General features: G+C 36.8%; 4 protein-coding genes and 8 pseudogenes across 17 annotated transcripts; 5 read left to right on the top strand and 7 right to left on the bottom strand.

The window, feature by feature from the left end:
- Positions 1 to 94,276: 94,276 nt before the first annotated feature.
- On the bottom strand, positions 94,277 to 94,395 carry LOC118602724 (annotated as a pseudogene).
- Positions 94,396 to 94,679: 284 nt separating this feature from the next.
- Positions 94,680 to 102,008, bottom strand: OXSM (3-oxoacyl-ACP synthase, mitochondrial). 3 transcript variants are annotated; one of them, XM_016149556.2, is made up of 3 exons: positions 101,893 to 102,008; positions 100,196 to 101,304; positions 94,680 to 98,505 (listed from the first exon to the last, which is right to left on the bottom strand). In XM_016149556.2, exons 2-3 carry the CDS (start codon positions 101,170 to 101,172, stop codon positions 98,103 to 98,105), a joined length of 1,380 nt encoding a protein of 459 aa, XP_016005042.1. In that variant the 5' UTR covers positions 101,173 to 101,304; positions 101,893 to 102,008; the 3' UTR covers positions 94,680 to 98,102. The 3 variants fall into 3 exon arrangements, with proteins under 3 accessions (XP_016005042.1, XP_016005043.1, XP_016005041.1); XM_016149557.2 differs by lacking the exon at positions 101,893 to 102,008 and adding an exon at positions 101,655 to 101,886; XM_016149555.2 differs by lacking the exon at positions 101,893 to 102,008 and having other exon boundaries at positions 100,196 to 101,886.
- An 890-nt stretch (positions 102,009 to 102,898) lies between these two features.
- Positions 102,899 to 103,017, bottom strand: LOC118601980 (annotated as a pseudogene).
- A 6,349-nt stretch (positions 103,018 to 109,366) lies between these two features.
- Positions 109,367 to 159,323, top strand: NGLY1 (N-glycanase 1). Of its 2 annotated transcripts, XM_036218855.1 has the most exons (12): positions 109,369 to 109,550; positions 116,133 to 116,247; positions 120,719 to 120,964; positions 129,882 to 130,047; positions 139,661 to 139,883; positions 143,147 to 143,268; positions 144,240 to 144,385; positions 146,359 to 146,469; positions 147,100 to 147,264; positions 151,188 to 151,373; positions 158,083 to 158,260; positions 158,621 to 159,323. In XM_036218855.1, exons 1-12 carry the CDS (start codon positions 109,420 to 109,422, stop codon positions 158,794 to 158,796), a joined length of 1,965 nt encoding a protein of 654 aa, XP_036074748.1. In that variant the 5' UTR covers positions 109,369 to 109,419; the 3' UTR covers positions 158,797 to 159,323. The 2 variants fall into 2 exon arrangements, with proteins under 2 accessions (XP_036074749.1, XP_036074748.1); XM_036218856.1 differs by lacking the exon at positions 158,083 to 158,260 and having other exon boundaries at positions 109,367 to 109,550; positions 158,621 to 158,686.
- Positions 121,218 to 121,336, bottom strand: LOC118601845 (annotated as a pseudogene).
- A 38,889-nt stretch (positions 159,324 to 198,212) lies between the features above and the next one.
- TOP2B (DNA topoisomerase II beta) lies at positions 198,213 to 254,352 on the top strand. 2 transcript variants are annotated; one of them, XM_016124863.2, is made up of 36 exons: positions 198,213 to 198,869; positions 209,551 to 209,721; positions 210,555 to 210,645; positions 211,939 to 212,002; positions 217,195 to 217,340; positions 218,235 to 218,332; positions 219,062 to 219,274; positions 221,699 to 221,872; positions 223,885 to 223,986; positions 224,069 to 224,206; positions 225,750 to 225,888; positions 226,206 to 226,363; positions 226,522 to 226,647; positions 227,564 to 227,674; positions 227,757 to 227,862; positions 229,109 to 229,218; positions 229,562 to 229,654; positions 229,746 to 229,860; positions 231,215 to 231,336; positions 231,522 to 231,670; positions 232,202 to 232,433; positions 234,018 to 234,152; positions 234,774 to 234,974; positions 235,924 to 236,119; positions 236,267 to 236,358; positions 239,150 to 239,305; positions 239,454 to 239,537; positions 241,795 to 241,989; positions 244,483 to 244,627; positions 244,839 to 245,000; positions 246,461 to 246,662; positions 247,623 to 247,702; positions 248,875 to 248,985; positions 251,204 to 251,326; positions 252,810 to 252,904; positions 253,860 to 254,352. In XM_016124863.2, the coding sequence occupies exons 1-36, from the start codon at positions 198,810 to 198,812 to the stop codon at positions 254,025 to 254,027; spliced, it is 4,863 nt and encodes a 1,620-aa protein (XP_015980349.1). In that variant the 5' UTR covers positions 198,213 to 198,809; the 3' UTR covers positions 254,028 to 254,352. The 2 variants fall into 2 exon arrangements, with proteins under 2 accessions (XP_015980349.1, XP_015980350.1); XM_016124864.2 differs by having other exon boundaries at positions 198,620 to 198,869; positions 209,566 to 209,721.
- Positions 254,353 to 254,403: 51 nt separating this feature from the next.
- RARB (retinoic acid receptor beta) lies at positions 254,404 to 901,903 on the bottom strand. Of its 10 annotated transcripts, XM_016124866.2 has the most exons (10): positions 901,812 to 901,903; positions 874,376 to 874,454; positions 603,974 to 604,428; positions 384,707 to 384,855; positions 347,034 to 347,175; positions 280,383 to 280,543; positions 269,475 to 269,651; positions 258,360 to 258,564; positions 257,420 to 257,578; positions 254,404 to 255,902 (listed from the first exon to the last, which is right to left on the bottom strand). In XM_016124866.2, exons 3-10 carry the CDS (start codon positions 604,149 to 604,151, stop codon positions 255,706 to 255,708), a joined length of 1,368 nt encoding a protein of 455 aa, XP_015980352.1. In that variant the 5' UTR covers positions 604,152 to 604,428; positions 874,376 to 874,454; positions 901,812 to 901,903; the 3' UTR covers positions 254,404 to 255,705. The 10 variants fall into 10 exon arrangements, with proteins under 10 accessions (XP_015980352.1, XP_015980354.1, XP_015980353.1 ...); XM_016124868.2 differs by lacking the exons at positions 874,376 to 874,454; positions 901,812 to 901,903 and adding an exon at positions 645,080 to 645,785; XM_016124867.2 differs by lacking the exons at positions 874,376 to 874,454; positions 901,812 to 901,903 and adding an exon at positions 608,325 to 608,351.
- Positions 355,945 to 356,063, bottom strand: LOC118602203 (annotated as a pseudogene).
- LOC118602595 lies at positions 367,806 to 367,924 on the top strand (annotated as a pseudogene).
- On the top strand, positions 513,612 to 513,730 carry LOC118602383 (annotated as a pseudogene).
- LOC118602637 lies at positions 659,188 to 659,306 on the bottom strand (annotated as a pseudogene).
- Positions 901,904 to 1,034,401: 132,498 nt separating the features above from the next.
- On the top strand, positions 1,034,402 to 1,034,520 carry LOC118601851 (annotated as a pseudogene).
- Positions 1,034,521 to 1,153,433: the final 118,913 nt, after the last annotated feature.

The raw sequence follows: 1,153,433 nt of genomic DNA, 5'->3' as shown, positions 1-1,153,433 counted from the left end.
ACCACTACTTCCCACCTGCCTCTGTCTCAAGGGTCAGAATCAAGTCAAGAGATGATGAAACACCATAAAGGTGCACTAGCCTCATTGATTGGATTCCAACGCATTGGTTGTTATATTTTCTAAGTGGTTCAAATAGGGACACAGATGCCATACAGAATCATGATCTCCCCTCTTTCTTCTCCCCCTTCTTGGTCTTGCATCCATACAGCTGAAGCAGCCAGCAAACCTGGGCTGCCCTAGAGTTGGTTGTGCCAGGCTCTGGGACTGAGAATCTGTGGAGCCTGTGCCATAGGAAACAGCATGAGGCATTGGAATTAGATGTGTTTTCTCTTGCCAACTGCTTCCCTGATTTCATTTTCTCTGCTATTGGCCATTATGGCTTTTTGTCCTGTAGGAGCAGTAAATACTGACATATGGTATTAGGTTATGAGAGAAAGGGACTACTGGGACCTCACGATGCAAAGCTAGTAAAGGGCAGACCCCGGATTCAAACCCACATCTTTTTGACTCAAGAGTCCTGTTATTCTCTTTATACTCCACGAGTTCTAAAGGTAATACAGAGAAAATAGGCTGAAATTCTGATGGTTTTCTTACAATTAAATGAAGTTAGTACAGTCCACAGACCATTCTACCCTGTATATCTTACACAGTATTCATGAGGAATTTAATAATAAATGCCGTGCCTCGGTTGGAAACAATAGTAATGATCTTTCAATAATTCATTAAGGAAAAAGTAGGTGAGAAGAAAATAAATTCAGTTTTAACATCTTTATTAATGACTTAAAATGGTAAAAGTATGAGAGAAATATTAAAAAATAGATCTGCTATTGTTTAAATAACTCATATGTTTGACAGTGAAAAATCTAGGAAAGTAAAAAGGTATTTGTTTTAGGAAGGGATTTTTATTTTTGCCAAATATCTTCTAAATAGCACATAGACATAAAATACGATAAAGACATTTACATACATACTGCATAATATTTTATACAGCACCAGTGAGTGCTACAGAAATAGGTGCTGATATGAATAATTTATAACAAGGAAATTACATATTATTTCAGTAACATTTATCTACAATTACTTTGACCTTATTCAGATGCTAAAAGTCTTCAAAATGAATGCAAGATGACAGTATGGCCATAGAAGCATGACAAATAATATGGGGACCAAAGAGAAAACAAAAAATCCATGTTTTGTTCTAAGAAACTCAAAACTATTTCAGGTAGGCATATGGTCTTGTTAAAATTATTCAAGGCTTCCTCAACTACATTCAAGTAACTACCATTTAAATGGATGGCGATCACTGTGATCATAGTCCAATCCACCTACTAAATAGCAAACAGTCAGTATTCGACCATGGAAAAATCTGCCTGCTGAGTCAAAACCAAAGCTGGAGAAATTTATAGAATTCAGCTGCCATTAGCAGCATTCATGCTGCATGAAGAAGGCTGGGTAATTACTAATTGAGAGGTTGTATTACTGCTCAAATTTTATCCCACCAAGCTCAGGATATGGAGCAACCATGACCAGTATTTTACTCTCTCTTTAAAAATAAAAATAAAAAGATAGGCCTGTAGCTAATGTAATACATGCTATCACTCTCACAATATGCAGCCAACAATCTGTTTCACCAATGATAAAGTAGAAAGAGCTGAGAACTACTAATGATGATTCATTCAAATGTCCCTCAAGCAATGGCATAAGTCAGTGCTTTTATAACATCAGGTCTTAGGTAACATTGTAATGATATGGTATACCTTGATTTTACACCTATAGTTGAAATGACATGTTGGAACAAGGGAAGTCAATTTTGAAGGCAAAGGAATCCATCAAAGCTTCCTTTCAATACCTGTTCTAAGTAGGTCTACATCATAAGTTGGCAATGTACTCCCGACTGAATGCTTGACTGTACAGTATTAATTCCATTATTAATTTCTTTTCAACAATATATTTATAAACTTATTGCCACACCTACCTAATTCTCTCTTAATTTGTAAGTTAGAAGATGTGAGAGAATGATTACCTATATCCTGAAGTTACTCAACCCTGAGATTGCCAAAATCTCACCATATTGTTGGTGCAAATGTAATCACGGTAATAATAATAAAAATAATTGCATTGGGTCTTTCATCTGTACAATGCAGTATTGCACAAACCCACAAAAATCCCTCTACAAGTATCTAGTGGTTTCCAAGAGGTATCTCACAAAGGCATACCACTCATCTTCTTATATCCTTCTTCTTTACACCCCTTTACTAATGAAAGCTGTCCATAAAGCCACCAGTGTTGCGCTACCACTTCTATCCATGTTTGAAGATGTCATTGGATCAACACCATCAGTACCGAAAAGCTGTATAGCCTTGAACCTATAGGGAAGAGCTTACTCTATAGACTAAAGTCATTAATTCCAATTACTAAGGTGAAATCGGAGTGCCACTACATAGTGGGGACATAGAGAATCATGTTTTGAACCAGGTGATTCCTCAGAGCGCTTTATTATTCCCTTGGCCAATGTTACTTCTCAATAGAAAACTTTGGCAACCAAATAACCACCAAGACTTAAATTCTATAGGAATAAAAGTTTGGATTGCCACCTAGAAAAGAACAGAGGCTAGCCGAGGTACTGGCAGAGGGTTAGGAGGACAAGGAATGGGTTATACAAGATGGAACAGACCTTAGGCCCAGATCCACAGATGTGTCAATTATGTTTATGCAGCACTGGTCATGGATAATATTTTAGATTTTAGGCAGAAGTACAGCTGAATTGACATTATCCTATGATAACACATATCTAATTGGACTTTGTGTGTCTCTGTGTAGGAAACACATATTTTTTACTCAAAGAATAGTGGTTGATGCTTAGGGATAAAAGCTAGATATTTCCTAGGTGCCCTTTCAAATCTACTCTTTACTCTTCTCTACCTAATCCTGTGCTAGGTTATAGATAACTATCACTACAGCATTAATGAGATCCCTTCCCCTCTGGCTTCCTGTTAAGTTTGGCCAATAGGAGACACGGACAGAAAAGCAGAAAGGAAGGAGAAGATCGAGGTCAAGGTATTTATTCCTCCAGCACTTTTCCTTCTGAGCAATTTCTCACATACTCTTGCTTCAAAATTTTAAGAACAACTCCTTTTTGATGAACTCAGATGAGCTTTTCTTCATAAAATGTACTACAGTTTACTTTGAAATGTGTGATGAAGGATGCCTTTCTCCTCTGTCCCTAGGCCCTCCTCCTACCTCCTTCATACCATACCTTGCTCCTCTGGAATGAGGCAAGGCCTGTCAGGACTATTCTTCTCCTCAAAGTGTTCAATCCACTTTTGTAAGCAACCCTCAAATAATTTTATTTCCTATTCTAATTTTCATTTCAGGATCCATTTATCGAGAGCTTAATAATGATGTGTGCCCATTTTGTATGTCTACCCATGTCACACATACCGTATTCTTAGAGGGAAGTCTGTGCACTTACAAATGTGCAAGGCTCTACAGACTGACTTTAAAGAATCATAAGGATCAGCTTCAGCTCTAATAGTCATCATGATATAATGAGAAAGACCAAGATGCACCTATAGAAAACCATAAATTATCGAGTTATTCAACTGAGTGACTAAAGGGGAAATGGCCAGTGTCTTAAATGGTTTCTTAATGAGTATAAGTGGAGATAACGTTTTGAGTGCAAGTAGTTTATTCGGGTGGTAATCCTAGAAAGAAAACTAGATGAATAAGGAAGAGGAATAAGTAGGCACTATCGAAGCTTACCATTATGGACAAGTGATTTGGTCCTTCCTGCTTGGGAACTCTGGGAGACATCAAAAACCAAACAAAGTTATCTCATTCAATGCCCATCCATCTTTGGCTGAGAGATTTGTTGATTAAATTTATTATTATAATTATGTGATGGTAGTACTTATAAGAAATATGTTTAGGGAAAGAGCAGCACTTGATTTAGTGGGTTCCAGCTATAAAGCATGCTAAATAAAGAGGATTTATAAAAAAATATCCTAATCCTTCAGGCCAACAACAAGATTTGCAGTGGCAACCTTTGTATGCTTCAGGAATATATATTGTAATCATATGGAAAAAGATAATCTAGATGCTTTCTGATTCCCCCTGAAAAACGTCAGAACACAAGAAATCTCTTTTGTCGAAAGCCTAAATGATTTTAGTTTAATCTTGCACAGGTTCTGAAGTATTAAATGCCAAAATAGATTAAAAGCTATAATGTGGAGATATCTACAATTCTTCTTTTTCTGGAATTTTGCAAGTGATTTATAGATCTTTCTCAGCCTCATGATTCCCTAAATGTTGAGTAATTCAAAGTAGAAAAGAGTGTCCAATTATATGCAATTATTTATTGAGCCTATTCTGTGTTAGCAGTGTGCTCAGTATTTGGAGGAAGGAGGGATACAAAAGTAGCAAAGCACTTGACCCTTAATGGCCTTATATTCTGATGAAGAACATTGGAGCAGTGTATCATACATGAAATAGCAACATGTGATAAACAAGGTATGTTGTGGTCCTTTCATTCTAAGATATTGCTGATTATTACTTATAGCAATTTCTTAGGAACCACTGTTTGACCTTCAATATCTAGTTCTATTAGGATTGTTTATCTAACACAATGATCTTCACCTGGAACTTTACTTATCTTTCCACATGAAGTCTAGGCTCTTCAGGTAGACTATAAGCAGTACAGATGTTCTTCAGCTTATGATGGGATACCAATAAACCCACCATAAATTGAACATATTTTAAGTCAAAACCTTCCAAACATCATAGCTTAGCCTAGCCTACTTTAAACATGCTTAGAACACTTACATTGGCTTACAGGGCAATTATCTTCAATTTCATCTCAAGTAATTACTTTCTTCTTCTTCTCACCAGAAGCAGAAGACACAGACGGGTGTTTTGTGGATGGGATACAAAAACACAAAACACAATATCAAAAAAAAAAAAAAATGCTGGCAAAACAGTACACTGTAGAGCATCGGCTGGGCTGTTTACCCTCGTTGTTGCATAGCTGACTGGGAGCTGCAGCTCGCTGCCTCTGCCCAGCTCAGGAGAGCACTGTACTGCATGTCCCTAGCCTACAAAAAGACCAAAATTCAAATCTGAAGCACGATTTCTGGTGAATACATATCACTTTTACACCATTGTAAAGTTGAAAAACTGTTAACTACTGTAAGACAGGGACTGTCTCTAATGGCTTTTCATACTAGTGATTCTCAAATCATGCTTCAAATGAGATTCACTCAGGGAGAATTCAAAATCTAAATACCCAGGACACAGTTCAACCAGAACCTCTGGGATCTGGAAGGGGGTGGGAGGCAAGAGCCAACTATTAGGAAAACTAGATATTTAATGCAAAAGAATGAAACTGGATACTTTATCTTACCCCATACACAAAAATCAACTCAAAATGGATTAAAGACTTGAATATAAGACTTAAAACTGTAAAACTCCTAGAGAAAACATAGGAAAAAAGTTCCTTGACATTGGATTTGGCAATGCTTTCTTTTGGATTTGACAACAAAAGAAAAGGCAACAAAAGCACAAACAAAGTGGGAGTACATCAAACTAAAAAGCTTTTGCACAACAAAGAAAACATTAGGAAAACTGAAAGGTAATCTGTGGAGAGAAAATATTTGCAAATTGCATATCTGAAAAGGTGGTTAACATCCAAGATATACAAGGAACTCATACAGTATGGCTTTGAACTGTTCAGTAAAGATGATGAAATGAAGCTAAATCACAGAGGCTCCCATCTCTAACACCAACAAATTGAACAACAAACAATAGAACCCAGCCAACTCCCCCACTCAAAAAAAATTACCAGCACAAATAAAAAAAGAAAGAGGTCACCATTTAATAGCACAAAATTCAAAAGTAGTAATAGCTGCCAGCTGAATTTGAAGGATAATCTGAATATGCATCCCCAAGGAGTGCCGCGGATGTTTAACAAAGTAATCAGGAGACCAGACCTAGTTTTCCTATAAACGGTTCTTCTCATTTTTCAAATCTCAAAATCTTAGGCCATAAAAATATAATTGAGACATAATACCCAACTCTGAAAATCTAGTTCAGGAAAAATAAGTAAACAGATGTGTAGTTAAAAAAATGAATAAATAACTCCAGAAGAATACATTAGTACTATATCTGAGTAAAAGATAATTATGGTCATGTTTGTGCACACTAAATTAGAGCCAAGCAAATTACTATGAGAATCATATTAACAAATGACAGACACTTAAACAGTAAAAGAGGAAAAAAGAAATGAAGAAATGAAAAGAATGAGGGGCAGGGAGGTAAGAGAGTGAAGGGGAAGAAAATGGAAGGAAGGAGAGAAATAGAAGGGGAGGAAAGGAGGAAGGGAGAAACAGAAGGAAGAAAGGAGGGAAGGAGGAATGAAAGTTATCAAGTCCAGAATCTCTAGCTGATGCGTGGAGCCTCTACTGACATCCAGATACGGCACCTCCTGACCCAGAGACCCAGCTACCAAGGGACAAGCTATCTGTCTTCCCACACAGCCAACATACAATAGTTGAACAAGAGCAAGACAACTACGATACATATTTCATTCAGAAATAAACTCATTGAGAAAGAGGAGAAATGGGAGCACACAGTTTTCTCCAGTTTTTGCAGTCCTGAAATTCAGCTGGGAAGAAATGAGGGGCCAAAACCCTGGGGTGGGGAGTATTGCTTCTTTTGGCTCTGATTCTGTAACCTCCGAGTAACTCACCTATCCATTTTTCTCCTTGGATCTTGGTTTCACCCTCTAGAAAGGCCATCCTTTTCAATTAAATTTTATTCTTATATCTGAAGAGGACTTTGAAACAATTGCAGCAAAAGGGTCAAGAAATTTGGACAGTGCACCAAATAGGTTATTAAATCTCTACAAAGTAGGCATAAACACAGCTTATTCAAATATCTTTGAGTGGATTCATTTGGCCAGATCGAAAATTCATGTAGAGTAGTGGTAGCAAAAGCAGGATTTAAGGAATCTTTTGGTATATCTCCCATTATTTAAAGAATAAAGTCCTAACTCTGAGCCTAATACCCAAGACCCTTCATAGTCTAGCACCAACCTGACTTCTATCTTATTTCCCTTTATTTCCTTTCATGTGTTTTATAGGTAAGTCAAAGTAAACAACCTGGTAAATTATTCAGAATTAATAAGCTATTAAGAATGTCACCTCTAGGTCAAGTGTCCCTCTACAAGTTTCCCGTTTGCAGACTCAAGTAACCACAGATCTAAAAAGTACATATTTTCAATCCATGGTTAGGAATCTGAGGATGTGGAGGGCCAACCGTATGCATTGATCTATGCCATTATATATTAGATATATTAGGAACTTGAGCATCCATAGATTTTGGTATTCATAGGAGTCCTGGAACCAATTCCCCATGGATTGACTATAGTTAGTCACCCCCAATGGATGACTATAGTTAAGTTTTGGGGAAGTCAAAAGTTACACATGGAGTTTTGATTGTATAGAGGTCAGTGCCCCTAACCCGCACATTGCTCAAGCATCCATTGTAGTCCTTATTGAGACTTCAGTAACAAATACTAAATTATAATAAAGAGCCTTTAGAGCACTTCTGTATTCTGAGCATTTCTACATACAGATGACATATAGGGTCTGAAGAAAGAATGTGGAAGGTTTTCCATTCCAGATTAAGAAAAGTAAATGTCCATGTTCAGAGTATGGTATGCTTTTTTTAAAAAAAAGAGGGTGATTTTTCCCTCTTCAATGGAAAAATCTGAAGACATCTTTAGTCTGAAGACATTTTTGGTTGCCACAAATGGGAGAAGGGAGGGACTACTCGTGTAGAGGGTAGAGGCCAGAGATGTTACTAAACATCATAAAGTTTACAGGACAGCCCTCCTACAACATCCCAATAAAGAATTGTCTGGCCCAAAATGTCAACAGTGCCAATTTTAATAAATTGCACACAATTTTTTGACCTACAAGCCCAAGAAGTGGCCAAAACAGAGATAGAGAGTTTAAAAATAAATAAATAAATAAATAAATAAATAAATAGATAGATAAATAAATAAATAAATAAAAGGTTCTCATCACTAAAGTGGATGGGGAGCATGCTATTGGCAGAGAGCCCGAGAGAGTAAAAGAGCAGGACTGCACCTGCCTCCACTTCTTCAGCTCCCACGCTCTACCCACGCTCTTTCCCATATGTCCCCATAGGCTCTCCAGATCCTGAAGGGAGTGGTGCATAGAAGCCAGCTGGCCTTGCCGCTCACCCTCTGCTTTGTCCACTCCTCTCTGGACTCTTTGACTCAACGTAAATAATCCTAGTTACCATGCTATTTTCAGCTTGAAGACAGATATTTTTTAATTGACTGGGGCAGTCTTATGGAAAGAAAGAAAGAAAAAAGGAAGGAAGGAAGGAAGGAAGGAAGGAAGGAAGGAAGGAAGGAAGGAAGGAAGGAAGGAAGGAAGGAAGAAAACACTTGAAAAACCTCCAAACTTTAAGTCCAGAGCAGTGAATGCTTCAATTTCATATCAGCAAGTCTGAACCTGGCCTGAAGGGGAAATGCAACAAAGCATGCCATCAAAATAACTAGGTCAATTTTCAGCTTCTTCTTGGAAGGCTCTTTGCTCCTTCTCTCTCTTCCCTGCTGGGCCCTCAGTCTGTCTGTGCCAGCCACTTCATTTCAAATAACTGGCACTCTCAACTTACATCTCAAAGTCCACAAGCACCTGGGATCAAACAAATCGCCCACCCACTTTGAACCAAAGAATATAGTCCTGCTCCTTCAATTTGGGCATCTGGAATTGGTGACACCTACGGTGTACAAGCACCAGACCACCTGGCAGAGAATGAAATTATATGCGATACCTGCTGGCATTCTGGGCTTTGTCCATGGCTCCGTCAGAGCATGCCATTGGACCCCGGGAACTGGTAAGTTTCATGCTGTACCTGGGGACATAGTTTCAGGCTTATGTCAGTGGAAAAGACATAATTTATCGGGCTTGTAAAAAATCAAACAATAAAACCAAAAATAAGCCCAAAGTATCAGGTTTAAGGATCCAAAAGTCCTAAAAATAAACAAATGTCAGGAAGGATTTTTTTGACCAGATCTTCCCAGAACATGGCAACCAACTTTTAGACTGTGGTATGACTAACAACATCTAATATAGAAGTTCTCTTAGTTCTTTCACTATTTGTTCATGCATCTCTTCCTATCTCTAAACACCAATAGCCCACGATATGGAGCTTGTTTTATACATCTTACATACTCAAGATGCAGTAGGATGCCCCACACATAGTAGGTGCTTAATAAATTGATTGATTTCTCAATCTTTCCCTGCACACTATTTTTCAAGACTTCTCTCAAACAGTCTCCCAAAAACACATGTCTCCCGTTGGTCAGCACTCTGACCCCATGATCTTAGCTACTACACCTACACCCAGTACATGTTAGCTGTTGCTTCTTGTTCTATGTCAACCGACCAAACCTCAGACAATCAGTTGGCTAGTATTACAAACTATATGAAGTTTGTGTCCTAATAAATTTTTAAAAACTCTCCTTCACTTTTAACTGCAACTTTTTGAAGATGATATCTATCTTTATTGTCTTATTCATTGGTTGACATTACAAGCTGCTGAATTCAACTCTTTCTACCGTAGTGTACTACATATAGTAAATACTTATAAACAGCTTGTTAAACAAATCCTGGTTTCATTACAGAGACAACCCACTCCCAATATGAAAGAAGTTGTTTGTAAGTGTATCTTTGTGTTATATTTACATATCGAACGAGCACATGATTCTCATGCAAATTCTTCCAAAGAAGAAGAAGAAAAAAGAAAAAGAAAAGATAAATTATATTTAAAATAATATTCCAACATCAATAACAACTTTCTAAAACATGGATGTTTGTGGACTATAGTAAAATAAATATTTACTCCCAGTTGAAGGGATTGGGTATGAATTTCTTACAATAAGACAAAACAAAATAAAAAAAAAAAACTTGACATGCAGTCTGTCTAGGATTACTTCTCAAATAAAGGAGGTTTCAGAGTTTCCTTGTTAGACATGAAAATCTGACAAAGATTTAAAAAGGTATTTCAAAGGCCTAGAGGATGAGAGAATGGCATGGAATCAAGCCAAATCACTGAAAAAAGATAACAGGCTAGACAGAGCAGTGAGTAGAAAGAAAGAACTAAGGCAATGACGGACACAGGGAAGCTAGAGCATCATGAGCAATGTCTACAAAATGGAAAAGTCAAGCACAGTGGCCTCTAATATTCTATAATTCTCCAAATGTGAGGAGGACACTGCTGCTAGCTTCGGCTCTGTTCTCTTCCGTCAGGGCAGGCATCTCCCTTCGTGTGCTCCCAAAACATTTGCCACAAAGTCAAACCATAATAGAGTAGAACATGACTATGACTTATACAACAATCCTTTTGAAATAAACCTAAAGTTCTCCCAATTTAAAAAGATATATGATTCTGGTGAAAAAAATTTATAGGAATGATAAATATATCCAGACAGCTAAACCTAATGGAATTTTTAATGACTATATGGTGCTAAGTAATAACAAAGGGAAATAGAACCAACATTTATTTACTGAATTGTAAGTTATCTCACACAACCAATGCACAAATCATGACTGCCTTCTATTATGTCCTTCCTTATTTTGTAGGCATATGTTTGTAACAAGCATATCCAGAGGAAACTATGTGCCAGCCATTTTTCTGGTGTTTTATGAGAATATTTAATCTTCCTGAGAGAAATGTTAACTTCTCTAGCTTACAGCTGAAGAAAGGAAGACTCAGAGAAAGTAAGAAATTTCTCGAAATATGTGGCAGCATCAGGATTTTAACTCTGATTTCCATAATTTCAAACTCTTATGTCTAATACTAAATCAATAGGTCCCAGAGTTTGAAATTTCACAGACCAGTAAAATTTTAAAGACATTCTAGAAATTTATGTTTAAAGTTAATTCCAATCCAACTTCTAAACATTATCCACTACAATTATCCAATAATAAATTTCTGATTTAGCCAAAAAAAAAAAAAAAGACATTTTAGAAATCAACTAAGGTTGTTAACTTTTCATTTTCCTAAGAGCATTAAACACATATGTGCACACAGACATGCACACACACACACATACACTCACACACACACATGCACAACTGCCACCATTATTTTATAAAAGAACATTTCAACTCCAAGAGTGAATAATTAGGCTTATAAATAACTTGTTATATACCTTTACTTTTATCACATTGCCTCAAATGGGGAAATTTTAATCAGATGGTGAAAACTTCAGCTCAGCACTAACCTTCTGAGAACTTGCACCTGGGAACCACCGTGGAAAACGAGGGAGCCTCTTCATGGTACAATGGCAACTGAATCTCTCTGCCTGGAATCAAGTTGGATCTGCCCCTAGAAACCTAAAAGCTATCAGGGCCTGCTTTGTTGACCTTCAGCCATTTACCTGGGTCAAGATGACCAGGAGAACATGGGGAAATGTAAATCTGTGTGGATGAGGGGAACATATAACTTTAAACTAACATGCCTGGGTATTTGTGGCCACTTTCAAGAGCAGACATTGTTGTGTGCTACTGTTCTCTATAAATTATTACCCTGACAAAAGACAGTTCCATGTTGTAATTAAACATTTCCCAAAGCTGGGGACAAATTAAGAAGTCCCTATGCCTTGTTTGAAATTAAGTATTTACATTAAACTATGTAAATTTTGCACAAAATTCACACTAATTGAGGGGACATGAGATTTAGTAGAAAAATAACAAGGACCTATCTGGGCTGTATGCCTCCTTCTCTCACTTGCTCACTCTGTGGCTTCTAGCAAAATGCTAAATATTTCTTGTCCTCACTTCCTCACTAGTCAAAGAAGGGGACTGAGAACATTGCTCTCCAGGCATCCGTTCAGCTCCATCAAACTCTACTTGCCAACATCTGAGCTAATAGCTTATTTATGAAGGAGTTACTTTATTCTTATTACTTTTACTTTTCTCATTCCAATTATATTAGTATTTCCTGCACACTGTAGAAGAATTGGAAAAAAAGACATAAAATATGAAGAAAAATTCAATAATAATCCTAACACCCAGAAACAACCATGATAATTGTATTAACAGTTTTCCAAGTAGATTTTTACATGGCTTATAAAATTTTGCATATAAAACTTTGCATCTGTTTTCTCTTGATTTTATATTAAGAAATTTTCCCAGTGTAATCAAACTTTTTCAGAAACAGCTATTAAAATGATTTATTGATTATAAATGTTTATTATAGATGTTTGAAAATTATCAGAAAAACATAACAAATAACATTTTATATTTTCAAAAGGTTAATTCCTTTTAATATATGGATACAAATATTTCAGATGTGTATTACGAGATTTTTCTATGTGAATCATTTTACATCATGTAATGGCTAAGTAGTACTTGATCATAGGAAACTACCAGATATATTTATGCAATTTCTTACTGTTGTTGCATGCTTAGGTTTTTAATCCACTGATATTTTAAAATGTTACTATTGCTCTTTTATTAAAAATGCTAGTTTTATTAATGTATATTTTAATATTTCAGATTTAAAACTGCTACTGTGCTATAATAACTATAGAAAATATGACTGAGCCAAAAATACATTTTACATGTATTATTTTATTTAATCATCATAACAATCCTTATGAGGTAGGTACTATTTTATCCTCACTTTATAGATAGGTGAAGGAAAGCTTGAAGAGCTGAGTAACTTGCCTCAAGTTTTCTAAGATTAGTTAAGTAACAGAGCCAATTAAAACCTACCTGACATTGGAACCTAGATTCTGAACCCGGAGACTATGCCATTTCTTCAGTATGCCAGACAGCAAATAATATTTTTTTAATTTGTTTATATAAAGTCTCACTTAATCTTCTAAACAAGCCTGAGAAGTAGGTCTTATTATCCTCATTTAACAGATTTTTAAAAACCAACTTAATGGAGTTAATGATGTTAGGAAATGGAATCTGGCAAGTAAAAGCGAACAGGTTGGAATTCCACGCTAATGATTCAACACCCATATTTTTTAAGCATCTCACAGAGATTTTAATACACTTTATTTGTTGGTTCGACTGATACATTTAGTTTATTGCGTTCACGTGTTTTTTGCTTAATTTTTTAAGCTTTCTTGTTTCCTATTTTCTCATTTGGTTTTCTATGTTTTAGCATATAAAATGTATATTCATTGTTAACAGTTAAATTTTTTTCCAAAATCATCCTTGGACTTACATTCTTCAGTTTCTCATAATAAAAAGTAAAAAAGTATCTTTTTAATTACCTCTTTTTAAAACATAGAATAATACTCTTTTACCTCCATCAACTACCTGCTCCCTCGGCACTCACTTCTCAATTCTTATTACTATGATCTAATCATAAACTTTAATCTATATTGTTATACTATTTATTAATTTGTTATTAAATATATTATTTATTAATAATATATAAAATGTTAAGTGCATTAAAATAAATTGTCTTTATAATACATATCTTTTCAAAACACTAATTAATGCAGTATTCCGTTATGTATAAGATTTACAGGAATTCTATGAGTCTTGTTTACTTAGTTCTAGCTTCACAAGTCATCTTTTACATAACTTCCTCATCTTGAGCTCTAAGCTTCATCTTTTAGCAATCATATTGCAACTCCAGTTCTAGGGCCATCCAATTTTTATACCCTTACAGATATCTTTCTCCCTTGGTCAGATGTTTATAAGATTGTTTTCCCTTGTCATTTAGTTCAATATTTTCTGTCTGGATAAGTTTGAATATGGATCTCTTTTTAATTATTTTTCCAGGATCATAACTGAATCTTTCAACATGCCCAAACTAGCCTTTCTAGTTCATCAATTACATTTACATCTATTTCTTTTGTTCCAATATTCCTCTCATGAACACAAATCATCCATTTGTTGAATCTTTATACCCTGTCTTTTGTTTATATTATCTTCTTTCTCATCATTTTTATTAAATTTATCTTTTATTTCTACATTCTGGGAGAGTGTGTCTTCATTGATTTGATTTTCCATAATGCTAAATCATTACTTTTTGCCTCCAATGTAGATTTTAATTCTTCTATTTATCTTTTAACGTACTTGCAATCTTTTTTATGTCTGACTCTCTCCCTCTTCATTTTGTCTTCTTGTCTTTTTATAAGGGCCTTTTTCTCTTCTCTAATATTTGGTTGCTACTCTACAGAGGCTATGCCTCCTTTTATCCTATTGAGGATATCCATTTCTTCATAGTTCATTTTAAATCTCACAATAGAGTATTTTTAGGGGTGTGGTTTTCCTCAAAGACTTCATTAGCCTGTTCTCTTCCCTTATTCTATGTCATTTTCCCATTAGCTCTGAGGTAGTTATGAGTTTGATTCTCTTTCTTCATCCTTGGTGAGGAAATATTGCTCACTCTGGACTCATCTCTTTGACTGCAGAAGTGATGATCAAATTCCAGTCCAATTGCAAGTTTGTTGCTACCACTCACCTGGAGGAATGTGCTCTGTTCTACAGGGAAATGCTCCTTTTCACATCTTCCTGGTTCTCTGGTTCTCTAAGTCAATGAAGACAAGTTATCACTTACAGGTGATTCTGGGTCCTGACCCTGAGTTTCTGATTCAGGGGACCTGAGATGAGGCTTGAGACTTTGCGTCTCTAACAAGCTCCCAAGTAATGCTGATGCTGCTGGTCTGATGACCACACACTGACATCCACTGCATCAGAAGCATGCAAGCCCTTTTCTCTGACTAGTAATACATCTATGAGTCAAAGCAGACAGTAGTGGGCGAAGAGTGCCTTTTGTTTTCTCAGGTGGGCTCTACATCATGAAGCCACATTCGAACAAATTTTCTCTGGTTGGAATAGATTAAAAACTTCTAGCATTGATTTACCTGTTGGTTCTGATGTTCAGGAGTGATCATTAGAGATATATTAGTGAAAAAGGATGTTTTAAGAGCTGCTGGCTAGAAGCCATTTTAAACCAGAAGTTTATAAACATTATTTTCTAAAACAACATAATATTCTTACAGATGGATGTTCCATAATTGCTTTATCATTCTCCTAATGTTGTACTCTTGGGCTATTAATAATGTTTTGATATTAGTAGACAAAGCCATATTGAACATCTTTATAAATGATGTCATTTTTTATTATTTCCCTTGATAAATTTTGAAAAGAATAATTACATGAATGTTTCAGGGCTAAAAATATAAACTGCCAAATACTTTCCTCAAAAGTGTATCATAGCAATCGACATTTGGGTATTCTTAAAGGGGAAAAAAAACACCACTATTTTGTAAATATAGGAAAAGAAGTAGTATCTCATTATTGCTCTAATTTGCTTTTCTTAGGGTTTTTTTGTTGTTGTCGTTGTTGTTTGTTTTGTTTTGTTTTGTTTTGTTTGATCAAGGAATGTGTCTCCCCCCCACTCTGCATACTCAACTCTTTCCTGAGAACAAAAATAGCATAAGAGAAGACTTCCTTGGTAATGGAATTCTAGTAGCAAAAAAAAAAAAAAAAAATCCTTTTCATCATAATAATATATAAAAGATACATTAGCAGTAAGCTAATTTTGGCATATGTAAGGTCTTTTTTGTGCTCCATCTTAAGAATGGGTCATGCTGAAGACCTAATTGTCCCTACACATCTCAATCCACCCCCCGGTGTCCAAGGCCTTGTCACCCCTTCAGCAGCAGAAACTAATTTAGGTAATGACCAAAACTTTCAAAAGAGGTTAGACACAAGATAAGGTAGGTTCCTGCGACAGGAAATATAAATAGGGGGAAGAAAGGAAGAAAGCAAAGAGATTATAGGAGACCAAGGGCTTGGAGGAAAGGAGAAGGAGCTAAGGACCAGAAGTGGTAAGATTCTTAGTTAACTTTGAAAAGGTGGACATCAGGATACACTAAAAGCAGGAAACTCAGACCTACATCTTCCCTTTAGAAAAGGCAAGGAGTGGAGCAAAGAGGTTATAGACTTTTTCTGAATTCCTTCCCAAAACACACCATCTACTACACTGAATACTGGAAAGTGATAGTTCTCAACCTTGCTGCAATTAGAATTACATACAGAGTTTTTCAAACACACACGCACACAAATAAAACACCTGATTCCCAAGATAATAATTATACACTGATATTATTTAGAAATTTCTCAGGTGATTTTAATGTACAATCATATTTTAGAACTAGTGATGAGAAGTTTGGGAAAGACCATTTGAATCCAAAGTCAAGGACTATTTGATTATTCTTCTGTATGTTTAAGTCCCTGACCAACGAAGGGGAAGTTCCTTTGAGAATGAACTGTACCACTGCCTCCCACAGTAAAGATTACAGTAGGAACTCAGTTTGAACATTTCTCCAAAGTCACCACTCAGTCATTTGGATAGTGTGTTCATAGCTATAAATCAGGGTAGTCTCTGCTTACTCTCTAAGACTACCAGCTCATAGCTGATTTCTGGTCATTTGTCAAGTGCCATGGAGCACGACTTCTGGACAAGTTCTAGGTATAGTATTTTTGTCTTTCTTGTTAATTCAATGGTGTGTAAACAGAGCAGCCGAAATGTAAATGCTAATTTTCAGAAGCAAAATTCCTTTCGTTTTCCTCTTTTTATCACATACTTGCATGTCTACAATAGCACTTATGATGATGAATTTGAGATTAGACTCTATAGTAATAAACCTCTTCTGTTATTTTAATTTTTAAATGATTGAGGTTGCAGAATGCTAGAAAGACTCTCTAAAGGATTCTTTTAAAATGCTAAAACTGTTAAAGAATATAAATGTAGGGTACATAACTAACTTCTTCAAATCAATAAGAAAAAAAGACAACCAAATAGAAAAAAATGTGCCAGTGATTTGAACACATACTTCACAGAAGTCTTTATCCAAATAACATATGAATAGATATTCAACTTCACTAGCCAGCAGGGAAATGAAAATTCAAAGTACAACAAAGTAACAGGACACATCAACAAGAACGATTAAAATTAAATATACAGACAATGTCAAGTGTTGGCAACTGGACTCTCATACACTACTAGTGGGGGTGCAAAGTGATATAAACACTTTGGAAAACTGTTAGAAATCTGAACATATGTATCTCCAAGATCTAGCAATGGCACCCCTGTGTCAGAGTAATACGTAATCCCTATGATCCAACCATTTCACTCCTGAGAATTTCTCCAAAAGAAATTTATGTCCAGACATAAACAAGAATGCTCATAGCAGCACTATTCGCAATAGTAAAAATCTAGAAATGACCCATAGGTTAGTAGAATGTATTATGTATACTCATACAATGAAATACTATCACAAATATAAAGAACTACCAACAAATTACACATAACGACATAGGTAAATCTCACAAATAGAATAATGAAAGAAACCATATACAAAAATCATACAAACTATGCCTTCAGTTATAGGAAGTTCGCAAACAAGCAAAACTAGTCTACAATGTTAGCAGTCAGGACAGTGCTAGTCCTTGGATAACAGGTTGGAAATGTGACCAAAGAGAGTAAAGAAGGTTTCTCAGATATAGCAATGTTCAATTTCTTGACATAGGGGTAGTCATGTTAATGGACTCATTTTGTAATAATTAAGCTCTATACTAATGATTAATATACTTCATTCTACACATATTATTCTGTAGTAAAAGGCTTTTTTTTTTTTAAACAAACAAGCTCAGGACAAATTTATTACATAATTGCGACTTATAAAAAGCTAATTTATTTACAGTTCAGAAGTCAGTGAGAGAAGATTATTTCTTTTGATAAACACTATCTCAAAGCTCTTAAAACTGAAGTCATAATTATTTCATTTAACAAAGATTTGTCAATATTTAATATCAATGTGTTTAGACAACCCTGTAAAGTAGGTACTAATTAATGTCTTTACTTCAGAGATGAGAAACCAAGGACTGAATAAGCAAAATAACTTGCTCGAGACAATGAGTGGTAGAGTTGGGCTTTAAATCAGGAGGTCTGGCTTGAGATATTGAGTGGGGGACACCTTAATGACTTCATCAATGTTTCTCAAATGCTTTGATTAGACCTCTTTCCACTCTTAAAAAACACTGAAGATTTTAAAGAGTTTTTGTTTAGGTGGGTATGTTTATCAACATTTACTATTAAAATTAAAACAAAAAATTTGAATCTAAGTGCACGTAACTACACATTCCATTAGTCCTCAGAACAATGATGTCATCACACATCATGTAGCTTTCAGAAAACTCCATTATTATGAAAATAATTTTGATCTCACATACCCTAGAAGATGATCCATACTTTTGAGTACCACTATACTATACTGAGCTGCCTGTTAGTGAGAATAAAGTCAACATCTAATAATCAGAAAGATTCCACATGCTATTTATTAATGTAGATATCACTATGTAAAATTAAGCCCAGGTTTTTAAGAATGCAAGACAGAATCAGAAAATCTGGATTTCAATTCTAACACTACCACTTGCTAGTGAAGTAGCCTTGGGAAAATTATTTCCTCTCTCCGAGCCTCTGTCCTTCAACTGTACACAATTAATTCTAACAACAGCTACAGGAGCTAGAGTTAAATGGCACATGAATTAAATGAAATTGCTAACCACAGTGTCCAACATACAGTAGGAGTTCCCTAACCACTGGGGGGCATTTCTATGTGTCATTTTACACCATGTGGAATTAATAAAGAAAAAGAAAATTGTAAAAAAGAACCTGATTGTAATTCTTTCATCTTTTCTTCCTGGTATTATGTTCTCTAAGACAATAACTTTGAAGAATTTTTTTTTTTTTTTAGTTCTTCCACCTTTGCTGAAACTTACTAGAATACTTAAGTTTTCATTGCAATATTGGGAACCCCAAGTGTCTTCAATTATCTCAAAAACTAGAATGGAATTTTCTAAACAATTCTACTGTACTTTATTTTTTAATACATAACTACATATTCTATGTATAATGAGAAAGATGTATGTATAAGGCAAGGAGGTGATGCATGACTGTATGAAACCAAATAAACAGTGGAAACTTTTGAAAATCATTTATTTAAATCAGGGGTCAACACCTATGTTCATTGCAGCATTATTCACAGTGGCCAAGACATGGAAACGAATGAAGTGTCCTTTGATAGATGACTGAATAAGGAAAATGTGGTACATATACACAATAGAATATTAGTCATAAGAAAAGATGAAATACTGCTATTTGCAACAATATAGATGAATCGTGAAATTATCATGCTAAGCAAAATATGTCAGATAGAAAAAGTTGAAAATCATATGATTTCACTCGCGTGTGGGATACAAAACTGAAAGCAACAAACAAAAATTATAAACAAAAATTCATAGCTACAGACAACAGTTTAGTGGTTACCAGATGGAAAGTGGGAAGGGGAGAAGGTAGAAAACAGTAAAGAGAATCAAATATATGAACAAAAGGAAATTTGATTTGGGGAGTGAATGCACAATGCAATTTCTATAACGGGTTATAGAAATGGCACACTTGAAACCTATATGATTTTATTAACCAATTTAACCCCAATAAATTTAATTTTTAATATTTAAAAATAAATAAAATAAATCAGGGGGTCAGCAAACTTTTGTATAAAGGACCCAATAGTAAACTTTTTAGGTTTTGCAGACCACATCATCTATTGCAACTACTTAACTCTGCTGTAGTGCAAAAGTAGCCATAGGCATAATGAATTAAGTGTTCTAATAAACCTTTATTTACAAAAACTTATGATGGCCCACATTTGACCTACGAGTTCTAGTTTTCTGACCCCTTATTTAAATGATAAAGCCAAAGGTGAAATATTTTTATAAAATAATGATAGTAAAATATACAATAATCGCATATATTTTATATAATAATAAATAATAAATCTTTCTTCTTTTTCAGGCTTGTTTTAACAAATCTGAAAAAAAAATCCAGACGATTTAATTCAAACCATCTTGAGACTTATATGTTAGAGGACCTTTCTTCCAGCCCTAGACTAATTAAGGATTCGTTTCTCTTTGACCTAAACTCATGACAATTCCACAAGGATGAGGCACGGTATTTCCATTCATCTTTTAGTTTTATCATGGCTGCGCCACTCCTGTCAGCAAAACTCTGGGACTGTCAACATTTTCATTATAATGCTAGCACATCAGGAGGTTATAAATCTGCCTAAGCCTGAGCTAAAAGTTGGTGTGACAGCTTCTAGACCAAGACTTTTCTCAAGGATGAACAAGCTGGCTCAACAAAAAAATAAGTTCTTATTGAAAGCTAGGTCGAAAATTATCTTCGCAAAGTTTGGAACAAGTTTTGGTTGTGAAGATTCTCCCACAACTCAATTTAACAAGTATTTATTGTATTCCTATCATAAGTACCTTCTGTCATTTTATCTGCTCCACTTTACTTCCCTTGGGGAACTGCAGCTCCCCTAATCCATGTCTGCTTTAATGGAGCTGTCAATCAAGGGGGCTTGCCTCGCCTTTCCCCAGGGAAATTCATATGACCCCAGTGAGCCAATTAGATTATTCCACCTCCCTAAACATAGAATTGATCCAAGGACATTTTAAGACCGTTTCCTCTTCCAAGGTTGTTATCGCTTCTGGGAACAAGAGAACCTCTCTTTTTCTTTTCTCTTTATCAAGTGGACATATGAACCCAGAGCTTTTGTATGGGATAAATTTGAGGAACTGTGGGTGATATCCAGTAGGTAGCTGGATCCAAGATGAAGTTATGGAATTGAGAGTCATTAATGTGCTTCAAAAAATAGTTCGAAGCAACAGCTGGGATCCTTCAGTTCTACGGAGTATAGTTTAAGAATACTAGAAACACAACTAGAATGTAAAAATTTGAAAACAACTCAACAAATATACAGTGCTTCTACAATGTGCTTCATTTTGGGCTAATTGTTAGGGAAATAAATATGAGTGATTTAGAGTACTGACAAGGAGATACAAATTCAATGCACTTATCAGCTGAAGACTCCTGGTCCCTTAAGATTTAGGTAACATGACGTTCAGTCCCTACACCATGACCCATGAAAGTCCAAAGCCATCCAAATTTTCTGTGGAGTCCTAGAGTCTAACATTCTCTTTTAATACAGCAAACTTCTCTCCTGATCAGAATTGCCAGTCTCATAGACATTTCTACCTCCTGAGCATCTAGCACAGCGAGTGTTGTTTTATTAACTGGATTGCCTTCCACAATCTTAGTTATCCTAACTCGAAAAAATACAGTGCACACATTTAGTCAACAAATATTTATCAAGAATCTACTATGTGAAAGATACTGGCGATTTGAGGATGAAAGAGAATATATTTGCCAAGGATTTACTGTCTAGTATGGAAGACAGGTTATAAACATGTATTTATAGCCAACTCCTCTAAGAGAGCTCTGAACAAGTCTTCACTGGACAAGAAAAAAAGAGTACTGAACTCTGCTTGTCGATGTCAGGGAAGTATTATTCCCCAGCACTTAATGAGTTCTCAGTCTGTACTCAGTGCTATGATGGGCAATGTGAAGGCTGCAAAAGAAATAAAATGTTTTTTCCTTGTCTTTGATAAACATAGCATCCCCATCCATAGAGCAATAACATTCTCTGCAAGGCAGTAGAGAGTGTTGCAACTCAATGAAAAGGAATGGTAATGATGCCAGAGATGAGGTAAGATTCCTGGGGTGGCGGGGGGGAGTGGCGGGGGTAGCGTATTGGGGGGGGGGGGACCTTCAGCTGGATCTTGAAAATTTGTTTTGATTTGGATAGGAGTTGCATGTGAAACAACTGACTTCCCAGACAAAGGAAAGAAAGAATAAGATAAAATATACCCAGCGCATACCTGAAACAATAAAGACATTAATCTTTCTGGAATGAAAGGAATCAATAGACAACAACAGAGGAGCATGTGAGAGCAGCTAGCTGGAGTCAAATCTTGTGAGTTGGGCAGATGAGATAAGATTTAATGCATGCAAAATTTTATATAGAATAGTCCATGCAACCACATACCTCAGCGAGACTTCTGTAATTCCAAATTGGGATAAACTTTGATGTGAAACACTGATATTAAGTGAACACAGCGCTTCCTCAGATAGCAGAGTATCAGACATTACTGTGATAGGAACGAGCTTGCTAACTCCTTTTTTTAAAAAAAAAGCTATGTGATTTTTATTCTAAATCTGATCATCTTTTAAGTAGATGCAAATTGATTTTTCTGTCCTCTTTAACTTTTCCTTCTGGATGTGACAAGTTGACATCTCCAAACATCTCCAGTTGACATCCTCACTACTTTCACATGATCTACAACACTTAAGACTCTAAACGATCTGTTCAAAAATTAGACTTTTCTTCTTTACAAGCAAAACTTTTCACATAGCCTGGGGCCCAAGAGAAGAAATCTCTTTGGATGCCGTTTTTTTTTTTTCCTTAGTCCTACAATTTAAGACAATTCAACTGATATGCGTACAAAAGTAAACCAGGTGCCACAAACAAATGAAAGATTACACATATCATAAAAGCAATAATACAAATACAATGGAAAATGGAAAATAACATGGTCTCCGTGATGGGAAAAAATGGGGAACAACAAGGCCTGTGGCAAAATCAATTCTCATGCCCCATCATAATGGAACAGCTGCTACTGAGAGCTGGCTTATCATTTCTATGCAAGAATATACAGCATTTCCAGATTTTCTCATTCTTTAAGAGATGATGCAATGCAGAGGTTATATAAAATCTCTCAATTTTTTTTATTTTGGCAACCACATTAGAGACCCTAATGTTGATGCCCAGTAACTATTCCTGACACGCTTAATCATTTCCAATTTCCCTTTGCAAAGGCTGATAAAGCAAGGCACTCACTTTCTCAGACTCCCTGTTTCTAGGAATTGGCCACATGACCCAGTTCTGGCCCTTGAAGTGTAAAGTTTTCTGGAGAGATAGTAAAGAAAGTTTTCTGGGATGATTTTTTTCTCTTCCCTGATAGAAGAAGAGACGAGTATGAGGAGAAATCATATTCACTGTTCTGGCTATCTCCCAGCTTTTTACCCTTAGTTACAGACACTTTTGTGAGATGATGCCCAGAGGTATGGCAGCCATGCTACAACCATGAGAGGAAAGACAAGAGAATCATGGACATGCCAACCTAGAACTGTGTATTAGTTTGCTCAGGCTACCATAACAAAATACCACAGGCTGGGTAATTTAGTAGAAATTTATATCTTACAGTTCTGGAGGCTAAGAAGTCCATGGTCAAGGTGCCGGCAAGGCAGGTTTCATTTTGAGGCCTCTTCTCTCAACTTCAAGGCAGCTATCATCCTGCTCTGTGCTCACATGACCTGAGATGCCTTTGTGCAATGCTGGGGAGAGAGAGAGAACAAGTTCTGCGGTGTCTCTGCTTATAAACACACTAATCCCATTATGAGGGCTCCACTCTTATGACTTCATATAACCCTAATCACCTCCCAAAAGCCCCACTTCCAAATATCATCACGTTGAGGGTTAAGGCTTCATCATATAAATTCTGGGGAGACACATACATTCAGTCTAACAATTCTGACATTGTTAAGCTGACAAAATTCTGGAAACATCTACCTCCACTCTTTATGTTATATGAGATAATAAAATGTATTTATTATTTAAGCCACTATTAAGTAGTAGTTGGTAACACAGCCCCCCCAAAAATCCTGATATTTATTTTTAAATTTAAATTTTTTTAGTTAAACGTTGTGTAGAATTAGTTTATAATCTATTGTCTTAACAATAATCAAGAATTTCCTAGCTAACTGAAAATATTAGAGATTCAAAGTCTGACATCCTCCATAAAGTTCTGCCACAGATCACATGACTCTTTGTATGTCCATGACTCTGTGAGTACCATCTGCTCAAAACTTTTTTTGGTAATTGTGTTATGGGTGGTAAATTATAAGCTGTGAGACAGTGAGTTCCTTTATGCCAATCTCTCTAGGAAGGAGCCATGAGTCACAGTGAGTGGAGAATCTTTAATCACCATGTCTCCTTTAAGTGATGGTGCTCTAACTTTGAGGGTACATCCCTGTGAGAATCTAATGAGAGATTTGAAATTTCTCCCTTAGAAAAATACACTCACATGCCTCCTCACACTGAGTTCTCACTATACTTTCATGAGTTTCACAGGCCCCTTAAATCATTCTTTGAATGTCCAAATTAAGAACCAATGGATTCGAAACTGATTTTAGAACAGGATTTACTAAAGTCAGACCTGGAGTACTGTGACTAGAGACTGACAGCAGAATCAGAAATGACCAGCTTGGGAATGGAGGGTAACAATCCTCTATAAAGAAATGACCCTGTGGCCATCTGAGCTGAACTCCATGCAGGTACTGCTTGCTCAGGATGTGGAAGCAACAAACCTTCCATGAGGGGCTGTTATCTGTCTTTGGATACAAATACAGCCTCCAAAAGGTAAATCTTAACATCACTTGACTATCTCCACCTATACCATAAGTATAATGCATAGCACAACTGGGCAAAAACAAGCCAACATAAGATGGCATTCAACAAGGAAGGGAGGAAGAAGGGCTCTAGGCTTTATTCAACCTAGGCACCATACCCTGGTCATATAGTAATCACCAGGCAGTGTCTCTATATGCCTCTCTTGATCTGGAAAGAATCTTTAACATGGACTTCTAAGTAAAGTTTAATGTTACCAGTCTGTCGTGACTAGTGTTCCCTGATTCTCTAGGCTTAAAATGTGCACCACTATGTTGATTTGTGCCTTAAATAAGTAGCAAGATTTTTATTCTAGCATTGATACAAGCAAGACTGCTCAGTGAAGCCAAGGAATCTGATGGGCAAAGTTCCAAACTCATCTTGGCACAGCTGACCAGCCAAACAGTATGCAATTCAGAGATAATTTGAACATTTTCCTTTTAGAAAGCATATGATTCACAACAGTGTTTTTCTTTATCTAGCATTTATCTCTCTTGAATCTCATATATCTTTTCAAAGCAAAAACTATTTTTCAGTTCTGTTTAAAAAATGGGAAAGCTGCTCACCTTGGATTTAAATATGTATATATCTATATTAATTTACATTAGTCTTAAAATTTCCTTAAGAAAAATCATAAGTGCAGAATTTTTAAAAAAATATCTAGACACCAAGTTCTGCTTGAGTTTACCAAATTTTACTCTGGGAGTTTGAATTTGGCCTAGTAATGAAAAATTGCCTCTTTCAGATAAAGTCAAAATCTGGATGTTGTCACATAAAGAAGGAAACAACTTGCTTCAAACTTTTTAAATAGGAGGAAGTCTTAGTCATAGCATTCACTTTCTGTGGATTTTACTAAGTAAAAAAGAAATTTGGGGAAAGAAATTACTACATCAAATTTGTTTAAGCTGTTTTTACACACAGTGTTGAAGACCTTTGGTGTCACGTGTGGGCCACTGAGCACAAGATTAAATGTTGAGTGATCAAAAGTTAGACTATGCATTTTTCTCTCTTACTTATCCCTTTCAACAGTTTGGAAGCAAAATAATAATGATAATTTTTTGAAAACTAATTAAAGCTGAATAACTTAATGTGATGCTACATAGAATGTGTCCAATAAATTTCTCCTAGACCTTAACCATCCAACAGCAGTGCCACAAGACAAGTTGACCCCTCACCTAATTTGTCCTGGATGCCCATCTTTCACAATATCCCAGGACACACAGAAGTCCCAGAAAAAGAGAGCAGAATATAATGTAAAGTAATGTAAGGTTTACCTTTCAGAGGCTGGATTTATATCCAAAGATCAATCACAGCTTTTCATGGACAATCCATTGCTTCCAGACCCTGAGCAAAATCCCAGAAAAACCTAGGGTTTGATGTCTCTCAGCTGCCATAGGATTGATAACATTCCATGAGCATTTTACTATGAAAGTCAGTAAAGAATGTGAATCCCCAAAGATTTCCCACCGATGGGACTAAGTAAAGACAACATTAAAAACAAAAAACAAAAAACAAACTTTCATGCATACTGGAATTTTGCCTCTATTCTCCTCTCTGGTCTGTTAATTATTATTATCCACTCTTTTCATTGTCTTCTTAGAATCTAAACAATCATCTTAATATAATGTGTATTGGTAGGTGTATAAAATCTAAAATCCATTGGATTTTGCTGCATAACAAACTATTACAATATTCAGTGGTATAAAACAACCATTTATCATGGTCCACGAGTCTACAGTCATCTAGATGGTTCTACTGATGTGAGCCAGGCTTGACTGGTCTTGGCTGAGCTCTTTCACAAATCTGAGGCTTTGCCTGGGAAACTGGGATGACTTCGCTCTGGTCCCCATAGGGTCTTGTCCTCCATCTGGCTGTCCAGGCTCGTTCCCATGGTGGCTGGCGATGTTCCAAGAGAAAATATGAAAGCACATGAGGTCTCTTGAGGCCAGGCTCTTAATTTACACACAGTCACTCTGCTGTATTCTGCTTGCCAAGGAGAGCCACAAGCCCAGCCCAGGTTCAATGTGAAGAAACAGGCTTTGCTTCTTTATGGCAGAAGCTGCAGTTTCCCATTGCAAAGGGAAGGGATATAGGAAGAGGCAAAGAATGGAAACTATTTTGCAGTCTGATACAGACATAAGTAATCCTTCTAAGCAAAAATGTTTTTGCATGGAGTTTAATTTGGAATGAGAATAATTATTTCTAACACCAAAGAGTCTTCACAAATCTAAGCACATTAACTAGATAAAACTCGGCTTCCAGTTCATCTAAATAACTAGTTTTTCACCTGAGTTCTGTTACCAGACACTCTTACTCCCATCAAACAATCTTTCAGCTTGCACCCAGGAAGGAGCATTTGGAGGACAGTGTTTGTTGAAAAGTAATTTAGGCAGCCTCTGGCCTGGAATGCATCCACTGAACTGGAAGATTCAGGAGCTACAAAAATAAAACATTTGATGGACAAATGAATGCTTGGCTCCTTCTAATGGAGGGGGCTGGAGAGCAGAGGAACTGGCAGAAAAGGTCAGTATAAGAACAAACTCAGCACAGAGCGTTCGAAAAGGTACCACCCACACCATGTAGTGCTTACCAAGGTACTACTAATTCCTGGGGAGGCTCAAATCCTTTGAGGTCAAAGTTGGAAGAGAGGGAAGGCTCTTGATAGAGGAAGCCAAATACCAGTAAAAACTAAAGAGAGAAAATAGGGAAGAAAAGAAAAAGGCAACAGAAATTCAGAAGACACAAAATAAAATTTTTAATAATATTAGTTTTAATAATACTAGTCTTTCTGGAAAATAAATCACTGGCACATGTGCCAGTTTCCCTGATGACATGTCTCTAAAATTTGGATATATGGCAACAAATATAAATAGCTTCTTGATCCTTACAGGGTTACTTCCCAAGCTATAGATTATCTAGTCCTCTTGTTTTCCCTCTCTTAGCCTAGGATACCTTGTCAGGTAAATGGAGATTTACAAAAATGCACTAATAGAAGAAGATAGGGGATAATAAAAACTATTGACTAATATATAACAGACACTTTATAAACATTAAGTGTTAGCATTGCAACAACCCAGAGAGTAGGTATCATTATATCCCTTTGACAAATTCAAAACTTTAGGATTAGAACAGTAAGCTAAATTTCACAAGTTCTCACATCTTAGATGTGCTGGATTCAGCCTCGTTTCTGCCTGACTTCAAAGGCAAACACTTAACATGCTTCCTTAGGATTCTGAGACCAATTAAAGGTTATCATTTGAGTGCTGGGCACCGCAGACCAGCGTGACTGGTTGAATTGGCAAGATAAACCCATGATCTGGGGTTAATGACAGATCCAAGTCTTAAACCAGTTCTGCCACCTTTTGCTTTGGGGCTATTTCTCATACTCTCCTAAGGGGAAAAAAAATCAATCAGTTAACTTTCATTCATTCTAATATTGTTTATTGAGCAGCCAGTATGTTCCAGGTTATGTCCAGGACATGTCCAGGACACAGCATGGATGATACACTGAGTTCCCTGACCTTATGAAACTTAACAATGAAGCAATCACAAGATAAATGCTGGATTTGGAGGAAGCCCGAAATGTATGGCGAAGAAAACTTTGGAGATTCGATTATCCATATCGTTCTTACTTTTCTCCTCCTCTCTGATTCCTTTGATGTTTTGTTCTTCCTTCCTTTAGTTATCCCATTCATAGAGTTTTATAACTGCAGTACTTTGTTCAGCATTATTCAATGACTCAAAAAGAACCGATTGAGCTCCTACTCGACACATTTGGGACTTTCTTCTCTAACTAAAGGATTGAAAAACACTGAAAACAACAGCTCTGAAGCTTTAAAAGTTCTGAGTACATCTATCACCACAGCATTCTCTTAATCCCTTTAGTACGGTGATAAAACTGCCGTGAATTTTCTCCATAGGGTGCTTACTAGAATGTCTTTTTTTTTTTTTTTTTTTTTTTTTTGCAGTAGTTTGATGTCTGTTTTTCTTTACCCCTAAGCTAAAATGTCTAGAGAAGGTTAGGCTCGGGTAATATCTCCAGAAAGCAGAGCTTGAAACAAGAGCTGGGATGTAGATGGTTTTAAGGTAGGTGGCCCCAGAAAGCAAAAGTAAGAAATCGAGAAAAGCAAAACAGCAGAGTGAGAAAAGGCAATAAAATTGTGTGCTGATGTGCTCGTTACCACTGTGGGCAACTAGAATTACTCCTGCTGAGGAGCCTCTTAAAAACCATGGAGATCATACCTCAGATATGACTCCATAGAAGACAAGAAGCCTGAGACATACATGCACTGACTCCCATCAGCCTTGGGGGCAGGGCTGTTCCTATAGGGTATAAACATCGTCACATTTCCACATCATGTCTGTATGTAGCTGATTAGCCTTCTGTGGCTTCAGAAAACATCTTTTAAGGCAGAAAATAGAGAGATATTATTTCCTACACTTGATGAGGGATGGTGGTGACTTTCATGGAACTGTCTACCTCGGCTGCACTAAAATCAGGACTAATAGGATGCACTGAAGTGCATCATAAGCATCTGCTAGAAGTAATATTATTGGTTTTGAAACAAAAATAACTATAGATGCTAGTTGGTACCTTGTAATTTACAAAGTGCTCTTCACACACACAAGTCCTGTTAGCGCTCATAGTAGCCATGCTATGAGATTGTGTTGTTTTATTATAACATTTTCCTCATGAAGTTCTGAGGATATGAAAAGTTGACATTGGTAAGACTATTCTCTCTTACTGAGAGTTCTAGTCTGCTTCTTCCAGTTAGAATTAACAGTCAGAACATCTTCATTTGAATAATCAATATACCCTACCCTTTTGACTTGAAAATGCTAAACAGGATTTTTAATTTTAAAGTTATTTCAGGACCACAAACACCTGGCCTAATAATATTCCAGAGGATAACTGTCTGCAACTTATATTTTTCTTATCCTCCAATATGTAAACTAGAGCTGTAGAGTCCAAAAAATAATTAACATGTTCCAGTTTATCTTAAAAATAGCCCCAATATAACTCATATGGCAATTCCAGCAATATGAATGTTTATCGTTCATGCCAAAAATCCTCCATAGAAATCTGTTGCTGAAAACATTATGTGGCCACATTCCCATCTGTGGAGATGCTTGTTTTTCTCTGTTCCATGCCAGAGTACTTAATCCAGTCATCATAATAAATTGCTGTTTTTTCTGCCGTCTTTATACAATTACTAGAATATGTGTCTGAAAAAAAATCTTGAGATATTAAGCATAAAGGAAACTCTAGAAGAAATGTTAATAGAATCACTCCCACATTTCACTCCTCTGATCTTCACATTTTCAAAAGTAGGCAGCTAACTATGTTTCTTATGAAATGTCACTGTGTGCATTAAAAAAGATTTCAAATGATATTTATTTCTTATCACTTATCCTATTTGTAGCCAACTCTTACTCAGCAAATTTTGTGTTTGGTAATGTAAACAACCATAATTTCATTTGTTTTGCCTACTGGCAAATAGACATACATACTCATGTAGTGTCATATGACACTACAACACATATATATAGTCATTGCAAATAGAGCAGATGAATTAATTAACCTACAAAATATGTGTTTATTGCAAAGAACAGTAAAAATTCAATAAAATTTCTGAAAAGAGAAGACAAATACAGTCTCTAGGTCTGCCTACTTGTCATAAAATTAAAAGATAAAATTATTCCTGGTTCTTAATAATAATAAAATTTATTACTATTCCCAACCATTTCTGTCAAATTGATATAATGATGTAAGGTTCCTACCCATAACAAATGTATATATATGTATATATATATATGTGTGTATGTATATATATGCATATATATATGCATATATATCCATGCCACAATCTTCAATTTCTTTCTCATAATTATTCCTATTGCTCCCCTTTCATGTATTTTGCAAACCACAACAGGGCCAGAAAGCCTCCTACCAACTTCCTCTCAGTGTTTACAGGAGGGCTTACTATGTTTCTCTCTTCATCCTTTGATAGCTGAAAGATTCAGTCTACAAAACCAGGAGGATTAAAGGACTTCTTATTAACGAATTATTCGTAACCAAGTTCTGAGTACAGTCAACAGACCAAATTTAACAGATTTTACATGCCTCTAATACATTTGCTCAACTACAGAAAAATGTTCCACCCAAGTAAGTAGGAAAATAACTCATTAAAATGTTCAAAAGACTAACTGGTTTTTATTTTAGACCAAGCTAATGAGAAACAGTTGTTTTATCACAATATTCATGGAAACTTCAAACATCACTTGAAAAAGGCAGATTTGGATCTTCTGGTCTACCTCAAATCTTTCTGGGAAAAAGAAACTTCCAATATTGTTAAGAATCGATTGTTTTTCACAACAAAAACATGAAACAAGTTATTTCCCAATTATTGCAAAAACAAGGATCTGAAACTGCCCTTCGGAAAATATAGCAATGGGTTCACCATCCTGTGATCATTAAGACATTCTTGAAGCCACCTATTCCAGCTGGACATTATACTTTGTACAATTATATTTTTATTACTTTTCAAGTAATAGAAATCATATGACTTTCCAAAAAATAAAACTTCCTGGAAAGAAAAAAAACATATAGGGCTCTATTAGTGTCAAAAATATCCTTATCCAGTATTTCTGATTCACTGTACTTCAAATATAGATCACTCCATCTCTATTTGTGTTCATTTATACAAATATAATAAGCACCTACTCTGTATCGGCTACTCTATGATACACTGGGGATAACAAAATGAAGAGCGCATAGTCTCTGAACTGGGAGTAAGTGCAGAGGTGAGATCTCTGTCCAACAGTGGAGGATGTAAATATAGGAAGACCAAAGTAAGTAAAACATGAATTTTTTTTACTTTTTTAAAAAAAATTTAGTTTCAAGTATACAGTACATTGGTTAGACATCTATATAGTTCATAAAATGATCCCCTCAACTGCACCCTCCTACCCTCCCTCCCCTGACCTTCCACCTAGCCAGTTATGAGTGCTAACTGCATTCCCTATGCCATGCTTCCCATCTCTGTGACCACCCGTCGGCTACTAATTTGTACTTCTTTAGCCCTTCACCCCATTCTCCCAGTCCCCCAAACTCCCTCCCATCTAAGTGACACCAAATTGTCCACTATATTTGTGAGTCTGTTTTTGATTAGTTTGTTCTTTTTATTCCTTACATTCTGCATATAAGTGAAATCATATAGTGTTTATCTTTCTCTGTCTGACTTAAATATCTTCTAGGTCCATCAAAACAATATTTTTTCCCCGTCACCTTCCTTTTTATATGTAGGGATCTTGTTTCCCTATCCTTTCAGCCACTCTGTCTTTTGGTTGGAGCACTTAATTCTTTTCCATTTAAGGTACTTATTGATAGGAATTCAATTGTTACCATTTTTTATTCCTGTTTTTTTTTTTTTAAATGAAGCTACATAAACTAGATACTATGAGAGACCAAAGGAGGCAATAATTCAGCCTCTGCCCAAGGGGTTCAGGTTCACATGGAAAGTAATTTTTATTATCATTCATAAATATTTACTGTGGGCAGCATGATGGGGTGTGGTGAGGTATCATTTAAGGCTTATATACATATAAAAATTCATGGACTAAGCCCAACTCAACTGTAAAAAAAAAAAAAAAAGCCCTGTAGCAATGTATTATGGCACATAAGTAAAATATCCAGGGGTATATAGCCTCCAGATATATCTACATCTAAGCACTCGACAAATATTACAAACTAGCCTCTCCTCATCTCTCAGCTCCACTTTTCTCTCTATAACTCAGTATTTAGACAGGCTTCCTTTCATGGTGCAACATGACTAACAACAGTTCTAGATTTACATCTTAGCATCCCAATAACCTCAGTAGAAAAAAAAAATGTGTCTTCCTTCCTGATAGTTCTACAAAAGTCCTAAAATTTGGACTTGTGTCTAATGGAATCACATATTGCTCTGTCAAGGGGAAGTGACAGTCTGATTGGCCAGACCTAGTTTACAAGTTCACTCCTAGAGCCAAAAGTAAAGCATCTTCACTCAAACCAAATGGACAGAGAGTGGAGAAGGTATGGACCCTCAACAAAAATAAAGATTCAAGATACAATAGCTAGAGCAAAAATGAGTGCATGGATGTAGGACACACCCAAAATACATGGCCATTCCAAGCATGTTTTAGTTCTACAATGGTTCCACATGGCTAGAGAAAAGCAGGAAGCCTGGAGATCTGGCTGCAAAGACAGTGGCAGCATATAGTGAAGAAAGTTTTATGCTATACTATGTAAGTCAGGATATGGAAGAGCAGAGCTTCTCATATTATTAGTGAAGGTCCTAATAGTACGAAAGAATCAACCTATTTCCCCCAGAATTTAAGGCTGCAGATTAAATCAACTTCCTGTTTGGGCCATAATTTTTTGGTATATTTTAACTTTAATAGTATTCATGCTAACAGACCCTAGTTTATAAGATATACATGTTTGGTTCAACATTTTGTAACATTTTGATTTCCGTTGAGAAATTGATGCTCCAGAAATTGGTAGAGGAGAGGGAATGAGGGGAGAATGGTTTTCTATGTGATCTGGGGTTTTGCACATCAACAGCAACAAGTATTTATTGAGACTCAACTATGTGCCAGGCATTATTTGGACTGGTACACCGCCATGTATTCCTATTAAGAAACTCGATGGAGAAGATGAACAACCGTTTAAAGGACTAAAGATGGTGCTGCAAGTTGAGTTTTCTGGAAACAGGTTCCAAGACAGGGTTTGGGGCATAAGATATTCCTGAAAGATCAATACCTGTGAAGGGAAGGGAGAGAGAGGGAGCATGAATGGACAGAGGGAGAAGCTAAACTAAGATGCAGACCCAACAAAGCCTTGGCTAACTCTGTGAAAATCTCGAGCAAGAATTAGTCCCTCTGAGTGACTCTGCTTCAAGCAGAAGTTGCCATGCTTTGTTCTCTTCACTATACATTAGGTCTAGGCCCCCAGGGGAAGGGCGCGAGCTTAGTAAGTGGAAGGAGGTGGGGGGAGGTGCAGTTCTGCAGCTTGAGGCAGGTCTTGTGAAGCTGAGACTGAGGCTGTTCGCTTACCATACTCTGGGTGGTAGTGAATCAAATTTTCCCATGAAGGAGGATCCAGGTGTGATATCTCCATGTCTACCATGGGTGGAATGTGATACCAGCAGATTGCTTTAGAAGGAATTCTCCAAAAACTATTGAAAGGAAAAAACCGTTGCAATCATGTAGGTGAAAACCGGCAAGGCTTGCTATTCTTTGTTTCCTACCCTTTGGTTTTACTTTTTAGTATGTGAAATCAGGGGCAACTGATCGAAAGAGCATCCTGCTGGAATGGGGACATGATGTACCAACTTGGCTTTCAATGTGTTCTTCCTCCACACCCACGCACTCCTTATTAAATTGCATTTGCATCATTTTCTATGGCTCAGCTGGCACCATTACATACATCGTCACATCTGTTTGATCCTCACAGCAAATCTACATAACTAGATTACAACAGAAACAAGCCAGACAGACTGCATTGGCTTGCCACTCCCATCTACGTGATGTGGAATTTCAGAGTGTCGTCCAGTCCTCATATACTCACTGTCCCTAAGAGCGGTCTCATGTGTCCTCAGAAACAAACCCCTCCTGTCACCTCCTCCACCAGGCACTACTCCCCTTGTGGACTATCACTCTGCTCTTACCTTTCTTTGCATTTTTCCTCTTTTAAACTTCCAATTTCTATAGCATCAGACAGGTGTGAAGCAGGGAAGTAGCCCACCCCATTTTTCCTGCCTTAAATTCTATTTCTTTTTTGTCTCCTCTTTGGTCTATTTTTAACATTAGCCAGGAAATTTAAATAGCTCTATAAGAAATGCTTGGACTGGCTAGATCTTTTCTAATATAAAACAACTGTGCACCCCTTACCACCAGACAACAGTATTCCCAAAGGGACATCCTTTGCTTCTAAGGGTGTTGTCTCCCAGTATAGCTCCCACCTTAAGGCTTTGCAAGGGCTGGTCCAGGAAACATGACTGGTAGCTACAGATAAATTGAAATGCCCTGAAAAGACACTAAATGAACCGCCTTCAGATCCCCTGGGAAACAGTATTAAAGGGAGTATTGGTCTGCTCTCTGTTGTATTAGGACCTCCATCTCCCAAAAGAAATTTTCCTAAATCCAACAAGTGAGCAGGGGTGTGTACTTATACCAAAGAGCATTACTAGAGCTTGGCACACATAAGATCTGTGCCTATCAGAGTACACTATGTTTGACTATCGTATCAATCAGGGTTCTCCAGAGAAACAGGACCAATAGGATATGGGAGCGAGAAAAAGGGAGATTTCAAGGAGTTAGCTCATGTGACTGTGGAGGCTGGCAAGCCCAACACCTACAGGGTAGGCTAGCAAGTTGGAGACCCAGGGAAGAATGGCAATTTGAATTTGAAGGCAGAATTGCCTCTTCACTGGAAAAGATCATTCTTTTTCTTAAGGCCTATAACTGATTTCGATGAAACCCACTCACACTGTGGAAGGTAATCTGCTTTACTCAGAGTCTACTGATTTAAATAATAATCTTATCTTTAAAAAATACTTCACAGAAACATATAGAATAATGTTTTACCAAATGTCTGGGTACGGTGGCCTAGCCAAGTTAACACACAAAATTAACCATCACTACTATTAAGATATAAAAGATACTATACCAAAATAATCCCATTTATATTTTATACATTAATTTTCATATGATAGAAAGTTAATATAAAATTTGTTTCCATATGAAGTTTTGTGTTTTTTTGTTTCCAGACTTTCATATCAGAGTTCTTAAATGCAAGCAATAGAAACTCATTCCAGTTGTCTTAATCAAAAGAGAATTTACTGAAGAAATGACAGAATCAACAAAAACTTGGAAGACCTGGCCCACAAAATGGAAAGGAACCAAGGTAGCTAGCTACGGAGGTTAGACAGATCACTGCCACTGTGAGATAGTACAACTGCCTGCCCCTAGATGTCGCTGCCCCTCCACCACGGGGCACTGTCACCACTGACGGTGAATATTGAATTACTGAATACTGATGCCATTGTTTTTATGCCAGTCAACAGAGATTTCATGTCACAGGAAAACATTAGGTTGCCTAAGCCTAAGTCACATGCCCACTCTTCAACCTCCACCACATGTAGAGAGAATATCAGAACTTTTAAGCTTCATGATGTGAATAGAACCCCACATTCAACAAGATTGACAGCTTGGTGGATTCCTACAAAATGAGAAGAATGTTCACCATTGTTGCCAAAGAATAAAAAATAAATATGAAGCCAGAAGCACCAGGTCTATTTAAACAGACTATTCTCAGTTTGTAAGCATTCTCTTTTTCTATTCTGAAAAAAATTCTGAGAGCATGCTTTTCTCTTATAAATCTATCTTTGTCATATAGTACACTGGGTTGTTTTTGGTTGGTGCTCCAAATGTACTTTTTGTGAACTCTCAACATGGCAAACCATAAAAGTAAACTTGCTTATTTAAGGAAAGAATGGGAGTTTGGGGTCCCATGTATTTTGTTTCTAACTTATGTGGTTGGGGGTTTCCTGTACCTTCGTAGAGTCCCTGGATTGGCCTAAATTTTAAATTGACAAAGATAGATTCACAAGAGAAAAGCATGCAAATTTATTTAATATAAATTTTTCTTGGCACAGGAGGCCTCATAAGGAAATGAAGACCTGCCCCCCTCCCCAAAAAAAGTTAAACCAGAGTATTTTTATGTTAGATGTGATAAGAGCAGACAGTCATGGAGAAATATGGAGAAATATAATAGATTAAGATCTCTGAGGTCAGTGTAGTAAAGCAAGGGAACAAAGCTTGTTTGTCAAGATTCTTCTCAGCATCGCTTTGTTTCCAAGATAAAGATGTTCCTTTCCTCTGGGTATAGGGAAGGCACCTCTCACATGAAAGTTTTATAACCTGTTTCAGAGTAGGGAGGAGTTTGGGAGAGATGGTCAAAGCAACCTTCCTGCCTCTGCCTTTTTCACAAACTCCTTCAGCTGACAATGTTCAAGTGCCTTACTTGGGGGTAATATTCCTCCATCACATGTTTGGCAGCCATTGAGGACATCCACTCAAGGGCGCTTAGGTTGAAAATAGCAGCCCAGTTTAGTTCCCATTTTGAATGATGACCTGCCTAAGGCTACATATTCAGCTTATGGCTAGGCTAAGACCTAAACTAAAACGGTTTTTAAAACACCTATACATTTATATGTATGTATCCATAATAATAAACACTCATATATTTACTTACTTTTTAAATTAATGATGCATTTTAGAGATAAAGAAATGGAGGAAAGACAGAAACATGCAAATCCTCACTGTCCTTGACTTGTTCTTTACAGCTGTTAATTTCTTCCTTATAGCAATCTCTGAAAGCAGAGGTATTTTAAAATAAATTTAAACTGTAGAGTTTGAGTCTGAAAGAGATGAGATTAATTTAAAATAGACTAGTAAAATCATACTATAATCTCTGAAAAATTTTGTATTCCTGAGATTTTTTTTAAAAAAATTTGATTATATTCACTCTTAAAGGTAACCTAACTAACAAAATTAAGTTTAAACATTGGTGCAAAAAAAAAACTCATGTCATTGAGCAGTAGGTCTTAAACTTTAGAATACATAAGAATCATGATACAATGCAGATTCCTGGGCTATGTTAACTTGAGAGTCTCATGTAATGGGTTTGAGAGAGTCTCAGAATCTACATTCTTAATAAGGACCTTAGGTAAACAAGACGTATCCCAATTTCCTTCTAATACTCTAATCATGAATATTATCTAGAAGCATATTAGCTCTACAGATGGAAATAAATGACTTTTTCTAAGTCTAGATAGCCACCTCCCTATTATATAAACAGAAAAATACATCTTACTGTATATATTCACTTTTAAATTGTTTTTAATTAACAGCATTAAACATCCCCCACTGTACCAGCTGTAGTGCTGAGAGTTTCATATTTATGGTTTCATAAAAGTGTCAGTGAATGTGACTTGTTGAGGCCTTTGGAGGGCCTAGAGTATTTTTTATTGTTTCGAGGCATTATTCCATCATGAAAGGTAACATCAGTTTTCTAAAAGTTTACACAAAATCTCTTCAAATTATTGCCATCTTGTGGAATATGGAATGAAATAGGGCATAGATATTTTATTAAACAGAGGAATGACAGAGCATATAAAAATATCAGGAACATGAAACTCCTTAAAAAACCATAGGAAATGTTGAAGGAAAGCTGAAAACAAACTTTACCAAAAATGGACAAGATTTCCTAGCTTTGGGACACTTTACTGGATGGTTTGCTAATTGATAAAACGAACTGGATCTCCAGTGATGAGCTGACTCTATTCAACTAATAATCACCACTCTTCTCCCTACACAATCAGGGCCACTTCATTTCTATTCCAATATCTCACTCAGGATTTCTATTTACTCTAAGGTCAGAAAAAAAAAAGAAAGAAAGAGAGAAAGAAAGAAAATCGTATGTATTCTTAATGGAGTCAGCTTAATCATCAATATAAGTCTATACCTTGTTTTTTATGGTATGGTTAGGAAATTGTTCCTTTAGTTTATGAAAATATAATGGAAAATATTACATTTGTACAGGCAGTATTTTAGATGTCACTCAATTTTTAAATGGGCAAACTTTTATTTTTGAGATTCAAGAAGAAAAAATTTTTAAAAAAATCATTATTAACAATAGAAACTATGTCATTTCCACTTACCAAGCAATTTTTTTTTTAATTCAGATCAAAATAAACACATAGGTCTCTACTACTTTTTGCCAATGATTGCTATAATTCAACAAGACCTTATTCTCAGGTATGATACAAGTAACACAAACTGTTTAAAATTTTGAATATGATTATTTTATATTCAGAAAACTCAATATAGAATTAAAACATTTCTGGAAAAAAAAGCTTTCTCTAGATGTGGTATATTTTAACTTCACCATTTTAAATAGTTGATTTACCAAGCAAAATGTAACTTCATTAATTTAGGTTATAAATTAGCTAAATTGTGGAATGATTTGAGGTTTAAAAGGATCCTATGGCTATTAAATTACGGAGAAAGTTGGGTAGAGTGTGATAATTACTAACAGTTCTATTTCCTCAACATTTTAACTAGATATAAGGGAAAAAAATATAATTGCTTTTGGTGTATCGTGTTGCAAAAAAAGTTTCATTCCCAAATTATATTGCTTAGCTCTAGGCTAGAGTTAATTGGTAGTGACTGCAGGAATATTAACTCTCATTTAGATGTTTTTCTGAATACTCCATGACCTTGGGGACAAAAGGGAGAAATTTTCAAATAGGCCTTCAGAATTCTTAACAGTTAAGTGTGTTATTTAAAAGAGTCCACTTGCTTGTATATTCGAGTGAAAGAAAGTCAGAATTTTATTGTTTGCCTTTGGTGTCAGGGAGCCTCATAGAACAAACAAGTAGTTGAAATGTTTACCAAACACAAACAATATACTAGAAAGAAAGAAAAAAAGAAGGAATGGAGGGAGGGAGGGAGGGACAAAGGAAAGAAAGAAGGAAGAGAAGGAGGGAGGAAGGAAAATCCAAAATATTCTGAGGATTTTACTAGATTCTCTTCAGAGCATTAGCTTTGTGTTCCAGTGCTCCACCATCGTTGACAAGCATTCAAGTTACAGATGACATGAGCTGAAATACTGTAGCCAGTATATCCCTCTTCCTCACCTGGAAGTCATGTCTTCTTTTATTATTCAAATTGAATTAAAATGACCTAAGCCAGTTTAACTGTTCAACAATTGTTCAATACTTTGAAGTCATGCAACTTGTGGTGATCCTAGTGCAGTTATCCAAATATTTCCAACACTCTGCCTTCTGATAACATAGTATTTGCCAATAAGAGAACCTTCTTGAAAAAGATAATGAACAATATTCCAATTAGTGGATGCTCTGTCAGGGTCTCAGAGTGATAGCAATGTAGAGTAGACCCTCAGTGAACACTATAGAATGAATAAGAAATAAACCTTTTTTGTTTTAAGCTACTGAGATTCTAAGGGTATTTGTTACTGCAGCATAACCTAGCTATCCTGACTGATAAACAGTTGTCATTATAACCTTGGTAAAGTCCTCATTTTTTTGTCCTTTTCTCATTCCCATGAGTATTTTAAATAAATGTTTCTCTATGAAATAAATGCCATAATAGTATTACAGTAGGATCAACTAATCATCTAAATGCATAGAAGATTGACTCTTCCATATTCAATGTGAGGGAGAATTGGAAGTGGCAGTGAGCTAAATATATCTAGAGAACTATTCTAAAGTTAAGTGGTGAGGCTCACCAGATTCTGACCCATTCGCACAATGATAAGGTGCCTATACAATCATTTTTGCCAATTATATATCTTTAAAATCATTTAATCAATGAAAAATTATTTCTAACTTCTCTTACCCCAAATAGTGAACCTTATTGTGTAGTCTCGAAAAGGCTTCACCTATTCTGAACTTCGGATTTCCAATTAGGGTATCTTGAAATCTCAATTAACCATCCTTAGAATATAAATTAAAGTTAATCTACATATGCATATGTGTGTATAAACACACACGAATATATCTCAAAACCTACAGTGTAGTTTTAAAACACAATATAATATCAGCAAAATAGTTCGAGCCCTCACCTCACCTATTTATAAGAAAATGGCCTCTTCTCTTCTCCAAGGATACATTTCCTGTTATGATTCTCAGACCTCTCTAGAATCCTTACTCATAGCTAAAGGATTAATTTAGATGTTCCACCACCTTTTTGGAGGCACTGGAATTCCAGGTGTGCCATCTTGATACTGGAGGATAGGACACCTGCTATAAGAAGCAAGTTGCTTTAGAAACAGCTATTGTAAAACTATAAAATTATTAAAACATGTTGTTGAATACGACTCCTCAGACAGCCAAAAAAATCTTCCACCTTGTGTTCTAGTCATTGCCACTGCTAATTGAGGTCCCTTCCAGGTCTCAGTTGATCTTCTAGTCATAAGGGAAGATAATTCCTTTCATTAGCACCCTCCCATTCCTATTCTAGTTGGTGCTACAATCAGTCTTGCTTACTCCCTGCCAAAATTGGCCTGTGCTTCCAATTTCGAAACTTTAAAGTTACTCGCCCTATTTTTCAAAGTCCCAACAGATATTTTTTAAACAGATAATTATTGTTTAAAAGACACTATTTTCAAAAAGATAAGCATGATGCAGAAAAATCTAAGCAGTAGCACAATATTCTAGAGCTATCAACAGTGAAGATCTCTAACCATCTCTAGGTCTAAAGAGATGGGGAAGGGAGAAGATATAGAAAACCAGAGACAGGACTCTGTGAGAGGGTGCTTGACAGGAACAGTGTGCTCTGTGGTCGAAGGACCCAACCAACCTGCAACAAGGGAGGAAGCTGTGGGGAGGTAGAGACCCAGTTTTACCTTTCAATATCCTGCTGCTGTTTCCCATTAGCAAGCCCAGTCAGAAACAAGAGGGCAAGGAAGCCTAGTGATGTAATCCAGACAGGTCGATATCCCAGAGTAAAGAAGGGGAACAAATGCATCTGGAGAGGTAAATGAAAAATATTCAGTTACTTTGCAGGAACAAAAGCCTGCACCAGGCTAGAACCTACCCATCACCACAATCAAGGTAATAGACAAATCCATCATTTCCAAAAGTCTTCTCATCTTTCTTTGTGTTTTATTTGTTTTATAGAAATAAGACTTAAGATGAGATCTACCCTCCTAAAATTTAAGTGCATAATATAATATTGTTGACTGGAAGCAGCTCAAATTTTCTTTTAAGTAGTACATAGGCTAAGATATTAAGAGACTATATCCTGCCAGCAAACCAAACTGTGTTCCATCTGCTTTAGATTTAAATAATCTTTCTTATTCTCAGACTAGGCTCTATATTCACCAATTACCTGTGTGAAGCACATTTCCCAGGTACCTAAGTAACCCCATGGGGGATCAATATGGCTCAAGACACAGGCTTCCAATATCCTTTTCACTGTTATCATCGTCTAAAGTTCTTTCACGGTCTCTGATCACAGGATCTACCACAACCAGTATTTTAAACTCCAAGAGACCAGAAATTAAATCGTATACCTTTCTGAAGCTTTCATTAGGACATGGAATAGTGATTCCATTTTTAAAGACTCGATATTTGTTGTTATTGTACCAGAGATGGAAATCTTATCATAGGCATGTTCCATTTAGAGTAAAATTAATGTATAAAATTCCAAATTTATAAAGATAAATTACTACATGATTTTGGCTACATACAGAATTCTTTTAATGGTAAACTTCTCTGCCATATTTAAGATATGATTCTAGTAAGAAAAGGTAATATGCAATTATTTGTGGGCTTCAATAAGACAGAACCATATCTAACAGAAGTAAAAAAAGAAATAATAATTTTTTAAAAAATTTGAGATAGGAAATTAAACTTATTTAATTCAATACCATTATTTCTACATGTATCATTTGGTCAGCAAGATAATTCTACAGATAAAGGAATCCCAACATACAGTACAAATCAAGTTAATAATTTATTAAAAATAATTGCCCATTTCAAAAATGGGCAAAGGACTTGAATAGATATTTCTTTAAAGTATACAAATAGCTGAAAAGCACAAGAAGAAATGTTCAACACCATGAGCCATTAGGGAAATGAAATTAAAACCATGATGCTATACCACTTCATATTCATTAGGAAAATAATAAGTGTTGACAAGAATGTGGCAAAATGGAGCCCTTGTGCCTTGCTAGTGGAAATATAAAGCAGTGCAGCCACTGTGGAAAGCAGTTTGGCAGTTTCTCAAAAAGTTAAACATGGAATTACCACATGACCCAGTCTGCCACTTCTGGGTATATACCCAAAAGAACTGAAAGCAGAGATTCAGTTATGTACAATAGTGCTTATTGCAGCACTATTCACAGGAGCCAAAAGGTGAAAAACAAACTAGTGTCCATCAACAGATAAATGAATAAACAAAATATGGTATATAAATACGACAGACTATTAGTCTGAAAAAGGAACTTCTGATACATGCTACAATATGGATATACTCTGAAAATGTTATGTTAAGTGAAGTAAACCAGACAGAAAAGAATACATGTTGTGTGATTCCACTTATACATGTGTCATAGTCAGACTGGGTGGCTTAAATAACAGAAAATAATTTCTTATGGATATGCAAGCCTAGAAACTCTGAGATCAGCGTGTCAGCATGATTAGGTTCTGGTGAGAATACACTTCCTGGTTTGCAGGCTGCTGACTTCTTAATTCTTGCTTCTTTCTATGTTCTCACATGGTAGAGAACAAGAGACCTCTTCTCTCATATCTCTTCTTATAAGGGCGCTAATCCCACTTATGAAAGTCCCACGCTCATGACCTAATCACCTCTCAAGGACTCCACCTCCAAATACCATCACCCTGGGGACTAGGACTGCAACTTCTAAATTTGGAGAGAATATAAACATTCAATTCATAGTAATGTGGCACCTAGAATAGTCAAATTCTTTGAGACATAAAGTAGAACAGAGGTTACGGGGGTTGGGGGAAGAGCGGAATCAGGAGTAATTGTTCATGGGTTCAGGGTTTCTGTTGGGGATGATGAAAAAGTTCTAGAAATAGATAGTGGTGATGATTCCATAACATTATGAATGTATTTAATGTCAATGAATTGATCAAATAAGAATGGTTAAAATGGTAAATTGTGTTACGTGTATTTTACCACAATAAAAAAAAAGCTAATTGATGTTTGTATCCTTAAACCATCGCTTCCCACTCACTCTCAATTAGTATTAATAACTGAGAGATATTGGACACATACAATTAAACAGACTTTCTGAGTTGTAAAATAGCATACAAAAGTGTCATCACAAAGTCATTACATTATGTCGTCACAGGCATTACAGTGTGTGATAAGATAAGATTTAAATTACAAGACAAGTCATGGAAAACTGTATTATTCATTTTGTGGGTCAAAGACAATCAAAATTCCACAAGCCTAAGAAATAGGAAAGGACTTCATTTAACCATGTGAAGAATATCTACAAATTAACCCCAAGAGAACACACAGAAATTTGAACTGTGCTGTAAATCTCAGCATAAACTTCTAATATATAACCAAGATCATGCAACACTTAATAAATACAAGAGCATTTTATAGAAACCATGTTCATCTTCTAGTCCAAGAGAAAAGAGGTAAACTTTGATCATGCACCACAATTTTCCTACAATGGGAGCTCTAAGGAGCATATGTTTTCATTAAATTAGCATACCACAAACCCCTTCCAAAAAGTTTTAGCTAAAAGAGTGCCAAGGGAAGCTGATCACATGACAGGTTCAACACTCAAGGCAGTGGCCCTGTATTGACTCCAAGAGGAGCAGTGTTCTAACAAGGTTTTGAAAAACTCAGAGTTATAATGGGTTTAAAAGAACCACAGGGCTAAGATCAAGGTCACAATTTCTTAAGGGTTATATTTTTTGTCACAATTTAGTTCAGCGGCTTAAATTTTGATGGGAATAACCAATGATTGAATTGACTCGATCAAAGCAAAACTGATTTAGTTGGTCAATGTTCTACCTGAAAGCTCCCTCACAGTTCTAGAATATTTTAATTCTATTACTTTAAAAACTACTGAAATATCCATCTCTTCCAATCCAAAGACTATTAGTTTGAGAACTATGAATACCCATAGTTGTAAGTTTATCACGATTGCCTACCTCACTGGTAAATAAGACATTAACAATTGTCAAGTAAGCTTTAATGATAGTATTAAAATGCAGACCAGGAAAATTCATATACTTTTCTATGACTTGGAAACAGAACTTTTGTTATGTAGAACAAAATCTATTAAAACAATCTTCAAGCATAAATCAACAACAAAACAAAATATATTAAAACAGTATTTGTGCATAAATCAAAACAGAGTAATGTGCACGAAACTGGTAATAATTAACTCACACTTGCATAGGCCTTTAAAATTTACAAAGTGTTTTAGTACATATTTTCTCATTTAATCCTCATTGGTAAGTTGTTTTAAGGGTTGTAAGCTGAGTATTCAAATTTCCCATCATAAAATCTAAAATAAAAACAATGCAAATAGTAGCGGCTCTATGAGTGAGCTGAAAAATACCTTAAAATTTACCAAAAAAACCTTTCACAAATTTTTTTCTTGAAAAAACCAGCAACAATTTCCTTGGGAATAGAGCTCCAATGTTTAATTGATCATTGATCTTAAATTACATGTGTGAACCATTCAACAACGTTACACTACATGGGTAAATGAAGCTCAAACACAAAGATAAAAATAATAAGAAGCTATAAGACTAGTCAACCCGTGACCACAGAAAGACAAGAAACAAAGGCTGAAAATCTGCTATTCAAAGTAAGTATGAGTTAACCTTAAACTATTTTTAGAAAAAGTTTAGTTTTTAAAATTAGTTTGTTGTTCTTATGTTTATGGTTTGAGAACCTGGTGTTTCAAACATATAAAATAATAAGTAAAATATTTTAAAAGAACATTTAAAATATGACACATTAGAAATTGAGATAAGCAACATCAAGGAGCCAGTGGAAACATTCAATAACGAGCAATATGTCAGAAGGGCCTATGCTTCTCTGCATAAATGAGCAGGCAGAGCATTCTTTGAACTCAGCTCCTGTTGGGGAACAAGTTGGATTTGGACCCTTACGCTCTGGAAAGGGGAGAGAATAGAAGCCAACCATTGTCTGTGGCTGCTATTGACATGAGCCTCATGCCTAAAGAGGCAGATGAACACGCACATCGCAATGCAACAAGATGCTGAACCAACAAAACCCCTGACTTGATGACTGATTCTGCAATAATCCCATCATCGCTGAGGGACAAGAGCAGGGAACAATCAATATGAGACATGATTCTGGATCAGAGGATTTGGGGTAGTTAGGTGGGAGGCAGATGGATGCCACCTTGAAACTGCTAAACAGGACAAAATAAGTAGAGAAAAAGATAACCTTCAATACATGATGATGCTGCAAACTCTTAAGACCAAAATATATAAATAAAACTAAAGCTAAGAAAGGCAGTCCATAAATCAGAATATGATTTATGCCAGACAAATTGTTTGGTATACCCAAAGAGAAAAATACAGGAATAACAGTTATAAAAGCAAAAAAATTTAAATCCAAAGCAGATAGTAATAAATAAGAACAGATGATGAAAAATAAAAATATCTAACATTAAACTTATAAGCACTGAAATTAAAACACAATAAGTAGACAAGATAAAACCCAAGTTGGACCCAAAGAGAAAACAGAATTAGTAAATTGGAAGGCAATCTAAAGAATTCACACAGAATGCAGCACAGAAAGACAAAAGAATTTTAAAGATATCAATATCTGTATAGATAGAGAACGAGAAAAAGAGAAAGAGAAACAGAGGCAGAGAGAGACTCAAATATCTAATAGTATTAGCATAAGAATAGAATAAAGGATATGGCAGGAAGTAATATTCTCAAAGACAACTGGTCAGATTTTCCAGAACTAATACGAATATGCCAATAAATTTTAAAAGTTAGATAAAATAAATAATTTTCTAAAACGGCATACAAATAGCAAAATTGGCTCAAGAAAAAAAATGGAACTCCTGTATACAGTCATTAAAGAAATTATATTAATTTTTTAAATCTTTCCAAAGAAGACCCTAATCCTCACAATTTTATGGGCACATTTGCCCCCCATTATCGAGGTACAGATAATTTCTCATATACAAAATGATGGGTTAACATAAACATATTATTATGCTTTAGTAATTAAAATTGTGTGGTACTCATGCAGAAACAGACAAAAGCACCAATGAAACAGAAAAGAAAGCTCAGAAACAAATACATCTGCATACTGAAATTGTTATATGACAGAACTGTCCCCGTAAGTCAGTAGAGAAAGGGTGGGCTAATTTATAAACGTTCTGGGATAATAATCATGGAAATAATTAGTTATCCAAACAGGAAAAAAAAAATCCCCTACCTCATGTCATATATAAAAATATATTCCAGGTTTATTAAACATCAAAATGGAAGAGTAATTTAAAATTTAAAACTTTCAAAAGTTAATACAGAATAACATTTTTATGTGTTGAATAAAATACAAATTAGGCATAGAATTGATTTTAAAATCCACCAGATTAAAACTTAAAGTGTCTGTGTCTCAAACAGTATCATTACAAAAATGTTTAAACATGGGCCATAGACTGGAAGAAGATAACATGTAACCAATAAAAGATAAATATCTAGACCATCAAAGAAAGTCCTCTAATCAGTAAGAAAGAGAGAAACCACTCAGTGGCAAAGGATATGGACAATCGGTAGAGAATCATATATTTGAAAGGACGCTTAGGCTCATTAACAGTGAAGGCAATTCAAATGAAAACATCAATTAGAGACAGTTTCACATGCATCAAACTAGCAGAAAATAACAAATCTGAAAATATCAGGTGTTGGAGAGCAAATGGAAACACGGAAATTTTCATGCACACTGCTGGTAGAAGAAACAATGATGCAATAATTTGAAAAGTAATTTGGCGACATCTAATAATGCTGAAGATACATGACTCTTATCAAGCATCCCTAGAGAAATGCATTGAAACTCTCATTCAGATTGAGAAGCGATAGAAAATTAGGGGTGTAGGTGAGCATAGGTGTGCATGCATTTTTTAACCCACTCTACACCTAGTCCCTGAAGGTCAGCTGTTGCTTACATATGCACATGAATGTTCACTGCAATATACCTTATAATAGAAAAAAATTTTAAGACAGAAACTATCTGAATATTGATATTGGAAAATGGGCAAATAAGTCATTGTTCACTAATAATATGAAATACTATAGAGCAATTTAAATCATGAACAAAAATTAAGTGTATTGTAACATATAAATCTGTAAAATAAAGTTGAGAAAAAGAAATATAGCTCAAAACTACACATACGATTTGGTTTCTTATGCTTAAAAACAGGCAAAATGATAGCATTTTGCACAGACACATGTATTTGTAATGAAAGTTGCACCAAAGCTAATGATCAGTTTAATTGCAGAGCATATCTCTGAGGAGAGAGAAAGAGTAATGGGATTAAGGAGGGACATAAAATTTACCTCTTAAAAGAAAAGAACTAAAGTAAATGTGGAAGCTATTTTTTCAGAACTGAGTTGTTGATACAGTCTTTTTATAAACTTGTAAATGTATCTCAATATTTTCTAATAAAAATTTTTCCAATGATTTTAATCATAAAACTCCAAAAGAAAGCTAATTGACTAAAAGTCAGTTGGTTAAAAAGAAAAGAACTCTTAGTTTCACAAATACTAGCAATAAAAATTGCTAGTGCTTTCTGGGCAAGTGTCACCTTTAAAATAAAAATAAATAACACTTTATAATAAATTAATAGAGTCTGTGTTCAGTGCAAAATATCTATGGTTGACTGAGCATCAACTTGTAAATGCAGCAATGAGGCACAAAAATGAGATACTATTTTTCTAGAAGCTAATTAAATCTGTTCAGCCAGCTATAAAAACTAATGTGTCCCTATATAACATCCAGGCTTCATTTTATATTCCTTCAATAAAAATTATTCTTTGTACTTTAAAATGTGTTCCAACATCTGTGGAACCACAAAAAGAACACCAAATTGGCCATCACGAAGCCTGAGCCCTGGATCTGTTGAGCGCCAGCCCTGACCTTGCCCAGGTCCATCCAGGGACAGGGGCTCCTCAAGCACTGGCCAGCCGTGTATCAGTTCTAACCAAGGTTTCCCATGTATTAATAGTCTAAGAAACTATCATTCAGTGAGCTCTAAGTTTCATCTTCCTGCCCTAAACAACCTGGCTTTCTAATCCACTCTACATTTGTTGGTCCCTAAAGTCCAGCTGTTTGTTATACACATTGCAGTCCCACCTACCCCGTGAACAGGAGCATCACATGCATGCTGGCACCGCTGGCTATTTCTCTAGCCCTACTCTCCTAAGCACAAAGGCGCTCAGCCTTCTAATTCCAATTGTGACATTTCTGATTCTTCCAAGGCAGATGCTATATGGAGGCTCCTCTGTGATTTGGTACTCTTCCCTGAATTCCAGTCTTTTTTGCCTTAGCCAAGTCCTCTGTTTCAGATACTTCCATTGTCTTAAGTAAACTTTCCTCCGTCCTATTTCCCACCCTTTGGACACCCTATATGCAGTACTTCCCATGCGTAGCCCTTTAGCAGGTACCTCAAACTATGGGCTTCATACTATTCATACAGTGTTTGGGCCCTCTCCACCAAAAATTAGGCCCATCGCCACAGCCTCCAACTTGTGGCTAAGCTTCCATTCTAGTTTCCTAATCTGTGCTCCAATTTTCCTTTTTGGAGTAAAACCCCTGCCTTGCAAAATTAATAATAATAATAGTTACTTATATCTGTCAAGGTTGAGTCAGAAAAACAGAAGTTACTCTGTGTATTCCAGGTAGAAGTGTCTTAATACAGGGATTTAGAGGACTAAATACCTGTTGGAAGAGCCAGGATAAAGAGGGTTGGAAAACCATCACCCCCATTTCTGCCTGAAGCACTGACGTGGTTGATATTTTAGGGCAGGGATCCCCAACACCCGGGCTGCAGATTGGTACCAGTTTGTGGCCTGTTAGGAACCAGGCCACACAGCAGAAGGGTGAGCGGCAGGTGAGTGAGCAAAGCTTTGTATTTGTAGCCACACCCCAGAGCTGGCATAACTGCCTCAGCTCCACCTCAGATCATCAGGCATTAGATTCTCATAGGAGCACTGGTCCCTGATGGCAGAAAGGCTGGGGATTGCTATTTTAGGGCTCAGTGGAAAGTTCTGGGAATCTCTCTATCCATGTTAGTTGCGACTACCTCCAAAGAACAGAGACTTCTTCTCTTAGCTTCCAAATATCGCCCAACTATTTCTCTTTGAAATACCCTAACCAGATCTAGAGAGAGAAGCTGTATCAGGAAGTGTAGTCCCCAGCTTCTGCTCTGGCATGCAGAGACCTTACAAGGTGGTAATATAGATGCAGATTTGACAGAGGACAAGCCAGCACACTAACCATTTACTGAATGCTTATAATGTACCAGCATTATATTGTCTAATTGCATCATCTAATCCTCAAAATAAATCATGACATGGGTGCTTTCACCATTGACAGAAAGAGAAACAAGATTCAGAAAGGTGAAGAAATATGCCCAAGGTTACAAAGATTAAAAAAAAAAAAAAAAGGTTCAGTTAAGATTTAAACCTAAGTCACCTGACTGCAAAATCCTGTCACTTAACCACCATGCTATATGTTCCTGAACCCTATCCTTTTGGTTAGAACCCTTCATATGAACTAATCCTTGCTAGAATTTTCCACCCCTAGTTGGAGACTGATCTGTATCTCCAGCCTCTGATTGGGGTCCTATTCCAAACTGGATAAACCTTCCAGAAACAAGGTGGTGCCTCCCAATGGACCTGGTTTTTCTGCTGCCTTAAGTTTTCTAGAAATAAGGCTTTCTAGGATCAAGATGTGCTTTATCCTCCTTTGGTCACTGAGATTTAGACTGTGGGCCCCTTCCCTCTAGACCAACTTTATTTCCACACTAGTTCACCTAGACCTAGACTTTCTTCTTTTCTCACTTCTTACCCTTTCCTACTAGTCCAAGCTCCCAGCATCCTTTAGGGCCCAACCATACATGTTATAAAACTGCAAGATTCTAGTGAACCAATTCTACTACAATTCTTTGTCTCTAACTGGAATTCTTGAAGCTCCCTATCACAAATGAACTGTGAACATGCTTCCCAATTTGAGTTAATTAGACAACAGGCCAGAAATGGCACAAAAATTTTCAGTAGCGATTACTGCCTACAGAATAGTATAGACACACTCTTAATTAAGGCATCCATGCCATTCCCAAGTAGTTCACAGCTACCTTTCTAGTCTTACAGTCCATTACTTTCCTAAATACAACTTGTCCTTTTAAAATTCATCTAGTTACCATTTCTCTAAAATAATCTGTGTAGACCTGCCTCTATACCTTCCTTCAAGCTGTTCTTTCCACTTAGAATGACCTTTTTATTCCCCATTTACTCATGATAAGTTAAAGGCTATTTTTCAAGGGGCATCTCAAACTGTACCTAACAAAAATTATACTTCTCAATAACAAACACCACACTGTGCAGGTATCCTGGCTATTTGAGTGAGCATGTTCTCTCTCGTCTATCAAAATGAAAATTATTGAGGGCAAAGAGTATTTATCTTAATGATGTCCCTCACCCATATATTCATAGACAGCTACAGTGGCCCAAGATATGACAGATGATCAATAAATAACTTTCTAATTTAATTTAGCACTTGGAAGATCAAGAAAATGGTTACCTAATAAGTTAGAATGTTTCTAGTTTTTCCAAATTTAGAAAAGACATATGCTATACAATAATTTCTAGCTATACAAAATAGAAACTTTAGATGATTTACGTACAAGGAAATTTAACAAGAAACTACCAAAGAGAAAATCCATAGGGAGATTAAAGTCTCCTGTTACCAATGGATTTTAACTATCTAGTCCCATCCCAAGATTGGAGGCCAATGAGGAGTCAGTTTAGTAACAGGTTCTGACTATTTATCCAATTATGTTCCATTTGCAAGAGTTATTTTCAATCCATTAAAACACCTATTCGAACCTTTGGAGTTTCCCCCATCTCCCTTCCTAAAAGTATTTCCTTCAATATGCTTAATGAGTAACAGAAGCTTTTGCTGAATCCTTGCTGAAAAACACTAAATGACTAAGAATAGAGCAAACATATCTCCTGGGTCATTCAAGTACAGGAATATCAAACCTCTAGAGAGACTAAGAGCCTGATAATATAGAAGGTGTTGAAGACTGGAGACGTTGGAAAGTCTTAAGGCAAGGATACTAAAAGTTATATGGCAAGAAATCTTTAATTTTCACTGAGGAGAAAAACTCAGATTGTAGGCATAAATGCACCTGCATTCTGGTGGGGGTAGGCACCAATGGGACCAGGTTAATAAAATTATAATCTGAACTGGACTGAGTAGGAATGGGACAGAGATTGGAAAACTGAATATGAAGGTGTCTACCATATCAGAGGCAATTATCTGTAAGCCAAGAGATAAAGGCAGAAGCTACAGAACCCAAATTAAAAATTGTCAGAAATAATCCATAAAGCCTGGAAGCCCAACTTTGAAGACAGGTGGTAGGAGGCTTGGGTATCAGGTATCAGGAACAAGTCAAAAAGGTCACAGAAAAGGTGAGGAGGATGACCGAATTTCAATGGCCAAGGTAGATAAAAGTATGGAATTCTGAATGTCATATCAATCAAGACACTGGTACCAAGAGTAAGAATGCAAGAGTCTGGTTCGTGAAATAATCATGATTTATGTCTTAAACTGATACTCTGTGACCTCCTCTATGCATTTACTAATTGTGAGTTGTTCTGAGTTAACAGGTAAATAAATAAAGTGATTAAACTAGCTGGAGTCCAGGACCATTCCAGGCAGAGACGAGTTCTGGCAACTGCTGGAACAAAAGTAGATGAACTGGGTTTGGCAGACTGTATTTTCCAAATATCTCCCATTGAACGTGCTCTTCTGCAACGTGACCTTAACATTTCCCCATTACCTGGGCTGGACCTATATAGAATATGGCAGAAGTGACACTCTGGGACTTTTGAGACAGGAGCGTAAGAAGCCTTGCAGTTTCCACCTGGATCTCTTAGAAAGTCACTCTTGGGCTGCTTCCCCTAAGAACTGCTGCTATGCTATCAGAGATATAAGCCACATAGAAAGGCCATGGGCAGATGCTCAGGAGGGCAGACCCAGCTGAGCGCTCGGCAGTCAGCATCAGGTGCCAGCCATGAGATATTCCCACTCACTGAACCTACAGTAGCGTCAGCTTCTGTTTGACTTCAACTGCATGAGAGACCTCGAGCTCAGAACAGTCAACCCACAAAACTGTAAGAGATGATAATAAATTGTTTTAAGCCATACATTTTAAAGTTTTTTATGCAGCAATGAATAAGCAGTACCTGGAGTTAGGGGGATGATTTTGAAAATTACTTCTATCTATAGCTAGTAATACTGGGGCCATGTCATTTAAATTCATCACCTCTGGCTGACTCACTAATCACTTGGTTCCCCCAACCCAACCTCTTTTGATGTTCTAATGAAAAGTTTGGTGGAGCGAGGGATTGAGATTATCTACGGAATTTGATTTGTGGTGTCTCCATAATGCCTATTGCTGCATGTAACTGAGATGTGACGAGAACCTGGAACAACTGAAAATGTGAAATAGTCTATATTAAAAGGGCAGGAAGGAGAGCAAGCGCTGGAGATAATTGAGTGATTATTGAACACCTTAGAGAATCCACATTCTGGTGATAATTGGCATTCACGAGGGAAATTTTCCAGAGATAAATCAGACCTTTCGCAAACAATTAATGCCAGAGACCATGCTGCTTGTTATGCTGTTGCATTTCCTCCTGAAATATTACAGGTGCCAAGCTATTTTGCTTACCGCTAATCCTTCAATTGTTTAGTCCCTGTTAGTGCAGAGACATAGTACAAAACATAAAGTGATTCACGGCTTACAGTCAATTCTCAATTATCCAAGGCTCATGGAATTACAGTTCAATCTAAGAGAGCTCTGCTTAAATATTGGTTTCATTGACATTTGGGCACATCTGGAAATTCAATCTGTCTAACTAGAATTTTGCTAATATTACAACTAAGTTCTTTGAAATCTAAATGTTAAATCACCTGCCATAAAGGTTTGTGCTAGACGGAGGAAAAAGGAAACATTTGTAGATTGTCATTTGTATATACATTGCTTTACATATATCATCTAATTTAATCCCCGCAGAAACTCTGTGAGGTATTGTTATGTTTATTTTATAGAAAAATAAATTGAAGCTCAGAGGTCAACTTAGGTTTTCTTCCTTTCCCTATTTTGCTGCTTAACATTAGAATTAGGAGTATAAGTTCTAGAATCAAACAGGTTGGAATTAATCCTTTGTTTTCATCATGATATGTTTTCTAATGTAGTTATCTTTGTTTTTATATAGAGTAGTATCTCTATGACTTAGCTTTCAGGAAAGTTGCATTTTTCTTAAATGATCTTGTTTCTACTTTAATTCATAACTTCAACTATCTGCTTAACACCTAGCCTTAGAGATAAAACAGGCAACCATTTAACTCAAATAGTAACAGCATCACGCACTGAAACAGAACGGGAAGTGGAAAGAACACAAGTCATTGGAAAAGGTACAGTGACCACATGACCTGAAATTTTTTGACAATATTTTCTTCTTATTCTCAAAACTGTAATTCTACCAGTCGGAGTGTCTTGAGTTGTTTGGAACCCATGGTCACCCTCTATATAAAGGAGGAAAGTAGATATAGAATAACAGCACTATCAGGGACTATTTTGTGTCATTTACTAAAGCATATATGCCATCAGCATGGCCTTTTGCCAAAGATGGTCCTTTAATGTAGCTACATAGATTCCTGCCAATTTTGTTTCATATTTTAGCAACACAGGATGGAAATACAAATTGTCTGCAATGCAACTTGTAATTTCTACCTATTAAAAATCTTTGTAGTGATGAGTTATCCATTAATCAAGGGGCCTTAATTCCAGGCTCATGGTCCTAATCCTCTTCCAGTACTGTGTTGTTTGCCTGGTTGCTGACTGGCATCTGAAATTAAACAAAGAATTGAGTTTCATTCTGCAGTATGACGATCTTATGGGAACACTAAGAGGTAAATAAAAAATTAGTCTACAATCTCTCATATAATGAAATCATAAAAGCATTTGCAGGGATCACATAAGATGCAGCAATAGAATGAAGGGTGTTGTAAATCGGAGCACATAGACTACACCAAAGATTAAGTAATGACAATGCATGAATTAATTGTAGCAGGCATCCTTGAAGAATACATTTTACTGGGGTAATAACAATCTCAGCAGAGGCAGGCGGGAGAGGAAAGAAACAAATAAAAGCAAAGATCAAAAGAGAATCTCTAGCAAATACATATAATTTCTAAAATATAAGGAACACAATGTTAGACCTAACTTCTTTTTCTCTAAATGAAAGTATGAAGATATTAAAATTATATTTAACTGAAAACTAATCAGCTGAATTGTATGCCAACCCACAGAGACAAATAAAAATACCATATGAAGACACAGATTACTTGATATTGACAACCAAATAAATATGAAAGAAAACTTAAGGCATTTGAAAAATTGGGAAAAGCCATTTAAAAAATAATATTCATTGAAGAAAATTATGAAGGACATGTCTAGCTAGATACATGGTAGATTGAGCTGATAAGGGCCACCTGCCCGTTACAAACCATAAAGTTCCAGACATGGATGAAAACAGTACTACCTGATGCTCCAGCAACTGGGAGTGGTACTGGAACCAAATATAGGCTCTAGAGGATGAGTGGCCTGACTGGGGTTCAAGAGGCAGAGAGGAGAATGATGCTGGGACTAGGATCCCTGCAGAGAACCAGAAGCTGGTCCCAGGCAACCAGTCTGTGAAATAAAAACTAGAAAGACCCTCTCCCAGTGGAAGGCAAGAGTCAAGGAAACTTGTCTTCTGGATGGGAAAAAGGAAAGTCTTCTGAAAGAAATTTAAAAAGCTAAGCTTGCCCTACATGCAAGAGTAGAGCCGAGAGATAACAATATGTGAGACATAATAATAAATTGTTCTAAGCCATATGTGTTGGGGTAGCTTGTTATACAGCAATTAGGTAATTGGTACCAGGGATGATTTTATACTTCCTCTGTGAGGCAAAAATTTCAAGCAAAGAAATTGATATAAGAAAACTGATCTGGAACTAGGAAACATCTGAAGCACTGACGGAAGCACACAAAATTGCTTTGAAGAGATGCTTCTAACTTACTGCAACCCAGAAACTAGCAACACGATAGAAGTGAAAGTTAAAGAGAAGCTTAGAATAAAAAATTGCAAATCACATAAGGAAATGAACAAACATGGGACAGGGATAGCGAATAAAAAGATGGAAAACTTTACAACCATATTTAAAATTATTACGGAAATTTAAAATAGAAATAATAATACATATTTTAGTAATTTCTTGATTTCTGAACTGTCTCAGACATGGCTTTGGTAATGTCGGCAGTGAACACTCTGTTTTTGTTTATCTGAAAATGGGAGTAGGAAGAGGGCATTGGCTACAAAGGGCATGAGGGAACTTTTGGGGGCAGTAGAAATATTCTATAACTCAATTGTTCTGGGGGTTATAGAACTGTGTTTTGTCAAAACTCTGTACCTAAAAGGGTGACTTTTGCCATGTGTAAATTATTACTCAGTGTCTGATGCTAAAAAAAAAAAAAATCTCTTTTTCGGGGTATCCACAGGAAGAAAACAGAACAAAATAGACCTTTTCAACTCAGAGAAAAGGAATTTTTACAGATTACCAAGGAATATACTCACCCAAACAAGCAAAGTTGTGGAAAAAGAAGTAGATTCAAATCCTATTAAGGGTTCATCTATTTAAGTCAGTTAAGACTCATCTGAATACCAGGCCCCAAAAGCCGACGTAAGAGGGGCAGCCTCAAGTGGGAAGCTGCTTCCCTGGTGAGATTCATTGTCAATTCACAGCCACATCTATTTTTAAGTAAATTATAACAGAACATTCACATTTATTTATAACACTAGAAAAATAACTAAGTCTTTAGGTTTATCACTGAAAAGTGAGTATAAATTTATTGAATCAGAAAATAGAAAATCATTCAAATCCAGACTTCGCTAGTAATAATCTGATCTTGAGCCAGACAGCTCACTTCTCTGCCCCTGAGATACCTAGTTTGTGATAATAAAAAAAGTGAACCAGATGATCCCTCTGGTTTATTCCTACATTCACATTCTCAGAGTTTATGACAATCTGGTCTTAGATAAGGAGCCACTAAAACTTTAAAGTCAAAGTACTCAACTGGAAAAAATTAGAGACCTGTAAAGTCTAACTGCTGTGGTAGACAGAAACTGTACAATTTCAAAGAATAGTAAAATCATGTTTTCCACAAAAATCTCCATTTGGGGGATTTGGTTGTAGGAATTAATTTCTCACTGATGCAAATAAAAGGAAAATTAAAAAATTACAATATTTATATAAAGTTTAAGAAGAACTAGCAAATAACAGCTTCTTATATCACATCTCATTTTTTCAAAGTTCTGTGTTAACTCTTTGTAAGAAATTATTGAAATAGTAGCCTACACCAACCACCTCAAGCAAAATGTGAAATCTGTTAGAAAAATACCAGCAGATCACATGAAACCCAAGGGCAGGATGTACAGCTGAGCCTCAGAAGGTACTGTAAGTGGAATATCAGGACTTGAGATTACCCTTCTTGATTCTCTGAGGCTGTATGAGAGCTTATTCTGGCATGAACTGGTCTAGTGCAATTTAACTCTGACACTATCTGGAATTAGCACAGACCCCACGAATAAAGGACTTAGTCCTTTACAAGAGTCAGACTGGCTCAAAGTCCCAACCTCCTAGTCATGCAGTTGGTCTTTCTGGTGGTCAGCTCCTATCCTGAAGTGATTTAGAGGCTGACCTTGAGTCATCTCATTAGCATAAATTCAGGTGTAATCCTGAATTTATAAATAACAAAGACATTTCTAACACTTGAGAAATTACAAGTTTTTAAAGCTCTGTGCCAGGAACATAGAACAAAAACCTAACAGATTCTTTATTATACAACATAGTACATCTCAGCTTCTCTTGGTGCAGTTTTTTTTTAATATTCCTTCTCTACTTATAGGCATTCCTGGCTTCAAGATGCTGGTAGATCACAGCTGTCCCAGCTGCAAAGCTCTGTTTGATATGACCATTCAGCTTTAGCACCTAACTACAATTATTAACTAACATTGCAGGGTTACCATTTTAAATCTCTGGGAGAGAAAATCCAAATGCCCAGCTTGAGCCAAGAGTCCACTGGTCTGAAAAGCTGTCATTAGAGAGTAAAGTCAGAAGATACATCAAGATGGGCCTGTTGTTTCTTAGAGAACAGAACATGGACTTGGCAGGCATCAGACAATGTATCCAAATACAAGTTCTGTGATTATGAAAAGCACAAGTGCATAAAGCAAAGGACTAGGGAATGTAAAGAAGAATCTGCACAAAGAAAATCAAATATAATCAAGCTCCAAGATTGTTGCCTTCCTTTCTACATCTCTTTATAAAATAGGTATAGAAATGATTCAGTTCAACCTTATGCAATTAGGATGTCATTAAGATTAGCATCCATGGGAGGCGAACTCAAGTTGGACATGTTCTTTCTTGTGTACAAAGGTTCTATATAGTTTTAGAGAATCATTGTAATGAAGAGAGAAGTTTGCAGGAAATGGGAGAAAGAGAAATTCCATTTGGGAGTATTTTCTGTAATAAAAATATGGGAACTAATAGAAGGTTTAGATAAAGGCTAACTAAGTAGAATATATCTAAGCTAAAATAGAAGATAAAGGTCTCTTTAGCTGCATGCAAGGGATACTAATTAAAGCTAGATTAAGACAAATGAGAAACTATCATAATAATGAAGTGATAGCTCATAAAATCTAAGGGCAGAATTCCAATCTGGCCTCCAGAAGGGACTAAAATCAAGTCCTCAAAGACCTCATAGCTTCTCTTTGTTTTACATACTCTCTCTCTCTTCCTCTCTTTCTCTCTCCCATTCTCGTTTTGCTGTTTCTTAGGTCACACAATTGTACATGGTGGCCACTTCACAACCCTAAGTATGCTTTCCTTCTCTCTGAAAGGCCAGCTTAGTTTCAGTTCTTTAGCTTCAGAAAACCATCTGAATGATCCACTCTGGTGCAATCAGCAATGACCCAGAGTCCAGGGATCATATAGCACAAACATGGTGCTGGGCCTATCTTTGTGGGTCAAGGAGACAGTTAAGAGGCTATTTGTGAGTTAAGAATAAGTCCCAGAAATTTTCTCTGATACCATCCCATTTATTTGGTTTTGACGAAAGCAATAGTTGCTCTGGATAAAAGACCGTCTATATTGTCTATACAGTATCTCTCCAGACCATATAATAGTTTCTGTATTTAATATTTTCATAGATTATGTGAAGAGCAAGTGCTCAAAGATCTTTGGAATATAAATAAGCCAAGGTGATAGGGATAAAATGCCAACAGATGGACTTTAGTGAGGGTAAGGGAATGGTAATAAATTCAGAGCAAAGTAAACCCAAATTATCTAAATCCATTCATTCTAAGAAATTGAATGAACATAATCTCCGGTGCACTGAGGAGAATTTCCAGTAGATAAAGACTTTAGATATTCTTATGACCCAAAAGTTCAGTGGGAACTTTAATTTACTGAGTAACTTATAAGTTTCAGGTATTTTTCACTCATTTACTAATGCCGAAGAAAGAAAAGAAAAGAAAAGAAAAAAAGAAAGAAAGAAAGAAAGAACGAAAGAAAGAAAGAAAGAAAGAAGAAAAATAAAAGAAAGAAAAGAAGAAAAGAAAGAAAACTCACAGAAAAAGAAAGAAAAGAAAGAAAGAAAGAAAGAAGAAAGAAGAAAGAATCAATAGATAGAGAGAGAGAAAGAGAGCGACAAGCTCGCCAGCGAGCCCTACCTCAATCCCTCCCCTCACGCCACGACCTACGACACTCCCGAACCTAATAAGAAAGAAAGAAAGAAAGAAGAGAATGAGTAAGGGAGGGAGGGATAGCGAAGAAGGAGGAAAAGGGTAAGAGGTAAGGGAGGAGAGGAAGAGAAGAAAAGGGAAGAAAGAGAAAGAAGAAAGGAAGAGAGAAAGGAAAAATACATCCTAATATGTCACGAGTATTTCATGAGGCAAGTATTATCGATCTCATTTTTCAGATACAGAAACTGTGACTGAAGATTATATAAATTACCCAAAGTCACTAGTTAGCGAGTAGAAACATTAGGATTCTGTTCAGGTGTATCTACCTTAACCCAAAGTATGTGTTGTCTTGCCAAATTTTTGAGATTTGACATAAAATTCTTAGAAAAGACATGAGAGCATTAAAATAGCTTACTGAAAAATCATGGGGTACTAAATTTTTTTAATACTACATAAAAGTCTGAAGATGAAACAATAACCTATTTGGAGCCAGAGTACAAAATCAAACAAGTTTCTCGCCTACCTACATTCGTACCCCCAAAATGCTGTCCTATTTACTACCTGGGGCCTAAAATTTCCAAGAGGAAAAGTTTGGTCTCTGATAAAATGATAATAATCAAACCTAAATACAAAGAAGAAACAATGGAAAAAAATTGATATATCGTACTACAGAAAAATTAAAAGCTACCTATGGGCAAATAATACCAAAAATTAAGTTAAATTAGAAATTATATTTGTAATACATATGACAGTTACTATTCTTAATAGGTAAAGAATTAATGCAATAAAAAAAGATTAAATGCCTCAATAAGGAGAAAGAACGAGATTAAGTGCATTGGCAAATAAACTTATGAAAAAATGTTCATCCTTATTAGTAACCTTACTATTTGTCTACCCAACTACAAATTTCTCTTTTTTTTTAATGAGCATATGCAAGTTTGTAAAAGATATTACAAAATTTGCTTTCTTAAATATTGCAAGTGAATGTATAGAATGTTATGCATTTTCTATAATTAGTAGTATCAAAAAATTCTAACATCTGTCTACTTTTGACTCAATAGTTGCACTTCTAGGAATATATTATAAGACAAAAATTAGACCTCAAAGGCTATAAACACAGTAGTGTATTTATACAAAATGATGATAAAAACGGAAAACAACCAAATGTCAAAAAATAGCAATTGCTGAAATTTGATTCATCCACGTTAAAATTGTTTGCATCCACTAGAAAGTAAACCATAACAAAATAGTAATATTCAGAATAATTAAGTGAAAGGACAAATAATGAGATTGTCTATTCTTACATGTACAATTATGAGATTGTCTAATACTTACATGTATAATTTTATATACAAAAACATTACATATTATTGTCTATAAATTATAAATGTGTAATTTTTTAAATACCATTAGATATACATCAGAATATTAACAATGACTTTTTCTGGGTAGTAGGGTTAGAAATTTTTACTTTCTGTTTGTATGGTGGCCTCTGTTTTTCACCACTCCCATAATAAATTAAGTTGCATTATTTTTATAATCAGAAAACAATTATTTATATTAAAACTAAAATTCTTTAAAGAGAAAGGCATTATTTTATCCACCTTGTCTGTGTGAAGGATGGATTCACACAGGTTTTAATCCTGTCAGAGGAGGTCACAAAGATGAGGGCACATCTTGGGTGTCTGGAAGTAAACTGACTTCTTTAGAAATTTGCAAAGCCTTTTTAAACATTCCTTCCCAAAGCAAAACACAACAGCACATGTCTGATAAGAGCAATTTGCTTTAGATGATGAGCTTCTACCAAAATAATTGAGTCATTATTCAGAATTTACAAAATCAAAAATACAAACAATAATAACAGAATGACACAAAATAAAAAGGATATAATACAAAATCAAAACAAGGTCATCTCATTAAAAACAAGGGATTGCTGTTTTTATCTAGGCTCTCATTAAAAGCATTTATTTCCTTTACTAATAGTTTTGATTTGGGAATATTAATGCCAAAATGACTTTATTTTCCTCTCTTAACAGTACTTTTATGATCATGTTTGGTTATCTCTGGGAGTGCTCCCATGGTTGTCTGCTAAGAGTGTAACTGATGAGAGGGAAAATGTCTTATTTGCAATAATCAAAAGAAACAAAGAGACTATATACTTATAATTAATAAAAATGTAATTTTTAAAATTTTCCTACAATCATGGCATAAGTTGAGTTAGCTTTAAGGAAGCTTAGCTTTCTCTTCCTGCCCCTCTCTGCTTCCCAAATATTTCTCTCACTGCATGTGATCTTGAAGGCATTTACCTTATCCAGAGACTTTCATTATTTACAAGTAAACACTGAGCCAAATTCAACTGTCTGTGTTCAGTTGCTGTCATCTGAGAGTAAGAAAGTAACCAGAAAAAACATACCAGGTAAGAGGGCTGCGTACCAAGGACATATGGGAGAGCATACAGGAAGCAAAAGGTAAAACGAAAGGACTAAAAAGCAAGAACTGCTAGGTATCCATATACAGATGATAGATATAATCATCAGACTCCAGGGGAGGAAGGGATAAGAACGATGTACTTTTAAAATCAAGGAAGCTTCCCCTTTATCCCATCCTATTAAGGACGAGGAAGCAAACCACCAACTCCCTGAGAGGAGCTGCTTCCTCTTCTAACCACAAGGTGGGGCTCTGTGTAGGGTCTCCAAGCAGAGATCCCATACTTGGAACTGAAATAGTAGAGAGCTTGCACTCGACATGCCATCTATAAGCCATGTTCCTCCAGTCAATTCAGTTTTAAACAGAACTCGCTGCTATGAGACACTCTACCCAAGTATAAGAGAACCCTTCGTTATTAATGTGGCATTTACATGGGCAATCCCGGGCCGCCCATCCCTTGGCTCAAATTTGCTCATCATATTCTTCCTTCTTCATTTCAAAAACACGTTCATGTTATTCCTTCTATGGTATTAACATATGAAAATGAACAACAAGCAAAGTATGATCATTTTGACACTTTTGTCTTCTAAATTGAATATCCAAAGGAGAGAAAAATTTGATACATGGAGTGTGGGTCTGTATAAACATATAGCATATTATTTAAATGCTTCAGTTTCAGAGGAACTGAGAAATAAATGGCATGTCTATAATTATCCCTCCACCATCAGTAAGCTTCAAATTACTATCTGCTCTCAAAGGTAGGGAAAATTTTTAAAGTATTCTTTAATTAAATTTCAGAAGTTGAATTTTCAGTAATTTGCTGTATCATGGAGTCCTAGAGGCAGACAGTGTCTTGACATTCTGTTTACCTGAAGGGTAGTTTTCAGTTAATCCACTGGACTGGGATATAAGAAGACTACCAAGAAAAGCCTAACCATCAAGAAAATCCATGCTCTTTGAAGATCACAAAAACTTTTCACCAAAATTACAACCCACTGATATTATGCGATTCAATTCAACTTATCTTCCTATCAATTTCCTTCTTTCCAACAACATTTCCTATTAATTCATTGATTTATATATCTATTCAACATACATTCATTAAACAGAATTATTTGTAAGCATAGTGCCAGACCCTAGAAAGAAATAAGGCATGGTTCTGGATCTCAGAAAGATTTCACAGAGAGACTAATACAGACACATAATAAAATGTGTCAATAAAATATATAGAGGTGAACGTGGCTGCTTGGGGGAATCACAGAAGAGGGAAAACCAACTCAGCATCTAAGAGGAGTATGAGAGATATTTCTGAGAAAATAGGTTCTGAGTTATCTTAAATAATACACAGCAGTTACCCCTACCCACTGCAAATATATTCAAATCCAGCTGGTCTCAGCTCATCTACCTCTATTGGTCTAGTTCATAATCCATCTACCTGGATTAGTGACAACAGCCTCTCAACAGTTCTTCCAGATGCAAACTCCTGCCCCTACAGCAGCCAGAACCTCTTAAAAGATAAAGCAAATGATGTCACCCCTCTAATCAAAGTTAAAATCAAAGTCTTCACCATGTCTATGATCTGGTACGTGGTTACCTTTTGAGTCTCATTTGCCACTAGTCCTTCCCTGACTGACCGTACTCCATCTACACTTGCACCCCTCAAACACCAAGAAATCCACCTCAGGGCCTATATACTGGCTGGTCTCTCTGCCAAGAAATATTCTAATGACTTATTTCATTTGAGTCTCTGCTCAAATTTCACCTTCTCAGAGAAGAGGCCCTCTCTGACCGTGACCCCACTATCGAAAATAATATTCTCCATCTCCTTACTTGGCTTCATCTTTCTTCCCTAGCACTTGTCACTACCTAACATTATAATTGTTTAGCTATTGTGTATCTTCCTCTCTGGAATGCAAGTCCTACATCAGCAAGATTTTATTTATTTCACTGCTGTATCCCCCAGACCTGCAGCAATTCCTACACATAGTCGGTACTCAGTAGACATTGGTTGAATAAATAAATCCACCGCATGTCCCAACTCAGAAAAAAAGAAATAAAAGGATGGTGTGTTCAGAAGTTATTTACATGGCAGGCCCAGGCTCTTTCTTCCCATTCTAATTGAACTAAACAGTTTGTTCTGTCTAACAACATTGAAACCAAAAGAGGGGAAGGTTTTACTTTTCTGAAAAGCTTTGAAAACTGTATTGCTGAGAAATGGAGCCATGATATAAAAGCCTTTTAAATTCTGCAAGTTCTAAAAAATTGGATGGCCCAAGTCCATTTCAAGACACATGTTCAGCCACCTCAGCTTGATGTCGCACTCTCTAAAAAGGGTTTTCTGATAGACAACGTTCCTGGATAAACTTTGCTGTTTATCCTCAATGGGAAACTGTGTAAGAATTTCCTACACATGAGTCTACTTTGTATTCAGAGACTAGGGAATAGGGAAGCTATACTGTATTTTTATTTTTTTAAATTAGTTGCCCGCATTCAAATATTAGATTTCATATTAAAGTACATATTTTCTATTATTCTTGAAAAAAATGAATGATCTAGTGATACATAAAAATCAACTGGAGTCTAGTTACAGCTGCTGCCTTCAGATGGGGCAAGCACTCTGCAGCTTGCCCCATGCTTAACATGACCTATGTATTATCTCAGTAATGCGCTAAGGAGGCATTTGAGTTTTGACTCCTGGCCTTAAACTTGATTGGCTACTTGTCACAGAGTCAGGGAAATCCTAAAAGAAGCAAAAACATTCATAATGGCCATAAAAAACTATCAACTCTTAAAATGGCATGTCGTTGTAAAAATGTAGAACTAGAAAGGGACTCAGAAATCATCCAGTTAGCGTCTTTATTACAGATGAGGGAATGGAGGCCCAGGTGAGTCAAACTTTGAACAAAATAATTAGATCTCCTGATGTCCAATATAAGTCTTACACTTCCCATTGCATGGCTACCAGAACGTGTAGTTGGCAAACTATCAAACATTGCCAAGTAACCCTGGTTATTGTCATGGCCATTCAATGTCCCTCATCTCTAATGTTTCCAAACAATTTTTAAGACTAAATATATTTTTTAAATATAGCATTTCTAACTACTTAAGGGCAAGTAAGAAAAATTTATGCAATAAAATTCTCATAAGGCCAGAACGGGATCTAGAGAACTGAAGTTGACCTAGATCAAGGATGAGAAAATTCTTTTGGTAAAAGGCCAAATAGTAAATATTTTAAGTTTTGTAGGCCATATGGTCTCTATGGCAACAACTCAACTCAACTGTTGTAGGAGGAAAGCAGTCATAGACAACAAATAAATAGGTGTCACTGTTTTCCAATAAAACTTTATTTATAGGCACTGAAAGTTGAATTTCATATAATTTTTATGCGCCATGAAATAATATTTTTCTTTGAATTTCTTTTAAACTACTTAAAAATATGAAAAGCCTTCTTAGCTCACTGGCTATCAAAAAACAGGCAAGCAGGCAGGAGATGCCCGATGGGCCATAGTGTGCCTAACTCTGGCCCAGATCTGGAGGGTGAGTAGGAAGATCAGCCAAACCTGCTCATCCTGGAATCCCAAGGTTTCATCCAGTTTGAATACACGTGCTCTTCTTCTAGCCAGACTGGCCTTTTTAATAGTTAGTAGTAATAGAACCGTCTTACCATTTATCAAGTTTCTGCAGTATACTCATGTTTTCTTGTTTTATCTTCACAGAGATCCTATGAGGTATTTTTTTTATAATCTGTTTCAAAAAAAAATGAACAAATTTGAAATGCAACATACATTTTTTATAGATTATAATGATAATAACAGAAGAAAATTTCATCCAATATATCCACTTTATATTCTTCCACCCTTTTTACATATGTATGCCAAATTTTACTGAATTAATATCATCATGTGGATAAAATGGCATATTCCAGTTTTTCACATAATGGATCTCTGCATTACACTATATTACTAAATAGGCCTCATGGTGAGTATTTAAGATTCTGTGTAATATATCATTATTTACTTAATATTATCATGTTTATTGGACATTTAGGAAGTTTCCAATTATTTATCATGATAATTAATGCTGCAATAGATGCCTTTATTCACTTTACTTTTGGGGCTTTTACTCCTGGGGCTTTGGATATACTAATTGTTTTGAGTTCTTGCTCACTCTCAGGGGAATTTTATTTGAATATTGACTTCTAAGTCCCAGATATCAGGCTATCTGTTCCTCCTGGATTGGAGGACCATATTGGTCCATCTCTAACCTGCTACACAAATCCAGAGATAACACATTTTTTCCCTTTTATTTTTTAAATTAAACTAGATGAGCATTATATGACATAATATTTGGGCCTTCAAACCCTCACATCAGCCTACTCACCAAACTTGCCACAACAACAGCCTTTTTCTTTCTGGCAGTATTTAGATTGCTATTTAAAGTTGATGTCGACAAGTTCTAACTCCGAGCTCATTTATATGCATAATCTTTTATCTACACTCTGCTATTTCAAGGTTAATGAAATCAGTACTTCTGAAACTGAGAATTAATATCCAAGAAGAATTCATATATTAAAAAAAAATTTATTACTTCCTCTTCTTTATTTCTTCTTTTACAAAATCAATATCCTTAAGAAAGGTCAAAATTATAGGCCATAACAGTCATGAAAATTTTGATAAAACCTACCATCTTTGTCTCTATTCTATAATCTTATTCCGAATGAAATGCAAAAGATAGAGTCTACAAACTCTCTTGGCAGCTTTTTGCCAGTGCTTACTCACTCCTCCCTAGATGCTTTTTCTATGTTTACTCATTGACACAGTTGGGCTTTTAGGTATAGGTCATACTTGGTAGCAACTTTGAGTTAAAGCATTTGAGGTAAATCTCGTTCTAGAAATTAATGATACTTGTGGTTATAGATAGGTGGTATTTGTGGGTCTAGCTCAGGTGTTGGCAAACTTTTTCCTTGAGCAGTCAGATAGTAAAGATTTTAGGCTTTGCAGACAAAAGGTCTCTGTTGCAACTACTCTACTATGCCGTGATAGCACAAAAGCAGCCATAATAATGTGTTAATAAATAGATGTAGTCGTATTCTGATAAAACTTCATTTACCAAAGCATATTGTAGATCTGCGGACCAGAATTTGCCGACCGCTGGTCTAGAAACTGATAGAACCTTACCCTCCTAGATGTCAGCGACACTAGTAGTATTTTGGTACTTTGTGACACTTGATATCACTTTAATGGCACATATGATTCCAGGTTTGGGTGTTTTCTGGCACTTTGTGGAACAAGCATATGGTGGAGGCTTCTTGGGACTCAGTAGCACTTAATGATTTTAGACCTTGATAACACCTGAGGTTTTATACTTGATGTTCTTCGTGCCTGTGAGTGCTGGTGGCATTTACATTTCTAGAAGGTCGTGGTTTAAAGGCATAGGGATCATTTGCTAATCCTAAAATCATTACCCCAAGCCCAGAGTAAATACTTAGAGAATGTTTGTTGAATGAATAAATGATGCCTTCTCGGGTCTCCAAGTTGTGCTAAAAATTATATCTCTAATATTTACAAATTTCTATACTCCATGCTTTGTATTCAACAAAATCTGGCTACTTAATTTGGAAAAAAAATGACACTTTGACCAACAGGTGGTTTGGGTTTTCATTAATTCATACTTGCAGTCACCATGTCATCAAATATTAATTAAGAATCTACTATGGGCACCTAACTTCTAACTAATCATTTCAAATATTATATTGAGGTATCTGGATTCACCAGTTTTATGAATACCTCTTACTGAAGCTTGATACATCTTCCAAAGTACTATAGAGAAATGTCTGCATTCCCAAAGGGTTGGAAATCCTACTATATACAGATCCTACTGGCCTCATTTTTAAACAAATAAGTATAGAATTCGTATACCTCTTCTGCACCACTCAGAATGTGCTACACTGGGTTTAGAAAAGTCTAATTTTACATGTATAAAATAATGAGAACTAAGTCAGTTCTACCTGTTGACTTAAGAACATAATTAGACATAAAAACATACTATCAAAATACAAAAAATTATTTATGCTCAATGACTTTGTTTATTTTCGAAGCCAAGGTGGCAACATGTCTATAGAAAAAGGAATTTGCAAGCTGGTCAAAAAAGCCATATTAACTACCAAGGTTTTGGCACCATCATGTGGCCATTTAGATTTATCCATTAAAAACTAAAGTTCTGCCTAAGCAATGTATTTCCACAACTCCACATAAATCATAACCAATATCTGGAAATAAAGGGGAAACTCTTCAAAATAGTATTTTAATCAAATCTGTTCCCTGCGATAGGGGGTAAAAAAATTATTATAATCAAAGTATTATCTGATTTATAGAGTTAGCTTGTTTATTTGAATTCAATTTGTGTCAAGCCCTGTGGAATTTCCTGGCTAACTGTCTTCTGAATTGTCTGTCTTCCCCCCACTGCCACCAACCTACTCCAGGCACTTATGTCTGACTCTCAGCTGATCTGCCTCATAGTCTCCTAAACCAATTTCCCTGAATACAATCTCGATTCCCTCCATTCATTCTCCACACCAAATTGAGTTAATACAAAACTGATCATGTCACTCCTAAACCCTACCTAAAACCCTTCAATAACATCCCGCTTTTCTTAAAAAAAAAAAAAAAAAAAAAAAGTCCCAATCCTATCCTGCAGGCCACATAGCACTGTCCAGTACAGTAGCCTCTAGTCACATGTGGTTACCGAGCACCTGAAATGTGGCTGGTGCAAATTAAATATGCCGTTAATGTCAAAATACACTCTCGACGTTGAAGACTTAAAAAAAAAAAGAAAACATTAACAATGTAAATTATCTTATTAATATTTTTGTGGTCATTACATGTTGAAATAATACTTTGGATATAATGGGTTAAACACAGTATATTATTAAACTTATTTTCACCTGTTTCTTTTAACTTTTATAATGTTGAACCTAGAACCTGAGAATATAGTGAAGCAAAAATTTCTCTATGGAGTTTACAATCTCATGGGGAAAATGCGAAATAAACGACACAGAGCAAACAGAGAATATAAGATAGCGACACATTCTAAGAAGTGGGATGTGACTTGCTAGCAGAGGGGGCTGCATTTTAGGGAAGCAATTTTAGGCAAGGCATCTTTGAGGAGGTGATTCTCGAGTCCTGGAGAAAATGAGTGAAGACACCCAGAGGAAAATCATCACAGGCAGAGGAAATAGCAAGGCCAAAGGCTGAGGCAGGAGCAGCCCTTGTTTATTTAAGAAACAGCAAAGAGGTCAGTGTGGTTTAAACTCAGTGAACAAGGGCAGAAGGGGAGAGTGGAGGTCAGGGAAATAAGAAGACCTGGATCATTTAGAGTCTTACAGCATACAGTAAGGCCTTTTTGGAAGGAGACAAGAAACAACCAGAGACTTTAAATACGTTTATGCTGATGCAGAAATTTTTATCTCCAGCCTCAACTCTTTCCTGACCCAAACCTGTATATGCAACCACTCCATATCTTCCCTTGACTATCTAAAAGCTCTTTCAAACATTACGTATCCAAAATTGATTCCTGATATGACACCTCCAAGACCTGCTCCTCACCCAGAATTCCTTGTCTTACTAAATTGCATCTACATAAACCTATTCAGCACTTACAGAAAAGTAATTTACAGAAAAATACTTCAGGATTCAGCTCTAATATGTAAAAAGATTAGAAATTTTCACTCCCATCTTATAACAAGAAAAATCCGAACAAACTGAAAATCAGTGACTTCTCTTGGACACATCAGAGAACTGAGGCAAGGCAAATAGCACCCTAAAATTTGGAGAGGCGGGTACATGCAGAAAAGAGCCAAGATCTGCCTACCTGGAACAGAAACAATTGGAGTCAAAAATGATTCCACATGGTTGCTACAATTAGATTGAAAATGTCATGCCTAGACACCTGGCAGGTGTCAAAGACTTTTCTAAATAAGAAATGAAACTCAAAAGTAAAATATTTATACAAGCCATAAAGCCTAAGAGACAGTTTTGACTATATAAAAGTGAAGAAATTCTGTAAAACAAAAGGAAAAAAACAGTGAAAAGATAAATAAGAAATTGGAGGAAATTATTTGCAGCATAAGTAATAAAAGGTCAATGTGCATAACATATAAACACCACCTACAAATCTTTTTTTTAATTAGGGTTTTTAAAAAATGTTTTAATTAAATTAACTGGGGTGACATTGGTTAATAAAATTATATAGGTTTCAAGTGTACAATTCAATAATGAATCATCTGTATATTGCATTGTGTGTTCACCACCCAAAATCAAATCTTTCCATCACCATATATTTGATTCCTTTACCCTTACCTACTTCCCCTTTCCTTTAGTAACCACTAAACTGTTGTCTGGTTTGGGTTTTTTATTTTTTGTCTTGTTCATTTGTAGCTTTCAGGTTTATAACTCACATATGAGTGAAATCATATGGTGCTCAACGTTTTCTGTTTGAATTATTTCGCTCAGCATGATTATCTTATGATCTGTCCATGTCGTCACAAAAGACAGCACTTCATTTTTTTCTGATGGCTGAGTAATATTGCATAGTATATATGTACCACATCTTTATCCAATCATCTATTGATAGATGATTAGATAAAAATCATTTTTTAAGAATACCAAATATTGTGAAGTGTAAGCAGGCATTTTGAAAAAAAAAGATTTCGTGGGAGTCTGGCAGACTGAGAAAAACATTTTAAGAGACAGATAGCATTCAATGTTAATAGGGATGTAGAGAAAAAGGCACAATAAAACAGCATTAGTAGGAGTGTATGTTGGTAAACCTTTCTTGGAGAGCAATTTGAAATTATTTGCCAAAGTTTTAAATACATAGACTTTTTAAGACAGGAATTGCACTTATAGAAATGTATTAAGTGGATAAGTAGAAAAAGTGTATGAACAACTTCTTGTAACATTGTTTCCAATATAGAAAAATTGGAAACAATCTAATATTCACCATTAGACCAGTATGGTTTTATGCAACTGATAAAACCTTATCAATTGTAACTCATCTACTACTGTCTTAGAAAAACCTCCATGATTTCTATTTAAATGACAGAAGTAGGATAAACATGGAGTCTTATTTCAAAACAAAGTATTTATTTTTTTCGAGACTTCTTTTATTACCTCACAATGGAGTTTTAAGTTTTCTTCCAAAAGGTCCTTTACTCTTTTGTGTGTTTATTTCTGAGTATTTTATGGTTATTGATGCAAATATGAATGGAACATACTTTCACTATATTTTCTATATAAATTTCTAATAGCTTATATAAAATTTAATGTTTTATATAAGATACAATAATTTTATATATTAATTTATAATTGCTGTTTTTAGTAGTTTGATAACCGTACCTACCCATCTATTTCTTATGATTCCTTTTCTACACTGCAAGAGAGCTGTTAAATATGATTTGCCTGGGAAAAGAACAAGCACTCATAAGTTACACATATTTGGAAATCAAACAGTTTTACAAAATCAAATAAGTAACTACATGGTCCCTGAACTAAGGTTTCTAAAGTCATTCTCAGTCAAAAAAAAAAGTAATGTTCACACATATTTTTGGCAAGTAGCTCTTTCTCCAAATGAAACTGTGGGCAGGAGCACAATACTAAAATTGAGTGTCTGGTTGATGTTGCACAGCATGGAGGAAGAGGGTTGGGGATAGGGGGATTGCTGGCAACCTGGATAATAGAGGAAATGTCTCTTAACCCTGGAGAGACTTTCCCAGAATGCACTGAGCACAATCTGAAAACCCTTATGACTTCCTGCTCTCCCTTCCCCTTTCATTCCTGAGGATTGTGCTCAAATGATTTTCTTTCTTAGTCCTCTACCATTCTCTAGAATTTATATTTCTCTTCTGCCATAAACATTAATTTTTTTCAATGCATAATGAAACTGGTGGACACAAATATATATACAGGCATCTGCTCACAGTCCCATGTTCCATGATCACCTTTTTCTGGAATTGGGTTTGACTTCAAGGAACCAGAAAACAAACAAACAAACAAAAATGTGCATCGTGATTCTTTGCTTTAAACATTATTTAACCAATTCTTGAGAATTTATACCTGTTAAACTTAAAAATATACCACAAGTGATTAAAATCCCATTGTTTTTGCCAATTTTACACCTTTATGAAAGTTGTCAACCTAGCCAAGGTCTCATTCTGTATGCCCACAGTTGCTTGATGAGAGAGGGCTTCTGCACAAGTTAGGAAAAGGAAATCAAATCAAAACTGGAAAGAAAGCAAGAAACTTTTAAAACAGTCTAGACCCACGATAAGCCTTTGGAACAATAGGGCTTTCACCAGAAACTGCCTGGTACAAATCAGTCTTCAAGCTCGATTTACGTAATTGGCTAAATTGAGAGATCTGATGTCTGGCAAGCACTCACTTATAAGCTGGGTTCCTCCATTCCTGGTAGGCAGAGCTGGCAGCTGTTCTTTGAAATTTCTCTTACTATCCTAGTACACTTCTCTGTGTACTTGCATAAAATTTCATCTGGTGGTACATGGGGTAATCTTAATTGCAAGACTGCATTTGGCGAGTAGATGAGATAATGCATCAAACGTTTTCCACATGATGAAATTGCATCTCCTAGCAGTACACATTTTGATTATTTGTCTAGGCTAAACTACTTTATTTTGGGGCAAAAGCTTTTCTATTGAAATCATGTCTTATGGCTGTCATGCTCTGAGTGATCACACTGACCCAAAGGTTTTCTTTAAAGTAAACCCTGTCAGCTGCTAGAGGCTCTATAGAAAGTACAGTATGGCACAGGGGTTAAATGAGTCTCTTTGAAAACTACTCTGCCACAAGTGATAAAAAGAGAATAAATACACAGTTGAGGAAAATTATAACTATCCAGACTCACGTTGCTTAATTAACTCAGCCAAAACTGAATGCACGAATCATTTTCCCCTTAATATGCCTAGCTTTCTCTTCTCTTTCTTACAAGTTAATTGTGCTCCTTTCCCCAGGCTGAAGCTGAACTCTAGTCTTCTACGTTTAGGTTTAGACTTATAAACTGCAGGATGCAATACCATTTCTCATATCCAAGTGATGCATATATAAGTTCTATTGGTGCCCATTTTATACTGTCCACAGAACTCTTCCATTGATTCTGCATATATGGTACATGTCTTTTATAGATCAAGTATTGCTGATATCAGAATGAAAAGTCTGATATCATTCTGATTTACTTTCCTTTGTAGGTAATCTGTTATCATTGGTAGCCTTTAGGTTTTCTTGTTGTCTGTATTGTTTTGAGGTTTCACTGTAATGTGTAGGACTGTGCTAGGTTCTTTTTTTTTTTTTTTTTTTTTTTGCATATGTACTTCCGATTGTTCCAGTACCACCTGTTGAAAAGATTATCCTTTCTCTATTGAATTGCCCTTGCTCCATTGTCAAAGATCTGTGAGGGTCTATTTCTAAGCTCCCTGTTCTAATCCATTAATCCATATCAATTTATGTGCATATTTTTTCACCAATACCATGCTATCAGTTTGACCTGCAAGAAAGGTTTTACCAATATATACTTTTATGTTGACTATTTCTGTACATCTTCATCAATGCTGAATGTTATCTGGTAAAAAAAAAAACAAAAAAAAAACAAAAAAACCTTTTCAATTCTCTAGACTCTCTCCCAAAATATATTTCTTTTTATGAAATGCCTCTTACTCTTTAATATATTGGGTCGTATTTTTTAATGATCTGTCAGTACTGTTTACATATTTAAGACATTTCATTATTTATGTTGCAAAGACTTCCCTTCGGTTTCCTAATTATTTTTAACTCTTTTGTAGTATAGAAATTCTTCATCTTCATCTAGTCAAACTTATTTTTTCGGTTTCATGGCTTCTATAAACATTTTACTTCTGTGTTTCATTTCTAACTTAGAATAGTTTTTGACACCTGCTGGTGCCTAGGAGTCAAATTTATAATTTAACTGTAGCAACCATGTGAAACCTGTGGTTTATGTATTTTCATTTGATATTTTTGATTTCTCATCTCAACATTCTAATTTTATTAATGTTATTAATATCCAATTTAGCTAACATATTTAAAACCACCTTAATAAATGTTTGTGTATTAACAGGAAATATACTCTCAGAATGAAGTAGATAAAAATAAATGTACATTCTACTCTTAAGTATATATCCAAAAGAATTGAAACCAGGTGTTCAAACAAAAACTCATACACAAATGTTCATAGCAACATTATTCGCAAAAGCCAAAAGGTAGAAATAACCCAAACACCTAGTAAATGATGAATGGATACACAAAATGTGGTAATATCATACATTAGAATAGTAGTTATTACTAGGAATGAAATACTAATACATGCTACAACCTAATGAACTTTGCAAACATTATGCTAAGTAAAAGAAGCCAGACACGAAAGTTCACATATTTTATGACACTATTTATATGAAATATAGAGACTAAGTAAATGCGTATAGAAGACAGGTTCACGGTTGCCAGGAACTGTGGTGAGAGGATAACGAAGACTGACTATGTATGGTGTTTCCTTATGCGATGATCAGAATATTTTGGAACGAGATAGAACCCATGGTTATACAGCATTTGTGAATGTACTAAATGCCAGTGAATTGTATACTTTAAGTGGTTAAAGTTTATATTATGTAATAATTTTTACCTTTCTATTTTTTAGTAAAAGTATGTCAAAAACATTTATTTTTAAGGTGGGATCTTAATCCCTACCCACTGCCAATAATTGTTATAATGCTAAGACAATATACATAAGCTAAAGAATCATATAAACATATCATGATCAATATATTATATCATGATTATTTTCCTTTCTGGGATAGATTTTGCCTTCCTTTCAAAGCCCCTCAGCTGTTGTTCGTCATTTGTAAATCTATTAGAACAATAAATTGCTTAGTTTTCACTACTGCTCTGCTTGAATTTCAATATAAGGAAGGTCACGGTTAAAATTCTAGCCCATCTCTCTCCCTGCTCCAATTAAGGCCCAGGCAGCTGGTGTTCCTACTGACTGAATTACAAACTATGTGGACCCCCAAAAAAGCACAAAGGGGAATAACTGTGAGCCCGTTCTGTAAAGGCAGAGTTCACTTCAGTGTTCCCACAAGAGTGTTGTTATTTAAAAAATTAAACATTTTTTGAACACCAATTATATGCCAGTCACTATTTCAGGTATTTTGGAATACATTCACCAACGAACTAGTCAAAGATGCCATTCCTTGTGGAGCTTGACTTCTGTAGAGGGAGAGAGAAAAAGAAATCATAAACTTACTTACTATGGAAGAAATTTTATAGGAGGTTAGAAGGTGATGAAGTGCTATGGTGCTATGGGAACAAGGAAATGAGCAGTAGGAGTGCAAGAAGGTGACATTTTTAATAGGTGATCGTGCTAAGCCTCTTTGGAAGAGTGGCATGTGAACAAAGATGTTAAAGAAAGAAAGAGTTTGACCTCTAGGGATCTACCACTCATGGAAGAATGCTTCAGGCAGAATCTAGGCAAATGTCCTAAGGCAGGAGCGTATTAGAACCTCAGCAAGGAGACCATTATAGTGGGAAAGGAATAAGCATCTGGAGAGAAAACAGAAATGAAATCAGTGAGTAAAAGCGGGAACAGACCCCCTCGAATCCTTCTGAGCTATCGTAAGGACTTTGGTTCTTATAATGAATGCAAAGGGGAGCCGTGGCAAGGTTCTGAGCAGAGGCCTTGACCATGTCTCACTTGACTTCTCATTGTTTCAAGTCGGTTTCCCTCAGTGACTCTGGCCTAATATGTCACCTCTTGAATCAGAGGCTTCTCTTGCACATTTCAGAATCTTCTTAATGCCACCTTTTATTTTAGCCGCTGCTACAGTTGGCAGTCCTATGCAGCCTTTACTCACCTTTGTGCCAGGGCAACTGGATCATAATTTGCCTTAGGCTGCGCTGCATACCAGGGATCCCTTTGAAGCTAACCTAAGATATCTTCCAAATCACTTGGAATTCATGCATTCTTACCTGAGATGTACAGGAAAGTTAACAGCAGTGAGGTCACACTTGACCACACAAGTCGATGAATAAGTGCTCCCTTCTTGCATTCCCTCCCCTCAAAAACAAAACAAAACAAACAAACAAAAAACAGTTCTTAGATGCATTTCATAAGGTTCCTAATAACATTTCACTGGATCCAACAAGAGATGCCTCTAGCCCTGCTCCAACTCAATAATGCACTCTTTTTTTAAAAAAACTTATTTATTTAAATTAGTTTCAAGTATACAGTACATTGGTTAGATATCTATATGGTTCATAAAATGGTCCTCCAAATTGCTCCCTCCCTCCCCTGGCCCTCCACCAATGCACTCTTGTATTGCTTCCCTCCCTTCCTATTCCAAGCCTCCATTCTGCACTCCTGCACCCTGGGATAATATTTTCAAATAAATTGAATTTACGCAAAATTATATTTCAAGTTCTCCTTTAGGGGAAGTATATACTTTTAAACTATGTCCTTATTTCTCCAGAGAAGAGCCCCCTAGATCATGCTGCCTGCCTGGAATATCACAAATTGTCACACTCACCTGTCCTTGACTGATTGCCAGTTAGTTCTACCCTGTCTGTCTCTTCAGCTCCTATGAGTTCCCAGTTCAGTTACCACCCACTCCCTCTTGGCCTCTTGTGTTCCCCACAGCTAGAGGCAGAAAATGAACCTGGAAAATAGGTGAGCAAGCAATTGCGAAAGGCTTTGGATGCCATGACCAGAACCGATAGGCAGAAGAGATTCATTGGACGTTTTTAATCAGGGGAGAAATGTGATCAGATTTAAGAAAAATAACCAGTGCCATTATAAAGGGTAGATAGAAGGAAGGCAGTCTGGAGTCATGAACAATAGAAATAAAGGAAGTTGAGGAATATCCACTCTGATGATTGCCGTTTACTCTTCAAAACTAGTTATCTACCAATAATGCTGGGCCTCGGAGTGGAGCCAGGGCCCAAGGGATATGGCAGATGTGCCCCTAGACGAGGTCCTCCTGTGGAGGGCTGGGTTGCCCTGGGTCGAGGGTAGTGAAAGGATAAACAGATGAGAGAACTTGGTGATGTGAGGTACGTGGTTGAAGGAATGGATTATGGGACTCGGATTAGATAGGGAAGGCAAAGAAGCCAGGAGGCAGCACCGATGGTCTGAAAGAATCAAAGTAGTCAAAAAGTAATGGGCATGGGAAAGGGCAAGAAGGTAAAACAATAAAATGTCCATCTTACTCCTTTATTATAATTCTGAATGGAAGGCTTGGTGTATAATACATGGATACTAATCACTTAGATGAGGTTTGGGGATTATCTGTGGATTTCAAGGATAATTGGACTGAATATGCAATGAAATTCAATCCTGCTTAACTTATGGGAACTAATTATCTCATTCCAAAGTCTATAGTGAGAATGGACAAAATCTTTCTATTAGTTCAGCATAAATATTAATATGAACCCATGGGCACAATGCTAAAAGAAAAAATGAAGCCAGAGTCAAGGCCCTAAATTTACTTAGAATAATGTTCCTTATAGTCAGAAACTAAATCACACAGCATTTTAAGGGTTGATGAGACTGATAAAAATGTAAGTAAACTAACAATCTTGAAAACAACTTAAAAACAAAATTAGTTTATCAATTTGGTCATTTTTCCTTGTTCATAGGGATTTTACTTTTCCATTTTTCCTTCTGTAATTGAACAACTAATTACTCATCTTCCTTTTTACCACTGAAAAGATTTTCATATAGACAAAAAATAAATAACTAATGTAAATGTGAAAGGCCAAGACAGGAATGAGGTCTAGAAATTACCAAGGAGGTTTCTGCATGCTGGTTTTGTTCTTTCATATTTATCTAATTTTAATGAATGTACATAATCGCTTCAGCTAAAATACATTTATCACCTTGAAAAAATCCAGAAAAATATATCAAAGCTTAAAAAACTACAAATTAATAAGTGTACTAATAAAAAATACATAGCTAAGCCCCACTGTATCAGTATTCTGTTGCCACATTAATACTGTGTAGCAAACAACTATAAATTTTCATTGGCATGCAAAAACAAGCATTTAGTGTTCACATATCCATTGGCTGGCTGTGGGGTTTTGTTGATCTTGCTGGGCTCACTTAAGTATCTGTGGGTTGGGCGGGTGGCTCTGGTTTGTCAGAGCTTTATTGACTTAGCTTAATTAGGGCAGTTCTGCTTTCATTGTCCTTTTGGAACCAGCAGGCTAGCTGGGAATGTCCTTCTCATGGCAATGGCAGAATCTCAACGGCAAAAACACTTTTCAAGACCCTGCTTGCATCCCATTTCTGGCATCCCACTGGCCAAAGCAAGGTATCTGAGCCTAGGGGTGGAAAATTACATCCCGCTCACAGTGGGATAGTGCTGAAAAGTTACATGGCAAAGACAGATACAGTGAGGAGGGACGAGACCATTGGAACAGTCCACCATACCCACTTCAAGGAATTTACCCACGGAAATATGTTAACAAGATAAAAAACAAAACTATGTACAAGAATGTTCATCAACATACGGATTGCGATATAGAAAAATTAAAAACCAAAGAATCCATAAATAGGGGCCTTTTAAAGTACATATAAGAAAATGAAAATGCGTCTAGCTATTAAAATAGATGTAAATGCTTTTCTTCTATAAACGGAAAGACATCCATTACATATTGTAGACTGGGGAGGAGCAGAGGGAGAACTTACAGAATAGAATGAATGGCATGAAGCCATTCATGTAAAATACGTAAATATTTCCACATATGTTATTTGCATAAGAAATATATGAAACAACGTCATCTGTAGTTTTCTCTGAATTGCAGAGTTTCAGGTGCTGGCTTCTCTGTATCACTTGAATTTCTTTTTATAAGGTACAAATATTACCTTTATAGATGCATTAGAGTGCTTGTAAAAATTAATGAATAAATAACTCATCTTTAAGATTAAATATAAATGGAAAAGGGGCCTTTCCTATTAATTCCTGATTAACTGTCAAGATTTAGACAGGAAGTCCTGGTTTTTAATCACAGCAAATACATTAAATATTCATTTAAAGACAAATTCCACTTATGTATTAAACAGGACAGAAAATACAATGGTGTTTGTTATTTTATGTTTTATAATTTTTTGTATGTCAATTATTTAATAATAAATATTTCTGAAAGTTTTTTAAAAAGTTTTTATTATACAATGTATTTACATTACAAAAGCTGTTTTTATTAGTTCTAAGTCTCTTAACGTCCAATAAGGAAGATATTCAAATTAGAGACTATTTTTAATAATTTTCTGGAAGCCTCCAAGAAATAATCACTCATTTAATAAACAATCATTTATTGAATTCCTACTATAGACAATTTGCATGTATTGAGTTCCTATTATATACAAGGCTATGGAGGTTTTCTTTTAATGTACAGGAGCCTACCCTCACAGAGCCAAAAGCTTCATATTTTGAAGAATATTCTCTAAGTAGGAAATGATATAAAGAATTTCTGCTTCTAAAATTATCTAAGCGTTTAAGCTAGATTTCATGGAAAAGATCCAGCTCATCAATGAGACTCTTGTGTTGGGCATCAATGATTTGAAACGACCACATAGTTGTTCTAGGTCCATGCTTCTATAGGCTGGAAACTTTGATCCAAAAACTGTGGACTGTCCATAGCCAGCAACATATTGCAGCCAGACTTCCTAGTAGAATACTGAATCGATGATACATTCCTTTTAGTTCTTGAATACCAAATACCAGTGGGAGATAATATTTGTTTCTTTAAACTCCTGTGGTTCCTTTTTCCAATACAGTAGCACTTATATTTTCATATATAATTTAAATTATTTTCTTTCAGGTCCCACTTTCCTTCACTGATTGTATATTCCTTTAAGGTAAGAACAGTATCTATTATTGAAGCTTCAGAACACTACTGCACTGCCTGGTAAAGAGCGGGCTCTCGATAAATGGTTTCTAAATAAGTGTACAAGTTCTAACTTTATTTCTATTTCAGGGCAATATAAATAAATCTGATGAGATAAATTTAAAAGAGCGCTGGACTTTGAGTGCATAGATGTAGCAGACACTACTGGCTACCAGCTCCACATTCACTTCCCAATACTGTTATCTTTAACAGTAAAACCCGCCTCCAAGGAAAGAGACTAGAAATGCCAACTATTTACATTTTGTAGTCTTCCTTGCAATTAGGGGTAAAATGAAAAAGTTCTGGCCAATGAGATATATGGAGAAATCTTTGAAGAATTATTTCCTTGAAAGATATACCTCCTAAATAAAGGGGGGGGGGAAGGAATGCAGAAGAGAGGAGAAGAGGAAGAGACACAGAGAGATGGAGATGGAGGTAGAGAGAAGAAAAGAAGTAGAGGGGAGAGAGAAACAGAGAGGAGAGACAGACATGGAAAGAAGAAGGGAGAAAGAGGGATAAGGAGGGGGGGGAGGGGAGGGAAGGGGAGGGTAAGGGAGGGAAGGGGAGGGGAGACAGAGAGATATGTCTTCTATCTCTCTTCCTGCTTTGGATTGATTCTGTAATGTGAAGGTGTGATATTTGGAGCTGCTGCATCGTCTTGTGGCCTGGGGAAGAAGATCAATAGAATAAAAGAGACGGCAGTCTAGCTCCTTGAAATAACCTGAAACCACTTGCTTCCAGGCTTCTTTACACATGATATTATTAAATGTTTTTGTTTGTTTGTTTGTTTAAGCTACTATTAGCCAGGTATCCTATCTTACGTAGCCGAAAGCGTCCTATTTGATATAAAAGACATAAGTTTAAGTCCCAGATCTGCCTATTACTCTCTATGACCTTAGAAAAACTTAATATCTCTGATTCTCCATTTCTCTACCTATCATGACCTTCCTCACAGGGATGGTGTCATGAACAGGGTAACATTGAGGACAGTAAATGGCTATGAAAATTAATTTAATTACAAGTTAAAGCTAGAGATATCCTCACATTTTTCAATGGTTGTCAACAGATCATGTCTTCCAATCCCAAAATCAACAGGTAAAGGAAAGCATACCATAAAAACAAAATCAAAACTTACTAATGAATAGAAGCAATTAAATTTCTCATATCCCTAAATTATCTCCCTTTCAAAGAGAAGTCCCACAGCCTCATTTGATCAACTACAAGAATTAGATTTTGATGCGATATTATGACATAATTCTAAATAATATAGATTTTATTCTTCTTAAAATACGTTGAAAGTGGGCCAAGAGACATTTTTCTGGAACATAGTTGTAGCAAATCTGGACTAATTACAGGATAAATCCAAAGGCTCTTTTTCTATGACAGGTTGCATATTAACTTACTGTGAGTAATGGCCCAGTCACTTACAGTAGCATATAATTACTCAGCATTTACAGCTAAGTACTTTCTATGCCTTTGCCAAATGACACTCGCAAATACTATAGACTTTGAGTAGAGCGAATGATTCAGGAAAAGCATAAATATTTTACTTTCAGGCTGCCTACTCTACAATTCAGGATGATTTGGTCTTCTTAGTTGCATGCATTTGTGTGGGTAAACTCTAATCTATTTAAATTCAAACAAGCAGAGCCAGAGCTCAACCTGACCTTCAAGTAAGACTCTCAGGCTTGACTTATGCTGATTATAGTAGACTACAGTTAACCGTTTTGTCTGCCCAGCACAAACACTTTCCTCTCTCCTTTCTTCTGGTAACAAACTCTCCCCATTAGTCACAGGTTTGGGTGTGTGACTCAAATTGAGACAATGAAGTGCAACACCCTCCCCCCCCCAGGACTAATTAAGCTAATAAAGGCAAGATAATTCCATTAACAAGATAGTTTCTATAGGAGGACAGGAAAAGTGAGAAGGATGAGGGGGCAAGAATTTGATGTGTTTATGACATCCAAGTAAAGACATTCAGAAGGCATTTACATCTTTAGCAAGAATATTCCAAAGTGATGCTGTTTTATTAATTGTAACCTATCAGATGGCACATGCCTTGATTTCTTCTGTTTTGGAGAATGTTAAATTCGATCACTTGATTAAGGTAATATAATTACCTTTATAATTAATGAATATTTTATGGAGAGTTACTATCAGACTGTAAATGTCCTGGTTTTCTATTTTATATAATGGATCATCATCTGTTAATCTCATTATTTGTTTTGATGCTCAAATTGTCCCAGATTTGGCCAGTGAAAGTCCATTTGAGTAGATCGCCACAATGAAGAGAAAACCTCAGTAAAGTGAGTCACATTTTAAAAAGTGCATCTCCAATAAAAGAGAATCAATTCAACACATAGAAAAAACTAGTTTCATTGTTCAAGTGAGCTTTTTAGCTTCTGCACAACTGGCAGGCTGCCAATTCAAATGACTTCTGGCAAATGTTCACAGGTTAATCCAAGAATGTGATTCAATTGCACCTCCAAATAGGAGCAAGCAAAAAAGCAGGTGGTAAAGGAAGCTGTCATCTGAATTCAGGTAGAATTTAGATTTGAATTAGTTACACTATTGGAATACTGATTAACATAACAAACAGAAATAGAGAGTAATTGAGAGAATAGAAGAATCCAGAGCAGCACTATCCAAAAGAAATATCATGTGAGCCACTTAAGTAATTTCAAATTCCCTAGTAGCTACATGTCAGAATGTAAAATAAGTGAAAATAATTTAAACAATATGTTTTATTTAACCTACCATAGCCAAAACTTATCATTTCAACATGTAATCGATATTTTTAGATTATTAGCGATATTTTACTCTATTTTTTAGTATCAAGCTCTGAAATCCATATGTATTTTATACTTACTGCTCATCTCAATTCAGATCAACTGTATTTCAAGTGCTCAATAGCCACATGTGGCTAGTGGCTATCATACTGGATAGTTAAGGTCTAGAGAATAAAATTTCCTGGTTTTTAATTTTTGCTAGCGGCGCACTCATATCTCTTTGAGCTGGGAATCAGAGGGTGTTCTATTACTAATACAACAAATAAAAATTCCGTCTTGGGTAGTTTGAATGATAAATTCCATGATTATGTGTGGGTGTGGGCGCACCCATGCATGTATGCCAAGAACCTGAAACACCACTTGTGGACTATTAGATTTCCTTAGTGAAAACACAACCGCGAATCATCTATTCTGTACTTACACCCAGGTTGTTGAGGTTTCTCTGGGCGAAAAATCACATAACTCTGAACATTGATATCAGTGCAAATTCAAGGCTTCAAACCTCAATTCATACTATCCTCAAATCCTGATAAATTCCTTTTCCAATTGTCCTCAACAGCCATTTCACATCTTCACTGTTTTCCTTAAGTCTGCTACCTGTGCATTCCACCTTCTTCTGTCATTTTTCCATAGACCACTCTAATCTTTCTTCATAGAGAAATGGAAGCCTCCCATAAGAACTCTAACCCCATTTCCTTCTTCAGACTTCAACCCTTACCCATCCATTTTTGCCTCTTGTCTAAGCCTAGTTCTAGTCATGTCCCATCTTTTTCAAGATTTGTTCCATCAATTACACCACCCCTTGTATATTCAACTTTTCTTCTCTGCTTCTTCTCTTCAGCATATAAACATATTCAATTTTCTATATTGTGGAAAGTCATACACATCCAATTATTGCTATGCTTGCTTTCTCTGCACCCTTTTGAAGCAATCTACACTCCTTACTCCATTAAAACTGCCCTAAACTCATTAGATACCTCTTCCTGGAAAATACACCAGAGACTGTTCAACTGTTATGTTATTGTTTCTCTGCAACATTTGAAAATTGAAAACGCTGTCTGTCTTGAAAATCTTTCTACAGTTCACTCCACGACATCAATAACTCTCCTGATTTCTTCCATTTCTGGCCATTTTTGACAATCTTTTTGTGGCTTTTTAAATTTCTTTTCCTATTATTTAAATGTTGTTGTTTCTTAAATTTCAATCACCTACCTCTTTGGTTTTCCATGTATGGTCCATGAACCAGTAGCACCTGGGAGCTTGATGGATATTCAGAATCTTGGGCTTCATCTCAGAATTTCTGAATCAGAACCTGAATTTTAAAAAGATTCTCAGGTGAGTTATGTGCACGTTCAACTCTGAGAACTACTGCTTTACACTTGCCTCTTCTCATTCTACACATTGACCCTGAGTGATCTCTACCATTCATGGCTTTCATTACTACCCATATATCAATGACTCCCAGATGTGCACTTCTGGCCCAGTTCTCTCACCTGAGCTCCATCCATATATATACAAGTGCCCATCAGACTCCTCCACTTGTTTGTATAACAGACATATGAAATTTGGTGTGATCCCACAAGCATATCTGATCCCACTTGATCAGAAAGGGGGGATCATGAGAGTTGGAGTTGGGGTTTAACTTCGACCTGAGTCTATAAGGATGTGGACCAGGATTCAGAAAAAGGGCAAGTGAAGGGAGACACAAAGCACATATATCTTCACAACTGATATGTAACCTTTTCCCTAAAACAGTAATCTTTTGCCAGAAAATCTAAGGAAGAGGTAACTATTTGGAGTTTCTTCAGTTGGTGTGTGAATTCACCTAGATCTCTTGGTCTCTAGCCTCTTCAAATTTCTTTTCACTCATTGAATTGATATTTATTGAGTTCCCACTATGTGTCAGGTATTGTTTTAGATGCTGGAGATAGAGCAATGAACAAAACACAAAAATTGCTGCATTCACATTCTTAATAGAAATATTTATTTTTCCCCTTAATGAGTCATTTAAAAAGAGAGTGTTATACAAGTCAGGTCTTTTTGTGATCCTTTTCAATCTTTGGGGCTCAGGAAGAATTCCAAAACATCACATGAAACACTTCAAGGCAAAGACTTAATATTGGTGAAACTTACCAGCAAGGGTCAATAGGCAAAGACTGCATGGATCCTTCATTTCCTACTCCTCCCAACAAAGAAGGTGCTGGAAGCTGACCCCTGGTAACTCCAAAATGACAGATGCATTTATTCAGGGCTTGTGTATGCTAGACTCTGATATCACAAAGAATAACATCTCTGCCCTCCAGAATGGATATGAGGTGAAGTGTGAATGGAATAATATATATCTACCATGTCTAAGAAACTTTTCCAAGTAGATTAATAGGTTTTTTATTAGTGCATGTAAAAACATTATGAAACGTTCTGTTATATCTCTTACTTTATACAGATGTCGCTTGTAATAAATTTCCCCACTACTTTGATAGACTAATTAAAACCAGCACCAGGGTTCAACTACAATAGTACACCATAAAAAATAAACTAGTGACACATACCCACAAATGTGAAAGTCTTTTCGAGTTCAGTTGTGAGCAGAAATATTGTGATAACAAAACACTAAACCACAGAAAATTTACAGTGGAATTAAAGATTAACTGCAAAACTGGAGCATGCCCCTAACACTTCAATAAAGTGATATTTTCCTTAAACTTTAAAGGTCATGCCCTTAAATACATTTGATAATTGTAAAAATTTGAACTGTAAATCCCCACACTTATCTCTTTACATTTCTCTTTTTATATTACATTTTAGTGCTGATAAAACAAAATAAGAGAGGAAAAAGTAGAGCTTTGATATCAGGCCTGTTACCTTTCTATTTGATTTCAATCCCATTATCACAGAAATATACAATAGTACCTAATAGCTTTCTCTACCTTGTGTTGGTTTTCCTGTGTATTAGCTGTCATTGTAAAATTATTGTGCCTCTCTCATGGAGACTAAAATTCCAGGCAATGGTTACTGACAAATTTTTCTGTAGTTCACTGATTCCTCAAATAAAATGGATTTCCTACCCTACTAAAATTAATTGCTATTGTTACAGAAATTGGAATGCATCTGACAGCTTGAACAGAAAACACTGTGTGCTTTGTTTTTCTTCTTATCATCTCAGTAATCACATTCTCCAAAATCAATTTGTGTCCTATAATCTTCCTAAGGAAATAGCTATCCACTATATAAGCTTGCTGTGAAAAAGTCATGGTGTTTGTGTATCCCTCAGTCACAAAAATCTCATCAACTATGGGGATACAGGTATGGGGAATAGAGTAGGTATGAGGGGATAGTTTATCACCTCTAGCCTGCCCCAAGAATATGTAGGATCTGGGAAAGAGATACTATGGTACAAGGCAGTCAAGATGAGATGTTCCAGATGTTTAAGTTAGTACTTCTGCCTAAGATGCCATACGAACCTTAGTGGCTCAAAGCAGCAGCTATGTATTATTTTTTTATACACCCATGGGTCAAACAAATAGTTTGTTGATTTTCGCCCTCTTCTGTGTTTGCAGTCAGCTGGTAGTTTGGTTGTGCACTGGCTGATCATCAACGGCTTCAGCAGGAACAACTCAGAGGTCTCAGCTCTCCTCCAAATGGTCTTCTCACCTATCAGCAGGCTAGCCTGGGCTTATTCTCATGGCAGTGCCAAGAAGAGAAAACCTTAGGTTTGGAATTAGCATTCATAAGGTCCATTGCATGCTATTAGCCAAAGCAAGTCACCAGTCAGCCCAGATTTGAGGGGCATCTACCTTTTGATGAGATCTTCAAAGCCACATTGCAAAGGGCTTATTTATATATAAGGGTAGAATATTATTAAAATATTTTAGCCATAAATCTAATAGCCATGGAAAATCTTTGGATAGCCTCCTTGGGTATTACATTTCTACCTGGCATATCCTCGGGGATTGGGTTCTTGCTGAGACTTTATCTTGTTGTGGCCCTATCTTACAGATGCTACCACACTCTAAATGGCAAGTCAGAGAAGAGATGGGACAAGAGAAAAAGAAGAAGATTCTGTCCATGTCTGCAAGATTTCATTGCCTCTCAATTCCCACCAATAATACATTCAAAACCCTTGCTATGGCCTCTTGGTGGGAAGAGTAAGCTTCCTGGCTCCTCCACTTTGGAAGACCCATGTGCCTTGCTTTGGCCAATGAGATGTGTCACCAGCACAAACAAAAACTCATACCCTGGGTAGACACTGCCTCCTCATCTCAGAGCAAACCAGCCCAGACAACCCACAAGTGCATGAACCAAAAACAAATGCCTATAGTTGTATGCAACTGAAATTTTGTGGTTGTTACACAGCAAACATTGACTGAATTGTTGATAAGCTGAATTAAAAAGAGTAGAAGAAGGAGGCAAAGAAGAGAATGGAAATTCTAAAGGCAAGGAACCGGCAAAGAGGTGATGGAATCACCATCTTTAATCCAGGTTTAGTCAACACATGAATTTTCTGGAGAGAACTCATGCAGAATCTGTTTCTTCACTGAGCATTGCAAGCATTGATCCAAGAGCATCTTGTCGTGTGCGTGCGTGTGTGTGTGTGTGTAAATACATTTGTTTAATAGTAGGTGCTGGTTGTGGCCAACTATTAGGAGAGAACTTTGCATTATTTTTATAAGTATAACAGGATTCATTGGTGTTTGTTCAAGAACTGTCTCATATCCCCCTGTCTGTGAAATAGAGATTAACATGCTGAGATTCCTCAAAGGGTTTTTGCTTCCTGGGTTTTTTCCCAAAGAATAATGGAAAAAATAATTGAAAACATTTAAGAAGCACAAAGCTATATAAACACTAAATAATAATTACTTGTGAGAATCGAAATAAAAATTGCTTTGCCAAGAATCTTGAGTTAAATTACAGCCCCATTATTTGAGAGGAACAGCTAATGAGAATCTTCATTAAAATTTCTAATTTTGTACTGAATGACTCTTTACCAGATCAAAATTATTAGCAACTCTATATCGACCATTGTGAAACAGCATGATATTCAGGGCAATCAGCTTAATTTCCTCCTGGGACACAGTTGACCAGGATTGTAAGAAGTCACATAGCTGTTGCAGAACGACATAGTACTTCAGTTCGAGAAAAAAACAAGTTTTGCTCCTGGCAGATAAAGTTTCACAAAGACATGAGACTGGGGGCTTCTTGTTAGTTAGTTGGAAGGCTAACTGATATGATATTTGTACTACTACTATCCCAAAAGACTTACTGCAGATTTACTTATTCACACTAATAATAATAACAATAATAATAGCTATGACTTATTGACAACTACTACATGCCAGGTACTTTATATATATACCATTCTTTATACATAATGATGCCAGTAAATAATGAATGAATGAATGAATGAATGAATGAATGAATATTTATAAGGTAAGTATTATTAACTCTTTATTACAGATAAGAAAAATGGGACTGAGAGAACATAAATAACTTGAGTAGTAAATGATGAAGCCAGAATTTAAAGAAACTTTTTTCTGAATCCAAAGCCTAGACTCTATTACATCTCAATGCCCCTCCAGTGTAAACAAAAACAGCAGAATGTAAACTAATAGAATCCTTGCTCTTTGTACATATCTAGCCTAAACCAGAGTAGTGAAGTTACCTGCTTCAACCTGAGTTCAGCTGGGCCCAGGCACCCTGTGCAAGGTAGTATGGACCATGAAGCAGGTACAACCCTCTCTAATTTCCCCAAGGCTGTGCCCAGGGAAATCAGTTTGAAATAAGGTCTCCCGGTACTTCCAAGCAGAGTCCACCCAGTAAAGTTCCCAGTTTCACCCCTTCCAATTTCTTCTAATTGGTCTATGCCCTGCAAAACTACTGACCTGCCCTTGTTCTTCCTATTCTGCTAAGGTATCCCTGTTACCCAGCTCTAGGAAAACACATAGGCAAATCAAGGCTTCCAGGGTCCCTTAAATTCCTGTGTAATCTTCCTCATATCTCTCTGGCTACCCAAAACACTCTTCCCATCCCCTTAGCTCACCATTTTCCTCACTCATATTTGCTATAGTATCATGAGCTTAAAACTTGGAGATAGAATCCATGCTCTGCCATTTCCTGACTTTGAGAATGTCTCAGAATGATCATAAGCCTTGTTTTCCTCATCTGTCAAGTGAGGATGAACCTAAACAGAAAAAAAAAAAAATGCATTTGATATTAATGCAGGCCTTTGAAATCTCACCAAATATATAATTAATCTAGGTAGTTCAGATAGAATACCATGACAGGTTGGGGTAAAGGAGAGTAATTTTGTATGAGAGTTTTCCCTATGACCCTGAGATCATAACTCTGGGAGACTGTCCGATCTCTCTTATATGTTAGTCCTGAATCATAGCCTTTAAAAGAGGTAGAAGTAATGAAATCTCGGTGAGGGCAAGGATTTTTATTTTGTTCATTGATAGATTCTTAGGACCTGGCACATAGTCAGTGCTCAATAAATATTTATTAAATGAATGAAGAAATTACCATAAATGACCAAACTTAGAGCAATTGTACCCATTGGGAAAGTAAACAATCTAGTGGTTTAAAAGAGTGATTTAGGAGTCTGATGGATTTGAGTTCCAGTTCTGGCTCTGTGCCTTACTATGTAAGCTTGGGCAGGAGCTAACCTTTCTTAGTTCTGGCTTTTGTCATCTGGAAATGGAAATAATAATAGAACCTATTTTCTCAAGGTTGTTTGAAGGCTTAAATGAGGTAATACATGGAAAACACTTAACACAGTACCTGGCACACGGATTGATTGCTTAGGAGGAAGAAAGGCGAAAAAGTACTGGGAGGGAGTGGTCATATGGGTCAGAGGCCTTTGGTTTGTAGAATGCATTTGTTTCTTTGCAGGTGTAAGTGACAGCAATTAAGTCGTTCATTCAGTTAAGTGTGTTTAGGCACCTTCTATGTGCTGGACATTGATATAGACACGTGGGATGGGTGTTTCAGTGAAAAAAACAAAGAACCCTACCTTTGGGAAACTTACCTTATGCCAGGAACAAATAGAAAATAAACAAAAGACATAATAAGTAAATTATAAAGTATGTTAGAAGATGACTAAAGCCTTGGAAAATTAAAAAGTAGAACAGGGTGCGAGTGATCAGTAGTGTGGAGTTTGGGGGCAGAATGCAATATGTAAATTGAGTCATTAGGCTAGGGATTCTCTAGAAGGTGACATTTGAACAAAACTTGGAGGTGAGGGAATTGGTCATGTAGATATCTGGGGGAAGAGCATGGAGGCAAAAGGAACAGCCAGAGCAAAGGCCCTCTGGAGGGATAGGACAGGCATGTTTAAGGGTCTGCAAAGAGATGATCAGGATAAGAGTAAAGTGAGCAAAAGTGCGTGCAGATTACTTAGAGCCTCATGTGCTGTTGTAAGGAGTTTAATACTTATTCTGAATAGTACAGGGAAAATAGGAGGGTTTTGAGCAGAGGAGTCATGTGACACACCTTGGGTTTTAAAAGGGTTATTCTGACTTCTGGGTTGAGAACAGGCTGTAGGGAAGCAAGTGTGGAAGCAGAGAGACTTGTTAAGAGGCTATTGCAGTGATGTAGACAGGAGGTGACAGTGACATGGACCAAGGTAGCAGGAGCCTGGGAGATGGTAAGTGGATAGATCCTAGAAATATTTTAAGGTAATTAGAATGGGAAAAAGTACAAGGTTTGTCCCCAGTGAAGTTCTGCTTATCTTTACCTATTTACGGTTGCCATGATATCAAATCAATAAAGATAAATTTGAATAATTCCACAATATTGTACTGAATAGACCTTTCTCCTGTTCAAAGAGGCATCACCTCTAGTGCTGATTATTATTCAGAATTAACAGTTTATAAAACTCTGCCAGTCACAAAAAGATAGATGTTATGCTCTGCCTTGCAGAAGTAAATACTACCCCCGAACACCCTGAACAGTGTGTGTGCTTGTGAACTTGGATCGAGCTGAGTCTCCAGTTTTAACTACCAATTTTCAGGCAACACTAAGGGCAGAGGAACATGTTAAATGACACCACAGACTTGCAGCCAAAAAAATAGATGTGGAAAATTCTACAAAACAAATGACTTTCTTTAACAGGTAAATCGCAAGGGGAAAAGAGGAAAGAGGCTGATTCCTTTAAATTAAAAATGACTTCAAAATTACATCTTCCAAATGTGTTGTCCTCATTTAGTTCCTGATTCTAAATAAATTCTTTTTTAAAATTTGAATATCAATTGGATATTTGATGATATTTGAACACCAATTGGATATTTAATGTTTTGGGGTCTGAAAATGGATTGTGGTTATGTTTTTAAGAGAGAGAATCTCTTTGTCTTTTAGAGCAAGAATTGGTCAACATTTTCTATACAGCATCTGAGAGTAAATACTTTTAAGTTTATGAACCATACGGTCTGTCACAACTACTCAGCTTCACCATTGTAGTGCAAAAGAAGCCATACATATTAAGTAAACGAATGAATACAGCTATTGTTGACGAAGAAAAACTTTTCTTCCACCCTTTTAGATTCAGATATTGGGGGCCTGTGAATTAACTTATAAAAAACAGATTAGGAAGAGAAAAGACAGAGACTATAGAGTGTATACATGAGACATCACATAGAAGCATGACTCAAGGAAGGGGTTAGAATTTCGGACTTACATACTGTCTTAAGGAGAGAGGAGAGGGAGAAAGGATACTTATAGGAAGACAATGACTTTTCGGAAAGCTAAATGGACCCTTGGGAGAATAGATGATAGATACGATAATTTCGTGACAACATCTGTTTAGACATGGTACCAATTTCTCATCTCTTTGATGAGTCAAACTTTTCTAGCTGTGAAATTCCTGAGGAGGAGATATATGACAATTGGGGAGGCTCTGCTCTTAGGCAGAAAAGGGAGTTCAGGAAAAAAGCCTATTCTCAAATGCCTTCAGCTCAAAATAATTTTTATGCTACAGTGGCAAATTCTAGACTAAATTCCAAAACTTTGTTTGTAGAACAGACATTGGGCTGTACTTTGCTACCTCTATTTTAGAGATATACACTGGAATATTTAAAAATGAAATAATATGATGTATGAAATGCGTTTCAAAATAACCAAGTGGTAGTAGAAGTGAGTGGGCATTTAGCTAACACAAGATTGCCCATGAGTGGAGAACTGCTGATGAGTACATTAGAGATTTATTATACTTCTCGATTTTTGACTCTGTTTGCAATTTGCCATTATAAAAAAGTGAAGAAGCAGAAACAAAAAGCAAACAACACAAAATCTAATAATACTTAAGATTTTGAAATAAACCTCATTATTGAAGGGATTGTGTTGCAGGCACTATGCTAACCACTTTACATGTATTAACTCATTTAACCTTCACAATAATCCTAAGAAGTAGGTACTATTAATATCCCCACTTTACAGACAAGGAACATGAGGTACAAAGAGGTTAAACAAATTGCCAAGATCATAAAGCTCATAAGAGATCAAAATCAGTATCTGAACCTACGCAGGTTGGCTCCAGAGGCTGTTTTCCTAAAATACTATACAAGTTATTTATCAGATGCAAGACGCTTATAGATTTGGAGAAGTCTCTGTCTCTTCTCGTTTTCAATGACTCTTTTCTAGTTAATATGCTGCTCCAGTAATGTCTTGTCTGGGGGATTACCTCCTGGATCTCTGCAGTCCATATTATTATTCATTCGTCTTTCTGAACAGCAATATGATAACTAAGCTTAGTTATTAAAATAATCTAAATCTTTTTGTATCTAAATGCATTTTTTATCAACCTTCTTCCTCTTTCTTTAGTCTAAAATAATATATATATATATATATACACACACACATATTACATATATATTCTATACACTTGAGGAGAAATAAGACCCAATGGCTTGTATAAAACATGAGCATTTGAATCCGTTAATCTCAAGTATACAATTTTAGGCATAGATTCAGGTCAGGAGCCAGTATTTTCAAGGATCACTGTGTACAAAGGATTTCACATCAGCAGCATTAGCATAATCTTTAAATAGATATCAAAAAACAAAACCACAGGCTACAAGTAACCTTGAGAGGTCATCTAATCTCCCCCACCCCTCCCTGCTGCTGGGAAGGGGTGGACCTGAGCCAGCCAAGAGACAGAGCTTTCTAACCTTTTTTCTATTCAGAAGGGATTTCATAAGTTTCTTTGTTAACGTTTCTATGCTTCGCACCACTTATTTTAAGGGAAATTCCTACAGCTGGATATGATGATTTTTACCTTGACAAAGCTTTCCTCCATTTGATAATAGGTTACAAGGATGACATAATCATCATCATCATCATCATCATCATCATAAATCTAAATAAGATGCAGAGATGTAAAAATAATAAAATCTAAAACCAATCAAGTTATTTTGGACTTAGCAACCAAGCCCCTGGAGAACTCATTAATATGGAAAAGACCACACTCATGTCTTAACAGAATGGCTACTCTCCATACAGAGGATTACACTTGGTGTATTGATCAATCTCATTTGAGGCTCAAAACCATTGTTGCATAAGTAGTGTTACTGACTCCATTTACAGCTGCAAAAACAGAGGCCCAGTGACAGTGACCTGAATCTAGGTCTTTTGAGTTCAAATCTCCCACTCTCCCCATTATGTCACTCTTGAAAGCAAGATCTCTAGGTGGGTTATTTACCACCAAGCCATCTTTAACAGAGCTTGGAAGGCACAAAGGAAGTTCTTATGTGCTGCTCGCTAAAGTTAGACCAGACCAAAATGGCAACATACATTTCAATTACTTTAGGGTTATAAAATATTACCAGCTAGTGGTGAAGAGTGTGGAGAACAGGCCGACATATTCTTCTACACTGTTTTAATTATTTAAAATGAGCATGTATCACGTATCTATAAATTAATAGGTCCCTTAAGATACTATGAATTGTTTTAATTATAAATTAGAAGATACATATATTAAACCCAAAAAGAGTAGGTAGGATATTTATACTTAGAGAAGGATCATTTTGATTTTCGAGTTGAGGTTTAGTTATCAGACTTTTTACATCCTAATCTAATGTGTCAGTATCTGCATAAACAAGTGACATCTTTGTTCTTTTTCACACAAAGGAGACATTCGATAAACCTTGCATCTTATTTCTCCCAACTCACAAGAGTTAGCTCTGCCCCTCCCTGTAGAACCTCCCTTGGGGCAGGGGGGAGCCTTGATCCTGGATCTTTTGGCAGGTGGTATATTCATTAGGTTAAAAGTATGCTCTTCAGAGTCAGGAAACACTCCTAAGACCCCCCAATTCTGCCAGTTTGTGTAATTCTGGACCAGCTTTTCAACTTCACTAAACTTTAAATTCATTATCCATTAAAAGGGACAACAATATTACCTAAATTACATAGCTGTTGTGAGGATTAAAAGATATTAAGAAAGATATTTGAAATATGCTAACCATTTCAGAGAATGTGCTTCCATGAAGAGCTAGAGCAGGAGTTGTCAAACTGCAACCCATTGGCCAAATCCACTTGTCCCTTCCTGTGGCCATATCCTACCACGCCCATTTGTTTATACATAGTCTATGCCTGCCTTTGCACTATGGGAGCAGTTAAGAAGTTTCAACAGAGACCTTATGGTCCACAAAGCCAAAAATATTTACTGCCCAGCCCTTATAAATTAAGAAAAAAAAATGAATGAACACTCAGTTAAAGACATTTTTGTTCAAGGCAACATATTTATTTTCTTGTAATTCAAGATACATTGCTTGTAATCAATTCTAAAGAAGCTATCAAGATATCCATGACTCTCATCCTTGGTCCCAGAGATCAAGGCTGAGTCTCAACTAGCTAGAGAGAGAGAAAACATCACAGCCTCCACTAATTATGGCTATGAGGTCCAACCCTGTACATAGTATTTTTTATTTTTTATGCCTACAGCACCTGGTCTTCCTAAGTTGTCTCCCATCCAAGTACTAACCAGGCCCAACCCTGCTTAGCTTCTGAGATCAGACAAGATCAGGCACATTCAGGGTGGCATGGCCATAGACTCCTATACTTACTCTTGATGATAATAACAAGTCTCCTGGTTTTCTAATACCATGGATGAGCTGCTCTTTCTTATTGTCTTCCTGAAACTGATATTTTCAATCATTCTTTGGACTAAACTTTTTCTGTGTTGGTGTATGTGTGTGTATGTGTACAAACCTGTGTGTGCCACACAATTTACTGGGTTCTGGGAGTATTTCTTTTGTTCCCGGGATTGATAAGATTTCTCATGAAACATATTCTAACACAAATTTTTTAAAATGCCCTGAAAAAATATTTTTTAAAGAAGATAATGTCTGATAGTAATACAAGATATGAAGAGATAAAACAGGACTCTGGGCTGTAGAGAGATTAGGAGGAAGAGACTAAGTCTACTTTAGGGTGAAGGCCTCTCCTAGAAAGAGGCATTTGTGCTGAAACCTGAATAATAAGAGGAAGACGATTTGTACATAAATAAAAAATAGGACAAGTGAAGAGCAAAGATAAAGGCAGAAGTAAGCTTGGTGTACATAGGGAAGAGAAAGAACACTAGTTTGACTTGAATGCCAGCAGTCTCGGGTGAGATTGGAGAGGGGAGGTGGGATCAGATCACGTAGGGACTCATAGGCCTTGATAAGGTATTTGAATTTCATCCTATGTCAAATGAAAAGCCATTGAAAACTTTTCAGCAGGAAAATGACATTATCTGATTTATATCATAAAAAGATCAGTTTGTCAGCTAGGACAAGAATAAAGGGTGTTTGGGAAGCACTGGAGAGTGGAAGCAGGAAGACCCAAAAGTTGGCTCGTGTGGTAATTCATGGGAGAGATGACAATAGCGGTGGTGGTGAAGAGCAACAACTATTCAGGGTTAATTTGAGAAAAATAACAAGCTAGAATTGCTGAAGGATTGGATTTTGGAAATTGAAAAGGAGAGGAATCAAAGATAACTTTTGCTGGTCTTATGGTCTGAGCAACCAGCTAACTGGTGGAACAATTTTCTGAGATTCATCCATTTGTTCATGCAACAAATGTTTATTGAGGATCCACTTTGTGCTAGGGACTGTTTTAGGCACCAGGAAGTACAGCAGTGAAATAAGCAGCAAAAATCCCTATTCTGGTGGAATATATATTCTAAGAGGGGATATAAAATACAGAAGATTAAGAGAGAAGTAAAGAATTTGGGAAGAAAAATGGAATCATTTACCAGACACTGTTGATTTTGTCTCCTAAATATTTCTTAGAGCTGTTCAAGTTAAAATAGATGACAGCTGCATGAAAGCCATATTCAGGATGTTAAATGAATTAAACAAAGAGGCCATTAGACCAAGGTCCCTCTAATGCCATGGTGCCTATGTAAGCAAACCAGAATTTAAGCCTATAAATGCTTCAAGATTATTAAATCGAAACCCAAGGACAACCAATCACTGCCAAGTAGGCTTTAAGCTATAACCAATCAATAATTTTCTTGCTTCGCTTCCACATTTTCTCTATAAAAGTCCCTCCTGAGCTCCTGTCAGCAAAGCAGTTCTAACCACTTCTGGTTCGGGGCTTGCCAATTCAAAACAATAAATGTTCACATAAACTCTTAAAATTCTTAATATGCCTCAGCTTATCTTTTAACAAAGAGTAGACTTTAAAGACCTTGGTGAGGGAAAATCTTTCCAGCGGGCAGAGCTGTAAACAATGCATCTGGTCACCTACTTTGTACAGAAGAGGCAATCCAAGAAGTGATAATATATAGATTCCTGGACAGCTGTCTATAGTCAGGGGTCTGGGGAGAAGATGACTATAAAATTAAAGATGAGAATGTCTGAAGTAAAGGCATGTAGATGGACAAGAGACACTTCATGAAGAGTAAGACTTCTGTATCACACATTTATACCCACCAGAAAACGTTTATCACAGTAGAGGGACTGAACAATCAAGTAGAAAAAATGACTCTCTGCCAACCGACATTAGCCAACTTTTGTCACTGACCACCCCAGAACTTGCACAAAAGGCACATAAATGAAGTAGTCACAGTGGCAGAAATGGAAGCTACTTATGGGCCCAACAATATTGACTCCCACTTACCAAGATGGATCTAGCTGCTGCCTCCAAACATCCAATACACTCAAAAAGAAGTACCTGCGGGACATCCTCATAGGTATAGATATCTATTTAAGGTGTGGGTTTGCCTTTCCTGCCCACAGAACCTCAACCAGGACCACTCTTTGCAGACATGGAATACCTGATCCACGGTCATAGAATTCCTTATGACAGAGCATCTGGGTGTTGCCTCACAAACTCAGGAGCCTCCTGGGAGAAGCCTGAAACTGGACCTCATACACAGACAGCAAGGAAGACCTGGGAAAGAGGCAGACCACTCCAGATTGGGGGATGGCAAGTTTAACAAGCAAGAGAACTTACACGGCTTGTTGCTAGTGGCCGCAGGGTGAGTCAATCTCCACACCACCCACCAGAATCTCAAGTTTATATAGAGATCTTAATAGGGTTCAGTCACATACACTATCCAAGATGGTCTCAACTGCACCTTACTCTCTTGAGGCTGCATCCTTAAAAGCGGCTCCATTGTGGGAACAGTGGGTAGAGCATACATTCCAAGGACAGGGGAGGGGCTGAGGAGACTCCTTGCCTGGATGGAGCTCTGGGGTCAATCGGAGGTCACATCCTCTCTATAACATCCTCCAAAGCATTCCAAGGACAGGGGAGGGGCTGAGGAGCATCCATTGCCTGGATGGAGCTCTGGGGTCAATCAGAGGTCACGTCCTCTCTATAACATCCTCCAACACTCCACCCCGTCAGCAAGAAGGCGACTCGTTCAGCAGCTATCTGGGTGCACTATCTGAGTGCACCAAAGGCAGATACCACAGCAATAAAACAGGCACTTGCAAGGGAAAATAAAGATTAAGATAATGATTCCCAAAATAAGTAACAATTTTTTCCACCAAGAGCTCCATGAGCCAAACCACTGATTTATTAAGTCCCCTAGACTGTGAGCCACAACACTCAGGACATTCACTTGTATCCTCTTATGATTTAATAAAGATGACACATTAGCAGGCTAATCAGGTATGAACATATTCTATTTGGATAATACACAGGTGCCTCCTTGCAAGACAGTAATAATATCCAAAGTCATTTTGCAAGACAACTTTTCTCATTAGAGACATTTCAGTGTTCAGTAAGGACAGGTTTTGTTGGCTATTATTTAAAGCTTACTGGGTAAATGTAGTAAAGGCTTCTATGGGAGCTATAATGGCCTCCAAGCCAATGGAGGGAACAAAAACGTTAGCCAAATAATTGTACCAGTAGAAAACAGAACTGCCCATCCAGCCTTGAGAAGAGGGATCGGCAGCTTTAGGAACCTGACCTAGTTGTGGATCCATTCATGCTGGCATAGGGAGCCATCTATAGTGTGAGATGGACTGGGCACAGGATGCATCAGACCAGGACCCCTACATTCTCCCCTTTCAATGACTGGGGAAGGGAGTGCTGCTGGAATCTAGTGAGTAGTGAGTAGGATGCTCTGGAGGTACCCTACAATATAAAGGACAGCTCCCCTGCCTCCAACAAATTAGCCTGCCTAAAGTATCAGCAGTGCCTGACATAGATAAAGGGTATCTGGGTACTGAGATATAAGCATATGTACTTAGATAAACATAGTATTTCTCCTCTTGTCTATAACATTTTTTTAAAAATCAATGTGTAATTACATATGATTTGCCTACATGCCAGCAATACAAAGTGTTGCATTAGTACCACCGAAACCAAAGGAATTTGTGAGTCCGATACACCTTTTCTCAGTTTTCCATTCCTGTGCCTTTAGTGGAACATAATTGAGATCAAACTCTGGTTCTGTACAATCCAGGTTTAAAGTAGGTGGTAGTTTTCGATAATAACAAGCCAGAGCTGTAAACGCTGCCTCAATCGCCCCTGCAGCTCCCAGCAGATGTCCTGTGGCTCCTTTAGTTGAGGAAATGGCAAGGGCATGTGCATGGTCCTTGAAAAGATATTTGATGGCTTTGTTTTCAGCAGAATCTCCCAATGGTGTGGAAGTAGCATGTGCATTGATATAGGTTATCTCTTCAGGCTGTACATTGGCATCCTTTACAGCAGCAACCATACATCTAATAAAATAACAAAAGAAATTTATCAGAACTGTTTAATTTTAACATGGGATTCATTACCCACATAGCTCATGTGAAAGAAATATACAAGTACAATAGATGAAAAGAATCTTTGCTCTAGTAACAGAACCCCATCCTGGATTATAATATGAGTTAGAATGCTAGCTGCATTGGAATGAGGTTCCCCCAGTATCTTGGACGTACCCATCACCAAGAGATAAACATACAGGCCTACAGATTTTATAATAGCTAACAAAATAAATTTCCATTTATCTGAAATGACTTTTTCCCTTGGGGGGTGGGGAAGAAAAACATTGATTCAAGCCTAAAATAATTTTTCTTCTAGAAATTTTTTTTATCAGTGAAATGTGTGTGCCTACGTGTGTGGATATGTGTATGTTGTATGTGTGTGTGGATTTAAAATATGAAAAGTTTTATAACTAGGTTTTAATTTTTTCTCTTACATTTAAATGTAAAAGTTGGCATATTTCACGATAATCTACTTCAATGCTTCAAATAACCTTTCAAAATCCTCTTTATTTAGCCTAAAAGAATTCTAAATAAATGAAGTACAAAGTCAAGCTAAACAAACAAACAAACAACAAAATAAAACAATTATCCAGAAGCACCTTCGAAAATTTCATGGATGTTAACACCTTTTTTGGTTCCTGATCTCTGGGCTACATAAATTTCCTTAAAAGGCAGCTCAGAATATAATTTGAAGTGTGTTGAAAGGTTTCAACTAAACATAACTATTCCTTCATCTAGCTGGCTATTTCACAGTTTTAGCAATAGTAATTACTTACTAAAACTCAAAAGTATAATTCAGGAGTTGGTAAACTATGGCCCCAGCCAGATACCTGTTTTTGTAAATAGTTTCTCTGGAACATGCCCATTCATTTATGTTATTGCGTATGGCTGCTTTTGCATTAGAAGGCAAAGTTGAGTAGTTGTGACAGAGGCCCTATGGCCCACAAAGACGAAAATATTACTATTTGTCCTTGTAGAGAAAGGATGGGCCAATCCATAACTAATTTAACTGGTTACAACATAATATGATCTACGCAGGCTAAACTATTAGTCACACATTAACAGGGATATTTTTTTTTTTAACTTAACTCACTATGCTACAATAGTAATTTGCTTTTCAAAGTGTGATCCTCACACCAGCAGCATTAGTATCACCTGGGAGCTTGTTAGAAATGCACAATCTCAAGCACCACCCTTGACCTATAGAGGAAGACTGCCTTTTAATAAGATTGCTGGGTGATCAAAAATTGAGAAGTACTGATTTAATAACATCAGGACCCTGTTGGAATGGAGCAGAGACAAGAAATATCTAGAAGAAAGGACTGACTCTACTGTCCAATTATGATGAAGGGCCAAAGAGGAGGACTATGGGGAAGGAGCAGTCTGATAGTTGTTAAACAGAACCGGAGGTATGAAAACTTGGCAAAGACCGACACGTGGCCTTCTTCACAATTTTCTTGGCCTTAAAATCTAATTTTTTACGGATGTTCAAATGTTTTCAAATATATTAAAACAAAAAATTTAGAACACCTCGTTTAGTCTAAAACGGAAAAACAAGAGAGATACCATACACCAAGGCCAGATACTACAATTCCCCCTAATTTGAAACCCCAATAAAACATCTTATTTGAAGAAATATTTTGAATGAAACAGCATTTACCTGAAGGCACCTTCACCTTCGGGATCGGGGGCAGTTATGTGACCAGCATCACCTGACAGTCCATAGCCCAAAACTTCTGCATAGATCCGGGCCCCTCTCTGAACAGCATGTTCGTGTTCTTCCAGCACCAGTACCGCTGCACCTTCTCCCATTACAAAACCATCTCTTTTTGGATGAAATGGTCTACACGCCAACTTAGGATCAGAGTTTGTGCTCAGAGCGCGGGCTCTGGAAAATCCAGCAAGAGATAAAGGGCTAATGCAAGAATCTGTACCGCCAGCCACCATCACATCAGCATCACCATGGGCTATAAATCTAAAAGAGTCTCCCAAAGCATGAGCTCCTGTGGTACAGGCTGTAGATACTGCATGATTGGGGCCCCTGAGTTTATACCGAATGCTGACCTGGCCTGCTGCCATGTTGACCAGAATCTTAGGGACAAAGAATGGGCTGACTTTATTGTAACCTTTTGTTTGAAACATCAGAGCAGTTTCAGAAATAACTTCAAGAGGAACCATTCCCATGCCAATTGCAACACCCGTAGCTACTTGATCAGCTTTTGACTCAGGATGCCAGCCAGAATCTTTCATGGCTAACTCGGCAGCCCCAATGGCCATAATGGTGGGAGAAGACATCGACTTGATATCCGACTTGGACACAAAGTTCTGTTCATTGAACTGACCTTCATCACAACCCCTTGGCACATAAGCAGCAACACTGCAAGGGATACTCTTATATTCGTCACCAACCAGCGAAACAATTCCACTCTCTCCGCGGATAAGACGATCCCATACAAGCTGAGTTCCAACACCAAGAGGAGTCACTAAGCCAATGCCTGTAATGACAACTCGCCTACGCAACCTGGATGTTGGCGCAGTTCCGAAAAACTTTTTACTTCTTAATAATCGCTGGCATAAGTTTGAATATATATGAGGGTTTGTAATTTTTAGGATATTCTGCAAGGAGTTTAAAAACATGGTTGAGATTCTGATGATCAAAAAAACTCCTGTAACAGACAGCAACAGCCCAGAAGGTACTCACTGTTGTTTAAATAGGTTAAAGGCCTAAGAAATAATATCCAAGATGTTCTTTCAGGTGCTTGGTGTGAGCTGTTAATGAGCACATGGAAAATAATGTTACAAATTTATACTTAACATTAGACCACCTGTTTGGACTTAACTTTCTTTTTAGGCTGTAATAGCCTCAAAATTCCAAGATAAAGAGGTTAAATGAGGATTCACTCAATTCACCAAAACAGAATTACACAATGAAAAAAATAAAGGCACGCCAAGCCTGACATGGGATGCAGGAAGCCTCCTTGTTCAGGATTACTGAGGTCTTATCCTAAACAGTGTTTCTGGTGGCAGAGCCACAAAATATATTTCAAAGCCTATTATTCTTTGAGGTAGGCGTAAGCGGATTTTATTGCTCTTCAAAAGGTAATCGGCAATTTTCATACCTTTTCCAACGACAACAAAAAAGTAATCAGGGTTTCAGGGACGACGAGGTCAGGGTCGGGGAAAAAGGGGAGTGGCCAATACCCTGCACCGCCTCTCAAGCACCACCACATGTTCCCGAAGAAAGCGTGGCGACAGGAAAAGAAATCAGGCCCCAGGTCATCAGACTCCCCTCTCTCTACTACCGACCCGAGTCAGCGTTGGAGTGGCGGAAGAACAAGAACAACGAGCAGCAGATACCTTTGCCGGGTCCCTCGCCACTCATACAGCCGCCGTCTTCGGCGACAATGCTCTCGTGCGCACGCGCACCCGCAAGTCCGCGCATGCGCACGCAGGTGCACGCTTTACGGCCCGCTTCAGCCGGACGTCCTTCTTCCGCGTCACCTTGGCGGAGGTTGGACACGGGGAGGCGGAGCCAGTGCCGAGTTTGCTCAGAGAAACTCCTGTCCCGCAACCTCAGTGAGTGGAAGATAATCAGGAGTGTACGCTTAACGCGATGAATTAGCATTTTTTGTCCATCAGAACGAGAATTATTATTATTTTTTGTAATGATAATGCCTACTTGGTCCCCCGTTGTGGGAGAAGGGACACCATCACGTTCGCCTAGAATCGTAGGAAAGAATTAAATTGCTGCAATCTCAAAGTTACTACTGTACCTCCCAGAGTTATTTATAATAGTGAAATAGAACTAGCCAAAATGCCCAACACCAGGAAATTGGTTGTGTATTGTGTGGGTGCATCTAAATGCTGTGCATTCATTTAAAATAACTTTATAAATTAATGAAAGATGTTGAAACTATGTTAGGAGATAAAAGTTACCAAAAAAATGTATATCCATTTTTTTAGAGAGTTTTTTAAGGTCTGCAAGGATGTACAATAACTGATGTTATTCCCACCCCCTTATTTATTGCTTAGCCTTCTTGACTTTTTTATAAGCAAGACTTTTGTAATACAGTTTATTTTTAGTTTTTAAAAATAATTGGGGCATCTGCTGTGCTCAAAATATAACCAATGTCTGAAGAATGAAGACAACAGAGAGGAATATGGACATTTATTCTTTAGTGTCTGAAAAATTCAACAACTTGATTTGCTCAGAGCTGGCTGTGAATCTATGATGAGAAAGTATAACATGAAAATATCTTTTTTAAAAGGCAAGAAATCAGCAAGGTGGTATGCAGATGACCATCTATTGCTCACATGCCATTCTAGGTGTGATCTCAGTCTTTTTTTTTTTTTTTTTTTTTAATGCCTACAGCACCTGGTCTTTCTAGGTGGTTTCCAATCCATGTACTAACCAGGCCTGACCCTGCTTAACTTCCAAGATCAGACGAGATTGGGCTTGTTCGGGGTGGCATGGCCACAGACCCTTTTTTTTTTTTCTTTAGATAAAGGATTGACTGTGTAATCTGCATCTGAACCTCCCAGCAAATTTGTTTCTTTCTGGGCAATGTCTCTTGAAGTAGTTGTTTCCAAATAAAGTGCTCTGTCTGCTTTCTCAGTTCTAGAAAATGTGATAAGTACCCAAACTTGCTCTCTCTTTTCACTGTTATATAATATTTTGAAATCAGTGTGAAAAGACCTACAATATTTTCTTGAAGCCAAACTCATATGAAACAGTTTTACGATGCTGTTTTTATTTCTTTGGTAGTATCAGAAAACTATCTTGGATAAGAAGTAATGAATCAATTAAAATCTTGTTGAAATGTAAAACTACAAAAAGTCATTTTTATTTCTACATCTGATTGCCTTTCTTTTAGAAAGGTGTAGGGAATTTTATATTTTAATGGCTTTCTATGGTTTAGTATCATATTCCTCACTAGAACACCATGGTGTTTTCTTGCATCAAAATCTTCAAAAGCACCGCATCTACTTTAGCCTCTTTCAGATTTCTTAGGTTTACTTAAATTTTTTGTATACTGATTCCAAATTGTCTTTCCAGATATAACTCCCATTCTCTATTAAATAGATTTCCACCCAGCAAAACTGATCTCACTATCTCTGGATTGACTTCAGCTTTTTTCATCTCCGTATCTTTGCTTGTACTTTCTTTTCTTCAACATTAATCTTCCGCCTACCTTGTACTAGAAGCTGGCATACAAAAATGAATAAGACATGGTTCTTGATTTCAAGAAGTTCGTATTCTAGTAGAGGGAGACAGCTATGGAAATGTATAACTTATGGAAGAAAATAATGTAATAATGCAGAGGGGATAAGTAGGTCAACGTTACCTTCCAAAGCCAGAAAAGTCTAAAAAAAAGTGATCTTTGAGCTGCATTTTGAAAATGAGTAAATGTTCGTATGGGCCCCAAGCCTGGCCCTGATCCAAGTTCACGGCTAAGGATATGACCCCCAGATCTGGCATGTTACATTAAACACCTCATGGCCGCCTATGGCTGGCTCTTATTAATCACCAGTGATAGAGGCACTCATTTTATAAGAAGTGCAAGCCTGAGCCTGCCCTAATGACATGCAATGACAGTTACATGTCCCTTATTGTTCACAGGCAGCTGGAATGATAGAATAATTCAACAGCTTGCTGAAAGACAAACTGAGCCTTGGGCCTGGGCTGGAGCCATTGGTACACTAACCTCCCACAAGCTATATGCCTTCTGAATGAGCAGCCCCACGAACAGGGTTGTCCCCACTTGACAGGGTTATAATGGACTTTCCTACTAAACAGCTCTTGCCCAGGCCTACTAGGGAGCTTTGCTAGCCCCAGAACCTTTGGCAGCAGGTAAATAGGCCACCTGGTCATGGCCCTAGACTATACAGGTAACACAGAGCCTTGGGAAGCCCTAATGGAGACCTGGGGGCAAGGCTTACACAATGGGTTGCAGCTGGATTTGTGTTTGGCCCACGCTCTTATGAATGTCACTCCCGATGACTGCTGAGTTTTTCCGTTAACGGGAAATTTTTCCTTAGCCTCTGGCCCATTCCTTTCTATACTGTAACTCTGATGAAATTCCCTGGCCTGCTACCCTTGGAGAAACTATTTGGTATCACAGGCCAGGGGCAACCCGTCTCCCAGCCACCTTTTTATCTCAAGACAGTCAAGTGGTCTGTGTCCTCCCAAAAGGACAGGACTTGCCTCTAATGGTCAATTTATTTGTCTGCTCTATCCTATATCTCGGGCTGGCAACAGGGAACAGTGCCAGGTCTTAGGCTCATATATTTGCTGCTGTCCACAATGTTTCATATTACTGGGTATATACTGGGTATATATATGGCTGTGACCAAGGGACTGCTGTGGCACATTACTCCAGCTATGGCTAAAAACGATGTGACTACATACCTGGAACACCACCCCTGAATGGGACCAGCAGCAACGGGCCACAAAAATGTTACTCTGCCACAACCGTCATAATTCCCCAGCCATTATAAGTATGCCATTTCCAATACTTGGGGATAGCTAATAGCAAAACGTGGAATTACAGGAGCAGGCCCCTCACTACACTACATAGAGCAAGTAAGATCTGTGCCCAACCGTATCATGGGTGGCTAGCCCCTGAAATGTGTGCTACTACCCTTGTTAACATTCCCAAGTTCTAGTGGGATGGGCAACATGTTGGCACAAAGCCTACCAACTGGTTACCTACAGGGTATCCTCTGGGTCTGTGGGTACTATGGCTGGCCCTACTTGCCCACTGACTGGACTGGCTGTTGTACCTGGAGATGTCTATATTTAGCTGGATGCATATTATGCAGTTGCCCTAAAATTGGGATCCCACGTGTCACCACTGGCACCGGCAGAAACGGGCAACATGATGGTTCTACTCTCTGGCATTATTCATTTCAGGGACAGAATCCATAAATGTAAAATTACCAGTTGAAGCCTTAGCCCAGCACACTGCACAGGCATTGAATGCTGTGCATCAAGCCAAAACCCTTTTGATGGATGTAACTACACAAATGTGGAAAGTAGTTCCACAAAACCACATAGCCCTTGACCTAACTGCTACCCAGGGCGGCACTTGTGCCGTCCTCCATGTAGAATGCTATGTCTACATTCCTATCATGCCAAGCAGTTACAGACAGCCCTCCCAAAATGGATGCTAGAGTCCAAGCCATCCATGCCCTGGGAAAAGACTCCTTAACAGTTTGATGGAATTCCTTGGGGTCCTCCTGGTGATGGACAGTAGCTATCCTAGTCCTTATAGCCTGTAGCCTGGTAGTATTTTGTTGTTCCTTATGTTGTTGTGGATTGTATACCCAAGGTAACACTCTGGATATGCTGATAAAACATTGCTAGGATGCCCCTAAGTGTGGGGGTTCTCCCATAGCTAGGAAGTCCTCCCTCTCCCTCACCTTTTTAACCTCAAAATGTCAGGGTACTATTCAAACTCTTCCATGAAACTTTAGCCCACAGTAATATTTTCCTTCCAGAAAACTAATTCTCAAACCTTGCATCAAAATCACCTGAAGGGCTTGTTGCTACACAGATTGTTGGGCCTCATCTTTAAAGATGGGGCTTGAGAATCTGTCTTTCTGACAAGTTCCCTGGTGATACTGCTGCTACTGGTCCGAGCCCAGCGGTAAACTCCTTATGACTTGCATGAAGCTGGGCCTGTGCTGACCTCCTTCACTGTTTCATAGTGCCTACTACAATGCTTGGCATTTGGTAGCCACTTCATAAATAGTAAATGGATGAATTGTGGAACGAATGAATAAATATATACCCTTATACTGGCTCATATACACACACTACTTTGTGCATTTCTTACCAAATAACTTTTTCTTTTCATAATAACTTTTTATTTTATCAACTAGAGAGCTTTCTGTATATAAGGTATGATCATTAGCTTTATCTTTCCTACAAGATTAAAAGTCTTTTATGTTAACTATCTCCAACTGCTTTGCACACAACGGGTGCTTAATAGTTGGTGGTTAATTACTCAACACAATCATGCAATAGTGAATCACTATATGAATTCCTGAAAGGCTTTAACCCTTCTCCTTGCTGATGGTCTTTACTGAGGCTAGCATTTTCTCTTTTTTTTTGACGAAACCAATCCTGAGGAAATATTAATGGGTTATTTTTTTATGGTCCATTTAAGAATAGTGCCACCATGTGTCAAGTCTAAAGATGGTGTGCTTAATAAAGCTAGAATCCTTAAAAAAATTATTTTTGAGCAAAAAAAAAAAACAAAGTAAACAAATGTAAGTTCAAAGTTGCTGTAATACTAGAACATCCTTTAGTTGTTGGAAGTAATGGTGGATATAAAGAGATTAAGGGTAGCTTAATATTTTCAATTTTAGTTGTAAAGGAAACTGAAAATCAAAATATTTTCAACTTGACTCAAGCGGAAGAAGCAGATGGGGAAAAGGATAAGTCAAAGTCCCTTATAATAAATTCCCTTAATAGCTTCATAAATGGTGGTATCCAAGAGAGATTGTAGTTACTGAAGAACTTTAGCAGAAGTATTGGTAAAGAGTAATTGAGAATGATTTAAAGTTCAGGTTATTTAAAATAATAGCATAGTGAATTATCCTTGAAATAATTTCTATGATTTCATGGACTGTACGTTATTACAGTATTTACTACATGATATTGTTTTTCACACTGCGGTTACATGTTCCTCACAAAGGTACCACTGTCAAGGGAAAGGCTGAGCTGATGGCCTTCTGTCCTTCCTACACACATACACACATGTACCCACGCACGTGTGTGCGTGCGCACATGCACACACACACACACACACACACACACACACACACACACACACACCCCTACCTGCTTTGATTCTAGAGTACCACCATTTTGGTGTTTTGTGTACACTGGTTTTCCTGCTAAGATTTTATTTGAAAAAAATTTTTGTTGTTTTAAAAAATATAGTAAAAAGTTATTGTGTAGTATACAATAACCTTACGCAATTATTATAAGGATAACTAAAAGTGCTAATGGAAAAAAGAAACTCAGGTTAAGGGAAATATAATTTGTGGTAGAAACAGCTAGTTATAACCTCAATCTCCCCACCTTCCACTATTTATAGAGTGGTGGGTGGTGCCTGTCTAGCCGGAGACTACATTTCCCAGTCTCCCCTCCTTTTATCTAGCTAGATGGGCCTTCATTTTTGCACATGACGAGGTGGAGAAAATGCTGGATGTCATTTCTGGGCCCAGAAAGGCAGGTTTGCCTTCTTTTCCCCCAACGATTAACTAAATACAGAAGTCTCTTTGAATCTCTCTATGGCCGAAGTTAGTAAACTATAAGCCAAATCCAGCAGGCTACCTGTTTCTGTAAATAAAGTATCATAACCAAAGTGTCATTTAAAAATATTGTCTATAGAACTACAATAGCAAAAGCAGAGTTAAATAGCTGAAACAGATACTCTGTGGGCACAAAGCCTTGAACATTTACTATTTGGCCCTTTAGAGAAAATGTTTGTTGACCTCTATTCTATGGGATGGAAGGAGCTGGGTTCCTGGATCATTCCACAGAGGAAATCTGCCCACTGACTAATGACACCTGCATTATTAAACTTATGTGAGCAAAAATGACTTGTGTTAAGTCGCTGAAATTTTTAGTTATAGCAGCTAAGAACATACTATCGGTTAAACGCACTATTCTTGGAAATTGGTCCAAAAACCTACATATTAAAAACTCACATATATCTGGTAGATGAATGGTAATTAAAGTAGACGGCATAGCTCAGGGTCTTGCTCATAGATATTCGAAGAAAATTTAAAATTTTAAAAGCAAATAAAAGATAAAGCATCAAGAAGTTACTTAGGCAAATATCTTAAGAACATGAGGTTAAGAAAAATATTTGTTGAGGTTTGGAAGTGAATTTCTGCAAAGAAGGAAGCTATTGGTAAAGGGCATGGTAAGGACAGAGGATGGATTATAGAGGTTGATTTATCTAAAAGGAATAAAGGACACCAATCCCGTAATCTACCCACAGAAGCTACAAAATAATACTTAGTTTATTACATGGAATGTATATTTTTATTGACTTTTCTGCCTTGTCACCCATTCTATTTTGTCTTTATCGTGTATGTTTTATGCTGGTCACCACAAGGTAAATCGAGACCACTGAACACTACATTGCAATCTCTTTACAGAGACATCATACTATTTGAGCTGAGATTTACGAAAAAAATTTTCAATCATCTAATTTTAAAGAGAATCCATACCCTGGAAACCCAGCAGAGTTTACAGTCACGCGATTGTTTTTGAACGTTTGTTGCTCCTTCCTTCTGGGTCTTTCATCACAGAGGTGGGGACTTTCATCACATCTATCTAGGAAGACCTGACAACCTCCAAGAAGGAAGCTGTAAGATTGTTTAATGCGAGGGAAAGGGATGCTTGGAGGTGGTTTCCCCACCTCCGTGGCTGGATTAATAGAGGTGGGGTGGAACCCGAGTTTCTGCGACCCACCGGCCAGCACAGAGCAGCACCCGCTAGCCCCGCCCCTCCTGGCCGGAGCCCCCAGTCCTCTCGACCAAACCTACCACCCACTCCCCCAAACCTCCACTCTGACGCTGACCACGACACCCCCCCAGTCCTCCAAAACCCTGCAGCCCCTTCTGGTGCCAGCCGCGGGAGGGAACAACCAGGCCCCTGCCCTACCGCCCAGGCTCCCCGCCCCTCGCCTTAGGTCCCGCCCCCTCCTTCCCGGTCAAGCCCCTGCCCTGCGGACCAAGACCCGCCCCTACCGGCGGAGCCCCGCGCCCTACGGGCCGGCCCAGCGGCGACCACGCGCTCAGGCGCCTGCTCAGTGCGGGGCGCGGCGCGCGCGGGGCGGTGTCGGGCGCGGGCGCTCAGGCATGGCGGCAGCGGCGCTGGGCAGCTCGTCCGACCCCGCGTCGCCCGCCGTGGCCGAGCTCTGCCAGAACACTCCGGAGACCTTTCTGGAGGCGTCCAAGCTGTTGCTCACCTACGCGGACAACATCCTGAGGTGCGGGGCTGCCGGGTCGGGCCGCCGTGCGAGGGCGGGTGGGGCGCGGCTCCTGGCCGGCCGGGGCCCCGGGGGTGGCGAGGGCAGGAGGACCCGGGCGCTGGGCCTGAGTCTGGCCCGGTGTGCGAGCCTGCGGGCCCGGGGCCTGGATACCCAGCCAGGCCCCTCCTCCGGCTGCGAAGAGGAAGTTTCTTTGCACGGCTGACTTGGCACCTGATGTCGAGCCGGCCCGGGGAGAATCGCTTGTCCCGCGGGTAGGGCAGGGAGAGGGAGCTAGGAAGGCGTACCCCCAAACACTGGCCTCTGATGCAGTTTTAACTGTCTTCCGTGACGGCACCTAAACTGTAACAGCCTTTCTTACCATTGCGTGGATTTTACAGAACGGGGTGCCATAAATTTCCATATGTTTATCAGAAGTTAGTCACTGAAAGTGTTTCCTAATATTAAGTATAATACTGAAGTGATGGGTTTTTAACCTTTTTATGCCCATTTTTTGGTTGATTGAAGCATTGTGAACCGTATTGCTTTAAAGTTACAATTTTGATATTAACATCTGAATTCTACTTTCAAAACGACCCTTTACATAAAAATTAGTGAAGCTAATCACTTTGGATAAGAGTCATTTGTTTTTTTCTCCTGTGAGCAAAAGTACAATTCTAGATCACTTAGGGATCGTATACATTTTGGCAACTTGGAGGCAAGTTTGATCATTCATTTTGAATCATTACCACCTCAAGTCTTAAATCAAATCTTGTGTCTTAAGGAGGGGCATATGATGTATGAGGGACATAAATGAACTGAGGTCAAAGAAGTTCCAGGTACTTTAGAGTGATACCTCATTTCTCAGGTCGCTATGATTATCTAAGTTCCCTGTGTCCCCCCTCAGCCCCTGGGGCTTGTTCTTCTCAGTGGTGAGTATACTGGCATGAAGTCTAAAAGGAAATTCTGAGCTCTCAGTTTCAGATTATAGATTTCATGCGACCCAGTTTTAGAGACATTAGTTACAAGTGCAGTGTTTTAACTCATGGCAGTTATAATAGCATTCATATAGGTAACATGAATGATTTAAAAGTAAATTGAAGGAAAAACATAGTGAGCCCTAATTATGTGCCAGACATTACAAGGGATGCAGCATGTACACTTTACACAGTTACACAATTATGACCTATGTGGGGAACCACCTCCTCCTCTGTGACACCTTCTCAACTCATGTTCTTCATCCTAAGAGCTCTTGAGAGCAGAAGGACGCCAGTGGATGACAGTGGATAAATGAATTCACAGGCCACGTCCTCAAGAGCACGTGAAATGGGACCTCCCACCTGGAAAGCACCCACTTAAACACCCACTATTCAGAAAAGGGAGGTGGCCTTGTAATGTAGATGCACTTCTGCTTTCAATCCAATGAAACCCAAAATGCTAAGATCAGGGTATTTTGAGAAAGTAAATCCTTTGCATGTAAATAATGATTTTCGCATCATAATTATCATTATGAATGTTTAGCAAACATTCATAATGCTGTAAGGTCATGTTACAGTTTTTAGTGGTTTGTGTTTCTAATCTTAAAAAGTGTTTATGTAGGGAATTAAGAGTTTGGAACTCATTAATTGGAGATGGTATGGAAAACTCTTTTTATTTTGTCTTAAGAATAGTAGTCGCTGCCCTCATATTCTTAGGTTTTAAACTCCTTCAGGCATCAGGAGGAAAAACAACCTTTCCTTCTCCTTACAAGTCCAGTGACTTGCCAACCTCTTAACTGACAAACTGTAGATTGCTTCTTTATTTCTAGCCACACTGCATTACAGATCTGCTAGTCTAACTTATTTGAGAGTAGAGAACACCGAGGTTTTCTGTTTCTTTTGCTGTTTGGGGAACTCTGTTAGTGGTAGAAATAAGGGACAGTATAAGAGATGTCGTGTATTTCTTGCTCCTACTTCAGGGTAAAGTGTGCATGCTGCATCCCTTGTAATGTCTGGCATATAATAAGGGCTATGTTTTTCCTTCTATTTACTTTTAAATCATTCATGTTACCTATATGAATGCTATTATAACTGCCATGAGTTAAAACACTGCACTTGTAACTAATGTCTCTAAAACTAGATCGCATGAAATCTATAATCTGAAACTGACAGGAATTTCCTTTTAGACTTCATGCCAATATATTTCACCACTGAGAAGAGCAAACCCCAGGGGCTGAGGGGACACAGAAAACCTAGATTCTGACATAGTATTTTACAGAATGAGATACTTGTCACTACACACAAATGAAAATAATAGTGCTAATTAAGTTAAATTTCTAATTTGGATGATGTTTATTCTATTTCCCAACTAAGTCATAAAGCTAATGAAATTACAGACTAAAATAATGCTAATTTGTATGCACAGTGTCCCATGGATGATTTGAATCTTTTACCTTTTTTCAGTTCACCGACTTCTAAATAAAGATAAGCTGTCTTCAATAACGTCTGCTTTCTCAAAAGTCTGTAATAGTTTCACTGACATCCCACATGGGTTCCGTAGATGATTTATTTTATTCATTCTTCTAAAAATTTTTGATTTTCCACTAATTTCCTTTGTGAAGTGCGTGCAATTTTTGGTTACAAATGGCACTGGATATGATTGGGACGGGCCAAGAATGGAAAGTGGTTTTTGTCTTCAAGGAGAATAAGCATGTGTGGAAGAAAGACACAGGTATGAAAAATAGTCACACCATAAAATCTATAGAACAATTCCAAAATAGCATTTAATTACACGTTTGTGTGAGGAAATAGCAGGGGGACTTATCTTGGAGCATTTTTGGAACAGGGGTTTGATGAGTCCAGTCGATGGAGTAGCAGAGAGCATATATTTGACATAGGCAAACAAAAGCCATTTGATAGGGAAGAGAAAGTGACTGTAGTTTCAAGACTGAAAGACAAGCATATAAAAGCTTCATGTAGAATAATGATGTAAGAAGACACAAGGCCTGGATTTCATTTGCGAAGCTATTGCAGTAATCATAAGCATAAACGCAGATAGAATAGAGTATATATGTATATGGGGGGGGGCAGGGATTGGCAATTCTTGATGACTACAAAGAGTAGAACTAGTTAGTAATGGGAGGAGACGACCAAAATAACTTCAGATTTCTAATCTAGTTTACTATTACCTGGAGAAATTGAGAGAGGATAGTTAACTGAGGATCGGCGCGTTCGTTGGCATCTTGTGTGGTAGAGACTGTGAGTTTTGCAATCATACTAGTGGATTTAAATCCCAGTCAACCATTTCCTAAAAGTGTGATTATAGGTAATTTATGTAAACTCTCTGGGCTTCAGTTTCCTCATTTTTAAAAGGAAAAAAAAATACCTACATTATGTAATTGTTGCAAAAGAAAAATAAAGGATCTGGCACATGTGTTATCTATAGTTATTTTTCAGTTTTTCATGTTAAGCTATATTATGTATATGTTTCCCTTGTCACCTAGAGAGGTAGGGCCAGAGATGTTTCCCAGATCGTTCTAAAGGCTGATGTTGTTGAAAAATTTATTTATTTCAGAATAACAAATTTTCAGAAGGACTAGAAACAATTTTTTAAATGACCTACAAAGCAACTTTTGTGATTAGTAACAAAAATTCAAGATTATAGGATGTATTCATGAATTAAGTTTCTATTTATGTGGACCTTTTCTGGAATTAGGCATTCTAAGGAGGAAGAAACGATAAGATATACTTAATTCTCAGTCTTCCTAAAGTTTTGAAATAAAACCTGTAAAGTTTTTTCTAAGATGCTGTGACCTCAGTGGGAACCCTAGTGTTAACATGTCTTAAAATCTTAGAAATAGAGTAGATATAAGTGGATAAGGTGAAAAGCATGACTTTTTTTCTACCATTCAGTGGTAAAGACAAAGACTCATTTTTCATAAGTTAAACAATTTGGTAGGTACCCGGGGGTAACATAACTCGGAAGACACCAAAATATGTTCAAAGTGGTGGTTGAGTGAGGAACAGGAAATTTTGTGCCCTTTCAGGACTCCATTCATTCCACATCATCATCTAACAAATAAACAAACAAAAATCTCATGTGAAAGTGCAAAATAATTGCTAACAAGTAGGATAAATGTTACAAATTGTAGAAATTGTTAATGGTCAGAGAGGGGGTAAAAAAAAACCTCAAAGAGTTATACCAAAAAATATCTGAGAAAATTAAGTTAATAGAAGATTAAGCAAAAATAAAAGTGGCTCTTGGGGATGCTTTAGACACTGCAGGATAAGGAGAAGTGGTAATGAGCTCAAGGATGGTGGACACCCTGAGGTAATGCTGTAAAGCTAGAGATTCAGAAGGTGTTTTGTGATCTGATGGATTTGAGGTCTGGTGGCTCTGTAGCCAAGTTCCCTAAGTCTTTAAGGGCTTCAGGGGTGGACTTGTAGCATCATTCTATGCTGAAGACCATGGCTGGTCTACTCAGTGTATTTAAAAAGAGGAAGATAGGATTTGGTGAGCTGGACATTAATGTAATTTTTGTTTGTTTGCAATATGCTTTTAGTTAGAAAAAAATATATAAATGATATGTGAGTTCCATTGATATTGTGAAAAGAGAAAATTGCTCACTAAAAACTAAAGAGGAAAATCTAAACTATACAGAGAAGCTTTGTATCTACAGTTACTTTGAAGCATATATCAAAATAATAAACTATACCAGAACAGTGGTGAAAGAAAGAAGAAAAACTAGAAAACTGGAAAATTAAGCCTAGTGAAAGACTTTGATCATATAGAAATCTGGAAGCTATTGAGGGAAAAAATATGTTAAAATAGCTCAAGTGGTTTTGCACCAGTAGGATATATATTAACCTGGTGGTGCTAATGTGTTTATTACCCTGTAGAATGTGTTGACTGTAATGAAAAGATGCCTCATTTAACTGTGGCAAGTTTAGGATTATTTTATAATTTAATATTTTCTGATTAAATGGTAAGAAAGAAAGGCACAGTTATGATAACAGTGTGGCATGGAAGCCAGGGATGCTGGACGTTGTGCTGTGCCCAAGGCAACCCCCACAGCCCCCACCCTCCCGCAACAGAGGCCCCACATGTCAGTAGCGCCAAGATTGAGAAACCCTGCTCTTAATCTTAATACACAGCATAAAAGAGTAGAGTGTATCTTTTTCCTTGTGTTTCTCAACTAATTTGTGAATTCTCAAATGACCTGTGGTGAATAACCATGTTTTTTACTTTAATTTCCAATCTTTTTGGACCTATAACTTTTGTAAAATAGAATGAAAGTTTTGTAGCAGTATCAAATTGTTATAAGAATTACTAGGAACTCTCAATCTTTACTTTTCATGAATGAATATCAAAGAGTCTGTAGATTTGCACCAATCTGTGGACATTTTGAGTATTTTAGAATTTTTGTCTTTGAATATTCTGTAACAAGCTTGTATGATTTTTGAAATTAAGGAAAAGAGGTTTTAAAATGATCGATATTGGATTTTTGTCTTATTTTTAAATTTAATTTTATTAGTTTTAAGTATACAGTACATTGGTTAGACATTTACATAGTTTATAAAACGATCCCCCCGATTGCTCTTTCTCTCCTCTGGCTCTCCACCTCACCATTACGTTCGTGCTAACTGCATCCCCTATGCCGTGCTCCCCATCGTTTTTATGACATTTTGGCAATAGGAAATTGCTTCATGGGAAATAAATGTAAAATTTGTTGAAATTTTCACAATTAAATTTCCTTTTTTTTTGCGGGGGGGGGGATTGTTTTCATATAAGAGTATCTAGAGAACATGTATAATTGGAACAGTTATTTAATCAATTGCTAGCTTTAGCCTTCAGCCCCACCCCCCATTTCCATACCCCATGTGGATGGCCTCAGCACTCCTTCCACGGATCCCTGACACAGCCTCGGAATCCTTCTTAATGTAGTGCTAATGGAAACCACCACCATTTTAAAGGAGCTGGTATCAGACATGAAACTTATCATCCTTAATTATGTTCTGAAGGTCTCGAATATAATACTATGATTACCTTATATTTTCTGGGGTTTTTTGTTTGTTCATTTTGTACAGTTTCTGATTTATCAAAGTCTCAAAGCTTTTCATGTGCTGGTCTTATCCCATGTATATTACTCAAAATCTTAATCATGGTAAAAGAAATTTATATCTTTATTTTATTTTGTTACTATATTTGCTGTGACAAAAATATATCTTGAGTTTAAAACAGGTCTTAACATTAAATGCAATCATCAGTCTAAGGAAGAAAGAAAATCAGGTGACTATAAACATATACCTAGGTTCATATCTGTCAGAAGTCTTTGAAGAAACTGTGATACGTTTTTATATAGCTTCCTAATTTCTTTTATTCATTTTACAAATATTTATTAGTTAATATTTTCATCTGTGAAATTAAGTGAAGTTGTAGTAAACATATACTGAGGAAAGAATCACAAAATGAAGCTACTTTTCTAGACGGTGTTTCTTCTTTCTTTAAAGTGGGAATCGATCCTACCTTGTAGGAGTATAGCTGTATAAAAAGTGCAGAGTAGTACAAAGGTGTTGTGAAAATATAAGTTGTTATATATAATCAAACTTTTTTTTTTTTAATCAGAAACCCTAACGATGAAAAGTATAGATCTATTCGGATTGGAAACACAGCTTTTTCTACTAGACTATTGCCCGTCAGAGGAGCTGTTGAATGTTTATTTGAAATGGGCTTTGAGGAGGTAAGTACCTCAGTAAGTTTTTTTTTTTATTGATTGATGATTTTCGAAATCTGTATAACTCGTTATCTCTTCATCTATTAGGCATTTAAAAGTCAGAATAAATATACTTTAAAATCATTGTAAACTATAACAACTCTCCCATGGGGAAAAAAACTCTTAGAAATCTCAGTGCTTTAGAATTGGGAGGTCAGACATGCAACCCAAGGACCAAATTATCACTCACTCTAGACTTTTAGTGAAAACTTGCTTAGTGAGCACACATGAATACTAATAGGGTACAACTACCCTATTCCAGTAAGAAATGAAAAGCTGAGTTTAGTTGCCACTCATAAGAGTTTTCTTCAGTGACAGGAGAAAAGAATCTGTGTTTTTTTTGTTTGTTTTTAGGTCGAAACAAAAGTTTGGTATTTCCATCTTGAGGAATCTTGTGGCATAGTTTAATTTTATGGCACAGTGAAAGTAGTTATCAAGATTATGAATTTTCTTTATGTGTGTATGCTTAATCATTTCTGGTTTATAGAATATTGAAAGAAGTCGAACCAGGTTATGGATACTCAGTAGTCAGAATTGACAAGGCTATAGAACTTGTTAGAGACATAACAGAGTTACGATGGGATACAATTTCCTTCCTGCCTCTCTGCTTCTCCAAATTTTATTCCAGGCTCTTGGGATATATTAGTGAACTAGTTAGATATAGATCTCATCTCCATGGAGCTTGCATTCTAGTATTAGACATGATAACAAAGACATGAGTGCAAAGAAGAAAATAGGGCATGGTAATACAATAAAAAGCAACTGTAATGGCGAGGGGCACATAGAATGAGTGGTGAGAGAGAGGCTCTGAGGAGATAACATTTGAGCTGGGACCTGAGTGACAAGCAGCAATTCAGGTACCTGAAGCTCTCTGGTAAGAGTATTCCAAGCAAAAGGATTCACATGTGCAGAGGGGCTTCTAGCAGGAGTAGCTTTGGCACAGAAAGCTATACAGAGGCTGGCAGAGGACAGGCCATGGAGTTTTGAGGACTGTGAAAAAAAATTAGACTTTAAATGAAATGGGAAGCCATTAGAAGGTCTTCAGCAGAGGATAGTATTTCTAAAGATTACTCTAGTTGCTGTAGAGAGAATATGTTGGATTATCTGGAATGGCGTCAGGGGATAAAGCAGGGAGATGAGTTAGAAAGCTTATTCTGTTAGTCAAAATGAGAAATGGTAGTGATGTGTATATGTTCCATAAGGGCAGGGCTTTTTGTCTATTTTGTTTCCTGTGTCGCTACCTCTTGAGAATAGTGCTGGTGCATTTAGACATTCAGTAAACATTTGTTGAATGAAGACTTGTTAGCAGTAGAGAAGGGTAAAGTAGAGGGATCTAGGATTTCTTTTTGAAGCAGAATCTATAGGACTTGCTGGTGAATTGGATGTGGTGTATAAAGGAAAGAAAAGAATCAGGATGACTTCCAGGTTTTGGTTTGAGCCACTAAGTGGATGGAAGTACCAGTAATTGAGCATGAGAAGTCTTAAAGAGTAATAGATGTCAGGAGATAAATCACTACCTATCTTTTGGATAATTACAACTGATACACTGTTAAATATTCAAGTAGAGATGTCAAGTAGGCAATTGAATGTATGAGTCTATAACTCAAAAGGAGAGGTCATGCTGGAGGTATAAATTATGGTGTCACCTGCTTATAGTTACTCACAGACATCTGAACATAGAGAATATAAAACTATAGAGGAAGAAAATTGAGAACACTGCTGATTTTGTTTAAGGAAATGCAGATTTTTGAGAGTCAACTGACAGGATAATTGAGTAAACGACAGCTGAAGCTGTACTAATTTCTCATTGTTGAAATGTCACAGATGCAGTGGAATCAGATTTGCCTTTCAGCAAATATTAGGGTACCAGGTCAAGTGACCAGCCATCCCCGTTTGCCTGAGACTGTCCTGGTTTTAGCACTGAAAGCCCCACATTTCAGAAAACCCCTCAGTCTCAGGCAGACCTGAAAGTTGGTTACACCAGTGCCAGGTAACAAGCCAGGTTAAAACTTGAAGTAGTATTTGATACAAATGAACTCTCAATTTCAGAAAAGATAAATGTGTAAGACTAAGTTATATTTAAAATTTCTGGCTGGCTTGGGACCTCACACCTGTCAAGTAAGTGTGTTTATCATGTAGTTAAGCTGCAGGGGGAACTGGCGCAGCCAAAACGGAACTCTACCACCAAAAAGAAATTTGGTGGGCTTTGAGATGTGGTTGGAATCTTGACCTATCCCCAAATTTTCAACTGTATATTAAAATTCTGAGCACTTAGGGGCCCATTTGTCTCTGTGGCAACATTCTTTTTTTATGAAAATTTTGAGGAGATTGAGAAAGACTGGGATCTAAGTGGATATGTGACCCATCAGACTAGCTTAGCGGAGTGGTTCTCATCAAGAGCCATACCCACCCTCCAAGTGAGGATGAGGGCATTGGAGGGGACAGTTTTTATTATCTTGGTGACTGGAAGATACTAATTACCAGCATTTAGTGGGTAGGGCTAGGTTTGCTTAACATCCAGCAATAAAAGTTGTCTCAGCAAAAGAGAAACATAGGTTTGTTAAATACTAGAATTCTCATTGGTTTCTTAAAATGTTATTGGATCTAGTACATTAAGCCTATAATTATCCTTTTATGCAAATGTAGTGCTTTTGGTTAAACATTTTTGGTACAGATTGTTTGGCCATAATCATATGTTCTTTTAGGACTAATCCCGAAAAGATGGAAGGGAAGAGAGCCAAGGCATGAGGAGCATCTCTGCCTTATCAGGGACCTCTCTGAAGTATGGACTGAGGCGTAGTCCCCGATTTTTGTTATGCTATATTTTCATCAGTGTGCATGGTGTCATGTACTTTTCTCAGTGCTCCTTCACTAACCGTATGAGGTGAGAACCCGCCATATTTGGCTTTAAACCAGATGTCTGGTTTCTCTTCCCAGACCTCATCATAGATGTGAAGTAGTTCCTCCCAATGTTGGAAAAACCATTGTATTCCAATTAGTGATTACATCATGTATGTGATAATCACAGCTGTAGGAATATTATCTTTTTGCTCAGTCCTTCCAACTGTTTGTGCAAGTTTGTGGTTTTTGGGTCTTTGTTCAATCTAACATGGAGTCAATTATGGCCTAATGGTTAAAATCTTGCAGTTTGAATCCTTGTTCTGACAATTCTTTAAGAGCATCAGGCAGCTTAACTTTTCTGAGCCTTTGTATTTTCATATAAAAAGAGGGAATACACCCAATCCCTATCTTGCAGGGCGGTTATGAGAATTGCTTGAGATACTGTATGTAAAATGCTTACCACAGTACCTAGAGCACATAAACACAGTAAATGGTTGTCGTCTTTTTTATAGCTGTTACGGGTAATGTATAGAGCTTGCAGGCCTCTTTCAGCTTTTTAAAAAGGATTCATGTGTAATTGATTTTCATGTCATTATTGAGTAATGTCTTGGTCATTTAATTCCTGTAGGTCTGCCATCACCGGGAAAATGAGGTCATTCTCACTTGTGGTGTTTTATTTAAATGCTAATGATCTACAGGACTGTTTATTGCACTTTGTGACAGCTGTTTTATCTAATATGTAGTTAGTAGAATTACCGTTGTAAAACTGTTGCTTCTCAGTACCTTGAAACTTGATTGAATATATTTTTATGTCACCTTTTTCTTGTTTTGGAATTTGCTATTTTACATTGTGGGTCTTGTTATATCTTTATTGTATCAAAACAGCACTCTGATTATATTATGGATATTCATTAAATGAATCACAACATAAAGGATTAGATTATTATTATTTAATATTTAATATTTTGTTTGGACTGGAGACGTATGTTCTTGGTTAGCTAGTGTCAACTCTTATTTCTTTAGTTCTTGGGACAGAGTATTACTGTTAACAATAGTTTTACTGTTAACATTACTGTTAACCCATAGTTTTGAGTTGTCCATTAGAATGTACCTTTTGCTATGGTGCAATTAGTGAAGCCCATATACAGACTTTTAATAATGTAGCTATTCTTTATTGTTTTGTATGACCAGTGATCATTTTTATGGCTGTATCTCTAGTATCATTATTATTTCATAAGGAATTTTATATAGAACAGTAGTATCATATGCTGCTGCAGAAAAGATAGGAGTGTGCATATTTGCAATTCTTATGAGGCTTTCTGACATATTCCTAAACAATAAATTATTTTTAAAGATCTTTGAACTGATATAATAGTCATAGCATTATATGCTAACAAGAAGATGAATTTTCTTAATTTTGGGGTTTATTAGGCATTACCTTTGTATATAAAAAGTGTCATATGGTAAGAAAACAGAATGATTGTTAAAATATGTATTCCATAGGTTTCATATATATACACACGTACACATACATATAAAAAAATAACTGTCAATGTGAAGCAAGGGTTAAATTTTTTCCTAATTTTATAAATTCCAGGGAGAAACACACCTTGTCTTTCCTAAAAAAGCTTCAGTGGAGCAGCTGCAAAAAATTCGTGACCTCATTGCCATAGAGAGAAGTAGCAGATTGAATGGATCAAATAAGAGCCACAAAGTAGAATTATCTCAGCAACCTGCAACCAGTACCCCGCTTCCTACAGCACAGTCTTCAGATCCTAATGGGTTAACCCAGCATGCAGGGAACAATGAAGGGCAGCCATCAAATCCACCGTCTGCTCCAATGGTAACATTAGAATTAAACCTTCCTTAACTGTTCCTTTCAAATTGTTCAAACAGCAAAAGCTTTGAAATGTTATGATTTATTTCTGAATTTATTTTCTAGTTATCCTTGTTTCTTACAATTCCAAAACATCCAAATTTCCTTCACTCTTAAAAAAAAATTGTCAAATTTGTTATGAAAAGTGTGAGAAAGGGCTCTTTTATTTATATATATATATTTATATATGTGTAAATATATATATATATATATTTTACGCCTACAGCAGCACCTGGTCTTGCTAGATGGTCTCCCATCCAAATACTAACCAGGCCTGACCCCGCTTAGCTTCCAAGATCAGATAGGATTGGGCGTGTTCAGGGTGGCATGGCCATAGACTATACTTTTAAATCTCAACTTGTACTTTATTGCTTCTGTAGGTTATTATTTATAATTATTTATAAATGTACTTGTTGCCTTGGTGCTTAAACCAGTTACACAGATCACCATATTTCTGTAAGCTGAAGCAAAGTGTTGGACTTGCTGAACAGTAACATGGCCATCAAATAAGACTTCCTCCACTGCATTGCCACTTCTGATCTGAATTTTACCTGTTGTCGTTCACCATGGGGATTAGTTCCAACAGCTTAACCATTATCATTAACTCAATTCAATAAAAAAAAAAAAAAAATCAGCTTCCTTAGGTTTAAGGTAAATAATGCATTAATTTACTGGTAGTGGTGCTAGCAAATTAGCAAAGTTTAGTTATTAGCATATACAGATACATCTTAAAAAACTGAACTCAAACTACTATTATGTTACAGACATTTTTGGTACACCTAAATGATCTCATTTAATATGAAATTATCCTGTTTACAAAAATCTCTTGATAAAAGTCCTTAAGTATTCTCCTAAATTTTCACTGTCAGAAAAAATTTCATGATTTTTCTGCAGCAATTTTATCAGCAGTCAACTTAAACTCATATTGTCTTATTTTAATTTTTGGAAAACACCTTGTCACTCTCCTTCATACAGCAGGACTTTATGCAGAGTCAGTTCTTAAATCTCTTAATTTTCTTCTGAATTATTCCAGAGCCTTTAACCTCACCTCCCTTGTAAGCAAATGATTTGCAGTCATTCCTTTGTGTGGGCTGGGAAGCCCCTAAGCTTATCTTTAAAAAATAAAGAATGAAGGTGGTAGAGGTTAGTAGGGGGAGAGATGGAGTTACTGTTGTTTTTTTTTTTTTAATTCTTGAGTGGTTTCCAAACTTTCATGGAGGATTAACTCTTGTAAGACATATATATCCCTTTGTGCCTCAACTGACTTAGGTTAACCTTTAACTCATTTCCTGTTTGCTCAGAGCTGGCAGAACTTACTCCAAGGTAACCCACAGATTACAGTCCTAACCTTCCCCCCAAAGTTTGTCATGAAATATTTTGCTTTTATTGTTATTTTCGCATTGCTCTAGTATATCAATAGTCTTTGGAAACAAATAGCAGCTGTTTTGAGTAGTGGTGTTTCCATTTACAAAATATAGTAATTCTCGAACACTGAAAATGTCAAATCCTAGAAAACGTAGCATTTCTACATGTGATGTTAAATGAACGCTGGCAGTGAGGTGCACTTTTGTTTTCTACATGGAAAATGGGTTAAATCTTTAAAATATTTTCTCCCATTAGCTTCACAGCTAACGTTTATTTAAATAATAAATACAACTAGTGTTTATAAATACTTCTGAGAAACTGTTAACTGATACTATTGAATCAACTGGTCATGATGCTAAGTGGCTGTGGGCATCAGAGAAGATACCATATGTGAAAAGAAAGCTTTATAAATTGTAAAGGGTTTTAAAGGTTTGCCCTTGGTAATTAATATTCCTTTCTGTAAACTTCCTTCAGAACAAAGTTATCACAGAGTAAAAACCAAGTGGGACTACTTTAATAAGACAGAGTAGTAATCCTAATCCATTTCTTAAAACTGATTTCCACTCTCGTTTGAGTATACATATTTCCAGTTATAAAATTTGGGGTACATGATCTGATCCCATAACTGTCTATTTATTTATAAATTATATATTTTTATACTAATGTGTTATGTACCTTATATAACAGTCATTTAAAAAATTAAAGGGTGAAATAAAAAGTAAATGTGCTGTGCACCCCAATGGGTTCTTTTGTGCCCCTCTCTTGATTATGTGTATTCTACCTTGGAGCACTGAAAGTCTTCATCAGTTTTGCAGTTAAAGTTGGCACTGATACAGAAGCATATTTTTAGCTCTTTCTTGGCTTTTAGCACCCCTTCTTATGTATTTTCTAATTAAAGGGTTAGAATATATCTTTTGAGATTTTCTGCTTCATCTTTTGTTGAATTTCAGTATTACAGCTTAAAATGCACAGTACTAATCAGTCTTAACAGAAAAGCACATAATGCATGAAAACAGTTTATTTAATAAAAATAGTTCTTTCCCGGAGCAAGTAGTGTTTTGTTAGTGTTCTTCTTAGGAAATCTGTTCACTTCTTCTGAATCTTCTTTAACCTTTTCCCCTTTTTTTATTTCTAACTTGGCAATGCAGGTATAGTGTGAGGTCTTTAAAACTGTTAGTCACCAGAAAGCCTCTGGATGGTAGACTAAATACAAAATGTCATTCTACTACTAAAACAGATTTAGAGTTTAGAAGAAAATAAACTGTCTCAAAGACATATGCTCTCAGTAGGCTAGTATGTCAGCTCTTATTTCTCTAGTCCTTGGGACCGTGTATCTTCTTTTGTGTTCCTCAAGGGAGTTAGCTGTTAAAATGAATCTTGGTTTTTTATAGCCAACTCTTGGTTATCCATGGATCACTGGAATACGCATTTTTAAAAAGTATTTTTTTTATTTAAGCTTTTATCACCACTAGTTGCTGTGCTGTAATATTTGACAATTATGTTTTCCTGCCTTGCCCGTTTTGAGTTGGGTACAAGTTGAGAATTAAAATGGACCAAAGTTAACCAGTAGGAGGATTAAAAAAGCATTTAACCTGTGTATAATAAGCTAGACAAACCCTGAGCACTGCTGAGCTTTGTCTCCATTATAATTTTGGGGGGATTAAAACTATATCAAGTAGAATATTGAAGTATAGAACAAGGTGATCATCACTGATGTTGAAGTTTTCTAATTATAAGTTTTTTTTTTTCTTTAAGCTATAAAGTACTGGAATATATTTTTACTCAATAAATGGCGATGTTAGAAACTTATTTTGTTTCCTTCTGGAATTTTATGCAAGTGGAATTATATAATATATAGTCTTTTGCTTTTGGCTTATTTCACTTATGTATGTTTTTGAAGTAATCCATATTGTAAGATGTATCAGTATTTTTTTCCTTTTTTATTGCTGAATAGTATTCTGTGATAGACATTTGGGTTGTTTGCCTGTTATAAATAATGCTGCTATGAACATTCACATGCAAAGCTCTGTGTGGACATTTGTTTTCATTTCTCTTGGGTAGATCCCTAGGAGTGGAACCACTGGGTTTTATGGTAAGTTTATGTTTAACGTCTTAAGAAATGCCAAGCTGTTTTCCTGAGTCATCGCACCATTTTATATTCTCACCAGCAGTGTGTGAAGGTTCTAGTTTTTTGATATTTTTATCCACACTTGTCTTTTTTATTATAGCCATTTTAGTAGATGGTAAGTACTATCTTATTGTAGATTTAATTTGCCCTGATGACCCAACTGATTTTTAGATTTGCTAGTTATGTATGCTGAGTGTTTAGCATTCTGTAGAAATAACTTCTGTTAACTCTTTATATATCTTTATACCCTTTGCCTTCTGAAAGCAGATTTAAAACAGCAAAAACAGTTTTTCAAAGACAATAAACTTTAGAATGTTTCTAATCTTGCAACTATAGGTTGAAAATGTGATTCTGAAGTGTGATTTGCTTAAAATAAGCATTTGGCAATTATTACATAACTACTCTAAATGTATGCTTTCATGTGACACATGACTAATTTGAAAATGTGTATGAAGTTGTTAAGGAGTGTTCATCAACTCTTATCACTGCAGAAATTATTGCGCATTGTGCGTACGGTATATAGTTATTTAAAATAATTATTTGGGGTTATTTCTTTGCAATTATAAAAGTAATATAGTTGTATTAGATCATGATAAATTAAACGAGTCAATTTTTAAACTAATTTAATTTTAAAAGTTCAGCCTCTTAGTCTGTATCTCTAGGTAATCTTCATAAGAAAAGAAATCTATTTGGACAGAAGATTTCAATGTCCAATTTCTTGTTTGTAAAGCTACCATTTTAAAGGTAAAATATACCTATGTACCTTTTAGTAGGGGATTATTACCACACATCCTTCAATTGGCATTTTTAACATTCATTAAAAATGATGATGGATGGGGGTCTGTTTTGATATGAATTATGTGGGAAAAAAGGTAAACTGAGAATTTGAAGTTAAACCACATATGTTATGGGTATGTGTATAATATTTCAATTTTTGTTATAAAAATTTACATGCATAAGTGTTTCCTTAGAAAAGGTCTGGAAAACTAGACACAGATATCTTAAAATAATTTCCTGTATGTGGTGAAATTATAGGTGGTTTTTATACCATTTAGTATTTCCTGAAATATTTTTTGCAATATTTATTACTTTTATAAATAGAAAAAAAGTTTTTTTTGTAAGAAATAAGTTTACTAAAGTAAAAAGTTGATTAAAACTATCATTAAAAATTTGTTAAACAGAACTTTGTGTTTAAAAACAAGTTCTAAATTTAAAAGCCACCAAAGCAAAGGGTTACATAAAGGTAGGAAGAGGGCTAGTGAGCTTGGCAAGAGCTGATCCTTTACAAAAGAAGTAAATTGGTAATCCAGCTTCTACTGGCTATATCACATAATTTGATAAAAAAAAATACACATTGTCCGTGTTTCTTATAAAGTCTTAAATAGCTCACATTAGAAACCAAGATAATTGGAATTCACATATGATTGGTGAAGAAAAAAATATTTCTTATCTGAAACATACAGATTTTATGTTTTAAACTTCTTCCATTTGTACTCCAAATAACTTTAACTCTCAAGCAATTAACTGCTGCCTTACGTACATGGTTACTCAGCTGCTGTAATCTCCATGCAATCAGCAGACTTCTATTTTTATGGCTTAGTTTTTTTGGAGTTGTGCCAATGAATATGTAAAGAATTAGGCAAGAAAATAAATTTTACTGTTAGAGATCGTTTGAGTGTCGTAAATAACCACAATGCTTGAGGTAATTTCCAGATAGAAAAGTAGAAAATTGAAAATCAAAATTCCCTGGATGAGTTCTTACCCTCTCAGTGAATGAAAATCTGCATTTAAGGGGAAAAAAAAAGATAACGCTGTAATTGCCTGGTTTTTATAAGAATTCTTTCAAATAAAAATGGAGACATTTCCTTTTTTTTTTTTTTTATGTTTCTATGTCAATTCTGGTAAAAGAGCATATTCCTCACTGCTGTGAATACCCCGAGTTTATCACCAAGTCTTCATCGTGTTCCCATAGTCATCTGATTCACTTAAGCCCCTTGTGTTCATGGAGGACGTGTGTCTGCTCTAACTATGGGCCACTCTCTCTTCTGTGCCTGTATCTCTTTCTTTCTGGTCACTGTGGAGTCTCACATGGACTATGCCCAAGTCTTCAGCCTCCTCTTTTCTTGGGGATCCTTTTCAATGATTTTAAGGCCAGTTTTCATCTAAGGTTGAATAACTAAGACATGCAGATTCCTGGACATACCCCAGACCAGCCGATCCAGAAAAGGAAAGGAGAACTTGGAAAACTGCATTTTTCATATGCAGATTAATGTTTAAGAACCTTTTCTGTAATCTCATCTATCGTAGAAACAAGCCAGGATAGGAATATCCCTAGATCCTGCATGTCCTGTATTTATTACTTCCTCTTTACAGCCAGTTGTAGGAAGAGCCCCCTATAATATCTCTGTGTCTTTACTTCTTCATATACTTGTCTAGAGAGTCTCCATACTTTCTTTAAGTATATGCACTATCAGTAAAGTGTTTTTGAGCATATCCTCTCAATCTATATTTGTTTATAAATTACATATATGTACTATTATGCCAGGATACTTATGTACATTATACAATGTAAAGAGGAGCTAAAAAGTGAATGTTTTTAATTTTTAAAAATGTGTTAACTGTATCATTTAATGAATGTAGATATGACTGTATTCTAAATTGTCTTGATAATTTAGAATTTGGGGGGGCTAACTGTCAGATCTCAGTAGACTGATTTTTTTTTTTTTTTTTTGCATTACAATGTAGCTGTTGAAGGGCTAATAGAAAAACAGTAAGAGACACGTTAGCCCTGGTGTTTTCTTCTCACTACATATACTTGGGTTATTAGTATTAGCTTCAATGCCTAAAGGTCTTTGTAATCTTTTTTTTAAGTCAGGTTGAGGGTTAATTTAGTTAAAACTACATAATATAACCAGTAAATCTACTTTACCAGGCACATTTTTTTTTCCTTCAACAGTCTTGACATGGCTTCTTTGTATCCTTAGTCAGTCGTAGGTCCTCTGTTCAGCAAGTCTTCAGATGGTTCTCCAGGTTGATGGTTCTATAATTTAGTTGTGATTTTAATGTACTCATAGGGGGAGGCAAGCACAGTGTTCACGTACTTTGTCATCTTGACTAGAACCTTAACTCGGCACATTTAAACTGCAAAACTTCGTGACACTGTCTTCCCGCAGGAAGCTGCTCCAGCCCGAGATGGAGCCCCTCTTAACCCAAATAGTAGTAAATATTATTAGAACTTACTTGCTTTACTTTTTGGACCAAAAAAAAATATATATATATAAGTAGAAGTTCTATTATTTTCTGTTCACCTTCCAGTGTACTATTTTGTACAGCTCCTTTGGTACATTTAGCCCACTTTGGGGCACCACTTATACAACGAAGCCTCTTGCACCTTGTTTTTCTTATTAGCATTACTACAAAGCTTCTTACTAAGATCATCAACAATCTTCACACTGCTAAATTTAATGGACTTTTTTTTAGTTCATTGTTATTTGACCACATATAGTTTGTAGCTTAATTGATCACTTTTTTTTCCTACTGTAAGTGATTCAATTATTAACCCAGTTGCTCCTATCAAAAGTATGGGGATCATTTGTATGTTTTCCTACTTTTCTAACTGCCCCCTGACTCCACAGTGCCATCACCAAAACATGTTAATTCTACTTCCTGTTCTTATTTCGTTCACTCTTCTGCCACTACTATAACCACCCTAGCTCTCAGTTGTCCCCCATTAGGTCTTGTCATACCTGCTGTTTTCACACTACTACAGTGAGATTGATACTCTGAAAACACAAATCTGATCATTTCACTTTCTTGCTTAAGTCTCTTGAATAGCTTCCTGTTATAATGGAAAGAGATAGGAAACATCTCGCTGTTTACCAACCAGACTTCATTCTTAGCCTTGTCTCCCCACCATTTTCCCCTTAGTTCTCTATGCTCTAGACTCCCTGATCTTCTCTTTGATCCTTCTCAGCATTATATACTGAGCATATCCCCTACATACAAGCTCTTCAACTTGCTTACATGCTGTTCCGTATGACAGGAATGGTCTTTTCCCTTCCTTGTTTACTAGCTGCTTATCATCCTTAAAATTTTACCACAAATATCATAGGGTTCAGAAACTTATTTTACAGTCTCACTGTCCTCTATATTTGCTTTATAATTGTTATAATTCATGTAGTACCTATGAATAAGTTGTCTCATTATATCCCTAGTACCTAGCAAATAATAAAGCTCATTAAATATTTGACTAAATGAACATTTTTGTATCAGTATTGTTTTTGTATCCATAGACTGCTTACTTTGTAAGGATAATGTCTTTGTCTGTTTTGGTGTCCATTATTTTTTCAGTATGTAACACATAGACACGCACATATATTTATACAAAGTCAAGTATTTAATGTGGTGGTTCTGTCATTTTTTGTTCAGTGCCTTTCCTCGTTTAGACCATAAAGTGATTATGTCTGTCTTGTGCACCCTTCCCCAGGGCTTAATATAGTACCTGACATTAAAGTATTTGGTAATGGTTTTTATCTTTTATAATTAATCTATCTCTACCTTTTAATACACATTTACCCCATTCATTTTTACTGTAATTTCTAATGCGTTTGAACTTATTTCTGACATTTTGTATCATACATGTCTTTGCTTGCCTGTTTTTTTTTTTTTTTAATTTTTGTTTTTTCTGTTTTTGTTTTGTTTAGGGTGGGCTGTGCCAGAACAGTTCTGAGCCTGGGAACTCCTCTTTTAGGAGTCTAAGCATCCTCCCTCACTCCTCAGATACACGTTCTTTGTTGACAAGGAGTGCTGGGGTGGGGGAGCAGAATGTCTAGCTGTTCCTTCTGCAGTGCTCATCCTGTCTCTTTAATACTTGTTCCAAGGCCCCTTCCTGCTCTGTGGACCCTGTGGCTCCTCTGCCTTTTGGGATAATTTTGAGAACTTTTTTTAGTTTTCATAGCCACTCTCTGAAGGGCATATTGCTGTGGTTTCTTCATTTAATCCATTTGTATCTGCCTTTCCTCTTTAAGAGTGCTTCACTTTTGTTAATGCTCTATAGAGTTTTTTTTTTTTTTTAAATCATTTATAGAGATTTGGAGTAGAAAGGGCTGTTAGGAGCATTGCTTAGAGCACTATTTTGATCCAGGCTTATCAAGAATTCAGCAAACCTCTGTTTAAGTATATTCTCAATATAATATACTCAGAGGGGAAAATAGATACATCTTAGACTGTAATACAGATATGGCAATCTCCCACTACTGATTTTGTAAATGTTTTTAATATTTCAGTAAATTTATACATTCATTATGCAATCATATAACTGGTGTTTTTTATTATATGTTATTTCTGTAGCATATGAAGAAAAACTAATTACAGTATTTTTTTTTCTGTTAGGTTACTGCCAATTCAGTCATTCTAAATGTTCTTCAGTCCAACATTCAGCATGTGCTGGTCTATGAGAACCTTGCTCTCCAGGAGAAAGCACTGGCTTGTATTCCAGTTCAAAAACTAAAAAGGAGATCGCAAGAAAAGTTATCTAGAGCTAGAACATTGGATAAAGGTAGTGACTTAACCATTCCCTGCATCATTGCTAAGTAAACAGAAACACTAAATGGTTCCTTTGCTGTATGTGTTATAAATATCTAACCAATATCTATTTGGTTTTTTAAGGAGTACAATAAGGGTACAGTTTTATTGCATATAACTAAATGGACACTTTTTAAAATATTTTCTTATAAAACTTCTTTTACCTGAATATGTTTTTGTAGCTTAATTATAATCATTATATGAATTTTTTAGGTATAGTATAACTTGAGTCAGTAGACTATATGATGGCATTATTAGTGACTTTTAATGTGAATCTAATAGAAACCATATTCAAAATTAATTTATATGAGGAGACCATTAACTCACTTAGGTTAATACACATTATTTACTAATAAAGAGTGTGGATTTTGAAGCCAGCTGCCTGAGTATAAATTCAGCTCTACCTATTATTATGTGTCACTAAACAAGTAATTTAATCTCTGCCTCAGTTTTTTCATTTGAAAACAGGAATGATAATTTTAAGAAATGAGATAGTACAATGGATACGGCTCAGAACAATGCCTGCCACATTCATCTACCAATATTTATGTTGTTGTTACGATTAATCATCTGAGGATTTTAGTTGTTAAATTATTCCAACTTTAGAATTTTTACTTCGAGTTTTTATGTAATTTTTAAAAATCTCTTAAGTCATTTCTTAATACTGTATTTTCTAGGGCAGCGGTCCCCAAACTTTTTGGTACCAGGGACCGGTGCTCCTATGTGAATCTAATGCCCGATGACCTGAGGTGGAGCTGAGGTAGTGATGCTAGTGCAGGGGAGCAGCTGCAAATACAGATGAAGCTTCAGATGCTCACCTGCTGCTCACCTCCTGCTGTGTGGCCTGGTTCTTAACAGGTCTCAGACTGGTACTAGCCAGTGGCCTAGGTTTTGAGGACACCTGTTTTAGAGGATTGTTTAATATTTTTGGGGGTGGTTTTCCTAGTTTGCAGCAAACCCTTTTAACTAATCTCAGTCCACCTTCAAAAACACTATATTGCTTCATGTATAGTGCAGATACCTTTTAATAGAATTGTCTCAGTTCTTACCTCCCATTCCTTATGACATTGCTACTTTATTTCACTTATCCATATATTATAATCACTCAATGTAGATGGTCCACAACTTAACAACGGTTCACCTTATGAGTTTTTGACTTTATAATGGTGCAAAAGCAACATACATTCTATAGAAACTATGCTCCAAATTTTGAATTTTGCTATTTTACCAATCTAGTGGTACATAGTATGGTGCTCTCTCGTGATGCTGGACAACAGCAACGAGATGATTTTGCCCAAATGTAGGCTAATGTAAGTGTTCTGAGCATGTTTAAGGTAGGCTAGGCTAAGTAATCATATTCAATGGGTTAGGTATATTAAACGCATTTTCAACTTCGAATATATTCAACTTTAAGATGCATTTTTTGTGATGTAACCCCTTCGTTAGTCAAGGAGCACTGTATGTTGCCGTTATTATTATTTAAACAGTAACTTTTTATATCAAAAATAAGAAAAAAGATTTTATTTTACCTTCACTTACTCCTCTAACACTCTTTCTTTATGTAGATCCAAGTTTCTGACCTATATAATTTCCTTCTTCCTGAAGAACTCCTTTAAAAATTTTTTTTCAGGATAGGTCTGCTAGAGGTGAATTCCCTTGGTTTTTCTTTGCCTAAGAAAGTCTTTTTCTTTCACTAGTGAAGGATATTAGCAGTGAGATATAGAATTCTAGGTTGGTGGGGTTGTTTTTTTTTTCCTTCAGCAACGGTATAAATATTTTACTCCACTCTCTCTTTACGTGCATTGTTTATGACCAGAAAGTCTGCTGTAATTCTTATCCTTATTTCTCCATAAGTAAGGTTTCCCCCACACTCGCCTCCCATCCCCAGCTTCATTCAGGATTTTCTCCTTGTCTTTGTTTTTCTGCCGTTTGAATATAATATGCCTCGGTGTAATTTTTTGATATTTCTCATTTTGTGTTTTATGAGCTTCCTGGATCTGTGGTTTGATGTCTCAATAATTTTATAAAATTCTTGGCCATTATTATAATCTTCAAATATTTCCTCTTCTCCTTTCTCTCGTCCTTTTCCTTCTGATATTCCAAAGCGAAGTTATTCTGTTTTACCTTTATTTATCTCTGCAACTCAATTTCCCACAGGTGTTAGAAATTCTGGAGGATCTGTCTCCTTTTACTCCCATTCTGTTTTCCTCTTTGATTTTCAGTTTGGAAAGTTTCTGTTTCCCTGTCTTCAAATTTATTGATTCTTTCTTTGGCTCTGTCAGTCTACTGATGAGCCCACAAAAGGCATTCTTCGTTACTGTTACAGTATTTTATATCTAGCATATCTTTTAGATATTAGATATTTTAGAATTTCCATTTCTCTGCTTACATTCTCTATCTGGTCTCACATATTGTCTTTTTCATTATAGCCTCTAACATATTAATCAGTCTTATTTTGTTTCCTTTAATTCCATAATATGCCGTATCGTAGTGGTCCTGATGCTTGTTTAAGCTCGTCAAGATTGTTTTTTCTTGCCTTTCGGCATATCTTATAATGTTTTGTTAAAAGCTGGACATGATGTATTGGGTAATAGGAACTGATGTAAACAGGCCTTCTGTGTAAGGTTATGTTCATTTAACTATGGGTTGAGCTGTGTTTAATGTTTGCCGTAGGTGTCACAGGCTCCAGTTTCCTCTGATGTTTTTGTTGTCTCCCCTGTTCTCTTTGGGCTTCCCCAGACCCCCCTCCTTAGAGTCTGCATCTTGTAGATCTTTTTCGTTGTAATCCACCATGGTTGTACTGGAGCCTTGTTGGTGGGGAAAGGGAAGTATTCTATAATGGTATGATTAAATCTCAATGTTTAGAGGGCCTGTATCCTCAGGCCTATGAATTTCACAAGTCCTTATTAACTTTGGTGCCCTACAGGTGAGGTAGGAAGGCTGGAGGGGGCTGGAGTCAGGGAAACGCCCTTTCTCCGCTTTAGATAAGCCTCTGGTAAAATCTTTCTCTCTGGGGAGTGGAATGAAGATGACTTTGGATGCTCTGGGATTTCTTTGTAATTCTACTCTTTCCTTTTCCTTACTAAAGCCACACAGGGATCTTTTTGGTTCTTCACAATGAGAATCTGGTGGGATACTTTCTGGGAAAACCCACAAAAGGGTTAGGGTCTCTTCTTCCCCACCCTACCCCACCCCTGCTCCCCACTCAGGATTGCATTTCTCAGTCTCAAACTAGCCCATATTCAGCCTCCAGCAATTTGGCAAAATTACCATTTAAGTGTTTCTGCCAGTTTATGGCTCCAGTGACTTTCGCTCCTTGTAGTGGTTCTTGGTCTATCTCCTCAAATTTGGCGGTGACAGTTTACACTGTGAACTCAGTTCTCTAATGGGTCCAAGGAAAGTCAATGATTTTTAGTTTGTTCAGCCTTTTTTTGTTGTTAAACGGATGGGAATGACAACTTCTAAGCTCTTTACATGTCAGAGCTAAAGCTGGAAGTCCCTCTGATGGATTAACTATGTGTCCTTTCTTTTTTTAACTTACTTTTTAAAAATTAATTAACTTTTTTAATTGAAGAAATGATTTAAATTTTTTTAAATATTTATTACTTAGGTATTTTGTCACTGCTTCGGTTTTGATGGTTTTGTCTTTATTTTGATATCATACAATGTCATTTCCTTGTATTTGATGATGGGGCTGAGCCTTAAACTTAGCTCAGCCACAGATTCGTTGTGAGACCTTGAAACAGTTCATCTTCTTGGGTTAACAGTTTTTTTCCTATGGAAAATAAGAATGCTTATTAATATGTGATCATAGTGGCTCCATCCACTTTATAGTACTGTAGTCCTTCATATGATGCCTGGCATTATCAGAGACCTAGGTGCCTTCTTTTGGCTCTGGCATACATGTTTTTCATCCTCCAGGTTACCTCGTAGTCCAGAATGGCTACTAGAGCTCTGGCCGTTATATCTGCAGGCCGGGCATCAGGAAGAAGAGGGTAAGAAGCAAAAAAGTTACATCCTTAGCCAAGCCTGTTCTCTTTCCGAAGCAGGCTCCTTAGCGTCTCACGTAGCTTAGTCATTTGACCTCACCTAACTGCAAGGGCGGCTGGGACCTGTAGTCTTTAAGCTGATGCATTGCCATCCCAAATAAATTGGAATTCTGTAAATAAAGAAGTGGCCGTTGGCTATGGTGTGGCAACCAGCAGTCTCTGCCCCAGTGACTGTTTGGCACTGAGACGCTGACAAAGCCTCCTCTGCCTAGGTCGGTGATTTTCTTTCATTCATGTGATGAGATATTTTGTCCTCCCCAGAAAAAAAATCTTATTCTTGGTTTCTGAACTAGGAAAAGTGTTCCAGTTTGAAGCAGAATTAGAGACCTTGGAGCCCTGTCCTCTATTTGGAGATAGTTATGGCTCAGAGAAGCATAATTTGATAGCTGTGGCCTGGAAGCCTAAAGGTTTGTCATGTCTGAATGTTCAAAATACAGGTGAAACTCCTTTTGAAAGAAGAAAAACCCTGTCATTTTGGAAAAGTGATAACAAAATACATGTTGGCCTACTAAATTGAATGTGAAGACATTCAATTGTGTCTTAAAGGATGTCAAGGATGAAGCTACGTCTGCTGATGTTTTTACTGGTTTCTTCTAATTCTTTCACTTTCCTACTGTGATGTCTGTGGTTTTTGTAGGATGGAATTAAAGCCTAAACTTGTTCATTTCATTTTTGTCACTAGAAACTCACCAGAAATCTTTATATGGTATTTTTGAAGATGCTAAATTTATTAATTTGAAGTCTTGATTATAATTTAAAAATACACTTTCCATGTGTTAAGTATTATGTTCACAGAATATAGCATCTCAAGTCATACCTTCTTTTAAGCCCTATTTCTCTGAGCTTTCTGAACTCTTATTCTGTACAGATAGGGTTTCACTTTCATTTCTCTGAGCCATAATAAAAGATATTGCTTACCCAAGGAATGCTGACCCTTATGTGGGCCTCACTCTGTGTAATAGTCCTACTTCTTTATTTTTTTTTTTATAATTGAGGGTATAATTGACATATAACATTAGTTTCAGACTATAACATAAGGATTTGATATTTGTATATACTGCAAAATGATCACAATAAGTCTAGTTACCATCCATCAACATATAGAATTAGAAAAGTTTCCACCCTTTTATGGCTGAGTAGTATTCCATTGTGTGTGTATATGCGTGTGTATATCACACCCCTTTATCCATTTTTTCATCAGTGGCGACTTAAGTTGTTTCCATCTCTGGGGTATTGTAAATAATGCAGCAGCGAACATAGGGTGCATATGTCTTTTGAATTAGTGTTTTCATTTTCTTCAGATAAATATCTAGAAGTGGAATTGCTGAATCATATATGGTAGTTCTTTGAATTTTTGGAGGCACCTCCAAACTGTTTCCATAGTGAATGTAGCCCAATAAATGTTTCCACAATAGTGCATGAAGATACCCTTTTCTTCACATCTTCGTTAACACGTGTTTTTCCCTGTCATTTTGATAATAGCCATTCTGACAGGTTTGAGGTGATAACTCATTGTGGTTTTGATTTGCATTTCCTTAATGATGAGTGATGTCGAGCTTCTTTTCATAAGCCTTTTGGCCAACTGTATGTTTTCTTTAGAGAAATGTCTATTAAGATCCTCTGCTATTTTTTAATCAGATTATAGCAGTTGTTGAGTTGTGTGAATTCTTTATATATTTTGGATATTAACCCCTTTATCGAGTATATGATATTTCTTCTGTTCGGTAGGCTGTCATTTCATTTGGTTGATAGTCTCCTTTGCCGTTCAAAAGGTTTTTGGTTTGATGTAGCGCCGCTTGTTTATTTCTTTTGTTGCTTTTGCTTTTGGAGTTAGCTCCAAAAAAATCATTACCAAGACAGATGTCAAGGAATTTATTACCTGTTTTCTTCTAGGAGCTTTATGGTTTCAGATATTACAGTCAAGTCTTTTTGGGCTAGTTTTTGTGTATATTGTAAGGTAGAAGTCTAATTTTTATTATTTTCCATGTGGCTGTCCAGTCTTGCCAGAACTATTAATTGAAGAGACTAACCATTCCCCATTTTATATTCTTTTCTCTTTTATTGTAAATTAATTGACTTATATGCGCAGGTTTATTTCTGGGCTCTCTATCCTGTTTTATTGATTTGTGTGTCTATTTTTAGGCCAATGCCATATTGTTTTGATTGCTTTGTAGTATACTTTAAAATCAAGGAGCATGATGCTTCCAGGTTTGTTCTTCTTTAGCAGTCCCTTTTCCGATCTTGGTAATGACTATTTGGTGAACAGTGTTGATTCTGAGTAATATTATGAGAATATTTGTTTGTTCAGTCTTTCCATCATTCATTTAAATATTTACTGAATACCTAATATATAATAAGCACAGCTCTAGGTGTTGGGGTATAGCAGTGATGAGAACAAAGTGCCTGCTATCCTGGGGAGAGACAGCCAAAAAAAAAAAAGAAATCCAACCACTCAACAATGGCAGGTAGTGTTAAGGGCTAGGAAGACAGACAATTCAGGATAATAGAATAGAGAGTGACTAGCAAGGGTGCTATTGGGCATAGGGTTATCAGGAAAGGCTTCTCTGGAAAGCAGTGATTCCCCTTTCAGGTAGGGGCACTGGCAACTGCAAGGGCTCCCTGAGGTGAGAGTGAGCTTGGCATGTTTATGGGATGGCAGGGACGCCATTGTGGTTGTGGCAGAATAAACGAGACAGGAAGAGGTCAGAAAGTAAAGGAGGTACATTGTGGCTGCTGTAACAAATTATAACAAATCTTGTGACTTTAGATGACAGAAATTTATTCTGGAAGACAGAAGTCCATAATTAGTATCACTGGGCCAAGATCAAGGTGTCAGCAGGGCCACACTCCCTCCAGAGGCTCTGTGGGAGAATCTTGTCCCTGCCTCTTTCAGCTTTTGGTGGCTGCATCACTTCAGTCTTGAAGATGAGCATTTTCGTCTCTCTCTTTCTGGTTTGCCTTCACATCGCCTTCTCCTTTCCGTGTGTAAAATTTCCCTCTGCTTCTCTCTTATAAGGAGACATATCAGTAACATTTAGGGCACACCCAGATGTATTAGGATAACCTCTGCATCTCAAAATCCTTGACTTCTGCAGACCTTTTTTTTTTTTTTTGCCATCCATGGTAGCATTCACAGGCTCCAGGAGTTGGCACAGAGATATCTTTCAGGGAGCATTTTTCCACAGGTGAATCACAGAAGACCAACTGAAAGAACAAGAGTATAGACTTTGAATTGTATTCTGAATGAGATGAGAACCCATTGGAGGGTTTTGAGTGACATAACCTACCTTGACATTTTAAAAAGACTCCTGTGGCTGCTGTAGGGACCCTGAGGAGAAGGAGGATGGCAGTGCTGTATATCTAAAGTTTAACATGCAGAATTACTTCTTGTTGGAAAACTAAACTCTCCCTGCCAATCAGTCTTATTCCTCTTCCATAGGTAACAGCTATTATCCATGATATGTTCCTTTGCATATCTTTTTCTGCGTATTTATACTCATTTACAGTTATTTATAAAAATTGTTATGTGGATTTACATAAAACTTATCTCGTATAACTTCAGCTCTTTGGTGTTTTTCATTTACTATTATGTCTTAGAAATCTTTTTAACTCCTGATGGTGTTCTATAGTGGGCATATACTATTATTTGCACAGTTCCCTATTGAAGGACACTGAGATTTTTTTAACCATTTTTCTCTATTCTAAATGCTGCTGCAGTGAAGATTCTTGTAAAGCCTGCTTCCTGGTGTGTACATGCACAGATATTTCCCTGGGATACATATAAAAGTGCCCCGGGTGTGTTAATATGTTTATGTTGTAATGGATCCTGTCAACCTTCCAGTTTATACCAGAAGTATCTGAGAGTGTTGGTTTCCACTTAATGAAATTATTGGATTTCTTTTATGGACTTTTTGAATTTTTTTAATGGATTCGTCAATATTCTTAGTGGTTTCTAGAAGTTCTTTTATAGTCTGGATACTTATCTTTGTTAGCTATGTTACATTTTTTGTCTCACTATTCTTGTTTAATATCACTTATAGTATATTTTGAAATACATAGTTACAAAGTTTAGTGTAAGAAAATTTAACTTTTTCATTATTTGACAAATTTTGTCTTATTTGAAAAGACCTTCTCTACCCCAAAGTCATAAACATATTCTCTTGTAAGTTCTATTACTTTTATAGTATTCTCTGTGTATATTTTTTTTAGGTAAGGATGAAGTACAGTAGGGATCTGATATTTCGCTAGCTACTTGTCCCAATATTTATTGAAAAGCCCCTCTTCTTAGAACTACTTTGAAAGGCTAACTTTATTAACTAAAATACCATGTATCATTTAGAAATCTATCTTTCAGGACTCTTTTGTTTCATTGATCTACTTGTCTGTTCTTCACCATAATCACAGTATTTCAATTATTAGAATTTTGTAATTTGATATGTAGTAGATGAATTATCTCATGATTCTTAATCAAAGTTATGTTGATTGTTTTGCACATTTTTTTCTTTCACATAAATTTTGCAGTTAGCCTGTCAAATTGTATGAAAAGTTATTTTATAATTTTAATTGGGATTGCATTAAATCACAGGTTAGTTTGTAGAGAATTAAAAACTTTAGAATATTGAGTTTTCTTATCCATGAAAATAATATATTTCTGGCCTTTTTATATTCTCTGTAGTTTTCTCCTATAGATTTTTATTTTGAAGTACATCAAACATAAATATAGTATATCAAACACCTATGACTAACATTAGACATTATTAGATCTTAACATTATGCCATCTTTTCCTTCATATATCATTTTTTAATAATAAAACATAAAATAGAGAATTGAAAGCCCCCTAGATAGGTCTCCTAAATAGTTTTCCCCTCTGCTTTCCTTCATTCCAAAGATATTACGTTCTTGTATATGGTCAAGAGAGACCTTTTTATTTGATGAAGTGGAAATAATATATGTCATGCTTCCTTACTACGGTTATTATTTACAGTGTAGACATGGTTGTTTTTTTATGTGTTTGTGGTAAGTATTTATGGATGGATTATATTGTATAGGCGAAGCAATGATAGAAAAGCTAATAGGATTATTTTTAAAGTGTCTGGAATTTTGCAGTTCCTGTCTGTAATTTTGTGTTTGTTTCATATTTACTTGGCATATATACCTGACAGCAAAATGTAATATAGTCATTTTAAAGCGTTTTTCAAAATTAGACTTTTTTTTTCTTACCTCATATGTTTCAGGATCAATTCCAAACTGCCCATAGTTCTCTGAGAAATCATTATGTTAAGCTTATGTATTAATGCGTGTCAGTTAGGGTGTACAAAGTGGTAAACATCTTACTGTTCTAAATATGCAGTATATTATGTTATTGTATTTCAGCCTAGTTCACAGTATACTGACAGTTCGTTTTCACGTCAATATTTATGCAAACTTTTTAGATCATCTTACATTTTTATAAATTTCAGCTCATATTTGAGAATAAAATACGTGGATGTTTTTAGTTTCTGTCAACTTTAGCTCTTGGTTCTATATTAACTTCTCAGGTACTAATGTTAGCGAAGAGGATTTTCTTTTGCTGGAGCTCTTACACTGGTTTAAGGAAGAATTTTTTCATTGGGTGAATGACATTTTGTGCAGCAAATGTGGCGGTCAGACTCGGTCTAAAGGTAAATCATTATTTCCCAATGATGATGAGCTGAAGTGGGGTGCAAACCGTGTAGAAGATCATTATTGTGATGCATGCCAGCTCAGCAATCGATTCCCAAGGTGAGTATCCACTGGAAAATAAAGCCAGAGAGGACACTTTTAATGGAATGGGCAGAAGAGAATTTTTATTAAATGAACTTTATATCTTCATTTTAATTATTAGAAATATATTTCTCTATGACAGGAGTCAGCAAGCTATTGCTGGCAGGCTAAATTCAGTTTTATTGGAATACATCCATGCTGATTCATTTATGTATGGTCTATAACTGTTTTTACATTAGAATGGCACAGTTGAATACTTGCAGCAGAGATCATATTGCCTACAAGGTCTTGCTTACTCTCAAATATATATTAGGTGTAGTCCTAGCACATTTAATGGTCTAAATCTTGTATTGTTTGTTCAACACATGCAATTTAACTTTAATAATACTTGATAGTACATAAAAAAATACTAACATTATTAATAATACTGATAATTATGATAGTGAACACAGTACGTTACTTAAAATCATCAGATGGTAATATGGAAGGTAAAAGTATTGTGCCATTATGTATATTTTGTTTAACTACAGAAGTTTATTTTAATTAGGTGCCTCCTGTGCCCAAATTAACCTACCCTCATATCTCTAAATTTTGAATTGAGGAAATTTGGACTTCTCAGTTAATTTTTTTCCATCTTTTAATTTACAAGCCTCTTATCAGATTTTCTTAAATGGCAATACTGGTAAAGTATGGTTATATCATCAGGCAAAAAAGATACAAAGTTTTCGAAATGCATAATTTAGAAGATTTAGAGACTCAGTTTTGTTCTTATTAGGAACCGTCCCTGTGATATACAGAATATAGGATAAACAGAATCTAATATCCAATTATTATCTAAAATTTGTTAAAGTTTTTTTTTTTTTATATTCAGCATACATTTGCACAGGCACTTTGCAAAGATTTGAAAATAAAAAATATAAATTAAATTCCTCATAAATTCTCTCTAGGTGGTTGGATCTAAACTGATAATGCACTATGGAGGGTTATAGGCTAACAAAGATCTTTATAAAAAGTGTCATTCTTTTTCTTTCTAAACATTTGCTTGTTTTACTGTTAGCTAGCTGTTTTCTATGTAGGGTTGGGATGATGAACACTATTAAGTAGAGGCTAAGCTGGTCATTCACCTTGACACAAGTAGTATACAGGAGATGGAGGTGCATAGCATGCTCTAATTTTGCTGTTTTACTTCTTAATATACATTTATAACTTTAGGTACCTAATTAGCTAAATTATAATTTCACTTAACTTTGTAAATTATGTAAATGTCTAACCACTATGCTATATACCTGAAACTAATATAAAATTATACCAAATATCAACTGTAACTTAAAAGTAAAAATTTTTTTTAAAAGATACAAAAACAATAACCAATTATTGGCAAAATTTAAATTATAATTTAAAGTAAAAACATTATAAAGAAAGTGGGAAAAATGCACAATCTGGAAGAAGGTATTTCGACACATATAACTATATAACTTATTAATCAATAAGATGACAAGGAAACAGAAAAATGGGAAGGGATGTAAACTGAACAGACCTTTGACAGAATTGTGTCATAATATGTTTATATACAGAACATATAAAGAATTGCTAAAAATCTGAAAGAAAATAACAACCAACTATATAGAAAAATGCACAAAAGAAATGAATTAACATTTGACAGAATTACATCACATTTTTTGAAAAACATACAAAAATATATTCAATCAGATTACTAGTAATCAGCAGTGCATATTAAGACTACAATGGGATATATTACTAATTTGGCAAAAAAAAAATTTAAATCTGATGATATGAGGTATTTGCGAGGCTCTGAGAGACAGAAAGAGAGAAGGAGAACAAGAAAATTCTACTTCTGAACTCTACTGGTAGATTATAAATTGGTACAACAGTTTTGGTAAGCAATTTGGCATTTTCTTGTAACATTGAAGAAACTTATGATTAAAGATTCAGAAATTTTACTCCTATGCCTGTCCACACCAGGAGATGAGAGAATATTTGTAGAGCATTATTTATAGCGTGGCATAAAGCTAAAATGTAATACTATACAGCAATGAAAACTGATAAGCTTCACCTTTGTGTGCCAATGTAGGTGAATTTTACAAACCTACTATTGTGAAAAAGAATCTCAAAATGCATTCTATATGATTTCTTTACCAAGTTAAAAACATTAAAAAAAAAAAAAAAACTTGGGAAAGTGGGCTTTATACAAATTCTGTAAACTAACAAGGCCTTGGTAAATCCCCAATTCAGGATAGTGGTTATCCAGGTTTGAGGTGGGAAGTCAAGAGAGTACTGAAATTGGGATACCATCAGGTCTCAAAGTATTTCTAATGTGCATGTTTTTAAGCTCAATTAAGTCTTAAGTGTTCATTTCTACCTTCTCTCTCTTGTGTGTGTGAATAAAATAGTTTGTGTTTCATTCAAAGAGAAAGAAAAATAAAGGAAAGAATAAGTGGGCAAAAAAAAAAAAAAAGAGTGTCTGCTAAAACAAACTTGCCATCGCAGAGCCGGTCATTCGTGCAGCTGTTTCCTTCCCTCCTAAGCTCATGGCTGCTGGCATCTCTGCTCAGCTGGGGCACTATCAGCTCAAAGCCATTCTCAACACAGTATGCAAAATTTGGTGTTTTGTGATAATTTTATAGCTGGAGACATTGCAAGTGTCTCTATCTTAAAAAAAAAAAAAAATGACTTCCAAACTAGCAAGCAACTTTAAGTGGATTCTTTTTCAGAATAAAATTTCAATCGAAATACCATTAAAGGAAAAAAAAGTATTTTAAGTAAAATTGAGCTCAGCTATGCTTTAAGAGCTTTAGTGAGTAATCTGTTAGAGTTGTTTACCTTTTAAATACAATGAGCTAATTATACCACATGTTGGAGTAACGTTAATGCTCAAAGCAGATTTCCTGGAGAATCTCTGCCTGTGCAAATCCTGTCTGTCCTTCAAGGCCCAGTCTAAGTACAGGCTCCTCCTCCCCAACCATGCTCCCGCACACTGAATCTCCCATGACACTGACCTGGTGAACGGGTTGTATCACGTTCTTCCGTGTAGTTATTTGCGTAAATTCCTTCTCTCTCTTTGGACTGTAAACTCCCTGAAGGCTGTACTACTTTTAATGTTTAATCATTTTTACCAAAGATTGTAGCACAATGCCTCATATATTTTAGGCTCTTATTAAAATATGAAATTAAGAAATTTTACTGTTTGGCACAGAAATAATATAAATTTGTTAAAATTCTTATTTATAATCAAAACTTTTTTTATTGTTATTTTAAACCAGGTATAATAACCCCGAGAAACTTCTAGAAACAAGAAGTGGACGGTGTGGCGAGTGGGCCAATTGTTTTACACTTTGTTGCCGAGCCTTAGGGTTTGAAGCTCGCTATGTTTGGGATTACACAGGTACAGAGCAGAGTATGAGCAGAGTTATGGGGGCTATGCAGATTTAAGGATTTAGGTTTACAGTCTGGGCTCATATTTTCTATTACTTTCTGGTGTTGTCGGTCTGAATTTCCATTTGCCTTTTGTAAAATAACAATAATATCAACCTCACCAGTTTTTCATGGGGATCACAAGATTTTTATACTGCACCTAGCATTTTGCTTAGTACTTTGTACTATAGACATTCTTTTATTAATAATTTACTGAGACATTTTTAGCGATGCTGTTTCTATATGGATAAGGACATGTGTAATGTGTTACAGAAATCTTCATTGTCGTAGGGAGTAACATAAAAGATTTAGTAATCTTAAACCTTAATATACAAAAAAGTAATAAAAGCCATGTGAAATTTATATTGTCCTTATTTAGAAATGACTCATCATCTACATGTTAAAAGTTCGTTTTTCTTGCTCTTAGAGTTTTACTTCTCTTTCTGTTGTTTTCGTAATAACAAACTGAAACTTTCACTTAATAGTTATTGTTCTCATAATTGAGCAGAGAACATCAATAACCAGACATCCTTTGTTAGACCTCCTGTTATTCCTCGGTTTTAAAAGTTGAGAAACAGACTGCGTTTTCAAAAGTGCCACTAACTTCTTCACATTAGCAAAGTGATCCCCATGTTTTTGATGCTGCTGTTCAACACGTTCACCTTTTTAAAAGTTACAGCTTACATTATTTATAATTGAACCTAAACCTGACTACATTAAAGAAATTCCAAAAGCATTTTCAAAGGTTTCAAAGAGACAGAAAAAAAGTGTTCTAGAGTCTTGTATGCCACAAAATGCTGAAATATAAACTGAAATTTATAATATTGCAAATACCTTTATGATGTAATTCTTAGGACTTTCTCTCTGGTTATTAGAAGTCATTCTGGTTTTAACTATTTTTTTTCCTCCTTTTTTCCTACTGCTTTCTTGTCTCTCGCGTAGACCACGTCTGGACAGAAGTCTATTCTCCTTCTCAGCAGCGGTGGTTGCACTGTGATGCGTGTGAGGATGTCTGTGACAAACCACTCCTCTATGAAATAGGGTGGGGCAAGAAGCTTTCCTATGTCATAGCGTTTTCTAAAGATGAGGTAGGGCATAGGAGAAAAAAATTTTTTTCTAAGAATCAAATTTTTTTGACAGCTTTTGAAGGTATAATCATAAAAAGCATCGAATATTTAAAGTGTACGATTTAATAAATTTTGTCATTTATATACACGCATGAAATTACCTTCACAAAATCAAGGTAGTGAACATACCCGCTACCCCCTAGAAGTTTACTTATGTCGCTGTTATCTCTTCTGCTTGTGCCCTTGTCCAGGCAACCATGGATCTGCTTTCTGTCACTAGATTAATCTGTATTTCTAGAGTTTTATGTAAATGCAGTTATATACAGATGGTCCGACTTATGACTATCAGCAATGGCTCAACTTAATGATTTTTTGACTTCACAGTAGTGCAAAAACAATGCACATTCAGTAGAAACTGCACTTTGAATTTTGATTTTTGATCTTTTCCTGGGCTTGTGATACGCAGTACAGTACTCTCATGATCCTGGGCAATGGCAGCGAGCCGCAACTCCCAGTAAACCATTCGATCACAAGGATAAATAACCAATACTCTACAGTGTACTAGTATTGAATGCATTTTCAACCTAATGACATATTCAACTTATGATGGCTTTATTGGGATATAACCCCAGCACAAGTCAAGGAGTACCTATCCTCTTTTTGGTGGGGTCGGGGTAGGGATGTCCGGTTTCTTTTACTCGATCATTTTGAGATTCATCCATATGTTTACATGTATCAGCTGTTTATTTTTAATTGCTGAGTAGCATTCCATTGTATGAATGTACCGTTTGAGTACTTTCCAGTTTTTTATTATTTCAAATAAAGCTGTTATACATATTCAGGCATAAGTCTTTACATGAGCATATACTTTCTTTTCTCTTTGATACATTCCGAGAAGTGGAATGAATGACTGGATCATATGATAGGTGTTTATTTAGCTTTTTAAGAAACTGCTAACCTGTTTTCCAAAGTGATTATGCCATGTCACCAGCAGTATGTGTGAGTTCTCAGTTTCTCCATATCTTTGCTAATATTTAGTATGGTCTCACTTTTTAATTTTAGCCATTTTAATAGATGTTTAATGGTATCTCATTGTGGTTTTCACTTGTATTTTTCTCCAATGGCAGTACTGAACATCTTTTTATGTGCTTGTTTGCCATCCACATGTCCTTAGTCCATTTTTTAAAAATTCGGATGGGTTTTTTTTGAGTCTTAGGAGTTCTTTACATGTTCTGAATACAAGCTCTTTATTAGTAATGCTTTCCAAAATATTTCTCCTTGTCTGTGGCTTGTCTTTTCTTTCTCTTAATGACTTTCAAAGAAAAGAAATTGATGAAGTCCAGTTTGTCAATTTGTTCTTTTGTGATTATGCTCTTTGACATATCTAAGAAATTATTGCTGAGCCCAGGCCACAATGATTTTCTCTTTTGATTTCTTTGAGAAATTTTGTACTGCTAGTTTTACACTTGGATCTGTGATCTATTTTGAGCTAATTTTGAATATACTCAAAGGTGTAGATTGAAATTCATTATTTTGCGAATGGATAACAAATTGTTTTAGCACCATTTGTTGAAAAGATTATCTTTTCTCCACTGAATTGTTATTGTACCTTTGTCAAAAATCAATTTTATAATATGAATTTTATGAAACAGCTTTATAAATAAGTTTTTAAAACCCTAAATATTCTGAAAATTTCCTCATCACAATCTGTCTTGGAGTGTACCTGTCAGAAAATAAACAAAAAACATATTCTCGATTTTTTCCCACAGGTTTTAAAAATTTTAAACAGAATAGTATTTTAAAAATTGTATTGAAGAATTACATTCTAAGAGTAATTAGAGGGATCGTTTTATAAACTATTTAAATGTCTAGCCAATGTACTATATACTTAAAACTAGTAATAAAATTAAATGTAAAAAATTACATTCTAGGTATTTAGCAAATTAAGGTTGATAGTTATAATCTTGTTAAATATTTGTATTATGTAATTTGAGGTGGTTGATGTCACTTGGCGATATTCTTGTAAACATGAGGAGGTAATTTCTAGAAGAACTGAGATTAAAGAAGAAGTACTACGAGAAACTATTAATGGACTTAATAAGCAGGTATGTGATGGGCATTTGTCACTTTTGAGAGGACATTTGAAATTTTTTTATATACTCACAAGCCAATTTTTAACCCATTACGTTCTTAAAGTAGTAGCATTATTTTGCAAGCAAAAATATTTTAATATGTTAAATGTTTTTTTGTTCGTTGGAAATTTTGATGATTCTTTTTAAATGTGCTTTTTTATGTTAAATGGGCATGTTTCTTAAAGTTCAGAGAAACAAAATTTCAATATATGTAAAACAACATAAAAAAGCGTTCTGTCTTATATATCAAAATAAATTGTCTTTAATATAATTATACACACACATACATACTTGTTCAGGTATGGAAATTTCTGAAATAAGGCACAGAAAATTTGTAAGAGTGACTGCTTTTAAATCTGGCATAGTAAAAGCTGTGGAGAGTTGACTATGAGTGTAAAAATGATTTCTTTACATAAATTTTATAAAATTATTTTGCATTTTGCAGTGTTGTTTTTCTTTTCAGATAATTATACGTATACAAATAAAGTCGGTTACTTCTTTCAAGATTCCCTTAAAATACGGATGTTTTAAGTATATTCTTACTTAGAGATGAACCTCTATATTCCCCTAATCTTAATGACGTTTTTTAAACGTGAATTGCAGAGGCAAGTGTCTTTGTCAGAAAACAGAAGAAAAGAACTTCTCCAGAGGATAATTGTGGAGCTTGTTGAATTTATATCTCCAAAAACCCCTAAACCTGGAGAACTTGGTGGAAGAATATCTGGGTCAGTGGCGTGGAGAGTAGCCCGAGGTGAAATGGGCCTAGAGGTATTTAATTCATTATAGCATGATAATCTTCTCACTTTCCTGTACTGTGCTCTTTACTTATTAAAAAATGCATTGGCTATGACCTTTCAATTAACTTTTTATAGTAATTGCTAAAATATGTAAACATTTGAAGAAAACAATAATTGATTGACATAGTCTAATCACATATAAGATTATCATAACATTATAACAGGATTTTTCTATTTACCTTATGTAAGTTTTGAGTGCCATATAACTTTTACTGAAGTACATACAGAAAATGCACATATTATATGTATAGCTTAACAGATTTTCACAAATTGAGCACCCATGTAATCATGCATCAGAACCCTTTCAGTTCCTGCCTTTTTCCCCAAAGAGTAACCTTTTCTTGGTTTCTCATTAGTTTTGCCTGTTACTGTGCTTTATGTAAATAGAATCATATGTATGTACTCTTTGTGAATGGTTTCTTTCTCAACATTGATGACATAGGCATATAACAGATCATAAACGTGTAACTCTTATTGCTATATGTTTATGGTATGTTTATTCTCATTGCTGTATAACACTTTATTGTATGAATATACATTATTTATCCATGCCACTATTGATGGGTATTTGAGTTGTTTCTAGCTTTTGGCTATTAAAAATTGTGCTGCTGTGAACATTCATATACATGTTTTCAGTGAATATATTTACACATTTCAATTGGGTATATACCTCGGTGTGGAATTGCTAGGTAATAGAGTGTGAGTATATTCCACATTAGTAGACACTACCAAAGTGCTTGTGCCAGTTTACACTTTTACCAGCGGTATGTGAAATTATTCCATATCTTTACATATAGTTGGTATTGTCTATGTTTTTCGTTTCAGCAGTCCTGGTGGTACATAGTATTAGTATGTTGTGATTTTAATTCGCTCCTTAGTGGTGGCTGATAAAGTTGAATGCCTAGTTTTTAAATGTTGGATATCTTCTTTTGGGACGTGCTTGTTCAAGTCTTTAAAAGAGCCTTGTTTTATCTTTTTTCCATATGAAAAACTTAAGTACAGTGGGAAAATATAGAGTCTAGATAAGCAGCTGATTGTTTATTATATATTTACATACATCCGATATTGGCTAGAAATTACTGCTTCTGATGTGATTACTATTACATTGTCAAACTTATTTTAAGGTATCTCTTGATTAACCTTCCCAAATTAAATAATGAACAATGGAAATATGTCTATAATTAGAGGCTGGGTAGGTGAAAAGCTCTGTAATAGACATTAAGAAAGTACAATAGATTGTCTCTCACCCTTTATGAATTTAGTTTAAAGTTGACCCCCTAGGAAGTATTTTATATAAAGGTTTAAGATGATATGTAATGAAAAAATACTTGAAAATAACTTATCAGAGTATTAATAGCAACAGTTTCAAACAAATAAAAGTTTTGTATCTACATTTTCTAAATTTGCCATTGTTGCAATTCATTTCTCCAGTAAAAGAATATTTCCAAATGGGGTGAATTATCCCCAGTAAACTTTGTTTGCTTTTTAATTATCCTGGCATTTTTAGCAGGCTGTTGGAAATGTTGGTTCAGCCATAGAACTACAAGATCTAAATTCAACAAATAATTCAAATCACTGCTGATGCAATACAAGTTACAAGTATAAATCTAAATGAAGCCACTTTAAAAGAGCTAATTTAATTCACAGCTGTGTTCAATTTAAAATGTCGCTATTATTTAGGTCTTCATTTCTTTTTCTTTTTATGGATGGGTGTGCTTCCTCTTGTGTCTTGTGTGGCATGTAAGTTGATTAAACTTTAAAAATATGAATTGGGTCATGTGCCCAGATTATTTTCCTTTTGAACATCTTTTAAATTCCTCAGTTACCAAAGAACCATATTAAGGTCGTGAAGTTAAAAAGTCATTTTCATCTTTAGAAATACATATTTATTAATTCAAAAAAGAGAGAGATGTTTATTTTAAAAGTAAATTGAAAAATATCAGTCCTAAAAAATTGTGGAACTATGCCTTGAAATGAGTTGAAAATGAAGAAAATGTTGGTAATATAATTTCCAGAAAGAATAGTTTTGTCTTAATCTGAGATTTAAAAGATTTTATAAAATATTGACGTTATTCTTAATTCCAGATTGTTTGTTCAGTTGCATACATGATATGTTTAGTAACAAATGTTTTTCTTTTTTCTTTTGTCCTTTATAAAATTGTAGGTAATAGTATTTTTTAATTTTATTCCCATTTGGTTTATGTCTAGGCTTTGAAATATCTTTGTTATTACATACTTGTTTTAAAGTATACTATACTAACTATAATACCAATTTCAGAAAATAAAAAACTACTTTTTTTTTTTTTTACCTTTCAGGCGGTAATATTTACAAGCTCTACTAGTGAATTATCTTCTTGTTCATATACTTAATGTTACTATTTTGTAATTCTGAGAGCGATATATGCATACACACATATAAAAATATTCTCTAAGTTATTTTATATTATTTATTCTTGTACATTTGAAGTTTTTGTGTTGTTTAATACCTGCTACCCAGTGTTTAATTGAAAAAAAGCATTGCCTACTATCTTGTTAGTAAATGCTGTAACAACATGTTAGCATATACTAGAGCAGTGGTTCTTCAAAGGTGTGTGATTTTGCCTTCCAGTGGCTGTTTGGTGATGTCTGGAGATACTCTGGCTGCCACAGCTGGGAGGAGGGATGCCACTGGTATCAAGTGGGCAGAGGCCTGGGATGCTGCTAAACAACCTGCAGTGCACAGGGCAGCCCCTTACAACAAAGAGTTAGCTCACCCAAAATGGGTGAGATAATGTCTAAGGGATAATGTCTCATGTCTAAGGGAGAAGGGACCATTGTGCCAGTGGCACATGAAGACATAGGATAAATATATCAACTTTCTCAAGCTTTAGATTTACTTAGTGATTTTAGGATTTCTGGGGACTATTTTACATTAAAAAAAAAAAAACCATAGATTTATTTGGGGCTAGCATGTAAAATGTGCCTGGAATTTTAAGGTAAAACACAAGCTTTTATTTTAAGGTTAAACACAAGCTTTTATTTTAAGGTGAAACACAGGCTTTTATTTTAAGATAAAACACAAGCTTTTATTTTAAGATAAAACACAAGCTTTTATAGTAATTGCACACATACGGAAGATTGTTTCAAGCTCCCAGGCACTTTCCTAGCTTAGGGTGTCAGCAGAGGACACGCTGATGGAATGGCTTTAGTTTGAGGCCTGAAGGATGAGAAAGAATCAAGTATATGGAAAGTAGAGAGGACAGGATATGGCAGAAACAGCATGTGTCAAGGCCCTGAGGCAAAAATAAGCTGGGCCTTTTTGATGAAATAAAGGAAAAGTAACATGGTGGGAGTATAGAGACAAAGGGAAGAGCAACCTGATACCTGCTGGGAGAAAGAGGCAGAGGACCGATGATGCAGGGCACTCCTAGCCTTGGTAAAGGTTTAGAGTTTAAGTACAGTGGAAAGTCAGCGGAGTGAGTCAAGCAAGAAAATGATGTATTCTAATTTGCATTTTTTTAAAAAAAAACACTTTCAGTACTATGTGGAGCATGAAGAGAAAAGATAGAATGTGAAAGCTGAGAGTCAGTTCTAGGAGATGACTGTGGTCCAATTAGAAGATGGTGGTAGTGGAAATAAAAACATAAATGAATTAAGGTTGAACACAAAATCACAAATATGTAAGTCAGAGCTATAATTTATACTTCTTATTTTCTGTCTAGTAGTAGGTGCTGTATCAACATTATACTGATTATATTTAACCTATAAAAAATTTTTCAGTGGCACCAATTTTTTTCATTTTTAAGTCAAAGGAATCTTTTACTACTATATATATAGTTTCTCTCTCTGTTCACATATATATGTATGTATATATCTTCCATTATGCTGAAAAACTAATTCTTCTTTCTTTTTAAGAGAAAAGAAACCATTTTCATCCCTTCTGAAAATGAGAAGATTTCTAAACAACTTCACCTTTGTTATAATATTGTGAAAGATCATTATGCTCGAGTTTCAGATAATAATCAGATCATTTCTGGATGGGAAAGTGGTGTGTGGAAAATGGAATCCATATTCAGAAAAGTTGAAACAGACTGGAACATGGTAACTTAATGCATGAAACTTTCTTAAAACCTTTGTTGTCATTTAAACAGATATATAGATTGGCTTCATTTTCTAGTTGTGTATAATGAGAAAACCATTATGTCAAAATTACTTTTAGTAGTCTTTAAGCCTGTAAAAGAAAATTCTGTTCTCAACATCTAATCAACAGAGCTTAAGAAATTTGTGCATTTATATGAAGGAAATAGTCATTTTCATCAAAGATACTAGATTTAATGCTATCATGGGGAAAATTAATCAAGTGACCAACCCATGTGACTGATTTTTGCACAAATATGTAAAAATATTGCTGTTTAATTCCTTTACCAATATTTGTTGATTGCCTACTAAATGCAGGCTATTAGGGAGTATAACATTTAATTCAAAGTCCCAAGACCTAACCATTTAACACACTTTCATAAGAATGTGGGTGATTTGAGTAGTGATATTATTTCTGCTCTGTGTCCTAAAGACTAAAGAAATGGATGCAAGGACTATAGTAGTTCCCCTTTGCTAATTTGCAGGTTATTGTCACATGTTATCTGTAACAAGTAAGAGGCTTTGCTTTTAATCTGACTTACCCCTTAGACATGACCAAAATAAACTCAGAGTTATTCAAATGACCTCAATAGATCTAGCCATATTTTTGATAGATTTTCATAGAGTTAATGAACTTATAGGGAACTTTTACAGTTAAATACCATGATGTTTGAGTGGGAAGGGAGTTGTTCACTTGTAAGACATATTGGATAGATTAAAGAGTGAGTCACAGATTAACAGCTGGTAGTGTTTATGGGCATTTACTATATGCTTATCATAGAAGACACAGAGAGATGAGGTCCCAGCTTTTTTTTTTTTTTTTCCAATCGTAAGTTTTTGTTCTAAAACTTACCTTGGCGATCTTTTTGTACTAAACCAAGAATAACTTATAGCATTATTAAAATTGTGGATTTAGGAATTTTCTTCTTTAGTTAAAGAAGGGCATAAAAAATAAACAAGATAAAATTTCAAAATTTGAATCTGTGTTTGTATCTCTACTTGTAATTGATTATATAATTGATGGGAGATGCTGAACTTCTGGAAGACTATTCTTATCCAAAAAATTCCTCTGAACAGAAAGCAGGATAGGATAGATTTGTTACTTATCTAAGGACTAGTTTATACTTGCCGAAATGAAGAAAAAGCATGCCTTTCTTCCTAACCAGCAGTGTTAATGTAGAAGGTAATAATGGAGAAAAACTGTGCTATAGAAGATGTGATTTTTCTGAGAAACAGGTCTATTGTATGGCCTATTTTTTCTTTGTGTTATTCACTCTTTGCTTCATCGACCAACATTTACTTAGTGTCTGTTGTGCTAAGCATCATTCTCAGCTACACGCATAAAAAGATGAAGGTTATGGTTTTTGCTCTCAAAATCTAACAGGGGAAACTGAAGCATAAACAGTCATCTTAACCATGATGAAGAGTGCTATAATAAGGATATCAACACATTGCTATGGAAACACCGAGGAGGGAGTAATTAGCTCAGGCTTTGGGAGTTGGGCAAAGCTCCACAGAGCAGGTGACATTTGAGCTGGACGCGGAAGAATGAGTAGGTGTGCCTAAGGCAAGGGGATAGCAGGGGAAGAGCATGGAGGACATGGCGTAGTTTGAGAGCTCTAGATGGAGTATTGTGGTCAGAGAGGGTGCATTCTGTGAGAAAGAGTCAAATAATGTAAATGAGATGCAAAGGCCATTAAAGAAAAATCAGGCCCTTACTCAAATAAAGTTTATGCCTTGATATGTTTTTATAAAAGGCATCATTATTTTAGAAGCTAACTGAATCAGTTTTCATTTATAATATTTAGTGCCAAATGAAGAAAAATATTAGAATCTTAATTACACTTGTAGAGACCAATAACTCAAAAGTAATATATTGCCGTTAATACATGAATATTCCTCCTAAATCAGTATTTTTGGTTCTACACTAGCATGTCCCCAGTTAGAGATTTTCTAGCTTCACTAAATAGAAGAAGCCTATTTTTCACCACATCTTTATTCAGCAGTCTCCTGCCTAGAATCATGACAGTTCGCATGCATCCTGCTCTCAGGTATTTAGAACAGATTCTCACTCTCTTGAAGAGGTAGCCTCCCTCGAGCTCAGGGACTTATTAAATTTTACCAGTTAGCAAAAGCATTGTTCAGCAAGGTGTGGATTCGAAAGGAATATAAAAAGCTAAAGCAAGAAAACAGGTATGCTTTTTAGGAGGCAAGTGATAACACCTTGATAAAAGTGATGTTTGCTTCCTCAGTAGTCTCTCTGCATCTGCCCTGGTGCCTTTGAAGATGTTCTCCGTGTTCAAAACCTCAGTCATCACTGAATACTCTTAGGGTACAGCCTTGCCCTTCTGAGTCTGGCCTTTTCCTTTTCTTACTTAATCTGTCTGTTAGATTAATTTATCCTTAGAACTGGGCTTAAGCTTCACTTTCTCCAGTCCCAGCTAGCCAGATCGGTTTCCCCTTTTATTGACATACTGCACTATGTACCTCTGCTTCATGACATTTATTTAACAAATATGTGTGAGGGGAGATTATTTGTCTCTCATCGACTAGACCGTAAATATTTCCCAGACAGATACTGTCTTTTTGTATTATATAGTATTCATAGATCTATGATAGTGTCTGATGTATAATAAATGTTTAGTAAAGTTTGGTGAATGTAAGAAAGAATGATTGTATATGGCGTAAGTTCCGCATCACTCTAGGGCTATAATAGAGCACCGTAGTAAACCCTATCTTCATTCAGACTGTGTGCTTTGGATGTTCTTAGATACTTTGCAGTTTTGAGCAGTTTGTCATTCTCTTTGTCTCTAAAGTCACTTTTTGGTACTTGGCATCATGTCAAGAATTGACTCATGTAGTCATTCAGCAGGCATGTATATTGTGAGACGTTGTGTTTGGCAGTTAGGATGTAATGTTGAATTAAGAGGCAAGCCTCAAGGTGAGCATAGGCTAGTGAAGGGGAAAGATGGGTGGACCAGCTGTTTAACAAATTAGTAAAATAAGTGCTAGAAGCATACAGAAGGCAGCACTGCCTCTTGAGAGAAGGCCTTGCAGAAGAAGTTATATATGAGTTGGCTTTTGGAGTGGGCAGAGGGAGGGAGAGTTTCTCATTACGGGGACAGGATGTGGAAGGAGACAGCGTTCTGGGGCATTAGAAATAGCATGTACAAAAGCACTGAGATGAGAAACATCTAGTGTATCTAGGGAAGATTTAAGTAAGGAATATGGGGGAGAATAGTTGGAAATGAGACTAGAGAGGTGAATGTTGTCAGGCCCGGGGACTTTGATTACCTTGCAGTTACATAATAGAGAATCATAAGAGTTCAGGCAGGAGAAGGACATGATCACACTAGTGATCCAGAGGTAATTCCAGAGGCCACGAATGGAAAAAATCGGAATCATAGTATAGTAAGATTATAGTGCGGACTGACAGTGATTCATGTTTGATGCCAGTGATAAAATGGAATAACCAAAAATAAGATTCATGAGCAATACCAGTTTACCAGCATTAAACTAAAATCTCCTGAAATACAACTGCTCTGCTTTAGAAATGACTGACTGCAGGGTGTCTTCTGTACAGCGAACGTAATTAGATTTAATCCTAGTAGGCTAAGCTGAAAATAATTTTAAGAGCATACTAGAGAAAATTTCAAATAGCACAGTATGAACCAAACCTCCAGGAACCTACAGTAACAGACAAACACCAGCCTGGCATGTAGTAATCAGAAAATCTCTTAAGTGGAAGATATTCTGTAGAATGTGAAATACATAAAAAAGCTGACATGAAAATTATTCTCGGTCTTGAAAAAGGTGATTACAGTCACAACCCAAAGGACAAGTTTTATTTGTGTACTTGGTGAGTCGTATAAACTTAGACCTTAAGTCACAGACACACCAGTATTGTTCCCACCCACAAGTTGTGATACGCCTTTATGTCCTTACAGATGCCAAAAAGGGGTAATTACATGTGGGCCACTGGGGACTGCTATATACAGATTTCAGTCCGTAGGAGAAAATCTCTCGACTTCTGATTTTAACATCACTGCTGATAGAGGAATAGAGGAGGGGTAGCAACACTCACCTCTTAGTAGTCCCATAAATTGTAAAACCACGCATGTCGAACTGTATACAGTAATGACACCTATGGATTTAAAAAGCCAACAGGCAAAAAATTTTCTAACAGAACTTCAAGAAGTAAAGAACCATCAACAGTTACAAAAATGCTTTTTTTTTTTTGTCTCAACCAAACAATTGAATATTTGAGAGCTTATAGTATATTTTTCTCCTAAATTATAATTACTGATTCTGTTAGTATCATACATAGGCAGGATCACATATGGAAGTTTATATAAATCTTGTTGTTTCGGTGCATTTCACATTATCAAACTGAGTATGCATATTCTTGTTAACTTCCTACTGCCTCTAAAAATGCTGAGTTAAAATAAATTGGTTAAAATGCTTATATTATGTGAAAAAGATTACATGAATTTTTAATATAGCCTGTTTTATCTCCATATATCATTATTTAGCCTGAGACCTTTTATTCGTTCACAGTATATTTGAACATTTATTTCAGCATTTAACTATTTAGAGTTTTAAAGGCTGGTGCTTTTAGAACTGAAAAATGTAAGTCTTAGAACAAGCAATTCTCTCAGACATGTTCTTCAACTATTATAAACCTTCTATGACAGTTGAAACCACAGTTCTGGCCCAGAGCCACATGGTATAATTAAGATGTTTCTTGGGGTAAGCTAGAAATTTGAAATTAACCTGACTTCAGTCTCTCATATTTTATAGTCATACTTTTGGGGAGACATTTGAAGCTACTGAGCTCTGAAAATCCATATGATATAGAAGTATATTCTGAGATATGAATTTGAATGTATTTCTGTCTTAAGATTACTTTTCCCCTATCTTTTAGTTTCTTCCAACCCCCTTTCTTCCTGTAACCACACTGTTTGGCTTATCTTTTCCAGATAATCCCCTTTACTAGCCTCTTCTTTGAAGGGATAATTAAACTATGGATAGCCAGTAGTTAGGATAGGTAGAATAAACAGCTCCCAGAGAGCATTGGTGCATTCCTGAGTCCCAGGTTCTCTTTACAAACTCCTATAAGAGGAGTTAAACATGCAGTATTAACATGGGAGCATCAGAGGTAATTATAGTGAGATTGCCCTGAATTTGAGTGGAGCAGTTGACAGTTCTATATGTCTAGGTGTGTCATCCAGAACAACAGTAGTTGATTATACATACCTAATTGAAGGAGTTCAAATAGTTTTCCTTAGAAAGAGATTGTTGTTTTATATCTCCAGCTCGCTGATTTTAAAAGCTTTCAACTTAACTGACAATTTAACCTGGAAGAAAAGTATCTATAGATTGCCTAATAGATTAGAATATCATTAGACCATTAGCAGTGATTAATTTCTTGCTTGATGACTAAAAACATGGAGTAGAATATTTTTATGCAGATGTTTTTTATATGGTACTTCAAACTATTTGCCCCTGAGAAGTGAATTTGACATTTCTAAAAGAACATGTATGTTTGTATACAAATTAACACTTAAATACTATTTATTAAATTCTCCTGTGAATCTAGAACCTGTGCCCCCCAGAGAGCTTATGATTTGCTCAAGTTAGATCATACAGGTACACCTGAAATAAATTGAATAAGGGAATGTTGGCAGTTCAAGGTGGGGTGAAATTCTGGAGGACCATGAAAGCTAAGAGTTTGGATCTAATGCAAGAGCCAGGCGCTAGCTCTGCATTCTAAACCAGGCAAATGATATGAAGGAAGTGAGATCTTTAAAACATCATTTAGGCAGTTGCAGAAAGATGAGCATAAAGTCATAACTATAGTGGTAAGTGCAGTATAAATGAAGAAAGAGACTTTTTCAAGATTTATTTCAAAGAAATGCATAGTTTATTGTGGGGAGTTTGGACATCGGGGATTAACAATTAAAGAGTCAGATCCTTAGGAGTTTGAACCTGGGTGAATGGAGTTATCTGTGAAAGACCAAGATAACTCTTGGATGCCAGTTTTCATGTCATCATCTTAAAGAGCGTAGGTGATACTATGAGCGGAGATAAGCTAGAAGCAGCCAGTAAACTTGGATGTCTTAAATAGTATATATATACATTTAAAGTTGTAAGGGAACATTGATGGTGAAGGAAGCATGGATATTACCTTTTAGACCATTACTTAGCAGTATCTGAGGTATTCGATTTAGAGAATATGGCCCATCATTCTAGGAAAGTACATCTGAAAATCTAGACTTTGAAAAGATAAATTAATGAATAATTGCATTTAAAAGGATTCTGTATTTTCAGCAGAATTCATCATAAAGTTCATTTTAAATAGCTGGACCTACTCATTTAAAAAAATATGATTTATCAAAATTTATTTAGCATGTAACCCTCCCTTTAGGGCTGTACTCATTGGGCTGTCTATTCAAGTAATGTCTTTCTTCCAGAGCAAAAGATGCAATAGGTAAAACAGCTAGTAAAATTTTTTTTTAAAAAAAATGTTAGCAGTAAAAATCTTTTCAGTGAGGAAAAATTCAATTTTTAATAACCATTTATACATAGTATCCTGTGACAATAAAACTGACTATATTCATTTTCTACACTATTTCATTATTTCTAACAATTCATTCTTCCTCCTCATTTATAGGTGTATTTAGCCCGAAAGGAAGGATCATCTAATGCATACATTTCCTGGAAGTTTGAATGTGGGTCAGTTGGCCTAAAAGTAGATAGCATTTCCATGAGAACAAGTAGTCAAACCTTTCACACTGGAACAATACAGTGGAAATTGCGATCTGATACAGCACAACTAGAACTGTCAGGCGGTAAGCATTTGACTAGAGAATTAATCGTGAGTGTGTATTTAACATTCTGAAAAGTAATTGTACTTAATTGAGAGATAGTTTCGAGTTTTTCCTACCCAAGAATTATTCATAGTATTGCAGTAAAAAAAAATTTTTTTTAATTAAAATCTGTATAACTTCATTCTAATAGAAGGGCTTATGTTTTTTATTGTGAAACAAATGGAAGGAGGAAAATCATTTGTTTCAAAGGACACATTTCCTCCATGAAGATTAATTTGTATTTATATTTTACTTACAAGTAAGGTATATAAAATTCATTTTAAAACTATCTGTTCTTTAAGTTACCAAAAGCAAAGTGTTATTTTTTTTTTCTTCCAACAGATAAAACTCTTCGTTCCTATCATGATTTTTCTGGTGCCACTGAAGTTATTTTGGAAGCAGAATTAAATGGAGGAGATGGTGATGTTGCTTGGCAACATACCCAGCTGTTTAGACAAAGCTTAAATGACCATGAAGAAAATTGTTTGGAGATAATTATAAAATTCAGTGACCTTTGAGAACCTGAACATTATAGAAAAGCTGGCAATAATCAAGGACTTACCATGTTCTAAATTAGTCTCTTGGTTCTGTGCATGCTTAGATGGCAGTTTACTACTTTCTGCTAGCATATTTCTTTGCTGGCTATCCATCATGTAACCCTCGTAAAAATATGTCTTTATACTATGGACCATAATGAAACCTTGAATTAAAATCTCCCTTCCATATGTGACTATAATTTAGAAAAAAGGTCTTATTGTCCCAATATGAGGTTTTAATCTAAAAGATGTAAGTATGGTTTTAAAAGTAAAATAAAGGTATTCATGATGAAATGCTATTCATGATTATGATAAAATCTTAAGCTAATAATTTGATATTTTTTGATCAGTCATTCATTTCTTCATAAGTAATTGAATTAGCTTTCCTAAAATTTTTAATTTTTAATAAATGTGAAACTGTAGTATCTCATAAGTTATAATGCATGAAAAATTTTATGATTGAAAATACATAAGCATTTAAGAAATAAAATGAATTATTTTGCTTTATATCTTTTTAGTGGTTACTTTGCCTAAATAAAAACCTTTGATAAGTATGCTAAACATTGAAAACTGCTTGAATGGACAAGAGTTATGAAAGATTTAACATTGACCACATCAATTCAAAGATATATTATAAATCCATATGTAGATACTTCAGAAAATGCTTTACTTTTGAGTATTTTATCTACCTCATTGAAAAAAATATTCTGTCTTGACTTTGAAACCATTTAACTACATTACATGGTATTTATATATCAACAAGTGTTTTTTGTATATGTTCCGTATAACCTCTTCAATTAAATTTAGTGACTGTTAAGCATTTGTGTGCAAAAGCATTGTGACAGCACTGTGAAGGAGGCAGTGGTGAAAAAGACATGGTCACTGTCCTCTGAATGCCTTTGTGACGTTCTGCAAAGTGAGTTCTCAACTCTTCATACAAGATAAGTGCATCCTCAGAGATCCTCACTCTGCAACTCAGTGGAACATTCATATGCATTATAAAATATGTACTAAGATCCTGAAACAAAGTTTTTATATTTGTTTTGATTGTAGTCAAACTCAGTTGAGGATCACTTTCTTGCTAAAAAGTTGCATTTCAAAAAAAAAGTAGTTCAGGTGTCTGTTTTTATAGCATTGATTTGTTAAAGAGAAAAAGTAGTTGCACAGTTTCCTTAAATTTATTTTATGAGAGTTTCAACCCTGATATGTTAATAGATGCTGTATTATACAGAAAAGTTTGGAAATGGTACAGAAGGTATAGGGAAAACAGTTCTCAATAATGTATAAAGCTAAGTGACAGTATACTGGTAAGGCAAAAGTAATGGAAAGATGGGCTGTTACTACAGACCTACTCAATGAACTGGCACTAATATTAGGGTCCACTTTTTATAGCAGTCATATAGGAAGCTCATTTAACAGCACATCTTCTGTTGTGACTAAATTGTGAATGTAAAGCACTGAAGAAAACTACCACGTTCTTGAAACATGCTGTGATTGATTAGCCTTCTACTGCCATTGCTCATTGTTAAAAAGAATTTATACCTTGATTTCAGGTCAGATCCCATCATGATGAATTTTACAGACAGTCTGTTTTTTATTGTAGTGTTTTTTTTTTTTTTTAAGTAAGTTCTTGCTGAAAATCACATTCTCAAGAAAAACAAGAAAATACATCTGATGCTTTGATCGATTTACAAGGAAAAGTACTTTGTATTAGGCAGGGCTAGAAAACACTTCGTCATGGACTTTTGGCATTGGAAGGGTGGTTAGAGATCATTTAACCCAGACTTCTCACTTTTCACTGAGAAGACTCAAATCCAGAGAAGTTAAATGACCTGTCCAAACAATTCAGTGGATTAGTGACATAGGCAAAATTCACTTATACATCTCAGTCTTTCCTTCTGCCGAGTTACAGTGTTACAGTATTATAGCCCTGTTGTGTGGGTTGCTGGTTTAGTGGGTGTTTCATGAATATAGATACTTTGATAGTAATGTTCTATTTGAGGAGATATTAAAATTGATTTTAGAACTAATGATTTTTCTAACTAGTTTTTCTTGAGAATAAATATATTGCAATTTGATGATCAATTAGATATGGATACTTTGGTATATGTGTAATAATTTTTAAAAGTTTTGTTTCTATACAACACAATAAATTGTGTTTTGATTTTATAGTCAGAGCTAATACACTCATAAGCTAATCCAGGTGGTATTAATTCCTTAAATACTCTTGGAGGAAGAATAAGAGTAAAACCAGCATAAGTAATAATCGGTTTTATTTCACTTAGCACGTATTCAGTCACATCTTTATATTGACCAAAATGGTACTTTATTTCCTATTAGAGATTTAGAATGGACCTAAATTAATAATGGCCACTTTTGAGTGTCTAATAAGTGTCACTGACTTCAGGATCTCATTTGATCACAATGGTGTTGTATAGTAGGTAGTGTATCTTATCCCTATTTTTCAGATGATGAAGCTGACAGACTGAGAGCCAGTATTTTACTACCTGTATGTCAGGGTCATTCCTTAGTCATTGCACTAACCCAAGTAAAAACACTCAGAATTTGAGACCTTGCTTTCAATTTTCACTTGCCCTGAGATCAAAGAAATTGTAGCAGCAAGTAAAAATCCATAAGTAAGCAAGAAAGAGTCTCTGTAGAGCTAAAATAAATATAAAGTCTAAACAGTAAATCCCCTATATACTGTAAGAGGTCGTATGGGTTTGTCAGTCTATTATTTACCAATTTTAAATGTTTAAATTATTAAAGCCAGTTTTGTTAAAAGTTCAAATAATATAAATTGCTGCCTTAACTTCCCACATTTTACCTTTTTCAGAAGTAACTGCCAAAATTTTTATGTGTCTTTCTAGAGCTTTACTGTAGTTTTTAATACTCATGTATATATACACAAAATCAGTTTTCATATATTTGTTTTCTTTTTATGTAAATGGAAGTGCATTTTCTTATTAATGTGTCTTACTTAGAAATCTTTCTATGGTCAGTCACAGATAGGCCACATTTTTTTTTTTTAACTTCCATAGTATTCCTTTATTTACCCATTTCCTTTTTTACAGATATTTAGGTATTTCCCCCTTTTTTTGTTATTGCAAACACTACTGTATTGAACATCTTATACATAATTTATTTCACTTAGAATATATGCAAAGATAAGTGCATTTTAATTCTTACTATCTACTCTCAAATCGCCTTCTAAATGAAGTACACCGATGTACACACCAGCAGTAGTACATCAGGGCACCTATTTTCTCCCATTCTTGCCCAAACCGCATATTGCAGTTGTGGCAGCTGGTCTCCAATGAGCCTCATCTGGCTTTCACGTCTTCATGCTGTCACTTCCACATGAAATTAGAGCTTGCCCGTGTGTCCGATAGAAATAGTGGAAGTGACCATGTGGTACTCTGAAGTTTAGTCATAAAAAGCCTGCCTTGCCCTTGAGAAAGTCAATTACCATGCCATGGGGCCTCAAGCAGGCCTGAGGAGAAGAACCAAGGGCTCTCTCCAACCTCCATCACCAACTTGCCAGCCATAGAAATGGATCCTTCAGCCCCAGTCAGTGACTATAGCTTCATGAGAATGACACACCCCAAGTTAGATATGCACAGCCAAAACAATACTACATTTGTAATGCACAAAAATGAGACTGATTTTTAAGAGGCTTTCGTAGTGATTTGTTTATGTAGCATTAGATTACTACTATGGGTTGAATGTTTACATCTCTCCAAATTTCATGTTGGAATTCTAACCCCCAGTGTGATGATATTTCTAGGAGGTGGGCCTTTGGGAGATAATTAGGTCATGAAGGTGGAGCCCTCATGAATGGAATTCTCATGCCTATATAAGAAGAGACAGAAAGCTTGCTTCTCTCTGCTTTCCACCACATGAGAACAGTATGGGAAGAGGGCCACCTATATACCAGGAAAAGGGAGAGGGCCTTCACGAAGAACCCAACCTGATCTCGGACTCCCAGCTTCCTCAACTGAGAAATGTTTATCGTTTAAGCCTCCCATTCTGTAGTTTGTTACTGCAGCCTGCACTAAGATAATTACTGAAATCGCAGTGCTATTTTTGCCAACCCGATGGGTGAAAAAATATCTAGTTTTAACTTATATTCCCTTGACTACTTGTGAGACTAAATGGTTTTTTATATGTTCATTAGCCATGTTTGTTTTTCAAGTTTTTTATATATGCCTATTGGGTGGGCTCTTTGTTTTGATGATTATTTCTAATAGTCAACTTTTTATGAATTGCTTTCCTTCATATCAGCTGTGCTTGTTTAATGATTGTAATGTCCTCTCTATGAGAGCTCTAATAAGAACTTTTCTAGACATCTCTTTTATTAAAGAATTCACGTTGTTTATCTTGATTTCCCTTTCATGTTATTGGTTTTCCTTAAATGTTTGAGCAGGTGTATTTATGACTAAGGAATAAGCTGGTAATAACAGATAGCTGGCCTGAGTTTTCTCACTCCTTGTGTAGGTAATTTCCTCACCAGCTCCCTCTCTTGGTTGGGAGGACTGACTACAGAACAGTGCAGGGGATGGGTGCGGCCGGCCAACAGTGAGCCCGAGGGCAGACATGCTGGTGCTCTCACACCGCATCTCTTTCTTTTTAGTATTCAAATGTTTCAGAAATTCTCGTTTTCCTTTATTTTTTTCATAGGTAAAACATTTACACAATTCCAGAGTCAAAACTAATATAAGGTGGAAGCTCTGAATTCTTGCTTCCAACCTTGTTCTCTCTGTTCTCTATTCTCTTCTCCCACCTGCCACACCTTCGTGAGTAACCACATTTATTTATTTTGGTTCATTCTGCTCTCTCTCTCTCTCTCTCTCTCTCTGTTTCTCTCTCTCTTTCCAATATAAGCAAAACTTTTCTCCCCCTTTCTATTACCACAGAAGCTGTACTATTCTACACACAGTTTTGCACCTTGCCTTTTTTACTTAATATGTCAGTGTGTTTGTAATGGCAGCAGTTGTCTGAGCCAGACTAGTCGTTATGCTTCCTTTAAGACAGGACCCGTATTCCCCCTTATGGGAATTAAGGGGACCATAAACCCCACACCTTCTGTCCTCACCAATGCTGAAGCCTAGTGTCAGTCACCATTTACTGTAATACTTGTATTACTATTCCTAAAGAATTATTCCTCTGTTGTCATGTCTAGCATGATTGAAAAATCAGAGACAGACTAAATGGGTTGCATGGTTTTATTTATTCATTTATTATCACCTATTAATTTATTATCACCGATAGTCACTTCACTCATAAAAGCTATTCTACTGTACCTGTTGCAGTTTTTGACTGCCCTAAAGGAATGTACTGTTTTATTTGTGTATATTTCATTCAGGTTTAAAGTAATTGCTTTATATTACAAGTTGCTTAAAGCAAGACAATTTGATATGTTGAATAGCTTGGTGGGAGGAAGTTGAATTTTCAGGAACTTAGAATTCATCAGTAACTTAAGATTGTAGGAATTATTTTCATTATCAATTATAAAATGTAGGGGACTTACTTTTTAAATCTTTAGTCTATAAATTGTAAGTTTCCCCAACTACTTTCAATTTTCTCTGAGGCAGATGTATTCAGTTCTTTTTTTTTGGTCATCTTTGAATCCTTGTGATGAATACTTCCCAGAGTGCTTTGTAAATGTCACCATTGCATTTTGTGACACTAGACCTGCACAGTGGCTAGCCCCCTCCACAGCATTCTCACAGTTTAAAAGGACTATCATTATTATCTGCAGTTATTTTTTCCCAGATTTCACATATTGTTACTATATTTTAAAAATTAAAAACAAAAAACAGGGAAGTACAAAGAATGATATAACAAAACAGTGTACTCTCCACTCAAGTGAAATATATTAATAATTTGTTGTATTTGCTTTATTTTCTAAGGAAAATCAAAATAGCACCTATGAAGTTAAAGTTCCCTGTGGACCTTCTTTCAGTCTCATTACCTTTTCTTCCTTCCCCAGAGGCAAAAATCAGGAATTTAGGGTTTATGTCATGGTTTTTGCTTTTACTATGTACATACATAGTAAAAGAATACATGTCCTATAATTTACTTTTTCAGTCATTTGCTATGTCTTTGTTGATACAGATTTTAACTTTCTTAACTGCTGCATAGATTCTATCATTTAACAGTAACCACAATTCTCCCTGACCAACCTGATGGATATTTGCTTATTCTTGGTGTTTATTACAAGCAGTTATTAATACTATTGCAACCAATGCTATGTATATCCTTGTGGATAAGTGCAGTTTCTCTAGGATATATTCCTAGAAATAGAATTTCTGAGTCATAGGCCGTGTGCTTTCCAAATGTATTGCCAGTTGTTCTCCAAGATTTTTAGTGCCAACTTACAGTGTTAATTGGCAGTTTACTCAAATTCTTGCTTCTCTATGTCGTGGCCTACATGAAGTTTTGCTAAACTTCTTAATATTTGCTATTATCATATGAGTAAAACAGTATTTTGTTGCTTAACTTGGTATTTTCTTGATTATTGATGAGTTTGAGTATTCTTTCACATTTGTTAACCATTTGAGTTCCCTATTCTGTGATTGCCCATCTTGATATTTTGCCCCCTTTTCTATTGATTTCTTTGTTTTTTTTCTCACTAACTTTTAGGTCTTCATGTATTTGGCTTGAGACAGCAATTATTTGCCTGTTATATATTTCTCTCCATATGCAGTCCATCTTTTAATTATGTTGATGAAATGGCCAACAAATATATGAAAAGATGCTCAACGTCGCTAGCAATTAGGGAAATACAAATCAAAACCATAACAAATTACCATCTCACACCTGTTAGAATAGCTATAATCAACAGGACAAGTAATAACAAATGTTGGAGAGGATGCAGAGACAAAAAGGAACCCTCATACACTGCTGGTGGGACTGCAAATTGGTACAGCCACTATGGAAAACAGTATGGAGGTTCCTCAAAAAACTGAAAATTGGCCTACCGTATGATCCAGCAATCCCTCTACACGTATTTACACCAAAGACTTGAAAATTCATATCTATAAAGATATTTGCACACCGATGCTCATAGCAGCATTGTTCACAATGGCCAGGATGTGGAAGCAACCAAAGTATCCTATGATAGATGATTGGATAGAGAAGTCGTGGCACATATATACAATGGAATATTACTCAGCCATGAGAACAGATGAAGTACTGCCATTTGCAACAACATGGATGATCTCAAGATAATCATGCTAAGCGAAATAAAGCCAGACAGAAAAAGTTGAAAATCACATGATATCACTTATATGTGAGATATAAACCTAAAAGCAACAAACAAACAGGACAAACGGAGACTCATGGACATGGATAATAGACTAGTGGTTACTAGAGGGGAGGAGGGAGGAAGGAGGTAGACAGGGTAAAGGGGATCAAATATGAGGTGACAGAAAAATCTACCTATGGGAGGTGAACACACAGTGTATGTGTATATATCTTACTGTTAACGTGTATAGCTGAACTTATTAGATTTCATTAACCAATGTCGCCATAAAAATTTATTTAAAAAAATAAAAAATATATAAAACAAAATAATTATGTTGATGATTACTTGTCAGACAGAAATAACAGGACAAAAAGCCACCTCTACAAGATCTATTTGGGAATATAACAACTGTTGCCAGCCTTACTAGGAAAAGGGCTTTGTGCAAAGAAAAGTAGCAAAGCAGTATCTGGTGGCAATAAAGAGTGGTGTGTTAAATTCCTGGTGTTCTTGAAATAGAACACTGAATAAAATTCCATGTGCAATGGTAGCATGCTTAGACTTTGGAGAAGTTTCAGCTTACACGTAAATGCTTGAAAATGAAGCCATTCTCATGCCAAATTCTTTGGTGGAAAGAATGACTGTCATCTGAAATGTTATGTCATCCCTTGCAGATGTAAAAGACTACAAAAAGCAAAGAGAGCCTTTGATCTTCACTTAATAAATAAGGGACCATCAAAGCTTTGGTGCCGCTTGTAAACTTAAATTTGAAACAGATTAAATGCTACAGGAGAATGATGGTGGGAGAACTTTGTAAAATGAATTACGAGGTATTTGAATTTCAAAAAATAAAATTCATGGTGGAAAAAAATGAGTGTGCCGTAATTTCAATTGGATTCAATTTATCTCACAGGATAAGGAGTGTTAGTACTGAATGACCGGTCATGCAATCAAGTCACGTGTCTTTGCCACTGAGGAAAAATATGGTATTTTTATTTATAAAATACTATTAGCCTGAAAATGCCAGGGGAGCACAGGAGTTGCCCAAAAAGATACAGTGCAAACCTAAGTACCATTTTTTCCTTATCCAGGTGTATGGAAATGTGTGTGTCCACTGAGGCATCACAGGGTTCCTGTTCTGCCTAAACGGCCCGCCAAGGGCTGGAGTGCTCTACCCCCTGCCCTCCTTCTCCTCTGAAGAGTTTTTGATGCAAGTCCCTGGACCCATGCAGGAGCTGTATGAATGCCTGCTAACAAATATGCATGCATATTAAATAATCGCTACTCCCAAAACATTCAGTGGGAGAATGGAAATATTCTTCTTTTGATTTCTCGGACTCTGCTCTCTACATCATAAATCATGATATTTTTGGAAACTTCACTTTGCTTTGAGAGTACGAGTTAATTATATTTCTTAGTTTGAATGCAGCGAGTGTTGTGTTTAAGCCTTATTTTCTGGTTAAAAAAATATATATGTGTATATATATAATTTTGATTTCACTCACTGCAGAAGGAATTGCATACAGATTAAATAATACTTCTATTTATGAAATAATTCCACTTTAAACTATTTGTGAATATATTACAATGGGAATACATAGAAAAAGAAATAACAAGCATATTTACTATTTCTGCTCTTTCCCTCTTGTAATGGTAATCTTTCAGAGCATAGAATTTTTCAGGCAGTGTTCCCAGAGTGGGGACTGTATTACATCATCTGAGGGGACATTTAAAATGCAGATTCCAGGGCTTCATGCAGGAGATTTTAAGTCAAAATTCTTAGGTTGAGGGCAGGGAATTTCATTTATGAACAAGTCTCTGATTCTTAAATGGACAAACATTTGAGAACTACTATTCTAACCTAATGCCCTCATTTCTATGTTGAGGACACTGAGGTTCAGAGAGGTTAAGACATTGACCCAAGGTCACTCAACAACTTAACAATTTCTTGCCCAGTGCCTAATACTTGGAAGCCTCTACTATTGCTAACCCGTCTCATTCCCACCTTTTTGCCAAGGTGTGACTAACATGGGATTGCTTTGTTTTGTTGTTTCCCTTGCATCGTTATGTGCTAGCTGCTTTTTCTTTAATTTAATGGAAAAGGAATATAATTTTTTCAAGTTCTCTTTTCTCAACTCTTAGAGTAGACCAGGGTTACCTGCAGAGGTAGAGGGGAAGAAAGAAAAATGGTGTTTTAGATTAAGAGACCCACTCTTTAGGTCCTATTTCACTTTGAACTCACTGCAGTTTGTGTTTTACCTCTTCTCTGCTGACGACACAAGATGGCAAGTCCTTGAATGCCAGGAACTATGTACCATTCTTTTTCGTTGCCCCTCCTACACTTAGCACAGAACACAGAAGGGATATAGTAAGAGACAACAAAGGATACACAGATAAACTATAGAATGAAAGGAACAGAAAGTGAGTTCACTGCCTCGCCAGTGAACTGCTACTCTTTGGGGGCGTATTTATCAGTTTTGCCTGGGACACATTCTAAAAGTTTTGCTCCCATTGTGTTGTGGATTCATGTATAAACTTGTGAAATGCCATTAAAGATCTGCTTCTCAACTCTTTATCTTCAGAGAGCCGTCTCAGATAAATGGATATCTTTTCATTCTGCCTTAAGTCACCGGGACTTGCTCTCAACTCACATTCTGGTTTCTTTTCTGATTGTATCTATCGGCATAATCCAAACTGGCTTTCTTTTACCCTAATCAGTTAGGTAAATGCTCATCTATTAAAAATGATATTAATATTATCTAAATTAAAATCTATGGTTGAAATAATCACTGGGACACTTGGACAGCTAGTGGCATACACCACATCTTAAAACTTTTTTTCGTCATGGTCAATTCTTATCCATTTTTTGGGTCTCCTTTACCAAAGAGGGCCTTTACCAAAGCTCCATTTTGACTTTTCTTTCTAATTTTACTATTTCTCTCATAGAGCTGAGCATACTCATAGTCTCTCTCACAAACCCAGACATAGATGACTCCCACAGTTGGACATTATCCTGATAGCTCAGAGATGGCTGAGCATCTGTTTCATGTCTCCGGCCACACAAGGTCAGTTTCCATGCAGCTATCCCATTGCCATTCTCAAATACAGCCCAGTCTCCACGATGGCAACCTTCTGTTAACTCTGTATGAGCCTCTTGATGTTCATGACATAGTTGATTCAGTCATTTAATAAAATATTATTGACAGCCTGTTCTGTGTTAGGTATTGTTTTAGGTATGGGGAATATGGCAATGAATAAACAGACAACACTCTTTGGCCTCATGGAATTTATATTGTAGAGAGGGAGATGGATTTTAAGCAAAGTACATACATATTTAGATAGTGATACATTCCAAAGAAAAAGATATTTGAATATTATTTTGCCAAGACACAAACTTAGACTAATAAACCAGTAATGACTTGCTTGGCTAATAAATGTAGCTGACTGTCCAGCCTCTGAATGAAAATGACTGGCAATTGCATGTGGCTTTATTGTCTACACTCACCCCAACCTGACAGATGATGGTTACAAGGGGAACTCAGTACCATCCATTACCATCTCTTGCTGTAAGCACTGAATAATTTAGGCTGTGGATTTTGCACAATTCCTTGAGGTAGCTGCAAGCATCCCCCTTTCTTCACACCGGTTGCCCACACATCTATATGTCCTCGGGATAAACCCAATGCACCTTTTCTCCATACAAAATACTTCGCTTTTTCATCTGTTGTGTTAGTGATATTAATTGTGGCCCCACCTCTAGAAAGACCAGCTACTACTGGTGTTGAACCAAACATCAGGAGGAATATTGCAGTGAAACTCAGTGTTTATCAGCATCTCGCCATCTCTGCCAGGACCAAATTTACTTACTTGCTTTGGTGTCAGTTCTAGTGCAGCCACTTTATTAAACAGTTGTAGAGCTTTAAGCAAGTTCCTTCTAAGTCTATGTTATTGTACCATACACAGGGATGATAATTCTAACTTTTCAAGAATGTAATGAGAATTAGAAATATTATAAAGCATTAGCACGATACTTGAATATAAAGGACTCAATGCATGGTAGTGGTCATTATGATTGCTCCCTCTCCCCAGAGGGCCACAGTGGCCAAATCACACCTTCTAGAATTTTGGCCTTCGCCACAACTGCTTAGATACCTTTCTACCCATTCACAATTTTGCTTCACCGTTAACATCTTTTTGTAAATTTGCAGTTCTTCAAAAATGTAGCAAGAAAATCAAAAATGTTGAAGAAATTTGAGCATGCAATAATATTTAATTAACTCGAAAACAATTAAAATGTTGGATTTTTTCTTATAACTTTTTATTATAATATGTGTTAAAATACAGACAAGAAAAATTAAAATACAGATAAGAAAAAATTACAAATCACCTGTAACCCCATTGCTCAGAGATAACCATTGTTTAGATTCTGGTATTTATCTTTATAAAAATAAAGATATATTTAAAATTTTTTATATCTATTTTTTTAAAACATAGAATTACATCATGTGTAATGTTTTGTAATTTAAATGTGTTTGTGAATTACAATGTGCTTTTCATTATTTTTTATGATTGTGTAGTAACCAACTATACAGATTCATTGTAATTTGAAGCAAACCAATTTTGTGTTGGGTTTTTAGTGGCTTAATTAGCTTGTTTTGGTTTTTGCCATTTTTTTTTCAAGACAGAGGTAAATGACAAGAAAAGGCAGCTTTTAGCAAATATTTTTTCGAAAGTGAAAATACCCATAACGTGTCCTAAGATAATAGAGATTCAGTCTAGTTTTCCATACTTTGTTTAGCAACATCATAGCGATGTCATCAATTCATTGTGACCATTACCAAGGCGCTTAATTCCTCTTGTCCTCCTTCCGTCATTGCTGGATACTTTCTATATGCCAAGTATTATAGTGGTCACTGAGAATACCAGCCAGCCTTCAAGGAGCTATTTGACTCCTCAGCATAGGACTAATATTTGGGAGGGAGTAAATATTTAAGCAAAGACTTTAAAAAGACATTTTTGGTTTTAACAAATTAAATCAGCCAAGTTTTGTGGTACATACATAATTGTTATAGAGGTGTTCTTTAAGTTTAAATCTCAAATTTATTAACTAGTCTAAACATATAGAACATAAAATGTACCGTTTCCTAGTCTCCTTATTTCCTACATATTATGTGCTAAAGACAAAACAATTTTATTGATTCTCTCCATGTAACATAAAGATTAAGTAAATATTATAAGAACTGGAAAAGGCTTGCATAATCTATGGCAAATATGTTTGGCATTGCAGGATGACACTAATTTTAAAGAGGAAATGAGATTAAAATAGAGCCTAATGGGTAAACATAGGCCTGGTGGTCCTGGGTGCTGCCTGTTTAGCATAGATGTAGAGTTTTCGATTTCCACAATTCAGAAATCCACATTAAGCCGAGTACACTGGCCTCAGTGAGCTGTTTTAAAGATAATATGATTAACTCAACATTATGCAAGATAGGTGTAGCCCCAATTTCCTGACAAGTTGCCAATGTGGGCTAAGATTGAACCCGTTGATTGTATATTGATAAGATGTAAACAATGTTCATTGTAGAGGAAAGTAAGATTTCAAAGGTACAGTTAAATCTCAGCTCTCTGCAATAGATGTTATACCTGTTATTAATAAAAAGTAAATATGTAATAATATAACTATAATAGATTGCTTCTTTCTAAACTAATTACTGAATGAATTGAAGAGGAACCAATTGGAAGAAATTCCACATATTTTGGATTCTTATAGTTAATTAAATTGATCCATAACCATTTAGATGAACCACCATCATCATAAATTTAAGGTATTCCGCACCAACCCAAAATTGAACTCCTCATCTTCAATTGATTCTCTCTCCTACCTTTTCTATCTTAATTGGTAACGCTACCTTATATGATGAAACTTTATCAAGTGCTTCTTGTTGATTGTTTTTTAAAAACATTTCTGTCTTCCACCCATTCTTTTCTAAACTCACAACATGATCTTAGCCCTCACATTTCTTAACTGTTTTCTGTGCCTCTGGTATCTACCTTTTCTAAGATAGTCTGCATACCACTGCTAACATGATATGTGATCTTTCTAAAACATTCATTTCGGCAGATCAATACCCAGTTCAAACTTGCCCTCAATTCCCCATGAGTTTAATTCCTGGCTCATAGTAATTTGTTAAGAAACGTTGAATGCCTGATGAACTAACTCACTGATTGGTTTCCAAAATGTGAGGTTTTGGTTTGGTTTTAGCTTGAACATGTGATCTAAGAAGGTTGAAGTTGTTACTGTACTTCTTTCAGGCTATTTTTATTTACAATTATTAAATGCACTGTGGCATTGGAAAATGATTGTTGGTAGTGGAATAAACTAAGGAGATTAAAGCTTTAAATACACTTATATATTGTGAAATTATTTGGAGTCACAATCTAACTTGTGCTTCATTAAAATTTGAATCATCCACAATGTGTGTTTTTAAGGTGAAGAAACTGATTTCCATAATCCTCACTTGCAAATCAGCCTCATTATTTTCTATATCCCTGTGTATGCTCAGCCCTTCTTCCCATTCTTTTATTTTTAGACCCAGCAAACCTGTCAATCATCTGTCTGTGAGCTGCTCATGAGCAAGACCATCACTAAACAGGATTGTAATGTTAGGGTTTTTGGCTCCTGCATAAATGTTTGTAAATCAGTTGAATACATTGAGCTTGTGGAGTTTAATCATTATATATTGAAGAGTTTTACATTAAATGTTAAATGTTTGCATTCAGAGCGAAGGACTTTCTCTTCTTCCCCATTTACCCCATGTAGGATTTGCAAAGTTGGGATACTTTAACTTTAAGCAAGGTTTAATAAGAAATTTAGATAAATTGTATAGCCCAACTCAAAATAACACATATCATCAGAGTACACAAATTGAACAAAACCTGTGAGTTGGTTGAAACAATTCATAGGGTGATGCTGGTATATTGTCTCCCCTCAATTATCCCAGTTCATAACCATTGCTATTCTTTACCAGAGCTAGGTTTTAGAACTCTAAATATTAGCTGATAGGAGAGTTTTCTCTTTCTCTCAGCTTAATTTTGATAAGTACTTCTGAAGATGTATAACTTGCTGATCAGTGACTGCAAATGAGAAAAATGATGTAGATCAGCCGGATCTATTCTGGCTAATATTGGACGATGCTGGATAATTAACTCCTGAATAATTGGCTGTAATATGCATATTTCTTTGGTTCGCAGTCAGAAGCTCTTTATGCTCTTCTGATTGCACTCTCTAAACTTTCTAATTGTAGCCTGAGTGTCAAGTTGCCCATGTTCCAAGCAGACTGGGAGGAAATGTGGGAAGTTAGCTTATGTTTCAAAGTTATTTAAAATGTGTATAGCTCTTTTAAGCTGTGGTAAACTATTCTTGCCAATAAGCTAAGTTTAGCATTTCTCTCAATGTGCTGAATGATGTTGCTACTGTAAATTGCTATTGTGTAGATTGGAACTTTAAAGAGCAATTATATGTTCAAAGGGCTTTGAGCCAAGTTCTACTATGTTTCTCAACAATCTAGCCAGTGTGATGCTACTAACGAAGTTACTCATTCTTAAGTACGACACTCGTAGCAGAATCTGAAAAGACTCAACAGTGACCTCTAAAAAAGTTATTTCCTGCTGAACTGGAAATCGGCAGGGATGTATGATGTAACACATGAAAGATGCAGGGATTTCTTTGCCTCGTAGTGCGCATTATTTTTAAAATCTTTTATTTTAACACACGGAGCATTGTCTTCTTCAGAAGCCTTTTCTGGTTTATTTTAATATTATCAAGGCTGTTTTGCTATTTGAATTAGAAAATGTCAAAAAAAAAAAAAAAGCGTATGTGATTGATTTGATTCCATTTGTACCAAACAATGAAAAACATTGAGGCAGTAATTTGAGGCATAATTGGCAGAGATTTTTGGAAAAGTTATACATTACAAGGTGTTCTTTTTCTTTCTTTAAACAAACCAATAGTTCTGTTATTTATAAATATAGGCTCTACTTTTGCCAATGGGTTGTGTTCCATAAGTCTGTTTTGAAGTATGTTAGTGGAAAGACCAAAAACTTTTAAATAAGCCAGACCTGGTCAAATCTTAGTTCTATCATTTCTTAACTGGATGAAGTCCCTTAACCTTTTAGAACCTCTTTTAACATGTGTAGAAAAGAAATAATGTATTTTCTACTGAGTTGTTAGGTAGCATAAAGAGAATATATATTAAATACAAAAGATAGGGCTTGTGACATAGTAAGTATTCAATTAATAACAGTGATAGATTAGCAGTAGTAGATGTGGCTACAGTTGTTTTCAAAACTTGGAATTAACAGCGGAAATATAGGTTACTATGCTATGCATAATAATGAGTTTTTGTGGAGCAGCCTGGAAATCCCATATTTAAAACTCAGGCAAACACGATTTTTAAAAAGTAAGGTTCAATTCCAAAAAAAAAAAAAAAAAAGCCCAGATATTTGAGACAAGTTTTTAAAATTTTTATAATTAAATTAGCGTAAGCCTATGGGGAAGAATATGTGGTTTTACAAGCTTAAGAAGTTTTGACTAGAAGAAAACCACTGAGAATATGGGCACTGAAAGTTTAAACTGCCGGTGTTCGAGAAGAAGCAAAAGGGACAAACTTTCATGTTCATAGAGCTTTAGAGTTCATAAATTTGTTCATATACATTGTCTCAGGGGTCATCCCACTTTACAGATGGGAAAACGGACTCAACCAAAATCACTTGCCTGAAGTCACACAATAATTTAACAGCAAAATGGGAACTAGAATTAATTCACTTCATTTATGAAAACATTTGCTGAATCTATGCTAATAATTGGGACGTGGAAATAAATACATCTCCCACAGCCACCTTCTCTTCCCGCCATCACATGCAATCTAGGTCTTCCGCTCCATAATTTTAACTTCCCTCTCTATTTGAGACAAACAAGGCTCCCTTCCCTGGATGGCTTAGAAACAACGAAAAGTTATCGCTCACAGTTTTGGAGGCTGGAAGTCAATGCCAGCATGACCAGATAAGGGTCCTTTTCCAGGTTCCAGACTTCTCTGTTGTATCCGCACAAGGTGGAAGAGCTAGGGATTCCTCTGGAGCCTCTTTTAAAAGAGCACTAATCCCCATCATGAGGGTGGATCCTCCCAAAGGCCTCACCTCCTAAAATCATCACATCTGACATTAGGATTTCAACATATGAATTGGAGGGGGGTGGGGGGGGGCGACGCAAATATCCAGACCACAGCACTTCCCTACCAGTGCACGCGCATCCTGGAAGGTCTCAGAACCAGAGATTTCTTGTTACACCAATGCAGAGTGCTGCTGGGAATTCTAGAAGGTCTGCATTGCTCAAGTGTGGGTAATTTGGTTGGTTGTTAACTACATAATAGTTGGTCACTGACAAATTGTTGATCAGGTACACCTCAAAGCACCAGAAGTTAATGTGTCTTATTCTAAAATGCTGGAACATTCTGTGATTATCATTTTCTTTCAAAAGGCTTTTAAAGTATTTTAGAAGTTTGAAAAACCATGAAAAACTTTGTATTCTAATTCTGGAGAGTTCTAGCACAAGTTGAAACAACATACAGACAAATGTCTAGGGTAGATAGTTTTTAAGAGCAGGAAGTATGGCTTAATTTTTTTTCTCCTTTTGCAGTGTTCACAGCATTTTAAGAACAGAGTCCACAACTAAATAAATTGGAGTTCTGAGGTTTTCAGGATTCAGACCATGAATGGGTTTTATTACTTTATCTAAAGCATAATATATTAAGTTTCTCTCCCAATATCCAAAAACGTAATAGCTTTGTTGAACTGTGTTCTCTTTCCCAAAAAGAAAATTCTAATTATCTCAAGCACTTTGATTCAACCACTCAGCAATTTAAAGATGGGGGATGGTGCTACATTTGGTCTTAGTTTCTGCTAAGAAAGGCTAACGTCCTTTGTTAGCCTCATAAAAACTCCTATGGATATGAATCTTAATAGATTTCAGTTCCGTTCTATTTTCACATTCCTGCTTGTCCTGAGGGAGTAGTATAGTTTGGTTATTGTTGGTCTGGCATGCAGCTGGAAGAAGAATGTGGAGTTTATGGGAGTAGGGGGCCTCTCTGCTTGTTGCTGCTGCCAGAAATGTGTATCTTGCAACTCGTAGGTTTTGTGCAAGACATTTTATAAAAGGAATCATGCACTGTTAGTGGGTATAAGGGAGCCCACCGAGATTGGACTTACTTGTGTATAACTTACTTTGTCAACAGAAAGGTAGAAAGATTACCTATATCCTGGAATATTTTCTTGTCTCTTCACTTCTCCCATTCTTTTGAAATGGCCTGAGTTTCCACCTTCTGAGAGAGTTACTTGTTTGGGAGAAGGCACTGTATTTTGAGGAATCCTCTTAATGTATCAGTCTGATAGCTTATTTGTTATCTGAAATAGTAGAGGCTAGAACCTTGGCACAGCTGAGCATGCGATGGGCAAATTTTGAGAGAGATGTTAAGTGACAGGTTCAAGGTGACACAGCTAATAAGTGTTATAGCTACAACTAATTTCTCCTCTTTTTCTCCAAGCCTCTTAGCCTGCCCATGACTTTGCTTTCTTCCCCTCTTAGCCTAGACTCTGGGTTGAATCATTTCATCTCCTGCCTCACTCACTCTACCAACCTCCATCCCTCATCTGTCTCCAATTCCCTGCATACCTGGGATTTGTCAGGCTGCTGGCGAAACTCATTGCCTTACAGCCTCTTCCCGCTTTGCATGTTCTTCCTGAGCCAGAGTATCGACCTTCACTGCTTCAACTAGGAAACCTGTGCGGGCATGATGCAAACTGTTATCTGCAGCTCAAGCCTCTGTCCTGAGTTCCAGACCCATAGCCTAACATTTAGTGGAGATAGTCACTTAAATGCCCCAGATGGAATTCATCTACTCACTCACATCTGCATCTCCCTCTATTGTTGAGACCCTAGGATACTGGGAGAGGTAAAAAAGCCAAGAAATCAAAAGCCAAGAACCTGAAGTCCTTTGTTTCTTCCTCTCATCCAAAGCTAATTAAAGCCTAGTATATCAAAAGGCTGACATTGTCTCATACTTTAATCAGAAACATTATAATCTAAGTCATTGTATGCAGAATTTCAAGGTTTCAGGATGAGACATGTTCATTCATTTATTAGACATCATTAATGATGCCAGATATGGGCCTGGGAAAAGGAGAGTTATTTAGATAAATACGGCCTCAGTGTGTTTTCCTTATATGTACTGGGCTATTTTAAACATTTCTTGAATAACCAGTCTCTCTGGGATATGCACTCTCCTTCTAAATGTCTACACACTGCCCATCCCTCCTTCTACCATGTAATTTGTATTTAAAGCATTATCCTGAATGCATATCTTTTGAAAATGGGACCACAAAAAAGACTGTTGATATCCTTTGGGACTGATGTAACATAAATGTCATGTTGAGTAGGGAAAAATCATAAGTGTCAGCCAGGAAAGAACTAGAAGATCAGGTATGGTTAAATCTTGCCTGGAGGGCTGAGTTGTATGAGACTGTTTCAAGTTGTGGAGCAGGTTCCATGTTGTGACTTGACTACCACAATTGCATATAGTTATGTACTTTTCTGAGTACAGTTCCAAGGGCCTTGGAGCAGGCCTCGACCTTGCTTCTGCAATGAACGTGTCTTGCCATTGTCACTAAAAAAGAACACCATGATGACTTGGTTTTTACTTCTTCAACGAAGATTGTCCAAAAATAAAGGTGTGCCTGTTGAGGTTTGGCTTTTTTTTTTACAGGGATATGTTAAAAGTGGAAAAAACAAGGAGCCAGGAGACAGTTTATGTTTCTATGAGCTCTGTGACCTGAAGTAGGCCACTTCATTTTCCCAGCTTCCGTCTCCTTTTCCATTAAATGATGATTTTTGTACTTCATTTCAAAGTCTTCAGTTCTCTAACAGAACACTCAGGAAATTCACTGCTTTGTGATAAATATATTTTCACAATGCAGGGAGACCAACCGTCTTACTTTAAGATCTCTGTTATGTTGATTCTACGATAACTCCTGTATTTTCTTTTTTGAAACAGTCGTTAGATTTGAAATATTTTGATTATTTGCTGGATTTGGAAAATTAATTTTAAAATGATAGTTATGGCATTACAGACTGTGAGCTATTAACCACCAGGACCCCTTATAGACTAATGATATATTTTAAGCCAGAGTATTTCATTGCAAGGGGTCTATGAACCTTAAGAAAGAGAATGAGAAGTATAGGAATCAAGACGATGGGAGCACCTTTCACTGAGATGGAGAACACAGGGAAGAGTAGGCTGGGGAGGGTGGAGTCTGGATATAAACCCAGTTAGAACATGCCATTCTCTTGCTCAAAACTCAAGTGGCTCCCACTTCACTAAGTATGAAAGTGAAGTTTCCCACAGTCTACCGGACCCTGTACCACTTGGCCACTGCTGCGTCTATAGACTAACCTGCCTCCCTCCCTTTCATCCTGTTGCTGGAGCCTGGCCATTTCTGGGACACACCAACTCACTTCCGCCTCTGAGCTTTTGCATTTTTTCCCTCATTCTAGAATCCCATCCCCCTAAAACCCACCTAGGTATAACTCATTGCCTCATTCTCTGCGGGTTTCTACTCAAATGTCAGCTTATCAGGGGGCCTTTTCTGACCACCACAAATCAAAGAACACACCTTCTGCTCTCTTTACTCTAGCATCATTTCTGTTCCTTACCGACCTTTATTTTTTCCATACCCTTACTGCCAAACAATGCCTATTGGTTTATTTGTGGTCTATATGCCTGCCCCCCGCCACACACACACAATGTAAACTTCAGATATAGGGGAGAGAGAGGGTGTGCTTGATTATTATTAAGCACCTAGAATTGGTTCATGACAAATGCTCAATAAGGAGTTATTGATGAACAAATGAAATCATTTTGGGACATGCTGAATTAGAGTTGTCTCAGTTACGTTTACGTAGAGTCGCACAAGCAACTGAATAATACAGGTTCATCAGAGAGGCCTGGGCTATATACTGGGAATTGTCAGTATAGGTACAGCATGAGCGTGGATGAAATCAGGTAGAGAGGAATAACAAAAGGGAAATGTCAAGATACATTCTGGAGAACACCAATATTGAGATACAGGTAAAGGAGAATGGATCTATCAAAGACACTCAGAAGAAGTAGTGAGAAGGAAAGGGTTAGGGGAGAGGTATCTGAAGGCAAAACCAACTACAAAGAAAAGTGACAAACAGCGGCAAACGCTGCAGAGTGAGATTGGGTCCTTAGTGCAGGTCCCTGGAATGGTGAAGGGAGAAGGCAGACTGCGGTGAGCTGGGGACTGAATGAGAGATGAGAAGATGAAGGCAGAAGCCGGCAATGAAAGAATGGATTTGATCAAGGCAGTAACAGAAGAATGTTTAAATAAAGATGGCAGAATAAATTTGTTGATGGAGTTAAATCCAGGAGGTGGAGGGAAAAGATGGATCTGAGGATACAAATGAAGATCTCACTATGATCTGTTGTTGAGGAAAAGGGGAAGAGTAGACACAGAGGTAAGCAAAATTACGATGGGACTTTTTGGGTTGTGGGGACATCAGTGAAAGACTTCTTGCCTGAGGCTTTCTTTCTCTTTTCTTTTCTTTTCTTTTTCAAATAAAGAAAGAGGCAAAGGTATCTGTTGGTAAGAGGGGAAAAGTAAGGGTGGATTTCCAAAGAGAGTACAGTAGTCTCCCCTTATCCATGGTTTCACTTTCCCTGGTTTCAGTTACTTGCAGTCAACTGGGCTCTGAAAATATTAAATGGAAAAATTTCAGAAATAAACAATTTACAAGTTTAGCGCACGTCTGAGAAGCATGATGAAATCTCACACTGTTTCTCGCGAGAGGTGAATCATCCTTTTGATTAGCGTCTCCACGTTGTATACAGTCCCTGACGACTAGTCTTCTAGGAGCCAGCTTCATATCAGATCCACTGTTGGGGTATCGTAATGCTTATATTCAAGTTACCCTTATTTTAATTAATATTCACTCTGAAGCTCAAGAATAATGATGCTGGCAATTTGGATACACCAAAGAGAAGCTACAAAGTGCTTTCTTTAAGTGAAAGGTGAGTATAGTACAATACGATATTTTGAGAGAGGGGAGAGACCACATCCACATAACTTTTATTACAGCATATTGTTATTATTCTATGTTCTTGTTGTTTTTCTCTTACTATGACTAATGTATAACTTAAACTTTATCATACATATGTATGTATAGGAAAAAACTTAGTGTATATAGGGTTTGGTACTATCTGAGGTTTCAGGCATCCATTGGGGGTCTCGGAATGTGTCCCCCACAGATAAGTGGGGACTACTGTATCAAGTTTGAAATCAGAGCTCTGGAGAATGGTATGACATTCTGTCTAGAGTGTCCAGAGGTGGCTGAAGCTACTTGAGATTAGGGACCGTGATTCTCATAGCAACATCAGTGTTTTGTGTTGATGCCTGCCAATTTTAATGTGCACAGGAATCACCAGGGATTCTTGTTAAAATGCAGATTCTGATTCGCTGAGCCTGGGACAGGGCTGAGACTCTGAACTTCCCACAAGCCCCCAGGTGATGCCGATGCTGAAGGTCTTTCAGTAGAAGGAGGTTTTTGCAATTTTCTTCAACAGCACTCAGCAGCCCTGGGGTCAGAGTGGAGCTGGTGGAAAATGGGAGTCAGGGCTGAAGTTTTGGGTTCAATAGAAGGAAAAAAGGGAGAAAGGGAAGTCGAGGTTAAAAGAAGACATTGAAATAAGGAGCTATTGGTCTGATGAGGTTGGGAAGGACTTGAAGATGGAAGTAGGCATCTGATGGGGTAAAAGTAAAGAAGGTAGGTACGAGTTACCAGATATGCTTGGAAGACAGATCAAAAACAACAGATACGGTTTCTAGAGGCTGAGATATAAATGCAGCTACATTTAGACATATAACATTGAAGGAAAAATACTACCCACAATTTATAGTACTTTTTAAACACACAAAAGTTAAACTGAATGCATTAAAATTCTTATCCTCTTTAATTAAATGTCACATTTTCCCCCTGTATCTTTGCTCTGAATTCTAAATTTCCATTGGGCAGAGATTTTTACTCTGGGATTAGCATTTATACAGCCCTACATTGCACAGGGAGGTTGACTGATCAACATATTCAAATACTTTTCTTCTGGGCAAGAATATGGACTAAAATGGCCATGAATCTAATCATCCTTTATCAGGAAAAACTGTTACCATCATCTTTCTCAGTAAAACAGAGTCATTCCAGTATTTCCCAGTGTATTTTTCTTTTCAATAAGGCATCACCCACAGTTTTAGAAACACAACTCTGTTCAGTAAAAGACTGAAATAATGTGACAAGCTCATAGGTATTATACTGTCCAGTTATATAATTTTGATAACAAGGACCTTTTATATTTGAACAAATCATTATTAGCAATCATTAGGACATGGTGCTACATGATGTGAATATAAAGAAGCAGAAGGTAGGGTCCCTTCTCTTGGCTTAATTCAGAAACCAAGATACGTGTGTGTAAAAGTCATGCAAACACAAGGCAGTATGGTCGTTAGGTACTGGAATGAACAAAATAGTTTGTAGTAAAGGGCTTGTGGGAAGTTCAGTCTCAGCCCTTGAAAGGAAAGGTAAATCCAGGTAATTAAAAGCACAAAGTTAATAGACTCTTTTGGATTTTGATCAATTTGAAGGCATAATTTTCAATTAGCTATAATTTTAACAGCCTTGAGTGCTATGGTTCTTTTTCAAAACCAAAATCAATAATGCTAGCAGTTGTTAGTTACCAACCAACCCTAAAATTAAACAATTACTGCTTTAAAATCATTTATCATAAATTATTCAGACATACAAAAAGGCATAAAGGATAATAAAACAAACACAAAATAACAGTATTTTATTCTCATTAGTCTTCAGCCTAGTAGATACTCAGTAAATGTTTGTTGAATGAATAAATGATTCTCATTTATTATTAAATCCTTTGTTTCTCCATATTTATAGTATCCTTGGAGCCAAGGACAATGTTTTCAATTTTTCTCCTTCTCCATAGTGCCTATATAGTGATGGCTATGTGGTTAGTGTTCAAAAACACTTGTAGGTTGGTTGATTATTTAAGGTCTAGTCTTCCTTGATTATTTAAGGCCTACCCTTCCTAAGTTTGTAGCACTTTAAATTTTAACCCTAACCCATAGCTCTCTGTAACGTAATATTTAGCCTAATTGAAATTATTTTAATTGCAACATATTCTTGAAGAAAACCTCTACAACTCTAAATTGGGATAAGCTGAAAATCATTTAAACGATAACTTTTACTTAGTTTTATTGCAGGCATACCTCATTTTATTGTGCTTTGCTTTGTTACGTTTCACAGATGTTGCGTTTTTTTACAAATTGAAGGCTCAACCCTGCACCAACAAAAGGATTACGATTTACTTTATTGCGGTGGTCTGGAACTGAACCCACAGTATTTCCAAGGTATGCCTGTATATCCTAATGCTCTTTATTGCTCATTCTGTTTTTAATATTTGAGTTAACAATAGGGACTTGTTTAAATCTGATTTCTAATTAGGAGTATAAGCCAAAAGCTGATAGTGCAAAAAAAATGGTGAAGCATAGATTTTTCTTGTGAAAAACTGACTCGGCTTCAATTTCGAATCCTTCTGTGACTACCAGAGAATTCACAAACTCCCAGAAATTACTCCTACACTGCCATGAGCATTTCCTTTCTGCTGCTGCTTCTAGTTCACTCTTTCAAAATGGAGTTCAAGGAACACTTGCACTGGAATTGTCTGGGGTGTTTGTATAGTTTCCTGACCCCAACTGCAGGTCTTTCTATATCCCAACTAGGACAGTGGGCATAGCAGTTTGGCGCCCATGATCATCTGCCAGTATGGAAACTTTGGAGTAGCCCTTCTTACAGAATCATTTGCCCTCCTCACTTCACCTCAGGAGCCATTGTCACCAAAGATACTAGAAATCATTCTGTTTGAAATGTGAAGTGCTGTAGGTCACTACTACTCAAAGGAGCCTGTCTATGGGGAAAAAAAGCTTGTGCTTGGATAATCAATGTACTACTTCCTTTTTGAGAAAGTCTTGCTACAATATTATATTCTGAGGTAGGCTCCTTAACTCTTGGTGAACCAAAAGCAAACAGTTCATGGAAAGCATTATCCCACTCACCACATTTTGGGAATATATGCTAAAGATTTTTATTTTTTAAAAAAATCTTTACTGAGACATAATTCATATACCATAAAATTCATTTAAGTACACAAAAGGTATATTTACAGAGTTGTGCAACCTTCACCATGGTCAATCTTAGAACACTTTTTATCATCTCAGAAAAAACCAATATTGTTTAGCTATCACCTACCAGTCCTACTATTCCTCTTTTCTCTAATGTACTTTCTGTCACTATATATTTTCCCATTCTGGATATTACATATAAATAGAATCATATAATATGTGATCTTTGTGATACTTCGTTCACTTAGCATAATACTTTTAAAGTTATCCATGTACTATGTATTAATACTTCATTAATACTTCATATTATCCAAATAATATTCCATTCTATGGATATATTGTTTATTCATCAGTTGATGGACATATTGGTAGTTTCAACCTTCTTATTATTATGCATAATGCTGTGATGAACATTCATGTACAACAAGCTTTTGTGTGGACTTAACATTTTTAATTCTCTTGGGTATAGACGCAGATACGGAATTGCTGAGTCAAATGGTAATTCTATGTTTATATGTTGAGAAACTGTCAGGCCGTTTTCCACAGTGGCTGCACCATTTTATGTTCCTAACAGCAGAGTATTAGGATTCTGATTCCTCCACGTTCTCTCAGCACTTATTATTATATGACTTTTTGATTGTAGCTGTTTTACTGTATGTGAACTGTTTCTCATTGTGATTTTGATTTGCATTTCCCTGATGACTAATAATGTTGAACTTTTTTTTTCATGTGCTTATTGACCATTTGTTTATCTTTGGAAAAATGCCAATTCTGATCCTTTGCCTTTTGTAAATTGGATTATTTGTACTTTTATTATCAGAAATTATAAGAAATCTTTATACATTCTGGAGACAAGTTCCTTATTAGATATATGATTTGAAAATATTTTCTTCTGTTCTATGTCTTGTGTTTTCACTGTCTCGATAGCATCTTTTGTAGTACAAGGTAGTTAATTCTGAAAAAGTCCAATTTGTCTATATTTTTGTTGATGTTATGCTTTTAGTGTTATATTTAAGAATTCATTATAAATCCAAAATTATAGAGATTCACCCCTACATGTTTCGCTAACAGTTTTATACTTTTGATACCTCCATTTAGATCTTTGATCCTTTTGTTGTTGTCATTAATTTTTGTATATGGTGTTAAGTAAGGGTTCAGCTTCAGTCTTTTGCATGTTGCTATCCAGTTGTTCCAGCACTATTTGTTGACAAAACTATTCTTTATTGAATGATCTTGGTACCCTTGCTGAAAATCAGTCGACTGTATTACAAGGATTTATTTCTGGACTTTTAATTCTGTTTCATTGACCAGTATGTTTATCCTTATATCAGTTCCACATTGTTTGATTACTGCTACTTTTTATTGTTTTGGAATTGGAATTTGGGGGTCTTCCAACTTTATTTTGTTTTGTTTCATTTTTTGTCGTTTGCTTGTTTCAAGATCATTTTAACTATTGAGTTTCACATAAATTTTAGGATCGGCTTGTCAGTTTTTATACAAAAGCCAGCTAATATTCTAAGATTTAATTGCATTAAATCTGTAGGACAATTTGGGGATTATTGTCATTTTAACAATATTACATCTTCCAATTCATGAACATGAGATACCTCCATTTATGTGATGTTGTTTATTTCAACAATGTTTTGTAGTTTTTACAGCATAAGTTTACACTTCTTCTGTTAAATTTATTCTAAAGTATTTTATTATTTTGAGGCTACTATAAATAGAATTGTTTTCTTAATTTTATTTTTGGGTCCTTCATTCATGATTTTTACTCATTAAGGACACGTAGAAGAGAATTCACCAGTTGTAGTTGGAGGGAAAAATGTGGCTGGTAGTCTGTGAGACAACATTTCCAAAAATGCATTCTTGAGATTCTCTATGGAGAGAAAAAAGTGTTTGTGTCGAAAAGTTTTTGAAGACGTTTCTCTTGTTAAAGCTTCATAATACTTGTAAACATATAGAAGAATCTGAGAAATCAGGCAGCACCTTGAAGCTTTAAGGCCTATTTTGAAGTACTTAATCCAGAATGCAAATGATTTTCAGATCCTTCTTAAGATACAGAATTTATGTGGCTGAGGTCTTGAAAGACAAAGTTAAACTATTTCGTATTTTTGCCTAGAGTAGACATTAATAGTTGGTCATGATATTTGTTGTAAAATACACTCTTAGTGCCAGTGAAAAGAGTCCTTTTTTGAAAGTGACATTTAAACTCAGCCAGTGAAATACTGCCTGTTATTAAATTTTTGCCTTGGATTAAGTATTCTAAATAAAGGTTCCTAACTGTTTAGTTTATATTAATACTCTATAATGATAAGAGTAGAATATTTAAGACTGGAAAAATGAGACCTTGGGGAACTATTACACAAATAAGCATACAGTAATTTTAAGTTTAGGAAGGTAAGGTATAAAAAAGTCACATGGTTTGAGAAGTTGGACACACTCATATTTGAATGTTAGCTCTATATGTATTAGTCGGGAGGAAAGAGCTCCTGTGAGTGGTCAGGGCTTAGGCTGAGAGTAGACATAATAATGGTCTCCCTAAATGTCAGTTTCATCACATTAAAATAAAAGCTATATCACTTTATAAAATACATGGCATAGTACATACATAACTCAAATGCAAAATGGCTTGCTTCCTAAAATAGGGATATAGTATTTATTATTTCATTTTGCATATACTTTACCTGTATCCTTCAGATTAGTGTCTGATTTGAAGGAACACTGGAGATTGAATTCTGGGTCCAATAGAGCCCGGGTTAAAGAGAGTGGATTCAAGCATTCCACTTATTTGAACTACACTCAAAGCTGGCAGTGGGCAAAATTTCTAATCAGGTAATTTATCTCCAGTGTTGCCCCAATTCTTTTTTTTTCCATCTTTCCCTGTAACTCATTCCCTACTTCTCTTTAAAATACCAGTCGGTCTTGATAAAACCTGGTTTCTGAAAAAGTAATGTGTCTTAGTCTATTTGAGCTGCTATAACAAAATGTCAGAGACTAGGTGATTTGTAAACAACAGATATTTATTTCTTACCATTCTGGAGGCTGGTAAATCCAGGATTAGGCGCCAGCAGATTCAGTGTCTAAGGCCCTCTACTGAGTTCCATGATGCCAGCTCCTTGCAGTGTTGTCATGGGGCTAGAGGAGGTAGGGAGCTGTAGGCCTCTTCCCTCCCCCTCCCCCGCACGTGGTTTATTTCCCGTTGCATCAGACATAAATTCCATTTATTTCTTAGGAGCGTCAATGCATCTTGTCAACCACTCAATTCATTATCTTTGGAGTTATTCTTGTCTTCCATTGTTTCAAATGTCTGATGCATACACTGTGCCAATGGATGATATAAGGCAATTTGTATAGTAATGTTATTAATAAACATATATTAAAAATATAATTAATTTCGTAGATTGTTCTCCCTAGTTTGTGATTTCCTCAAGGGCAAGACCATACCATATTCAGTTTTTGTCATGCCTCTTTTTTAAGGGCATTGATCTCATTCATGAGGGCTCCACCTTCAAGATTTAAACACTTCCCAAAGGCCTCCAAATACCAACATTGCATTGGATTTCAGTATGAATTTTGGAATACCGACTTTGAAACTGTAGCATAATGTAAAGTAAAATTGAGTTGAATTACCTGTAGCAGTGATATGGAGTCCAAGGCAGTATTTCTAGTTAAATAAATTCTGGAATTTTGTCATGGAGGGCAGTGAGAAGGTATAGAATTCTATTTTGAAAAGATGATCCTTTCCTGATGCTTCTGGTTTTATTATGTTTGCCTGATGATCAATAATTTTATTGTATCTACTAGGTTCTAAATTACCAACTTTCTAGGGTAGAAAAAGCACAAACCTTGGAGTTTTGATGCTTTTTTTGGCTTTAGGAGTGGTGGTAGGAAGTTGGAGTGGGAGGAGGAAAGAGAATAGCTAGCTAGCTACAAGGAGACTGAGTAGACAGCTGAAAAATATCAATAGAATTTAGGTCCAGTAATAAAGCATAACACTGTCGTTGCTAGTCTTTGTTATTACAATCTCCAAAAGGTGTTTTGCACTAGAGATAACTCTCCAAACATATCCGTCGACATGAAAATAAAATTATAGCAAATTACTGGGGGCTATGGCATTGATTTTATTTTTGATTTTCCTACAATTTAAGTTTATTAGCAAATGATTTTATGACTTGTTTTAAGCTGATGATTAAAATTTAACATGAAAAAATAGGTCAAGGGGTAAAACAGGGAGTTTCAGTAATAAAAACAAATCAATTCAATAAAAATTCTCCCAGCCCACGTGGAAGCCTTTAAAGGGTAGGGAAAATCTAGATACCCCTTCCTCAGGAGAAGTGAAATGAATGGTTAACTCTTTCAGGGCCTGGACAACCCTAAACACTAAGTTATTTCTTTTGTTGGGACCTTTGAGAGATCAATTGTGTCCAGTGGAAGGAGAAATTGGATGATGAAATTAGGTGAAACTATAGTTTCCCAGAAACATGACTTCCCCCACTCCCATGACCTTTGACGAGAATACTCTAATAAAAGGGCAAGATATCAAAATAAAATGTTCAACAGCAAACGTCACTTTTGACATTACCAAAAGCAAACACAAAATGGATCTAGTCATATGTCTCTCTCTCTCCTCATTTAAAACTAGAATATTTGATTTTTGAGCTCTCCTGGTAAACAATGGTTGCTCTCATTCAGTGCTGTTGAAAGAACCTTGGCTGTATCCATCCTTTCAAAAGCCAACGGTGTGGGCAAAATATGAAATATCTAGTATCAAGTTACAGAAAAGAAGGTTCTCTAAAGCTGTGAAAGAAAGTCACTCATTGGTCATGTTTCTCAAATTACTACTTTTACATTTGAATAATGGGAGGAGTAAAAGAATCACAGAAATATTTAGCTATCAAATCCAAATTCCTTACATTTTAAGATGAAGACTAGAGACCCAGAGAAACTATACTTTGAAACGAATGATTTAACAAATAAAACCTATAAAATTGAGTCCAGGGAATTAAAAACAGCTGTGAAAAACATTATTTGAGGTTACCTACTGAAGGCAATTGAACAAATAAGAAATAGAATGTGAAAAAGTGAAGGTAAGAGAAAGCTTAATTAAAAAACAGGAATTGTGCAGTATGATAAATTCCTGAGATAAATTCATGACTAAAGTAATGGTAAAACACTTCAGGCTTTTACTATTTTGTATGATCAGATGTCCATAATCAAGTGAAGTCATCATTATGTGGTCGTCAGAGACCCTCTGGAACAGGCCCGCTCAGCTATTATGGAGATTACTTCACCATGGGTAATATAAGGAAGTGGCGAATTTATGGATGATGTGTTCAGGGAGACAGATTTTAAAATGACAGCCTATAAATGGTGGTTGCCTGGAATTAATATTAGAATCATTGGGAATTTTTTGTTCTTAGAACTCCATTAGCAGTTACTCTTCATATTCTATATCAAAATGTTCATCAGAAGGAAATTTCTCATTTTATAGGCAAGAATTAAAGAACAAAGTATAAGCAGAGAATCAATAGAAACATACCCTCTATTAAGCTCTCAAGGTCTTGGTTCGTTGTTTAACCAGAGGTCCCATTATCCCCAATAAATTTAAGGCCAATACTGTAAAGAAGTCATTACTCGTTAGTAAGAGGGACTCAGGAATAACCCTGACTCACTTTATCTCATTTTCCTAGTAGTAAAAGGGTATATTGTAGTGGACAATTCAGCTCAATTTCTAAAACTTGGTCTCTGATTTCCTTTTCTGCGAAAATGAGACAATAATAATATTACACCAAATAGAATAGGAAGCTCCAAATGTAATCATGATACTCCACTGCTTAAAAATCCTTCACTGGTTTTCCATGGACATTTTAGGACCAATAATAAAAGTCCCTAACATGACCCAATAAACCATGCTTGATCTGACTTTGGCCAGTTGTCTTTTCTCACTTCCTCAACTATACCATCCTGCCTGAGAGTTTCAAACATGCTATTTCCAGTCTTGAATGTTAATTCATACTCCATCCTCAGAACTTAATGTATATTTTTAGGAAAACCTTCCCTCGTCCCCCTACCTCATTATGTTTTTCCTGCCACTGATCACAGTTATTTAAACAACTAGTTATTAACGTCTTTCACACACTTTCATGGAGGCATGCTCTATGCCTCTAGTTTGTGCCTATACCTATATATAATAGGTGCTTAATTTACATATTTGTGAAATGAAATAATGGTTGATTTAAATACTTGGTACATAGTAAGTAATCAATATTGATAGCTATATTAATTTTGAATTTGTTTCTCTAACCTCTGTTGCTTGATTTGCCTTACCAATTGTTTGGGGTTACAAGATGTCTACCCAACACTGGGGATGAAATCTGGAGTGCGAGGGACTAGTGGTATGTTACTGCACACAATAGGAGCTTGATACATGTCTGTACTCTTTAATGATAATGATAGCAAAGCTGTCTGGCCCATAAAGATCTAGAACCCTGACTGTGGATCTACTGCCAACATAAACTACATTAGCCTCAGGGCACATTATTATAGTTAAATATGTTAACTGTGGTGATACTACATTAACTATCCATTTAAACAATTTATAAAGTTTTCTGTTTAGCTGAAATGTTTATTATAAATGACTTGTTCTGCTATAGACACCTTTAGAAAGATGAACAGTTTTAACTCCTAGTTCTGTCAGAAGAAGCTGAAGGATGTTTGTCAGACCTAAGATATCTTTAATTTTTATTTATTTTACTTTCAACAAGTAGGGATATTCACTGTTCCAATTATCTCCCTTAGATTGGTCTCTAAAACAACCTGCTGGGTAGTAAACTTATAGTAGATCTGGAAAGGAGATTGAAATTACAAACTCTGGAGGAGACAGAACTGGGTTCATATCTTACTTTTACTACTGACAGCAATGGGACCTGAGGCAGATCAAGGTCCCTACCCTCAGTTTTCTCATCTGTAAAACACAGTTTATAAAAAAATAACACCAAGCTGTTTAGTGAATCCCTTTTGCATTGTTGGAAATTACAACATAAATATCCTTCTATACCAGTGGTTCTTGGTGGTGGGAGGCAATGATATTGTCTCTAAGGGGAAAAAATATATCCAGATATTGTGTCCCCTAAAATATCTGTATACATTGTTGTTTGTCACAATAGGGATGGGTGGATAGGTGAGCTGGGAAGAGGTGTGTGCTACTGGATTAGTGGGTAGAGGACAGGAATGCTGGTAAACCTCCCACAATGCATAGGACAGGTCTTTAAAGAATGATTCAGTCCAGAAAGTCAATAGTGTTCCTGGTTGAGTGCCCATGTATAGTGAATTGGTTAAATATGGGCAGACATAAAAGATTTCCAGGAGATATAGTTAAAGTAAGTAAAGCAAGTCACAGACATGTATTTATAATATGATCCTCTTAATTGCTGACTTCTCTTTAGTATGCCTGTGTGTGTGTTGGAAGTCTGGAAGGACATATACCAACTTGTTAATCAGTGACATTTATGGAGAAAATAAATGTTAAGGAATGTTTGCATTTCTTATTGGACACACTTTTTATTGTTTTTATAACCAGAAGGTATTCCGTTTACAATCTGGAAAACGTTTGAAAAATTTTTAACTCATACATTTCTTGCATGGATTAAAGTAGATAATGCAAGTGAAATGTTAGCACAGTGCCAAAGTATAGTGTCAATAAATAGTAGTTATAATTATTATTCATATTTGGAAAATTCAATTTTTTTCTTTTTGGAAATTGAGGAAGTTAGTTCAGGAAGTAAAGGCATGTAGTTATATATCGTAATTAAAAGATGTCCTTACTGATCTTTCAGAGCTTCAAGTGTGGCAGCATTCTTTTTATCACTTAAGTTTCATTTCATGCTTACTGAAAGAATTTTTTAATATCATTTTGTGCACACATAAAAAGGAAAACGTGAAATAGATTGGTGACGGTATTCCTACCACTTCACGTTCAGGGTATGAATCTTCTAAATCACTGATCAACTCAGAGGTGTCAATGATCCCATCTTTCCACACTCTTATTCTTATTTCTTCAAGTGTGGGTGTAACAGCATTTTTAAAAGTAAACTTTTAAAGCATATTATTCATATAGAAAAATTTAAAATTCAAAAGTATACAGCTGGATGAATTTTCAAAATGAACATAATCATGTATTCGCCACCTTGTTAAAAAAAAATAGAAATTATCAGCACCCAGAATCTTCCTCCTGCAGGTAACCACATCCTGACTTTTAACATCATAGGTTAGTTTTGCCTGTTTCTAAGTTTTATATAAAGGGGATTATACAGCATATATTCTTTTCTGTTTGACTTCTTTAGCTTAATATTATATTTATGAAACTCATACATGTTAGGTGTAGTAGATCACTCATTTTCATTGCTGAACAGTGTTCTACTCCATATGCACAATATATTCGTTCTATCCTAGATGAATGGGCATTTGGTTTCTAGTTTGGGTCTATGACAATAGTGTTGCTATGTGTATTCTTAGGCATGTCTTTTGGTACATATGTGTTTCTATTTGTATAAACCTAGTTTATACAAACCTAGGACATTTTTGACTCATATTATACATGAATGTTTAGCTTTAGTAGTTACTATTAAACAATTTTTCAAAGTGCTATTACTAAGCTACATATTACCAGCGGTGTATGAGAGTTTCTGTTGCTCTACATCCTCACCAACAGTTAGTATTTTAATTTTAGCCATTCTGGTGGGATAGAACTCATTTTTAAATTTTAAATAACTAAAGCTTAGTGCTTCCTTTTTAAAAAGTATATATTTTTGCAGATTTACAAAAGGAATAGAAAGATAATCACCAATTGTTAATAGATTATCTGAGTGGTGGAATTGTGTGTCATTTCATTCTTTGCTTCATATTTATTTATACTTTCTAAACTTATAAAACAAACACATGTCATAAAATAAATAATATAAAAAGTGGCAGTATTTCCCAAAGTCTTTTCATTAAAGCATACGTTTCAAGGATGTCAATAGAATTTCAAGGCTAAATAAGTTAGACTTGTTTACTGTAGAGTTGCTGAAAAGACAAAAATGCTATTGTGTTTTATAAACTCCTTATGCATAGGTACTATACAATAGTGTACATGGTTTGGGGACTTATAATTTCCAAAATACCCATTTATACCTCAAGGAATTAGTATTCTAAGAAACATTATTTTAAAAGTACTGGAATGGGAGGTGCAAAATTGTAATGCATAAAAGTAGATTACAAAAAGGCAAATAATCCTTATAATAGATGGAGTGTCCACAGACAAGTCTTCCCTATGACTGAATAATTTGGGAATTTTTATGCTGCTTTAAGTATCTTCTACTGTGAATTTGAAGTTATCAAAATGTGAATCCAAGAGTCCAATCCCAAGGTACTTCTGTGTTTTTCCTCCTACATTTGAAAGTTAGCTCTTTGAGAGTCTTCTATAATTATAACACTGAATTTAGATTATAAGATTTACAATCATGTGTAGCATGGAGAGATGTCAGAGGACCCGGTGGTATTTTTTTCTTTTATGATCCTTGTCTTCAAAAAGTAACTCATTTTGTAACAAAGTAAGGCATAGCAAATTTAGGCTGGTTTCAAAGAGAATTTCTAGTCATTCAAATTGTAGATATATGTCATCATAGTTTAACAATAAAATTTAATCACCAAAGGATTTTACAGAGGGCCAAAATTATTCACCAGTATTGCCAAGTTCCTAACACATTGCCAACAGTGCTATATTGCCAAGTGTGTTAGCCAACTTGTCATTGTGACAAATGGGTGTGGTTTGGAGTAAGAGAGACTTGAGTTTGAATTTCAGTTCTACCAAGTACTCAGCTCTGTGACTTTCTAAGAGTTTTGGTTTCCTTGACTGTGAAATAAGAATGATAACACCTTTCTTAGGGTTGTTGAGAGTTAATTAAGCTAATAGGTATGAAAGAGAAAGTGCCTGCCCAGTACTATCCCAAACAGATAGCAGGGTTCTCGGTAAATGGGGATTTCATTCTTCATGAAATGAAGAATAAGCATTGAGAAAGCTACAGCTAGCTCTATTTCTATTGTCAGAATGTGTTTGCTTTCTCCAGTCAGTTTCACATGATTCAATGATTTTGTTATATTTCTGTCCCCAACCCTAATTCTTTCTCCTGGTACCATAACCTCTCTTCTTTTCCTCTTCATGTCATGGTGTTTTTCATTTCTAAAGAGGAACAATGCTTTAACCAATTCTTGATAATCTATTAACTGTTAAAGTTTAAGATACTTTTTATACTCTCTGGTATTCAACCAAGAACATTTGAAAAAACAAGACTTAGGAATTCTGGCCAAGTTTCAGCACCATCACGGGTGGTAGATGAGGTCTCACTATGAGGGACTTCTTGATATGTCTCAAGTTCATTCCTTGAGCAATTATTTATTAAACTCCTATGGTAAGTGCTCTCTAGGATCGGGTAACACTACGTAGTATACCATTTACTGAACAGGATGGTCTTGTTCTTTCACTTTTCTCAAACACCATTTAAATTAGAGATATATTCCTTGATGAATCAGCATTCTTGAGCCTTCTGGATCTTTCCACATTCAGACAGCCCTCTCAAAGAAGAAAGCTTATAGACAAAGATATCTTATATATAAGATGTCTGGGCTAATCTGTGCTGAACTGTTCCGAATATAGGAACAATTGCTTTTTTGTTGTTAATTGGCACACTAAAAGATGGTACCTTTTCAAGGTTCTGATTTTTAACTTGTCACCTTAGATAACCTACAGGTACCTTTTTGATCTGTTCTAGAAATGCATTTAACTTGAAGGCTTTACATCTTATATTCTTCTTTTGTAAATATTTCTCACACTTCTTGCCCCAATTTAGCAACTCAAGCTTTAGAGTTTCCAGCTCTTCTGAAATGGAAATAGTTTAGTTGGGAAAGTCACTATTAACTCATGTCTTTAGGTTTGAGTCTCATAAACCTACCTAATAACTGAATCAGATGTCTCTGAGTAATCAGAAACTTCAAATGCAATTTAGCAATTCACATGCTAGGATCACATAATATTCTATTGGTTACGGTTAGGTGATGGCATCTAATGTACCCTAAAGCTGAGTTTTCTTATAACAAAATGCTTCTTCAAAAGTTCAAATCTAATATTAGGCCCTTTCAAAGGCCACAAATAGCCTTTTTTAACTGAGGCACATGCTAATTATATTCTTCATGTTATGTAATTCGGTATAGTTAAAAACCCAGAGTTATTGGTGATCCACATCATCTAAATGTTCCTTCTGTCTGTACGACTAATTAGAAACATTATCAGAGGATCAGCATCAATTGGCCAAAACCAATCAAAACAAAATTCTCCAAACCAAAAGATGTCAAATAAAACAAACATCTCATCCATACTTATTATAGGTAGAAATTGAACAACTTTAGCCTTTATGCCTTCCCTGTGGTGATAATACTCAGGAATGTGGTGGTCATTGATGTCTTTGGACATCCATAAACACTTGTTTCCTTTGGTGCTTAAGTACCTTTCTAAAGTAAAAATATACTTACAATATAGTTAGAGCAATTAAATAGTCTCAAAACTCAAAGTCAATAATCTATTATAATATTGAATATAGAAATGCTGAAGCCCAAAAAGCTACATTGATGGTAGTTTTCTTCCCTACCTTGAGCTCACTTTTAAAGAAATATAACAAACTAAATTGCATTGAAGACATTTAATAGTCATTACCTGGAGTATATTACCATTTATTGAGTTTACTGTAGGGCAGTTTTTCTTCTTATTTTTAGCCCAGCAACTTTGTATGTAGTAAGGATTCATAAAAACTAACACAGTGAGAGAGAGAGAGAGGTAAAGTTACAGACATTGCATTTTGACTCCAAATATTATCTTATTTAAATGCTCACTCGAATAGATTGACCCCAGCACCCTAAGTGAATCTCAATATTGGAACAGTACATGATTTAAGTGGAAACTCTATTGAAACTTTGCCAGACTCCTAGAAATATAGTTTTGGGTTACTATCTTCTTAGACGATTTATTTTTATTGATTAAATTATATATTGTGTATAAAGTACAATAGTAGGTGTGACTCATCAGGTTAACTATTAAATAGGAAATGAATATAAAATTGCTTTTCAGCTTAAAAGATTAGCTCAAAACTATATGAGAATAAGGTATAAACTCAACACAGAGACCTCATTTCATGATTTTTGAACTCCTAAGTCCTGGGTACCTAACACATAGTAGGCATGATAAATACTTTCTTTGATTAGTACAATAGGGATAAGCCCCTATGGAAGCTACTCAGAAAGCTTGATCACATAAAGATCTTTATTTTTGCAGTTTATAGAATTGATTTTGATTTCTACAATTTTTCATTTTGGCTGCTGTTTGCTAATGGGTGGAAATTAAGTCTTTAAATATAGTATACACATATGGATAAAATAGTATTCCAAACAAGACAAACCAGATATAGAGCTTTTTAATGTGGCAATTATTGCTACAATTACTCTGTAAATAAAAATTATTTGGCAAAAGCTCGGAAGGGAAAACTGTGCTCAAGTTAGGTACAACCAATTTCATCATAAAGATATGTTCAGTCTGTCGCACACAGTTAAAAAGACCAAGACCTACATTTTTTCAGGAGCTGAGATTTTTTTGGGGGGGGGGGTGGGGATATAATATTTATTAGTTACAAAAGAAAAATAATGGTAGCTTCGGTACGGATGTCTGGAAAATTCCACCTTAAGAGATACTTTTGTTCTGTATACCTTTTCCCACTCATTAAGACTCTCTGCTTTGAATTGGACATTTGCCTATAAGTATATTCAACAGCTTTTTAATTTGTGATTCTTTTAGGAGTCAGTATTTTCATAAGAATAAAACCAGTTGTATTTACTAGAGTGTCTTTTGTTTAGAAAGCTAAAAGATTCAGTGGCTCACCTAAGAGGCAAGTGAAAAGATGGACAAGATTTTCATTAATTAACCTATTTGACGTCGAATATGTTTTGTTCATTTCAAAATGAGGCTGAGTAGCTGTGAAAAAATGAAGTTTAAAAAAAGAGAAAGCTATATATTTTATAGCTTGACTTCTACTAATGTATATATATTTCTTAAAAACTCGGTCTTTAAAATTATTTACCCCCTTTTCAAACTTATAAAATAAGAGTACTTTGAAGATGTAAAATTACAGTAAGTATAAGAGCAAAGATCCTCATTTTAATGAGGCGCAAACAAAGGCTCAGGGAAGTTCAATAACAGGCACAGATAGTTTGATCAGGTTCAGAGCCCAGATTAGAACGTGGTCTGTCTTGATATACAAGCTTGCACCTCAAGTTCAAGGTAAAGAAAGGCTTCGCTGTTCTGAACCAAAGTTTCAAATATGCCAAAATTACATGGCCACTAGGGAGCTAATTAAGAAAAACGATGTTTAAATTGTTTCCATGTTTGAGTTCCCCACCTCTCTGGACTGAGAAGGCAGTTAAAAGATGTGACCTGAGACATTTTTGTTTTCCCTTGTGAGGAAATGCACAGTCGAAAGAGAAGTTCACACAAACACCTTTTCACAAAGCAGCAATACTGTTTTTATCTTTTTAAAAAGCTCTCATCACAACTATTTGGTGGTACTTCATGCCCTCAAGTACCCGTTTTGGAGACAGTTAACTCCCTTTCAGTCTGTTTCACACATCAGAGTATAAATGACTTGAAATCAGGGGCCCTGTTTTTTTATTAGGAATCCATCGCAGAGCCTGGCACAGGATGGCGGAGTGTGTGCCCAATAAATACTTGTTGAATGGAATTACATTGAAAAGCAGAATGAAGTAAAGCCATCTTCCATCTGCCAAAGACTTTGGTGCAGCTGTATGGGTAATTTTCGTTCTTAGAAAGCTTTAATGTGAATGAAATTATTTTTTAGTGTACATTAAAGATTCCACCGAAAACAATTTTAAAAAGTAAACACGTCCTCTTAGAGGAAAGAAGCATAGCTCTGGACAGATGAGAAAGAAAAGTGACATTGACATTTTCGCTGTGTTCAGAGAAGAAAGGTCAACAAAGAGTAGAAACAGAACCCTCAGCCCAACCGGCATTCTTTCCCTAGAATGTTCTCTATGTGTCTCTTATCATTTAAGTTCTTTAAACGCAGCTTTCTTGAAACTGACCGTATCCCTTTTGGGGGGCGGGGCAGCGGTGGAAGGGAGGAGAGGGAAGGAGATGGAGGAGGGGAAGTTCTGAGCAAAGGATTCTTTCGGCAACAGCGTCCACTTAGGGCCTTGGGGAGGCCCAGGTCACAGGGCGCTCCCTGCACCAGTGATCTACAACGTCTTGCCTGTGGTTTGTAACCGCTCTTTAAAAATACTTTCCCTTTGGGACGGTCCCCCAGCTTCTTCCTGCTCCCCTCCACCCCTCCGCCCCTTCCACCCGTACCGGGCCCTACCCCGCCAAGCGGTCTCCGGCAAAGAAATGCCTAGGATTCGAGGGCAGGTCTTAGAGTACACAGCACGCTTGAACGATTACAATCGACCCAAGGCGAATTCGACCCTTTCCCTTTGCCGCCCTCAAATGACCCTTGACAGAAGCCCCTGATGTCCCTTCAAATGCAACAACCACACACACACACAAACACACACAAACAAAAAACCCAAGTCTTCCCTTCGGTTGCTACCCGCAATGACGTTTCCCCCTCGGGTCCCGCCCCTCAAGGGGCTTGGAATTTTTGGATTGGCCGAGAGGCTGCGGCGACAAGGCCCCGATTGGGCGATGAGGCGCTGACTGACAGCGGGGCGGCCGCCGCGCCTTCCCTCCCTGGTGTGCGAATGTGTGTGTGCGGTGTTATGCCGGACAAGAGGGAGGCGACCGCAGCAGCGGAGGCTCTGTTTATTGTCCCTCTCCGTGTGTGGATGTGAGGAAGTCGGGGCTGCAGCGCAGCCGAGCAAGGCGGCCTTTGAGGCGGCGGCGGTGGCGGCGACTCCAGCATCCGGAGCAGCCGGCCTTCGCGGATCGTGAAGAAGGACAAGGCGCCTCTGCGTCCCCGCCACGTCCGGACGCCCGGGGCTCCCCGGCCGCGTTCGCTCTCGCACCCCCGAACCTCGGCCTCGCTTGCCGAGGCTCCGCAGGCGGGCGAGGAGGCTCCGTCGCTGGCCTCCTCCCGCTTCCTCCTTCACCTCTTCCTGAGCGGCCGCGCTAGGCCCGGGCGACGCGGCCGCCGCGCCTCGAGTTTGAGGGCGGCAGGCGGCGCGGCCTCCTCAGTGGGCTAGACCGGGCGTCCGCACCGGGTCTCGGCGATGGGGCGCTGGGGGCGGCGCCGCTAGGAGCTCGGCGAGCGGAGCGTTCGGTGCGAGCAGCGGGGCCGGGCGGCCAGCGGGGAGGCAGCAGCGGCGGCCGGGGCCTCGGGGCCTGTGAGCGGAGGCACCAGCCATGGCCAAGGCGGGCGGCGGCGGCGCGGGAGCTGGCGGCAACGGGGCACTGACCTGGGTGGTGAGTGGCGGCCGCTCGGGGGGTGGGGGTCCGGCCTCGGCATTGTTCCCGGCCCGCTGCGGGCCAGGAATTCCGCCGGGCTGCCTGGGCGTGGGGGTGGGGAGAAGGAGAAAGGGAGGGAAATCCGGTTCTCGGAACGCGCGCCCCGTCGGGGTTTCTTCCCGCAGAACCCCCCGCTCCCCGCCCCTTTTCTTTCTTCTCTTTACCGTGGCGGAGGCTCCGGCTGCAGAAGCATAATGTACACTCGAAACTTTGGGGGACAAACCATGGACATGACATGGAGCCCTGCTTGGTGTTTTTTTCCTGTTTCCCGGACTCTTACAGGGCAGTCGGGAAGGAGATGTTGGGTATGGCAGTGATGCGTGTGTGTCTGTGTGGGTTAGCACTTTCTCCAAATACGGCTTAAGAAATTCCCGAGAAAGGTGTGTGTGTATTGAAAATGTAACCACTTCAGATTCTCTGTTCTCTCCAAGACCAACGGTTTTGGTGGGCGATAAGTCTACAGCAAATTTAACTTGAGCTCGGAAAGTCTCATTCGATTGAAAGCGCATTCGAATGGCAGTTTCACAGCAGTTAATATACTCTAGATTTGTCCCTCTGTCAGGGCGGGATTGTCAGAAGAAGCGCTCACCTGCGTCAGCATCCATCGCAGATGAAACGGGGTGGGGGCTGACCGGAGAGTGTTCAAAGAGGTGACTGAAGTGATTTGTCCTGGAGTTAAAGGATTTCGGCGCCCAGTTCCTGCTGAGAAGTAGAAGAGGGAAGACCTAGAGGGATCCAATTCCCACGGCAGATCGATAATTCATTGGCGTTTCACTTGCTCAGCATTGAGTTCAGAGCAGGGTCATTTCCTACACAAAAAAAGCCCAGCTCAAGGAAGTGACTAGGTATTCAGGAAAAAAAAATAAAAAGCGTTATGTTTTATAGGGACTTTTGATAGATCCCTCCCTTTTCTGAATCACCCAAGGGAAACTTTCATATTGACATTTTTATTAAGTCTTCAATTTCCCTTTGCTTGGGTGAGATTTAGGTGAGTTGAGTCGCCCTTTTGCTGTGTTGATAAGTACTCCCTGTAAAAAGCATATTGCTGATAACAGGAAAATATTTTAAACATTTATGTTTTTGTTCCAAGGTGCTTTGCAAAATAACTTGCCTGGCTCTTATTGTTAAATCTCTAGGACATTTGTTAGTGGTCCATGTGGACTTGTTGTACGGTGAGGAGGAAATGTATAACCTCAAAAGGATGATTTTAAAAAAATTGATGGCCCTTACCAGTTACTAAAATCAAACTTCTAAAAATGGAGTTAGTTTGCCAGATGGTTCTCATTCACTATTTGAAAGTGTTGAGGACTGATCAGTATTTTCTCTGAGGACTTGTGATTCCATAATGATAAACATGTTGCGCCAAGATTGAATTGGTTGACTTTAACATTCAATGGCAATATTTTAACTTACTGTTATTTAACTTTGTCAATAATTAAATGACCACTTTTTATTTCCAATTCAATAGGAAACTCATTTATGTGAGAAATTTTGTGAAACTTAGAGGGTCTTATTTAATATCAGAAAAATTCATTTGAAACAAATTGATTTATTGATTAAATACTTTTTGTTATAAAACTATATGGGAAATGTAGTAAAATAAGGAGAAAGTCACATAGCCTTTTATTTATAGATTATAGTCTCTTGTCGAATTAGTTTATTAAAAAATTACCCCATAAGTCCACTTTAAGATATGATGCTTGTTTAAATGTTAAGTCAGATTATCTGAACATCTTTATGTCCATAATATACACTATTTATCATAGACTAGTTTAATTTTATAGAAGACAATAGAGGTGATTATGAGCATAGACTTTGATGTGAGATTGAGGTAGAGTCATATTCTGTCTCCAACACATGTAGTCAGTGCGACTTTGCACAAGGGACCTAATCTTTCTAAGCCTGTGTTCTTATCTGTAAAGTAAGGTCACATTGAAAATTAAGCGAGATGACATCTGTAAGCACAGTACTGGGCTTACCACATCTTTGTTTTTATTGGTGAAGTTCAAGAAATACACTCAGAATAATCAAATTGCCTTACATAAAATATTTTTAAGCCAAGGTGAAAGCAGATCATTAACTTGGAAGGAGTTCAGGAGTTTGTTGCAGTGGTCATCTATTTCTGAAGATGGGTAACTTTGCTTTATTGAAACTGATGTTATATTGCCACCTGCTTGTGGGCAACAGGAAAAATTAAAAATGTAATTTGTCCCCAATATCATTATTCTTTTGGGGGTGGGGGAGTAATGCTGTTGTGAGTCGCTGGTCCTCACTTATATTGGGATGCATGCCAGCATGTAGTGTTAACATTGTCACTACATGAAAGTTTACATTGCAATACCTGAAATCACAAAGCAAAATGGTTTAAGGTTGACATTAACTACTCCTTTTAAGTGTATTTCGTTTGTGTTGGATTTGTAGTACTAAAATTTTTTAAAAAGTGAAAAATATAGATATATTAAAACTATTTTGAGTTAAAATTGACAGCAGCTATGAAGGGTTCTTTGAAGGAAGTAGAGTTTCTTGAATTAACTTTTAGCTTATAAAACTTTGATTCATTTCACTCGTCTTTTATTGACTTCAAGTGGTTGTCAAATATAAATTTGCGGAAATATTGGAATACAGTTAATCACTATCTGAATATTGATCTTTTCCCCTAGTAATACTCTAATTTGGTTGATTTAAAAAAATACTGTAATAGAAAATATCAAGCAGTGTTCAGAAAAGCATAAGTAATCTCCTTCTACAGTTATCAACTCAAGGTCACCCACCTTTCCCTTTCTTATTATTCTGAAGCAAAGTAACTCCTAGAATTATATCACTTCATCTCTAAATATTTCAGTTTTTATTTCTAAAATGTATCTTTTTAATAAATATAAAACTGCAATTAACATTGTAGTATTTTAAAGTAAAACAATGAAACAAAACATTTTTTTCAACCGAATATTTTTAATCCAGGGAACGCGACTGTATATTTAAATATTGTTTAAAGACTAATAATATTAAGAACTTTGCTTTAGTGGCTCATTATTGCAAGTTTAAACTGCTTGATCAGATTTCAAGCCAATTATTTCATAAATTATGTGCCCTCCTAATTGCAGTATATTTCCCTTAGTCCTCATAGTTAGATTTTTCTCTTCACAGTCTCTTGCAGGTCATGTTCATTTTTGTCACTTTGCCTTTGTATGCTAACCTTCTGTCAGGAATGTCTCTCTTCTCTTTACCAGTCTAAATCTTAATTACTCTTCAAGGTTAGTTCAGAGTTTCACCAACCTTTTATCCTTCAGTTTGTACTCACCTTTTTCTGTTACTCTTATGGATCATAAAAAATAAACCTTTTTATTTTTAATGTAACTTTCATGAGTGATATTTTTATTTTAACAATTAGATTATAAATTCCTGAAATCAGAGGCCATGTATTTTACTTGTTTGTATCCTTAGTGTTTAGAAAAGAGCCGGATACATAATTAAACCTTAGTTATTGTTAACAATTTGGAAGTACTAACTTCCTGACAATTCTTTTATCATAAGGTCAGTGGTCAGGTAGCACTGTTCTTTAAATACATTCTCAAATAACAAAGTATCAGTATTTAGAAAGTTTTTATAAACTGTTAACTTTTCTGAATAGAAGTATGTTTACCTGTGTGTTTCAGATCTGTTCAATACCTTGGTGGTGGCAACAGTTGTATTTTACTAAGTATTTTTTTTAATAGGCCTCTTTTTTTAAAATCAATACAAATAGGACCCATTTTAAAGAAAAGGTGAGATCAATATAATTCTTATTTGAAGAGAAAGAAACAGAGGCATAGAGATTAGGTAACAAACTGGACATAGCTGAGGCAAAGGTGAGATTTAAACCAGGCTTATGTTCTTAACCATCATTTACACCGCTTCACAATTTGAAAATATTAAAAACCAGAAAAACTCATCTTCTATACCCTGATGTTACAGGATAAATAAAGCCTTCTGGGGTATACCTATATCTCTTTCTACTAACCTTTTGTGTTCATGCAAAAAGTTAGGGAGTCATTTCCTTTTGAAGGTATATATATTGAGTATAAAGCTCTTTAAGGCTATGGGCTATAAATAAGATCATCTGGTTTCATAATTCACCTTCTTCAAGCACTAGCTTTGTTAGCTTTGGGAAAATGCTTAGCCTTTCCAGACCTCAGTTTCCTCATCTGTAAAAAGTGAATTATAATAATGTGTCTTGCTTTATGGAGCTGTTTTGAGGATTAATTGAGATTATTCATATAATCCCCACAATGCTTGACATATAGTAAACTCTCAGATGGGTGTGCACACATACACAGACACACACACACACACACACAGACACACACACACAGACACACACACACACACTTTCCTTTTTTTTAATCCAGTGATAAGTATTTTCATTTCTTTCGTCCCAGAGAAAGTATATTTTTTTATATTGAGCAATAATCACCACAATGTCTAGTATAACATCCATCACCACATAGTTACAACTTTTTTCTTATGATGAGAACTTTTAAGATCTACTCTCTCAGCAACTTTCAAATATACAATACAGTATTGAATTGAAGTCACCGCACTTTACATTATGCCTCTTTATTTATTTTTTTCATAACTGGAAGTACGTACCTTTTCACTATCTTCACCCTTCTTCCCCTCCCCTACCTCTGTCAACTACCAATCTGTTCTTTGTATCTATGAGCTAGTTAGGTTTTGTTGTTTTGTTTTCAGATTCCTCACATAGTGAATCACACTGTATCTGCCTTTCTCAGACTTATTTCAATTAGCATGACCCCAAGTTTTATCTATATTGTCATAAATGGCAAGATTTTCTTCTTTTTATGGCTGCATAATATTTTTCTGTGTCTGTTATATATATATTTTTTGTCCTTTTATCTATTGATGGGCTACTTAGGTCGCTTTCATGTCTTGGCTATTATAAATAGTGCTGCAGTGAGCATGGGGGTGCATACATCTTTTTTGAGTCGTTGTTTTTGTTTTCTTCAGGTAAATACCCAGAAGTGAAGTCACTGAATCATATGGTAGTTCTATTTTTAATTTTTTGAAGACTCTCTATATTGTTTTTTTATCATGGCTGCACCAATTTACATTCCCACCAAGAGTACATAAGGATTCTCTTTTCACCACATCCTCACCAACACTATTTCCTGTGTTATGATAATAGCTTTCTAACAGTTGTGAGGTGATATTTCATTGTGGTTTTAATTTGCATATTTCTATCTCTGATGATTAGTGATTTTGAGTACCTTTTCGTGTTCTTATCAGCCATCTATATGTCTTTGGAAAATATCTATTCACATTCTCTACCCATTTTTTTACATGGCACTGTCTGGGTTTTTTTTTGCTGTTGAGTTGTATAAGTTCTTTATGTATTTTGGATATTAACCTCTTTACAGTTACATGATTTGCAAATATTTTCTCCCATTTAGTAGGTCGCCCTTTCATTTTGTTGTTCATTTCCTTTGCTGTGCAGAAGCTTTTAGTTTGGTATAATCTCACTTGTTTATTTTTGCTTTTGTTGCCTTTGCTTTTGTTGTCAAATCCTAGAAATCGTCACTAAGACTCATGTCAAGAAGCTTACAGCCTGTGTTTTCTTCTAAGAGTTTTATGGTCCCAGGTCTTAATTCATGCCAATCCATTTTGAGTTGATTTGTGTTTGATTTCTGTCAAAAAATACCACTGAGATTTTGATAGGGAGTGTACTAAATCTGTAGATTGCTTTGGATTATATGGACATTTTAACAACATTAATGCTTCCAATCCATGGACATGAACTATCTTTCCATTTATTTGTGTTTTTAATTTCTTTCATCTTTGTCTTATTTTCAGCATACAGGTCTTCACCTCCTTGGTTAAATTTATTCTTAGGTATTTTATTATTTTGGATGCAATTATAACTTGGATTATTTTCTTAATCTTATTTTCTTTCTTAATCTTATTTTCTTTCTGCTTGTTATTGGTGTACAGAAACACAAGATTTTTTGTGTATTAAGTTTGTATTCTGCAACTTTGTTTAATCTGTTTGTTAGTTCTAATAGCGTTTTTGGTAGACTTTTTAGAGTTTCCTATATATAATATGTCGTCCGCAAATAGTTACAGTTTTACTTCTTCCTTTCGGATTTGGATGCTTTTCGGAAGAAGATTTTTTCCCCACAGTGGACATATTAGCATTTCTTTTGATCTTAAGTATCAATCATTTTTTCCATCTTCCCTCATTCTCCTTTTTTTGGGGGAGGAAGACAAATCTTGGGGAGCATAGATGCAAGACAAACTGTTGGGTTTTGTTTTTCATTAATGGTGGGCAGATAACTTGGTCCTGTATTTGGCTAAAACAAACAACAAGCATGGCAGCCTTGAGGGGAAAAAAGAAGGGGAGGAGATGTTACAAAGGATAAGATGAAGTCTGAGGGGATCTTATAGAAGATAGGAGAAGAGGCATGTTGCTCAAGCTTTTGCCTGGTGATGGTGAGATTTTTGTGCTGATTATGTGAATGACTGGCTCAGTTCCTTTTTAGCACCAATTGGCAGTCCATCTCTTTTCCCCTCTTTGGCAGCAATTCATTTTCCCACAGAAAAACAGGAACTGTGGGTAATCGCCCCAAATTTCTATATCTTAGGTGACAACTCTGTGCAAGAAGAATCTTTCTTTTTTACAAAATAATCTTGGTATATACCCATTCTAAAATGCATTTGTTTTAGTGGAGTGTTTTTCTTTTCTGGTGCTTGAGAAATATTCTTTTCATCTGTTGATTAAGAAATATTTATAAAGGTTGAGTCTTGGATAAGTATGAACTCTGCATTCTTTTGCTAGGAGTCAGCAGTATTGCAAAAGTGCTATAAAATAGGTTAATATTTTAAAATAGATTTGACATATTATTTTGATGCTTTTATTGTAATTTGAAAATCCCCAGTAATGCATTGGCAGCCAATTTTTGAACTTTAGAAAAAGTCAGTTATGATATCATATGCATAAATCACAAAGAATATAATTAAAACAACTTTTTTAGATATATGAAGGATATTTATCTTAATATGAGATTATTCTATATTTCACTGTTTTTAGTTGTATGCAGGAATGCAAATATTCCCCCAATTTCTTAGATTCCAATGTAATTAGGTGCTGGAATTATTTATTGCTATAAATAAATTTTACTCACACGATGAGTAAAATATATTACAAATAAACTTAAATCACAAGTTTTCAACTTTCATCAAACCTTAAAGTTGATTCAGAATGCTCTTTGGTAATTTATTATTTTAAGAGCATATTGTTAATTTTTTTAGTCAATATGGAATGCTTAGTCCTATTACTATAGTATATCATTAGTATGAACATATAAGAATAAGAAAAGGTTAAATCATTTTGAATCAAAATACCCCTTTTCAATATTTAAAATGAGCATAATTCTCTTAGCCTACAGGTAGCAAAAACCTTTGTCATCTGTGATATTGAGAGTGCTTTTATAAATATGAAGATATGAATTTGCTAGACTGTTTCTGTTCAGGCTAATTTTTTACTTTTTTTCTGAATGTTATCAACAATAGTGATAAAACTGAAGGGCTGCTCAGGGTGACCTTTTCTTTTTTCATTTTTCTTCTTTACTAAAAGAGATAGCAGAAATAACAGCTGGAGGTAAGATGATCAACAAATTTTTCTTATTTAATTTCTGTTCATTGGCGGAGGTTTTCTGAATTCATACCTGATCTAGGGATGGGACCCTCCTATTGAATGGGAAAGGGGAGGGAAGTTGCCCTCTCTTGCCTTACCCTCAGATTTTGATTTTTAGTGGCCTGGCCATTACTCAGAGGAGCCAGATTTGCTAATAAACAGGAGCTGAAATAAACCATTATTATTTCAGGTTTCTGGAAGAAAAGCTTATAGACATCTCAGCAGAGAACTTCCTCCTCTGTTTGCTGCTCATGAGTCATGAATGTTGCAAACTACCATTTGTTGGGAATGGGAAAGTAAGACAAATCTGGTGGTGTCATTAATTTCTGCTTTCTACTCTGTTAAGGCTGCCAGTCTTTGTTTGTTTGTTTGTTTACTTACTTATTTTTTTGCCTAGGTTCTAGTTAGAAAGGTAAGGCAGTTGAAGTAATAAGTAGATATATACAATGCCTCTAGAAAAAATAAACTTTCAGTTTTATTCTAGCTTAATTTTGTTTTCACATACATAGATTAATAAGCTTTTAAGATAATCCTCTAAGTGTTCATTTTGGAGAATTAGAAAATGCATCAGAAAAGAAAATGAAAATAACCCATATTTTTACTTCTCATGGATACTTTTTATTGATCTTTTGTAGGTATATTTTATATTTTTTCCTATGCATATATATATATATATATTGTAGTTTTTTTCTGATGAAAATGGGCTCATACTTTTTATTTACTCTTTTGTAACTTTGTTCACTAAACAGTATGTATAGTTTTAGTAAACTAATTTAAAAATACTTGATCACATAATTTTTATATAAAAATTATAGCAATGAAAGTTTATAATACAAATTTTTTTTGGTGTGGGTAACTAAAAATATTAACACAATGAAATATCCAGGGTAAAAGCTTATATAGAGTTTTAGAAATTATTAAATATTATAATTAAGTTGATTTAATATATCCACAAATGACTTCAAAACATCTGTTTTATTATGATATTCTTCTATACATAATATATATTTCTTAATGGTTTTTATTACTTTAAATAGAATGGTACCTCTTTTTCTTTTCTTGACACCTGTCACATGATTTTTAGGAAACAATATTTTGGCATAAAATAGTTTAAAGATATTGCCACACTTATGTCCTAATTATGTTATTCCTAGAGAAAATTATAAATAATAATCTGACATAGCTAACTACATCTCTCATTTTTTGAGTCATTATCCTAGCAAGAATAATAACTTTTTGAACTTGATAGGAATCTGATAGGTGCAAGTCAAACTTTCCTTAATCTTCTACCCATTTGAGAGGAAGAGATGGCAACTGGTAGTAAGGAGATGTGGAAAAAGTTGGGATTTCTTGAAAAAGCAGGAAGGTAGTTCTTTACCTCTGTTTTGAATTACCTATGTGCCACTTCAGTTTGGTGTAACTCATCAGGGCCAAATGTGGAAGCCCAAATTAGGGAAACATGAGCCTCTAGTTGAGTCTAATATAAAAAATGCTTTGTGTGAGTGGGTGTGTATGTGAGAGAGATTTGTTTTGGAAGAGTAGCCTGGACTAGGAAAGCCTTTACTTGCATAGCAAATATAAGTTTCTGAAATCTACGCCAGTAGTTACAAAGAGTTGGAAAGTTAATGGTAAGAAGTTATCTACCTTTGATTCCATTGCATCTATCATCTTTAAGCTCTTTCTTTGTGTGATCTTAGTCATTATGATCTTTGTTCTAACTGTTCTGTTTTTATTGTTGTATTTGTTTCTATAAGCAATTATTTCATCATGAAAAGCAAAGAAGATGAGCACAAATATGGAAACTATCTGGCTAGTTGGTTCATCTAATGCTTGATAGAAATATAGTATGAAGACTTTATGAAACAGAATTATTTTCTTCGTCCAAAGCTATTTTTAATTGACTCTGAGCAGTGTTAATGGTAACCTTATAAATGAAAGAATGTATAAAAACATAGTTTAAAATATAGAAAATGAGTTTTTTGTAATACTGTTATTTCGAAATATTAAATTTCTTTAATTTTATGTAAAATTTTTGGCATTGCAAGATTATAATTAATATTTAAATTTTCATAGGGTTTGTATGTTACAATACTTGTTTTGGTTTAGACTACTCAGAAATTATATATATTTTGATTTTTTAACATACATGTACAGGCTGTGTAATGACACCTTTTTAAAAATTAAAGATGATCGTATGGCTATGTCTAGGACTTGATTAAAGCGGTATATTGCTAGCTCAAACGTACAGAATTTCTCTTCTATTTCTGTGTCTTTGAGGGTTTTTTTTTTTTTTTGACTGAAAAAACAGGCCATTAATACCTTTCTTTTAGTGGGATGTCTTATTTGTGAGCATTAGGGAATTCTAGGAGAGAAGTGTGCTCTCTGCTGCTATTAAGACAAATAAATCTTCAGACCTTGGGAATTTGAGTTTGGTATTCTTATCTGCTGTAGCAATGGCTAGAATTAGGATCACCAACCTCTGCCTCCTTGTAACTAGTAGAGAAACTGGAATCATGAGGTTTCTCAGTAATGGAGCACCTATTGTAGCTTAATGGCAGGGAACTTATATTATCGGGAAGTATTTGGGACCTCTGGAGCCAGCCAGATTTAGCTATTGTGAACCTGTAACCTGATCACATTCCTTGGGTAGTTTTGTGGACTACAAAAATTAACTTATTATCTTGCAGAATTGGGAAAAGTTTATATTTCTGGATTGAATAGATGTAGGCTTTCTAGCTATTCTGATGACTATGCCTACTTTTTGGGCTCTGTCAAAACAGTGATTTCACACTATAACTAGACTGTTGGTATATAGAGTGTTTTCTTCGGACTAAAAAATAAGTGAGCCTGAAAGATAATTTTGTTGTTTAAAAAGAAAACCTATGTCATGTCCATACATGTTAGCTTACCCCTTGGTAGGTTATTTAAATTTGATTTTTTGGTTAATTTTAGACTCTTTTTGATCAGAACAATGCTGCAAAAAAAGAAGAGTCCGAAACTGCAAATAGAAATGATTCTTCAAAGAAATTGTCTGTTGAGAGAGTATATCAGAAAAAGACACAACTTGAACACATTCTCCTTCGTCCTGATACATACATTGGGTCAGTGGAGCCATTGACACAGGTAATTATTTTTAAATTTTATTGAAATTAGAAGATATGTACTTATATCTTTTTAATAAACTTTTTCTGATTATATGCTTTGTAAGTAATAATTTTATGTTTCTGTAGTTGAAAATAGAGGGATCTAAGAGATAGAAATGTCTTTATTTCTTGCTAGAGATAAAAAAAAATAAGGCAATAAAAATTATCAGAGGTAAGACATATAGAGTAAAATGATACTATATGAACTTTTAAAAAAAGTACTTAAGTTAATGCATGCTATAGCTTACTTTAAATTCTAGAATTTATATATACACAGTAATGACTGTTGTTTAATACTTGCTGTGGACTTGGCTTACACATATTTTTTGTATGATTCTAAAAATTTGTGGAAGTAGGTACTGTTATCTCTGTTTTATAGATGAGGAAACTGAAGTTTAAATAAATTTAAGTCTAACTTGCTCAGATTTCCCAACTTGTAAGAGCATGCTGTGTTTATATTATTTTATGCAATGGTTTTTATACAATAGAAAAATGCATAGCTTGAAGTAAAAGTATAAAGTAAATATAAGATTTTTCTTTGTTTTTTTCTCCTATTTTATGTGAATACTGTTTCTAACAATACTATGTGCTTTATATTAAGCTAACTTTATGTATGAAAAAGTGCAGATGATACAAAAGGAATAATATCTCAATTTTGAGTTTATTTAAATTGAATATGAATACAGTGAGTTTGATTATAACTGAAGGTCTAAATATTTATAGAGTAAATGACAGATATGGGTTTATACTATGCAAAATTGATATTAAACACTTTTACTCTATAAGTCCTTTTGAATTTTTCTCTCAATGCAGTTAATGTGGGTGTATGACGAAGATGTGGGAATGAATTGCAGGGATATTACCTTTGTGCCAGGTTTATACAAGATCTTTGATGAAATCTTGGGTGCGTACTTGCCAAAGATTTAATGCATGTTTCTGTTGATATCATTATAATGTCTCTGTCTCTATATATAGCGCCAGATTTACAGTGTAAATTTTAAAGTCATATCTCTGGCTTTAATGGTGACCATAAATGTTCTTCAGAAAATTTATATAACTTGCTGTTATATTTTCATATCTGTATATATTTTTGTGTTTTAATCATTTGTTTGTGAAATAGTGTGTGTATTTGATTAGTAATCCCATAGTTGGTCTGTGGTCCTGTACGTACAGTCAACTGGGAGTTGCTTGCATTCTAGTCCCAGGGTAGGGGTTAAAAATAAAGATTACAGGGCCTGTGCCTTGCAGATTCAGTGAGTTTGAGGTGAGACATGTAAAATTGTGTTTTTCACTAACAAATGAGGTATTTTAACAGTCATCGTTCTAAATAATCTCTTTCCTCTCCACATCACATGATTAATTAAATCACAGTGAAGTTCGAATGCCTAATAGTTGACTCTTAGGTAATGCTTGCATTTTGGAAATGTTTTTAGTTTAGGACTTTCTAGAGACTGTGTACTGCCACCTCATCAGTGCCATTTGAGGTTTCCTAGAAAGCAGAATCATGTTGGTCTTTGGATAAGGAGAGTAAAACCAGTTATTTACGTTTTGTACCTTTCATCTTTGCCTCTCAACTATCCACCCTGTTTTACTTTTAGGTTACACAGTGTTTATCATGAACATATTCCTTCTATGACTGAAGTTGAATTTGACAGCTAGTTTATGTTCAGATTTTACTTAAAGCAATTGGTTAATGTATGCAAACATATTATCAGTTATAGCACATAGGATTTAGAGATTAGTTAAGTATGTGCTAAAGACTTTGCCTTTGTAATTCAAAAATTACTAATTGGTTTCAGCTCATTCTGTCTATACAATCACTAGTTTATTGAAGGAGATTCAAGAGAAAGTAATTTGTTACCAAGATAAAATAAAATGAAATCAATTTTTTACTTCTAGACCTGAAGTAGGGTGTTGTAAACTGTAGATGTTTGCTAATTAATTTGTTTTTGTATATCACAAAATCATCTTCCTCCTTGTTTTGTGGTAGAAGATAAATAGTAATCTGATATGATATAAAGTTTAAAAACATTGTTTGGAAAATAAGATTTGTATTAGAAGTTAGCAGTAACTATTTTCATCAATTATTACCACATGTAAATGTTTATATTAAGTAGTGATGTACATGCAGTTGTGTCCATGTATTTATTTATATATCTTAGATATTTGACTACTCATTGATTTTTTAATTTCATAGTTAATGCAGCTGACAATAAACAGAGGGATAAGAACATGACCTGTATTAAAGTTTCTATTGATCCGTAAGTATATTTCAAGTTTAATTCTTTATGCTAAGTTGTTTCATTCAGATAGTCCCCAATTTATGATTACTTCTCAAATGAATAACGTATACAATTAGTACTCCTTAGTTGTCTTGTTGCTTGAGACCTTGTTATTTTTGCTTCTTTTAGCCAGAATACTATACTCACAGTTTCCTCTCTCATTCATGGTCTTTTTCCTCAAAGTACTTTCTTATGTGAGCACTTGGAGATCATTTTTCTTCCTGTTTGATGCTATGGATGTCATTTCAGCTGCTAGAGTAAATCACTCAATCTTTTCTTAACTTTGTTTTGGGACTCAAGGCAATGGGCTATTGCCAGAACTATTTCACTTACATTAAGGGTTATATTTATTTTTTTAGACTGGCATTTGGACTTTCCCATTATTTAAAACATTATTTATAAATTAGGAACTGCTGGTATAAAATATGTACCAGGTGTTTAGCTAATTAGATCTCACTATGGTGATTTTTTTGAAGATGGAGAAGTAATAAAAATAAAGTTGTATGTTAGAAATATAGCTATTACATTTATCCTGTTTTCATTAGCATGCATTTTGTAAAATAGTACAGTTATCCTATATAATTTCATTAGTGATATAGCATGATTTTAAGATTGTTCTTTAACATGAAAATTTCACAATTTAGAGATAGCCTTTCTGTCAATCTTATTTCAGATTGCATGGTTAATATTAATGATATAATAAAAATATAATTTATATTTGGTTATACCATGAAGTTAACTGTATCTTATGTATGAAAATATTAACAACACATAACTATACTGTTAAAGTTATCGATTTTTCTTTTTTTAATTTAGTTTTTAAAATCTGAATTCTTTCTATAACAAATACATTTTTGAGAATTTATGTGGTAAGGTGTGTAGGTTACTTGTAAGTTACAGCCTTTGCAGAGTGTAAGATAGTTTTAAGGAAATTTTAGCTGTCAAGATATTTTTTCTTCCATTTTTAAGAAATGGTTGGTTAAAAACAATAGCATTTATTATATTTTACAAGAATTAGTGAGGAGTAATAGATGTTGAATTGAATGTTTTGTATCTTTAAGATTTTTTAAGATCCAGAATTGAAAGATTCTGATTGAAGACTAAAGAAGTAGAGTCTTTCCTTAAATACATTCTTCATGAACATGGTTCTGATTATTTGCTTATATTTTATCTTAATTGTTTTAACCACTTTAATAACATGGATTTAAAGAAGAGCTTACATAGAGTCCCATTATAACAAAGTAATCAAGAAGTGAGCTATAAAACAACTGTGTAGACTCAATAATGGCTCTTGGTGGCATGCTTTACCTTAAGTTTATTACAGATTCTGGACAAAGAATATTCTATGTCACTGGTGCATTTAGTCTCTTTCTAACTCCCTTTCAGTCAACAGACATTTTTGTAAGTGGCAGAGTTATAACTACATTTTTTTGGTTCTTAATGATAATTAGGTCAGTTTCTTTTTCCTTATTTATCTCTGTGTCACTTTAACCATTCCTGCTAGTTCTTTTATTTCAAAATAAAACAAAAACCCAGTCAACTACTTCCAAGAAAGAAAGGGTGAAGGTACTTTATTTTTCACATCTTTCCTATTTTACTTATTTTTTGTTTACAAATCATTAATGAGAAATTATTGACTCTCTTGTTTTTAATTGAAATATACATATATCACATATATTTAAAATTGGCAATAGACAAGCATTTTCAGAACTGCTGCTGATCCTTATTTATATTTTATTTCTGAATTTTAATCATAATACTTTACCTTTTGTAAATTTCATCCTATAAAGTCATTTCTTATCTTTTCATCGCTACATATATTACGGAATTCATGTTATTTTATTCAAATGAATTTTATTTCAGAGATGTAATTTTTGCTTGTTAGAATTCTAATTTAAGAAGACATTTTAAAACAATTGAAATGGGAAAAAGTGCTGTTATGCTGTTTATTCCATTGACCCAGTGTTTTCTGCTGCCCAGTTTTGATCTCCGTTCAGTTACATTCTTTTTAATATTTTTGTATAGATTTTTATTTTTCTTTGTGCATGTTTGTGTATAAACTCTGTGTAGAGGGTAAATTTTGATAGTTAATGGGTTAAGTATAGTGAATATATACCACATCTTATCTCTTATTTATTTTGTCCACAGTGCTCTGTGGTGTGGGATACAATTTAAATAAACAGCCGTGGCTGTAAAAGGCGTAGGAATAGGTTAGCAAGGGATGTCATGCAGAATTTGGCCCGCTCTTTTAGAAAGAAAATTTGAAGCAACTTTTCACAGGGGAACTTAAAAACTTATTAAATAATATAACGGAATGGTTAGTATTGAAACAACTTATTTGGTAGCATCTATCTGATTTAAAAAATGCAGAAAGCATATTAACTTGAATTCTAACTATTCTTCTAGCTTAAGTATTATTTAGGATTGAAACTCTTAAAACTATAGCTTTTAAAGAAATACACACTCATACTGAAGTATATATACGTATACATTTCTATTTTAAAAATTGAGATTAAAATATACTATTTTGTTTTTCTATTTTTATTTGATATATGGATAGCCTTTTTAACATATATAAATCTACTTAATTCTTTTTAATTGTTTCTAAGTATCTATTATGTCGATACATTGTAATTTATTTGACTTCTTTCCAGTTGATGAATATTGGATATTTAGGATATTGGATATTTAGATTGCTTTCCAGGTTTTTTTTTTTTAACTTTATATTGAAACTTTATTTGTAGCTTATTCAAACACAGTCTTTTTTCCCTTAATAATTTTGAGAAGATTATTGATGAAGCAAAGACTACAGTTATAGAATTCTGATTTATTGTTTAGAGATTATAGAAATAAATACCAGATGTGGGAAGTGGTATAGATTGAAATTTTATAATAGAGAGGTGACTTTGATAGAAAGTTCCAATTTTATACTCAAATGGGCTTACTGAATGTAGGCAATATCAAGCCTTATCTTTTTTTGAAAATTGTGATGATTATCTTAATTATAGTACCATATATGCTAATAGAATGAAAGACATTTTAAAGCTTTTCTCATGAGCATATTAACTTTTGTGTCATTCTAAGATGTTTAAGATCTGTAATTTCCCATTCATTACCTTTATTTCCTTCAGAATTCTTCTGTTAAGCTCCATGAAGTTTCTCGAAGAAAATAGAATACTTAATAAATTGTAGGTTTTACGCCCAACATAGGAACTATTTGGAAGTCTAAAAAAGTAATGCAATACGTGGCCCTTGTTTCTAAGGCCCACCATTTTTACCTCTGGAGACAGAACACACAGTGAAAGTACAGTAGGCAATTTGAAACTGTTACATACTTAAATATTTAGCTGTGTATTCTGTAGATAGTGTTTACCTACAGGTGAGGTAACCTAATTATCTCCTGAGGTCTGCAGTAAATAATTTAGATTTTTTGGTGATCTCAATTTAAGGAGGGTTGGGAAACATTGTTATAGGCTGGGTATAAAGCTTAATGGAGAACTAAAGTCATACCCTGTAGAATAAGGGGAAAATTTAGCTAAAGAGACTAAAAGATATTATAGTCAAGGGAAAGACCAATAAACAAAGAAATGGAAGAATTGGGAATGAACATGGATAAGTAATAAAACTGATGAGGGAAAAATAGGACGCATGTTGCAGAATACTTATAATTTATGACTGTAAGTGGGGATATAGAAAACAGGCTTTGAACATATAGTAGAGGACTTTCAAGCTTGAGTTTTATAAAAAAGGGTAGAATTACTTCTGTGTTCTAGAGCAAAAATAATGTTACCAAAGGTGTAGTAAGTCATCATTGTTATGCAGAATATATTTAAGGGGAGTGGCTATCAAGAAGACTGTCACAGTAATCCATATTTAAGGTGACATTAATCTACCTAGACTGATATACTGATGTTTAGCATAAAGACAGAACTGATTTAAAATGAATCTAATAGGGCAAACTAACAAGTCTTGATGACTAATGACTCTAGGGAATGATCAGGAGATAGGAATAAAAAATGGTATAGAAATTTGGGCTTAGGAGATTCAGACAGTTGAGCTCATATTGGAGAATGAGGGACAGAGAAGTTGGTGGCTGATTTGGGGAAAGAAGATAATATGTCAAAAGTTTTTAGTTTTTTTTTTTTTTTAACTTTTTTTGATTTAATTACTTTCTCCTGGGATCTTTGATTTTCATTTTGACTTTTATAACAATATTTTTTTAATTGTAATAACTAATAACTATTAAGAGATTAAGGTATGTATGTATGAGTAAAACAAAGTACCTAAGAATGATTGTGAATCATATTGGTAAATGGTAGCATTTTCAGTGTTGGTGATGAAGCCATGTTTCTGTGCAAATTTGGCTCTTAACTGGGTAAAGGCATTGTAGTACATACTACTCAAACAATAAGTAGGCAAAGTTTTCTACCAGGATTACTGTCTATTCAGTTCCTGTTAGTTATAGGAGCTTCTACTCCATACCATTCAGGGCTGAAAATGGATGGTTTTGTGGTAAAAACAAAACAAAACAAAACAAAAGCAAAAAACAAACAAACAAACAAACAAAAAACCCCAAACAACCCAAAACTAAAAGGCCTAAAATTAATAATATCTACATATTTTAAAACCATGAAAGTAGTTGATGACAGTGATTGCCATAATACAACCAACTCTCTAATATTTAGGCCGAGAATGGAATACAAGTCAGGCCTTCTGTTCTTTTTTCATCTGTAGTGTCACAGCAGTTAGGTAGGAAATGAAAATGGCAATGGTCAGTCACTACCTCAGCAGAGCTTGTGGTTCACAGGTGGCATACTGATAGAATGCAGAAGGAAGATCATGGCTAATGGATGTGAAAAGAAAACAGAATCTCTGGCTCACTTCTTATAAAAGTTTCACTACTTTTACTGTTTTCTGGGAGGTTGAGAAGAGTTTCTTTTCCTGAGAAATTTTGCAGTATTACTTGCAGATCTTAGTGTGATCCTAATTTGAGTTACAACTTAGGGATAGCAGTGTGCATCCTCAGCAAGTATTTTCTTGAAAGATGAATGTCTTTCCAGTTGGTAATGATTAGCATTTTGCTTATAATCATTCAGGTTTATTCTGGATTACTTTACTTTTAATGGAAATTAAATGTCTTTAAACTCTAAACTCTGCTTGTTTATTTACAGTGAATCTAACATTATAAGCATTTGGAATAATGGGAAAGGCATTCCAGTGGTAGAACACAAAGTAGAGAAAGTTTATGTTCCTGCATTAATTTTTGGCCAGCTTTTAACATCCAGTAACTATGATGATGAGGAGAAAAAAGTAACAGGTAAAGTCGAAATGGCTGATCAGAATTTTAATAAAAATATTGCTTTCAGCATAAAATCTCTCACTATTCCTATATAAAATATGACAAAAGGAAATCTGTGTAGTTTTGTTGTGAGAAAAATTCTTTTCAAATTAATATTTATAAACTATCATATATAAATATCGTCTTGATTGTAGTCTGACAATTTAAAAGCTTAACTCTCATAGTGCACTGATTATGCTAAAACTCTTAGAAGTCTAAGCTCATTGACAGTTTGAGTTTTTAATTACTAATAAAATAATAGATGTGATTCCTGTATATTTGTTATTTCATAAGCACCATGTCTTTTGGTATCAGGTAAAGTAGTTTTAAATTTTGTTCTTTAAAAAGGTCAAAATATAAATGTAGACTCCGTAAATAGAGTTAAAAATGCTCTAACCAGACCAAATTTTTTCCTACTTAGCTAGTTTACCTACGTAGGTCGATAGCATTTATTTATTTATTTATTTATTTATTTATTTATTTATTTATTTATTTATTTATTTGCTTGCTTTTAAAACCAAGGCTGCAGGAAGTGTTTAGATTAAAATTTTGTACTGGAGAAGTAACTTTGATAGAGAGCTCAGGTTTCATACTCACATAGACTTATTGGTGATAGAAGATACCAAGTTCAATTTTTAAAAAAATGTAATGAAGATAATTTAGAAAATGCGTATTTTAATTATACTACTATATGCACTAAATCTTAATTGTTTTTCTTTAAATGAAAAAAAGTTATACTCAAATATTCAATCAATGATTGTTAAGAGACTGTAGTAAAGAAACTAGTTAACAGACTTGCCGTATGCTAGGTAAGCTAACAAAGTTTCTTTAAAATAATTTTCATTAAACCTTCACATTCAATTGTTTTTACAGGTGGTCGCAATGGTTATGGTGCAAAACTTTGTAATATTTTCAGTACAAAGTTTACAGTAGAAACTGCTTGCAAAGAATACAAACATAGTTTTAAGCAGGTATGATATGTCTAATTCCTTCTCTTTTTTTTAAATCATATTTTTCTGCTTTGCTAAGATAATAGAACCTTAGGGAAATTCCAGTGGTGTGTGCGTGTGTGTGCGAGTGCACACACACACACATTTTTAAAGTGTTAAGCAAGTCATCAGAGTAAAAAAGACTCTAGAATGCTTGTGAGATTTTACATAAGCCTTTTAAAAAACAAATTTGTTTTTAAAAAACAAATGCTTTATTTAACAGACTTCTTTTAACCTAGTTAAACATTAGTGAAAACAACCTGAACCTCAAAGACTAATTGAAATGCATTCACTTAGGATGTTTGAAAAATTCCTCATTGATTCATGAAATTTGTATTTCAAAAATTTATTTTACTCTTGTAGGCCTTTGAAAATAGTTTACATTTTTACAATAAGCTACAGTAATTTTCTCAGGAAAGCATCATACATATTTTTGTAAGATTTTATATAGTCATGTTAAAGAACTTGAAAGATATTTTACTAACAGTGTATAAAGTTTTGCAGTTTATTTTGCTTATTTTCAATACAAGGTTGTTATAGAGTAGTATTTAATTTTTTTTCATCTTTAATAGTACCAGTTTCAAGGATTTGTTTGGTTTGTTGTAAAACTGAAAAATAGAGTTGCGGTAAGTGTATTTTATAAGCCGAGTCTTCATGTGTTATAAAATATAGAAACACTATAGAAATATTTGAATATCTTTTCTTTTATAGACCTGGATGAATAATATGATGAAGACTTCAGAATCCAAAATTAAGCATTTCGATGGCGAAGATTACACATGCATAACATTCCAACCAGATCTGTCCAAATTTAAGATGGAAAAACTTGACAAGGATATTGTGGCTCTCATGACCAGAAGAGTTTATGATCTGGCTGGTTCATGCAAAGGGGTCAAGGTCATATTTAATGGAAAGAAATTGCCTGTAAGTGTCTCCTGAAATAGTTAATACTTTGTTTTTGTGTAAATGGCTTATAGTTAGATCTTTTAAAATCTAATTTGATAATCTCTTTTAAGCAATATGTGTAGATGATTTGATTTAAAGTGATTGTTGATATATTTGGATTAAAATTTACCATCTTGCTAGCTGTTTTCCATTCACTGTATTTGTTCTTTGTTTCTTATTTCCTTTTGTTCTTCCTTCTTTGGTTTATTTGAGCATTATTTTAAAAAATAATTTAATTTTCTCACCTCTGTTTACTTATACTTTTTAAACTTTTTGTGGTCACCCTAGGATTTATTCTTTCTGTAAATAGTTTGAGTACACCCTCAAATAACTTTATTTCATGTGTAGCAAAAGGACTTTATAACAGTATCTCTTCAGGATCTTTCTCCCATTTCTTGTGTCATTGTCATCATACATTTCACTATATTATAAACACCAGAAGAAAGAGAAAGAGGCAGAAGAAACATTTGAAAAATCATGGCAGATATTTTTCCAGTTAGTGACATTGCTCTTAATGCTTTAAGCAGTTATTTGTATTTTAGAGCAATTAAAAACAATAAAGAATTATATTTTACCTTTATTCCATTTTTTAATTAAATTTAGAATATTTTTATTAATGTCAATTTATTCATTCCATTTTCAATGCTCTTAATTTCTTGGTGTACATTTAAGTTTCTGATCCTAATTATATTCCTTCTGCCTGGAGATCTTTTTAGGTTAGATCTGCTGGCAGTAAATTTCCTTAGTTTATGTTTGTCTGAGAGGATTTCACTAGATACAGAATTATGAGTTGGCAGTTATTTTTTCTTTCAATACTTTAAAGATGTCACTCTGTTGTCTTCTTGCTTGCATGGTTTCTGATGAGAAGTCTGCTGTAGTTCATATCCTTCTTCCTCTGTTGGTAAGGTGTTTCATTTTCCTCTGGCTGCCTTGAAGATTTTCTCTTTGTCCTTGTTTTTTTGAGTTATGGTATGCTTAGGTATCTATGTGCATTTTTTGTGTGTGTTTTTGAATTTATTCTGTTTGGTGTTTTCAGAGCTTCTTGGATCTCTCATTTAGTGTTTGTCACTAATTTTGGAAAATTTTTGGCCATTTCTACAAATATTTTTTTCTGTGCTATTCTTTTTCTTCTGGTACTCCATTTATGCATATATTATATGGTTTGGTATGGTCCCAAGCTCTTGGATGTTTTGCCCTGCTTTATTCACTGTTTTCTCCTTGTGTTTTAGTTTATTTAATTTCTATGGCACTATTTTTAATATCACTGATTTTTTTTTGTTTTATTATGTCAAGTCTACTGATGAGCCTGACAAAAGGCATTCTTCATACCTTCTGTTTTTGATTCCTAGAGTTTCTATTTGATTCTCTCTTATTGCATCCATCTCTCTGCTGAAGTTGCATGTCTACTCTGCCTTTTCCACTAGAGCCTTTAATATATGAATCGTAGTTATTTTAAATGCCCTACCTGATAGTTAAAATACCTGTGACATATCTGAAATCTGGTTCTGATGATTGCTTTGCCTTTTCACGCTGTTTTTTCTTGGCTTTGGCATGCCTTGTAAGTTTTTGTAGAAAATCATCTATGTTGTGTAGGGTAGTAGATAGGAGTAAATAGGCTTTAGTGTGAGGATTTATTTTAATCTATACAGGACATGGGCTGTGTTTGCAGTTTGTTGTTGCTGTAGTTAATTAGTATTGAGGTTTGTTGTTGCTGTGGGCACTAGAGACTGCAAATTCTTTGAGTTCTTGTCTTTCATCTTAACTTTGGGCCTTCCCTTTGAGTTGCTTCTCAGGGAGGGTCTGTTTCTTGCAGCTTTCCCAGCTGAAACTCAATGTTATTATTACGGGCCTATTAGTATGGTGGTAGCTTATGGGAAATCTCATGCCTGATTAAGTCTCAGATTTTGGAGCGTACAATGGGGTCTGTGTTTCAAGGGTTTGGCTCTTACAAATGTTTCTATCCCTCCTATAAAGGTAGAGATTTTTTCCTTTGCCCTCTATTCTCTTCCCCTAGCTGTAGCAGGTATCTACCAGGAAATTTACTTGAATGATCTAGGGGCAGGATGGGGTAGGGCTGGGCAGAATTAATTTATTCCAGCATCAGTGCTCTTTCACCAATGCTCTCCAGCAGTGTCCTTTCCTTGGCAAATTAAAGGTTTTATTGGTAAGGGAGATGAGCCTGGATGGAATTCCTAGTAGCTGCTGTTTTCCTCCCCCAGCTACCCCAGCAGGTTTGCACAGGGAAGGATGGAACTAGAAAAAGTACCTCCTACACCACCACCATGGTGCTAGCTGGGGGAGTAAGAACTGGTGTGAATGAGGGGAAATCCAAGTATGAGAGTACCCGCAGGCATTCACCTAGTTGAACTGCCAGTATAACATTATTGTTTTTCATACCAATAGGTAAATGGATTTCGCAGTTATGTAGATCTTTATGTGAAAGACAAATTGGATGAAACTGGAGTGGCTCTGAAAGTTATTCATGAACTTGCAAATGAAAGATGGGATGTTTGTCTCACATTGAGTGAAAAAGGATTCCAGCAAATCAGCTTTGTAAATAGTATTGCAACAACAAAAGTAAGTTTACTAATTTTTTTTTGTTTCTATATCAGTGATAGAACAATGCTTCATTAAAAACAACAAAATAAATAAGAATAACAACAAAAAACTCCTCAAATTCGCTTTCGTGAATCAAAATTGACTGATGAAAATGAAAGCTTATTTTCTGTGAAATAGCTGTTATAATTTAACATCTATTGAGTGATTAAGTTTATGTAATCGATGTTGAATATATTTGTATTTTATGAAATTTAGAATGATAAATTCCTTCTTCCGCATTCTGAATTTAGAATTTAGAAGAAAGACTAATAGGAGATGAGTCTCTTTGGGGGTCAGATAGTGAATGTATTATTGTTATCGGAATAGAGAAGGGGTCCTTCTGCCTGCATTCATCTAAGCGAAAGAAGAGATACAGGTTTTGCAGCAAAGAAAGTAAGGTTTATTATAGGGTTGCAGGTCCTGGAGACACAGGCAAATTATCGCTCAAAGGCTTGGCCCCTGGGTATCTCAGGAGTATAGATTATATAGGGAAAAATCAGTAGTTGTGGAAACTAAGGGAGTTGGGGTCATGGGTGCTACCGATTGGAGGGGGATGATGTAACTGATCATATTTGGGGTTCTGGAATCAGCCATGGTGCCATCCCATCTGGTCCCATGGCTGGTATGGGGCTGTTGTTCTGCCTCAGTGTGCCAGAGGCTGAAATGCATCTAAAGCCAAGATATTATCCTTAGTCTAAAGTCTAATCTAAACCCATTGTCTTCGTGATTATAGACCTGAGGCTCTGTAATCTTCTGTCCTAAGGCTTAAGGGTTAAAAGAGCAGGCATATAGAGGATAAGGGAGAAGGAGGTGGGGGAAAGCAAGTGAGTCACAATGACATTATCTGGGCAAAACCAGCCTGAATCAGAGGGAAAATAACTATATTAAAGAAATGAAGTTTGTATGCTGCTATGTTATCTGCCATTCTAAGGAGTTCGAAGCTTCTTCTGAATAGGCTTTTGGATTTCAGAATCAAAAGCTTTCATTGATCATAATAAAATATTAGGCAATACAAGCATGTATCTCTAGAATAATGTAAAGCAGTGATTTACCACTTTGTCACTCTTTTTTTTTTAAAATTTACTTTAATGTTCATTTTTAATAACCTATCATCACTTTCTTTAGTCAATAGAAATCTTACATCTGTTATGATTGCATTTTATTATATGTTAATAGAAACCTAAGGTATAGTGGCATAAACATGTAAAGGTTTTATTTTTCCTCTTAGAACTAGGGATTGGGGTAGGCAGTCTTAGTTGAGTACTGGGACTCCACAGTGTCATCAAAGTCCTGTGCTCTTCCTACCTTTCTTTTCTTCCACCTTTAGCATCTGGCTTTCATGATCGTGTCTTTTGGGGTGCTTGCTGCACCCTGCACCCCTATGTCTCATTTCCAAATTCTAGGGAGAGAGAATGGGGTTGGGCAAATGCCAACTAAATCTTCCCCTTTTTATCAGGGATGCAATAGTTTTCCTGGAAGCTCCATCCAGTATACCTCTACTAACACCTCTTGAGTAGAACTGGATCAAAGGGCTACCTCTAGTTGCAAGGGAGTCCTGATTGGTGGATTTTTTAATTGGGCATGTTGCCAGTTAGAAACAAACAAATTTGGGTTTGTCAATAAAGGGGAGAATGGATATTGTATGTGTGACTGGCAGTGGCTGCCACAGCTCCTAAATTTACATCTCATGAGTGTCATCACCACTCCATAACAGTGTTTATTCTCACTTTCAGGTCTTTTTTTATTCAATTGTTTTTACCTTGTATGAAGTTAGCTAATTGGCTCTGTGGCCAAAGAGACCTTACTTTTTAAATCCCAACTTTGTTATTCTGAGATTCATATTACTCTTCTGAAAAAATGGGGTTAGGTTAGTAGTACTGACTTCACATAGTTGTAAAAATTAAACACTCATTCTAGGAAAAAATATGTAAATATTTTTGCTACCCTAACTATAGATTTTGTATTCTTGTTTTTTTTATTTTCCTCTTTAGGGTGGACGGCACGTGGATTATGTAGTAGATCAAGTTGTTGGTAAACTGATTGAAGTAGTGAAGAAAAAGAACAAAGCTGGTGTATCAGTGAAACCATTTCAAGTGAGTGAGGCTTTATATTTTCTGTTGAATTATTAAATAATATCAGTTCTGATTTTGACTCTCTTCCATATGTTCTCAACAGGTAAAAAATCATATATGGGTTTTTATTAATTGCCTTATCGAAAATCCAACTTTTGATTCTCAGACTAAAGAAAACATGACTTTGCAGCCCAAAAATTTTGGGTCCAAATGTCAGCTGTCAGAAAAATTTTTCAAAGCAGTGAGTAAAATTTGTATTATTTTTATACTGTGTTGTTATTGAGAGTTGTTTAAGTAGTTTTCTTTATTTGTGATTAGTTTTTATCTTATGTTAACTGTGGGTATAGGCATACTTGTACTACAAACTTAGCAAAATTCTGCAAACTTTAAAGGGTAGACTTTATTTCATAAAACAAAAGATTATTTTGCCAAGAGTTAAAGTAGGGAATCCTGTCACTAATTGTGTGCTTAGCTTTGCATTGGCCCTTAAAAAGCCAAGTATTCCTCTACTAAATAATCCTTATAGGATTACTGATTTCATCTTTTCTACTCATTTCAACTTGATCTACTGATTTTTACTTTTATGTAGTTTTTTAAAATTATAACATATATAACAAAATTTATCACATTCTACATATTTTTAAATTTCATTTTACTTTGCACATATTAGGCCACTTTAACTTTTCTGAAACATAATGAAAGTACATATAAATGAGCGATCTTAGATTTATAACTGAGCCTTGCTACTGCTAATAACTTCTTATAATCTGTTGTATACAAGCAAGGTTTGCTTTAGTTCCCTTGTTTGGCAGTACTATCAATAAACATATATTAAATAAGCATATATAAAGTGCCTTTAAGTATGTTTGCACTGAGAATGTGAAGCTGAATAAATTGCAGCCCCTCCACTTTGGAAGTTTATAGTTTGTGGAGGAGTATCATATAATTGTGATAGCGGTAAGATATTTATTAAATTCTATTATTGGGATTTCAAAGATAGATTCTCACAAACAAAAACAAAAGTATTTTTTAGGTGATAGCTCAAAGCCTATAGAAGTAGTACTTTGGGATCTGATCATAATGAATTCTAAATATAAATGATCCTATGTTAATTCTTTCCAAAATTTCTGTTCTCATAAAAGTTGTTCTCATGAAGTGATTTGATTTTAGATTTTATATTTTTTCATTTTTGGAAGATTAAGTTTAGATTTGGCAACTTCATCTCTTTTTATATCTCAAATATCCAGAAAACTATTTCATACACCTAAAATCAAACTATCCAGGATAATGAAAAATAGATAATTCCGATTCAGAAGTGCTTCACTCTTTTTTCTTTTTGGGTTAACATCTTGTCACATGTTGATTAACTGCAGAGTAACACACAATATATAATGTTGAAATACTTATTACCAACATTTTTAAAGAATAAAAACTATTCAGAAGTTCTAGAGTTTATTTTCATGTTCCCTTCATGTTAATGTTATTTGTCAAAGAAAATTTAAGATTCGTATTTTGTATTGAGAGATAGTTATGACAGTGCCTAGAATTTACTAGCTAGTAAATTCCTGTGTGGATCAGCTTTTTAGTGTGTTAAATTTATAAAAATTAACTTGTAGCAAAAGCTATGTATATTTCTCTAGAGTTTATTATAATATTTTTTATATGTAGTAAAGTCCTTTTTTTCATGTGTTTGTATTTTAGTACAATAGCTGTTCTGTACATTAATTTTAGCTAAGTGTATGAACTTCTGGCTTATTTGTATATCATTATTCTTTGATTTTTAGGCCTCTAACTGTGGCATTGTAGAAAGTATCCTGAACTGGGTGAAATTTAAGGCTCAGACTCAGCTGAACAAGAAGTGTTCATCAGTAAAGTACAGTAAAATCAAAGGTATTCCCAAACTGGATGATGCTAATGATGCTGGTAAGATTCAGATTATTTTTCAAGATTTCATTTGAGTTTTTATCCAGTTACAGTTTTTTATTTTCCATATGTAGTTAGACTATAGGATTTTATGTTCAAAGTATAATATTACTTTATAAAATTGCCATATTTACAACATAGTGCTAATTTTCATGGCATAGGAATTAAATAAAACATTTGAACTATACTGAGCATATTTAAGATGACTCTTATAGTCTTTCACTATCATTATTGTGATGATCGATTTTTTTTGGCTTTTTTTTCTCATTGGTAAAATTGAGAAATATGGAATTTATGTCTTTTTAAATTTCTCTTAGGTGGCAAACATTCCCTAGAGTGTACACTGATACTAACAGAGGGAGACTCAGCCAAATCACTAGCTGTGTCTGGATTAGGTGTGATCGGGCGAGATAGATATGGAGTCTTTCCACTCAGGGGAAAAATTCTTAATGTACGAGAAGCTTCTCATAAACAGGTATGCATTTATATATATATATATATATATATATATATCTGTACATATATTTAACGTTTTTATAATTTACTAAAATAGTTGAATTTTTAAATGTAAATTGTGAATCACTTTTTATATTTTTTAATACTTGAAAATACTTTTAATTCTTTCCTTTATAGATCATGGAAAATGCAGAAATAAACAATATTATTAAAATAGTTGGTCTACAATACAAAAAAAGCTATGATGATGCAGAATCTCTGAAAACTTTACGCTATGGAAAGATTATGATTATGACTGATCAGGTTGGTTTCAAAGTTGCCACATACTTTAAACTCATGTCTTTCTTAGATTGTCCTTTTGTTATTTGTTTCATGAGACTTTTGTCTAAGATAGTACAGGTGAAAGTGATTGTTCATCAACAGGAAAGAAAACATTGTTTAATGGCACTGTTTGTGTGAAGCACATTTTATATTTTCTAATTTATTGGGTAACCATCTTTTTAGTTAGTTATTTAAAAAATATTTTAAAATGTAATAAATAAGAGAAGAGTAGAACACACTAGTAGGGTTGGAGCCTACCTATAAGTAGGAAGGAAATGATGAAATTTACAAGTGAGAAAGATTAATCAGTAGGTTAATGGTTAATATTTGTATATGATGGCATAATTTGGGGTGCACGAAAATTAAGAGAACTTGAATAGTAAAATGACAATAATTAGAAAAGAACTAGACAATTGAACAGGAAGGATTTCATATCCATCCAACTGTTTGTCTCTTAAGAGAAAATTTTCAATTAAAAAAGCTACTATATAGTTTTAAGCAGTTTTTATGTCAAGAGAAAACTTATGAATACCTGTCGTTCATGAATTTCGCCTTCCATTGTCCAGTGAAGTGGCATTATAATTATGTTTGATGTATTTGTATCCTTCAGTCATTCTTTTAGTGAAATCTGGGTAAACTATAAAACAGATACGATGACAATATATTTTATAATGATAGGAAGATTAAATCTGTCATTAGCTATATTCTTTATTTGAATTTTAAGAAAAAGTTCCTTACTGTGATTTTCCAAAGAATAATATCTACTGTTTTTTAAAATCCAGTTTTAAAATTTGAATGGAATTTTTTGCCTCTTTGCTGCATTCATACATTTAAAAATTTGGTTATATAAGTAATTGTATTTCATATAATTATTATAGCACTCTTTACTAACATTTAGGATCAAGATGGTTCTCATATAAAAGGCCTTCTTATTAATTTCATCCATCACAATTGGCCATCACTTTTGAAGCACGGTTTTCTTGAAGAGTTCATTACTCCAATTGTAAAGGTACTATTTACATTAATATACTTTTATATTGTGGTCTTAAGGGTAGCAGAAAAACTGATTTTTTTTTTTTTATTAATTTAAGGCAAGCAAAAATAAGCAGGAACTTTCCTTCTACAGTATTCCAGAATTTGATGAGTGGAAAAAACATATAGAAAACCAGAAAGCCTGGAAAATAAAATACTACAAAGGTTTGTTTTAAAATGTTTAAATTTTGTGACATTACTATTGACATTTTTATGAAAGTGTTATAAAATATTTCAAAAATTTGTGTCAATAGCTATTTTTAGACTTCAAAAATAACTATTGTTAATTTTTAAAGAATTGCTGTGGAAAATTTTATAAACCTATACAGTAGTATAGTGGGCTTCCCATGTACTTCAGCAGTCAGCATTTCATTGCCAATCTTGTTTTATCTAAACTCTTTTCATTGCCACTCCATTAGTTTGAAGTAACTTCTAGACATCATAATATATATCTCTAAATGAATTTTTAAAATATCCACATATCATTATCATATCTGTCTTTAATAACCTAGAATAGTGTTAAAATTCTCCTGATTGTATTAAAAATGTTCATAGTGTTTTTTTTTTAAGTCAGGATCCAAACAAGGTCCACACACATAAATCTTAATGTATTGTTTCTCCTTTCATATTTTTTCCTCGTAATTTAATCAAAAAGTTGGATTGTTTGTCCTATATAATTTCTCTTCTGGATTTAGGTGATTATCCCTGTAATGTCATTAAATATGTAGCATCTTCCTCTGCCCCTTATTTTCTTTTAACTGATAGTTAAAATGGAGGCTTGATCAGATTTGGATTAGATTTATTTATGTGGCAAAAACATTTAGTAGGTGGTGTTACATACTCAGGAAGCATATAATATATGGCTTGTCTACTAAATGTGGTCAGTTGGTACAGGTGTTGTCATCTTGATCCATCAGCTTTTCACCTAATAGTTTTAAACATCCAGTGGTGTTTATGATTCATTTAAAATTTCTTTCATCTTTATTAATGTATAATTGACCAATAAAATTATATGTGTTTAAGATGTACAATATGATAAGTTGATATACATTGTAAAATGATTATCATGATCAAGTAAATTAACACATCCATCACCTCACATGGTTACCCTTTTTTTTTTATATAGGGAGAACATTTAACATCTGCTCTCTTAGCAATTTTCAAGTATACAATACAGTACTATTAACAGTAGGCACCATTCTGTTCATTAGCTCCCCAGAACCTAATCACCTCATAACTGAAAGTTTGTACTCTTTGACAGACATCTCGCCGTTTCTTCCTTCTCTCAGCCCCTGGCAACCACTCTCTATGAATTCAATTTTTGAGATTCCACCTATAAGTAAGATTATACAGTATTTGTCTTTCTCTGGCTTCTTTTTTATTTTCACTTTTAATGTTTTAAACCATGCAGGGTTGGGTACCAGTACAGCTAAAGAAGCAAAGGAATATTTTGCTGATATGGAAAGGCATCGCATCTTGTTTAGATATGCTGGTCCTGAAGATGATGCTGCTATTACCTTGGTAAAAAAGCTAACTAAAAAAAAAATCTGTCCTAATATCTTTTACCCTACCTGCTATTTATCTTTCTTACCAGTCTTAGTTTTCTATGATAAGTTTCTTTTGAATTCTGATGCCCAAACTAGTTAATTTTAGTGTTTCTACCCCATCCCCAAGCCCCAATTATGTCTTGCTTTCATGGTCCTTTAATTGAAAGACCTCTGTTCAAGTGTATTTTTGATAAAAGCATATTGGAAAAAAACCTTAATTTTCAAGAAACTAATAACTAGTTATTTGCATTTATAAATTTTCATTTTATAATGAAATTTATTTTTAATGCGTAAAATTATTACTTGAAATCTTTCAGGCGTTCAGTAAAAAGAAGATCGATGACAGAAAAGAATGGTTAACAAATTTTATGGAAGACCGGAGACAGCGTAGGTTACATGGCTTACCAGAGGTTAGTCATACAGAGTGGTGATCTGGGGGAAAAAAGAGACTACAATTGATATATTAATAATGACAACAATGCTATATAATTTTTCTCTTAGCAATTTTTATATGGTACAGCGACAAAGCATTTGACGTACAATGATTTCATCAACAAGGAATTGATTCTCTTTTCAAATTCAGACAATGAAAGATCTATACCATCTCTTGTTGATGGTAAGTATCTTTCACTTAAAAATCTTTCTCATTTTTGCATAATATTGAGTATATTTTAATTTCATGTACTTTATGCCACCTTTAAAATAAATTTTAAAATCCTGAAATTGCTTTAGAGATATTTTGGTAGGACTGGAATCTTTTAAAACGTTTTTCAGAAACATTAACTTTCAGGCAAATTTTAAAATCTTTTACCCCCAAGTTAATTGCAGACTTCCTAAAATGAAAAGTAAAATGGGATTTTGATAATTTCTAAAATATTTATCATCAGTTAGTTTTAAAACACCTTTATACCTCCATACTTTAACCTATTTAACTTGACAAAAAATTTTGGAACTACTACCTGGTAGTTAAAGTAGATTTTGGTCTTCTATCTAGAACTTTAAAGTTTTCATTTTATAACTTTTAGCAAGTTAGTTGATCTTTCTGTTCTTTTTTTTTTTTTTTTCCAGATAATAGCAGATGGTTCTATGTATTCAAGTTCTAGCTTTAAGTTACACCCTTTCTATGACATTTTCTCTAACAGTTTCAGTCTAAATTAGTCTCAGATGCCTAAATTTCTATGCCAATGATTCTGTGCCTATTATTTTATTTGTGTTAATTTTGCCTTCTCAATTAGATTATAAAATTCTAAGGAAAAGTTTTCTTTTTATCGTCTTGTCTCTACAGTGCTCTAGGCCCATACTGTTGATGACAATAGGTAGCATACACAAAAGTTTGTTACTGTGCTCAATGGCCTAGAGCAAGAAGAATGATAAGAAAGCAGAGTACTTTGCTTGTATTATCTCTTGTAACCCTTTTCATCACCCTGTTATTTCTGTTACTCTGATGAGGACACAGACTTATTGGTTTAGTAATTTGTACAAAGTCATATGTTAAATGGCCAAGTTGAGACGAATATCCAGATTAATGAGATTCTAAAGCCTGCATTCATAACTACCACACTAAATCTTTTGTTTATAAGGGTTATCTGATTTGGGATACTGTGATAGTTTCAGACTCATTGATTGTTTGCTGCTACTTTAGTTACAACTGACATTTTGGACATAAGAGTATTTAGAATCTCCTATGAAAGAAGTTTGGTACCACTGAGCAGTTTTTTAAGATCAGAAGGTGGTTTTTCAATTGATACTTTACTTACGGAATATACTCGAGATGCTATAAAAAATGTGTAAGTATATGCTCACTTTGTTATAGAATCTCAAATAATTATTTTAGTCAGTTATTTTTCAAAAGCAAACTATATCTTTTTTTTCTTGAATATGTGGAACATTTTTGTCAATAAAAGAAACATTACAACTATATTTTGAGTAATATTTTAAAAGAGAATTTTTTTTTTTTTTTAAAAAAACAGGCTTTAAACCAGGCCAACGAAAAGTGTTATTTACCTGTTTCAAGAGAAATGATAAACGTGAAGTAAAAGTTGCCCAGTTGGCTGGATCTGTTGCTGAGATGTCTGCTTATCATCATGGAGAAGTAAGCATTAAGTTTGGTATCAATTGAGAGCAAAGCCTATTGGCGTGAGAATGATAATTAAGTATAATAAAGTATTTTTTATTTTATAAGGACATTGAAAATATAGGAGTTTGGATTTTAATAAAAATTAGGAAACATACGTAAAAAATTTAGAATAATAATGTTATATTCTGTCTGTTCTATAGCAAGCATTGATGATGACTATTGTAAATTTGGCTCAGAACTTTGTGGGAAGTAACAACATTAACTTGCTTCAGCCTATTGGTCAGTTTGGAACTCGACTTCATGGTGGCAAAGACGCCGCAAGCCCTCGTTATATTTTCACAATGTTAAGGTAACAGTTTGCTGTTATAATAGTAAAAAGTTCTATTTGAAGTTCATTGGAACTAAATGTTTAGTTTTAACAATGGAGGGAGATGATTGGGGATTCTTTTGAGGATGAACGTTTCAAATTATTTGATAATAAATAGAATAAAATTTGTTGATCTCAGTTTTTGTGAATTATTGATGGAACTAGATCTAATGAATGTAAAGATTTTTTCTGACCCAACTTTATTTTTAGGCTGAAGATGGGTTTTGTGCTTTAGTCAGAGTAAGAGGAAATCCTTAAAAAGTTATTTATCAATACTAAGAATTTAAGTAGGTAAGTACAGAAGTAAAACAGGGCTATTTTCTAGCTTTGTCCCTGAAAGAAATATATTTGGTAATAAGGCTGGGTAAAATGTCCTGTGAAGCACATGTAATCAAACTTTTAAAAATGCATTTTTTAAAAGATTTTTTGAAATGTAAAGTCTTTATTAATATATAAAATATTATTTCATAAAACCATACCATTTTTCCATATTTTTTGTTTTCCTTTCATTAGCTCTTTAGCAAGACGGCTTTTTCCTCCTGTGGATGACAACCTGCTTAAATTCCTGTATGATGATAATCAACGTGTAGAGCCTGAGTGGTATATTCCCATAATCCCCATGGTTTTAATAAATGGTGCTGAGGGCATTGGTACTGGATGGGCTTGTAAACTACCCAACTATGATGCTAGGGAAATTGTGAACAATGTCAGACGAATGCTAGATGGCTTGGATCCTCATCCCATGGTAATTATTTAGAACTTATTGTTTATATTGTTTGTTTAACCAATGGTAACATGTAAACTACAAAGTTCAGTCATTTTAGAAAAGTAATGGAACCATTCTCATTTTAGACTATATTATAGATGATAAACACTGTATTAGCTTGTAACTTATATGTGCTTATAGTAAAAGATAAACTTTGGAAAAAGCTTAGAGATAAGGTTTATAGAGAGACACTTTCAGGCTTTCAAATATCTAAATTGTTTACAGACTAATGCTTTTATGTAATTTTATGTTTTTGTTCTCAAACTACTAAGTCATATTAGAGTTGTGAGGATGCTTAAAAACACAATATATGTATTTTCTTTTCTTGCCTTTTTCTTAACATCATTTGCTATGTTTGGTTCTTCATCCAAACACCCTCTAAGAAAAACCTCTCAAAAAAATATTTGCCCCTCTTCTACATGATTTAAAATCATCTGGAAATGTCCCTTTATCACGATATACTTAAAGTACATTTTTATTACAAAATTGATAGTGATCATTGTAGAAAATATAAAAAAAATCAAAGAGGAAAATATACTTTATAAACCCACCTTGTAGAAACCAACTTAAATTTTAATGTATTTCTCTCTAGGTTTTATATTTTAAAATTAAACAAAAAATTAGAATATGAGTGTGATTTAAAGTCTGTTTTTTCACCTTAAATACTTGAAATATTTCTAACGGAAGCATCAAACTACTTTTATGGTCATAGCATTTTATTTTCATTCTTTCAGATGCATGTTAGAGTATTAAGTTGATCTATTTGATCAGTACCTGGTTCTTGTGTGCCATGTGCCGTGTGTGTGTGTGTGTGTCTGTTGATATATTGTTGAGACATTGTGCTAAATGGTGAGTTAAAAAAATCTCTGGTCCCTGCCTTCAGAAAGTTAATCTGTTGTCAGGACATCAGGGCATGCAATTTATAGAGACAAATATAATAATAGTTGGTCAGTGTGCCAGTAGAAATGTCCTATGCTGTGTGCCTAACTTAGTGATATAACAAATATGAAGTTTAGAAGAGGGAGAGATCATTTGCAATTAGGCTGAGAAGGATGTGTAAGATTTATGTAGATGAATGGGGTATAGAGAGCTGAATATATGTTAGGGCTGGTGGATAAAGTGAGCAAAAGTGGGAATATTGAAAATATTCAAGGAAAATGTTGAAGAAGATAGTGGTTTGGAATGCAAATCATCAGAGAAAAGGTAAAAAGTTAGTTTTGATAAAGACTGTGGAGGACTTTCAAAGTAATGTCCAAGGAGTTCGAATTGAAAGGATTATTAATCTGTGGGAGAAGGAAGTATAGAGGCAATATGCTAGAAATAAAAAGTAATATTTTAGAGAGACTAGGTTTTGAGATTGGGAGGTGTTCCGATTATATCAACAGAAACCAAAAAATTTTGGTGAATTCAAGATTAAGTAATTATTTGAAGAGGGACTGTTGAGGATGAAGAATTCAACTTCAGTCATGTTAATCTATCAGTAGCAGTAGACCATTGACTAAGGGGCATTCAAATGTGGTGTTGGCGCTCAAGGCCTTAAGTTATTTTTATTTTTCTCTGCAGCTTCCAAACTACAAAAACTTTAAAGGAACGATCCAAGAACTTGGTCAAAACCAATATGCAGTCAGTGGTGAAATATTTGTGGTGGATAGAAACACAGTAGAAATTACAGAGCTTCCAGTTAGAACTTGGACACAGGTTAGTATGTGGGCTACCTGTGAGGAGGGATTGCATTAAACAGTTCTTTGTGGTAAGAATATGATGCCATCATTGTTTAGTCTAAGTCTGTGTAGTGTTTAAAAATTCCTACGTACATTTTTGACCCATTTAATTGAATTCGTGCTTTGAATATTCAAATAGTAATTTAAAAGTTTTTTTAAGTTATCTAAATATAGAATAACTTAAGCTAGCTTTAAAAGAGTCTATTTTCTTATCTTAAAATGAGTAGAGTAGTATGTAAGAAATAGTGTTTTGAACCCTTATAAATATGGTCAATAAATTCATGTCAGTTAATATCAGCTGTTGCAAGTCTAAGGGTATGCATGTCCTCTCTCGTTTCAGTTGATGTTATCCTCTTTATACTCTCAGCCTTCCCCTTGCCCTTTGTAGTATGAGCAGATCAGAACCATTACCTTGTATATCTTCCTTTACCTTTGAGACCCCCATAGATTGTCTTCTATAGTGACTGGGCAGGAGATGAAAGTGATGGTTTCCTTTTTTCCCACCAGAATCGAGAACTTTCAAAAAAATGGCATAATGTGGTATGAAAACATGAGTGTGTATCGTGAAAAGAATTACTTATTTTTAAATCTTTTATAGGTATACAAAGAACAGGTTTTAGAACCTATGCTAAATGGAACAGATAAAACACCAGCATTAATTTCTGATTATAAAGAATATCATACTGATACAACTGTGAAATTTGTGGTGAAAATGACTGAAGAGAAACTAGCACAAGCAGAAGCTGCTGGTTTGCATAAAGTTTTTAAGCTTCAAACGACTCTCACTTGTAATTCCATGGTAATTGTTTAGATTTACTATTAATTTACCATTTCTTGCATGCCATAACTTGGATTTTTATAATAGCTTTCATGATGGGATTGGTTATAATAAATTAAATCTAGAGGTACATTCCTATTCCTCTACTATTATCTTCTACTTTTAATCCTGTGTACTTGTGCATCTGGGATTTGTACACACAGGATTATACACACCCTCACAGACTAACAATTGTGAGAGTGACTGTTAATAGGCTTTTCGTGTATCTTATTCCTGTCTCTGTTAGCATTTTAATTGTGGATTATGTATTGCTTCATAATCTGCTGTGTTAAACTTGAATATTTGTGTTTACATATAATTGGGGAGGAAGGTTGAAAGTGAATATGATTACCCTTGTCCCATTCCAATTTTTTGGATTTAGAGTAAAAGAAAAATTATAGGACAGTGTCTGAGAAAAATTACCATAATATACCAAGAAAAGCTGATGGAAAAAGTAGAAAAAGGATAGAAAAGAAGTAAAATTTAAAAAAAAACTGAGGAAATTTGAATTCTAACATAATTATAAAAACAAAAAAGAAGCAAATGCACGTCCATTGAGTACATGGAAGAGGACTTTAAATTTAACTTTTTTAAATTTAGTAATAGAATATGTTTATTTTTAGTTTGAAAATTTTTTTTCAGGTGCTTTTACAGCTACTTTACATACCTTTTTTAAAGCACCTATTTTCATCCTTTAAAATTATTCCTATCTTAAATATTTTCAGTTTTGAGAATTAAATTTATCAGTTTCTTAGAGTTATAAAATGGAAATTTACAGAAATGTGCTTAATAATTTGAGGTCTATTTAAAAGCTTTTTGGGGTGGTGTGTGCTTATGTAAGTGTATCATCCTTTTAAATACTGTACATGTCATGCAGGTTGAAAATACCAATACAGATTCATGTGATCTTTAAACTTTGTGTTTTGCTTAGGTACTCTTTGATCATATGGGCTGTCTGAAGAAGTATGAAACTGTACAGGATATTTTGAAAGAATTTTTTGATTTACGACTAAGTTATTATGGTTTACGTAGGGAGTGGCTTGTAGGGATGTTGGGAGCAGAATCTGCAAAGCTTAACAATCAAGCTCGTTTCATTTTAGAGAAGATACAAGGAAAAATTACTATAGGTAAGATGCAACTTTTAAAAATTTGAACATTAGTTAATATGGAAAAAATCTTTATTAATAGAAGACATTTTTTTTTATCAGTAGAATATAAACAAATACAAATTGAATCTCTTTTCTTGATCCTAACTTTATTTTTCCCTCACATAGAGAATAGGTCAAAGAAAGATTTGATTCAAATGTTAGTCCAGAGAGGTTATGAATCTGACCCAGTGAAAGCCTGGAAAGAAGCACAAGAAAAGGTAATCATTTGCAGAACAAGACATTCAGAGAAGCGTTTAAAAGCAACTTCCAAAACAACAAACCCAAACCCTGAAATTTAAATTTAGTACTACTAAAGGTTCTGAGTTGTCTGTTTGGAGACTGAAGTCTTCTATTTATCTACAGAACAGATAAAGTACAGGAATTTGCAGTGCACACCCACCACAAGCACTTTGCCAGTGTGACTCAACCAGGGCCTGGAGAAATGACTCCAGGTGTGAGAAGGTAGCTCAGTCTCTTTGGCCTTTTTTCTGAGCCTGCCATTAAAGGGTGTGAGTTGTGGTGGTGGTTTTTGTGAGGTGCATGTATACTGTCTGGGAACTACAAAGGTAGCACGTAAATTGTTTCGCACTGATCAGTCTGTGGTCACAATAGGGTATCAAGTTACCATTCACTTGATCTGGTTTCAGTTTATGCTGGGAAGACTAGAGACAAAACATTCAATATTACAGTATTTATGGGGCACCACATATGTGCTCTGTCCTGTGCTTAGATCTTTGGCCAGAGATTTATTTAAGCCCTGGAACTTCAGATTAAGAGTCTGATGTTTTATTAATCAAATTGCCCATTTCAGATTGTAAAGTACTAACATTAATCCAGTGAATGGCATATTAAAACTTTGAGATTCCCCTCAAGAATTAATTTCTTGCTTTCATGTATAATTAAAAGATTTTAAAAAGAGTGCAACATTGTGTTTGAGAACACAAGTGTACCAAAGGAAGAAAATTGGAAAAGATTTTTTTTGAAAATTGCAATATTGTGTATATATGATATCGATAACGTTAGTATCTCTGAAATACAGTTAGGATACGTGATATAACTTGAAGTTTAGAACTTCTCTAATTTATGAGTTCTCAACCATAATGTTTTTCATATTTTTCATTAAACTGCATTGAAATGCTGTTTTTGTTCACACTATTAAATTTTTTTTTTTTAAATTTTGGACAGTTAATATAATAGTATGTTATATAACAGTGAATAAACAAGGTAGATTATATATTTTGCAATTACATATTACATTATAGGTTTCTTCATCATTTGAGGAAAATGGGGTAGAACAAGATGGGGAGCATTCAGAACTAAGACAATCCAAGCACTTTGTTTCTTTTCAGTGTGTTTTATTGTTCTCTTAAACCTAAAATTATAGTTTATACACTAGTTGCCCTCCTGTATCACTGTTGGTATTAACTATATCTTTAAAAAAATTAGTGAGCTAATGAATTTAATGCTTAGTTTTAGAAGATATGTGTTTAGAGTTTGAGAGAATGCCCTTCTGGTGAAAGAGACTTCATGGGTAAAACCTAGTGCTTAGTTTCAATAATTTCATTGTCACCATAAAAATTTTCTCAGTTTCTTAGCCATGGGTTTATTTTAGGGGTTCAAATAACAAAACAAACAAACAAACAAAAAACCTGCCTTTATAAAAGTGTCCTATTTCATAGAGTTGGAAAAGAGAGAATTAATTATAAAGCAGATAAGTAGATTAAAGTTTTTTCAAAAACATAATAGAATTTGGTCATTGGAACTTGAAGTTTCTTTTTAAATTTCTGAAAGTATCTTTAGTCGTTTTTATGTTAACAGTGAAAGATAGTCTTAGAGTGCTTGTTAACAATACTTTGGGTGTCATCAAAACCTAGAGCAAATAGATTTCTAAACTGTGGGTCTAAACAGGAATTTATGACACCGTGATAATAATAGAAGTGTAACAGCCTAAATATTCCATAGCATCACTGTCGCATGAAGAATTCTTTACACTGTAGAATTTATTAATTTATCATGAGTTATCTAGATAGTTATTAATTATCTCTCAGCTCAACAACAGCATTCCTTATTTGGCATATATTGCTTAATTGAATTTTTAGTTTTGTTAATGTGATGAGGCACTGTCTTTGCAATTTTTATTTTTATCCCTTTGCTTTTAAAGTACACTTAAACTTGACTTTGTGTGTGTATATACACACACACACACATTATTTTACTGAGAACTTTAAATTGTAAAACTTTTTTTTTATTATTACAAAAAGCGAACTAACTTTTTGTTGTGGAGTGTCATGGTTAACTCAGTAATTTTCAATAATCTGAGTACCTTAGACAATTTAGTTTGCAATTTTATGTAATGGCTGTTATTTCAAAAAATTTAAAGATAATTTCACCTACAATAACTCCTTTTACATTCATAGAAGTTTGAAATTTAATATTAGCATAAGATTTTTGATTGCAATCCTTTCCATGAAAAAAACTTTGTAAATACAATTGTAGAATAGCCCTCATATTCATACTCTAACTCACATGAGTGTTGTAGCTTTAGAAAATTTTTATTAAGAATTTATCCTAGAGAGTGACTATCTTAGCATATTTATTATTATAACTGTAAAACATTTTTTATGTGATACTTAATTTGGGTTTCAAATTGTTCATTCACTCAACTAATATAAAATTCTGACAAGTTGCAGTTCCAGTCTATTAATTTTAAGTTGTGTTGTCTTCTCATGACTTATAGTGCCTAGGCAAGCAGTCAATTTCTCATCACATTCTGGGATAGGGACTGCACATACCATTCTTTTTGAAGATTTTATTATACATTTTCAGAAAATTTAAACGTTTTATAGGAGCTATATTTTTATAGGTAGTTTTGTAGTTAATCTAAAATAACCCCACCAACAGAAGACGCAGCATTAAGAGTATAGCATTAGTGATATATTTTTTAAACTCAGTATTCAATAAAATTCAACATTGGTTTGATGCTAATATAAAATTTATTATTTTTTACAGGCAACAGAAGAGGAAGAAACACAAAACCAGCATGATGATAGTTCCTCTGATTCAGGAACTCCTTCAGGCCCTGATTTTAATTATATTTTAAATATGTCTCTGTGGTCTCTTACTAAAGAAAAAGTTGAAGAATTGATTAAACAGAGAGATGCGAAAGTATGAACTTTTGTGGGTTAAATAATTTGAAACTATTTCAGTGTTATCCGTATCTTTATTTTTCCATTTTCAAAAATAAGTATTTTGATTTTGCCATTTAAACATTTTTAAATTATTGGATGTTTAAATCACTGCTTTTTTATCATAGGGACGAGAGGTCAATGATCTTAAAAGAAAATCTCCTTCAGATCTTTGGAAAGAAGATTTAGCAGCATTTGCTGAAGAACTGGATGTAGGTTAAGTCTCCATTAAGACATAATTGGAAAAAAATTGTTCATGAAACAAGAATGAAAATTCTTTTTAACTAAATTATCTCAGATTCCTTAACTCTGTGAAGGTTATTGTGTGTATAAACTGCAGTAAGATTAAGCTTCTTTGAAGGGAAAGTTATGTCTGGTGTAGATGAATATATAAAGCGAAAGAGCTGAAATTTAGAATAAATTAAATATTAGTACTTTCTATTAGTTAAATTTACTGCTTCAAATTAGCTAATGATAATTCAGTCCAGTATTTTCCTGCAAAGCAGTAAGAGGATATATATAAGTCACTTATATGTATATATATTATCGAATATAAGTACTTTGATTTTCAAAAGTAGAATGATAGTCTTTTTAGGCTTATAACAGAAAATTTTTAATATTTTTTGTTATAACTTAGTTTTCTCCAGGGATAATTTTAATTTAAAAAATAAAAGAAAAAAGTGTAGAGAAAGATATAAAATGTAAATGTTTTCTAAAATTGGCCAATTTGTTTTTAAGCAATTAACTCACTTAAAATCTTAGAATTAAGTTAATGGTTGTATGATCATCTGATTTAGAGTAGTACAAGGTAAATTACTATTTATTATTATTCCTATGGTATTTTGTTTTTTACTTTTTAGTTTCATTGATTTATTGTTAACATGCTCTAGTTTTATTTTTGTGGCCTGTCACAATTAGAACTCTTAAGAATGGGTGTGGTATATTAGTTGTCTACTAAAATTTCTGGAATTTTTAGCGCTCTTTTTCTGGCTTCCCTTAATGATCTTTCACGTATCACAAATATAAGTATGCCTTGATTTATGCTTTTCTTATATTGTTAAGGGATTAGATTTTTAAAAATTCGAGACCTTTTGTTTCTGCTGACTTATGCATTTAAAAATTAATATCAAAAATGAAACTAGCATATGTTAAAAGGGAAGTTATTGTTCCTAATTAATATTAATGATATTCTAACATTGCTTTGAATTTGATCACTGACAATTAACATAGTGAGACATGGAAAACTTGTAGTTATGCCTCTAAATTTTCTTATTATTGAAAAGGCACCAGACAATTCCATTGAATAATAGTTCTCTTTTACTTTTAATTCTTTACCTTATTTTATTATTTGATAATTAGTGAAGTAGTTCCAAACAACTTATTTCATATATATATGTACATTTTATATCTAAAAAGATTTAGATTTAAATTTCAGGTTGATCTGTGTCTTTTAGAGTCTAATGATATAATTAATTAAATCTCTATTGTATGGTACTGCATTCTTTGTAATTCTCAGAGTGATCACATGGCCGACCCAAAAGAGAGAGGTTATTTTTAAGCTATTATACAGATGAAGATACTGAAGCATAAAGAGAATAAAGTAACTTGCTTAGAGAGGAATTGTATCATTATGGTTAAGAACAATTATTTACCCTCTCAGGGTCCAAGTTTACTTATCCATAAAATTGGTATCACATGATTTTTAATACTTAGCACATAGTAGGTGCTTTATAAATTATAACTGTTATTTACCTAGGATTTATAACTAATAAGTGAAAGTGCTAAGATTGAAATCCATATCTGTCTTATTTCAAAGTTTATGTTATTTCTATTAAGCTATCATGCTACCAGGATTTCTTAAATAACTTTCAAGAGATTAAGATGACATTTTCCCTTGTACCTTTCAAAGCTTGCTTATTATTTGAAGGAATAATTTTGTAAAATGAAGAATTTTTATCATGATTATATTCTCTTTTATTATTACGTAAAACCTCGTAAGTTCAATCTATATTAGCAAACCTTTTAATTTTCAAACTCTTGACTAAGTTTATGAACAATTTTTTTTATATTTTCTATTATGGCTAAAATAGTAAAGAATAGCTTCATACTTGTTAACAGAACTGCCTTTTTGTATGATTTGCTAGGATTTCAAAGCTACCAGGTCATCAGAGGTCTTGATTCCATATTACAGCATGGGATCCTAGAATTGGAAGGGACCCTATAGGTCATTTAGTTACTATCCCCTTGTATTACAAATGAGAAGCTAGTTATAATTGGGACTACAACCCAGGTCTTCTACTTAGAATTATTAAAATTTTTTCTATTACTTTATCTGAATAATTGAAAGGAAAGCTTTATTCCTGAATGAATAAAATTAGTTTTAATTTCTTATGCAGTAGTGATCGTCTTTTCTAATGAGTTGTTTATGCACCCGCCCTTGCCTCCACTTTCTTTATAATTATATTTCAGAAAGTGGAAGCTCAAGAACGAGAAGATATTCTGGCTGGAATGGCTGGAAGAACAATAAAAGGTAAAGTTGGAAAACCTAAGGTGAAGAAACTTCAGTTGGATGAGACTATGCCCTCACCTTATGGGAGGAGAATTGTTCCCGAAATCACTGCTATGAAGGCAGATGCCAGCAAAAAGTTGTTGAAGAAGAAAAAGGTATGACATAGGTCTTGTTTTAGATCATTGGTAGATTCTACCTCCATAATGATGTATATGTGTATTTTAATTTTACTGTGTGTTTAAATAATGCTTTATTTTGTTTCTAATATGTTCACTTTTGATAGCAGACTATTGGTTCTATGAGAGCATTTGATCCACAGAAGGAAAACATTAGTCAAGGACCCACATATATAAAGAGCTACTTAAGTCCTTCTCAGTGTCTTTCTCAGTTCCTCTCAGTGTCTTTACTCTGTCTCTCTCACTGTCACTGTTGCTGTCCCTCGGAGTCTCTCCTAGGTTCTCTCTCTGTCTCTGAGAGGAGATACCACTCTGTCTATGGAGTGTCACCCCTTCTCTAGTAAACTTTCCCTTTGACTCAAAAAAATAAGTAAATAAATAAACCCAACTACCTTGATTCCATTTTTAAAATGAGAGATGAAAATAACTCCTCTTGGCAGCATTCTAAATTAAAATTATGGAACAATAAAAAATGTATATTAACTTTAAAATATAAATTTTAGTACTCTATCTTGACCAATTAAGGAAGTCTTACAAACAAAAGGGCCTGTTTGGCTTTCAAAGTAAGCTATCATCTTTTACTATTTATTTATTTGTTAAAAAATCATCATTCACATCCTATGTCATTGGCATTGATTGGTGCTATTGAGGATTTAAAAGTATGAGACTCACTTACCCTTCAGCAGATGGGCAAGAGTTAGCCAGAAGAGGAAAGCATTGAGAAGACTTTTCAGAGGAAAAGACTTCTGAAGAAATAGGTGGCATGATGTTCTGAACGCAAGAGGCTGGTTTTTCTGGGCAGGTTGATTTTAGAATCCAGGAGTTATGTAGATGAATGTGTCCAGCAGAGATTGGGGAATGAGCCTAAACGGTGGGATATGAGATTGGAGAGTTCTCTGTACAGGGCTAATATTTTAAGTGTGGGAGCATTGTGATTTCAGAGAGATCAGTCTCTTCTAATGTTCTAATGAATTGAGGCCTTACTACTTCCCTCTTTCCTGGCTCCCCACCACACAGAGCTTCACTTGCACATAATGCATTTGCTTTCTCCTTAGGAAAATGGCCTCCCTCCTTTTCAGTTGGTGTTTGTCAGATTTAGTGTTCATCACTCTTTCTTCACCTTTTATAGTCCCCTTGGGTAACATCATCTATGCTCAGAGCTTTTTCCACTCACATAATGACTCTCAAATTTATGTTCATAAGCTTTTCAGGAGAGACAGGCTAATATAACCATATGAATGCCCAAAGCCCTTGAAACTCAACATTTATGAAACTGGACCTATTATCCTAATTTCAAAAGTTCTTTTTCTACTTCTACACCTTATCTGTTACCGGCATTATCATCCATCACTAACATAAGCCAAAAACTTGGGCATTTCCTCATTTAATCATAACTATATCCTTATTGGCTGCCTATGAAGCAATTCCAAAATTCACCTCTTTATCTTGGTTCCCACTGACACTATCTTAGAATTCTTTGTTTTCTCTGAGATAATTTAAAGTGGTCCTCTTAATTAGTCTTCCTGTCCTTATTCATCTAATCATGACTCCTACCTTCCTCTACTTCATTCCTCAGTTTTGCCTCTTACTACCAAAGTGATATTTCCAACAAGTAAGTCCAGTTATTATACAAACACTTAAAAGCTTTCGATGACCCCCCACAGACTACACAGACTCCTATACACTGTAGTTTAGCATCTACATGTCTCCTGTGTGTCTGTTTAACTGTTCTTTCTTCTCACCTTGCCTTGAATCCTAGCAGACTATTTGCAATTCTCTAAAAATAGTATGGCGATTCATGCCTCTGTATCTTTTGCTCGGGATGTTCTTTCCTCCTTCCTTCTTCTGACCTTGCAAATGTACACCATTACTTCAAAACCCAATCAGAAAGGCTCCTTTTTAGAATCTTCCCTGACTCTGCTCACTTATCCCCACGGGTAACTGTTATACTTCCCTCTATATTATTTGTATTGTAATGACTTGTCCTCCTCTCTCCCCAATCCCACAATAATCTTAGAGTCGCAGGGCTTTGTCTTATAATGCCTAACAGTGCATGACATACGTTGCTTATTTTCCTTCAATAATCTGAAGATTTTTTTCTAGTATATAGAGACCTCAGTTATAGGAGCATATTTGCAGGTACCTTTTGGTGTCCATAGTTATTGGTGTGAAAGTCCCTTTGATAATCAAAAGCTGCCTTCTTATTTTTTTTATGGTTGCTTTTAAGTAGCTATCATCTCATGCTGTGTACCACAAGATTAGAGTGTTAAACAATATCATTTGCTACAGCTAAATAAAGTAAAATATAGTCTGATCAAAGTCATCTATTAAGACCTCATAGAATTACATTTGTTATTTTTACTCATCTGATATGAAGAAGCAATCTCTTGGCTGGAAATGTATCTCTGAAATAAATGGTGTTAAATTAACTTTAATTTTTACCCATGGTTTGGTTTTCTTTTTAATTTGTAGGGTGATCTTGATACCACAACAGTAAAAGTGGAATTTGATGAAGAATTCAGTGGAACACCAGTAGAAGGTGCAGGCGAGGAGGCATTGATGCAGCCAGTGCCTGTAAATAAAGGTCCCAAACCCAAAAGGGAAAAAAAGGAGCCTGGTGAGGATTTGTTACAAAGTTTGAGTGTGTGTGAAAATATATATACAGGGTATTACTACCTTCTTTTGATTGTGCTGTTTTCCTAATAGTTTAAGCAATGTCTCCAGTGTTTATGAACATTCGTTATTTTATAATGAACTTTTCATTATAAGTTTTATTTTTCCTAATGACATTTGTATAAGTATTAGTATATATTGTTCTTTTGTTTTAGGTACCAGGGTGAGAAAAACACCTGCATCATCTGGTAAATCTAGTGCAAAGAAAGTGAAGAAACGGAATCCTTGGTCAGATGATGAATCCAAGTCAGAAAGTGACTTGGAAGAAACAGAACCTGTGGTTATTCCAAGAGATTCTTTGCTTAGGAGAGCGGCTGGTATTGTGATACATTTTATATTTAGTTTATTGTATATTATAATTTGACCCAGTTAGTATTACTCATGTACGTTGGTATTATTAGTAGTACCAATGTTAACAACCATTAGTATTTCAGAAGTTATAGTTCATGAACACAAAAAATCTGCATTACAGAATGATCTTTTCTAGCAAAGTTGGGCATAAATTTTTCTAAAGTGAATCATATTTTCCTATTGATGTTTATTATAAAGCTTGGGTTATATTCCTGCATAGTTTAAAGATTTTTGGTAAAAAATGTACATTGATAGTATATCGAGAGAGAGAGATCGATAGAAGTACTTAATAGTTTTGTTTTTGTTTATTTTCTACCTCTTGTATCATATAAAATTTCCCTTTGCTTTAGGAGTCTGATTCCATGGACATAGCATAATTTAAATAATTGCAGTGATAGAATTAGGTTACTGAATCCCATTTTGCTATTATACATTTTGCTGTTAAGCATGCGATTTGATCCTTCCTGAATATTCATTAACTTGAAGTCTTCAAATAAAAACTGAGTGTCCTATTTTATAGAGTCTTCTCAATGTTAAGTCCTAATTTACTTAAAATGAATGCTACAGAATTATGATTGTTTTGTCTCTGGAAGATACTTTTTAAATTCTTTGGTTCTCTAATCACAAAAATGATTGAATTTCTTTTTTTAATGCCATAGGTAGTATAATACATGTGAATTTTTAACATGTGTAACACATGAAAATTAATTTATTAAATGCTTCAAAAATGTATTTAATACTAAAATTTATCCATACATCTAAAATGAAGTAAAAAAATTACATAGCATCAACATGATTTTTAAATTTTATTTCATAACATATGCTAAAAAATGTTTATTTTATTATGTCAAACTGTCTTTCCCCAGTTGGTACCTTTTTATACATTATATTAAATTATTGTTTGCTAGTATGTTGAGGTCTTATCTTTATTTTTCCTCATTCATCTAAAGAGTTACTACCTGTTATTTTATAGTAAAACTACCATGAATAGAAGATAGAAGTTTTTGTGCAAAAGGTTAAGAGAAAGATTAGCACTTTCTAAAGGCCTGTAAAATTTGTCTTTTGTAATCGCAGAAATTATATTAGTAGTTACTTTTACGGTGGCCATAATGACTACTACCGTTTTTGAGTAATATTAAGTATGACAAGCAGTATTCTAGCAATTAATCCCATCACTATATGCTCACTTAACATGCAGCATTATTACTCTATAGCCTCCTGGGAAGTACAGGCGGATGGATGTTTATATTATCCAAATAACCGAGGCTAAAGTTGTTGGCTTTTATTCTCTAAATGCTTATCTTTTCCCCCTCCCTGTGTATTTTTAGTGATAGCTGGAATATTTTTCAAATATATTATTCATTATCATATTTCATGTGGATAAAGCTGGATTTGATGTTAACATTCACTTTCATTTATCTCCTAGCTGAAAGGCCTAAGTACACGTTTGATTTCTCAGAAGAAGAGGATGATGATGCTGATGATGATGATGACAATAATGATTTAGAGGAATTAAAAGTTAAAGCATCTCCCATAACAAATGATGGGGAAGATGAGTTTGTTCCTTCAGATGGCCTAGATAAAGATGAATATACATTTTCACCAGGCAAATCAAAAACTACTCCAGAGTAAGTAATGGAAACTACTGCTATTGAACTATATAGTGCAGTTAGCTTATGTTAAAAATCTTATAGTAAGCTCTAAGAAATTGTTATTATTTTAGGTAAGGTCCTACTCTCGAATCAGTAAATTTGGTTAATATTGCATCTATTTACATAACTATTGCTATGGTTTAGAGCATGGGTTGGCAAAGTTTTTTTCCATAAAGGGCTCAATAATATTTTAGGCTTTGCAGGCCATATGGTCTCTGCGACAACTACTCAGTGCTGCCATTGCAGAAGAAAACAGCCATAAACTAGATGTAAAAGAACTGATAGCCGTGTTTCATTAAAACTTTATTTACAAAAATAGGCAATAGGGACATAGTTTGACAATCCCCTGGTTCAAGGAAAAGTTACTAACTAAATCTTTAGAACTGAGAAGTTTAGTTTTTTTCCTAGCTTTGACCGTGGTCGATTTTTCTTGTCTCTGATGAATGTGAACACTTAGATGTAGGATGCAAAGTATGTGAACTATTTCAGGTTTTTTAAGGAAATATTTTGCCATCTATTATAAAGAAGTATTTTACCACATGCAGCCGAGGATCAGAAATAGGATTAATGCCTATTCTGATAGAGATTCTGACTTTCTCCTTGGATTTCTGCCAATAATTTAGTGATATTAAATTCTGGAATGGTTTTATCAACCATAGAATTTAATTTAGTGATATTTTGAATAGCTAAATTTTCACTGTTTCCATTCTCTTATGGTAAATCATTGGTTTGTCTGGTGTCTGTGTGTGTGTATGCAGACTTGTGCACATGAGAGAGAAAAAAAGAGTTTGGTTTCCCAGTCTTCAACAGAAACAAATCAGAGAACAAAATTTCGTTCTGTGATTATAATTTTGCAGTACATATTACACATAATTTATCAAGGTTGAAACCAGATGTTTAAATTATATTGTGATGTTTAATTTTTCTTTCTAATAGAAAATCTTCGCATGATAAAAAAAGTCAGGATTTTGGAAATCTTTTCTCATTTCCTTCATACGCTCAAAAGTCAGAAGATGGTATGCTCATTTAATCTTTTCATTGATTACTTATTGTATTATGCTATATTTTAGTGAAGAAGAAAAAACTGTAGACAAATCATTAAGTCATGATTTAATTTCAGGATTTTTTTATGAGTAGATAATTTACCTTGTTTTTATACTTTCCTCAATGTAATAAGGTTTGTTTACTTTTCCAGAAGTGATTCCCAGCTACTTTGTCAAAATAGACATTATGGAAGCACTTAGGTGGATAGGCAGATGCTAACTTGTATGTGTTTAGGGAGTGTTGTGTGAATATAGTGTTTTAATGAGAGAAAAATACAGAAAGACATTTTGATAGATTGAAGTTTGAGTTTCACAGCAACGTGAATGTATATATGATATATTTTTTTAAGCTATAATGGTAGCAATATGCAAATTTGTTTTACTAAACCCTTTCATAGAAGGAAACTTAATCAGGGTGTATATTTTTTATCCTCTATATTTTTGTGTGTGGAAATTTTAAGGTCAAAATAATCTAGACTGAATTTATTTACTGTCTTGTATTTTTTAAAACACATACATATAGACAGATATGCATTTTGACAGCATGTCAAAACAGTTATATAAAACTATTACTTACATCCAAGTAGCCATTTTAAGTCTTGTTTTGGTTTCGGGGAGGGAGGGAATTGATTAATTAGAGTGTGAAAATAAACTAGATAAGCCGACATACTTTTAAAACTAATCTTCAATGATTTAAAATTGGGTTAAAAGGATGAATACTTACTACTATTTTAGATTTGACCATTATTTGTTATATTCATGCAATGGGTTAATAGCACTAGATGTATAGACACTAAAATAATCACAGTGAGACCTTTTTCATAATTCATTTTAAAATAAATCGTTAGTATTTGTTTTGAATTTGTCATTTAAGTTTTAAATGATTGGGACTATTAAGAAATTTCATTGCTTTATGCATTTCTTTGTTTTACAACAGAGTTAACATTTTTGAAATATAATATTATATTTATTTATATTTTTTTATTTTCAGCCATTTGTATATTGTGGATTATATGATCACAAAATAGAAACTTATAAGATCAATTATCTAGCTAAAGAGAAGTCATCAGTAAAAAGAATCAAAGTTTAACTATTAAATGGTCCTTACAGAATCTCTTTACTGAAAAAAAGCTTTGTAATTTTAGATTCAGCTAAATTTGACAGTAACGAAGAAGATTCTGCTTCTGTTTTTTCACCGTCATTTGGTCTGAAACAAACAGATAAAGTACCAAGTAAAACAGTAGCTGCTAAAAAAGGTATGTACTTATATTTGATTTTGTTAAGCATTGCATAAACCATGTAGAGATAGTTGATGTTAAAAGAAATTTAATATAATTTGAAACTATTGGCACTGGAACTTCGCTAGAAAATAGTTATAAATGTGTATAAGGAGAATCCCTCTTGTTTTCTAACCACATAATTTTAAAAATTATTTTAAGACCTCATTTTAAAGCTATTGTAATTAAAAAATAATACCATGTGTTGATACTAAAGATGGCTTTCTAGTAAAGCTCTCCTGTCATTGGTTGTAAGATAGATTTAAATTTTGTCTTACTAGTAGCCTGATTGTGTTATCTATGTAGGTCATGCCTTAACTACTCATGTGGAATGATTGGTCTGTTCAGTTGAGGTCCTCTTTTTTTGTGTGAATCATGTAGCTTCTTTCTTTTCCATAGCCTTAGACTGTAAGTAAAACACGAATTCATGAATCTGTTACTAGTATCAAGGTACACACCTTGGTGTTTTTGAAGGAGGTGTCAGTATCAGTTTAAAAGATAATTGCTACTTCCATAGCAAGTGAACTAAAAGAATATGAACTGTCCCTTCAGGATCTCAAAAATGCACAACAGACAATACCATTGTAGACACACGTGTTAGATGTAGCAGAACAACAATAAAAGGCCCCACTTATTCTGAATACACTAGGACCTTAATGAGAAATTGGTTGGCTGTAGGAACCTCTCTAGTTAACACATTGGGTGCCTCCCCCACCGTATCTCTTCCCCCTTACCTCTTCAGTGCACATGGACCAATGTCTGTATTTCTTTGCTTCAGGACTTTCTCTTTGTTGCTGTGCTGGAATATTAACATTCCCCAACCCAGCCACCTTCTTCCAGTGACTGAGGATAGCTGGTCTGCAAATATCCTAGTGCTCTTGTTTCTCTGGGGTGTGTTTTACACTGGCTCATGGGATTCCTCATGGAATTAAGCTCCCACAGTGATGATAGGTTTGATATAACTTACCCTTTACTGACTGCCTTCTCTTCATTGTCCCATTTTTATATTACCTTTCCTTTATCTCTCAGATAAATACTTTTTTCGAGTCTTTGTCTTATGATCTGGTAGGGTCTGCTTTTGGGGAATTCAAACCAAGGCAGGCTGTATAATTTCCCTTAAAGCATCTTTTATCATCTTCATATTGGCATCTTATAACCACCCTGATAACTTGGGAGCCATATCAGTTCTTTCATCAAGTTGTTCACTCCTATTCAACTTATGAGTTAGAGTTTAGCATTAACTAAAAGGATAGCGTATCATAACACCTGTTCTGTTTGGTTGTTTCACAGTAGCTGAACTAACCTTGTGTCAGTTGACTGGGTGACATCTGTGTGGAGTGATTTCAGGGACCCCAGCAAGCCCTCAGCCTTTTTCCAAAAACACAATTCCCACAAAATATCATTTCAAGGACAGGATACATCATGTCCTTCTGAGGGATCATTTATGTTAACTCCAAATTACATAAATATTATACAAGCTAAATTCTGTAGCTCTCGTCAGTTTATAGCAAAAAGGCCACTCAGGGTATTTAGATATTTGACCTACATTTACTCTGTAGAGTTGAAAGTGGCACCTAATACTGTAAGCCTGGAAACTCTTCTGAAGAAAAAAGGTGGTCCCTGGACCACCCTGCTATGTCAATTCCATTAAAACAAAATTCATTAAAACGAAGGCCTTTGGCTCTATTTCCTACATTTCTGGAATTTTCATATTTCTTTCCACATAAGAGTGCCACGTCTGAATTTCCACTTTTGAGTGGAGCAAATCAGTTTCCATTCATGATATTTGAAGGTCTCATAAAAATATATATATTTTTTCCCTCTAAAATATTTTAAAAGTTAGAACCTAATATGTGGTTGTACTTGGGTTATAATTACTGTCATTTTTTTTTTGTCCTGACTATATTTTTAGTACTGCTTTTTAAAAGTTACTGCCTAATTCATTTTAAAGGCCCTCATTTAAAATATCTCACTTGAATTATCAAAAGGCAAATTATGCATAATTAAATAAAAAGCATTTTATCATCTATGAGACATCATTTGTTTTTACATTAGTACCCAGTGGAGAGAAACTATTATTTAAGGATATTCAATTTCATAGCAGCTGTAAGAAATACCATTGTTATAGGATTCACTTCAGCTTGGTTTGTTGGTAAGTATATTACGCTGATTTAAGAAATGGAAATTTGCTTAATAGGAAAACCATCTTCAGATACAACTCCTAAGCCCAGGAGAACTCCCAAACAGAAGAAAGTAGAGACTATAAACTCTGACTCAGATTCAGAATTTGGCATTCCAAAGAAGACTACAACACCAAAAGGTGAGGATATCTTTGTATAACCCTCTAACATATGTCCTGTGGAAAATATTTAGTCTCTTCTAACTCACTGAATTTTGAGAGGTTGAGTACACATTTTAAATTGCTTTACTCAATAAGAAATGTTTCTAAGAATCAGTGCTAAATTAGAGTCCAAAGGAAGCAATTGAGTCTAGTCACTTTGTTTTTACAAATTAAGAAATTGAGATTCAGAAGAGGTTAAGTAAGCAATTTGCATACCGAGGAATGGTTCAAAGACCCTCATGCAGGCAGCTCACTAGAAGGAATTGTTAAAAAGGTGGATGAAGGCTCTTGCTAGCTAAAGTGAGAATCGTAGGAGTAGGCTGGCGCTAGGACTCTTAGAACTTTTTGTTTGTCTTCAGGATCTAGAAAGCCCTGACAGATGGTTTAAAAAAAAAAAGTAAGACATGATTTTCTCTAAGGGTAGCTGTTCAGCCTTTGATTCAACTGGCAGATGTTATCAACATGTTTATTTTATTTTTTTAAAGTTGTGGTTAGGATAAAGAGATATAGACCTAACAGGGAAACGAAGGAGAATGGGGTGGGAGGCTGGAAAAGAAGCATGATTCAGGACATCAGTACTTATGGTGTACACAGTTTGAAACCTTTATAAATATAAAAGTGCCATTTTGTTGCTTCATCGGCTCAAATATGACAGCCCAAGATCATTTAGGCTATCTTTTACTAATACAATCTGGTTGGTCATAGCTTTTAAGGAATTAAAAAAAAATTAGAATAGCAGTTGAGTTCCATTTCTTTTCTTTCACTCACTGCCATCACTGTAGGATGGAGAACATTTAAATATTACCCTTTTCTCTTCTTCCTCCAATGATGAGAATAAGAAGTTAGGTAGATGAAAAAAAATAGGCTGCATGTGACCATTCTAGGTCTGAGAAGGAATATGGATTTAACAGATTATTTCCTGATTAATACTGAAAGGTTTATTCTAAGATTGTGCTACTTCAAATGGGATCTGCAATTAGTTGTTTCTAGTATGTGATAAATAAAATTTAGAATAAGGATTTAGACCTTTCTAATTTGTGTTAATAAGAAAGTGTATTTTCTAGTAATTCATATTTGAATATATTTTTAAAATAATTGATCCATGAAATATTAGAAACTAAATTTTTTTAATATAAAGAGTACTTCTCCAAGAGATTTTTCCTTTCAGGCCCAAGGACAACATGTGTACAATGTAAATGTTTTCTATTATGTATCAGAGGCTTGGTAATTAAAATTTGTCATGAGGATCTTCCAACTAGTTTAAATGTATTTGTGAAATACTCTTTAGTCATGTCAACTCCATAACTAAAATGACGCTGCAAATTGCTTCTACATCATTCATATTAAGAGATCAGGATTGCAGTAAATGGTTGGGAATGCCCAAGAAGTAAAATACAGGATTTTTACCTTAACCTTGCACTTAACCTTGGGAGAAAAAAAAAACCATTTGTATCATTTTAAGGTAAAGGTCGAGGGGCAAAGAAAAGGAAAGCATCTGGCTCTGAAAATGAAGGTGATTATAACCCTGGCAGGAAAACATCCAAACCACCAAGCAAGGTAATCAGGAGCATCTTTTTAACGTACAGTTTTGTTTAAGATGATTTATAAATGGCTTAGTTATTATATAAAATGTAACAGCATTAAACCTAGCATCTTTTAGCTTTAGGGGGTTGTATATGGTTGAAGAATTATTCAAGTCTAAATCTATATAATCAGGACTCTTTCTTGGATAAAAGTGTGGTATAAATTAGCCTACTTAATTAAGACTGTTTTATCTAGTAAGCAGTAGAAATTACATGCTACCTGTCTGAAATATTTTTGTCAGACCAAATAAAAGATATTCCTTTATTTGACCAGGGCTAATTTTATTTTTTAAACTTGAATTCATTTGAGTGCAGCTAATTTTCCCAATTAGTCTGGTCCTTCTCCAGAAGTATACTTTTAGGTACACGAATAACATTAGATATCTCCCTTTTTTCTCTGTTCCATTAAAACTTAAAAATATGAATGTAGATGATTTTAGTTTTATGCTGCTTTTCACACTCATCTTTTCCATCCAGTCTTATATATCTCTGGTCCATTTTGGTGACTCTTCTCTGAATTTTTATAAACACAGTGTATACTACATATTGTGCACAAGTCTTGTTTTCCTCTCATGAATTGATAGGTAATTACAAATTAGACCATTTGAATTTTTACTAATCTGGGCATTGTGCATATTTGCTGGGTAATATATAAATTCTAAAAAAATAAGTAATGGTGATAAGTAATATAAGGTCACTGAAGTGGCTAAGTATTATACTTAATTCTTTTTTCCTTCATAAAAATTATTAGGTAACTGGCTTTACACTTAAGTTAGCATTACAATTATGATTTTAAAAGCACCATTATTTATAATTCTCAATGCAAGTGAAGTGAAAGGAATGAGAATTCTTTTTAACATGAGCCCTTTTTTCCCCTTAACTTTGAAGTTTTAAATCTATTTTTTGTTGTTTTGTCTTTAAATGTCTAGAAACAGAAGAAAACATCTTTTGATCAGGATTCGGATGTGGACATCTTCCCATCAGACTTCACTTCTGAACCACCTTCTCTGCCACGGACGGGTCGGGCTAGGAAAGAAGTAAAATATTTTGCAGAGTCTGATGAAGAAGAAGATGTTGATTTTGCAATGTTTAATTAAGTGCCCAAAGAGCACAGAAACATTTTTCAACAGATAACTTGTGTTGTCGTTTTGTCTTTTCTGTCTCAGACTTTTGTACATCTGGCTTATTTTAATGTGATGATGTAATTGATGGTTTTTTATTATTGTGGTAGGCCTTTTAACATTTTGTTCTTACACATACAGTTTTATGCTCTTTTTTACTCATTGAAATGTCATGTACTGTCTGATTGGCTTGTAGCATTACTATAGACTGCTGTGCATTAGCACAGATTTTAATTGTCATGATTGCAGACTACAGACCTGCTTTTTGAAATGAAATTTAAACATTAAAAATGGACCTGTTTTCTCTGTCTCTTTACTGAAAATGAAAGTGTAGTGAAAGCTTCCACACACCTTTAAAATAAATATATTTTATTCTTTGCCAGGAGACTCCATGGAAAAAGGTAAACAGTATATGAACATAGAAAGCATTGTTAAACAATCTCAATGTACAAAGAGAGCCAGTGAAAGTACATCACAGACTTGCTAATATATCAAAAAAAAAAAAAAATCCACTAGTGCTTAAATGAGAACTAAGAAACTGACACTTGTATCTGTTAATCACTCTACCACAGCTTTCACTCTGCTTCATAGTGATTGAACAAGGTCAAAGGATGCAGATTCTCTGCCCATGCCTTTGGGAGTTAATGTTATCTCCTGGGCATCAAGAAGGCTGGGGGAAAAAGCCCAGTATCAAGCATGAGTCAGGAAGGACATGAGAGTTACACGGTATAGGTGGTAGACTAGCCTGCTAATTATCCCAAGAAATTTCTCTAATGGCCCGTGAATAGGTAAACAAAAACTTACTAACACTGAAAAGTGTTTTTGCCTTGGAGGCTATCGTTACTGTAAAAATGTATCTTTAAAAAAATTATGTAGTATGTCATTAAACAAATAATAAACCACTTTTAATTTAAAGTGACATTAACAATTGAACAATGACATTTGATTAACTGAACTGGCAGTTACACTGATACAGAATTCTCTTCTGCTAGTACAGTGAATTTGTATACTTTTACTGGGCAACATGAAATAAAAGATGCAGTTTGAAAGCATCAAAAGAGCAAGGACAAGCTTCCATACTAACTAGAATATCTTTAGCCTTATCGTGTCATACTGTACAGTAGTCCCATTTCCTTACCTTGATGTCTTGATTATTCTGTGAAAGCAAGACAATTATCTTTTTGAATCTTTCTTAGGTGGACATGTACAGTAGTCTGTTTCATAACCTTGGTGTCTTGGTTATTTTGAGAATGCAAGACAAAAGGAAAGCACCAAACATACAGTATAGAAAGAACAGAGCCATATTTCTGTATGTACAAAGTCTTTAGAAACTTAACCAGGAATAAATCATTTCGACTGGGTCTTTGCCATGCAATCTTGAGTGTTCAAAGAGGAAAATAGAAGCTTTTAACTAGTTTCTGGTTGCATGAAATGGCTGATTTTTAGAATTTAAAAAGTTTGTATTTCTAGGTAAGTTAGACAATGGGGAGTATATATTGATACATACGAAAACTTCTTGGTCCTTCTTGAGTTTTAATATATTTTCAGTCCAAAACTAAGCAGCAGTAAAAATGTTGTTGTTGTTTTTTTTCCTTGCATTTTAAATCCCGGAACTGAAGGTACTGGGGAATGTTTGAAGTAGCTGAAAAGTGTCTTATTGCACCAATGGTGACTGACTGACACCGCTGTTTTCCACTGAGCTGGGTGAGATGCTGGGACTGTGCTCTGCTGTATTCCCACTTGAACTTGGGGTTAAGGGTTCATGTCCTTCAGAATTCTCCAGCATTTCCTGAATGAGAGGTGGCATCGATCCAGGAATTTCCATTTTCAAGGTAATTACACGTTCCGCACCTTTTAAAAAGAGAGCATAGAGATCTGGTTGAGAAACGGGGGTAAGCTGAATGAGGGTCCACTTTCATTTACTTTAACAAGGGTAAAAACTGCTACCAATGCCTCCCGGAGCCCGTCCTGATTTTACAGCATTAAAATATTTTTACTTTATAGAAAAGCAGCAGCCATGTGGTGACATGTTTTAATTTGATATTTCCATGCCTCAGTCAGTTTCAGGAAACAATATCAGTCTATATTTACTTAACATAATTTACAAACAGAAGTTCCTGATAAAAGACCAGAAAGAGTGTATCTTGAAAATGAAACAGTTGAAAGGAAACCAGTAACCAACAAACAGAGGAAATGATTTGAGTAATAAATTGGGGTGGTTATCAACTGCACTGTCCAATACAGTAGCCGAATAGCCACATGTGGCTGTTTAAATTTTTTTAAATACAATTATGAGAACAGTGCCTCAATTGCATTAGCCACATTTCAAGCACTCCAGAGCCGCATATGGCTAGTGGCTACTGTATTGGACAATACAGATAATAGAATATTTCCCTAATCACAGTAAATAATAGTATTGGTCTAGCTAGAGATAGGGAATGACAGTAGTAAAACAGCTTCATTATTTTGAAATCAAAAGACATCATGATTATAATGGTCAAGCACCAGTATCTACTGTTTGGCTCTACTCTTAATCCCATGCTCCGGTTGAACTTGTCTCATCGAAGAAAACTCTTAGAAGGAAATCAAGGATTGAGATTCTTTATCAAACAGGTTCACTGCTTTTAAGCACTTTCTGAAATGTGGAGTTTGTTCCTGGCTCACTGAGGTTTTAAGGGACGGACAGAGTAGGCGAATGGGGAAAAGAATAACAAATGACATCTGGTACCAGGGATGGCTGCTGAGTTTCCTATCTAGATGGGAAAACCCTTCTCTAAAACTCAACTGTGACACGTCTCTAGCCCCTCCTGTAATTGTCGAATTGCCACATAAACTGAAAATCACTAGGCGAACAATATACTTCTCAGGAAGGCAAGAATCCTTTTGCTTAGAAGTGTGGGGAAGTAAATCTCTGCCTTTATAAGAGAGCAATGGCTACCCTGAGAGAAACTTAACCAGTAGCAAATACCCTAAGTAAGTACTATATGCATTTTTCTTGAGGTTTGGATGTTCAGGAAAAACTGAAGTCAAGTTTACATAAACCAGAGCACATGTGGAAAGCTGGAATGAAATGTATAAAGGTAGAAAATAGTACATTCTCTTGAAAAGTTTTTCTGATCCTTAATCATTGGAATTTTAAAGCTCTCATAATCTAAGATCATTGAATAGGGTAAAATTTGAGGGTTTTTTTTTTTTTTAAAGGTGAATACTATTCCTTTTGATTTCAACGAGAAATGAATTCTAAAACAAAAACAACAAAAAGGTATTTTATCAGATGTCCTAAGTTAAAACATGGGGTTTAAACACAGTGACACTCGGTCAGGACACAGGCCCACTTCGGGAATACAGGGCAGACCCTAAAGACACACCTTTAGCGCTGATGCTGCGGAGATCTGTGATTTTCATTAAGATCTTTGGGAACATGTGCGGCTTGCTGGGTCGTCTCTTTCTAATATAAATTTTTAGTGCTTCCAGCAATGGTTCTTGTAGCTTGTCTACTTTTGTTGGTTCTTCAAGGTCCTGGCGGTCTAGATACCAGAAATAAAATAGGAAACACGGTTTCTTTCGATTTCCACTCTTCTTTGTCCCTACTACACTAAGACTTTATTGATTTGATGATCCAATCACATATACAAATTTGAAGATATATGCAACTGCTTCAAGTAGTGATACTTGAAAATGATTGTCCCCTTGTTGGTAGAGAGTACATTTTGATGGCTGGCTGATTTTTGTCCCAGGGATAAAATTACTTCTCATGACCAGAAGATGTCACTACCGAACTGAATTAAAGCAAACCTTGAGTAGAATGGTTATAAAAAACAAGGTAATTTTGTCCCCTAATTAAAGCCATTACTTTCTAACCACTTATGATTCAGCCTTCTGCGAGCCAGTAGGGGTCACTATAAAGAAAGCTGTATTTTATCCCAGTTCTTCAAGGGTTGGTAGGGGGCCAACCCAAAGACTTGTATTCCCAGTCACTAAATTAGCAAATAGCACATGCAAGTCATCATTAAAATGTCCCTAGGCATTTTATTTTACAATAGTCTGATTCCACCTTTTAAAAAATACCTGTGGCAATTGGAGAAATAGTATTTTGGTATTTCAGAGCAGAAAAATCTCAAATACCTTATAATTTATAACAGTGTGGAAAAATGCAACAAACCCCAACCATGCATGCCTGGCTTTATTCCCATGTCTTTTTCCAAGCAAAACAACTCCAAAGTGGAGATGAGGAATTTCCCATAAATTACAAGTGTAAGTAAGCTGTTCTTCGTGGAATCTCATGAGTGTTTTCTAGGTAGTTGGTACCTCCACAGATTAAGCAGATGGCACTGAGAAGGCCTGTTTCTGTGTCATCCATTTCCAAAGGCAGGAGCTGGTTAGCAAAGGTGAACACAAGGTCGGTCAGAGGACCAAATCCAGCATTGTGCATCTGAGTTCGATTTAGGGTAAGGCCATCTGAAAAAGTCATGGTGTCTTGCTCTGGGGTATATCTGGTGCAAATTCTAAGGATCTGGAAAAAAAAAAAAAAAAGATTTGATGGGTCGTCAAAGCTGGCCTGTCCTGACAGCATGAATCAGATCTAGGCAGGCGATAACAGTATTTCCAAGGAGCTCCTGCATCACACGAGGAATTCTACGCCCCTCCTGGATGTTGAATGTCTTCTCCAGCTCGTTCATTAACAGAGTATAGAAGTCAAAACGGGTTAAAATTACTTTAGGCGATAATAAATAGGGCACAAGAAATTTTGAGATATCTGTGCTAAAAGTAATCTATTGGAGTCAAACATTTACTGAGTGCCTACTTATGTCCCAGGCACTGTGCCAGGTGCTAGGGATAAAAAAAATAAGATTCTGTTCTTTTTAAAGAGCTTACAGCCTACTCTTTCCAAAAGGACGATATCTATCATTTATTACATGCCTAGTGTATATCAAGTGTTACACATGCCCTACATTCAATCTTTCAAGTGACTCAGTGAAGTGAATTATTTTATAGATTAGGGATGGAAGGTTAGATTATGTACCCAGTGTCACACATTTAACATGTGGCTTAATCTGATTCAAACCCGTTAGGCTCCCTCTTCTATGATGTCTCTGATCACACAGTTTCCAAGACAACTATAATGCAAGGAGCAGGAGTGGAAGCAGCAAGGAGCTAGGGAGGTCAGAAGAAGGGAAGCTCAGATCTAGTCAGGAGGAATCAAGAGCAGATTGATGGAGAAGAGGCAGCAGTTTGACTAAGCCCAGATGTATGGGTGGAATTTCTATAGGCAAGAAGCCTGGGTCACGTTGCTACAGTCTCCCAATCCCGCCTGATGTGCCCTTGATATATGGCTCTGCTAGCTACTCTAGGACACTCGCTACCATGCAGTCACCTGCTCAATGCTTGTGCCTCTGGGCCTTGCTCAGAGCGTAGTAAACTCCAAAAGGCCTTGTTTCTGTGTATAAGCAACCCCAGCTGTGTTCCCACTGCCCTATCAATCCTAACTGCTGGACGGAGCTCCATGTATCCAGAGCACCCAGAAGCACGTTTTTGCATCGACACCCATGAGGGCCCCTCTTCCAGTCAGGTTTCCACACTTGACTTTTCCCTCTGAAAAAGGCTCAGAGCTGCTTGAAACACAGAGAAATTAATCCCACCAAGACAAGAGTAAAAAACCCAGTAAGTTTAAGGGACATTGGAATTTTTCCCAGATGCTCAGTTGATAAAAATGTCTTCTTCTCATCAAGAAGACATTGGAGTCAGACATCTGAGAGGAGAAGGGTAAACGATTAGCATGCCTCACCTCCACCACAGAGTGACAGTTAATGTTTACGGATAGTTACTGTTTACGACTACATGCCAGCAACCATGCTACACGTTTTTATATATTACTTAATTCTCTCATCAGCCCACGAGTTAGGTATTCTTATGGTCCACTTTACAGATGGGAAAACAAACCCAAATAGCTTATTATAGGTCACGTAACTACTAGGTGGCATGAGTCACTCTCTGTCTCCAGTGACTTTGCTCTTAACTTTTGCTCCACGGCTGTCTCATTTCACTTCGTTCAAACTCAGATGCCTCGCTAAGGAGAAAAGACCTCTGGCCTGGCACTGGTTTGGATATCGGGCCCACTTCTCTGGGCCGGGTGCCTTTGGGCAGTGCGCAACCTGCATGGCTGTTCACGTGACCTACCTGGTGTAAAGGTGCATATGGCCTGTGGCCTGTATCCTACAAGCTTTTCATGTGTAAATCAGGACCTGTCCTCAAACTCCTTAAATGTTCTTATTGTATAACGAATCAAGTGGCACAATGAATAGGAAAGCACCCCATCATGAATGCAAGTGGTTATCAAAACACCACAAAGATTCCTCTTCATTGGCTGGTGGTCATTTTCACCTCTCAGATAAATTTGCCCAGGGATCTGTCTGAGCCAGCTGAGCCATTTCCTCTGAGTCCCTGACTGGCCGACCTGCTGTACTCATCGTAGTAGCTGCTGGGGTAGGAAGTCATTCCCAGCATCAGGGCAGCAAAAGTAGAAGGTTTACATCCTCCTGAAACCCCTGGAATATGAAGGGTAGTGCTCAAGGTCACACAGCTAATGGTGCCAGAGCAGGATCAGGACTCTTAATGCCCAGCCCCTTGTTCTGTCGACCACCTGTAGAAACACAGGAAGCACCGCCTACGCAGGGAGCTCTCATGTGATGGGCAAAGTCAGTGTGCTCAGTATTTATGGGCTCAGGATCTCCAGACACATTTCCAGTTTGGAATCAAATAGGTACTAAATAAGTCTTTACAGCTTTAGTGCATTGCCAAAATGGGAATGCATGAGATCTGTCCCTGCAGGAATGAGACAAACCGGATATTTGTTGGAAAGGACTAGGCCAGGATTTAAGACAGTTGCAAGCTGTCAACAATGGCTCACTTGGAGATCCAAGTCCAAACTACAGGGCACAAACATCTCCTTTGTACTATTCCCTTTGGAAGGGTTTTTCTCCTCAAATGCTGGAAAATATTTGGATTCTGATGAAGCATTAAAACTACGTACTGTTGCCTCTCTCCCTAGAAAGTCCAAAACCAAAACCAAGTCTAAATGGGCCATCCTGAGAGGAAGGCACATGGCCTGAGATGGAAGAATGCTCAATGTCTTCTTTTATCAGGGAGCTTCCGCCCCACCCCACCCCCGCTGGGCCCGGTGGGCAGGCAGCCTCCACATGGCTCTGGCCTGCCATGTGGGAAACCAAGGAGTTTCATTTTGTCACACTAAAGTCAAATGTTATTGGCAACCACCAAGTGTTTCTCCGGGATTAAAACACCCTTTGTTTGAAAGGAGGGTATTTCATCTGGAAAGAGGAACATGCAAGTCCCATGAGATGGGTGAAAAATAGCCCAGGCAAGCCTGACTCACCAAAGAAGGGCCCTGTCAGATGACACAGAGCTCTGTTGATGGGCAAAGCTGGTCCATCTCAGGGTGAGAGGGGCCCTTTCTTCCTGCCTTCAGCAAAGACAACGGATATCTTTCCACTGCTTTCTGGGCGCTTCCTGGGAGCAGATTGCCTGAGGCGTGAGCCCTGGGAGGATCTGAGCACCTGACATCCCAGAGGCAGAGCAACGGACTTGTCCACTTCTCTCCTTGTCCATATGACCACCCTCATCCAAGCCACCATTGCTTCTCTTCCAGTGAGGGCCTCTTAGCCATTCCGTTATTTCCACTTTTGCTCTTGGAGCCAGAGCACACTATTCAAAACGTCCATCAGAAAAGACCTCTCCTTCCCTGCTAAAACTCCTCCGACGGCCTCTAATCATCTTTAGATCCATAAAATGCCGACTTCTTCCTGCGGCCTCCATGGCCTCAACTACCTCACCACTGTCCCTCCTTTCCCCTTGCTCATTAACTCTGGGTCACATTGGTCCTCTTTCTGAATCTCCAACAACTCATCGTCGCTTCAAAGCATTTGCATTTGCTGTTCTGCCTTTGATGCCTTCCCCTTGATTTTTAGATGGCTGACTCTTCCTACTCAGAGCTCAGATCAAATGTCACCTCCTCAGAAAGCACAGTGAACATACTTTCTTGAACCCATTACCTCCTATCATATTGCCTTATTTCGGAGCGGAAATGGGACGTAAAATTGTTTTAAAATTGAGGTATAGCATGTGTGGTGGTTTTAAAATATTCCTACAGATTTGCTGCTGCTAGACCTTTAAGGAAGTGAAGCTTCCTTCTCCTCCCCTTGAATGTGGCCTGGACTCAGTGATTTGATTCTAATGAAAGAATACAGTGGAAGCAATGGTGTAACTTTGGAGATGAGGTCACAAAAGGCAGCATGGCCTCTTCCTTGCTTGGTCTCTTAAATCTCTAGTTTTGGGGGAAGCCAGTTGACGTGTCATGAGGACGCTTAAGCAACGCCCACAGAGAGGTCCACATGGCAAGGAACTGAGCCCTCCCATCACTAACCAGTACTAACCGGGCACATGTAAGAAGCCGCCTTGGAAGCAGCCCCGCTGACCCCTGTCAAGCCTTCAGCTAATGCAGCCTCAAGTCTGTGTCTAGACTACAACCTTATGACAAGACACTGAGCCAGAACCGCCTAGCTAAAGTCAGGTCCTCACTGGCAGGAACTGTGGGAGATAACAATTATTGTTTTAAGCTGCTAAATTTTGTGGTAAACTGTTACACTGTAATAGATAAGTACTACGACATATTTGACTTGAGCTATGCTTGAGTGTAGCTGAATGCATTTTCCCGAAGTGTACACCTATGTAACCACCGCCCAGAGCAAGACACGAATGGCTCTACCACCTACAGGCTCTCTTGGCCCCTCCCAATCAAACCTCCTCCCCCAGAGTAACCATTACTTTGACCCTTATTCCTGTAGATTAGTTTTGCCTGTTCTGGAACTTTAGATAAATGGAACCTCACAGTATAGTCTCTCTTGTGTCTGGCTTTTATTCATTTCATACCAAATCCATGAGATTTTCCAGATTAGCACAGGTAGCAGCAGTTCTTTTTCATTGCTGTATAGTATTCCATAGCACGAGCCATCACCCTGCTTTATTTTCTCCACAATGCTGTCTCTTTCTGAGCTTACTGACCTGCCACATTCTAGAAGGTGAGCTCCTGGAAGGAGCCTGATCTCTATTTGTCTTGCTCCCTGCCGTTTCTTTAGCACCTAGGGCAATGCCATCCACACCACGGGCGGCCAATGAATACCTGTTGAATAAATGAACTGGATCCCCTCTTCAGAACCTCTCCCACCTCATAAACCCCTGAGGGGGGGGGCATCCATGGATTTCTAAGTTTTTAGGCAAAGGAGAAAGCTCAAATCGCTCACCCATCTCACCCTCTGCACTAATTGTGTTTGGCAACTGTGGGCAGATCCTGATCTGATTTGACTACTTATCCTGCAGTGCTTGTGGGAATGTCGAAGTAGTGATAATAATAACAATAGCACATACAGAGCTGTGCACGGCCGTCTTCCCTGGCAACACACACTACCTATTGTATGAGCTCATGGGAACAAAATGTTTTCCCCAGTGGGACCTGCCACCAGCCTGCCTTTCTTTCCCAGGAAGGAAATGCACATGCTAGGGGCACGAGACTTGTCTTACTGTGACTGCTTCCTAGACCAGCACTCTAGGAGCCATTATTTTTAAAACGTTAAGGGAAACATGTGGAATTAAATTTAACAGCATATTTAATTTAACCTGATAGATCCAAAATATGTTTGTTTCAACATGTAATCAATATAAAGAAATCATTAAGGAGATATTTTCCATATTGAGTCTTTGAAATCCTATGGTATTTTACGATTACAGCACTTCAGACCACAGCCACACTTCGGGTGCTCAACAGCTACAGGTGGCGTGTGGCTATCCTATTGGGCAGCACAACTTCAAATTGTGTGTGTGTGTGACAATCTGGGTTTACCCAATATTGATACTCATGATAGCTAATTTAAAGGAGCACTCACTATGTGTCAGGTACTATGCTAAGTGCCCCACAGGCATTAACCCAAACAAGTCTCCCAACAACCTCATTAGGAAGGAGCTACTATTATACCCATTTTACTAGAAACATAATTGAGACTTACAGAGGTAACATAGCTTCCCTAAATTCATACAGCTTCTGGGTAGCAGAGCTGGGATTCGAACCCAGGGAGTCTGACTCCAGAGCACACCCTCTCGACCGCTACACTGCCTGCGTCACACTGGCTTCCAGGGACTGCCGGGGTAACTGCTCCACACCCACAGGGGAGGAAGCCAAGACTTAGAGAGACACAGACCTCCTCATGGTGGCACAGGTGGCCAGAGGCAATGGTGAAGCCCGAACTGTGGGGATCCAAGGCCAGACCTCGCTCCTTTCCAGGCTGGGGTCTTGGCTCTACTGAGTCCCTGGGAGGGCGCAGAGGGACAGGTTCTTGTGGGAATGGCCCTCCATGGCTGTACGGCAACAAGGTCCCTAGGACCTCAGGAGCTACAAGTCGTTTTTGAAGTCATGCAGGTCAGTCACTTTGGCGTCACCAGAAGCCAGGTGCTGCTGTGAGTGGCATGGGAATATTTTCCTTGGGGAGGTGAGGATAGCGGGTGGCAGGACCCAGGGAGGCCCTGTGTGTCCCACAGGGAAAGACCTCACACTTGCAGTTTGCACAGACGCACTATCCAGAAGGCAGCCCGTTTCCTGGAATTCCAATTTTGATCTTAATTCATTTTCCCATCCATCCTTCCATTCATTCACAAATATCCACAGAATGGCTCTTTCGTGCCTGGAACTCTGCCATGGTGACCAATCCCAACATGGTTCCTGCCCTCACTGAGCCAACAGTTCAGTGTAGAAGACACCAGTAAACACATTTCTAATTATAGTACAAGATATTTTAAGTGCAACGAGAGAGACCAGAGGGGACGGAGGAAGAATCGAGGGGCTGGTCAGGAAAAACGTTTCTGAAGAGGTGGCATTTGAGCTGAGATGAGGAGTTGGCCAGGAAGGAAGAGGTGGGCCAGGGGTGGGGGTTGAATGTAGGATAGTCTAGATAAAGGGACCTCTGGGGACTCCCTATGGGCCTCTGGCTTCCAGTTGGGCCTTGGCTGCCTCATCTGCAAATGGGGATGATAACAGAATCCCCTGGAGGGTACGGCGGGGCTTACAATAATAATATGCAAGGTAATCGAGGCCTATGATGTTCCAAACACTGTCACACCCTCTACTCACACTCATTTCATTCTTTTCGGACCCTGAAAAGAAGCTTCTGTCATAACCTTCATTTTCAGTATGAGGGAACTGAAGCTCAGAGAGAGGAAGTAGTTTTCCCAAGGTCACACAGCTCGTAAGCAGTGGAGCCAGATTCTGAGGCAAGCTGGCTTCCGAGCCCACACTGGTAATGACTCCCAACACCTAGGGCGAGCCAAAGGGAAGCTGGATCGATGTGGAGCCATGCGGGGAAGGAAGGGATTGGGGAGATGAGCGAGGTAAAGGAGGGAGCAGGCCTCGGGCTGGTCGGAGGGCTGGACTGCAAATTCCAGGAGGACACAGCCTCGTCTTTCCTCTCTGCCATCACATCACCAGCGTCTGGCACATAGTAAGTGCTCATTAAATATGCATGGGATCTCTTCCTTCAACCTATAATCATTCGTGCTGTATGACAAGACAGAATGAGCATTTGAAACAAAAGCCAGACCATGGCTCACCTCTGGTCAAAGCCCAGTGACTCCTTACGACACAGAGAATGAAAATCCGCGTGCACACTCAGGACCCATTTCCTGTCGGTTCCAGGTCCTCAGCTCCCGTCACACATCCCCCCAAGACACACTCACCTGCTCACTGCTCCTCTCCCCCCACCCCCTGCCTCCCCTGCCCCAGGACCTTCGACCTCCACACTCTCCAGGTCCCCCTTCTACTTGTACACCTCTCAGACGTGTATCTTTTACTGGTTCTGGCTCTCTGTCCCTTCATTCAGGTCCCTTCAAAGGTCACCTGCTTCCCTAACCACACTACAAAACCAACTCCTGCCCACCTCCGTCGCGCTCCGTCTGTTCATCTTGCTTCTATTTTCCTTTGTAGCACTTAAGACATCGCCTATTTATTTGCTTACTTATTATCCATCTCCCCCAGGAGAAGGTCAGCTCCACGAGGGCTGGGATTTTTGTCTCTTTTGTTCACTGCTCTGTCATTAGAGCCTAGAATGGTGCCTGGCACACAGCAGGTCCTCAGAATTTGTGGAAGGAAGAGGGAAGGAGAATGGGAGGGAGAGGAGAGAAACCAGACGGTCAGACAGCCCTAAGCATTGTTTTCGCTGATTTTTAAGTTGAGAGAGACTTGATCCTAACTCCCTGCAGAGAAGAGGCAGCTGAGAGGGAGACATAGAAGAAATGGGGTAAAGAAAAGGGAAAGGAGAGTAGGCCAGGAGGAAAACATGAGGACAGAACTCAGGTGAAGGAACCACTCTTGGAAGCTTCTTTTCTTGTCCCAAACACAAACCTAGAATGCCTAACTCCTGGGTGAGGAAAGAAATGCAAAAATCTACAAGCAATGGTTTTAAAGAGCTGGCCCATTTTACCAGCGCCTTTTGGCTACTTGGCCCCTGTGGGAAATCATGAAACTCACCACTGGGCCTCAGCACCCCCTTTCCTCAGCCTCGAGAGGGAAGCTTGGCTATGGCCTCCACACCGGCAGAGTGTGGGATGGAAGCCCCTCTGCAGGGTGGCAGGACTGGCTCAAGGCTATCCCGTCCCTTAGACCTGTTTTCTGAGGGGCTCCCACCTCTTCGTGATAAATCAACTCCCCACCTCTGCACGCCCCTCCACCCGGGACCTCAGCAGCCCAACGCAGTGCCAGCCCCAAAGGCAGGCGGGCATCAGGGACAAACCACACATACATGATGCACCGGAGGCCATGAATGGGTGGCGCCAGGTGAAGGCTGGTGACCCTTGGCACAGCCTCGACTTCCCCTGCTAGGGGCTGAGAGTAACCTCAGCCCGTGTCTGTCTGTTGTCCTGGTCTCTCTGTCTCACCCCATCTACATACATCAAGGGCTTGGATGAGAAGATTCTTCTAAACAGCTCAGCCAGTGGATATTCTTGTCTAAGAGACGCTCTTTGAAGTTGTGCATTTTCAGGATCTTGTGATTCACGGTCGTCTCTAAAAATTCTTGTAAATGAGCTCTTGTCTGGGGCCAAATACGTATTCCTCTGCTTCATCTCATATGACCGAAGGCTTCCGCCCTTTCCCTGCAAGGGCTTTTTCCTCCTCTGCCTATTGTGCCCCAGTCCCAACCCCAACCTCTCACCTCATGAGGTGGGAAGATTCCTGACTCCTGCCACAGAGGCTGAAATTACCATCTTGGGCTCACGCCAGCTCTGTCCCTGCTTTCCATGTCGCCGACTGGGCACCTCCTGCATGCCCCCTGCTTATATCCACGATTGTATTTAAGCCCATTTAAGGAATCACCTTAGTTGATGCCTTTTTGAGTTGTATTCCTATTTTACAGACCAGTAAACTGGGGCTTGGAGGGGTTAATTAAAGAACTTGACGAAGGTCACGGAAATGAGTCCCTGTCCTCCCTGTCTCCACGGAGGGGCTAAGGGCCACCTCTTAGATCCACACACAAAGCCGGGAGCACCGTGCAGTGCAGTGTAAATGTGAGATGTGGGAAGATGGCTGCTGGAGGTTGGGGTGGGGGCGCCTTACGGGGAGGTATAAGCACCCTGATGGTTAGCAGGTGGTGGTGTGCAAATCAGAAGCTTCCCTGGGGGACCTCAAAGCATCCCTCTCATTCCATCTTTTCCAAAGGACTGGAGTTGAGGGAAACAGAAGCAGGAGGCTAGACATAAGGAGAGCTAGGAAGCAAGCAGAGGGCCAAAGCTGGAGCCTGAGGTTTGGGGAAGCTCCAGTACCCGCTAGGTGGCCATGCACCAGCGAGGGAGTCAGAATTCACAGCTTGTCCTGGTGAAGACACTGGCTTGCTCTGTGTCACCTCACAGATCACTTAGCTACTCTGGGCCTCTGGGGGTCCCTCTAATCATCTGGCAATAACTCCAGTCTCCACTAATGTCTTGGGGGTGTTCTGAGGCTTGGGGGAAATTCTATTGAGTGCTACACTTGAAACACTCATGACCAAAGCATTAAAAAGTTCCTTATTCTACTAGTTCATTATCGACGTCATTACTGATTTGCTCCAGATACCTTACTAATCCCTGGTGGTCTGGCTCATTCTCTCCCCATGGGCCACGCCTCTCACACCATAAACCTCCTACCCTGTTTATGCTTCTAATCCGTTTGTCTGCACTTCCTCACATGCCATTGGAGTCCAAGGATTTGGCCCCTGTGTTTGGCTCTAGCGCTCTCCTGACTTCGGTGACTGGCCTAACTTCCAGCTTCTTATCTGTAAAATGGGCCAAATCTCCATCCCCAGGTCACCGAGTTGGGTGAGGTACAAATGAGCTGAGGTCTGCAAACTCTATGGGGTGTGGGTACATGACAGATGAATGCTTTGATGTTTTGCTTTTTTTCTGAATGTTCCCAGGTTCATCCCAGACCCTCTGATTTTATGAAAAGAAAAAAAAATAATACCGTATATCGTCTCAGGATCCCTGGCACCTGTAGGTTACTGAGTAACCATTACCACTCTTTCTAAGATCCAACTCCCAAGTGGAAAGACACATTTAAGCTTCCTGCATAATTGCCCCATCCAGGATCCTCTCTCCTGAGCAGGATTGTGTGTGTATGTATGTTTAATTATAGTGTACATTTTCTTTGCAGAACTGTTTATACTCAAAGCTATGAAAGATGAATTTAAAAAGTTTATGCTTTTAAAGCATCTCAAAAACTGAAGCTCCCACCAGGGAAAGAGAGGGTGGGCATCTAGCCAGCAGAGACCTGCAAAGGACAAGGTGTGACAGTGTCCTCACCCATTCTAGGACCCTAGAAGCAACAGTGTGAGATTAGCAGGCAATGGAGGGGCAACAGGAATCCCCTTTGCACAGTTGGGGAAACTGAGGTCCACAGCAGAAGATGATTTTCCCAAGGCCACCGACGGGAGGTGGTGTGAGATCAGAGGGTAGGAGAAGACTGCTATGTGCCACCTCCAGTAGGTTTAGCTGGGAGACCTTTCAAAGAACTACAGGACTGTCCCACAGAAGGGGCTACAAGTGAGCGAGCTGTCACTGAAGGCCTGTGACCAAGACTGGCTGGGCCCTTTCCCAAACTCATGTAGAGGGGGTTCCCATACCGGGTAGAGAGGGTAGGAAGGTTCTTTCCAATCCAGGGGGTCTCTGAGCCTTTGGCAACTGAACTGAGATGCAGGTAGCAAAGATAGTACTCGGTGTGCAAAGGAGGCGGCAGGAAGAGAGGCTGGGCAAACGGAAGCCTCTAGAGGTCTTTAAAGCATCTCAGTCCCTTCTTCCCCCTGCCCCGACCCCCAACTGGCAGTTCAGAAGGGCACATACCAGGATGTCCAGGCAGGCGGCCTTCAGCAGGGTGATTTGGTCTGCGATGGTCAAGCTGGTGAAGCCTGGCAGACGCTTAGCAAACTCCACAATCTTAATAATGCACTTGGTGGCCAGTTCACTGAATTTGTCCCAGAGGCCCAGGTCCAGCCGGACTCGATGGTCAGCACTGGAATTCTAAGAAGGAGAAAAAACACCATCAGGGTTAATTTCTGGGAAGCCCAACAGAACGTGGAGAACTCAACATGTTTCCGATCCATGTGCTGGCTCTACAGTCTTAATCAGGGAGATTCCTGGAGGCGCGGCTGAGTTTTTAGCTCACATTTATCTTTTAAAAAATGCTCAAAATCTTATCCCTGTACCACTGGATAATCAAGTAACAGATGAGGGGAATTTGGGTAGTTAGTCCAGCTAATAAATGAAGAAGGAATAATGGGATGAGGAGTCACATGTTATAGCCTTGGCGAACTAATGGCTCTCGGCATTGACCATCAGCGGTGGCTAATATCTTAAAAAGAGGCAGCCTGTCATTCGGTGTCCTGATGGAAATACATACTATCACCTATGAAACTGCCCAGTCTGAATCAGGGCAAGCCTCTGGTTCTAACTACACAAAAACGGAGGAAACAGAGCAACGTGCTAACCCGCACGGCGGGAAACGTGACAGTCAGCATCCAGGATGTGAGAGACCCCATAAAACCAACAAACTGGTTTCTTTAACAAATAAATTACAAAGGGAACAAAGAGAAACGGGAAGAGAAACTTATAGATTAAAAGCAACTCTACTAACAAGCGACGCAACTGTGACATGACTAGGCAACGGCGGGCTAATCGGCGGAAACAGCAAAGGAGGCACTGACACACGCGGCGACACAGATGACCTGCAGAGGCATCGAGCCAGGCGAGAGGAGGCGGCAGACGCCTGTGCACGGAAGGAACCCGTCCATGTGCCGTTCCGGAAATGGCAAAGCTACGGCGACGGAGAGCAGAGCAGCGGTTCCCAGGGCTCGGGGTGGGGGATGGATGGCTGAGCACGAAGGTGCACGAGGGGACTTTGTGGAGTGAGAGAAATAGCCTACGTCTTGACTTGGGTGGTGGTTACAGGGCCGCACACTTTTGTCACACGCACGAAACCATACCATTAAATAAATAAATAAATAAATAAATAAATAAATAAATAAATAAATAAATGTTACGTCATGTAAATTATACCCAATAGACTTGATTAAGAAAACAATATTTTTAGGAGACTTATGAACCAGTTACAAGCTGCAGACCACCTGAATTCTAACTCAAATAAAAGAAGAAATCGTGACCTTTACGATTAACCTGGAGATCTGAGAGATTACGGTGTTGGAGATGTTTATTTTCACAAGAGTAACGACAGCACTGCTGTTTTGCTTCTATTTGCAGGAATGTCTACATTAAAACACATTAAAATATTTACAGAAAAAATAAACTCTTTGAAATTCACTTCTAAATAATAAGTCATGGGCAGAGTGTGTATGAGAATGGACGGATGAGGAAACACGGTGGGCTGTGGAGTGATCATGAGTGTTCATTATTCTCTCTACTTTCATCTTATGTCTGCAATTTTTCATAACAGAAGTAAAAGATAAGCCTCAACCGATCTTTCCTCATTTAATCAGTAAAAAAGACGTTCACAGCACACCTAGGAAATAGAACATTACCATGAACTTGCCAGAAATTACTGAAGGTCTCAGCTTTTGGCTAGAACCTCACTTTGACATACCCAGGAAAGTGTTGTTGTTTTTGTTTTTTTTCTTTTCTTTCCATAATCTCCAGCGCAGGATCACTGATATGAAGGACACTGAATGACCGTGTTGTATCTCTGCCTTCCTGCCATCCCCTTCTGCCTCTAGAATCGTTTGGGGGACTACTCCTCCCTCCGTCTCAGCCCTTGGGGTTTGTGTGGGGCTGTTGAACTCCCTCAAATGTAGGGAGGGTGCTTGACTCTGGTTTGGCTAATCAGAACCTTTGCTTTTCTTGCCCATAGTGATTGGTTCAGAAAAGAACAGGTGATCCAGAACTGGCCAATGAGGCTTAATTCTGATACTCTGGTTGGAACGATCAGGGACGTGAAGCTCTCTGTCAGTGAGGGGACACCAGGTGGAGAAGGCTTTCTTAACAATGAAGCCAATTTAAAGGACAGCCGAGATGAACGATGGAGAGAGAAGGCTGGCCTGGTCCTGAAGATATTGAGCTGCTGGATCCAGCCATGCCTGATTCACACAAGAATTTTTTTTTTTTTTTTTAATCTAAGTTGATTTAACTTTGGTTCCTATCACTTGCTACAGGATGAATTCTGACTGATGTGCAGTTATAGCTTAAGACAGTTTAGGTCTGAAAGTTTCACCTTCTCTGTACCCCTCCCCCTAGCCCCCAAACTGTCAAGACAGAGAAGCCCCCACTGTCACCATCCTAGTCTAAACCACCATCACTTCCTGCCTGGATGACTGCAACAGCCTCTTCACTGGTATTCCGCATTCCACCCTGGCCTCCTTATAGTCTGTTCTTACCAAAGGACTAAAGGAACCCTTTGAAAACACAAGCCAGACCAAGTTACTCTGCTGCTCAAAATCCCCAAGGATTTCTCATCTCAGACTAAAAGTCAAAGTTCTTTCAATGGCCAGCACGGCCCTCCCAGATCTGATCCCTGCGCTGTGACCTTGTCTCCTCCCACCTTCCCCTAGCTCACCCCCCCCCCCCCCAGTGACAAGGTCTCTTAACTCTCTCTGAACAAGTGGGGCACGCTCCTGCCTCTGGGTCTTGGCACTCGCTGGCTGTTCCCTCTACCTGGATTGCCCTTCCCCAGATATCTGTATGATGCATTTTCTCATTCCTTCATGTCTTTCTTTGATTAATGTCACTTTCCTTTGAGGCCTCCTAGACTATTCTACTGAAAATTACTGAGCCCTCCACATTCCAGATTCCGCACCCCATTCTCCTAACCACTCTAACGCTTACTCATTATACAGGGGCTTCTTGTCTCATTTTCATTGCTGTATATTCAGTGTCTGGAATAGTACCTGGTACATAGTAGGTGCTCAATAAATATTGATGACTAAAGCAATGTATGAATGACGTTCCCACAAAAGCTTGCTTGTTTAGAATGTCTCAGGACAACTAACATTTTGAGGATGAGACTCTCCCGGGCCTGCTCATGAGGTCGCTGCTGCCTCCAGAGGCAGAACTGAATCATCCAACAAAAGTCAAGCCCCGCCCCAGGCCTGGTGTTCGGACCTCTGACAAATGTAAGTAGTTCACTAAAGGGTACCACGCATTCCTCACTAGTGGAAATCAGCCTACAGAGTCAATAAAACGAACTTCGTTTCTAACGCTGGTGAGGAAAATTAGAAGAAACAGCTGCATAAGGGATGCCACAGATGCTCTGCGTAGATGCCCTGGAAAAGGTGGTGGTTCACCGCGCTTCCCGTAACATGCTTTGCAAAAAGTAGGCATGCATCCTCGAGATTTATTGTGTTCTTTTCTCAAGGGCCTTGGTGGAATACAGTACACTCAGGGGAACATAAGATCAAGATGTGTGCCATTCGGGCTGTAATTAAATTTAATAGGCAGTTTATCCGGTTCGGAGGAAGACACGAAAGAGAGGGACAGAGAGGCGAGCTTACAGCAGGAAATCATTTAACAATAGAGTATCCATCTGGAAAAAAAGACATTGCCCCGACCCAGCAAGTGTGAACGAAATCTTCATCAGCATCATATGAGGTTACTTTATCACACACCCGGGCTGAGAGAGAGAGAAGCCTGTCGTACCTTCCATTAAAAATAATGCACAGCCATCTTAACGGCATGTAAATCTCACTCACTATTATGCAAACTGAAGGGAAGAGGCAGTTAATAAAACACAAAATAACCTGGTGTTTTATTATACTAGTTGCTGGATTCATAGGCACGAGGTTTAAAATGGCTTATATATTATCTTCCAGCTGCGGCAAACGGAGAGCATGGCCTGGTTTGGTTGGTAATGGAGGCGGTTAGAGGGAGCACTGAGGGTGTGTGGTTTTTCCGCAGCCTTTCTGAATCCAGGAGAGAGGGAGGGAGAGAAAGAGAGTGAGGAGAAGCCCTTGCTGGCAGCTGAGAAACAGACCCCAAGCACAAGCGGGAGGGGCAGGCCTTCCCCAAATCAGCGCTCTTTCCTCAGCTCCTCCTCCCTGGGAGAGAAGCCCCTCTCCAGTCCGCACCCGGCCTGCCCTCCCTGAATGCTGTGCGGAAGAGGCTCAGAGGGTGGGCCTGCCCTAACGGCTGCCGCGAGGCCCATCATTAGCCGCAGAAGGGCCCAACCCCACTATGAAATCCAATTAAATGGCCATTTTGCCATGAAAATGGGTCCTTTTCTTCTGCAGGCTTGGTTCTTTGCTGCCACTTGCTGCTTTTCTGATCAGACTTACTTTCAAAACGAGACCCATAAAGGGAGATGGAGTCACTAGTGTTTTCAAAATCCCATTTGGCAGTTCCTGGGCACTATAGTGGTTTAATTGGAGGCTGTTTCTTGTTCTTTTTTAGCTGAAGAGGAACTCAAATTTTTTAGACAGAAGGAACAGTTAAGGGTCCCTGGGAATGCTGGGTGCACCGAGTTGGCCCCCTTCTTCCCTAGGCCTGAAGTCTTTGCCCTTCCACCATCCCGAGGCTGATGTTCTTTCATGTTCTGTTTGCAGAATGTTCCTGTCATCTACATTCCATTTCTCCACTTGGTATGTTTCTCATGGAAGGACCCCTTCCTCAGGCTTACCTGAAGCCAGGTACTGTTCAAAGTGCTTCACTGTGAACAATAAACTCCCTTTAATTCTCACGACACCCTCGTGAGGTAGCTACGAACATAGTCTCGTTTGGCTGATGTGGAAGCTGAGGCCCAAGAAATTCAGTAACTGGTGCGAGATGCCCCAGCAGTTAGGTGGAGGGTACAGGATTCACACCAGGCGGTCAGGGTTGGGCTGCAGCAGCTGGGCTCCCCACAGCTATACCACATCACCCCTCTTACACTTGAGTCATCACATATTCTACTTCCTGGCCTAAATTTCTGTCTCCTAAAGCCTGTTGTGGCACTTGTGATCTCCATCCTGGCTGGAAACTCCGGATGCTCCCGGGGGGTGGCGAAAAGATCCTGAGCATCACCACGAAAAGAATGGCATGCTGCAGGCCAGTTTCTCTTTGTGGTCCACAAACACATATCTAGGCACTATGACAACACAGACTCTGGAATGTTCCAGCTGGGGCATGTCCATCAGTGGTCATATGTAGCATTCTCCTCAGAACCGGATGCTTCCAGCAGGTGGGGAGAAAGGCACCTTGGCAGCCACCCTGCAGCTATGGATTGAAAGACAGGCATTGTCTTAAAGGCATGGTGCAGCTCATGGGTGGAGAGGGCTCTAAGCAATGGGCAATCGGACAGGAAGGTAGCGAGGGTCTCTAAGGACCTCCAACTGTTTCCTGGAAGTCTGGCTAAATGCGATGGTGATGCTGCAGGACTCCCCTGAAGATGATGTTTTAGGGGTGCTCCTGGACCCCCACTGCCCAAGATTCTAGGGCCAGGACATGAACTTGGAGGCATCCCTCTGGACAGCTGCTGCCCCTTCATTCCTGGTATCTCAGAGATTCAGGGACCTTGGAGGAATGAGGGATATGGCTTTCAGAATGGGACAGCTGTAGGATGGAGGGAATAGATCAGCATTGGATGGCCAAGAGATGCTACATTTTGGGGTGGTCTCAGTTACTGTGAGGAGCCATTGATGGCTTCTTGAACTGCAGGGGCACATCTAAGAAAGACCAACAGCTCTGCCATGCCTACCTGCCAAAGCCTTCTAGCCAGGCACTGCTTCTCCTGACTAGGAACCTTCCTTGGCTCTCTGTGGCTACCGTTCACATAACTCAGCCCAGTGTGCCAAGGCCCCGCCAGCTAGCCCTAACCTATCGCCTCAGACTTTGCACCTGCCTCCCACCCAGGCCAGTCTCTGAAGAACTCCCGGCCATGATCATGCTATTGCCTTGGCTGGAAATGTCTTTTCCTTTTTCTACCACCCAGGAAGATCCTGGGTACTTAGTCCAGTCCTCAGAAAATGTTTTTCTTTAAGAGATGAGGACTTATGATATGTGTAGCCAGAGGTTTCTACAAATTCACAAAACAGGTGACAAAATTTGGTTTTCAGTCAGATGGTTTTGGTTTTCACAGAAGAGCTGCAAGCATGGAGGGTAAACGTTCATGCACCCCAAAACTGCACTCAGTAGGTGTAATGAGTTGAACCGTGTCCCTGGAGAGGATATGCTGAAGTTCTAACTCCTGATACTTCAGAATGTGACCTTATTTGGAAACTGTGTTTTACAGAGGTAACCAACTTAAAATGAGATCATTAGAATGGGCCCTAACCCCAAATGATAAGAAGGGAAAATGTGGACAGAGACAGACATGCACAGACGGAAGACCATACGATGATGCGCAGGGCAAGGATGGCCAAGCGAAAACGGGGGATTGAACTAATGCATCTACAAGCCACGGAGAGCCAAAAGTCGCCTTCTACGTCAGAAGCTATGAGGCAAGGGAGGATTATCCCTAAGCCATCAAAGAAAGCATGGCTCTGCTAACACCTTGATTTTGGACGTCTAGCTTCCAAAACTGTGATACATTTCCGTTGTCTTATCCGCCCAGTTGTTATGGCACCCTGAGGAAACTGATCCAGTAGGTATATAGTAAATATGTGCTGAGAAATGAATGAATGATCTAGGTAGGTGACATGGACATGACAGGTGTATTTAATGGCCAAAAACAGGCTCCCAGAAGTTAAAGGCTGGTTCAAGGTCAGAAAACTCTAAGGTGGGGGAGTAGGGATCAGAACTCAGGCCTCTTGACTCCCCCGATCTTCCACTTCGCCAGAAGCATTTCTCCTGGGAGGCCAACCTCCAAGTTTCAGGTTCTGATGTCCTGGCTGATTATAGTGTTAGTTTCTAAAAATAAAAGTCAAGTCCACATATGGCTGGAACTGCTCACAATATCCTTCCTTTTCTAAAGCACTCGTCTCCTGGAATGTCTTTTGGTGGTTTAATGATTCTGTTGGTGGTCATTTTTCTGAGTAGATTAAGGGCTCCTTAAATCTCCATAGCTCAACTTCACGAGCCCCTCAGAGGACAGCTTATGTCCCATCAAGCTCTGCCAGGTGATGAACAGCCCGCACACGGCAGAGGAGCAGAGGCGCGGGATGCAGCAGCAGAAGCAGCCCCGAGCAGATGGCCCAGGGCCGGGCCCTGCCGCCGCCGGGGACTGCCTGGCTCTCCCACCCACCACGTTAGTTCACCAGAACCTGGGGAAGTGGCTCGAAAAAATGACAAGGTGTTCGTAGCAGGATCACGAGGACAAGCCCTGCCCATTTTGCACATCTCTCTGTACTTGAATCCGTACGAGGCACTCATATATTTTTCTCATTTAACTGTCCCCGTGACCCCATGACTATTTTAAACCCCATTACACAAGCTCAAATGATGATTCCAAGGTCACGCGACTCCTAAGAAGTGCAGACAAGATTTAAACTTGGGTCTATGAGGCCTCAAAGCCCAAATGACATAATCGCTAGGGTTTGTCCTCAGGAAGCGGAGTAAATACCCTCAGAGCCAGGATGTTTCCTCTGGCTCACGCCCTCATTCTATTTTGGAGAGCTCATCTATAAATAGTCACTCCCTTGCTTCCCACCTTTCCACATGGAATCCCCCTCCTCTCCCGCCCCTTGTTTTCGGAATGGTCACTGGTTAGAAACCTTCCCAAGGAGACTGGCTCTGAAGCTTAGGGACGAGCGCCCTGCCCAGGCCTGGGTGAGGAGAGTGGTGGGGCGTATGTTTCTACCTCCCCTTCCCATCTTGCTGCCTCCTGGGGTCTGACCACTTGTTCCAAATCTACCCTAATTAGAAAAGAAAAAGGAACAACCCTTTCGAAGATGTCTAGGTGGGCAGCTAGCTGCCTTTTTAATTCCTCTCTGCCCACTTATTCCCAAGGCATCTGACAAGGATTCCAGGCTGATGAAGATGGCAGGAAGTTTCCTGGCAGTGGAAGCAACTGCCTATCTAAAAAAAGCTCTCTCTAAAAAAAAAAAAAAAAAAAAAAAAAAAAAAAAAAAAAAAAAAAAAAAAAATGCTTGACTCGGAACTAAGAGCTTACAGAGAATGTGTTATGGCTGCTCTTATTTATTTATACCCCCACCTACTTCCAGAAAGGATCTGAAGCTGCTTACAATAAAAACAGAGCTAGGTCTGTGTATGGAGAGTAGAAATGAAGAGAAATCTGGGTGAGAGATTGGATCTGAGCAGCCTTGTTACCAAAAACAGGCCACGTGCACCTGGAGGCGGTCGGGCTTCCCAGTGGTGAGGGATCGGCCTCTAGAGATGGAACTTGTACTTCCATTTTTCCTGCTGGATCCAAAGAGGCATGGAAAGTCCCTGCAAAGTGCTTGGGACGATGAGCACCAGTTCGGGATTGATGGTGTCACATCCCCAGAGAGGGGTGAAAGGGAAGGGGCCCTGGAGGTGCTCCGGGCAGCCGCCTGCCCTTGGCAGAAGCTGACTCTGAGACTAGGATTTGAATGCGAGCAGCTTATCTGAGAAGAGATCGCAAGGAGTGTGAACGGGGAGTGGGAAGGGGGCTGGGGAGAAGAGGCAACCAGCGGAGCCCATCCCTGTGGGCACCTGGGAGCCACCTCCTGGGAGAACTCAGGGAAATGGTTTACAGAAATCCTGAGAGGTGCTCTGCTCCCAGGGGCAAGGAGACTGGGCATTTGCCCACCAGCTTCTCTGGGTCATCGGGTGGGGGCTCTCCCAGGAGGCCTGAGTGTCAATGCCGTGCATGTGGTCCAAGCCACTCTGGCAGCCAGAGGAAGCCTTCGGGCAAGGTCACTGGGATCACACTGTAATCCCAGGGTCATGGACAGGGCCCCGACAGCCCCTGCTGCGTCCTTCGAGAAGGCTGGACAGGCAGGCTCACTGGCCTGGAAGCAGGTGGAATTAGACCTACGGCATAATGAGGATCCGAAAGGAGAGGCTACTGATTTTAGAGGGAGGCTGAGGGGAGGAAAGGTGGTAGAGGCCCCAGTGAGGCTGGCCAGAAGCCCTGGCTGGATTCTGGGGTGGGCAGGAGCTGTGCTGACCAACAGACGGAGGACTGTCCTGAAGAAGCACTTTGGTCCCAGGCCCCGGGTGAAGCCAGGCCACACCAGGGCATGTGTTCTAAGAAGGGCACATGCTGTACTTTGTGTTTGCCCTGCCCTCCTCCAAAGTCCAGTGGGCACCATTTCACCAAGTTACCAGGTGAGTCAGGGCCTGGGGACTGACTAAGCCACATTAAGATACCTCCACCTGGGGTCGAGGGGAGAGGACCCTGATACGGGAGCAAATGATCCCAGGGATTGTCATATAACGTCTCTCGCCTCGTGACTGGGCTCAAAAGTTTCCACTTCCAGGAAACCCTTCCTAGTCCGATTGCTCTCTCCATGTTTTCTGGAGCTAGTAGTAGGATTTATTCCTAGATGACACAGCTACCTCCTCCTAACTAGATGCCCAGAGGCTCCTGCTCACATTTGACCTTGTCGACCACCCTCTCCATGTATTCTGTGAATGGTGTCGTGGCTACAAGGGCTGCCTCTGGTGTCAGACTGTTCACATTCGAGCCCATGTGTTGGCTGTGAGACACAGGAGAGTTATTTAGCCCTTCTATACTTCCGTTTACTCAGTTATAATCTGGGAACATTAATATCCAGCCACGGTTTACTCATCTGTTACATGGAGGCACCAGTACCCACCTCACAGAGTCCTCGTAAGGAGTAAGAAAATTAATGTATTGAGACTGCTTAGCGTGGTCCCTGGCACATAGTAAATGCTCAATAAATATTAGCTGTAATAATAATGATGATGATAATAATAAAGACTCCTGATCACAAACTGCTGATTTCTCCCCATTATTTACAGATTAAAATACAAATCGCTCAGGCGGCCTTCCAGATTAGAAGTCTTTTTCAATCTCACTTTCCGCTCGCTCTCAACACGATCCCCTCATTTCGGAGAACCCTTTCTCTCTCGTCTTCTGCTTCTGTCCTTTCCCATGGCCATCCCTGGTCAGTTTCCTTGGCTCTTAGGTCAAGACGCACTCACCTTGATACTTAGCCCAATACAGTCCCGGGGATACAGTTGGAAACCAGTAAATATTTCTAAAAGAAATAAAGGATACACTCCTTGGCACTGGTTATTAATCATTTTACTTCTCCGTGGTGACCAGGTGCCTGGAGGATCAGTTCATACCCAGTGAATGAATTTGTGGCAGATGCTGCTCCTGTAACCCCACTGCTGTAGAGATAATTCCAGGTCCCATCAGGGAAGCTTTGCCTGGATTGTTTTGTTTCATCTCCCTAACCATTTTCTATCATCCCCATTTTATAGATGGGAAAAATGAGGCTGAGGGACATTAAATAACTTGCGCTCTGTCACATGGCCAATCGGTAACCAAGCAGGTTTAAATTACATTCACCGGGTTCCAGCGCCCTTGCTCTTGATACATGGCATCACGCTCCACCGCCTCTTGGCTCATGAGCCTGCCTTACCTCTTCAGTTAAAATAAAAGCTCCCTTGTGGTGTCCTACGCCATCCTACTCAGAATGTCCAAAGGTTGCCACACGGAGGGAGGGAGGTGGCCCCTGCGTGGTCCCACTCAACCAACACGCTCGTCCTGGGCTGAGTTTGAGTGGATGTCCCCTCCAGGCCCAGGGCAAAGAGAGAAAGTGTGTGTGTGTGTGTATGTGTGTGTGTGCGTGTGCGTGTGTGCACATGCGTGCACACATGTGCGTCTATGCACCAGGGCCTGTGTCCTACCAGCAGCCTGGTGGTAGAAGCATCTCTTACCGTGGTGTATTTACCCAGCTGGCAGAGCGAGGGGAAGGTTTCCTGGTGAGCCTTTCGGATCTTCTCTGTGAGGTCGTCCAGCTCAGCTGTCATTTCATAGCTTTCCGTACATTCCTGTTTCGAAGGCTCCTTCTTTTTCTTGTTCCTGTCATTCCTGACAGCTGGAAAGGAGAGAGAAGGCAAGTCAGGGGTCACTTATGGCTGTGTCTGCACTGCCTGAGCTGGGAGGTTCCATCTCCTGATGCTGCTTTGGATTCCCTTGACACTCAGAACGGGAAAAAGGCGCTACAAACATCTCTCCCAAGAAGAGAGGCGTGGCAGCCAGGAGAGCAGGGCAGAGAGTGAGGCTGGTCTTTCTGTGTGTGTCCGTGCCAACCAATGTGCAAGGAAAGCTTGGGCTCACCCAGGAGGCTGAGCGCCTTAGTTTGTTTGGAGAGAACGTTCTATGTGGACTGGTCCTTGAAGAGAGGACTTTCCCAAGCACGTTTCCCTCAACTCTGGAGGGGATGGCCTGAGAGGCATGACCAGGGAACCATTCTGCCTGAGAGACACGTCCCTGAACAAAGTCCTTGTGGCATCATAATTAGTGAGTCCCAGCTAAATAAGCCTTTTGGTTTGAAACTTTGCTTTTCAGCTTTCTGGGTTCACTTTGAAGAAATTCATGTGAAAGGCGATGGGATGGTGGGTTTGGTCCCTGCATGTTTTTTCCTTCTTAAACTTTCTGTATTAATCATATGTCTTTTATTATTTATAATGTTTTAAAAAATAATAATCTATGCATTATGATTCCTTGGCCTAGAAAATCATTCACTCATTCATTAATTCATTCATTCACTTATTCATCCACAGCTGCTCAACTCCACATCTTGTCTGGCCCCCTGGACTCTCACAGTTGGTGGTCTTGGCTTCGGCACACCCCGCCGAGCTCGGCATTGGGCAGAGGACCTGAGCTGTGGAGCCCGTGACTCCTCTCACAGCATAGGCCTCTCAGATGACTTCAAATCCGAGTGTAACTCAAAGCGCTGGCCTCTGGCTAGGATCTCCTGGAAAGGAAATTGAAACCCAGGGACGCCGCCAGGTAAAACTAGCCCATGTGCACCCCTCTCCACCCCCGCCCCAGGAGTCCGTATTCCCTGGGGACCGAGGGGTTGCCAGGCTGGACACTGCCTGGCTGCGTGTGCCACCACTGTGACCTAGGAATCTGTGCTGCAAAATGACGCAGGGCATAATCCGATCTGTCCTAAGAGGATTTGGCCCGGGTTGCCTCCCCAGTGCACCCAGGCGATCTGAGAACTGGCAGTTCCCTTGGGTCCACATTGCGATGACTGAGGCCCTGCTTGGAGCTGGGAAGCAGAGAAGAGAAAGGCGAAAAGGAAGGGGAAAGGAGAAAAGGGGGAAAAAAAGAGAGAGAATGGGAAAGGAGGGAGAAAGAGTGAAAAAAAAGGGGGAAGGGAATGAAAGGAACTGAAAAATCCCAGGGTCTGTATAAGCCACTCACTCCTGGCCAGGAGGCAAGGCGGTCGGGGAGAAAATTCACATTTCTGGAGTATCTTGACCAGGGGAAGTGTGTCTGCAGCGTCTCACTTAACTTTCTTATCAGGTGTGCAATTTTAAACCCATTTTATAGATAAAGAAATTGAGCCTAACGGAGGATAAGGAATATGCCAAGTTTACACGACTGACAACTTCTTTCCTCATGTGGACTCACTTATTTCTAAGGAAGTAGATGTTTTAGAAAACAACACACACACACAAAACACTAAACCTCTCCAAATGATTGTTGTCCCTCGAGAAGAAATGACACTGTTCTTTGGCTTGGAACACTTGCCGATCTAGGCGGAGTGGGTACAGCACGTCACGTACCCCAGCCTCAGACACAGCCTTGTCCAGTGAAGACCAGCCCAGGTGCCCAGATCGTTCTCAGCGGGTACGGAATGCACGGTGAGGGTAGCATGGTCCGCAGCAGGAAGAATGCAAAGAATACACTCGGCAGAGGAGGGACAGTGAGGTAGGCAAGAGGGTGGCACATGGTGGCAGAGACGCCCCTGTGGCTCTACAAGTCTGGGTTTGTGGGCGGAGGCTGTGCCCCGAAGACCGGTGTGTGAGCACAGGCACCCTCTGTGCAAGGTTTCATAGCCCCTCCCCTCCTGGCCCCTGCCAACGACCATCTTCTTTAGCTAACACAAAAAGTCACGTCAAAGCCATGGGAGTCTTTCCAAAACAGATCGCCAGGAAAACAGTTCAGCGGTCCCTCAAAAAGTCAAACATGGGGTTACCAGGCAACCCAGCAACTCTACTCCTAGATATGCACCCCCAAAAATCAGAAAATATATGTTCATGTGAAACCTGTATACAAACATGCAAGGTAGCGCTATTCACAAGACCCCCAAAGGGGGAACACCCCAAATATCCATCATCTAATGAATAGATAAACAGAATGTGGCCTACCCATATGATAGAATATTATTGGCCATGAAAGGAATGATGTACTGATTCATGCTACCACATGGATGAACCTTGAAAACGTTATGCTCAGTGAAAGAAGCCAGGCACAAAAGGCTACATACATATTGATTGGCTGTTTTTATATGAGATGTTCAGAATAAGCAAATGCATAGACAAAGTGGATCGGGGGTTGCCGAGGTTTGGGGTAGGAGATGGATAGGAGGCAATGGCTAATGGCTTTGGGGGTCCTTTTCAGGGAAATGAAAATATTCTGGAATTAGACAGTGCTAATACTTGTACCAGCTTGTGAATATACTACAAATTACTGAAATGTACACTTTAAAATGATGAATATCATGCTACATGAATTATATCTTAAAACGACAAGAATTAACAACAAAACCTGGATCTCTGAGGAAGGCCACGAGAGTCTGAGCACTGGAAGCTGCTTTGACTGGAATCAGAGGACAAGGTGGCACCGATGACCACTTAACACAGAAGTAACATAATGCCACTTACTAGCAATGGCCCGTCATCGCCTGCAGCAATTTAAGAATTCTAGCTCGCTAAATTCCACAGTGAACCAGGTGAGGCGGATGTTACAATTCCATTTCTATACTTTAGGAACTTGGGGCCCAAGGTTACCATTTGGAAGTAATCGAGTCAGGATTTCAGTGGTATATACAGAAAAGCAGGGAGGAGCCACACATGCAAAACCACCCATGGTCTCCTGCCCAGGCAGCTCCGTGGGCCTGCGTCTACACTGCTGAGCGCTCTGCTTCACTGCTGAGCCACGGCCCCAGGGAAAATCACCTGGAAAACTCAGACAAGCAAACACAGCTCTAGAGAGTTACCCAGTAGGGAAGGAGGGAGAGAAGGACACTCTGTGAGCTGTCACCACTGAGCACAGCACATACACCAAGCCAGAAAGTGAGACACGAGGTCAGGTGGGAAGGAGAGCTTGGTGAGCTGAAGTAAGGCACCGAGTGGGGTAGTTGGTTGGGTTGTGCAGTGACAGCCCCCACCATCTGCAGAAGAACCGCTACAAAGCCAGAGCTCAATCTTCTGTGCTTTGGAGCCCAAACTCGGAGCACTCTTAGCAGGTGACTGAATGGTGGACCAGGGACCAGTATGTAACCTCATGCTCCCTCCAGACTGCTCCTGCTCTCCCAAAGCAAAGTGCCTCCCCCTCCCCCACCCCCCCCCATCCCCATCACTGTTTCTGTGAGCAGAGGACCCCTTGGACTATTGGAAGAAGACTCCTCTGCAACTGCAAAATGCACTAACACTTCTGGTGATCATGTCCCAATCATATAAAGGTTCATACGTTAACAAACACATTTTCTAAACACGTGGCTCCAGCCGCTGTTTTTCTCAGCGATTTTAAACTGCCGTGGAATGCAGACAAGGTATCTGGGCCAGGCGTGGGGACAGCTGCCAAGAACCACCAGAATCAAGGAGATGATGCAGTGCATAGAACACCACTTGGGCCTGGGGACAGAGGCTCTTTCCAGCTTCTGGGGACTCACGGTTAGCAAATGATAGCAGGGAGCAGGAGGGTGACACAGGTGACGCAGTAGGGCCAGGGGATTTGGTATAAGCACAGACTGCCCCGCTTACCATCACAGAGGAGGTGGCCCCTCTCAGAGCCTCTGTTCAGGGGGCAGCGGCACCCTGCCGGAGAGGTGTGGTCGGTGAGCCCGGTGTGAGAGAGTGAGTCTACTGTAAACGCTTAGAAGCTAAGGCCCCTCCGTGTGGAAATGGGTGGACCTGAGCACCGGGGGCTTGGCGTGATTGTGGGGTCCCGTGGCTGTGAGTAACAGCGATGCTTTTGAAGAAGCCATCTGATGGCAACACCAAATGAGCAGGCGGACTCATCTGTCCCTTCATTGTTTTGTCCATTCCTTCAGTCGTTACATATATATCAGTCAATACGTACATATATATATATATAAATTTATATAAATTAGTTCCAAGTATACAGTACATTGGTTAGACATCTATACAGTTCATAAAACGATCTCCCCAATGGCTCCCTCCCTCCCCTGACCTCCACCGTATTAATGCTGACTGCATCCCCCCTGCCGTGCTCCCCAGCCCCGTGACCAGCCATCGATTACTAATTTGTACTTCTTTAGCCCTTCACCCCATTCTTCCAGCCCCCTAACCCCCCTCAACAAATATTTTTTGAGCATCTACTATGTGCCATATGCTGTGGTAATGAAGTGGTGAGCCGTACAGACGATTTCTCTTGCCACGAAGCTCACAGTGTGAGACAAACATTAATCATATAATAACAGTGATAGAAATAATAATAATAATAATAATAATAATAATAATAATAATACTGGCATTACTATTATCATATAAACTACAAGTTGTACCAGAGTATTATTTATTATAATACTGAAAATGTTAATTACAACAATCATAGTAGCTTTGGGGTACTTGCTGAAGCTCCAAAGGGACTGAATTAAGTCATTTGATCCTCACAGACTTGACAGGGAAATATCATTATTATGCCCATTTTGCAGATGGGAAAATTGAGGCACAGAAAGGTAAGTGACCTGCCCAAGGCCATGCATCCTGTGAGTGACATAGCAGGGATTTGAACTCAGAAAACCTGGCTCTAGGACCCTCACTCTTAACCATTGTGCTCTTCCAGGTCTGTTGCACACTTACATGATTCCACCACGTGGCAAGTGCTGTGAAGGACGCTACGGGAGCTCAGCATGTGTATTATAGGTGTGTGTGCGTGTGCGTGTGCGTGTGTGTGTGCGTGCGCATGCACGCGTGTGTGTGTAGGGGCAGAGAGACGGTTCAGGAAGCTCATGCTGGGGAAAGGGGAGAGCGAGTTGAGGGGAGTGACGGGATGGTGGGCAGGGAGCCCATGATGCTCCTCTCTGCAGGGCTCGGGTGTGCAACCAATGCTCAGCCCTAAAGGCCGCCTATGATGTGGGGCAGTTGGTCTCTCCTTTCGCCCCAATGGCAACTGGCTGGCACATGCACCGATATCTCTATGACAGACCGGGGGGTATGATAAACTGCTTTCAGGCACAGTGAGTCTCTGGGAGGGTATGGGAGGCAGGGGAGGGAGCCCATACTGTCCCCATCACTAGGTAGGGGGCAACTACTGCTCCATATGGCTTTCCCTCCTCATCTGTGAATACCTGGAAGGCAATGGTCATATTTTACTTGTCTCTGTGTCCCAAAGGCTTAATGTCCGACCTGCAGTTGGGGCTCAAAAAGAGTTTTGTGAAGAACAAGATGAGCGAGTGACTAAATGTGGAATTCTGTCATCTGTCAGGGCTCCTGTTTGGCCACACAGAGCTCACCGGAGTCTCTCTCTTCCAGAAATTAAAGGTCTCATAATCACCTCAGGTCCTACAGGGGACTCACTACCTGCTCTCCACCCTACAGTGGGAGCCAGGAAGTTGATAAAGCAGGTGGGGCATCAAAAGGGTCACAAGTGTGATTTACACACCTGGGAGAACCCATCTGATGTCGGCAAAGAGCTTCTTGGACGAAAGGTGCTCCATAAAATATCAAGTATTCTCCTCGTGAAGGCTAAGTGCTACAAATCAGATTTGGTGGCATAAAAGTAACGTATTTATGATCCACTATCATATTGCAAATGAAATGAATGTAATAAAAGTGTCACTTATACAAATACCTCTGATGTACGGATCTCGACCTATGAATATGAAAACAGACACCCCAGCACTTTTATTTGAATGTCTAATCATGGAAATAAATGAAGTCATGTTCATTTTAATGTGTGCACTTGTGCATGTATCTGGAATATTGATTTCCATGCATGCAATAAAAATGCAATATAGGAAACATACAAAAGATGTGGATTTCACTTGAGATAAGGAAGAGATGAAAATAATGCTTCACTAAAAATTCCTTCATGTCAAAAAATAAATAAATAAGTAAATAAATAAAAGGAAAAAAAATTAAGGAAAATACAATCGACAGCGTTTTAGTCCATAAAATTCTCTATACTCAGTTTAGCAAAGGAAGCACAATGGTCTCTCTCTCTCTCTTTTTTTTTTTTGCTTGAATATAAAAGTCTGGACTTTTTTCCTCCTGACTCTTCACTTCTTTGCTTACAGCAAGAATCATGGGCCACAGCTGGGGAGCAGGGCTATCTGGCTGCCATGAGTAGGAGAGGGCGCATCACTAACGTATGGATACACTTAAAAGAAAAACACAAGTATATGTTAGTCTGAGTTTAAAAATCATTTTCTGAACCAATTATGCAAATGAACTCCTCATGGATTTGAAGGCAGGTGGATCTATGATGAATAGAGACACACTTTTCCCATAATTTCAGGGTGCGGGGGTTGGTGCTAGGGCATCCAAGCAGTAGGCCCCACTGTAAGGTGGGTAGAGTTGGGGTGAGTGAATAATCCCTCAACATCAGAATTGCCTTCAAGGTGGAGACTGTGTTTTCCTCCAAATACAGCACTGGCCACATAAGTTTCCCCTAAGACTTACATATTTAATACACTATAAAAATTCAGACATAGTATTCCGAGATTTCAACAAGGATCTGCCAACCTGGTTCAGTTTCTTAAAGTTATTCTAAGCACTTACAGAAAATCCTTAAAATATTGGAATGTGCCAAATAACTCTTTCTAGTTAAAGTTGTATATCATACTAATACAACTTTCAAAACAATTTTCAACACGCGTTACTCTCACTGGTTGCTTTCGGATGTGGAGATTTCACCTCCTCTCGAGTGGACAGGGTTTCCCTTTGTCTTATAATTGCAAGTACTTTTCTTCCTCCCCTGTCTGGGCTGGCGTGAGTAGCCCTGCTGTGGCTGTGCTTGTTTCAAGGTGGGCCCCGTGTGGTGGCCATCCTGGCAAGGCAAGAAACTTGGGATTTAGAGGCTCTGTTATACGTGACAAATCCTCTCGTCTGGACAAGAGTCTTGTATGAGCTATAGGAAATAGCTAAAGTTCTGAAACTCCAGAGACGAGGAAAAATAAAACATTCCTATATGATGAATAAAAGCAGGAGCTTGGCAACGAGTGGCTGAGAAACAGCATATGGCCTCTGACATGCCTTTCTTCATAATCGGTGGGTTTTCTTTGCGTGTCCCCTCCAGCAGCAATGGGACACTATCGATGATGGCTTTCTGTAAATCCTGTCACAGGGGTGGATGCGTCCTAGGGTTTGTGTTTGTGGTGGGCCATCCAAAGGGCAGCAATGAAGGTCTTTACTGATGGCTTAAAATGAAATGCTAAAGATGGAAATTTAAGACATTGAGGCTGGCCCTCTCCTTTTTAATCAGGAGTCAACTTGCACACCTATTACATGATCAACATGCCTTGTTTTTAAAAGCCTCCAATTTGGAAAAGGAGAGTTCAGAATCCACTTCCCATAAGCCATTTTCATGGGCAGGAAATTCTTTGTTATAGTAAGCTAAAGTTCTCTCTGCTGAAGCTCAACCTGCCCTGTGTATCTGAAAGACTGTTTTGTGGGTTGTTTTTTAATGTCTTCATAAAAATTCAGGCAGTCTCAGATTCAGAAATCAACAGTCTTAATATAAGGACCCACATATCTAGGGTAAAATGCTTGAGCAGAGGTATAGGCACACCTCCTTATCTTTCTTTCATGGGGTAGGCATGCGCAGCCTTTCAAAAACATTATCTGATTGGGGGGAATGACAAAAAAAAATTTTCCCAGCAGCAAACTCTTCCAGAGAAACTTGTATCCTGCCCTGTGTAATATATACTCTTAGTAAGTTATGGGCTTTCAAATATTAAACAACAATCTCTATCATGATGGATTTTAATGGCCAAATTTTTCCATGCCTATTTTCCTCTAAACCTAATTAATTTTTAGAAAATGAACTGCAGTTCTCCTTGACGTTCTTATGTTTTCCTCTTAAAATTGTGTTTTAAAATAGAAATAAGGTACTTTTTTTTTTTTTTTAGCTTGGATAAAGTTCCGAGAAGCAGCCTCGGTGACTCCCCTTGGGGAGTACAACCCCTTGGCAAACCTTGCAAACTGGAGCAACAGGAGGGGAGTGCCAGGAAATGGGGACTGTGGTGGCTTGACTGCAAAGATGGCCTTAATCTTATCTGTCTTGCTATATGCAGCTCTTCGCATTGTGACTTTGTAGTGCTCTCCACCAGAAGGTGGGTACTATTCCACACCTCTTGTATCTGGACAGCCTATGACTCGGTTTAACTGATAAAATGCAGCGGTAGTAATGTCCCGTTTCCAAGCCTAGATCTCAAGAGATCTTGGGTACTTCTGCTCGTCCCCCACCCCTGTTCCTTGAAACTTACCACTGTGTATGAATAAGCCTGGGCTAGCCTGCTGGAAAATGAGAGATTATATGGAGAAGAGCCCAGTTAGCCCCACCAAGACCATCCTAGGTCAATCTAGAGCTATCTTGCCCCTGAACTTGGGAATGAAGGGACCAGAGATTCATGAGAGAGCCCACTAAACCCAGAAATATCCACCAAGCTGATCTATGGTTTTGTGAGCAATAAAAAATAATTATTGTTTCAAGCCATTGAGCTTTCAGGTGTTTGTTATATAACAATAGCTACTAACACAGTCTGTGTAAAGAGTGAGTTTACACAACAGTAGCATAAGTCTATGTGCTCTTTTACCCAATGGTTTATCTGAGTCAATGGTCGCCTTTATTCCGTGGTTAAGGCAAGAAAGAAAACAATTTGTCATTCCTTCAGCTCAAGGTTCAAGATTCTGCCCACATCTGTTACAACACACAGAAATTATGAGATTATTCCCCAGAAATCTTAAATAATATGAAATGTACAGTCGATAGTAGGGAGGGCCCTGGAGTAAAATTACAAAGGTCTGCATTTGAGTCCATCTTTTACTACTGTGAAAAATCAGGATAGGCTTCGAATGTCCCTGAGCCAGTTTCTTCACGTGAAAAATGAGGACATTAATTTTTTTTTCCATCACACACAGGATTCTTATATAAATATATATTTGCAACAGAGCATATTATGTACTAAAATAGTGGAAGTCCTACACCAATTTGTTTATTCACCAAACATTTATTGAGTCCCATAGTTACAAAAGATATTGAGTCAAATAAAGCATCATTTCTCCCTCCATAAATGAAATTACATGATGTATAATGTAGACAATAAGGGTTTAATATAGACGACGTGCTCTGAAATGTGAAATGCTAAGGCCACAATAGAGAAAGGAAAGTGGAAACAAAGAAGGAAAAAAGGAAACACAGGAATGAAGGGAAAAGAGGAAGGAAGGAGATGAAAGAAGAAAGCAAAGAAAGGAAGGAGAAAATGAGAGAAGAATGACTGTTCATCCAAGGAAAGACCAGCATTCCAGCCTGGCACCACGTGATTAGAGATTAAGATTAAAACTGGACAATTTTAAAATTTCCAATGGGTTCAGCTCTTATGGCAGGATTTCCATGTGAACTTGGCTAACTAAATAGATGTGACCATGTTCACTTCCTTGGGATCCAACCTTTTCAGATATTACTTGACACACTTGACGAATCCCTGCCTGAGCCATCCATGTGTTAATGAGGTGCCTGCGAGAGACAAATAGTCCTCGAGTTTGTCCAATGTTTGCCAAATACTCTGTTTAGGATATTAATGTAGAGAAGCTTGTGTACATTGTGAAATAAATTTTAGAAATCCAAATCATTAGAGAAATGGTCTACATGTGAATATCATATGGGTGTTTACATTACATATTTAGGTTAAATGAAAAACTCTCGCTTTATGGCATTTAAATGGGTTATGTCAGCCTGTATGACCTTCAGTGATTCTCATTAGGGTCCCTGAAACACTGAAGTTTCTAAGGGTTTTCAGAACCACCATATAAGTTTATTAGTAAGTATAGCTTTTGTTCTAAATGCATTCTATTAAGTCTAATTTTTAAAGAGCTGCCAATCCACGTATAAGATGTATACTAGCTTGCTATTGGATGTGGCTAGTCTAACCATAGTCTCCTTTTCTAATAATTATGGATAAATTTGAGCTTACTGTTAGTGTTTTTGAAGGCTGGCTTAACTTTCAAGGTTGTTTTAAAAGGAACTCTTACAATGGGTGAGAGAATAACCAATAAGGTCTCTCTTAACTGTAACTTTTTTTCATACATCTGTCCATACATTTACTATTCACCCACTTATCCATTCAGTTATTTGTTTATTTATCCCATGCATATGTCTAGCTATTCATTCATCTATCCATCTGTCCATCCATTCAGCTGTCTGTCCATCAGTCTGAGTCTGTCCATCCATCCATCCATCCATCTATTCATGCATCTCATTTTTTTCCTCCATTGTTTGGTCCATCTGCCTATTTGTCCATTTGTCCATAAGTATATTTTCTCACCAGTTTATCTGTCCATCCATTTGTCTTTCTGTCCGCCCATCCATCCATCCATCTATCTAATTATTTATTTCTCCATCTGTTCAAATAGTTATTGAGTACTTACATTGTACCTGACACTGTGATAAATGTTAAAGAATCAGAATGATAGGTTATCATTCAAAAGACTCACATTCTATTAAAAGACACAATCGCCTCAATAAATAACTATCATGCAGTGAATAAGATGCCAAAAGGGAGATATTCATTCACTGTTTAAGCAATAGGAATACAAAAATCTAAAGAGCAGGTTATGAGGTAGTACTTAGACCCATAGATGAGGGAGCTAACAGTTCAGTCTGTGGGAGTCATAAAAACCATCACGGAAGAGAGGAATCGTGAGCTGAATGCCCTAGAGAAGTGTGCTAGGTCTTATTCATTCAAGTATCCTCAGTACATAGTATTGTGTCTTTTCCATAAGGGATGCTCAACAAGTATTTCTTAAATAAATGGGGTTTAGAGGGCTGGAAGATGTCTTGGATGAAGAGAACGATATGTGTAAAGGTCTAAAGGTAGTTAGCTTTGCAATGGCCTTAAAAGGACTTCACATTGGGGAAGCAAAAAGGGGTGAAAAGAACACTCCGGATGTGGGGGATATGAGAAAATGCTTTCAGGAATGACTGCATCATGTTTGTAGGACAGGTACGGTGGCTGGTGTGACTAGGAAAAAAAAGCAGAGGCTAAGGATTGGCGAGGAGAAAAAATTAGATTGATATAATGAGGGGAGAAAGGAGAGATATGCAGGAAGCACTGCAGTGAAAAATGTTGGTGATGAGTATGAGGAATGAAAAAGAAGACTCGGAGGTAACAATGAGACTTTAACCCTGGTACCAGGGCTGATGGTATCACAACAGAGAAGGAAACCGGAGAAGCTGGGGGGAAACAAGGAATCTGGGTTTTGGTGGGGAAATGAGTTTGGCTTGAGAAGAGGTGAGTCGGGAATATAGGCAGCAATTTCAGAGGTTGTTAGAGAGATGGCACTGTGGGTTGGTGAGAAAAGAGGTCTGAAGTTAGATTACTGAAGAGTCAAAACCTTAGAGGTGACTACAGAAGTCTCGAGAGGGAATAAATAATCTGTGGTGAGAGAGAGGAAAGAGAAAAAGAGGATCGGGAAGTGATCCTTGGAAGTTATCAGTAGCTAGTGGAAAAAGGAAGAGGATACAGAGATGGAAGCAGAAGAATGATAGGAGGAAAGTTGGGATAATAAAAAAATCAGAGAATCCAATGAAAAAAAGATTCATTTGAAAAAGCAGCAGCTGCCTGGACAAGCATCCAATGTAGCCAACAGTTAGAAATAATGAAGAAAGAGCAAAGTTCATCAGTTTTGGCAATGGAGAAAGTGGTTTTCAAGAGAACATTTATAGCAGAGCAATGAGAATGAAAGCCAGATTCGGGGGTGGGGAGGGTTAAGAGGAGGCCAGAGAAAGCCCTTCAAAAATCAACCTAGGAAATAAACTCGAGTCCAGGCACTTGAAAACTTGTTTTTCTATAATCAAACCTGTAAGAGAGGTCAATGAAACCATGTATATTTACAAACACAAAAAGGCTGCATGAATTTCTCAGAGAATCTGAAATTCTTCATTTGTTGAGACTCGTTGGAAGGTCAACAGGGAGCAGTGAGATCTTGGAACATGCATTCACTTAGGAACTGTCTACACAAGAGGGAGGCTCTGGCTAACCAAAGACTAGAAGATGGGAGGGCTTTTCAGGTAGAAGACAGAGCAAGTCCAAAGGTCTAGATGGAAGCAACAGGGTAGATTTGAGACCCTGCAAGAAATAAAAACAGGGCTCACAGTTCACAGCTGAGGCTGAACTTTGCCAAGCAGACATGGGTTCTAGGTTCATTCGGAGAGGCAGTGGCAGTGATATCATCAGAACTGCCTTTTAGAAAAGTCACTCTGTTTGTGGTGAAGAAATAATTGGGGAGTGGGGAGATCACTGAGGTGGCTGATGGAAGTTCCAAATGAGAAAAGAGGGATGTCTGATCTAGGGAAGGACTGTGGGGAAGGGACAGGGGACATGATGTGGTGTGCCAGGCAGTGGCAAAGGTCAAAGGCGACAAGCTGTTTTCTGGCTTGGACAATGGTGAGGGAACACAGAAGGAGGAGCAGGACGTACAGAATGCCAGGTGCCCCCGTGCCATCCTAGTGGAGTTGTCCAGTGTGCGTGGCATGCAGTTGTCTATCTGGGTCTCAGGCTCAGGAGAAGTGACTGGCTGGAGCCAGAGTCTTGGGGAGAAATAACTCTGCATGTGATGGAAATGGCAGCCATGGAAAGTGACGGCAAACCCCTTAGTCTCTATGGGTTTTGTTTCTTCCAGCTCTTGACTTCTAGAAATTGACTTAATGTGAAATAAACTCAGCAGTTTGGAACTCGGCATTTATTTGTTCATTCTACTGACTGATAGTTATTGAGCCGTGTGTCAGGCACTCATCTAGGCCTGAGAATGCAGCAGGAAACCAAATCCCTACTTTCATGGGAACAGCGTGTGGTGTGTGCGTGTGTGTGTGTGTGTATGTGCGCGTGCGCATGCGCGCAAATTCATGTGCACATGCGTGTGTGCAAGGCCACATAGAAGCAAAGCGCACAGGAAGGAAACTTCTTTGAAGTGTACTCTAAACACACCCAAAGAGCACATTGCCATTGTAAGAAAATGCCTTGTGCAAATTCATAGGATGGATCCATATCTTGGGTACTAGAATTTATTTATGAGAAAATATTGACTTCTCCCTGTCCCTGGCTTTGAAATGCAAAGATGGGAGAAATTCCAACCCATTGTGGAAATTCAGACTTAATATTCCATGCTCGTGGACCAGACGAAATACTATTGTTAAAATGTCCATATTACCCAAAGCAATTACAGATTCAATGCAATCTCCATCAAAATCCCAATGGAATTTTTTATAGAAATAGAAAAAACAGTCCTAAAATTTGAATGGAACCACCAAAGATCCTGAATAGCCCAAGCGATACTTAGAAAGAAGAACAAAGCTGGAAGCGTCACACTTCTCAACTGCAAACTATATTACAAACTACAGTAATCAAAACAGTATGGTGTTGGCATGAAAAACAGACACATAGATCAATAGAACAGAATAGAGAGCTCAGAAATAAACCCACAAATTTATGGTCAATTAATTTACAACAAAAGAACCAGGAGCATACAATAGGGGAAAGGACAGTCTTTTCAATAAATAGTGTTGGGAAAACTGGACAGATATCTGCAAAATAATGAAACTGGGCTTGGTCTTATACCTTACATAATAATTAACTCAAAATGGATTAAAGACTTGAATGTAAGACCTGAAACCAAAAAACTCCCAGAAGAAAACATAGGTAGTAAGTTCAAAATCTCACACTGCTACAGACCAACTTCTTAAATCAGGGTTCGGTGTGTGACCTGTGGACCTCTTTTACATTTCCTTCAGCCATAAGTAAAGTTTGGTGCTAACAGGAAATATCATCACTGTGGCCAATCGCATCTCTGCAGGAGAGGGAGAGCTTCATTTCGGTGCTGTGCTAAGTGTTTAACATATATTATCTCATTAAATTTCCATAGCAACCCTCAGCGGGAGGTGGCACTATTCCTCCCCAATTTGAACACAAGGAAACTGAGGCTAAGGGACCTTAAATGTCACACAGTCAGTCTCCGAAGGGCCAGAATTCAAACCCAGTTCTGCCTAACTCCAAATGATATACTACTCATAAAATAATTTTTACAGTAGTTTGCTTTTTTTAAAAGATTAGTGTTTATAACAAAAACAAAATGAAGAATATAATTAAGGAATTTTTCTAGTTGGCTTTTGGCTGCCCTGAATGCCATGAAGGGGTCACTCTCAGGTCACACGTGTGACTAAAAGAAAATGTTAAAAATGAAACAGCAGAAATAAGCCACAGTCTCCAAGTCGGTCTCAGCATGTGAAGTGTTGGCCAGAATTGTAGCCAACTTAGCCATCCCCGGAGTGAACTTATCAGTTTCTCAATATAAATAGATCATCCCAAATTGCCCTCGTCTGTGAAAGATTGCTAAAATCCTATTTAGTTCACAAAAAATACTCTTTCTGGCCTACAGAACTTTAATTCTCAGGTATTTATTTCTCCGGAGAGTCATCTGGGAAAGAAATAAAGCCATCTTCACCATTCTCTGCATAGCTCACAGCCACATAGTTGGATGTTTGACATGAACAGAGAGAACTGAGTTTCTATTCCTAGGAATGCTTCGGCTAAGGAGTCTCTCTCTCTCTCTCTCTTTCTCTCTCTCTCTCTCTCTCTCTCTCTCTCTCTCTCTCTCACACACACACACACACACACACACACACACACTTTACGAAATAACACACAATGTTCCTGCCAGATCTGCACAATTCACTTCCCTCTGTCCTCCCTTTTCCCTTCCTCTGACACCCACACCCACACCCAGAACGTGCTTTTCTCTCCTTTTAATCAAAAAGACATCTGCTAATGCCTTCTCAGGGAGAGACGGCCTTCAGGACTCTGGGGAGGGAGGAGAGGCAGTGCCTCAAACAGAAAGCAGTTGAGATTTCCAGCCTCCTTTTGGCCACCCACTCATTACCACTTTTATCTTGGGGGGTGTAAGAGAGACACTATTTGAGATCTAGTGGGAAGATGGCTCACATCCAAGAACAAACAAGGAAATCCTGGTCTGCATGTGATCAATTCTAAACATGATCATTAATTTAAAAATATCTGCTGAGTGCCCGTTATGTTCCAGGCACTGTTTTAGGTACTGGGAATGTCAGAGTGAGTAAAGCAATGTTCTCGCCTTCTGAAGGTTGATTTTCTTCTTGAGGAAGGCAGGCAATACACAAAGATATATACAGTATAATGTCAGACAATGGTAAGTGTTTTGAAAAAAATCACATAGGGGGAGAGAGGGATGGACAGGGGAGGTTGTGTTATGAAGTGCAGGCAAGAAAGGCCCCTGGGAGGAGATGTTTGAGAAGAGACGAGGGAGGGAAAGAAGCAAGTACTGTGGCAATCTGGGAACAGAAAGTGTCATACAGATTGAGGCAAAAGAGCATCTCATTAATGACAGCTACAAGCTAGAGTAGCTGTTTGTTATTTACTCATTCATTCATTTAGCGATTTGGCTCAGATATTCATAGGGAACGCAGTCTATACTGTGCCTGGCCCTGTGACAGCTGCTGGAGATGCCGAGGGTGCAGGCGGCAGGTGGAGCTCCTCATGCACTCCCAGGCCAGCCCCAGGCTGGCACGCTTTTCTTTCTGTAAAATGCCAGATAGTAAACATTTCAGGCTTTGCGAGCATTTATAGTCTCTGTCACAGCCACTGTGGGGCAAAAGGTGGCAGGACCAGACGGGAACAAAGAGCATGGCTGTGCCCCAACAGAACTTTCTTTACCGAAACGAGCTGCAGGCCAGATTTGACCCACGGGCTACAGTTTGCTGACATGAGCCCTAAAATATGTCCTTGGCTGTTAAGAAGTTGTTTGTACAATAAATCCAAATTAGGGAAGAAAGTGAATTTAACAAAAAATGCTTAACATCTACTCTCGTGGTTTTTTTTTTTTTCTGTTTTATTTCAGTTGTCAGGCAACATAGTAGATGTCAATTGTTTTTTGTTTTTCTACCCAGCAGTCCCCTAGACACTTTCTTTTCTGAGAAATCCTCCTCCTCTCCCTTAACACTAGCCAGAAGTATTTCTACACCTCTGCTCTAGAACTAGATGCAGACTCTCTTCACCTAACCACACACAGAATACTGGGTCATTACACCTCAAGAAGGGGTTGTGGTATTTGGGAGGTGTTCTAGAGACTGAGGGATGTTTCAATTCTCACAAGGCTCGATAATAAAGGTGGGCTGTAGTAACATCCGATGATGATACTTAGGAGTGCATTCAACAATTGTGGGCCAGCTGCCTCTTGATGGCAGACGTTGTCTAGGGTGACTGAGCATTGACACTTAAGACACAAATGCAGTGTATTCGTTGCTCCAAAATCTTATGAAGCAACATCTCAGATAACTTTTGGGGGTGGGGAGGTAGGGAGTCCTGAGTTCTCTTTTCGAAATTCTTATTCTTCTTTAATAAGTATTCAAAGTTTCTCCAAAGTCACTGCATTACCTACTGCCCTTTTGGAAGACAGCCTTTTCAAAAAGTGAACCTCACAAATAGCTAAGTCTAACTCACACAGAACAGAAGAAGAGACATGTGAAGATTCTGGAGATTCTCTGAAGAAAAGTTACCTGGGATGGGGGACGACGGACAAAGGTGGGGAGGGGATTAAGAGGTAGAAATCAGTAGTTACAAAACAGCCATGGGGATGTAGAGTACAGCATAGAAAATATAGTCGATGGTATTGTAATAACTACATATGGTGTCAGATGGGTACTAGATTTATTGAGAGATGACTCTGCAAGTTATATAAATGTCTAATCAAGTCGTATAAGTGAAACTAATAAAATATTGTATGTCGACTGAAAAATCAAAAAAATAAAATAAAATAAAATAAAATAAATTAAAATAAAATAAAACACAATAAAATGTTACCCACCGCCCTGCTTATGGTTCCCTGAGGGACACTGAAGAGTGTCAGGGGCAAAGGCCACCCTTCTGCAAGGTAGGCTCCCATTCAATAAAAGTTCAACGAGAGTCTGATTAGTCAAAAAAGTCTATAGACAGCAACCAATAAAGTTCTGTTTTATTTACACAAGTTTTACCAGAAAAAAAAAAAAACGCGAACAATAGCAGAAAAATATCATTTCCCTAGAACTAAAATTTTAAAATATCTAAGCACTGTTACTTTTTACGGATTTCGGAAAATTCAGAAAGTGAATTATACTTTACACATCTTCCTTTGTAGAATTTCTTTTTCATTTTAAAGCTTCAAAACACAAAATTATACCTTAAAGGATATATTATTAGCTCTTCCTGCCCTGACAGCTGGAATATGTATTTTTATTTACCCATATCTATTATGAAAAATTTCAAACATACCAAAAGTAGAAAAAAATGGTATAAGGAGCCCTCATTCACTTGACACTCAGCTTTAATTATCAAATTATGGCCAATCTTGTTTCCTCTCCTCTCCCACCCCTCCCCCTAGATTATTTTGAAGTAAACCCTAGACAATGAATGCTTTTATCCATATATATTCCAAACTTCTTTTGTAACTTTTATCATATCCTTGCTTCATTTTAGAGTGGGGTATTGTCTCCCTTATGTAGATTTTAGTAGAGAGAGAGGTTGCGGGTGAGAACTGATCTTCTAAAAACCTGGGAAGGAAAACAAGATTGAGAGAGATGGTGGAGGTGTCCACTTGACCTTGATGTACTCAAAGCAGAGCTAGCTGTCCTGGGAGCGCCCAAACACAAGCAGAAAGGTCAAGTTGCCCTAACCAGTCACTGGAATGAGGATGCTCTCCCTCCTCTTTACCAGCTCCCTTCCACTTAACCACCAAGTCACTTTCCACAGGGCTGGCAGCCCCTCCCCACCCTCAGCACTAGCCATCGCCTACCACTACCCTAGCCATTTTCAGTATCTGGAGAAACATATGGCATAACTTTACACACATTTAAGGCTGGCCAGACCTTCAGCTGGAAAGGAATGCTGAACTCTAAAATAATATTTTTCTCATTAATTCTTCCAGATCCCCTGCTTGGTCTGTTTTCCCACTTACCCCATAATCTTTTGACTGAATTCAGGAAATTGCACAATGGTTGGTCAGCTCCAGGAACTGCCATTTTCAATTGTGTAGACTATTTTTTGCTACACATGCACCTTAACTGCAGAGGGGCCCATGGTCAACTATGATTATCAGCTTCACCTTCTCATCCCACAGCTCTTGCTGGTATCAACATTTATTCAAAAATGAGGAAAGGCTAGTGGGTTAAGTGACTTTCCTAGGATGCACAGACTTTCAAAAAATATAAAAAATTATAAAACATGATCATTAAAAAGTGCTTTGAGATAACTAACTTCAAAAGGAGGAATCCTTGTAGACATGAACTGGGTTTTCCTTCTCTGAGTACTGCTGACCTCTAGATTTATAAATGGAGGAGTGAGGGCTTGATTGAGAAAGCTGAGAAACACTCAACCTGAGATACCAGCATCCTGGGATCCCCACAAGGCCTACCTGGAGGCCCAATCAAAGGATTCTCTACCTCTGGGAGTACAGCTACACCTCTCCTCTTCATGTACCATGAGATTCATGTCCAAGTATTCCACTATCAAGTACATGTATCCAGAAAGCTCAATCCCCAGACCTTTCTCCTAAACATCAGATATGTGTATCCTGCTGCCTACTAGACATCTCTCAGCCCCCTACATCAATCCTCTCCCAAAAGGGACACTACAGCTGCCTTTTAATGACTCCTTCTTCTTTGGTGCTGGCATCTCAGTGACTAGAACCACAACCTGTCCAGGGGCCCACGTCTCAATGAGAGAGGCAGATCCATTCTTCTCACGTCCTTGTCCTATGCATCTGCCAAGGTCCACCTAATCTATGTACTGTTTCTCATGTCTATTCTCTCTTTGAATGATGCTTTGCAGACACCAGCTCATCTGCAAAAGGTAGAAAAATACAATATATAATACAATAAAAAGTAAAAGTAGTACCATTAGAGCTAAAACAAGCTGCCTGGTTTCACAGATGTATTCTTACTCATTCTCTTTAGCTGGGTGCCAGAAGCACATCCTGCAAACCACTCAGATAACCGTGGGTCCTTAGCACAAGGACATCATTTGAAGTCCTCTTCTTCCCATCATAAGTACTACCCTGCTAAGACCCTGGCCCTAAAGTTCTCAGTGATGAATTTTCTCATTGATATTATAGGCCATCTCCTTCTTAATCCCTTAAGACACACACACACACACACACACACACACACACACTCCCTCCCTTTGCTTAAGGCTCCAGGAAATTGCAAGATGGTAAGCCAGGCTCAAGAACTGTAGGGAGCTTTTACAGCCAAGTACCTTAACTGCCAAAGGATCTTCTCTCTCTCAACCTACATTTATTTAAGCAGCAAGTGTTCCCAGATAACTCTTATCTTACTTGGGTACTATGAGAGAGTACTTCTTCCTCACGCTTGGAATATTTCCAAATATCAAGAAATGACTTTGAACATGTATCCTGAGTGCAGATCTACTGAGTTTTACGTTGGAAGGGACTTTAGTGATCATTTCGAATCAGTCTATGAAGAGTCTCGGTTATGGTATAGAACACAAGAGCCAGACGAGAGACAACTGGGTTTAAATCTTGATTCAATGGCTTAGTAGTTGAATAAATTTAGGCAGTTCACCTGGCCACTCTCGGTACTAGTTACTATGACCGTTAAGGACTAGTAATAATCTAACAGAGGTGTTAAAAAGATCCGGCACCCAATAAATGGTAGCAAACTTTCCTCTTTTGCTCATAGCCCCTCACACAGCTTACAGCAAACTGATTTTCTCCACCTTATGAATTTCCAATGTGTTCAATTACATCTCACAGATGACACCTTGTTGATTTCATGCCATCCTGGTCATCCTGCTTTGGACATTTGGTTCTAGAAAACTCCCCTTTTAAAATGAAGTGCTCAGAACAACAACTATAAAAAAACCCAATAATGTTCCAAAATGTGCTCTGACCAGCCACAAACACAGGGTTATGGTGGTTTTTCATAATCTGGTTAACAAAAGATCTTAAGAGGAAAGACATGGTACCACCCCAACTTAGTTCACAGCACCTAGCGATCATATCCTCAGCTCTGGTCTTCCCTCGCCTGTCCTTCTGCTACTGACTTGGCTAACTCTGAATGAGGATTTAATACTCACCTCTGTTAAATGCTATCTTGTTTGCACCGGCCCATAATTAGCTTTTGTTGAGACCTTCTGAAGTTCTCATTCTGCCAGGTTCATATCTAGGACCAATTTTAGGGGAGCCCTTTAGTCTCTAAATGTCCCGAGGCCTGACAGCTCTTCGGCCTCCTCTGTTCTGTTTGCTACCCCTAGAAGCCCCTTCCAAGGAGCACGGCATAAAGGGGGGATCTCCTAAAGTGCTATTGCTTGTTGGGTGACCAGGTTTTGCTATTACTTCATATGTGCCAGATCATCTAACCGAGCTGCAAGCCCTAATTGAGGAATTCATAATTACTAAGCTAGCTTTCGACATGACTGGAATTGGTTAGAAGCCACAGATATAAAAAGCACAACTTCCCAAGGTGAGTCAGGCCTCTTAAAAAAAAAACAAAAAACAAAGTAAGCATAATCAGGTAAGTATTAGGCTTTAAATATAGAGTAAATCCTCCTCAAAATTAGATATCCTGTGGCTTATCCTGAAACATCTGTAATGTCAGCTTCTGCTACAATGGCTATTGGGAAAGTATTTAGAACTAAAATATTGTATTTCTCCAGGGGACGTATATCAAAAAATGGGGAGAAAGCAGCAATTACTAGAGAAACTCAATAAATAACCTGGCAACCTGTCACTTTTATCCAGGTTCACCAATAACATATATTAAAAAATTCAAACTTTGCTATTTCCTCCCAAGAATTTTTATTTATCTATCTATCTATCTATCTATCTATCTATCTATCTATCTATCTATTTATCTATTTATTTATTTTGGTTAAGTCGGCAAAGTTCCATTCAGATCACCAGCAGGAAAAAACATGCTATATGATGTAGTCAAAGACTTAGAATATACCTCATATTTAAAAGAATTGGCTTATCTAAGACTTTCCTTTGGCACTGCAATCAAGGGAATCTGAATGCCGGTCCTCCTGTATTATTCATTATATAATTGCTGTGTTTTATTAGAAATATGATCTATTATAACCTTGAATAGAGTACATTAAATGACATTGAAAATTAGATTATTCTGATTATTAGAGAAGTGAGAAATGTGCTAAACATTTATAAGACTGATAATCAATCAGGGGTATCCATTTGAGTGTAATAAAAATCAATCTGGAGCCAGTGTGTTTAAATCCAATTTTTTAAGCATGACATTTTCCTCAGAGTTTCTTTCTAAAATGTCACCATCTTCTACAAAGGTGATTGATTCTGTCTCTAGGGAGAAGCACTCACTCCAATTACTTCATCCACTGCACACAAACCATAGTCCACTTCAAAAAAAAAAGCCAAATGAATCATAGCAATAACAATATATTTTATGGGGGGGGGCGGATATAGATTTACTTCACTCAAGCTAGAGAATCACTCATTTTCCTCTACCTAGTTCAAACAGATAAAATATGCTACTTAGATTATAATGTGACTCCTTACTTTCTTCCAACAGAAATGAGGGATTTTCATATTGGGTTTTTATTTCGACTGAGAAAAAAGAGAAAAAGACAACAGCTTATGTAAAAACATTATTCTCCTCACATCTTTTTAGAGAGGAAAAAAGTAGTACAATGACTTAATTCACCCTTCTTTCCATCCCTTGACCTTCTAACCTTATTTATTTCTTTTATTTCTTTCTTCCTTCCTTCCCTCTCTCCCTCTCTCCTACTTTTCATCCAGCCATCCATCCAACCATCAATAAACAATTACTGAACTCCAAATAAAGTCAAGAGACTGGCCATCTTGGGGCTCCTTTTTCTCTTGAGTATATTCAAATGTGCACAAGGTCAGAAGGAAGGCTAATGAAATTATATACAAAGGAAAGTTAGTGAACTGGTCCTATATGTAGAGAGCTCACTAAGTTGGCATAAATAGGAATGACTGTCCACTAATTCAGCTTGGCCCCTTAGATTGGCATTTGGGAATGTTTACTTTATGAAATTTTGGTATTTTCCTGGCAGTGGCAGGGCAAAGAAGAAGATGACACTTATTAAACATTGGCCATGACCAAGAACTCAGTTTTCATTACTCACTAAATCCTCAATAGTAGAAGGGCACCTCTGTGTCTTTGGCCTTGGGGTTTCTATGTGCAGGTAGGTGTCTCAGTAGAGTGACACTCTTAAACTTCCTCCTCACCTCGCTTTCTCATTTCTCTAGGTTGGAGAAGGCACTTGCCTTGATGAGTCTGAGGCAAGGCACTTAGTGTTCTGGGTTCAAGGCCTTCCAGGTCTTTTCTATACCTGCCTGGCTGCAGGACAGAGCACACGGGCCTGCTCTCCAAGATGTGGAAGCTCTCAGGAGCAGGCTCTGCTCAAGAGGAGGTTTTTAGATATCGACACTGCCCGTGATAGGGCAGGTAAGCTTATCTGATTCTGGGGTGAAGTTTAGAATTCTCATTGGGGCTGCACATGTAAGTTTCATCTTCTAATAAGCAAGTGGCTATATAAATTAATTCATATCTATAGGGAGAAACAGTACTCTGACATTAGTAATAATGTTTTAGAACACTATACCATGGCATGGGGAAACATTCATGATGTTAAATTTAATTAATAAAGGAGATCAGAAATGATTGAATACATATACATATAGGCATAGAAAGAAGGGCAGAATAAAATAATCAAAATATTACTAGGTTTTATATATAAGACATGAGATTAATTGTGATTTATATTTCGGTACTTTTCAAATTATCTTCAGTGAGCCTATGTTGCTTCAATTATTTTTAAAAATGTTTTTTTTTTTTTTCTCCTTTCAAAAGGAAGTAGCTTTTCTTTAGCACTTATAAGGTTCTCAGACTACAAGGTGACTTTTGGAAACTAGTTGCTGACATTTTGATCTCTTTGATTCATACAGTCGCTTCTCTACTGGGTCTGGGTTCATGACGGAAAGAATCCATCGCCATCGCTGCCGCCACCACCACCAATGCTGCCACCGCCACCCCACCCGATCAACCATCTCTCATCTGATTAACTTCTGTAGCCTCCCAACAGCTCTGTGCTTCCGCCCTTATCTCCCCTATAGTCTAGTCTCAACATCACAGTCAGTTCGATCCTATTAAAACCCAAGTAGGTCACCCTTCTGCCCAAACACCCGATAGCGTCTGGGGCAAGAGCTAAAGTCTGTACAAAGCCCATGTGGCCTCTCTGATTCCTCTCCCGTCTTATACCTATTTGTTTATTCCCTTCTTGACATGCTGGCTTCTTTGATGGCCCTTAAACGTGCTGGGTCATACACCCACCTCAGGGCCTTTACACTGGCTGTTCCTTCTGCCTGGGGCTCTCTCCTCTCAGATAGCCACATGGCTCTCTCCCTCACCTCCTTCATGCCTTTACTCGGATGTCTTCTTCTCATGAGGATTTCCTTGACTGCTTCAACCCCTAACTTCAACAATCCTATGACCCTTCCCAGTTTTGTCTTCTTATTTACCTCTTTAAATCATCTTTCTCCCCACTAGAATGCAATTTTAAGAATTCTTCACATGTTATCTATCATCAGCACTCAGAACACTGTTCTGTACATTGTGGGCCCTTGACAAATCTTTGCCATAGATAAAGGCTCTGGAAGGGGAGGCTGAGTGTTGAGGAGGGGTGTGAGGCACAGCTCTGTATCTGTGGCCTTGTAGGAGCTGTGGACGAGGGGCAGATGGCAGAGAGACATTCTGTCTCATCGTGAAAGCCCTGATCCCAAGGGTGCCCAGCTACCCAGGACAGCGCCAGCTAAGTACACAGGGGAATGTATGGAGGGAATGAGGGTGAAGAGCATGTGAACATCAGCTTGCTTGCTGGGCCATCGGAGCATGGTCCACTCCAAGTCACACCACATTAATCCAGGTTCTCATGTGGCTTCTGCCTTGGCAAAGAAAGGCACAGAAGCAAACCACAGAAGGCCGAGAGACCTGACCCAGGAAGATGCCTAGCCATTTGGGACACCTTTACCAGGCAATGAGTACAAAGCAGGCAAAAGAAAGTCCTCTCATTTTACGAGAGCCCATCACTGCCATCTTCTTGAGAGGAGAGTGCAAAGCTATGCTGAAACATGTAGAGAGACTAGAACAAAATTCCCAAAGCTGTTATATTCTATTTGTTGAAACCAGCAGCTCAGGTAAACATAATACAACTATGACAACCATTGATTCTGCCATAGGCCGACAAAAATCTAAATATTCCAGAGAGAGTTAGGCCAAAAAGGAAGGCAGTTGGCAGTGGTTGGGAAAGGTAGCAACCCCTTGGAGGCCTGAAATGTGTATTTACTGGAGCAGCACTTTGGGGATAATCCTGTCGAACAAGTCAGGGGGCTAACATACTTTGTTTTCCAATTAAACATTGATGTGTGTGCTACAAAGGACATAAGGCAAGAGATAAACTAACTTTAGTCTTCTAGATAACAACTGGTTTTCAGGGAAGATAGCTGCTAAACTAGGTTTTGAGCAACTAGTTTCCTAGAGTCTCCATTCAATGTGAGAACATTACTAGTGCTAGAGAAAAAGCTACTTTCTTTTGAAAAAAGAAAAAAGGTACCTTTTTAAAAATAGTAACATAGGCTCATTGTAGACAATTTGGAAAATAATAAAATTTGCAAAGGCGAGAATATAAATCATAATTATAAATCCATGTCTCAGAAGTAAGCCCTATTAATATTTTAATTTATTTTTTGTTCCTTTTTATGCATTTATATATTATTTTTCATGATAGATCATAGAACATTGTGGATATTTCTCCATGTCATGAAAAAAAAAAAAAACGGCTTTCAGTGGCAGCATAAGTCGTTTCTCTGGGTGTGAATTAATTTATATAGTCATTCTTTTCTTGTTAGTCCTTCGTGTTATTACCCATTTTCGGCTAATATATATAATACTGCAATGAACATCAGTGTATATTATGATTGCACATTTAAGAAAAAATAATACATTTTTATTATTTTGTTAAAATAGCTTCAAGGAAGGTGGTCGTAAAAGCTTTTGAACTACATGGCCAAATCATGGTCAGTTTCTAGTGTCAAGCTTGGGTCTGTCTGCCATAGGCTTAGTTCTTGCTTTTCTTTGCAGATCATAAGACACAGTCTATGGATGGAGGTTAATTTTTGCATTTCCAATTTTGTTCACCTTTGTGGGGAGCAGACAAGTTCTGCTCCTGTCAGAATGGCCCATCTGCAAACCCCTGTTAGCAGGGCTATTACACAATCTTTCTGGTCAATCAATTGTTCCACGGAACATTGCTATCGTCCATCTCACTTAGGTCAGGGCTGCTGGTTTAATAGTTCCCCATTGGGCCACAGATGGTCAATGGTCGGATATAGCAACATAATCTGATTACGGGAAAACTGTGACCCCATTGGCCAACCTCGGTCTTGCTTTACAAACAGTCACTGCCCAGAGGGAGTGGATTTGCCAGGCTGCCTCTCCATACAGAGATACTGAGACAATCATGGAGGGCCCATCCTGAAGTAGAGGGTTTTAATCAGTTTCACTGCCTGGGCAGACTCACTGACCTTTGTCCTTTTTGAAAGATGGGTATCAAGGAGAGTAGAAGCTGGGCAAGATTTCTTTCTGGTAACTCATAGTTCATTAAAATAATATTAGCAGCTGATTCCTACTCACAGTGAGCTTCATCTTCTAAGAGCTAATTCACGTGCATATTCAGACTCTAAAACAGTACGGGTACTTTATGTGGTCACAAACTGTGTATCCAGGTGTACACACATCCGAGTTTCTCAACCTTGGCATGACTGACATTTTGGACCAGAAATCCTCGTGTTGTGGGGCTCTTCTGTGCACCCTGTGCATGGCAGGGTGTGTATAGTGTATAGTGACATTCCTGGTCTGACCCCACAGAAGCCAGCAGCACCTCCCCCAGCTGAAATAGCCAAAAATGTCTCCCAATTTTGCCAATATTTTGTGTGTGTGTGTGTGGGTGGGGGAACTCACCTTGGTTGGGATAGGTAAATGTTACTATCTTGAATTAATGAGTGAGTAAGAACATGGCTTAGGAATCAGACCTACACAGCACTGACTATGCCGGCAAACCATCTTTTCCTTGCCTCTGATCCTCATCTGCAAACAGGGACAGCAATACATAACTCACAGAGATGTAAGGGTTATGCAGGAACATGGATGGAGAGTACCTGGGCCCTTAGGAAGCACTGCAGAAATGGCAGGCATGGCTTATTATCATATGGCTTATTTGCAGACACACTCAGGGAAGCGACCGTTGTACACAGGCAAAAGGATGATGACTTTATCAGAGGTGTACACACATGTAGAGGCAAAGCTTTATTACATCAAATGTTGCGATTTGGCCAAATCTGACCTCTCTTGAGCCATTCTTAGATGAATCATGACCCAAATGAACTGAGCAGTGTTTCTTAATCCTACAGTAGAAATAGGAGACCCTTGATTGCACCCAAGAGAGAATGCTAAGCAGTTTGGAGGCGGAAGCAGTTCTTAGTATCTATTTCTCCACCTTACCATGACCCCAACTTCCTTTAGGGGAATTACTTTTACCCCATTGGGTATAATTCTGATAGGATGGAAAATCCAAGTACCTGCCCCATTCATTTATTACAGAGGATGAGGAGGCTCAATCATTCTACCCTTTTCTCTGCACAGTCAGGTGTACAGGTCCCAGTCTGCTAATGGGACACTCTCTCCTGGGACTGAGAATGTGGAAGATGAAATCGATGAGTGGAACTCAATCTTTTGAATGGTGGCGTTCTGGCCAAACTGTCCACAGACAGCTTCCTTCCCAGTCTCCCAGGCCACTCAGTTCCAGATCTTTTTCCAAACCTGGGTCTCTAGTCCCCAGTCTGTTCTGGGAGCCTGCAATAGGTTTCTAATTAATTCCTCTTTGCTTAAGTTGGCTAAGTTGGTTTCTGTTGCTTATGACCAAACAACTGTGACTGATGTATTCCCATGGAAAATTCGGTGTGGGGGGTGGGGGGTGGGGAGGGACCAGAGAAATAGTCAAGGTAAGAGAGATATGGAAAAAGTTTCTGCAGCAACAGAACCTACTCTTAGCTGGTTTAAATGCAAATAGAATCGGGGAGAGGAATCCTATTATAAATGCTGTTATCATCATTCTCAAACTCCACACCCACAGAGAGGCATTTGGCTTGTCCAGATCAGAGTCTTCACTGCTCTCTCTGTTGTTGATGATGTTTGTTGTTTCTCTAAAGATCCAATTTCCAATAAGAGGACAAATGTTAAAAATTTCCAAGATTATATGCACTTTTTCTAGGCTCTGCAACAGAAATATAATGATTTCAACTGCGTCTCCGTTCACTCTGTCTTGTTTCCTCTCTGACTTTGTCTCCTCCCGCCATGCCTTTGACTCACTCTGTTCCAGCTACACTGGGCTTCTTGCTGGTCCATAAATACACCACCATCTCTCATGCCTAGAAATCCTTAGATATCCACGTGGCTCACTTCCTCACCTCCAGGTTTTCACTCAAATTTCACCCTCCCAGGAAGACCTTTCCCAGCTACCTTATCTAAAATGACAGACACTCCCCCCCCAGTGCCTGCACAGTGCTCACTTTTTTTCCCCTTCCCTTTTTTATTTTTGTCTTTAGCACTCATCACTAATTAACTCAGCATATACTTTATTTGTCTATGTATTGTCCATCTCCTCCCACTAGAATGCCATCTCTGTGAGGGCAGGGGTTTCTGTCCGTATGCCCAGTACCTAGAACACTGTGTGGCACACAGTAGGCAGGCAACAAATACTTGTGGAATGAATAAATGAATGAATGAATGAGTCTGTCTGAGTCTGGATGAAAGTTTTCCTTTTGTATTACCTTATAGAGAGGCAAAAGATGCCACTGGAAAAGTCCTATTTTGACTTCCAATACACATGTGGGTTTAGCCCATGTCGACTTGGAAGCCCTGAGGCTTTGCTCTACCAACTAAGGCTTTCCAGAGAACGATTTCATTAAGCCCAACATGAAACCCCTGTTCCAGCACTTGATACCTGCATATTCAATGAATGTAGCTTAATTATTAAAGATGGTCAGTAAACAGTCAAAGACGAGATACATTTTTGGCAATTATAAATATCCTCAGTTCCTGTAGGAAAAATGTTTTTTGTTACATGGACAGAAGATTAAATTCTGGTAGTTTAAAGGAAGAGGCAGAAGGCTGCAAAAATGCAGCCAAAAGGAAGACGATGGCAAGAAAGGCAGGTAGCCTAAGAGTCCACTGACAATAATTTTTAAAAAGGGTTTTAAGACATTTTAATAGCCTAAAAGTGAGATGAGAAAACATGGGCCGTAGGCTACAACTCCCCTCTTTCATACCCATGGCAGATATCACTGACTGACTCGAGTTCTTTTTCTCACTGAATTGAACCTGAATATAGCCTCAGAATCCTTCTGAACACAGTGATCCAAGCAGATCCCAGCAACCATGACTAACTGATCAGCATTAGCATAGAAAATGAAACCTCTTTGCCAACCGGACCTTAATAACAAAATACTTAAGGTATACCTAGCTTTCCTCCCTCTCTGCCTGACTCCCTACCCTCCCTCCTTCCTCCCTTCTTCCAATCATAATTTATTTGACAAATATGATCTAAGTCAGTTATGTAAATACTGGAGGGAAAAAAAATAGCCACCTTCCTCAAAACAAACAGCAGAGTCCTCGCTAGTCCCATGGTGGTGGCACAGGGGAGCCCAGGAGTCCGTGGAAAAAGGGGCCAGAAAACCACTTTATGAAATGCTTGTTCATTCACCTTCTCTTCTCATGACTGTTACCAGATCTCAGCTACTCTCCTTTGTGTGATTCAGGAGCTTGGACCAAACTGGGAGATGAATAGAGGAGAGACTTATATGACTAGAGGAGAAGCATGACTACACCTTCATGCATCATGCACACAGCCACAGCAAGTTAGACCAAGGGACCAAGGGAAATGCAAAGCAGATTCCTAAAGCCCTGGGGTCTTGGCTGGGGAAATGTGCTTTACTCCAAGCTAAATTCTCCTCTGAGGACTGCCACTGGGATCCACCTGTTCACCTGTGAAGTCCAAATAGGACTTTTCTGCAGGTAATGTAAAAGAAAAGCTCTGATGAAACTTTCCTCCAGACAGAGGTAGATTCATTCATCTATCTGCCACACACATGTGCCAGGAACTGTTCTAGGCACTGGAAAAACAACAAAAACTGTGGCCCCATGTAGGTTTTACAGTTGAAGTAAGGTTCAGAATGGAAGACAGAAAAGAGTGGTCAGAGGGACAAGAAGATAATGATTCACTGACACAGGGGAGAGGGAAGACATTGTCAAGAATGGTGGATATGACAGTCCAAGGCAGCTGAGGGGCTGAGGAGAGTGAGAAGGGATTAAGGACCACTGGAGAGGCCAGATCAATAGGTTTATTAACATAGAACTGGGGTCAGCAAACCGATTTTTGTAAAGGATCAGAGAGAGCTATTTCAGATTTCGTGAGCCATCCAGGCTCTGTCACAATTACTTAATTCTGTAGTTGTATTGGGAAAGCAGCCACAGAAAATCAGGATAAACAAATGGGCATGGCCGTGTTCCAATAAAACTTTATTTACGAAAACAGGTAACCCGCTGGATTTGGTCCATGGGCTGTGGTTTGTTGACCTCTGAATTAGGTCATTAGTAGACTTGGAAAAAGCATTTTTTCCCCTCTTTCTCTAGTGTGGTTAGAGTAGAGGCCAGAATGCAAGGCGTTAGGAAATGAGTGGGTCGTGATTAAGCCAAAGCAGCCAATGAGGAGAAGGGTCCATTGTGGACGGAACTCGAGCCAACGAGTGAGAAGGGATGACTTCTTCTCTCTTTAATCTTCTCTATTATTACTTTTCTTAATTACAGAATTCATACATGCTTATTATAACATGGGAAACAGTAATGTTAATGACCTGCCTCCCACTCCTCTTCCAACCTTGACCCCCTAAGGCAACCCACGTAAACTGTCTGCTGTGATCCTAGGATGACATGACCATGCCATCAGAGGCTGGGATGCTGGGTATAATCAGACGCGCAATCTGCACAGTTACGGACGCAGATGTCACAAAGGTCATGGCAAAGAGATCACCCTGAGCAAGGATGCTTAAAGGAAAGGAAGATGAGGGTGGCAGCTAAGACCAATGAAGTGTCCACTTTGGGAGCTCGCCAATAAACTCAGATTCCAGAGAGTTTTGTTGGAATTTTGTTAATTGGCTCTCCATACCCTGAGGTGTGGACCGAAGAGCTGGTGCCTACCCGGACACTGAGGCTCCAGATCAAATTAAATGGGAGGATTAAAGGCCTAAACTGCTTTCCTTCCACTGGGCGTGATTTCTTCTCAAAATAAATTATAGGATTAAAATCCTGAAGCAGATATTATTAAATTCCACTGGTTGGCTAGAAAGTAGGCGAAGAAAGGAATCAGTAATAAATTAGTGAGCTAATAAATAGAATTACTTGCCAAAGGAAGATATTCATATGAAAGAGACTCAGCATTTTTAGCTTATTGCAAGATATCAATGTGATTTGGATACAAAATAAGTAATGCAGTCTCAGGTTGCATTATAAGAAATATAGTGTGTGGATTGAGGGAGGTAATCATTTTCCTATATTAAGGACAGACCACCTTTGGAATGCCAGGTTCACTTTGGGGGGAATCACCCACTTTTTGGTGGACACTGACTAAAGAGAATGTATGGCGTGTGGCTAGGACAGTGAGACTGGGAGTGGAGTATTGAAGTCACACCACACATGGAACCACTGGAAAAACCTGGAGATATTTGGCTTGGGGGGAAGGAAAGTTCAGGAGGAACACGTGCCTGTGACTAAATATGGGGAATTATTCTCAGCACCTTGAGGATGTACATCTAGAGCCAGCAGTAAGAGTTAGAGAGGAAGGGGTGGGCGCAACACAAGAATGGACTTTAAGTGTTCCCGCTGTTGCGTACAGAATGCTGTTTATCATGGCACATTCCTTCCATGGTTCACGGGCTGTCCATGTACAGATCAATGCCAAGGGGCTACATGGCCCCCTAGTGTTTCTTCCAAACTTTAAGCGTCTATGTGGTCACCATCTTTGAACTACTTTGGAAAACACAGGGAACTGGCCAGTCTGTTGGGATCTAAATGGTTCTGTGAATTAGGAGAACTCAAATGTTACCTGTTCATAGATAATTCGAAGTCAATTGTACACAGAGACCTCTTTTTAAACAGCGTAAGTAAAAATATTTGAAGATGAGTTTGCTGTAACTGGTCTGTGATTACAGAGCGCTATCTTAGAAAACTGCTGGCTTCAGGTAAGGACTAGAGCATGACACCACACATGTGACGGGTTAGCTGTTTTTACCTCTCTGGGCCTAGGTTTATTTATCTGTAAAATGGGGCTTAACATTCAACCCCTATCTCATTCACAAAACTGTAGACAACATCAAACGAGATGAGGGATGCTGTAATGCAAGTTTTTTCTCTAACTATCTGTGGGGAAGAACCATGAATTTTTTTTTTTGCCTGTTTCTAATTCATAATAGACAAATACTTCATAATAAAGATGAACTGCTGGAAAAATGAAATGCTACCTGGATGTTGGAGCAATATCAAATTGCTGAAAGTTTTTAAATGTCTGTTCTCAACTTTCGTCCCTATGTTACAGGGTCTAGCAATAATTTACAGACTGACCCTGGTCCACTACCTCACCTTGAGTTGCTGGACTCAAAAACATTGAAAAGTATTATTATAAAACAGCACTACTGTAATGCAAAGATGTTAAAAAAGAAATCACTATTATAAACCATCTAAAAACCTGATGAGAAGATAATAGAATTCAAAATGATATTTAGCAACCACAAGGGCCCCTTTCTTTTTTGATAACCAGTTTGGGATTAATGATATCCATTGGGTCAACTTCAGGAATAAGAAGGAAATTCCATAATTATGAAATATGTCTAAGCTTCCCATTCTGTCAGATGCACTCTAATCTTTCTGGTTACTGATGTCCTGGCATTGGCAATTTCACTCGAAGTCCTTTCACAATCAAAAAGGCTCAATTGATTTAGCATCTGACAAAACAGTTTCAAAGACTGACACTTGTTACCGGGAAATAGTACTTCTAAAAAAAGAAGGGTTTTCATTGTTGATTTTAAATCTAAGTGATTAATTGGAGGCCTCTGAAAACTTCAGGAGAAAATGCCCTGGACACGAGGGATTTTGTTCCTATAAAGCATCGAGACAGCAGTTTGCACAGAATTAACTCAATAAAACAACACTTTCTACTTGGATAAACTAACCTAGATTTTCTGATTTCCGTGCAGAAACAAACCAGGGGCTGAGATCTTGGGAGCGGTCTGTGAGGAAAGCAAAGGCAGGAGATCGGGGTGGGGGCGAGGTCCTGGGTGAAGACTCATTTTGATTACAGTTAAAACTTTCATCCTCAGCTTTGTGAACTGCAGGAGTCTGTCCCACGCTTTCAAGGGGTTCATAAGTCAAATGATATCACTATCAAAGGCTGGACCAATAGAAGAGATCCTCTTGATAAGACAGTTCAAAAATACACACTCATACATGCATTCTTCTCATTCCAGAAGCATTTTTATGATATGGGGAACATGGGGTTAGGAATTAAGGGCAACAGCCAAACAGCCCTGCAAGCGTCTCGGTGTTTACATCGGCAATATGGGAATTATAATATGTGCCATGTTAAATAATGAATTGTGAAAATTGAATCAGTCAGTGCACAGTACTGGGAATACAGTCTATGATCAATAAATCATGCGTGCACACATGCACACGCACACACACGCAGAGTTACAGCCCACACAGAGCCCATTCAAACACAACCGGTCTTGCACTGCAGGGTAAGGCGACCTCAGGGAAAGAATGATACACAGTTGAAATAATTTACAAGAACATACGCTCACATTACTCAATTAGCTTGGCATGAGTTTAAAGCATTAAATGGCCCTTTCCAGATGCTTCTTGTTTTCAGCCACTTTTCTGTTAGCAGGCCTCTCTTGACCAACCTTCCTTCTTTCCCACTAGGCCAAACCACACTTTCAACTACTTCGGTCCCTGTGGGTTTGGGGTCTTTTCTTGACTGAGTTCCAAGCCTCCCCTTCCAGCCTCCAACAGCAGCGGGCCCCTCCCCGGCAACCTGCAGAGCGACCCCCTGAGCCAGTGTTTTGATCTGGGTGCTCCCCAGGGAAGTGTTGGACTCGTTTTTCTTACGATTCTGGGAATTTAGTCTCTTTCTCAATTTCTCTGAACTGGATCTGCCATCTTGTTTAGCAAAACGTGGGTTTCTTTTCTTTCTCAATCCAAAATTTCGCTGGAAAACTCCCCAACTTTCTTTTTATAGGGCTTCTGAAGTTCTCATTTCATGGTAATGCTCCTCCCCTCCCAGCAGCTCATAAAACTCCCATGGAGAACCCCCAATTTTACCTCACAAACCTCACCCCTGATGCCTCCATCGACCAATGAATTTCTGAGTCACTCTTTCTTTCAGAAATACCTACCTGCATTTGCTCAGAAGAGTAACATATTGCATTTATTTTTCACCATTGTTTAAGTTTTTTACATGTACCCAATTAATTTTCCCATATTTATCAGAGACCAGAGATTCTTTTAAAAAGGGTTTTTTTTTGACACCACAAATATTATCTAGTTTTACACTCCATTTTGTGAGGAAAGGTTTTACTTGAAACATTTTTCCATCTTCTAAATGTCTCAAATATCTCAATTCCATCTCTGCTCCATCCTTTACCCCGCCTCCCAGCCCTACCCAGGGCTGTGGGCTTTGCCACAAGCTGGCTGTGTGATTGAAACGAATTTGCATAATCTAACTTCCATTTAAGCCTTGAAGAAATGAAATCTGCTAAGTCTTCTTGGGCACTTATAATTTAAAATTCCTTATTTCTTCATATGTAGAATATAAAATCGAAACAAAACAAACGAATGACCGAAACAAAACGAAAACAAACTCATAGATACAGCCAACAGATTGGTAGTTACCAGAGGGTAATGGGGGCATGGGGAGGGCAAAATGGGTGAAGGGGGTGACAGATGGGAACTAGATTTTTGGTGGTAGACATGACAGTATAAACAGATGTTGGATTAAAATGTTGTACACTTGAATCATATACAATGTTATAAACCAATGTCATCTCAACAAAAAAATAATAACAAAATGAAATAAAATTCCTCATTCCGATAGGAATTTGGCACAGCAGATGTTATTAGCACTAAATTGGAATTCTGCACACTTGAGTTTTAGGCCTGGCTTTGTCTCTACCCAGCTGTGTGACTTTAGAGGAGATACTTAACCACTCTTGGTTTTAGCTTCTTGTCCTTAAAATGAAATTAGGTTGTGTATGTCCCCATCCACCCTAACACTTGGATGAAGTAGCATGTAGGGAAAAATATAATTTCATGTCGTGGGGGGGTGGGGTGGGGTGCGTGGAAGGGGTGGGCGACCTGGTGTCACTGGCATCATCTTCGGTAGCCTCCTCACCTTGGCTGACATTTATGAATGGCTTCCTCTGCGTCCAGCACTCTTGTAAGCACATCTGCATATTAACTCATCTCACTTGCATAGAAACCTAATGGGGTAGAAGTCTTATCCTCTCCCATTTTAGAGATAAGGACACTGAGGCATGAAGGGGCTATTTGTTCAAGGTCACATGGACAGCAGGTGGTGGAGCCAGGAGCTAAAGCTAGGACATGCTCCTATACACCAGATAACACAGTCTTCTCTGGCGTCACCCCAAGCAAGTGACCACTGACCCCGGCCGAGAGACTTCCAATTCAGAACTCATCAACACTCATTGATAAAGAAACAAAAAAGAGAAACGAGTTCTGTAGCTATTGATCCAAACCCCCCCAGAAATTAAGAAACCAACAGAACACTCGGCTGAATTAAAACCAAACCTGTGTCCTTGCTTTTTCTCTTCCACTGGGAGATGCAAACTTGATTACAGCTTTCACTTCCCTCTATTCCGTATCATTAATACAATCGATCCAACCTGTTGTTATTTTGTTTAACAGCCACATTACTGTTTTGACTCTTTCATTCACATTACTGGCAAGCATAGAGAAGAATATGGGTTAGGCTTCAGAGTGACATGGCTGGGCCCTCTTCGGAGGGACTAACTGGGCACCCTCTGGCCCCGCCCCAGCAGCAGAGGCAGGAATTCTTCAAGTTTTCAGTGCACTGGCCATGCTGCATTTTCCTGTTCTTTCAGTTAAAGGTGACAAACTCTTTAGTGTGAATCCCCAAGGATTCTTTACAGAAATCAAAATGCAAACTCGAAACGTGGTTTGAGGTGTTTACAGTCATGCACTGCACGAGGACGTTTTGGTCAGTGGCAGACTACACAGATGATGGTGGTCCCATAGATTATAATGGAGCTGGAAAATTCCTATTGCCTAGTGATACTGTAGCTGTCCTAACACAACCGATCACTCACATGTTGTGCTCCTAGTCATACAAAGACATAACACATCTAATTATGTACAGTACATAATACTCGATGATAATAAATGACTTACCGGTTTATGTATTTACTATATTATACTTCTAATTGATATTTTAGAGTGTGCTCTTTCTAATATATATAAAAAAGTTTGCTATAAAACAGCGTGTCCTGTTAGATCAGCAGCAGCCTCATACATCTTGGGTTTACCTCATCTTTTAATTGTATCATTTTCTCTTGTGCTTGATTTAATCTCGCGTGCTTTCGTACAGTACGATGCTGTACAGACTTGCAGCCTAAGAGCAACAGGCTATCGCATATAGCCTGGGTGTGCCGCAGGCTGTCCCATCTAGGTTTGTGTAACTGCACTCTATGATGTTCGCACAAAGACAAAATCACCTCATGATGCATTTCTGAGGATGTATCCCATTGTTCATCAATATATGACTGTATTTATAAGCTGCTCTCTGAAAAGAAACATGGCCTTGCATAAGAAAGTCTGAGTCCAAATGGGTGTGTTCAGCAAGCACTGTCAGGGGGGCCCAGGAAGGCCACTGCCAGGGGCACTGGTGGTGAGCTTACGCCAGACATGTAACAGAAAGGGAAAGAGGGAAAGACACACGTGATATTCCTGTAGGATTTACGAAGCAGGGACCGGTCTCGGCTTTTACTTATGGTTTAAAAACAAGTTTAAGAACCCTGAGTATTTCTCAGATTCAGAAAAGTAATTAAAGAATCATTAATAATAATCATAATAATAGTAATAATAACTAACATTGATCACTTACTATGGACCTGCTATACAGAACCTAAGCACTGTACATAGGTTCCGAACCAACCTTCTCTATGTTTGAGGTAGGTGTCATTATTACTCTAATTTTACAAATGTTCCTGGTTATTTGCTCAAGGTTTAATGGCCAGCAAGTGGTGAGGATGGGTTTCCAATTCAATATATCGATTCCAAGTCTATTTGCTTAAGGTTTTCCGATGAATGGTTATGAAAGAATAAATCGACCCTCAATACTATAAGAAGTTAGAGCTGAGTTGAGTGAAATCTGGGGGTTTAAGTGACACATGGTAAGAGCACTTCTTAAATTGGATACGTGGGGGACGTGAGGAAGGCATCAGCTTTGCTTCCATGAAGGAACTCTGCGAAGCCCCAGAAGAGCACTGGAAGATTTGGCAGGAGTCAAGGTCACTTCCTTGGTCACAAGAGTGAAAACCAGTATTTAATTTAAGATTAATTCAGAAGTGTCAGTGTTAAGAAGTAAGGTAGTTGATTTTGGCCGGGAATTCAAATTTCTTTAAATCATGCTTCGAATTATAGAACTTAATAGCTTTTTAATACAGCTAGTCCCTGCTTTACCTTAAACTTTATCACTGGTTTTCTTCATTCATTTAGCACTGTCTAATAAACTCCTATGAGTTACTTATACGCCTTCTTTCCTATCATTTTAAGATTTCAGCCACTAACTGAGCGGAGTGAAGCAACGAAGTAGAAATTTAGATATATCATTTGCAAAGTAAGTACTTACTTTATTTGCTGGCACATAGAATGTAATCTCCCCTCTCCTTTGTCACCAATAAAACATATCCAGACACCCTGCATTCCATATGCTTGTATTACCCGAGGAAACCAAGAGCCCAAGATGTAAAATTATAAACAATTCTGTCCTCTTATGAAATAACAAACCACAAACCAGGCAATTAATTAGGTAGTAAATCTGGCCCATTATCGTAATGTTTTAGATTTACTTACTCTAGTACTATTATAATCTTTCTATATTCTATGATTTCCTGATACCAACATATTTATTTTATCTGTGGGATTTCTTATTCAAGGTTAGTAAAGCACAAGCATATATCCAGAAAGTGTCGCATTTAGTTGAATCGTGGGATAGAGCTTATTATGTTTACATAAACACTATAATGTTCCCCCTATAAAACTACAGTATAATTATTTTCAATATATTTATAAAAATAGATAAACTTTTTGTTAGTGTACATCGACATGGCCTTTATAATGAATCCATTAGACTTAAAAGTAAAGGAGGCCTCTGTAGTATTTTTAGCAAGTGTTACTCCTTCATAAAGAATTCTCTTTTGATTCCTCGACACCTTTCAACTCATTAGCTCCACTGAAGGGACATCTGTCTTCCACCTGGTGTCAGGATGCTAAAATTGCAAGCACGGGACCCCAATACATAGATTCAGGAGTGCCAGACACCAAGAAGCTAGCCTCCAAAGTGAACTCTGCATGTCCTGGAGAATGATGCCTCTCCTTCCAAAACACTTAACCGCATTCCTGGGAGGAATCCCCTCATCGTGTGGCTCGGTGCCTGGGCCACTTTCCACGCAGGATGAAGTTAAATTCTCACTCTAGAGACAATTAGTTATAGGAAGCCTCTTCGGGCTCCAGCAATGTGCACTGTGTTCTTAATTATCTGAGAGCTGGGCCTTTAGCTCTTCTTCTTGGATGTTTTCCAGAGAGCATTTGCTAACCAAATCAGTTGGTCAAGCATATTCACATAATATATGGCAGATTTCAGACATAATGTATCTCTTGGGAGGCAAAGTGCTTCAAAAATAAAATAAATTGTCTCCAGAGAAACTACCAAAAGCCTCTAAGTACTGTTTCCTCTTTTGCTTTGAGGAAACGGTATCATAAATAGGAGAGATGTCTTCTAAAATAAAAAATATTATTTCTATTTGTTTTTTTTTTAACATCTCCTCTCTTGTTTTTCCCCCTCTGCTGTTAATAACATCTGATCTTACATTTAAGCAGGAAGAAAATGCGGTCACATGATTTAAAAAGCATGTGTTTATGACTTGCCATGTTTAAGCACTGCTGAATAAATGTATATTGAAAACATATTTCAAGTGAGAAGCCATAATAAGGGGTTTGGAGATTTCAATATTACTCTACTAATTCACAGCATACCATAATTATGGAATATGTAGACTTTCTACATGTAAATTATAATCCATGACTCAGTGAGAGCCCTTTGCAGCTCTAACACCCCATAACATTACACTCTTCAGGCAAATTGACACAAAATAGAATAAATTATGTCAAAGATATATAGAACTATTATTTCATCCTTAAACATTTCATTAAAACTAAACAGCTCAAAAATCTCCCCTCCCCACTCCTACATCCCGGCCTGTGTTGAAATGAATAAGTCTAAAGATTCCGAACAATGTTGCTTTTTACATTTTTAAGGGTAGAAAGGTTATTTTTACTAGCAAAACTGAATCCAGATTTCTGTTCTTGGGCCTTCAGCAAAGACCCTGAGGGAAATTAAGTTGAGCTCTTTTTTCGCCTCCCTCAGATTCTTACCTGGCAGAAAAGATTCCTGACACACAATTTTGATAATTTGTAGTCCAAGAAAGTGGTTTTCTCCTTCCCTTCCCTTCTCACCCCTCTTTTTCTTTCTCTCTCTTTAAGTGTCTGTATCTCTTATTTTTCTCAAATAAAATCTATCAGCATAGAAAAGAGAAAACTGAGTGCCTCTGGTTGAAGAAGCAACAGGCTGGGGACTTTCACGCAAGGAACCTGGGGACTTCTCTGTGGAATCCTTCGGAAAACAAGTTGGAAAGCTTCCAAACTATCATTAAAGGACCCAGTTTAGTGACTCACTACCGTGATTCTACTACATTCATATTTCCAAATCCCAGTGCAAGTGTAACAGACATTGTTGGTGCCCCACATATGTGTGTAACCCAGGGCCTTCACTCGTCAGTGTGTTCTGACCTGACTCCAGCTGCCACGGACACTTGTATCTCTTTGCTTGAGGGCCCTCCTAGAGTGCAAGTGGTCCACAGATCCTGGGAATGAATTTCCCCAAGAACAGCCCTCAAGCAAAAACTAACGCTCGTTAGGAAATAATGCTAAAGTTCACACTTCCCACTGTCTCTCTTGGTTCCCCAGATTAAGTTCCACTTGCACACAGGTAACTACCTTGATTACATCCTCTTTATTCCATCTGATCTTCTCTACCTCCCTCCACTTCCCACCAGTGGATTTCCCAAGAGAAAAAACAAAACTATATGAACTTAAATCTTGTCTCAGGCTCCACTTCTGTGGTGTACGGGCTAAGATATAAGTCAAATCAGATCCAGAAACCAAAAAGGAGGCATCTGCTACGTGCTGTCACTCTCTTAAATGTCAGGGGATGATTTCAGTAGTTCTTCACTACAAGTGGCAGACAGGATAATGCACCCCTCGCCCCCAAAGATGTCTACATCCTAATCCCCAGAATGTGTGAATACGTTACGTGGCAAGGGGGAATTAAGGTTGCAGATGGAAGTAAGGTTGCTAAGCAGCTGCTTGTCAAGTGAGAAGATAATTTTGGGTATCACAAGAGTCCTGTAAATGCAGAGGAGGGGGCGAAAGAGTTAGAATAAGAGTGATACAATGTGAGAAAGACACAACCAGCCATTGCTGGCTTTGAATAAGGAAAAGGGCTAGGAATTCCTTGGAGAAGTCAAGGAATTCAGGCAGCGTCTAGGAGCAGGATAAGGCAAGGAAACAGATTCTCCTCTAGAACACCCAGAAAGGGACAGAACCCTGCTGACACTTTGCTTTTAGCTCAGTGAGATCCATTTCAGACTTCAGACTTCCAGAACTCTAAGAGAATAAGTCGCCGAGTGTTTTAAGTCACTAAATTTGTGGTATTCTGTTATCATAGCAATAGGAAACGAATACACCATATAAATTGTAGAACTGGAAATTTTGAAGTAAATATCACCATACACACTTTTCATCCCCCATCCATTTCTTCCCATTACTTTTTCTCCTACAGAATTAAAGGAGGTGGCTGTATCTCAACAAAGTGCACAAATCTTTGCTGAACTCCTATTAAGTACCAGACCATGTGCTAGAAGCGGGAGTTTTGGGGTTGATAACACCTGGGCAACTTTCATCTAATGGGAGACAGAGAGGTCTACAGACAATTAGAACTCAGTGAGGTCAGCACCGAGACAGAAAAGGAGAGGCAAAGAGAGTCATGGCTTAGCCCGGGGTGGAAGAGATGACAAGTAGGAGAGCCAGCAGGAGTAGAGAAAATGGAAGGACTACTGGACACATTCGGTTTGATGCTAACCTGAGGAAAATGGTGAACCATTGAGGGGTTTTAATTGCTTTTTTGAGTAGATCGAGTAGCTACAAAATAATACAAATTACATATGAGGTATAAAAAAATTACAATAAATAAACACACCCGTGTACCTACCCTACACTTTTCTTTAACAGTGTTTTTTCAACTGAGCTATCATTTACATACAATAAAATTCACCCTATATGGTGTATAATTCCATGACTTTTGACAAATGTATACATTCATTTTAATACCACCAAGATCAAGATTTAGAGTAGTCCTGTCACATACCAAAATCCCGTCACATTCTTTTAAGACAAATTATGCCTTGTTTGCCTTTGAGGTCTCCTGGGGTGCCCCTCCCCATTCTCTCCTCACTTCCTCATCCTCCATACGTAACCCGATTCTAAATTTCCTTGGCTTATCATTTCCTTGGTTTCCTTTTTAATTTTACCACATTTCCATCCACAAAGAAAAGGTTGTTTTATTTGGCATATTCTTAAATTTAGATAAATAAAAACATTCATATTTTTCTAACTTAATCCTATGTTAGGATGAAACCTAAGATTAATCCAATTTCATTGTTGTATAATATTAAATTTGTTTGAGCTTATTTATAAATTCTGCTGCTTTTGAAATTTGAATTGTTTCCAGCATTCTGCTATTGCGAACAGTGCTGCTAAGAGCATTCTTGTACACATTCTTTTCTAGAAGAGAAAAATTTATATATACATACATACACACACTAAATATGGACCTACTGAGAGAAAGGGAGAGGGAGGGAGGAGAATTGACAGAGAGAGAGAGAAAGAGAGACAGAGACAGAGACAGAGAGAGATAGAGAGATGCTGGTTACCAATTATACACATCTTTCATTTTACCAAATAATGCCAAATTGTTTTTCAAATCTGTAATAGCCCTTCACACCCAACCAGCTGTGAATAATATTCCAATTACTCTTCCTCTCATTGTCCTATTGAACAGTTTTCAGCAGGAGAGTCATGATGGGCTTTTCTTGCCTCAGAAAGACCACTATGACCAAGGTAAAATATGAGAGAACGGCGTGGCGGAAGGATGTGAAGAGCAGAGAATTCTAACTTGAAAAGATGAGATCAGATTCGCAGAAGAGTTCTTAGTGAGGTGGTCTTTATGTTTCTATTTTAAGAAGAAAGGCTGCCTTTTAAGAGTTGCCAGCCCCTTCTGGAAGCGGACACCTTAGGTTATTCTCTGTAAAGCAGCCTACTGGAGACGTGCGACCAGCCACTGGAGTAGGGACGTTTTCCTTCTGTAAGGCTGCACACTGCCAGCTTCCCCAGCGTCAATGACGAAAGCCCCTCAAAATGAGGTGGGCGCTTCTGCCTAGAGCTCACAGGAGGAGGAAAGGGAACGACCGCTTTGAGGTTCCACATTATTGGATCTTATCTAATGAACTGAGGCGGCCTGTATTGAATCACATAGCGGAAAACGATCCTTCCCCTATTCCTTCTCCAGAGGAAACTAAGCTTGAAAGAGAGAAACATCTGGGTGGATGAGTTACCTCGGCTCAACGAGAGGGGAGGGCTGGCTCCAGACACTGCCACAGCCCAGTTCCCTGCCACCAGCACGCTGTAACAGGGGCTCGGCCAGATGTTGCATGGAGTTGTCTGCCCTCAAGAGGGCGCAGCTGAGACTCCACTGCTTCCAGCCTCGCCCCTCCTACAGTACAACTCTGCTAGAGCTAATGCTGGAAACCTGGGCGCGGCTGTCTGTCCTTCAGGGGTTTAATTGACCATTTCGAAACTGTTCGACAAACTTCCTTGGACTCCATGTTGGCCAGGCTCTTTCTCCAGGATCTTGACACTTGGCCTCAAGTCTGTCTTTCTTCCTTCCTCTAACATCCACTAAACTCTTTTTTTTTTTTTTTTTTTCCTCCTGGTGCCAACTCCCCAGACATTACCAATTAGTCAAACATCAGCATTTGGCAAGCGTTTTCCTAAGGCTTCTGGCTCAGCTTCTGGAGGCCCTCATCTGCAGGCCCGCTTTGTGAGGGACCTTGTCACTGGAGCAAAAGCAGTGCTCATTATGCTTTAAATAGGAGAGACCGAGGTAAAGAAACAGCAAGAAATCTGGGGTTTACAGAGTGAACTGTTTGTTTGCTTTTTTTCTCTTAAGTTCTGTGGAGGTAAAGATAATTACCTACAGTTAATTTTTATCCACTGAAAGAGAAATAATCACATTTAAGTTTGTTAGAGGGATGCCAAGAACATCTAGTTACCCTCAAAAAACCCTCTTTGTCTTGACACATAAGGGTATAATAACTGTCCTTTGTTCCACTTACACTGTGTTTGGAAGGTTCTGGACTAAATGCTTCATAGACAGCAAATCCTCTCACAGCATACTACGGAGGTCGACTTAGCCCCATTCTGTACTTAAGGGAACTCCAGTTCACAGATAGCTTGGAGTTAGAATTGAATCCACAACTGATTTGACCTCTATTCTAAATGGAACTGGTTTACTTGAAACATATGACTTTTCACTACCATTTTCAGTGCTTTTCAACTGAAGATGTCCCAGCTAGATCTCTTTGTAGAGGAAATCAAGTCACAAAGGGCCCACCATTGGGCTGACATCAGCAGGGAGATCACAGGGAATCTCTGGGGCCTTTGCCTCTCTGAGAAATGATGCTAGAACAGTGAATGTTTAGGGCTGAGGTTCAAATTTTGGTTACTAATTAAGTGAAATCACAGAAAACTGGAATTCGGAGGGCTGGCTCATTAAACATTGAAGGTTCCGACTGCACAATTGGGTCAGGGTGGGAATTATTCCTGCCACTGCCCACTATGGCCTCAAGCAAGGGCCTTGTTTTCTCTAAGCTTTAGGTCCCTCATCTATACAAGGGGAGGGATGGTGTCAACCTGACTGGACAATCCTAAGGATTAACTGAAGTAGCCTATAAAAAACAGCCAGCGTGGTGCCCGGCCCAAACCAAACCTCCACAAAAGCTGGTTCTCCACATACCCTGCTCCCAGGTAACTGCACACAGCCCCCCTCCCCCCCCCCCCCACACAGGCACAGCCACCCAACCAGTTGCACACTTAAGCACCAAGAAGGTTTTCTGGCAAGATCATTGGTCAACAGTGTAATACCTTTGACAGCAGAACTCCCATCACTACAATCATGAGTGATGGACCATGGGAAACTAGGGACCTACTTGAGGAAAGGCAACACCTCTAGGTATCAGCTTAGGTATCACCCTGTTCTCCTTAAAGGTTGAGATTGGCCTGCATAAACTGTACTGAAGACCGGAGAACTCGTACCTATCCATCCATGTGCCTTTTATGTGCTATGTCATGTTGGCTCTATCTCCGATTTATTTATCAAAATCCATCTACTTCTCTTTATTTTTAAATTTTATTTTTCACTTTCTTCATCTCCATTGCCACAATCTCAGTCCAAGTCATCATCATCTCTTGTCTGGATTTCCTACCAGGTCCCCCCCCCCCCCCCCATTTTCATTCCCGGCTCTTTCCCCAACCCACCCACCACGTTAAGCAGTCAATATTTTAAAACTGCAAATGTGATCATGTTGCTCAGTGTTTATCACTTATCGATGGTGCCACATTACACTGAGAATAAAATCCAGCTCCTTCAAGTGGGCTACAAGAGCCTGCCAACCTGACCTCTGGCTGCCCCTCCAAAAGCGCGTGGGGCCGCTTCCTCCCCTACTCTGTATGCCCGGCCCCACCGGTCTCCTTTCATATGGGTTTGTGGAAGACACCAGACTTATTCCTGCCTCAACACCCCCTCTCACGCTGTTTCCACTGCGTGTCGTGGCTTCTCCCGTCTACCGCATGGACTTTACACCTCCTCGCCGAGGTCTTCTCTCATCGGTTGATCCTAAGTTGTTTCTTCTACTTAGTTTCTACCATAGCTTGAGGTTTAACTATATATGTTTTTTGTTTGTTTGTTTTCTAGTTTTAGGTCTACCTGACCAGAAAAATGAAAGTGCCAAGAGCATGGACAATGATTATATCCGTTTTCTTTACCACTCAATCCTCAGCAGAGAGCACAGAGCTTTATACATGCTGTTCCTCTGCCCAGGACTCTCTTTCCCTGACAGCTACCTGGCTTGCTCCCTCTTCCTTTAGGTCCCTTCCCAAATGTTACCTTCCAGACAGATGTTGCCTGACCATCCTTTATCAAATAGCCCCTGTCAGTCCCATAATGCTCTACTTTATGTTTCTCTTTATATTTCAAGTGCTTGGCAGCCATATGTACTGGCTACCATATTGAACAAGGCAGTTCTATGCAGTGATGACCATTTGATATATTACATCGAACGGCTTATTACTCACATCTATCTACCCTCTCTCCCACCCCAGACAGAAGAGCCATAACATCAGAAAATTCCTCTGATGTTGACTCTCATCATCTAAAACGGCATCTGGCATATAGCAGACACACGATAAATTTTTTGATATTGTTGAAAGACTAAATGGTAAATACTCAGGAAATATGTGAAATATTGAGTGAGCTCATGAAGACATGAGCCAGAAACTATATTTTCCGAGGGGGGTCTATAAAAACAATGAATGTAAAATTTCTGACTGCAAAGAGCTTGTTTGGACAGGAGACAGGGGCAATTTGGTGCCACATAAATATCCACCTTTAGCCTGTCTGCCTGCATTCCCTCTCCACTTCCACACCTGCTCGCCATGCTCCCTCTGTCCTCTGTCTCTCACCTCAAAATGACACCAGGCGTTTATTTTGTTCATGTTGTTTTTGCCATCAAGTAAATATTGGTATTTTACCCCAAGAAAGACAGTATAACTCAACATCCTCGGAATTTTATTTTCATGATAGAAAGATTTTTGAGTGTTTTTCCCCCCATCCATTTAACACCACAAGTATGTGGACTTTTTGAAGAGCTTTGTCAGAACACTTTGCGAGGTTGAAAACTGAAAAAGTTCTCCATAAAGTATAATTTCCGATTGTATCCTTAGAGGCATAAAAGCAAACCTTTTCACGATGGAGAGAGGGAGGGAGAAAACTCCTTTTGAAGGTGTTTGTTCCTCTGTGGTTTTAATCCTTAACTTTATGAGATGAAAAAGATAAACTAAATTACTCAGGAGCCTCGTCTTTATCCAAGTCAAGATGGAGAAAATGGCAGTAACAGTGGGGCTTCTGATACTTTTCAAATCTAACCCCAATTCCTACTGGGAAAAAGTTCTGATTAAATTATCCTTTGATCTTTTTTCTGACCAACGCCTCAATTAAAGAGACCTTAAAAGTACTCACATACTTTCTCTTTTTATGTTGTTGTTGTTCAATCTGATTTTTCAAGGAGTTGGTTTAAAATGAATGTTCATGCTGGGTGCCGTGGTAGCGAAAGTAGGTCATCCTCATTCGGTGCACGTCTTTCTGACTCCATTAAAACTGTCAGGTGAGTACAGAAGCTCAACCTCCTCGAAAAGTGAGTGTGTGCATCAGCCGCACGGTGTGCAGAGGGAGAGGCAGTGTCCCATTTAGCTCTGCCTTCAGAATGCTCCTTAGGTAACCTTAAGAATTCCTTTCACTTTTTAAACAAATTCCCTCCTAGCTGCAAGGAGCCACCTCTTCTGTATTGAGGGCACAGCAGTGAAACCCCACAGAAAATTAAATGTGCACCAGCCTTAGGCATTGCCCATAGGATGTAATGCTACACTTTTTTTAAGAGCTAGTTTTCAAATTGGACTTTATATGGGAATGAGAGATTTTTTTTCTCTCTCCTTATTTCTATTACTAAAAATGGCCCATTTAAAAAAAAATTATGCTGTGTTACTAATAGGTTCTGTGTAAGAGAAAAAGAGTTTGTAAAAATCACTGAAGAAGTTTTATGGTTATTCTTTCCCCCTAACAATTCTGCAAGTGGGAGTGATGAGGGCTGATTCTTTATTCAAACAGGGAAGTGATAGGTAAGCTATTTTCTCATCATTTTCAAAAAGCATTTGTTAAGCATTTTTTGAAAGAACTGCATAAAGTGCATGGGGCAGACAGGGTCCCTGACTTCTAGATGTTTCTAATTTGTAGTTTATTCAGCTGAGCTGGTGAAAATGTGCTCCCCAGATCAGGACGCCACGATGATACAGGCAGTCCCCTCAGAATCAGGACACCCGGGTTCTATTTCTGGCACAAGCGCTGTTAGCCACTGACATTAGCCAAGTCATTTTAGTGCTATAAGTCTTATATTCCTGAGTCTTTAAATAGGATTTTAAAATAGCATCTCCCTCGCTTGCTTCACATGATACTTCCCAAGATCCAACTACCCGAAGATGGTTGTTCCAGTTATAAAAGGATCATTCACTTTACAAAAAACCTACCCCAGACCCCCTGTAAAACTGTGGTTACCCCACTCCCACCCTGTATCTGAAAAAAATCTTACTATTCATAAAGACTTGAATTATCCTACAAGAGGCCAGAAATCAAGTAGGAACAAGGGGAGAGGACTATCACCCCGGGCAGACCGCCCTCAGCTTCTCATATATAAGGAATAATGCTTCTTATTACATCGGCAGAACTTACTGGAAACCAGTGATATTCTGAATGCATTCAGGCACACGTCTATTATGCTAATATTGAGCACTGGGTTTTTGAGCAAAGTTGTCACCAGTTGAAAATCTTATGAAGTGTTAAATATGACCTCTGGTGACCCAGAGAGCTAACTAGACAACAGCATGAAAAAGGCAGAACATTAAACTTGGTCCTGATCATGCATTCATTTCTTCTTTATCCAGTGTCCACTGAGCGGACCATGCCCTGGATGGGAACCTGGAGACCAACCAGCCTGGGCCTCTTATTCTATGTGTAGAACCTAGAGCCAAGAATCTAGGGCCATAACCCATAATATCCAAAAACATCTCAGAATCTAATACAGGTGTGGGTGAGGAGGGCAGGACAGAGGCACCTCAGGAATGGAGATGCCATGGGTCTCTGAGAGGGGCCTGCAGACCTCTGACTTCCTCACAGCTGTGTGTCCAGACCGGATTTGATTCCAGGCCAGACCGTCCCCGTGTTCCCCATTCTTGCTCCTACCTCAAAGTGGAACAAGCCTTCTTTCTCCCTTCCTCTCTCCTCTAAATGTGCCGACAAAAACAGGAGCCAATACTTATTTCCTCTAAAGTAGCAAAAAGTGATTTAACCTGTCACCTTTTCCTGGAGAACTTCTATTTGCAAGGGATTATAAAGAAAATCTTACTGCTAAGTACGGAAACTTTAAGGTTGGGAAGCCAGTGATGAGTGGGCTTTGCTTGAGACTTGGGATGTGGGCATGGATGTATATTGTCACCTACTCATAGATATGCCCAGCTCTCTACTGGGGGGTTGTTCAAACTGTTCTTTTAGTTCGTCCCTTCCCAATTACAGTGTAGGGACAGAGCAAGTACAAATCTTCTCATGGATTTTTAAATCTACGTATTCATACTAGATTCCTAGAAGTTGTAGAGCACAAAATTACAACTTTAATTCTCTTATCTCCCATACCTAGCACACAGCTCCTCCCCCGGACCACTTCTGCTGAAAGTATTTAATATCATATCTTTTCTTGGGCAAGGTAATTAACTTCTTTGTGTCTCAGGTATTTTATCTCTGAAATGGCGATGCACTTCTTCAGCAGGCTATGACAGGAATGTTCAGAGATCCCCACATAGAAAAGTGACATATGAAGAAAAAGCAGTGAGAAAAGTCGATGCTGACCGTGTTCCAAAACCACTTAACAACTCTGTCTGCTTTATTAGGAGCAGAGCACACAGTCTGAATTAGGTTTCATTGTAATTGTGTCCTGGAAGCAAATATGATTTTCAATGAAGGGGTCTTACCAACTCTAATTAAGGTGATGTTAGTCTATTGTCTCAGATTGTGTGATGTCTGAAAGGGATCCCACCAATCACCGCCTCAATGCTTTTGTTTTACAGATGTGTAGTCCCCAGAGAGGTTAAGTGACTTGTACATGGTCACTCAGCTGGCTAGGGTTATGGCTAGCCTCTAGGTCTCCCCTTCAGGATTCTCAGTATAGTGCTTTTTAACAGACTGCTATTACATTCGACTACAGAGGGTATATTCATGCCTATTGTATAAATCTCTTCTCCATTTATTATTTAATTACAGACCAGCAGAACCAAAGCCCCAGTGGATCTTCCCCCACCCCACCCTCAGACATCCTAGAAACTGTCAGAGGCACCAGGAATAACTTAGAAGATGCTGTCAGCTCCTGCAGCAGCAAAGTGCACATGTTGATTCATCCTTGGAGCAGGTATCTCTGTGATGAGTTCAGACGCGAGGTGATGTCTGGCACACCCCCGGTTCCATATAATTAGACTGCATGATAAAACTCTAAAAAAGATGGCTGCGTCTTTCAGACAAGCAAAGTTTGAAAGCTAAGTAGGTTGGGAAAGTTCTATTGGGACAAGAATATGCATGGAGGACATTTCTCTATTGAAGATGGGCTTTGCATTGGACAGATGGGAAGTCTTGAATGATGTGAATTTCAGAAGAAAAGTAATGCCCTGTCCTCTCTTTAATGAGGGAGTCCCAGAGCATGGTTCTCCTGCAGACTTGGGCCACTAAAATTAACCACAATTCTATCTTCTGTTTCTCAAGCATTGTGATCTGTCAAAGCACTTTTGCAGTTGTTTTTTTTAACACTCTTTTTATTCTCACAAACTCCCTTAGATGTGGGAAAGATAGGAATGTATATCTTCATATTATCTTTATATATCTTCATATAAGTTGTAAAACTGCCTTGGAGTCCATCTTTAAAATGGGCCAGGATACCATGAGAGTTTATTGAAGTATATTTGTTTTAATTTCTTCTTTGGCATATTATAAAAGGCATCGGTGAAGGGTAATACATTTGTCACAAGCTAATACAAAAGTTAAAGCATTTCACTATATATATAATATATGGGGTTTAATATAAGGTGACCATTTAGACCAAGAAAAGTCATCCTGAAATGCTACCCATTTCAACTTTAGTGCCACCTGCTCACAACATTTCTCTCGCTCTCCTTTTAAGACTGCTTTCAGAGGCAATTTCTAGACAAGAAAGGCAAGTTCATCTATTCACAGTCACCACTTATTGTATCTAAACAAGAATTATCACTTGGCCATTTAAGTTCTCATTTGCGTGTTTTTTAAAAAAAGTTACATGGCTTTATAGTTAGCTGCATTTCTATCCAGAACAAAATCCTCTTATTTTTCCTACACTCAGTGTGGAAAGTATTCAGAGGTGGTGCAAGGAGAGTATTTGTTTATAAATTGTCAGTCCAAAGTTGAAATTAGATGTGGTCCCTATTGAATTATCAAGACATGATTGTAAGGCACATACCACCAAGTAGCTCACATGAATTGGCCAGAAATAAATGTATGGTTACAAACTGCACATACGTTTGGCATGGAACTTAACTCTCATAACCAGTGTTTAAATTAAAATACAAAATTTAAAGAGAATGACTGGATTATGGCAGGGGTTGGCAAACTCCTTCCATAAAGAGCCAGACAGTAAATATTTTAGGCTTTGTGGGCTATAAGGGTCTCTGTCAGAACTACTCAATTCTGCTGTCATAGGAGGGAAGCAGCCATAGATGATATGTAAATGAATATACGTGGCTGTGTTCCAATAAAATTTTATTGATAAAAACAGGCAAGAGGCCAGATTTGGCTCATAGGCTTAAGTTTGCTGACCCCTGGTTTATGGTCTATTAAACTGAAGTAAATATGGATGTTATCTTCAAGATATCTAAATATATAGAAATGGATTTGTTCCTCCCTAGGGAAAGAAAAATGTAAAACAGTACTAGCATCTATTTTCTCAACCATTTCTATCTAAAGAATTGTCAATAACCAATGTTACTTAGCCTAAAGTGTTAAACGATTAGGAAAATAGAAGTTTTCATCTTCGAAGAGTCAACCTCTTTTTTAAAAATAGCTTTTCTTCTTTATCACACAGCTAACAAACATGCACTTAAGTTAAATAATAAAATAAAAATACAGATAAGCTCAAAAAAGAATATAGCAAGAGCTTTCAACATTTTGAACTACATCTTCCAAATTTTGTGTTTTTATAAATATGAGATCAAACTGTGTATCCTTTCATTTTATATTTTCTAATTTAACAACAGATACAGTTTTTGTTAAATGAAAAATAAATGCAATGTTGTTATTCATCAGGAAAACGCAAACTAAAACCATAATGAGCTATATCACTGCGTACTCAGTAGAATGTCTAAAATTAAAAAAAAAAAAAAACTGAAATATCAATGTGTTTTGGCAAGGATGTGGAACAACCGAAATTCGCAAACACTGCTGATAGAGTATGAAACGGTAGGCAAACCACTTTGGAAAAGTGGCCATTTTTTATAAAATTAAACATATGTGTCCTTATGACCCAGTAATTCTACTCTTCTACCCTTGAGTATATACCTAAGAGAAATAAGTGTCTCCCACAAAGCATGTACAAGGATGTTCATGGCAGTTTTATTCACAATAGCCCCAAACTGGAAACAACCCAAACATCCCTTAAGGTGAGAATAGCATATCTATCAATGGAATACTACTAAGCAGAACAAGGAGCAAAAAACTGACAAATGTACCAAAATAGAAAAATTCTACAAACATGTTAATAAATGAAAGACACCAGATATAAAAAGAGTGCAGACGGTAGGATTCCATGCATATAAAGTTCAACATGCAAAACTAATCTCTGGTGATAGACATCAGAACAGTTTACCTTAAGTTTACCCAAATCAAGATACAAAATCTTCCAACCCCAGGATGTTCCTTTAGAAAGTCTCTTTCTGATATCTTGTCTTGGAAGGTGGTTAGAAAAAATGTAGACATTTATCAAAACTTCTTAAAGAGTACATTCAAGGTCTGTACCCTTAAGATATGCAAATTATATCTTAATGAAGAGAAAAATGTTCTAAAATATAGTTCATTTTTGCCTTAAAAGGAAAAATCAAATCGAACCTAAGATACCCAGAAAGACAGCATTTGAAGAAGAGAGCTGTTAAATCATAAAATTTGAAATGAAACGAGGAGGTGAGGCAACCCTTGTTTTGAGGTAATAACCTTTATTGTGGCTCTCTTCAATGTCATGTCCACAGTCATTTCTTTTGGGATCTAAGAGTCATAATGATTGCCCTACTTTTTTATGCCCTTTTTACTCCACTTTTGAAAACAGATGGAACTTAACTATATCAAGAGATGCCTCGAAGAAGAGCAATGAAAAGGAAGAGCAAAAAGAGCAAAACAACGTCAAGGACATCCTAAAAAACATCCCCCAGTTCTCTCTTTATAAGGGCCCCTGGGAGACATTCATCCCCAACATCCGTTATCTGGAAAAATCTATTATTCTTCCCAATAATTAGGCTGTTTTCATCTTGTGGACACTAAAAATCTTGTCATGGGTTTCCTCCCCTTTCTGCTTTACTGGAAACCCCAGAACCAAATGGAGCCCTTGTCCAGCATGTATATACCTCTGTGTGCTCACCTGACTCCGAGGTATGTTCTCCTATTTTCCCTCAAGCCAATTAGCCTAACTTCTTTTGTTTTAAATCCTTTGGATGGTTTTAAGAATTAAGATGATGGGGTTTCTGTAAATCCAGAACTTTTTCTTTAAATGTGAACAGTCTCGTAGAGAAATTCCTCTGATGGCTGTAAAAAAATGTAGGTTGTCTATTCTACCGGACAAACCTTCTCATTAACATCTCTAAACTTGTCTCAACTTGATCACTCACAGGTTTAAAGTCTCCTTAGGCTTTAATGAAAGAAACAAAATGAAAAGACATCTTGTTTTCATTTTTTTTCATTATGGGAAAAAGGGATAGTCAAGTAATTTATTAAACTAGATTCTACGCAGGTTCATAAATCTATTTTGATTATATTGCTATCTGAGAGAATTTACTGACACTACTAATAATTTAATGTTTAAAAATAATAATTCTTATATTATCTTTTTTTAAGCTGTTTATTATTTGATAGGTGAAGTAGTTTCCCAAACATAACACGCTGTAAATGGATCCATGGGCTATTAATTTGCAGGGCATGGCACTGAAGGGAAAAAGCTCATTAGGTAGGTTGATGCAATTACAGGTATTACATAACCATCCTCAGAGAACTCAGAGTGAATCAGGGATAACATCCCATCTCCGGTGTTCCTTATACATTCAAAGCTGCAAGTGATAAGGTCCCAAATCAGAGGAAAAGGCAAAAAGCAGAGAGGTCAAAACACCTTCTAAAAAAATTTCAATGTGTTAAAAGGAAGGAGGATTCTTCTAAGAGAAGATACTATACTTCTCATCTGTGATAGCACAATTTCTCTATGCACAAGAAGGAATGGCTGTCTATAGCCCTCTCCAACACTGTTTCCACATTTCAATCTTTTTTTTTCTTTTCGACTGAGGTAAAACATACATAGTTAAGTATATATGTAATTAATCTTTAGAAAGTCCAGCATCCCACAAGGCTCTCATGGGCCCCTTTTCAGTCTTGGGGTAACCACCATGCTCACTTCTATCGCATAGATTACTTTCACTCATTTTTCATCTTTTAATTTCCATACAAATGGAAATATACAGTACGGAATGTTCTGTTTTATTCTGAGTTCTTTTATTCAACATTGTCTGTATGAGACTCATCCATGCTGTTGCATTTAGCAGTAGTTAGTTTCTTTCTTACTGCTATGCATATTCTGTTATTTGAATTTGTCACAACTTATTTACATATTCTACTACTGATGACATATGGGTTGTTTCCAGCCTTTGGCTATTACAAATAAAGCTGCTGTGAACATTCCAGTATATATCTTTTGGGTGGGCCTATGCACTACTTCTTTGAGGATGTTCTGGGAGAATAACTGGGTCACACTGACACATTTAGCTTTAGGAGGTGTCGCCAAACAGTTTTCCAAACTTTGGCTTGATTCATACTCTACCAGCCGCCCATGAGAGTTCCAGTTGCTTCACATCTTGCCAACATTTGGTATTGTCAGTCCTTTTAATGTCAGCCTTTCTGGCGGAGTAAAGCACCACATTTCAATTAGGTGAAAATAATTATCATACAGGAATAGAGAATCATGCAAAAAGCACTATTTGTGAAAACAAAATGAGGCTCTGGGTCCTGGGGAGTGTGGGGAGTCATCTCCCAGTGTTCACTCGGCCCCAGGAGCCTGCAGGAGGAAGTCCTGATGTCTCTGCCTGAAATAACTCACTGCTGGGGGCGGGGAGTACATTCTGAGTCTGCATATTTTCACATTTCTGAAAGCTCAAAGTCCAAGGGCACCACAGCCAAGTTTCCACTCGGTTTAAAATTGCTCAAGCATTTTGTCTCAACACTTTCAGGACACAAAGTGGGAATCCTTCATGCATTACATTTTGCACTTGATTCTCTTCCTGTCCTCATTAAATCCTAGTTGACAGAGTTTACTAGAAGCAACTTTTATCTTTCCCTTAGGAAGGGCCGTATCACAACTACATTCTAAGTGGGTCCATTTTGAAATACTGGTAAAATCCCTTAGTTCTATTTTAATATTTAAACAATGTTGCTAAATCAAAATACTGTTCATAGGTCCGACAAAGCGACATTATAAAATGCCTTCCCCCATGCCAAAAAAAAAAAAAAAAAAAAGGAGGAGGTTGCATTCTCTAACATCAAAACAACATTTCAGTCTTAAAATCATTTTGAAAACAAAATAATCAGAAATCTTAAAAAATCATGGAGATATTTTATGTTGGTCAAATGAAATGTTGGAACAATTAAGTGTATATTTGGGACAACAACATTCCTTTCTGAGAAAATAGGATGTTCATTCACTCTACTTGGTCCCAGTACTAAAATGATGTCTGTCTCCATTAATCTAGCTCATCAAATAAACTGATCAACATTCTGTTTTCCAGCTTTAAAGAGAGAAGAACGAGAGAAATGACCTAACTGTGTTAGTTGATATTTTGTGAAGGCAGAGGGAGAGAAGACGGGTTTAAGTGCTCAATACCACTCCAAGAACAGCAAATTCCAGACAGTACTCTATGCATGGATTTATTGAGCAATTTAGGTAGCCACCCTCCAGAGAATTGCTGTCACTGGGAGAAGGTACTTAAAGGGCCATGCTCATCGTCCCGGAACACAGGGACTGCAGGAGAATTTCGGGTTGCTATTTCCACGGAGACGTTTGTTTCCAAACAAAGGGCTCTCTGCCAGCTATTTTAGAAGCACTTGCATATTTATTCAGCCAACTCTCTGTGCTGGGGATTGTCTTTAGGCACTGAGGTTTTATCAATGTCTATTTAAAGCAGAATGAAAAATAGCTCAAGATGAAAACAGAATATTTCTAGCCTAGAATGTGAGATGCTTCCTTTCTTTACAGGGTTGATATTTGGTTTCTCCCTCTTTCCCTTTTCAAAATTGCCACCTGTCTTCCAGTCTTCATTGTGTCTTAGTTTAATGGCTGCTGTTTTCTTTTCAGCGGTACATAAAATAATAGTGTGCCTTAACAAATTATAGATTTGATGAAATATGGTGTGTAGGTGTGTACAGTTTTTAGAGAAAACAAATCTTCTCTGTTAGGACCCATTTTCAAGTTCCATCTGGTTACACCCACCATGGAATAAATAAGATCAATGCTTCATGTCATAAAAGAGGTAATATTCTAGTATTCATACAGTGTAAATTAGGGAAGGAAACAAAAGAGAAAGGCAAAAAGAGGCTCATTATATCAATGAGATCTAATTCAAATCTCTAACTCTTAGAAAGATTGGACGAAAGTTCCTGCTTCAGAATCTCTAACCTTCAAGTATTCTTTGCCTCTAATCCATTCTAGAAATTTCTATTAAGCACAAGGCATTGGGCTTTCATTTGAGGACCCAAATAAGAATGAGACCCTGTCTTTGCCAGTGCAAAGAACATCTGTGTGTGTGTTCTCGTTCTCTCCCCCACCAGCCCCTCCAATCCCACCCCCCTCCCCAAACACACTCATGTCTACCTAGCTCCTGGACTCAAAATCAAGTTTGACTTTCAAAGTCACCCAACAGAGGTGCCACTAACATGTCACACTGTAGAGAGCTGAGAGTAATTTGCACCTGCTCCCTGTTCTCAGAGAAGTGTGTTTGCGTGTTTAGGAGAGGGATGGCTTGAAGGACAAGCGGGAAGGGGGAGTAGGGGATGGGCATCATGGGCAGAGAGAACAGCACGCACACCCTGAGGCCGCGTCACATGACCAGACATGCAGAGCGCTCAGTGGCGGCTGGTGCGTGGGCACATTGGGGACCATAACAGAGTCCTGGGCAGGTTGGGGCAGGCTGAGCCAGCTGTGCAGGGCTCTGCCTACGCCAATGCACTTGGAGCTGTTTCTGAAAGGCCATGAAACCCAGCATGGGATCATCTGGCTCAGAGCTGACACTTTGCTTTGTGAGTGTTACATCTGAGCCCCTAAGGACAAATGTCAAATTTAACAGTACCTCTTGTTTTGAGTAAATGGACCACTGGGCCGGAAGGAGCATTTGCTGTTCTGCACAATCACTAAGGACCATACCGATGATCAAATAGCTCATTCTTTGGAGGCCAGATTGGGTCATTATCGGAGCAGGAGGAAGAGTAATGAGAGCTAACACTTAGCTAAGAAATGTCTTTAGTTCCTACCATAAATTCATTCATTTATTCCTCCTGATAGCCATGTGAGGTAGGTAGTGTTATTAGAGAAGGAACCAGGGACACAGAGATGTTAAATAACCTGCCCAAGATCACACAGCGCTAAATAAGGGGTGGGCTGGACTTGAATCCAGACTGCTCCCCAAGTCTGTGCTTTAAGCCACTAGCCTGCTCATCTTCAGACGGGGAATTAAATAGTGCAGCTTGAGGTCTCCCATGTTCCTCCACCGGTGTGCCTGGATGCTTGAATGCCGTGCCGACAGATCTACCTGTTCAACGACCCTTCATTGTACCAGGACAGGACTAAACCCCGAGGGTCCAAGAAAAGCAAGACCCAGCTGCCACCTTTGAGTTGTGCACAGCTCAGGATGAAGGAAGGGCTGAGGGGCGTGAGCAAGCCAGACGCAGCTCAGGGGGATATTGACCAGTAACTGAGGCACTAAAGGGGGCTCTGAGGGGGCTGAGGATCCCCCAGACTCTGCTCTATTCTAGTTAAGATACAACAACACTTGACCAGCTAACATATAAAAACAGATTTTCTCAAACTTTCCTTCCAGTACTACCTGTAAAATTTTTCACATACTCATAGGCCATTATGCTCTTATGATTTCTGTTTAAATTAATTTTTTTCGCTTAAATTAAATTTAGGGAATTTTATATTACTATAGAGAAGAGTAATGTTATTTTTCATAAAGAGGAGGTAAGAGTGAAAAATAAACAGGGTTTCCAGGTCAATTGCCTGTTTTGTAAATAAAGTTTTATTGGAATAAAGCCATACTGGTTCATGAAGTTTTATGCTGCAATGATACAGTCAGGTTGTTGTAACAAATATCAAATGGACTGCAAAGCCTGAAATATGTACCATCTAGTCATTGAAAGAGTTTGCGCAGCTCTGAAATAAATACAATTTAGTCTTGACTAGGTATGGTTGCCTGTCTTCTCTCTATAAAAAGAGAAGATTATCAAAGGTTCAGGAGGCATTAATTAAGATTGTTCTGGCATCAAACTGAGATTTTCCTCATTGGTAATAAAAAGACTAAGTGAATACTGAAAAGGAAATAACTATCACTATATAATTTGATATTGTTCCATGCTAAATTCATTACTTCCTAAAATTATGTTTCATACCACTGTGTGCAGAGTTTACATTTGGAGAAATAATGTAGTAAACTGGTACATATATTAGATCGAATGATGTATATAAAGCTAGGATACGCAATTTGGGAGCAAAGGTGGATGAAGTTACTGAAAACTTTGCAGCACTAAAATCACATAAGAACTCTGTTGTGCATATACAGGAAACCAGAATTAGGTAGGACCCCCTAGGTTTAAGCCAGCAGTGGGACCTTCGGCAGGTCTCTTAGCCTCTCTGAATCTCAGGACACTGAGGATCACAATACTATTCTTGTCTTATCTGCCACACGGGATGACCCAAAGTCTTAGGAGACTTGCTGTTGGTAGAGCGCTTTGTGACCATCAACTATCCTATTATCACTGATGTCCTCCCCAGACTTCCTCCCAAATGGGCGATGAAAAGGAGGATGCTAAGAGGGAGAAAGAAAGACTTTGCTTCCTGGGTGACTCGGCGTGGGTCCAGCACTGCCCAGGAGATCCCCACGGCCTCGACTTGAGCTAACTGATGCAGGATGGGAGCCAGGCGTCCTTTCTAACACCCCAGTTCGGTTTTCCCCCTGGCATTGGGTTGCACGATACCAGGGATCCCATCCTATTCTCTGATTACACATGTTTCAGCATCTCGGGGCAAATGACCTGCCTCCTAGCTTATGGTAGATGAGAAAGGTGAATATATATTTTGGAAACTATGCCTTCAAGCTTTATTTATAATGCTGTGACTTAATATTGGAGCTGTACGCCTACACTGTGGTGTTATAAACAATTAAAAACGAATAGAACCTCCACCCGTCACTTTTCTCCTGAAAGGGACGAAGGCTGATATTATTTAAAAAATAAACAAACAAAAAAACAGCTCTAGCAGCAGCAACACGAGCACAGAACAGATCCTGTGTTACCACTAGAGGAAGAACCCGAGATAACAGCTATCATTTATTTAGCACCTACTGTGTGCCAAGAACAGTCCAAAATGCATTATCTTTAGGAGGTCCAATGCACAAAACGATCCAGCAAGGTTGCTGTGATAATCCTCATGTTGTAGGTAAGTGCGTCCCACTTAAAGCAAAATCATTCATCTTGCCCAAGATGGGACAGCTAGAAGGTAGGGCGACATTTGAACTCAGCTCAGGCTAACTCCAAAGCCCTTTGTCCCTTCCTCTGTTCTGTCTTGTTGTATAATGGAAATTTCTCCTTTTTCTAAGGTGAGAATGTGCTGAGTGTTGCCCTTCAGGAGCCAGGCTGCAAAGAGAAATGTGTTAGTAAAGCTGAAGGAATTTTAATACTTCCTTTGCAGCCTGAGTGTTAATGGGCTTCAAGTCCCACAGTGGCACGGACATCACTGGACTGCTGGTGCCTAAACGGATTTTTTTTTTTTAAATCTCAAATAGATGCAGGAAAACATCAACATTTGGCAAGTGGAAAGGAGCAGCAGATTTTCAGTTTCCAGTTCAGATGACATTTTTAGATATAGAAATATGAAGTTTCTAGCCCTTCATTTACATTTGGGGGGACTCTTTGGGGACCGTTGTGGCGGGTTAAAGGAGAAAGTTGGGGGTTAATGCTGTATCTGTGGTGAGCAGAACAAAATGATCACAGTGAACCTTGCAAACGTAGTAACAGGTTAGGATGTAACTTGGGAACAAATGAAGAAATAAACTAAAATTAGAAAGACATTAAGTGCCCTGATGATGATTTTTATGTAATTTCCCAAGTACACAGGGCAACCTACAATATGAATTTCCTCATTATTAAGCTAGTAAAATCTAGCCGTAGAACCAATGAGCATATCAATATAATTTGTGCACCAACAAAAGTGATTTTAACTGAGGTTAAGTGCCTTTAATCCAAAAGGTTCGTTTTAATGTAAGTTTAACATTAAAGGGGGAATGAGAGGAACACAGAATAACAGAAACCTCTCAGGAAAGTATCTAAGTGTCCATACAAAGTACATTTATTCCATCCAATCGACCTATGGGGACATCCATGTGGAAAATATAAATCGGAATTTAGAGACTTTATAAAAAGCTGTTTTTAAGCTCAATACGCCCCAGATGAGAAGGTGTCAATGAGCACTTAGAGACTCTTAAATTCAGAGATTATTCAATTGCCCTATTCTACAAATATACTTATGCAATTGCCATGGGGGAAAAAAAATGCTGCGAAATAAATGCTAAACAGCATTTTCAAACAAAATCAAAGACATGTTTTACCCACCACTCAAAGTCATGGACCATATAAACACAAGCTCAAAGAGCAATCTGAAGAGGTTCCTTTGTGAATTAATGGCCAGTGGTTTTCAGAGAAAAGAAAAAGAAATAGAATGGGAGTGGCAGCCACAATACTCCCCCGTAGTATCTTTGTTACAGACAAAGGGTGCTACAGACAACCCATCTAGAAGGACAGAGGACCATGGGAACCTGAGCAAATGTTAGGAGCAGCCAGGGTTTACTACTTGCCCTTTGTTACTGCACACAACTCTTGATTCTCACTCAATTCTTATCCTCCTTTTTTTTTTTTTTTTTAATTTTTCATTTTTTGGTCTCCTGACCTCAATTCTGTCCTACCCCTGTATCTCTTCCTTTTGTCAGTGAGCGATTTGATAGCAAAGGTTTGGCAAAAGTGAGCTCCAAACCCCACCACTTGTCCGTTTTAGCCTCTCCACCTTAACTGGGCTTTTGTCATGCATGGTTACACAAGATACCTGCTTAGCCCAACCATTTTCGCTAGCAAACACACTGGAGGATCTAATGTCTTCTACGGGAAGGAATTGGCAAGAGGAAGCAGATTGTAGAAACACTGTTGTCTAAACAGGATTAAAAGCATCGATTCTCACATCATGCCAGGGCTATTAGTCAATATTAATGTTCCTCTTATCCTGGTAGAACACACAAACCCAGAGAAGTTGAATAACTTGTCCTGGGCCCGGATCAGAGAAGCGAATGACTGAGAGTTGAATAGATGCACACCCAAAATTGTATTGTGTCTGACAGCCTTTCAGAAAGTAAAGCTAAGGAGGTGCCAGATTTCGTTGCCCTTTAAAATAGCCACATTTAACCACTTGGTCAATCCAATTTCACTGAGCAAAAGCATCGGGCTAACTGGGACTGCAAAGTGAGGAAGACTTGATTGAGGCTTGCCTTTTAGGAGTTTATAAACAAGCCAGAGAGCCTCACTGGCGTGTGGAGAATCACACTATACGCTGTTCATGGAAGTGCATTCAAAGCACTACAGGGATATGGGGAAAAATGAATAACTGTCTGGAGCGTGGGGTGGGGTTGAATGAAGGCTTAGAGGAGGAAGTGACGTTTCAGTAGGCTCCTGGGGCTCAATTTCAGGAGAAGGAGGTAGAAGCCGGATTCCAGAGAACAGACTCTGCAGAAATATGAGGCTCATGGGTCAGCATGATTCAGTATGGCTCGATGCTGGGGTGTCTATTGGTAGGAGATCAACGGATGAGAGTAGGAACTGGAGAGGAGATCACAGAGCAGCCATTAGTGGCATACCTGCTCACTGGGTGAACCACTTAAAACAGAAGTAGAAAAGTTATGGCTTTTTCGCCAAACCCAGCCCTTCACCTGTTTTTGTAAATAAAATTTTATTGGAATGCAACCACACCTGTTTGTTATATATTTTCTATGGTTGTTTTTGTGCTATGGCAGAATCGAGTGATTGAAAGAGATTATCATATGGCCCACAAAACCAAAAATATTTTCCATCAGGCCCTTTTTAAAAATTTTGCTGATCCCTGGCTTAAAGGTCTGAACTACTCATTTGAAGTTCTGTAACTAACTCAAATGCCTTTGGTCAGGTTTTCTATACTCCTACAATCTCTGAGCAGCAGCATCTGAAACTTTCTCTTGTTGCATCATGGACAATTAGCTGTTTATCTGCATCATAAGCTTGTCCAAACATCTCTTTCACAATCCCAAATTTTATGTCTTTATTTACTGCTTCTCTTTTTTATTTCTTGTTTTTATTTTAGGGCTTAGCCACATACATGGCCTTTGCTGACATAGTTACAAGCCTCCCACCCCACGAGCAAGAGCTCATCCCTCAACTTTGAGTCATTTTGCTTCCTTTGCCTCCTTCCCAAGTTCTTCATAAATTTTTGTACCACTTTTAGAATGCTGCTGAAAATCGATTTTTTTTCACTTGCTGTTACCGCTTTCAAATTCCATACTCTGACAAATAGCTATTCCTCTGTAAAAAAGGCTCCTTTAGTTGTACAAAGCCCTTGGAAAACATAAGGTACACCAACCAGCATTACAGAACAGAAAAATGAAGAAATATTAATGTTTTTCTGATGTAATCCCCTTATACATTTAAAACCAAATTTGATCTATAAAAATTAAATTTGCACATGATTTTCTAGGGGGTGTATCTCTAGTATAAAGTAAGGAGGATAATTATTGTTTTATTAACCAGTAATAATAAAATAGAGCTGAAAAGGGAACTCAGAGTTGTAAAAGCATTTTTTTTTCAAATAGCATGCAGTGTATCTTATTATTTGAGTCTAAATCTCCACTACTACCCATTACTGTGTTACCTTAAGCAAGCTAATTAACCTCTCTGCCTCATCTGCCCAACAAAGGGGGAAGAGAAAGACTGTAAGTAACCTATCTCATAGGACTGTTGAGAAGATCAAATGGGATGAAGTATTTAAAGAGGTTAACCCAGTCCCTGGCACATAGAAAATACTCCGTTAGCAATGACCATAATAATCTTTAAGGCTCACTAGCTCATTCTATCTCCTTCTCCGTCCTTACCTTGCCATTTCCTTCTTTCCTTCCTTATGTCCCCTTTCTTCCCCTTTCCCCCTCTAGCATAGAGACTAAGAAGAATGTACAGCAACAGCACCGTATGACCATCATGGTGAACATAAAGTAGATTTTGCCTGTTTTTCTGAACAACACTTTCTGCCACACTCCTGGTTCATGTGGTGTGGGTGAGGTTGACCTCAATCCTGACCCCCAGAGACTGGCAAATGATTCGAACCTAGCCAATCACAGTATTCTACCTCACCTCCAACCCCCAAAGGAATTCACAGAGGGGCATCTGACCTAAATTAGGCCAATTACAACTGGCCCCCAGGTGCTGATGGAATGATGAAGATCTGACTCTCTCTCTTTTTGTTGGGTAGACTATCAGACTGAAGCCACTCATAGCCATCTTTTTTAGTCATGGGAAAAATCTTCCCGGAAACAAAAACAACATAGCAAAAAATAGCAGTGAGAGACAAAGAGGAACAATGTCCTGAAAACGAACATGAGCACTTGCACCCAGCTGTGTTACTCTGAACTGTTCAGTTACATGTGCCAATTGGTTAGCTTATGCCAGTTTTAGCTAGGTTTCTGTCACTCGGATCCAAAGAGTTCAGACACATACGAATGAATCGACCTGACCTGTGACTAGAATTAAATGCCAATCTTGCTAATCTTGGCATTGCAGAGAAAGCATGGAGTGAGCAGTGGCAGGCGTGAATTGTAATCTTGGTCATTCGTTAACCAGTCAGAGATTGCTGGGAAACGCGTTTTGTTTTTCTGAGCCCTAATATGCTTGTATGTCGAATGAGAGAGGTGAGTGAAAATCAACCTCTGAGATCCCTTTTCAGTTCTAACATTCTATGAGTCTCTATTATTCTTGGGTTCCTTTCAGTTGCATATACTGTGGTATAAATGGTTACTGAGTCTCCTATGTTCCTGTTTCCTTCTGTTTCGACTTTAAAAATATTCTATTGTACCCTCAGTCCCTATACTCCAACTGTTTATTTATTTCCATTCAATTTCCTTCTAAGGAAAAATACATTTATTTTTGTCTACATGGGCATAATGATCCCATTTTCTTCTCATTTCTATATTTTTAAATCTAATTAAGGTGATAAGTTCCTTGCGGGTTGAAACTAGAGTTTTCCTGTGGGTGTAAACATTATTTTTTTTAATTGCCAACGAAGCTGCCAGTTTTTACAGAGCAGCAGGATATGGGTTTTAAGTAATGTAAGCAGGAAATGGGTCTCCAGCCCACACAAAATAAATGTAAAAGTACTGCTTTTCCCTGAGTTCACATCTGGCTTACTCATTTATAATTTCAGCCTGAACTAAAATTCTCCCACAGAACTACACTGTGACATCTATGTCTCTAGAATGTCAGTATTAGGTGATCGTCCCATGAGTTCCACTTATACATGTAAATAATCTGGCTATTTCAGGTCAATATCATGCTTTTCTCTTTAATGGTAGGATTTGGGGCCTGTGCTAAGTGAATATTAGCTTCATATCTTCACATTTATTGATTTTAAGTAATTCAATAGCTCTAAAGATTGGAGGGATCAACGGGACCTGGCCGAAATGTAGTCAATTGACCCAACATCTACAAATAGAACTATACAGAGGAAGAAGACCCTCCCAGAAGCAATAGCACATGCAGAATGCTTTCCTATTTGATGACTCAGTTCAATCTTGTTCGTCAGGACTCTAAATATGAATAAGATTCCCAACCCCAGGTACTTCTCAGCAAAAATAAAATAATCTGAAGGCAGAGGTTTCCGAGTGGGTAGGTTTAGCAATTCAATGATGCCATTCAGGGTGTAATTTCTATATTTCCACTCCTCTATACACAGTATTTGTTCTGTCCTACAGCTAACTTCCCTTAGGGGTAAAGTATAGCTACCAGGGGTACTTGCGGCTACTTGCTTCCTTGTTCATGTGCATTGGAAGAAAGAGTATTTATTTCCGTCCCAATATTCTAAGCATGAGTCTTGTTCTGTTTTGTTTTCGTAATTTTCTTTTAATAATACTTGGAATTTGCTGAACAGTTGCAAGAACAGTACAAAGAATTCCCCTATACCCTTCTTTCAGATTCACAATTCTTAATATCTTGCCACATTTTCTTTCCCTCTCTTTCTCTCTTTCATTCCACACACACACACACACACACACACACACACACACACACACATCTTTTGAACTATAGAGAGTTAGTTGCAGACATTGAGAACAAGAACAGTCTCTTATATAACAACAGCCCAATGATCAAAGTTTGGAAATTTAAAGTTTGTACAATGCTATATTCTAATCTACAGTCTATCTCCAAATTTCACGTATCATCACAATAATGTCCAATTTCCTCTCTGATTTAGGATTCAATCTGGACTATGCATTGCATTTAGTTGTCATGTCTCTTTAAATGTGGAACAGTTCCTTGGTCTATCTTTGTCTTGCATAATGTTGGCATTTTTGAAGGGGACTGGCTATGTTTTTAAATTCAGTTCTTTGCTTTCTTATTATTGAGTTTTCAGAGTTTTTATATATTCTAGGTATAATTTGTAAATATTTTCTCCTAATCTATGACTTTTGTTTTCATTAATTTTACAGTGTCATTTGGTGAGCACACATTTAATTTTGATGAAGTCTAATTTATCATTTTTTTTTCTTCTATGGATTATAAGCATGAGTCCTAAATTCATTCTCATTGGACTGGCCTGAGTTACACGTTTACATCATGCACAAATGACTATGACTAGCCATAGGACATGCTAATTGGCTTGATCCCAGCACTGAGGTTTCCCCTGAAGTATAGAAATCTGAGTGGTAGAGAAGCAAATTAAACTTTGGATACAGTTAGGATGCTGGGCAGGCCACCAAGAAGCATCTCAAGTAGTAGCTGCCAGCAGAGAACCGGTATGACTACTGAGCACCCTCAGAGCGATGCTCTCGGCTATGGGGCTTTCCCTTCTCAGTCAGCCACATTTCCCAGTTCCAAGATCCAAGAGCCCTTAACCTGTAACAAGTCTTCAAATTCCACTGTAGGGCTGCGGCTAAGGTGTTTTGGCTTTTTGTACCACACTCTCAGAAGGCAGGGGCTATGCTCGAGGCATCTCCAGAGTCTCCTCATGGCTCCGAGCCCAGTGCCCCCCTCACCGTTTGTCTTCATCGCATCCCCAGGTGGTGGGATGAATGAAGAAGCAGCAGCCCCATAAGTGCTTCACCTGGCACACATGCCTACATCCTCCTTAGGCCTGCCTGAACCAAGCCATATGCCGGTCACTTTCTTATTCCCTACATCTGAGAGCACCAAAGAGAGAACGTAAGAATGAAAATTTTTGTGGTGTATCTATTTGCCTGTGTTATTTCAGATCCCCACATCAGATGTTCATGAACCACTAACTTTTAAATCAGGTTTGGAAAAATGTCAACACAGCAAATTTCTAAATGTTTTTTTCTATCGCAAACACTTTATTTTAATTCCCCTCTAGAAAATTCTCAATTATCACTACTTTCCATATCCATGCCTCTAATCTCATCATATTCTCACCAGTACAGGCAAAACTCGTTATTCCCATTATCAAAATGGAGAAATGGAGTGCCTGAGTGGCTATGTGATATGCTCAAGTTACTAGTGGCTCTGAAATACACAGTGAGCTAGTAACTGCTCTGGAATACAAATCTGCCATCCACGACACCCAACTCCTGTCTTTTCAGCAACTGCCACTCAAGTTTTATCTGAAAATCCCCACAGTTATTCTATTTTCATGTCATCTCTGTTTACACCTACCCTTGGCAATATATCATTAGTGTCATGTCTGAATTCCACATGCTGACGTCCCCCATGACTTGATTTTGGAAGCTGAGCAAATCATGTTTATAGATAAGGCAAAAAGGAAAAAAAAAAATTTTAAGACTCCACTTACATTCTTTGGACATTCCCACTTCAAAGCACTTCTGGAGTCGACAGTACTGGCATCGATTCCTGGTGACTTTATTAATAACACAGTTCTTATCTCTGTGACAAGTGTAAATCATGTTCTTCTGAATACTTCTGCGGAAAAACCCCTGCAAGCAAGCAAGAAGATGAGAAAACTAAGTAAAACTACCGAGCTTCATGGAAAATCAAAGCCCAACTTATCAATGCATTGATTGCTCATTTTGAGTAATGAAGTGATGGCAGAAGAAAAGTTAACTTACTTAAGCCTCAAACTCTTTGTGAAATATTAAGTCAGTTCTCCCTTTTTTGCAAACCAGAAAGCCCCTTTTAATCAAAACTAGACGTGACCGTTATTATCTTGCTAAAAGAAAATTAAGACCAAGGTGATTCACTTGGAAAACATAGTGCAGAGTTGGGTTCCCTCCAAACAGGCTTCGCTTTGTAAGCGGCTCCCTTGCTGGCCAGAATGATTTCAGGTAAGTCCCCTGTCAAGGAACTTAATATAAGAGGTGCCACATTTGCAAAAGAAATTATTTGATACATGAAAAAATTAAGTCTTTTCAAAGGAGTCTTCTCTGAGTTCTTTTCCATATTTAGCTCCTGTTATGATATTTAAAATATGATTTAATTTACAAAGCGTTTAGGAAAAATCATATCCAAAAAACAAGTTAGAAAAATGACTGCCCACAGATAATGGCATGTAGGAATTGCACTGTCCAATATAATAACCACCAATAACCACATGTGACTATTTAAATCAAAATGAAATAAAATTGAAATTTCATTTCCTCATTTGCACGAGTTGCATTTCAAATGCTCAATAGCCACATGTGGCCAGTGGCTACCACACTGCATAACCCACATACAGAATATTTTCATCACTGAGAAAAATTCTATTGGGCGGTGCTGTACTACAGCACTGATGGACCAGCTTATCTACTAGTCATCTAATGCTCTTGAGATACATAACTTTGTTTGACTTACAGCATTTACTGATTAGACCCAGACTCTGTAAGTATTGTAGAAGATCAGTAAACTACAAATAATATTTGTCTAGTACAGGTGCAAAGGGTTTCTGTTTGGTTGAAATATAATCCTCCAAAGTGTTGTTTAATATTGCCTTGTAGGACATTAACCAGTTTTGTATCTAACTTGAAATCTTATTCCAGCATCCTTCTTTCTTTTCACTCCATCCATCCATCCATCCATCCATCCATCCATCCATCCATCCATCCATCTATCCTATCTACCTACCTACCTATCTAGATATTTTTTCATATCCTCTTTTGACCCAGTTTGTCATTCTACTGGTTCCCTCATTAATGAGTTAAATAAGTCTTCGGTGTGTGCTTACTGAACATTTGAATGCGAAATTTTTTTTAACTCTTTGAAAATTATATTTTGACAAAAGAGGCAATTTATCATGATTTTTGTGAAACCCGGATGAAATAAAGCAGACTTTCGGCTCTACGAGCAAAGGGTCCCGACCTTCTCTTTGTCCTCCCCATTTCTACCACACAGCTTTGCAGACAACAGATAATTTAGTGATGCTTGTTAAGTAATAAGAATAAAGAGGGAGTGAAAGGTATGCCTGCTGCCTTTTCTCTCTTCTATTGCCCAACAAAACCTCTATGTCGCTACAAGTATTAACAGTAAGAAGTTTTACACTCTCAAGTGAGACGTGACTTTTACCTACATCAGAAACAATCTCTTCTGAATGGAAGAAACACACCACCAAATGTGCCGAACAGCAAATAAGACTCTCACCATCTGAGTTCAACTTTCCCTCTAGTTCATTAACACTCCAGGAGCCGAACTAAAAACGTTCAAAGCTAAAGCACATTAGTGAAGAAAGCTCATGCAACAGCCATTGTTTAGGATATTTACATGGGCACCCTAGGATTTTAATGTCTAAATAAACATATTTTTACTGGCATGGTTCGACTGTAAATGCCTGGAAATCTTGTTTAAGTTTGCAACTCCTGTCACATCCCAGACACACACATTTTCCAAGAAAATACAGTTTATTTTTGTACCTCTGGAGCTACAAATATGCTCAGAATCTAAAATAACAGGCTACAAATACTTTGAAACCCTAACAGAATCTGTGCAGAATGGTCACCTCAAAACACATCTTTTCCTGCAAAAAAATACCTACAGGATACTTTTGGCTGCCAGATGTACAAACTCAATTTACAAAAACTTCACTGCTCTCCTGCCAAAAAACACTGATATGATGGAAGATCCGGTCTTTTCTGCATGTGTGAAGCAAGTGAGGTATGGACGAAGGTGACCTCTATTTAGTAAAAACTGAATATCCAGTTCAGCAAATTCTTAGTGAGTGACCACCGAGGACAGAAAAACAACCTCATGATTCTCAGATGAAAGAAGACAGAATTAAAGAACTTTATATGTCACTAATTATCCAGTCGGTGTGGTTCAGTAACAATGACGACAGAAACTAAATACAACTTCTTGGTTTTCCAAATCAGATCTTTGGCCGGATTTCAGGAGAAGGTCTAAGTTTCAGTAAATCATTTTCATCAAGGTAGAATACTTGCTGACTAAAATATATGTTGGGAGGTATTTTTATACATGGGTTTGGGAAACAGAAATGCCCTCTGAGGCCAAAGAGAGGTTTACATTATACAAATCTCCCTTCTCCCCAGTCGACATGTGAATTGTTTTGAGGACCCCTGCTTTGAGGACCTAGTGCGTACGTGTGTGTGTGCACATTCATGTGTATGTGTGTATGTGGCGTCATGGTTTCATGCCACCTAAATTTTATTTACTTAATATTTTTATTTAGGTTGACTCTTTTCATAGTTAACCCTATTTAAAATAGAAACTTTTAATCTCTGGCTTAATGGGAAAACTAGCACCAACCGTCAATATTAGAAGGCATTCGTAAAATAAACAAAATGGAAATCAAATGAAATAATAATCAGATGTAATTTCAGTCTGGCTGGACACTGGATCTGCTAAGAGCTCGGAGCCCTGGGCCTCCTCACTTCTTTCTGCACAAGATGCTAAGCAAACATTACAGACAGATCAGCACCGATTTGAGGCTTCCTCTTTTAGAAATTCAGAGAAAAGAAACAAGTTTCTCACTATGTAAATCAATGAGATTTAAAGCCTTGAATCCTTACCACGTAAAATTGGGAATCTGATACTTTGGGAAATAAAGCTGTAACCCAAAACTCGTCATATGTAAAAATGGGCTTTAAAGTACTGCGGTCAAGTGTACTAGTTTTGAAGCCAGTGGGTGGGTAAAGACACATCTGGAGGAGGAAAGACTGAAAAGCTAGGCATATAAAGAGGAAGGATTTGGCCCTGTTTGGAGGAGCAGCCCAGGGGAAGAGGAGATGGGAGGCAGAAGAGGAAGAACCTGGAGGGAACGGCAAGGGTCTGGGCTGCAGACACCTCATTACCACTTTGGGCAAGTCACAGCCCTGGGGGGCTAAGTTCTCCTCTCCTAAGTGAGGAGCTGGGTGGCTTATTTCTAAGATCTTTTCCAGGTATAAATTTCTGGGATGCCAATGTGTAATCACCAGGGAGTTGGAATAGCTTTAGAGTTGAGAATGCAAGTGTTTCTGTGGACATAGAAAATGGCCAAGGAGGAGGCGGTGTCTGAAGACTAAGGTAGGAGATACCCTCCAGCTGTATGGGCAAAAACAGCAATTTCTTGGGACTAACGTGGAGCTTACAAGACACCAAGAAGAGGGCTTTCAGATGGCTTTCACATTTATTTTGGAACTGAGTTATCACAATACCTCTGTGAGGGACCTCAGGCAGGTAGCTGTGGCTAGATTGAAGCTGGAACGCTTTAATAACCGGCCCCACGTTCATGGCTATGAGTTTTCAGATCTTGTTTTCTGACACTAAGTCTAGGGTTGCTGACACCACAATTTCACTTCCTCAGAACATCATTTGCCAAGTAAACCCAGAAAATTTCTATCAAGTCTTTAAGATATATGTCACCTCATCCATGAAGCCCTCTCTGACAGATCCAAGCACACATGAATGCTTCCTCTTTTAGGCAACCTTGATTTTTTGCTTTTCCCTCTCTATTATACCTATTTAAGTATGATATGCTAAAATTAATAGGACGTCTACCTCAGAGTTGACATGGATGACACAGGGGGATTCCAGCCTTTGCCCAGTGGTCACAGCCTCAGGGAGTTCAATGGGCAATCACGGATTGCCACATTAAGGTGTCACAGTACCTCTACTGAGTGTGACATCTTCTTTGCTGGGATCCAGGCCTCCCTGACAGGGAAGGAAAATGAGCATGGGGGCTGGTTCCTCACAACCAAAGCAGGCAGGTTGTGGGCTCCAAACTGGTCTCCGAGCCAGCACTTAATATGGTTTCCTTGGAATCAAGACAGAGGACTCAGCTAGAGGGAAGGAAAGACTCAAAATAACGGCTGTTAAAACAACTGGTAGAAAAGTATTTCAATATTTCAACACCTAATAAAATTATACTGATACATATCCCCAGGGCTGGGAAAGATCCTGACACACAGTCGATATTCAGTAAATAAATGCTGAATGAGTGAATGTTTTGATGAAGTCTTCAACTATAACCAGAGCCAGAGGGATAGTCTCGGATATATTATACCTTAATGCCACAAAAAAAATTCTTCGATAATAATATATTCCTTGATGGTGATATTATCTGTACTTAAGAAAGTAAGCAACCAGATTTCTCTGAAGTTAGTAAAAGATCCACTGATTTTAGTTGTAATCAGGTTAGTCCATCAAGATTGCTGTTGGTTAACTACGATTTGTGTTGATTAACTATTATTTCTGTTGTTAATCATAACCTCTGTTGGTTAATCATGCCTCCTGTTAATTAATCATGAGTTTTGTTGGTTAACTATGACTTTTGTTGTCTATTATGGCTTTATGGGTTAACCATGACTTCTGTTGTTTGGGACAGTCATGACCAGTAGCACAATTAACACTCTAATCACCTAGAACAAGAAGATAGCTCTTCATCACAAACTGAGTCAAGTGTTTTCTAATCATAGATTTTTCTACCTTTCTTACCTCATGCTCCTCTACTTTTGCTATCAAAGAACTGAGGTCCAACCAAAAAGGAAAAAAAAAATACCCGTTGTAGAGAAGGCCGCATATGCATTAGAGCCACCTGGTTCACACTGTTCACACTTCATGTCTTAGCAATACTCATGAAGCGCCCATATCTTACTCAGATCACTGCTGTTTCTCCTTGGTGGTATGAGGCACCATTGCTCTAACTAATCTTCTATTAGCTAAAGTGAAGAGACAATCTTAAATCAAAAGGAAAAATAACTGTCTCTTTTAAAACTAAAAATTCTCCTATATCTAAATATCTAAAATTAAGAATTCCTTTGATGGGCTTGTCTCGAATCCTAAATCTATAGGAGACATGGAGAAAAGCTGTTTAGGTCACTCTCATTTTATCTGGACATCAAATCCCAAATCTATAGAGGACATGGAGAAAAGCTTTTTAGGTCACTCTCTTCTTATCGGGATATGAGATTAAGTCACTTTTCCTCCTTAATACTCTCAAATCATTACTCTAATTCTTGTAATTCTTTTTTTCCATTCATGGATCTTGTTTTACCTTCTAGATTTCATTCATCGAATGCCAATCAACTGGAGTGGGTACGGCGGGCTCTCTTGGGCATACTAAGATGTATAGTTGACCTTCGAATAACACAGGTTTGAACTGCACCGGTCCACTCACATGTGAATTTTTTCAATAAATTCATACAATACTGTAAATACATTTTCTCTTCCTTATGATTTTAATAAAATTTTCTTGTCTTTAGCTTATTGTGTCGTAAAAAAAAAAGTGTGTTAATTGACTTACGTCATCAGTAGGGCTTCTGGTCAACAGTAGGCTATTAGTAGTTGCATTTTTGGGAATTCGAAAGTTACACACTCATTTTTGACTGCATGGGGGCCAGACCCCCTTATCATCTTGACTATATAGGCATGGGTTCTGCCCTTTCTCAATCAACCAGTAATGATAAGTCGAGTGAACAGTAAATAGCAGGTGCCACCAAGCGGAGTGATAAAAACTTTAATAGACGCAGAAAGTGAAAAAGTGCCCAGGACAGTGCCTGGCACATAGTAGGTACACATAAAATATCTACGGAGTAGAGGTCATAGAAACTCAAAAGAATTAGAGGGAATTAGCACTCATTTCCAGCTCTAAAGAAGGGGTAGGCTTTTACCCTTATGGATAAGCAGCAGAGGTCAGGGGTGAGAAAGTGCAGGAAAGGGCCAGTGGTCCAGGTAGGCAGAGATGTGGGTGATGGGGATGAATGGATCTGTGTGTGTGTGTGTGTGTGTGTGCACGCATGTGTGTGTGTGTGTGCATGTGTGTGTGTGTGACACAACTGGAAGACGGGAATGATATTCAGACTGAGGAAGACCTTGATGACCACGCCAGGCACTTACTGGGGAGGCACTTACTCTTCCGTGCAGGAGATGCTTAAGATCAGAATTACAGTCTGCTAAGATTATTCAGGAAGCTGTGAATCACTGATTTCATCATGTTATTATTTTGCACATAGTTAAGTAGATAGTGAGCTCTGAGTATCAATATAAATACTAAAACCCTGAGCCTGCCCTCAGGTCCGGGCAGGGATGTAGCCCCAAAATTCTTGATTTCTGAAATAGCATTGCAATCTGCTAACTCGTATTTAATCATAATGTCGCTTGCGAGAATTTATATTACAGTGTTTTGAATAGAAGTTGCTTTTTAGCCTTAGAATCATTTACATCGGGTTTCACATGTGCTGAACACGGCATGATCATTTAAAGAAAGGTACTGAGTAAAAACTGTTTTCCTTCCTTATTTTTTAAAAGAAAAACTGATACTGTATTAATCATAAAAAGCATTGAATCAGGAGAAATTCACCCAAAGAGGAGAGTGAGAAGTATATCTGTTTGCATGGGTTTTTGCAGAGTTAATTTCTATCCTATACAAAATTCTCCTTCTAGAGTGAAAGAAAAGAAAGCAAGAAGTCACTTAGTCATTTTTCCTTGGTCATGAAAAGGAAAAGACTTCAACCCCATCTCAATCAAGAAGTGATCAGGTGGCTGCCCGGAGCAGTCCTTCCCCCAGGCCTCAAGGCTGGATGGAGCACAGTGAGGTGCTGGGGTCCCAGAGCTGCAATTTCCATTTCCATGCAGAAGCAAAGATGCTGCCAGTAGGAGGTGAGTATGGAATAATCCCATCACAGCTACTTTGGGAAACCCGGTTTTCAGACCAGGAAACACGTTGCCTTAAACAAACAAAAAACACCCTCGGAGCTAGTGGAAGTCTATGCGTGACAATGTTTGAAAAGTTATTAATAGCGAGATTTGGGAGGGAGAAAGAGAAAAGTAAAGACCTTTTCACCCCACTGAAAGACAATGGGTGAGAGGGAGGGAGAAAGTAGAAAAACAGCCTACTATTTTGATGACAAACGGAGAGTTTCCTCCTAAGCAGGGAGGGTGGGCACGAATGTAGAATGTAACGAAAAGCACACTGAACAAGTCAATTTAGGGAGAGGGGGCCACACTTTGAGCCAGAAAAAGGAAAACGACATAAGATTTATACTCCAAACAAGAAAGTTGAGTTGTCCGAAGAAGTAGAGGACCTGAGTTATTTTTTTGTTTTTAAAAAAAAAATCCCACCAGGACAAGGTCCCACTGTTAAGAATTTAGTAAAGATGAATGAATGACAATAGCGAAGATTAAGCACTCTGGAGGTTAATAGTCATGGTTTCTATAAACTCCTTTATTCTACAGTGCCTCTTGCCTGCTAACTGAGAAAATGTCTCTTTTGTCCTTTCACTTTGAACCTGACCATGTATTTTAGGCCTGTCTCCTTTCAACTTCTTCAGAACAGAAGTTTCCTTGGCACATTCACTCTTGCCTAGGTTAGAAAGGCAAACCTTTATTTTGGGAGATGCCTAGAAAGATGGTTCTAAAGAAGGCAATGACTACAGATTTAGCAAAAACATCGTCTCCGTGGGAACCGATCTTTCCGGAAGACTGTGATTATGGCATTTTCCTGGACTTTGTCAGGTGAACCCCTGAGAGCTCAACCCCTGTTAGACCCAGAGGCCAATGCTCTCAATCCTTTTAATCCCCAATTAATTAAAACTCCCTGGGAATACCAATGAAAAGGCAGCCCATGCTCTTAACCGAGAACCTGAACTCACAACATCAGAGACCAAGGTCTAAACTTGCACAGTTTAGATGTCCTAGGAAGGGCAGCGAGCCAATGCATTCAGGTCACAATATTCTTTATTTTACAGGAACACGATCCAGGGAAGAAATGCTACTAGGTAATATAAACTGAAAACCCACAGTAAGAAGAGATTACTCAGTCAGATAAAATGTCTTTTAATTTAGGTAAAAAAAAAAAAAAAAAATGCCTTTTTAAAATTTCTAAAATGTGACCTTGTTTAAAATAATATTTTAAAGTGGCCAGCTATCACATAGGTCTGATTATTATAACCTCATTCTAATTGTAGCCATTTAATGCATCAGGTTTTATGATCAATAATCTCAAAATGAAATTTTGGGATAGAAAGTTTCATAAGGCAAGTAAACACTACTAGTTAGAACAGCTGTTTTTTACAGGCCAGGCCCAGCTTCAGGGACGTACAACCTGTATAGTCACACAGGGCCTCACACTTAAAATGACCTCATGCTTGGTTTACTGCTCTACTGTCGCTGTCTTGAAATTCTGAAACTTTGGAACAAGAGGCAAGCATTTTCATTTTGTATGGGTTCTGCAATTATTTAGGTCAACCCTTGGTTGACCTCACAGATTGAAAGGACCTTGTCAGTTTACAACCCCTTATTTTTTTATTATTATTTTTTTATTTTTTTATTATTATTTTTTATGCCTACAGCACCTCGTCTTCCTAGGTGGTCTCCCATCTGAGTACTAACCAGGCCCAACCCTGCTTAGCTTCCGAGATCAGAAGGGATTGGGCATGTTCAGGGTGGCGTGGCTGTAGACAGGTTCCTGCAAATTAAGAAGCCTGCCCTAGCTCTAGAATACCATCTACAGCAAAGGTTTCCAACCTGTGAAGTCTTGGATGGTCTCTCTTTACCTCTGGTTGACTATAAAACTAGTCTTAAGATTGTAGATTAGACGGAATTAAGCAAATTCACCACAACCACATGATTCCCCTCAGGATGCCCCCTGAGGCTTCTGAGCAGTTCTATGGCCCCAGTAAGAGCCAGAAAAGGAAACCATTCAGGAGGTAGTTTATGTTCTACTACTAAACTTTATCTTCTATACACATAAGGGGCTTCAGAGGGGGCTGGAAGGAACAGAAAGAATACAAAGAACTTTTTCAGAATTGGATAAAATTTTCTCCCTAATGGCATATCTATTTAGGCGCAATTTCAGGAGGGTGTCCAGAAGCTTATTCTGACCCCGACGTGGAAGACATCCACACAGAGAGTAAATGAGAAAGAAAGTGAAGAATATGAGATTAAAAAGTTAATCTGTTACCCAAAGAATTTCTGATGAGCAGGTTAAATATTATAAATACAGTATCTTGGGGATCACTTCTACTCTTCTCAAGAATTTAAATTGAGAGATGGCTGGGAGAAAAATTTAAGGCAGAAAAAAACTCTAAAATGGACGATTTCACTGGGCTCCGCAGAGCTGTCTTTAAATCTGGTCTTGAGAATTTCCTTTAAACCAACCGAAGACATCTGTTTTCTAGATTGCTTGGGTCAGTTATTTTGTGCCCTTCCATGGTGAAACCCATAGTAACTGATTTATTATCAGGGTTACTCTAAATATAACAGGGCGAGAAGCCAATGCATTTAAGTTTTTTTAATTCTCAATTATTTTACGGAGAAAATGCCCGAAAATAGCTCCTAAGCTTCAGCCCAGGAGTTAGCAGACTCCAGCTGCTTTGCACATCAATTACAAAATCTGAAGAGGGGAAAAAAGGTAAGCAGAAGTAGATGCTCAAATCTACTTAAATTCTGTCAAAGAGCATGATTCTTTAAATCTCTTTTAGAAGTCTGGCATGCAACATTTCACCGTCGACACCGTCAGGACTTAGCTCTGTCACAACCGCCGGCTGATGACAATGTACACACTGTAGCAACTCTGCATATCACATAATTCAAAGGCCATTCACAGACACCGATAATTATGATGTGCTTGCATTGTTTTATGATGTTAAGAAGGGCCAAAATTAGAAAAGGAAAATATGCTTGTCCACAATTTGTTGTACTTTTTCCAAGTTAATTTAATTTTCAAGGCCATTCTGGAATCTTCTCACTGGAATTTTTCTCACTCATTTTAAATGTGGTTACATCCTGAATCTGTAGTGAAGAGGAAGAAATCCTAGAGGAAGAGCAAGTAGGAGAAGGGAAGCCATTTAAGTCTTCAAGAGTCAGACAACTAAAATAATGGGTATTTATTGGATGCAGTCTTCTGCTTCTCTGCTCTGATAGCACAACAAACCTTGCTACCAGTTCATTGAGAAAATATTGCTTAAGCTTCAGCTTTCAAAACAGATTCTGCCCTTGTATGGAAAAGCCATGGTGATTCCAGGCTAAGATCTGTTACAGTGCATTATCCCAAATCCACGACCTTTAAACACTGAGATCATCAACAAAATGGTTTAGCGCCTGCCTGAACCATTTTTAATTCTCAATGATTATGTAGAAAATGCCCCCAAATAGCTCTCTTTTATGTTTCTCTCAAAGTTGTACATGCTCTTTGTCCAATTATACTTATCTAGGCTCCCCAAACCTTGAGTTTTCTCTTTCCTCTGTGCCTTTACACATGTTGTTCCCTATAACTCAAAAGTCCCTTTCCTGCCTTGTCCTTTGGTTCACACCAGCTCATGCTCTGAAATATAGTCCCAAGAGGGGTTAGGCATCTGTGAATCCCCACTCACCACCCTAGCATACCCTGTTGTAACATTCATTCCACAACGTCGCAGTGATTGATCTTTGTGTCTCATTCTCCCTCAAAACAGGAGTCCTTTGCAAGCAGAGGTCCTTTGCAAGCATAACCATCCTTGTGATGGAACACGTGTATCTTTGATAATTAAGAAAATAACATGTACAAATTATTTTGCCTTTTAGATATCATATGGAGATTCCACATAGAAGAGAGGGAATGAAAGTTCAAAATAAAAACCTAAATTCAATAAATATAACCACCAGTAAAATTCCTTAAATATAAAAAAAGGAAACAGGAGGTTAAATTTTCAATAGTAAAATTCCAGTATCATAAATTCAGATGGACATCCTAACTTGATGAGTTATTCCAACCTCCCTTTTTTTCTTATTCTAAATTAGCAAGAAATAGGCTCAAATTTCATCCATAGCTCCTCTTTCTTGATCTTTAAAATTAAAGTTGCTATATTATGTCAGCACAGTGCCAAGATTTGAAATTAAGTAGGTCCCCAAAGCAATAGGTAAAACTCTTTCAAACAACATGAACTTGTCTGCAATTAGCACATTATTATAGTTTCCACCTAAGTACCATGCTATATAAAAATACACTCCTGGAGCTACTACTGTTTTGAGGAACTTAACTTTTGTGCTTTCTGTACCTATTTTATAAGAGAAAATCTGACAGAATACACACAATCAATTTTTTAAGTGTTATTTCTCTGCTTTTCCATTTCGTACCTGACTTTAGTTGCTAAAAAGAGAAGCTGCCTTCTGATTAAACTGGAGAGAAGGGGGGAAATGGTCCAAGTAATAAAAAAGGTACCTGACAATTAGTTAGATTGTACGCCAGTTTTCAATTAAAGGCAGCCTAATGGATGTAGCGGGACCTGTTTTATTTTTCCTGACAGAGCCTTTATTTTTAAAGTCTTAGCTTCATTTTCCAAAATTGCTCACTTTAGACAGAAGAAACATATATCTTGAGTGAAAACCTATATGTTCTTCTATTTCCTGTATCAAAATTACATTTTTCTCCTCTGTGGCTACTTCCCAAAGCCTTCTGCTGCCTGGGATGAGCTTGTTAGCAGATAGCCATGCCTGAGATTATACTCTGGTCCAGAAGAAGGGGTGTCAGATCTGACTCCCCAAGCCAGAAAGCCTCACCTGAAAGCTTTGAGAGTGTTTGACCCTATTTTTGCTCTTTTCAGAAGATTCTTCCATAGAACATTATTTTCCCTTCTAATTTTCTCCAGAAGGACAAAGAAGATAACTTCGGAGGGTGTGTTTATTTTGAACCTATCTAAAAGCACTCTTGAGCATCTGTGTATGGAACTGGGGAATTATTTTCCTTACATCAAACAGGACTGGAAATTTCCTTGGATGTTGTTGGCCTTCTTCCTTGGAACACACACGTTTTTTAGGACTGATATTTTTATCCAGAGTTTTCTCAAATGAATAATTAAAAAAAAGTCCATAAGCAGGTGTAGGGAAAAGAGCTAGGCCCCCATAAATCATGATCCAGCTACATTTAGCCACCAAAGGATTGAATGACTTTTTATAAACAGCTTAGCAGTTTTGTTTCTGTGGGACAGCACTGTCCCTAGACCTTGGGGATGTGTGGGGGCAATTCCCTTTACTGCCAACAGGAGTTATAGCAGCTGGGTAAATCCTTCAGGATTGGATCAACCACCAGCTCAGGACTGAAAAATAAGTTGTGAATCACATGATCCTGGTAATTTGAGATCTAACATGTCTTTAGGGGGAAGACCTAATCCATCGCATATTAATTCCTATTTGTTTTTAACATCACCTGAAGTTTACTTTGTTCAGACCAAAGACGCTGCAAGAGACACATCAGGGCTGAGCATCACACCTTAGCGAGCATTAGAACAAACCTGGTGAAAGGCAGTGACACAAAAGGAACGCTTTAATTCTGCCAAGAAAACAGAAAGGGCTTTTAAGAGACTCTGAATTCATTTATAATTTTAGGTTTCCAAATGGCTTTTATGAGCTTGCTTACCCAAAGTATTTCAGGGCATCATCTCCTTTAATTTTTAATTTTTATCCACGCTGTGCTCCAAAAATATACCGATCTGAATCATTGCCCCTCATCTTGTTATCTTAATGGGGGAAGGATAAAGTATCACGCTGGCCATTCCGCATTAGGTGTCCTCATTTACAGATTGAAAAAAAAAAAAAGTGCCAGACATAAATTATTTAAAATCTATTGTATCAGTGTGTGTTCCGTAAGCATTTACTACCGGCAAAGCAGACAGATTATTTTTCACTTTTAATTGTGTTGATACCTTATCTGCTTTGTTGAAAGTGGAGAGTGGTATGTGAAACCACCTCTCACGTTGAGGAAGAGAGAAGAAGCTATGGGGTCTATTATTTAAAGCCAAAGTAACCCATTTAGTGGGCATATCTTTAACACACTACTAAAGAAGGGAAAACCTGGACTTGTTACTTACGTGGGTAATGTGTCTATTACTGTGTCAAGCATGAATGAGGGTAAAACAGAGCCAGGGTCCTTAAAGCAGCTCTTAACTGAGGAAATTAGTGACAGCAGACACTTCATGTCACCATCCAGGCACAAAGGCAATCATTGTGTATTAACGAGAAGGAAGAGCATCCTCCTCTCCCTGCCCTTCAAATCTCAGGTATGTTGTAAAGCAGAGGTCCCCAACCTTTTTGGTACCAGGGACCAGTGCTCCAATAAGAATCTCGTGCCTGATGATCTGAGGTGGAGCTGAGGCAGTGATGCTAGTGCTGGGGAGCGGCTGCAAATACAGATGAAGCTTTGCTTACTCACTTGCTGCTCACCTCCTACTGTGTGGCTCCGTTCTTAACAGGCCATGGACCAGTACTGGTCTATGACCCAGGGGCTGGGAACCCCTGTTGTAAAGCATAAAAACATATATCAAATGCTATCCTTTCCAGGTGTGCTTGAAGACCTTGGCCTGATCTAAAGAAAGTAATTAGAGCAATGAAAATATATTTAGATAATGAAATTAGTAATCTCTGATTGAAATAAAATTGTACGTAGGATATAAGGATTCCCTACTAGAAATTCAAAATGAGCCCTAATTCTCCCTTTAAATCCCTAAGACCATCATCAAGAAATGCCCACAGGTACCTGCTATGTCAGTATGTTGCCAAAAGTACCTCACCATTATCCGAACTTAAAGTATCCCTTCCAACACAGCAACTCAGGAATTCATTTGGGCGAATCAACAGATAAGCGATAGAGTATAAACAGATAGTGACTATAGATTTGTTCTGATGTGGTTTATCAAGTTGAAGCCTTGTCATAACTCTTTAGCTTTTTTTTATCCTCGGCACCAAATCTAGTACCGTACCTGGCTTTCAGTAAATATTTGCTCACCTGCTTGGGTGGAGGGTGGTGTGGACGAATGATTCAGTTTGCCAAACACCCTTTGCCAGGGTGGTAGGATGGCCAAAGAGGAAAAGCACCCAAGAGGAAGTCCAAAGGGCCATGCGCTGGTTTTACACTCTGTCTTTAACTGGCTTTGGGACGCTGGGCAAACTGTCGAACGGCTAGTGCAGTTCCATTTCACGCCTTTGAAATTATCTCTACGCACCTTCTAGCACTGACATTTGAGATTTCCATGCTTCTGAACAAGAAAACACACACTCACACGTCCCCAGCACGAGCCTCAGGTCTGTATGTTTTGTGAGGCATGTCTGATTTGGTAAATGTAAAGAGATGAAGAGAGCCAAAAGTCTTCCAAATATGGGGCCTTGTTGCATTGAGTCAAGATCCAGCAAACAGACAACTCCCAACAAAATAACCAAGTTAATACCAGGACACAAAAATGAACTGCATCACATGTGACATTTGTGAGTTCCATTTCTACACTGTCAAATATAATTTGTGGCAACCCACATCAAGGAAAGCCCAAAGTTAGCCACCATGCTGTTCTTACTCTCCAAACCTCAGCACCCCAATCCAGGGCGAGCTTCAAATTGAACTCCTGACCTTTCCGGCAATTATCCCCGGAATCTAGACAGGCCCATCATCACCTCTAGTCAGCACACGAGAGGGGCCGCAGCCAGGACCGTTCTGCCTCTGCTCCCGAAGGGAACCAGAGTGAGGGAGAGGCTCCTGCCTTCTTTTCCATCTGGTTTCTCCAATAAAAAGGGGGGGAAAAATAACAAGAAATGAAAAGTATACAATTAAAAAAATTACATTTAACTTCCTTTTGCTAATGTCTGTACGATGATTTTTGGCCTGGCAGGAGATTCCAGATGGGCCGTATAATGAATATAATTTAATACGAAAAACCGGAGTTCAAAGAAACACATTTTTCCAAGTCAGAAGGTAGTAGGGTTGTCTCACACTGTTTAATGCAAAATACCAGAGCAAGTCATTGTGTTTCTTTTCTTATTGCACATTGGCCTTTAAACTCAATATCACTGTGGCCAGACCCGAAGCCATCAAAACCCGAAGCTGTCACTCTCCAAAATGGGGCTGGCACCCGTGCAGCCAAAGGGCCAGAGACCACTAACCGCACAACGTGTTTTCCTCTGGGGTCTCAGGATTTATACCACCAATTAAGGCCATAATGAGTGCCCCAGGTTGACCTCCTAGGAGCACGAATTAATTAAGCACAGTATTTCTTAGTAAAGAATGGCATTTTTCCAAACGAGTTATGTAAGGTAGCCGTATTTCCTGATATTACTGTGCTTCCATGTACAATTCTTAATTGTTAACACCAGTAGAACAATCCAGGAACCTGGCTTAGTTTATGTTTTTAATTTGACAATAAAAGAAAAGAATCTTTACTTTTATCTGGGGTGGGGGGGTAGAGGATGTTTTGAGCATATTGTGGGTATGTGAAGCACAAAATTATTTACATTAGTCATATAATATCACTCCTTTTAATTACCAGCATCACCACAAAAGATGGGAGCTAGGGCTCATATTCATAATCTCCTTCCCCACTTTCAAAAACAAAGACCTGTGTTTTAAACCAATTTGTTTTCCCAAAGTTCTTGTGGTTCTAAACATTTTGTAGATAGGTTGAGAGAGAGACAGAAAGAGACAGAGAGAGACGGAGAGAGACAGAGAGAGACAGAGACGAGACTAAGGCTTCCATTTTGTCAACTACATCTTAGGTAGTCTAATCCAAGGTTTGACTGACTCCTGTGAAGAGCCAGATGCAAACCTTTTACCTTTTAAGCTGTAGACCATATAGTCTATACCGCAGACACTCAACTCTGCTGTGGTAGGGTGAAAGCTCCCATAGACCATTAATTCATAAATGAATGGGCGTGGCTGTGTTCCAAGAAAAACTTTAATCATAAACACTGAATTCGATTTCACATAATTTTCATGTGTCCTAAAACATTCTATTCTTTAAGACTTTTTTTCAAGCTCTTAAATTGTAAATAACATTCTTAGCTTTCGACTGTACCAAAACAGGCAGGTGGAGGACCAGATTTAGCCTGTGGGCTGTAGTTTGGCAACCTCTGGTCTAAAACATATGTGTATTTTTAAGTAATCAGTGAGGTTTGAGAAAACACAATCTCTCTTTCTCTTTGTCACACACACACACACACAGTTACACATAAATACACCCTGAGTGTCAACATCACGGTCTCTGACACCATCAATGAAGTACAGAAAAAAAAAAAAAATGTGGCTTCAAGAATATCTCTGTAGTGCTATGAACCTGAACATGAAGAAAATTTCAGCCTTGAAGAAACATTACGAGGGTGGAAGGAGAAAGACACCTCCCTTCTCTGGCCCTTTCTCATGAAGAAAATCCCCACTCTAAGTCAGAAATCATGTCCTCTCCTCCTTTAAAAAGTTAACAGAGCCAGTGCAGAGATGGAAATCCCTACTTGCCAATTAATGTATTTAACTCTAAAGAGCAGGGGCTTTTTAATTTAGTTCATCCATCACTTAATGAAACATTTTGGTAGAAAATATTAGGATTTCCAAATAACTTTATAGCTCTGTAAATTGCCAACATACCATCTGCAATTGAATTAACATTTATAACCAAACAGAAATAATAAATAAAGCAAATTATGCCGCAAATATTCGTGAATTCCCAATATGCACTTGAGAACGATAATTAGCATTTTATAATCACGCTTCATTTTCTTTATCTAACTCTCTGTCACATTAATGATAAAATGTTTGAAACTGTGCTCTAACAGCAAACGGCAGTACAAGCTCTAGATTAGCCATTAAGTAACATGGAGAATGAAAACAGTTTGTGCTGCTGACATTACACATCCAGAGAAGTTTTACTCCTAATCACATCCCCAGTCTCCCTGGCTTCTCTCTCTCTCTCTCTCTCTCTCTTTCTCTCTCTCTCCATGCTACCAAAATAAAAGCCCAAGAAGCCAATGTTTTATTTTCACCATCTGAACCTATGAGCTAAAAGCATGCATTCTTTCATCAGCAGAAAAAAAAAATATGATTTAAAAATTTATTATGCTCCTCTGATACATAAAACTGAAGGGGTCTAGGGGTCAAGAAGCTTAAGTCATTCAAATGGAATAACGCTGGTCCTCAAACAATTCCTTACGAACTTCTCTCTCATTATGATCTGACATCCTCGACTATGCCATGTGTAGTTTTTTTCCTAGCTCCAAATAAAAAATAACTCGACTAGATAAATCAGTAAAGAGTAAACATATATATATATGTGTGTATTTTTTCAACTAGACTTTCCACCAATTAGAAAAATGTCCCCAAAGTGTCAAAGTTTCCCATTATCTTCCTCCAAAATCACTTCTTTAAAACACTTGCATCCAGATGCTTTCTTGATTCTTTTCTCCCTTGTGCTCCTCTCCCATTTGCACTTGACATTTCAGAGCTTTCTCGCCGGGTTGCTTGGCTCCGTGTGGAATTCCCACAATCCTTCGGCCACTGCTGATCTATGTAATATAGTAGCCACTAGCCCTATGTGGCTATTGAACACTTGTGACGTGGCTGGTTCAAACTGAGACGTCTGTAAGTGTAAAAAGTAACCTCGGATCCTGAAGGCTAAAGCATGAAAAATAATGTAAACCTCTCAAAAGTTTTATATCAATTCATTGTAGAAATGATAGCGTTTTGGATATTGAATGAAATAACATTCATTATTGAAATTAACTTCACTTGTTTCTTTTTACTTTTTTAAAAATGTAGCTATTAGAAAATTTTAAGTTATGTATCTAAATCACATTTTTGGCTAGCATTATATTTTCATTGGACAGCCCTGGTCTAGCGGGTCCTAAATGCAATGATGTCTAAAATTTTTTGTTGAGTGCATGCTCTGCTATTGACAAAAATGACTATTATTAAAGGCAAAATCAAGTAAAGATTTTAATCAAATAAATCCTGCACGAGTCCCATCAGGCAACTGCAGACACTTCAACGAATAGGAAGCTTGGTCTCAGGCTGCACACTGGGCATAATCATATTTTTATGGTGATAAGTTTTCAATGCAACAGAGATTTACCTAGAGATGGAGGGAAAGTAGAAATGATTCTAAGGGCTACAGTATGCTCAATCTCCCCGCCTTTCTAGGTCCTACTCTCAGGGTCAGAATCCTAATAGTAGAGGCAGGCTAGTGGTTATGGGCTTGGGTCCTGCTGCTGGGTGGCCTGGGTTCAAATCCCACCTCTGCCTGTTGTAAACTGTGATCTTGGACACGTTCATTGAACCTCTCTGTGACTTGTTTCCTTATCTTTAAAGTGGAGATAGTAATATTTTCTATCTCATGAGGTTGTTATGAAGATTAAATGAGCTAACACACGTTAAGAGCCTAAAAAACAAATATTCAAAAATATTAGCTATTATTATTATTACTTGCCTACCTTGAAAGGGAGACAGTAGCTTTTACAATGCAAATGGAAGTTGCAAAAGGTGCAAGTGAATCAGAAACACAAAGGAAAGTGAGATCAGGAAAGAAAGCAAGCTAGATGGAGGTGGAGAGAAGAAGAAAAAAAAGTCCGGAAGGTAACACAGGCACAGTAAGGTGAGGATGAAAAGAAATGTTGTTCCGCTGGGATCTCTCAAATAAGCCATGCCTGTCACTAGCTGATAGGCTTATTCAGTGACCACAGCTCACAGGTCACATGTACCTAACCAAAGGAGCTGTTAATTTTAATAGTTTATGCATTTTCATTTCAGGTTAAAAAAGGAAAGTACATGCTGTGGGTTTCTGGACCAGCTTTTTGTTTATTCTGCTAAAGTTTTTCACAATATTTTTAATTGCAGGGAAAAATTTTAAAAACTTAATTCTTTTATTCTCATCCATGATAACTTTTTTAGCATCTAAAGCAGAAGTTACAAACTGCTAATCTGCAAACTTAATGGAGCCAAAAGACATGTTTATTTTGGCTCAGACAATGGTGGCCGGCACAGTCTTTTAAAAACTTTTAAATTTGTTGCCAGTGTTTAAAAAGTAGGAGATTTCAATTGCAAAACAGATTGACTTAATGTTTCTGCCTAATATTTTCTTGATTAATCATTGTATGGTCTGAGTGTTTTCCAGTAGTGAAATGTCTGAAAAAGCAGAAAAGACCTTGAGAAAACTATAGTCCTCAAATCATAGACAGAGTTACTTAAAGTACTGGAAAACCTGGCAATGCTAGCCCCACTTTCTCATAGGGCAGTGACTCTCAAAATGTGGTTGCCAGACAGCACCCTACATTACCTGGGAACTTAACAGAAACGCAAATGCTCAGGCTCCACCCCAGAGAGCTACTGGCTTTGTTATACTGCCCACCACCCTCTAGTGAGTCTAATTAGCCTGCATCATTCACTTACCTTTTGGCCCTCCAGATAAAGTACCTAAATTCTCAACAACAATAGTAAAACTAGCTCCAATGAGGAAAAAGTAAATACAACTTCTCAACAGGGTAATTTTTGCAGAAAATGATTAAGTATCCTTTTACTCTAAACTCAATTAAGTAGATTGGAATATGTAATGACTTTTAACTTCAGAATTATATGAAACGTGACCAAAATGCATCCTTGCCATACTTTCAAGGGGTAATGAATCAGAGAATGTCAAAGATGAAAGTAAGTAACATTAGTAATTATTTGAAACTGACCAGGCTCAACTCATAGGTGGAGAATAAGGTTGAGAGAGAGAGAGAGAGAGAGAGAGAGAGAGAGAGAGAGAGAGAGAGAGAGAGAGAGAGAGAGAGAGAGAGAGAGAGAGAGAGAGAGAGAGAGGAAAAGTGAAGTAAGCTGGGGCCCACTGACTTGGCCCAGGTCCTACACCTCTCCTAGACTAGAAAATGTGGCAGTAACAGTACCTTCTTCATAGGGCTGTTGTGGGGATTAACTGAGTTAAAATATGTGTCTAGCACATGGTAAGTGCTAGATCAGTGCTTTACTCATTAAGGGAACACTGTTTATATTCTATTCTCAAAATAATTCTAATGCTCAGATGAGTTTTTAATCCTCATTCTACAAAAAAATGAAACTAGGTTTCATTGGCTTGTCCAAGAAAGTGGTGGAGGCAGGATTTGTACCCAGGCCACCCAATTCCCAGTCCAATGGAAATCACAAGCTTAGACCGAGGGGATGCCAACCAATAATAGGAAAAGCAGGAACCACACCACTGCAATATTCCATCTCACCAAGGCTGAGCCCACGGTAAAGTACACAAATCTCTCTTTTCTAAAAAAATACAAACAATCTTTCATTATTCTGGGATAATGGTCAATTTGTGGGTCATCCAAGTCCTCTTCCCAGCCTCCTGGTTACTGCACTGCTGGTAATGCATGAACAGGGGAAGGGAGAAAAGTCAAATGAGTCTATTTCACTCCATGTGGTTATTATTCAAAACATTCAGTCTATGGCCAAGCCACCCTGAACAGGCCCGATCTCATCTGATCTCAGAAGATAAGCAGGGTCGGGCTTGGTTAGTACTTTGATGGGATACCAGCTAGGAATACCAGGTGCTGTAGGTGATTAAACAAAATAAAAGGGAAAAAAAAAGAAAGAAAGAAATGCAATAGCAGAGGGGTTGAAACACACAGCGAGGCTAATATGATCCCTGGATTCTGTGATTAGTGATAATCCAGCCTCCTTTATAATAGATAGCAGAGGCTTGGTAGGTGGTAACCCAGTGAAATGTTTGAGACAAGGAAGAGATCTGAAGACTTTTGAGCTCTCACAACTCTGCCTACCTAAGGAACAATTAAAAACCACCAAAAATGCTTTTATCATTCTCTGGATCTCTTTAAAATCCATGGAATTCCGTATTTCGAAAAGTCATTGCTACAAGTAATTATTTATAAAAGATCTGAACAAAATTCAGAACATTTCACTTTTTAAATTTCAAATAGGAACAAATTAATAAATTGTTTTTTTGGGTTTTAATATAATTTAAAAGGTAAAAAAGGAAAATAAAGTTTACAGTCAGAGAAGGGCACAGACTTCATACCACTACTCACAACAAAGTTGAGATTTTTCAAAGCAGCCCTCTAAAATACAGTAAAAGATCGCTCATTTCACAGTGCAGTATACCATAGTGAAACCAATGAACACACCATGATGGAGTCACTGAGTAATTTTTAAGTAAATACCCCTGCATATTTTCTCACTGCCCTTCCTTTGACATGCTGTACTTTACAAAAATTCATGTCCAAGTTCAAAGAGAAAGAAAAAAAAGAAAGACAGACAGCATTTTTTAAACAGCCCGGCCTTGGAAATATGCACAGAATTTATGCATGTTTCAAGTGCTCCTTTTCCTTTGCCAGAGGGTGTAATTAAAGGCCCATAGACAACTTCCAAACTGAGGCCAAAGAGAATTTCGGTCAAAGTCAATGGGAGTTCAGCACCCTGACCATGCACAAGAATAGCTTGCCCAAAAAGAAATAAATAACCATCTTGGCAGGGACCACAGGGAAGCACAGGCAAGAGGGCATCTCACATTAGAACTTACATTTCATAAAACTACAAATTCACTCGGTAGCCTAGAATCGATAAGATAATAATCATATGATGTGACACATGTCAGGGGAAGGCAGGGAGCCTAAACTTGAGGCTGATCCTTGGGAGATCAGCCAACAGTCCGGTTCAATAAAGCTGGCAGAGCTGGGTCTCGCTTGGGCCTTTGGGTTTACCTTTTCCTTCTCTACTGTCAGAGACATTACACATGCCCTGAGTGTACTTCAGTTTTTTAGTTACCCATGAAGCAAGAACCCACTCATAGCAGCTTAAAGGTGGGTGGCAGCCCAATGCTCCCCCATCATTTAGTGCAGTGAGCGCATGCCCTAAAGCAGGGCAAGCCTGCGGTGGAAAACCACGGTTCCCCCAGACCCTCTCGGTTCCCACCTGTTCTTCAAAGTGAGCCTTGAGTCTTCCTACTGCATAAAGATGCATATTTTTTCCCACAACAGATGCCCAAGAATGAGCCGCATACCTTATCTGACATCTATCTGAAGAAAGTGCCTATGACGTAAAACAAAACCCTGTTTTCAGCAGATGGAATTGTCAAAAGATGCCGCCATGATATCTCCCACTTATAGATGTTCTTCGAAAGTGCCCCTAGCTCTGTCCCAATGAGAGAAGGGTCTACGTCCCTTTCCCTTCAAACTAGGTGGGTCTGTTACCGCTTTAAACAATGGAATTCGACAGAAGAGACACTATGGGACTTCCGAGGCTAGGAAATAAAAGGCCATGTGGCGTTTCCCTTGCCTCCTATAACTCTAGCTTTCAGACCTGTGAGCCATCGTGTAATAAGTCTGATGACTCTGAGACTGCCATTTTGTGAAGAAGCCCATGCCACATCGAGAAGCTACATGTAGGTGCTCAGATCAACAGGCAACAGCAACTACCAGACGGATCACTGAAGACACATGCAAACAATACCACGTCTCAGACATCGACTGCCAGATGTCGAGGCTTCTCAGCTGAGGTCCCAGGCAGTAGGGAGCACAGACGAGCCGTCCCCACTGTGCCCCATCTAAATTCCTGACCCACAGAATCTGTGAGCAGAAAAAAAAAAAGTTATTCTATGTCTCTAAGATTTGCAATGATTTGTTACACAGTAATGGTAACTGGAACACACTGTTTGGATGATTAAGGGTCATTTGAACCCTATACCATTCTTGATCTCATACACTTGTTAGAAATTAAACCCTAACGAAGAAGGGGTTCCTCTTTCTCGGTCTTACCTGCATGACAAGTTATTATAAACAGCAAGAAGATATTGTATTCATGAACTCTCAGTAAACGCAGTATGCCCTATACTTGTTAGTAATTATAGGATTTATCATTTCATAATGAAAAGAAGGCATCTATTATTTCGCTGGTGTATATGACAAATGGGGAAAGACCAATATTTGAAATTCAAAACCAGTTCAACCTGAGGCTGAGAGGTGACCTTAATAATTGATAAGAAAATAGTCACCCTTGGCACATACCATCATCCATCTCAACAGGTGGGAAACTGAGCCCAAACGTCGTTCCTGCGCCACTTAGTCCATGCCCAGGAGCGGTGTGGCGATGGGGAGCAGGGAACAGACAGCAGGGCAGATGGAGCAGACACTTCTGCATACTCGCGAGTGCTCACGGATCTTACCTCTTAAAAATACTAATGGAATAAACAGTGATGCCACTGGCATTGTCGTTCTTCTTTTCCTATCTGGGACATTTTCAGCTAACATTGTCCTAACCACGTTCTTCTCCATCTGCCCCCAAGCCTCTCTGCCTTGGGATAATTTAGACTTAACACAATCATTGGGCACAAATATTCAGTTTTTCCATATCTCTCCTACATATTACCTATTATAGAACTATTTGACCTTTATTTAGTGCCCACATCGTGCCTAGTTTTGTTATAGGTGCCGGAAATACAAAAGAGAACGAGACGTACAAAGGCCCTCTTCTCATGGTACCCATGTACTAGTGGGAGGGAAAGAAAACCAGTGAATGTATAAACAATTAATAAAATAATTTCGAATCGTAGTAAGTACTGCAAAAATGTCCCACTACGGGAACCCTGGCATGTCAGGATGGCTGCCAGCACTTCTATTTCAATGAAGACTCATCATGCCACATTGGAGAAATGGTGATTATACGGAAAAGGAAGCTGTAAGCCCAGGACTGGATCCCTCACATCAAGACAGGACTAGCAACCGTCCTTTAACTTCTTGGGGGGTGACCTACAGAGGTAGAAAAGATCATTGAAAAATAAAATGAGAGATATGTTATGATCAAATTCAGTTCAGAGAGATGAAATTTTGGGTAGGATATAATATATATATTTTTCCCCTGACTCTATCCTGGTTAAGGAACTTGTAAAAAAAATTTAGCAGAGAAGAATGGTATAGCAAATAGGAGGCGCAGACAAATAAGAGTGTTTCCTTACCCAAGGGGTTTTACATAGACCAATAGAGTTTGGTAGGGATGGGGAGAGAACTCTCCTTCCACGACGTGTGGATGCAGCTGTATGGAGGAGATGAATGCTTTGAGAATCACACGAATATGGCAAAAGAAACAATCTTGGAGCAGAGAGGGTTAAACGTTAGCAATGTTTACCACTCTTGTTCATGCTCTTTTTCTAGACACGGGGTATGACTGCATTTCTCTATTCCATTTGTAAGGCCATAAGAATTGTTTTAGTCGATTTTATTGTACATGGAAGTAACAGATGGGAGTAGAGAGGTGGCTTGTATCCCACCCAGCAAAGCTTCAGAACCAAAGACTTAGCCACGCCACTCTGTGCTTCCAGTCGGCTTGAAGAAAAAGCAGCAAGTATAATAAAGACATCGAGTTTCAAAAAATGACCTAAATCATTTTTTCTATCCAACTGAAGTTGTTTCCTACATCCTTGGAGGAATTTCAGCTTTATTATTTTAAAATAAGTTGTAATACTAAATACTAAAATACTTAAACATAAATGTAAACATATCTTTGGTTTCCACCACATGCTTAGAACAACTGGTAATGCCCCTCCACCCCCGTCCCCTGACATAATACGGTCAAAGATTAGTTCCTTGGGGTCACTATTGTCTCTCGCCCAATGCTTCTGTTGCTACCAGCATACATAGTAGAGAATAGAAATACTATTTCTGAGGCCCATGGCTCATCAAAGATAAGATGGATGACACAGAATCGAATAATAAAGGAATATCTGATCTAGGCCCACTGATTCAAAATACTCTTTTAGATTTTTTAAACCATCAGGTCCACGATATCAATTCTGTGAACTCTCTCTCAGCAAACATCCCACATGTAGGTGCAGCAACAGAAATAATTTCATTATCAGGTTGGGTTTAAAATCAAATATAGGTGGTGACAATTAGACTCATTTAGGCTGTTATGTAATTCATAATTTTATGCAGATCCTACCTGCCGCAAATATTTATACAAATAAGTTTGATATCTGATGTCTAATTTGTACATGAAACTCAATGTTTTGGTCAACAAGCAAAAATTAGCACCAAATCATCATTTAAAAAGAACATTATTTCCCACCTAACTCTCAGAACAGGAAATAATCATGTAAAACCAACGGACAAGTAGATTAAGAATTCTACATTGAATTTCATTTGGGAGAAATAATCAGAAGTAGTAGACTCAATCTCTAATGCCCTTCTCCATAATTCTAGCAATGGACTGGTAACTTTCAGACTTCTTTTATCACAATTCAACACAACAAATATACTGAAAGCTATTCATGCATTTTAGCATAATGTTTTTGATGAAATTATAAACATGGTATATTATGCATTCAAATGGAAAAGATGCCATCAAAAGATGTTATGGAGTACTAGGACTATAAATTTGTTAACTTAGGATACCAACCAGTTAAAAGAGCATCTAAAACAGGAGAATATGACTCTTGAAACTGATAAATATAAAGAACATCCCCCCTACACCAAATTCTATTATTCTGAAACAAATTGTTTATGTTAATAAGGAGTCATATAAATTAAGTTATCAGCTCTCAAAAGTATTTCTTGGCTAAAAATATAGCCACACTCCCAAAGTCCCCAGATATAGCATAGTTTACCTATGATCTGAATATGACATGCAGAAGTAAGATCCGAACTAAAATTCTCATTTTCCTGAGGAGCAGTCAGATGATCCCTGCTGGGTTTGACTAATAAGGATAATTTTCATGATTTGGGGGACTTTCCAGGCCTGTGTGAATGGTGGTGTTGTACACTTAAAACGTTGCTATTTTCAGATTCGAAAGCACAGAGATAAACTAACATTGCTTGACCATTCTAGTTTCTCCAAATTTGTTTAGTCACGAACATCTTCTATAAAACCAAAGACTTTCCCCCTTCACTGACCTACCTCAGATTTTCCTACTGCTCATTATGTTAAGGCTCACAGAACCTGAGAAGTATATTTTACATGCTCCAGTTCAGAGCTGTGGCCAATACAAAGGATTTTTTTTTTTTTCCAGGCACAGAAAAAGCCTCCATAGAAGCAGAACTAAGAGGGTCACTGAAGATTTTGCTTTTCCTTATTGGAGTATTTGCTTTGCAAATCCACCAGTCTCTGTTATAAATGAAGCATTACATGAAATCCTGTGAGGGAGGCGGGGACCCATGTTAAAACCCTAGGGCTGTTTCAGGAACACTTGAGAACAAGTTAATAAGTTAAATTTACTGTATATGCTTCTCACATTTTGACACCAGTGAATAGGAAGCAGACACCATGGCACTCGGGCTACTTCGACTGTACTGACAAGTTTGATGACAAACTTTATAAAAACAGTTCTACCTTGTACACTTAAGCAGCCTGTACTTTGCTGCTTTCGAAATAAAACAAAACCAACCCAAACAAAAATGCCCTAAGCGACAGTGCTGGCCACAGATCTGGTGCCAGAAATCCGGGCAGGACGTTGCTAGCAAAGGAATGTCATCTTTTCAATATGGAACAAGGAATACAGCTCTAATGGGGGCAGGCTTGCCAGAACCCCAGCTTTTCTCCTCCACTCCAGACAATGCAAGCATTGTACAGGCTGGAGAGGCACACAGATTTGTATTCTCCTCTCTAGACTTTTTTTTTCAAGGATGAGTTCTAAGGTCCATAGGATAAAAATTTCCCCCTTTTGGCATTGCTTATCCACATGACACATCTAGCCACCCTTCCGAAGTGGAAAAATACTTAACAACCACAAAAAGACACTGTTCATAAAAGGAATGAGAGAAATTCCCATCCCTAGGAAATTATCATGATAAGAGAAACTTAATTACAAGGAAGTATCTAGAAAGATGTGTGGTTCTCACGACATGAGTGTTGTCTTATACTACTGTGATTCTTGTGCTTAAGGACCCATATTTTTGGTACAACATGAAAACAGAAAACAGCTATTTCATCTGGTGCTCCCCAGAACGGATGGCAATCCGCTTCCAAAACTGGAGGAAGACCTGGCTTTGTAGGTCTTAATAAGAGACATATGTCCGTCTCCAAGAGTTTGCTTGCCGAAGGGATTTTCTGGGGTCATCCTGGCTACATGTGATGTTTGTCTTGTGGGCTGACACTGAAACCTAACCCCTGATAAAGGTTTAACTCCACTGGGTAAAGCTTTCCCAGTCTCTCAAAATGTCAAAACAGAGCATATGAAGAATATGGAAATGTTTAGATTCATAGCCTTTAAAAAGACAGTTTGATAAAATTCAGGAAAAATTCAGAAATGCATCCAAGTTGGTTTCCACAATAACCATTTCAGTAACAGAATCAGATTATAAACCAAGGGCACAGATTTTAGTCCCATAAACTCTTAGTGTCCTCATCTGTGAAATGGAGGGGGTTAAATAGCCCACGCATTTCTCTAATTGTTATGAGGATCAAACGCAAAACCTAAGGCAGAAACTGTTAGCTCTCCACCGAATTCATTATTTCTTTCCATAATACCAGGTCTGTACCTGGGCACATGGCTAGACGACATCTCTTGCAATTGGTTTCGGTCATGTGAGCAGTTGTTGCCAAGGATGCCTGCTACTCCTGGCCCTGGGTTTTATGAAGCAGGTATGTCGCATCCTCCATCTTCTCTTTCCCATTCCAGATGATGTTAAAGATCTATTGGATGCCATACTATAATATAACACTGGTAAGAGCCTGACTTCCTAATCACCGTGTAGAAGAGAAAAGGTACCAACCAGGAATACATGCTTTTAACTGTCGTGTGAGAAAGACATTCTGCACGAAATACTGCACATTTTGGAGTTCTCTTTTTTGTACTGTAGCTAAGCTCAGCCTAATTGAATTCCATATGTGAATGTGGTCTAGAAGCACAAAGAGGCAATATAAATATAAGCTTTTTAAAATGGTTTTATAGAGTTACGCAAGTGGGGAGAGAGACAACCATACAGAGTGGAAAGATGAGGGGCTCACAGCTGTGCCCTAAAGAAGAGAAATACAGGGGCTGATAAAATAGGATGCTCTTCCCAGAGGATTTCACCTGTTACTACTGCTTTCCCAGAGTTCGCCCAGGAGAAGGAAATATAGAATTGAAAGCTCTATTTAACTTCTCTAGTATAAAGTTTAGAAAGAGAAAGCTGAAACACTCATTTCCCAAAAGTAAGTAAATCATTACCTATGATGGTATAAATTTTATTTAAACAGAAATGATTTTTATCCATAATGTATATCACTCTCAGGAAACCCCAAAAGCATACTTTTATTTCTCTGACAAAAATACATTTTTGGTTTTCTTTGGTGTAATTGTAATATATTGTCACAATTCATTTTTTGATGATGAAGGGTCCCTAGGAATGTTGTAAAAGCAACTTATTTTGCTTCTCATTTGCTTTAAAAAAGAAACCAGAGTGGTGATTTGGGGTGACTTTTTTTTTTTAATTAACTGAATGAAATTTCATGAAACAGACTTGAGACCTTATTGAGAGGTGACCATTTTCAAATCGACAGGTTAACTATGAATATTGAGAATTCTTTCTCTATTGTATGTCAGAGGCAAAACCTTTACCAAAAACTATAGATCTCTAGTTTGTTTGACCTCTAGCTTGTTTGATTTAACAAAAACAGCAAATCAAAGTCTTCGTGATATTTTAAAACAACAAACGAAATAAGCATTTAAATAAGCACTTATGAACTTTTAACTATTGAAAGATTTATAAACCACTTAAAACCACCAAACTAAACAAACTATTATCCCCCAACCAACACAAGAAAAAAAAAAATACAAGCTAATTCAGAATTCACTCTCCACTTCCTGTTTATTCATGGACCAGAAGGGGGGGAAAAAGACAGATTTTCCTGTCTTTTCAACTCAAAATGATTTCTCAATTTAGAAAAACATTTATCCAGAAGAAAAGAGGTTTTTCCTTCTGTAAGAACTACTACTAGGTAAAGCCAGATTGCCATTTCAGCTGTTTCAAGTTTTCGAGAGACGTTGAGATTTTTATTTTCATTAAGAGTCCCGGCATTCTTCAGTAGATCGTTCCAGTTGCTAGTCCTTAGTTTGCTTAAAGACAGTCTCAAAGAGAAGAGATCTTTTGGAGTGAAAGGGTTAACTCAGAGTGGAAGGCAGAAATTACTAACCAAATGATCTGGACTTTGGCCACTAGAGACCTTGCCCTGTTTAGAAAATTTCAAAAAAGTTTACATGAATGTGTCATCACAAATCCTATATAATGAGGTGCAATTCATAATATAATTAGAATATGTAAACTTATACTACTATGTGTTTTACCATAGAATTATATATGCTTTCTTCCATGTCATTTATTACTATATTAATTACCATATATTCGGATCTAAATTTTTATAAAAACATCGATGCATTGAGGTCCTACTATGTGTAGAGCACTGTGCTGGGCATGGGTAAAAGCTGTGATCCAGGACCAGCTCTGGGCCTCCTGGAATTTAGAGTGAGACCAGAGAAGCTGACGGCAAACAAATGACTCCACACAGAGTAGTTAATAACACTTGCATTAAGTGCTCCAAAGGTGAACAACAGAAAATGTAAAAGAGGGGGACTTAACCTGCGGGTCTAGAGAAGTCTGCTCTGAGAAAATGGTATGTCGCAAGTCCCTTTGAGCGTCTGTAATGCCTGGCTGACCCCCAGTTGCTTGCACGGGCTATGAAAAACTACTGTTAACAGAATGTGTGAGTTTCCAATTTTCCACATAATTCTTCATAGGCTAGTTCAAGTTTCCTAGCTTTCAGATTCATTTTCAACTTTTCCCCTTCCTCATCTGGAAAATGTTCGCACATCTATAAAATTGTCTTTTCTGTAAAGCTTTCCCCAAATGTGTCAGAGGGATGTGAGGCTCCTTCTTGAGCCCAACAAACCCCTGAACCACAAGTGTCATAGCACATGACACAGGCACTGTTTCCTCGCCCATTCATTCACCCATACATTCAGTCAATTTTTACTATGTACCTATAATTTAACAGGCATCATTCTATGTATGTTCTAAACATTGGGACAACACATTGGAACAAAATACATGAAAATGTTTCATTTGTCTACCAAGAGCCTATCTCACAGGAGGTGTTTAATAAATGCCTGATGAATGAGAATAAATAAATTGTTGGTCGATTTTAATAAGGCGAATAGCTCTTTGGATCTACAAGGGGACCTACTGTTCTGTGTGGTTCAAGAACCATAACAATGAATTTGATGGCAGGTTTCATAATTCAATTTTAGCTATTATGGCATGCAGACATTGCCCTATTTTTGTTATTATCTTTAGTGTGTTATATTGTTCTTGGGGCTTGATACTACAGTAGACTCTAAACAGATGCAATTATCAGGGTGGGCAAAGCCCAAAATGTTCTCCAAACAGAGCATAATGTTCACGTTTATCCATGCCAATTAAAAAAAAAATGTCATTTCAAATGGTCTTGGCCAAATAAAATCACTAAGCACATTTATAGTATTTAATAGAAGTTCTAAAATTAAGTACAGACATCCATCTTCCTGATTGCAAAACTTTTTGTGACTGAACACACTACTTGCTGTCTGCCAGGAAAATAACAGCCCAGCAGCCTTACACTCATGGAGATGAGGGCCTCCCTTCTTCAGAGGCAAAGAAAACAAAGGCAGATGAGAAAATGGACCAAATTAACCCTGAGGGACCAAGGGGGCTAGTGGAGTTTCAACTCTTAAAGCCTGCTTTAAATAGAAGGCTACCAACGTGACCTTGAGCAAGCATTTCCTCTGCGCCCTTGTGGAGAAGGCACGCCATCATGGCTGCACCCGGCCTCACCCCAGGGGCTCTATATATGGGCTGGACAGTGGCTCTCAAATGCTGGCTTATGGATGGGAAGTTTCCACCCATCAATGGCGAAGCAGAGAGAACAAGGACAAAGCGGCAGTTGGGAGCGTGCCCATGGGTGGGTCCTGTCTGACAACTGCCCCTTCTTAGGAAAAGACTGCCTTGTAAGCTCTTCCTTCTCTTACATTTTGTTGTAAAAATGTCATTTCTTTTACGAAATGACCAAAGCAGTAAGGTTGTTTTGCTTTTAAGTATGTTCCCACCTGTTTTTGTTTTTAATTTGTTGCCCCATGAAACCCCTGGTCTAGATCATAACATACCACTGCTTCCTACCTTCTGTTTCAAAGTGGATGAAGCAATTGGGTATTTTCCAAAAGGCATGGGATGGGATTTTAATCCTAGCCTTGGCAAAGACTAGCTAGCTGTGTGACCTTGGCCAAGTTTCTTAACTTCTCTGAACCTCAGTTTCCTCACCTGTAAAATGGGGATGATAAAGCCTACCTTCTGCAGGGTTGCTGTGAGAATTAAATGAGATATAGGTAAAAAATGCCTAAATTTCTGGGGAAGAGAAGGTATCCAAGAACAGTAGTGTTTTCCTTCTCCCTACTCACCCCTGGACTTGCAAAAGCAGGGACTGCGATGCCATATGCGCTATCCCTAACAATAAGTTAGCTCAACTGATGGTTTCACTGCTTTAGTGTTGTATTTGGCAAAGGACTGAGTTCGAACTTATGGATTTCTGTCTGTTTTGCAAATTTTTTGAGGCCAGAGAAGTTAATGAACACACCAAAGAGAGGACGAAATGGCCCTGGAATCTAGTGTTCAGTTTCTGACCTAAAATGGTTTCCTCTTTCACTCACATGGCTGGTTCCTTCTCAGCCATGAGCTCTCACCTGACCCCCTATTAAATCAGGCACCCCTCAGTTACTCTATATGCAACCATTTGTTCATTTCCTTCCAACTACAAATTGTTTATTATCTACTCCTTTGCATAAGACGGTAAGTTCCAGAAAGAACTTGTCTGTCAAGTTCACCATTGCATCTCCAGCATCTGGCATTGGCTTTGAAATTCAGTAGCTGTTCAATAAATATATGCTGAAGGATGACGAAATGGTAAACGTAGTTGCCAGAAGAAACTTACCCATGAAACTGGGGAATAGTAGAAGATAGCATATAATCAAATGCCAGCTCTGGTATACCAACTCTTTTGCAAGGTGACTTTGCTACTTTTCCCCTTAAGGGGAGAAGTTTTTTCTACTTGCATTGAATCTAGACTTGACCATGTAACTGCTTTGGCCAAGGGAGTATTAGTAAATATGATACAACCAGGAGTGTGCACACTGGTGATGTCTTCTCTTACTGATGGGAACCCATCCACCACCACGTGAACAAGTCCAGGCTAGGCTAACATATGAGGAACAACAACTTGGGAACAGGATCTGTTCACCCCGTTAAAGCCCCAGTCATCTGAGTGAGGTCAGTGTAGACCACCTGACCCAGGCCAAGCCAGCCCAGACAAAAATATCTGAACAGAATTGTAACAAATAATAAATGTCTATTGTTTTAAACCAACAAGCTTTTGGGTTATTTGAAAAGTTATTTTAAAAATATCTGAACAGAATTATAACAAATAATATATGTCTATTGGTTTAAGTCAACAAGCTTTTGGGTTATTTGATAGAGCAGCTCATGAAATACATTCCAAAAACCACTCCAAACTAAGATGCTAGGTGTTTTTGGAAGTAGCTCATTTGAAAGAAAATTGCTAATTTCTCTGACTTTAGATGATACGGAAGTAGGAGCTGAGTGGAAGCAAGGAGGTAGAGAAATACTAGGCAGGGAAAGTGGTCTTGAAGTTCCTGCTATGGAGCCTGGGGCAAGTGGACATCAACTCTTATTAGGCAACTCTGCTTGAGCAGGTGGGGATTGGGAATGATGCCCACCCCTGCCGCCCATAGTCCACCAGAAGCAGCTGGCCTACCACCTTTGGCAAAAGTGCTTTGGGCCATCAGTTCTCAGTTTTAGAAACTGTAAGAAAGGACATACCATCATGCACTTTAGCCGAGGCCAGAAAACTAGGCCGAAGGGTCAAATGTGATCCACCGCTTGTTTCTGTGAATAAAGTTTTATTAGAATATAGCCATACTCATTCTTATACATATTGTCTATGGCTCCTCTAATGCTACAATGGCAGAGTTGAGTAATTGCAACAGAGACCATATGGCCTCCAAAGCCTAAAATAGTTACCATCTGGTTCTTTACAGAAACAATTTGCCAACCCCTTACTAGGGTAACCAGAGGAGGTTCCATGGAATTGTTGGATCTTAACTTGAATCGTGAAGGAAGGAGGCTGTGTTTATTTTTGTATAAAGGAATGTGAAATTGCTAAAAGGACATTGTAAGAAAGAATACTAAGATTATAACTGATTTTACACCACTGCGTGCAACAGTCATTATAAGTTAATGATAATACAAATGATAACTAAGAATATGTACCATGTATTATGTGCCAGGCATTAGTATATCTGCTTTATAGTAATTCATTTTATCCTAACAACAATATTTAGATATAGGTGGTATTATTTCCATTTTTCCAAATGAGAAGAGAGAAATTGAGAATTAAAACTGCCTTCCCAAAGTCAAAAAAACTGGCAAGTAGCCTAGCCAGTAGCTAAGATTCAGATTCTGGTATTATTACTCTAAATTCCATATTCTTTGAAAGTTTCAAAAATGGAAATGTAAAATATGATGAAGGCCAAAATTGTGCATACATTCTAGCAATGAGTAATTAGATTTTATAAAAGACATGAAAATCTGCTTTATTACTTTACATTGTTAAACCTTGTTGGCTAACAACACCACACATTCATTTTATGTGCTCTTTGTCCTCTGCAAAAAATTGCCATTGCTCAGCCGGAAATCCCCTAAGTGGGGCATCCCTATGGTGCATCTAGTGGCTATGTTACCAGGGTGACGCTGTGTCAACATAGCAGCCACTGGCCATTCATAGGGGAACCACGACCTATTCATTAAATTCTGAGGCTGAGACTGCCTCCTGATTCCTAGGAAGACAGGTTTTCTTTCCCAAACAATAATCAATAAGGTCATCATGGTAATGATAGGCAGAAGCCACTTCTTTAAGAAGGGTATTACTTCTTAAAGATATCAACTGGGTTCTGTTTGGGAGTTCTACTTAAAACAGAGGCTCCTAGCCCAGGATAATGATCTCTGATCTCCAGGCAAAGGATGGGCCAGTTTTCATAGGTCAACCAGGAGCCTAGAGGTACCTCCTGGTAGCTCAAAACAGTCTGCCTATCATGCATGGGAACCATTATAAACAACCAAATTATTATATGTTGAATTCCAGAATAGAAGTTGTTTCTTGATTCGTTACCTAATTATCACAGGGGAGAGATTCCTAATAGATAGTTTTCACTAAGATTAAGCTTTACACACTAACAGAGCTTAAATTGATATACTTTTCCTAGAGGGCATTTTGGCAATTTGTATCAAAAGCTTTAAAAATGTATAAAGACACTGACAGAGAAATTCTACTTCTACTAATTTAACCCAAGAAAATGATCAGATACATACCTAAAGCCCATATATTAAAGTGGTAGTTAAAACAGTGAAACACTAGAAACATCCTAATTGTACAATAGGGGACTAGTTAAAGAAATTATGATGTAACCATAAACTACTATATTAATGGTACAACCATAAAAACTATGCAGTTGTTTAAATTTGGTCATGAAAGGTTATTAAATTTTTTTTAAAAAGGTTAAAAGCAGTATGCAAGATAAAATTCTATTAAAAAAAAGAAAATAACAAAAATAGCAATATCCATATGCCCACAGAAAAACGGGTTCTACTGAAAAAAAAAACAATAGGTTTTCTGCTCCTAGAGTAAAACTATGGTTGTTTTAATTTCATATATTTTATACAATAAATTCTGCATTGTAATGATAATTTTAAAAAATAATTTAAGAAGTTATGTTTCTTTTTCTTTGGCTAGTCCATTAAGCTTTTGTATTCTCATGTTTTTCAGTTCTGTGAATCGTGCCACTGTATTTTCCCAGCAAGCCAAAATACAGACCAGTCTTTCTCAAGGGGGAAAAGGCAGCCTACTCTTTTCAGACACCCACTCACAAGACAAAAACCCTCAAATTTGACAGCTGGCTGGGAGGTCAACTGACGTTACTGGGCTTAAAGCTCTGTTAAAAAGATATATCTTTAACATGACTCGGAACAGCTTAACCAAGTTTATCAAAGTTGTTTGGTCCAATGTGGGTGTTGTTTTTGTTGGGGTTTTTCCTAAAAAGAGTCAGAATCCCAAATTAAAACAAGAGATTCAGGGAATTAGCTGACTAAGGGCTGATTAAAACATTTTGTACCAGGCAGATTGTGAAACAGCTTAATATGCAGGGCCTGGAATCTGGCATGAGAAGAGACACACTGTATAATTTCTTTTCCCAAGATATAATGGGAGTAGGTAAGCTGAGTTATAACACACCTCATTAAGATTTATGGACATGAGATGACTTAAACTTTTTTGAAATATAGGAGTGTTTTTTTCATTTAACTTTCAAATGAGCATTAGAAAATTACTTATGCATTGCACAACAAATTATTTATATATTGGACAAAATGAACTGGTATTCTGTTAAAGCCTTCTCAAATCTCAGGATAAATTTAAGTAGATTCAGCTAGGGGTGATCAATAATAAAGCAATAATTAGATACACAAATATTTCGCTTTTTATCTAGCTGCCCCTGGTTGCCACGTTAACTTTCCTGACCAGTATATCTGAAGCTACTTAAAGAAAGGAATTATTTTAAAACAACCAAAATGATACCAGAGTTAGAGAGTTATGCCTGTTTTTAATGAATTTCCCCAAACTGGCCTTACCCTGTAAAATAATACATGTTAATTGAAATGATTCGAAAGAAGGTGAAACATATAATTTCTTTGAGGAGCCGAGTAACATTTATGTCTTTGTTAAACTTACATCTTTAAGCGCCCGTTATGGGCCAGAGTGTGTGTGAGGTGTGGGCAATAGAGCTCAAGTCCTACAGACTCTATTTTCGAAGGCAACTAGAGATGCAGGGTGGTAGGTTACATTCAAAAATGAAGCTAATTTTCCTTCCTGCCTGCCTCTTAAAATGTGACTTCACAGCTCCTCGAATTAATAAGTGGAGTTTAAGTTCCTACCTCTTGAGTACAGGCTAGCCTTATGACTTGCTTTGGCCAACAGAACATATCAGAAGTGACAGTGTGACACTTCTGAGCCTCCGCCTTTCAAGACCTTTTGTGCTTCTGTTCTCTCTTCTGGAACTCAGCCTGTGCGGATGGCCAGGGCTAGTCCAATGACAATGAGAGACCACGTGGAGGAGAGCTGAGGGACTCCAGCCAATAGGCAGTACCCCCAGAAGCAGAGTCAGTTAGCTAACCAGAGATACACCCTGAAGCACAGCTAAGACCAGATGAAGCACCCACAGGAGCCTGGCCTAAAGTGCTGACCCATAGAATTGTAGGCTAAATAAAAAGTTATTGTTTAAACCATTTGGTTTTAGAATGGTTTGTTACGCAATAGTGCCGAACCAATACACACAGCAACAAAAAGTGCAAACTCCAATAAACTAAATACAAATGCCATGAAAACACAAATGCCATAATGGGAGCACCTGTAATATTATTCCAAAATGTTGACAATTTACCAATGAATCACACAATTTAGATATATAAACAACAGACCTGAACACTCACTGGGGAGAATATAAAGAAGTTGTATATCTAGGGAAGAAGAGCTGGCTCAAGATAGCCATAGTTCCTTTGAAAAACTGTCTATGGACGAGTTGGATTTGCCTGTGAAGTCATCCTTTGTTTCTTTTCTCTCTTAAAAAAAATAAGCTCTTTCACTCAATTAAGCCTGTTGGACTCGATAACAATTGTCTAGCTTGATTCAAAGCAGCCATATCCTCTCTGACACATGTTCAGCCTCCACTACTCTGTAGGCTGGAATTTTAAATCCAGTTCCCCTGAATTTATGACACACACACAGTAGCGAGTCCCTACAGGCTGAAAATCAAACTGTAATTCAAAGGCCACAGGGCTGAGGAAACAGCCAGAAGATAAATCCCAATTTCAACCTTGGATTCTCTGCACGTTGATTCAGTGGACTGTCAGTCATATTTAAAAATAAAATAAAACTATAAAGGCACCAGACAGCATGTTTTAAAGAGAAACAGGGTGATGCTTTTCAGAACTCCTTTAAAAGGCTCTTGTTACCTGAAAAGACCTGTTATGTGTTATTTTAAAGGTCCCCAAACATTTGGCCCTAGTCATTTGCAGAAGTTTCTAAATTTTCAACCGATGAGATATAAGGAGGAAGTGAAACCATCAAATGCAACCAAGCCCACCATGCTGATTGGAGGTGACGTCACAGATGGCAAAGCAGCCCACTTCTGGAACTGGGGAGGTCACCTTCACGGAGCATGCGCAGAACGAGAGTGCTCCAGGCACCGAGCCGTGGGTACTCACCTTACAGCCCTCACAAGCGCTGACCCCATAGTGGTACCCTGATGATTTGTCCTGGCAGACGAAGCAGGGTTTGTACACGCGAGGGGGAGGAAGTGGAGACGGAGGGCTCGGGACGAGTTCCTCAGAGCTGGTGCTCTGTGTTTCAATCGCTACGATGGAGAGAAAACAGATTTCAGTTCATTTCGTTTTCACCAGTGAACTCACAGCCTCTGCCCCAAATTCAGCAATAACATTAGCAAAGATAGGCCCACAAAACCAGTCATCGCAGCAGGCACAAGAACTCAGAGGAGTGCAGTGACTTCCCCAAGATCAACAGGGCAGTAGCAGAGCCAACACACGAAGTCAGATCTTCACACTGCAAACCCCAGGCTCTTGATACTCTTCAGTTTCCTTCAGCTTTTGATTAACTTAGAGTCTCAGAAATAACTTGTCTGACCCTGTTGTTCACTTAATTAAAAGAAAATTTCCTGAGGACAAATAAAGAAAATGCCCAAAATAGCCACAACTTTGGCACACAGCCACAACTGATCTTCATTAATACTAATAATGGCAAGACCTTTGCTACTCAAAGAATGCTCCCTGGATCAGCAGCATCGGCATCCCTTCAGAGCTTATTAGAAAACATAGCATCAGGCCCCAGCTCAAGCTAATGGAATCAGAATCTGCATTTAACAAAAACCTCAGTTGACTGAAGGTACGATTAATATTCGAGAAGCACTGATTTATACTTCTGATGGCACAGAGTCAAGTTGCTCCTTATTCTAGATTTAAAAATACATGATTTCCCCCATCTCATTGTTTAAGCACCCAAATTCCATGGGAAATAGGAATTTATAGAATTTAAGACACATGTATTCTCCTATGCCTACTCTCCAGATTTAAGTTCAAAGACAAAAATGCTCATAAAGTATGATGGAAATTGGAAAGGGGGTGATTGAAGGGATCAAATAATGTTCCAGAATCTTCTAATCTCCAAATTACTTGACAATATGCAGGTTTTCCTGAGTATAACATTCCTAGTTGTTCCACTGCTCATAATCCCAGGTTAGATATTCTGCTGATTCAATAGTCCAAAGCCAAACTTTCAGCAAGTCAGGTCAACTCTATCCCCTAAACATACTGTTAATCGATCCATCCTGGTCTCGCAATCCTGCTGCCACAGCAGGCTAGTAATCCACCTCAACTACCGCACTAGCCTCTTCACTGTACCTATGTTTGTACCCGAGGGTCCATGCTTCAAAAAAGCGGTCAAGGTAATTGTTCAAAAAGTTAACATCGATCCCTCTCACTCACCAGCCTAAAGCTCTCCAATAGTCACTAATTAGATCAAAGTCCAGCTCCTTACTCTGTGTTACAAGGCTCTAAATGACAAGCCCATTAGCAATGTTACCAAATCCAACGATTCTCCTAATTTATTGACTTCTAAACATGTGGCTTCTATTCTATTTCTTGAATAGGCCAAACTGTCATACCAGCTTAAGGCGATTGCACACTAGCCATTTCTCCTACTGCAAATTCTCGGACTTTCACAAATCTGGTTCCTTTGTATCTCTTATGTCGTAGAGCAGATGCCACCTTCTCAGAGATGACTTCTCTAAGAAAAATGCCCGCTCCTCACTCCTCATCACTACATCCCATTATTTTATTTTCTATAAAACTCTAATGAATGTCTAAATTTAGAAAGTTTGTTTGCATACAATTTATATTCTATCTTGGTCACACCCTCAAGTATGTGTTCCGGGCTTAGAAGAGGTCCTGGCACAAAGCAGGTAGGTGATCAATAAATATTTGTTGAATTGATAAATTTTTTCCTTTTCCTTTTTCTTCTTCATTCCAAATACTAAGTACTCTCTAAGTTGTTAAATGATAAAATTGGAACCCAAATTGCTTTCATGTACTCATTGGCTTCATTAGAAAGTTATTAATTATCCATTTGGAATAGACTCAAGTATAATTATAGCATTTTCATAATTCAGAAGAATCTTGGAATGAATTCATTAGAGTCATGCAGGTCTAGTAGATAAATCTAGTAGTCTTTTCTGCTTAAAACCGAGGAAGCTGGGAGGAAGAAAGTCCTTACTCTGGGGTAGTTTGGCATGATTATGTTAAGTGTTCTATAGATGGGTCAGCATCTGAAATGTCATTAAGCTTATCAGACCAGCTACCAAGCTGTAAACGCAAAAGCATTCCTCACGCTAATCAACTTCACCAAAAGCAAATGAGTAACAATGACATGAAGAAAAAACATACTTGCTAAAAGTACAAAATAATATATGGTTTTTTTTTTTTTTTAAAAAAAAAAAAAAAGCAAATAAGGAAACATATACAGAATCACAATTACCTACAATCTTTTCACTGAGAAAATCACTGTTATCATTTTGGCGTATACCTTCCAGATCATTTTTCTATGCATATAAATGTTTTTGGTTGGTTGGTTTGTTCACTAAAGTGGAATTATACCATAGATTCTATTTGGGACTTTGTTTGTTTAACTTGTTCTATCATGAGTTTATTTCCACGTCAGTAAGTATCTTTCCCACAAAACATTTCATTATGATGAACATCTTTGTAGCTAACCTCAGCACATCTCTGACTTTTTCCTTATATTAAATTCTGAGAAGTGGAATTATTAGTTTAAAAGGTATGGTTATTTAAAATATTTTGTTAGTTTTTAATTCATGTTGATAAATTTGACTTCTTGAAAGCTGTCAGTTTACACTCCTAAAAATCAAACAATGGGCCCTTCCCTAGATGCCTCTCGAATCTTTTGGATTGGTTCTACTTGAGTGCCTCAATTTCCACTCAGTGTTTCAACAACTGACAGAAGCCTGTCGTCACCACTGTGATCAATCCTGCATTGTGTTCTCTGCAGAAGCAATGTGGGGGATGTGTGTTTTCATGTCCTACTCGCTCTTGTAGAACAGCTAATCTGGCTTGACTAGGGAAGTTGTAAATAGAATTGTTAGGGCTGGATTCAGCTGTCAGAGCTATGCCCTGAATTTCAAAAGTGGGTGGTAATTTCCATAAATATGCCACTTCAAATACATGTACTCAAGAGAGTACAGCATTTCACCCTCCCAAAGAGAGGAAACAGCACTGAGGGCAATTTAATACCCAAGAGACTCGGGGCAAAGTACACAAAAAGGGGGAGGCCTCAAAAATCCCAAAATACTTTACAAAGGTTGGAAAAAGTCTTCTTCTATGGACGAGAGTCATTTAAAATGAATGAATCCAAAAAGCTTTTCCTGAATAGCTGCCATAAGTGAAAATGTTCTATTGTAAGCAATCAATAGTGAGGGCGCTGGACCTCTATTAAGGCTGTGGTGATTTCACCAGCAATGCTCTGAACTTTCCCATATCTGTACAATGGATGTTCATGCGTTCAATTGTTTATTTTTTCTGAGTGACTATAACATGCCAGGCATTGTGTTACATACGGTGGACGGTACCTGATATAATCCCTTAGCCTTGACAAGTTTGGCTTAGTAGAGAGTAAACCAACAATTAAAATATAACATAGTAGTTCCCAAACTTGGCTGTACATCAGAATTATCTGGGGAGCTTTCAAATATTCTAATGGGCAGGTTCTATCCCAGACCTATTATGCCACAATGTCTGTGAGTAGGAATCAGTCTTCAGTGTTTAAAAAAATGTTTGTTTTTTTTTTTCCTGGTGAATCCAAATTGCAGCAGTTTGGGAACCACTGATATGATAAATATCATAAAATGACAAAGAGGTCTTCAAGTTTTATTCAGCCCCAGGAGAAATCAAAGGAACTTCCCAGAGGAGGTGATCAGGCTGATTTTAAAAAATAAATTGATTCTTTCCATTGTGGTCTGAAATTGAATCCTACAAATGCCATAAGTGAAGCCCACACAAACATAAACGAAAAAAGTCATATATGATAAGAAATAATCTTCAGAAAAATTTTCCTTACCTCTAGTAAAGAGTTAAATATTTGACTATATATATCGCCCTCAAAATTGGTAATCTACGGTCCTTTGTTTCCTCTGTGTGGCGTATTGTACTGAGAATAATGCAAAGAAAAAGATTGCCAAAGCTAGCCTTAAGCAAACAGGCCAAAACAAGTTCTAGAATTATAGCCAGGATACGGTATCAATATAAAAGCAAATTCGTACTTTAATGCAACCTCTGGCCTTTTTGGTAATTTAGCAAAATATATTTTGGCAAGGTTTATTAGGGCTCCCCTTCCCCTTTTGTCCACCCCACCAGCACCACTACTACCGTCAAGACAATGGCAAACAAGGGAGAAGGATAGTCTAATGGCTCCCCTTTCACTAGTCACTTTGGTATTTAAGGTAGCTACAGGGCGCTTGGCCATTGATCTGTTCACTGTCATCTTGCTTAAATCAATAATCTATTAGTCCCTTTAAATTAGAGTTAGATTCATCAAATGCCCTTGAGAGGCCTCAAACATTTTGTTCCTTATTTCAGACAAACAGAATCAGTCTATGGAATGATAAAATTTTGCTTGCAAACTCTGCAGGCTCAGCAGAGAATGTGTCCTGTATTAGCTCATTCAGCGATCTCAGGGAGGCCAAAAAAGCAGTTTTTAGACTTCCCAAGGGGAAAAAAAGGCTTGTGTCATTCAATAAAACAACTGTACTCCAACCAACCTGATGTGATTTCAGTTTGGGGAAGGAGCCTTTGAGGAATAATTCGGATCTGCTTTTTGCCTCCTGCTTTTATTTATTTCCTTGCTTACTTATTGACTTATTAGGTTCTCTTTGGTGCTTGCATCCCCGACAAGCAGTAGCCTCTGATGTGGCATTTGGACTGCTAACCAGACGGGGTTGTCTTGCTTTGTCAGGGAATGGCCAAGACAGAGAAACTTCTGCTACCTGGGCAAGATGAATGATTGGCTCTGTGAGTCCCTGCCCAGAGCAGAGTCGGCACCAGAGGTGCTAAGGGGACTTCTCTGGGCTGCACACATGCAAAAGGGGACAGCGAGCCAAACTAAACCTGCAGACAGAAGCTTCCATCGCACATTTTAAACCTCTCCATCTCTGCAACATAGAGATGGCTGTTACTGAGGAAAACAAAGCTAGAATTACTTTCCTTGCATAAAATTCATTACTGATCTTATTTACTTCTAAATTAATGCTCCTCAAAGTGTGGTCCAGACCAGCATTGGAATTACTGGGGTTAGGGAGGCAGGCATTTGATTTAAATTAGTGATTTTCAGACTAAGGCAAAGTACCATTTCTTACCCACCTCCCAATCCCTCCCTCAAGAATTGAGACAATTAAATAAAAACAAATCCCTAGAAAAAATATATAAAATGAATCTCTAGAAAGGATTTAGAAAATTGATTTCCAAAACACAAGCACCAACATAAAATAATAATAATATATAAAATTACTCTGTCAAATTGCTGTAAAAGTTTCTAAATATTTGCTCTCAATCTCTACACTTATCTCATCGTAGACTGGTCGTAGGCCACTTAGGAATGGACACAGGTCCACAGAAACACTTTAAAAAGCACTACGCTGAAAGACTTCAAACTCAGAGGCCGTTTGCAGGCAAAATAAAAACAAGCTTAATGAAATCTCCACTAGCCAGGATGGTGCAAAGTAGAATGCCAATGCTCCCAGTGACACAGCTTTCTTAAACATGGCCACAACTCTGGGGGTTAATTTGTTCCCAAAATAAGAGGGGGGGAAAAAAATTAATGCTGTTGCCTGTTAAAAAGACTTGGCACTTACAAACCTAACTCACCTGAGAAAACAGTATAAATGTCTTTGTTGTTACAACACACCTGAGTGTCATTTAAACACAAAGCCTCCAACAATAGTTCCCTTCACAATTCCTAACATGCTTGGCATTTTTCTAAAGGTTAGATTAAGTAGCTGATACCATTTTTAAGAGAGAGAGCTCAGTATACAGTTTTTTTTCTTTGTGAGAACTAATTTACTGCTGGCTAAACCATGTTGACAGATTTCAGGATTTTATGTTAGGCCTGATTAGAGGCAGGCAGGCATCTTGTATTATGAAAGCCCTGCCTTTTTACTAGAACCTTCCATGATTAAGACAGTATTTTAATGCACTCTCTGGGCAGCTGAGCCTTACAAGAAAAAAAAAAAAAAAGTTGTAAAGCAAAAGGCATTTCCTGCATGGCCCCAGGGGAATTTTGAGCCCAGGGCTTTGGGACCCGGTGGGAGGGAGTAATTTCAGCTAATTAAGGGAGAATAGCAAAGTGTTGCATTTGGTCAAAACATTCAGTTGGGCTTCATTTTTGTTGGCACCAAAGACAGCCGGTCTGGATTTTTTCCCCCTTTTTTTTTTCTGTGTATTCACTGCAGGATCGCAGGGCCCACAGCTCACATACATTAGGGAGAAAGTCAAAGGAAACGCCAAAGTTCAACTAAAGTACAAGTAATTAGAACCAGATTCTCCACTGTGTGCATGTGCGCATGCGTGTGCGAGTGCGCATGTAGATATTTTATTAAAATATAACTTACTTGAATCCAAATGTTAGAGGGGGGCAAAAGAGCTCCATACTGTCGCTCATTTAATTTTTCTGTCGCCTCTTCCTGAGGGGCTTTTAATCTTTCAGGAGCAGCGGTTTGTTTCCACACACGTGGGTTTTGCAAATCTGTGAATCGCATTCTGAAATTAGGTAATTGTCAAACAAGAAAAATGCTGCTTTGAAATGGTCTTGCCGCACACTGCTGCTGGCTTTGATATTATTAAGCAGTTCCAAGATTAGTCCCGAGTTTGGGGCAGGCAAAGGAAGGAGCGGGTGGGGGGAGAAGGAAAACATCATCCAAGGCCTTTGGCAGTCTTGACTCAGTAACCTGCCCGTGACCCTGAAGAAGTGTGTGTTTGCCCGGGTCACCCGGGATCCTGGCCGAGGGCTGGAGCTGGGTTATGAGAATCCCTGCTATTCTGACCACACAGGCAACAGGTGCTGAACCCAGGCAGGGGACAAAAGGCAGGGGCTGTGCGGGGAAGGGGACTTGGGGGGACAAGAGAAGGGGGGGAGGTTGATTTTTTGACTCCTTAAAGAAAGCCTTGCTTTGCAAAATGTGGTCCCAGGTCAGCAGCATCTCCATCACCTGGGAACTCTCGGCTCTACCCAGAAATGCCTTCCAATCTAAATAGGCATCTTAAGAAAATCTCCCATATTATTCTAATACACATTAACAACATTTGAGACACCCTGATTTAAAAATGTCTTGTTACTGTGCTCACCTCCCCAGAATCTCAAACATTTTGATGAGTCAATTTGGCATGGGAACTCTGTTTCCCCTTTGCACAGGTCCTCACTAAATACTCTACCTTAAGTACTTAATACATTAAGATCTTCAAGCTGGGTGTGTGTTTATGCTCACCAAAAGTCTTCGTTCTCTCCCACGGAATGTTGGCAGTGGATTTTAGTTGGCAGTGGGTTCTAGTTGGCAGTGGGTTCAAAGTTACAATGGAAGAGCTTGAACTAATAGTATCTACTATTTACTGAGCCCTTACTGTATGCCTGGGGCTGTGCTAAGTGCTTAATATCCATTAACCCCTTTACTCCTCCCCAAAACTCTGGGGAGGGAACTGACCAGGAACTCTGCAATGAGGAAATTTAAGAACACGGTGCCTCTCTCAGCCTTTATAGAAGAAATTTTAATGGCTTCATATATATAACTATTATTTCATGAAAACCCACAGCTTTTTAACTTCTCATTTTCCATCTCCTTCATTTATTTCCTTTGCTAGAAACATCACTGGGTGGGGTGTGGTCAGGACTATTTATTCAAACTTGAAAACTGCAGAATTGTGCCCCTCCCTATCTTTTAATTCACAGTTATAATTTTCCGAACACTGATTTGATTCCAGATATGGTTAAATTTGACAAGATAGTTTAGGCCTTAAAAAAGAGAGGCTCAGCATCCACTAATCACTCTCTATGATAGCTACACCTGCCTGGGCTCCCAGCCAGCAGCAGAAATTATTCCTGGGACTGACTTTGACCATGGGAAGTGCTGTCATATTTTCATAAGGGACCACGGCACGTTCAACTCCTACATTTCATTTTTATAATGTGCTTTCTTGCTTCAAGGAACATAGTCAAAATTATCTCATAGGTTATTTGGGGTGACGTTTTTAACAGATGATGCTTTATATCACTATTTTCTAGGACAATACTAAGATAGCTTATGACAGGGTTCAAATAAATTCCCCCTTAAAATCACTTAACAGGCCTACCCATATAACTACTTAATAATGATGTGAACTGAGAGACATTAGAAATGGAACTGTATTCACAGAACAAATGTTGGAACGGGTCTCAGGAGTCATGTGTGGATGAAGCTAATTGCATCGCAATATTAAGATCCCCCAAAGAGTGTATCTCAACACCAAACGATTCAGTTCCATATTCTGCTTCTAATCAGGATTCCCATCATTTCTAAAAAGCAATTATTGCACTAATAACTGACATTCTATTATCTGTTCAAATTCCTGCACACAGATTAAAACCGGAGCATTAAAATGCATATCATTTCATACACAATTCTTGGCCTGTGCACCGTAAATGTATTTATTTGCAAACCACACTGGCGCCAGAGTTACAGAAAAGTAATAAGGAGATAGTTTTTGGAATACTCAAGGAAGATAAAAATGAAATTATGCTTGGTCACACGAAAATCCTTGCCACCCTTCTGAGGTCTAAAAAAGTGCAAGTGAGATTACACCAGAATCTAGCCACACCCCTCTTAACAAAATAAAGTTTACTTGGTTATGTTTGCTGCAAGGAGTTTTTGTTTTGTTATTTACAGGTGTACAATCATGTTAGTGGTCTCAGAATAACTTTGAAACCAATCTAATCCTCGTTCCTAAAACAACAACAACAACAACAACAACAAACTACAGCACCATGAGCCTATAGAAAATGGTGTGCGGGAAATGACGGCCAGGGCACAGGCTTCACTGCCAGATCGACCTGGATTGGAATCCCTCTTCTGCCACTTACTAACTTAATAGAGTTTCTTTACAGTCTCAGAGCCCTAGTGTCTCTTTCATTATAAACTCAGACAATCCTAAAATTCTGGTTGCTGAGTTGGTGAAAGGGGACAATGTTTGCAACTTGCCTGGCACACAGTAAGGGCTTAACAAGCGATAGCCAACCAGGACCTCTGCCCACCCCCCCACATTTCCCTTTCACTTTCTTTAATGTAGGGCAATGATTCTTAACCAGCAGGTATTTTGCCCACGAGCTACTACAGTATCTGGAGACATTCTGGCTGTCTTAATTGGGGGCCACTACTGGAACTTAGTGGGTCAAGGCCAGGGATGCTACTAAACATCTTATAATACACAGGACAGTCCCCACCCCTCAAAATGAATAGCCTGGCCCAAATTATAAACAGTGCTGATGCTACTTGTGGGGAGACTTTAGGACAAAGGAGTGGAAGAGCAAATAATGCCCTGCAGCTCCGGAGAAGTGGAAACTGCACAGTCCTAGATGGTAGAAGGCACAAGCTCAGTCCCTAACTCTGCCTGTACACAGTCACTTCACCTTCCTGAGCCTCTGTTTCCTAATCCGAGCATCAGAGATGACAAGTGTGCTTACTACATTGCAGGGTTTATATTTTGTAAACTACAAAACTATAAAAACACAAAAATTATAACATTATTAGAGTACTTTGGGGAAAAGTGTTAGGTAAGCCATATATTAATGTGATTAATATTGTTACCTTAGAAGGTGACAGAAACATCTCTAGAGCCTAATCGATAACTTACAACAATATTAATAACAAAGTTATGGAGCATGTACGATGGGCTAGCCAGCATCTCCATTCTGTTCTGACCACTTTACATATATTAATTCACTCGATCCTCATAATGATCCTATGAGACAGCTATCCTTAGTATTTCTTTTTTACAGGAAAGAAATTGGAGACACAGGGTGGTTAGGTAACTTGCTCAAGGTCATACGGACCAAACCTTTGAGCAGGGATTTGAAGGCAAATGGTCTTTGGTTCAAGAGAATGGGTGTAACCCAGGTGTTGGGAGAATACAATGATATCTCTCTTATGAGACTACACACAACTTCTTTGGCAATAGGCTGGCAAAGTCCCTGGCAGCAGGTTTAAGAATTTATAGACTCTATCTAAGTCAAACACACACACGTATATACAAACACACTCACATAAACACTCACACACACACACACACGCACACAAAATTACCCCGTGATAAGGACCAGAAGTCAAACTGGAAAACTAAAAAAGAAAGAAGCTAAGGGGATAGAAATAAAGCCCCTTTTTTTCCCTTTCCAGTCAGAGCAATAAAGTAGGAAAGTCCCCCAGACGCAAACACAGGAATGAGAAGACACACACCCACAACCACACACAGACCCCTCGAACCTCTCCAGCATCTTCCCTGCTGAGAAACCAACCCCCAGCAGGCAAAATGGCAGCAGCTAAGACCAAGGTTCAAAGGCCTTTGGCAGTACTCCAAGGGCGTGTGACTACACATTGTTAGGAGCAGTAACTCAGCTAAATGTGGCCTGCTGTGCTGCCTGCTTTGGGGCTCTGCTGGGGAGCAGGGGAGCTCTGGACCCCACCCCCCCATCCATCCCTAAGCTGGTTCTTCCCCTTTTGCCAGAGGGTCATATGCACTCCCGTAACCAAAGTTTATCTGGCATCAGAAAGAAACAAACATCAAAAATTCCAAAGTTGTATGATAGCTCTTCTGTCACTGTCTATAGATTTGAATGCCCTAAATGATGAGCTGAATTACGCTCTCCCTTGAGGACCATAGTATGGGAGGAGTGACTAAAAGTAGAAAGATAGATAGTAAATATCCTTACCAAACCTTCCAGTTGAGTAATATGAAGATTCTTTTAGTGCTGGAGATGAACATAACATATCAGGTCAAAAGGATACACTTGGGGGATATTTTATTTTCAAAGATTCTTACGTTTCTATATGGAATTATTCAGATTACAGAAATGCTAGAACGTTGATTGTGTTTTTCTTTCCTAATGGTATTTCTCACTATTTCTTGATGTGAGAAGGATGAGAATTTCAAAGTGCTTTAATTTTGGTTCTTAAAAAAGAAATTGCTATGGAAAACTTAAAAAAATAATAATAATTCAAAAAAAGTTTTACCAATCTCTCAACTGTGAGCAGGCCCCAAGGCTTACTTTTTAAAAAATTTTTAAAATTTTTTTTTTATGTTTCATCCTTCAGGAAACTTTACAACTTTGCCTATAAGTTGAGGCTTCTGGTTGGAAGTGTGAACTCTGGAGCCAGCCTGCCTAGGTTCAAATCCTAACTCTTCCAATGACTAGCTGTGTGACTTTGGGCAAGTTACTTAACCTCTCTGAGCCTCATTTTCTCCTTGTATAAAAGGTTCATCTATCCCTCTTTGGATCATTGTAAACAAGAAACAGGAAGTCTCTGTAAAGCACTTGGCACAATCCCCCTCACATAGCAGTGTTACATAAGCAGAGTTAGCACCATTACCATATCAAGGGTCATCCTCGTGTAGATGAATCTCAACATTATTCACCTCCTCATCTTCCACCTACATATTAATCTTATGTCTTCATTTCCTGGCCTTCGCTTACATTTCCCTATCAAAATAGTAGTTGCTCCTGATGTACCTAAGAGATTCTCTATAAGCTAATATGAGTAAAGCAAGTTGTGTCACCTTTGCCTCCCTACACTCTCTGTCAACTGTCCCTTCCTTCCCAGCCTCTCAGACATTGATCTAAAATACTGCAATTACCATTTTCTCATGGGTTTTCCAGGCCCATCCCCAATTCACACACCTAGAAGCCTCAGAAGCAACTTCTTTAAACACCTCCTTAGCACTGTGGTCTAGCATTGGAAAGCCTTCAGCAGTTGCTGAAAACCTAGAGCAGAAAACCTTTGGAAGGAACACATGGGAGAGAAGGCAGCACAGGGCGGTGACTACCAGCCAACCACATCCAGCTGCTGACAACTATTTATTGAGCACCTGGCAGGGCCAGACACCATGCTGGATGCTGGGTTAGAAAGAAGTTAGAAGACACTGTTCTTGGCCCACGCAAATGGACAACTAAAAATATCAGATGGCAAAAAATGGCCCCAAGCTGGAGGAAGGAGTTGATAGGAGCCCGCGTCTGCCATGACATGGCATATCGCTTGCACACCAAGGGCTTCAGCTGCCTTGCCTTTAAATACCCTGTGCTTAAAAAAGTGCTCAGTACATAGTGTGAGCGCAATAAATGTTGGTTGAAAAAAATTGATGAATGAAAAGAATGAAATCTGCATAGAAATCCTTACATGTAATAACACAAAAATGATGATGGTTTCAGCCAATTCCGCAGGCTCTGCTAACAACCTATATTATGTGGTCGTGGATGATTTGAGGTGTTTTCACTCACATTACCCCACTTGCTCCATGATGATAAAAGTATGAAGGAGAGCAGGGACTATTATCATCATTATCCGTTTTTAAATCTCCTTTATCGCAGGAGAAAACTGAAGCTTAGAGTAGTTAAATGACTTGGCCAAAGTCACACAGCCAGGAAATGGCTTAATCCAGAAATGGCTTCCTGAATTCACACACAAGATTATTATAAACAAGTAACAAAGCATTCATTTCTAATCTAAGCCATCCTATTAATTTTTCATGTTTTAGGACAAAGTCAGCAAACTTTTTCCGTAAAGGGTCAGACAGTAAGTACTTTAGGCTTTGTGAGCCACATGCCTGGTCTCCCTCATAGCTCCTCAGGACTGCCACTATAGGGAAAAGGTAGCTGCAGACAAGACATAAACAAACAGGTGTGGAATATTCCAATAAAACTTTATTTACAAAAACAGGCTACAGGCCAGATTTGGCTCCATTTTCTGAACCCCTGCTTTAAGACAAAAGATATTAAAACTATTTCTTCATATAGTAACTGCACATGTTACTGTAAAATCCATGCTTTTCTTTGCTTCCAGGGTAAAGACAGAGTATGATAGCCGTATGTCACAGAGATGTGAGAAGTACTTTAAGGATGCTAAAATTATAGTGTATATAGTATTTATATACACTATAAATGTGTAAGGTCTGCACCTTTCCTTCAAAACTAACCTCATGTATACATTTTTATTAGTTAGGGAGGTCAATATGTCTATCATAAATACAGTTTAAAATTCCTTCCTATGTATTCTGTCTATTGGGATTATTTATCATGCCTTGTTCCCTGGCCTGCAGCCAGGCGGAATATGGGAGTTTTAATACCTTTAATCCATTACATGGATTTTTTTTTAGAGCTCCATAAGACAAAATAAAATGCACTCTCATGGTCATACATGCAATAAACCTGATATGCCATTAATATTTCATGTCCCATCTTATATTTTAGTTGTGACGCTTTCCATGTGCAAAATGGACAAAATTTCGGCCATCTTCTTGCTCCAGTTTTTTTGCTGTTGTTTAGAGAACTCCTGAAAATTCATAAACAATAAATCTCACTGTGACTTCGAGGGGGTGATTAATTTTGCTCCCTAATATTCTTAACACATATTAAAGTAATTGCGTGAATTGGTCGTGTTTATTTTTATTAGGCCATGTTATCTCGTTTTGAAAAAGAAGCGTGCATTTATTTCTACAGCCAGTGAGTACGGTACCTAGTGTCTGAATATGGCCTTCTTAATTTAAGAACCACACCTCTGTGGATCCACCATTATGTGGGCCTTTACCCTGGAATCTGAGCTGCTCCTGTGATTTCCTTTTGATCAGCAGGCTGCATGGCAAGAGTAATGTTATGTTACACAGGAGGCTAGATCATAAGGTTTCTGGGAATGCTTATTCTGGGGGAAGCCGAGTAAAGGGCCCTGGGACCACCATGCTGCAAGGAAGCCCACATCACTAGAGCAGGCCACTTGGAGACTGAGATGCTCAGACAGCCTTCAGTTGTTTTAGCAATATCAGCTGAGGAACTAGACATGTGAATGGAGAAGACACCTTGAACATCTAGCCCTATTCCAGTTCTCAGTCCAGCCCCAGCACCACCAGACTGCAGCCCATAAAAAGATCCCAAGTGAGGCAAGTCCTTGAAAGTTAATAATAAATTGTGTTCTAAGCCATTAAGTATTGTGCTGGTCTGTTATATAGCAATAGATAACTGAAATTAATTCTATAGTTATTATTAATTGAAGATTATTTATTGAGGAGCCGTGAAGAACCTGTGGTCAGGGCCCAACTCTTCCAGAATCTGGTAGATAGTAATTTGACATCATATATATTGTGCAAGCTTTGCAAGCATTCCTGCCAGTTACATGAGCAATGGAATAATTCCATCAAAAGAAATGAATTACATTCTCGATAAAAAAAAAAGAGTATGATGATTGCTTGGCTGTGAATTTAAAGGCTGTGATGATTAAAATATAGAATAAAGCTCTTAAAAAATAAAAATGATAGACTGTAATGCAATGAGTATTTTTTATTTTTCTCGAATTGCTTATAAAACTGGCTCACATCCACCTGAGCCCACATATGAACACCACCTGCCTGTCACCCGCACACACCCTCCTTTATTTTGAGAAGCAGCTGTCTCCTTATAGGGTCGTTGTATTTTTATTTGTTCCTCTAGGGGACAGACTGAATTAGCCTCCCCACGCTGGACATTGCAATTCAAAATAATAGCAAAAGACCTGCAGGTAATGGGCCATAATACTCACTTGATACCCACTAAGGAGGGTTTCGATCACTTGCTCTCTGTTACCTTTCGCGAAACATCTGTTTCACATGAGCCAGTTAAAAGTGCATACATCTGTAAATAATAAGCCTGTGTGTGCACATAATTTAATGAATTAGGACATAAAAAGGAATTGAACAGTAGGGGCAAAGCAATTAGAGTAACTGCCCATTTTGTTAAAAATGTATTGTTTCCAGCTTTCACTTGGAAACCCTTTTATTATTCTGTGGGTTCTGAGGCTTCCAGCCTTCCTCATTCCCCCTCCCCACAAAGAAAACAGGAGTGTACTTTGCATAGTTGGCAGAGGGAAGGAAACCTACATTATGCAAAGCTGAGGTGGGAACTTCCAACTCACTTTCTCCTCCTCCAGAGATCATCAGTGGGTACCTGAACCTCTCTGTGCTTGGGAACTCTCATCTGAAAAAACCAACAATAGCAGTACTCCTTCAGGTGGCTGTGAGGTTTAGATGACAGTAAGTCATTTTGTGCACTTGGCATATAATAGGCACTTAATGAATATTAATTATGATGACAATTATTTCATTCTTTTAAAAAACCAATCACAACCTGCAATCATTCAGGGGGAAAAAATATATACCTTGGTTCAAAAGTTTTTCATGATTTGGTCCTATTTCAATTTACTTTCACTATTTTCTAGGGATGGACCAAAAAAAAAAGGGGGGGGGTAGGGGGAGTTGGGGAGGATGAGCAGCAATGTCCTGGTTAACAGGAAGTACAATCAGAAAATGTTTCTAGGATATCAAAGTGAGTGCCAGAAGCCCAAGGAAACATCCCATTTTCATATTCTCAGGCCAGTTTTCCAGCTAACACTTTATAAGAGCTTGCCGTAAGAGCAAACCTGAACCTCCAAGTTTTGACAGTTCACTGACGTTTACTTCAGGTGTTTTGAACAACCCACCAGTATACACATTAAATAAATAAAAGCAGAGACCACTTAAACATGTTCCAAATTTCAAGTTCATTTCCCTGAACTTTTTTCAGCATATTTCTTGGACACCTACTATACTCCTGGCAGTGAGTAATAAAACACAGTACATACATATAAGCAGGAGAAGGTGCTGGTGGGAGACAGAGCATGGCATTTTCTAGGACACAGGCTGAGGCTTCATAAAGTGTGGCCTTTTTCTCTCTGCCTCCCCAAAGTCAATAAGATATTTAAGCAGAGTGAAAGTAGCTTTAAAATGTTGGAAGATACTCTGTGTTCATTTGAAAACCAAGCAGGAGTGGAGCACAGGACTAGAAATTGTATGCCACATTGATATGATCGCTACAAAGAATATAATTAAGTCCAGCCCACTGGGATTCTGAGAAAAATCTTGGTTTAGCTGGGCAAAGAGAGTGTTAGCAAAATAAATGCTAAGAATTTGCCAGGCCCCAGGAAAAACAGTTCCACCCAGAAGGAAAACAAGTTAAACAATGACTGAAATCACCACCCTGAAGTATTCTGTTTACAATCTCCTACATTCTATTTGCCATCTACATAAAGAGATAATTAGAGCTCTTTAAAAGCAATAGGAAAGAATAAAGGCTGAAGGAAAAGGGAAATAAAGAGAATGAACAAATATTGGGAAAAAATATTAATAGCTGAAGTATACTGAGCTGTGTTGTTCGATACAGTAGCCACTAGTCACATGTGGCTATTGAAAGCTAAATAAATTAAAATGAAATAAAATTAAAAATTCAGTTCCTCAGACGTATTAGCTACATTTCAAGCGCTCGATAACCACACACAATCAGCAACAACTGTGTTGGACAACACAGAATTATAGATCATTTCCATCGTTGTAGAAAATTCTACTGGACAGTGATGATATCCTATATTTTAGGGAGTGATGTGCTTGTACATATCCATTGGCTCAAACATAGTTAACTAAGTCCTGACCAGGCACCAAGTACTACATTAGCTCTGGGAAAACAGAAGTAAAGGACACAATATCTGACCTCAAAGACTTTCCAGGTTAGTAAGAGAACCTAACCAAGAAAAAGCAAATACGAACACACACACACACACACAAAGGAGAAATGGGTATAAACACAGAAAACAAACTTGGTAATTTTAATGGTAGATATGGTGGGGGTACTCACAGGTGTTCCCTGTTTAATTCTTTATTCTTCATTTAAAAACTTTTTCATAATAAAGTGGGGGGGGGAGACTCTATTTATTGAGTCTTATCTATCAGATACTTTAAATATACTCTCTTAAGGCTATGACAAGCTTGCAAGGAAGCTTTATGGATCCATTTTACAGATTAAGAAAAAAAACTGAGGCAGCTTGGAGCTCCAGCTCCCACAGCAGAGGCAGCGCCTGAAGAGTGCCCAGTCCCACTGTGTCACCCTGCACGTGACCGCTCTGTACACACTGTAACACAGGGCAGCATCTTACAGATTTAAACCTACTTCCGTCTAGACCCACTACATGACCGTTAGTAAGTCACTTCAATTAATCCACCTCTCTATTTCCTCAAAATATATAATTCATGGATAATTCCATTTTAAACAAAAGAAGCAGGTGGAATATGGCATATAAAAATCCAAAATAAAGAACAGAATATTGCACTAAACTATATTTGAAATCATCGAAATAAAAGCATTAGGCAAAAGGCTAATCATCATCATTATTTATGTAAACTTCATTAAACAGTGATACTGGGACCCTCTAAACAAAATAGATACTTAAAATAAGTGGCAAATGATGAAATACTGAGTCAAGCCCATCATTTCTTAGAAAGTTTCCCCTCCTCCCTTTTTTTAAAAAAATAATAGAAGACACAATTGTCATGCTGCTTACCTAAGAGACGCCACCTAGGAATCATTAATACCATCTCTAGATGAGGGTTACCAGGGAATCAGAATAACATGAAAAACCTTATTTCTCATTTCTCACCTTCCCGTGATTCCTCGGTAAATACAAGACTAATCCTGACCCCGACTCCTGTGATCTATTCAGAGTTAGGTCAGTGCAGACTTCAACGACAGAGACAAACAGGACGGAAAACAAAGGACAAAAAAGCAAAATAGTCTCATAGTTTCCTCCACAGTTTAAAAGGCTGCAGCTTCTATTAAAAAAATAACGTCATCAGAGGAAATGACGTGAGCTACAGTTCTATTCCTCTCTCTTTTCTACATTGCTCCCAAACCAAACGCTCCATGCCCTTTGCTTGGTATTGTTAGGGCATAACAATTTTTCTCCGGAATTTTTCACTTGGCTGATGGAGATGACAGAGTCTGACTGTAAATAACAGCACTTGGAAGATGGGAAGAAGACCTTCCTGGGACTTCAAACCCAGCTCTACAACTGTGTGACATCAGTCATGTCACGCGCCTTCTCTGAGCTCAACTGCCTCTTCTGTAAAAGAACAATAATCATTCTTTCCTTCGAGGATTATCTGTGAGGATTAACTGATAATGTACATACAGCCCTGAGAGTAGATTCTGTTAAACACTTAACCAGCCGTAAAAGTCCAAAGTAACTAAAACCTTGCAACAGTTCTTCAATTTAATCTCTATTGTCAGAAGGCAACAATATTTTTCTTATCATAGGGAATGTATGTGATGATGATTGCTATGGTGAACTCAAGATGGTGGTATATTCTTTGTCACTCTCATCAAGAGGTAGCCTTATTGAATCTGGGCTGGCCCTGTGACTGCTTACCCACGGAATTTTGTGAAAGTGACTGTGTGCCAGCTCTGGATCCAGCCTTTAAGAAGCTTTCGCTTCCTCCTTCTGGGAAGGCTCCCTCAGAATATTAGTGCCACGCTGTGAGAAGCAAAAGTCACATGTAGCTACTCTAGTTGACAGCCCCAGCTGAGCTTGTGGCCAACAACCAACATTAACTGCCAGTCATGGGAGTGAGCCTTCTTGGACTTCCAGCCCAGACGCAGTCTCATCTGACATCATGTGGAGCACATCTGCCCAGCTGAGGCCAGTCCATCCACAGAAAAATGAGACCATAACTTATAAGGCCACTGAGCTTTGGGCAGTTTGTTACACAGCAATAAGTCACAGAAACAATTATAAAGAAGCAAGTGATACTTAAAAACTTAATCTAATCAGACCCAACCCCAGAAGAACACTCTTGAACAAACACTCCAGAAACATCTACATGAGAGTCTTCAAGAAGTACATTTGGAAGACATGCACTTACTCCACTGCTCAAGGTGAGGTTAAAACTCTGCTTTGTAAACCTCGTTTAGAAATAACATATGAGGCCTAGACACAGAAAAACTTCAAGCCTGCTCCTAATGACAAAAATGTGGAACCCACTTGATCCCTCACCTTATCCACCAGCTGTGGTTCTCGGTGGTTTTTATTTTATTTTATTTTTTTACAAAATAAAACTCAGGTTCAAAGTCCTGAGAAAAATATTCCTTCTATAAGGGGGCTATATCACAAGGATTTGTGTACACAAGTTTCTTCCGTACACTGTGCATCCAGAAAAAGAAGGTACAGCGTTAGATTCATCTTGGTGTCCCTCGCAGAGCATTTCAGGGAGCCTGGAACATGGCAGACAACCAAGAGCCCTTTGTTGACGAGAACACTGCAAGATCTAATCCATCAGGGAGTAATAAAAATGTACCGTGCCCTTGACAGCATCCTTGGGCGAAGTGTATTGTGACAACTTCGAAGGTGACAACGCTCACTTGTAAAAGTCAATCCATTTGTACTAAATCTAGGGGTTTAGTAAATAGATGCCACTGAATCAGGACCATCGTGCTATCCAAACTGTGACAAATGGGAAGGACTGTCACCTAAGTTATGAGCCACAGACAGAGGAACCATTTCACTGAGGAAAAGAGATACCAACTAAAAAAAGACTGTTTACTACGAGCCAAGGCACATAAGCCACAGGTGTCATGCTGAAATCAGAGCAGAAGTCTCCTCAGTGACGTCTGTTATATTTCCAGGGTGAGACTAGAATCCTCATTTACATTATCTCTACTCTTTCTACAAATCCTGCAAGGTTGACATTATTAGTCCCATTTCATAGAAATAGAAATAGATCCTGTGTCGAGTCAGGCCATTTCATTACCTCAGACCATGAGGCAGTAACAGGGATACAGGTGGAGAGAGGCATGGGAGGGCAGTGTATGTGAGTGGGAGTGGGAAGAAACAGCAGTAAAACTCTCGGAGAGTGACAACTTTTCACAGCCTCCGGGCTTAGGGCAAGGAAATCATTACACCTTCTCCAGAGAGCTCTCCGTGAACAGGTGATAGGATAACCTCCGTAAGCGTATTTGCAGGTTCTGCCCGCTGGAAGCCCATGTGGGCTTCAGGAAACTCTTGCCCAATTAGCAGAGAGATGCCCTGCTCAACAGCTCCTTCCAACATTCTCTGCAGAGCAAGACCTATTCATCCTATCTCCAGTTCCTATTGTTTCCTCTGATAAGCAGGGCCCCAGTGAACAATTAAAGCTTTCAATAAATAATCTCTAAGCACATTCATTTGATTGAGTGTTATTTGATACAGCAGTTAGTTTCAATGGGGCAGTTAATATTGATCACATAAAGTACTCCAGACAAACATGAAACAGTTCCAGAACTCCATGGATTATTACCCTTTATCTGCCAGTCATCTGGGTTACTTGTAATGGTCATGGAATTTAAAATCAATAATAACAATTAGTGTTCTGTACACCAAAACGGATGAATCATGTGAAATGGGTTTTCATATAAAATCAAAGGTAAAGGGGGCCTATAACATGGAGAAAAGCTCTCTGAATTTCCAGGACACATTTGGCAAGGTACTTTCAGGCAAGTCTTCTGAATGGGCAGCAAGAGAAAAAGAAAGATATTTAGAAGATGGAGCTATAAAAATGCATGTGAAACCCTTGACAGTCTTAATCCAAAAAGATGAAGCGTAAAAGATAAAAGTGATCAAAATGAGAGCTAACAAACGTAGTAAAATTAATGGGACTGGTGATTTATTTCCTCCGAGATGCGTTTCTAGCTACCTTTTTCAGCTTCCAATTCATAGGCATTAATCGCGATTTTTTTTTCGTTTTTGGTAATAAACTGGTAACAACGGTATTTTAGCTTTGCCGCCCCACTACTGTTATGCCTGGATAATTAAAATGCAAAGCAACAGAGAAATGTTTCATCATTAAGCTGTAACCAGCACACTATGTGAAATCATCCATTCCAAAGACTTGTTTTTCATCAATTATTTGTTATTTATCTGATGTAAATATAAGGAGGACTAATTAAAATGTATGCCTTTTTATACGGCTTCTTGTCATTAAAGCCAATGAAAGCATTTTGAGGACCATAATGAAATAATTATGTTTGCCTTTAAGAATTCTCTTCAATAACACATGGCAGTACTGAGCTAAATTAAAACATCAGGAACTAAATTTCGCTTGTCTCCATTTCCATTTTAGTTAATTATACCCCCAAGCTTTCCAATAGACCAGACCCTAAAAAATCTTTTGAAGCTGAAATGGCCTTCAGATCATCAGCCTTTTTATAATTATGGACTTTGATGACAAGACAAGGGTACTGTAGCCCTGAAAGCATTAATGTTTTTGAGAACAGGGATTTATTATATGAGGTCTTCATTTGCTCTGCACATTAGAGAACTGTGATAAATGGGATCCAAATATTCCCAGTTAATTGACACACCTGGTCTTATCTGCATCATTCCTATCACAATATTTTGAATTCGGCTATGGGGTTTTTTTGTTTGTTTTTGTTTTTGTTTTTTTCTGATTTAGTAAAATGTTAATCTGTGGTGATCAATAACAAAAACAAAAACAGACATTTCACTAAATCTGAGTCAAATTGAGAGTGACTTCGTCTTCAATACTAAAACTTAAAAAAAAAAAAGGAACGATGTTTAAGAGACTGAGGAGGACCTATGAACCTGAAAAAACAAAACAGGACACTTTCATTTGAATTTCTCCTCCAAACCTCAAGTTGAAGATGCCTGCGAAAGGGGGCGAAAAATCCAAGTTTAAGAGAAAAGGAAGACGGAAAGAAGGGAAGAAAAATTGCTCAGTGGTGTCAGGGCTCGTGTGGCAAATGAAATAGTTTTAACAAAGTTGTCATATGATGCAGATGGGGCTGGGACATGGCATTTAGAAAAGTAAGGAGGAGTCCCAGGGATTTACTCTAATGTGAATTTCCACCCATTTTGTCCTATGTGGAGAGTTGGCATGGTTCATTGGTGATAATATTTGGTGACTGCTAGATAGACTGTCTTATGAAACATCTGAGGGAAACTGTTAATGGCCAGGAAACAAATACCTATAAAATTGCCATTATAATCTCAATCCATTTTTATTAAAATCACTTCCTTCCCCACCAAGTTATTCTTTGTTCTGATTAGAGAAATCTCCTTTTGGGAACAAGGGATATTGTCACCCACTATCGCGCCTGTGAAAATGAGCTTTCTTCTCCTCATCTGAGCTGGTTCACTTCGACAGCTGTTGTGGGAGGCCTGGAGACTCCTGGAATCCCTTGTGCCCTGACCAGAGGAGGTGCTCAGCCAGGCCGAGTCGCCTCCCTGACGTCAGTTCCTGTTATCCTCTCCTTATCGTGCGAGGGACCAAGAATCTTATCTTACTGAACGGCCTCCCTTTCAGCTCCCGACCCTGTAAGGCCAGAGAAAAATCAAGTCAGCAGTTCCACTGCCTGTTTGAATTCCCACCTCAGAAGTTCTGAAAGCTCAAGATAATTCCTGCAGTCTCACCCTCTACCGTTTCCTAGGTAGAGAGAACTTTTGCAACTTTTTTTTTTTTTTTTTTTAATTCATGTAAAGAGTGTTAAGGAGAGTGGGATGGGACTGGGACTGGAATCGTGCTTCTTAACAATGAAGTAAGGAAGCTGGGAAGGAAGAGGAGAATTCAGGACAACATATTGACTGATGAGGTTGTGTTATTAGATCTTACAGATGGGGCAGGTTATCTCATCTCCTATTTAACAAGAAGTACTTAGGCCAAGCCACTTACAGACAGAATACTGATAAATCTGAAACCTGAGTTAACTCTGCTCTCCTCTCTCCATCACCCCCAAGTCCAACTTTTTAAGAAGGAGCTGGTGAAAAATTGATACAGATTTAAGCACAGTAATTCAATTTAATAATTCTACCCCTCCCCCACTCCCAACACACACACACACACACACACACACACACACACACACACACACACACAGTGCTGGAGTCAGAAACCCAGTCGTAATACTAAATTCCATTTGGCAAGGGATGTCTTCTATTTACAGATGTATAATTTGCAACAAAAGGAATTCATGTTCGGAAGAATGAGAAGCACAAGGCAATCTTCAGTAATAATGGAAAAATTAAGCTGTGAGCACTCTAGTTATATTGACCGTAGAATACAAACAGAGACTTTCTGTGCCACTCGTGGGTTCAGGGGGCAGCCTAGGAGATGTAGTAATATTGAAATATCTGGCCTATTTCAATGATTTATGTGAGAATTGTGGCAGTATATTTGAAAGTGGGTTATTCTAGAAATTCAGAGATGTATGATTGCCACAACTACCCTATAATTTGAAAGGCAAGATTCCACATTAATATCTTTTGGAAAGGCTTCTAGCCAAGATTTTTCTGATTAACCTTCATCCAAAACTCCCATTTCCGAAATAATCTATTTAATTGATAGTTAACTGAATTTATATTAGAACATTTAAAGTATAAAAATGTCATTTAAGGATAAATTTATTGGCACTTACACGTAACTCAAACTCAATAGAAGATTCTTTTTAAGATGTTCTAAAATGAACACTGAATTTATTGTTTAATAAGTCCTGTGCAACTTGAAAGAGTTTTATATTTTGCATCTTGATTTTACATCTCCATCTGCCTCCCAGAGTTAATTTCTAACTAGAAGTTTCCAGCCTTTAAAAAAATTTTTTGATTTTAAAGATTATAAATTCCTTGAGAGCAGAATTTATAATCTTGATCATTTATCATGTATTTCCCTTCTGAAATAGTTTATTGATGCTTGTAGAATATATAAAGGAGAAAACGGTAAGGTTTTCTTTCCTTTTCACTCAACTCAGGGGCTTAACATTTTGAAGGTAAATTATAAACATCTGATATCCAGAAGAACTTGCTTTTACTTTTATGCTGTAAAGAAAAGTTCATGACAGTACTGACCGGTTATATATGGTTAAAGCCTGGCTTCCAGAAATGAGAAGAAAACTGATTCAGTACAGCTAACCTATCAGAAATCGCCATTCTGGTCATTTATCTGCTAAGAAAAAAAAGGCCTATTACAACGCCATGGCTTTGTATTTGTGCTCGAGAATCAAATTCTAACTAGAATTTCCAAATCGATTCCATAGCCGAATTTTAAGTGGACAGATGTCTACCTCTCCTACTGTTCTATTTTTGGAATCCACCTTGTTCTGGCAATAAAATTTAAACACGTGCATTTTTTTTCTTCTAAGTTGCACATCAATACGTCCATCCCTACCCGAAGTACAAAGTTATCTGAATACTGACAATATTTATTTTAGTATATCTTTTTTTTTTGGAAAACTTTGTGAATCTTCCACTTGTTTTTAATCAACCTTGTCCTGCACTCTCTGAGATTTAAGCAAAAGTCCCTTTTCTTTTCTTTCTGATGGTATTAGTTACCACCGTCATGTGGCCGAGAAGCAGAAAATTATGTCCTACTTTAGAAAAACAATTGAGCCTTTTCAACGAAATATTTATTCAAAACCCCATTCAATTCATATGGTGGCTGTCAGTCTTTATTTAGTCTCTCTTTCAGAGGGTATCTTTGATTTTGCCACTTTGACCCCAATTTATATCTCACTAGGAGAGGATTTAGATACTCTTTAATGCTTAAAATTCAGGTCTCTGGGCTCTGAGAAGGGGACTTTTTCCATTCCTTAATCACACATCGCTACAGTTTTTTTTTTAAAAAAAAACATTATTTTTCCTTATTAATGAGCAAAACACTATTTCAAAAAGAAATTTTTTTTTTTTTATTCTTTTGATGTGTTGAGTAGGGAGAAGACAGGGAAAGGGGCCAAGAAGTTGTCACACTCATGATTTCACTGAAAGCAACTATATTTAGACCACAAATATTAGGATTTATTCTATGCCCACTGGGCAATTAATGCTGAAAACATCTGGAGCAGCCTAAAACCAAGATAATCCAGGAGGCATCTGAACAGAAATTTAGTGACTCCATACCTTCCAAGGGCAGTCTTAAATCTTATTATTTATACCACATTCCCTTAGCAGCCCACTAATCCTAACTTCGCATTTTTATAACTAGCAGTTCACAGGCCTTACTACAATCGGCAGCTGGTTGAAATACCATTTTTGTCTTTAAAATTAAAATAGAAAATAAAAAGAATATCCTAACACCTTTCAAAGAAATTTTCTGGCGTGTTTTACATCCAAAAGGTATTCTCTAATGACTATATACACAAACACGCATGCAATATGTACACACACACACACACACACACACACACACACGCACCATTAAAAATCAGTAGGATCTCAAAACAGAAAATAGTTTTGGTTGGAATTTAGTACTATTTTTTTTCCTTCTTGCCCACTGTTTCCTCTGTGTTAAGAGCACAAACAGATCTGCTTCTCGTCAAAACAGTCATTAAGCAAAATGGAAAAGGTTGTGGCTTTTATGTTTTTATACAAATGTAGCCCTCATGTGCTTTTATTTCAAAAGGCTTAACTAGCTAGGTTACCCTGAACCAAACTCTGTATGGCAGACATTTGTTAAAATTTTTATTTATGCTTAAAAACTTAATCACTTGAACACCTAAACTGAGCGGTCTTAAAGTGGTTTATGGAGGAGACAGCTCTGAAGGGGAATAAGCAATATTTACATTTTACTCATTTAACCTAAAGTTAGGGTGTGGGATTCAAACCCTTGTGAAATTGACCACAATAATTACTAATTGCCCTGCTTACAAAAATAAGACACTGGAATTTCTTAAATCCCTTTGTCAAATGCCTTTATTTACTTTTTCTAATGCAAGTTTCTTTGATTAGCTGAACTTTGCTGTTATCAACACTTCTTGCTTATCCGCTCGCCCTAGGCGAATGACACATTTACCACTCGCTCTTCCTAGATAAGGCAAATCCCTTGTTTAACTTGTTCAAGAACAAACAAAGCTTTCCCCCCTACTCCTACAACTTAATGGGCATGTTTGGAGGGTTAATTACAAAAGGGAGAATGTCTACTTGGAAAAGCTCTATTAGGTCTAATAGCTTTATGCCAGTGTCTTGAGCCTTTTTTCCCCCCTTTGTTAAAAAATATGTTTCATTAGAACTTTCTCCTACAAGAAAAAGTTTGAAAGCCCCATTTCCCTGAGATTCTAAGTTAAATTGTTCATGCTGTTTTAATTGCTAGAGAGGACAGATCTAAAAGATTTGTTAGAGGGTTGCAAAATTATTTTGTAATGCTCAGCTTCTTTGAGTCTGCAAAGAAAACAGGCAGCAGGAAAGAAAAGGCATTTGGGAAGCAGCTGAAGATTAAGACGCCTTCTGAAAATGATACTTTTTGCCCTGGTTATGGCTCTACAAAATATTAAGTCAGACAGCCAGACTGTTGGCATTAAATGGTTATTGATTTTTTTCGGCTACAAACCTGTTGATTTCCTGGCCCAAGAAGCAAATCTTTACCCTTAAGAAAAAGTTTCAGAGAGGGCAATTAAAATCTTGTTATTGTCCCCTGTTTCTCCTTTTTCTTCTCTCTTTAGATAAGCCACCATGTTATTAGGAAAACTCAATTTCTTCCAGTTAAACTTTGACCTCTTTGAAAACAAAGATTTAAAATGTCATTTTCAGGCTAATGCTTCAATGAATTGTCAAATAAAGTACTAAAAACATTTTGATAGATAGCTGAGCCATTTATCTAAATCACTGTCAGGGCTGCATGCATCCTGCAGGCTCCCACTACAGCCACCGAAGATGAGATTTTCTGAGACTTCTGGTCATTTCTCAAGCCTGCAGCCAGGCTACTGTTGACCAGATGCATGCCTCGGCACCGTGTCAGCATCAGATAACCAAGCAGTCAATATTTAAAAAAAAAACAAAAATCAAAAAGCTGGGCTACCCCCACTTATATTTCCTTTCCTACAACCCATGTCCAGGTCCCCAACTGAATTGCAAGATATGGAAATAATGGATGGCTCAGCCCAAGGGGTGTTCATTGCCAGTAGTTTTCTAGCAAAACAGCAACTTCTTAGAGCAACAAAGTGACTCGGAAAGGTGGCAGCAGGGTCAATGCTAAGAAATATTGCTTTTCCTTAGCAAGGAAAACATTGGAGGCAGCAGCTTTAACTGGTGGTTTATGAACTTCAGGAGCAGCGGCAACCTTAATCAGACTAAATTCCTTGCAAGGAAGATATCATATTTTAATTACTTTCGACTGTTGAAACACACAGGCTGGGGATATATACAACTAGTAGCTAATCCAAAGAATAGCAAAGTTAAATTCCCCTCTGCATACATCTTAGAAAAACTGCACAATGTGTCAAATTGCCTTACTTGAAGAATGTTTCAAAGTCCTGTGGTCACCCTCTACTTTTTTTTCCCCTCCATGCATATTTTCAAAACTGTTTTCAAGACACTGTAAGTAAGGTTGGTAAGGAGAGGAGCGGGGGTCGGGAGAGGATGTTTGGGAAGAAAACATCTAACAGGAAATTTCAGCAGAGGGGATCAATATGCACACGCCAGCATATCACACCCTTTCAGCATTAAATCATTAAATCCTTTGTCTTGCTACCAGTGCAGTTTGTTTCCAATGTCTTCATTGCATGCAAGAAAGACAATTAATTTTTTTTTTCCTTGGTAGAAGAAGGGGAAAAAAAAAATAAACCTACATTGAGCAGTATGCCGATGCTGCCATTCGGTTTGGGTCAATCCACTGAAGCATGCTTTGAGAGCTTTCTCCTGGAGCATGCAGGAAGACGGACTCGCAGTGTAGAAATCCAGGATTTGCCCAGGACTCACTGACAGAACATCCATACAGTCAAACATGATCTCCCCTGCACCGAATGTCTGCAAAAGTGCTTATCCTCTAGGTGTGGAGGCAAATGGCATAGAAAAGTCCACCCAACTCCATCAAACTCTGCCCCTTTTTTGGCACGTAGGCTGTTGGTCTTTTTCCCAGCCCCGAATCATGAATTATGACAGACAAGCCAGCTAAAAGCCTGTAATTGATCCAAATGATCATTTACCATTTTCCAGGCTTGCTCGGCCAATCCAGCCGGGGCGGGGGTTCCCAGAAAGATTCCAAGTTCTCCTTCCAAGCAAATGCCTGCAAAAAGCCTTCCGAATGCGGTGCAGGTCCTATCCAGACGGTGCCCAGACAAGCCCTGCCCGGCTCGCTCGCGTCCTCGGCATCCCAGTCCTCAAACAGCTCGCATGGGGGAATTCTGGTCCCCCCTTTGGCAAAGAATAGACCCTCCTGCCTCTGAACAGCTCACTTCCTACTACTTCTGTCACACAGAATGAAAGATTGAATTGCCTAATATATGCGAGTGAACTTTCGGTGAACCCTTCCCGGGCTGCTAACCTTCAAATGACCCAACGAGTCTGACATCACCAACTCCCAGGATTCTCACAGAGCTTAGAAACTCCCAGCAGCCCTGCAAACGCAGACAGCCAGAGAGACAGGCAGCGAGCAGGCACGCAAGCCGGCTCTTTCTTTCCCATTTCTCACCTTTAAAACAATGCAAGAAGTGCTTTTAAAACGAGCAGGGGAGGAGCCAGGACACCGCTCCTGGCTCACGCTGAGCGCTAACTTCGCTCCCTTAACGCCTTTTTATTCGCAGCGGCTTAGCTTGCAAGCGCGTGTTCCCCCTTGCCCGCTCGCCTCCCGCCCACCTCCTCGCCCCCAGCCCACCCTTTAAATTCCTCTGTGCGCCTCTCTGTCTGTTAAATTCCTTGTAACTTATGTATTTTTCCACTCCCGAAAAAGCACAGGCAAGCCCTAAACTGTAGAAAAGAGAACGGCTACCCCTCGGGGAAGCCTTGGGATGAGAAACTTTCCACTTCGTAGTCTTTTTTTTTTTTTTTTTCCTTTATCCCTCTTGCGAGCCCTGGCCAAGGGCATTGCATTTGCTCTGGAGTAAAAACCCAGCTTTCTGGATTCAGTTACGTTTAAAAATCTCTCTCAAGTCTATAGGCAGCATAGGGAATAGTCAAGAATTGGTTATCACTGCCTCAAACACACACAATCACAGATATACAGAATTTCAGGCTCTGAACACAAAAATACATAATATAGTGCTCAAGAATAGGGATGTGGGAATCAAACTGAATTAGAGTCTCAATTCTAGTTCTACCACCTACCAGCTGTGTGATCTGGGAACGTGTTAAACCTCTCAGGCCTCAGTTTTCTCATCTGTAAAATGGTGATATACTCCTACCCACCTCAGTGGGCTGCTATGAGGACAAAAAGAAATAGTGCTTGTATGGTACTCAGTACACACCCTGGAAAAAAATATTAGTTGTGATTCATCCTCTTATTTTTCAACTGGGAAAATGGAAGCCCAGGGAGACTGACACCTGCCTAAGGTCATACAGCTCAGACTAATAATTGGAACCCAGCTCCCTGGAATTCTAGTTCAGTGTGGAAATTACTTTGCTGTTCCCATAGCCTTGCACCCTGACGGCATGTTGCTGGCCTCTCTCATCACACAGCAACCACAACCAAATTACAAACATATTTTGAAAACTGGTTAGTGTGAAGGTTTTATATTTTCAAGGGCCAGTTTTTACCAATATCAGTCCTTGCCCAATCTGGCTACTTATTAGAATAGTTTTAAGAGAAAAGGATTATTTTTATACCTCCTACAGTGACCTAACATAGAGGGAGAAGAAGCTTTTTTAGCCAGTCTTAAAGCACTGAGAAGCACAGGTATAATATTTACAAATAAACCCAGGTGGGCAGAGAGCTTAAAAAGGGAGCGCCAATCCACCCTGCAGCCATTTCGCACAACTTGCTTAAAGGATGCCATGGTACATCAAAGGAGGGAAGCTCTGGGGAGGAATTAAAACGCCTACCTCCTCCCCTGCCTCTCCAATATTTACTTATAATTCTCCCATGAAACAGGCTGGGCAAGTGAGTGGGCATGAGGGCTAGCCTTCTCGCCCCTTGCAGGAAAGAGTGCTGGTCTGGTCTCCTTTCTGTGTATAGTGCTGGAATGTGCATTGGCATCCAAGCTTTTAAAAAGTCTGTTGAGGGGGGCACCCCGCCCCATGCTGAAACACTGCTCTGTCTAGTGGAGTTGCTAAGTGGCACTCTTGGTGTAACGTGAAAAGTATGCATCACACACACTTACCAAGTCAAAGATCCTTTTATGAAGGTACGTTAAAACAATTTTCAGCCCAGCAAGCTCAGTTCTTGCTATTGAAAAGTCCAGGGTGATAAAGGGCTGAGATTTTGCTGAATCCATGTGTTTGTTATTTTCTCTTCCTTGCTCTCTTTTTATATGACCCTCATTTTGTAACAAAGCTGTATTATAAGAAACCTTTTCATGACAAAGGAAGCACACATTTTAAACCAGGAGCGCAGAGGAATTTACAAAACTTTTAACACACTATCGTTAAGATAGTTGTAAAGATACACAAAACATCATATTATGTGGCAATTTCTACATGGTCCATGAGACTTATGGCTCCAAATGTTTATTTAAGATCCTCGGAGTTCCTTGGAAACTGGGCTCATTTTATACTCGATACTTGAAGTGGATGAACAGTTTGTTATTCAGGGAGAGGGGAGGAAGCAGCTGTGGTTCAAGTATGGCAGGAGGAACTAAGAGATGAGAAACATGGCAGCACTGTCAGGTGTGTACAGGTATCTCTACCAGGAGAGGCTGTAGCACTCCCTTGCTCATCATCCTTCCAAAGAGTAGGGTGCACTAGTCACAGGGAAGTGAAAATGGGGATGGTGTCTCCAAAATTCTTTTCACTCTCATTTCTTAAGCTAGAGAGTCAGCCTCATCTGGAAAGGAAGACAACTGCTTTCAAATTTTTTCCCTCAATACTATGTCATGGCACAAAAACAATAACCGAGTAAGAATGTTTTGTAAGGGTTGGGAGATTTGGTGTTTTCTTAGGGTTCTCTTAACTGTAGAGAAATAAATTTGGGCCTTCACATGAACAATCAGTATTTAAATCCTCGTGAACAGAATATTATGGATTTCTTATACTGTAATGATTTTCACCAATTCATCATTTCTCATCATGAGTTAATTATGATAGCAATTATTAGAACTATTATTTAATCCAAGTATTAATTTATAAAGCAGCCCCACAATTCAGCCACACGTTTCTTATCATTTCATCAGTAAATTTAATTCTTGCACTTCTTAAAAACTTGATGCTTACTCCAAAATTTTCAGCTTAAATAAAATTAAGGAAAGACATACAAATAAGCCACAAATCTTTAAATACATATTCATGTACTATATAAGATTAATGAATAGGTAGAAGGTGAAAAATGACCTAGTTAATTTCTCAATAATGAGGTTTAAATTATTGACACCTATTTTAAACATTAATTAAACAGTTGGGACAAACCATTCCTAAATTTCCTTTTGGTACAAACATAAAATACAATTCCAATATGTATCACCTCTTCTACAGTAAGTCCTCAATGGTTTCAGTAGGTTCTGTGACTTCAAGTGAAACAATGTAAAAAAAAAAAAAATTCTACCAAAGGCTATTTTATATAAAAAATAATTAAGTTCCTAAGGCATTTCAGCAACATTATAATCAAATGACATTGAATGAAATGACGTGATTCAAGGACCTGCTGTCTTTCCTTTGTGTTTGATCCATGATAAAAGAAACTCCACTAAAAGTATTTCCAACCACAAACAAACAAAAAAGCAAAAGTTTGAGACCAAAAGCCATTTTGTTTCACAGTAACTGTGTATTTGTCAGTGTGACACAGCACATTTGAAACCCATAATCATAAAACAAAAAATTTATAGCCCGGATTCGGGGTCTACATCTGTTTCTCTGGTTTTCATACAGCAATTACCCACTGGACAATCCAGAAAGAAACACCATGAATCATGCTTTGCAAACATGTTCGAACCGGAGAGTTTTGTGAAGAAAGAGCAGACATCTCTGCAACAGTATTGCAGCCAGTCGTGTTCAAAATTGGTCAAATGCTTTGTGTGATGTCTAAATAAAATGATTCTTGTAGGTGCAGACACATCCACTCCAGGCACAAGTCATGCAAAGTGCAGACGCACTTGGGAGTGGGGAGTGGAAAGAGGTGGATACTGATTGTTTTAAAAAGGCACACCTGTCTCTTTCATGTTTCTTTTTAAATATTTATTTTATTTCTTACTGTCAATCTTCTATAAACCCCTTTTGCAACAGTTTTGCCTGAAAAAACAAATTGTTAACACTGAGTGATGTGTGTGTTTCAGCAGAAAAGCTGAGGCAGGGATGGGTTGACAGCGCAAGGCTGAGGCTGAGGCTGTTCACAGGGCTTCCACAGAAAGGCAGAGTTGCTTTTGTGTTGGTAGCTGGGAGAAGTTCTAACATTCATCAGCACATACAAACTGCTTCTGGCCCTTGCATCCGAGCACCTGCTAATGTACCAGGACTGTTGATGTCCATGGATCGCATACCAGAAAACACCAAAGCGCTTTCCAAATGTGAACATGCAAAGTGGTCCAGTGCATCAGTGCAGAGAGTGGGTCCTCTTAGAACCCCAAGAAACATTTTTTTTTCCCTTCAATACTTCTCTCCACCTTGAGTGTTGGCCACTGTGTCCTTCCTTCATCTGGCTCCTTTCTCTCTAGCTTCCTGCTTTTTCCAGTTTCCTCGAGTAAGTCTTCCCACCTGGTTCCTTGAAAGCATCATTCCCCCAGGACAAGGCACACTTCCATCTCACCATACTTCTGAGTTGTTTTCTTTAGCACTCATCTGCTTTTTGCTATGCATGACTCATAAAACCCAAAGGTTTCTGTTGGTCGCAACTCGAAACTTAAATACCTTTTCTCCTGAATGGCTCAGTACTGAGCAGGGAGCTCCCAACCATATCTCAGCTGACTGCCACTGCTGGTGGCATCATATCAATTGTCAGTTTGGGGAGACCTGTTTTTGGCTATCCTTTCCTGTTTACATTTCTCTTTTTAAATTTGTATTTAAAAAGTAATATGTGTTCATAAAAACTCAGAGTCTAGAGTATATGAAGTGAAAAGTAAATATATATATATGTATTCTCTATGTATTCACTTATCAAATGTTGAGTACATGTGCTAATCACTGTGAGAAGTACTGAGCATTTATCTGTTTCTTTTGGGGGCGTTGTGTGTTGCCTTCACACAAATATAATCAAATAATACATATTTTTCTGCAACATTTGTTATTTAGCAGTATTTCCTGAACATCCCTTCATAAGAAACAGAACTTTTTCATTTAAGAAATGAGTACATATACATCTATTTTTTTAAAAAACAAACTAATCTCACTTTACATTGATACACCATAATTCATTAAAGCAGTGCCCAGCTACTGGACACTGAGGTTGTTTCCAGTTTTTCAGTGCAATAAGAAGCCCTGTGGATATGTGTATCCAAATATCTGCTGGATAAAATTCTAGTAGCAGTATTGCCAGGTCAAAGATGATGTGCATTTTTAAGTATGGTGGCCACACAAAATTGTACTCCAAGATGGCTATGCTAATACATATTCCCCTTTTGTTCTAAAATGGGGGTCAGCAAATTTTATCTCTATAGGGCCGCAGGACATATTTTAGGCTTTATAGATTATACAATTTCTGGTATAACTGCTTAGTCCTGCTGCTGTGGTAAAAGGGAGCTGTAGACCATATATAAATGAATGGGCATGAGTGTGTTTAAGAAAACTTTATAGAAACTAGTAGTGGACTAGGGTTGACTCATGGCTTGTAGTTTGTCCACCATTGTTCTAAACCAACTTTTAATAATTTCACCAAATTCTACATTGCCTTGTCTCTGTTCCTATAAAATCTGTCTATATACATTTGGGTTTTGTTAACACTTTAATTTTCCTTCTCCTTTAAAAGCTTCACTCAGTTTCAACTTGTGTACCATATGAATAATATGGCTCTTTTATTATATTACTTCATCCAGAATCATGTCTCCTTCTGTCGTGGCTCATAATTTTCCACTTTTCTACTTCACTCTCTTTACTCCCTTCTATATAAAGGGGTGTGAGATTGCAATTCTGCCTTCAAATGAGCCCAGATGCCCTTGTCCTTCCTAATATATGATGGCAGTATTTGAGAGATGGCAAATTTAGCAACTCCTGAGAATAAATGCCCATGGCGCCACGATGCTACAACATACCCAAGATGTCCCTGTATTATTCTTCCTGAATTGTTTTTAATGTTTCATCTCAATACATCTTCCAATGAGCTAAGATTAGATGTGCCACCCAGTTGGCAGAGAGCTTAGAACAGCAAGACTCTTTTCAAGGATGGAAAGAAGCACAAAAGATTCTAAGAGTGCTTTGCAATTATTTCGTGTTAATATTATTAATAAAGGAGAATGTCTATAACTGAGAAGACTAACCTAGTTTCTCATTCAACACTTCAGTTTCTGAAGATCATACATGTGAACAGAGGCTATTAGTTGGCTCTTAAACTGCTGTTTAAATTAATTAAAATTCAATACAATTAAAAACTTAGTTCCTCAGTCGCACTAACTGCATTTCAAGAGCTCAAAAGCCACACGTGGCTAGTGGCTATCATTTTAATAGGACAGCACAGCTATAGAACATTATCATCATAGAAGAAAGTTCCATTGGATCAGCTTAGTGATCAGAGAAGCAGTATGATATGGTAGGTGGGACCATAGAGTCTGAACATCAACTGGTTTAGTTCAAACCCCAGCCTCCTCTCTTACTCCTATGACCCTCAGCAAGTAATTACACTTCTATATTCCTTAATTCCTTCACAAGTAAAATGGAAAAATTAATGGTACCTATGTTAAAGTGTTGTGGAAAAGATTAAATGAGGTAAAATAAGTTTAAAGTACTTAGAATTGCCTGAGACATAATAAGTGCTTTAAAAATGTTAGCGAGATGTCTGCAAGGAGAAAATAAAGTCAGAACACACAGTTTAAATACTACTCAACTACTACTGCTACCAGATACAGAGAATCTTCTATTGGGGCAGTAATTTTCAACCAGAATACACATTTCAGGCTGTGGGGTCCAGGCACATGCAATTAGGACAAGTTCCCCAAGAGATTTTTTGGATATACCTGGTTATCCACCACCACACCAAAGCGTGTATACATAAATATGTAGTATAAAGGAGGATAGTTTCTTTTACTTTACAAAGCAGACACTGAGTCAGAATGGCAATGAACTATTTGACAAGCCCCACTCTCCTGTTCCTGACTTACTGCTTTCTGCAGAAGTGGCATTTAGCCTCAGGAACATAAGGCCAATTATGACTAATAACATGATAAAGGTATTGTGTAAGAAGGAAGACTCGCAGGTTATTTATCTATTCTGAATTCTCCCATCCTATCCTTCCATCATCCATCCATCTATTTGTCCTTCCATACCATCCACCTACTCATTCATCTACCTGATATCCACTCATCAATCCTCCCATCCATTTACCCATCTACCCATCTAGTTATCCACTCACTCACTTGTCCATGTCCCCATTCACTTATCCATCTACCCATTTATCTAGGCTCTGACCTATCATCAACCCAAGATCTAACCAACAATGATGATAAAGAGCAATAGCTTTTTGGCAGACAATATGTAGACCGGGCAGAGGGACAAAAGTAAAGCTTCTCAGATTATTCATGTGTTTTTCTCTAGAATCTTTGAAAAGAACTTCCTGATGAGGTTTGCTGGCAGAAATAAAGTCAAAGTCACTGGTCACTGGGGATTTCACTTAAGTGGGTTGATAATCGGGTTGCTGGCAGGAACACCCCTCAGATCTAATGCTGTGGTTTAAGAGCAACCCACGATTTTAAATGCAAACGAAACTAAGTTCTATTAGCAACACAAAAGTTTCTGACTCTGAGGGAAAGCTAAATGTGCAAAAGGAATTTCCATCAGCTGCTACAAGCAAAGGGAATATAAAAAGTTGCAAATACATCAAAGAGGCCATTGGAGAGAGAGTGGAGAGAATGGAGTTTAAATTCATCCTGGTGTCTGACAGAGAAAAAGGCAAATAAAAAGCCCAATGTAATTAAGTGGAAATTGTAAGGGTAACAGTGGCTGCACCAATGTACATTCCCACCTGCAGTGTTTGCAGGTTCCTTTTCCCCTACAACCTCTCCAGCACTTATTATTGCTTGTCTTGTTGATAATAGCCATTCTAACAAGTGCGAAGTGGCATCTCATTGTGGTTTTGATTTGCATTTCCCTACTAGCTAGTGAAGTTGAGCATCTTTTCATATATCTGTTAGACGTTTGACGACATAAATATTTTTTTGTGAAAAAACTCATGTTCTCTCTCCTTTCAAACTGCAGAATACAAAGCCACCTTTTCAACATCTACCTCTACCAAGACCTTTGACAGCTTCTGTTTGAGAGGATGCCAAAATTAGTTTTTGACATTTTGTCATTGTTTGCTTTTATGTTTTGAGTTAGAGGTACTACAAAAGAGATTAGCAAAGATTTTTCAAGAGGCAATAGTTCCAAAATTTAAAGTAACATATGAGCCTGGAAGGGCAAGAAAGTAAAATAATAGACAGAACTATGAAATATCTTCCTTTTCCATTTAAGCAAAATGCAATGATAAAATGTAATATGTCTGCAATTATTCTCAAAACATTGCAACCCAGGGCTTCCCACCCAGGGCTACTTTCTAGGGTTGGGAGAAAGTAACCTGTATTTTAATCAAGGTGCTCAGGTACTTACTCTACACACTAAAGTGTCAAACTCTCAGCTCCAGTGGGACATTTTCATTCCACTTGATGAATGACAAGACACAAGATTTTAGGTGTTTATGAAAGATGAATTGGCTAGGAGTGGAAATGGCAGAGCTCTGAGCCTGGAGTGCAGCCTCGGCTCTGGACTGAGTAGCATTAGGTGATCTCACGGTCTTCTGAGCCTTACTTAGTATGCTCGTGAAAGAAGATAATGTCTAGTTCAAATGGTAATGTCTACTTCAAATGAAGATAATGTTAAAGAATTAAATGAAATTACATATGAGAAAGATTTTTTATCTATCCCTAAAGTATTATATAATGTTAGACATTCCTATTTATACATTAGGTAAAAACAAACAGAAATATTTTATAAACTCTGTGGCAAACTGCTAATTCTAGTTCATAATTCCTACTTCATAACCCCCTTTTGAAATCCTCAATAAGAGATTTTTAGCTCAGCACATGGCTACCCAGATAGAGACTACATTTCCCAGATTCCTTTGCAGCTAGGTAGTGGCTAAATGACCATGTTCTTATCAACACAATGTGATCAGAAGTGTTATGGGCAAGTTCCATATCACATTCTTAAAAAGTGATTTCCCACCGTTCACTTGCTGTCTTTCCCCCTTCCCTGCCAGTTGGAATGCTGTGAGACCTTGTGTGGACTACACAGATGATAGCAGCAGCCCGGGCGAGGCAAAGCAATAAGACAGAAGGAATCTGAGCTCCTGAGCACCCATGTGGAGCATGGCTACCCTGCCAGCCTGCACCACTTACCTCTAGACAATTACACTGAGAGAAATAAACTTCTACCTTATTTATGCCATCATAGTTTGGGGGCTGTTTTGAAATCAGGTTCAACCTACAATCTAATTAATCAAATCTCCTATGATGTGTTTAAAATTTTAAATTAAAAAAAAAAAAAGAGATGATTTCGGTGTTCTTCGTGCAACTGCCCAACCCCTATGAGGTCCGAAGGTTAATGACCTGCTCTTCTTCCTTAGTTGGACCAGGGTCTTCTCTCTTTTCTCGCTGGGAAGACTGGTCAGTAACACCCACACTCCAGATTCAAAGACAAATGACAGAGTTCTTCATTTTTTCTTTTCTTTTTCTTTTTTTGGTATGGCATAGACAGAATGTTACAAAAGTGAAGAAGCTCTCGCTTCTAACTCTGAACATTACCAGTAGCCTCCGAGGAAAGGCTCCCATCCAGGCTTAGTCTACTTCTAGCCATGTGGGCTGGACTTGAAGAAGAGGGAGGCAGCCCACAAAGCTCTATTATTGTCATATATATAATTTGTGGCAAATCTGGAGGGGTAAGGGCAGGCGAGCGTACCAAAACTGAGTTGGGAAGCCAGAGATCTAACTTTCCACTAACAGCTTGTGAGAACTTGTCTGGTCTAATCAGAAACACGAGGAGGCTGTTGTGACTTACATGCCAAATACATGGCTGAGGTGCCTCCTATAAGCCCGTGACAGAATCACTAATGTGTAGCACTGAAAGATCAGAGTAAGGTTGCCCAACATCATACTAACCCAGAGGTTGGCAGATTCCAAGGCCAAATCCAGCCCACCACCTGCTATTGTAAAAAGGTTTTACTTGAGAGAGCACATGTGCATTTGTTTGTTTACATGCTGTCTATGGCTGCTGTCGACCAACAACAGAATTAAGTGACTGCAATAGAAATGGTATGTCCCACAAAGCTGAAAAAAATTTAAGATCTGGACCTTTACAGAAAAAGTTTGCTGACTCCTCCTCTGCTATAGACATCCATTATCAATTCATTTGAGTTGGCTTTGAAGATAAAATCCCAGGATTCTGGAAATGGATAATATCAAGGATTTCTTCGAGATCTAAGATTCTCAATTCAAATACCCAAAGTACCCTCTGCAGATATGTTTTAAACATGCCAAATATACAACTTCAGCATCTTTTGAATTTCTTCTTTCTTCACTTAGAACACTCTTTGTTTAGATATCAACACAACTTATTAAATCTTTTCTTCAAGTCTTAGGAATATGTCGTCTTAATTGAGACACTAACAGTCCCATTTAGAATGGAATATTAGGTCATGTTCATCACTGACTACTTCTTGGTCCTACATTTTTAGTCTATAACCATTATTTCATTTATTATTTATCATATATCTCCCATAATAGAAAGTAATCTCCTTGAGGGGAGTAACTCTATCCAGTTCACTGTGATGGCCTCAATGATAAGAATAGTACATGACACATAATAATCCTTCAATAAATGTTTGTTGAATGAATAAATGAATGAATAAACAAGTAGCACTACTTGGAAGATTCTAAATTAATAGAGCCATGTACAACTTGGTAAAAATTTAAAATTGACAGAAAGTACAATCTATTGTTTCCAGGCAATTAGAATGGACTCACCCTAAGTAAAATAAAATTAAGATTAATTATTAAAAGATATAATTTAAAAAATGGAATCTATGCACAAGTCTTATGCTTTTAATTCACTGATGAGAAAGTTTAACCTATATGTAGAGCAGAAAAAGAACAGTTATTTCAAAACACAGTATGGAAACAATTAGATAACCATTGCGATAAAAAAAAAAAAATAGACCAACAAAACAATGATGCATAGCTCACACCCTATACAAAAAATTAACTCAAAATGGATAATGAACCTTAAAATAAAGCATAGAGCTATCAACTTTCAGAATTAAAAAATAGGAGAAAAGTCTCGTGACCTTGGGTTGAGCACAAGTTTCTTAGATATGACACCAAAGTATGACACATAAAAAACAAATTAATAATTTGGATTTTATCACAATTAAAAATGTCTTTCCTTTGAAAGACTATGCTAAAAGAACGAGAAGGCAAACAACAGATGAGGATAAAAAGTGTATAACTGAAAATGAATTTGTATTCGGATAAATAAATAAAATTTAAAATTCAAAAATAACAAAGCAAGCATCCCACCTTCAACCCCAATTGGTAAATGATTTGAACAGAAATATCCTCAAAGACAAAAAAATACAATGGCAAATAAACACACGAGAAGATTTTCAATATTACTAATTATTAGGAAAAGAAAAATTAAAACCACAGTGAGATACTAGCATCACTATAATTAAAAAGACCACCATACCAAAATCACACAACCGCTTTGAAAAGAGTTTGGAAAGTTCTTAAAAAGTTAAACATGTATGTACCAAATGATCCAGCCATTCACTCCTAGGTATCAACTCAAGAAGCATTAAAGTGTGTTTTTAGTCAATTAAATGAATATTCATAGAAGCTTTATTTGTAATAGCCAACAAATGGAAACACTTCAGTTGTCCATCAACTTAATGAACGAATATAGTATCTCTCTACAATGGAAAACTCTTGGCAATAAAAAGAAATGAACTATAAATATGTTCGCAACTTAGATGAATCTCATAATAATTATGCTGAGTGAAAGAAGACAGACACAAAACAGTATATAATGTACGACTCATTTACATAAGAAAATTCTAGGAAATACAAACTAATATATGGTAGCAGATAGCTGATCAGTGGTTGTCTAAAGATAGGGTTTAAGGGAATAGGGATGGACAGATGGAGAAACTTTTGGGAAGGTGGTGGCTATGTTTATTATTACTATTTTTAATTGAGACATAATTGATGCATGATGTTATGTTAGTTTCAGGTATACAACAAAATGAAATTATATATATATATATATATATATATATATATAGTGATTAGGACTTTTAAGATTTACTCTCTTAGCAATTTTCAAATACAATACAGTATTATCAACCATAGTCATCATGCTGTATATTACATCTCCAGGATTTATATATTTTATATATTTTATAACTGGAAGTTTGTACCTTCTGTGACCTTCACCCATTTTTCTCACTCCTTCGCTCCTGCCTCTGGTAACCATAAATCTGTTCTCTGTATTTATGCGTTTGTGGGTGTTTTTGTTTGTTTGTTTGTTTTAGATTTCACATATAAATGAGATCATATGATATTTGTCTTTTCCTGACTCGTTTCACTTAGCGTAATGCTCACGAGATCCATCCATGTTGTTCCAAGTGGCAGGATTTCCTTCTTTATTGTGGTTGATATTTCAGTGTGTGTGTGTGTGTATGTGTACTTTCTTTCTTTATTCATCCATGAACGGATGCTTTGGTTGTTTCCATGTCTTAACAATTGTAAATAATGGTGCAATGAACATGGGAGTGCAGATATCTTTTCAAGTTAGTGTTTTTGTTTCCTTTGAATAAATACCCAGAAGTGGAGTTGCTGGATTATGTGGTAGTTCTAATTTTATTTTTTTTTGAAGAAATTCATATCTTTCCATAAGTGACTGAACAATTTACATTCCCACCAGCAGTGAGTGCAAAGGGTTCCATTTTCTCCACATCCTTGCCATTACTTGTTATTCTTTGTCTTTTTGATAAAAGCTACTCTATCAGGTTCGTGCTTTTGATTGCATGTCTCCGATGATAGTGATGTTGAGCATTTTTTACTGTACGTTTTGGCTATCTGTATATCTTCTTTGCAAAAAAAAAAAAAAGTCTGTTCAGATCTTCTGCTCATTTTTGAATTAAATTTGAATTTGTTGTTTTTTCACTATTGAGTTATATGTTTTTAACCTATGTTTTGGATATTAAGCCATATCAAATATATAATTTACAAATATTTTTTCTCATTCAGTAGGTTGACTTGTCATTTTGTTAATGGTTTCCTTTGCTATATATGTTCATTATTTTGATTATGGTGATGGTTTCTTAGGTACACACATCTGGCAAAAATTATCATATTTTATGATTTAAATATGTACAATTTAATGTTTGCCAATCATACCTCAATAAAGCTATCATAGAACAAAGTATTTCATAAAACATTTCACAACTATATAGTAAAGACATTAACCCTTGAGGATAAATGCTGGCCATGCCAGTGTGTTGCAGCTAACTACAAATCAGTCTTAGTTGCAAAAGTGCTCAACTTCATTGGTTTTCAGGGAAATAAAACTTAAGATCACAATGCAATAGCACTGCATACCCATCAGTATGGCTAAAATTAATGCAAACAAAAAGTAGTGATAGGAAGAGTGTACAAAGACTTTGAGAAATCTGAATTTTCATATAGTGCCAGTTGGAACTGAAATTTATACAACTATTTTGGAAAACTCTTTGTCAATATCTACTGAAATCTGACAAAGGACATTGTAATTCCTTTCTTATGTATGTATATACACAATAGAAATGCACACATATGTTCGTACAAAAGACATGCACAAAAAACTGGTCATAGCAACGCTGACCATAATAGCCCATAAGAGAAAACTACCCAAGTAACCATTAGTAGTAGGATGAATAAATGGAACATGATGCATTCACCCAATAGAATCCTATCCAGCAATGAGAACAAATGAACAACTATACGCAATAGCATGAATGAATGTCACAAACATAATGTTTAGTGAAAGAAGCCAGAAAAACACACAAAAAGTATAACTCTATGATTCTATTTGCATAAAGTTCAAAAATGGGCCTAATTCATCGATGCTGTTAGAAGTCAGAATACCTGTTACCTTTGTGGCAGGATCAGTGACCAGAAGGAGGTACAAATGTGCTCTCTGTGTTCTGTCTCTTGATCTGCGAGCTGGTTCAATGTGTATGTTCAGTTGTAAAAAAATAAACTCCAAACTGTGTACTTTGATTTGCGTATTTTTTCTATGTATATTGCAGTAATAGTGTTTAGTTAAACAAATAAGGAGTGAATGAGATAGATGACTCACAGATTTTTTTTAACTCCTTTCAACTGGTCCTCGGATTGAAAAAGTTTGAGAACAAGTACTCTAGTCAACAATTTTGAGAGAGTAAGAAGCTCTTACCATAAGCACGTCAAACACTGGGGGGAAGGGGAGATGAGAAGCCTAGAAGTCACTACGGAACTAGCTTTGAATATTTAACTCTAAAGTACAAAGACTATTTTGATGAAACTTCATGTCAGCATCTGCATACCAGGTTCCTTGGTTAACAGCAACATCTAATGAAGAAACACCAAAGCCTCAAGATATCAGGATATAATTTTTAATTTTTTTAACTAAACATCTAAGAAATTAAATGCATGAGAAAGAAGGGAATGAGGGACAGAGGGCAAAAGAAGAATAAAATATGCGTTTTCCTCTAGATAACTGTCTGTTATCAATTCCTCACCAAGAAGCACCTTGACCACAATTAAAAAGAAGCCAAGAGTGATACTGGTTATCAAAGGCCTAGGATCCACTGATTTAGAGAAACAACTCAAATTTTTCTGAAAAATTTTCAAATGCTTTTATAAGATCTTGACTTTTAATGCCAAATATAGGCTGACCGTTGCTCAATGATGTGCTGGTAAATAATTAACAACTGGCTCTCTGTTGAAGAGAAGCCCTGATTTGCAATGTTTGCTGATTTCCATGGTATAAAGGCTCTGGCTCTGGCCAATTTCAAAAATCGCCTTATGTGACATCAGTGGACATAGAGTTGGATAGCAACACCAAATATTAGCTCCTATGAACTCATATAAGTAAGAGGATGGTAGGACTGAATAGACACCACTCCAGTTCTTTCTAACAGGACTTTTGAAAAAGTTAGGTTTCCTTTAACAGGACTCAGGGGACCATGAAACGAATTAAGAAAAGGATAAATAAATGAAACAAACAAACTAGTCACAACTGTAGATGGGTAACACAGATACCACTAGGCTCAGATAGTTCACCGCTCCAAGATTCAAAGGGAATGAAGACGATCATAAATTAAATTTTTCTTGATAAAGTCAGCTAATATAAGTTGAAATATCAGAATAAAAACTGCCTGTTCACATGAGAACTAGAGGGCAAGGCAGTATGTTCCAACCATTTATTCTGCTGCCACTTTGAGAAAAAACACTGTAGACATATTTGCAAAACTGTTTAGATTTGTGAAACTATTTAAGGATAGCACCTGGAAAGCACCATTTAATTAGCCAGATAATGGGAATTCATGGCGGCAGACTAGGTGCACTTGGTTGTATCTTAGCTTGTAAATGCTTGTTAAATCAAAGGAAGAGGAATCTATTGTGAGAGACAGGATAACCCACATTCAGTTATTTTGTTAGCAGTCATTTTTAGGACTGAAGGATCAGCATGGCATGTTTTGGCAGGAATACAAAATCTCACCAAGAGAGATGATAGATGGATTATCGGCTAAGAGAATAGATAAGAGAAAGACCTCAATTGTTGTAAATGGTGCTCAAAAATGATAAAGTGATCAAGATCTACAATAACGAGAGACTATCTGATGTGACTACATTTCTGATTTAGAATTTGTGTCCAGGTCAAAAATAGAAATATTTCCATTGTTTCTGCAACACCCAGCTAGAAGGATTCCTGGGATGTGAAAGTAAGACCCCGTTGTATTAGAGAAGTTGAAATACTTTCTGTATCCATGGGGATGTGAACGATGACATTTCTGTGGAGCAAATGTGGGGGAATTGCCCAGTTGGCATGGATATCAAGTACGTGTTCCATTGGCTACTTGAAATTCTGCGTGTTATTAGAGAGGACACCACCATGAAGTCCTTTGTAATAAAGAAAACAAGAATTGGTACAATTTACACTCGCATACCTCTTTCATGCTTCAAATCTTCAGAAATTTCAAGCACAGTCCTACTTTAGAGATCCTAATGGACAATAAAATCTGGGATTTCACATTCTCTATGAATCCAAATATTCAAGTTGATTAGAGAAGGTTCTCTACGGCACCATAGGGTTAACACAATTTTGAATAAACCCTCGAGTTTATGATGAATGTGTTCCAGACATGCAAAAGTTTTCCGTGACTGTCAACCAGGAAAATGTGCAAGCCCAGCAGATAATGGCATATGGCGTGTGATCTGATGAGGGGGAAGAAGGTTCACAGAACCTTCACTAGCAGATGCTCAATGACAAAAGCAAAGTCGGTTGTACGGTCTGTTGGGAAAACAACAATAAATGTGGAAAAAAAATTGTGATGTGTCAGTAGAAGATATTCATAGCTACACATTTCCTCTGGTAACAAGGAATAGACAGAGCTCATGGCTGTGGACTTAGGCCACTGTGGCCAGAGGGTCCTTAGGTCATTGAAAAGAATCACAAAAAGCTTACTGCACTGGTACACTCATTCCTGCATATTTAATAGCATCACAGTTTTTCTTGTTATGTTTTATATGCTCGATGGTATTTACAATGTCATTGCTTGCTTTGCCTGCTATGTGGAGCCAGACAAGTCTTCTTTTAACAACTTTTTAATGGAAAAAGAACTCTGGCAGTACTGGAGACACTGAATGATCCATAGTCCCCAAATTCCTTGTGGCGACTGTCAAGTGAGTACCAGTTATGTGCAGCCCATGAAGTTAGATGCTACTGAGGAGTGAAGAAGTGAAAAACTGAGCCTGTTCTGTGTGGCTGATAAAAAAAATGACATATGTTAGGTTTGTGTCTTAGTTGGGTTTCCCCAGAAACAGATATCGAAAAAGGGTTTTGAGTGCACATAGTTTACATGGGGGATCCCAGGAAGCAGAGGTGGGAAGTGGGGAAGTGAGATGGCAAAGGGACACATGTGTCAGTGAGAAGCTGCCACTGAGGCCAATCAGAGTTCAGTCCTGCTGGGGTCCTGGGAGAGCGCGTAGAATGTACTTGAGAGTAATCTTCCCAAAAGGGCAAGAAGGCTCAAGGCCTTATCCACTAACTTCCCATCTGAACTTGTTGATGGCTTTTTATTTTTCTGATGCTTCCAGCTTGGACTGCTTGAGAGCCAAGGATCCTCTCAGGGCCAGGGAAAAAAATTACCTGAGGCAGAGAACTGCAAGTATTTACACGGTGTGCAGAGGCTAGGGTGAAGGGACATGAATGGGACTTGGACAGTTTTCTGCAACAATGTGTGTATGTGTTTGTGTGTGTGCGTGCGCATGTGCATGCACTCGCACATATGCACATAGATATAAAGAGATGACCTTGAGGAATAAAACTAAGATAGCATAAAAAGGGTAGAGGTCACAGCTAGCAGGTGAAATAGTGTGCTCAAAGGTACAAAGAGAAGTAAAGGATGATAACGATTGCATGTACCACTTTGTACATGTTATGAAGTAATCTCTCCAGTAACATTCAAGGTAAGTATTATTATTCTCATCTTATAGACAAGGACACTGAGTTTCAGTTCACACACCTCAAATGACAATCAATAATCTGAATTTGAATCCAAGTCTGTTTTGCTCTAAAGACTATTTTCTCTTGACTACCACACTGCCTCGTCAGTCTACTTGTTCATCTGTAGCGAGGCCTATAGTACATATTAGAAAGTTAGGTTCTAGTGAGGAATACCCTGAATATTGAACTATAGGTCATGGGGGAACCACTGAAGACATTTTAAAGAGTATGTGATATATGTGGCTGGCAAAAATATCCTGAAAAGATAATGATGGAGGCAGCTAGTTAGGTAACTGTCAAAAAATGTGGGTGCTAGAACAGAACAAAAGATAGGTTTGATAGATGGTGTTTACTCTATGAAAACTTACAGGACTTGAAAAATCACTCTACACTAAAGGCAGAGAGAGAGAAGCAAAGATAACTTAGAGGCACCAACACAAAGGGCTGGAGGGGATGATTAGCAGCCATCAAGAAGCCTCTGCATGAACGAGGAGCTCAGATTTTACCATCCCAAGTAGAGGCAATGTGATATATTTGAGCATGAGAGTCTAGTGTTACAGTAGTGGCCGTGGCATCTATCATCCTGCTTATCATTAAGGCTAATCTGTATGCAAGGCTGAACTGTATTTTCCCAAAATTCATATGTTGGAGACTCAACCCTTTGTGCCGCAGAATGCAACCATATTTGGAGATAAGGTCTTTAAAGAGGTGATTGAGTTAAAATGAGGTTGTTAGAGTGAAGCCTTAATCCAATATGACCGACCTCCCTATATAAAGAAGAGAATCCAGGGGCACTCGTGCACAGGGGGATGACCATGTGGAGGGGCAGCAAGAAGGTGGCTGACTGCAAGTCAAAGAGAGAGGCTTCAGAGGACTCCAACCCTGCTGGCTCCTTGATCTGGGACTTCCAGCCTCAGAAGAGTGAGATGATAATTTATGTTGTTTAAGTCCTTGGTCTTTTGCTGTGGCAGCCCTGGCAAACCAATGCAGTCCCCGATGAAGGCTGTGTGCTATCCTCAGAGCAAATGCCTTCCCACACAGAGGAGGACAACTCTTCTGACTCACTGCGATCTCAGTACTAGAATTGTTAAAGAAGGTTTTGAGCACATTCAACAGGTAGTCATGACCTGAGTTTGGCCGGCCCTGGATTTGGAAGAATGCCTTGGCACACTGCTAAAGGTTAGAGTCATGGGAATAGGTGGCCATCCCATGAAAAAGTACTGAAAAACAGGAGGGATGACCAAGGACAGTACTCCTCATGGTTAGGAGGTGGGAGCCAGCCAAAGAAGAAAGAAAAGGGATATCCTCAGGAGAGGACCGTGGTCTTTTTGACCTTAATGCTACCACCAAGTATGCTTCAAATATTCCCTTGGCTTATGCCATCCCTCTAGAAGGTCTTCTCCTATCTCATCAATGTCTCGCCGCTCCACCGAGCGCCAGCTCCTACATCACATCTGCCTTCAAACCTCCCATCACCAAATAGAAGTGCTTTCTTATATCTCTTTGATCTTCTAGAGCAGCACTTTCTGCAGTTATAGAAATATACCTGTGTTCTATAATACTGTCGCCATTAGCCACATGCAGATATTGAGGACTTGAAATGCAGCTGGTGTGACTAAAAAAACAAAAAGCTTTTAAATTCTATCTCATTTTATTAAATTTAAATTTAAATAGCCACAAGTTGCTAGTGGCCAAAATATTTGGCAATACAGATCTAGAGTTTTTACTATGCCACTCCTTTCCTATTCCCATACTGCCTTGGATGATGGATAGTTCTGCACATGTCTCAGTTCTCTAGCCACGTAGCCGAGTGAGAAGCAGGGTCCTTTCCTACATAAGTTTCTATTCCCACAACACCAAACAGTGCCTGATGTATGGCAATGCTTACAACATGTCTGTGTGCATACTATGGTTGCCATTTTGCCTTGAAGCATTGATCTAGTAGATCTTGTGGCACAAAAGAAAAAAGTTTGAATACCTTTCACAGGTTCCACTGGATGCCAGGTGTCTGCATTAGTCTCTGAGGAGTAAGGGATGGTTAAAATACAGCCTTCGCCTCTAAGGACCCAGGGCTCATGGAGTAGGCAAAGAAACGAAGCTAAGCTCACCTCTCAGATCTGCAAATGCCATTTAGCCAAACTTACAGTTTGCCTTAGGTGATTTTGGATTCTGCACACTGTATTTTTTTCTTAGGTCCTATAGAACCAATTCCCCAGATTGAAAGAACACACAATAAATGAGGATGGGGCACGAGGCCTGTTAAGATCCTTGACATTATGTTCTTTGAGAAGCAATCAGCAGCTGGAGGATGGGTGTGGAAGAGGAGCGAGGGGTGACTTCAGGGACAGAAACTTTGAAAAACTTCACTGGTTTCATGTGACCATAACTAATATTAATGAATCATCAGAGAGGGTCTTTCTCTTTGTGGGCATCCCTTTAACTATAGAGGCTACGTCTAACTCATTGTGGCCCCCTGCCCGCTATCCTGTCTTTACCCCTCACTCTGGGACCTTGCCAATAATAGGTGCTTGAAAACTGTCTGCTAGAGAATGAAACGGAGAGGATGTTGAGAAACATGTATGCTTACCTTCTTTACCCTGGGTCAATTCTCCAATTCTCCATTTGTAAAAATGAAGGATAATAAGTTATCCATCCAGTCTTCCTTTGGTTTAATAAGCAGTAACTCTTGGAAAAAAAACAGTCACTCCAGGGAGTTAAAGGGAAATAAGCATTAGCGAGTCCACTTTCTACCAGGGAGCATGTTACTGTTGGCCACACAACACTCCAGGCCGGCTAAGCTAACCCTGCTGGAATGTGAAATGGAGTGCAGCCAACACCTTATGAATATGGAAGGTGACCATCAGGGCTTTGCCAAGACTACTCATCAGTAAGAAGAGACCTCTGGAAAGAATGAAATAACGAAGATCTCTGAAGAAAGTGTAAAACAATCTGAGAATCCAATGACATGTTGACAAATATCACTCCTCCCTGCTTTCCTCAAATCAGAATCAAGCAATGAAAGCACAAGCAATTTCTAAATAGTTTCCATAGTCCAAGATGAAGGTCTTCCTTGCCTTATCAGCAGCCTCTGAAAGGCTCCAAGTGGATCTTGTCCAGGAAAAAAAGAAATCTTGAAATATTCACTAAAAAATTATTAGAGAAGCTTTACTCTTCAACTATAAGCTTCTGGGGAAGAAATCTAGTTTTTATTTTTATTTTTTAGAAAAAAGAATTCACAGCTTGTAAAACTTGGCATCTTTAAAAAAATAATAAAGATGATGACTGATTTCATAAAAGAAAAAGAAATGGAAATAAAAGTGCTAAATACCAGCAGTCAAATGTCAATGAGAAAAAAAGATTTTCCAGGAATATATCAGAACTGATCTAAAAGGCTAAAAAATATTATTGGGATAGCACTATAGTTTAGGACACAGTCTCTTCTTACATCAGAGCAAATTAAAAAATAAAATAAAATCATAGAGATGAAATTTAAATTTTTGTTCTGATTCTAAAGTTAAGCCAGGGTAACTTTATCCTAACCTGATCTTCCTAGGTTTATTCTGGTTTAAAGGCAAATGTGAGGTCAAATTTAACAGTAGTTTCTCATTCCCTAGCCAAAATCACATGAACTATGAACTCAATGAAGTTTCACAAGCTTTTACTTCTAAACCATGAACAAATCAATAGTGTTGGATAAAACTGGCTTTGAATAATTGAGTTTTATTCAGCTTGGGGTTTAAATAATCTTTAAACTCCAATGATGTCTTCCATCAATTTTGAAAAATTCTTGGTCTTTTTCTTCTTAAAATTGCTTATGTCTCATTCTCTCTCTTCTTTCCTTCTGGGAATCTAAATACATACATACATACATACATACATATATACACATACATGCATACATACATACATGTGTGTGTATATATGTGTGTGTATGTATAAATACATATAGACAGATTATATATATATATATATATATATATATATATATATATATAAAATGCTTTTCAGTATGTCTCTTTTCTGTATTTTCCATCCATTTAGCTCTGCTCTATGCTTCAGTTCAAATACTTTTTTCGTGGCCTATCTTACAGGTTTCCTACTCTCTAGCTATGTTCAATCTGCTATTAAACTTATCTGCTGAGATCTTCACTTCAATTAATATATTTTTCATTCCAGAATTTCTATTTGATTCTTTTAGAATAAAATCTAATTTTCTGGTGGAATTCACCATGCTACCATGTATTTATTGACTATACTAACCACATTTGTTTTAAAGATAAGTACAATATCTGGATCACTTATGGGTCTGTTTCTATTATCTATTTCTTCTTGGTTCTATTTCATAGTATATCTGGTAAGTTCTGATAGATTGAGGTTTGGGATGATGTCACATTGCTTTAGAGAGGTTTAATCTCTCTGTAGGTAAAAGTTAAATCTAGATATCTAGAGTAGGGGAAGTTTACCTCAATCTTATTAAGGGCTCAGCTGACCAGAGACAGTTTTACCTTTCTCAGGCTCAGTCTACTTTGGGTTCACTGCTCCTCATGTGTTATCTTCTTGGGGTCTCAAGAGAAGCCTGGGATGTTAACAAGAGCCTCTTCTCCTGAATCTGAATTTTTGTCTTTCTAATACCTCAAGGTTCTGAAAATCTCACTCTGCTTTTTAGCAGATTTCTTTTGCTTGGCTTTTCAAGCTCTTGCCTTGTACAATTAAGAATGAGAAAATGACTGTGAGGGGAAGAGTTTGGGGGCCTTGCTTTCTCAGAGAGCTTATCCTTTCAAGTCTTGGATGTCTTGGTAGATCTGATGCCTTCAGACAGATTTTATTTTAATTTTCTCTGGCTTTTCTAGTTCTTCCTGGGCACGTCGGCCTGCTAGAAGCTACTTCACCAGAGCCAGAAGTATAAGTGTTGAATAATTGTGCTTTCTACAAAAGCAAAATCCCAGATGCAGAAAGCCATTAAAAACACAACTGGGAAAATTTATTCTATATGTACTGATATTGGGATTTTAAAATGAATAAGATAATATCCTTATTCTGGGGGCATTCATATCCTATCAGACCTCTTCTAAGGTAGACTTCATTCCATTTCATTCTGATTCTTTTATTTTGCTCATTTTTTAATATTTAGTTCAAGACCTCGTATAAACCTTTGCTGAAAGAGTCAGGCAAATATTGAGATCTTTTTCTGAAACTTTGCATTACTTATTATCAGCACCTCAAAGAATAACATGTTACCTCAAAGCCTGAGTTGTTTAATACCCTGTTCCCTACTCCCTTACCACCAGACTGAGAATACTTTTGAAGAGAAGAACTATGTTTGATACTTATGCAGAATAAATTGCCCAATATATACTTTTAGCTTTTTTCTTTTTTTCATCATGATCACTTCCTGGGTAAACCCTCACACCCTTAGTATCTTTTGTGTGGGTAAAAGTGAGGAGAGGGAAGTGACCCTCTTTATGGGGGTCCTGTCTGTGGAAAGGGGAGAATTGTTGCAACTGCAGCTCTAAGAGTTAGCTTTTCTTGCCTGTGAAGAATTGATAATGATTGGCCTTTCTTTTTTCCAGATTATAGTAATAGTAGGTAGCATTTATTACATGCTTCAGAATGCTCAGCTTTATTCTAAGCACATTGTATATTATCTCATTAAATCTTTAGAGCCTTTCTAAGAGATAGTTTTCATTCATATCTCCATTTTGCAAATAAACAGAGGTATAGAGTGGCAAACTCCAAAAACCCAACTGTAATGCTCAATTCTCTGGAAACATCAGCTGAGACTTTAACCCGTGGCATTCCTGGCAGTGAACCCTCATCTTAACTCAAGGCATTCCTGGTAATGGGCTCTAGCTAGGGGTGAATAGTTGATGGGAGACTTGTTGATTATATATAATAGTCTCTGTCTGAGAGGTAAACCCTAGATTTTCTTCTGGCTCCATCTAACATTTTTCTTCTTTTCATTTTTATTTTGTTTTACGCCATCATTCAGGATCGAGTTCAGTTACGTCAGCTACAATGGCTTAATAAGGTATGGCCCGATGTTTTTTCTCTGAATGAGAAATCTGAAGGTAGGCAGTCAGGTCTCATTCAGTGACTCCATAATGTCCTGAGGGATCCAGGCTCTCTCTACCTTTTTACTCTTTCAGTTAAATGTATAATTTTAATCATCATACTTGGAAGCTGACTGCTACCTCTTCAGCATTCTGTCTGTATTTCAAGTAGGAAGCAAAAGGATAAAGGGGATAAAGTAAAGAGGAAAGACAATTCTGTTTCCATGCAAATAGCTTGCCCGGAAGCCCCATCCAGGGACTTTCTTTCCATGCAGTTGTCCAGGACAGTGTCAGATGTGGTTATGCCTAGCTGCAAAGGAGTCTAGGAGATGAAACATTTAAAATGGACACATGCTACTCTAAATAAAATCAAGATTCTTTTAATAAGGAAGAAAGGACAGAGTTATCTGCCATAGTTATTAAAGTCTTAACTGAAGTCAGAGGAGAGAATGTCATCAAAGATCAGCAGGCCTAGTCAGCTATATTTCTCAGTGAGCATCACAGTGATACATGGAGCTAGAATAAGAAATTTACATTGTCCTGCGTCAGGTCTATGTATGCACCTGTAAATAATCTCACATCATAAAGCAATGATGATATAGTAAGAAGAGCCCTGAATTTAGCAGCAGAAGAAAAGGGACTACATCCTGCTTTTGCCATATATAAGATGGGGGACCTTAGGTAAGGTATTAATTTTGCATTCCTTATCAGTAAGATGGGCATAAATGCACAAATCCTACCCACTTAACAGAATTGGGAAGATCAAAATAATGAATGTGGAAGGCTTTGAAATCTACTGGCCTTTGTATTTTATTTCTTATGACATATTTAAAAATTGGGAGTGAAGAAGTTTAAATGGAACCCATCCAATTATTTTAATAGCCTTTTTATAAGTCTATCTAAAATATGTTTATAAATTTTTAACATTTTAACTTTTTATCTATAAAATATATCAACGTGGATAATATTGTGGCATATATATAATACGTTATATATATGCATGTTTGTTTAATGAAATTTTGATATCTTTGTAATGGAATGTGGCAGAATTTACAATGTTCAATTTTAATACTTAAATGAAGCTCCTGGAACCCACCTGGTTGCTTAATTTACTTCTTTAGATCATCCCATATCAGGGGCATGAAAGGGCTTGAAATTATCAGTGTTTCTCAACATGAAAACTGTCATCTCTCCCACTGGAAGTATGGCAACTGTGCTGTGTTTTACAAGATATATGCTGGCAATATTTCAAAATATGATTAACAGTGCCAATACCTTGTAAAGTTGGCACATCTTTTCTTGTTTTGTCTTAGTGATGTCGTCTATCTTTGTGAAAGCTGATATATTAAATAGCTTTTTAAAAGCCTTATTGTGGCCTTTTTCTCCCCTCGGTACAGCAGTGTAACTTTTATCGATAATAATGGGAGTTACGTTGGAGCACATGGGGTAGTTATGTGGCTCCTATAGTTAATGAAGATGGACCAGCCTTGAAACCATGGCCTGGATCAGGAACCTGTCTCAATTATTTCAACGCTCGGCGAGGAATGAAAGGTGCCTGGCCATATCCCTTTCATCTAGCTCCCAAACTTAGAGCTTTTTATTTTGCCTTCTTATCTTGGTAGAAAGCAGTATATGGACATATAAATTAAGTGAGATGGAGTGACAATAAATTTAACGTTTAATTGTATGATATCCAAAATCCAAAATTAGGGGAACTTTCACCCAAAATATTTACCTTGGCATCAGCATGAGTTTTAGGTAAAGAGTATATAAAAAGTTAAAACTTACAGTTAAAGTTTATGTGTATCAGCCCTTGACACTTATCCAAGAAAACGTATTATTATTATTTTTTGCTAATCAAAAGGGTCTACCTATTTTCAAAAATTACACAGTTTTTGAGATGAAAAAGAGCTGTGAAATAGACTCATTCTATAGATGAGGTAAATGAGGCTTATTGAGGTTAAATGAATTACCAAAATGAGGCCTATTGTGAATAAATGAATTATCAAAATCCTACATTAGTTCTAATTCCCCTAATATAGAAAACGTTATGATAATGTGAACTTAACCACTGAACAAATATATGTATACTTGAGACTGAATGTATACTCAATAAATACTTCTAAAATAAATTCAATATTTGGTTTTTTAAATGCGAAGAACAGAGCTAACCTAACATAAAATTGTTATAAAAATTATTCATGTTTTACTGAAAAGTACTAGGAAAAGTCAAATTAATGTAGTAGCCATATTGGATTTAGCAGGATGCCCAGCACATATGAGCTGAATAGATATTTGTTAACTGAAGAAAAAGGCTTAAAAGTTTATTACACATGTGATAAAATACCTGTAAATGGTATTTTTTTAAAGCTATATTACTTTTTCCTTAGATGACGACTTTAAGTATCATGAAGCCCTAACTGGATAAATACGATGGGATATGTTTTGGTTACTCTATTTGTAGCAGATTTCTACTACATATTTTAAAACCTGTGCTATTTTTTGAAGAGGAAAAATGAATCCGTCCACCAATATTTACACAGGTACCTCTGGAGCTTTACAACCCACAGGTTGTCTTTTACCCAACGAATAACCCCAGGCCCTGGCCAAACCTTCACACTCATCTCTCACCAGCCTCTCTTTACCTCTTTAGCCACAATTGACTCAAATTTCTTATAGTGTCTTCATATCTGTGTTGGTACCTTTAGTCTTGCTTTACTACCTGCTTCAGTACTCTTCCCACTTAGCTTTTGTTCAGGAGTCAAATATTCATATCTTCTCTATTAGGCCCTTTCAAGCTATTTAACCCTATTTTCTCTGTGCCCCATGCAACTCAAATCTAACTACTATTACTTTGATTATTCCCATACACCCAATTTTCTTTTTCATTGGATCGCGAATTCTGATACCCATGGATTCTATTTCTTTGTCCATAGCAAATAAACCTCACTGATAAAAGAGTAGACAGACAATATTTGTAAGCTAAATGAATCAAAAAGGCCAAACCCTTTCATAGACCAGACATTCGGGCCTGTGTACAGATACTCTCCTCTACATACTGTTAGCTTCCTACGTGATGCAGAGTGCTGGCTAGCATGCGTTACCACATTTTATCCTCACTGTAACACAATGGAGCTGATTCTCTTACTGGCACCTTTTTCTTAAAGATGAAACTGGGACTTTCTCATAGTTACACAGCTCTGCAGATGTGTCTGCCGTAGAAAAACTAGAACTGTGAAACAAATGGACCTCATCAAATAAAAGCCACAGCAGTAACAAAAGCAATCCAAACCAAGGATATCAATAAAAAAAAAAAAAAAAAATACAGCGGAAAAAAAAAAAAAGTCCAAGCTTGTTACCCTGTAAAACAAAGGAGGGCAGAGTAGCCAGAGAACTGATCGGTCCCCCAGTCAACTTTAATACCTGGGATTGGATCAGATTGACGTGTAGATTAAGAATTTCTGCTGCCTCCCCCAGGAACCCCTCCGGATTCCCTCTGTGTGGAAATGTGTCCTTTAGCTAACCTGAATTTGGCACACTGTACTCTGAGCACAGCTGGCTCCATGCATTCTGCAAAACTACTTTCGCCCTCTTCCCTTTCCTTTCTTCTTGCAACTAGTAATACGTTCCTGTCCCCCAGTTTATTCAGAAGGCTCGTGTGTTTCTGTTCAGTGAAACGAATCAGTGGCATTTTCTACCACTCTATCAAAAATCTCTCCTCTGACAACTTCAAAGAAAAACCCAGCAACATCCACAACAGTTTCTAGATTCTTTTTTCTAATGCCTAGAAATTCACGTGGCAAAGGAAATAGGAAAAAACCTTCCCCACATATCCCATGCGTTTGAATATTTACAACGCCATCATTGTTTATGTTGAGTTCTATTCATTTTTGTCAGCAGGCTTCCTTTGTACAGTTTAACTACTTTCTCATGCTAAGCTCTCTGTGAATTGTCACAATGGTTAATGGGACATTCTGTATCAAATACTATTTAATTTTAAGGCATTTCTGTCTGCTAATTTATTACCAACTGCAAATTTCATTTTGCCAGGGTAAAAATCAATTTGTTTGTTTCATGTTGAAAATAGTTTTTCAAATAAATTCTGATGGTACACTTATCAAACCCTCTTATCTTTCATTAAACTAATGCTTTCAAGCATAATTAAGAAGGGGCTGGAAAACTAAGTATATTGTAATGCTCTGATATTAAAGAAGACATATCAAAATAAATTTGCCATTATATCATTACATCAATTTCTACTTTGACTGCAATAGTATTATAACCATAATTAATTAGCTACACTACAAATTACTAATAAATCTTTAGAAATTAAATGCCTAATTTTTCAAAACCATATGTCTTTGTAAATTGATTATTTAGAATTTAGAGGCTTTTTAATTAGGAAGAAATTTATGCAATGCTGTATGTAATAATTAGGAATCAGCTTTTCTGCAATATTTCTGAACATCAGCAAAAATTAAATCTTGGGAAAATAGTCTAGGTTAATTATAGTATTTCACTGTCAAAAATCAACATATAGGTAAAATTTAGAGGTTAATGTGGCCTTTCCATTTCTTTAACTTCCACCTAGACTTATGTTCTCAGTCCTGGAATCATTAACTGAATCCAAAAATCAATGAGGGCGTGAAAAAAATCTCCCCAGTGATTTATGCCTCTAAGAAAGTTTTCATTTTATCCAATAGTTTCAGCAAACCTCATCAATCCAGGTTAAACATTTAACGTTCTTTTTTTTTTTTCTTTCTTTCTATTCCCTAAGGATAAAGCAGAGATATTTCTGAGACTAGCCATCATTTTGGGTAAGTGATTATTTTGACATAAGACACAAAAGCTGCTTTGTCAGGAGGGTGGGAACATCATTTGGGGTCGAACAAAGGCACTGCTGAAGTACGACCTTATTATGTGTGTGGTCAAAAGACCCAAAGAGATGGGGAAGAGGACCTGATGGTGAGCCACTTTACCCTCAGAGGAGCCTGCTGAGAGTGCATTTCAAAGCCAAGGCCTTCCTGTGTCCACAGATTGGCTAGGAGGTTCGGTACCCTGGCTCATATCTTATTTCTTTTTACTCTAAGGCCTGTAGGGAAATGCTTATGAGATACCACGAATGAGAGGGGAATTCTATGAAAACCAGAGTGATTACCTGCACGATTCAGAAACTAATTGTTTTTTTTCTTCTTGTTCTCCCTCCTCCCCACATCGATTCCCTGGATACAATCCAGCCAAAGTGTTTTGCATCCATAGGTGCTAGAGGAATAAGGCCCAGCTGGGTGAAATTCAATTTTGCTCATCTAAGTACTTTCCCTTATGTCTTCCTTTTGAATTCATCTTCCTCAATAAAGAATTGGATCCCAAGTTCTTCCAAAGCCAATGTTCCCTTGTCTGCCCAGGAAACAGAATTATTCCTTCCTGCTAGCTCCAAAAGAAGTTAAGCCACTGTTTTTTCCTTTTAGGTCTCTGTTGTATATCACTAAGCCATTTCTTCATCAGAAGGTCTTCCGGCAAAACTATTAACGCTCCTGAACACATGACTTCAGAGTGACAATCGCTAACAGATGCATTTGTGCTCTGGCAGAATTGGTCTGTAATTGTTGCTCATAGGAGAAAGGAAGAGAGACTATAGCACCACTGTTCACTGTTGCTGGCAGATAACAAACTCGAGATGAAGCCACATTTACGGAAGAAAAATCGCTTACGCCTACAGAATGAAATTTCAGGCTTTGACAGCTGCTAGGTAAGTAAATGAGAATCATTTTATTCTGGGCAAATGCAACACTGCACATCTTGAACAATGAGAAGGAGTTGGTGGCCCGAGGGTGGTGACGCCCGGGTTGTACATGTTTAGAAGTGCCTCCTAGGAGGAGAAATACAGAACAAGTGGCCAAATAGTCATCCCCTTATCAAAGTGTGAAGATTCCTCATCATCTTAAGTGAGAGGCACAGCTCCCTTCAAAAGGGAGCTTTGAGAAAGTAGCTTTGATTCCCCAATTTTCAATTTGACTGACAAATACCGCATGCGCACTGACTTAGAGAAAACACTATTCGAATGCCTAAGGCCTGCCAGAATCTAGGAGCCCTTCGCCTCATGCCTGAATGCTTTTAACAGACTCCCAACTGGTTTCCTGACCTCGATCTCCACCATGCAGCCATATAAAAAGCCTTCTAATAGGCTCCTGCTCCCCTGCTGAAAGTCCTTCAAGGGCCCCCACCTGCCATCAGGAGAAGTCCCACTTCCTTAGGCTGACTTACAAGGCCCTCCCACACTGGTCCCTTATTAACCTTCCCAAATTCATTTCTCACCATGAGCCTCCAGGCATTCAGAGACTGTTCCCTCTTTCTCCCCTCTTCCTGCCAACTCCTGCTCATCCTTCAGGTGTCAGCTTAATTGCTCATTTCCCCCAGAAGCCTTCTCTGACTCCCTGAGCCGGGTCAGGTGCCTTCCTCCCTGTGCTCACACAGCCCCCTTTGTGCCCCTGGGATAGCTCTATCAGACTGTATTGCTTCCTCATTTTTTTTTTTTTTTTGTCTCTGAAGTTTTTAAGGTCGCAAGAGACAGAAACTCGACTCGAATTGGCTTAAGCTAAAAAGAAAATTGACTGTACTGGGTTCGCTCACAAAATCTAAGGACACGCTGAACAATCAAGCTTGAGGAGAGCAGAAATCGGGGTCCTTCCCAGGTTCCCAGGTTCTGCATCAGGGCCCCGAACACTGGTGTTGGCGCGTCACTCTGTTTCTGCCCCCTGCCTGTCCGTCTCAGCCTCCCTCCCCTCTCCTCTCATGCCGCCTCTCATCAGAAGGATGGGATCATGTCTGCCAGCCGGACCCAAGCTCACTTTTTTCTTGGTTCTAACATGAAGGATCTTAGGGAAGAAATCTGATTGGTCATTTTTGGGTCAAGTACTTTCCCTGGACCAAAACCTGTGGCTCTCATTTAAGGAGGATAGAAGAAGATGGCAATCCCATTAGGACCACATTTCAAGCTCTGGAGCAGAGAGAAGAGCACGGAGGAGGACATGAGCGGGACAAGTACGGGACCGGCATGTGGATCACCTATGGTCACCCGACCACCACCAACAAAATCTCAGTGGGGAAGTATAATAAGCATTTATTTTTTTACGCAACTGCAGGTTGGCCGGGCGTTGGCCCACACAGATCGAGTGGCCCTGCTTTAAGCCGCAGGCCTGGCTGGGCCAGGCTCCTTATGGTGGGTTAAACTCAGGCCTGTGCCATTAGTGTGCCTCATTTTGGTGCCCAGGCAGAAGGGGAAGTTCTTATGGCAGCAGCAGAGGAGTAGGAGAGGAAGCGAAAGCCCGCAGATCTTAAGGACCAGGCTTAGGAACAGCACACTGAATTCTATACTGTTCTATTGGCTGAAGCAGCTTACGTAGCTGAGCACAAAGTTAAGGGGTCGGGAAGGGAACTGTACCTTCCGTGGGAAGGACCGCGAAGTCACAGGCAAAAGGCCTGGATATAGGAGGGAGTGAGGATCATGGGCCAATGATTCCAATCACAGGAAAAAATTTTTCATAGGAAGGGTGATATAATTTCTAGACAAAGGACCAGGTGCTCAGCAGACAAAAGCTATAATGCCCATTAGATTTTCCAGGGTTATATCCTAAATTTTGTGCAGGCAGGAAACATGGGTTATTGACCTGTTTCCATAGGCCCTGTCTAACACAGCGCTTGGCACACGGGAAGCAGGCAAAAACCCTATGCTGAATTTTATGTAAGTGACGTAGGTGTTACAGAGAAGGCAGACACGTGAATCATTTCTTTTAAAAACTCAAAGTCTAGGTGAGGAGGCTGAAGTTCATGTAAATCACTGAAACAGAACAGAAATAAATATATGTTCCTTGAGCCAGGCAACATGCTACAGGCATGATGGGAGGAAGAGATGAATTCCAAGTAGGGAAACTTAGGAAGTACCCATGGAGCAGGTGGGATTGATGCAGAGCTTCAAAGAGGAAGGGAGCAACTTCAGGTATGTACCACCTGCCAGACACTCAGCTAAGCCAATGGCCGTCACCTCATTCCCCGACTGCACATCTGAGAGAGGCAGCCATCTCACGATTTTCCACATGAGGCTCATTGAATGCCCAAAGTTAGGCAGTGAGAAGGTGACACGGCCTGATTTGGACCCAGGAAACTAGTCTGTCACCTTTTCATTGTTTGTGTCTTGTTCAGTGACTGACAGTACAGGTGCTCCATAAATGCAAATTGAACACATGTGTAAATGTATGGAGATAGGTTCTCATTCCTCAAACATTTGGCAAGGGGAGAAGTCAGGAAGAGGGAATTGAGGCAAAGGGAAAAGTCTGAATCTGCTATAAGAAAAGAGGACACATCTCAGAAATGCCCAATAGACGTGTGATTAGAGTATCTTGTACATGGAGTGCATGGCAAACCATAAGGCTAAAAAGGTAAATAGGGGACCAGCGTGGAGTGAAAGGTGTGTGTTTTATTCTGTCTGCAAGCACCTATTAGGGCCATGGATATTATTCAACATATGACTGCAAAGGTAAAAATTTGTGATACACTAAGACAAAACTGATGGTAGATGCTATGCAGTATGTAATAATTCGGAAGCAGTGCACCTCACAATTTTTTACTATCCGCATGCCAATGTAGGGAAGAAGTGCATTTCATTAGGAAAACAATATATTTCTCATCCACTTTGAAGTTTTCTGAATGAATGAAATCGGCTGGTCTTCTACCCTTAAAAGCATACAGAGGCTGGACTGTCTGAAATTGCTCTGTTCTGGAGGGTCCACAGACAGCTGAAATAAACTATAACTCACTGGTTGTGCCGAATATATCACACGTCAGCCCACCTCCTGCCACTGCGAGCTCCTAGCAGAGAAAAGAACAATCTCAGGTGAGAGGAAACAGCAGCCTCATTCCAGAGAAAAAGGGTGCCGGTTCTGTGTGTGGGTGTGATCGCAGAGTGAGGGCTCTGATGCTCTAAAGAAAAAGAAAAAAAGCTGAAGAACGGGTCCCCGCCCCAATTCCTAACACTCTGCCATCGAACGGCCATGCAGGGCCATCACCAGCTATGCCTTTTCACTTTTAAAAGCGGGAGTTGAGGCCAGTTTATGATTCTTAATACAAGGCCTCCACCCAACGCAGAGGACAAGCCTTTCCTTGTTAGTCTATGCACTGAGTTTCACCCCACCCTGTTGGTTCATAGGAAATAGCAAAAATAAATAGCTTGCTGAGAGAGAGAGAGAGAGAGAGAGAGACAGACAGACAGACAGACAGACACAGAGAGAGACACACACAGAGAGACAGAGAGAAACAGAGAGAGAGAATCACTGTACTGGCTATAAAGATAACAACCAATTAAACAACTTCCACACAGTATGGGGGCTCTGCTGGGGGCACCCAGAGCCCAGGTCATTCTAAATAGACATGCCAGATATTTGAGGGAAAGTGGATTTTGTTTGTTCTTTTATTTTGAGAGGTTTGAGGGAACAGAGGTTAAATTATGTGTCTGATTTTTTCTTCTTCCAAGTGGAGCCCATCCTAACACCCAACTACAAAACGACCTTATAGACCTATGTGGTATAATGTGGTCGCTGTTATCCACATATGGCTGTTTAAATTTATGTTAACATTAAATAAAAAAATGGAGTTCCTCATCCGGTGGCTGCCATAGTGGAAAGCACAGATGCAGAATATTTTCATAACCACAAAAGTTCTATCGGATGGCACTTCTATCTACCAATGGTGGCCATCCTCTCTAGCCTTGTCAAGCTCCTATATCTACCAAGTTGAAGTCTGGAAAAATTATGGGAGGATAACAGAGGCCATTAGTACACAGTCTACCAAATCTAGTAAAAACATCACCTTTTCATCTCTTAGAATCAGAAAGGGGCATCCCTCTTGAGTAGCCATGCTCTTTTCATGCTGAAGGCCCACAGGCCATCTCATGTTGTGGGCTGGCAGACAGAGGCCATGTGGTAGAGAGGAAAATGCCCTCAGTTGGGATTTAGAGGACAAGGGCTCTCACCTTAGTTCTATAATTGGTTTTGCGCCTTTCGTCTTCTGAACGACCTCTCTGAACTTCAGTTTCTGCATCTATCAAATGAAAATAACCAAACCAAACTGGCTGGTTAAGGGAATATAAATGGTAACGTCTTAACCAAACACAGGCATTTCGATAGTGACTGCATCAGTAGCATACCTTCAGGTATCATGGCTCTAAGATTGCAGTGGGGCAATGAGCCTTCCAGCCCAGATGCTCTCACTTTGTTTCTTCTGCGAAGACTTCTGGGAAGTCTGCCTATGGGTGAGGGTTGTGGCCTCTGGGCTAATGTCTCTTTGGGGATGTCTCCAGCAGCAGGTATCAGCTGTGTTTTCTTAATGCAATTAACAAGAGAGGTGTATGTGACCTTCCCCGACATTCAACAGAGAGTTTCACAGTTCCTAATGGATCACTCGGTGCTTGTCAGGACGTAGGCAATGCCACAGAGGTCACATCTATGGATGGGGCTACCTAGTCCATGCCCCTGAGAGAGGAACTTCTCTGCCACCAAGGAGCTCCTGAAGGAGAACACAGTGATATGCCCTAAATAGTATCAACTCCAAAATGTTTCAAATATATCCCAAAGTGGACAACTCAGAAACATTAAATAGAGGTCATGGTACGTTTGTTACCAGGTGATCTGATTATTTTGAGAAGTGAAAGACACTAATGTTTAAATCCATATCTGGGCTATCTAGTCTTGCTTACCTATTCTGAGAATGAAGGCCCTTTCTTTATTTTGATCTGTCTTCATCTACTCAATGCTTTTGGAGTCCTACTCTTTGAACCAGATAATTCACTACTGTGGGAAGAGATGATGCTAATAGTCCTCAGTTAGAATACTGCCACCTCACACCTATAGCTTTCTCACTACTTGAGTTGCTCCAAAGAGCATGATCATGGACCACACAAAGGCTCGCCGTGTTGCTGGCAATGGTTGGGGAGAGGCGGATATGGGTATATTCTGTATTCTGGACACACCTGTAGAGTAGCAAGGATATCGACTATTAGTCTAAGGTTCTCAAACTTCAGCATCATAAGAATCACTTGAAAGCCTTGTTAAAACCTGAATTGCCTGGCCCTACTTTTGAAGTCTCTGATTCAGTTGGCTGGAGTGTGGGTGAGCAGTAGGATTTGAGAGTTTGCATTTCTAACAGGTTCCTGGATGCCACTGCTGATGATGCAAGGATTAAACTTTAGCATCACTACCTTCAAGCTTTCTCAAACTTGACCCCAGGTGGACATATGCAGGAAGAAACGTTTTCCTCCAAATGTGTATTTTCTTATGTTCAATACCAACACGAGTAACTTAAGGCAAATAATAGTAGTGATACTTCAATTGATTTACAGTGTTACTGGCATAGTTCTAAGGGTTCTAAGTTAAATTCATTTAACTTAAGAGAGATATTATATTATCATCTCTATTTGGCAAATGTGGCTCAGAGAAGTAACGTTCCTGAGGTTACACAGCTTAAATGAGAAATAGAGTTGAGGTTTGAACACAGGAAGTCTGGCACCAGAGGCCATAGCCACTGTATAGAACTGTTTCTCTCTCAAAACTCTTTCCCAGTTTTGTCCTCAACCCTGGGCAAAGGACAACGTTCCTTTAAGAGAGTACTCCTTAGGAACCTCACCCAAATGCACGCTAACAGCCTCAAGACTTGACCAAGATGGTCGTCTTGGTCACGTTTATTTTTAATACCTAGTAACAATAATAGAGCATAGCTTCTCATTTGCCTACACCCTGACATTTTGGGAGTATCTCGATTTAATAATTATTTTACAAGGGATGTGGAACAACTTGACAAATAGAAAAACGGAAACCTGAGTGAAGGAAGAGAAATGATAAACAGGAAAGAGAAAATAATAAAGCAATAGGAAGAAGGGTAAAAATAACCAGATGGAAAGGTCGAGATAGATAAAACGTGGGAAATAAGGATTCTATAGGAGAAAACAGTTTAAAAAACTAAACATGCATGATAGAAAAGTTAAACCCTGGGTCGATGTCACACTGAGAAAATAGAAATATAAAATCTCAGAGTAAAACTGGTCAAGAGGAGAGAATACAGGAAACAAGGAGGAGGGGAACACAGAGGAGGAGAGAGACGGCGGTGCCATTAATTGGATTTTGAACTCCAGTTGTTATAATTGGGCATTTAAGCTATATCAACATTCTTCTTCATCCTTAGAATAGTTTGCAATCTTTTAAAATACAGGAAACGCCATTTGATTTTGTCCCAACTCTGGCCACTCAAGTCCTGGTTGCTTGTTTATTTTTTCTTGAGCAAAAAAAAAAAAAAAAATTTCACTAAAAGTTGGCATGCAGGATAAATCTTTTAGAGGAAAGGGGGAAATAATTCAACGGGAAGGAAGGATTCATTATGACAAGGGCCAGGTCAGGGAAATGGCCACATAACTGCATTCCTGAAAGCAAAGGCCTGCAAAAAAACTAAACCTGCAGTAAGGCTGTTTGCTCTGCCCTGGGATCGAATTGGGGTCGCTTCAGAGGCCAGTCACAGAGCCTGAGACCGAACGTTCTGTTTTAGATTAAGAACTGGGTTCACTCAAGGGGTATAGTGTGGGGAAGGGTACGGATGGTGTCAGCTCCAGTCTGAGGGCCTGCATCCTTTGTGGGAGCATCTGATCACCCTGGAGCCTCTCTAGAAATCGACTGTTCTGTTACGTGGGGCAAAGGATGATGGGTGGGAAGGAGAGCGGCATTTACCTTTTATTTTACCTCCTCCTATTACTTAATCAGATTCTTTTCTTTACATTTCTCTTTTGATGTAATAGGAAACTGCTGAATTTTAAAAATGAATGCTTGCAAAATTTATCATCTTTTCACCAAAACTAGTTCCTATCCAGTCCAATGTTAATTTTCCAGCCATGCAGCTTACCAAAGTCCCTTTTTCTGTAAAGTCTTTCAGCATCTGCCCTCCAGGGATCCATCTCCCTCTTCCTCTAGCTCCTTCTATCTAAGAGAAGAGTTACCTGTGAGGCCATATTACTATATTTCATAGACTCAAAGGCACCACTGTGTATAAGAAGAGGCATCATTATTTCATGTGTCACCAAAAAAGAAAAAGTCTGTTTATTCAACCATGATGCGCCATCCATTATGAGACATATTTAATTTCAGAGACTTCATAATGTTAAATAAACACACCTTAGAATCCCTAAAATGTGGCATCTCCTCTATTAGACTGTAAGCTCTTTGCGAGCAGTGATTAAATCTTAGTCTCTTGTCTTTTAAGCCACCCCCAAGGCCAAGAATAGCTGTTTGTATTTCCCAAGCTATCTTGCTAACAACTTTGAATTAAGAGAGATAGAAGGAGATAGGGAGGCTGGGGGTGGGGGGCGGGGGGGGGGGGAGAGAGAGAGAGAGAGAGAGAGAGAGAGAGAGAGTTAGTTTGTGTGTGTGTGTGTGTGTTTGACCATGCATTTGTATAGCACATTATTCCCATTCTGTCCTTGCAATTCCTCAAGACTTTTGGGAACCAGACAGGTACCGATTTTTTCCTGTCTTACAGCCGATCAGCTTCTGAGGCTCAGAGATGTGATCTGATATACCCATGAAACTGGGATCTGAAGCTAGGTATGAATCTAGCCTTTTTCTATGCTTTCCATGTTCAAGAAATAGTATAAAGTAGAAGATATGGATTCCTCATCTCCCACTCCAGTGTAGAGGAAAACCTGCATTTGGTTAGAAAATAAGGAAGGTGTCATGCCCCTTATGTTCTGGCCTGGGGTTCCTTATTTTATCTCTGTGGCAGCTACCTGTCAATGTGTGGTGCTTGGAGCTGATGGCAGGGAGTTTGTACACACCAAGACTATCAAAACAGACCATTAAGAGGTAGCAAAGTAACACATGTGAACGACAGGTCAATAAATCCCCAACAACTTATGTTGCCTGTGAGGAGCCGCTGTTGCTGAGTGTTGTTGTGTTTACATAAAATCAATTCTACAAGCGATCTTAAATAATTAGGAAAGACGCCATCATACAGAGGCTACTTTACATTCACAGTAATAGTTTGTGCATTCATCTCATTGCTCCTTTTTGTTTGATATTATGTGTGTGTGTGTGTGTGTGTTTTTTAATCAGAGGCTGTTTTCTCTGACAGCTTCTTTATGAGATGTTGAAACGCTACCTTATGAGGAACCAAGACACATTTTTATCAGTATTTTACAGACTAAAGATCCTGAAGTTATCTATTAGCTGAGTCTTCATGAAGCTCAGCTTTATATATATTTTACTTTCATTCTCTAGTCTCAAGCACTTAAAACATTTGGAGGACAAATAAATCAAGGGAGGGGGTATGTACCATATATACTAAACACAAAAATTGGAGGAAAAGTAAAAACTGTCTATATCGGGTTTATGATCAAAGCAGAGAACATTTATACTAACCTGGGTTTCTCTCTTAACCATCTAGTCTTCTGGGTAATGCTTAGTTATCCTTCATAAAGTTTAAATAAAATAGCTCTCTCATTGACATCGAATGCCTATTAATGATGCATAGCAGGAGTACAGGATGAAGCTGATGGTACCACTGAGGACAAAATTTCCTTCAGGGGCTCCTATGTCATTGATTCACAGGCCAGAGGCATCCCATTCACCTCAGCTGCTCCCTCAGGTAGAAGTGAGCCACTCCAGCTCGTGACGGTGGTGCTATAAATCCACATTTACCACGGAATGCCACAGGTCCCATATGTTCCCTAAAGTGCCTACATAAACCAAGTTTGTAAGACATCTGCAAAGTCCCCTTGTGCACATATGCCAGAGTCTTGTGCTAATGCAATGTGGTGATTTTGCAACTTCAAATAACATTCATTTTAATTGTCATTGTTAAGATCAAATGCTTTGCAGCTGTCTCTCTTTCGCAGATGAAAAACATAACTTTGATGGCTGATGTGATAAACTTTCATATTCTATTTTCTCATCTAAATTGCACACTTCAGTGCCTATGTCTGTCTACTACTATGTGCTTAACAAATATTTTTGAATTAAAAAAAAAATTGTGACTAAGAAGAGGTGATGGGCAGCATGCGAAAAAAATACAAGACTCTCAGATAAAAAAAGGGGGTTCTGGCAATTGCTAGGCTACCAATGAGCCAGATGACCGTGGCAGTGTGACTTAATCCTCTTGCACCTCATTTTTCCATTTGTAAAATGGGCACGATGGATGAAGTGACTTCAAGATCCCTGCCAGCTCTAAAATTTGGGTTCTAAATTTTAACCATATGCCTCTCCTGGACAACTCTGACCTTGTTTGAATTTTCTTATCTAGAGAACATGACTCCAATTGGAAATTATGTCTCCTCCCATTTCCTTTATCTAAAAATCCCAACTAAAACCAGAGACTTTCAGTTTTCCTTAATTACCTATTCTAAATGAAACTACATTCTACATACTATAAAAGATGACTTAATTTACTCTCCTTGGTAATTTTTACCTACTTATGAAACCCTATTTCCTATTACCATGCTTTATATAAATTGCTTTTTTATTTTTACTTAAAGAAATATCTGACCTATACGACGCCATGTCTAGCATATAATAATGCTCCTATTCTGGTAGGGCTGTTTATACGACCTCCACATATGCCTATCTTCACAGTTTTCCCTCTGTCTGGCCCGTAAAGGACAAAAGCAATACACAGCTCTGAACACTGTTTTTGTTCAGTACCCTTTTCAATATGGCTGGTATTTAGTCTAACGAGAAAAGCAAGGAAAGAAAAGGCAATTAGACGAAGTCCAGGAATACCTGTTCTTTTAGTGCTGATAAGCTCAATTGCGTGGGACATGTCTGAGCAGAATCTGTCATTAACACAATGTACTATTTGTCCAAACATCTGTAGGTCACATTATTTCTCCACAAGTCAGTGAGAGCAAGAGTAAAACCAAGACAGGTTATTAATCACTTACTCAGTATTTCTCAAGCAATACCGAAAAAAAAAAAAAAATGAACTAACATAATGAATTGAAAGAAGATTACACGGAAAGAAAACAAGACATTTTTCATGCTTGCAAAATGAGCCCACCCAGTCCCGTCAAGTAAACGTTTTATACTTGGTTACTGGGTAGATGCTGGGGACCATGTAGGGCTGGAAATGGGACCAGTGCCTAACTAAGGACACCCTGGTAGAGTTCTCATTTCCTCCAGAAGGAAACAGAAGTTCAGATTTGCATGTCTTCAATATTTGTGTTGGAATTGCTTCCGCAGTGTGTGTGTGTGTGTGTGTGTGTGTGTGTGCGCACGCGCGTGAGAGAGAGAGAGAGAGAGAGAGAGAAGAGAGAGAAACCCAAATGGTTGCATTGAGCTGAACAATCCCTGGGACAGCCTGATACCATCAGAAACAGATAGACTTCGGGAGAAACATTTACGTGTCCATGAATGCCAAATAAAAATAGTGTAGTTTCTTGCTATCCACAGCTGTCAAAGTGATAGGGAATTGTACAGGTAGTTGCATTTTTCCACATCTGTCAGCAGAAGACTGTTTCCAAATTTAAAAAATCTACTACTCAGGAATAGTATGTGTACTGTTGACCCTCGCAGGAGGATATCAGTTTTAGAGCAAAGCATGGGTTACAAAGTGACATATAGAAATGGCCAAAGGACTAGCAATTACTCACAAGGGAAAAATTTTCTTTTACTTTCAGTGTTCTCTACCCTAAAAAAAGATAATATTTTGAGACTAATTGGAATTGTGTACTATTGGACTACATGCATTCCACAAGCATTGAGTCCCTACTTACTATGTGTTATACATCAGGCACTTTTCTGGGGTGGTTGATAAATGGTCTTACAAGAAGGTAGTATTGTGGTGAGTAGGGATATGGTAAGATACCCAAAGTGGAGTAGGAAAAATATCATTTTATGTGGCAGATTCTATACAATTAAATAATAATAGCTTGTCTTTGAGGTTTTCATAATAAACAGGGCAATGCATTAGACCAACAATAAAATAATACTCTAAGAGCTAACATTTACAGGGTACTCCCTATGGGTCAGCTGTGGTTTTAAGAGCTTTACATGGATTAGCTCATTTACTCCTCATTAATCCTGAAGAGGTAGATGTAATTTTATCCACATCTCATAGATGAGGAAATTGAACCACAGGGAGGTTCAGTAATGCCCCTCAAGGACACATAGCTAGTAAATGGTCGGTGGAAACTTGAATCCTGGGAGTCTGGTTTTGGAGTCCATGCTTTTCATCATTCTCACTCAAAAAAAATGGGGCAGCTAAATGCTTGTAGCTTATCATAAATAGAACCTCAATTTTGATCATGGTACATGTGTCCCAGCATGCATCTGTATGTTTACGCATCATTAGAGAATTTAGAGGTAGAAGGGATTGTACTGATTCTCTCATCCAATAGGTGTTGATCATCTGTAAACTGATAGATAATAAAAGAATCCAAGTTTGCTTCAAACAAATGTATTCATTATTTAACTGATATGTAATAGCCCATTTAGTCCCTTTATCAAACAAAAGTATCAATTCTAACAATTTGTTATAACTGCCAAAGGACCCCAAAGAAACCAGTCACCTCATCTGACTCACCTATCACCATATTATTGCACAGCTCCTCAGTCAGGTGGTGACCACTGGTATTGACACAACAATAGTACTTAGTCCAGGAAACATAACAGTTTAGGGCTGATGGCTGTGATGTTCCCTACAACATCCATGGTTCTGTAGACATGAGATAGCTCATCATCATGAAGTAATTTGGCTCCAATGACATGGGAGTAGAAATACATCCTCATCACTGAGTGGGTGTTGGCTCACCTATTATGCGTAGGGTTTTATATTCATTGCCTTGTTTGAAGCTAAAAATTTTTCAGAGGTGAAATATGCTAATAGGGGATCGTTTTCTAGGCTTTATTTTCTCCCTGGCAGATACCCTGTAACAGTTTTGGTGCCTAGCACCTTGCAGTAATGATTTTTTATTGTTGTTGTTGGTGTTGGACAACCTAGTTTATTTATCTCTGCTTTAAGTTTTCCGTAAAGTCTTTTCTGAGCCTGGAAGATAATCAGTGCTTCTTGGACCCAATAAAAGGTATAAGTTTCAGGAAAGATAAACAGGTAAAAAAGAGAAATAAAGTAATCTTAGAATCTCCCCTGTAGAGTTTTTCTGGATGTGGTCCTACAGTTCTTTCCTACATGAAGTTCAGGTTAGAACTGCTCAATGTAGCTAAATTTTTGCTAAAATTATTAACACTTGAAGAGGGACACTGTTCACTCTGAAGAGCAGAGCATACACGTTAGGCTGATCCCATTCATAGCAAGGGGAGCCTGTAGGGAGGTTTTCCGTCTGCCCCTCCAGATCTACTCTCTACTCTTCTTCTTGTCCCAGGAAGCTCACACCTACTCTGGCTTCTGGTTGGAGACTGATTGGCAGGTATGAGGAGACTGAGGTTGAGACGTGTCCTCCTCTGCTGCCTCCCCGATGGGAGCAGCAGGTTGGTTGTCTTCTATTACAAAGGCCCCAGCTCCTGTGCAGTGGCCCTCTCCTGCCCTCTCCACAATCTGGTAACTGTTCCCTCCTTGTACCCTTCAAGTCTGGGCATGTAAAGAAGGCTTGCTATTGCCGGTACCAGGAAACTTCTTCACCTCTCATTGATCCCTCGTAACCCTACTCACGCCGTTAGAGGTAGAGTCTCCTCGACTAGCCAACCTGTTTCCCGCTGGGAACTTACCTGATGCAAGGTCCTGTCATGGGACAATTGGTCCTGAGACTTTCTCATTTGTTCCCAATCCTTGTACTCCATTCCTTTTTTTCTCTTCTATTTCCTTTTGCACAGTGTGAACATAATGCGTGAATGTATCTTCATGTCCAAATGTGCTGTCATCTTAGATGCTGACCCCATTCCCTGGCTTCCACATCCAGCTTTGTTCACTCAGCCTTCCTATCCTTACCATTCACCATGCCCATGACCCTGCTTGGGCCTCTCAAGGCTTAATTAGATTCCAATTTGAACTTGACTTCATTTGCCAGTGGCTTGAAATGTCAAAACATACCTGAGGACTTAATGGAATCATGAGCTTCTTTCACTTAAAAAAAAAAAAAAGGTAATATAAATAGTTTTCTTACCATGGAGTCTATCCAGCCAGGTATTGTTGTAGCTTCTCATCTGTGAGCTATTCTGACTTCCGGCTCACTTCTTTCCTGTCTATTATTTCCCATCACCTGGGGTGGGACACCAAACTAAGACAAAAAAAAATGGCTTCTTTATCTGGGCATAGGTCAAGTCACTAATAGGTATTAGCACTGACTCACAATGTTAGAAGGGTTTGTGAGAGGTTATATGATTCATCCACTGTCAAGGTTGTAGAGGAAGTCTACAATCCCTTTTCTATTACCAGAGAGAATACAGGTCTGAAAATACGGATTTTAAGAATATGAAACAATTAGTTCTTTAAGTGCTTTAGAACATTGAGGAACTGGTCTATAGACCAGACTTTATAGCTAAAAATGGCTAGAGGAGAAGAAACATTTAGGACCTTTCGACACTAATAAGATTTCTTATTCTGACTTTTGGGAATGCTTACCATTCAAAGTGTTTCTAGCTCAAAAGAAAAAAAAATAGCAACATCTCAAAAGTGTAAGGTCTTTTATGTGCCTTTGAATATCCTTCACTATTTTTCTGAACCCTCATTATTTACTGAGCTCTCTTTCTTGATTTCTTATTTTGGCTTCTTCTCTAATAGAACTTCAAGTGTTGTGGACCCCAAGCTCAGTCCTAGGACCCCTTTTTCTCTACCATACTCTTTTCCCTCTTCTGTCTTCTTTCTCCTTCCTCTTCCCCTCTCCCCACCTCCCTGAAATCTCATCTTGACTATGTCTTTAAAAACCATCTACATGCCAAAGACTCCAAAAATTATACCTCTCCCCAGACCACTCTCCTGAACTCTAGACTTGTATGTCTAACAGCCTATTTGACTTCATTCTTCCCTTGGATATCTAACAGATATTTCTTAAAAAAACACATCCAAATCAGAACACGTGACCTTCCTTCCCACTCTGTGCCCCCTGCTCAACCTCGTTACTCTGTTATTCTTCTTCATGTCAGTAAAAGATACCACTATTCACCCAACTGCTCAGGCCACAAACCTCTTTTGATTCTTATCTTTCTCTTATGCTCACACTTCTAATCCACCAGTAAATCCTGTGATTCTACCTTCCACAAATTGCACATTTACTTATTTCTCTCTTTGCAATTAGAAACCACTATATTCTATCTTCTCTTACCTGGAGTATAACACAGCCTTCAAATTGGCTTTTGGCTTCTACTAGCGCCTCTTCTACAAAAACGTATCGTCATAGTAGCCAGAGAGTGATTTATTTAAATTAATTTATTTAAGTCAAATCTGGAGGTCATTTTGTGCCCCTGCCTCCACTTGACCCTAGGACATTTGGCAACGTCTAGAGACATTTTTGGTTGGTATAACTGGGGAGAGTGGATTTTACTGGCATGTAAACATTGTCCAACGTGCAAGAAAGACTGCAAAACAAGAATTGTTTGGCCCAGAATCTCAATAGTGCCGAGGTTGAGAAACCATGATTTAAATGAAAATCAAACCATGTCTTGCTCCTCTTTAAAATCCTCCAATGGCTTCAGCTTTGACCTCCAAGATATTAAATGATGCGGCCCCTATATGTTTCTCAGTCCTCATCACACACCCTTTTTAAACGATTCTCATCGTCCCTCAAACAGGCCCATCTCGTTCCTCAAGTTATGGATGGTAGTTGTGACCTGACATTCTCATCACCCAGATTTTCTCAGGGTTCAATGTCCAATGCCACCTCCTTGGCAAGGCCTTCCCTGACCACTCCAGTCTCACACTATTGTACTTTATTTATATTTTTCCATTTATTACTCTGCTTTTTTTCTTCTTTGTACATTGTTTATATATGGTTAACTCATAGGAACGTTCTTGCCCTTTATCTACAAAATCACAGTAAATGCTCCATAAATATTTGTTGAATGAATTAACTTTATGTTTGTACAGTAAGGCTTCACTGGCTTTGTGTGTTTTTGATTGGCCTAATAAGAAACACCTATATGCAAGAGTAATTTTTGTTCCTGGAGCAACATTTATTTGAAAACACTTAATGAGCACCTCCCACGGGACAAGTACTCCTCTCATCTCTAAACATTTATAATCTTTCCTGTGCTGGTTTGCTTGTAAATTCATTCATTTGTTCATTATTTAAATAATCAGCATGTCAGAAACCATGGAAGGTGTTTTGCTCTTAACAATTTCCAAAAACATCTCCACCTTGAGAAATTCTCTGGCTTGACCTACCTATACCACCTGCTAAGAAATCAAACATGATAATATTACCTTTCTGCTTATGATCTGCCCTAAAACACTGTAGCGGGTTGGATAACGTCTCCCCTGCTCCCCTGCCCTGCCAAAGGATTTGTCTATATACTAAACCGAGAACATGTGAATATGAAATTATTGGGAAAAAAGTCTTTATAAATGTAACCAAATTCAGAATCTATAGACGAAATCATCTTGAATTACCCAGGTGAGCCCTAAATCCTATGACTAGCATCCTTATAAGAGACACACAGGGGAGAGACACAGACAGAAGAGGAGAGGCCATGCGAAGCTGGAGATTACTCCCTGTTTGGAATTACGAAGCTGCTGGCTGAGAAAAGCCTGGCATCATAAAAAGCTGGAAGAAGCAAGGAAGGATTCTCTCCTAGGACCCCTGGGGAAGGCTTGGCCCTCTTGAATGTCAAACTTCTGGTCTTCAGAACTACGAGAGAAGAAATTTCTGTTGTTTTAAGCCACCAAAATTTTGGTAATTTGTGATGGCAGCCACAGGAAACTAACATAAGTACCTGCATGGTACACAACTACTTCTTCAGCATGTGCCCCCAGGCTCTCCTGGCTTTGGCTTCTACCTGGTTTTCCAGCCTCACCTCCAGGTTTGATCACTGCTTTCCAAACGTCACACCTTTTCCCAGGCAGGCGAGCCATGCTTGAGTCAGATGGAATTATTTATGTTTTTCAAAATTTACTCTTCTTTTATTTTTTAGCTGGTCCTTTTGCCTGCCCTGCTCCACCTACTTCCCACTCTGGCTAAGCTAGAAAACTCCTACTCATATTTCAAGGTCCAAATGATATTTTCCTAATTCCTCACTCTCCCTTAAGCACCTTACTACACTTATGGTACCCATTACTCCCCTATGGAATCTCCATAGATGGGAGTACCCGCCTTTACTCTAATGCTAATTTTTAGACTACTATATTTTGAAAGTTAATTTTTATTAATTAATTTGAGTTGTCAAGTATTTCAGAATAAAATCTTCTTATTTAAAAACAGGATATAGGAAAAACAAAAATGTCCCTTTAACCATATCACCCCAAAACCTCTTCTTCTCCTCAGAGGTATGGCTTGATTTTTTTTTTTATACTTATTTTATCTGTATACGTAAATCTTAGAAAATTTATAGTATTATTTTGTGTGTTTTTAAACATATGTTATATGTGTGCGTGCATGTGGTATGCGTGTATGTAGTGTGTGTTTTGTTCCATTCTGTGCCTTTTCACTCAGTTCCCCTATGAAAAATGAACATTTAACCTGTTTCTAACTTATTATAATAAACGATGTGGAAGTAAACATCTTTGAATCTGCTTGCTTATACGCCAATGCAATAGCATGTCTTACGGCAGACATAAAGGAGCATATTTACTAAAATGGTATGCATTTTAAACTTTAGCAAATAATGCCAAATCTTTCATCATGAGTCTGGAATGAGAGGACCCATATTATAGTTTTTAAATGAGTTAACTACAGAACATAAATGTCTGAGTATTTTAGTCTTCCTAGAATAGTGCCTGGCACACAGTAGGCATTCAATAATTATCTGTAGAATAGGTGATAATTTCTCTATTTTAGTAGAATATGAGCTGCTTCTGGGCAGAAATAGTGGCTCATTCCTTCTTGCGTGCCTGATGCCTACAAGTATCTCACACAAAATAAACAGTCAAAACTGTTTATTGGTGGGTCAACAAAAAAATATTACCAGTACTATCACTCTGTACCTTATTTTTTTAGTTCTCTGAGATACCATCTAGGTGCTTATCAAAATCAGAATAAGCAAAGAAACTATGTAGTTAAAAAATGAAAAACATGTTCTCGATCTATTCCCCTGCTCTATTGAAAACAATTACAATTGGAGATTTTACACAGCCAGTCATAAAATGCCACTAGTTTTGGAAATATGTAATTGAAAAATATATAAGTAGGGTTTTTTTTTTCAATTGTATATAATTATGATGTGGCTCAGCTTCCCCACTGTATTTCTACAGCGGTGCACATGGATAGTTGATTCCAAAGTGGCCATTACTCAAGGGGTCCAGAACCTCAGTTGGAATTTGCAGGTAAGAAATAGGGATAGAAAAGGAGCAATGGATCTCACTGAATGACCCCTGGGCTAAGCAGCACGTAACATCAGGCATATTTCATTTAAAATGTAATAAACACCCCTGAAAGTCTGTTTGCAATTAGAAAGGGATAATGAACTCACCCACTGAGGCCAGGTCTGTGTGTCAGTAGCTCAGATAGCAGAACTAGGAATGTCTTGTGATGATGTAGGTTTTCAATGAAAATACAAAGCAATTCCTCATAATCGGACTGCCACCTCTTGTATCTGTGTGTAGATATATTTTTGGTCTTTTGCTTTGTGAAAGAGCGTGTGTGCATATTTAAGTACTGAGTTACAATGAACAACCTTGAACTTGTCTGCTTGTTTATAAGTGCTTACATCTGAATTATAGCATATATGAATGATAAATACTATTTTTTTCTCTCAAATAAGGTGGTATAGCTATTTATTTACCTTGTTGCCAATTGTACTATTTAAAGAATTCTTTAGTTTCTCTACAAGTGCAAGGGAAAAATTCTCAATTGCCCAGTGTGCAAGTTTCCAGAACCTCACAGTTCATGGAATGATGAAAAGAACAAACCAATAAACAAATTTGGGGTCTGCTAGAGTCGCCAACACTTCATTTTGCCAAAGAAGACCATTCACGAGGAAAAACAATTATCGTTTATTGCCAACACCATTTTATAAAGGAAAGATTTTTATGTCCTCTACCACCCAAAAAAACGTGAGAAGGACATTCTCAGAAGCAAGGGGGAGTCTTTTAGTTTGAAGAAATTTAAGTTTATAGAAAATTTAGGTTTACAAAAAGATTTCTTTATATTTTCTTGTTCCTCAGAGGAGCACTAAAAACCTGATGGCCCACGAGCCCCAGTGCAAGTAACGGTGTTGAGAAATCACCTTTCCAGCCGGGCGCTTCAATACTCCCTTGATTCTTCTGACATTCTCCTATGAAATTCCATATAGTAACAGTTTGGCTGGGCTGGAGGGTTGATGCAATTCCACTAGCATTTACAGAGGTCCTACTATGTGCTCGGCCCTACAGGAGGTGCTTTGTCAAAGGCTACAAAAGCAGAAATGCTACCCTGTAAGTTAAGATATGTTCCCTCCTGCTCCCTTTTGCCATTTCACAGGGAGGAGTTCTTGGCGCAAAACTGAACATGGAAAGAAAACTCTCATGACAAAGTGCGACCGATGCCATTATGCTGGGTGTCAAAGGAAGATTGCTCAAATGCAACCACAGCTTGGAACTCTCTGCCAAAATGATGCTCTATGCCAATGTTGAAAACCCAATTTTCAAGTAAATGTTAATAAGCACATCCATCTTTTGCTTTTCTTGGTGGTTATTCCAACCTGAGAATCTTTTTAGAACTCCGGCTTCACATGTTTAGATTGACAAGAAAGAAATGATGGAGTGTGAACTTTTGTTTGGTATAAAGAGGGTATGAGATGTCTGCCTGTTTAAGAGTCATCCTCTCCTTCCTCTTTCTCAATTTGAATTTCTTCCGGACATACTGTCTGTTGCTATAATCCAGTGGATCTGCTGAAGAGAAGGCAAAATGGCTAATCTGGGCCTAACTATATGTTTACTGCTCTGGGAGTAATCTGCTTACCTCATGGGGTAAAGAGAGGCCTGTGAATTATTCCAAATGTGAAGATAATATTTAGGAAATTCTCTCACTCATGATCTTTGAAAGAACCCATTTTCTCTGTCCCCCAGAGGGTCTATTTGTACTCACAGAGACTCAACATGCGCAGACAATATAATGACTCTTAATGTAAATTAATAAGAACAAGCTCTCCACACAAAAGTAGATTTTTGAAAAGAATGGTTGACACATGTGTAAGAACCCCAAGCTATAAATAATTTGATTGTGCCTATAAATTATTTATTTTTAGTTGTCCAACTCATGTCCCCTCCAGCCCCTAGTTTCCCCTAGTTTTAGAGGTCTGGTTCCATAAGTTTTCTGGGAATCTTTGTGCTAACCACATAAATTCTACAGCCCCTCAAAACATAGTTGTTTTTTTTTTTTTTTTCTGTTCATCCGATTATTTGTTTCTCAAAGTTAGGACTTAATGGTATTTTTTTGCGCTGGCACTGAATAAATAGTGAATCTAGCTATGTCTCACACCTACAGAGAACAAGTCTGTAGTAAGTAATCTGTCCTACACTCTCTATAAAGATGCTTATATTTTAAGAATTGGTGTTTGGGGAAAAAAAAAAAAAAAGGCCATGATGTTCTTTGATTCTCTTCCCACAGAGAGGTGGGTCTTTGTTCCTCTCCTTGAACGGAGGCAGTGTAGCTACTTGACAATTGCAGAAATGTTGTCATGTGATTTCCAAGGTTAGGTCATAAAAAGCTACACTGTTTCCACCCTATTCCTTGGAACAGATGCACTGGAGCCATCACATAAACTTGATTACCCTGAGGCCGCCATGCTGTGAGGAAGAATAAATCACATGGGAAGTTAGACACGTTTGTCCACAATCCTGGCCTTTGAGCCCTCTAGCTCAATCGCACATGTAAGCGAGTAATCTTCCGTGTCATTTCAATCTCCAGTCCTCATGTCACTCCTGTTCTTCAAGTATTTTCAGCTGAGATGAGACATTGTGGAACAGAGATAAGCCATTCCTGTTGTGCCCTGTCCAAATTCTTTACTTGGAATCTGTGAGCAGAATAAAATGATTGCTTTATGCCACTAAGTTTTGAAGTGGTTTGTTACACAGCAATTGTAACTGGAACATAGAACATATTTTCAGTGTGGGGGATAGAAAACACAGATGGTTTATTTACCCTCTTTAAAGTACAGAAGACATTCTAGGAAAGAAGCTAGGAGCCCAGATGGTCTCGTTTTATGTATTCCCACATTCAGAGGGGTTTTTAGAGCTTCTGAGTGATAGGGAAATTCTTCCAGCTATCCCCCAAATAACAATGAAAACAAAGCATAAGATGGACAATATCAAATTGAAGACTTAGTTCTCATTGAATCAAATGACAGCAATAATAATCAGATACTAAGGAGAATGTTACAACTGAGAAATGCTCTCAGAAGTGTAATGGAAGTAAGCTGATAAACTAGAATAGTTTTAATAGGGACATGGGTGCATTTTAATTGTCATAATGATGAAATATTTATCTATACCTTTTATAAGAAGAGGGAGTTTGTCTTTCGGAAATTCTATTAATTTCCAGAATTGAAGACAGAAGTAAATTATGCAGTTTCACATTCAGTTAAAGGTAAACATAAAGCAAAATTACCAGGCAGAGCTCCAAATATCACCTTTCACATTAGATAGAAACAACCCTTACACTGGCACTCCAACTGCTATATAATACAGACCAAACTTGCATTGTATTACTCTCTTACTTTATCGTACATTCAGGACAAATGGTTCCTGCCTCTAACTCAAGCCACGCATTCCCATTTCTAAGCCTTTGTCTATGCTGTTCTTTCTGTCTAAAACATAGGTTCTTGATTTTTGGGTTCATGGATGAGTCTCGGGGTATAAGTGAATCTCCTGGAGATGGATGAAAAAGTTTGTGTAAATTTGCATATGTACATCATTCTGGGAAAAAGGTACCTATGATTCACCAGACTTACAAAGGGGGCTGTGATCCGAGGTTGTTTAGAAAGTATTCATTATCTCCTTTTTTTTTTTTTTTTTTAATAACCCTAATTTCCTCATGAGTCAACCTAGTCATTTTATGGACGAATGTTTATTGACTTCCTGCTATGTGTCAGGCACTCTTCCAGGCACTTGGAATACAGCAGTGAACAAAACAAATAAGGATCCTACCCTCTGATACTCTAGCTGAAGGATGTAGAAAACAAAATACAAAATAAATTGCAACCCTCCCCCCCAAAAAAAGGATGTATAAATTATATAGTAAGCTTAAAGATAAGTTCCATGGGCGGGGGTCGGGGGTGGGGTGGGGAATAGAGTCTATAAGGAGAATAAGATATTGGAGGTGGAAGGGAGGGGAGGATTCAGTCTAAAATAGAATGGCCTGGATAGGCCCTATTAAGAAGATAAGAGTTGAAGATGTGATCCGTACAAATATCTGAGAGAGGAGCATTTCAGATTGTGGGGAAAGCCAGTGCCAAGGCCCTGGGATGAGAGTCTGTCTGGTATGTAGGAGGCCAATATGGCTGAAGCAAAATCAAAAGAGAGAGTAGCAGAAGATGAGGTTGAGAAGCATAGCCAATCATGCAGGACTTCAAGAGAAATGGAGAGCATAGGAGGTTTCAGAAAAATGAATGATGAGTTCTGATCCACGTTGTGTTAAGAAAAAGCTGTGAGGGATGGAAAGGGTGGAGGCAAGGAAAGCAGCTAGTATACTGCTTTAATAATCTAGATGAGAAACAATGGTGGCTTGGACCAGGATGGTAGACGTGGAGGAGCTGTCAGATTCTGGATATCTACTGAAGGTAGTGTCAGTAGAAATTCCTCATAGATCAGATATTGCATGAGAGAGACAGAAAGGTGAAGAGGACGATGCCAAGGTTTGTGGCCTGAACAATTAGAAGAATGGCTGCCATCACTCAAGATGAGGAAAACTGTAGAGGAGTGGGTTTTGGAGAGTAAGGCTGGAAATTCAGCTTTGGGTGTGCTAAGTTAGATATCGAAGTGAGATCCAGTTGGCAACTGGATGAGGCAGGAGTTCCAGAGAAAGGTTCAGCTGGGATTCATCATTTACAGGTGTTAAGGAGAGCCATCCCCACTAGTCTATATCCTTTGTCTGGTCCCCTAAAACATTTTGCTGTACTTAGTGAACATTTGTTCATTTTTGTTTACTATAGTTTTCTAAATATGTTTCTCATTCTCTTTACCAGGCAATAAAGTCCTATAATTACATCTTATCCAACTCTGTATAACTTGTTTTGCCTCAAAAACATATTGGTTTACGTTATTCCCCATTAAATTTTCATATTTCAATTGCTAAGACCTGTAGATGAATTGAAAGTAATAATTTTAATTTCGTTTCTTCTTACTCATTAGTATATGCTGTGAAATCCAGGTTCTATTTTCATTTTCTCTTTAATATGAATCACTATTGAGCCAATTTGCTGTTTAAAGTAGACTATTTTAAAAACCTCAATAATATTTATTGTAAGTAAAACAGAAAGACATGTCAAAAGGCAAAAAGTTAATTTAAAAAAATTCTCCTCTTATATTTTCCCTGATCATTTACCTTTTGTAGTCTGTTCTCAGTGAGTTTTGTGGTTCTCAAGTTTCTCATTCGAAAGATAAGAAAATGGACTAGAAGAATCTAAAATTCTGGAAATACCTCTTTTTGTAAAATTCAGAATGGCTCTGTTAAATCACTAAAGTTCCTGGAGAGTCACCGTTTATTCTGCTTAAAACTATATGTGACTAGAATAAATAACAGTAAGAAATAGATCTTGCAAACACTAATTTTTGCTATAGCTCCTTTCTACTAACTTGTAAATAAAAAATATTTTTTAAATGTAAGAAAATTTCCAAAAATGATACTGAGTATTTACTTTGGAAGAATTGAAAAGAGTATTTTTCTGGGTTTCTGTTTACCAACTTTTTCCTAATTAATAATAAGAGACCTAATCGCAAAGTAAACAGAATTATTCTCTGTGTTCTGGTCTGATTGTATTTCATGAGACTCTAGGCTATAATTTGCATACATAAACTAAATTTTGTGATTCATACATTAAAACTATTTTAGCTAATTATGAGGTTTTGAAGAGTATTGCGTTCACAATATCTTGCTTTCTTTTTTGTTTTTGTTAGTCTGCTAACAGGGTTATATTTAATCATGAACATCATGGTGACTTAAAAGTGGCTCTTCTCAAAACTGGTTTGGGGAAACTGCCTATAGAATAATGATAATTAAAATAAAAAAGTCAGATCTGTCTCCATGGTTTGAAGTGGAAGTCAACCACTGGGGAAAAGGGGGAACAAAAAACCCCTGCAGCCAAAAAAACTCTTGCCTAGAAGAGGCTGAGTAGCCTTGATCAGAGTCCCTCAGTGTGTGACAAAGGGGTTAAAACTCAGAGATTCCATTAGATTATCTCAGATCTGAAAACCCTTGGAGCGTAAGGTAGGAGGGCAGCCAAGGAAAACCTTAGCCTCAGAAGAGTTGGATGGAAATGATTAAGAAACAAAACAAAAACCCAGAAAACAGAAAAAACAAATCAACAAAAACAAACAAAAAACTGCCAGCAACAACTTCCCCAATAGTGGTAATAGTCTTTTCAGGCTTGACCCTGGTTGGATATATCCATACAAACTCCAATATTAACCTCTATAACCCAATTTGTTTAAAAAATACATATGTAACACTTTGTACATGTCAGGCAGTATTCTAAGAGCTTCACAAATATTTAATTTTCCTGTGTACCCTAGGAGGTAAGCCGTATTAGTATTTCCGTCCTCTAGATGGGACACAGAGAGGTCCTATAACTCGCCCAAAGTTGCCCAACTTTTAAGTGGTAGAGCAGGGATTCAAACTCAGACATTCTGAATCCATAGTGTGTGTTCATGTCACTAGCCTATGCTGAAAAGAAATGGAAAAAAGATATTGCAAATGAATTTATGGGATTCCAAACTACTTTTCCCACTTCATAAAACATTAAGAGTGCATCCTGCATCCTTCAACAGTTGAGTAGCAGCAAAGTATAGGCTCTCTCTCTCTCTTTAAAATATTATGACCTCCATGTTCCCTAAGTGTGTAAAACCCAACAAAGGCATAACACGATAACCAGGGCATTCAACACTGAATAGGCAAGCAGAATAGATAGTTTAGTTTACATTGAGTGGCTAGAGGCAGGCATTGAGGGGAGACCAGCAAGTTCAGCTTCCAGTTTTATAACACATGTTGAGAAATAATGATTTGGTTTTCTTATACCCTGGGAAGGTTTCTCATGGCTATGATAACTCCTTTTCTCCATTGTACAAAATAACATAAAATAAAATAAATTAGTACCTTACACTTCTGAGTCTAAGAGGATGTTGATACAAGTTTTGGAAATGAGAAGAATAGACCACCCCAAGAGGAAATTTCAGAGAGGAAAAACATACCATCCAGGGTATGCACAATCACAACCTGATTTAGCATCCTTTAAAACCACAGTCTCCTCAAGGATTTTTCTGATTACGGTCTTCAGAAGCATGAAAAAGTTACAGAGGATTTTTATGATTATTGAATGTAAAAGCATGAGAAAGTTCCATGAGTCACACAACAGACTTGTCTAATTCGAAATCTATTGTCAGGCAGTTTGGAGGGTTATATTTTTATTACTGCTACATCTCAGTTCTGGGAAAAGGAAAATACGTTAGTCACAAGAACTCACATTCTTTAAGTGAACTAGAATCTCTCAATTGATCATTCTTAACCTGTTCCTTTTGGTGGTAGGAATGGGGAGAGTCACGGATCCCTTTGTGAATCTGAGGAAAGCTGGGGAACTTGAATATACTCCCCAGAAAAATGCATGGGCACATAGACATAATATACAATATTTTATTTCACATGGTTCACAAACCTCTTATTTCCCTGACCTTAGAAACCATGCTATATATGCAGGTCCTAATGGAGTTCTGTAGACAATGGCATTCCTAATCGATTCCATAAGGTAATAATAGAACTACTTGAAGGCTGGGCTTACTGTTGCAGTTGGTCAAAGACCACTGTGCCTGGCTCTAGCCACATTCTGGTCTTCCCATAATCAGCTAGACAAAGGAGGAAATTTAGGGGTAGCAAGTTTGGCTATGTTTGGCTACCTCCAATGTTAGAGTTATCAAAGAGGCAGGAAACAATTTGAATTTTGGTTTTAATTACTATTTTTCACAAACATTACTGAATCTACTTGGGATAAGACAATAGTAGGCAGGGCAATCAGTAGTGTTCCCCCAGAATATCGATCTTACAGTTAAGTTGAACAAGTTGAAAGGGAATCAGTTTCCAGTGAAGATTAACTGGAATCCGACAAAACAAAAAGACCTTCGCAGAATCCCCATCGACTTGGCCAAGCACAGGAAGCAAATTTAAACTGTCTAGGTTAAAATTTCCTCATTCATTCACTCATTTATGATTTATTCATAAATTAAACGAGTTTCCATTGAGACTCTATTATGTGGCAGATTCTATGGTATGGTGACAATCGATTCAACAGGTTTTGTCCAGGGGTGACGATAAAGTCCTGTGGGAATTCAGAGCCAGGTTTCGTGACTGTTGATGTCAACTTTATCATCACTGATCAGAGGAAGAGGTGAATGAGACCAAAAGCTAAACTGTGGGCTCCATGATTTCATGGGTCTGAACATTAAAGTAAAGGCAGCTGTGTGTTGATGATGATGATGATGATGATGCCACCTCTAAAGGACAGGGAGGATCTTCCCCTTTTTTTTCTGTATTCTAAATGCCTCATATTACTTGGCACATATAAGTGCACAATTGGTATTTGCTGAGTAGATGAAACCTCTTACTTCTCACTCGGTTGTTTAATGACTCCATAGTAGGCAGGGTAATATGATTATTCCTGTCATACGAATGAGAAAAGCTCAGTCCAAGGTAAGGGAATATGTCCACAGGTATCATGCACTGCAGATCCATGCCTAGAATCCAAGACTTTTCTGCTCCCAGTCCAATGTTCTTCCCACAATACGTAGAAGCCAATAGGGAGGTAGGAAGCAATGAATGATTTTTATATACTCTTGAAATGGATGCAGTAAGTCAGGGAAGATGAGGGTTGTAAAGTTGGACTTACTCTCTGTTCAGAGCTGCTTGATCATTTCATGCGGCAGACATTAAATGGGCCAGTTTTGACAGAAATGAACAATAATTAGTGACTAAACTGGTGAGAGAAAGAAAAAGACGATGAAGGAAAACATTAAGTTTTTTAAAAATTGGGGCAGGTTAAATCTGCAAAAATCACACGTGAGCAATGTGAAAGACAGACTTGCTTGCCAAAGGTGAGGCAAGAAAATAAATAACAAGTTGTTTTAATCTAGCTTCTGGGAGACTTCTGTTATCAGAGGTTTCAAGGATGTTGCCAAACCCAGGAGAATCTGAGTTTGTTTTCTTGTACTAGTTTTGAAGTGCCAGGGGACATGTTCACATCAGAAAAGATGGGGATTCAGATATGGGGAAAGGGGAGAGAGAGAGAGAGAGAAATCGGGTGATTCCACAGAGGACTGAGGTGCACATTGTGTCTTTTGTCGGGATCCTGCCATGCCTATTGTCTTGCCTTGGTTTGCTTTCAGGAGCTCAACTGGACCATTTCAATGCAGAATTTCGGATTTATGAACTCGAAGCTGTTTCTCCATGAGTGGTGTTTGCATACAGGCTACAAACTCCGCAGAACAGTAATAGTCTCTTATTTGGGCTTAAAACACACACTGTGTTCTTGTAACTCTAGACCAGAGGTCTGAAATGCTTCAGAAAACTCTGATGAGCAGCTATAGCATGTTTGAAGACCTTGGTAAGCTTACCATAATCAGAAACAACACTCACATTAGTGCTTTTGAACGCTTTTAGCCAGATGCCCTCCTTTTCATCGGACTAGGCTGAGGCTTCTGTGGATAGAGTGGTCATACTCTAATAATATAGCAAGAGATGGGGATGGGGGTGAGATGGTAGGTGAAACATGGGAAAAAATGATGTGGAGGAAAATAACCAGGACGCAATCCAAGAGAAACATTTAAAATGCTTTTTTCAAAGCAATTACAGAACCTTGTTTGAAAACACACAAAAGCCTTCTGGGCTGGTAAAATGGTTGAAAACCACAGCACTGAGGACCACTGTGCACAGAGCCAGGATAAATGGTTTTCAGATAAAGACTCCTTAAAAGATAAGAAATAGACTGGGCATTCAAATGAGAGGCCTCACAAATGACAGATATAGGTGACCTGTAACCAAATCAGATGCAAGCACATAAAATTCATTAAAGGAATCTGATCTGTTTTTCTGTGATCGATAAACAATCAAAAGAGCAAATGGACGGGAAGATGAGCACAAACAAGGATTCTAACCAATAACATCAATATTTAAGAGAATGCTATAGTAAAAAAAAAAAGCAATGAGAAAAAATATGGAGTGGTAGGAAGCAAAAAGAGAGAGAAAAAAAGGAAAGAAGAAAAAAAAGCAAAGCCCTCCCTATATTCCAGTGAAAGGCAGAACACATTGAAGAACTATCTGGTTAAGCCTCTTTTTAGGAATGAATAGCTAATGCTCACTAACCAGTTTTAGCAAAGATGAGGATATCCACGGTTTAATTGGAAATAATATAGCATTGCACCAGAGGCTGTTTCTTAAAACTAAGGCCTTAGATAAGGCCATGTTCATGTTTCTCCCACCTCTGTATTTGGAAACAGGAATACAAAGCCTAATTGGCCAAATAATGGAGCCGGAGGCTGCACAGAAAACCCTCAGAACCCATGATTGATGTCCACTGACATCTCTAAACAACGACACCATGAGAACTGGCAGAGGATACACACCCTATGCAATAAGGAGGCACATAACCCAAGCCCTATTGAAGAGACACAAACCTTAGCCAAGGTCCTGCATCAGAACAACTTACTTTGAGGTTGTCATGTCTGCCTAGCAGGCATACTCTCAGATAGGACATTTCTACATTCATATGTTTAATACATATTTTTGCCAAGATTTCTATGTGTCAGGCACTGTTGTGAGGGCTGCACATCCAGCAGAGAGGTAAAGAAACTAAGTGCCTTCCCTTTGTAGTTTTACATTTGATCATCATTCACACTGGAGGGATACAGACAATAACGAAGTAAACAACTTAGTAAAGTGTTAGGCAGTGGTGAGTGGTATGAAGGAATGTTCCAGCAGGAAGTTCAACAGAGATACCTGTTCACTAGATACACGTCCTCTCGCTCTGAAAATTCTCTTGGATAAAGTCAAAGCCACTTTTCCCTCTTTAGGAGACCCCGAGTCCATCCTGAGACTGACCCGGTGGCCCTGTTTATGCTGTCCTGTCTGGCTGTGGTATGGAATGCTAAGAGGTTTTAAGCAGTAGGAAGGAGAAGATCTAGTTACTGTGACTGGCAGACTGTCACTTGGGTGGTCCCAATGACCCACACTTCCTGGTGTTCATGCCCTGTATAGACCGTCCTCGTGAGTCGGGCCTGGCCCCCCAACTCCTTTTAACCAAAAGAACGAGATGGAAGCGATGCTCTGCCGACTCCAGGCTTAGTCCCTAAGCTTCTGCTTTTGCACACTGGCCCTTGTAAGAAGTCCCGCTACCCTGAGACCAACCGGCTCTGAGGAGTCCGACTGGGCCGTATGGTGAGACCACAAAGAGGAAAACCCAGGCCCCAGCCAACAGCCCCAGCCCCGACTTGTCAATAAAAGTGAGTGAAGCCAGCTTGAAAGTCAGCTGTCTTGCCTCAGTCGAGCCACCCTAGCTGACCCCACTTGGAGCAGAGACGAGCTGTTGCAACGACTAGTGTACAAATTGTAGAATCATGAGCTAAGAAATAACATAGCGGTTGTTTTAAGTCACTAAATTTCGGGAGTAATTTTGTTATTCAACAATAGTTAACCAAAACAATATCTTTTAATATTCAATACAAAAATAATAACTATTTAGGCATGATGTTGGCTTGGAAAAGCCTTTTTTTTCTGGTTTTGATTTTTCTTGGTTTTGTTGTCTATGTCTTTGATTTAAAAATACCTCATTTGAGAACACAAATTCTAGATCTCAAAGAGGGAAATGTGTGTTCTAACTTAAGGCTTAAAAATAGGAATGTCTGCTATTAGGAAGATGGGAATACATTTCTGCTGACTTATTCCTCTCACGCCAGCCAAACTTACGTCCTGCTATAATTCTGTAGGTAGGAAGCTGAACTGGAATTGACCTCAGTTAGCATTTCCCAACTCAAGTGGCAATACTCTGCCCTGGAATTCCTGACCACACTATCAACCTCATACAGCAGCTACTTTCTGGCCATCCTCAGAACGTGTTGGCAACAAGATCTTGTCCAAACAGGGGACAAATCTGCCTGGCTTTATGCAAAGGAAAAGGAAAAGCAAAGCAATTAATTTACCCTGGGGAAACATGCTGAGCTTATGAATTCACCAGGTAGTGCAAACTGTCAGCTGCATTCACAGGAGGATGCACCATCCTTCCCCTGTCCTCTGGGCCCTTTCCGCCTCCATTGTGGGGGAAGGACAGTGGATGATGTGTAGTGGGTTGTAGTGAAATTTAGGACAAAAACGGATAATGTAAAGCAGAATATAATGGGAACATCACTTCTAAATGGCATTGATCTTAACTACATTTGTGTTACATGTATCAGAGTTCTGGGACAGGCTACAATCCAGGGGGTCTTCAGGATGATCTACCAAGTGGTTCTCAAAGTATGGTCTTTTATTCTGACAAGCCTTCCAGTTGATTGTGATGCACATTTAAGTTTGGGAACCACTAATGTATTGAAATTCGGGAAGAAAAAAAAAATTAGAACTTCTATTTAAATATATTTTCAGTTTAAGAAAAAAAAAACATAAAGCTTTACTAACGTCTAAATGCAGTTGACTCATGCTCTCTTTGGCAGCACATATACTAAATGCAATCAGCTCTCCTGTTCTCATTTGATTCTTAAGTTTTGTGTCATATGTGGTGTGAGATTTCCACAACCCAAAGGATGTGAAATTATTATCCCTATTTGTTCGTTCACTTTCAGCTTCTTCTAAAACATGACTCTCTACTTATGCCCACTGGTGGATTTAGGAATTATAGTACCTAGTTTTAATTTCATTAAGCTGTCTCAAATGGCTAAGTGGTTTAAGGATTCCTGTAAAGAAACTGCCAAGCTGAAGCAAATAAGAAAGTGGGCAGAATTGACACTTTCGCAAGCTGCTTACACTTTTACGAGCCATGACATTGTCCCAGCTATAAATATTAATGAAAAAAATATTTTGATGAGTATCAAAATAAAATTTTATTTAATATAATGGAATTTAAAATATTTAAGATATTGTTTATTTCATCTTACATCATCCCTTAATATATAAATTTTTATGTGGTCTGATAATATAAAAATATATTAGTTCAGGAGTACATTTGTATATATTCTGTACACATCTTGGGTATTCAGTCTCAGATACTTTTTATTGATAGGATATACTGATATATTCTATCATGCTCTTTTAAATGGAATTTCTTGGTAGCATGTGTACAGATATGCATAAGAAATTCTCAAGATTGTACAGTCAAGTTATATTTTTTTATCTAAGGCAAGTGAGAGATATAAAATAATCAGAAATAATTTGGGAATGATGAAACATGGGTACTTTTATGTGGTAAAAAGATATAAAATAGGGAAGTTGACAGAATTGATGCCATAAAATTAGAAGATATTGCTACATAGAAACAATCATGCTTAGGATTTAAGGCAGTTTATAAATATATAAGATGTGATTTAGCTTTTATCTAGTTCAAATTAGGACTTGATCAAACACATTTGACAGATGAGGAAACTGAGGCTCAGAGCAGTTACATAAATTTATCAAAAATGTAAAAGAAATGGACCTTGAGAGCATTATGCTAAGTAAAATGTGTTGTCAGACAAAGACAAATACTGTAAAATTTTACTTATATGTGAAATGTGAAAAACAAAACAAAACAAAAAACCTCACAGATACAGAGAAGAGATTGGTGGTTGCCCGAGGAAGGAGTGTCGGGGGTGAGATGCGGGGCTTACCTAAATGGATAAAGATGGTTAAAAAGTACAAAATTCCAGTTACAAAATACATAAGTCTTAGGGATGTAATATACAGCATGGTGATGACTATAGTTAATGATACTTGAAAGTTGCTAAGAGAGTAGATCTTAAATACTCTCATCACAAAGGAAAAAAAAAACAGTATAACTATGTGTGATGATGGATGTTAACCAGACTTATCATTGTGATCATTTCACCATATATACAAATATCGAATCATTATATTGTATACCTGAAACTAATATGTCAACTCTATCTCAATTTTACAAAAACCTAAGGGACAGATCTAAATTGTGGAACATCTATTAAATCCTACAGCCTACTGCTGCCAGGTGACTGCTTAAATGTGGCCTGTTAGCCCATGAAACTCATGAAATTCATGGTGGAAGATACAGGTGCACCACAAAAGATCGGAACTAGGTTGGAGACTGGTGTCAATCGAAGGGCGTTCATGGATCCCAGCAATACAGGGTCAGCAATGAATCTACAAAGACTCTAGTTGACAGTTAAGGCCAGAGAAGATAGAAGTTTCCTGAGAAAAGCCCCCCATGGTTATCACTAGGGCTGCTTCATGGGATTCGCCATGTGTCCTGCAGACAATGGACGAACATGTACAAATGACTGAGGCTGTCATCGTAATAACCTTTTCACAACATCACACAGATTGCATTCTTCATAAAACACAAATCCTAGAAACTGGCATGGATTTGAATGGCATGGGCTTTTCAGGCCTTTTGCTGATTTCACAGAATGTCTAGACACTCCTGAAGTTTCTGTTACTAACATGCCTTTCCACTGCTTTTGGACTGCTAACTTAGACTCCCCTGCCACTGTGTTTGGAAAAACAAATTTGAACAAAGTGAACTTTATGAAAAAGTAATAATAAATAATAGAGAGAAAATAAAACAATTAAAAATCTCTGTGCCTAAAGACAATATTCTTTTTTTTATAACATCATAAAGTGTCGTTTTCAGCTGAGTGGCCATGACTGCCTTTAGATGGGACACTCCATTGATCAAATGACTTACTCTTCACAGGCTCAAGGTCACACCAGTCGTGTGTGCTGTTCGGAGTGGGAAGCCTCATCCATTTCTCACTTACGTTATTGAGCCTGCATTCCACATTTCATCATTCTAGAACTCTCTCGCCCACGCTTTAAACTCTCCAGATTCTGGTAATCTCATCAGATCTGACTTGCATGAACTTGGCCTGGAGAATAGCCAATTATCCAATTTCTTCGGCTCTGTGTTTAGGCAGCTTAGTCCTGTGACGAAACTCCATAGTGGCTCCATGGCATGGGTTTTACCGTCTGGTAATCTGGTATGTTTCCCTGGTCAGTCTGCTTCTTCATTCTCAACAACCACAATTTTAAACCTTCTTCTCTGTCCTCAAATCTATATTTCCAACGTTTTCTTTTCACAGCACTCATTACAACTCATACTGATCTACTTGTAGGATTACGAAGGAATAATGCTCTCGCCAACTAGACTCGAGCCTTATGAGGGCAGACCTGGCATCGCTTTTGCCCATCACAGTCTCCTTTTGGGGGCCTACCACAGAGTAAATGCTTCAATATACACTTGAATATTTACTGTTTGATGAGAAGAGTGGCTGCTTTCAAACCCTGACCTTTGCGCTATGTTCCTCTCCCAAATGCTGTGAGCCTTGTAGGAGGCCTCAAACAGCCTTGTCCAAACAGCTGTGTCAAAACATCCTGTGTTGATGGAGGCTGCAATCAGTCACTTTGAGCTTCCTGATTAATTGGTGAGGAAAAACTAGAGTACATTCTGCAGTGGCTGCAGAGTTTATAAGCGGTATCCTATGTTAGTCATGAAATAAAGTTTCTAAGGGCAAAATTATCAGGGACTGGTGAGTTTCTCTGAGACATACAGGAAATTGGAAGGAGAAATAAAGAACACTAAATTCAATAAAAATGCTTATTCATTTAGTAATCAATTTTTAATCATTTGACTATCTAATTAATTAATCAATTAGTTCTGTTTGGACTATGGTTCCTTCCTGAAAGCATTTGGGGCTGATGACCATAAGATACAAATATAATAACCCAAAAAGTTATTTAAAATAAATCAGAAGAAACATTTTCTTTTTCTCTATTCCTTGTCTCAAGAAAATCCAGGCAACTAGGCTAGAGGGTGTTGGCCTTGGGGATGTTCAATAAGACACAGATTGAAGAAACTACAAAAGGAATTTAGAGACATAGACAGGTTAAAAATAAACAGAAAAGGTTTGACAGTTTTATAAGGATCAGGATGAGAGACTACAGGTAGAGAGGCTTCAGTTATCCTTGCCTTGGCCATGCTAGACCAGACAGTCAACAATTAACCCAGCAGCTGACAATGGATGGATGCGTGAACCCAACTGAGATCAGTCAACCGAAGCCTAGAGCAGAAGAATCACTCATCTGGGCCAACCCCACACTGCAGACTTGTAGAATCACGAGCTTATTAAATAGTGGTTGATTTAAGCTACGAGTTTGGGAGATGTTCTGTATACAGCAAAAGCTAACTAATATAGTTCATTTTACATAATCTCCTTTTGAGAAACAAATACTTAAAAAGAAAAATATTTTTACTCTTTACCTGAGTCTATTTAAATTTAGTCCTTTCATCAATTTCATGTAGCTTAACCCTATCCTGCTATGGATATAATATATGGCTATCGGGCATAATATCCATACTACCATGATTTCTGTTCAGCAGTCTCAGTTGCTTCTTCTTAAAACAAAACCAAAAATACTCCAGAGGTTAAATTTGATGCCCACAGCACTGGATAAGCAGCTTTACTGAGTTCTGTTTATTTAGGTTTTCTGTATTCCTGGGGTATTAATACTATTGAGTTTGGGTTGAGAATACTTTTCCTTTTTGGAAGCTTGAGTCAGGGGCTAATCTAGCAAATTAACACCCACATTTATTTTTTATAAGGTGGTAAGTCAAACAATTCCAACTTCAGCATGTCTGCTTTCCCATATTAAGATGGTCTGTATTTGTAAACCAAACAAACAAGCATAAAGGGGAAAAAAAGAGAACTTTAAGAACACAAATGTATATTTTGACTTACAAACACAAACATGCCAAACACTTTTCAGAGAGCATTCATGAGAAGGACAAACAATTTAAGCTTAAACCCTAAAAGCTTTCTACTCTCTGGCTCCCACATGTACATAAAAAGGTTTAAATGAACAAGAAAAACATGTTGGGATTAGGATTTGATTCCAAAAAGCTTTTATAGTCATATAGAATGACCAGGAGTTACACTAGCTTCAAAAGACACACCAAACAAAAACTGATTTTTATCAAATAGCATTAATACTTTATGGACCAAAGTTGTTTTCACAAAGTATTTACATAATGAGGCATAATGAGGAGCTTGCCAAGCTGTGTAAATGTTTATGGCTTTAGGGTTCCCATCTTAGAGCTTTCACATTCAGTAAAAAGAAAAACCATGTGTTTGTTTATTTGAACTTAAGAATTTATCACCAGATATCAAATGCAACATTTTGAAACACAAATTCTAGGCCCAACTTGATTCAATTTACTACTTTGACACAACGATCATTTCACATTTCACACCAATGTGCGGCAGATGTACTTTGGTTAGGTTTTTCATTTCTTCCTTAATTGACCCAAATACTGACATAAACATTACTCGGAAATTGTTCTTGATTTGTTAATGTGAAAACTCACCCAAGATTCTCAGGACCTCAGACAAAAATTAGCAAACATAACTGTTTTTCACAAAGTACCATGTCTTTACATATGTTATTTGACTCTTCTTGAATTAACTCACACGTTCTCCATCAGCATGAGCTTCTAACTCCTCTCAAATATGAGTATGTGAAAGAAGACACGAGGGTTTTAATTATCTCATTACCCCCGAGACAATCAGTTAGAGAAGTGACTAAGTCATTAGAGAAAATTTCTGGAACATACTGCCAGGCTCCTGATTCTTAGCTTAAAACTTCTGCCAAAACACTTTCTTTGATCTTCACACTAAGCCATAAATTTAGAGACCGTCATAGCAGGCGCAAAACTCAAACTTTCCCCTCATAACGTCTGTGTCTTTCTCTTTGCTTGAATATTCCATTTTATGACTTGCCCTCTTCTATTCTTTTCATCTTTTCTTCCTGTATGCTCCTTTATTTTCCTTATTATAAGGCTGCTGGTGCAAAACAGAAGTTCCTAAACTCTGCCATGAGTGAGCAAATGACTGGGTCTTCATTATTCCAAGATTTTCTTTGGTCCTGGAACTTTTTCTGGCTTACACACTTAAATGGGGTTTTGAAGAAAAGCAAACTATACACCTCTTGGAAAGGCAGAGCACACAGTTGCATATCAAAGGCAGTAACCATTTAACCTAGTACTTCCTAAAATAAAGAATTTACCTATCTATCTATCTATCTATCTATCTATCTATCTATCTATCTACCTACCTACCTACCTACCTATCTATCTTAAGGAACTGGGTTCTGAGGAATATAATTTGGGAAAATTTCTTTTTCAAAATATTCTCTTTTTGAATATATTTTTTCTCCCTTTTAGGGTTTTCTTTAATTCGGAGCTCCGTGTTCTCTTCTAGACAAGACATAGGAACTACTGCTTGAGATTAAAAAACAGAGATAAGGAGAAAAAAAAATCAATCTCCTCCAAGCTTTAATGATGTGTCTTCACAATTGTGCACTTTAAAGACCAAAGGGAGAAAACTATGGGTGTTTAACTGGGAAAATATTGACTGAGAATGTCCTATAAGCAAGTTGCTCTGCTGGGACCAGAGACACTGACAGAGAGAAGACACGGTTCTCATCTCCAAGATTCTCAGAGACCAATGGAGGAAAACAGAGGAGCAAGATGAACAAGAACTCTGGATTCTAGATTCACAAAGCTTGTAGAGCAGCTATTTTATGCTAAGGTCCTTCCCTCTATGCGAAACCTTTAACTCTGCATCTGAAACTCTCATTTTCTAATACCCACTCACTGCCAAAAAAAAAGAGGGGAGCCCTGCAAAATGTAAATGGGAAGTTAGCTAGGTACACTTTGTATTATAAGTATTTTATTTTTTCCCCTGCACTTACACTGTGAGCTCTGGCTTCTTTCTTTGTTGCACTTACCACAGTGTAGACTAGACTCCCTCATTTCAATGCCACAATCTCTGCTACCTCAGAGTCTTGTATCTACTTTGTGCTTTAGATGAGACTTAAGCCCGGGCCAAGCTGTGCTAGCTACCATCTCCATTTTAGCCCTTGCATTATTAAAAAGACCACAGAGAAAGATTAACGGCCAAGACAGAAGGATGTATCATCAGGTAGGTGTGTGTTAAGTTGTAGGTAAAAGAACACCTGACTACTAAGGCTTAAATAAAATGGATTACTTTTCTCATCTAATCATTACCCCAGGTATAGGCATTTCACTGATGGTAGTTCCAAGCAAGAGAAAGAAAGTTGGCTCCTGTTTTGCCCCTCTCTCTCATGAGGAAAGCCAAGCCTTTTCCAGAACAATTCTTTTAGAAGATTTTTTAAAATACCATTGACCAGAGCCACGTCACATGGCAGAGAGAGAAAGAGAGAGAGAGAGAGCGAGAGAGAGAGAATAAGAAAGTGAACCTGAATGGGTATTGTGGGAGCCGATGAAAAGTCTTTGCCACAAGGTCAATCCTGATTCAACTTCCAAAGATTTTTTGTCATGGTTGGTTTCAAGTTCTTTTACTGGTAGAGAGCTAAAATGCTGAAATGCTGCAATAGGTCTATAAATTAAAAGTGTATATATAGAGCAGTCTGAGTACTAGTTGTGTTTTCCCTTCCTGTCATAGATGAACTTACCACTTTCTTGAATTGAAATAGAGAGATCCAAGACCATCTGACCACTTCAGATGATTGCTAAAACTACAGCTCTGCTTACCACCTTGAGCATCTATTTTACTTATTTTTCTAATATTAGTCATGTGTTGATTCATTCATTTGACAAATATTTACCGAGGTTCTACTACGTGCCATGCATTGTGATAGGTGCTAGAATATAGTGGTGAATGAAATATAATTTCTTTTCTATGAGGCTTGGTTTTTAATTGAAGAAAGGAATATAACATATTTAATTATAATTGTAATAAATACCATGAAGGGAAAGAAAAATGTGAGATGAGGATTTAAGGCAAGTTAGCAGAGTTTGAGGTATGTCAGTGAAACCTTTTGTAAGGTACACTGAAACCATGGTTTCTAAATCCTGGCACCACTGACATTTTGGGTTGGATAATTCTTTGTTGTGATGGGCTACCCTGTGCTTTGCAGGGTGTTTAGCAGCATCTCTGGCCTCTACCCACTAGTTGCCAATAGCTCTCCCCTCCCAGTTGTGACAACAAAAATAGCTCTAGACATTGATGAATATTACCTGCAGGCAAAACTGTCCCCAGTTCAGAACCACTGATTTAAACAAAGACTTGGAAGATGAATAGGAGACTCAGTTACATCAGAGGGAGAGGTCAGTAATTTGAGTTCATCTTTGATCCAAATGTCCTCTTTTGGTACAATTTTAAAACCCTCTTGCTTTATTCGAAGAACTTTAAAAATCACTTTTTTTAGAAATGTTTGCTGAATAACTGGAAAATAGGTGCTCAGTTTTGTTTGGTTCACATCCTGAATAAACAAATCCTATGACATCTTTTCTACTATTTCATAAATTATAAGTGTGCCCATGAAGTCTGGAAACACAGATGTTATTTTACTTTTTCACAGATTGAAGATGTCCTTGATGATATCACATTTATTTGCCTGTTTCCAGACTTATTCCTGTTTTTGTTCTCCACTCCATTGACAGGCATTGAGGACTGGTTAGTGCTTAGCACTGTCCTAGATACTACAGTGTAAATATGAATAAGGAAAGACCTGTGGTCTCCATGAATTTATTCCCTTGTTTCAGTCAGGCGCAATACTAATTGAGTTGTAGAGGCAAACTTTCGGTGTTCAGTTGGTTATTTTTCTGCTCTCTGTATGTCCTTTCAAATGAAAACAGATTAAGAAGCAAGGGCAATGCCTATTTAGCTCCCGATTCAGCACCTACGATATTATAAAGAGAATACCAGCAGAAGATTTGATTGATGATAATTCTGATATTAAATGATTAATGGCAGTGATTTTGCAACTCACTCAGATAACCTGCAACTGAAGTGGCAATTCCACTAGGCTTGATTCTTCATAATTATTTGCCAAATCAATTGAGACTTGGTTTTCATTGGCTTCAAGCTCTGTGCATAGCTTCCCCAAAATGAGATCTCTCCTAAAATTCCTTGCCAGGTTTTTGACCTACTTCCTTCTTATCCCTCCTCCCTGAGACAGACTTTGCCCCTAAAAGCTCTCTTATTTACCACCTGTCTAGCCAAGTCAACTGCCAAGTACAGAAAAGCCGAAGGGAGGCAGAATATTTCTTTCCTGTTTTGCAGAGTCAGATATTTTAAGTGATAAAAAAAATTAAAGTACTCCTTTGATTTCTAATTAATGTTTTATTTCGATTACAACCACACATTGATTCACCTGTCCAGGCCGTTTATAAAATAAAACCAGAGGTAAAAGGACTGTTAAGGACAAGCTTTTCAATTTCTCTTTTCTATACAGAGTGGTGGCCCATCGCTCTGTAATGAAGAATAAACTTGAAATTTTAAAGAAAACAGGAGTCAGAATGGAGAGATAGTTAAATATGAAACTCAAGTAATTAGGAGATTGAATTTTTATCTCATGGAAGTGAAAGCAACTCACCAGGAAAGTTCCCTAAAGGAAAAAAAATCACTAAAACAGTGCAATAAAATGAACATGGTAGGGCAATAAAGTCTCCCTTTTCCTTCCATTGACCCTTCAGAATCTTTTCGAGTCAGCCCAGTGTGACGAGTAAGGAGATAAGCACCAACACACCTCACTCTTTCTCAGAGGAAGAAATATGTCAGCAGGTCTCTACACTTGAATGTCAGTGATATTTACCCTACGCATTTCCCCTGGCTTTACACATTCCATACCCACAGTTAGTAGGTTGAAGGTCTTTTAATTTGTATGGCCATGCAGGAGACTTTAAACTTCTTCGAGATCTGCATGTCCTAAATTCCTGGTCCTCTCCACAGTGGGGCCCTGAGTAATTTATTTCTGACAGATTGTCTAAATCACAGTGCAGAAACTGTGGTCAGAGTTATGCAATATTCAAATAGTATTTTACGTGGAAACTGCTGAGGACAAAGTTCTTTTCCAGAAAATGAATAGGTTGCCAAGCATTACAATATATATTATTAGCTGGACCCAGTCCTCAGACCTTGTCTGAAAATGCAATGCTATGGAGCCTGGGAATGTAATGCAGTTGACTCATAGATCCCAGTCACAGCAGCAATTCAGGTTTGAAGAAGGACGTCCCACCACACTCGTGGGTGAACGTGTTAAAACCAGAACATCCTTTCTTTAGAACTGCTCTCAAACTCAGCAAAGGGTATGAGGTTTGTTTTGATAGGGCAAGGCCACAGAAATAGAACCTGGGAGACTCCTCATTTAGGATGTTTTGAACACTTTAATATTTTCAGATTTTGTGAGTTCTGTCTCTGTTAAGCTACCCTTGGATTTGTTGTGAAGTAAGGGCCATATGACTTTCAAATGAAAGTTTCATTGTCGTTACATTCTCAGGCAGGGTGGTTATTCAAATATTTAACACATGGAAGGTAACAGGCCCTGCCACTTAGGATGGACCTCAGTTATTCTCTCACAGACCTGTTCCCAGAGGTTCCTTGCTGTGCCAGGCAGTAACCTTTCAGAGGTGATTTTGGGATGGTCTGGTGAGGGGTTCTTATGGAGAAATCCCAGGTGCCCCTGCTCGTGGTGGCTCAGGGTGGTGGCTATTTGTCAAGTGGCACACACGTATTTCAGTATTTTAATAACCAGTATAGCCGTATTGGTCCAAACTGTTGTACATCAGCCTTACTTTCCTGGACAAAATTAAATAAATGAATAGATGAATAAGTTATCCTCTCATGAATAATTAGGTTGTTCTGAGTTCTTCAGAAAGCCATAGAAGCTTCTATGCATGAGTTCAGTTTGTTGAGTATTTTTCTAGAAACTTTCCTACCGATAAGAGGTTGGCGAAGAACCAAACAGGATGGCAGCTAACTTTTGGCCATATGTCAAAGTAACTAGAGAGAATAAACGATTCCAGCCAAAGTAATCAATAATTGACAGTACATATATCCCCAGCAGCCTTTTTACGGAGGTGGCAAAGGGAACATCTCTGTTTCTCTTCACTCATTCAATCGAGACACTTGCCCACCCTCGAATGGTGACACACATTCCAATCATGAAAAGCAAATGGCGTGACAATAGTCAGGGGACCTTCAGACCAGAGCATTCCCTTGGTAAACACAGCTTCTAGATGCTATCTCTAGCTCTCCCATGGGATGCTTACTACAAAAGAGGCTGAAACTCAATGTTGGATATGTTTGAAAATTACAGGTTATGTCATCTATGTAACCAAAATGCAGCATACAGGCCCAAGAAAACTTTTATATTTGGCATTTTATTGTGTGTATGTATGTGTGTGTGCGTGTGCCTGTGTGTGTGTGTGCGCGCGCGCGCCACTTTCATTCTAAAGCCTATGATTCAATGAAAGACACAGCGTTATTTGTAGAGGTAACTTTTACAATTTCTATATCTAATTTTCTTAAGCTTTCAGTTATTCTCTATAGGTGAATTCAATTTCATTCATTCATTCATTCAACAAGTGATATTTATTGAATATCACTACACTAAATTGTATCATCTTCTCTCTTAAGCTCTGAGGATACAGAAGGGGAGAGGGTGAACAAGAAATCTATTCTCATGGAATTATATTTTAGGGGAAAAAATAGATAAATAAATAAACAAATATTTATCTTACAATTTCAGGTTACAGTAACTATTCTAAAGAAATATTAAGCTGGGTAAAGGAGTAGGCGGAGACGCTTTAGCCAGGATGGACAGGGAAGGCCTTTGTAAGGAGAACAGGAACTGAACAATTCGAGGGGGAGAGACCTGTCACTATTTGGTGAAAGATGATTCCAGGCAGAGAGGACAAAAGCAAAAGCTGTAAGGTGGGAATGATCATGGTGTGTTCAAGCCACATCAAGAAATCCATTATCTGGAGTGGACTGAACAAGCGTGCAAATGGAGTGTATGAGGTTAAATGTCACTCTGGCTAAAGTTTCGGCCTTCCATTGGACTGAGGGAACTTTTCAGATAAATGTCGTAAGCTCTCTGAAGAACTAAATGCATCCTAAGCTACAATGGTGGGGATTTGGACACCGAATTGAAGAATCATGTTCCTAAAAAGAATTCTTTATATGAGATGATTTCCCATACAATTCTATAGTGACCATATTCTAATTTTTTCTTTTTTCCTGTGGAAGAAGGGAGGTGGAAGGATAGTGGTGATAGTGTTTGGCGTATCTAAACTTAAAACTAAATACAAAATTGAACAAAACGTGCATTTGTACTTCCTGCCTCTTCTGATTTAATAGTCCTCAAACTCTCTCTTACCACACACTCTTACTTTTCCATGATCTTCCATTCCAACAGCCTGGGATCTAATGGAATTTCTGTATTAGAATGTAATTTCTTTGAGGGCCAGGGTTTGTTCATCACTGCATTTGTGGTGGTTTGAAAATAGGTTTTGAATGCATGTACACACTCTGTCCGGCTTCATTTCCTTTCTGATCATTTTTGTTTCCTCCCTTAAGCCTCGCAGAGTGGGACATCACTCTGAGAGGAACAGCACCGGACACTGGATCTCACAAGCAGGCGGTCTGACCATGTCAGTCACACCCTCTCGTCCTGAACATAGCGTGCTATGGACTGTTTCTTGGAAAAACCCCAATCCTCTGGCACTGCTCAGCCACATTAACCTGTAGGTAATTGGCACTAAACATAGGAAAAGCTAAGTGGAGTTCCAGGTAACAAGAGAGGTGGCCACATCTATCCGAATAGTTCTTGTCATTGTTGAGAATTTGTTCCAAGCATCTTAAAAGTTGGTGTGCAGAGAGGAACATCAGGTACTTTCCCTCTCCGAAGCTGGAGTTTTTATAAGCACTTAAGGAAAACGGGGCCAGGTATTCGTGTTACAGCTGGTTCTTGCCTGTAAGAGGTTCAAAAGCTACTGAGGAAAGAGTAATAATGAAGTGTTATTAAACTATATGCTAAATGAATAAACTTCATTACTAAAATTTACCGAATTCTAACTACGTCTAACATAATATTAGAAGATAATAAGTACTCAAATATTTGTGGAATTAAATTTGTGTTATTTACTTAGAGGCTATTACTATTTCTTTTTAAATCATGTATATTTTCTTATAATAAAATAACGTTTTTTTTTTAATTTTTGAAAACAAAAAGAAAAGGAATACGGAAGGAAATAAAAACTATTCATAATCTTTGAACCCAGAATGACCTCTCTTAACATTTTGGTTTATTTCCTTTCAGTTGTTTTTTTCTTCTTACATAGATAAGATCAGATGGAATACATAATTTTATTTCCTATTTTTCTCTTAAGATTGTAGCATGTTTCACATTTTTTAAAGCCACTGTTTATTGGCTAAATCATAATTAAATAAATGGTTTATTAATTAGACTCCGAATGTTGAAGTATGGCTACATTCCTCCTATACTCAACAAAATTTTCTGTTTTTTGATACTGTCTACTCTGTTTTCCTTTGGTCTGTTCCATGGTTGCGTAGGTGACAAAATTACCCAGAAAAAAATACAGCAGAGAACATACGCATAGGTCTTTAGAGGCAGAAGCTCTGTATTTGCTTGTCTGCCCTTGCGCGAAGTAAACATGTGGGATTCTGGCTATGTGGCTGGGTTATCTGTTCTCCAGCAGGCCTCTTCTCAGGAAGTAAACTCTCGGTGGCCTTTCAGTTGACAGCCAAAAGATGGGGTGAATGCTGTTAGCAGTAATGCTGGGACAGAAATCTTAAGAGGCGACTGCACCAATGGAACCAGTGGAGCCAAGAGAAGGTAATGAAGTGACAAACCTGGCTTGACATGCAAAATGCAGGAGACAAGCCAAACACACACACACACCAACTTGCTGGGCTCAGGGAGTCTGTCAAAGAGTGCATTGCTTTTGCAAAGTTTTTCAGTTCATAATCAGGGCTCTGTAACTAACAATTATTTTTACCAGGGAATTATTTATTAAAAAAATCCATGGACTCTGCTTCCTAAGTATTGTGGATGGTTTTCTAGCAATACACTTACCATTTCATGATATATTTGTTATTGACTGAAATATAGTGATGACTGCTGCTTACTGAGCATTGAGTATGTTTTAGGAACTAAAGCGCTCCCTGGATATGCATCCACTTGCTTAATTCTCCCAACAAATCTACACAATATGCTTGTCTTAGTACCATTCCCATATTATAGGTGAGAAAGCAGAGGCACAGAGAGGTTGCTCAGAGGTAGCCAGCCAGCCTGAGTAGAAGCTTGAATCAGAGCCCCTGCTTTTCACTATTCCGATGTCCTATCTTTGTCCCTCCCTAAGTAATCTCAAAAAAAACCAACAAGGTTATGTCTTATCAGCACTCCACAACTCAAACTGACTTTAAAAAAGAAGACTAATAAACGTTCGTTTGAATTGAATTAAGCCATGTTAACTATCCTTCTTTTTCTTTCCTTTTAATTTCCTCATCAAAGTAATATATATATGCATAGTTTTAAAAAAGAAAATGTGACAAAAGAAATATAACAAATTCCATCCCTCCTGATCCCCAATCCTCTTTGGCAATTTATTCTGGTCTCTAGATTGCCAAATGGCTTATATTGCTATTTCTTAGTATATCAATTTTATATATCGCATGTTGATATCTTTTGTGAGACATGAAGATCTTGCTTTTATACCATTCTTCTTACTCCATTTTTAAATATATGTTTCTAATACTAATTAAAAATATTTATAATTCCTAATAAAGTTTCTTTTGTTGTTAAATCAACACTGTTGATTTGGCTAAAGCCAAACCTCTAGGATCAGATTACGAATACATGCGGGGGAGAGAAACAGTCTGAAATCTTGCATATCTGAAGATGTGTTTATTCCATGCTCATGCCGTATTAAAAGTTTAGGCAAGTGTGCCATTGTACATTGAAATCCATTTCCTCTCAGAATTATAAAAATATAGCTATTATGTTTTTCACTCTTCTAATGTGGTTAATAGAAAGTCTGATGTATTTCTGATTCCAATCACTTCGAGTATGACTTTCCCTCCTTTTTATGAATATTTTCTGAGTCTTCTTATATATCGATTTTGAAATGTTTCAGTAGATTTCCTTGGTGTATATCTTTTTATTTATTAATTTTTTAATCACTACCCCTCGACCTTGGTTGTGGCCTTTTAGTCTGGGACTTCATGTCCTTCAGATATCCTTCAGATCTTGGAAACACTCTTTTTTAAAAAAAAAAAAAAATTTCTCTTATTTATTTTCTCTCTTTTTCTAGAATTATGAGCAGTCAAATGTTAAACCTTCTGGTTGATCTAAATGTTTTTTTTCTCCTTCCCCTTTTACGATCCCTTTGTGTTTTTATTCTCCATTTTTTGAGAGTTTCTTAATATTCTCGTGGAGCCTACCTATTAAATATTCCTATAAAAGATGTTAACTGTGGCTTTTCAGGTTGTCTTCAAGTTTCAAGAGAGACTCCAGGGGCTGGCAACAGAAGTTACAGATCTGCTAAGAAGATTTAAAAGATGATGAAACCACAGTGTAACTAGTTAACTGAATAAAAAAAGTTGAACTTGTTAGGCTGAAATCAGGAAATTATTTAATTTATTTTTTAAATACTATAATCTGTCAACCACATTATTTTGAATATTTTCTTCCTGCTTTTGAAAGAAACTTGGGCCACTTCCAGGTATTAAATATAGTCTCAATTAGACAATTGTCTCAATAGACAATTGGGGATGTCATGCCTGTCTAGGGGTTCCTTTCAGGATGACTCAGTTTTTGCTCCTTTCCATAGTTTCCGCATGTGCCTCATGGGAAGCACAAAGCTTTGTCCAACCACCAGCGGCATGTGGTATACTCTCACTGCAGCCCTTTATCCTTGTTCTAATGTTGGGACAGTTAGGTACCAACGATTCTGTCCTCATCTCAAATTTTAGGGAGACATATGACAACATCTTTGAATGTTTCCCTGTAAGTCGATTCCTTTTTCCCAGGGGAAATGAGCAATGAAGAACATACTGGTAACTCACTCTAAAGAAATTCTCACTGCTGGCCTCTATCCATAAATCTTCTCACCTTCTCTCATACATGCTTAAGGTGGGTGATGATAAGGGATGAAAAACTGTCTCACATTCTCCTATGTGCTTTAAACAGGTGATCTGGAATCTGTTGATCTTGGATTTAGTTAAAACTGAGACCACAAGAAAATCTGCATTTAACATCTTGTTTCACTTTAGCAATTTTGTACTTATTTCCAATACTTCTTTCTTTTTCTTCCTTTCGGTTTCTTGCTCTTTGTTAACATATAATATCTTCAAAATTACCCGGGACTATAAATTAGTAATTTTCATTATTTTCTTGCATTTCCTTTATTATCTGTTTCTTTTAGGTTTCTCTTTTGTTCGTTTGCTTTTGCTGTCTATTTACATCAGAAGCTTTTCTTAAATGCTTGGTAACTCTTGATTGTCTCTTGTAATTTAAGAGTGAGGTACTAGAATCTGAGTGATGTTTTAGAAGGAAGAGAAACTTGTGGTTAAATTGATCACATTTAATTGGAAGTTTTCTTGGGCTTTGGGATCACACATTCACTTTAATTTTTAAATCTTATCACCATGGCAATCCATTTGAGGGCCCCAGTTTGTGTTTTTTTCTTTCAGTTCTTCCTCTTGGTATGGGCAGAAGAGGTCCAGTGTGAAAATGTGGATCCTCTTCATTATCCAGGACAGCATGGGTTTGCTAAAGACTTTCCAAACTAGAACTTTCTAAGCTATGAGCAAAATATTTTATATCAAATGGATGAATTACAATATATCAGTCAAAGTTATGGCATCTACTTTCCTATTCCATGCATACTGCTGTAGTTCTTATTTGGGAAGATTTTGAAAAGTTGAATTAAGTTGAATAGTTAATTGCGTAGATTACTATTAAAGTTTAGAGTCACTCCAAGATTACTTTTGTTGAGGATGAATGCTGGGGCACAGAAGGAAAAATTCGTCCATTGGTTAAAAATGGCATGTTTACAAAGTCGAACCATAGCTTGTTTTAAAAAATGGCCACAGAAATCCCCGCCCCATCATATATGTCTTTTTGCAGTATGACTATGCCATTCCTCCCACTATGAATCTGTTTCACCTCACCTTGAATCTAAGCTGGCCCTTTGACTTGATTTAACCAACAGAATGTAATAAAAATGACATGCGTGACTGCCAGTGACAGGTCCTCAGAGATTGCGTGGCTTCTCTTTTTTTCCTAAGCCTCCAAGTAGCTAAGTCCAGGGTACCCTGCAGGAGAGAGGCCACATCGAAGAACGCTGAGGGACCCTAGACCACAGATAGAACCAATAACCTGACATGCAAGTGGGGCCTTGGATCCCCTGGCCCCAGTAATGTGCAGACAACCTCACCTGAAATAGAGATAAGCTGCACCTGCTGAGTCCTGATATCGGACCCACAGAATCATGAGTAGCAAAATGGTTTACATTTTAAGCCACTACATTTGGAGGTGGTTATGCAGCAATGGATAACTGTGACCGACTCACTTTAGAAAAACCATTCAGAACAGGGAGTTATAACTCATACAGCATTTTGGGTATCTGACTTATGTGCACTAGTCAGGGGATGAAGTCCACAACTTTCATCTGTTCCTTAAAGGAGTCTTGTCTCCAAAAAGACTAAGAAGCATTGATTTATGTGTCATTCAAAGTTAACCACAGTATCAACACAGGTTTCAGTTTTTGTTTATAGAAATAATACACATTTGTACTATTATAAAATTGAGATTACAAAACTAAATAAAAGATTGTTTCAAAGGCATGGTAAAAAAAACATTGATGTATATCCTGCCAGAGCACATAAATATTAAGAATCCATTTGGAGAAATCAAAATGGTATATGTGTGCTTACATGTATATGTCTGTGTGTGTGTGTGTGTGTGTGTATAACATATTTGCATACAAATGAATGACTTTGTTCAGTGAGAAAATCAGACCTTTGAAATATATATTGCGAATATCTTACACTAGTTTGTTGTTTGTCTTCTTACTTTTGACGAGAGATTAATTTTGTTTTGCTGTCAAATATATCAATATTTTATTTTATAGCACCTCATTTCATATCACTCCTAGAAAGGTCCTTCCTTCTTTAGCATAAAATACACCCATAATTTCTTTCAGAACTTCATAGTATCAACTTTTTCCTCCCATAACAGTTATTTATCCCTCTATGATTTACCTGAAGTTTATTTTGTTAGACGAAATGAAGCTGAAAGCTGCCTTTCCTTCCCCCCCCCCAACATTTATCAAATAGTACCTCTTTTCACCACTCATTTTGCCATCTCATATACCGACTTTCCATATGTATTTGGGACTAACTCTAGGGTCAATGCTGCCCCACTCTTCTTGCTATTTCTATACCAGTAATTCAGTGTTTTAATTAAATTGCATATCATGTACTTTATTATATGAAAAGGAGGTCCCCTTTGTCTCTTTTCACAAGCTTTTTCCTTTTAACTATTATTAACTTTTGATTTTTCTGGATGTACTTAATGATTACATCAATTTAGCATCTACCTGCATCCACAAATTCTCCAAACATCTTTTTTTAGTTTGGAAGGTATCATGTTGAACTCATGGCTCGGTTTGGGGAGATGTTACAACTTTATAACACTGAGATTTCCTACCCAAGAAAAAGGTCTCTTTGCATTTATTCAAGAACCACAATGGTATGATTAATTTTTTTTTCTTTGGTCTCTGTTAAGTTTATCTCCAGATTTTTTAACTTTTTTGGTCAAGAAGAAAAAGATTGTTTACAGTACAAATATTCAGTTACTTCTGGCTCAGAGGAAGCAGACACATTACTACTCTATCCAAGTAAACACCCATGGCTTTCCCCTCATACGTTTCAAAGGCATTTTAGTCACACATAACTTTGTATGGGTCATCTGTCTGGTTTAGCTCAGGGATGATTGCGTTCGACAGCCTTGATGCTTTCCAAGCTCATCCTTGGCATACTGGGCCCAGTACTAGAAGGTCTGCCTGTTAAATTGAAGCAGACTTCCACATAGAAGATATAACACTTAGAAAAAACAGTACTTCCAAAGAGAAACCCGAAGTTCCTTTGATGGGCTTATACAGCCCACAACTTGAAAGAAAATATAGAGGAAAAAAATGCACTTTTAAATATCAATGTGGGGTGAATACCTCAAAATTTCCCAGGTACAAGTCTCTGTTCTGTAAATCAAAGTGTCCTGAAGGGATCTGGTGATGAACACTGAGGGTTTACCTGGGATTTTACTATATGTTTCAAGATTGAAAAAAGAAATGGATGGAGTCCCTGGGAAAGAAGCAAAATAATCTCTCCGGTACAAATATGTATGTAAATTCTACATTTCAGAAAAAAGGCCCTTTAGCACCTTTTAAGAGACATGTTAACATCAGTAATTCTACCCGTGGACCCACATAAATGGAAGCCTGGATTCTAAATATTTCTTTGGCACTAAAAGTAAGACATCAGAATTTAGAAGGAATAAAATAGATATTTACCATGATGAACAATTTAAAACTCAAAGATATGGAGGTAGCATAGTACAAGGAAAGGCAAAAGGGAATATAAATGGAAAACAATGGGTAGGGGGGTAGTCAATTGGTAATGGAATCCAAGCAAGAAGGTCCTTCCATGGCCAATCTTTAGATTGTGTGTTTTAGCCCTCATGAGATTCTTTTCTGTAGTCGTAAGACTGTGGATCAATTCTCAAAGATGCTCAGACGGAAATTCAAATGAAAGTTGGTGTAAGAATAATGCAGAGAATAAAGGCCTTACAGGGCAGTGGTAAGATTTAATGAACCACTTTAATTTACTATAATATTTTGAGGAAAAATAGTGAAGGTGTGAGGAGAAAAGGAAACGTCTTAATATTCTTTAAGAAAACATTGAGACAATCTTTGATGACCACATAGAATTTTTTTTGTGAGAAGGAATCCTAACGTTTAGGAACTTGGGGGGAGCAGGTTTCAGAGGTTGGAAGACCTTTGGAGTCAGAAGTATCTCCATATCACTTGTCTCAGTCTTTTCTAGAACGATGTATCAAGAGAGCCAAAAGCAACATACCCATTAGCAAAAAAATGGCCCTTATCACTTTTATTTTTAGTTGCTGATCACAGAGAAAATATCTGCACTGTTCTAGAAATAGACTGATATACTACAAGACTTTGACCTCTCAAATTAAGTTAAGATATCAATATATCTCTGCTTACTTTCTGCAATGAATAGTTCCAGGCTGTGTCAGTTTTTCAAAACAATAATAATAATAATAAATGGTCTGAGAGTATATCCTGAATAAATAAACATCTGAAACCCACACAGTGCAGAATCCACAGCAAACATTATTTTTTCCTGTTCTGGAATGTAGAACTCCTTAACTCCACAAACATGGTGTTCACTTCATCCTCAGAATACTATCTCACCATGACCCAAGCCTCTTCAGGCGGTGGTGACATCTGCTGTTGAGAAGGAACTCAAAACTGCCATGTGGTAAGATTTTATGAAGCACTTTAATTTACTACAATACTTTGAGGAAAATAATGAAGGTGTGAGGAGAAGGTGTGCATCCCGTTATTAGCCCTGTAAGGAAATATCCTCCAATTGTCGGCTTTTGTGATACTGGACCACTCTTCAGTTTTGGTTGGTCAGAGGAGTATGTCTGAGCTGAGAGATGGAGAATGGGCATAAACTCAGAACATGTTGAGGGGGAGTATAGGTGATGAATTTATGAGAGTCCCACCCATAAAGCAGCAGTAGGGTTCAAAATACTGAGATCCCCTCAACCCTGTGAATAGCATGGCCACTCCACAGGAAAAAAACTAGCATTTCTTCCAATGAATGAGATGGATGCTATTGAGATAATTCCACGAGGATTTAGTTATTAGGTGGGAATTGCTTGTGTCTTTAAACTATATCCCAGGAGGATCATGGGGTTGTGATGGCAGGAACATAGAATTACATGGATGAGAGCATCCAAAATATTTGTCAATTTCATTATTTCTATATCCCCCTACTTTCCAGAAGATAAAAATATACCATTTATTTAAACTTGTCATCTGTCATAGAAGAATTTCCTTTCATTTTCCAGGACTGGGAACACAAATGTATTGCCCAATATATCATTAAAAACCATCTTTAATACTGTAGTTAAAAAGAACTAATAGCAAAATCAGGTTTTCTTAAATTTACTTTATTATTAAGTAATCATATACAAACATGGAGTTCAGGGTAAAGACAGCATGAGTTACTGTAAACACTGGGCATTGCAAGCGTTAAAAAAAAGGTTGGTAAATGGACAGAGAGAGAAAAGGAGATTAAGGGTATCACCTAAAGATGATGCTGGAAAAGATCAAACCCTTCCTGAATTTCTCTCTGCCTCACAGGTCATGAGAGAGTCTCAAGATGACAATTTTAAAAGATGGGGGCCACTTACAATTCTGCTAAGAACTGTTTTAGTTGCCAGGTGGTTGGGTGCAAGTCATCCTTTCAGGAAGACCAAGAACTCTACATTTTTTTTTCCAAAAGAGTCTCTTCTTTAATAGGGACTTGAGAAGATCCCTGTCATTGGTCTAGATAATGGATCACCTATACATACATTTTCAAGTGTAATGACATTCTTGCTTATTAAAGACCTCTCAGCTGAAGGGGCAGAATATTATGAACTGGCCGAGCCATTCATTTTCTTGAATATGTTATTCAGTATTTTATGCTAAACCAGCAATACACCATCCATTTTAGTACAATGATCCTTATGTTCAATAAAATTGAAGTGTCGCATCATAAATCATTATAGTCATTTATTTTACATTAGACACATTAGCCACTATATTCTATAATCTATTACAATAAGGTGGATTTAAATGTACCCCAAGGAACTGCAATAATAACTCGAGAACCAAATATAGCAATTTATGGATAAAATATGCTTAACCTAAAATTGCACTAGCTATCATGATGGCTGTGAACTCTGAATGGAATTCAGAGCTGATGGCAACTGAACTTAGCTACACATAGAGAGGGAAAGAAACAGCAGATTTTCTTCTAATTTTCTGTTTGTTAGTTTAAAAAACGTATAAAATTAATGATTACATAATTATTTAGTGAAACAGACACTGGGTGAGGCTTGCTCAAATGAAACGTTTTCTAAATATACATTCAAGACCTGTAGTTAACCATTCAACAGGGTTTCTACTCCTGGAAACTTCATCAGCTCAGACTAATTCCACTAGTCCCAAATTTGTGAAAATTCAGACAGAGGCTAGGTAGTATGAAGAAAAAGTTTTGCACATCTAATTAATAGTGTAAATAAAATGCCATGAGAGTATTTTTGTACTAGAGAACTTTCTAAAAGCATCTTTAAATTTGTTGGAGGCATCCTTTTACTTATAACTGAGGTAATTACACATTCTTATTCATTTCCCCAACAATCTCTTCTAGATAATATTACATTGACCTACTCCATTTTCCTGTAAATTGTGAAAAAAGCAAAAAAAATGTGTTCTATACACCAGATTCTTCACTAATTTAATATTCCATGGTATTGACACTCTTGGGCACCCCTCTTGGCAATTTCAAGTCTACTAATCATAAAAATTAGACTGGCTTTATTATATTACCTGATATGAAGTCCTTGCTGTTTAGTATTATTAAAAAGTGTGTTCACTGCTGTGTTTAATCTGATATAGCATGGCCCAGAATGACCAAGGTCAGTTCTTGCTCAGGAAATTAGAGACCAGATTAAATTTCCTCCTTGAAGGTCATTCACCTATTCTTCCACCCACCCTCTCTTCTCCCTCCCATCGAACCATATAATCATTCACTTATCAACCAGTAATCCAGCTAATGAATATCTAACAATTATATAATGCTTTCTCTGTGCCAGACATAGGTAGGCACTAAGGATACAATGACGAACAAGACAGAGCAAGCTATCGTAAAAAGACAAAGTCAGTCCTCACTTAACATGGTGGATAGGTTCTGTGACTCGAAGCAAAATGACCTATAAAGAAACCAATTTTACCATAGGCTAATTGACATAAATAAGACAGTTTCCTACAGCATCTCATTGATGTTGTGGCATTGAAGACCTGCTATACTGTCAATGAATACATTGGTTTTTAAATATATGCACATGTGTTTTTATACATCATGTACGATTCTTAAATACTTATGGCTAGTTATGAATTTTCCCTCAGTCAACATTTATAGAATTGGAAATTGATACATAAGTAAAGTTCTGAGGGGAGGAGAGAATCATGTCTGACTAACTGACCTTATGTGAATTATTTATCTTCTCTGGTCCTCATTTCTTCATCTGTACAATAAAGGGTTAACCAGGTAGTTTCTAAGATCCCTTTTCAAATTCTAGGACTGAATAATTGTTGCTGTTCTTTTTATGAAAATGTCTCAAATAAATAAATAAAAAAAGACAAAATAGAGAAGTACGAAATCTCATGCTTGTCATATCTGTTTGTCCTCTGCCATGCAATTTGTATTTTTCTTTTGTTTCTTTTTACGATTTACTGCTAATATCAAATTTGCTGTTCTCACATCTATTTGCAGTCTAGTTTATGCTCTTAAAAATTATTATTATCTGATTATGATACTAATGCCAAATTTGTTGTTACCATTATTTAAATCCTCTTTCAGCATCAGCACCATCCTGGGTTTCCTCTTCTACTGATATATCTGAATTATACATTATTTCCCCCGGGCATGCTTTTCCAAATGAAATAAAATTTCATTTTCTGTTTCTAGTACTAATCCCACTAGATTCCTTGGCTTAAAATATTTATAAATACCACTTTGTACCATTTTTTATAATTTGGCCCCATTATGTGTATTGTATCTGGTGCTTCTAGGAGGTTCTGGTCACTCACGATTAAGGCTTTCTTCTCAGATGATATGTCGCCTTTTATGTGTCTTTCAATTATGGAGAAAAACCATACTACCTATTTCTCAATAAATAGACAGATCGATAGAATAGAAATTATATAAATATATAAAAAAGACATATGACGTAATGGCTCTCAGATTAACCTGTGGGCTAAAGGTGCCATATATTAAATGCTTACTAAAGGCAGCCAACTATCTATGCAAAATTTTCAGGCCAAATTCAGAAATATGCAGAAATTTCTGAGCATATTCTTTTAAGCAGAAATAGAGTATGGATTGAGGCCCAGTTAGGAAAATAATCCCATTCTAATTGATCCAGTAGAATAAATTTTATACAGCAGCTAGTCACGTATTTTGTAAGAGCTGAAAACTGAATGGGATGGTGATAGAGATTAACGTGGACAGGAAGCCACTACCTGCCTTAGAGCTGGGAGGATAAAAGGAAGAGATGGTATTAACGAAGGCCAGGAGCCCTCCACCTCTTGCCAGAGCCTCCTTTTGGCCAAATCAGGCTGGAAGAAGTGGATTAAGAGGGAAGTTATTGAGGCCTAGGCTTGAGGGCCTTTTACTGTGCAGACCGCTTATACAAGGCCCTGGAGGAGGGGTGCCCTAGCAACCTGTGTACATCGTCTGAAACATATGTCATTTTAACTATGACTACTGTCTCTTTGTACTCTGACATCCACACTGTCACGCTTCCCTCTCGAGTTAGGTGGCATTAGAGTGGCCTAGGTACATTGAGGGGCTGTACAGGGGTAGCTGATTTTGTTGGTGTCGAGGTGGGATACGTGTATGTGGTTCACAGTTATTCTCGTGTAGAGTTAAGTCTAGTGTGGTTGCCGTAAGATTGAGGGTTGCTGGACCTACTGAGTACACAGAGGCTGGCGACACTAGACATCCTTCAGACATCAGTCAGATTGTTCCACACACCTAAGAATTTTCCCATATCTTCTGTAAATTTAAATGTCTCATCAGACATTCAGGTTAGTGAAAAGGATTTTTCATGGTGTCCGAATGGCCTGCAGTAAAACATGACTGTCCACTGGGCCACTTCGTCTGGCTTTCACCTCAGATGTCTTATGACAAACCAATTGGTCACAACATGAGAAACTTAAACTGCCTGAAAATCTTATAGCTCTTTTATGAAAGCAGCTTTATAGCAGCTTACCCACGGCTAACAATGATCCTAAAAATTTATATAACCACATTAATAATGAGTTTAGAAGGAAAACGCTTCTAAATTGTCAGTAATAAAAAAAGTGAATTCTAATCAGCGTACTGAGGAAAGACTGAATTACATTTCAGTCTTGTCTCCTATAGAAAATCCTTGTTATAGGAAGAAATAGTCAAATAGCATAAAGCCAAAAATTCTAGGAAAAAAATATGTGAGAGCTTTCTCAACAGTTAACTAATAAAAATATGATCTTAATTTTCCAGCTTTTTATTTTTTATTGTTTTTCTCTAAGTAAATTTTTAATATTTTTATTTTTACGTTTTTCTCATTAAAAATACATATTCCCTTTTGTATATAATTTTGTGTTTATAATTTTAAATTATTTTTATATGATAGGGTCCCCAAACTGCATAAACTTCAGGCCCTATAAATCTACTGACACAGGAGCTTGGGCAATGTATTTTATAGCAGTTGCCTTGTGTGACACAGAGTAGCTAGGGGTAGCATGGGGACTGAATCTGAGAGCCAATAAGTAAAAGACAAGCACTACAAGATCTTAAGGAGCTCACAGTTTCTCTGGGAGGGCTAGAAAACCAGACGTGGGAGTTATGCAACCAGAGATAATGGCTGACATCACACCAGGGAAGGGAGGAAGCCAGATGCTTCCCATATTGGGCACACGCATTCCAGCTCACGCTGCCAACATACTGATGATAGGTTTTGAATGGTACCACTGACACATCTGCCATGGCTGTCCCCAGAGATGCCACGTAGTTCTTGCAAGATAAACCATGCACATGGGTCACCAGCTGTCGAATCTAAATCTGGTTCATTTCCATTTGATAAGAGAAGCCAGGGTCACTCACTTGTCCCCTAGATAGTAGGAAGGTTTGGAAAACTTTTGGGTTTTCTTGTCTCTATAAGAAACTTCCAGAAAAAGAAATAATGTCGAAAGAAAAAAAAAAGATCCCAAATATCCATTATAGTTCCACCATTATTATTCCTATTTTATGGAATGGAAATAAAAATGAAAGCTTAGAGCAAAAGCAATCTGCCCACGTTCACACAGCTAGAAATTGACAGAGCTGAGAGTCTGCCTCCAGACCTGGGGACACAAATTCAAATATCAGCAGAATCCAATGAGTGATGTAGATAAGAAGGGAAAAAATGGCACAGGTGCCATTAGAGATCTCAATTCATCCTTACTCTCCAGGACTGGGGAATAAGAGAGTGGTAGGGACTGTGGCAAACTGTGGAGCTCATGTCTATCTAAAGAGACAGCTGTCCCTAACCTACTGCTAGTTGTGGCCATGTGGGAACACTGGCCAATGAGACCAGATATGCTGATTTTAAAAAAGAGGCCTAAAATCTAGATTTTACTGCGAAAAGTCTTGACTTTTAAATGTTGCTAAAAATTAAAACAAAACAAAACAAAACAAAACACAACTTCATAAATATTGTTTGGGCCGTAATTGTGCAAGTTCCTCTGCTACTAGATTTTGACTTCAGGTTTCTACTTGCAATTTCTGCTCCAGAGTGAGACTTTGCCCATGAAATTACATTACCGCACCTCCTCTGTTAAGTGGACAGCATTTTATAAGCCCTCTCTTAACTTCCAGGCTTTGCTTTTCCTCTATACTTGACCAGACCAGAGTTAGAAGCAATGAGTTTTTAGTTTTGAATTTACTGTTTTTTAGCTGCATAATCTTGAGTGAGTCCTGTTACTTCTCATAATATTAGTTTTTCATCTGTAAAATAAAGATTAAAGAAAAGTCCAATCTGCCTACCTTCCAGGGTCACGGTGGGAATCAAATAAAATAATGGCTCTAAATATGTTTTGAAAACTATCAAGATCTACAGAAAAGTTAGTGTATTATTTTTAATGATAACCTTAATTTTCCAAAAGCTAATTAGTCCAAATTCCCCCTTTCCTTTTATAGAAAATAACATATTAATTTTTCTTCAGTCTCTGATTCTATCCCCATCCTCTTTGGCATTTCAAAAATGATTGCCTCAGATTCAATAAGTTCATTAACCACTTCCCCTTGCACTGCAGGAAACAACTCATCTCCCCAACTTACATTTTCAAATCAGCATTTATTTTTCACATACCTTCTTAGTTTGTTTTTCTTTCTCTTGCTCTTTTCTTTCTTTTTTTTTCTTTTTTTTCTTTTTTAAATCAAGTACAATTCATTTGAATTTTTCTTTGGAGACTGGGAAGTGACTGGCTTGAATAAGGAGACGGAATTATTGAGGAGGTCAGCCGAGAGGCAGGGCAAGGGCAGCTGGAGTGTGTGTATCCATACCCCCCACTGTCATTCCTCACGTTTTTTGAGAGTTTGTGTCATGAGCCTGAACTGTCTATGTACCATATGTGCCCTGGGGAAAGCCATTCTCATTGAAAGGCAAAATAAACCCATAACTTATATGAAGAATAGAATTCATTCGGCAATGGTATTTCTTTCCATAGATCCCTTTTCCAAACGTATTGTTGCAATACAAAGATAGGCTTAAGCCTCAGGCCTGGCTTCCCAATGAAAGCCCCTCAATAGACCCATTTGTACTGATGTGGCAGGAATATCCAGGGAGGTATATCTATAATTTGATACTGTACCTGTTGTTAATTAAATAAAAAACTATAAACAAAGAGACAATCTATGATAAAAGACTGGCAAAGCTTTTTTTTTTTTTTTTTTTTTTAAAGCCACGGGAGTCTTTTTTGATGGACAAGGAAATGAAAGTACCTTTTACTGCAGACCTAGATAGCTAGATAGTATGGGTAGCTGGTCTTATATCTTTCAGAATTCACATAAGTGGACACTTCTAATAACCATCCACACAGGGCCGGTCAGAATCTGGTCCTTACTCCTATTCTCTGTTCTTGCCAGATGGGACTCTATTCTGTTTCCACAGTATACAACATTCACCTTCTCTTTGCCTTCCTTTAGTTGTTCTCCTTTCTGATATGCCTCTCTCCAGTACCCTCGACCTACCTATAACCTACAACCCTTCAATGTGGGCCCAGGGCCAACATCCTCCGTGAAGTCTTCATTGATCACCCTCATTCCCAGTATGCCTCCCTTTCTCACCAGGAACTGAATCTGACCTACAATGTAGTGCCATACGTTGTGCCCTGGTATCTAACTGCCAGCCTTATTGGTCTATTTGAACTTTAAGTTCAGAGCCATTGTGTGTACTTCTACTCTAATGTCTGGAGAGTCATGCAAACTCTGGCCTTGGGCGTTTCATCACAAAGTATAATTGGTTATATTTCCAAGCTTCCAGGGCTTGAGAAGGTCAGAGGAAAAACATTCATGCAGACACAGGTGCTCATGTATTTAACAATGCATTTAACACAAACAGTGAGCACCCTATTTCTGAAAGCTGGATATCCATTGGCAAGAATAGCATAGAGTGAATTTAAGCATGACCAGAATGGGGTAAAGAAAATAGGGGCCCATATAGGTAAAGCGGTCAGTCCAAAGTCATAAAATAGGTAACTGGCAAAACCACCACTTAAACTCTGGCACTTCTACTCCCAGCCAGGATCCTCTCTAATGCATTCCTTCATAATCACACATCTGAAGACACTCAGGCTGAATGTGTTGCATTCTGTCCACTGTATTGTATTTGGAGGAGTCCAGGTCTAATGTGGCCTTAATAGTAAATGATCAAACCATCTATTTTCTCTAGGGTAGAGATTTTTGTTTTATTTACTGTAATAGCCCAAATGCTTTTTCACATAGTAGCTAGTAAACAAAAGTTGCCTAATGTTGAATGAATGAGTACTTGGAAAACGTGATTTTCAGTCAGATAGGCTAGGCTATGCTGCAAAAACAACTCCCAAATCTCAGCTACTTACAAAATCAAAGGATTATTTCTCACTCAGGTTCCATGTCCACCCCAACTTAGTAGGGAACTCTGCTCCATGACACCTTATTCAGAAACACAGACTGATAAAACAGCCACTATGCTGCTAGTTACTACGAGAGAGAGAGAGAGAGAGAGAGAGAGAGAGAGAGAGAGAGAGAGAGGAGAGAGAGAGATTTGTCTGAAGATTTGGCCTGGAAGTGAAATCCATTACTTCCATATTTACAATTCCTTGCCAGATTTTATCCTATGGCCCATCTAACCATAGGCAGCCAGTAAGGGCAATCTCACCATGTTGTCAAAAGAAATATGTGTAGAACAGCATTTGTGACTTCTATTTTTACTTGCTTTTAGTTTCTTTCCTTCCATTGGAAGTAGGTAAAGGAGGTTAGAGAAGTATAAACAGTCTAAAAGAAGATAGACACCTTTCACATGAATGGATGAAGGGAGAAGAAATTTGAGACATTTGTTTTAGTTTTTCCCAGTAAAGAAGCAATTCTCAGATGTTAAGAATTCAGGCTCCCTTGTAAAAAAGAAAAAAAAAAAGACATAGTGCAGACAGGAGGGCGGGGAGGGAGTAGGGATAGAAAAAGGATAAAGGTAGGAAAATAGCAAGATAATTTTCTATATATTTGTTAATGTTATGGACTGAATGTTTGCGTCCCCCCAAATTCTTATGGTGAAGCCCTAACTCCCAATGCGAGGTGGGCTTTGGGGAGGTAATTAGGTTTAGATAAGGCCATGAGGGGTGGCCCTCATGATGGGATTAGTGTCCATATAAAAAGAAGAAGAGAGACCTCTCTCCTTCTCTCTTTATGCATATACAGCAAGAAAAGGCCATGCAAGAACTCAGTGAGAAGGCAGCTGTCTACAAACCGGGAAGTAGGCTCTTGCAAGGAACCGAATCTGATAGCACCTTGATCTTGGAATTCCCAGCCTCCAGGACTATTAGAAAAAAGTGTCTGGTACTTTGTTATAGTAGCCTGAGCTGACCAGAACAGTTGATTTCATTCATAGTCTGAATCGACAGGGAGATATGGTCTCTCTGAAGGCAAACTAAATTTTAGTTTACAGAAACAGAAATATAACTTCTAGAATGATGAAGATGATGGTTCTGCCTAATTCTATGTTGGCAGAACCACATCTGGAATATTGCATTACTACCTGGTGATAGAATTTGGCTGGATTGGTAAAAAACAATACCATAAAAAGGACAAAACAAAGTGGCACAGCCAACTTGAAAAAGAAGACACTCATAGAGACAATAACAATAGTTCTAAAAATAATTTTCAATGCCTGAATAATTATTGTGTTGAAGAGGGTTCATACTTGTCTGTATGCTTGAAAAGCGGAAGACTATAAACAATGGAAAGAACCTATAAGGAAATAGATTTTTACCTGATTCAATGAAATATTCTTAACAGAACTATGAAAACACAGAATGATGTGTTTAGGGTTTAATTGTTTTCTCAATTCTGAAAATGTTATTGATGATAATCAAACATCAGTCAGTTGGGAAATAGGACTAGGTGATTTCTAGGATTCCATCTCATTCAAAAATTCATAATTTTAAATTCATGATTTAACCTATACTTCTCATGGCGTAGCTCTGAAAAGTACCTGCACCTTCTCCTGGCCATCATAGTGTAGAAGATTTCAGAGGAACATGATATTCAAGGGCAGGGTTTGGCAAACCTTTTCTGTGAAGGGCCAGAGAGTAAATATTTTAGCCTTCGCTGGCCATTTGATCTCTATCTCAACTACTCATTTCTGCCACTGTAGTGCAAAAGCAGCCATAGAAAACATGTAAACCAACGGACATAGTTGTGTTCTACTAAAACTTTATTTACAAAAGTAGTTGTCAGGTTGGATTTGGTTTATGAATCATAGTTTGCTAACCCCTGGATGCTGAAGAGGACTCTAGCTAGAAAAATTGCTTATCCAAGAAATCAACACTTTGAGGGTTTCACCCTCCTTCTAGTAGTAAAGACACTGAAGACAAAAATGTTAGAGGATCTACTCATCAATGTCCAAAGACAAGGAAACCAAACAGCATCTGGCTTAGCAGACATAGAGGGAACTCTGAAGAAAGCACACATTTTTTGTGTGTGTGTGAAAATGGCTCGAAAACACAGAGGAACATAGTAAAAGGAAATGTGTGTTTAGGAGAGAGAGTTTTGCTTGACTTTCAAACCTGGCTCATGGTACATCATAAGAAAATAAAAACTGCAACCAGAGAGGCCATCAAGGCATTCATGTGTTGGCCAAGGGACTTTCGAACTCAGCAGTAGCCATGCCCCAAAATCAGACTATTCCAGAAATTTACGTGGTTACATCATAGTTCTCGATTAACTTGGAAGAACAACCAATAGGTGCCATCAATGTTTTCTGGTTGACGGTAAGACCAGATGTAGGTCTCTAACTCTAGTAGACTGTGAAGGAATGTGTCTTAGCATGGGTAGCCCAACATGTCAACCTTAACAGGCCTGGACAATGAAACATGTACATCTATGGCTTTTACCAAGAATGAAGCCATGACAAGCAGACAATTAAAACTGATAAATGGCTTTTGATTTGAACTAAGAAAAATATTCAACCCACCCTACTATCAGCATGTTTAGCTCATAATCAGGCATTATTATAATGGTATGCAAATTGTAGAAATGGCAGACATTCTTTCCAACTATGTTTTCATTAAAGATTCAGTTTTTTTCCTCCTCAGAATAATAGTAAATGACATGCGAACTTCATATGAACTATAGGTCATGAAAGGATTTAGTATTGGCATTTTTAATCTAAAAAGTCTGGTGCCAGAAAATCAATATGTTTCAGTTGCAGCATTCGAATGCTATTTTCCTCACGTAACAGGGTTTCTTTCTTTCTTTCTTTCTTTTTCTTCTTCTTAGTTTTCTTTTCTTTTTTTTTAAAGAATGAATAATTCCTGGTTTTTCTATGAAACAAGCCTCTGTATTATAAGGTAATGACATCAATAACACATTACGTGTAAACAGAAAATGAACAAAAAATCATTCAAGGCCCTTTTGAAACTGGAGTGCTTTTCATCAGCACTATTACAGGTTCCATTCACATTATCGGATTGAACCATCCTGCATAACCGAGGTGCTGACAAGTCCTGATTACCCAATAACTCCTGTATCCCTTTCAGGCAGGTTCACGGAGAGGACAGGAATACCAGGCCTTCCTGGGGGGCAGCTGGCCTGCCATGGAGATCCAATCAATGAAGCCCAATGCTCTCTCACTCTCCTTCACCCAAAATGGGACACCGTACTTCCTGGTGTGTAATTGGCCTTTTCTTCCCATGTTCTTAATTGTGTCAGATAATGACTGCTTAAAGTATAATCGAGGAGGGTGCGAGCTAAGCCTTCAAAAAGCTTTCTCCCAACTACTCATTTGGGCCACCTGAGTGTCACTTAAATAGCAGAATCAACCAAAGAGCTTGAGTGCTTGGGACAAGGTGGGTACTAGATGGGCCGAATCACTTGAATGCTTGAATGTTTCAAACAACCAATCACTTAACTTGGCTTTTACTCTTTGTGACTGAATTTCGCTGCTACTAGTATATGAGAGGATCCTTCTCTGTCACTTTTTTTTTTTATAACACTGGGTGACATTATACTCTTTCTCAGGGAACTCCAGTTTAAGCCCAAGCTCGCTCTTTTACTCAACAAATGGGATTTCTTTCTCCTCACAAGGTAGAGGGTGTGGTGGACCCTCACTCAGGTGTGGCAGTAGAAAGCCAGTAGTACTGGCCTGCCTGGTGTTTGCGGGCTGAAAATGATCCTTCTGAAGTCAGAGCCTCTGTGCTGGAAGGACCACAGTTCCTTTTCTCCCAACAACTTTTCAACCCTTGCTCAGAAACTGCAGCTCACTGCTTGTGGTGCAGCTCTGAGCAGCAGCCAAGCCAACCTAAAACAGCCTTTAAACAAGCAAACTGTGGTTTTGCCTTTTGGGTGGTATATCACCATATATTTGACGTAATCTTCAGCTTGGGAGAGATCATATTTTTAAAACAAATTTCTTGGCTTCCAGCTTGGCTCTGGGACATTGCTGTCTGAGCAACGTGGGCTTCCCTAATTAATTCAGGCTCCAGCCTTCTTTCTCCTTTTTTCCCTCCTTAAAACCTTTCCTCCAACAGTTAAAGTCACACACTGATATATTTGCAAACATAAGAAAACAAATAGAGTGCCGGGCTCCCTACTGAAACATTTGAAATTCAAATGAGTGCCTGACAAGTGTGGGTTGTAGCACATTTTAGTGTACCCTCTGTTTACAGGCAGGGTGGGGCAGTGGTTGAGAATTGGGACTAGGTTCAAATCCCAGTTCACTACTTACTAGCTGCATATTTTATGAATGTCTCCTAACTTCTTTGTGCCTCAATTTCCTAACATGTAAAACTTGTAAAAGGCTTAGAACAGTGCCTTGTATAGAGTGAACACTCATTATATGCTAGCTATTGTTATTAATGTGAATGGTAAAACCCTATGGAGAAAGTTTGAATTGCTAGTGTGTCTTGGTAGAAGTTGGTGGGTCTGGGATTTCATCCTAAGGATGATGGGAGCCTTTGGAGAACTTTGAGAAGGGGAGTGGCATGACTGAAATTGCAATCTAAAGGATCCCTCTGGCCAATATGTGGCAGGCATCCAGTAAAGGCAAGAGTGGAAGCAAGGAAAATTATTGGGTGATTATTACAATAACTCAGGTAACATCAAATGGTGCCCTGGACTTTTGGAGATGGCAAACAGTGGTTACATTCTAGATAACTTCAAGATGGAGCCCACAGACTTGTGGAAAGATTAGAAGGAAAGAGTCAAAGATCATTCTAGGGGTGGATTGACCAAATGGAATTGATCAAGGTCAATGAAAAAGTCCAAAAGAGTGAAGATGAGAGGTAAGCTGGATACTGAAGACACAGACCATTTAAAGCTGTTTAAGGGGTTTGATACTAGAGCACTGTAGCTGGAGCATAGACATGGGTGGGTTTGGAATCACTGACCAGTAAGAGGATTTAAAGAATATTCGGATTAGGAGAAGCTTGAACAAAAATGTGGGGATGGAATGAACATTTATTGTCAAAGAAAGACTTAGAACTGAATCAAGAAACTTTGCTAAGAAGCAAGAAAAATAAGCCTGGAGGAATCTGGTGGGGCTGGGTTTTGGAAGGCCTTGACTATCTGCCAGACTCACTCTTGCCCAGTAACACGCTGGGAGTCTGGACACTTGGCTTCTAGGTTCAGCCATGATCTGCGCGTCACATGAGAGGCCACTTTCTTCTGTGAATGCCTGGATAGTTAGAAAAACATTACCACAGATATGCTGTAAGAACTCTCAGATCTCAAAATTGATATTGGGTCATCCAACATTTAAAGATGAATCATTTATATGAACATTACTTTGACTCCACTTTTGGACAGTGGAATTCATCTTTTTTGCATTTTAATAACCTAAATTCAACGCAGTATGTCCTTTTGGTTATGTAATTCATGTAGCAAAATTATATTTTGCATATGTACCATTTACTATATGCGGTACATTTCTGGGTGCATTAAGTACCTACACTTATATTAACCATTCAGGGCTAGAGATACAAAGCCACTTACACTCCAGTTCACAGGCAATTTAAAGAATTTTTTTAAGAGTAATTTTTTTCTAGTCTCAATGTTTTGCCTTGGATATTTAAAATGTAAGCCTCGAATAAGATACAAATATGCTCTGAGTGCTGGTTCATAGTCTTGACTGCACACTGGAATCACCCGGGGAGTTTTAAAAACTAGTGATGTCTCAGTTTGGTGCCCCTAGAGATTCTGACTCAATTGATCTAGGACGAGGCCTAGGCGTCAAGACTGTTAAAATCTCTTGGTGTGAGTCTCACATACAGCAGAGTTTAAGGACTACTCAAGTTTGTTTTGTTTATTTTAAGGACACTTTATTTTTAAGGTTAGCAAAGGAAGAGTGTGCATGTGCATATATTACTGAGGTAAAAGGGGTTAAATGTATCTTCTCTCAAGCTTCCATGCGCCTGTGGTCGAGGTGATATGGATCTAGGATGAGCTACCATGTTTTCAGTTTTTCTGGAACTCTGAAGTTGTTCTGTGTTCTTCTTCATACCAAATTTTGTTAAACCAGCAGGCCACCCGCAGTCATACTGCATCCTTGAACCGTGGACTCTGTAGTTTGCAATTAAGAAAAAAAAATACAAAAACAAACCAAGACCAAACAAAATAAAATAAAACACAAACATTCTGCCAGGCTGGTGGTGGCTCTATGGGGCTCAAAAGTAGCTCTATTGAAATTCTGCCAGTGATTGCGGTAAATTGTTATTGTATTGAAGTTTCACAAAGAAGGAAACCTGAGCATCCAAACAACCCACTTATCGAGGGAGGAGAGACGATGAACACCAACCACCGTGCAGAAAAGAAATCACTTTTACTTGATGAGGTTTCAGTTGTGTGGTGGGTGCCTACTGGTGTTTGCCCAGCAAGATTATGGGGCATGAGAGAGAAAAACTAACGTCAGACAGAATGGGGTCTTCGTTTTGGGATTCATTCAGTTATGCCTTTTGTTTTACTTACTCTTTGGGCTGGCTCAAAAAATTAATTGAAGCTCAGCTTTGCTATTGTTGTCAAATATTATGTTCTAGCTTAATTGTAATTATTACCAAACAGAAGGGCCTATGACAAATTTAGTCAATGGGAGTTCATTGTTAAAAGAACTTGAAGAATCAGATTAAAGGGGCTTGGCAAACTTGTGAGGATAAAATCAGGGTCGGTTTTCTTTGCTTCTCTGGTCACAGTCCCTTGGAACTCGACTTTTCTCATCTGCAAATGGAGATAATGATACCTCCCAAAGTTCTTTGAGTGGGCTAGGCTTCAGGGCTGAAACTGCTATGCCACGAGGCTATCTGTGGAAAGGGCTGAGGAGCCTCCTGGGAAAGAAATCAAGGGAATAAATTCAAGCTTTGAAGGCCATAGAGGGTTGGAGTCATTCTAAAGAGGGCAGCAAGTCTGCCATTCAGATTATCTTCTAGACCAGCCCCCTTCATACCTGGAAATGAGGAAAATACTAAAAAAGCTCATTCTCCGGACAGAGGGGATGGGAGAGTTTGGGGCTGGGAGGATGGGGTGAAGAGTTAAACAAGTACAAATTCATAGTTGATAGGTGGTCACAGGAATGCGGAGCACGGCATAGGGAATGCAGTTAGCATTAATGTAATGGCTAGGCGGAGGGCCAGGGGAGGGAGGGAGCAATTAAGGGGATCATTTTATAAACTATACATATGTCTAACTAATGTATGGTATACTTGAAACTAATAATAAAAAAGCTCTCTTCTTCTCTCTTTCACATACATGCAGATTTTGTGACACAGAGAACAGTACTCTAACATCCAAACCCGAAAAGTGCAGGATAAGAGGAATTATTCTCACAGGACCTAGTATGACCTCTGTGGGACATAGCTCAGCTTTAGTGAGTTCTAACTTTTTTTCTTCTACTAGCTTAACTGGGATATAATTCACATAACATAAAACTGACCCTTTTCAAGTGTACGATTCAGTGCTTGTACATATGCATAAAGTTCTGCAACAGTATCACTATCTAATTTCAGAACATTTTCATCATTCCCAAAATAAGATTCTTATCCATTAACAGTACCTCCCCATTTTGCCCTGTCCCAGCTGCTGGCAATCACTAATGTACTTTCTGTCATGGCAGTCTATTTTGCATAGTTCATCTAAATGGGATCATACAACATGTGGCCTTCTGCGATTGGCTTCTTTCACTTAGCATAATGTTTTCAAGGTTCCTCTATGTTGTAGTATGTGCCAGTACCTCATTTCCTTTTATGGTGAACAAATATTCTATTTTATGTTTATCCATTCACCCAAATTTGTTTATCTATACATCAAGCGATGAACATTTGGGTTGTTTCCACTTTTTGGCTATTACGAGTAATGTTGCGTGGGCTTTCGTGTTCAAGTTTTTGTGTGAACATATTTTCACTTCTCTTGGGTATATGTCAATTCTCTGGAATTGCTGGTTTATATGCTTGCCCTATGTTTAAGCTTGTGAGAACTGCCAGACAATTTTCCAAAGCTGTCGCATCAATTAAAATTTCGACTGCAATGTCTGAGGATTCAAATTTCTCCGCATCCATGCTAACACTTGTTACTGTCCAACTTGTTGGTCTTAGCCATCCTAGTGGGTGTGAAGTGGCATCTCACTGTAGTTAGGACTCACTTTTATTTATTCATCCTGGCATTTGCATAAGCTTTATCTGAGAACTCATGTCCTAAGAAATTTATGGACATTATTTTTTCTCTTTTTAAGTTCATTTTCTCTTTTTGTACCATTTATTAGATGACTGTTGAAAGTTCTGATCTGTCCTCTGGGTTTCTTAACCTTTTTAAAATTATATTTCCTATCTCATTACTTATCTTCCAGCTCAAGGTTTTACTCCTCCATTGAACAAAGTATGTTATTCAGCTCATCTGTTGAGTTTTTAACTTTAATAATATATTTCACTTCTAAAATCTGTAATTTTTCTTTAAAACAACTTTATTTCTTTCTTTTTTTTTTAATATAACCTCCCATTCTGACTTTAGTGATGAGATTCTCCTTTGGCTCTCTGAGGCTTTTTTTTTTCTTTTAAATTTTAAAGTCCTTTAAAATTATTCTAATATCTCTGTCTCATCTGGTATTAGTTCTTTTGTTTGCTGAGCATCCAGTTTCCTTCCCAAAGGGTTGGTCTCTCTTGGATACTAGGGGACTCTCAGTTTTGTGCTCACTTTCCATAGGAGGATTCTCCCTGTGTGTCATAGTTCGTTATGTTCCGGTAGTGACATTGTCTTGTGGTATTGTTGGCCTCGGGCTCTTAAAAGATGCTGAATGACTCACACTGTGTAGTTGGTATAAATATGGCCACCTTCTGCTGATGACTATGAGGTCTTATCTTCTTCCTCTATTTCTATTTAGTAGAAATTACACCTTCTTCATGATTTATTGTGGAGTATGAATATGTATTTGTTAATTGTATTTCTTATTTTTGTATTCTATGTGGAATTGTGTTGAGCTGACTTTTGCATGTGTTCAATCTACCACCATCACTTAAGGGATCAAGCAGAAGAGAAGGAAAATGGCTCCCACAGGGGAAGTTGGCAAGCATATGTGAGATGCCAGGAAATTGTTATGTGTGTGAGGCTGGGGACTCCTGGAAATAGCTTGACCTTAGGGAAGTATTGGCAGGTATAGCCTTGGGACATGTGAGGATGAAATGAAACAATGTACATAAAAATTGCTTAACACAGAGTCACTCACGTCGAAGGCTCTCCTCTTCTGTACCCTGAATATATATCTGAAAATAGAAAGAACTGCTAGCCTGGTCTTTCTGCTCAAGTCTCTGTACCAGTCAGAGCCACCGAGGGGTTATACTGTCGTCTAGGCAGAGATCCATACAGTCCTGGCTTCCCTGAGTAACCATTATAGTCTCACCTCTTTAAGCCTTTATGACCTTATAGCAAGCATAGGCCCCTGCCATTCTCTGAGAACTGCCCACCTCCAGGAATCTCTGCAGGATTATTTGTACTGTGGGACCTTCTTCCTTTGGCCTCCCGAATGGACCGAGGAGGACATCAGACTCAGATAATCACTTTCTTGCTTCTAAAATTTATAATGAATGATTCAGAAACTAGATCGTCTATGCTAGTGGTTAGACCAAGGGACCGTGAGTGTTGAGAAGCTACGAAGGTACCATATTTTACACAAGAGAACGTCTTACGTGCTGTGAGAAATCAGAGTATTGTCGGCGTGTGTTTGCTCTCCATCCTCCGCAAGGCACAACCTGAAACTTGTGCCACATCTTGCAGTGTCGTAATCATTTTTCCACATTGCAGAGGATGTGTTTGTGCCGAACAAATTATAATGCAAGGACATTTTGTAGAAAACGGTGTCATCTTTTGTCATATAAGAGAGTGTTTATCAGACTGTAGCAGAGGTAATAGAAGCACAGGTTAAATTTAGAGCAATGATTCTCAAGTGATTTCACGGGATTTCTTCTGCTCCTCAACTATATCTTACTGAGGCACAAACTATGAACCAATAAAGACCGCTGGAATGAACAGTTTCATGTTGAAATCGAATCAAATGAACTAAAAATCAATTTGATATATATTTAATGCCATGTATAGTTGTAATTATACTGAGTGGCAATTAGACTTAAAGGCAAACTGTTCAGGTGAATTAATACAATTATGATGACTTTTCCACAGTCAGCTGTGGTGGGGTGGGGGTGGTGGTACAGGAAATGATTCTTAAAACGAGAGATAAAGGAATTAATATTTCCTAGTTTTTAACTTCCTATAGCAAAATCTGTTTATTTATTTTTTATCTTTTTAAATTTTTTTGTGTGCTACAGACTCTTCAGTCAGCTAGTGAGGACTGCGAACCCTTTCTCAGAATAAGGTTTCATGAGATATAATATAGAATTGTAAGGCAGACCTGCTGTATGAAAATACAGTTAAAATATTTTTGAAAATTTGTGATATAGTAATAGATGACAGGTCTGAACAATTGGCATAACTTTGATATAGTGATGAGCATGAATAATATTTTGAGATATTATAATAACTTAAATGCAATATGAAAGACAAATCATAGGCATTGCTAGTGATATTGTATTTGGTTGCTTTTGTTCATAATACTAAATTTCAGTTAGCAGTGAGTGATGATGAAGATACATTTTTTTTTTTTTCCTATCAAAAGCTGACTGATCCTCTGAATCTATGTTAAGAAGCCTATCCTGAAGGGAGAGGTCAAAAGCAATTAACCACCATTCTCCAGAAAGTGTTCACTAAATGTTACTTATTATAAAAACAGAAGCTGCACTAATAACAATTATTTTCACATTACCTAAAACTGAGCTAACACACTGATTTTGTTAGGACAAGTCACCTTAATGCCATCTGCCAGAAAACTGTTTTAATAACCACACAAGTCTATACTATCTACAAGGTGAAAGGTGTCCCTCAAATGTGCTGCTCTTGGACAATGCAACTTAACACGATCGGACATGGCAGTCTTGGTATGAGGCCCCATGTGGTGACAGCAGTAGTGAGTTGTTCAGATTCTTCAGTTCTCTCCTGGCATTTGGAATCAGGATTGGCCCCTTTTTGTCCGAGTAAACTGAATAAACCGTAGTAGTTTTTGGACAATCTAGGGAGAGTTGAAGAGAGCTCCAAGCCCCAGAATCATGTTATGTACAGCACTTATTGGAGAGTCCTTTGGAATTCCCTAATTTTCATCCCAAACCCCTCCCAGGGAAGCTAGGAAGTTTTGCTCGCCCTTAGTTAGAATCAGCAGGCCCTGTGCATTCAGCCTCCTGAGGCACACAGAACCAAAACAGGTAATGAGAACTGTGGACAGGCTCAGCGTTGGTGTCACACCTAGCTCTGGAAATCAGAGACCAGCCTAAAATCACCACTCTGCAAGTCACTGTCCTGAGACTTGATTTTGAAACACAAACACATAAGGAGTTGTTGAATTAAAGGAAGATGGCCATAATCCATGCTGTTTCTTTATCACTGTATCTAAGCCTTGTTTTTAAGCCTGTACTAGATGAAAAGAGTTGGTAGCTACTCTTAATAAAATTATATGAGTGTTTACAGAGTCAAAATGGTCCTTTTGTAAGCTACACAAATAAATACTGTTGTCTCTTCCCTCCGAACCTCTGCTTTGAAGAAGGAACACATGCTTAGCTGTCCTTTGTCCTATATTATAAAAGAAAAGCCTTTTTCTGTGGAATATCTGAATCATCCACTGGCAGTTTCTCAAGGTAAACAGAGTAAATTAAAAATTAATGTTTCTCATATGTACAGTCACACACACAAGAGAATGCTTGCCTCACCAGGCATTAAAAGCAGTTGAGCCCATTCGTCTTTACAAAAAGCCACTAAAAACGTGGAAATGCTAGGACAACATCAAAAAATTCTGAAAACAATCTCCTGGATAAAGATAAATGTTCTTTCTGTGATTTGCCTTATCTAATTAATCCCATGCGTGAGACTAGACTGAAGGATGAGGGGGGAAAAATGGATAGACTCTTGCTTTTAATAAGAGAGAAAACAAAAGGAAAAAATAATACTCTGTAGTCCTGATATCTAAAAGGAAAGGGAAAAAAGAATCTCACAAATATCTGCTTTTTCCTGCATGATTATCTTCTCATGAATTAGGTTTTTGATAAAAGCTGTTTCAGATTACAAGAAAACAAACAAACCACAATTCTTATGAGTTCATATTATATTACATCTCTGAAGAGAAAACAGGAAAGCCTTTGACCAGTCTAAATCCAAAATAAAATTAAAAGTAAACTATAAGTTGGGGAAAGTGGCTTCTGGAGCCTTAGTTTTTTCAACTGTAATGTTAGGGGTAGGGAGGGGAGGCTTTAGAGTTGAACGAGTTGTTTATAAGCTCCTTTCTTTCTTAAAAATATTCTGTGTTTTAGTCATTGGTCTTATTATTCTGCAGGTGGGAAATCTAGACCTTAACTGCCCTTTGTTTTCCTAAGCCATTTTTTTTTAACCATTTGAGAATATGAGGAAAGCAATGGATCCTCTCCTCAGAAAGATGGACACTTACATAGACAGATACCATTTTGCATCCCATCACAGGGGCACGTAAATATTCTAAAGTCTATATATGTGGAACTCTTAAAAGTCAACAGAGTCTACAGTCATGCTACCCTGAACAAGCCCAATCCCGTCTGATCTCGGAAGCTAAGCCGGGTCAGGCCTGGTTAGTACTTGGGTGGGAGACCACCTAGGAAGACCAGGTGTTGTAGAAATTAAAAAAAATAATAATAATATAAAGTAAGAGATTGTAAGATGATAAGTTCCTTGCAATCTATAAGGTTAACCAAAGGTTGCCTTGCCTAAAAAATTAAAAAAAAAAAAAAAAAAAAGTAGTCAACAGAGATCAGGTGAAGGGCCTGGATCTTTAGCCATTTAACACTTTCTCTAGACTATAGACATTCAGGAAACTCTACACAAAACTCAAATTCTCCAGGAACCATCTTGGCCCAAGAGCCTCAGGAACCTCCCATGATACTGGAAGTAATATCTACTTGCTCCTATAAAATATCTTCTCCAAAAGTGCTGGGAAGTAAAACACAGTTGGCAATGGCATACAAATGAGATTTCTGGTTCACTTAAATACATTATGGATTCAGGCAAAAAAAAAAACCACACACACACAAGAGAAATAGTACTTTCAAATTATAACCAGTAATAGTAGCATAGGCCAGTTAATGGGTAAGGGAGATCAACCCTGAGAATCATTGAATTAAACAGTAAAACAATCTGGACAGGGAATAAGGTGAACCTCCCAGGTAGAATGAAATTTTCCCCCATCTTAACCAGCGATCCAGTCATTCTCATCTTGCTTTTCCTTGAATAATTTCTCAGACATTTACCACCAAATAATTAAAATAATTGAAGGATTTCGGGTGTTTACTCCCTGCCAGGGGTTCTGCTAAGCACTTTCATGTACAAATTCATTTTTAGCCTCACATCAATGTCAACAGGTAGATACAATTAAAATCCAACATTTTATAGATGATGAAACAGGAACGAGAACGTAATTTGCCTGAGGTTCCTAAGTTACAAAATGATGAAGTTACTTGCCATTCTTCTTTTCCAACAATATGGCTATCTCAATTTTCCTTTAAACGGTAGCTTCCAGCTAAACCCTAATTCTCAGCTTCATTAGGACAGAAAGTCTTTGAGGGTTCCTCTACACTGCCTTCCTCTTCAGATTTTCTACTGTGGGTAAGAGGACTTTTCTTTGTTTTTGGAACATTTCGTGACATGTTTGTCTTTTGATCCTTTTCTAAGTTTCTTTTTTAAAGGCTCATTTCAAGTTTCGCCTCTCTTGGTGTCTCGCTGTCCCTAGAGTTTATTATATTATGTTGGATTATGCATCCTTGAGTGTATTTTTCTTGGACAGTCAACTCCACTGGACCCTAAGTAGAAGTTCATGGACATTTACTGAGTTAATTAATGAGATAATCTTTTGAGAAACAGCTCTAGTGTGTGAGGTGAAGCTCCCCTTCCTCCAAATCCTCCACATGTTTCCGTTCTCCCTCCTGATACTTCTTACTTCTCCTTGTGACTGCTGGTGGTGTTGGGGTTGAAGAGTCACGGAGCTGGCTCTCATGTTCTTTCCTGCTTCTGATGATCTGTCTCACACTCAGGTTGGTATCTAATACCTAGCATTTTGTCACCTGAGTCAAAACTAAAGCATAAAAGGTCCCATCTCATTATCCTATTATAGCAATAAAACTAGCATACTGACATGTCAGGACTTTAGGTGGGGTCTGAGAAAATTTTCAGTTATTACTTAGGAGAATACAGCCCTCACCATCAGGCAGATTTAAAAAATATGCCATGAAGTAGAGACTATTCTGAATTTCACTTTACAGATGAGGAAACTGAGAAACAGGAGTTAAATTGCTCAATATCACACAGCGGACACAGCCAGAATTTGAACCCAAGTACTTAAGCAATTTTACTCTTAAACACTACACCACATTGCTTCTCTAGCATGAGAGAGTAAATGGTAACATATAAGTCTACCATTTAGGGTTATATACGTCCCTTTTGCAAAAAAATGAACAAATTAAGAATGTTTTCAGAGAAAAACACATAGAAATACTTCCTGATATCTCATGAGGTTAGAGGATAGAAGTAATTGCATAGTGAAGCGTTAACTGGGCCACCATTATCTACTTATAAGCCTTGGTGCTCTATGATACAGAGCAGAGCAGAGGAAGAGCAGAAAATGGCTCTGAGAGCAAATCGGCAAAGCTTGTAATTTTTCCTTCTATTTTTACAGAAGCAGGAGAGGAAAAGGCTGGCAATTAATACGTTGCCAACTGGCTTTCAGGAAGTTCCCATCAATGGGGGTGGGCAGAAGAGGGGAGGTACCAGGACATCACTTCCTCTCTCTCTTTGCCTTTGGCGGCTTCCCCTATGTGACAGAATCTCCTCTGGGCTTCTAGTCCCCATCATCTTCCCAGCTCTTAGGCCCTGGTAGCACCATCTCTTCCTGTTGCCCTTTCGGCTTCAGAGGTAGGAGCAGCTTCCTGTTGAACTGGCATCTGGGTTCACCTGACTTCCAAAGTTTCTCTTTCATTAACTGTGCAACCAACTCCTTGTGTTAAATTCTTTCTGTTAGAAATAGCTGAAATGGTACTGATTTTTCTTTATTAAATGCTGACCGATGGACACCTGGAATGATTTCAAGACCAGGACTTGACTAAGGCCACACAGTAGGTACTGAAGTTCTTAGAGTTCGAATATCTTTCTCCAAAACCTGAACCTTTCCAATAAAACAAACTATTCTTCAGTGAGTACCCAAGTGTTTAAAATTTAATTCTTAACTACTGACATTATAACGCACATATATAATGTTTATATTTACATTTATATATTTAATTTTAGTCCTCTTCAGTTTTTTAATTCTTTTTATCCTTTTGGCAAGTTCTGATTTGTTCAGGAAATTCTTGCAGATGTGGGGCCTTTTCCTGGGAAACAGACTGCATTTTCTTTGGTGAATCCTTTGGTGAGAGTCCCTTCTTATCTCCTCTGAAGTTATTGTCTCCTTGATACTTGGGCTGAAGCTAAGGAGGCTTATTGAATGCAACAAAGACCTTCAGACAAATGAGCAGGGTGAGGACTAATGAGTCCTGAGTAGCCACGCCTGGCTATGACATGTGAAATTGGGCCCCAACGTTCTTTGCTTAAATTGTGAAAATGCAGCTAGGTTTTGAGACTGTGACCCTCTGAGACTGGCAAGGGTTGGTGGGGAGAACCACTTCTTCATTTTGGTGGCAGAGAATAGACAGGAGACAGGACACACACACACACACACACACACACACACACACACAGCCTCTTCAGCTAGAACTCCCAAGCCTGAGGTATTTTCATCAAGCAGAATTGCAGGCAATGATGGACATACCATGTTGTGATGGTTTTAGGCAAATGGAATGAATTATTGCCATAGACACAAGCTGATGCCTATGTGTGGATTTTCTCAATGAGTAACTCTAGCCTTGGGAAATTATTTTCTTTTTGTCCAGTGTTCTGCAAAATGTCACCTGAACTTGGAAAATGTTGTGTTGTATGTTGGGTAATGTAATGTGTATTCATCCTGTACTGAACAATATTGACTATACAACAGCATCAACTACAAGAAAAACATTAAAAATATTAATAGCAACTATTATTGAGGGCTTATGATAGGCCAGGTTAAGTGATTTATTATAACACAATGAATTCTATTAACAGCTCTATGAAATAGGAAGTCATTTTCTTGAATTGACTGAGTCGGTAACCAGTCGAGCCAGGATTTGAACACTGACTATTCAGTGCCTTTGGCCCCAATTTCGACTACTGCGCTATATAACCTCCCCAAGGTGTGTCAGAATGTGGATATAGGCATGTGGTGAAAAATTATGCATGAAATGTCTGATCTGGTTGAGTGACCACACTACTAGGCTGTAAGTAAATAACTCACATCACTGACATTCTGGCTTCATGTACCGCGCCACGCTCTGCACCCCCCCTCCCAACCCCCAGGCCACAGAAAAGAAAGCTGACCCCCTTTACTGAATATCTAGGATCTTCCTCTTCTCTTGAGGGTATCTGTAACACACTGTACTTATTTTGCATTACATTTTGGTGGGGCTCTTCAGTTTCATGGATCCCAAGGGTATCTTTAGGCTAATGCGAAGGCAAAGCTATTTCTAAGTGACCAATCTCGAATAGCACGAGATGACTTTTCTTCATAGCATGGTGCTATGACTAAAATAAAGGACATGTTTAAACATGCATATTTTGAAACTGAGCCTTTATTCCCCTCCTGGCAGTGAGGACAGCTGACCATATCAAAGGGAAGGGAGCTTCTGCAGAGTCTGGTTGCTGAAGACATTGGTTTCTGAAAGTTTAAAAAGCTAAAGAGGGAGGCATTAATATAAATCTCTTCTTACCCATCTCAATCTGTGATGTGAAGCTACACAGAATAGTGCAAGCTCCCTTTTGTTTTAGAGGTACTTCTCACCTCATAGTCTACGTAAAAAAAAAAAAAAAAAAAAAAAAAACTACAAAAGTTTGTTTCTGTAGGCTTTTCCGCATCTCCTCTTCATACTTCAAAGGAAGACAAGATCTAGGGTTTGGCTCCCCCTCTAACCCTTGGGAAAAAGTGGATCATTTACTTAGTGACGTGACCCTGGCCACATGGAAGGACACGCTCAGTGTGTGTCCCCACTTCGCCGCTGCACGCTATGACACTGGGGGAGGCGGGGGAGGAGGGACTGATTCCATACAGGGCATTTCTTGGGTCCGTTCCCAAATTACACTTTGGTGGGATGTGGGTGTGAGAGGCCCAGTCACCATCTGATGGCCCTATCCTTGCTTCCTGAAGAGGGCTGAGGAACGCACCTTGTTGTTTTTGTCTTTGTTGTTGTTGTTAATTATCCCAATTCTCCTAGTGGGGACAAGAGAGCCACTTTCCTCAGCAGCAATCCCTGAAGCGGAGTATTCCGCCAAGCAAAGCGCGAGGAGTCTGAAACGATTCATCTCTATCAGGGTTTGGCAAAACAATGGGAGGAAGACTTACTCCCCCCTTCCCACCTATTAAAAACACGGTCCTATTAAATTGGTAAAATTTTAATGAGAGAAGAGGTTCTGTCGAACCCCATGAGTAAGGGAAAGTTAAAGTCCTAGGTTAAAGATTAATATTCCAAGTTCAGAACAAAAGGATGCTCTTTTGTGGCTCTGTGCTTATGCCTCTGAATGTAAACATTGTTCTGAGAGCCATTTTTTCTTTGCCAGATCTTTAAAGGGTAATAAATTAGCCCGTGGACAGCCATACAAGCTGCTACTAGATGTGAATGTGAATGTGTCTGAAGAAAAGGCTGACTTTCAATCAAAGTCTATTGAAAGAATGGTTGGATTTTCTAAAGAAGCATGTTGTGCCTATTAACCAACTTACAAAAGGGGCCATTTCCTTGATTTATGTTTGGTTGCTATAGAGATCCTGCAGCCCAGACTGGCAGGTGAAGCTCCCTTCTAACAATCTCCGAGGTTTTTCTTAGTTATCCTCAGAGGCCAAATTGCGGCACTGGGTAAAAGGCAGTATGCAAACAAGCTGTGTGTGTTTAAAAAAAAAAAAAAAAAAATCAAACATCTGGCTCAAGTATTTTCACACATCTCTTTTAAATGATGACTTATTATATGCAAGACTTAGAGCGAGCATTTTTATGGCCCTTAAAAACATGAGTACAAAGAAAAGTTAATCGTTCTATTTGGGCCTTTTAATGAGTGGTTTCTGCAAGTGCAGCTGATTGCTTAAATAATTTTACAGAATGCACAGCATTCGACATTTGAACTCAAAGTCATCTTTGAGAATGGGCTGGGCCTTCGTGACCTGAGGGGAGAGGTGTACGTGTCTATATTTTTGTTGAGCAGATGAATTGGAATCATTTCATGCTAATGCCGGAGGGATCTTAAAAGATAGTTTTGCCTGGACCTTCTATTTTCCAGAAGGGAAAACTGAGGTATTACAGAAAGGAGGGAATTTGCCCAGGGTGACATAGGTGATCTATGGTACAGCAGAAACTCTCTCTTTAACAATACTCTTGCCATCATTCTCCTATCTTATGGGCAAGCCATAGAAAATTCCAGGGTCAGAGGTGAAGAAAGGGCTTGAACATTGATGATGGGGTAATTTCACATATAATTTTCAAGGAAAACATTGCCGCTGGGTAAAAGATAAACCAAAGATGATGTTCTAGGGGAGAGGAAAAAAAGGGGAAAGGAAAAGGGAGGAAGCAGAGGAGTGAGCAGAAAGCTGAGTGCACCCTTCACTGTCAAAGATCCTTATAAAGGGAACAATGTCCTAGAAAGAGGTCAAAAGAGCCAGAGGCCAGTTATCAACTGGTAAAGTAGTTTCTTCAAGCAGGTGAACTGCAGGTATAGAATCACTTCTGACTCCTGAATCTTGTTACCATGCACCCAGTCAGAGCTTTCTGGTGTCAGGGGTACTCCCTGGACAGCCTTTTGAGTGTTTTGGGGGTGACCATGAAGAAATCTTCTTCCCCCGTCACGAGGGTATGTTGCTTGTGTTCCTTAACACAGTGTAGTAGTTTGCTAGGGTGCCATTATAAAATATCACACTCTAGGCGGCTTAAACAACGATCCAGTGGCTATGAGTCTGAGATCGAGGTATTGGTAGGGTTGTTTCTTCTAAAGCCTCTTTCCTTGGCTTGTAGATGGCTTGTCTTCTTCAGGTGTCTTCACGGGGTCTTTTCTACCATGTGTATCTATGTCCTGATCTCTTCTCATAAGGACACCAGTTAGATTGGATTGAGACTCATCCTAATGACTTTATTTAACCTTAATTATGTCTTTAAAGGCCCTATCTCCAAATACAGTCACATTCTTAGGTACTGGGGATAGGAATTCAACAGATGAGTTTTAGGGAGACACAAGTCAGCCCATAACACACGCTTACAAGAGATTTCTTTTTTTGAATAGTCTAGTAGTTCCTCAGCCCGAAGGAGAGGGGCACATTCTCTAGAAGGCTCTCCTAAATCTCCAACCCCAGGACCCATGGGGAATTTCCACGGGCCTTGCCAGTACCGGTCAGAGTTTTTCCTAATTTCCAGTAAAGCCAGGATTTCTTCACAGCTCAGGATTGTGGTGATGTCCTTTCAGCCACTAGAAATTCCTGTTAGCCTCATTCTCCATAAGGTCCTGGAGTCTTTTGGCTTAGAACTGTTTGCTAGTGGCTGAAAAAGGAATCTTTTGGTTTAATTCCAAAAATAATTTATGGCTTATTCCGTTGCTCTCCAGTACTTCCAAGAAACTGAAGGGAATGGCCTAGACAGAAAAAAAAAAGAGAGAGAGAAATCCTTTTCCTCCCTCCCACTCTTTTATTATGCTATAAACATTTGTTAATAGAGCAATTATCTTTTGAGTTGTAAAGGCTAAGTAAGTGTGAGGAAGAAAGGTGTGAAGGGAAAGTGCAATTCTTCAAGCTTAATGAAGTCAAGTGAAATTATCTCAAGTGGATGTAAGTTATGGAGAACCAAATCCTTCTCTTTTTTTTTTTTTTTTGCCAAAGTTTAATAAACGATTCCATGCCATTTTGTTGATCTAAAGCTCCTTGCAGTTCGGTTTTGTCAGACGTCATACACGAATACACAATTAAGACATCTGTGGACAGCCTGGCTTTTTGGAAAGGTAACTCGGTGATTGAGAGATGGTTGGTAGTAATGGGGGACATGGATACTCTGTCTCTTTGCTAGCCCGTAGTTCATAAAGCTACGCTCACTGAACATTTGCCAAGTGTCCAATGTGTGCTCACTGTTTTACACACGTCTCTCACGTCAACCTGACAGCATCCCCGTGAGAGAAGTCTTATTATTTTCCACAAATGAGGAACTAGAGTCAGACACACTAAGGGACCTGACCAGGGTACCATGGTGTATGCAAGTTACAGCTGACGTTTGAATTAGACTTTGGCTCTAAACCTGGCCTCTAACCTACTACGCAGCACACCTGAAAATGCTTCTTTGTTGCTCTAGACAACTGCGTGCACTTTGACACCGTGAAGCATTGCCTCACAGTGGAACAGTATAAGTGGGTTAACATATTCTTTGGCTCATGGGATTATTATTCTAGAAGAGTTTGGCCTTCAGATACAGGTGAAATATGAGGGGCAAAGAATAATGGAGGGTTATGATCTTTGGACTGTTGGAAAAATGACCAATGGATGGGAACTCGTATAAAGGGGGTGGGGGAATTATAGAAGAGGGGACAGATGGGGAAAGAGCAGTGGCTTGAATTTCTGCAGGGACAGTTAAAGGAGGAAATTTCAATAATTAGGAGACAAGGAGAAAAAAAAAAGAGGAGGATCACTCTGAAGCATGACACATTCTTTGAAGATGGTGGCTCTGGGATGATTTGCTTGGCTCTCTCCTCTCTCACTATTTCTGTTGTAGGGGCTTCTGCTGATGGTCAGACATGGAAGCATTTCCAGTGGAGAAAGGCAGTTTGTGGCCAGGTAATCATTTACCAAATGGGTGCCACCTGGGGTAGAGTCCCTCATATGTGCAAAATGGGCTGGGTCATGTCCTGGATTCATGGGTTATTTGAATGAACAGGCAGCTGGGATTCAATTTCAAGCGGCAGCAAAAATACTGAGAATATTCCATACCAAAGATTTGGACCAAAGAAAATAGCACACTGACTGTGTCCTCTCTGCCTCAATTGACTCCAAAAATCTTACAGTAATTGTCACCACTAGCTTGACATGATTAGGAGGGGCAGAAGTGATCAACTCCTTTATGGTCTGCTTTTGAACTCAGTTCCAGAGTCTCTCTAGATAATTTATTTTTTATATTTCAGAGCATCTTAAACATTTTCCTCCTTTCTCCAGCACAAGCAGAATTGACTGCTAAATGCAGTATTGCCTGTAGCCCATAGTAGACAATTTCCTGTAACTACTTCATGTATTTACAGCTTGAATTTCATTGACAATGCTTTGCTTTATTCTCCACTTGCTTTTGATTCTAAATGTAATTAAAACTGTAGAATGCACTAAATATTTGCTTTTTATTAAATATAAATTTTATTTTTAAAAAAACTTCATCAGCTTTCTGGACATGTAGTAGTGAAAAATTTCTTTCTCTTTCCCCCTTTTTAATGCACACTGAATGTATAAGTTTGTAATCCTACATGCACATTTGCTTTTATCAAGCTCTAAGTGAATATGGCTAACAACAAATGAAAAAGAAATGTTTCTATTATAAGCTACAATTATTTCTCAAGAGCTCTATTTGTATCCTTCCTTGATTTAGTTTTCAAAAGTAACTGAATAGTAAAAATATAAAATACACAAGATATTATATTTGTAGTAGAACCTTTTGCAATTTACAAAAGGCTTTGTATGTATTTCATTAGTTGATGGAAGGGAAGTTCCTTTAAATATTATCATCTCATACAAAAGGAGCGATTCCTGATGCTGTGGAAGGCTGCTGGCCTGATACTAAGGGAGGCTGAGGGTGTCTATGTGTGGACTAGGATGGATTGAAGCATTTACCATCCACACTTCCTCCTTCTGCCCTGCTAATGACCTCAGTCCTGGCCGGCGGGACTAACATCCCTTAGAATAAGAGGTTATTTAGCTTTGATATGAGTGCAGCTTTGGGACTCTCTGCAGAGAAATTGCTTATTCCAAAAATTTAGAGTCTTTTTCTTATAAATAGAAACATAAGAAAAAAATGTGGTTTGGAATAAAGAGTATATGGGAGAAACAAAGCCATATCAGAAATGGATTTCGGGCGGAGAAAGGAGGATATATTTGTTGTCTGCTTGAAAGAGAACACCAGAATCTACAAGAGCACAATGGGTGGTTAACTTTGTTTAAGATGCTGTGCATTTAGTCAGTGCATTTTCCCACAAGACGTGAGACTTGTATCGCTGGTAGAATTTGAATTACTTTCTGTGGTACACAAATGCAAATGACAAAACTGAGTCACACAGTGAGAAATAAACTGCTTCTTCCATCGCTTCAAATTACAGTCTGGAGAACATCTTCACAGTTGCAATGTGTCTTCACTACCTCTCTGATCTCCCCTTAATGAACAGAGAGCATTACAAGTAATAGGGATGTTTTTCATGGGTGGCCGTGATATGTACAGTTTTTTTATAAAATAAATATATTTAAGTAAAAAAAAAAATAGGATTATTTAAAAAGAAGTATTGAAAGAGAATTAGTACAGGTGCTGCTCATTGAGGTGGACATATTCCTCTTGAAATGTGAAAACACCAAACTTGTCGGGCTGTTGGGAACATAGAAAAGAACTTTGTCAATTAGTAGATGCTATTAAAATGTTCAAGTAGCCCGCGGAGCGTGGATAAAGATAAAGCCAATTTGGGGGTGGGGCAAAGAATCATAGAGGAAAATAGTTAGGGAGTTGCCCCTAGAAGGCCTGAGGGACAGAGTAAGAATGTGAGACTTTAAACTTAGGTAGTGGGGAGAGCCTGAAGTTTTTGACAGGGTGTGTTGTGATGAAATACGTGGTGGAAGAAAATTAATCCAGCAACATTGCATAGGATACACTGGGGAAGAAAGAGGTTAGAGAGGAGGAGAAATATAATAAGGCTAATGCAATAGCACTAGAGGGGCGGCAGTAGAGAGGGAAGAAGAGGATATATTCAAGACGGATGGTAAGAGAAGGATTGGGAGTTCATAATTAATGAGTGGGGTTGGATAGCTAGAGAATAGCCCTCGATTGAGGTAGAGAAGCTGAAGAAAACAAAAATAGGCAGGGCAGAAAAAGTGGTCTTTTAAAATATTTTTGAGTTCGGGTTTGTGCGTGTGAGTGTGCATCGATGTGAGTGTGTGTGTGTGGACATCCATGTTACCAAGCACGCGTAGATATATTTGTGTGTGTGTATGGGTGGTTATATAGGTATGGAGACAGAAGAAAGAGAAAGCCTAGTCTTATGCTCAGTTGTCTAAAATGGAACTTGGCCTCTATAACCTTGCTTCTTTCAGTGGCTCTGCCATTGACATTGGGTAAGTTGTCACTCTCTCTGTGCCTCAGTGCCTCATCTGTCAGATGGAGATAGTTGGAACACCTCCTCTGCATCACCTCCCATTTATCACCCTGCCTGTCTACTTCATCTGATAAACCTGTCTCGAAATGTTCACCTCCCTCTAGCCCTTAGCCACCACCTGAGCTTAAGACACCATCCTCTCTCATGTGGATTACTGCAAGAACATCTTAATTGGTCTCTCAGCATCAACTCAAGTTCCCTTCCAACTGGTTTTCCACACCGTGGCCAAAATGACCTTCCCAAAGTTCCAATCTGATCAAGTCACTACCAATTGTCTTCTTTAAATGGCTTCCTACTGTAATGTTTCCTACAAATCCCCACCAGCCTGGCCCCCACCCACATGTCGCACCTCTCTCCCCTCCTCCCTCCTGAGTGCATCAAACAAACAATGGGCCTTCCCAATATGACCTTTGTATATACTATTTCCTTTGCCTGGAATGCTTCTCCTTCCCTATTCACCTACTGAATTCATTCTTTATTAGCATTAACTCATTCCTCAGTGTTCACCACATCATTTCCTCAGCAAAACCTTCTCTGACGATGCCCCTATGTGGGTCAATCTCCTCTGTTAGGACTATTCATATACTTTGGAAAACTCATCCAGGTTTTAATTATAAATTGATTGCTATTCTCATTTGTTAGACTGGAAGCTGCAAAAGGGCTCCACAGTACTTGGAGATGCGCAAGTAAATAAACGAGTGAATACATGAATAAACAGTTTCATGAATGAATATCTCACAGAGCTGTTCTAAGGACACTTGGTAAATGTAACTACTATTCAAACATAACTCAGGGTTTTGATTTATAATTTTCAATATTTCTGAATGCACATCCAAATGATTTTACTAAGCATCTCGAGACCTTTTTCTACTCTTCACCTTAAAGGGATTTATGGAGCACTGAGTCCCCTCATTATAGAATGTTGTCTCTTCATTATATTAACTATTGCTGCATAAAAAAATTACTCAAAGCTTAGTAGCTTAAAGCAATAACATTTATAATTTTCCAGTTTCTTGGTTTAACTAGGTTCTCTACTTCAGAGAATGGTCTCTGACTGGCTGCAATTAAGGTGTTGACTAGGCTAAGGTTATCTTAAGGCCTGATTGGGGAAGGATCTATTTTCAAGTTCATGTGTCTCTTTGCAGTATTTAGTTTTTCATGAGCTGTTAGATTGAGGGCCTTGATTCCCCAGTGGATACTGGCTGAAGACCACCCTCGATTGCCATGTAGGCCTCTCCAACATGGCAGCTTGCTTCATCAAAACAATCCTAATGATAAATGTGTGTGGGGAGACACACACATGCACATGCAGAGACAGAGAGAAACACGCAGAGTGAGACAGAAAGAAAGACAGAGACAAGGGTGCCAGGAAGACAGAAGTTATAGTCTTTTATAACCTAATCTCGGAAATGACATCCCATCACTTTCGCCATATGCTATTTATTAGAAAGTCATTAGGTATACTCCGCACACACAAGGGGCGGGGATCATACCAGGGAGGGAATACCGGGTGGAGGGGTTCACTTGCCTGCCCTGCTCATACAAACACCCAAAGGTAGAATTACTTAGTGACCATACCCTTAATCCTGTTTGACTGGGACCTAACCCAGTGCCACTCACAAATTGGCCCTTTGAAATGCTTGTGGCTGTTCCTGATAATGGACTAACACTGCTTAGTACAGCAGACCCACAGGAGATGACCTTATTGATCCACAGCTTAAAATTTCTCTGGTTCTTCACAAGGTGTGTCAGGGAGAGAAACAGTCAGTTTGACCCAGTAAGGTCATCCTTGCTCCATTTCCATTAAATAAATATTCAGACTCTAGTGAAACACCTCTAAGGTGTCAGGTATTACGCTTTAATTTCAGTAATTATGTGGCCTCCTGTCAGACTGACGTGACACCAGTGCTGAGATACAGAGGAACCGAAAAATTTCCACTTGGGGTCAGGCACAAAATAGAGAAGGAGGTCAGTTAATGTTCTTCAACCTAAGTAGACTGGGTATAATAGCGAAGACCTTGCCATGGAAAAGGTCCATACCTTCAGTTGCTCTTCTCAGGGTTCTGATTGGTTTCCACAAGCCCAGCTCTGCTTTCTGATCTGGTCCACGTTGGCAAAAGTTAGGGGTCACTGCCATAATTCTAGCAGAGTGCAAAGCTATCCTGGAGACTTATATTCTTGATTGTGGCCTTATTAGTGCTATGCTGTGAGCAGCCAAAAGAGTTGATGTGGAGTTAAACAAGGGTTTCAGAATGAGGAGACTGGTGGGGGAGCCTGACTTGGTGTCTAACTTGTGAAACCTTACTGTGATTGCATTATGCAACCTTGTGCTTCATCTTGCCCATCTGAAAGGGGGGGCAGTGGCCCTCTTTCACATGTCCATAAGGTCCTATAGCAGAGAGTTGGATCGGCTTCCCCACACTCGTTATACCTCCTTTTATTTCAAGAAGTTGAAAACATAAGAACATTTGGCAGATGGCCTCCCCTAAGGTTCGGAAGTTGGGAGTGAAGCAGAAGCAATCTTCCCCTGGCAGTGAAAGCTCATGAGGAAGCCCCCAAAATATGAGCGGCTGCACTGGTCAGCTGCCCCAGTGGCGCACTGGCAGTACATTGGCATAGATTCTTGAACTATAGATCACAGCTATGATGCTGTGACCTTGAACTTGTTACTCTAGTGGAAGCACCATGCCTTCCTCTCCACCAACTCTTCAGTGATAGTTTAAGCAAGTAATTCACTCAGCAAATATTTATCCAACACCATCTATATTCCAGGGATGGATTTAAGTCCGTGGGGGCTCATCAGTGAACAAGAAACTCAGAATCCTGTCTGTGGACCTTACATTCTACTATGTATATGGTAATAATAAACATATTAAGTAAATATTTTGTGTGTTAAAAATTAAGTGCTGTGAAAAACAAACAAAAATAAAATAAAATGGTACATGGGGGATCAGAAGTACTGCAAGTGAGAGTGAGTAGCAATTTTAAATAGGAAAGCTGGGGAAAGTCTTGCTGAAAAGGTGACATTTGAGGAAAGATTTGAAGGAAGGGGAGGGAGCTGGGCATGGTATCTGAGGAAAGAATATTCCTAATACAGGAAGTAGTCAGTGCAAAGGCCTCTGAGCAGGAGTGCAACTGAGGAATTCAAAAAACAAGAAGAAATTCAACGTGGTTGAAACCAGGCAAGGCCAGGAGAGGATGGAAGGAGATGCACTCAGTCAGGTACTGGAAGTCCAGATTTCATACCTAATTCCCTATGTTAAATCCCTTTCTGCTTGAAACAACTAGAACGATCCCTTTTTCCTCTACTAAACTGTGACTGACATATAATCTTTGCACAATTTTATTTTAGCCTATATAAAATTATACTGAAATTATGTTTTTGTGTTTGCACCCGCCCCAAACACGGTGCCTCATTTATCTTCGTACTCCAAACACCTAGCCCGAGCCTTTCAGAGCAGATGAGTGATATATAATTAATAACACAACACGAGCACAGCTATTTCCAAACCACTGCCTCTTCCTAACAGGAGACTTCTCTGTGGGAAGACGCAGCCTCCAATATGGCCAGATATGTGGGGGGATAAAGATCTTCCTCACTGAAGTAATACATTTAGTATTCTAATGAAGTAATTACAAAAGTAAGTAATTATTGAAATAACCACATCAACTCCCAGTCATTAAAATCCTCCTAAACAGAGCTGGCATGATGGCTTAGGCTATTAGAAACCTTGGCAACCACCCAACGCCTACAATAGCTTCTAATTAATTGATCTCACCTCTAATCTGCTATTGTTAGCCCAGTGCTGATCATTTGTTTGGTCTACAGATCCTATTGCCCCTTCCTTTTGATTGTATTTGTTACTGTACCCTCTTTATCTCTTTCAATTAAGCACAGGTTAAGTGGTTCACCCGCAAGAGAATAGGAGATAATGGCACCAATCAAAGTAATCTCTTTAATTTGCTAAATGGATTACAAGGAAACCCCAGCCAAAGTGAAGTCATAGCTAGTGGCCTTCACTTGAACTATACACAAAGAGTATCTAATTATTAACCCACCATAAGCCAAACTTCAGTGTGGAATAAATGCTTACAAAGTTAGCAAGGTATAAGCAGTTTTCAAAAGCAGAGATGGCTCTCTGTGACTAAATTGTTCCCATGGTAATATGTCCCCACTGGCTCCTTTCCCAAATTTCTCGCTTCCCTTAACTTTCAAGTGCAACACACATCCTCATATACCAATCAAAGTACTGCCCAGCACTCCAGTCAAGAGAGTGGATTTATAATCTCTTTAAGGACATGCTCTAGCTAGAATTCATTTTTCTTATTTATACTATAAATGCAAATGCAGTTTCATAGGCATGATGGCTCTAGCTTTTGCTGACTCTGGAAAAAATATACATTTAAGAGTAAACAAGTTTGTCCTTAAGCTGGTAAGTGATCTTCCTTCTCTTTGTGACCCTGCTTTTTTTCGTCCTTAAACATACACCTGATTCTGAGACCCAGGGTGGGATAGAGTGCAAAAAGCCACTAGGAATCTGGCTTTGCACATGTCCTTGGTTTGTCACGTGAGCGAGCAAAGAATGTTAAGGTGAGTCATTTCTCAACAGATTAAGAAAAATGGGTAACAGCAAGAATAAAATGGAAGATGGAAAAAATACAAAACTGTCAACTTTTCAAAGATTGAGGTACCTGGGTCCTAATTTGAATAACTCAATAACTATTGATGCAACCTTTCTGTCTTCAAGTCTTCCAGCTTTCTGGGGTCACTATTACTTTTTTCAAAAATATCAAACTAAAATGATTTGATCTCCAATACCCTATGTTCTACAGTAAGTCTAGTGAACTTTCCAATATTTCTAAGTATTCCTAAGGAGGCTTATGTCCAAGTTATTTCCACAGCATTTACTCTTGACCCATCTCTCAACCTCCACTTCCTGTCTTGCCTCCTGGAATACCCAACCTCCTTATCTTCCCTCTCCAACCCAAAGACTGACCTAACCCCCCTTCCTTCATTTCTGAAGTACCACTGACACAGGATACATAATACAATTTTACTGAAGTTTGGGGCAGAATCATCCAAAAAGGTATAATAACACAGAGCAAAAAAGGAAATGCCTAGTTTTTAATATTGCATGTCACTAATACTCAGCTATCAACATCACAGAGATTTTATCATTGACTATATTGCATGTCACTAATACTCAGCTATCAACATCACAGAGATTTTATCATTGACTATATTTCCTCAAGGGCTCTGGTCATCCACCATATTTTTCAGAGCCACTCTAATCTTCCATTCTCTCTCTTTTGGCCTTAACCTTCCTCTCAAGTTGTCATAAAAAATAAACACACAAACAAAAAAACTAACACTTTTTTTCACAGAGCAATAATAATCTATCTCTTCTCTAGATTTGCTCTGGGATCTATCTTTGGGTAGTCAAATAATTCTTCAAGCTCTTTTTACAATCCAGAACATCTTTCTCTCCAAGCGATTCTGAACTCCTAGAACAACTTATTTAAGCTACAACCACTTGTAAAGAAGCACACGATATCCCAAGTACATTAAGCACCCCATTTGTTTAAGTTGCAGCAGTAGATGCAGAAGAGAGACAGAACGTGGGATAAGGGAAACCCTCTTTCAGGGTATTTATAGTGTAGCAGGGAAGGTGAATACACACCCATGAGGCCGTGTGGTAAATGGAAGGATGTTGGAAGTCAGAAGATCAAGTTTGAGTGCTGGTTTCTCTGATTTGATAATTTGTGCTCATGGACAAGATTGGCAACCTTTCTGAGTCTCAATTTAACAAAAATAGGGATATGAACACTTCATTACTCAACTCAATTCCAGGGTGGCCATGAGGATAAAAGGAAAGGTTTATGGAAATCATAAAGCCTGGTACAAGTGGACAAGTAGACAGGTCATCATGTGAGAACATATGATAATTGGCTAGAAGGGCAACTCCTCACTGGTGTACAATCTTTTTGGTTTCAAATATTAAAATCATTGTCGTTGTGCTTGGAGAGACTAGAGGAACTAAACACTGAACCAATCAAAATTTGCTACAGTGAAATCATAGCCATGTACTTCAATATCTCCCCAAATGAGAGCATTCTTAGCTCTCATTTGCGGTCTCTTTTAGTAGTATTTCTGATTTGGTAGAATGTTGCTGCCCCCAACTATGTTCCCTTATATGTTCATAAGGTCTCATATAATCTGGTAAATATGTAAATTTCCTTTGTATCTGGACTGGTATGTTGCTATATCTCTTTCTCCTTACTTTGAGTAAGCAATATCTTGGTTTCCACCCATTTATAAGATCCACTCAGTATCTCTTTGTTAGAGGTAGTATCATAAAATGGAATTTCAATTGTAGTAGAAATTACATCTATATATCAACAATATTTGTTGGTGTACCTCTGTAGAGGCGTTGGTATAACTATGTAATTTGACCTACAGTTGAGAACTACTCTATGCACTATATGGCTTCGGAAGGTCTGAAAGTAGATAGAACATATTTTAAGAAAAATATTGGGGTTTTCAATGGATACGATGAAATGGTAGAGGCTCTTCCTGGAAGAGGCAACTCCTATATTTGCATCACATTTAAAGTTCACGAAAGTTTCAAATACAACATCTCATTTCATCTTTGCAACAAATCTATGAGGTTGATGTTGTTGATTTCATTTCTAGCTAGTAACAGATGCTTGTAGAGGTAATCTCACAGAAATGTGTACACATGTGCCCCTGAAGGTATGTACAAGATAGCTACCAGCTGCAATATTCACAATGGCCCCAAAACAGACACAATCTAAATGTTCTTCCTTGTTAGGAGGAAGAAACACACATGAACAAACACTACATTCTCACAGCAATGCGAATGAACCAACCGTAACTAGCTGCACAAAAGAGATGAGTCCTTCAAATATTTGCGAGTGAAAGAAGAAGGCAGACACAAAAGAGAAAGTACTGTATGATTTCATTTATATAAATTACAAGAGCAAAAGTCAGAAATCAGAGAGTAGTTATGTTTGGGGAAGTACAAAACATATTCTGTTTCTTGATCTAGATTCTGGTTACCTGTGTGCTCGCTTTGTAAAAATCAATCAAATTGTGTGTTCTACTTCAGTACAAAATTACATTTCAATGGCAGTGAACTCATACAGAATGACCAACTTTTATTGGGTTAAGTGAGGACTTAAAAAAATAAACCAACTACCAATTACCCTCTGTTATCACAGTCTACACATTTTTAAGAATGAACAGAATAGGACTAAAAAGTAGGAAAGACATACGATCTTTTACATTGCATGAATTAACTATAAAAAAAACACCATCATATGTGCATTAGCCTAATTTTGCTCAATTTACTGTAGAGCTCTAGGCTCTAGACTTCTCTGAGATTAACCCCAGTTCTCTCATTTGAGAGACGCTGCTTTCTGGGATCTGGATAAAACCCAGATGGGCAGGAACTCTCCATATTGTTTTCGATCCATAGGAGAGTTTGTGAATATCTTTTTCATTAACTTCTCCTGCCAGTGGAAGCTTATCTTAATAGTGACCCACTGGGGCTCTGAATGAGTGGATTACAATGACTTTTGGGTGGCTGCTCCTGGATCCATGCCCTAGGTTGCTCTTATAGGTGGCCTAACTGGCTCTAGTCTGACAAAACTGCCACCAAGGACTCTGCTCTCTTTCAGAAATCTGTAAATGGATTTTGAGCTGGCTTTTTTTTTTCTTTATGCCTTTCCCATGCTAAATGTTCAGCCTATCATTTCTATGATCGCTCCTTGAAATTAGAGGGGCAATATCTTCTGACACTTTTTCTTTTTCTGCAAACTTTATAAGTAGCAGCTAATAGTCTGGGGATTACTAAGACTAGTTCTCTACTTATCAAATCTACAGAATGAGTCTAACGAAATTCCTTATTATATTTTACTGCATTTGGTTTTCTATCCTCCCATTCTACAGATTTATTGATTTTTTATGATACACATGTATTTTAAGGCTTTTATGTGAGTTACTTCCTTTAATCCTTTTATCATCCCCATGGTATAAATTTCATATTATAAACCTCATTTTACAGAAGAGAAAATTGAGTAACCTAGGGATGTCCTAGTTTCACATGAGACCCTCTATATGGTTCTAACCTTGTTGCTCATTTTAGAATAATCTTATTTAACTGAACACTTAAGAGCCCATCATGTTCCAGTCACTGAGCTTGACATTGGAGATTCAGCCATGAACAAAGTGGGCCTCATTACTGTCCTCATGGGGCTTCCAGGCTAGAGGGCAGAAAAATATCAAACACATCTGCTTGTGTGTGTGTGGGGTGGGGGGGGGGGTGGGGGGGGTAGTGTATATTATCAAAGGTAGCAGAGCACGGAGTCCTCCTGTGGCTTACAGTATAAAAGGGGCAGCTCCAAGATGTTTCAGGCAATGAGCTGTGTGCTAAAAAATCTGAAACTGAATGAGTTAGGACTCTGAGTTATTAAGGGCGCTGCATGGAGAGCCTGTGAGTACAATGCAGTAACCACGATGGTTGAGAAGTGTGCAGGGCTTCTGAGAGCACAGTAGAGGGGTACATGAGAACGTGGGGCCAAGAGACACTTCGGGGTTTATTTATTTATTTTTAACACAACATTTCGGAGCTTCCAAGCAAAAATTGACCAGGTAATTATCCTTAGATGGTTTATGGAGTCGATTATTGGCTCGCACCTTCCTCCCCACTCCTTGCCCTGCCATGGTCTCTGTGGGCTGTAGGACATCCTACTTGCCAGTGCAGGAGCTTCGTCAATCTACCGCTATTGATCTTTGTTACTGACGTGTCTTGGCCAATGGAATCTGTGTAGAAGCGACAATGTGTCAGGCCAAAGCCTAGGCCTTAAGATGCCTTAAGTGTTTCCTCTCGCTTCCTTCTTGTACTTCTGCCATCGTTGTGGGAGGAATATGTAAAGAGGCACCTGCTGGTCTCACAACAAAAAGACAGGAGGGGCAAAGCTGAACCCAACCGGCAGCCTTGGCCCAGCCCCTATTCCAACGAAGCCCTGCAAGGCCCGGCAGAGCCCAGATGAACTATAGGAAAAAAATGTCTGCTGGTATAGACCACTAAGATTCGGGGGTTGTTTGTTTTGCAGCCTTATCACAGTAAATACACACGAGATGTGCCTCAGGTCCCATTTCTAGATAGCTAGACTCCAGACATTTGTATTAGTTTCATCACTGTCTCAGCGGCTCTGATGTTCTCTGATCACCCTATCTAAAGGGGCAGTCCCTCTCCAACCCCTTTGCCCCACAAATCACTCTGGTTTTTTTTTTTTTTTGCCCCATTTTTTCTTATAGTACAGAAAACCATTTTACATATGATATAGTCATTTATTTCTTGTTTTCTCCTCAACCCTCCACTCCACCTCAGAATGTATTCAGTTAATAATCATTTTCTTAGGCGAGTAACTGACTCGGTCTAAAGTGGTTCCCGACCAAGGATGTACACTGGAATCACTTGGGGAGTTGAACTCCCCCGCTCCCACACACACCCCAAACTTAAAGCCTGGGTCCCAGTAAAATTCAGATTCAACTGATCTGTAGAGAGGCTTGGTCTTTAGGCTTAAAAAAAAAAAAATTCCCAGGTGATTCTAATGTGCAGCAAAGTTGAAAACCACTGAGCAATGGGGGTCCTGGGAGCTGAGGCCAGAAATGGCTCCATAGGGGCAATGCCTGATCTGAGTCTCACAAGCTGAGCTGGGATAAGCCTGGTGAAGAGGGTGGGGCGGGGCTAGAACCGTACTGTCCAGCAGTGTGTCCTATAGCCACCAGCCACATGGGAGCACTTCAAACGTGTCCAGTCCAGATCGAGATGTGTTAAAAGTATAAAATACTGGATTTTGAAGACTTAGCAGGAAAAAGGGAATGTGAACTATTTCTTTCATTTTTATATTGGCTACATGTTGAAATAGTATCTTGAACATGCTAAGTTAAATAAAATATATTGTTAAAATTGATTTCACCTTCTCCTTACTTTTATTTTAATGTGGCAATGAGAAAGTTTAAAGATATATGGGTGACTCCGAGTATATGCCTACTAGGCAGCTCTGGGCCACAGGGCTTTCCAGGCTAGTGAGACAACATGAGCAAAGCCCAGAGTGAGAAACCTCTCAGGGTAGGGGGCGGGTTACACCATCCAGCTTAGTTAGGGTACACCGGTCAGGGGGCAGCAGGCCAGGAGGAATCATGGAGAACAAGCTACTAAAGCCAGAATAGAACTTAGGGCTGTAGGCGTATCCTGAAGGTGCCTGAAAAGGATCTTTCTAAAGGGACGCCTGTGCATTGCACAGACATTTGGTGGTGGATTGTAAGGGGAGACTGGAAGGAAGATACTGAAGAAGTGAAATATTTGTAATAGTGGAGTCAAGTGCCGGCTAGCAACTGCTTTCCTATTCTAAGGCACTTACAGGTTGATTCATGGGCAATTTGAAACCATAAGCAGTTACGGTGATGAGACATGTAGACCAAATGATACCACATTTCTTATCTTTGCCAGTGAGCACACTTTCCCCTCTGCCTGCTGTCACACACACTGTCACCTTGAGAGGTGTTACCCCATCACTGTCTCTGATGGGCTGAGCACGGAGATGTCACTTCTAACAGCAACATGAGATATGGGCCCATTCAAAGAAGTATTAGGCAGCTTCTAAGAAAGCTGGCCTGCTTTGGCAAAAGGCAAGAGGAAAGAAACTCAAGTCATAACCAGATGAGAATGTCATGTAAATATAACTTTCACCTCAGTGCCCATTAGGTGATGATTTTAAAGGCTATTTGTAAAAACTTCTAGAAAAGAATGAAAACGATTGTACAAGTGAGCAGCTGGAAAGACTTGGGACATTAAAAGAAATGTTAGCTTATCTTGCACAATAACCGAGGTCAGTCAGAGCCCTTTGATAGATATGCAAATATCAGTGATGATTCAACACTTAACATAATAATCAATCCACACAGAAGATGCTAAATATTCAGCTGGGTTTTAAATGCGGTGGATGGAACTGATTAATATTAGTCACCCCATTTCCCCCCAGTATGCTGAGATAGCAGGGCTATTTGAGACTTGCAGAGCATCATCTTATGATATAAAATGCATATGGACTAGTTGGGATGTCAAAAGATAAAAGATTTCTTCCCATAATTTAATATGAAGAGATCTGCTTAATCAGATGAAGTAGGAACTGGTATTTCATAGATAGTTAGAATTTGGGCGTGAGTGAAGATGAACCCTCTCATTGAACAGGGGAAGACACTGAGGCTCAGGAGGGATAGTGACTTATGCAAGGCCCATGACCAGTCAGTAGGAAGGCTGAGAATCAAGCCTGAGTCTCTTGTGTCTCTCTTCAGTGCCCTTATATAGCTTGTTACCTGTGGCTGACTCATTGGCTGAGATGCCTTGGAATAAAACTGCTTGAGATGCAAAGTACAGGTCTTACTTAGGGAGTTGGTTCTCAAACCTGGCTACATACCAGAATATCTGGAGGAATTTTTTTTTTTTTTTTTTTTTCTAAATCCTGGCCACAACCAGAGCAATTAATTCAGACTCTCTGGGGAATGGAACCTATGCATCTGTATTTTTAAAAGTTCTCTAGGTGGTTCTTATCTGTAGTTGAGAATTACTGCCTAAGAGGGTACCTGAGTAATCTTGGTTAAGACCCAGCTTTCAAAGGCAGGGCATCACCAGCCCAAGATGGCTGCCATGCCCCCATCCATCTAGAGGCCTCTGTTATAGAAGAAGTAGAGATCAAATCAGCAATAGTGTCCTGACCTGAAGACTCTTTTGTTAGACAGACACTGGTGAGTTGCAAAGTGCATAGTAGGGGATCATGGCACATCGACCAGCCCTGACCAGCTGATGTCACCTTTGTTCTTAGTTGGTGCAACAGCGGGTTCTCCCACCCTAACCCCATGTGACCATGATGGCATATTATCTCAGTTAAGCAAATTTGTAAAGAAAGGATAGAACCATCCACAGAACCTTCTACAATGATGAAAATGTTCTATATATCCATTGTCTAATACAGTTGCCACCACCCACATGGCTACTGAGTACTCAAAGTGTTGCAAGTATAACTAAGAAGCTGAATTTTAATTCATCTCATTTCAATTATTTTATATTTAAAGTGAAATAGTCACATATGGTTAGTGACCACTGTTAGACAATGAAAAGAAGGTCTTAGAACTGTTCTAAGCAGGCATGTGATATAGAATTTGTAGATGACCAAGATAAATATTTTAATTTTAAACCATGTGCTTGCTTATTTCATTCTATACAGTCAATACCTTGGTCAGTGGGATTGGACATTAAAAACAAAATCTGAGCAGACAGTGGTTTGTTACAGAAAACACTAATTTTTAAAAGTGTTTTTGTGTATATGGTTTTCCTTCGTCAATAAGAGTGCTGAGTTGAGTGAGAAAATTCTTGACTTGAAATATTAAAGCATTTGATGAGAATGGGTTTTAAGAATAGCAAGGATCTCATAGCAACTGCCTTTCTCTCAGATGCTTAAGAGAGTCATGTTGCAGGAATGATGGAGCTATTGTTTCATCTAATGACAACCTTTCTGTGGAAACTCTTCCAAAAGCAAGTTCTATGAATGCCAATGTCAACTTATTCTCCCAGAAGCACAGAAAGCAGCAGATTCTTCTCATGCAGAGGCCCTTGGCTCAGGACCATGACTAAAGTGTTCTGATCACTTCTTTCAGTCCAAGAAACAGTCTTTTAGGCCCTGCATTTGCAATGAGATTCTTGGGAAGTTGGTATGCTTATTCTATATGACATTCCAACAGTTAGTTATTTTTGGTCAGCACTTTATTTTTCATATGAAAAACCATATCATGCTGATGGAAATGCAAACCTGTTGTCATCTCTGTCTTGGTATTTTATCGCATTCTTAAATACTTGACAACATTTCTTGATTTATACTAATAAGAATTGAGGGATCATAAATTTAAGCTATATTCCATCATACTTGGTGGCTGTAATAACTCTGACAAACCATACTTTACTATTGTAATATCAGATGTTGTGAGAGATCCCTGATTCTTTACCAGGAGGGGTATGAACATTATTTGCATCTCACTGAAAGATGGAGGAGGTGATTCGCTTATGGAGTGAAAGATGATCAGGTCAAGGGATTGTATGATTTAGAAGGGAGAACACAGGGGTGGGTGCTTAAAGGCAAAATTTAAGTCCTGACACCAAACTAACTACTAATGTAACTTTGGGTACTAGATCACTTTGCTTTTCTGAGATCTATTTTTCTTATCTCCACAGTAGGAAGAGGAACAATATTACCTCAAGTGACAGTGAGAACATAAAATGATATATGTTTACATGTTTAATAAACTGAAAATTTTATCCAGGTGTAAATTACCAGTATGGGATAACATAGCCAAATCCTCTCCCAGTAAGTTCTGCATATAACCGTCATTCTTTTTTAGGTTTATAGTGGACTAGAGCCAATATGTATACATTTCTTTGGCCTCAAACATGACATTCTTTAAAAATATATTATTTTTTTTGTGGTAAAATATACAAAACCTACAATTTAACATTTAACTTTTTTAAGTGTACAGTGCAATAGCATTAGTGCTACATTCACATTATTGCGTAACCATCACCCTATCTCCAGAAACTTTTCATCTTCCCAGACTGAAACTCTGCACCCACTAAATAATAATCCCCCATTCCCACCTACCTTCCTCCACCCTTAGCCTCTGGCAACCACCATTTACTTTCTGACTCTATGAATTCGACTATTCTAGGTACCTCATTATAAATGGAATCATATAATATTATCACTAGCAATACACAAAGATCTAAATTTCTCCACATCCTCACATACACTTATTTTCTCTTATGCTTTTAATAGCCACCTTAATGGGCGTGAGGTGGTATCTCATTGTGGTTTTGGTTTGTATTTCCCTAATGATTAGCGATATTGAACATCTTTGCATATGCTTGGGGCTACTTGTATATCTTCTTTGGAGAAATTTTATTCAAGTCCTTTGGCCATTTAAACATGACATTCTTAATGTCAATGAGAGTATAGACATTTTGTTCATTTTTTTTTTGAGATCTAGCAATGAAGTCATAATGTTCTTAAAAGTAAATGTTAAATGAGTAGTTATTATTAGTACTGTTGTTTTAATTATTTATGATTATTACTGCTATTTTATCTAAAATAATTGAACACTAGTCACGTTCCAGGCATTATGCTCGGTAGAGCCCATGTATTAATTTATTGGATCTTCATACTTTCTCTTTGAAAAAGTATTGTTAGTATTCCTATACCATAGCTAAAAAAAAATGAGCTTACAGGAGCTATGTAACTTGCCCAAGTTTCATGCAGGTATTAAGTGGAAGAAGTGAGATTTGAACCCAGGCAGTAAGACTCGAAAGTCCTTGTTCTCAACCATCACACATCACTACCTCTCAATGATGGATGCTGCTCAATGATCCACTGACGAACCCTGTGGGACATGTATGTTAGAGGAACAATAAATAATAGGTTATTGCTCATGATCTTTCATTTCAGAATACTTAAGGAGATTCATGGACTCATTTCTAGGACTATTCTATATTCTTCTGAAGTGATCCAGCATTATGGCTTTCATTTGCTATTATTTAATAGCCCAAAAATGAGATATATTTTGGAACATACCTGAAAAATTATATTCCACAACATCATACTATCTTGGCTTGACAATTTACTAGAGGAAAAAGGGTAAGTCATAATTATTTTCGGTATTTGGCATTCTTATATACTATCGAAAGAGAATATTTATACCTCATCCATTTATTTCACAAATCTTTATTGAATGCCTATAATGTCATAGGTGCTAGTCCAGGTTCCAGGCAAACAGACAGATAAAAAGCCTTGCTCTCATGGGTGGTGAGGGTTATTGGACATGTGATCGTATAAAATTTCTATATCTAGTAATTCTTGGGACTAGGAAGAAGAATAAAGCAGGTAAGAGTAGAGAGAGATTCTAAGGTGCAGGGAGGGACTGATAGGGCTGTCGGGGAAGGCTTCTGTGATGAGATGATGTTTGAGAGAAACCGGACTGAATTGAGAAAATGAACAATAGGTAAAGAGCATCACAGACAAAGAAAATAGCCAGTGCAAAGGCCCCGAGGCAAGAATGTTTGTGCAGCAACAAGGGAGCCAAGGTCAGTGGCAAAGAGTAAAAGGGCTGGCTAAGATCTATTAACTCTGCTTTTTCTTAAATTCTCCCCGGTAACAGTGGAATTTATCAAATGTCACTGACTCAGGTGGGGGCCCATATTGAAATATACCATATCTAAGGTTGGAAAAAATAACATGGAAAACATAGATTTGCTTTTGTAGAGCATATAGCACCAGGATTATTTTTCTATTTTTTTTGGAAAACCATGAATCAGAAGTGTTATGAACTAAGAATTATCCAGGGGGGAAGGCACTTCCAGTCCAGACTGAAGATAACACGTGGATTTACCTGCATGTGCACGTACCTGAATGGAAACCAAGAGTCATTTCTGCATGAAACAATCAGCCCTTCAACACTGGACAAACTTACTCTTTCAAAAAACCAGTGATGGTCACCAAATCCTCATCAAAAAGGAGGATTTATGTGTGAGGGTTTGTCTGTGAGTTCAAGTATAGGTACCTTCATTGTCAAATTTGTTAAAAGATTTTTACCATTCAATTATATATTCTAAGAAATTGGACGATGGAACCATAGATAATTTAAGAAAACTATAACTCTTATAGGAATTGGCAAATACTTTGAGAAATTATCAAAATTAAATTCTTTTAGTTTAAGCATGATATGTATACATTTGCCAATTTCCCATATTTCTATAGTTAATTCTGAATATTTCAATCCATAAACACTGGAAAATAAGAATACTTAATTTGATGCTATTATTATATATAATGGTCCGATTTTTTACTATATAATTAACTAAATACTGGAGTAATCCTTTAGCTCATGTAAAATACACTGTCCCCTGTGGATAGCTCCCAAATTTGAACAACTTAAATGACTATATTCTAGAATAATATCCAAACATTAAAAATCTCTTTCCAAAAAGAGCCTGTCACATTTGATGCAGAATAAAAATACCTTCAGTCAAGTGTGGAAAAGGAAGGGCTCTGTAGAATTCTAGCCTCTAAACGCCACTGTTGAACATGAAATGTTATTCTTAATAAAAGGATAGTGAACAAGAGGTGATAAAATGAAGAGAGATCAAAGAAGTAGGTGGAAGAGTTAAGAAAACACTTTAAATTTAGAGAGAGAGAGACTAAACCTAAAGAAAATGAAATTATCTGGATAGAGAATTGGCGGCGGCAGTGTGAGGTGGAAGAGAAGACTTGCTAAAGGCCACAGTGGGACCGATGGCCCCTATTTGGTCTCTGAAGAAAAGCCTTAACTTATGATCGACTACAAAAGGCTGTACTGCCACCATTGCCCCATGATGCCCAATCAGGTACTTTGCTGCAATGTCTAATATATTATAGCTGCTCAAAATTAACATTATGTACTCTATCAATAAAGTCATAGTAAAACAGAGGTGTTTAATCAATAACAGAATCAGAGTCAAATTAGTCCTCCATCTTGAGGTGGGGGTACAGGAGAATGCCGGTTTCTATCGTAATTACATGGGTTTTGTAATGTTTCAACTTTATAAAAATTAATAAGTATTTTAGTTTTCTATTTTACAAAAGACATTTCCATTGGATTACACTAAAATAAAGCAATATGTAATTTTGGCTCCAAAGTAATTAAGAGTAAACAAAATTAAATTAAGTAGTATGTAATTTTGGCTCTGAAGTAATTAAGATTAAGTGAATTGTTAATAAGCTATTCGATTAGTTCTCTCAGACTTTCAGAAGATGCCAGAAACGAAAAATCAAAAGACCGAACATACATGACGCTTTACAAGATTTTTGCAAGAAGTCACGTCTTAGCCTTTCTCCCACATTAGAAAACAAAATAGTGGCTCTTGCCCACCATATCTATGGTGGTGAAAACCAGTTCCTCTTCTTACCGCAGGGTTCGCCAAGGCTTCCTGAGATGATGGCATCCCCTTAAAATCCTTCGCACTTTCTTCCCCACTTCCTCAGATTACGAATCCACCAGGCTACAGTTTAGCAAGAGCTTTGAATTCAGTGAAAAATATTATCAGCTTTCTAAACCAAGTTGTTTGCAACAAAACAGAATTAACCTCTAAAAGATATAGTACCCAAACTAACAAATACATCTTATTAGTTTACCCTGCCACTAATTGAACTGCTGAAAAGTGAGGGAGTCGCCTGAAAACTTATGAATTCTGTTGCCGTTCTGCAAAACAACCTCCTAATATCCCTTGCCTTTGATGGCTTCTATTACATTCTAGAGCTGTAAGAGAAATAAGGTTGTCAGTACAAAATGCCTTAAAGGGCTCTCCCCCTTCAGAACTGCTGAGGAGACATAGAATTTGTTGACTGAGAGGAGGTGATCAGTGTGTCCCCCAGAGACAGTATCAAAGGCAGATGCTATAAGCAACCGCAGATTTAATGTGCTTCTTCCCTCTGTCTTTCCTCTGTGGCACGCTGGCCTTCCCCTGAGACTGACTCTCATTAAACTGACAAAATGATCATATGTGGACTCATGGTTAGGATTTTCCCAAAGACCAAGGTGGCTTTGAAAGATAATATACAGTTCATTTTTACACTTGAGGCCCAAGGCCTATGTGTCTTAGAGGGTGGCTAGTTGAAAAATCTCAAATGGAGCCAGTTAATTCACTCAGTTATTTTCTAAAACCCATGAGGCTAAAGGCTATTGAGTTTCATAAGAAATAAACAAAATTTTAAATGAACCACAGTGCCTTCCCATTTATGTAGACTGGTCACAGAAGGGATTGTTTGAGTTGGCAGAATAAAATGGTTACTTGTAGTTACTGTATACTATGCTGGCTGACACCAGGCAAGTTATTCAATCTTTCACACCTCAGTTTTCACATTCATAAAATGGGCAATTGTAATTGTACATATTCCAGGATATTGTTGTAAAACTAAGTGAATTAACATAGTAAAAGCTCTAAGGATGATTTCTCATATGTAATAAAGGACACAATTAATGTTAGCTATAATAATAATAGTAATGCAACTTATTAATATCATATATTGCTTGATCAATTTTTGTAGAGATAAAATTATTAATATGAATAACTATAATAACTAAGCACAGGTGAATCTTTCTTCTGTGCCTGTTCTTAAAGAGATTTTAGGTTACCACTAGGTATATGAATTATCTACATTATTTCAAAAACATTTATTGAGGGTTTACTGTTTATTCTTAATATAAGGTTTCAAAAATGAAACTATGAATATGTTACATACATGTCAAAGAGGAATTCAGTTTTTTGACCTTAAAACAGGGAGATTATCCTGAATTTTTTGGGTGAGTCCACTATAAGGAGAAGGATCCTTAAAAGTGGTAGAGGGAAGCAGAAGAGTAAGTCAAAGTGATGAAATGTGAGAAGGACTCAAACAATCCTTGCTGGATTTCAAGCTTGAGGAAGGAAACCAAGAGCCAAGGAATGCAGGTAGCTTGCAGAATCTGAAAAAGGCAAGGAAACACCCTATCTAAAGCCTACCCAAAGGGACGAGCCCTGCAGAAGCTTTGGTTTTAGGCCAGCGAGATGCATATTAGAATTTGGACCAACAGAACCATAAGATGATAAATTTATTTTAAAATACTACATGTGTGGTAATTTGTTACAGCAGACATAGAAAATTTATGCAGATGTAGAGTCCAATTTGTAAGTAGAAAGGAGAGGAGTGATGGAATGAAAGATGTTTCTGAGAGGGGTCATGATTGAGCTGAGTATTAGTGGTAAACAGGAGTTATGTATAGTGAGGTCATTTTGGGTAGGGATTCCAGGTTGGATAAAGACTAAAACATAATAGTTTCCTTGATCCAGTGAACAAAGTCTGAGATATAGAATGTTTGAAAAATGAGGCTGGACAAATTTTCAGGGGTCCAGATACTAGGAGCTTGCAATAATGGGGAGTCTAGTCTCTAACCTATAAAAAAGGGGACTTTAATTCACCCAGGGAATGAGTCATCTTTGTGTTTTGAAAACATTACTAGGGTAGCAATGTGGAGGATGGGCTTGACGAGGGCAGGTTAAGAGAAGAAGGCCATGTAAAAGGTCCAAGTGAGAGATGGTAGAGTCTAAATTAAGGCACTAGGAGTCAGAAGAGAAAGGAAGTCTCAGTTTGGGAAATATCTGCCAGCAAAATTGGCAGGCATTAATGATGGTTTGTGTATGAGGAATGAGGATGAAGATGGACTCCAGAATGATCTCTACATTTCTAGCTTGGGTGACTGGTACCCTCAAATGAGATCTAGAATGAAAGGGAAGGAGGAGGACTTGATTTAGAGGAAAGATGATAAGTTTCATTTTGAATTAGTTGGGATGACCAGATGGAGATAGACATTTGGCAATCAAATAGGGACATCTGGAACCTGTGGGAGCCTGGGCAATGAAATAGATTTGACATCAGGAATGAGGAGATGCCATCCTCATCTGAGGAACAATTTGAACAGCAAGGCTGGATGACATCACTCAAGAATGAGGAGAACAGTAGGCTGAGAGTAGGATCCTGAGAGACAGTAGCCTGGAAGAAGAGGCGCTGCAAAGAGCGAGAGAGAGAGACAGAGAGAGACAGAGAGAGACAGAGAGAGAGAGAGAGAGAGAGAGAGGAGAGAGAGAGAGAGAGAGAGAGAGAGGAGATGCTTATGAAAAAGATTCTGGAGAAATGAGCAAGAAACAACATGAAGAACTAGCAAGTGTTGTACCTCAGTAGCCAAGGAAATAGTATCAAAAAGAAGAGAAGGAAACAGGGTCAAATGTAACAGAGTTCAGAAAAATAATAATGGGATGATGATGGTGGTAGTCAATGTGCAGGCTGGTTTCTTCAGCCTGCTCTCACCTGTCCAGGCCTGCCACTGTAGCTGGCTGACTTTGGGCAAGTCAGTTGACTTTGATAATTCTTGGTTACATTACCTGTTTAATTAGAATGGTTTCCTTTCTTTTGTTTCAGATGAAGTTTACCCCTTTCCTCTTATCTGATAGACAAGGTAAGGAGATGATCCAATTTAATCAAGGATTGAACTAGGTTAGGGATGGCTAGGCACTTGTAAGATGTGGTTCAATATGGTTTGTTCTTATCCCTTGGGTGTGGCCTCTCTAGCTTCAGACTGAGAGTCTGGTGTATCTCTGCTTCTTGTGGGATTATAGAAGATTCCATTCTGCCCTTCGAATGTTTGCTAATTTTTTTTTTCTCATTAAAAAAGAGTGTGAACAAATTCCAACCAAGTAAACTTTTTGGCTGTTTGGTTCTTGTATTGATGATAGGCCAATATCTGGGACAGTTCTCCTTTGGATTGGGAATTCTTTATTGACTTAAATCAGAGGCTCCCCAAACTCACATTTACGTATTTCTCATTCTACAGAAAATACTGCAGCTTCCTTGTCTGTGAACAAAGCCTTGCACAGCCCTGGTGTTCTTGCATTTGCTGTCTTCCAACCAGACTTAAAGGAATGTAATTGGGGTCCCCTTTTCCAAGGAACTCTGAGCACTGGGTATCAGAGGCCAATCTCAGAACAGAGTCAGAACAAACAACAAACAAAGCTGAAATTCGACTGGGCCATGTGCCCAAGAAAACCAGCCACACATGAACTCACACCACGGGGAAAGGAGAAAGGGAAAAAAAGTTTCAAAAACAAACTGAAGAGAGAAAAAGGCAGGCTGAGAGACTGGCTCCACACTGACTGGCCCCCACACGAATGTGTGAGAGACAAAGCTTGAGAAAGAACAGCTTCCTTAGACTTGCCCAGGAAATGGGCTCCAAATGGGCTCCAATCTCTTAACTTGTTTGCAAAACAGTGACAGAGACCAAGATCTCTGACTCTACTAGAAAGGAGATGGCTTTGGTTTATGTATAAAAATAGGTTTTATTTAAAAGGAAAAAAATCAGAGGTGCTTTAACATTGTCTATATTTTTTATATGTAGAAATTATTCTAATTGAAGCATTTACTTGGAAATGTTTATGTTAGTTAAGATAATGATAGCTGCTGTAACTTCAGTGGCTTAACAAATGAAATTAATTTTTTTTGTTATGTAAAGTCCAACCCAGTGGATGGGAGGAGGCGGTGCAGTGCTCTGCTCCAGGTTGTCATTCAGGGCCTGAGGCTAAAGAGAAGTCTGTCATCTAGAAGCAGAGATCCTAGGTTGTCCAGGACACTGATGTCCAGCTAGCAGAAAGGTGAGTGAAAAATTTCAAAGGAGATTTTTATTCATCAGGTCAACAAGTGACATATGATATTTTGCCTATATATCACTGGTCAGACAGAGCTCAGTCACATGGTCACGACTAAATACAGGGAGATGTAGCTACTATCTGGGCAACCATTTTCCAGAAAAAAAAAAAAACTGCATATTTTAGAAAGGGAACACCAATCACTGGTGAAAGCAAGATGACTCTTTGCAGTGGATTTGCTATTCTTTATCATATCTGTTTATTATATTGGTTTGAAAAACCATGACGAGAGAAAATAAGAGCATCAAATTTACACATTCTGCTCTGTTCAATTATTGTTTCTTGAGAGGAGAGCTATTGACATTTCGAGTGAGACAATTTGGTTGATGGACTGTTTCTCACACTGCAGTATATTCACGTCCCTGATCTCTGCCCACTAATGCCAGAGCAGTCTCAGACACCATGACAACTAAAAATGCCATACATTTCCAAATGCCCTCCTCAGGGTTGGTACTGCTATTGGTGAAAACCACAAATAGAATTTCAAGGTACAGGCTAATTCTTAACTCTTGCTGGATCAGGTTATCAGGATCATCTCATAAAACAAACCTTCCAAACACTTTCACTTTGATCAACATTCCCCTAAGAAGTCCTGTATTCTGCTACTTCACCATATCAAATGTGATCATAAAACAATTGCCTGACTCCACTGAAACATCACAAAAGAGTGCTGTCCGCCTGAAACAGTTACCTTAGGATGACTAGCTACTTCTCTTTTGGAATCTTCTTCAGAGACAGTGCTACATAGAAATATGTAGTCATTAAGCTTAAGGGAACCTCAGAGGTTCCTTATTCTGACATTCTACCTTATGTTCAATCCTTTCTATCATCCTTTATTCACTCAACAGCATGTGTTCTGATGCATTGCCTTGAAGCTGAGGACAATGGAGGGATGAATAACAGTTATCGACCTCATAATTTAATAAGGAAGACTGGTATTTACACGAATCTTTACAATAGAAGTAGGTAAATGCAATAGCTAAGGCAGGAAGGGAGCACTGTGGAATACAAATAAGGGATGGACTAAATTAGCTTCAGGAGTAGATATTGGAGTGTGCTTTTATGGAAAAGGTTGAATTTTCCAGATTGAGAAAGTAGGATGGTAGTAGGGGTATCAGCAGGCATGGGCTTGGAAGTCTCTAGGTGTTTTAAGGGTCTGGGGAATGGAAGAGCCTAGAAAGTATGAACAAGAGGCCTGAGAAGGGTAAATGGGAATGAGGTGGGTGAATTGAAGTTGGATAGAAAAGGAAGGTCTGGGGGACTCCAGAAGCAGAGCGCAGACAGAACCTGAGAAGGAGTGGAGGCAGCGAGCACATTGAGGAACTTAGACAAAATGCCTTTAATTTAAACATTTCTAATTATACGAATCTCCTGACTAAATCAACTTCATATCTGCACAATTTTAGATATCCTAAAGGTCTTTTCAATATTCAGCCCAAACCTGCCTCACCTAAGTTCTTACCCCTTTTGCCCTGATTGCACTCGCTTAGACATGTAGACGGAGCAGAATCACTTTTTCACCGACAAGCCCCTCACAAATCAGAAGACAGTTGTATGTCTCCAAGAGTATCTCTCTTTTCTAGGCTAAATGCCCTCTTCATGTGTTTTATTGTGAGTAAGCTTTTAATCCCTTCTTCACTCTTATCACAGTCCTCTGTGCTAGACATATTCCAGCCGGGCAACATTTTCCTTAAAACATGGTACCTGGACGGAATACACTATTCCAAGTGTGGTTCACCAGCACAATCTTTGATCTGCACTGGAGTATCAAATGAAGTTACGGATCAGACATACCACATTGCTAGTCATGCTGAATTTCCTATCAATCACTATGAGTCCTGCTGATAAGCTCATTCCCTATTCCATTTAGGGACAGATGGTATTTGAATGTGAGAGTCTAACTTTATATTGTTCGATTTATGTTTCCCTTGGTAAGATCTGGTCTATTTTTCCAGCCCATCAAAAGCTTTTGGGACAGTATTTTGAGTTTTATGATGTCTTGGACAAGCATGACAAGTATGAAGCCAATGTCCTCTTCTAAGTTCTTGATAATGATGTACAATGAGATAAGACTGAGATAAAATTCCACAACTGCCACAGAAGACCTTTCAAAATAGGCTGTTTGTGCCACTTTTTATCTTCATCCTTGGATATTTTAATTTTTTCCCAAATTTTAATATTTTCTATTTTTATATCTAGGTTCAAATTCGTTTTTTGAGTTTTCTTTATATTTTCTGCTTCACTGATTACTCAGTCAGAATTTCATTTTTTATACCCTCCTATCTTTTTTTAAGAAGACTATCTTTTGAGTTATTGTTCATAAATCTCCACTACTGTTTGCTAAACCACATAAAAATTCCGAAGTCATGGTTATATGTTTGATTATGAGCTACTTTCCAGTATAGTCTTTTGTTTTCTTGCTATATAAATTTCAAGACAAGGTGGATATCCTTGGAGGGATCTTTAATTAATTCCTTCTTAATTCTTTTAATTCTTCCTTAATGATTAAACAAGTTTCCCTCCTTGTTGTTCTTCTATTCTAGGTGATTATGTCAACGAGGGCAGCACAACACGGGGGAATGGATTGTCTAGACTGAGGGAATAATATGAGAAAAGACAGCTAAATAAAGATAACAGCATATCCTCTGGGTTCTTCGTGTATGTTATGTTTAGTTCATATTCCTAAGTAGATGGGCTTTTCCTTGATGTGGAAAGGGACCACGTCTATTCTTTTGCTTCTATCATAGTGGAGTGACAAGTATACAATAGAGCAAGTACACAATGAATATTTTTGAATAGCTAACAACAGTATAGTTTAATGTTTATATGCACACATATTTTCACTTACTAATTGAAGCAATTAAGGTCTTGGAGATCAGTGCTAAGGGTAACACCATTCCACACAGAAATATTTATAAATATGCAGAAATTTACATGGTAGATTAGGAGATAGTCATGAATAAATCAAAGGTTATAAGGAAAAAGCCAACTTTTAAGAAAGCTCTGTTGTATACCTGAAACTAATGTTATATTGATCGTACCCCAATTAAAAAAAAAGAAAAAGAAATCTCAATGAAAACTCTATACATCTCTATGAAATAAATGTTAGGAATACACACACACACACACACACACACACACACACACACACACACCCCTACAGTGAGTGGCCTTTGCTTTCCCAGGTCAAAGGCATAAAAATAATTCACTTTTTAATCTATTTTTTTCAAAGGTTATACATTTAAAAGACCACGTTCTGGTTGTCTTTGGAGTTTAGCAGCTCAACTAATAAATAAATAAAATTGTTCTGTACAAAATCCTCTGATATGATGTAAAATCTCTCTGCAAATCTAACATCAGTTTTTTTTTTTTACCCATATTATCAGCTCTGTGAGAGCCCTATATGACAAGTACTGATTCTTCTTCATCAAGATAAAATATTAGCTTTTTTTTTTCACTTACAAGTTGCATAATGATTAAGAATTCTGGTTGCCAAGGGTGAAATGCTGCTTCCAACTCGAAGTTCAATTGTTTTGTGAATTTGTAATTGTACCCTTTCTGAGAGATGGGGAAGGCAGAGGAGGAAATTCACAAAAGTGACACAGGCAGATAACAGATTTCCATGAAGAATTCATAGTGATGTTCAAAATGTGAGGAAAAGAAATTGTTTTTTCACAAAGAATGATCTCTGATCACCACTGCTAGCTAGATGGCTATAGATCTAAGGACCCACCTTGTGTTCCAACAACAAATTAAACATGCAGGTCCTGATCTCCAGAGAAAATCCTATTTGTCTTGATCCAGTGTATCTGTGAAGGGGGAGGGGTAAGTTTTTTTGAGCGAAATCACCACTTTATTCTCTTTCCCGGTGACAGAAATAGGTGAGTGTTACCCCAAAGCTAAATTCAAATTTAATCTAGTCAGCAAATTTGACCTCTTGACCAATACTGAGGGCAGTCCCCTGGTTAGACTGAAGCAGAACTAGAAATACACTAAATTTGTTGGAGATGTACCAGGTATCAGGCATGGTGCTGAGTGGTCCTTAAAAGTTCCACGACAACCAATTAAGTTAAGATTAATGTACCCAGTTTATGGATAAGAGCACTGTACATCCTAGAAACATGTAAGTTGCCCAATGTTACAAAGCCTGTTAGTGGCAGAGCCTAGAATATCTCTGCATACCATCATGCCATCTGCTTCATCCTACCTCACTCTTCTAGTCTCCCTCAGCTTTCACCCAGATTAGGTGCCAAGCACTTTTATGAAGTGGCTCCCTGGCCACCGAAATTATCAAGGACCCTCCCTCTTTTCTCCCCCATCTCACACCCCAAGGCCTCGCCTTGATATTAAATATTTTAAGCACATTTTCAATTCTCCCCTTTTAGTCCATTTATTTAAGGAAAGCTGTCAGAGAAAGAAAAAACAGTTGGTGGCTAGGGAGGCCCTCTATAATGGCCTTGTCTTGGTATGATAGCCATTATCCTCAATCAGTTTCTCAGCTTTGCAAAAACACAAGTGGGATGTCATCGGTTCATTCAGAGATGATCAGGCTGTAGGTCATTAACTAAGGATCATCAAACTTGCAAGAACCTGACTACTAACATAGATGCTCATTCACTAAGTTAAAGTGAGAAGCTCCGTATGTCCACAGATGTAAGTCTTGTTTTCCCTGGAACTGCTTCTCTGTAGAGGGTACCAGAGAAATTAAAGAACAGAAGAAATATTCCTAAAGTCTATCATCCAGGCTATAGAAAGTTCTGATGAGCTGTCTCCATTCCATAGTAAATGCATATCTTTTCTTTGATGACCTGTACCAGTTACAAACACCTCTCTTCTTTACATAACTTATGATCACAAAACATTGACAAATTCATTTTTAGTGTGAGTCACTTCACATGATATCATGCCAACTAACTGAACAAGTTGATATTTTTCTTTCAGATCACTTCACTGTATCTTCCCTAGAATACATTATTTTAATGATATTTTTGCAACTCGGTCTCTTTGGTCCAGATTGATTAAGTTCATTCATTATGAAATGGATGATGGGGGAACTGTATAGCCACATTCGAAAGAAAGAGTTAGGGCCACTACCTTATGCCATATACAAAAATTAATTCAAAATGGATCAGAGATTTAAATGTGAAAGCTAAAACGTAGGAAATTGTTAGGAGAAAGCATAGATATAAATTTTTGTGACCTTAGATTAGGCAATGATTTCTAACATGTGGCACTAAAATACAAGCAAAAAAGAAAAAAATAATAAATTTGACTTAATTAAAATTAAAAATGTCTGTGCTTCAAATGACACCATAAAAAAAGTGAAAGAGAAAAAAAGAAGGCAGTATTTGCCAATCATGTATTCAATAAGCAATTTTATTCCGGGTATATCCTGACCTCTTATACTCAACAACAAAAAGCCAACTAGAAATGGGGAAAGCATTTTAATTGACACTTCTCCAAAGAAGATATGCAAATAGCCAAATAAAAGTATGAAAAGATGCTCTGAATGGTTAATCATGAGGGAAAAGCAAATCAAAACTACACTGAGATGCCATAGTATGCCTGTTAGGGTGGCTAAAATCACGAAGACACATGAGAACATGTAGTGGAGGAAATGTGGAGAAATTAGAACCCTCACACATTGCCAGTGGGAATGCAAAATTGTGCAGCTGCTTTGGAAAAGTCTGTCCCTCAAACATTTAATTTTAAAAATTCTCCTAGGTATACATCTAAGAGAACTGAAAATATATGTCCACACAAAAACTGGTACATAATATTTTATAGCAGCATTATTCATAAGAGTAAACAAGTAGAAACAACCCAATTATTCGCCAATTGAAGAACAGATAAAATATTTTGTATTCCTACAATGGATTATCCTTTGGTCATGAAAAGGAATGAAGTATTGATACATGTAATAACATGGGTGAATCCTGAATATATTTATTATAAGTAAAATAAGTCAGTCACATAAGACCACATATTATATGAGCCCATTTATATGAAAAGTCCGGAACAGGCAAATCCCTAGTGACAGAAAGTAGACTAGTAGTTGCTGGGGACTACAGAAATGTGGAATGAATAGTGGCTGCTAATGGGTGTGGGTTTTCTTTCTGGGGTGATAATAACCTTCTGGAAACATACTAAAACCCACTGTATTGTATAGCTTAAAAAGGTGAACTTTATGGTATGTGAATTATATCTCAATAAAAGTGTTATTTTTTTTTTAAAAAAGAATATACCTGAGTTACTGACCAAAAGCTTATACATCATTATATTTTTGAAGTATGCATTTTAAACAAAGATTACTACCTTATGTAAAACAAAGAACTATTTAGAGTACACATTTCTCCCTCTCTGTGAAACATAATAAAATGCCATTTAACATCGGTTGGCATGTTTAAGTGGAAAGAAGAAAATAAATAACAAAAGGGAAAAGAAACAATACTTATTAAAATAATATTCTGATTACTTTAAGATCATTTTATAACACTGTTTTGGGAAACCATCCTGAGAGATTGTTTAATAAATGCTATCAACTTATTATTAGATCATTTTAGTTCTTTAGTAACCAAATTCTCTAAATGGATTGTCCAAAGTATACTGAATATTGTTTTATATAGAATTTTTCTATTGTGAGGTATTAGTGCAGGAACACTTGTAACTGTTAAAGGAATCTTTTCAGATAGAAAGATAATTTTAGTAAATGGAAAGATGGCAATTATGATAATAGCATAAGATATTCCCTCTTAAGCAAGACCAAAAGTACAGAAAAATATCAAATGTGAAGAGTGCACAGTCTGATTAGCTCAGTACTGGAAACTTATTAACCTGCATTTAAAGTTAGGGAGAGAAATAGGATAAGAAGGCAGACATATATCAGAATAGTGTTATTTTCATAATGTCTGAGGTTTTGAATGAAAATTATAATATTAAATATGTATATTAACCACAAGCATTGTTGGAAGATCTTTCAGATAAATAATAACAAAATCTAAGTTCAAAAACAGCCCTGGCATTGTTTATAAAAATTATCGTATGAGGAAGAGTCCTGTTCTATTTTTCTTATACCCCGTACCAACTATCAAATTCAATACAAAATGCTAGATCATTGAAACAATAGCAGAAGAGTACTGTTGTAAATTTTAGCATTTATTTTCTCTATGCCACTTGTATGTATTAATATTAATAGTTTGAAGCATCAGCTTTTCCATATTTATTAAAGTGCATATTGAAAAGATAAAGGAATACTTTTCTTTCTTTCATTTTTCTCCTCTCCTTCGTCCTTCCTTCCCTCCTTCGTTAGTTCCTATTCTCCATTCTTTCCTTCCATTTTTTTATTAGTAACGTAATAGCCATTTATATATTAATTCAAAAATTCCTAAAAGAAGTGTTTTTAGCCTTCATAAAGTCAGTAGAATCAGTATTTGGTTATAGGAATGTAAAGCAGAAAGTACCTATCTGTTGTTTTGAAGTAAATAGATAGGATATCATTGTCTTTGGTTATCTGGAGCTTCACTGTTGTTGATGAGTAAAATTAGGTGGGATGCCCACCTATCTACTATATCTATTGTTTTTATTTATTGTTTAATTCTAACAATTATTATTGTTCTTGGCACAACTGACATTTGTTGAATGAATATAGCAAGGCATATAGCTATATTTGTAAGGTCATTCATTTATACAATGAGATGACCATATCATGAATACATCAGATATATAAATATGTCTGAGGAATATACATACAAAAGGGATATTTAGAAAGGTCAAAGAAGATAGAAGTAAAACCAAGATCTCCGGAAACACTTCACATGTACCCTTGCGCAGGCTATGTAGATGGGGTGGTTGATCTTATAAGGTATCTAGAGATCTTTGATTTATATGGCTCCAGAGTTAACTTTAGTGAAAAAACAGGTGACGAAAGTCTCTGGTATCTGAATAAGTATTGGAATGCTTTTTGGCATCGTGTATTCACAGGTATAAGTACTGTGAGGATAATTTTGAGATTTCTATTTCTATTTTAATGCGCAAATAAAAAAGTGAATAATAGTCAAAGAAGGACTTTTGTAAAAAAACATTTCCACCCCATGTGACTATCTGCATGTGTGTTTCTTCACTGTGCTCTATTATCTTGTAACCTCACTCAGGGTCTGTAATAAGTAATAGAAAAGTGGTCAGCCACATGAAAGGGCGGATTTGCTTATTGTATCTATGGAATGTTTTGTCTGTGATTTAAGAGAGTACAAAGTATGATGACTATTACAGACACAGAGCGGAAAGGCAGTTGAACCATAATGAAGAGTGAACACCCTTCACATTTGCTGGGACTCTGAAAATATATCCAATTTCTTTTTGATGTGGTGAAAGATGCTTTTAAAAAATAGTTTGGGAGGGGTTGATAAAAGTAAAAGGGGTCCAATATATGGTGACGGATGGAAATTTAACTTTGGGTAGTGAAAACACAATGTAATATACATAAGACATATTATTGATTTGTACACTTGAAGCCCATATAATTTTATTAACCAATGCCACCCCAAAAAAATTAATTAAAAAAAAATAGCTTAGTATTCTAACTCACATTATATGTCTCTAAACCTTTGAATTTATTGTCATTTTAAGCTCAACTTCCAGAATTTTTTCTCATGTTTTGAGTAGAATTTCGTTTATAATATTGGAAAAAATGTGTAGTACTTGCCAAGATGGAGTAAGTCGGCTAGAGAGTCTCTCTCTCTCTCTATTACAACCGAAGAGTTCTGACAGAATACAAAAGGCAACTCTCAGAGGACTCTGGAAAGTAAATAATCAATTGTAGGCAGACAGTAAGAAAAGTCAAAGTTTGAAGAATAACTGGTATCATTGAGTTTTCTGGTTTACTGAGTGTAGCCTGATGGCCTGAGCTACAGAGCTAAGCAATGGGCATAGGCAGCAAAAATTGAGAGATATCTTTCCTTCTGGCCAGAGGATGAGAAATAGGGGTTCTTGTGAGATAGAAGTTATATTTTTAACCCCCCACCTACCCACCCAGCACTGCTCTGAGGATAGTCCCAAGCATGAAGCTGTATTAATAGTGGTGGAGACAGTAGCAGTGGCCACAATGGCATGGATATATAAAACTCCAAGAGAAGCACATGCCTGGCTGGCTGGAGGAACCTGAAAAAGTGGTCTGTGAGCGTGTGGGAAAATCCCTATAATTCATTTCCTCATTCCTTTCTTTTCTTACTTCTCCCCCAATGGCAGATGCTGTCATTCAGGATTGTGCAAGAGTTTAGGGGGGAGAAACCCATCTTTCTGGTTGGAAAAGGGGGCCCCACTGGAACCAGAGAGTATGAGAAAATCCCAGGGAGGAGAGGACAGGGAACACAGACATACGTAGAAAATAAAGTGACATAGTGGTCAAGCTGTACTTCCCCTTTTCATGGAATTATAAATAAAAATGGGACACTTTTCCCTTCTCTCACTAATCCTCATATCTCAGGATGATAAACTGATAGGAAGAAATCAAAATAATGTCCTATTCACCAACATGACAAAACTGGAGTATATTATTTCCAGTATTCTTTCTTTATCACAAACTGATACAAGTCCCAGAGTCACCCCTAAAAGACACGCATGCATGAAACATATGCAAATGACAGGATTCAGAACATGCTACCCCAAAATATGGCACCTTGGCATATAGAATTTTAAGAATTTTAAGCCGAAGGAATTTGAGGAATGGCAGATGCAGGAAGTACTCTCTGATCTCTCCTTTCTTCCCTGAAGTAGGCCATAGAAACAGAAGGTGCTGGAAGGACTCTCTGACTTCTAACCTTGTCTCCCACAGTGGGTCATAATAGGTGTTGTGAGAGGTGCTCCACCCTATAAAGAAGCATCCTTATCTCCAATGAGGCAGGGCTGCAGAGAGGAATCCAAGCCAACAGGTCATGCTAAGTCCCCCCTCGTTTACTCCCTGTAGCTCATACCCTTTTGTTCTATCACACTTTTTTTTTTTCCATGCCTTTCCATTCTTCATCAAACTTGCTATAAAATGGTTCATGTTTAGTCATTTCTCCAGGTAGTTATTTCCTATTGAAAGCTCCCATGCCACATAAAATTTATATTAAATAAATTTGTCTGTTAATTTGCCTTTTGTCAATCCAATTTACAGAGCTCCAGTCAGGCTCCTTCAAAAAAGACATACGGATGACAAGAAAATCTGAATTTGACTTCAGATGAACTGGAGAAGACCCAGTAATTGAGGGGACATTGCTTTCGGTGCTTCTGAATGAGAGCTAGGGTGACAAGTCAAATAAGCTACCTTGAAAGAAAGTACAAACTCAACTGTTTTCTGAGGGAACAGCGGGCATTGTATTGCCATCCCATTATCTAATGAACAATCTTTTAATTAGTTTCCAGAAGTACTGACCTCCTACTGTCAAAAGTCTCTTTGGGATAACCATTAAAATGTAAAAGCAAAGGATAAGTCTGTTCTTGGAAAATGGGTATTAAATATTTGTTTGTTTATTTTATGGAGGTGGTATTCTCAATTGAGAGTCAGTAAAACAAATTCATAAGGCAACTTCTGTATTTTGATAAGATTTTCTCATTTTCATAAATTTTTAAATACAGAGATTTTAGATATATCATAGATATGTTCAGTGCATTGATTACCTATTGCTGTGCAACAAAAAACAAAAAAATATTCATCTTATGGAAGACCAACTAGATTTATGTTGTCTAATATGGTAGCCTTATGTAACTATTTAAATTTAAAATTAAATTAAATTTAAAAATTTACCTTATTCTCACCTTAGCCACATTTCAAGTACTTAATAGCCACACATGGCTAGTGATTACGATATTGGACAGCCTGCAGCAGTAGAATATGGAGACAAAGGCTTCAGGCCATGAAGTTTGAGAGACCATGGTTTCCATCCTATGACCTTGGGTTAACCTTGGAATTCTGTAAGCTGAAGAAAGAACGTTTCCTATTTGGGGAAATTAAACCATGTGATGTGTATAAAATGCCTAGGAGTGTGTCTGACACAAAATAAGTACTAAATAAATATTGCCTATAATGATAATTATTGTTAGAAACTGACCACTAGGCAAATATAATTGAACCAAGGATTTAACTTTTCTTTAAAATAATCTACTCTAGTTTTGAGTAAGAATTTATGTTGGTAAATAGGGTGTTATTCTGACTTCTTCCTGTCAGTCTATCTTTGTGAGATTTGGGAATTAATGGGAGAAGGGCAAAGTTTCCCATTGTCATATAATTCTATGGAGAGGGGAAGATAATTTGACCACTATATCACTTCATTTCTTTGTATCTCTGTGTCTTAGGTTTGGAGGAAAATATGCTACAAATTTACAGTCTTTAATAAAGTCACTATTCTCCAAATAATTACTAAGAAACTAAACCATTTGGAATAGAGTGTGTTTGTATGTTAGAGAGAATAGAATGGCAGTGGGAATGTAGGAGAGAGAAAGGGGCTTGTTAATACCAGGGAGTCCTAGGTTAAAACTTCAGGATAAGCAAACTTTATTCATTATTTGTTTTCATTCATTTAGTGCCAGTAGGCACAATCATTTATAACATATTTACTCAAGATCCTTCCCCACTCCAGAAATATGGTTTATGAGTCTTTGATACTCTGAACAACTATGGTACACTTCATTACAGAGTATGCTTAAATAGAGGATGAGCTTCACTTGGGGTGACCTGTTACACCAAGCTCATCCATTACATCTCTTGTCACAACTGTTTACTTTTTCACACTGTGCTGGAACCATTAAGAAGGAACACTAAGGTAGGATTGGCTACATGCTGTTCTCCTCTTGACCTGCTAGGAAATTAATCTTGAATGCTCAATTTAATGCTTTCTAACAATGACTGCTGGTAGGGGGAAAAGTCAGTTGCATTTAAAATAAAGTTGCATTTAAAATAAAACACAAAAGTTAATTTTACTGACATATATGTCTATCATTTTAGCTGATGGGGAAATAGTAGCAAAAGGTTCACCCATCTCTTTACCGTTATACATTATAGACGGTGATTACTGAGGTAGAATTTTTCTTTACATATTAAGATGAACAAATGTCAATAAAAGATACCCGTTTGTAAAAGGTTATTGCAATTGATGGTAATTTATGGAGAATCATAATTTTATACTAGTGATGGGAATGAGGACTTTAAAACTTCTTTATATTTGTCAAATTCAATTTAGGAATCTTTATTTTTTTACACTTTCAAGAAGTCACATGAAACTCATATAGAGAAGATGATGAAGTAAAGGTACATATATCCTCTTTCCTGAAACTCATGGAAATGAAAAAAAATGAATTAAAATATAGAGTAGAAAATACATTTCATAATTAAATTAGAAAACAAACAAGTCATGACTATGAAGATAGTTTGCCCAAGATAGAGATATTTGTTCCAAACTGAGATTTAAAAAATGCCAATAAATCCTAGAAAACCTCTCTAGCAGACAACAAATTGTTCTAAAAGTGAATTAGTGGGCCCTGAGAGGCCCAGGTCTTTCCCTTAGAAACTGAGTTAGAAGACATATCAAGGACAAAAATGCCCTTGCAGAGTTCTGGCTCCTTATGATGTTGAGATAACTTACTAGAGATGATGAACAGAGAATAAACAAGGAAAAATGAAGAGAAACAAATAGCAACTTGGTGAAGAAACTTCACTGTGAGTCACCCTAATCTCTGCTTCAGTGACTTGCTCTCCCGGAAGAGGAATATTCTTCTAGAGCAGAAGGTCCACTACTCTAGAAAGTGAGAAATTGTCCTTGTTAGTGTCAGCTTACTCCCCACATGCATGCTTTTGCTTGTGCTAGTGGTGACCAAGCAAAAAGTCACACATAGATGACTGGTACTCAACAAGGATCCAATATGACACCCGAGCATGGTAACTGTTATACTATCCTGTCTCCCATCGAAAAAGGCAAAAAGGAACATGAAAAGGAATCAATACATGTTAGTAGACTGGAAATAAAGATAACTACAGACAGATACTCCTCTATACTCAAAAAAATTAGAAAGAAATACAGAATCTTTGATAGGTGGGAGAATATCAAAGAATTAATATAAAAGTTAAAAGAAGAAATGAGACAGTTAAAAAGGTGAAAAGCAATCTGGTTATGCTTAGGAAAAAAATTAAAGAAAGCAATGAAACATTATTAAAGAAAAGGAAACCATATCAAAAACAGAAGGAGAATGGATACTGCTAAAAATAGCACAATGACATGGAAGACAAACATGAAGAAATAACATAAATGCAAAGAAAAATAAAAAATCAATACAAGTTATATTATATATGAGAGACAAAGAGTAGAGTACCCTTAATATAGAGAACTGGCAAATAAGCAAGCAAGCAGCCAAGCAACCATATAAAACCCCAAAACTCTCAAAGGCGTAATACAAGAAAATTTTCCTATGGAAAAGGAAGTTCTATATCTGCAGATCCATATGAGACTGTAGTTTTTCATTAAAAAATAGTTACAGAATAATTAGTAAAAATGTATTTTGATGATATTTTTAAACTACAAGGATAGAGGAAGAACTGCGAGGATATTGAGACAAAAAGTCTTAAATCAGTCACAATATATAAAAATCAGGTTGGCCTCAGACTTCCCCATAACAACACTCACTCCCAGAAGGCACAGAAGCAATGTCTACTGATTATTAAAAGAAAAAACAAAAGTAATATACCCAGAGCAGGTTTCAGTCTCTTTCAAAGACAAAGGAAATCCTTCTAAAAAATTGGAAAAACATAGGTGATAATGGAAACCAGCCCATCAAAAAATGAATGAAGAGAACAGACAACTTAAAGAGAGGATAAATTGAAGGGATGGTCCATGAGAACTGATCCCAGGTAAATTTAGAAAAAACTTAATAATAAACCACTATGAAAATTGTAATTATAAAAGAAAATGTAAATGTTATAAATGTTCAAAATGTAAATCTAATAATATAACAAACATTGCTATGATGGGAATGGGAGAAAATACAATTGAGTCACTTTCTTATCTTTCACAGCAAGATGTTAAAGATTACTTTTTAAAGGTATTTCTATGTACCAGCATAGAGTGTATTTGTATTATGAGAAGTGAAAAAAAGAGTTGCAGAAATATATATAAGGCATGATGTTTACTGTGAACTTTGGAAGGAAAGAGTAGGATTGGTAAGAAAAAGAACCTTTTAATTAACACTTTTGAACAGTATGAGATTTCTGCAGTGCTTTTATAATTAATATCAAAGTAAATTCCCTTTTTAAATGGATAAATATTGTACCTTCCAGTAGTCCAAATGTCAAGCTGTTGGTTTGTGTGATTTTATTGAATAACTCGTTCTGCTGAAAACATTTCTTTTGTTTTAACTCAAGGTAAAATACTTTAATTTATATTAATTTCTCTCATTACTTCGTTTTCTAAATATAGTTTCGGCAGATATATTTACCTGATAAGTGTGCTCATGAACCTATCAAATGACCATATTTTAAATTGTATACATGCTCTTTAAACAGTATCTTTAGAGTGTCCAACCATCAGCTTCTGGAGTAAAACAAAAACAAAAACAAAAACAAAAACCCCCCGAACTAAAGCTTGAGATAGTAAGTAGACTAATTGGGCTCATCAAGGAGAGCGGAGCACCTAATCAAATCAATCAACAACAATTATGCTAGGGTTAAACGTATGGGCTATCATATAATTGGTCTCTTACAGCGACATGTTTTGAATCATGAGAAAGATCATGAAGTTAAATCTTCTCATAGTGCCATTATGGATAACTGTACGTCCTTCCAAAGTTTCTACATTTAGCTTTTCTGAACCTGTCACATCCTGATCAGTTTTCAGTGTGTCTCCTTGTGTTCAATTCACAGAACAGTCTGATAAAGAGGGACATGAAGGTTGTGAGAACCTGTCAGAAAACTGAAGGGAGACACTATTTTTGATTGAGTGCCCACTAGCAACCTATATAGCAGCCAACCTGCTCAAAACAAGTTGAATGTAAAATCAAATTCATGTCCCTCAGTAGATCTTCCCCTTGTTCACCTGTCATATACGCAGTATAGATTATATTAAAACATAAGAATTGGCAAGATTGCAGGTTTTATTTGTATAGAGAGCTCCATAAAATACTTGAGGATTTCATCATAAAACTTATTTTAAGATTTCTTTAGAAATAAATTGGCCATAACACTTTTTCCCTAAGAGACATATTGCAATGGAGCTATTTGGGGACAAAACTAAAGTATTATGAAGTCAGAGTAAGTTCGCTGTTATTTTAAAGTAATTGTAATCTAGTTCCATTGTTTGTTTAATAAAGACTCTTATACTACTAAAATAAACTTTGATAGTGTAATAGAAGTGCCTAATTTTATAAACATGAAATTTAATTGAAGATATTTATAACCCTATAGATTAAATAAATGAACAAGGAAAACAACATAAAGTAAATCTGATGGCAAATATTTTAGAAAAGTGGGCCTCTTTCTTTTATGTCTCATGTATAATTAAATGTTCATATAGGCAGTTGGCCTAAAAAGGCTATAGTTATCTTGATCCATTACAGTTATCCATGGATATTTAAAACAGTAGGGACCTTAAAAATAACTTTTATTATATATCTATTTTCTGGTTTTAAGGGTAATAAACGTACCCTTACTTGGAAGATTACCAAAGAAATTTGTAATACAAAAATCTGTAATGGGTGCTAGGATATTCAAATCTAACTTTCCTTTTTTTTGAAGTCCAAACAAAAATATCATCATACTTGGGAAGCAAATTAAAATAATCTGTTGATGAGAAGTGTATATTGTCAACATTGGTGTGGGCATGTATGTGCGCTCGCGCGCGCGCGTGGGTGTGTGTGTCCATGTCTATATTGTCTATATCTAATTGTCATGTTGCATATAAAATTCTCATTTGTATTTAAGCATTGTAACATGAAGTTTCAGGTAATGCTTTATTTTTTTTAAATCAAATTATGCCATTCTGTTCTAGCAATATCTTATTTTGAGAGACTTCAACATTTTTGTCATGATACATTAATTATTGGAAATTTAAGGATTCCAGAAAGTACAGTCTCTTAAATGATGCTGAGCTCCATCTACTTGGTATTAAAATATGACCAAAGTCATTTCACCCTATTGATATATACCTCCCTTTGAAAGAATTTTTACATTTCTAAAATGAACCTAAGGAGAAAGCATCATGCTTATCGATTGTCCTTTTCCTAGAGTTCTTTTGCATCCTCAGGAATTACCTTCATGATGTTAATCTAATAAAATTCTTCTCTTCTTACAAGACTCAGCTCACAAGCTGCTTTCACTTGTGAAGTCTTCCTTAATTCTCTTCTCATACTGAAGTTCTTTGTTCTCCCCTTTGTACTACAGAGAACTTTACTTCTTTCTGTATTATAGCACTTAAAGACTTATCAAACATTTAATAAGTAATTTTTGACTTGATGGATGGATGGATGGATGGATGGATGGATGGATGGATGGATAGAGCAAGCCAGAATTTTATCTATTGGCAGAGGAAAACTAAAGCACTGATTTGGGTATCATCTTACTGGATTTGTAAAACCAACACAATTCAGTTGTATCTTAATGGTTCACTTCATCTATGAAATCTAGAGTATCTCAGAGGCCTATACTAAAGGAGTTTTATTGACAAAATTCAAATCCTTGTGAATCTTAAATGCATAGATGGGGTATATGATGAGTCAGAATTAATTTATTAGAATTTCAGGTAAAATTCATTTCATTTGGAAAACTAATTCTTGAAATATTTAGTGATTTAGCAGAGAGCATATACTTTAAAGGCCAAACAAATGTTCATTTAGGGCATATAATTAACAGATTTTGTCACCTGCTGAAACATCTAGCTGAGGTTCAGGATACTTTGTTATGGAATTTTGCTTTCTTTTATCTGTTTTTCTTGCCTTGGCATGGATTCTAATTCAAGCTATGTAGCTTCTCCTTGTGAAAGTTATTTTTTCCTTGATTTGCTCTAAAATACCAGTCAATATAATAGACTGCGCACTCCTAATTCTCCTCAATAAAGTTTGAATATGAGCAAGTAAGCGAAGAAGAGAACTCCCTTTCGGTTTCAGTTCAATTCTGCAAACTAACTGCTAGCTTATTGGGATTAATAGGTTATTAAAAAATTATCATTGATTGCACCAAATGGGTGGATTGGGGCAGCTTGTTCTTGAGATTTCAGTCCCCCCTGCCATTAAAATGAAGATGTTAGACTAAATCATCTTTAAGTGTTAACAGTCTATGGTATTCTGTTTCCAACTATATCATTCCTTGGTTATACTTTTATATGTTTAGAAAAACTCTTGGAAGTGAAGAGAGTTGACGATTCAGAAAATTACTAAGTATTTAGAAATACTTTGAAGGCAAAGAAAGGAAAGGGCATAATAAATGTACTGAACTGATTATCTTAAAGCTGGCAGTTCAGGATTAAATATACTGGAACCAAAAGATTTTAAAACGCACAGGTGATAGAGCTAAAGATAGGTCTGTAAGGAATCTGAAATATGAGCGGAGTATGAGTCGCTCTCCAAGCACTGCTATAAAAAGTGCTCAATACGATAAGTGGTAATGAATGTAACTTTTCTCTTTATACTTTACTGTTCCTTACCTTGAGGGACTGCTCTCTTCAAATAACTGTCGTACATGGATGATGAGCATCTTTTAATGTCTTTATTCACTCATTTAACAATGATTTATTAAGCACCTAGTAAGCAGGCACTGGGCTAGATATTGCAGATATAATGTCAAGCTAGAAAACATGGTTTTTGCTATCACTTAGCTTTCAAGCTCGTCATTGTAAAGTATTAAAAAATATATTGGAATAGAAGGCATTAGTTCTCTATTTAAGTGAGGATACATATTTTCGCCTCTATGTTTGTTATTAAATTCACATGGGTAGTCTTTCTAGCCACTATTTTTAATATCCTTTAAGCTTTTTTCCTTATAAAACAAATCTTAATACAACATAACTCCACAATGAAAATGAACAAAACATGAATATATACAATGACATAGAGGCAAAATAAAAGGAGTCAAATACAGAAGACTACATGTGTATTCCAATAATATGGAATTCTAGAAAAGGCAACATTATAGGAACAGAAAGGGAAGCAGTGGTTGCCTAGACCTGGGAATTAGGGGATGGGATGCACAGCTAAGGAGCGTGAAAAAACTTTTTAGTGTGATGTAACTGTTCAATATCTTGATTGTAGTGGTGGTTACGTGATTACATGCAGTTACTAAAATTCATCAAAATGTATAATTACACAGGATAAATTTTATTGGTGTAAATTATACCTCGATAAAGCTAAAAAATCATAAATTATTATCCGCCTCCTAAAAAAAGTTCAGAAGAAAGAAGTGATCATAGAAAAAAAATAGTACAAAGAAATGGTCCCATTCATTCACGGAAGTAATCTAACTCTATTCCGAAAATTAGTTATATACCTGAACCACATTAGCTTTGTTTTTCACAGAAAGTGCCTTAAATAGATGTTTTCTAATTAAAATATATTCTAGACTTTATCAAAGGATGAGAATAAGATATCACTATGAAAAATATTATTGCATTTTCAGTGATATTAACATTGAAAACAATGTCCATTAAGTTCTTTAAGATTCTTCAGATATGGATTGAAATAAAACATTCTTAGAATATTAGAAGTAAGTTTTCAAACAAAATGTTTTCATTCTTTCAATCCATTATCCCTTTTCGATTTTGCTGCCAGGAAGCTCAGAGATAAATGTAATACCAGCTATATTAGCCTTAATTATTTTTTTAGTAGAGAATCTTTTACCTTTTTTGGAGATATAATTGACATATAATATTGTGTAAGTAGGTGTACAACATATTGATATACTTATACTGAGGTATGATCGTCATTGTAGTGTCAGCTAACATCACTATCATGTCACATAATTACAATATCTCGAGGTAGTGGGAACAATTAAGATATAGTTTCTTAGCAAATGTTTATAACACAGTTTTATTGTCTGTAATTCCTGTACTGAATTAAATCTCCAGGACTTGTTTATCTGCTAGTTGCAAAGCCTTAATTTTTAGTATTATTGTCTCCTACCTTCTTTTCATTGGAGTAGTTTCACTATATGAATTTTTTTTAATTTGATTTACTTTAGAATCATGTAGGATATGAATTATATAGAAATTCACAGGTGCTTTAACAATGTCAGCTATGAAATTGAATTTTCTTAAAGTGTAATTCTTCAGGAAAGAACCAAGTGGCTCAATCCTACACCCAAAGGAATGAAAGTTGGACATCTCTGGACCAGTAACAAATCCCAGGATTAGTCAGAAAAAAAATAGAAGAATCGGGGGACAGATGGACATTCATCTGGATTGCTTAAAAATAGCTAAATTTTATAGAGTAAGAAGAGTTGGGGAAATTCATTATACAGAGCCTCTTGGGCCTTAGGCTGTAGTCATCCTGCATCTGCCCCTGGAGGCTTTCTGCATTGGATAGCCCTGCCTCTGGAATAACACCTTATTAGTGGGATTCACCCGTTGATGAATTACGCTAATGAATCATTAGAATGACAGGTCACACTGGTGATGTATTGCAAAGTAACTTAATGAGAGCAATAGCTCATTCCGATTACGCTTCCATGAAAGGAGGGCTCCATCTTCAGAAGAACTCATCTACAAGCTGATTCTGCTTAATTACAGGATACAACATACGCTAATAGTAATGTCAAGATGTTCTTTGGCACCAAGTTTTTGGCACTGATCAAAATATAATTTATGGCTCTAATCTGTACACTTGGAAACATTTACATAGGATGCACAGTCTCAAGATGAGAAAAAAGATATCCTGGAATCTACTTGGTTTCTAGGTTGGAAAAACAAACAAATTTTTACTGTCCATCTCTAAATAGGTGCTGGAAAGATACAAGTTTGATTGCTTATGTTAATCAAGTTGTCCTGGAAGCTGGATTGGTTCAAAAGTGATGAGGGGAAGGAGAAGAAATACTGCGACTTCCCTCTAAGACAGGCAGAAACTATTTATTATACAAATTGTATCTTCAAAAAGACAAATTACTTTCATATGGATTAGATCTAATAAAAAATCCACCAATGTCTTAGGCTTGTAGGGAATTTTGAGAGTACCAGTATGGCCCTAAGAAAGCAATAAAACCATAATAATAAATAAAGATGAAAAGGAGAATTATTTATTAAACTTTAAATAATAATCGTTATCATTTATTATTTGCCTACTTTGTCAGGCAAAGTATTAGATACTTTTCTTGCGCTACTTTTAATTCTTACAGCAATACCATGATGCTCACATTATCCCCATTGTACAGATAAAGAGACTGAGGGTTTGAGAATTGATATAACTTGCCTAAGGTATAATTGGTGGGTGACTCAGAATTCAAACTGGATTTGAACCATACACTGTACAAAATTTTCATCTCGATGAAGATACTGTTGAGAAGATGATGTCAATGATTGGAAACAGAGTTTTTAAGACAAAGACCATAATATTGTTGATTCTAAATAACAGATGGTAAGTGGAAACATGACAAAATAAAGAATAATTAGAAGAGGCCTGGAAATGTGTCAGAGAAATGGTTATAGAAGTAAGATTATCTGTATAAAAGAAGACTTAAAGAGGAGTATAACTTTTTTTTCAGATAGTTGGGGGGCAGTCACCTGGAAGAGGGAGCTGGCTTATCCTCTGTTTTCTCAGCTCTGCAGAACAGAGACAAGTCGGAGAATTTACAGGGAGGCAGATCTCAATTGAATATAGAGAAGAATTTTGCAATTATCAGATTGGGGAACCGGGCTGCTACCAAAATAACCCACCTAACCTCCCAACACACATACCAAATCAAAAGAGCTCAAGATGAACAAGACAGGGCCTGAAAGAAACCATCGATCAGAGATGCAGTCAAAGGGATTTTCATTTTCTGACAAACTAGATATTGAGGAAATTTACAACCCTAGTGATAAAATAGGACATCAGCCCCTTATTTAAAACTATTGAGGCCAGATGTGTTCAGGAATTCAGAATTTTTCAGAGTTTAGCAAAGTGATATAGCGTATAAAACATTTGTGGTACATGATCCCAAACAGGGTCTAGGGTAACATTTCATAACTAAGTGTGTAAATATTTCTGTTTTTGTGCACCCACTATGGAAAATAGTACAGAACTTCCTCAGAAAATTAAGAATAGAGTTACTGTGTGGCTCAGTAATCCTTCTTTTAGGTATCTCCTTGAAAAATTTGAAAACACGTATTCATAAGGACATATGCACCCCTACATTTATCACAGTGTTATTAACAACAGCCAAAACATGGAAACAATCAAAGTGTCTTTTGACTGATGATTAGATAAAAAAAAAAAGATATGGTACATATATGCAATGAAATACTACTCAGCCACAAGAAGTGATTAAATATTGCTATTTGCAACAACATGAATGGATTTGAGAATATTATGGTAAGTGAAGTAAGCCAGACAGAAAAGGACAAGAATTGTATGATTTCACTCATACGTGGGCTATAAAACAATAAGAAACAAATGAATGAATGAAACAAACAAGCAGAAACAACTTGTAGACAACAGAATAGTGGTTACCAGAGGGGAAGGTGGAGGGGATGAAGAGGGCGAAGGGGGTCACATATATGGTGACAAAAGGGTACTAGACTTTGGGTGGTGAGCACAAAAAGAAGTATGCAGATATCGTATTAGATAGTTATGTACCTGAAATTTATATAATGATATTATCCAATGTTCTCCCAATAAATTTAATTTAAAAATATTTCTGCCTTTGTTTTAAAATTCCACTTAGAAGTCTAAAGATGATAAATAGCTTCACATCAGTTCAGGTCAGGTTATACTTAAGTTTTAGGTCAGATTTTGTTGTCAAATGAGTTATGAAAATAATTTCTGGATTCTGGGAATTTGGAGGTTTTGGAATTGTAGAGGAGGGTTAGTGGAATTGTAATAACTGTGTTGATTGCTGTGTATGACAGGTGCTATATCTCTAATAGAACAACTCAGCATGTTGGATTTGGTGGCCTCATTTTGCAGATGGGAAAACTAAGGATCAAGTGTACCAAGTGACCTTCTTAAGGCCACTCAGTAAATGCTAAAGCTTGGACATAAACTCCTGTCTATGCAGCTGTAAAACCAGACTCTGTCCAATGAAGGATGCAGCCTCTAAGATTTCATGGGTTTATAAGGAAAACTCTCTTCTTCAACTTGAATCTAAGTGTATATTTGAATTTGGAAATAATCTAATCAATTTTCCTACCTCTGAGGTACAGATATCACTAAAGGAATCCAAAAAAAAAAAATTAAGAGCTATTAATACAACTCATAGCTCAGGTTATTTCTGGAGCATACACAAGCAAACATAGCACGCATATGTGTGCCCCCCCTTGTGATACAAAGATATATGAAAACACATGACTTAAATTCTTCTAGGGACATTTTTCATTCATTCAAAGTACCGACATATTACTAGAAAGGTGACTTTTATTTAATGATATTTTAAAATAGGTTTGAGCAAGACAGGTTCACAAAGAATCAGTTTTGTGTGCAACAACACTTTACCAAATGAAGCACCTTAGAAAAAAAGGTCCTGGCTTCCTAACGAAAAGTATTTGGTAATGATCTATGAACCCTTTTTCAAGTAAGATACAATGAAAGGACAAAAAGGGTTCTTCAATCAGACTGGAAAACCCATACAAAATGTGTGTTTTCCCCATTGTCCCAAACATTAGGAACCATGGGAAATTTCATGTTCAATGTTAGTAGTTCCTTCTAATTTCTCTTGTTCATTATCTGGTTGCAGTTCACCCATGTCTGTTTGACTGATTCTATTATATCTTTGTCTTGTATCGAAAGGCACTTCAAAAAAGTATTTTTGGAAGGAGAGCATAAATTACAACTAAAAAAAGTAGATTTGCAAAGTTGTTGTGTTTGTGTGTCAGTGTGTTTGTGAAGTATAAAAACAAAACTTAAAGAATAACGCCTGACATTATTCATTGCTTTACACTTTTGCAAGTGCGATTTATTCCTCACACTTGACCTGCATCAGTGACCTCATTAGATAGCCAACACCATGAATGACCATCTCTACATAATAGACAACTGTCAAATATCACATCAGAAATCGTGGTTGGGTTAGTTTTTGAACCTGGGTTTTATAACCTCAAGACCTGTTACTTCTCTTTTTCATATATAATGCCTTCCCCAAAAGAATCATAATACTAATCAAGAGATTTTTGATAACTGTTAAATATTGATTAAAAATACAAGACCTAAGCTAATACAAGAAGAATTCTCATATACAGGAAAATTGTTATTCTGTTTTTCTAAACAGAAGAAAATTGTCTATTAGTTGGTGTCTGCTGAACCATGCAGTTAGGGAAATACAGCTGTCAAAGTGAATGGTTAAGCTAGAGTTATGGTGAAGAAGTCCAAAGGCAGTTCAATTACAATATTTAATCAATGGTTGCATATAAGGGTTTTATGAAACATGCTAAATAGTGGACTTTTTGTTATAAAAGATAGATGTATTCTTTAAGATAATGCTACATCCTTATTCAATAATTGTCTATAGAAAAAATATTCAAATCAACAAATTTTTCTCAAATGTCTAACTTTGGCCATAGTAATAATAGTTATAAAATGAGGTATGTGTACCATGTTATATAAATTTACCTCTATTTTTGATGCCAGATTTTTTTCAAGGATCACACTTGGATCTCCTTGTAAGAACCTAAAAACCTTTATAGACCTGGCAGTGTGGAGAAGCCTACATTCTAAAATCATTCTGGAGTACAGTCCTTTGCCAAACCTAGTGGGACTTCCTGAAGCCTTGACATTGTGGTTCATCAGCTAACACAATTATCCAGAACACACCATCTTTGAAACAAAGACAGTGAGCACATGCTTTATCTGCAGATTCCGTTAAATAGGGTTTGGGAGTGGGGAGTGGGGAACAGCAACATACAGTCTGTTGGCAAGTGTAATATAACAATACAAAGGGACAGACCCCCCTATAGATCCTGTCATGGCACCAAGAGACACATTAACTTCTATAAAGCAAATTGTTGATTGTAGACCCCGAACAACACATTACTGTTGCTTCAAATTGTAAAGGCAACATGGCTCGGGCACAAGGACAACTCAGAGCTGTTAAATGCTTATTACCCAACTTTGTGCTTGTACACTCTCTTTTTTTCTTACCAAAGCAGCCAGAAAATGAGAAGGTAACTGAGACTTCCTTATTCTTTACTACAAGATGATGTATGGATACACATTGATTTTTTAACCTAGAGGCAATTCATTTATCAATTTCTTTTTAAGAAAGAAAATCATTAAAATTGATTTTAATAGAGATCTTCAGGCATAATTATATATTAATTAGAATATACATACAAAACCGTTTCTCCACTAGATTATACACACCTTGAGGGTATCTGGTACCTTACTGCTAGAGACACTGTGCTTGACACTGTAGGTGCTGAATAAAGACTTAAAGTGAATAAACAGACCCCTTATACTATGGGTTGACTGAAAGGGAATGTTTATTCAAGTGTCTGCACCAGCGGAACTTCAAGTACAGGGCCCAGGAACCATCTCGCCAGGGGAGCAAGGTGTGTGTAAAGGTAGACACTCACACCACCCTGAGGTAAGTGGAGACCCAGGGTAGCACAAAGACCAGTGGATGGGGAGTAAGGATAGTTGAGTGCTAGTCTGGCTCTAGTAGCTCTGTGACCTTGAGTCACCTCTCTGAGCCTCAGTTTCCTATTTTATCAATTGGAAATAGAAGTGTCTCTTTAGCCTTCCTCAAGATTATTGCAAGAATCACAAGCAAACTGTACTTAATCATGTCTGCATAGATATAGTTGAACCCTATAGTAACTTATCCGAATGACTTCTGATTCTCTCATAAGTGTTGATAAAGTTTTATGTTACTATGGCAGAATGCCATGGAACCTTCCTTTTCCACTGGACAGATAAAGATCCAGGCTAGGGAAACCACTGGTTGTGATGTACCTGTGCATCTGGATGCAGCTACAGCTTTCTCACAGAGAAGAATTTCCTTTTCTTTGAAAGTAAATGGCAATTTCTAAGCATGTCCATATTTCCTGATAAGTCTTCACAAGTGAAAGGAACAACTTGGGGAAAATGTAGAACAGCACCCTGGGTATTTCAAGGGGTCCTGAAGGGTAACAAAAAGCAGCGTAAGAAGAGATGGTATGTGTCTTGGGGGTGGGGTGCAAGACTGACAACTGTCACAGCAGTTCTGAAATGTCGTCAGAGAAAATTGTCTTCCTTAGAAGCTGGAGTCCTTCCAACTAGATAAAAGTGGGGTTGCCTATCTTCTGCCTAAGAAGCCCATGGTGTGGTAGCCAAGACCATTCTTTTCAAAAGTTGGATGTTTTGTTGGTTTGTGTTATAATAAAATGCTTCGAAGAATTACCAGTTAACCTTTCCTCAGAAATAGCAATAATGAAATAATGAAATAATAATGAATAACAATAATGAAAACCTCCTTTACACAACACAAAGGAGAGAGGAGGGGAAGAAAAGGAGAACCACACGCACTGATGAGCTTAAATCTTTGACTGTTTCCCTATGGATGATCCCATTCTTAAAGTAAAGTATTTTCGTTTCTCGTGAGCTTTCCCCCTGCCGGGCCTACCCTTCTTTGCTTCTCAGACTCAGTGTGTCTCCAGAGCTTCGCAGGATGGGTCAGGAAAGAGAAGGAACCCATGTCGGACCCCTCCTATGTGTGGGACACTGGGCTGGGTGCTTTGTGCACATTCTCAATTAATACATAGAGTTATGGTAAATGTTATTACTCTCACTTTTACAGATGAGGAAAGGGAGTCAGAGAGGTTTAGGGAGAGACACAAGGTCACACGGCCAAGAAGTTACAGAGCCAAGATGATCCAAGCTCAGGTCTCCTGTCAGTGACTCTGAAACCTGGACTCTCTTCACTCTGTCACCTCACTTCTCTTGGTCATATGACTTTCCCAGGTCAGAAAGGAGGGGTGGAAATTTTCAGGCCCCCTTTGTCTTCTCTTCATCATACCTGTGGTAATGGCTGTACGAACATTGCTTAGGCTCTTGTGCGGCCATGAAAACATTCCCCTAATAGAGATCATAAATCACCACTATGATCAATTGAAACAAATCAAATATGTTTTATTCATGAATTTCTAATGTTATAAAAAAAATAATTGACCACCTTTATGGGAGGGTACTAGGGATCTAACTATTTCGAACATTGTTAAATAAAGTGAAATAAGCATTTATCTTGCTTTTCTTCTACCAACTGTACCATCAGATAACCAAATAGTAGATGAGGGGAAGTTTCTCTCCATAGAAATATTTCAATAAATAAATGAAGAAAGAATGATAGAATTGAAATAGCACCATTTACCCCTAATGAAGTAAAGGTGTAAGTACTGAGAATTAGCGGCTATTTCCAAGACGAAAAGAGAGAGAATTAGATAGTTTGCGCTGCTGATGAACACATCTCCAAGAAAGCTTCTCCATCTCCCCCCACAAACAATCAGCTTGGAATGTGATTAAGCTTCTAGATTCAACTACCAGCTTGTAAGAAGTAGAGGCCAAATAAAGATATTAAACTGCACTATGGGAATGCAACCAGCGAGACTGAGGTTGATGAAAACTACATAGAAGAGAGGATCTGGTTTCTTTAGCAAATAAAGTGCAACGGAATGAAAAAGAAATTAAAGGGCAAAAGCATAGATTAAAAAAAGATCTAAACGACATTAAAAACAGGCAATGCTAACTCTAGTGTTTGAGGATGTACATTTGGGTGATAAAACTATAAAGAAAAGTGAAAACTTGATTACCGTAAAAGTCAGGACAGTGGTTCCTCTTGATGGTGGGGGTGGGGGTGGGGGAGGCTTGTGTTTGGAAGGAGGTAGCTGGAGGGCTTCTGGGGTACTTAGCAAAGTCTAGGTCCTTTTATGGGTGGTGGTTATAAGGGTGTCCATCTTTAGTAACCAAGCTACACATGTGTGTTATTTGAAAAATAATGTTTTATATATAACTGCATGCATGTGGGTGCATACATCTGGGGTGCGGGATGAGACAGAGAGAGAAAGAGAGAGAGAGAGAGCGAGAGAGAGAGAGATTGCCCCTCTCTGACTTGCTTTAGGCACATATTTTTAAGTGGTAATTTAGGGCTTTGAGCTCTCAAAAAGTTAGGTCATGTCTTCGAATATAAAATGCACTTCTGGTGAGAGTTCCTTTGTAAAATCTGGCTTATTTAAAATGAAAATTCTAAGATTCTGTCTTTACAAATTGACATTTCCAGTTTGGTTTAACAGATACTACAGCCTCAAACCAAAACACATCAGGAATTACTGTCACAAATCACAGAGCTACTCCATTTGTAGTAACGTCCCGGGAACAGCGCTGGTTCTGCTGACTGTGAGACCCAGTGGCCTCTTATTTTTCCACCTTTATGTACCATTGGCCTCTTTTCACTCCAAGTTTCTTTTCCAAAGCCTGAAGGCCAGAGGGACAGTGATGGGCCAGTCACAGGGAAAACTGGCTTGAAATCATCGCATAAAAGCCCTGTGTCTCCCCCTCCTCATGGACCAGGTGTCCAATTACTTTCATAAATTATGTTCTTCATTTATCTCTTCATTAAAGTGCCATATGTAGACCAGTTTGCAGTTTATCAAACCCTTTCACATATATGCTTTCATTTCATTTTCATGCTTTCTTTAAAAAATTACAGTCATGATTTAGATTTAATTGCTTAGTCTACAAAGGCATTTTATCTCAATCTGCGGTTCTCAACCCTGGCTGCAGAGAATCACCTGGGAAGCATTTCAAATACACGGCTGCCGGGGGTTTCATCCCAAACCAAATGAAACAGAAACTTGGGTACTGGAGTCTGGGCCCCAGGTGACTGAGTGCAGCTGCGATTGACAACCACTGGCTGGGATCTTTATAAGTTTGGGTGAAATCAATCAGCCCCACTTGACAGGTGTTTTTTTTTTTTTTTCTTTGCCGTTTTCCCATTTGGCCCTCACCAAACATGTGTTCCAACCACCATCCTCTCTTTCCTTAGTCATTCCTATTGTAGTTGTGTGTGGTTTCCATGCACCCTCAGAATGAGCCTCTGTAAATCCTCTCTGAGTTGGGTGTGATAATGGAAGAGAAATCAATGAAGGTCACGGCTCTACTCCTGGCTATAGTGTATGACATGGAGAACATGGCTTAGCCTCTCTTAGCCTCGGCCTTTGCACATGTAAAATGGGAATGATAATGCTATCCTTTCAGGATTATGGTGAAGGTAACAAATGATATTCAGAAAGAACCTGGCCCATAGTCAGGGCACAAAACATGGGAACCTGGAATCTCATAATTCCCTTGGGAACCATGTAACTTGTGCCAGACTCGCTCCGGCTCTGAAGTCCTTTCAGGTGCATTTTATGATACCTGTCGAAATTTTGCTCAGACTGCTGATGGTAGAGAAATTTCTTCCACAGCCCCAGGAATTAGATGTGAAAAGTACATAAGACATTAACAAATACTTATATATTTATATTTAAATTCATTTCTACCTATATACATTTATATGTGTGTGTGTGTGTGTGTGTGTGTGTGTGTAATTTTAAACAAACAAACAAAAAGTCACTGAACTCCATTACCTCAGATAGTCTCCCTGTGTGTGGCCAAAATACATATGCTAAGTACTAGTACCCTTCAAAGTTAGCAAGGTGCTCTCTATTAGCAAGGGCCCTTACTGGTGGGAAATGCTCCCACAAAGCCCATTTCTTTGCCTCACTCTGATCCCTCCAGGAATGCTTTGGTTACCTGGCCAGAGGCTCTTCTTTTGAAGTCAAAACATGTTCTACCAGTACAAAGAGTGAGAAAGCAACAAAGCCAAGGACAAGGCCCCATAGACAGTTTCCTCCTATAACAAGGCACATGCCTTCAGGCCCGAGTTCCAAACTTTTGATCTTCTGTTCCTCCCAGAGAAGTCACCAGATACATTTGACCTTATAATTTCCATATATCAAAGTCCTCTATCCTGATTATGAAATTATAATAGATACATTGCAATTTCAAAAAAAATATATGAAATGCTCTTTTGTATATTTTTGGTGAGTTGGCCCCTCTGGATAGTTACACGGTCACATTTTTCACTAGTATTTCTCTGTTCTGATAGGCCAATAGTTTAGAAACATATCGCAGAATTAATTAATTTATTCACCAAAGAAAGAGCGAATCATAGTGGGCAATGAGGGGCTGCAAGACTGACTTTTTTCCAAAAGAGAAGTTTGTCAATGTAAGGGTGAGGACTTTAAAAATGACAGTTACATTATTGAAAGTGTCCTCTGTTATTTGAAACAGAAATGATTGGCCACGGTTTGTCATCTTTGGTGAGTCAAGGCCAACATAGTTAAAACCAATTACCAACGAACGCTCCGCCAAGGTATGGCGAGTACTCTTAAATGTTATTTCGGCTCTCCTCACTATTGCCATCTGCGTGCCTGCCTTTAGCAGGACTGATGTCTCATTTTTTTTTTTTTTAACTCTGCTATGCGCTTCAGGAAACTATTTGATAGAAACTATTAAAGTTGAATGTATTCTTACCCCGTGACTCAGCAGTTAACACCTGTAGGAGTCTAGTCAGTGGAATGTGCATATGTGGTGAACAAAAGCAGTGTGCTAGAAGCCCATAGTGGTCATATCTGCAATAGTCCACAATTGGAAACTTCCCAAAGGCACATGGGTAATAGAATGGAGAAGTAAAATGTATATTCATGCAGTGAAATACCCTACAGAAATGAAAATGATAACTACATACAATAATATGGATATCACATATATAATATTAAGTCAAAGAAGCCAGACAAGAAAGAGTCCAGAGCATGTAACTGCAGTATGCAGAGTCACACAGATCTATGCTGCTAGAAGTCAGGACAGTGAAACTCGGGGACAGTGAGGGAAGGGAGAAAAAAAGAGGCTCTAGGGTGATGGTCATCTGGTTCTTGACCTGGTACTGTGAATTCATTAAACCATTTTCATTTCTGTATGTGTATCATGCATCCATAAAAAGCTAAAAATAAAATGCAGTAGTGAGCAAGGGGGAAAAAGACACACAAAAAAATCTGTTTAAATTAAGACTATGCGAACTCTGAGGAAAGCTTGAGAGGTTCGTTTATTAGCCAAGAACAAAAGCGTTACCTGTCATGATACTCAGGGACATCCCTTACCTCCTCCCTGTGCCCTAGTTTGGGTTCCCAAGTAAATAATCTCTGATAATTAAGATTTTACTCTACATAGCTTTACCTGGAGTTTCTTTAGTTAAATTGCTTTGTTCTCTCAGTTCATGCAGATGTGGACTTCAAGCTAACAATCAGAGGGTTTTAACACATTTTTTCTTTCACATTCATAAGAATGTGGAGAATAAAATAATTGGCACAACTGTGAAAAAAAGCACCAAATTAGCATATAATTTGATAGATGATATAAAGATTTAGTAACATGATGTTTTGGATAGCACATTGTCTCATTAACAAGGCATTCATTCCTTCAGAAATAAAATCAGTATTTTGAAGAGATATCTGCATCCCCATATTCTTTGCAGTGTTACTTACAATAGTCAAGATATAGACACAATCTACATATCTGCCCATAGACAAATGAATGGATACAAAAAAAAAGTGATATATATATAATATAATATAATATAATATAATATAATATAATATAATATAATAATATAATATAATGAAATACTATTTAGCCTTAATAAAGAAGAAAATCCTGTAATTTACAAAACATAGATGAACCCAGAGGACATCATGTTACGTGAAATAGCTGGATGTGGAAAGGCAAATCCCACATATAACTGATATGTGGAATCTAAAAAAGCCAAATTCATAAAAATAGATAGTAGAATGGTGGTTTCCAAGGGCTGGGAGGTGGAGGAAATGGGAAGATGTTGGTCAAAGAGTACAAAGGTTCAGCTGGATAGAATCAGTTGAGATGGATAAATTCTGCAAATCTAATATACAGCTCAGTAATAATAGTTAGCACCATTGGATTGTACTTTTTCTAAGAGGATAGATTTTAAATTAAATCTCACCACACTTACACAGGCAGACACCAATTGGTAATTAAATAGAAGTGATAAGTAATTTAGCTTGATTATCATCTTTTCACAATGTGTATATATATGCATAAAAACATCAAGTCTTACATCTTAAATATACACTATGTCTTCATGTCACAGATATCTCAAGAAAGTTGTTTAAATAATTATATGTTCCTTTATATAACACAGGTAATGTTAAACAGCAAGTTGTTAGAATTATCGATGCATGATTGAGCGTAAACAGCCTGTATTACTGAATTAATTTCTGCATTGGACTTACTAGTTAGGCAATTTTTCAATTTTCCTTTCAGTTTCATTCTAAATATATGACAATATGAAATGGAGTATAGATAAACTTTTAAACTTCAGTCCATTACTGGTTCGTTGTCCATCGGTGTTTGACAATCTCATTTTAATTTATTAGAAGAAAATGGCAATACTCATCCTCCACCCACAACCAATATAAATACTTGAAAAAACAAACTGAAATTTAGGTAGCACCATATACCTCTTTTCCTTCAGGTGTATCTTAGGTTCCTAGCAAATGAGAATATTTTAATGAGGGAAATAGGTAGTATACACATGAATGAGAATGTGACAGAAGGAGAAGAGAAAGAAATAAAAAAAAAAAAACTATTTGTAATTGTTTAAATCATGAGTCTGCAAATTATGGCCCCTAGTGCAAATTTGGCCTACCATCAATTTCTATAAATAAAGTTTTATTGAAATACAGCCATGCACATTCATTTGTATATGGTTTATGACTACTTTTGTGCTACAAAAGCAGAGTTGAATAGTAGCAACAGAGACTGTATAATACTCAAAGCCAAAAATATTTACTATCTGACCCTTTACAGAAAAAAAGTTTTCCAAACCCTGGTTTAAATGGCAAAATTACATTTAGATATAAAATTTCAGATTTGAAACATGGGGAGATGAACCACACAGCTATTCCATCTCTCGATGCTCTTATACTATATGGCAAATCCATATAGCTTTTCCTATGTGTTATTGATAAGCATTAAGAAATTTTTACTAATCTATAATGACTCCTGCAATATATTGCAAGATATACTATATGCATGGCAGTATGCCTTCCACTGCTTTTGTAATTAAATGCCAAGGCATGTGACAATATATGAAATTTTCCTTTGTCAAATTTTTGTGGAAATGGCTCAAATCTATGCAAATCAAGAAGGCTTATAAAAGTTCATCATCTTTGCTCAGCACCCGCTCCGTTGTCAGGCAATTTTTAGGATTTTGTCATGTTTTGTGTTCTTGCTATGCTGAAATAAAGTAATATTGTCAAGTGCCTTGAACATGTTTTGGTCCTTGGTAACTCAGGATCAATAAAATCAATCATTCTGATGAATAAGAGCTAACATTTGCTGACTGCTTAACTATGTCTCAGGCGTGGCTCTGAGTGCTTTGCATTTATTAACTAAATTAATTATTAAAATATATTAGATAGGTATGGTTACCTTTTTTTCGTCAAGATGAGGAAACCGTAGTGAATAAAGGTAATTTACTTAAAATCACATATTTAATCCAGGTCTGGACCACAAACTAAATTTATATTGATATTAAAATACAGTAGTTATTGAATGTACTTTCTTGTGGTAGACCTAGAGTAAGAGTTGGCAAATTACCTTCTATAAAGGGCCAGAGAGTGAATATTTGAGGTTTTGCAAGTCAGACAAGGTCTCTCTGCAACTTCTGACCTTGTATGAGAAAGTAATCATAGACAATACATAAGCCAATGGGCATGGCCGTGTTCTAATAAAATCTTTTCAAAAGCTACTGCGGACTAGATGTGACCCACAGTTGTAATTTGCCAACCCTTGGTCTAGATAACCCTAGTAACCTACAAATTTTATTACTCTATGTGCCTAGCACGGTCCTGGGTGTGTTGGATGGGAATGAGGAAAGGTGTGAGGATAATTTTCTCTAGAACCAACTAAAACATTATAGGCTATAACTGAGAATACAGCTTCAGCTTTCTTATCTCATGTATCTTATCTGCTAGCTAATTTTATTATTATCTGCCCTAAACTGATAGCCTGAGAAGTTATGGAACCTAACCCAAAACCTCATCTCTACAAAGCAGAAGCAGCCCTTGAGGGAAATGTTTTAAAAGATTTGTGCATTAATTTCTGTAGGATGTTGACTACAATAACACGTCATAAATGGGGATTGTTGAATTTAACTTTTATCATAGTTTCTGTTTTTAACTTTAAAGTCAAAGTCGAATGTAGGAAAATGGCAAGTGAAACTTTTCTGGAAGTATTTTCAGTCATACCACAGGGCAGATAGGTGCATAAAGCCCAAAACACATTTTGAAGACAAAGTAACCTTTGTCCAACATAAGGGAGGGAGATGTTGTTTTCAATGACTCTTTAGTTTGTTTTGAATAGGACTGCATTATAAGTCTGAGAACTGCAATGTTTTTGATTTACAAAGTAATGTGGGAATGGGAGAGCTAGGGATGGAGGAGAAGAGTAAAAACCCATGTTCACTCTACACAACTGTGCATGTTGCTCCAAGTCGAGGGGGGAGGGTCCAGCTCAGGAGGTGCGAGGGGCTGAAATGTACTGTCCCAGCCATACATCCATGGGGTCTGCCTCCCTCCAGGGTGTTTCTTTTCTCAATTCTCACAAAGGTACCCTATGGTCCCTGCGGTTTATCCACAGTCCTATTAAAAACAAAAACAAAAACAAAACAAAAAAACTGACTTTGTCAAATCTTTAGGTTAATTATGACTGCATGGGCATGAAGTGGGATCTCATCCTAGCTCATATGTTTACAGGTCCTTAAAGCATCTATGTAAGTGTCTGTTAGGAGTAAACTTCGAAGTGTCTTTGATACCCACCCACAGAATGACTGTGTACCTAAGAAGCCATTCATTTCCAAACAGAGAGGTTAAATGAAGTAATAGTAAGCCAGACACAACAAAGAGAGAAGTCCATGACTTTCTTTGGTCTCTGGTGATCTTTGTTTAACTAACCTGACCGCCGTCTGCAAATGGAGCTCCAGCTGACTGATGAAGGGGTCGAGTGGTTGGGACACACAGAAATTGCGAAGCTGTGTGTAGACTAAACTGGTCTGTGGACTCACATACATTTGTGGTCACTTGTCACAATGACAGTGAGAATAGGTGATACGTCCTCAGCCTTCTGCCTCCCTTTTAACTTAAAGCCCTTGTCTCAACACAGGGAGCCATGATTCATGTTTGTTTTCAAACATTAGATAGAACTCAGGGCTCTTCACTGCTTACGTATTCTGTGTGGGCCACTTTATTAAGTGAAGAGTCCCTTGATAAAAGGAAAGACCTTTTCATGAATGCCAAGGATAATGAAGTAGTCGGGAGCTTCATAGGAAGATGACTAGCACTATGTCCAGGCCGCCTTCCCTTGAAGGTTAAGAGAAGGTACAAGTTCAGCAGCTTGGTAATTGGCAGCCACATCTGTGGGGCTCAGTGTGATCCTACTGCATTGTTTAAGAAAGGAAATACATTTCTTGTATAAAACAAATGAGGAAAAGAAGATAAAAGTGTCAGATTAGAGGGCTGGATCAAAGGTATTGTGCAGTGGGACTTTTTTTTTTTCTTTTTTTCTAAGAAAAAAGAAGAGTAAAATATTTAAAAAATGGTATAGAATAATGTTATATTTTAAGATAGAATGGTGCTTCCTGTACAGACAGAAAAGGAACTACCAACAAAATGAAAAGGTAATCTATGGAATGAGAGAAAATATTTGCAAGTTATATATGAGATAAAGGGTTATATCCAGAAATATAAAGAACTCATATAACTAACAAAATTGATTAAAAATGGGCAGATGATCTGAACAAACATCTTTCTAAAGAAGATATACAGATGGCCAACAGATACATGGAACAGTGCTCAACATCACTAACATCAAGGAAATGTGAATCAAAATCACAGAGATATCATCCCACATCTATTAGAATGGCTATTATCAGAAAGACAAGATACAACAATCATTGGAGAGGATGTGGAGAAAAGGGAATCTTTGTTCACTGATGGTGGGAATGCAAATTGGTACAGCCATTATAGAAAACAGTAGGGAAATTTCTAAAAAATTAAAATAGAACTACAGTATGATCCAGCAATCTCACGTCTAGATATTTATCCAAGAGAAACAAAATCGCTATCTCCAAAAGATATCCATACCCCTGTGTTCACTGAAACATCATTTACAAAAGCCAAGACATGGAAACAACCCATGTGTCCATTAATAAAGAAAATGTGGTATGTATGTATGTATGTGTATACACACACACAGTGGAATATTATTCAGCCATAGAAAAGAAAATTCTGCCGTTTATGAGAACATGAATGGACCTTGAAGACATTATGTTATATGAAATAAATCAGATGAAGACAAATACTATAATCTCATTGTATATGTAAGCTCTACACACACACACACACACACACACACACACACACACACACACACCCCAAACCCATAAAAACAGAACAAATTGGTGATTGACAAAGGCGGGGGGTGGAGAATGAGTGAAATGGATAAAGGTAGTCAAAAGGCATAAACTTTTAAGATAAATAAGTCCAGGGAATGTAATGTATAGCATGAGTATTATCTTTTTAAAAAGACAGAATGATGCTGATATTTAGAATAAGATTATACCCTAGATTGGGTGTGTGTGTGTGTGTGTGTGTGTGTGTGTGGGTGTGTGGGTGTGTGTATGTGTGTGTGTATGTGTGTGGGTGTGTGGGTGTGTGGGCACACGTGCACGCATGCACATGCGTACATGCGCGTGCACTAAGGTATGCCTTATTTGTTTAATTTTTAATTAAAAAGAAATGTAAAATGGCAGCACATGACTTGCCTGAAAAGTCAGCAATAGAAATCCAACTGAATCACTGGAATAAAGTTGAGCAATCAGTATTTAACTGTCAATATATGGATGAACCTTTTGATGAATCATGTATTCAAATGTATTCTGGTAGAATACATTCTATTTGAATGTATTCTGATAGCCTAATTCAAAATTTCAGAATATTAGATTAGGAGCTTCCTCTCCTTCTAAAATTAGCTTTCTCTGATAGAAACAGGGATCTTTGGATCCTTAGGGCTTCATTCAAAACAATGAAACATCCTATAAAGAGCCTGGATTTCATTTATTCACTCATTCAACAAACATTTTTGGAGCACCTTGATGTTGTTCCAAATGCTTGAATACTTCAGGAAATAAAACAGCCAAATATCCTACACCTTCAGAGTTTTTATTCTAGTAGAGGAATAGAGACAAAATAAGTAAATAATTTGGTATGCAGAAAGGTTTAGGTAGTATAGAAAAAAATGAAGCAAGAAGAAAGGAATGTTGGCAGTTTAATTTTTGTTTTGTAATTTTCACTAGCTAGTACCACTTGTCAAAAATAAATGGTTGCTTTTTCTATGTTTTCGATGTGTGATTTGCTTAGTATTTTTCAGAATATATAAGAAGAACATTGAACTAAGAAGAGGAAAGAAAAAATGTGAGTACATGTTCCAGGTCTGCTGTGGTCCTTGGTCAAAGCACATGACCTCTCTCAATCTCATGTTCTTCATCGTTAGGTTAGGGCATTGAACTTGATAATTTATTTTTAAGTCTTCTTTTCATTGTCACCTCATGATTCTGTGATTCTAAGAATGAAACATTATTTACAGAGAAGTAAACAACCATGAAAAGATAGGTATTGGGGACAAAAGCTCTTCTTTTCATAAAATTCATTGTGTCACACTTTTACATGATTGCGTACCTCAGTTATTCCTGAAGTAGTTCCAGGGCACTTCCAAGCTACAAAATGAATCTCAACATAATTTTTGTGTGTCTCATTGTGCTATTGTGCTGTATCCAAACACTATTAACTAGATAATCTACTTCTTTTTAAATGGTTTCTCAAGCACACATGAAGCTGGAATAAAAAGTTATCTGGAATGGGTAAGATGGGCATGGGGAATAACTCCTAAGATTCCTTCAGTTAAGGCTCAAAATAAAAACATATTTAGGAGACCCGAGCTGGCACTCTATCCCCAAGCAAATTACCCCATTATTCCTTGACCAACTAGCAAAATCTCCACTGTAAAGCATCAGTGATTTATATACCTGAAAGCTAAAATGTGACCTGAATGATTTAGGAATAAAATCTTGAGTGAGAAATAGGGATTTCTTCTTTAGAATTAGAAATTTCACTTAAAATGTCAGCTTAATAAAGAGAGGATTCTAAATTCTAGAGAGAGGTCTTCTACTGCATGGGCAAACAAATCAGGAATAGGGATCATCCAAGATAGAATATTTCCAGTGCTGGTAAACTGCAGTTGGGTAAACATTTAACTGTATTAGCATCTATAATATATATAGCTATTTGAGCAATTAGACATACTAGAAAAGGCACCTGATGGTAGGTAGTATCTATCCTGTTTTAAAAATATTTGTTGTGAGTTGACTGATCAGTGTATAGGGAAACGGCAGTATATTTCTCTGATGATCAAAAAACTAGGTGGCCATGAACTAGTAACTACTGTAGCAGATGCCGTCGCTGGGGGAGATGGGGCCATTATCCTCGGGGCATGATCATTTTGGTGTTTCCTAACTGCCAGTACCTGCATCTCTTTGTGAAAGGGCTTTCTCTGGCCACCTGAGCCCACTCCCACTGTGCGTGTGGTAGTAGAAAGCACTGGGCAATGAGTATCCTTCTGTGAAATTCTCATTTGGTGGGGTGGTAGATAAATAATCCAGCTGCTTGCCCCTTGAGTGGGATAGCCCAAAGATGCAGGTTCTACACTGCTTAAACTGGTAGGATTAAGTACCAGCTGCCCACATGGTAACTTGCATGATAATCAATAATTTGTTGTCTTCCTTCTTTGACCTGTCAACACCCCACTAGTCTAATTTCCAGCACCTTCTAATATAACTACTCGCACTCATATCTTTATCTCAGTGTCTATTTCGAAGGGAACCCAAACTAAGAAACTGACAGATGCATCTGGAATGCTTTTTTTTTCCTTGGCCTGTAATAGCTCCCCTTGAGAGATATAATAATAGTAAGGCATAAGAATGTCCCACTTAAAAGTCAGGCACTATGGAGAAAACTTTATCTACAGATATATGAGATTTTGAAAATTTAAAATTTTATTAATGGTACACTTGATAACCTACTTTACAAGTAGATGCTGACCATGATGAAGAATTTTAAATGACTTGAAGCAAACAGAATAAAATAAATATAACCACAAACCCCCTAACAACCTTGTTTGCATGAGTTCATTAACCAAATAATTGATTTAAGTAGAGGTGGAAAGATAGATTCTAGGAAATTAACAGATTGTATATATTTCATATATACATATATATATAATTTTGAGTATTTTATGGAAGTTTACTTTTTATATATCACTACAAATATCTTATCAAAACATTATGTTTTTTCCTTTAAATATGATAATATTCATAAAATTTCTACACGTAATTTTAATTTAGACTCGGCGTCCCCCCTCCTTTTTTTATTTTTTATCCTGGGAATGCAGCAATAATTTCACAATAAGTCAATGGTAAAATATAACTAACTGACTGAAATTCCCTACTAGTTAAAATTTTAATATGTCTTTGTTCCACAAAAACAAACAAACAAACAAAAAAAACATTTAAACTCACTGAACTTTATAAGGTGCTAAGAAAATGCTTGAAAATGCAATAAATGTGGTGAGAGGAGTAATAGGAATAAAATTTGATGGATTCGTTTGGAATAAATTCAGAAACTGAATATGATATTAGGGATAACTGAGCTAATGCCACGAGTACTTCTTTTGAGTGTCTGGATCAGATTAAAGATACTAATTAAGCATGTTACTACTGAAACCTACAAGCCAAATTTGGTGATGTAAAAAATCTATTTCTTTAGCCATGAATAACTATCAGAAAGCTTTTTTTATCATTTACAGCATTAGAAATTGACTATATAACACCACATATTTTTAAGTGATCTGATTTCAAGAATAAGGCCTATGTTGATGAAGAATTAGTAGACTCGCAAGGAATAAATATCTTCAGGTGAAACTGGAAAAGAAATTCTCATGTCAAGACCTATAGGGAGAAAAGGCAACAGCTTGTGTGATGTGATTTCAGTGGTAGCATAAAGACTTTTTGTAGCAAGAAATATCTCTTGTCTTTCAAATACTATCAGATGCCAAATACCCACTTTTAGGGTCACATTCTAATACTTTTGGTTAAAACTCATGTTTCTGTTAAAATGGAATACCCATGAGAGGCATAAGGTAGTAAACCATATTAGTCATTTGCTCTGTGGTATAAATTAATATCCCTTTCCACCACACTCCTATGAGCATGTCTGAAAGAGAAGAAGTCAGGAGAGAGTTGAGAAGGCAGGAGCACCACTGAGTGTTCAAAGAGGTCCAGACCCGAGCAACTATCATAACAATTTGATACAGGGCTTCACAGATACCAACACCTTCCTACAATCTTGACATACAAATGCTTTTGTCTAAATTGAATAGCTAAATAGTAATTTACTAACTGGTTAACTATCTAAATAATTTTAAATATTTTTGTTCTATATCTTAAAACTGAATATGACTACCTAGTATGTAAACAAGTCATGTAAACATATGAATTGTTCATAGTGCACATGTTTATATCATCTCCTCCATTTCTCTTTTTCTTTCCCCTCTGAACATTTTCTTTCTTACTCTAAAAAGCAATAATCTAATATAAAACTGAAAGAAAATTAGAAAGGAAATTGTTAAAATATCTCGCAATAAAACCTATCACAACAGCTGCTAGCAAAAGAATGTATTCCAAAGATGTAGGAAGAGATACGGAGAATAAACACTAAAATAATGAACAATGAAATTTGATTATTTCTACTCTTTTTTTATGACAAATTTATTGCTTAGAATAAAATGCTGACAAGCAATTACAATTGAGTTAATTGAAACATATAAAACTATAAAATCACAATCAGATCATGGTTTGATGAAAAAGAAAGTGATTTCTGAACTTTTTGGTGTTTTAATGTTCTTATCTTTTTACTAAATGTAAACAGATTTATTTTTTGCTTTAAAATTAATTTTCTAAAGACTTCTTTCTACATTGGAACTCTTTTTGAGATATTTAAATACCAAAGGAAGGTTGGATTCCATTCTAAGAGATGAATTTTCTATGGATTAGGTAGAATGTAAAATCAGGGGTTTGAGAGAAGTTGGGATAAGTTGAAAAGGGAGACATTCAGCTAAGCTCCAGGCCTTCTAGGAACCAATGCAAAAAGGTGTGATCATCAAATGAGTCTTCATCATCATAAGATAAAAAAAAAAAAATTGCTCACTAGAAACATGATTATTTGTGCTTTAGGAATCAGAAAAGATCTCTCTCCTGCTCATAAAGAGAAGTGCAGAGTATATAGCAAGCTATATCCTCAGCAACATCAAACAGAGCAACAAGCAACAGCATGCACTTGTAATAGAAAAAAAAAAAAGAAGAAACCGTAAGTAAAAATTGTCTTTGCTTTATGACTACCATAATATAAAATTGCGTATGCGTATGGACCAAGACCAAAATAAAAGTAAGGACAATATAGTTTAATTTTCTAGGGTTATATTTTAGATAAATTACATTCTGATATATTCTGATGTCTCAATATTGGAACATTTATGAGCTATTTCTATTCAGTAAATGCATGTATTAAAATAAACTGCAGGCTATAATATCTAATAATAAATATGAGAAGATAATCTAAGCTGTAGTGGCTAGTATCTAACTATTATTATTATATTGTCTGTGGAAACGTAGCTAACTCCACAAGATGATTGACCAATAGTTTTTAATTACATTGATTTCTACCAAGCAAAATCTTTTAAAAAGGTAGCAGAAAATCTGGAGAATAATTAGCTTATGAGGGCCCCAAGAGGTTACAGTGCTTTACTCTATTTGATTTATAAATTATTTAACTATGAGACATTATTTAGTTGTACTTAAAGAATTATACCAAAAAGGTTTCTAATTCCTATCCTGATATTCACTAAATCATTGGGCAAAAATACTGTCTTTATGTTCTGTAAGATTCAAAGATGAAGAATTATGTAAATGTTAGATTTTGAACATTCAGAGCTCTTGGTCATTGTTGCACTTCTGTAAAGCTGTAAATGCAGCTTCCAGAATAACTGCTGTGACTCTGTATTATGTCAACACCTAGTCTCTTCCCCTAAGAGACTCCATAGACCCACCCCCCTTCCTTTTCTCCACACTCCCACCCCTTTCTTGCCGGCTTACATTAAAGAAAAGCCTACATATCAGCAAATTCATAGGATTCCTTGACTATGTAATCAGAGACAACATAGGGGATTTTTTTTTTTCCCCAAAAGATTTAATTTGTCATCAAAGCACACTACTGTGCCTTGTTACACTGGATTATAGATATTTCAGTCTCTACTGAGAGACCGTAATTTAGGAACAGAGAATTCCTGGTTTGAGAGGTACTATTTCAAGTCCTTGCACAGATGGTATAAACTGAGTTAAAGTCTTCCCTCAATGCAAGTTACTTCATTACTGCCCAGCTTAGTTACTGTAACACAATCCAGCAAAGTGGTTTAAAAGCTCAATAAGATCTTTCCATTTATTCCCTCACATGTTTTGGAATGAAATTTTACAGTCATTAATTTTTGGATTCTTTCCTTCATTTAACAAAATTAGTGAGCATCTCCCTGATGAAAGGTACCACCCTATGTGAAGATGCAGATAATGTGGGACTTACCCACAACTAGTTGCTCTTTTCATGGGAGAAATAAATGTTTAAACCACTGACCACATTATGACTGAAATAACCAAAATTATTTATTAGAGACATAAATCTCACATGGTGAGGGTGCTGAGGAAGTTAACATGAATTCTGAGAGAAACTTTCATCGAAAAGAGGAAAGTATTATCCCCCAAGCAATGTCTGAGTATGTACACAATGTTGGCACCAGCACCACGAATGACAGTCTGCTTGAGAAATACGATTGTGCGGGGCTTTTCAAACTTTCCCCTCCTTACATTGGACTAAAATGTCTTTTTAATACATGAGAGAAACATACAAGTTGTGATAGGGCCTCTAACACATGCTGCCCACCTCCCAGTAACTTTGTATTTACAGAATTGTTTTTGTCTTCTACTCAATGGAGCGTGGGGATAAAGAGACTAGGAAGAAGATAGGCAAGGTCCCCAACCCAAATCCTTGTAAACCTTCAGGGAATTAATTGACTCTGACTCGATTTATCACAAGTTCCTGAACCGGATGATTTTTTTTGATGGCACATCTGGCAACATCATAAAAACTCCAGGTCCCAAGTGATTAGACAGGAATTGCTTTTGTAAATCATTTATGACTATTACTGATGCGAGCTCATTCTGAACAGCAATGGACAGAAGTAGCCAAGGACAAAGACAAAAAAAATCTGGGGGTGGGAAGAAGAGCCTTTCTCTCTGAGATGTCTTTTAGAAAGGGCCGCCATTTATCACTTGAAACGAGAAAATTGCCGTCATTAATAGATTGGAATTAATTAAGCATACCTCAAGGAATCAACCGACAGTCTCTTTTTCATTTGCCTGTTAAAGAAACACATTCTTTAGTTGAGCAGTTGAAGCTTTCCCTGAAAAAAATGTGGCACATTGTGACCTCAGAGAGTATTTGCCAGTTAAACATCTCCTGCTGTGCTCTGCAATGCAAGATCCACAAGATTAGGAAATACTTCATATTTTCCCCCAAATAAAAATAATGACAACACATTGCTGCACACATCAGTACCTTAATGACCACACAAAAGACAGTATCATTATTTGGAAACATAAAGCATCTCCTCCCATTAGTGCTTTTGTTAACCGTGTGTATTTAGAGATGGAGCTGAGAAAGGAAAGGAGGCATGGGAATACTATTCCTTCTGGCGTCCAACGAAAATTAATCTGACTGAGAAAAATGCACCCTTGAATCCATTTTCTTCTGTTTACGTAATTTTTTTTTTTTCCCTATGAGCAAGAGGCTTAGTTCTAGATATTATTTTTTTTCTATTTCTGTTTTATCTTCAAGTTCTTATGTCTCCTCTTCCCCAATTCCTTGCCTTTCTATCCCACAAACTAACCCATGCTAAGGAATAAATTGGGCTTAATAGAGGCTCTACGCAAAGCACCTCCAAAGATCCTTTTATTTAGTCCTCACTCTGGCACTGCTTCCAGGCAGATGAAATTTGGGCACAGTAGTGCCGAGAGGACTTGAGAGGTGAGGTGATTTATCCAAGGGTCACACAACTGGGTCACAATAGAGGTGTTTCTGAGCTCAGAGTCTATGCTTTTAAACATGCTTCTCTACATTTTCCATGACCTGGGGTCTGTTGGAGCTGATTCAAAATCGTCCTGTGCGTGAAAACACTGTTCGTAGGGGTGGGGTAGGCCTTCGGCTCCTCAGGTCCTTGTCAAGGGAGCATAACGTCAAATTCATGGCTTCTCAATGCTTACAAAAATCCTTGGCTGAGGAAAATAGTTTTTATGGAGAAATGCCCGAAGGCTATGAAGACCATTTATTTATCTTGACACTCTAATATTTATTTTTGGATTAAGTTCAGATCGTGAGAGAGCTATGTATCGGAGACATTGCTTAGGATCCCCACAGGGACTTGCTTTCACTGACTGAGCTTTAGGATGATTAATTTGGCCTACATTGAGAGATGTTATTAAAAACACAAACACACGTAAACAGAGCTAGATTTACTACGTACGTCGTTAGGATTTGCTTCACGATAGAATTATCTATGCTTGTCTGGGTGGCTGGGTAACTTCATTTTATGAACCAAATCAACTATATGACCATGTGAACTCTCTTCTTGGGACAGGCCTTTAGGTCATCAGAGTAACATTTATTTTCTACCTCATTGGATGTATTTTAATATACCACGCTCAAATTGGTTTCAATCAACTTTTCCCATACTTATTTTCTCTTTCCCCAAATGCACTCCTTTACAACTTAAAAAAGTTGTGCATGTAATTTTTTGTAAGTTGTCATAAAATCTTTTTTTTCCCAAATAAAATAGGATATACATGAATAAGTTAATTAAAAATACCTTATATATTTGTTGTAGAAAAAAGATGAGATAATATATACAGATTCTCATATAGTTGGTAATTATGATTTTTATAGATAATAATGCTAATAACATTTATAATCTATCTGGAGTCTATTGAAATAGAAGAGGACTTGAGTGTGGATGGATTACATGGATACCATATGGTACAATCTTGAAAAAGCTGATAGAATAACTTCCTCATTCCAAAATTATCTCCCTGGAAATTCTACCACTGCAGAGTCAGGACCTTAGCTTATAAGTTACCATTTGAAAATGCAAATGTTGTCTATGGCCATGCCCCATCTTGTTTGATCTCGGAAGCTAAGTGGGGTTGGGCCTGGTTCGTACTTGGTGGGAGACCACCTAGGAAGACCAGGTGCTGTAGGTGTTTAAAAAAAGAAAAAAAAAATGAAAATGTTCTTCTGGAGGGTTAATTCCTTAGCTCTTGGAAGACAAGAATTCTGATTTAGATAGAATATTTGTTTCAATAGAATTGAATTAGATCAATAAAAAGCCTCCCTTCTTTTATTTTAATTAATGCCGCAAGTTATTATTTAATGTGGCAAGAACTAGGCAGTGAGTTTACTGTGGTGAGTAAGATAGTCATGACCACTGACTAAAGATAAAGAAACATCATGGATAACCTCATGACTCAGAAAAAAATACTATTAATATGCTCCCTGGACTTTGTCCTCCATCCATATAAACACCTCAAACATATACAAAATACATCTGTTAAAAAAGAATATTATGTATTCTTGATACTTAAAACTTAAATCTGTTAATTCTATAACTTCTCCCATTGAATATCAATACATTCATTTCTCCATCAAAATTTTAAAGGACTGTTTATAATTTGTATTCTCTATTTTAATGAATCACTTTTTATTAGCCAGGGAGGTCGTCTCCAGTTTTTTGTTTTATTTAAATTATGAACAAGTCTGTGCTAATATCTGGGTTCTCCAAAGCACACTAAAACATTTACTTCTTAGGAATAAAGTCATAGGAGCAAAAATGCAAAGCTATTTTTATGAATATACTAAGGCTTTTGTTATTTGCTGCAAAATAATTCCACAGAAAAGATAAATCAAATTTCATTCTCATCACCAAGGTTGTATATGAGTATTTATTTCTTTATAACCTGAAAAAAAATGAGATCTTTCTTTTAAATCTTTGTCTTCTCATAAGCAAGAAATAAAATATTAATTTGCATTTTATTTTTTGCATTTGTACATTACTTTCAAAACTAAAATTTGAGAATAAGTTTTTGGCCATTTGCCACCTCCCCCTTTTCAATATGTGAATTTTCCGTTCCGGGCTATGCCATTTTTCTCTACTTTTCCTTTTTCCTATTTTTAACATACAAAGGATATACATAGTCATAGTTTTTTAAAAATCTTTTTTTATGTACACTTAATAACTAACTATAAAAATAAATGTAGCACATATACGCATATTTTATAAAGCATATTAGTAAAATGAATATTTAAGAATTAGGATCCTCACTTCCGCTGCATGCCCCCATGTGCCCTTTCCCATCCCATCCACGTATTCATTCTCTTTAACACTTAAGAGCTATCCATTAACTTAAATTTGGTCTTTATTATTCCCTTGATTTTTTAAATGTATAGTTTCATTGCAAATGTATATTTTCTAAACAATGTTTCTTTTAGATTTATAAAAACATTAGCCACCTATATGTAGTCTTAAAGCATTTATTTTTCTCAACATTATTCTTCTAGTGTCTATCCATATTATTGCCTATACCTATATTTTCACTGATGGATACTACTGAATTTAGTCACTAGGCCATGATTTAATTTTGCATTCGTCTTCTCATTGATATTTGAATGGTATCTAATTATTATTATTTTTTTATAATTTACGAACAATGAACCCATGAATATTATTAAACATGAAGCCTGGTATTCATATTAAAGAGTTTCTCTAGGATAGTACCTAGAAGACAAATTGCTTGGTTGTAGGAAATATGAATATTCAATTTGATAGGACAGTGATAAGCCATTTTCAAGGTGATTATAGTAATTTACCCTCTTACGGGCAACCTCTCTCAGAGTATCTGTTGATAGGCATTTTCTTCAATACTTGTTATCACCATACTTCTTAACTTTGCAATTTTGATACAAAATTGTATTGCATGGTGATCTTGATTTATATTTCCTTAATTACTAATGTGAGGTTGTTATGAGACATTTGAATTCTTTTTAGTAAAATGAAGTCTATTGTTTATTTTTAGTTTGGATTATTTGCTTTTTTCTTCTGATTTCTAAACATTCTCTACATATTCTTTAGATATTCTTATATATTTTATCTTTGTTCATTGTGTTTGCAATGGGAGCATTGGATTCTAGGAGTCAAGCCTCATCTTTTTCCATTAATCCATAGCACTTTCTAACACTGAATACATGTTTCTTTTCTTCTTCTCAAAGTGGGGATCAGAAAATTGTGGCAAGTACTAAAGATAATATTAACCTTCGTGGCAATATGTATATACTTAAACTTATTAGGGGATTCAGAAATGAACAAAACAATATTATCGATAGTGGCACATGCATCTTTTAATTTCTTATTTTGGCCTTGGTTCTGAAATAAGATTTCTTGTGGAAGAAAAAAGAAATCTTAGCATTACCTAAAGTCAGGGCAGGGGTCAACGATGGTGAGAAGGTCATTTCATGTTCCAGAGTTTCCCATCAGAACTCATGGAAATCCCTGTTTTGTCAAATATTCCACCAAGCCATTCTGCTAAAAGAATTTTACTAAACAGTCTGAAAGGTAGCTTTCCTTTCAACCATGTGGTCATCATTAAAGTGTTATTTTACTTCTCTGAAATGTCATTATTAATTTTTTTTTCTTTAGGTGTCTTTTTATTGGATTGGCCAACTTCATAATGATTGAGCAATTAATATTAAAGCAGCCTGGTATTAACAGAAGCAAAATTATAATGTTTGAGAAATGCACCTGATTAAAAACATCACTGAAATTAGATCAATCATTATTAGAGATGGTTTATAGAAAAAAGTGGGCCATAGAGCCTGCAGGCTCTAGAAAGAAAGAATGGTTCAACCTTTGCTTAAGTTCTCTGTTTCTGAAGGCAGCTCATATGGAAAAGATAACCTCAAACCCATGTGTATTTCTTGGATGTGAACTTTTTGTGATAAATACAAAATTATTCAGCAGGTCATGGTTACTCATGAAAAAGAGTTCTTTCCAATACCACATTCAGGATTCTCTCCTGGAGAATTCTGAAGTTTGGAGGAAAGCCTTGGCAGGGTAAAAAACTGTGAAGTAAAAACTTACATATGCCTAATATAGACATTTAAGAAATATGTAAAAGTACATGTGCATGTAGAACCACCTGTATATTTTGGAAGCAACTGTTAGAACCAACAGTTGATGGAATGACAATCCTATGACAATTAAGGTTTTTACTTATAAGTGGACAGATTTGGACTGCAGAGCACAGATGAAAATAATGACTACTGTTATTTATCGAGGTTTTACTGTTATAACACTGTTATAAGTAGTTCGCATGTATCAACTGATGACAATCTCATCACAGCCCTTTGAAAGTGCCATTATTATCCTTTCTTCACAGGTGAAGATGCTGAAGCACACAGGGCTAAAATAACTTGTCCAAGGACACAGATTGGGGTCAGGAAATAGTAACCTCTCTTGCTCCATTTCTAAACTTCTGTCCTCCTGCCCTATTTCCCCACCCCACCAAATTATCTGCACAAATACCATTTTTGGTTCAACAAGACGAACCTTTTCTAATTAGTACTTTCGTCTTTGACTGTAAGTTTCCTGAGGTCAGAGTCTCTCAACATTACCTCTCACAACACCACATTTCACAATTCACCATGAAATAATGGCGAAATAAATTACTGCTATAATCGGTGCCCTCAGGGTGACAGATGACCACTGTCTTTATTCCCAAAACATCCTAAAATTTTTATTTTGTCTAAACATTTGCCAAGTTTGTGGACTTTTGGCAAAATAGCTCAGCACTAAATTAACAACACACAATCTCACTTGAAAGTGGTTATTTTCATCAGTACAATGACTTGAGATTTCGGCAACAAATTGGAAAAAAAAAATGTAACTCTGTGTATGCAGATTTTCATATTATTAAATTTGATTCATCTTATTCCATAAGAAGACAGTGGCCCAGGCATCCACTTCATTAAAGGCAAAGTTAACAGGGAAGAAGAATTTAACCCAGAATCCTTAAGTAGAGTTCACATGTGGTACAAACTTAGGTGGCCTCAAAAATTTTTTTAAACGATTTTATTCACAAGCAACTAAAAAATTCCAGATGTGGAGAACTAATGTGGGTAGATGTAAAGACCAGGACACAGAGCATGGAACTAATTGTATAACAAAAATAGTTTTAAGTACAAAGGACAGGAAGCATAGTATTGAAGGAAGGGTGGCAGGGACTGCCAGATAAACCAATAAAGTGATGTTCAAGGTAATAAATAACTAATAATTATAATGATAAGATCACTGCCACCAATAATCCTTCAGTAACTGAAACTTGAAATATGAACTTGTAATATGAATGATTCTTCTGGAGAATCTCATGAGCTCCAGTATGACAGTGATGGGAAATCTTGCAGAGTTTTGAGGCAAAGGCTTTAAAATTAAGAGCAAATGGATATTAAAAAAGACATATGGAGGTCAAAAAAGGAGATAGGATTTTAACATCCAAGGATAGTACCAAAAGAAATTCAGAGGAATAGAGAAAATTCATTTAAAAAATGTAAATATTGTGATTCATGATGATAGATTTGTAGCTGCCAGAATTAAAAGATTAACTATGAAGAAAAAAGAAAAACTCCCTGAAATATTAATCATTAGTTCAAGCCAAGGGAGCCAGATAATGCAGAAAAAGAAGGTCACTGCGAGGATAAAATTATGAGAAAGTAGCTAAATTACAGATACTTTTCGAGAAGGATAAGATCAAAAGTATAGTTTTTCCTTCTTCAGTGGTAGAAAGGTATAGTACTTAGTTACAGCCCTCTTAGTTTCTTAGGGCTGCTATAACAAAGTATTACAAATAGTTCTGGAGGCCAAAAGTTCAAAATCAAGGTGCCAGCAAAGTTAGTTTCTTCTGAGGGCTGTGAGGAACACTCTCTCCCATGCCTTCCCCTTAGCTTCTGGTGGTTTGCTACAATCTTTGGTGTTCTTTGCCTTGTGGCAGTATAACTGACCTTCGGTTTGGCATTCTCCCTGTATCTCTACCTCCACATTAAAATTTTCCCTTTTTATAAGTATACAGTCATATTCGATTAGGGCCAACTTTAATGACCTCATTTTATTTTAACTTGATCACCTGACAAGGCCCCATTACTAAGTAAAGTTACATTCATGAATAATGGGGGTTAGGACTTCAACATCATTTTGGGAGACACAATTCAATCCATAACAGTCCCATAAGTTGTTCCTGGTAAATCCTAAAATGACATCTCATTGGAGGTAGAATCTGACATGACGTATAAGTTTGGGAACCAATCACTGATGGATTTACCCAGAAAACCATCAGACTGACTCTGAGGTGCCTACTGCAATATCTAACACATATGTGTTAAATAAATATTGGAAGAGTGAATTCATGAATAACAATACATTAGATGTCCTTTGGTATACGTTGGGGATACTGGTTGCACATCAAGAAATGGACGGAACAGCTGGATGACGTCTTACCAGCTTCACATGCCATCCAAGATGGGAAACCTAAAACACATGTGTACTTTCTGAAGGTCTTCTACATATGGCATTTCCTGGCATAATCATTGAATTTGGTTTTGCAAACTACCTGTGAATTTTACTTATATACTTTCTTTCTCTCCTCTCAACAGCTAGATCATTTACTTTCTAAGCAGTTCACTTGATACTGTTAGTTATTTTTCACTGATTCATTCATGTATTCATCCATCCATCCATTCATTCCAGTAATCTTCAACATTTTGGATGCAGTGTTTCTTTTAGTCACATATTCTTATAACACCTGCTTTACTGTTTCCAAATGAAGGTTATAGATAATACAGTCCACCTACACATATAATTTCAAAGAAGTTAATACAATCTCCTGATTGCAATATCGAAGATGAATTAAAAGAAAGTAATTTATGATAAAAATAATAGTTGTTTCAATGTGTAAATGCTCATGTGTAAAGAGTGGCGAGATGCTTACCTCTATAAATGCAGATCAAAAAAAATATGTGGTATCGGCGACTCAAATACCAAGAACAGTACTGCCATCAGTGACACGGTTTTCTGAAATGGTGGGTGACCTTACACATGTTCCAAATAAAAGATCCACCTATACTTGATTTACACAGCAATTACACAGCAAAGCAGTTCTAAATAATTCAAGGTATAATAAAAGCATTCAATGTTTTGCATTTATATGTAGAATGGAGTTACAGTTTAGGTTTAGTTAACTGTAATTTATTTTGGAGGGCTCTTAACATAAATGTCTGGTCATTCATTGGGAAGTCATGAGCATGTGAGGCAATCCTTGATTATTTGCAACTATTGCACAAAGGGTAGAACATTCAGCCTCCGAGCCTCTGCTCACTAAATGCATGTAGTGTTCCCTCATTGTGACATCCAAAAGTGCATCCTCAAATTTCCAAATTCTCCACCAGTGAGAACCATTGACTCGGTCATTTCACAAACCTTAGATGAGCTCCCGATGTGTATCAGGCATCAGGTTAAGAGAGGAGCAGAGGAGGAAAAGCTACAAAAACAAGTAAAGACAGCAGAATAGGACATGTGTAATAAATCAAAGTATGCAGAATGGGTGTGTGGGTTAGAGGGAATGTTACAAATTTTACACAAGCAAGGCCTTAGAGGGCAAAGAGCATCAGGGTTTTAGAACTAAATGATTTTAGGCGACTATGACTTCCCAGTAGGAGTGCAAGATCTTTGAAGACAGTTATAGTGTTTAAATAATCTTTTTATTGCCTTGATATCTACAGCTAACATGAAAACAAGATTGGCTTTGATCAAAGCAATGAGAGTTCAAACCCAATCCCACCATTTTTGTCTGAGCAACCTCGAAAGTTAATTACCTGGGTCTTTGTTTCTCTATTTTTCTTTTTCACATGTAGGTTACACATGTAGCATACTAAATAAATGGTAGCTACTTTTAATACTTATTCTCTTAGCAAAATAAAAAAATGCAAGAGAGCTGATGATATCACCTGGCCATTGGTTGGCCTGGTGTGTCCTCAAGTTCTTGGAGGTGGACTGGAGCTCAAATAACAGAATTAATTAGTCTTTCTCTATCTTTTTCTTGTTTATCTATCTGTTTCTCTCTCTTTCCCTCTCTCCTTTCTCACCTCCCTCTCGTTCTCCTTCTCTCCCCTCTTCTCTCTTTTAAGTTTAAATTACCAAGAATTATTCAAAGGTCAGAGGAAATCAAAGCAGAGAAACATAAAAGCAAAGGTGGAATAGGGAGCTATATCATTTTAATGACACAGGATAAATCACCAGAGCTTCTGTGGAACTGCCTGAGGTTCATCCTAAAGATGACCCAGAGGGTAACCACCTGGTAGAATTCTATCTGTCCTCATGTCCATCTACCTGTACAGAGGTTAATCTCCCATTACGCAAATTCATCTGAATGGGTTTTTCCTCATTAGAAACAAAATATATCATCTGAAATGTATAGAAGTTGTAGATGGATAAATTCATCAAGACAGAAATTTGGAACACATGGAAATTCTCATATATTATAGCCAACTGTTATGGTGATTCCAATTTTCAGAGGTTCAATTTTCATAAAGTTAGAATTTTTTTAAATGTCCATTTCATCTAACTATCTAATTAGTAGACTATCAAAAAAAATTCTAAAATGAGCTCTAACCCATCACTCTCTCTTTTCTCCATTCTCCTTCGTCTCCTTTTTTCCCTTATTCTTCCAAACATGCTCTCCCTAAGAATAATCATTGCAGGATAACTTAGAGGTAAATCAATTCCCATTTTTATGATAGCCTCTGTGGACTGAAAGCCTATTTCTATTTAAGAACACACTTCCAGAGTTAAGATCCTCCTTTGGGCATTGTAGCTAATTTGATAAAATTGAACAATAATCTTTTTTGTTTCTAATTCATGTTCACATACTTTCGATCCCTGTGGGGTAAAGTTCAACAAACAAAATGGGCCCAGCTCCTCATTAAAACTATTCAAAGAATTGCACATTGTACTCAACCAGAGTCTGGGGAAATTGTACAGATATTAAGAAGAAGACACAAAGACTCCTTTATTTGGGGGGGAAGAAAGGCACTGTACTCAAATAATCAATACTTCTCCACCTTTAAGGAATGAACCTTTACATAACACACACGTGGCTCTAGAACTATCTATGCAAGACCAGTAGAACCGTTCAATCTCAAAAGCGTAAACTCCAAAACATTCAGGTAAAAGCCTTTACCTCCTTAGCCTCAGAACTTCAAAGATACCCAAGGACCAAAGGCAGAAGAAATGGGCAAATTGTTATAACTGAGTCTACTAAAATTTTTAACAAGTTTATTTTACCTTGTTTTTATTTGGTTTAAAAATGGGAAGGGTGTATATATATGACTTATATATGTATACCTACGTATACACATTTGGTATGTACTAAATACCAACAATAAACTAAGCCCTAGGCATCTTAAAAATTGATATGATCCCTGTCCGGGGAGGGGGGGCGGTCATTGTGCATGTTTAAGGACAAATATGACTCCCAGTAGAAATAAAACAAGACCACAGAGCCAAGTGTGATGAATAAGAATTAATAAGTTGCTTTTAGTTACCATCAATCTGTGTGTATTTTAAACAGGATTGGCACCTCTGGGCTAATTGTCCTTAGCATGCAATCAGGAAGTCCAATCTGGCTGCACACCTTGCTTTAGACAAGTTGGGTAACAAAGCTCCTTTTAGTTTAAGACGAGATATAAAAATAAGACTCAATTTATGTTCTGTCATTGGTAATTCTGAGACTCACAGTCTGTCTCTCCAGAATGTTGGGCTTTTTTTATTTTTAAGTCAAAACCCTATTTTGTGATTTTTGACAGGCGTGCACTTTCTGATCTTTAAAGAAGCAGGGGAAAAGAACTCTCATTTTAAAATGCTGGAGTTAAACTGAGATCGTTTTGAAAGAGGCTCTAAAACCCAAACACTTAACAATATTTTCCAGCTCATAACAACCTATAAAAAAGCACATGTGCAGAAATGAAACAGAACAAGCAGCCATGAAAGGAAAATAAAGAGAGACAGACGGACAGTTGTCCAACTTTCACTGAGAGCTCGGGAACATTAAATTTTGAGTGTTTCCTGGCAGAGTATGTCAGGCTTCCCTCTCCTTGTAGTCATGCTTGCCTGGAGGTGGCATGCTCTTTGCTCACAGGACAGAGCTGAGTAGAGGCGTCCACAGTGACTCCCTGACTATGGAGTCCACCCTCACCTCCCCATTTTGATGAAAAACAATAGTTATTTCCACAGTAGTTGGTGAAACTAAAAAGGTTGTGAGGTCCTTTAAATGTCCTCCATCTCTGAGGACTTTCTGAAGCATCATGGGAAAGGGATACCTGTGGGCCTGTGCAATTATCTGAGGGGTTAAGTTGGCCCCATTGCCCAATACAGAGGAAAAGACATGCATTTTGGGGATCCAAGATTTGGGCCTGGAATTTGGGTCCAACATTATTGAGCTGAGTAAACTCCTTATTTTCTGTGAGCCTCAAGGTCATCATCTTTAAAATGGGCCTGCTGCTAATGACCTGGTAGTAATATTAGGGGGCTATTATTTTGGTTTAAGAATGAGATACATTAAATGCTCAGTGGATTATCTGCGAGGTGCTTGATACACAAGTTTTTTAAAAATAACTTCTTTTAACTCCCTCTTTTCTTATATGTTTCCTGATTTCTAAGCTTATAGAGACTCCATGAAACAAAAATTAAGTCAGATTGGAAAGACAAGAATGTTCACACTTAGAAGATGCTTTAAGTTCACCTCTCTTGCAAATCATTCTTTTTTTCTTTTTCTTTAGAGTAAAAGGTTCTGGAGAACAGAGTTTCTGAAAAGTGGGCACATCTGTCCCTCTGAATTGTGAATGGTCACAAATGGTCATACCAATAGCTAAATATCCTACACTGCAGAAGAACAAGGTCCATCATAGGCACAAAGCAAAGAAACATGGGCTGTCTGCTTGCAAATGGCATGGCGATCAGGAGAAAATCTCAGAAATAATGTATGGATTCATTATCTGCTAGAGCTGACAAGGCCTTGGAGATGATCTGATCTCATCCCTTTGTAGCACCTTTTTTTGGTAATATATCCTTAGCTTCATCCTTAAAAGATTTGAATGTAATTATTATAAAAGGCTATTCTTTAAATAAAAATATTTTATAGTTAATGGAAGAGAAATTCAGAGAGGTTAAATGACTGATATGTCAGATCAAGACATCTTTATATGTGGGAGTGGGGACATGTGTGCTATAGAGAGGTTAACTATGCAGAGTTCAGGTTCTAATCCAGGATAACGAGCTGACCAGAGAATCAGAAGTGAGTGGAGGGAATGGTAAGGAGTGGGTGTAAATCAGTGGCTACTGTGGAAATGACTCTCACTCACTTTTGAGGTAGAAGGTTCTTGGTCTTTATAATTACATGATGCTAAAAGAATCTTGCGACAGTGCAGAAGAATTTATTCTTTCTGGCTGAGCTGAAGAATCTAGATGATGTGTAGAGATTATGAAAGAGACATCAGCAAATCCCAAACAACATGACCCTCTTTATAGAGTCATTCCCCAACATGTTCGTTCCCTTTACATTCCAAATTAGCTAGCTTTTCCACCCAAGCATGTGTTTTGCTAGTTATTGAGACTTTACAGAATTTGGCTACCTTCCTAATTGACCTCAGTACATGAATAAAACTTTAAGTTTATTTTTAGCCAAGAGAAAGCCTCTGTGTAACTTTTAAGAACTTGCCTGTGTTTCCCGCCTTTTCTAAACTACAGCTATAACCAAGAAAACTCCCTATCCAAGGACCAACTAATAGTTTGCATATTAACACTGGTATCCTTCAGTTATTTTCATCTGAGTGACTTTCATGTGCTTTATCTGTGGCAAAAAATAATAACAAACAAAGTGTTAGCCAGGGTATGAAGAAAGCCAACTTTGAAGTTTCCAGCCTGATCTTTCTGTACCTTGTTCTTTTTCTGCCCCTTCTCCAGCCACCTTACAAGGCACAGTTGCTTAGTTCCCTTTCCCCGAGGCCCTCAAAAGGACTATTGTCAACTATGCACCCCCCTCCTTTTTAAAAAACTGCAAACCCTCTCTTTTTAAAGGTTGAAACATATGAAATTGCCAAGATGTCACCAATCTTGATCTAAAAAAATGGCAATTACATTATGGCTTAACTGGTAGTGATGGTATCTTGTGCCTTGTTAGTAATTATGAAACAAAAAGAAGAGAATTGTATTTAGACGTTTAAGGAGTATTCTATAGATATAGCTTATTTGGGGTACAGGCAGAGCTACTGAGGCTTAGATTAGGGAAAGGAATGAGTAGAGCTAACTTAACTATAGACAGAGCCTGGTCAGATTCTAGATGGTTTGACTCCTAAACCAACGCTCTTACTACCGTAACAGGGTCATCAAACTTTTTCTAGAGAGAGCAAGATAGTAAAGGTTTTATGACTTGTGGTTTATATGGTCTCTAACATTGTAACACGAAAGCAACCATAGACAATATCTAAACAAATGAGTGTGGATGTGTTCCAATAAAACTTTATTTATAAAAGCAGATGATGGGCTGGATTTGGCCTATAGGTTATAGTATGCCAAGCACTGTTCTGACCTCGAAATATCTGCAAATAGATAAGTAATGGATTTGATTATTGAGGACCTGTTCGAGTGTTCGGGGACGTTAATCTCACCCACCATCCCACTGCCTATGCTCTGCATTTCCTTAAAATCAATAACCAAAGAAGCTCAAAGTTGCTGGAATTTGCTGTGGGTACCCAGGTGCAGGTGAGTAACGTTTGTCATCTATAAGATTAGATCATGAAGGATGAAAATGAAACTCATGTTTTAACTCCTTTACTACACCTACAAAATATACTTCTAATCTGAGGAAAAAAATGTATTAGAATGTACTATCCATCAGGCTGGCTAAGCTATAGAATTAGATACAGAGGCTTGTGGTGAAATTTTAGTAGTTTTAACAATCATTTAGTGAGACCCCTTCATGTATTGCCCACAAATAACTTCATTACATTATTTGCATTTGATGAATAACATTTCAAATATAGGTACTCTTTTCATCTCTCCTGATATCCAAAATGCTACTTTGGCTATATTTACTTTCAATTTGAACTTGAGAAGCATGGGAGGATGTTATTAAGCATTTTAAAAGGTCAAATGCTCTGGCCAGAACTCTAAAATATGTAAGGGAAGAATTATAATCAGAACATTCTAAGAAGGAAAACAAGTCTGTATATGTCAGGCATGATAATACTACAATTGCCATCAATATCTCTGCAGGAAAGGCTGTCCATCCATCAGTTCATCAGTCCATCTATCCATCCAAACATGCAAACATGCAAACATCCATCCCCTACTATTTCTGATGGCTCTGTATCAGGAGCTGATGGATCCCAGTTAGGTGGGACAGCCCTCTGCTCCCACTGAGCTAAGAATGTAGTAGGAGGAAAAGGATAAGGTACAAAGACTACCATGCAGAAAAATTAAGGCAGTATTTCCAAAGAAAACTTCTAAGTACCAAGCCAACATTTGGAGGAACTTATTAAAGAGCAGAAAAATTCAAAATGGTTCCCAGGAAGAACTCTGAAGAGCTTCCGTTGAGCTACAAACCAGGAAGAATCTAGAGTATGTGCTGTGGATGTCTGATACAGCACAGTGGAATCAATATGCCTTTTTTACCTCTAGATGCCAAATCAGGCAAAGTGTTTCTAAAAGGTGGGAGAACTCACAGGCTACATGGTTTGTCCTTAAACAGGCAAAAAAAAAAAAAAAATTAAATCACATGATATGGACGCTTTCTATGAGTAAGTCATATCAGTCTTGAAGAATTCTCTGACTACTTTTATTTTACAGTCCTTTTACTCAACATTTTATAGAAGATCGGAAGTAAAAACAACAGTACAGAATCAAAAGTGATTGAGGACATTTAAAAAGCTTATGTGATGTGAATTGGTAGCAAAGATCCCTGGGAAGTTGAGAACAATTACAGATATTATCAGTATCTGCAAAATGAGTAAGAGATTCAAAGGAAATCTTGCAACCAAAATCGATGCTCAATCCAGGATTGTCATAAGTGATTTTTATGGTACCATGTCCAAATTCACTGTTCACATTACTTATCAAGTGGTCAGTTTCTCCAGGTATATTGGTTACTTATTGCATTTACATTTTATGAAATTGAGCAAAATACCAGTGTGGTTTAGAATGGATCAAATTCCAAAATTCATCATTTCTCTGTTTTCAAATTATATTTCTGCCAATAGCATTAAAGTTATAATTCTTCACCAAGAAAAACCAACACCCAACATAATGAAAACTCACCCTGGATATGAACTGTCCTTTTTTCTTGGTTTCATTACACCAATCAACCAAGAGTTAAAGAGAGCAAATTCTAGTGGTACTTACTTGCAGGTGACGGGGTGCTGCATCCACTTGGAGGAGGGTGGCCATGAAGGCCATGGAGGGGAGGCAGGGAAAGTCCTCCGATGACTGGTGGAAAGAGTAATGGGTAGGGTGCGGCTGGATAGTGAGTCATGTGTCCATTCACTGTCGGGACGGGACATGCGTGGCTACTGGTGGTCATGTTTCAGGACTCACAGAATGGAAGGTGCTCTGGGGTGGGGACACATCACTCCAGGCTTTAAACCAAAGTTGGAGAGGTAAATTCAGGGCAAGTGTTGAGTCCGAGCTGTATTCTGGATCAAAGGCAAGACAGTTCAACAGAAGACCTTGCTTCTTCCCAACATGGTTTTTCCACCTCTCATTTTGCTATGCTGATTACAGGAAGGATGTCTTTTTCATTCAGCTTCTCAGTTAAGGCTGGGAAATGTTATCACTTTAAAAGTCTGGAGCTGCTAATCCTGTAAGAAAAAATACGTACATATATATTTCATAAGCTAAAAATTCTCATATTAATCAAGTTATGTGAAAAATCTCTAATATTAATTTATGTCTTCTAATTCCCAGTTGTTCCCCCTACATTCAACAACTTTAATTTTATCAAATTTTCATATTTAAACATACAATAAAATTTATATACAGGCTCAAAATAACTCAGATTATCTGGTATAAAGAGCAATCTTCGCCTACCACCATTCCTATAATCCTCACCCTACTTAAATTTTCTCCATGGTACCTAAACAACTTGATTCATTACATGTGGGAATGTTTGCTTTTTTTCTGTCTCTCATATAGGACATATTCACCAGGAGGGCAGAGTTTTTCTTTGTTTTGTTAACAGCTATGTTTTAAGCTCCTATAAGAGTACCTAACAGGCAACAGATGCTCAATAAATATTTGTTGAACGGTGGAATGAATGAATAAATGAATGAATGAATGATTTTCTTGCTCCTTTTAGAGAAACAGATTGTTTAATGTTGTCTTAACTTATGTACTTCCAAAATTTTTCATTTTTCATATGAACAATTTTGGGTTTTAATGCAGCCATTTGGAATGACATACCCAACACGATAAATGTAACTATGGAAGGAAACTGTAATCTAATGAAAGGTAAGTACAGCCATCAAAGATCAGTGAAATACTTTATATCAGTTTCTTATTGTCGAGAGTGTATACTTATCTTATATGAACACCATCCACCCATCCATCTATCCATCAGCTTGTCTATTCAACCATCATCCATTTGTCCAGCCATTCAATTATCCATTAGTCAATCAAATCTTAACTTACTATTATGTACTAGGTGCTGATGTAGGCACTAGAGATATACAGAATGGAACAACCTGAATGTGGTTTTTGCTTTCATGAAGTTTCTGGTTCTAACAGCTCCTAACTAAAGCCATGTTGTTCAGGAAGGTGAAAACTGCCCTGTCTCCCACAAAAGACATTTTAGGGATGTGTAGCACTTAGAATTCCTTGAGACTGGGAATAGAAGACTGAAATATGTTCTAGGGTGGGCTGGCTGTGAACTTCATAGTTTCACCTTGGCCCTAATGACCAATATCTGGTTAAGTCCTAAATTCTGGAGCTCACTGGATGCCAAGGCCTGAATGGGAACCCATGTGGCACAAAGCGAGAATGATATCTTAAGGCCAGCATGAAGCAGCTGCTGAGAGCCTGATTCTAAGGCCAGATTGCCTAGGTTCAAATCATGGCTCTGCCCCTTGGACAATTATCTTACCTCTCAATATGTTAGTTTTTATTATAAAATTGGGATTATAATAGAATTTACTTCAGAGGGGTGGCATGAGGCTTAAATGAGGTAATACCAAGAAAAGAAGAGTACCCGGTACAGAGTAAACACTAGGTAAGTAGTAAACAATGCGTAAAAGTTTGCTTTAAACACATGTATTGTCCCATCTAATGACATGATTCTGAGAATAAGCTTGTTATAATAGTCAAGAGGCGTTGGGCTCAGGGCAGAATGGAGAACACATCGAAGTACTCCTAGGAAAAGCATATTAGGACTTTTGTCATAGAAATAAAGAGCCAGGATTTAGAGAAATTTGAGAACAAGACTTATGAAAGCTTACTGATTTCTCAGTTTATGAAGTTAGTCATTTTGGTTACTATAAACCCTAAGATGTTTTAATAAATAACAACTTCTATTTTTTTTGTATAACATGTCAGGAACTTAGGAGCTCTAAGCTGTAGTTCTTAGAAAAATCCCATAAGGTAGTTATTATTATCCTTATTTTCCTGATGAGAAAACTGAGTCTCAGTGAGTTTAACTGACTTTCCCTATGTGTCATAGTCAGCCTGTGGCTAAGCCAGAAGTTGCACCTAGTTCTAGCTGGTTCTACCATCTCTTCATTTTCCCGTTTACCATACTGTGCTTATATTTATACTGAGTGCCTGCATTGTCCTAGTTGTACCCCACAGAGGAAAAAGTCCATAAACAGCTGTGGTATGAGTGGCTGTCCTCACTTAGATGACATTCTCCCCAGGGCTTTGAATCCCTGACCTATTAATATTAAAAATGAACATCATCAACAGTCAGACCATATGGTCCCAGGCTCCACAGAATGCCAAGGAGCCTTACAAAGGAGACAGCATTCCCGGCTGGCTTATGTAACACACTTAACTCCAAAAGTGATGTCTCATCCAAAATATCAATGTCCTTTTCAAATTCTCAAACCGCCACTTGTTCCCCTGATGAGAAGAAAGTAAATGGACGATGAGAGGTGAATGTTTCCAGTGTTTTCTCTTCTGAAAATCACACACCATCTAATATATTTAACACTTGTATTTTGTAGTTTGTAGCAAATTAATTAGAAAATAAACAATGCCATTGAGTGTTTGCTGCATTTCCACTCAATTTGATTTTTAAATCACACACACAAAGCCCAGCATTGTTATAAATGGTCTTTCCTATCTCCATTAGACAAACTACCTCATTAACTGGTGGAGCTGACAGTTCAGCAAACCCACCCCCGCAGGGCACAATTCTTAGATTTTTAAAGCTGTTTGTTTGTTTTTCCCAACCAGGGACTATTTCTACCCTCAATATCCTTGATTTCTCTTTGCTTTCAAATGCTGCAGATTTTCAGCATCCTGCCTGCCTCGTTGAAAGGTCTGGTATCATGCCTAGGATCTTACAAAAAAAATTACCGATGCTGATAATAGGCAAAAGAAAAAAATGTATGTGTAGGAGAAATCCCGTTATGTCGGTGGAAAACTGAATGGTCACTAGGTCTATGTTCACATATGTGACTGATTAAGGCTATTCCTGGAAGCAGAGAATTTCCTTTGTTTCAGGCTTTTAGGAGAAAAAAAAAAAAAAAACATGGTCACTGGTATTAGCAGTGCATTTTTTCTTCACGCCTGATTTGAGTTTGGTCTCATTCAGGGTGTTTTCCTTCACCACCTGAGGCAAAGCAAACAGGAGCTGGAGTGGAAGAGGGGAAGGAAGTGGGGACTGGGTCAGGAGGTCCTGGGTCTACAATCCGTAAGATTCCCTGGGTATCAGTTTCATCATCTGTGAAAGGGGCCAAGAGAAGAGTAGGTCTTAAACTGTGTTGTTCAGGAAACAAGCGTTTTACCAGAAGATACAAAGAGAAAAAAAAGCTGAAAATAATATTTTAGAGAAGATAATAATAATAATAAAAGATTTTTAAATAACTGTCTGCATAACTGATGTTGTATCTGCCTTTGACAGATAGTAGAATGATAGGAGGTAGCACGATAGGTCTACTACTCACCTCGTGGATAATATAAGTGCCGGAGCATTGGCAGAGGTTGCCGAAATTAACACTATGATTGTATCTGTGAGAACATATCATTAACAAAACACAGTATATTTTCTCATTTAATTTGTTAATGTTTTTGTTCCAATATAAAGATAAAAAATTACATTTTAATCACTTCTTGTCATATTTAATTCACTAGAGGTTGTTTTTGTATTGATTTTAGCTTAAATTTTCATGCAAGCTTCCGAGCTTATACTTTTAATATTTCAAATATATTTTATAAAAATAATACTTACATGTGACTTTTTTAGAGCCAAACAGTTCCTTTAGACTAGTAGTTCTCAGAGCAAAGTCCCTGAACCAACAGCATCGGCATCCACTGGAAGCTTGTTAGAAATACAGATTCTCCAGGCCCCACCTGAGAGATCTGCAGAATCAGAAACTGTAGGTGGGCCCAGCAATCTGTGCTCTAACAACCCTTTCAGATGATTCTGAGTCAGCTAAAATTTGAGAACCACTGCTCTAGACATGAAATTGGCAAAATTCTTCTGCAAAGAAAGTAAATATTTTAGGTTGTAGGCCATACAGTTTTTGTCACAACCACTCACCTCTGCTTTTCCAGCAACTTCTTAGGGCAAAAAGCAGCCACAGGCAATCCATAAAAGAGTGGGCATGGCTGTATTTCAGTAAAACATTATTTACAAAACTGATGGCCTGCCAAATTTGGTTCACAGTCCATGGTTTGCTGACCAGTGCTTTAGATTACGAAAGAAAAGCAGTAGTCTACCTTCTCCCTACAAGCAACAACTTGAAAATATTTTAGACTTGAAAATATTTTAGACTTGAAAATATTTTAATTGGGCCCTTTTCTGTTACTTATATTTCTATTTAATATACTTAAAGTATTTTTTCATAATTTTATAAAACTTTCTTTAATTTCTATAGATTTCTACTGTAAATATGATTTAGTTCTCTTAGGCTACCGCCCACACATAGAAAATGCTTCCTCCTCTCTTACTCCCAATGTAATTTCATCACAATTTTAAAAATGGAAATCATTTAATCATTTATAATATTATGTGTACATAATTAAGACTAGATAAATATTGTCACAGCTGAGCCACATGATATACTATATTTACAGTTCTTTTTAAAAAAAACTTTTGGTTTTTCCTTGTTAATCATTGCTTTGTTTATATAATTTGAATTTTTTTTTTTTTTTTTTTTTTTTTTTTTGTATCTGAATAATTCTTTCCCAACTCTCTGACTATTTTGCCAGATACGTCATTTGATATTTGAGTTCCACAACTGGGGGCATTCCTCCTGCCCCAGGGCTGGTTGGCTCCTTTCCTAGTCTCATGCATAGATGTCAAAGTAGACTTTCTCTTAGTGCTTTTCTCTTTTTTCCAAACTTCTTTTCCTAATTCTCATGTCTTCCTTTTTCTTGGTTTACTTTGTTAGTTTGGTGGCTTTTTTCCTAATAGTTTTCTGAGAAATGGCACATGAGAGGTAAATTTTTTGTGACTTTGCATATATTAAAATAATATGCTATACCTCACATCTCTATCTGATAGTTTGGCTAGAGATCGTGGGTTGAAAATAACTTTTTAAATTAAAATTGTAAAGTTTGTTGCACCACTTTTTAAGCTTTGCACACTGTTTTGGAAATTTCTTATACTGTTGTGGTTTCAGATCCTTTGTCTGCGACATTTTTCTTTTTCCTGGAAGCCTTTGTACTCTTCTCTTTATCCTCTGTGGATCTTCTCCTACATTGTGCTAGATACTTGGTAGTCTTCAATCTGGTAACTCATAACCTTCTGTTAGAGAAAATTTTATTTTATCCTTTCTTTCATAATATCTTCCTTACTATATATTTTGTTCTCTCCTTTTGGAAATATTATTAGATAGTTGACCTCTTAAATTGATTCTCTAATTTTATTATATTTTCTCTACTATTCTACTTTATCAATTTTTTCTAATTTCTGCAAGATATCCTCACCTTTAACTTCCAATTTCTCTATCAAATTTTATATTTATGCTATCATATTTTTAACATCCAAGAGTTTTTATTATATTTTCTTTATTTATACATCTGCTTTTTTAAATGAACACTTTATCCATTCTGAATACTTTTTATGCTATTAATTTTTAAATTGCTCTCCACATTGACTCTTTTCATTTTTTTCCATTGTTTTATTTCCTTTAATATTATAAGCAGTTCTCAGTTATATTGTCTGCCTAATTCTAGCTTTGTCCATTTATATCTAAAAGGGCAATCTTATTGCAAGCCTCTGTTTTAATGAGCAAACCTTATCAAATGGTTATGTTTCATAAAAAAGTGTTCTAACTTGGACATTTTTGTGGCACTCCCCAAATGTTAGTTTTAGGTTTTTTTTTTTTTAATTATTATTAGGGGTTTAAAATGTAGTATATGCTGCTTTGATATATTGATTATTTTGAGCTGTAGGCACTTGAAAACACAGTAAAAGCTGTGAGAGGCTATCTCTGAACTCTCCTAATCTGTCTAAAGACAGATTCTCCAAAAGGAACCCAATTATCGTAGATCCTTTCCTAGGAGTTTCATCAACGAGTGAAGGCTGCTATAATCACCAGAGGGAATATAGTCAACATCATATCCAGACAGCCTTTGCCACAAACTATCATACCTCCCATTTATTCTTCTAAATGCCTATTTATCTTTAAAAAAAAAATCATTTACTCCCACTAAGAGAATCCATACCCACACCTCCTTCCCTGTTAAGAAGGTATTTAACCCTGAATTCTAAGCCTCCTTGAGAGTTACTCATTTTTCTCTGGGTATCACCATGTAAACACAAGGTTTACATGTTAATAACCTTTTGTTTTCCTTTTGCTAACTTTTATTATAGAGATTTCTGCCAAGAATGCAAAATGGTAGAGGGGGAATTATTTTTCCTCCCCCACAGGTTTTTTGGTACCTTCACTGAGAAATCCTCTAACATTCTGCCCAGGATGCGTAGAAAAGAAAAAGGCTTACTGAAAAGACTTTTGATAGTTAAATGGAGGCATAAGGCTGTAACTGCTGGTGGGCTTACAATTGAATATGTAGCCTTTCACTTCTTCCCATTTTCAGTCTAAGACCACCTCCCACTCTATGTTTATCTTGGTGTCCAGAACTCAGTAACCTCTCTAGCTCAATATCTTCAAAGAACAGATGTACCTTGCCTACCAAGGTTGGGTTGCAGCAATCACCAGGACATAACAAGTGGCGGAACAACTTTAACGGCTCCTTGTTCAGAACTTAACCAAACTTCCTATCTCAATCATCGTTTTTGCCTTTCGAGATATCTGGGGCCTCTACTCAGGGTATCTGGGACTGTCCAAAATCATTCAACTTGCAACTCCTTGCTTCTCCTTTGCGTCTCCTTTTTTAAGGCACTTAGCAATCTGCTTTCTGCGTTTTGCTATTTTATTCATTACTGCCCATCCACTTTCTATCTTCAAAAATGTTGTCATTTCTTACCTATGATTAACATCACTTGTGTTCTTATTAATTTTACATTTTTTACATCTCCTTACTATATTTTAGTAAATATTTAGGAGGGACTAAGGAAAAATGCATGTTGGTAGTTTATTATATTTCACTAGAAATTCATTAAATTAAAAAAAAAGTTTGGGAACCCTAGACTGGATGATTCCTTATCCTTTTCAGCTCAAAATACTTTCTATGAAAGGGGAGTTAAAGAATAATCTAAGAGTAAACGATCCACCCAAGAGCCCAGTAGAGATAAGGTTAATTCAATCAGAGTCTAAATTGTTATCTCTATATAGCAAGAGAACCCCATTCTCCTCATCCCATTCCTCAGTTAGGCTAATAATAAAATGAAATTGGTATACTTTCCATTTAAAAATAATAATAAAGTAAAATAAATTCAGGTACAAATCTGAAACTGAAGAGAAAAAGTGAGATTTGATCTGCCATCGTGAACATGCCATGGGGCTTTGTCAAATGCCTTCTACTAACAAATAAATTAAGGTGAGATTTGACCTGCTTCAGCCATGCACCTACAGGCATATTGGATAATTAGAAATGCCATTTAATGCATTGATGACTTGATATGTGCTTTCTTCAAGACTCCAGGTTGGAGAGAGGACTGTTGTTAGAATTTTCCCTGAGACACAGAAACCAAACACTTTAACACGACAAGAAGTGTTCATTTTACACTGTACTGGCTTTAGTGGTAATCCAAACAACAAAACAGACAAGGTTTTTGGAGAAAACAATGTATCCATTTCTTCCTACTAAAACTTAATGGTACCATGGCTGCTGTGATTAACACAAAAAAGCAGGCAGAAATGAACAAAAGATAGATTTTTAAATTTCTTGTGATGAAGCACAGAAAACTCTCCTGTATCTCGTTATCTGATTTAGAGTTTGTTGTGAGGAAATCTTTGCTTCAAAAGACACTACATGCATAGTTCTCTTTTTCTGGTTTATTTTAGCTTAGACCTCCCTATTTATTTAAGGCATTGGTTCCAGGTAATGCCACTTAAAATTTCTCAAATGCATTCAGCCAAATACCTGTTTTCAGCAAAAATGCCAAACTCAGCACAAATCCTGTCAGTTGCTTTCACTGCTGTTCCTGATAAAAAAGAAACATGGCTATAAAGAAGTCAGTTTTGCATGCTTGGTAGTTTTGCAGCCTTTCTTATATTCACCATCTTCATCACAAATATTACTGATAAAATTATGTACAACTTAAACCGAGGGCAAACCACAATGAATAACTTGAATTTGGCCAAAAAGAGATATTTCTTACCTCTTTTTAATTGAATTTGGGAATAAAAGAAGTTGAAAAGAGTCACTTAGAGGAAACAATTGCAAAGGAGTTCCTTAGACCACCAAATGAGCAGGGAGTGAAATCTGAATCACTCTCTGCATCAAGAGGAGGTCATTTGGCACATTAAAGACCTATTTTTAAAAGCATATACAAAATGTCCTATATTCCTTTTTTAGTCCATTTTTATAAGACCCCATCTGCCAAAGACACGCCAAGTGAAAACATGTCTTTTAGAAAATAACAGGCAGAAATACACATACAGTAGAATGTATAAAACTCTAAGATTTTAATTTCATAAATTACGGGAACAATATACAAATACAGTTTTTAGGGGGTTCACACTCAACCCAAAGTAGCTACATGTGCTAGCATGGCACACGCCTCCTGAAGAGTCAGCTTTTACTTAGTGTCTCTTCACACAGATTTTAAGACATAATGTACAGGGTGTGTGTTGGCCCAAATATCTATTGGTAATACTCCTTGTTTCTGAGAAAAGTAGGAGCAGACAACTCTCTGTACAATGGTTTCTATATTTTGTATCTTGGAATCCTGCCAAACCAGGAAGAATGACTGGACGAGAGTTAGTTTGGTTTTCAAAAGAAAGTCGGCCATCTATAGGCTGGGTATAGCCTATGAGATAGCCTAGACAAAGTAGTCTTCCCACTCCCAATGGGAGTCTCTATGTTTGATGGTGATCCTTCTATCCTGTCAGAGTCTTATTATCAATTCATTTAGAATGCCCAACACACCAAGAAAGACATAGAGAGAAGACTGGCATACAAATGGGAGGATATACAGAGAAGTCGGTAGAAGCTATGAGGCTAGAGAAACCACAAGTGAGCAAGAGACATGAAACAGAGAGGAACAGAGAACCGAGGCATTGGTAGAAGTAGATAAAATGAGTCACAATAGCTAGAATTGTGCTTCTAAGGATGGCTTTAGTGTCAAGAACAGCATTCCAAATTTCGTGACTCTTCAACTTTCAAGTGCTTTGTATTTTTCCTTACCTTTTCTTCCATACAACAAACTCCCAAATTGTACCTCTAGGCCTCAGATCCCAGAAGAACCTTATTAGCCCAGTAATTAAGTCTCCCCTTTTTGGAAGGATAAAGTGACCAGTCTTCAGCTGATTGAGATAACAGATTACTGATGAAATGTCAGTTTGCATGTTGAGATTAAGATTGCTATAGTGTTATCAAGTAGGATTTGTATGTGTCCATTCATGAATGGCACAGTTCTTGAAAAGAGATTAAAAAAGAGATATATTTGAGATTCTGAGATCCTTGCAGTTTATAATTTAATTCTGAGATTGTAAATACAGAATTAGTGTATCTTGCTATAGTCAAACTGGGCATATATGCATATCTATTGTTATTTGAAATTAAATTCACGATATATTCCTTTCTTCATTTTATAAAAGGCAAATTCATATAATAGAAGTTGTAATGGGATCCCCAAAGCAGTGAATTTAAAAAATAAGTATTTAATATTCATTAATATTTAAACATTATAACATGCTTATAACTTTTAAGAGTTTATCTACTCTAGCTATAAATATACTTTTCACAAATTTATACACTCGCCTTTACAAAATCAATACAACAAAAGAACATGAATTTACAAGGTGTATTTGGGTTATCTGGGTTGGTCAAATAAATGAAATAGTCACATAGTTTTCACTTTAATGAGGCATGGGACTGTCAGAGCTGCCACAGAACACCTGGGCACCAATACATAGGTTACACATGTCCACTCTAGATCTACTCAGGTTCTTGTACTAATGCTTGGTCTCCCTACTTATATGAACCAGGTTAAGGGCACATCTGGGCACTTCTTATGGTGGCAAGAGGGATCTTGAATTACTCTTGCTACCCAATATCCATTGGACTATGGGCGGTGTTTGGATACCCCTACTTATATCAATTTCTCAGTTGAGACAGGATCTGTGTCATTTGACCACCTCCCCTGCTCTCTAGTACCTTTTGGCTGAGATACTCTACCTAGCTCTTGCCTTCTTCCTAATGGCTGGATTTTATCCCCAAGCCTCCACATGCTAGCTTTTTAAATTTATTTTTATTTTTATTTTTTTATGTCAGGCAAGCAATCTGGAACTATCACCACACAGCCCTAATTTATTCCTGATGACTACCTCTGTCTTCAGTCATTGTAGCTTGGCTTAAACATTCATACTGGGCCTTCTTGAAGAGGGATCAGTGTCCATTTTGGACACGGTGCATTGTATCATACTTTGTATCATACCATTGAAAACAGGCTCTATGGCCAGACATATTACCACAGTCAGATCTTCTGTCTCACATTCTTTTTATTCACACTACCTTTACCTTCTGAGGTCAAAAGAAACAGCACAGCTATATTCAATAGAATAGAGCTTTCCAGTGGTTTTCTAAACAGGGTTAGAAATATGCTTGGGTCTTTGATCCCTCAGCCTCCAGTGTTTGGGCAGGGCCTGAGGGTGGAGGAGGTAGGGCAGAGCCCTTGACCCAAAATATTCATCCATTAGTAGACTCCTTGGTTACCACCGTGGTCCATGCACATATTATTGCTCTGTGGGTACCGTAATGTGAAGAAAAGTTGGGAAGCATCACATTAGATGGGAAGTCAGAACCAAATAAATGAATACATTTTTCAGGTGTGGGAGAATGCGTAATTCCTTTAAACTAGTTTTGATTGAATTCTAACTCCATATCTTGTAAGATAGTGGGGCATTCAGTCTATTATTATTGGGACTTTCTCCCTTTGCACTGTTGTGCAAAGTACCTTGGGTCTCATGCAACCTAAACATTGGGGGTGGGCTATAAGAAAAAGCCAGAGAATAACAAGCACTGGAAAGGATGTACAGAAATTGGAACCCTTCAACACTGCTGGTGGAAAAATAAAATGGTGCAGCTGCTGTGAAAAACAGCTTGATAGTACCTCAACAATTTAAACATAGAGCTATCATATGACCCAGGAATTCCACTCCTGGGCATATACACAAAAGAACTGAAAACATATATCCATGTAAAATCATAACTATTCATAGCAGCATTATTCATAACAGCCCCAAAGTGTAAACAACCTAAGTGTCTATCAATTGACTAATGGATAAACAATGTGTGGTCTCCCCATACAATGGAGTATTATTTGTCCATAAAAAGAAATGAGTATCTGCTAAAGATACATGCTCCATTCAACATAGATAAACCTTGAAAACATTGTTAAGTGAAAGAAGCCAGACATAAAAGGCTATATATATTATATGATCCCATTTATATGAACTGTGCAGAATAGGCAAATTCCTAGTCAGAAAGTAGATCAGTGGTTGCCACGTGCTGAAGGTAGGGAGGGGTCAGGAGTGACCCCTAAAGGAGACGGAATTTTTTTTTAACATGTGAAAATGTTCTGGAATTAGATAGTGACATAACTTTGTTATTAAAACAAGAACCACTAAATTGTACATCTTAAAAGGGTGAATTTTATATTATGTAAAATATGTCTTGATGATTAATAAGGAGAAATAAGTACCTAAATCAGCCAACCTCCCTACCAACCGAAGTAGACTCTCCAGGCTTCAGTCTGCACAGGTTCTACTAATATGTGCCCAAGGTCTGAGCCTACATTAGTCTGTACTTCTGGCTTTGCCAGCCTCTGGGGCTTCGGTACAGGTTCCAGCCTTCCAAGGACACCGCACAACCATTTCCCTTGGAAGGTCTCTCACCTCTGGAGTCTCTGTCAGGCTCAGCTCTGGGTCCTCACCACTCACAGGCCCCATGGACTCCTGTCTTCTACTCATCTTCAGGGAACCTTCCTTCTTTCTCCTCTTGCCTCTTGTACATTTTTTTAAATTCTAAAATTTATTATTTTTAATGTTCTTATCTACTTTTATTGTGCCTGAAAGGGATTTTTGTCAACAAACTTGCATCTGTTACTTAAAATATGTTCAACATTTTACAATAAAAAGTTGACCAAGATACTTATACAAATAAAACTAGCTCTGCAAAAAGATATGCACAAGAATATGTACTAAGAACAGTGAAGAGGCAAAAAGATAAAAGAGAATGATGAGAAATATATATTTTGGAGTCAGTGAAGAGCGTGGAAAAGTCTGGAGGAACAGAGTGTTGCTGACTTACAGTCCTACATTAATGTGAATATGACATTATCTTAGTTTGTTATGGCTGCGACAACAAAGTACCACAGATCAAGTAGCTTATAAACAATAGAAATTAATTTCTCCTGTCCTGGAGGCTGGCAAGTCCAAGATCAAGGTCCAGCATCATGATGTTCTAGGGAAGGACCTCTTCTTGGTTTATAGCTGATACCTTCTTGCTGTGTCCTTCCATAATGGGAAGGACAAGCTAGTTCTCCAGGGTCTCTTTTATTAGAGCACTAATCTTGATAATAAGGGCTCTGCCCTCATGACCTAATCACCTAGTAAAGGTCTCACCTCCCAACATCTCCACCTTGGGGGGTAGGATTTCAACAAATACATTTGGAAGGAGGGTGACACAACCAATCAGACCATAGAATACATGGAGTTAGCTCTCTGGAATAGCTGCCTTAAACCAGCTGTGGTAAACTGAATAATGGCCCCCCAAAGTACTCATATCCTAATTCTTAGAAACTGAAAATATTACCTTACATGGCAAAAAGGATTGATGATGTGATTAAAGTGAAGGATCTTGAAATGGGGAGGTTATCCTGGATTATTTGGGTAGCCCAATATAATAACAGGGGTCTTTGTAAAGGGAGGCCAAGGGAAATTTGATTATGAAGTGGAGAAAGTGATATTATAGTGGAAGCAGAATTTGCAGTAACATGCTTTAAAGGTAGAGGAAGGGGCCAAGAGCCAAAGAATACAGACAGCCACTAGAAGTTGAAAAAGGCAAGGAAACGGATTCTCATTTCAGAATCAGAAGGAACCTATTTTGCTGACAACTTGACTTTAGCTCAGGGCAACTGATTTTGGACTTCCGACTACCAGACCTGTAAGAGAATAAATCTGTGTGGTTTTAAACCACTAAGTCTGTGGTCATTTGCTATAGCAGCAATAGGAAACTAATATACCAGCCCACTCTGAGTCTTAAAGTATCTAATCACGAACATAAACCACAAATGCTGACATATTATTTTTCCTGTTTTGCCAAAATAGATTTTCGCCCCCCTGGGGGAAAATCCCAGTGTGTGGTGGGAGAGAAACTTGAAGATACTCACCACTGTCTATTAAAATTTCCTATAATACTGAAGCAGAGATGAAGCCCACTGATGTCAGTTTTAGAGATGTGGGTTTTAGAAGGGGCCAGGGGTCAGAGTCATGTCAAGAGAAGAGGCAAGAACGTGGTATTTTTTGCTGGGAATCTACAACCATTTCTAGCAAGTGTTTAAAATATGTATTTGACAATTATGTCTTTCTACTATGTCATGCAAAAGTTGTGCAAGGTCATTTATTTATCTACAGCCTCAGAGCTTCCCTGAATATTGCCAGAGTCTGGACATGTGTGATAGAGCAGTTCACCTGAAATGAATGCAATGCAGGCAGTTAAAGAAAAAGAATGAGAGGATTCGTGTTGGGATGTATTTATTTGTAGAGTCTGGAACAAAAAAAAAAGCAAATTTCATGTTTCCCTCCCTCCTCTTTATTGAAGAATTTCCTTCACTATTTTAAAATTATTGTACCTGTGGCTTTCAAAAATTGAAAGTCAAAGAAAGAAAAAGTGGTAACCTCTTTCCTGCAAATAAAGACCTGTCCGAAATATCTTCTCTTATTCTGTTTGGAAGAAAAAAAACCATATAGTACTTAGAAGAAAAATGAAATAATGTAATTTGATCATTAAAGTTTGATACTCCACCTTATGGAGAACGTTATTTCCTTTTCAAGTTATCACAAAGCTTTCCTCTCCCTAAGGTTGGCAGTTTTGTTGTGTGGTCCCCAAACCCATCAATGGACTCTCTCTCTGTCTCTTTATCTGTTTGTCAGAGAGACCCCAAAAAGATGGTTGGCTGACCAAGATGACAAACCTCAAAACTGCTTTGCGCACATTATCTGAATAGAAACACATATGCAACATAGATAAAATGTAAAACCAATATAAGAAATCTACCAAGTGGTACTTTTCCTTCAAGGCAGTGAGAGTTAATGGCTCGACAAATTATTCAAGTTATACTGTTATCACTCAAGACATTTTTAGAACACTTTTTTGGAAGGGAACCCCACTAGAGGTAATATGGCAGAGGTATTGTTGTGTTCTTGCCAAGTGCCACTTCCTTTTCCTTCCAGTTACACAGCCAGATAATACTTTCCAACTTCCCCTGCAGTTAGGTGGGGTGCATGACTGAGCTCTGGCCAGTGGAATGTAGGGGCACATAATGTGTGCCATCTTTGGGCCTGGTTCCCTGAACCTCCTGTGGAATCCTTCATGCTCTCTTTCTTCTCAACTGCTGCCTGGATGCACAGAGTTTAATACAGAACTCTGATGACCTAGGAGATAACAAAGCCACCACATAGAAGATGCCAAAGACCCTGAACGGCTGTGTGGAACAGATGTACTGAGCTGCATTTGATAGTGATAGTAGTGAGAAATAAATTGGAATTGAATGAAGGCACTGAAATTTGGAAGTGTAAGTTATAGCTAGACTTACTAACAAAGCCACTGGTTATATGAAAATATCAACTCATGACTTTATATTTGTACTTCCATTTTTTATTCCCAAATCTCCCTGCCTCCACTGATTAGACTTTTATCTGAAATTATATTTTTTAAAGTAAATCTATACCAAGCATGAAGAGTGGCCACCTTCTCAAATAAACTCATGCTTGCTACAAAGGCAATAAAAAAGGAGAATGCCAAAGAAACTTTGATCATTAATAGCACTACTGAAACAGGTCTCTAGCTTCTCCAAAGATCATCTTTAAAACAATAATACTCATTTAAATATATAACAGAATTTATGAGGGACCATAACATTGAAGCCATGGGATTATTATAAAATACTATTTTAAAATAATTACCAATTTAATAATTATAGCATTCTAAAAATCGAAGCATGCTTTGGTTTTACATATATATATAAAATCACTATTTATGATAGCCCAGTTCCTAGAAAAAAATAAAAGAAGAAAAGTAGTAAGCAAATATAGCAACATAACTTGTCAGTTTGGCTGGTAATGCATGAGCTATAGTGTTTCTTATTTGTATATGTGTTAGGGCAAGAAACTATGTTTAAAGTATTTAAGTGCAATTGTGCAAATATCATATTATGGGATAAAATGCCATTTATCAATTGTTGAATTCTTTTAAAGTCAAGATATCCACGTTTCAGAAAAGTTATTAATTCAGAATGTGTCAAAATTAAAGACATTCTGGATAAACAACAGTGTGCTGCATTAGTTCTGGCATGTTTAATTAAAACCGGTAGGCATGTTGCTTTGTGAATTCATACCTTGCACATAAAGACGTGGCACTGAGTCTAGGAAACAAGTGACTTTAATACAGCTAATGTTAGAGGCAAAGTCTGAAGTCTTAATTTCATTCTGTCTTAGTTGCCTGATTTATAAAATGGGAGTAACAATAGTACTTAGCTCACGAGCTTGTGACAGAGATCAAATGAGTTAATGTACGTACAGTACTTAACTGTGTCTGGCATCTAGGAAACATTAGTTATTTCTTATATTGTTGAGTCCGTGAAAATGCCTGCTAACTTAAAGCATATTTGATCGATTAAGCCAGTTCATACTTACAGGTAGCTGGAAACAGAACATAACACTTTTTCCTCGTTTTTATTTTTTAGCAAATAACCTATTGTCTCCTATATTATTTTCCCATCCATTTACAGCAGATGTTTAAGTACACATAAATACAACCTATATTTTTCTTAAAGTCAAAATTCTTTAGTTAAAAATCAACTTAGAAAATTTCTTAAGGAAATGACAAATGTCTGAAAATGGCCATTATTTCCTACTGACTGTGATTTTCCAAGCGCCTGCAATACTCTCTAGTCAGACTGGCTCCAGCTTTTCTGCCTGCCAGCTAGCCAGGAATTTAACTAAAAGGCTGCCACATTCTTAACTATTATGTCACTCTAGCAATCTGTAAGAGACAGCACCTCTTTTACCCCTGTTCTCATTAAGACTCGTCCTGTTTCTCTATTGCTTAAACTCTATTTTCAGGAGAAAAAAAAAAATTCAGCCTAAAAATTCCTCTGGGCCAAAATACAGCCTTGGGCATCTTATGCTAAGAGGGACTAAAAAAATCTGGTGGAGGCATTTTTTGAATCTGTCGTAGGGAGGAGAGCATCTCTACTTAGATTCTGTGCATATATATATATATTTTTTTATAACTGCTTAATTCTCTTTGTGGACAAGCACTTAAAATCAAAATAAAAAATTAAGCGAGAACTCCAAACACTACCTTATTATTATTATTATTTTTTTAATTAGTGAAAGAATCTGTGTGATCAGAGTCACTTAAAATGCAGGGAAATTAACAGCGAGAAAGCTCTCACTGGTGATGTGAATGAATGGCCCCATTTCCATGACATTTTACTGCATCCACTCAAACAGATGGGATTCCAGGGCTAACTGGCCTCTGTTGAGATGAATGAGATTCCACAACTATTAGCACATTGGCATAGAAATGGGTCAGATTCAGTTGCAGAGGCATTCTTACAGAAACAAAGAGGATCACAAAGCTATCCTGTCCCCAGTGCCCATCAATGCAGACCCATTCGTTATCGAATCCCATTCATTCCAGCTAAAGCTACATTCAATATCAGATGACACTCTTCAGGCACTACATGGAAATCTTGAGGACTTGATCAGCTATTAACTAGTGTTGATGCTGATGTGGCTGGTTTGGCTACAGAAGACCAAACAGCACTCTCACAAGGGGCGATACAAGTCTCAAAAGCACCAGGCAAAAATCAAACATGCAGAGAAAAAGCAGACTCACTGATAAGCAAATGGACTAAGGCCTCCTGTGTTGGCAAAGGTCAGGCAGGACATTGAAATTCAATGAAGGGGGTTTTAAGTTAAGGAAAACAGGCAAGCACCAGGGAACCTGTCATGTAAAAAGGCTGGGGACCAATGCCCCCTTTTCTATAGAAAGGAGTCAGCATGGGGTATGCTTTGCAGATGGACTGGGGTAGCACAAGGCTGTGGAGCACATCTGGCACACAGGTGTATGGCCTGTGTTCCTAAACAAGCCATTGACAGTCATATGCAAAGAATTCTATTGCTATTTTGGGTGGAAAGCAAGTGGAATTAAAACTGAGAGATCATAATGCTTTTTGGAAAAAAAATATATGAGTGCCTGGCCAAAATATTCTTCCTCTAGCAGAATATATTTTTAATCCACCTACTTAATTAACTAGCTCCTCAGTGGATCAAATGATATTACTGAGTTAGAGTAATATTGCCACTGGAGTGGCCATTTAATTCTGGCAACACTAAAGCAAATTATTTCATAAATGGATAGTTTATTCAATTCAGTTCAGTTCCAATTCAATTCTGAGCCCCTTCTATGACCAAAGCACTGAACAAGACCTGTGGGGGAAGAGAGAGAGGGAAGAACAATCCCTGCCCACAGTTTAACAAGTGAATGGTCACCACTCATGAATTATAGCAATCTAATGCAAATAAAGTATATGTGTGCTGGGGGATGTGGTAGGAGGAGAGAGAACTGTTCGAAGAAGGAAGGGATTACTTTCATGTACAGGGAAGCAGAAAAGACTCAATGGAGCAAAGAGCATGGAAGATGAACGCTGAAAAAGACAAAAAGGAATTCACCAGATAGGGTTGAGAGATAGATTAACAGACATATTTTGAGAGTAGCAATAGTCCAATTTGGATAGAATATAAAACATATAGAGAGAATGGAGTGAGATGAATTTAAACTAGAAGATGGCAATGAGGATGGATAGGAGTGGAACGGATGTGAGGATAATATAATTCATTTAACAAGTGATTTAATGAATTGGGCAAGTTTCATGAGAATATAATTGCTGGGTTAGGTTCTACAGTGGATTCTGGTATACAAAAATAGAAGACAAATCGTGCCACCCATTCCCTCCCAAAAGTAGCTCACAGACCCAGAATTCAGCATTATGAAAAGCGGGTTATTCTCCTGAAGGTAATAGCCATGAGTCATTACTGGGTATGAAGTAAGAGAGTGATACTTCCAGATTTGCATTTGGCACCTGTGTGAAGATGGGATTGATGGTAAAGAGTAGAGGCTGGAAACCTAGACAAGAGACTGGTCCCGCTGAGAGGGCCTGAAACTTTGGTCCACAGCCATGATGAATCCAAAGCATATTAATGGGGAAGCACTGATAGAATAAGACATGGATTAAATAAAGAATCAAGGGTCGCTCCAGAAGTGTGGTTTTAGAAAATAAGCAAATGATGGTGCCCTTCATCAAGATAGGGAAGAGAGAAGAAGCAACAGTTTTCAAGAATGAATGTAATCTTGAATGAGTGAATTTGAAGTGTTTATGGAGCATACTAGCAGAGATGTTCATTAGCTAGCACAAACTGATGTTAAAATGACTCAAAATTTTGTAGTAGATCGAAAAACAAGGTATCTCTATGTACCCCAACATAGCTGGCTCCTTAAAAATCATCATGATCACAGAACAGAGCCATTTAGAATGAAAAAATAAGTGAAAAGCATACAAAGCCTCAAATGCAAAAGGCTTCCACGTAGTGTGGAGTCCCTGTATTCTTTTATGTGTCTCTTTAGAGATAATCCTTTTCGGAAGTCTCAGTAAACATTAGCAGGGTCTGAACTCTCATTTGCCAAGCTCTTTGATTTAGTAAGCACTTAGGGAGTAGCTGTTTTGTACAATGTATAACACTGGGTGAAGTTAGGAATATCAAAACAGACACGGTCTTGTCCCTAACAGCAAGATGTCATTCATGCAGTTGACAGGACATAGACACAAAGGACCATAACACACAATGAATTTTGTTTGGACATGAGGAATGAACAAAGTGCTTTTTTGGGAGTATAGAGCAAGGTGGGAACAAGACAAAGTCAAAATGAACAATAGTAACAATACTAAACTTACCTTCTGATCAGTCCTCCTTATTCAATTTTTGGTATTTTTTTTTATGATACATTTTTTACATTAACTTTATTTTTTTAATTGCATTAAAATATCAGCTTGATTTCTGAATTTTTTGGTGTCCCCTTATATTGTGTAACTTAGGTGAGCACCTTACTTGCCTCATCCCAATCCTGGCTCAGGAAAAGTCATCGATAATTCAGACGAGGCAGACAAACCACAGTGATCATTGACGCCAAATAATGACGTTCCCCTCCTAACTTACTCTAGTATCTGAATTATTCTTCATCTTTTTCATGAATAACACTGCCTCCTCAAAACAATTTAACCAATAGCTACAATTAGAGCTTTCCTTTTGGGCAAATCTTCTACAGTGAATTACCAGGAGAAAGATGACACTACTAATTAGCTCAGATTTTACAATCCCCTTCTTTTAAGGGCAATTTCCAATTTAGCATATGTACGTATTTTGATTTCTATTAAAACTATTCTTTCCCTTCATCCCATAACAGGACTATGCCTTTTAGAACTGAAAAAAAAAATATTTTGAGCAAACAAAGAAAATTGGAGTTGGCTGATTTCCCTATTGGATGCTAAGCTCCCTGGGGACAGACGCTCTTTCCAGCAGATGCCCTGCTGCATCCTGTGCCCAGGCCTGTGCCCAGAACACAGTGGCACTTAACACACTTGCCTGAGTGTCAAAAATATAAGGTTCTTAATGACTGTAGTAACAACCATTTATCAGAACAAGTTAGAAGACATGGACATTATTCAATTATAGCTATATATCCTTATTACTGTTTTATGGCAGTCCAATGCTCATAAAAATTCAAGGCATGACTTCCTAACCGTAACTTCATTCAACTGTTACCTTCTGATCAGTCCTCTGCTAGCAGCAAAAAAAATTTCAAATAGATCTATATTGGAGTGCTTCTTATCAATAACTCAATGAAGAAAGTATCTCTGCATAATCTTACCAAGGAATAAAATTTTGAGCCACATTTTGGCAAATACTTTATTTCTAATATTTTGATGACTAGCCTGATTTGGAAATTTCTCATTAAGAATTGGAATGATGTGTACAAAACTGTTCTGTGTGTATATAATTGCTGTACACATTTTCTGGTGAACAAAAAGTCAGGACACCTCTCCTCTACCAAACACACACACACATGTATCTTGTGTCTATTACTTGCGTGGTTTGGATTATGAATGTTGGATAAGAAATGAAGAATTCCATTAAAGTAGTAATGGATGGCACCCATCAATAGATTCAAAACTCTATTTTTCCCCTAAGGAATTTCACTCCTCTTTTCCCCTCAAACATTTGTCATGATTCCACTTGAAATAATGTGTGGAGAAAGCTTCTGTCTACTACGGCAGCCCACGTATTTTTTGAAGCTTTGACTGTTCTTAGGAAATGTCATCCAGCTAATGGCCTCCACCTGACCTTGTTTAGTTTATGAATTCAGATGAGCACATAGGTTAAAGTGATACTGTTATAAGTAGCATTGTAAATGATTTTAATGTATTCCTATAAACCGTTAGCTGCCAAGACCTGTATTTGTAAACTTCATAATACAGCGACTATGCAGAATCCTTTAATATGACAAGTAGTTTTAATGTACCAGGCTGGGTGGTATTACCATGTATGTATGTATATATATGTGTGTATATGTGTATATATATGTGTATGCATATATGTATGCATACAAGTACTATATCTATAATGTACACTATAGATATAGTTTTCATTGAATTACATATTTATTTCCTTCCTTAGGTGTAGTGTTTAATCCTATTTAATACATTGTAATTTACTTCTTCTCACTTTTAGTTCCATATAAATCAAAGAAAAAGTCAATGATTATTTTCTCCTCTGGTGTTTTATTCTTCTAACAAATTTCCTTTAGACTCAAGAGGAACAAAAGGTACCAATTACTAATCTACTTTATTTATAATACAACATTTGCACTAACTTAAAAATATATTCACCAGGTTTACTGTAGGAAAGGGTAAGATCTTTAGTTAAGTTATTCTAAAATAAAAAGCAAATGAGTGGAAAAGCACAGAAATTCGAAATCAGAGGGAAAAACAACTCTATAGACATCCTCCTGTCTGGAGAGTATTTAAACTATTTCACTTTATAAACTTCAATGGGGGTTGTGATTTCTGGTGTTCTGGCTTATAGAATCACTTGGGAATGAATAATTCATAGGCTTTTTACCAAGTCTCAAGTGTAAATCAGTCAAATATAGCAACATGATATTCATGCTGAATTTCTAAGTACTTAAAACATTGAGATGGAAACTTTCTTTTCAAGAGAGCAGGAGGAAGAATGTCATTCCCCTCCTCCTCACATTGCCCAGGCATATTTGCATTACACACTTTGAAAAATCAATTCAAAGGGACTTAATTAAGCAATAAACCAGTTAGGTCGCAGAAGTGAAGAAAAGCAACAAAAAACTTTCTCCATGTTATGTTTTCTTTATTAACATACTGATGTGAAACTAAACAGAAAAAGCAATCTAATAACAAACATTCCTTTGAGACATGTTCAGGGAGCAAAAGGACATCCACTTATTGTTCCGCCCATCCGATTGGTCCATATATGGCAATAAAGGTACAATAGACGGAAACAGGAAACAGACTGGCACATCTGTAGTATCTTATTAGCAGCTAATGGATATCTGAGAAGAACATGCATATAATGCTGAATCGTCTGGACCAATCTCCGAAGCAATTACTCTTAATTAGCGGGTTCTGTTTATAGATTCAACTTAGTGTACTCTTATGTATCAAAGAGATGAAAGCAGCTGGAGAAAAAGAAATGAGGCTCTTAAAGGAAAAGTATTACAAGATGTTGGAGGATCTCTCAACTTAATGTCTTTCCCTTTCCTGCCTGGCATACGGGGGCTTTCTCCATTGTAAATGATTAAAGAAGAGGCAGGAAAAAAAAATCTAAAGCTGGCTAGGTATTAAAGTTACATTTGCCTTAGGAAAATGTAAAGGAAGTCAGTAAAAAAGTAATTGTGCAGGACCAAAACACTCCCTCAAACTGTAACTCTAAACATTTCCAGGAGGTGCCATTCTCTCCCCTCGAACCAAATGCAGTGCTTCAATTCAGAGATGCAGCACCTGCATTTCGTGTCTGCCAAATGGAAGCCATGGGGCAAAATGGGAGGTATGACCAGCTGTTTCTCCATAAAAGAGAAAACACAAAATGGTTTTTCCAGGACAATCTAGTCAGAAGAGATCTAAGTCTATGCATAAAGCCATTAAGGCAATTGTCCAATGGCTATAAATAAAAAATATTATGATTATGTAGATCAGTCTGACCTCCACCCAATACATAGCACATATCTGCCTTTGAAAAAAAATTCTTTTGGATGGTGGATGTTTAATTTGTACATTACTTCTCACATAAACAGCTGTCTAGGCATTTTTATCATAGCCATCACTGAGATCCTGCCTCTCATGTTACTCTTAACCTACTAGAAGGCTTGACTCTTTAAGCATTTTTGATTATTCTTACTCACTTGAAAGTCAGAGAATTTCTTTCCTGGTCTCGTGTAATCACGTTTAAGAAGATCATTTTGAATACACAACCAGTGCACTAATATATAACCCGTGACTGTTTTCTCAAGTGGTTTTACTCTGTGTGTATGTAAGAAAACTGGGCTGGATTTCCTAGCAGGGCAAAGCAGAAATATTCTTGTTTAGAATTGACCACAAATCAAGATAGAAATGATTTCTTTGCATCTGGCTTTCTGAATGTCTGGGTGTCTATACCTGATCATCTCCCTACCTAGTGCATCTGAACCAAGAGAAAATCAAGGAATTGGCCATTTTTGTGGTTTTGAGCATCTAGAGAACAGACAGATTGGTGCAAGTTCCAGACTTGGGGCTCTAGGAGTTGGTGCAAGAAGGCAGATGTTGCAAACACAGGCTGCTCTTCTCTTCTCTTCCTCTTCTTCCCGAAACCAGCTCGAGACCAGTACTTCTGCCTGTCACGGGAACTGAACTTTTTGTTGGGCACTTGCTGTTTTATCTTGATATTAATTTGATTTTTTCAGGTCTAAAGTTTAAGATCCTGATGCTCACGATATTCTGATGCTTATGAATATAGTTAAAGTTGTTAAAATGTTATTAACTTTATAAACAGCATTCTTTTGCTGACCTATTCTTCTGAGGCATATAATAGAATTGTTGGCAACGAATAACGCAAATGGAAACTTTCTGAGAGAGAGAGGGAGGGAGGGAGGGAAGGGGAAGGAGGAAGTGGAGAAGAGAAAGAGAGAAAGAGAGAGAAAATGCATTAATTTATGCACATTTAAACTACATGGACTATGGATGTAGGAAATAATTGGGAGACAGAATATCAATTTAAATACTAGATGGTAATCGTCTTCTCTCATTTTGAGTTTATGTCCAGCCCCAGCATGAAATAGGGGCCGTGGATATAAATGTCTTCAGTTGGCCTATTTTCCCAGCGGCTCTCCTAGTGTATATATGAGTATCAGCCCAGTTAGCAGATGATAGAAGTGGCACAAAGAAGTAACTTGTCCATAATCACATTTTCTAGTAGTCAGCATATGTACTCTTTATTATATGCTATATATTATTCTATAGGTTATATATATATATATATATATATATATATACATACACATTACTGCAAAAAGTTGTAGATGCCAAACTGCACATGAATGATCCACTTTATGAGTAATTTGATTGTCTAGAGTAATTTTGACAATACTTAATTGTCAATAGAGAAAGTTGTCATGAATTTGATAACCTATTCCTATGAAAGATTCACCATGTCATTACATATATCTCCCACAGACTAAATCATCCTCTCTTTGTCCCCACCCCCCAAAATCCCTTCTCTCTTTCAAATGCACACAGCTGGTAATTAAGTTTTCTTCCCTGTTCAAGAGTGTTATTTCTGGATGAAGTTCAGAGGGAGGTAACGGAATGGCCATGTCACTAGATGGTTTTCAGTCCATCTCCATAGCATTTTGGAATAAAATAAATTTCTTACTTCTATCTATTTAATGCTCAGAGGCTGAGATAGACCAGATATAAGCAGCTAAGATGATGGAGATAAAATAGAAAAGAAAGAGGAGAAAGCAGCTCACAGCCCCTTACTTTCAGAGGATAAGATGTGTAAGCATAGAACTAAGCTAAGGCTAAGTGGCACCTTTAAAAAGAGAAAGGAACTATTTGGCAACTACCTACTAGGTAACAGGCTGTATGATTGGCATTTTTGCATATAGTAATTTGGCTTAAAACTTTCAGTAATGCTAAGAGCCAATGAATTATTACCTATACTTTACACAGGAGGAAACTGAAGCACAGAGAAATTAGATAACATGCTCAAGTTCACAAAGATTGTAAGTTTTTCAGTAGGGTCTGAACCTGCATTTGCCATTGCATCAGCTGCTTCCTTTACAGAACAGCCATACCTACTACTTAGTAATTAGTGGTTATCTCAGTTAATATTATAGGAAAGTCTGTTGCAAGTCAAACTAGAAGAAGATCCAATACAGAGAGCCATAAAAACTCTTGGAAGAACCATCTCTCACTGATCCAGCCTCACTGATTCAATGAGACCTATTGAACTAGTGATTTTGTAAAACATCAAGATTATTTATTTGAAAGAGTGTTTAAAAACTATTTTTTTTAAAGTAGCTACTATTTTTTCGGCAATAACACTTTCTTTTAAAATTTCTGTCCACAATTAATAAAAGCAATACTGCCTCTGGCCAGTGGATAGAACAGTTCATGCTTTTAAAACCTGTCAGCAAAAGGCCTTCATGGCTGGCTCATTCAGAAGGCTTACATCAATATATCAGGGTGTGCATGTCTTTTAACTATCACACTTTCTGTAATAGAGAAAGATGTAGCTTACATACTCCAGTTAGAAATTTAGCTGCATGTAACAGAATTTCGAAGTGGGTTAAGCAGTAAAATTGTTTGAGTATGTCATATAAACAGCAGTCTGGAGACAAGGTAAACCAGAAAAGGAGTATAGTTAAATGAAATCCTAGGTGACCCCAGGTCCCCTTATCTCCTTTCTGCCTTTATTAACATCTTGGCTTTCTGCCTCACGGAAACAGATGGTCCCTACCATCAGTGTAGGAAAAAGTGCTAGAGGGTATAAAAAGGTGTGGATATCTCGTACCAGGACAACCAAAGCTTTCTCAAAAGAATTCTGCAGACTTCTGCTTAAGTCTCAATGGCCAGGACTATGCCATACAACCAGTCCATGCTGCAGGGGAAGCTGGGGGAGTGATGAGCTTTTCCAACTCTTTAGTGGAAGCTAAGATAGGAGGAGAGGGTTAATAAGGCTGTTGGCAATATCACTGATGTACTGACTAGAAAAGAGGATTTTGTTTCAGATTGTTAACATTACATTATTACATAACATTATTTTGGTATAAGATTGAAACATACATATTACTCTTTTTCTATTGTACAAGAAATTTCGAAGCCTGATATGAGTCTTACCTACACTCCCTTTATTATTATTTTTTAAAACTTTGGATGAGAGGCAAGAGATAACCAGATTTCATACTAACAGTTATATTCAATGACTTTCTTTGCTGCTCATAGACTGCCTGGGAATGCTTCACACAAGTTTATAGCTACATCATTTATAAACAAATGTCAGGTCTTGCATAATTTCTATTTATCCTTCATACCTAGGAAAAAAATAGAAAGCCTTGTTGGCCCCAAATTATCTTCTCACTTGTTACAGTGACCATTTTTCTTTCATATAAAACTGGGGTTCTTATCCTGGAAAGGAGATGTCATTTCAACTCAATCGCCCAGGAAAGTCTATGTCACATGGTGGCCACACTCTCTAGACTGGAAGAAAATTCAGAATTCATACTCAGGAAGTAATTCCTTTGGTTCGTATGTGGCTTCCCCAGAAAAGTGGCCCTGGGATCGATCGCTCCATAATTATGGGGGAGAATATGCAGGACAAGTAACATTTAATGGAGAAAGTAGGGAAAGAAGGCAAATTACCAAACTTGCCTAATGATAAGAATCACTTGGAGTGCTTGTTAAAAAAACCGATTCCTGGACCAAAGCCAGAATTGAATCAAATTTGCAGGCAGAAATCTGTAAATCTGTTTTCCTTTTTTTAACAGGTGCCCCAATAAATTTTATCATCAGTGGTTCTCAATCCTGGCTGCTCATCAGAATTGTCTGTAGAGCTTGTATAAAACTCCAATGACTGGAAATTCACCCATTACCATCATATCAGAGCATACAGCTCAGCATAAGCATTTTTAAAAAACATCTCTGGTAATTCTACTGCATAGTTCAGACAAATGCTGGGGTTCTGGCATAGAAGCCTGTATATAAATACAAAAGCTTAGAGAAAGAGTTGAGGCAGCCAAAGGAATTAATTTGAAAGGCCAACTATGTCTAATCCTGTATTGTGTGTGTTCCATAAATAAAGTTTTATGGGAACATAGCCATGCCTGTTTCTTTACATATTTTCTATAGCTGCTGTCTGCTCTGCCATAGTAGAGCTGACTAGCTGTAATAGACGTCATATATGGCCCACAAAGCCCAAAATATTTACTAGCTCTTTACAGAAAAAAGCTCATCACCCCCGAACTCACTGAACATCTGGACCAAGAGTAGTTAACAAATTACAATAAAACCAGTAAGTTCTGGTTATAAAAAAGACATGATTCTGAGTAATCTGTATCTATTAATTCTTTGAACATCCTGGTACTAATAAGAAGACTGAAGATCTGAAAGGCTGAGAAACTCATCTAGGATCACAGAGCCAGCAGTAGTCAAGGCTAGATCTTGAATGCAGGCTGTTTGGCTCCAGACCTCAGTATGTCCCTTTTTAATTTAATTAGTATGTCTTGTAGGAATGACTACTGTGACAAGGTATAAGACAAGCAATGGTGAGTCAAGAAGACAGACAGATGTCCTAACAATCTAAGGCACTATTTGTCTTTTCTCTCGTGTTTAATGTCCACTTGAGCAGTCAGACTGAAGAAGATTCATTCTTTTATGAACTTAAAAAGTGATGAGTGCTGAACTATACAATTTCTTTCTTTTTTTCTTTTTCTTTTTTTTTTAAATTTACAGTGTTCAGTATGAGTAACTCTATGAGCTGGAGCTCTAAGAATCACTCAAGGCTCCCAGACATATGGCATTATGATCACTTCCTTGGCTGCATTAAGCCTCACACCCTTAATTTGTTCTGTGATACATTCAATATGTTCCTAGTTTTCCACAGGGTCAGCAGGATAGACAGTTTGCTGGTAAAGATTAGACATTATTCTGGAGTCCTTGTTTGCTGTGGCTATTTGTCAGGGGAACAGCAAAGCAGTTGGAAGAGAAGAACATACGGCCATTAAACACAGAGGAACAAAGACCATACAGTGGCTCGTAAGACAAAAATAGCAATTTTATTGTCAATATTGTGCTTTACAGGGAGCCAATAAAGCAACTGAAATATATAAATTATATGCTGAGATAATCTAGCCCATTAAAGGTCTGCAGCAGTAGCTTCTGGATCATCTGCCTTTAACAGTACAGCCTACATTATCTTAGGTGCAAGGACAAAAGCTACAAAAGGTCTGCTGATTTCTCTAATCGATCTGTATTCTAAAATTGTATATCCCCCAAATTAAGTACATTATACGCCAAAGTCCTAACCAGACAAGGTCAATAAAGGGTGAGCAGAGTCTTGAGTCATACCATGCCACCCAAATCCCTCTATTGGTTTAATTTATTGTTCATTGACCTGCATAGCCTTAAGATGCCTGACTACATGCTCTTATTGACCAGGAACCACATTCTACCTTTATTTGCCACCAATGTATACCAGATCTTTAAAATACAAGGCCAGGCCATTAGTGCGATTGATAATGGTGTTACTTACCAATGCAAAGAAATTGAACTATGTCAGTTAAGACAAGTCTATTTAGCATCTGGCATTATGCCAGTTACTCAGATATTATTTGAAGAGTCACTTTAGTCAATGAAACTTTTCGGAGGGGAGTTGCTATATTACATTGTCACATTTTTAATGTTTAATGCTGATTTGATCTAAATTCTTTAACCAGAGAAGTTTGGTCTCTGATTCACTGCTGACTTTCTCTATCCCTCACCACACTGCACTTTGGGAACAGTTTTCCTGGTAGTGCCTGTCACTCGTCCCACTCTAGAACCACTTCCACAATGCTCCTTTCTCTCTCTCAGGTGTTCAGGAAAGGACTGATGGTCTCTCTTCACCCAGAGGGTGGCGACCTTTCCTCTACATTCTGAGGGAGAAGCCATCATTCATCTAGATGGTTTCCAAGTGAGGTCATCAGTGTAAAGAATGACAAAGGATCTAAGACATTAGTGCTGATATTACACTCTAGAACATCCAGACAATGATGGAGGCTAGAGAGAAAGGCAAGAGAATCTCCCAAGGCTTTGGGTTCTCATAGCTCCATAAAGGCCTAGGAAGGTGAAGAAGTAAAGTAGAGGATGCCCCCTCTTCCAAGGAAACATTTCATTCTTACTTGATATTTGGCAGACTCCCTTTCCCAGTCAAATGGGGAAATCAATCAAGGCTACTAGATGTTTTCTAAACAGCTTTCCTTTCCTTTTTACCAACTAACCCTGGCTTGCCTCGCTCCTTTCATCTGAAACATACTTCCCAGTTTCTGCTGGTTGAAACCCTAATATCCCACTCAATTCCTGGTTCAAATACCACTCTCCTAGAGAGCTCTCTTTTACTGATTCTGAATCTCTATTGTATTGGGTCTATATCATTTTTAAGTCCCCTACCAGGTTCAGCTTGTATTCAGATACTTATATGAAATCACCTCTGCAAGTATTCTAATCCTTGAGACTAGAAACTTTGCTCTAGTATTTGCTCAACAAATTTTGCTGAATGTTCAAACTAAATGTTGTCAGTCGCCGGTGATTATACCTAATGGATAGATAATGAAAAAGAAAAATTTGTTCCTACAATAGTAATTTCTGTTTAGGAATCATTGTCTGCTGTAAAGTTGTGAGTATCTTTCACAGAAAGTGAGCTAGTGTGATTTCTCCCATTCAGAGGCAGAGGAAAAGGAAATGCACATTTTTTGATTGATCACTGAGCTTCAGACACTGTGCTACCCCTCCCCCCAACCCTTAGTACCAGGCTGTGTGCCAGGCACCTTATATGCATTACCTCAACCCTTACAACAGCCCATTTAAAAGATAAAGAAAATTGAGTGCCCAAAGAAGATGTTAAAGCCATATAATTCCAAGGGCAGAGGGCATCTCAACCCGGGCAGTCCAATTCCAAAGTGTGATTACTCATCCACTAAGTTACATCGCTTCTAGGTGTGAAGGGAGGACAGTTTCAGGTCACTCATTGAAATCAGGTTCAATCTTATAATAAAGGGAACAGAAAGACCTACACAGAGGTTAGCAAGGCATTATGTAGACAGCCCTAGGTTCAGGAGGAAGGCCAGGAAGTACAGTGCCCTGGTTAGAATGCCCAGGTGACCCAACTCTAACCTGAGCTGGTGTGACACACACCTTTGGGAGCCTCCTTTGAGACGCTGTATAGTTATGGATTGGATCAGGTGGCCTTGACCTTAATCTAAATACTAGGTCAAAGTAAATTGCACGACTTGGTTGAGTTGTATACTAGAGGGATTTTAGAAATATTGAAGAAAAATAGGGTATACAAATAAGTAAATCTAGTTGAGGTTTACATAGGAAATACAATTGTTAAAGTGCCTCAGCATCTCCCCTTGCCTCATCATCCCTCACTGTCAGAGGAGCTTAGTAGCTGCCTTTTTCAATTTGCCTCAATGTGTTAGCAGCTGCTAGCTAAATTATAACCTCTAACAGACTGCTAGGTGAGTTGGGAGATTGCATGTAAATACTGATTGCAGAATGGCAAAGTGAGTAAAGAATTCATCGGCAAGAAACAATTTACTTAATATCAGGCTAACTGCTACTCAGCATAAATGCCGCTTGGCTAAAAGCTCAACTTATCTGCCTGCTCCAGCATTGAATTCCTCTTTCAGAAACAGTCCAGAAGATCCATATCATTGGTAAAACATTTTTTAAAAATCATGTATATTTCAGGTATGTATCATTATCTCCAAGATTGGGTCCACCCATACTGCAAAAGCCTAGACATGGAGATGCTTTGTTTACTAAGCAGCCTCAGTTCCTCTGTGACCCCAATTTCTCCCTCATCTTGACCATAGGTCATGAGATAAAGTGCAAACCAGCCAGCTGTGGATTGCAGCCTTTTTTACTGTCAGGCTCTGCTCTTGGTTCCTGTAGGCTTTCTTGAAGGCAGTATCCCCTCTTAAGAAGGCAGAAACACCATCTTCCTGTTAGCCCAAAGTTAACTTTCCCTAAAGCTAATGATAATGGCAAACGGCCATGTACTCAGACATACCGTTGATGAGCTATTAAGAAAAATATTTCCTGTATTGGAAGAAGATTCTAGTGAGAGAGGGGAGGGTGCAGTGATCATAGCTTTGCCTCATAGTATTACTGTGAGGGATAAATGAGCTGGTGTTGGGTGTAGGTTATTAAGCTGTAGAGCAGAACTTCTCAAACTTGAGGGTACATCCCAGCCACTTGGAGATGTTTAAATGCAGCTTCTGATCCAGAAGTCCTGCGGCCAGAGATTCTGCATTTCTAAGAAGCTCCCAGGGGAGGTCAATGCTGCTGATCTTAGGACTACACTTGAAGTGCAAAGGCTAAGAGAATTCTATATGCAGATATCATCAGGAGTATCAATATTTTCAATGCTCAATATTACAACCCACAAATCTGTCACATACACCTTATTTTCCTGTCACTAGGCAGGGAGATACTTCATTTATTATAAAAGCAACTTCATTTTATAAAAATCTGGATCTATCCAACTGATTTACACTTCTAATAAAAAAAAAAAACTGACTTTAGGATTCCTAGAAGAACGAAGTTCCCTTACCAGGAAAATAATGATTTATTTTTAAAAGTTCTACTTTGAATATGGAAGTATATAGGAAACCATTCATGTTTAAACTGGCAGATATCTAAATTGAGATGCTGTGGAGAGAAGTCAACACCACAAGACTGAAATGACAGCCCTTTGACTCTCCACTTGAATGGCTAAATCTGTCACAGTCCTAGGGCTTTTAGCTACTCCCAGACAATGGGAAGCAGGATTTCAATAGATAAGAGTCTGAAACTGGCAGATCATTTTACCTATGAGTGGCCACCTGGGAAGTAAATGAACTGGGTCAGAACAAATAGGTTGGGTGCTTCTTCAAAAACCATGAGAGATACAAGTTAAGCTAAAAGCAAGCCAAAGGGACCCGAAATGATTCTATTTGTACCATCTTTACACATCTAGTATGCTAAAGTCAGATAATGGTAGAATGTATATTTGTCAGTGCCAACAGTTACCCAGGAAAATGCAAAATTTAGAGAACATTTATCAGTTTCCTGTCTGGTACTATGGATTTCAGTCTCTTAAAGAATCATATCTTATATAAGATCATATGATAAAAGAGACAAATTTTTAGTTAGTTATTTTAATACTAATTTAGTCAATGAGGGTTGAAACTAATGGTCTTTCTTTCTTTCTTTCTTTCTTTCTTTCTTTCTTTCTTTCTTTTTGCTTATATGCGGCCTCAATTAAAAATACTGTAGTGATTTATGAAGAAAAATTATCTAGGTTGACAGTTCTTTTAGATAACTGATAATTAATGTAATAACAAAATAATCTTGAACAGCCACTTTGATTTTCTTTTCTTTGAAACTAATGTTTTGAAGTGTCCCCTCATATTTACATTTACAAGAATAAAGACTCACATTGCTAATTAGAACACTGAGTTTAAAACTTAAATAGAAACAGTAAGAAGTAATGCAAGTTAAATATTTGTCTGTTTTGCATTATCCTGTACACCGTGGCATAACAAACCTGAGGCAGGAACTGACTGAGTGGTCCTATTTAAATCAATGTTTAACCTAGAAACTGGAAGAACTTTTTTTTTTAGTGTCTCAATTATGATGCTGCATTTTAAAGGAAGTATCATAGCCTGGGGGCAAGATAAAAACAGTTCAATTTTAGTAATTTCTTCACTGATATTTCTTCTTTCATCTATACATAACTGTAATCTGAGCATTCCCCAATAGTCTCCAATCACCTCCTGACTCTTGGCCATGCCAGATGTTGGGGAATAGCTTAAAAGACAGGCTTGTAGCTCCCTGAAGACTGGAATTCCTTGTAACCTTAAGGTATATCATCCAAAATCAAAATAAAGCCTTCTCGACTTGTTCTGCTAGAGTCTTTTATCTCTTCAGTTGCTTGACCATGCCTCGCCTAAATGAGATCTCAAGTTTGATCTTAGGTGAAAAGATTGTTTGGAGTACCTTTACTTCTGTGTAGACAAAGGCTATTTCAGAGAGTACTAGTCTTTCAAAAGCAAGTTTCTTTTAAACTCAACGAACCTGTGCCTTTTGGTTTTACAAAATGGTTCCACCTCTCGATCATGACTGCAGGCTGAGAAGACAGGGATGATTGGGGATTAGAAGGAAGAACCCTTTGGCCAACATTCTTTAAAAATTATCAGTGGAAACTTAACATGGGTATATGGCTTTTTATTACACAATAATTTAAATGGCAATAAACAAAGCAGCAGCTAAGAGGCACTCACAGGTCTGGTAAATCTTGCTCTAAGGTATTAATTTCTGCTGGAAATATAGAATCATAGTCAAATTCAACAAAAATGTGTTTACAATTTGTAAAGCTCTCTGAACTTCAACAACTACATAAAAAATAAAATTTTTTACTGAAAACAAAACTATTTGCTTTCTTGAGACCTGATCAAACTAATTTCACTGTTTTTTTTTCTATAAATCACTGCAAAATATCAATAAACGAACAAAACCAGAACCACACTGTATATATGACTGAGTATCCCTGAATTTTTAATATTATCAAGTTTCTAAAGGTAAGGAAGAGACAGAAACCACATTCTTTACTCATTTTACTATTAAAACAGAAAACATATCTTATAATATCAAGCTATATCCTATGCGAGAAATGAGGAATTACAAGCATTCCAGCTACATTCAAAATTCCTTGAATTTTAAGTTCTTAAAGCTTGTTTTCTTTGGCTGTATAAGCCCATTCTTTTAAATGCTACTCAGTTACCATGAAAAATCCATTAAAATGGTAGAAATAGTCAATGTTTGAAGAAAATAATGGGGCTTTTGGTCTACATTAAAGCCCTGAGAGTAACGAACCTTCATTGAAAGCAATGCTTGAGCACTTTCATGATTACAGTTTGAAAATCCGTGTGCTGCTCCTTGCTTAACACTTTTTTTCTTCTTTCATAACACTTTAGGTAAAATGAAATCGCTAGCTCTTTTGTGCTCTTAGCAAATCTGCTTGGTATTCAGTGCCATTAACAACATCAGCCCAACCTAACTCGTCAAATATGTATCACCCTACTTCCCCATTGAACTATCTGATAAGAACACCACCAATCCCTCCTACAACATTCCCTGAACCCATCTTTTAAGCTAATGATGGTTCTTTCAAGTCCCTCTCTCTTTCTCCTCAAATTCTTTGCTTCCTTCAGTACCGAAATCCAGTCCCATCACATCTATTAAACCCCCCTCCTTTTCCATTTCAGCACACCGCTCATTATATATACAATTAAGCAGAGACATAAAGCGCATGCTATATTGACATTTGTGATGCTGCTTCTGTCGTGGTCTTCTCTGGCCATATTAGTCATTGTAATTTAGTGACTCTTGCACTATATTTTTAGGCAATAATCTAATAATCTAGAAATCCAGCTATTTATGAAACAAGCCAATTCAACATGCTCTATGGGTTATAGTAGTCAAAAAAATATCAATGCCCTAATTAAGGTTGAAAAACAGGAAAAGTTTTCATGGTAAGCCATAAATCCATTTAAAGAAGGACCACATATGAATTTATTTATTTAATTTTAATTTTTTCAAACTGTATACAGTTGACATACAATATTATATTAGTTTGGGGTGTATGACATGGTGATTAGACATTTATATAACTTAGAAAGTGATCGCTCTATTAAGTCCAGTACCCATCTGACACCATATATAGTTATTACAATATTACCGACTATATTCCTTATGATATACTTTACACCCCCATAACAATTTTACATAACTACCAATTTTTACTTCTTGATCCCTTCCCCTTTTTGCCTACTCCCATAAAACACCTCCCATCTAGCAACCATCAAAATGTTCTCTGTATCTATGAGTTTATTTACATTTTATTTATTTTATTCTTTAGATTCCACATGTAAGTAAAATCATATGGAATTTGTCTTTGTCTGACTTACTCAGCACAATATCCTCTAAGTTTATCCATGTTGTTGCAGATGACAAGATTTCATTCTTCTTTATGGCTGAGTAATATGTCATTGTATATATGTACTACCTCTTTTTTATCCATTCATCCATTGATGAACACCAAAGTTGCTTCCATATCTTGGCTATTAATGTTGCAATGAATGTATGAATGCACATGTCCCTTTGAAGTAGTGTTTTGGGTTTCTTCAAATAAATACTCAGAGTGGGATTACTGGGTGCTTCTTTGTCTCTTGTTATAGCCTTTGTTTTAAAGTCTATTTTGTCTGGTATAAATACCAGCCTTTTTTGTTTGTTTGTTTGTTTCCAGTTTTATGAAATATCTTTTTCCATACCCTCACCCCCAGTCTGTATTTGTCTTTTGATCTGAAGTGTGTCTCTTGTAGGCAACATATATAAGAATTTTGTTTTCTTACCCATTCAGTCATACTATCCTTTTTACTGGAGCATTCAATACATTCACATTCAAAGCAGTTGTAAATATATATGTAGTTCTTGCCATTTTATTATTTGTGTTTTTAATCTTATTTTTCTTCTTCTTAAAAAAGTCCCTCTAACGTTTCTTGTAATACTAGTTTGCTATTGATGAACTCCTTTAGCTTTTTCTTGTCTGGAAAGCTCTTTATCTCTCTTTCAATTCTGAATGATAGCTTTGCTGGGTAGAGTAATCTTGGTTGTGTTTATTCCTCTGGCCTTTAAAGTTTCTATTGAGAAATCAGCTAATGGTCTTATGGGAGTTACCTTGTATGCTTTTCTCTTGATGCTTTTAAGATTCTCTCATTATCTTTAATCTTTGTCATTTTAATTATGATGTGTTTTAGTGTGGGCCTCTTTGAGTTTATCTTGTTTAGGACTCTCTGCTCTTCCTGGACTTGTATGTCTATTTCTTTCACCAAGGCAGAGAAGTTTCCCATCATTATTTCTTCAGCGGATTTTCAATGTCTTCCTCTCTCTCTCTTCCTTCTGGTACTTCTATGATCCAAATATTGGTATGCTAGATGTTGTCCCAGAGGCCCCTTAAACTACCCTTATTTTTTTGAGGGGGGGGGATTCTTTTTTTATTGCTGCTGTTCTGATTGGTGTTTTCTGCTACCTTATTCTTTAAGTTGTTTTCTGCTGCCTTATTCTCTAAATCATTGATTTGATTCTCTTCATTTAAGCTCCTGTTGATTCCAGCTAAAGTTTTCTTTGATTATTGTATTCTTCATTTCCAACTTTTTTAATGCTTTCTATTTCAATTTTGGTGTTTTCTATCTTTTTGTTAAAGTTCTCACTGAGTTCATCTACTCTTCTTCAAGTTTATTGAGCATCCTTATAACCATTGTTTTGAACTCTGCATCTGGTAGATTGCTTATTTGCATTTTGTTTAGTTCTTTCTCTGGGGGTTAGTTCTGTTCTTTCATTTGGGGAATGTTTCTTTGTATCCAGTTCTGGCTGCCTCCCTGTGTTTATTTCTATATATTAGGTAGGGCTGCTAGGTCTCCTAGTCTTTGGAGAGTGGCCTAATGTAGGTGTCCTGTGGGGCCTAGTGGCACAGTCTCCCCTGGTCATCTGAGTCAAGTGCTCCAGGCGTGTCCTTTTTCTATGTGTTGTTTGTGCCCACTTGTTGTCATTGAGCCTTGGTTGGTGCTTGCCTGTCAATGGGAAGGATTAATCCTCAGACCGATTGGTTGTGAGGACTGGCCAGTGAGAGGCTGACCTTATGAAGCGGGATTTGCTTTAGTAGGGCTCTGGTGCCTGCCCAGTCCATGCTTTGGGTGTGTTGTCCTCGAATGTAGCCCTGGGTGGTACTTCAGCTTGTTGAAAGCTGGCCACTGGGTGTGCTGGCCCCAGGGCCTCCAGAGAGGGGCCTCACTGCAGGCAAAGTTCAGCATAGTTTCTGCCTTGCCCAGGGCCACCCAGCAAGAGTCACCAAGCGAGCCACAGATAGCTGCCACCAATGCTGGGCTTAGGGGTACCTTAAGAGGCCAAGATGTTAACTGAGGCCTGCTGCCACTAGGGCTGGCCTTGGGGCTGCTCAGCAAGAAGTATGGGACACATTGAGGCTGGACAGTAATTGTTTGGGTTATGAGAACCTTTGAGAGATTTTAGGAATTTTCAAAGCATGATCCAAGACAGGCCATTTGTATGGAAAAGCCACTGGAGGTGGCTTGGGTGGGCCTACCAATTGGGTGCGGCAGGGTTTCAGGGATTCACCAGGGCAGGACGACTGGTGTTAGCCAGGTTGATGAAGCTTAACTTAAATAAAGAAACTGGCTTATCCTCATCTTAGCTTTGTTAAGAATTAATCATGCAATTCTACCAGCACCTACTACCTTCAATAGAGCTTTCAATAAGCCCTTGGGATAATGCTTCCTATCATGACATCTGCTTGTCAAGGGTTCAGTCTATTATCCTATGTTGAAGGCTCAGTGGGGTCCAAATACTTAATATTCTGGAGTTTTAGACTGTATATTACTCATATGCTAAGATAAATCAGAAATGAAGATTGCTTAATCCAACAAGTTTGGGTCAGGAAGGCATGGTTCCACATATGAATGTTGTTTATCTTTCCAAATGCTAAAACATTAAACATTTAAAAAAAATTTTTTTAATTTTATATTTTACTGTCTTCATAAAAGGAATTTTTCAAAACAATAACTTGAATTTTTTCTTGATGAACTAATTTCAACATTATGAATGCTGTCCATGATACTGTGACAGTCTCTGGAGTTTGCCCTAAACAGAGTTTTTCCCCTTGGTAAATGGCCCTATATTGGTTTGTCCTTATATAAAAGTCTACTTTTTCTATTTATTTCCTTTATTATTTGTGCTTCATGAGCTACCTGTCTCAAAAAAATGACTTAATACAGTACTTGCTTTTCAAAAAGTCTTTATTCTCTCTTTTTCTACCATCTAGCTTTATCTTCTCAGTGAAATCAATGTGTTTCTGGCTTTCCTGGCTGTCTTATTTTATGCTCAATTGTTTAGGTGAGAGTCCCAGTGCTACTCAACTTATCCTTAACATGTCAAGCACAACACTTTGACATCGCCAAGAATCGTTTGTAGAATAAGCTAATATTTGTCATTCTCGGCTTTTCCTATTTATTATTTCTATTTTTTTTTCAGCTAATGAATGGATGTCTACATTTTCTAAAAATCAGATGTCTGCATAAGAGGGGTTATTTCTGTAATTCCCAAGAAAATAGAAATGATATGAAGAAGAAGGTTTAGAACTCTACTGTCCAGTGTGGTAACTGTGAGCCACATGAATCTATTTGAACTGAAATTAATTAAAATTTAAAATTCAGTTTCCCAGTTGCTCTAGCTATATTTTGAGTGCTCAACTGCCACATCTAGCTAGTGGCTACTATATCAGACCAGGCAAAAAACATTTGTGCCATCACAGAAAGTTTTCCTGGATAGTGCAGCTTTAGTGAATCTGGGAAAACATGTTTCTAGTGTATTAAATTTAGACTATTAAAAAGAAAGCATAATAGGCTCTGAAGGATCTTTATTATGCCCATTCCAAATTCTCACTATCTTATTTTTAAGCAACCTAAAGTAGACTTTAATCTTCATATAGTGCCATAACTTTAAAGTTCACAGAGTAAAAAATCCACTTGTGGGGTAAGTATATGTAACAGCAAGAAGGCTTCAGATGTGAAGTTGGTTTTGCCATTTAGACTTAGGGAGAGGCAGTGATAGTTAGGGTTAAATTCATCCCTAGTTACACTCTGATTCCTCTATGATGGATAAAATGATATAAAAAAGCATAAATCTATTTTTTAAAAATCACGCAATTCTAATCTAATGTAGATATTATAGCCATTTTTTTTCTGCCCCTAGAGTAGACTATTTTGTTATTAGTTAGAATGTAGAATCTAGTTTTCAGGGAAAAAAATATTTTAGTTGACATTGGATTTCCACATATATTATGGTATTACCATTCTAGCTAATACATTTGGTTTCTATATACAAGAATTTTACACATATTAGCTCATTTAATTCTTACAACAAACCTGTTAAGAGGGTACATAGATTATTGTTGAAGAACAGAGGCACAGATAAAATGAAGTAACCCAGGTGACAGCTAATAAGAAGCCAAATCTGGATTGAAACCCAGGCAGGCTAACTCTAGAACCTATGTCGTCACCATTTTAATCTATGATATTACTGATGACCTTTGAATTTTTGACTACTTAAAAGATTTCATAAAACACAGTTCTAAAATTCTACTAAATATCATTTACTATTTCTCCATTGGCTTCAGAACAAGTTCAGATATTAGCAGATCTGATTTTCATTATGAGTAACAGTTTTCACTAAAATGATTAGTAAACTATTGATGACTGAAGAAGTTTGGTTAACAAAATATTAGGCAACTGGCTTACTGCTTTATCTTTGCAAGTAGACAGAAAATACAAAGATAAAAAAGTATGATTAACAGGAATGCTTTTGAAAATAATGACAAAATGTCTTTTTAAACAAACAAACAAACAAACAACAGAAAACAATACTTCCCAGGACTCTCAGTTTTTGTTTTTGTTCAACCAGGATTGTAATATTTAATTAATTTCACAGCTGGAATAACATATCGATGGCATACTCATTTTTCTTGAATGTTTCAGTGGGAATGATTTTTCTACCAAGCCTTTCTTACCCCCAACTCACACGCACACTTTTTTTCTCCATTAGTGCTAATCAGATCAACTTTTCTCCTTGGAAATGTGTGTGTGTGTGTGTGTGTGTATGTGTATGTGTGTGTGTGTGTGTGTGTGTGTGTGTGTATCTTTGCCAAAAACTTTCTTTATCATATCTTCATGCCTCTCTTTGAATCCCTTTTTTTTCCTTTGAATCCTTAAATGGCTGCTGTGTAGGAAAAGTTAAAAACTATCTGGAATAAGTGTTATAGAAAACAAAAATTTTAAAAAGCATGTAAGTTACAAAAGAAAAGCTGACTTTTATGATTAGAGTGAATATTCTAGTAACTTAAGAGACATACTAGACACTTGGGATTTATTCTCAGCTCTGCCTTAAACTAAAGAGGCAGTAAACCACATGCCATTGATTCTAAACCACATAATTGTTTCCTTTTTAATATTTCTGCTGACAATTCCTGTCCTCAAGGGTGCTGCTGTGATGTAGCTGTCACTGATTATGTGTGGAACTCAAATCTTACATAGTGGGTACCAGAGGCTCAGCAAAAATTCTGACAAAAATAGTGAAGCACTCTTTTAAGATATGCTGTATCACCAAAGTTCTTGATGACACAAAGTATGACAATTGGTGATTCTGAGTTGAAAAGTAATTGAGAAGAGTCAATCTCTAAATGTCATGAAGTTTAGGAACATCTTAACCAATTTATTTCACTTATGCTTTCTTTTTTATATATGGTTAAGAATGATAGATAAGAATCTGTGTCTAAATTAAGTCTAAAATAACTTCTGATAAATTAAACAAATAAATTTAAAATAAAAATAAATGAAAAATTCTAAAGAACAGTGTCATAGTTTAGTTACCAGTAATTTTTCTCTCTTAGTGGTACATAAATTAATGATGTCTTACAGTGATATCATATTAGATTTGATAAAATACCCTAACACAGTGGTTCAGAACATCAGTAGAAACTGGGATAAGTCCTTAATCTTCTTACCTGTGAGTCCTCTGATGAATTATCTTACATCTTCAATTTTTAATTTTATCATCTTTTAAATGAGGGAGTAAAAGTACCTATCGTAGTATTTTTGGAGGATTAAATAGAATAATGCAGGGAAACCACCTTAGCACAATGCCTAGAACATAATGAGGACTATAAATGCAATTCCTGCTATTATTATATGTGTCTATATGGGCAAGTCACAAAATTCTTGGATCCTGAGTTTTCTCATTGAGTCTAAAATTTCCTGTCTCCTCTCATAGGGCTATCATGATATTCAAACACAATAATACTTATGAAAGTACGAAATGGTGAAGTGCTATAACAAATATGCTATTTTTGTTTTTAATTATAGTAGCACTTTGTATTATTAAAAACAAAGATCCTGTCCCCCATGATCATGAACACTTTGGCAGAGAAAAAAATTTACTACCTGGTTTCAAATACAGGTTGAAAGAAGGAAGAGATCAAGACTTCTCCTGGGGAATAGAAGAGAAAAAACTGAGGTTAGATCATTTCTAAGGTTCCCTCTACTTTTAAGATTTTTTTGAAACTGAGTATCAGTAAAGTTTAATGTGTTGAGATAGTATAATGTGTCAAGATGGAGGAATATGTAGCAGCAAGAACTTGAGTCTTGACGAAGACACAGCTTTTGGACCCTTGCTTTTTATTTCTCGGCTTCATCTTCTTTTCCAACCTCACCATCTTTTGCACCCCTAATCCCATTTCCTATCCTTTCTCTCATGAGCCCACAATTTTCTGTGGCTCTCTCTCCCCCTAATATATCTAGGGCTGGTAATGGTGAGAAACTTCTCAGTTTAGTATTCAGTTTCCCTTAATTTGGGGCAGGGGTTGGGAGTGGGAAGGAGAAGTGTTGATTCTGGCACTAATTCTCAAATTAGAATTGTAAAAGTGTTTGGGGCCTTGTCTTCTTTCCCACTGGCTACTCTGGCAAATGGTTCTATCCTTTACCTTCCCACCCTGAAAATATTTCCTATGGTGAATAGAATCCATCATAGACTTTTGATTCCTGAAATCTAAAACCTCTGCAAATATATTTTTCTTAGCAGATGAGGAACTTTGAAAAATTACAGCATGCCAGACGGGTTTAAACAATTCATCTGGTATGTTGAAGCTAATTAGACATGCAACATAAACACTGCCATGATAAAAATGTACAGAAAAGGCATTTCACAAACAATATGACTATAAAACCCTACATTTGATCAAAAATGTTTAAAAAGAAACGAGGCTGTGCCAAGATTATTTTCCAAAATCCATTATTTTAGTGCAATATCTGCAGAAGGAGCCAAGTCACTGAAGAGCTTGATGTTTAAGAGTAAAGAACTCAGGCTAAACACAAAATGATTAGGAGCTCAGGGAGGCGGCACGGGCCTTGACTGGTTCTTCTTGGCCTTGGCTCTAAGCTTGTGGATTTTTCTCCAAATGTGGCTTACTCTGTATACACTTCACCTTGCATAGCTTTTGGTTCTAATTTCTGTGCATGTCCAAAGATCTCAACTGACTTTCCCTTCAGACTTGATTTTATGAAGACAGAGAAGATAATTTCATGGAAATAGAGATGTTTAGAAGAATTCGTGATAAAGATATCTGAGTCTGTTGGGACACATTGATATGGTATACGAAGTAGAAGCAGGGGTGAAGGATTTGTTCACTCGAAATGTCCAGATCATGTAGTTTCTATACAAAAAGATGGGACTATGGGAGATAAAATGAGCGAGACAGGACCCTGGTCTCAGAATTGCTGCAAGAAAGTCGAGAAATACATTACAACATTTCTAATAGGTGACAATGTTCCCTGTTGATTTTTAGCAGGAAAAGCAAATGTCTTTTTCTTCTTCTTTTTTGTTTAAATATACTAAGGCTTAATAGAAGATGTAATCCTAGGGCAGCAAGAGTGAGAGAGAAAAAATGCAGCGAAGCTGGAAGGAAGGAGAATAAATGCAAGATGGGGTATTATTAATCTAGCCACAATTTTATTAAATAAAAATCTTATAACATGCTCCATCTTGTTCAAAAAGTTGTGCAGGAGCATAGCACCTTAGAACGATCCTTTAACCTCTAATTGTCAGTTAGTTGCCAAAGGTGTTATATACCTAACATAACACATTTTCTAATCAGAGTTCAGCTGAGAATTAAGGGGAAGGCTTCATGTTGTAAGTAGCATTTTAGCTGAGTCTTAAAAGATGAGTAGGGTTTTGGCAGGTTCTACTGGGGGAAGGACATTCCAAAACACTAAAAACTCTCAGCAATGATTGGCGCTACTAAAGGCACAGTTGTTTTGTCCCCCCTACAGGAAAAAGAACAAAATAGACCAGTTACCCAAAAGGCCTGTCATATGCCTGTTAGTCCAAAGTCATGGCCACATCCTGGGTGGGAAGAACATTTTGCCTACGACTTCTCATACTCAGGTAATAAAATCTCAAAAAAGGCCTTTAATCAGGTGTTCCTGCATATATTTCAAGCTGGGTTTTCAAATTCAAAGATTTGATTAAAGGGACTGTAGAGGGTTCAGTGAAGGAAGGCCATATAAAAAAGGGCTTCTGAAGTAAAACCACATAAAATTTTTTTTTAATAGGCAGGAAATGTTGCTAAACAATTTCTAATCATATTCATCTTCTATCACTGTGCCAAAAGAGTAGGTAACTAACACCAAAAATGATCACTATAACATTTAAGAAGATAACACATCCAACAAGATGTAAAAAGATATTTTGATTTAATTTTTTTCTTCAAATTAATTTCCCTAAAGTTTGAAACTAATTTATAGTAGTCATTAATTCAGTCATTCAAAAAGTGTTTATTAAATACCAACTATATGCTAAGAATTAGTCACAGTGCTAATCTTTTATTTATAATTAAATATTTTCTGGCCTATCATCTAGAGAAAGTGTTAAAGTGAGAGTAAGAAAGACTAGGATTATTAAATCCACTTCATTTTGGTTTTGAGATTAGTTCTTTTAATACAAATAAAACCTACATAATCTGATTCTAAATGTACTGGTTAAATATACTTATACTCCAGAATTTGCTTTAAACAAATGGAAGCTTAAGAAACTGGAAACTATTTTTTCACAAAAAAGACATATTCTACTGACACTTTAAAATATATATTGATGATAATAAAAGATAAGCCCATCTTTGCATGAAAACTCAAAATTAGAAATCATGGGTTCTAATACTTGTACACACAAAAAAAATTGATTAAAAGTGTAGGACTTTTATCTGCTGCTTTAATAGTTTATCCTCTACAACCAGAAAAACAGCATGAAATACATCTAGCATAATTCTAAAAGGAGAAAAAAAAAATTACTGAAACATCACATTTTAATTTACTGAACTGTTATAATGAGATAAACACTATTTTTTCAAATAGTGCCTCTTCCTCATTAAAACCTACATTGGATCTTCTGATCCTATACTCCATGTCTTTTAATTTCTGTTTTATAGTTCATCATTTTACTTTCCTCAGCTAATTACATAATTTCTTAATCTCTAGCTTCTCATTAACTAACTCTCCTTTCAGCAGGTTCTAATCTTCTGATTATCTCATTTATTGAGTTCTTATTTTTAATTATTATAATTTTTAATCTGATTTTTTTCTAAATCTCCTTCTTAAATATCCTCAAATCTCCTATTCTTTTCTCCATGATTGACTTAGAACTCTCCCAGCATATTTAGATGCTTTCAATGAGAGGACTATTCTGGTTGTCTAGTTAGTTCATCAGGGCCTGCCTCCCTGTATAACTCAAGACTACCATGTATAGCACATTCCATGTAAAATTATATCTCAAAATTAGTGCTCCTACAAACTATTTACATATAAAATGGAAATGATGATGCCATTTACATGGATTGTAAAATAAAGTCTGCCTCCTAGAATTTTATAGTCTCTAGTGTCCCCAGGAACATGAGCCTAGGTACTTTATACAAATGACTTTAAAACCTCACAACGGATTCTTATTTTCATGTTACAGGTGAGAATAAAAAGGCTCAGAAAGATCCGTGGACTTTCTCAAAGTCATGTCACTAAGAAGTAATGAGCAAAGATGTGAATGCTGACTTGGTGGACTCCAAGGTGCATGTTCTTTGCACCACAGGATGTGGAATCAGTGACTCCGAGGTGGGTAACTCCTGCTTTCTGGGTCCTGTGTTGTCCAGGGTTAGAACAGCCTGCTAAGGAGGCCAAAGGCAGGGATTAAACACAAAAGTGAGCCAGAATGCTTCATTATTCCTCATGACTGCAGACCATGTTAGCTGTAGTTGACCATTTAGCAATAATTTTCTCTATATCCCCACACAGCAGGTTTAGAGGTCTGTCAGTATAAATGCATTACCCACAGTGGAAAGACTTCATTGAGAGTGTCATTCTTATGTAAATTTCTTCAAATGGTGCCTTTTCTCAACTCGTTTGAGTTTCTGGAAATAAAAGCTAATGATGTTACTAAAACTCAATACAGAAATGCGCTACTCATTATAACAAAATATTTTTAAACCTTTAAACTATGCATGATAATTTCTGTCTCTTTTTCCTAGAACAATAGAGAAGAATAATTCCTAACAGTACTCAGTATCAAACTGAAAAATGGAAATGTTTGGATCCAAGATGTTGGGATTGTCTTCCTTCCTTCCTTCCTTCCTTCCTTCCTTCCTTCCTTCCTTCCTTCCTTCCTTCCTTCCTTCCTTCCCTCTCTCCCTCCCTCCTCTATCCTCCCTCAACACCACCTGTATCATCTACTAAATTACAGGCCCTCAAGGAGCTTATATTCTAATGTGATAGTGGGAGCCAGAAAATAAACAAGTAAACAGAGACATAAAAAGATATGTGAGAAAGTGATAAAGGTTAAAAATGAAATAAAGCAGGCAGATGAAATATAAAGAAATGGTCCCAATGACTGTAAAAAGGGCCTCGAGGGACTGACTCTTGGAGGGAGTGACCTGAGGATCAGAAGGCACCAGCCCCATAGAAAAAGGCTTTCGGACAGAAGTGCCAGGACAAAGCTCAGATGTATGAATGAAGTCACTGTGTTATGTTCAATGCCTAGATAGAAGGCTGTGGGAGTGGGGCTCAGTGGGGAGGGGGGCCTGAGACAAGGTGAGAGAGATTTGTAGGGTCAGAGCAGGTCGTCCTTTTATGCCATGGTCATGGGTTTGAGTTTGAGTACAGGGGAAGCTATTGGAGGATTTTAAGCAGGAGTGACACAGTTTGATTCTTACTCTTTAAAGATTACCTTGCTGCTGTAGGGCAAGATCAGAAGCAGGAACATGCGATATGGGACACTTATACGCCCTGCTGAGAGATGTTGATAGTTCTGAGTGGTGTGGCATGGGGGAGATGGAGAGAACGGAGTGGATGTGGGGTATATTATGAAGGAACAGCTGAAAGGACTTGCTGATGCATTGCATGTGGGATGTGAAGGAGAAGGAAGGAATGATGAAAGACGAGGAATGGTTTGTCTTGCCTTTTAGTTGCCTTGAGGACTAATTCTCAGATGATAGAAGCAAGTGCTGAGTGAGTCACCTGAGCAATTCCGGCAAGTCATGCAAAAGGCACCACGTCAGGACATGGAGCAAACTAGTCAGATTGTAAACACAGAGCTAGTGTTTGAATGCCTGGTTATGTAGTTTACCTTTCAGGAGATGACAGTTCTCACTTAGAGTTTCTCTACCTAATCTGCAGTCTCCTTCCCCACTCTAGACCCTCTGAATCAGAATCCTCTTTGTAACAACATCCTCAGGGTATCCCCATACAGATAGGTTAGAAATGCAGTGTCAAAGAAAAGTTTCTAGCTGGTTGGAGGCCACATCCTTCAGGAAATATACAGAGGCACCATGCTTATTTAGCAACCTTAAAAATAGAAGTTACTTTCATTGAAACAACAAAACAAACCATTAAACCTAGCTCCTATAAGCTTGCTTCAGGCCTCCTTACTTACCAGATTCCTTTCCTTTTCCAATGCTCTTACTTTACCATCGTTTTAGTAATTGCACACACGAGAATGGAAATCTGCACAAATCTGGTTAGCAGACTCAGGGTCTTACGGTCAGGAATACTGCTCTCTGGTAATATTTTAAAGAAAGTGTTGTTTTCTTCAATTATAAATAGAGGTCATAGCAATTTCTGCACAGACCCCCTAAATGTTTTATGATGTTTTTAATGAAAAAAAAAAAAGGCAAAGGAGCTAACACTTCAATATATCACACACACCAGAGCGGCAAAAAATTATAATAAAAATAGATGTACTCAACTACGTTTTCAAGAGGCAGTGAATTTACTGAGAATAAAGTCATTTATATATAGCTCATTTCTCACTTGAGTTCAGGGGAACCTCACTGAGAAGCACACTTCCCTCAGAATCTTGGTTTTCTTATTGAAGAAGTCACTAAAAACTATATGCAAAAGCCATCTGTTAAAAGATTAAATCAAGATGCTTTCCTGAGCAATGATGTCAATATCTCTGTATCGGCTTGCACAGAGGTTATTAATCAAAGTTTGGAGAGAATCAAAGTTCAATTCAAGCCAACAAGTATTTATTGAACATCTATAACACTTTGGCTTTTTTTTTTTTTGAATTATGTGCATAGAGAGCTGCTGAAAATTGCTGATTGAGAAGTTTTCACATTGACAGTTTCGAAAACAAAAGGAGTGAACTTTACTTAAAACTTAAAATGCTCACAATTATGGAGATTTAATCCCACTTTTAGAGTATTAAGTTTATTGTGTCTAATTTTTCTCTTGTTTTTAAATATCTGAATTTAATAATGCTGCTCAAAGCCCCTTCCTCAGAGAGATCTTTGCTGCTCACCCAATCGAACATCAATTTTTGCCCTTGCTATTTATTCATGTAACCTAGTTTTTTCCTTTCACAGCACTTAATACACACTCCACTTTTATTTAGTGTGTCTTTATTTGCTTTGCTGTCTTCCCATTAGACCACTTCTCACGAGAACGAAGGCTGGCCTGATTTGCTCTCCAGTGAATACAAGCTGACTAGTGGAGTACCCTTTCAGTCAATAAATATTTGTTGAATGAATACATGAAAGTGTTAAACTGTCAAAATCTCTTTTCTGCTCCACCGATTATCTCTTTCTCATTTCAGATGCCCTGATTAAAGCTCATCTTTCTTTAAGTTTCTTATTCATCTGCATATTCATTTAACACTGTACATCAGACTAAAAAAGAATAAACTTTTTTTTTGAGTCCTCTAACCCTAAATCTCAGATGTCCCAATCATTCAACAGTTATGGGATATTAGAAACATATGGCTTTATTTAATTTCTGATTTTTCTCATTTAAATCTACATGTAGAAGTCAGTTGTAAACTAGGTGATTGTCCCCAAAGATTTTCATCAGTTACTGAGAGCTAAACGATTAAATCCAACATGTAAGTAATTAGTACCGAAATTCCCCTGAAAATCATTTGTCATTTACTATATTAGCCACATGGATGGTAAGTTTCAAAGACGAAATCCAAAAAGACTGATCTATTTAGAAAATACAAAAGAAACTTAGACAGAGGTAACTTAATAGAATGGGTCCCAGTGTGTATGTGGATTACAGGGTACCTAGTCTGATAACAAATAGAAAGCTAATAAAAATCATGGTCCACAAATAAGAAACATCGATCAAATGGAAAGAGAAAGCAAATACCTCACTCTAAACTGATCTCCAGGTCAAAACTTCAAAACCGCATTTCAGTGGATACGTCAAACAGATTCACAGGGAGCGAGACAGAGAAGTTGGGAGGCATTTTTAGAAAATTTCTGAAATAGTCAATTTTGCTTCAAAATGAAAAAAATTTCTGTAACAGTTGATTTGAATCCCCAGATCTATTATGCTGTAAATGTTGTGAAAAGGAAATCTCGTGAACATTCCATAAAATTGCCAGTATGGAATCAAATATCTATTAATTTTCTAAGTATACTTTTTCATTATAAGTAATAAATGTCATTATAAATATAAATAAGTAATAAATATCATTAAAGAAAATTTGGGAACTAAAAAAATAAAGGGCACCACCCACAATTGCTAACATAACCAGAGGTCATTGATTAACTGATAATGGTAAAAATGGGAGCATAATGAAGTTTGTTTTCTATTCATCAGTTTAATATACTTGTCTGCCAAGGTTACTGGAAAGAGCTAGTGTATTGATTTAAAAAGGAGAGTATCAAATATATTCAAGATAAAAAGGAAAGCTTAATTATAGGTATTTATATTCTCTAGCTTTCCACAAATGTAATTGCTAAATAACCAGCGGTCTGAGGCTAAGAAAAACTTTAAAGGCCATTTATTTAGTTCATAATGTTAACTGTGCTACAACTCCTTCAGCTCTGTAAAGTGTCACTTGCGGTGGACACTATAATGGATTTCACTGCTTAATTTTCATCATGCTCCTCCTGACTGAATGCTGGTTAAACAGTTTGAAGAATTTACCTCTACTAAAGAGGTGTATCTGATTATCCAAAAGTTAGTTTTGGTACCCATCAATTCAAGACTGCGATATTCTGGCCAGGAAGATATTGGCTTTTTGGAAAGTTATAGAGAAAGCCACAGGAAGTGAGCCTCTCTCATAGCCATATGAGAAGCAATCTTAAAACTAAATCAACATTATAGATGGTAAATGAGAGATGAAAAAAAATCTGATGACATAGTTGAATAGCTGGATCAACAAACGCTCAGCCCGTAGTTGTAAGAGCAGTGGTTTAGGAGAGCCAGAATATTAGTGGGTATTGGCTGCCTTTTACAAGATGTTATAAGAAAGAAATGAACTCAGACAAGAAGTTCCTGGTTTGCAAGCAGAAATATGAGGGAATGAAGGCAGTCCAGGAGCTGGGTGCTAGACTTACATGACTGGACAAGGCAATACCGATATTTCTTTCCCGCCAAAGTCTTAAGTTTCAAGTGGCTCAATAGAGCCACCATGTGAAAGAGAAACATGGTTAGAGCAAGAAAACAAAGAAATAGAGGAAATATGTCTAGCGAAGAACACTGGGCGAAGTTACCGGCATAAGAAAGTTACTGGACACAAACAGATAAGAAGCTTACTATGATTCTCAGGAAATTACATTGCCAAAGAAACCACAGGACTAGTCCGAGAGAGCTTGTGACTATTCAAGCCTTGAACTCTCAGTCCCCTAAAGTGACACTAGCAGAAACCGGATTGTGTAACAGATGCACCAAGGTCTATCTCAAAAAAAATGGAGGATAAGGGCAAGAAAGGACTTGTCAATAGACAAAGCCAGAGGCCAAAGAAAATAGTGGACAAGAAAGTTTTAGCCAGAAAGCAGAAACAGGCTAATCAACAACCTCCTCCTGCTAACTCCACCACTGCCAGGTCAAAGTGTGTTCCCAATGTCTGTGCAGGAGAATGCCTACACCATTGCTGTAGAATAATTCTTCCTTTATGTAAATAGAAAGATTCTTTTGTTTTTTCTTTTTTTTAAAATGCAGTTATACTGTCCTTGAGTTGTCATTGTGTTGGTACTAATATGTTGTGTTGTATGTGTATATATGGGAGGGTGTAGATAACTTTTTCTTATATAGATGCCGGACCAGGAGGACCCAACTCCAGGCCTGATGGAAATGATTGATCATCACTAGAGAGCCTGGATTTGAGACTCACGCAATAATAAATTGCATGAGGGGACTTTTAGACTCTTCCTTGGGAAAAGAGAACAGTTTTCTTTAAGTAGCCAGAGGGGTAGACTGTACAGCGATTTAACTCTCCACCAAATTCCTTCTCTCCTTTTCTGTAGCTACCTAGATCATGATCAGCTAGTTATCTTACATTTCCCAACCACAGGTACCATTACTTACTACCACTGAACTAAGACCATACTAATAGCAGGGCTCCCAAACCCCTGGCCATGGACTAGTACCATTTGTGGCCTGTTAGGAACCGGGATGCACAGCAAAAAGTGAGCAGTGGGCAAGTGAATGAAGCTTCACCTGTATTTGCAGCTGCTCCTCAGCACTAGCATCACCTCCTCAGCTCTACCTCAGATCATCGGGCATTAGATTCTTGTAGGAACACCGGTCCTGATGCCCAAAAGGTTGGGGACTGCAGCTAACAGAACATGAGTAAAGTGATATTAAGAGGGGAGAGGAGGCATCTGAAAAATGCAAAGGAAAGGGCTTGCAGAAATGACCCACTCAGCCAGTTAAAGTCCATTCCTGGCTGCCCTCACCACCACTCCAGGACTTTCCAGCTAACGTGTTTTCTCATAGCTACCTCCTCCACCTCAAGGACTCTCCAGCTCACATCTGTTGATTCATAGCTTGCTATCCAACTAATGTTATTCCTTATCTCTGTAGCCATGTAGAAATAATAAGACTGTGTAAAACTGCCTGCTATGTTACAATTGGGGCCCAGCCTTTGGATAGGAATCCGCTGAGCCGGTGCAGGAATCAATAAGTGCTACTTTCTGCTTATAGTCTTGGTGTTCCGTCTCTCTGAGAATTCTATAACAGTGCTGATAATGGCACGGTCGTGGGTTCTACAAGGCAAAATGACCTGTAAATAGATAAGACCAGTAGTCTGGAAATTCCTTACAGCCTCCCACCTTAAGCTCCTCCTCCCCATTCTGAGTCATCAAGCACATGTAAAACCTCAGACAAAGAAATCACATGCCCCTTGCATGAGCACTGTAAGGGTGTATAAACTGCAATAAATCTAACCAAAGGGAGCTCGTGCTTTGGTACTGTTGAATGCCCCATGCCCTCTGCCAGCAATAAATTCTCCTTCCTCTAACGAAGTTTCCGAGTGTCCAAATTCCTCCATTGGATGTTGCTTCCTGCAACAATATCAGAGTACCAGGTGGGGACTTTCAAGAGAGTAGACTTGCCTCTTTCATACTTTTCTTTCTCGTGCCATAAGCTTGAACATAGACATACCTGCAAGCTAACTTAACCATGCATTCTACATGTAAGAATGCCCCAGGGCAGAGGTTCCCAAACTTTCTCAATTCATGTTACTCTTTAGTCTAAGTACTCTTTTCACAGCATTCCTAGCCCCCCGCCCCCTGCCAAAAATCTAATGATTCTATTTCAAAATAGGTTAAAAAAACTTAAATATGCATGTCTTAATAATCTGGTAGTCACTTGAAAAATTAGTACATATAAGCTAAGAAAGTAATACTTGTATTCTTATATAACCACGATTACTTACTAATGAGTTTTGTGCATCTGTTGAGCTTTGTATAACTTCTTATATACCACCAACCTTATTTCCTATTGAATACTGATTTTTGCACAATTCTTACTTTAAAAAAATCACAACTTATTCTGAAAAAACAAGCCTCACAAAGCATGACATCATTAAAAGGAATGTAGTAGAAGATCCAATATTGAAACTGACTTTTTTGCATTTTGGGTTTCTTTGTTGCTAGTGTTCAATTAACATTATCCTAACTAATACATTAACTAAATTATGAGATGGCCTTCAGAGAAACATAAGATAGTATCATGCTGAATTAGAATGAGGCATGGGTTTATCTGACACACCATTGCCTTCCTTAGGGCTGAACTCAAATGTGCGAGAAAGAACATGGAAGAATGTGACAAGCACTCTCTTAAATGTAACTCTCCAGAGAGTACAATGAACTTCCAAATGGCCTCCAAATACCGATGGTGCTATTGTTTCTGGTCTTCTTATCAAATGATAATTTTGTAATGCTCAATAGATGAATCTTGAAGAATGAGTGGAAATTGAATAAATAAATTATTTTGGACAGTTTATTTATTAATTCAGTAAGTATTTACAAAGCACTTACTATGTACACATTACTACTGGGTAGTAAAATAAATATAAAATATACAGTACTGTAACACATGGAATATATTCTTTGCAAACTATTCTTAGGAAAAACAAATCCACATTCCTTTGACAGGCTGAATTCTTCAACCTCGCTAAGTCAAAAATCAAATGTCCACTGTTTTTAACATCAATCCCCAAGAAAAAAACATTAGATTGGTGTGCTCAGACAACTTTTCTTATGAACTATAGTCACTGTCCATCTTTACTGGGTAGTTCACACATCGTTAAGCTTTACTATGTTATGTTATTTTTCAACTATTAAAGTTGAACAAAAGGAGTTTTAAAAATAAAGTTAAATATGGGCCTAGAGATTCTGAGAGCTGAAAGGGAGGTGAGCAAAGCTCTTTCTTGCTTCCCTGACTTCTGGCAGTTTTCACCATTCTTTTGCCCCCTGTCTCGCATAGGCTAAAATCATTAGCTGTGGTCACAGCATGTCATGCCTGCAAGTTCTCCCTTTGCACTTGGAGAACTCTGCCCAGTCCTTCAGGCTTAAGCCAAATATGACCTTTTCAGTATCACCTTCCACACCACCTCCCAGAAGTAATGATTCCTCCATCCTTCAGGCTCTCCTAGCACTTCATCCGCAAGCGCATGGATTCATATATACATACGTCTGTGGTAGTACTTTTCAAATTATATAATCATTTTTGGTTGACGCATTTATTGGGATCAGAGGTTGGTCAATTATTCTGTAAAGGTCTAATAATAAACATTTTAAGGATTGTGGGTCACAGGGTCCCTGTTGCAATGACTCGATTCTATCATTGCCATAGGAAAGCAGTCAGAGATAACATGTAAATAAATGTGTGTGGCTAAGTTTCAGTAAAACAGGTCGTAGGCTAGATTTGGCCAAAGGGCGAAAGTTTGATGATCTTAATTCATATTGCTTGTGAAGAATCCTAGTTAGGCCATTTATCTTCATAAAATGTGCTGGGTCTTTTTGAGCTATTTTCCAAAATTCTGTGGGAATTCCTAAACAATAGAATTCATATTTGACTGAAAATTTTTGGAAAGGTCTTTAGTTAACAATTTATAGCTCAAACCAATGTGAAGCAAGTAAACTACATGTTCAAGAGATCACACAAAATTGAGCATAAAGATACGTTTTCTTTGACATATAATATTGACCCATACTGTGTCTTATATTTCAAATGGTTGTTAATATTTTAAAATGGAAATTTAAAAAATTTTTAAATACTGTATTTTCCATTTCTCTTAACAACTTGGAAGATTTGTCCGCATTCTGTCACCTTCCTTTATGATGACTGTCAGTTGGATCTGGGTAGTAGCTACCTTTTAAAAGAAGCATGTAATCTCCAGTTTTCCACAGTCGCCACTACTCTCTATTGTATCTGAAACATTGAACCTGAGTGTCAGTTGTTATTTACTCTACATCCGCCCAGCAGCTTCTTTTTTTCTTTTTTTTTGGCATGATTTGTCTAGTTCCTGTCCTCATATGAGTTTGCAACCCTTAATATTGGTATTAACAATTTGTGGGTGATTTCAGAACATAAGTCCTTCACTTTCCTTGTACCTATTCATGTTTTATTCCTTTCTTGCACATCCAAGGTAGAAATACCTATTTCTGTGATGAATCAATTTTATAACTGCATGCCTTGAAAATGGGAAGGAAGGGCCTAAAATTTTCTATTTACTCTGTACTAATCAAACCATCACTTTTCTTTTCCTAAAACCCTGGTTCTGTCTTTTGAATGTTCACTGCCTCACAGATTATTTCATTTAATTTATCTACTTAAAGTCTTATTTTAAAATTTCAAATGCTTATTTAAAATTTATTGGTTAATTACAGGTACCAGCTAATAAGCATCTTAAGCTCTCATAGAAATTTCATCTGAATTTTACAGTAGATGTTCATTATACCTGAGTAAATAACCAGGTCTTCAAAGAGGAAGGTAACTCCCTTACTCTTGGCAAGAGAGCATAAGTCCTTGTGATGTTTGCCTCACTAGTGCCATTGGACTGAGTTATACCCACCTATTCACTTGGCCTGCCTTGTGTCCTGCAGGCTGCATTTGCGACCTGGATGAATTGAGTTAGTGCATATAGTTTATCTAAAACCAGTAATAGCAGCCAATGTTTATTGAGCATTATCTATACCCAAGACTATCTTAAAATCTTTTACATATAATATTTTGTTTAATTCTCATGATACTTATGGAATATGTATACTTGTGACATAGCTATATAAGATATATAATAATAGTATATACTTATGGAATATATACTATTATTATATATCTTATATAGCTATGTCACAAAAAGTGAGGTAATTTGCCAAGGTCAAATGGAAGAATATGAATTTGAACCTAAGAAATAGAATTTCAAGGCATATTCTCCTGACTTATCACCCTTTTAGCCCCTTACCTCACTGTTAGTGGATGACCAGATAGCAGAACTAAGCCTCTTCGCCAAAGTTCAAATACAAGGTATTACTAGTAATCTACTAATTCAGCTACCATCATGAAATCTAACTGTAATAATATTACATTCCAGAGCTATCCATATTCTTGTTTTACAATGAAAAATATAAAAGCAACATAGAGTTACTAATTGTAAGCTTAAAGAACCTGGAATATAAGTAATTTTTTTTTTTTTAGGTGAGGCAACCCTTGGTTGACATCACAGATTGAAAGGGTCTTGCCATCTTAAATCCCTTATTTTTTTTTTTTTTAATTTTTTATGCCTACAGTACCTGGTCTTCCTAGGTGGTCTCCCATCCAAGTAATAACCAGGCCTGACCCTGCTTAGTTTCGGAGATCAGACGGGATCGAGCTTGTTCAGGGTGGAATGGCCATAGTCTTAAAAACTTTAATGGAAACTTAAAAAATTGCACTATAATTTTTTCAGCCTACACAGGGAATGACGGTGCTCAAAGCTTGATGTTCTCTGGATACTCTATTTGCTGAGATTTTTTATTTTTTATGACCAAAGTGGGCATTTAGTTACAGCCGCTTTAAAATTTTTCTGAAATAAAGATTAAAGTTGTACCTTAAAACAGGGAACTCTGGGGCCTCCATTTCCCACCTGTCTGTTATAATGGACTCGAAACAACTTTCTGGGGAGGATCTTGGGTATGCTGGGACAACTCCTATGGCTCATTCTTACACAAAACCATTTTGATAGAGGCATATCTCATAGTTAAACACCTTGACTTCCACAGAAGGGTACTAATTCTACTCCTAGCTTGGCTGAAAAGCACCTGACTTAGTGTTTCCTGGCAAAATAGGGCTGCTGTCGTCCATGTGTTTCTCAAAGAATATGGCCCTAGACTCATTATTGAGCCAGCAATCTCTTTTAAAAACTTGGCAAAGAGAAGTTCTTATGGAGAATTACCTCAAAGCTATATCTACTTCTCCGAAAAAGTGCAGAAATTAAGTTCTTTTCTATTTTTGAAATCCAAAGAATACCCAGAATGTACATATACCCACTTTTCTTTATAAAAGTTCAGGGACCTTACAAACACAAGGTAAGAAAAGATACTCCACGTTCCATCCGGGAATTGATGGCAGACCATAAGAAAGTGACAATCTGGACTATGTAAGGTCGATTCTGATGGAAACACTCTCTTTTTTCACAGAATTGATTTCCAATTAATTTTGCCATGGCAGATGCACCTGTCCATACTGAGGAACTGTACAGGAAGCAGCTGATGAAGGTTATCACTGTGTTTCCAAAGAGGATGTCATTCGTGACATTATATGGTGTCTTTCTAAAAGACTTATTGGAGAAATTTCTCTCTGGTCTTAATATCAGGCAGGATGGGGCTTCTCTAGGCAACTGGCTTTATTTCACTTATGAACACTATGAATCACGTTTGCGTTCTCTCTTGGGCTACTGAAATGCTCAGCATCAAATGCGTGGCCCTTCTCCACGAAGGAGGTCAGATTTCACTGATGCACTGGTCCTATTCCTGATGCTATCACAACCTTCAACCATCGCTTCCTTCATTCATCTATTTATTTTATTTTGTTATACCGAGTAGATTTTAGTAACATATTTTAGTAAGATTTTCTGAACAAAGAAGGATAGAAATAAGATATTATTTTCTTTGGTATTTTTTTCCCTCCGGTGATTGGTACCACTAACGACCCAGTTGCTATCACTAAAACCTTGAAAGTCATACTTCTTCTTACTTCTCCCTCATTTCCACAGTTGATTCTTATTTTAGATTCATCCACTTAGAACTCCACTGCCATTGCCATGGTCCAGGTTAACAACATCTCTTTTCTGGGCCACTGTAATAACTTAACTGGTTTTACTCTCTCAAATCTAATCTGTTCCCCTATCCAACTTATTCTCTGAGCTTCAGTCATACTGGAAACCCTAAATTGGCTTCCTTTCAGCCTTAGGGGAGGATCTAAACTCCCTAGAAGACCTGCCAAGTCCCTGGAAAATCTGGAATAAGCACTTTTTGATCTAACCCATGGAACATCTCTCACTTCCTCAAAAGTACAATGCTCTATTCCCCTTTGGACATTTGCACATGGAATACTCCCATTTCACACTCCTGGCTCACTTTTACTCACTTCTCAGTATAACATTTTCTATTTTGGGCAGGCTTTCCTGGCATCTTAGATTTGGTTACACATTTCTGTTACAAGCTTCCAGGAGCAATTATTTGGAAAGTACAGATTATTGTATTTGACTGCAGTTACTGATTGTCTGTTTTTTCCTACTACACCATAGCAAAGGGACACATGCTCTTCACTGCTCCAGCCCCAGTACCTGGAACATTATAAGAACTTAATAAATATTGGTTGAATAATTTACTGAATAAGATAAACCACCAGTAAAGTATCAGAATGAGGAAAGGCCAATATAAGATTTCTGGCTAGAAAACCAATAAAATGCACCTAAACCATCAAAAAAAAAAAATCTGCTAGTATATATTTAGTGGCCTCACAAATTTAATGAAATATCTGGCAAAGTTGCTCTTATTTATTTTTATGTTAAAAAAATGTCATTATATTTGTTTACTCCTTTTCTATCTTCTAATATTTTACCTTAAATTAGAGAATTCACACAAGCATATCATTCCTAGGTTAATTCCTTATTCAATGGCAGTAAACTACCCAGGGTAATACAGCAATAAAAGACAAAGTCTTCATAGATCTTTCCACTTATCAAGAGACATTCTGCTATTTAGATTTAAAGGCAAGTTTGATTGTCTGTGTGAGAGAAAATAGAGAAGAGAGATAAATAGCAGGTAATTTAGAAATATAATTTACTTGCCAAAGTCCCTGGTAGCCTCACAGTCCCCCTGCACAACCAGTGCCATAAACCTACTCATGACATCAAGAGCTTCTACCTTTTCATTAAAATAAGTTACACTGTTTCCTTTTCTGCACATACTAAAAGGCAAGACACTATCACAGACTTTTATTCTTAGGCTGAAAGTAGACCTAGAATGGATCAATCATTTGGCTTTACTTCCTTTATTTTCTGCATTCTTGACTTTTGCTCATTCATAAATTCTAATGAGATGTTCCTATTTGATAAAAATGAGAATAATATAGATTATGCAATCCCTAAAATTCAGGCAAATGATTACTCTTACTTCTTCTAATACAAGCATTTTTAATTCAAGGATGCCTATAGAGCATTTCCAAACTAGTTAAATCTCTCAGCGACTTGCAAAAGGAAAGTGGACTCCTGGATTGCTATAGATTTCAATTTCTCAGACACAGCTGCATCTCAGGGTCTGTGTTCTGTGAGATGCTCTGTGCTCTTCTATAGTGACTTCTATTACTTGCAACCAAGAGAATATGAACTAGTAGAGCAAGTAAACTTGATCAATAAAATATCAAACACATGAGGGGTAGCAGGTTCAGGCTGTCACAGATGAAGAAAAGAGAATCACTTCTTGAAATTGTCTCTGTGGGAGAGAATCAGGATATTCCTTAAACAGAAATAAAAAAGTACTTTCAAAAATGAAAAACCAAAGAATACTAAGCGTAATTAGAAATGCTGAATTCTGCATGTAAGTTCAGCTCAATTAAGTAATTATCTTTTACACATATACATGTACATGCACTCACAGAGGTATTATCTGCTCCTTTCTAACTACTGAATTTTATAGACTTAAAATGCCATTAACAGTAAAGCATACTTTCTTCACGTGCTACTGAAAATAAACAAAAAATACAGCTAAATTAAATGGTGATGCAAGGCTTTCTTATCACTTATTTTTATTAATTTTCTTCTTCTTGAAATGGCTCTTTTAGATTTGGAAATATACATTTTTACCACTTATCATTCTTATGCATAAAAAGGGAGATGTGAGCTAAATATATTGGTTAAGGTACTGGTAAAACATCTTTATGTTCATAGTCCAACCTTTTCAACTCACTTTCAATTCAGTCTTTGATAACTATGCATTTCTTAAAAGAGAAATATTTCTTAAAATAGTGTTCCGCCATTGTCTCTAAGCTGCCAACAATCATTTGGCAAGTTTTCACGCTAGAGCTTTCTTGATCTTACCAGAAGGTGTCAACAGAATACGGTCAGACAATAACCTAATCTCCCTTCCTCAAATGTTCTTTAAATGGCTGTCTTAAATGTCAAGAAAGTATAGGTGTCTAGTCATGCAACTAGAAATAACAACCATGTTCATGCATGCAAAGAAGAGCAATTATGTCACAGCTGCTGCCAACAACAGTTGCGAGATGTCATAAACTGTAAGTTGTACCCTGATTTTAGAGATACTAGAATATGTGTGTATGGAAGGGGGCATATATCTTAGAATCAATGAAATACAGTGTTAAAGAGCCACCCCAAAATACAAATTAAAATCCTTGTAAGATGGGCTTAATCATTTTTGCTTTTTTGAAAATGATTATTTTAACTCAAGGATACTTTTAGAGCATTCTCAAACCAGTTAAATCTCTCAATTGCTTGCAAGTAGAGTAGCTTGGTGGTAGAATAATCAACCTGAAATGACAACTATTCTAACTGACTTGTTTGGGCATATGGTCTTCTTTAGTAAAAGGAATTTCACTGCAGAGGAGGCAGAAGTTTCATGAAGGGTGATATTTTTCACTCTCTCAGGTACACAGAGATGGAGTGGATAGAATGGAAATAGACTTAAACACAACTAGCTTAAACACATCATTGCCCTACCTCACACTTCACCTTCTACAAATACTGAAGTTAATACAAGTTTCATTTATTTGAAACACTCAAGAAACAAACTAGTTAAGCAGGTATATAGGTTGACACTATGTTTGAATCTCTCAAACTTCGTGTTAATTCGAAAGCTCCTTCACACATAAAATCTAGGAATGGTACCAACATTCTTAGGGGAACGGGACAGACTTTTCTATCCTGAGAGGTCCCTTACACATATGCTCTTGGCCTCTGCCTTCCCAGGAGGAAAGGGAGTTGGCTAACACAATTGAACTTTCCTGTTCTCCACTCTGTCCTTTCTTCCTGCCTCAGTGGCCGATGCTTGTTGCTGGGGACTTTTTGGCCAGCACTCTACTTAATACCCTTTAATTCAAGATTTTTTCCCAAATCCATCATCTACAATCTAGTTGAGTGGCAAGACTGTGAGACTCTGGGTTGGTCCCTAACTAAGAAGTTTCCAAGGACTGGAAAGTAGCACTTGGTGGAGATTAGCTGAATTTTGGGAAGCTAATATATGGGAAAACTAAGTGGCAGCTGAATTGTTAGCAGGAAGTTGTGCAGAAAAGAATAAAGCAAGATATTCTCTTTCTACTAAATAAAGTAATTATCTTTTTCTTAGCCCTTGTATTTGAGAGATGACTTTATTCTTCAAATAAGAAAACAAACATTCCAAAATATTCTCACTGTATATTTATTGCTAAATTAAGAAAGTCTTGATTTTAGGCTTGTCAAAATAAATGTGATATGAAAATTTAGACTTTTAGGAAAGTTACAGTGATGCTGAAATGTACCCAGCAGTAATTTATTTTCTTATTGGTCTCTTCTGAAAGAAACTGGGAACAGAATATTTCCAAGTCCAACAGGAAATCTTAAAGAGAATGCAATATAGAGGCTCACTGCTAATTGTAACAATTGGTACCAGGCCATGTCAGTTAAAATGACACAAATAAAAAAGAGTCAGAAATGAAGAAATTCTCAGTGAGAAATGAAAACAAGAAGAAAAAGATCAGAGCAAAAATAGATAAAATGACAGATCACTTTATAATGTGGTATATTTTAAAATAAATGGCAAGTCAATACAAAACCACATAAAAACTTTCTCAGGGATGTCGAATATCTGTTTAGAACACCACAAAAAATAGATATTTACTAGATAAAAAGAAAAATACCCTAACATTCAGAATTTAAGAAAGAATGTGGAAGACTTTATAGTCTCTATAAATTTTATACCACCAGGCTGACATTACTCTGCATAAAAAAGTATATTGCATATCAATTTCCTAAATACCAGGGTTAGAAAGAAATAGCTTTTACTTTTTAAAAATGTTATTTTTAATACTCCCCAAAATAGTCAGGAAAAACTAGTATGTAATTCAAGGATATATCTCTTTCTAAATTTTTACATCAACTTTTTAAATGAAGATTTAAAATGATAAGATTTTGAGAAATTTTGTTAGTGATGTAGCATAATAGTTAAGTGAATTATGCTTTATTTTTGTTTTGAATGTCTTAGGTGTTTAAAAATGTAGATTATGTTTTAGAACAGGAAGGCAACTTTTTTGCTAATATTAAGAAATGATAAATATCATTACAATGTTTCTAGGTCAATATGTCTTCTACATCAATGCTTCTCAAATTTTGCAGCGTATGCAAATCACATGGTGATCATGTAAATGAAGAGTCTCATTCTGTAGGTCTAAAATGAGGCCCAAGAATCTGCATTTTTGATAAGCTTCTAAGTGATACTCAGACTTCTGTGCTGTGGACCTTGACTTGAGAGGCAAGGCTCACCATGTGGCCTGTGGCTTTGTTGGGGTCTTTCACTAGTGATAAGTAAACCAAAAAGATGATCAAGTTCTAGCTTACAACCACATCTTGTCTCAATTATGGATTTTGGTTTAAGATCACCTATGTCCAAATAACCGCTAACTTCTGTAAGAGCTCCCTCTTTTATTTAAAAGCATTATCGCAACCAAAACACTGAACAGCTACCTAATATCTGTGGAGTGGCAGGTTAGGTTGTAAATAGAAATATAGACTCCTGCCTCCTAGAAATTTATAATCTAACACAAAAATGTTAGTGTGTTTGTGACATTCTAAAGAATAGCAACTCTGAAGTGAATGCACGTCTTCAAATCACATCTAAATCAAAAGTTTAATTTTTTTTTCAGAGTAAAAGAAAAATGAAGATAAAATTTGAGGGAAATATAGATGATTTAGTTTAGGAAACAAATTGCAATATATCTGTATTATAGAGTTGTCAGTGTTCTTTTGGATAATTCCTATGAGAAGGCATGACATGTCAGAAATGATGGGAAAAAACAGTTTGTTTGTTAGGCTGCAGGGGAGAGAGCATTTCCACATGCAAAACAAGAAATATGGCTGCAGGTGTCAACAGCATTCTTGGTTGTTAAAACAGATACTAATAGTGATAGGGAAATGCAAATCAAAACCACAAGGAGACATTACCTCACAACTGTTAGGATGACTATTATCAAAAAATAAAAGATAAGTATTGCCAAGAATGTGGAGAAAAGGGAACCCTTGTATGCTGTTTGTGGGAATGTAAATTGGCAAATGCATTATGGAAAATCCTCAAAAAAAATTAAAAACAGAGCTACCAGCAATGATAGTTCTATGATCCAGCAAGCCTTCTGGGTACATGTTCAAAGGAAATAAAATCAGTACCTTGAGGAGGTATCTGCATTATTCATGGTAGCTAAATATGGAAACAAGTGTTCATTGATGAATGAATAGGTAAAGAAGTTGTGGTGTGTATATACACTGTTGGAATATTATTCAGCCTTAAAAAAGCAGACCCTGTCATTTGCAACAATATGGATGAAACTGGAAGACATTATACTAAGTGAAATAAGCCAGACACAGAAAGAAAAAAAACTGCATGTTATCACTTATAATATCTGTATTCTAAAAAAAAAAAAAAATCAAATACATAGAGGCAGAGTGGAACCATGTTTACCAAGGGTAGGGAGATGGGGGAAATGTAGGATGTTAGTCAAAGGGAACAAAGTTATAATTACGTAGAATGAATAAACCTAGAGATCTAATGTACAGAGCGATAGTTACAGTTAATTACACTTTAATAATGGAAATCTACAGGATCAGAGTAGATTTCAGATGCTCTCAACACATACACACACAACTATGTAAGGAGGTTGATGTTAATTAGCTTGACTCTAGTAATCATTTCACTATGTATATGTATATCAAATCATCATGTTGTACACCTTAAATATATACAATTTGTATTTTGAAAAAAGTGGTAGAGAACTTAAGAATAGCTGCTGCTAAATAACAAGTAAAATTAAATATAGTTTGACTCTCAAATATAATTGAAGCACTTCCTAAAATCATGCCACTGACTTTTCCTCCAAAAGATTTATAAAAACATATGTCTCAGTCAATGAAATCAAAACGGTATTAAGATTGATTATTTGCATCTGAAAAAACAAGATGGATTTGTTATGAATTCTAGACTTCCTTGCTGCCATGGCCGTACAAGTGGTTAACTGGTATGAAAATAATCCTGCCGAGCTTTAGGAAGACTCCAGAGGCTGAAAAGAGAGCCAAGATGTTAGAAATATCTCCACGGTCCCACTGTTCCCCTTTCTGTCGAGCTCATAATAATGTACATAATCCATACACATTTGTAAAAGTACACCCTATTTCTATCAAAGTAAACTTAAATTTGGAGCTTTAGGTATCTTTCACATAATGCAGCTCATTGTTTCCCTGAGCAATAAGGATGAGATATTTTGATACCTGAGGCAATGCTGAGGTTATTCAGTTTGAGATGGGTAATTAAGAACAGATTCTTACTAGTAATGCTTGATCAGCTTAAACTGTTACAATATACAAGATATTCCTTCTTCCTGAGATTTTGAAATTTAATATCTTTTAAAATGAGAAAAGCCAAAAATAATTTCTCTTCCAGAATGAGACATAATTATAGCCTTCTGAAGTTGTAGTTACATGACTAAACTAAGCCAATTTATTGGATTATCTTTCCCCTTTACTGTGTCAACTGGCATTTTATTCTCTCACTGTAAGAAGTCTTAATATTTAAAATAAAATTTCCTCTAAATGAAGAAATTGGTACTTTTAAGACATTTCTACAAGGTAGCTTTAGTGCAGAGGAAAAAAGCATTGAGTTAAAATATCTATATCTGAGTTTCTGGCTCTTTGACTTACTAATCGGTGATTTCGAACATCTTGGAGGTTGAGTTTCCTCATTTGTAAAGTTCCTCAGAGACATGAAGCAGGGATTTAATAAGATAACACATATGAAGGCCTTTTGAAAATTATAGAATGCTGTTAGTTTTACATTATTTTAGGTAATGACAGCAGCAGCTACCAAAAAAACAACCATAAAGTAAGACATGTTGACATATATTTAGCTTAGACATGGAAAGCTGTCGATTTATGAGCATAACCATCTCTATATTCCATTTTTAGGGGGTTATTTCTTAGACCACTTCTGGCACGAATTTCTGAATCAGGTATGACAAACAATACCATGTATTTCGACATGGGATTTAATGTCAAGAATTGTTAACCAGATATTGGAGAACTGGAAAGGCAAAAGGGGAATGCAATTATTATAAGGTACCAATTGCAGGAAGCAGATCTCATTCACAGGCTGGGGAAGCAAAGGGAAGAGGTTGGAATTGTTACAATTTAAGGCTCAAAAGAGCGACCCAGACCTCTGAGGAGAAGACTCCCCCGGCAGGTGCTGGTGGCTCTGAAACTGGTTCTGGGAGCATAGAAAAAACTACAAACTGGAATCTTAAGGCATTGAAGGAAATTATTGCTGTCTGGGTGAAGAAGCATGGCTGAACTAATGCTCACAGGAAGGGGAGCAAACCTGCTGCTTCTTCCTTGTCCTGCCTCCTACTCACCCTCTAGCATCTCTATTGGATGCAATAGATTCAGCTGGAAATGAAGAAATGTGGTTGTTATGGTTGCAGCGACAGCATTACAAAGCAGAGAGTAGAAGGGTGCATTTGACCCTTAGAAACAATATCTTAATAATCAGCATATATAACTAACTTTTATATATATTTTGCTTTTCAGGGAAGTGTTTTAAAAGACAGTTTCGTGGTTTTTTTTGTTTTTGTTTTTGTTTTTGTTTTTTTTGGTAATGGGCATAAATTCACCAGTTCAGTTCTTAATATTTCCCATTATTACATTTGAGTTTGACCCCTTCTCTCCCCAGATGATAGTTCCAAATGCTACTGATTCTTCTGAAGATGCCTTGGACTGTGTTCTAAATTTATTCTCCTCACCAGATAAAGCCGTGAATCAGAGGGACCCATCCTTTATTAGGTGTTACAACTCTAAGAATGCAAAAGGTTAAGTTGATTAACATTTTCAATCATATTCATACTCACAGAATTTTATTAGCATTATGATATTACTAATATACTTCCACATGTTTATTTACATAATTTAAATCACTATCCTGTTTTAACAATTTACATTTTATTAAGTTACTATATCTACTATTTGAATGTTTATCACATGGCAAACATGAACTAGGTGATTCACATATATTATGTCACTGTTAATTTACCCTTTTTCAGAACTATTATTATCCTCATTTTACAGAGGAAATGCCAACTTCAAAAGGTTAAGCATCATATCCAAGTTTCTCCCATTGCTGTGTGGCAACACAGGGATAGAATTTGGTCTGGATAATTCCGAATCCCAAGACCTTTGTTCCATATCTCACTGTTTCTACATGAAGATTAAGTTTGTATGGAGTGTGGTACACTTGGAAACTGACAGAGATTTAATTAAATAAAAAGGTACAGAAATACTGCTGACATGGTAATGCTGATTTTTAAGTGGTATCAGTTTTCACACGGTAAGTTTAAAATGTAGTTCAATTATTGAAAAAATTTTTTCTAGTTAATTCACCCATAGCTTTAATTTTTAAACCTTGTACAATTTGCACCTAGTGAAAACTGCAGAGAATAAAAAATGTCTTCTGAATTGTCAAAATAAATGTTACAAAATCCCTATACTAAAAAAAAATACCAGTCAACGACCCTGCCACCCTGAACATGCTGGATCTCATTTGATGTTGGAAGCTAAGCAGGGTTGAGCCTGGTTAGTACTTGGATGGGAGACCACCTAGGAAGATAAGATTCTGGAGGCATTAAAAAAAAATACCTTGGCAGAAATTGATATCTAGCCACCAAAATCCATTCTCTGCCTCTTTCTGGGCACTGAATTAGACTACATTACCCAGGCTCCCTCACAGTTATATGTGGCCGCATAGGATCATAAGTCATGCATGAACTTCCTGATCTAGCCCATAAAACCTTCCACCACAATGTCTTCATCTCTTTCCTTTCTCTCTGGGTGGATACAGATGATATCAAGACTTTAGGAGATGGAAGGAACTCCAGCCAGAAGATACCTGTATAGATGATTTATCTTATGGAAGATAACTACCCTGGTGACCTCCACCCTTATTCTAGGCTTTTCTGGGTATGAGAAACAAACTTCTATTATGACTGAGCCATTTCACGTTTGAGTTTATTTGTTATTACTGCTTAATTTATCCTTAACTAACATACACATGACTTTTAATAATAACATTAATAATGATACTAAAAATAATAATAGCTAATATTTATTAAGCTCTTTTTAAGTGTTAGGAACTGGTCTCAGCACATTACATATATTTATTTATGAAAGATCTTTAGTGTGAAAGACTTTGCTAGGCCTTAACTCAGAACCTTTTTATACTTTGTACATAGCATAAATGAGTCTAGTTAGATGTTCTTACAGTTCAAATTAGACTAGAGGAAGAATACTAGAAAACAAAGAGAAAGATTTAGCTGTAAATATGATCACATATGGGAGCAAGAATTGATAACTGATAGCTTGATGGCAAAGAAAAAGGCAAAGGAGCACATAAAACATATAAGAAAAAAATGCAATCTGGGTCCACTTGGTCTAGAGCCATAGCTCCACCAATCCTTAAATCTTCGAGAGAATTGCAATATAATTGCTCTTTCAATAGTTGATGTTTATAATGATGACTAAAGTTATCAAAAAGTTAAGTCATGCTCCCTAAGCTCTGTTTAAGAAAGTAGTAAAGTGTAACAATATGCCTATGAATATTTTCCAACTGACATGGTCAGCATTAAAAAAAAATCCTGCTGCCTAAGGGATGTGCTTTAGTTAGCTGGAAAATGAACTTATACGGAATGGCAAATTTCTAAATTATGGTATGTTACTGTGCATTTGTTTATCTGAGAAACCATCCTTTGAAACGTCACAACTGTAAATCCTGTAGGAGACTCAGATGGATTTTAGATGTAATAAAATGCAGAATATCAGGGACAGTCTCCATTTTTCAATGTATTCCCATTGACTGGAAACGAACAACCCCTTCTGCTGATGTGAGTCACAAGATCTCATCCTCCCAGGTTGTCACCTAGGCTCACAGTCCATATTTAGTGGTTATCTTTCCACTGTTGTCATTCTGGGGCCTACACCATAAACAGTGGAAGTGATCTGGGCTGCTTTCTTGCTGGAATCAGAAATAGCCATGCTACCAAATACTACTATGCAATCAGCCTGGGGCTTGCATTTAGATTACACTTGATTTCTATACTTGGGGAATGTGTGTTTTAATTTTGCTCCTATGTTAAAATTGATAATGCATGGGAAAGAAGATATCTGTTCATGATACTGACTTTATAAAGTGGGTAAAATATGTTTTATAATAGCAATGCTGTACCATCAAATGTGCATTTACAATTTAGACCAGGCAGCCTACTTACAAGTAAAAAAGACTTACAAGGAAAAACACTGGGAAATGGAAACAAACCCAACAGCAAGGCAAATAATAGAAGCTGCTTCCCTCTACGTAGTAGGGAAATTTTGAGAGAGTGCAAATTTGGTGATCATATTTTTCCAACCCATCCCTCTAAATGCACTGAGGCTTATAAGGAGCCAAATCCATTATTCACAAGAAAAAGGCCAGGGAGGGAACTAAGACTATTACATTTGAAGCAGCACAGTCTTACTTGGCAAAACATATGACTGACGCCCTTTATAGCATCACAAATCATTTTTTTGTTGTTTTCTTTTTTTGCACATGTATACACTAAACAGCTGTCACTTCTTTTTATTCCTGTTATGAATTTTTAAAAAGTGCTATCAAAGCACTTGTTTTACTATCATTTTACTGTCTTTTTCATTTTCTTTTTCTTTTTTCCTTTTACAGTAGGTCTCAGAGAAGCCTGGATGCACATCGTAGAGCTCATTAGGTAGGGAAGGAATAATGTTCGGTCGTGTGTAGATTCTCTGTGGGGACACGGGATATTTATATGTGGTATAAACTATAGGGAGCCAAGTAAAAATTCTGACAGTGAAAATAATATAATTATGACAATACTATTAGAATTAAAATACTTGAATTAGATGACTCTTCATCATTAAGGATTTTAAAAATATTTTAACTTTTTATTAAATGATACATACTTATGGAAAAGTTAACAAATTCTAAGAGTACAACTCAATGAATTTTTACCAAACACTCATGTGATTACCACTCAGATTAAGAAACAGAATGTGACTAACAAAAAGAAGCTCCCCTTGCAGTTGTTACATCCACTCTTCCAGGAAAACTACTCCCCTAACTACGAATACTGGAGATTAGTTTTGCGTACATGCATGTACACACTGGAATCAAACTGTATATGTGAGCTTCATCCATATTGTTGTATGTAGCTGTACTTTGTTTATTCTCATTGATGTATGAGATTCTAATGTATGGAAATACTCCAGTTTAACTATCCATTCTAATACCGATAGGTCTTTGGGTATTAACCAGTTTTGAGCAATTAGGAGTAGTATATTAGTATGAGCCTTTTGTACATGTGTTTTGGTGAACATGAACTGGTGCTTTTTATTTGATTTATATCTAGGCATCGAATCCATAGGTCATAAGATATGTACAGGTTCAGGTTCAGATACTGACAGTTTTCCAAAGTGGTCATACCAATTTATACTCCCACCAGCAATGTCTAAGGGTTCTCATGGTTGCTGATCCTCATCAAAACTTGGCGTGATCTGTTTTTTTTTTTTTATTTTAGCCATTAAGTTAGGTATGTGGCAATAATCATACTATGATTATATTTGCATTTCCTTGATGACTAATGATGTTAAACAGAATAAGACTTTTTGTTATTTTCAAATAAATATGTATTTTACAGAATCCCGAGACAACTAAGGATCTCAAAGATGGCCCAGTCCAGGGATAGCAAGTGTACGGTACATGTGCCCTCACTAAACCCCCATACCTCCCCTGCCTGTACCTTTGGGATAGACTGTTAATTGATCACTGGGCCTGGATTCATCTTCAGATTCCTTACTAATACAATTTATTACATAGTAATTTCCAAGAAGACACAATAAACTCACAAGAGAAATCTCATTTATCAGATGACGTTTATCAAAAGCAGAAAGGTAAGAACAGTGCAAAAGGCTAAGGTAGACTGCTCTGAGTTGAAATTTCAGATCTGCCATTCACCATGGCAGAAAAGAAGATCCCTGTTTATGACATTGACTTTATCAAGTGAGTATGACTTGCTTTTACAGTAGTAATGTTCAATTCTTTGAGCTGAATGACACTGACAAGTTACTTCATCTCTAGGAAGCTTTATTGTGAGGATTAACCAAAAACATATTCAGATAGTTTTCAGTTCTATTTGTCCTTCCCCTTGCTTGCAGATAGCTTTCTTCCTCCTGGAAACAAACCTTTTATGATTTCTGTGAGTCTACCTGTTCTTCAATTAGTATGCTTCCTAAAAGCCTACTGAAGGTGGTAGGAATTTAGGCAATGATTATTAGTCATCAAGAGAATAAGATCTTTCCTAATTTTTGTCTAAAGCAAGATTATTACTTCTGGGTCATTTAAGTCATCGTCTATAACCATGAAAAGGAGGTAGGAAGATTCGATGATGGAATTACAGGAAGAAGTAGGTAATTTCCTCTGACACTTACAATGGTGCACATCACTTTCTGATGTTTTGTGAAGTAGCCATTTACTCATCCTCTCCTTAGTGGATATTTTCAAACTGTTTCATGACCAACAATGATGTCAACCATTAGCCAATGGTGCAAAGGTGCTCCTGCCCAAAGAAAACTATAAAAACAAGGGGAAACGATCAGAATCTCTTGGTAGCTCCTTTCAAGTACCTTTGCTTGGTTCCAATGTACTCAGTCTGCCTCCATAGGCAAGTAGAGGATCATACCTTTGTGTTGTCTACTCATCCTAGAAGGGCCTCTCTTCCTTTACACAAGCTCAAACTATTTTAATTGCAATTCAGAAATCTAAATGGTTCTGAATGCTGAATTTATTTTTCATAACTCATTTATGAGATGGCAAGACCTTATCTAATCCAAACTTATTTAATAGCAAAAAAAACTTTCCCAAACTAATATGAGCATGTTTATCGTCTTTACTTAACCTGCGTTGTGGGGACATTTACACATTTTGCTGCAGAAGTATCAGTGTGCTTGCTTAGGGAGCGCTGGCCCAGTCTGGGTTGGGGGTGGTACTGAGTCGTGGTAACTGGTCAAATTATCTTTCAAAATCTGAAAACTATTGAATTTTGAAATAACTCTGGCTCTAAGAGTTTTGGATAAACAGCTCTACACCTGTACCGGGCTTACAATAGACCTTGCTCTCAAACCCCATGTATTACGAGTGTTTACCCTTTAATCGGACTTATTTTAAAGAGATGCAAATTGAAACAAAAGGCACAGGCTTTCACTTAGCAGGGCAGCCAAAATATAAAAATTTGAAAGTACCCGGGGTGGAAGAGGATATGGGGAAGCAGAGAACCTCATATACTGTTGGTGAAAATGTATATTGGTGCAAACTTTTTGAAAGGCTATTTTCTTTGAGAAATTAAAATGCATATGTACTTTGATCCAGAAATTCTAGTACAAAGTACCTTGTAGAAAGAATCAAAAGAATATGACAAGGATATGCCATATTGAATATAATAGAAAAATATAAGATTAAAATAAAGGTTTATAACCAAAAGACTAGTTAAATACATTTTGGTATAACTATACAGAATAATACAATGAAGACCCCCCCCCCAAAAAAAAAGAAAATGAAATGGACTCTTATGTAATGATATGGAAAGGTCTCCAAGATAAATCTGTAAGTGAAACAAGCGATTTGCAAAACAATATATGAGACATGTGTATATAATATTATATATAATTTTGATACTGATGGAGGATATGCTTATATTCTAGATAAGACAGTTTTTTTTGTTGCACATATATTTATGGAAAATGACAGGTAGTGATGGTTGGAGATAAGAACAAGTGAAGGAAGCTTTCACCTTTCATTGTATATATTTTTAACTTATTGCTTTCCCATGTACATGTTCTGCTCTTATTATTGGTTTGCCGGGAAGTTTGTGAAATTGTCACTGGCTCAGATACAGTACTTGTCATCAAGCATATTTCCTGAGACTAGAAGTGCCACAAGAGGAAGACTCCAGCTACCAAAGACCCCAATCACATTCTGGTTAAGCTGACGTCCAATTACCCAAGAATTACAGTAAGAAGAAACTCCCCAGAAGACATCACGAAATTTCAGAGATGACATTCTGCCAAATATCCAATAATCACCTCCAACTATCCTTTAAATGTATCTTATGTGAGTCATGTTAGCTATATTTCTGCCTTTCTAATCCAATTACGTGATATGTGCTTCAGCTCTCGGTGTGGTGCTAAGAGCCAACAGGAGTTTGTGATTGGCAAATGGGATTGACTCTCAATCTGAGTGTAATGATCCAAATTCTTTCACTTCCCATTTCCCCACCTTACCCAGCATGTAAAAGATGACTTACATCTTGGTATTTATGACCTGTGCATTGTCCTCTCCAATACTTCCTGAGTGGTGGCCAGAATCTCTTAGTTTAAGTGGAACAGCAATCACGGGATGAGAATCTCTATGGATCCCTTCAAATCCATTCCAAAAATTTAACTCTGCTGTAAACTTATCTGGTATTGCAATTGGATTAGAAAGACAATAACAAAGAGCAGAGTTACCTTTCACTTTTAGACCATATGTATTATGTTTAATATTACTTCTGTCCAGTAGAAACATATAAAAGAAAATAATTTGGTTGGTCAAGCTACCGCAAGATTCATGTATTCTTAAGAATCAGATGCCTGATTACCCTTTAGGTTCTATTATTCTGAGTTTGAAGTCTTCTCTGCTTTTCCTAACTCATTCATTTTCAAACACTTAAAAAATGATCTAAGTTCATCCCAGCCTCCAGCTTAATCTTGTATGTAGAACACTCTTCTCCCTGATCTTTGTAAGACTGGCTCCTTCTGGTTTTCTAGATCACGGCTTAAATGGTACCTAGATTTGTTCCTGCGATAAAACACTGTGACATTTAAATTCTCTCTATAGTACTTAACATCTATTTCCTTTACTTGCTATTTATTCAAATATTGTTGGTTTATTCCTCCTCCCTGACAGCCGAATGTAAATGTTATAAAAACAGAAATGTCTGGTTGGATTGTCAGTATATTCTCTGGAACATGGTAAGCATTCAGTAACCATTTGATGGAAGAATGAGTGAATGAATGAACACATTCTGCCATCTCTCATCCCCTAGAAGGGTACTTAGATATTTGGGGGGTGAAAAACAGATATTGCCTTTCTCTAGGAGGAAAAAGGCCAGGTAAAATGAGGAAATAATATTTTAAACAAAATGAAGACTGAAGGCTAAGGGCCCAGGTTGTCTATAAGAAAGAGTGTACCAGTAGCCTCTAATGTCTTCCCACAGCTTCCTTACATATCTGATTCAGGGGACTACACTCACTGATGGAGGAAATGCAGTATAGGCTAGAGGTACGTCTAGCTCTCTAGAAGTACTTCTGGGATGCACCATGTTCCAATCTGTCCATGATTACTGAGAACTTAAGATCTGAAAGATAGCAAAGGCCAAAATGGTGGGCTCCAATGGCCTTCCATGGACAGATTTGCATTAATAAAACCTTTACACAAATGTTTAGGCATCATCTACTGCATAAGCATAAGGAAAGTCATTTTTTTTTCAAATTCTAAAAACACTCATGAGAAAGTTAGAGGAAAATTGACAGTAACAGAAAATGTTAATAGTATAATTATATAAAAGAAGATAATTTGATTCAATGATACATGTGCATCTTAATCTTGGTATTTTTCAGTTGAACTTTTCCCCCAGGTTAAGTTTTTCTTTTTCTAAGACATTATACATGAAATGTTTTACATAGCACATTCATATTCTGTTATATTAATATTTTTTCTTTGAAAGCTTGTGCTGGCAATCTAGCCCGCTCTTTACCCAATGCACATGAGAAAACTTACTGACTGCAATAGGCCCACGTCTCCCCTTAAACAAGGACTGACAGGCAACATTAGACTTTGGTCAAAGGGTGCAAAAAAGGTGAACAAGGTAGGGGCAAATTTCCTTGAGCTGTTTTCTTTAAATCTGAGGCAAATGCCAACCTGCTCTGCTAACCTGTTTCTTTTTATCCTCACCAGCTCCAGTCACGACTACTTAATCACTTCTCTCTCATAGAGTCATTCTTGCATGCCACCTCTTTGGTAGACACATAGCCAAGCACTGAGGTCGTAGTAGTGAATGGACCCAAGCCCCTGCTTTCATGGGTCTGATATTCTAGCCACTTAACATAGAAATGAATCAGAGTTGCAGAATCTTAAATATCATAGACAAAATATTTTTAAAACTTCTTACATGATAAACTCAGTAAAATGAAGAGTATTTATGATTTAAGTCAGATGCAGGGGCTCAGCGTTGGTGTTGAGGGAAAGGATAAAAATTAAAAATTATAAAAGGAGGCACTAAAAATCAGACTTACCCAGGAATAACAACTAAAATAATAAACACATGCTAAATGTATCACTCAGTGGTCAGCAAACTTTTTCTGGAAAGAACAAAATAATAAGTATTTTAAGTTTTGTGGGCCAGAGACTCTGTTTCAACTACTCAACTTCTCTACTGTGGCACAAAACCAGCCATAGATAATGTGGAAATGACATGACCAAGGCTGTGTTTCAATAAAACTTTATTCACAAAAACAGTCGGTATGCTAGAGTTGGCCCATATGCATATTTTGCCAATCCTAATCTAGGTCCATCTGTTTCTAGCAATTCTTTATGATGAAGAAACAAAACCTCTACTAGGTAGAATCTTTTACCCAAGGTTATAGACTTCGGAATTGCTCTAACTCATCCTGCATCTCCAACTTCTGCAAGTTGGTGAATAAAGAAAAATATGAAGGAAAGTAAGCCTAGGAGATGCTATATGTTAAAGGTTTCTGACTTCTAAGTTAAGTGTCATAATTTCAGTAACTGGCTGTATTAAGAGAACCTCCAGCTTTTCCTCCTGTGAGAAGCCTCCCTGAGTCCTCAGGCACACTCACAGGCTCCCTCTATGGTGCTCCCATTTCACATGGTGAAAGCATCCAGCACTGTGTGTGCACTTTTCTGCATGTATAGCATACTTCATTAGAAGTAAAACCAACAAATGAAAATGGACAGTATTTATCACATGGAACCATGGACTGGTTATTCCCATGTCTGAACCTTCAGAAGACTGCAAGTAACTGAGGGGTAATGGGCTGTTGTTTTACCTCTTTGTCCAGAGTGTAGCCCAATGTTGGCAAGTGGTTTATGGTCAGAATTCATGAGATGAATTCATGAATTCATGAGTAGAGGTAAGATTTGGATGAGCATAAAGGGAGGTAAAAAATACATTCCCTGGAAGGAGAGTCATTTATGGTCTGAGACATGGATGTGCAACAGAGCCTCAAGAGGTAAGAGCCAGGAGGAGGTGAGCACAACTCAAGTTGGGACTTTGTTGGGGGAATGCCCGGGAGACTATTTCACTAAAATTGTGGCACTGCCCTCAGTGAAGTAACTCGTCTTTCATTACAGAGGAGCAAAATAATGACTGCAGATATTTTCATATGCAATTTTAGTGAAATCAATTTCTCTTTCATTCCTTGATGAAGCCACATTACTATCTCATAAAAACATTCAGGTCACACCCTAAATATTTTCATGTAATTCTCTTTTTTAGTACCTGCAGATATGCTTTGGCTAGATTTCTATTTTAACCTATGCTGCTTCTTGTTTTTCAGTTTTAGCTTCTTTTTCAGTTTCTCTGCTTTAAATCATTGGATGCAGTCACAAAATAGTCTTTAGTGTACCACTATGAAGAGTCTCAGTGCATTGTCCATCAAGCCACGTATTCTATTGTTCCAGTGGGTCTCAGAATTACTGTACAAAGATGGAAACATAATGGGAAGAATCTTTACTGCATTGTCAGTAAAGAGTTTACTAATTATTTTTACTAATTATTTTCTCTTTCTCTACCTTTCCAATCACTTGCAACCTTTTTTAGCTAAATCACTACAAATAAGTAGAAGAAACAACTTATAAAGCGAGGTTACTAAAATGTGTTGAGATACCTTTGTATTCTCTGCTACTGGCAATACAGGCTTGTTCATCCTCCTTATTCAATCCCACAGGCTGGGGAAGCCTTCATCTGAGAGGTTTCAGGTAACTTGAAAAGAAACGTCATTTCATAGTCCACAGCACTTCTTAGTTGATGGAGTAGTTACCAAGCCATCTTCATACTGAGGGGCCTATTATCTTTTGACAACATTTGTCTATGAATAGATTAGTCTTCCCAGGAGCCTCAGCTGACAGGTGATTAATATTCAGGGTCCACCCCCAGATTAATCATCTCGAAATACTAGGAGGTGAAACACCCACTGGGCCCAGGTAAAAGCAGTTAAGATGCCCTCTTCCCCAGCTTTTCTTGCCTTTTTTTCCTGAGTATTTTCACTATATTTGTAAACATTTGTTCCTCACTGTATGATAAAAACAGAAAAAATCAATACTGTCAAAGTCAAAACTCAAAGTCAGTCATTGGTTGAAAAATGGTACAACTAAAAATAAAAAATAATTTACTAAATTATAGGGAAATATTTTGCATATGTTTGAAGCATCTTATAATTGGTAACTAATGACTAATGCCAAACAATAAAATTTTTTTTATTTTGTGTCTTCCCACAATCTTTCCAATGGTATCCAGCCTTGTGTAAATACTTCCTTTCCCTCTACTTTTAGGAGTTCATATAAGTTCTCAGTGTAAATGATTATATCCCATTAATGCTCCTCTCACTCTAATATGTTGGATTCTTAATTCTTTCACAAACCATTGTCAAAAGAGCTAATAATCCTAACCCAAGCATCTAGTGAGTGAAGTCCGGTGGGGAATACTCGAAAATTATGACAAAAACCAGCCACATTGAATTAATGTGCAATGAAAGGCATTAGAGAAATTGGCTAATTTGCTGATTTACTTAAAATTATAAACTTGAAAATAATTGCTGTAGTATGGAAATGATGCTAATTAGGTGGCCCAGTAATGGGAAAGAGGCAGGGGAGAAGTCACTTTGCCATCCATAACCCAGCCCTTCATTCCTCGGGCAGTGAACGCCTGCATTCTATCATAAGCATGGAACTATTTGGAAGATGTAGATTTGTAGATTTCAATGGCATTAAGATTTTCAGAAGAAAACAAAACGTGCTAGTTAAGAAGACATCATCATTAACATCAAAGCACAGGAAAGAAAGACCATAAATGACTAAAGCAAAGTCAGATGACAATACTTATTGCTTTCGTTTTTCTCCAGGGACTGATTTCTTCCTTTTCCTTTTTTTTTTTTTTTTTTTTTTGCCTTTTGATGGTGCAATACACTGGCCACCCCCAGAAAGATTACAAAATCTTCCCTCAGTTTTTTATTCCTGCAGTTAGCAACCTACACTACCAGGAAATCCATCCTTAATACAAATCTGAATGCTTTGTACTGTCATTTGGGTTTAAATATATTTTCCCTGAGCTCTGGCCTCAGTAAAAATAGCAGACAGCTGGTCACCATGTTCCACATCATAAACCTGTTGGGAGGAAGTATGGCCAAAGGGGTTGGCTTGAATCAGAATTGCTTGGAAAGCTTGTTAAAACACAGATTTCTGGACTCTACCCCCAGAGTTTCTGATATATAGGTCTAGTGTGAAGTCCAAAAATTTGCATTTCTAATATGTTCCCAAGTTGTACTGATGCTGCTGGTCCAGGCACCATACTTTGAGAATCACTGCTCTCGACCAGTCCCAATTCCGCTATTCCCGAAGCTATGGCAGTGGTTCCCAAACTCTGGAAATCACCTGGAGAGCTTTAAAAATTCCAATGCATTTTATACCAAGTAAATCAGAATGCCTATGTAGGCATCGGTGCTTTTCAAATCTCTCCAGGTGATTGCAATATACAGCTGAGTTTGGGGACCACTGAAACTTGGGATGGAGCTGAAGACAAAGGGAAAGAGCATTATCCCAGAGGCCGGAAGAAAGAGGAAGAGCCGCGCTGTTTTGACATTGGGACAGTTCTTCTATTTCCCTAGTGTCTTTTCTCATCCATCAAATGAGATGACTATTTTTCTCTCCAGAATCAGTAGCAAGAAAATTACATCAATCGAGTAAATGGTTTTGAAAATTAGGAAACAGCCTAGACATGTAGGGCATGCCTGGTGACTGTTAAGGATAAGAGCCAAAGTTTTGACACCAGAACACTTGGGTCAACACCCAGATTTCGACTAGCTTTGTCACTTGAGCAAGTTAATTTAACTGCCATGCATTACAGTTTCCTCCCTTATAAAAAGAGAATGACCTGACTGTCCTCATGAGGTCCCTCGAGAGCAATTTTACTGTTTGCCCAGGATGTAGTGGGTGTTCAATAAATGACTTATGGCATATTTGATGGGATCATCCTTTGATATGGATAAAGCACCCCCTTAGGAAATATTTCAAATAAAGGTTAGTGAAATTAACAGTGGAGAGGCTAGAAAACTTTATCCAATAGACCTCCCATAAGCAGACAATAGACAACTGTGGGTGACTGAAGATTCAACTTGGTTTAAGTAAGTCAATGGCTAGGTCTTAAGACAGCAGCGTCCTTAGAATTATAGTTTCACCATTTCTTTCCTCCTGCATCTGGACAATATCCACATATAAGCCGGTTTGCTGCTTAGGCACTGTATGTACTGCTTATTCGTTTGAACTTGGGAGTATCTTCAGATCTCGTATTTGATATTTTGTTTCATGTTTTCTTTTGGACTAGACTGCAAACTCCTTGAATTTCATGAGGTTCATGTTTTCCTAGCACACCCATGGCCTGATAATTCTGGGTGCTTGGTAATCCTGAAGCTCTCATCTATTTTCACATTTTAATTTACCCTCCACACAACTTCCAGAATAATCTTTTAAAAATTCAAATGCCATCTCTCTACTTAAAAAGTCTTCCAAAGTTTCACAGTGCTCATAGACTACAGTTTCACCTCCTTAGAGTAGTTTATAAGTCTCCCTGTGATCTGGCTCTTGCTGACTTCTCAAGCTTGGCAGAGGGGCAATCGCCATGGTGCTAGTGTCACCTAGATTTGGGCTTGAAATCCAATCCAGCCTCTGACAAGCTGTGTACCTGCGAAAGAGTTCCCTAATCTGCCTGAACCTCAGTTTAGTTATCAGTAAAATGAGAAAAATACTACCTCCTTTCAGATTTATTGTAACACTAGAACTAATAAATGTGAAAAGCCTGTTAAATAAATATGAACTGCATTCCTGATCATCTCACATGTATAGGCCTGATCCAGGAATCATGAGTTCCCTCAAACACTGTACGCTACACTGAGCCTCTTCGCCTTTGAACAGGCACTTTCCTACCTTTCAAGTTGGAAACCTCTTATCCTTCAGGCCCCAGGTGAGCAAGGTCACTTCTGTGATGCCTCCTCAACCCACACATGAAAAGCTGTTCCCTCCCGTTGATGTCACTGCCATTTTGGTACAGAGCTTTATATGTCATAATTGATTACAATTAATAGTTTATATTGGTCTCTCAAACCAGCTAGAGGGTATTACAAAGACCAGGGAACATCCCATAATTATTTAGCATAGCATGTGATTTGCACACAATAGAGGGCCGGTGTTAACATCTCCTTTCTCACAGTTTGTCCTACATATTCATTATAGACTGAATAAGGGCTCAAGTTCATATATAACCTTATACGCTGTAAGTTCATAGAGGGTGCCCTAGACCCTTTCTACCCAGAGACCAGGAGCATTGATATCACTTGGGTGCTTTTCAGGACTGAAGACCATCAGGCCTCTCTCCAAATTTCCTGCACTGTAACAAAACCCCAGGTGGTCTGAATGCACTTCACAGTTTGAGAAGAGCTGTCCTAAACATCTCTGTACACCCACCAGAGGCACACAGTAGGTGTTTGATAAATGAATGAAAGTGTGAATGATTCATTGTACATTAGCAAGAAAGAGGAAAGTGCTCTAAAGATATTTCAATCACAACACAATACTGATCATAGCAAGAGTCCTATATTTTAGACTGTATAACACTGTGGTGATGATTTACAAGCTCCGAGCTCACAGGAGGTCCTGAGAATTATCACTTCTTACTTCCACTGATAAAAATTAAAGTAAAAACAAAATATAATGATCTATCTCAGCCCAGATACTTGTATAAAAGGAGAAAAATCAGAGCTTTTTAAGCAGTAGTGCTGAATCACAGAACTAAAACTGAAACAACTAAAATCTAATATTCCAGTGGAGAAGGTAGCAAAAATCATGAAGAATAACATGCACACTATGAGCAAGGGAATTTTAATTTACCAACTGTCTCAGAGAAAGGGACAACCATGAACATGAAACTAATCCAAAGTCAACAGCATTGTGAGCAACACATGGTCTAAGTGAGGACGGCGTCCCATTTAATTGAACATGGCAATTGGAATATTGTAATTAAAAATCTCTTTTCTCCCACATCTCTGAATGCTATGAAGAACGTCACGTAGTTGTTCTGGGCGGTAGGCGCAGTCCTTTCTTCCTACCTCCTAAGTTAACAGTACTGAATAAGGGCACAAGAAAAAACAACCTCTGCATCCAACATTCTCCCTTACACCCTGAACTCAAATTCGGGTGGCATTATTGTTTGGGGATCCATTCAGGGAAAACATGCTCCCATATCTTACAGCAATTAGCAAGACAACATACATCTCAGACACATTTGATCATAAAGAAAGTACTCATAAAACTTCTGCGCAGTTGTAAATTTGTCTTATTTACATCCTTTTCTGGAAAAAAAAGGAGCAAACATGTAACTTAAGACAAAGATTACAAATTCCAGGTAACAGCCTACTTTTTTTTGGTGGCATGGGTATGGGGCTGGAGTTGACGCAGGTTGTATTCCTTCTCACCGCACTGGGAAAGGTGGTATTAGAAACACCAGCAAACAGAAAAATGAGAGACAATTCATTTTTGCTTCAATTTTCTTTAAATTCTGGAAGAATACTTGCCTGTGAATTAGCAGAATAGAGACACTTTATTCAGGAACAGAGCCTTTTTTTTTCTTTTCTTTTCTTTTCTTTTTTTTTTAAGATCTTGGGCAAACAAATGAGCAAATAAAAAGTCCTAAATTAAACTAAGAGAAAAAGGCATTTGGAGTATTTGCTTTGCCATTTTGTTCTCAAAAGAGCTCAAACATCGCAATAGTTTGCAATCTTTTTGGTTGGATACTCTTTTTCATCACTTAACAGATGGGAAAGATTTTGTGAACTTTTCTAAGCAACTGACAGGACCACCTCCTTTCGCCTAAGTGCCTCATCAGCAGATTCCTGAAGCCTGGCTGTAAAAGCACTTGTTTCCACTTTTCCCCAATCTTGGAAAGATGTCTTCTAAGCTATAGTGAGGCAGAGCATAGCCATTCAATTATTCAAATACTAGAAGTCTATAAAAGAACATTGTGCTGCAATTGGTTTCTTAATTTGAGTGAAACAGCATGCCCAAATACATCCGCATATCCTGAAAATAAATCTCCACACAACATCTTCTGATTCAACCACGTTGCAGGATGCATTTTTATCAATTTTGAGATAACTTGCAGAATATGCAGACCACAATGATATGATTACAACATCACGGAGGGAAAAATAAACCTCAAATTAAACTTTTTATACGGCTATCGATAGTAGCAACAACAGATTTTATTTTTTGCCTTTTTTAATACAGATGTTCAGATTTCAATTTCCAGAATGCTTTTAAATGTATCCAACTGTTTTAATGTGACAAATACCATTTAGTGCCCACTCCACAAATATTCCAGTCATACTTAGCTGCATGCATTTATGTCTACAACCACTCAGAGAATAAGTGGGGAAAAAACCTAACCAAACTAAAACTGAAGTAAAAGATAATTGTGAAGTCTATAAAATTTGCATCTATCCCATGTGAAACAGATGGTGGATTTTATCGGAGGCATAAAGCAATGAGCTGTCCAGTTTTTAAGATTTGGTTTAGAAGCAGCGGTTTCCTAGAAATGAAAGGCAAGTCACAGTTTCTGCGCATTTCCTGTTCGCCAAGGACTCACCTGTGCTTAGAAAGAGGGCAGTAGCTTGAGAATTCATTTTCTTAATGAAATCACAAAATTTCCACGAACAGGCTAAGTTCAGCTTCCAACCTTTGCCATCAGGAGACAGTGCACCCTCAAACCTCAGAAAGCAGTCTAGATAGCCCAATGCACATGTTTAATTCTCTGTACATCTTGCAAAAAAAAAAAAAAAAATACCTTTCACTCACTTGTGAGGATCTCTTTATTGCAGTTGACATGGGCTTGCCCAGGGGACCGACTTGTTGTTCCATAAAGATCCTTAAATAGGCACTACTGATGAAACATTTAATCCAAGCCTCGGGATCAAATGGCTGTTACAGGCAGGGACAGTGATAGAAAAATCTAATTCTCCAATTAAATAATTGCACATGAAGCTAGGACGGTTCATTATGTCCCTTAATCTAGTTCAGCTTTTCTGGAACACAGCCAATACACTTCATATTTTATTTTAATAATATGTATGTAGTACTTTTGAGATCATGGATAATTTTAAACATTTCTTGAAGGAAACTATTTCTTTCTCTCACATGAAAAATGGAGTATGAGCTTGAACAAGAGATGCTCGTTATGATACACCACACAGCAATTATTCATTTAAGTGCATATTAGCTGTTTCTGAAATTCTCTGCTTTTGAATAAATTGTTGGACTTTATTTGGGAGCGGGTACACTTTTGTCTCCTTAATTTTGAACTGTTTATATGGAAAGTGAGAGATTTGTTGACTTTATATTAAAAGGCTATATCCCAAAAGTCTAATAAAATCTTGTCCTCCAAGGCAAAAACACCCACATTTATATGATAGCATCAGACACTAGGAGGGTGGTTCAATGGAAAATGTCCAGAATGATATTTGGTTGTGAATTTAACTTCTTAAGAGCACAGGGGATTGTGAGTAAAGTGAATTTTAAGGGAGGGAAATTACATACTGAACACAGGCAGTGAAATAGTTCTTAAGATTAGAACACTTGTGCAAAACAAATTAAATATTGGTTATGAAATGCAAAGCTGTTAGAACTAAGAACAAATATCAGGAAGTTGAAGAGGTTTAAAAATATTCTACATGTATTTAAATAATTTCTCCAATACTTTCCCTACGAAAAAAACAATAAATTGTATGCTTCTTATCTCCACAAGAGGTTTATTTTGAATGAAGTTCTTTCTGATGACATCCAAAGTGTCAAGTTCCTTCTGATAAAAAGCTAGCTCAGGGTATGTCCCTTACCCACTTCAAAGAAATGGATTTTTAATTCTTCAAAGTTGTCCTATGTCTGTGTTATTTTGTGCTTTCATTCAGATTAACTATAGATTTTAGTTACTGCTTTCTGTCATTTGGTTAATGAATATTTTTCTGATAAGTCACATCGGTAGACCTGGATTGAAGTTACATCCCACATTAGGTCAATGCTAAGGGATTGTTTTCCAAGGTTCATTAATTCTTGTGTCATTAAGTGAGACTCTGAGTGCTAATGTACCAACATCTGGGAACTGTCTTTCTCCTAATATCAAAAGGTTCTGATTTAACAAGGAATACAATCTATGAAAAGCACTCTTTCCATTCTGACTTTAGTATCATTCACATGGGAACTATTTATCAATTCAAACTTCTTTAAAGAAGAGAAAATGAATTGAAAATGTTCTTGGCTTCCCTTGCAGGGAGAGGCTTGTTATTGCTGAATCTCACTGAGATAAAACAATGCAAAATAAAACAAACAACTTTAAATAATGCTTATATCAATATATGCATGACGAAATGAACTACAGCATGCTTGCCTTAGACCACTTTAAGTGCCACTTTAATGGTAAGAGCTGTTTTCTTAGTAAACAGAGTTAATAGATATTAAGCAATATTTCAACATAACTCTTGTCATAATTTGAGATATTTTTGTGGGATATGATCCAGTCCCCATTAGTGCTTACAATGTCCTTTGATTTTCTTTGTTACTTCCTTTATTTATCCCGGCTGGATCAACATTTTCAATCACTAAAATACCTCGTGTAAATAAACCACCTAAAATCTACTCTATCTAATGATGTATTACTTTAATTTGGCATTATAATTTATTTGCAAATATATATATATATATATATGTATACACACACACACACATATATATATAACACATACTTTTTTCTGAGTAGGCTATTGAAATACCATGAAATATCTTTAGCTGGCAGGGTAATTTTTATGAAGGAAACTAAAGTAAACCAAAAATAAATGACAAAATCTGATATCTTCACAATGAATATTAAAGAAAAAACAACTGGCTCACTCTACTTTTTCTAGCTCTTGAGAAGAATCTCTAATTACTTTCAGAAACTTAGGATGAATCTTTGCATCCTAAAGGAATGTGCAACTGAAAAAGTTCCACTGACTGTTTTTGAACTAGTAACATCCAAAAGAAAAGAATGAGGAAAGAACTTGACCTTAAATTCAGCAAATACTAGAATTACAGGTACCACAAGCTACACAATAATAAAGTTGCCAAAAAAAATTGTATTTTCTTTTTTTCATTATTAGGAAAAAGAGATTCATGTCATATAAAAAGAGCTTTCATCTGCTCCCCAGTCAATGGCTGAGTAACTCATGAGGGACTCTGGAGCAATGTTTCAGTATTAATAATTTGAGATACAAGTGCCAGATTTCACTTTTGGAGTAGCATATATATCTGGTTCACCAAAGAGCTCAGCTTTTCTTTATAAATGCTCCACAATGAATACATTAGCTTTAACATCTATTCTTTTGATAAGCCATCTTGAGGTGGTCTGACTTTTGTTTTCTTTACTTTCACAAACACGCTCCTCACCATGATTAATGGCCTCCCATTGGGTATATGGAAAATTTCCCAGCCTGGTTCCCTTGAGAATGCTCTACTACATGGATTTCTAGGCAAAGCTAGATTAAAAGAGGAGGAGCATGAGCTATAGTGCCCCTACCCCACAGCCATCAATTATATACAGTTATAAATCAAAGTTTTCAGCTGAAACAAAGACCAGTGTGGCAAGCAAACAAGGGCGTTCACGGCAAATTGTTTTGAAGCCGAATAAAACTCTCGACGGAAAACAATGGAGTCAGCAAAGCCACCGTCAATATCACTCTAAAGTTTAGCTGATTTATGAAGAATTAGACATGGTGTATCAAGTCACTGGAGGATTGATTGAGAAAACAGTGAGGAGAAGTGTGAATAGCTAATATAAAACCAAATGAAGCTTTTCCTTGATCACAAAATGTTTAGCTGGATAATGTTTTTATCCATATGAATTTGACCTCTTGCTTTAGATCACTACTGTGAAATCTCTAATTCTCAAACACTCTCTCTTTCGCTACCTACCTCCATACTTGTTTCTGGTTTCTTTGCTGCTAGCAAAATTGCTGGCCTTTATAACTTTCCTGTGAACCATGGTTACCGGCTGATACCTTTCTTTCTATTTTGATCCTACACTTGGAAGAATTTAATTCCACTTGTTTCAGATACTGTTTACATGCCCTACATAAAAAACCTATTTTAAAAGGGGAAACAGGAAAATATTGACTTTTGTGAAAATGAATAGAAATATCATCAGGGGGCGAAGCAAGGGCATGAAGTTAAATAAATAATGCTATAGCTTTCTAGGTGTTTTTTATCCTTGAAGAGCCAACGTTTGTCAAGAGCTTCTTTCTATTTGGGGGCTACCCCTCTTTAACACACCTGTAAAACATGTATGTACTTAGGTGAGAGAATGAATAGTAATTCTAATAGCAATTGCCATTACTATTACAACTTTTATTGAGCATTTACTATGTCCTAAGTATTCTTGAAAACAATTTATGTGTATTATTTATCAGAACAAACCTATGAAGCTTTTACTATATTATACTCTGCATTTTGTGGTAAAAGAACCTAATGCACAAAGAGGCTAACTTGCCTGAGGTTAAATGGCCCAGCAGTTACACAAGTAAGACACAGTGGACCCTGGTTTTGAACCAGGAAGTATAATTTCTTGAGTGCATGATTTTAACCATTACACCTAACCTCACATTTGGAATAGAAATTTAATATATATATATATCTTAAATTGCTCAAAATTGATTCAAAATCTTCATTGGATAAACAATTTTCCTGAGAAAAGGTGTCCATAGGTAGCCCACTCATTTTCTTACCTTAGTAAGTTGTGGGAGCCAAATCAAATGATATAGTAGACAGATATGAAATAAAAATCTTTTAAGATGTATGGAGCATTTATAGTTATCTTACTCATTCTTGATTCCTTTGTCTTAGTAACAGAAGTGCTCTTTCCTGTGGATAGTCCATTTCATGTTCTTCTGGTAAGAATTGGACAATTGGCGAGCAAATGATTCAGTCCTAATTACAATTCAACACTCCTATAGCCAGAGTGTAACTTGAATGAGTATGATGTGGGCCATTTCTGGGTCCAGACCATTAAGAGGTGAGTGACCATGTGTTATGTTCTCTTTTCTCTTCCGCCAAGAGACCTGGATGTGGTAAACCCATTTTGACCATGACGCTGCTCATTAAGGGTGTAGGGTATGACAGAACCACAAGACGGAAGGAGCCTGAGTACGTGAATCATTACATGGAAGAGAGCTGCCTCCAACCAAAATACCCATGGTGGGTTGATATATACATATAAATAAATAAACTTTCATCAGGTTTAAGCATTATATAGTTTGGTCTCTTTGTTATGGCAGTTTAGCCCATCCTGTTTAATGCAATAACAATGCAAATAAATTTTAGCTACATCTTAATTTTAGATTATTTCATTAGTGAGAATAAAGAATATGAAAATGAAATTGGAACAAATATAAATAAATAAGGAGGGGCTTGGTCAGGAACAGGTAAGATAGAAAGAAAATGATGAAGCCAAAAGTTTCTAGTTTTATCATTTGGGAGGAAGTAGGCTGTAATCAAGACTAAGAAATTAGTTGTTTTTTTTTTTTTTATTGGCAATGTTTATCTTTAGTTTTATGTTCTGGAAAAAAGAGAGGAAATATATTAAATAGGTAAAGATGTAAAGAAAATTTAGCTAGATAAGAGGCTAGAACAAGGAAAATCTATAGGAGAGAAGGGAAGGGGAGAAGATAGAAATGTAAGAATGATCAAACAAAATTAAACGTGTAATACCCCAAAACTTAGTTCCTACAAAAATCTAGAGAGTCCTTAAAGACCAATTATTCAAACCCTTTCCATCCTATGACATGATAGATAAAAATAGATGCATTATTTAAAAAGAAGAAAACTTGTAAACAAGTTAAACCAAACATGATTACCTCATATTTCCTGATAAGGTACTTAATCATTTTGTTTTCCATGGCTTTTGCTACATTTGTTAAAAAAAATATTCATACTTCATGTAGATGACACTGTTGCTTCCCAAAGAATAAATCCCAATCGATAAAATAATCCAATATTTTTGAACTTCAGGTGATACAACTATAGTCATTGTCTTTTGCTATTCTGCTTTTGAAACGATGCATACTTTACACTATCTTCAAAATAACAGAACCTATTAATCTGTATCTTATTCACCAAAAAGGGCTGCAAACTCTGCCTTATAATTTTATAATGAAAGGAAAGTATACAAATTATTTTTTTGTTTGTCATGATTTTTATATAAACACATATGGTAGCATTCAGTGAAGTGGTGGCAAAAATGCTGATATTTGGGAAATTAAATTGATTTATGACGGGTTCTATATAAGCAGAAAAATGCTCTTTAAAAGGTACTCAAAATAAATTGACTTTAAAATCCCATTAAAATTAAAATTTAAAAATATACATATTTAAAATAGAAATAAAATCCGAAGATGGAAACAAATTTTCAAAATCCCAAACAGATGTAATTTTAAAAAGGGAAAAATGCAAGAACAGTATAATTAAAGTCGGCGAAATAATAGCAAATATATCCCCTCTCATTTTCTGATGAATCCGGAAAAAAAAAACCCAGTTTACACATCTCCTTTTAAATAGTATTTCTTAAGTTCCACTACAAATGCCAATAATTTCATAGTGATAAAAAAATCTGAGAATAGTTTGTTCTATATAGAAAGATTAATTATTTAATCATTAGCCAAATACTATTTTCATCCAAAGGATGAAACTCACTGAGGTCTGGCAGATAATATCTACTGGCAGTGGGGAGATGAATGAAGATTAAAAGGTCACACAGTACTGTAAGAAATTTCAATTTTGTTCAAATTGGATAGACTTTTTTGAGTATCCAGATCATTCAGGTAAAACTTTATAAAGGTTATGCCCTAGAAGTATGGCAACTCTAGCTTATAACAAGAACTACTTTTGATTTTTCACAACAAAGCCTAAAACCAACCTGAAACTCCAGCTATTTAATAGCCTACTAGAAAAAAAATTCAGCTGTCTTTAAAGAATGATAATGTAACCCAGGCTCCCAATTACATAGCATTGACCATGGCTAACATACATCTAGTAATTTAACAGACAACAAAACCAGGAAAAAAATGACCATGAGAAATAAAACAAAATATAAAAATACAGACATGAAACATATGTTAGAATTAGCAAATATTTTTAAAATTATTATAAATATTTTCAATGATTTAAATAAAAGATGGGCCTAATGAGTGAACATGTGGCAAATCCCAACAGAGAAATGTAAACTATAAAAGAACTGAATGGAAATTTCAGATTGAAAAACGTAGTATCTGATCTGAAAGGAAAAACTCACTGGATGAGATCAGTAGCAGATTGAAAATGGCAAAAGGAAAAAAACTGAATTTGAAGAAAGATAAATAAAAACAATCTAAAAGTGAAGCAGGAGAAGATAAAAAAATGCAGAGTCTTAAAAATCTATGGGTATATCATATATGTGACTAGTCTCCAAAAGAAAGAAGAGACAGATAAAGGTAGAAGAGATATAGTTGAACAAAAATGGTCAATAATGTTCCGTATTATTATTATTATTATTATTATTACTATTTCAAAATACTTTTAACAATCAAGATTCAGGAAGGTAAGTGAATAAATCACAGAATAATTACAAGAAAAACCAAATCTTAAGCACAACATATTAAAAATGCTGAAAACAAAAGATAAAGAGAAAAATCTTAAAAGCAGCCAGAGGAGAAAAGATACATTACGTAAAGAGGAACAATAATAACAATAACATCTGTTCTTATTAGAAACAATACAAGCCAGAAGGCAATAGAACAACATCTTTAAAGTACTGAATTTAAAAAATAAAATCAAAACACTAGACAACTAACAAGCTAGAATTTTCTATTCAACCAAAAACAAAGGTGACACAAAAACACACATTAACAAAAGTTTAAAGATTCAGCATCAAGGGAAGTACATTATAAATTATGTCATAGAAACTTGTTAACTGACTACAGAGGAAGCAGATAGAAATGCCCCTCCTCCAGTCTTTCCCTGAAAGTGGTATATCTGCATACTGTAAAAGCTGCTGCCTGAGGGTCCAGCTTCTGATCAGCCTGAATCTATCAGCTGATTGAAATCTTCCCCTTTGGGACACTGACAAGTCTTGGCACATAATCAACTATAGGGAGCCACTAAGAACAAAGAAGGCTGCTTGGATAATCACAAAAGTTTAAGTGACAACCAAGGATTATGGCAGGGTTGAATGAGAAGTTTCATCACCTACTTGGATGACTCCTTCAAGACTAGGAGAGGTGGGGTTTTTTTGTTTGTTTGTTTGTTTGTTTATCTATTGCATGAAAACCAACATAGAGAGTCAAGGAAAATGAAGAAACAAAGGAATATGTTTCAGACAAAAACACAAGATAAAAACTCAGAAAAGGACTTTCCTCAAATGTAGATAAATGATTTACCTGATAAAGAGTTGAGAATAAAAGTCATAATAAAGATGCTCACTAGTCAGGAAAACAATGCATTAACTAAGTAAGAATTTCATTAAAAAGATAGAAAATATAAGAAAGTACCAAACAGAAATTATACAGCTTAATAATACAATAAGTGAACAAAAATATTCAATAAAAGGGTTTAATAGCAGACTAGGTTTTTTTTTTTTTTTTTTAAAAAAAAGATCAGCCTACTTGAAGACAGGGCAGTGGAATTCATCCAAAAAAGAGAAGCAAAAAAGGAAAAAGAGTGGAGACAAGTTATGAGACTTATGGGACAACATCAAACAGACCAATATTCACATTATAGGGGTCCCAGAAAGAGAAAAGAGAGAAAGATGAAAAAAACTTATCCAAAGAAATAATAGTTAGAAGCTTTCCTAACCTTGGAAAGGAAACAGACACCAAGATCTGAGAATCCAATAGAGATCTCAACTAGATGAATCCAAAGAGACCCACACCAAGCAAGACACATTAAAATTAAATTGTCATAAGTAAAAGAAACAAAGAGAATCTTAAAAGCAGCAGCAAGAGAAAAAAACTTTGTTACTTACAAGGGAATTCCAATAAGACTACTGGTAGATTTTTTTTTTTTTTTTTTTTTGCAGAAATTGCGCAAGCCAGAAAGGAGTGACATTACGTATTCAAAACAATGAAAGAAAAAACTGCCAACCAAGAACACTCTAATCAGCAAAGCTCCCTTTAGAATTGAAGGAAAGACTTCTTCAAATAAGTAAAAGCTGAAGGAATTCAGCACTAGACCTGCCTTACAAGAAATTTTAAAGGAATATCTTAAAGCTGAAATAAAAGAGTGTTAGTTATAGAAAAACATATGAAAATATATATCTTACTAGTAAAGATAAATATATAGTTGAATTCAGAATAATCTAATGTTCCAATGACGGCAGGTTAATCATTTATAAATATAGTATAAAGGTTAAAAGACAAGAGTAATAAAAACAGCTGTAAGTATAATAATATTTTAATGGATATGCAAGATAAAAAAATAAACTGCGATATCAAAAACATAAAGCATGGATGGGTAGAGTAAAATTGAAGAGCATTAGAATGTGTTTAAATTTAAGCTGTTATCAACTTAAAATAGACCGTTATAAATAAGATGTGCCATGTAAGTCCATGGTAGCCACAAACCAAAAACCTATAGTAGATACAAAAATGTTTTTTAAAAAAAGAATTTAAGCATACCACTAAAGAAAGTAACTGACAAAAAAAAAAGCAAGAGAAGAAACAAAGAAATTACAAAGTAGACATACACACACATAAAAAATAACAAAATGGCATGAAGTCCATACCTATTAATAATTACATAAAAATAGACTAAATTCTCTAAAAGGTAGAGTGGCTGAATGGATAAAAATCAAGACCTAGCTATACACAACTTACAAGAGACTCACTTTAGCTTTTAGGACACACAGAGACTGAAAATGAAGATATTCCATGCAAATGTAAACCAAAAGAAAGTTGGGGTAGCTATACTTACATAAGCTATATAAGACCAAATATAGCTTATGAGAAGACTGTAATCTGAGACAAAGAGGGTTACTATATGACAAAGAAATCAATCCAACAAGAGGATATAACATTTGTAAATATTTATGCACTTCAACATAGAAGAACCTAAATATACAAAGCAAATATTTATAGATCTAAAGGAAGAAATAGATAGTTATACAATAATAGTAGTTAACTTCAATACCCAACTTTTGACAATGGATAGATCATTAAAAAAGAAAATCAGTAATGAAATGTTGGACACATTAGTCCAGATGAGCTTAACAGATATTTATACAACATTTCATCTAAGAGCAACAGAATACATATTCTTCTCAGGTATACATGGAATATTTTCCAGGATAGAATCATATGTTAGTCCACAAGACAAGTCTTAATAAATTTAAAAAGATTAAAATCATATCAACCCTCTTTTCTGACCACAATGACATTAAACTAAAAATCAGTTATAAGAAGTAAACTGAAAAAAACACAAATATGTGTAGATTAAACAATATGCTACTAATCACTAGGTCAAAGAAAAAAATTAAAAAAAATTAAAAAATATTCTGATACAAATGAAATGGAAAGAAAACATAGCAAAACTTATGGATCCAGTAAACCAGTTCTAAGAGGGAAATTCATATCAATAAACACCTACAGTAAGAAAAAAAGTTAATACAAAAAAGAAAATAAATAGAGTGGAAATAAATTAAAAAGACTAAAATGACAATAGAAAAAATCAATGAAACTAACAATGAATTTAATGAAAAGATAACAAAACAGACAAATCTCTAGATAGACTCATCAAAAAAATTAAAAAGAGGACTCAAAATAAAAAATGAAAGAAGAAATATTACTAACTAATAACCATAGTTATATAAAAAATCATAAAGACTCTGAGAAATAATTATATGGCAGCAATTTGGACAACCTAGAAGAAATGAATAAATTCCTAGAACTATACAGCCTATCAATTTCTTCATGAAGAAATAGAAAATCTGAATAGACCAATCACTGGTAAGAAGATTGAATCAATAATAAAAAACTTCCCAACAAAAGAAAGTCCAAGACCAGATGGTTTCCCTAAAGAATTCTACTAAATATTTAAAGAATACTAATCCTTCTCAAACTCTTCCAGGAACAGAAAGGAATGCTACCAAATTCATTTTATGAGGCCAACTTTGCCCTGATACCAACACCAGACAAGAATACCACAAGAAAAAATTATAGGCTGATATCCCTGATGAACACAGATGTAAAAATCCTCAACAAAATATTAGTGAACCACGTTCAACAATACATTAAAAGGATGTACACTTTTCTCTGAAAGACAGAGTAGCTGAATGAATAAAAATGAAGTAATTTGTCAATTTGTTGACTACTTGTGGTCATCAGTCAATATATAGAACTGAAATTATTATTATTATTTTGCATACCAACTCTTCTATAGGAAGCTCTCACTGAACCAAACTATACACAGCCTATAAGAGACTCACTTCAGTTTTAAGAATACCTAGAGACTGAAACTGAAGGGATGGTAAAAGATATTTCATGCAAATGGAAACTGAAGGAAAGCTGGCATTGCTATACTTATATCAGACAAAATAGACTTGAAGAAAAGTCTATTTCAATCAAGTGAGGTTTAATCCAAGGATGCAGGGATGAGTCAACATCCGCAAATCAATCAATTTTTAAAAATAAATAAGGACAAAATAATATAATAATCTCAAAATAGATGCAGAAAAAGAATTTGACAAAAAATGCAACATTCATTTATGGTAAAAACTCTCAACAAAGTGGATTTAGAGGGAATGGACCTCAACGTAATAAAGGTCATATATGATAAGCCAACAGCTAACATCATACCGACAGTGAAAAATTTAAAGCTTCTCCTCTGAGATTAGGAACAAGATGAGGATGCTTACTCTCAATAGGTTTAGTCAACATAATGCCAGACGTCTTAGCCAGAGCAATTAGGCAAGAAAATAAATAAATGACATTCAAATTGGAAAGAAAGAAGTACAACTCTATCTACTTGCAGATAGAGTTGGCTCACTGTAGATGACACACAGTAAACGACTGACAGAAATTGCTCTTTTTTCCACACAAAGTTCTAAAAGACTGGGAAAAGCAGAGATCTAATTCCCTTGATTACCACAATGTCCATCTTAGCTCCCATGATACTGGACCAGATTCCTCTTAGAAATTCCACCCTCAGAAGCTCTGCCTCAAAAAAAGCACTGTGGTCCATAAGGTGACTATGTTTCTCAAGGTAGACTGAGGGTCTCCTGTTTTTCCACATGTTCATTGGTTTGATTTAAATAAAGACTTCAGTGACTAAGAAGGTTTGGGGAACATTTTTTAAATAAGAAAACAAGCTTAAAAGATTTAATTTATTATAAGACCTCAAAATCTTTGATATGAAAATGTTCAACATAGCTCCTCAAAAATGGGAGTATATTAAAAAATCTTTTCAAACCCACTTGAACATAGAGTCATTTATTCAGTAAAAATCTCAGGAATGAGGAGATTCGTGGAAAACACTTAAGACATTTAGGACAGAATAAAGTTTGGTGTCCACTTGAGCCCTCAAGGGAAGAAAACTAAACTTGAGTGATTCAGGTTTGAAATAGATACAGAATAGATATAGTACTTGGCATTATATGTATAAGGCATACACAATGCTCCAAAATTTAATTAGCTCCTTCTGTAGATTCTACTGAGTGTCAATTTATGGCTTGTTAATTTAACTGTGGGCTTAAATCCTTCAATAGAGTATTGATTTGTCCTAATAAAGTTTGTTGAGAATATAAAGCAACAAATTATATCTGAATTAATTTTTTAAAATTTCCTTTGATAACCAGATGCTGATTGGGTTTTTCCAGCACTCTGTTGCAGACATCTAATGATACAGTTGAATAAATAACTTGCTGGTCTATAAGCCAAAGTGTCAAGAGAAGTAATTTGTCAACTTGTTGACTATTTGTGGTCATCAGTTAATATATAGAACTGAAATTATTATTATTTTGCATGCCAACTCTTCTATAGGAAGCTCCCAAGTTCATACTTTCTCTCTCTTGCCAAATAATTCTAAAATAGTCTGTTGATATAACGTCATATCAAAAAATTCTGCAACAAATGCCATAGTCACTTGTTTTTCTAGTTGTTATTTGAGGTCTGTTCTCTCACTGAATGATCTCTACCCTATATCCCTATCCTCTATGTGGATAATAAGAGAATTCTTAGCAATTAGCAGAGTTCCAGTAAAAATATTTTCCCTACCTCTAATGCAGTAATAGCCAAGAGAAATTGGGGCAAACATTTTTCCTATCCAATTTAATAAGCACACATCCAAGTAGGGACATGTAGGGTCCATGCTCAGGCGTGCCCTAGGCTCAGCATCCATCTTTCTGCTGCTTTACCACTTCCAGACTGACAGCTGAATTACTACACAGAAAAGGTTTCTGTGGGCTGTAACCATAATGCTGCCACTGAAACTAGTTTGTTGGCTACAGGATAAACAGATTAAAGGACAATTTTCATTAACAGAAAGATGGGATGTAGGAGAGTAGACCTGCATCTGCATGGGAAAACAAGCTTAGCAAACTTGAAGACAAAATACAAATAGACACACTCTGAGTTGCTGAATTCTTGGAAGAAACCCATATCTGCATCTTAGACCGTGGCATATATTTTTTTTGTGCCTGATGGTTAAGAACAGAGGAGGTTTTTACCAGTAAATGTAATTGAAATTAGAGCAATAAAGAGAGGGAGTCAACAGTGTTTCAAAATGAAATGGCCATATTATCTTCAGGAAAATGAACCTTGTTCACTGAAGCATTATCATACTATAGAACTGAAACTAAGATTGAGGAATGTGGGGAATATCAAGTCCATATTTAGTAAATTATTTGGCAAATATGTACAAGCAACTGTACTCCATATATATGAGATGGGATTCTGGACTCAATGATCCTACAGCTTAAATTAAACAGAAGGAAGATGTATTCAAATATATCTTAGGTTACAAGTATCAGGCTGGCAAGTATCATATTTACCCTGGTGTCTACTTCATCTCCAATTATCAGTAGGCCCTTAATATACACCTACTGAATAAAATTACTAAACTAGTTTTTATATAAGAGAGAAAGTAGTAATAGTCATAAAGAAGTTACAAATATTAGTGGTGGGATTCAAAGGGGGAAGAATTTACCTCCAGCTGGAAGGGTCAAAGATAACCTCATGGAGATGTGGCACTTGATTTGGGCTTCAATATTTATAAATATTTGGAGATTCAGAGTGACACTGAGGAAGAACAAAGAACAGTATGAACAGAGAAGTGGGTAATTCCTAGGGGTTAATAGGAAATAGCAGGGGTGTTCTTAATTCTCAGTAGCAACTATCCAGGCTAATATGAACACACTCCTATCATTTTGATTTTCAGTGTCAGATGAGGCAGCAAATGCTACCTATGTAACTACAAACTAAGTCAGGTCATATTACAATTTGTCAAAATGTCAGAAAAACTGGGAAGAATACATTATTCCTTTTTTGTTGTTGTTAGCAGTTTTCCACTGTGATAAATTATAAATTGAAAAAACACATTTTAATTTGATCCCTGGGTTTAGGCTGATGCTGGCATTAGCTGTACCAGTAATCTATTCAGTACCTGGTATATTGCCTGGCACATAGTAGGTGTGTGAGAAATATTTGTTGAATGAATGACTACCAGAAGTCAAAATTTTGTCATGTGCTGAGGAATATAGATTATTTTATTAAATGGGCTTTCTTTGTCATCTTTAGTCTCGCTCTCAATTTAAAACTCAAAAATCCAAACACTCCATGAATGATAAGAAAATCTGATTCACAAGGTAGCTGATGGAAAAAAAATCACACTAGTTTCCCACTTCTACTCCACACACAGAAATCGTGGTTTCTAACTTGTCAAGGTCACTTACAGGCATTCTTATTTTAGCCAGGCTACTTGTTTTCAACATCTAATGTTCCCTTTGGATTTTCACTTACAGGAATTACACTCACATTATTTACTGCAAAGTGAATTACTGCATGGTTTTCCAAAGTACTTTAATGAAGTATCCACAGAAAGGAGTTCCAAGGGTCAGATAAGTTTGGGAAATGCTTTGTACCCTGAGCTTACTCTTGGAGGTTCTCTATGTTTAAGTAACACTCTTAAGATTCTGAGAAGCCCTGCAGTAATGAAACCTGATCACCTCTGTTTAAGCCACTGTTTTTCAAACTGTTGAGATCACGGAATCTATTCTGAATGGCTCTTACTCTCTTTCAGAATTAGTATTCTGCAACCTTGGAACGGCATCCTAAGGTAAAGATTAAAAACTGATGAGCTGAGCGGAATGGTATTTTAAACTTGAGTGATCACACACATTGAGGGGTTGGGGGAGCAATGTCAGTACATTCTGTCAACACTGCCCCCCACCCCTCACCTAGCAGCAGTCCTGCTACTCCTTTATAATGAGAGTACTTTCTCTGCTTCATTCTGGCTCTGACATTCCCCTCATATTACTCGAATATAATTTCAGATATGTACATCATTTGCCTGGTTTCTGTAGGATTTGGCTTAGGAATTCTTGTCCTGCAGTATCTTAATTATTCAGTTGTCCCTATTGCTCTTTGAGGAGAAAGAAATGCCAGTATCCGCATGGCAGGATAAAGAAAAATCAGTATAGTAGCCCCCTTATTTACCTAGGATACACTCCAAGACCCCCAGTGGATGCCTAAAACTGCAGACAGTACTGATCCTTATAAATATATATGTGTGTATGTATACATATTTTCCTATACATACATACTTATGATAAAGTTTAATTTATAAATTAGGCACAGGAAGAGATTAAGAATAATAATAATAAAATAGAACAATTATCACTATACATTGCAATAAAAGTTATGTGATGTGGTCTCTCTTGTTTTCTCAAAAAAAAAAAAATCTCATTGTACTGTATGTGCCCTTCTTGTGACAATGTGAGATGATACAATGCCTACAAGACGAGACGAAGTGAGGTGAATGATGTAGGCGTTGTAATGTAATGTTTGGTTATTACTGACCTTTGATGATATGTCAAAAGGAGATCAAAATGAGCATAAATTTCTTTTTCCTCTTTCACAATTTCAATGATAGAAGATTTATTCTTACCGTAGATACTAGCGACCTTAGAATAGCACTTTTTTTCCTTATTAAATAGTCGAGAAGTTTTACTTATTCAATTAAAGAAAGTGCTGTACAGCTTCTCTTTGGCATATCTGAACTGTCAGCATTACTATGCTTTTGGGCCATTGTTAAGTAAAATAAGGGTTACTTAAACATAAGCACTGTGACACTATGATACTGTGACACTATGGTACCCTATAGCAGAGAAGACTACTAAGTGACTAATGGTAGGTGGTGTACACAGTGTTGATATGCTGGGCAAAGGGATAGTTCAAGTCCTAAGGCAGGATGAAGCAAATCAACATGAGATTTCGTAACACTACTCAAAATGGTGCACAATCTAAAAATTATTAATTGTTCAATTCTAGAACTTTCTGTTAATATTTTTGGACTGCAGTTGACCACAGGAAACTGAAACTGCAAGAAAGAACCCTGATAAGGGGGACTACTATATAAGATGAATCCCTATTTTTAGCTGCTAGAAGTAATTTCTGTGCCTTCCAAAACTCAAAGAAGAAATAAGAAAGTACCTATATCAGCATCTTGGTCTGCAAATGGTATTTGCCCCATTCTTTGTATTCACAAATCCATAATACTTCTAAAATAATATGGGAATCTTGGGATGTTATAGAATATTATTACTATGAAGTGGTTCAGGTGTGCTCCCCAGAAATAGGTCCTGGCTTCTGAATGGGATCATTTTTTATTTTATATTTCAGATCTTTTTAGGCCCACAATGCAATGACTGGCTGTTCTGCTGGTCCACTGGGTTCCAGACTAAACTCTGTCATTTACCAACAAATAGCACTGGGTCTTCACAGCAGACTGCCCTCATAAGGAAGCACTTGGCTCTACAGAATGGGTGCTTATGGCCCCCTTTTCAAAAATATTATGTTATTCTTCCAAGGTGATATGCTAAACTTCCCATTATATGTTTAAAACGTCTTAGTTACAACAAATACCTTTGCTAAATTTTATAATTAAACATTTTAGTTTGCAAATTCTTGAGGCAATGGGGGCATTTGGAAAGACCAGAAAACCACAAGGGACATTTTGCACATAACCATCATGCAGGCTTCTGCCAGGAAAGGTCAATAAAGAAACAAGATTTTTTTCTAAGAGGAGAAGCATCTACAGGGCAAAGGTAACAGAGAGACATCTTGTTCTGTTTGTGCTCAACTTGTATTCTCCAAATAACATATGCTACTGATAGCAAAATTTGCCTTGAAAATAGTAGATCCCAAAAGCGTTCAAGACACGTCAATGGCTCCAAAGCATCTTTGGGAAATTCGTTTTGTTTGTTTGTTTGTTTGTTTGTTTGTTTGTTTCTTTTACTAAAATGTCCCACCATTTACTTTAATCTTTATCACTGTTGACTAAAAAATGAAATTCAGCAATTCCTCTCCTCATTCGATAAGATTGGAGTTTCTTCTCTAAATATTTTGTCCCTCTAAGTCGACTGATTATATTATCACCAAAAAAGGATGTAACTTTATGGTCTGAAAGGGCAGTGAAATAAGTAAGTTTGCAAAGAAGCTTCCTGTGTACATTTTCCTCCTTTGGCATGAAGGAGTTTAAATCAGGAATGCCACAAACAAACCAATCACTCAGGTCAGACAAGGCATTTGGATTAGTAAGTATTGGTCTGGGTGTGGAGGGAAAGTCATATTGCTGAACTCTCAAGTGTGGTTTTGCTTCAGTGAAGTCTCAAATCAGTGTATCCAAAGTAGCATAATACATATTTTTCATTTTATAGTCAAAATAAACCGTGACTACCAAAAGCCAATAACATCTTCTGTTTTCCCTGGTATGGTTCAACCTTTGGGTTGGAATTGTCTGCTAATTACTGTGATCAATTTATTATACAAATATTTATTATCTCCTAATGTGCTGACTACTCTTTTGAGTACTACAGAAATAACAGTGAGCAGATAAAAATTCTAGTTGGTATGAAGCTTACTTTTGAATGGTCATAATTCTTACAATTTAGTGATTCCATTTTACACTCAATTTTGTCAGTGGTACTGAAGATTTCAGAGAAACATGGTGGACTCAGTCTAGTAAATGTCAACTCAGCAGCCTAGGGCAAAGGAAGATCCTGAGTGAAATTCATTTCACCTATGTTTTAAATACTAAAACCCTCCAGTGCCTGCATCTTCCCAAAACTACAGCACGAAGCAACAGAGACCATAGTACTGGTATGTTGGACATGTTAGATTAGGAAACGACATGGAATTCGTTTCATCTCATTCTACAGATAAAATAACTGAGGCCCACAGGGACAAAAAACAAACCCTGAGGAGGTAACTGGTATAAGAAAAGGGCTTGACCTGTCTTGCGCTTACTACATAGGACTGTCATGAGTTTTAAATGGGTGCAAAGCACTTAGAGTTGTGCCGGGCAAATACTTTTATGCTATATAAATACTACCCATTATTATTATTAATCACTACTGTGTCCTCTGTCCTTTATATTGTTAAAATTTTATATATCTCTATCTGAAAGATCTTTAATAATGGTCTACAACTGTATTTAGGTACCTGAAGGTAGCTGGAAGTTTTTGTTGTTGTTTGTTTTAAGGATTAACTTTATTTCTTTAAATTTTTAAACATTTATTTATTTATTTGAAGCAATGATTTAAAATTTTCCCCCCCCATCTATGGGGGATTCTTAGTCTGATTAACTCATATAACTCAAACAGTACCTAGTGCAGTCTTTAATACCAGTGATTTCTAGTTAAATGTGTAGTGTATGGAATTAGAAGTGTTTCTTTAAGACTATTCAGTTAAGACTTCAGACAAACATCTCTTGTAGTCATTAGTCTGAGTTAAATTGTTTTCCCACCCTTCAATAAAAATAAAAGGTATCTCAAAGTCCTAATTCCCAAATGTGACCTTATTTGGAACTAAGGTTATTACATATGTAATTAATTACTTAAGTTGAGATCATAGTGGAATAGGGTGGACCCTGAATTCAGCATGACTTGTGTCTTATAAGACAGCCATGTGAGAACAGATTAAAACAAAGAACACCATGTGATAGTCAAGGCAGAGATTAGAATTATGTGGCTGCAAGTCAATGAATGCTGAAGATTGCCAGCAAACAATCAGAAGCTAGGAAGAGGCAAAGACAGATTTGCCTCTACAGGTCTCAGCATGGCTCTGCTGAAACCTTGATTTCAGACCTCCAGCCTCCAGAACTGTGAGATGATAAATTTCTGTTGTTTTAAGCCACCCACTTTGTACAACTTTGTTCCAGCCACCCAGGATGCTATGGTCATAACTCTGCTGCGCTGAGTCGTATCATAGTTGGGTGGCACAAGCTTTCTAAATGGAGGCCACATCATGAAATGTTCCATTCATTTTGTGACTCAACATTCATGTATGGAATATTTGCCCCTAAAGGGTCTAAACAGACTTGGTCATCTCAGCAAAACGATGCCTCATAATTCATCTAACTTTCCCTTCATACACCTTTTCCCAAATATTTCAGATGTTATTGAAATCTACCAGATAAAACATCATGACAGCGTATACACAGGGAGCTTCAGGGCACAGATTTAGGGTGTCTCAGAGCAATCACATTAGATTTAGAAAACCCTCACCATTTCATATCCAGGCACATAGGCAGTGAGACTGGGCCAGGGTGGGGAGTGGGGGTGGAGGTGAGGGAGTCAGAATTGGAGACAGATAGGCAAACTTCAGAAGTGAGATCATTCTGGGATGTTTCTAGAGTTCTCTTGGTGCCCTGAGAACTCTATTCAACATAAAATCATTCCTTACTTGGGTAGAAAGATGCAGCAGATAAATTTGGTACAATATATGCCAGTTAATTCAACAAAATGTCAAACTGTCTGGGAAAGCCCTTAGAAAAGGTTTACTTTCTGTGTCATGAGGGAACTGAGTGATAGGAAGGAGAGTTCATGGAAATGAGATTTTCTCTAACTTCTGCCTACAGTGAATAAATCAGTAGGATTTTTCAAGTCTCCTCTCAAGTCCCCTCGATATCAATGAGCTTATCTCATAAGCAGGCAAGTATTTACTGATTCTAAAAAAAAAAAATCTCACTCTTGTCTTCTTTCTTTTCTCCTCTACATTCCAGCCTAATTATTTGTATTTCTTTTCTTCTTCTGCCATTTCTTTCCTTCTTTCTTGTTCTTATTCTTTTCGTTGCATAGCTGTAAAAAGAAAGATTTGTCTGACAACTGCTATCTCCTACCTCTTAGCTTCTGAAAGCCATGATGAGTGTGGAAGTCTTCGCTTTTTTTTTTTTTTTTAAAAGAAGATTTAGTCTCCCTGCCCTGAACTGAGTTTAGGGTAATTGTGTATCTGCTTGAGGGCTGAATGCAATCTCTAGTCTTTTTCATAAAGTTTATGGCCCTGATGCCCCTTTAAAAGTCTCATGTGGCTGATTGATAGGCTCATTTCTGATACTAACCATAAAGAATTGGCCATCTTGAAGATAAGCCGCTCCTCCCCTGAGCATTACAGGAGGTAAAGGCGCACCGCCATTATAGATGAAGCCTCCATTACAGATAGTGTTTCTTGCCTCAATCAGATTCATCCTTTGGCAGCCCAGGCAGTGCTCTGTGCTGAGAGAGGTTGTATAAACTCAGTGGAGTCCTTTTAGTTAATGGGTACCTAAGGATTAAAACATCATCAGGGATGAAATGAAGAAAGCAATATCTAATACCCCATTTCCTAACTTCTGGTAATTTTCTCTTAATGTCATTAGCCAAAAGAGAAGTTGACGGATTCATAGAATCTTCATCGTTCAGTAATCTGGGCCTTTTTATTTAATCCTAAATATTTCTCAGATTTTACCATTTTGATATGTGCTCTTAGTTTTCTTGTGAATCTATGTTTCAAATATCTCTTCATAGGACAAGTGTAGTGATTAGTGATTTCCCCCTACTTCTGCAACTTGTATATTCTGGCTCAAAATGGCATTTGACTTTTTAGAAAAAGGCAGAGCTGGGAGAAGACAGGGAGGATGAAAGTGAAGTTACGAAGGAGTGAAGAGGTAGAGTGAAAGGGAGGGGACACATACTCACACAGAAGGAGGAGGAGGAAAGAAGAGATTTTGTGAATGTTAAACTTTCATTCTTAACTTGAAGATGTAATTTCCTAGAGGAAAGAGAGTTATGATGAAAGATTTATTCATCATTCAAATGTTTATTGAACACCTTTTTATAGAACAGGTATGGTACTGAGACTAGGGTTATCAAACGTAAGACACAGCCAAGGCACAGGAGGAACCCACATTTTAAATAATGGAAACATAAGAGCTATACATTAAATAATTACATTAAATGTTAAAACGTGATAGAAGGCATTTAGGGATGTTGCCAATACCTCTGCATCCACTTATGTCTAGTTTCTTACCTACATCACATCCTAAAAAATCTCTCATCAGTGTCATCAATAATAGTTAAGGTGCTAAACCCTATGAGTACCTTTCAGACATTTTTAATAAGTAGCAGTTGACCCAATAGACAACTTCCTCCATCTTGACATATTCCTTCTGTGCCTACTCTACACCACATATGCTGGTTTTCCAACAACTTCTCTGTTTCCTTTCAAACTCTTTAGTAAGCTCGTCTCCCCTTGCCAGTTATTAACATGTGACTTCTCCACAGTTTTGTCCTGTGCTTATTTCTCTTCCCCATAGCAATGTCATTAAATCTGGGGCTTCAACTACCTTTAATATACCAAGAACATTCAAAAATTTTTTTCAGCCAGACTTCTTCCTCCACACCCCATGTGTAATGATTGCCTCTCCCAGGAGCCCATTCAGAGTTGACCACTCCCTTGCTGGGGCAGTAACTCAATGAGTGCTTTAGTGTCTTCAGTGTTTAATATGGTGTCTGGTATGTGGTAGGAGTTCACCATTTACTCAGCTATTGACTAGAATTGGGGCAAGACTTGGAGAAGGATGCACAGCATCATTCCACATACTGGTGTTCTGGGTCACTCTGCCTCAGTACATGACTGAACAGGTAAATAAGATAGTTAATAGGTGATAATCCCTTAATTACAAGATATTTAAATAAGATGGGAAAAAAGAAGTATACATGGAATTTAGCATAAATGATTTTTCCTTTTTTCTTTTTCCGCATTATCAGAATTTTCTATATTGTACATATAGAAAATATACACTACTTTTATAATTTGGGATTTTAAAAAGTTAAAGTTATTTTGAGGTTTGCTTTATGTATTGATAGAGTGAGAGATAAAGGCACATGTGTGCATACAAACATACACACAGAATCAGGGTAGTGAAATGAAAAAGAGGAACATGAACTATTGGTAGAAATTCTAGGAGTTAGAACAGTTCTTTTTCAATAAAGAGTATTGCTCAAATTTTTAAATAAACAGTTATCCAAAATAGTTTTGTTTCTAAGAGATTTTAGGGAGGAATAGGGCAAAGGAAATTATTTACTTACATGGCCTGTAATTCCTGATTTTCAAGAATTAAGCATAGAAAAGTATTTGTAGATAACAACTTTGCTAGTAACATGTGCACTCCTAAATTATAACGCAGACTACGATTTTTACTGGTGAGTACCAGACACTGACATCCTTGTCAACCCATTCAAGCCATTAAAATAAACAACCCCTTATGAAAATGAAAATTAAATATTACAGTGGAGAAATTGAAAACATGTTTTATCATAGGCAATTTGTTAATTATATGACAGCCTTAGAAAACAACAGGAAAATTACAACTCTAACATTAAAATGAAAAGGCAGCAGCTTCTTTAGACACCACAGTAATAAGGGAGCCATGAGTCATTCCAAAAAAAAAAAAAAAATCAAACCCATATATTCTATGTGCAGGCACTGTCTGATTTCCTCTCCTTTGCATGCTACTGTGATGTAGGGAGAAGGGCACATTTCTACACCAGTTAATGGACCATAGAAAAATGCAATGCCAAAGTCTTGCTTTTAAAAAATTCTTTCTTTATTGGTAAGAGAGTGGTTCTACAGGGCAACCTCAAGGGTCAAAGTATTAAAACCATGAGGTGTGCCAGGTAACAGTGCCTTCCTTCTCTTCCAGGGTCAGAGCCAATGGCCACTAATGCCTTCTAGCCATGTGGTAGCCCACTGACACTATTCTTCACACGTCTGGCTGGGTTATGTGGGGTATTTATACCCTAGATTCTCAGATATGGTACCCAATATCATCTAACTACACATTTCTTTAAGGGGCTCTTAGTCTCTGTCCACTGTAATAAGCAAAGTTAGCCACGAATTCTGGTCATGCTTTGGGTGGAATAATCATGTTCACATCTACAGCTTGATGATGGTTGTTAACTGATTATGAATATAGCAACAGAAAATTTTCCTAGAATATGTGGCACATCTAATTAAAATACTTATAAAATGCTTGAATCGGTATGTCACTATCAACATTATAGCTAGTACTGCTTGTGTACTTCAGAGATTATTTTATTACAATTTAACATCATTCTCTAAACATCAAAATATATTCAGCTTTCTATTTAAATGAACCGTCTAGAGGAAAAGCATGGTTATTAATCCAAGAACTCGTTCTTTAATGCCAATATTTCAGAGAGCTCATGTTTACTAAAGCACTATTTGATGAAGAAAGAAATTATATGCAGACCAGGTGAATCTCAGATTCTTTGCAAAGGCATCACATAACTAAAATAATAAAACAGACTTCACAGTAACAGAGGAATAACTACAGAAATGAGAAAAAAAGGGAGTTCTAGAATGTTACTTAGAATCAAGTGTACTTAGCCAATTTACACTTTCCTTATGTTCTTCAACTAAATAAGCCTCATTGATCATATTTGATCTCTACCTTTGTAGCTAACAGTCTTAGTGGGTAAAATATTTCATTCCAGAGGCCTTAGAAGCTGACCCACAATGAAAGTGGGCCAGAGTTCAGTTCGTGGACTTGGGGGTATAGTGGGCTAGAGAGATACAGAGCTCTGTCACTAGCTTTGTAGTCTCAGCCTCAATTTCCCAAAATATAATTTGTGGAAACATTTTCTTCTAGTACAAGAAATAATAATATATAAAGGTATTATTATTCTTGTTCCTATGTGCCTTATGTATATTTTAGGCTACAATGTGTAAAGTTGCCTTCTTTCATTACGCTAATTTTTTTTTCCTCTTGGAATTATTAACTACATGAGCCATAAACATCCTTTCACAACACTATAAGGATGTTTCAGTGAGCAGTAAGCAGAAGTCCTCCTTTCTTTTGTTGATAACCTACAACTATATGTTAAAAAAAAAAGAACACTAAAAATAATGCCATTTTTGATTGCTAATGTCATGGACATTGGCAAGAATATTGAAGCTGTACATCAAAAAGATATTTTGGAGATAAGTCAGCATAAGAATAAAATCGAGCTCTCGAGCTCTCATGAAATTGAGAGATCTCTTTTGTATCTAAGTATATTTATGAGAATATTTCAACAGAAATGGAGAAAAAATAGAAATCCATTGCCATTATATTACTATTTTGTTGAAATAGCAATCTTATAATGAAATCTCCAATTCCAGCTCTCATATCCTAAAGTGGGTGCCTGCTTGCTTTAATCTTGGTTATTGTTATATCGGTAAAGCAATCATTGAAATTAACTTTGGCATTTTACAAAAAAGCAAGATAGGTCTACGCTTCCTCCCCCTCCTGCCTTTTCATAATCCCATCTCTGTATTCTATGGCTATCCTCACAATAAAAGTTCAAGAACACCCAACAGAAACCAAAAAGGGGGAGACTGTAATTTGGCATTTGGAAATCACAGTCTTCCATAATTGAGTCTTGCTAAACCACAGACTTATTAATTCTAGTTTGGTTCACCTAAACCACACCCTCTGAGACTTCCTCTTAGTGATGCGGGGTAAAAAGAGTTACCAGTGCTTCTCCTATTGTGAAGCTGAATCTGAAAATGTGACTATGCAAGGCCCCAAACTGCCAAAGTCTGTGCTACCTCATTTTAAAAACAAATGTCTTGAATTAGTCTACAAATCTCTTTAGGGCCAAGATGTTATGATTGTTATAGTCTTTAAGTTGTTCTTTCAACTTCAGTTATTCACATTCCACCATCATGAATTTTGCCTAACAAGGCAAACAACTTTCATTCTTATTATTTTTACTTAGGTCAGCACATTTTTGGTATGTTTTATTTGAATAGATGTGTGTAACATGGACAATAGATGAAAATTATAAAAATAAAATAGATGAAAGATTATAAAAATTTAAAAAAAGATGGAAACAAAACAATGTAATTAAGTCCTGTTTAGATGGAAAGATCCAAGAATAACCAAATCTCAGGGCTGGTCTCTTTTTATTTAAAAAAGCTCTAGAAGATGGGATACCATAAAATAGTCTCTTACCAAGAGAATATTTTCTTATCAAGAGAATCCCAAGTTTTGGAGGACAACTAAAAAGGGAATAAAATAATTTCCTCACTATAGAATTTAGTATGATTTAAATCATTGCTGGTACCACCAGTGAGACAGATCCCATTTGCTGAGAAAGCCATTGTGACCATTAAAAGGGCGTGTTACATTTTCAGACTCAACTTCAGACTGAAGTAATGAAAATCTTTATTACTCCTTATCTTTAAGAAGCAATCTCAGAAATTGTCTTGATTTGAACAGCTCTTGTTCTGTTGTCTAAAAAGCCAAGGGAAAATTCTATGAGTTGCATGTTCTAAATCTTGTCATTTCTAGCTCTGAAAGTATGATTTTTAAAAATCTTTATTGAGATATAATTCATATACCATAGAGTTCACCTATGGTATATGTGTACAATTCAATGGTTCTAGTATATTCACAGAGTTGTGCAACCATCACTATGATCTAATTTTAGAACATTTTACTTTCCCAAAAAGAAACCCAATACCTATCAGCAGTGACACCTTATCTTACCTTTCCCGGCCCTAATTCTAGACAACCAATAATCTGCTTTCTGTTTCTATACTTACATATCTTAAACATTTCATACAAATGGAACCAAGCATGTTCTTTTGTGACTGGCTTCTTTCATTTAACAAAGTGTTTTCAAGGTTTACCCAAGTTATAGTGTTCATTATTACTTCATTTTTTTATTACAGTATTATTTCATTATATGGATATACCATATTTTATTTATCCATTCATCAGCTGATGGAAATCTGGGTTGTTTCCATATTTTGGCTATTATGAATAATGCTGCTGTGAATATGTGTATGCAAGTTTTGTGCAGGCATATATGTTTATTTTTCTTGGGTATATACCTAGAAGTAGAATTTCTTGAAGATATACATTTTTGCTCAATAATTTCATTATATCGAAGCATAATTTTGCAGTCAGGTAGCACAAGAATAAAATAGATCCTGTGCCTATTATTTTTATTTTTCTACTTTCACTCCTTTGCTTATTTTTCTTGTTTATATGCTAATTATATATTTCACTTGAAAAATCTAAAAAAGCACCTATAATCAGAACACATATTAAAAACAGTAGAGGACAAAATAGGTAATGTACCCACTCCTTCAATTCCATACCCAGAGACAAGTTTTTCTTTTTTAAAAAACTGTAGTATTATTTTTAACAAACGTTAAGATTGTGCTATGCATATAGTTTGCATTTCTCAATTATTGATATACTTTCATGTCATCTGACATTGATTTACTGCATTTTAATAAAAACTATAGATATCATTACATTGAGGTACCATGATTTATTTAACTAGTCTTCTATTTTTTTTTCTATTATAAGCAAAATACAATGAACATCTTGAATATATGCCTTATAAACTTGAATAATCTCACAGAGTGTTATCTGAGAAGTTAGGCAGGTGGGTCATATGATGCCTAATTAGAATTTTAATAGCTATTGGCTAATTTCACTTGAAGAAAAATTATTTCGGTTCACATCCTCACTTATAATGAGAGTGCGGACGTCCTTATGGCCTCATCATTGTTCAATGTTATCAAGCTTACATTTTTCCAGTCTAAAACACAAAATACAATTTTTATGCGTATTTAAGGATTAGTACACTAGAATACTTTTTTCATTTTATTTATTGGCCATTGATATATTTTTTTAGAATATCCAGTTCATATAATTTGTCTATTTTTTTACTAAATTATTTATACTATTCTCGTGGATATGTCAACATGTATATGTTCTATATCTGTTGATAAAAATGCTTTAACTTTCTTTTGCCATAAATATATTTCATATTTTTGTGTTGTCTTTTTTCTCTTTACTTTCTCTTGACTCTACCATTATTTTACCATTAAGCCAAAATGTTACTTTTATCCTATATTTCTTTCGATCATTCTATTCCAATGATTTCTTTATTCCTAAGCCAGTGCCAAAATATTTTAATTACTTAAGTTTTATTAAAATATGTACTGCCATATAAGATTGGACAAGTTCTTCATTTCTTACATATTAAAATTATATCAACTTGAATCGCTTAATTTTTTTCTTTAAATTGTATGCTATAGTTACTATTAATAATATTTAATTAGTATAAAATGCTTCGCTCTCTGGAATAAAAATTAAAGGAATCAATATATTGGTGTTAAACTATAATTAATGGAATTATTTCAGTTTATATTTAAATTTAGATGCAAGAAGCTAGATCCTAATTAAGAAGAAACAACAACAAAACATAACAGAAAAAAGCTATGTTTAAATCTTGAAGTATTCAACTGACTGTATAACTACACCAAGTAGAGAAGAAAATAAAGTTATTAAGTCATTAAAAAATACATTAAATTCCAAACGAAGTAGAGAAAGCAATAGTTATTTGAAACTGCTGCAGGAATTGTTTTAAAATAACCAATTGAACTTATCCAATAGGTTCACTTGAAGATTAAATTATGATTATAATACAAGAAATTTATAGTTAAGTAGCTTATCTTCCCAATAAAAATATAATGAATAATGGAGGAAATGATGGGTAAATGAAATTTTATTTTCACTATAATTAAATTTCTCATCTCAAAAATCTTACATCTTCTTAAATCACTATGAATTAAACTATAGTGTTTACTTTATTGCAGAGATTCCATGCCCAATATGTTAATCTTGTCTCAGGAAATCTCAGGGCCATTTTGGTATAGCTATTTGCCACGTCTTTGCCAAGAGTCTGAAAACATGACTTTTAAGAGGACATGCATAAGTCTTTGTTTTGCTGAGATAACAGTAAATTTAGCCCATTTTTTCTTGCCCAAATGTTTCATCTATACAAGTACAAAAATTCTGCACTTGTTTCCATAGCTACTAATGGAAACTCAAACCCAATTCTCTTCTATCTATACTAAGGATGTTCATGAGGTTTATTGACAAGCTTCTTTCTTTACTCACCAGGTATGAGTCCTTGGGCAAATCACTTCATCTCTGCAGTACTCTGTTTTACCTGTAAAATGAGGAACTGAGTTAGACAATCTTTCCAATTCCCTTTAATTTTAACGTTCTGTCACTGTATTTAACACAGCCACTCAATTTTCTTAGATTAAGTTTGATAACTACCAGTCATAGGGAGAAATGTTTACAATTTCAAACTTTCCATTTACCATTCTTATTGGAATGTGATTCTCAGATTGTTTCATTATAATCTCATCGAAGAGAATAGTCATAGGAATTCTAACATATGACCATATTTCCATAACTCATTCTAAAAATAAATTTTTCATCAGAGATTAGAGCAAATTCTGATTCTTAGGGACAAATATTCTCTACCCTGATTTCAAGTTTGTTTGATTTCTCTAAACAATGTGCCTTTTTTGTTGTTGTTGGGGGGATGGGTTGGGGAGGGAGGTGGTCCTATTCTATTGTTCTCATTTGTAACTTGACATGCTTTCATAAATAGCATCACTTTGAACTTTTGTCTTCAGAATGTTCATATCCTAGAAGTTCTTATTTTTTCTAAATTTGCTTTTGTTTCTAGTTTTATTTTAAAAGCAACATTACTAATCTTAAAACACTATATTTAATATATATATATTTAAATTTCACAAAAAATAAAAAGTATAAAACACTTTTTGCAGTCATTCTGCAACTGCTGAAATAACAAAAATTAAAAATCAAAACAAGAACCTGACTAAATTTCCACATCATTCTATCAAAGCCAGTGGAGTGATTATAATTCAACTCACTAAATAGGTTTGACAATGTCTATTTTCTAAAGTTTCTTTAACAAATGGGTAAACTTTTGCAATGAGTGCTTTTTTGTTTATTATGGTGACATTTGTTAATGAAATCTAGTGTTTCAAGTGTACAATTGCAATGACTATTTCTTAATAAAATAATAACTTTAACAGGAATAAAAAACAAGAACCCAGTAAAAGTGACTTAGGGCAAGAAGGGACAGATTGCCAGCTACTGGAAGTATATTTCAGTATGGTCTTTTGGAGGGATATTATTTAATCCTATATTCAAAACCTCAGGAGATTAACTAAGCAATTCTACTTTTAGGAGTGTGCCCTGAGAAAATAAATAAAAATAAGGAAAAGGATAAGCATTCCACTGTTTATAAAAGTGAAAAACTGGAAACAACTGAAACGTACATAAACAGTGGCTTGGTTAACACAATTGAGATGCAACAATGCCATCAAGTTAGACACATACAATAAAATTACAATGTAAAGCAATATAAAAGGTCATGGGGAAATGTTCATTCTAAAAAGTAGAAAATGGCTGTGTAATAATGTATACAGTAGGATTCTATTTCTTGTAAAAATTCTTATGTATAAATATTTATACATACATCAGAAAGTGACTGGGAAAATACCTATTAAAATGTTAATACTTGTTACTTCTTGCTGAAAGAATGATAGGTGGATCATTTGTTAATTTTCAAGGTTTTTGCATTGATTACGTATTATACTATCATAAGAATTATTTAGGAGGAGTAAGTTATCATTCTAAAAATAAGTGTCTACATTATACTTACCTATATAATCAGACTTTCATAGAATCAATGATTTCAATGATTAAGTATATCATTTGCATTGAATCTATGTAAATAAATTTGATGTATTGTATAATCAGTTACTGACTTATTTGTACTGAAGAAAATCAAAATTAGTGATAAATACTGTCTTTAATTTCAAAGCTTTTTAAAATAAATTATAATAATTACTTTTATTTCCTTTTTACTTGGTTTTTATATGCACATGCAGTCAGTTACAAGCTCCATGAGGACAAGAGTTTTGCCTTTTTTTCATTTAGCATAGATTACATTATATAGCTGAACAGATTAGATTTAAAAAAACTATTTGTTTTATAACATCTTAAAATCAAAAGTTATTAGATGGATCAGTTTGTTCCTATAACCTGTAATGACCAAAAGTTGGCAAAATATTCCCTGAACCTAACCCCTAGGAGTTTACATAATCTAACCAACACAAAAGCAAAGTGTACTATATCAACATCCAGCATATTTATAAAAAAAAAAAAAGACAATGAATCTTGATGATTTCAAGAAAGTTAATCTTCTTTACTGTGTTGGCCATTATTTAATTTTATGCCTTTAAAAAATTACATCTGATAAATCAGCCATAATAAAAAATTTGAACTCTAAATATAATTAACCAAATAGCACCCAGTGCCATTTAGGTGAATGTTAATGTGCAGAAAGTTCATGCTGTAGAGACATTTTTTACAACCTGAGCAAAGTGGAACTGCATGATTAAACTTCAGTTTGGTTGGTGTCAAAAGAGGAATAGTTTAATTCAGAAAAAAAAATAATACTAATTGTTCAGAAGTGCATCTTTTTATCATCTATAAAGAGAATAAGACTTTCAAAGCAAATTGATAGAGGAAGAAGCACATTTATTAAACAATTCTATATAAATCATCCTTATTTAAGTAATCATTTAATTTTTTAAGAGCTCTCCTAAAAGGACTTTATTGGTCAAGCTCCATAGTAAAAATATTGTCTATAGTAAAATATAGTTCATAGTAAAAATATTTTATTTCTTTTAAAATAATTGATTAGCTTTCTCCATCATTTGAACTAGTTTTTCTTCAGTGAGTCTGAATAAATAAAAGTTCACCATCTTCTTAAAACATGAAAGCAAGCACAAATATAATTCCAAGGTCAAGAAATTGAAACAAAAGAAGCTCTCGTTTTTTCTTTGAAGCCGCTCTCATCCCATAGGGTTTATGAATGAGTAAGTCCTCTTTATGCCAAGTCTTCAAAGCAAAAAATGAAGTGGAAAATTACTCAATTATCTGGCAAATTCAGTCAGTGAGATAATCCAACCTAGATTAATTGAAGCTTTTAGTACCTGTTTTTGCTTATGGTTTTTCTAAGAGATTAAGTATTTAAAATTTATTCTTTAGGTAAATATTTTTGTTTCAAACTTTAAGAGGGAATTATAACTAGGATATCAAAATCCAACTCCCATTCTCAAATATAATTTCAAAAATTATGGAGACAAACACTAGTTCCTTAACGATAGAACGTCTTAAGTCATAATCAGTACACGAGAGTGTTTATTGCAAAAGATTCCTAAAATGCCTATTCCCTACTGGTTTATAACTGCCAATAGGACCTGGTTTGCATGTTGAATGCAAAAAGCATGGAAGTTTCTGGAAAAAACATTTATAATGCTTAATGTAGCAGTGGGGCCATTCAGACTAAGCCCATTAGCTTCAAGGTTAGACGCTAACATTTCAATGATCTGCCTGCTCATCAATGGTGAACCACTGTGGAAACCTCAAAAATGTCCTGATACATGAAATAAATACTGGAGGGTGCCACTATAGAATACAACTTCATGAAGCACTAATAACAAAGGCTCATTTATTAAAGGTATGGTTTACTTCAAGGCTTACTAATTAGTGCTATATTCAATCAATTTACATGGACTGTAGTGGAGTATTGGTCATTAAGGAGATTTTTCCCTAAGGATTCTGAGGAGGGGCGAAGAATGGATTTCACACAAAGACAGTATTTAAAGACAGACAACATTATATTTTGCTGAATTGTTGAAAGGATTCTATTCTCCCAAAATGCTGATGGCAAAACTCTCAGCCAAAATAGAAATTTAATTTATTTTTTCTGAGATACATACAAGTATTAAACAAATCAATAGGCGTTGGTTGTATATTGAAGATTTCTTTATAATGGAACCTGTTTCTAAGAGCATCTACTACTCTGAGACAGAGTCTCAACTTTTAAATAAATGGCAAGAATCTAGTGGATTCAATCAACACTCTTCTTACCTTTATACCTTCTTTCTATATTCTGGAAAGTTTTTGATCAATGTCCAAACCATATTTATGCACATATTAAGGTTATTTATTTTAGACAGTTAGTGTTGCAAATTGGTGGGCTACAGAACAAATTGTGCACTCAAATATATTCTTGAGCTACGACTCCTTAAGACTGAATCTCAATGCTTTTAGGTGGATTGACATATCTCTGGCTTTTCAGAGGCTCCCCTCTTCTCACTGCCTTATACTCAGCTGTTCAAAGGCTTTCTCACAATGACATGATCTCACCTCACCTCACAACTCCTAGTTTGTTTTCCTAACTTAATTGAGTCTCTAACATGTGTCAATCCTCTGCCACATTCTGCTACAGCAGGAAATTGATCTCTTGGCCCCTTTGAAACATTTCCCTGCATATCCAGCTCTGAATCAAGAAGACTGCCAAGAGTTGGGTATGTTTCCCAGGATGACGATAATGAATTCTTTACTGTTAGCCTGGACTGGTAAGATTAAACTCTCTTTGCACAACATTTAATGTTAATTACGGAATATTTGACATGGCTGGTGTGGCAGATACTGTCAGGGCACTGCCCACCTCCCCTTCTCCCTTTTCCATCTTCCCCGCACACCAGCTCCCAGTGTGTTTTCCGTCCTAATAGCCACACCTGTGACTCTTCATGGGTGGATAATCAGATATAAGAGGTATAATTATGCCAGTCACACCCCTCCCTAACTCTTCTTAATTGCTTTCTTCCCATTCCTCACTATAATCATCTCTGCATTGGGGCAGCCTACTGAAAAACAGCCTATTTCCCAAAGTGGAAGAGAATAAGGACAATGGGCGACCAACCCTTGCAGAGACCCTGTGGTGTTCCCACAAAACAAAATGACTCAATTTGGGACTTCTGCAAGTTGCAATATATGTAACATCTCTGCGCATATATTGTACTTTCAATTCTTAAGGGCCTTCGGTACATAAATTAGTTATACAAGGATGCTTGAGGTCAATGACAGAATCACCAAATGAATGCACGGTACTTGGTAACAGGTACTCACTCCCTGACAATGTCAGACTTTGCAATAATATGTAAAAATTCCCATTGCCTTCAATGAACTATGGGACAAATGACAAGTTCAGCTTTTTTTTTTTAATATACAATTTTACCCAATGACAGGATTAATTTACAAATGAAATCCCAAACCTCAACATAGCTATGAATTTAAAATTTTGAAAAATATTTCTGAAACTTTGGGTTTTAATTTGTTACTCTTGAGAACCCCCTTTTGGCAAAAAGCATAATGAATAAATGCTAATGATGTAGAAGATCTTGGTTTAGCGACTGGTGTTACAATTTTCTAATACGTGAAGTATTTAAAGACTAATGAGACAGTACATTATGTCTGCATGGTAATCTAGTTCAGAAGTTCACAATTATTTTATTTTCAATATTAATTGCTTTTGTCTCTCAATAAATGACTCTGTAGGAAGTGGAATTCAATTTCATTCATTTTCAATAATCGAGATTGCTTTGAACTAGCTCAATAATTCTCAGCTCCTCTTGCCCTCTGATATATTGCTGGTGGTAGCGCATAAATAATCTCAGTTTTCTTTTCGGATTCCTAAGCAGAGCTGGCCTTTGGCAAAATGGCTAAGTAGATGCAGTTTGCCCTTCATGCTCCCAGTCTTTTCCGTGGCCTCTTCAGCACCCACAGACGCCCTGCCCCTCAGGTTTCTCATACTGTCATCACTCCTGTCCCTTTCTCCCTCGAGGTGCAAGTGATCGGAGAAAGTTATTCGCACACCTGAGATTTCTAGTCTCCTTGCCTTTGCTCATCTTGTACCCTCTGCCTGAGTAACCTTCTGCCTACATATCCAAATATGCCAAAAAGTGGGTTAGGGGTTCACATCAAAGACCACCATCATCTGGAGATTTCTCCAGGTGGAAGAACACGTGGCTCTCCACTGGTCTCCTTTGTACCTCTCCCACGCTCCTTCATCTCCTCACACTGATTTAGAAGTATTCTCATGCCTCTCACTGCTACTAGACAATCAGCTTCTCAAGGTTACAAATGACAAGTCATTCATCCATATATTTCTTGTAGTGCTTAGCTGTGTTCCTTGTCAAAAAAGTCTGTGTGAATAGATAAACCGATGGATAAGTTAATGAATGAACATGAGGAGTAAGAGAAGCTTGTCTGTGTTTTAGCCACACGAAACTACTTTAGTTCCTCCAATGACAAGTTTCACCAACTCACCTCATAGCCTTTGTCTATCCATAAATTCTAGCCCTGCTCAAGCTTTACTGGCACTGTGTACATGTGGACTCTTGCCCAGACCCCACTAGACTGAGACCACCTCAAGGGCAAGGACACTGGTATGTATCAGGCCCAGGGGCAGAGCTCAATTCATTTCTGTAGAGTGAATGGGATCATAGTACTCTGTGATTTCATCAGTTTTTCTTTCAAAGGTTACATTTTAAAAGATGATTACGAGCAGGGTGCTTCATGGGTCACTGTTGTAGAGGCCACCTTGTGAGGTCAGTGAAGGAGAGAGACAGTAGCCTTACCTACAAACCCTAAACTCACCTAGTGCCCTACTTCATTTAAGCATTATACAGAAGCTTTGAAAATCATTACCTAACATCCAGAGCAAAGTGACTACCAAAATCACCTATCAGCGCTCCATCAACTTTTATGGAACACATGGGCTGTGTTTATTGGCACTGGATTTCTTTTTATCTGTTTGCAAGTCATTTTCAAGAGTGTTGTAATAGTTTTCCTACATAGTTCACAGGATCCTAGAGGAGAGGACACCTGACTTTTCTTATGCCGGCTCCCAGCTGGAACTTCAACAAAGTGCTTTGCATCTGGATCTTAGGGACTATTGCCAAGGATTCAGCTCAATTCAGAAAGCATTTACTGTGGACCTGCTAAGCAAAGGAAGCTGCATTTGGAGTAGGAAAAAGGTAGATATAAATAGAGCCCCTCCCTTACCACCCAAAACTTAAAATATTATCAGAGGGAAAGACAGATAAGTCACTACGTTTGAAACAAGAGGAGTTGTAGCAGTTTTCTTATGAACAGAATGCTCCATGTGAGAGTGTAAAGGGACTGGGTTTATTTTAATAACTTATTATACATTCAAACTGTTGGAAAGAGGTTAGATAGCTGTCTGATCTCTTTTCCTATAACCAATGGGATATACAGAACTAGGCCCCAAAGTGTGTTAACTGACCTGGTCCTTATGTTCTTGTGTGTGTGTGTGTGTGTGTGTGTGTGTGTGTGTGTGTGTGTGTGTGTGTGTGTGTTGGGAGTGGGGGATGGGGAGTGTTCCACTATGTTTACCCAGAAGGTTTATCATCATCACATCCTGTTGTAAGCCACACTCCCATGTGGCATAGGGCTGTTGCTCTTTACTAGGTTACATGTGCCTTTATTTGCATAAAAACTCTAATATTTCCCTCAGCCTACTTTAGTTCTTTTTGCCTTTATTAGGGATGCTTCCCAATTTTAATTACTTTTCATGTTCTGCTCTGAATTCACTGTAAACAGTAAACGAGCCAATAAAAATTGACTTCTAGCAACCCAGAGGGAGGGCAATCTCATTGCTTCTGCCCAGTTTTTCCCTCAGCATCTTCAAGTCTTAAATCTTTTCTTTTTCCTTAAAAAAAAAAATGACTGTTTCACATCTTACTTGTGGCTCTACCCTTACTACTCCTGGCTCATCTTTTTTCTTGTCATGCCCCCAAAGTCACTGACTTCTTTTCTTTTCTTTTCTTTTCTTTTCTTTTCTTTTCTTTTCTTTCCTTTTCTTTTTTTCTTTCTTTCTTTTTTTTTTTTTTATGTGGAGAGCATGAAGCTATCTCTGGTGTGAGAGAAGGATGCTGTAGGTAAAGGTAAGAGAGAATATAATTGTTACTTTGTAATCATTTTCACTATTTTTCCCTAAAGGAACTTCCTGCTAACCTTCAGGAAAATACTTCCAATTATAAACTTACTAAGTTCTCTCTACTATTGCACATTTGTCCATCTAAAAGATTTTTAAGGCTTTTCTTCTATAGGGCTGCCACATGACAGAGAAAAACATTCAGATAAATTTGAATTTTGTACAAAAAATAAGTAACTGGGCATAAGTGTGCTCTGAATATTGCATACAGTATATTTATACTAAAAAAAATTATTTATTTGAAATTCAAATGTACCTGGGTATTTTTTTTTATTTGCTAAATCTGTCAACTATGCTTCTTTATATTTAAAAATTAAGTTTCAGTGAGCCTATAACAAAAGCTTAGTAAGATGGTTGAGAAGGGAGGTTTTGGAATCAAACAAAAAAGCAGTTTGCATCACGTATTTGTTCCATGTTGTGATAATGATTAGGGCTTTTTGCAAATATTCTGGCACTACTCTCCTCATGATATATGGTAAAAATCTACTTCCTCTGTCTAGTTTAAGTTAAGTGTTGTCAATCAGCTTAAGCCAATGAAATGGGATGGAAGCCCCTTTCCTTTTTCCTCCCTTAGTGATTATGGAGACATATACTGAGGTGGAACCTCCATTAGTGTGGATCCTGAGTATCTACAATAAGCAGGTATCTTACAATAACATAAATGACAAATGCGTTTGCATGTGTGTGGGTGGGGAGCAAATTAGCGAAGTTTGTAGGATAGCCTAGCTTTTGTGGGAAAGGGTATCAGATTTGAAACGAAAAGATCTATACTTAAATCTTAACTTTCTACTTATTCACTTTGCGATGTCTGGCAAATTGCTCCATAGGTCCAATCATTAATAGAAAAATGGTGTTGATGATTCTCTGTCAACCTAAGATTCACCATGATAAGCATTTACTGAGCATGTGTTGCATGCTGAATTTAATAATACTGTGAGGAATACAAATTTCAGTAAGATGCATCACTTCATTAATGACAGAAGCAAACCAAAAACACAATAATAGCCATAACATCTTTTGTGGACTTACCACATGCCAGACTGTTCTAAGCACTTTACAAATATTACTCATCTAGTTATTGCAACAACCCTTTGGTTGTTTATCCAAGAGGGACCAGCACAGGAAATTAAGTGGCTTACCTCAATTAACTGATAACCTCCATTATAGATAATGGCATCAGAGCCACTAAAAGGAATAAATGATGAGAAGATAAGAAGCACCAGCCACGATATAAATGCATGCATCACTTCTTTCATCGATATCATTTTAGTTTTTGGAAAGGGGTCAATGGAGCTCAACAGGGATCCTACTTATTTATTATTTACAGTTCTTCTTAATTTCATTGCACAACCTCTCTTTTTAACCCTGATGTTCTTTCTTAAATTAAATGCACATTTCCAATATTATTTTGGATATTTTCCTATGGTTTGAAAACTCAAATTTATTATGTCCATAAAAAACTAATTTTCTCTCTAGTTTCTGCTTCTAATAACTTTAGTTCCGTAAATGGAATCATCATCAATGTAGTTATCCAAATTTGAATGACTCATCTTGGAGTCCTCCTGCTCCCCCTTCCAACTGTTCTAGAGAGTGTATTTTTTTTTAACTTTTCAATTACAGTCAAGAGACATAATATTAGTTTTAGGTGTACATATAGTAAGTAGACATTTATAAAACTTACAAAGCGATCACAACAATAAGTCTAATACTCATCTGACACCATACATAGTTACTAAAATATTACTGACTATATTCCTTATGCTGTACTTTACATCCCTGTGACTGTTTTTATAACTGGCAATTTGTAAAGTTTTTCTGTACTTTCCTCACATTTCCCCCATCTTTCCACACCCACTGTCAATAATTTGCTTAAAAATTTTCCTTCCTCTTATTTCTATTCCTGTTATCACAGCTACCCACCTTCTCACCCTACCTCTATTACCATCTTGTTATCAATATATTTTACCTACAGCTTCCTGATTTTTCTTCCTAAAGGGTAGCTCTACCCTAGTATCCAACTCCAAAGATTTATGAGTTGATTTTTGCAAATACCTTTATCCTCCTTTCATGCCTCTCATATTTTTATGCACTTAAGATTCAAAGAGGCTGGACCCAACTTTGGCATCTTTAGACAGTTCTTTGAAAGTATTTGCAAGCTTCCCTTTTTCTTTCCTTATAACCCTCAGGCCAATACTTGTCTTATTGCTTCAAACACCCCTTCTCTCCTAAGTTTACAAATAGAATTCACAATGACAATTACATCTTTCGATTCCTCTTTCATACTTGTAATTTATCTGTGTTTTTTTTTATGATCTCTGACAAGTATTTTAAACTATGCTTTGTCTCAACACCTGCTTTTCCTCTGAGATGATGAGACATTTTCACTTAAAATTCTACTCATTCCTTTTCTGTGGCCCCACATTCAAAACCTATGCTTTTTTTGGTCAAATATGGCATATTAAAGATTCACATTTATCTTTATCTCCTCCCAAGAGGTATAAATTCACAAAGTTAAAGAGAATGAGAGAGGAGACAACAGCAGATGAAAGATGTCAACAAAATATTAGTAGCTGGAAAGCATATGGAAAATTTAGCAGACAAGAGAATTAGAACATTAAATCGTGGGTTGCATCAAAGAGGAATGAATGGTCAACAAGCACCAAGCCAACTTACATAGCAGAAGGAAATGCAATCATGGTATATGGCATCCTCATATATAAGCAATATTTACATGATCACATGTAAATTGCAATTTAACTATAGGAAAATGGGAGTTGGGAATTGAGCATGTGAACATGATATGAAATAGTTAAATCTTTATCTTCTATAAATGGATGCAAGTAAATGATTTCTCCAATGAACAATCAATAAACAAGTAAATTAGAAATATTAGAATAAAGTTTTAAAAAATGTTGAAAAGTTGAAAATGACTGCCTCAAGGGAGCAGGAATAATGGCTGGAGAATGGTGGCACATGAAATTGCTGTGTTTTGTGGTTTTATAGAACCACATGACTTCTCAAACTGAATACATGAAATACTATTCCTCTAAAACAAAACCGCTTTACCCAAGTGTAACAGAACACAATTTTTATTATTTCTGAAATCACGAATCTTCTGAGAAGAATTATTTAAAAAAAAAATAGTTCATGGGTCTCATCTTGAGGATTAAATCTTATATAAAATATTGACCATTTTACACTGACTTTGGCTGTAAGGATATGAAATACATCTCATGCGCTTGAAGAAGGCAGACCCTGTGGTAGTGAACATGCTACCTGCTGGACCCCTTTTCACAGCCGAAGTCTGGGAATTGGTGAGGGCAGAGCTCTCTAGGCTTGATTCTTCTGAAGTCATCCCTAAATGTTGTCATGTAAAATTCATTGAGTCTAGAAACTTGCTATGCTTGCTTGGCATATGCTTTTCCATATCTCTGAACTACCCTTTCTCACTCGCCTAGCAAACTCTTACTCAGTCTTTAAAATCTGAGTAAACGATCCTTCTTCTAGGAAGCTTTCTCTCCCCTAGTAGTAAATAATGTCCTCTTCCCATTTGCTTGATTATAGTTCTCATAATACCACTCACAACCAATTACCTCTCTATCTGCCCTCCCTTTTATCAGACTTTGAGGTATTTGAGAGAGGGAACTATATCTTGCTTATTTTCTATTCGCGATATCAAAAATTTTTATCAAATGAATGAACAGAATCAGGAAATTAGGTAGCTCCTATCAAATACCTGAAATGTTTATTATGTTTACAAGAAATTGCCCATAGCCTACCATTGGCCTGTACCTAAAAATCCAAACAATGTGAAGATATTGAACCAAAATAATATGCTCTAATTCTGAACACTACAAAAGAGGCAAGTTGCACAGAAAAATACATCTTCAGAGCTAAAATATTTAAAGTATGCCCTCTTGCCTTTATGAATCTCTCAGCCTATCCCAGAAAGCCTGCCAATTTTTTTAATGACAAGCATTATTCGTTGAAAAAAAGAAGGGTCAGAGTAGTAGAAATAAGCAAGAACAAACTGTCAGTCCAAATTATACATATTCCACCCAATTCAATGTTGCAATTCTTGAAACTAAATATTTGGTGGACTTCTGACAGTCCTGAGCCACGTCACATGAATGCTAGAGTCTGTGGTAAAAGAAGACACACTTGTCTACAACCGGCAAAGGGACAGGTCTCTAGACAAGCCTTAACCTGCCCTTCCAAACCTACATCCTTTCTCCCAACTCCTGGGATCTCAGTTCTTCCACAGGGACCTCTAAGGAGTCCCACTGTTTTTTTAAAGTTACTTCTATTTGGTTTAACCCACAACACTTCTCCAAGTCAGCTGAAAGCTATGTCCAGTTGCATTCCCACATAAGAAACCATATCATTACTGAACTAAAGAGAGATAAATGGCTTTAATTTCTTTCTCCGAAGATGTGCCTTTTTTTATCCTCCAAAACTAAAAAGCATGGCTGGATGAAACACAACTACCAGATAAAGAGTAAAGAAATCTGAGAGTAACTGTCGTTAGCCAGTTAATCTGCCAGTTTTCTGCCACTACAAAGGTTAATCAACACATATAGAATGTCTCAGAAATGTGGACACAATTATAAACACTTTTTAACAGCTTGAGTGAATATGTTGAGCAGAATTTATACAATGAAACAAGCCCTTTGACATCATAACATTACATTCCTTCAAAATATCAACATTCTGCTTTTACTGGTGTGTTAGCATGGGAAAGTTGAATGTATTTAAGTAGGATATTATATATTGGGTGAGGGATGTTAGAGCTACTTCGTAAAAAAAAAAAAAGTATTTTGTAAGGTATAAGCTATTCAGATCAACTATGTAGGAAATCCAGACCAATAATTTAAATGGCCCAAATCACCAAGTTAACTATTTTTCAATCCTATACTTTTCATTGTGTAGGAAATATTTATACAAAGTGAAGACATGAAATAATGATCCTGCTAATCTACACAAACAGAAGAACCTGTATCATTCAGTCCTGAAATGCTGGTGCAGTGGGAAGAGCAGGTGTCAGAACCCAAAAGACCTAAGTTCAAATTCTTTAAGCATCTCAGTTTACCTATCTTTAGAAATAAGACAAACACAGTAAAAGGCATTATCCTGAGTGATTGGAAGAGAGCACCTAGCACAGGCTTAATAAATAGAGGTGATTACTACAAAATATACCATGGCTTTTCATTGTACTTTACCTACCTACATTGTATGTATACAAATCCTCAAGTTACTTTAGAATACTGGTTCCTTAAAGTTTGCTACAACATCTTACAGAGTATGTGTGGAGACTGGGTGAGTCTTTCAAAAACTCCTTTATCTTCTTCCACCAGGTTCTTTTACATAAACATTAAAAAAAAATAAAATAAATTCCCCTGACCCCCACCCCCAAGACTTTCCTTATGGATTGAGCCCCCGACCTAATCATATAAGTACCTGATGGGCTGGAACACTTCCAAAAGGGCCTCTTAGGAAAAACAATCTGAAAGGTTTTCTTCCTTTTCTTTTGTAATTACATAATTACTCAGCTGACTAATATGAGTCACCGTGTGCCATTCTAATCTCCCAGGCACAAAATAGTTTTATTATTTTCCTTGAAACTACCTAATTACCCAATGGATAGCAATAATTCCCGGGCACTTTTCAGTAAGTAATCTGTAAAGCTCAAGGCTGAAATTCCTCTAAAAGTCTTTGAAAATAGAGGGGCACTTAGAATAATATTATCATTCTCCACACGAGGCACCAGGATTCTTGGTAGCAAGGATGGTCCAACGATAAACCACAAATAAATTTGGAAAAAAAATCCGTGAGACTCTGGGCACGAGATGATTTAATGAGGCAGAGTCTCCCTGCTGAGTCCTAGGAAATAAGTATTCGTGAGCCAGAAGAGCAGCAGTTGAGCGCACATCTCATCAGTTAAGAAAAGAAAAATTAACACGCGTTCCGGATAAGTTTATTTATTTAATTGTATGCATCTGCTATAGTTAACCCATATATTAACTATTAGCAAAGCTTAATTAACATTTTGATACAATCTAAATATTAATAGAAGCTATAATATTTTTTCACATCCCAGTGGAAGCCTAGTGTACCCCAGTTTGGAGAATGTTGCCTTCCGCAATACCCAAATCTCCAATAGGTTCTAAAATTGGTCTGTGATTGACCTGTAGTTGGTCTGTGATTGACCTGTGGTTGTTCCATTCACTTAGGGACTAGATTAGGACACTGTATATGTTGAGTTTTTTCTTCCCCTTTTAAAGGGATGTGCGAGAAATTCACACAAGCTTGTGAACCATGAGTCTTCTCCAGGATATTTTCTAGGGGGTGTTCAGAAACCAGCAGGCGGAACAGTCTTCTCTCCATACCTTTCCTTTCTTCTTTCCCTAATTTCCTATCCGTCCCCAGGAATGGTGGGTTTATGAAAGCTTCTTTCTGGTCTAGAATATAAAGGCTTGGGCAGATTACATGATTTACAAAGCCAACATGTTGGCCTATGCCCTGGGTATGATAGATTTCTAACTAAAAAGAAATACATATTTATCCAAGCTATTGAACAGCTAGGTCTAATCAATATTAAATTTGATCAAGCCATTTTCTAATGTGTAATCAAATACTAAGTCCTGTTCATAAATCCAATGGTATTTAGAACTGTCTTCTATAGTTCATAGTCATTAAAACAGTTTTTTTAAAAAGGTTATATTAAATTTTATTTTGGAACTAATAAAAATATTGAACCTAAAGAACTTCCGAAGCTTCACTGGCACAGCTGAATCTAGTAATATGCTTGTAATTTATTGAAATAATTATTGATTCAAGCCTATGACAATGAATTTTATATTCCAGAAATTCACAGCTCACATTTTTAAAAAGTTTCATAGGTACTATAAAAAATTAATCTGAAAAACTGTTCAGTCAAGTCTTATTCTTCTGGTCCATAAACCAAATCACACACTATAGTGGAAGTAGCAACACTGAAGTCGTTTTGACAGTTAAACACAAACAGAGGCCCCGAACAATGAACACACAGAAACAGTACACTCCCCTGGAGGGAGGCGGCTCTGTCTTTGGATGTCTGGAAGGGAGCCAAACAGGCTGTCCATTAACTCAGACCTCTCAGATACCAACAGTTACCTCATTTTCTCTCTTGGAAGGCTCTCCTGATCGACATCCTCCTCCTCTCTCTCAGACCCCCAATCTTTCTCAACTCTGTTAATTAGAGAAGAGAAGAAAGGGAGAGGAAAGCCAGGAAGCTTACCACACATCTATAAATGTACAGCATCCAAGCTTGGAAGTGTAAGATTTCTTTTTCTATCCAATAGCCGGGCAAGCTGCTCTTGCAAGGAGGCACTATTATTGGGCTTATCCCAACTTTTAGACCAGTGATTTCCTAGAAACAGACCTAACATCTTTCTTCCTCTCTTCTAAGACCATCAGTGCCACCAAACTAAACTTTACAGATTTTTGAACTTTTCTTTCAGAAGTCATTGGTTATAGTCCATTCCTCCAAACAGAAAAAAAAAACTGCTTGGAGGACTTTGATTATAAAGTTGATGACTCCCCTTCAAGCTATAAATGATTAGATGCAAACAGGGGATTCACTGAGAAAGATGGAGATAAATAAAGAGAGATAGGACTGCTGTATGGGGAAGGGATGGTTCAAAGATTCCAGAACTGGCCTTATATAGTCGGTTGACTATTGCTTCCTAAAGATTCCATTGTCACTAGAAAGAAGTTTTACATAGTTGTAGAATATTTCAGCAACATTAGAAAGACACTTACTTTAATTTACTATTCGTTCAGTCTACAAAGAGGTGAGTACCAACTATTTCACAAACACTACTTACAGGGAACTAGAGAAACAAATTCATTTACTTCCCCAAATATATTTACAGTATTTATTACGAGCTGGGCAGGTGCTGACCATACGCCATGGTCCTAGCACGTGGCACCTTGATGTATCAATTCTAGACTCTGATTACTAAGGTAGGGCCTGATAACAGAGAACTTGAGGATTATTTAGAACTTTAGAATCTGTAAAAATAACCTTCTTTCCTTCCATTATTCTAATATGTATTAGTGAAGGATCTGTATATGTTTGGTAGCATGCTGGGCACGGAAGATACAGCAGTGGGTAGTCCCAGTTATGATTCCTGCCTGACAATTAAACAAGTTGACACAAATCCAATTTCTCATGTTTTGACCAACTGAAGGAGAAAATATTAATGTGTGAATAGAATCACCTAAAGTTTCAACTGTCATTCATCTTTGGTATATCTTTTCCCTCAGCTTTATTGAAGTATAATTGACAAATAAAAACTGCATATATTTAGGTTGTAAAATGTGACTTTTAAAGGTGTATAGTGTGATGGTTTAATATGCATATACATTGTAAAATGATTATCACATTCAAGTTACTCCGTTATCTCATATAGTTAACTCTGTGTGTGTGTGGGGAGAGGGGGGCGGCGAGATCTAGTCTCTTAGCAAATTTCATAGTATATAATATAGAATTATTAATTATAGTCACCATGCTATACATTGTTTTCCCTAGAACTTATTCATAGCAGGAAGTTTAGACCCTTTGACCAACACCTCTCCGTTCCTGCCCGTTCTCCACCCTGCCCCAGACCCTGGCAACCACTGTTCTACTCCCTGATGCTATGAGTTCCACTTTTTAAAAGTCTACATATAAGCAAAATCATAACTGTCATTAGTCCTTGAAGGTGAGGTAGAGAGGGCTGCAATAGATTAAACAAAAGAATTTGGGTCAAAAAAAAAAAAAGGAGGGAAGAGTCTGTTAAGAATTCACTGAAAAAGTTTTGTTGTTTAAAATTTTTCTCTGAACTTGTTTACCCTCTGTTGATTTATTTTCATTTACTTTAGAGGATTTCATTGAACTGAAATTCTTAATAAAAAGAAAAGAAAAGAAAGAAAAGAGAAAAGAAAAGAAAAGAAAAGAAAAGAGAAAAGAAAAAATAAAAAAGTGGGAGAGCCTGAGAGGTCTGCAGAGTGTCAGCTCCCCAGCTGGGAGGGCTTGGGCTCTAACCTCTTATACATGCACATGGTTTCCATTAAAACTGCGGAGAAGCACTTCTGAAAAGCATCAACCACACATTTCCTCAGTGAGCCACAAAATAAAGTGCTATTAATTCTCACCAATATTCATGAAATGATTGCTTTTATTGCATATGTGTAACCTCCCCCCCGCCATAGTCTTGAGGTTTCCCATACTTTTTGACCCATAGGCAAACCTCTTTGCATCTTCGAGAGCATACCGAATGGTCATAAACACGTTCACGGCACCTTCACTTATAAAGCCTAATATGCTATGCAGACAGGAATCACCTTGAGGTAATTATAAATACTCTTTTTAAAAAAGGAACGATCTGTAACGCCTACTTTTCCTTCTTTCTCCCTGAACTTCATGGTACGAATAAGATTTCTTTTGATTCTGTTAACACAGCACTCCAAATTTTCCTCTCTCTCTCTCTCTCTCTCTCTCTCTCTCTCTCTCTCTCTCTCTCATTCACTTCCAAGTCCTGTTTAACACATTTTTTTAAATGTTATTTTAAAAAAAAACACATTATCTTTTACATCTACTTTGACCATTCTCAGGTTACAAGCCTCTGAAGTGTGCTTGGCCTGTTGCCGGGTGTATTTATTACCATTAATAAATGAGTCGCTGGTGTAAGAATGCAAATTTTATGTGGTCCATGTATAAATGAGCCTGTTAAGAATGACCAGACACACATTTTATGTGACTGCTAAATAATTATGTCATACAAGTATAGCTTGTGAATTCGACATTAAAGAAAAAAATGGATTTCAGTAATGTCAGAATGAGTATTTGTCAAAACATGGTTTTAGTAAGTTAAGGACATCAAAAGAGGACAAAAGAAAATGATCAGGCTCTAGGAAGAGAAATGTGGAAGCTTAAGCTTATCACAAGAACCTCTACCCCAGTGGCCTCTGATGGCTACTCCCCTATCATCACATCGTTATACTATGAAGGCACGTACAATTTAAAAACTGCTCTTACGTTTTCAATATTTTCATCTGTGAAGACAGGTATTAGATGACAGATATCTGAAGCTGTGGTTATATAAGCAACAAAACTTGACGTTATAATTGAGCAAATGGCATCAGAAAATGGGGACGTGGTAGGAAGAAAGATAGATATGATCTTGGAGCTTGCATGCTGGGGGGTGGTGTGGGCATTTAATAACTAATCATATAGTAGTTGATATTGCTATAATTGCTTTAAGTATTATTTGATATCTGTCAAGTGACACAAACTAGAGTTCTTCAAAGTGACATTTCCACATCAAACTGTCTCACTTAATCAGAAGTCTGAATGCTAATTTAATGTCATTTCTCTAGACTGAACATGAAGTGGTATCCTCAAATAATAAGGAAGGGCTCAGATCAACTGGCCACAGGGAGAGTCAAGAGCAGACACTATGGCGTTCTGCAGAGCAAAGGACTGTGGAGCTTAGCCTTGGGCTGAATATAGTTTCAGTACTTAATCTACATTCCCGATGCCTTCACTAAATATTATAGTATAATCTCTCTTTAATTTGTAGATCTGTTTGTAAACAAGTAGAGCCAAGATAAGAGGTTACTCTGGCAATGTGATGTTTTAAAAGTATGAGAAATCACTGCCAAAACTGAAAAATTAGATTTTATATAAACAATTGCATATACAGAAGGGGGGTGAGGGAGCGGGAGGAGGGCGGGGGGAGGGAGGGAGGAGGGCGGGGGGGGGAGGGAGGAGGGGAGGGGAGGGGAGGGAGGGGGGAGGGAGCGAGAGAGCGAGGGTGGAAGGAGGAAGGAAGGAACGGAAGCACGGACTATCCTGACTTGCACAACACCCAACGAAAGAATCCCCCTCTCTCCCCATTCCACAACTCTGCTCCTCCCCTCTTCTTTCTTTCTTTCTTTCTTTCTTTCTTTCTTTCTTTCTTTCTTCCTTCCTTCCTTCCTTCCTTCCTTCCTTCCTTCCTTCCTTCCTTCCTTCCTTCCTTTTTTAATGACACAGTCTGATAATAATCCAGTATTAACATCAATCCACAGGTAGACAGTATGCCCTCTACTTTACTGTATAGTCTCTTCCACCCCTGACGTTATCACACCTAGGGGGTGAGGGAGGCGGATTTTACTCACTGACTTTATATGCCCTGCATTTGGAGGCAACTGCTTTGTAAATGTCAAGCTTTAATTGCATCATTAATTCAGACAGTTGATTTTTCAGTATTTTGCCTTCCTCTGTTCCACTAATGGTCTATTATTACCTCTACTTTACTTAATACATTTATTCATCAATCCTGCATTTCTTCAGCAGTCCAAGTACACCCTTGGCTATTTATACACTTATTTATTCAATAGATATTTACCTATTATTTTATACTAATTGGAGGTTAGGGGGCGGGGCAAATAGATGAATGAGGTACATTCTCAGCCCTCAAGAATTCCATAGTCTAAAAGAGAAAGGAGAGTAGGAGGGATTTAAAAAATTCTTAGCTGGAGAACCATGTGTTGGACCATAAATTTTGATCTACATTTTGTAGGAGAAGAGCGAGACCTCTTATTTTGTCATATCTTCTCTCTCACGTGTTCTCTGTCTCCCCACCCCCAACCCTCATCACCACCTCTTTAAGGATGTGAGGCAAATTATTTGTGCTAGTGGCAAAGGACAGATTATATGTTTGAGAGTCATACCCATAGATCTGGTTCTGCAAACTCTTCAAATGCAAGCCCTTAATGATGGTGTTAAAGAATTTAGATATTTAAATGTCAAATGGCATTCATGAAAAAGGTATCAGTAGAAAAATTAATCCAGCAAAGAAAGTTAGAGTTGGAAGAGACACTTCATATTTTACAAGTGGGTAACTTAGGAGTAGATAAGTGACATCTCTTGGGCCTTGGAGACAATTAGTAATAGCCAGAACTCAAATTTAAGCATCTCTCTCTCTATATATATAATACAGATAGATAGATACACACATATCTATCAATCTATCTATCTATCTATTTGTTTTTAAACATTGAATAGACACATTAGATAGATAGATAGATAGATAGATATACACATATCTATCTATCAATCTATCTATCTATCTGTTTTTAAACATTGAATAGACACATTAGATAGATAGATAGATAGATAGATAGATAGATAGATAGATACACACACATATCTATCTATCAATCAATCTATCTATCTATTTGTTTTTAAACATTGAGTAGCAATACATACCATCTGATAATCCCACCACCTACCACCCTATTTTTAATAAACTTCTAATGGTCAAGCAAAATTTTATAATAAAAATTTAATTATTTAATAAATTTAACAGATATTTATTGGGTTCCTTCTCTATGTCAGACACTGTTCTAGGTAATGGTGATACAGCACAAACCAAACAAACTTCCTGTGCTAAAAAAAGCTCTCATTCCAATGATAAGCTAGCTCTCTTTGAATCCAATCCAGACATACAGGACACTAGACAGACTTTAGAATCACAGCCCAGTTACCTTCTGAGACAATTGTAACTATCTCGGGAAACAATGGAAAAATGTTTTGTAACATCAAAGGGCTCTACAAACTTTTTTGCAAATTCTAACATGTCAATGGCTGGTTCAGCTCATTTGTCCGGTCATGATGTAAAAGACACCATAGTGATGGATTCCATTCTCCTATGAACCACAAAACATTTCCATTGGCTTCACCTTAACCCAAACTTGATGTAAGTCTGTTGAAAGAATGGTGACTCCACTTACTATATTAAAAAGAAAGGCCAAGCAGAGACCTGAATATCATGTCTCAATTCCATCACTGCAGAAACATCCAAACTGAATAATTTGCTCCCCAAAGAGCTCTACTTTTTTAAACTTCATTTTTTCTCTGTTGACAGAATTTTTTTTCACTACTTCTACAACATTTCAGACCAGAATATAAAAATGTACATTTAACTCACATTATCATAAATGCCCCTGGCCTAGCCTTTAGGATTTACCTGCAGGATATCAGGAGAATGTCATCATTTAGTTGGCTTTTTCCAGTTAACATCTATTTCTCTGTTAGGAGACAAGTAAAACTTTTCTGTGAGCAGTTGGCCCTCCATTTTCTATTCCAACCTACAAGACTGTTTTGTTTACCATCCAGCTAAAAATAATATATAATTAACTCGTCCAGAGTCCACGTCTATTTTCTGCCAAAAAAAAAAAAAAAAAAAAATCTGCAATGATTCTCTTTCCTTACTTTTCTCCAAAGATATCTCTGCATTCATACTTCTTCAGATGGGGAACTTCTAACAGGGACAAGACTCAAGAAGCCAAAATCATCTGTAGTGCCCAAAATGCTATCTGCAAATTAACCATAATGAAGGGATCAAAGAAAACAATTTCTTTTCCTAAGTCTCAGCTTTCACCCCTAAATGGTTTCTTAGGTTTCCATAACTTTCCATAAACCATAAAACAATAATAGTATAATCCACAGTGTGCTTTGTTATTTAACATCCATATTCACTTAGAATATGAGCTCCAAGATCTCCTCACTATTGCGTCCCCATTCTCTAATATAATTTTTGCCACATCGGAGGTACATAGTAAGTATTCATTGACTTAAAACAATTAATAAATTAGACGATGCCTCATTTGAGCCGTAAACTGCCAGGGTTTACACAGAACAACATATTTTTCATCAACAGAATAAAAAGATTTTACTGATCTGCTCCATCACTGTCTTATTTAATTCATAGCCCATTTTCCATCGAGATTTGGTCTCAACGCCAACCATTTCCTGCTACTACAACAGGACTCAACGATCTTAGTTTTTCACTTCTCCCCTGCCTCACCCTGCTTTATCTCATATGTATCCCTCTAATCAAATACAGAGTGCATGAAATATGATAGGCGATCACATTACGACAGCTTTATTTTGATGTATTTTTGTCAAGCCTGTACAGACAAGTGGAAAGAGAACTGAAACAGAAGCTTGGGAAAATACTGCCAGAAATTATGTCAACAAATAACTTCAGAGTTTACCTTCCTATTAGTTCTAAACCTTTTAAGCAAAGTAGCTCCTCTTTTGTCTACAGGTCAAAGCCTGAACCTGAATTAGAGGGGAAAAAGGCAAAGCAAATCCCTAAAAGAACATTTTTCATCCTATGGTCTCAGAGATTAGATTTCTTTCTATTTTTGCTTAAAATAACAGGGGTTTATGTCTCCTTGTCTTTTCAAATCATACCCAGAGGTTGGCAATAAGACTCCGGTTGGTAGTTAATAAATCTCCAGTAATGTATCGACCACTCTTCACGCTTTTTTCTATTGTTCTTAAAACATAAGAACTGTCTCATTATGTTAAGAAAAAAAGGACAAGTTTCCACACTTAAATGCCAACCAAGGAAAGAAATCCCTGGGAAGCTAATAATGAAACAATGGTGGTTTTCTTCAGCAGAACTGTGTGCGCTAAATTGCACTTTTATGTGATTTTTAGGGCAATTTGCCACTTTCTTGGCACCACTTCATCACTTTCCTTCAGCAACAAAAAGAAAAAGAAGGGCCACAATGACCTACATATTACAGCTGTAACAGTGTGTTGGGGTCGGTCTCTCTAGGCATATGAGTCTAATTTAACAATGGGTATTGTATTTTCTTATCTAAGTTAGAGAACTCGAAGGTACATTCTCATTTCCTCCAAGGAGTTTACCGCTCTTCCCAGTTGGTCCATCAGAAAATTCCCATCTATAAATGTTGCAAATGGCAGTGTTTCCACTGTATATATAATGATTTATTTTTATATACAACTTTATTTTTACATAGATGTCTTGACTTCCCAGAGGTTCAAATCATAGAGCATCTATTAAATTCTCTCATCACAAAAATGGGGAAACTGAGGTTCAGAAATGTAATGTGACTGCCTTCACCTATGCAGACTGTCAATGTTAAAGGATTAAATGGCTATTAAGGTAGATTATGCTTTAAAGTGGAGAGGACAGTTAATAGCTGAGTTAAACTGGAGAGGTTTTTTAATTAATCTGAGCCTCATTTTTACCAGGTGTAAATGGGAAAATATCTACCTTGCCAGGTTTTTCCTTCCCATCTCCTGGGGTTTAAAAATAAAAATCCGCCCCCCCCACCTGTAATATTATTTCTTTTCTCTCCCTCAACTTGCTTTCCTAGTTAAGCACTACCCTTTCCTGTATTTTGATAAATTTCATATCTTTTCAGGAAGCCTTCCATGATCTTCCAACTGAGTTAGGCCCAGGCATGCAGGACACTGTGTACTTCTCCCCTGTAATTTAATCACGAAGGTAATTAAATTAGGGGGGTTACTATCTAATGTCTTTCTGCTTCACTGCAGTGTAAGCCCCACAAAGGTAGCAAGCCTGTCTTCATTCCTGCGAGTTCTCTCAGGCTCTTTCTCGCCTAGTCCGTAGTAGATGCTCCATAAGTACTTACTCAATGAACATCACAGTACATACACATTCAAGAAATGAAAGTCAGTGTTCACATTTCCCCTCAGCCCTCCTGGTTATTGAGCTAAGTGACACGTACTTAGCTCTTTTCACCTCTCCTAGATCGATTCACTCCTCTCTTTAAAAATGACTTAGTTCATGGTTTCTGTGTAGTGATAGCAGCTTCCTAGTGTCTGACGTTTTCTCTATCATTTCAGTGTGAACAAAACAATCGAGGAAAAGTCACTTCTGTGTTTAGCTCTTTTGGCAAAACGAACTTCCCTTCTCCCTGCTCCTCCCACCCCACATTTGCCCTGAATTTGACTTCACCACAGTCTACATTAAGAACAGCAGCTAAACCTTCTTTGAAACTTTATTCACCATGGCCAACAGGAAAAAAAAAAAAAGAGCTGGTGAAATTCCTTTAAAATGCGCTTTAATCTAGCTGGAATGCCATAAATTGCTTCCAGATGTGCACGATACAAAAGTCAATCAAAGCTATTTATACTGACACTCTACAGTCCAAACAATCTGAAGCCAAATGCCATGTCTCCGCTTCAACGAAGCTATAAATGTCAGTTTTGTTGAATTTGGAGAGGTGTTGAAGAGTTCATGCAAGTTTGAGTTCTTGACTCTTTTAGAGCCAGCAGTAATTTTGAAAGGGGGGGAAATAAAAGCATGACACACACAAACTTTTGTAAATCCCCATTTTCACAAAGCATACCTGACACCTCTCACATATGACCTTGAAAGTACCACTGGTTTGAAGACAATACTCATTTTTATAAGACAGAAGAATGTAGCTCTTGGACAAGATGCCAAAGAAGCCCACAGAATCTGGCCAGATCCCCAAACCCTACCCTGAACACAAACACACACACTTGGGAGTCTGTTGGCTGCGTGACTTACAGTGATGTCTTTTTGACAATCTAGCAGTCCGAGTTCTCTCCAAAGTGTGGGTGTGAGCAGAGAGCCTGAGGCTGACCGGTGGGTTTTGTCACTTAGAGATGTTCGCCATCTCTCTCCACTGAAATGTAATCTCCAGCCTTGTGTTTCTACCTTATTCAGCATGACATTCACAGTGCTGGGCACACAGTAGGCCCCTAATAGATAATGTTGAAAGAACGAATATTTCAAGGGAAAGATAATTGATGAGTCTAGTTATTTCTTTCCAGGGATGTAGGTGAATTCAAAATAGAAACTCCAGAAATTTACACAGTAAATGGAGACTACTTGGGCTTTTGGGCTATAGACATGCACTTTGAAGTCTACCTTGTGGACTGATGAGTGGTGTGACTTTGTATTGTTTCACAATGTTTCTGAATCTCAGTTCCCTCCACAGTACAGGGAACTGATGATGTCCATTTCATGCAACTGCTACAATAACGCTGTTCTTATTTCATAGTAGCCTTTGGTGTTCATTCCTTTCTTTTTGCCCTTGTGGCTGTCATGTCAAGTGTTTTTTTTGTTCGTGTTTTTTTTTTTTTTTAAAAGGGGAACAGAGTGGGGGAGCCAGAAAAAACTCAGAATTGGAACCAGAAATAATAAAGAATATAAGAGTAAACACTAGTCGATTTTCATCCACAGATTGGCGTAGCACTTAGGTTGAACTCTTATGAATTTTCCAGTATTTGCAAACAATGATTTCATGTGGTTGCACTGACTACGAGGATATGTGAAGGACCACATTACAATATCCATTGCCCTCTGCGGCAGTTCACCATTCAGTTACTGAATGTATAAACACCCTCAGTTATTGCAGTCGCTGAGGCTCACAGGCTCTGGATATAGACCACTGGTTCATAAATGACAGCCTATAGACCAACTCCAGCCACTGCCTGTTGAGATGAATAAAATTTTATTGAAACACAGCCACACCCATTCCTTTATGCATTGTGTGTAACTACTTTCACACTATAGGGGCAGAGCTCTCAACGGAAACTGTGGGTCCACGAAGCAGAAATTAAATTATTTATTATTTGGCCCATTACAGAAAAAGGTCTGCTGACTCTGTTTATGACCCCAGGTTCTTGAATTAGATTCATTTTCCTGTACCCAACTGTCAACTCATTGCTGTGTTTGATTTTACTCAGGAAAGGTCCTTAACTCCCTTAATCTCAGGTTTTCATCCATAAATAGAAATAATAGCCACCTTATAAGGCTGAGAGAGTCAGATTTTTTTTTTAAAAAAATGGCATTAAAGCACTTAGCACAGTGCCTGGCACATGATAAAGGTTAAATAAATTGTACCAGCATTATTACTATCAACTATCAGTATGTCTTCACTTATAAGATATATTATGTCACCTGTGGAATGATAAATGGCAAAGAGAATGCAGCTGTGTGTCAAGAAATACTTTAAAGTGGTGGGGGTGATGGTAATCAGAAGAGGGATAAAGGAGACAGCCACCACTGAGCTCCCGTCACAGGTGTCACATTGGAATGCCAGACCAGTCTTTCCAGGTCTTCTGCATTTTTAAGAAAGACTAGAGATTTGGATATTTAAGCAATATCTCCCATTTTTAAATGCTGATAACTGATTTAAAATGTTCAAATTCACCCTGTGAGCAAAAAACAACACATGTAGTCTCATTTGTATTTTTATTATTGATGTTTGGCTTGAGTAAAAGAGTGGAAGGAGGAGAACTTTTTGCACCTGGCATGGAAGGTGGTACATGTCTGTGTTGGAGCTGATAGAGAATATCTTTATTCAGCCATTAAAAAAAAGAAAAGAAAAGAAGAAGAAAAAAAGAAAAAAAAACTGTTTTGGTGAAGATTTTCTTTTTGCACATCTATTTTTGTGATACTGAACTGAAACGTGTATTCATCTTTCTCTGCCTAGAGAAATTACTGTCCATACACATCTTCATTTACCCATACTCATTCAAGCATTTATTCTGCACCTACTCTGTGAAAGACACCACATTTCTAAACTATGTTGCAAAACTGCCTCCAAACCGTAATGCTCAGGCCCTCCTGACGTCTACCCAAGAGACCTGAGCAATACCCAAGCCATCTGTCCTTGGGCCTCAGGGTGATCATGGGAGGGGCAGCTCAAACATATCCTCAGAGCAACACATGTTCTGCTAAGGGTGACTGCGTCTCACAGCTTTAGCACAATTTGAAGACTAAAAGTTAGTAATCCAGAGACATAGATTTAGCAACATTTAAATCGTCTACTCCTCACTGTTCGTGAGATGAGGACTGGGAGAGACATTCGTGTACTTTTTTTTTGAACATAAGTTTTTTGGTAATGTGAGATAGAAGGCTTAAGCAAACAAATATTTCTTGTGGTATTTTGTATTGAGCCAACTTGTCTAAGCTGAAATTTGTTTCCAGAACCCCCTTCTCTGTATGAGTTCAAATTATATTTGGTCAAGAATACTTTGACTAAGCTCTGGAAGGGGAGGGCAGAAATGAAGTCCTTGTTTTTAGATGAGGTTCTGGCTTGTCCTCACTCTCCTTCATGTCTAGCTCTTCTTCTTGACTATTGACCTGGTTGTTAATGTCCTCTGGTTCCTTACTGATGCTTGGCAGGGGCCCCACAAGGTGGTAGTTGCATAGACACAGCTTTCCTTAGCCCTCCCTCCCACACACTTTCCTTTGCAGACCCATTTTGAAGCCTGTAGATGCTTGTGTCTTGGATTTACCGATTGGTATCTCCTCTGATTCACCATCTCTCCCTTTCAGACTTTTACCTCTCAGCTCCTCCTACAACAAATATCTAATTATTATGATAAATCCCTTATACCCAGACTCACAGTGGACTCTGCTTCCCTGACTGAACCCAGATGGATACAGCTCTCTTTTATAATAGTGAAGTGATTGCTACTTTATCTCTTCCCCACTGCCTGTAAGTTCCTGGGAAGGGGCAGGGGAGGAGATGGGCAGGCCTCCCTTGTTCCTTTATAAGGCTCCAGAGCCTCATAGTGGTATCCACTCAATAATTATTGACCAAATAAAAGAATATGATTTGTACCGTTAAATCATCTCTTTATTTTAAAAACAAAAGCATAAATTTTATTAGTAAAAACCTAAGTAAATGCCTGGCAACCAGAGACATTTAATATTGAGTAAATGAGTTGAAGGAATGACTTAAGCTGACGTGTGATGAATGACTTTTCAATCCAACTTAACGGGTTTCTTTGCATGTCTTTGATTGCAAAACACTGTATTCATGGCATGAGGTGATGTATTCTATGACTGACAACCGAGTTGTTTTCTTTCGTTTGATTATAAACAATGCAACCACAACATAACCTTGCACTTTCAAATCTTTGTGAACTTCGGTGAGAAGATCCATAGCATAAATTCTCAGAATTGAAGTTGCTAGAACAAAAGGTGGGTTCATTTGTAATTCCTGCCCCTGGTATCCTTCCTCCTTGCCTCCTGCTGAAATACTCTCTACATCCTACCATTAGCAGTGTATAAAAGTGCCCATTTCCCACACATCCTGACCAATGCTATGTATGACCAAGCCTTTCTAACCTCTGCCAACCTGACAGGGGAATAATGGCATATCAATGTTGTTTAAAGTGAACATTGCTTTCGAATGCTCAGTAGTGCCTGAAGTTCTCACCTCTGCTTCACTTCAGATCCACATAATCAATCAATAAACCGGTCTCATCCCGAGATGGGATTAACTTTATAAACCAACAAGGGACACTTAGCATTTATGTAGCACTTCAACTAATGACTGGAACTGGCTTTGAGGAAAAAACTGTTGCTGCTAATTGTCATAGCCCATAAGGGACATTAGCTTTTACTGTCTTTGTTTTACTGTTCTTGTATTATTAGGTAAGTGGAAGGTGTGGAAAGACTCCATTATGCAGACTATGGGTTAATTAAGATAAATAAGACAGTTCACTGATTGCGGATGTCTTTTACAATGCAATTTCGATGGTGGCTATTGTCGCCAACATTGGCCAATGTTGGTAGCAGAGAAAAACAATTAGCAAATTTGTGAATTATAGCCCCATTAATAGATTTTTTTTTGGAGGGGGGAGGCAAAGAAAATAATTTTAGCTTACTTGATACTCTGCCTTGATTACTGGGTTAGTAGATGGGTGTGGATGTTTAAGGAAAAAAAAAATCCTTCTAATAGCTTTAATCAGGACAAAAATCTCTCGGGAATAATAAATTATTAACTATAACAATAGAATGTCAAGGAAGTCAAATTTATTAATTTTCTCATTGTATTTTTCCTATTCAAGCCAGCCTTAGGTTTATTTTTAGTTTTTCTTTTAGCACTGACATTAATTCCCTAAAACTGGAATAAGAGTTTGGAACAAGTATATAAAAACATGAAATTATTTACAACTGCCCTTTTGAGTTGTTCTTACTTCATACAGTGGTAAAACAAAAAGGTTAGTATTCTCAGGTGTGACTAACAAAAACAAGTTTGTCGGGGACAGCTCCCTTTCAAGTCACTACCCTAAGTGCTTGCTACATAGTGAGGACAGGCGGGAGAGTGTCCATCGGATATGAGAAAGCTACTCATTCTCTTTGCCATCATATCCTCTCCCTACACCCCTCTAACTCTTCTCCCCAAATACCCTACTCTCTTGTATTCTCAAGGAGTAGGTTGGGGGGGGGAATTGCTTATGACATGTCTTCTCATTAAAACAATCAGCTTTCTTTTCTTGGGAATTTGTAGGAAAAGCTTATGGACTAGGAAGAGGACAACAAAACTAGCTCAGGCCCTGCTCCCATCTGCCTCTGTTTCCTAACAGCTTCGTAGTGTGAGAACTGACCTGTGTGTGTTAAGTAGCATTGCGTTAGTCCAATGGTTCTCACCGTGAGTTGAAGGGGAGCAGGGGAGAAGCAATGCTGGCCCTCAGAGGACATTTGGCAAGGTCTAGGCACATTTTGGTTGTCCCAACTTGGTGGAAGAGGATGCTACTGGCGCCTAGTGAATAGAGAATTGCTGCTAAACATCCTATAATACACAGGACAGCCCTTCCCAACAGAAATTATCATGCCCCAAATGCCAATAGTGCTGAATCAAGAAACTGTACCATAGCCCATTAAAACAAAGATTTAATATTTCTATGAAAAGGTGACTTGGGAAGAAGTCTCCAGAATAAAAATCTTGGGATGAGAATATTCAGAGACTTATTTTCTGTTGCATAGCCCTGTTAACCAACATATATTTTAATATCTAAAATGCACTAAGGAAAAACTAAAAAAAAAAATAATAATAATAATACCCCAAGGCCCTAGCTGTTGTAGAACTTATATTTAGGGTCATAGAAAGCAGACAGACACATTTAGTAAATTCAAGAGAGCTCTAGAACGTGACACAAGTGACACCCAGCTCTTCGGTAGGGCCTGATGCTCCACAACTTTCCCAGAAACCTGCTGGCCTTCCTCAGTTCTGTGATAAAACATTGACTGTTCCCTTAGGTATTCCAACTGCAAGAAAAACAGAACTTCTGTAGGCCTCAATTTATTTGTTTTGATATTTGAAAGAAAGGGGCATAAGAGAATTATACACTTTTACTAAATTAAACCTCGACTGTTTTTCTCATTCAAAATTTTGTTAAACATCTTTGACATTATTGTGATTAAAAGCCCATTAATACTAAGTTTTTAACCAAAACTAAATCTGTGGAAGAATATGAAATTAAATTTTTATATGTCCAATACTCTTTCTTTGACTGTAAATTTTAGAATCACAGAACCTAGCTTAATGATAATAGAAAAAGACAGAAGAAATTACTCTAGGTTAATGATTCTTAAAATAATACAAAGCAATCTTTGGCTGCTATTGCTGGCTTTAACATGTGTAGAAGCTGAATACAAAATACAAGTTGAGCAAAGCTGTATTTTTCCTCTCCCTGATCTTTCTCACTTTTGCACAGGCTTGAGCAGAAGATAATAATTATTTTCCAGTAACATAATAATAGAAAAGGTATTGACCAGCAATACAATCTACTTGATCACCCTGCAGGACTCCATTCTTAGCACTGAAAGCTCAATTTGATGGCATGAGATATCTGTCTCTCAGAGGAATAAAGAGCTTGCCAACTGCACTATAACTGAAGGATGTGATTTGTCTCACCTGATATCATATTCCATGAATCCCCAGATTCAGTAGCGCTGCCTCATACATCATCAAAAAGATATTTTCACTCTGGTATGGTTTCTTGGACCTAGTGTTCCATGGCAGCTAAACGCAACTGAAGGATTTCTGCCTCCTACTGTGTCCCATGTTAATTTCCTTTTCCCATTTGGATGAAATAGTAGCATGACCCTTATTGCCCATTCCTGAGATTAAAAGCAACACTGCTGTGCCACACGTGACTTATTCACTGCTTTATGGACCGTGATCTCCCAAAGGATTATCTTTAATACACAAGGTCTCCTGAAGTGCTAAATGGGGCTTCAGGGTGTCTGTGAAGTAGTTGAGAAATGGGTCAGAATCACATGGAGAAAAGGAAACTCCCCACTGGCCACACATTTTAAAAAGCTAAGAAGGCTCATCAGTGAAGACCAAGGAAAAGGCTCCCATGGGCCATTTATCCATAAACGAAACTTGGAAATACTTTCCACTTGAAATTTATTCTCAAGTCCCTAGTTTTGAACCAGTTATGCAAATCAGAGTTGGACCTAACTCAAGACCAGTTTATTTAATTTATTTCTTATCTTCGGAGTTTATTTTGTTTGTTTGTTCATTAGTTTGTTTATTGATAGAGGATTTTGCTTCCTAAGAAGAGAAAACATATCTGTCATTTGACTGTTGGGTTCTTCAGCTCTGACCTATAGTTTCATGAGAATCAGAAGGATATTAGTGAGAAAAGTCCTGGGGAATATAAGGGCTGCATTTTAGATGCAGCTTTCAAATTGTGAGCAGGTCTTTCTCAAGATACTGTCCTGTTCTATAAAATGCCTTCTTTATAAGTATAGAAACTGTCAGTGCTCCGACCAGCTTCGTTCAACTAAAAAGGGTCCTAAAGTTGAAATTATATTACTCTGCATGGCAGTTAGGATTTTTCAAGGAGTCCTCTCCAAGAATGTGCCCTTCTGTGCTTCACTCTGGAGAATGAAAAATAACATAGACCCTAGGATGGCGGCTCTCTTGTGCCAGTGACAAGATGCTAGAGCTACAAGGGAAAAGTGAGGCAGGTGGAGTGGGAGATGGTAAGTTCAGTAAGGGGTGGGACGGCCAAACCTTTTACTTCCACATAAAGGGCACTCCTCTTAAACCGGCTTTCCTCTCTCCCAACTACCCTTTATTCTAATGTACTTGAAACCACAGAATCCCTCTTTCTCACTGCTCCTCCATCCTCCTCTAAATCTACTGGTTCTCTCAAACTAGTGAATTTTTTACTAGGCCAATATTTCCTTCTCCCCAATCCCAAAAGAGCTACCCAAGTTCATAATTTTAAATTATGCTTTGGCCCTAACTCTCTCTCTTGCCTAACCCCATCATCTTACAAATTTTTAATGGGTAGGTCTGACTGACGTCCAGGAATTTGCATTTCCAGCAAGTTCCCATGTGATGTTGATACTGCTAGTTCAAGGACCCCACTTGAAGAAATGCTGGCCTAAAAAGATGAAAAATGTGATGAACGAATGAGAGGAAGCCTGACTCCCCACAGTTTTCTATAGCAGGGCAACCCATCAATTAGCCTGCATCAGAGTCACCCCAAGGGCTTATTAAAACACAAATGCTGGGCTCCATTCTCAGAGATTTTTGCTTATCAGGTCTGAGGGCGGGCCAGGAAATTTGCATTTCTAACAAGTTGCCAGGTGATACTGATACAGCTGGTTCAGGGGACATATTTCAAAAATTACTGGGATAAGGATCATATCACAAAATAAAGTAGATGGGGTGATCAATATATTGTAAACTGATTATGTTCATTTCTAGTTAACATGTAGTTATTTACAAAAAAGTTTTGTAATGGTTATAATGGCATATTTGCAGAAGAGTAAAAAATTCCATGAGCCAATGAAGATTTCTGGTTTTTTTTTTTTTTTTTTTTTTTAAGAGAGGGTCTTAAGTGCACAAAACCTTTTTTCTTTTTTTTTTTTTTTAAATAACCTTTTAAAGAGTACAGCAACAAAGCTCCCTGCTGGGATGCAGTCAAAATATAAAGCATACACTGAGGCTTAACCACTGAACTGCAAGTAGAATTCCTCTGGGGTCGCCTGCATTTCTGATATAGTTCACATACCTGTTCTTCTAAGTCAGATGCACATTTAAATGGGTTACTTGTAATTGCTTCCTAGGGTCATAAGGAAAAAAAAATGTTTTGAAAAAAACCTCTTTTTGATAAAAATCTTGCTATTAAAGACAACTTTCTTTCTATTAAATGTATCTTCTGCGATGAGTATAAAATATGTGAGGAACAGACACATATCAGACCTTTAGATTGTTTTGAAAATTGGTGTGTAGAGATAAATGAAAAGGACTTGGCAATTATATAGTAAGTGATAGGACCCTAGAATTTTAGAGTTGAGAGGTTTAAGGAAAGATGTATTTTAGAGAGTGGAAAACTGAGGCTCAAAAGGGCTATTTTTGCCCAAATTTTCTAGCTTGTTGGGTAAGACCAGGAGAGGAATTCAGGTCACCTGACCCCAGGGCTTGCTTTTCCCATCATGCTCCACTAATTCACTGTTCTATCTAAACTAACTCTCCCTGCCAAACTCCATTTCTGTTTTCATTCATTCGGTATGGATTCTTCTTGTTAATTTTCACCTATATCCTGTCAATCCTCCTGACCAATAGATTCTCTCTTTATAATATCAAAGAGAGTTGCCCTACTTTCCCATTCCTAATGATAGACTCCTCCTTAAAAGCCACATTATGGAGCTGGTTTGTACTGGCTCTTGAGAACTCACTGTTAACTTTTCAAGATTTTTGCTAGCTGATTGCTAAACAAACACAGCCAATAGTAAAATTTAAATTATATAAATTTACAAAACCCAAATGATATTAAAAACAAAGATTTAAAAAAGACTAAACCCTCATCTCTCCCTAATTATTTTACTACATTTTACTATTACCTATGGTCTTGAGGTTATTTATGTCTACTGTATGTGGATGGTGAAATTGCTGTGTTATATGTGCTATTGCACACACTGTTCCAAATCTGTGTTCAGTGATGTCATGTTGGTAACCCGAAATCAGCCATGCTGGGAGAATTTACAGCACAGAAATTGGCAAATACTACAAGTAAAGATTTTTCTTCCTAGAGAGCTGTTTATTTACCAGCACACCACTTATTATGGGCCAAATTGTGCTTTGGCTCCCACTCCCCCAAATTCACATATTAAAGCTCTAATTCCTGGTACTTCTGAGTGTGACTGTTTTGGGAGACTAGTGCCCTTATAAGAGCGGGGAATGTGGATGCATGAAAGGACACCAGGGGCATGCAACACACAGAAAAAAGCTGTGTGGGGACACAGTGAAAAGGCAGCCATCTGCAAGCCAAGGAGAGAGGCCTCGGAGGAAAACAAATTTGCCAACACCTTGATCTTGGACATGCAGCTTCCAAATGGTAAGAAAAAAATTCCTGTTGTTTAAGCCACCCAGTCTGTAGTACTCTGTAAGGGCAGCCCCAGCAAACTAATATACCACTATATTTGGACCTGCTCACACATATTACTTAATTTGATATCTTAATTTCTAGGTTTTATAGCTCCCTTTCCCCCCTATCTCTTTTATACAAAAGTGCAGGTATCTAAGAAGCTTTAAACAAATTTATCAATGAAGGACCGATAAGAAGTTAACTCTCACTTTATGCTATCCTTCTATTTCATCTAACTTGCACATTGGATCTGACTACACAGACTATCAGTCTCAGTATTTTGGAATTGCAAACTATTAGTTCAAATCTTAGGAAATTGCTGCTCTCTGACCACTTTTTGAGCTATAAAAATGGCAATGTCCTGTGGTGCAATCTGACTATATAGGTCATATTTCTTATGCTTAAAATGGTTTTAGCAAACTGAAGATTACGGAGAGGTTCATATGCTCTGCAGACAATATTGTTTGTTCTATAACACGTTTATTTGCAATTTTAATTAGTCCTCAACATTTAAAAATTGAGTAAGTGTCCTAAGGGCTTTGAGAATCCAGGCTTTCTTAAAACACGGAAGTTCAGACAACATTGTACCCTTCTTCCTCTTGACAGCTAGTCCTTCAATATGGAGCGTATTCTCCAGATTGTCCCTGTCCCTTATGTAGAACATGTTGCTTATTTGTAATTCTTGCCTGGCCTTAGAAATATCGTGTCGGTAACTCTAAAACATATAGTTCCTATTGTAACTTTCTACTACCCTGCCTGTCTCGCATCTCATTCATCAGTCAGATATATACAAAATGAGATAATGAATCACCTAGGGTCAAGAATGCAAGCCCAGAAAGGTAGGTTATCTAGGATTTAACACAACCCTATGGGTTAAGTTTGACATGATGCAAATTTTACTTTACATTTGCAGACAATTCTAAAGGAGAAAGCCTCTGAGACTCAAAACAAACTAGGCTCAAAGTTATTAATGAAATAATTTGCTTGCAACTCCCATGAGCATTTGCTATCATCCGAATACAATTAAATGACACTTTAAGTTCATCTTGGAAGTGCAATGTAGATAAAAATGTCATAATTACTATATTTCATAAGGACAACATCAAAGGAGGAATACCAAGTCTTCAGTCATATGACTGCTTAGATCTTTTATTAGCAGATCTGGTTTTCTCTAACCAATTTTTTTTTTTTAATTTGAAGATTTTATTTAATTTCTTATCTTGCTTCAGCTGAAATTACTGTCTAATGGCTTTCTAGCCTGTTAGGTTATTTCTCCTAATATTTAGAGACTATTTTAGGTTGCTTTATTGATGAGAAACTTCTCTCAGGCCTCTTTACTTATCTGTAAAGAAGATAAATAGAAATTGATCTCAAAGGCACAATTCATTGCTTAATTAATGTTTATGACAGTCTCTATGATTACTCTCAAATGTTATTACTTTTTATCATGTCAGCTTATATAGATTAAAAAGTACAACATACTGTATCTTTATAGTCTCAAAGTTAGGGCAACACACACTCAGAAATATTTCCAAAGTATTATCTGATAGTTTTATTGACTAATAGTCAATAAATAATATCAACCAAATCATTGCATTTTGGCTATATCCACTAATTGCACATTCATTTCAAAAACCAATGGAAAAAAAAAAAAACAGAACTGTCTTGGTTTTCTTGGGGCTACAAAGAAAAATCTACAAAGATTTTATGTATTTCTGCATGTTTTAATCATCTTAATTTTCTAATTTACGAGTAAGGGATTAGGCTGTTATGGAGGGCTCACTGGAGAACATGTTATTACGGCTGATTAATAATGGAAGACTCAGACATTAGATAATCCTTAAGGACTATCAAGCTCTAAGGCCAATTCCTTTATTTCACAGATGTAGAAACCAATGTCTGGAGAAAGGCCATGAATTGTTCATCAACACAGAGTTAATGGTAAACTTCAGTGCATGATAACAATATACATACATGCATCCATATACACAGTCATACATACATGCATATACACGCGGTCAACCCTCACATATATTCTCTATCCCCAAAACATCCACATTGAGAAAGATTTCTGCATATTACTTTTTAATTTGCTCTAAATTAATTTCTCAAGATCATTATGTTGTCATGTTAATGACTGTTTAAATAGCTATTCTAATCTACAGAGGCTTCACTAGATAAGCTCACACAAAGAACTTCCACCCTATCCTGTCACTGCTGTATTGTACATAAACATCAATGTACCACATTTATATATTTCATATCCATGACTAATCATAGCAGCAAAAATTCATCCTAAGTCCCTAATAATAGTGACTTAGAGCCTACAAACCCAGACTTTAGTTTTGATTGGTATGCAAGGAGGATAAGCTCTCTTTGTCATAAAGCCATGTCAGCTACTACCTACATTTCCTTTACATTGGAGCAAACCTCGGCTACATCAGTATATCCTGTGAGTACTCATAAACACATACTGAGCTCTTAGTGTCTTCATTTAATCAATAAAAGACAGCTTTCATCTTGACTTTAGTAAATGAATAAAAGACAACTGAGCCCATCATTTTAACTGTTAGTCAATTAATCAATCTCTTACTCAAGTGCTTGGAAATTATAAAATAGGTTTCTTGATTAACCAGACCAATGCTAAGACTGTGGCCAGACTTTTCTCATATCACAGTGATGTGTAATTAGTGCCCACAGTTTGAGGGACAGGTTACATTTCCCCAAAGGTGCTAAGGTCGTAGTGATATCAGACTCTAAAATTAGGCCTACTATGGACCTCCAGGCCCAGGCAAGCCATGCAGCACCAGAAAGAAGCTTCTTTTCTCAAGAGCTGTCCTCCTGGGCTACCATGATAGCCTCCTCTCCAAATCTATCTCCTTCCCTTCTACCCACCTGGCCCCTCTAATTTGTATTTCATGAAGCAACTAGAGAAATTGGAGCAAATCTGATTACTTCATCTCCACTGCTTAGAGTCTTATGATGATTCTCTGTTGCCCTGAGTAGAAAGATAAACCTCCAAGGTTCTGTTTTATCAGGCTATGCCTTGCACATATCTGCCCTTATCTGATTGCTCACTCCTGCTCCAGCCACACCTATTCCCTTCACCAGCTCTTTCCCCCATGCTGCTTCTGTCCACCAGACCTTTGCATAGTGCTGTCTCCTTTTCGTGGAATGCTCTGTTTTCCTCCTCTCCTAGTTAACCATAGCTCACCATTTCAAGCCTCAACTCAACTATCGGTTCTTCGGGGAAGTCATTCCTGCTCTCCCTCTCTAGAAATACAATTAAAACTATAATGCGATACCACTATGTGCTCAGTGGAATGGTTAAAATGAAGAAGACAGATGATGCCAAGGGCTAGGAAGGATGTGGAGGAACTGTAGCTCTCGTATGTGGCTACTAGAAAATGCAAATGGCACAGCCACTTTGGTAAACAGTTTGTCAATATCCACTAGTGATAAACATAAACACACTTTAATCTAGTAATTCCATTTCTGCCAATTCCATTCACTCCCCAGAAATGTGTACTTACTTTCATTAAAAACATGGACTAGAATGTTCATAGGAACACTATTTAGAATAGACAAAAATTAGAAAGTACTCTCATTGCCTGTTAATAATAGAAGGAATAAATTGAAGTGTACACATAGAATGGAACATTATACAACTTATATACAACAACATGGAAAAATCTCACAGAGATAATGTTGAACAAAATATATTTATGCAAAAAAAAAATGCAAACAATACGATTTCCTTTACATAAAGTCTATAAATAGAAGAAATACACCATGACTTTAGAAGTCGGGATATTGTTTGGGGTGAGAAGTGACAGATGTGGCATGAGTGAGGCTTCTGAGATGCTTGTCATGTTGTTTTTTATGAAAATTTATTACTCTGTACATCTATGATTTGTCCACTTTTCTACGTGTATATTATACTTTGATAAACAATTTCAAAACTCTGTTTAGGTTATGGAGATGACAAATACTTATTTTTGTAGCACCTGTCTGTTGGATTTTTATCTTGATTTGTGTCATTGCTTGATCAATGTCTGTTGCCCTTAGAGACTTGACTGAAGTCCCATGAGGTCAGGAATCTCAGCTTTTAATAATCATTACTACTCATAGACATGAACTATAGACGAGTGGTTATGAGAGGGTAGGGGGTGGGGGGAGGTGGGAGGTAGATGGGGTAAAGGGGGTCAAATATATGATGTTAAATGTACAGATGAAATTTATTGGATTTTGTTAACCACCGTCACCATTAAAAGTCAATCAATAAATTTTTAAAAAGTAAAAAAATAATTAATAATAATCATTACTGTCCAGTGCTTAACTCAGTATTTATTAAATATTTGATAAGTTAAAAATAAATACAGGAATGCATATTTGCACACCTAGGTACAGTTCTCTGATCATTTGCTTATATAACCCTGCTCTAGTAATCTAAAGTGTGACACAAAGAAGCAAAGAACTTAGGTGCCAGAATTCATTTTTTAAGACCAGCACATATTTGGCTGAGAGAGCGAGTGTCCTGTGTCTCTCTGGCTAACTGTTATTTCTTTGGCATTTAGTACAGTATTTCGAAAATTTCAGGCCCTTAACACTTCGTGCTTATTGATATTGAATAAATGAAATATTGAATGCACATTAAGTTGGATTAAGTATCTTTTCAGTATATAATACCCTCAGAGTGAACAAAAACACGAAGATGGATCAATCCGTTTTATATCTCCCATCCTGTCTGCAAATACCTTAAGTACACAAGCCCATTCCTAAAGTCTCAAGATCACTACCTTGCCAGACGCTACTTCTACTTCTCATTACCTCTTGAGACCAGATCCCTTTAGCATTCCTTCTGTCGTTCCCAAGACTTTATAACTTGTAAGGTAGGTTCTTAGCTCACTTATAAGAAGACACCTTAGGGCACTTCTGGTCTAATTGAAGGACTAGGTAATAACTATGGCTTTCAAATGACAAGTCAATAACTTTCCTAGTCAGGTGACACTATAAAAAAGTTCTAGACTGATTTGAACTTAGAATCCTATAGGAATGGAGGTTAAATGATTAAATATAGATTTGGAATATTTCTTACTTTAGGATATAAAATTATATTATACAAGTAATATATTACTTTCAGAAATAATGCTGCTCACCTTTCAAACAATATTATTGAAACTCCACACGTATTTTTTAAATGTCACCACCATCAAGAGAACCATATTTTCATCATATAAAAATTTTCCAGAGTATCATTTTATTTCCACTTGAGATGCTGACTTTTTGAGTCCATGTAAAATGATGCTACTGGAAATTTTAAGTCAAGTCTTAAGCACTCATTTGTAAAACCTTAGGATTCATTACTTATTTATTCATCTTGTAAGTGTTCGTGATCTCCACAGTGCAAGCCCTTGCTCTGTCGCGTTTGAAAATGATCTTCAAAGGCCTTTTAGCCAGTGAAATCCAACACCATGTTAAATTTGTCTCATTTTGAAAGAGTGATTCTTTTCACATGGTCCCTACAGGTATTCAAAACCAGCATTAACGGGGGGGTGGGGGGGGGAGGTGTTCCACTAATCTGTTTTCTGCAAACAGAATTCTTGGTTGTTCGATATAAAGTGACTGTGAGACTATCCAATGAGCAAGATGCTTTATAAATCTTGAGTATAAATCTATTCTGAGGGCTTATTTTGGGTAAAATCTCCAATTTACATTCAGTCCTGTATAAAAGATTAAATGCTCTGTAAAGGTTGGAGGAGAGCACCATGGGACAGAAAAACAACAAAGCAATCTGTTCCCCAGAGTTTAGTGTGTGAGAGTTGGGCTAAGAGCCAGGTAGATACCTTCTCTGGAGCAGCTTTCTCAAAATCTCCAGTGACTCCTTAATATCTAAATCCAAATTCTGAGTTCTGCTCTGCTGTTAATGAAGCAAGGTTTCCCATGGAAGACTTTAAAACTCGGAGCCAACTCAAACCATTCAGCATAGGTCGGCCTGAGCTGGATAATACTGCTTTCCAAAACACCCTTGTCATTTTTCTTAAGTACCTTGCTGGGTAACTTCCTAAGGAACAAGGGAATAAACATGCTATGCCTTAGCCTCCCCCACATTCCCCTGCAGCAAAACGAAATGGAAATGAACACTCTACCTGTCTATCTTTTGAGCTAGTTATAAGGTTTGGTTATTGTCTGTGCTTCCCTCTCAGAGGCACAGATAAAAAGCTCTGATATTCACATTCACCACACATTATGTATTAATGCAAATTAAGCTTTCTGAACCTTGAGCTACAAAGAATTATTTTTAGAAGGTTATAAACCTATGAAGAAAAAAAGTGAAGGGAATCTGGCCTTACTAGCACCCTCATATACACAAAACAGATTTCATGTGCCAGTCCCTACCTGGCTCCATCCACATTTTCATGGCTTATTTCCCTCTGTACTGTCCTTCCTAAACTATATCATACTCTCTGTTTCCTTTCTTTCTCTTGGGCTTCTCTAACAATCATGCTGGCTATTTATTTATTTATTTTTGCCTTATTTTTATTTCTTGAATTTCGATTACGGTCAAATATAGTTCTAAATCTGGTTCAACATTTTTAGGGCATTTTAAAAAAATAACAATCATTCAACAATGCTAGACATGAAATTCCCTCTGCCCAGTACAGCTCAGTGGATGCCACAGTAAAATGTTCAAATGAGGTATGACATGGGCACTCCATGGCTATAATGAAAAGGTAATTTCCCATGAGTCCTCTCTCAGCTGAAGCCATTTAACTTTAAAACTAGCTTAGTATTTGAACAAGTTCTGTTTTCCTTCTATTCGTGATTTATACAGGCTATACTTTTATGTCAATCATAAATGTGAACATGTTTAATTCGATGTCTTTAGGTTTGTTAAATGGGTTCATAGCATCAACTCTTGAGCAAGGATGGTAAAGGGAAAATGACTAAATGACTGAAATGAGTTTAAAAATATGTGCTCTCACTGCTAATGCTGGTAAAAGTGTCTTATAACATCAACCACCAAGAATACTTGCTATTTTAGGGCAATCTAATGGGAATAGAGCTCAAGAGATGAAAGGAATTATTGAGTTGTACATATTAGCAAAATTAAGTCTGGGCAGGATAAGTATTTACCTAAGGTGAATGAGTCACAGACCTAAAGCCAGACTTTTCAATTCTGACTTCATATACATACAATAGCTTTTCTAACTGTCATCTTAACTTTTTAAAAGAATATGACTTGCTCATATGCTCTAGGTTTCAAGATAGAGGAACCAATGTCTTTTAACAATTGCCTATCATTAGTGACAGCCTTCAAAGAAAGAAATCGTTGTGATAAAGGAGATACCCTTCAATTATTAAGATTTTGAGGAATATTATCAAGATACTAAAATTCTTCACAATTTTCTAAAATAATCGTCCTAAACTGACTTATCTTTCTTTCTATCAACTGCTGTATTTGATTCCAGTCTATCAAATCAACTGGAATTCCATTTCTTGAGAAACCAAAATGGGAAGAATTATCAAACTTCCTTTTTTTTTTTATAACAATGCACTTACCTACCTACGATGGCCCACATATTGGAAATATGATTTGACTGTATTTGTTATGCTCTGTGCTCAATATGTTTGTTCTACTACAGGCATCTGTGCTTGTTGTAATTATGCCATCCATCCAGTTAAACTTTGAAAAGCAAGCCTTCTAAAATTTCAAATCCACCTACATATTAAGGGTTGAGACTATTCTTTGTGATCTTCCACTTAAAAAGGATGTGACTGGTTCTGATTCAGAGGCATTAAGTTTAGTAGTACTTATTTAAAATGGCTTTTATCTACCTTAAAAGATAAAGAATTATAGTCAGCACAGAATTAACAAGCTGTCTTCCTGTTTCTATCTTATCTCCTGTCATATAGAGATAGTCATCTTTAAATACAAAAGTATCTGATCAATCAAATAGCTGAAGTCAAGGTAGCTTTTAGGTGCATCAGTTCTTAGAATATTGTATGAAAAATGCTCCAGATAAGCCAATGCTCTAGGGAAATTCTGACCTTCAGTTTCCTTTTAAATTTTATAGTTAAAGAACTGTTGATGGTAGATTTATCAAGATGGCAGAATTTTTCTTTCTTTCTTATTCTTCTCCTTTTTTTTTTTTTTAACATGATGAATGATTTGTTTAGACTTTGGGAAGTTATAACCTGGGTTATGTTGAGTCTATATAGAAATAAGAACTTTTTATTAATTGTCAGAAGAGAACTTAGTCATAATTGAGGTTAACACTCATTTTGGTGATTTGGAAGCTTAGGCCCTGAAAGGGGAAAAACAGTTAACCGGTAAATGATGGGGCCAACATCCAAACATAAATGTGGCAAATTGTATATTCCAATGATGATGGCAACAATCTCTCTCATCCTATGTACTCTCCTGTAATGGGACTGCCACTCTCAAGTAAGACTTGAAATCTAATTTTCCTCTTTGACTGGCTTTAGTGACTCACTTGTAACCAATAAAATGCAGTGAAAATAATGCTGTGTGGCTTTTAAGGCTAGGTCAGGAAATCTATGAAACTTTTGCCGCAGTCTTCTGAAATGGATGTTCTTTCTCAGAACCCAGAAGTGTAAGGGTATCCGTGAGATAATGTAAATAAAATGCTAGTGTCTAGCTAGCCATTATTGATATTTATTACTTGCAAGTGCCATCAAGAAGACTGTGGATGGCACAAAATAGTTCTAACAGAGGTAGTTTAGGGTATAGAAAAAATGTTGAAAGGGAGAGAGGAATGGGGAAAGGAAAGAGGAGAAGAAAGAGAAAGAGGAGGGAGAGAAGGGAGACAGGATGAGGGAAAAAGTGGGGAGAGGGAGGGCAAAGGGAAGAAGGAGGGGAGGGGAAAGACTAGGGCACAAGAATTCATATAGATCAAATTTAAAGATAACTAGGCACCAGTTGAGAGAAAGTGGAGATAGTAACTTACTAAAGACAATTGACTGTGGAAACTGATTACAAAGTGCACACAACCCATAACCCAACATTGACAATAAATCATATAGAATATGGTGCTAGTTGACATTTAACCAAAAGGTTCTAGGGAGATGAAAATGGCCCTTAATTGTAGCTATCTTAGATAACAACGCTCATATTCATTCCATCCTTCCCAGTTGTTTAGCCAGCCTGTGGAATATCCCACCTTTCACGATGGGTAGGAGTAGCAGAAAGACTTTCCTATATCCCAAAATAGCACAGAAATGGCAGAGAGAGCAACCAAATCTTAAAGAGACTTGAGCACAAGAGAGAGGAATAATTTAGGACTGATCAACATAGACTAATGGTTCAGATCAAGATAAAATGATGGGCATCTCAAAGGATATACCAGTACAGGCAAATGATATTGGAACCTCACTCCTGATTCCTGGGCACTATTTCCCTAAGGCTTGGCATACTCTGAAAAAAATTACTATATTAATCCTGATTAAATTTTTTCTATCCTAGTGGAATGGGCCTGGAGGGGGTATCTCAATAGAAATTAAGTAAAATCTCCCCCAAATAAAGTTATATTTTTGGAACACCTAAATCTGTGGTCAGGTGATTGTACCCACTACATTAACTATCTTTTGAGCTCAGCCTTTCAGGACCAGTGATGATTTTTTACTGATGTTCTAATTACAGAATATTTCATGACATGTGATTGTAAAGCACAGTGTGGTATCCATGAGTGTTCCAAACCAATAGTTCTCAACCTGAGATCGTTTCCTTCTCCTGCCTTTCCCCGTCAGAAATCAGTCAATGTCCAAAGATAGTATTGGTTGCCACAATTAGGGGAGGAGGGTGCTACTTGCATCTAGTGGGTAAAAGGTCAGAATACTGCTAAACCTTCTACAATTCACAGGGCAGTTTCCCACAACAAGGAATCACCCAGTCTAAAATGTCAACAGCACCAAGGCTGAGAAACACTGTTATAACCCTAATGCCCCACAATAGCTTTCCTTGGACAAGAGTTAGAGTAAGAGAGACTTATTTGTACAAATAAAAATACTTTAATCCCAGATTCCTGCTTCCTTTCCTTTATATTTAAATTCATAAGTACAGTGTGCCCTATATATTATTATCCAACAATAATAGAACTTATAAAAGTCATTAAAAACTATAGGCAGGTGACTCCTCTCTGACCTATACTGAATCTGCCCTTGCTCAACACCAAACATTTCTTTATGTATTCATTCAACCAACAAATAGCATGCAGCTATTTTTCTATCAAAGATGAGATCTTATGGGAAGTTCATTGAAAAAATGAATTCATCCCAATTTTTTTTTTTTTTTTTTTTTTTTTTTTTTTGTAAAATGCCTTTCTGTAAATTGAGTTAATGCAAAATCTGAAAGAATACTCCATTGGGGTTGCCTGAGCTGTGGTGGAAGGAGTCAGCATGATTTGACTGGATTTACTTAGGGGAAGTCAAAGCGCTTTAGCCGGTCAAAATTTATATTTACACACTGCTGTTTGTTCTTACTCTATGTACTGGTCCACTAACTCCTTGAAATGGCTTGCAGTTTATATTTATGTGCATTTAGTCTAAAAGCACTAAGTCTATTTCATCTATGACCAGAAAGAGAAAATATTTCCCCCTTTTTGACATAACTGACAGCATATAGAGGAATAAATGGCTTTTAGCAATTGTAGATTGTATCAGGAAGGAGGCTATGGGAACCAGGCTCATTTTGTTGGCAATGTGTCTAAACAAGTAGATGAATTATTTATATCAGTTTGGAATTATCAACAGATCCTATTAAGGAGTTTCCCATTATGCCTAGTTCAAAAGAAAAAAAAATCTCTTACACATGAAAGAGGGAGGCCGTCAACCAGCCCTTTCACAGTTGTTTTAACAAGTTGTAAAGATATGCTTTCCCAATGACTGATTCCATTTCCAGAAAGCACAAAGTATTTTTCATACCTCTCCATGAAACATACTGTAATGATAAGAAATTTAGAATGAGCTAAAAAAAACTCATGAATATTAAATTCTTTGTGTTTAAGCAATCACAACCTATAAGCATGCTTCATTTCCTCCTGTGCTTTTTGATTTAATGTAAATTACTGTGGTCAGTATTAATAGGTATTTCTGAGGTTAAGTCATATCATACAACTTTTTTTTTTTTTTTTGCTGCAGAACTCCGATTCTTCAGCATGTTCTGTATAAGAAGTCATTTTCTTATATGCACATTCTCAAAGCCAGATTTTTCATGACAATGGAACACAAAATGTGAAAAAGTCATGATTAGAAACACCTCAGATCTACTTGTACATAAATAAGGTTATTTCCCTGATTGTGTCACACTCATAGAGAAATGCAAAAAAGAAGCAGAGACGGTCTTATCTTTTAGAAGCTCCATAAAGACAAATAGAAACAGTAGTATAGACAAAATTAGAGAAATGTAACCAAAGTGGATAAGGAGGCGAGTTTTTTTCTGCATCATTATTCCTGTGATAATATCCAACTTAAAAATAAAACAAATCTAATAAATACAATTTGACTCAAAATCAATTAAAAACTTGAATTTAAGACGTGAAACCATAAAATTCCCAGCCAAAAACATAGGTGGTGAGCTCCTTGTCATCAATCTTGGCATCATTTTTTGGATCAAACTCCAAAAGCCAAGGCAACAAAAGAAATAGTAGAGAAGTGAAGCTAAATAAACTAAAAAGCTTCTACACAGCAAAGAAAATCATCAATGACATGAGAAAGTAACCTAATGAACAGAAGAAAATATTTGAAAATCATATATTGGATAAGGGGTTAATATCCAAAATACCTCAAGAACTCGTATAACTCAATAGAAAAAAAAACAACTAACTTAAAAAATGGCATTGGACCTGAACAGGCATTGTTTTCCAGAGATGACATACAGATAAATGCCAGTGGGCACATGAAAAGATGCTCAACATCACTAATCATCAGGGAAATGAAAATTAAAATCACAATGAGGTATTACCCTCAGACCTGTTAGAATGGCTATCATTAGGAAGACAGTAAGTAACAAGTGCTGGTGAGGAGACAGGGAAAAGAGAACCCTTATACACTGCTGGTGGAAATATAAATTGGTGCAGCTATTATAGAAGACAGTATGGATGTTCCTCAAAAATTTACAAATAGAACTACCATATGATCTAACAGTTCTACTTCTGGGTATTTATCCAAAGAAAGCAAACACACTCACTTGAAAAAAATATATGCACCTCCCCAGTTCATTGCAACACTATTTACAATAATCGAGATATGTAAACAACCTAAGTTCCCATTGATGGACAAATGGGTAAGATATGGTATATACATATGCAATGGAATATTAGTTGGCCATGAAAAATAATGGAATCTTGCCATTTGTGACAACATGAACTGAACCTTGAGGGTATTAAGCTAAATGAAATAAGTCAGACAGAGAAAAACAAATAATGTATAATTTCACCTATATGTGGAATAAAAAACAAACAAACAAAAAAAGCAACTAAACTAAATCAAAACCAAAACAAACAAATGTCAAGTTCATGGATTTGGATACAGAGAAAAGATTGGTGGTTGCTAGAGGAGAGAGGGGGTAAGGTGGGGAAAATGGGTGAAAGGAGTTAAAAAGTACAAACTTTTAGTTATAAAATAAATAAGTCATGTGGATATTATATACAGCATGGTAATAATTACTCTAAGTATAATACTGTGCTGAATATTTGAAAGTTGCTTAAAAACAACCCTATACACCAACTGTTTTATCTGTCTGGTCTAATCAGATCTCATCCTGAGGAAGAAGACATCAGGAGATTCTTAAACAAATAATAATAGCAGCTACTGTTATTTATGAATCCTAACTATGTACCAGAAACTGTACGGGTACCTTACAATCCATCTATTTGATCTATGGGATTGACCTCATCATTATTCTCATTTTTCAGGTGTACCCTTCTTATTGTTTATGTACAATAAAGCCCCCAAATAATCAAATTATTCCATTTTATTACCACAGACTTCATATATCATTATTTGTGTAGATTACTTTTCCTCTAGAAATAAGATAAAGTGTCTCATTTTTCCTCCTACCTAAAGAGAAAGAACTCTAAATCACCTCGAACAACATTTAGAAGCTCACTCATTAGAAAGTCAAAATATGCCAACCTGCGGAAGCAATGATACAGGACATTTTCCCTTTCAGGCCTTTTATGTCTAATAAGACAGTTAAAATTGAAATCAGTATATCATTCAAGTCTCTAACATGTAGATGAGAGCAGCTAACAGTCCTATGCAATGCAGAGCCTTCTATTATCGGGCACTTCTGAACCTGGCTGATTACCTGAATTCATGTGGAGCTTGTTAAAAATACTCATTCTGTTGCCCTACTCAAGACCTTCTGAATCAAAACATCTGGGTGTGGGACCAAGAAATAGCTTTTTAAATACTTCCTGGGTGATTCAGCTTGTCAGCTAGATTTGTGAACCACTTTCTTATCAATTAGAAACAAACTGCTTTAAAATTTAAGTGGATTTCCTACATATTGATAATATTTTAGGATGTTAGTATAAGCTTGGAATCTTAAACATAAGCATTTAGACACTTTTGAAGTGCCTTCGATTTCCTGTTCAGTGTTTAGCTCGCTGATTTAATCTAGAGACATAGAGACATGCGGACATTTACTCTGTCCAAGTCAGAAACTAAATGAAGCTTAATTACTATTTTCCCCACCGACATTAAATTTGTATGTTATGTTGGAAGTATTTGTCACTGTTTCTCAGTGTGGGATTTCCAATTCAGCTTGTGTGACGTCAGTCTTCCCTGCTCCATTAGCCCTGTAGCCTCCTGTGTCCTTTACTTGAAATGAATGACCCTCACTCTCCTGAAAATGATGCCTCTTATTTCTAGGTAGTGGATCAAGACTCAGTGCTCTGATCAACTCCATGCCTTAGTGGTGATGCTCATAACTTGAATTCATACTATTGCTTATATTTTGCCTTTGCTAAACGTGGTTTCCAGGTAAGGGCTGGTTTTCTATGTAGATTGTAAAATCCACCAAGGATACAACAGTTTCTCTGACATTGTTTCCAGACTTAAAGCACTAATTTCCACAACAGGTATAAGAGCTCGATGAGTAAGTGGATAGATAGATGGAAGAATGACCCGGATCTTAATGCTCAACTGGATTTTCTGTAAGCTGCTAATATTTCATTAGTCAGTCTAAGACCAAGCGAAGAAAACTGTGCACTTGACCTCTTTGAGCTTCAGTTTCCTTGCCAATAAAATGCAGAAAGAAGAGAAAATGAGATCATTCTCATGGTCCTTTCTAGTCTAAAATTAACAAAATATAGCTAAAATTGGAAGGAGAAGTCCAAGAATGTTTGGATTTACTATTTAAAAAAGGTTTAAATTCACACTAATAAAAGAAATGCAATGATATATGCACAGCTCATTTGCTCAACTCCTCAGGTTTTGTTCAATGTTGCCTTCTCAGTGAGATCTTCTCTGACCACTCCATTTAAAAGTCTCCCTGACATTCCCCTCACCTTTATTCTTCTCCATAGCACCATCACCATCTGGTACTAAATAACATACCAGTTTATTCTGCTATTGCTTGTTTCCCTTCACTAGAATGTAAGTTCTATGAAGGCAGGGATTTCTGTCTGATTTATTTACTTCTACATTCCTAGCACCTAGCCAGGCACATTATAAGTATTCAATAGGTATTTTTTTGTCTGAGGAAATCAACAAAAAGTAACGGAATAGATATAGGTTAACTTGATCCAATTCAAGAAACATAAACAGAGTCACTATTTTAAGCAAGTGTGACGCATGCTGGGTACTGGGGAGGATGTGAAAAGGATACAAAGCCTTGTTCTTGATGACCACACACTGAGAAAAAGAGAAGTCTGGAGAGACAGATATGGTTAGAAAGACAATAATACAAGGCAGAATTGCATGAATATCAAGCAGAACCACAGGCAGTATTTACGTGAGTTTAAAGGAAGGAACGATTTCATTCTGAACAGAGAAGAACAGGAGAAAGTCTTGAGGTGGTGTCACAGGAGTAGGCACTAGAAAAATTATGACACTGAAAAAGTCATAAAACCTCCCCGAGCATCACTGCGCTCTTTTATAAAAATAGAACATAATGAACTTCCCTCACTAAGATACTCTAAGAGTTAAATGAAAATGTCCACCTCAGTGTAACCAGATGGAAGATTCTCTAATGTTTGTTGAACCCAAATTCCTATAAGAATTTGTTGCTCTGAAAACAAGGTGTCAAATATAGTGGTGGACATAGATTTAAAATGGTAGAAACATTATGTTATATGATTATAAGTCTATACGCAAAATAAAATATCATAGTTTCCAAGCCTGATATACTTACATATCAGGTTCTTTGTATAATTATGCAAATAGTTTTTAAATCTAGTGCACATGCAACTATAAAACTGTTACAGTAATTCTTTAAAATCTGATTTAATTAACTTAAAAATTCTTACTATTTGTGTTAGTTTAAACAGGAAAGAGAAAGGAATGTTTAAGTTTGGGGAAGGCATGCGATTACTATAGAGGAGAGGCTATTATTTAAGATACAGAATCTGATGAAGAAGGAAGTAAAACTTATCACATGAGATTTTTAAGGTTTTCGTATTTCCTCTGTCCTTCGGCCCTCAGTCTAGAAACCCTATCTGACAAGGGAAAAAGAGGAGTAAATAATCCTAAGAGTACCTTTACCTGAACTAAGTTTATAAGCACCAATCCACCAAAGGGTCATGACCCAGCACTTTGGACTGGCAGAAGGCAACAAGAGAGGCTACCAGAATCAGACAGCCTGGCTTTTATAAAATAAGAAACAGCTTTGACGTCAGTGCTGTCCCTGAACTGAACTGCTTAAAGGTTCAAATCGGGTTCAGTTAAATTATCCTTTCCTTCCTGCTTGTCTCCCTTCCACTGCTTCCCCTAACCCTGACACCAAAGTCATTCCACTCTGACCTCTACCAGACAGAATGAGGCAAATGAGTATATTTCCCATCCCCCCTCTATGCCTTCTGGAACGAGGCTTATCCCAACTCACAATTGCAGAAGCTGGTAAGAGACCTGCTGAAGAAAAGTCAACTGTCTTGGGGAATCTCTTGGAGACTCAAGCTGTGGAATGCCTAAAACTTCTTGGATGTTGCCAGCAGTGAACCCACAAAAAGTGTGAACAGGGGCTTCCCTCCTGCCAACCAGGAGACTCCTGTTCCTAAAGAGATGACCTGAAACTAGAGATCTTAAAAACGCTCTGAAGTTTGAGCTGCTTATTAGAGCTGCAATATTTGAATTTTTATGTTGGTAACAATTATATATACGTAGAGAGAGAAAGAGTGATAGAAAAAGTTAAGATAATTACAGGAGAAGAGAGGCTTAAAGTCGTGATTATTTTAAGCAGAATTGTGAAGGCGATAAATTATTGGAATGTTTTCAATGTGAAAAAATGAAATATATAATTATTCTAAAAGAGAAAACTGCTCCACTAACTCAGTCACATTTAGAATAGCATCCTTTGTCAATTAGGTACCTGTCAGTGACTTCCACTGACTTGGGTAAGATCAAAGGGAAAATGTTGCAATTTCCTCTGCCTTCCCATTTGGAGTAATCAGAAGATTCAGGTCCCATGCCCTTCTCCTTTATTGCAGCTTTCTTAAGCATCACTGCATTTATGTTACATCTTCTGAGCTTTGCAGATGATAAATTTTAAAGTATAAATCAAATACTAGGTTGAAAGTCACAGTTCCTTTCAGGATTCTTAGTGATATACTCTTTCTTATTGAGAAGACATGGAAAATCAAAAGGGGTATAGAAATACTATAGATTATTACTAGATATTGCACTGAAGGACATTAAATCACTGACTTTCTCCTTCCACAGACATAAAAACATTTGGTTTTGTTGGGAAAAAGTTCTCACTATTTAGTGAATTTATAAATCAAATAAGAATTTAAACAGTAAAAGTCAAAAAAACAGAATTCTAAGGTGTAATGTCTGTCCAAAACAGAATTTCTCTGGAGTAAGGGTTGTCTCAACTAGAGGAACATAGAAAGGAATAAAACTTTTCATTCAAAACCTACTATTTTTTTTTTTTACCTTATTGGCTTGAGATTAATGTATAAGGACTTTTGTAACAGGCCTTGGTTAAATCAGAAGTAATTAAACACTAAATCCTTTTTAATGATGATTTGTTTCTGTCTCATCTTTTTTTAAAAAAAGATCTTTTTTGAGCAGTTTTAGGTTCACAAAAGATTAAGAGAAACATACAGAAATTTCCCATATATCTTTTGCCCCTACCCTTGCAGAGTTGCCTGTTATCAGAATTTCCCACCTTAGTCGTACCCTGGTTACAACTGGTGAACCTACCCTGAGATATCATAATCACCTAGAACCTAGAGTGAACCTTAGTGTTCACTCTTGGTGTTGTAGATTCTGTGGCTTTGGATATAAAATTAAATGTATTCATCATTATAGTATCAGAGCACTTTGATTTAAAGTATAAAGTAGAGTTTCAGAGTACTAAAAGTTCTCAGGGCTTCTCTTATTTATCTCTGCCACTCCTCCTCCCCAAGAAACCACTAACGTCTCCATAGTTTTGCCTCGTCCAGAATGCCATAATTTTTAGAGGTTGATATGAGTTTAAGGTTTCTCCCTGTTTTCTCATGCTTGATAACTCCCTTCTTTCACGTGCTGAATATTATCCCATCATCTGGAGGCACTGCAATATATTTATTCATTCACCTACTGAAAGACAACTTGGTTGCTTCCAAGTTTTGGCAATTATAAATAAAGTTACTAGAAACGTCTTTGTGCACATTTTCGAATGGACATACATTTTCAGCTCCTTTGGATAGATAAAAAGGAACACAACTGCTGGATTGCGTGGTTGAGACTATATTTAGTTTTATTTAAAAAAAACCTGCCAAACTGTCATCCAAAGTAGCAGTCCCATTTTGTATTAACACCAGCAGCGAATGAGAGTTCCTGCTGCTGCACATCCTTGCCAACGTTTGGCACTCAGTGTTCTCAGTTTTGCCCACCTAATAGGTGCGAAGTGGTATCTCATTATTGTTTTAATTTGCGTTTTCTGAAATCATAGATTATGGAGAATTTTTTCAGCATTTTTCATTTTCATGGGAAATATGCTATTTCCCACCTGTAGACCTTCTTTTGTAAGGTGTCCACTAAGATCTTTAGCCTATTTTTCTACTGAATTGCTTGTTTTCTTATTGTTTTAAATATTCTTTGTATATTTTGAATAACGGCCCTTCCTCAGGTGTGTCTTTTGCAAATATTTTCTACCAGTCTGTGGCTTGTCTTCTCATTCTCTTGACATTGCCATTCATGGAGCAGACCTTTTTAATTTTAATGAAATCCAGGTGAATAGAATAAATTCCATTCGTCAGTTAAAAAACAAAGACAAAAGATTTTGTTTTTAATCGAGGGGTAATTTGATTTTTAAAAATCAGCTTTGCAGGTCAAAGGAGTAATTAAGATTCCATGAAGAAAAGAAAAAAAAAAAAACAGATAAAAGAAACCATGAAAAAGAGACTTTCTCTCATTAAATAAGTAAGAGAAACGAACCCAAATAACTGTGGTCCATAATTAACTGAGAATAAAGATATCTGGATAGTGCTCATGGTATTATTGTACCTGCTTCTTTCTCTGTTTCAACCCCTGGAATTTGAAAGGTTTATGAAATACGCGTATCATTTTGTATTGAGATTAGATGGGGCCAGTATAAAATTTTCATCCTAGAAATAAATAAAGCGTCAGTACCTTAAATTTCTGAAACAACCAGAATTCCTAAATCATTGCACTGATGTGAAAGTAGAAACTTTTTAGTTGACACCCTTTGTTTTGACTTCAGAATCCTGTCTATCTTCTGGAAATATAATACCTTTTTTTGCCTTGTGTAACTTGTCCATCTGTCATTCCAGTGTTTGAAGCCTGATCTCCATTGCCACTGAACTGGGTATGTGACCCCTTCCCCTTAGTTACAGGTCTCAGGAATGAGTTCAAGATTCAAGCAGAGCTAGTCAAAATATTTTCATGGATTAACATGGCTGTTGGGGGAAGAAACAGGGCCTGACTATCTTCTTTTTGCATCAAAGGCTACAAAGAAGTAATTCTGGAACCCTCTAGGGCCATCTTTGCTATATGTGGAGAGAATGTCCCTCATACTAAAATTTACACAAGAGAAGGTAAGAGATGGAGTGTGAGAGAGGCATATTGCCATGACTAAAGCCCAATCTATCTCTTAGAGAAGTTAACTACAGGAGCTAATAGAGTCCTTCGTGCTTAAACAAGCCTAATTTGTATTTTTAATGAATACAACCAGGAGAGTCTTGGGTATTAGCATCCTCATTTTGCCATTTTCTTCTTAGTCCTTAATTTGTACTCTATAGTCCAAAAAACACCCATGTTTCTTTCTTCTCTGCCTGTGTCTGTCTATTTGATGTTATGAACTACTGACTTTAAGCAAATTTAAGCAGATGTGTACATCTGTAGGTTTGATTCCTTAACTGGATCTATCTCATAGCCCAATGTCCATGGGATATGGGCACATATCTTCCTTCTCTGCTGTTGCAAAGTTCACGTGAGGCATTGTCCCCACGCTTGGAATACATACAAGCAGAATCTGATACCTGCTGGGAATAAATCACTTTTATACAAAGGCAGAAAAGGCTTTTGGAGACATTTCTGCATATTACATGGCTGGCTCTATACTACGGGTTACACATTAATGCAAACCGTTGTTAATTTTATAGCATGAGATGAACATTCAGCAAATACATAAGGACTTCTTTCTCTAATATATCATTTTGAATAAAATTAGAGTCTGTTTATTTATCAATAGAATAAAAAAGGAGTATCTGAAGAAGCTTGAGGCCATGTAGGAAAGTGCACCAAACACTTGAGTTTGACAAAGATTCCACTCCTACTGGAAGAGCTAAGGCTCTGGGGTAATGAACAAATTGTTTAATCTCTTTGAATCCAACTTTTCTCACTTGTATAGTAAAAATGATACTTCACAGTCAGCCTCTACAATACAATAGAATCCGGCATGTGGAAGTTCCTAGCAGAATATCAAGAATGCAGTAGGTGTACACAAATATTACTTTTTAAGAATATGGAATACCCAATTTTTAGAAATATTATGACAATATCTGAAGGAAGCTGGATGTTTTGGAAGAGTGTTAGAACTTTAAACAAGTTTAAGCAGACATACGCAAACTAATTGAGTTCTAAGAAGTATTTTAAAAATCCCCCAGGAGACAGAAATGAAGAAGAAATGTAACACTAGAGTGGCCCTCTTCAGAAGACAGTAGAAATATAAGGGATGTTGAACTTGATATAACTTCTTAGGATAAAAGGCAATGAACAGACGTGTGGCCTAAGGACCATTAAAGCCTAGGCCATCCCACATCTGTCCTGAATACAAAAAATTCATTTTTAAATGCAGCAAGAAAATATACTTTCAGTTAGGGGTCTCAGTGGTGATGAACAAAAAAAATCTTCCATAAAAAATACAAGTACCAGAATTGTGCCACATAGACAGTGATATAAAGTCCCACATTAACAAAATGAGTATAAGAACTTTTATATAACTCAGATTCCTAGGTCCCAAAATGCACAGGACAACAACAACAAAACAACAAAAAACCCCACAAAATTCATAAATCAAAATAAAATGAACCCATGAGAGAGTTGACAGAGGGTAACCACAGGGAAAATTAACACCCAATGAGCTAAAATAATCTAAGAACATTTGGAAGTATGCTGACGATTCTTGAAAGGCTGAAAATGGAGACTGAAAAACATTCTCAAGGAATAGGTAACTAAGAAAAAAGTATATGCAGGTTGGGAAAGAAAGTAAAACCTCTAGAATTAAAAGCCACACAAAAACCAAAAGAATGTTTAGGTTAACTATACTGACATTGGACAAAATACATTGTCACGTTAAAAATATTAAAGATAAAAAAAATCACAGAGTCATTCACTGATAAGAGAAGACTAATTTAGAACTTCTATGCATTTATTAACATAAATGCAAAGTGAGAATAAGGAGAATTCTAACAACTCAATTACAAAGTTAGATGCAATGCAGACACATAGAACACAGCACTCAATACTTAGAAAGTCTGTGTTTTACATGTGTACATAGAATATTTAAAAAATTTATGCTGATAGGGTGCAAAATAATTTCCCACAAATACCCATATATCAAGAGTATATAGTCTAATAAATTTAGCACTCAATTTAATTAAATTACAAATACAATGTCATTGGAAATAAATAATAAAAAGAGCATATTTAACCATCTTAAGATATAGTTAAGTTTTATAAACCAAACAATGTATCATACTAGAAGTTTCACCTGAGTGAGAATGAAAATACTACATGTAATAATTCACAAGCTATTCAGAGGCAAATTTACAGCTTTATATATATATATATATATATATATATATATATATATATATATATATATATATAATGTATATATATATGAAATAATTAAAAAAAACACTGAAAAGTTAATAGGATTGTTTTTCAACTCAGAAATTTAGGTGGAAAAAATGACAGAATAAATAACAAAAAAGTAAATGAAAGAAAGTAAAGACATAAGCTAAAATGAATAAAATATAAAAATAAGCAACAACAAAATTAAAAAATGATTAAGAGAGCTCTCTGGGGGTCCCTTTGATAAGTGTACTAACCTCATTATGAGGACTCTACCCTCATGACCTAATCATCTCCCCAAAAACTTCACCTCCTAATACCATCACATTAGCATTTATGATTTCAGCACATAAATTTGGAGAAAATATAAACTTTTATTCCATAACAAATATAATTGTCTATTTAGAAATTCAAGAAAATCTGCAGACAATTAGAAAAAAGATAATTCAGAAAGACTGCTGGTTACAAGACCAATATACAGACAATATTCCTATACTATAGAAACCATCAATTAGGAAAAACATTTTAAACAACCCTATTCACAAATGCAGCAGGAGCCATGAAGTATTTACCAATCAGTTTAACAAAAATGTCTAAGACCTCTACAGAGTATATTTTAAAACATTGCCGAATGATCAGAAAAACAAAATAAAACAAACAAAACAAAACAAAAAACAGATGAAAGGATTTAATTTTTGAAGATATAGATTTATTTTAAATTAGTCTATAATTCAGTGTCATTCCAAACCAAAATTTTATCAGGGATTTCTTGGAGTCCTGTTAAATTAATTTGAAATTCATATGGAAGGGTAAAGGGTCATAAAAAACTAAGAAATCTTTGAAGGAGAGTAATAATGAGGTGGGACTAACCTGAACAAAGAGCAAGATGTAATACAGAGGAAATAATAATTGAGACAGGGTAGTACTGATACAACGCTAGACCAATAGATTAAATGGAAACAAATATAGAAAGTAGAAAAGTCCTATGTATGTATTTAAATTTAGCTTGTAAGAGAAATGCAAAAATGTAGCAAATCATATCTTTTCTGACATGGTTTAAACATTCCAGATGAATTAAAAATTCTAATTTTAGACATATAAGTACATTTATAATGTTGGATTAAGATACTAGATACAAAAAATTCAACTATATTAATGAAAAAGATATGCCAATAAGTGACATAAATTTTAAAATCAAACTGTGGACTGGGTAACTATATTTGCTTTCATATACTTCATAAAGAATTGTATTCAACACAACAAAATAATTAATGCCTAAATAAAAAAAAGAGCAAAAAGTAGGAATAAGTAATTCACAGATGAAACATTTTGAATGGTTAGTAAATATATAAAATAGTGTTCCACCTCACTGATAATCAGAAAACTATGCATTAAACATCTAGGTGAGATGATCTTTCAAGCCCATCAGCAGATAAACACCATTGATCTTGCAGTATCAATAATTGGTGAGGATGTAGGAAAGTGGGTACCCTAATATATTCTTGGTAGGAGTAACTTGATACTAAAATGCTGAAAAGCAGCTTAATTGAGTAGTTGAGTGTTTCCCTATGACACAATAATTCCTATTTCTAACTATTTACCTGAGAAGAACTCTAGAACACTGGGCTATTCAGCCGGCACACCTAATTACAGTTGTGACAATTGTTTATGGCTGGCCCCCATGCCTGTTGTTCAGTATCCCATAATGATGGGCTGCTACTCATGCTGTACGGATTTTTAAGTAATTTGACTACCACTACAGTAACACAAGTATATAAGAGATATGTATATGAAAATGTGCTGTAAAATTATATCAAAATAAGGGAACAAGATTCCATCACAGAATTGTAGTATAGCCACATACATAATAGATCACTGTTGTATAGCAGAGAAACTGATTAATTAGATCTACATCTACCAATAACTTGATATAATTGAGTATACAATAACAAATTTTTAAAAATAAAGTTGTAAAAGAAAAGTATGACATGATAGTGTTAAGGCAAAATGTCCAAACAAACGAAAGAAAACTATATATTGTTTAAGGAAACAAGCCTACGTCACCAAAGTACGAACACATGAGCTAGATGTGTACTTGCCAACTTCAGGGTTGTGATCATCTATCTAAGGGGAAAAGAAAGGAAATGGGATTGGACAAATCTTCAACTATACATGGAATGTTTAATTTTAGTGTTCTTAATTAAAGTTTATTAAGTCTGGTAGAAAGGAATATGATGTTAAATTCCTTGATTATTCTCATGTATTTGAAAAATTTTATAATGTAAACAAAAAATACAGTATACATGCATTTTCCACCTTGATTGAAAAAGGTCCATTTCAGGGCCTCTACAGTCACACCTATTCACACCTCCTTAGCTCAGACAATGGCTTTGAATTCTGATTCAATCATCTCAAACAGTAAAAAAGTAGAATTGCATTGATCATAATGTTAAAATGCAGCAATATACTGATAATACATGGTAACCATAGAAGATACCATGACATGAGTGATTCAGAGATTGGGATCATGTTTAAAATGACTCGTTTAAGGGTTTAATATGGAACAATTAAATATGGAACATCTGGCATCTCAACCAAGTTCATTCTAAAGTAAAGATAATTTCTCAAGTTCTCTAATAATTTACTGAAGAAAAGGAGCAAAAGTTCTTAAAAGTAATGTTTAAAAGAAGGAGGTTAGGGCTTTATTTTTTGTTGGTGTTATACTTTATTTTGATTTTGTTTGCATACGTGTGTATGTGTGCGCACATGTACGTGCACACTCATGTGTGTTTGAAACCTTTGTGTCTGTATCAATTTTGAGGGCAAGAGGCCTTCAGATAGGGGGCCAGAAGAGAGTTAGGTGGCCAAAACTCAAACCTATTACCTTATTTTCAACTTATCCATTTAAAAGCATGTGGAGTCAAATTTGGATATTTTCCATTTTCCATCAGGCTTTGAACCTAAATAATGTCTACATATATTTTTCTCTCAAAATCTGGCCTTTAGCTGTGCAGTACATTCCCTCAGGAGGGATATAAGTCTCTTGTCTTAAAAATGGAATATATTTCTTATGTTGCCCCAAGGTAAGTTAACAGTATAACAGTTTCATGTCAGAGGAACCCTCTCCCGCTTTCTCTCACCACCTTGAGTGTGTATTTAAGATAAAAATTCCATCTGACCCTCTGGGGTCATCATTTATCACACTGCATCCTTTTTCCTTAAGGCTTTTCTTCTTTGTTCATCTCTTTTTCACAGCCACTAAAGGACTTACCCATTAGAATTCCATCCTATTGACCCTTCTCTATGCTTTAGTGTATCAGTCTTTACCTTGAAATGTTTTAATAAAAAGTGGCAGAGGGAGTCTAAAGGAACAGATGTTGATTTTGAGATATAGATTGCGAAACAACAGAAATAGAGGATTGGTAAAGGTTTATTTTCCTTGGTAAGTAAGTTCTTCTTCATTTTATGCTGTGAATATATATTCCACTTGCTGCCCAAAGATTTACCCAAGTAACTTCCTGAGGCCTAATAACAGTTTTAACACTAAAAGCTGGGCAGTTAAATTAGAATTTCCTTGGGAGAGAGATACATTGTGTTTTCAAACTTGTCTTTTTCTAAATGAGTATCAGATTTCTGAAAGTGGAAAGATGACCAAGTTGACTTCTCCAAGTTCTTAAGTCATGTGGTTTTGATGGGCCACTTTTGGGTTCTTCAGGCGAGCTGAAGCATGAAGTCCCACCGCGAGGTAAAACTGTTGAGGTTTGCTTTTCCACTGTTTCGGCAAAGGGGCAGGAGTTCACTGCACAGCTATCAGGAGAGAGCAGGGGAGGGCTGTCGTGTGAATCTCCGGCAGATTTCCAGCGAAGTTACAGTACTGCTTAGCTTCTCTGAAATAACATCTGTTATTTGAACCATAAAACATGAACGCTGCAATCTCCCAGAAATTAACTACAAATTGTTTTTATTCTCTTGTTTAATGATCTTTATGAATCAATTAGAACAAAAAATAGCATTATGCAAGCAGAATCCAGAGAAGACAGATTAAATTTCAGCAACACAACATTAACTACTATTAATATTTCTTTAACTAAAACCACAAAACCCATTTGGACATTAATCCCAAAGTAATCAGCAAACAGCCAATACTAATTTTGGAAAAGTAAAATTCTGGCAAGAATTAACTGCAGAATGGGGATTTTAAAAAAATATTTTTAAAATAATTTTTGTATTCTGGATCTTGGATCTTTATCTACATGATAAAAATTGCCTCTTGAAGCAAGTAGATGAGATAGAACTTGGATATGCAGTTAGTAATACTGAATAATTACACATGCACACAACATATTTAACATTTTCACCACAATGGAAATATTTATTAGAATTGAACATGTTCCGTATAAGTTCTATTTTATTCACCTCTTTATTTCAAGGCTCAATATAGGGCAGGAACACACAAACATTCAATAAATACTTACTGAGTCAATGAACTATACTGCATGGTGTTCAGAACCAATTTATAGTTTAGCACTTAAAACCAGCTTGTCACCACTCTAGGTGATCTTACCCATGGTTCTTAGAATTATATTCAAATATTCAAGGCCAGAGAGAAAAGTGTGCTCATATTTAATCCCATAAATATTTTATGGTATATTTAATATGGACACAGATGAGTGCTAAGTCCCTGTTCTTAGTTTATTTTTCTCTTTGCAGCCTGCCCTGTCCTTTCTGTGAGTCTGCAACTGTGACTGCAGCAGGATACTGCCATGCATGGAGGCTCCTGGTTGCCAATGTGGCAGCAGGCACCGGCCTCAGCGCTGTGACATATCTATTTAATTAACACAGCTGTTGTAGCTACTGCGTGAAGTACAAAAGAGTGGAACGGCTCTGGAAAAGGCATGGCTCGTAAAACAGAAAAAAATGAACGAAATTTCTGGAAACAAAAACCCACATGTCCCTTTTCTTCAAAAGGCAAACATTGATTCTTTATATTTTGCTAATCTAGAGGTTCAAACCAAAGGGCACTCAACATGTATTTTGTATTTCTTGAATCAGAATCCTTGTTTAAATTTTCCCCATAAGGAAAACTTGTAAAGTAAGATTGCTTTGTGTAAAATTACACATTAGCTAAGCTATCGTACCAAAGGTTTTTCTGTTGTTTGTTTGTTTATCCCTTTCAGGTTTAGCAAGGAAGTCACATAAACTGTCTCCTTAGCTTAACCCAAGTATAATATTGTTCAGTTGGGAAATAGATTCATCAAAAATAACCACAAGCAAAATGTCATGGCAGTGATGAAAAGAGAATAAGTTCAGTTGTTGCTTTTGAGGTTTCGAGTTGTTCATATGCAATCAAAATGCCCCATTAAATTTCATGGTAAGGAAGGGAAATTCGTATGATCTATTACAACATATGATATGCAGTAACTACTAAGTTAGAATGTAAACAAGTAAAAGCCTACAAATTGAAAGACATATTAACTGCCACTATTTTGAAAAGAACCCCCACCATCTCCATACTAGTGGTATAGTGGTATTGGTGATTAACTGAATATGACAGTTTACTATAATGTGACAGAGAAGAAAGAACTGAATATTTGTTTAAAGCATTTGCAGAATCAAAAAGATGATCACTTTAAATTCTGCAAGTCAAACTCTCCACTTTACAGCTGAGAAAACAGAGCCTCAAAAGGGAGAAGCGACTTGCCTGGGACACCTTGGCGATTGACAGCAGAATTCGAATCAGGAACATGTTTATAGGTTATTTCTTTTGAACTTAACATTTTGCTAAGCAGAGAATGCTATGTGAAATTTAAAGAATCCACCTTCCCACATATAGTTTTTCCTTGTTCTATCCTTCCTTTCTAATAATCCTAGAACCTACTACAAGGCTTCTCACTAGTATATACTAAATAAAAATAGTTGAATGAATAAAAAAAACAAATGAGTAAATGGTCACAAACATATTTCTGTACTTTATATAATTGTTTTATGCTTGTTTGCATGTTGTTATTTCTTTTTCTATATTAACATTTCTACCTGTACTTTGCTACTTAGGTTACTTTTACACTGCAGTGGACACCTTCATTTGTTTGGGTTATTTCTTCTCTTTTGTTTGGCTTAGTATAAGTTTTCAGAAAGAACTACCAAATTAATAGGAATGCGCATTATGGATTACGTAGCCAAATGATTTTATTAATTAATAATGATACTAACAGAGTAGTGGCAGAATGGTTCCATTACAAACTAAACAGAAATTACCTATGCTTTTTATTTGTTATTTTATTGTTTTTTTATTGCATTGTCTATTTCTACATGTCTTTTTGTTATTTGCACTTAGCCGGTTTTGAATTATATTTCATGTTCTTAAGTATTTTATTTTAAATGTTAGGTGAAGACCTCCTCCTTAACTCCATATTTTATAAGCTAATCATTTTCTTCCACATAGTATGATTTAGCCATAGCTGAGGTCATGGAGAAGTAGGACAGACTGAAGGTATTATTATTTTTTTTAATTTTAACTTATAAAATATCCTGAAACATAATTCATAGAAAATATAACCTATCTATAAACATAATTTTAAAAATCAATAATGTTCTCTAATGGTAAGATAAAACATAAACAAAAAGTAAATGATAAAGATGTAATACATATTTTTATATGGAAGTGTTCAGGAACAATTCTAGGAGAAGCCATAACGAGGTTGAAGGATGTGTACATTTATATTCTATATCATCAGGAATGTGACAGCTACAAATGCTGACTAGCACATGTATGTTTTATTAACAACTCAAATACCAGTAGTGGCGTTGCTATCAGTGATGTGTGCAAATTTACAAGCAAAAGGAAAATTCTCTTTCTATTTATTTGTTTTTTATATTTTTGGAAAACAATGTATGCTATTTAATGTACACGTGTGTGTATAAGTAAGAAGGAGTTATAATATAGCCTCAGATAATTTTAAACAGCCTTCCTATCTATGTCAATTGCTGGAAGACATTTAAAGGTCATGCAGACACAGGATGTAAGGGTTGCTGGATGGGACTCTAATGCTTTGAGAAATGTCCCTGGAATACACATAGAGCGCTCTAATCATGATAATACCTCAACCACAAAATACCCCAATACATTTCTAAAATCCACCCCCCCCCCCACACTGGGGATGGTGTAACTATTATTAACAGCCACTGAAAGAGGAGAATTTGGAGCTGGGCAGAGTGGGAGAGTTAAAAAAAAAAAACACTCCAGAAAATTATGGGAAAAGGAGAAAAATTAGGGGGTTCAGACATTTGTGCTCTGACGTCTCTTATATTATTTTCCACCAGAAGAGAAAGTATTACATAAGATAAAGAAAAGCCAAAGATGAAGGGAACCAGCAGATTCAAGACACTGAAAGGAGATGGTCTTTGAGATCACCCCGCCCCAGCCCCACTCAGAGAATAACCAATAACTGCATCACAGCTAACTGGGGAGCTTGGGGCAGGCAGGCAGGAGAGCCGAGTCCAGCTTCTCACACAAGCCCCTTTGTGGTTCTTCTGTGATTTGGAAGGGAGACTGAAACTTTCACATACTCTGAGAGGGGATGTAGAAATTAGCCAAGATTCTGGATTAGGATTAGGCTGGAAAGAGTGACAACAAGGAGGACAAAGTAGCCTCGTACAGAGAGCTGCAAGGTGGCCCACGTGGGTCAGAGTCACAGCCGATTTCAGGAAGGTTATAGAACCAGGGAAAGCAGAGGTGGAGCCAAATCAGCAGAAAGAACAGCTGGGCCCTGACCAAGCTGAAAGAGCCCAGGCTGCCACCAGTCCCACCAGCTGCAGATGTCATCTGACCACATATGCCAGCAGGACATGCCATGATTAGACAGACAGAAAATATCACTGCCACAGAGGCCTGCTAGGACCCAGAGGACAGCGCAAGGATGCTGAAGGCACCAAGATTCCTTATCATTCCAACTCTCCGAAGGTCACACTAACCAATTTACTCATCTAGACACTCAGATACCATCTAAGAGAATTTAGGAGCAAAAGGACAAAGATACAGGACTCAGCATTTTTACCTAAAGAAGCTCAGTTTAAGTTACCCCTGCTCCCCCCCCCCCCCACCTCCCAAAAAAGCCTCAAAATTTTAAATGATCACATTGAACTCAAAAAAAATTTCTGGATAGAAGCAAATTAAGCACTTAAGTCTTTCTTTTCCCCATTTGGTAGCATAAGGGGGACATAAGAGCAAATGATAGAAAAATTAAATACACACATCCTCTTTGCACATTTCAATGTAGCATAAGCAAATTCCCATTTCACTAAATCATCTAATTAGAATTAAATTCACTAGAATATAAGCTCCATGAAGCCAGGGATTTTATCTAATTTCTCTTCTGTTATATCCCCAACATCAAGAACAGTGTTTGGCATATAGTAGGTGCTCAAAAAAATTTCTCAAATAAATATTATATTTAGCAATAGCAATACTGATCATTATATTAATAGCAACTATCATTTATTGAGCAACTCACATTAACGGTATAGAATTGGAATTATCAACCCATGCTACCTGCCACCATGAGGGTCAAGTTTTAACTTTAATAGTTCAAGTGATATTCATTAGGTTCTAACCCCAAATCCTTAAGATATTCACTATGAATGGAGTACAACTGCATCCTTAATTAATTTCAGAAATTTATTTTGATTCAATTCATTAATTAAAATGAAATAACATTTAAAAGTCTCTTTCTCAATCACATTTAGCCACATTAGTCACATGTTAATCGACCATTCAATAGCCACATGTGACTTGTGGCTCCAATATTGGGCACTGTAGCCCTAGAAGCTAAACAAACATTACGGAACATTTCCATTATTGTGAAAAATTCTATTAGTGCTGACTAGAGTGTAAACATAGCTTTTAGCTGTCTTGAAAGACCACTCTAAAGCTTTCCTCCTCTTCAAAATATTGATGGTTGAGAGAGAGTGTTTCTTTTAGTGGAACAGTGGCTGAGAAAGAGCTTTACATTTTACATTTGCTGAAACCTATTTGGAATCTCTGATGTATTTTTTTCTGTATCAAGACTTGGAGATATTGTGTGTGTATTTATAAATTTATTGATTAACTTGCATTTATCAGGAGGCTAATGATGCCATAGACAGCCTTATTGGGATGGAATACCATTATTCAGTAGGATGATTGACATGATGGTGCAGAAAATAAAGATATTTTCTTTATCTCTCCTTTAGAAACCTACGAATTCAAGTCAGGTCATTCTATCACATACTGTGATGTCCATAAAACTGGGACAAAGGAGGAGAAGTGAAAAACAATGAATAGAATAGATACTATGCTAAACTCTTACTCTCCATGTGGGCTTCTTTTCAAAGACAAGACTTCTGAAAGTTCATATTTATTCATATTGTAAATAATTCAATGCTTGACATGAAATCACCTAATTTTTTTTTGAACTTCTGGATATAGAAGGTTTATAGGGCAATATACTTTATACACCAATAGTCAAACCATACCAAGCCAAAGTTATGCTATTTTGAAGTTATTAAATGTCAGAAGATTCATATGCTTACTCTCCCACATGCTGAAGCCTCTGCCCTGATCCGATGTTCACCTCCTTCATTAGTACTTCCTTAGATAGGTATATGCTATCTATTTTAGTAAGACAACTTCTGAAAACAGCATGTTACTTTTTTTTTAATTTAAATTTTAGCATTTGAATAAACTGTAATTATTTGGAAATATTATTTATAAGAAGTATTCCACAATATTAGATGCATAAGGAATTACTACATCGGTGTATTTCTGATTTAAAACACTAATGTTATTTTAAATCTATTACTAGAGTTATAAATACATTAAAAAACTAAGGATGATTATCACCCATGACAAAATTTATGTCCAAGATTTGATTTCTCGTATTATTTTTTCAAATAACGTCAAGGTAATATCCAAACAATAAGCCCAAAAGAAAAAAAAGTCAAATTAAGTGATTAACCTTTTGACTTTAGTTTCCTCATCTGTTGAATAATTGTATCCACCTCAGAGATTTGTTGTGAAAAATGACATAATGTGTAAAGACAACTGGCCTGGTACCTAGCACATCGTACGCCTTCAAACGATATCCAGGTCTCCAGCACTGGGTATATCCAGGTAATAGAGTACAGTGGAGCACCAGAACAATGGCACTGATAGTGCCCAAGGTGAAGAACTGGTGAGCAACAGGAAGTGTCCAGCTCTGAGCTGGATCACAGTATTAGGGGGCAATCCACGGCTGTGGAACAGAAGCAGCAATAGCCAAACAAGTATACATGGCCTCAGAGGTGTGGGTTCAAGCCCCAGCTTAGACTAACGAGCTTCATGAAATTAGACAAATTGCTCAGACCCTCTGAGCCTCAGTTTCCTCATGTATCAATTAGTTTAATGAATGCTTAGCTCACAGGGCTTTTAAGAAAATCTAATCAGAATCCTCAAGAGAGCAACCAGTAGTCAGTTGAAAAGACAATTCATGTGCATGTCTGTAAGCATTTTCTTCATTAAAGAAAATGGTTTGGGCATCAAGTGGAAAGTTATTCAGTCAAGAAGATTCTGATAAGTCTTCCTATTCTGACTTGGAAATTAGAGGAGAAAAAAACAGTAGTTGTGATCAAACAGTCTGGAATATAAGCTTATGGATCAGAACTGCTCTATGCAAAGTATTTATAAACATTGAGGGAAATATAGACAGTATTATACACAATGCTCTATTTGCTAAATCAAAGTCCTCTGTACTTTGAGTACTAAAATAAAATGTCTTTTTATAGGTATTAGAGTAGGTGCTAGCAAAGAGGGTATGCATTGTGTGGTTTAAATGACTTAACTATAATTTATTTTAATCAGAAACTGTGTTGGTCCAACACTTCTTTTTTTTTTTTTCTTTTTAATTTAAATTTACTGGTCTGTGAAATTCAGAATCCAGTTAAATACACCATTATCAATATCCATCTCTAAATGCAGACACACAGAGATGACCTCCCAAAATGGAATAATCATAAAGAAAACAGAATTATCTTCTTGTTTGGTTATCTTAAGTGTTTATGGCTGATACCAGGCTCACAAAGGAAGCAGGGACGTTGGCAGTTGGAGGTAGTTCTCACCACCACAAACAATTATACCTATATCTAAAACTTTTTTAGAAAACAGATTCTCTTATCTCTGTTGATTGCTTAAAAGATTTAGAATTCCTTCCAGGTCAAAGGTGTGTTAACCATGGCCGCAGGCCAAATCTGGCTCCCTGTCATTTGCTAAATAAAGTTTTATTGAAATATAGATACCCCCATTTACCTATTGCCTGTGGCTGCTTTTGCTACCAAAGCAGATTTGAGTAGTTGCAATGGAGATCTGATAGCCTTACAAAGTCTAGAATATTTACTATCTGGCCCTTTACAGAAAAAGTTTGCTAACTCCTATCGTGGGTAATAGTTTTATTTTTTCCTTTAAAATGAGGTCAGGCTATATAATGTCCTGTCCAATAAAAGATTTACTGAAAGCTCTGAGCATTGTATAGTAGACAGAGCTCTTCAGCTACATGTAAGGTTTGGTTGGGAAGGAAATGCATAGCTAAAACTATATTTAACAATGAAACCATAATGCTCTAAATGGACATGCCACTCTCTGAGGAAACATCTTCTCCACATCGCCTATTATCTGAAGCTCTGAAGCAGAACTTCGTGCCTCATCACAGTCATTGGGAATTACACAAAGGAAACAGTAATTGAAATTCAACCTACTTTCCCTCTCTCTCTTTTTAAAACAAAATTAGTTGGAAAGTTGATGTATTAAGACAGACATAACGACTAGCTATGCTCTAGTATGGTGAAATGAGATGGCACATAAATAAATGAGAGCCAGGGAAAACTTATACATAATTATGCCAGGATTGAGTCTCCCATCTAAAAGGTGGCTTTGCTATAGAAAAACAATGGTTGATCTAGATAGATAGATTTGTGGCTTTTGTATGATCAAAATCTTGCTTCTTGGAAAGATGCCATAACTGACATTATCACTACTCTTAATAACAGCAGCAGAGCCGGGCATCATTGCTGTTCCATACTGTCTCTCACAGATAACACTTAGAGAGTGCTTACTATGTGTTGGGTGCTATGTTAAGCTTTTAATTTAGTCTTCACGAGAGCTCTATGGGAAAGGCAATTTTGCACTATGCTTTATACAGATAAAAAAATGATGAGAGGAAAATAAACATGCATAAAAATGTGACAAATATTTCCATATTTGTATATTTACATATGTAGATTTATACAACTTCAAAAGACTTAGCATTTATATATTTTATAAATAATTCAAAATAAATATTGTATTAGAACTACAAATCAATCTTGCTTTCCTATGTCTAAACAGGTAATTGATTATAGGAAGTGTTATAAAAAAAAAAAAAAAGATTGGCTAAATATATTTAAAATTACCCAGAAACATGCTGAGCATGTAGGAGGTAACTCACATTCAATAAATGTGAATTGGCATAAATCTAAAAGAATACTTACAGTAGCTGGTCAGAGCAGTGGTCTTTCATTTGTTTATGCCTCCCTGTATGCATGTCATTGGATAGCAGTATAAAGAAATGAGGACTTTTTGGACACTACAAAAGGGATTCCATGAGAGCCGTGACAGTAATGTCAACTTGCACAAAAGGGGAATACCCTTAGGATATAACCGAAAAGCCCAAAACCACAGACGTCAGCCCCCATCTGCAGGAGCTGATAAACATGAAGATCCCACCTTGTAAGGTCCATATAAACTGAACACCTTACACAGACAATGCCCAAGCCTACCCAGAGAGCATCATGGACAGGTGCTCTAGAGTCAAAGACTCTGACCTTCTGACCCATCCTAGCCACTGTCTTGGGTCCCACACTCAACTCTCTGTGCCACTTGTCAACAGAGCTCCCTTTGGAGATACTAAGGGCTTGCATCCCTTCTCTCTGTCATGTAAGACTCTGTATTGTCCCTCTCTGTGTGTTGTGTGTTGTGTGTTAACCTGCCTGGGTACCTGATTGGTTTATCTGAGAAAGTTCTACTTGATAAACCTGCCATTGTGGAAAGACACAAATGCATTCAAGGGTGTTACTTTGGTAGCTGCCTTCCCTGCTTGCAACAGTGGTCCACTTCCACACCGACTTGGGATTAGCCATGTGACATGCTTTGGCCAATGGTTCAGTAACAACTGTAAGGCAGAACTTAAAATGTGATTGCATGCTGGAGCTCACCCTCTCTCGCTGCTCTTAAGAGTCCCATGAACACCACCTGAACAAGCCTGGGCTAGCCTGCAGGACAGTAAAAGATGATAAGTAACCTACCCCACAGCCAGCCAATCAGATATATATAAATGAGGCCATGAGGGACTAGCCAGCTCCCAGCTGACTTGTCAGTTGACCATAGAAGCAGGAGGCAGCTCAGCTAAAATCACCCAAACTCAATCCAGCCCAGAAGAATCGCACAGCAGAATCAGGAGCTAAATAAATGGCTGTTATTTTAACATCATGCGTTGGAATGCTGTGTTTTCTAGGATTTGACATTTTCAGTGATGGAGAATTACTGTATTTTGTAAATGAAAATACCACTACAAAAAACAGAATGCTATAAATAGAATGTCATTTGTTTCCAAAGACTATAGCTATACTAGAACAATGCAATAATAATAATAAAAGCAAGATATATCATGGCAAACGTTGGGGGTAAGTGAAGACTGTAGTCAGTGAGTTATCTCAGGGTAAGCACTGCAGCCACAGGTGCTGCTGGAGCGTATTCTCCCAGCAAAGGAGAAATGCATTAAGCAATTAAGTTCTAAGGTGGTTTATTAAATGGCAAAGTGAACAGATTCTCTACTCCTAAAAAGAACATGTGTTATTTTTGTCATGGAAAACATGAAAACTATAGTCTTATCAAAAGAATGTTGATCTTTTACTCGGTCATTACAGGAAACTGCTTCAGGGGGATTCTTTTAAATCGATTTAAGTGGTAGGTATATAAAGATAACTAGTCAAATTGGACATGTGGCAGATGGTATTGGACTTATGTATATTTATGGAGCACATGTTTAATTGCCTACTTTGCTGTCCATCTCTTGTCCCTTGAATAGATGGTTATTTATAATAATTGTGATACTTTTACTGGTTGGCACTCTAAACACAGCTCCTTCCTTTGGATATACGAGGAAGAAAGCAAAGCAAACAAACAAACAAACAAAAGAGCCACCAAATCTCCAAAGGGCTATTATAATTGTTTTACAGTTTCATTAGAAAACATCCTGTCTGTTATGCTCGCTTCCGGAAACTCTAATGATAATAGTGTTTGTTGCTACTGCTTAATCCCCCCTCAGGGTGTCTGCCTTTTACAGTTACAATTACAATTGGAAAGTCGTTCAACCACATGTTCACATCAATTTACCCATTAATTTATTTGACCTGTTAATTCATTAGTTACTCTCCCGGTAATCCATTAAACTGCTTAAAATAATATTTGCAGTCTCTAGTGTGGGATGCCTTTGGGTCAAAGATGACGAATCCAAATTATTAATGATGAGGCTATTTTATTCATTTTGGAAACTTTGATAATGCTATAAAGCAAACTGCGAATGCCTTCTTAATTACATGACTGCAAAGGAGCTCATAAAGGCCAGTGATAGGGTAATAACTCATTCCCAGGCTCTTGCTATCATTCAACCAGTTCATTCTGTATCTAGAAAAATATACTTGCTGAAAGACACATGTATGTGGAGAAATACTGTGACTTGGTGCTATCCAAGATAAAGTAGGAAGAGACTGGATTCTGCCCTGAAAAGATGACCACATGAATTGATGAGACAAATGTACAAAGCAACTCCTTACAAATCTAAGAAGAAAGAAATCAAATGCTATTCTGTCAACTTGCTAAGGGCAACGCAGAGGTCTGAGCAAATCCAGGACATATTGAGGGATGATATGGCTTCTACTCCAAGGTCAGAAGCTACAGCCTTACAGGAATGAGAAAGATACTTTAAGGAACTGAATCTGGCCAGGGGAAAGAAAAGCAAATGGGAGTGGTGGCAACCGTGACCAACTAGAGAGTTTATATGCTGTCAAAAGTGACAGCTATCATGTAGTTCTGGTCACTGCTATAGAGGGTCACAGGCCCAAGTTGCCAGATCTTCTGATTTTTTAAGGTAATATCTAAATCTATAAGTGTATGTGAAATCTTTTACTTCCGAAGTATTTTCAAAAAACTCCACTTAAAAAAAATTACACAAAGTAAAAGAACCATATCAATGGATTTACTTGTGAATCTAGACAGCTGGTTTGTGACTTCGATGATAGAAAGCATCTTGGGAGGAGCAAAGTATGGAATTCGATGTAGAGTGAATTCAGGGAACAGTGTGGGTCAGTATAGCTGCAGAGTGCAGTGTTATTAGTTAATGTATGCAGTGATCATCTGAACTATATTAAGGTTATCCATGAAATATTTTAAGCATTTACAAACAAAAAGGTAAAAGCTGAGTCTGAATTTTGTTGTTGTTGTTCTTTAAAATGAGTTAGCCAGTTTTAGACGTCCCTGGTCTGTTAAACATCTGCCCAATATCTTCACTGCTCTGTTTCTTGTTAGTGACTTCAGAGAGAGGCGAGACGAGTGTAAACCAAGGTCAGATACAGATAATAGTAAAATGACCCTTGACATTTCTGTACTTAATCAGACTAAGGAGTGTGCTAAGAAAAACACACACTGAGGTGTGGAAACCATAAAATATCACTAAGGAAATGAGAGAGCAAGTTGGTTAGAAATGCAAGCCACCTGCTGATATTGCACAAGTGATAGTAAGAGACAAATATGAATAGAAACCCCCAAGTCTTAAACTAACACCCACCCCCCACTTTCATTTTCCAAAACTGTTTCTCTTAAGTGATTAGGTTCTGCTCTCCCCTAACTCCTCACCTCAGTCATTTTCAATCTTACTTTTGGATGCCCTAACACAGTCTATCTCTGTCTGTCTGTCTGTCTTTCCTTCTGACTTGCCCAAATTCAATCACAGACATATGTCTACTCTCTGCTTTGCAATTACTTTGCATTAAGTTTTAAAAGTGCCAAAGATCAGTGCTAAAGAAAAATAATATAATAATATTCAAAGATAAAGTTATCTTCAGTTGTATTTTTAAACTTTCTGAATAAGTTTCCCACTCATCTAGTGCAATGAAACTAACCAGACCTAAATGTCTTTCAATATGAAGCTGCATATTCATTCTAATACAAAACAAAGACAATCGCAAAAAAAAAAGGCAATGTAATACCACATTACTTTTTTTCAATGCTCTGCAATTACAAATTCATTCATAATTATCTTCCTTAATCTTCACAAGAAGGTTATAGGTGGTATTATTATTTGAGATGGGGGAATGAGGTAACTGGAACTCAGCTATAATGACAACTTCAATAAAGGTGATAGAACCAGATAATTGTTATAGTAACAAAAATAATTTGTTGAGGTTTCACTATGTTGCAAGTATTATTTCAAGTATTATTTACAAGTATTATTTCAATTAATCCTTATAACCCAATGAGGTAAGTACTAAATTTTCCTATATTTTACAGGTGACAAAACTGAGATCCAGAGAAGTATAGTAACTTGATCAAGGTTGTCCAGTGACCTTTGGAGTAATGCTGAAATTCAAATTAACCAACTGGCCCAGAACCCATGCTCTTCATGGCAAAAAAATATTGTCTCTCCATAATTCAAACTCGGCCTTGCTGATTCCAAATCTACTATATTTTTTAAATGTTTTTTCAATTGTTTCACTTCCAAACCTGAAAGACAAAATTAGCAACTTTTTCCATTGAGTAAGAGAGGATATGTTATTAGCTTTCCTCAAATGATTCCAGTAATGAATTTTTTGTTTCAGATATTTTGATGTTTAATTTTGTTTTGTTGTAATCCTTTATCATGACCATTCTAATCCAGGATTTGGAAGTTTTGTATTTATTTTTATACTCCCCTGGACACTCAGAAAGATACAAAACACCTGACAAAAAGATTTTTTATACAAAAAAGTAGAAAAAAAGAGAACATATATGTTGATGTCATGAGATCCTGTACCCTTACTACTAGAGATGAGTCCAAAAAATGTGGCTTTGAAATGTGTAAGAACCAACATGATAAGAAAAAAAACAAAGGTTAATTCATTGCATAAGACATAGTTTCTGTAAGTCTAGAATTCAGTTCCAGTTCTATCAACCTTCACATTATCTTTGGTTGGCAATATTTCCTATCACCACAGACAGCTCATAATTGAGACTAGTACAAATGAGCACCCATATATGTGATGTTAACTAAGAAATCTGTCCACCAATGGCTTCCCCACAAGGCTCAAGGTATTTTAACCTTCAACTGCCTTGAAGGAAAATACCAAGAGGGGCATTACCTTTGGGGACTTCAATGACTGCGTGCAGGAAGCCTGGCAGAGACAAGATTGCTAGGCTGCCCCCTCCACATCTCTTTACATTTGCACTAAAGAATTTATCAGATTAGCTAATGGTCACTTTTAACTTCATCAGCTTGTGGGCACCAGCTTGTGAATAGGGCATCCAAGAGCATCAACGTATTCACACTCCATCTGAATCTACTTCTCTTTACATGTTCAGAATAATTGTGCACCAGCCCTTACCAGTCTTGAGTGTGTTTGCAGAATCTGAAGTTTTTTGAATGTTACAAAGGATTAACGTAAAATGGGGAACAGAGACCAGTGGTCTGAAAAAAGAAGTTCTCTTTGGCATCCAGGTACCAAAAGGAAGATTCAGGAACAGTTGCGAGAGTACTACCAGTATTTCAAAACCCATGCTTCATGTGATATATGCAGAAAAAAGAGGATTAGAAATGAACACACTCTCTTGAATCTATTTGATTTGTAAATTCCTACAAAATATCAATTCCTCTGCACACGGTATTCTTCTAACCAAACAAACAGAAAACATTCCTACAGTTCTAACCTGACTTCTTACAAAGAGAAGCATATACAATATGAGCAAAAAAAAAAAAAAAAAGTAATGTTTTGTAGTTTAGTAAAAACTCAACTTGAAAGGATTTTGGTGATAAAAATAGGAGGAAAAAGAAAAACCAAAAAGGAAAGAGAAAAACAATGTTAAAATATTAAGAAATATTCTTCATTCCTTTTGTTCTGTTCAGACATCATTTGTCAGGTATTGAAGCCCTCTGCTGGTCAAGATTGTATACAAGGCAATTCACTAGAATTCTGGAAACGACATTTTAAAGAGAAAGTAGAGATTCCCTCCTTCCCCCTATTGCAGTTAGATTTGTCCCTGAAATTTCTTTTAAAGATTAAATATTGTTGAACTTAAATAAGTTGTTTTTTGAGGAAAAGGGAGTCATTTATTCTAGTTTCCTTATTTTTCTAGACATTTTCTCACGAGGACATTTCAGTGATTGAGACCATGAAGGGTATTCTGGTGGAGACACTCTGCCCATGCTGTCTAGTTCCTCCCTTCTTAGTTGTTAGAAAATGGTTCTTGTTTGTGTGACTGGGGAGCGTTAGGCAGGTTTCTTGAATTCCCCAAGGCCACTATGTTTTTTTTTTTTTTTCAGGATTTGAAGGGTTTAGTTCTAAAAGTTATTCCGCTTCCTGAATTTGGTTCATTAAGCAAATAATAGTCATAATGTAATGGAAAATAATCTCATTCTCAGAGGAGGCTAAAGTAAGGCCAACGCAAGCACGAGTAGGCAAACTAGATCAAGAAGTCATGAGCGTGACAACAAGGACGGGAAGCCATTAGGCGCTAATGCTTCAGATACAGCACAGCTGACCAAGGACAAAAATAGATGAGTTCCCAGTGTTTGCCCCTGTGATAGCCTCTTTAATTAATTCACTGGCATTTACATCAACATATTCCTTTGCCTGAAGTTGCAAAGGCATTTGCCCAGAGCTTACCCCATATCAAACAGCCAACGAACCAAAGAGAGATCCATCATGCCCTGTGGAACAAGGCAACTTCTCTGTGTTCATAAAAATAGGAACAGCATCAAAAACAAATTTAAGAGTATCTAGAAAAGACGTTCACAGGGTGTTAAAATGCATGAGTCATTAAGAGGCTCAAATTGCTTACACAGAACAAAAAAGAATAAATAGTTCAAATTGTAGAGCTCTGTAGCCAGTCTGAAGGATGAAGTCATAATTGGGTGATCTCTGCAAGTTACTTTATCTTTCTGTGTATTGTTTCCTCATCTGTAAATGGGGATGACAATAGAATCGACTTTATAAAGAAGCTATGACAATTAATCAGTTAACATATATAAAGAGTATAGAACAGTGCCTGACACATGATAGAAATCATTTATATCATTTAGGGCACCCTCTAAGGCAGTGGTCCCCAACCTTATTGGCACCAGAGATGAGTGCTCCTATGAGAATCTAATGTTGAATCATCTGAGGTGGAGCTGAGGCAGTGATGCTAGTGCTGGAGAACGGCCGCAGATACAAATGAAGCTTCGCTTGCTCATCACCATTCATCTCCTGCTGTGTGGTCCAGTTCCTAACAAGCCACAGACTGCTACTGGTCCATGGTCCAGGGGTTGGGAATCCTTGCTTTAAGGCAGTATTTTTTTAACTAGAGGTGATTTTGTCCCCAAGCAGCATTTGGCAATGTTCAGAGACATTTTTTGATTGTCATGACTGGGGTTGCTACTCTAATCAGTTGGGTAGAAGCTAAGAATATTGTTAAATATTTTAAAATACACAGGAAGGCCCCTAACAATAAACAATTATCTGGCCTGAAATGTCAATAATACACACACACACATCGCACACACTGGAGAAACCAAAATACTTTTTTTTTGTAGGTATTAAATACACGGTGTTCTCAACCCTCGATAATGCAATCCAATGTAGTCAGATGCTTTGTGGGTGGCCAAATGGCCTCTTGGGCACCTTCCTGCTTACCTGTCATCCTTTTTTTGAGTTGATCCTTTATTTCTAACACTCTCAGACACCCTGATCCTCATCAGAACTCTTTGCCCACCCCCCTTCTCACAGTGTGGTAAGCTTCACTCAATTCATCTCTCCAGATGACCTAGAGTCTCAGATGATTCATCCCAGAGAAATCATGAGTTATTACCTTTATTAGTAGCAGACTGCTTGATCTAAAAAAATTAATTCCACTTTTACAAACTCTCTCAGATATAGAAATGGCCAATTGTAACGTGATTTATCAATTTCATCATCAGTTAATACCCGCAAAGCTGAGCAATGAAGCCATTAGTCTGTTGAGAAGATTTCGAAGAGAGCATGAATATGTCATGTCCAGTTATTCATTGCACAATATTTGTTTTTGGCCTGGAAAAACGAGGAAAATTAGAGCTATTGTATAACTACCCTAGTAGGGTGCCTAGCACAGTAGATGCTCAATAAATATTTATTTATTGAACAGCAGACCTTAGGTTCCTATTTATCATTAATATTTATAATAGCAAAGTAGCTTACAGATACAGTGCTTTGCAATTTTCAAAAATGCTTTCTCACTTTTCTCATTTAATCAAGACAGGTTGCATTAACTAGGTTTGACAAAAAAGAAACAGACTTAAGTTAAATCCTACTCTCATTCTGCTCCCTTTCTAGGTCCCCCTACTAGTTACTGTCAAGATTCCATAATCTGCCCTCTTTCCCATTCTGCCTTTCTTACTCATTTTTCCCAGTCCCACCATATTTTATGTTTATGTCAAGAGATGCTCTGCCTATAAGGACATATTTTATCCCAAATTTTATTAAACCAAAGAAAATAGTCAGAGTGACAAGAATTTTTACTATTAACCCCAAATGTGTAGAAATGAGGAGTGTTATATGACACACATAAGTGAAAAAAGAAATCCCAAGATCTAATTAAAGATCTAATTCTCAACCGAAAGTTGAAATTTTCTATTCTTTTATACAATTTATGGTTGTAGCTACATTGTCAAAATTAAATTATTTCATCTATAGCATTTTATTGTGAATTTGTTTTAATCAGAAGCAATAGATTGCATATTCAAATTTAGCACACCCAGAAGGCTGCCACAATTTTCCATTTCCCATAATGTCTCCTGCCAACACCCTGTCTACACTGTATGACTTGCTCTGCCCCTGAGCCCAAGTATGAATATAAAAATCACATGGGTTCACATGCACACATGAATACAAACTGACAGGATATTTGGTCAATTGAAAAAAAAAAAATAGAATTCATCATAAATTGGGAGAAAACCTTTACTGTGAATTTTTTTTTTTCCTGGAAGCAAAACTTATTTTTCAGGAACACATCTCGACATTTATAAAAGACATTGTGATGCATAATTTATTTTAGCAGACTGTATTAATGATCTTTAACTAGAATATGTCAATTTCATAGATGCATCTAAATGATATTTTAAATGCATTCTTCTAATATTCAAAGTCTTATACTTGATACAATTAAAACTTCAATTTAAGTATTGGATAAGATTTTGTCCCCCTCAGAAGAGGAGGCCATAATGCATTATAACTATCAGGAGATATTCAGGTTCAGAAGAACGTAAAAGAGAAAAATGTGGATGATAAATTAGAGAAAATGGTTCCACATACTCAGCACCATCCTTCCTTCCACTGTGATTTATTAACCATTCAGTATTTGTAGCACTTCTTTTGAGGATTAGCCACTGTCTTGGGATGTATGGGTAGACTCAGATTCAAATTCCAAATCCAATTATCAATTGCCAGATCTTGAGTAATCTCCTAACATCTATGAACATCCATTTTTCTTGGATGCAAAAGTAAAGATAATAACTCTGATGTTTCAGGGTTCTGATGAGGAAGAAATAAGATGAATATAAAAACAGTCTTGGAACATAGTAAGTGTGTTCTCTCTGCCTCGCTCCCCTTGTTTCTTGCCTCTGATCTCCCCTTGCTCGGTGTCAAAAACTTTTTTTTTTAGTCCCAGCCACTTTTTTGGCTTAAAATACTTCTAGAAAATACATGAAAAATTTTAAGTGCAAATCCTAATGTAAGTCCAAGAGGGTAACTACATTGTCGCTTACAATTAAAATATTCATGACCAAAAGACCTTTTCCCACCAGGCATCAAGAAACATCTTATTAGCAAATTTTAATTTTATGAACTCCAGGACTCTATAAATTCTCTTAAATTAACACATGCTTTGTGTTTTCCTTCTCAGAGTCTCAATGATGTTTATCCTTACTGTGTCATGCAGCTAGCCCTGCCTGTGGTCATTCTAGAAGAAACCACAGGGAAACTTCTAACCCATGAAAAAGAAAAAGGAAAAGAAAACCTAAAGAGAGCAGCATGCATTTCTAAAAATCAGGGTATAAGAGAATTTTAATGGCTCTTTGTTTTTTTTGCTTAATTAAATTGCCTTTATGATCGCTTTGGCAGGCGTCTGGGAACCAAATGACTAATTAAGAACAGAAAGAGCAGTTTGCTCTTTGCCTTTATTAGAGGTCATACAGGGAGAATGAGTTTTGAGTAAACTGTTAATTCTTAAATTGACTGAGTGCTTCCTGATGGCTGAGGAAACCTTCTAACTGACTGGGGAGGCCACAAATACTCCTCACATTTTGTGATATTTTAACACGTCCCACACTCCACACCTTTCACTGTGGACACTAGAGTTCAAAAAATCTTATCAAAAGCTCCCAAGTTAGAGCTCCCCAGTCCTGCAGGTGGTGTGCTGAAGCTGGCTTCTTCTGGCTCATGACAGCCAGATGTTCAGTTTTCAGAGATTTGTGGTCAGCAGGTTGCAAAGGTTAAACACAAGCACCAACAAAAATTATGTTATGTAAACTTACAATCCAATTATATTAAGACAAAGGTAACAATTTCTCAGAATTCATTTGCTTAGCTTTTCCTTATGTTGTACTATTATCTTGGGTTCATTTACATCTATTTTATCTATACAGTATGAACATATATAATGAAATAAGGACTTCTGTGTTTATGCTAGATACATAAGTCATTTTTTGCCCACCTACCAACTCATTTCTAAGGGTGGCTACTCTGCCCAGATCATGAGTTGCCTGAGCAGCCACATTTTGTCTATCTGTAACTGAATTCTCCCACAGACAGCTGATTGGACTTCAGACAGGCATCTCACCCAAGAGCATCCAATCTTCTGACTTGCCATTGACCCGAGTCATGCTAATAACTTAGCATGAGAGATTCTCAGAGTTGCCCAGGGTCCAGAATGTTCTCTGCTTCATACTCCCTGAATCTGCAATGCACAGTGGCTCTTATCCATACTTCTTCACATGTACTCCTATAATTAACATTCTTTATGGAGTATCTTTCATTTTCATAAAAGATACAAATTAAAACAATACCTGAAAAGATTGGAGGGGGGAATAGACCTAATAAAATCATCCAGAGGATATTTTTTTTAGATTATATTAAATTCTAGAATGAACGAACTAAGAAATTATTTTGATAGATTATTCTTTCTGCAAGGTATAGAGGAAAAAAGTAACTTGCATCCATAGCTCTAAGAACTCCAAATACTTAATCTGATCAGAAAATCATTTTATCTCATGCTTCATTTGACTAAGGGGATTAATATTGTTTTAAAATTAAAAGTCAAATGTATCTGTCTTTAAGGAGCTAAGAGCATTATGTATAATATACTCATTCACTGAAAGGCTAAACTGATAACACTTTCTTGACATGTACTAAGCACCAAACCTTGTTCTAGACACTGTAAAACAGAAAAATAGCTAATTCTGCCCTCTCAGTTATTTCCCTTCCGATTGGAGATAAAGATGTATATATAGACCACCATATTTCTCAAACAATTTGAATATCTTGACAGATATATGAAAACATAGAGGGGCCAGCAATCTAGCAAGGAAGGGACATGGGCTTGGGAACATAGGAGGAACATGTCATGGAGGAGGTGATGCTTAAGCTGTCTTGGGTGATGAACAGTCATTGGCCTGAGGATGAAGGGAATACCCAGCTGTGGAAAAAGTCTTGGGATGATAGGGAAAGTAGTTTGGCCTGCATGGAGCAGGAGTCCGTGACTGGGCAAATCTAATGTAGCAGGTGGGGGTGGCGGTCAGATCATGAAGGAACTTCTATGACATTCACAGAAATCTACAATTTATTTTGGAGTGTTAAAAGGGAAACAATAAAAAGATTTGTTTGAGATCATTCTTACAGTGGTCATATGGAAGATCATCAGAGGGGACCAAACCAGGCATAGGAATTTCTCTATTCCTATAGCTAGGAAAGAGACAATTAGAACCAGGGTAAGGCAGAGGAAGTAGAAATTATAAGGAAGATATAGCTGGGGTATTTAGAAAACAGATAGGCAGTATTTGGTGACTTAGTAAATATACAAGATGAGCCAAAGATGGTTTTATTTTCTGAGAAACAAAATTTATTGTTGTAGAAAGTATTTACTGCTAGGCACAAGCAGGAGCAGATGAACAAAATATGGATGAGAAAGGGGAGCAGCTTAGCTGTTTCAGCCGTGTTCAGTTTAGCTTTCTAAAAAGAGTAGCTATTAGGCAAATCAATCGCCCATGGAAAAATGTTGATTATTAACAATATTTCTGGTTAAAATATTTGGTTTAAGAGCAGAGTCAAAGTTAAATTATCCAAACTGTCGTGGGAGATCAACACATTAACAATACATGCTTTAACTCATCTGTACCAAAGGCTTTACATTAATATCACTTTGTTCATGCAATGAATGAATAAATGAGTCAGGCTAATTTCATAAAACTAACATGGAAATTACTATACATACATACCAAAAAAAAAAAAAAATGTAGACTGGCCTTAACACAAAGAACTCTTAGGAAGATATAAGTTCTTAATATGTGAGAAGAATATGGCTTAGTTTACAGCTTGAAGACTGGAGCTATGGTCTTAAATCTATGTATATAAAAAGAGGCCAAATTTAATAGTTAGAAAATTCTAACTATTGGCAGACAACTTAGTTTGAAACATGCAAATAATCGAGGTAAGAGATTAGTTTTAAGTCTCATAGTATGTGGACAACAATTCTGTTTTCTCAAATTCCATGAGCAACCATAGATTTTCTCAAAATCAATCTTTTTTCTTTTACTTCTTCACAGTTCTGGTTGTGTATACAAGATCTTTTTCTTTGCCATCTGGCCACTGCCTTGATAGAATGCTGAAGTAAACTGGGAGAATATTTGTTGTGTTTTCTCCAGTTCCGCAGTCTGACAACTCTGATGGGCCTATTTTCGGCCAAAGGTTCCAATTAATTTCCTCAACGATATTTATAAAATAATGATATTTTTTAAAACTTGAAAGAGGTCTGGTTTTAGACTTCATAAGGAAGAAGAAATAACATATTTCTTTGGGTTCCAATTGCCCTTACTCTCTTTCTGAGAACTCATAGTACCCTGAGAACAACAAGGCAACATTCTCCAAGCTACTCCAATCTATTTAAAAGATAGCTTGCTCTTATGTTTTGGGTTCTGTAATGTTCTTTCCAGAGCCCACTTCAGAAGGGAAGTGCTCATTACCCCTGCTGCCTGCAATATTGGCTGCTATTGGTTCTTGGCTAATGATGCCATTTCTGGCAATTTCTCTCAGCAGAAGATAGACACCTTGTTTAATATCACTCTTCCTTTACAGGGGCAACTAGCATCTATCAGTTGATTTGTACAGAGTGCAAAGATCCAGTCCCTTTTCCTCAATTCTGGATATTTCAAAAGACCCATTCCACCTCTATAACTTGTCAAGGGATTGGCTGAGAATCATGTGAGCTGTTTGTGACTGTGTTAAATTCTTCCTCCAACCTAATCCAGTTTTCTTCATTTTATCACAGGTATAGATCCCAAGGGAACTTTCCAATAATCTTCCTGTGTGCAAATACCCACCAGACATTCTGTTGTTTCCTGGAAAAGTAGTTTCAACCCATTTCTTAAACCTTTGTGTGACCTATGACCATGATCAGCCACTACAATATTAAGAAGATCCAATATATCAGCTTTCATCAGAATTAAGACCAAGTTACTGATATTTCCATGCCGTGGCACCAGTTAATTATTTTTGACAATCTCTTTGTCTGTATGTTACCTTCCCTGGGTACAGTTGCGAGCCACCAATTGTGGCTGGGATTACAAGGAGGGAAACAGCTTGGGGCCAGCTTTCAGATTTTTGTTTCAAAGCTAGGTAGAATTAATTTGCTTTTCAATAACCTTCAACATGTTGAAAACCTGCCTCAGTACCTCTAGACCACTAAGACATGAGTGTTAATGGTTCTTTATATCAGGGTAGTTAAAAAGAAAGTACAGTCAAAATCCAAAACGATTGTAACTATTTGTTGAGCGCCTTCTATATATTAAACCCTTTACATTTTTCTCATTTGATGATGAAAACAGACTTACAATGAAAATGTTATGTGCATCTAAACATGAGAAAACTTCGATATAGAGGTGTTTCTGATTATTATCTTCATTGTTCCCCTCTTCCTCTCCCCTCCTTGGAATAATCACGGTGTCTCTCCTATTGTAAATTTTTTTCTTTCTTAGCTTTTCCTAACTTGGAGAAAGACCCCTAATTCCAATGCACTAGCAGTAATGACTCTCTCTCTTCTGTTCTCTCATGTACCTTTCTGTAATGAGGTGAACTTAAAAAGTCACTTGACCATATGTCAGAATCCCCAGGTTACAGAGTCTTAGAATTATCACTTATATGACTTTGAGCAAATCATAAGCTCTCTGCACCCCAATTTTTATTTATCTATAAAATGAAGTTAAATTTGTTCTTTCATTTTCTAAAGCTTCCCCAAGGAGCACACTTTGGCTTCTGATTTCTTCATGATTGCCCATTGCTCTTAGCAAAATTCAGGACTCGGTTGTTGTTTAACAGCCCATAAAATGAAGTCTGATTTTTCAGGCTGTCAGAGGTTACACTGCAAAGAAAATAATAGGACTGAGCCTACATTCTTACCTATTTATTCTACAAACTCCTTTCTAGGATCCAGACCACTGGGCAGGTGCCAAATTTAAAGATGAGCTTTCCAAGGTCCTTTATCTCACTAGCATTTTATAAAATGTGTAGCTCTATCTGGTGAAATCGCCCATTGTCATGTTAAGAATCAAGTGGACTCAATGTGTTAGAAAATCTGGAATTAGAAAAATATACAGAGGTGCCCATAAAAGAGCACAGACCAAAAAACAGTGAGGCAGGAAAGTCAAGAGGGCACAGAGATGGGAACGAGAGGGGGAGGAGGAATCAGAAAATAAGGAAAAAGAAAGAAAAAAGGAGAAATAGATAAGTCAAAAGTAAGGAAGTACAAAAAGGGAAAAAAAAAACTCATCAAAATACATAAAAGGATAAAATAAGAACAAATGAAGCCCTTATTTATTATAAAATAAAGAAACCTTCCTGGTCAGCTATCTGCCTTCTTGCCCCCTAGCACATTCAACCCTCTGAAGAAAGTTAATCTCTAGACAAGAAGTCAAGGAGGAATCAAATGGGCGTAACACATCATAAATGTGATAATAAGAAAAAAGCTTTGGAAGAGTAGGAGAATGCATACAGAGTGGGAGTAAAGCAAAGAGAGTTCTATTTTTGATTTTGACAGAAGAATTGTTTTTGAAAAAAAAAAATCTGTAATTTCCTAGGCACAAAGGCCTCTTCTGACACATGAAGTCATTTATCTACTATCTATTCAGTGTCTATCTATCATCTAGCTATCTATAATCTAGTTATCTCTATGGCAACGATCCCCATTGCATGTAGGTGTTTTGACACTCCAGAACCAAGCTTCTAGTTCACAGGATCTGTCACCTGAGGTGAACACAATGCAAAGAAAATGTTCTTGGGTGCTTTCTTAAATGCACTGGTGTTTCAATTGTGGCATTTCCAGATGACTGCATTGCTTAGCAGTATAAAGTGAGGCCCTGGCCCTTTAAAACAATTATAACTGAGATGTTAAATTTATTTTAGAAAAAAAAAATCAGGTATAGATTGCTTTTTTAGGTTTTTGCTTCCCAATTTTCTCTCCTTTTTCCCCCTCCTCTACTTTTGAATATGCATTTCTTTTCCCCACCGTGCCTGCTGGCAAACTTCCAAGGATTTTTATCAAATGTTCTAGAGAGTGAATTACTCATTTTAGGTTATTTAAATGAAGGCGATGCATAATACCACTTCACATTCAAATTTCATGAAACCCTGCCCATGAACTCTTTTATCTTCATGCATCTATATGCCCCCAAACTCCAACTCAGGCTTCTTATTAGCCTCTCCCTGGAAGGGGCTATAACTACACTAAAGAGAGTTCATTTGACACCAAATAATCAAAAAGCATTTTTTTCCCCACAATGAATAGTTTCAATGGAATATACCATATATTCTTTCATAATTAATGTGCATTGTGAGCTACATTATATCCCTAAATTACACAGCCTCTGATGCAAAAAAAAAAAAAAAATGAGTTTCACTGTGAACATCATTCAATGAGTTACACAAACAATTTAGAGAAATTGAGGACTGGGTTTAATGACTTTGTAATGAATCCATCAGGTTGTGGTGAGGAAAAGGGAAAAAAGAGACAACAGAAAAGAAAACAGCTTCAATAAGCAGGTACATGGAGGCAGTCTTCTGTAGCATTTAATTGGTTTAATGAATGTTTATTGAGTATCTACAGTGCCAGGCACTGTGCTAGAGGCTGGGAAGCTGGTGTGAGCCAAGCCCCTATAATCTTGTTCTTACGAGACCTAGACAGGGGGTCATTTGAACTTAACGGGTGAATTGGTGGTTAAGCATTTTAGAAAAGAAAATCCTAGAAAAGAATTCTAGAGAGGATCAAAGACAAATTTAAAATCTCGGGAAATGTATGCACATTAAATGCTGTACAATTAAGAGAAAACTTATTTCATTAATAAATAATAAAAACATTATTTACAATACATTTCTCTAATCATTGTTTAAATTTAAACCACTGAGAGAAGCAAATGTTACTTTTTAAAAAGGAAAGTATGGATGAGGCTGAATCAGTTGTTTCTGTCTAGCTACATATATAGTAAAATATTTTGACAACTGCCCATTGACAATCACAATGCACTACATATAGCAAAATTGTATTACCAAGTTTTCCATTTTCAAATTCAAGAAATTATGTATTCCCTATAAGAAAGCAGATATGACTCAAATCCTTCTTTGCTTTATCTGTAAGGTTAATTGATAAATTGTTTATCCTGAATAGATTCATGAATGTGCAAAGAAAAACAGAAGGCTCTAAGAACAGCATCTCTCTTCCTGCATTTCCTACTTTGGGGGGTTGTTAACATTGGTTTTCTGCTGCCAAGATGATTTTCATTCCCACAAATATCTATAGACAAGTATTTTTGAACTGGATCAGAGTCAGGTGTTCTAGAGTGGATGTCCCAGAAATGGACCTCACAGTTCCACAATAGGTGACTAGTAATGAATTGTAAGTAATTATTGATCCCATTTATCATAGATCCAAAAATATCATCACTGGGAATACTAATTTCAGAAAACTTCCACAACCATTTTATTTCACTCATTTATTACTCACAAGACCCGAATCACATCATTTTCTCCCTTGGGGTGTCCAATGAGCCTTAAACTTTGCATACACAATCTTATCTGTGGCCATGGCCCCTCCAACCTTTTACACTTTACACACACTGACTCCCGCTCAGTTTTCCAGGGTGTCATGTTTTTCCCCTCTGCATGTGCTGTGTGTACTGCCTGGATCCTCCTTTCTGCTGCCCCTTCTAAAGATTTGACCTGCACTATGAACTTGAGCCTGGGTAACAACACAGTAATAAACAGGAATGGCCATAGCTGAGTGGTAAGAGTGAGCACATAACCCCGGGCTTGGATAAAATTCTCACTATGCTTTTTACATGGTTCGTCTAACTATCTTAACTGTCATGACATCTGTTACCTTGGAAGTCACTGAAAAGGTGCTGCTTTCAAAACACTTCCTCCAGGGAAAATAAATTCCATATATCTCTACTGTGCTCTGCTCTTCATCTACATGTCTTTCAGGTCTCTGATTCGCTCTCTCCCACCACTGGGCTTGGTGTCCCTCCTACAAACATGCATAACATCGCAAATACTCAGCATAACATCTCAAATACTCAGCACGATATTGATGCAGGTGGAACCCTCCAGTAGACTGGTAATTTTCAAACAAGCGCACATCAGAATCAACTAGAGGGTTTGGTAAAACAGACTCCTGGGCCCTATCTCATTATTTCTAATTCAGTGTGGAGATCAGGGTATGGCCTGCGCCATTTATATTTCTAACAAGTTTCCAGGTGATGCTGATGCTGCTGGTCTGGGGACCACACTTGAAAACCACTGCTCTACATGAATGCTTTCTTTGTATTCTCTGTGGTATGCTCAAGCTCTTATTTATATGACACAATCCCTTTCCTTTTGTTTAATCCCCCTTTTTTTTCCATTTTTTTTTCTTTTTATTTTCTTTTTCTGCTGCTCTCTCTCCTGTCTATGCCTTAGGTCTTCCAGTAACAAGCTGTTGGGCTTTGATTAGATCTGCTCACAGCAAACAGGACAACAATGGTGCCTATCTCTGGCTCCATTCTGTTCACCTCTCAAATATCAGATGTAACTGCACATTCTGCCAGTCAAACTAATCTATGATACTTCAAACGCATTTCATGGACTAGAATAAACTAGCATATTTGAGCAAAGCCGTGTTCTGGATATATTAAAGTGTAAAAACTGGCATGAAAATCAGGTCTCATGTAAACAGAAGATTATTATTACTTAGAATCCTATAATGTGCCCATCATATGGATCTCTAGGGCATTTGCAAACCCATTTTTACATAATTATGTGAAGAACATGTATTTTATATGAGATGGTGAAATTAAATACAAAATAGGGCATTCTGAAATGGCTGTAATGTTTTAAATGAAGAAATGAAACTGTTTCGAGACATATGTAGGCGAGAAAATTTATAGACAGTAGTTTTTAAGAGGCTCTATTAATTCCAAAGAAAACACAGGATGAAAATGAAATACTCAAAGAATAAAATAAGAGGTCTCCCATAAAAATCAGTCTATGTGATTCAAGTGGTTAGGTTTGCCTTCCAACAATGTGAATTTTACAACATGATGCTCACCCACATTAGCATTTCAATGGCACAATATTTTTGTTACACACTGTTGTAACTGCTGCATTCTGCCCCTTCGCTCTTTCCTCTGATTTTGGGTGCATTCCAAAGGTATAAAAATATTACTGGCTGGTGAATCTTGTATTGGTTTCCTACACCTGTGCCAACCTACGCTAGTATTTCTTACCTGGTTGCTATATACTGGAGAAAAAATTAAAGGAACAAATCAAATTCATCCTGTGTCCATTCAGAAAACACCCAATTCATAAACCAGCTTTGGAACTGAAGAGTACTTTATTTTATCTCAGGGACTCTAGTGTATAATGTCCTACACAGAGGGAAATCCCAGGAATACTTACAAAGATTGCAATAAATTTTAGACCAAATCAAAAGATTCAAGAAGTATATATTCTCATTTCAAAATTTAATGTTTTTGTTTTTAACTTTTTAGTGTAATGTGTATCTTTAAAGAGAGCAAAAAATATGTCAAATTGTTTTACAGACTATATTGCCATAATGCTAGTTATTTTAACGATTTGCCTTTTATCTAATTTGATCCTCAGTTTCCCTGTGTACCCTTTTCCAATGAAGTGAATTAAGGGTCCACCTATTTGCACAAAATGCTCTGGGGGAGAAGGAGAATTATGTTTTTTCACATATCCTAGAGGAGGCGCTTGGGATGATCACGTTGGCTGTGACCAGGGAAAGTGTATATTCTGTGACCCTTTTTCCCCTTCACTGGCACCATTTGTAACATAGCTTCAAAAGAATCATGACTGCCCCCTCTCAGGGAGCTAACCCTCTGCCGGCAGCCTGAGGTCACCAGTAGGGAATAGCTTCACTCTCCTTCTGCAGTGAGAGTTACTCTGTTGCGTTGACATTGAAAAACTATTTTCTAAGAGACAAAAAGAAGGATGTGCAGTGATGTTTCTCAAATCAGTAGGCAGCTGATGACATGGGTCAAGAGGTAACCAGGGCTAAGAAGGCCCCAATCCTTCAGCAGGATCTAGGTGTACCTCTTGACCTTGCACTACAAAGTCATGACAACCAAGATAGTGTTTTCCCACCAGGAACAGTAGGGGAGATAATTATTGGAGTTATATGGATGGGACATTAAGTAACATGGAATCAGAGCATGAGCATATTTTTTCCTCTTAAATTTTCTTTTAGCCTTGATTAAGCAAACAGAAAAGAAGCCTCAGAGGTTTCCTAGCCTAAAATAAAGGGACCCAGTGGAAAGGATGGAAATAAAACATCTTTTCAGCTTCTATTCATCCATACTCTTGTCGTTGACTTTCCATATTTTGCAAATGAAGAAAGCAATGTCACCCAGCTAGAAAAGGAGGAGCTAAAATTTGAACCCAGAGTTTAGCTATATCTGTGTCCCCTCTGCCTGGACTTTCCATCACTGTGGGCAAAAGAGTCTGCTTCTATAACTGGTGCTATTCCAATGGGCACATCGAGACTAAGTCCCATGGGGTGCCAGTGCTTCCTTCTCAAAGACCCTTTCAACCGTCTTCAGTAATTGGGCAGAACCCCTCAGTTCAGCTGGCCTGGCCTGAGAGATGAGCCTTGAGTAAGGATCTGAAAGAGGCACATGGTTTTTATTTAGACTGTGGTAAAGACATCATCAGTTGGGCACCTGTCATTCTAGATAGAGCAGAGTAGTTCTAAGGAGCTTCACATGTGTTACTTATATAACCACCTTTTGAAAAAACAATATGCAATCCTATTGCTGTGATTAAGGACCATGGTTTATGAGAGTCATGAAACCAACCATGCTACTCTAACCCTACTAGACTAGATGAAGACTCTTTGCCACAAGCCACCATTCCTGAAGGTCATCTGTATATGCGAGCCTTCCTTGCAGCCATAAAAAATACCTTAAATAAAGATATACATGGTCCCATGTAAGAGAGTAGATGCCAGCTTATAGCCCGAGGCTCCCTTTAGCCCGCCTTCATGATTTACATACATTCTATTTCTCATAATGAAGTAACACTCCTCTTCAAACATAAAATGTACAAAGTTCAATCAGATAAATTATCTTTCCAAAATCCCAATAAATTCACAGTCTGTGTTGCTACAAAATGTGCATCTGTAACATAAATTAGCGCTATGGAATTAGTAAATAGAGGAATGATAGCATCTTAAGGAAGAGGTTATATAGGCTTGTATATGACTTTTCCCTGTATATTAATATCTTTTAGTCAATAATAGCAGTTGAACACAGGATATTCTAATATAGAAAGCTGTGTAATAATGTACTATACACAATTCACTCATGTTTCACCACTTGGCTCAATTTGGCCACATGCCTTGTCTTGGAAAGGCTAAACATATGGTTCTCTCCATTTAATCTGAACTCCATAACTCAGCAACCTAAACTCTGCCATCAAGTTATTCACTTGTTTTTAAAGGTAAAGCTTTATATATATATATAAAGCTTTATATATATATATATATGTATGTATATATATACACACACACATATATACATATATGTATATATACACATATATATACATATATATGTATATGTATATATATATACATACACACACTATATGTATATATATAAATGCTTAATTTCTCATAAAGAAATTATATATATATAGTGTGTGTGTGTGTGTGTGTATTACTTCTTTATGAGAAATTAAGCATGTTTTTTCCTATGGCACTAATCATTTTTAATTAGGTTTATTCATGCTGAGATTACAAAATTGCATCTCTTTTGAGTGGTCTGTTTTAACACTATTTTCCCATGAGCCTTGCCATTATTAATGTGTCATTTTTCAGAACTCCAGGTTTTTCCAAGAGTGCATATATTGTATTACGGCAAAAACATCTGCCTCAGAGATAGCTTCATAACCTTATTTGCAACAACATTCTGCAAAGAAGGCATAGTACTCTTCTTCACTATGTGCTGACTGTCCCCAACTGTTCCCCAACCCCCTTAGTTTATAAGGCAATCAATTTAGTTATGTAATTATAACTTTGAACTGGCTGAGTTTTAGTAAAAATAACATTGAACTCTGGAAAAAAAAATATTGTTCACTATACTAACTATACAACCACTTGAATTACAACCATGCTTACATAATATATTACGGGTTTCTCAGGATGGTTTGAGACATTAGAGTCTGAGTTCCAAAAAGAACAGTTGCAGATAAATTTCCAAGGGTAAATTAGTGCCAGTTTGAGAGCAGAACATTAACTACTGTGAACTGGTCTCATTGCTCACCATCCCTAAGCCCCATGGACGCCTCACTGACTTTGGAGAGAAGTAATGCTGCAGGGAATTGAATAAGGTGTCAAGGAAAGCAAGAAATACATCTTTGTTTAAATTTGTGGTCTGGTGGCTAGAGGCCAGCATGTAAAGATACTGCAGTAACCAAGCATACTAAGAGAATTCCGTTTTACTTCCTGGCAAGGGAAGGTCACCAAGAATAAGATTCTGGAAATATACTGGTTCAAAGAAGCTATCTTTCTTTGGAACAATAGGAACTGAACAAACAAGAAACCCAGAGAAAGAACCATATGGGAGAGGCAAGAAGTTCCATGAACTGTTGCTTGTATCAATTCCTAACATAGTTAGGCCCCAGGAGATGCCAGTCAACCTTCTCCCTCAAACTTTCACTGCCACCATGTATGTTTCACAAGTGTTAGCAGGTGTGCATGTATACGTGTGTACATGCACAGACACACACATACCCCTGTTATCCTGATCCAGTTTCAGTTCACTCTCTGGGTGACATATGATACCCAAAGGCTGATGTAGGCATGCTCTCCTCAAAGAGTATACAGATCCCTTTCAAAGGAAAAAGAAAAAAGAAAATTATGTCTCCCTCCTCATTCTTGAAAGATTTAGTTTATTATATAAATATGCACAAACATGAAATTGTTAACTCCTTACGTCTGAGGTGTTCTGCAGCCATAAAACCAAAATAAGTTCAAGAAAACCCAAATAAGATTTTGAAAAAAAGGAAAGTAACCAAATATCTTCAACATAACGGATAATATTAGTTTACTGAAACTGTGTCACTCATTCCCATGTGAATATGGCCTGACTGGAATGGCCCAATTCCTATAGTATTGTCACGTCACCATTGCTTCATGCTCTGTGGAAATTAATTTTTTCCACTTCAGTTCTCTATTTAAACCACTCCAAAACCCTTAATGTTACTAAACCTTCTTTGGCACAAACACATTACCATCTCCATATTTAATCTGCCTCTGTTCCTCTCTGAATAATGTTCTACAATTAAAGTAATACTAGTTGGCACTAACGTGATAGTAAACACCATCACAATATGGTCATCCAGATAATCAAAAATATACTCAAATTCATTCTACTTAGATTACCAATACAATAAAAACAAACAGAATACAGAACAACTCACCCATATAAATTCACCAATCCTTAATAATATATCCAGAAACCCAAATTTGAGTATAATTAGCTTAGCACAGAAGTGCCTAAAGGACGGAATCCATATCCTACAAGACTGAGTGACAGGGTCAGACATTTCTGAGATCAAATTCTTTTTCTATCACTTTTACTTGTGTGATTTTAGGTAAGCTGTTTAAGTTCCCTCAGGCTCACTTTCCGCATTTGCAAAACAAGAGCAGACAGCACTCATTTAAGAACACATCAGTATGGATTAAAATCTAAAGTCAAATATTTACAACATAGTAAGTCCTCAATAATTATCAGCTATTTTATGGTTTAACCAGCATTCATTCAGCAAAAATTTAATGTGTGTCCAGTAATGAACTTTGTGCTGGAGACCTAGAAAGAAACAACAGAGTTTACAGGCTCAAGGGGATCAAAGTCTGGAAAACATAAGAAAATGGGACAGTGGGATATAAGTGACATGCTAGAGGAAATGACGAAAATGTGCTTATTGATTGAGGATCAGTTGGTTTCTTGCCACTTTTAAACGACAGTATAATCCAATCTCAAGAAGTCTCTGGGAGTGACAGAAACAAGAATATAAGTTAGGTTTACAATAGGCTCTGAAACAGGCAAGCATTGACATGTCCAAGACTTCATGATTTCTAGGTAAAGGGAGGGATCTGGAGTTCCATCTTGACACGATTTAGAGTCTCAAAGCTCCCCTGACCATGTGAATTAATGTGCATACAATGGCACTATCTTCCTTAATCGTCATACACAGAAAGTGTCAGACATTCACAATATTCACTGCTGTTTTGAATCAACACCATCCGTCTTTCATTTTCACTTTGAAAATTCAAATTCAAGAATATTGAAATAAAATGTCCTTCTAAAATCCCCAGCCTCCATGTCATAGTGACCATGGCCATTGATTCCAATAAATGCTAAGTTTTCGAACTCACAGCAAGACTGCAAATTCTAATCTTCGATATTCTGTCATTCCACTCTGCTTATTCAGAAAATGGATCCATCTGTAGGTGCAAGATGCAATTTCCAAGAAAATGGCACCTTAAATTTTCTGACACAATGTTCCATCAGCAGTCCTTATAGTTAGACAAATAAAGACAATGAAGAGCCTTGCAGACCTGTTAACATCTGCTCAAAACCTGCACCCTCATTTCCTTGCCTCTGCTAGCACTAACTCAAGCTAGAATTCATTTAGATAATTCCTTAAGCTCCGAATGCTTAGCATGTCACATTTCCACCAAGTCTCATTTATATAATTAGTGCTAACATATGGCCCACAATCAACATTGGAGATTTGGAATCATTTTTAGCATGCCGTTAGACCTAAAGGGGTATGGATTCAATATGGAGGAAAGAGAATTAGGCATGCAAATTCTATTTGTGATAACAAGAGCATAGCAATGGAAATTTACCCCCAAAAGGTTTGGCTGCTAATCACAAAGCAAGCAGAAAAAATTACATTCTTAATAACCTTCATCAAGTGCAATAAAAAGAAATAGAAGTTTGTTTTATGTGACACTTTTGGTTACCATTTCTCCCGGTAAACTCAGAAGTATTTGTACAAACTGGTATTAACCACTACGATTACACCAACAGAATTCTCCCTTGCATGGTCTGATTTAGGTATCTAAGTCAAGAAACCCTCTTGGCATCATTCACTAAGTTCATAGTCAACATTTTAGAATCCGCAGTAAACACTCTCTCTGGATTACATCAGACGGTTCTTAACTCATCTTTCATTGTTCCATATGTTGGCCTTTCTAAAACTTGATAGCACAAATCTAGCCTGTTTTCCTTAAACTTTTTTTTATTTTTTTTTAAACTTTGATATAGATGGAGATCCAAGAAATAAAAATACTAATTGAAGAACCAAGTTCTAGAGGCTTCACAAACCCCAAATTGAATCTGTAAGTTATAGTGAAAGAGGTCTCCTAAACCAACATCTCAGTTTTTCTCACAAATCAAGACCACTAATGCTCTTGGTAGTAGTAATTCTATGTACTTACTATGTACCAGGCAATGTAATGCAGATTATAACAAATATAATAGCACTTGATCCTTACAAAACCCCCAAAATTGAGATTATCTTGATCTAAGATCCCTCAGGTCGTAATGGCAGAGAACTCCAAAGTTTATGCTTTTAATTACTATGCTATTCTGCTCCCAAATTCTTAATTCTCTGTCTTTCATTTCTATATCTTTCGTTTCTCTTTCAGCCTGCATGGTTAATTAGCCAAAAGTCTTACTAGCTCTTAACATCAAAGTTACTCAAATATGTCTATTCATCTCAAGATATTGCATTAGATTAGGGCCATATTATCTCAAATAGGAATTAGAATAAATAAATCCTGAGGTCCATTTTAAATTTAAGGTTTGATAAATCTATAATTATTGCTTTCTGGAAGGTATTTTCCTAGTCCCAACACTTAAAAACATAATTATAGGAAAGTTTAATTTATTATTATTTTTTAGCACTTAATGCAATGATGGCACCTAGGCCATATTAAAATAAATGAAGTTCTAGATGAACTGGAATCATGAAACCTAGGTTTCTCAATCTCAATCTTATTTTTTACTGTAAAATGGTTATGAGACCTTGAGCAGTTCACTTAACTCTTCTGAAGTTAAATGAAAACATCTATAAAATAAGGCGTTAAGATCAAAAAAATCTAAGAAAGCGTATGCATCCATCTGGCCAAATATTCCTGTGCTGTGAAATTTTTGTCTCCTCTTTGGGAAAAAAAAAATTAAGTACTTCAGCCTGGGATCCTGATTAGTCACATTTTCTTCTCATAGGAAATTTTAATGAGACACAAAGAAAACCACAAATCTAATACCTGAAATTACTGAAGTTTTGGGCCTCCCAGCCGTGTAAATTGGGCAAGCCACTTTACATAAATATAGAACTCCTTAGCTTTGAAGGGAAGAACTGAAATCTAGATTCAAGATTCTCTAATGCTGGTCCAGGAATGATGTGTTCGACAGTCCACAGGAAAATGAGGCAACGATAAAGGCAATATGGTGAATTTTATAAAGCTATGTTTATTCAGTTTTAAAAACGTTCTTTTGTGCTGATTGTTTAGTCCATATTTTTTTTTTTGCATTAAAATGGCCTTTCTTTTAAGGAAGAATAATTTTTTCAAAATTTTTTTTTTACATATTAAAAAATTGACAATCTTAAGTTAGTCTAGTATCTCCAAGAATGCCTAGGAAGGCTCCATTTCCCCTAATAATCACTATACTCCAGTTTTCTGTTTCTGATGACTTTCTCCAACCACCCTATATTCGTCACCTATGATGGCTCTTTTCTCTCTGCAGGTTCTGTTAATTCAGAAGTGGAACCTCTTTTAACTCAGCTCCCTTCTAAAGTATTGGCGATAATTTTTTTAATATAAACTATGAGTAATAGATGGGGGATTACATTACAGCATGGAATTATAAACAACTTAAAATTTAATGCTGCCTAAACTTGCTCTTAATAATACCTTGGTCAACCCCAACTTGGATAATTCCTTACTGACTTTATTTTCTCCCTAGGTCCCAATCCTCATTTTCTCCCTAAATCGCTATACAGTATTTCTCACAAAGGACATATTGGCTGAGGAAATTTAATGCTCCAAGAAGTAACCAACTTACTCAAGTTGACAAAGTCAGTGAGGAACAGAATTAGACTCCAAATCCATAGCCTTGTAACTTCAGACTCCATGTTTTCCTTACATTCCGTCACTGTCCCATGGCAGAATAAAATGCCATGACCCCTGCTTTTCCCCTAGCATGTAGTAAGTCAGAGTAGCTGGTTATGCTGGGAACACACATGGAAAGGAATTCAGTTTGGTCCAGCTAAAGAAGGGTGGCCTGTGGATATAGCCATAGAGATGCAAAACAAGGAAAAAACACTGGAGAGGAATTAGATGGAGAGGAAATCCAAGTTGTTGCTTAGCCAGGTTGTTCACTTCAATAATTTTTTTGAAAACCAAAATTGTATGAAGTCCTTCCCATCCCCTTATGCTATTGTAAAAACTAAGAGGAAACGGAATTAATTTAGATCTTTAAACAAAAGACATAGCGTCTCCTTTTCCACATCGAAGCTTCTGTCTACACTATCAATATCACAGACCTGTATCTTAGTCCTGCGACTTTTTTGAGCCCATCAAGAAATTCCTACCCACTGAGCTGCTTCCATCATTTCCACAGCTGAACAAAAAGGACTATTTGGTACCAAATTGTCAAACAAAACTCCTTTTGCATTATGAAAAGCTGAAACAAAGTGCCACATCTTTGACTGCAGACACAGACCACTGCCACCATTTACAGGAGACCTGTAGAGATCACTGTCAACAATGACATGTTTTTTTCTACTGAAGTCAACAGTGAAGATTTTCAGAGCTCACTTTCATGCTACACAGCCATCCCCAGAGCTCATTTACATAATAAAATTAAACTGTGCTTAAATGAGTGAGAATTGTTTTGATGAGAATCATAAAATTTATGTAAAATGAGTGACATTTGCTTCTAAGGAAAAGCACGGCACAAATCATTTGTGTACATAAACTGTATTGTGTAAATTATTCCTCAGTGTGTGTGCACACATGTATTAGTATCATTCTCAAAACAGACTGTTCATGTACGATTACATAAAGGCATTTGTGTAGTATGTGTTATAATGTGCTAACAAATCAACTTTCAGTATTAGAAAAATGCAAGCTCAGAGGAGTTAACTTTGTTAGTTTTGCAAAGAACAGGCTTAATCAACTGTGATGGTTTTCATAGAATTTTAAATTTTACAAATTATTATCAGAATAGTTCATCTAAAACCAAAAATTGCTGCAGATGGACATGAAAAAGAGAAACAATAGTGCTGATCAAAATTTGACCCTGATTTAACTCTTTTTGATAAGAATATCTAAGAAGAATTTGCCTTTTCCCTGACCCAAAAAATATTTTCTGTGGCAAAAAAGGAGCCTGGGGCATGCCTAAAGTGAGACAATTACTTTTTGAAGCGATATCCTTAAATTATACAAAAAAGATGAATCTTACATTCTTTCATAGAAAACAGTCAAGATTCATTTTTACTTTTCACGATAGCTTCAGCAGTCAGAGCAGACTCACACTGAAGACTTATCCAGGCTCCTCATAGATATTTAACCCAGGGATGGCCTTTTCCTTTGGAATTTTGGCAAAGTATACCCTCCTTACTCCACAGCATTTAATTAACTGGAGACCATTCTCAAGTACACTTAATTATAGGTCAGTATTCTGACTATATAAATCATGGAAAAGGAAAGGAAATGACACAAAAGCCCTAGACTAATATAATTTATAGCTATCTGAACTAACACATGGAAAAAAAATGGTACTGTGCTATAATTAAAGATTAGGTTAGTGCCAAAAATCATAATTTTCTGCCTGGCTTTAAAAGCAAATGTCATGTTAATGACGGTTAACTTTTGATTACGCAGGGATGATTATATATAGTTTGTGGATTATCTATGCCCTCATTTTCTTTCCTTCTTCCTCATGTTGCTTTATTGCTAATTAATCCCTCTATCAGAATTCTGATTAGGGAAAGGAAGAGAAGTAGAAAATCAAATTAGTCATTTGGGCTGATTGTTAGCTGCCTCAGTTAAGACACTTGGTTAAGCTGATGTGAAAAACTCCTTTCTGAATTTCAATCCTCTATATTATTAAGTGACTTTTTAACTAAGATTCTCTGTAGTTGGTACCTGAGAATGTACGGAATTATGCTATAGATTATAGTCTTAGGGTATTTTAATTTTATTGTGTGAACTGAGGTCCTAATACCTAAAACTCAGAAAACTTCTTTACTCAATATATTAATTTGAAAAAACTATTAGAATCTCAGGATAAATTCTGAACCCCAACCACCATCGCACATCTCAAAATTCTGATGTTATCTGCAAATATATGCATCTATGTTATATTCCATACAAACATACATGGGGTGATACTATTGACATTATGAAAAATAATTTAGAGGAGTGTCTCTAGAATATAATTTTGAGACCATAAGATATTTTTTAAAGGTATAATTTGGCTCTTCAGCAACTACACTGTTTCCAAACAGTTAGGTTCCTAAAGACATCCAGCTTTCCTCAAATTAATTTCCAATTTATACATTCTCCTAAAATATTATGAAACAGAATTTACCTACTCTGTGCCAATTCATCAGTGGTAAAATCAAAGAAAGATTAAAAATGAGTAGAAACAATGAGCAATCAGACAGAGCACTCTGCCAACAGGCCTACAATAAAAATCAGCCAACAGACTGCCATGTTGTTGCAATCCAGTTACGATTATGCCATATTACAGTAATCATGTAAGAAAGTAAAAACTAACAATCCAGTTTTTGAACCTAAACAAGATTCTCTCATCCTGCCAGGACTGTTTGAAAACACTCCACTAATTTCCCATCATAAGTCATCTTATCCTAGCATATGGCAGCATATTTCATGTCCTGAGGATTTTGAAAAATCAGCACAAACCTAGTTTTCCAATAACTGCCTATAGAGTGAGGGGGGTGAATGTTTCAGAACCCTAATATCAGACTTTCAATAATTTCACTTCTGTGAAAGCAGAACAGACTATGATGTGAGCAAGAACTAAAGTGATTTAAAAAAGAAGAAGAAGCCTGAGGGAGAAAGTAGCAGTTTGAACAGGATGGGATATCAGGCTTCCATATATTGCTATGGCTTTTGTTTTGTTTTTATGTTTTATTAATTAATTAATTTTTTTTGAGGCATGACAATTTTTGTTTGCTGGCCTTGGAGGTTGTATACCTATTGCTCACCAGAGAGGGAAAGGAATTAAGTATTATTTTCTTTTTTTACCTATTGGAGCTCAGTGGGATGTATGCATGTAGAATGACATAATGCCTTTGTTCTATACCTAAATGTAACAAAGCAATTTGATTTCTGTTTAAAACCTGCAATGGAGTACGAAAGTGTCTTATGGATTAAATTAGCCAGCTACAGGCCATTACTGAGCTTTATGAAGAAAATGACAAAACATTAATAAACAGCTGCCTTTCAAAAATACCCACCTTTGGAAAACATAAGCTAATGCAATCATAGTCCAAAAGGAATGTAAACCAATATTATAATACCACATGATATGGTTCGTTAAACACTTCAAGTCTTCAGGGTGCTTTTCGGAATTGCAAAATATTTCTGTCATCTCCCCACTGTAATTTGGAACTCCAAAATACCATTAGCTTTTAAATGTACCAATTTGCTTTTTGCTGCTTGATAAATCTTATTCGTCATTCATAGGCTCTAAATTCATTTTATGTTTTATGATAGCTCACTCAAAAACTTTTTTCCAGTACAGCAAATTCATCAATAAAAAACTTAGAAATAAAATGGTATTTGGTCTTAACAATAGAGGAATACAGTCAGGAATTTTCTTCTTTGACATTAAAATTGATATAATCATTTGTGACAGGAAAAATTATTCATATTTTGGTTATGAAAGCAACCAAAACACTTACTAAAACTACATATAGCTGTAGCAGAAGAGGTGTGAAATTATTAGTTTCATGCATTAGACTACAAAAGGACAGAAGTTTCTATCAACAGAGACTTTTGGCTTATTTATATACAATTTATAGACCAAGACCAAATCCAATTTAATAAAAGAAATTTATAGCATATGGTATGATCCTTCCGCAGACGTGTAAGTAAGAAAGACAAAAGCAATTTAAATCTTCAAAGTCATCCAAACAATACATTTTTAAAAAGCTATTCTTACCAGACAGATCTGCCAGATTATCTCTGGGTTACATTAACTCACGCTGAGATGTGCTGGTAACTTCCACCCCTCAGCCAGAAGGGTAGGCAAGCAGTTAGACTAACAAACATCAAAGCATGGCATCTGATTTTTCACTCTAGAGAGAGCCACAATGGAATGGCTTTGCCTTTTCCCTCTTCTGGCTAGCTAGGACCAAGGACACAGCTGAATTTCACAAGTCATGATAAACACAAAAACTCAGACAATACCTTTTGGCAAAATAACAACTGAAATCGCTCCATTATTTATCATTATGCTCTTCAAAGGGAACTTCATTGAGAAGCTGGGAAGTCTGCTTAACAAAACGAAATAAAAACATTGTTCTCTAAAAGTTCTGAGGATACTAAGAAAGGTTCCTATTCTCTCATCAGGATGTATGCAGTTTATTACCTTATTGGAAAATACAAGGTAATATAAATGTACATATATTTTTTTATGTACAGTTGAGTTTATCATGCCAATATTTTTTGTTTCTTAGTATTTGTCTGAGGCTTTCTTATATGACATCTTATCACACACTACAATACAAAGTTAAAGGAATTGTGGGAAAAGTGATCATAAAAACCTATTTATTTATATTGTTTTATTTCTCACATAAGTTGTTAAAGTGTCTATTTTGTGAAGAATAAGGTTTCTGACTTTCCGGGGTATTTGTTTCCCTGAGTGTTCTAATCATTTTTGCTGTTGATGAGCTCAGTTGTGGATGCACTTGCTAGATGCAAAATCCCAGTTCACACTAACCACCAGGCCATACCACCTCTCCTGGAAGAGGTCATACTTTGAACAGGTAAAACCCTGCTCAATGTCAAGACTGTGAAAGGCAAGCATCCCTAAACAACCTAACAAAACTAACAAGTCCGAAAACTTAATTTAACTTGAACTGGCTTCTTGAAAAATTTTTTTATCAGTGTTCCAAACCTACATTTAGGAACATTTTTAAAATAGGCTTAGAAAAATAATATAAAATATGAAAAATATTCTTTTAAAATAGATTTGAGTTTTAAATATTAATTTCATGAAGATCTATAAAGAACATTTATAGTAAAATACTAGTTATTGGTCTTTTTCTCAAAAGTCAACAATTCTTTGAAAGATTAAAAACATATAGATAATTATTTGAATGAATTGTTTCAAAGTATTTTTATATTTTACTATTGCTTTTCTTTTTTAAATAGATTAATATAGAAATAACTTTAAATTCAATTATGTATCTCTCTTCTTTCTAGGATATTATTTTTCTTTTATTGATGACATTATAGCCACACACTGAAATATCACAAGTCTGAATCATATTTTATATAAATTTTCTGAAAGAAGATAGATTTTTTTCTACTACTTAAATAAATCCACTAGTTCTTTCATTTAAAGATATTTTGTTGGTAAACAAATATATAGGCTTTCTCTCTCTCATAATGGTTAATTACTTTCTCTGAGCAGAGAGAAAAATTAGAATGGAAGAGAGATTAGCACCTCTATGAATTCTGTCACTCAGTGGTAGTTTTCTCAACCAAGGTAGCAATTAATTGTGATTTAATCCTACTGGATGAACCTTGCTTAATTAATGAATAATATGTTTCCGGCCACATATCAAAACCTCTTTTAACAGTCTCTCTAAATAACTTGTTGAATAAAATACTATATGTCCTTATTTTTTTAATTATTAAAACATCAAATTACATAATAATGATAAACTTTGGCCACGATACATATGTAGAAGGCTTTGAGGTCACAGAAAAACTACAACACAAACATTCTCTATATTAATATCCCTGTGTATATGTTATAAATGTGTGTACACTTAGAGAGAACACATTAAAATCTTTATTTAATGAGCTCTTTAGAGTTGCTATTGAATATAAATTTAATGTCAGTTAAAGTGATAAAAAATAACACATATTAGTAACTTTAATGATTCTAGTAGGTATTAGTCACTGCACACCTGAGTGTTAGTGCACCTATCATTGCCAGATGTTTCTATGCTCCTCATTCTGGTTCTAGCACTTTAAAAGGAGAGCGGTCCAGTCCAGTTTTAGAATTATGACTTTGAGACACAATTGGGAGTTACTGCCTTCCTTCCCTTTTTCTCTGATTGTCATGTCAATCAAGGAAGTGACTTCTATCATCCTGGGGAAGAGGACCAAACTCTGAGGCCCATCGCTTCCTTCCCATCAGAACATATGGTGCTTGGAACAAGTGAAAAGATCATAAACTTTTTTCTTTCAAGCAGACTCCAAAATTTAGAAATTTCAATCCATTATGGAAATCAAAGGTATCCAAAGACACAGCTTGACATTCAATTGGGAGTGCCTCAACTAGTCTATTAAATAAAGTTTTATGCAAAGAGATATAAATTTAAAAACGTAAGTCTAGAAACTGACTGCATGGTCAATACTCCCCAAATAATAGAAAAACAAAGCCAGACTGGATACTCTCTGGCTGTGTGACAGCAAATAATTTCTCAACTCATAAAAACCTTATCGAGCTCCTACTATCTACCAGCAAGGTTGCCTTGTACTGTTGTACCAGTCAGAACTGCTCGAGCTCAGGAAGCACCACTCACATCATAGGCTATGGGAATGTCATAGACATGAGTGTGTCAATGAGTGTATGAGGATGCCTACAAGAACACGTGTGATGTCTAAAGTAGCTATTCAGTGTACACTTTTTAGACCTCTCAGTCCCTTTTTACCAGACACAAATGCTAGACTCTGGGTCACATATACAAATTAGACAACTCCCTAAAAACTTCATACAATTAGTGACATTTAATTTGGTCTTGACAGATTTGTAGAAGTGAGGTTTAGCAAAGGGGAAGCAAGATCATTGAAGTATAAACACAAACAGCCTATTCGAGGTCATCGGGATATTTTATGCTTTTTGTACTCTAGCCATGAGCCAAGAGCAGAAAAATAAGGAAAATAAACAAGGTCAAATTAAAAGTCTTAAATGACATGCCAAGAAGTATAAGCTTTTTCCTATCTAGTTGAAAGGTGGGAGGATTTTCTGGCATGAGAGAGAAATAACTGGGTATAGGCTTAAAAATATATACATGGAGAATGGAGGCATTAATCATATGAATCAGTGGCTCTCCTCAAATTATATTCAATTTGATGAGGCATAGCTGAGTAGTTAAAATCATGGACTCTGGAGCCAGAATGCCTGGGTTTGAATCCTAGCTCCACTACTTACAAATTGTGTGATCTTGAGCAAATTACTTTGTTGGTATTTAAGTTTATGGGGACGCATATCTCCTAGGGTTGCCATAAAGATTAAGTAGTTAATATTTGAAAGGCATTTAGAACAGTGTCTGACACATAGTAGGCACTATGTAAGTGCTTGGTAGACAAACAAGTATTAACTGAACTCATATCATGTACCAGGCATTGGAGATGTAAGGATAAAAAAGACAAGGAACCACCTTCTCTGATGGAATTTACATCGAAGCAACATTCAAGGCTCTATCGAATGGCTTTAGTTTTCTTTAATGATGGCAAATTAAAATTACTTCGGTTTGGGGAATTTTGCTGAGAATTTTAAGACTGTAGGTACAACAATATTTTTCAATTCCAGCAGGACTCATAAGTACAAATGTAATGGTGGTAAAGCTTCCACCCCTAGATGTACCTTGTACCCATGCCTCTTTCATCCAGAATCATAAAAGGGTAAGACCCCTGAGCACACAGCCCTCAAAGGAGAGCTCTCTGTACGCCACCTAAATTCGTACAGCTGTTGTGTTATAATTTTACTTTATACTGCCTCTCATCACTAATTCTATTTTAATAGACCTGTTTCTGTTTTCAGTGTGTTAGAATATTTCTTGACAGTATGACCCATAAAAAAAACAACAACTCATCATTGTTATTTTCCTTACAAATTAAAATATTCTATACCAAACTAGATTCCAGAGTGCTGTCAATATCCTTTTCTAAATATATCTAGACTTGTAACTTATCAAGCTATCATCCTCTGTGCCAGATTATTAACAATGAGAAATGCAAAAAAAAAAAAAAAACACTTGAGAACAGCATATTAAAATAGGTAGAATGAGACAGACATTGTTCTTCATAATTAAAAAGCATCCTTCAGAGTTCTTCTTTGCAATTTTTATTTTTCATAATTATTAAGATGTTTCTTAAGGAATCGATCCAAAGAAGAAACATTGGTCCATGCAGCAGCACTGCCCAGGCATTATAGGAAGGCCATATTGACAACATAGATGTTGACATCACATAGACTTAGAATTTGTTTCCTCTAGAAGTGCTAAAAAGCAGATCTTAGAGATGGTATAAAAAGGGGAGAGAGAGAGAGAGACAGATTGATTGATTGAGAGAGAGAGAGAAACAAGAGTTCAGCAATGCAGCTGTTAGAAATGAGCCATAAATTACTTTTTTTTTTTAACCCTACATCTTCAGAATCTAGCATGGTGTTTATAATTACATAAGGAGATTCAACAATTATTTATTTAATCAATGAATAATGACCAGAGTTTGTTGGCTTTTTTGCCTAAAGTCATAGTTTCAACGGAAGAGGAAAACTGCTCTTCTTTGCTGTTTCATAAGAGATAGTTATAAACTATCATATTATAAACTACAGCTCAGGACATTTTCCCCCTAAAATGCATTTTTATTGAAGATCATCGGTCACGTTTCTGCTTACTCTTAGAGCACATTGAGATCTTCCTATAATTTATCCATAAGAATAGCAAGTGTAATGTGCAAACGCAGAGATTTCACTATGCACTCTAACTTCCAAATTATTTATTAAAATATTACATAAGGCTTGTACCTGGGTTCATCTCTAAGAGGAGTCCATAAGTAACCTGTTGTCCTCACTCTGTTTTCTCTTGAAATATTTGAAAATATTTTTTATTTATAAATGTGTTTGCTAATGAAATTCTTATTTTCAAAGGATATTGTAAGTCTGGCAAGATAGTAGTTAGAAAATATTCACACTGCTTTTAAATCATGTCTTTTCTAAAGCCCTTTTTCTAAACAAAATAGGCATTTCAATGTATATAATAAAGAAAATAAATATGATTAACATATTAATAGCCATCATTTCTAGGTGGTAAGATTCTTTTTTCTGTTTCAAGTTTCACTGTATCTGAGTACATAGCTGGGTTCTTAAAAGCAATTCAATTTCTAAGAATTAATAATACAAAATAAGAATGATTTGTTATACCAGATTATTTAGAATCATTACATGTGGTTTACAAAACCAAAGAGGAGAATCTCTAAAGAGAAAACAAATGTTTCTATAAATCGGACAGAATATTAAGTGAGAAGTTTGGGGTGGAGAATGTGAATTAACCACAAGTCTCTCTGTGGAGGAACAAGTAGACCTTACTTTGCTGTCTAAAAGATCTTGAAAAGCATAAGCAGACAGTGAGATAACACTTTTGGCTGAGGAAAAAAAAAACTTAGCTCTGAAAAAACAGAAGCACAAAACAAGAGCTTTCAGAGACTGAGCCTAAATTAAGAATGGTTAAGACTATAGGAAGAAAGGAAACAACTATTTAGCTAAAAGAAAAATTCTTTAAAATTGAAGAACATTCTTTCAGTACAAAAAAATTTCAAGACATAGGAACTATCTGTTGCCCTCAGGTCTTTTCATTTTATTTGGTGATGCACTGAAAGTTGGTAAGGGGTAGTTATTTAATAGCTGTTATGCTTTGATATGAGTATGGATTGCGGTTTTGGCATGTAATGGATACATTATACTTTCGACACAGAAAGCATTAGATCTTTCAAATCCTGTCCTCTAAGACCAGGGATAATGTAAGGAGTAAATTAACTCTTTCAGTTATTATATTGTATACACAATGAAAATACTGGCAGTGATATTGACTCTTCTTTATCCACTGACTTTGAATAGTATAAACCGACTTGAACCTCAAAATTCCACCATGAGGTGAGTTTTGCTTTTGAAAATTGTTTTGCTATTCTCGATAAAGTTGAACTTTGACTTAAAATGTTCTGTTCAAAAACATTTATAACCCCTCTCCTTTGCCTATCAGACCCAGGAATAAAGCAATCGTGTTGTACAAAGTTGGTGAGGATCTGGTTTAGGAACGCATCTACATTACAAAAGACAAAGTAATCCTTCAGATGTGTTTGTAACTTTTGCTGCAGAGCACAGTAAATTTTATCTTATTTTCTGCAGGCTAGCATTAGTTTGTATTAAAAACATGCAAAATTTCTAGCGCCGACACATACCAACTTATTTGAATGCATACCAAAATCAGCCTAAGGGATATACTTTTAAGAAATAAATTTTAACAAGATTAGAATGCTGAAGGGTAAAAGAGTAAATTAGTGAGTCTATATCACGTACACAGTTCAATTATGGGTGATAGTATTTCTTAGTATGTGTTCAGGGAATAGGTGGTCCTTGGTTACAGATATTTTTAAAGCCATGAGTTCCTTTGCATGTTTCTGTGCACTGGCCATACATCTTCAGCAATTATCAGAACTATTTCAGACACTCAAGGGTTTAAGACCTGATAAATAAGACAATGCTACATAGAGCTTTCAACCCAATGCATCGCTAAGCAGACACAGACATGGCCACTGCATCCCATTGCTATGTAGAAGCCATGTGGGCTACAGGATTGCCTCATATAAAGACATTGTCTTTATATGAAGTCTACTATGTGCATTTTTAAATTATTATTATCATTTAGGCATAATGGAGTACATACGTACTTGGGGACTCAGAACTGAGGAACTCAGAACAAGTAATTCCTATAAAATGATAAATAAATTTAATAATAAGTAAGCTTCTCTATGGACATTTCCAGGTTTCATCTTTTTTATACAGATAAGAGTCTAGTTAAATATTATAGCCATTGGATGAAATATTTAATTTGGTATTGTAAAGACAAAAATGATTTAGCAAGAAAAGTATAATTTGTGGGTGACAGTGGTTAGGGTAACATGATTATTGGATCAATCTACCCTGCTGACATAGTGATAAAAATATGACCAGAGTCCATTCTTTTCATCTCTAAGACTCTTGTGTGTATTCTGTAAATTAATGAAATCAACCTTTGATGGCTCTTGTTTGGAAATTCAGCTAAATTATGGCAAGAAAGCATTAAGAGTGACCTTTTCACTTAATTTCTTAAGCCAAGCACATTTAGTTTGAGAATAGAGTAGTGATGGGAGTATCATATTAAGTCTCATTTGGGTAATTTATTCTGATCTAATGATACAACTATTTGAACAGTATAATTTTTTCTTACGGCAGCTTAGAAAAAGCACCCAGGGGCTTTGGTTTTCTAGTGCACACTATATATTTACTTATGCTTGCCCTGTTGTCTCCATCCTGATAAATTTAAAACTAAACTCATTCTTACCACAAAAATAGCTTTTAACCTTCCTCTCTTTCCTTGGCAGCCCCATTTTCTCAATCAGGCTCAAACACTTTGAAGCCATCACTAACTCATCTTTCTTGTTTGATAGCTGTATTATAAGTCACCAAGCCCTGGTGACTTATTCACATTTCCAGTGATGATATTTTAGCACCATCCACAGATAATTGTTCCATTTCTCAACTCATTTTGGGGTCAGTATTCTCTCTCTAGTTGAACCTGTATTTAAGGGTAAAAACTTTGTCTTTGCATTCAAGGCACCACAGAATTTAGCAAGTAGTAGCCAATCAATTAGCTGTGAAACAATGCTTCGATTCCCACTGTTTAGGGGAACCTATACTCCAAAAATAAGCTTAAATTTCATATGCTCTTCACTGCAATCTGGCTCAATGATACTATTGTCCTCTTCTCCACCTAATTATTTTAAACTTTATCTTTCAATTCCAGTTGACATAATATTATATTAGTTTCAGGTGTACAACATAGTGATTAGACATTTATATACCTTACAAAGTACTCACCCCAAGAAGTCTAGTACCCATCTGACACCACATTCTGCCTAATTTCTAATACACTATTACACTAATACTACTTTTGCTTCATTCTTTTTGTTTAAAGACTGAACATTATTGGGATCTCATAGTACATGAAAATGCCAAGATATCTTTTTATTAATAATTTGCTACATTCCCAAAAAGGTGGAAGGAGCTTTCAAAACTATATAAAAAGAAGATATATAAAACAAATATGGCAAAATAGTAATAATCTATCAACTTAGTTATAGGTAAGTGGAGTCTGTCATGTTTTTGTGTTTTTATAAGGTTACCAGTATTTTACAATTAAAAATAAATTGGAAATAATTAAGTGAGAATGATATAGTCTTGCATTTGGTAAATATTTGAATGCTTTGGGTATGCCACGTTGAGTGTAAGTTTGTAGGGATATAATTTTTGTTTCACTTATTAATGCATATTAGAGGGCTAGGCAAAGAAAGGTGAGAATGACAAGATTAGATCTTCGTTATATATTCATCTGTGCCGAGAGGAGATTGGGGCATGAGGGACAGTGCTAGTGCTTAATTGAGAAATTGATAAGAGGTTACACTGTCTGGAGATAATTTTAAAATGCAAAAAAAAAAAAAATACTGAATAAAAGTCTTCTCGCATTTTATTATCTCTGCGCTTCAGCAATTCTGAACAATTTGCATGATAAAATACCCCTTGCCACTGTAGCCAAATGCTGCCACTATCCCCTCTTCTCAATACATCACTAGTCTGTGCAATTAAATGTCATGATTCTTCTTTTTTAAGGGTTGTAAAGCCATATCTGAATCATAGAAATCAAGGAGTAATGTTCACCACCAGGTATTTTCACGGGTAGTGTTCACCACCATCAGCATTTTGCATGTGCCAGGCACTGTCCTAAGTGGTCCACAGCTTTTATCTCCTTTACTGTTCACTTCATTCTTCCAGGGTAAGTACATAACTCTGCAAGAAGTTAAGACAGTGGTCTAAATCACACCCAGCTGCTAAAGCTAAGTTTTGAACCCAGGCTCTGCGGATCATGTTCTGTAAAATGCAATGCTATTTTCCTCCCAAAATACAGGATTGAGTGCAAAATAATATATTTAAAGACAATGGCATAATATCCTTGACAAACCATGATTATATGGCTTTATATATTGACTAAGCAAAAACATTTAGAGCTGTGCTGCCCAATATGGTAGCCTCCAGTCACATATAACTCAAAATTAATTTAAATTAAATGAAAAATTTACTTACTTAGTCACACTAGCCACATTTCTAGTGTTCATTAACCCTTTATGACCAGTAGTTGCTACATCAGGCACTGCAGATATAAAACATTTCTATTATTATAGGAAATTCTATTAGACTGTTCTGTTCGGAAGTCTGGAGCCTTCCTCAACCATGGTTCCTTAGCTGAGCCAAAGAATGCAGAAATTCATGTGAATGACTATTTTCATAATTTTCTCAAAGATGGCACATGGTTACTTCCATTCTAGATGCAAAGGGTACCTTAAGACATTGGGGCTTAATTCTCTCTAGACATTCTGTTGAGAAGAGCTGATTTGAAATTTCTGCAGAAATGGGACACTTATGACTAGAAGACTGTGGTTCCTGGAGTACAGACCTGGTTGAGTCACCAGATTTTGCACTTGAACAAGCTATGCGACTTCAATGGGCCTCGATTATTATGTGAAATGTACAATTTGACCGATTTCTAAGATCTCATTCTGTTGAAATTTTTAAAATCTACAACCACAGAAACCACCCTACTCACCTAGTCCCATTCCAAATTGACTGTTAATACTTTAAAGAAAGAGTAAACATACACTGCAATCTAGGAATAGGAATTTTCTGGGTATTTTTCTCACCCTCTGCCAGTCATTAAGCATTTTAGCTATTAAATTCTAGATGTGTCCAGTCCCATTTATTTTCCGAGGCTATCCCAATAATTTCACATAATTTGGCTAGCTATCTTCAGAATTAAATAGTCTTCTTTAAGTCAATTCTTACATCTCGTCCCAAGCAAAGGACCTCTAAGGTTAGTGTTAAATCTACTAGGGTTTAAACGATATTTTTGCTCAATATTTCAAAAAGTAAATTGTCAGAGCTGAGACTTTGCCTGTACATGCTGCAGATTCAAAATAGAAAAAAAAAAAGAAGAAGAAGAAAAAAGGAATGCCTATATAAGGTTTTAAAATAACGATTCTATAATTATTGGTAGATCTCAATGGATTTAGTACATCACTAATTATACTGCATTACTGTCAAATGAATTCTTTTAGCATGATTAATGTTATTATGCCAAATCCCAAATTAATTCACAATGAGTATCTTAAAGTCTCAGTGATGCTTTAAAAAGAGGGGGGAAAAAAGATGACAAATTAAGCTGGGCCATTATAGTGAAATAGGGAGAGGTTTGCTATCTTAGCACTTCAAATATATTGAGAGAATTAACCTATATATTTATGAAGCACCCTTCTGATCTTAGTTCAGTTTTGCAGTAGATTTCCCATCTGGGAAAATAGTGTGTTAAATGAATAGCTTGAATACCCAGCCTCTTGACCTTTTACCCTTGTCTGAACATTTCTATTGTTTGTGTGTCTTTTGTTATAACCCGCCACAAGTCATCATTTTGGAAGTCGGCAGGATATAAAGAATCCAAGAACAAAGAAAAAATATAGTCTCTTTGTCAGTTAAAATTTTTATTAATAATTACTCAATTATTTTTCTGATACACTTTGTCTTTTCCAGTTGTCCCAGAATTTCATTATTCCTGGCCAAGTTGACCGTGGAGACCCTGTGGGTTTATACCCTGGGACACCCTCCTCCTTATCCCCTTTTGGAAGAAGATTCTCAGCAGAGCTGTAAGCAGCCAGCTGTAGCAATGACACTTAGCCTTTCCATTCTGAATGCAAGGCTCTGTCTTTCATACTCAAATCTGACCCACTTTCTATACATCTTTTCTTTACATCGTCCATGAGATAGACTAATGTAGTGGTTAAGATAGCAGATTTAGAGGTAGACTCCTTGTTTGTACATCCTGGCTCTCCCAAACTGTGTTTGACTTTGTGAACAAAATAGTTAACTTCTACCAAACTCAGTTGCCTTGTCTGTGAAATGGGGCTAGCTATTACTTCCTATAAATGCCTATAGCATAGGCTTGTTTTGAGGACTGAATGATCTAATAATGTTTGGCATAGTACCTAGAAAAGTATAAGTGCTCAATACAAATTAGCTTTCATTATAATCTTTCCCCTGCAGATGGAGGATTAATTAAAAGCAAAAACCCAATATTTCCAGCATCATTAGCATCATCTCTAATAGAGAGTCCTATGTGCCATGCATTGTACTAAGCACTTAGCAAACTAGTTCATTTAACCATATGCATCTTTATTTTACAGACTTATGCCAATGGCATTGGCAGAACAAGAATTTGAATCAAGGTTGTTGAACTCTAGAGCCTATGTTCTTAATATTTAACAGAGAAATTCATTACACTGGTGAAGTTAGTAATTTTTTTTTTTTGTCTTTTCATAGGCTCTGGAATAAAAATGTGTAGCATAGTGCCAGACACACAATAGGATCTCAACATATATATTTGGAATGAAATAATGAACCTAAAGTAAAAGTCACAAACCCATAGGCTCATGGGATATATTGACATATTGCTAGGGCTATTCAGTATTTTAAAATTGAAGAATTATCTTTCAGCATTTACTCATTGGGGGACTTTATATTGAAACCTGGACTTACAATTTCTTTTTGAAAATAGAGCAATCTGGCAATGCTGGTAGCACTTAGTGAGAGCTGAGAAGTAACTGCTCCCTATAGAACAGGCAGGTGCCATCTTGACCTGTTTTCACCTGCTTGGGTTTTGTAGGCATCTGCACTAGCAAGCCTTGACCTAAAGGCATGACTATAATAATGGGAATTATAGGCCACAGGAGGGATAGTAATGCTATAGAAGTCTTAAGAGAGCTAATAATTAGGAGTGAGGAGGACTTTGATTTGCCCCTCAAATCCTGTCACCTAAGCAGGACTGACTGTCTCACTCTGCTTCTGTTGGGGATGTGCTATAAATGCAGCACCCAGTTAAATGACAATTGCCAAAGGTGAGCAAGACTAATGGTGACTCACAACAGCTGAGCCACAGGCAAAAGTTGGCTCTCTGGAGGAGTTCATGACCCACGGATCTGAAGGTAGAATGGAAACAGGTTGTGACATAACCAGAAATAGAACTCAACACAATGTATTGGACAGAAAAAGGAATTAGGAGTCAGGAAAGAAGAGTTCCTGTCCAATGCAGCTGCCAACAAGTACTGTGACCTTGCCCAAGGTCATATCACTGTCTCCTTCGTTCTTTATCTGTAAATGGGGGAACTGGAATAGAATATTTTAACCCCAGCTTCAAGTTAATTTCATAAGGTCATGGAAACTAACAGCTGCAGCTGAAATGTTTGAGACCCGGAAAATCAGAGGTAACAATGGGAAAGATAATTTTTGATTCCAAATATTCCAATTTTAAATCTGTGGTTATCTTTCTTGAGCTGGTTGTAAGGCTCAATATATATTTGAAAATATTTAGAAAATATTTGCTCTAAAAATTAATACATTTCTTTAATATATTGACTTTAATTCGGAGTAGGGATCTACTGTTTAAGGACTTCACATATTCTTTATTTGTATGTAAATGGTGCTACTAATTGTCAAATTAAAAGAAGTCCCAGCAGGACCTCTTCATGAAAACACTTGGTTAACGGGCTAGTTCATATTGTTAGTGTTCCTGAAAAGTAATAAAATTGCTTTTTATTTTCAAATAGTCTTAAATTTAGTCTCATTAGTTCATATGACTGGTCTTCTCCCAATTTCTATCAACAGAAATTTAACTCTTACCCTCTCACTACACCCACCGACTCCCAACAGTTTTACAGTACCCTGCTCTTTTTCTTAGTTGAGAATTCTCTCTCAACTGATGTCAACCAAAAATTACACAAAAAATAAGCATATGAGTGTCTAACAACATTTTCACAGGATGAGCGAATTAAAACCCACACATTTCACTTTGTAGGTGAAGACCTCACGACCCTCATTTAGCTGTTTTGGACTTCTCTTTTATACACAGTTGCTTCGAGGCTGATCACAGAGTTAAGCAGCACCACAGGAAGCTGCAAATGAGGAGAAATAGGAAGCTGCTAGGGAGAGCACTGAAAAGTCTGATAAGAAGAAATTAAAGGCATCACAGCCAAGAGGGAGAGAAAATAAAATTAGAAGTCAGATAATGAACTAGAAAGTTATACTGTCCTAGGCTTTTTCAGGAAGGTCTACAAAACCCAATACTGCAAAGTCATTTATTGAAGATTAAGATCTTTGAGCCAAAAAGAAACTGAACTTATGGCCAATTCCCCTACGTCATCATTATCTTGGTAATGAGAGTTGACATTTATTAAGTTTTCAATGTACTAAATATCATGTTAAAGTACTATTTATCTAATTTAATTTTTGTAACATTAATATGAGATAGACATTCCTATTTATATAGGAGTAAAGTAAATCATAGAGAGGTTAACTTATAGAAGTCACACAGTAAGGGTGAAGGAAATCATATATCAAATTATATTCTTATAGCCTCAAAATTCTACCATCATAGCATTTTAGTGGAAATCCAATAAGTTCCATCAGTCTTTTAAGTTTTATTTGCTATTCTTAACAGCTTTGAGATAGTAACATAATGTTTTTCTGTTCTAACTGTACAATTCAGTGATTTTTAGTGAATTTACAGAAGTGTGAAACCATTGCCACAATCCAACTTTAGAATATTTCCATCATCCCCCAAAGACACCTTTTGCTCATTTTCAGTCAATCCCTATTCCCTTCTTGTCAGTAATTTACCTATTTTCTGTCTCTATAGATTTGCCTTTTCAAGACATTTCATACAAATGAAAAATTATAATACGAGGTCTTTTGTTTCTGGGCTTCTTCACTCAGCAAAATGTTTTTGAGTTTCAACTAGGTCATAGCAAGTATTAATAATTTATTCCTTTTCATTGCTGAATAATATTCCATTATATGAACATACCACCTTTTGTTTAGCCCTTAACCTGTTGAAAATTAGGATTGTTTCCAGTTTTTCTCCTATTAATAATGCTACTCTGAACATTCTCTTTCAAAGTCCCTTACATGGACCTATGGTTTCATTTCCCTTGCATAACATCCTATGTGTAGCCCTGCAGCGTTGCATGGTAAATTTACACTTAAACTATTTTCCAAAGTAGCTATACCCCTTTACATTCCTACCAGCAATGTATGAGTGTTCTCAATTTTCCATATTCTCTCCAATACTATGTGTTTTTTATTATAACCATTTTAGTGGATGTGAAGTGGATTGTGGTTTTCCCTAAAGACTTATGACATTAAACATCTTTCTGTGTACTTCTTCAGCAACCTGACTATTCAAATCTTTTGCCCATATTTAGTTGGGTTGTATTATTATTGAGTTGTAATATATATATATTCTGGACACAAGTACTTTATCAAATATATTATCTGGAACTATTTTTTCCTAATCTGTGATTTATCTTCTTTTTCTTGATATGTTTTGAAACACAAAAGTGTTACATTTTGTTGAATTTACCAATTTACCATTTTATCAATTTATTAATTTTTTTTGTCAGTATTTTTGGTGTCACATTTAAAACCTCTGTTTAATCCAAGGTCATTATTATTTGCCTTCTTTTACAAGTTTTATAGTGTTCGCTTTTATTTTTAGGGTTGTGATCCATTTTGAATAGTGTATGGTATAGTAATTTGTTCCCACTAAAGTACGAGTTTACAAATAATTTCATTTTCTTCTCCCCCAAGACTTTCTGAATTTTTTCAACACACAGAATAGTTGAAAAAAATGTATAGTGAACATCCACAGATCTATCACCTACATTCTATAAGTGTTAACATTCATTATATTCATTTTATCACATACCTATCCATTTATTCAGCCATATATTAGTTCATATTACTTTTTGATGCATTTCAAAGTAACTTTAAATGCATCTCATTAAAATTCAAAATGGTTTTCAGTTTTATTTTATTTTTAGGTAAAATTGACATACAGCAAAATGCACAAATTTTAGGCATACCATTTGAAAAATTCACATATTCCTTTCACATTTTGAAAAATTGACACACTGTTTTACCCTAAATTCTATCAAGATATGAAAGATTTATCATCCCTATATTTTCCTCATGTCCTTTTTCTCTCAGTTCTTTGCAACTTCATCAACCATTGTTCTGATTTCTTTTCCTAAACTAGTTCTGCCTCTTCTTCAGCTTTAGAAAAAAATCATACAAATAGAATTATATGGTGTGTACTCTTGTGTAATGCTTCTTTCATTCTAAGTATTACTGACATTCATGCCTGCTGTTGCTGAACAGTGTTTCATTGTATGGATATACTACTGTTTGTTTATGCATTCTCCTGTGCACGGATTGGGGGTCATTTCTCATTTTGGAGAAGTACAAATAACCTGCTATGTGACTTCTCGTACAAGTTTTTTTGGACAGTAAACAGGAATTTGACTGGTGGGTCATAAAATGAACGTGCATTTAATTTTATGAGAAAATACAAGACTTTTTTCCCAAGTGGTTTTACCATTTTATACCCCTATCAGCAACATAGGAAATTTCCAATCGTTCCACATTGTCATGAACAAATTTTCTGGGAAAAACAACTCTTTTGGAATATACATTACTCATATCAGACATTATGGTTGTCACAGAGGGTAAAAGAATAGTTCTATAATATGTCTAGAGGGAGTAAGTAATTTAAGCAATCCAGGAATTCATTTCCTAAGTAGGAGACCAGGACCTTCTTTTCAGATGCTCTAGAGTCTAAGGGACAATAAGTTTTAGCACAGGTGGCCCTGGGGAAAAAAAATCATTGATCAAGAGATTCTAGATTCCATTAGTCTTACTCTATTACCTTTCTGTGGAGTCTTAGGTAAACTCGGGGTAGAAGAGAAACAAAACTGGTTGTCTCTATAATTCATTCCAACTTTCTCTTCCTTGTATCTATGACTGGGGGAGAGGAGAATGCTACGACACCCTCCAAATTATAAAGTAGACACTCCTTTTCACTGTGCTCTCATTACACAGAAGTAAACTGATATTGAGGCTTGTGTTTTTATTAATTTTCTACATCCACTAGAATCAACAAACCATCTGAAAAGCTTCTGCATGCTTTTTACTTCTGAAGTGTTGTAACACTCTGCTCCAGCCTTGCCCATAGCTGCCTCTTGCTCCTACTCCTTCTTTGAACCTGCTTCTGTTCAGCCTCTCCCTTGGGGCACTATGACTTCCCTTTCCAGCTTTAGTAATCAACACTGCATTTCTTGGCTTCAGAAATACCATTCCTTCTCCTGGATGATATTTCGATAGATTGATCATTCAGTTCAATGCTTTCCCTCCTCACCTGTGTTAGCACAAACCCAGGTCAACTGATTACATTTCCAGAAGAATACTGTTTGGCGAGCTTGCCATGGCTGAGAAAGTCATCTTATCTCACGTGTCAGCTGAAGCAGAGCCAAAGTCACAGATCACATGGACGATGCTGCACAGCAAACACATATATAATGTCTGAAAATGTTTTTCCCATTCTGAGGGGCCTGAGAAACTCCCTTATGAAACAAAATTTGGCCACTTACTCTTCAGTCAGGAATTGTTCCAACGGATCGAGCATGATTTCTCAGCAGGTTAGGGGCCTGGCCTTAAATCGAGACCCACCCTGTCCAACATAACAGCCACTAGCCACACCACTTATGGAGCAGTGAAAATGGGGCTCCTCAGAACTGAGATGTGCTATAAGTATAAAATGCAAACTAGATTTTTTAAATAATTAATTAATTAATTTTTTATGGTGGCATTGGTTAATGAAATCCAATCAGTTTCTGCTGTATACTTTAACAGTAAAGCATATATGTGTGTGTGTATATATACATATATATATATATATATTTACACTGTATGTTCACCTTCCATAGTTAGATTTCTTTCTGTCACCACATATTTGACCCCTTTTACACTGTCTACTTCCCCCCTTCCCCCACTCCTTACCCTCTGGTAACTAACTGCTAATCTATATTTCATGTCCATGAGTCTCTATTTGTCCTGTTCATTTGTTGCTTTTAGGTTTATATGTGATTTTCAACATTTTCTGTCTGGCTTATTTTGCTTAGCATGATTATCTCGAGGTCCATCCATACTATTGTAACCTGGATTTCAAAAATGGTAACAGAGAGGTAAAGTACATCAGTTATTTTTTAAATCTTGACTGCATGTTGAAATATTTTTGGATATACTGAATTAAATAAAATTAATAAAATGAATTTCACCTGTGTCTACTTTTCTCAATGTGACTATTAGAAAATTTAAAATCATATATTTGACTCATATCTTGTTTCTATTGGACATTTCCTTCAAAATAATTTGTCCTTGTTTACTTCAACTTTAGCATCTCTCAACTAAAATTAACAGAAAAAGTGCTTCAGAAATGCCTTATATAGAAAGAGTTTTTTCCTCCACTACCCGTAGAGTTTTAAATGGCCACTTCTTTCTTTCAAATCAGCTTTTTAAAGCCAAGCAATATAAATCCCCACGGTGTTATACCTGGTAGCTGGGTCTTCCACACAAAGCCAAAGTATTAGATCCATTTCATAAACAAGACAACAAGTCTAAAGCATCACAGAAACTGATCACAGTATATTTGTAATATGCATGCAGTTAGGACAGGCTGGTAGCACCTGTTAGTACTGAGACTATCATATCATTCCGCCCTACTATATTTTAAACATAATTAGTATAAGACGTTCCAGATGGTTTACTTGCCTCTTCCCATGAGAAGGCATAAAACCTGTCCTGCCCTGCCTCTAATAATCTGGTAGCATTATCTCCCACTTTGAAAGCTTTGAAGCTTCAGCAAGTGGCAATATTTCAGTAATCTAAGACACCTCTCATCACTGAGATGCCGCAGAATGCCCTGGAAAATGTGGCTGGTCAAGAGACCTGAGCACAAATGGGCTCTTCCTGTGCCATGACAGAATATCAGACTATTTAAGCATTCTGTGCCTCTGATCCCTTAGCTATAACATATTGGGGCATACAGAAGGTAGAACGATACAGGATTTGGGATGATGGCATCTCAGATCCCTTCTCTCTCTGACATTGTGTATCTAGTATCATTAACTACACAACTTCATGTGTGTTTGGCACTGTATTGGCTATGCCCATCTATCTCCCTGTGGCTATAGTGACCCTGCACATTTGGTTGAGTCATATATATCTCCATTGCATAGAAACAGACAAGTTGACATTACAAAGAACTTTACAAAGCTAATTGAATTTCTACAATAAGTTATTCTATTTCAAACACAGATTGAATAAAACAAGCAACTTAGTGGGTAGTGCCGGAGTACTGTTTTATACTAGACATCCATTATTCTTTCATGTTGCTTCTAGGCTTATTTATGAATTTATAATTACTGAACCAATCATTAAGATTAATTGTGATACTTCTTTCTCCAAAGGAGGTGAAAATATATGACTATAAAGACCAATGTTCATGACAGGCTTTTTATGTTGGCTATTCGACAGAATCAGATCGTGCATCATTTACTTTAAAACATGTAATTTTACTTTTGTAAAAAAAAAATTTGGACTTAATGTTATTCATTCATTGTGATAGACACAATAGAAAGCTATTTTTTTGTAAATAATATTTTCTAAAATATTTTATTTAGTATTAACCTTTCTGTCCTACAAAGAAATGCATAAATTCTTTCTAAAGGTATATTTTCCTCTCTGCCTTTGAGTTAAAAGACATATTTTAATTGCATTTCTGGATTCACTATTATAGTTGATCTTGATGTTTAAAAAATAAATAAAAAGAAACAAATTATTACTTCATATGTTTGCTATGTACCTACAGAGTTATCTGTCAATAGAAGTAAATACCAGTGAGAAAACCCTCTGTTAAGCAAAGGATAACTACCTTAAGTGTATATTGTCATTTTAGATATCTATGGGCCAAGCTTTCTTAAAAGATGACATTTCTTAAAAGATGAATGGAATAATTTTCCTTATTATCTTCCAATCTCTTGCTGGAGTTGAGAAATAAGTGGCTGCTTTTATTTAAATACTCCCAGTGATAGAGCTCATTACCCTGTGCCCTGATTCTATTTTCATCCATTTCTATAATTATTAAAAAAGATTCTCTACATTAAGCTGAAATGTGCCTTCCTATAACTCTATTTCCATTCTCCCCATAGGGCCACCCATAGTAAACCTAATTCATCATATACTTGGCAGATATAATACTTAAAGACACCAAATATTACCCACCACTTATCGAGATTTTATTGTTTATATTGGGTGCCATATTAAACATATTATGTGTATAATTAATTTACTCTTCATAACAATACAGAGAAATAGGTACATCAATTTTCATTTTATAGAAAAACTAATGGAGGTATAGAGAGGTTCCCTAAGCTATCCAAGATAACACAGACAACCAGTGGAAGAACTGGGCTTTGAACCACTGTGTGCCTGATGCCAGCACTTGAGCTCTTAGACACTATTACAGAGCCATGTTTCCTTCTCACCTCATCTGCTTCATTCTAATGTTTCTAGCAACTCTCCCTTCATCTATTAGGATATTTAAATATAACATGCAACATGAAAAAGGCACTCAAGCAATATTCATTTGATGAGTATTCACATGAGTAAATATTACTCATATGGTTTTGGGGTCCCATGTTTGTGCTTTTTAGCATTCTAGAATGTCACCTTCTAGGCCTGGAGACTTAAAAGTTTTAAAGTCACTATCTGCTCTGTGTTTTCACTAGTCTTAAGATTGAAGTCTTCTACAGATTCTAAGCTTTCAGGAGAATATCATGGAATGCTTTAACAATCTAATGAAAGCTATAGGCTCTCCCCAGGGAAATGCACTCCAAAGATACATGTTTTTGATCCTCAAATTGATAAATATATAGATTCTCTGATGCCATCCACGGAGAAACCATAGGATCCAAATTTACTCAATTTTTTGTAATGGTAAGTTGATACTACTTTCAAGAGAAAACAAATAAGAAATAAAACCTGACATTAGGTAACACACTTGATCCAAATCCATGGTACTATTTTTCCTCCATTTTTCTCCAAATACGCATCAGAAATTGGTTGTTTCTAGAGTTTTCTTTCAGATATATCAGCTCTTTCAAGGGTTATTATTCCCAAAGTTATTCTTAAAAGTTCATATTACTCATTTTTATGTTATCTTGGTAAAAAGCTCCTTTCTGTATTTTATACAACATCTTTATTTTATATCTTTATTTTATAATCAGACTGAACAATCCTGTCAATGTCATTTATTCAGAAGTCTGTTAGTTCACGTCTTAAGAATTCTAATTCTCTTACACTGAATATTCCAGCTGTGAACAAAGCCAAATAGATTTGCTCCAAGAGAAAATATGGTTTTATCCTAGAGATACTTTTAATTATTAAGCAGTCCAACTTAATCCATCATTAGCGTCCATAATGAAACGTAATAAGGCAATTTAGAAGGAATGGAGCAGAGGTGCTATAAAATAAAATATAAAGTCATAACATTTATCACAGCTTGCCGTAGAGAAATTTATCCTGCTGAAAGCAATAGTTTTAGATGTACAACTGGAGCTGTTAAAGCACTTACATCCACCCTGTGGCAGAAACTGACTAGCTGTTCACAAAATGCAGTTAGTTCCTTTCCCTGTGGGACGCACAGACTATATACAGTCCTTGTGGCCACACAACTGAGTGCTGGCCAGTGTAATGAAGCAGCAGTGATGTATGCCATCTTGGGGTCTCCACATAAAGTCCTCCCTCTTAACTCTCCATGGTCTTCTCTGCTTCTGATTGGCTGACTTGGGGATGATTCCCAGGGCAGACTGAGACCCACTCATTGAAAACTGTAGGATTACCAAATGGAAGGAAATGGAGGCTCTGAATTCTAGCTTGGAGAAGAGCTGCCAGACCAAGGGAATCAAAGTTGGACTGTTATGTGAGTGACATTAGCCTATGAGGTTTGAAGGGGTCAGAGGTTTATTCGTTACAGCAGCTAGCATTATTTTAAGTAAAATAGCACAGATATCCATGGGTCCTGAGAAATTGCAAAGGTTTTACTCTATACTTTATACTTTTCATTACATGTAATTTGTTTATTTTTGTGTTTTTAAAAAATCTTTGCCTATTATAGGGTTTGGGGTAAAAAGAGTTAGGCAGTGTTAGAGGGACTGAGTCTGACGGGAAAACTACAAAACTTACTCGAAAGAGTGATAGGAAAGGTAAACAATTTAACATTTCTGCTAGCATCCCTCCCCTTCAGTTTCTAGGCTTAGTAGAATGATTTTTAAAATATGAAATTCAATATTTCATTTTTTAGAAAATAGAAACACCACCAGAGAACTAAAAAAAAAGAGTTATACAGTAAGACTGTCCTAGGTTCAAATCCTTCTCCAAAAATGGGGATTACAAACACCCAGATTTACATTTCCTGTGAAATTAAATAAAATGATAAAGTACCTAGCACATAGTTCCTTTTCTTTAATCCCCGTCTAGAACAATTGAAAGCCACCATTCTTTACTTTTGCGACATAACTATTTTAAGGAACAATATATGGAAGTTAGATGGTTTACTGCGGAAAATACATAACAGAGACACAGGACACACATGCATATTCATTTGCTACTCAGCAAATACAGGTATTTACATGACCATGCAATATATACTTTATTCAAATCGTTATGCCCTAAAATATTACACATTAAAAATCAGAGGGGATAGAATACAACTAGATCAGGGCAGACCATTTAGAATGTATGGACCTTGTAACCAGAGCACAAACAAAAATAACAATCCTAATAAAAATAGTGGCAGTTAAAAGACATGATAAATTCCTAGGTAAATAAAACTGTAGTGTACAAAAGGACTTTAGCTTACAAACAAACAAACAAAAAAAAAAGAAGTGGAGGTAGCTTGATGGAAGTAGGTTTAAAGAAAGGTTAAATGCGAGTCTAAGAGATGACGTAAAAATGCAAAAAGGTAAAGACTAGCATGACGAATGCTTCCAAAGCAGAACACATAGCCACACTGCGTCAGGAGGAAGAATGTAGGGAAGGGGCACTGTCCACATTTCCTCGGGGATGGTTGCATTTAGCTGTGTTAGTGACCTTTAATATGTTAAACATTAACGTTGTGGAAAAAACCAAGATGACTGCCATGTTTATTGACATCACTCCCCTACTTACCAATTGCATACGTGCTAATTCATATTACAGAAACATGCATTATAGCAGAATACAGTAAGTGTTCAATAACTTTTTGTTGAATGAATAAATAGATCAGTGCTTCAGTAGTTCAGCGAGGGAAAAGACAACCATTAATAGAGGATGGAGAATAAAATCTACAGCATAAATCCTGACTTGGGTTCAAGTCTACAACTTATTGGTATTTAACCTCGTGAAGACTTAGTTCCTTCCTCCATAAACAGGCAATCGAGATAATAACTTGCCTCTCAGGGTTCTCATAAGGAGTAAAAATGATCCTTTTGTAAAAACTGCTTCGAATTTTCTAATGTGCTATACAAATGATAGTGTTCAATATTTTTAATAACATTCTTTTCTGTTGAAGTCCTCAGCAAATAAACACTTCATGGAAAAAATAGAATTCAGCTAGATCATGATGGGAAGTTGCACATGGGCAGTTGAAGGATCTAGGAAGGTGGAAAGTGTGTATTAAGACACAAAAGTAGCGAAAAATAAATTTATATTTTACTCAAATAATAGTGAGTTAACTAGATACATTAGTGTTGATAGTTTTCAGGACTAGAAAGGTAAGATAAAGTTAGTCTTTTAAGGGGCAGTATAGGTCAATGCATTTTCTTTTTTATTCCCCAACCCTGCCCCACTCCAGATTTTCCATACAATGTGAATTAATTTTCATGTTAGCCAAAAAACACAGAACTGGTTACTCATCAAAAATTATGACATTTTAGAGCTAGACAGGCTTTATGTTTAGGTAGTTAATTTATCCTGCTCCCACTAAGGTTCTTGATTTGACCTCATTTCTGCTCTTTGAGAAAGTATTTCCAAACCAAAGCAGCTGAATTTTATTCATTATGTTGAACTAAGCTGCATATAAGAATTAGTCTTATCTAGGAGAAGATCCAAATTGTTAAGGTTCTTGCTTCATTGATTTTCTTTGACTGAAGCTGTGCGTGTACTGGCTTGCAGTACATAGAGCATATGTTGGCTACAGTCTCTTCTAGTATAGATTCTGTTACATATTTTTTTTAAAAAAGAGGTGTTTGAAAAGAGTGACTAAACTATATAGCTATTGTATGTAGCATAGAGGTTACCTCTAACTTCAGACAATTTTTTTTAAAGAAAGAATTTAAAGAAGCGAGTGCCTTGAAATCATTTTGATGAGAAAAATCCAAGCATACCTCCAGAAGACCAAATACTTGGACAAGAATCAGTTCTCTTTCTCCAAGTTGTCCAGCAACTAAAGACAGAATACAGTAATGATGCATAGGTAGGATGCTTGATATCTATGACTTATGTATATAGTCCTAAGTTCAGAAAATAAATTCCTCCCAATTCCTAAGCTTTCCTAGGAGGTTGATAAGGATATGAGACCTCCCTTTCCAGACCCCCAGAAACCATGATCAGGTTCAGAACTGCAGAAAAACCATTTGCAAAGACTGTTCTTTAGTCTACTTGTCCCTAAAGTTTTACATTGTAGAGAAACCATTTCCAAAAGAGACTCCTGGGCTACTGATCCCTAAACATTCAGATAAAAATTTCATTGTCAAATAATTTTAGAAAACATCATTAACTGGATTTCTCTATTGTCAATGCTCAAAGTTCATTTACATTATAAAGGCACAAAAAAAGTGTTGCTAAAACAACTCTGTTTAGCTTTACCTAAGACAATATTCACCAGATATTTACTCGCAGAACCATTCCTTTTCAAATACAATGCATTTACCCATCCAAAGCACTTTGGAGAAAAGGCGTTCAGAGCCTCTTTAGGAGAGAAGCAAATTTCTTATATAAGTTGACTTCGTACATCATTCTAGTTACCTTACTACTCACATTCCTCTATCTGTTCTCATCACAGTTCTGCTCAGGTTCTCTTGACCATTTTACTAAATCCAGGGGATGTTTTGGGTTCAGTTTGACTTTTCAGCACTCTTAACATCACTTAACAGATATACCTATTGCTTTCTTTTCAAAAATTTTATTTTCTTGGCTTCTCTCTATGTTCCTTTGCTCTTCCCTCTCGGTCCCCTTAAAGCCAATGCTCCTTTCTAGTCTAGCACTACTAAGACTAGCAGCATCGGCATCATAACCTAGGGGATTGTTAGAAATGCAGAATCTCAGCCCTTAGTTCAGACCTACTGCATCAGATCTCTGGGGTGGAGCCTTGGAAATTTCTTTTTATGAACCCTTCAGGTAATTCTGTTGCTAAAGTGTGAGAACTACCACTCTAACCCTTATATTCTGTTTTGTTTTGTTTTTTTCTGGAGTTTGCCCATGGCGCTTTTCTCCTAGCTTCAACTACTATCAACATACCAGTGCCTAGCATAACACCTAATAACACCTATCACATGGTGGGTGCTCCATAAACAGTGGCTGATTAAATGAATAAATAATTCCAAACCCAAACCTTCACTTCAACCCTAAATTCTCTGACCGGATATGTACACTTGGTAGGCTTTTGGCATAATTCACCCCATACAAAACTGACCTCAATCTCTTCCTTTGCTTAACCTGATCCAACAATAATAAGCACTAAACTATTTCTATGCTCAAAGTTTCATGTGATCGTCTCATTTAGTTCTCTTAATACAACCTTTAAGGTATATATGATTAGCATAGCATTACAGATAAGAAATCTTAAGGATTAGTGAGTTGATCTTGCCAAGATCATGAAGCTTATAAAATAAGAAACTCCAATTCACACTCATGTATTTTTGATTCAATGATCTGAACTATATGGTCTTTGACAGTGCTCCCTGTCTTGGTCATTTCTAATACCACTTTTAGTCTATGCTAAAAACTTATGAAACATTCTGGATTTTGATTCTGTCTGCATCTTTTATATCCAGTCAATCTAAAAACTAGTACTCATCTATTCCTCTACAAAACCACTGCCATAATTGCATCCCAAAACTCCAGTATTTCTCTGGAATCTGACAAAATCCTTTCTACTAGACTCCCTCCTTTTGTCCAGCTACTAGGTAACTGTTGTCCAGCTACTAGTCATGGCAAACTTCTTCAAATGCACAAAAGGTCAAAATACACCACCCCTCAATCCCATCCTTAAATAAAACACATCAGTACTTATCATTGTCTATAAAATATGGTCCATACTCTTTCTCATGAGCTTCAAGGCCCCCTTTTTCCTATTCTTTTTTATCATTTGATACTGTTATCTTCCAACTTTACCAACTGGCTGTTCAAAACTTTCACTTTTCTGAACACTAACTACTTCTGGCTTCCAGGATTTTACATGTATTCTCATGACTGGCATGCACTCTCTCCACCTGGCTATTTTTATACTCAGGCAACCACGTTATGTTCTCTGCCTAGATTAGATCCTCCTTCTACAGTCTACCTCAACATTTCAGCCTATTTTTGTTATTGTCGTTGGGTTGTATATATTTTCTGAGAGAGACTGGGGCTTTACTTTCTATATCACAGGGCTTAGCTCAATTCTTTGAGCATAGTATACTGAAGGAAAAAATTCACCAGTGAGTTCACTGTCTTATCGAGTTTAGACAAGAAACCCAGCAATTAAAACACTAAGTTTTTTGAGATAAAATGTGAAAACAATGAAATACGCAAAATTGTATTTATAATGGAAAACCTAACAGTATAAATCGATACTAATCAAATTCATGTAAGAAGTCTCAAAAGAGGCATTCTTGACTGGTACAATTGCTCGGTGATGCTTTCAAGGGATCTGGGCTCTAGCAATGTCTACGATGTACCATCCTTATGGTGTGGGATTGTTCCTTACTCTTTCTTTGCCTCACTCAAGACTACCACTGCTTCCCCAAGGTTTCAAGTGGGAAGAAGAAAGGAGGTACAAAGGACAAAATGCTTGCCAGGTCAAACTATTCTTTTTTTTAATCAGAAAAGAGAAAACTTGTCTAAATCTCCACCCCAATAATCTCCCCCAATGTTGCAACGGCCAGAACTATGTCACTTGACCATCCCCAGAGAGTGGGAGGCTGCGAGTAGAAGTGAGTCAGCCTACCAACACTATCAATGGAGCAGAAAGATGAGTAGAGTGAGAACAGATGTGGTCAGATGCATAAAGTAAGCAGAGAGGTTTTCATGTTGTGCTAAAAGATTGGATTTAGCCTTAAGATGATGAGAAAAACAAGAGATATAATTAGATTTGTACTTTAGAAAACTCATTTTTATTATCATTTTAATCAATTTTGAAACTATCAAATCAGAACCACCTAGGGCCCAGTGTAAGGATGACATGGCTTTTTCACTCTATCATTTATTAAATGAATAAATCACAGATTCATTGTCCTCTAAGTTAGCACCATAATCTAGATTTGATTAATTTCTTTTCCAAATGGAGCAAATATACACAAATATGTGTGTGTGTGTGTGTGTGTGTGTGTCTGTGTGTGTGAGAGAGAGAAAGAGAGAGAGAGAGAGAGAGAGAGAGAGAGAGCGCGCTTAAAAAAATAAACTAAACTGAAGCCTTGGAAAAATGATCCATGACTACAACAGTGTAAAAAGCAATACACACTGCAGTACCTACTATGTGCCAAACATCTTCATATATTTTGGCAGTCACAAGAATGCAGCTCACAGACCTTTAACTGCAGGGACTGTCCCAGGGCCCCAACTGTTGTGCTGAGCTTTTCTTAGACTGCACCGAGGTCTAAAGTTTCCCCAGTCTTCTTCCCTCTGTCCTTTCCTTGGGGTCAGATTTTCATCCTTCAGTCTCTGGCCCTCTGCATCTTCTTTGGTTCCACCTCCCCCCATCATCTTTCACAAGCATCACTCCTAATAATATCCTTGCACATTTAATCCCATCTAGGCATCTGCTTCTCAGAGGGCTCAGACTAACACATACAGTACATCATTTAATCCTCAAAACAGTACTATGAATTCAATGCTATCTTTCCCGCTTTTGCGATGAGTAAAGTTAAAGAACTTGCTCAACCATAAGGCCTCATTTAATTAGTAAGGGCTCAAAAATGAATCCAACTATTTATTTTCAGAATTAACATGTCGATTTTCCTCTGCTTCAAGGAAAAAGACTGATTCAGTTAGATACATGTGAAAACTGAGTCCAACCTTTTTATCAGACTTCAAATATGACCTGGGAAAACAAATTACAGAGTGGCAGCATTCCTTCAGAAATATATTTCTTATTTTTAGGACTTTTAGGACTTAGATCAACTTCAAAACATGAGTTATTAAAACTATTGCATATTATATAGTAAAATTTTTTTCCAATTAGGTTCAAAACTTTTTAAAAAATATATGTGAATATGTTTAAGTACCTCCACATTACCGCACACAAAATACTGATGTTTCTCAGAACATGCTCCCTTTACTGGGTCTCACCTGAAATTTACCAGAAACATAATATATTCCACTTGAGTATCAAGGTCCTGAAGATAGAGGTTCATTAATAGAATTCTCTCATCTTGAGATAATTTTATTGATACCTTAACTTTTATTCAAGTGTTTGTCATTATTGATAATTTTCATAGTTATTTAACCTTTATTTAACCTATACCATTAAAAAAATTTCACTTTAAGTCCATTTTTTCCATTCGTCCCTTTGTTTTAAAAGCAAATTTATTTTGACTTGGATGAGTTAGGGGCCTTTCCTCCCAGTCTGGGGGTCAGTCACAGAGCAGGTCAATCAGCACATTCTTGGGCCTTGGTGGCCCCATCTGTAGAAGCAGATGACATCACCTGGCCAGAGTAACCGAGGGATTTTAAACAAAGACGAAGCATGTATGTCAAATCATTTAAATGCTTCTATAGATACATGTCACTCACACAAAACACTGAGCATTTCAGAAAATCTCTCTGTCACTGGACCAGCGTTACTGTGCTCCTTTGACCTACTTCACATAAAATTTTGTCTTAATGTAATATACTTTTATGTTTATGGTCTCATCCTACTACTCTGCCCAATGTATCATTTTTATTTTATTTCCTGTGTTCAAAAGGCTGATCTACTATGAAAAATAAAAAGTCTTTGGGGTTGAATTATTATTAGTTATTCTATTTTAAAAATTATCAAAAATTCTTAGAGCTATTAAACATAAGGAGAATTTGTATTAGAAATTTATTTTAGGGATATGGAGCTTTAAGTTTTTTCAGTAAACTTTGAAAGTACCTTAAATGGTTTTTCTAAGACAACAAATGACTATTAATTATACCTTGTGCTCTTTTGCTTAGAGATACTTTGTTTATCTCAATATACTTTGAAAAAGAAAAATCAAAGTATTTTTAATTAAAAAGCACCTCTATTAATATAAAGATAAAATACTTTGATCTTATGTGTTTTGTATTTTTTGCTAAAACCTTTAAACTACAACACAGTATATGCAATTTATTTAAAATATCCACCATACAGCCAGAATGGCAAAGTCAGTCCTTTGTCAAACCAATCAGCCAATTAGACTTACATTTACTGGAAAAGGCAGGACTCCAGTTTTTATTTCAAATAAACATGTCAACAAACATTCCTATGATCATCATATTATTCTCTATTTCAGAGACAGGGACAGAGTTGAGCATTCTTTGACATATCAGACGATAAAAGGAGAAAGTCATTGAACAGTCTCATCACACTCAGTTAACTCCACAATATATTTAAATTCAGAAAAATTCCAACACAAATGAAATTACCCATTTCTTTCACCTCAGATTGTTCTCAATAAACTATATCTAAATCTCAAGCCCTACCAATAAACCTTAGCAAGATTCAGGAGGGTGAAAGGTGTTTCTTTTGTAAAGTGGAAGAAAAGTAGAAAAGAAGAAATGGTTTCAAGTGAGGTTGGATTCCCTGGAAACACATACTCTTTCTATTCTCTTGATTTACCTTCTCCTGATGGGTTTATAGGTTAGGCTTACATTAAAACCTAATGAAAATAAGGAGATGTATTTTGGAAGCAGTGCTCTTAGCAGTCTCTGGGGACAGATAAATTGTGGTCAAATTCTACATTTGCTACATCCCAGCTGTAGGAACTTGGACAAGCCACTTAACCTTCCTGAATCTCAGTAAAACAGGTAATGATAGTTATCAATCTCATAAGATGATTAGGGAATTTTATGAAGATATAAGTATAAACACTCAGCACCTAGCATAGTAAATGCTCAATAAAATATCAGCATACATAAAGGCCTAATGGCTGTATGGTTTAAGAGTGCTTCCGAGGAAGTGAGAACTCAGAGAGGAGTCAGAAAAGGCTCCCTGAAGGAAGCTAAACCAGACAACACAAGAAGATTCTGATGAAGAGGAGCTAACAGACATGCTGGAACCTAAGTCGCTAGTATTTGGAATCTATTTACAATCATAAGATATGCGTATAATTTATACTATATATACTTTTTAAGACTTGATCATCACAAGCTGTGGTGACATTGTGCTTATCTTAATTTTTAAAATCTCCACAAGGCTTAGACTTTGTTCTCTCATTTTTTTCCTTCTTTCAAATAGGGGCCCTGTGATAACGCCCACTTTTCCCCTTTCCTTTTTATTTATTTTTTGAAAAAAAAGATTTTATTTTATTGCTTTGTTTCTACCCTTAATATACCTAGGCTCATTTTGACACCCCATCGCACACTGACAATTGTGGTCTCTCGCTTCCAAGCAAGGGGCATAACCTTCAAAATTTTTTTGTGGTTGACAGGTGCAGTCATAGTCCAATCCCCTTCTTTCCTTTTTCATGGTATCTGCCATCAATTCACACCATGACTTTTATCCAATTTACACTGAGTCAAATACATAACCAACATATTCAGCAGAGCATAGTTTAATTCCTACCAGTGGAGGGAAGAAATCAAAAGATGAGACAAACATATTTTAAGTCTTTGGTTATGTAAAACCTATCATTTTCTTCAAATATTGGATCAATGGACCTTGTATGTATGCATTCCAAATTATAGACATGTTATTCAGAACCCCAAGAATTATTTATTGCTTCATATTCCTTTCTATTACAAACATCCAACTTCTCCCTATAATTTTATCACACCTTCCCTTTCACGGTATCGCTGTCAAACTGAATGTACTACTTTGCTCAAATTAGACATGCATAGCAACATTTTTAAGAACTAAGATTGTGGTTAAATACAGTGGCATCAGTCCTCTCATCCCATCTCTAGAGAAATAGGCAACTCTATTGTACCTGTTTTCAAAAAACATTTTTTAAAGCAAGCTTTGGCAAATTAGATAATTATTAAGCAAAACAATACGGCGCCCAACATGATGCATTAACAGTTTCTAATGTAATTGAACTGAACGACAAGAGAGGCACTTTGTTCTTACTTACTTGGCAGACAATTATTCTTTGCTCCAGCAATACTTCATGTGCATACTTCCAAGGAAGACTCATGAATGCAAAGGTTCATTAAGGGAATGAGAGAATCGATTGTAAAATGGAAAAGGCCGGGTGAGGTCATATTTCAAAGAGATGAATATGGTACACTCCATTATGTTGTAATCAGCCTCTCTCTTTCATTCCACAAACTGTAATAGTTTATCCTAATTTTGAAAAAAGGAAAAATAATTCTTGCAGCCCTCTGACCACCTTTATCCTAAAGCCTGGGAAGGAGTCACACATGCTGCAGGCACTTTCCATTTACCACAGTCCTTGGAGTCCACCAAGCCAATGTTCCTGACCATTTTTCTCCTTAATAAGAAAAACATTCAAATGCTACTATTATTGCTGCCCTGGCAAACCACACTTAATAGATGGGACTTGCCCTGTACATGACACTTACAACATCAATCAAGACTGAATTTTATTTCAATTTATTATGGTTGCTGTCCAAATGAAAAAATGCTTATATCGTAAAAGTGTCTTGCAATATAAATGTGCCAATGATGTAATCACAGATTTCAGGCAAGAAAAATCCTGATTTGGGTTAAACATTTGCCCATCCTTCCTCCTAAATTTTTCATTGAAGTTAAACATAACAAAATAATGGGACCATTAAGAGGTGATGCTGGTACAAAGCAGAAGTCATATGTTAAATATTTTATATCTTTATGAGGGAGCTTTATTATATTTTCCTTCTTTAAGAAGGGAGTTGATATTTCCAAATGATCTGGGATAAATGAGTTTAATTTCACTTTCATTGAAGGCTCATCTGCAATTTTTTATACCCCTTGAAATGACCATTTATCAGGGGAGCAACACTACCCAGCTTATTAGTCTGGAATTCATCCTTGGCCACAGCTGTTGGCTAGTAGAAGGTCCTCTGGGTCCTACTCAATTCCCACTAGGCTTTTGTCCCCTGTGAAGGGGAGAGGCAGATGTCAGGAGATGCTTTTTACCAATGGCAAATTATATATATATTCCAAACTTGTTTCTCACATGACTGATTGGTGACTGAATCTTTCCATAACGTACCCAGCAGGTTTCTCAAGGAGCTGGAAGGTCTTGAGAATAATTACATGCCTATTCTAGGCTGCCAAATCCTCCCCAGTGGTTCTCAAAACTGAGCATGCCTCAGAATTACCCAGAAAGCTTGTTACTCTTTCCGTTACAAGAGGTAGGACTACTTCATGGACATGGACTTTTGCCATTGTTCTGCTGCTGTCTTGAAATTTTAAATACTTTTTGAAGTAGAGGCTTCACATTTTCATTTTGGACCCCACAAACTAAGTAGCTAATGTTGACAGAAGATCAAGTGTAGAACAGGAGAATTTCCATTTCTAACAAGATTCTAGGTGATACTAATGCTGCCAGTCTGGGGACTACATCTTGAGAACTACGTGCTAGAAGTCAGAATGCTAAAGACTTCATTTCCAAGCCACTTCAAGCCAGGGATAGTCATGAAGTAATTCTGGCAACTGAATCATGAATAGAATTTTACTGAGAAGGGTCTCCTTTCCTTGCAAAAAGTAAAATTTTCACCTTTTCTCTTGCCCATCTGCAGTTGTGCGCTTAGTAGTACAGCAGCCATCTTGAAACAATGAGAGAAAACATAAAATGCTGATCATGTGGAAGCAGAAAGCTAACAACAGCCACTACAGCATGAGTTTCTACTATATGGGAAGGAAGGCTTCCTAGGAAATGAAGCTGATTAGAAAAAAAATTCTGTGTACTATAATTATTACATAAAATTGAAAAGTACTCCCCAAAACTCTTACCAAAATATTGCTAATATTTGAGCATTGGGTGTCCCAATATTGTTTATTCTATACATAAGTTTATTTTTAGACATTGTTGTGATCATACTATATAATCATATTATGTATAAAATTTTGTATCTAAGTGTAATCACAAAAATAGTAAATACCAAAGTTGTATAATTGTACTTATTCTCATGATAACAATGTTGTGTAATTGTGCTTTGCAGTTTACAAGGCTATTTCACAAGTATTATCTCATTTGTTGACAACAATTCTATGAGTTGGACATGGGAGGGAGCAATGCCCCAATCTAGGTATGAATGATCAGAGTTATAGAAATGTCTGAGGCTGCCCAGTTAGCCAACAGAGTAGGGAATCAAACTCTGGTCTTGACTCTTAGTCCCATGTCTTTTTACTCCAAAGTGAAAAATAATCTAATTTCAAGGTCATAGAATGTCAAATAAACCAATACAGGAAGTTGGACTAACATTTTTAAGGTACACTTTATTTTACCTTACTTCTAAGAGATGCCTCTGAGAAAACTTAAAGGTTCTATAAGTAAATTTTGGACGATTGAATTCTATTAATTTCTTCTTGGCAATTTACAATGCAAATTAGAAGTAAAATGTTCTTTAAAATCCTGTATTTTTAAAATTTTGTTTAACCCAAACTTTGTCAAAGTTATTTGACCAAACGACACTTATTCCAAAGAAAAAACTCATCAGTACCTCTCAGAACATTGTGTTCTATGGAAGTAAAAGTCCCTTCTGATTTTAAGACTATATTGAATACATATAGTAGTTCCCCTCATCCATGGATTTGCTTTTTACAGTTTTAGTTACCCATGATCAACTGCAGTCCAAAAATATTAAGTGGAAAATTGCTGAAATAAACTCATAAGTTTGAAATTGCATGTCATTCTGAGTAGTGCGATGAAATCGCACACCAATCAGTTTCATCCCATCCAGACGTGAAACATCTCTTTGTCCAGCATCATCATAATGTGTACACTTCCCCATCCATTCATCACTTAGTAGCTGTCTCGGTTATCTGATTGACTTTTGGGATATTAGAGTCCTTGTGTTCAAGTAACCTTTATTTACTTACTAATGGCCCCAAAGTGCGAGAAAAGAGATACTGGCAATTCTGATATGCCAAAGAGAATTGCAAAGTGCTTCGTTTGCGTGAAATATATGTATGTATAGGAAAAAACATAGTACATAGGGTTTGGTACTCTGCAGTTTCAGGCATCCACTGGAGGAGGTCTTGGAATATATTCCCCACAGATAAGAGGAAACGACTGTAAAAGAAACGGAAGATGCAAAGAAAGAATGACAACTACATCATTATCAAGTATTAATCTTGTACCTAATTTTTGACCTAAATAAATAACTCTATCACTTATAGTTTTAAAATATAGTTTTATACTTTTAATATAATTTAATAACACATAACATATAGTATGGCTTTGCAAGGATCAAGAAAATCAGGCACTTTAATATAATAAAATTTTTATTAAAATAGATGTACGGCATATAATTCAGGAACAATCTTCCCCTTCACAAAAGCATAATTCAGAAAGAAGAAACTTTTTTTGAAAAATGATGGAGAACTACACAAGCTACCCAAAATTAATAGCCCTGACTTGAGTCACAGAAATCACCCCTGAGCATTTCACACTATATATTTATTTTACTATTAGGTTTTTCAACGAAGATCACTTTGGTCACATTTAATTGAGTTAAACAGCTATGCCTAAGGTTAGAAATTATGAAATGATGGATATGGACAACTACCCAAAATGGCAATGCCCTGCTTTATGGAGGAGGAGAGACAGGGCATGATTCTGGCTTTACACGTTTATTTAATTAGCAGCAGTCTAATTTAGACATAAGTGTCAGAGACAGACATCAGGGATGCTGAATCAGACAGTCTCTGACTTCCAGCCATTTCTACGTGCTAAACTTATGGACAGTGGCTCCCCATTCAGGAAAATTGAGAAATATTATTTTCCTGGAAGCCCAGCCAGTGGTTGGATGTAAATGGTTAACTTCTGGGCTGGTTTAATGTGTACATTTTTCTAGGTTGAATTTTGGTATGCGATGTATCTAAAAAAGAAGTTTATTTTTCCACTGTAGCAGTAAATACTTCCCCATCCAAGTTCATCGGTCATTCTAGCAAGACTGTCTAGACCATTCTAGCAAGTTCTAGAGAATTAGTGAGATGAGTAGGAGGGTATGTGTAATACTCTTCATAGTCCCTTTTTTATTGTAATAAAATAAGCATAACAAAACTTACAACTTCAACAATTTTTAAGTGTACAGTTCAGTGACATTAACCACATTCACAATGTTATACAGCCATCACCATGACCTATTTCCAGAACTTTTCTTAAACAAACTCTGTACCCATTAAATAATAATTCCCCATTCTACTCTCTCTCTCTAAGCTCCTGGTAAGCTCTATTGTACTTACTGTCTTTATAAATTTGACTATCCTAGATATCTCATATAAGTGGAAACATGCATTATTTGTTTTTTTAGTGTCTGGCTTATTCAACTTATCACAATATCTTCAAGGTTCACCCATGTCTTAGCACATACCAAAATGTAATTCTCGTTTAAGCTGAATAATGTTCCATTGTATGTATATAATGAATTTTGTTTATCCATTTGTCCAGCCATAAACATCTGAGTTGTCTACACCTTTTGGCTACTGTGAATAATGTTCCTTTGAACATAGTTGTACAAATATCTGTTTGACTCCCTGCTTTTAGTTTTTGGAGGCATATTCCCAGGAGTTGAATTGCTGGATCATATGTTAATGCTACATCTAATTAAAGAACTACCATGCTGTTCCACTGCAGATGCATCTTTTAACATTCCCACCTACAATGCACAAGGATTCCACTTGCTCTGCATCCTCACTAGTACTTGTTACTTTCTGAGCATTTTACAGCAGCCATCCTAAAGGGTTCACAGTTTCTTTTTTAAAGCCTACTTGTCGAGAAGAAGTGGGATAGAGATAATTAGTATATGGAAAGAGAAAAAAAATGTGGAAATTGTACTTTAATCCATGAGTGCCTTTTTTTTTTTTAATCCATGAGTACATAAACCTTCTTTAATCTACAGCATGGGTTCTCAAAGTATGGTCCGTGGACCCAAATTCTGGGGCTCCACCCCACCTTCTGAATCAGATACTCTAGGGATAGGATGCAGCAGTCTGTTTTAATGAGAACTCCAGATGATTCCGATGGGCACAAAAGTTTGAGAACCACTAATTCAGAGCTCAGGACTGATGAAAAATGAGCTTCTGAAAAATGCAATCCCAAATCTAACTAGGAGCTGCCTATGATCTAAATAGATTGAGCCAATCTATGTTTATTCCCCCTATTTAATGAGTTAGCCCTATAATCAGACTACAAAATTCTGAGCTTCATTTCTTTTATTTAGAAATGGTCGAGTAAGTCAAATAGTTCTTATGAAAGCACTTAGCATGCCACCTGGTAATCAATAGCTTTACTTTCCTAAAAGTTATAAAGAGGATTCATTTTTCTTATACAACTTAGCAAAGCAGGTGGAGAGATTAAGTATACCTCCCTAGATAAAGGGAAAGAGGAAAACAAGTCTCTGCATATATGTTCTTCAACTCAATTTATATGACAATCTTTTGAGAAGCCTCCTGACTCTCCTCATATCCTATGTACTTAGCTCAAACCTCAGACCTTCACTACAGCTTGTACCACATTGTTTGTTCCCGTTGGATACTGGCCTCCATAAGGGCAAGCACTACAGCTTCCTTATCTTTGCTTCTCTGGCACCTCACATATACTCGCTACGAATAAGCTAAATAATTGAATTCTCTTATTGATATAATTTTATTATCACTAGCCAAAAGCAGACTGGCTAAGTCACAGAACTCTGAAAAAGTATCATTGAAAAGGACAGGCTTACATCAAGCAGACTAAAACTACAACTGTTCTTGATCTTTTGGAGTCACCAGCTTGTTTGAAAAGTGAATGAAAGTGTTATATAAACATTTTTTCTAGGACATGCACATGACTACATGCATAAAAAGAATTTTACATATGCAGGTATTTTTATTTCACCAAGGTAAGATCTTTAAAGTTAAAAGCCATATCTTATTCATCTCTGTCTTGCACTGAGTGGGTGGTCAAAAAATGAAAGCTATAAATAACATCTCAAAGATTTAAATGAATGTTAGACAATTCATTCTAAATGTTTCTTTTGTTCCTCTATTTTGAGATTGCATTCACTTAACAATCTGGGTAACCATATACAAATATCGTTCTTAAAATTTTTCCTAGCTTAATGTTTAATAAGGTCAAGATAGTGAATAGGTTAACATAATCTCTCAACATGGTTCAGGTGCATATTAATTTCACGCAATTGAAGAGAAACCTTTGTGAAATTGTCATTAAGCAGGTGTTCCACTGTTATTGAAGCTCATTCAAAGAATCTCCATTTGGGCAGATATGGAAGGGACTCTGGTCTTTGATAACTCAAGGTATCCCTGGTGTTATATATGTTTGGTACAGAAAACACATAGTATACTCCTGAATCAGCTACTTTAAATGTAGCCACTTGGAAGACTCAGATAACACCATCCCGAATGAAAAGCAATTGTCAAAAGATCCCTTACATCGTCACGTCCCAGAAACAGCTTCAGATCTCCAGCATCTGCCACCATATTATGCTGGATCATCACTGAATTTAACATTATGCTTTGCATGTGCATTTTTAATATTTCAATGTCATTTAGTCTACATGAATACGTGCTGGAAAAACAATATAGAGGTAACTACTAGCCCTTGCTTTTTATAGATAAGAAAATACTGTTAGGAATTTTCTTGGTAAATCTTGAACAGAATTATTATTCTTGATTTTGGGGGCTTACTGACTCCTTTGAGAAGTAAACGAATGTGTTTTGGTCATTCTCCCTGTCAAGTGCTCACAGAGAAATTCAATAAAACCACATATTTTACCTATTGATTGAGGCTGCAAAATTAAATTCACAGTAAAAGTTGAAAACGCAGGAAACCTATCTTTTATTTTGTCTCAATTAACCTGGCCTACTTCATAAGTCTCCTCCATCTGGTTGGTGGAGGGAAATAATTGATCAGTTTATACCATCAGTTGGACAAAGCTTTACCCAGTCCCTAGAAATAGTATTCAGCTCCCTTAAATAAAAATGTTTCATCTCTCAGAGAGCCCTCATTCTTCCACCTCCAACCAATTGTCTCCCTGTGAGGCTATCAGGCGCAAGTAAAAGAAAAAAGTCAACCACATTTTTCTTTGTTCCTAAGATGGAACTCAAGTGAATTAGAGAAAAGGTGTTGCTTTCTATCTCAGGGTTGATGAGCCAGAAAATGTCTTCATCCACCTGGCTACTCCTAGCCCTCTAAAATTTCCCACTGATGTGCAGATGATGATAACCCACCATCTGTCTCTCCTCAAGTTCTTACTCCCTCACCTTGGCTCCCTCAAAAGTCTAGCTAGGCTGCTTTTGGGCCACAGACCAGTTTGCTCAGCAGCTCTCTCCTCCTCACATGCTAGTGATCTACTCTGGCCAGCTCTTGGCTACCATCTCGCCTACTTCTATAGGTGCCTTTCCAAAATCAAGGATGGCTTAAGAAAGGCGGACCTTAGGTGTATGCCCCCACTATGAGCAGCGCGCGGTCCCTCTCCCAAGATTCTTTATAAGTGACCACGGTAGAAGTTCTCTTTAATTCTTTCTCAACTTATCCAGTATAGAATGTTCTACTGATTTGTTCCCCATTTCTCACAGGCCAGAAAATGGTTAGACTTTTCCTTAGCATCTCTTGTGGCTGTTCATCTTCGCCTAACCTTTTTTCACTATTAATGTAAATATTTAATTAACCATAGAGAAAAATTCTGATAAAAGCAAATGTTCATTAGCATTAACTATATAGTTCAGGCATAGGGATGAATAAGAAGCAGGTAACACGTGTACCATACGCTGAGAAAAGCATATAAAGCACTTAAAACAGCATCTCATAATGCCCATAACAAACCTACAAGGAAGCTGTAGTTATTCTTCCCTTTTGGGAGGTGGGAAACTGAAGCGTGACCAGGCTAAGTAACTTGCCCAAGGCCACTCAGCCAGTAAGTGGAACAGACGAGATTCCAGTCCTGGCAGTCTGGGCTCCAGGTATTAACTGGTACGCACCATATGCCACCACTAGCATGACTGACACACAGCCTAGCTTTGAGAACAATCTAAATGAAAGATATGCAAAGAGACTTCAAAGGCAAAATGTCATGAGGTATCATGTAAATTGAAACTTACAGTCCTCAGTAAGATGTACTTTTTTACATTCAGTTCTTCATTTGCTTCAAATCAAATTTTATGAGCTATATTGGTCACAACTTTGCAGAATGATTTAAATGCACTGAGCTCTTCTATGTGCATTTTAACCTTGTTGCTACTTTACTCACAAAAGTTAGTTAGGCTGCTGCAGGGCATCCATCCGATAATACCCCTTCTTATCCTCATTTTAACAGATGAAGAAAGGGAGGCTTAGCAGGGTTAAGCAACTTGCCCAAGGTCATGCATTTGCTAAGTGACTCAAAACTCAAACCACATCTGTGTTACTCCCATCAAATGTCATGCAATACTGCCCAGGCATTTAGGAAGCAGCTACACAAACAATTCCTTGCCCAGGAAAAGACAAGAGAGAGAACTCTCTATTCAAGAACTGGTGTAACGCCAGCTATTCCTCAGATCTTTCCATTCTTCTGTTTAGCCAGGTTTCCCTACATCCTCTGGATGCCTGCATTCCAAGGATATTGTCAATTAGAAGCATGATAAAGTCACGTTTGTCCATGGTGCTGCCCAAGAAACACAAGTCCAAGTTCTCAGAGAGCCTGGGATGTGATCAACACAAAAGTGAGTCTTGAGTTTCCTGGAATCCCCCATCAGTAACTGTAAGAGACTAATCTAAGGAACTTTGACACCAGCCACAGGCAAGAGCTTGACAAGTTAGAAGCACATGCAGGTTGAGGCTCAACACCAAATGGGAAGAGAGGAGTCACCCCAGTTCTCACCGGATCTCTCTAGACAGCACCAGCAAGGCAACCATCATAGACCAGTGCTTTTAGATGGCAGAAAAATGATAAGCTCTAGGAAAGCAAATGAAAAGAGTACATCTATGGTAAGACATATGGAAGTCACACCTTAGTCAACCATAGGCACATCAGGGTTGGCCTAACTCTTCACTATTTTCACCTGGTAATGTAGAGTTGCTATACATGAAATTATTGTGTGCACTACTGGACACATTATAGTAATGAATGTGCTACACGAACATTATTAGAGTTTTCTTTCATGGTAATCCAAGAAATTCTTTTGAGTTAATTTTTTTTTTTAACATTCTTACTCTTAGCCTGAAGGTAATTCTTTGAATTTTCTGCCAAAAATTTTTAACAACTCTCTTAATAACAGGAAGCTGTTTTCTTATTTACAGAAAACTTTCATATCTTGGACCACATATTAAAAATCTAAAAACTTCTGAAAAGCAGAATTTCTGTCCTTACTGAAGATACCTTTAAAAAAGGGTGCGTGTGTGTGTGTTTGCGCGCGTGCGTGCGTGCGCACACACGTGTGTGTATTAAGATGTAACTATATGCATTGGAGAGGGGAGGGAAGGAGAGAGACACTACCTAAACACTAAGGGTAGAAATCGAAAACTTAAAAATATTCTAAGCAAATGTTTGGTATAAAGATTTCAGAAATACCAAAATTGCCAACAACTTGTACATATAATTTTATTAACATAAAAATATCTTTAGAAATATTATGATTTGCTCCTATTATTTCCTTAGCCAATTTTCACCCCTTCGACAAATATAAGGTAATAAAAAACGTAAACATTGCAGGAACTCAAGAGAAAAGTCAAGATTTTCCTTCCTGTTCTGTTTCACCAATGAAAAGCCCCGATTTGAAAGCATGAAGTTTGCAAACTGCCCCAGGATGAATCAGTCAAGGAAAGCAAAACTATAAAAAAAAAAAAAAAAAAAAAGAGGTGATAATGATAGTTTGTGGTGATAACACTCACACATCCGGAAATAAAAACAAAAGAATATAGATGACAGCTCTGTGGATTTTGATGAATCCACACATTTTGTGGCTTGGATTGTGTGCCATGAGCTCTTACACAGTCCAGCACGTTGCTATCACTTCCTGCCCTCAGCAGATTGTCCCGTTTTCTATTTTCAAAATTCTCAATAATTCTATTATCTAATTAGAGAAGGAAATTCACAATATTATTAAGAGGAAATTAGACTAACAGTTACTGTTTTCCAGTTAAATAAGATCCAGGAATGTCAGATGTAAAGTGAGGTGAATTTGCTCAAAATAAAGGAAGTTGAAGTACAGGCCTGAGGCAAAATTTCTCTACTATGGGGCCTCTGTGGGGCGGGTTAAACTACCTATTCTAAACGAAAACAGGGGCCATCCCCCTTTGCTAAATCCCCCCTTCGTGTGTGCCCATAAAACACAGAAATACACACCAGGCTCTTTCATAACCATCAATTGATAGCCCCTCTATTTTTATCATTACAAATTATACTAAGCTAACACTTACTGAACACTTGCTATATGCCAGAGATATTACAATTTCCAAAGTGATGTTAAGAGTTAGATTCTATTACTATCCTCATTTTACAGATCAATTAAAGAAAAATAAAAAAAAGCTTGAGCGTTAAGTATCAGGTTTTCAGCCCTTTAACTCAGCTTTGGCTGATTGCAGGGCTTTTAGCCACTGTGCATGGTTGTTAAGACAAAAAAAAAGCTGTGATTACCTGTGTTCAAATCCCAGCTCTGCCACTATTACCCATGTAAGTCACTTTACTTTTCTAGCTTCAATTCTCACAGGGTTGTGGCCAGTATTTAACAAATCGATATATATGAAATATTTGTTAAGCATGCACTGAGAACTACTGAAGTATTTGCTATCATCAGTATTCTTTATTGTTATTATGCTTTTAAGAACAATGTCATGTCCTATGTAGAACAGCGCATCTTTCAGCTTTCAAGATGTATGGAAAGAGTCACATCTGGCTTTTCTAGTATTTTTGTGTAATAAGAGGGGGTATCTTATTCCCAAAATGAGGACCTATGATACTGAGTGTCCTGTAATCATAACAGTATCCACCATGTGCCTATATTCCATGGACACTCAAACTATGCTGATGGACCAGCCAATCATACGGGCCAAGACCCAGCACATATGGGCCAAGACTTAGATAAAATGTTTGGAGGTATGCCGCCTTAATCCCGGCTGCCCTGCTTTCCCCACTCCCACCTCTTAAGGCTGCCAGCTTCCCCCTTTTGCACGCCAAGAGCACTAATGCCACAATTAAACCACAAAATCAAAACCTGCCAGAGTTGCTGCAAATCAATGATGTCCCCCTCCAAGTGGTCAGCTGCAGGGGTGCGTCACAAAGTAAAATTAAAAGAAAGGTAAAGATAATATAACCTTAAGAGGTCATAATGTATAGGCAATCATCACACTGAGCATCATTTCCAGAAGAAGCAGCTGTGCAAGGTATTAGATTATTCTAGAAGCTAGCCTGCACATCATACTCTTTCATTACAGTAAGTGAAAATAATATATTCTTTGATTGCTGCTATGTCTCTTAGTTAAGTACTCACCAGCCATGTAATAATATTTTACATATGCCCAACCCCGATATCTCTCATTAAATAATGCTAAGCATCAAAGAAGGTACAACGATTAATCCTACCACGGAAGGAGCAAGGGAACTTAAAGAAGTGGACTTCAACATGTACTTTCATGAAGTACAACCCAGGGTCAATACACTATAGAGACGTGCTATAGTACCTTGGCCTCAGCCAAAATTTACCTTTTAATCTATTACAGATATAACCTTACGTTGAGATAATAGCTTGAAAAAAATATTTTCCATTGTATTAGAAGTACCTTTTGTCTCTCCTTCCCAGAAAGTTTTCACCCTACATTATTTTTTTCTCATGCACATTAGTTAACAGAGACATCTGACTTTAAATGCTTTGCGATCCCTTTAAGCACAGACTATTATGTAATTGTTGGTCCTTACTTATGAACCCTGAATCTACAGGTGGTCAGAATACGACTGTTTTCATGCCTACATGGCATCAGTTCAAAAAAAGCAGGTATTAGAGAAGTAGAAATTGATGGTTCTTATGCAAAAAATACTTTTCAAACTATTAATATTATATTTTATGTAAAGTATGAATCTTGAATATGCATTTATAACTATGAAATCAGCCAGTTTGTATGCAAAACCCCCAAAGGAAGAGAGAACATTTTACAAATAATTAGAAACGTTTTTGTGAGCACATGGTCTGTGCATCATGGACCCTGGAGCTGAATATCAGAAAGCAGTCTAAAACTAATTTAAACAGAATGTCTCCTTTACAGTACTGCCTTTTACAGATGTCATTAGCCTTCTCACATTATTCAAGCTGTCCTAAGTGGGAATTTTTCTTCAGGTCTGAAGCTTTCCAATCTATACCTTAATTTTGTCTCACCAGGTCTAATTTAGCAGTCTTAGCACTAGAACCTGCTATTAAAATTAGGATCCTGAGGTCTCTGCCCAGCTCAGTCTTGGCCAAAACTGAGGTTCATTCTGATGTTGGTAATTTAGAGCTATACTACAGCCATGCTAGATTGCACTCATTCTAGAATACAATTCTATGGATGGATCCTAAAACAACTTATTTGGAATGTACAGCTCTCTGTGGAACTTCATTTAAAATTTAGATCCACAGATTTTCAAGGTTTGTGAAAACATTAAAGTTCACTTGGTCCAACCATAACTCTAACGTTCAAATCCCCACTAAAATGTCCATGTTAAATGGCTTCACGATCTCATTTGAGCAACTTCGTTGACTAACTGGATTTTCCCAAAGGTAAGCATCCCATTTCAGCCACTCGAGTTTCTTATGAATTATTTCCTTACACAGAATCCAATATCTGTCTCTCTCTCTATCTTTGATCCTACTTAAACTCTTAGAGGTCAGCAAACTCCTCTTTTTTAAAATTAGGATGACCACACAACCTGTTTGCTAAGTGCAGTCCTCGTTTATCATGGTTGTCCCAACCTAATCATTAGTATAATCTCCCTTTTATTCTCAAATATAAACCCTTTGGAAAATTAATTACACTGTCATCCTAATTCAACAAATCTTTACTGGCTGTTAGACTGCCCGAGTCCGAGTCTTCTTTACTTCCAGATAAAATTTTCCAGATCCTGCAAATATCCTTCACCTGGAGTAATTTAAGTTCTGTGACTATCCTGTTTCCTTCTGTGTAGATTTGGGGAAAAGATGTCAGATTACAAGTTCCCTACACTCTGTAAATATATCATTTTACATTTAAGAGACAGTCACTTCACATCGTGTATTCGGCTATAATTCTTTCTTGTGAGTAATAGCTTCTACCGCTAACTATTTTTGCAGTGACCACTTGGATCTCACCTGCTCTTCGAAATGAAGTTCCTACAGAGTTAATTAACCTGTTACTGAGGTCAAAGACAACATACTCCCCACTGTCACGTATTTCACCATTTGACGACAGCCAAAACATTATTTGAATAACTTCCTAAAAATCTTTCATAAAGAAATATAGAAGTAAAAAGGAAAATGAAAGACTCAGAGGCAAAATGCAATTAGTGATGAAATGTGAGGAAACACTACTAAAAGAGAAAAACCAAGCTCATCTACCATTATTCCGTCACTGCTATTTTATCTTTAGAGAACATCCTCAGATTAAAAAAAAAAAATTGTGCTATATAACTTTGAGAAGTTTGGGTACACTCTTTGGAGAGTTGTGCCCTTGGTATTTCCACTCTTATCCCATGTAAGGCTTTTAAAAAAATTCATGTATTTCCCCTCAAACTAGTCCTTCATAAAATGCACAATGAGTAGAGCTTCTAATGGCTTTCATATTTCAGTCTAATAGATAACATAGCATTGCCCTTGCAACCTCCTTTGCTGGAGAATCACAGTTTCATAGTCACATTTTCCTTTCAAACAGACCCCATATGTGGTAGTCACAGGACACCGGCATTAACATTTAATAGAGTTTGTGGGCATAAAGCACTTTTATGGACACCTGCTAGAGAGCTTTATTTTCCTTTGAAAGTTTTATTAGGGCTGTTACATTTTTTCTGTAGTGTTTTATGTGACTTGCTGTAAATGATTATTGTATTGCATTAAACAAAACAAAATCATTGGTGTCAGGCAACTAAAACACTATGTGACCAGATGCTTGTCACCTGTTTAGAAGAAGGGAGAAACGAATCTAATATTACACAAAACTACCTGGTTTTGCTAGTGAGGATGATGAAAATTAAGTAACCATATAGGGTCTAAAATGACGAATTTGATATGATGGTACATAGATACAAATGAATTGTAAAACTACTAGCAACTTACACAAAAATCATTGATTTTTTTCCCCCCTCTGATTACTATTTCAGTGATCAGAGTATATTAGGTACTTGTTTGCTTGCAATGTGTTTTATTAATGCTCTGTATCTGACACCCAATTTGGAAATCAATGCTTATTTCATCATTTTTCTCAGAGAGGTTCTATTATTTACAATCGATTTAACAAGAATGAAAGGCTTACCATTAACAAGACCCAGCTGCTGACATTTCACAGATGAATTATTGAATTTCAAAAAGTGAATTAACTTAACCATCGTCAAGACTGATGGTTTGATGATTTTTTGCGCCAAGTCTAATGTATTTATAATTAGAATGTCAAAACAATTGTGTTCCTGCTTTGCCCTCTTTCTCGATTCCTTCACACTATAGTATTTAAAAGTTTGTTTGTTTCATAGACCACCATTTCTCTGAGTTTAAAAGTGTGATCTAAAAAAATACCAAGTTTTGACTATTGAGATTCTGGCTTCAAATATGTCCAAGTAAATGTATATTTTTCACCTCTGAGCATCAAAGAACGGATTGCATAAAAAACAATGTAATTATTAGAAGTCAATATAACTATAAAGCACAATTTACTTTTGGAAAAATATCAATTAAAATGACTTCAGTTGCACTTTTTAAAAATCCAGATTCAATTGATGGCTCAAGTAAGTAGATTTGTAAAATCTAAGTTAAAAAAACAAACAAACCTGGAGTTGGTTTCTAGAGTTAGTTAATGTCATGGTTCCACATACTCAACTTCAACTCCTTTCGGTGCTGCCTTGGGTTCCAGAAATCACAATCAACCTCAACACCAGTTATCAAATGAGAAAATTATCTATTTTATATGTTTTTATAATAGGAAAACTCTGCTACTACCACTACCAGTGAAGACTCTCCCTTACGTTTAATTCTTCAGAATTCTGTATCATGTGCATTTGTAAACCAATCATTGGCCAGTGTTGGTTAAGCATATGACCATGATAAGGAGGGTAGAGTTTCTGAATAAATATGTATTCTGCCAAAGAGAGGACATAGAGAATGACATAAATATTTTCAACTAGATCTTTATCTTACAGGCAGGGGATAGTAAGATTTGTTCCTGGGAACTCTCATTAGCTCAAGAGGAACCACAAAATTCCTGGCATCAGGGGCTCTCCAACTAATGATACATGCAGATCATCTTACAACAGCAATTCTCAACCAGGTTGATTTTGTACCCTACACCTCACTCTGGCAATGTCTGTAGGTAGTTTTGGTTATCACATTTGGGGCGTACTAATGGCATTTAATAGGTAGAGGCCAAAGATATTGTTCAGTACATAGGACAGCCCCAGATAACAAAGAATTATCTGGCACCAAATGTCTGTAGTGCTGGCATTGAGCATTCTTGTTTTTAAGCAATTCTCACCATTGATATGACCCATTACCCCTTTAAGGCTCTGGTCAGCTTATTTCCCACTCTAAATAATGAGCAATCAACCAAGGCTTTTAGCAGATATCTGAGGAAAGCATTTAAAATGGAAAATAGAAGACAGTGAAGAGAAAATACAGAAAAAGCAACATAAAAGGAATAGGCCAGTCTATGGCCATGCTACCCTGAACAAGGTCGATCCTGTCTGTTCTCAGAAGCTAAGCAGGGTCGGGCCTGGTTAGCACTTGGATGGGAGACCACCTAGCAAGACCAGGTGCTATAGGTGTAAAAAATAAAAAAAAAAAGATAAAGGATTATAAGCTGACGAGGTCCTTGAAATCTGTGAGGTCAACCAAGGGTTGCCTCACCTAAAAAAAAAAAAAAAAAAAAAAGAAAGAAAGAAAGAAAGAAAGAAAATAGGCCAAGCAGGAAAAAGAAAATTTTGAAAACAAAATCCAACTGTGTGCTATTTATGAGGGACACACATAAAGCACAGAAAGGTTAAAACAGCGGGAAAAGAAATACCAGAAAACTACCCACACACAAAAAAATTGGTTTAGCTAAATTAATACAGATGAAAGAATCTAGGACAAAAGTTTGACATAGAGGACAATTACAAAAGAGACTTCATTTGCCAGGACAAATCAATTCCAAACACGTATGCAGCTAACAACATAGCCCTAAACACACTTATTTTGTGTCTTCCTTTACCGCTCTTATTTTGGAAGCTTGCACATATACTACTTTTATTTTTTCTTTATGTCAATAAGGATGGCGAAATGGGATTCTTTTTCTCTTCTGAAAATGAGAGAATTCTGTGTTGTAAAAATAGTAAATGATATACTTTGAAAATTATATAAGAAGGAAAATCTGAAAATGTCTTTAAAAGCTTATTAAAAAGTCCACATGCATGCTGAAGCCCTACAGATAGAGGCCCATTTCATTAGCAGGTTCTGGTTCTCAATTATCATTACATATAGGTCTCCTCCACCTACCACCACAGAGAGGAGATCTTCAATTTCCCTTCTGAGAGGTATAAGTCAGTCCCCCATTGTTCTTAGTGGAAGAACAAACCTTGAGGTCTTTTGCATACAGGTTTTCAATGAAATTCCTTTCCCTTTAGGATGATACATTAAATTAACCCTTGCTATATTTGCTATCTTGGTTGCAGTCTTGGGGTCTTATTAGATCAACATTTTCATAAGTGAACCTTGAAGATTTTGCAGAGGAAGCTGAAGTCATTATAATTGTTTCTTTTACAGACTTTTGGCAAATTCTCCTATTTTCAGCCATATCACTCCACTTTTTAAAGGTTCCCAAAACTTTCTATTCTTAAATGTTTCTAGCGTTTTATAAAGATTATGTGAATTTACATGTTAGCAAAAAGTAAAGTTACTTTCTTCGAAAAATAAAACACCAAATCATATACAATTTATATGACCAATTTCAGCAGGGAAATGTATCAAAACTTTTTAGAGTTTACAGATTTGTCCTTTGTTGAGAACTACATTTCAATAGTTTAAAGAGAGATGCTAAGAATCACTGTAGCTAAGGAATGCTTTCATTTAAATTGAAACAACTGTTTAAAAATTACACAGGTTTTTTACACAGTACACTAACCATTAAACATTCTTGCAACTCAGGGCACTGCTAATAAAAGTTAGGTAAAATATACATGATAGAATGAATTCATTTGCATTTAGTAGAGGCATATATTGTCATTCCAATTTGTACTATTAGCTCTCAGGCCTAAGTATTCTCATTAATATTCCAAGATAGCCCCAGGGTTAATAAAATGATACTTCTCTCACTACTTACTCTTTTATGATAAATTTATGTAAATTTTGCTTCTGAATATGCTCGTGCCTGAGAATGAGATTATATACTGTAATTCTTACACCAATCCATAGCAGTAAATACTTGATAGATAAAATACCACTGTCTAAATTCCACTTTTCTAATTGGCATCATGTCTCTGTATACAAGGCTATTCCATTTTCTAATCCAATGCTAAAAATTTTTTAGCAATTAACATATTGTGGATCATTAAAGATATATATTTTTAAAATTGCAATGGAATTAAGAAAACGCTTCAGGCTAAACAAAAATGATAATACCCCATATTAAAATATGTAGAATAAAGTAAAATCACTTGTTCGAGGAAAATATATAGCTATGAATTCTAGGGACAAAAAAAGGTTGATACTTAATGAGCTAATTGCCCAGAAAAAATAAATTAGCTCAAAGCATAAAAAAGTGCTAAGTAAAAACAAGAGCAGAAAATTATAAAAATTATTAAAATATACTGTAGATAGCATAGACAAAATCCTTTTGGTCCTCTAGAAAGAGGAAAAAAAGTATAATTTCGACAACATGAATAATCAAGAAAATAAAGGCCTATCTAAATACTTAGAATTAAAAAATATGACCATTGGTGGAGGGATTAAAAAGATAATTATGAACAATTAAATTTAAATTAACAAATTAATTTAGATAAAATTCACTTAAAAAGAATTGGAATATCTAAATGGTTCTAAAACCATTAATGAAATTGAATAAAAAGTATTTCCACAAGTAAAATGCCTGGTCTAGATTGTTTTACAAGCTAATCATTCATAAAAGAGGTAATACAAAACTTAGAAAGAGACAAAAATAATAATTAAATGTAGAATAAGATTTAAAAGCTCATGGGGTAAATTGGTTTGCTGTCTGTTTTTGTAAATAAAGTTTTATTGAAACACTGCTACATTAATTTTTTTTTTTCATTTTGTCTTTGCTATGATAACTTTCATGCCAGAATGGCAGAGTTCAATAGCTGTGACAGATACCATACTATCCTCAGAGCAAAAAAAAACTTTACATCTGGCTCTTATAAAGAAAGTTTGCTGACCCCTGACACAGAATGCTAGTGAAAAACAGCTGTGGAAAAAAGTAGAGCAGGGTACCTGAGTTTGAATGAGGGAATGGGTAAGGGATATGCATGGATGCGTACTTTATAACATTAAATAAGGTTGTCATAGAGAAGGTGAAATGTAAGCTAGGAGTTAAAGGAGATGAGGGTATTAGTTAAGTAAATACCTGTTTGGAAGAGCTAATGAAAAGCCTCAAGGCAGGAGTGTACCTTCTGTGTTTAGGCATGGCAAGGAGGCAGAGTGTAAGGCAGATAATGGGACTAGCAGAAGAGGTCAGAGAGGTAACATGTATGTTATGGAGAGATGGGGTAGAGTAGGTATATGTAGATCCTTGGAGGCCACTACAATTCTGGCTTTTACCTAAGTTAAATGGCAAACCACACTAGGACTTTGAAAAGACAAGAGTCATGACCTACCTTACTTTCTAAAAAGAACACTATGGGTATATTAGAAATTGTTTGTGGAGGGGCAAGGGTACAAAGCAGAGACCTGTTTGGGATGCAAGAGATGATGGTGGATCAGACCACGGTGATAGCAGTGGATGTGGTGAGAAGTGTGAAATTGTATACATTTTTCATAGGAAGAGCTAATAGTATTTCTTGACTCATTAGAAATGAGGTATGAATGAAAGAAGCATAAAATTATTCTAAGGATTTGGTCTGACCATTTCAAGAAATAAATTCACCAATAATAAAATGTGAGAAGCCATATGGAGCGGATGGTAGGTGTCAGGGAGAGAGGCCAGGAGGTCAGTTTTGACTTGTTTAATTTGAGCTATCTTCCAGGCATCCAAGTAGAGGCACTAAGTCACAGTCAAATATCCAAATCTGGTGTTTGGAAGAGAGGACTTGTCAGGAGATATAAATTTGGAGATGTAGGCGTAAAAACATGGAGATCATCAAGAAAATAGTGTTGGTAAAGGACAGAAGTCCAAGAACTGAGCCCTAGGACACTTTCAAACATATAGAGATCACAAAGAAGAAGAAGAACTAGCAAGGAACCTGAAGTGGAATAAGGGGGACACCTGGAAGTGAGGGGAAGTCCTAAAAGCCAAATGAGAAAAGAGTATCAAAAAGAGGAAATGAGCACCTTGGAGGCTAGGACGTAAAATAAGATGAAAGGTAAAAATTGACCATTTGGTTCATCAAAAGATTTAAAGAGGAAACTATATTATTGTCTGAGTAGATATAAAAAGACAAAATAAAAATTAGCTACCATAGTAAAAAAATCATAGAAAAGGAAGACTGTAAGTGAATTCCTTTAACCTAATATGGGGTTCCTATACAAAAAATTTCAAGCTCACTGGTTAAAAATATTCCCTCAAACATTAGGAACAAGATAGGATTGGTCACCATCACAAGATCTATTAAAAGTTGTATTAGAGATTTTAATTAGTGCAGTAAGATATACTCATCCACCCTACCCACCTGCTCCAACATACACATATGGGGCAAAAAAAAGAAACACAGATAATATAATCTCAAAAGGCATCAAATACTAAAATTAATGAGTTTCTAAATTTTTCTGGATATAAAGTCAGTTATATTTATATGCTATGAATAAGAAGAAAATGTAATTTTTAAAAATAGTCATTAAAATATTTAAAATATATCTATAATAATTCAAACAGAATTTGTTACTTCTATACAGAAGAAAATATATTAAAATATATATATTAAAAAGTCAAATAAATGAGAGTGTTATTTATGAATTATATCTGCACCTAGATTGATCCATATGAACTATTCTAATCAAAATCTCCAGAGTTTTTCATGAAACTTGATAAGCTGCTTCTGAAAATCATTAGAAAAAGCAAAGCAAAGGAGAAACCAAAACATTCCCAAAGTAGTACAAGGTAGGAGGCTTAACCTATCAGAAAATCAAGATTTAGTATAAAAAATAGGAATTAAGCAAAACAGTATTGATATAAACTTCTAAACAAGACAGAACTAAAAGCCCAGAAAGACACACACAGACACCAAAATTTTATTTATGACAGATAGTATATCACAGAGATAAGAACAGATTATCAAATAAACAGTGTTGGAGTAAGTGTTTTCCATATTTGGAAAAAAATTGATCCCTATCTCACACCAGTTACAGAAATCAATTCCAAATGAATGATATCAAAGGAAAAACTAAGATGTTTATAAGAAAATAAAAGTACTTTTATTTTCTCGAGATAGGGCATAAAAGAAAATTAGAATGCATTAAAATTAATAAGCTTTGTTTGTCAAAAGACTCCACAAAGATAATAACATATACTTCAAACTGGGAGTATATATTTTCAAAACTTACTATTAATAAGGAACTAATTTTTAGGATATATAAGAACTTTTAGAAATCAATGGAAAAATATCACAGATGCTTTGTAAAAAATTAAACACATAATGTTCATAGAAGATGAAGAGATGGATGATCTTATCAGTAAATTAGGTAAATGCCAACTGTTTTCCAAACAAGTGTGGAAAAATAAAGAAGTTTAGCAATACAAAGTGATGGTGAACATATAAAACATCCATAATATTCATATATGCTATGTATTACTCCAACATACATAAAAATGACAGAAGCATAAACAAGGAAATAATTAACACAAAACTCAGGAGAGTGCTAAGACTCCATTAGGAAAAGACATAGAAAAAGTAAAAAGGTACCAGAGGGTTCAAAGGTAATGACAACATTCTGATTCTTAAATTGGGTGTGGAATATTGGGGTTCTGTTTTATTCATTATATATTTCACTATTTGATTATCAATCATTCTGGCATTTGTTAATATATTACTTTATTGCTGATTATATTGTATATTTCATTATTTTGTCATTGATTATATTTATTTTTATTTCTATAATGCAATAAAGAGGTATTTATTTATATTTACTATTCTATTATTTCCAAGTAGTTAATTGATTAATTTAATATCTTTTATGCGTATTTTCCCTTATATATTGTTATGATACTATAAATTACTCTGAAAAATTAAACAATAGAAATTTAATCTACAAGGCAGAATGAAAACCTTAGATAAAACTCTTCATTATCTCAAAGCAATTAAAGAACAAATGACCCTTATGCAATAAGAATACAAAGATGGAATGCAATATTTTCAAACACCATAAGGCAACAGAAAGAGATGAAAATTTAGCTAGCCTAGCTCAGAAAAGAATAGCAGTAAAAAACAAAAGTGTTACAGAAATGAAATTACACTAAATCGACCAGACAAGCTTGTTGATTTTTTCCAATAATTTGAAAAAAACAGCCTAGGAGAAACTAAGTAAATAAAATTAAGATGCTAAATTGGAGAAAGAGATTATTGATGTCTAAGTTACATCAAGGTTATACAAAAAGGAGGAACTGAAAGAACTATTCAAAGAAACTTTTTTTCTGAAATAATGGGAAGTCTGAATCAACAAATGAAAAGAGTATAATGAATTGTGGGGCTGGAGGAAGGTATAGAATAAATAATCAACACATGAAAAGAGTATAATGAATTGTGGGGCTGGAGGAAGGTATAGAATGAATAATCAACACTAGGGCATATCTTGGTAAAGTCACCAGGTTCAAAGACAAAATAAAAATAGGTGGACAACTACAGAGATGAATAAAAAGACAAATTTATTCTGGGTTGGCAATTTAATACTGAAATGATAAAAATTCTCCCTGAACTATAATTGTAATTAAAATTTGATTCAAATTTTCAAATGAGAAAAATAAAATAGGAAGGTATGTATAACCAGGAAACAACAAAAAGAATGAGACTGACTTAATTATTAAAGCTTATTATAAAGTAATAATAATTAATAAATCAACAGATGCATCTATGGAACCAAATACAGAAACCAAATGTAGACACGAATGACAAACTATCTCATAGAAGCAGGCTTATTAGAGGAGGATTTTTAAAATTATAGAATTTTTATACCAGAAAAGAAGCAGTAAAATGAGTATGTTAACATACTCTGATAGCAGCGTAAATTTGTCTACCTTATCTGAAAAGTGTTTTACCAATATAAATAAAGCTCCCTTTTGATGTAGTAATCTAGTAATTTCATTTCTAGAAAGCCATTCTAAAGGAATAATCAGTATAAATACAAATATTATATTTGTTGTTGACTTATAAAATACAATTACAAATGTTTCAATGTCTATTAAAAGGAAGTTAATATAGGCTACCATACATCTATATAAAGAACTGTATGCAGACAATTTTTAAAATCACAATTTCAAAGAATATTTAATGACAGAAAATATGTTTTTGCTTAGAGAACTGTCAACTTACAGTATGATTCTAATTTAGAGGAGGGAATACATTAATATGCATGTATACATTTTTAAAAGCTGGAATGTTATGTGAGTAATTTATTTTCTCCTTCATACTTTTTCTCTATTTCGAAAATTTTTAACATTGAGAATAATTAATCAAAATAAAATAAGCATTAAACTCAACTTTCTAAGGCCATAAAGCATTTTAGCTGGTTTAAGCAAATTTGATATGTGTGCAACAGCTATATATTCTAAACTCTAAATATGTACTCCGTGCTGATATTTTTTCAATGTATCAAAATACTGCACACAAATGACAAAATTGTTCAGATTTACAAATCAACAACTTAAACAATATTATGAAAAAAGCTTGCATATGCAAGCTTAATTGCAATTAGTAAATTTAATTGCACATTTAAAGTAAGACTTTTAAACATCTACATAAATGAAGAAGAGACTATTCCCTATTAAGAATTATTCAGATTTCCTTGGACGAAAGGGAGATATAACATGAAAAATTGATTTATTGCTTCACAAAAATAGAAAGGAAAGTAGCCACAAAGGGAGTTAACATATAAAGTATTTTGACAATGATTTATTTTTTAAAGCCCTATCAGCTTTATAAATGTGTTAAATACTAAGTAATCGGGCATCATTTGTTACAAATGTGTTTCTGAAGTATCTTCTATTCTTGTTGTGTATTAAGTGAATTGTTTTGATCTCAAAACCTAGATTTTCCACATCCCACATGTACAACAAGCATTTTATACTGTTTTATTGAATCAACACTGAAAGGATTCAATTTTGAGTGCTAACATGGCCTAGGAAAATTATCGTAATTTGATAGTTCTTACAACATTGATATCAAGCCCCATTTTCTCTGCAGCCCATCCCGAGATATGGAAATGCATTTTCTTCAATAAGGATGAATAGTCTCAAACGTTGACCCCTGTAATCTTATAGTGAGTACTTTTATGTCAATGAGGAATCCTTATTTGTCACTTGACTTGGAAATCTCCTTGGTGGTCAATTTGATATAAACGGCAGTCAATGAAATTTCTCAGACTTCTACCCAATTCCTTTTTGTCATTTTGTAGATTTTTCTTAAAATCATTTCCAAATTTGAATTTTCAACCTAATGGACCACTAAAAACCTGGCAGGACTTGAGCACTAAGAGGGCAGAGGAGTGAAAATAACCCTGTCGTCTCATTCTGAGTTGCCTGAACATTGAGCCAGCTCCCCCTTTTGCACCTAAAGTCAGATTCCAATGGGACCAATGGCCTATCCTCATCATGGTAATGCTCTTTTCAGCCCAAAGGAGGGATAAGCAATTTCCCATGGATTTTAAAGTGTCCAGGTATTTAGTAGCTGGCTTTCCAAGACAACTCTATGAATAGCTGCTACACCAAAATTCGGTCTGCCCAATGCCAAGTTTGTCTGATTATTCTCTTCTGAGAACGTTGCTCCCTCAAGCTTTCCCTGAAAAAAGAAACATAAATCCACACTGTGAGGCCAGCAGACAACTGTGACCCAGCAGCATATCTTGGTGGGTAAGGAGAGGCTCGGAGACCCCCAATTCCCTTCTCTTACAGATGATCCTGGCTTTGTAAGGTTTTCCTTTCCCCACAAAGCCTACCTCTTAAACCATGCTGTGTGACATTGTGGAACTCATCTTGTCACCTGGTACACAAGAGGAGGCGGCTTACGAGGGCCTTGCCTGGCTTTACACTAAGTCGCTAGTTAGTTTTCCTATATGTTAGTTTGATGATTTATGAGGTATCTGTGCTAAAGCAGGATTTTAAGAGATGAACAGAAGTCTAGAGTGGAGTGGATTTAAGAAGTGGGCTTGAGGATTGGAAAAGTGAGTCATTCAAAGAAAAAGTTCATACAAAGGCCAAAAGGAATGAAACAGTTTGTTGAGTACCTGGACTTACGAGTAATTTAATATTAATAAAATGTAAAGTAGGAGAAGTTTAGTAGAAGATGAAATGAGGACTAGGTGGGATGAGGTGTGAAGGAACTTGAACATCAGCCCAGGACTTAGACATCATCCTGGGCACCACTGTTCCTCGGATTGGAGTCTGAGGCTAAAGACCTAAAAGCCACCCAGAATCCCTGTGGAATTGAGGGCCAATGTTTTTCTTTTGATTGCGTGGATGACAAGATATACTATCAAGAAATAGTTTTCATTCATATGTGGAATGTAAAACAAAAAGCAACGAATGAAGAAACAAAACAAAGAAAACAACAAACAGATACAGACAACGGAATAGTTGTTACCAGAGGGAAGGGATGGGGAGGAGGACAAAGAGGAACGAGGGGTCAAATATATGGTGACGGAGGGAGACTTGGCGTCAGGTAGTGAGCATGCGACAGTATACAGATGCTGTATTACGAAGTTATACACCTGAAATTTATAGAATGTTATTAACCAACATTATTCCAATAAACTTAATAATAAAAATAGAAACAGTTTAATAAAGGGAAAAGAGGTCAACTTAATATTTTTACAGCACACTGAGGTGAAAGATCACCATACAATAGTGTAAAAATGAAGGCTTAACAAGAGTTTGAAAAAGAAAAATGCATTAACAGATATAAGGTGCTTCAGGATAAACAGTTGGGTCATATTCCCAAGAACCTCACTGCAACAAACAGATACCAATTCATGTTGTAAAAGGATTTAATGTTCAGTAAAATATTCATCATCATCCGTCACATCAATTCAATGTTAATTTAGATGTTATTAGTATTGAGTATTCTTTGTATTCACTTTGGATTTATTTTATAGCTGTGTAGGAACTATTAGCACAGGAGAGTATATCTAAGTTTATAATTATAAATATTAAGATAATACTATAACAAAAGAAAATTAGCACAGGGCATGCGTTGGGGGAAGGGCTATGAGGAGACTCAGTAAAGCAGGGGCTCTGGAGCCAGACTGCTGGGGTTCAAGTTCTGATTCTACTACCTTCATGCTGCCTGGCTTCATCACTGAATCTTAGTTTACTCATCTGGAAAATGGGGATAATAAAAGCTCCTACCACAGTTGGTTCACTGGGAAGACTCAAGGAGTTAAGCCTGTAAACGGCTTGGCACAAAATAAAAATAGCTCATGCTCATAATATTGCTGTCTCTTTTTCCTTCGATTGGAATCCATAACTTGTTCATGTTGATAAAACATACCTGTAGGTAAAGGAAGACCCTGAGAACTTGTCATATTACAGACAGAAATAGATAGACATAATATATATCTGAAAAATCTTTTCAGTAAATAGATTTGATGGAGAAGAGAGATCTCAACATGTTTCAGAGTTAGAGAGGAATGACAGTGTGATTGAAGACATTGTTACAGTCTGTTCAAAGGGTGGTTCCTGGACCAGCTCTGCCTAGGAACTTGCTGGAAATATGATTTCTCAGGTCTCTACACCAAAAACTCAGTGGTAGCACCCAGAAATGTATTTTCACGAGCCCTTTAAATAATTTTGGTGTTCTGGACTAGGAGTTGAGAAACTCCTGCCAAGGGTCAGAGAGTTAATATTTTAGGTTTTGCAGGCCACAGGCCACATGGTCCCCCTTTGAAATACATTTAAAAAATAAACGCAGTTGTATTTCAATGAATCATCACTTACAAAACCATGTAGAGGTTGGATTTGCCAACTGGTCATAGTTTGAGGACCCCTGCCCCAGCGTGCTGATGACAGCAGCTGAAATTGGTGATAAAGAAGGAACAAGGCTGAAGTGTAAACTAAGTCTAGGTTTGAGATGATGAGTTTGAGGTAGAAATGGCCAATTTTCAGTTGAATTAGCTGTTACTAGAGTTTGAAGGAAACAGTAGGGCTAAAGGTGCAGGTTTGATAGGCAAAATGACACTAATTTAAAAGGTGGGTGCAAAAGACACTACCCATGATGCACATGGAACATGAGCAAGGCAGATGGCCATAGATGAAATCCAGAGGACACCAATATTGACAGCGAAGAAAGAGAAAACACCAGAAATTGTGGGCTCGATGTCGGAGGAGGAGAGAATGTGGCTATGATCAGTTTCAGGCCCTGCAGTATCACAAGCAATGAGCAGTGGCCGTCCTGTCTGTAGTCAGGACTTCACCAGTGACTGCTCACTCGCAGTTAAGTGTGGGGGTGGAATGGATGTATTCGAACTGACAGCAGTCAAAAGGAAAGAGGGGTGCAGAAGTTGATAAAACTTCTACCTTTCTGAGTAAGGGCAAAAAAATATATTTATAATAAGAGGTGGACTGAAGAGAACAGAAGAGGAGTAATATTGAAGGATTGAGGTCCCTGAGAAATTTTAAAAAGGGAAGTAGGGCGTAGGACTAGCCCTAAGCATGAGGAAGCACGCCCCTTCCCCACATACCAGCAAGAGTAGAGACACAGAAGTTTCAGGAAGGGCAAGAAGTGCAGCTTCTTTATCTTTAGTAACTTTAATTTTATCAACAAAGTAAGGTTCGACTATCAAATAAGATTAGAAAGAGTTTAGGTTGGGGACATGAGAAAAGTGGAGAAAATAATAAAGCAGCATTCTTTAAAAAATAAGTCAAACTTCTCACCAATTCAGAGTGTATTTCCCCCCACGATTAGTGGAAATGAGTGGTGTTCTCTAATTACACTGGATTTATGAACAGGCGAGGCATACAAAAGGCTTTATTCCCTATTCTCTGTTTTGGCATTCACTTCCTGACGCTCTCCTTCACCTAATCCAAGTTACGCCAACGTGATCTTTGACTTCCCATGGAGAAGTGTTCATTTTAACTGTCAGGCAAATGATATTACTCTCTGTTGGCCCATCATGCTAAATGACCATTAAACCATTACACTTAAGAACTGCCTCTCAAGATAGAGATTCCAAGTGCTTCACAGGGTATCACCGTTTAACTCTCAGCATTTTATAGACAGGGAAATATCATCGCTAAACCCATGTGAACTCTTCTGGTATAAACAAAACATCTGCAGCTGCTTAGTTCCCTTGGTTGGTTCATCCATGAAGTGCAATGACCAAAATCTTGGGTGGAACCCTTGTAAAGCTCAGTTAGAAGGGCTTTGTTTACGAGCCATTAATCTGCAGCCCCAGTTAGATGCGATGCCTCCCAAAAGGAAGCTCTGATTCAGACAGTGGCCATCACCCCACCAATCAGCGTCCTCTCTCCTCATGCCTCAACATGGCCCCTCCACGTTCACCAGGCCCTTCTCCTTTCTGGCCATCCTGCCTCCTTGCCTTTCCCCAAGTTCCTCTTTCCACTGCGATTTTTCTGTTCCCCTCCAATCCCTCAAAGTTTGCCTCAATTCCCCTGAAGTCCCAGTATTTTTCTCAACTGATTCCAGCCTTCACGAGTGTCTATGTAGCAGAATGATGGCTCTTGAAAGCTATATTTTATAATTTTGTTTACAATTATATTCATTTTGATACTCGAAGCTGCTCAAAGGCAGGTAATGCAAGTATTGTACTATATCATGTAAAAAGATCTTTTTTTTTTTTTTATTCCAAGTGTAATACTTCCTAACTGGGTAATCTTGGTCAATGCACCTAATCTCTATGGACATTCATTTTGCATTTGAAAAATGAAAAGTCATACAACTGTAATTCTCCGCCTTACATTTTTAATCACTTCAGTCTTTAGTAGCACTCAATACACTTGATGACTGATAGACTCCTATGAATAAACACAAATCTATAACCAGAGTAAAAAATAAAATACCACACATACATCCCCCCTCCACCCAACCCTTATGGGCAATGCGAGTCACCAGAAATAGTTGTTCTTCTCCTTTATTTCTCTTATTTTTAGCTGTACCATATATAGGTAGTAGTGTCAATTCTGAAATATTTGCTTATATTTTTAAAAGTGTTCAACTGACAACCATCTCTAGGCCACAATTTCAAAAAAGCGATCTCAGCGAGAAGTTTGTTGTTGGTCAACAGGACAGGTGATTGAAGGAGCCGCAAATATCTTTCCTTTTTGTAAGGCCGTATCAACTGTTCTCAAACTGTGATGTAGCAATTCCTGGCAGGAGCCCTATAGGACATCCATGAAGTCAAAACTAATCTCGTAATGATATATCACTTGACTTTTTCACTCTCATGCTCACATATGTGCACAGTGCAGTTTTCCAGAGCTCATCATGAAACGTGATATCACCACAGCTTGAATGCAGAAGCAGATATGCAAATTCTGGTAAGCCAGACACTATAGAAACTTACAAAAATGTGGGAAAATGCTATGCTTCTCACTAGTCTCTTTGCTTTGGAAGAATTATTTTTCATAAAAATGTCATTTATATTAACATGTAAAAGGCTTATTATTTAAAATAAAACAATAAGCAAATTTCTCAGGTCAAATTGCTACCGTGGCAAATATTAATAGCTATACCCCACATATGAAAGGTCTTTGAGGTCCTCGATGACTTTTAAGTGTATGAAAGAGTCCTTATACTAACACATTTGGTAACTGCTTCTCTACGTCAGTAAGAATGTTAGATAAATATTTCCCACTTGTGAGAAATAAGTTTAACTCTATCCTCGCTAAGATGTATGAAAAGCACACTCACAGCAGAATATGACCAATTAGCTTTTTGCATTTTCTCCCAAGCATGGCAGTAAGGTCCACATGATGTCATTGCCTCTGTTTGCAAAGCTGCCCCCACCAAAGGCTCCAGACTATGAGTTAGGTAGAGCAAGGTGTAGGGAGGGAAAATGCTCATACTAGTACCTCTGCTCTGTGAGATCAGTTCAGGAATGGCGCCCCTACACTCATCCCTTATAATACCATGTATGTTAGTTTGCTAAGGCTGTCATAACGAAATGCCACAGAGTGGGTGACTTAAAGAGATTTAATTCTCACAGTTCTAGAGGCTAGACAATCAAGGTATTGGAAGTTTGGGTTTCTCCTGAGGCCTTTCTCCTTGACTTGCAAATAGCTTTCTCCTTACTGTGCCCTTACGTGGCCTTTTCTCTGTGCTAGAGCATCCTTGGTATCTCCGTCTTCTTATAAGGACACCAATCCTATTGGATCAAGACCCCACTCTATTGGCCTCATTTAACTTAATCACTTCTTTGAAGACCCTGTCTTCATATACAGTCACCTAAATTAAGGCCCACCCATAACGCCCTCATTTAGCTTTTCCTGTTTAAAAGCCCTATCTTCGATATGGTCATATTCTGAGGTACTGGAGGGCTGGGTCTTCAACGATTGAATTTTGGAGGAATGCAATGCAGTCCATAACACCATGGTAGGAAAATCATGCTCTTCTACCTCCTGATTTCTAAAGGCTCATCTACCTTACTATACACTGTACTAAGTCAAGTGTATGTAGGAAACACTTTGAGTTCACATAGCTCAAGTTCCTCGTTTTACTAGTCAGATATAGAGAAGTAAAGTAATTTATCTAAGGCCACACAACATATTACTAGCTAATACAAAGAAGTTATGCTTTTAATTTCTAAATATAGTCTTATTCTCAACATATTTAGGGAGGACATTATTTAGAAAAAGTCTATGATAATTTTAAGGGAATATTATTTAAGGACTGCTTGCAATTATTTCTTTTAAAAAATTTCTTAAAATTATCATGCTCCAACTTATTTCTGTATGTATTTAGGTGTGTGGAGAGAATAAGGGGTGGGGGTGGGGTACACGGGTTTGTTTGTTTCTTGTATTTGGGTTTGCCTACACTGAGGCATACTTATGTTCAAACAAGCCTTGCCAAGTATTTGAAATAAAACCATTTAAACACAAAAAAGCAATAAACAAAATACAAAGAAACTTCCACTATATAACCTGTTGAAAACCACCTGCCAAGCTTCCAACTCCCTCAAGTCCTGCTATCCAGTTAAAGAGCTAAAAGAAGGCTAAGAGAAGGTGGAAGCAGGTGGAGGGGCCCTGGGTGGGAGGTGGAATGACTCAGATGCAAGAGGTTTGTTCCTAGATCACACAGCATCAAGATGCCCGCAGTTTCTTCGATATTTAATAGTCCTTCTTTCTCCCACAATGCACAGCTGATGCTATGTTATCTGACCCTGTGAGGCACCAACTGCCCTCACGTGGGCCCAGTTCTCTTTAAGAAACCATCACTATAACATGAGCATGATATAAAGTCTCAGCAATGTTAATGCATACAAGCTAGATGGAGATTTTCAGAGAACTTGCCTTGTTTTATTAATCTAATGCAGGGGCTAGCAAACTACAACTTGCAAGCCAAATCCAGTACTATTTTTATTCCTAGCCTTTTAGTGAGGAGAAAAAAAATTCATGACATGTAAAATTACACCCTTCATATTTCAGTGTCCATAAATAAAGTTTTATTGGAACACATCATAGTCATTCCTTTATATATTGTATAAAGCTGGTTTACTGCTGCAATGGCAGAATAGAGTAATTATGACAGAAACTGTATGGCTTACAAAGCACAAAACATTTACTATCTGATCCTTAACAGAAACGTTTGCAAACATCTGATCTAAACTCCTGAATATCACACCCCCAACACAGAGCATGTAAGGCACACGTTTCAGATGTTAACATCTGCATATTTCACTCTGAGAAACCTCAACGATTTAGCAAAACATACCTACAACAGCTGAATTTAGGATTTTTCAGGACATGCTAAACCAGAAAGATTTAGAATTCTAGACTTCATTTCGAATTGCCAGAATACAGTGGTTTGAGACCAAAATCCTCTCAAGTGAGAGAACTGTTTAACTTGTTTAACTTGTAAGTGGGGACCGTAACAGGATGGCTAAAGTTATGCTAACTATTACACTGGCACAAGAGTTGAGATATGAACTTTTTTCTTACATCACAAAGCTCTAAGACAAAATCCCGCCCCATCCCATCCATCCATCCTCACTTTATCAGTAGCAGCTCACTTCCCCACCCCAAACAGATTCAAACTGTCCAACCCCCAAAACTACCTTGTTTCGGGAGATAGATACTTAGCTACAAAGCAGGGCAGCCACATCAATCCCTTTCTCTGAACTCTTCCTGGCAAGAAACTAGCGCCACCATGGACCCAACTGATTAACTGGAATAAATATTCTGACATCCAGATGGGGCCATTTACAAATGGAATTGCTCAAGATAGCTTCTAATAAGAGTATCAAGAGCTTAAAAGGAGCAAATCTAAACATACCTCCTGTCTGCAGGTCCGGAGAACAATTCTCTAGATGAGAAGGATGGGCGACAGTCTCTTTATGGTGATACTCATGATCCTGTAATAGACGTATATTCAGTTAGCTGTCTTAAACAGCACAATGTATAAAAATAAATTTGTAGTGAATTTGATTATTCAGAGTCTTTGCCTGCTTCTTCACAATATCTCCTTCCATGATGTGCCATGTTTATTCTTCTTACAATGAGAAGGAACCACCAAGCTCCTTTGTTAATTCTTGAACCAACCTGGAACATTGCTGAAGCTGTGACCATCAAGAGGTAGAAAACCAAGTGATAGAGTGAACCCTCTTTTTGCTAAGCTTTGTATTAATGTGGCTCAGGTGTGAGCTATGGTACTTTAAATGCAAAAGAACTCACAAAGATGACATACATTAATTATAATGGTGCATCTACCACTGGGAAGAGCCTTTGACCCAATAGCAAATTGAAAACAGATTCGATAGAAGTTCTGCTATAATTCAGACCATGAAGATTTAAAGAAAAAAAAGATATGTTGTGATCTTCTAGGTTTTTTCTTTTATATATATATATATGATAAAATACATCCTAGGGTCTTCTGAGAAATATCTCTAATTAGTGCCTCAACCATCTTGGGAAATATGACAAGGGCTTCTAATTCCAGTTTTCCACCACAAATAAATTCTTATCTTCTGAATTGTCTTTTACTCAGAGCGTATAATTCAGTTTTCTTAATTTCTGTCTTTTAGAGAAGCTGAATAACTCATCTCCAATATTCTTTTAGATTGAGGTTTAATGATCACAACTGGATATTCTTGAATTCGATTACATTAGTCCAAAGAGAAGCAACTAGGGTTCTCAAATTTAACAAATAAAAATACAGAACATCCAGTGAAATTTGAATTTTAGATAAACAACAAATATACTTTTACCATAATTGTGTCCCATATATAAGGATGTCCTAAATAGCGCATGGAATATCTGCATATGAAAAATGTATCTGTTGATTATCTGAAATTCATATCTATCTGGGCATCCCGTACTTTCTCTGACAAATATAGGAGCAACTTTAATTCAAAATGCTTCTTGCTGAACAAGTAGTGGGAAAAGTATTTGGTGACTATGTTTTGCCTAATTTTGGAAAGTAAAAGTTCTTAAAAGCTCTGAAAAAGACCAAAATACCTTTAATCCTCAGTTCAATCTATGTGCTAGCTACATGTTGTGTGAGCCCACAATGAGAGGTTATCAAAAGTAATGATAGTCCAGTTATGATACAAAATAAACTGCAACATCCTTGATTTTTTAGCTTCCTTAAATTGCTAGTGTAGATATCTTACTGATTAGTGTAACTAATTTATGATACATACAATGTATAAGTGAAGTAACTAACAAAAACTGTTTGGGTACTTTCGGTTCCACTCTTGGCCATTAGCATGAACTATCGGGCACAGCTCAGAAACTAAATAATGAGAATGCATTTTCTCTTCAGCTTTGGTGTATCTTCTCTAGCAAATAAATCAGTTTAAAACTCATCTTGACACTCTCTCACCCTGCCATTTCAATGTGTAGGGGGAAAAAAAGAAAGGGATTCAAACCGACTAATCCAATTGCTTTCTCAAGATAGTCTTAAGTATTGCCTTAGACTATGTCTGACCTCTTGAACTCACAGGGGGGAAATTAAGGCAGAAAAACCTAGCAGTTCCAATTGTCACAGCTTCAAGAATTGGTAAAATTTAATCTCTGAGCCTCCCTAAGGCAAATAAGGTTGAGCAAAATAACCGAAGAATAACATGTTGAAGAACGGTTTATTTTTAAAGACTGAAAATGGCCCAAATACCAAACATTTAGGACAGAAGGAGCTACCGAATTTCAAGGTTATCATATTAAGCTACCAAAGCATAATGACATAGGGAACTCATCAGGGAGATGTGAGTTGAATACAATGCAAAAACAAACAAACAACAAACTTAGAAAATTAAGTACAAGGAATCTTTTACCTTGGATGGCTTTAGCCAATCTAAGGATATCATGGTAAACCTAACAATTTGTCTACCTCAGAGTCACTTTCATTACACAGAAAGTGGATCTATTTTTTAATATTATTGATTGGCTTGAGCAAATCAAAAAAGAATTAGTCCTCTGAATAGTCTTCTGAATGTTCGGCTCAGGAAGCCTTTCCATGAAGTTACAAGCTCCTCAGTATAACCCCCTGAGCAGGCCATGGAAGGCCTAAAACCTGGCCTCTCCTTGAGAAGGCCTTGGACTCTCGTTTAATTTTTATACCTGAAAAAGTCTATTGCTAGGGCATTTCAAACAATTAAATAGAAACCAGGATACAAATATATGAGAAGAATGAAAATTCTCAAAATGGTGTTCGTATTCAAGAATTACTTGGAGAAACGTTATAAATGCAGATTATCAGTATCACAGAAATTCTGATATGCAGGTCTAAATTTCTCTGGGTTTTATTTTGTCTGTTTACAATGCACATAATATTTACTGATTATGTACTATTGGCAATGTAATATGTTAAGCAATGAAAGTTTAGAAAAATAAATTATACTATTCCCTCTTAAAAGTTTACCATCATTAGAGCGTTTTATTTCTCAGAACAGACCTATAGGGGACAAGTATTAATCCTGCTTTACAGAAGAGAAAGTGGGGTCCAAAAAGACTGCAGAATATAGTAAAAGACACATAGCCAGTACATACAGAAATCAAGTCCAAAAACAGGTAAGTTCTTTCATTCATTCATGATCATTCTCGACTCTTTCCAACTGCTTTCCTCTCAGACCCCTCCACTCTGTCGTCCTGGGCTGCTTAATGTTCTCTGAACCTACTAGATACAATCTTGTCCCAGGACCTTTACTTTTTCTTTTCTCTATGCCTAAAACGTTATTCTCCATTATCTCTTGACTCACTCCTTCAGTCTTTGATCACATATCACCTTCTCAGTGAGATCTTCAAAGACCACATTATTAAAAATTCACAACCCTCCCCTCCCTGGAGCACACTGTCTTCCTTTCCTGTCTTCTCTAGTCCTCCAAAGTGTGAAGTTTAATGGAGAAAGTAAAGACATCTCATCTTACAGATCTATGTGTAGCACACTAATCATTCGGAGTGATTTACACATGTTTATATACATTTAATCATTTCTTGCCTGTCTCTCCTGCTAGGACAATGGCTCTCAAACCGTAGCACTATCAGAATCACTGGAATGACTTGTTAAAACACAGATTCCACATTCCTGTCCCCAGAGATTTGACTTAGGTAATGTTAAAGGTGCTGGTCAGCAGACCATTTTGAAAAGCCTTGCCCTAGGGCAACTGTTTTTATCTGGGACGATTTTGTTCCCCAGGGAACAGTTCACAGTATACTTCAGAGTATCTGGAGATATTTTTTTTGCTGTCACAACTGGGGTTAAGGAGCTACTTGGCATCTCTGGAAGTAGAAGCCAGGAATGCAACTAAAGATCCTACAATGCACAGGACAGCCCCCCACAACAAAGAATTATCCAGCCCAAAATGTCAGTAATGCAGAGGTTGAAAAACTCTGCCCTAGAAGAACACTTCTCAAACATTATCATGCATCAACAACTAGAGGGCTTGTTAACATTTGCATCATCAGAGTGCATCCCTAAAGTTTCTGATTTATTGAGTAGGTTCATTGTGAGGCCTGGAAATTTACACTTCTACTAAATATCCAAACAAAGGAGATGCTGTTGGCCCAAGGCCTCTGCTTGGAGAATTAAGTAGAGTAAATACTCCATAAAGCAGGGATCCTTGTCTCGTTTACTTACTGTTGCCCCAGCAACAGAGCATGGCATAGTATGGCCACTCAAGTTTCCAATTTTTAAATAACAGATCCCTCTCCCCATCCCCATAAGGTGATTCTGACACCAATGATCCTTGCATGACACACAGGGAAAAAAAAGAGTTGTTTTTGTTGTTGTCGTTGTGGCCCCTTCTATTCCTGTTGACTTTTCAGTTCATTTACCACCAACCAACAAGTCTTATGAGAATTCATGCATTAGCTCAGATATCCTATCTGCAGGGGTGGGGGGGGGGTGCGAGGGAGAATATACTCAGATTACGTCTCCACTGTAAGGTGTAAGATCCCTACCAAAAAAAGAAAATGTCAAAGGCAAGTACCTACATCTTCTATTTATTTATGATAGAACTGCCCTACGAACTACCTGTCAAGCAATTTCTGTTTTCAAAAAGGCCAGAGAATTAACACACACAATCAAGTGCACGTACATGTGCACGTGCACACACGCACACTTAGTTCTTAAATCTGATGCTTAAATGAGGTCCATAGCATTTTAATACAGTGAGATTTGGTGTGTCTTCTTGAATGTACTTGTGCTTCCATAACCACATATATGGCAGTTCTAAGATAGTATCGTCCAGGTGCTGCCAATTATCTCTCCTTACATCATTTTCTGGGGAATATTAAATTCAGTTCCTTTCATCCTGTGCCCAAGGCCAACGATGAAGCGGTTGATCTCCATAATTCAAACATGTCTGATATCTTAGATTAAATTGCCTGTTTAAGACAGGGATTTAATGAAGAACTGGTGAATGAAAAGTTTAATGGCTAAAGTGAAGACACTCCATCTTACAAATCTCTTTTTACTCATGTAGAATCATCAGCCAGTGTTATTGATTTACATTTACTGACTGGGCTTTCTATTGTTTTCAGATGTTGTATCCCTAGCTGGTGCCTGCAGGCCATTAGTTTTAGGGCTGTCCTGAAAAACACAGCCTTCCCTACGAATTGAGAATGCTGAAGTATTCGTGATAGGGTAGAGAATCCAACACGTTTCAGGAAGTGAAAAAATATTTCGCTGATTGTCTGCCTCTTATAGCAATGAGAATCTACAGAGAAATCATCAGAATCTTAAAAAAATAAACATGGTCCACTCCATAGAAAAACCACATTACTGAGTTATATTTACATGCTGTGGAATTCACCTATGTAAGTGTATGATGTAATGATTTTTGGTAAACTTACAGAATTGTACAGCTATCAGTACTATATAATTTTAGAACATTTTCATTATCCCAAAGAAAAACATTGAGCTCATTTTTAGTTAACAACTATCAGCCCCAGTCAACACTAATCTACTCTCTGTCTCTATAGATTGGCCTTTTATGGAAATTCCATCTAAATGGAATCATACAGCATGTGGTCTTCTGAGTCTGACATCTTTCACTCAGTCTTTTTTTGAGGTTCATCCATGCTGTAGCAAGTATCGGTATTTAATTCCTTTTTATTGCAAAAACAGTATATGTATTGTATAAATATATTACAATTTGTTTATCCATTCACGAGTCCACTGATATTTATTTTGTTTTGGCTATGCTGCTATGAACATTTGTGTACAAGCCTTTATGTAGACTTATTTTCATTTCTCTTGGGTAGATTCCTAGAAGTAGAATTTCTGGGTCATGTGGTAAATCTATGTTTAACATTTTAAGAAAATGCCAAACTGTTTTCCAAAGTGGCTTTACATTATTACAATTCCACCAGCAATGTATGTGGGTTCCAGTTTCTCCATATCTTCTCCAATGCTTGTTATTGCCTATCTCTTCTACTATAGCCATACATGGTTTACTCTAAATGTTGAAATAAGAGTGACTTCAAATTTATATTTGTACTACAAATATAAAAATGCACCTAACATTCATTGAGGGTCTACACTGTATAAAGTTCTTTAAATATGTTATTGTTAACCCATTTTTAACTCAATGCGATATTTATTATTCATAGTTTACAAATAAAGAAATAAGACTCAGAAAGGTTAAACATTTACCCATGGAATTCCAGCAAGTAGGTGGCAGGATCTGAATTCAACACCAAATGCGTGTGGCACAAAACTTAAATATAAAAGTTATTTATGCAGAAGACAAAACGTATTTAAAATACAAGCATGGCCTTTATCTTAGTAATCATGGCCAAGACACTTCTGTTAATGTCATCAAAAGGAAGAATCGACAAACAGTAAATTCGATTGTTTTGAATATCTACAGATTTTTCTTTGTAGAAACTATACTGAAGTTCTAGAGAATAATTTCACTTTGAAATTTTCTCTTCAAATGACAAATCCCATAGTTGTAATTTTGATTCAGGATTTAACTAGCAAGATATTTATGACAATCAAAACTCAAAGGAAACATATTTCATAGCAATGAAATTGCTGAATGGTTTTTATTAACTGTACTGAATCATTTGCTACTATCTAAAGACATGAATTCTGACAACTGCTGTTCATGTCTGAGTGCTCAAAAAACATTTATTGTCAGGTTCTGGCATTCTGTCTGTGATTGAAGAATATTGATGCTTCATCTGCCTTGCATTCTATTACAAACAGGCTGTTGGCAGAATGGTGGTGGCCAGTTGTCAGTGGATGGAACTGCTTTAGCTCAAAATCTGAAACTCACTCTTCTCTGGCCGTATCTCTTGACCTACCCATTCTTCTTCCACCAAACATGACTCCATCTGATCTGTTCATTGTCATTCGAAAGAGCATTCTACTCCCTCAAAGTTTTGCTCTTTTCTGCCTTGGAGATACTCTAAACACTGACTAGAAATGCTCTAAATTTCAGAAGTGGTACCTACCTTTATTCCCTTAGGATTCAAAATTTATCTGTTTGACCAAGATGGTTTGCTAACGAATATTCATTTCACTGTTTTATTTTAGACTACCTAGTGACATAGATTGTTGTTACTCCACAGAGTGGCAAAATCAGCCTTCATGGGAACTTGTTAAAAATGCAGAATTTATGCCTGGTTCTTGATCTACTGATCAGAATCTGCATTTTAACAATCTAACAATATCCCCAGGTGTTCCCTATGTGCTAGATCTTTAACTTCAGCTAGCATGGACTACCAGGTCTAACCACCAGACTAAGAACCTCACATCACCCAGCTGAAAATCTACCCTTACCAGGAATCACAGCAAGGGACATTTATCATCCAGGAAGCACTCCTCTCTGCATAGGTTTCTTCTCTCTGACTCCACACATACTACAGCCACTCTCTTAAACAACAACACAAATCTCTTGACCTTGTTATCCTTATGAGGAAGAATGAGCTGTTATTCACATTTATCTGCTTCCATTCCCTGTAGGAGTATTAAACAGCCCTATCCCATTAAACCCAGATTTGCTTATATGACTTGCATTGTCCAATGAAATGTAAGCAAAAGTAATATGCATCATTTTTAAGCAGAAGCTTTAAGTGTCAGTTGATGGCTTGTCCTCTCTCTTCCTCCTCCACCCTTTCTTTCTCTTTCTCTCCCCATTATCACAAGGATGGCAATGACCCAGATGGAGGAGAATCTGTCGACTCGAGTCCAGAGAGAAGATAACAAAGAACAGAATCAAGGTGACCTAGGCAGGAAAAGTAGATTTACTATTGAAAGCCCCAGAGACTGGAGGTCTATTTGTTACAGCAGACTTTACTAAAAGCTGACTGATGATATATATCTTGAATCACTATCATTTTTCTCTTTTTCAATTAAGTAAAAAATAGGAAAAAAAACATATTTAGAGAGAGGAGTTTTATTTAGAGGTACACTTACATCTGAATTCTCTATTAGGTTGTCCCCTTCTCTGCCAACTCTACCATTATATTTTTAATTACTATTCTTCTAATTTTTAGATTCCTCCAAATTTACACTACAATTTTTAGTTCTTTACAGTAGGGATCATCAAATTTATTCTGTAAATGTCCAGACAGTAAACATTTTGGGTTTTGCAGGCCGTGCTACTGAGCTCTGCTGTGGTAGCATGAAAGCATCCTTAGAAACTACATTAATGAATGGGTGTGGCTGGGCTCCAGTAGGGCTTTCTTGGTCTAAGGTTTAAAATTTGGGGGTTATTCTTAATTTGTTCCACACTCTAAATCACTCCAAACTAAGCCAGGGATTAAGAACTCACAGAACACAGAATTTCACCAGAAAATAGACATCTTTCAACCCTATAATTTTATAGGTAAAAAAATCTGTGGGAAAAATGTATGGATGTCTTTAATTTACTTTGAAATGAATAAAAAATAATAAGATAAATAAGTAAAGGAATAGATAGATTAGATAGATAGATAATAAAGTAAGGATAGTAAAATGTTGATTGTGGAATATGGATAGTGACTATGTGGCTATTTGCTGTTAAATTCTTTTAATTTCTATTTGAAACTTTTTATAACAAGATGTTAAATTCTTTTAAAGTTTCTATTTGAAACTTTTTATAACAAGGTGTTGGAGAATAAAGTGTGCAAAAACTGAAGTCTATATGTCTTAGACATAATCAATTGATTTGTGAAGTGCAAATTTGTAAAGTGCCCATGGAAATTATTATTAGAGTTTGAAAAATTGATTAAAGTAAGGCTTGAGACACCAGCTCAAATCCTTTCATATTCATTCAGTAAGTACTTTTTAACCCCTTAATATATTCTAGGCACTAAAACACCTTGTTAAAATTAAAAACAAAACAAAACAAAACAAAATAAAAACAGATGTGGAACTTGCAGCCTAATGGAGGACAAAAACTAGTCAACCGTTGGTGGTTTTGAAATTTTCTGTACCATTAGACACTTAATGTTCACCATGTTATATCCGAACCTCATTTTTTTTTTCACGGAGATTACAAGCTCCTTAAAACACAGAGACCCGTGCACTGGTCTCAATGCCATGTACATTGTACCCAACAAAAGCCTGTCGCCATGTTTGTTCATAAAATGAGAGCTCTTGATACTGGTATTTGAGAAGGTGTGGCCCAGGTGATGATGTACCATCATTTATTTAAAAAGCAGACCTCTACCAACATGATTCCAGCAGTTGTTCAACAGCTGAAGGCAAATGCTTTTACTCCTCTATGTGAGAGTAAGTCTAGGAATTCTTCTCCTTTCCAGACTAAAGAAAGCAACTGTTAAGAGTATGGTTATACTTGACTTAGTGTGGTGATCAAATTGTAAGTTATATAAACGTTGAATCACTAGATTGTACACCTGAAACTAATATGTATACAAAATATGCTTAAATCAAAAAAAAAATTTTTTTTTAAAGAGTATGGTTATATAACAATATAGTCAATCTTCATTACTCGTGGAGTCTCTATTTGTGTTTTTGCCTACACAATAAACTTTATTTGTAACCCCAAAATCAATACTTGTAACACTTTCAAGGTCATTTGTGAATACATGCAAAGTTGTAAAAAATTGAATTCATCCTATAACATACATCGGCTTAGGCCAAATAAGGTGACAACTGCATTCTTGTTTCAGCTCTTATACCATAAACAAATGCCCCTTTCATGGTCTTTTTAGTGGCACAATTTTCACAGTTGTTGTGCTTTTTGCTGATTTCACTGTTTAAAATGGCTCCCAAGAATAGTCTAAAGTGCCGTCTATTAGTCTTAAGTGCAAGAAGGCTGCAATGTTACTTACAGAGAAATCGCATGTGTTAGGTAAGCTTCAGGCATGAGTTATAGTGCTATTGGCCAAGAGTACAATGTTAATGAATCAACAATATATATTAGATAAGGCATCTTTGAACAGAAACAATCATAAAACAAGGTTATGTATTGATCAGTTGCCAAAAATGTTGTGACCAGAAGACCAAGAACCCAACCCTGTATTTCCCCTATGGGAAATTGTTCAGAATTTTCTGATTCAGGGTTTGTGATGCCGTTACAGACCTAAACTACTGTGAATAATGAGAATTATATATATATATACATACATATATAAACAACTTTATACATTATTAGAAACTCCTATGACCAGTAGCTTCGTGAGAGCCTCTGCTACAGGCCACTTTGTCCATGAACAGATAAAGCATGCAGCCAGGAAAACTGATTATGGGGGATATTAGCAGAATGAAGTAGGTGTCACAAGGCAACAAAGCTCAGTGCATGCCTGTCCAGAGTAGAAAGTAAAGAGAAATCACATCATCAACATTAGTGAATTGTGTTTTGGGTGGTCGTAAGGTGCAGGCTGGTGTACCTAGATACAAACACAATTTATGATGATCTGAAAGGTCACACTGAAGTCTGATATTTTTTTTTTAAGTGACTCTCTAGGACACCCTGAAGTAAAAGAGAATCAATCATGGAAACAGATGGGATATAGAATGTGCTGCTGTGTTGCAATTAGTAAAGAGGGACATGGATAAAGCAAAACTCATTCTGCTGAAAAGCAGAAACCCTGCAAACAACAAAGAAACCCTGCGGCCGGCCAGAGCTGTAAACCGAAGAACAAATGTACCACTTGTGGGGCAGATACAAGACCAAAAGTGACAGAAACATCATCCTGGGTAATTTGCAGATGCTCAGCCCAAACAAGGAGAGGCATTAAGTAGCAGTCAAACACAAACTGAGAAATCAATAGGCCTGAGAATGTTCTAGTCATGAGTCAACATGGTCACCTGTCCTTGTAATTAACAATTTTTTAAAAAAGAGTTTTTGAGTTTGGGCTAAATACCTATAGCTCAAAGGGTAGATATTTATTGATATTAAATATTTGAAGCCAAAATCCACAATCCTAAAGCCTTGGAGATGGCCCAAAAAGTCTTTTTGAATGTCAGGGCTGAGCAGCCCATCTGCAGTATAAGTGGCTATGAGGCACCCAGTATATTTACACATAGGCCAGTTTTTGTATTCCAATGGTGACACACTGCCTTGCTACTCAAAGCGTGGTCTAAGACCAGCAGCATATGTCACCCGGGGGATTGTTGGAAATACAGCTCCACCCTAGAGTTTCTGAATCAGAGCTTGCATTTTAATAAGAAACTCAGGTAATTCACACTTTAAAGCTGGAACAACACTAAACTACAATTAGGGTGACCGATTGTCTGGGGCCTGGTGCAAGTCCCATGCTGTGGGGAACCTCCCAATCTCAGGCAAATCTGGACAGTTGGTTACCCTATTTATCCCAATATCATAATCAAAGAAAGTTCTCAATGGGGAGACTTGAGACTCACAGCCTCTTAGGAATCCCTGCATCCTGAAACAGTTTCCTAGGCTTTATTTTGAAGGCACATTTAGTTTTGTGTGGTCCCCACATAAGGAAAGTGAAACAAGGGTGGAAGGATGCATGTGACAAGCTAAGACTCTGAAGAACACTCTTCTTCCACACTCAATCTTTTTACTCCAAGACATAATGGTCCATGGAATCTAGTGAAAATGAGCAGAAAGAGACCAGGAGACATGCTCCAGGAGCCCAGATCCATTCTATAGGAGCAGTTACATCACCACCAGACCTTTCAAAGCCAGGGTCAGTTGCCCTAGTGAGATGGTTCTCCAACTTAGCTATATGAGAATCACCTGAAGGGCTTGTAAACACAGGCTGCTGGGTCCCAATCTTGCACTAGGTGATTGAGGATGTATGGGGAGGGTCCCAACATTTTGCATTCCTAACCTGTTCCAACGAGATGCAGATGTTGATATGCTGAGATCACACTTAGTAAACCACTGTTCTAGAGGGTCCCAGTCTTTCTATCCTGGGAAAAATGGCTTCCTTTATCCATTCCCTGTTCTCCAAAAAACAAAACAAAACAAAACAAAACAAAACAAAACTCAACAATGAAGCAATTTAGTATTCCCAAAAGCTCTCAAAAGCTTTTGCTATTCAAAAGCGTGGTCCTGGAACGACAGCATCCAAGTAACGTGAGAGCTTGTTAGAAATGCAGAATCTCAGGCCCCACTGCAGACTTGCTAACATGGGCTCCATATCTTACTAAAAACCCCTAGTGGTTTGCTTGCACAATACAGTTTGAGGGGCACTGCATACAGGAACTGTTAAGAGGTTGTTAATCCTGCGTCCTGAGTATAAATGCAACTGCTTAATCTCCTCTGAGCCTGTATTCTATGCCCTTCTCCTCCCTTTATTTATTTTTTTATTTATTTGATTTATTTGATTTCTTTATTTTAATTTAACCATAGAACAAGAAGAAAGTTCATTTCCTCACAGCTATGCAAGTTCACTGGTCAAACGGATAAAACGAGTTTCTTTTAACCCCAAGAGCAGAAAGCTTTATTGCTGACAGTGAAGGAGAATTTGCACTGGCTCGAGGAACATAAGGTCTACTCTCCCGAGGGAAGCAGCCACTCAGGCAAAGCCACCGCAATCCACTAAGGACATCTGGACACAGTCAGCACCTACAGCCAGACCGTAGAATCCATGCCTTCGTAACAGTTCCTACACCCTCTGAACTGGGGGACGGCAGGTGGCTGTAGCTCATGGGAAGGAAGGTTGCATTCCTACCTGTGTGTGGCTTACTAAAAAGCAGCATATTCCCTTCTACAGACAGGTAATGCTGCCATCACATTTTCTACCTCCACTTCAGTTTTAACAGTAATAAGGCCACACACCCTGTGATTTCTTCTTTGGATTCCTTGAACTAGACACTAATTCTCCTGCAATTAAAAAAAAAAAAATGTAGTAACTAATATTTACAGAGCACAAGTTATGTTCCAGATATTGTCTTAAACATTTAACATACATTATCTTATTTACTCCACATGACAACTCAGGAGGTAGCTACTTATAATTAGCCCCTTTCTACGGATCAGAGAATTGAGACAAGAATGGCTAATTAACTTGGCCAAAGTCACCTAACAAGGTGGTTCCAGAGCCAGCACACAAATAAGAGATTAAACCATCATGCTTGTCTTATCTTTCTTTCCATAAAATTCTAGTTTTTTTTTTTTCTAATGGTAATAATGGAAAGGGTATTGCATGTAAGAGTGACCTGTTGCACCGGACAGAATGTGCCTTTAATCGGTGCGCTTCTTAGCTTCCTCCTGTGGTAGGCAAGATAATGAAAAGTTCTCTGCCTCTCACCAAGGTATTGTATAAGTCTGTGCCTATATGTGTAAACTGTAAAAGTACAAGATGAAGATAATTATCAAAGGGATAATCACCCAAAATAATTAATTAATTCTCACAAGATCCTTGTGAAATACAGGAAATTGAGTTCGGATTAATTGTTGGCAACTGTAAAAATGTGGGATGCCAAGATTCTATTCTTGTTCTTCAGGTGGGTGGAGCTGGGCTTCCTGATACAGAAAATTGACTTAAGAGGCAGAGGAAATGTCAAACTTCTCTGAGGAGTTGAAGGAGAAAGGGTAAAAAGGAACAGGACAATTCCTTTGTATAGAGCAGCAATGATGAATGGATGTAGACCCAGCTAGTTTGCATTTCCCAACTTCCTTTGCAATTAACCATGACCATGTTATTCTGTTTTTGACAATGGAAGGTGAGCAGAAGTCATACATTCCTTTTCTAGTTCCACCCCATAAATATGTGTCATGCATGACCCTTTTTCAACCTTGCCACACTTACCAACTAGATGCAAATATCCAGGGTAATCTAGGAAACCACACATGGAAGATGACAAAGTCTTTGTCACCCTGGGTCCCTGAATGACTGCATGGACCTACTGCTTCTCCCCACTCCAGGTATGCCATCATTCCACTGTTACCTTCATATTACATAAAATCTAATTTTATTAAGCCACTAAAATGTGGGGATTTGTCTGTTACCACAGCTAGTATTAGCCAAACAATTATGCTGATCAATATCCCCTTTATCCAAAAATCTGCCATATGCTATGTTAAATATGTCACTTAGATTGTTGCAAATTCCCATGAATAAAGATTCCTTCTAGCTTAGAATGGGGATATATCCTTAAAATGATTAGAGGAAATTTTACTCTTGTATATGTGTTAGTCTGATTGTTTTCCTCCTAACTCCCATCTGGGATCAGCCACATTGGATAAATGAGAGTTTTGATCATCAGTTAGAAGAACGTAACACAAGATTTTGCAGCAAAGATGGAGGAAGGGTTTGCTGAGGAGGAAGACATTGGTCATTCTGAGTTCACCAGATTTCCAAGACTAAAACAGAGTCAGACAGTAAGTAGGATGGCTCCATAAAGAAGTCTCCTGACTTGACAGTTATGCCAAGACTGACCTTGGCAGGAGGGAGAAAGACGAGTATTGGAGTGCAACCTCACCGAGGAGGCAGGTTCCAGATCTCAAGGGTCTAGGGGCCTTAGTATGAACTTCACTGAAATATATTCGGGTATGGGTAGCCAAAACTTGCTCTAAATGTATTTATCACAATTTTACAGATCAGGGAAGTGCCATATTTGATTTACCCAGGATCATGCAGTACAATTCATTTCCCAAACCTTGAAGAGTCTACAGTTTCCTGTTTCTCACAGTGCCCAAAGCAGCTAACTCTCTGCCTATTTTATCTTTCTCTGGGTAATCAGCTCCAAGGTTTTCCCCTACTGAGACCACGCCGTATGCCAGTCTGTGAACCCACAATTTAGAAATTTGAAACCAATAGAGAAATTTTGAGACATAGCTCAGTTAGTCACACATATGGGAAAATATGACCCTGATGCACTGCCATTGTATCTACTCTTTTGTCCTTTATGAGCAAGAAAGACTATCACCAAAAGAAAACTGCTCCCAAAGCATTGTGGCACCAGCCTTGCCAGCCAGGGAAAAAGAAAGAAGAAAGGCAGCTCCCTGTCCTTTGTTCTGGCAGTGCGCATTTGACAGGCTTTCACAACCTCAGCAGATCTCCTGGCAAGGACAGCAGTGAACAAACCCCTCCTCCCCACTGGGCATGGGTAATGCCTCCTGGCAAAGACCTCAAGCACATACATCTCTCTCCAGGCCCTTCTAGGGCTGCTGTGTGTCTGCAGAACAGATGGGAGAGTCTACTTGTCTGACTGTTGGCTGTTTTATTTCACTCAATAAACATTTATTGAGGCTCTACTTGTGCCAGGCTCTATGCTGAGGGATGTTCCATTGATGTGTGTGGAAGTGTGCATGCATTGATCTGCCCCAAGGTACAAATGGTGAGAGAATACCTTGAGCGTGTCTATACCCCCAAACATCCCCAAAATAACAGGTGAATAGTGAAAAGGAATGAATAACCAATGGCACAATGGACCAACTGTTAAGAGAGAAATGGCATGGTCTATCTAAGTGCTTCTCAAACTTTGCACACAGTCACCTGTAGATCCTGTTAAAATGCAGGTTATGATTCAGCTGATCTGGGACTGGACCCAAGATTCTGTGTTTCCAATAATCTCTCAGGTAATACTGATGCTGCTTATCTGAGGACCATATTTAAGGTAGTAAAAGGTTTATCTAATTATCATGCTGCTCTGATATGTTATTTGCTGTTTTGTGGGCAGGTAAGAGGTAGATATTTGATTCAAATCTACATGTGCCCATGAAGGAAATGAGTGTATGTAACTCACTTCATAATGAGCCTATAACATGTCAGTTACCTTGCCTATGTAAATTCAACAAATTTTCTCAGGTAGATACTTTTATATCTCTCTTACAGGTGAGAAAACTGAAATTCAAAGCAATGAAGTAACTTGTCAGCAGTCCCACAGCTAGTAAGTAGTAAAGGCAAGATATGAAATGAAGTTTATCTTCTAAAGACTGTTTCACCTACTCCCCTAAAATGCCCCCTCATCCATTTAGGTTGATGCCTATCCACAAATAGATTGTTTGAAGTGCCACAGACTTATACATGGGAGTTACCTTCCTATGGGCCTTGAAACTCAGTCAAATCTAATACGTGATTCTCTGCTCAGAAGCATTGCTCAATTAACCCAATTTTTAATAACATGGCTATCATTAAAACCTCTAGGTAGATGTTAAAAAAATAACACCGCTAAATTAGCTGATTTTCCCCTTCTGTCAATGATCAGACACCAGCAAACAGGTATCAGAATCTGGAAGGGATGGATTTTTGCCACATAAGAGCAAAACAATAATAAATAAAGGCCAAGTGTAAAATTCCTTCTGCCATAAGAAGAAATACTGTGAGGACTGTTTACCAGGAGGCCTTTGGCACAGCCCAGTAGTCTCTGGAGAATGAATGTATGATGATTGCCATGGCAGCCTAGCCAAGTATTCAAAATATATTGGGTTTCATGCTTAAAGAATTATGTTTATTGTTTCCTCTAATCAATTTCACTTCACAAAATAAAGAATGATATATCTCTCTTAAGTTCTCGGAAGAAAGGAGTGTCAGAAATCTTACAAATAAAGTACATGTTAAAGAAAATGGGTATAAAGTGGGTTCTTAACTGAAGAGAGGATGTATGGCTCGCTCTTTAAGCTCATAGGAAATCGTGACCTCGAAAAAGCACCCATGATTTCTCAAGAGAACAATTACTTAACAAAATCTCTACAGTAACAATGAATAACAGCCTGCCAAAGAATATAAATAGAAAAGGATTTAATATATATCTCATAGTCATGAGATTACTAGCCAAGGGAATCTGGTGCTAATAAGATCACTCCTTCAACCCTCAAATTAAATTCCTCACAAAATAATATTTATATTACTATCTCTTATAAGGAGAGAAGATAATCCTCTATAATTTGCAGCTCAATTGGCATTTATTTTTCTATAAGGAAAATAAAGAACTCAAAATGGTAAAATAATTCCATTTTGAAGTAGTTTTTAATATGCTGATATAACTATAGCCATGAATTTATAATGGAATAGTTTCCACGTCTTATATATAAATACAATGAATCTCTGATAAGAACGAAAAATGAAAATAACCTGAGTTATTTCCCATCATTTTCTTATTTCCATAACTGTAGCCAATATTGGGCAGTTCTCAATCTTTTCCCTCTATTCTATTACTCTCAGGAATGTTGCTCAATAGAAAATCGAACTAACAAACATGGGTAATTCTTAATGCATCATTAGGTCTTTGGAGCATGAAAATAGGCAACATCAATTAAAAACAAGGGTCCCAGAATATATTTTCTACCTTCTGATTATTAAAACTAAAAAAAGAATAGTTTCTTCAAGTATATGTTTATTTGTTAGCTCCATGTAATAATGTAAAAGACAACAGATACAAAATTGACAAAATGTATGCATTAATACATTTTAAGTAATAATTCCTAAAATCTGTCTATTTTATACTTTCAAAACCTATTGCACGTCTATTACCATTAATGTATAAAATTCCTATTTATAATTATGAAATATGCTACCAATAATTTCCTTAACAGTAAATCATTTTATTAGTTGTCATATTAAAGACACGTTTTAAAAAAGATATTAGAATTAGAATTGTGTAATTCATATGGCTCTGTTGGTCTAATTTTTCTAATCATCTAAAATGTGAGCTAGACACAATATCATTCAATTTTGGTAGAAGGGGTTACTGTAAATTTGGTTTAATTATTTTTTCTTTGAAATCTAGGTTTAGCAACCATACCCAAATAATTCATGGTATTTTACAGTTATCAACACTGCAGCACACCTTCTGGAATATCTAAAATTAAATAAGGACATTCTGATTCCCTGCTGCAGTTTGAGGTTATGGTAAAGTTCATCTAGGCAGCAGTTCTGAGCAATTGCCAGCACATAGGATGTGCGATAACTGAAGAACAGGGCTTGTGCATGCGTTTCTATGTACAATCTATGTTGATGTTATCACTGGAGCTGTGGCAGGTAAATTTCTCTTTTCCTAATTATATTTTGAAAACATATAACATTTTTAGAAATGTGATCTCAGGTGAAAAAATTGGGAAAACATCCATGGAATTCTTCAACTGAGTATATAATAACTGAAGTTCAAGAAAATAAAGAGGGAAATATTTATTTATTTATTTTATCTATTTATTTATTTATTTATTTATTTATTTATTTATTTAGGTTGGTTGTTTTTGTCTGTTAGGGTATCTCCCGGTAGTGTTCTCGAGCTAAAAAATATTTTAATTATATTTAGGATATCTTCCTCGATTTCCTCCCTACACTACTGCTCCATTGCTCTCCAAAATATTTTGCAAGGAACTGAATCGAGGTGTGTATCACAGTGTATCATGGTTTTTATCTTCTTAGATAGACCGTGAGTTCCAAGAGGTTAGGCATTGCATCATTGGTTTGTGTTTGTATGTTTAGTTTTTATTCCCTGAACCTAGTATAGCTAAAAAAAAAGGATAGAGACTCAATAAATATTTATTAAATGATTCAGTAGTGGCTGTCCTGAGTGTCATCTTCATATTTTTCTTTCTCTGACTCATGCCAGACCAAAGAAAAAGCCTAGCAGAAAAAGTACCAAATATTAACCATTTGGATTCTAAATCCATGAAAGGGATTTATATTCATTGCCTCAAACAATCCTTTCAAGCTCATCATGAGTTAGCAGACTTGGTTTATACTTTTCTAATCAATCTAGTTGGCAGGTCACCTACTCTATCTCAGTTTGACACACATATTCCCATGTATAGATCTCATAGGCTCTGTGGCAGGCAAAATTTTGGCCTCCATATTTTTTACTCTGTTGTCAATCCTGTGAATATGTTACCTTACTTGGCAAAAAGGACTTCGCAGATGTAATTACAATTACTAATCAGGTGACTTTAAAAGAGGGAGATTATCTTGAATAATTTCCGTGGTCCCAATCTAATCATACAAGGCCTTCATTAAAAAGCAAAGAATTTTCTCTGGCTGGAGGTGAAAGTGATGTGGGAAAAGAAGTCAAGGAGGTTTGAAGCACAAGAAGAATGGAACCCAGTTACTGTTTTTGTAGATAGAAGGGTCCATGAGCCAAGAAATGCCTCTAGAAGTGGAGAACGACCCCCCAGTGACAGTCAGCAAGGAAATGGTGACCTCAGTCCTACAATCACATGCAACTGAATCCTACCAATAACTTGAATGAGCCTGGAAGCAAATTCTTTCCCAGAATCTCCAATAAGCTCAGGCCTAGCTGAGCCCTTGATTTTTAGCTTTGTGATATCCTAAGCAGATTATCCAGCCAAGCCTGCCTGGAAATCTCACCCATAGAAATGATGAGATAATAAATTTGTGAGATTTTAAGTTTGTGTTAACTTTTTAATCCAGTGAAGGAATACAAACACCGGCCCCGTGGTCACCAGGGACTCCAGTGGGTGGTATCGGAAAGACCGAATGCTTCATCCACGGTAATCATTATTTCTTTGTTGGTACGACTTTGCCATTAATCACTTATGTTTCTAAGCCAATCATATTGATTTGGAGGCTGTATTCATTTTCTATCACTGCCATAACAAATTAACATGAACCAGAAAATAAAGAGGCCAAAGCTGGTACTGAGAAAATTCAGAAATGTAAAAATCATATGGAAACTGAACCTTTTCAATTTAAATTTTCACGATTATCTCTTTTAATTATAATGATGAATGTATTGATGTCTGAGGCAAGAAAAGAGCCCTCTACACTAAATTTGACTTTTTTTATTAAACTATTTATCAAAAGAATACTACAAGTGCCATTGTATCATTGAAATATTTCCTACAGCATTAAAATTAAATGCAGAGCACATTCACAGAAGCTATTAGTTTGGGACCTTCTTTTGTCAAACTCTGTTTTCCAAATATTTTAAAAGAAAGTCTTATTTTTCTAGTGGAAAAATCTTAAGAAAGACAATATACTTACTCAATACAAGACTTTAAACTATAGTCATTTCTGATATCTGTGCCATTTTTAGCACAGGAGGCAGGGGGATAAATGACCACGTAATTCAGTGTTTAATGCTGAGAAGATATAGAATCTGCAATTAAACTTATCTTGCCCCAACTCTATGCTAAGGTCCTTTATGAGATTTTTTATAAAACATATTGCTACCTAAAATTATGATTTTGTCTACTTTATTATAATACATGGCTCCTAATAGAATGCCAGCCACAAGGAACCAGTGACTTTGACTTCTTGTTCATTGATGGAAACCCAGCCTTTAAATTTGTGTCTGGTACATAGTAGATTCTCAATAAATATTTGTTAAATAAAGAAATGATAAAAACCCAAGGTCAGTGTCCAGTAGTTCTGATATACTACTTTTATCTTCATTCATCCACTCACCAAATTGTTCACATGCCTTTTGTTTCTAACCTTAATTTCTCTAATGTCTTCATTAAAACAGTGAATCTTCCTCTTCTTTATTTATTCAACAAACACTATTGGCACCTTGGATATTTCCTGGTTCATTCAAGAGTAATTCACTCATCCACTTATTCATTCATTCATTTATTCATTCAACGAAAGAGACCAGTAAATGAGGTCAGAAGTGTAACAGGGGAGCAAATCATGAAGAGCTTTATAGGCCACCATAAGGTCTTAGGCTTTTAGTAAGAGTGAGAAGTGGGAAGCCATCAGAGGACTCTGACATGATTAGTGTCATATTCTGATTACCATTTGAATAAGACCAACCTAGGTATTTTGTTAAGCAGCATTGTAAAAAAAAGGTCATAGTCTGGAAGCTGTTAGAATATTCATATTTTTTTGACTGCCCATGTAATCAAACTAGGTTCTGATATGAACTTTGTTAGAACACAGGATTAATTTTGGAAGTCCTCGTAAGACACTCAGCACCTATTGCCAACTGTCTTCTTTTTTATATTCAGTCCCTCCCCATGTATAGGATCATAGGGCATCGATGCTGCAAAACATAAGCCCAACTGATTACAACTGCTTCAGTTATGTTATAGGAGGTTCCATTTTTCCTACTCTTTGGTCAAGACTCATTTCACCGACATTTTATTTCAAATCTAGTGCTCTATACCATTCACTCTTGCAAAAGACATGTTTATCCAAAAAATTAAAAATCACTGCCTTGAGAGAGAAAGACAAGCATTTTCCAGGAGCCATTTAATTCTGTTTCAAAGCCTATGATGCCTGGATCATCCCACACTGAAAATCTCACTGGTTTTCAGGTTTCCCCAGTAACCACATTGGAGAAAGAGACTATGATAAGCTGCCTTTACCATATTTTTCTATGAAGGATCTCACCTTAGAATCTATCCGACTGCCCTTCTATACAACTTGAGCCCACAGGGCCATTGAACACCACTCTCCCCACCCATCATTTCCTTGAGGTTTTTCCATTAAGGCAGACACTACAGGGAATCCCTGTAGCTCACTATCAATATGAATGTATTCATAGACATAGCATCTGGGTGATGCTGAGGAAGTACCTCTACTATAGTATAGAGCATAGCAGCTAAGAAGCTCTGAATTACCACTCTAATACTTTTAGTTCTGCAACCTTGGTTCACTTAATTTAACCTTGTTTAGTCTGTCTTTAATATGGCAGAGTCTATAAACTATAGTATAGTTTATAGTCTGTCTATAATATGGGACTGGCAGGAGTGAGGAATAAATAGAACAATATGTATCAAGCATTTAGCACAGAGTCTGGCACATAGAAAGCACTCAATAAAAATTAGTTGTTGTCGCTTAAACCATTATTCTTGTTATCAGCACTACGAAGATGGACATGCATCTTCCAAATGGTACCTGAGCTCAAGAAGCAGGCATTCTACCTTTACATCACATAATGATAAAGATTACTTATTGGAAAAAAGTCATTCTAGAGCATGGTAATATGAATTCACAAAGCAATTTTACCAATCCCCTTCTTCCACCTCTTATATGCTTATTCGTTGACACAGGAAAAACTGACTCAAGAATTTTAAGGTTCTTAAGATACATTTGAAGTGATGGGCACCAAGTACAAAAGTGAAGAGCACCAAGTACAGAAGGCAGAGGCAATGTGGTAGATTAAATACTAAAATAACACCAGGGGCAAAAGTGCAGGTAGATCTTTCCTTGTTGTTTTTACTTATAGAAGAATGAAGAAGAAAGACAACAAAAAGGATGAGGGGGCAGGAGAAGAAAAGAAAGCAAGAAGGAATAAGAGAAAGTTAAGAAGTAAAATGAAAGAATTAAAGAAGAGGAAGAAAGGAAACAAATAGTGAAAGAGAAAGAAGAAGGAAGCGAGAGAAAGAAAAAGAGAAAGGAAGGTTACAAAAAAGCTGAGTCTACAGTTCAATATAATCCAAAGGTTGAAGCCAGGGTCAGCATCACCAGACTACCAGAGATCATAAAGTACATTTACAATCTAACCAATTCTTCTTGCATTCCCGTGCCTCTATCTTTAGAAAATTGAAGCTTAGGCTTTTCTTGATCTTTCCGTTCCAATGACATCACTGAGAAGTTACTTGAGCCTTGTTTACATGGTTACATGCATGTCATTGCGACCCTGTTGAAGTACAACCTTGTAATTCACAAATGAAGTGAATACAAAGTGAAATGTACTCAAGTATGTCCATTTTGCTAAGAACACTGGCCTCCTAGCAAAAGAGGGAAAGACTAGACTAACAAGCAATTCTTGACTCTGATGATACATCTTACTCCAATTATTTTGCTTTCATTTGCTACTATTTGTCAAAAAATCTGTATATGATATTTAACATTCTTGATACTGTCTCTTACTTATATTTCCAGATTAGCTTTTTGATTGAATGTTCTCTGTTGGTCAAGAGGAAAAAAATTCAAAATTATGATTACTTGAACTTGGAACTTTATCTGACTTCAGTTTTCTAAAATTTAATGCAGGCATAGTATTCCAAATTTGGCACAAAGTTAACAACCTGAAATTCCATAATCTGTTGTTTTGGTGTGGAAGCCAACCAAGCATAGTTCCTCACCCATAAAGAAATTCCTCCTTAAAAAGTATTCAACCTTTTAGCATTAAATTAGTGGGATACTAATTTATTGCAAAGCAGTTGCCCTTTATTGATGTACGAAATCCTAGTATTAAAATTGTATAAAATGTATTTAACAATGTGTAAAATGAAGGATGTCTAGTTAGCTTCAAATAGTTATACTAATGATCACACACAAATTCATCATATATGGACAAAAATAAAGGTGAGAGATGATATTGGCTTGGACTCGGGGGGTGGGGTGGGGCGGTTACAGTGGAAATGGACAGAAGCAGATAGATACAAGCAGGGGTAACAGTAAAAAATGTTCATTAGTTGGTATTGTCAAAGCCCGGTTAATCAGAACAGATACCAATTATAAACCACCACCACTAGCAGGCCTACCTGTGTGTACTAGGCAAACACCCACCTAGAACACAAAGTACATGATGAAGAATTAAATAAATATGCTGGCAGTAAAGGGGTAAATTCTCTGGATTGCATAATTGTATGTATGGTGGTGTCATTTCCAAAAATGAGAAAGATTGAAGGAAGAATAAATTTAGTGTGTTGGTGGTAGTGGCAATATAGGCATTAATTTCTAATGTAAGAAGTTGTAAATGCTTGTGAAATACCCAAGTGGAGATGTTTAACTGACAGTTGAACAGATGTTTCTGAAGTTCAGAGGCCAGGTATGGACTAGAGACATAAATTGAGTCAGCATATAAATAAGATTTAAAACCATGAAAGCGGAAGAAATTACTTCGAGAGGTAAAGAGAGAAGATATAAGAAAGGGGGTCCAGGATGAAGCCCCAATGTTGGAATGATCCAACATTTATGTAGACATGGAGTAATAAAGGAGGAGCCAGCTGTGAAAGAGTAAAGCAAAATGAGGAAAACTGAACATGTACAGTGTCATAGAAGCCACCAAAGTCACTGATGTCAAGCGAAGATAACTTATAAAGGAAAAGGGACCAGCTCCAACAAGTTGAGTAAGAAGGCAGCTCACTGGATCTTACCACATTATGGTTACTGCTGATCTCAACAGAAGTTGTTTCCATAAGTGGTGAAGCTAGAAGCCACATTGGAGTAGGACAGATAGTAAAGGAGAGAGGAAGCGGAGATAGAATATATACAGACAAGACTCAGCAGAAATTTGACAATGACATGGAACAGAGAAATGAAGTAAGGGATGCTGAGAAGAATGAGATCCAGCATCTCGTTTGAAGATGGAAAGTATTAAAATATGTTGACATGTAATCTTCACAACTCTGTGATCCAGGGATGTTACTTTCCTGCTTTTTCCAGATAAGAAAAATGAGGCTCAGAGAGGTTAAAAAATGTAATCCAGTCCTCACAGCTAGTAAGAGGCAGAGCTGAAATCTCTGTCCAAAGCTCTCAGATCGACTGCCACTTATTACATTTTATTGTATTTATTTATCCACATAACTGTTTCCCTCACTTTCTCAATACAGAGACTGAGTCTAATTCATCTTTGAATCTCCAGTACCTAGTACAATATCTTGTAGTTAATAATGGGTAGTTAATGAGTATCTTGCAGAAATAAATCAATGAATTAACTAAAAGTCAGATTCTAACCTTTAAAACAAAGAAAAATACAGAACTCCTCTATAGAACAATGGTATGAAGAACAATAGAAATACAGAAAAAAATGGGCAGCCTTTGTAATATTTGGAATATAAAAGTGAGAACACAGAGAAATAATGACTTTGGTTAAGGCTGAATATAATATTCAAAATGTGCTTTGTTTGCACCATTGCATTTCTGAAGTTTGTAACCAGTAAAACTGTAAGGACTTGCCCTAATCTTACACAATCACCAGTTTCCACAATAATGAACAACTCACTTGTCACTTTTCTTTTTCTTTCTGCACTTAAAATATATACAAGGTTCTTTTTCCCAAATGAAATCCATTCTCAAATACTGATTTCATTGTGCTATTCCACATGAGACCAGCATATTTGTATGAAAAAGAAAAGGTGTGTTCAATTATTGTGGTATTTTGTGTGCCTGGCAAGAATAAATGGATTTTTAAAAACATCCATGTGATTGATTCCTTCTAAACACTACATGTTCTGCTCAGCTGTTTTGTTGGCATATTACTTCAGACCTCTATTAATACTGGTATTAATCGTTTCATTAATCATATGAGTAAGGCAGGTTTAGAAAAGATCCTAAGGCAAAAAATATGCACAATAGTTGTGAAATGTGTGAACTCATGTTTATTTATCTTGAAATGTTAATAACTTAAGTATCTGCTGAAAGAATTTTGTTTTGAGTTGTTCCCAATAAACTCCTTTCTTCTCAATTTCATAAAATGTACTCTTTGAAAGTTTGACTAGAAAAAAAGTTTGTCAGGTTAACAAAATTGCTTTGCGATGTATGTAGAGTATATTGGTTCGGTATGGCTTGGTTTGGTTTGGTTAAGATTAGCTAGAGAAGTTAAGGGTCTGCCGATTGACTACATACATATTGTTAAAAACTACTTAAATCAAGTTAAATAAAATAAGGATGCCTAGGTAGGTTCAATTTGCATTCTGATTATTTCCAGATGGTTTCTAATGATGCAAAATTTTTAAAAAATATTTTTTGTGCTTAATGTAAGAATCATCTACCTACTAATTTCCCCCTAGTATATCTATAAGCATCAAGTTCTTTTTTTTTCCTAAAGGGGATATACTATACAATTTAGCTATTCATTTATGCAAATGATAGTAAACAGAATTATAAAGACAGATAATAAACAGCAAATGAGGTTATTTTGTTTCACGCTTTATGTTGTCAGAGTTCTGAGCATGGTTTAGTGTTTTCTATTCATGACTTTATATTACCAAATTACTCCCTGATGGTGTCTCAGATGTGCTTTTGTCTGCAAATGAGAAGGAATAAAATACCAGGACATTAACGTTAAATTACAATCGTTAATGGCGTAAATACGAAAATAATTACTGCATCATACCATCAATTGTTATGTGTTCATTACTGAAGTTCTTGTAAAGCCTTCATTTTCTTGTTACAATTATTTTTTTTCCTATATTTTTGTCTGGCTATTTTATAGCCCTGACAGTACTTTAGCAACATTCAGCGTTTACACAAGCCATTTAATCCTGCTCAAAGCTTCATTTAAACTTCATTTTAGCTGCATTTTATTTGTATATATATGCTTTTTACTTCTTTCTGACAGTCAAAAGGTACTTCCAGAGGTGCTGGAAAGATATGTCAAAGGAGATTGTCTAAAACCAGCAATAAACTTCAGCGAAGGTTTCAGACTTACTTTAACACTACTCACTTAAATACCTTTATCAATCAAACTTACTGCACCCACTCCTCTAAAATTTTAGCTTCAGTGTCCCCCCACCCCATCTCTTTAAAATTTACTTATAATTTTTACAGCAGTCAGGCAAGATGCTTTTAAATCTGCTCTCTTTTCCTCCCGTTCTATTTTTTTCTCATCGGCTCAGCTTCACCTGTCTTTCTCCAGCTCCTACTCTTCCCTCGGCAACCAGTGTTTTCTCCCTAGATGGCGAAAAAAAGGAATCCCCTACACCCCTACACACACACACACACACACACACACACACACACACACAGCAGCCGCCTGGCCTTTGAAGGGTAGAGGGTCATCCAAGTGCCCCTTTTGTCTGCTTCACTCCGCGACCATCACTTAGCCTCTCGCCTGTCAGGCGAGGGAATGGCAAGAAAACTCACACAGCGGCTGAGAACTGGAAGGGGGCGGGGTAGAGGTTCAGCGGACGGTCCAGCATCCCTCACCGCTGCGCGCGCGCGCCCGCACGCGCACACACGCGCTCGCGCACATTCACACACACACACACACACACACACACACACACACACACACGAAGTCTCTGTCACCTGTTCGCTTTTAAAGCCAGCTCTAAGGTTGGGTAAAACTTAGTCTTCCCCCCACCCCACCTCTAGGAGTTCGGGTACAAGAAGGCATCCTGTCCACAGCTGTTCCAAAATATCTGGAAGAAGAAAAAAGTGCACACTGGGTACTACAACTACATATATCCCTAATATCTCTCTCTTCCTTTCTCTTCTCCCCCCCCCCACCCTAATCTTCTCTGTAATCACACATAGCCTTTTCATGCCAACGCACGCACACAACGAGCACCTCATCTCCACTGACAGCCCAGTCTTGGAGATTCAGCCTCCAAGGGTCCATCTCTGTCTGAGTCCCTCTGCCCGGCGCCAAGCCCCTAGCACTCTCTCCAACTCCTGCCATGTGCAGCCTGGCGCTGCCGGTTTCCTAGCTCCAGCCGAGGCTCCAAACTTTTTCTTGTCCTTTCTCCGGCCCCCAAACACTCACATCCCGGAGGTTTGACGCCCCACTCTCGATCCCGGAATACGCAGGGGAATAGGGCGAGGAGCGCTGCCACTGTGGGCGCTGGATCTCTGGGTGCCCGGCACCAGTGTACACAGGACCGCGGGGGAACTGGCAGGGATGGGAATAGAGCTTGGGCGGACCCTGGCTGGCAGGTGCAATTTGCCAGCGCCTCTAGGGTTCACGCCCTAGGGGACCGTGGGTTTGGCCTGATGAGAACAAAGCTGGAGTCTGGGGAGACAGTCAGACGGAAGGCGCTAAGACAATAGCAATAAAGGAAACTTGGAAAAGGACCGCTACGCAAAGTTGTCTCCGAGTCCAGATGTCCTGGGATGGCAGGAAGCTCCTGCTGCAGACCCCAAATATCCCCGACCTGGCCCCGCCGCGATACATACAAAACCCTGGCTAGGCAGCCGTTCCCTAGAATCTATGCAAATACCTGGGCACCCAAACGCAGCTTGGGGCGCCAGGAACGCTCAGGGACTTGGATAGCTGCTGCCCGGCTTGAAGACCCGCCGGCGCGCTCTCCCTGCATTACCTTTCCGCGGGCTGCTTGGGAGTCCGCGGCGCGCCGCCCGCTGGCTGTGCCCTCAGCCCCTGGCGCCGCCGCGGAAAGCAGACAGCAGGAGAAGGGCTTGCCGAGCCCCGCCCCCGGGCGCCAGGCCCCGCCCCCGGGCGCCAGGCCCCACCCCCGGGAGCCAGATCCCGCCCCTCCACGCTCGGCGACAACCGCTCAGAGCCACGCTGGCCCAGGGGATTTGAGCGCCTGCTGCGATGATGAGGCGGCTGCTGCTGCACCCGCTGCTGCCACCGCTCTCTTGGCCGCTGCTGCTGATGTATCCCATAGACTAAGATGCCCCAAATTGGGCAGGGCTACCCCTACTCACTGCAATTGACAGGATTGGAAATGACCTCTAGAATAGGCAAGTATGGTTCATGCACCTGAAGCATCAGCATCACCTGAGAGTGCTAGAAATGCAAGTTTCCGGGCTCCACCTCAGATCTGAATCAGAATCTTTGGAGGTGAGGCCTAGCACTGAGTATTTTAACAAGCTCCTGGAGTGATTTCAAGCTCATTTAAGTTGGGGAAGCACTGCTCTTTTCCTGGAGAACCAAGGAGCTAATCAGATGCAATCCTAAAACCCAGGAGCCAGCCCACCAGGTCCGAGGGGTTAATTTGGCAGTGTTTGCAAAGGAAGAGAGTACTTTGCGCCCTGGATGTCATTCATCTTGCTTTATTGACTGCATAGTCTTTAGAGATAAACAGAGGGGGAACACATTTACTTCTGATCTGACAGCTCTAATGAGCTCAAGGAAGAATTATGTAAACATTATTAAGTGTAATAAACACGTGTCGGCATCAGGCAATCTCTGGAGCTGGCAAAAGCCGGCATGAGCCACCGTTTTATTCATAATGTCTTTTTAACTTTATGTTGTCTGTGTAATAGGCCTTTGGCTTTGCTGTTGCCCAGACGGAAAATCATTATCCCACTAATGGATGAGCCAGTTCAAAAGGAGAGCCACTGGGATGCCGAGCACTTTCATTCATAAATACTGTGTATCAGAGGAAACCATCTCGTGCCAATGTAGTCATTTTAATTATCCAACTGTTGTCCAGATTTCTTGTTTCAACTTCCTAAGGCACCACTCGGATTAAACTAAAAACCAAATGGAAGTTAGCCATTCAGTACCTTTACTATTTTATTTGTGATGAGCTCTCCCACTCTATTTTCTACCCTACTTTCCAAAGCTTCAGGTGTTATTAAATACTGGAGGGACTGATGGTTTTTTGCCAGGAGGAGAACATGATGGGGCTGCCTTAGATTCCACTGCTGGTTTGAGGAATTGATTCTGGCCTCAAATTCTTATTTTGGGTAGATTTGGAATTATAGGGGCAATGGTGGCAGATGTCCATTCTTACCCAACTCCATGTCAAGGGTAGTTTTCTTAGATCAGGCTCCCTAGGAGCAGGCCCTAAGTGAGGATTTATTAAGAAATCCTGGAAGTGGTTGATTAAGAAAGTGATCCTAGGGAAAACCACTAAGGGAATTAGGGAGAGACAAACAAGGAAGAGGAGAAAGCCACACAAGGATTCCACAGTCCCACGGCAAGTAGCGCTTGGCCTGGCTGTGGGGAGGCTCTGGAGTTTAAGTTAAGCCTCCAAATTGTCTCAAACTGAGTGAAGAGAACTGGGCATTTGTATTTCTTTTCTAGACAGTATATTGGTTAACAACCTCTCAGGGGAAATAAATTTCTTGGTACTTTGGTTGGCTGCAGTTGCTTGAGGGTAGTCCCTCAAAGAAAAGTCAAGGTTGCTGGCTGCTGAAAGCAATGGAATCAGGAATTTTGAAGAGGCGGATGTCACACACAAAAATAACAAAAAGGATTTGGAAGTATCCGAGATGAGCAATGACTTTTTCTTTCAATATGTGTGTTTTCCATTTAGGTCAATAGAGATAAGCCAGGTATCTGAAACCTTAACCAAAAGAGATCTACACTGGGTAAGGGAAGCTCATCAGCAAGAAGCTATGGGGTGTCCTATGGGATCAGGTGGTGAGGGCACTGAGGGGGCTGGGATGAGCTCAAAGCCATGCCAGGTTGCTGAGCTGTAGGCTGAATTGGCAATGTCCTCATAACTGTTGCTTGTGATAGCCAGCATTTGGATGCCTAGCATGAGAACGTATGGATGACCAACTCATCATAGATTGAGAAGCCGTGACAGCCTACACAGGGCAATTCAACATTGAGAATTTGCTGCTCCTCTGTCTTCCCCTCCCAGCTGCTCCTCTGTCTTCCCCTCCTAAGACCAGAGGAGAAGATAGTTATGCCTTGAAAACAGGACAAAAAAAAAAAAAAGATATCCCCAAAACAATTATTGGTTCTCTTGGAATCCTAGGTGCTACTTTAAGAAGAAAAAGAAGCACAGCAGGCCATATCCTCTCTTAATTAAGGCTCTTTAGAGCCAAGACTGGCCTGTAATCAGAGAGAGGGATCTGAACTAGAGATAAAACTGGAAATTTAAACATGATGAATTTTTAACACATATAAGTGAATAACTGAAAGTGACCCAGAAGTTATGGTATCTGTCTTGCTAAGTGATCTTCTACCTGATGCAGAAGAGAGATTTCACATACGCATTTGGGATCAGTGGCTTGAGAAAAATATAATAGTTTCATGTTTATACTTCAGTTTGTACAATAAATCAGTAATTACTGAAATTATTTACTTCTCTTGGCTGCCTCTTGTGATGTGTCCTTGAGTAACTTCCTCTACCCTAGGTGAAGCTCCATACCAATGTTTACTGGGATGGCTGTGGTCTCACAAGGCTTGTCCACTGCCTGAGGACACATCCTGCCTGATTGTTATATGTCCCAAAATGTTGGAAATATTAGCAAGGCAAGGCACAAAAGAAAAGCTATAATATAAATGCAGTTAAACATCATGTATAAGTCTATTCTGTTCTTCTAAGGAAAAGCACTAGGTTAGAAATATGCATAGAATCGTTTCCTTATTTTTCATTTGTAATTTCCTCTAAAATACCTATATAAATACTTCATTTTATTTTTGGCAGGAGCTCAGGTTATATACCCATGGGTTCAACACTTGGGGACATTGTAATGACTATCCATTGGAAACTGATTGTGATAATAATCTGAAGCTGGTTTTATAGACATTGTCATTTTGCCACCACGTAGATAGCAGGAATCCACTGTTGTTTTTCACTAGTGTTTGGAATATTCTGCATAGGTCCAACTGAAGATTCCAGCTGAAATTTTCTCTCTCTTCCCTGTTCCTGTCCGGAGCTCTCTAACATACCTTCTAGTCCAATTTTGTTCCCAGACCTCACTGGCTCCATTTCCCACTTGGACCATGACTGTAAGATAAGATACAGTGCTGAATATGTGATAAATATGATTCACAAAACACAGTATACATCAATTCCAGGTCAGAGTAGAAAATATACAGCATAATGAGCATTCTACAATTTGAGACTCAAGAAAGTACAGCCGTCTCATGGAGGGTTTTCAGTAGCATCATCAATCATGGGAGTAAAAGTGGAGTGGTTTGTAGTATTACTAGAATGCCATAAAGATAGGCTGATTTCCATTTGCTTCTTACTCCGCCACTAATCCTTACCTGCTCTCCTTAATGATGGTAAAAATCAACTCACTATTTGACCTGCGAATAGCTCGCAATTACCATTTTTCCCCTATTGAAACTTTTTAGGGTATCTATTAGTGTCATATTATTTTCCAAGAAAAGTTTTTCAAGAATAATTTAATAGGTTGCCAAAGTTTATTCACCGATTACAGTCTTAGACTTCAACATCTCAGAAGGAATTTGAGTTTCTAATCTCTTAAAGATTAGAATTTTTTTTAAAAAAAATTATAAGATCTAGCTCACACTGTCCACTTAAATTTTTTTTCCAGATATTTTAGATTATTTTTGTAAAGGTTCAGTTTCAGGGAATTAATAATAGTGATGGGAGGACATGCAACTCTCTAGAGAAAAATAAGTATTTTTGAAGTGTGTGCTATGTCTCTAATACAATTGACTCATGTAAATTTGTATACACAATTTTTTTCACTTGTTAATTTAGCTAGATTGAATAGTTGTTTTCAAAGAGCAACGTTGAGCTTCAGGCAATATAAATTAACTCACTTTTTTCATCTGCAAATGAACACTACAAAATTCATTCCAAGAAAGATTTACCAAGCGGCTGCTATATGCAATGAAATATGTCAGGTGCTCTAAGGAGTTCAAAAATAAATTCTTTCCCCAAAAACTTTAAACATATTTTTCTTTTTATAAAATAGCATTAAAATATTATGAAAGAAAAAAGGAAGGTAATCAACAATCTCATTTTCCTAATAACGAGCATCTTTAACTTTTAATTCATATCTATGCATATCAGAGTATAATACAATCTTATATTCATGGACCACAGTCAAACTGTAGACATTTTTCTATGGTACTAAATAATCTTTAATGTTGTTTAGTTGTTTAGAATACAGATTTTCCCATGTACCTTTTTTGCCCAAATTGACATGCTAATCCTAAAATTAATGTGGAAATGCAAGGGACCCAGAATAGTCAACTCAATCTTAAACAAGAAGTACAAATTAAGGGAATACTTCAAAACTTACTACAACAATGCAGTAATCAAGACTATGTAGTACTGGCATAAGCACAGACATATAAGTTAATAGTTTAGAAAACAGAGTCCAGAGATAAATCTGTGCATTTATGATCAATTTATTTTTGACAGGAGTGCCAAGATCATTCAATGCAGAAATAATATTTTTTTCAATAAATGGTACTAGGACAACTGTATATCCATATATAAAAGAATGAAGTTGGACCCCTACCACATGCCATATACAAAAATTAACTCAAAATGGATAAAAGATCTAAATGTAAAGGCTAAAACTATAAAACTAGTGAGGAATTAAGGCCTGTCTACAACACCTGAGTAGACGTGGAAATGGACTCTCCACCCCTGAACCTCCTGAGAGTCATGACCATGGCTTTGGCTGCAACCTGAACCAGAACTACTCACAACCTGGATTTTTGACCCTCAGAAATGAATATTTGTTGTCTTTAGTTGCTATGTTTGGAAGTAATTTGTTATATGGCAATTTGTAAGTAACACAGTCTGTTCATTAAATTAAATTTGACCATTTTTATTTTATTTTTTTTAAAATTTTTAAAATTATTTATCATGATTTATACCTACAGCACCTGATCTTCCTAGGTGGTCTCCCATCCAAGTAGTAACCAGGCCCAACCCTGCTTAGCTTCTGAGATCAGACAATGGGCTTGTTCAGGATGGCATGGCCGTAGACCATGGACAATGGTTTCACCAGGGTGTGAACCCAGGATCTTCTGCATGTAAAGCAGACGTGCTAACTGCTACACTATGGAACCACATCCTTGACCATTTTTATAAACATTTATTTTTAAGTGACTTTAAAGGGCCAATAAACACGAATTTCAAATCCTGATAAATATTTAAGAAACATCTTTAAAATGCGTAGCAATTCTTGAAATTTAGTATTTTCTAATTTAAAGAATCATAATATATATAGAATCTTAGAGATTTTATTATTTGTTATATTTATATATATTATTATTATTTGTTATATCTATCTGTATTGGAGATAGCTCACAACAGAATGCATGGAGATAAATGGATAGATACTGTTAGAATAGAAATGTAATTTCAAAACTATAAAAACAGAGAAAGCTAATAATGTTATGGTTCTTAAGCCACAAAGTTAGTGTGGAACTCCTGACAGGCAAAGAGAGAAATTTTCCTAGTCTCTGAAAAAAGCACAAATTTTTTAAGAGATACAAATATTTTTCTGGTAATAAGCTTTAAAAGAATTGGGGCAGAAAATGTAGAAGATGAACCTAGAGCATCTTGTAGTGTAAGAAAGTAAGGAAGCACTACAAAACAAAAAAGCTCACAATGCTGGGGATATAGCAAAGGGACACAGAAATCAACTAAAAAGAGCTCCCAATGGCCAAAGCTAGAATAATTTGAACAACAAAATAATTATTGGATTATAGCCAAAAATAAATATCCAAAATAATACAACCATATGAATATCAATAAATGACTGAATTAGTAAATAAATGGAAGAAGAGATAAATCTCCCATGTAGAAGTCTTCAGTATAACTTGTATACATATTCTCTCTTTGAGAAGGAGACATAAGTACTCAATCTAAAGGATGGGCAATTTATAGTGACTTTCTTCCAAAGGGTACAGTATGAAAAAAGGGTTAAAAAAAGAGCGACTGTACTGTAGAAAACCCTAAGAAATACTACCTTAGCCAAGGGATCAAGATGAACCTCAACAGTCATAAATCACATTGATAGTTCATAAACTGGCCCCCATAGACAGGGGCAAGGAGGGACTGAAGAAAGAGAGAGACCACTTGAGGTTGATAAGTGGCAACTTTAATAAGCAAGGGAATTTACCTATGAGGCTTGTCTTGAGTAACCACAAGATGAGTAGAACTCTGCATTTATTTGTCTGCCAGAATTTTGAAGTTTATATAGAGGCCTTAAGTAGGTTCAGTCACATATTTCATTCAGATGGACTCAACAACACATTACTCCCTGAAGGCTACACTTGGAACAGCTCCCACCCTTGGAAAAGATGGGCAGAGTGTACATTCCAAGGGGAGGGGGTGAGGAACCTCTGATTGCCTGGGGCCAGTTTGCAGGTCAACTAGGCTGGTCATTTCCTCTGATTACCACCTCCAACAATAGTATATACCCTTGATATCATGTGATGAGAGTAGCATTGTGCTTCTGTGGTTTTCCTCCCCAAAACTCATAGCCCCAGTTTTATCATGAGAAAAAAAAAAACAGAGAAATTCCAATTGAGGGGCATTCTACAAAATACCTGAGCAATACTCTTTAAAATTGTCAAACTTATCAAAAATAAGAAAAGTTAGTTACTGTAACAGCCAAGAGGAGCTAAAGAGAATAACTAAATGTAATGTGGCATTTTGGATAGCATCCTAGAACAGAAAAAAGGACATTAGGTACAAACTAAGGAAATCTGAATAAAGTATGGACTTCAGTTAATAATAATGTATCAATATTGGATCATTAATTATAACAAATGTACCATACTAATATGTTAGTAATAGGAGAAACTGGGTGCCATGTCTATAAGAACTCTTTGAACTATCTTCATAATTTTTCTGTAAATCTAAACTGTTCTAAAATATAAAGTTTATTTCAAAAACAGTATTAACAACAATTATTAAAATAACTAATATTTATAGAGTCAGTCTTTGTTCCTGGAAAGTACTGAGTCTAAATTTTAAATTTCAGTATTCAATGGAATTTTGAATACAACTTCTTCCCAGTTGAGTTTTCTGTTTAGTTTACTTCTTTATGACTAGAAGACAAAGGAACATTGTTTTCAGGAATTTTTTTTTCTTAGCAGGGCTCTTGGAGTGGTAACATTTTTTAATCTATAAATGTCTAAGAGTAGTTCTTTATTGTCCCTTGCTGTAAACAATAGCCTAACCTGGAATAGATAGAATTAGAAATAAACATTATTTCCCCTAGAAATTCTGTAGAGGCTCCTCCTACTTTTCTAACATTTGGATTCATATATAACCTGATTAGGTAATGATATTTACCTGATGGTAATTTAATAATTTTAAAAGGTATGTTAGAAAATGCTTAAATATTAGCCATTTTGGTAATGTCGATTAGTACTCTAAGTACTTTTGTCCCAAAGCCTAAAATTTTTTTAAAAATTTATTTATAAATTAGTTTCAAGCATACAGTACATTGGTTAGATATCTATACAGTTCATAAAACATTCATAAAACATTTGCTCCCTCCCTCCCTTGGCCCTCCACCTAGGCATCATATTAATGCTAACTGCATTCCCTATGCCATGCTCCCTATCCCCATGACCAACTATCAACTACTAATTTGTACTTCTTTAACCCTTCACCCTGTCCTCTCGGTGCCCCCAAACTCTGGCCCCCCTCTGTCACCAAATTGTCCACTGTATTTGTGAGTCTGTTTTTGATTCGTTTGTTCTTTTTGTTCCTTAGGTTCTGCATATAAGTGAAATCATATGGAATGTATCTTTCTCTGTCTGACTTATTTCATTCAGCATAAGACTGTCTAGGTCCATCCATGTCATTGCGAATGGTAGAATTTCATTTTTTTAATGGCTGAGTAATATTCCATTGTATATATAAACCATAATTTCTTTATCTAATCATCTGTTGATGAGCATTGAGGTTGCTTCCATATCTTGGCTATTGTAAATTGTGCTACCACTAATATTGGGGTGCATAGATCATTACGAATTATTTTGGTTTTCTTTGGATACCCAGAAATGCAATTACTGGGTCAAAAGGTGTATTCATTTTTAATTTTTGAGAAACCTCCATACTGTTTTCCATAGTGGCTGTACTCATTTGCAATCCCACCAACAACATATGAGGGTTCCCTTTTTTCCGCATCCTTGCCAACACTTGCTGTTTTTTGATTTATTGATGACAGCCATTCTGACAGGTGTGAGGCGATATCTCATTGTGTTTTTAATTTGCATTTCTCTGATGATTAGAGACCTGGAGCATCTTTTCATATGTCTATTAGCCATCTGTATTTCCTCTTTTGAGAAGTATCTGTTCAGGTCTTCTGCCCATTTTTTAATTGGATTGTTTTGTTATTGTTGTTGAGTTGTATAAGTTCTTTACAGATTTTGGATATTAATCCCTTATGAGATGTATCATTAGCAAGTATCTTCTCCCAGTTGGTTGTCTTTTTGTTTTGTTGATGGTTTCCTTTGCCGTACAAAACATTTTTAGTTTGATGAAATCACATTTGTTTATTTTTTCTTTTATTTTCCTTGCCCGAGGAGGTGTATCTGAAAAGGAATTTCTGTTAGTAATATCAGAGAGTTTGCTGCCTATGTTTTCTTCTAGGAGTTTAATGGTTTTGGGTCCAAAGCTTAAGATTTTTAGAGAAATCTTCTATATTTTTAAATTTGTAGCAAACAACATTCATACATCTTCCTCCTATCTAACACAACCTCAATTTTATTGTTATCTGCACTCCTTCCTTCAACTTTGTTTCGGTGCAGGTGAGAGGGTAAAATGTAGTTCATCTAAGTCGATCATGGTGGCCCCTTTCCTGAACTGGGGGCATGAGCATGAGCTGCAATTTTAGTCAGTAATAGGAAAAGTGTGTGTGTGTGTGTGTGTGTGTGTGTGTGTGTGTGTGTGTGTGTACGCACGCGCGCACGTGCGCGCGCACGCACGCACGCACGCACGCACTAATTAAAAGATGGATACAGTATTTCTTCTGTCTTTGTGATCACTGTCCTAAACAAACAGTATAAAATGATGAAAAATGCATAGTGGAAAGATGAAAGAAAACTTGATGACATTGTTTGGCTCCTATACGAATCTAACCTGGAGACATCATATTTCTAAATTTCTTGTTTTCTAAGATAATGCAAGTTATAGTTTCAATTATTCTGAATTGTTTGATTCTACTTATCAACAAAAGCATTACAATACATTTTCAATGCTCTTTAATATATACTCTTTTTTTCTCTGTTCCTAATCATTTGTATAGAATCTTCTGGATATATTTAGTTTTTTTATCATGAAGGACAAATTATTTTCAGAATGTTACAAAACACAAATGTGGAGTATAATGAATTATTATAAAGCAAACGCTACTATAAACACCACTTCGGTCAATAAAAAGCAACCAGCTACCCAGAAGCCTCAGCATACCACTCTCTAATTATAACAATTGTCCTTCCCCTTGGTAGTAACCACTCTCCAAACTTCTACAGTGCTTACTTTTTTGCTTTTCTCTATAGTTTTCCACTTATACATGTATCTTTAAATAATGTAGTTTAATTTAACTCTTCTTGAATTTTATATAATTGTAAACATACAGTATGTATTATTTTAAGACTGCTTTCTTTCACTCAATATTATTTTATGAGACATTCATGCCATTTTGAGTAATTACACTTAATTTTTTCTATCACTTTTTCAGTATAGTATTTCAATGCCTGAATGTAACACAATTTCTTATCTATTATGTTATAGACAAATAATGAATTGTTCCTAGGTTTTGGCCTATTGCAGACAATGCTGCTATGACTGTCATTGTATGTGCATCCTGATGTTGATACCCACCACTTTTCTGAGGGTGCATACTTTAAGTGGATTTACAAGGTCGTAGGGTATGTATTCTGTCGACTTCACCAAAAAAATGCCCAGTTATTTTCCAAAGTGATTGTACAAATTTATGCTCCCCAATTAAGTGCATGAGAGTTTTCTGTTGTTTCACATCTCTGCCAATATTTAGCATTATCAAACTTTAAAAGAATTTACCATCTGTTACATAGGCATTAATAACTCATTGTGATTTTATTTTGCATTTCCCTGGTTATCAATGAGGATGTTTAAAACATTGCACTTTTCATGTTTATTAGCCTAATGTATTCCCTTGTTTGTTAAATGCCTATCCTAGACTTTTATGTGAAACATTTATCAAAGAAAATTCTGATTTAAAAACTTTGACAATGACAGCATGGAACCTTTAAAAGGACTTGGTGTTGTTAAAATAAATACAACTCATCATTCTCAATGCACTTAAAAATCATTTCACTTGGACCTTGAACCCTTTTTAACATTTCACTGCCAAACCAAGTCAATAATTAATTGTAAATGCTATAAGAAAATTAATACACTTAAATTCATTAGTGTGTCTACATCTGGAAGATGAATTGTGTAAAGCTCTTAGCTACAATCTGTAAAATATATAGTAAATACTTTAGAAACCCTTTAGTGGTGTTTTGACTTAAATTTTATAGTTAAAATATCTGAGATACCATATTTTATCTCTTTAGAAAAGGTTTAAATTTTCAGTAGATTGTTACTATATTATAGAAATACAGAAAGCTGAATAGCAAAATCATGTATTAAGATTTCTTCCACTGAGAGTAAAGGTCCTGGTGAAAATTGGTTTGGTAAGTTGAACCCTGTCCTTAAGAGACAAATGTCTCTACCTGAATTAGGAATGATTGGCAGACTCCAAACAAAGGTGATTTGCTAAAATATATATCAAAATAATTGAGTTCCTTTTCTCTATAAAAAGATATTAATATTTTAAAAATAATGCTTAGTATAGCACATAAATATAAATATATAGGTTCCCATGACAAAATTGTATCTTCGTATGTGTCTAAATACAAAATATTGATATTAATTAAGTAGTAAAGGCACTTGTAGGTTAGCCTATTTTCATTAAAATAAATTTAATTCATGTTATACAAAGCCTAAAGGAGTTCTTTATTTTTATCATGTATATGGCATATATATATGTACTAGGAGTGATTAGGTGTTTCTTTATTTTTTTTGGAAGGTTATTTAAAACATCCTAACAAGCTATCTGAGTTCACATGTTAAGAAAATCTAGAAATGTTACTGCAAACTGGTTTAAAATATCCATTTGAAAATGACTTCAACTATTGACCTTGACAGTATAACTGGTACCAGATGTGCCCTCTTACCAAAAAGAACCATAAAATTGGAAAATAATATAAAGTTATTGTTTTCAGAAATTGAACAATAGGCTGGACAAGACTGTCATTCTTGAAAGATTATAAATACTAGAGATGAGCCTCATATATCAACCCACAATCACCTCAGTTTTCCCAATGGCAGGAAAGTAGAGCTAACAGGGTTGGTGGTCTCACTGATCTGAAGAGAGAGATAAGTGATCCAGGCTGCTGAGATATCTGGAATTTAAAAGTCATGTGATCTTAGAAAAGAAGTCATGTTGCTGGAGGCCCCAGAAGTGTGTGTGGGGATTAACTGCTGGCCAGGGTCTGGGCTGCATATGTGCAGAGTGAGACATTATAAGGCCTAGCAAAGATTTCTTTTTCAGGGCCGAGAGCTAAATAGTAATGCTAAAGGGCATACAGTTCATAAAGTTCTGGAATTAATTGGTGTCTCAGCCAATTAATGAAGAGTAAAGAGCTTTCATTCATCATTCAGTTGAGACTTCAAATAAATGATATCTTAAGCATAAGAAACATGTTTTAGTATAAAGACATGTGCTACAATGAAGTTAAAAAAATGAAATATACATAAAGTTCTAATAAAGAGTAAACCTAAGCCTAACAGGATAAATTATCCATGAATAATTTATCCATCAGTCGTAAAATGTCAACATTGTTTAAGGAAGACAATATAATTCAGATTCCCTATAATTTATAATCCATAATGTTCAGCATAGAGCAAAAGTTACTAAAATAAAACAGAAAAAAATAATATGAACTGTATTTGAGAGAAAAACAGTCTATATAAATCAATACCAAATATACAGACGTTGGAAATAGCAGAGACTTTAAAGCAGCTTTTGCAAGTATTTTAAAGGACAATATGATTACAATGAATGAACAGATGGGGATCTCAGAATAGAAATGAAAACTATAAAGCAAATAAAGCAAATAAAAATTGTAGAATTGAAAAGTATAAAAAATTTACTTGATAACTTTAATCACAGATCAACAACATAAGAAATATCCTTGAGCTCAAAGGAGGATCAGTATGTAATTATGCAATTTGAATAGCAGAGAAAAAATAAGAGAAAAAAATGAACAGTGCAGGACCTATGGAATAGTATCAAGTTATAACACAAACATAATTGGAGTCTTAGAAGGAGAGAAGAAGGAAAGGAAGGGAAAGAGAGAATGATACAATAAAAATATGTTAAGTATAATGCCCAAAATTTTCCTGAGTGGTATAAAAGCACAGCTCACACTACTTGTGAAACATACTAAACAAAATTATTTGATTTAAAATAATGGGCATGCATTTTCACTGAATGTAGGTTTATTTTGTTCTTGAATTTTTCATCAATTTATAGAAATAGATGAAAAATAAAAAAATCACAGACTCATTGAGGGCAACATGCTAAAGTTCAGGATATTCAAACTTTAAGTATGAAATAGCCACTTGTGTGGATAAATCAATATAACTATTTAGCAATTGAATCTACAATTAATATATTAACTACCAAGCAGTTAGTCTCATTTCACAAGTTTACAGTTGTATTCTTTATAGCTGATGATCATATAATTTTTTATAAATAACGTATGATAAAGAACAGCTGCATAACCTTAGAATATTCATTGAGACATATATATCAGTGGAAAATCACTTTTGACTTGTACAATGTCAGTAGATAAAATAGAGTCTTTTACCTATGTTAATGTAAAATTTACAGGTACATGATACTCTGATTAAAAAATAAAATAAAATAAAATCCACAGTAGACTGGTATTTAATTTAAATTTCTCAGATTAAAAAATATATATATATTTTCCTTATTTTGGTTTAAGTTCATAATTTCTACTGTTTTAAAATTGTGTTCTTTAATAACAAGCAATTGAAGCTGACTTTATCAGAGCAAAGTTGAGTAGGGGCCTATAAAATCATAGGGAAGGCTGAAGGAGGTTGAAGAAGTGAAAAGAAGCAATGAAACTTCAGAAAGTCTTGGTAGCATGGGCTGGCTCACAACTTTATTAGTTATCTATTGCTGTTGAACAGATTGTCCCCAAATGTCATAGCTCAAATGACAATAAACATTGGTATAGCTCACAGTTTCAATGATGAATAATTTTGGAGCCTCTTGGCTAAGTGTTTATGGCTCAGGATTTCTCATGAGGTTGCCATCAACATGTTGATCACAGCTACAGGTATCTGAAGGTTAAGCAGGGCAAGAGAATCCACTTGCTAGGTGTTTCATTTACAAAGCTATCAAACTGGCGAAAGCTCTGAGCAGGAGTCTCAGTTATTCTTTTCAGGGACTCTTCCAGGTCTCCTTAAGTATCCTCACACCATGGCAGCTGATGCCTCCTTGAAAAAGGAGAAGGAGAGAGAGAGAGAGAGAGAGAGAGAGAGAGAGAGAGAGAGAGAGAGAGAGAGAGAGAGAAAGAGAGAGAAGCAAGGTGAAAACTGTAATCTTTTTAGGGTCTAGCTTTTGGAGCTAAATTATACATTCAATTATACATTGTATTCATTAAAAGAAATCTAGCCCAAATTCAAAGGAAAAGAATGAAATTCTACCTTTTGAAGGGGGATGTTTCAAAGGATTTGAAGACATATGTTAAAACCACCAGAAAAGCCTTGTTAGGGTTGCCAATGAAATGAATCTGTTCCAAATATTTTATTCTGGTTTTATATCATTCTGGAGAAAATTAAAAGTGAAAGAAAAGTCTTATTGTCACATTTTGTTCATTGATCTACTTTTGATGACAGAATGGCAAGATATCTTGGTTTTCATTTCAATGAAAACTGCATGTAATAGAAATTGATAAATTCCTAAAAGGAATCGAGGGTTTTATTACTTTTATTTGTGAAACACCAGATTTTTGGATATTAGGCATCACCAAAACAGTAAAAGTCCACAACATATGGCAATAATAAATTTGAAAATTACTCAGACGAAATGAAAGGTAAATGCTAAATATGGCTCCATATCATGGTATATATTCTATGACTAACTTAGTGTTAACAACAGGGTTCACAAGATTTAAAACCTCCTGTATTGCTTTTCAATCCAATATTTCAAGCACTGTTAGATTTTCCATCTTACACAACTTCCATTCTTCAGGGCTGTCTCTAAGCATATAGTATAACTGCTCATTAAATTGCTTCCTCTTTCAAACTGTATTTCAATTAGTGGTTACATTTTTTCTGTTACAAACTCTTGAAATGAATTCTACTACCAATAAAACAGTTCTTTCCTCAGAGATGAGTAAGACCTTAAAATTCATTCTGAACTGAGACTGTTAACCTTTCATAACATTGCTTCCCTTGGCGTATGTGAAACCTGGAACCAATTTCCACCTGGTTTTCTTTCCTCTCCTCTCTAGGAGGAATTCACCAACATGGTGTGAGGGCACTCAGCATACCTGGAAGAGTCCCACACAAAGAATTCGGTGCAGCTTGCAGGAGTGAGATGAACAGTTTGGCAATATCAAGCATGCAGCAATAATTCAACAATAAAAAATAAAATTAACAATCAATTTAGCCCTCCAAGAATCTGTCAGTCATAAAAATGATGAAAATAGAAGAGAGAACTTTTTATTTCTTTGAGTAAGTGATTTTTGAAAGATAAATATTGAGGTTAAGTGTTATAGTCAGTGTTTCGTCTTGTAGTTTCACTTTTCTTGAAGATGTATGAAGGAGTTGAAATGCAAGAAAAGAAAGAAGGGATGTCCCATGCCCATACATGGCCAAATGAAGTAGGGTATCATGTGTTCAAAAAGGGATAGATCGTGAATTGTAAAGAAACAGGTTTGAGGAGGACACTAATGTGATATCACATGGTCTGACTGAACTTATAAATAAAAAATAGTAACAATAGTAGTTACCTCTTAAAAGACAGAAATGAGGGTCTGAGGTCAGTAATCTCAGAGGGGTATAAAAGACACTCTTCCCTATGAATCTAGGAAATGATTATTCCCCCCACAGAGCAGACAATGGAATTCATCTGAGTACATATATTTTCAATATCAGTTTGGTCTCATTGTTTTGATGGAAAACAAAACCACTTCAAGCTTATCAGTTACATCTCATCTATCCTGAAAGAATAGGATAGAGTCCCAGAAGATAACATTTTCTCGTATGAACTCAAGGACTTAAGGAAATAACATTGTAGTTGCTTCTGTACTGGACTCAGATTTTTGTTTTTCTAAAATAATGCTTTTCAAACCATGCTCCTTGGAGTCTCTATATTCCTCAGAGTTCTTCAAGAATGGGCAAAGCTGAGGTGGGGGAGTTGGGTGTGAGCCCTTCAACCCCATCTTGTTCTACTCCCCAAAAGTATAACCCCAAATGTATCTTCTACATGCAGAATTTACAAGAAGGTGTCATGTGAAGAAAGGGCTTTACACATGAAAACAGATTTGAAGACCACTAATCTAAGGCCATGGCAAAAATTAAAACAAACAAATCAGACCGTTGACTATTAGAGTAGAATAAGTGAAGGAAAGCAACCTATTCTAGAGTTGACTTCCAGGGCAAATTTCGCTTCTGAGAAAGTCAGGCATTATTCCACCACAATTTCCCAAAAGACTCTCACAATTACACAGTAGGCTCCCAATGTGATAGTGAATTCTGAGACACAGTGAGATTTCTGGAAACTAAATAAAGTCCTTCTTTATTTCCTTGTGGTTGGCCCCATTGGCCTTGTAACTTTCTCCTGTCCTTGTTAGGGACTTCACCACTACCACCTATGCTTCTCAAAGGCCTCCATTGGTTATCTACATCCAGGACTCATTCCAAGCTTCTACCAAATCCTTTCTTTCCCTCTTATCAAAATTTACCTGTCCAAGGGCCTGCTTCCTCATTTCTTTGTGACTCATTAGTTAATCTGGTAGGCAATTTGGCCCAGAGCGATAATGGCTTAATAAATAACCAACTATTCATTCAGTAATTTGCATAATCACTCACTAACCCACTCAATACATATTTATAAGGCTTTGTACTCCCAGAAAAATTTTAATGAATTGAATAATTATGGTTGGTCAGTGGAGAGACATATTCAGTCAGGGAAACTCCACATGGCACCCCAGAAATATTTGCTATTACTTAAGTCAAGTATTTATGAGAGTTTGTGGCATTATGATCTTTTCTTGTATATCGGTAGGTTCAGGGGAATAGGATGGAGGAGTGTACCTGAGAGAGATAAAGACCCTTTCTGACACTACTTCTCCTATGATTTTGAACAAGTTGCTTTAAATGTCTGACCTGTTTCCTCATCTGTAAAATAATAAAATGATCGATCTGGAGACAATTATCTTTAAACCTCTTTATAAATCTTTATTCAGTATGTGGATTCTCATTATCAATAGAAGATATCTTCTTTTGCTGTCTTCTTCCCTACTATATATGTCATTGTTACAAAGTGGCCTTAGTCTACTATCCCCAAAAGGAACAACTAATATAAACTCAGGTTATCTCTTCAACCGGAGATGTCTCTAAGTTGTGACAACCCTCTACATATCAAAATGCTTGGTTTACACTAGTGTCCTGTCTCTTATTTCACTTAAGGACTATCCTTGTTTAATATTTTCATAAACATATAAACAACTTAATAAAAAATAGGGTATTTTTTTCTATAATTTTATTCTAGAAATTTTCATGTATGTAGAAGATGAAAGAATAATATATTGATCACCTATAGGCATTTCCTAGATTCTACAACTACATCTCACTTTATCACATTATTATCCATCCATCTTTTTTATCTATTAATTCAGAAGATAGAGTTCTCAGTAAACAATATTACAAATGCAATGGAATTAACAAATGTGATAATAAATTGTTCGGGAAAATTCATAGTTTATCCTTTGAGATATATCCAAATAATGGGAATTATATTATTACTTTGCTCCCTGTATTTTTGTTCTACTTAAGTTATTTTAAAAATTGATACTATAGTATGAAAAATATCAGTTATTTCTACATACCTAAGAATAGATTTTCTAAGTCTTTAAATGGAGGGAAGAATACACTTCTTAAAGGATGTTTTTTTTTAAATAAACAATTCTATTTACATAAGACATATTTGTAGACTTTTCCTATAAGATAGACATTGTTCCTACCTACCAGGAACATATTATCTAGAAAAAAGTAATAAAAGAAAGCAATGTATGTCATAAATAATTATTATGCATTTATTGTTTGGAATACATAGTGGACATTGTGGTGCACTGCTCAATTTCCTTGCAGAACAAGTAGCAATCAATGACATGAAAAGGAATGAGAGAAAATGTTTGCAAAATATCTAACTGACAAGGAGTTGATATTGAAAATATAAAAGGAACTCATATAACTCATTAGCAAGAAAACAATCTAATTAAAAAATGAGATGGGGACTTCAACAGACATTTTTTTCCAAAAAAGACACACAAATGGCCAATAGGTACATGAAAAAGTTCTCAATATCAGTACATATCGAGGAAATACAAATCAAAATCACAATGAAATATCTCTTCACACTTGTTAGAATAGCTATTATTAAAAAAAACAACAACAACAACAAGAAATAACAAGTGATAGTGAGAATGTGAAGAAAAGGCAACTATGTGCATTGTTGTTGGGAATGTGAGTTGGTACCATCACTGTGGAAAACACTATGGCAATTCCTATAAAAATTAAAATAAAACTACTATATGATCCAGTAATTCTGCTTCTGGTTATATAGCCAAAGGAAATGAAATCACTATCTCAAAGAGATATCTTCACTTCTATGTTCATAGTAATATTATTTACAATAGCTAGGATACTTAAACAATGTAAGTGTCCATTAATAGATGAACGAATAAAGAAAATAGGTTACATATATATACACACCCAATGGGATGTTATTCAGACATAAAGAAGAAGGAAATCCTGCCATTTTGACAACATGGATGAGCTCTGAGAGCATTATGCTAAGTGAAATAAGTCAGACAGAGAAACAGAAATAGTGCATGTTCTCACTTATATCCGAAATTTTAAAAAGCCCAACTTGTATAAATAGAGAATAGAAATGTGGTTGCCAAGGGTTAAAGTTTGGAAGAAACAGGGAGATATTGGTCAAAGGTTACAAATTTCCAGTTATGAGTAGGTTCTGGGGATCTAACGTATGGTATGGTGACTATAGTGAATACTATATTACATAGCTGAGAGTTGCTAAGAGCATAGATTTTAAATGTAATCACAAATACTAGTAATGACTGATTAAAGTAAAATACTATTATCTGTAATTTCATCCTGGATAACTAACACTAAGTTAGTTGTGCTAAATGAGATACTAAGGGGAAAAAATCATTTCCATTTCCAAATTTGTTTGCACGTAATTTTGAAATTGTGTATATGTTTTTAACAACTGTTCTTTTGTCTTTGTTAAAATTTCTAACAAAGAATCTGTCCTCTTAGGTAAGTCAGATGAGACCCTGGAGATGAGATGACCCGACAGTTGCCATCAGTAATAAAAACCTACCAGAAGATGGTGCTGTAACTGAGACAGTCCTGATTGCTCTAGCACTTTGGAGGGAAATAAGATTATTTACTCAGCAACTCTTTACTAGGGGTCCTGTTAGATGATCAGCTATCCGGTGGGACTGCACTATATAGTGGTTGGAGAGTTTAGATGTTAGAGTCACACACACGCGGGTTACGATTGGCCTCAATATTTTATTCTTTAGATTACTTCAGCCAAGCAGTTATTCAAGAGAGTTAGTCTCTTAGACAAGCTAGAGATATCTTTAAATCTGAACAATTTAAATTTGTTGCCTTCAGCCTCTGGAGAATAAAAATGAAAAAATTAAAGAGCATATTTTGGAGGGGAAATGAAACTTGAAAGGAGCAACTGGCATGGGATAAATATCTTGTTTTTATAAATTTCACTTGAGAGCAGGCAATTCAAACTCTAATAGAAAGCTTGCCATCTTTTTGTTCCAAGGAGTCAGTCAGGGAAAACAACAGACATTGGAAAGTGAGAGGGAATTCTAGAAAGGAGACTGTGAGAGAGAAGAACCCCCCAATTCTGAACATAAACTTTGTCCAAGTCTCTGGCTGGTCCCTAAATGATGTATGTGTGGGAGATACTCAAGAAAAATTGTAGCTGAGGCAACAAAGACTGAATTGGAATTTGTTTATTACCCACCATAAGCAAGAGAGTATTTTTAGTTTGAGTCTAATCAATTTAATCTCTAAAACAAAACATCATCACTTTTTAGCAGAACATTTAAAGCCTTTCCAACATAATAGTCACAATGTTCAAGGATATAATCCAAAAACACTCAAAGTATACAAAATCAAGAAAATGAATATCATTCACAAAGGAAAATACAATCAAAAGAGGAAAAACCCCATATTAACTCAAATGTTGGAATTATTAGGTAATGAGTTCAAAATAGTTATAATGTTCTTAATTTAAAAAGTTGTAATAATTATAAGTAAAAGTAAAAGATATAAAGGAAAATATCATAATGATTGAAAAGATAGGACATTTAGCATAGAAAAAATAAGTTAAGAAAAAATCAAACAAAAACTTTAGAATTGAAAAATATAATTTCTAAAATAGAAAACTCAGTAGAATTGAAATGACATAATAGCAGAATTGAGATGACTATGGAAAGGGGTGATGAACTTGCTCTTCAAAATAAACTAATAAGAAAATAATAACAAGCTATAGAATAAAAAAATTTGTTTTATATATATAAATATAAAGCTAGGTATAAGTATCACATATATGTTCTACAGCATCATAAGTATGACATATACGTTATCTGACAAAACTTTTGTATTCTACATATGCGAATAACTCTTACAACTCGGTAAGAAGACAAACCAATAATGGGTAAAAGATTTGAATGGAAACTTTATAAGACATAAAAATGGCTATTAAGATCATAAAATAATTCTTAACTTAATTAATCATCAATAAAATGCCAATTAAAGCCACGATGATACACATTACCTTAAAATTAAGAAGTCTGGTAATACCAAGTGTTGACAAATGGTGAAGCAACTAGAACTCTCATATATTGTTGGTGGGAATGCAAAATGGTGCAAACTCTTTGGAAGGTTGTTTTGCAGTTCCTTCTAAAGTTACACATGCACCTACAATATTCATTGTCCATTCTACATTGTCCATTCTACTTCTACCTATGCACCACCCCCTCCAAAATAAAAGAAATCAAAATATGTGACCACATAATACTCATATGCAAATGTTCAGAGTGTACCTATTCACAGTAACTGAAAATAGAAATAAACTTGAAGTCTATCAACAGGTAAATGGAGAAACAAACGCAGCAATGAAGGAATTGATGGCATACAATGATGGAATGATGGAATACAATTCAGTGTTAAAAGAAATGGACTACTTTTTGCCCAACGATGTAAATGAATATCAAAATCATTACACTGAGAGAAGCCAGACACAAAAGCACAAATTCTATAATTCTTTTGGGGCTCATCACTAAAAGAGCAGTTATTCCATGGCCAATGGCAGAGAATGTGAATGTGCTGGTGAGAAACTGGCTGGAAGTTGCTAAGAAGTGGATGTATGGTCATTAATGCAGAAAACAATATAGTCATTAATGCAGAAAACAATATAGTGAGGTAGCCTCTACATTTGCACTACCAAAGCTGAAATGTTAGGTATCTGCCTGAAGTCTGTGCTTCTTTCTATCAGTGTTATTCCAATCAATGTTTAGAAGTAACTGTCAAAGAAGAGTTTGCAAAATTAAGAAATAATTTTCTTTGGAAAGCAATGAGTGGTTCTAATTTTTTTTTTTTTTAAGATTCCCTTGATCTTTTGATCTAGCAGTAATTGCTAAGATACCGATGCTCCACCTCTGCAGCTTGTAGAGAGATGCGACAGTTACTGTTCAGACTTTTAATTATTCTTCACATTTCAGCTATATAACGCACTTCTGCTCTATACAGCGAATCCTCTCTGGGATTCTGCAGCACATTGGAACTCCTCAGCATGCATTTCAGGCTACAGCTTCCTCTCCATACTTTCATTTGTTGTCGCTCTGGCACTCACGTTTAAATTACAGAAATGCATAAATGTTTTTATCTTCTGTGGTACACCTATTCTCTTTGCTTTTACAAGTTTTTTCTCAGTTTTATATCTTTATTTTAACTTTAATGTGAAGAAATGGGAGGTAAATGTACTTTCTCAATCACCTTTACCTAGAAGCCCAAGAATTAATTTTTTAGCTTTGAAATCTATGACAAGTTAATGATGTACACCCGTGAGTGTCAATTTTATTACCACTCTTTTCCCCTAAAATCAGCTGATGCTCTCTATTAAAAACCTTACTTTTGGCCAATCTCTTCAAACCATTTCCAGAAATTTCCTCTGCTCTCCTTGAGAACTTCCAGATACTGACTTTAAGCTTGTTATCCTATTTTTATCATTGTTCAGCATACAGACAAATGCACCATATTTCCAGATTGATTTTGTCCGCTACTAAGATAGGGTAAGCCTATTTGACACAGGCCAGCAGCTGTCTACTTTTGTCATTCCCTGAGATTTCCTACCTCACACAGGCTAACTAGGATGACATTCTTACCCATCTTGCTCTGGCCTCACAAGAGAAGTAAAGAAACAGTGAAGCACTGGAGATAGAGTGGGTACAGGGGTCAATATATTCAGAGTAATAATGTGATTATAATCTACTTAAGGGCATTGAAAGTGTCTTGTATTTCTTTATACCCCTAAGAACTTAGCAAACACAATAAGCACTAATTAAGCAGAATTCAATTGAGTATTTTCTAACTCTGTAGTTGTTAAAACTACCAACTAAATAATCCTTTCAGCATATTTAAGAAGCAAGCAATTATGAATGCTCCTCATCCTAGATACTAAACAAGGCAGAACATGCTAATTTACTGAGGTTATCTCACACATCCCGATCCTATCTTTTAGCCAACAATATTAAATATAATCTTTGCTCTATTTTTATTCATTTCTTTTACAAATGTTTATGGAGTCAATAATTGCTCTAAGTTCTGAGGATACAGCAATGATTAAAACAGACAAATCTTTGTCTTTGTATGACTTACACTGTTAGAATATAGGTGATCCATGTGATACCCAAAATGATCATATTTTTTTTTTAAAAAGTCAAATTATTTAAATTTTTCTACTTTAGAGGAAAAGGGATTCATTGATCCCTGGACACAGAAGAATCCACAGTGCCTTCTATCCATGGTCGGAAATTGTAGTGCTTTATATGCAGAGCTGCCATGGCTAGTGTCTTGGGCAGAGCAGAGACATCAACCTTGCTTATGTGTGCACCAGATCAGAAATGCCAGAGATAGGCAAAATGATGAAGGAAGCTGACCATGTTAATATTCGTGATGCTTAGTAGTGAATTGACTCATTCCCTTAACTTTTGTGGATGTCAACATGTGAGGACACAGAGAAAGTCATGACTGACGGTGTTGATGAACTGATGACCTAGTTTTCCAGACAGCCCAGTATGCAACCTACTCTTGAAGTACTGTGTTTCAAAGTGACTGTAAGACCACAAAGAACCGCCAAAATTTTTATCTTTTTCTACTAACGGCTATTTGCTTTTGTCTCTTCCTTGCAGCTTCACAAAGATTATCAATGATCCAGTAGTGAGTACATAGCAGACATGTCTACTGTATTGTGTAGATTAAATCAGAATTGCTCAATGAACCGGACTTTCTCATGCTGCATGTCTTACATGCTTCCTACTCCTCAGAAAGGTTCCTATTTAAATAAAATTACATTTAACCAGAATAGAATTTTAAAAGAATCTTTTATTTTTATCCATATTGTTTTAATTTGTGCTAGTCATAATGTACCCTAAAACAATTAACTCATAATATATAGTGGCTCTTCAAATTACTCCAGGTAACTTTTATCTCTACTTTTATTGTGTTTACTTTTAAAAATATGAAAACATAAATAAAAAAAATAATAGAGTTATCTTACTAAAACCAATTGTCACCCTATTCATTTGATTCTCAATCATGGCAAAAATAAATAAGGAGATGGGAGGAAAGATGAATCAAATCTACACAGTATTGTGTATTTGCTTTTTCCATTTATCTTATCATGTTAGCTCATACTCTGCAAAAATGTTGCTATTAAATTGTAAGGAGGAATATCTGTCAATATAACCTTGAAGGCAACTACAAACAAATTTAATCAACTGAGAACAAGGGTGACTAATAAACTCCACAAGAATTAAGAAGTTGTTGAAGAAGCAGAATAAACACTGATGTATTACTTGAAAATATGACTATAGTTTCCCTGAAAAGTGTATTCATATCATACTTTTTAGATGTCTGGATTTTGGCAGCAGCTCTCAGAAATTGAGGGAAGGTAATCACACAAGTAGAATGCATTAATTTCATCACCCATGGCAGAGGAGCAGGCGGGGCTTGGAGGACTGACATTACATGCAAAACAGACCAAAAAATAAATAAATAAATAACCCACAAAAAATAGAAGAGAATGAGAGTTGTTGAAGACATGTTCTCTCATTTCTCCTTGCTTGCTGGTATACAACCATCTGTTTCCCCTCTACAGAGAATGAATAGTGCAATTAGAGTGAGGATTAGGGCGGGTAAAGGGAATAGCTTGAGTGTTCTAATGTGATTACAGTAAAATAAAATTCCTGCTATCTTAGAGTGCTGGGGGGCAGGATTCTCTACTATTATGGCATGTCCGGAAGCACCGAATTATATCTTTAGACACCTGGATAGGTCTAGACGTAACACTAGGTAAGCTGCTCAACATCTCTGAGACTATTTCCTTATTTATAAAATGTGGGCAATAACTATACCTACTTTCAACGATTGTCATGAGAATTAAATGAGATAATGTAAGTATAGTCTGGTATCTACATAGTGGACAAGAAATGTAGATATTGGTTATTTGCCTTTTAATTCTTAGCCTTATTTCCTACCCTCCTTCCTCAAAGCAGTGTTATCCAGACTCCTCTGCCAGCTAGCTTCTAATTGGAAGATACTGGTGGAAAAATAAAAGGCAAAAGAAAAGATAAGCCATTTTCCCTTCCTTTGGAAGTGGAAGCAGCAGAATGCCAAAAGTCTCAGAAAAATGGGCTCATCGACTCTGATTGCAGCAGCTGCAACAGCAGTGACAATGGCAAGTAACTGTAGGTGACTGCCAGGTGCTGCATTTCTGGTATGGTTATGGCAGCTGTAGCAGCAGAAATAAACAACTATGGGCTCCAGAAGTCTCAGCAACAATTCCAACAGCATCAGCAAGACTGGGCTTCAGGGCTCCTGCAGAGTCAGCAGGAGTGCAGGCTTTTGGCTTCCTGCAGAGCAACAGTTGTGGTTTTGATAACAGCTGTGATACTAATAGCACTTCAGCACCCTGAGCAACACAACCCGTGTGAATTCCATGAAACACCACTGTCCCTTTTGTCCCTGCAACTGATGGGTGTACTAATATAGATATCAGTACCTCTCAGTACTAACCTCTGAGTAACATCTCATCTTTTCCCTTCTTGAGTCCCTAGTCTTTCCAATACTTTTATAAACAAGTCCCTTTGTTAAATTTCCTCTGTTTGAAATAACTAGAGTGATTTTCATCTTTCTGACCATAGCGACCACTACAATTATTATTATTACCGACATTAACAATTTTAGGGTTATGGGGCAAGGTGAACAAAGGAAATAGCAGTGGCGACTGAAGTTTTGTCCATAGGATGCACCTGAAATCACATTTTTCTCCTTTCCCTCTCAATAACCCCCCTCTAAAAGCCACATATATTTGGATATTATAATTCCAAGACTTTGGGTTATAATAGCAGGTTTTCGAAATCAAGCATGTGATATCAGTTTTAAAAGAAAATATAGGAAGATTAGCAAATAGAGTTGAGGAATTATTCTATAAAATTTAATCAAAGAATAAAGAAAATTTTAAAAAATAAAGGTAATTTGAGAACTAGTCAAGAATTCAAATATCTAAATATTGAGAGTTTCAGGGAGAGGAAAAAGAAAACAAAAGGGAGGAAATTATTAAGAATTAATATAAGAAACGTTTTCAAATCTAAAGGACAGGAGTTTATAGTGTGCAAGAGTTCATTAAAAGCCCAGATCAATGAATGAAGAAACAGTCATATAAACTACACCAAGGCTCATAATTATTAAATTGTATGAAATTCTGTTAAAATCTTTCAGAAAGAGAATATATCACATACAAAAGATGAGGGACTGTAATGGTATTGAAACTCTCAAGAACAACACTGGAAGCTAGAAAAAAAGTGGAATAATACATTCAAAAGTATAATTTTGAAAATTATTATAATTTTATACAATTATTATATATTATAATAGTTATCATTTTATGCATATAGTTAAGTTATACATGAAGGCTCTTTTATGACACATGAGATCTCAAAAATTGTTCCTTCTATTGATCCTTTCTAGAAAGCCACCAGAGGTTGTATATCAATAAATCAAGAGAAAGAAACACGGGATCTGAAGGAAACTGTGTTATCTTAGTTTGTATTGTCCAGAAGCTTACTCGAACAGTGATTTGGATGCTGGTGGGGGAATTGAGAAAGTGGGACAGGGAAGAAAAGGCAACCTGTAAGGGGCATATTGTCAAGCAAGGTGCTACTGTGGGCAAGCAGAGCTTACTCTTGTCGGGAAATTCTGAGACACAGCATGAATCACATGGCTCAGAGTTATCACACTTTAGGGATGAAGAAGATGGGTTTATATCCATGTTGTCCGCCATGTTTAGAGATGTTTCCAGGATACATTAATGCCCAGGCACTTCTAACCTGATTGTGTGTGGGGGCAAAATGAGGATAAAGTCTTCGAGAAAAGAAGTACAGGTGCTGGCAGTTGGAGGTTGGACAGATGTGTACTTGGGTGCAAGGAGCACAAGCAGTGACACATATCACTTCCAATCACATTCTGTTGCTGAGAACTGGCCATATGGTTTTACCTGGATGCAAAGGAGACTGGGATATATAGCCCCTAACTCAGGAACAATTTTTCCCTGGCAACTTGACATCATGGGCAACGAGGAGTGAGGAACTGTAAGCCACTGGAGAACATCTACCTACTGCCACAAATAATTTTTGCTTTTACCTCCTGAGAGCCACTGAAAAGAACAAGTGCCATTGAGAGGTTTGTGACATAATCCTTACTATTAGTATTTTTCTTTTAAATTAATTGTTTCATTAGAAGATATAACTAATGATGTAACCCTTCTTGCACTCTAAGTTTTGGTTAGTCCCGAGAATAGTATTTATGAATCACAGAAACTCATTCAATTCAATTTAATTATATAAATGTTTATGGAGTTCCTTCTATGCTACGGATATTACAAATAGAACACTCTGTTACTCTGTTATCTTCTATATTCTGTAAGAATCGGAACTAATAATGTCAAGTGGTGCTTAATATTGATGTCATACTACATGTAGCTTCCCATGTCTCAGGGCATTTTGTCAGATATAGGTGATTACTAATTAGCAAAACAATACTTCAATTTTCAGCAAAACATTTAAAGTCTCCTATGTAGGATACCCATTCATCTGCCAATACCCAGATCAAATGTCATCTCTTGGGTAAGCCTGCTCCCAGAAATTTCAAGTGCAATTACTGACTCCCTACCTGAGCACTCACTCCCATAGTACTCTGTAGAGAACTATAAAAAAGGGACTTCTGGATTATATTTTATTTATAATTTTGTTTCAATTTTTTTTCTGGAAAAATATCCTTAAAAGCAGGAGCTTAACTATTTATTGTATCCTGAACACCTAGCATAAAGTGTACATAAAGCATGCTCTCATATGGATTATGAATGATTGAAGTAGGATTCAGAAGTTTCTTCAATTCTTATAACATCTAGAATCCACCAGTGACTACTGTGGGAAATTCATTTAGACCTCAGGGCTGGACATTTTCTTAGAAAGTGTTACATTTTTAAAAGTCCTACTTAGGTTCCTGTAAAGAATGGCCTTTGCAGCTGCAATACTTATACCAGACAAAACAGACTTTAAAACAAAGGTTATAAAAAGAGACAAAGGCATTCCCAGTAATCCCACTTCTGTGCACTACCTTGAAGGGACATGTGCATCCATATGTTCATTGCAGTATTTTTTATAATAGCCAAGATAAGGAGGCAACCTGAGTGTCCATTAATGGAAGAATGGATAAAGAAATGGTGGTACATATTTACACTGATATATTACTCAGCCATAAGAAAGAATGAAATCTTGTCATCTGCAATAATATGGATGTACTGAGGGTATTGTGCTGAGTGGAATAAGTCAGACAGAGAAAGAAAAACACTATATAATTTCACTTACATGTGGAATCTAAAGGCCAAAATAAACAAACAAAATAGAAACAAACTCATGATACAGAGAACATTTTGATGGTTGCCAGATGGGATGGGTTGAAGAGGTAGGCGGAAAAGAAGGGATTAAGAAGTACAGACTGGTAGTTACACAATAGCATAAGGAATATAGTCAGAAATATTGTAATAACTATGTATGGTGTTGGATGTATTGGGGTGACCACTTTGTAAGTTATATAAATGTTTAATCACCATGTTGTATACTATACCTGAAATTAATATAATATTGTATGCCAACTGTAACTGAAATAAAAAGTATTTTAAAAAAGGACGTCCCCTGTAAGCCATTTATTTAGTTGTTAGCGTCATTGATCTGCGGATATTTGATGATGACTGATGAACAATAGATGGTGATTAATGATGATGATGATTATATGGGGGTATTTTCGGTTTAGCAATCTAGTAGGTATGTACAGAAAAACTACCTCATAAAAGTTAGTGATGTGGCAGAGAAAACACAGGGTCTTATGCTGGAGATCCTGGGTCCTTACTCAGTTCTACCACTTAGTAGTTATTTGATCTTGGTAAGCCATTTAATGCCCTTCAGCCTCTATTCTCTCTTCCATAGAATGCAGAGGATAACTGTTTATACAGTTGTGATAAGAACTGCAAAACTATAAATATTTTTTAATTATGCAAAAACTGCTCAAATATATTTAGCTCCTGTGCTGAGAGTTAACCAAGAAATATCCAACCATATCTCTCTCAAGCTGCTTACAGTTCTGTTAAAAATAAGACGAGAAAGACAAATAGCCCTTGAGAGAATTCGGCAAAGAGTATGAACATTAGGATTAATAAAAATACAAATGACCAAAACTATACGAAAAGACACACAATCTCAAAATTTATTTAAAAAATCCAAACAGTAAAATTTATTTTTCACCAAGTAGATTGAAAAACTATTAATAATTTTATAATAGCTAAGTGTCCACAAAGATAGAAGAAGGGGGCATGCTCAAACACTATTGAAGGAAACAAATAATTTAAAGAAAAAGTTAGCAGAACTGCCAAAGTACCAAAGTTTTTAAAGTATGTACCTTTGACCTACAATTCTATTGCTGTCAATTTACCCTATGGATACTCAGAAACAAAAACATATGTATATGATTACCCATGATATCATTAATAACACACACTGCTAACAATTTAAATGCCTATCACAAGGGATAGCTTAAATGAATAATGGTTCTTGCAAACAATGAACTATGTTCACTTTAGATTTGTGTTCGTACTAACTGCTGACACTAATCCCAGAGTTTCAGTGTCTTAACACAGTGAATTTTATTTCTTGCTCAGTGCTCCAGTCAAGGTCAGGGGAGGGGGTCAGGGGTCATGAGGATGTGTTCCTTACAGTCCTCCAGATATCCAGGCTGATGGAGGCTCTGCCATCTTCAACACTTGGCCTCTATGGCCACCCTGGTCACTAACATCCAGTTGGCATATAGGAAATGAGGAAAGGATCATGCATGGATATTTTTATGGACCAGATATGGAGGTGGCACACATCACTTCTCTTCTCATTTCACTGGCTAGAACTCACTCAGCTGGCCACACCTAATCTAGGGTGTGTTAGGAATGGAGTCTGTCTGTGAACTCAGGAAGGAGGGAGATGGGTTGGATGATAAAGACCAACTTACCAGATCTTCCATGATGGTTTAATGTCAATTACCAAAAAAAAAATAGAAAGTTAAGAGGAAAATGCAATGTACAGAATAGCATGTACATGTGCATGTGTATTGCATAGATCCTATTTATTTAGATTTTAAAATATATTTTTTAGAAAAAGCATATACCAATATGTATATTCTGTTTTCTAAATAAACACTCAAGAAAATAATAAGTGATCATTTTGGTGCCGGAGACTAAGATTGTGGTGAAGAAAGAGGCTTTACTCCTGTATTAAACCCTTCTTTTTGGTTACATTTTGAAAATTATATGTGTAAGACTTATACTTTTAAAAATAGCTTTAAGCAATTACAAAAATATCCAATCGTAGATACACTACTACTATACATATCTTGCTTAGAATATAATTCAGTGATAAACCGAAGCTATGTTCAATGCATTGAAAGGGTGTCTTAAATCTTGAATGAATGAAAGAATAAGTTAATGGGTAAACTGTATAAATAAGATGAAGGCAATTGGAATCCAATCAATGGAAGAATCAGTAGGTGTTGTAGTTATCATGAGAGCCTTCGTAAAGGATACAGGATAGGAAATAGGTCTTGAAGTATGCCTTGATTTGGAAAAACTAACTTTTGTATATATGCTAGAATATTGTAATGGACTGCAAGGATATTCGAATCTTAGAAGATTAAGAAAAAAAGGCACAGAAGTTCTCTTGCATTTCTAGAACCATTTTGTGTTCACTATCAAGTTTAAATGGCCATTATTTGGTTTCCTCTTTCACAGATTTTAGAATATTATATCCTGCCATGTTGTTTTATTTTTTGGCCGTCAATATGACCAAGATTTTTCATTTTTGTTCTGTTTACTGGGTACTTGCTAATTTGTTATTTTTCAACATCCCCTGGGCCTCTACTACCTCCTATAAGATACTACTTGCCTTTATGGGCGTCATCTTTCTGTGGCCCGTTACCAAGAAAAGGACTTTGGGACTTATACTTTCACTGCTTTCTCTTACTTTCAACCCCCTTGCCTATAATCATGTGAGTAATGCAAGTTTACTGATAGAGGTATATTTTCCTTCACTCCAGAACCCTTTGTTTTGTGTACCATAGTTAAAAAAATATGTACAGAGTTATGACTGGTGTATTTTATCAGCCAGAGGTAAGAACAGTATATGGGGAGGAATGGGTAGCTTATAAAAGATATTATACTGCTTTTTGCTTTTGCTCTATATCCTGCAGGTAAACTGACTGATATTTTAATTTCCTCAGACTCTTTTGAAAGCTCTCTAAATGAATGTTCTGAAGAAAATATATAACTTTGGTTATCATACTTTATGGTTATTACCATGTACACATTAAATGTGAATTAATGCAATAAAACAGTACATTTCACATAAAAATACCATGAATTTCACTGCTGCCACTGACATAGCACATGTATCAATGTAATTATGGGTTACAAATCTTTGCCAAGAGAGGAAGTAACATTTATTTGATATTCACTTATTGTGAGAATTCAAAACAAGTAATGCACTTTGATATCATGCTGGTACCTGATCTATTCTCCTTACCTGAGGTTCCTTTTAGGAAATTAGCATTTTCTTTAGACTTAACTTTAATTTCATAACAGGTGCTGGTATTGGAAATATTTAGCAAAGACTGGAGTCAGTGAAAATCTATTTGCCACTAAGTATAGATGAGTAATTCTCATTACTGAAATTTAAGGAGATTCTGTTGTCTTCTCCAGGTATAATCAATTTTAACAAAGTATTTTACATTCTTAACATCACACTAGATAGAGAAAATAATATGTACGTTATAACAAATAGTTAGATGTTAGCTACTCACTATAAGAGGGACTGAAAATTTGTAAATGTTTATGAAGGTTCAATTTGGAACATTTGTATAAATATATATTAATTATACTTTAAATAAACTAGTCAAATTTCATTAAAAATTAATAGTATTTGTCTGCAAATGAATTTCACACATTTTAAAGGAAAAAAAAATGCTCTGAAATATTTAGATCCATAAGTTATAAGATTAAATTTAAAGATCATTGTCCAGGGTCAAATCTTAACTATCATAGAATTTTCCCATATCTTCTATAGCACCTAAGAAAGAAAGTGAGTGTCATGGTTTCTCAGAAGTCCTATGCTTACTCCTTCCTACAGCTATTGTGCACTACCCAGACTTAGCTACTGTGTGTCTAAATATGTGGGTAATGTGTATGTATGTCCCATAAGGAAAGGACTATAACATACTTATACCAGAAGTTGTTTGCCTTGATTACATGTCTCTCCACATAACCTCACTAACAGAATAGTCTTTTATGTTCAAAAATTAAGCAGAGACTTGATCTCAAAAAAGGTGGGCCAGCCCCTGAACTAAGAATGGGCATGAGCCCAGTTCTGGACAATGCGTTACAAGGGGGTGTCTTCTGAGAAAGAATTTTTTCTCTCTTCTAAGAGAAGGGTTACATGAGAAGTGCTTTTTGCAACAAAACCTTCTGTATCTGGTCTGTGAATCTGTATGAAGTGGAACTGTGGTGCCTAAAACTGCTGCCACCATCTTAAAAATGTATTGGAAAGACCATGAGACATCAGCCTAGCATCTTGACATTGTTGAGTCTGGAATTAGCCTGCAACTGCCTGCCTCTGAATTTCTTAATATATGAGAAAAGTATGACTCTTTTTTCTTTTTCTTTTTTTTTTTTTTTACATTATTGATAGCTTTGTTTTTCTATTATTTTTCATGTATATGAATGTCTATTGGAAGTTTATGGTCATTACCATAAATTTAAACTAGCCAACTGAGTTGTGTTATATTTTTTTCATAAATGTTCAGATGAGTCAGTTTAGGTGTGAGCTTGGGCTCCACAAGGGCTAGGGTTTTACCAGGTCAGTACAGTAAAGGGAGAAAAGATGGAGTTCAGGGTTTTTTTTAAAAAAAAAAAAAAAAAAGATTGTAATGAGAATTGTGGAATCAAAGCAAGATGAAAAGAAAAGGGAACGTGGAAGGAGGTCATATTAGGTCATAATATGACAATTACATTAGAGTAAATGAATTGGAAATATGGAAGAGGATGGTTAAACACTAAATGCTTGAAATCAGAGTAAGGAGTGGAAACATTACTGACCATTGGAAGTCCTTGAGTATGACTCTGATAATAATGGCTAAGTAAGGCGCAGCAAAGAACTTTGGGAATGTTGTGGTTAAAGCCCAGAGAGATCAAGTCAACATTAAAGAAAATGATCACACACACACATACACATGTATACATAATCTCATTCATGCATGGATAATATATTAAACAGTCATTTGCTCTCTCATGTCTATATTCCTTCATTTTCAGCCCTGTTCTGTGCCCTGTGAAGATTGATCTCTCTACTACATCATTCCTATTCTCTAGTTCTGTGGATTTCAGTTGGGTTGATCAAGAGTAAGTGGAAGGGAAATTAAGTTGGAGTATTTATCTCCTTCCCATCTCTTCTTTACAGTGGTTCTGGCAGTGGCTAAGTAGCTCTTTGTGGAAGGGGAAGTGCTTCTTTCACAGCTCTAAGCTCTCCCCAGGTTCCAATCATGCTTTTCCCTCATCACTATGGCTAGAGGGTGGCAATGGCTTCAGGAAGGGTTCTTGATCATTCTGCATTTGCTCCCTTATCTCAACTCAAACTCCTAAAAATATTTACTTTATTTAACTTTCTTTAATTAAACTGTTTTGAGTGTGTTACATATCTTCTACCAGGACCTAGACTATTTTAGTCAGTTTCACAACCTATATTTACAGAATAGTGAATAGTGAAAGATAAAATATTAAGGAAATGTCAAATACTTTGATACCTAATGTCAAATAATGAGATAATAAATGATATTTTGGATTATAACTGAACTGCAGAGTTTTCAAAACTAAAGCTGTCTTTGATGATAAAAATCCAATTTAAATGTTTCATATTGCAAATATTATTTTCAATACAGAGAGTTTAAATAACTTATGCATTGGGAAATGTTGAATCATGGAGACAAAACTTTATTTTAATTTGCTCAGATGGCCCTTGTAGAGCAAGCTCTCACAACCTTCCCATTGCAACCTAATTTTATGTGGAGAAATAAACTATATTATATGTAACATAGAACTTACAAAATATAAAATTTTGCTCAGGGAAGGTTCAGTGAAACTATTTATATTTAACTTATCTTAGTTTATATAATAATTACCACTTCCTTTGCTATATTCCTGGTATTCCTAGATTTATGTTTAAAGAGCATCTAAAAATTTCTATCATTTATCATTTCACAAAAGTAAAACTGCTTACAGATAATTTTTAAAAAGAAATGTTCTGTCATCCAGAGGCCCACAGGAAGGCCCACATGATTACATGTGATCCTACGCAGCTACTTTATTATTCTTTTAATTTAACTTTTTTCTTCGTTACTCCAGTGCCAGAAGTATATTTCACTATTCTTTCTAACATTGGCCACGAACACTAAAATTTATCTTACTGGTGGTTAAAAACTCTACTCAAGGTTATTATATCTTTATAGGAGGGAGATACCTCTATAGCGATAAAACTCTGATAGGAATGTGCACATATACTAAGAGACAGAAGAATAAATATCATGAACCTTATCTTTTCTATTTGTACAAGCAGCAGGAAATATTTGATTACAAACATTCTTATTTCCATTTGTCACACAATGCTTTTAACAACATATCATCAGCTCATATGCCAAGAGGTTGCTACTGACGTTATGTGTCAGGAAGATGCTTTTCTGATGACCTTTAAATACCACAATCCCAAGTGATGATGCAGAATGACTTTCTTTTATCCCAAGACCTTCTTTAAAAAATTCAAATGCTTTGGGGTATGTCATTGGGCCAATGATGCAGTGTTATAGCTTTTGCAAGATGTAAGAGGAAGGAAAGGCTGTTAACATTGAATGTCAGTCGTTACCTTTTGCTAAGCTATTTTTACCTTGTGTATTTGTAACATTTTCCTTCTAAAGAGCACAAAGTATATTGTATGAAAGAGTAAAAATGACCCACAAAACTCCAAACTGTTGAGAGAAGGCAGGATGTGGGGGTGGGGGGTATCAGGTGGCTGTGCATCAGTAAAAGTTTTTGAAAGCAAATCATCCCCTATAATGATGAGCATGAGGACAATTTTAAACTAGACTGTCCTATCTATCAGATGGCACACTTCATGTATGAATTAGTGATACTCATCAAACCCTCACACATAGATCAAGCTCTCAACTCCCAACAGGTGAGCCTGATATTGAGCCAGCTGTCAGAACATGCATATCATGTCATAGAGGTATTTCTTCCACAAAGAGGTATTTCATTTGTATACACCAGAGATCCCAGGGGATAATAAAAGAAGTCACTTTTTTTCTTCTAAAATCCCTATTTCTTGGCATACATCTCTAATAATTTGGAAAAAAAGGATGTCATTGCCCAGAATTTCTCTCAGGAAAAATACTGTGTATATTTGGAAAAGATCCATTATTAAGTCACTTAAGGTTGAGAGAAGACCCAAGAAGTATACTGGAGGCAACATAGGGTCAAGAGAATGTCTTCTAGGAAGTGAGGTCTTACAACTAATGGGCATTTTGATTGTTGAATACTGTGGTCAGTGGAGTCATACATATGAAAGCAAAGTGGAATCATTTCACCTAATATGGAAGATTCTACATACTATTTAAAGAAAATGCAAGAAACAAGAGGGACCATGAAAGACAGCTGTCTAATGGAACTTAGAAGACAATGGGCAATGTAATGTATGTGCAATGTGCAAAGGAAATCGTCTCTTTCAGCTCTGTGAAATCAACATGAAATTTTACATTACAATAACAATTATGATGTGATTGGAATATCCAGGGAGAAAGAAAATAATAGTAGGTGCAAGGCAAAACCAGGGACATTTTAACATTTGACATCATTTTAGATAAAAAAAGGAATTCATTTCTTCAAGGACTTTATCTTTGCTTTCCTGTGTTAAATGCTGAATTAGTCTTACTCTTTCCTCTTTTCATGATGGTGCATTGGAATATGTCTTATAATCTTTTATATTGGAAGGACAAAAGGATACCACTTGCCTGTGGAAGAACTTTCTCATTTTTTAAAAGAAAAAGTACAGCAGTGACCTTAGTCCTCTAGCTCTATGGAACTTAATTCTCCAACTTTTGAAAATGCTATCTTCCCAGTGGCCTTACCCATCCTGGTCTGAACTTAACTTTAGAAATTATTTCAAAAGTTTCAAGCAACTTCTAGTTTCCACTTGGGATATAAAAATGTAGGAAGAGCTAGGCTCCAAAGTTTACAACAAAAAATGAAAAAAAAAAAAAAAAGCCAAACGAGTGGCAACTTCATGACTTTTCTGAAATATATTAGAAAGCTGGTGTTGCTGGAAACCAATCAGCCAAAATCTAATGAGAGACAGATGCATGTAGGGATAGATGCGACCTGAGGACAGAAGTCCTTGAATAATGTCATTTCATTCAATGTTGGTTTATTATTATATTGATGAGATGCCATACGAACTTAATTCTTGTTTATATCAATTAGGCTATGGTAAAATTGGTTTTGTGATATGTCATTTTGCTTAGAGTTGCAGAACCTATGGACAATGTTAACTGAGGACTTACTGTACTTGTCTATCTGGGGTAGATGCAGATGAAAACTGGTAAGAAGAATTAAGCTAGACTATGCTGAGTAGAAGCTGAGTAGGGGCGGGTGTGAGTTTGTGGAGCCTTAGAAGATGAAGATAACAGGAGTTCCTACCCTTTTCAAGCTTTCCTCCACAGGTTTGATCATGATCTCACAAAAAAGGACTAGCGAAAGTCCCAAGAAAGCATGTAGGCCTAGTTAAGGGAAACAGTAGCCATTGTGAGAAAAGCACGTGTCGAACCCCAACCTTCTCCCCTATTTCTCATGTGGAAAAGAGCTATAATTTATGAGGTGAAAGAAAACCAGCACTCACTCTGAGGGCAATGGTTAAAGCCCATTTTAACCCAGGAAAGGAAAAGAAAATAAAACATTCCACCATTGGGGAAAGATCAGGAATATGCACTGGACCTAGAACTACGGTTAGGGGATGGAGAGAAGTATCGGGAAAGTTATACCTGGGACCAACAAGACACAGTGCTTGTCTATGACTGAGACTGATCCATAACAAGGCTAACAAACACAATCTGAAAACATAGTGACAAAATATTGGTGGAATTGTTGAAAGAATATGGAGACAAATACTATCTGAGGCACAGTGCAAGGGGAAGACCTAATGCTGAGGATAAAGCAGATATTAAATAAAACCTACTGGCAAACCAGCTTCCCTGCCCCCTACCCCACCCCCCCATAAAACACAAAGTATCATCAGAGGAATTGGAAGCCTATAGAGCACCGAGGGTAACCATAGTAACAATAGACCTGGAATACATCCCAACTTTTGGCAGGAATAACTTAAATACTCAAAATAAAGAATTAGCAAGAAAAAAAAATCCGAGCTGAAGGAAAGGCGTCATGACCATTTGTAGGCATAAATGCTATTTACCTTTGTTTCTCTTGTCCAACACAAGATGTCCCATTTTCAGAAAAAAATTATGAGACATAAAAAAGGCAAGATAAAATAAATCACTGCCAAGAGAAAAGCGATCAACAGAAACAGACTTAGATATGAAAATGATGTTGGAACTGAGAGGTAATTTAAATGTTATGATACAGAGATACAAAGAACAAACTAATGGTTGCCAGATTGGGGAGGAGTTGGGAGGCTGATGAAAAAGGTGAAGGGATTAAGAAGTACAAATTAGTAGTTACAAAATAGTCATGAGGATGTGAAGTACAGCATAGGGAATACAGTTAATAATATTGTAATAACTAGTATAGTGCTACACGGGTGCTAGAGTAATCAGGGGGATCACTTCATAAATTATATAAATGTGTAACCATTATGTTACCTGAAACTAATATAAAATAATATTGAATGTTAACTCTAATTGAAAAATAAAAAATAAAAAATAAAGCCTATATAGGGTACCTCAAATGTTAGTTCTTAGTTTTCTCTTTATATTTCTCTTATTACCCTACTAGATCAGTCTTATACAACCCTATAGTATATTTCTGTTCAAATAATTTAAATATATTTATGAATTGTGGCATATGTTTTAATCTTCAATGCCTTTAATTTCAAATTAAATTTTAACATACAAGCAATCACTACATACATCTACAATCACTATATATCTATATACATTAAAATAAGGTACAAAATTACAGAAGTTTTTAGTACAATATTTATTCAGAAAACAAATACCGAATAATCACTATTCGGTTATCTCAAGGATTATTTGTCATTTTAACAGAAACATAACTCATATTCTAGGTTGTTCTTTAGTATCTTTGTAAAATGTGTTGGATTATATTTTGTATTTTTGTAAATAGATAGTATTTGAAGAATTAATAAATGTGTTTTATTTTTCTAATATATATATATATATGCATGCATACACATACACACATACATACACACACACTAGGAATCAATAGCAGAAATATACCTGGAAAATCTCTGAACATTTGTAAAAATTTAACAAAGAGTTCTGAATAACTAATAAGTCAAAGAGGATATATCAAGAAAGTTGAAAATGTATTTAACTCAATTAAAATAAAAATTAAACATATCAAAGTTTGTTGGATAAGCGTAAAGCAGTGTTTACAGAGATACTTATAGCATAAAATTTTATTTAAAAAAGAGTAAACGTCACAAATATGTTATCTAAGCTTCCTCTTCAACAGACTAGAAAATGAAGATAAATTAAAACATAAGCTAGTAAACAGAGGAAATACTAAAAGCAGAAATAAGTGAAATTGGTGATAGAAAATCAATAGATAAAATAGTGAAATTAAAAAATTTATTTTTTAAAAGATTAATAAAATTAGTAAACTTCTAGTTAGACTAACGAAGAAACAGAGAGAAAAAAAAAACAAATTGCTAACATCAGAAATGAAAGTTGGGAGGGATATTATACAGATCCCATGGAATTATCAAAAGAATAATAAGGAAAGACTAAACAAATCTATGCCTACAAATTCTAAAGCTTAGATGAACTGAACCAGTTCATTGAAACACACTAAGTGCCAGAACTTGCTCAAGAAATAAGTAGGTAACTAGAATAGCCCATATCTATAAAGAATATTAAATTTGTAGTTAAAAATGTTCCAACAAAGAAAATTCTTGTCCCAGAACTCATTGGCTAGTTCTACCAAACCTTAAAGAAACTATGACACCAATTATTTCATACAAAATGATACAAAATCTCTTCCAGAAAATGGCAGAGAAGGTAAAAATTCCAAACTCATCTTATGAGGTCAGTATTACCTTAATACTAAAACTAGACAAAGTCACTATAAAAAGAGAAAACTAAGAGGAACAATATTTCTCATGAACAAGAATACAAATATATCTATAAAATATTATCTAATCAACCCCAGAAAAATATAAAAGGATAATAATATATGACTAACAAATGAGTTTATCTCCGAAATACAAGGCTACTTCCACATTAAAAAATCAATCAATGTAATTCACCATATTAAGAGACTAATAAAGAAAATACAAATGATTACCTCAACAGATGCAGAAACAGCATTTGATAAGTTTTAACATTAATTCAGGATTAAAAAAAAAAACATTTAGCAAACTAGGAAAGGAAGGGAACTTCCTTAACCCGATAAAAGACATCTACACAAAACCTATAGCTAACATCATTTGGTGAAAAACTGAGTGCTTTCTCTCTAAAATGGGTAGGAAGACAAGGAGATCCTCCCTCACCACTTTCTTCATCATCTTACTGGAAGACCTAGCCAGTACAGTATGAAAAGAAAAAAAAAGGCATAATATCAGAAAAAGAAATAAACTGTCTCTACATACAGACAACATAATTAGTTACACAGAAAATCTCAACAAAGTTACAAAACTAGAAGAAATAATTGAATTTAGCACAGCTGCAAAATACAAAATCAATAATAAAAAGTAAATTATATTTTTGCATAGTAGCAATGAACAATGAAATTAGAAATTAAAAACAATTATAAAATTGATATATTTAGATATAAATCTAAAAAAAATTCCAGATCGACATGCTGGAAATGACAAAACACTGATAAAATAAACAAGACCAAAACATATTTGTGGGTTAGAAGACTCAATAGTGTTAAAATATCAGTTCTACCCAAATTGATCTGTAGATTCAACACAACCCTAATACAAACCTCACAGGTTTTTGTAGATATTGAAAAGTCAATTTTAGAATTTGTGTGGAAAGATGGTACTAGAACTAGAATAGTCAAAACAATTATGAAAAAGAAAAACAAATTTGGAGGACTGTTTGATCTGAAGACTTACTATAGTAATCAAGACAGTGTGATACTGGCAAGGGTATGGACATGAGAGCAATGCAGCAGAACTGAGAGCCCAGAAATAAATCCACACAAATATAGTCCACTGATATTTTACAGGGGTGCAAAGATAATTTAATGGAGAGAAAATAATCTTTTCAAAAAAATATTATAGGAGCAAAGAGATATATGTATGCAAATAAATGACTTCTATCTATACCTCATATCTTAATAAATTTTAATTCAAAGTGGATCATAGATCTAGATATAAAATTATAAAAGCTTCTTAAAGAAAACAGGGAAGGAAATAATAATTGTGACGTTGGGCTAAGCAAAGAGTTCTTTAGATACAGTACCAAATGCGTGAGTCAAAAAATTATTTAAAAAATAATAAATTGTACTTATTAAAAATAAATTTTTTGTTCATCCAAAGGCACTGTTAAGAAAATTCAGAGCTAAGCCATGGACGAGGAGAAAATATTTGCAAATTAAATCACCTTTCTGAGAAATAATGTATCTAGAATACATTTTTTAAAACTCAAAACTCAACATTAAGAAATCAAACAACCCGTTTAAAAATGCACAAAAGATCTGGACAGGTTTCATCAAAGAAGGTATGCAAATGGCACATAAATATATGAGAAGATTGTCAACATCATTAATCATGTTAAGGAAGTATAAGTTAAGGAAGTATAAGTAAAATCACAATAAGATACATATCTATTAAATAGCTAGAATGTTAAAACATAATATCAAGTGCTGGTAAGGATATAGAACAACTGGAACATTGATATACTGTTGATGAGAAAGCAAAATAGCATGGCTCTTTTGGAAAACACTTTGCCAATCTCTTAAAAATTTAAACATATACTTAACATACGGTTCAGCAGACCCACTTCTATGTATTTCCCTAAAAGAATAAAAACATTCACATAAAAACCTATATGTGAATGTTTATTTATAATTGCCATAAAATAGAAACAATGCTGACACCCTTCAACTGATGAATGGGTAAGCGGGATGGCATACCCATACCATGCAGCAATAAGAGGTAATAAATTATCGATACATTAAACAAACTGAATGAATCTTGAATACATTTTGCTAAGTGAAAGAAGCCAGACTAGATGGTATAAGATAAAGTACAAAAAGAACTGTATGCGATTATATTTTAGGTAGTATTTTTTTTCTTTTGACATGGTAGGTGCTGAGAATTCTGAAACTATTTTATGAATATATCAGAATTCAATAAGTAGATATATTGTAGATTTCTCACTGTTTAAAAAAGAAGTTACAATTACGAATGGGGAAAATCTAAAATAATCTCAGTATAGTTGTATTGGATCAGGTGGTATCAACATGAATTCTTTATTATTATTATTGTACATTCAGACAGGTACTGATATTAACACAGTTGTGTGTATATTCATGGAATAGTATGCACACACATATTCTAGTTCTGCCTACTGAGTGATCTAGAAGCAGCTGTACTTTGGTAGTAACAAACATATCCAGCTCCCAGTTCTTGGTTTCTAAATAAAAGAATTCAAGACACCTTAGTATATAGTTTATTCCAGGTCTAGAGCTCAGAAAACACTGTCTGAGCCTGGTGCATCTTGTGGTGCCAGAAATCAAGGGAGTGGCAGAGAGAAACAGCACAGGGAACGGCTGTGAAGAACTCTCAAAGCCCAAAGCTGGAACAATTTCAACAGAAAAATATAAATGAATTGGAACATAATCTATAGGCTAAAATATATATCCACCCATGAGGCTGCACTGATGTAAATGAATGAATGAATGAATGAAACAGCTTGTCTTGTAACAGACAAGATCCACTGATGAATTCTAGAATAAGAAAGTGAACATTTGACCAGAAACAGGATATTTCTATAATCCCAAGTCATCTCCCCCCAAATAATTATTAACAACAAAGGGAAAAATAGGAACTTTACAATGGAGAAGCCCAATGGATAGTAGTTTAATCTCAATGATGAAGGTTCACATCACCAGTCATAAAATATACTGACATCATACATTTCCTTATATGATGCTGGAAACAGCATGTCATCTCTGTGGTATTCTTGTCAAATGAGTGTCTAATGAGTGTCTACTTTCTGTCTTTTATTTTTTTATCTTTCATTCATTTTTTATCTTTCTACCCATAATGCTTATATCATTGCTATTTTCTCATAATTTTTTTTTTGTCTTGAACGCATATTTTTCAACTTTTGTCTTGGTGTTTCTAACCTAGGTTAAGAAGCAACCTAGGTTTGCTCAAGATTTCTGTTTTTGATAGTAAAGATAAAGTAAGAATTAAGAAATGCTGTTTCAAAAAATAAAATCAAAATTAGGAAAAAAAATGCTGTTTTTAATGATCATCTATGGCTAGTGCCAATTCAGTTATAAATTTGGATCAATAACTTCTTAAAACAGCTATCCTATAGACCTTCAGCTTCAGGGTGTCTCTCTGTCTCTTTTCTTTTCCTGCTTTCTCTGTGTCAATGCCTGTCTCTGACTTTCCTTTTTCACATCTTTGTTGTGAAAAACAGTAAATCGGAGTGGTTAAGAGCAAACCTCTAGCGCCCTCTGCCTGGGATCTCCCAGAGCTCGGCCACCAAGCTTTGTGATCTTGCTTGAATTATTTAGTTCCTCTGATCTTCCATTTCCACATCTTAAAAATGAGATAATGATAGTACCTATCTCACAGTTATGTGAAGATTAAATAAAATAACACAATTAAAGTGTTTATAAAGAAGAATGTATTTAATATAGTCAGTTCTTAGTAAGTATTATTACTTATTTTACACCTGGATTTGGAGAACTAAACTTTATCATCATCGATTTAGATAAATCTTTCTCATTTATTCCCTCCATTGATATTCAACACATCCTTATAATTCTCCACTTTTCTCTAAAAATCACTCTACCCTATTTATACATATTTTTGTATATATATAAAAAACATATACATCTGTATATGTGTCCTTGACACTTATATGTCCTGTTCCACTTTTAAAGGAAGTAAAATGTATAAGATATATCTTAAATTTTTAAATATGTATGCATATTGTTGCATGTCCATCTCGTTCCATGTTTTCCAACTCTGAAATTATCTAGGGAGCTATGAAATAATATTAATCCCTACCCTCTACTCTAGATCAATTAATTCAGGGGCTTAGGCATTAAGAATTTTGAAAGGTTCCTTAGGCGAACAGCCAGGATGAGAACCACTTATCTACTTCAATGCTTCTAATTATTCCACAGCATGCCTCCTTCACTCATTCATTCCTTCATTCATTCCTTGGTGGTAGATGCTTCACTTTCTTTCTGTTCTTTACTGCTATATGCAATATTTTAATGAGTATCCTCATACATGCCCTTTTATGCACCTAAAGTAAATGTTTTCTGGGTTATATAAGCAGAGTGGAATTACCGTGTCATTGACTCTCTGCATCTGACTAAATAACACCAGGTCCTCTCCAGAATGGCTGCACTAGTTAATTCTTACGTACGAATGCATGTTGAGTACATTTTCTTCGAATCACAAGATCTAGGATGGCTTCATGAGCGTGCACATTTGATTTAATGCTTTCCTATCATCATCTTGAAATTTTTAATCACTTAATCTTTGAACTTGTGTGTTGTAAGTTAAGTCAGATGAGACAATGTAGCGTGCATGTGAGCAGAAGAGATATACCCAACTGCAATGGAGGCTTTCAGCAGCTCACACAAGGGTGCACTCAAGCTCATGACTATGGTATATACATAGCAATTTGCTTGGGGCAGTTTGGGGTGCTGTTGGGCCCCAGGTGTCAACTGGGCCCAAGTTGGTGGTAGGGATGGCAAGGACAGAAATATTGGTTATGGCAGGTATTGAGGCCCCAGAAGAAAGAAGAGAGTCTGCACGGGAGCCTTGTCCCATAGCCAGGCAACCATTGATTTGCTTTCTGTCACTGTAGATTAGTTTATATTTTCTAGAATTTTATACAAATGAAATCATACAACATGTTCTCTTTTTTTGTGTGACTTTATTTTTCACTCAGCATAATTATTTTGTGATTCATCCATATTATTATATTTTTCAATTGTTTATTCCTTTTTATTTCCAGGTAGTATTCCATCATGTCAATAAACTACTATTTATTTATCCTTTCACTTCTTGGTAGACACTGAGGTGCTTCCAGTTTTTGGTTCATATAAATAAAGCTGCTGTAAACAGTGATGTACAAGTCTTCGTATGGACATACATTTTCGTTTCTCTTAGGTAAATAACAAGAAGTGGAATGCCTGGATCAAATGGTGGATATATGTTACCTGTTTTAAGAAACTGCCAAACTATTTTCCAAAGCGGTGATATCCATTTACATCCCCACCAGCAGTGTATGAGAGTTCCAGCTGCTCCACATTCTTGTTGACTCTGACGATGGTCATCCAGATTCTAATGGGTATTGAGTGATATCACATTGCAGTTTTAATTCTCATTTCTATAATGACTAATGATCTCAAGTATTTTTCTGTAAGCTTATTTTCTATCTGTATGTCTTCTTCGGTGAACTTGCCTCTTTTTTTACTGGCTAGTTTCCATAAGAAGAAATTCTGAGAATTCTTTATATATCTGGATACCTGTTCTTTATCTGATGTGTAATTTGGAAATATTTTCTCCTTGTTTGTGGCTGTCCTTTCATTGGGTTTTGCTCTGAAAGTGGTATAATGCCATTTGAGGGTTTGAGTAAAAGGGTGGTGACTGAACTCACTTTCATTTAGATCACTTCAGTTGCTGCATTCAGAATAGATGAGGGAGAGGTAAAAGTCTTAAGTAATGAATCCCTCTATAAAATTATGAGGCAATCTAGGTAAGAAATGATAGCTTCCTTGACTGAGCTGGTAGCAGTAGGGGTGGAGAAAAGTTGGATTCTAGATATAATTTGTACTAGTATCCAAGAGTGGTACTGTGAAAACCATCTGCTCCAGGTACAGGCAATAGGTGGGGAACTGTCTGTACAGAATTAAAACATGACATTAAAACCAACTAAAAGTTAGTCTGCTCTTTATTGTCACCATCACCAGGAACCTGCAATTTTAAACAAAGCCAGTGACAAAATCTTCCTCTGAGAAGAAAATCTTTTATTATTTTAAGTTCTAAACAATTTACGTAGTTCCTGCAGAATTTTAATAATATACATGTAAAGTTCAATTTAGCATATTTTTATTTCTTATCCTTTAATAAACATTATCTGCCAGAGCACCCTCGGCTCCACTGTCAGATGGATTCACATGCCTGCTCTGGTTTTGCATAGTGTTGAGGAATCACTTGTGCTCACTTAGGCACACTTCCAGTCTCCAAGGGGGATCAGGACGGGGAGCGTAGCACTTATCCTTACAATTTAACAATAGATTTAAAATAAACAATGTGCGGCAATTGTAAAGATGAAGAAACAAAACTTGATTTACTTCAATTCTGTCATTCAATGTGACCAGTTGACATTTTTTAGTTTAAAATTTCTGGGTTTCATTGTCAAATGGGATTTTATTATCATTAAGACTTTTTGTAACCATTCGTGTATTTATTAATTCATGTAATTTAAATTTTTAGAGTGTTCTTTGATCAACTATGAAGGCAGATTGATGAGTCTGGCTCTACTCTATTAAACACAGAAACATGAAGAAAATCTATTTTGTTGAGACTGATAATTTACAGAAGTTGAGACAAAAAAACTTCATTAATGTAAAAAACAAATAGGTACAAGTTCTTTGTCTTTTTTATAAAAATAGTAAATGAAGTAGCATTATTAATCCATTACTTTTTCCATTTTTTTGTACTGTAATTTTTACTTTGTTCTCTATTTTTTGACTTGAGATATTTATTTTTCTGGCACAATTCTATATATGAAGTTTAATGAAAGAAAAAAATCAGTTTGCATTTCTTTTCTGGCCATCATTACTATTGTTTTTACTCATGATTATTATTATCTTTTTACTTCATGGCTATTACTTAAAACGATTTTGACACATAGACGAGGAGCTGTTAAAAAAGAAAAAAGAAAAGATCCACTTTGGTTGTGAAACTTCAGTATGCCACTAAAATTTAAAGTTAGGGCCAACAGCATTGCATGGTGCAGGTAGCTAAAAGGTATTAGTTAGTTTGTTAGTTTTAATTTGTTTTGCTTTTTGCCCAAGCATCTGGAAGAATGTTGTTATCATTACAGGCTTGTAGGGGAAAAGTAGATGTTTGATTTGCAGACGTGCCAAGTTCAAGATGTATATTAGAAAAAATAAGTAAAAATATTAAATCGCCTACAGATATACAAATTTGGAGTTTAGAGAAGAGACCCCAGCTGCCCATAATCAGCACATGCCTGATATTTAAAGACAAGAAGAAATAGATGTAGTCACACAGGGAGAAGAATACACAAAGGAAGAGATAGGTGGTCTCGAGGTGAGTCCTGAGCTATGCCAGCATTTAGAGATTGATCATATGTGGCCAGCATATGGCCACATTTTTTATGAATATTCAATGTTTACTCAAAAAGAATGCACATTCTTTTTATCATGCACGCGTGTGTTGGTTAATGTCTGTCTGTTTAATCTATAATTTCCCCAAATGTGTTAAAAATTCCAGAGTAAATATTTTACTTATTTGCCTCTTTCATTAATCTTGTCATTTGTTGCTTTCTTTAATAGACTTTATGTTTTAGAAACAGTTTTAGATTTACAGAAAAAAATTGAGAAGATAGTAAGAATGTTCCCATATACCCCTGTGTGTGTTTCCCTAACATTAACATTGTACATTAGCATGGTGCATTTATTATAATTAATGAACCACTATTGATGTATTATTATCAACTGAATAATTTATAGAGCATTCCTTAATTTTTACCTAATGTCTTTTTTTTTTTTTGGCCCAGGATTCCGTCCAGAATACCACACTACATTTATTTGTCATATTTCCTTAAGGTTCTCTAGACTGACAGTTTCTTAGACTTTGCTTGTTTTTGATGACCTGTACGGTTTTGGTGTTCCTCACATCTTATCAACATGATTCATTATTACTGTTACGGAACTTGACCACCTGGCTGAAGTGGCTTGTCAGGTGTTTCCACTGTAGCATTATCTCTTTCCCCTCTCCACACTGCACACTTTAGGAAAAAGTCATTATGTGCAGTTCATATTTAAGGTGAGGAATTATACTCTCCGTCCTTTAGGGAGGAATTCCTATGTAAATTATTGGAATTGTTCTGTGTGGACAAGCGTTTCTTCCTCTCTTAATTATTCAATCATTTATTTATATCAGTATAAATTCATAGCTATTTATTTTATACTTTGCATGATAATATAATATTTCTTTATTTATTTTTATTGTTCACGTTGTTCCAGATTTGACCGTTGGATGTTCTTTCAGTTGGCTCCTGTGCCCCTGACATGCTTTCAACAATGTTAGTGGTTTTTTTGTTTCCTTTTGGTTTGGGGGATTTTTTTAAAGCACTTTCTTACTTTCTGGCACTACAACATGCTTTAGGCTTATCCTGTGGATTTCTTGCCCCAGTCCTAGAATAAATCATTTCTACAAGGGCTCTGCTTCCTTTTATTGGAGAACTGTTAGAAACTAAGATCTGAGTACTAGGTGTGGTCATGACTGGGATATGTCATTTGTTGTTTTTTTGTATTTCAAGGCCATAGTTTAGCTGTATATATGCTTATAATAATATTATAACTTCTTTATTTTTATGTTATTGTGCTAAGAAAACAACATGAGATCTACCCTCTTAACAGATTTTTAAGTGTACAAGACAGCATAGTTAACTATAGGCACAAAGTTGTACAGAAGATCTCAAGAAGTAATTCATTTTGCATTAGTGAAATGTTATACCTATTGATCAGAAGCTCCACATTTGGCCCTTCCTCTACACCTGGCAACCACTATTCTGCTCTCTACTTCTATTGAGTTTGACTATTTTAGATATCTTGTATAAGTGGAATTATTCAGTATTTGTCTATCTTTGCCTTTTTCACTTAGCATAATGTCCTCATGTTTTCATCCATACTGTCACATCGCAAGATTTCTTTTTTTAAGACTAATATTCCTTTATGTTTATATCAGAATTGTTTAATCTATTTATTTGACGTTAGACAGTTAGTTTGTTTCCATATCTGGGCTATCAAAAATAGTGCTGCAATTAGCAAAGAGTGGTAATATCTCTTTGAGATTCCAATTTCAGTTATTTTGGATAAGTACCCATGGTGAGACTGCTAGATTATATGATAGTTCTATTTTTAATCATTCGAGAAACTCCCATACTATTATTCATCATGGCTGTACCATTTTGCATTCCTGATGACAGTGAACAAGGGCTCCCTTTTCTCCACATCCCCAGGAATGCTATTTTTGGGAGTTTTTTTTGTTTGTTTGTGTTGTTGTTTGTTTGTTTGTTTGTTTTTTATAATAGCCATCCTAACAGATGTGAGGCAAGATCTCATTGTGGTTTTGGTTTGCATTTCCCTGATGATTAGTGACACTGAGCATCTTTTTATAAACCTGTTGGCCATTTATATCTTCTTTGGAGAAATGACTATCCAAGTCCTTTGCTCATGTATAAAATTAGGTTGTTAGTACTTTAGCTATTGAGTTGTAGGAGTTCCTATATATTTTGAAAATTAATCCCCTATCCAATATATGGTTGCAAATATTTTCTCCCATTCTATAAGGTGCTTTTTCATTCCATTGATTGTTTCCTCTGCTGGGATGTAGTCCCACTTCTTTATTTTTGCTTTTGTTGCTTGTCCTTTTGATGTTATAACCATTAATTCATTGCCAAGACTATTGTCATGAAACTTTTCTCCTATGTTTTCTTTTAGGAATTTTAGTTTTGAGTATTATGTTTAAGTTTTAAACCATTTTTCATTGATTTGTAGGTGTGGTTTAAAGATAGGACCCAATTTCATTCTTTTGCATGTGGATATCCAGTTTTCCCAACACCACTTGCTAAAGAGATTGTCCTTTCCCCATTGTGATTCTTGAACCCAGTTGTAACTTTTTGATCTACTAGTTTTTTCTCTTAACATTCTTCTTTTACTTATATTATTTTAACCTTAAATTCTATATTGTTTGATATTAAATTCATTATGCTAGATTACTTTAGATTTATATTTATCTATCTGGCATTCTTTATCACTTTATTTTCAAACTATCTGAATATTATTATGTTAACTATGCCTCGTATAGGTAATATACTAATGAATTTTTTAATGTAGTCTAAAATTTTTTCACTTTAAATGGCAGGTTTGAATTTATTATATTTATAATAATTCGATATCATGGAACTTCCAGATATTTAATTTTTTCTATTTACTACACTTTCTCATTTCTTCATTTTCTTTTCTATTTTCTATATAAGTTGATTGAACTTGGATCTGCTGGTTTGAAAATAACACATCCTGTTTTTAGCCTTCATCTGTTTACCCCTAACTTTTAAGATACACTTAAATTTTATTCTTTTCTAGTAATATCTTAATATTATCAGTTTCTCATTTTTCTTCTGAACCAGATAAGTACACTTCTGTGATTTTATCTCACTCTGGTCTCTCATATTAGGACCCTCTCCCAACCTCAGTATATTGATATTATCTGGTAGTGTACCAATAAATGTAGTAGCCACTAGTTGCATGTGGCTATTTGATTTTAAACTTAAGTTAATTATAATTAAATAAGGTAAAAAATTCACTTTTCAAGTGTTCGGTAGCTATACATAAAACATTTCCATCATCTCAGACACTTCTATTGGACAGTGATGATCTATGCTTTAATTCTACCTTGTTTTGAATATATTTTGGGTTGGTTGCTTACACTTTAGAAAACAATAAACTTTACTAAATTCTATTTTTATTCTTATGTTGCATATATTTTATAGCATCTGTCTGAATCTTTTTCTATACTTTCTAAAAAGCTTTCTCCAAAAGTGCTTCAATGGGAATTTTTGTGTGGAAAACCCTGAGGCATTCTACAAATTAGCATATCTTTACTTTGACTTTGCATTTAAATGATAAATCATCTAAACATAAAATATTCCTCCTTTGTCATTCTGGTAATTTTTTTCTATTGTCTATTTTTTCATCCAGAGTGCAACAGAGAACTCTGATACTTGTTCTCTACAAATGTGTGTGCTCTCTCACTCTCTATTTCTCTGTCTTTTAAAAAATCTTTTATTAATAATACAATGAGTTATTTTTATCTTGGAGCATTACATACTCTAAAGCATGTATGTGAGCATGAGTATGTGTATACGTTTACACACAAGACTCTAGCCCTTTCCCATGCTACACACACACACACACACACACACACACACACACACACACACGGTCATCATAAATATTCTTGAATAGCTAGATATTTTAGTCTCAGCCTCTTTAGAATTGACTAGATATAAAACTACTTATGCTAACAAGCCATTTATCTTCATAAGTCAGATATAATTTAAAGAAAGCACTTTCTTCTCAATAGACATCTATCATCTGGAAGTAAGTATCCCATTCAATTACACTGCATTGTGCCAAATAAAAATCACATGAACCCTAAAGCATGTTTGCATTTAAGAAAAAAGAAGAAAAGTTCAAACAATGGGAAGTACTATACATAACTATAAATTCTTTGTTTGGTTGAGAGGCAATATCATTGACATAATTTCAGTAAATTAGAAACATTTGCCTTTGTTTTAAGATACAAAATCCTAATTCTTAACATAAGTTTTTCTTTCCTAAAAGTGTCAACTTACTTGTTGTTTTGTAATTTTTGCTGTCGTAGGTGCTTCTTTATATTCTAAAGTCATAAAACACATAGAAGATATTGTACCACATACTCAGGGCATTCTATGTGTCCTCTTACATAAGAGGCTAAACTGGTAGGAGTATAAATTGTGATTGAAATATTCAGACTAGAATAATACAAACAAAAGGTATAGCCAGTTTTGTCAAGAATATCAACAAAAGCCTATTTTGAAAAGTAAATGAAGGATGTGAAGAGAATTCGCAAAGGAATCAACATAAGAACATAAGAAAAATTGTTCAACCTCAAAATTTATCCAAAAAATGAAAATTTCAACAAAAATAGATTACATTTTTTTCTGAAAAATTGGAAAATCTTAACTAAATTAAATGTTGTCAGTTTATACAAGAACAATTACACAAAAACTTAGCTATTGGGATTGTCCCTCCACCAAATTTATGTGTGTGTGTGTGTGTGTGTGTGTGACAAAATTTTACATTTTACAATTTAGAGAGAATCTATTTAAATAGGAAAAAATAGCTGAAAGGATACTTAAAAGCATATATTCCAACAATCAAAGTGAAATTAGAAGTTATCTCCTTCAATTTTCTCCTAAAACTTGCTGGTATTTTTCTCAACAATTTGGGCATCTAGTTTAAGAAGAGCCCAGTAAATAAAATCATTATTATTGCTTACTTAGTAACTAGAATTATGTTCGAATAGTCACAACTTAGGACAGCAGATTTTCCTGTTGAGTGCTAGATAATAAATCTTTTAGTTTTTGAGGGTCGTAAACTCGCTATTGCAACTACTCAGCGGTTGCTATAGAGTAAAAGCAGCCATGGACAATACATACATAAATGAATGGATGTGCTGTGTTCCAATGAAACCTTATTTACAAAAACAGTCAGCAGGCCACATTTAGCTAGTGGGCTGCAGTTTTCTGATCTTGGCCTTAGACTACACCTATATGTCATTTCCTAATCATCGTATATAGTATCTTTATATTTATTCATCTGAGGAAGAACTAGAAAACCTGGGGTGAAGGGAGGATTTAAACGCCAAACGTAGACACAAGGAGAGAAACAAAGCAACGTACAAGAATAGTATATATTAATATACTGGTTTATAACTTAAAAATATGTCGACAGTTGGTATAAACCAAGGAAAAAACTTATTGCCAGTGGTAATTATATTTAATTGTTTCAGAACCTTTATTTAGTCAGTCACGACACCTCCAGATCTCTATAGCTACGCAGCTGAATACAGAGTTGGAACTTTGGGAAAAAAACTGGAAGGTGTCAGGGTGCACAGCAGAGAAGAGAAATCAGAGAAGGCAACCAATGAACTTTTCTTGACAAAGAAAACATGAAAGTTTAAAATAGTGTTAGAGAAAAATGCTTTCGAATAGTGTTAATGATGGCCAATGAAGATACGGCTGTGAAAATAACCTTCACGAAAGCAGGAATAAACCAACCCTCTGATAAAATGTACTTGGATCAGCATTGTTCTTGTCTCCTGTCCCTCTTTTTTCCTTTTAACTTTTGAACCTGCACTGACCTCCTGTCTCCCACTTTGGGGGTGATGATTAAGTCAATGAGAGCACCCCAATCAGAAGTCCCTGACCATTGAGTCCTGTCCTTGGTTATTTAACCGTGATGGGTATTTCTGAGAAGGTCATCATTTCTTTCCATCGCGATGAGTGATTGACTCAACGAGGAGTTCATATTGCACCAAACACTTTCAAAAATGATTCATGTTAATGGCATGTCTCGGGGGATTGATGCTAAATAGAAGCTACAACTAAAGCTTAAAAAATGATTTAGCAATATGAAATCCCACAGACCACGGCACACGTAGGCACACTTGATGGTAAACATCAAAGAATAAATACAACTAAAAGTCATAAAATTGGATAGACAATAAATCTGACAGTTCAAGACCTTTTGGGGCTTGAATCATAAAAAATAAAATGACTTACTCAGGCATTCCTAGCTTTATTTTTTTATTTATTTATTTTTTATTTTTGCCAAGCATCTTTTACAGGGCAGTGAACTGACGACAGTTTCATATTTCTGACATGTTAGTGCAGTTTACAAAGGTGGTTGCCTCACAAAATAAAATCAAATGGACATATTGAAGAACTACTCTCCTTTTGTCCATAATACTGATCACTCCTTAAGGGGGGAGGTTGTTGGAAATTTATCCACCAAAATCAGACTTGAAGCTTTTATAGTCTTCCCATGGCAGCCACAAAAATGCAGCAAAATAGAACTTATATATCTAACTCCTTTTATTTTATTTTTTTAAATCTCCCTATAGTCCTTTTATCTTTTAAGAGGGTTATAATTGGGTTTTTAGAATTTATTTGATTTTTAAAAAGGAAAAGAATTGTAATGTTTTAGATGAACTAGAGGTAGATAAGAAAGATACTAACCTAATGTATTAAATGAAAGAAAAAATATCACAAATTATTTTTTTCAAATATAAAGTGGTTCACTTTGAAAAACTCCTTTTTAACAGATTTAAATATAGATAAGTCTAAATATATCTTTAAATGGAAAAGAAAATTTAAAAAGCAAGCAGACATACCTCTCTTCTCAAGATGTATTTTCTATCTTAACTATTAATTCATGATTCAAACAATATCAGACAATCATTTAGAAGGCACTGCGTTAAGACCTCTACGGCATTTAACAATGAACAGGACAAGGTTCCATCCTCAAGCTTTTGTCAAGAAAACTCCTCAGGGGAAGGATTAAATCTCTACTAACGGAAAACGACCTTAGCTGGCTCCATTCTCCTCTCTCTTGCTACTCTTCATATATGGCTCTATGAACCTTCATTTTTACTATCTTGTCATCATTTCCCTATTAGACATTAAAATCCTTATTACTGTATTCAAGAAATATCGATTGCCCATTTTGTGTCAGAATCCATTCAACAATGACTAAAATAGACATGCTCCAGGCACTACAGAGTTTGTAATTGGGTAATAGAGATATTCAACAATTATACAATGAACTATTTCATTTGTTTTATTTGTTGTTATGACAATAATGGGCATTGCCTAGTAGGTTAATCCTATACATATTACTTGTACCCACATTGTTTGAGACCTTCTTCTATGAAGATAGTGAATAAACTGTTATTTGACACAATGAATTTCAGGGGTTTTCTTAGGTTCCATAGTCTGAGCCAGGCAATTTCAATGGAAGTAATATTGCCCCCATGATGTGAAAATTAGTTTCGATGGGGACTATTAAAAAAATCTCTTTTATTATATAAAGCACAGATATATATACAGCACATTACCAGATATACAGTATATCTAAAATAATAAAATTTCATAGCAGAGTAATTAGAAAAAAAATGTCTAAAAAGGCTCCTTAGGGAGGGAGGAGATAATGAAAAAAAGATTAAGAAACACTTGTTTTGGCAGTGTTTACTGCTTACTAATAGTTCATTTGTGTAAACTCATTCTACCCAATGTTCTCCTGCTCGTTCTCCTCAGTGTGGGAAGTGCTATCATCAGACACTCTTACCAGCCAAATCTCTTACTTTTTTCACTCTGCATTGCCAAATGCCGGGTGTAAGACTCATAAAAGACAAAGGCTACAATTTAAGGTAAGTTTAAGGCATGGAGGTTCTGGGTTTAAGAGAGCTACTCCTTTGCAGCTGGGTTTTATTCTTTATGTAAACCATTTTATTGCCTCTTTGTATGCCATATTTGATATCACTAAGCTATTTAATCACACTTGAGTTGCCTGGGATCCACGTCAGTTATATAAATGTCAACATGAAGTAGCTCTCAGGTGAGCAACTGGAGGGTATCACATAGCCAAGGCAACACTCAACAATGGATCATTCCAGTAGTATCCTTCAACTTCCCTTGAATCTCACAAAAGGGGGGTAAAATTTTAAGAAAAGTAGAGAAGAGTGCAAAGGAAGCCAAATGATTGTTCATATAGAAGTGCAATTTGGGGCACCTTCAGGGATTTTCATCTCCAGTGGCAGTATTTTTCAAAATATAATTGCTTTTTAAAATGCAAATTCCGTAATCCCATCCCTGATTTACAGAATCTAAATGTCTAAGAGTATGGCCCAGTAATCTCTATTTTCACTAGTGCTGCAGGTGATATGAATGCCTGCCAAAGCATGAGACTATTAGCCTTTGGATTAAAGCCAGATTCTTTAATGTTCAACATCCCCCAGATGCAGGCACTACCTTCTGCCATGACACCTCACAAACATCATGTTCTGAACCTATAAGATCATCTGAGGTCCTCTGGCTTTTTCATGCTTCCTTGAGTAGCAAAGCTCCCTGTACTTCCTGCTGGGAAGTCCCTCCATGGCCTTGCCCATCTGAGACACTACAACTTGTTTGGTAAAGAATAGCTTATACAAACCTTCCTCTGACAAAGTCTTCCCTGGTTTTGCCCAAGCCACATTCTCTAGACTCACAGGCAGGATATTTCCCTCTTTGTTCCATGGTTTTCTGCTCATCCTGCCACAAAGTACTTAGCTAGCACACTATACCATCATTCTGTGTTTTCATGCTTTCCATGTGAAACTAGAAATTCTTTAAAGACCTACCTTGTTATTTATTCATTTTTCCTCTTTGGGTATATTTTGAACTAAAAAAAAAAAAAAAAAAGTTGAATAAATGAATGCACAAATAACATGAAGTGTGTTCTGCATTTCTGCATGTATGATGGCCTCTAACTATACTCTAAAGTCAAATTAAAAGTCATCTCCTGTCTGTTCAGCCCCCCAACTCCTACACAGTCATGAGCATAACAAGAACTTAGTAAACTAGTGCACTGGACTCTTTGCTTATTGTTTATGTCCTCTCCTTGAAATAGCAGCACCTCTAATTTATGATCTGCCTCTTTGAACTAACTCCTATTTCAGTTCAAATGGCTCAATGGTTATTTGAATAGCTCTATAAGGGTTCAAGCTTTTTTAAAAAATGATGCAGTATCTCATAAAACTATGGTTGATATGGTTATAAATTTCAGGAATGAAATCTAGGCTCTTTGTGCAACCACATTTGGGCTCAGGGAACATTCCTTGGAGAGGATAGAGGCTCCCACTCTACACTAATTATCAGGCCACATTCAAATCTTCTCCTCTGATGATAAAAGCTTTGGCTGCCTTTGAATAAGGCACTTCAAAGTCTCCCTTTCATATGATTTTTGAAATCTCGGCCCATCGAGACTGTCACAGCTTGACGTGCTTGTGCATTTGTCATACTTTCTGAATGCCTGCCTCCAATCCTGGACCTAGGATAAGCTGAAAGCTCTTCTTACTGATAACACTTTTTGAGGCAAAAATAAAAAAATAAAAAAAAAACAGCACAATGTCATAAAATAAAGAAAAAACACTCAATTTGGTGCAAGAATTTTAAACATGGAGGTATTTCCATGATATCAGGAGGAAAGGATTACATTTGTCTGAGAGGTTTTTCTGGACAATACAGTACCAGGTCCCAAATAGAAAGTGGGTTGGGGGATGTATGACAGTGTCCTGGCAGGAAATAATAAGATATTTGAGAAGACTTTAATTAAAATTTATAATTTACAAAAGTATAAGTAGGATTTAGGGAAACCAAGTTTGGAATGATGCAGTACCTTGGGACTACTTACATCAGGGGAACCATTAGCATCTTAGACCTAAAGAGGTAAGAAAAGAGAATGGTTATAGAAACCCAGAGAGGTGGTTCAATGGAGCTGACCACTTAACAGGAGCTATGGCAAGGAGATAGGTAGAGAAATAAATGCTTCAGCCTCACTTCCTCTCCATCCTCCAAAGTGCTACTCATGTTTCCATCAACTGAACTTGTAGCCAGAAAGCAAAGGAATCTACTTGTGCTGTTCATGTAGGTCAATCTAATGGGCTACAATGCAAGACAGAGGGGCAGAGATCAGCTTCATGGGGCACAGAGAAGACATCCAGCCCAGAGGCTTATATGGAAGATTGACGTGAGCATGGAGCAGTGGAATTTTCTTTGCTTCTATTGAAGGAACATTAGCTTTATTGGGTACATGTATCATATAATAAAGATTTAATAATCATAATAACTTTAATGAATTGTACCTTCTCTGTTTTAGGTTCTGTTAAGATGCTGAGAACCTGGATCAATGATGGTTTGCAGATGCTATGAATAATTTTTTTTTAAATGACATCCTGAAAGGTAGCAAAAATAAATGCTTAACTTGGCAATTATCTGAAAATAGACAGTATCAACCTATATACCAATCGCAAAAATAGAATTTTAAAATGAATGCAAAAACAATAATGGCCCTCTCCTTCATATACATTTCGATATGGTTATGGTGGGGACTGCTGATCTCAGGACCAACTCCAGCCATAAACAAAATCAGTGACTACCTACATAGTGTGACTCAGGCAAGGAGCGAGAATCTTCAGTACCAATTGTACCCAGTCTTCCCCAAAAGCAGTCTCTCTTGCCTGAGATTCCAATGTTATAGAACTGTCTTTGTATTTCAGATGCTCTAGATTTGCTGGCATCACTTCTCAAAATTTATGTACTCCTAAATCAGTATCAGATTTGTTACTGACATGTTGAGTCAAGTAGTAGAAGAAGTAGTAGTAAGAATTAGGTTATTAGCCCCACTTAACCCATCAACTATCTATAGTTTGTAAAATGAAGAAAATAGATTTGTTACACAGAAAATGAGCTTAGATATCACCAGACAGTGAGACGATCTCTGGATAGTGGTAGCTAGAATTCAATGTCAGAGGAATAGTAGAGAAAGGAATCTAAAGGAAGAAGGGTATAAAATAAATTCAACAGATTGTATTTGTTATATGCTATATATTTTGTGCAATCATCAGGGTAAGCTGTTTTCAAGAACTGTCTCAGGAAATCTTTACATCAACATTGTCATATAGGCCCTATTAGCCCAGATGAAAAGAAAGTTAGGTTTAAGAAGGCTCAGTAACTTGCCCAAGTTTACAGAGATAGTCAATAACGAGAGCGAATGAGAATTTGGAATCCTCTGCATCATTTTCTTTTAGATAAGTTTATATTCTCTCTTCTCTTCTTTGTAAGGGATTTTAAAAAGAGGAATTAGAACTGCCAGTGGATTTTCTAAAAAGGAACTAAGAAAGGCCTGAGTGTGAAACACAAGCACAATGTCCCTCAAAGAAATATTCAGTTATTAATTCATTGTTCAACTAACTTTTATTGAATGCTTACAATAGCCTAAGCTTATACTAAGTTCAAGGGTTGCAACAGTAAAGAAATATCCTCTTCCTTTATAAACTAGTAGTGCAATGAAGACTTTAATCCAATTGAGTATTCACAATAGTAAAGTTTGTTGGGCCGTTATAAACCAGAGAGAAAGAGTTTAGGTATATGCAGACTTCTTAGGTAAGTATTTGGTGCTAGGAAAAGATGAAGCAGAAGAGGGAGCATTTATATTAGTTAGTAAAAGCTAGGCTATGCTGCAATGACAACAAACTCTCAGTGGCTTTGTAAGATGCAGATTTATTTTTTAATAATGGAAAGTCCACTGTAGATCTGCATGACTCTATAGGAAAGTCATGCTCCAAATGATGACTCAAAGGTCAAGTCAGCTTCCTCTTTTGTGGAAGTGAAAGGGGGATTTTATTATCCCAACACAAGGCTTCCTTCACAATTGCTAGAACAGAGGAAAAGGTAGATGAGAATAATACATAGAATTTTTACTGACTTGGCCTGGAAATGGGATGCATCACTTCTGCTAATATTTTTTTGGCCAGTAATAGTTACATGGTCATATTTACTTATAAGGATGTTGAGAAGAAGAAGGCATATATCGAGGAAAACTAGTAATGTCTACTGTGTGGTACGTCATAGCAAATGCATATGAATTACCTATGATAATAGCCTTTGTTGTGCAGAGGCTATTATTTGTGATAGTTCTGATTTTCAGCATAGAAAATCCAGGTAAGAAAGTAGACCAGACGCTGATAAGAAAGGCATGAAGATGACCTAACCCAATCTCCATCTTAGCTAGACATCAGGGTTTTTCTTGAGATCTGATTCTTGTAGATAGGAAGGAAGGAAGGAAGGAAGGAAGGAAGGAAGGAAGGAAGGAAGGAAGGAAGAAGAAGGAGGGAGGAGGGAGGAGGGAGGAGGGAGGGAAAGGGTTTATGGAGTTCTTGTCTCCTCCCGCCGCCCTCCTCCCTCCTCCCTCCCTCCCTCCCTCCCCAGCCAGAAAAAGACCCCTCCCCTACGCTAAAAGAAAAGAAAAAGAACAAAACCAGGGAGAAAAATGCATTCATTTTGCTTCCTGGCTGCCAACAGAAATGAGTGGGACCTCCCTTGGCAGCAGAAGACTTTATCTTCCAGGGTAGCATTTTACAAGATGGTTTAGGTTTGGCCAAATAGCATAGAAAAAGAAAAACTCCAAAAGTTGCAATTAACAAATCAGGCACATTAAAGGCTTGAACACACTAATTAGCTCTTAGTCAATACACTGTAAGGCTACCCTAAAATTATGGCTAAATTGTATAAAAAGAAACATGCTTGGAACTGAGGGTGGAAATTGAGAATTTAAGAAATTAAACTCATTACTCTATATACTTCTGTTATGACTCAATTCTTTTTCATTACCCCTTTTTGAACCTTTTCTGTATCTGTTGTGTTCCTGAAATGAGTAATGGAATTTAATATTAGGTTCTGTTTCCAATTGCAGGTGTTATTTGGTCTTGCACAAGAGTTGTAGGACCTTTAGCAATGTACAGAGAGGCTTCAAAGATATTCAAAGAAACATTCCTTTCTAGCATGCTGGAGTAGAGTTCTTCCAAAGGAGGTTGGTAAAGAGCTTTGCAATTTTAACAGTGGGATGAAATATACCAGGAGCAATGAACAAAGAGTCAAAGTGGGAATGAGAGAGTGGTGAACTAGGAGACTGGAGACTAGGTCTGAGTCCCAGTTGCTCTGACAAATAATGTATGACCTTAGGCAAGTCATTTCATGTGGTGGAGGCTATGATGTGTTAACCAGATTCTCCCTTCTGAGCTGAAGGAACTCATTTTCCCAGCTGCTGTGAGATTTTCTACAGAGAGGCTAAGCGGCCAGTCCTTTTAAGTTTTGTCCAGTTGATGAATGCAGCTTCACCCAGGGAAATTCACATGGCTGGTCAACAAGAAGTCTGGCTGGCCCTCTTGCCCCAACTCGGGATGACTCAGAAAGGCCAGTTGCCCTCCAGAGGTCCCCATGAGCTCACTTGATGCCTTTGTTGAAAATGCATTTCAGTCCCTCCTCTCCTTTCGTCAGTTCTGTTTCCTTCTTCTCCCTCTCATGGGTGTCAAAACCAAGAATACCCCCTGATAAACATCTGCTATAGTCTCCACTTCAATGTTTCTTTCCTGGGAAATCCAACCTATGATTATATGTTTAACTTCAGCCTATGAATCTAGAACTCATTTTCTCTTCCTGATCAGAAAAAAATACGTGTGCACGCGCACACATGCACACACACACACACAATCCTAAAAGAGTTGTGGGCTTTTAATATGAGACCCATGCATGGACATCAGAAGGAGTATGGCCACCCTGAAATGATACGTGAAGTTTTGTGTGTAAATGTAGAATAACACTTTCTTGGAGATATGTGTTGATCCTGAGATATTATCTCCAATGTTTTTCACTCTAACAGGTTAAGGAGTCATTGATAAGAGGGTAGGAACTTTCTCTGTCTTATTCACTGCTGATTCCCAGTGCCTAGCAGAGTCCCAGACTTATAGTTTGTGCTCAACGAATATTTGATAAATTTTGAGTGAATGAGTCTTACCGAAAATGTCAGTTAAGTAGTTGAGATTGTAAAGAGGATTATGATTTTCATGTTTGATGCAGTCAGCATTTCTCTTTTCATTAAATGAAAAGTCTTTATAAATCTCATAAGACTTTTATGAGAAACAGCCCCAGCACGGCTTTATCACTTACACGTTGTAGAAGCTTCAATGAGTTATTTAACTTTTACTCTAAAACTAGACTTCTTCATCTGTAAAATGGGCATAATTGTAGTTGTTGTGGGAATTAATAAATTATGTGTAAAAAGCAAGTATAGTGTCTGACACATGATAAACGCTGGGTGAATGTCAATAGAATCATAATAATCAAAAAAGAAGAATTACTAACATAGACAATCATTTCATTTACTTATTTTCTCATTCATTGTCCGTATACTAATGAGTTAGTCACTGGAGAAGCAGAAAGGAATGATATTCACTTGTGTTTTAGGAAGGGCTGGCCCTGGGAGGGGAGAGAGAATGCTTATATTATTACCTTTTTTCTCCCTTTTACTAGCAGAAACGTCCACAGTATGCATATGTATCAAGCATTCAATGAGATAAATTACAATAAATCATTAATTCATGTATTCATTATTACGTTGAATTTCTTTTTCTCATTTAATCCTCAAACACCACTAAAGGCACAGGATAGAGAAACCAGTAAAGGTTCTGACCTCTAATAATGTACAGCATGAAGGGGAAGGCAGACGATAGACCACTCAGACACTGTCCCTGCTGGAGGATCTGGTTTGTGTGGACCGCACTATGTCTTTAAAATGTTGGAATCTGAAGTCATCACACTTTCAAGAAAAACACCTTTCCTAAAAATCCTGGTTCAAAACTTCTCTGGAAAGATCAGATCTCCTGGCGACGCTAGGTCAGCATTTCCTTCCAACAACCAAGCTGAAGTGAGGAGGGGCTCCCCCCTTTAAGTTAACTGTCAAAAATTTTTAAATCTCTGCAGCTTGTCTGTATTCTTATTTTTTTTTTCTATCCTGTTTCCAATAGGCAAGTGTCGAATTTCCTACAATAATTGTATTTTTTCATTTTCTCCACAAAACCATGTTAGTTTTATACACATTTAAGGCTGTATTGTTAGGTTCATATATATGAATGTAATATATTCTTAGTGGATTGCTCTTTTTATTATGATTTAGTGTCCTTCTTTGTTCCTAGCAATTGTTTTGCTTTAAAATCTGTTTTTGTCTCAATATTACTACACTAGTGTTCATTTGATTATTACTTGCCTGCTGTATTTGTTTCTATTTTCTTGTTTTCTTACTTCTCACCTCTACTCCAGCCTTTATTCCTCCCTGACTAGGAGTTCTGAGAACCTCTTCACCTTCCCCCTCAGCCACAAGAACCAGATCTTATATCAGCATCTTGGCCTGCCATCTGAGAGGTTACTGGAAATTCTGAAGACCCAGTTACATCGCTAAGCACTGGAGGAAAGGCTGGGTCTGATACCCATAGCCTCCCAAGTAGTTTGTCTTGACTTGTATCTGGCTAGAGTTTTCTCCATTTTAAAATTTTCTCCTAAAAAATATTTATCTGTCATTACTATGCATGGAATTTGAAGGTGGTTGTAGTTATTTTTCAAGGCATGAATCTATAAACCATATAGACTGAGCATCTACGATATGTGATAAAGATTGTGACAGATAATACAGACAGTTTCTAGTTCTGTGAGGGGAAAATTAGATCTTAAGAACCTTCCTCAGCAAAACCAATGAGACTGGTTTCTTAGCACACAGATTCCATGAGCAGCTGCTTCTTCCATCCTTCATAGCTGAAGAGCAGATCTGGAATATCCCCAGAGTCATAACAAAATTTAAGGACAAATGTCTTTAACTAAGTTGTATATTATCAGTTTAGGGGGTAAGTACATCTGATAATTATATCTCTAGCCTCAATGGTGTATCTCAGTTCATCAACACCATTAGTATGTTATTATAACAATTAACAATGTAACATTAAAGAAAGACAGAAATACATAGAGAATGCAGAGACTAGGATAAAAAAGAGCTGATGGATGGGAAAAATAATTTACCAGAAGCCTAAAATGTGTTTGTAGTTTGATTGCCTAAATTTAAACAAAACAATGCTTTTACACATTGCAAATCAGCCTGTCCTACTATGTCCATTCACATTTCCCTAATTTAACCACTTCAATTTATTGTTTACTAATTAGAAAGAATTGTCCAGAATTAAAAAATCACTGCCCTATAATTACTTCATTGTAAAACATAATGAGCAACCGAACACTGACACATACTGTAAAAATCGCAGCACAATAAATAGAACACTGTTTTCCAACAATAACCCGGCAGTGAATTCTGCAAGTGTATTTCTTCGTGAAACATGTTTATGTGATACTCTTCCAATTTTATGGTGGAAGTTTATCACCATAAGGTGCATTTCATGACAGCCGAATAACTACATTCAGTTAGGCTTGTCACCATGTGGCTTCCGTATCAAGACACATGCTGATTGTATCAAATACTGTTGACTGTCTTAGTGCCACAAATAGAATAGATGATTACACTGTTCTGTGTAGATATGATGCAATATTATTCACATTGCAAGAAATTGAAGGTCAAGGTTGTCTAACAACATAGAAAGATTACATATTGAAAGCTTATTAATCTAGTGATGATTCACTAATAGGCAGATGACAAGCGTACCTTAATGTATGAATGATTCTTTATGTAAATGGGCGGAAAATAGGTATATGCATATCAGATCATAGAATTATTGGCTGAGATATAGGTTATCAATTTATCTTTCTGAAAAATATGTAAAAGCAATGCTTTAATGAATCTCTACCCTTAAAATACTTTTATTTATCTCAAAAAATTGTACTAGAGAAAAATAAATGTAAAATTTTACTTCTGTCCTGCACAGAAGCATTCTGTGATAGCATTGGCAAATAATGAGCTTCCCTTCCACCTTGGCATTCTCTTGCATTTCTGGTTTTAGTATAAGTACTGTTACTCTCATTTAGTATATACTACAAAACATTTCTTCATTAGGCTATACAATCAGGTTGATGTTTCTAAAATAACAAAGATTATTATAAAGTTAATCAAATTTGAAATTTAATTACATGCCATTGTTAAACAGCTATTATGATCTGATCCTAGCTCTGCAACTGAAACAAAGTATACGACCCTAGAAATTTAATTTCTCAAAATCTCATTTTAAGATTTGCTATGCAGCGACCTGCAATGTTGGTCAGGTCTTACAGTTCTTTTATATTCATGTTGTGTAGCTTAAAAAATATTTACTCAGATAATATTTATAATAGCATGTTTTTCATCAATTCTCCCTTTATAGCCACCACTCATAAACTTAAAATATCATAAAACTTTGATTTCAATAATTTACCAGATCAACACAACATTAATTTAAGAAACTGAGCAATCATCCAGATTGAATTCAATCACAGGTCAAATGCTATTGGAATGTCTGTTAATATAATAGCTATGTCATGGGGACTTTATTAGCTTTCAAAAGATAAAAGTTAGTTTGATATAATTAACAACGCACATATGTTTTCCATTTAATCACAGAACTTTAAAAGACATTTGTAATTCTCTAATCCATGGCCTTTTCTAGCATGATCCACAAAGTGTCCTGGAGAAAGCCTTTGAGTAATATTCAAATGGTAAAGTGAGAGGCACCTTGATCTGTGATTAGGACAGGATAGATGTTGGATGAGGCCCAGCTGGAAGAGATAAAAGAAAATATTCAGACAGATCAGTCATGAGAAATAGGAAATTCAGTATTGTCTATTAGATGGTAATTGAAAAATTGGAAAGAGTATCTTCAAAGAGGTCAGAGAGAAATAACAAACTGTTCCAACAATTAGACAAACCTGGAGAATCTAAGAGAGGAGCATAATTGTAGTTCCAACCTCCTGACTAGTTGCCATTGCTACTGTTTTAGGTATTAGCCCTCAACCAGTGCTATAGTTCTTGGATAAAAGAATGAAGAAACCACAAGCAGAGATAAACTACACTTGTGACAGTTCTATGAATGGGGTTGGACAATGATGTGTATTATCACAGGAATAGGCCTTAGAGAGCTGGGACAGGGAAGAAGATGATCATGGGAAAAAGCCAAGGACATCATTTCCGTTCCACAAAGAAAAAAACAAATGAATGTAGAGGAGTAAAGTTACACCTTAGAAGAATAAGAACTACATAGACTGAGGCTCAAGGAATGGGTCATGGCCCATAGTTCCAAACTCGAGGTCTTTATCAAAGGGTGTTCCCTTTTCCTTTACCTGATACAGGTGCTCCTGGGGTAGACTATTTGACTGAATGGCATCAGTCAGCCAAACATATGTAAAGAATTGGACTACTTACTTTAATTGTCTTAACAGCTTGCCTGGTCATTTGGTGATTTAATAATCTTTACCCATCAAACCATTATGCCAAATATAATTAATCAAATTAACACAAAAATAGTAATAGTCAGTGCAATAAAAATGCAACATGATCACAATAGTTGGGTATTATGGGGTCTTTGAGAGCAAATGAACTGAGATTTTACAAAAAAAAAACATTCTGAACTTTGGGGAGGGGAATGTCTTCTTATTATTCATAAGTTAAAAATGCCTGGCTTAATCCAATAATTTAAGAGTTATCTCAGCTAATTGATATTTTGGTATAAACTTTACTTTGTAGAAAACACTGCTTTAGTTAGTTAATAGAAAACAAATCCATAGTTAATGGATTCATAGTCCTTGAAGTCTCAAGTAAGAAACATAATTTAGTTACATTTTTAGAGAGTTTAGCAAAGTCTAATCTAGGAATGATATTCATAATTTAAAATAAGTAGTTCAAAATGTTTGTTGTGAGCTTAAACATATACATTTAAATCAATTTTTTTAAATTAAGTAGATTTTTCATCACTGAGTCTAGAATATGTTCTTCCAATGGAGTTTGTTAATCCACATAGTTCTGTGATATAATTTGGGTTTCTCTGTTTACTCCCTTCCCCAAGGTTTAAAAACATCAATGTTTGCTATTGGCTCAGTGAGGTGGTCAGAGCTTAATTTGGGGAAAAGAAGTGACTGCAATGGTTGAGATAAAATGTCACCTGCCCCATTCACTACCAGCTACTACCCAGGATGAGTCAGGAGGAAGATTCTCATTACCTTCATCATTATGGTCCCTAAAACTGACTGACCCCAATCAGAAGTGTCAAAAACGTGAAAGTATTTGCTGAACTGACTTCCTGGTATAAAATGGAAACATATTTGTGAATTGCATAAATCCTATATTCATTTTTAACTACCTACTTTCTTTTATAACTTCAGTTTCATTTGTAAGATTAAAGTTCTTTGAAGTTTGATATTTTGTAGATTTTGTTCTAATTTTTAGTAGTAAAAATCTCTCAAACATTTAAATATGGAAATAGAGTTGTGAAGAGAAATACAACAGATTGTTCTATTTAATGCTTATTCCTACATTAACCAGTTTTGGGTCATTAACTGGAATATGAGGATTAATGATTTCCTACCTTGCCTTAGTGGAATAAGTTCAAAGCTATGGAGTAAATGTTCTCAGAACATGAGAATTCACTATAGAATGCTGTGGGGGAAAAACTATTTGTGCAGAGAGGAAAGGGGCAAATAATACCCTTAATACCCAAGGGGCAACACAAGAGCTGAATTTGAGGCCACTATCTATTGACACAGGCCTAATAATTTGAGCCTTGATGTTTTTATTAAAACCCAAGTATCCATCGTATCTTAGGCTGTGTCAGAGCTCTAAAGAAAAAAAAGAAGTTTCTGCTTTCCAACTCAGTGGCCTCCAATTGATTCAAAAGGGGTTTACTGCCCAATGGGAAAATGCTACCAGAAAAATCAGAGAATAAACCTCCACTTCTTTAATATAGCAGAATTTATTCTGTCATTTATCATTAGTAGTTGCAATTAGTGGCAGCTGGAAATCAGGCCTAAAACACAAATAGAAGAAGCCTACTGTTTCCAGCCAGATTTCTTCTTTCTCCTCTGCATTAGCCCTTCCCTAAAGTCCATGCAATGTTCTGAAGAGCTGGAGGAGAGGGCAGTTAGGTTTTACCATGAAAACATTCTCAGACCAGTGAGCTGGAGGATGAGCCCATGGAACAGAGTTGAGCAGCCACGGTTGTCTCAGCCTAGGCCCCCCTGAGAGCTGACTCCCTTCCCTGTGAGAGAACTCAGCCAAGGTCAACAAAACCGCTAGCCAGTGAGTATATGCTGTGGGAACAGGAGAAACACTCAGCTGGCCTACAGATTTTAAATAAGTGCATATGGTTTTGAGCCGCTGAGTTTTGTAGTTGTTTGTTACCCACCATGAGTGTGGCAGTACATAACTGATACACTGCCTTATGTTATATTGTCAACCTGTGTTTTTCATATCACTCTTGAGATGTTTTTTGATAATTTATATAATAATAGTAACAATACTCTGTATTTATTGAATTCATTTTATATGCCAGACACAGTGAATGATTTTTAGTCATTCATTCATGCATTCATGCAGTAAACATATATTTAATACTGCTATGTATGAAGCACTGCGTTACATGTTAGGGATACTGTCATGAGAAAAAACAGACAGAGGCCCAGCCATCATAAGTTTAGTCTGGTTTGGAAAAGTCTCAGTCTGGTTGGGAAGAGACATGCATTAAATCCTCCCACAGATGTACAAAAAGTATGATAAAGTTTGTGAAGAAAAATTATAGGGAGTTAAAAGAGCTTAGAAAGGGAATTTATCTAACTTGAATAATAGGGAAGGAGAATTTTCTTGAACAAGCAGTATTTGAGGGGAAAGGGAAAGGTGTGGCAGGCAGATGAAATCACGCACGTGAGGGCCCTGAGGAGAGAGCAGGGTTCACGCAAGGAAGCGAGCGAAGGGCTGGTGTGGCTGAATGAAGGTAAGTGGAAACGCGGGCAGGAGCGGGAGCATGTCCTAGTGAGGCCGCCTGGTGTTTGTCCTCACACAGTAGTGTCCTTGAAGGGATTTCTCATTCAATACTCATGACTCTGCTGGCACAATGGTAATTTTATTGTGTCCATTTTATAGATAAGGCAATTAAGAGAAAATCTAAGCAACTTGACCAAATTTGTTATGCCATAAATCATACTGAAAAGCCAGCATTCCAGCACTCAGCTATACATCTCTTTTTCTCTGAGACTTTTGTTAACGTCTTGAGAGCAAGCTGTGTTATACTTTGTGGTTTCTACCCACTCTGGCCCTTAACAGAGAGGCCTGGTAGGGCAAATAGCACTGAGATTTGGACACACATGGGTTCAAAGGCTGATCTTGCCCCTGGGTAACCTTGAATAAACAATTTAATTTTCCTAAACCTCTGTGATTTCATTTTGTCAAGTTAAAAAGGGGATAATGATACCTCTTTTCAGGCAGGGGCATGGGGACATATAACTAAAGGACTTAGAAAATAGTGGATACTCAATAATGTTGGCTGTTATTGTGATTACCAGAGATTCAATAATGGGATGTGAATCTAATGTTTACTCATTATCATTATCATCAAAAGGCAACCAGCCTTATGACACTCATAAGTTCAAAAATGACACTGACATTGAACTTCACTGGAGATTAAGTGGCTCAATTAATAAAAAGCCCTGCTAATTTCCCAACCCACAGCCAACTCTGGAAAAGGCCTCAGGTCTTCTGATTCTGCTGATGGTCTTAATGATTTGTACATGCGCCCCATCCATCTACCCCCTTCAACATCCTCTGATGGGGAGGGTGGTCAGGGGTCCTCTTCGAAGCTCTTTTCCAGAGAGAAGTATCGGTCTTAAGGTGACTCCAAAAAAAATGTAAGCTTCTCTCATGTTCTCCATTTCTCTACAAGTCATTGTCCCCCTGGTTTGGGTTGAGAAGCCGAAGTTCACTTGCTGCGTAAGTAACACCATCAGAAAAAAAGCACACAGAGGGATATATATGTATATACCATCTAAGGAGCATTTATTTACTGACTGACAGGTTAAAAAAACATCATCAAGTGGCTGAAATCAGTATATAGTCTCATTCTAGCACCTAATACAGTGTGTGTGCAGCAGAAGGGTTCATTTAGTGCTTGAGCAAATGCTTTGGACATCGGGATAGTATAATGTTAAATATGTAAATGTCTGTGTAGTTTAATGGTGAAGAGTAGGCCTCTGAATTTAGATACTACCCTTCTACTTCTGAGCTGTGTGACCTTGGGCAACTTATTAAACCCTCGCAGCCTGCTTTGCTCATAAAATGGAGATATGACCACTTTTTGTAAAGAGTTTTTGTAAGGAGGAACTAGATCATGTAGGAACACTATTAGTAGAGTTGCTGGCCCTCTACATGGGGCCCTCCACACACTGCAGTTATTGGTGCTGTGAATATTGAGGCTTCTCAGAGAGGCCTCCTGAAGTCAGTGTGTTTATTTACTCAGGTAGGGCAATGAAACATAAAGTGATAAAGTTTTAATTTAATATAAAAAAAAGGCTTCCTCTCCCAGACTCTTACCTGCAGGGAAAAGGTCGCTGGCCCCATTCCTCCATCTTCCCTAGCTCCCCATTCTCCAGCCATTGCTTCATGTTTCCCCTTCTTAATCATTACTGGCCCTTGAAGACATGTAAATACCTTCAGTACTTTCTTTCCAAGAGAGTGAATCAAAAAATAAACACCTGAGTTCTCTACAATGAAATTCAGAGTATGCTACAAATACTATGAGGAAACTATGAAATTGCTATTTTTGGTCAATATTTGTTTGAGGTAATAATAATCCAAAGAAGCCTAGGGTCTAACCAGACTGAGGAAGTCAGGATAAGTCAGTAAAAGTTTGTTATTTTTAAATTATTTCAGCCCCCAAATCAGCTCTCCAAGTGATCAGGTTTCCCTTCTGTTATCACAGTCTCTTCGGAGAATCAAAGAGACCCAGGGGGAAGAAAGTCCTCAGCAGATGAGTCCCCTCCTCCAAACAGAAACCACCCCTGGCATGTGGCACCCCCTCTGACCCTGATTGTCCACGGGCACTGGTCTTGCCCTGCTCAGATAATTTCTTCTAGGAGGCCAACAGCTAATCAGGTTGCGTGGTGCATACAGATGGCTTCTCCGTTGCAAATTGGTGTTTAGAAAACAGATGACTTTTGAACAACACAGGTTTGAACAGCATAGGTCCATTTATATGTGGATTTTTTTTCAGTAAATACAGTCAGCCTTTTGTACCTGTGGGTTTCCCATCCGCATATTCAACCAACCACTGACCAAAAACAGTATTTTCTCATTACCAACCACAGGTCGAAAATATGGTTTTTTGGATCCAATGTTGATTGAATCAGGGGGTGTGAAGTGGGGTGGTCACCATCACTACCCCTGCATTGTTCAAAGGTAAGTAATTTTCAAAATCCACAGCCTGGACTCAGGAGTCCACACCACTTCTCTTCAGCATCGTGACCCTCAGTCAGCGAGAAGTCCTGGGAGTTTACGTCCCCTATTCAAGAATCCAGGACAATGATCATGCCATGCTCTGACTCCACAGAGCTGTGATGAGGTTCAAATCCCGCCTGACATGCAAAACATTTTGAAAATTGTTTATCACTCATAAAAATTTAGTATTACTCATAGCTAGGCAAACAAATAAGATACTAGAACAACCTTTGTCCCCTCTCTATTCAAATAACTTTGAAACCTAACTTACTTTGAGCATACCAACTTAAAAGTCCTGAACATGTCAAGCAAGAGAACAGTGAGAAAGAACTAGGAGGCAGGGTGACTTATCCGAGATGGTTTCCAGGGCTACCCAGATTCTGGGGCTCAGAGACAAGACTGGGAGTCAGGATGCTCATTCTCAGCAGCTAGCCTCTCTGTTGCTATATCGTTTGGCACTGTGAAAATTTTTAGGAAAAGAAAAAAGAAATGAGTCTTTTGACTACTTTTAAATTAGAGCAATATTTCTATTTTTGCAATTAGTGATTCCTTTCAATTCAGGAAAAATAGCATTAATTTGTTTTCTGAGTGAATTCAACCAAGCAGTTTAAAATGTAGTCTAATAATGTAGTTACGATTATTAGGGAATTCCTGAGTTTAAACACACACACACACACACACACACACACACACACACACACAGTTTGTATCTCTGAGATGTTTACTGATTTTTTCACTTATTCATTTATTCAACAAATATTTATGGAGCATCTGCCATGAGACAAGCATGTACTGTAGGTGTTAAAGATATAGCTGCAAATAAAATAGCAAATATTTGAAATCTGCATCAATTCGAACTATGTCTAGTTATTTAAAGAACAGAAGGGCAATGAATTTAATGTGAGATGAACTTCTAAATAACCGTGTAAGTCTCAAATGCTCTGTGAGGAATCACTGAATTTTACATGTCTGCATTTCTTCTCCAGATAAGATGTGGTGTAAGAGAAAGGATACAGGAGGGAAATCAGAAGCCCTGTGTTCCACTTCTGGCCTTGACACAGGCTCTTTGTGTGGTGATTAGGTCCCCTTTCTTTCTTTGAGCTTCGATTTCCTTATCCATGAAAAAAAGTGTTTTCCAGTTCAAATGCATTTGAGCCTCTGTTTCTGTGACTGCTCAATTCAGCTGCTAACTAGCAGACTGTGAGCCACCCCACTATTTTGTGGGGCCAAAATGGATGACTCTATATTTCTTGTTACATTTTTTATTTGAATTTGTCAGAATATGTAAAAATGGAGACACTTTGTTTAACAATCTGGATGTCCACCTTCTGACATATAACAAGATCTGGCCACTCAGAAAAACTTACCCCATGGCGATTAAGGGTCAAGGACCAAGGATTGTGCTGTCCCCTCTTTAAATGTCGCCTGTGCGCTAGAGTTTATAATAGTCTCTATCGTTCTCTGCTGCACCCCCAGCCCCCGCAGACAAATGCTGAGCATCCATTTTCCCAATTTCCAGCACTCTTCACTCATTTATTCACACCTGCCAAGCTCAGGTGTCAGTGCATCCCATGATGCACCTCAAACTTGAAGATCTCCGAGAGGAAAATTCTAGAACCATGACCAAGGTGTCTTCTGGAGGACCCCTGAGCTGATTAGAAATGAAATAAACCACTGTTTCTCACTCCGCTACACACTGGTACTACTCAGTAAAAAGCACAATTCCCTAGACCCTATGCCCAGAGATTCTAGTTCAATTGGTGTAAGGCATCAATGTTTTTGAGAGGTCTCCAAGTAATTCCACTATGAAGCTGTAAGCATTGCTACTGCTTCCTATTAATTGAAATAGTATACTGATCTTGCTGTCTCTGTCTCCAGGAGAAATCCCCACCTTCAGCATGTCCTAGATCTCAGAGATCTAGACTTCATAAGTGTGTCCCCTGTATAGTCACACAGGGCCCAGGCTTCTGAAGACCCTGTACTTGGTTTAATGCTCTGTTGATATCATTTTGAAATTCTTAATAATTTTGAGCAAGGGGACCTGCATTTTCATCTTCTTATGGGCCCTGCAAATCATGTAGCCTGTACTGCTTGCCACCATTCTTGGGCTGGATTTCCCCAGAAAGCAATCAGATTGTTACCCCTAGCGTGGAGTATGGCACTGGCTTATCTTGCCATTCTGAGGAAATGATGCTGCCCCAAAGAGTGAACCATTTACTCTCTTTCCCTGTGTTCCTGCCATGGCCTATAAAATAAAAACACCTGTCCATTAGAAGAACACTTCCACCAGCTCACTCATTCCTCCCAAGAGATAAGGAGGGACCCCTCTAACTCACCTATTTTCACAGAAGAGTTTTTGAGGCACCTGTACCAGCCCCATTCAGACCCTCACACACTCGCCTCTCCGCTCAGCAGCCCTGGACCAGACTGGTAGTGGAAGCAGGTCCTTCTCAATAGCTGCTTTGTCTGCTTGAGGCCAGTGTAGTAAAAGCACTGGCTGCACATGCCAAATCTGCTGCATCATAAGAGCCATACAACTGTGGGCACCTTACTCAACCTTTCTGTGCTTCTCTGTTCTCACCTATTAAGTGAGCTTCATAATAGTATCTACTTCAAAGGGTTGTTGTGAGAATTAAGTGAGTTTCTAATCTATATCAAGGGCTTAGAAAACATATTAAGTGCTAAATATGAGATTTGATTAACTTAGGGGCAATGGGGGCAATTAGGGAAGAAAGGGAGAAGAAGCACATTTGAGCCTTAGGTCCCCAAGCTAGGATTTCCAGTCCAGCATTGACCTTTTGATCCTGGCTCCTGAATCTATTGCTTTTATGGTTTAGAATCTGTAAGAGGAAAATACATGATAAAAGGCCCCTTATGACATAGCATAGGCCAGTTGTAAAGCTTCATTTTGCCTCTTCTCCAATCTCACTCCCCTTGTGCACGTGGGTTATCACCAAACCCAAAAAGCTCCACTCCTCAAGCCCACAACTTGGAGATGCCACCCATGGCCTTGGACTCCTAAAGTCAGAAAAGCTTTTAGGAATGAAAGGGAACTAGCAAATCATCTTTCCGATGAGAAGGCTAGGCAGAAAAGTGCAAGGATGTCCAGGTTGTCGGTGGCAAGCAAAGAATGGGAATCAAGGCACTTGCCCTCCCCACCAAGCCATGCTGCTGGCCATTGTGGGACATTCTCCCACCTCATGAGCAGGGATGGAGCACATCAGAGTGTGTGACCATCCATCTTCTTCCAAGGATTTCTGCAGAATGGCAACCTTCGAGGACTAAGTGATTCCTTAATCTTAATATGTATTGAATGATGAAAGGCAAGAAGACTCTGATTTAGCAAGAGAGGAGAAGGGGCACAGAAAGAAAGGAAAAAAAGAACAGGCGGTCCTTCCCTTGTTCGAAACAATGCTGTCCAGTCTGGGCTGTGCGGGAGCTCTCGCACCGGCAGCATGGTGAGGAAGGCAGGTCACGCAGGGGTCTTCCCTGCAGGAAATAACCATCAGCAGCATTGTTTTCTAATACGGGGGATAATGAACAATACTATTGATCCAATTTACTCTTTTTCTCAGCGCAGAACTTTCCCCTGTGCTGTCAGCCCTTCAGATTTATTAATACTATAGGGAGTTTGGAGAAATATAGACATTATTTTGGCTTTTGGGCTCTTTGTTTCAAAAGAAATGTTCAAATTGTCCTATTTGATGAAAAAAAAAAGAGAAAGAGAAAAGAAAATAGGGTTGGCAGTCAGAATGGCTATTTCTTATGTCGAAAGGAAGAAAAAGAAGATGAAAGGAAGAGTAAAATAGGTTTTTATCCTCTGGTTTTTCAAGTAATGATATAGAGTGCCACTGATTTTGGTGGGGAAAGTATTACATAATAAACAAAAAATAATCCACACCTAATAATGGAATACTCTTTGCTATTAGCTTGATAGCTTGGCCCTGCAAATGTCATTAGAGCAGCTGGCTGGAGTAATTCTGGAATGTATTTTAAAAATATATATATCCCCATCACCGATAGTACAGAACAACTCAGGTCAGGCCCCATTACCGAATATACCTAATATTGTTTTCTAAATTCTGAACACCTATTCAAATAGAAGCCCGAAAAGAAAAATTGCCTCTCACTCCAAAGCTTTAAAACACACAAAAAGGCACCATATTGCCACTTTAGGGACACATTTGTTCCCTGCTGTTGCTATTTTATATGTCATTTCAGTCCTGCAGTTAGCTATAAAGCAAATCTTTTCTTTTTCCGGAGAGGAATAAGAGCTGCCTGAAGGGAAACAAGAATGGGAAGCATCCTTAAAATGACTGATTTACAATTGGCAAGGAGATACAATATGAAAATTATAGCTTTCTCATTTTGAATGTGGGAACCTTAGCTCTTATTCTAAAAGTACCCCCTAGGGGCCCCCTATTGGCACAAGAGAGAGGCTGTCATGAAGGGGAAGTTTGGGTTTTCAGAAGATATGGGGGAAGGATGGGATGTGTGTGGGTGTGTGTGTACATGTGCGCGCATGCACGTGTGTATGCTTGTGTTTGGTAAGAATGTCTGTATGTGTTTGTGTGTACTGTGTTTAAAATATGTATATGTGATTGGAGGCGGTATGTAGTGGTGGTAAGGGAATAAATTTGGTAAGGATTAGGCAGAGTTAAAATGAAATTCAGAGAAGTTAGGACATGCCACAATTCAATATGCACCGGAGGTGGTCCAGTCTAAACATAAGCATGGAATTCAGATACCTTGGGTTGTAATCGCTATTCTGACAGTGACATATGGTATATCCTTGGGCAATTCCCTTGGCTATGTTTTGACCCTAACTTATAGTCTGTAATAAGGAAAATAATACCCACAGAAAAGGGATGCTGTGAGAATTTATTTATGTTACCAAAGGGCATAGGGGACTAAAGGTGAAAGGTTGAAGATAAGTTAAACACTCTTTGCCTGTCAACAACTCATATGTAGTTCAGTATAGCTCCCCATGGCTTTAACCTTCTCTTCATGACCTTCCCAAACACCCGTCTGGAGTATGGCCAAGTGGAAAAGATTCTGATTTCTCTCTCAAAGAATAAGGAGAGGATTCACAAGGCTTGGTGTGACAACAGGCCTCCAAGATGGCCTCATTGACCTTCACTTCCTTGTAGTCTCTCCTTTGTGGTGTTCCTTCTCACACCAAATCACAGCTAGAGTATTTACCCGATAGGAAATGGCAAAGGTGTGTGACTTCCAAGGCCAGGTTATAGAAGACATTACAATTTCCACTTTGATCTCATGTACTGCTTGCTCTAGAAGAAGTTAGCCACACATGATTAGGACATTCAAGAAGTCCTGAGAAAAGGCCCAAAGGGAGAGAAACCAACTTACTAGCACTAACTTGCCAGTAACATGAATAAGCCACCAGAGAAATGTATCCTCTAGCCACAGTCAAACCTTCAGATGATAGCAGCCCAGGTCAAAATCTGACAGAAATCTCATGAGAAACCTGAGATAGACTTGTGACTCAGTCTCGTGACTCATAAATTCCTGACTCACAGAATCTACAAGTTAATGAATTGCTACTGTTGTTTTAAATCACTAAGTTATGGAGACATTTATTACACATCAATATATAACCAATAGGCCTACAGTGGACTGAGTTGGAGTAAGCCTGAATCTATCTTCAAGCTTCTATCACCTTTGAGAGCCAGGTTAGACTAAATATCATAAATGTTTTCAGAAGGCCATAAGTCTACTGAGGATTCATTCATTTCTTCATTTATTCATCTTTTAATTTGCCAAATAATTTACTATGCATCTGTTTGATCTTAGACTTTGCAATGGATTCTGGGAGGATAAGAGTAACATATTTCCTTAGGAGAGCTCATCTAGTGTACTGGTGGAGACATATAGACAGATAATTACAATACAATGTGACAAAAAATTATGACAGGAAATTATATAACCATAGAGGATATCCTGGGAGCTCTTGCTTAAGGGTAAAGCTAACTCAATCTTGAAGAATCAGTAAAGATTATTTTGAGGAAAGGACATTTAAGGACATTCCCAAAGGTCTGGTAGAAGTTATCAAAGTGAAGTAGAGGAAAGTCAGGAGAGGCTGCAGTGTGAAGAAGCCCGAACAGCATGTGCCAAGACAGATGGAGCTGCGGTGTGTAAATCAGAGGCCCCAAGTACACTAACGGTGGCTGTAGAGCAGGAGAGTTTTTTTCTCCTTGATTTACACCTTTGGTAAATGGCCCTTTTCTAACACAATTAACTCTTCTTCTGTAAAGTCAAAGAAATGTTCAACTATACAAACTCTAGGACAATCGATGAAACAGAAAGTCTTCACTTCTACACCCAGACACCTTTTAATTCTTTTCTCATCTTGGCCCCATATGCTCTTCGTTCCTTTTCACAGGTAGTGTAGGGAAGTCATTTATACCCTAGGGAATGGTTAGGGCATTGTGGTTGCTAATGAAATGATTAAGGTCTTTCAATGTGATATTTCCCTCCTCCGAGAGGCCTTTTCTGAGTCTTCCAAGTAGAGGTAGACTTCTGAGGGTCTCCAGAAAATGTCACTCATGAGAGTTAGCACAGAACCTACCACACTGGACTGTTAGTTCATCTTCCACCCCACCCTCATGCCCGCACCCCCCTCCCCGGCCAAAAAAAAAAGACTGAAAATCTGGTGTCTCGCTGTTGAATGTCACCTCTATTATTCCAATGTCTGGCATATTTGTAGTACACCCTCAGATAAGACAAAGACCCCTTTCATTTTCTCTCATATTATCCTATGCGTCTACTTTACATCATTCTTTATCATTATTTGAAAGTATTCTTGTATTATACTTTGAGAGGTATTCATTTGTTCAATATTTCTCACCTACACCCACCCTACACACAGCAACTGGAAGTTTTATGATAATTAGGACCCCGTATGCTTGTCTTCTACTTATAAAGCCTATCACAGTGTCTGGCAATTAGTTTACCTTTAATAAATATATGCTGAAAATGAAACAATTTAACTTGGTGTTTATTATTGAATGAAAAGAGAAATCAATGCATTCTACATTTTTGCACATTTGTGAATCTTTCTTCTGGCTTTCTTAGAAAATTTATCTTAGACACCAAAACATGAATGCCATTTTTCAGTAAAATATAGTGAGTTTTAATTTGGTTTTATAAATTGCTTTTTAGTAAGCTCATTATCTACCAGCATATTTTTTTGAAAAAGCACACACAGAGCCTCATAAATATGCAAAACTAAAGTCTGTATCTTTTCATGAATTAGAAAATTAGACATAATTATATATTTTTAATAATCAATTACTATATAAGTATTGGATTAATACTTAACAAGATAGCAATGTATTGGCAATTGAGACAGCAAAATGTTTCAACATGTGTACAAGCCATTGTGTTTCACACTATGTCTAATGAACATAAATAATGCTTTTGACACAAATCTAATGCAATTAGCCTTGGATTTCTTTCTGCAAGCTGGGAGCGTGAAAGCAAAGCTGCAGGTTGTTTCCTTAAAAAGGAATGTGGTTGTTTGTGACTGGCAGCATAAAGGTGTCAGCAGAGACCTAATCCAGCATCCCCTCTTCAAAATACTGATTGGCAAGTTGGGGTGAGAAAACAAACAGCAGGCATTCCTGAGGCACTGGGGAGGGCCAGAGCTGAATAGGCAAGGAGCTCTTGTGACAGGGCCTGGTAAAACAGAGTCCTTGGAACAAGGGATGTAATATTGACCATTAGCTTCAAGGATTCCAATTCCAGTGTGACTGGTACTTCTTAAAAGAAGACAGCAATGGAGAAATGAGAGAAGGGTCAGCCTTGACCAAAAGGAAGCCCCACTCCCACCTTTCTGAGCAGTTACTCAGAAGCCACAGCTAAATGGATGGTGGTAGGCTGAGAGCAAAAAGGAAAATTCCAGGAAATCCAATATGCTGGTGACGGATTGATGGAAAGCTGAAACGTATTTCCTAAGGTCTTTCTCAAAGAAGAAATTCGTATATGGGATCATTCCGATGTCCAGGTAGAAAGGCTAACATGGGGTTATTTGCTTATTTTAAAAAAATAAATCTCATAAAATATACCCTTGTAGTTTGAAAACTAATGTTTTGGTTCAGAATTATAGTCATAATGCTACAGGATACAGAGAGCAGCAGCTAAATTGATGGCTGGAAATTTGATTTTATCATTACAAAATGGTGGTGATAAGAACTAAATTATAATCTTACACGTTAGGAAAAAAAGGAAAAGTAAAGCTTGTCATTGAATAGTATCACGGTCCAATATCATTAGCACGAACAATGCCAGTGGGCATTCTCACCAGAGAGGAAGAAGAGATGTCCGCCTTGTGTCCACAGAGTTAGACCATGAGATGAAAATGCACTCTTACTAAGTTGAGGGTGGGAACTGAAAGAATGCAAAAAAAAGTCTCGTTTTTTGCATTCTTGGAGTTTAAAGTCTTTCTCTCATTGCCTTATAAATACAACCTATTAATTAATTTATGGCAAAGAGAATAGACCAGATTTCACCTAAAACAGGCATTATCCAACGTCAGGGTGGTACGGGGAGAAGGGAGGAACAGGTTAGGTAATGCTATAGAATATCTTTCAAAGGTGGCATTAACATTTCAAATTTGAGGTTTTCATCATGATCCATTTTTTTCTTCATTATTTAGCTTACTGTGATGGTAAATTTTATGTGTTAACTTGGCTAGACTATAGTGCCCAGTTGTTTAGTCAAGCACTAGTCTAGATATTTCTGCAATGATATTTCCTTTTAGATGTGATATAATTTAAAGCAGTAGACTTTGAGTCAAGCAGATTACCCTCCATAATGTAGGTCAGTTGAAAACGTTAAGAAAAAGGACTGAGGTCCCCCAAAATACAAGGAATTCTGTCTTTGGAGTCAAGACTGCATTATTGACTTCTGTGAGAATTTATATCCTGGAATGTAGATTTCAGACTTGACAGCTCCTATAATTAAGTGAAACAATCTCTTAAAATCTCAACCTCTCTCTCTTTCTTTCACTCTCTCTCCCTTTTTCCCTCCCTCCTCTCCGTCCCCTTCTCTCTCCCTTTCTCTGTGAAATCATGGGTCTAGCATACTAATTATTTTCTATAACTATAATAAACGCAAATGTATACAAAACTAAAAGATGAACTGTGTGCCACCTAAACTATCTTGCAGTCCATACTTTGGGTAACACTACTCTATTCTATCCTCAAACATTCCTGATGTGCTTTTTGTGTCAAATTATGAAAATTTACAGAAGTGATATGATGAAGACCTGTATATGTACTCTTAATTCTGCTTACAATGTGCTGAAGCCAACTTCATGCCCAGACCTGAGTCTGAAATTCTGTTCCCGAGGCAGGTCCTCTATTTAGCTCAAGTGCACTTGTCTGTATAGCAATTTACCTCCTGAATTTCTTGAGCCATAAATAGAAAACACTTCTTCTCCAGGTTTGTTCTGCAGAGTTCCAGCCTCTTCTTCAAGGTTCTCTCCTCTAGAAACCAGCTAGTATTTGTCTCTGTTTAGCAGTTCTGACGAAGAACATAGGCTCTCTTTGCCCTCTGGGTTTTGGGAACTTTCAACTCTTTTCCCTGCCACAGGGGAGAAGATGTAGAAACATGACCTAAATTGTTCACAGAGGGAGTGCTACCTAGCTTTTCTGTTTACCCCTGAGGCTGCACACTCAGACTGCTTGAATAGGAGTGGAAGTTTAGCATTTTTTTAATATCCATGACCTTTCCACACTGTCAAGGCATGATCCTTAAAAGAAACAAAATCTTCCAAGTATTTCACAAGCTTGAGATTAATCAGCTTTCGAATGATGATCAGTTCTTTCCGAGATTATTGGTTAAAGAAGTGTTAGTGGCCAGTTTAAGAACAGATCTCTCTTTAAAATGCTTCCACTATTAGTAATAACAGGTCCCTTTACTGTATAATCCAGCTGGAAAGGAATCTTAGTACATTCAGGCTACTGTAATGACATACTATAGATTATTTTCACAGTGCTAAAGGCTGGGGAGTTCAAGATCAAGGCATCAGTAGATTCTGTGTCTGGCGGAAGCCAGCTTCCTCATAGAAGGACATCTTCTCACTGTAACTTCACATGATAGAAGGGGCTGTGGAGCTCTCTGGGATCTCTTTTGTAAGGGCACTATTCTCATTTGTGATGTAATCACCTCCCAAAGACCCCCCATTTCCTAATACCATCATGTTGAGGCTAGGGTTTGAATATATGAATATTGGGTATACATAAGCATTTAATCTATAGCAGGGAGTACATTTCTATACCGAAAAGAGCTCATTCTTAGATTTTCCAAGAAATTCTCACTATCTGACTGCAATTACAAAAACTGCTTCTACCATGTTCAAGTATTTTGCACCACCCGGCAACAAACATTTATTGAGTGCCTATTGCATACACATACAGCAGCGTCACTTGTTACTCTGAGAAAACCAAAGCAATGAAAAGTTGGAGAAAATTTTTTTACTCAAATTATTTGTTGGGGATCAGCTGCCCCTGCAGACATCTAAAGAGAGTGGAAAAGATTCAAAATACCAGAGAAAGAAGAATCTGGAACTCTGGATGGTCGCTCTAGTAGGGACAGAGTAGAGGCCAGCGAGACAGAGAAGAAGGTGGGGGGCATATGTGTTCTCTGCACTATGACCACTCACATTCAGCCCTCCAAAACAACATGTAAATTTTTCTGAAACTTGCAAAATGCCTGTTGTGAATGGCTCTCTTAAGACAATCATACTGGCATCTGAGCTTTGCACCTGGAGTAATATGGGATGAAATAGAGACAGTATTTGTAGGCTCAGAAGTCAGAGGCAGGGGATGCACATGTTGACCCAGGAATTGCAAAAGAATTGTTGCCTTAAAAGAGCTTGAAATCTAGTGAAGGGGAAAGGTACATATTCATAAGCTTGAAGACATAACGACATATATAAGTGTCAAAAGAGCAATAGTAAAATTAGAGTTCAGTTCGTATTCAGAGGAGAGAGAGAATCCCTGTGAGCTGAATGGTGGAGAAAAAATCATCATTTTGAGTACCCGAACTGGCCCTTAGGATTAATTTGTTACTTTGGAATTCAATAGCTCCACAAAAATGCATTGGCATAATGGGAGAAAGGACTTAAAGTGGTTATTAGAATAAATTCTATCACTAGAATTATTTCATGATTAAGTCATTTTTGTGAATGTTATTTGATTTTAAATTGAAATATCTCCATGCTCATCACAATTACTAAGACATGAATCCATGAGTAAGTTACAAAAAGGAAATTCTGAAACAAGAGCAGGAATATTTCTATTTCTTGAGGATTTCAATATGTACAACGTTCAAAGAAAGGCCCTATCAGGTTTATAGTGTAAATGCTTACACTTTAAAAACAACCTCTTTTACTATAACACACAAATAATAATAGCCGATGTTTGTTGTTTGTGGTGCTTAAAAGGAAAATTCTTCTTGCACCCTCAATGACTCCGTAAGGCACTTCTCTTTATTATCCCTAATACACAGATGAGGATGCTGAATCACATAAAGATTGTGTGAGTTGCCTAAAGTCACATAGTACTAACATGTAGAGCCAAAATTAGAAAGCAGGCAGTCTGACCCTAAAACCCACACTTTCAACTATTACACCATAAAATTATCTATAAATCCTCATTTGGAGAAAACGTCTAAGTTTAAATTTGAGATCTTTCAGAAACATGACGTCCCCATTACACACACACACATATGTATGTACTTTCTATAATGAGATTTGAAGAGATATGCAAACCAACAACCTAGATAGATATGCAAGTCTGGAAGAAATATATTCTTATAGCTGGGAAAGTAAGAAGTTAGAGTTCAACTCCTGGATGTTGAAAAGCATCAAAAGTTCCCCACATCCAGAAAGTAACAGTTAACACCTAAACTTCTGTCCTGAGCTCTCTTTCTCAGGCGTAAAATTTTACATCCACACAAGCATGGAATAAAAGTACACCAACTAATTGTGTTCTGCAGCTCTACATAGGTTACCGCAAGTACCAAGGCACCAAGTGTTTGATAATTAAGTCTCAAAATTAACTCCCCATTCAGATAAATGAAGAAAATACAATCCTCCCAGGTATATTGTTCTAGTCTGGCTTTTGATTCAGGAAAATTAGCAGAGATTAATTTATATTATCAAGAAAGGAGAGATGGTAATGCCTCATGAAAAGAAAGGCAAATTTAGGTCATGGTTCAAGATCTCAATCACATGAACCAAAATATAGTTTATTTATGTCTGTGAACTCTCAATTGCTTAGCATCTGACCTTAGCATGACAGGCTTCAAATCAGGAAACCTGGTTTCTAGTCCAGTTTCTGACACTTACTAGAGTCATGACCTTGGAAAAGGCAATTGATCTCTCTGAGTTTCATTTTTCTCACCATTAAAATAGGAATCACATGCCTAACCTCTCCACACTCGTAGGGGTGTACGAGGGAGGTCCTCATGGATATAATATGTGTACAAGTCCTCTGGGGACTCCACAGGCCACAAGTGATGCAACTTTCTTTATTTAACCATTCACATAAACAAAGCCGACCATTTCTGTATTACTTTATGTCATACCTGAATAATTCAATTCAGATAAAAAATTTTATAAATGCCTTAAGATGAGAGTTGACACTGTAACTTGGTTCTTATTACCACAGTACTTCCAAGCCAAAATCGTTAGCACCAATGGTTCACCTCAAAGCAGAATCCCTCAGCCTTCCATTACCTGGATGAAAATGAGTTTACTAATTTAGAAATACAACTGAGTTCCTTCCTGGCTAACCAAATTAATTCTTCTCAAGAATGAGAAGGATTAGTCAGTCTTATGATGGAGAACATTAAATGTCACAAGCTGATCTTGAACAGTTAATAAAAGAAGCTAAATGGTTTGAAATACAGGGAATGCTATTCTGTGGTGGCAAAAGGGGGAAAAAGACAGAATTGAAATATTGAAATATTGTATTAATCAAGTACTAACTCTATTCTGATTGGAAAAATGGTGGAAGAGATCTGATTTCTGTCTCTAGAAGGAAGCATCTCATTTGAGGTACAGGCTCTTTTGAAATGGATTATTTCTGTCCCCTTAAACTCACATGTAGTATGTAGAACTGCCTAGCTTTCCTGGGATTTTTAAGAAAAAAATTGGTGATTGACAAAGGATCAATCAATGCAAAGCAGAAGAAAACTCAATGAAAAGATTCTATATCATGTAAGTTCTTGAACACTTAAAGAAGTGGTTTGAAAAATAATCTTTTTAACACTCTAAAATTTCTGTATAATTTACCTATAATCATCTTAAATTCCCATTGTCCTTCCATCATATCTACATGTTTTCCCCAACATTTATTCTAAGGTCTTTCTCCAAACATTTTATATTTTTAATAAAATTTCTCTAAAAGTTTCTTCATAGCTAATGAATATAAGTATTTAAATGTGTCTGTTTATTACATAAATATTATAAAAGAATCAGTGTACAATTATTATCTCAGAAATAACTGTCTACATTTTCATGTTGTCACTTCAACAATTATTTTCTGAAGCATAATGTTTATATATAAGTAGTTATAATCTAGTCTGAGCACAATTTGGAATTCTATTTGTGTATGTAATACTATATTATAATTATTTTCATGTTAAATTTCTCCCAATAAAAAATGATTAATTGTCATATCTTAAGCTAAAATCAATAGATTATCTGATTAACCAGTTTTGGGGAATATTTAAAATACTTTCTCCTAAAAATATTTTTAAAAATATGACATGAAATAGTAATAAAAATGGCAAATAGTCAGAGCTGCCACATATGGTTGTGTAGGTTGAAGATGGCAAAACTCCAGAGGCCATCACTGGTATTTTTAGTCATCATAGATTTATACTTTTCTTATGCCAATATTCCAACAGATGGCAGGAAATTATCTAGATGAGAATTGACTTTTTCTGACTCACGGGATTGTCCTAATTGTCAGCAACTCCTATTTACTAAATCTGTACTATATGCCAGGCTCTGTTAAATGAGCTTTTCCTACACTACCTCATCTAATCCTTTCAGCAATCATATGTGGGTAGGAACTATTATGTCGACCCATTTTAAAGATTAGGAAACTGAGACCTCAGTCCACTCAGTTAGCAAGTGGCAGAGTGAGACTTGACCTAAGTTCTTTCTGATTCCAGAGTCCAAGTCCACTCAACTGTTAAACTCTCGATTATACTGATTTTTAATGAATTTCGATAGCTGCATAACCACACATTATCTACATACTAAATGGTGATTTTCTTCTTTTAGTTTCTTTCCTCAAAGGTAGAATTACAAGGTCAATGAGTAGATCCATTTTTAAGGCCATATAAATCTGCTTTGTCACTGATAATACAGCTAAGTTCCACCACATTTCTTCACCGTTCATTCAGAAAAAAATTTATTGATTAACTACTGCTGTCCTATGGATCAGAGGAAGAGCAGTAGGCAAATAGGCTGCCTTCTGGTCTTGAAGAACTGGGAAGCTGATGATTCAGCATTGTTTGTTTTTATTCTTATTCCTGTTTCCTAACTTGATCTGGATAAAATGTTGAACTCCCCATGTAGATTTACATTTTTAATAAACGGTGATGGTGAATATGAATCCCAGCGAACTCTGGCGATTGTTGCTCTGGTGTGTGTGGAGCAGTGGTAGAAATTAACCAGAAAAGGCCAAAAGTGGTTATAATAGCACTTTGTTTATACAATATCATCATGCTTTATGATATAGTTACTTGTGGGAGTGTCATATCTAGAATTCTTTCAGGTAGAAGTCATATATTACATGAAGCTTTTGAAAAATATTGTTCTCGTGGGCACTCAATAAATATCTATTAAATGAAGGAAAACACTAAGTGAATGACCAATAACATAAAAGAACTGAATGAAATGGAAGAAATAGTAATGTGTTATAACACACACATACATACAATTTATTGAGTGCCAAAGTATTCTTTCTTTTTATAGAAAGGCTTGGAAACCATGACTCCACACATAATTTCTTTGAGCACGGCAAATATGCAATTATCTGTAATACTGTTTTGCAGTGTTTCCACATCATACCTGATCATACGAATCAGTTTTGAAACATAGTCATTCCTAGGTTCTTCCCTGTAGCATCTGATTTAGATGGACTAGGAATCTATTTTTAAAAATCTTACAAGTGAGTGTTATAATCAGTCGAAATTTTTCAAAACTACTGTTAAAAGATGTGTGACATGTCAGGGCTTTCACTGGGTTAAAATTATGAAGAGAAGAGAGTTCTGAGTATGTGAGTACGATTTCTAGTTCTTAATACTGGCATAACAGATAATCTTTAGAGATTACTTATTTATCTGTTAGAAATGGCTTAGATGCTACTTTGTTATGTTTCCATCCTTAGTTTTGAAAATGAGTTCATCATGTGTCCATGCATAGGAAAAATAATAACTTAAGTTTCCTAACAAGATAGATGCTCAGATATAATAGAAATACTAAATACTAAATTAGACTGGTAAAAGGAGTTACCATGTTAGATAATGCTCTCCTAAAAATAGAATTTGAATTAAATAACATCCATGCACTCATTCAACGGGAAGAGACCATGCTGTCTTGAGTTGTACAAATTTCTACTCACAAACATTCAAACCAAAAAGCTCTGTGAAACAGAGCAATTTAATTCCTATGTAAAACCCAGTGGAATGTCTTCATGTTTTAAAACATTCAAGGATGCAAGAATGTACACACGCAAAAATGTTCATGGCAGCCATATTCATAACAACCCCAGAGCAGAAACAATGCAAAAGTTCAGCAACTGTAAAGTAGCGAAATAAATGAGAGTATATTCACGCAAGGGAATAGTGTACACTAATGACGACAAACAAATTATTACTCAAACAACATGAGTGAATGAATCTCACAAAAACATTAGCGCAAGAGAAGTCATCAATAATGAAGTGCGTACTTCACAATTTCATTTCTATAAAGTACAGAAGCAGGCTAACTAATCAGTGGGATTAGATGCCAGGATGCTGATTACCTGGGGCAGCTGCTTACTGGGAGGGGGCACAAGTGGGCTTCTGGTTACACGGAGATGCTAATTTTGTGAAAATGTATGGAGTTGTACACTTGTAATTTGTGCACATTTCTAAAAATACGCTATTCACTAATACACCATTTGCTTTGAGAAAAAAAATCTGAATATGTTTCTTAAATTGTGTGGTTGTTCGTAGGGTAGGAGAATTGCTGTTTGTTATCTTCACTGATACACAGAGAAGAGCTGCAGAGAGTTTGTATAGAAAATGAATGACAATTTTCAAATGCAAAGATTATGCCTTTTATCTACTTCCAGTCTATTATTTACCTGGAATGTGTTTTCCGATAATGGCCCTATATTTGTGCTGATTCATCCTCTTGACCCTGCTGGATCCTCTGCATGGAGATAGAACAGAGAGAAGAATCTATAATTTATTTAGATCAGTGGTTCTAATGAAGTCTGGAAAAGAATAGACAAGGGCTAGGTTCTCCAAGGGTCACCTCTGTCAGCCATACCCCAGTCGGCCATCATGAATAGCTATTCCTTCCGAGTCAGGGGACCCTAAGCATGCGTTGACAGTGCATGTCTATCACTATGATCAGAATAACAGAGCACTGAGTCAAGAGCACTACTGCAGATGAGGACAGTGAGGTTGGTGCTGTGATTGAGCTGATGAGCTTTTGAAAAATCAGTATTGGAAAGCAGCTTCTATAGCACATAATGTGGGAGCTGCCCCCAAATTTCCATCAATTCTTTTGTACTATTCTTGGGCACCTCTCTCCAACCCTTTGGTGCACTCTCCCATCCAGCAGCCAATACTTACTGTTCTTTCTTGGATGATTTTAGGGGAGCCTAGGGATGCTTCATCAACATATATAGGGAGCCGTAAGTCTAAAAATCTACATCTCCTCCAAGTAGCACTTGGAGACAGCACCCTCAGCTCTACTTAGTCAGGAGCAGGACAAGGGTGAGGTGAGGGAGGGAGGAACACAATTCAAGTGGGTGCCAATATATTTGGTATGCAAGATAATATTTCAGTGTGCCCTCAATGTGCTGATCCATGAAAACTCTTTCTCACTATTGTACATTCTGAAGTCTTTCTTTTTCTAACAATGATTTTAGCTCAATCTCCTTTTTTTTTTTCTTTTGCACAGGGGAACCCTTGCTCCCCCACTCCCCTCTGATCCTGCTTGAAGGAAAGTTTCTATGGATAGCAGTATTTATTTTTCTCCCCACAGGCAATACAGAGTTTGTTCCACTGAAGGCATTGGATTTGTGTAATCTTATTTATTTTTCTTGTTGATCTGTATAATTACAAGGACATTTGAGGAGATTTGGATTTAGTCAGCTGCCATTATCTTGGATCCCCAGAAGTCCTCCCCATCCTAGTTGTTGACCCTGGTGGGGGAGTATGCTAAATGCAGAATCCTCACTCACTGAGCTGCCTCGTTTTAACCTTTTTCCTGAATACTCTCCTATCCTCGGGCTCACAACAGAAGTGGAAAATGTGAAGCAAAGAAGAGTGCAAAGACCTTAACATTCAAAGTATTATATCCCTTTCACATAAAATAATAACCTTCCCTAAAAATATTTTACAATTCATTACAATTCACAAAGCTCCACTATGAAAATCAAAACCCTGTCACATTAAAAGCTCTAACTACACATGTAAACAACTACATACTCTAAGTGGAATATTACATTGGATTCACGTCTTTACATTTATTTCATTACTAGCAATATTGTAGTAAATGAAATACTAGGAAGCTAAAATAGGAAATGACTACTCCAGTTTACTGGTTCATGGGTTTCATACCATACATTTAAGGTGCCATCTCCTGGTGGAAGTTTTTCTGTACCTCTAAACCACAGCAAGCATTTAATCTTGGTGTGCTGAGACATCCTATAATAATGTCATCTGGCCCATTTATTTTTGAAATAAATATAAAAAGTTAGATAGTCCTTTATGATTATTAAATCAGGGTAAAATAAGAGTCTTCTATATAAACTCTGGGGATTATAGCAATGTCGGTTTCCTGCTTGCGATATCGTACTATAGTGATGCGAGATGTTAACATCGGAGGAGGCGGGATGATGGATGCAAGAGACCTCTGTGTACATTTCTTTGCAACTTGCTGTGTATCTATGATTGTTTCAAAATAAACATTTTTAAAGTTTTCTTTAAAGGTGTTTCTTGTCCTGTAGGGAAAACTTTTGGTTTGAAAGATAGGGCAGTGCTCATTAGCTGAGATCTAAGAGACAGGCTGTGCAGACATACTGCCCAGCAACCTAAATCTCATTGCAAAGGATGCCATGTATAAATGGCTTGCATGAAGCAATGTTTCATGTACATCTGAGAAATTGACCTTCACTGATACCCAGTGCTACATGAATCTTAGTATCCCAGTCGACAATTGTCCTAAAGTGCTTTTCTTAATCCTAACCTGACATACTGGTAAACCCTTCTGAGCATACCTCACGTACTGTGCAGTAGTTGGCTGTGTGTGACAGGCTGAATAAAGCCCCCAAAAGATATTAGGTCCTAATCCCTGGAACCTATAAATGTTACCTGGTTTTGAAAAAGGGTCTTTGCAGATGTGATTAAGGATCAGGAGGTGGATTATCCAGGTGGGCCTTAAATGCAATTACAGGCATCTTTATAAGAGAAAGTCAGACGGAGATTCCACACAGACACACACACTTACAGGAAAAGGCAGTATGAAGGCAGAGCAGAGAAAAATTTGAAGGTTCTGGTCTTGAAGAGTGAAGTGATGCAGCCACATGCCAAGGAATGCGAGTAGCCAAAATCCCCAGAACTGGGAAAAGGCAAAGAATAGATTTTTCTCTTGAACCTCTAAAGAGAGCATGGCCTCATGGAAACCAGATTGCAGCCCAGTAATACAGATTGTAGAATTCTAGTCTTTAGAACCGTAAGAAGATACATTTCTGTTCGTTTAAACTCCTAAGTTTGAAACCCTAAGTTTGTGACAATTTATTACAGTAGCCACAGGAAATGAATACATCATGGGAAGAAGTTTGCTACATGATCAAGGGGAATATTTAGCACACTGTGGATGCAGCACTAAATGGGGAGTCAAGAGGCTTACATTCTGGTTGATCTCTGAGGGCTCTTCTGATCCAAAGATACTGGCAATTACTAAATTCTGCTTCTGTTGTTACTATCTCTGTGCTCAAGGGAAAAAAAAAAAAGATTCTTCTAAAAGTAAGTGTATTTTCTAGCTCATATTGCAATACACACATTCAGATGCTAATTGAAGTCCATCATCCTATCCTACCATATGCCCCAAGTGTGTAATCTAATTAGTTCCAAACCTGTCCTCCACACTTATCATTTTTTAGATATAATATTTCCTAGACTGTTGCAACTCAAAATGTGGTTTATGGGCTATCAGCATCTGTCATCGGTATTTATAACCTGGGAACTGGTTATAAATACAGAATCTCAGGCCTCACCCTAGACCTGCTGCCTGTATTTTAGGACAATCCCCAGGTGATTGTCTAGTGCACATTCAAGTGTACTGAGCTCAGCTCTGGGACTCAGGAAATCAGCAACATCTCAAAATGGCTGCATGGAGCTGAGCCTACATGTAAGTCATCAGCCATAAATATTACCCTACCAAAAATCATCATTGTTTTTAAGAACATCTTATCATAACACAGAGATACAGTATCTACTTCTGCATTGGCTCTCAGGAGATCGTTTTGACATAATACATACATTCATAACATTGTACACATAGTAGTTGCTCTAGGAAACAAAGACCACATCTTTCCCCCAGCATTTGCTAAAATACAACTTTTATTTGTGGCTCTCCCACTGGCAGAGTTCACGTTGTTTTCTTCAAGCAGCAATATTATAGTGCCAACTGGGAAAGGCCAGCTCAGCCTAGCTGGGTTTTATTTCCTTGCCTATTGTCACTTTGCTTAGAAGTTAGCAGCCTCGCCTTCTCTGGAAGCTGGTCTGAGAGCTCTGTGGGTGTTCCCTGGACGTGCACTCCAAGGACTTTGTGTGGGAACAGTAACGAGTCCATCGTCCAATTGCTCTGTTGGCCAGCCTTCCCACGACAATGTTTGCTCTCTCACTGAGACATGGAAGGCAAGTTTGTCCATATTTGTTCCCCTCGTTTCCACCAATGCAGCATTTTGATGTAATTTTACAAAAAACGCAATGTCTTTCTTTCCATTTTGCCCTAATTCTTCAGTTTAAAATGTTTAGAGTTTGCCCTATTTTATCAGGATTAAAGTAAAGGTTGGCTTCCATCTTTTAGCCATTTCACCCACATTCCATTGACAAGAAAGGGACAAGAAGCTGATACATGTGGAAACACTCATTGTGTGTGTGTGTGTGTGTGTGTGTGTGTGTGTGTGTGTTTTCCTATTTGGTTCTACAAAAAATGTTTCTCTGGTCTTTGTTTGTCCACTGGAAAACAGTGATCACCTAAGAGAGAAGAATCCAATAGGATGGCTAATTACTCAGAGTAAAACTCTTTGCTAACAACTTATTGAATTCAAACTTCACAACAAACTGACTCAAATCCTAGTGCTCTTCTCTGGAACAGGCCTCCTGGGGCTGCAGACTGTGCCATCGAAGCCAGAAAAAGCAAATATTCCAGGAAATCACCAGGGTTCCAGGATAAATATAAGCAAGTCAAGTTTAATTTTCTTCTCTTGGCCGGGAAAGGCAGTTAGAGGAAAAATAGGAATGGATTCAAATGCTACCCATTCTTCAAACCAAATATATATTTAATATAACCATATGGCCAAAATAATGTTTAGTTGATATTTGTCTTTGTTTTCTAATTCCTCCTAGGAAAATAGAAGTAAATGGCTATGTTTTTAAATAGATAAAGTGAATTTAAATGAAAACTATAAAGCAAAGTCTGATTTATTTGATATGAGAATCATGAGAGCCAATGGGGGCATTATTTTGGCTCAAGAGGGAAGCTCCTCTAATAGTCAATCCCTCTGAAGTTGTATTTCTTCTATTAGCATGATGTTTCATATTATAAATTGCAAAACACACATTCTAACTTAAAATTAGTGTAGATTCTCTTATTCATATGGTAAATAGCCATCATAAAAGTGAAAGTGCCTTTATTGTTGCAGATGGGTATTTCTTACAAAAACTTTTCATGCAATGAATAATGATATCAAAAGAGCTTGGATGTTTTCAGAGAATTATATAAAACAGTGTTGTGAATTCTGCAGTACCCACTTGAGATAAGGAGGAAGGAATTATCAGGTTGACTTTGGCAAAGTTGGGTAACCAAGGTCTGAGACTCCATTTACCGCAGTGTAAAATGTAGTTATATCAATATGCTTGACATGGTGACTGAAGATTAAATAAGATCCCCAAAATGAAGCATCTAGTACCCTGACCCATAGTAGCTCAGTTTCTTGCTTGTTGTTCTTGTTAGAAACTACATTTTAAGGTCATTCTCTATAGTGTGTAAATTATATATCAACGCAAAAAAAAAAAAAAAAAAAGAAGACTCCATAACCCGCTACACGTTTGTCTCCAAATACACCCGCACAAGCCCAGATCCCTGTGAAGCTAGACAAATTTGTCCTTGAGTATGACTGACATTATTCCCTATTCTTAATATTCTCACCCCTTAGGTTTAACCTGATCTTTCCAGTTTCAGTCTCTGAAGGGAAGATAAACTCTATTTAGTCCAAAACAGAGATGGCCTGAGGTTCCAGCCTTGACCAGGACACAAGGAATCTGAGAGCTTCGCCCGATGACAGTGTCTTCTAACAGTGTGAAGTCTCACAGAGAAACAGTGGCTCGGAGACCCAGTAAAAGTGAATTATTTGTGTTTATGACTTCTTTTTAGTTTGCATTATTTAGTTAAGTATCTTAAGGAACAGGTTATTATATTTATATACCATTAAAAATAATAGCAACAGAAAACAGTGTATAGTGTCTCAGAATAATATGTTTTCCTACACTAATAAACAGTTTGATAAGTTTATAGTTGTTACATATACATGTAGTTATCTCTGATATTATTGTAACTATTGGACTCATGCCTGTTACTTAACTTTTTGCTTTTCATTTGAATATTAAGAATAATAATCCTTTCTCACAGATCCCTTGGAAAGATTAAAATAAGGAAGAGAGAGAGACAGAGAGACAGAGACAGAGACAATATTACATATAGTGGTACTTAAATGTTACTCCCTTTATTTACCTAGTTAATAAATATTCATCAAACACTATTATGTATTAGTTTAGATATTGGGTTTGGGGGCCAAAAGAGACCTTATAGTGGTAGAGCCTAACAAATGAATAACTATACAAGATTATTTTAGAAAATGATACGAATTATAAAATGATGAATATATCAGTTAGCTATTACTATGTAACTAATTATCCACAAATTTAATGACTTAAAACAATTTAATATTGCTACAGACTAGCTAGATAGTTCTCGACTCAGCTAGTCTCACACATTTATCAGTGGTCAGCTGTGTGTATCCTGATCTTGGTATCCGACATGTGTAGAGATCAGCTGCTCTACACTGAGACAACTTGGCTCCCCTCCACATAGGCCGCCATCCTTCAGAAGGACATGTTTGTTCTCATGTTATTTCCCTTTTATTCTATTGGGCAAGTTAAATCTATAAATTCTACCTCTTGATAAGAGGAACTGAAAAATTAAGAGGTATGGATACAGAGAGGAATAAAAAAATTCCCTGTTTTTTAAATCAATCTATCCTAGTGAGTTTATGGCCACTTAAAGGAAAGTGGTCGCAGAAGTCTTTTTGCGTAGGTGGCCTTTGAATTAAAAATGATTTCATCATGTGAAGTCTTTAGGGCCTATTAGGCAGGAAGATCAGCACATGCAAAGTCCCAGAGGTGGGAACTATGACTTTAGTATTTCCAAAGAATGGGCAAATGGCCAGTGTGGCTGTCCTTCTTCCCTCCATTGTGTAGGATGCACTTTCATAGACTGTATATTTGGTGAAGGAGATCAAGATGAAGAACTTAAGTAGAAGTGGAAGAGCTAAAGGTCTAAGATTCTAGGGACTGCAACTGAAATGATCCTTTTGCTATAATCGAAAGCAGTGTCATTGCTTCCACACAGAGCTCCCAACCTTGTAAAGGTTTCCTATCTCTCAAAATTCATAGAGGCATTCAGGGTCGAATTTCCAGATGGAATGCAAGGCACAGCATTTGCCATCACAGAAAACATTAAGCACTATTTCTAACTTAGATTACTTCTATCCCTTCCCCAAATACCATGACGTCTTTTTTTCTAGGCAGGTCCTTAGAATTTTCCTAAATAGTTTTGATTATTCTTTGCTTCTAATCTCACAAAAATTTTACTTTCCGTAACTCAAGATATAGAAGACTCTAACTCACTGCATTAGGCACAGTGAACATGGCAACCGAAACTGCAAGAGGCAGAAGGAAAGGTCAAGGCAACCAAAATTTGGCTCATGTCCCATAATATCTCCACCATCAATAGTCTAGTAGTTGCTTTAATATATAAGAAATGAGGTCGCTAAACTAGGCATCAGAATGCTTTGCTCTAGGCCTGGGTCCAAGCCTAAGAATAGGTCTATGTCTTGTTCATCTTTGCACTATTAGCTCTTTTAAGGAAGCATTAATTTAATACTACGCAGATAGATGGTTGAATGCTGGCTGGCTGGTTGGCTCACTGTCTGGTGGGATAAATGAATAAGACTGAAGGGAAAAAGAAAGAGTACAGGCAGGAGCAAGATTGTCCAAAGTCAAGTGTTTTAAAAAAACATTGTTAATGAATGATTAGTTTTCTTAGTTGGCCATAGATAGGAAAATGCACATTGGGTTCACTTCTAACTAAATACTCATAAAGATAGGAATCAGCCATGTGATTTTGAGGAAGTCTATCAAACTCCCTCGATATCAACATTCTCATCTCTAAAATGGAATAGCGAATTACTAGTTTCTTTTCATCTCTAACACCCTAGAGTTCTACGATATCCTCTGCTAGGTACAAGAACATCCTTGATAATGAAAATACATTGTGAAAGCTCAGTCTGAATGACAGGCTCTTTCTGTCATTTTCTTTTTCAACTTGGAAAAAATGCCTGGAAAACTTGACTAATTAATATCAAAAATATTGAATTAGGTATTTTAAGCATATGGAATATTTAAAGTGAGAAGAAAAAAGGAAATATTAAATCCCTGTTCTTTATAGAGTTCTTAATTTTATAATTTATCTTGTTATGTGCCCAAAGAATCTATTTGTCAAGAGACTAATGCCATCCCTCATCCCACCCTCAGAATTCTCTCTCTGATATATTTGCTGATTGGTCAGAATTTCTTTCCTTGTTTAAAACATATTTTCTTACTTTTTCCTCAGGGAATTGCCTTTTCTCATTTCGTGTGGCTCTAGTGACTTGAGGAGGGGCTACGAAGCATATCACCGAGGTGCATCACCAAACACAACAGTGGGCACATGACTACAGGTAGCCAATCACATTCTACTTTCTAGTATTTGTTTCTTGGATGGAGACACTCAGAGACAGGAATGGTTTAGAGATGATTCATTCAAGGGTGGGCCTACAGAGTTAGCTGAGGACTTTCTGGTCCTAAAAACCAGGCAGTGGTTCTCCAACTTCAGCTTCCATCAGAATTACCTGTAGGGCCTATTATAATGTAGATCACTGGGCCCCACCCTTAGAGTTTCTGATTCAGTAGAAACTAAATCAGATATGAGGATCAGAAATTGCAATTCTAACAAGTTCGAAAGTGATACTGATATTGCTGGTACAGAGACCACACTTTGAGAACTGCTAAATTCCAGAACCACCCTGGATCCTTCCTTTTGCTGAGTTCTGATTTTCCCACACGTTTTTCAATCTGAAACTATCTAGTGAATCCTTTTAACAAATACAATTTCCTTGTTTAAGTTATTATAAGTCACTTTGAGTCAGATTCTATAACTTGTAATACAATTTTGAAAATACGGATTTTCTGAAGCATGGGATGCTGAGACATAATGGATTGGATTTTCTTGGCCAGTCTAATGCTTATATTTGCCAACATCTATGGAAGCATGGATGAAACCTTCCACTCCTTACCCTCTTTCTCTGATGTCTACCTGCCCTGGCTTAGGCTCTAGAGTTGTCTACGGTCCTCACACTCCTACCCCAGCTCTGTCTGAATTTCTCTTGCTCCAAACACCTGCCTCTGAGCCAGCTCCTATATTTATAATCTCCTACACTGGTTCCCATTCAGATGTGCAAGAGCCTTGGCTAATCCCACTGTCCAAGAAGTCTCATGTTGTCTTACCTCTTTGGAAACAAAATTACTTTGCTTATTTATTTAAATCTTCATTTCATTTAACATCTAAAATAAGTCTTATTTTGGATGTGAAGTTACAGTGGTGGCCTTCTTAAAAATGTTTATTTTTGCATGGTTTCCTTAACATGAATATTTATACCAAGGACATTTTTCTACTCTACTGGGAGTAGGTTTTTAAAATTTTGACAAAATGCTTCAGCCAGCTGCCCTCTTTCTCTTTTTTGAATTCAGCAGCCCTCAAGCTGGGCTGAAGATGTCTAATTCTTGCTGGTTTTCTACAAGATGATAAATTTAACTCGGGCAGCCCGTGGACATAAACTTTTATCTGACTAATTCCTACCATTCTTCTGGGGTCTCATTATAGATGATGACGCCACCTCTGGGAAGTTACTTCCTGCCTCAAGACTGGTGTTGCTTCCCTGGTATAGTTCCCATAGCAACTTGTTTTGCTCCTATTATAGACTACTTACCAGAAGTAAAATCACGTGCCTGCTCACTGGATTCCTCCTCCCTCCACTCTAAGCTTCTTGAGGATTTTGTTATTATATTTCTGGTATCCAAGATAGTGCCTTATCTGCTAGGTATTTAAAAATATTTATTAAACATTGTGTAGATATAGAGTTTATCATACTCTGTGTATCAGGTGGTATGCTATGCATGAGGTATAGTTGTTTTTGTCTACCCAGAGTCCATTTTCTCCTTCTTCCGGTAAATTCACTCTGGTATTTCTGGTAAAATCACTTGTCCTGCATCCTTGATATGTGTGCTTTGAATAGAGCAGACTCCACTTTAGGCAACTAGGAGTGGCATACGAATGAAGCCTGGTATTTTAAGCATCTTTGACCAACATTCAAAGTAAATTTCCGCCTGCCTCTAATTAATGAAATAGTTCTCATGAAGTAGTGATATGAACAATCAGAACTCTGAACTAGCTCAAAGGGGCTTTTCTACAAAAGTCCTTTATTTTTCTGCTCAGGAACAACTGTCAAACTCCATGAGTCCAAAGATCCTCTTTGGGAAGCCTACAAGCCAAATTCTCTAAGAGTCTTCTGGCACGCTTGTCAAATTGTCAAGTCCCATCCTTTTACCTATAGTGACTAGTTTGGGAATGAAAATAAGACCCAAGGCAGGACATCAAGAAGCCCACATGAGATTTTAGCTGGGTCTGTTGGCAAAGAATCTCCTTTTTTCCACCGAATTGACTGGGCCTGGAATTGCTGCTAGCCATTTTTGCATCATCATGAGAAGAGCTTGCCTGGCTCAAGCAAGGGGGATAGATTGCCCCAAAGTCACATAACTAGTAAGTGACAGAATGAAGAACAAGAATTTGGTTCATCATGGCTACAAATGTAAGGTTCTAACCACTACACACACTGCCACTCATATCAGGGGAATATAAAATAGAAAGGCCAATTAAGCCATGAAAATCATCAGGGCATACAGCTTAATAAGAGAACTCTTAATCTCTGGATCCATACAGTTCCATATGCAAAATGTAATGGGATAGAGACAGGGCAAGGAATCTGGTATGTTTTCTTTCCTGGAAAAGCAGCATCTACTGACATTCATTGAGCGTGAACCATGAATATTTATATAGCGTAACACAGCTCTCCTCTCAGTAACTTTTCATCTTGTTTGAGATTTCACAGAATTAGGGACTTCTTAGAGATTTTAGAAATTATATTCTTATTTAGTCACCTCAGATGCCTTGAGGGGCCCTAGAGAAGGAAAATAAATAGGCTGTTAGAGGTCACAACATAGAAAAAAAGAAAAGAAAACTGGGTCCGGAATTCCCTACCCTCCCTGACCAGCAACCCAGGATTATTTCCACCATGGTTCAGGATTTCTGTAGCATGAGCTGGTTCTGCCCATGTGTGAGTAAGATTTGCTAAGGAATCTCTATCATTCATTGAGTGCCAGAACTACACCAGATGCACTTAATCATAAATGTTCTCTGCCTAACACCTTACTCCTTCTAATGCAATTTATACCATACTCTGACTTTGATAAGACAGCTAGCATAAACTTAGCGGTCATCAAGTTCAATGGTTTACAAACCTTTAAGAAAAATCTCATCAGAAATCTATTTGAAGGCTTGAGTATGCAAGAAGAAGGAGGAATGAGGGTCCACATAGGAGACCTCAGCTAGTTTGACCTTTCATTTGGTCCTAGAAACACTAATGCACTTCTGCCAAAGCACTGTGGTTTAGAGTAGATAAATACTTAAGCACTGACATCTGTCAGGCTTAGGTACCAATCCTTACTGTATGACCTTGGGCAGGTTGCTTTACCTTTCTAAGCCTCGATTTCCTCATCAATAGAGTGAAGATGATAAAAAAAAAAAGTACCTGCCTCGGAGTATTGTTGCAAAAATTAATAATTTTCTAGCACATAGTAAGAATTCAATATAGATTAGCCATTATTAGCATGTGTATCTACTGTACATGCATTTTAATAGAAAGACAATGAAAAGAATGTCTGAGTTATTGGTACCCAAGAGACCACTGTTCCCAGAAGTGATTGAAAATTTTAGTAACATTCTATATTTTGACCTCATTTGCTAGAGACTTTGTCTCTGTAGATCCAGTCTCTCAGATCCCTCAATAAATCCTATATACTTTTGCTTACTTTTCCCTTTCTGTAATGTTCAGGCACATACTAATTGCACTGTGTTTATGTGTGGAACTGGCCTCAGATGTACATGAATTGTACTTAGACATTATCTGTCTGCCTTCCTCCATTCTTCACAAATTTTAAACTTTCTTTTGTTTTGGACATTTTCTTTCATGCCAATGCTTGTAAATTTGATACAGTCTTATACCTAAGATGATCTAAGTTTCAGGAAGACCCTCCTATTCCTAATTCCTTCTTCATGCCTTGTATGATATTGCGATTTATAGTAAGAAATATATATTTGGTCTCCCATTTCTGAGGACGAAGGTGCCTTTTGTTATGTTAATGAGGTGACTTTAGAATTACACCTAAGCTTGAAGGCTGGTTACCAAGAGAGCCAACCACGTGATTAAAGGGTTGGAACTTTCAGTCTCACTCTCCACCTTTAAGGAGAAGAAAGAAGCTGGAGGGTGAATTAATGATCAATGGTCAGTGGTTTAATCATCAGATCAATGTAATGAAACCTCCATTAAAAAAAAAAAAACAAAAGGAAGGGGTTCAGAAAGCTTCCTGGCTGGTGAACACACAAGGATTCCGGGAGAGTGTCACATATGCAGAGGGCATGAAAGCTCTTTGCCCTTTCCCCATACCTTGCCATATGTAACTCTTCCATCTGGCTGTTCCTGAATTGCATCCTTTTACTAAAAAACAAACAAACAAAAAACCAGTAATCTAGTAAGTAAAATGTCTAAGTTCAGTGAGCCACTATGTCAAATTAACTGAACCCTAGGAGAGGGTTGTGGAAACCTCTAATCTATAGCCAGTTAGAAACATAGGGGGCAACCTGGGCTTTTGACTAATGGCTGAAGTTTGGGATGGAGAGTGCAGTCTTGTGGGACTGACCCCTTAACCTGTGGGATCTGATGTTATCTCCATGTAGACAATGTCAGAATTGAGTTGAATGGTAAGATACCCATCTGGTTCCTGAGAAGTGCTTGCTGGTGCGGGAATACCTTCGCCTGGTGCCCTGCCCCCTACCCCCACCATCAGAATCGGGTACAGAAGTTTTACTTTGGCTTTTGCTTAATACATATACCTTAGTGGCAGGCAATACTTTACACTATTTAGCAGTCTTTCCTACTTTGATGCAAATAATAGGTTAAATAGGGATCTGAAAATATCTTTGACTCACTGGTCATAGGAGATTGCTTAAGACCTTGGGATATCGCTGAAAAGTCCATAAATCAGGGGGGAAAAAAACCCAGAATGAGAAGCTGGAGCTTCCAAAAACACACTTCTGGCCCTGATTTCATATGAACAATTTTGTCTAAATGATATTGATGCGCTTAAATAATAATGATATTTAAGCCTTTTCAAATACTAAAATACTGGTGAGATATAGCTCTATTCTCTGCTACCCATTGTTTGCTTTTTCCTGTGGCTGATAACTTTTGAAAGTTATAAATGTTTCTTCTGTTTTCAATATGTATCATAAAATTCCTCTCTTGTGATAGCCACATGCAACTTGTTATTCTCTTAAAAGATTATATAATTTCATTAGAACTAGAAAGGGCTTTTGGAATGTTACCAACCTGGCAACATTCATCTGCCAGTAGATCTTGGCCTTAATAGGACAGGATTGAATTGAATTAAAGGGTTAGACCTTTTGAGTGAATGATCCAAAACTTTTGGAAGAATATCAACGTTTGCCAAACCGAAACAGATACCTGCGAATACGGACAAGTGAAAGATCCTTTTACTCTATTTGCTTTTAATGGTATATCATTTATTTTACCAGAAGCCCAATAATATGGTTTCTTAAAATGGTTATTACTTGACTTTAGAAATTTCAAAACTCTGATATGTCCTCTTACTCAAAAGAATGATGCTATTCCTTGCTTTTGAATTTTAAAATAGTTGCTTTATTTTTACATATGATTATAACTCAAATTGTTTTCTGTCTGATATTTGCCAAGCCCCTAAAATAGTAGTTCTCAACTGGAGGCACTTCTGTCCCCTGAGGGACACCTGGACACATTTTTAGTTGTCATATCTGGGAGTGGATTCTATTGGTATCTATGGGGTAGAGGCCAGAGATCTGCTAAACCTCTTTCACAGGACATCCTTCCACAAAAAGCATTATCGAGCCCAAAAGGTTAATATTGTTCAGGTTTTGAAACCCTGCTCTAGACCCTGTGAGAACCAGAAGGTGTAAGAACCCATTCTTGCCTTGGAGTTCCTTAGAATCGAGATGCATAAGACAGTCCTTCTAAGGTGTGATGCTTGCATGTGATGTGTAGAATTAATCTCTCAGTTGACATCTATCTATCCAACTGTATTGTAAACCTTTTGAGGCAGAGACCATACTTAACTATTTCTTTGTTAGCTAAATCTCTGAGGGAAAACAGAACAATGGTAGCACAGTTAACCCTTAACTACTCAGCAAAATAAGGGTTAAAAGAAGTAGCAGATCCAAAGTCATATTTGAAAAATATGAGTCAAAGAATGCTTAGATGGATTTTATGTAAAAGAAGATAAAGTTATATATGGTAATTTAAAATGTACTCACCATTCTCATAGGCATATATAGTAAAATTAATCAATAGTATGTAATAATTTAAAAAGCTAAATATAAATTAATTGATTAAAAAAATCATCCCTGAAGATGCCATATATTGAAATAGTATGTTATTGCCTATTTCTTAGCTAAAATATCAACTCCATCCCAAATATTAAAAAGGAAGTAGAAATAGGTCGGAAATACGATCCCTCGTATTTATTTGAGCCTTTCCTTCCTCACCTAATTCCTTCACTGTGTATGATGGAGCCATAGCTCTGACTCCATAGGAATGTAATATTTGCTATCTTCCTTCTCATGTCTTTCCCTGTAGAGACTGCCTCTGCGTTGGTCTCAGGAGGGACTGTAATCAAAAAAGGGAGTGGTCCTCTGCTCGACTGTGGAGGCACAAGCGCATTTCCAAACTGTAGTGCATACCTTGTGACACTGATCATTCTGAAGTTTCAAATTATTGGTATACTGCAACATGGAATTTTTATTTCTTGGTGATTTTTTAATAATATTAATTTTCACTGGTGTACTACTTATTTAAAAATAATAACCATGTGAAACCAAAAACATAAACATCTTTCCCATATCATCAACAGTTGATATTTGTTGTCTTTGGTGCAAAATAGATTTAATTTTTATGATATATATATATATATATAATATATATCATATGATATATATATATATATCATAAAATCAACTGAGTATACATTGTTAAATCCTGAGTAAAACATTCTAAAAAATACTGATGAATAAAATTTCATTAAAAATTTTTTCAGTAAACTGAGTCAGGTCCAAATTTGTCTTCATGGTTTGATACTAAAGCAGTAATAAGAGGATACAGGAATGCCTTTTAGTTCCAAAATACTAAGAACCAATCTGTGGTTACTTTATACAGTAATACCACTATAAACCTAATGGTAACTACAGTCAGTACATGCTGTTAATTCATTTGTTCTTGGCCAGAAATGGAAATATTAAATTGAAATAAGATATTATTTGTCTTATGAAGAAGAAACGAAATGCCAAATCGTCCAATTCCCTAAGCCAAGAGCAAGTAGATTTTCTTCTGGGCTGAGACGCTTTCACCAGGTTGTATGAATGAGTTAAGCAATAAAAGCATTGCTAAATCTACTACTGGCTTCAAATCACACCTATGTAATCTCCCAGTGATGACTGTTGGTAACATATCCACCTATGCATAAAGATTCCCAAGAGGACTCAAAATCATATTATCATATGGAAAACATCCAAGGGAAAAATTTTTTATGAAGAAGACAGAAAATCTCTTGAAAGAAATTGCAAATATGCATTAAAAATAGATATTATAGTCATTCATTTTATAATGCTTGAGAACATTAAGTTTGAGAAAGAAAATTTAAAAATTTAATTGCATATTGACTAATTTTAGTATTTTAAATAATATTTTAACAAAGAAACTATATTTTAAAATTAAATTTCAAGACTACGAACCAAATATGTAGTTTCTTATAGTTGGAGCCCAGAGGAGAGAAGAGAAAGAATAAAGTAGAAAAAATATAATTGAAGAAATAATGACCAAAATGTTTCTATATTTGGTGACAGATAAATATATGGATTCAAAGAATTTAGCAAGGTCGAATGAGAAATACGAAGAAAACTACACCAAGGTACATCTTAGTCAAACTGTTAAATTCTAAAGATAAAAAAAAAAATGTTAAAACCACCAGAGAAAAATGATATTACATACAAGGAATAATTCAAAATATTGCTGCCTTTTTAGAAGAAATGACTGGTTAGATGAGAGTGAAATAGTCTTTTGGAGCTAAAAGAAAATATAAATTGTCAATCTAGAATCCTATGTCCAGTAAAAATATCTTTTAAGAATGAATGTAAAATACATTTCCAGATTAAAAAAAAAAACTAAGAGGATTTATCACCAGCAAAGCTATACTACAAAAAAAAAATTTTTTTTAATTAAAAATTTTAAAAAGCAAGCAAAAAAGCTCTTTGGGCTAAATACAAATGGCATCAAATAAAAACATAACTTTTCAGAAAAGAATGAAGACTAATGGAAATAGTAAATGTGTGAATAATTAAAAAAACAATTCCCCCTTAATAACTTCAAGTACATATGATAGTTTAAAGCAAAAAATATCTATATAGTAGGCTTTTAACATAATTTGACATGATACACACAAAAACTACATCATAATTGATGAGGGGACAGTACATGGACATAAATAGTTATAAATGTTTTAGAATTTTACATAAACTAGTGCAATATCAAGCCTAAATTGACTGACAATCTAAAGGTGTTTATTTTAATCTCTAAAACAACCAATAAAATAAAATACAGATAGTTATAGCTTAAAAATCAATGACTAAATTAAAAGGGAATTATACAAATTTTCAATTAATCCAAATAAAAGCAGGAAAGGAGAAATAGAAACAAAAAAACAGAAGAGACAAACAAAAATTAAACTATAAAATCATCAATTTTAATTTAGCCATTTCAATAACTAGTTTTAAATATTAATGAAATAAACACTCCAATTTAAAGGAAACTTTTTTTCAAATAAATTTAAAAAGCATGACCCATCTATGAACATTCTATTAGATAAGTAGGTAGTAAATAGATGGAAAAATACATATCAGTAAGCTTAAACAGTAAGCTTAAGAAGGTTGAAGTGACTATGTTAATATCAGATAAATGAAATTTGATGGCAAAGAAAAAAAATATATTAAAGGGTCAATTCATCAGAAAGACATTAGAATTATAAATAGGTATGTCTCCAATAACATAATTTCAAAATCCATGATGAAAAATTGACAGAGTTGAAGTGAAAAAAGACAATTCCATCATCATAATTAGCGATTACAACACCTCCTCTCATAAACTAATAGAACTACACAAAAAAATATAGATAATCTGAACACTACTAATTACTTTATTCTAGTTAGTATTAATAGAACACTACACCCCAAAATTGTAGAAGCCATACATTCTTTACAAATGTGCATGGTATATTTACCAAGACAGACCATCTTCTAGACCACTAAAAAACTCAATAAATTTCCAAGGACTAATATCATAATAATTATGTTCTCTGACAATTATAACATTAAACTAGAAGTAAAAAAAAAGAAAAAAAGAAAAAGAAAAAAAACCCACAAGATATCTATAAAAAATCCAAATATTTTAAAATTAAACCACATGTTTTTAAATAATCCTTAGGCCAAAGAATAAAATAACAAGGGAAATTTGAAATATTTTGAATTCAACATAATTAAAATATAACATGTCAAATATGAGGAATGCTTTTCAGTGCTTAGAGGAAATTTTACAGCAATAAATGTTCATATTAGATATGAAAACATCTAAAATCAATAATACAAAGTTCTTTCTTAAGAAGCTAGAAAAAAAGAGCAATGACTAAAATAAAGAGAAGAAAAACACTAAAGAAAATAGAATTAATGAAACAGAAAAATAGACAAATAATAGGGGAAATTAGCAAAGTCGAAATTTCATTCTTCAAAAAGATGAAAAAAATTAATAAACTCATACCTAGAAATAAAGAGAACTCAAATTACCAATATCAGGAAGAAAAAAGGTTGTATTTTTTGGTCTATGTGCTGGTTTGATGGCTGTGCTCGTCTCATAAAAATTCATGGAGGTGTACACTTATGCTTTGAGTACTTTCTACACATATATTAAATTTCAATAAATAATTTCCTTATTAAAAGGTAAAAGAGCTCTGACAATATGAAGTACTTTGCATGGATTTTTACTTGTTCTCAGTTTAAAGACATGAAATCAGAAAGAGTATATTTGATAGCTTAGGCTGCCATAACAAAATACCACTCACCAGGTGGCTTAAACAACAGAAATTTATTTTCTCACAGTTCTGGAGGTTAGACATCTGAAATCAGGGTACTAGCATTGTGGATTCTGATGAGAACTCTTTTCCTGGCCTGTGGACAGCTAGCTGCCTTCTCTCCAAGTGCTCACATGAACTTTTCTGAGTATGTCCTCACAGGGAGGGAGAGAGAGAAAAAGGGAGATCTTTTCTTTCTCTTCTTATAAAGTCACCAATCGTATAGATTGGGACCTTACCTTTATGACCTCATTTAAGCTTAATACTTGATAAAAGCCCTATCTCGAAATACAATCACATTATGGGACTTTAACATATGCATTTTGGAGGAAACACAATTCAGTTCATTGTAAAGAAATGGATTGAAGGTTAAAATTCTTAGGAACTAGATTCTGATATGGTATGCAAGACATTTATTAGAGAGTGCTCTTGGGATCAAGAATTGTGGAAAAGAAAAGAAGCAGGATTGTACAGAAAGAGAAATCGAGCTGTGAAGCAGTCTTAGCAAAGACCACAGCTGACCCCCGGGGAGCTCTGGAACTGAATGGCCCTTCAGAGTCATTCCCAGCTAGGACAAGAGAATGGGGCATTTATTCTCCTACACTGGCCAGTCACTGAATGTGGGCTACCCTAGAAAGGGACATAACCTTAGGCAAGGTGACTTACTCCAGCAGAGATAATTCCAAGGAGAGGTGACAGCAGACCCAATGGCTGGGTGAATAAATCTTCCATTTCTGATGGAGGAATACAGGCACAGCATCCTCAACAGAGCATTACCTGGGAAAAGTTAACTGCACACCTTTACTTTGGTGACAGACCCTCAACCTTGTAGACTTGGAAACCCCCATGCAACAAAGCTGTTCTGACCAAGGATAGCAACTTAACCTGATGAGATTTACAAAGGCTGTTGTATATGATCTTCATATCACTTGTGTAATTTGCAATAAGCTGTATATATGCCAAGGTAAAACTCGTGAGTTGTGAATCTATACCCTGAAAATTCTTGCTTAGTATGGGAATAAAAGAACAATTAGTCATATAATTTGAATGTTTAATGACATCAGGCCCGGATAACCCAATATCCACAAAATAAAGTGGAGTCAGATATGTGCCCAGGTTTTTAATGTAATAAGAGTCACGTTTGTCATATTATGGAACAGCTAAATTTATTTCTCCTGTATTCTAAGCTTTCTCACTTCCTCTTCCTTGTCTGTAGCAATTGAAGTGAAAATACACAAAAATCTGACCCTAAGGGATATTCAATGCTCTGTTCCCCTAAAGAAATCAAACTGAATAATGCAAACAGCAATGCAAAAATAAATGAATCACATTTGCCCTTAAGATACCAGGAAGACCTTGCCATCGGACTTGTGAAAATTTCAGTTCATTGCACTCTTTTATGCTTGACTGCTAGAATCTAATGCATCATTATTTATCTGATAGCACTACAAAATGGAGTCAGAATTTGATTATGTAATTAGATATGATGAGCGTATCATCCAAATGGCAGAAATGAAGAAAGGTGAATCGTGGATATAACAAACAGAACAGATTATTTAGAAAGGACATGGAGAACAGTGAATTCACATAGAGTATACATAGGGAAAAAATGGATAAGTAATTTTGAGGAGATACTTTTATTTCTGAAAATAACTCTTTCCTTGTCAAACTCAGGGCTTTTCTTTAAAATAATATTATTGCTCACATAAAAAAAAATATAGATAAGTTTCATGGACATGTTGAGTAAAACATGAAATAGAACATGCATTATTATTCCAGTTATGCGAAATTTAAAATCTGATAGTATTATTCAATGGAGATAGAGGTTAGATTAGGGTTACTTTTGGAAGGGAGTATTACTGAGAGAGGACATGCGGGAAATGTCTATGGTGCAGTACTGTCCTATATTTCAATATGGATGGTGGTTCCATGAGTGTACACATTAGGAAAAAACTCATCAAGCTTAAGATGTGTGCACTCTTATGGTATATAAACTGTATCTTAAAAGGAAGGGAAAAGTGGATAAAATAAAAAAGTTTTTATTCTTGTATATCATATTATCTATAGTTTACCAATTTAAGATAAATTATAAGGTTTGTTTAAAAATTTAGCATAAATGCTTATATTTGGTTCATAACTATCACAGGATCTTACAATGTCAGGATCCCCTGGATTATTCATCAGGCAATTGGCCTATATTGACTTCCTACTCTATGGTAGCATTTTGCATAAGCAATGTACTCAAAACTTCACAATCATCAGCTCCAATTTACAGATGAAAAACAATGAGCCTTACAATGCTTGAATGAGATCACTGATTTGGTAGGTGTCACAAGGGACATTCGACCTCAGACTGTCTCAGAATCATTCGTTCTCATGTTCTCTCCACTCTATAGTTCTACTTGGCTGGAATCCACTGAGATGTCACTGATTCTGCTTTCTATAAAATGGGGGTGCTTCCAAATGTCAAAAAAAAAAAAAAATGAAGTAAGATACATTGGCCTAAATCACCCCTCACCCTTTCTCCTTTGGAAACCAAAAGCATTTGTCCAAGATAATAATATCGATTAGTAGAGAAGTTAGTATCCAATGGGTGGTTGGAGGAAAGCTAGAAAGTCTAGCTCATCCCAACCCCTTGCCACACTCTACCTGTCATGACATCCTTAATGCAACTTGGAAAATCAATTTCTTGGTATCTTAAAGGCGCTTTTGGTGGGGCAGGGAAGGAGACTTAAGGATTATCTTTATATAAATTCAAATATTCCTGATGTGCTTAAAAATAGGAAAGAAGAAATATGACAAGAAAAATCACCATAGCCAAGCTTTGTCTTCTTGATAAACTTGTATATGGCCATCTTTTATCTGTTTATCTAAATAATACCAGTGAAATAATTCTGGTGGCCCAGTTCCCTCAATATACCTTCCATTCCTACAGCAATAGCATATATCATTATTTTAGCTATGAGGATAGTACTATGACAATCTTGAGACTGCATTACCAGCATTTAGTTGATAAGTTCATTGAGCAGCTATTATGTATGCTGAGAGCTATGTTTGATGCTTGTGAATTAGCAGCAAGAAGAATAGCAGAATCTACTCCTCTTGAGAGTTTACTTTCTAGTAGGGAAGACAACCTATAAGTAACCAAATAAACAACAATATTTACAAAATCACAGAAATTTCAAAAATACAATACTTAAAATGAAATCAGTGCTATGAGGAAAATACATTACTTAGTTTAAAAAAAATGTGACTGTAACTTGAGATTTCAAAGATGAGTATAAATAAGACATGTGAAGAACTAAAGGAAGACTTCCATCCAACTGCAGAGAGCCTGGACAATCCTTGCTGAAGGAGGTTAATCTTCCTTATGTCCTACTCTTCACTTATCTGCATTCATCTTGCTACGTAACTGATGTATATTACTTTTCTATTTCACGTATGTGAAGTTCTCTAAACAACACTTTCTGTAGACTAAATAATTGTCAGTTCTTTCCCCTTCTCCAGATTTTCTCTGCAATTACCTTTCTGTAAATTCGTTCTAAACATGATATCCAAAATCAGTTGTAACACAATTTAAAAGGGGTGGGGTGGGATTTAGAGTGTTTAGAGAAAACAGAAATAAATTTAACAAAGAATTGTGAGGGAAAAGGGATTACCAAACAGCAGAGAGAACTGGGGTGGAGTCGAACTCAAGATGTAAGATGCAAATAGAAGATCAATATGGAGAGAATAATGGTGTCAGTCCCAAGATAGTGCAGGGACAGAAGGGGGAAACTGCATTCTCACAGAAATCTATGTGGCGATTCAGTTAGAATAAATCCTCAAAGAAAAGCCTAAGTCACAAAATAGCAACTGACACTTTGATAGAAGTTATGTGCCAAGGGAAGAGAGATAGAGAGAAAGGAGTCCTGTTGATTTTGCCTCTAAAGATAGAAACATGAGTTATGTTTGAGATGAGTATGGCTTAATAAGCTATAAATATCCAAAGGCCTTACAAAATTCTCTCTGCACAAAACTCTGAGCTTGGCAATTTTTACTTGGGATTTCTTATGAGACTGCAGTCAGATACCACTGAAGCTGCAGTCATCTTAGGTCTCGCATGAGCTGGACTACCAAGGTGGCACATTCTCATGCCTGGCAGTTTATGCTGGCTGTAGACTGGGGCTGAGCTAGGCTGTCAACCAGATGCCTACACACGTCCTCTCCAGTGTGGTGGTCTCTGTGTGGCTAGCCAGCTTACATGACAGCTGGATCCCCCGAGAATCTTCTGAGTTTCTAGATCTAGGGCAATAGAACCCCATTTTCCACAAACAGGTGGCACTGATAAAAAAAAATGGGTGAGATGAAAAAAATGGGTGAGATGAAGTGGGACAGAATAAAGGTGAATGTGTACTTGCATCAAATGCAATGCTCTGCAGAGCATAAGCAGCAGCATCAACCTGGATACATTTTCTAGAGAGCAAAAGACAACCCATCTCTCTGTATGGTTTCAGAAACAGGAGGCACAAGATTCATATTCATATTAAGAGGAAAAATAGATAGGTATGCCTACTTGCTTGACTAGAAAGGCTTTTCCGCATCAATAAAATGCCAGTTTGTCAACATTATGTGACATGAAGGCCCATAAAGAACAGTTGCTGAAAGTCTTTGTACATTCAGATTAAAATAAAACTACCAAACAAAAGCTATATTGTACATAGTCCTAAACTTGAATAGCTAGAGGGGGTTTTATTTGAGTGTTTTTAGTGACATCTACTGAGAATACACCTATCTCTGGTTCAGTGCTTACTGAAGAGCCAGAAGGTTTTATGAGCAAATGTATTTATTTGACTGAGCTGTATTTTCTGAGGATTACTTTCTGCTTTCAAGTACATTGAATTCATATTTAAAAGCTAGAGTTATCTGTTGAAAAGCAATAAGCTGATCAGAAAGTAGGCAAGTGATTTAATGTTTTATTTTTTTTAAACGTAGTTTCCGAACATGGTGTTAAAAACACTTGTAGAAGCCAAGGGCATAGTAAGCTTTGGTAAAAGAATGACTCATAGCCTCACACTATCCCTAATCTCATCTACGGCCCGGAAACTTGGAAAAACCTCACTTGAAATTGTTCTGGCCATGAGATGAAAAAGGAAATTTCAAAATAAAAAAGTTAAAACCATATAAAAACAATCCATTTACCATTTCATCCTTTATCCGCAGAGCCGCTGGTCACCCTGGGGATCCCAGCGCCCTGTAATGTTCTCTTGACCCGGGTCTCCAGAAGCTCCCTCCTACCTGTGCCCGCAGCCTGTTGCCTTCTCCATGTGACCCAGAAGGACACAACGCCTTGGGAATTCATCAGGCAGGAGTCTGGGGACTTGAGGACTTAGCAGTGCATTGACAAAGATGTCCAGGTGTGCAATCCTGGAATCACTGAAAATTCATATGGACTGTTATTTCTGCCATCTTCTTCACCCACCAATGCTGTTATATTACTGAACCAGTTGACAAATCACAGCCTGCCAATTATAGAAGTACTATTCTAGGGTGTTGATTTTATTTTACTCTAAATGATGAAATTTACATTTTTGATTATGCCTGGAATTCCTTTACATTGTAAAGGACAGTGCACAGCACATAGGGTCCAGAAATCTGGGACTTCGGTCCACCTCTTTTCCTAGCTCTGACCTCAGGAAAATCAAGACCCTCTCTGTCCCTATTTCTTGTTGTAGGGTACATGGATTTTTAAAACATTTCTCATTCTAAAATTATCATACAATGTGAGGGAAAATAAACTGTAGCCTGGCTGTGTACATGAATAAACATCTCTTGCTTAAGAGGCTAGTAAATAAGGCATTATAAAATGTTGCACATTGACACAATGAACGCACTGGTACCAGTTAATCAATCCAATTTCACAAGAGAGTTCAGGATGTTTCATTTTTTTTACCCCATTTTTATAGATAGGACTAGAAAATTGAGCTGTAAATTCAGAATACAAAATATATGGCATATATAAGGTAAAATTAATAATTTCCAAGCATTTGGTATTTATTGTCTTCTTTATTCAATAAATTATGTTCAGTTTTATATTCACATACTAATAATTTTCAAATATTTTATACAATTTTTGACTAATATCAATATTTTAAAATATATTTTCAACTATAAATTTTCAAACTAATTTTCAATATTTAGTATTCATTGTATCCTTCGATCAACAAATCATGGGCAGGCTTCTTATATATACTTGTTGCTGTTGTATGTTGAGAAAAAAACACTAATTACAAGTGGACCTTTGGCAAATCAAAATATTCAGTTACCTCTTCCAAAGTGCGTTTTATTTTTCTGTTCTTCATTTTTTAATTGCTGGTTTCACTTGAAGATGTGCCTTATTCATCATTTACAATTTTGTGTTTGTTTTTCATATGATGAAGTTTTTCTCCACTGCTTGGTAGACTTGACCTGTGTTCCAGAGGGAAGTATATTTGCCAGACTGATGGTTAATGAGAAAGACAGATGACTCCTTTCTGGATCCCTAAGGTGGAGGTTCAATAGATTCAGCAGGTTACAGAGAAGGTGGCAACTTCGGGAGCGGCCAATGTTTGCCAGAGTTTCTTATTTCTTCAGAGAAGTTAGAGGATGGGGATTTTACTGTTACAGCTAGTGGAAAGACGGAAAAGTCTTGGATTATTCCAGAGATGGATTTAATAGATAATTTTTAACAATGTGAATGCAACTGAATCGATTTTCATTAACTCCAAGTAGAACACCGGCTACTACCTAAAGATATTAAAAAATCAGCAACAAGAGCTGCAGTCAAGTATTCATTTCTAAAGGAAAAAATTTTAAACTGCATTTATTTCTTTCAACCTGATATCAGATCGACTAGTAATTCATATGTTGACATAAATATCCAATTTAATACAATTGCACATCTTAATTTTCCATTCTATTTAAAATGTAGATTGAACAGATTTGGTCATATTATTTAACACATAATTAACTCACATAATTAACTCAAATTTTAGAAGCAAAATACTTAGCAGAAATGAAATGTTCTGCTTTATAAAAAGAATCATAAGCCATCGCTCCGTCCTGAACATCAAATAAAAATCTCCTAAGAATGTGACTTGATGATTTTAGCATTAATGACCTTGCAAATCAAATAAATGTAGAAGTGACTGTTGGGAGCAGGGCCAGCTGCATGGAAGTGTGCCTCAGACGCACCACCAGATGGCAGGAGAGGAGAAAGAATTCCAAACTTGAAGCGACGATCCGCTTCCATTCCAGAGGGTGACAGTTTTAGTGGAAACATAACACGTCTCTTAACTTTGAAATCTGGTTTGTGGAAAATGCCAGTAGGCATCATATCTACTAGCCATGAGGCCTCCTGGGTCTTCCTTCCAGTCCTGGTTCCCCATAACTGCAGTAAGACAGGAGTGGGGGTGTGGTGGGGGAGTCACATAACCTAAGCTCTTTGGGTTACAGTTTCCCATTTCTTTTTTAAATCAAGAGGATAAAATCCTATGTAATGTTCAAAAGTTTATAACTTTAAGTGAACCAAGGGTGTCTTTTGAATACCCTTTTAACTTTTTTTTCCTTTTCAGTAATATTTAACAAGACTTGTGCTGGAACCAAGATGCATAAATTAATAACCAAGATGCAGGGCTGACACATTGTCTAATTACAGGGGTGCCATTCCCACCCAATCTGCATGGAGCCTCCTGAGCAGCTGCATTCAGCAGCCCTGCCCTGTTGAAAACAAGCCAAATAGTGTAGTGATTCATAGGTTCTCTGAAAGGGTTTTAAACAGCCTCAAATTGCAATTCCTTTACAACTTCCCTGGGGAATTTTTTCAAAAGGCGCGTGTATATCTTTGTTTGTGTGTATAGGGGATATATTATATTACATTACATTTGACTCACAAAATCAGAATCTCTGAGTTTAAATTCTTTCTTTATTCCTCACTTAGCTATGTGACTTAAAGCAAATTACTTAAATCCTCTGTGCCTCAATCTTCTCATCCAGAAAGTAGAGTTAATAATAATTTCTGTCATTTAAAGTTCTGATGAGCAGGGTCATTCGAAGACATTCATAAGAACTAGCCACTTTGGGACTTTTACCTAATATAAGAGTAAGCGCATTCTAAAAAACACCTATACTCTTTATTAAATATGAGAAGGGATTTTTAAAATGTTTAAGAGAGTTTTATCATTTTATTGTCAAAGTGATTAATATTCATTTCGATTTTTCAGTTTTCCTTTTGTGTTTTGGAGCCAATATATTTTTGCTAAATCTCAACCAGTTTTATAATTTGCTACAGAGCCATAGGCCTAGACACTGTTCCTGCAGAGGTAACAGATAATACATCTCTTACTGTGAAGTTTAAATAAGATAATCCACATGAAGCGCTTCAAACTGCGCAGACCCATAAAAAGCCTGTGTCAAAGGTCAGACTTATTCGTCACCTTGACTGCAGAACTTCTGAGACTATCCAGAGACAAACAAAAGACCAACTAGAACCAGGGGATTGGCTAGCTCACTAATGGCTCTCCACCCTAGCTGCATATTTGAGTCCTTTGCAAATTTAAATATCCTGATGCCCAGGCCAGATCAATTACAACAGACTATCTCAGGGTAAAATTTAGATATCAGTACTTTCATCACTCCCCAGGTAATTCTAATGTATAAAGTTGAAATCACTGTGCCAATCAGAGGTAAGTACTCTCCGTGTACCTCTGTAATCATGAATTATCCTCATCACAAAATGGTAGGAATGTTTTCCTCTAAAGTAGCAGTTCTCAAAGTGTAGTTGCCAGACCAGCAGTATTGACATCACTGGGGAATTTCTGAGAAAAGCCTATTCACAAGCCCCTCTGAATCAGAAACTCTAGGGGCCCAGCTGTGTCCTAACAAACCTGACCAACACTAAGAAAATGAGAATCATTGCTTCAAAGAAAGAGTCTATGTTCTGTCACCCCTCAGGACATCAGAATTGATTAATTATCAAAATTCTAGGATAGCAGGGCTTGTAAATGCCAATATTATTTGAGTCACGACACATAAAAAAATCATTTTCTTCAAATGGTTGACAAGTTCTTAACACCTCCACCTCAAACTACCTGTTCAGGTTGCAATAACAATTTGAACGAACAGATATAATAGTCACAATTGCCTTTCCTCATAAATATGTTAAATTCTCAAGAGTTGAAGGTATGGTAAATAGACTCAGAATTTTTCCTCCCTCAAATATCTTTTAATTCTCTGATCTATAAATTCTCTTTCTACAAAAACTTTTTAAAACTTCTCCCTGTTCATTCTTTAAATTTTAGGGTTCATAAACACTTCTTGGAAACTTCTTCAAATTACCTTTTTCCTTCCTAAGAGTGATTCATATACCAAAAGTATTCCTGGGCCCAGTTACTTGGTGGTGGGGGGTGGGAGTGGGGGGGAGGGTGTTGCCTTGGCCTCCTGCACAGGGCTCCTGGGTAGGTATTTCAGATTACTTCCTGCCTTTGCCTGTTTTGTGGGCAACTTTCACCCATTTCTTTCACACTCTTACCAACTTGGTCTGTTTTTATTTTGCATTTGACACATCTCATCAAATAGTACTATTGAACATCATCTCATTTATCATTCTAACATGTTTAAAAAGCTATATCGAAGCACTACACATGCCTTGCAGTGTGATCACAATTTGGAAACTTTCAAAGCTCTCTTCCCTAGGATGGTAGCTATAATCTGAGTACTGAACCTGGCTGTTTTTTAACTCTTCTCTGTCCCAGCCTTCCCTCAAATCCAAAATTTGGACCCCTGGGCTCCTAATCGACTGCTACACATGCTCTTTCAACAACTCCTTCAATATAACTTCTACCTTTTTCTCTTTCAATATAACTTCTTCAATATAACTTCTACCTTTTTCTCTTTATTAGTTCCACCCAGAGCAGCGACTCTCAAACTTGGCACCACATTAGGACAACTGGAGCTCTTTAAAGAATACCAATGCTTGACTCCCAGGCCCAGAAATCCTGATTTAATTGGGCTGTCTCAACTTTGAGACATCAGGAGTTTTTTAAAGCTCCCCAGGTGGTTCTAACGTGCAGCAAAATTTGAGAACCACTCGCCTACAGCGAAACCCACCTGCCAAGATGGCTCCCACATCTCCTGTGTTATCAGTCTCTCCACTAAGTCCCTCTGCTCAGAGTCTCTCCACAGTCCCATCTGCCTAGCACTTTGCTGCCCTCTGCTGGCATTTCTCAGCTTCACCTCCACCTGGCTCATCATGCTGCAATAGAATCCTCTGGTTTAAGTGATTAGATGACTTTGCACATTTTTAAAGACACATTCTAAGAGAACTAGGTCATTCAACGTCAAGTTGTATTGGCCACTTATCAAACTATGTGTGTATATATGTATATACACACATATTTTCTATATATATAGAATATGTGTATATATATTTATATATATTCTATATAGAGAGAGAAAATGACTAGCATTTGTAAGTTTCCAAGTAGTACTTAAGATAAATACAGAGATTACACCTAATGATGAGGATATTTATGCTATTAATAAAATTAATTTTTTACTTAAAAAAATGATCGGTAAAGTAGCTTTCAGGCATGCAAGAAATTTAGTTTACTCTAACTCTTCTTTTTTACTGACTTTTTCCTTTCCTTTTCTTTTTTTTCCACCCAAAACAGTATCTGAGCAGGAAAGCTTTTATTTTATTTTATTTTATTTTATTTTATTTTATTTTATTTTATTTTATTTTATTTTATTTTATTTTTTTGAGCCAGATGTCTATTTCCTTGGCTGCGTAAGATATTAATGACCTAGGTGGGTCAGGAAAGAGGAGAAAAGGACCACCCCATTTGTGAGGATCAGAGAAAAGTTCCGTGGAGCAGAGATTTTTCTGAACTCACAGTGCTAGAGTAATATAATTTTAAAATATTCAAGTGTTTCCCTTTCTGCCCTTTTAACGGTCATGCTGTAGTTCATCACAATAATAGCAATAATATTGCTGACTTATTTTTTTTTTAGTTCTTGTAAGCTAGCCATGATTGTCAGTGGTTTACCTCTTGTCTTACAAAAATCTTTTATCCTAATTTTAAAAAAAGGAAGATTTCTCAGAAATTTTGTCCAAGAAACCAGAGTAAGTGACTATAATAGGCTGAATTATGTCTCCTCCAAATTTATATATTGAAGTCTTAACCCAGAGTAGCTCAAAATGTAACTGTATTTTGATATAGGGTCTTTAACGAAGTATATAAATTAAAATGACATCATTAGAGTGGCTCCTAGTCCATCTGGTGTCCTTACAAGAAAAAGAAATTTGGACATAGACACGTTACAGAAGGAAAACAATGTGAAGATGTGAGGAAAAGGAGACACAAACCAAGGAGAGAGGCCTGGAACAGAGTCTACCCCCATGACCTTCTGAAGAAGCCGACGCTGATGACACTTTGATCTCAAACTTCTAACTTTCAGAACTGAGAGAAAATCAGTTGCTGTTGTTTAAGCCACCACAGTCTGTGGTATATTGTTGCGGCGGCCCTAGAAAGATACAGTGACAGAACTAGAATTGAAATCCAGATGTAACTAATTTCAAGTCTTTGCTTATTCAACCACTCTACAACCTTAATCCTTAACACTATAAACTACTTTGCAAACTCTTAGAAGCTAGTACTACGGATAAGCATAAAGTATTATGGGCCCTTAGTTTCACTTTTCATATAATTACTTTCTGCATTCCAACAGCCAAAAAGAATCTTGCTTCAGTGGAATTACCTTTATATAGTACTTCACAATATTGTGAAGTGCCACAGAATTTCCCTTTCAATGCTTGAACTTCTGCACCCTTCAAGTTCAATTAAATTTAAAAATATTTTCTTTCATCTTTGTAAGACCATAAGCATTTCTCATTTTCACCTCTATTATCTGATTAGACTTCCATAGTTACATTTTTAACAGTTCTTCCCTGTTCATGAGAATTTTGAATGTCCAGATATTTTTTATATTAAAAATTAGATAAGCATGCTCTACTGAGCTTTTTTTTCCAATAAACTAGATCATTCAAATTTCCAATTTTAGCCCAGCCCTGTGATTAATGATCTCACAAATTGCTTAGAAAAGGATTTACCCATTTGTTGCTAATTTGGAGACTTGCCTTTTCCCCCATTTTGTATAATAAGTTCCTGTTGATTTCTACTCTAAGGTATCAAAAACAAAAACAAAAACAAAAAAAAAAAGACCGTACCCACACTTCAATCATTTTTCTTTATGGATAAAATAACAATCACATATTTTTGGATTCCACTTCCTTCTACTTGGCCCCTCTTTAGTTCACTCATTTTTTTTAAAAAGCTCATGCTAATACCTTTTTGGCATTTTGAGGCCAGTGGGCAAGATTTATAGACAATATTCTTATTGCAACATCAGGATGAAAATACCACAAACATTTCCTGGGCCTCCGCAGCCCACCTGAGGTTTCCTATGACTCAGAGCACTGAGACAGTCTCTGTGAATCATGTAGCCGTGCGACCACAGGATTAACCTCACGCCTCCACTACTGAGGACACGTGGCTGTATAGAGATGCTGCTTTTACAAACCAAGCAGGCCCTTCTGGAAGATCCTGGGCGAGTTGGGTCCTGGGGTTCCTTTGCAGACACAGCCTGCATCCCACATGTGTGTGGGTTTGAAATTGTCAGCCCTCATAAAAGTGCCCCTTGTAAGTTTCTTTGGAGCATAACTCAAGCTTCTTAGTTGCAAGAAGCAGAAAGAGACTATGGGAGATATCAACAAAAAAATAATTTATTGAAAAGGTATTAGATACCTTTCAGAATGACCTTGACAGCCAGGGAATTGAGCTCAGAATACAATAGAAAACACGGACAGGCAGCCAGCGGCCACGACACACCTTGGCACAGCACTTTCTAGAAGGGACAGCACTTTCACTTCCCCTAAAAACCAAATGCTATGGTGGACTCTAAAAATTAGGTGTTGCTCAGTTGCAAAATTCATTCTTCACTGGTTATAGGTGCTTTGCATCTCCACCACCAGACTCAAATCCCGACCAAGCAAGTGTAATCGGCCACATCTAAGTCAAATGCTTGCTTCTCCGCTGCCAAGAATACTGTATAATTGAGCATCAAGCCTTCTATAATTCGAAGTAGAAATAGTCTCTGTCTCCTTTTAAGACTCATAAAAGAGGCCCTCCCAAACAGAAGCAGGGCCTGGGATACTGAGTAGCACATAGAAAGTACAGATGTCCTCCTCCGATCACTCCTTTAGCTGTTCAAACACCTCCCCTCTTCCTAAACCAAATGACTCCTAGGTGGTGTAAGGCAATTACCCTTCACTTCTTAACATATAATCTTCTCAAAGAGAGAAAACTTCAAATCTTATTCACTGCATCCACGTCTAGTTGAAGATCTTTGGATGATGTCACTTCTGGTTATGTCATGATCCTGTCTCCATATTCTCCTTTGAACTCAACTGGATAGTTAACCATTTCCAATATATGTCATATAACACAATAGCACACAGGAAAAGAAATAAGAATTAAGTTAATAGGTAGGATAAATTTTAAAATCAGCATAAGTAAACATATACAAATCATGGCCCAGAAGGAAGTATAGGTAGCAACTATAAAGTTATGGTCTCATTTTTACAAATAGTTGCTATTTGTGACTTCTCCCTGCTGGTTGTCACACCCAGTTATTATGACCTTGGCTGATAATTGTTCGTTAACTGGTGAGATGGCCAAACCTCTATCTCTGAAGGTTCTGCCATCATAGGGAATCCCCCAACCATGACATTCACTCCTCTTTGCCCCCACCGAATAGAGCAACCCTATTTCTCCTTGATAGTCATTATCAATTTTCAAACCTAACACTGTAACCCACTTTGGCTGTTCCCTCTAACAGTCATAGAAGTCCCAAATAGCCAGATAGCAGTTTCAGTTTATAATTCAAGGAGAGCAGCTGTGCGTAGATGCCTTCATTTCTAAAGTACTAAATATCTAAACCAGCAGCCTCTAGAGTCTTAGGGCAAGAAAGCACATTTTTCTTCCAATTGATTTATTAGTCAAGAAGAGGTGGGCACATTGTTTTCTCCCATCACTTGGTCCTGAAGCCCATATGTATGCTATGAAAAACACCCTGCATTCAGTGCAGGTCACTCATACATGCACATTTCACAAGACAGGACACAAATCTTTTAAAGTATGGCCACCCAGCTACTGGTGTAACAGAGTTTTAATAAGCCATGCCACCATTCTATTAAGGATACATGTTCTATACAGGAAATAGACTAGTGACGCCTATGAGCAGACTAGTGACGCCTATGAGCAGCAGCAGCTCATTGCTTAAGTCTCTTGATGTAAGTCAGTTCCTGACTTGGAATATCATGGAAGGTCAGGAGGAGTAGAGACAGGAAATCCATGGACAGTGGTGCTAGAAGAAGCACAGCAGGAGGAAAGACAAATCCAAATCCACAGTAAGACTCTGCTTTACCCCATAACAAAAATGGCTCAATAGTAGATAATATGACACATAAAATCTACAGTGAAAAACTAAAGGCATCTTTTGGACAAAACATTCTGGAATCTGTGGAAGTAACGAATCTCAAAATAAAAATAAAAATTGTATAACTCCAGATAGAAAGTGAGCTAGGTCCTGGAGTTTTGAATACATGGAACTTGCTTACAATAATATGTTGTTTCTCTACTTGTGTTCTGTATAGTGGGATTTAGAAACATGTAACTAATTTGTTCATTTACTTATTCAACAAACACTTATGGATAACAAACCATGTAACAAATAAATCATTGTATATAAAAGTAACAATTGTTTATATAAGGAGGAGCTCAGAAGAGGGTTTTGAGTTAGAGATAAAAATATCTGCCTACAAACCAGTAAACAGCAGCTGAGTTGGTGAGTGTGAGTGAGATTGCCTAGGGAGCAGATACAGATGAGAAAGAGATGCTCTAGTCCTACATCTTGAGGAAATTTAACAGTTAATAAAGTTAATTAGACCCCTGCTATCTTCTGTGTCCCCAATGGCACATCTAAATTAAATATAGCAAATAACACCTCACTTGGAAAACAAAACATTATGGGAAAAAAATGACACAAATTGCATTATATAATGACCAATGGAGAAATGTGATACACAGAAAAATAAAAGTTAAAATAAATCTGGGTGTCTCTAGTACTATTCAAGAAGAGATCAGTTGGTTTTGATTTATTTAGAGAAAATTTTGCTTAAAATGGAGCAGTTTAATCAGTTTGCAACAATTGAAAGAATTAATGTGTAAGTCTTTCTAACCAAATTTTCTCCAGTCTTATAGGCAAAAGGGTAATGGCACATAGATGAGCTTGAAGAGAAGGAGGGATCAACTCTTCATTCTTTGAGCCAGGAGGAAAGAAAGTAGAGATATGTGTGTATTTAGAAAAAAGTACAGCACCAGGGCAGGAAAGAAAAGGAGGTCACACATAATGTCTCATGGTTGATAGCAAGTCCTGGGGACAAGATGGCATGAGGAAACTGTGTCATTTGATAGGAAATAGGACTAACTAACGGCTGACTTAGCATGAATAAGAAGATATACAGGTGTCAATGAAGTTTCTGTTCAGATTAATGACCTTAAATTTTTAAATAGGGTTGCTGAACTCAAGTTTAAGATAGAATTGTCTTTATAACATTAGTAGTACTTTTAACTTATGGTAGTCGACATCCAAACAATCAGCTATTTAATTTTTTAATGAGTATTTGGTGTTTAGTAGACCAAAATTTTGGATAGCTGAAATGTTTACTTTGGAGCTGGTTGTTTTGGATAGTGCAGATACACCTCATGTTTTTCTACTGAACTAAAGCACTTAATGTGCTATTTCATGACTATTCTCTAAACAAAGTATAGAAAGCCAGAGGCTGGGGTAAAGAAAAGGCCTGTGATATATGCTAAGATTCTCCTTTACAATTGGTACCCTCTGGTCCTCACTTCCCACCCCACCACAGAATTTACTCCAACGGGCTTCCAGCCCCTCAAGCCCCACACACCATGCCACTTCCCAGCTCAGGACAATGGCTAGCCACAAGGTTTTAAACCCAGAGTCACTGTTAATCAAAAAAACCTAAGAGTCCTGTAGGATGTGTCCAGAGCCTACACAGCTGTAAGCATCCGCCCAATTACATCACACGCCTGAAGGGGGCATCTTCCCATTTACGAGAAAGGTTAGCCAAAGCCAATGATATTAGATTTGTTAGTGCTTTCGCCACCACCCCTCCTAAATGAAATCAAGGCTAAGAGAAATTAATGATATGTCTGAGCATGATGGGTAGATAAGTAAAAGATCTAGTCTTATTCAATGCGGCATGTTTTTTTTTATTAGGCAACATGAACTTCCTCCTATGTACCTAAAGGCTGTTCTAGACCTTCTGGGAACCTGATTTCCTTTTTCTAAAGAAATGTTACTGGTTCCTAAAGACACAAAGGTTTTTTTTTCAGCATACCAATGCTTCACATTTTTGCAAAATAAACATTAGGCAAAGAGTTCATTGATAAACCCATTTTCTACATTATTCAGGTACTATTTTGAGAATGCTAATAAAAATTCCATTTTCAAGATATGTATTTCTCCAAGAAGCATTAGAGGAACGTCTTGAATTATATCAGTACATTACGTTTTTGTACATGTTTTTCTGGCCAGTCTCTCCATTAGTAAAATTAACTTGAAGGACAATGAAATATTTTGATGAAGTAGAATTTTAATATTGGCTAATGAAACTAATTCCTTGATTAATCTATTTGCTTTTTCCAAGGGCATCCAACCAAACAGGCTTTCAGAAAAATTAATGTGTTGTCTTCTTTTTATTAAATAAACTATGATAAATTAGCCAATAGCATTGTGGAAGAGAAGTCCAGCTCTACCTTTTAAATCCTGCTGGGCAAATTGACTGGATCCACTGTTTAGAACTCATCAAAAAAACAGCAGTGAGATTAAGATTCATGCGAAATTACTGAGCAACAGCAGCTTATGCTTTTATCTCTTTAGCACCAGTTTGCTCTCAGTGAAGGTTTGCACCCTTGTTTTTCTTCTTTTCTTTTAATTGGTACATGTTTATATCATATCTGTATATCGCCTTTAACTAATTGGCTAGTATTACCAGTGTTCTTTTGAATTTTATATTCTCTTGAATTTTATAAAGAATGAAGCCTCGGACTCTATGGGTGCTACAGCAATTTCTCTTCATAAATACCACACTTAATTATTTAAACATAAATTGTTATGTTTATTGTATAATCTTAGTGCCATTTAGAAAAGAGTATGTAATACTTACTAATAGTTAAAAATATATAAACTATTTAAGTACTTACACAATACCTATACTCTGTCTCTCCACATCTTCTCATAGCTGTTAAATGTGTCTGTTTTTATCTTTCCCCACTACCACAGCTATCATTCTCTCTTGCTCTCATAGTTGATTTATTCTTTCCTGAAACCTGGATTACTAAAACTACCTCTTCAGGGACACCGTTGGTGCCCTACCCAGATTCTTTGGACTCTTTTTTACCCATTTTGTATGCCCCTTTTCCACCTTCTGTGTACTTTACTTCTTACAGCACGCACTTGGGAGCTATCTTCAGAGGACTGCCCTTGGCCTGCTGCAGCTACATCACCCACGGTAAAGAGAGCTAGTACTTCCTGGGGGTTTACACCTGGGATGGATCCACGGCCAACCACCAACTGGCAGGGGCAGGAAAGGCCAGCTACCTTGCTCTGAGGCTGGTCAAACACCAAAGTACAACTTACTCTCAAGGGCTTCCATGGGGATCAGTCTATGACTGGGACTCCACAAGAGACTGTACCCTTGAGTGGCCTCCTCCATATCCACGTCTTTCTCCCTCCACCTCCTTATAGGTCTCTTCAAGCAGCACTTCCTTCAGCAATCATTTACACAAACATCCTCATCTTCAAGTTAGTTTATGGGAGGCCAGATCTAAAACAATAAACAGAAGTTTCACCTTCTCTTCTTCACCCTGTAACACAAGTAGCCCTTCAAAAATGCAAGTCTATTTATGATGTAGCTATACTTAAATACTTGCAGGGATGTCCCATTGTTCTTAGGGACATTTTGAAATCTTAATATAATGCACACGTTTCTTTATGACCTTCCCTAATATTCCTTAACTCTCATTTTTTCACACAACTTAGCCCCTATGGACTCTTTCAGTTCCTTGAATAATCTTTGTCCAGATTCTCTCCTACCTCTGGTCTTTCAATCAGACTGTTCTCTCTGCATAAGTCAATCTTACCTTCACTAGCCTTTTAATAAGACCATTCCCCTTCCTGCTTCAGGTTCTCACCCTTTCTGGGAAGCTTGTTCCTGCCCCTCACAGACCAGGTTATGTGCTTCCATGACCTCATAGCAATAAACGGTCTTATGTCTATAAGCTGCTCTAGCTAGATTGTTAGCTCTGTGTGGTAATGAGCCATGTCTACACCCCAATATCTGTCACAGTGCATGACAGAGTTGGTGCTTTGTAGGAATTTGTCGAATGAGTGACTGCAGTGACAGATTAAAAGCAGGCCAACTTGCAAAGCAACAGAATATACATTCTTCTCAAGTGCATATGGAACATTCTTCAGGATAGACCACATGGTAGGCCGCAAAACAAGTCTCAGTAAATTTAAGAAGACTGGAATCATATCAAGTGTTTTCTCTGACCACAATGTTATGAAAATCTCAAATAAACAATCTAACCTTACACTTAAAAGAACTAGAGAAAGATCAGCAAACAAAACCTAAAATGAGTAGAAGGAAGGAAATAATAAAGATCAGAGTGGAAATAAACAAAATAGAGTGTAGAAAAACACATAAAAGATCAATGAAACCGAGAGCTGGTTCTTTGAAAGGATAAATACAATTGATAAACTTTTAACCGGACTCATTAAGAAAAAAGGAGAGAGAATCCAGATAAATAAAACCAGAAATTAAAGAGAAGTAACCACAGACTCCACAGAAATACAAAGACTTATGAGAAAATACTACAACCAATTATATGCCAACGAATTGGATAATCTGGAAGAAATAAATACACTTTTAGAAACACTATTTCCGAAGACTGAGTCAAGATGAAACAGAAAATCTGAACTGACCAATTACCACTAATAAAATAGAATTGGTAATCAAAAACCTTCTAAAAAACAAGTCCTGGACTGGATGGCTTCCTAGGTAAATTTTACCAAAACTTCAAAGAATTAACACCTATTCTTCCCAAATTATTCCAAAAAATTCAAGAGGAAAGAAGATTTCCTAACCCTTTTTATGAGGCCACCATTACCCTAATTCCAAAACCAAACAAAGACATAGCAAAAAAAGAAATCTATAAACTGATATTCCTGATAAACTTGATGCAAAAATCCTCAACAAAATATTAGCAAATCAAATTCAGCAATACATTAAAAATGTCACACACCATGATCAAGTTGGATTTATTCCTCAGATGCAAAGTTGGTTTAATATTCATAAATCAATTAGTGTGATATATCACATTAACAAATTGAGAGATAAAAATCATATGATCATATCAATAGACGCAGGAAAAATTGTTCAACAAAATCCAGCATCTTAAAAAAGACCCTCAACAAAATGGGAATAGAGAGAACACACCTCAACATAATAAAGACCATATATTTCAAACCTACAACTAACATCACACTAAATGGGAAAAAACTAAAAGCATTTTTCTTAAGATCAAAACAATACAAGGATGTCCACTTTTACCACTTCTATTCAAGATACTATTGAAAGCCTTAGCTATAGCAATTAAACAAGAAAGATACATAAAAGTTATACGAATTGGAAAGGAAGAAGTAAAATGGTAATTATTTGCAGGTTACATGATACTATACATAGAAGACCTTAAAAATTTCACTAAAAAAAAGATTAGAACTGATAAATGAATTCAGTAAAGTAGCAGGATTAGAAATTAATATTCAGAAGTCAGTTGCATTTTTATACACCAATGATGAACTACTGGAAAGAAAAATTAAGAAAACAACCCTATTTACAATTGCATCAAAAACAATAAAATACCTAGGAATCAAATTAACCAAGGAGGTGAAAGACCTGTTCCTGGAAAATTATATCACTGAAAAAAGAAATTAAAGAAGATACAAATAAATGGAAGCATATACAGTGCTCATGGGTAGGAAGAATCAACATTGTTAAAATAACCATACTACCCAAGGCAATCTATAGATTCAATGCAATCCCTATCAAATATCAATGGCATTTTTCAGAGAACTAGAACAAATAATCCTAAAATTTATATGGGACCATAAAAGATCCCAAATAGTCACAGCAATCTTGAGAAAGAAGAACAAATTTGAAGGTATCATGCTACCTGATATCGAACTATATTACAAGGCTAGAGTAATCAAAACAGCATGGTACTAGCATAAAATCAGATACACAGATAAATGGAACAGAATAGAGGGCCCAGAAATAAATCCACACCTACATGTCATTTAATCTATGACAAAGGAGGCAAGAATATATAATGGGGTAAATACCATCTCTTTAACCCATTTCCCATTTGCCCTGAGAATACTCACCTACAGCACTTGTGGCTGCAGTGTTTACCTCGAGATAACTCACAGATTACAGTCCTAACCTTACTCTCAAAGTTTGCCATGAAATATCTTGCTTTTATTATTATTATTGCATTGTTCTAGTATAGCTATAGTCTTTGGAAACAAATGACATTCTATTTATAGCATTCTGTTTTTTGTAGTGGTAGTTCCATTTACAAAATACAGTAATTCTCAATCACTAAAAATGTCAAATTCTAGAAAACGTAGCATTCCTATGAGTGATGTTAAATTCCTATGAGTGATGCTGGCAGCGAGCTGCATTTTTTTTTTTTCTAAATGAGAAAAAAGTGTTAATAAGTGGTGGTGGGAAAACTGGACAATCACATGCAAAAAAAATGGAACTGGACTACCTTCTTATACTATATACAAGAATAAACTCGAAATGTGTTAAAGACTTAAATGTAAGACCTGAAATCTGAAACTTCTAGAAGAAAACATAGGCATTAAATTCTCTGCTATTGGATAGGTGGCTCTGGTGAGGGCTGAGATCTTTAAGTGTCAGACTCATTTGACAATGGATGAGACCAAAATTGCCTTCTTGGAAGTGTGGGTCCGACGAATGGCAAGACTTTTATATATCAGAGTAGAAAGTGCAAGTTTGAGGTTAGAACTGAAATGCTTCAGCCAGTAGAAAATATGAAGAGGGCAGCCACTAGGGGGCCTTTCTCGTCACCTTTTTCTTTTCTTTCTTTTTTTTTTTTTTTTTTTTTGCAGCCTTTAAAAATGTTGAAGAAATAAAGAATGTTAGTTTGATAATAAGGCACCAAAATTATTAGCTTAACCAAAGATCCCATATAGCTCCTTTTAGACCTGAATGAGTGAGTGGTGTATTTTTTCCTAACACAAAACAGAAAAGCCTTTTTGATAACAACTCTAGTCCTCAGTGCAATTTAGTTCCTCAGTTCTTATTTCTGTCATTGGTGTGACCATCAAAACAATGCCCAATGATGACAAATTATTTTTATCAGGGAGAAATGTTAAAGAGGTGTCCAATAATAATTCTAAAGGTGGGAACCATCATGCATTCACTCTTAGACCTGGCTGGAACAGAGGAGATGGTGAAGATTTCTTAGAATTAGTTTCACAAGCTGATAAACAAACCCCTTTTCCTCTTATTTTAATTCATTTCTGACAAGCTTGCCATTAAGTGAAAAGCTATTAAGTTTTAATAGAAAGAAAAATATGACAATTCCATCACAATCTACAATATCCAAGTAATTTTACAGAAACTAAAATATAAAAATTATCTGACAATAATTCGATATAGGTAAAAAAAAAAAACCTAAATAATACATTTTATACCAAAAAGATGATATGATGAAAATTTATTGCCAGAAACTCTAACATTGAAATATTATTTTTGATATTATTTAATGTAGTGTTACTTAAAAAATAATTTACAAAAAAAGAATTGTCGAGAGTAGTGCTATGGATTGAATGTGTATTTCCCAAATTGGTTGTGGCCCTGATATTGAACATGATGGTACTGGGATGTGGGGCCTTTGGGAAGTGAGTAGTTAGGTTTGGGTAAGGTCATGAGGGCAGAGCTCCCAATGCCATTATTGCTCTTGTAAGAAAAGACCGGAGTGAACTCACTCCCCACTGTGTGAAAATACAGCAAGAAGGCAGCTGCTTGAAAACCAAGAAGAGGGTGCACACCAGACGCCAAATCTGTTAGCACCTTGACCTTAGATTTCCGAGCCTCCAGGATGGGGGAAAAAAATTGTTTGCTGTTTAAGCCACCCAGTCTATGGCATTTTGTAACAGCATCTCAAACTGACTAGCACAAGTAGTATAACTTTTCAAGTGCCATTATGGTTAAAAAAAAAAAAAAAAAAAAAAAAAAAAAAAGACAAAGAAATTTACTGGGTTTCTATTTGTAAGACAAATCTGATACATAATTTGCTCTCCCTTCTTCTTCTCTTCTGGTTTACCTGAAAAACTGTGAAATGGGCTGGCAGAGAAGTGGAAGAGAATTCTCCATTATTTTTTAAAAAAAAAAAGAGTTGATGGAAAATTTCGTGTCTCTAATTATACACAATGATTAAAAAATATGTACCTTTCTCATTATTTGATTTCAATGTTATATTCTCTTATTCTGTGAAAGTTACTGACTTTGATGTGTGTTAAAAACAAGTTTCCAGAATGTCGGCCCAGTGTTACTAGGCAATTCTCCAGTGATTTCTTCTATTCTTTAGTGACCTGAGCCTTCTAAGCAAAGGACATATTTGTATAGCAAACAGCCTTGGAAACTAGAGATAATGTATTTATTACCCTGGAGAGATTTGGAGACATCCAGGATGGTAAAGATTTATTACTCTTCTTCCCTCTGAGGAGAGATTTGCTGACATTCCGAGGCAATCTTTCTCTCCAAAGAGGAAGACAGGTAGATGTGCCAGCAGCTGCATTAAAGCACCATGTCTCCTAATTATGGGGTTTCTTTCCTGTGGAACACCACTGCATGTGTAGATGAACATCTGGCATCTATCACATCATCTTTTGGGAGTTAAGGCATGGGGAATTGATATGAGATGCTGCAATTACTACTGTTCTTGCTGAGAGTGGTAAACCACTGGTCTCTGACTGACCAAGAGTCTGGTGTTTTCTGCAGTATATATGCATAAAACTTGTTAGTTTGCAATTAGGGTACAACTTCAGATGCTTCACAGTTTCAGACTTAACACCTAGTTTTCAAAATTCTAAGCAAGTAAAGGTCTAAAATGGCAGCAGCATAAGAAGACACGGAACTTGCCCCCTCCCATGAGAAAACTCAAATATACGTGTATACAAAAAAGAATGATGCCTGGGAGATACCTGAGGGCTGAATGATCATCTTCTAAACAACAAACAAGAGAAAGAGACTGAATAGAAAGGGCTGGGAAGCTGTGGGAGCCTTGCAGGAACTGCAGGAATTCTCTGAACCAGAAGAGCTGGTAAGCACCACTGTTTAAGTCCCCGTAACTTTGATGGAGTAGCTACAATAATTAAAACAGTATGTTACTGGCATAAAAACAGATATACGGGTCACTGGAATAGAATAGAGTCCCAAAATAAAACTTCACATATATGGTCAAACAATCTATGACAAAGGAGGCTAGGATATACAATGGGGTAAATGCAATCTCTTCAAAAAGTGGTGCTGGGTAAACTGGACAAATATATGCAATAATAAATAAATAAATAAGATTAGACTACTTTCTTACACCACACACAAAAAGAAAGTCAAAACAAAAGACTTAATTATAAGCCCTAAAGCCATGAAACACCTAGAAGAAAACACAGGCACTTGAACATCACTATTAGTAATGTTTTTTTGACAATGTTTCCTCAGACAAAAAGCACATCAACAAAATGAAAAGACAACCTACTAAATGAGAGAAAATATTTACAAATGCTACATCCAATGAGAGGTTAATATCCAAAATATATAAGGAACTCATACAACTTAACACCAAAATAAAAACCAAACAGTCCAATTTATTAATGGGCAACTGACCTGAACAGACATTTTTTCAAAGAAAGGACTATTTGGTAGTTTGACCTACTTGCAAGATCAAGCCAGTGTGTTCCCAGCTACACTGAGCAGAGCCTTTTGCCTCCAAACAAAGAATGCAAGCAGGAACAATAGGGTGTCACCGCACACACCTGGCCTTCCTGCTGGGAGTCACTCCAGCCCAAAAGGCCAGTGCTCTAGGTGCAATAAGTACCTGCCCTGCTCCAACTGGAGTCCCCAAACTACCTGGCACATAGAGCCTACACAGAGGTCTCTTACGTTTGACCACTTTCTGTACAACCAACAAAAGAGAGGCGATGTAGAGAAGGCTAGGGAGCTGCCTCGCTGGAGAATGTGAGAATTCTCTGAAGCAGAGGAGCTGGTGAGTGCCACTGTTTATTTATGTCTGTCTGCACCATTTCAGAGTGGGTGAAGGCTCTGTCCAAGTGCTCGGACCTACCTGCAAGGATGCTATAGCGTACCCTGAACACACTGCCTGAGCTCATTTCAGACCCAAACAAAAGGAGCAAGCAGGATCAACAAGGAATTACTATACACACCTGGCCTCCCCACTAGGAGCTGCTCCAGCTCTATAGACCATGTTAGATGCCTTAGGTACCCATCTGGCTCTTACTAGCCTGCTGAAACTACCCGCACACACAGCCTACACAGAGGCTGCTCCTACATAATGCCAATTTCTTAAGACTGAGAGAGATAATTATTTTATCTAATTCATATAAACAAACATTGGAAGTCACACAAAATGAAAAGACAGAAGAATATCTCTCAAATAAAGCAAAAAGAAAATTCCTAGGGAGAAAAGCCTAAGGAATGGGAGATAAGTAATTTGCCTGATAAAGAATTCAAAGAAATGTCATAAGGATCCTTAGCAAACTTGAGAGAGGAATATAAGAATTTAGAGAGAGCTTCAATAAAGAGTTATAAAGTATAATAAAAGACTAAACAGACCTGAAAAATACAATAACTGAAATGAAAAAATTAGAAGAAATCAACATATTAGCTAATACAGAAAAATGGATCAGCAACCTGGAAGACAGACTAGCGGAAATCAACTAATCAGAATAGCAAAAAGAAAAAAAAAATTTTAATGAAGATAGTTAAGGGACTGCTGGGGTAACATCAAGAGATCAAATGTTCTCATTATAGGGAGTCCAGAGGGAGAAGAAAGAGAGAAAGGAATGGAAACTTTATTTAAAGAAATCATGACTGAAAACTTTTCCACCATGGGAAAGGAAATAAAGTGCTGGAAGAAAGTAATCCATAACCTAGAATAATTTATCCAGTGAAGTTACCATTTAGAATTGAATGAGAGATAAAGTTTCCCAGACAAGCAAAAACTAAGGAGCTCATTACCATTAAACCAGCATTATAAGAAATGTTAAAGTTTCTTCTTTAAGCAGAAAAGGAAAGGTCATACCAGAAATAAGGAAATATGAGAAAAGGAAATTTTTCACAGGTAAAGTCAAATATTTAACAAATGCACCAAATTGAACATTTAAAATGCTAGAACCAGATGACTTCACAGGTAAATGCTACCAAACATTCCAATAAGAATTAACACTTAAACTTCTTAAACTATTTTAAAAATCGAAGAGGAATGAAGCCTGCCAAATTAATTATATTAAGCCATCATTACCCTGATACCAAAACCAGACAAACATCACACACACACACACACACACACACACACACACACACACAAATTATAGGCCAATATCTTTGATGAATATAGAGGCAAAATTCTCAACAAAATATTAGCAAGCTGGATTCAATACATTAAAAAGATTATACCCTACAAACAAGTAGGATTCATCCCAGGGATGTAAGGATAGTTCAACATCTGTAAATCAATCAATGTGATACATCACATTAACAAAATAAAGCATAAAAACCATATAATCATCTCAATAGACACAGAAAAAAATCATTTGACAAAATGAATGTCCTTTTATGGTAAAAACTCTCAACAAAATGGGTGTAGAAGGAACACAGCTCAACATGATAATCCCTATATATGACAGATCTATAACTAATATCACACTCAATGGGAAAAAGCTGAAAGCTTTTCCTCTAAAATCAGGAATAATACAAGGTCGCCCATTATTGCCAGTTTCATTCAACCTAATATTAGAAGTTCTGGCCACAACAATTAGATAAGAAAAAGGAAAAAAAATATTCAAATTGGAAAGGAGGAAGTAAAACTATCATGATTTTCAGACGTAATATTATACATAGAAAATCCTAAAGATTCCACCAAAAAGCTATTATAAATTCAGTAAAGTTGCAGGATACAAAACCAACATACTGAAATCTGTTACATTTCTATATACCAATAATGAACAATCAGGAGTAGAAATTGAGAAGACAATTGCATTTAAAATTGCATCAAAACCCATAAAAAAACTAGGAATAAATTTAATCAAAGAGATGAAAGACCTGTACTCTAAAAACTATGAGACACTTAAGGAAGAAATCGAAGAATGGTACAGTCACTATGGAAAACATATTGAAGATTCCTCAAAAAATTTAAAATAGAATTACCATATGAACCAAAAATTTCACTTCTGGGTATTTATCTGAAGCAAACCAAAAACACTAAATTGAAACCCTATGTTTACTGCAGCACTATTTACAACAAAATAAAGCAGATGTGGTACATATATACAATAGAATATTATCCAGCCATAAAAAAAGTGAAATCTTACCATTTGTAATGACATGGATGGACCTAGAGGGTATTATGCTAAGTGAAATAAGTCAGACAGAGAAAGACAAATACCATATGATTTTATTTATGTGTGGAATCTAAAAACCAAAATGAATAAACAAAATGGAAACAGATTCATAGATAAAGATAATAAACTGGTGATTGCCAAATGGGAGGAGGGTTGTGGGACTTGATGGAAAAGGTGAAGCAATTAAGAAGTACAAAGTTGTAGTTACAAAACAGTCATGGAGATGTGAAGTACGTACGGCATAGGGAATATAGTTAATAATATTGTAATAACTATGTATGGTGCCAGGTACATCCTAGATTTATTGGACCACTTTGTAAGTTGTATAAATGTCTATCCACTATTCTGTACACCTGAAATAATATAAAATAATATTGAATGTCAAATAGAAAAATAATTTTTTTTTTTTTAAAAAAAAGAAAGAAATTGAAGAAGATACAAATAAATGGGAAGATATTCCTTAGTCATGGATTGGAAGGCTTAATATTGTTAAAATAACCTACTACTAAAGCAATATACAAATTCAATATAACCTTTATTAAAACACCAATAGCATTCTTATTAGAATTAGAACAACTAATACTAAAATTTATATGGAACCATAAAAGATGTCAACTAGTCAACAAAATCTTGAGAAACGACAAAGTGGGAGGTATCATGCTCCCTGATATCAAACTATATTACAAAGATACAATAATTAAAACAGTATGTTACTGGCATAAAAACAGAGATACAGATCGTTGGAATAGAATAAAGAACCCAGAAATAAATCTTAGTTTATATAGTCAATCAATGACAAAGGAGGCTAGGATACACAATAGGATAAACTAAGTCTCTTCAATAAGTGGTGCTGGGTAAACTGGACAAATACATGCAAAACAAACAAACAAACAAACAAACAAACAAATAAGATTATACCACTTTCTTATACCACACACAAAAAGAAAGTCAAAATGGATCAAATACTTAAATATAAGCCCTGGAGCCATAAATTACCTAGAAGAAAACATAGGCAATAAACTTTCGAACATCACTCTTAGTAATTATTTTTTGGATATGTTTCTTCAGACAAGGGAAACAAAGGAAAAAATAAATAAATGAGACTACATCAAATTAAATTTTTTCGTGTGTGTAGCAAAAGGAACCATTAACAAAATGAAAATACAGCCTATTAAATGGGAGAAAATATTTACAAATGTTACATCTAATGAGAGGTTAATATTCGAAATGTAGAAGGAATTGATACAACTTAACACCAAAAATAAAAACCCAAACAATCCAATTTTAAACTGGGCAAAGGGTCTATGGCCATGCTACCCTGAACAAGCCCGATCCTGTCTGATCTCAGAAGCTAAGCAGAGTCAGGCCTGGTTAGTACTTGAATGGGAGATCACCTAGAAATACCAGGTGCTGTAGGTGTAAAAAATAAAAAAATAAGGGACTGTAAGTTGACAAGGTCCTTACGATCTGTGAGGTCAACCAAGGGTTGCCTTGCCTTAAAATAAATAAATAAAAATAAGTAAAAAATAAAAATGGACAAAGGACCTGAAGAGACATTTTTCCAAAGAGGATATACAAATGGCCAACAGTCATGAAAAGGGGCTCAACATTGCTAATAATCAGGGAAATGCAAATTAAAAGCACAATGAGACTGCATTTCACACCTGTCAGAATGGCCATCATCAATAAATCAACAAATAATAAGTGCTGGTGAGGATGTGGAGAAAAGGATACCCTGCACACTGTTAGTGAGACTGTAAATTAGTGTTAGCACTGTGGAAAAGGGTATGAAGATTCCTCAAAAATTAAAAATTGAGTTGCCATCCGATCCAGCAATTCCACTTCTGGGTATATATCCAAAGGGGAAAAAAAAGACACTAATTTGAAAGATACATGCTGCACCACTATGTTCATTATAGCATTACTAATAATAGTCAAGTTATGGAAGCAACCGGATGTCATTCAGTAGACTAATGGTTAAAGAATATGTGGTATATACATACAATGGAATATTACTCATCAATAAAAATGAATAAAATATTACCAGCTGTAATGACATAGATGGACTTAGAGGGTATTAAGCTAAATGAATTAAGTCAGACAGAGAAAGATAAATACCATATGATTTCACTTATATATGGAATCTAAAAAATAAAAAAATAAATGAATAAATAAAACAGAAACAGACCCATAGATACAGAGAACAAATTGATGGTTGCCAAAGGGGGGCATTTGAGGGGATAAAAACAAAATCTTTTTAAAAGTATAAAAAGTAATTTGGGATAATTCTGGTGCATTTCCCACAAACACAGCACTGACAACTACCCTTTTGTCTTACATACTGTAGTAAAACATAGGCAATTTTAAAACAGTAAAAAAAAAAATCAGTTATTAAAAATAACTAACATATTCATATTTTGTATGAAAACGTACCAATTTTGCTTTAGCTTAACTTTGTTTAGACTTACTTTAGGATTTCTTGGATTACATATGCTGATTTATTTTTTCTAACAATAGTTTGATAAGATGTTGTCCCTTTACCTATTTCTTTTCATTTGCAAGATCTATATTTCAAACTTTAAGAATTTGGCAATATTTATTTTAAGCTATTTCAATAAGAAAATCATATTCCGATTTAAATGATATTTTTCTGAATCCCCTAAAATACGTTTTCCCTTTGTAGATGATATCTATTGATCACTGGGAAGGGAAGCTTCTCTCAGGCCCACAGGATAAAACCAGCTACAGTAATTCCCGTTTTCTAATGATGGGCCAAGGAAGGGCAAGTGACCCAGTTCCGGCTAAAATGATATAAAGAAAAATTTGCAGGGAAGAGGCATTCCATCTTAAATAAAAAGACTAAGCCTTCTCAGGAGAAGGTCTTATACTTTTAAGATCATTTTTTGGAATGTGAACATGATGTGCTAGTTTGTCACAGCCATTTGGGGACAAGCATGAGAGTAAAAGCCAACAAATTCAAAATGATAGAGCAGAATGATAGGAAGAACTGAGTTCTTGAGAGCATAGTTGAATAGCTTAACCAACTCCAGTTACCCTTACCCACCAGCTTCTCACTGTATGAATAAAATAAGCTTTTGTTCAACAAAAAAATGAGATTTTTTTTCTCATCAACTGAATATGCTCATAATTGTTATACAAAAAGAGGGCTCATGGAGAGATATGTTGGTAAGAAAATAACCCCAAAATTAATTTATTAGCTCACCATTTTAATTTTAAAGCATTTATAGCAGTATAAAATGGTTTACAATATTGATGATGTTTTTAATCAAAGTCTGACACAAAGACACTAATTTGCTTTAATTGTTCTTTTGTTGCATGATTATCATTAATGACTATAAAATTTGGCTTTATAATCATAAGGGTGAATTTTTTTATTTTTATGGTGATATCAGTTAACAAAATCTAGTAAGTTTCAGGTGTACAATTCAACAGTAAGGAATATATATATATATATATAGCTTTGTGTTAAGGGTAAATTTTATTAAGAAAATTCTTACCTAATTTTTCTCCAGATTCATGAATGTTTTTCTTGCTTTAGGTATTTTCCTTGTTTAATGGTATTTGAAATAGACATAAATAGATCAACTTGGTGTTTTTAAATAATTAATAAGTTCTATAAAAAACATTCACGTTTTTTAACCAGTAGTATTATCAAGGCCAGTGAGGGTAAATATCTGACTAAACCTCCAGTATACTTTCTCCACTGAGCAAGACATGGTTTTGAATTCCTTCTGAAAAAAGATTTAGATAAAATTTAAACTCTCCCTATTCCAAAGAGCTACCACCAACCAATTAAATTTGGTAGATAATATGAAACTTATGGGTAATCTTCTTCTAGTGGTTTAGCAGCTAATTTAAACATGATTATTAGTCATTTAGTGGCCGTCTTGGTTATCAGAACGGCTGTTGTAGAATTGCAGTGCTTATGTTCAAATAACCCTTATTTTACTACTGTAAGGGCCCCAAAGAGCAAGAGAAGTAATGCTGGCAATTCAGATATACTGAAGAGAAGCCATAAAGTGCTTCCTTTAATGAAAAGGTGAATACGATATAATAAAATATTTTGAAAGAGGGAGAGAGACCATATCACAACTCTCACTACGTTATATTATTATAATTGCTCTATTTTGTTATGAGCTGTTGTTGTTAAGCTCCTACTGTGCCTAATTTATAAATTAAACTTTGTCAGAGCTATGGATGTATAGGAGAAAACATAATATATAAAGGGTTCTATACTATTCACAGTTTCAGGCATTGACTAGGGGTCTTGGAATGTATCCTCTGTGGCTAAGGGGGGATTACTGTACTCTACAAAAATTCCAGGAAGGATATGGTAGACTTATTATTCACAATTTATGAACAAAAAGGCAATAAGGCAAAAGGATAGATGCAAACTGACAGGCAAGTATCAATGTCCTTTTACTGGGCGTGAAATGAAACCAGCGCTGATGCTTTAAATGACACAGATGCTATTAAAATAAAATGAGGAAACAGAAATAGTGATTTTTCTGACTCTTAAGCATACATGTTTTATTCTTTGATTTGGATGCTGAACACAATATAAGTACCTGTTCCAAACTATAAAATAGTAAGAAGATTCTATTCTTTCTGAAGCCCATCTTTGAGAGGTAAGAAAAGGAAATCTTAAAACTTCTTCCTTGGATCTGGGTCACTTTTTTTCTTACTCACCTACATATTCTGCGTGTGTATGTGTATGTGTGTGTGTAGTCCTAAATACCACAATCATTGCAACAAACTCTCCCATAACCCTGGGGAGATTGAAGCTAGGGAGATTGAGGCTCCTGCCTTGGCCTCCTTCCAGAACAGCTGGTGAGAACTAATCAGCTTGCTAAAGGTGTTCTCAATATGAACATGAATGGTATCATTATATATCATCTTTAATATTTTTATGACTCATATCTGAAATTAAATCAAGGACCTGACCTATTTAACTCTATTAGGTTGTCAGTGACTGAGAACTGATAGAAAGCCATAACTTTGGCATATTACAACAACTGATGATCGGTATTATGTAAAAGTCATAAAATAAATGAAGAATGATGTTAAATATTGTCTTAGAAGAAAGGAAAACATATAGCGTACATTGTAATTATAATGACCTTACAGTGAAAAAAAATTGGGATGTATCAAGAAAAATATTTTTGTGAATTCAGGTAAAAATCAGGTAAAAAAAGAGAAAGAAAGAAGTTGGCCAATCTGAGGTATAAGTAAGCATTCAGGTCCACTTCTGAGTTCTATAGAATCCTGGTGATTAGAATGCTGATGTTTGATGATGTTACAGGAGACAGTTATGCATAAGCAGGGACCCAAAGGGCTCATCTTGGTGAGAAAAAAACCTACAACAAAAAGGGAAATAAGGATGTGTGCCTATCTCATCTTGACCTTATGTATACAGAAAATTAGTTCTTTTCTGAGGATTCGTAAAGAACCTACCAAGTATGGACCCAGAACTTCTGGAACCCAAAACTTCAACTAGTTTTAAAAGGGATCCTCTTCAAAAAAATAAAAAAAAAAATTAACACACAATTATAAATATAAGGATAAGTATTTAAAACATTTATTTAGAATAAAAAAGAAATCACAACAAAATGTAAATTTTAAAAAGCTGACAAATATCACAATGATTAGAAAATCCAGAAGAAGACTATAACATGTTCTATTAAGAACTGCCTTCAATAGCACTTTGGTAGTTTTTTCCTATAATTTTTGGTGCAAATTCCTTGATCACCTCTTTACATGAAAAAAGTTTTGTCATATTAATTCTATTAAAAGGATAAAAAAAATTTTGGTCTTTTTCTACCTTTTGATCAAAAACAATTTTTTTAAGTCAATACTTCAGAAAAGTCTCCTTCCATTTCATAATTTGTTATTCATAACATTAAAATATTAAGATCATTGTGAAATGTGGAAAAAAACTCTATTGTTCATTTATGAGTTGGAAGGTTTCAAGGCTTTTGTGCATTTTCTTATGCAGTAACTAGTCTTAAACATTATTTGAATTGATGGTACACATTAACTAGTTTGTCACCTATATTTTCATTATATGGACATATTATGAGTCTTACATTTTCATCTTCAGTGTTAATATCTCTTGTCAAAAATATTGTAGAATTTAAATCTTTTTCCAACATGTTTATATGTCTTACCTCCTTTCACCAGTTGATTATAAAACAATCAAAGTTCTATTCCCTACTTCTATTTGGCATTTCTCTCTTTCTCTTGAAGAAATATTGCTTTGGTATGACAGACAAAAATTTTTTTGTTATAATTTATTTCTCGATGACATGATAATTTCTCTTGATATCATTAATCATCTTTGTTGTATTTGTTTCAAATTTCATTTTTCAATCTGCATTATCTCTCATTTCTTTAGGAAATAAATTTAAAGGTGATAAAATATATCTCAGAAAGGCTGAAAATTAATGACTTATTTTGTTAAAGCATTCCAAAATGTCCTTCCAAACTGCAGTAAAAATGTTATATTCCCAACTCAATTCTTACTCAAATCCCAAAAAAGCCCAAGGCAATTCCAACACCACCCAAGTAGGAAGAAAAGTGTGACAAATGAGATGTTGGAATGCAAAGAGACAGTGGTTTGAAGCAAGTGTTATTTAAATTTCATATTTTGACAATACTGATAAAAATGTCCCTGTAAGCACACTGCTATTTCTTCTCCAGGCCTTGGAATTGGCCCTTGCTAGTGAAGATTCCTACAGAAACCTGTAGCTAAATTTTATTATTTGCCCAGGGAATTCATTTTTCAAGACAACCTTCATATTGGTTGAAAGCTAAAATTCGAGCTGCATGTATAGTTCAAAAAGCCTGAACTACACATTTAATTTAAAGTGGCCCCTAGTTGGTAGTGACCCCAGGTAACAAGATAAAAGCACCTTGAAATGTCCTCTGGATAAATTAATTTTTTATTCTTATCTCAACATGTTTCCCCTTTACTGTGTGTGAGTGACTGAAGAAATCTACAGATGATATTAGAATGAAACCTGAAAAACATGAATATTAGAATTATGGAATACGGGATATAAAAAAAAAGTATGCTGAATACATTTGAAAGCATCAAAGATGTGCAGGAAAATATAAGCAAAGAACAAAAGATTTTTTAAAAATACATTTTAAAATGAATCAAATGGAACTTTAAAAAATAAAGGCAATCAAATTTAAACTAAATAATTGGTTAAACAGCAAATAAGATTAACATTATTAGTGAACTGGAAGAGAAACTTAAAGAAATTCCAAAAGAGTAGCACAGAAAGAAAGACTAAGAGAAGGAAAATATTAGCGACTGTGAGGCACAGAGACTATATTGAGAAGGTATAATAAATGTCAAATAAATATTCTAGAAGGAGATTGGAGAGAGAATGTTGAAGAGGCACTACGGAACAGATAAATGACTAAGAACTTTTCAGATCTGTTGGCAGGCAAAATCCTCACACTTAGAAAGTTCATTAACTTCAAAAAAGGATAAATAAGAAGATATATATACAAAGACATAGTATAGTCAAACTGTGGAGCAGCAAAGCACAAGATTTTAAAAGTAGCCAGAGAAAAAAGACACGTTACCTAAAAATAAAGAGCAAATACAATGATGGCTAAGTTCTCCAAAACAACAACAAAAAACAGAAAAAGTACAATGATATCTTCAGGAGTTTGAGAAAAAGAACTATCAACCAAAAATTAAATATCCATCAAAATTATTACCTTTAAAAAATGGTAACAAAATAAAGACATTTTTAGACAAAAAAAATAATTGAGGGTTTACCACTTAAATCAGTGTAACACAACAGCACATAAGTGAGCAGAGGGTTGTCTAAAATGTTCTAACGTCCCTCTTTATATTCTAGGAGGCAAAAATGTTAAGGCTTAATTAAGGGTATGAATCAAGATATAAACACTGAAAAACGGATATAAAGAATACAATAATTTCCAACATAAATTGTGGAAAATGGAATTTTTTTAAAAAATTCAAAAACGAAAAAAGAAAATAAAACAGAATAAGCAAAATAAATAGAAAGCATATAATAAGATGATAGAAATAGATGCAAACACATGAGTATTCATAACTAATGTAAATCGATTAAACACTTATTTAAGTGATAAATGCTATTAGACCTAATTAAAACACTAAATCTGGCTATTTCTATTTGTTATTGGGAAACATATGTAATATATAAAACCACAGAAAAATTCAAAGTACAAGGATAGAAAAGTAATAAGTCGAATAATGGCAAATAGCAATACAAAGTTCAGTAGAAATGATACTAATTCAATTCTTCTGGAAGACTGAAAAATATTCTAAAGTTGTATTCGTTTAATATGTATGCCTCAAAATATTTCTTCAACTGACTAAATAAGAAGAAATTGGAAAATGTACCATCATATTAGGATTGTTCAGAATAACTTTCCCTGTAATCAATAGGTCAAAATGAGTCATTGAGGATATAGATTTAAACCATTCAATCAAAAAATATTAGATAATGTAAAGGAAAAGCTTTTGTGTGCATAAAGATAGCACTCAATGATTGGAGATATACATTCTTTTAAAGCACATGTGAAACATTTACAAAAATTGATCATTAACCAAGCTATGTAGAAGGCTTCAACACATTTTAGAATACTGACATCAAACATACCATGTTCACAATTCAATTAAATTATAAATCAAAAGCAAAAATGTAACTGGACAAAAATTTCATTAATCTGAGAATTAAGCACATATATTTCTAAACATCAAAGGACCCAGGACAAAGAAAAAAAGTGTGAGTATAAATTAGAATATATTTAGAACTTAATGATAAAAATTTTGCATATATTTGTGCAATAAAACTTATGTAATATAGTCAAGGTAGTAGAAGGTAATTATATAGTCCTATATAACTACTTATAAAGAGTAAAAAAACAAACATTAATTTGCTAATAATTGATTTAAGAGTTTAGAATAAAAAAAAAGCAGAATAAATCAAAGCAGGGAGAAAATAATAAAAATGAAGAATAGATACTTCATATCCCAGGAATTGTGAGCTAGGTTATTTAGGCCAACTCCTCTGCTGCAGAAAACTTGGATGTTGGACATACTATTTTAAAAATTATTTTGAAACTAATAAATTCCTAAAGGAAGTAATAAATTACCAACCCGAGATTCCAAAGAAACTGAAAATCTGTAGACATGAGCCTGGTATTTTGAGTCATGTTTGCCCTGAGGATTACTCATCTTGAAGAGCTTCTTAGGACTAGTTAAATGAAATTGAAGTCCAGGGCTTGTTGAGAATAGAGATTCTAATAAATCACTCCACAGTTACAGAGGAACAGAAGGACTATACCTTAGAAGTAAGGGTGAGGTAAAAGTAAACCAGGTCTCACAAGGACTGTAGTCTGACTTTGAGTAATTTGGTTGTACCAGAAAATATCAAGCCTTGAACCTGGATTAAAGTTATCTCAGATTCCTAGTGGCTACAGGTATTTGGCAAACATTATAAAAAATTTTCTCGGAGGACTACGGTATCTTCTTCAGCCCCAAATAATCATTTCCACAGATAATAAAGTATAATATCTGCTTCAAAATTATAGATATACAGGCAAACTAAAGAATAAATGAGAATCATAAACTAAAGAAAACATACACAGATACATAAAGATTTGAGTCATTGAAACAATCAGATCCACACTCTAAACCAACTATTTTTAATCAGGCTAAGAAGATAAAAGACAAGTTTGAAAATTTTGCCAGAGAACTGAGAATATACAAAATGTGATACAATTTTGAAAAAATAAATGGAAATTGTGGAATTGAAACATATTTAGGAACTTAATGGACAGGTTTAACAGAAGATTAGACGGAGCCGAAGATAAAATTAGTCAAATGAAAAATATGCAATATAAATTATTCTGAATGAAGTACAGATACAAAAGAATGAGAAATATAGATGAGAGGGTGAGCAATATAGAGGTTAGCATAAAAAGGTAAACATTTAATTAGAGTCCCAGAAGAAAAAAAGAGAGAGAATGAGGAAGAGGCAATACTTGACAAGATGATGAATGAAAACTTTTCAAAACTAATGAAGGACACCAATGTACTGATTCAAGAATACCAAAAGATCACAAGCAGAGCACATGGAAAGAAAATATCCACACTTTGACACATATCAAAACTCCAGAAAGTTTAAAGATAAAGACAAATCATAAAAAATAGTCTAAGACAAAAGATAATTTATTTTCAAATAATACAGGTTAGATTGACAGCAACAATAGAAACCAGAAAACAGCAGGGTAACCTTTTTGATATATCTATCTCCACCAAATCTATCAAACAAGAATTTTAGATCCAATAAAAATATCCTTTAACATTATAGGTAATTTTTTTTAATTTAGTAAAAAAAAAAAAAGAGAGTTTACCGCCAACAGACCAACACTAAATAAAATAAAAAAGGAAGAAAACGTAAAAATAGTAGGTGAAAAATTATAAAAATTAAAATTAAGAATAGAAGGCAAAAGGAAATATAATTGCAAATTGAAACAGAAAATATAGTGAGAAATGAAGAACAAACAAAATAATGAATATATCAGTAAAATTAAATAAAATGTGATCATTTAAGCAGTGATAAAAATGGTGTTTGTGTAAAATAAAATAAAGAATTATAATATATAAAAGTAATAAGAGAAAGAAAAATAAAGTATTCCAAGGTCCTTTTACTGTCTGGAGCAAAGTATAAGAGCAAATTAACATTAAAGGTTGATTAGTAAAGGATGCAGATTGCATTTTCTCAAGTAACTACTAAAAGAAGGAGTAAGAAAGTGTTTACTTTCCAAACTAACAAAGGATAAAATAGAAAAAATTAAAAATTACCAATATAAAAAAAGAAAAAAGAATACAAAGTAAAAGAACATAGGTGTGACAATAGAAAGCATGTAGTAAAAACAATAGATGTAAATCCAAATATTTTACTAATTAAATTAAATGTAAATTAAATACAGACAGAGCTTGTTACACTAGATTTAGTTATACATGTATACATACATTATTTACAAGAGGCACCTAAAACATAAAGATTCACAGGGTTAAGAATAAAACAATGGCAAAAGGTATACCATATAATCACTTAACAAAAGAAATATTGTATAGCTTTATGAGTATCAAAGTAAACTTTAAGCCAAAAAAAAAAAAAAAAAGAACATTATTCAGGATCAAAAATCACTATTTATGGTCTCTTTATAATGATTATTCACCAGAAAGGAATAGCAATCCTATATTTTTATATACCTAAATTCAACTTCAAAATATATAAAGTAAAATCTGAGAGAAATACAATGAGAAGATAAACAAATTCACGATCATAGTAGAAGATTTTAAAACAGCTTAAAAAAATATTTTAAGAGGCACATCAAAAAAATCAATAACCTAATCATAAATATCAATCTAATATATACGGAGTATTTCACCCAATACCTGTAGAAACATTTTTTTAAAAACAAACTGAACATATACATAATCATTTACTAAGCCAAAAATCATGTCTCAAGAAATTTCAGAGGGCTGGAAACATACAGAGAATGTTTTCTAATCACAATTCATTTAAGCAGAAAATTAAAACTTCAGTCAGTCAAAAAAAAAAAAAAAGAGAGAGAGAGAGAGAAAATTCCCATATGGTTATAAATTAAAGCTTAAAGTTTATAAATTACACTTGGTTAAAGAAGTAATCAAAATGGAAATTAGAAAGTAATTTTAACTGAATTATAACAAAATGTTACATTTCAACCCTTATAGAATGCTCTAAATTGGGTTCTTTTGACCTCAGTACAATTGACATTTTGGGTTGGATAATATTTCTTTTTGAGGCAGGGGGTCTGTCCTGGGGTCTGTCCTGTGCACTGTAGGATCCTTAGCAGTATTCTTGGCATATACCCACTAAAGCCCAGTAGCAATTTATTCCTGTCATGACAATCAAAAATGTCTACAGATATTGCTAAATTTCCCCTAGGAAAGGCCAAAATCACTCGGTTTAAAACCACTATTCTAAAGTGATGCTTAAAGAAAAAGAAAAGAAAAAAAGGCCGAACATCATGAGATCAGCAGACTTTATCTACTTCAAGAAGTTTGAGGAAGAATAGTATATCAAATCATAAAAATGGAGGGAAAAAAATAATAACTATAAAAGCAGAAAGTAACAAAATAGAAAACAAACAGAATAAAGGGACTCAATAAAGCCAAAATTTTCTTCTTGAAAAGATAAACATAATTTCCATATCTGCAGCTAGATTAATTAAGAACAGGAGAAAAAACACAAATAACCAATAATAGTAATGAAAAACAATTACAAATCCTTCAAAGATCAAAGAGATAAGATGATACTCATAACTTTTATACTAAGATAAAATGGAAAATTCCAAGAAAATTACATTTTGTCAAAATTCAAAAGATAAAATTTAAAAACCTGATTAATCCTATAACCATTAAAATGAATCTATAAGTAAATAACCCTCAGATACACTCACACAAAACAACAAACAAAAAGCCACTCTAGGCCCCTGATATCTATACTAGAAAATATTATCATTTAAGGATGAAATAACATCCATCCCAGACAATAAAAAGAAAGGAAAGGATGCTCACCAATTCATTGTATGATATAGCAAAACCTTGATATCATAAACCAACAGAGAATTAGAAAGAAAATCACAGGTCACCCTCATTCATGCACACAAATGCAAAAATTCTAGACTCAATATTAGCTAACAGAATGCAGTAATATATAAAAAAAGGTACAATATCACAACTAAATTGATTTTATTACAGGAATACAAGATTATTTTAACCTCAGATTATCAATTATATAATTTGCTACATTAACAGATACAAAATAAATAGATGACTATATGCAGAAAAGATATTTGATAAAATTTAATATCCATTCATAGCAAATGTGTTTAGAAATCTAAGAATATAATAAGAGTTCCATAACATGATAAAAGGTAGCTATTCCTGCTCCCGAAAAAAACCTATAGCTAACATCACAAAGTTAAAATGTTGAAAGGTTTTTCTCTGAAATAAGCAATATGACAAGACTGACCCCTTCTATTCAGTGTTGCAGTGGAGGGCCTAACCAAAGTCAAAGGCAATAAAATCAAACAAAATATTAAAGCATTGGAAAAAGAGAAATAAAACTGACATCATTTGCTGATACTGTGTATACATAGAATACATAAAAGGATCTAGAGAAAAGTTATTAACAATAAGTGAGCTTAATAAAGCTGCATATGATACCATGTAAACTATATTCTTAGTTAATTATATGCATGGTGAAGTATTTAGAGAGAAGTGCACTAAGGTATACAACTTACTTTGAAATACATCAAAAAATATGATATATTGATGGATGGACACAGGTATAGAGGGATGTGTGATAAAGCCAAGCACTTTAAAACATTAATTGTGAAATCTAGGTGGTGAATGTCTGGGTATTCAATGTATAATTCTTTCAACTTTTCTGTATGTTTGAAATTTTTAAAAATAAAATGTTGGGAAAATGTGAAGGATAAAAATGTTAACCAAAAAATAAATGCATATATTAAAGCATATGTTACTACTTTCTGGAATTAATATTTAATTTTTAGTTGCACAAATACACACAAGCACACTTTTGTAAAAAAATATTCAAACATTACAGATAAAATTTTTTTAACCAACAACCTAAGACCACTCCCTACAACTAAACTAAACCTTGTCATGAAATTCATGTGTTTGTTCCAGATTCATCTACATATACGTAGCTATGGAAATATGCCAGTCTTTTCCTCTAGAGTTGTATCTTACACATAGTAGGTGCTCAAGAAGTATGTTACATGAATATACTCCTTAAAAGTTGATTAAATAACCATAAATCCTAGTAAATAGGATAATGGAAGTACCCTGTAAAATGTATTTTTTGTGGCCTCCCTATGCCAATTTGGAGTTGGTCCCTCCAGTCCAACTGGACATAGAGTTGAGTACAATATTGACTTGATACAGTAATTACTATCCAAAGCTAAGTCGCTCATGCATTAATTGATGCAGTCAACAAACATTTATTGAGTACATTCTATGTACAAGGCACTACGCTTAAGCCCTCAGGTTATAACAGGGCTTTTTAACTTTGGCATGATTGACATACTGAACACTTATTTGTTGTGGGGGCTGTCCTGTGAATTATAGGATGTTTAGCAGCATCCCTGGCCTCTATCCACTTCTTATCAGTAATACCACTCCCTTTAGTCATGACAATCAAAAGTATCTCAAACATTGCCAAGTGTAACCTGGGGAGCGAAATCATCCCTAATTGAAAAGCACTGGGCCACAAGAAGGCAATGATTTCTATCCTGGGCAGTAGCTTCAGGCCTGTGTATAGCAGTCTTCTCTTGAGTGCGCATACTACCCCCATGAGATGAGAACTTAAGTTCCTGTAACCTTAAGGACACAAATGCCACATAACTTTCCTTATCCTCTATCTGTCTGGTGTCTAAAAACTTATATTTTTAGAATTATAATCAGAAAAATATATTATTACAGTACATTTCCAGACAATAGAGCTGCCAACCCTCCCTTTTTCAATGCCTTCTGCTTCTGGAGGTGAGGATACAGATGAGGTTGAAAGGGCTTCAAGAACAAGATCAGAAATTATCTTTAATCCATCAGAGGTGAATTTTACACTTTTCTGATGGAGAAAACTTCTCTATAGAATTAAATAAAACAAACACAAATTTAATCTTCATTAGGGCATCATGTTATACTCTTAACCTCCCTAAGTCATGGGAGTACCCTGAAGATCTCTTGACGAACTGGCCTCTAATTCCTCAAACGCAATTCTGTAGGCACAGTACCTAGTATAGGGATAGCGCATAGCAGACACTCAGTAAATACTTGGGGAATGGATGAGTAAGCCATACTACATAAAATGTAAGAGAAATGGGAGACCAAATTATTGTTGTCTACAGAAATACTGTTGACTCTGCCCTGTGTTTAAAGATATATACTTTTTTTTTTTAATTTGCAATACCACAAAATGTATTTGCTTTTTTCCATTGGACACTAGTTTATTTTTACATGATGGTTAACCAAACATCAAACCAATTTGGTGAAGGATATATTTTAAAAGGTAAAAAAAGAGGTTTTTAAAATCTACATGCTAAAACCTGAATGTTTTCATAAAGACTATTTCAGTTTAATTCTATTATGAGGCATATTTCAGTTGAATACTCTATTAATCCATATTCTGCAGGATATTAATATGTGATTCATTAACCTCATTCATTATGAAAATAAAGTAGTGAAACATATTCATTGTAAATGGACTCATGAAAGTAATTTGCAAATTATATTAAGTCCTTACTTTCTAAAATAAACCACATATTTTATTCACATTGCAAACTAATTATCATCTCAAAAGTCCTAAACCATACTCCTTATTTTACAAATTTTGTTTTGTATAAATCTCTCAAGTTACAGTAGCCCCCCCCCCTTATCTGCAACAGATATGTTTCAAGACCCCTGGTGGATGCCTGAAATTACTAATGAAACTGAATCTTAAATATGCTATGTTCTTTTCCTTTACTTATATGTCTTTTCACTTAAAGGAACCACTTTACAGCTTCTTTGTGGTACAACCAAATTGCCAGCATCTCTCATGCTTTGAGGCTATTAAGTAAAATGAGTTACTTGAACACAAGCACTGCAATACTGCCACGGTCAATCTGACAACCAAGATGGCTACTAAGTGACTAATGGGCGGGGAGAATAGACTGTGTAGATACGCTGGACAAGGGACGACAAATATCCCGGTGGGTCGGAGCAAGCCAGCGCCAGATTTCATCACACTACTCATAATGACAAGCAATTTAAAACTAGTGAATTGTTTCTTTCTGGAATTTTTCATTTAAGATGCTGAGACTGCAGTTGACTGCAGCTAACTGAAACCACAAAATGTGAAACCACAGATAAAGAAGGACTACTATGTTATCTTTTACCTAAAAAATTATATCATGTAAATCTACCCAACAGAATTATAATTATACCATTTACGTGAAGCTTGAAATAAAGGTGAAAATTCTCACTCAGAATACACTATATTCTTGATCCTGGGAAAATGTGAAATCCTCTTCTATTTTTTTTTTTTCTATCTTTGTATTACGCCTTTTTTTAAATTCTAGTATGTAACATAGAATTCAAGCAGCATGAGAGCTTTAAATACAATGTGTATCCCCCTTTGGAGACATAAAATCCATCATTCAAAGCAGATTTTATGTCCTCCCTATGTAGTAAGACTAGTAATACTATTTATTACTGAGAACAGACCAGTGCAATTTAGTTTCTCAGGAGAAATGAAAGAGCCCCATTCGTTACTCACAGAGATGCCCCATACAATAAAGTCTGTCATTCTTTAGCAGCTCTAATGGAGAAGCCAGAGGATGTAGCTGCTAGAGAATAATTTACTAACAAAAGCAATAGAAACAAATTGTTTAGAAATGGTGTTAACAAGGACCGGCAACGACTGTAAGTGGGTATCAGGAGGAAGCAGAGGGACAAGCTCGCTCCTGTTACTTCTGGCCTCAGAGACCTCCTCTCTCAAGACAGATGATCAGTGGTTGGAATTCTCAAATGCAAAGCTTTGATCTTTTAAATTTTTTACAGTATAGTATCACAAAGAATCTCGATTTAAACAATTATGGCACTTAATTTATATTTGGGAACATAATGAAAGGTTTTACGTTGGCCAGAAAAAAAAAAAAATTCCCAAATGTTAGAGTGGCTCAGGAGATCTTAAACTTAAATAATGAAAGTACAACCTAGGGATTCTTTGCAAAGATAAGTAAAAACTAAAAAATTGAGTGAAAGCATTGATACTTTAATATGTAAATGAATGTTTATTGATAAAGAAAGAACAGATGATGTCAGACATCAATGCCTTATTCAAGCTCAGTTGTGTTGGTTGAAAATTTTAGCTGTCTAGAAATGGCTAAGATCAATCTCAACATTATCTTCCTTGGTATATAGATCTACAAATTATTGATAAACTAGTTAGGTCCCTCTTAATTATACTTTGTGAAATAAATAAAAAATGTATCCAGTCTTAAGTTACAAGATCAAGAATGCAAAAAGATATGTTCTTTAAATCGATTTACTGTTCTGGGCAGGCTATTCAACCCCGGCCATTCTAAGGTTCCTCCACCTCACCCCTACACAGCAACTGCAGAGATCGTTGGGCCAAGGTTTGGTTGTGTGCTAGGGTGCAAGGAGGCTTTGGAAAGATGTCTACATCATCATCGAACTGACTTGTACAGGTTTCCTCCTAGATGCAAATATTTCCATTCACAGAATTCCTCCTATTCTGTCAGTGCCTCTGGGACATAGAAATATTTGCAGACACTGAAAATCCGGGGTTAGAATGTGGAACCCCTAGATGTACCGCATGACCATCACCTGCTGACATCTAGCAGAGTGACAGCAGAGAGCATTCACTCTAACTTGTTGCCAGTAACAATCATTTTCATGACACCTGGCTGTGACACCATTAGTGGTCCCTGAATAAAATGGCAACTAGTCTCCAAAGATGGTCTCTGCAGGAACCATGCCTCCTGGTATTTAGATCCCTTCTCCAATGAATGGGGCTGACACCGTGACTCACATGCATCAATGAGGTGTGGCAGAAGTGATGCTGTACCAGATCTGGACGAAAGCCCAAAGGGTTGGCAGCTTTCAATATCGTAGATTTGGTTGCCGAGACCTGGCACGCACGAAATCCAGACACCACATGGATGAATCACTGCGAGAGAAGATCCATGGAGAGAGGGAGGCCTGAGATCACATGCAGAAAGACAGAGAAGCTGTCCTGCTTCCTGGCCTTCCAGCTATCACTCCCAGGACCTGCGAATGAAGCCACCTTAGACGCTCCATTTCTGGCCACCATCTGACTGCAGTTGCCCAGGAGACTGCAACTTAGACCGGCAAAAAAATAAAAATAAATTAAAATCTGTTTATTTAAGCCCCAGTCAAGGATAGAGTAGACAATAAGGAGAGCAGTAAATAGGGAGGATGGGAGATAGGGATAAGCCAGGTGGGCAGTTTGAGCTCAGATAAAGGTGACACTTCATTCCAGGTATGGCCCTAGAAGGCTGGTCAGGCACAAACAGTGAAGGCTCTGGCTGGGGAGGCTGCAGTGGACGCAGCATGGCTGGAGTGCACTAGCGGGCACCCTAGCTCTCCCCCAGCAGGACATGTGCCTCCTGGTGAAGTGGAGGGACCCAGGCTGTAACACCCACACCACAACCCATATTACCCTGTGCCCCTACTGAGGCACCTTCATTCTTGACAGCTACTGGGGAAAGTGGTTTCAGTTATAAGAATCTACTTGCTTCTACCCTGGAGATTATATAGGACTCAGGGAAAGAAATAAAGGATTTCAACACTTTGAAGACTCCTCTTCCACACCTTCGCGGCAGGGCTAATGGAGGGGTTCGGGATCAGTAGGTGCCTCGCCCCTAGATCCTCTGTGGATGGAGTCCCCATACCCGCCCCAGTGGTGGCTGCTGGGGACCCCTTGCAGCACCTGCCCCTCCTGGTCTCTGCTATGCAGACACCAGTCTCAGGTGCTACCCTGCAAATCTCTCTCCTAGGGCACTAGGAATCTTCCAGAATTTGTAACCTTGAGCCCATTTCCTGCTGCGCCCAGCTTCAGCTAAATACGAACTTAGATTTTAATTAGCTGCCCACTGGTGTCACCCTGGAACTGTTTGAAAAATGACCACTCCTGGTGGCGGGTTTTTTTTTTTTTTGGTTTGGTTTGGTTTTTTGTTTTTTGTTTTTTTTTTGTTATGCAGTATATTATTAAAACAATCAAAAAAAATCACAATCATGTCTATAGATTAAATAGCAGTATTGTTAACTTCCTGAATTTTAATAATTGCTCTGTGGTTATGTACAGGAATTCTTTGTATTTGAGAAACACACATAAAACTATTTAGGGGTAAAAAATATCTTCTGAACTTAAAGAGGTTCAGAATTCATTACAAAGGGGAGGGGACGATTTTGGTGAACGGTGTCTAGTAATTCTTATTACTATTGTGATATTTCTGTAAGTCTAAAATTATATCATAATTAAACATTATAAAAAACAAAGATTCATGCATGGGTCCTACTGAAACTTTAACCAGAATCTCTGGGGATAGGCCCTAGGCATCGATATTTTCATATCTTCCAGTAGATTCCAGTGTGGAGCTGGAATTTAGAAACACTGAGCAAAATCTGCCAGTGGAAGGACTGAGAGAGAGTAGACAATAGGGAGGCCAGGAGATGGGGCGAGCCAGTTGGGCAGTTCAGGTTCAGAGACAGGTAGCCATTTTTTTGTTTCAAAGTTGATTTCCTACCAGTATCCTCTGAATGTGCCCCCAGAAATGACTGTTATTTGACAAATAACATTTTAAAACCACAAGCACTGATGTTAGTAGAGTGGAATGATACCTTGTTATATGATGGTGAACAAGGAAATCCATTACCCTCACTTCCAACCCACTGAGCACAACCCCTTAAATTATCAGTTTGATCCAGCCTTCACCCGCTGGGATTTCACTTTCTTAAATAGGAATGAACCATCACGTCTCACTGTACCTTATGACAATCAAATTTTTACAGTTTTGGTGGTATGAGTCACTTTTAGAAATTTTTTTCTCTAGTCTGGGCATTTTCAAGTAGATTTTACATGTGCAGCATATTTTTAAACATGAATCAAAAGAAATCTTACAGCATAAAATTACATAAATGTTTTCCAGTTGCCACAGGATTCTGAAGTTGGCAATGAAGTTGTCACCAGAATGTAAATCTTCTTCACAGAAATGTGTGCATGCCCGCTATGGCTAACATTTACTCCACTGAGAACTTCAACTCCACTACACCCTCCTCAATAGTGCAGCTTTGCACCCAGGCTGGCTCACCTTATGGTCCCAGGATGGACACAGAAGCTCTAGGACTCTCAACCAGACTCAGCAAGATGAAGAGGAAGGGGAGAGTGTCTCTTTGTTGCTTACTTATGAGCAGGATTACCTTAGCATCATAAAATGGCTGCAGTTGGGTCACATTCCCATTTCTAACCCAAATACTTGCAAAGGGACATTTGCTTGAAAACTCAGGATCCACCTCTTTTAGCTGGAAATGAGGTCAGCATCCCCAAAAGTCTTAGTTCACAGAGAAGCAGAACTAACATCACCTTGATGCTTGTTAGAAATGCAGGTTCTCAGTTCCTGCCCAAACCTGCTGAATTAGAAGCTGCATTTTTAGCTAGATCCTCAAGTAATTCATATGCACACTGAAGGCTCAGAAGCACTGGCCTAAAGGGCAGTGGAAAGCAGATTCTTAAATACAATATGAACAGGTTTGGTGGTAAGAAACAGTCACTGGTCAGGTCTGCACTATGCTGCCACATCATTCATTTACAACAACAGTGTTCCTAATTGCATGTGCATTTTGCAATGGATGGACTATTTCTGTTCCTCTAAAATTTGTGTATTAAATCTTAACCATCAATATAATAGTATTAGGAGGTGAGGCCTCTGGGAGGTAATTAGAATATGAGTAGAGCCTTTGTGAATAGAATTAGTGCCCTTATAAAAGGGACCCAGAGAGCTCTCTTGCCCTCTATCTGCCACATGAGGATGCAGTGAGGAGATTGCCATCCACAAATCTGGAAGAGGGCCTCACCAAGAACCTGACTATGCTCTCATCCTGATCTTGGACTTCTGGACTCTAGAACTATAAGAAATAAATTTCTATTGTTTACAGGCCACCAGCCTACACTGCTTTGTGACAGTAGCCTAAACTAAGAGAAATTTCTAAGGTGAAATGGACTTGATAAACTCTCCAACCTTTTAGGACCAAGGGCATTATTGATTTTTTCCTTAATATTTGTGCATTTTTATTCTATATGGCTGCAACTGAGGGTCAAAGGTGTATTAGATAGCATAATAAATGAACTGAAGGATAATTGTATTTTTAAGAAATGCTTAAAAAAATACACTCTGTACCTCCTTTTCAAATCTTTTAACAATAATCACGAGAGAGAGAAATCCTCTGCTAAATGCAAACTCTCTTTTTGCCACTAATATTGACAGAGGTTTTAACGGTGATTGTTTTATTTTCTTCCTTTGATTAGTTTGAACTTTAATGTTGAGGGTATGAGTTTCGGTCTACACATTTACAAAATCGTTTTATTTTGCTAAAACTAAGCTTAATTTCTATGTTGAACATTCAACTTACTGGATGGAAGATGTGGTAAACTGAATAATAGCCATGTAAAGATTTCCCAGTCCTAATCCCTAGAATTTGTTGATGTGTTCCTTAATATGGCAAAAAAAGAGACTTTATAAATGTGATTAAATTAAAGACCTTGGGATGGGGAGGTAATCCTGGATTATCCAGGTAGGTCTGATGTAATCACTAGTGTCCTTGTAAGACAGAAGACACTGTGAAGATGAAAGTAGAGAGAGAAGATGCTACATAGCTCTGATGATAGAAAAAAAGGACTTTGAGCCCAGGAATGTAGGTGGTCACTAGCAACTGGAAATAACAAGGAAAGAGATTCCTCTCTAGAGCCTCCAAAGGAACACAGCCCTGCAGACCCATTTTAAACTTCTGACTTCCGGAACTGTAAGATAATAAATTTATTATGTGTGGGTTTTAGTTACTAAATGTGTGGTAATTTGTTTCAGCAGCAAGAGAAACTTACAAAGTACTTGAAATTCAGTCTTACTGAGGATCCTTACAGTCCATAGGCATCTGTCAAGATCCTAGGGATCTGTCACAATGTTCAGATGCAGGGAGAGAGGTCCACTTGATCTTCAGTCATCCATCCACATGTGGGTGTTACATGCTGCCATTCCTATCTGTGTAGCCCCTTCAGTTTCATGGATCTCTCTACCCTCCCACCTCAGACCACAGACTCTGGAAGAATCTATATGGATAACTACTCTACTACTTCTAGGGCAGCTTCATAATTTTGTACAAATAATAGAGAAAAATGTTATTAAACATTCTAACTATAAAGCTTTCCCCTTTTTTTCTGTCGTATCTCTCTCGCCTTGTCATAGTGTATTTTATTTGCTATTTAATGCTAGTCTAAATTTTAAAAAAAGCAAAATATTAAGTAATTACTATGAATTTCACTGTTCATCTTTATATTGTGCGATGCCAGATTTAAGTGCAAATAGAGGAGCACCTAACACATATTTACAATCCTTAAATTATACAATTCGTCACTTGTAGCTAGTACATACATATATATTTTATTTTTGCAAGAACAGCAGAAACTCTGCACAAAACTAATTCAACTGTTTTTATTTCACTTCTTGATAAGTGTACATTTTACCAACATACTTTACCTTCAGGCTGGTGATGAGTAAGGAAGGACCGAAATAAAAAGGAGCAGTGGTGGGTTGCCTTGTCACTTCCTTTCCTTCAACATTATCATTCTCAGCACAAGTGGTTGACTAATAAAGGGAAGTACACAGTAAGAAGGATATATCAAATCCTTTGGTTGAGGTAACTCCTGTTTCTTAGGGTGCAATTGACTTCTTTCTGCATTTGAAGCACCTTCTGGTTCTGACAGGAAACATAGACTCAGGGCCGTCAGTGCCCCCAATTACTCAGTCACAGACATAACACACTTATTCACTTTGAGTCTACTGGAATTCTAAACTCAGGCAGCACTGGAAAATTGTCCTGTGCTCATGCACATGCTCTGTTTTTCCATTAGAGTTCACTTACAAAACACAAGTTCAAAGATAAAATCATTATCAAGAAGGCAGCTGCGAAGCATTAAACCAACCATATGGCCCTTCTGAGAGACTATTTCCTCTCTAGACTCTCACTTCCCCCCTAATGTGTCTGTCCTGGATGTTGGGCTCAAGGACCTCCTACTTCATTATTTCCTGTCTCTACTTTCCCAAGCCCAAAGGAATCTTTATGTAGTTTGGGAAATTGAAGCAAATTAAAGAGTTTGTAGTCATAAATATTTTGTTTCCAGTTGCAAAGTCACTAGCCAGGCTGCACTTCTTAGGACTAGAAAGGCTGCATTAAGTCCTCTGCAACTCTTTAAGAAGACTCTGAAAGTCTCTCTAAGAAATTTTGCTCTCTGAGGCTAATTCATATTGTAAGAGTAATCTTGTTTTATGGGAGAGTTAATGAGGCACTGAAAATTATGTTACTTATTCCTAACATAATAAAATATGACTGACACAACATAAACTCCATTTCTCTTCCAACACACATTCTTATAAAAACTCAATAAAATAGCTTTTATTGAGAACAGATTTTGATATTTCTTTTAACTTCTTCAATAAGTTGCCAGATTTCTTTTAAGTATGAATTACATGGACACTGTTAATTATATGCTTAAATGCAAATGCATTTAAAATATTTTATTATTGCTGTCTAAGTAATTACTTGAGGCAATGTAAAAACCATATGTAATTACATAGACTGAAGATATTTTTATTTTAAAATTTTCTGCCTTGAGAAAGAAAACTGGCATAATCTCTTAGAGAAACATTTTTCACCTCCAAACTTTAACAGAATACCTATATAGATTTTAAAAAATCCCTTTGTGAATGCATGTGTGTTTAGGTGGATAAAGAGACTTTTAGAACCATTTACAACCATTATGCAGTCATGGACCATAGGTGAAGAGAGAGAAAAAAAAACCCTGGCTAAGTAAAAACCAGTTTAATTGTTTTTCTCTCCTTTATTGTCTCATCAAAGTCAAATTTTCAAAGCCTGACTCTTCCAAGTAATAGCAAATTACTTTGCATTTACATCATTACTTTTTCTTTATCAAAATCCCATTTGGGAGCATATAACATCAGGAAGAAAAAGAACACACAATATTTAGATCTCAGGAATAAATACAATTGACAAAAATTTGTAAGTTTATAAAGGCTGTTACATTAGGCCACTCCAGAGGGCACCATATACACTGCACTCCGCATCAAGCAACACCGACTGTTGCTCACTGTCTTGTTCTTAACGTTTTTTTTGTTATATTCACATTCGGTACAGAGGTTAGGAACATAGCAACTGCTTAGTTTTAAATCTTCCCACTTCTCTTGGAAACCAAATAGAGCACCAAAGAGAACAAAAATAAGCCATGAAGTACATCTTTGGTGAAAGTAGGAGACAGAGAAAACTCCACAAACTCCAAATTATGTGTAAATGTGGCCAAAAGAAACTGAGACCAAGTCCTGTGCAGGAAGATGCCAGATGTAGTGGGGAAGAATAGAGAGGCCTTTTGATATGAAATGTTTGTTAGAAATCAACAAATATCTCCTTTCTGAGTAAGAAATATCTGAACAAAAAATTAAATATACCAGGGTATAATTGCTGAAAAAGGAGAAGAACGTCATGAAAATTCCGAGTGAAACCCAGAAAAGGAAAATTTCAAAAAGTACCCACTTTAGAAAAAGAAAAAAGGATGTCTTACAAGACAGGGGCTATATCTCTCAGTAGTAGCAGCTAATAAAGGGCCCTATGGAGTTCAGGGTTAGTAATAGAAGGATGCTGGAATTCATGTAAGTTCTAGAGCCAGAAGAAGCTAGGCAACACAGAGATCCCTATTATCAAGAAACAGTCCATTATGGTAGCAACAAAGCAGAAAAACCTTGGAAATTTACAGCTTCCCACTGTTTATCCCCAACACTCCGCATGTAGAGAAAACTCCTGCAAAATAGATAGTCCAGGGCAATACAAGTCATTCAAATTTGGTAACAACAAAAAGAATGAATGAAGAATTTGTGGAATATTCCAGTTTCAGCTATGACATGTAAAGAGCTCAGAAATCATTACTCTGTCTTTATAATAAGAAAAAGCTGAATAAACTAAAAATCAATGTCTTATCTTGGATCTGTCAAAACTAATGTTGCAGGGCAAGCTGCTACCCTGAAATCTGGAGAGATAGGGGAATCTAGAGATTCAGAGCCAAGATATTCTTACTAGGAGCAAAAGCTGCTAGAAACATGAACTGGTAGAAACACATTAATAGTAATTTTGATGAATTGCTGGAGGCTGAGTGTGAATTAGCTTGAGAAAGAGAAATTCTTGGACTCCTTAGCCTTAGGGGAAACTTCACCCTTTTGTAAGTCTTATCTCCAGGAACTCCATTAAGTTCTCACAGAGAAGGGCCAAAAAAGGAGCTCCTTTGACTCTGGGAAAAGAAAGACAGAAGAATAACCACTGTGAAATATACCCAAACTGTTCTCTGTAACAAAGGCCTAGTCTCTGGAGAGAGGGGGGTAAATTAAGAGAGCTTTATCTCACCTGATACAAAGTGCATTCTCCAACACCACCCCCTCTAGCCTAACTATCTCAACTAAACGAGGGATAGGGTGAGGATGGGGAAAAATAACAGTTGAGAAGGCCATGGTCAATGGACACAGGTTCACTAAATAGAATGATATTTAACTGTAAGATTATAAAATGCTTCCCTTCGACCACATCTTACTACTACACCAATAGGACATCAGTATAATAATAAATTATAACTAAAAGAGCTGCAAGATGCAGCTTGGGATTTCTTAAGGAAACCCAAAGAATACAGGAAGACAAAAACAAAAACACTAGAGGACTATGAAGTCTCTAGTATATATAGCTACAGCAAATATGAAATGTTATCCTGCTCCTAGTCAGGTTAATGTAAAACCCCACACTAAAAGTCAACTTACCCAGTTCCAACTAACTGGTATATTTTATGTCTGGCTTTCCATGAAGAAAAAAAAAATTATAAGGCAGACTGAAAGGCAATGGAAAATAGTCTGAAGAGACAAAGCAAGCAGCAGAACCGGATTCAAATATGACACAGATTTTTTAATTATCAGACAAAGAACCTACAATAAATGTAATTAATATGTTAAGAACTCTAATGGAAAAGTAGATAACATTCAAGACCAGGTGGATAATGCAATTAGAGAGATGAACAAACTAAGAAAGAATCAAAGGGAAACACTAGAAATCAAAAGCTTCATAACATAAATAAAGAATGCAGATTGTCTTTAATGGAAACATCAGTCGATTGAATATGGTAAAAAAAAAAATTAGTAAGCTTGAAGATAAGTCAATAGAAACATTTCAAACTGAAATGAAAGGAGAAAAAAGAATAAAAAATGAAAAAAAGGAAAGCCCAAAACATCCAAAACCTAGGGCAATTTTCAAAGTTATAATTGTAATTGGACTACCAGAAGAAGAGAGACAAGAACAAAAGAGATAATAAAGAAACAATAAGTGAAAAATCTCCAAAATTAATGATAGACACCAAAACACAGATCCAGGAAACAGAATATTAGCAGGGTCACTACCAAAATATCTATATCTACATATACTATACTCAAACTAAAAAAAAAAAAAAAAAAAAAGAAGAAGAAGAAGAAGAAGAAGAAGAAGAAGAAGAAGAAGAAGAAGAAAGAGAAAAAAATCTTAAAAGAAGCCAAGTAATCAAGTTGACCTATAAAGGAAAAGCACAAGTAGAGTAAACTGCTTATCAGAAACCATGCAAGCAAGAGGAGAGTGGAGTGAAATATTTAGTGATGAAAAAAAAAAAAATTCCTCCAACCTAGAATTCTATAACCAGCAAAATTATCCTTCAAAAGAAGAGAAATACTTTCTCAGGGAAACAAAAATCAATAAAATTTATTGCCAGAAGACTTGCTCTAAAAGAAATTTTAAAATAAGTTCTTCAGAGGGAAGAAAAATAATATCAGTCAGACATTCAGATCTCCATAGAAGGAAATCATTAGCAAAGGAATAAATAAAGGTAAAATGTAATCTTTATTTTTCTTATTCATAGGATAGATGGTTGTTCAAAGTAATTATTGTAGCATACTGATGATAAAATATGAATAAATGAAACAAACAATAATAATTTAAGAGGAAAGAGAGGGAGGAATTGAGAATACTTTGTTATAAGGTACCTCTCCTATCTGAGAAATGGTATAGTGTTATTTGAAAGTAGACTTAGATTAGTTGTAAATATATATTGTAATTTCTAGGAAAATCATTAAAATCTTTCAAAAAGTATAATTTGTATGCTAAGAGAGTATAATATTAAGTCATACAAAATGATCTGTTCAAAGCAGAAAAGTGATATGGAATAAAGAACAAATGCAAAAAATAGAAAATAGTTACAAATATAGTAGATATTAATTCAATTATATCAATAATTACTTTACATGTGAATGGTCTAAATACATCAATTTAAAGTCATAATTTGTGAGAGTGGATAAAAAAATGAGACCTAACTATACGTTATCTACAAGAAACTCACCTTTAATATAAAGACTCATATAGGTTAAAAGTAATGGGATAGAGAAAGATGTAATGTGCTAACACTAATCAAAAGAAAGCTGGAGTAGCTATATTATTTTCAGACAATGCAGACTTTAGAATGAGAAAAGTTATTACAAATGAAGAGGAGTATTGCATAATGTTAAAAGGGTTAATTCGCCAAGAAGACATAATAAAAAGTCTAAAGAAGAAAAATAATATGATTATATCAACTGATGCTGAAAGACATTTAACAAAATCCAACACTCATTTGTGATAAAAATTCCCATCAAACTTAGAATAGAAAAACGTTCCTGTAGATGATGAAGAACATCTATAAAATATCACACTTAATGGCGAGAAACTAGATGGTTTCCTCTTTTAACTGGATAAAAGAAAAAGTTATCCTGTCTTATAACTTCTACTCACATCATACTAAAACTCCTAGCTAGCACAATAAGAAACTAAAAGGAAATAAAGACATACAGATTAGGAAGGATGCAATCAATTTTTTCTTGTTTTCAGATTACATGATTGTATATGTAGAAAATTTACCCAGAAAACATTAACAATAACAACAACAAAAAACCTCATGCAACTGAGTGAATATAGCAAAGTCAGGATAATATACAGAAAATAATTGCTTTCTTATATACCAGCAGTGAACAATTGAAATTTGATATTAAGAAAAAACTACTCAAATAGTACCAAAAAAAATGAAATATTTAGGTGTAAATCTAACAAAATATGTGTGGTATCTATATGTTGAAAATTATAAAACTCTGATGAAAAAAGTAAAAGATCTAAATAGGCAGATAGCTCACAATCATGGATAGAAGACTCAATATTGTTAAAATGTCAATTATTCCTAATGATCTATAGATTTAAGGCAATCTCAACCAAAATCCCAACAAGATATTTTATAGATATTGACAAACTAATATAAAGTTTATATGAAAATGCAAAAAACCTAGAATAGCCAAGATAGTACTGAAGAACAAAATTTGAAAATTCTCACTACCTAATTTAAATACTTACTTTAAATACTTACAATAAAGTAATCAAGCCAGTAATGTGTCAGTGTAAGAGTGGACACATACATCAAAGGAACAAAATTTAGAGTCCAGAAATATACCCACAAAAACATAGTCAAGTGATATTTCATAAAAGAGGAAAAGCAATTAAATGGAGGGAAAAAAAGTAGACTTTTCAACAAACAGTGATGTTTATATGCAAAAAAAAGAAAGAACTTAAGACTCAGATCTTAAAACTTTCATAACAATCAATTCAAAATGAATTGTACACCTAATATGAAATGCAAAACTTTAAAACACCTAGAGGAAAATGTAGGATAAAATTCAGGTAACCTTGGGTTTTCTAATTTTTTTAGACAAAATACCAAAAGCATGATCCAAGAAAGAAAAAAAAATGATAAGCTAGACTTCATTCTGCTCTGCAAAAAACACTGCCACAACTTGGATAAAATACTTGCAGAATACATATCTGATAAAGAACTCTAAAACTCGATAATAAGAAAATGAACAACTCACTTTTAAAAACAGCAAAAGATTTGAACAGATGCTTCAACAAAGAAGATATACCGATGGCAAATACATATATAAAGATGCTCAAATCCTTTATCATCATAGAATTGCAAACAAAAACAAGATATCACTACATAACTATTAGAATAGCTAAAACCCAAAAGACAAAAAAAAAAAAAAATCTGAAAATACCAATTGCTTTTGAGGATATAGAGCAATAGGAATTCTCATTTATTGCTATTAGAAAAAGAGAACTACACAGCCACTTTGAAAAAGTTTCTTACAAGCTAAACATATCTTTACCATTTGATACAGCAATTATATTGATTTGAAAATATATGTCCACACAAAATCTATACATGAATTTGGAAGCTTTATTTGTGATTATAAAAATTGGAAGTAAGCAAAGCTACAATGGATTAAAGAAACGTGGCATATTCACACAATAAAATATTATTCAGCAATAAAAAAAAATGTGTGATCAACCCACAAGAAGACATGGATGAATCTTATATGTATATTGCTAAGTGAAAGAAGTAAGTCTGAAAAGGCTGCACACTCTATGCTTCCAATTATATGACATTTTTCAAAAAGTAAAACTATAGCAATAGTAGAAATATCAGTGGTTGCTAGCAGTTCAGGAAGAAAGGGAAAGGGTTAAATAAGTGAAGCATATGGAATTTTTCAAGGAAGTGAAAGGATTCTGTATGATACTGTAATGGTGGCTACATAACACTACATTTGTCAAAATCTATGGAAGTCTACATTACCAAGAATGAACTTTAATGTATGTCAATTTGAAAAAGTTCATTTCAGATAGAATGCATAATGTGAGAATAACCTAACTGTATTAAAAATGTATAAGGCAATTTTATTAAAGAGAGTGGAGCGGGGGGAGTCCCTGACTTGAGTAACTTTGGAAATGAGGGAGTCTGTAAAATTAAAGGCAATGAAATTATACATAACCATTTTATTCTAGTCAATAAAATTGTTTATCTGGAATTAAACACTGAAATTAAACCATTAAATAAATAGATGATGGATACACTATTAGATCTATTTATCACTGTTCGAGTGGGAGGCTTCAGATAAACAAGAGGCTGCTTCTAGACTGGTCCATGATATAATGGACTGAATTTGGAGACATCAGTATAAATTCATGTTTGGTTCAATATAGACACAAGTTACATATAAACATTTATAGATATGTGTCCATATCCAGGTTAGGATACATACATATATTTCTTTGTTCTGTCATCTGACAGGGACTAGAAGCATCAACACTCCAGTAGTAACAAGTACATGTAGTAACAAGATCTTGATTTCTAATATCGGTCTCCAATAAAAAGAACCATAACTCTTTGGTGGGTTCTTAAATGTGGGACAGAAAATGAAAATAATGAGCCCGGAGCATCTAGTAATACCAGAAAGTAATGAAGCATACATAAATAAATAACTCATAACAACAGAGATATGCCAAAGGGACACAGGAGTTACCAAAAGAACCTCCAGTGGTCAAAAGTGGAGCAATTGGAGCAACTAAATAAATTAAGTAGTATTGAATTAAAACTTGAAGTATAAAATAAATAATCATGAGTTAATATTGGAGAGGAGAGACAAATTTCCCATGCAGAAAAATTCTAAATAATTTAGGTAGCTCCTTTGCCCTCAAGGAGGTAAGCATAACTCCTCATTCCTTAAGGTGATCTGAACATAACTTCTTTCTAAAGAGTACAGTATGGAAAAGGAGAGAAAAGCATAACTTTGCAGTAGAGAAACCTGACAAACACTATCTTAGTCGGGTGATCAAGGTCAACACCAATAATGACAAATGAAAGGATGTACTCTTGATGTAATCTGATGAAAATGAAATTTTACCCCTTTGACTTTCCTCTCTAAAACTCATAAACCAGTCTAATTGTGAGAAAAATACCAGACATATCCTAACTGAGGAGCATTCCACAATATATCTGACCACATACTCCTCAAAACAACAAAAACAAAAACAAAACAGAACAAAAAGTTTGAGAAGTTTTCACAGTCTAGAGGAGCCCAAGGAGAATGACAACTAAATGGAATATGCTATTCCGGATAAGATCCTGGAAAAGAAAAAGGACATTAGATAAAAATAAGGAAATCTGAATAATGTATGGACTTTAGTTAGAATAGTATGTCAACATCGGTTTATTAATTGTGACAAATGTACCAAACCAATGTAAGATGTTAATAATAGGGGAAATTGGGGTGTGAATATACAGAAACTCTCTCCATTAATTTCATAACTTTTCTGCAAATCTAAAACTGTTCTAAAAAAGTAAAGTTTATTTTTTTAAGAAAAGGCAAGAATCAGAATAGTTAAAAGATAAACATATCCTTATCAATGAGCTAATATAAACCAAAGTGAAAAAACCAGCAAATTTCCCTACAAATGAAAATGATACCATTATTTCAACATGGAATTAAAAAAAAAATCGATGACATAATTTTAGCTATATAAACCATGAAGCAGATAGAGGAGGCAGGGAAAATGGGGTCAGATAACAGTTAACTGATAAAACTAAGGAAAAATCTAGAAGGAAGAGATTAAATCATTTCTGAATAAACGTAAGGATCACAAAAGAAAATAGATACCATTAAAAACAGAACACAGAGGATAGAAATAAAACAAGCAAATAAATTGACACAAAAGTAATGAAGGAGACTTTTAAAAAGAAAAAGATAGCTATAAAAGACACAAAACATACCTATTAGTGGAATTTCTGAAAAAGAATATTAAAATAATAGAATAGAACAAATATGAAGAAATATAATTCGATAAAACTTCCCTGATATTTAAAGCAAGACGAATTTTATATATTAAAAGGAATGCCATAATACAAGTAAAATTAACACAGGACAGTCAATATTAAGGTGTACACTATTAAAATTATTAAAATTTAAAAAGAAAGAATCCTTTGGATAGCAAGATGAGATCAATTCTAAAAAGGAGAGAAAGCTAAGCATCAAACCTCTCCATTGCTACATTTAATACCTGAGCACAGTGGTCCAACAACTAAAATACACCAATAAAAAGAATGTGCAGGCAAAGCATTTTCACATTCAGCCAAATTGTCCTTTAAAGACTGGAAGCGAAGACTGTTGAACATGAAAATTAGAGTGGGCAGGGGAAGGTGTGTGGGAGGGATAAGTGTGTGGTGCAGGGAAGGATCAGCCATTTTTTAAATTATTACCGGCAAATGCCTAACTAAAATTTTATCAGAATTATTAAATCACAGATTTGCAAATAACCAAGAGAAGTGATAAACAGTTTCAGAAAATCTTGTAGCTTCTGCTGTCCAGAAGTAATAAAACATGATTTACTGCTCCGAACCCTGCCAAGGATTACTCAAGAGGCATAAAGACATCTTGACTTAGAAGTTCGACAAAAAATAAATTGACAGCGGCCTTTCTGAATTTGAAAAGGTCATAGACAGACTTGATAAGTGACTCATCTATTTTGATAATGGCCTACTTATCTGTAAGGAAAATATGTAACATAAAACTGGGCAGTAATAACAATGCTTTAATTTTTCTAGTAATCTAAGTATGAGTCTTAATCTTTCAGCAACACTGCTGAAGTACAACAATATCAGAAGTGTTTGTGACAGCACTTTGGCAAGATAAAGGAAATTTAGTTCAAATGTCATTAAGTTCAACTTTGTTTGCTAGTCTAAATCTTTAGGTTTACACTATCAAAATTGGTTTTCTTCTTGCTTAGTGATTTAAAGTTGGAATCAGCCCCAAGAAGATGAGAATGTATAACCTTTGAGTAAAAAGATATTTTCCTGATTGTATATTACAATCTTATCTGGGAAATTTGTCAGTTAAGAATCATAAAAAGTGGCAATTAATTTAGGTGTGTTTTTTGAAGGGGAGATCTCTTTGTTTGCAATTTTTTTCTTTTTGTCTTTCACATAGGATTATTTTTAATCATCGTATAAGGCATTAAAGGACAAGATGTACACACATCTTCATCTTAGTGCTGTAACTTTACAGGGAGAAAAGGGGTCTTCTATTGACCCTTTTGAGAATCTGATGTGAGCTATGAGCCCACTCCACAAAAATGTTTCCTCTTTGCATATGCTTTGCATATAATTTCAAGAGGGTCAAGGACCCTGAAGCCTAAATATAAATAAAGTCCTCAGAACAGAGACTTCAGGTTAAGGATTCTTGATCTAATCCTTCATTAAAACAGAACTGAGAAATGAGGGTTTTTTTGTTCTTGCTTTTGTTTGTTTGTGGTTGTAAGTAGACTTATTTATTGTAGGATCCATGATGCAAAAGATTAATCCAAAGATGGGCAACATTAGAATTTCAGCATATATCAAAAAATTATATCTTAGAAATGAAGCTATTAATAATAGATTTTTTAAATCTCGTCTCAGACACATATTTAAGGAAGCTATATTCTTGAAAAATAATTTCTTAAAGTAAACCAAATGACATGAATTTTCATATGTTTTTTTCTTCTTGTCATTTTTTGGTGAGTATCTTCTGTGGAAATTCTCAATTTGAAAACTGGCATCAGGCTACATATACACTCCCACTCCTAGGCTTATAAAGAGCCTTAATTCCTATAACTTCTCTTTTAATCTTTGTTTTTCTAAATGGTATAACATATGTGAATAAACTTGGTAAATCGTAGTTATCATTTTTAGACACTAACAATTTTAGTAATCATATTTTCTGAATTTGAGGAATAAAACATTCTGCATTGTCTTTAAATTTAAACATGATAACTTCTCTGTGGCTATATCTTTCTGATGAAATAATATATGTAACTTGATCAAATTAGCACTGTATTAAATGAGAGTCTAATATCTCAGACTTTTATAAAAAGTGTTTAGGACAATGTTTAATTTCTGCCAGAGGTATAAAGAAAAAGACTTATTCTTGTGTGCAAACCACATAGATTTGACTTAATCCACTGTAATGCCTGAGTGAAATAATAATAGATATTTTTAAACTTATTATTTAACCTCAGCAACTAATGTTTAATCTGTACTTTATCCATTTTAATCAAAAAGAACAAAGGAATTATCTATAATAAGAGATGGGACAAAGAAAAAGAAAATTTTATTATATCAGATTTTATTTTTCTAGAAAGGAATAATATTATTTTAGAAAATATATTAAAGTATTATGCATTGTTAGTACTAGAGCTTTATGTATACGTGATTTAATATAGATGTTTAAAAAAGATTATAATGGCTGTATTTTTAATCAATGAAAAGTAAAATGTGCTAGTTAAAATGTTGAAGAATGTTTTCCCAGTCAATGAGTTACATAAAAAAGAGATTAACTTTGTAATTTTTCAACATTCATGTCTTTAAGTTTGTGATGAAATTCAATGAAATACTGCTGAGGTCCCAGTAAAGACAGCACTTGCACCCATATATCACCTCAGTAAATTACCTCAATCACAATTACATTGGTAGAAGTAATACTCATATGTCATGAAATTAAAATAAGAAAATATTTATGTAAATTACGTGAAAAGATTACTAAGCACAGACAAGTAGTCTTAACTCCATCCTGAGGCAAAGACTAAAGAAGAGATTGGGAGGTTTGTCCAGTAGACACAGGTCATAATTACATAGTGGGATTGGTTTTGGGCATAGAAGTGATTAAACTGGACCCCTGTGCAGAGAAGCTCTGAATACCAGCCATATTTGTTGTTTCTCCCACATCTTTGTTGCAGCCAGTTTAAGTAAATTATGTATCCTCAAATATATGTTTGCCCTGTCTATTCTATCTCATGTTATACCTGAAAGAAGCTGGATTGAGAAACTCAAGGCTAATTCTTGGGTTTCTGCAAAAACTGGCTGGGGGTTTTAGGAATGTCTTCTACTGATCTCTCCCTGCCCCTTACCATCTTTCTGGGGAGTTGAACCCAAGAGAGTGTGGGCATAGAGGAGAGGATGAACTGTCTTTATTTACCTCGCTTTCTCAGTATTCATTTTCAGCACTTCTGTGTATTCAAAAAAGTATTTTTAAATGGATTAAGTGCATTTTTAAAGAAAAAAAAAAAGCTTTTATGAGAAGATTTTGAAAGTCACTTTACACATTTAATATACACTGATGCCCTAGGCCAATCAGTATTAGTTTATAGCACATAAAATTTGCAAAGACATTTTCACCAGAGATCTGCCAAAATATCTTGCATGGAAATTGATCTGTCAGCTTTGCTCATAACAGTAGAGACTTAGAAGATTTGTAAAAATTAGTTTTGAAATCCTTGGCCCTCTCCTTGAATAATGGGCAAAATGATTAATTTGACATTTGTGTATTTTGAGGCCTCTAGTTTACATTTACATCCAAGGTTATTTATGCCATATGTAATGCCCTTGTGCACACTGATACAGTTGCAGATTTTAATGCTGTCTTTATATTACAAATTTTCAAAAATAGTATTTGATATTTATATTAGGTAAAGAAGATTCTGAGGCTAAAACTCCCATGGAACATAAGAATAATTGGTGAATTGTATTCATTCATATTCAAAGAATTCTGAACTAACTTATGCATTATCCTCCCTATGTCTAACTGCTACCAAGATCTTTATTTGAAAAGTGTATTGTTTTCTTCAAAAATGGTGTTAATCTCATGTAGTTGAATAAAAATTAATTTTTTTTCATTTAAAAATGCATTTTTTTTTGTTTCCAGATATGACAGAATAGCTAGTATCAGACTAACCCTCCTGCTAAGAACATCTGTAAAAACTTGTGCAACATGCAAAAAACAAAGCAAAACAAGCAGTTATTTGAAGGCACTAGAGACAAGGCAAGTCAGACAAGGGATTTTTTAAAACATAAGATTAACAACATGATGTTTACAAGAGACATATTTAAAATAAAAGTTCCAAAAGACTACAAATTAGAAGTATGAAAAAGGTATAAAAATTTAACCATAGAAAAGCTAGAATAGAAATCTTAGTACTAGGCAAAATTTAATTCACATCAAAAACAATAGAATAAGGGATAAAGGAAAAACGTTATGTGCTGGTAAGAGACATAATAGAACAGTAATTTTAGCTACCATAAAATCTATACTCCAAAACAATATAGCTTCAGAATATTTGCAGAAATTTAGCAAGAAATATGATTATCAATAATTTTAATTGAGGATTTTTATACATCAGTCTCAGAAACTTGGAACTCTCAACAGACAAAAAAGTAAGCAGATATATGAAAGATCAGATTCAATTAGAAAGTTCTAGGTATTAGATATATATGAAACTTTCAATCAAAAAAAAAAAAGAAACGGGAAAACAAATTCTTCTTGAGCACAAGAGAAATATTAACAAAAATTCATTGCAGATTAGGTCACTTAGGTAACTTCAATAAATTCCACAGACTCACTATCATATTGACTATATTCTCTGGTCATAATGTAATAAAATTAGAATTAATAATAAAAGGCCGGATTTTTTGAATTCTTGTAGTTTAGAAACTAAATTATGTATTGCTAAATAATCCTTGGACCAGAAAGGGAATAATGAAACATTTACAACTTAATGGCTATAAAACACTCATATCCAAATTTATTTGACATAGCTAAAGCAACATAGAGAGATATTTATAGCTGTAAATACATTGACCTAAGGAAATAAGAGAAGTTAAAGCCCACAAGCTCAAAATTTTACTCAAGAAGTTAAAAAATAGCAGCAAAGGAAGTCCAAAAACATATGACTGAAAGAAATGATAAAAATAAAGATAAAAAACAATGGAATAAGAATAATTTTAAAAAATCAATAGACAGTATTAACAAAATTAAAAGGTGGTGCTTTTAAAAGATTAATAAAACTATAGCAAAAGTGAACGACAAATGAATTCACAACATTATGAATTCATTTAATACCACTGAACTGTACTTAAAAATGACTTAGATGGTAAATTTTATGTTATGTATATTTATCACCATAAAAAAATGGAAAAAGAAAAAAATCTTGTTGCTCTAATATTTCAAGTGATCTGTGCCTCTAAATAAGGAGTTGCTATTCTTTAATGTTGCTCTTAGTGCCTGGACTAAATTTGCCTTTTCAAATTGCTATTTATATATTCTGCCATTTATATATACACCTGAATGAAGCTGTTGGAGACCAAAATAAAATTTGCAAGTACTTTAATTATGTTTTTAAATATTATGCAACAACTGAATATGTTTACCTTTAATAACCTATAAATAAACATTATATAAACATAATTATGTGAATTTATTCTAGAAATTATTTTTAATGGAAGTTCCACTAGTATAAAAATTAATCACTATTAAAATTAAGTTAAAGAGTGATAAATATTCTAAGATAAAATATTCTTTCATGATATAAAATAGAAATATTTACATAGAAAATCAGACTCAGAAAACAAAAAATGACATGTCATTAAAAAGGAAAATAAAAAAATAATATTTGTATTTTTAAATAAGTTTGGGGAAGAATAGCTGGAAGGCAAGAAAGATATTTTAGAGTTAATTTCTATTAGGTAATTTCTAATATTTCTATTTTTAGAGCTAATAACTTACAGTAACATCACTAATGGATCAGAATATGAATGTATTTTTTAACTCTATCTCAATCATAATAGATGAATTTCAAGAAGAAGTGGATGAGAAAAAAATTCTCTATCAAAATCACTATATTTTTTTGTTCCTAGAGCTACATGGCAGCATAGTTGAATTACAATAGCAGCTCCTCACTGACTATTACTCACTTCAAGTGTGAAATTTTAATTTTCTAAAATATAGGATAGGTAAGTGTCAGAAACGTATTAAACACATATTCTTACTTCTAAGAATTTTACATGTTAAACTCTTTGAGGATTAAAAAAGAGAAAAAATAGACTCAAGTATTAGCAGCAGAATTTATCACATATTCTTAGTAAAATAAAGAAATCCAAATGTCCATCAAAAATATTGCTAATATGTAAAATTAAATTTAAAATATCTAGCTATTAATGCTACAGAACAAGAATGGTAAAAAAAAAAAATCATATGAGTATGTTACTGTTAAGCCTGATGCAATAGGTAAAAAAAATTAATTATTTTATGTTAGAATATTAATTCAGAATACCAACAATGAAACCAAATTCTATAATAGTTGAGTGTGTAACAGAAACAAGTAAAGTTATAGAATATGCAATGAGTGAAATCTTTTAGAATAATGTAAAAAAATTATAAATATTTCTATTTCATTTTTCAACATCTGTCATAATATAAATAAATAAAATTACTGATAGAATTAAAAATTATTATGTGAACATTTTGGGATTTTTTACAGTAGCATAACATGACCACATAAACATATACTAGTAAATAATTTCCTTAACCAAATCTAGACAAAAATAATTCATTGGTCCAGGGATACAACAATACTACAAATGTTTGTGGAAAATCAAAGAGCTTATAACAAAAATTCCTAAAAATATATAAATATGTAGAACTTACAGGGAATTCTTTATTTCTTTTCTGCACATTTAAAACTCAATAAATGAATGATTAACCAAAGAATCTCAACTTCACTCACACTTTTTTATAGCTTCTACCAGCTACACAATGAAATTTGGGGCTTCAGTAAAATATTGGATATAATGAATGAAAATATTGACTTAAAGCACATTTGCCAAACAAATTTAAAATTGTTACCAATTACACAATAGGAAAGTGAAAATAATGTTGTCCTATCACTAAAACTTTAACTAGAGATAGCAAGCAGCACTCTTTTACAAATTACTGATGTTCTTTTAAAAGTATACACTATAGAATATGTACTTTAGAAAATATCTTTATATTCTTTCTTTAAATTTATTTGCTCAGGATTAATTTGGCATAATGGCAAAATATTATACACAAATGATGCCAGAATAAGAATTCAGTGTGCCTTGAATAAAGAGTAAAGATATTCAAATAAAAAATAAAGCTATCTTTATCAAAATAAATAAATTATTTACATTGTAGTGGGCCAAAGAGTATCCCATCTGCTGGGGTTGGTAGAGGAAGTAGCTGTCAGATGACTCTCGGCTGTCAACCCTCTTCCTTTGCTTAAGAGAGCTACCTTGTCCTAGGACATACCTCCCTTCTGGGACAGCCAACGCTCCAACTTCTGACCAGCATGGGAGTATAATGGCCAGTCTCTCTCATGCCAGCTTCAAACAACTATGTAAAACCATCCCAGATCCAAATCCTGCTGGGTGGTCAGGTCAGTCCAGGCTTTGTTGAGACCACACCATAGCCCACCTTTCCTCTTTCCCAAACCTGCTTCTTTCCCTCTCCTTTCCTGCCCTACTTTCCCTTCTCTTCCCTCTTTTCCAAAGATATTAATCTCAAGTGGGCTCACCAATAAATGTTTGCATTCTAATCTATATCTCAGAGTCTGCTTTCTAGGGAACCAAATATACCACATATGCTAAATAAATTGTCACCTCCTGACATTAACAACAATTTCTCCATTGTAGGAAAAAAAAGGACAAACAACTCAATTCTCCTGCAGATCTGATTATTAACCCACATATATTACAATATCACCTTTAAAGGAAAAGTTTAAGAAGCAAAAAGAATGTTATGACCTTTTTCATTTTCCAGATGACCTGTGAAATTTGAAGAATTAAAGTGAGTGTGAGGTATTTTAACTATGTAAAAATGTACAATTTAAATTGATTAGCATACTAAGGAATGCATATTTATGAGACATTGAATGTATAAGAAATAAACAACCTTTAAGTTGTTTTTCTAAAATCTAATATGATGCCGTTTGAAGTACTATAGTATATTTAGAGCAAGAAGTTACTTGACATATTTATAAATACTTTAAAGCTCTCGGGTTATATTTAACTTCATCAGTGGAAGATGTAGCTTCTCAAAATGTATTAGGAATTATGCAAGTTCTACTATAACTTCACAAGAAAGTTAAAGTAACTTACATCTAGTGACTGTGACTTTAGCTATTTAGAGCAAGTAAAGTTTGAAACTATCATAAGGAATTTCATTGCCATGAAAGTAACATTTGTAACTTTTATAACAAACTGTTAAATCCTATGACTTTAAATGCCTAATCATTGTGACTAAAATTTTGCATTTTAAAATAAACTCATGTTCAATCATTTGATCTGTATAATCCAAATATAAAAACATTGCTTAAGAGACCCAGCTATTACTAATAAATAAAATATCCACTTTTTCTGCTACTTTTGGGCTAGTGGTAGTTTTGCTAGTTACTATATTTGAGAATTTTTAAAGGGCTAACCAGAAATTTCATACTGAATGAACTATTTAGACTGGTTAAATCTATAAAAGATTTTTTTAAAAAAAGTAATCCCCACAAATTATACAACTCCAAGTCATCAGTTTTAGATCTGTATCAGACTTTGTTCTGACATAAGCAAGATAATGTCACAGAGGTTGAGATGAATTATTTGTAATGGATTGTTCTGAATCATAGTAGTTCCAGATCTTCTATTCATTCGGTCATCACGTATTTATTCAGTACGGTGTTAGGTATCTAACAAATTACCTCAAAATATAGCTGCCTAAATCAACAAGCATTTATTACCACACGGTTTCTAAGGATTAGAATACAAGAAGCACCTTAGCTAGTGATTCTAACTTAGGGTCTCTCAAGAGGTAGCAGTCAAGCTGTCCACCTGCTCTGAGGTCTTCTCAAAGTTCAACTTAGGCTACAGAACCCACTTCTCAGCTCACTCACATATTCGTGGGCAAGCCTGGGTCCTTGCCACATGGGCCCTCCACAGGGCTTCTCACAACATGGCAGCTGGCTTTGCACGGAAAAGAAAGTAACAATAAGAGAGCATCCCCTAGCAGTTGTAGCTTTATAACCTAGCTTCAGAAGTGATACAGCATCACTTCTGCTGTATTCTATTTGTCATACAAATCAACTCTGCTACATATAGAAGAGCGCTAATAAGATGGTGGATGCCAGAAGGCAAAGATCAGTGTGAGCCATCTTGCAGGTTGGCTCAAGCACCTTCCATTGGCTCAGAGATGTATGAGGCACTAGAAGAAAAGCAGACATGAATCCTTCCTTTGTGGGGCTTCCACTTTAAAAGCAAAACTGGCCTTAAACAAAGAGTTATGTTTCCACTATTATGAAACTCGTCTAAAAGAATGAGCTCGTTCTTTAGGCAAGTATACTGAGGGAAACACTGAAAGCTTCACTGAGGAAGTGTCACTTCGACCTAGCCTATAGGATAAATATGAGTAGCTGGGTAGATAAACTTTAAAGGCAATATGGGGGATTTGGTTTTGAGGAAAGATGGCATTGAAATAAGCTTTAGAAAGATGGTGTTGAAATTGAGAGAATGTAGAAGGGAAGCATATGTGTTCCTCTTCAGAAAAATTTAACATCAGAAACATGTTTTTCCACTAAGAATGGAAGTCAATTTCTGAAATATCTTAGTAGCTAGATTTTGAAAGCTGAGAGAATGTCTCAAAGCAGCTACATGTCTAATTTGACTAACCTTGCTATTCTTGACACCCAAAGACAAGGTAAGCATTTTTCCAGTGACAATAAACTGTTAATTTACTTTCTTGTTATATACAGCAGAGCCCTTGATGTAACTAGTTATTCAAAATCCTTATGAAACATTATTCAATTATTTGAGTCATAGAACAACAGCTATTGTGAGAATTAATAATGAGTTTAAAATTGTAACTATTATAAGCCTTTCTAAAGGTATATTTTACTAAAAAGCTATAAAAACACAATCTGCAAATAAGTCATTACAAGAGCTATCCTACGGTTCTCTTCTTACTGTAGTCAAATATTTTTAATAATGTGATTTGTAAAAACTGTTCTTTACTCCCATAAAACTGAGACTTGATGCTGAGGGAAAAAATCAAAAAGATGTGGAAAAAATCCTTCTCTAATTTACAAATCTTAGCCATTTTTCATCTTACATATTACTAGATTTGTTAAAATGGGTACTTGACCTGACTCTCCACTATCGTGAATATATTGCTCTGTGTGTGTGTGTGTGTGTGTGTGTGTGTGTGTGTTTCACTGGGAGAAAGCAAAATTTTTCAAAGGCTGGCCACAGACCACCAGCAGCTATATCACCTGGAAGTTTCATAAAAATGCAAATTTTCAGGCTCACCCCAAGGCCACAGAATCAGAAACTTTGAGAGGTTGCCCAGCAGCCTGGTTTTTGACAAACAAGGTGATTCTAATGCACTGAAGTTTGAGAACTAGTAGGATACAGTGTCATTCATTATTGTCAAGTCTTTGTTATCACCTCTGTTGAGTGATCAGAGCTGACAGGCTTCTGTTTTGCCATTGGGATTCAGCAATTCAACTAACTCTAACACAACAAGCTTCAGAGGCTGTACTCATCCACCTCTCAAAGCTGCAAAGGATGTATATAAATCAAGGCAGAGTTGTGTTGACGGCAAGGGATTATTTGCAGATCTCTCAAGCCTTCCACAAATTTAACATTAAATTTGGGGAAGATACCTTTCTAGACACTGTGATTTAATTGATATTTTTAGCCTTGGAAAACAGATGGAGTAAAAAAAAAAAGAATCATCTGAACTGGCACCAGGTACTCTGGACAACTATAGTGTGAGTCTGACTCTATAAAATGGGACGAACCTACGTGGCTTAACCTCTAAAGGTTTCGATTTCCTCAAATGTAAAATGAAGGTTCGACCACTGTGTGACCTTCATTTTTCCACAAGTTATACCTTAAATTTTTTTTCTCTTGCATTTATTCTTTCAGAAATATATCATGAGTAGGGTGACAAAACAGTCTTGTCTCCTAGAATTTGAAAGTCCCCTATCCAGAGAACCCCTGAGTCCTAGGCAAACTAGGATGGTTGGTCACCTAATTTGCACCAGTCAGTCAAATGGCACCTAGTGGCTGAAGAAATTTAATTTGATTCTAAGTTTATACCAAATTTCTATCAATTTCTAAGAGAATTCAATTTTTAAGGGAGTTTTTTCAAAGTTCTAGATTGAATTAAAATTAAGGACAGTCTAGCATTGATTCTTTTAGGATCAATATATAAGCCTTAATATAACAAAATCACATTTAGGTTTGGTAGTGGCAAAGTGACTTTATACTGACTACTTTCACCAGCCATTCAAGAAAGTAAGTCCTCTTTTATCATGACAAGCAGATAGGATGACTTTTCTGCTTTAGTTCTGAGAGTCCTGGGTCTCAGGATAGTTGGTCACCCTATCAGTATGTTTGACAGCTGAGTAATATGTTCTAAAATTTTACATTTAGAAGTTCTCTCCTTTTTAAAAAGTCCAATTGGCTAATCAGGTTCATTTGTCCTTTGATTTAGTAGACTTTAGTCTAGACAAGATGGAATCAAAATTTCAAACACTGAATTTTAAAGAGTGGTTTTATAGTTATTCGCCTTCCTCATAATCTTTGCTCCCAGTTAAAAAATCAAAAAGTGATTCCCAGGGAGAAAGGAAGAAACAGACACCAACACCTTGGCCTGCTTTGAAATATCCCAGCAGCCTGGCCCCATTTGTCTGGTGTGTTTACCAGAAGGTGAGAAGTGGGAGGAGACTCCAGCTCTCAGAAGGGGAAATCATACTTGGAGCTGGCCCATCCTGGGTGGCCCACTTAAAGCTTTTATTTCTTAATGGAGGCACTGATGGCCAGATGCCCCAAACATTGACCTCAATGAGAAAACTCTCAGTTCCCATGGGTGGGAGTGACTATATAATTATGGTCAAGTGTCCACTCACAGGTTTTATCTTGGCAGGTGGCAGCTATTTATTTCTACTTTGGGTAGTTTCTAAAAGTGATTATGTATGTCTTTCTTCCCCATATACTCTAACCATATAAATAACTTCCTGTATTCAATTTCCAATTATTCATAATCTTCAGACTTCCACTTTCACCACCAACCCTTTTAAATCAGCAGTAGAATCATTACATCGTTTTGTGAATAGCTGGAGGAGATCCTGTAATTTCTTCACAAACTACATTTCCTCCCAGCATTATACCAAGTGCTAAGTATTTTTAGTGAAGTATGGCTTCAATTATGCTAATTTAATGAGTCATCTGATTTAAACTTGGCATGATAACTGATAACTGCCATGGTGGAAATAAAACAATTCAGAAGATGAGTTTTTATTCTAATTTTGTGGGTCGTTTGGCCAGTTGACATTGGCAAGCAAGTAATTTCATCTCTACGGGTTTCAGCCTGGTAGAATTAATCTTTGCTTTTATGCTTGGATGTTATAAGTGGAAATCAGTATATATGACAGCAACAGTATAAACATCAGGAAATTATCAAACCTTAGAATGATTCAAAGCAATGAAATTTAAGATTATTTTAGGAATATAGAAGTTCTAATCCCTTAGAAATAAAGCAAAGTAATCTGGTAAGATTTGATGGGTTTTTTCAAAATCTAGTTAATTGACTATACTTCAAAATTGTTCCTACAGTAATGAAATTATATCGTCAACTTAAATAAAAAATTCCTGTTTGGGGATCTCTTCTAGCTAGAAAAGAAAAATACCATTGCTGATGCCCATCTACTCCAAGCCCATTTTTTTTCTGGTTTATTTATCCAAGGCAGTGCCTGTAATTTGGTCCATGGTGTTTCAAATTTTGTACCTTTAATTTCATAGAGACCATGGTACATGTGGGGCCATTTTACTCAATAAAAATCCTGTTGGTTTTGCTCATGTCTCATTTTCACTACTGACATGTTTTTGGCTTTCAATAAGTTAATTGCTATCTCTTTGTTTCAGGTTAAAGCTTCCACTTAAAGGCACAGCCAACCCTGTTTCCACCTGGTAGGAATGAGACTTCTCTAAGCACTTACTAAGACTGAAAACAACTATAGTCTACTATTCTCTGTTGCTGTGGAACTAAGCCCAGGCTTAATGTGAGGTTTTCTCACTGAATACTGGGGGCTGGACAGGGTTAAGAAGGGGTAAATAGTCAGGTATGGATGGCTAATTACCCCTCAAAAACCATTGCACCTCCAGGAATCTCCTGCACCAGGTAGATGATGCACCCTTGACTACCTGCTGTCCTGGTGTGTCTCTACACAAATACTGCAATTCAAATTCCAGGCGGAGGAAATGTGATTGGCCTAACTGGAATCATGGGATCACTACTGAGGTGGAGGACTGTGGAAGGCAGCTCTACAGGAATCACACATAGAGGGTGGTCATGTGTGCGGGTACAGTTATTAGAACCAGGGTAGGGAATATAGGGTGGAGAAATTTTGTCAGTCTTCATACGTCCACTTCTCAATCTCAGATTCTCTATTTAATAAAACATGAGAAAAGAGACAAATATGCCTTACAGAGCAACCCCCTCAGGCCATCTTGGATCCCAAATCTTACTTGTAAAACACTGTCGAAAGGAAAAAAAAAAAAAAGCCTTCCTCCTTATTTTGTTCATGGATTCTCTCCTTATTTTTAGGAGAGAATAGAATAAAATAGACAACACTCATAATCAAACAATGTGTACCCGTACATAGATAAATGTTTCCCCAAATAAAAAGGGAATTATGGTGCTTTCTAACTGATTTTTTGAAGATATCATCTTTACAAAACTATATCCATTTCTGTCCCAGTGGTAGTTTTCCCCAGAAGACATTTATCAATATTTGAGATATTTTTGGTTACCACACATAGAGGCAAGGGTACCACTATCATCTAGCAGAAAGAAGCCAAGGATGTTGCTAAACATCTCACAGAGCAGGGTTCCCTACCCTGCAGCACAAAAGAATGACCAGGTTAAGAACACTGCCCTGCCCTGTTCTCCAACAGCTCCCCCTCTTTCCACGTACAAGGAATTAGAAGAATATTTTAGTTACAGTGCCAAACTGTCAGGTTCCATAGAATCCCAATCCATCTCACAAATACTGCCAAGAACCCCTCTTTCTTCCCACCTAAGATCGAACTTGGCAGGGATACTGATAGGCAGACTCAACGAAGCCTTCAAAATCTTCTAGCACATGTTTACTTACACTGAGCACCTAGATTCCTAGGAGGACCTACAGGTCTGCAACCTCTGAGATGTTCTCACACATGGATGCTGCACTGACAGACATAGCTGACTCCAGAAAACCCTTTTTTCTTCTTCTCCCTTAGGATGCCACTTGGTCTTTCTTCTCTGTGCCACCCACTTATTCAATCGACTTCTGAGCTCCAGTGGAGTGTAAAGACACACCTCCTTTATGATCATGGCATGACAAGAAGGTTTGAGGTACCCTAGAATGCCTTCCTTGGTGCAGTCCTTTCTTGGCGATAACCCCAATTATCAGGTGGTTTTCTTCCACAGCTGTGTCAATCAGGTTATACTTCGGGGACTCAAACTTTGCAAAAAACTACAAGTTTACTTGCTGTCATATCTTATAGCTAATACCAGTAAATTAACCTTTTTTTAATGCAATACTGTTTTCTTATTTCTGACAAGACAGAAACAAGTCTGTTTTTATTTAATGCTCTTCCAGTCAATTTTCATGCAAAATAGAATTTCATTACATGGGTGGATTAATATTTAAGAAATCTCTCACTAGTAAAGATACCCTACATACTTTTTTTTACTATTATGAATATTTTTTAAGGCATCATGTCTATAAAGCTTGGTGTAAAGTCTTATTATTTCTCTATAATAAATTTCTAAAGAGGAATTACTGATTCAAAAGATATGCCCATTTTTAAGTATAGTTATAACATTATACAGTATAATTATATATAGTATAATTGTAACAATACACAGTATAGTTGTAACAATATGTAGACCCATCAAACTTGTGTTAAAATTTCCTCCTTCTTTACATCCTCTCTTTCTCTTTTTCATCAATCTTTTAAATCTTTGTAAATCATTAAGTGGAAAACAAGTTATTTGATTGCTAGTGTACATAGTTTTAATGTTTGTTGCCATTTTCATTTTTTGTAAATTTTTAAAATTTTGCTGTGTTAGTGTTTTATTTTTTAATTTGTAAGATTTCTTTGTCTGTTATACACAAATATTTTTTCAAAAATGTTTTTAAATTTTATTTTATGATATGTTTTTCTGAATAGAGGTCAAAGCTTTTGTAGCCAGATCTACCAATCTTTTCTTTATAGTTTCTAGCTTTCTTATGATGATTAGAATGGTCTTATTTGTGTGTATTTTGGGGGGGGGGGATGAAATATAGGGTTAAGAATGGATTTAAGTTTTTATTTCTGTTTCTCTTGGTTTTGTTTTGTTTTGTTTTGTTTTCATTTTATGATTGCCCCTTGTCTCTGTGCCATTTAGGGAACACTTTGTTTTTTCTCATTGATTCTAAATGGCCTTTTTTTCTACTATTGATGTGTCTAAATACTGTGCCCGCTAGTATGTTACTATATGATAGGCAAATCTTCCTCTTTCATGACTCTTAAGTTATTTCATAAGTTTAGTTTTCTCCAAGTGCCCTCATGCAAAACAAAAACAAAAACTAAATAAAGAAACAAAAAACTCCATAGATTGCTCTTAAAAGTAAGTTTAATTTTTGATAAATTTTTATGATAAATTTGCAGCTGCACAATATTGAATTTTCTTAAGCAATGTTTTTATCTAAATATTATGAATGCTTATTAAAAAGCATCATAACTATATAATGCATCTCTTGTTTAAGCAGAGAAAATAAACTGTGGTGACAAAGTAAAGGACTTGGAAGGGTACTTCACAAAAGAGAAACCTTACACCACCAACAAATTAATTAGTTACCAATAACTCAACAAACAAAAATATGTACCATGCTTCACAAGTATTATCAAGGAAATGCAACCTAAAATCATCCTGAGATATAATAAATTTTTAGGTGATAAACTCCAACAAGTGTAGGTAAGAAGGTGGAAACTTGCTCTTACATTGCCATTAACACTGTCAATTGATACAATTGATACACTTGAGAAAACAGCTGAATAGTTAAGTATTACTCATAAAAGTGGAAGGTGTCCATAAGCCTATAATCCTATTGTCTGGCATATATATACAAAACACTGGCATATATACATCAGGAGATACACTCAAAATGTCCTCAGCAGCATTATTTGCAATAGCCATATATTGAAAACCATCCATATTTTCATCGGCACTAGAATGGGTATTCAAATAGTTATGCATTCACATAATAGAACACTACTTAGCAGTGAAAATGAATGAACCACAACCATATCCAACAATATGGACAAATTTTACTATCATAGTATTGTATAAAAGACACAAAGGAATACATGTGATAAATTTGTATAAAGTTTTTTTTAAAAAGAATATACTAAATAGTATTTTGAGGGGTATGCATATAAATGATAAACTATGAAGAAAAGCAAAAGAATGATTATCATAAAAGGTAGGTTAATGGTTATTCTTAAAGGGAAATAAAGAGGAATGTACTCAAGGACAGACACTAGGGGTTGTTGATTATTGACGATATTCTTTATTCTCATCTTGAGAAATGGCAATATATGTGTTCACTTTATTATTCTTTAAAAGTCATAAACATTTTATATACTTTCTTATATGTGTGCTATATCTTACAATTTATACTGAGAAAATGAGAGTATCCAGCCCACCACAGTTTTCCTCAAGCATCAGATGCAAGGCATCTGTTCTATCCACCTTCTTCTTCACACATGGAGTCAGATTTTTCAATCCAATATAGAAGAAACAACACCAAAAATAATTAATGCATAATTCTTTGAGTAGTGCATGCATGGTTTAAAGAGAGGCAATAGGAAGGGGGCTCAAATCCCCAAAGCAATTATCTCCTCAGCCCATAAATTTTTCAGATTTGAGGCACATAAGATATTTTGAGTAGGATTTCTCCCTTTCAGTGAAAAGGTTGTGAGGGCTCTGGACTCAAGGAAATCAGTCACTCCATTATACAGCTTCTATGGGTTTCTTCAGGGACCCAGGGAAGATCACCAGGAGTTCAAAGACCTGTCTCCCCCAGAAGCAATTTTGTCATCTTAAACAATGTCTGACAAGTTAAATTAATTCATGAATTTCACCAGATAGGATGAGCCAAAATATTTTTCACATCCAATATACATGAATACAAGCCATAAGTGCTAACTTACTTGGGATTCTTAACTGCAAGCAACAGAAGCTGCCTCTGGTTTATAAAACAGAAAAGGATTTTATGAACACAATATTGGTCATCTTGTAGAATCACTGAGAGGAATGGAAAGCCCTACCTGAGCTACTCTTCCAAGAAAAAGGTCCAAAACCCTACAGCAGAGCTGGCCTGGTGAGGAGTCAAGGACCACTGCTGCCTATCAATGTCACTCCTAGGACAGAAATTCAGACTTGTAATCGTAGCCACCCCAAAAGCTGGAGGCCTATGCCATCACCATAGGGGACTCCATCTGGCACTTCCTTCTCAGGTTGCTCACTCCCGAACTGAGGTCTCATATTCCATGTGTCTAACTGGTAGAATTCAGGTCACACTAGCTACAAGGGCAGATGAGAATGAATTTTCTGGGTTCTACTAATGCACTTGGTAGCCAGAAATCAAGAACGATGTCTACCTCAGGATAGGCATCCATGCTCTTTTGCTTAAAATATTTTCTGTCTGCTCTAATTTATGGAATAACAAAAAGTCAGTTACTGCCAATTTCTAAGTACATAATTGATGATATTTTTAACTCTCCAGAAAAAAAAAAAAACATGAAATTTTACCATCTGTTTTGCTCTTTTGTCCCTTGTGGGCAATAAATTTCACAATGTCCCCAAGATTTAGAGAAGTCAGAGGTGAGGTCTTTTTCTGAGTCTGCATCATATTTTATATCCATTTTCATATCACTTAGAAGAGGTTTAGTAACCAGAAATGTCTAATTCAACCTTTTTGAGGGAAGTGGTTGCATACAAGACCCTTGCAATGGTGAAAATATACATTTAGGTGACCCTAAAATCTTGGAGTCTCAGGTGAAGGCTGGTGGAGAATGGTCACATGCTGCATTGAATGTCGGCTTTTATGGCTAGAAGCCATGTCACTCCCTCACAAGCTGTTGAGTTTTTAAGCTCTCTTGAAAGAATTTCTAGAGAGATTTAAGAGTGTGAAAGGCAGGCTCCTTTTTTTCTATTCTAGTTAGTAAATTTGAGACGTTTCCTTTCTATACCAGGACTTTCAGCCCCAGAGGATATCATCTCTGCACATTTAAAATCTATTTTTACATAGGAACTGAAGCTACCTGGTGGGAGTAAGGGGAGAAGTGGCAGGGAGAAGAGAGAGAAAGCTTCAGGGACATTTTTTCTCTACTTAAAACAATTTAAAGCAATTTTCTCATTTTGGGGGTATATTATTTTTATCATTATTACAATTATTACTTTTTTACCTTAGAAACTGTAGCTCAGAGGTTATCATCAATCCAAGTTCTTAAAATGCTTTTATAATAGGTCTTCAGATACATGGGAGAAGTTTTGCTGTACTTCCTGTTTTAACTTTCAAAGCACTTAAGGCAAAAGCTTTGAGTTTTGTGGATAAGACTTCAGATTTAGGCCATGGCCCCTGGAACTGATGAGATTAGGGAAGGCCTGGAAGTAATCTGGGAGAAAGGCTGATGATGGGATTAGCATTTTGAGAGAACATATGGTATCTTGATACTCATTTTCCTAAGAGAAAATCTCCCCTTTCCCTCTTTTCAGAACATTGAGATGGCATGTCAGTGTTTATTGGAAGTCATGAGAAAGTAGAGGGCTTAGTTTAAAACATTGGAACTCTATCCTTACATTTCTAAAAAAATTCATTCAAGCCTTCAGGCTCCCAACAGAAATGAGAAAATGTGTTACCTGAAGAGATCATGCATAGAATAGGAGTTGGGAGCTGGTAGAAGCTTCTGCTCTGGAGACTTTTAAGCGAAAGCAGCCAGCAAATGAACCAATAACTTGATTAGTGGAACATGAAGAGTTCAAAAATATATATTATGATATATGGGAATTTAATAAATGATAAAGCCATCATTCCAATGCACTGGGAAAGATGGATGTTTAGTTAATTCAGTTGGCCCAACTGCCTATTCACCTGGAAGAAATAAAAGTAGACCCCTTCCTCATACCATATGGAAACAAAAATAACATATAGATTAAAGATCTAATATTTTTTTATAAAACTATAAGAAGAAAGTATAGGAGGCTGTGCATAATTTAAGAGTGATGAAAAATATCTTCTTATGTAACACCAAAAACTAGACATCATAAAAGACTTGAACAATGTAGATCAAAATGTGAAAGTGTGTAGCAAAGTTTCCGTAAGCAATTTTTTAATTCTAGACTGAGAGGAATTATTTGCTACCCAAATGGTTAATATTTCTGATATATTAAAAACTATAACATATTGATAAGTAAAATATAAAAGCAAGCAAAAAAACATACAGTACGTAGTGACTGAAACTATAAAAAAATTCTTAATAACACTCTAGTTTGGGAAATTAAATAATGAGATGCAATTTTTCACCACAAAAAAAAGCATGTTAAGGTTTTTTTTTTTTTAAGAAAGGAAGGTGCTCCCCCCCTCCCACGTGTGTGTGTGCGTGCATGTGTGTGCGTGTGTGTGCGTGTGTGTGTGTGTGTGTGTGTGTGTGTGTTTTGGAGGATACTCACCAAATTGTTAAATTAAATAAATACTTCAGGGTTAGGGGAAAATACTGAACCTCCCACCCTCCAAAAAAAAGGAGAGAAATTTAATTTCATAGATAGTCATAGTGTTCTACTTATCCTGATGGGAACGTATTACTTTTGTGAATTTTTTTTTTAAATTCAACAATAAAACCTTGCCTTAAAATTAAATGGGTGATTGACTATTTTGATGAATTAGGACAAATAAAGAATCAAGCCAATCGATTGACTATGTTGTGCCATTCATAGAAATAAAAGACATTTTCACTGACAATAAAATATTTTCACATGACAAATTCTTGTTTATCCAGAGGATAAATATCAGTCTACAGCTAACGTTCAAGAAATATTACTTTATTTCTTTCAAATCAAAGTATTGTGCCCCTGAGTCCTTTCATCACATGAGGCTGTTAGGACATTCAATTTCTATCATGATTGTACCTTGTCCAAGTTCCCACCAGACATCTGGGAAATAACAAGGCTACAAGTGCCATAACTAAGTGTGGGAAAGGAGGCCTGGACGTGGAGACAGATCTGGGTGGAGGCTGGTCTTTTCCTTCCAAATGATCTTGGCATGTTGATGCAACTTTCTGCACCTTGATTTCATCTATAAAATAAGATTGATATCATTTGTCTTGCATAGCTCATAGAGGTGTCATGGAATCGTGTCTTTAATTCAAACCCCAGTGCATTCGTGATCCTGTTAAAATGAACCGTTCTGAAGTTCATAGTGTGCTAGGACTTGGCTGAATGACAGCCAAGTACACTATATGAAGAAAGCTAAGTCTTTGAGAGGATAATGTGTTTATAGTTAAGAGATCTTAGGGAATCAGGCAGAGGTAAAGTAAGAGTCAATAAAGGTGATATAGAATTCAGGTCTCAGAAAGTTAAATCAGTGGAACCCTCGACAGACTTTCCTTGGACCTCAGATTTCTTAACATCTAGATCAGTGTTTCCTTCAACAAAACTATTTCACAGAATCGTTATTTTTTAAAAAGAAAAAATTATAAATGAAATTATCTTGAATTTTTTTCTTCTTGTCACACGGAAATTCTTACAGAATGACTAAAGACTTCATTTAAAATTTCTTGGATTGCTCTTTAGAGAGGCAATTATCATCCAAATCTTTCTCCCAACATTCTAAAAGAACAAGGAGACAATTATGAAATGTTCAGTGAATGTCTGCAATATCAATGGTTATGTTTACAGCCGCAATTCAGTATTATTAACCTGGGCTCAGGGAGCATTATCTAGACTAGAGGTGCCCTGTACTTACAGTGTTTAAATAGTGCTTTGTCCTCTCTGTAGAATTAATGCCAGGGAAGGTTTAAATGCTATTTAGGAAATAAGAGTCCTGGTTTTATCCTGAATCGGTCAACCATTAGCTGTGGAGATTGGACTAGTGACTCTCCCTAGGTCTTTGTTTACCTTCAATGATAAATAAGGCAATTCTACCACCTGGGATTTAGATCATTATTTTCTGTTATAACATGATAACAGAAGGGGCCGGGTAGTGGATTGTAGCTTTTTTATTGATTGTCTGGATGTCGTTTTATTTGGTGTTTCTGGGAAGCCTTGTAATTTCAACATATCATAGTATAGTGTAAGCTCTGATGATTGTTCGTTAGTTAGTTTGTTTGTAATGCAAGTGACTGATATAAGTTTTGACTGCTGAAGCATCTATTTCAAAGAGATATCCATTTCAAAGACTGCTGGCTTCAACAAACACATCGCCAGCCACAGGACTGGATAAAGCCAGGCCACCTCCCCCAACCAGGGCACCTTTGTTTTAAAGATCTTGATTAATTTCAATGACTGACCATTTGGGCAACTTGTTTTTTTTTTCTCTTTCCAAGCTTTAAATTCTTATATTTTAAATTCACCAATAAAGAACGAGCCCCAGAAATCCTAGGCCCACACCCTCTACCCTGATAAAAGTAGACCCTCCTCCCCAAGGCCTCTGCATACTCCCTCTCTACCCACAACCTAGCTGCATGGGCCCAGGTGTGCTATAATAATAACCCTTTATTGTTTTTTTAAAGTTTCCAGATGGTTATTTGCTGAAGGGCATCATGCAATCATAATAAGAACCACAAGGGCTGGTCCAGCTACAACATTGGTTATTGATAGGCTGAGACAAGCAGAAAACATATAGTTTGACTTCAGTACCACCAAAATATTATTTACTGTATGTGTCAGGGACTTGTTGCTTTGAAACTGAAATTAAACCAACTATACTAATAATTGACATTCACTTCTATTTTATTAGTAATGACTAATAATAAGGATAGTTAAAACAGACTCTATATCTGTAAAAATCTAATTGATGAGTTGCAACTTCATTCTAAACTTCCTGCCACTAGTACAAGGGTCAGTAAACTATGCTCCACAGACCAAATCCAACATGTGGCTCGTTTTTGTAAAAAAAAAAAGTTTTATTGGAAACAGCCACACTCATTTCTTTACATAGTATCTATAGCTGTGTACTTGAGTAATTGACACAGAGACTATACTGACTCACAAAGCCTAAAATATTTACTATCCGGCTGTTTAGAAAAAAATTTTGCCAATCCCTGTATGACTGGATTTCTCATCTTAGTTGGAAGGCCGTGCACTACAGTGAGCTGAAATATAGCGTCCGACTTACTTCGCCAAGTGACTTTGCACTTTCCTTTTCCATGAAGCCTCTACTCTAACCAAGCTGGCCCAGTCCCTTTTCTATTTCTTGCAGATAAAACATTTTTCCCATCACTCTCCCCCTCAGCATACAACAAGTACAATGGCCTTAAATAATTCACAGTGATGTTCCCTAGATCCTTGCCTCTCAAATTGTGGTTCATGAACCAGCAGCATCAATATTATTGAGGCACTAGCTAGAACTGCAAAATCTCAGACCCAAACCTAAACCAATTAAATCAGAATCTGTATTTTGACAAGATTTTCAGATGATTTGCAACACTGATCTAGAACAGTGCTATCCAACACAACTTTCTGCAATAATGCAAAAGTTCTCTCTCTGTAATGTCCAATATGGTAGAAATTAGCCATTGTGACTACTGAGCAATTAAACTGTGACTTGTGCAATTCAGGGACTAAATTTTTAATTTTATTTCATTTAAATTAAGTTTATAAAGCCACATGTGACTGGTGGCTACCATGTTAAAGAGCACAGTTTTAGTCTTTACCCTTAGAAAAGGGCCACTGATGGAACACTTGTAGCTCATTTCCATAAGCTTCCAAAGTCACCTGGAGCAGTCCAGCATTGCCCTAAACCCAGAATAGGATGGATATACCTTAAGGGACATCTAGCAATGCCCTTATGGGGCTCTATGGCTAGAGTGCTCAAATTGTCCTTTAAAGCTTAAGACGTTGACTATGAGTGAGAACTCAAGGAATAAATCCTCCCAGGTAGCAGTTGAGACCTGGGGAGGATCAGATGTAAGGACCTATCCCAGGAGGGTGGTATGAAAACAGAAAACCTCCATCCAGCTGGTGTATCCAACTAAGGGAAGCAGTCCACAGGCAACATCTTATAAATTCAGGCCTGATTCTGCGCACCCTAACCATACAGGCCTATGGACTAGAAGGCTCCATCACAAGGACCCTTAGAGGCCATCCTGTGAAAATTTTTTATACATGGTTGCTGTCGCTGAGGTCTTAGAAGGTGGGACACTTGTACACGGATGTGCAGTGCAGAGAGTCAGTGGCAAAGGGAAGGGTAAACCTGGGTCATCTTTTCACAATCTCATGATACAGGATTGCTACCTCAAGACAGAGGAAAAATCTCTCAATCCCTCTGGCTCAGAGTCTATATGTCATGGAAACTGGAGTCCCCACTGCTAAATCCCCAGTCTCACACCCCTATGCTCCTGGTCTGGGAGCTGCCACTGAAGATAGCCAAGGCACGCTCTGAGGTGCCTGATTCTTATCTCCTTCAGCTCAAACTGGATTTCCCAGAAGAGCTCTACCTGTTGTAAATTAGTTTTCTAGGGCTGCCATAACAAATTGCTACAAACTTCTCTGCTTAAAACAACAGAAATTTATTCTCTCACAGTTCTAAAGGCCTAAGTCCAAAATCAAGGGCCTTGCTTCCTCTGTAGGCTCCCCGACCTTTGCTTCCATCTTCATCTGACTTTCTTCCCAGTGTCTTTTTGTGTCTTCTCCTTTTTTAATCTGTTAGGACATCCATTGTCATTCAACTGAGGACCCACCCTAATCTAAAATGGCTTCATCTTGAGTTCTTTACCTTCCTAACATCTGCAAAGATCCAAAGTTCAAACAAGATCACATTCACAAATACTAGAGTTTAGGCTTTGGACATTTCTTTTGAGGACTATTATTCAACCCACTATACCTAGTGTCTAGGATCCTATCCAGAAATCCCCTGTACCTTATAATAAACATTCCCTTCTCCTTATTTTCATTTGCTCTCTCTGGCAGATCTGCCTAAGGCTTAGATTTAGTGTTTTATGTCTGGGTCATTATTTGTGTTTTGAAGATGTGGTAAGGATAAGATGCGCATGTAACATTTTGCTTGTTTGACATCCTCCTCTTATCACCACACCCCCCAAATAGAAATGAGGAGCAGAGAGATCAGAAGGAAATACTCAAACATAGCAATGATAGATACATAACTATTTTTATTGTCCATTTTCTGTGGAAGAGATTGAGTGTCAGAGAAAAAAGGTTTAAAAGTTTTGTTTTCTATAAAGTTAAAATGCATGTGGAGAAAACTTTGAAATGTCACCTTTTTCTGCCCTGCTTTCAAAGTTCACATGATGAGCAGACAGGAAAGATGAGAGAGGCTTGATACATCAGTGCCAGCTTGTTCAATGTGACATTATGTAACTGAGTAAGACGCATTCAGCTCTCCATAACAGCAAACCTGTAGAACTTCAGAGACTCTGCTAAGCCTTAAATAAACATTCTATTTTTAGCCTAACCACTATAATCGAGTTTTCTTTCCCCTTTCTCGCCCAATAATTATGAACATCTTTCTACGAAAATTCTTTGATCTCACCAAAAGTCTTAAGAAATGTGAATTTCTTGATATGCAAAATTATAATTGCAAAGCCTACCTACTGGGTTCGGAATCAAGAAGATAGAAGAAAAATGTATTTTTCTGTGATTCTCAAACTTGTGCTCTCATTACAATCACTTGTTAGCCTTTTAAAACATAGGAATGCCTAGGCCCTGTTCTAGCCCAATTGTTCTGTTCTTGCCCAGGCTCTGTGAGAGAGTGGTCGGAGCATCAATATTTTCTTAAACGCTTCAGGTTTTAGAATGTGTAAGAGCAAGGACCCAATCTTTAAATCACTGTTAACCCGAGACATTTAGGAGGAAAAAAAATGTGTGTGTGTGTGTGTGTTGTGTTTCCTCCTTAGCTGACATGTCGTGAGGGAGTAGGTTAGTAGGGCCCATCAACCAATGAAAGTATGGATAGCTTATCCCATTCTCATGTTCTGTTAGCAGGATTGTGTCAGTAATTTCAATTGACACTGAATATATTAAGGACGGAATTTCTAATTGTTCCAGTTTAATGCCCCTAAAATTACATCAGGAAACTGGGATATTATGACACATTCCTCATTAGAGGACAATAGATGGGACTAAACCTCTATGGATACTTTATTTTTACTGAGGTCATGGGGCGTATTTGTTTTCTAAAGGCGGAATACTCCTAACACATCATGACAACCAGTTTAAAACCTCATGCAGTGGATTTCTAATTCTGTGGACCGTGCTCTAATTCTATGGAGCCATCAAGTTAGACATGAAATGAAAGTTTGATGCTGTCTTTCCTTTTCTCACACTGTCTTCAGCATACTGTAAACCAGCAGATAAATTAGTCATGGACCTAAGGTAGGTTATCCATGAACTTTTATCATAGTAACTCATAGCCAGAACTGCAGTCTGGGTTTATGGTTTCTCTGAACTTTGGGGATTTCCAGTTCAGCAATGTGCCCTTAGTAAGTAAATTACACAAAAGAGAACTGAACTGTGAGTCTGGATGAAGAAGCTCTACTTCTGATTACAGAAAGAAATAAAAATTATATCCAGCCTGTTAAAAATCTCTGCTCATCTCCAGTAATACGCCATGCAGTGAGGTGATCAGATTTTAGATGTTCCCAAGGCTTTTGTTTGTATTTTCTCTCTCTCATTTTTACTAAGCCAATAGCTCTTTTTTTTTTTTTTAACATTCTTGCGGGGGCGGGGGGTGGACACAGTCACAGTCTTCAACAATGTTGTGTTTCTGCGTGTGCCTTGTGTGCTTTGACATAGGCATGAGTTCAATAGCACAACACAAGCTTAATGCTCACCCATGTGATTTGCAAAAAAAAAAAAAAGCTACTTTTTAAATCTTGAAACTTTTTAATTGACATTAAAAAGCAAAAATGAAGTTATTGCAAGTAGTAATCATCCCTTACTAATCAGTATAAATACATCTAGAATAACTTAATTCAACTGAAGAAACATTGAGTTTTATAAATCAATCTACTGTCACCACTCAAGGGAAATAAAAGCCAGAGTTGGAATTCTCTAAAACAAATAGTTTTATAATTTCAGTTGCTAGGATAAGACTGTGTTTATATAGTTGTTCATCACAAAGTACTTTGCAGATTATTTTACAGCTTTTTTAGTGAATAGATTTGATTAAAAACCCACTGTCTTGATAAAAACTGTATTATCCTTATGTTTATTTACCAAAAGTATTATCAGCAAATTACCTAATTGAAACCCCTGTTTCTCTATAAACATTACTTTTGCCTTGACCTTTACCCCAATGCTAGTGATTCCATTCCCATGTGCAGTGTATTCATTTCTAAAGGAAGGAGGGAGGGAAGAAAGGAAAATGGAAAGGGTGAATTGCTGAACTTTCTCATTAACCTTTTCTGGTCTAAATTTGTCAGTTTACCTCTAACCTTTCAGTCTATTCAGTGTTCTTCTTTTCAGAAAACATCTTTTATTTTTATCTCTCTACCTATGTATCTTCTTTCTCTGTATCCCTGCCTGATATCATCTCTCAGTGTTTTATACTACCTCCATCATATATTCATGACCTTTTGCTACCTTTTCCCTAGTCAAGGAGAGCCAGTTGACAATGGTGCATCAGCCCTAGAGATGAATTCCTGAGTCCATCTGGTCAAATTCTTGATATTAAAATATTCAATCCCATAACACATTGCTGCCATTTCTAAGACATAGGTCAACAGTCATCTTGTAAGATTAAAGGGTGAAAAACTTACTATCTGTAAGCATGAGCAAAAATTTTTAAGAGCTTACAAAGACCAGGCACTGTGCTAGAGAAAGGGGCAACAGCGTTGAATAAAAAGGACCTAACAGCCACCTTGAAAAGCAGTATGGAGGTTCCTCGAAAACTAATAATCAATCTACCATATGATCAGCAATCCCTTTACTGGGTATTTACCCCAAAGACTTGAAAACCCATATCCAAAAAGATATTTGAACACCGATGTTCATAGCAGCATTATTCACAGTGGCCAGGACATAGAAGCAACCGAAGTGTCCTACAATACATGATTGGCTAAGGCAGCTGTGGTACATATGTACAATAGAATATACTCAACCATGAGAAGAGATGAAATACTGCCATTTGCGATAACATGGATGGACCTTGAGATAATCACACTAAGTGAAATAAGCCAGACAGAAAACGTCAAAACCCACATGATCTCACTTATATGTGAGATATAAACCTAAAAGCAACAAATGAACAGGACAAACAGAGACTCATGGACATGGACTATATAGACTAGTAGTTACCAGAGTGTAGGGAGCAGGGGTAGGGGGAAGATAGACAGGGTAAAGGGAGTCAAATATGTGGTGGCAGAAAGAAATTTAATTATGGGAGGTGAACACACAGTGTAAATATATATATGCCTTACTGTTAAAGTGTACAGCTGAAACTTATTGGATTTCATTAACCAATGTCACCATAAAAAAAATAATTAAATAAAAAAATAAAATAAATAAAAGAAGGACCTAGGCCCAACCCTTATGACGTTAACAACTCAGTGTAGGAGAACGACTTTAATAAGAAAGAACATATTATTGTTTAATTAAGCAATATACAGTTACAGCGAATGCTATGAGAGCAGCAGAGTGCTGTGAGAATGTATAATGGAAGAGCCTAGCTTACTCAGGGTGTCATGGAAAGTTGCTCTGAGAACTTGACATTTAGGCTAAGTCATGAAGGATGGTTGGTCAAGTAAAAAGGGAGAAAAGAAGTGTTCCAAATCAAGGGAATAGCAACAAGCCACAAGATCCCAAAGCTGAGTAGAGCTTAGTAAGAGAGATAACAAGAAAGCCAGAGTATCTTGAGAAAAGATAGCTCAAGATGAGGCAAACTGTGGAGACAGGCAGGGGGGCAGATCCGCTGGCTCCTAAGTGGGCAGCCAACACAGAGAAGCCCATTGGTAAGATCTGCTCTTTAGAAGCACTCTGGTTGTACTGGAGAGTATGGTTTTAGGTAGGAAGAGGTGGGCAGAGGCATGAGTAGAAACAATGAGGCCAGTTAAGATGCTACTGAAGTCCAAGAAGGAGATGATGATGAACTGGACTAGGGTGGTAACTGTGGAAACAGAGGAAAGTAGGATTTAGGATGTATTTAGGAAATGAAATCACTAGAAGAAAATGGCAAATGTTTGATTCTACTGATTCCACTTCCTAAATATATCCCTAATCTATATAATATATAAACCCTAAATCATCTCATGTGTGTGTGTGTGTGTGTGCGTGCATGTGTGCGTGTGTGTGTGTGAGGGAGGGATGGAGGGAGAGAAAGGGAGAGAGAGAAAACATGGAGTCAATGAGGTAATTATTTGACTTTGCTGTAAGCCATGGCCACCGTCTCCAATCGCATCTCTAGACTTCCATTATTAGAAACCTCTTGGTCACTAGAGGTCTCTGATAGGGAGATGGCTGGACACTGGATGGATAACTACAACCAATACCATCATTAACACTGGGGGAAAAAAATAGCTTACAGCACATATTCTATTGACCATAATGACATTATATTCATACAGAAAGAGCAACCAGTATATGTAAACATGACTGAAAATGAAGTACTCTATTTTATCAAAGACATATCAAATATAGATGACCAGCTTTCCAAAAATTACTACATGACAAAGTTTTGGAACTTAAGTGCTCCTGGGATGTAGGAGAACATAAAGATATCTATTTCTTATTATGTGACCTTGGAAATATTACTTTTAAACTCTCTGAACTTCATTCATTTCATCTGTAACACCGGATAATACAACTTATTTCATAGAATCTTTCTGCTACTTAAAATAATATATTACATTAGAAACTACATTAAAGCTTCTGTCACATAGTGGGTATCAAAGAAATAGTGGCTGAGACTTTTAACCTGAGAGTCATCATTATGAATATTAATTATTATGTTATAATTGTTCAGGCTGACTGAGAGTTCATTCCAGTAGACTAACTACTGGATCACCCAGCCTTTACCCATATGTTTTTAACCCTGACTGTGGTATTTAGCAATGACTAACTTTAGGAAATTAGAAATTTGGCTGTTTAAATCCATTTGTGGTACATTATTGAGACTTTTGGTACATCCTCATACCCCCTTAAAGAATCCTTATGATTCTGATTTCCCTCTTTGCATTTTCAGTCAATGTCAGACGCTACCAAACATTACCAATTTATGAAGCTTGTGTAATGCTAAAAATGTTTCCACCAGAAATTATGCTACTAAACAAGTTCTTCTTAAAAGATACAACAGGTCTGAACAAAGGTTTTTCAGAATGTACCACTATATCTAATGTAAAGATCATATATATATATATATATTATTCATATATCATTAGTCTGCTTAGATAGTAAGATGACAGCTTATTAGAGTTTAAACCAAATGGGAAATAGTATACCCTTTACATATATACATAACAGCATATTTCTTTAGCTATACAATTATTAAACTGATTGTCTCATGTAATTATTAAATTATAATTGCCTCGTGTACTTTATTTATAAAAATTAAAATAATCAAAACTTATATTGAGTATTTATATTTTGAAGTTTAGATATTTGATGCCAGATTCAAGTAAAAACATGTATTTTGAAATAGGAAAATGCACAAAGATTTGTGAATATCTTTTAAAACAAGTTTCATTTTTATCACTTATTCATGCTTTACTGTAAAACCACCATTTCTACTCCTTTGACTATAGGTAACAAATGTAATATAATAAGGAATAGACCATAATTTGATTTTTAAAAGTGAAAATAAAAGTAAACCTAAGTTGATTTTTAACTGGAATACATACATTTTTTTATAAAAGTACTCAACACAATAATAAACTCAGTTTGAATATATGCTGTATCCATGAAGCAATAAATTCTGGAGTCTCCATGTCATGCTTGCAGACACCCTTCTACACCTGCCCACCCAACGCATGGGTGTCCAAACTTATTTTTCCCCCAGGTGATCCAGACCTCGCCTCTAATTGCTCATAAGCATCAGAAATTCCAAGTCTCATTCTCAGGTGATTCTGTCCTGGGAGGCGGTGGGTGACGATGGTTATTAACTAGGCGAATGTATTCCTTAGCTGTATCAGCCAATCAATATGTGACTACCCCCTCCTAGGTAAAATCATATGTACTTCTCGGTTGAGAGAATTCTAAGAAATGAAGCTTATGTAACTTTTGGACAATGTGGCAGGCCAGTAGGGGCAATATTTTGGGTCACACAAATAACTACTCAGCTCTGGAGACTATGCTGTCTTCTCTTGGAATCTGTATGAGCTTTCATTTTTAAGCCTGAACTGTCTACCTTCTTCCCCTAAGCTCAGCCTGCATATATCCTCTATTCTCTAGACTTCAGATATTGTCTTTACTAGGATGATCCTCAAATCTCTACAAATTTCATTTCTGGCATATTCCAGTGTTCAGTTTTTCAGTAGGCACTATATTCTTACTACCTACTGAAAAATTCGACCTAGGTGTCCTGCTGGCAACTTAAAGCTCAGTATGTCTGAAATGGAACTCCCTCTACATCTCCTTATCTTAATTTTTTTGTTTCTATTAATGGTATCTCAAATTTCCAGGCAGTTAAGCTCAAGATTATACACTTATTGATTCCTTCCTTTTTTCCTTTTTTTTTTTTTCCATACACACTTGACTGCATTAATGAAGTCAAACACATAGAGGAAAAAAACATACCACCCTAATGAACTCAGGGCTGGTCAGACTCTGTGGAGTCTAATGTACCTTGTCAGTATACTATGCAGTATATACTCTAGCACTATGTACCATATCTGATTCTAGTTACCTTATTTTATATGGAATATCGACACATGAAAAGGCATCCAAAAAATGGTGAATATTCAGAAATTATATTAGATGGAAACAAGATGGTTGTCACAGAGAAGAGAAAATATAAGGGGTATACTGTAGTTTATGAGATACCAAATTTAGCTGTGAGAGCAATCAGCAAGATGCAAATTTTCAAAGGAAATATGTAGAACTGGTAACAGGTTACATGGCCCTTCTCCCAGACTGAGAATTTAAAAAGCTAGCTTGTTGGATAAGGAGAAAGGAACTTGAAGCTATTTCTTTGGAGAAAGTCAACTGTCCGTTGCAATTCCCTCCTTCTAATCTCAAGCCTGGTGTGTGGGCTTCACGGCCCTGTGGGGAGAGTTCTATATGCATGCCCTACCTCTGCAGGACAGAGGGGCTGCTGCCTAACCTGTCATTTGAAAAGTTACAGTGCCTTATGGCTGCCCCAGCAAATGGCTCTCTAAGTAGTAAGTATATGTGTGTCATAATAAAGGTCAATGGTATGTGAAATCCAGGGACCACATGAATTACCTATGGAAACTGAACCTGAAGTTATGTCGAAAGGTATTCTGACCAAGCGGGTGGCCTATCAGGGTGAAGGTCCCCAGAAGTAAAAGGTAATGATGTGTACCACCAAGGACTATACTTGAAAGAGGTTAGCTGAATTAAAGGAATTGCATTAATTAGTTGCATTAAAGGAGTTGCAGAGAGTGAGCCCAAAGGGGAATCTCTAAATCTTTGTTACTCAAAGCATGATCCATGGCCTAGCACCATCTGTATCACCTGGGAGCTTATTAGAAATGCAGAATCTCAGATCTCAGCCAGGCCTATTGAATCTGAATCTTCATTTCAAGGAGATCGCCATATAATTCATATGCACAATAGACTTTGAGACTTAGGAGCCAGTGTAGGGTAGCACCAGTCAAATAAGAACTTTCCTGTTCCCCCTTAAGTTCCCTTCCCTTCTATACTTAGATCTCCATGTTTGGAAACAGCAGTTACAGAATTGGGTAGATGAACAATGAAGAAAGTGGTAATGCCTGCCACTCAAAGGCAGGAGGCAGGAGGGTGGAGGACAGGAAGAAGATGTACTTCCAGTGCAAACTGAAGGATCAATCAATATAGTCGAACCACTTTAAATGACAGGGTTGTGTCTGTGTTTACAATGGAAAGTGACTACAGAATGTTTTATTCCCCCAGATTGACCAGAAATGTCATGGGCTGCCCTGGCAGGAGAGAATACCACAGAGCAGGCTTGAAAGGAAGTGAGAGACAAAGAAGCAGCAGCTCTTTGAAGACTTTGAGCCCTGGAGTTTCTGGTTACCACCTCACACTGGTAACACTGTCTTCTAATACTTGGATGACTGTCATGTAAAAAAAAACACTGCACACGAGCTGATTGGTGGACATTCCTAAGAGAGTGATTTTGTTTAGCAGGCTATAAAAATGTTCTATAATTGCTAATCATTTCTAACCAGACAAGAGATGCACATTGTCATACTCCTGAAATGGCTCAGGCCAAAAAGATCCTCTAACCCTGGATGTTATATTGAGACTTTCTCCTTTGAGTTGGAGATAAGGTTACACTGAGTCTTAGGGTCAATATATGTGCTGTAAAATAGTCATGACCTCAGAGATTAGGAAAGTCTGTAGGACTGTCTGCCTGTATATTAGCGACCAAACTATTGCTTAGGCTTCTTGACTTTTTACATTTTTTTTCATCTCTTCCTTTGATGTCAGCTCGTCAGTTATTAGCTATCACTTGCTTCCCACTTATTCTTAATTTGCTATTTCTAATCATCTGTGGGCTGCAAAAATCATATGGCTCAGCTTGAGAGAACTATCCGCAAACAAAGTAAACAAACTCTGCCTGTGAGGTTCTTTCTTATAAATAGAGAATGTGGACTTTGTGTCATCTGCCTGGTCACTCAGGGATCTTCTCTGCTTTGCTCTGGCTCTAGTGAACTTGTTCAATAGGTAAGGCATGTACCAAGAGAAGGTAATTGACAATAACCTTGCAAACCATGGGAGAAGTGATAGTTTAAACTGTTCTAAGCATCCTTGCACTGCAGGTAATTTAATATGTGAATCTCAGGTCTCTGGGTACAAATTCAGATTCTACTGGTAGTAGCTAATAATCTCAGGAGAGATCCTTGGCCTCCAGAGCCTTTTTTTTTCTTTTTCTTTTTTTCTTTTCTTTTCTTTTTTTTTTTTTTTTTACACCTCTAAAATAGAGGTAATAATACTTACTTTTCAGGGTTGTGGAAATTAAGTGAACTAATGTTTATGATACATCCGGCATGTCTAAGAACCTAATAAGTTTTAGTCTCCTTTCCCCACTCAACTTCACTTTTTCTTTAACTCTTGGTATTACAATACATGCAGGATATAAATAAACTTAAGTATTTGTAAAAGGGATGCAAAATCATGGCATATGCTCAGCAATTCAAAGACCTGAAGGTGTTTGCTCTGAATAAGCAAAGACCCTACAAAGAACTGTTGTCTTCAGATGTTTGAAGAAGATTGATGGCAGAGAGAAAAGCAATTTTTCCTCTTTATTTTTGGATTCTCTCCTGAGCTGTCCATTCCCACTGCTACCACCTCATGCCAGGTGATCATCGTCTTTCACCTGGGCCACCACAGCCACCTCCATACTGGTCTTTCTGACTTTACTCTTGTTCCGTCTTTCTCCAGCCCATTCTCCACACTGTATCTCAAATAACATTTTAAAAGCATCAAGCTGGTCATGCCCTGTCTCTGTTTAAAACTTTCAGGCCCCCTTTGACAAAAGCCAACCTCCTTAGCACTGGAGGGCATTCACGTCTGTTACTTAGCCTCACTTCCCACCCAGCCATTGGTTCCCTCCCATTTACGCCCCCTCTGCACCTCCATTTACACAGATCTTGTATTTACCAAAACCAAACCTTGTGAATTTCCTTAGAGATGCTTATCTGTCTCATTGTCTTTATGCCTTTCTGCCTGGAATAACCTCCAAATTGCCCATGGGGTGAAATGCTTAAAATCAAGTCATCTTCTTGAGAAGACTTCTTGTTCTGTTCTCTGCCCCACCTTCCACCCACAGAATTAATCACTGCTCTATCCTACGTCTATATCTTTACTGTAAATAGTGTGTCATATTTATGCTTTCTTCTGTGTCTCTCCTCCTGACTGTGAGCATCCTCACCACACACACTTTGACACTTTCTCCAGTTCCAATAAAGTGCCAGAGGTCGCCATGTCAAACATCGTAGCACTTAGAACCTTAATCACAGATTGAGCTGCCAGCGGGATGCTCAGCAGTAAATGCAACCTTCAACATCTCTTCTAACGTGTGAAATCACTATCATCGGGTTACTATGATAGATACCATAATTAATAAAACTGAGCTACTGAGTTCCTTTACTTTGAAAATGCTAGTGGAAGGATTAGGTCAGAACAGAGCTCAGATTTAATGTGCACAAGAATTGCCAAGTAAATCTAAAATGTGGATTCTGTTTCAGCAGATCTAAGGTGGCACACTTAAATTCCGAATTTCTAAGAAGGTCCCAGGAGAGGCTGATGCATCTTGAATGGCAAGGATTTATAGGTTATCAAATTTGGCTCTGGGTTGAGGGTTGGGTTTAGGATGAAATTGAAGGAGAAAACTTAAAAGTCAATGCTTTAAAAATCGAAGCCAAAACAAGCAAACAAACAAACAAAATTAGTTCAATTTTGATATCCATGATGGAAAAATGGAAACTGCTTTCCAAAAATGAGACAAAACCCAAATATTGAGCAGGGCGGACAATTTAAAGCATATGATCTATAAGCATATTAAAAAGCACTTTTGATTGGTTGATTGAAATAATTATTTTCAAGGTGCTGGCAGACTATTTGCAGAAGTGGAAATGCAAAGCTACTAAAAAGGTGAAAAAAAACAGTTACAGAATGATAATTTCCAATTGTTAAAGCTTTTGATTTGACTAGAAAAGAAGCGATTGCTTGCTTTTAAAAAAGGAATAGGACCACTTCTCCTCTAGAGGTTCCTATGGTTTCATTTAATACTTTTGCTATTAACAAACACATAAAATACGTTTGAAACACAATGGACACTAATTAGAAGGAGGCTAAAAAAAAGGTTCAAATAATTTAAAAACTGAAAAATTGGTTTATGTTCCTCCAGTCAATGACTCATAAACAGAAAAGCTGTGCAAAATATTATTCATTCATGTTTCCGTGTAGTCAAGTGATAAAGAAGCATTACCAGATCTTCTGTCTTGGGAAATTCTTGGCTAGGTATAAAGAAATAGAGAGCTGGAGCAAAAGGAGTGTATAACTTGTTGGGTTGGAAAGATAGTGTAGTTAATAAAACCATTTAGGGTGCAAGAGCTCATACTCCTTTAATCAGTCACATTTTTATTAATAAACTCCTGTAATAAATATCTCTCAAAGAGAACCAGAGCTGACATAAAGACTTGAGTCAGTAAGACCAAGCCACATAAGTTATCGTTTTGTGAGGTCTTTACATGGGCAATATCCAAAGAACAATACAAACATTTTATGGGAACATACCACCATCTCTCATCAGTAGCCAATGTGAACCTCTTCATCAGAAGATGTGTTCTTTGCACATTGTTCTGAAAGCTGAGAGCTTTTAAAGACATTGCTATTGTTCTGCCTTTCCACAGATCCACTGATCTCACAACCAGTTCTCTACTTCAGGAAGAAGGTATTGGTTTACTTACCAGAGTCATGTACATTTTATTACAATGGTTTGTTGACAACCACAGACATAGTCATTATTGGATTCCTAAGTTAAATCCCCCTCCTCCCTGAGCTGAGCTATACTCTATATGCCCATAATGAATCCTGTCAGACAATGCCAAGTGATATTCTGTTCCAAACTGTTGTTATCTTCTTTGGAAATCCTTCCAAAACCAGATCCAGGAAACAATGATTGTTTCTGAAGAGAACGAATTTACTTAATAGCGTCCTGACAGATGTTAAAATCAAGAGCATTTACGTAAGACCACACGAGATTTGAATTGTTGATATCACCAACAACACTGATTTTAGAGAAAAAGGAAAATAAGAACATTTCTTTCTTAATACAAATGCAAATAAATCTCCTTTATTTCTCTTCGTCAGCTAAGTCAGGAAACTAGAACTCCTTTCCTCAAAGATCTGTTCCCAGAGAAACAGTCTATTGAAAACGTAAGAATATGAACCCTGCCCTTACCCCGTGAAGTGTTATGCTTATGCATGTCATATTTTTTCCATTGGGAAACATGGGTGCATTTTATTCTTCGGAAGCAATATGTTTTCATTCTTTTTTCTTTTTTTCCCCCATTTTCCAGAAGAAAGGTCTTTGTTACTCCTAGGAATAGGTGCTAGAGCAAAAGCTAATATTAGCTTACGTAGCTACAGCCAACTAGTGAGGTCAGTGCCACGGATTCAGGCTTGGAAGAGACAAGGAAATCTAAGATTCAAGCGTCACAGTCTAAATCCTCTTGTCAAATTCGAACACCCAAACCTGTTGTTCTCACACTTAACTGTGCATAGGAATCACTAGGCTCCTCCTCAAAATTGCATTGAGTCAGTCGAGGGTGGCCTGATGAACCTACTTTTTCAACCACCACCCCACATGGCACTAATGCAGTTGGTTGAGGACTTTGCTTTGGAAAGCTCTACAAAGTCATTGGTCTGCCCAAAATTACATGTGTTGGGGACAAAAATGACTAAGGAAGAGAGTAAATGCAGCTCTTGGCAAAGCTATAGGCCCCACTGAACAAAAGTTTAAAGAATAATCATCTTGGAATACAAACAACATATAGGAGATACCAGGGGAAGATAGCACTAACTGATTCAATAAACAATTACCTGCTTAGAAATAATTAGTACACTTTTTTTTTACCCAGTTCTTTGCCTTAAAGACTTTCTTCATTAGAGAACACAGAGAGAGACATCAGTTTTGTACAGAATTGCAGCAGTTGGTTTAAGCTTAATGCATCAACAGTTCCAGGAACTGTTGAACTAGAGGTATAATTAGAAAGCAATAACAGAAGCAATACATCGTAAGAGTTAAAGCAAAGTATTTTAAACAATTATCTTGGAGTGGGGAAGAGGAGTGGTGGGTGTAGAATCAGAGATTTGCCCTGCTTACTTTTATCACAGCTGTGACAATCAAAGGAAATGTCTGAATTTCCGGATGTTCCTCGGAAAGTCTGGTCTTAGTGAATTGAGAAAGGGTGTATGCAGGAAGTTGATATGTACCTATCTTTTCCATCTGCTATTCTATCAATGCAGCTTCATTTTTCAGAATTAGTAATGGTTGTCGTTTCCAGGAGGAGCGGCGTCTTACAGGTGGGAGGTTAGGAGTTGGGACAGGGTGAGGGAGAAAGAGGAAGCAGAAAGGGGGTTTACAGGTAGGGGGTGATAGTGAGTACAAGCCAGGAGCGAGAAGGCAGTGAAGTGCTCCCATTTTTACCTTAGGCTGAAGTATTTCTGAGACTTGTTGCTCCCTAGGTTATTAGAGGTGGGAGTTATAAGTAGAAAAGTGATAGAATGGGTGAAATTGGGCCTTTGATGCTCCCCAAAACATGCTGAGCCAAGGAATGTGGCACAGAGTGGATTTAGCAGGTTATTACTACAGAGAACTAAAAACCAGTCCCTTTGGGGAAATCTGACTGACTGTGTAGCATACACTCCAGCATTGTCCCAACTGTGGGATGAGGTAGCCCAGTTATTCTCCCACAACTTTCCTCCATGGCTGGTTAAAGGTGGCTCCCAGGAAGTGTTACTTCCTAGGTATTTCTGGACTGCCCCATTCATGGATTAAATAGACTTCTATTACCCAAGAAAACCCTCAAGGAAAGGGTCATAGGAGCTTAGAGATTGGAGTGTCCAGGAATGTGGGAGCTGAGGTGATATGTGTGGGGCACTGACAGTAACTGGTTCAGTGGAAGACACAGAATGGATTATATGTGAATCAAAGACTGGGATATCCAGACAGGATATTCCATTTGCATGTAAAGGATCAAAGAATATCTTCTGTTGAGAATAGATGTTTGAATTGATTTAATGCCCTATTAAATATTCTGAGAGGAAACAGAAACAAATGTTCAGTGCTAGGTGTCTCCAATTAAATATTCTGAGAGGAAACAGAAGCAAATGTTTAAGGCAAGGTGTCTCCAATAAATGGTGTTGCACCTTTACTATTTTCTATTTTAGAAATATGCTTTCTGTGGTCAATCTGCCCCCATGGCTTTCCATGTGGAAAAACTCTGTAGTCAGATATATAATTTTAATATAGTATAAGATAATATAACATAACATTATAATATAATAGTCTTAATATCTACCATGGTATAAAAAGGATTGACTAACATAGCTCTTGCACTACTACCATCATTTAAAAAATTATGTTGATACAGTAACATTTAATAACAAATTAAAATGTTATTTAATAACACATTTTAAAAATAGCTAAGGATAGCCCCTAGGTAGTTTCTGAGTAGAGGAACATTGCCTTCTTCCATAAGAGCTGCCTAGCTACCATTTTTAGATCTTGTTTCTTACATAATTAGCTTTGTAATTGTAGCTTTGGAAATAAATTATTTTAGCTTCTTTCTTCTTTCTTCTATTTATTTCATTTTTTTTCTTTCCATTTAGATTGAAGGAGTTGGGAAATTAAAAATTATCCTCGAGTTTCCCTGGGTTTCTGGTTTCAATCGATGGTTGGAATGGAGATTATGCCAGGCTTCCGCCTTTCCTAAAGGATTCTTACTGATTGCAGTTGAGCTGCCTCACTGCTGTAATAGTACTCATTTCTAGCAGGTGTGGGCAAGGTGCTGAGGGGAGGAAGATTGGCTACTCTGCAGTCGATCTTGGTTACCACATTACCTGCCAAGGCAGCTTGGGGCTGAGACAGATAGAGAGATAAATCGAGGAGAGGCTCAAATAACTCTAAGCCACACTTGAGAGTACCCCAGAGGATGCACTGGAGCAAAGAAATCAGATATAAGATACCCCTAAGTGGAAATTTCCCAAAGGACTTCATTTACCACTAACTGCTTGGTACAAATGGAAATTCCCCAAGATGCTGAGGGGCTTAGTAGAGAGCCATATCATTTGGAGGGTTGGATTTTAGGTGGATGGTCATGTCACAAAAGTCATATCTTAGTAATCCCCATAAGTACCTACAAATTCAGAGGGTTTAAAAACTGTTATGATGTTATGGCTCTAAGTTACCCCAGGGTGCTCAGATATAAAACAACCTCAATTAACCAGAATATGTAGAGATTTGGTTATTCCACTTCATTTAATTTTTCTGGTTACAAACTCTTTATTTTATTTCGATGCTTTTTGAATTTTTTTCATTTGCTGACCTTAATAAAAAAAATCTATGAAACAGACACATTTTATTCATTATATGAGTCATATCAGTATTTAAAACTGATCACTCTGAACATACTTTTCACCATATACTATTTTTGATGTAATCAAAGAAGGCAGCAGAATGTTAGATTAGAAGACATTGCTGTTGGTTCATTTTTTGGCGTTTTGTCCTTTCTTTAAACCTCTAGGTAATTAAGGTTGTGATTAGTAAGGTCACAATGAATTGGGGTTTTGCTATGGTAAATTTACTCTATGCTCATTTGTCCTTGCTTATGAATTTCTTTAGATGTGATTTTAAGAGTTTTTTCAATTTTGCTTCAGTTTATTGATCAGGTTATATTGTAAGGCACTTCAAAGGCAAGGTCCTGACTTTAATTCAGTGTGGCAAATGTCTGAATGTCTGCATGCCAGGCACCTAACTTGAGTTCTTTTTTCTGCCTTCCCATCTTACAGTGTTCAATCTTTTAGGGATCACTCAGTACATGTGTTTGGCAGACGCACAAGGGAACTACTAGAACCATCTTGTGGTGACAGTGACTTGTCACTTTCTCTTTTCTTTGCAATTCCCATCAACATCTCTCGAAGTCCAAAAATTTCAGCCCTCTGCTAGAGAGATTATTGTTTTCTTCACTCAACTATCACAGTACTTTTGGATGCCCAGGATTAATGGTCAACCCCAGAAAACTCTGTCCACCAAGCCAAGCCCTGGTGAGACAGGGGGTGAACGCTTCACAAGAAGATAATGGTTGGATCCCTTCTGCAACTTTCCCTGGTGAATACGTGGGATGTACTAACATTGAACCAAACTCTCTTAACTTATTTGAAAAAGGCTTCTTTTATCCTAATACTCTAATACCAGTGTTAAAACTATGAGAAAGCATAACATATGACAAAGCTTACCTAGGAATCTCATAAAGGATAGTAGTCTCCCTTACTCTGCTGAATGATGTATAAAATTCTTTTTAGATCAGGCATTGAGAGCCTGTCAGCAATCTTCTTGGTAATAATATAATAATTGCATTTCTGCTGCTGGAAAAGGAAGAATAACCACATGGTCCATATTATTAAATCCCTTTGCCCATAAAGGGCATTTTTAAGAGTTTTCACAATGGCAAATCAGTCATTTAGAATATGACATATGTTTCCTTATAGAAATTATGTTTAAATAGCAGAGTGTTTAGGTAAGGATTCCTTCCCAGAATTTCACACGCACACACACACAAAAAATGGTTTTCCAAATTCTAAATTGCAAGAAAAATCAGTTAAAAATTAGGAGAATTAATTTTAATTCTCTTGCAGGAATTAAACCTTAACAATCAACACAAAGACCTTACTGGTTCTAAGAAACTCATAGTTGTCAAGTTGAGAGCAAGGAAAGTAAGAGCTGACACTTGAAGTCGAAGGTTAAGGTTGACTTTTCCAGGAACTTAGACAAGACCACATAAGAGAAACAATCAGTCTAATCAGTCACTTTGGCTTGTAACTGTTGCCATACTCTGTGTTCATAGCCTAGACACACCATATTCTTTATGGAAATCCTGTGGAAGGTGTTGCAATGAACAAAAAATTCAAGAAACAAAATAAAACCTTAAATCGAGTTTGGACTTGAAAACACCAGTGGTTTGCCTGCCAGGCATAGCAAATAGAAATTTATTGTATTATGTGTCTATCACCCTGCCTTCTCCTGGGAACTGTGCCCTTCTCACCTCCCCCAGTGCATGGCCACAGTTGAAGATGGCTGCTCCTTCCCATAGCCACACAGAAATGATCATTGAGTTCTTCATATTGTAACTGGGAAAAATTATCTATTACTGCCTGATGGCAAAACCTATGAGATAGAAACAGTATAGAGAAACATAGATAAGAAACATGGAGAGAAAAGGAAAGGAGGAGGATATTCGAGCCTTGAGTTTTTTACAGTTCATGAATCCACCTATACCTGGCTTTCCCTTGGGTTGGCTGTTCAACCCTGCCCACAGCTATGCATGGCTTTCTCCTCTTTGCTTAAGTAGTTCAGGCCAGGCTCTGTTTTTTACGACCAAATTAATGTACAGTAAACTTATTTGACTATAATGTACTTGAAATATTTGCTTTCTGAAAATAAAAAAAATAATAACTAACAACCAGAATAGTAGTGATTTTTAAAATGGCAATGCCGGTGGGAGCTGTGACATGGTAACCCCCAATATTAACATATTGGGGTAAACTACATTATCAGAACTCCAGGTGAGTGGGGTAAGCTACAGGTTCCCAAAGCACCCTGGCTTTCTTTTCTTTCTGTAACATATTACCCTAATTGTTTAACTGTCTGTCTGACTCATAGCCTTTTAGCAATGTTCAGTATAAGAGTTCTGTTTATCTCGTTCATCACTATATCCCTAATACCTCGCACAAATTTGGGCACATAACGGGTACTCAGTTAATATTTCTAGAATGAAAACTAGCAAATACATGAAGAAACAAAAGTATGAGGAATATGGTATATGGATAGGGAAGGAGTGGGAACTGAATAAGGGACTTGACCCAAGTACCTTAATTGGAAAGGAAAAGGAGGAAGACATGTCTACTAAGCAAAACTGAGGAAAATCTTAGATAACATGACAATATTTTCCTGGGACCAAAAGACAGTGGCCTTAAAAAGAGAGATGAGAGCGTTGTCCAGAGAGATATCACCTACTTCACGATGCTGTCTGGAACAGCTCCAAAGGGAACCAGGCCATCAACTGCTTCAATAATTCCTGCAGTGCTGGACTTAGCGAGCTGGAGTTGTTCTTCCCTCCAACCCATCATATGCGAAACTGGACCAGGCAATAAACAGAATTGTGAAGACTTCACCAAAAATTTCCCTTGGATTCATTTGAAAGCAAAAACCACAAGAGGGCAGAATGGATGCTGAGGTTGGAATCTGTTGCCTATCCTGTCTCAGTTGCTTAGTGATGGGGTTGTGAGGTTAGACAGAAAAAGCTGTTAACATTTCAAATTTGGGGTTCAAGATTAAACGAATTTTTTTCACATTCCAAAAACGAATGACTTCGTTTGGAGAGTCTAGAGAGTAGATAAACAGCTTAGGTTGATTGGAGATGAAGGGAAATATTTTTTAAGATTGAGAGTGGAGATAGAGCCCAGATCCTAAGAGCTCAGTGAATGTCATTCTAGAGAGTGTGTACTTTATCTTCTAGACCAGGGGTCCCCAACCCCCAAGCCACAGACTGACACTGGAAGGTAACCTGTTAGGAACCAGGCTGCACAACAGGAGGTGAGTGGCAAGCAAGCAAGTGAAGCTTCATCTATTTTTGCAGCCGCTCCCCAGCACTAGCATCACCGCCTCGGCTCCACCTAGATCATCAGGCATTAGGTTTTCATAGGAGCACCAGTCTTTGGTGTCAAGAAAGTTTGGGGACTACTCCTCTAGTCCACTGCTACTCAAAATGTGGTCCATTATCACCTTTCAAAATACAGAATTTGGGGCCCAAGACCTATTAAATCAGAATCTGCACTTTAACAAGATGCTCCAATTATTTGAATTTACATTAAACTTAGAGAAACATTAGTCTAAAAAATGTGAAGTCATCAAAATTTCATACAGGGAGGCATCATAAACACATCAGTGTTTTCGAGAGGAGATTTAGAGGATGGATTAGGGGACTAGTGTAGTGGCAGTGACCAATCACAAAGATATTGCAATAATTTAGGTATGAAATTATGTGGGCTCAACCAACGAATAAGATGGAAGAAAAAAAAAAGAAACATCCACAATTAAGACATATTTAAAATGTTGAATCAGCAGGACTTGTTGATTAGTTAGATATGGGGTTTGGAGACAAGAGAAGAGAGAAGGTGAGGTACATAGGTTACCTCGGTTGTCTCCCAAGCAGGAGGATGTAGCAAATGGTGCTACAATGCTCTTTAAGCTCAGGAATACATAAAAATACAGAAATGAAGAATTATCATTTTAGCTTTGGAAATGTTGACACCTCATGTGTTCTAGGAAGCAAATGGAAATGTTAATTGGAAAACTTCACAGCATCATTGTGAGAGTTTAATAAGATGTGGTAGCAGAAAGACATGGTAAATCATGAAACGCTATACAGATATACCTGTATTTTAAACAATTTGTAGATTTTGTTCCTGTATTTTCTTTTATATTCTGATTTTATTAAGGTAAGAAATGATTAACAGGCATAATTTTTGTCCTTGTAAAAACTTAATTTGGAATCTAAGAGCAGACATGAAACTGAAAATTCAGTAATAAAGGCAGGAAGTAAGAAACCTAGAATAAGGGGAATAGTAAATTGGTTAAGTGCTGACTGAAAGAGGTAATGTGTACACAACCAGGAGTCACTGATAGTATGTTATAGAGACCTATCTGCTCAGTATGGTAGCAACTAGCCACATGTGGCTATTGAGCACTTGAAATGCCACTCATAAAACTGAGATGTGATGTAAGCGAAAAATACACACAGGGGTCCAAGACTTAATATAAAAAAAAAGAACGTGATATAGTATTGCTGATGCATTATTAACATTGATTTCACCTGTGGCTTTTCATGTATGCAGCTTGCATTTGTGCCTTACATCATATTTCTATACAACAGTGCTGGAATAGAGCATAATTATGAAATTGACTGTTACCGAGTCTCTTGATACTTGCGTCTCATTTTGCACACATTTTTCCTGCCACCTGGACTAGCTCTCCAAAGATTTCTGGTTCCATCTTGATTCCCTTCTTTGCTTACTGTTTACCACCAGAAAGTCATCTAAGTAATGGAAAGAGATGGTTTATGACTTCTCAAATTCTCTTGGACAGACATTCTGTCTTCCAGTACAGGCTGTCCCTTGATTTGTCTGTCACCATAAGTAATAATCTAACCATATACCTTTCATTCATGGATGAAAAATCTAGAGGTCCAGAAATGCCAGTAAGAACACCTAAATTATATTTTTTTCACAACCTAACACTTTCCCTCCAGATGGGCCCAGTTGGCCCAAAGCAGTTTTATTTTCAAAGATAAATGTTTGCACAAAGGTATAGGAGGAGATACGATGCTGATTTGAGCACTTCTTTGGAGATGATGGGAGAGGAGTTGAGGTGATTCATTTTATATAGCTCTTATTTCATAAAATGAGTAGGAGGGCAGGTCATCTGGAGAGAGTTTGCTTAGAAGAGGAGAAACTGATAATTTGCAGAGTGTGGGAGAAATTTTCTTTGGGGGTGGGGGGATGTGGGAAAATAGACAGAGAGTCAGCAAGAGATAAATAAAAGTTTTCCAAGCAGCAGTGAAGACTTTGTCCTCTAAACATGCATCATAGAAAGTAGGTGTTCAAATATAAAATGTTATAAAAAGAAGCATGTAGGAGACTTACTGTCCTGTATTCCCTCTCTTATAAATAATTGATAATGGCTAGTAGTACTTAATTTGGCTATAGACTAGACTCAGTTGTTCAAAGTCACCCTACTTTCTATGGCTGGAAGAGACTTTCAAAATATAGGCTGCACTAGTTTCCTAGGGCTGCTGTAACAAAGTCCCACAAACTGGGCCACTTAAAACAACAGAAACTTATGGTCTCATAGTTCCGGAACCTAGAAGTCTAAAATCAAGGTATCAGCAATACCATGAAGCCTGTAGGATGAAGCCTCGCCTCATCCTAGCTTCTCACAGTTTGCTGGCAATCCGTGGCATGCTTTGACTTTCAGAGGCAGCACTTGAACCTCTGCCTCTGTTGTCGCATGATGTTCTCCCTTCCTGTGCCTGTGTCTCTGTGCTTCTTCCCCTCTTCCCATAATGACACCAGTCATTTCGAATTAAGGGCTCACCATATTCCATTCGGGTTTCATCTTAAATAAGTTCTGCAACGACTCTGATTCTAAATAAGGCCATATTCTGAAATACTGGGGGTTAGGACTTTGACATATCTTTTTGTGTGCATGGTGGAGGAATATGGACCTTAATGAAGTGTGTCCCTTCTCTGCGAATGCATTATATTTGAATAAAATGTTTATGTAAGACTTTGAGTCCGAACAAGATGCCATAAACCCATTTCTCTCTGCTCCTCACTGCCTAGTAAAATCCTGGAAATAATAAAAGAAGCAACCAAAGGAGAACTCGAAAAGGTGATAAGAAGAAGGCAAACTTGTTTGGGATGCCAGAACTAGAGGAAAAACTCGGCAGCAGAACGTCTTACACTTCTCTACCCAACAAAAAAGTTGACTCAGACCTAATATTTTCTGACCCCAAATTATCAAATGAAGACAGTCTAGGAAGGTTTATAGCTCCCGCAGATCAAATATATCCTCCGACAACAAGCCTTCAGCACCATTGGAAAGGGGAATGGCTGGGAGCTCCACTAACAGCAAAAAGCGAGAAAGACTCTCCTTCCCTGCTGGGCCTATAAATTCCCTCCCCTCCAAAAGATTCCAAGGGGCCCCAGCAGCACCAAAAGGGATCTCACCACGCCAAGCCCAGCCAGGAATCTCATAGTCTCCCAGGCCTGAGACTCCGATACCTCACCCAGAGACAGAGGGATAGCCAGTGGGCACCACTGGGGGGTGATCTTGACACAATAAGCTCCTGGCCTAAGAAATGCTTGCCATCTCCCCAGCTAGAATAATACCATCACTACAGACCCTGACCTAGGAAGCCTCTTTGACCTTGTCAGTCTGAGACCCCCTTTACTTTGGGAAAGAAACATGGTGGCCTAGTGTGGAGAAACCCTCCTCACCCATTCTTTAGGCAGCATCATTAATGACCAATTGGGTCCTTGTGACACTAAATAAACCAAGCAGACCAAAGTAATACCACAAACACTTCAAAAGTTAAGCTGTCATTGGGACCACAAGCCACAAATATAAGCCAAGACTTACATAATAAACCCACACAGAGTGACTGGATGCTGAAATGAAATATTTAAATAGGACCCAGAGTCTAACATAATAGACAAAATGTCTAGGATACACACACACACACGCACACACACACACAATCAGCTGTCATACCAAGAACTAAGAAAATTACAACTTGAATAAGAAAAGACAATCAACTGATGCTAATACTGAAATAAATTGGATGTTGGAATTATCTGACAAGGATTTTAAAGCAGCTGTCATAAAAAGCTTCCACAATCAAGTACGAATTTTCTTGGAATAAATAAAAAAATAGAAAATTTCAGTAGAGAAAGGGAGGTTATTTAAAAAAAAAAACAAATGTAAATTAGAGAACTGAAAAATATAATAGCAAAAATTAATAAAAATTCTGCATGGGCTTAATAGTAGAGTGGAGATAAAATAAGATGGAGTCAGTGTATTTGAGGACATCAAAATGGAATTTTTGAATCTGACAACAGAAAGAAAACAGAAAAATAATGAAAACCTAGGAATCTGTGGGGCAATAACTAACGATTCAACGTTTGCATCATCAGACTTCCAGAGGAAAAGAGAAAGTGAGGCTAAAAGCATATGGAAGAAATAATGGCTGAAATCTTTCCTAATTTGGCAAAAGACACAAACCTATAGATTCCAGAAGAGGAGTGAATTCCAAACAAGATAAACCTAAAGATATCCAGGCCGAGAAACATCATAATCGAACTTCTGAAAACTAAAGACAAAGAAAAAAAGTCTTAAAAGTAGTCAGAGGGAAACAACATGTATCTACAGGAAAACACCAGTTTGAACTGACAATGTATTTCTCATCTGAATCCACGGAGGCCAGAAGAAAGTACCATAATAGTTTTCAAATATTAAAAAAAAAAAAAAGAACTGTCAACCACAAATTTTATATTTAGCTATATTAGTTTCCTAGGGCAGCTGCAACAAATTACTACCAACTGAATGGCTTACAACAAGAGAAATTTTTCTCTCTCACAGCTCTGGAGGGCAGAAAACCAAAATCAAGAGTTCAGCAGGTCTGTGCTCTGTCTGGGCTTTAGGGGAGAATTCATTCTTTGCTTCTCCAATTTCTGGTGTTCCTGGTATTCCTTGGCTTGGGGCCAATCTCTTCCTTCATATCCGTATGGTCTTCTCCTCCCTTTTCCTTTCCCTCTCTCTCTCTTCCCCTCTTCTTTCTTTTCCACCCTGTTCTGTCTCTTATAAAGATAATTATCATCGAATTTTGGGCCTACCTAAATAATCCAGAATAATTTCATTTCAAGATGCTTAATGTAATTACATTTGTAAAACCCTTTCTCCAAATTAGATCACATTCACAAGTTCAGGGGATTAGGAGGTGAACAGATATATTAGGGTCCATCATTCAACCTACTACACTGGGAAAAAAAATTTTTTCAGGAAAAAAGGGGAAATAAAGACATTCTCAGATGAAGGGAAATGAAAAGATTTTGCTGCTAGGAGGCTTAGCCTTAAAGATTGTCCAAAGGAAGTTCTTCAAACAAAAATAAAATGATGAAATAAACTTGAAATTATCAGGAAGAACCACAGAAAAACCAGAAATATAGATACATATAATAAATTAGCATTTTACTCATGGGTTTTATGAATCATATTTGATGACTAAAACAAAATGGTAAAACCATCTGATATTCAATATAATGATATTTAAAAAGGAGGAAGAGAAAGGAACCTAAGTGGAAGTAAGGTTTTCATACTTTACAAAAAGTGGTAAAAATTTGATACCAGTAATCTGTGATCAGTCACATATGTATGTCATATTGTAATACCCAAGAAGCCACTCTGAAAACTATACAAAGTGATACACTCAAAAATCAAAATGAAACTCTAAAAATATTCAAGCAACCCACAGGAAGGTAAGAAAGAAAAACATGGAAATGGGAAACAGAGGAAACAAAGAGAGTAAATAAATCAAATGGCAAACAGTTCTATCACATCAATAACTACCTGAAATGTAAATGATTCAAATATATTGATCAAAAACCAAAGATTGAAGAATGGATTTTAAAATGACCCAACTTTATGCCGTTTGTAATAAACTTACTTCAAATTCAACATAGATAAGTTAAAATTTTAAAAATGGAAAAAGATATATCAAGCAAACAATTTAAAAAATAATAAAAGAGCAAGAGTCACTTATAAATGTGATAAAATTGTATAGAACTAAACATAGACACACAAAGGATCACAAGTACAGCTGGGAAAATAGGAATAAGACAGGTGGAATGTATCAATGTCAATATCCTGGTGTGATATTATAGCACTATAGTTTTGCAATATAATTCCACTAGGGGAAACTAGGTAAAGAGTGTTTGGGATCATTCTATTATTTCATACTGCTGCATGTGAATCTACAATTATCTCAACAGAAATTTTTCACCTAAAAAACAAACAAATCTACAGAATTATAGTGTGTATTCTTCTAGCTCAATTTTAGAACAAGATAGCAAAAACAGAGTTAGTATTCGCTTTCTCCTCCTTTATTTAGAAAGTCTTACAAATCATATTAAGTTATTTAACATTTACTTATTGTCTATATAACCCATCACTAAGCAAAGATTTTTATTTTAAAATTAAGCCTTTTGCTAATTAACCCCTGAAGAAAGTAACAATGACATTATAAAGTCTAAATATTTTCATATGATAATGAGTCATAGCAATATTAAATAGAGCCAAAAATAGGAATTTAAAAAGTGCTTAGTCTATGAATGTTCCTCAGGTACCCAGTAGCATCTCTAATTCTGTTTTAAAGAATTCAGGTCAAAAGTCCTTAACTAGATTCAATTTAAAGTGATAAATGCAACACCTGTGGTTAATATATTTGCTTCTACATAATGCACTGGAATATAGATTTCTATGTTTTGTTAAATAAATGAGCCCAATCTCCTTTTGCTCCAGGCATGATTTGTGATTGAGTACCATTCTTACTTCAAATCTAAATTAATGAGAAACTGGTGATAGTTTTGCTCATGAATATTGGTACTTAATCTGTTCTACGCGACAAGTAGTTTAATCTGTAATTTTCATGTTATGGATTTTGTCTCTGTAAATTATATTACCCCATTTAAATTACCATATTAACATAATCACGTAACTAAAGATACTCCAAGGATGTAAACAAAATAAACTCAGAAAAATGTGTGCTGTCATTACTAACGAAAGTAATTGCCTTCCGAAAATATTATTTACAATAATACACAGAATGAATGAGATATGATGAACAAGGAAACAATGCCGCAGTTGACTTACTCAAAGGACAAATTGCAGTACCCAATGTGGAGTGAGTGAGTACTAACCCTTCTGATTCTATGTACTCCCCCACAGGCCTTTATAGGCCCAGAGGCTGGAGTCCTGAAACTGCTCTAAAGCCATTGACCAAAAATGCCCAGGCAGAGATGAAGAATCTGAACTTACCTTTTTTTCCCCTTCAGTTAATTCTGATGCACATTATCTACTGACTAAATTTGAGGAGATTGATGTACTTAATCACAATCAGCAAACCTTTTCTGTAAAAGTCCAGATAGTTTACTTCTTAGTCTTCGAGAGCCAAATGATGTTTTGAAACAATTATAGCTCTGCTTTCACATGAAAACAGCCATAAACAATACGAAAAGAAAAAGTTGTGGCTGTGTTCCAGGGAAACTTTATTCATGGACACAACTTTGAATTGATGTACCTATCACATGTCATGAAATATTCTTATTTGATTTTTTCGGCCATTTAAAAACATAAAAACCATTCTTAATTCTCAGGCTGAACAAAAAAAATAGTATGTGGAATTTGTCCTGCGTGCTGATTTTTTTGAGTTCTGTATGAAATTATCGATCATATTAACATTTCCTTCATGAACAATGATTACAATTTATTCTAGTTGCTTCAGATCTATTGAAAAAATCCAACATGGCTTATTACATTTTCCACTTTTGAGTTAATATTGTTTAAATCACTCAAAATTCTACTTAACTTGAAAGTTGAGGTTAAAAAAGATCGAATGAATCTGTCTACATAAGCAGCATGGCATATCAAGGCACTATCTAAATTCTCTGAGTGACAAATAAGTAGCGTTTTGTGCATGTTTATCGATTTGAGAATCATCGGTGACAAAATAGAAAAAAAAATATATTGTGCCAGTTCTCCATTTATATAGCTATAGTTACTACATGATATGTGATGGTCCACTTAATGTAATATAACTTTAATTGGTGTTAGTTTAATTTGAGTAGATTTTAATTAAAGTAAACCAATATTTGCTGCTTCATTGCTTAACAGAATAAATTGAGAGCAAGCATAATGCATAAATATGAAAATATGAATAATCTAAAAGATGATGATTTAAGATCCTTCTGCCATATATTTTCTCTTAATGAAGTGCAAATGAGGCCTTTATTCTGTAGAACCACAAGGGAGAGTTTCTGCTGCCTCTCTCTTTATGCTACTGTGGGTAAATATAAGTTATAATGTATTTAATCTTGGGACAAGGGGTTAAATCACTAAATGCTATCTAATCTGTGGTTGAACGGTCTAGATAAATTAAAGATACAGATAAGTAGGGGACTTATAATCATCGAAGAGATATTTGATTTTCTGTTAACAGAATTCATATTACTAAATCCAAAATTTTATTGGATAGCCACCTATCGAAAGCTGGCTATGATTCAAACTGGGCTATATCATTAAATAATATATATATATTCCCTGCCCTCACAGACTTTCCATTCTAGTGGAAAGAGCCAGATAATAAGCTATTGATTAAATATATCATTTGCCATATGATATATAAATATTAATAAGATAACAAGGGGAAGGGACTTTGGTATGGGGATAGCTACTTTCTATAAAGTGGTCAAGAAATAGCCTCTGTGGAGGTGATATTTGAACATAAAGAATTAAATGAAGTGAAGGAGCGAGCCATGTGGATATCTCTGGGAGAAGATCATTTCCAAGAGATAATAGCAAACACAAGAGATGGGACCATCCTTGGGATGCTTCAGAAACAGCAGGGAGACCAATGTGGATGGAGAAGAATGAGTGAGAGGGGAATGTAAAAACAGGGATTTTTCTCTCCTTACTTTACTGTTGTATTCTCTGCACATGAGTTTCTAGCACATAATAGGTACTAAATAAATACTTGCTGAATGAATGTATGAGTGAACAAATGTATAAGAACACAGAGGAAAAAAAGGTATAATCACATATGACCTCATAAGTCACTGTACGAACTTTGAAGTTTATTAAGTAGGAGAAAGGCTCCAAACCTAGAAGTATCATGATCTGTCTCGGCTTTTTAAAGGAGCACTAGATTGACAATAGATCAGACTTCTAGGAGGGAAGACTGAAGCAGAGAGAACAGGAAAAGGCTATTTCAATAATAATTAGCATCCCACAGTAGAATCAGCACACCCTGTGCAATGATTATTTAAGATATAAAATACAGTGATGTGTAAAACTGGAAGGAAGTTATATATTATGCAAATTAAACTAACTGGCAATGAATTGGGCCTCGTTGAGTATTCGGGCTAAATTTCCATTGCACTGGGAGTGCAGTTGATGATCTGAGCTCCAGTGTTGCAAACTTAGATTCTATTATCACTTCACACATGGTAATCAAGCTCTTGAAATGAACTTGGTCAACCAAATTCCCATAGGGAAGACTGCAGGCATACCCCACAGAACACGCAATATAGGTTATTAGCATTGACAGAGCCTGATTAATACACAGGCCAACCGGGTGTTTTCCAAGGTGCCAAATTATAAGGACTACAAAAGTATCAGTGGAACTATATTAAGACTGAAAGAATTATTTTTATCCAGACTCCTTTAAGAGAGACTAGTCTGTAAAGATAGCCACCCAATGAAACATGTCCTCGGGATTCATTGTTTATTATAAAAACTGGGAAACTATGGAAATATTAATTTGGCATTAGATTACCATTATATAATATTAAAAATAATTGAAAAATAATTGCCATTGATCAAAACTACAAAAGAATTGACCCTCGGGAAAGCATTTAACAGAACTATTATACTCTTGGGATAAATGTGAGAAACAAAAATAGTAAAATCTTGAAAAACATCCAAACCCATTTCCATATCATGTGTCATCCTGGCAGGCTTCTCTTCATTTATTTGGCCTCTAGGATTTCCCCAGTATTGATAATATGTCCATAAAAGGGGAGAAATAGTCATGATTGAAAATATCTTATTTAAACACTCATAAAAATTCCAGTTTCAACACCCAGTATTCCGGGTGTTTTGTTTTTAATTTTTAGTGGTCAAAAAAACATAAATTTATTTAATGTTAAAACTGGTAAATCTGGGTGTTTCTATTTAAAAGATTGTTGAGCTAGTCTCTTTGCCTTCCAACTAAAATATCTTTGAAGTTAGAAAAGCTTACAACAATGCTGGAAATTAATACAATTGATTTACAGCCAGCATCTGGAAGGCATTTTTAACTATCAGGCTGTTGGAACTGGATAGAGAAAAACCAGAGTGTATTGTTTTGTATTGCTGTTTGCCCGTGAGGTAGAACATCTCTTCCTGCTTTAAGGAATGGAAAGAATGGAGTAAACTCTTCATCCCTTTTCCACTTTCCCCAACTGGACCTGGAGCAATAAGAAAAATAAGCAACATTCTCCTGCGCAATTCTCCAAAAGAATATCTCTCAAGCATCTTTACAATTGTATTGAAATTATAAACTGCCAGAACATAGTAGAATGGGGAGTAAGAAGTTGTTCAACATGGTTGAAGTTTGTGGCTCAGCTGGCAATCGCGCCTTTTACCTCTAGTCCCTAGAAACAAGAGAAAGTGGTTGGTAGCACTATGTTATGAGCTAAACTGTATCCCCCAAATTCATACGTTAAAGTCTTAATCTCCAATGTGACTATATTTAGAGACAGGGCCTTTATGAAGGTAATTAAGGTTAAATGAGGTTGTAAGAGTTAAGTAAGCCATGATCCCATAGAATTAGTGTCCTTATAAGAAGAAACATGATAGAGCTCATGTGTATGCTTGTGTCTATTTGTGCTCTCGCCTCTATCTCTCTATCTCTCTATCTCTCTGTCTCTCTATCTCTCTGTCTCTCTGTCTCTGTCTGTCTGTTTGTCTGTCTTTCTCTGTCTCTCTCCCCTTGATTTCTTTCTCCCCACCCTCCCCTCGCTCTACCTCTATGCGGTGGAAGAAAGTGGCTGTTTATAAGCCAGGGAGAGAGCTTTCACCAGAAGCCAGTTGGCACCTTGATCTTATACTTGGAAGAACTTAAGAAAATAAGTTTTTGTTGCTTAAGCCACTCAGTCTATGGTATATTGTTATGGCAGCACAAGTAGGCTGACACACTAAATACAGGGTATTGACTTTTGCATGTGTTTATCACTTTATCCTCATAAACTAGGCAATTTATGGCAGAAGCAGACCCCATATAAGTGCTCTAAGTGAATCTCCATCATGTTAAGAATTACAGAAATGTAATGAATAACATTAAATAGTACTAAAATAAATAGAGAGAACAGCCATGTTCATGAATACAAAATACAAGATGCTAGTTCAAGGCATTCAAAAAAATGAGGCAAATTTTTTTTCCTGTAATTCAACATGCTTTTTCTAAAATTTCTATGTCAGAGCAAAGGACCAAGGTACTGACAAGGAACACTTTGGAGGAACAGAAAGAACACAGGAGTACTCTTTCTACATGCTTTTTCTGAAACTTCTATGTCAAAGCAAAAGACCAAGGTACTCACAAGGAACACTTTGGAGGAACAGAAAGAACACAGGAGGACTTGTTCTACATGATATAAGAGTTGGTATGAAACTAGCAAGTAGGACTAAGGTATTTGGTACAAAGATAGACAAGTAAATCTGAATTAAAAGGTCAAAAACAGCACAAAATGTATGTGGAAACTTGTTTTATAATAGAGCTGACATTTCGGATCAGTAGGAAAAGAATAGGTGTTGACTTTATAGAGGAAAAATGAAATTAGGTCCCTATCTCACTCCATACACATTCTGGATGAATCGACAATTTACTATATATAAAAGGCAAAATTTCAAAAACTTTAGAGTCAATATAGGAGAGTATTTTTATGATATCAAGATTAATAAACCAGAAAAAAATCAAATGTAAGCCTCGGGAGCAATGTTAGTATCAGACAAAATAAAAATCAAAGCATAAAAGACAAAAAGCATCAATATATGCTAGAAAAAAGAAAATTATACCAAAAAGATATACTTGTGGAGAAACATGATGGGGATGTCTCTCACTCCCCTTGAAACAATAATAAGCTGAACATCTAAAACTCAACAAAAGACACCCAAACTGCACACCAGCAGGTCTGAGTGTGGGATCTGCGCATAAGAGCTACCACAGATCAGAACCCCAGGTGTAGAGTGGTGGACTGGACGAAATAAAGAAGCTGCCTCTCAGAGCCACAAGAGCTCTCTATAAGAGGAGGGGGAGGAGAAAAAGAGTGGTGAGTTCCCTGAACAGCCCTGCCTGGGAAATCTGTGAGCTCCCTGCAGCCAGCAGGTGGCAGGGCCTTGTCACTAGGGCAGAAAGCAAGAGAAGTGGGACAGAAGAAGAACAACAGTTCAATTTTACCCACCACAGTTGCAAAACAGAGGCTGAGCCACAGCCTCCAACTCCCAGTCCAGAGAAAAGAAAGCCTCTTCAATAAATGGTGCTGGGAAAACTGGAAAGCCACCTGCAAGAGAATGAAGCTAGGCTGTTGTCTATCACCACACACCAAAACTAATTCAAAATTAAGGACCTGAATATATGATCTGAATCAATAAAATGCATAGAAGAAAACATAAGACCTAAACTCAAGGACCTTGGACTTAAAGAGGATTTTATGAATTTGACCTTGAAAGAAAAGGAAGTAAAAGGTAAAATAGGTGAATAGGACTACACCAAACTAAAAAGCTTCGTCTCAGCAAAAGAAATCGTCAACAAGGTAAAGAGATAACCATCCAAATGGGAAAATATATTCTCAAGCAAAACCTCCGATACGGGCCTAATATACAAAATATACAAAGAACTCATGCAACTCAATAACAAAAAAAAACAAATGATCCAATCAAAAAATGAGCAAAGGACCTGAACAGACACTTCTCCCCAGAGGACATACAAATACCGAACAAATATTTGAAAAGATACTCAACATCACTAGCTGTTAGGGAAATGCAAATCAATGAGATATCATCGCACACCTGTTAGAATAGCTATAATCAACAAGACAAGTGATAACAAATGTTGGAGAGGATGTGGAGAAAAAGGAATCCTCATACACTGCTGGTGGGACTGCAAATTGGTACAGCCACTATGGAAAACAGCATGGGGGTTCCTCAAAAAACTAAGAATTGATCTACCATATGATCCAGCAATCCGTCTACTGGGTAATTACCCCAAAGACTTGAAAACCCATATCCGAAAAGATATTTGCACACTAATGTTCATAGCAGCATTATTCCAGTGGCCAGGACACGGAAGCAACTGAAGTGGATCTATATGAAAGTTGACATCTAATAGAGAACACGTATTTCTTGGACTAGACAGCATTCACAAAAATTAATTACAGAATTCCACAATGAAAACCTCAATAAATGAAAAAAAAAAAAGTTATCATGCCTACTGTATTATCTGCTTATTAGGGAAAAAATTGGAAATCAATCACAAAATAATAAACACAAAAGCTGCATATGAATAGAAACTAAATAACATTACCAGAAAACCTTTCTATCAAAGAAAAAAATAGTAAGGGAAATTTAAAATCAGTAAGAAGTGGAAAGTGTGTAAACATTTTATCAAAAATTTTAGGCCACAGCTAAAACAATGTTCAGTACGAAATTTATAATTTTCAATTCATACAACAGAAAAAAAAATCTTGACCAAAAAAACCAATAAAGGAGGCTGGGAAAATAGCAATAAAGAAAATCCAGTGAAACTAGAAAGAAGACAATAACAAGGTAAGTGAAGTAATTAAAGAGATAAAACACAGAGAAACAATATGGAAGATAAATATAATAAAAAGCTGGAATTTTGAAAAATCTTAATAAGATAGAATGCTGACAAAAGGTAAATACCGCATTCACTTATGAACATGAAACCAAAGTTAGTTAAATAAATGACAGATGTATATAGATAGAGTAAAATCTTTTAGTTAACGGCATCAACAAAGTTGTTTAAAACAAAACAAAACAAAACAAAAAGTCATGACTAAGCCAGATTTATCCCAGTAATGCAAGAAAGTTTTGGCATCAGGAAATCTACCCATGCAATACACCATATTTAGGAATCAAAGAAGGAAAATTTTATGGTTATTTAAATAGATGCTGAAAAAAGTAATGGCAATAGTTCATAATCAATTTTTCACTAAAACATTCAAAACTAGAAATAGAAACTTCCTAAATTTGTAAATATCCACATATCTAAAAAACTGTAACAAACATTGCACAAAAATGGTAAAACTATAGATGCATTCCAATTAATATTACAATCAAAGAAAGAATGGTGCTGTCACTACTATTAAACATCGGACTTAAAGTCTTGTCCAATTACACATTAAAAGAAAAAGAAACAAAAGGTGCAAATATTTTCTCCCCAGTATAATCATCTCCATTGAAAACACAAAAGAATCAATAAACATTTAAATTAGTAACAGAGTACAGACAGGTTGGTAGATATAAAGTCATTCCTCTATACCAGCAACACCCAAATAGACAATAAGATATAGACTATAGATAATATAAGAAAAATAAAATACCACGCAAAGTAGCAATTAAAATATAAAATCTCTATCAGTATTAACAAGGAAATATAAGCTATTTGTAGTTTTTAAATGTGAATTAAAGTTGTGAGTTGGATTCAAAAAGGATAAGAACTAAAAAGCCAGACAGGTTAGAGGTCCAACCCAGAAATCGACAACAGAATGAATGCAAGTCACTGCTAAGTGGGAAAAGGTGATATGGCTAGAGCCCAGAGAGCCAGGCTTACCAGGCAGTAGCTGGAACCACGATGGGATGGTCCAAAGGAACTGGAACTGTGAAGGAGACAGAGAGAAAAAATCGCTGTGGCTTCTCCCTTCCTCTCGCCTTCCAATCTCCCACCACTGCTTCCAATCACCCCAACCAAGTGGGAGTCCAGCTGACACAAGAGCTGGGAAGCAATGCGTATCTATCTAGAATTGCACCTCCTATCGCGTGGGCCCACTTCCACGGCTTTTGCCTCTGCACTCCTTGATGGGCCCATCGGGCCTAGAAACAGTAGAGGCTGCTAGTATCTTGATATTTCACATCTCTTTTTTTGTTTCCCTTAAACCTGCCTACAAGTCTATAAATATTCCCTTTATTAAACTTTTCGATTAAATCCTCTGAGGGTACCATTTGTTTCCTGGCTTATAAATGCCAAGTGGGAAATGTTAAGTAACACATCCTACAGGAACAAACCAGAAATTCTTTGAACTGTGCTCACAAGCTGTTTTTTCTTTTGGAGTTATCCTCCATTGTCAGAAAAAGAAAAAAATCAAACCCTAAAGTAAAAAGGAGAGGATTCCCTCCTAAAATTTAAAATAAGATATAATTTAGTCCATGAAAAATACAACTCTCTTTTCAAGACTTATTCCTCCAGTTAAAAAAGTACTTAAACACCAATTTGACACTTGTGTTTCATTAAGCAGCATTGAAAGGGTGGAGAGCTTTAAAAGCAATCAAAAACATTAAATTTAAAGTTCTTTGTAGAACATATTGCACCAAGTGCATTCAATCACTGGTTTTCAATTACTGTCACATGAGAATTAATTTCTTTAGCTATTTTCTCTTTTTTTCTTCTTGATTTCAAATTTTTAAAAAATGAATAATTTAGAAAGAGCTGAAATTGTCATCAATAAATTTTATCCTTCCTTCTTTAGCTAGATATGGGATATGGATTAAAGACATTCTCATTTATTAGAGATATTCTCAATTTCTGGACAAATTCCTCAAAGAGCATAAAAAGACTTATGTGTCAATTTCTTTGAAGGAGATATTGTGAACTAAAGCATTTATATATGCAGGGAAAAGTCTAAATCTATCAATAATAGTGGCGTGTGACTTTAAGATTAGGATTTGACTTCTATTCTTGAAATACTTTCACCTCCAACTCAAGACCTCATCAGTCCCCTTTTCTATAAAATGTCTTCCTACCTGTATCATTGACTAATAAATAAGATGTTGTTATATTGCTTACCAATTTAGAAAAAAAAAAATGAAATGAATTTCATAGAATTTGGTGGTATATGTTTAGGCTGCTTTGGTAGAAATTTCACTATATCACATCTTAGTGAGCATTCGAGCCATTTGGGTAATAAAATGAACAGAAAGGTCCCTGGATCCCTGGTGAGTCTCTTTATTTCCTTAAAGCAATACTCTCCTTTAAAAGAAAGGCCTTTCTTTTTCAGTGGAAAAAAAAAAAAGTTGATTAATTTTTTTTAGAAAAAAACTGCCAGCATTCTTTAATGCATGTTTTAAAATATCTAAATTCAGAGCCAATCTCTTCATCACAAGTTATATTTTCATTGCAGTTTGATTTGGATGAGAGTAACTACTGAATAGAATGAAGAACTTTATCCAAGTTTTTGCCCTATGATGTTTCATAATTTTCCTCCAAGAAGGAAAATGAGAATTCAATTCTGACTTCAGAGATCCCAAGCAATTTCTTCTGCCTCTGCTAGTTATCAGGTAGAGGAAGAATTTACGATTATTTCCTTTTTTACTAGAAATTTTTGTTTTTCATGTGTTAAAAATATCCTATTGAACACTCTGAGAAAAAACAAGCAGATGTTTGGGACAATGGATCTCTGTAAAAGATGCGGCATCTAATATTTTGAAGGGGCACCATAGCCTCATTGGGCGAAATCACACCCACAGTAGAGTCTTAGATTTGGCCTCATCTGTATGAGCAACCTAACTTTTTTTTTTTTTTCATTGAGTCTATTGTTGCTGGAAAACATTCATGTATTATAGAAAATTATTTTACTCTATTGAATTTTTTTTATTATTGAAGTATAATCAACATACAACATCCTATTAGTTTCAGGTATATATCATAATGATTTGATATTTCTATACCTTATGAAATAATCATCACAATAAATCTAGTTACCGTCTGTCACCATAAAAAGATATTATATTCTAGTCAAGATGGCAGAATAGGTAAACTCTGTGCTTGCCTCCTCCCATAACCACATCAAAATTACAACTAAACTACAGGACAACCATCATTGAGAATCACCTGAAGTCTAGCTGAATGGCAGTCCTATACCTAAGGATATACAGAAGAAGCCATGTGGAGAGTGGTAAGAGGTGTGGAGATGTGAAAGGGCTGCTCCCATACCCACATATGGCAGTTAAAAATCTGGAGGACTATCTCGGTTGCGAAAGTTCCTCCTGAGGAGCTAGGGGTCTCAGCCCCACACCAGGTTTCCCAGTCCAGGGTTCCTGTCCTGGGAAAAAAAAGGTCCATAACTTCTGGCTATGGAAACCAGGGGACATTGTGGCTCACTAAGCGAGACTAAGAGAAGGCTGGAGTCACAGATGTTTCCTTTAAAGGGCCCACACATGAACTTACTCACTACCCTAATGGACTCACTCACTCTGAGCTCCAGCACTGGGGCAGTAGCTCGAAAGGTGTGAGAAACAGACAGGAGGAACTGAATTATCTGACATCAGGGTGAGAGCTAGAGGGGCAGCTTTGTCCCAAACAGAAGTGCTAACAGAAGCTAATGTTACTTTGTTGAGCCCTCCCATCACCCAACCTGCATGTGCAGGTAGCTGCCATATCTGACTCTCCATCAACCTAGCTAACATCGTTCGCTTTCCCCTAGTGATTCCCTGAGAGCCCATCCCACCCAATTTGTGGGCATACCCAAGCCACTTCCAGTAACTTTTTCATACAAATGGCCTGTCTTGGCTCATGTTGCAGACTTTCATAAAATCTCTTAAGGGTTCACAAACCCCAAAAATGTAGCATCTGGCCTCAACATGCCAAATACTTCTTGCTAAACAGGAGTTATATGTCAACTGTAATTGAAAAATTAAAAAAAAAAAAATTTTTTTTTAAATTGACTTCTTTCCATAATACTCAGCCAGTATTTGTCATAGGACCTTCTCTAGGAAAACAGCTTCTAGAAATGACAACTGAAGGAGCTGATTTTGTTATTCATCTGAAATTGGGACTCAGTAAAGCCCACAAGACAGAAAGTCAAAGGAGAAAATATTTCTGTGTGGCTATCAAGAGCATTAATTATAATGATACATGAGAGAAGCGGCAAGGCTTGGGTAGGTGTTAGAGAGGTGGAAAATAAGAAAAAAGGAGGTCGTTCAGTAAGACAGAACTGGCTTTATAAAAGTAACAATGAGTGACATGAATGGTCATGGTCCAAAGCGGAATTTCAGAGCTAAGATCTTCACCAGTTTCAGGTGAAATAAATAGCCAGAGAAGTTGTCAGTAAATGAGGATAGTGAAAAAACTGGGAGTTAATATATTGGGAAAGTCATCAACACAGATACTGAAATAACCAAATAAAAGATTAGGAGATGTGTAGGAAACTACCACAAGAAAACAGAAATATAAATGATTTAATAAAAAACAATACCTTTTAAGTTTTAAATCATTAATATTATTGACTTGAAGGGGGAAAAAAACTTTAATCCATCATCTATACCCAAAAATACTACATCAAAATGTTATAAAAGTTCCCACAAAATAATTTACTTAAACTTTAAATATACCAAACAATTTTCCAAGTTTGGCTCCATTTTCATTTCTCATTAAGAGCTGAAATCTTGCCAATGTTAAAATATATAGCTTTACCTATTTTTAGTTATATTAAAGTTTAAAAGACATTTTGTAATTTTTTTCATTATCTCCATGCAAAAAGAAAAAAAAGGATAACTTGTTCAAGTTTCCCTCAAATAGGCTAGAATTTTGCTCAAACATGAAAATTTTAACCTTACCACCATTCTTTGGTTAATTTTTCCAGTAAAAAAAAAAATTTTTATGTTTTTCTGATCCCTTTCATCAGAGAAGGGAGCAATGTGGGAAAAATAGTTTTTAAATTACTTTTTAAAACTTATCTCTTTACATTTAAGTTAAATTACATTGTCTTTGAGCAACTGTTAATATAACATTGAAGACAAGATTTCAGGTAAGACAGCTATGGAGTAAAAATCTAACTTCTAAAACCAGGCTGGTAGAAAAGAGGCTGATATGTTATTTCTCTTTAAACTATGTCTATACATAACCATTAAATTAGTTGTCCTCGCCCTTAAAAATATTTTTAATTTTAATTTCTATATTTTTATTAGAAAACAAAATCTATTGAATGTGCCTTTTAAAGCTAGACATTCTCACCCCTTATTCTGAATCTTCCTATTACCTTCTTATCAGTCTCATGCCTTGACACTCATCACATTAAATCTAGTCTTTTGGAATCTTTTCTATTTATTCAATTTTGATAAGTACCAATTAATCACTAATAAATAGAAGTCATCGTGAATTAATTCAAACTGACTATTGCTATAGCCAAAGTATGGAAACAAAAGCAAATCATCTAAACTAATTTGCAGTGTTTACTAAAGCTAAACATATGCCTATAGTTTGACCTAGAAATTCCACTTAGAGATATACATCTGAGACAAATGAATGTTTATGTCCACCAAAAAGCAAGTTCAAAAATTGTCATAGCAGTGCTATTCAGAATACCCCAAAACTGAGAAGAGTCTAAATGTATTTTAACAGGATAAAGGATAACAATGGAATATTATATTGCCATAAACAAGAACCAATAATAAACAAGTTCTGCAAGTGGTAAAATATAAGACAAATATTTTTAAAAAACCAATAGTACTTCCATATAATAACAGTAAATAACCCAATAACAAAATTAAGAAACAAACACATTGTAAATAATAAAAAAGAATAAAATACCTAAGAATAAAATTTAACAAAAGAAATACATGACACATACAGTGAAAACTATAAAAAAATATTGAAAGTCATGAAAGATCCAATAAGTGGTAAGATACTCCATTTTTCAGGGATAGGACTTGACATTTTAAGATGGAAATATCCCCCAAATTGATCTACAGGTTCAGTGTCAACATTATCAAAATCCCAGCTGCCTTTTGGAAAAAATTGACAATATGGACCTAGAATAACAAAAACAATCTTGAAAAGGAACAAAAAAGTCAAAGGACTCACGCTTTCTGATTTCAAACCACTATAAAGCTGTAGTAATCAAGACAGTGTGGTAATGACATCAGAAAAGACATAAAGTTCAATGGGACAGAATTGAGAGTTCAGAATAAGGCTTCACATTTTAGTTAATCGATTTTTGATAAGGTTGCCAAGACAATTAAATGGAGAAAGAATTGTCTTTCCAACAAAGTTGCCCAGAAATTTTGATATCTACATGCAAAAAAAAAAAAAGAATTTTGGACCTACACTTCATCCTATACATCAAAATTAACTCAAAATGGATCATATACCTAAATGTAATAGCTAAAACTACAAAATTTCTAGAAGAAAACATCAAAATATATCTTTGTGATCTTGAATTAATTAATTTCTTAGATATGATACCAAAAGCACAGTAACAAAAGGAAAAAATAAGTTAACTCTACTTCATTAAAATTAGAAATTTTTTTGCATCAAAGACACTGTCAAGAAAATGGAAAGACAACCCTCAAAATGGACAGTAATATTTATTAATAATGTACCCACAAGAGGCTTTTATTTGCAATAAAGAAACTTACAACTCCACAATAAAAGGACAAATAGCTGAATTTTTAAAATAAGTAAATGGTATTAATAGACATTTATCCAAAGAAAATGTACGAATGGCCAGCCAGTGCACATATGGAAAATGCTCAGCATCATTAGTTATTAGAAAAATATAAAATCAAAATCATAATGATATACCACCTGACAGGCACTGGGACTGTTATAATAAAAAAGATGGACAATAGCTAGTGTCAATGAAAATGTGGAGAAGCTAGAACCCTCATACATTACTGGTGAGAATGTATAATGCTGCAGCCACTGTGGAAAACAGTTCAGCAGTTTCTCAAAATGTTAAATACAGATAATGACCCAGTAATTGCACTCTTAGGTATAGATTCAAAGGGATAAAAACTTACGTCCACACAAAAACTTGTATGAGAATTTCCAAAGCAGCATTACTCATAATAGCCAAAAAGTGGAAACAACCTAAATGTCTATCAACTGATAAGATGGATAAACGAAATGTGGTATATTCATAAAATGGAATATTATTCAGCAATAAAAAAGAAATGCTATATGCTACAACATATATGCCACAACAAGGATGAAACTTGAAAGCATTAGGCTAAGTTGAAAAAAGCCGGTCACAAAGGATCACATAGTATATGAATCCATTTATAGGAAATGGACAAAATGGGCAAACTTGTAGGGATGGAAAGTAGATTAGGGATTGGTTGGGGCTATGCAGTTTTGGGAGAGGAAGAATGTTAGGCAGGAATGGGGAATGACTGCTAATGTGTAAGAAATTTCTTTTTAGGTGTTAAAATGTTTTAAAATTAGATTTTGGTGATGGTTGCATAACTATATACACTAAAAACCACTGAAGAGGTGAATTTTATCCTATGTGGAATAGATGTCAATAAATCTGCTTTTTAAAAAAAAAAAAAAAAAAAAAAACAAGACCCAAGAATGATATACACATCACAAATGAATCTCAAAGACATTATAATGAACAAAAGAAAACAGACACAAAAACGTATATATAATACGTTTTTATCAAGAACTGACAAAAACTAATCACTAATGATTAATGCTAGAATATTGATTACTACTGAGAGAATAAATATTGACCAAGAAAGGGCATAAGAGAACCTTCTAGGCTGCTGGAAATGTTTTATATCCTCATCTGGATGGTTGTTACATAGGCATATACATAGAAATATTCATCACTCTACACTTATTTTTAGGTACTTTTGCTCCTTATTGTTTTTAAAAAGTTGAAAGAAATAAAAAACAACTGTATATGTTAGCAGTTTCTTGGTCAACTAGATGTAGCAAAAGAGTAGATGTGTATATTGTTAAGACAAGATTCAGGGTTGAAAATCATTTCTTCCAATACTGAGTCTTCATTTCCTGGCTAGAAGATCTTGTGTAAGTTATTTAATATGTATGAGTCTCTCAGTGTTAAATGAAGGTGATGATAATATCTGCCTGAAAGTTGCCTTGGGAGAGAGTGCATATGAAAGTATTTTGTAAACTGCAAATGTTAGTAGATTTATTACAACTTCATGTAATTTTCTTAATTTAGACTCCTAGAGATGTCTAAATTATACTTTGTACTAATATGGTTGGACTACAGTGAAGATATGAAATAAATAGTCAGAAGAACTCATTGTATATTTTTCTAAGAATGTTTTTTGCTCCATTTCCCAATGAGGATCACTTCATGAAGATTCATAAGAGAAATGTCTATATTTTTATATTGCCCAATCACTGATTTACACTTTGACTTATGGAAACTGATGATATTTTTATATTTAAGATGCCTGCGGATAAAAAGAAAAAAAAGAAAGAAAGAAATGTGCAGCCTGTGCCTAGCAAGGAATAGGACTTTTCTACATTCATTTTGTACATTGTTTTCACTCTTATTTTGTTCTATTTTTCTACTGATATTCTCCCTCTGCTTCTGCTTCAGTTCTGACTTACTTTAACTTGTCTTATCACATTGTGTATCTTGAAGTCTGTTTTAAGTCATTTTTAGAGAGGGATGTTGTAATGAACAAATAATAATAACAACAAAAAAAACTTAGTTAAATCAGAAACCAATTTGTTAACTGTCTCCACCCCATAAGTCAAAAACATGGATAGTAGTAAAATAAGAAATACCCATAGATATAAACGCAAGTACCTTATCTCACAGAATTTGCCAAAGGAAATTTGTTGATGCCCTTTATGGTCATTTTAATACCAAAATTCTACTGGTGGAGTCAAGTCCTCAGAGAGCCAGGCTTTGGGTCCATTTTGTTTACTTTTTCCTGATCTTAGGCAGCAAGGATTTAATCTTTCAACATTAATTATGTTGTTAGCAATAGGTTTTTAATATTGCCCCATTATCAGGTTAAGGAAATTCCCTTCATTTCTAACATACCTTAATAAATGTTTTACCATGAATACATATTGATTTTTTTCAGACATTTTTCTCCATCTATTGAAATGATATTTTTCTCCTTTAGTAAGTGAATTATATCAATTGATTTTCAAATGTTAAATCAATTTTGCATTCTTGGGCTTATTTGTCAACATTTTGTTAAGAATTTCTTCCTTAAATGTTCAATAGAAATCACCAACTAAACAACCTGGGCCTGAGTTTTCCAATCAGCTTTTTAATCTTTAACTCTTAAACACAGACAAACAGATATCCAAGGATTGCCCCTGATCTGAACATAGAATCAACTAGAAAGCTTTGAAGAAATATGTCCCAACAGCAGAGGTTTGGATTTGATTGGTCTGTGGTCTGTGGTGGTCCTAAGCACAGTATTTTTAATGCCCTCTAGGTGATTTTGATTATACCCAGATCTGAAAATCTTTACTGTAACATGAAAGTTAGAGACAAAAGCAACCAGAAAAGAGCAAATTGGAAGAAACAGAAACTGTGTACCAAGATGACAACTCTAAAGAAACTATTACTGATATTATCAAAGAGATCAGAGAAGATATTGAGACAATGGGGGGGGGGGGGGCTGGGGGAGGATGCTATTATTCAGTAGAAAAGAGTGGAACAAGAGGAAGGAACATAAATTAAAATTAGTTTAATATAGTGATCATTCATTTCTAAAATGTGTCCTCATTTAAAAAAATTAGCTTGGAGTTTCTTGTTCACATTTCCTCAATATTTGCCACAAGTTCAAATTTGCCACAGAGCCCTGTACACTCAATAGCTTCTGTGCAGGAAATCATAAAACAGACTAGAAGAGTGACTATGTGGGTGATCATTCTTTATATATTTTTCTTAAATTTTAACATAGTTTTATTTTCGAAATTTCCCTAATTTGGTAATATTTAAATTTTAGAGTAAAATAAGTATCAATTAAATCTATAATTCTCTACTTCTGCTATAGATTATTCAGACTTCTCAAAGCTAGAGGGAAAATTAAATAAAACAATGCCTGGAAAGCACATTGTTTGGTCTGGAACCTCAATATATGTTAACTGACATGATTTAGGGCAGGACTAGCTAATGATAAACTTGAAATTTCTCACGCAGGATGTGAGAAAGTTACCCTGGGATAGCTCTGTATCCTCTCATCTCAGACAGTCTACTTAGAATAGTTACTTGGGATTTAATGGTTGTTTGTCTTCAGATATATTCTGTTTGTAGACTATCTATACTGCTAACTAGTACTAAAGAGATAACCATCCAAATGGGAAAATATATTCTCAAGCAAGAGTTTGGGCCAGAACCATCTGATCAGTCCCCATTCATTTCTTATGATATTTTGTGTACACCCAACCAAAACTGTAAAAAGAGCTTGTTGTTCAAGTTCTTAGCTAGACTAAGAACAAGAAGATTCTTAAGTTTGACTTAAATGGCAAGATGCTCTTCCCTGGGTAATTTTTATCTATTTGAACATCGGAGGTGAGGAGAATAAGTTCTCTGAGGTAGGTACAAATGCAACAGTAGTGTTATCTCACTGAAATTTACTTCTTTGTCAGGAGTATATGTATTGCCTTTTATCCCCTCATAGGCTATTAGACAAAGCAGTCATCAATAAAGTTCCATAAACTTCAGAAAGAGCCTAAAAATTACATGTGGCTTAGCTGTCAAGGCACTTTGTTTGGAATTTTCAGACCTAAATTAATAGTGCTTCAATAATTAACAAAATGTGTTTCAGAATCATCTTTCCCAGAAATCACCAACAAGAGAAAATAATAAAATTCCTCAGGTTACAAAAGACTAATAAGAAATGGCCGACTTTTCATGCTCCAACCTGGGAGAACATGATAGTCTAGAAATTGTTCCAAGCAATTTCTACTGGCAATCAAATAAATGATCTCCCATAAAAAGACATAAAGTCTTGGTGCCATTCGCAGAAGATGGCAACAAGTTAGCAGTAGCATCTTCAAATAGGAAAAATAATCAGTGAAGTGAGGTCATTATGCAATAGGCATCTGGGCAAGTATAGACAATTTTCTTTATTTCTGTATTCTTAGGAGTATGTAGCCTATTTAGAAAAAGTAACAAATAATACTAGGAATATAACAATCACCTTAATGTTAGGTAAAGGTCCTGAAACTATTTCTTTTAAGGGCTACTCGAATGAAAAAAATGCAATTGTACATTCTCACATCAAGAACCCTAATTTTGAGATTGCATTTCTACTTAGAAAATGTCTCTTTGATGGCTCAGATCCCTCTTTGTACAGAGGGAAGCTTGTTGATTTTTAGATCAAAAACTTCCCATTCATGGACCTGTTTCCAATGCCTATAGGGCCAGCTTTTGCAAGGTCTCCCAGAAAGTATATGCCCATCAAGAATTGTCCAGAGTCTAAATCACCCAGAGTCTAATCACAACTAGGATTCCGTTGGGGCCTTCATACTGGAAGTTCAGGAGCCACTGTTTTTATCTACAGGTTAGATAGAAAATGTATGAATGTTTTTTTCAAATATGTATGAATGTTTCTTTTCCTTCTACTGCTGTGGGTCTTTACTTATTCTTTCCGGTCTTTTATTTCCTAAGGCAATCTTTAAGAAAGATTTTACCAAGATTAATCCGTGAGATCATTGCACTGATGATCACAAAACACTGCTATTTGGAAGACTGCCTCTCAAGTGAGTAAAGAAGACCAAATATACAAAAACAATATACCTTCTGCTTACATCACTCCTCTCATTGACAGCATTTTTCTTGGAAAATCATTAAATAGGTGATTTGACTATTTGTACTATGTGTGTACCAAAAACCCATGTTCTTTTAGTTGTCTGTCAAGAAGAAAAATGTTATTATAAAACTCAGATGGCATTTGTTTCCTTAAATACTAGTGGTTTTGTGAAGGGGATGTAAATCATCATGTAAGCTGACTCTTAATGGGTGGTTCGCTTAGAGAATGACTTCCTGTTTTGCTCTTCAAATAAATAGTAACTGTATTTCACGTGGGTATGGTCAATACTGTAAGTATTCCTTATTACATTGGATCCTATTTTAACTCTTCCACATTTGCCATTCATTGATACCTCTGAGACTCACCAATAAGACAAACTAATTTCCAAAAATGGCCTTGTAGAAAAAGCAGCAACACACTTTATAGAGAAGCCAGAAGGTCCGTGCTTCCATACAAAGAAAGAGGTCAGTTGGCCTAAAAAAGAGCCGACTCCAGTTGTAAATGAAAACTGACCCTGGCTCTGGAAGCTTACTTGGAGGCTTTTAGCAAGATTTCATCACTACCCAGACTATGGTTTTTACATGGGATGGGCTAGTTTAATAATAAGCAGTTTCACTACCTTCTAGACTTTCACTGCAAATATTTCTCCAGAAGCCAAGCCCTCCAATCTAGCTCATTTTGTGGGCTTGAAGCATTAATTATAGTTTAAATTCAACAAAAACAAAAGAGCTATACACTTCCCTGTCTGTTCGTTTCTAAATTATTTGGCCATGAATATTTGTTTTAACTCTGTTTTAGCCCCATTAGCGGGAAGTTCAGAATTATAGAGAGTCAATATAATCTGTAGATCTTGAAGTTATCCACCAATCCTAATTTATTAAAGGTCACTTATCTAGTTTTACAAGACATGCTACTGGTTCAGACCTAAAAGTAATAACAAAAAGGAAGACTTCATTAGGCCATATGCATGAACCAAATTTGATTTGAATCTCAGTTTAACTCAATTAAAGGCGACTTTTATGTGAAACCATTTTTGTGATTCATTGTTTTAAAATTTTATATTAAATATTCCTTTTATTAAAAGAAACAGTAAACAGAAAATCTTTTGCCATATTCTACCAATAACATGAGAATAAAGATCTTTTTCTAAACCTTTATGATTATATATATATAGTTCTTATATTTTTGTAATCATTGTGTGCATGTCATGTGATTGCTACTTATAGCAAAGAGTTCTCTGTATTTCTCAAAGTCCATATGTTTGTCATATTTACAGGCAATAAAGTTTTATATTGATATACTATAATTAACTAACTCCCTCTTCCATATTTGTACACTTACCATGACTTTTAAAATATGTACATTATGACAATATTCATGTTGTAGTTTCCTAAAGGTACCATAACAAAGTACCATAGACCAGAATGGCTTATGACAACAGAAATTGATTCTCTCACGGTCCTGGAGACTACAAGTTTGAAATCAGGCCACCGTCAGGGCCATACTCACTTTAATCCCTGGAGGGAAGAATCCTTTCTTGCCTCTTTCAGTTTCTGGTATCTCCAGATATTCCTTAACTTGTGGTTGCTTAACTCTAATCCCTACCTCGGTTTCCATGGTCCTTCTGTGTCTCTTCTCCTCTTTTTTTAAGGATAGTAATTATGTGAACTAAGGGTCCATCCTACTCTACTATAACTTCCAACTTAACTAATTAAGTATGCAACAACCCTATTGCCAAATAATGTCAGGAATCAGAGGTTCCTAGGAAGATATGAAATTTGGGGAGACATTTGCCATCGCAGTGCATGTACCCTGAACCATTATTTATAGATACACTAACATTCTGCTTCCAAAGAATAGAAAAATAAAGTGCTCTCACATTTTCAAAATACATGATTTCCAAAAATATAGATGCATTTATTTGTTTTTCTCTCCAATCTGTAATCTCTGTAAGAAAAAGAATCCTGCTTTCCATATTATTTTTAAAATTCTAATTATCCCACAGTCATAAAACATCCACTACATATTTGAGAAAATAAAAAAATTTTATAGCAATCATGATTTTAGCTTTCTATTCTCTAATTGATGCTCTTCTTTCCCAGAGATAACAAATTTCTCCACAGGTTCCTATCTATGACCGGGGTTTGTAAGGGAATAAATATTTTCTATTCTTCAAAGTCTATAAAGGGGATGCCACATCCAAAAAGAGAGGGGAAGCTTATAAACAGAAAAAGAAAAAAACATTTGTACTTCACCATTCACCATCATTCAACAAATATTTATTGATCCTTAGGAAATACCATTATACTCTTGCCAGAAAAAGGAACAGCCAAAATGGAGGAAGAGGCCATTGATCTTTTAATGTGGAGAGTCTGAAAAATCAAAACATAAGCTTTACAAACATCAAATGAGAGAGGGGATCTGACACTTATAGTCCCTTAGCCATATTTTTAAAAAGGGTTCTACACTGAATACCTTTTTAGAACAGTTTAAGGTCACAGCAAAATTGAGGGAAAAGTACAGAGATTTCTCATATACCTGTTACCACACATGCATAGCCTCCCCATTATCAACATCCCCCACCAACATGGTACATTTGTTACAGTGGATGAACCTACACTGACACATCATTATCATCTGCAATCCATAATTTACATTACAATTCTCTCTTGATGTTGTACATTCTATGGCTTTGGAAAAATATATAATGACATATATCCATTATTATGGTATCATACAGGCTATTTTTCTGCCCTAAAAATTCTTTATGCTTTATGTATTCATTCCTTCACTCCCCCTCCAAACCTGGGCAATCAGTGATCTTTTTAGTGTCTCCACAGTTTTTTGCCTTTTTCAGAATAGCATATAGTTGGCAGTATGTAGCCTTTTCAGGTTGGCTTCTTTCATGTAGAAATATGCATTTAAGTTTCCTCCATGTCTTTTCATAGCTTGATAGCTCAATTCTTCCTAGCAGTAAACAGCATTCTATTATGTGGATGTACCACAGTTTAATAGCTCAACTACTAAGAATGTTTGGTTGCTTCCAAGTTTTGACAGTTATGAATATAGTTGCTATAAATATCTGTGTGCAGGTTTTCATGTAGATATAAGTTCTCAGCTCTTTCAGGTAAACACCAAAAGCATGATTGTTGGATCATATGGTAAATAGTACGTTTAGTTTTGTTAGAACCCTCCAAACTATCTTCTAGGAAGCTCTGGTCTTGGTCTTACTTTGACAACTGGGAAGAAGATGACCTGGCAGCAAAGTATTTTCAGACCATCACAAGCACCAGCAGCTGTTTTATGGATAACACAGATTATGTCTTGTAGATAATTATATCATATAGCTTTAAGTTGCTATTTTCCCAAAGAAATAAAGTTATCCTGTAGCCTTGTATAATCAATGTGAACATGTAGTTCTTATACTACATATCTTAATTTATTTCCAGGAAGCTCCAGATATGAAACATACATGATATTTGTAGTATTTCTATTTCAAAATAACAGAATCACTTTCTCTGAAAAACTTTATAAAAAAATACAAAGACAGTGACCAAAGCAGTTCTTTCCCAAGTGACATCCATGCCATTTCCAAAGACATGGCTCTTTCAGTATGAGGGGCCCAGATACTTGCTACTTTACAAAGAATATCAAAAATTAACCTTAGCACAGTTGCTGGGGAACTTGACTCTCCAAGAACAAAACAACCCTGCCTCTTTTTTGTTTTCCCTTCTCAATAAAGGAAAATGGATGCTCAACTTCCAAGTATGCAGATGGTATTCTATTTGTTTTGGAGTAATTAATGTAAAGTTTTTGTGGTTAGACTGCTAAGAGAAACAAACAAACAAAAAATAGAAATAAACAGTTCACCATTAAATGGACTGCCCACAATCAGAATTCTATAAAGTCCAGAAATAACCATTTCCCTGAGAGTTCACCAATATGGAAGCATTTCCTTAGATCATAAGGAAAAAATGTATTCTTGAGTTATTCTGATCAGCTTACTGATTCACCTATATCCAGTGAATTAGTGAAATAATCTACTTTCTGATTGGCAGTTATGGTGGCCAAAAAATTCCAACAAGAAACTAGTCTACTGAGCCAAGAATGTAAGGTCATACTTTCCCTGTCCTATGTTCCTTCCCTTTGTGAAAAAACTTCCCTCCAATCTATTACGACTTAAGTTACCACAGAAGACTGTTGTTCCTTTCACTTAATTTATTTTTAAAACCTTTCCCCCTCACCCATCTACTCATGGTTTTGTTCCTTGCCATTCTCTTAAAACTGCTCTCTCAAAAGATTCCAGTGATCTGGTGATCCTGAAAGATCTCCATGCAGCATTTCACTCCAATGACATCTTCTCTTTCTGGAAGCTTCCACATTCTTGATTTCGGTCAGTGTTCCTCTAGCTTCTCTTCCAACTTCTCTAATATTTTCTCTTCAGAGTGTTTGCTGAGACCTGGGCTTCTAGGCACGTATTCCACAGGCTCATTCCCTCACACATTCTACACATAACTACTGAGTGCCTTTCATGTGCTCAGCACTGTCCTAGGGTTCTAACTTCAGCTTTACGTTCTCTCTTATCGCTACAGTTTCTCCCTCTGCTATTTCTCCAGCCTCAAGGCTTTAATTATCCTTACCATTTCTTCCCTGGACTTTTATAGTAGCATCCTAAACAATCTTCCTACTGACAGTTTTACTAACTATAATTCATACTATAATAAGCATCTTGCCCCCTACCTCACTCCTTTCCTTTTTCTCCTTCATTTCTCGTATATTTAATATATAAAAAAAATGTGTTTCAAAAATTCCCTAAACTTAGAAAACTAGAAAGAGAAGACTCTCTAATAAGCCCACACTCAAAGTCAACCATTTTCCTCTTAGTGAGCTTTCTGCCAGAATTTTTCCAACTATAGGTTTTTAAAAAGGGAGTTGGAGGAAAGTTAAAGGTTTAACATTCAAAAATAGATAAATCCTGTCTATTTAAACTGTTTTAAAACATTAAAAAGCAACTTTCTAAATATCTTTTGTGAAGCCAGTAAAATTCTGATAAGAAAACTGATATAAATATTTCTCAAAAAAAAATCAATCTCACTTGTGGAAACTGCAAAAATACTGAAGAAAATATGACCAAATATAATATAGAAGAAAAATAAAAATTGAAAAGAAAGTGCAAGAATCATTTAATAAGAGAACTTTATTGATTAAAAATAGCACATTAATAGGACAAGGAGACATTTTACTCATTGCTTCAAACAATGCCAAATAAGACCTTTGGTACAACTGAAATTACATTTCTACCTAAAAAGAACTCTGAGCCAAAACAGGAATGAATGATACTTTCTTACATGACAATAATATTCATCTCAGCATCATTCTTAATAGTAAAAAATTATAAAAATTTTCCTTAGTATCAGAAACAAGAAGAGAAATTCCAGTTTACTATTGTGTACAAAGTACCAAACAATACATTTAGACAAGAGAAATATAAAGTATTAACATAAGAAAAAACACAAACCAACAAACAAAGCAAAAATATATGCCTTAAAAAACCCAGTAGAACCTAGTAAAGTAGTTACAAATTAATTATACATAGTCGATATCCTTTTATGCAAACAATAATCAGGTAGATAATATAACAAATTTAAAAATATTATTTATAATGGGAAAATTCTATGAAAAATTTCAAAATACATGTGCAGAATATATACACACCCCAAAAAAGAAGAGAAAACTTTAAGCTTCTGCTGAGGGTCATAAAGATGGTGAATAAATAGGAAGATATATGGTGATTTGGGGTAGGGAAAGTCAAAAATGTAAAAGAATCTTCATAATTGAATTTCTATATTTTATGAGATCCCAACAAAGAACACTAAAAACTTAAAATTAAGGCAAGTAGAGTTTTAAAATTATCAGATATGCAAATAATTATCTGACAAAGGATTAATATCTAAACTATATAAGGAATTTTGCATATATCACACAACTCAATAGCAAAAAGAGGCAAATAATCCAAATTAAAAATTGGAAAAGGACCTGAATAGACATTCTTTTAATGAAGACATACAGATGCTCAAGATCATTAATCGTCAGGGAAATGTAAATCAAAACCACAATGAAAAATCACCCGATACCTATTATCAAAAACGCAAGAGATAATGTCATTATTTATTATAACAATAAATAAGAATATGGAGAAAAGGGAACACTTGTGCACTGATAGTGGTAATGTAAACTGGTATAGCCATTATGGAAAACTGTGGAGATTCCTCAAAAAATTAAAAATAGAACTATCATATGATCCTGCAACACTACTTCTGGGTAGATATCCAAAGGAAACAAAGCAGTAACTTGGAGAGATATCCTCACTTCCATGTTCAATACAGCAATGTTCACAATAGCCAAGATCTGGAAACAACTTAAGTGTCCACGGATGGATGAATAGATAAAAATAATAGCGTGCGCGCACGCACGCGCGCGCGCACACACACACATACACACACACACCGGTATATTATTCAGCTTTAAAAAGAGAAGAAATTCTGCCTTTTGTGACAACATGGATGAACCTGGACAGCATTATGCTAAGTAAAATAAGCCAAACACAGAAAGTCAAATACTATATTATCTCACTTATCTATGAAGTAAAAAAAAGTCTAACTCATAGAAACAGAGAATATAATAATGGTGGCTACCAGGGCCTGGGATGAGGGGAATAGAAAGATATTTGTCAGAGTACAAACTTTCTGGTATAAGATGAATAAATTCTGGAGATCTAATGTACAACATTGTGACTATAGTTAATAATGCTGTATTGTTTACTTGAAATTAGCTAAGAGTAAATTTTACATATTTTCACCACACACACACACACACACACACACACACAAAAGATAACTACGTGAGGTGATGGACATGTTAATTAACTAATTGTGGTAAATATTTCACAATTTTTATGTATATCAAGTGATCACATTGTATATTTTAAATATATACAATTTTCTTTGTCAATATACCTTTAAAAAGCTAAAAAAGAAAAATTTTTAATAAAAACAAATACTAGATAACTAAGTAGTTCACGTGGAAAAAGGAATATGTGAAAATAATTGAGAGAAATGAGGAGAGAAGCTACAAGCACTGTCAGCATTTAAAAATATTTAAAATGATAATATTTAAAATAGCTTCATATGGATAGAAGAGTGAACAGACAGAGCAATGAAACGGAATCCAGAAATAGAACCAAATGCATACAGGGAGTTAGTCTGCAATGAAGATGAAATTTTTAGCTAATGGAGTAAAGATGGATTATTTAATATGGATTATTTAATAAAAGGTATTTGAAAATAGACTAATAGTCAGAACACTTAGCTGATTACCATCTAATTACAAAAATTTAATTCCAGAACAATAAAAGGTTTAAATTTTTTAAATAAGGTATTAAAATAACTAGAAGTAGGTGAAAACCCAGTAGCTACTTTCGCAAAATTTGTTCTATTTGATAAAATAATATACTTTATCATTTTTTCAGGCAACATACACTAAATGAAGTCAAATGACAAACAAGTAGAAGTGTGTGTAATACATTTGACAAAGTGCTAATTTTAAACATGTAATATATTTGACTGTACCAATCAAGTAGAAAAAATCTGTTTTAATTTTTAGTTCTGTGATTATGAATGAAGTTCCGCTTCTTTCCATGCATTTATCGGCCATTTTATATTTTTGAACTATTCATAGGGATAGGGGAAGGGAAGGAACTAAGCTAGGATGTGATCCCACCTGGAGCCTAGCTTTAGCCTGATCTCACAGCTCGTCATTGCACTACAGTTAGTTTCACCTTGAGGAAAAGAGGGTTGCTCTTTTATATGCCATGGCAGTTAGTCACTAGTATGAGCCAAAGATGGCAAGTGAGTAAGATTTTGTTGAGATGGCTCCCATTCACTTGAGGGCTGTTGTCTGAAAAAGGGCATAGTTGAGGTCTCATTAGCAGCCAACATTCACTGCAACTGGAAGACGGATGCCCTACTAAAGGAGGTCCGGGCATGTCAGCAACAGCATCTCCTGTCATTTCCAAACCTATCTTGCCTTGTTGCCTTCAGCCCCAACCACTCAAGAATACTGACGCTTTCTAAATATGTCCAGCACACCCACTATCCCATGCCTTTCCTGGAATAACCTTTCTACCTTATCCAGCACACTAAGACCTATTCGACCTTTGATATAGCCCAAACCCTTTCTTGTCTGTGAAAGTTCTCTGTCTCAATTCTGAATGTATTAGCCCTCTGTCTCCCATGGAATTGCTTTGCATCTTTCTTGTAGTATTTATTTTGTGTGCTTTTTAATATAGTTAAATGTTCACAATTTTTCCTCCCAAATCAAGGTGGATGCCATTCATTTCTTCTGCTGTTTACAACAAATAATTGAAGCATCTGCTTCCTCAAAAGTCTATAAGTACCTTTGGTGTGAAAACAATCTTAGTCATCTTTTTTCACTTCTTTAGTACCTAGCATAAAATCCAATCAGCTTTTGCTGAATTGAGTTGAATCAAATATAATATCAAAGAAGTAAAGAGCAACTTTTTCTATCTCACCCATCTGGTATGGAAATAAAGAGATTGATTTCTTGTCTACTGGCTTTTATTCTATTCCTCTTCTCCTTTTGTGATACTACTGACCCTTCAATATAAACATTTTATTCAGTTTGTCTAGATTCTTTTATGTTCTAACAAATATCATAATTCAATTGACTACCCTCTATTATTATTTAATCTTATACATTTTTTAATGGTGATAATTGAGAAATCAAAGGTTTTGTGTTCTGTTTTTAGAGTTTCACCATCGATTTCCTTTATTATGTTGAAATCACTTTATCTCTCAGGAAATAATATGGTCCACAAATTTGTTTGAAAAGCATTATCTTTTCAAGGACCTCTTATATTAGGCATCTCACATTGGCTTTTGATATGGATATAAAACGTGAACCTTCCATGTAAAAAGTAGACTCACTTATAAAAGAAATAATTGATGCTGTTATTTCCAACATGCTCATTCTATAGAAGGGGATATGGAAATTCAGAGGTTACGATCAAGTTCCACACTTGCTCGAAATCCTTTAATGGCTTTCTAAGGCTCATAGGACAAAGTGCAAACCTTTCAATATGGATTGAAGGCCCCCTATGACATGGTCTCTGCTTTATCACACAATATTACTCCAGCCCTTGAAAACTATACTCTGCCAAACTCAGTGTGCTCTGATACCTGTCCCGGAGTCTTTAAAATGCCATGCCCAGTACCTTGGAAAATATGCCAGCAGTCTCACATCCTATCCCATTGCCCAGTTAGCTCCTCCTAATCCTTCAGGTCTTAGACTAGATATGACTTCCTCTGCTCAATCCTCCCAGACACCCCTGGATCATGTAGGTGCCCCTTCTTCTTCAGATGCCTAAATCACTCTACTCATACTTATCATACTGAATTGTAATGCCTGTTTTCTGACCTGTAAATTGAAATCTTACCTCCCTCACCTCCCATTATCTATCCTCCTTCTTCCATTCTTTTTTTTTTTTTGTAACATTTATCACTGTCTAAGATACCATAAAATTTATTTAATATTCATTCTTGAACACAATGAAGTAACTGGTATAAAATTAGTATTACTGACATAAACACTTATAAAATCAGGAAAAATTAAATAAATATTTTCAGATGTTAGACAACAGGCAGCACAAGGTTACAGTCCCTGAGAGAAAGGAAATTTCAAGGTGAGCTCCACAACAGCCCTGGTGCAGCAGAGCAGGGAGGTCTTGCTGAAGAGAGGAGAGAGGAGGGAGTTACACAGAGAAGGAACTCCAGAAATGTTCCCATTAGTCATTCACTGAATGCCAAGCCGTGCATGTGAAGACAAGACTACTCAAAGCCTGGAAGAAAACAAGTACCAGACAGCAATGAGCTGAACACATATTCTAGAGTGGCATATGACTGAGAGTTATTGGAATTCTTACCAGCCTGAGACTTGTGGGACAATATCAAGAAGGCCAGTCTACCAGCAAATAAGGCTGCAGAAAGAGGGACAGTAAAAAAAAAAATTAAATAATATCTGAGAAAAATCACAACACCACCGATCTAAAAATCTCAATTAACCTTAAGCCATGTTTTAAAAAATAAGAAGAAATGAAGAATAAAGACTACATCTAATCCAATGGCAAAAGCAATGCAAAAAGGAAAACCTGAAAGAAGCTAGAAGGAAAAAAAAAAAAAAAGACAAATTCTGGGAAAACAGTGCTAAGAATTACCAGTGACTTCTCACCAGAAACAACGCAAGCCAGAAGACAATGCTTCAACATCGATAAAGTGCTAAAAAGAAAAGCTGTCACCCATGAATTTTATATCTAGCAAAAATATCATTGAAAAATGAAAACAGACTAAAACTGTTTCAAGATGAGCACCATCAGATTTGGCCTACAAGAAGTGTTAAAAGAAGGTTTTTGGGTTGGAGAAAAATGACACTATGTGGAAACTCATAAAGGAATGAAGAGCAGTGGATATGAAAAATCTCTGACTATGAAGAGGAGTCCACAGAAGAGAAGGGCCCAGCATGTGAAATCAGAGTCTGAGAGAAGCAAAGAAGGTATCCACTGCAAGAAAAAAGAGAAATAACTAATTCTAGAACTGGACCAGAGAAAGTAATAGGTGAACATGGAACTTTTGTTGTATCAAAAAGCAAGGAAATGGTCAAAGAAAGATGAAGACTTCTCCAAGGGATTCAAAAAAGGACTTGTCAAAGGATTCAAAAGCCAGCAAAATAATTTCAAGCATCAAAATGAATAATGATAATCACTGGATATAACCTATTAATTAATATGGAAAATCATGAGTCTATAGTGATATAAACAAATGAAGGAATGAATGAATTTAAAATTTAGGAGAAACTGGATATTTGCTTAGTTCCAAAGTACATCACTGTAAAACATGTATTAATTATGAAGAAGAAAAAAGTAACTTTATAGTAACCTGGCAGACACCCTCTTGATCAAGTAACCAATGTGAACATCATTAGCAGTGGAACAAATTGAAGTTATGCACCACTGATACAATATAAGAAGAACAAAGCATCACCTCTGTAATATTCCTGTCAAAGATGCATAATCTGACCCATGTGAAAAATCATCATTAAAAAATTCAAAGGACAGTTTTGAAACATAACAGCCTTTAGTCCTCAAAAGTGTCAAAGTCATAGAAATCCAGGAAAGACTGAAGAACTGTACCAGACCGAAGAGACATAAAAACTAAATGCAACAGGTAATACTGAAGTGGATCCCCTGTAAAAAAAAAAAAAAAAAAAAAAAGATATTATTGGGACAGCCAGCAAAACTTCATTGAGGCCTGGAGATTAAGTGGCAGTGATAAGTTAATGTGAATGTCCAAATTTTATTGGTGATATTGTGAGTACGAAGAATGTCCTGGTCTATAGGGAACATGCACTGATGGAAAGTGTCATTGGACTAAACACTCCAGTCAAAAGGCAGAGATTGAAGAGCCTACTATATGCTGTGTACCAGAAATATTTTAAATACAGAGATTTTTCTTAAATATTATGTTTATTGTTTTTCCCCACTAGAACAAGGACAGGATTTTTGTAATGTTCTCCTTCCTTTCTCAAGATTCTCAGGACCTAAAACAGAGTTTGGTACATAGTAGCTGCTTTAAGAATGTTTATTGAGTGAATAATTAAATACCCTTTAGACTGTACGCTGGATAAAGCCCATGTTTCCTGCATCACTGTTTCCCCATGGCTTGGCAGATAGAAAACCCTCAGTAAACATTGATGGAATAAATAAGAATTAAGTCATTTGCCTTGCCTATATGGAATGAGGCTAAATTCACATGGAATTTCTTGCTGGTATTTTAAAAGAAATTAAAACAAATAAAAAAATTAAGTTAAGCCATTATTAAAAAATTGTATGGCTGCTGGACCATAGAGACATACATTTACTGAATTATTTATTATAGGCTCTCCATCTCTAAGAAGAGGAGGAGGAGGAGGAGGAGGAGGAGGAGGAGGAGGAGGAGGAGGAGGAGGAGAAGAAGAAGAAGAAGAAGAAGAAGAAGAAGAAGAAGAAGAAGAAGAAGAAGAAGAAGAAGAAGAAGAAGAAGAAGAAGAAGAAGAAGAAGAAGAAGAACTACCTATAAATGGAAACATTTTAACAGGGTTTTTATTTCTGCTAGAGTAGATATCCCAGGTATTGATTTCCAGATGGTCATGATAATGGCCATGAAACTTCATTACCACTAAAAACGCTGGGCCCAACAAAACTTTGCTTACAGAGGTTTTAGGTTTCTTATAAGATATACTGATAACATGAATTAAAACATCTTAAGTACACCCTCCCTTGATTTTATTCTTGCCTATACTTCCATGCATAGGAAAAAAGAATTCACTTTCCCACTGTAATCTAATATAGATCAAACCAATTTTCTTTTTGCACAGAAAATGAAATTAGTTTTTAAAACTAAAATGGGAAGTAATCTCAATTTCTTTAAAATTTTTTTGTTTGACTAGCTCTGTACTTTGGGACTACAAAACTAATATTTAGCTCAAAAACATCACGCTAGTACTCATATATAATAACTCCTTTCTTAAAACACTAATGAATCGTTGTAGAGATTAACCTTTTTCATGTTTTAAATTGGCTTATCACACACATACAGAGAAGTACACAAACCATAAGTGTACACCTCAGTGAATGATCACAAAATGAATAATGAACACAGCTATATAACCAGAACTCGGGCCAAGAAATAGAACACTGGTCCTCCCTTCCAACCACTATGCTTTTGTCTTGCCCCCAGAATATTCCCTCTCCTGACATCAAATATAATAGATAAAATTTTGCCTCCTTTGTATTTTACATAAATGGCATGATGCAGTATGTACATTTTTTGGTATCTGGACTCTTGTTTATGTTTTCATAGAGATTAACTTTTTACCTTAAATTGAAATTATTGAATTTTATGTTACAAGATGTAATCAAATACTATTTTTGAATTCTTTCTTTTTACAAATAATTTGAATTGTAGCAAACCAAAATTTTACCAAACATTACAAAGTTGCTAAAATTGTTAGATATTGAGAGTAGGAGTAGCTAAATCAGATATTATTAAAGGCAATAAAAGCATTCAAATTAGTGCTCAGCTAAGTGATCTGAAATATCTTGCTGAGACTTTGTTTCCATTGGTAAACCACACTATCTAAAAACTATTGCAGACATAGCGAATGATATTTTTCCAAGGCTCTGTATACTTACTTCATTGCTCTTTGGTGTTAGATTTGAAGCAGGTTATTTGTAGAGAGAACTATGCATCTGTGTTTCACTCAAGTAACATATACACTCTATTGGTCTTTCCCTTTCATTTAGACTGTCACTGATACTGTAGAGTTTTACAGATTACAGGTTTTGCCTAAAGCGACAGTCAGCTCTCTTACCCAGTAATTGGATCGACAGATTTGGCTCAGCTCAGCAAGTCTGTACTTCTGTATGCAACAGCAGGCCTGAATTGAAATGCAGCAGCCTTGCCAGGTCAGGATAAACAGAGCTCCATGGGGAAGTTGAGAAAATCCTGTTAAAGAACACTTTTGGTACCATTTCTACATCCTTACCCTTTGAATTTCATAGTTTATGGAGACATAGGCATTATTCTATATTAAAAAATGATAATCCAAAATATTGACTTTGTTTAAAGGATTTGTAAATTGTACATTTCCAAATGTTGGCTTCATTAAAAATGGATGTTTTCTAACTTTCTGCATCCACGTACATCCAAAACTTGAAGCTGGTTTTCAGACTATGATATTTTTATTTTCAGGACATATCATTGCTATAAAGGAAAAATAAAATACACAGACACTATGAGCTGCTATTTAATTTCTAAAACTCTAAAATCTCAAGTGAATTCATTCATAGCACACTTGCTCTATAATAAAACTTAAATCTGGAGTAGTCTAGGTAATAAATTTAAGTTTAGTGTGGGTGAGCTTATGACACCATGAAAACCTCCACTTTTTCACTTCATAAATTTACTGCTGTATTGGCCCAAATATAAGGCTCTGTTAGGTTGCCTTAATTTTCAAAGGAGAGGAAAATTTCAAGTTGAAAAAAACAAAAAACAAAAAACAAAACTCTGTCACATAAAACTTTCCATTTCTAGCCCCTAGGGCAGCTGAAGAAGTGAAAATGTGCTCTGATACCCCTTCCTTCTTTTTGCTTTAGGTGGTTCCAGCTACTGTTACTGATACTCAAATTTAAATATAATTGCTACCTTAGCAGGCCAGCCAGTCTGCTACAAGCTGCATTCTGTTACTGTGCTGGCGCTGAAAAGGGACTAGCGTCCATCACAGAGTCAAGCATTGTTAAAAACAGAAAGCTTTTGAAAATGGAGATTTTAAAACAGATTTGAGGTGATTTAATCACCTCTCTCCTGCAATTCTTCCACAGGCCTCTCTCCTCTCAGGATCTCCACAGGGAGGCTTGGCAAAGAAGGAAGAGGTGCCAACTCTTTGCAAAAGAGGAACTGAAGGTACTGGGAAGCTGCTGCCTCTGCTTTCCTGTCTATGCTAATTCTCTAGCTTGGAGAAGAATCCTGACCCCCCCAGACAAACAGCATTTAAAGTGTGAATCCTGGCTTTCCATTTGCTGTTCGGCTTTTGTGCAGGGGTTTTAACCTTTCCAAACCACAGTTCAACATCTATAAAATGGGACTGATTTTTCTTACCTCACAGGGTTGTTGTGAGGATTAAATAGAAAAAAAAAAAAAATGAAATCCTTAGCATATTAAAAGCACTAATAAATATTAGCTATATGACTAGAACATTTGGAGCAACAGGATGATGTGGTCCAGGCTGCTACTGTCCACTGCAGCTCCATTTTCTTTCTTCTCTGTCACTCAGCTAGGCTACATATCCCCAGGATCCTCCAAGAGATCTGAGTTCTAGTCAACATAATGTAAACAAAAGGTACATGTGCCACATTCAACTCAAAGCTTTTAAGAAGTTAGTCCCCCCTTCACTCTGTTTTCCCCCTTCCTCCTACCTGCAAAGGATTATAATAAGCCCCTAGGGGATGGAGGCGCCACAGATGGGAGAAGCCAGGGTACCAAAATAACTGCACGAAGGAACATAGCCGCTACTACACCCCAGCCAAGAACAACTTCCCTAGACTGTTCTTTGTGCCATGATTTATTTTAGGGTCTATTTATTACTACAGCCTACCTTGACTAATTAAAACAGCTGATAGAAAGCCAGGATTCACATTTAAAATATTCTTGGTCTGGTGGGTCAGGAGTTCTCACTATAAAACAAATGAGAAATTTTTCAGTCAATTAAAATTCTCACTTAGCCTCGCACCTTCACATGTCCACATAGCTTCTCTTCTGAGCTGAATTTTCTTCCAATATAGTTTATGCTGCGCAGCTCCCAGACATGCATGCTACCTTTCTGCCTCCTGGACCAAATTTTTCTTAACACAGCCAAAACAGCATGCTATTTTTCCCAAAGGAAAATGAAACCAAAAATAAGGAACATCGTCTTCTAATCCTAAGAATCCCAATAAAAGTACAAATGAATTTTATTGAGCGTGAAAGCCCTAAAGACACTGACCTTGGATTCTATCTTGTTTGGTTCCTGGTCTTGAGTGGTGAGCGCCATCTTGTTTTATCTGCCTGAAAGCAAGCTACCTAAATATGCAGCTCTGTTCAAAAACAAACATTAGCTTCCCTTTTCCAGTGGAACACATTTCCTTATTCAGTCCTCCCCACCTCACCCCTCCAGAGAACAGACCTAATTTAAAGTTATGTGGGAGTCAATAGCAATAAACACCTTTATTCCCAATACATGATGTGGCCTTTCTCAGCTCCAATAACAAATGTCACTAATTTTCTTAGACATTCTATTCCTGAACTAAGAGATTGTTAATATCACAGATGTACAGTGTTAAATAGGTTATGCCTTAGGAATGAGTCCTAGATCTGGCTAACGGCACTGCTAAAAGTGACCTCACAACATAGGTAGGGTCCAACTACCCAAGCATCACCTAAAACATGTAGTATTTCACAAAGGGGTCTACTATTTTTCTCTGGCTCCTTCATCAAAATTTCAGAACTTGTTAGCCATAAAACAAAAACTACCAGTAGTGAAACTGTTCAGTTTGGATATAGATTGATTTAATAACCTTAATAACCTAAAGAGTATCAACTGTTCAGCAATAGTAAGATTTAAATGAAATGTAGGAACCCAAACTGTATAGTATTTTTATCATGTGTTATCAATGGCAATGCTAAATCAGGGTTGCTTTACCAGTATAAAACACTTTGGAACAAAAGCAACAACAAAATCTGTTTCATAACCCAGGGCAAGTCCTCCTGTCTTCAGTTTTTAAGATTTCCCAAATGACATATATGACAGATTCAAACCTAGTGTACATCCGAGTCAATGATTTGAAGATAATAGAGGGGACTCAGCTATCAGTAGAATTACAAATTTGAAAGCAGGTTTAGACACACTAAGTAACTGCCCAAACCATCCGAAAGCAGATGTTAGTGCATTTCTACCAATGGCAAACTAAGATCACGACCAGCTTTGGTAAGAAATGTAGCTTTACAATGTTCTATTAACATCCAGGAGTAAAAACCCAAAAATCTCATAACCAGCAATATGTAAAAAGCCATTATCTAAGGTTTAAGCAACTGTAGAGTGCTATTTTAATTATGCATTGCAGGCAAACTGTGATTGTGTCTTGCCAGTATTTTATTAGAATGTCAGTTCAATTGAATTACATCCCATGGGAAAGATTAGCATGGATTTTAGTATGATGTGCGAAAGTGTTGCTGTGCCCAGGCCAACGTTTCAAAAGTTGTGTGCTAATTAGAGTGAAAATGGAAAGAGAAGTGTGAGATTATCAAATCCAAGAAATCCTGTAGTGATTTCTCTTTTCATTCCTTGGTAATCCTCATTCTGTTTGCAAATGGTATAAACCGAACACAAAGCCTGCCAGACATCACAGTATACTTTGAGCATTATGAGAGGATAAAAGGGATTTAGGATGAAGAAATGTATGTTCAGACATCTACTCTTCAGCTTAAATGGGAAGGGAATTAAATACTAAACTATACACTAATGGAAATTTATTTGAATCAATTTTTTAATATCCTCCCCCATCCAAAGAAACTTAAAATAGTAAACTTTGAGATGTGAGGTCACCTATGATAATGCCCACATTTTACTGAAGAAATAGAGACAGATAATTAGGGTCACCTGACTAGTGAATTAGTGGCAGAGAAAGGTCCCAGGTGTCCCACAAGTCAGTCCAGCACCCTTCTTTATACTATTATTATAATAGTTTCTAGCTTCTAGACAATGTTCCAACGCTTTCCACTTCATCTTTTTTTTTTTTTTTTTACTTGTAATTAAGGAGAAAATCTGGGTATATAATACAACGGATGATTACTTTCTTTGGCAAAATTAAAAATAGGTCCAAGTAAAGGAAATAGGTAAAAATAGAAAGATGTATTGGTAAACCTTTTTTCTTTTTTCCCCCAGAGCGAACTGTGCTTAGAGGTTACTCGTGTTTGAAAACTAGCTGAAACAGGCCCCTCAGGAAAAAAGCTTGTGTGGGGGCCGCTTTTTCTGTGGCCGTCCAGTTTCTGCGGTCTTTGTTTTTTAGTCCTTGGTTCTAAGAGTTAGCATTGGCTCCCCAGGTGAAAATTAAAATCACTTCAGAAAAATACAAAACAAGATTCTCTCCTTTGTGGTGATTGGAAACTTAAGTGGCCATCTGATGATGCTTTCATTAATTCACGTGCGGAGCGGAATCAGCTACCATAGTGGACTTTCGCCTCACATGGACTCTAGGAAAGGGAAAAATTTGCGGGAGAAGACAGTGCGGTGGAGTTGGGCAGAGGGAGGAGAAACTTTTATGTTTCCAGAAAGAAATCTGGGATGTGCTAGTGTATACTAGCTCGGGTAACACTCTCCTGGCTCTCACTTCCCCAGCCCCGACCTAGGACCTCAGTCCGCAGCCTGGGCAGAGATGGGGTGAAACAAGAGGTAAGGGCCCTGCCCCTTAGGTGCCTGTAAGAATCTCGTCATTATCATGGGCGCCCCCTCCAGCACCGGTCAGTGCAAAGTCCTGGCGACCAGGGAAATGAGAGGCACAGGGCGGTTCCCAGTGATCGGAGTTGCCAGCCAGCCGCCCCGGCTGCGCACGGTTGAGGTCAGGCCTCTGGAAAGTACCATCAGATCGCCTGCGCCAGTGTGGGCACCACTCACGCGCAAGCAGCCGCTGGATTTTAAAGCCCAGGGGCATTAAAGCAAAGCCCAGAGACTCAGAAAATCTCCGCGTGACTGTCGCCGGCTCTTTTCTAATACTCACCCCCACTTCCCGACGCCCGCCGCTTCCCTCCCCGCTCCCACCCCCGCCCTGGCTCTGGGGCCCAGAGCTCACGGGGCCGCCTCTGTCTCCCTGAGCTAGCGGGGCTCCCCGTTCCCTCATCTCCCGTTTTTCTGGGATGCGGGGGGAGGAGGAGCTCTCTCCGCCATCTCTCCCAGGCTCTGGGCTCTAGAGGTCCCCAATGTCAAAGCGTCTGTGTCCCAGGCTCGTGCTGACAGGGGGCCCCCCGCTCTTTTCTCCTGACCCCCATTCTGTACTCGTGAGGGAATCTCCCGCCCTCTTCCTTCAGCAGGCGCCGGACTTGTGGGGGCCCCGCTCTCGCTGGGCTGTCGCACCCTCCTCCTGTCGCGGGGGACCCGCCCTTCCTCCGTCGCGGGGTCACTCGGGGACAGGCGCCGCCCCCGCCCTCCGGCGGCCGGAGCCCTAGCCTCCGGCGGCGGCCGCAGCGAGGCGGGTGCCAGTGCGGAGCCTTGGACTCCTGCGTGAGCTCGGAACCCTCCCCGAACCCCGCGTCCCGGGCTACAGGCGAGAGCGGACCTGGGCGGCCGAGATCGCTGCGGGGAGACAGCGCTGTGAACCTCGCTGGCGGTAACGCAGCGAGGCGGTGGCGGACAACTGGTGCCCGAGGGGTGTCGTTAGCACTGGAGGACAGAGAATCTCGCGGCTCGTCCGGGCTTTGCATCCCGGGTACTTCCTGCCCCCAAAGCTCCCGGAGACGGGCCCTGCGGCCCTCTGGGGCGCTGGCCTGCCCCTCCCGGGTCTTGTCTTGACCCTACCCTGCTGAGCGACAGGCTCCGCACGCGGCAGACCCCCGCGGGGGCAACGATTCCCCCCATAAGTGAGCGCCCATCTCCAGGGCTCCAAGCCCCAAGTACTTCTTTTTATTTATTTATTTTTTAAGGCAGATATTATTGAGCGCTCCAACCTTCTCCTGAGCAAAACCCCATACAGTTGTTTTAACGTAAATTTTATTACAGTGTAAAGAACATATAAAAGGTGCGTGTGCACAGCTGGATGAATGGTCACACACTGCACGTGCCTCTGTAACCAGCAGCCACACCAAGAAACAGAACGTGACCAGCACCCTCCCTGCCCACCCACCCCTGCTCCTACCAGCCACTACCCCAACCCTCCCACCCTGGGCAGCCACACTCTGGATTCTAATGCCAGATTAGTTTTGCCTGTTTTTATACTTTATATAAATGTCATCACAGAGAATGTGCTCTTTTGTGTCTGTTTTCTTTTCACTCATTGTCATGTCATCGTGTTAATGAGATTCATCCATGGTTTTGCCTCGGGTTGACAGTTCTCATTTCTGTATGATGTTTTCTTCATGGATGTACTACAATTTGTTTATTTGTGTATTTTCATGGAAATTTGGGTAGGTTCAATTCTGTGGTTAATATAGAAAGTACTGATGTGAACATTCTAGTACATGTTTTTCGGTGGACACCTTTGTATTTCTCTGGATAAATACCTAGGAATGGAATTGCTGGGTCATAGAAAGACATATATATCTTCAGTTTTATTAAATGTAGCCCAAGAGATTACCAAAATGCTGTACACATTTACCTCTCATCAGGAAAGTACCAGAATTCCCACGGCTCCAAGACCAAGGATTTATTGAGAACCTGCAATGTGCAATGAACAGAACACACTGAGTCCCTACACTCAACGTGTTCTAGCAGAGAGACAAACAGTACACACACTGACAAAACCTAGACAAGCTAGTACCTGGCGAGGTCACTGCTGGGAAAACAATAAAACCAGGCCCTGGGATAGAGGAGAGTGTTTAAAACGAGCTGATCGGAGAAGGCCCCTAGAAGGAGGTGATCA

This window comes from Rousettus aegyptiacus, unplaced genomic scaffold (genome assembly GCF_014176215.1).
Source record: "Rousettus aegyptiacus isolate mRouAeg1 unplaced genomic scaffold, mRouAeg1.p scaffold_m13_p_4, whole genome shotgun sequence".
Lineage (NCBI taxonomy): Eukaryota > Metazoa > Chordata > Mammalia > Chiroptera > Pteropodidae > Rousettus > Rousettus aegyptiacus.
Note: the sequence above shows the minus strand (reverse complement) of the source record. Positions and strands in the feature narration are given on the sequence as shown.

Excerpts from the sequence above, each read along its gene's own strand:
- OXSM (XM_016149556.2), bottom strand. The coding sequence starts at position 101,172 with ATGTTTTTAAACTCCTTGCAGAATATCCTAAAAATTACAAACCCTCAT. Across the intron at positions 98,506-100,195 it reads GAAGGTGAAGGTGCCTTCAG|ATGTATGGTTGCTGCTGTAA; the intron begins GTAAATGCTGTT and ends TTATTTTATTAG.
- NGLY1 (XM_036218855.1), top strand. The coding sequence starts at position 109,420 with ATGGCGGCAGCGGCGCTGGGCAGCTCGTCCGACCCCGCGTCGCCCGCC. Across the intron at positions 116,248-120,718 it reads TTGAAATGGGCTTTGAGGAG|GGAGAAACACACCTTGTCTT; the intron begins GTAAGTACCTCA and ends TATAAATTCCAG. Across the intron at positions 144,386-146,358 it reads TAGCGTTTTCTAAAGATGAG|GTGGTTGATGTCACTTGGCG; the intron begins GTAGGGCATAGG and ends ATGTAATTTGAG.
- TOP2B (XM_016124863.2), top strand. The coding sequence starts at position 198,810 with ATGGCCAAGGCGGGCGGCGGCGGCGCGGGAGCTGGCGGCAACGGGGCA. Across the intron at positions 234,153-234,773 it reads CAGTTAGAACTTGGACACAG|GTATACAAAGAACAGGTTTT; the intron begins GTTAGTATGTGG and ends AATCTTTTATAG. Across the intron at positions 236,359-239,149 it reads GGAAAGAAGCACAAGAAAAG|GCAACAGAAGAGGAAGAAAC; the intron begins GTAATCATTTGC and ends TATTTTTTACAG.
- RARB (XM_016124866.2), bottom strand. The coding sequence starts at position 604,151 with ATGACCACCAGTAGCCACGCATGTCCCGTCCCGACAGTGAATGGACAC. Across the intron at positions 384,856-603,973 it reads CAGCACCCCGTCACCTGCAA|CGATTGAAACACAGAGCACC; the intron begins GTAAGTACCACT and ends TCTCCATCGTAG. Across the intron at positions 269,652-280,382 it reads AGCTGGGTAAATACACCACG|AATTCCAGTGCTGACCATCG; the intron begins GTAAGAGATGCT and ends TCTCCTTCTTAG.